Source organism: Mytilus trossulus, chromosome 10 (genome assembly GCF_036588685.1).
Source record: "Mytilus trossulus isolate FHL-02 chromosome 10, PNRI_Mtr1.1.1.hap1, whole genome shotgun sequence".
Classification (NCBI taxonomy): domain Eukaryota; kingdom Metazoa; phylum Mollusca; class Bivalvia; order Mytilida; family Mytilidae; genus Mytilus; species Mytilus trossulus.
In genome coordinates, this window is record NC_086382.1 from 7,026,139 (window position 1) to 7,994,322 (window position 968,184).

The following is a 968,184-nucleotide window of genomic DNA, read 5'->3' on the forward strand; positions in this document are numbered from 1 at the left end:
AAACTAAATAATTTCCGTCTATACACCTCAATCGACTCTGCATACTTCCCGGTTTTGTTGAACGTGAAACGTACTGCAGATTAAATTTGGTTGTTCTCCTTGGATTACCTTTATGATTAATTGGACACACTATTTGCACATATGTTTTGTTGATTTAAAATTGACGAATAGAGCACTGGACTATATAATTTTACTGCAATAATAACTTCAATAAACCATGACGACTATTTACTGCATAATACGGCACGGACTGCCTGATCCTATTGCATATGTTCTAACGAACTTTTTTTCTAACGGATAACATTACCGGCGTGTAATCTTTATCAGCAACCATCAAGTTGATACTTTATAACTAATGATACCGTATGTATCTCAATCATCATTTATTAACAGTCGACGGTATTTAAAACGTGCTATATGCATAACAAAATCGGGCCTAAAAAACCCTGAGTATTTCAATAACAGGCCTTGAGATATCCATGTTCTAAACTGACAATTCTACTATCCAACTCTAAACTCAGCACAAGTGTGTGCTTTACTCATTGGCCATATGTCGACTTATTTGAAACTCACCTGTGGAATTTCAACAGGTGGCTAATCACGTTGAACACATGGAAGGTCTGCTTGACTATATACATGTAGTTATATGTTAGCAAGCATACACCCTCACACAGAATAGTTCTATATACAATACATGTATATCAATAAATTAGGGACGAAAGATACCAGTGGGACAGTCTAACTCATAAACCGAAAATATACTGACAACGCCATGGCTAAAACTTAAAAAGACAAACAGACAAACAATATTACACATGACACAATATAGAAAACTAAAGAATAAGCAACACGAACCTCGGGTGCTCCGGAAGGGTAAGCAGATCCTTCTCCACATGTGGCAGTTGAAGTTTGACTGAAGTGTGTTACACCAACATTTCTAAAGATGCAAATTTTTTTACAGGGATGATTATTAATCTGTGATATTTTGTTATGAAAAATACAAACTTTTGTTTTCTTTTTACTTTTTGCAGTGGTATTTCTAACAGTAACATTAGGAATGGCCGCTCTTGTGGTTATCTTTACGATATTTATCATAAGACTTTTCCATCAACCAGAACACGAGAAGGCACCAAAATGGATGCATTCATTGGCGAGGAAATTCTTGCAGTTAAAGTGCAGATCCGGGAGAATAAATCAGCTTGATCATCTTTATCAAAGTCAGATTTCTGAAAATGATAAACCAAAAGATGGAAGAGTCTGTTTGGAGAGTAGTGAGCCATTTGCACCGTACAGCAACAAGGAGTTAGCAGAGTTTTTTGATTATTTCCTGTTTGGTGTTTTCACAGTTTTATATATTTTGGTTCTTTTGTGTTTTCCAATAGTTCTGAGTACCTCAACATAATGCAAACATGACATGAATATAAATTACATGTATGTTTACATTATGTTATTATATAAGGTTGCACTTTGTAAATAAAGCTGTTTCTCAAGCCACACCTCTTTTTGGGGAGATCTAGAATATTCATAGAAAATTAATTTTGTTTACATACTGGTTCCCAGTTATGCTCTTTATGAGACATAACTTGGAAATATTACCAATAAATATGCATGTGCATATTGTTAACATTTAAATCTTTGGTAACTCTTCATTCGAGGTAGGGGTAGTTAAGAAAAATTGTGTTAGTTTAAATCTGAAATGTGCACGGCATATAAACATTGATAATATGCTGCACAGCCCTATAGTTTGACCTTTGAAAAACATTGTAGTGCATATGAACTTTCAATTCTAGTATAAAAAAAAATTCAAAACTTCTTAGTAAAAGTGGTACAGTTTTAGCCGTAAAAGGAGTTCCTATGGGAAATTGCATTGTCAATATTTACAGAAATGCAATCTATAATTCGTATCGTAAAACAATTTCCTGTTTTTGACATGTATAATTCAAGATAATAATTATCAATTATTGCATTTCATACCATTGGACAAATCAATTTTACTCATGTTGTTTCCTTGACTGGAATCTGTTTCACTAACTGTCGTTTGTTGATGTAGTTCACAAGCGTTTTTCTTTTCTCCTTTTTTATATAGATTAGACCATTTGTTTTGCTATTTCAATTGTTTTACACTTCTAATTTTGGGACCCTTTAATAGCTTGCTGTTTGGTGTGAGACAAGGGTCCATATCCATAAGTCGAAATTTGACCTTTGATAATTACATTAATTTTACACATTGTTACTTGGATGGAGAGTTTTCTCTTTTGGCACTCATACCCCATTTAATTGATCTTATTCACAACAAAAAAATCATTTTCGTGGTAGTCTAAGGCATGAAGAGTCTTCGTTGCGCTTTTGTCTCTTTACTTTTGTCAGCTATCCTTTAGGATATTTGATGTTGGCAACAATTATCCAACATGTCGAATACTCATGTGTAGGTATTTATCGCTCCATTAGTTTTAACAGTATCATTAACGTATATCAAAATGATCCAAATTGTTTTGGTTTTTTACTTTTAAAAATTGCTGTTTGTATACTAGTAGATGTATTTGTTGTCAACAATGAGTTCAGCGCCGTTGCTATGATGTAGAAAAGCAATTTCTATAAAGTACATTGTACTTGATAATGTTTTGAAACATTTATATAATGAGCCTGTAACTTAATGGTTTGCGATGATTCGTGTTTGTGAAACTTAATATACTTGATATTGTTAATTATCTTACCTCTTGTAGATTTATAGAGAAATAATTGGTTAAAGGACTCAATGTGGTGACTATGCATATTTGATATAGAGTGTTCTAAAAAATATAGGGGTAGCAACCATACATGGGTAGTTACCATATCAAAGGATTCAACAGACGAAGTAATTAGTACATGTAATGAACGATTGAAATTAATTCATAAAAAAAATTTAAAGCTAAAAAGTTGCTATTATTGGCATTTGTTTTTCTGTATAGACAAATGGAAGTAGGACCCTAATACTAAATTTTGAAGACTTGACAGGCCGCTGGTAAAATATCACATGTGAAGACAGTCGGTAAGTGCTTCGCGCTCACCCCATATGAAGTTTACTGACCTTATATATCGTGTTTGGTCACTAACACACCATCTTACTAATAATATAAGGACATTTATTTTCTCATATTAGCTCATTTATATATATGTGATATTTGGTTTCGATCATTATTGATTACTGTAGGAAGACCTATAATAATGGCTTACATCCCAATCATTTAAATATCTCATTTGGAATCATCTCATCCCTGAAATTATATTACTTAAAAATTAAACATATTCATTAACGCCCAGCCCTTCTTATATAAGAATCTATATATTAGACGATATAAGGCATGTATACATTGTAAACATTTTGGAATTTTCTTGTGTAAACGTTTATTGTTCCAACAATTACCGCAGCCATCCATACTCACATTTGTTTGATGTCAGTACCTTTATGACAATGTGTTATTTATTGTGTTTTACGTACTTTTAACAAGATTGATATTAAACTCTTTTTAATTTGTTCTAAATTTCAGTGTAGATATTATGTTAAGATTTGCTACATGTAAATGCTTTTATTATTTGTTTTTATTTAATCCAGTACGTTTTTAATCTCCAATTCAAAACTGACGTATGATTTGAATGCTCTTAAATAAAATTCTTCCACATAGTTTTTTTTTTGTCGACACCATTCGCATTACAAATTAACTTTCTTTTCGAAATCATGGATTGGAATGGTTGAAATCCACTGGTTGATCCAATGTTAACGTATGATTTAGCTGTTCGTATTACACTATTTTCACATAAGGATTAATTCTCACTATGCTGATGTTTGATGAAACTAAACCTGTTCCACTATACTGACGTATGTTTTTGTAAAATACAGACGTATAGTTTAGCTTCATAGTTCTAGCTTTTCATTGATAATGAAACAGCCGGATTTATAACTTGGATCTATATTCAATTGTCAACTCAAAATTCCTCAATAGTAACATATACTCGAGCTCTATAGGTGTAATACCACCATTGATTTTTCCCTGTTAAATTTGCCCTTTTCAAAGAAATTGTGCAGAAATTTATCTAAGTTTCAAACAAAGAAATACTTGACATGAGTAAAGTGTTATCCTCTACAGTACTATAGAAAGAAATTCACATTGCATTCCATTGCATACAAGAAAATAATCATTACTGAAAGTTAATCAATCAAATGATCACCACTACTTTTTTTTATCTGTGTGCAAGCTTTAGTAACTTCAAGCTTCCAAAATATTCTATAGAACCCCCCCCCCCCCCCAAAAAAAAAAAACAACAAAAAAAAACAACAACATAGGGTGTCTTGAATTATCCACGATATGTGTTCATGACCCTGAAATGACCCTGAAATGTTTTACTGCAATAAAATGTAGGACGTCTTACCTACAATTGCCAAATTCAATTGAATATTTTCTGTAAAACTTGAACAACAATATTAAAGATATGAATACACGAGTATGTGGGGTATTCGTCAATGAGACAGCAACCAAATGACTTGAACTAAAATATTAAACATACGAATACAAGGTGATGTGAGGTATACTGTTTGCTCATTATTATTTGTTGGATATCAATTTTCTATGAACCACAAATTAAAATGTTCAACGAATTACAATTTTATTAAGGCTTCGTTCTTATGTTGTACTGTTATATCACTGTCCCACGTTAGGGGGGGGGGTTGGGATCCCGCTAACATGTTTAACCCTGCCACATTATTTATGTATGTGCCTGTCCCAAGTCAGGAGCCTGTAATTCAGTAGTTGTGTTACTTAATTGTTTGTCGTTCATTTTTTTTACATAAATGAGGCCGTTAGTTTTCTCGTTTGAATTGTTTTATATTGTCTTACAGGGGCCTTTTATAGCTGACAATGCGGAATGGGCTTTGCTCATAGTTGAAGGCCGTACGGTGACCTATAGTTGTTAACGTCTGTGTCATTTTTGGTCTTTTGTGGATAGTTGTCTCATTGGCAATCATACCACATCTTCTTTTTTAAGAAGAGATTGTTGAAACCACGAAAACAAATATCTACGAATTTATATCCTTAGTCTACAAAAAGTGATACCGACGAAAATAAACGACTTTAACAACAATATAATAAAGATATGAAATGAAGGGAATTTATGGAGTATACTGGTAAGGGGTTTTCTTCGTGAGTTGAAGACACATTAGTTACCTTAGCCGGTTTCCTGCTGTTTGATTTCTGTTTTCTATTCCTAACTCTACAGATTCGAATACAATAGGGCATTGAGCAATGAGGCAGCAATCTAAAGAATTTAACCCATATTTTTTTTAAAAAGAATTCAGATAGATTTCGGATATACGTTAATGAGCCAACCTCACATTGACACGAACAAAATATCTGAAAAACGATTACAAGGATATGTTAAGATATACGTCAAAGAGACAGCTACCTAATGAAATAATCAGAATAATATAGATCTGTATACAAGCGGATTTGGGGTATTTGTCAGTGAGACAGCAGTCTAAAAATTTGAACGAAATTTTAAATATGTGAATACAACGAAATAAAATTGAGAATGGAAATGGGGAATGTGTCAAAGAGACAACAACCCGACCAAATAAAAAACAACAGCAGAAGGTCACCAATTGGTCTTCAATGTAGCGAGAAATTCCCGCACCCGGAGGCGTCCTTCTGCTGGCCCCTAAACAAATATATACCAGTTCAGTGATAATGAACGCCATACTAATTTCCAAATTGTACACAAGAAGCTAAAATTAAAATAATACAAGACTAACAAAGGCCAGAGGCTCCTGACTTGTGACAGGCGCAAAAATGCGGCGGGGTTAAACATGTTTGTGAGATCTCAATCCTCCCCCTATACCGCTTACCAATGTAGAAAAGTAAACGCATAACAAACGAAATGTATGTATATTGCAATCAGACAACAACCGAACGACTTCACAAAATAACAATATGAATACAAGACGACGGGTGAAGTATATAAAGTAGACAGCATCTTAAGAATTTGATCAGCATATAAAAGATATAAATACAAAGAGACTTTAAGTATATATAATTATGACAGCGACCCATTGACTACATAAATATATATGCAGAAAGATGTGATATATACGTCAACAAGACAGTAACCCAACGACTTGACCACAAAGATATCATAAAGAAATTAACAGATTGAGGTGTTGGTATGTTTCAATTAGAGAGCAACCTTCAAATAAACCAAAAATATTCAAAATATGAATACTATCAGATGAAGGATATTAGGCCCATGAGACAGCAACCCAGCAAATTCTTGAACAAGAATATCGACCATCTAGAATATTTGATTAACATGTTTCAAATCAACTTTTCAAAAGTCAACATCCATTTCCTCAGCAGAAATATATCATCTGTACCATCATATGGTGCTTACATATTTCAGTTTATAATTTACGCCCGTGTAAGTCCACACTATACGGAATTAGATAGCAGTGTGCACTTCTTACTCAAAATATTTTTACACAGTGTTAATAGATATTACGACTGAAATCTACTTGATAAGAATAACGGTCGATATCACGACTTTGTTGACCGATACAATTCTCACTGGCGACCTGTTTTCTCGGTCTTGTATCTTTAAATACCAGTATAGTCTTCGGGTCTGTAGTTAAACCGCTTATTTGATATTCCTGATTGTTACATTTTGACTGAATATGTTTAAACATGGTGGATGATGCATGCATAACATGGACTCTGACTTGTCGGCGCATCCGCTCTTACTTTTCTTTGGAGATCATGCGCTTTCCTCGGTTTTGGTTAATAATTATTTCATTTTTATTGATTTACGAGATATGAACATTTGTGAACTACAGTTGTCTTCGTGCCAGTATAGAAGTACCGAATACCGACCTTTTGATACCCTCTGCGACTAACAGTCCACAATAGAGTTAAATATCCAGTGGTAGTAATAAATCCTCAAATGGTAACAAATGACTCAATAAGATACGCAGTTCAACAATCAATGTCACTTCATTAATACCCAAAATATTAGAAAATAGAATACCAAATACAAACGTTACACAGGTCAAAAGAAATGACAGAAACAACAGTAAAGCGAATCTATAACAAGGGGATGGCGCTATGCACGTGGGAGACACACTCCTAAATTTAAAACAATTTCTAAAATTTCATAACAATAAATTCTTGTTGTCTGCCAGTATAGTATTTTGTCTATCGTGCAGGTGGTGCCATTATAAACCATTAGTCTACCAGCAGAGGTATCATTCCAACTGCAATAATAAATTAACGGTATATTCACAAGGTCCACATGAACCTTAGTGTGCATGTTCCTCAGGTATGTCCCAAGTCAAAATCAAGTTATTCAGTGGTTTTCGTTTATTAGGTTGGCTCTTGACGTTACAACATAATATTTTACTATTTTGCAAATAATTAGCAGACGAAAAATAGGAAAAAAAAATATTGTTCACATGGAAAAAAAAACTAAATCCCTCCCTCTCGTGTGTACATAATATTATCAATAATAAATATAAATCATGCAAAGAATTATGTCCCTTGATTTAAACTATCTAAAATGATGTGACAATTTACCTTATTTTCCAAAGAAATGTCTTGTGTATAAGGTGAAATTAGTTTTTAATCTAGTTTAATTTGTTTATCTTTTGGGGATTGATTTTCAACTTTCATTTTGTTTATCTTCTGCATATGTTTGAACATTTTGAATATAATACTAGATCTTAAATGGTTTTTTTAACTGTTTTCCATTTTTTTTTGTCTTAAATTTTGTTCCTTTCAATTTTTAGATATTTTTCTATTTATTTTGGAAATTATAAGTTTCAGTTACTGGTAGGATTGTTAAAGGTGAACAGTTTGGGCGTTTTACGTCCTAAATGTATATAGCAAATAAATCACGGTAGGTATAATGTCCAGGTTAGAACGTATTTTTTCGAATCAATTTATATGAAGTTTTTTTTCGAGTGTGAACCCATTTTTGAGTGAAAATTATATAAAATGTACACAAACTGACTTCTTTTCTGGTAACACCCATTTCAGTTGCTTTAAAAAACTTTTAAGTTTAATGCTTTTACTCAAAATGAAACAATTGAAAGGGAATAAATCTAGGAGACGTTCAAAATTCAAAGATCGAGAAAACCTCGCCACAGCAGAACTGACTGATCGAAAGAACCTTGCCACGGCAAAAATGACAAAATGAAAAATGAAAAAATAACTTGACAATACCACGACAGAACTGATAGATCGAGAGAACCTGACAACGCCACGGCAAAACTGACAGATCGAGAGAACCTGACAACGCCACGGCAAAACAAACAGATCGAGAGAACCTGACAACGCCACGGCAAAACTAACAGATCGAGAGAACGTAACAACGCCACAGCAAAACTGCTTAAATGCTCTTTGTTCTCATACACTTCACTGTGACGTTTACCGTGTAAGGCAAAGGGGGGTATTGGCTGATTTAACAATCCGTTTTTTTTTTATTTCATGTGAAAAATTAAAAGAGGACATTTTTTTATAATGTTAAATTCACCAAAAAACTGATTTAGATATTAAAAAATTGAAAGATATTATTTTGAATTGAAATATTTTATAAAATTAAAACACATTCAAAACGGAGGCATGAAAAATATGGAGATGTATTTGAATATCAAAAATAAGACAACGCGTGACCGAACGATGCATGGATTAAACGAGTGCGAAGCACGAGTTTATTCAATAGCGGCGTTCGGTCACAAGTTGTCTTATTTCTTATATTCAAATACGGCGATAAGTTATACTTTTATTACATTGGCTAATGGCTTTTTTTTAATGAAATTAATGTATAAAATGTAAGGAACTATATGTTTTTCCTATGCATTCACAATTTGTTTTGATCCGACGTTATCGACGTCTTGACAACGCCTATTGTTGTATGACTTCTGAGTGAAATAACCACGTTTATTTCACATGTGAAATTATCGGTTTTTATCTAACTGGGAAATCAATGTAATTCATTGCTTTTTCCTGTAATGTCTCATTGCTTTGTTCACACATCGTAGTCAATAAAATGGAAATTCAAATTTCGATGCGACTGTCATACAAGTAAGAGGTTTAGATGTCTTTAAAACTCGGTTTGATCCATCATTGTCTACATAAAAAAGTGCATGTACCAAGTCAGGAAACTTATTAACATTTTAAATGTTCTAAATCAATAGAAATATGTACCCAACATATGAAACCAACACGGAAAAGTACATGCATGTTAAAAAGTACTGTCAATTATAAGAATTAAAACAAATTAACGTGTCGAGTAACATTTAACATTAATCAAAATTGTATAATAAGTAAGTTAAAATTTGTATTCGAGATTGTATGATGTATTGAAAGAAAATGTGTCAAACAAATATAACAAAACATTTATTCGCATTGCGACGTATGATTTACCAACTGGTTAAATCATAGGTCACTTTATGCCGTTAAAAAAGACAAGTAAACGTACTATGACATACAGTCTAGCGCCACTGATTAACTTTATGTAGACGAAACTTGCGTCTGTCACACAAAGTAATAAGTACACTGTTTTTATTTTTTCTTCGCTAACATGTAGACAGTTATCAGTGTTGTTAATCATCCGATATCTGTTTATGTTTTGTCATTTAGGGAAGTAATCTTGACCCATTAATGATGATTCTTCCTCCGAAATTCATCATTTAATCGTGCTTTAAACTTTTAACGCCTTGAACATTCGTTTACAAACATTTCTTTGGTGTCACTCGAATTAAATCAAATTATTATTCTCCAATAATGATATTAGTTTACTTATATTTATTTAATATGGATTGGGAAACAAGTTTTTGCAACTTATATAAATCCCTTTCAACTTTGCGGTGCGAATGCTGCCTTGTAGTGGCATTAATCTGTTTTTTTTCGAAATCTACAAGGGTATATTTAACGTGCAAGAGATATGGCTCTCTCTTAACACGAGTCAGCCATTTATCGTCCCCGTCTGACGGACTATCATCCTTTCCTTGAGACCATACTCGCAAATGATGTCAAGGGAGAGCCGAAAATTCAGTTCCTGAAATTTTCATCCCAGACGGGAATCGAACCAGGAACCTTTGTGTTAGTAGTCCGATGCACTAACCACTAAACCACGACTGATTTGAATGCTATGAAGTACAAAAAGGTGACTTTATGAATGTGAAATACAGAATTTGACACATTACCTGATTTTATTACATGAACTGCACGACGGGTGCCACATGTGGAGCAGGATCCGATAACCATTCCGGATCACCTTAGATGACCCTAAGTTTATGATGGGGTCCTGTTGCTAATTCTCTAGTTTTCTATGGTGTCTCTTGTGTACTATCATGTGTCTGCTTGTCCTTTTTTATTTTAACCATGATCGACGTTGTTAGTTTATTTTCGATCTATAAATTTGACTGTCACCTTGTTATCTTTTGCCCCTCTTTTGAGGCAGTCATGATATTTTTCATACATGCATGTATATATACAACTCCCAGGTAGAATAATATCAAAATGATTTGAAAATGAAAAAAACTACTTTTCGGGGTTCGCCTTGACAATAAAATTTCAAAGCTAAAAATTAAAAAAAAAAAAATCTGTATAACTAGTGAAACAAGAAAAGAGCTAAAATTAAACGTAAACATAACAAAATTTACCAAAGTCTAACTTTACCTGAGCTAACCGAAACCTTCATTTTACTTTATTTTTAAACTTAATCAATGCCAAATTTAAGAACTCTATTAATCCTGTCAATACGGAGGCCCTGACTACTGTGCCTATTATATCCTGATGGAGAAAACGTCCACCAAAAGCCGTATCAAACCAGTGGTGGAAAAAAGAAAACGCATTTACACTCGTGCACTACTGCGCCTTTTATATCCTGATGGGGATAAGGTCCACCAAAAGCCGAAATAAACCAGTGGTGAAAAAAATCGCATTTTCTTTAAAATAATTGTGTTCAAAGCTCGTATCATGATTAATCTTTTGGAGGAGGGACAATCAAAGTCAAAGATCTATTGGTGTGTGAATGAACAAATAAAACATAATTATGATACCCACATTTATTGTCAGATAAAAGCCAGATCAAACAGTTGAGGTCTGTTATTTCAAAATATATATTTTCAAGCAGCTTGTTAAAGGTGGTACCCAAAATTTTCACAAAAATTGATTTTTCTCGTTTAATTTTCACACAATTTTGACAAAGTATTTACTTTGACCCTTTTACAAAAATATAAACATTTCAAAATATTTGAACCAGCAAATTTATCAGACAAATTACACTGGTTATGTAGCAGTTTTACAAACACGAATTTTGATCATCGAGAAGCTTAATATTCCCTTAACAACACAGTAAAATTAAAACGTGTATCTCCCTGTTGTGTTAGGCACCACCTTAAAGTTTTAATTAAGGAAATTATAAATCAGAAGTATTTGGCATCCAAATTATCAATCCCTATGATGAAAATCTACCGAGTTACATTGTTAAAAAAAATTTGATAAAGAAAGAAAAGATATCTTTTAGCAAATAAATAGCCATGACAGACAAAACAAAGATTTGTTTTTATTAAATCCCTTTTAAATTATTTGAGAAATAATTCCATTGTTTTGCATTATCATGAGTTACAACATTAACATGATGTACATGTTAGATGTTGTTTTTGTATCTTCTAATATTCAGTCTTCTTCCATGATATATTTTGCTATTCAGCCTTATTCCATGATATATTCTGCTATTCAGTCTTATTCCATGATATATTCTGCTATTCAGTCTTATTCCATGATATATTCTGCTATTCAGTCTGCTTCCATGATATCTTCTGCTATTCAGTCTTCTTCCGTGATATCTTCTGCTATTTAGACTTCTTCCGTGATATCTTCTGCTATTTAGTCTTATTGCATGATATCTTTTCCATTTCCTTGATTCTACACGATAAAAAGAAAGAAGAAAAATATCATTCAAATATTTTCCTGTATCTTTTAATTTTAAAAAGTAGAACAAAACATGGGTGGGTATTAATCAGACATTTTATACCCATAGTTTCAATATACTAATAAAGAAATGAACTTTCAAAACCTTTCGTCTATCCTTCCTGTTTAGCAAGCGTGTTTATACAGTTGAAGTGATCAATCAATTACTAATATATTAATTACACGAGATTATATGATTCACCTTATAGATTAGAAAGTAAAATTATTAAACTACTGAACTGTGAGGAAACCTCAAAACGGAATGTCCTAATCGAATGGCAAAATTGAAAGGTAAAACGCATAAAGCATTTTACCATAACAACTAACTATATAAATCAAGCTGCCAAAGAGATTGAAGATTAAAAATATGGGTACAAGATTTACTTTAGGACAACAGAAGTAAATCAATTCTAAAATCTTATCAACCTTGATAAAAGAGGTACAAAAGACACCAGAGGGGCAGTCAAACTCACAAATTGAAAACAAACAGACAACACCAAGGCCAAAAACGTAAAAAACAAACAGAAAAACAATAGCACACACGACACGACATAGAAAACTAAAGAATAAGCAACACGGACCCCACAAAAAAAGGGGTGTTCTCAAGATAAGCGTTATTTGCTTCAATGTTTACTTACCTGGGCACACTTCTAATATGCATATCACAGAGACTGTACAAGAACCAATACAACCTTTTCCGTTGTTAGAAGCTGGTGGGCTGTCACAACTTCTCTTTCTATATCTTATACCATTACCACATGTAACAGAGCATGGTCCAGTCGACCAGGAACCCCACTGACCATCAACTTTAATATATGAATCTTTAGTTCAATTTGTTTTCAAATTGTATCTTCATATTTGATACTTGACAGCATTGTTGTTCAAAACTTTCATATGTTTAGTATTAAACAATGTCGATTAAAGAGAAAAAAGTTAAATACGATTTAACGTTGAACAAACTTTTATACACTGATATGAGTTTTATTTTGAATTCCGTACAAACATTTACATGGACAATCAATAAGGCTGCAATACGCTGTATCTACACTCGACACATGACATGTTTCGCCACCCTCAAAAGGAACTGGACTGTCGCATGATCGATTTCTAGAAAGAATGCCGTTTCCACATATAACCGAACATATTGGGTTTAACCAGGAGCCCCATCCGCCGTCAACTTTTAGAATATATAAAGATTATCAAAGTATCTCTTAATTTTATTATGAAAAACAAATGTTTGTTCATATACAATCTTTTAATTGATTTTGTTCACATTTTACAGGAAACTTATCTTACAAAAAAATGTCTTAAGTGTCTTAAATGGCATGTTTCTAATGTCTATGCTTGTAGTCAATAAATACTTTGTAACTCACATGAATCCACATTTTAATGTTTGGTATGGTATTACATAATGATATTACCTTTATAACAAATTTCAACATATATTATATGTTATAGAAGCATTAGAAATTTAGGTGATATACCACCTTTAAATTGTGATACAACCAATGAATTTGTTTCATGAGTTTTTAAAACAGACATGGATTTCGTTTTAAACCCGTACAAACAAATACCTGGACAATCTCTTGAGCTGCAATCCGATGTTTCTACACTCGATCCATTACATGTTTCGCCACCCGCAGAAGGAGCTGGACTGTCACAAGATCGGTTTCTGGATTGAATACCGTTTCCACATGTTGCGGAACATGTTGGGTTCGACCATGTACCCCATCCACCGTCAACTTTTAAAAATAAATAATAGTTATCAAAGGTACCAGGATTATAATTGAGTACGCCAGACGCGCGTTTCGTCTACATAAGACTCATCGATGACGCTCACATCAAAATATTTGTAAGGCCAAACGAGTAAAAGTTGAAGAGCATTGTGGATCCGAAATTCAAAAAAGTTGTGCTAAATACAGCTGAGGTAATCTATGTCAGGGATTAGAAAATAGTTTTTCGAAAAATTCAAAGTCATATCATGTCAAAAATAATTTCTATATGAATGATCTCTTAATTTTATAATGAATAACAAATAAATGTTACTTTACAATTTTTTAGTTGATTATTTCCACATTTTATTGGGAACTTATCTTACAAAGAAATGTCCCAAATGTCTTGAATGGTTTGTTTTTACTGTCTATGCTTGTTATCTATGAATACTTTCAAAATTGTAACTCATATAAATCAACAGTGTTATGTTTGGTATTGTTAAACAAACCGTAGGTTCATTTTGAACCCCGTACAAACAATTACCTGGACAATCTATTAAGCTGCAATCCGATGTATTTACACTCGACCCATTACAAGTTTGGCCACCCAAAGAAGGAACTGGACTGTCACAAGATCGATTTCTGGATCGAATACCGTTTCCACATGTAACAGAACATATTGGATTCGACCAGGAGCCCCATCCGCCGTCAACTTTAAAAAAAAGTTTCTTCTTGATCTCTTTATGTTATTATGAATATTAAGAATATAATGCCTTACAATTGATACGGTGAATATCTTCATGTTTCACACTGAACATTCTGTTAAAAAATTATATGATAAATATCATGTCTTTATTGACAGTGCTTGTATTTTATAAATTGTTTTTAACTCACGTGACGAATAAATTATATGATGGTATTCTATACCCGAAATATTATATAAAGTCAGAAAATGATAGTGCTACATGTGGAGGAGGATCTGCCTAACCTTTCGGAGCATCCTAGATCACCCCTAGTCGTTGGCGGGGTTCGTGTTTTTGATTCTTTAGTTTTCTATGTTGTGTCATGTGTACTATCGTCTGTTTTATTGTCCTTTTCATTTTTAACCATGGCGTTGTCAGTTTATTTTCGATTTATAAGTTTGACTGGTATCTTTTGTCCCTCTTTTTTTAAACCACTAAGCCTTCTTTTTAAAGTTATAGACACTTTTATCTAGAATAATTTAAAAAAGAATGTAACGAATGTTTCATTGTATGATACTGCATTCACGCACTAGACACTTCGCCGTTTCAAGTTCTAATGCATCCTGGGTAAAAAGATGTTTTCTTTTTAATTCATGCGAAATGAAAGCAAGTTGCCATCATATATTTATCATGAATGCGTTTACGTACAAGTTATAGTTATTTTAAGTCGATTATAAATTATAATGTATATTGAAATGACGACTTAGGCTCTTTTCTTCGGACACAACTATGGATTGGTTTATTCTTTCAATTAAGCTACTACATACGAACCAGTGCAATTTGATAAATCAAATTCATCTAAATCTGTTCTTGTTTTAAAATCAGTGCAATGACCACCAAGTTCCCTACGCTTGGGTTGATTGGACCACCAGTCAATCAAATCAGTCATCTTACAGCATACCAATGGGTTCCATTTAAGATCCCTTTAACGTGAACAAATACCATTTATTTGAATATTCGATAAGTATATTTTTGTTCTTCAACTTAACGTTTACTTCTTTTTGAATGTTTTTTTTTTGATGCAACGTGTTATTGCTAAAGAAATGAACACTTCATAATCGTTTGTTGTACCTGTAAATCTAAAAAAAAAAATAAGTTCAGTCGTTCTATTGAATAAATGTAATATTCTCTGTGTAGTTTATTCACTGGGACCTTTACCTTTCTCCTAGGAGAAACCCATCGATCATTGATTAATATATCCGAAGAGAGTAATTATTCCCAAAGTCAATGATAAAACATGTATCAACTCACAAAAATTGCATGTGATGTTGTACTTAGATTAATTAAGGCCTTCCTAAAATATTCAATGAGTAGACAAAAAAAACCGCAAATGAGTAGTTACTGTAAGACCCCTTTTTGGCCCCAAAATATAGAAGTTTTACAAAATTGTTCAAATGTTAACTTTAAGTTATTTATTGGATAGTACACAGCTACTTTTGCATAGGTACTATTTATGTACTAAAACATACAGTACTGGAAAATTACTTTTAATATTTACTTCTTTGCCTTAAAAATATTGTAATATTTAGGTACTTGTAGTTTACAGTAATTGATTTGTACTAAATATTTCGGTACAGAAATAATACAATATTCCATGTTTGAAAATCATAACTTTTAAAAAATTTGAAATACAAAAACTTTCAAAATGCTGAAAATGTAACGGTAGTAACAAAATATCTGTAGTACCTAGATTTCAAGTACAAATAAAGTACTGTAAAATACAGGTACCTAAATATTACAATAATTTTAGAGTAACAAAATAGTTCTGAATTTAAAAAAAGTAGATTTCCAGTACTACAAGTTTTTAGTACAGAAATAGTATCTATGAAAAAATAGCTGTGAAGAATGCTTCTGCTACATAAATATGGGCTGTTTGTTGTAAATACAATGCACATATATCGGGAACTAGCACCATTAAGTCATGGTAAATTACTGAAATCTTCACAATTCTAGAATTTTGGTTAAATTTTAGACTGTTTCTGTGTAAACCGAAAGTCACTGCATTCGTGTTCATCCACAATATTGAAATGTAAGTTGTATTTGATGATAATACATAACATATATAAAGGTCGAGGATGAACACGGATGCGGCCACTTTCAATTTTGACAAACAACATCTGAAAAGTGACATTGTTTGGCATATTTGGTAGATTTTTCATATTTAAGCTTGAATCGGAGCGTTTTTAGTGACTGAATTAGTTAAAATCATTCACATGAATTAATTGAATCAAATGAAATAGACACTTAAGTGTTTAAGGTAGCACAATACAAAGATTTTCTTACTTCCAGTCACTAACATTTGAAATGCTGTAACTTTCTTATGAAAGAATAGAAAATAATAAAATATATATATAGATTAAATGAATGCAGTATTTTTATTATGCAATCATTATGTAATCAATTATTATATAATCAGTGGCAAAATTTGGGTACGTTCACTTGAATGAATTTAGCTCTATCATCTCTTTAACAATACAGAACATTTTAACGAAATCTTAATCAACACATCATGGGCCTCAAAAGGGTGTTTCAGATTGTCGTTATGATATTCCATTCTCTCATAAATCTCTAATTAATGTAAACATCCTAACCTCATAAATGCAGATAATGTTTAATTAGGTGTAAAATTTGTTCTATACATTCTATCTGAAATCTGAGACATCATTTTGTAGATAATGGCCATAGGAACAACATATAATAAAATCAACCCTCTAGGGATACCTATGTAGAAGCTAATTTCATTTGAAAGTGAAAATTTTGTGAAAAATATTTTAGACACAGTTAACATTATAATTGGTTACATAATTGTTGCAAAATACTAATATTGCATTAATTTGAAAGATTAATATGTTAGCTATCCAAATACTACCACAATTTTCAAGCATTATTAAGAAATTCACAGCATTTTAAAACTTGGGAGTTGGAGTCATAAAATCTTTGTATTGTGCTACCCTAAAAAGTGGTCAAAATCTTCCGTTAGATGAAACTGAAATTTGAGGCAAAATCGGTTCTTTCCGGACCTACTCCTTGATTTATATTATAGATAATTCTTCTTTCTGGTAAATTTATCAATAAGTGATATAAAAACTTATCGCTCAGAACCATACCTATTGTATTTTTCAATGGAACAGTACATTGTTTAAAAATTTAAATTGACTCAGATAATGCTACTCAAAATGGGGTACGTGTTATCATTCCTTCGCACACCAAAAGAAAATAATTAAAAAACCTGCTTGATCAAATAAAGATAAAATAATTACCAATTAGGGTTGAATGAAAAGATACCAAAATCAATTTAAATACTAAAAGATCATTGTGATTCATTAAAATGATACATGACTGATATTTTGACTTCTAAAAGTAACATTCTCTTTCAACGAAGAATGATAGTTTCGTTCTCATACAATAATGCATAATGAGTTCTCAATACAAAAACTAGTGTTTTAAAATATGCCAACAGTACTCACAAATCTTGTATATCTGTGAAATCTGCAAATATACTAGCTGATACCGTTTTCAACTGGTTACCTTGTAAATTTCTGAAATACAAATATTGCTAACATTAAACAAAATAGGGAACACAACAAAGGACAATAATATGACATCCTATGCCACTTTAATCAGATGCCGTTTTCAGAAAGTCTTTGACATACACCAGCGCGAACAAGTCAATTAATATTTTATATCCTGTCACCATATGAATTTTTAGTTCCCTTTATTATCATATTCGTTGCTTTTATCTAAACACAAAATGGAAGTAATCAAATATAAATTAGAAGAAATACTGGAACATAATCTATTTTACTAGATGACTGATATGAACTTTCGCATGACATGGTACGATGAGTTCTGCTATTGGAACAGTGACACTCTCGTCCTTCAGCACCAGTTGCCCAATCTTACCTGCTTTCATTGTTGTTAGACCTTTAATGTAGAACTTTTTGTCTATCTAAGAATTGACAGTATCGATAATTGATATGTATCGTACCATTCCTGCCGACGCAACATGGTCTTAAAGTTTGCAAACAATCGTACAAATAGTTCGAATTTCTATACTCTGGGATTTCCTCTTGTCAACTGGACCATGAATGTATTGTAAAAAATTGTAAACAAAAAAACCGTACTTCAAAGTAAATTCCAAAAGAGGTCCATAAAAGTTGACAAAATCAAATGTTAGACTAAAGAAACTAACAGAACGAATTGATAACAGCTGTCAAGTTCATTAATAGCTACCCAAACCTCTCACTTGTATGGCATACTGTTTATAGTTACTTTAAAATGACAAACGCGGGCAACCCAAGCAGACATAATAAGTTTATGTGACAATAAGTTGGATTAAGCACTAAAATCTGTGTAAACATACATAACAGATATACAATACCCACACTAAACAATTTAAAAAAACATCCAAACATATTTACAAAGACGCCAACAAAAAAAGTTATTGTATTTGACAGTAAAGCTGACGATGACGAAAAAAACATTTTTGTATAGTTGATAGTTTATTACAAAGTAAAATAAAAAAAAAAAAAACTCCACTCCAAGTAAGATTCAAAACGGAAAAAAATCAAAAGCTGAAGCACAATAAACGAATAGAAAACAATTGTAATATTTCTGACTTGGTATGGACAGTTCCTTCTGCAGAAAATGGTGTATTAAACCTGTTTCATCATCAATGTACCTGTATATGAAATGAAATGACAGAATTTCTTTGATCTTTCTATTTTTATAATTGTCTTATGACAATCTGATTTTACTAGCTTTAAATATTTTTCACAGTCATCTGGTTATTTTTCCCTTGATGTATAAAAACTAATTCTTCTGAAACACTAATTAACTTTCTGACGCACTTATCTTTAATACCGACGCTTCTGGGTCAAAGATTGGTCTCTTGGGACTATTAAATTATCATTTTCATCTGAAATCTTGTAGGTAGACTGATATAAATAGATAGATACCTGTGAATTAGTTAAGACCGGAAGTTATTTATAATTTGTAACCCAAATCAAATACCCTATGTGCATTAGATAAGTGTAATTGCTATTTTTTTCAAAAATGTATAAAATAACTCATTCAAGTTATATTTGTGTCATTATTTTTAAAGTAACCCTTTATAAGGAATAACTTGTTTAAGTAACGCCCCTGACTGTGAAAAGGAAGTGAAATCGAAGGTTTTGATAGCCATATTTGTCTTCGAGTAGAAACACCCTACTTTTTTATCAGCCTAAAGTAATTTTTGAAAGCAATGCCAATAGGCGTACAAGGAAACGTTATTCTCGCCCCTTTCTTTGAATCGTTGACAAATTATGTCATGATGGTGTACTCGCCTATTGTAGATACTGGGATACTTCTATATTGTGTTGAACTCGCCTATTGTGGATACTTTGATATAACTTCTCCTATTGTGGATACTTTGATATAACTTCTCCTATTGTGGATACTTTGATATAACTTCTCCTATTGTGGATACTTTGATATAACTTCTATATGGTGGTGTACTCGCCTATTGTGGATACTTTGATATAACTTCTCCTATTGTGGATACTTTGATATAACTTCTATATGGTGGTGTACTCGCCTATTGTGGATACTTTGATATAACTTCTATATTGTGTTGAACTCGCCTATTGTGGATACTTTGATATAACTTCTCCTATTGTGGATACTTTGATATAACTTCTCCTATTGTGGATACTTTGATATAACTTCTATATGGTGGTGTACTCGCCTATTGTGGATACTTTGATATAACTTCTCCTATTGTGGATACTTTGATATAACTTCTATATGGTGGTGTACTCGCCTATTGTGGATACTTTGATATAACTTCTATATTGTGTTGAACTCGCCTATTGTGGATACTTTGATATAACTTCTCCTATTGTGGATACTTTGATATAACTTCTCCTATTGTGGATACTTTGATATAACTTCTATATGGTGGTGTACTCGCCTATTGTGGATACTTTGATATAACTTCTCCTATTGTGGATACTTTGATATAACTTCTATATGGTGGTGTACTCGCCTATTGTGGATACTTTGATATAACTTCTATATGGTGGTGTACTCGCTTATTGTGGATAATTTGATATAACTTCTATATGGTGGTGTACTCGCCTATTGTGGATACTTTAATATAACTTCTATATGGTGGTGTACTCGCCTATTGTGGATACTTTGATATAACTTCTATATGGTGGTGTACTCGCCTATTGTGGATACTTTGATATAACTTCTATATGGTGGTGTACTCGCTTATTGTGGATACTTTGATATAACTTCTATATGGTGGTGTACTCGCCTATTGTGGATACTTTAATATAACTTCTATATGGTGGTGTACTCGCCTATTGTGGATACTTTGACATGACTTCTATAGGGTGGTGTACTCGCCTATTGTGGATACTTTGATATAACTTCTATATGGTGGTGTACTCGCCTATTGTGGATACTTTGATATAACTTCTATATGGTGGTGTACTCGCCTATTGTGGATACTTTGATATAACTTCTATATGGTGGTGTACTCGCCTATTGTGGATACTTTGATATAACTTCTGTATGGTGGTGTACTCGCCTATTGTGGATACTTTGATATAACTTCTATATGGTGGTGTACTCGCCTTTTGTAGATACTTTGATATAACTTCTATATGGTGGTGTACTCGCCTATTGTGGATACTTTGATATAACTTCTATATGGTGGTGTACTCGCCTATTGTGGATACTTTGATATAACTTCTATATTGTGTTGAACTCGCCTATTGTGGATACTTTGCTATAACTTCTATATTGTGTTGAACTCGCCTATTGTGGATACTTTGATATAACTTCTATATGGTGGTGTACTCACCTATTGTGGATACTTTGATATAACTTCTATATGGTGGTGTACTCGCCTATTGTAGATACCGGGATATATAACTTTGATATGGTGGTGTACACGCCTATTGTAGATACTTTGATATATCTCCAATATAGAGTGTACTCGCCTATTGTAGATACCGGGATATATAACTTTTATATGGTGGTGTACTCGTCTATTGTAGATTTCTTTTATATAACTATATATCTACTTTTAAATGGTGGTGTACTCGTCTATTGTAGATTTCTTTTATATAACTATATATCTACTTTCATATAACTCCTATATGGTGGTAAACTCACCTTATATAGACACTGGGATATAACTCCAATATAGAGTGTAATCGCCTATTGTAGATACCGGGATATATAACTTTTATATAGTGGTGTACTCGTCTATTGTAGATACTTGGATATAACTTTCATATGGTGTTGTAATCGCCTTTTGTAGATACTGGGATATAACTTCTATATGGTGGTGTACTCACCTATTGTAGATACTGGGATATAACTTCTATATGGTGGTGTACTCACCTATCGTAGATTCTGGGATATAACTTCTATGAGGTGGTGTACTCACTTATTGTAGTTTCTTGGATTTAACTTCTATATGGTGGTGTACTCACCTTTTGTAGATACTGGGATATAACTTCTATATGGTGGTGTACTCACCTATCGTAGATTCTGGGATAAAACTTCTATGAGGTGGTGTACTCGCTAATTGTAGTAACTGGGATTTAACTTCTATATGGTGGTGTACTCACCTTTTGTAGATACTGGGGCATAACTTATATATGCTGGTGTACTCGCCTATTGTGAATACTGGGATATCACTTCTGTATGGTGGTGTACTCGCCTATTGTAGATACTGGGATAAAACTTCTATATGGTGGTGTACTCACCTATTGTAGACACTGGGATTTAACTTCTATATAGTGGTGTACTCACCTATTGTAAACACTGGGATAAAACTTCTATATGTTGGTGTACTCACCTATTGTTTACACTGGGATTTAACTTCTATATGGTGGTGTACTCACCTATTGTAAACACTGGGTTATAACTTCTATATGGTGGTGTACTCACCTATTGTAGATTCTGGGATATAACTTCTATGTGGTGGTGTACTCGCATATTGTAGATACTGGGATATAACTTCTATATGGTGGTGTACTCACCTATTGTAGACATTGGGATATTACTTCTATATGGTGGTGTACTCACCTATTGTATATATTGAATAGAACTTCTACATGGTGGTGTACTCCCCTATTGTAGATACAGGGATAGAACTTCTTTATGGTGGTATACTCCCCTATTATAGATACTGGGACATAACTTCTATATGGTGGTGTTCTCACCTATTGTAGATACTTGGATATAACTTCTATGTGGTGGTGTACTCGCCTATTGTAGATACTGGGATATAACTTCTATATGGTGGTTTACTCACCTATTGTAGACATTGGGATATTACTTCTATATTGAGGTGTACTCACCTATAGTAGATATTGGATAGAACTTCTATATGGTGGTGTACTCCCCAATTGTAGATACTGGGATAGAACTTTTATATGGTGGTGTACTCCCCTATTGTAGATACTGGGATATAACTTCGATATGGTGGTGTACTCATCTATTGTAGATACTTGGATATAACTTCTATGTGGTGGTGTACTCGCCTATTATAGATACTAGGATATAACTTTTATATGGTGGTGTTCTTGCATATTGTAGATATTGGATTATAACTTCTAAATGGTGGTATACTCACCTATTGTAGATACTGGGATATAACTTCTATATGGTGGTGTACTTGCCTATTGTAGATACTTAGATATATCTTCTATATGGTGGTGTACTCACCTATTGTAGATACTGGGATTTAACTTCTATATGGTGGTGTACTCGCCTATTGTAGATACTTAGATATATCTTCTATATGGTGGTGTACTCGCCTATTGTAGATTCTGGGATATAACTTCTATATTGTGGTGAACTCGCCTATTGTAGATACTGGCATATAACTTCTATATGGTGGTGTACTCGCCTATTGTAAATACTGGGATATAAGTTCTATATGGTGGTGTACTCGCCTATTGTAGATACTGGGATATAACTTCTATATGGTGGTGTACTCGCCTATTGTAGATACTGGGATATAACTTCTATATGGTGGTGTACTCGCCTATTGTAGGTACTGGGATAGAACTTCTATATGGTGGTATACTCCCCTATTATAGATACTAGGATATACCTTCTATATGGTGGTGTTCTCGCTTATTTTAGTTACTGGGATTTAACTTCTATATGGTTGTGTACTCACCTATTGTAGATACTGGGACATATCTTCTATATGGTGGTGTATTCGCCTATTGTAGCCACTGGGAGATAACTTCTACATGGTGGTGTACCCGCCTATTGTAGATACTGGGATATAACCTCTATATGGTGGTGTACTCGCCTATTGTAGATACTGGGTTATAACTTTTGTATGATGGTGTACTCGCCTATTGTAGATAGAGGGACATAAATTTCATATGGTGGTGTACTCGCCTATTGTAGATACTGGGATAAAACTTCTATATGGTGGTGTACTCACCTATTATAGACACTGGGATTTAATTTCTATATGGTGGTGTACTCACCTATTGTAAACACTGGGATAAAACTTATATATGGCGGTGTAATCACCTATTGTTTACATTGGGATTTAACTTCTATATGGTGGTGTACTCACCTATTGTAAACACTGGAATATAACTTTTATATGGTGATGTTTTTACCTATTGTAGATACTGGGATATAACTTCTATATGGTGGTGTACTCGCATATTGTAGATACTGGGATATAACTTCTATATGGTGGTGTACTCACCTATTGTAGACATTGGGATATTACTTCTATATGGTGGTGTACTCACCTATTGTAGATATTGGATAGAACTTCTACATGGTGGTGTACTCCCCTATTGTAGATACTGGGATATAACTTCTATATGGTGGTATACTCCCCTATTGTAGATACTGGGATATAACTTCTAAATGGTGGTGTACTCACCTATTGTAGATAATTGGTTATAACTTCTATATGGTGGTGTACTCACCTATTATAGATACTTGGATATAACTTTCATTTGGTGGTATACTCGCCTATTGTAGATTCTGGGATGTAACTTCTATGTGGTGGTGTACCTGCTTATTGTAGATACTGGGATATAACTTCTATATGGTGGTGTACTCACCTATTAAATATACTAGAATAAAACTTTTATATTGTGGTGTACTTGCCAATTGTAGACGCTGGGATTTAACTTCTATATGGTGGTGTACTCACGTACTGTTTACACTGGGATTTAAATTCTATATGGTGGTGTACTCGCCAATTGTAGATACTGGGATATAACTTCTAAATGGGGGTGTACTCGCCTATTGTAGATAATTGGTTATTACTTCTATATGGTGGTGTACTCACCTATTGTAGATTCTGGGATATAACTTCTATGTGGTGGTGTACTCGCATATCGTAGATACTGGGATATAACTTCTATATGGTGGTGTACTCACCTATTGTAGACACTGGGATATTACTTCTATATGGTGGTGTACTCACCTATTGTAGATATTGGATATAATTTCTACATGGTGGGGTATTCCCCTATTGTGGATACTGGGATATAACTTCTATATGTTGGTGTTATCACCTATTGTAGATACTTGGATATAACTTCTATGTGGTGGTATACTCGCCTATTGTAGATACTGGGATATAACTTCTATATGGTGGTGTACTCACCTATTGTAGATACTGGGATATAACTACTATGTGGTGGTGTACTCGCATATTGTAGATACTGGGATTTAACTTCTATATGGTGGTGTACTCACCTATTGTAGACATTGGGATATTTCTTCTATATGGTGGTGTACTCACCTATTGTCGATATTGGAAAGAACTTCTACATGGTGATGTAATCCCCTATTGTAGATACTGGGATAAAAGTTCTATATGGTGGTATACTCACCTATTGTAGACATTGGGATATTACTTCTATATGGTGGTGTACCTTTTGTAGATATTGGTATATTGTGGTGTACTCCCCTATTGTAGAAATTGGGATAGAACTTCTATGTGGTGGTGTACTCACCTATTGTAGATACTGGGATATAAGTTTTATATGGTGGTGTTCTCACCTATTGTAGATACTTGGATATAACTTCTATGTGGTGGTGTACTCGCCTATTGTAGATACTGGGATATAACTTCTATATGGGGGTGTACTCACCTATTGTAGATACTGGTATATAACTTCTATATTGTGGTGTACTCACCTATTGTAGATACTTGGATTTAACTTCTATGTGGTGGTGTACTCACCTATTGTAGATACTGGGATATAACTTTATATGGAGGTGTATTCATCTATTGTAGACACTGGGATATAACTTCTATATGGTGGTGTACTTACCTGTTATTGATACTGGGATATAACTTCTCTGTGGTGGTGTACTTACCTATTGTAAATACTGGGATATAACACCTATATGACGGTGTACTACCCTATTGTAGATACTGGGATATAACTTCTATATGGTAGTGAACTCGCCTTTTGTAGATACTGGGATATAACTTTTATATGGTGGTGTACTCGCCTATTGTAGATACTGGGATAGATCTTCTATATGGTGGTATACTCCCCTATTGTAGATACTGGGATATAACTTCTATATGGTGGTGTTTTCACCTATTGTAGATACTTGGATATACCTCTATGTGGTGGTGTACTCGCCTATTGTAGATACTGGGATATTACTTCTATATGGTGGTGTACCTTTTGTAGATATTGGTATATTGTGGTGTACTCCCCTATTGTAGAAACTGGGATAGAACTTCTATGTGGTGGTGTACTCACCTATTGTAGATACTGGGATATAACTTTTATATGTTGGTGTTCTCACCTATTGTAGATACTTGGATATAACTTCTATGTGGTGGTGTACTCGCCTATTGTAGATACTGGGATATAACTTCTATATGGGGGTGTACTCACCTATTGTAGATACTGGTATATAACTTCTATATTGTGGTGTACTCACCTATTGTAGATACTGGGATTTAACTTCTATGTGGTGGTGTACTCACCTATTGTAGATACTGGGATATAACTTTTATATGGAGGTGTACTCATCTATTGTAGACACTGGGATATAACTTCTATATGGTGGTGTACTTACCTGCTATTGATACTGGGATATAACTTCTCTGTGGTGGTGTACTTACCTATTGTAAATACTGGGATATAACACCTATATGACGGTGTACTACCCTATTGTACATACTGGGATATAACTTCTATATGGTAGTGAACTCGCCTTTTGTACATACTGGGATATAACTTTTATATGGTGGTGTACTCGCCTATTGTAGATACTGGGATAGATCTTCTATATGGTGGTATACTCCCCTATTGTAGATACTGGGATATAACTTCTATATGGTGGTGTTTTCACCTATTGTAGATACTTGGATATAACTTCTATGTGGTGGTGTTCTCGCGTATTGTAGATACTGGGATATAACTTCTATATGGGGGTGTACTCACCTATTGTAGATACTGGTATATAACTTCTATATTGTGTTGTACTAACCTATTGTAGATACTGGGATTTAACTTCTATATGGTGGTGTACTCACCTATTGTAGATACTGGGATATTACTTTTATATGGAGGTGTAATCATCTATTGTAGACACTGAGATATAACCTCTATTTGGTGGTGTACTCACCTATTATTGATACTGGGATATAACTTCTATATGGTGGTGTACTCACCTATTGAAAACACTTGGATATAACGTTATATGACGGTGAAACTCACCTATTGTAGATACTGGATATAACTTCTATATGGTGGTGTACTTACCCATTGTAGAGACTGGAATTTAACTTCTCTATGGTTGTGTAATCGCCTATTGTAGATACTGGGATATAACTTCTATATGTTGGTGTACTCACCTGTTGTAGATACAGGGATATCACTTCTAAATAGTGGTGTACTCACCTATTTTAGATACAAGGATATAACTTCTATATGGTGGTGTACTCGCCTATTGTAGATACTGGGATATAACTTCTTTATTGTGGTGTACTCACCTATTGTAGATACCGGATATAACTTCTATATTGTGGTGTACTCATCTATTGTAGATACAGGGATATAACTTATTTATGGTGGTGTACTCGCCTATTGTAGATACTTGAATATAACTTTTATATGGTGGTGTACTCACATATTGTATACACTGGGATTTAACTTCTATATGGTGGTGTACTCACCTATTGTAGATACTGGGATATAACTTCTATATGGTGGTGTACTCACCTATTGTAGATACTGGGATATAACCTCTATATGGTGGCGTACTCACCTATTGTAAATGCTGGGATATAACTTCTATATGGTGGTTTACTCACATATTGTAGACACTTGGATATAACTTCTATATGGTGTTAATCTCGCCTATTGTAGATACTGGGATATAACTTCTAAATGTCGTGTATTCACCTATTGTAGATACTGGGATATAACTTCTATATGGTGGTGTATTCACCTATTGTAGATACTGGGATATAACTTCTATATGGTGGTGTATTCGCCTATTGTAGACACTGTGATATAACTTCTATATGGCGGTGTACTCACCTATTGTAGATACTGAGATATAACTTTTTTATGGTGGTGTTATCTCCTACTGTAGACACTGGGATATAACTTTTATATGGTGGTGTACTCACCTATTGTAGACACTGGGATATAACTTCTATATGACGGTGTACTCACTTATTGTAGATACTGTATATAACTTATATATTGTGGTGTACTCACCTATTGTAGAGACAGGGATATAATTTCTCTATGGTGGTGTAATAACCTATTGTAGATACTGGGATATAACTTATATATGGTGGTGTACTCACCTATTGTAGATACTGGGATATAACTCATATATGGTGGTGTACTCACCTTTTGTAGATCCTGGGATAGAACTTCTTTGTGGTGGTGTACTACCCTATTGTAGATACTTGGATATAACTCCTATATGGTGGTGTACTCACCTATTGTAGAAGCAGAAGCGATTCTTTTTTCTGTTTATTAGACTCCAATGCTTAAAACGTTGTTAACGAAGAGTCTAATTTTCGAAACAAAAAGTAGGATATTCGTTGAAATATATCGCTACAGTAAAGAGACAATATGTGAGATTGTTTTCTATTGCAAAACTCTTTAAAACACTTTTAAAACAAGCCAAATATTGGCGCTCGAAATCTGATCACTATGACTTTCTGGTATCCGTTATCCGTGTTACATGTTCATTGTTCAACTTTCTTTGTGTCATATTTGATTGTTTTCCTCCTTCTATACATACCTTTTCTCTTACACTATCAAATTGCAAAATATTCACATTTCTTTATTTGAAAAGACACGTAATTAAATGGAGTGTTTGACGTCGGGCAATATCTTTCATGAAGAAAACAAACTGCATTTCATGCAACGAAAGAAATAAAATAAATCGCCTGTTATAAAGTTTATATGAGCTATACTTTAGCTATAGTAGACAAATCCGTACGGAAGTTTGGTTCATCAATACTCTTCGACTTCGTATTTCATTAAGCCTCTTTAAATACATTATTTGTAATTTTGGATTTGAAGAACTTGCACTAGGACAACCAATTGTGAAAAATCTGATTATAATCAAATTGTAATTTGTTTGAAACAATTAAAACAATAAAATCTGATAAAAATGTTAGGACTTGCACGAGGACAACCAATTGTGAAAGATCTGATTATAATCTAGTTGTAATTTGTTTGTAACAATTAAAACAATAAAACTTGTTCAAAGACGAAGACCCTTTCATGTACGTACAATCGTAACTATTTGGAATAATTAATTTCTCTCATTAATCTATGGTGTCAATCGAAAAGTTTCGCATTTTTATTTTCTTCAATTTTATGTGTGCATGTTGTGATAAAATACTCACAAAGATACCAAAGACCTAAGACTGGAGAACGCACCATCTTCTATACTCGAAATTTCGTTCTCGGCAAGACGTCTGCAAAAATATTTTACTATCAGTTCATACCGTTATGGAACATGCTTCAAACAAGAGAACAAGTAAACGTACATTCCAAGATAATGATGGAGAACAAGTAATAAACAATTTTAGATAATACATACTAAAGATATAATTTCTCTATGGTGGTGTAATAACCTATTGTAGATACTGGGATATAACTTATATATGGTGGTGTACTCACCTATTGTAGATACTGGGATATAACTTCAATATGGTTGTGTACTCGCCTATTGTAGATACTGGGATATAACTCCTATATGGTGGTGTACTCACCTTTTGTAGATCCTGGGATAGAACTTCTATGTTGTGGTGTACTACTCTATTGTAGATACTGGGATATATCTTCTATATGGTGGTGTACTAACCTATTGTAGATTCTGGGATATAACTTCTATGTGGTGGTGTACTTGCATATTGTAGATACTGGGATATAACTTCTATATGGTGGTTTACTCACCTATTGTAGACATTGGGATATTACTTCTATATGGTGATGTACTCACCTATTGTAGATATTGGATATAACTTCTATATGGTGGTGTACTCGCCTATTATAGATCCTGGGATATTACTTCAATATGGTGGTGTACTCACCTATTGTAGATACTTGGATATAACTTCTATGTGGTGGTGTACTCGCCTATTGTAGATAATGGGATATAACTTCTATATGGTGGTGTACTCGCCTATTGTAGATACTGGGATATAACTTCAATATGGTTGTGTACTCGCCTATTGTAGATACTGGGATATAACTCCTATATGGTGCTGTACTCACCTTTTGTAGATCCTGGGATAGAACTTCTATGTGGTGGTGTACTACCCTATTGTAGATATTGGATAGAAATTCTATATGGTGGTGTACTCCCCTATTACAGATACTGGGATATAACTTCAATATGGTGGTGTACTCACCTATTGTAGATACTTGGATATAACTTCTATGTGGTGGTGTACTCGTCTATTGTAGATACTGGGATATTACTTCTATATGGTGGTGTACTCACCTATTGTAGATATTGGATAGAAATTCTATATGGTGGTGTACTCCCCTATTGTAGATACTGGGATATAACTTCAATATGGTGGTGAACTCACCTATTGTAGATACTTGGATATAACTTCTATGTGGTGGTGTACTCGTCTATTGTAGATACTGGGATATAACTTTTATATGGTGATGTACTCACCTATTGTAGATATTTGGATATAACTTCTATGTGGTGGTGTACTCGCCTATTGTAGATAATGGGATATAACTTCTATATGGTGGTGTACTCGCCTATTGTAGACACTGAGATATAGCTTCTATATTGAAGTGTACTCGCCTATTGTAAATACTGGGATATAACTTCTATATGGTGGTGTACTCGCCTATTGTAGATACTGGGATATAACTTCTATATGGTGGTGTACTCGCCTATTGGAGATACTGGGATATAACTTCTATATGATGGTGTACTCGCCTATTGTAGATACTTAGATATATCTTCTATATGGTGGTGTACTCGCCTATTGTAGATACTGGGATATAACTTCTATTTGGTGGTGTACTCACATATTGTAGATACTTGGATATAACTTCTATATGGTGGTGTACTCACATATTGTAGAAACTGATATTTAACTTCTATATGGTGGTGTACTCACCTATTGTAGACACCGGGATATAACTTTTATATGGTGGTGTACTCGCCTATTGTAGATAGTAGGATATAACTTCTATATGATGGTGTACTCGCCTATTGTAGCTACTGGGATTTAACTTCTATATGGTGGTGTACTCATCTATTGTAGATACTGGGATATAACTTCTATATGGTGGTGTACTCATCTATTGTAGATACTGGGATTTAACTTCTATATGGCGGTGTACTGACCTATTGTAGATAATGGGATATATCTTCTATATGGCGGTATACTCACCTATTGTAGATACTGGGATATTACTTGTATATGGTGATGTACTCACCTTTTGGAGATACTGGGATATAACTTCTATATGATGGTGTACTCACCTGTTGTAGATACTGGGATATAACTTATACATGGTGGTTTACTCACCAATTGTAGATACTAGGATTTATTTTCTATATGGTGGTGTACTCACCTATGTTAGATAGTGGGATATAACTTTTATACCTTAAGATATAATAGCAACAACAATGGTAAAATACAGTGATTAAAAAATCATCTAATACAAACACATTAGCCACAACAAATTTCAAATTCTCGTTAAGTAATTGTGACCTTAAAGTAAATGGTTTACGTTAAAATGAAATACTTACAAAGTTTGCAATGCTCCAAGACTCTTGAAAAAATCGGGTTGAATGCTCTTTAATTTATTGACCGATAGGCTTCTGGAAAGTATTAGAATATCAATTCATCAATATAAAATAAAAATAAAACAGCATGCGAAACACTTGTTATGGGTTCTAGGTGTATGACTGAAGAGCGCTCGTTTTCATCATTTTTTTATTATGAACTTTTTATTTGTAAATTCTAGTTATATGACTTCTAGCGAATTCATTTATACATCTTTGGCTGTCGACTTGTATTTGTTTGAGCGTTCCTGATAAAGGTTGTACCAAAAATAGCTCTTATGCAAAACATTGTGAAGTGTTGTTTTCAATTGTGAGTTAAGTTGAATTTAGCTCTATTTGAAGCTGATTTTCTCGTACTTAAAAAAATATACTTAACTTATATACCTATAAGATTCATTTCCTTTTAGGAAGATCGGTCTGTTGTTTGACGTTACAACCCGGACGATACAAAGTTTCAATGAAATATGGATCAAAGCATCATATAATGGCCTTTGAAAGGTCATTATTTTCTCTGATTTTAAACATGCAAACTATAGTTTGTAATAGATTTTTAAATCATTGCATAGTAATCGTGTGTTATTGCCGATTGAGCTTTTACCGTACTATTTTCCTTTGTCATTAAAAGTTTCAAGCAGAAGCGATCCTTTCTTCTGTTTATTAGACTCCAATGCTTTAAACGTCGTTAACGAAGAGTTTAATTTTCGAAACAAATAGTAGGATATTCGTTTAAATTTATCGCTACAGTAAAGAGACAATATGTGAGATTGTTTTATAACGCAAAACTTTTTAAAACACTTTTAAAACAAGCCAAATATTGGCGCTCGAAATCTGATCACTATGACTTTCTGGTATCCGTTATCCGTGTTACATGTTCATTGTTCAACTTTTTTTGTGTCATTTTGGATTGTTTAACTCCTCCTATACATACCTTTTCTCTTACACTATCAAATTGCAAAATATTCACATTTCTTCTATTTGAAAAGACACGTAATTAAATGGGGTGTTTGACGTCGGGCAACGAAAGAAATAGAATAAATCGCCTGTTACAAAGTTAATATGAGCTATACTTTAGCTATAGTAGACAAATCCGTTCGGAAGTTTGGTTCATCAATACTCTTCGACTTCGTATTTCATTAAGCCTCTTTAAATACATTATTTGTAATTTTGGATTTGAAGAACTTGCACAACCAATTGTGAAAAATCTGATTATAATCAAATTGTAATTTGTTTGTAACAATTAAAACAATAAAATCTGATAAAATTGTTAGAACTTGCACGAGAACAACCAATTGTGAAAGATCTGATTATAATCTAGTTGTAATTTGTTTGGAACAATTAAAACAATAAAATTTGTTCAAAGACAAAGACCCTTTCATGTACGTACAATCGTAACTATTTGGAATAATTAATTTCTCTCATTAATCTATGGTGTCAATCGAAAAGTTTCGCATTTCTATTTTTTTCAATTTTATGTGTGCATGTTGTGATAAAATACTCACAAAGATACCAAAGACTTAAGACTAGAGAACGCACCATCTTCTATACTCGAAATTTCGTTGTGGGAAAGACGTCTACAAAAATATTTTAATATCAGTTCATACCGTTATGGAACATGCTTCAAACAAGAGAACTAGTAAACGTACATTCCAAGATAATGATGGCGAACAAGTAATAAACAATTTTAGATAATACATAATAAAAATAATACTACACTAGTTTGTATCAAATAATCTTTTAAAAACTAGACTATTTTGGGTATTATAATTTACTTATGGTTATACATAATGGGAGGCACCAATAGTTTATTGATTTTCAAATCTATGTTAAAGAGCACAACGTATTAATTGAGATATGTAAACGTCATACAAAATTACAGATGGTATATTGAAAGTGTAAAAAACAGCACCAATAATAAAACAGGAAACAAATTATCAGTATATCATAAATCCCGTGTATTATAAAATTCGTTTTCACATTCGAGAAGAAACAAAATGCGATTTCGAGTATTATTGTACTAACAACTGGCGAAGCGATGTTAAACCAGATAATGATGTGGCATCTATCGACTGAATTTTATTTGTATACAGCCATCTGAAAAAAAAAACGAAGTACAATTTTAAGAGTAACCATTTTAATCAATAAATAGCGTTTAATACAAAATTGCTAACTATAAAGTAACAAATTAATACTGTAAATTCAGAAATTATTGTGAGGCTTTTATTTATGCGAATAATTTGATTATTTGAGTATCGCAATAAAAAGAAATCGCATTCTGATATCAAAAACATATATCTGTATGCTTTTTCTTAAATCTCAATAAACTTTCATTTTTGTAATTTCTTACAAATTCTCAATAATAAAGGCACACAATAATTTCTAAATTTACAGTAGCATAACTAGTTCGTTGATCATTTATATTAAACATTATCTGCATATGATTAAATAGAGAAAGGAAATGGGGAATGTATCAAAGCGACAACAACCCGACCATAGAGCAGACAACAGCCGAAGGCCACCAATGAGTCTTCAATGTAGTGAGAAACTCCCGCACCCGGAGGCGTCCATCAGCTTGCTCTTTAAAAAAATGTGTATGGCAGTTAAGTGATAATGGACGTCAAACTAAACTTCGAATTATACACACGAAACTAAAATTGAAATCACAAATATAAGAAAGGCCAGATAATGCTGATATGGGACAGACGCAAAATTGCGGCGGGGTTGAACATGTTGAGGAAATCTCAACCCTCCCACTATACCTCAAGCCAGTGAAGAATAGTAAACGCATAACAATACGCACATTAAAAATTAGTTCAAGAGAAATCCGAGTCCGATGTCAGAAGATCTTACAAAAGAAAATAAACAATATGACAATAAAAAAATACATAACAACAGACTACTAGCAGTTAAATGACATGCCAGCTCCAGACCTCAATTAAATTGATTGAAAGATTATTTCTACATCATGTGAATATCAGGCACAATCTCTCCGATTAGGGGTTATTAACTGTTTTTTAAATAAATGTGTTAGTTCCGATGCAAAGATGTATGACATAAATAATTAACGGATACAGATAAACATACAAATATGAGATAAATAATGACTAATCGTTTATTAGACCATAGAAATATATCGATAATAATATCAAAGATAAGTAAGCAATCATTGGATACATGTAGAGAGCTCTATACTGTAGCATAGGATTTGTCCAATTATTGTCTCAGCGAAAAGATTCCTCTGAAGTATATAATTAAGTGATGATTACAATTGAAATATGTAATTAATCGTCAAATACTTACAAGACTGTTGTATCTGTAGAAATATTACTTGGAATTTGTCTTAAATTTCTCTGGGCACAGAAAACTTCAGTTCCTCTACATTTGCATATTGACAATGATGGTTCGGTACATCGCTGAGCAAAAGCTTCTTTTAGAAGGCTCAGGGTCAAAACTACTATTGATTCTAACAACATGGTTCCAATGTTCAAGTCGGTGCTCTCTTGAATGTTACTTTATGAGAAGAAAAAAACACTTTATAAGAAGAAAAAACTCTTTATGAGACATGTGGAAATAGAGTTTTTTCAAATTTTCTAGAGAAATGACAAAAATAACGAGACATAGCTGGATATAGTATGACTAAACATTGTGATGAATAAATCCTTAAATACTTGATAACCTATATAACAAAACGGGACCTTTAGAAATATCAAAATCGTCCTTACTTCAATTTTGCATGCAAAGATATGAACCATAGTTTCTTAATAATTTCTAAATTTATCAACATGTAAATTCAGAAACGTTAGTTATAAATCATGATGATGATGAAGCAATGGATGCTGTTCTGGTAAAAGAGAGACGAAAAATACCTAATGGACATTCAAACTCACAAGTCAAAAATAAACTATCAACACCATGTCCATAATAGAAAAAGACAAACAGACAAACAAAAGTATTTATGACTTAACATAGAAAACTAAAGACTGAATAACATGGACCCCATCAAAAACTTGGGGTGATATCAGGTACTCCGGAAGGGTAAGTAGATCCTGCCCAACTTGTGGCACCCGTCGTAATGCTCAGGTTAGTACAAACCCGGTAATAAATCTACTTCGGTATGTCACAATCGGGGAGAAGTGGACGAGATTGTAGTTACAAAATTTGAACATATCCGCTATGATCTATGAAACGGATATTCCATAACGGTCAACCAACTTGTGATGGCGTCCGTAAAATTTGCGAAGGGATGATTTCAACTTCACCACAAGGAACTCTTTGATTAATAGCTTTCTTGTGAGCAGCAACCCTTTATCGAGGAAATCATGGAAGTAAATACAAGCCCTACAATATCGTTGCAACGCTCTTGCACTAGCAGTTCACCAACAGCGGTATCTAACCAGTGATACACTATATGAATATACCACGTGAGTTCGAAGCATACCTTTTTGGATTAAAAATGAATTGAAATGCTCAAACCGAGAAAGTATACTATCTGCATTATATCACTGAACTATGAAAAAAGAAGATGTGGTATGATTGTCAATGAGACAACTGTTTAGCAGAGACCAAAATGACACGTGCACAGACATTAACAACTAAAGGTCGGTCTTTAACAATGAGCAAAGCCCATACCGCATAGTCAGCTATAAAAGGCCCCGAAATGACAATGTTAAACAATTCAAACGAGAAAATTAACGGCCTTAATTGTTTAAAAAAAAATAAAACAAAAACAAATATGTAACACATAAACAAACGACAACAACTGAATTACAGGCTCCTGATTTGGAAGTCACATACGTTCATAATGTGGCGGGGTTAAACATGCTAGCCTTTGTAATAACAAAGCATGACAGATATGAAAAAAATAGAAATGACTGATGAATTTGAACTTATCACATCAACAACCTTTGTTCGGACAAAGCACACATTAGTTATTCAAAAGACGGACAAAAGATACCAAAGGGAGAGTCAAACACATAGATAGAAAAAAAAACTGACAACGCCAAAGCTAAAAATAAAAAGACAAACCGACAAAAAATAGTACAGATGACACAACATCGAAAACTAAAGACTAAGCAACACGAACACCAACACAAACTTTGTGTGATCTCAGGTGCTCCAGAATGGTAAATAGTAATTTGGGCATAAGCTCGTTATCCTATTCCTGCAAAATAAGGTTTTTCCCTAAAGATACAAATGCAATGAAATAAACGAATATTAAAACATTTAAGAAAGTTTTGTATAGGAACTAAAATTGTAGACACATAGATGATTCTAACACAGGTATGAAGCATTGCAGAATGATTTGAAAATTAACATATTTAACTGAAACGTGTCCCTTGTTAATTATAGCCATTTCGTTGATTTGTTGCGTACATGACAGGGTCAATCCCATCGCATACCCTGTCGACGAACCCAATATCGGTTTCTTTTGAAGTTCATTATTTTACATTGATTTGCAGCTTGTATATGATTTTTTATATTATGAAAATTGGTTAACTACTTTATCCACAAATTTCAAATTAGACTTACGAAAGCAATCGGGACGGTCTATAACGACAGTTGGAACAAACTGTAAAGACAATACGTCTATTATGAAAAAGGACTTGTATTTGATAATGAATTCCAGAATAAAACCGCATTGTATTTACAAAGACATGTAACAGATATTTGAACCGTATGCCTTATAAATCAGTATTTTTTTAAATCTCATATCTATTTTGACAATTGTCAAATTTGAATTGTTTGAACTTTAAATGTTTGGAAAGAAAACTACCTGTAATAAAACGCTACAATGAGGCGGAACATGTGAAACGGATCTTCAACCTCATAAATTAAAAATCAAACTAACAACGCCAGTGCAGAAAAAAACGATATGAGTTATGAATTGGGGTAAACCTTAATAATAATAAATGACATAAAGTGGGAAATCAACAATATATACAATCGTTATAAACAAAAATAACAAAAAACAATGCAGAGAGAAGACATCAATATAATGTCTGGGAATGATGCGCAATGGGTTAAACTGAAATCAAACTATTCACAAAACCTATACAATGAGGAACATTGATTTAGAAAAGAAACAAAAAAGCAATATCAAACCTTAGAATGCTGACATTCGAAAGATCAATTGATAGTAATGGTATCTTTAAGAAGAGATTGTAACAGCAAAATATCCTACAGCTTAAAAAAAAAATTCGAAAAGCTATTATTTTAACAATTAAATTGCAACAACGACTGACGAAATACTAAACCAAACATGTAAAGTATTGCATTAAATTTTTCAAGAATATAGCATTTCTTGCGCCAATACATCTATACTTACAATTAAACTGTCCCAAAACGGTTGCGGAGACAAACCAAGGAAATGCTATCAATTTGCTTCTCTTTCGATTATATATACTTTTGACAAGAAGAACACGTAGGCCCATAATATATTAAAAACATGTTTGTTTTAAATCAATAGAAATATGTAAGCAACATATGCAAAAAACGCGGAAAAGAAAATATATGTTTGTAAAAAAAATACATTCAGTTACAATAAATTAAACAAATTAACATGTCGAGTTAACATTTAACATTGATCAAGATTGTATAATTAGTAAGTTAAAAATTGTATTCATGATTGTATTGTGTAATAAAAGATAAAAAGTATCAAACAAATATTACTATACAGTAAATGTAAACCAACTTATTTTCGCGAGCTATTTATTTTTCGCGACCTTCGCGAGTAGAAAAATAACGTGGATATAAATCGTCGCAAATATGTTAACCTTGGATCTTCATTTATTAAACTTCATTAAGTAAATCAGAAAATCTCTAAATCAAATATCCGCGAAGTGGTCAAGAAAGGGTAAAACGCGAAATAAAGTATCCGCGGAAATAAGTTGGTTTACAGTATCTAGAATGCACATTGCAACGTGCAATTTACCAACCAATAAAATTATAGGTTATTTTATGCCGTTATAAAAGATAAGTAAACATACTATGACATACAGCTACTGATTATTTTTATGTAGACGAAACGCGCGTCTGTCTTACCAAGTTATAAGTTTACTATCTTTATATTTTCTTCACAATCATGTAAACAGTTACCAAAGTAAAAAATGAAAAATGAAAAAGTTAAACTGACAAATTTTACTTTATTATTCAAAGATACAAAGATTTGAGTAGTAAAACTCATTAAAAACGGTATTTCACATTCCTTATTTCAGGGTAATACTGTATTAAAAGCGCGTAAGCCACTTTGTGATCCGTGTAATTTCACTCATCAAACCTTTGAACAAACTTTTCAATAAAGGTGATCCTGCCAATGTTTTAATTACATCTTTGACTGTAACTAATATTGGCAGTCTAACGATTAATTATCTTACCAATGTTGTAATTACATCTTTGACTATAACTAACATTAACATTCTAACGATTTGGTCATCAGCAAATTGAAACAAAACTAAGTTTTTATTCTTTTCAAAGGGGGTATGAATAGACATACCCGCATTTATTTTTATATATTAGAGGTTAACGATCCTACTGCCGGTCGATACACTTAATTTTGCCATAAGTCATATCTTTGTTGACTGTCCATGACGTTAAAATACTCAATCCCTGAGATGTGTTTTAGTCGATTTGGTCTCTGATGCATGATTTTTTATTTTTAATTGTTTTTGGCTTTTAACAATCTGTCATTAACTACAAGTACTCTTAAATCGTACTGTCTTGTTCATTTAACCTCTAGATACTATTTGTAATTGTTTGTTTTATTTAATGTTTACTTTTTCTGAAATTGTTTAACATTATATATATATATATATATATATATATATATTTCGTCTAAACATCAACCCAACAATGTTAGATCTGTTATATCGTGACACCAAATCGCCTGCACTGCAGCCGTCCTGCTAGACCACACGACCACCTGGCTGTACTCAGCCATGTATCACCATCATTCATGGCGATCCGATGGATACATCTGTTGTAGAGCTGTCACTGACTCAGACGTATTAATATATATAAGAGGAGAACGACAACACAACAGAAACAAACCACTAAAAGTAACAAACACAGAAACGAGCTATAATATAACAATGGTGATTTTCCCCACTTGGTACAGGACATTTGGCTGATTATTTTGAAAATTTTGCAAAATTTGGTATTTTTTTTCCTCCATAATATAGCATTTATTGCAACAAAAACGTCTATACTTACAATTGAACTGTCCCAAAACGGTGTCAAAACAAACCAAGGAAATTCTTTCAAATTCCTACTCTTTCCGGTATTATGTACTTTAGACAAGAAATACACGTAAGCGCAAAAATTATGAAAAACAATTCTTGTTAAATCAATAGAAATATGTAAGCAACATATGCAACCAACACGGAAAAGTATATGTTTATATGTAAAAAGGCACTTTTAGTTATTAAACAAATTAACATTTCGAGTGATATTTAACATTAATAAAAATTGTATAAGTTAGTTAAAAATTGTTTTGAAATTCTATTGTGTATCGATAGAAAAAAAGTAAAATCGCAAATATACTGAACTTAAAGGAAAATCAATTCGGAAAGTCAATAATCACATGTCAAAATCAAATAACAAAACACATAAAAAACGAATGAAAAACGAAACAAAAGTGTCATACAAATATAACAATGTACATTGCAACGTGCGATTTATCAACCGGTAAAAAAAACGATTGCTTGATATAAGGTGGTACCTAACACCTTTACAAAAATTAATTTGGATCGTTTAATTTTCATATAATTTTGACAAAATATTTACTTTCACCTTTCGAAAAAAATATACAAATTAAAAAAAAAATGAACCAATAACTTTCTTGGAAAAAAAAAATTGGTAGTATATATAGTACTTTAAAACACACTAGTTTTGATCACTGAGAAGCTTAATATACTGTATATTACCTTAACAATATAACGTGATTAAAACGTTAAGCTGATTTTACAGAGTTATCTCCCTGTAGTGTTAGATTCAACCTGAATATGTATATAAAAAGCTATGTGTTCTACTCATGAAGTATAATACATTCGTATAATCTAACAAATTCGAAATATTGGTCTAATATATTGTCATTCTGACATCTTGAGAGAGGACCTGAATGTATTTCAGTATATTTACATAGATGACACTATACGTGTGTGAAATGATTATAAATCTATTTTGAATATTATTTAGCGTCTTTTATTTTCAAATTCCAAAATGTTTTGAAACTTTAAATTTATTTCGATACTAGAAGTGAATTTAATACAAGGAAAAGCTGATACTACCAGATCTTTCTAAGTGTGTTTCCAAAACGAATGTCTCATTTACAACCCTTGATGTCTTTTTTCTTATTTTATTACGACCTAAAAATACATTTTCTCACATCGGAGTTTGTCTTCTTTTCAACTGAGTTCTTCTCACTCTTTTTCTGTCGGTTTGTTTTTCTTTGTTTGCTAGACGTATAAGGGAAAGGTTGGGATCTCAACTGAATAACAGCAGGTCAATATTCAAAATAGATTTATAATCATTTCACACACGTATAGTGTCATCTATGTAAATATACTGAAATACATTCAGGTCCTCTCTCAAGATGTCAGAATGACAATATATTAGACCAATATTTCGAATTTGTTAGATTATACGAATGTATTATACTTCATGAGTATAACACATAGCTTTTTATATACATATTCAGGTTGAACCTAACACTACAGGGAGATAACTCTGTAAAATCAGCTTAACGTTTTAATCACGTTATATTGTTAAGGTAATATACAGTATATTAAGCTTCTCAGTGATCAAAACTAGTGTGTTTTAAAGTACTATATATCCTACCAATTTTTTTTCCAAGAAAGTTATTGGTTCATTTTTTTTTTAATTTGTATATTTTTTTCGAAAGGTGAAAGTAAATATTTTGTCAAAATTATATGAAAATTAAACGATCCAAATTAATTTTTGTAAAGGTGTTAGGTACCACCTTATATCAAGCAATCGTTTTTTTACCGGTTGATAAATCGCACGTTGCAATGTACATTGTTATATTTGTATGACACTTTTGTTTCGTTTTTCATTCGTTTTTTATGTGTTTTGTTATTTGATTTTGACATGTGATTATGGACTTTCCGAATTGATTTTCCTTTAAGTTCAGTATATTTGCGATTTTAATTTTTTTCTATCAATACACAATAGAATTTCAAAACAATTTTTAACTAACTTATACAATTTTTATTAATGTTAAATATCACTCGAAATGTTAATTTGTTTAATAACTAAAAGTGCCTTTTTACATATATACATATACTTTTCCGTGTTGGTTGCATATGTTGCTTACATATTTCTATTGATTTAACAAGAATTGTTTTTCATAATTTTTGCGCTTACGTGTATTTCTTGTCTAAAGTACATAATACCGGAAAGAGTAGGAATTTGAAAGAATTTCCTTGGTTTGTTTTGACACCGTTTTGGGACAGTTCAATTGTAAGTATAGACGTTTTTGTTGCAATAAATGCTATATTATGGAGGAAAAAAAATACCAAATTTTGCAAAATTTTCAAAATAATCAGCCAAATGTCCTGTACCAAGTGGGGAAAATCACCATTGTTATATTATAGCTCGTTTCTGTGTTTGTTACTTTTAGTGGTTTGTTTCTGTTGTGTTGTCGTTCTCCTCTTATATATATTAATACGTCTGAGTCAGTGACAACTCTACAACAGATGTATCCATCGGATCGCCATCAATGATGGTGATACATGGCTGAGTACAGCCAGGTGGTCGTGTGGTCTAGCAGGACGGCTGCAGTGCAGGCGATTTGGTGTCACGATATAACAGATCTAACATTGTTGGGTTGATGTTAAGACGAAATATATATATATATATATATATATACAAGTTAACAATTTTTTTTTCTTTCTGTGACGTATTAAATTTATAATAAGATCCATTTTGTTACAACCTGTGATCAATTTTATTTGGCAATCGCCAATGGCAGTCAGCAGGGTTAAAGAACATCAGTTGTTCGACCTGTAAGTCAAATGCGTTTTGTTTAAATATACTTTTTTACTCTTTTGGTCTTTTGGAAAATGTTGTTTGTGCTGTTTTTAGACCCTTCTACAACGAAATTTGTTTGACATGCACACGTATAAAAATTGCGGTTTTTATCCAACGCAGTCATAGGTTTGAACGTAGTTTTCAATTTAGACTCGTTTATATATACATATATATATATAATGTTAAACAATTTCAGAAAAAGTAAACATTAAATAAAACAAACAATTACAAATAGTATCTAGAGGTTAAATGAACAAGACAGTACGATTTAAGAGTACTTGTAGTTAATGGCAGATTGTTAAAAGCCAAAAACAATTAAAAATAAAAAATAATGCATCAGAGACCAAATCGACTAAAACACATCTCAGGGATCGAGTATTTTAACGTCATGGACAGTCAAAAAAGATATGACTTATGGCAAAAATAAGTGTATCGACCGGCAGTAGGATCGTTAACCTCTAATATATAAAAATAAATGCGGGTATGTCTATTCAAACCCCCTTTGAAAAGAATTAAAAATTAGTTTTGTTTCAATTTGCTGATGACCAAATCCTGAGAATGCTAATGTTAGTTATAGTCAAAGATGTAATTACAACATTGGTAAGATAACCTTTAATCGTTAGACTGCCAATATTAGTTATAGTCAAAGATGTAATTAAAAAATTGGCAGGATCACTTTTATTGAAAAGTTTGTTCAAAGGTTTGATGAGTGAAATTACACGGATCACAAAGTGGCTTACGCGCTTTTAATACAGTATTACCCTGAAATAAGGAATGTGAAATACCGTTTTTAATGAGTTTTACTACTCAAATCTTTGTATCTTTGAATAATAAAGTAAAATTTGTCAGTTTAACTTTTTCATTTTTCATTTTTTACTTTGGTGAAGAAAATATAAAGATAGTAAACTTATAACTTGGTAAGACAGACGCGCGTTTCGTCTACATAAAAATAATCAGTAGCTGTATGTCATAGTATGTTTTCTTATCTTTTATAACGGCATAAAATAACCTATAATTTTATTGGTTGGTAAATTGCACGTTGAAAGGGGAAAGTAGTTCCTTGCGCGTTGCATTCATCCATGTCATTTGCGTACTAACCAAATAATTTTTATATCACCGCCAGTCCACTGATACTGACGTTGTCAGCGAGTACATATCAAAGGAAAAATGTACAAATTACCGATAGATATAGAATAATAGGAAGTTGAGCTTTTGATACTGACTTTATCATGTGGAATATCTAGACGAGCCCGATAGGGCGAGTTAAGATATTCAACATGATATAGTCAGTATCAAAAACTCAACTACCTATTATTCTGTTTATTGGTAATTATGACGTCACGCAATGTATTGCCTAATATTTTCAGTGATACAGCCAGTACGTTAATACTCGGAAAGATTAGGCAGTAAGATCAAAGGAAAAATATAAAATTACCGATAAAAAATGTATATGGAATGAACTTCAAAAAAAGGTAATGGGTTTTAGTAAAAGAATAAAGTGTTTTTATGTTTTAGTATATTTTTCTTCGTGCATTACCAATAGTAAAACGTTTCCGAGTGCGACAATACTATCAAATTACGGCTAAACATTCAAAATCAAGACAGATGCTTTTAACGAATCATCAAAATCTGACTTAATACATTGTACTGTTGCAAAACTATTCATGATTTTTAAGCTTGAGACTATTGGCTTTTGCTTAATATTATTTCAAAAGGGTTTGCGTAGAGTTGCATAGAAGTTTTTAGAAAATGATTTGCCAGGGTTGCTCTGAGGCAAACATTACATTGGTTACGTTAGAATCGCACAGAGTGCCTTTTGGATTGGGTATACAGAATAAATGATAATCAACAAGCAAGGGGACAGGAATGATATGATGCGAAGATATAGAAGATAAAAAAATACAAAAAAAAACACATGATAAATTTATGAACCTTTCTGTTAAGGATAAACAGATAGTATAACGACAAAAATGTACGATTTCATTTTTTCCTTACTTCACTGTTTCAGAAAAATTGTGTTATATCAGCCCTTTTGTAGTTTTTCTTCGAATAAAATATATACAATGGAGCTAAATGATAGTTATCATAGTTACCAGGATTATTACTTCGATGTTGACATGAATATCAATAATGTGGTCATTTCTATAAATTTCCTGTTTACAAAATCTCAGATTTTTCAAAAAACGAAGGATTTTTTTTATCCAAGGCATATATTACATTAGCCGTATTCAGAACAACTTTTTGGAATTTCGGATCCACAATGCTCTTCAACTTTGTATTTGTTTGGCTTTATAAATATTTTGATATGAGCGTCACTGATGAGTCTTATGTAGACGAAACGCGCGTCTGGTGTACTAAATTATAATTCAAGTACCTTTGATAACTATTTACACCCCTTAGTCGGTGCCAACGGTGGACGTTTTACCACCCCAGTAGTCAACACTTTGTTTATAAGTTCACAAACTTATAATCAGGAGGTACAAATTTGATCTGTACTTCAATTCTGTCCATCCAAATGAAGCCTTTTCTGTTCTTTATAGTCAAATCTGGGTAAACCAGACCCTGTATAAACCGGTTTCCTGTTCATTCCGGCAGGCATTTAAAGTACATTTTTTTTCATTTTGAAGTCATTTTAAAAGCCGGACCCTGTGTATTCCAAATTGTGGTATCATTATGACGTGCGATTGCTCTTAGCTACAATTACTAAAAAAAGTTTTACTGTGCAAAACAGTAATCAGTTGAATATGACTCGAAATAAAATATGTTTACATCCTTGGCGTTGTTCAACATTGTTTAAAGAGGAATTATCGCTTTTGGTGTAGACAACCCAACATAGACACTTTCGATGTATTGCAAATATAAAAACTGCAATGTGTCGATACAAGGACAAAGAGACAGCAACCAAACAACAAAATGTTCAAAGATACCTACATGTTTGAATGCCGACTTCAACGACAGACAATCATATATTGTATACATCTGTATGTATCATTGTCAATGTAAGAATTTTCTTTGATATATCTGTTACATTTCATTTTTTAACATGACATGAATTGGATGCCCTTGGTAGATACTAACTCCAGCGTATTTGTCATCTAGTGGACAGTTGTCTCATAGGCAAAAATACCATATCTTTCCACTTACTAGTGATGTAAAATTGAGTCGAGCTCACTGATGAATCTTTTGTAGACGAAATACGCTTCTGGCGTAAATATAACATGTTATCCTGGTTTCTATGATGGGTTTATTTAAAACTAAGGTCGATGCCAATGCTGGTGTAGTTTTCATCCCACCAGCTAAGTATAATGCACTTATGTGCTTAACATGAATTATCATTGATAGTGTTAATATAGAAATGATTGGAAAATTTAAAAGAACAATTATAAGTTCGCCTTGATTTGGAAATTTCAAAGCTAAAAAAGTTAATGCCAAGTCTGTATAAATACTGAAACAAGGAAAGAGCTTAAATGAACCGTTAACATAGAAAATTTATCCAAGATAAACATTACCTGAGTTAACTGAAACCTTCAGTTCACTTTATTTTCAAACTTAATCAATGTTAATTCAAGATCTCTATAAACCATTTCAATACGGAAGCACTGATTTACTGTGTATTCTATATCCCGATGGGGTAAACGTCCGACAAAAGCCATATCAAACCATTTGTGAGGAAACGAATCGCATTTGTTTTATAGTTGCATTCAAAGCTCGTATCTTGATTAATCTCCGGAAGGAACCATCAAAGTAAAAATCTCATGGCGTGTGAATGAAAAATGAAACATTTTTATGATACCCAGATTTATTGTCAGATAAAACAGTTGAAGTATGTTATTTTAAAATACATATATACATACAGATTGCTTAAAGTTTCAATTAGGGAAATTATAAATCATTAGTTTTTGGTATCCAAATGATCAATCCCGATGACGAAGATCTACCGAGATACATTGTCAAAAAAAGTGTTTGATAAAGAAAGAAAAGATAACTCATAGCAAATGATTGGCCATGACAGACAAAACAAAGTTTTTTTTTTATATTAAATCCCTCTTATACTATTCTAGAAATAATTCCATTGTCTTGCATCATCCTGATTTACAACACAAACATGTTGTACATGTTAGAAGTTGTTTTTGTATCTTCTAATCTTCTTTCATGATATCTTCTTCTATTAAGTCTTCTTCCATGATATCTTTTCCATGTAATTGCTGTCATTTTCCTTGATTCTACACGATAAAAAGAAAGAATAAAAATCTTTTAAATATTTTCATTTAACTATTACATGTATTAATTTTCAAGAAAAGAACAAAATATGATTTTGTTAATAACCGGACATTTTATATCTATGGTTTCAATATATACACATGGAAAAAAAGTATTGAAACATCAAATCAAAATTTATTGTTTTGTGATATATGTTGGTGAAATAGAAATAGTTAAATATTATTTAAGTATCACCTGCGTTTAAACAATAAATATCGACTCGATAAGTTCTTATCTGCACATGCAGCTACTGTACCCGTAGACAGCAAATCAGATGTTTATATAATCATTATTATCAACACTTTAAATAGCCAAGTTTTTAAAGTTATGTGATTGACACCTTGTGATGGGTCATCGATAACCCTTAACTCTAGCAAGATGGCAGATTATAAGCATGAGAGAAGCAGGATGTCTCTGTAACAACCGGACGTATTGTTGGTCATCACCAGTCCACTATAAGTCGTTTTTATAATTAAAATTAGGCAATGATTGATGTTAAAGACCTTCCGAGATAAAGAAGACCCCCTATACTATTTTCTAAAGAAAATCAAGCATAATGGAGGTTGGTTAGAAGGTAACCCATTGCATATAATACAATCCTAGAAACAGAGTAGTGGGCATACTGGAACTTTATAACAAGAACTGTACATGTTCGATTACGACTCATCGCTACTGGTTATCGTGCGATAAGACCATTTCTGAGACCTTTGCTTACGAACAGACATACACTTTTCCGTTTCCAATGTAGTGCAGAGCTCACCAAAGTTGAAAAGTAGCATCGGGGAGGAAGATCCATTGTTTCAATGGCATTCGGTTCATCTTCCATGGCTCGATCGTATCCCGGATTTGAACCATATCGAGCAATTATGGGATACTATTAAGCGGAAAATGCGCGAAAGGACACCCAAGTTTGAACACATCATGAAATAAACAATGCCCTTCATCAAAAATGGTTGCTGCTACCTTAGCAACAAATTAGTCGATTCATGGCAGAAATCAGAAGACGTTATGATGCGGTTATCCGTTTGAATGGAGGCTGTGCACAAAGTACTAATTCTTCTTGGCTTACAATGTATAACGATCAACAATGATGTGAACAGTCATCTGAAACTTAATTTTGAAATGTCTGACATTTTTGTAAAGTCAAACTACAGTAAAAGTTGTAAAATGCATTTTTTTTTGTACAAAAAACACTTCATTTTGTTATCAAAATTGTGGTTAGATATTTTATTTTATTTTTTTTTTAAATTGTTCTTTTAAATGCCAATGGTATCATAAACTAGGTTTAAATATTATTTTACAAATATTTTATCATATTCCATCTAAAATAAGCTGATTTTTCAAGTTTTAAAAAACCAAGGTGTGGCAATACTTTTTTCCATGTGTATATATAAAGGTCCCCCAAAACGATATCCATGTTACTACTAGTATATATACTACCAAGGAAATTGAGAAATTGAGGTTATACAGAAGAAAAAAGCGGTTCTCTCCATTCAAATTGCTACCCAGGCATCTTAACTATATTGAAATGAAAATTCAATAACTTTCTATCAATTTTTTTTTATCATATCCTGAGATTTTTGCTTCAAAATTAAAAAATGTTTCCTTGTTAATAAATCATTTTAAAGCAAAAATATCGTTTTGTCTATTTGACTATGAAGTTTCACAATTGCATGACATTATTCTTGATCTTTCCTATATACTATACTATATCTTTTTTCTTGTTAAATTATATACTTTTCTGATGCACAAATCAGTCTTAATTTATGTATAATTGTACTTCAAGTATTCAGTTATTCCTATGTTTATTTATTATAATGATTTGGCCTTGTATGTATCTTTTTTTTTGTCTACTAGTAAATTACAACCGAAATGAATTACAGACGGACATTTCAACAAATCTCAATAAATGATTGCAATCAAGATATTTGCGTTACAACGCAAAAGTTAGCGTTGTATTGTAAAGGTTTGCGTTATATCGCAAAGATCACTTTGTGTTAGAACGCACATTTTTGTGTCATTTCGCAAAGGTTTGTGTTATAAAAATAAGATAGGAAGAAAAACACGAAAACATAAAAATGTGTGGCGCTAATACGCTTATGTACGTATACTCTTCGAATTTAGAGTACTAGTATCAATTCTTAATTCCAAATATTTTTTATATCACCTAACTGCATTATTCAAGATAAAAGATTTTAATGCATAAAGTATTGATATAAATGGCATAAAATGAGGAGACTATATTTTGGAAATGCTGATTGTGTGTAATTTAATGCGCGTCAACACGCAGTAACCCAACAACTCAAATAAGATATACATATGGCCTAAAAAGATTGATAATCGCACAACTTAAAGCAAGTTTAGTCTTTCAATGTAAAAGGTCATATGGCAGTACATTGATGTTGTTTTTAATTGATTTGATACCCGGTGATTGGTGGCCTCATGTTAATTCAACGCATGTCAGCTATCTAGTTTTATCCCAAAAAAGAGGACCAGTTTTTATTCTTTAATATTAAGTCAATTCTCTCATGAAGAAAAGATAATTTTTTCTGTGTTTAGTAGCATTGTATTTTCTTCAAATATTTTCTCGCACAATATCTGGACATCGGTGGACATGCAGCATTGTCAAACCACACAACCGTTCACCCGTCATCGTAGCTCTCATTTCGATATTCTAATAATTTCATTTTAGATTTGCAAAAGAAAGTCAACACTTAGAATTTAGTCAAAAAGTAGGACAATAAATGAACAAAAACAAACCCGAGTACAGATAAGACACATAACTACAATAATAGACCTTTAACACTGATTATAAAGATGGATCACGAAAAACATACAGGGGCAACATCAAAAAGTGAAGAGAAATAAGCTGATTTTTGCAAGACACTCGCCGTGAAAACAATATGATCGGAAGAAAAGCTTTTGTTTCAACTTTTTAAAATTTATTTCCAACATCAGACCATGTAGTTACGGCCCTGGGGTCTGTTGTTCAACTTGTCGTTAGTGCTAACGCGTGGTTAAAATTTCTTAATCATTCGATTTAATTTAATCATATAATTAGTGTGTTGTTCAGCTTGTCGTTAATTTTAAAGCTGCGTTAAAAAGGCTAAAACTGTCGTTAAACTTAATCCACCTCTTTGAGGTGTATTAAATTTTAATCATATGATTAAATATTAAAGCATCCAAGATGGCTGCAGTATCAATGCAAAAATAAGCTTATCCTCTAAATTTGAGATGAACTTTGAAATTTGAACTGGAAACAAAACAAAAACATGAATATGATTCCATAAAAAATATAAACATGTTATAAGATATTTATTCAATAATTATTGGTACCCTAAAAACTGTTTAAAAGAAAAATGTTATGATTTAATGCAAACAGGGAAGTTATAGAGGCCCTGATTTACAATGCATTGTGGGAAACACTTGCTAACTACCCAAACTAATCATATGATTGAAAATTAATCGCATGATTAGTAAATACAATGATGAAAATAAGTTGAAAAAATTTATAAAATCCAAACTGACTTATTCAAAGTCGATGTTCAAACGGCCAATGCAATAAAATACATCTGTTGACTGAAACTCATTATAGATTACTTTTTGTTTGAATTTATTGGAACATATATATATTAAAAAATAAAAATAAAAAAACACAATAAATGTACTAGATACGATAATTGACGGCAGTCTTTTAACCTGAAATCTGTGGTATATTTTTATATGTTTGAAATTATGAATAAGATAGTTTCTGCTGAAAACGAAACGTCACGGAAAATAAGGGTGATGGATTTATAATATATAGTGGAGCAATAGATCAGCATCGTCTGGTCAAACTACTCATAGATGTTATTGTAACTAAAGGTTTAAGATTTACAACATATGCATGCATTCTTGACCTTGAAATACATTTAAAAGAAACAAATGTTTTCAATCTAAATCACAATAGCTGTCCATCACAGTATGTATTCCAAGGGTTTATAAAAGATAAAGCGACTGATACAGAAACAACAGGTGACCATTAAAATGAATACAAATCTAACAGATTTTAGATTAGTATTAGTGGTTATGTTAACGTCAAAAACGACGAAACTAGTTTAATTTCAAAACGTATAAATAAAAAAATAATGTATTATTATTATTTATTGATTCTACTGAAATATTGCAGCACAGAAACTTAAACAAGAAAGAATATATTCATTATTTTTTAATAGCAAAATATAAAGTATATCATGAAATATTCGCATAAATTTATTGCAGTCTGACGAGGACAAGAGTTAAATGTTGAACCATTAGTTATGTAGAGCAATCACACAAGTCCAGATTTATAACCGATTTAACATGTACTGGTAATTGAATATTGTTTTTTAATTTAATTGACAAACTGTCGACCTTGGCGTACGTAACAACATTCGGCGACAAACTGTCGACCTTGGCGTACGTAACAACATTCGGTGACAAACTGTCGACCTTGTCGTACGTAACAACATTCGGTGACAAACTGTCGACCTTGGCGTACGTAACAACATTCGGTGACAAACTGTCTACCTTGGCGTACGTAACAACATTAGGCGACAAACTTTTCTACACAAACTATACAGATGACAGTGTTACTTGTTGTAATTACCATGGTAACATACTGTGGACGTTCTGTGATACAAGTGTTCTGGAGTCACCACTCGGTATCTCTGTTAACGATGGTAACGTGTATGTAGTGCGACATCTTACTCACAATGTAGTCGTCATATCTCCGGATGGACAACACTACAGACAACTTTTGGTACGTCTAGATGAACTGAGCTTTCCTACGGTTTTACATTATGACACATCTTCTAATAAAGTGTTAGTCGCAAATAGAGCAATTGAAGCGTTCGTGTACGATGTTGAATAATAAACAAACAAATGCCGTTAACGATTTCATTATTCGAATAACCTTAATAAATGACAAATGATGAAACGTTCTGGTGATATATATTTCTGAATGGATTTCAGATGAATACTGTGATGTGTTCTTGTGTTCAATTTGGAGTTTAGTAAGGCGTTCATTATCACTGAACTAGTATATATTTGTTTAGAGGGCAGCTGAATGACGCCTCCGGGTGCGGGAATTTCTCGCTACATTGACGACCTGTTGGTGACCTTCTGCTGTTGTATTTGCTATGGTCGGGTTGTTGTCACTTTGACACATTCACCATTTCCATTCTCAACTCTATTTAGTCTGGTAATGTTGAAAGTAATTATATATTATCTCATGGGACGCCCTAATATGTACCGATTATCAGGTTATCTGCATGTTGATATCGTAAAATATCAGCTGCGAGGCATAATATAATGTCAAGCAGCTGATATTTTACAATATCAATATGCAGATAATCTGATAATCGATTTATCGAGCTATATTTGCGTGTTCTAGAAGTGTTTTCTTTGTTTCACCAGCACACAAAAGATGACTTGATAAGTTCGGGTCAAAGTTATTAACGTCGGTTCAAACATTATGACGTCGCTGATATGTCCGGGTTAAAGTTATTAAGGCCGGGTCAACGTATTTTACGTCACAAAGACATGATACGGAATAATATTAAGAGCTGAACAGAGTGATATAGACAGTGGGACGACCGATAAGACCTTATTAACGGGTCCACTAGAATTAGTGAATAAATGGTTATCTTTAACTAATTCTCTTTTTTATTTTAGATATTTATTCTGCATTCACTTTTTCGGATACCTAATTAACATAAGTTTCCTTACTGACGCCGCCATATTACTGAGTTATCCAAGTATTCAATAAAAACTCTTTCTAAATTATTCACAAAAGGTTGTCAGCAATGACCGCTTGAGTTCAGAGTTATTGTGAAAAAAAACGTAAAGATGTTGATACCAAACATATCCAAATCTCTTTTGGAGTATACACCAAATCTTCTTATATCAATATTTGCAGTTGTGTTTAAAGGTTTGCTTGATGTCAAAGAATATCGCATGTTCAAGATGAGAACGAAAGCAATTAAAAGTCCCCCTCTTCAAAGGCCATTATAGAAAACACTTATAATAGAGTTGTCGAGTTTGAATTACAGATACACTTGCCTATAATAATTATATGAGAAGTGATGGACAGACTTTAACCTGCAACTGACAGAATTATTCCCGATTTATAATATTTATTTGATCTAGTATTGTGAATATAATAATTGTATGACAATACCGCCGTTAATTTAATATGGTTGTTGTTATTCTATGACTGTGTCTGTTTTTTATGTAGTTATATCTTTGTCCACGTTTGATAGCTATAGGACCATGCATCAATCATTTTTTGCGCCTCTTGTTATGTGAAAATCAGTAATAATTCAGCGTCGACATATCATTTTAGTGTTCATATCAGTGTTATGTAATACGTTAGGTTAGTTAGCTTAACTATGGCCTTAAATCTTTTGAAGAATTATAGTTCATATTTCCTATCAAGCTTTTAACAATTTATCGTAATAAAGAGATAAAGCGACTACATGTATTATGGTTTGCGGTTAACTTTTTCAGACACCAATTGAGTTGGAATTGCTATATAATATTTTTATGACCAAAATCAGTGTCTAGAACAAACTTGTTGGTTGTTGTCTGATGTATTTAGTGCTTTTTTTTAATTTCCCAATCAATAAAATAACCCGAAATTTAAACCGTGTCTTTTTAATTCGATAACATTTAATTTGGTGGTGTTGCACAAGGTAAAATTTATCTTAGATTGTGATTTCGACTAATGTAGATGTACAATAATGGTAAATACAGAACACTCAAAGTTTTAGGTTCAATGGCCAATAACTTATGATATATTTAATTTGATAATCAGTTCAAAAATACATGATACAATAAAATATGTCTTTAGCAAGTACACAAATATAGAAAACATAGTATTTTATGTATCTTTAGGTAAAACTATTTAGTCGAGACCAGATAACATAACATTGGATATATATCGTAAAATTGAGTAAATATTTATTCAAAGGTGTATTCTCTCTTCAATCGTTCTAGTTTAAATTTTAACAAAAGGTAGATTGGGGGAGAAAACATAAACGAGTTCACATGTAGGTAGACACGTTTTATTTAAAACAAAACGTGTCCATATTTGATACACACGTACATATACAGGTGATAAATCTAGTAATTAATATTTCTAAATTTTATGAAAGTCATGTGTTGAAGACCGTACTTTAACCTATAATGGTTTACTTTTTAAATTGTTACTTGGATGGAGAGTTGTCTCATTGGCACTAACACCACATCTTACTATATCTATATATGATTATTCACACGACACGAAGCAACATCTTTTTGAGACCATGTCCTGTAAATTGTTTATTTGATAATTTTGATAGTTTGGAAAAATGTTTTACATTGTTATAAATAAAATATGAGAATTTGAGTCAAATCGATGAACATGAATTGGCAGCTAGTGGCCCTTTAAAAGTTATAAATAAAATAAAAAAATGATAAGATTCTCCCTTCACATGAAACAAATAAAGAAAACATTACGTACAGGTGGATCTTAACTGTTTATTTTACAATATGTAAAGAAAAAGAAAATTTTTACTGTGATGTTCTTTACAAAAACTTTTAAAGAGACAAAATATCAATCTAGCAATAAAGTATTGTGTTACTGAGCTTACTTTGTTATAGTTAATAGTACAATTTGAGTCAAGTGATTCAGAACATTCCAGGTTTTACCATCAATCTACAAGTTATTCTTATACGTAGATGAACTGGGGATAATATACAGTCCGCCAAAAGTTAAGCACCACCGATTTTTATTGCATCCAATTTTTTTCGAAATTGAAAAATCAACTATTCCTCGAAAAAAAGAAAACGTTCATGTAGCAATTTTACTAACATATACCATAAACAAACCACACATATAATTTTGGTCACTTATGAAGGTTCTATGCATTTAGGTTTCACGTTCATAGAAATAGTACAAATTACACAAATCAAAAACGGAATTAAAGTTTCACTGTGATTTTTTTTTACAACAATTAATGACCAAATATCATTAAAATTTTCTAGAAATAATCTTTAGTATGTTCGCCAAATTTAATGTCAATACTTGAGTCAAAAGCATGTGCAACAACTTCTTTTCCTGTATAGTTCCATAACACGACGCATGAGACTCGTTACAAGCATTTAAAACTTTAGTTGAGGAAATATAAGCCATTCATCAACAATTACCACTTTAAAATCGACACAATTTTGTGAATGTTTGTCTCTGCGATTGAGATTTCTGCCAATGTCATCCTAGACATGTTCTATAGGGTTTATGTATGAAAACATCGAAGACCAAAAGATAGTGTAAATGGCTGTTTGCTCGTTTGACTCGGTTACAATTCTTGCACTGTGTGGTCTAGCGTTGTCGTTCGTGTGAAAGGGTCATGACCATGTTGTCGCAACTTGGGGATTAACAAAATTTCCCTGCGAAATTCGTATTATGGCGTCTACTGGTCGAAACATAAACCGACTCCAATCTGACCAATGGGTGTTTTGTCAGCTTCTCATGTTCGAGCATAGATAGTCATTCTACTATTGAAACCTGCCTGTACAGTGCCTGCCCGTTAGGGCATGTCTTTTGACAATACGACGTGCTCTTAGGTTGCCTTTATGAAGTCGACGAACCAATGTTCGAACACAAACACGACCACCTGGTGTATTTGTAAACGCGAAGATGCCCTTTAATAAAAAGTCGCTTGACTGCTTTATAAGAGTTCAATCTTTTTGGTCGTAATGAATTTTCTTAGTGTATGTTAAAGGCTTTTCATAACACCAAACATAAATGTTTTTTTCGCAATAGTTAAAAAAAAATGCCTGTTATATATCGGTTGTGCTTTACTTTTGGCGGACTGTATGTATTCAAATTTAATATTTGGGGAAAAAAAAGTGGTGGCAATAAATTAGTTGAATCCTACACAAATTTAAGTAAGTACCGATATCTCTACTGTTGTCGTTATCTACACTGGTAATTAATAGCATAAAAATTCTCATATTATATGAGTAGGATAACAAAAATTCCAAAACATAATTAACAGTAAAACAAGACATTTACCTGAACTCGACTCATTTATCAACGGAGTCTATACTTTTGTTGAAGACATATGAAAGTTACGAATGAATATAATAAAAAAAAAATGTTTATTTTTTGTTATCTAAATGTGTTGCAATTAAAAATTTCCGCAACCAATGTATAAAACAAAATATTGTGTCGTTGTCGATGATCTCAGAAGATGGTTAAATGAGTTTAGGGTCATTACCTGTATCAACTCACAGAAGCAATCGAAATATTCTTACAGGTTTTAATGAAGTTGACATCTTTGTGGAATGTGGCTGGCAATCGAAAGGAATTTTCGTCACCATGAAATCATTCGAGATTCTTCTATAGTTACCCGTGATATATCCAATATCGGTAGTTAAATGATCAATATCTTAAGTCCTTGCCTATGTTCGGATTTTGAAATTTATTAATTAAAACTACCGAGAATGGATTAATCCGATGATCCACTGGAAACGATGAAAGAATTTATTCTAACATGCCTTCACCTTGTAACGAAAACATTATCGTTTATTTAAACGAAACGACCATTATAACTCACTATGTATTTTGAAATATAATTATTTCGTGTAATTAATTTGACGTTTGGTTGTGTGGTTATTTCGAATTAAGTAATTTCTTACTCCAAATCAAGCTTTTGTGATTTTCAATTGGGAGTTATAAAAAGGTAGTGATAACTGTAACCATTTGCAGACAAAACAAAAGTTTTTCGACAACCTGCTTTAGCCGACTTTGTTTTGGTCCTTCAGTGTGCCGGATTACACAGGTTACACTGTACTTGTATATACAGTGAAATATTGGAATTGTTAACAAATTACCTAAAAAAGTATTAATAAATGTCTTCTTTCAAATAAAACAAATAATGAAAACTTGTGCATTGATAGCTGGACTTTAAATATGCAAGTTTGATTATATCCTTCTAGATAGAACGATGTTTATTATATTAAAGATTATACATAGCAGATTAAAATATCATGTTTGTCTAGGTGTTTTGCTTTTCTTTACTGTATTAAATATAAAACTGTGTGCGTGATTTTGTTTTTAAACCTTTTAAGAGATAAACGAATCAATCTAATATTATGTAACCAAATTTATATTGACCTATTTAAAATGTTTGTTTTTTGTTATCTCGTACTTCTAGTGATTCAAATCATACCGGCTTTTTCCGTAAACTTAAATATACCTCCTCTATGTAGATGAACTGGAATTGATCAAATCAAATAAATTTTGAAATGAAAAGAAGAATCGTTGGCAATACATCAACACTAGTTTAAGGTAAGTGTATACCAGTAATGCTTTCAATTATTACTATAAAATTTCACAAAAAATATGATTTATGAAAAGGCATACAGTTTCCAATATGGAATATATAAATATGGCCAGTGTTGATATATGCGAGCATAATGTGTTGTCATTTTAAATCAACTAAGATACTAGTATTAGGACTATATTATGTATGTTTTCAATGGTTGTCGCTGGTTGATAACTTTAAGATTTGGTTTGGTTTATTGTATTGACATGAACCGAGACCATACTAAATATTTCCGACAGACAAACAAACAAATAATAGCATACGAAACCCAACATAGAAAACTATAGACGTAGCAACACGAACCACATCAAAAACTTGGGATGATCTCGTGTGCTCCGAAAAAAAAACCATGACGGGATGAATAAATACTGAGTCACGTCAGATGTCTAAAACAAACACAATTACACGACGACATCCAAAGTGAAAACTAAGATGAAATAATCTGTACAACTTACGTTCTTATCATTGAAAACTAAAAACTATTTTGTATAATTTTTAAAGTAGACACTGAATATTTATTTATTATGTCGCAGTACTTTCCAATATAATTTTACGAAAAGGGGAAAACGTTCCTTAACAATACCCTGGCTGATTAGTTATATGTTCAAACACTGATTACGTTTGAGAAGCAGCTCAAAACTATTTAAATTCGTTTGAAATTAGAAATGCATACCTTAAAGTATGTTAAGATGAGAGAGATTTACAATTTCTAAATTAAAATCGTCTCTTTTGTCATCGATTCTGATACTGAGATGACCGATGTTGTCAAATTCGATGTAAATGTCTAGAAATTATGCAGAGGAAGAAGGAAGCTGTATCGTGTATCATGTTTGTCCTTTTTCATTTTAAAATTTGTTCATGACAATAACCTGAGTAGCTTTGTGAGTTTCATTGCGAAAATCTAGGGAGTATCTATTCGACATGTCATCACTTGATTAATGTAATCTTTTAACTATGCATTTTGTTTATATAGACTAGACCGTTGGTTTTCCCGTTTAAATGGTTTTACACTAGCAGTTTTGTGGCCCTTTATAGCTTGTTGTTCGGTGTGAGCCAAGGCTCCGTGTTGAAGGCCGTACTTTAACCTATAATGGTTTACTTTTTAAATTGTTATTTGGATGGAGAGTTGTCTCATTGGCACTCACACCACATCTTCCTATATCTATTTTAAATTAATAATTTTGTCAATTATCCTTACAACCCTTATCCAGACCCTCTAATATGTGTTGGGGTGTTTTGACATTTATATACACTTTTAGAAACTTTAGATGAACTTCATTATGTAAAACAATAATAAATATAATCAAAAGAATGTACACCCTTTTAAAGAGGGGGAAGGAGGTGTCCTGATCTTAAAATCCCGGGTTTAAATACAAGAAATTCCCGAGGTCCCGAATTTAAATAAATTCAAATCCCGACATCCAGAAATTCGAAAAATAAATTCCCGGATCCCGAAAGATTCAATCCCAGAGTCTCGAGTTTAAAAACACCCGATCCCAAGTCCTGATAAAGGTCCTATCCCCCTCTTTTAAAACCCATAGCGGCATGTATAAATACCGATACATGCCAAGAGCATATAACCAACAATGGACTAAACAGTAAAGGTTTGCAATATACAACGACAAATAAAAAGGACACAATAAATAAAAGCAACAGCTGTTACCCGCCTAATACTCATAAATTGATTAATCGAAGACTAATCCGGGTCAGAAACGTAAACCAACGGAAAAACATCAACTATAAATGAACAAAAAGGAACAACAGAAACCCTGAACTGCAACAAAAACAAACGTCACCATGCAATATCGGTTGCCAGTGCGTATTTCCCGTAGTGGAGTAAGTATATGGGTAAGCTCATTAAGCTGTGGCGGTGTAGAAGAAAGGCAATCACTTAAGCTGGTTGATTCTGAATCTTGGTGGCAACTGCAATCATATACTATACGTATCGGTGTAGTCGATGATTTTTTTTTTCACTGTTTGGTGCAGAATATAATGCACTCGATTAGTAGTCTCATCCGAGGTCTCAATCTTCTCGATAAAACCTCTATTGTCATGGTCGTTGATAATGTTACCGTATATCTTAAGCATTTCTGGTTCTTTAGCCAGTCGGTTCATCACGATGTTCTCTTTCTGGCGATCATCTCGCTACTAGGCAGCTCCGGATGTTCCAGTTTCCATGGAAACTTAGCAATGTACATATTGTCTTTGAAATTAATGTTATTTTCTTGATAAGTGGTCATTTATTGTAAGTCAGTTTTCGCATTAACTTCGTTGTCTTTTTCTGTTCCTATGGATTCGATTTCCAAAAAAATTATTTATTCCACATTCTTCATATATGTGCGGGGTCATTATATTCATGATCGATGATTTTGATTGATTAGTACTGTTAGAATACATTTGTATAGGTCCTGATAGCAAGTATCAGACTTTGAACTGTATAGCGGTTGGTCCTGGTCCTCTAACAAGTCTGTCTCCAACTATATTCCAATAATAATGGGCGTCAACTAAGACTGATACTTGAAAATCATCGTCCTGTAAAACTGGGTGGGCTAACTTTAATCCATTCAAATGTGGAAAATTTTACTAGTTCCTTGCGTATGTATGTATTGGATGAGCAATCTGTGGTACTATTAGAACTTAAATAGGGATACACGTATTCGTCAGACCTTTTATATAGATAGAAGCAATTTGCAGATTTCTAATTTTCTTGTTGGATTCGCCGAAACCGGATATCGTAATATCTTCCTTCTTGTGTGGTCTCAAATTCAATAAATCGGCCATCTTTTGGGTAATAAAAATCATCTGGGCTCCTTTGTCGAATAGTATACTAGCGGTGTTAAAATGTGTCTTCATACGTGACTGGTGCTACTGCAGTTTTCAATAATACCTGCGATCTAACCGATGATGTCGATGAATGCATGCTTGTGACTGCTGCATCGGTATCTGGTTTAGATGTACTGGTATCTTTTATAAGTTTAGACTTGGTATACAGGTGTGTTTCATTCTTTGAACAGATACTAGTATGGTGTGGTTTATTACAATTTTTAAACGTTTTATCGCAATCCGCAACTCTATGATTACCTAAGCATTTGAAATAGCCTTTTATCCTGAACATTGTGTCTTCGATCTTCAATTCCATTAACATGTTTGCAAGCTAATGGGACGTGAACTCCTTGACAAAAGATACACGGTTTCTTTGTTATGTCTGTTTTTTCTTTCTTATTAGGGTAGTTGTGATTTGTACCCGTAATGAATGCAGACATGGGCGTTAAATTTGGCTCTATATCATCACCGTTTACCGCCTGACCCGCTTTCGTAATCGTAAACTCATGTGGAATAGCTTGCCGTAACGACTGCAAGTTCCAGTGTTCGCCTCCGTGGGCAAGTAACATGTTTTTTCTCTCGTATGTTCCCGGGTAGTTTATTCAATAGTATGGGCACTAAAAGGCTTCCGAAAGATTCGTGAGTCTCCCCTATACTTTCAAGGTTACGGATGTAGTTCTCCATATGCTGTCGTAGAATTTTTTCAAATGTGTAATATTTGACGTTTGACTAGGAAGGATGATTAAACTTTGCATGTATGTATGCAATATCTTGTATGATCGATCGAAAAATTTTGTTTTAATACATGTAGTGCTTGTCCGTAATTTGTGTTAGTTATTTGTAGACCTGCAATGCATTGGGTGGCTTCACCGAACAGTTTTAAGACAGGTTTTCGTGTACGGCAGCACAAAACGAATCCCAAAAGGGTTGCCATTCCAACATATTCCTACCGTACATTGGTAAATTTAATTTTGAAAGGTTATGATACATGCTTGAGTTTGAATAAAACGAACGCTGACGAACTGGACTGGGGCTGACTTTCTAGATAATTCGAATAAATATATCCGTGTGCATTTGGGTTGAACAATGGCTTCCGTGACTGTTTGGCTGTGATTTCCGATTCCTTAATGGTTTTCGTAAGTTTGCTTACTGCCATTTCTTTGTCATACGTGTATCTCTCGGCTTCCTCTAATTTGCTCACTTCCTCTTCTGATAATTCGTCAACAATCTACTTCTCGTTCAGTTGATCGATCGTTTCCTGCTTCTTAACATAAGTCCTCGAATGGTTGAAAGTTCGTTCACGTTATATCCTTGGAAAAGTTCTTCGGCAACCTTGTAAGTACTCCCCGATGTCCAGCTCGTCTGGTCTTCATCTTCGTTGTCGCGGTACTCATCTTCCGTACTCCGTACTGTCACGGCATCAATGTTTTGAACGTGTGGATAATATAAGCGAGTTATGGCTATAAACACAAAGCCGTCTTCAATGTTTTGAACGTGTGGATAATATAGGCGAGTAATGGCTATAAATACAAAGCCGTCTTCAATGTTTCGTATGCTTTTCTTGGAGTCAAACTCAATGATGTACATAGCGACGTCTGAACGTGACGACGTCGTTGCGGGACTATTGTTACGTAAAATGGCGGTAAAATGTTAAGCAAATAGTATAAAATAGATTAAACTGACACTTTAACTTATTCAGTAGCATGTTTAACCTTTTGTTCACAATTAACGAAATACGCCGTATCCCAAAGTAAGAAATGTACCGTGTGCAGAACCATCTTGATACTGAAAAAACCTTGTGGATTATATCTTTAAGACGATTTTTAAGTTTTAAATGAAAATTGTGGTATATAGTATTATATGTATAGAAAAAAAAGCTTTGATAGAGTTATTACTCAGAAATAGATCGAGATTTATATTATCCAGAAAATCTTCGGTGTTGACATGACTATCAATTATATACATTGTAGTCATTTTTATAAATTTCATGTTACAAAACTTTTATATTTTTGAAAAACTAAGCATTTTCTTATCCCAGGAATAGATTACCGTAGTCGTATTTGGCACAACAGTTTAGGAATTTTGGGTCCTCAATGTTCTTCAACTTTGTACTTGTCTGGCTTTATGACTATTTAGATCTGAGCGTCAATATAGTGTCTTACGTAGACGAAACGCGCGTCTGACGTATTAAATTATAATCCTGGTATCTTTGATAACTATTTTCACCACTGGTTCGACACCACTGCTGTTGGACGTTTCGTTCCCGAGGGTATAATCAGCCCAGTAGGCAACACTTCGGTGTTGACATGAATATCAATTATATGGTCATTTTTATAGATTTCTTGTTACAAAATATTTTTTATTATGCGTTTACTTTTATGTATTGGCTAGAGGTAAAGGGGGAGGGTTGAGATCTCACAAACATGTTTAACCCCGCCGCATTTTTGCGCCTGTCCCAAGTCAGGAGCCTCTGGCCTTTGTAAGTCTTGTATTATTTTAATTTTTAGTTTCTTGTGTACAATTTGGAGTTTAGTATGGCGTTGATTATCACTGAACTAGTATATATTTGTTTAGAGGCTAGTTAAAGGGCATCTCCAGGTGCGGGAATTTCTCGTTGCATTGAAGACCTGTTGGTGACCTTCTGCTGTTGTCTACTCTATGGTCGGGTTGTTGTCTCTTTTCCACATTCCACATTTCCATTCTCAATTTTATTTGAATTTTTCGAAAAACTAAGGATTTTCTTATCCCAGGAATAGATTACCTTAGCCATATTTGGCACAACATTTTCGGAATTTTGGATCTTAAATGCTCTTCAACTTTGTACTTGTTTGGATTTATAACTATTTAGATCTGAGCGTCACTGGTGAGTCTTATGTATACAAAACGCGCGTCTGTCGTATCAAATTATAATCCTGGTATCTTTGATAACTATTAATACCACTATGTGAGTATTTCTGAAGACCTTCTTTTACTGCGGACAGACTTTTTGTCAATCTAACGGATAATTACTTTGTAGTACATGCAGATTCTGTTTTGAACGTTATTGTGCGATGCTTAGATATCCAATACATACAAGATTTGCTGTTTAATTTAAGGTTCACTGAAGCCATGAAGGTATATACACCAAATATTGGTGAAGCAAATTCGTCAGCACGTACTCCGAAGAAAAATATCTCCTAAAACCACAAAATAAGATATTACAATTTCATGTTAACGGAGTATAGTCACGGAAATGGTCGACAATGACAGATGTCGTTTTTCGGGGAACCCAAATATGAAAAAAATAATAATAAAGGTTAAGGATTTATTAAACGATTTTTGTTAAATGGAAATTGACCAGGTATTTAACAATGAGGAAAAATCAAACCGTATAGTCAGCTTTAAATGCTGAGAAATCTTTAATTGCATGAAATTTACTCTTGTGTCAACGTTAACAATGAAAGAATTATTACACATACTAATTGTGATGTGATCCTTTTAGATAGTATGCCAAACAAACTTTTTGACCAAACTTTCATGGTACACTGAGAATTGAAATGTGGTAGTGCAAGTGGTACATGATGTATATTGAATATATATGTAGGACTCGGAATCGCGATGGTCACGCTGAAGTGCGATAGTCCACGCTGATGTACATGTGCGTTGGTTAACACGCTGTAGTGCGATGGTGACATTGTGACGTTAACTTGTTGACAAATACGCGTTGGGTATGCGATGGTATTTACGCTGAAATGCGATGGTGGTTACGCTGCAGTGCGATGGTCTGCCTGTGACAATGAGTAAAAACAAAATGTAAATGAGCTGTTTAAAAAATATAACATCATTAAGATTCTACCAAAGTAGCTTTTAAATTCTGTTTAGTTTAAACCCAAAAAAACATTGCTAAAACTAGTGAGTCATTTCATTATTAAATTGTCCATACAATATTGTGTGGAGCTTACTTGAAGAGAAGTCAAAATTAACATTTTATGACCGCCACGAAATAGCCCAAATGCGGCGCTTAAACGTGGCGTTGAAACACCAACAATCAATCAATCAATGCCTTCCTTTCCTTTTTTACCATTAAACATTCAAAACCCTATCCTCCTGGTTGCGAATGCCTGTTGTGTTTTAGTGACGTTATTTATGAAAACGTCACAATATTCAAACGTCATGCCAAACCATCGCACTTTAGCGAAAGGACCATCGTACTTCGGCGTGGACCATAGTAGTTCAGCGTGACCATCGCACTTCAGCGTCCCCATCGCACCTCTGAGTCCTACATATATACTCGACTTTATTTGTTCTAGTCCTGAATATGCAAAATATTTGCCACTGGACATTACGTACCTAACTTAATACCAATAAAATCATTACTGAAACAAAACGTTTCATGGTGGTTACCCGTTTAGATATATTGTATCAATAAAGGAACGAGAGATATCTATTAATATATATTTCAGGATCATGTCCAGTAATTGCAGTCTCTGTGGAGTTTGTGATAATCGTCAGATGGCCAAATTCGCAGTAGTATGGTGTTCTGAATGTGACGAAGGACTTTGCGAAGATTGTAAGGAACATCACAGTATTTCCAAGGATGGTAAAAACCACGGAACATATTCAATCACCAAGCAAAAGAAGTTACCGAGTTAAATTCTGCAAACTGCTCGAGTTTGTAAAATACATAATGAAGAATACAAGTTTTTTTGTACAAAACATGATTGTCCGTGCTGTAAAAAATGTAAGAAATCTCACAAGGACTGTAAAGCTTTAACCGACATCAATAAAATCATACAAGAGGTCAAAACTTCGAATGCCTTTCGTGAAATCGAACAAACCCTGCGCGAAGTCGTTAAGAATATAAAAAATCTCAGCACAGACAGAAAAGATAATTTAGAATCAATGGAAATCAAGAAAAGACAAATTGAAGAAGAAATAAATCAAGCCAAGACAAAGGTAAATCATTACCTTGATCAACTTCAGGATGGTTTGATAAAAGAATCAATGGCAGTTCAACATCGAGAAAGAAGTAAAATACAAAATATATTGACTTCTCTCGAAAGTAAAGAAAAAGAGATCACTGAGCTTCAGGTATTCTTTGATCATATAATACAGAAAGCCTCGGATCTTCAAGCATTTTTAACCATGAAAGAAATTGAAAAAGGTTTTGCAGATGAAGAAAAAAATATTCAATCGATTGCCAATAGTGGCATCTTCAATAAAGTCAATTACTTACTTACTTAGGCCCTTGGCTCCTCCGGGGAGCATAGGCCATTGACGAACTCCCTCCATGTAACTCGATTTTGGGCAAGCTTTTCTAGTGTGTTCCAGTTGTGTCCTTGCTGTTTTATTTCCGATTCTGAGTCCCTACGCCAGGTGTTTCTTGGTCGTCCTCGGTTTCTTTTTCCTTGAGGGTTCCACTTAAAAAAAGGTGGCTCACCCCAATTGTGACCCCCGGTAGATTTTTTTTTCACTTATTCTGTAGATTTTTTTATGCTGAATCCAAAAATGCAAAGAAATAAGGGGGTCACCAGGCTCATTTTCCCCTCAAATTGAAGCGAAATGTGCGATTTTGACCCTATTTCCAAACATGTCCACCCTTACAACAATAACGGTTACATCAAATTCAAAGACTTTTAAAACTAAGTCAGTATGATTTTTATGTGAATAAACATTAGAAGTTGAAATGTAAACCTTTCCCGTTGTTGTTTTTGACTTAAAAATCCTGTTATTTTCGGATTTATGTATAAATTTTGCATTTTCTAATTTCAGTTTAAGGCAAAAAATATTGATTGAATCAATTTTTCGTAAAATTTCCCCGGTAGATTTAAAAAAAAAACAGATATGTCAAAGCTATGAACTTTTCGAGCATTTTAAGGTAAAATAAAATGGGGGTCACCAGGCTTTTAAAAAAGTTACGAGCTTTTGTTTAACCCCTCTACCCCATAAGGTCTGATTTCAATGCACTCCATTAATTACTTAATTGTGAATTCTTTATTGATGGCTTTAATAAAATAATGTTTGTAATTATATCAATAAATGATGACTGAATATAAATGTGGTTATCGTATTACTGTTTGTTATGAAAAAGCGAAATTTTGATTATTTAGGTGAAATACGGTAATATTCTCTGGTGCGAGTTGCTTCCCTCTAATTTGGCGCCATTAACGGACCAGAGGAATTTCAAGGTCGCCATTGCCGAGCAGCATACTACATTGATAAATACGACCATGTACATGCATAACAGACATTGTGGCGAATATACAACGATGAAGGTAGAGTTATTACATAAGAAAACATAGATTTCCATACTTTAGGCAGCCAAATATAACCAGTATCACGAAAAATACAAACTTGGGGGCTGTCTCAAAATACTCGCTACTGTTGAAAATCACTGCGACTGAGACCTTGCATGGGCTCAATTTCTGTTCCATGTTTAATCGTTAGGCCTATAGCCGATATCTTATTTGTGTGTTTATCTTAGTATATTTACCCTTTACTGACAAGTTGTAAACATGTCTAGCCCGTTTTGAAAGATATCCGTGTGCTAACGGACGAAGAGGAAGCACCACAACTGTCATTTTTACGCTACTGTTAGCTATAGTGTCAATGAATTAGTCTTTTTTAATCATCATTTGTAAAATCTAATTTCGTAGCCAAGTTAGGGTCATATGTATGTGGGGTATCCCATAACTTCCCTCGGGCAGTGTCTACTCCCTTGCCCCAACTATATTTTCCTTCCTTTTTACTCTAAATTTTTCTCCTCTTACTTCAATACATGTACTTCCATCTCCTTGTTCCAAGACAAAATATAAATGACAAAATGTATTTCCAAGATAACCCTTTTCTCTGATCCCTCATTTCTCTGTTTCCTTACCCCTGTCCACCCCCTCAAATAATCAATTAAGGTCCTCAAGGGGTTTGAATGACTTGTTTTTTTGTTGGTTTTTTTTAGAATATGACATAATTGGCATAATTTGTAAATGATAACCCTTACAGTAGGAGGCAATACATCTTTTTGAAAAATTCGTCTTGATCAATCACAAATAAACAATTTGTTAACAATTACCCCCACCCCCACCCCACCCCCCCCCCCCACCCCCAAATTCTGTTTGGTATATATACAAAAATTTCACCAGGTCTAGTAATAGTAGTATCAGGGTTAAACATGTACAGAGTGTGGCCATACTTATTTGTCTTAAAACTACATTTATGATTTAAAAAAAATATTTTGGGGTCATTTTGGATTTATTTAGGCAACCTGGTACCAATAGAAGCAGTATTGTCACAGGTTTGTATATTATGGTTCTATTTTTTTTTAGTCTCATTTTCATTATTTTCTGTTCAAAAATTTGCTATATAATCAATCAAATTAAATTATTAAAAAATATTTTATGTGACAGTGTTCTCAAGGGAAAACAAAAACTCATAAAATGAACCTATTATCAAATAAACACATATTTATATAGACCATTCTACTTCTTTTAAGGCCTCGTAGATATAAATTAAATCCACCCATACATTTTTAAATGCCCTCAAAATATTTTTTTGAAGTAATGTGTTTTTATATGAAATATATACATGATATACATGTACATGTAGCAAAAAAAAATGCAGGTGACAAATTCTTTTGGCCAGGTACTGTATTTTGAGTTGAAAATAATTGTTGTTTGGGAATTGTAATTTTTAATAAATACAAAATTTGTGTATTCTATATTCCAAACAGGGTACAAAAAGCTTCAGCCTAATTTTTCATGAGGACTGAGCTGCATTTTCATAATTGAAGGCAGCCGAACAGCAAGAAGTCTTTATTCAACATATAGAAACAAAATCACTATTTACACTTGTTGTGCATGTAATTATACATTTGTATTTTGTTTGCTCATTACTGATCACAACAAATTCTTCATTATTTTTACAACATATATGCATTTGAATGTCAATAATTGTTGATTTTCTGACAGAATTACTCTGATATTTAATTTCAGGCTGCAAGTACATTTGTACATGTACATGCAAATGGAAGGAGTGATCAACTTTACTTGGAAACTATTGGCACAGTACTGACAGAATTTTATGAGAAGCCAGTATCATCTAGTCTTGCAACCGGAAACTATGTGTAAAGTGCTGAAACTTAAGAACAACATTCTACATGTATATATGCAATATGTGTTGGCACAATCCACTTGAGGAGCTAAGATCAACTATAAATTGGAACGACATGTATATGCTTTAGTGCTGTCAAAATCCTTTAAAAAAATGCAATCAAAAGGACCTACTTCACCTTCCTGTCTCAATGATGAATACAGATCATATATATATATATATATATACTGAGTCTTATAAAAAAACCAGTGAAGGAGATAAAAAATAATTAAATTATAGAGCTGATCAGCTAATGATTGTGCATGTACATGATGTATAAATGGCAACAATACTTACTTGTATACTAGAACATTGAAATTTAAAATACATGTACATGTATAATAAATGTTTTATAAATTTGATCTCCTAGACATTTGAGGAATAAAATCAATAATGTTTCAAAAATTTGATGTAGTTGCGCCTTTTTTTACACCCTTTTCAGGACGTAATATGATATACCATTGACTGTCAGTCGTCAACATGGTCGACATATACTCATGTAATAAATACTAAAAGGTACACGAAGTAGATAAACTATTTGTGTGCAATAGTTTACAATTCAAATTATCATTGACCACATAATCATTTGTATGGTTCATTGATAAACAGTAATTCCTCTTTTAATATGCTATATTGTGTAATCAATAGGTCATCTTCATGTATATTTGGTGGAGGTTAAGCAACCAACAATCAATCAATTATTTGGTGTATTAAATGTATTATAACAAATTAAAATAACAAATAAGAGGATGTGATATGATTGTAAATGAGACACAAGAGACCAAACAACACAGAATTAACTATACATGTAGGTAACCATACAGACTTCAACAATGAGTAAAACCTATAATTCTGCATAGTTTTTTTTTTTCTTGAAATGACAAATGAACAATTTAAAACAATTCAAATGAGAAAACTAATGGGTGATTTATGTACAAAATAATGAATGAAAAACAAAAATGTCTGTCTTGCAGGGTTTATCTGAACTTAACCTCATTTTTATGGATTTGTCTATTTCTTGAATTCTAAATGTGTTTCAAAATATTTGGTTGATGGGATGATTTTTAGAGAGTCTGACATAGGGTGTGGGCTCATTGGTTGATAATATTGCGAATAACTGAAACCGGCTCCTGCTTTGGCTGTCAGTCCCCACATTGTCACTAGTGAATTAAAATAAAAAAACAAATGGTATAAGGAAAAAAAATGAATCATAGTTTCCTGTCGATATGCACATCTATATAGTATGCCCTTATTATCTAAAAAGGTGTCAGAAATTCTGATTTGCGGTTTAAGAGGAGTTGCGATGATAAACTGTTACAATAATATATTACAGCAAATAAGTTCAAAGGGGCATTACTCATAGAAAAAATTAATGAATTGTAATTTCCTGTCGATTGCACATCTGCATAGTATGTCCTTATCATCTAAAACAGTTTCATGAAATTCTGTTGTGCGGTTTGAGAGGAGTTGTAATGAGAAACTGTTACAGTACCATATTGCAGCAACTAAGTTAAAGGAGCGTAACTCATAGAAAAAATAAATGAATCGTAATTTCCTGCACATCTACATAGTATGTCCTTATTATCTGAAAAGGTTTCACGAAATTCTGTTGGGCGGTTTGAGAGTTGTGATGACAAGAAACAGAACTGACTGACGGAAGGAAAGACGGGTCAAAAACATTATACCCTTTGCAACTTCGTTGCATTGTGTATAAAAATAGGAAGATGGGTATCATTGTTTATGAGGCAACTCTTAACCGGAGACCAATTTACTTAGAAGATAACAATTGTGTCCCCGTCAATTACCAATAAAACCATATACAACATAGTCAAACAACTGAAAATCACAGACATTAGGTTTTTTTTATTTATTGATCATAATAAATATTTAATTTGTTCATACTGAATGGTCACGGATATATGGACTGCCATAAGAAAATGAATGGACAATTATGCTTGGTGCATGTATAGGCAAAATTCCCCCTTTTGACCTTACAAGGCTTCGAATGTATACATCCAGCTGTTTGAGCACCCTGACAGTATAATCAAGGGATCATCTGTCAGATTAGTCACATTTCTATGTTAACCATACGATTTGAAAATAAGCAGATGTAGTATGATTGCCACTGAAACAACTATCCACCAAAGTTCAAATTTAAAATTCAATATTATAAATAAAAACATCATCTCCTCTTATCATCACGCATAGATTAGTTATACATTTCTTTGCCACAGTAAGATCAAAGACCATTAAATCCGTGCTCACAAACAAAATTGTCATACACATTTTTTTGCCGCAATGACATCACTCCACTATACTTATTTTCATCATCAAGAACTTTCCTTATTAGCTTACCTTTAAAAAAGCATGTCAAAAATTAAGATAGAAGTTAAAATTTGCCCGGCTAATATAGCGTTCCTGTGTACTGGGCGGAGTTTTAAAATACCATCCAAACTTTTCCTGAACCCAGTAGTAGTATAGATTTTTTTTTATATATAAAGTCTTCAGTAGTGTTTGTGACTGCCCGACCAGATGCGGGTGCTCCTAGGAAAATGCCGACATAGTAACCAAAAATTTTGCGGTCCTCCGCAAATCATGCAGTATTAAGGAATTATATCATAGGTCGGAATACTCAGCCAGTCCCGGTTACTTTTGACAGTGGTGGATCCAAGGGAGGGTTCCGGGGGTTGGAACCCCCTCTTTTGGACGATCAATGCTTTTGAATGGGAAAATATAACACACCCCTTTTTGTCCAGGATTGGGAACCCCCTTTTAGAATGGCTAGATCCGCCCCGATTGATCAATTTTCATCTTCATGAAAAGACGGAAAATAGCCAATTATTGAAGTGTCCTTTTATTTCTGCAGGGAAAAAAATAGTCATTTTTGTGAAATAAGTTGCTGAATCCATTAGTCTATTATAATAATAACACTTGCTCTGATTCACTTAATGATGTTTTTTTTTTTTTTTAAATTTGAACTCGATTGACATATTAACAGATACAACAGCAAATTGCAAATCAAGCAAAATAAGTAATAGAAAAAAATCATAAAATAGATAACATTGGTCTTAGATTATAGGACTTCAGGAAATCATGGAATTGTGATACGAGGAAGTTTATCAGATGATTTTCGTGCTCATTCATTGATAAGGTAAACAAATCTTTAAATGAAAATGTTAGGTGTGCCTTTCAAGTATTAAATCTGTTAGAAAATGTGCATGTTCAAATTTGTTTTGCGGAAAATAAAAAAATATTTAACTATAATTATCAACATTTTGCAGTGTAAAAATATTTCGCATAATCGGGAATAAACTCCTAAAAATAACTGGAAATAAAGATATTAATTAAGTGCCTGTCTTGTAATGCTGTTTGCTGGTTTTCGGAGTGTGTGGCCTATCCATATCCATTTTCTTTTCCTCATTTGGATGTCAAAGGGTTCTTGTCCAGCTCTTTTCCATAGGTCTTCATTTCTTACTTTATCGAACCATCTGATGTTCATGATTCTTCTTAGGCAGTAGTTGATGAACCTTTGGAGTCTAGACAACATTGTTTTGGTTGTTCTCCATGTCTCTGATCCATACAAGAGCACTGATTTAATGTTGGAATTGAAAATTTTTATTTTTGTACTTCTTGAGATGTTTTTGGCACTCCATACTTTCCCTAGAATGTTAAAGATGACTCTGGCTTTGTTGATTCTTGCTTTTACATCAGCGTATGTACCTCCTTCTATATTGACAATGCTTCCTAGATAAATAAACTCCTCTAGTTCTTCTATGTTGGTGTTGTTCATCTAGATCTTTATTGGTTGTTTACTTTTGGTGTTTATCTTCATAACTTTTGTTTTTTCTTCGTTTGGTTTGAGTCCGAGCTTTAAAGATGTTGAAGAGAGAAGGGTTGTTTTTTCTTGCATTTGTTGTTGTGTACTGGATATCAGGGCTATATCATCTGCAAAATCCAAGTCTTCTAGTTGTTGCCACATTGTCCATTGGATTCCATTTCTTTTCCCTTCAGTTGCTTCTTTCATGATGTAGTCTATTGCCAAGAGAAAAAGAAAAGGTGATAGCAGGCAGCCTTGATCAAAACTCTCACTGAGCTTGCCTTCATGTATAACTCTGTATTTCATGTTGTTATAGGAGTTTCTAATGATGTTTATGAAAGGTTGTGGTATTCCATAGTGTGCCATGATGTTCCAAAGGGTTTCTCTGTCTAAGCTGTCGAATGCCTATTCGAAGTCAACAAAGTTTATCAGTAACTAAGGACTGTTCAATTATTATGCGTAGTGTGGCTATCTGATCTATGCATGATCGGTCTTTCCTAAATCCGGCTTGCTGTTCACGGAGTTTTTCGTCTATAGCCTTTAGAAGTCGTATAAGGAGAATTTTATTCAGTACCTTTGCTGCCACTGATAATAATGCAATTCCTCTGTAATTTTTGCATTCTTTAAGGTTGCCTTTCTTTGGTAGTTTTATCAGGTGGCCCTCATTCCATTCCTGAGGCATTTCTTCTTGCTGCCATATATCACGGAAAAGTTTATGTAAGAGGTTAGCTGTTAGGTCTGGGTTGGCCTTTAGGGCTTCTGATGGAATGTTGTCCGGACCTGCTGCCTTTCCTGACTTCAACTTTTTTACAGCTTGTTTAATTTCTACTTTTGTAGGAAGGTTAAGATTTATGTGAAGCGCTTCATCTGCTTTGTTGATAACTGGTGTATTAGCTGGGGGTTGTCTATTCAGAAGTTCTTTAAAGTATTCGGCCCATCTAGCAATTGAATATTGAATAAAGTCAATATATCATGCCAAATTAGCCAGCTTTTGCAGCAAATCACCTCCAATGTTTTGAACTTTGGCGATATCAATGTCAGTTCTGATCCATGTCAGTTGTCTATTCACAATCGGAAAGACAGACAAGCCCAGATTATGTTAGCTGTTCCAACAAGAAATATCAGTAATTTGGTTTTGACGTTACAGAAACATATCGATACAAAGTTATCAGATGTCCAGGGTTGTTCTCTGCTACCTAAGGGTAGGATGGTATTCTCCTGTTATAAACAAGAGAAAATAAGAGTCCACAAATCTAACGGATCAAAAGATTACGAAATCAATGATATTGGTAAAGCGGTCGATGTGGTTTTTATTGGGGATGGTTGTATTGCTGTTACATCTGGTCATTCCAATACGATAAGTATAATCGATACAAAAAAATAAAAAACTAAAAAAAACAAATAACAGTTAATTCAGACAATTATGGAGCAGTATATAAAGGCGGACATTTGATTTATTGTGCCGTGGAGAAAGGGTTACAGATGATTCGTCTGAGTGATGAGTCCATTACGAATCTTACCAGAAACAAACTAAGGACCTGGTCGTACGTTTCATCATTCGGTAGTGATGAGTCCATTACCAATCTTACCAGAAACAAACTAACAACCTGGTCGTACGTTTCATCATTCGGTAGTGATGAGTCCATTACCAATCTTACCAGAAACAAACTAACGACCTGGTCGTACGTTACATCATTCGGTAGTGATGAGTCCATTACCAATCTTACCAGAAACAAACTAACGACCTGGTCGTACGTTTCATCATTCGGTAGTGATGAGTCCATTACCAATCTTACCAGAAACAAACTAACGACCGACCGTACGTTTCATCATTCGGTAGTGATGAGTCCATAACCAATCTTACCAGAAACAAACTAACGACCTGGTCGTACGTTACATCATTCGGTAGTGATGAGTCCATTACCAATCTTACCAGAAACAAACTAACGACCTGGTCGTACGTTTCAGCATTCGGTAGTGATGAGTCCATTGCCAATCTTACCAGAAACAAACTAACGACCTGGTCGTACGTTTCATCATTCGGTAGTGATGAGTTCATTACCAATCTTACCAGAAACAAACTAACGACCTGGTCGTACGTTTCATCATTCGGTAGTGATGAGTCCATTACCAATCTTACCAGAAACAAACTAACGACCTGGTCGTACGTTTCATCATTCGGTAGAATTTTGATCTATACAAATCCTGACAGTCATACCGTTTCCTGTTGTGATTATGATAGTAACATACTTTGGACGTTCTGTGGTCAAAGTGTTCTGTGCCTTCCACGCTGTATATCTGTAGACATAGATGGAAACATATATGCAGTGGGAAATCGTACTCACAATGTGGTCGTCATCTATCCCGGTGTACAACGCTACAGACAACTTTTGTCACGTGATGATGGTCTCATTTACTTAAATGTTCTGCACTATGACATATTTACCAATAAACTGTTAGTTGCAAATGAAGCCAATGACGCGTTTGTATATGATGTTAAATGATAAACACAAAACAAGGTTAAGATCGACAGTGATCGACCAATGCTTTCGTTCAATGTTTTTTCATATGTGCATTCGAACTATTCCATGTTAACATTTCCTTTCAATACAAATCTTATATTTAACGTTTCTTTGGTGGAAAGGGCATATGAGTTCTAAAAACAAAAACTGAGAATCCCAAGGTTTGTTTAAACATTAAAAAATTAATTGATTCAATTGATGATAAAATAGATTACAACTGATCAAAGGATCATAACAAATAGCATATAACAACTTTACTATTGTACCTTTATTTATTCTACATTGGCTAGAGGTAAAGGGGGAGGGTTGAGATCTCAAAAAATGTTTAACCCCGTCACATTGTTGCGCCTAGCCTCGATCTGGCCTTTGTTAGTCTTGTATGATTTTAAATTTAAGTTTCTTTTGTTTATGTTTAGTATGATATTCATTATCACTAGTATTCTTTTTTGTTTAGGGGCCAGCTGAAGTACGCCTCCGGGTATAGGAGTTCCTCGCTGTATTGAAGACCCATTGGTGGCCTTCGGCTTTTTTTTCTCTTTGGTCGGGTTGTTGTCTCTTTGACACATTCCCCATTTCCATTCTTAATTCTATGCTGTGAATGCAATGTTGTATTTACATATATTGTTGGATCATAATGTGTGCTACATTTTTTGAATAAACGGATATATAATAGTTATAAAAGGTACCAGGATTATAATTTAGTACGCAAGATGCGCGTTTCGTCTACACAAGACTCATGAGTGACAAAACTAGGCTTCACCAAGAGAAAAGCAAACAACAATATAAATCATAAGACAGTTCAACATAAACCAAAATAATAATATATTTTTTTTATATACGTCTACAAGACGGGATCTGATCGCAATGGATCTAACCAAAAATAGTTGATAAAGGATTGAAGGAATAACTAAAATGAGACAACAACCCACCAACGAAATTGAAGTTAAGACAGTATTATGAATAATATAAGGTGTCAGGTTTGTGTCAGCTTTACGTATATAAGACATAAAGCCCATTGACAAAAATAAATCAAGAGGCAGTTCAATAGGAATAAAAGAAGATGCCTGGTACACACATATAAGACCGTAGCCAATCGGCAAAGTTATTCTTTTAGCAATCTATGTAATTCAAAGAAGATGTGGTATATATGTATACGAGACAACAATCCCAGCGCTCTGGAACACAAATGACTGTTAAGTTACATGAAAGGAAGACAGCACCCAATTGATAAAAATTAATCTAAGGAAAGTTCCTTGTGAGTGAAAAACGATGAGGTATATACGTGTATGATACACCAAATAAACAACAACGAAAACAAAGAAGATTGCTTCGAACAAACATAGTTGTCTCGTATACGTTATTCAGACAGAAACCCATCGACTGTTCAATGTGGGTAAAAGAAAATGCCGAGGAGACTTAACCAAACAGCTATTGCCATTAATAACGTGTCGTCTGTAAAATCCATACTGAACTTAGAGGAAAATCAATTCGGAAAGTCCATAATCTCATGGAAAAATCAAATAACAAAACGCATCAAAAACGAATGGACAAGAACTGTCGTATTCCTGACTTGGTACAGGCATTTTCAAATGTAGAAAATGGTGGATTAAACCTGGTTTTATAGCGCTAACCCTCTCACTTTGAAGACAGTCTCATCAAATTCAGTTATATATACATTGCTGCGTTAACTAAACAGACACAATAGATAAAATAGTCAAAATATGGGTACATCAGTTAAAAAGACAGTTCAATATTAATAAAACAAATAAACGGGTTAACATGAGACAGCAACCCTTCGATTAAACTTACCAACCGATAGATCAATATGAATGAAAAAGGATGGTTGTTATAAAAATATGAGACAGCAACCAACAGACAGAATTAAAAAAAAATAATGTACAATACGAATATTCCAGGTAAATATTTTACATACATCAATCCATAGATAAAAAGCCTAAAAGACCAATATGAATAAAAAAAATGTCGGGTTTAAGCAAATTAGACAGCAACCTAAAGAAAATATCCAATCAAAAGACAGTTTAATCTAGATAACAGAAGATGTATGAATCAATCCGCACACTAAATCAAAAGACAATTCAATTTGAATAAAAGAAGATGTCGGGTTCACGTTGATGATGATTGCTGGTTGCTTAATTGTCCAGGGGAAAATATTACATGCAGGTTCCGGACAGAAATAAATCAGCAATAAATATAATTGGTTAGTCCTGTAATGAAAGCCTCGTGACTGCGTACTTGTACATCCCGCCTAAAGCGAATTGACGTCCCACTTCGACGAGTGTTTTGTTGTTGGTCGGTAGAAGAACCAAAAGTTACCATATTTCTATTCCACAGTCACCCTTGGGTATATGAGACAGAACTTTATTAAAAACAATAAATCAAAATACAGTAAAACAGAATATGAGAAGATTTCAGGAATACGTATATAAGACAGCAACCAATCGATAAAATAGCGGTTATTAATAAATACTTCAACCGGAATGAAAAATAAGAGCCAGAAATACGTCTTAGACGGAAACCCATTACCAAATAAAATAAATTAAAACAGTTGCCACATGCTGATCCCAAGTCATAAACATCATAAATAGTTACTTCTTAAGTATTGTAAGAAGTTGTCGCATGCTGGTTTAATGTAAGTAACAAAGTCAGAATTTGACGATTGCTTGTCCAAAGTCAGAAAGCTCATCAAAATTTACCGCATGTTATTCACATGTCAGAAAACTCGTTAGTAGTTATCGTAAGACGGCCATAAACCAGACGCCTTGTGAGTACATATGTTTCGTCAGAAGTTGCCGTATGCCGATTTAAGATCAGAAATATAGTCAGTAGTTGTCATTTTCAGGAAATCTGAATCCTTGTCAATAGTAACAGTTTGCCGGTCCAAAAGCAGACACCTCGTCAGTACTTGTTGTATGACTGTCCAAACTCAAAACTATGATCAGAAGTGACCGTATGCCGATTCTAGATCTGATATCCCGTCGGTAGTTGTCATATGTCGGTCCCAGATCAGGTTTGTCGTCAGTATTTGCCGTGTAAACGTATGTGTGTTTCGACTATTCAATGATAAACTGAAACTAAATAATATGCATAATTCTATACTATATATTGCATAATCTTTTCTTCGTCAGGAAAAAGTATTTTTATTCTACACAATATGTTCGTTTGGTTGTGCACTATTGATTTTCTGACTAAACAATTATCACTATGCAATTTATTTAAAGAAATGTGTCACCTGACTTTTATGTAAATATAAATAGAACCTTATACCTTCCGTTTTCCAAAGAAACGATCTATTGATGAGACCCATTTTGGTATGTAATTATGATCATTATGTGTCTGTATCAAACAGATATTTTATTTCAAAAGAATCCATATGCAAACCCAATACGCACACAAATAACTACATATTTTTAAGTAAGTTTCCCTTTTTTTGTATTATTTCTATCTACTTTTGATTCAATTCTTCAATGAGTTGTGCATGATATGTTCGAACACGTTGAATGTTTTACTATATTTACCAAATTGAATATTACCAATTTCACCTGTTTTTATTTTTTATAGATTAATTTGTCTTTATTTTGTTTGTTAAATAAACGCATTAATGACAACTTGAAAAATGCGACGTTCACTGAGTTAACAAAGATTAGCAATATATATTTTTATTAAATATTTTTGGAAGTAGTTTATTTTTTTTAAATTTTATATATGAAACTTTTAAGATTTATTCCCAAACTGTTTTTGCTCACTTTATATTCAAATGACGTGAAGTGTGAAATAGTTGTTCCTTCAAACATTAAACTTTACAGTCTGAAGTAAGTGACATTTTTGTACGATCACTAAAGACTTGAAATCTGGTACTTGCTGCTTATTATTGGTCACTGAGTATAATATGATAAGGACTGAACAATTATTGACTCGGAGTCAGGATAGCGTGTATGTAGTGTAAACTGATATGTTTTACTTTTGTACAATTACTCTTTTCGTTTGTCCATATCTGATATCTTTTATTTTGTTTTGTAATCAATTCAACTGTTAGTTAATTTTATTTAATTGTTTCATTTTTCATATGTCGGAACCTTATTAATTTATAGTTGGTGTTTCTAATAGTTAAAGGCCATACGGTTTTCTGTAATATTCTATATCTCCTTCATTTGAACTTTGGTGAAAAATTATCTCATCTTCAACACATGTCCTTATTCTAGATAGAATTAATGATGTGAAAAAAAAATTATGCATTTTCCCTCCTCCTCCTCCTCATCATCATCATCATCATCATTATCATCATCATCATCACGGTGACCTGAACCTGTTGATTTTTCTGTCATTTGGTTTCTTGTGGAGAGTTATCTCATTTGCAATCAAACTATGTCTCTTTTTTATATCCTGAAAAATTCAAAACAGAAAGTCCCTTAAGGTGGTACCTAACACTACAGGGAGATAACTCTGTAAAGTCATCTAAACGTTTTAACTACGTTGTGTTGTAAAAAGAATATTAAGCTCCTCAATGATCAAAATTGGTGTTTGTCAAATTGCTATATAACCAGTGTATTTTTTCTGACAAAACGGTTAGTTCAAACAAATTTTTATTTTTTTATTTTTATTAAAGTCTCAAAGTACAGACTTTGACAAAATTTTATGAAAATTAAACGAGCCAAATTAATTTTAGTGAAAGTGTTGGGTACCACCTTAACAAATGAAAAATAAAAAGCTCAAACACATCAAACGAATGGAAAAAAACTGTCAAATTCCTGACATGGTATAGGTATTTTCTTATATAGAAAATGGTTGATTAAACCTAGTTTATAGCTAGCAAAACCTCTGACTTGTATAACAGTTCCATTATATCGACAACAATGTGTGAACACAAAAAACTGACCTGATAGGTGAAAGTGTTAAAGATATGGGTACAGTATAACGTTGTGTTATAATCTTCACACCCACGGTTGTTCGTATTGATTTCTATATACTGCAAATTCAGAAAATATTGTGATGTTTTTATTATTGCGAAATTGCGACAGGGTTAAAATCGCAATAATTTAAACTCGCATGTTGAAATTTAGCATATAACTTTAATCGGATTTTTCTCAATATCACAAAAAATAAACATTCCAACTATAAATTCACGCAATATTTTTCGAATTTAGAGTAGTGTATGGTCGGGTTGTTGTCACTTGGACACATTCCCCGTTTCCTTTCTCAATTTTATTTTGAAGGCAGTGTGTTTATTTGTTTTTTGTTTCTTTCTAATGCGTTTGAAGTCCCTCTTTTAATGACACTTTGTTATTTTCCTTCTCTTTAATTTTCAATTTTGTATACATTGTTCTACTTTCCTAGACCACAAGGATATTATGATTATTCTCAAACAACAACATGATATGACTGAACTTAACGATTTATACTCTATGTGGATAATAAAGACGTCACATCGCATTCAAAAAGACAACCGTTCATAGTTCTTCAAGACTTCAAGTAGAAGTAAGGTCGAGAAAAATATAATCCATTGTAGATTCAATCATATCGGTGTTAGACTGGTGTTCCTGTAGAGTTAAAGTAGAAATAAGGTATAGAAAATATTCTTTTAAATTATAGTTTCAAGAATATCAATCCTAGGCTGTGTTCATTTTATGTTCAAGTTAAAGAAAGATCAAGTAAATGATCTGTCATTGTAGTTTCACTCATGAATGCTAGGCTGGTAATCTTTTTGTGTTAAAGTAGAAGTAAGGTCGGAAAATAATCTTCCATTCTAGTTTAAAGCATATCAATGCTAGGCTGGTGTTCTTTATGTGTCAAGTAAAAGTAAGGTCTAGAAAATTATCTTCAATTTTAGTTTCGAGCAGATTAGTGCAAAGCTGGTGTTTCTTTTGTGTTCAAGTAGAAGTAAGGTCGAGAAAATGATCTTCTATTATAGTTTCAAGCATTTCAGTTATAAACTGATTTTCCTTTTGTGTTGAAGTTAAAGTTAGAACAAGCAACCAAGCTTCTATTCTAGTTCCAAGCATATCAATGCTAGGCTGGTTTTCAACTAAAGGTAAGGTCGAGAAAATGATCTTCTATTTAAGTCTCAGGCGTATGAAACGTGGCTAGGCCTGTGTTCAACGGAAGATACGGCATGATTGCCAATAAATTGACTAACAACTAGATACCGCACATGATTTCTTTTATAGGTCACTCTATGACTGTCAACAATGATCAATAGTGAAAATGTATAGTCAGCTGTAGGCCCTGACATGGTAATGTACAGCTCAATGTTAGAACTGCTAGAACTGTACTTTAACACCAACCATTTATAAACTTAGCCTTCATGTTAATTATGAAGTGAGCTTTTGTAAATACGACATTATATTTTTGGTGCAATCTAATGGTTCACTGCACATGAAAAAGTGTAAATGCGTGTATGGTATGACGACAATTGGACACATATTCATTTGCTTTCGTCATGATTATGCATGAAATATTTGCAACTGGATATACAGTAAAGTAAGATTAAACCATCAATTAAACAAGCACGTTCCAAGATAGTTACCAGCTTGAATATAATGTATCGTTATACGTACATGAAATTATATGTTACTAAATGTTCAATTTATAATAATGTTGCAGGAACATGGCCAGTAATTGGAGTCTGTGTGGTGTTTGTGATAATCGTCAGGTAAACGAATCATCAGTTGTCTGGTGTTCCGAATGTGGCGAAGGACTATGCGAAGATTGCAAGGAACATCACAGTATTTCCGAAGGAACAACACACCATGAAACCGTTTCAATCGCCGAGTACAAGAGATTACCGACCGAATTTCTGCAAACCGCCGAAATCTGCAAATTACATAATGAAAAATACGAGCTTTTCTGTAGAAAACACGACTGTACGTGCTGTAAGAAATGTGTGAAATCTCACAACGATTGTAAGGATTTGACTGATATTAATGAATTCATAAAAAACGTGAAAACTTCAAACACTTTTTATGAAATTGAACAAACCGTGCTTGAAGTGGCCGAGAATGTTAGACGACTCAGTGCTAATCGGAAAGAAAATTTAAAATCACTAAAAGACAAGAAAAGAGAAATTGAAGTAGAAATAAAACAAACAAGGACCAAGATAAATCATCACCTTGATAAACTTCAGGAGGATTTGATTAAAGAACTAATGGCAGCGGAACAAAAAGAATGCAAGAAAATAGAAAAAGTATTGACTTCTCTACAAAAGAAGGGAAAAGAGATCAGTGAAATAAAACAAAACATTGCTAGTACTAAACAGCATGCGTCCCAACTTCAAACATTTTTAACCATGAAAAATATCGAAAAAGATATTGCGGTCGGAGAAAATTTTATTCAATCGAACACCACAAGTGGAAAAACAAATCAAGTCAATATTTCATGTCAAATTGACAAGCTGTTACGGCAAATCACCGACAGCGTGCAGAAATTTGGAGAAATTAGTGTCAGCTCTAATCTGTTTGATTTGTCCATTCAGAAACGGAAGGTCAGACAAGCACAGATTATGGTAGCTTTGCCGATCAGAAATATTGACAACATGGCTCTGACATTAAAAAAACGTCTCAATACAGATTTGTCAGATGTCCAAGGTTGTACCCTGCTTCCTGGTGGCAAGATGGCGTTCTCTTGTTATAGAAAAGATAAAATAAAAGTACTCAAATCAGACGAATCAAAAGATTTCAAAATCAGTGAGATTGGTTATACCTTTGATGTGGTATTCATTGGTGATGATTCTATTGCTGTAACATCAGGCCAATCACATAAGATTAACATAATTGACTTAAAGAAACACACACTGAAGAAGTCAATAAAAGTTCATTCATATAATAGAGGAGCAGTATACAGAGACGGGCATTTGATTTATTGTGCTAGGGAGAAAGGACTACGAATGATAAGTCTAAGTGACGAATCCATTACAAATGTTACCAATAACAAACTTTCGTCCTTAGCGTACGTTACAACGTTCGGTGACAAACTGTTCTACACAAACAGTGAAGATCACAATGTTACCTGTTGTGATAAACATGGTTATATTCTTTGGATGTTTAGTGATACACGCGTTCTGAGGGGTCCGCTCGGTATCTCTGTAGATAATAATGGTAACGTGTTTGTTGTGGGACTTCATACTAACAATGTGGTCGTCATCTCTCCTGATGGACAACGAAGTAGACAACTTGTATCCAGCAAAAATGGACTGAAAAGTCCACAAGTTCTGCATTATGACACATCTACAAATAAGTTGTTAGTGGCGAATGAAGCAAATGACGCGTTCTTGTACGAAGTTACATGAAAAGCGGGGATGAATCATTTTTACAGTATTCATTACAGACTAACAATGACTGAGATAACTTATTTACTTCATAAAGGTCAAGTGGTTTGATTTAAACTTGTTCATATTTTGAATTTTGTTGATTGAAACCAGCATATCATGCTTATAGCACCATCATTAACCCTATTTATATTGTATGTTATGACTCATTAATAGATGTTTGACATTTTTACCTATGTTTATTATGTCCGTTTGGTTTGATCACACATCGTTGTAAATATTATAAAATTTTGTGCGACTGTCATGCAAGTGAGAGGTTTAATCCACCATTGTATACACAATACCCGAACCAAAAGAGGGACGAAAGATACCAGAGGGACAGTCAAACTCAAAAATAAAAAATCAACAACGCCATGACTAAAGAAAATAGACAAGTATTAGTACAAAAGACACAACATCGAAAACTAAAGCCTTAGAAACACGAACCCCACAAAATAATAAGGGTTGGGTAAGCAGATCCTGACTCACACGAGGCACCCGTCGTGTTGCTCATGTTATCACAAACCCAGTAAAAAGTCTAATTCGGTAGATCACATTTGTGATAAGGAGAGGGATTGTAGTAACGACTTAAGGAACATTACCAATCTTAGCAGAAACAAACTTAATCCAGGTCGTACTTTACATCATTCGGTAGTGATGAGTGCATTACCAATCGTACCAGAAACAAACTAACGACCTGGTCGTACGTTGCATCATTCGGTAGAAATTTGATCTATTCAAATCCTGACAGTCATACCGTTTCTTGTTGTGATTATGATGGTAACATTCTGTGGACGTTCTGTGATAAAAGTGTTCTGTGCCTTCCACGCTGTATATCTGTAGACAAAGATGGAAACATATATGCAATGGGAAATCTTACTCACAATGTGGTCGTCATCTCTCCAGGTTGACAACGCTACAGACAACTTTAGTCACGTGATGATGGTCTCAATTACCCAAAATGTTCTACACTATGACATATCTACCAATAAACTGTTAGTTGCAAATGGAGCAAATGACGCGTTCGTATATGATGTTGAATGATTAACACAAAACAAGGTTAATATCGACAATATTCGACCAAACGTTTTCGTTGATCTTTGCTTTTGATTTGATTTCAAATAAATTATTTGCTGAGTTATGCTTTCGTTCAATGTTCTTTCATATGTTTCATATCTGAATTGGAACTATTCCATGTTAACATTTCATTTCAGTACAAATTTTCAATCTAACTTTCTTTTGAGGAGAGGGCATATGAGTTCTAAAAAAACCTAAGAATCACAAGGTTTGTTTAAATATAAAAAATAAATTGGTTCAATTGAAAATTAAATAGGTTAAAAGAGATAATGATATCGGTCAACCAGAGAAGAACCAGAATAAAAAAAATAGTTGTCGAATAAACGTCTATGAGACATGATCCCATACTAATGGAACTAACAAAAAAGTTGATAGAAGATTGAAGGTATAACTAAAAAGCGACACTAACCCACCAACAAAGTCAACGTCAAGATAGTTCACTCTGAATAATAGAATGTGTCAGGTTTACGTGTATGAGGCATGAAACATGTTGAAAAAAATAATCTAAGCGACAGTTCAATATGAACAAAAAGAGATACCTGGTATGCGTATATGATACAGTAACCGATCGATAAATTTATTCGAAAGACATTTCCATATAAATAATAGAATAATAGAAGAAGTGGGATTTACCTGTATAAGACAACAATTTCATATCAAGGTTTGTTTTTCGTTATAATTTTATATAAAAAAGGCAGTTAGTTTTCTAGTTTGAATTGTTTTACATTGGCATTTCAAAGCCTTTTATAGCGGACTATGCGTTATGGGCTTTGCTCATCGTTGCGGGTCGTACGGTGACCTATAGTTGTTAATTTCTGTGTCATTTTAGTCTCTTGTGGACGGTTGTCTTATTGGCAATCAAACAACATTTTTTTTTATATTATATGTAATTAACCATGATAACCTTTGTCAGAAGTTGTCGTTTGCCAAAACCGTTCAATAATAATACGAAATTTGGCAAGAATTCCTATGTAAGAGTCTCGACACTTACGGAACTCAATACTTCTAAGTCAAGACCACTCGACACTTACAGAACTCAATACTTCTAAGTAAAGACCACTCGACACTTACAGAACCCAATACTTCTAAGTCAAGCCACCCGACACTTACAGAACTCAATACTTCTAAGTCAACACCAAGACGTTTACAATGTGGTACAGCAGACTGTGATAGGATTGCGTCACTATAGTACGTGATCAACCCGAATATGCCGACAGTTTTCTTATGGATATCTTTTGTCAGCGTTGGGTCACAAGGTTGTTCTCTGCTACCTAAAGGTAGGATGGTATTCTCCTGTTATGAACAATTAGAAAATAAGAGTCCTCAAATCAAACGGATGAAAAGATTACGAAATCAATGATATTGGTAAAGTGGTCGTTGTGGTTTATATTGGAGATGGTTGTATTACTGTTACATCTGGTCATTCAAATTAGATAAGTATAATCGACATAAAGGTTTGTTTAAATATAAAAAATAAATTGGTTCAATTGAAAATAAAATAGGTTAAAAATGATGAATGAAATGCGTCAACAAGAGAAGAACCCGACAACAGTATAAACCAAAATAATAATAAATTACTTGTCGGATATACGTCTATGAGACAGGATCACATACAAACGGAACTACCAAAAATAGTTGATATAAGATTGAAGGTATAACTAAAAAGCGACACTAACCCACCAACAACATTAACGTCAAGATAGTTCATTATGAATAAAAGAAGGTGCCAGGTTTACATATAAATTATGAAACATAAAACACATTGACAAAGATAAACAAAGAGACAGTTCAATATGAACAAAAAGAGATACACGGTATCCGTACAGTTACCAATCGATAAATTTACTCGAAGGACATTTCCATAAAAATAATAGAATAATAGAAGAAGTGAGATTTACCTGTCGTGTACAAGACAACAATTTCATATCAAGGTTTGTTTTTCGTCATATTCTTATATAAAAAGGCAGTTAGTTTTCTCGTTTGAATTGTTTTACATTGGCATTTCGAGGCCTTGTATAGCTGACTATGCGTTATGGGCTTTGCTCATCGTTGCGGGTCGTACGGTGGCCTATAGTTGTTAATTTCTGTGTCAATTTAGTCTCTTGTGGACGGTTGTCTCATTGGCAATCATACCACATCTTCTTTTTTATATTATATGCAATTAACCATGATAACCTTGTTAGTAGTTGCCGTTTGCCGGAACCGTTCAATAACAATACGAAATATGGCAAGAATTCCTATGTAAGAGTCTCGACAGAAGTCGATACTTCTAAGTCATGACCAAGACGTGTGCAATACGGTACAGCAGACTGTGATAGGATTGCGTCACTTCTAAGTCAAGACCAAGATGTGTGCAATGTGTTACGGCAAACTGTGATCAGATTGCGTCACGATAACACGTGATCAACCCGAATATCCCGACAGTTTACTTATGGATACCTTTTGTCAGCGTTGGGTCACTGTCCGGTCGAACTCTGATCTCTGTCGTATCACGTTCGGTACTATCAGGACGTTGTCGGGAAATATTCGGTTATTATTTACCATTTGAGAGAAACAATTAATATTGGATAGTGAACGGTATACAAGCAGTTGGGAAATTTTTTTTGACTGGAAACGGCTGAATTTGGACGCTTACAGAACTTTACATATTTCTTGTCGTGATTAAATTAATGGTTTCGTTCTAATTTTGAATAAAGGTTAGATTTCCACACACGATTCATATGATATAGTTTATAGAAGATCCTTTGACACTAATTTGTATATGTACAATGCCATTATAAATGTTCCTATTTTGATAAACATGCTGTAATCTCTAGTTCGTCAGAATAAATATTTCATTCTACACAATATGTTTGGATGAGCATTGGTGATTTCCAGACGAAATTGATAATTATTGCTATTAAATTTATTTAAAGAAATATGTCATATGACTTACAAACACAAAATCATCATCATGTGACCATTTACCTTCCTTTTTCAAAAGAAACGATCTATTTATAACACCCATTAAGGTAGGTTATTTTTTATCAGTATTTGCCTGTATTATGCAGTCTAATTTGTCACAGACATCCACATACACACTCAAATAAGCACACATTCAACTATATAATGTTGAGTTTGTTTACTTTTTGATTTTATTTTTATCAACTTTCGTTTCATTTCGTCAATGAGAATTATTCATGATATGTTCGAACACGTTGAACATTTTACTATATGTACCAAATGAATATTGCCTATTCAATTAATCTGTTTTCATTGTTCTCTTTGATATTTTGTAGATTTATTTGTCTTTATTTTGTGTATTTGTTTGTTTTATTAAGAATAATATGTGTAACGCAGGTAATGTTATGTATACTGAGTTAATAAAGACAAGCTACATATATTTTTATTAAAAAACTTTCAACAATATATTTTTTTAAATGCAGAAAAAACTATATGTTAAAAAAATATATTGAACCTTTTGGTTTATTAATTTTGTTGCAATTATTTAATTATTGTTATTTGTCTTTTTTGAAGTAAAGTTATTTTTTTAAATATGAAACGTTTTTGTTTCTCAGTATTATTCAAAGTACGTGAAGAATAAAGTGATTTGTTCTTGCAAAAATTGAATTTTACGTGCTGAAATAAAACAGACTGAGCCCATCGTGCTAGACTTTTCTGTACCATCCATAGATACTTTTGGAATGTAAACTAGAAAGTAAAATTCTTCCTTAGCTTGTCGAGCTAATATAGAAAACAAAAACTACACATTATTGCGTCAAAAGCGCTTAACTGAATTTACCTTCATCAGGGACAATAAAAGCCGAATATTTGAAATCCAAAGATATATGAAACCGAAACAGTTTAAGCACTAACAAATAGAAAAAATATACTTAAAATACATGTAGTAGCCAAACCCTTAAAAATCATATGAAAATTTAGATAAAAAAAATAAGCATAAATTTTGATAATATAATGACTAGACTTATTTTTGCATTTTTGCGCCTGTCCCAAGTCAGGAGCCTCTGGCCTTTGTTAGTCTTGTATTATTTTAATTTGAGTTTCTTTTGCACAATTTGGAAATTAGTATGGCGTTCATCATCACTGAACTAGTATATATTTGTTTAGGGGCCAGCTGAAGGACGCCTCCGGGTGCGGGAATTTCTCGCTACATTGAAGACCTGTTGGTGACCTTCTGCTGTTGTTTTTTTATTTGGTCGGGTTGTCTCTTTTACACATTCCCCATTTCCATTCTCAATTTTATTATGTACGTTTACATTTTTCTCAAGAAAATTCTTTATTTGTCCAAATTTAGAATAAGTTTACTTTTTTTAATTGTTTGCTTCCAGTAAACAATTTGCCGATATGTTTTTGCGTAGACAGTGAACTCAGCATGACCTTTCTCGTAAAAATTCGGTAATCGTAATATGCATGGATCTACCATATAAAAAAATATTATCTTGTTGTAAATGTTATACACGTGCTCAATATCCATAAAATAAAGGCAACAGTAGTATACCGCTGTTCAAAACTCATAAATCCATGGACAAAATCGGGGTAACAAACTAAAACCGAGGGAAACGCATTAAATATAAGAGGAGAACAACGACACAACACTGAAATGTAACACGCACAGAAAAGGATCAAGCATCAGACAAAATCCCACGAGAATAACAAATATAACATCAAAACCAAATACATGAATTTTTGATAGACAAGTACCGAGACACGTCTTATGCTTTTTTGTTGATAAATTACTATAAAGATGACAATCGATAAACTACGGCATCAAAACACGACGATTAATGAGCTACCATATTTTTTACATAACAAACCGAGAGAAATATTTTTGACGATTACACGATATGGATACGTAAAAAATGATAAAATCGTGCACAGAAGGTTAAGTTTATGATATATACTGGCATTGGTTAAAGAATTGGATAAACATTATTTTCCCTAATCACCAGTCACTCGTTTCATATGACTTTAAAGTTTCAATCTTGTTTTTTAATGATTTGAAATTTATCAACTGGCATATTTAGAAAGGCTTGTTATAAATCATACCAGTACCGAAATATTGACTACTGAGCTGATGATAAATTAGGGGACTGATAGCTCACCAGCAGAGGAATTAACCTAGTGTTGTAAAAAAATAGAACACATTAGTTATATATTCAAAGCGTCCGACGCGCTTTTTTGGATTTACTTCTTCAGGAACACGCAAGGTTCATCCCGCATTTTTGCTCCTGTCACAAGTCAGGATCCTCCGACCTTTTTTTGTCTCGTATGTTGTTTTAATTTTAGTTCATTTATATGTTTTGGAGTTTGGTATTACATCCATTTTCACTGTCGAACAAGAACACATTTTTATATACGGACCAGCTGAGTCAAAATAATGTGTATGTGGGGTAAAACAACACGTTTTACTTTCAGACTGTTACATTTTGAACCAAGCCGTAAATATTTTCCACATCTTGTCGATCTAATTTAGGGCAAGGTTCATAATCAGATCATATTCAAATGTACTTGCATTGTAACCCCGCCACATTTGTTATGTGTCTACTTCAAGTCAAGAGCATGTAGTTTATCGCTGGTTCTTTTCTTCCCTATTAGTATTTCGAAAACTGTTTTGTTATTAAATTGGCCATGCATTTTCTCTATTGAATTGGTACCTATTATTTTGTTATGTAATCCTCTTTTTATTTCAAGAAGGAGTAAGGTCGAGAAAATGATATTCCTTTGCAGTTTCTAGCATATATAAAAAAAAACTTTCGAGCATAATTTTTTTTACTCAGACTCGAAAATCAACCAATCAAATTGCTGGATTTCATATTTCGAGCATGATTTTTGTGCTCCGAGCATTGAGCAAAGTTTTATGCTTTCAAGGCCAGACTGGTGCTCCTGTAGAGTTCAAGTGGAAGTAAGAGGGAACAAAATGATTGATTGATTGTTGGTTGCTTAACGTCCAGTGACAAATATTTCATGCATATTCAGGACGAAGGGGGAACAAAATTATCTTCCATTGTTGTTTCAATTATAAAGGTGCCAGACTGGTGCTCCTGTAAAGTTAAAGTGGATATAAGTTCTAGAAAATGATCTTCAATTGTAGTTTCAAAAATATCACACGGTGCTAGGGTGGTATTTTTTTAGTTCAAGTAGAACTAAGGTTGAGAAAGAAACAAAACATTTTAGTTTCAGGAATATCAGTGCTTAGCTCATGTCTCTTCGTAGTAGAATTACAAGAAAGATCAGAAAAAACATGCAAGGCTAGTGCTCCTTCGTGATTTCGATAACATGATCTCCCATTGTTGTTTTAACCATATCGGTGCTAGGTTGGTTTTCCTTCGGAGTTAATTAGAAGTAAGATCTGGAAAATGATCTTCTCTTTTAGTTTTAATCATGTCGTTAGACCCTATTCTGTTTGTTAATAAGCATTATGCACAACTGTACTCGTGACTTGTTTGTATATTCCACGTGGAACATTTAAGAGAGGCCATTTTTTTATAATCGTAAATTGACAATAATATGATATGGGTAATAGAAAAATTAAACAGATTCTTTTGAATTAAATACTTCATGGACATTGATCAATTTGCACGGACAAGATGAATCAATGTAAAACGTAGAATAGGAAGATGCAGCGCCATTTAATCCACTATCAAAGAGATATCGTTTGTATAGATGAATGCTTTTGTAGGTCACCATACAGCCTTAACCGATGATGCACATTATGAAGTGATTATTTTTAAAACTCTATGTCACATTATCGTTTTAAACCCATTTTACTGATTCACTGATTCACTGAACATGGTAAGGTAAAAGTGTAGGTGGGTATGGCGTCTCGCCTGAAATATGCATGAAATAATGGCAACTGAAAATTAAGAAAAGAACAATCGAACTATCAATGATAAACTAACACGTTTAAGGATAGTTACCGGTTTGAATATAAAATATCATTATATGACCATAGGGTCTCTTATTACATGTACTAAATGTTCAACTAATAATAATGTTGCAGGACCATGGCCAGTAATTGGAGTCTTTGCGGTATTTGTGATAATCGTCAGATGACAAAGCCATCAATAGTCTGGTGTTCCGAATGTGACGAAGGACTATGTGGCGATTGTGAGGTACATCATAGTATTTCCAGGAGAACAAAAAATCATGAAACCGTTTCCTTCGCTGAGTACGAAAAATTACCGACCGAAGTCTTGCAAACCGCCCAAGTCTGCAAACTCCATAATGAAAGGTACGAGCTTTTCTGTAGAAAACACGACTGTCCATGCTGTAAGAAATGTGTCAAATCTCACAACGATTGTAAGGGTTTATCCGATATCAATGAACTTATTAAAAACGTTAAAACTTCAAACGCCTTTTATGAAATCGAACAAACCCTGCTTGAAGTCGCTGAGAATTTGAAACGTCTCCGCGCTCACCAGAAAGACAATTTGAACTCGCTTAAAGACAAGAGAAAAGAAATTGAAGCAGAAATAACACAAGCTAGGGCCAAGATAAATCATCACCTTAATAAACTTCAGGATGATTTGATGAAAGAATTAATAGCAGTTGAAAAAAAAGAAAGCAACAATATAGACAAATTGTTGACTTCTCTGAAAAAGAAGGAAAAAGAGATCACTGAAATACAAGAAAATCTTGCAAATATCAAACAGCATGCGTCCGAGCTTCAAACATTTTTAATAATGAAAAATATCGAAAAGGATATCGCAGTCGGAGAAACTTTTATAGAATCAGTCAGCAAAAGCGAAACCACAAATCAAATAAATGTTTCATATCAAATTAACAAGTCTTTACAGGAAATCACAGTCAGCGTGCAGGAGTTTGGTGAAATCAATGTCAGATCTGATCCATGTGATTTTATCATTCAGAAACGGAAGGACAGACAAGCCCAAATTATGGTAGCTCTTCCAGCCAGAAATATTGATAACCTGACTATGACGTTACTGAAACGTATCAAAACAGAGTTGTCAGATGTCCGGGGGTGTTCACAGCTTCCTGGTGGTAGGATGGTATTTTCATAATAACTTTGACGTTAGTGTATTTTCTAATTCATATTAGATGGCATATAATAGAACAATTGACGGGATCTTTTAAAGTGCAAACTCATGATATTAGAACTAAAGATACACAAAAAGTCGCATTTACAAAACACACCACCAAAAAGTGAAAAATAATACAAACACATTGATGGGATGTTTAAGTACCGAGCCACGTTAAATGGATATCACAAAAAACAATCCAACAGTAAAAGTAAATCAATAAAAGAACAAAGACAAATGAAAGAACAATATAACATGTTGTTAAGATGATAAACAACATCAGTACGCATAATTTATACATCAAGACCATCATGTATTATTTGTGAAGTTGATACGGAATATATATCAACAATGTCTTGGTTCCTATCCCATATGCAGGTATATTGCTACTAAGGTGGGGGAAATTTATAATTTTAAAAGTAAAATCGTCTCGTTTGTTATAATTCTCTGAAACCGATATTATCAAGATGCTTGATTTCTTGATTGACAACATATTTGTAACGTTCGGAGGACGTGTTTTTCAACAGACTGTCGGCATCCAAATGGGAACAAACTGTGCCCCTCTACTTGCCGACTTGTTTCTTTATTATTATGAGGCTGGCTTCATGCAGGAAGAAAGATTAGAAGTTAACAATATCATTTAACTCTACTTTCCGCTATATAGATGACGTTCTTCAATAAACAATTCAAAATTTGGTGACTATGTGGAACAATCGAATTGGAGATAACGGATACTACAGATACAGTTATGTCGGCTTCATATGTTGACTTATATCTAGAAATTGACAATGAGGGTCGGTTGAAAACAAAACTTTACGACAAAAGAGATGATTTCAGCTTTCCAATTGTGAACTTTCCATTTCTAAGTAGCAACATTCCAGCAGCACCTGCATACGGGGTATATATCTCCCAATTGATACGATATTCCCGTGCTTGCATTTCCTATCATGATTTTCTTGATAGAGGGTTACTGCTCACAAGGAAGCTATTAAACCAAGAGTTCCAAATGGTGAAGTTGAAATCATCCCTTCGTAAATTTTACGGACGCCACCACGAGTTGGTTGACCGTTATGGAATAACCGTTTCACAAATGATATCGGATATGTTCCTTACGTCGTAACTACAATTCACTTCCCTTTCATGAATGTGACCTACCGAATTAGACTATTTACCGGATTTGTAATCACACAAGCAACACGACGGGTGCCACATGTGGAGCAGGATCTGCTTACCCTTCCGGAGCACCTGAGATCACCCCTAGTTTTTGGTTGGGTTCGTGTTGTTTATTCTTTAGTTTTCTATGTTGTGTCATGTTTACTATTGTTTTTCTGTTTGCCTTTTTTAATTTTTAGCTATGGCGTTGTCAGTTTGTTTTAGATTTATGAGTGTGACTGTCCCTTTGGTCTCTTTCGTCTCTTTTTTATAGATTCTGGTACTGAGATGACTGTTTAAGTCAAATTCGAAAAATGAGTCTAAAATTGAGGCTGAGGAAGCCGTTTCTGTTGTTTCTTTATTTTCTAGTTTTTCGGGATACATTAATGGCACCCAATCAGAAAAGCTCGGACTGTTTATAGAAAGAACATAATCTATACATCTGAAAGTGAAATTGAATAGTCTGGCTTCTTTGATCCTCTTGTTTTTGACAAGTGTCTGAAGGAACTCATATAAAAATAAGAAGAGGTCGACAAAAAGAGGCATAAAACATATTGACAAGAAACAGTTCAATATGAATAAAAAGAGATACCTGGTATGCGTATAAGATACAGACCTAACTAATCGAAACATTTATTTGAAGGACATTTCCATATAAATAAAAGAATAAGTGGTATTTACCTACATACTTAGATATAAAACAACAATTTCATATCCAGATCATGTGCAATTAACCATGATAGCCCTGTCAGAAGTTGCCGTTTGCCAAAACCGTTCCATAACAGTCTCGGTATGAATACGAAATTTGGCAAGAATTCCTATGTAACAGTCTCGACACATACAGAACTCAATACTTCTAAGTCAACACCACTCGACACTTACAGAACTCAATACTTCTAAGTCAAGACCACTCGACACTTACAGAACTCAATACTTCTAAGTCAAGACCACTCGACACTTACAGAACTCAATACTTCTAAGTCAAAACCACTTGACACTTACAGAACTCAATACTTCTAAGTCAACACCAAGACGTTTGGAATGTGGTACAGCAGACTGTGATAGGATTGCGTCACGATAGCACGTGATCAACCGAAATATGACGACAGTTTTCTAATGGATATCTTTTGTCAGCGTTGGTTCACTGTCCGGTCATACTATGATGTCTGTTGCATCACATTCGGAATAATCGGGACAGAAAATATATAAGCAACCGGGTAACAATTTGGTATGGAAAAGCTGAATTTGGACGCTTCCGGAACATTACATGATTGCTGTCGTGATTAGATTAATGTTTTTTTTTTCTAATTTTAAATACAGATTTAATTTCAATCCACGATTCATATGATTTTGATCAGACTTTCCATTTACAAAACTTTGAATTTTTTCGAAAAAAAAACTAATGATTTTCTTATCCGAGGAATGAATTACCTCAGCCGTATTTGGCACTACTTTTTGGAATTTCGGGTCCTCAATGCTCTTCAACTTTGTAATTGTTTGGCTTTATAACTATTTGATACGAGCGTGACTAGTAAATCTTATGAAGACGAAACGTGCGTTTGGCGTACTAAATTATAATCCTGGTACCTTTGATAACTATTTCGAATTATTTTAATCGGGGATGGTCATGTCAAGGACGGCAGTAAAAATTGTGAAGTGCGACCCTGGCTTTACAGAAGATCCCTTGAAATTAATATGTATATTATTATTCTTAATTTTTAAAGGTAGAATTCGCCAATTAAGGTTTAGATGCTGTAAATTTAAGCAATATTTTCCATAAAAAATTTGAACAAAAAACTTTACCTGATTACTTAAAATATAAAGCAACACCTGTCATTTCTTATTCTTACACCAAGTCTATTGCATCCAAGATTTTCAACCATAAGAGAGTTTCAGAGGCCTTTAACCTCAAAGATCTCAAATCCAAGCGTCCGGATTGCTCATGTGCATCGTCACAATACAATTATAGTCCAGCTAGTCATGTTATTACTGGTGACCTTGACATAGTTACCAATGAACACATAAGAGAGTTGTTAGTCAAGGGACCAAAATATAGAATCCCCCGGCCCATCAACTGGAAATAGATTTTCATGTTACTGACGAATGCAGTTGAGGACTGTCCAAGGAAATGGGTAAAGCGCGACCAAGACGAACCAGAACTGGACATTTTGTCTGAACGGATCAAAGCTATTCGATCGTGCATTTAGAGGCACATACAAAAACTACGATGTAATATGAGTAAAAGAGTTACTAACACTTTCAAGAATACGGATGTTGTGGATTCTTTATCTTCTTTGCATGACAAATATGTCGTTGTTCCAGCAGAGAAAGACTCCAATAATCTTGTCTGAATATGTAAAAATCATTATTTGTAATGTCTCACAACAGAGCTTGGAATAAATAAAACTACTGGTAACCCTACATATTCTTTAACATCATTTACCACGGACGAAATTTTACAAATTCATAATTATGTCCTTCTTTCTTTTGGTATCAACATAAAAAAACGAAGAAAATTTTCCTTCATTATACTGGATACCTAAACTACACAAAACTCCATATAAAGAACGATACGTAAATGGGTCTTCAAAATGTTCGACTAAACATCTTTCTAAAGAACTGACTTCTATTTTTTCTACAGTTAAAGATAGGCCTTAAAATTATTGTGATGAGATATACTCTACAAGTGGTGTTAACCAGATATGGATTCTCAAAAATTCGAAAGATCTACTGCTTAATCTTCGATCATAATCTTTGCAGTTTTGCAGCAACATAAAGACTTTTGATTTTTCTACGCTACATACTACTATACCCCATGATCAGTTAAAAGATCGACATCACCATCTCATAAAACAAAGTCCTTTCTATAAAAAATGGGAATCGTAAATACACATTTCTTGTTTTGGGTTACAATAATTCAGAAAATATACTGAAGTTGATATTATCAAAATGCTGGACTTTTTGATCGACAATATATTTGTTGAGTTTGGAGGATTAATATTTCAACAAACAGTCGGTATTCCAATGAGTACTAATTGTGCACCCCTGCTGGCCGAATTGTTTTTGTACTCGTATGAAGCAAAATTCATTCAGAACCTTTTAAAAGACAAAAAGAAAAAGCACCTTGCGAAATTCTTTGTTTTTACTTTCTGATATATTGATGATGTTCTATCATTGAATAACCCATATTTCAGCCAATACTTACATCTCATATATCCCAGTGAACTTTAAATTAAGGATACCACTGATACTAGAAGGACTGCTTCGTACCTTGATCTTTTCTTCAATATTGACGTAGATAGACGACTTCACACGAATATCTATGATAACCGGGACAATTTCAACTTCCCAATTAGCAATTTCCCATTTCTCAGCAGTAACATACCCTCTGCCCCTTCGTATGGTGTTTACATATCACAATTGATACGTTATTATCGTGCTTGTTCGCACTATACGGACTTCGTATACAGGAGGTGAACAGATTGAAATTGACACTCCGTAAATTTAAGGACACCATCACGAATTGGATGATCGATACGATGTGTCTTTGATCTAACTAGCTAAGGACATTTTTAACACATGGTAGATTGTGGTTTGTCATTACGTAGTCTAATCTTTTATTTACCGAACGTGACTTATTCACGATGGTGACTGATTTGCTGAGTGTGAATTCGCATTACTATAAGACGTGTTACGGTACTTTTCTATTCCAAATTGATGTATTTAGTTTGATGTTATATTTGTTATTCTCATCGGATTTTGTCAAATGTATTGACGTTTTTCTATTATATTGATGTGTTACGGTAAAGAAAATTAATCACCTTCATTTATTAGATTTGATTATGTTCAAAGTAATCTGTATGATGTTTAACGTTTGAAGTTAGATTAAAAAAAAAACGGACATAGCTTAATAATATAGTTAATTGCTTCCTCAGTTTGCTATAAATATGTATTGCAATGTGCATTGTTATTAAATGTAATATCAGTATTTAGTTCAAATATAATCTTAAATTAATCCTAATTCTATCTTTTTATTTTGAGAAATAATTTTAGTCATTCAACATGTTCAAATGTGACGTCATTGTGTGCTGTTTCAGAATTTCAAATGTGACGTATTTTTTGTGCCTTTTCACCACTCCGTATGTGACGTCAATTTTCATTTTTGCGTCGCGGCCTTGACCAAGTCGGGTGTGTCTTTTTTATTTGTGTTGGTTTATGTAATGTATCCGGTTTTTGTTTTCTGTAATTAGTCAATACTATCATGTACATCTTTAATATTCATTTGATAAAATTTACTGTCTGCAGTAGCATTAATTGTTCTAAATAATAAGGATGTTCTTATCTCAAGCAGAAAACCCTAGCCGTATTTGGCACAACCTTTTTGAACTTTTGGTACAACTTTTTACTTGTTTTGGCTTTCGAACTTTTATATCTGGGCGTCACTGGTAAGTCTTGTGTGGACGAGGCGCGCTTCTGGCGAACTGAATTTTAAACCTGATGCCTTTTGTTAGCTATTATCCATGAGTTTCTTTGTCCAATATTTTCTCCAATTTATTTGTATTGTAGTCCTGTAATTAATGATATGTTGTCATTTTAATGTTATGTTTAACATTGTCATTAAAGTGCGAGGTTTGGCATGCCACAAAACCAGGTGCAATCCACTTTTTTTCTTTAAAAATGTCTTGTACCAAGTCAGGAGTATGGCCAATGTTATATAATGGTACGTGTCTGTGTGTGTAACATTTTAACGTTGTGTTTCCGTTGTGTCGTTTGTTTTTCCTTATATTTGAGTGTGAATTCACATTATTATAAGACGTGTCACGGGACTTTTCTATCCCAAATTCATGTATTTGGTTTTAATGTGATGTTTGTTATTCTCATCAGATTTTGTCTATTGCTTAGTCCGTTCCTGTGTGTGATACATTTTAATGTTGTATCGTTGTTCTCTTCTAATATCTAATGTTTCCTTCAGTTTTAGTTTGTCCACCCGATTTTGGTTTTTTTCCATCAATTTTTCAAGTTTTGAAAGCGGTATACTACTGTTGCCTTTATTTACAGAAGATCCATTGATTTAAATTGTATATGTACAATGCCATTATATATGTTCCTGTTTTAAGGTTTATGTACCCTTCTGTAGCCATTTTTGTACGAATTTTTCAAACCTCAATTGTATCAAAACTACAGATATAATGAATAATAGAGATAGGTCATTTAGTACATATTCCAAGGGGAAACTTGATGCAAAGCATTATTTTTTACTGTTTCATTGCATTTGAAAGAAAAAGAGGACTTTGTGGCAAATAAATCAAGATTTTTATAGGGCTGAATATGTATGTAGACCACAATTTCGTTTGCGGTCTTAATTAAAGCCAGGATCATTCTAACTTGTTGACATATGCGATATCTGACTGGTTTTGTCATTAAGAATATTTGACGTGATATGTTTAAACGGTAATCTCATTTTATTTCACAGTCTAATATATTAATCTTTACACTTCCAATCTATTAAGTGTTTAAGTCTCCATATATATACACAGTATACCACAGTATCACCTTGTGTGTTGCCAAGGTAACGGTATCGACAGGAGAATCACCAAAGGGGTTAATTGACAATTTTGGTCATATTAACATTTTTGTAGAATTTTCATTGCTGTACATGTTTCCTTTTTGCAGTTTACATTATCTTCAAATCATTCAAGATGATAATCAAAACTAAAAAATGCTATTAATTAACAAATGTAGTGGCAGCAACCTTACAATGTTGTTTCAGTTCGTCTGAAAATTTCAGGGATGATATTTCTTGACTTATTCAACATGTTCACCCCTTGTCAGATTTGCGCTAAGTGCTTGAGTTTCTGAGATATTAGCCAAAACTGATTTGACCTTATGTTCTATATATGTTTTTTTTTTATCAAAACCTCGGAAACCACTTCTAAAATAGATATAAGGAACATTCAGTTAAAGTTTGAAGGTATTTTGACCTAGTAGTTTCAGAGGAGAAGATTGTTGAAATAGTTTACGACTATGATGGCAGACGACGACGACGAATGACGATGGACGACGACGAACGCCAAGTGTTGACATAAGCTTTCATAGGGCTCGTCGAACACAAATGAGCTAAAAGAGCCAGGAGATTGTAAGGCAACATTAAAAAATCAAAGGTCAGCTTAAAGAAAAACAACCCACACCAATACCAAAAGGAAAATAGTCATCACGAGAATTAAAAGACAACAGTAAACACGACGGCCAAATGAAAAACCGGAAATTTTCATTATTACGAATAACCCGATTGACTTCGTTTTTTTATATATCTTAAAAAAATGAGGCAAATGATACCAAAATAATAAGTAGAAAACTTACTTCCTATTTGCTTAACAGAGAAAACATTCTATTTGAATGATCATCTTATTGAATAATAGTTAAAAAAAAAATGTCGAAAAAGTGTGCAAAGTTATGTATGTACCGACAACTTTTACTGATAAGATATATTTAGATAACGAGGAAACATACGTGAATGTATGTTGGGTGTTGTGTATATTTAAAATTTAAATGCTAGACTGTACTTAATAGATAAACAGGTATGGGTATTTTTATTGTATTGCAATCGTCGTAATACAATCTGATTATCTAATTATTGACCCAGTCACATGCAAATAATGTGACAGAGTATTGCCAGTATCTTTTCTTTCATAGACGCATTATTGTCTACCGCCAATGTAATTTGTTGCTTTTTTACATAAGAATTTTAAAGCATAACAACCCAGCAAGGAATCTTCATTACCATATCCGCTCATATTAGTGTGAACGTCGAAGCAACAAGGTAAGAAACTGTTTGTTTTCTGAGTTTTACGACAAAAAAGTTGAAATTCGTATCCCAAGATAGATAATACAATGGAAAAAAGTTTATCAAAAATAGGTACTCCAACACAACTTTGTCATTTTTAATTATGGTATTCTTGGTCTTTATTGTCAGAAGCACCCATTTGTCAATGAAAAAATTATACCAAAACCAAAATCAATACCAATATACCTGATATATTTCTTGCATCAATTAACAAACTAGAAAGTAGTAAGATTGCCAATGAGACAATATAAACGGAGTCAAATTTGAAAAGAACGTTGATGTAAGCATTTACAGGTCATCGTATTGCATTCAACTTTGAGCAAAAATCTTACCGCATAGTCAGCTATAAAACTCTGTAATTGAGAATAATGCAAGTGGTAAAAAACTAACTGCAAAATCAATGATCAAACACTAGTGGACATTGTTTTTATGGGACATCAAACCAGGGATGCGGAAAGATTTCTTGTTTAACCACTCAATGTAAACGGTAGATTAAATCGACGTAATTAATGAAGATTCAAGCTATACTTCTTTGAACTTTCTGATTAATAATTTTTCAACGGAGTCTAGTATTTTTGTGATTTTACTTTTATGATCTATTCATTGGCTAAAATTCATTCTAATATTTGAGAAACTCAACACTTAAACAGACAGTGTTTTTTCATCATCTTTCGTTTTTGCCATGTCGAAGTCAGTTATATAAACTTTTGTATGTCCCCTTTTTAGCTCACCTGGCCTAAAAGGCCATGTGAGCTTTTCTCATCACTTGGCATCCGTCGTCGTCGTCGTCGTCGTCGTCGTCGTCGTCTGTCGTCGTTAACAATTTTTTTCAAACATCTTCTCCTCTGAAACTACTGAATGGATTTGAATGAAACTTAACATGATTGTTCCTTAGTATATCCTGCACAAAATGTGCGCTCGATTTTTGATCCGTCAAAAAACATGGCCGCCGTTACTTAAAATAGAACATAGGGGTCAAATGCAGTTTTTGGCTTATATCTCAAAAACGAAAGCATTTAGAGCAAATCTGACATGGGTTAAAAATGTTCATTAGGTCAAGATCTATCAGCCCTGAAATTTTCAGATGAATCAAACAAACCATTGTTGGGTTGCTGCCACTTAATTGGTAATTTTAAGGAAATTTTGCAGTTTTTGGTCATTATCTTGAATATTATTATAGATAAAGATAAACTGTAAACAGCAAAAAAGATCAGCAAAGTAAGATCTACAAATAAGTTAATATGACCAAAATTGTCAATTGACCCCTTAAGGGGTTATTGTCCTTTAATGGCAATTTTTCACAATTTGTTCATCATATTTGCTAATTTTAAAAAATCTTCTCCTCTGAAACTACTGAATGGATTTGGTTAAAACTTAGCATGATTGTTCCTTAGATTATCCTGCACAAAGTGTGTGCTTTGATTTTTGATCCGTCAAAAAACATGGCCGCCGTTACTTAAAATAGAACATAGGGGTCAAATGCAGTTTTTGGCTTATATCTCAAAAACGAAAGCATTAAGAGCAAATCTGACATGGAGTAAAAATGTTCATTAGGTCAAGATCTATCAGCCCTGAAATTTTCAGATGAATCAAACAAACCATTGTTGGGTTGCTGCCACTTAATTGGTAATTTTAAGGAAATTTTGCAGTTTTTGGTCATTATCTTGAATATTATTATAGATAAAGATAAACTGTAAACAGCAAAAATGATCAGCAAAGTAAGATCTACAAATAAGTCAATTTGACCAAAATTGTCAATTGACCTCTTTTTTTGTGTTATTAAAATTTGCTGTTACAAAATATTAAAAATTATTATAAATTAAGGAATGTATCTCCCTCACGCAAAGCTCTGATTCCTTTCACGAATATGGTAATACTTTTTGGACCTTTTGGATTATAGCTCTTCATCTTTTATATATGCTTTGGATTTCAAATATTTTGGCCACGAGCATCACTGAAGAGACATGTATTGTCGAAATGCGCATCTGGTGCAACAAAATTGGTACCGTTGATTTTATTACTACCACTGGGTCGATGCCTCTGCTGGTGGACTATTAGTCCCCGAGGGTATCACCAGCCCAGTAGCCAGTGACTTCGGTACTGGCATGAAAATACGGATTTTTTGTGTTATTAAAATTTGCTGTTACAAAATATTAAAAATTATTATAAATTAAGGAATGTATCTCCCTCACGCAAAGCTCTGATTCCTTTCACGAATTTGGTACTACTTTTTGGACCTTTTGGATTATAGCTCTTCATCTTTTATATATGCTTTGGATTTCAAATATTTTGGCCACGAGCATCACTGAAGAGACATGTATTGTCGAAATGCGCATCTGGTGCAACAAAATTGGTACCGTTGATTTTATTTCTACCACTGGGTCGATGCCTCTGCTGGTGGACTATTAGTCCCCGAGGGTATCACCAGCCCAGTAGCCAGTACTTCGGTACTGGCATGAAAATACGGATTTTTTGTGTTATTAAAATTTGCTGTTACAAAATATTAAAAATTATTATAAATTAAGGAATGTATCTCCCTCACGCAAAGCTCTGATTCCTTTCACGAATTTGGTACTACTTTTTGGACCTTTTGGATTATAGCTCTTCATCTTTTATATATGCTTTGGATTTCAAATATTTTGGCCACGAGCATCACTGAAGAGACATGTATTGTCGAAATGCGCATCTGGTGCAACAAAATTGGTACCGTTGATTTTATTACTACCACTGGGTCGATGCCTCTGCTGGTGGACTATTAGTCCCCGAGGGTATCACCAGCCCAGTAGCCAGTACTTCGGTACTGGCATGAAAATACGGATTTTTTGTGTTATTAAAATTTGCTGTTACAAAATATTAAAAATTATTATAAATTAAGGAATGTATCTCCCTCACGCAAAGCTCTGATTCCTTTCACGAATTTGGTACTACTTTTTGGACCTTTTGGATTATAGCTCTTCATCTTTTATATATGCTTTGGATTTCAAATATTTTGGCCACGAGCATCACTGAAGAGACATGTATTGTCGAAATGCGCATCTGGTGCAACAAAATTGGTACCGTTGATTTTATTACTACAAATAAGTCAATTTGACCAAAATTGTCAATTGACCTCTTTAGGAGTTATTGCCCTTTAAAGACTTTTTTCACAATTTGTTCATCATGTTGACTTACTTTAAAAAAATCTCCTCTTTTGAAACTGCTGTATCAATTTCAGCCAAACTTAGGCTAAATGAGTTTCAGAGTTTCAGAGTATCTAGTATAAATTTTATATTTCATTTCCTTGTATGTCAAGAAACATAGCTCCTTTGGCTAAAATAGAACATAGGAGAAAATGATTTTTTTTTGCTTTTGAAGAAAATAGGACGATTCAAAGAACATTTAAATAAATTGAAAAGCCAAAATAATCATTGATGAGAGATTAAACCAAAAAAATTCAGGTGAGCGATTCAGTCTCTTGAGAGCCTCTTGTTATTTCAACATTTTTATTAAGGTGCCTTCTGAGTCAGAATAACGTGTGTGGGGGTAAAACGACACGTTTTAATTTCAGACTGTAACATTTTGAACCAAGTCGTAACAATCTTTCACATCTTGTCGATCTTATATAGGAAAAGGTTCATGTAACCAATAAATTGTTATGTTATTAAAATGGCCGTGCGTTTAATTTCTTTTTTGTAATCCTTCTTTATTTCAAGTAGACGCAAGGTCGAGAAATGATATTCCATTGTAGTTTCAAGCATATCGGTGCCAGACTGGTGATCCTGTAAAGTTAAAAAGTGGAAATAAGGCCGAGAAAATAATCTTCCATTGTAGTTTCAAAATATCTTACGGTGCTAGGGTGTTGTTCCTTTGTACTTCAAGTAGAACTAAGGTTGAGAAAAAATCATTTTAGTTTCAGACATATCAGTACTCGTATCAGTAGTGTTTAGCTCATATCTTTTCGTAGTAGAATTACAACAAAGGTCAGAAAAAACATATTGATGCCAGGCTGGTGCCCCGTCGTGAGGTCGATAACATAATTCTGTCTCATTTTGTATCTTGTGAAGAGTTGTCTCATTGGTATTCGTACCACATGTGATTATTTATAAATATTATGCTCAACTCAACTCGTGACCTGTTTGTATATTCCACGTGGAACCTTTAAGAGAGGATATTGTTTTATAATCGTATATTAACAAGAATGTGATATTGGTAATAGAAAATTAAAACAGTTTCTTTCGAATTAAATACTTCATGGACATTGATAAATTGCACAGTCAAGACGAATCAATGTGAAATGTAAAATAGGAAGATGCGCCATAAATGCCAATGAGTCCACTATAAAAAAGATACGTACGGTATATATATAAATGAATCCTTTAATAGGTCACAATACAGCCTTCAATAATTATGCACATTATGAAGTGATTTTTAAACAAAATTTTTGCAACATTATCGTTTTAAACCCATATAACTGATTTATTGATTCACTGAATATGGTAAGGTGAAATTGTAGTCGGGTGTGGCCTTAACCAAGCATGAAATATTGGCCACTGGACATTAAGAAAAAAAACAACAATCGAACTATCAATGATAAACTAACACGTTTAAGGATAGTTGCCGGTTTGAATATAATATATCATTATATGACCATATGGTCTCTTATTACATGTAATAAATGTTCAACTAATAATAATATTGCAGGATCATGGCATGTAATTGGAGTCTTTGTGGTATATGTGAGAATCGTCAGATGACAAAATCATCAGTAGTCTGGTGCTCCGAATGTGACGAAGGACTTTGTGGAGATTGTAAGGAACATCACAGTATTTCAAAGGGAACAAAAAACCATGAAACCATTTCCATCGCTGAGTACGAGAAATTACCGACCGAAGTACTGCAAATCGCTCAAATCTGCAAACTACATAATGAAAAATACGAGCTTTTCTGTAGAAAACACGACTGTCCGTGCTGTAAGAAATGTGTGAAATCTCACAACGAATGTAAGGGTTTAACCGATATCAATGAACTCATAAAAAATGTAAAAACCTCAAACGCCTTTTATGAAATCGAACAATCCCTGCTTGAAGTCGCCGAGAATGTTAAACGGCTCAGCGACAACCGGACAGAAAATTCGAACTCGGTTCGAGACAAGAAAAGAGAAATTGAAGCCGAAATAAAACGAACCAGAACCAAAATTAACGACCACCTTGATAATCTTCAGGATGATTTTATGAAAGAATTAATGGTAGTTGAACAAAAAGAAATCAGCAAAATACAAAAATTGTTGACTACCCTGAAAAAGAAGGAAAAAGAAATCAGTGAAGTACAAGACAACATTGCTAGTATTAAACAGCATGCGTCCGAGCTTCAAACATTTTTAACCATGAAATATATCGAAAAAAATATTGCAGTAAATCAAAAATTCATTCAATCGATCACAACAAGTGACATTACAAACCAGGTCAATATTTCATGTCAAATTAACAAGTCTTTACAGCAAATCACAGCCAGCGTGCAGAGGTTCGGAGAAATAATTGTCAGTTCTGATCCATGTGATTATACTTTTCAGAGACGGAAGGACAGAGAAGCCCAGATTATGGTAATACCGTCAACCAGAAATATCGACAACCTTACTTTGACACTACAGAAACATTTCGATACATCGTTGTCAGATGTCCGGGGGTGTTCCCTGCTTCCTGGTGGTAGGATGGTATTCTCCAATTATGGACAAAATAAAATTAGAGTACTTAAATCAGACGGATCAAAAGATTTCGAAATCAGTAAGATTGGTGTTACTTTAGACGTGGTATTTATCGGTGATGATGATATTGCTGTTACATCTGGTGATTCAGAAACAATAAGTATAATCGACTTAAAGAAGCAAAAACTGAAGAAATCAATAAAAATCAATTCAACCAATAATGGAGCAGTATACAGAGACGGACATCTGATTTATTGTTCCAGGGAGAAAGGCCTACAGATAATAAGTCTTAGTGACGAGTCCATTAAAAATGTTACCAGAAACAAACTCTCCTACTTAGCGTATGTTACAACATTCGATGACAAACTGATCTACACAAACTATGACAAGCACAGTGTTGCTTGTTGTGATTACCATGGTAACATACTGTGGACGTTCTGTGATACAAATGTTCTGAATTATCCACTCGGTATCTCTGTAGACAATGATGGTCACGTGTTTGTAGCGGGATATATTACTCACAATGTGGTCGTTATCTCTCCTGATGGACAACGCTGCAGACAACTTTTATCAAGTAAAGATGGACTGATGAATCCCCAGGTTCTGCACTATGATCAATATACCAATAAATTGTTAGTGGCAAATGAATCCAAAGACGCGTTCTTGTATGAAGTTAAATGACATTTTAATGATTCAAGTATTCGTTATCCTAAAATGTATGTAATATAGTTTATTGAATTTCTTTTTTATACACCATTTTCTTCTTTCACATGACTTGTGAAACAACAAGTCAGACAGGAAAGCAAGCTAAGGCAATCCATGTATTTGAAGTAAAATAACAGTACTGAAGTCATTTAGATTAGATATATAAGGAGTAACTTTTAATTGAAAATTTAAAAGAATGACATTAAGGGGGTACAGAACACTTAGGAAAAGATAACTCTTACTTATAGTCTGATTCATTGCTGTGTTTTAAAATTATTTGCAATATACAAGCTTTTAAAAGATCATGATCAGAATGTTTACCGTTATTGCTCAAACTCCGAAACAGTGGTGACATCTGGCTACGCTTCTTTACACTTTTAAAGAGAAAGGGAAGTATGACCCGAACGATAACGCTGTATGGAGTTTGGTTATTGCTAAGACCAGCTGCACACCTTTTGTTATTCATTTAATCCTTAAAAATCATTTGAAGTTAATAATTTTCAAAAAATGAACCTTCAATGAGACATAATAGGGAAATTTCAAAGTGAAATAAATTTACCAAAAGGAAACAAGGACGTTTGAAAAGGAGGGAAACAGAAAGAGAAGGGACCATAAATGTTTTCGTTTTTTTACTTGGCAATGCCTACATGTAGGTCTTAAATAAAATGAAATAAAGTGCAAAAAAGTCTATGGATGCTATTATTGGATTTTAAGGGGGGAGGGCTAGGATTAATAAAACTTTGTCCTGCATTTTTTTTGTATAGTTGAACTCATCACTATATTGTCCTGCATTTTTTTTATTTTTCATTCTTAATGGACCTGTAATTTTCCTTAGTTTACTGAAATTGTTTTCATAAATTGTCATCCTGTTATGCTAAATTACTGATCTTGCCTTAGTTTGTTCCAAAGCCTGTCTTGCCTTTTTCAAATTTCATCCAAGACCCCCTCCTCAAATGAGGGTGGATAAGACCTTTATCGGAACTCCGGGATCAAGTATTTCTCATGTCAAGATTAAGGGATTGCCCCTTTCAAGATCAGAAATTCTATTTTCGAATATCGGGATTTAATTTATCTAAATTTGGGACCTCAGGATTTCGTGTTTTTAAGCCGGAATTTCGGGATCAGGACCCCCTTCCTAACCCTTCTCTCAAATGGTAGCTCCCTCCGACAATAGAATTTTAACCAAATAAATAAGAATCCCTGGACAATTACACATCGCTTATGTTCGTAGATCTTCTTATCAAATTGATTAAATCAGAACTGAATTGACTTCTCATACTTTTTTTTTGTTAAACGAAACTAGAAGTTTTAAATAAAATACACTGTGGCCTTAGTAATACATGTAGTAATGTAAAACAAAGATTACGAATAATTCATGATTTTATAATTGCTGTCATATTATTTAAAGTGCAATTGAATATTTTATTAAATGATTTATATTCATGTAAAAAGTCCGAAGATACCCAGAGGGATACTCAACCACCAGTCCATCATTAACATGTCACGGAACAAGGCAAAAAGAAGAAAAAAAACATCTCATTCAGTCCAAAAAACACTCCACATTTTTTTGTTTTCTTAATTCATCTGAATAAAAATAATAGATATGAAAAGAAGTAATAAACATATGTAGGACTCGGAGATGCGATGGGGTTGCTGAAGTGCGATAGTTTTGGATTACGTTTGAACAGTATTTTTACCTATTGTAATGGTTTACTTTTACAAATTGTGACGTTGATGGAGAGTTGTCTCAGTGGCACGCATACCACATCTTATATCTATATAGCAGGAGAATAAGATTTTGTAGACGAAGGTTCCATTTGTACAAGGTAAAGGAAACAGAATGAAACGAACGATTTAAATCCCAAACACTTTTGAGAATTAGAGATGGGGTTACAAAAATATGTCAAACTAAGTCAGACAACAAGCCATGGGCATTGGCACTCACACCACATCTTCCTTTATCTATATGGGAGAAAATGTGACTAAAAGAGGATCTTGGTCTGCATATTGGATAACCAATGTTTGCGGAAGCATGTATAATGCATGCCAAAAACGTTTTGTAAAACAAATAAAATGTACTGAATTTATTTTGAATTTACCCTTATATTCAAGTATACTAGAACATAACGTAATTTTGTGTGGACAACTGAAAAGTAAAATATTTTTTTGTTTTATTCTTTTAAACTGCTTTGTTAGAAAACACCCAACCTCAATATATCTACTTTTCGTATATACACTATTTATCTTCTGCAATTGGTTAAGCCAAAATAAACCTGAATGGTCCAAATTTGTTGTACACCTCAATATCTGATGCTCATCAGAGAAGCAGATAATTCTGAAGCTTTCTTAAATAAATTAAATTTATGACAAGCGGTGATTTTATTTTCCTATATTCAACTTTCCATTTCTGTGTAGCAAAATCCCAGCGGCACCAGCATATCGAGTATATGTGTCTCAGATGATACGTTACTCTAGAGCTAGCTCAAAGTACGTTGATTTTGTTGAACAAGGAAAACTGCTTCCTCAAAAGTTGCTAAGACAAGGCTATGAATCAATCAAATTAAGGTCATCACTCAAGAAATATTACGGTTGCCATCATGAGCTGATTTGTCATTATGACAAAGGTATGTCAGAAATCATATCTGATATTCCTCCTCAGTCATAAAAACCTTTCATCATTACCGAACTGAACAAATAAATACTAGTAACACGCCGGGTGCCATATACAGTGCAGGAAATGCTTACCATTCCGGAGCACCTGATTTCATTCCCGGTTTTTTGAACGGGTTCGTGTTGGTTCTTATTTATTTTTTATAACTGTTGATGTACATGTCCTTTGGTTTTGTGAGTCTTTGTTTACTCCTCGGTTTTGATTGTTATTGTGTTTCCTTTACAGAAAAAGTCTCCCGTATCACTATTCATATGAGTCAATCATAAATGTACTTAGTGGTTTTGAAAATCTGTTATGATAGCAGATAAATAGATAAATGAGTGTTGTGAGCAATTTCTTCGCTATGACGTGACAAGAACAAGTTACTAGTATATTATACAATAGTATATGTGTCCTAGTAAGTTAGTACAATAGACGTTACAGTTAGACCATCGCACTTCAGCGTACCCACCAACGCACTTCAGCGTATCTAACAAGTTAGCGTCACAATGTCACCAACGCGTGAACCATCGCACATCAGCGTGACTATCGCAGTTCCAAGTCCTACTTATATGTGAATATATGTCAGTTAGAAAGAACCCCACGTTTTTATTATTTTTAACCGGATTTTTGTGACAAAAATGGCGGTTATTGATTTGAGGATGCTCGGCGATCAGGCGGGCGGTCGGACGGGCGGCAATCAAATGTTGTCCGTGCATTAACTCATTAACCGTTCAACCAAAGCTTTTTAAAGTTTTAATATGTTGTTACTGACAACTAAATGAAGGTCAAGTTCAATAATGGCGTTTCCAGTCGTGTCCTTGCATTTACGCGTGAACTGTTCTACCAAAGCTTCCCAAAGATTGAAAAATGGTGTTTGCAGTCATGTCCGTGCATTTTCTCATGAACCGACAAAATAGAGATCAAGTTCAATAATGACGATTTTGACTTTTACCGTTCAGGAGTTATGGTTCTTGAAAGATCGTAAAATGGTGTTTCCATTCACTTTGTTGCATTTACTCACGAACCATTCAATCTAAGCTTTTCAAATTTTAATATGTTGATACTGATGACAAAATAAAGGTCAAATTTGATATTGACGATTTTCACTTTCACCAATCATCAGTAATGGTTCTTGTGATATTGGACACAAATAAATGCTAATAAATCCGGTTTGCTGTCGTTGTGACAGCCTCTTGGTTTTTTTTAATATACGTCAATAAGACAGGTTCCAAACGACTTAAACAAACATATAATATAAACAAATACAGAAATGTGTTGGGTAAAAGTCCAACGACTTGAACAATAGATTCGATTCCAAGGATATGTGGTCAATGAGACAGCAACTTCCCAACTTTAACAAAAATATTATAGCTACCATGACATACAGGTATTGGATATACAATGTACGTTAATTAGACAACGACTTACTGACTTGAACAAAAATATTATAGGTGTTAACACCTGAAATTTTAGGTACAGATCTATGAGACAGCAACCCAGTGACTTGAACAGAAATGGTCAAGAACAGAACGTTAAAGTATATAATTTGCTCTTGTTATTTACTGTTTGATTTGACGTTTTTTTTTAAATGAACAAAAACATTTGCTGATTTTACGTCATCTGAATACAATAAATTGGCATCTTTGTAATTGGAGACTTATTTTAAATTATTTTTGTACCCAGAAACCCCAACTTTACAATTAACTATGTATATAGTAGGATGCCCAATCAACAAATTTTATCGATTTGCCTTAACGGAATAACATACGGCTATATTTTATATCGTTGTAAAGAGGAGAACAAGCCTCGTCGAAATAGCGTTGTCGTCGTTGTCTGCCGTGGTCACGTTTTTTTTTTAATCAGGGTCAAAGGTCAAAGCAAAAAATCAAGAAAAATGCACAGTCACAGCTTGTTTCTCCTACATATATGCGTTTTGAGGAAAATAAAAACAACCATTTTAGAGAAAAATATCTACTTTAAGAACTTATTTAATATTTTTATCGCCAAAAATGACTTTAAATTGACTTTTTTGCATATAGGGTGCAAATTTGAAATTTTCGAATAGCTGTTCAATAACAGTGACCTTGACCTATTTCAATTTCTAAATTTGATTTTTTTGTATTAAATTCGCTACAAGTACGATCTAAAGATGTTTTTAAGATCTTAACTTTAATCATTTGTCGAAAAAAAATTGTGATTTTCACGTCTTTTGATAGTAAGGTGTTCGTCAATTTCTAGGTAAAAAGCAAACAGAGAAAAAGGGGGAGAGGTAACAAAACAAAACAGGTATTAGAAACAGGTAAAACAGCCTATCCTACATATACAGATGACTAAATGAGCAACAATTGGCTATAATGATCTATAATGTTTACAAGTATTCCAAAAATATAATAAGGGAGAGGGTTATGTACAGCACCAATGTATTTTACAGACAATTGCAAACAAAATAGGCGTGAGAAACCACAGGAACATTAAAAACTTATAAACTGAAGACAAGCAGACTTCAGCATGGCAAAAACACGAAAAAGAAAAACAAATGCAAATAGAAAATTATGATCGAGGCTAGTATTACCTACACTACATTCTATGGTCTCCTGTAGTTCCCCGACCGTCGTCAAAGAACATATAGCAGGTTTTTTTTAATTATTTTTTTTTACATATCTTTCCCCACTAGATAGATTATTACTATATTTCCCACGATTTCAAAATAAAGAAGATGTTTTATTTGTTGCTTAGAAAATATTATCGACTGCGTTATTTTCATTCGATTGCTAATAATGAATTATCAGACACAAACAGAAAAATGAAATCTTACACATCGTCATCTTCGTCGTCATCAATGTGTCTAACTACAATGTTAACCACACGAGTATTTGCATTTTGGCATATGTCATTTGCCTGACATGGGCATACATCTATACATGATAGGTTTTGATCAAAGCAAATGCAACCGTTTGAAAACACAGAATACCACTTACAAGTAGAAACTAAATCTTGCAGAAATTCCCATGACATATGACCTCCGAGATAGAAAGGAACAAGGCATTGCCCATTTTGAAGAGGAGAATACTGAGGTAGTTCTGCTACACGGGAAGACATCAAATTTACGTCTGGAGTAAAACTTTTGTTACATTTTGTTTAAAAGTAGATTCACATGGAGAAAGTTTGACAAGGGAGAAATTTCAAATTGTAGCCAATTTTACGCTCAAATAGTTTAGGTCGCAGTGATCAATTTTTAGTTTTGACTTGAGATCATTCAACCTGACAACAAGATCTCGATCTGCATCTATAGGTTCAGCGATGTCACAATTAGAAAGGTTTGACAAATCGGTAAAATCATATGGGCTGTCCTTCAAGACAAAAAAACAGTGCGCTTACTGATCCTAAACAGGGTCTAATACGTTGTATTGCATCATGTAACAGCATGGTAGAAAGTTACAGATGGCAAACCGAGACTAAAATTACATATTTCGTGGACAGGTATACAGTAGTTTTCAATTGTTTATGTAATTTATAAGTGTTTCTCGTTTCTCGTTTTTTATATCGATTAGACCGATGGTATTCTCGTTTGAATGGTTTTACACTAGTAATTCTGGGGCTCTTTATAGATTGTTGTTCGGTGTGAGCCAAGGTTCAGTGTTGAAGGCCGTACATTGACCTGTAATGGTTTACTTTTTTAAATTGTTATTTGCATGGAGAGTTGTCTCATTGGCACTCACACCACATCTTCCTATATTTATATAGATTCGAAAATCTTGTATTCAAGTAATTATAGTGTCTGTTTGAAACCATAGCTCATGTGTATGCTGCATGGAGTGGATGTAAGGAACGCATAAGATTAGAACATCTCTTGTGACTTTGTTATTATCCTGCCCTTGATTTCTTTCACACCTATATCTTTGTCTACATGAATAGCATGCACATGCAAAATCATGCGAGTATCTACTTCATCGGGCGTACAAAATAATTTCTAAATCCTAAATACTATTTCTGAGCTGATTTAGGGTCCTTTGAAGTGCTAGCTAGAATAATACATCCTCGTGTGTCATAGTAACTGATATACCATGATGCTGAACAATCAATTTCCCAAGAAATCTGATTAAGGCCTGCTGGATCTCACTGACTCAAAACAACTTTTTTCCAGTCAGGAATTTGACGACCTTCTATATGTTATGTCCTGAAACACTTTAACAGACGAATAAACACTTCACTCAGCTTTTAAAAAAAATCCAGTTGTGTCTGCTAGTGTAAGAAAGATGCTACAATATTTTGTAATCATCAATACGAAAATGGTCTAGGTCTGAAGCATCATGCAATAAACTCAAATATTTCCATGCTCCCATAGCCGCGATAAAGCTTTTGTTTGTGCTTATTACTCGCTTATTAAAAAGCAATTAGTAAAAGAACCTTGACATATAACACACTTATCCCATTGTATTTCATTCTTACTTCGCTTAGTTTAACAGAACTGTAAATGTGTGCCATATTCCGGGTCCGAAACGTGATCGAAGGATTTGATTTGTATATTACAATTATAACAAAACTATCAATAAAGAAAACTAAATTAAAGTTATGAAAACCAATAAAAAATATTTCCAATTACAAAACAACGATCTTCAAACTAACTGAACTATTCCAAATATACAATTTGACCATACAACAAGCAAAAAATAGAAATGAAGTTAGTGAAAATTGTCCTAGTTAATGACCTGGTAGTGTAAGCTACAAAACGATTAACGGCACGAGAAAAGGCGTGTTTGAAACAAGGCAGAATTATCACTAAATTTGTGTTTTAAATTGCTATTTTCTTCTCACCGATTAACATTACACAGAAGATATTTGGCAAACATATAAACCATGTGTTATTGATTTAATCAGAGTAAAAATTCCGTGAAAGAACCACGTAATAAATTTTCTTTTGTTCAAAATGTGGTAAATTTCAGCTAAAAAAATAGCCATACTAAAATCATGAAATACTTATTTCTAAATTATATAAATCTTTTCAGCTTTCATTATATTATAAATTTAATTTTTAAGCTAAATGATAAGTATCATTTGAACAAATAACATAGAAAGCAATAATTTTATTTTTCGTGTTGAAGATGGTCTATATGATGAGGTATCTGTGGGTACCCTAAGAAACCACAAAATTTTGAAAAACGTGACCACGAAAGCATATGACGACATTCATGATTAAATGATATAATGATTTTCCAATCGTTTGCTTATAAATATAGCCGCCCGTATGTTATCCGTTAACTTAAACTCGTTAACTAGACGTCTTTTTCGATACTGGGCACCCTACTAATAATTGAAGAATTAATTTTAAAAGTATTAAACCGGCTGTGTAATTCCGATAGTAATCGTTAATTTTCTCTTTGTATCTTGCAAAATGCTTCTATCCGGGTAAAACGATTGATAATAAACATGAAATGTTCAAATCTTACAACAAATCATTTAAAAACCAAAATCATTAGTAAATAAATTATAGCAATTTTAATAAATTTTAGGTAAAGATAATTGAAATACAAATTTAAAACATTTCTGGAAATTACCGGAATTGAGATCAAAATATGTGTTTCCTATAAAAATACTTAAGTTATTTGCGTTTTCTCTACAGCTAATTATGTGTAAAGCGTAACGTAACTAAAGAAGATATCGGGAAAACAATGCATAATTTGAGCTATAAAGGAAAATCTATTCAAGCATAAATTTGCATGAAATTACAGTACTGATTAATTATTGAACTAATTCATGCCAAGGTGTTGGTCAAGGTTAATTTAAGAAAAGTTAGTGCTACACCTAGTCTAGTTTTTCAGTGAGACAAATAGTACCATAGCAAAATCATTTAAATATTGAAATTAAAATCAACGATATTTTCAACAAATAAACTGAGTAAAAAAGTCTACTATTATAAATAAACTAAAAAGTCTACCAAAAATATACTAACTTACATTTTTTTAATTTTCTTTGTTACATGATTTATGTAATGCTATGTGTATTTATTTCGGGTCAGTATGAGTATACCCGATCGCAACATAGTGCACTTGCTCTATAAACAACAGCGTAACAACTAGAGGGGGTCGGATGGGTCCTGATCCCGAAATCCAGGGCTTAGAAACACGAAATCCCGAGGTTCCGAATTTAAAGAAATTTAAATCCCGACATCCCGAAATTCGAAAAAAGAATTCCCGGATCGATCCCGAAAGGATGAATTCCGAAATCCCGAGCTTAAAAACACCCGATCCCGACGTCCCGAAAAAGGCCCTGCTCCCTCCCCTTTCCAACTAGGATGGCGTTTGTAACTGATTCCTCCGTGGGAATCGGAGTCAGAATTTACAAATTTTTCACTAATTGCTCCTTAGGATTTCACTGTATTTCTATGTGATTTTGGCCTCTTGTGTGAAGAGTTGTCGCATTGCAATCACACCACATCTTCTTTTTTAATATTTTACCTTATCATAGCATTGGTATTATCATGATTATTTGGGTCTCAAATCAATGTAAAAGAAATCTAGAATCAGCTTAAATTTTGGTGAATGATCTTTTAAATGTTAAAAGAAAAATTGGTGTTAAGGGGGTAAACATTCTACCCTGTATCGAAGGTATAAAAAAAAACAAAAACCAAGGAGTCCGACAATCTAACAAAAATTCCTAAACCTCACCTAAGTTTTAGTTTTTATCCGAGCATTGTTAGTTCGTTTTATGGGCTTTAGTTAACTAACCAATATACATATTTATTGGCATCTTGAATGGTTTCGAAATTCACTGTCAGTATTTTACCAGTTCGGAATACAGTGGCTTATTTAAGGGGAAGAGAGTCCCCCCTTTTTTGTTTTGTGGTAAAAGTAAAAATTTGGTGACTTTATCGAAGAAATTACTGAAGCAGAACTTGCGCGGGTACAATCTTTGGCAATCAATGCCCCCCCCCCCCCCCCCCCTTTTATGAACATTTCAGTCTGTCACTAACTTGAATACGTGATCGTTCATTGAAAACAAAGATAACGATAAAGACAAGCTCGTATTTTTAGTATCCTGTTTTTGTAAAATATAAATATACCGTGTAATCATCTTAAAAGACTACAGCATTGAGGGGGGATAGGACCTTTATCGGGACTCCGGGATCGGGTGTTTTTAAGCTAGAGATTTCGGGATTGACCCTTTCGGGATCCGGGAATCCTTTTTTGTCGCATTTCGGGACGTCGGGATTTACTTTATTCAAATTCGGGACCTCGGGATTTCGTTTATTAAGTCCGGGATTTCGGGATCAGGACCCCTTCTTTCCCCCCTCAGCATTTATTTCATTTTTAGCTTTATCTACTATTGTGTTTTGCACGCTCAATTCAATCTAAACGTATTCGATATTCTCACTGAAAACATTCACCCTTCCATATCACGACGTTCAATGAATGAATATAAATGTTCATTTACGTATTCTTTATATGTAAGAATTTAAATAGACATTCAGTACATGTACCGACATGTGTATATTACACATTATAGATATATATTTTAAATACCACTGTATACATGTACTTGGGTTAACATGGGAGTTGTTTGTTTATACCGTGTATATTTAACTATTTGGATCACCATATCTTCACAATGTGTTGAATATGGAATGTAATATGTGATTCTTTAAATATCTACGTACATATTTATTGTTGTGTAAATAAAGTTTTAACTTAGTTAGTCAATAATGGCAATTTCTTAAAGAGAAATAATACCAAGGACGTTGTTATCAATGATTTTAAGTGGCATTATACCAAAATTGGTTAAATATATTGTGATTTATCAGAAGTCAGATTATATAAGCCACTTCAGTAGATATTCGTAGTTTTTTTTTCAACGGTGAAGGCTGTAAAATTGACACAATGTACTCAAAAACCTAGTTCTATCAGAAGAATGACGTTTAAATATTTAAGAACATAAGTAACTACAAAAGTAAACAATTCAATTTGGATCTTTAAAAATTCTGTTTGGATATTTTGAAAGACGACAATACGAAATATGTTGTGTGTAATTTGGATGTCAAAATAAAGTGACCATTTTAGTGCGCTTGTATTACAGCAGATTAATGAGAACTATAAGGGCAGATTCTATGTACACTTTTGGAGAGACAATATTTGTATGGATAGTATAACAGACAGCAAGACAAGAAATAAAAATTGTGTGTGGATGTTTGGAAAAACTATATATAAAAGGGTCAATTTACATGTAAAGATAGTTTAAGAGAAACACTAGAGAACTCAAATGGAAACGTTAAATGATTTGACAAAATTAATAAATGGATAAGGTACTTCTAGTGTATGAAGAGGATTTCATGAAAACCAAGCTTTTTCAAGGAATTCAGTCTAAAGATAACTTGGTGTGTTTGGCTAGTATAAAAGCAGGTGAAGACATTCATAGAAAATGCCAGAAAACAGGGCAATCCTATCTGCACGTTATTCTAACGTTTGCTTCTCTTGGGGTAGAACGAAAATTTGTCCCCATGATATACCAGTTATCAAATGCGGATATAAATTTAGATTCGGTCAATAATAATGGAGTATCGCCCTTGCATATGTCAATTCATAAAGCCTTGCTTGAACTTATGGTAGCTTTAGTAAAATGTGGTGCTTCATGTGACAAGGAACTTGAAATGGAGTTGTTAAGCGAAGTGCGCGGTCCGTCTAGTTTTGAGTTGACTAGCTGTTATCAAAAGTTTTCTCCTGGATATTGGGACGCAGTTGAAAACGACAAAGCTTTCAAAACAAATGTTTTAGTCAAATCATGGTGTAGGATTAATATATCCAAAAACAATAAATCCCTTATAGAATATGCTAAAGAAAAGAATGCATGTGAAAAAATAGTAAAGATGTTATTTCATAACGAGGCATCAATTGAGTTTGCACATGCCACAATAGCAGGGGATGAAGAACGAATGCGCTTCCTCTTATTGCATCATGATGTTGATTTATCTACCTCCGACCTTTCACACAGAGAGAGTTATTTCGATCCTTACGCACCCTTAACATTATATGGCGCAGCCATTAAATACGGTCACAAACATATACTGCTTATGTTAAAAAATCCCAAAGATGTCGTCGGTGACAGGCGTCAAACTGTAACAACGGGAGATAACACCAGCGACAAACATCAAAGTGATCAAATCGATATGGTTGACGGTTCACAAGTGTGTGTTGTTCTCTAAATTTTTCAATAGTGAAAACATTTAACATTTCAATTGTGCCAAATCAAACTGTAATTGTTTATAAATTGCGTTTTTTACTTTTATACATAAAATATATTTTTGAATCAAATTCTAATACATTTAATGAATGTTAATATTAGTTTTGCTCACGACTGTATAACTAACCAGTTGGAAGATTGCTGGTTAATGTCCAGTGGCAAATGTTACGAGCATATCAGGAAAAGAGCGTGTGTTACAGAATGGGATAGTATTCTAAGACGTATTGTGTTCGGTCTTTTAACGCTGATTAAGTGCACTGCGTCACATGCCCGAATCTCGGGGGGGCCACTTCCTATGTAATGACTGGTAGGGATGAGCCGCTGGAATAGGTCACTATTTCATGCTTCATAATATATGAAAAGGGTGAGAAATTCAGATTAAATATATCAATAGGTTGATATTATCACTTGCTGGATTATATCATAAGTATCTGAAACTAATCAAATGTTCGTATTTATTTTTGATGGGTTAAACCACAGTCGTAAATGCATTAACTATTTGTCAAACCAATTAAACTCTATTTATTCAATGTGGTATTTCCACTGAGGCTAGTTGTAGATGCAATAAATCCAATCATTTTGACATTTCCAACTAATTAACATTGAAAAGTTTGTATACATGAAACATTTAAAGAAATTCCATAGCATAGTGTCAGCGTCCTTCAAGAGGGAACAGCAAATGTAACTTTTCATCAGTTTTTAATTAATGTTAAACTAAGTAAAAGTGAAACTATTTGAAGTGTTAATTACTACATTTATCTGACAAAACATATTTCATTGTCTTTTGAAATTGAAATTTCTTCATAATTAAAGATATATAAAAGGGACAAATAGAGGAAAGTTTTTGAGATGTGACGGATTTATTGGAAATGCAAGGTGTGATTATTGCGACTGGCGTTGCTTCTAAACAAGAAGTGAAATGAGCGGGACCTCAAAATGTTTGTATATATGTACAAGAAGATGAAAATATTCAAATATATCTATAGGTCTGTTTTTGTTCATAAATATATGACAAGGTATATATTTTTGATAAACAAAATATATGAAAAGGGTGGGGTACTTGATGTCTCAGCTGCTCACCCCTACCAAAAAAAGTTTGAAGTGGCCCCCCCGGGGCCCGAATCTATAGGTGCCTGCCCAAGTCAGGAGCATGCACTTCAGTGGTTGTCGTGTGTTGCTGTATATCGTATTTCAATTTTGTTCATTCTTTTTTTTTAAAATCAGACCGTAAGATTTCTTGTTTGAATTGCTTTACAATTTTCTCTTAAATATAGCTGACTGTATGGTAATACGGGGCGCCGAATGGGACTCTTGTGGTTTTGTACAAAATTCAATTCTGTGCTACAGACTTGTTTTGTGAGAACTTCAATTTTGTCATCACAAAATTCATTTGTGTAGACAAAATTCATTTTTGTCATGACAAAATTCATTTTTGTAGACAAAATTCATATTTGTCATGACAAAAGTCAATTTTGTCTTAAAGGTATGCAAATATAAACATATTTGCATACAAAATTTACTTTTGTTACCTGATATGGAAATTAAATCACAAAAGTCAATTGTGTACGGTAAGATTCAATTTTGTGAGACAAAATTGACTTTTGTGAAACAAAATTAACTTTTGTGAGACAAAATTGACTTTTGTGAGACAAAATTGACTTTTGAGAGACAAAATTGACTTTGTGAGACAAAATTCAATTTTGTCATTTTTTTTGAGACAAAATTCAATTTTGTCATTTTTGTTGAGACAAAATTCAATTTTGTCATTTTTGTTGAGACAAAAGTCAATTTTGTTAATTTTATTGAGACAAAAGTCAATTTTGTAAATTTTGTTGAGACAAAAGTCAATTTTGTAAATTTTGTTGAGACAAAAGTCAATTTTGTCAATTTTGTTGAGACAAAAGTCAATTTTGTCAATTTTGTTGAGACAAAAGTCAATTTTGTGACGACAAAATTCATTTTTGTGATGACAAAATTCAATTTTGTAACAAAAAAATTGACTTTTATGAGACAAAATTGACTTTCGTGAGACAAAATTGACTTTCGTGAGACAAAAATCAATTTTGTTGAGACAAAATTCAATTTTGTTAATTTTGTTGAGACAAAATTCAATTTTGTCAATTTTGTTGAGACAAAATTCAATTTTGTTAATTTTGTTGAGACAAAATTCAATTTTGTCAATTTTGTTGAGACAAAATTCAATTTTGTCAATTTTGTTGAGACAAAAGTCAATTTTGTCAATTTTGTCTCACAAAAGTCAATTTTGTGTAACAAAAGTCAATTTTGTGTAACAAAAGTCAATTTTGTGTAACAAAAGTCAATTTTGTGTAACAAAAGTAATTTTTGTGTAACAAAAGTCAATTTTGTGTAACAAAAGTCGATTTTGTATGCAAATTAGTTCACAGAAACAAAACTAAACTAATTTAAATACAAAATTGACTTTTGTCGCTCAATTTTCAAATTAGGTAACAAAAGTCAAGTCTGTGTAACAAAAATGAATTTTGTCATGACAAAAGTGACTTTTGTCCGTTGATAGATAATTTTGTATGACAAAATTTCAAATTTGTAGTTTGATACAAATTTTGTTAAACTGAACTCATTTTTGTTGAACAAAAGTCACTTTTGTCGTACAAAATTGAATTTTGAGTACAAAACCACAAGAGTCCCATTTTGCGCCCCGTAGGTAAGGGTTTGGTAATTGTTGGTCGTACGGTGACCTATATTTGTTAACTTCTATGTCATTTGGGCTCTGGTTGATGGAGAGTTGTCTCATTTTCATGTTCCTAATTTTATATTAGTCACATGATAACTGCACTACAAGGAAATGATGTGTCACCCTACAAGGACACATTGTTAAGTCTCCCTGCCAACCAGTTTTTGCTCTTACTCTTTAATGTCACTTACATATAGCAAAGAAGCAGCAAATACCAATATTTTAAATTATTTGGTTGGGCCTGGAGGGGAATTTAACCAATGACTTCTTGCATGCAATGCTGACATGCTCCTTTACATATACAAGAGTGCACACGCTGAAATGTCTCGCCTTCTTTACTAATCATTGATATTATGTTGATAGTCCTAAGTATAAAGTTTTATTAAAAACTGTCACATAAACTTAACATTAACCAAGATAACTAAACAAAGACCAATGAACCATGAAAATGAGGTCAAGGTCAGATGAACCATGCCAGACAGACATGTACAGCTAACAATGTTTCCATACAACAAATATAGTTGACCTAGTACTTATAGTTTAAGAAAAATAGACCAAAACACAAAAACTTAACTCTGAGCAATGAACCGTGAAAATGAGGTCGAGGTCCAATAAAACCTGTGCGACTGACATATAGATCATAAAATATTTCCATACACCAAATATAGTTGACCTATGGCATACAGTATTAGATAAAAAGATCAAAACACAAAAACTTAACTTTGACCACTCAACCATGAAAATGAGGTCAAGGTCAGATGACATCTGCCCGCTAGACATGCACACCTTACAATAATGCCATACAACAAATATAGTAGATCTATTGCATAAAGTATGAGAAAAACAGACCAAACCACAAAAACTTAACTATAACCACTGAACCAAGAAAATGAGGTCAAGTTCAGATGACACCTGCCAGTTGGACATGTACACCTTACAGTCCTTCTATACACCGAATATACTATCCCTATTGCTTATAGTATCTGAGATATGGACTTGACAACCAAAACTTAACCTTGTTCACTGATCCATGGAATGAGGTCGAGGTCAAGTCAAAACTGTCTGACGGGCATGAGGACCTTGCACGGTACGCACATACCAAATATAATTATCCGATTACTTATAATAAGAGAGAATTTAACATTACAAAAAATCTGAACTCTTTTTTAAAGTGGTCACTGAACCATGAAAATGAGGTCAAGGATATTTGACAAGTTACTGACGGAAACTTCGTAAGACGAGGCATCTAAATACAAAGTATGAAGCATTCAGGTCTTCCACCTTCTAAAATATAAAGCTTTTAAAAAGTTAGCTAACGCCGCCGCCGCCGGAATACTATCCCTATGTCGAGCTTTCTGCTACAAAAGTTGCCGGCTCGACAATAAAACTGTATACATATATATTTGTATGTATGTATGTACTAGTAAATTCCTCCAATATCCGAAGATCCCCTCGAGAGCTACGAGGTATAGTGGAATCCATGGAATATGATGGTACCAAAAAGATACCGAGGCGGTGTTGGCCTTGTCATGTTGGTGTCTTATTAAAACATTTTTGGAACAGAGATTTTAATTTATGAAACGAAATATTCATTTTGAGCTTGTTCTACCGGCTTATTATTTTTTCAATTTTGAAATCGAAGTTTCAGTACATTCTGCATTTGGTGGCCTTTAAGACAACAATTAGTAAAATAATATAAATTAGACAAGAATGTGTCCATAGTAAGAGAATGCCCCACTCACACCATCATTTTTCTATGATCAGTGGACCGTGAAATTGGGTTCAAATTCTAATTTGGTATTTAAATTAGAAAGACCATCAAAGTAAAAATGTGTACTAAGTTTCAAGTTGATTGTACTTCCACTTCATCAAATTAAATGCTTCGATAAGCGCAGCCTGATACGACCATAGAGGTTGAAACCTGAATAATTGGGCCACAATTTGGACACAATATTCAAGCTTGATACTGTTTGACTTTGGATTGTTATCAAATTTTTGACATAATGTAGGTTTATGACATAAAACAAATGCCAAGATCTTACAAATCTATTGTGCAATACTGTACAATTAAAGATTTCTTCTTAAAACTTTCTAAAAATTTGAAATTTGAAAAATTTAAAAAAAGAAATTGAACCCCTGAAAAAGATGGGAACCCCCAAAACTTTTGAATCCCCTCTTACGGCTATTACCCCCACACTCGATCCATGTCTTTCCTTTGTAGTATGGAACCTTGTATAATTTTAGAGAGATCCATACACTCAAACACAAGCTATTTTCTGGAAACAAGATATATACCCGTTTTGGGTCCTTTTTTGGCCCCTAATTCCTGCATGAATGGGACAATAACCTCAAACTCAATCACAGCCTCCCTTTGTGATATGGAACCTTATGGTACAATGTCAGATAGATCCATACTTTTATATACAAGTTATTGTCCAGAAACTCTTCTTTTTTCTATTACTTAAGTTATTTTTCAGAAACCATCCATCTTCAAACGAAGCTGATGACAATGGGGACGACATGATACCAATATACGAATAAAAAAAACTTTCTTTTAATTAAAGATTAATTTTTTAAACTATTTGTATTATTGAGTCAATTGGTTGATTAGTGTTAAATGCCACTTTCAGCTCTTAAGTGCTATTTTGCGGCTGTCAGATTTTAAAGGGATGAGGAAGCCTGAGTGCTGGGAGAGGACAAAAACCTTCAGAAGGAAAATTGAAAATCCTAGTTGATAAATATTGGAAGTCGTGCGTTCCTACAATGTGCATGGTTCAAACTCACAACCTCAGTGTTGACAAGGAGTGATTCAGTAGTAAGACTACTTAGACCAATCCGTCAGCTTTTTTAGTACATTTTTTCCATTGCTGATCTTTTTTTGAAATTGTGTTAAGTTTATTTGTCTGTCAATTATAATTATCAAGATAATAAAAAAACAAGGATGTGTCCATAGTACACAAATGCTCCAATCGCACTAGTATCAATTTCTAAGTTCAGTGGACCGTGCAATTGTTTATTGGTAGACATGTTTCTCTTTTATCTTAAAGATGCCACGCTTGATGGCCAAACATGTCGACTAATAAAAATAATAATAACTTTGCAGCAATTTACGTGTATTGTCTTAATGTCTATTATTTATTTACAGTTTAGTGCCACACATTTCTAAATAATATCATACTTACAATGTATTGGTCTTTAAAGTCAACTTTAATATAAAGAATAAGACAATATACATGTAAATATAATAGATAATTTTAGTAACAAATAAATATTCAAAATCAATAAGTGTCACACAAATGACTGTAAAGCAAAACAATTAAAAATAAATATCTCTGTCCTATAAGTCTTTGTTATAGATTTTATAGAAAAAGGAAACAGTTTGTCACATAGAACATAAGATTATTTGATCAAAGAAGTATATATGGCCAATCTCCCCTTTATTTGTATTACTTGTGCGGTCAAATTCCAAAATAGTTTTTAACATCAGTATCACATAAATTCATGTAATATTGTGTATAAACAAATGTAAAAAAAAAATATATTTTACAAATTTCAATTTTTATCATTTTTATTTACTTATATATTTTTTTAGATTTAGATTTTTCTTTAGGCTGCCTTACATATAAATATACATACAATTAAAACTGAAGTACACAATTGCTCATATTGTGATTAAAATTGTTTAACAGAAAAATTCAAAAAGATGTGCTATGATCTGTTATGAGACCATCCTCCACCAAAAAAACAAAGGATGTAAATATTTATAGGGTGGCTAGTTGTCCTGTCTGTACAAATGTATTCACCACCAAAAATTGAGAAGGTCCACTATTTTGAGTGTAATAGTTGTCATGATGTGTAGCTCAAAAGTTGTGGTAACATTACATCTTTTAAGTACAGAACCTGATTACAATGTGTATAATTATTTTTTAAAAGGAACCATGTTGTTATTGTGCAAATTGGCATTTAATCTTTTTTATCCCTACATGTATGGAAATACAAAATCTAATAAATAGCACACATTTTCTTTCAAAACAGGACCACCAAATTTTCACTGAACCATCAGATTTTGTAGTCATCATTATCCTAATTCATGTTTGATCTCATCATAATTTAGTATTTTAAAGCACTTACTTTTCACATCTTTTTATCACAAATTTTCAATAGAAAAATACCCCATTTTTTTTTTTTTTTTTTAAATATCCTATATCGATCTTTTATACACATATAATCATGATATACTGTAGGTCAGAAGCCAAATCTGAAATCTGACAACCCTCATAATTAAAATAACATATCAGCATTGCAAATTATTTAGAATCTTGAGTACATGTAGAAGATATGGAGATGAATTTAAGTCTTCACATCAGCAGTTTTCATCTTTACACATAAAAATCAAATATCTGATTGATGTTTTCTGTAACCATGGTAACTTAAAACAATGACACAAATCACAACACACATATACATTTATATGCAAAAATCCTTTTCTTTTATTGCTGTTCTTCATCACAAAATCATTTTCAGGCCTTCAATAGGGGTAAAAATTCTAACCTCACTCTCAAGTTAAAAAGAAAACTAGAATTTTTAGATTCTTACTAATAAGTTTTTTTTGCAATGTGGATTTTTAAGTCTAAAAACAAAACGGTCATTTAGGCAAAAAGAAAATTAAGAGTCCATGCATGTCTATCCTATGTCTTATGCTCCCCAATAGTTAGGCATCACATTTAAATTTGGAATTTTGATAACTTTTGACCAAATTTAAATGGCATTACCTTTTTTAACTCAAGGCAGAAAAATTTAGGAAAATAACCAAAAAAAACCACCTAACATACATTTTTGTATAAACATGATATAAGAAAACTTATATAACACACATGCCTTCAGTTTGGCTGAAGAGCTAATAAAACAATGTAATATGTTAATATCCATAGCATTAAAACCTTTAAAATTCAATGTTATAATGAAATACAACTCAACATTTCACTTATATGAGGTATTATAGCTCAAGTTTGATATCCACTCTTTTAACATGAAATACTGGTATTTCTCCTTTTTTCTCTTCTTCATTCTTTGGAGATCTTATCCCATCTGCCACTAAATTAGAAAAAGAAAAATTTAGTCATGGCAAGATTATATCTCCATCTTACACCCTCCCCTGCTCACAATATCAAATTTACAATGTTTATTGTGTTTTTCAATAAAAGTTATAAAACATATTCTTGATTAAACAAATTAAGATTGCTACATTAACATGATTAAGGAAATTGTAACAATTAAAATCTGCTAGCTGAATATATATTCATATCTATCATTGTATATTTGCAAACATTTCCTTTTGTATTTCTAACTGAATTTGATAAAGAGTTCCAGAACACTACTAGGAACTGAGTAGGAAGAAAGAGATGTATTTGTGATTGGTGATTGGCTATCCCTTTTTATTGGTGCAGGAAGTCAGAGCACCTGGTTAGAACCACCAACCTGTGTCATATATATTTGGAATCATGTCAACCATATGGGGTTCGAAATCACCTCAGTTTTAACAAGCTAATGTTACAGTACCTAGTTGAAAACATTGTACATAGACATCTTGGCCACCTCAAAGGCCCTAAGAGTGAAATTAGTTTTGCTAGTTTGACCAGACCTTTTTGAAAGGAATCTTTAAGATACTGGTATATAGCTTTTGAAGAAATTTTCAGCTAAAAGATTACTATCTATATAGAGGAACATAGACTGACAGGTATTTTAATTTCAGCTAATACCTTTAATCCTCCTTCTCCTTGGGGCTGTGAATTAGCTTTCCTTTCAGCTTCTTCTCGCTTTTGTTGTTTTCTCTTCACATTTTCAGGATCTTTAAGTCCTCTTCCTTCAGTAGCTTTCTGTCTTTGCTCTGCTGCTGCTGCCTGTTGTCGTCTCTTTGTTTCCTAGAGGTAAATATCATCTACATATAGAATACTGTTAATTCAGACATATATATAGACATTCTTCGGCTAGAGGTATGGAGGGTTGAGATCTCATAAACATGTTTAACCCCGCCGCAATTTGCACCTGTCCCAAGTCAGGAGCCTCTGGCCTTTGTTAGTCTTGTATGATTTTTGATTTTAGTTTCTTGTGTATAATTTGGAGTTTAGTATGACCTCCATTTATGACTGTATCATCGTGTAATGTGTTTTCGTACTAATAACAATTTTCACTGCTTACGTTTTTTACTGTTGAGTTTTTATTTAGGTGTTTACTCAAATTTAAAAAGCATGTCCTGTAGATTGCTTTTAGGTATCTAGTTTTTTTTGTCAATGAGTTCTACAATTTTTTACTGTTTCTGATTACTTTGTGATTTTTGTATGTAAAAAAAAACGGCATCATATGTTTTTGTATGAAATAAAAATTGGATCAGTACACGGAGAGGAAATAACTACAAAATCGGGATATAATTTTTTTCTAAAGTCGTGGTTCTGGTGATCACTTGAATCATAGAAAAAGTTATGAAATACTTTTCAGTACTAAAAATTACTAGTAAATAGTGTAAGATTGGTGTTTGGTGTGATGAAATTTTTAGATTTTGATTAATTTAAGATTGGCACCTGGTTAGTACAAAATACATTATTTTTTCTAAAATAAAATGCAGTTTTCAAAATTTATGATTAAATATAAGTTAAGACTGATTACATCTTCCTGTATCAAGGATGTATTAAAAAAAATTGTCAATGAAATATTGAATAGTTAGATTTTGAACAACCATTTTATATAAGAATCCTGTTAATTTTAACTCGATGGTTTGTAATTAAAACGTCCAAAAAAACACATGACAGTCATATGTCTTGGAGATCCGGTGTCTGACTTGCAAAAAACATATCTGGACTTTATTTTAACCCTTCAGAATTTTTTCCACAACTATTCTAGTGATGAGTATTTTTGACATTAAATAAAAATGGCTAAATAGGTCAGTTTTATTTAATTTGTTCTAACGTCTTTAAAAAGCGACGTTGAATATGTTTTAAATATATCAAGTTGTAGTGGTGTTGTTGTTCTAAATATAGAAACAGAAAAACATGCCACAATGTACGTGTATGCAGTCGAAACCGACGAAATGTGGTTGATACGAAAACAAATGACATACGAAAACATATGACACGACGATACTAGTATACATATTTTTTAAGGGGCTAGCTGAAGGGCGCCTACGGGTGCGGGAGTTTCTCCCTACATTGAAAAATGGTTGGTAGCCTTTCGGCTGTTGTCTGCTTTATGGTCGATACCCGATTGCTTTAAGGTCGGGTTGTTGTCACTTAACTTTGACACATTCCCCATATTTCCTTTCTCAATTTTATAAAAAAATTATTAAGTTTACCGCTGCATGATAAAGCATTTAGAATTTTATGAGTTTTCAGAAAAGCAACTGAAATTTAGCTTTCTAGACCTATTAGTTTTAAATACAATTGTTTATAAAACAGGAAATAATAATACAACGAAACCATGAAAAGAAGATTCTTCAAGAACCTATAGCTGTTGAGCTAAACGTCCTTTTCAGCTCATATTAAAAGATGTGTGCCATTATTGAGAAACATATTTACTGGTGATGGCTGATCATAATCATCAGATTGTCCTCCGAGACAGGGCAAACAAAGTCCCATATTTAGGAAACCTTTACAAAAACTCCAATATCCTATCTGTTAGGCTGTCTGCATTTTCGACCCAGATAAAAGCTTACTTAGAATATTCCTTGCATGATAATTTTTAGGTACGACTAAAAACCAAACCCAAAATTTAAAAAAAAAGCAAAGCGTAACAACATTTCTAATAAAAAAATAATTTACTTCAAGCAGGGCTATGATAGTTAAATAATAACTAAAACATGCAACAGATGAAACAGTATAACTGTACTTGCATGAAAATTACATTTTTAGTACTGAAAAGTATTTCATAACTTTTTCTATGATTCAAGTGATCACCAGAACCACGACTTTAGAAAAAAATTATATCCCGATTTTGTAGTTATTTCCTCTCCGTGTACTGATCCAATTTTTATTTCATACAAAAACATATGATGCCGTTTTTTTTACATGCCAAAAAATGTTACGTGATGAGTGTCAACAACAAATCATCTCATTTTTATAAACTGGACAATCAGATACTGCAACAGGTACAACAAAATCCGTATCTCGGTGTAATTATCTCAGATGATCTGAGGTGGGGCGCCCACATCGCTAAAACCGTGAAGAAAGCCAACTCAACTCTAGGCTTCTTGCGACGAAACCTCCGCCACTGTCCAAAGGATTGCAGGAAACAGGCATATATAGGACTTATCCGTTCACTATTAGAATATGCGTCCATAGTCTGGGACCCTTACTTAATGAAGGATATTAATGCACTTGAAAAAGTACAGAGACAAGCAGTGCGTTTCATCAGTGGGGATTACACAAGCAGAGAGGAAGGTAGCATAAGGAGACTTATGATTGAACTAAAACTTCCAACACTGGAAAACAGACGTCGTCAAAGTAGACTTACTTTTCTCTACAAGGTGGCCGGGGAGTTGGTACCAGCTATACCGCAAGACTCAGTATTAGTCAAAGAGAGACCAAAACGACAAGTTAAACCAAAACAATTTAGTGACTATAAAACAACAAACATTGTAGGATCTCCTGTAGTTGGTGATCGCAATACTGGTATACCAGTATTGTCCACAATACTGGTATAAAATTTTTGTACCAGTATTGTATTCCAGTATTGTACCAGTATTGTGCTTTTTTTTAAATAAACAGTATAGGTAATTAATCATTTATTAAAAGTGTCACATATATGCATAATGAAATTAGCATATGACATGACAATTTTATTAGGAACGATTGTGTTTAACTGATAATGCCATTGATGGTACACTGTGATTGTCATCAAATAAAATTTCAAATCTTCTGATGTTTTTTTCTTAACCATTCTGACTCAGCATTTTAACAAACTCTTTACTTTCTTCTATGTTTTCTTCCATTTCTCTCTTTCCAAGACTCAATATTATATTTTAGTGAATTTTATATTGACACTAATTCTGTAATAGCTTCTGTATAAAAAAAAACTATTATCATCATTGGTATTGTCTATTTTTTCTTCTGATGTGATTTCTGCTATCCCTCCCCTTCCTATATTGGCATTTAGGTATTCAGTCTCTGTGGACTTTCTCTAAAAGTATGTGACTTGACTTTAAATCAACACAGAAACATTATAAATATATGATAACGGATTTGTAATATAACTGTGTGTGGGTAGGATCTCACTGTGTAAATAGTCTCAGCACTGCAACATATTTGGTGGAGGCATCACTATATAAGAAAGATAACAAGTTATACATACTAGCGTATGGTTCCTCTACAAAGGGGGTTAAATATACAGAGGTAAGGTAAGGTAAGGATTATAACCAGGTTCCCCTATACAGCAACTAATTTTATAATTGATATCTTTTGTTGTGAGAGATTAATAAGAAAATAAAGACAACTGAAAGAAATACACAATATGACCTTATTACACAAAAAAATGTATACATGTATTAAATATCTGTCAAAATATTTGATGGCCAGGCATACATGTAAATGCTGAATTTACAGTGTTTAATATAAGAGTGTAATAATTTGCTTGAATTTATTAAATATTTACTCAGATAATTAATAAGCGTTTCTTCTATTTTATCTATATTATGTATATTGAATTAAATAAAGTAAAAAAATATGATAAATTATTAGCAATTGTTTAAATAATAATGATGATATTAATTGAGTTTATTTCAATAATCCTTTGTTTATTTGTGCCAGTATATTAATGACTTTTAACAGGTTGTTAATTGATTTCACAATTATCCTCTATAATCTTTTTGAGTTTATTTAATCTCCCTTTGATCTTCAATATAGTCTAGTCAACAATACAACTACAATACTGGTATATCAGTAATGTACCAGTATTGCTGGTTTTTTAATAAAAAGTTACAATACTGGTACAAAATTTTTATACCAGTATTGTGGACAATACTGGTATACCAGTATTGCGATCACCAACTACAGGAGATCCACATTGTAGACAAATTTGCTCAAAACAACAGCCGTTGCTTTAAAATTCCACCTAGCAAATCAGAACAATACAAACAGTCATTCTTTGTAAGAACAATACCTGATTGGAATAGACTACCAGACAATCTCGTGCATGTGTGCTAAGACAATTGAGAGCTTTAAAACTTCGGTTGCTCTCACAACGTTGGACTAATTTTCCAGCGCCTCTCTCCCGTTGCCATTGATGCCATATCCTGGCCCTGCAACGTATTTATTCAGGTTCAGATTCAGATACTACGTTCAGAAAAAATCAGAAGGGTTACACGTACGAAGTACACGACTATGTCGTTTACCTGTCAGACACCGCTGGCAGTTTATTTGGTCATTTTATTAAAAACCAGCGAGTTAAAATTAGACAGTGGCTAATTGACCGGCACCGGCAAAAGAGAAAAATGCTATTTTGACGGCTCTGATAAAAATACATCTCACTGGAATTAAATTGTAAGAATAATAATTTTAAAATATCAAAATTAAAATTTATTTTTAAAAACTTATGTTACTGTTAGACTCATAAATATACTTTGAAAATTGAATATGTCACATGAGGAAAGCATTTGATAGTTAAACCCAAAGTTATACTGGTAGATGCTACTTATAAGACGAATAATCTGAGAATGCCACTCTACTTAATAATCAATGTTGATAGGAATGGACCTGCAAGAAATTGCCTCCGTTGAAATTCTGCAAATATCCCATAGAGCAAATTACATGGATGATTAATATTGACCATTTGGTATATGGTCGTGTTCTTAGCGAGACGTACATAAAGGTCATAAATTAATTTGTTGAATGAAATTAAATCTGTATCTACTAATGGGTGCCGTAGGAGGTCCACCGGAATTTTTAGCTATGATTTCTTGGCATGAAAATGAAATATTTGCTATGTTCTTGCTTACACAGGAGGAGGAATCTAAACTTCAACTAGTTATTTAACAATTCAAATTAAAGAATGAAAACTGAGAAAATATACGAGCGATATTAACTGACAAAGACATGACCGAAAGAAATGTTTTGGGGAAAGCTATACCTTAAGAATATCTGCAGTTGTGTTTGTTTCATGTTTTACGGAATTTTGGACGATAAGTTTCTATCGAAAAAATTTGGGTTAACAGCTGGTGAGAAAATTCAAGCTATTTGTCTTTCTATATTTCTCAAATGAATCAACTGAATATAAATATGAAAAGTTAGTGACACCATATTGCAAATGTTAAATCATGTCATTGTGTCCATTTGAAATTCGTAGCAAACAACTTTTAAAAGTGTCTGTTTAATGATGTTGGATAACAGGGTTGTTATATAAAACGGTTGTTCAAACTCCGTTCATTCAATATTCTCTATATGCATAAAGATGAAAACAGTCTTAACTTTCTACATTTAAAAAAATGAATGTCTTTTGTAAAAACCCGGTGCCAACTTCTGAAAATAAATCACAATGTTACAATTTTAGCACATGAAACATCAACCAAAAATTATTTACAAAAAAAAGTTCGTTTTGGTACTGAATAGAATAAAAAAAATTATTATGCAAAATTCAAGCAATTACCAGAACCACGACGGTAGAAAATACTCATTTCCGGATTTTTATAGTCATTTCCTGTAAATTTTAGTACACACATGAAAAAAAACCGCAACAGGGAAAATCGTAAGCAGTGAAAATTGTTGTTATTACGAAAACACATCACACGAGGATACAGGGGCGGATCCAGTCATTTTGTAAAAGGGGGGACCAGGCAACCCAGGATAAAAAGGGAGTGGTTACAACCACATGTCCACATTCATATGCATCATGATCGTTCAAAAAAGGGGTCCCCCGCCCCACCACTATATATATAAAGCGACAACTTAATTAAAAATGAAATGTATCTCCCTCATGTATAGATCCAATATTCCCTGTCAGTTTTGGTTTTAACTTTAAACGTATGTGGTTTTATAGTAGCCAGGACTTCGGTACTGACATGACAACGAATTTTGTTTTATTTTTGTTTTTATTGTATGTCCAATGTAGCACAACCACCTACAAGCAAAAAAAATAAAAATAAGAAGGTGTGGTACGCCGGATTGCCTATGAGACATGGGAATAGTATATCAATATATATGTTTCTGATGAGACAACATGGCGTAGAAATTTATATTGTACTAGGTCCTGTTTGGTCATATAGCTCTTCAACAGTTTAGGTTGTAATTAATTCATGGTTTTCAAATATTCAGCTTTGAGATTTACCGATTAAGGTAAATCCAGAAAAAAACGCTTCAGACGTATGAAATATTCAACGTATTGTTCTCATTTTCTCTCTCTCATTAAAATCAAATACGAATTTAGATCACAAGCAGGAAACAGTAGTTATGTAAGAATGAATGTTTTATGAGATAATATATAGACCTAGCTATGTGTTTTTTCAAGTCATCCAAATGATCCATCGCGCTGGCGTCCATGACCTTACCTCTGTATATATCTAAAAATAATAACCCTTTGTAGAGAAACAGTCATACTTTCGTATGTTGAACGATACTCTGTTTATATCATGATAGTGTTGGTACTCCCTCCGTCACTCAAAATCATATTGTTCCTATATTTACAGTATTCATACACAATTCGAATAGAAAACTTTTTAATACAGTTAAGAACCATAATTCTACTAAATTGCAGCTAATACTCATGTACAAAATTTTCAAAGCAATGTTATAAATCATAAACCAGTATCATGACAAGTAACCGAAGAACGCATTTATAATGACCGTTTGTCTACGATAGTAGAGGGGCATTATGTTTTCTAGTCTGCGGGTTCGTTCGTCCGTTCATTTGTCCGTCCGTTCGTCCCGCTTCATGTTAAAGTTTTTGGTCAAGGTAGTTTTTGATGAAGTTGAAGTCACATCAACTTGAAACTTAGTACACATGTTCCCTATGATATGATCTTTCTAATTTTAATTCCAAATTAAAGTTTTGATCCCAATTGCAGGGTCCACTGAACATGGAAAATGATAGTGCGAGTGGGGCATCCGTGTACTATGGATACATTTTTGTTTTTGATATGTTTATAAACTTCCGACCCGTTATTGAATTTCAATATATTCCTTGGAGTTCCATGTTTATATTAATACTTTTTGGCATATTATGTCTCTCACTTTGGGTGAACTTTTAATGAAATGTAGCAAAAACCTTGACAATAAAAAAAATCTAAATTCGTAAAGGAGAACCCCTTTTATAATAATAGTCAATATTATAGATTTCACGTGTTAGAAGATGCAGGTTTGGATTTGGATGCATTGAAGAGTTATTCCTTACCTAATGATGACACAGCATCAGCGTGATGATATTTTTCCGTTGCTGATTGACGAAAGAAGAGATAACTAAAACTGTAAGAGAGCAAATATCAAAATTGAAGCTTTGCTATTAACCCTCTTAGTGCGTAGCTAAATTTCAAAACATTGTCCAGAAACGGGTCAATTTCAGTAAATGATAACAAATCAGATATGAAGGACAACAGAAAACTCACTATCTATATAGATAGAAAGACAAAATAATACCAGAGACATACTGTATACACATCTAAATAAACATCTAATGTAACTGGTATTTGAATAAAAATAGCCTTGTGAAGGGTAGAATGTATAGGGTGGGAATGGGTTTTGGGAGCGAACGGACCCGATACGGTTCAAGATCCTGTAATTCTTTCAGAACAAAATAATAAGTAAGTAAGTAATTATTTACTATAGTGACATGTGTATCACAACATACATTTATACAATTATATACATGGCAATTTGATATACAATAACCCAGTTTTAATTCTTTTATAGTATTTACCCATGTTTCTATGAATTATGATATTTTAAATATGTGCACTTTTGTTCTTCACGATGCGTTGTTGTTTTAAAATATATATGGTGTATCTTGTCAGTCTTCATACGGTACTCTGAAGGGACAATCCGTTATTGTATCACATATCCAAACTTGTGGAAATATGTTTTATGATTGTAAGTTATGTCACACTCATGTTTCACATAATTTGAATGCATTTGGAAGAATTTTAAAACCACGTACCATGCAGAAAATGTAACATTTTAAGTATTTTTTTCATTTATAAACATTAAAAGTTAACGTAAACCATTTTACCTAAAATCTTCACTTTACCGTAATACCATTTGTTTATGTGGAAACCAGTGAAACGTGAAGAAAATCGGATCAAATTTTGTAAATTGTAGACATATTTTGGGGATTAATACACGAGGATGAGTGAGTATATTCTAATTTTTCAATTGAATTAGGACATATTTAAGAAATGTGCTCGTTGTTGCGTAAGAAATCGAGATTTCGGGTACAAAAAGTTTTCATTAGGAGGAAGCATAATTTTCTTCAAGAACGAGGAAACATTTGTATCATCTTACAAAAAATAAAGATTTTAATGCCATGTGTGCGTACAAGAAGAGTACTATATTAATTAAATTACCCTAAATGACATTTCTCTAAAATAGAGACTAAAGATACAAAGGGGGAGGGTTGAGATAAAAAAAAAACATGTTTAACCCTGCCGCCAAAATGCACCAGTCCCAAGTCAGGAGCCTCTCGCCTTTTTTAGTCTTGTACAAGGTTGGCAAAAAAGTGGTCAATACTAGTATTGACCATGCCAGTGGTAAATACCGGTATTTACCGGGAAATACTGGCAAATACTGGGAAATACCGGCAAATACTGGTCGATTGGAATTTTGAGTGGTCATTACTATAAAAAAACACTATTTACTTGGTCAATTAATTATAATTACAATTAATAATTAATTTATAAAGAAAGTGTTCAAATCATTTTTAATGCTTTCATTTCTAATTCTATAGTAAATTCAAAAAGGGATCTACATTGATAAATGTGTACATAATATACAAAAGATAAAAACTTTTTGTCCCTGCTTTAAATTTCCATTCCCATGCAGCATGAAGAAGGTTTTAATCTCACAGTTAAATAGCTATAGACAGGAAATAATTTATTGTTCAAGGGAGTCTTCATATATCAATTTTATTACTTTCAACCCATGTACTGTCAACTTTTATTGGAGGCTGTTGTTTTAGTATTTAAATTTTCACACTTAGCAATGCCAGTTGATAGGTAAAAAGACCCATGTAAATTCATTTACCTGTAGTTTTATTTACCTTTAATTTTAATTACCTGTAAAATCATACATTTTGAATAAAAATATATTGATTGAAACATGTTGAAATAAAATATAAAATTTGTAAATTCTTAAGTATGCAATATCATAATTCATAAAAACTAAATTTTAAATCAGTAAGAATAAGTGTTATAAATGAATAAAACATATCAAATTCATTAATTTTATAAGCTGACACAATATATTTGTCTTTTGATCAAGATTTTACTTCAATCAATAGTAGAAACAACCATGAAAATTTCAATTGACCAGTATTTGCCAGTATTGACCACTTGGGGAGTATTGTCCGGGGCGGTAAATACCGGTAAATACCACTGGTAAATACCGGGGGTGGTATTTACCGCCCAACCTTGGTCTTGTATGATTTTTAATTTTAGTTTCTTGTGTATATTTCAGAGTTTAGTACGAGATCCATTATCATTTAACTAGCATACATTTTGTTTAGGGGCCAGCTGAAGCATGCCTCTTGGCAAGGGAGTTTTAAGCTGCATTACCCATGATGGCCCTCGGCTGTTGTCTGCGCTTTGGTCGAGTTGCTGTCTCTCTGACGACGTATCCCCATTTCCATTTGCATTTTCGCAATATAATTATTCAAACACATACATGACATAAATCGAAAACTATAATTGAATATATATATGCCATGTATGCTGAAATGGCAAAAAACAAAAAAAATACAAATACATGGATGCTTCTACTATAAAGTATAGGGTGCTAACAGCCCTAAATCGGCCATTGGCCCAAACACATTATGTGAATATAAAAACCCAATTCAAGCAGATTAAAATAAAAATCATTATTTCACTCACCGATTTAGGCAACTATAATTTTTCAAAGTTTGTCTTCAAAGGGTTTTAAAATCCAGATGACAATTTAGACTGTCAATGATCATGTTTTATTAACAAAGATTTAATTACCTATGTCAACATGTTTTAAACAATTTAAGCAGCGGATTCAATTGATGAAAATTAAATAAAGTATATGATCCCTTAAAAGTAGATTGCCCAGCGAGTTGGTACACGATTTTTGTCAAAATGAGTCTCATTAAAGCAGACCTCGGCTGAGAGCAAAATTTCATTTTAAATATAACATTATGTATAAATTTTATCGGCTCTATTTCTTCAATCAATAGACAAACTTTTGAACATTTTTTTGAAAGTACATGTACATGTACATGTGGATGATAGATCATTCATGAACATATGGAACTGTCTAAAAGGTTGTACATGTTGAAAAGATGATCTAAAATGAAATAATATTAATTAGAATACAATGATTCAATTTTTAATTTCCTGTTTCTCAGGGTTACACCTAAAGTAAAACTATGGCAAACTTCTACATATTAAACAGCAAGCAAAAATCACAAAAATAGTACTTGAACTTTTGTAAGTGCTTTTCTGAATATGAAAATTCATGCAATTGGCCAGTTCAATTTGAAATCCATTTGAATCAAGGTAAATCTATAAAGATGACAGAAATGTCTCATTCTCCGTCTAGTGGATTTATATATACATGTATAATATTCTTTTAAAGAATCCAGTCCTTAGCCAGGAAGAAGAAGAAGAAGAATTAAAAACCATTTGTTCATGCAGAGAACAATTGAAGGTCTTTCATATGTCTTTCCACCAAAAACAATGTGTTTTAATATGAAAGTTGTAAAATTAAGTTTAAATTTGATTTCAATCGTTAAATGATACGCTGATTCCAAAAATATATGGTTTCTATACTTTTGTTTTAAATAAGGGAGATGATTTGTAACTTCCGGTTTGAAAAATGTTACTTTTGATTATATTTAAATATTTGCTTGAAACTAATTCCAAAAATATCTGGTTCTATATATACTTTTATTTTAATAAAGTACCAAAATTAGCTACTCCGGGTTTAAACAAGGTCACTTCCGGTTGTTTTTTTCAAGGTTGAATGGTTTAATACCTTTTGCCAAAAGTCTCATGGCTTTATCATGTATACATGTGAGGTAAAACCAAAGGTCCAAATCTAGAACATCAAATTAAGCTATGACCTTGAGATCAATTTCAAGGTCATAAACCAAGGACCTCAAATCAAAAGACCATAGGTCTTAATTCTATTTGGTAAATCAGTTATATCACCATACGCATATTTTTAAATACAAGAGGGGAGAAAACTCACATTTACGTTCAACGTACCATTGCAATCAATATGTTACGACATGTCGCAACTAACAATTTAGAAAAAATAATTTGTCGATATCTTATGTGGTTTCTGGAAATGAGTGGAAAAAGACAAATTCAAAAATTAGAATATGACTTTGACCTTGACCTAATTTTCATTCTTTTTGGACCAAGGACCTTAAATCAAAAGATCCTAGGTCTCTATCACTTATGGTTCACAAGAAAGAAATGCATATCACTTATATCAAATGCATAAGGGGAAATAACTCATATGGAGCATTCATATCGCTTCGGTCAAAATAGGACAAATCATGCGAGGGATATATATAACGAGCAATTTTGTAAAATAAATTTGTTGTAATCTTTTACGGTTGCGAAAGAGAAGTGGACACAAGGAAAACAGTGTTTAGGGAGATAACTCCTACAAAGAATAGTTTTCGGTTACGCAGGGTCAATTTCAAAAGTGCATAAACTGTTCGATATCGTATACCAAATATCTAAGCGACATATTGCAAAACAAATATTTATAGCAAGAACAAAATTAGGCAGAAGAAAAAAAAAAATAATTAAAAACCAATTGTTCAGAGAACAATTGAAGGTCTTTCCACCAAAAACAGTCAATGTATTTTAATATGAAAGTTGTAAAATTAAGTTTAAAATGTCATTTCAATTGTCAAATGATAGCTTATTGTAAGCTGATTCCAAAAATATATGGTTTCTATACAATATTTTTTAAATAAGGGAGATCATTTGTTCCTTCCAGTTTGAAAAATGTAACTTCCTATAATATTTGAATATTTATTTGACACTGATTCCAAAAATATCTGGTTCTATATACTTTTATATTAATAAAGTACAAAAATATGCTACTTCCGGTTTACTCTAGGTCACTTCTGGTTGTTATTTCAAGGTTAAATGGTTTGATACCTATTGCCAAAAGTCTCATGGCTTTATCATGTATACATATGAGGTAAAAGCAAAGGTCAAAATCTAGAACATCAAATTAAGCTATGACCTTGAGATCAATTTCAAGGTCACAAACCAAGGACCTCAAATCAAAAGACTATAGGTCTTAATTATATTTGGTTAATGAGTTATATCACCATACGCACATATTTAAATACAAAAGGGGAGAAAACTCCCTTTTACGTTCAACGTACCCTTGCGATAAAAATTAACGTGTTACGACATGTCGCAACTAACAATTTAGTAAAAATAATTTGTTGATATCTTAAACAGTTTTTGGAAATAAGTGAAAATAAGCCAAATTCATAAATTCGAATATGACCTTGAATTTTCATTTTTTTGGACCAAGGACCTCAAATCAAAAGATCTTAGGTCTCCATCACTTATGATTTGCAAGACAGAAATGCATATCACTTATATCAAATGCATAAGGGGAAATAACTCTCATATGGAGCATTCATATTGATTCGGTCAAAATAGGACAAATCATGCGAAGGATATAACGAGCAATTTTATAAAATAAATTTGTCGTAATCTTTTACGGTTGCGAAGGAGTAGTGGACACAAGGAAAAGTGGAAAGACCTAATTATCGGTCTTTCCACAAAAAAGTGGAAAGACCTAATTAAAAACACACTTGGATTAAGCTATGCATATACATGTATACATTGCATATATGATACTTTTCCCGTTTGCAGAACTTAGGAAAATAAACTAACACACAAATTTCATTTGATACAGTCAACTCAGTTATCAATGGTTTTACATTTGTACGTGTACAGTTTAAATCACATATTGTTTACAGGGGTCCATCTACATGTACATGTCTTGCACTTTTGTTTATTTAAATCAATTCAACTCGCAACATTAATAAAATGAGGGGATGTTCTTAAACTTCTCTTTAACTAGTTTGTTTTAGCACCTTCTGCAGAAATGTAAAAAATTAAAAGCAAAATCCTGGGAAGTTTTTTAATATTCTTAAACTCAAAATGCATTTTAATTTTAAATACATGTATCTAGGTCCAGACATTCTCCAAACATTTTCCTAGTGCACAGGTTTGTCTGTACTCAGAGTGAAATTTGGGTGTAAATACAGCCATATTTGCTAAAAGTTTATGATAAAATTAATACATATACATGTATGTAATATATATAGACTTTTTATTATAAATGCTTACCCTGTAAGCACAGATTTGGAGTCTTACTACACATGCTATACAAATCATTGGCTTAAAGCACCATAGAAATGTACATGTTCATCAATTCATCAAGCTTAGTAGAGCATCTTCTTAGGGGTATTCAAACTCATATATAATGTAGTGGTTAAACTTCTCTCCAGAGTCAATCTGGCTTCTTTCACCAATTTAAACTGACAGTCATGAAATAGTTGATAGTACTGAAAGAGGCATTAAACACCAATCAATTTATTTGGTTGAATTTTAACCATACTGAATTTACACAGAAGAATTCATTATAATTTAAACAATGCCCTTTATTAATCCTTTATAATATATGAAAAATACATGCACCCTGAAATGTCTTCAATGTCTTAATTATGTTAAATTTAAATGTTTCGTATATCTTTTTCAGTGACAACCATGACAACAAACTTTTAAAATGGTGTGAATAATGCTTCGACACAGCAAGTATAAACAGAGTAAAAGGTAAACATACATGTTCATGACATATATATTTTTATATACTGTCAGAATTTTATGGTACATGCATGACATATAATATGTAATTGAGATAGATATAGGAAGATGTGGTGTGAGTGCCAATGAGACAACTCTCCATCCAAATAACAATTTAAAAATTAAACCATTATAGGTTAAAGTACGGCCTTCAACACGGAGCCTTGGCTCACACCGAACAACAAGCTATAAAGGGCCCCAAAATTACTAGTGTAAAACCATTCAAACGGGAAAACCAACGGTCTAATCTATATAAAGAGATGACTGTTTTATGGAAAATTAAGTGTGAGGAGAATATGATGATATGAAAATGAAACCTACTTTGTACTAAACGGATACACAGAGCCAAATTTTAAACTTGTTATTTGAGAAGGTCACAGTTTGTAGGAAGACATGTCACTTTATACATTCTGACTCTGAGGCGACCAGAGGATTTGACCTTACTCCTTAAAAATGAGTGCCTTGCATGCCTAGTGGAGAATCAGCAAGTACTAATTTTGAAGTCTTTGGTTAACGTTTGACCTGGTTCAATAGGGCAGAACACAAGACCAACCACAGTGTGTTTAGAATGTACAATGTATTTTATATATTCCTAATCTGCCTTATAGTCAGATGTTGTCTGTGATGAAACTTGCAGAAGAGAGACACAGTGATCCATTAGCATGACAGTGGCGGATCCAGAGTGGAGGTTGGGGATTGGAATCCCTCTTTTTTGGGGGGAGCAATGCATTTGAATGGGGACATACAGTTGGACCCCCTTTATCCTGGATTCAGAAATCCACCTTTTATAAATGGCTGGATCTGCCTCTGCATGTATAATGTAAAGTGTTACCAAGGGCTTAACATGGTTCGGGTTGGATGGTATGGGGTTAAGTTTTTAGTCATCATTATTGTTCAAATGTTTTGGAATTTTGCATGATATATTTAACATGAAAACGTTAATTAAAATCTAAATGTTTACTTTATTCTAAAGTATTTACATTTCAGTCCAGCACCAAACACTATGAGACACTCTTTAATAATAGACCCTGTGGACCAATGGCTATTAGACATACAAGGGGCTGTAGAGATGGAGTGTATGTCAGTCTTACAGGGCAAATCTATACTCAAACATATGGATAAATATGCTATCAACTCAGCAGCTATAAGAAGTATGTTGTCATATAAAAGTATATTGTATTAAGAATAAATTTATTACCCTTTTTCAAATATCTTTGAATGTTTTCACACACTCTTATCAAGTTATCGGTATGTCGTTCAGCTTCCTGTTATTGGAAGTGTTTTCGATCCCATACTTATCAAGTCTAATTTTCTGGTGTCAAATTTGAAGAAAGAGAACAGGATTGAGGTTTTGATGATTTGAACATTTGATTTCCATAGTATCTGTGAAGAATGAAACAGATATATGTCAACATGTGATAGCTAGCATCTGTTAACATTTTAAAAAAATATGTTAAAAAAATACATGTATGATAAGTTAGATAGAGGCCACCAAAATTTTGCCATCTCCATCAGATTCCCCTTAGTTTATATTTAAGTGGATTATTGTTAAATTTGTGCACTGATCGATTCATTGTCAGTATAGTATGATAGAAAAAAACAAAGCTAGGATATATACATATAGGGTATCCTTCCATGACACAAAATCAGAAAATGGAACACAAAAAAACATACAAAAAGCAAATATATGGAAGTGTTTAACGACCTTGACTGGCTTTTCAGCCCTCGCACGGTCGGTAAAAAGCAAAGGAACAGCAATTTTCTTTATGTGATTGCTAATCTTCATCTCAAAGTCATAGTGAGACCTCAACACGGAGCAAAAAAAACCAACTCAATAAATGAAAATTGTTAATCGCATGAACATGATGAACAGTATTGATTGAAATAGATTATCATATTAATGATATAAACATTTTTTTTTGTATTTAATAATAGAAGCTTCTGATTCATATGTAATCTATGGGTTGGTTCATATATGGATTAGGATAAAGTGTTCATTTACACAATAGATTGTTGCAGAAGTATGTTTGTAAGAGGATAAGGATAAAGTGTTGATTTACATAATAACCATCACAAAATATACATGTACTGTGTGATTATACAACTCCTACATATTGTTGACCCTTGAGAATTTTTATATTGATTTTAAATTGTAGTAGTATTAATTATTAAGTCACAATTAATCCCAATATTCACTCCTTTGCCAATGATATTTATTTTGGTTATAAATCAAATTTCATTTAATAAATATAATTTTATTTCATTCAAGTAAACATGGTAAACTTAGTGAGAGAATAGTAAATAACATAAACGTTGGTAATTTTCTGCACCAGATGCGCATTTCTACATACAATGTCTCTTCAGTGATGCTCTAGTCCAAAATATTTGAAAATCCAAAGCTTATTAAAAATATGAAGAGCTATAAACTAAAAAGGACAAAAATGGGCAAGGAATCAGAGCTTTGATATATTCCTTAGTTTAAAATAATTTCCAAAATGTTTTAACAGCAAATTTTTAATAACAAAATCTGAGTTTCCCTGCGAGTATGAAAGTACTGGCTGCTTAACTGGTGATACCCTCTGGGACTATCAGTCCACCAGCAGAGGTGCCATCAACCCAGTGGTAGTAAAAATAAAATACATAGTAAAGAATTAAAATATAATTTTTTTCTGGTTAAGTAGTTTAACCTATATTCATGGTTAACATCTGCTTATTTTTGGTTAAATATTTTTTTTGTGTTGCTGTCTTAATGATTTTTAATAAACATATCTCTCCATCATTGTCCATATCCAAATATATTTTTATGATTTAAAATGCTTGATATTTTAAGGCGACAGTCTGACCGAAAAGAAATTTTTAAAATAGTTTGCTCACAACACAAATATTACATAAACTAAAGATGATTCAACAGGAATCCCATAGATTAAAATTGAGAAGATTAAACAAGAATTAGCCCAAAAAATAGACAGTACAAGAGACCAAACCAACACTGATTCCTTGAAATAGAAAAATACTTACTAACAAATATATTGTTCGGATAGTCCAAGATGGTACAGACACAAAATGTGGTTGGATAAAACTAGTTTTTATTAAATCTAACAGTATTTTTATGTGCAAAATTGTTGATTAAGGTAGTCATGTAATGGAAATTTTACCTTAAAAAAATTATAGAAAAAGAATGTTTATTATTTTTTATGACATGTATGATATTAGTTATATTTTTTTGTTTCAGGTGCAATTAATACAATACGTAATGAATCTCATTTAATCAGTGGTGAATTCTCTAAGTTATACAAGTAAGTTAATTTCTCATTTTAAGAATGTACTTGGATGAGGTTTTGGAATAAATGCCAAATTTTCGGACTCTTTGGTGATTTCCATACGATACAAGGTAAAATATTTTGCCCCATAACACCTATTCATCTTTTAAGACTTAATAGCTCTTAAAAGATCATTTGACAAAATTTCAGCAGATTCCTGATTTTCTTTCTTTTGATTTGAGACCCAAATAATACCAATGCAAATATAAGGTAAAATTTCTGAGTCAACGTTTTCCCACCATATTTTATAAATCAATATCTCAAAAGGAGCTCCATGACCTATCAATATGTTCAGCTTATTTTGATCCTTAACTAATACTTTCCAGCTTAAAGTATCAATTTTGAATTCTTAATTTATTTATTTTACCTTAGATCAAAATAAACGCAATAACTAAAATGTCTCTGTATTGATCATAACAACATGTTACAAACTATTTTTAAATTTTAATTATCTCCCCTTGACCATTAGATTACTCAAATAATTCTAAATCAAACCATTTTTCAATGTTACTGCATTAGTAGAAATAGGAATCATTGAACAAATTATTGGATATTCTTTGAATATGAAAACCAAATGTTATTTAATACTTACAGATCACAAATTGACTGTAAGGAATAGATTCCAACTTTTTTCTGTAAAAAAAATTTGATTATGTCGCAATTATGAAATGTGATTAAAGAGTGATGTTAGATATATTGATCCATTCTTTGGAAATATAAAATTTGAAGTTTATTTTTAAACTGTCTATAATACATTCAGATTGAATGATTCATTTATGTAGAAAGTGACCAGAAAAACACACATATAGTCTGACAAGTAAATATAATCATTTTTTCTTTGCACCTGTTTTTAACTTTTTATAAAGGAAACAAGAATATTCTTTAAGGAATGACTGTAATATTTTTTCTGTCTATGAAGAAATAACATAACAAATTTGGTGCACACTTAATAACGTGCGTAGCGGGTAATTTATCAGTACACCACTTTTTTTTTTTATGTCATTTCGAAAAGACAAAAAAAATATTACAGTCAATTCTTATAATTTAATTCTAAATTCCATTTTAAACTATAGAAAACCACGAAAATACGTTGATGACGTCACGGTCACATGACTAAATTATGTCTATGGGCTGATAACAAAATAACGTCAGCCAATCAGAAGACGTGTTACATCCAAAATTAAATTCTTATAGTATAACTGGTCAATATATCAATAGTTGTTTGTCTTTTCAGAAGTGTAAACAGTGAGAAGTGGAAAAATGTCTACCCTTACACGATACAAGTCACATGTCACATACGATCACTCATCCATGAATGTAATGAAACCATGCCAAATGCACCAACATATATTTTAGAGGTAATGAAAGCATTCTTAAATCAGCTAATTTAACCAAGAATATTATGTAAAATTCTTAAACAAACTATTACTGACGCTTTAATTGGCTCAAGTGGTCTTCCATACTTTTAGAAGTTAAATGTTTGATTGTGAATTTAAAATTCATGCATGTTCTGTTAACTTGTTACAGTTAGAAAAATATAACTTATTCACAGTTTAAAAGAGAGTCTTGGTAATTTAATTTTAACAAATTGTAAAAGACATCTTAATTATTTTTGTAAGTGATTTATTTCATGTATTTATTGCAACTTTCTTCAGATACATGTATAATCTTTTAAGATTAACCAACAAAATTACAAAAATTCCAAATGCATACCACATAAAAACCAGCTGAAGGACAAATGTGGATAAAACGTATCTGTAAAAATGAACTGTCGCCTACTTTGAAATAATTATTATTCCTTGGAACCAATTTTCATGTGTTTTATGGGTACAGATAAACCACAAATTAAAATGTTCCATGAATAAAATATTTTTGATGCCCCACCTACAATAGTAGAGGGGCATTATGTTTTCTGGTCTGTGCCTCCGTTCGTTCATTCCGTCTGTGCGTCCGTCAGGTTAAAGTTTTTAGTCAAGGTAGTTTTTGAAGAAGTTGAAGTCTAATCAACTTGAAACTTAGTACACATGTTTCCTATGATATGATCTTTCAAATTTTAATTCCAAATTAAATTTTTGACCCCAATTTCACATTCCACTGAACAAAGAAAATGATGGTGCGAGTGGGGCATCTGTGTACTTGGGACACATTCTTGTTTCAATAGGCTTTTTATTCAGAGATTGGCAAAATTATATATGAAATCAATTATCCACTCAAAATTCAGCAATTCATGAATATTGATACCCACGAAAATGAAATAAACGAATTGACAGTATCTATTCATATTTATGAAACCATTTCTTGCTCTTTTAGAAGTCTATTGGTGTTCTCGGTCAATCTACCATTGTCTCATTATAAAAAAGAAGATGCGGTATTATTGCCAATGAGACAACTATCCACAAATGACCAAAATGACACAGACATTCACAACTATAGGTTCCTGAACAATGAGCAAATCCCATACTGCATAGTCATCTATAAAAGGCCCTGATAAGACCATTCAAACGAGAAAACTTAATGACCTTATTTATGTAAAAAAAATCATTAACATATTACCCTCTTTTCTGTTTATTTATTAATTTTATTTGTCTTTATGGTTTTTTTAGCAACAAGAAGTTGTAATGGGAGAATGTGCCAAGCTTGCCCAGTTGGTTGAAAGGTAATTTTCTGTTACAGGTGGTTTACCAATGAGGTTGGGGAGGGAGAGGTGTCAATATGGGATTTATGGTACAAACATGCAGCAGAAATGTCAAAAATCTTCCCCATTCATATAGAAGTCTTTTGAAAAATATATAGTTCTCAGTTATCACATAATTTTAACCAAACCTGCATAAAAAGAATCTCAAAGTATCCATTTGTTGAAACAAAGCATAAAACACTAGAAAGAATCTTTTACTACCTATAAAAATTTGTACTGTTCATCAACAGCTGATTTGACTATGAAGCAATGTATTTTTTTCCTACAAATGAAAAAAAAAGAACTTTAATTATCAAAAAATATTCTTACAGTAGGTAAAATAATAATTGAAAATCTGTGCTCATGTTATAGAATATTCAATAAGTTTTTTTTATAAAACTGATGAAAGCTTTCTACAAAAACTTGTGTTTATTTCAGTACTGCAGCAAAATCAGATGAAAATCCATCTCGGATACCTGTTGTTAATCAGCTGACATTCCTTGGACAAGCTTTCAGTAGAATGGTTGATCTATCACTGGGACATCTTACGCAGGTAACAAGGAGTTTATATACCAGTACATATGAAATTCAAATACTGCAATTAAAAATTTAAGACATTGTTAAATAAACGAAAGTGTTTGTTTACTTAAATGTATATGATTATTTGTCTGTTTTATAAAATATAATTAGCAAAACAATTTAAACATTTTTATTTTAATGACTGTTGAAGTTGAAATAATCTTTTTAAAAATTTAGTCTTGCAACCTTTTTTCAAAATTTATCCGGTATATAACTTTATTTTGTAGAAAATAATTATCACATTGGACGAGGCTAATGAACCGCCAACCCTGGCCACAGCTATGAGAACAATCGTCACTTTGGGACTGGAAGGAGAACATATGTGTTATATTATTGCAAGGGTATGCCTCAGTAGTAAGAAAATTCAGAAAGATGTGGGAAAAAATCAATGAGACAGCAATCAAAAACAATACAAAAAAGCAAAAGAATATCGAGAGGTCACCATATACTCTTCAAAAATAGACAAAATGTCAAGATTATTAGTTAATTAAAACAAAAACTATTAATGACTTATTTTCTTGTAAAATAAAGTCTGTTCTAAGGTTATTTTATCAACTTTCACACAAAAGAAAAGAAAAAGTCTTGACAGAGAAATAACTCCTGTAAATCTAAGGTAAAGTCATCAAATGTATCATTAATAGGTAATACAGTGAAACCTGATTAAACCAAGCCCTGAATAAACCGGTAACCTGTCTAATCCCAACTTGTTTTGAAGACCAATGATATCACATTTTATGCATTGTGAACCTTATGAAACCGAATACCTGCCAAAACCGAATAAAATCTCAAGTTCCCAAAGGGTTCGGTTTAGTCAAGTTTTACTGTATTGAAATTGTAACAAACATAATGAGGTTCAGAATAGAACCATTCTTCTCAAAGATTTTAATACACACAAATTATATGTCAGTACAATTCATACGCTTGGAATTTGACTCTATATGGATCATGACATATTCAGACTCTGATTATCTCCCCTTGTCCAATAGATTACTCTTAAAAAAAAATGGTCAAGTCAATATGCAAGCCTTTTTTGCATAGGAAGAAAATTGTCAATAAACAAATTATCCGATATTCATTTTGGTGTAAAGAACAAAAGGTTTATTTAGTTTTCTATTTTTCTTTTTCTAAAAAGATATAAAAATAATAAAAGAAGAAGTGTGTTTATTAGTACAAGATGAAAAACTGACTTATTTCTCCTATATTGTATAATGATTTTTTCCCCCTTAACTTGTAGGAAGGTGGAGTACGAGCGCTATTGGAAATCTGTCGGACAGAGTCATTAGAGTTTGCTCATTGTCAAGCTTTGAGAGCATTAGCAACCATCTCATGTGTGGCTGAAAGTTTATTCGAAATTGAAAAGGTAAGATATTTGTCAATTTTTGTTCTATTTTTACATTTTTTTAGGGCTGTGAAAAAATATTTCTCCTCACTGATGAATTATCTGCTCTTGGCAAATTATTGATCGAAATTTGATTATGACATTAAATTTTCATGGTTTTCTTCTGAATTTCCTAATGAGAGGTCATAAAAATGGCAACATGCCTGATGAGATCAGCTATAAAAAACACAACATTCTGCAAATCAATGAAATTACGATATTTCTCCACTCTCAACTGTTAAAGTTTAATTATTTAAAAAGCTCTGAAAGCCTCTGTCTCAAGTGGAGAAATATCGCAACACACTTGTTGCAGTGGTGTATTATATATTTCTTCCAAGAATCTGAAGAATAAAGTAAGTAATCTGTGAGACAATTTGAACTGATGATAAAACACATTCCAAACAATTATAGACAGAAATTTTAGTTTTTGTGTAAATTCCACTAAAAACTAATTTGAAGGTAACCTTCAGTATTTTGCTACAGTTTACAATATCAAACCACTGAACCTATTAATATAATGATTAATCAGGCAATTTTTCAAAATGAAAAATATTGATTCCAAAAAATTAACATACTTATGGTATATCACTACTAGTTAGCTTTCCAAAATGTTTCAGGTAGATATATTTTTCTGAATTTGTTCTTGTTAGTGCAAAATTATACCTTAATATTTAAAAAAAGAACTTCTGACAAAATGATTTCTCACTTATTAATTTTTGTCTAAGAGTTTTAAGTTGAACATAAATGATTTCCAATTTAATTTCAGGAGGGAGGAGTAGAAACTTTAATTGAGATTTTATGTGATACAACGGTCGGAGAGAAAGTACGAGGTGAAGTGGCTGGGGTCATAGCACAGATTACCTCCCCTTGTTTGGAGAATTACCAACAGATGTCAGACCTAGTAGACAATATGGAAGATTTACTCAGGTCCTTATTAGGTAATGGTCATAAACAGTCTTTCTGGTTTTTTTCTGTTTTTATTTAAGCAAAATCCAACTTATGCAGCATTTAGTCTGAGCAATATAAGGTTTGAATTGAGAAATTTCTTGGTGAGAAGAAGTTATTTAAATTTATAAATCATTATTCATGATCTATCCTGTAGTTTTCTTGGAACAATTTTGTCTGCTTTATATAAAACTGATTTACTCAAATTCTAATATTTTTTTTAAAGTTAATCTTTTTGGCCTATATGTCCTATTTTGTCATGCAGCACATCTTGTATTCATGTTTTTACACACTCTTGGCTAAATTTAATGATTTGGATGGAGTGTAGGATGAAATTTAATCCAGAAAAGTGCTATGAATGCACTAAATTTATCACATATTATTTTCATTTACCTTCTTTTTTTAAATATTTGCTTATGATTGACTTGAATGGTTGATTTTGAGGCATATATTTTCAGAGTCTATTCTGATTGTAGGTTTAGCCAGTACAACAGAATCCTATGAAATATTCTTGTTGTCTTCTGCAGCCATTGCTAACATAACATTTATGGACAGTCTTGGTTGTGAGATTTTAGCACAGTATGAAGCCCCAAGAATACTAATCAAAGCATGCAGTACACCTATTGCCAATTCTGTCTTTGCCAAAGATCAGGTAAAGTGTTCATGTTAGGCTGTATTTAGCAACATAATTGATTGTCATATACATATTGAATCAGTACACAAGTAAATATTGGGATTTAAATGAATTGTTATGGTGGATTTTATTCTAGTTCAATTTTTGCAAATTATTTAGTCAGTCATTTGAAAATGTTAATTTTTTTTCATTGCATTGCATTGAAGGTTTTATGTTACTTTTTAAAATCATTTTTTAGCTCACCAGGCCCGAAGGGCCAAGTGAGCTTTTCCCATCACTTTGCGTCCGGCGTTGTTAACTTTTACAAAAATCTTCTCCTCTGAAACTACTGAACCAATTCAAACCAAACTTCATCTGATTGATTCCTAGGGTATCTAGAATAAAGTTTGTGTTTTATTTCCATTTCATCAAAAAACATGGCCGCCATGGCTAAAAATAGAACATAGGGGTAAAATGCAGTTTTTGGCTTATAACTCAAAAACCAAAGCATTTAGAGCAAATCTGACTAGGGTTTAATTGTTTATCAGGTCAAGATCTATCTGCCCTGAAATTTTCAGTTGAATCAGACAACCCATTGTTGGGTTGCTGCCCCTAAATTGGTAATTTTAAGGAAATTTTACTGTTTTTGGTTATTATCTTGAATATTATTATAGATGGAGATAAACTGTAAACAGCAATAATGTTCAGCAAAGTAAGATTTACAAATAAGTCAACATGACCAAAATGGTCAGTTGACCCCTTTAGGAGTTATTGCCCTTTATAGTCAATTTTTAACCATTTTTTCGTAAATCTTAGTTTACTTTTACAAAAATCTTCTCCTTTGAAACTACTGGGCCAAATTTTACCAAACATAGCCAGAATTATTATTAGACTATCTGGTTTAAAAATTGTGTTTTGTGACCTGATAAACCAACCAAGATGGCCGCAACGGCTAAAAATAGAACATTGGGGTAAAATGCAGTTTTTGGCTTATAACTCAAAAACCGAAGCATTTAGAGCAAATCTGACAATGGGTAAAATGGTTTATCTGGTCAAGATCTATCTGCCCTGAAATTTTCAGATGAATCGGACAACTTGTTGTTAGGTTGCTGCCCCTAAATTGGTAATTTTAAGGAAAGGAGGTATATTCGATAAGGTACTAAAATGGCCCCCTTTTTCTGCGTTAATTTCAAATTCAGATTTATCGACCAATTTCACGATAAATTATAGCTAATACATTGACTAGCTAGGATATAAACCATTTTGTTGAAAATTTTGCGTTTCTGTGTTTCATTATGACGTCACAAGTTGAACTCATATTGATTTTTCACGAAAAAAATCAATGAAAATGGGTAAATTCCCATAAATTATTGTACAAGAAACATAGAGCGCATACGTCGACAACAAAGATCTTTTAAAATAATGTTTGTGAAGACATTTCACATGTCTTATTTGAATCTTGAGCTTGTCGACGCCTGCGCTCTATGTTTCCTGGTCCTTTATTTGTTTGAAATCTAGCTGATTTTGTCAAATTTCATCAAAATCCCTTATCTTGACCATTTTTGGATGTAAAAATCAACGTGTTAGAATTAACCTTTGACAAAAACAGTTCTGTTTAACTTTCTAGCATGTCTTAAAGGCAACTTAAAACATTTATTGTCTTGTAACTTTGAACTTTAAAATTGGGGCCAAATATGGCCCTTACCGAACCGAACCTACTCCTTTGCTGTGTTGAGTTATTATCTTGAATATTATTATAGCTAGAGATAAACTGTAAACAGCAATAATGTACAGCAATTCAAGACTCAAAAATAAGTCAAAATGACCAAAATGGTCAATTGACCCCATAAGAAGTTATTGTCCTTTATAATCAATTTTTAACAATTTTCATTAAATTTGTAAATATTTACTAACATTTTCCACTGAAACTACACGGACAAGTTCATTATAGATAGAGATAAATGTAAGCAGCAAGAACGTTCAGTAAAGTAAGATGTACAAACACATCACAATCACCTAAACACAATTTTGTCATGAACTGTCTGCTTCCTTTGTTAAATTCACATATACCAAGGTGAGAGACACAGGCTCTTTAGAGCCTCTAGTTTTTAAATTCATTGGATTCATAATTATTCTGTAGGTACTTTTTTAGCTCACCTGGCCCGAAGGGCCAAGTGAGCTTTTCCCATCACTTTGCGTCCGGCGTCCGTCGTCGTTAACTTTTACAAAAATCTTCTCCTCTGAAACTACTGGGCCAAATTGAACCAAACTTGGCCACAATCATCATTGGGGTATCTAGTTTAAAAAATGTGTGGCGTGACCCGGTCAACCAACCAAGATGGCCGCCACGGCTAAAAATAGAACATAGGGGTAAAATGCAGTTTTTGGCTTATAACTCAAAAACCAAAGCATTTAGAGGAAATCTGACATGGGGTAAAAATGTTTATCAGGTCAAGATCTATCTGCCCTGAAATTTTCAGATGAATCGGTCAACCCGTTGTTGGGTTGCTGCCCCTGAATTGGTAATTTTGTGGAAATTTTGCAGTTTTTGGTTATTATCTTGAATATTATTATAGATAGAGATAAACTGTAGACAGCAATAATGTTTAGTAAAGTAGGATTTACAAATAAATCAACAGGACCAAAATGGTCAGTTGACCCGTTTAGGAGTAATTGCCCTTTATAGTCAATTTTTAACCATTTTTCGTAAATCTTAGTTATCTTTTACAAAAATCTTCTCCTCTGAAACTACTGGGCCAAATTGAACCAAACTTGGCCACAATCATCATTGGGGTATCTAGTTTAAAAAATGTGTGGCGTGACCCGGTCATCCAACCAAGATGGCCGCCACGGCAAAAAATAGAACATAGGGGTAAAATGCAGTTTTTGGCTTATAACTCAAAAACCAAAGCATTTAGAGGAAATCTGACATGGGGTAAAAATGTTTATCAGGTCAAGATCTATCTGCCCTGAAATTTTCAGATGAATCGGTCAACCTGTTGTTGGGTTGCTGCCCCTGAATTGGTAATTTTGTGGAAATTTTGCAGTTTTTGGTTATTATCTTGAATATTATTATAGATAGAGATAAACTGTAAACAGCAATAATGTTTAGTAAAGTAGGATTTACAAATAAGTCAACATGACCGAAATGGTCAGTTGACCCGTTTAGGAGTTATTGCCCTTTATAGTCAATTTTTAACCATTTTTCGTAAATCTTAGTTATCTTTTACAAAAATCTTCTCCTCTGAAACTACTGGGCCAAATTAATCCAGACTTGGCAATCATCATCTTTGGGGTATCTTGTTTTAAAAATGTGTCCGGTGACCCGACTATCAAATCAAGATGGCCGCCACAGCTAAAAATAGAACATAGGGGTAAAATGCAGTTTTTGGCTTATAACTCAAAAACCAAAGCATTTAGAGCAAATCCAACACGGGGTAAAATTATTAATCAGATCAAGATCTATCTGCCCTATAATTTTCAGATGAATCTGACAACCCATTGTTGGGTTGCTGCCCCTGAATTGGTAATTTTAAGGAAATTTTGCTGTTTTTGGTTATTATCTTAAATTTTATTATAGATAGAGATAAACTGTAAACAGCAATTATGTTCAGCAAAGTAAGATTTACAAATAAGTCAACATGACCGAAATTGTCAATTGACCCCCTAAGGAGTTATTGTCCTTTATAGTCAATTTTTAACAATTTTCATAAAATTTGTAAATTTTTATTAACATTTTCCACTGAAACTACTGGGCCAAGTTCATTATAGATAGAGATAAATGTAAGCAGCAAGACTAGTAAAGTAAGATTTACAAACACATCACCATCACCAAAACACAATTTTGTCATGAATCCATCTGCTTCCTTTGTTTAATATTCACATAGACCAAGGTGAGCGACACAGGCTCTTTGGAGCCTCTAGTTTTTTATTAATTTTATGGGTGAACCAGGATATGTAAGTACTGCCAAAAAATCTTCTAGGCTAGTATGCAAAATTCTTGTCAAAATTCTTGAACCAAGGATGCATGAAAATACACTATTTACTCAATCCACAAACGAATAAACTGATCAATTCAATTTTTGTATCACATTTTTCTTTTGCTCGGTTGGTTGATGTTGGTATGACTAGTAATTACAAAGATTTCAAAGATAATGGAAGATCTTCATCAATTTAAAATAGGTCCTATATATGGAAAAAATTAGAAGCTGTGATATGATTGCCAATTAGACAACTTTCCATCAGAAACCAAATGGTATAGAAGGTAGCAAGTGTAGGTCACATTATGACATTCAACACGGCACAAAATTAATACGACATAGCAAGCTGTAAAAGGCCACAACATGAAAAATGTCAAGCAAGAAACTTTTGGCTGAGTTTTTGTACAAAACAATACATGAAAAACAGGTATGAGCTTTAACATGTTTGCAGACACCAACACACCATCCCATTTATTCCCTTTTCTGTCCTATGCATATTAGATGCTCATGGAGAGTGCCATACCTGCCAGGTTTTCAAAATGCCCATGTGGGTTTTGCATGCAAGATGGCTGCCACACTCCTAAAAACCTTCAAGGGGGCCTTCAAATACTGTGTAATGTTGTTTTTTTGGCTTCTTCATACTTTAATAAGCCTCAATTCATTGTAAAATTAATTGTTTTGTTAAAATTGTGGACATAATTACTCTTTAAAATTTCAATTTGGAAGCCTCCATGGGGGAAATCCCCCACAAATAGAGACAGTTGGCAGGTATGGAGGGCTTACATAGGCTATGTCTGTTGCCCAATCCAATTCAAATACTGCTATACTAAAAATAGATGGTCCAGTTATAACATCACCTTATGTTTGCAGGTTGTAACAGTATTAGCTAACATGGTAGCAGTAGACATGTGTAGACCCTGTATAATAAACAATAATGGTATTAGTTTGTGTTTGTAGGTTGTAACAGTATTAGCTAACATGGTAGCAGTAGACATGTGTAGACCCTGTATAATAAACAATAATGGTATTAGTTTGTGTTTGTAGGTTGTAACAGTATTAGCTAACATGGTAGCAGTAGACATGTGTAGACCCTGTATAATAAACAATAATGGTATTAGTTTGTGTTTGTAGGTTGTAACAGTATTAGCTAACATGGTAGCAGTAGACATGTGTAGACCCTGTATAATAAACAATAATGGTATTAGTTTGTGTTTGTAGGTTGTAACAGTATTAGCTAACATGGTAGCAGTAGACATGTGTAGACCTTGTATAATAAACAATAATGGTATTAGTTTGTGTTTGTAGGTTGTAACAGTATTAGCTAACATGGTAGCAGTAGACATGTGTAGACCTTGTATAATAAACAATAATGGAATTAGTTTGTGTTTGTAGGTTGTAACAGTATTAGCTAATATGGTAGCAGTAGACCTGTGTAGACCTTGTATAATAAACAATAATGGAATTAGTTTGTGTTTAGAACTATTAAGTATTTGTCCTGCTGAATACAAATCAGCTTCAGAGATATCAGCTTGTGAACGGGTACAACAAAAAGCTGCTATTGCTCTGACAAGGATGTGTAGAGAAGAAGAAATTGGGAAAATTATTTGTACATCTGAAGGTTTGTAATTTAAGAGATATAAATATTAAATATGTTTGTTTTAAAATGGTGGAAAGATGTATATCTTTGACAAACATGAGAAAAAATCTGAATTTAAATTTCTTTAATTTTCTTTTGCAGGTTTTTGAATGAATTTGAATAGAATCACTTTGTGTGCATTTTCCATTCTCAATTTTATTTAGAAGTTGTGAATTAATTTTACAAAATTATTGAAATATTTGTTATAAAAAAGCAAAGTGTCCCAGATATGAAAAAAAAATCAAAAAGGGTCTTAGAAACCCAGTGTCTCATCTTCTTTTGCTGTTAGTTGCATGTGCAACAAAAATGGGGGACAAATTATTAAATTATTATCCTTTGATTGTAAGAAGCTTCTATCCAAGTTGGGTAAAAATCCAAGATGGTTTATGACTAATAAATATTTTTAAAAAATTAACTGAACACTGTATGTAAAGTTAACCAGATAAAAAACTTATTCCATTTATAATTAATATACACAAAAACAGGAGATACAATTTGACAAAATTTCCTTCTAGATACTAGCTTTTTATTATAAACAAGTTTTGGTCTGGTTTTCACATGTCACACCGTATCTCAAAAACGATTCTTGACTTTGGCTTAAAACTTTAAACACTTCTTAGTTATATTAATCTTAATATCTGTATACTTTTTGGTGATGATTCAAAATTTTATTTTTGAGTTATTGAGTATTTTGTTAAAAGGGGAGGGTTCTTTTTACATGTCGCACCATATCTCAAAAACGATTTATGATTATTGCTTAAAACTTAAGACATGTCTTTGTTATATTAATCTTAAGATCTGTATACTTTTTGGGGATGATTCAAAATTTCATTTTTGAGTTATTGAGTATTTTGTAAAAAAAGGGGGAGGTTTTTTTTACATGTTGTGCCGTATCTCCGTATCTCAAAAACAATTTATGATGATTGCTTAAAATTTTACACACTTCTTTGTTATATTAATCTAAAGATCTGTATACTTTTTGGTGATGATTCAAAACTTTATTTTGGAGTTATTGAGTATTTTGTTAAACAGGGGAGGTTTTTATACATGTCCCGCCGTGTCTCAAAAACAATATATGGTTATTGCTTAAAACTTTCTCAGAAACTATTTATGATTATTGCATAAAACTTCCACACAAGTCTTTGGGTGTATCATGCGCTCATGGCACAGCTGTTTATTCAACACTTGATTTCTTGCTATTCTATTATATATATTTAATGATGTACAGTACAAACAAAAGAAAAATTCCTTCAAAAATCTCTTCATCTGGTGACAATGAATGCCATTGATAGATGGTTACAGTAATCCTTAAATTTTTGAGGGGAACATAGAAATAATAGCTGTCCATCCATCCCTGCATTTGTGGGTCTGTCCTTTTGTCAAGAAAAATGCCTTGTAAGCGCTCTTACATGTAAAATTCAAGTCAGATTTTATAAAAGGTCCTCTCTGCATATTTAATAGAATGTTTATTGAAAGGTCAATATTCAGAGTGTAGTCATCTCAAATCAACTGCAATCCCGCTGATTCAAAATGATTTGCCCCTCATGGCAAATAAGATTTCCACACTGAGTTGTCTTTTATGTTCATGTACTGTATATCACAATTACTTGATTAAGTGTTTAATTATTTTGCAGGTATACCCAGACTTGTACAGCTGTGTAGATATGCTAAAGAGAGGAATAATAGTGAAGCTGTCCTGGTGGCTTGTCTAGTAAGTAATTTTTATGCCCCACTTACAATAGTAGAGGGCATTATGTTTTCTGGTCTGTACATCCGTTTGTTCATTCGTTCTTTTGTCCGTTTATCCGTCTGTTCGTCTGCTTCGGGTTAAAGTTTTTAGTCAAGGTAGTTTTTAATGAAGTTAAAGTCCAATCGACATGAAACTTAGTACACATGTTCCCTATGATATGATCTTTCTAATTTTAATGCCAAATTAGAGGTTTTACCCCAACTTTACAGTCTTCTGAACATAGAAAATGATAGTGCGAGTGGGGCATCGGTGTACTTGGGAATCCATGTACTTGGGACACATTCTTGTTTCACAACTACAAAAATCATTTAAAACCCAAAATTTAAATTTCTTGTTTGGAATTTATTTGGGTGAATCAATAGTTACAAATTTTAGTAAGTCCTGCCATTGATTTTATACAATTGTAAAGAACATCGTACATAGATCTCAAATATATAGATATCTACATACATAAAACTATAAGATTCACTCAACAATTTGTCACCAATTCTAAGATTTTGAATCCAGCCAACAAAATTTACCTTTTAACATTGGGGTAACCAAGTGTTGTGCCTTAAAGATCTTTAGGAGACAGATTTTACGAGACAGACAAAAGATACCAAATTATGTTATCATCATTCAAATCAATGTTTTGTGCTTATTATTTAATTAAACAATGAACTTGAATAGATTTTTATTTTAATGATCTTTATGAGACAACTTTTACGAGACAGACATTTTACCAAAGGGACATTCAAACTAATAAGTGGGAAAAAAAATAACAATGACATAGCAAAAAAACTGAAAATGATCAAAAGATAAACATTTGTATACTATACACAACATAGAAAATTAAAGACTGAGAAACATGAACTTCGCCAAAATGTATGTGTGCCACAAGTATATTATAAAGCCTATCCTGTTCCAATTAATAGTACAATGGCAGAACCACCTGACCTTTTAATTTTACCTGAGTGTATCATTTCTTGGCTAAATCTTGTCTGTTTCTTTTCCTACAGGCAGCATTAAGGAAGATAAATTCCCAGTATAAATCAACCAACATAAGCCCTGTCGACTATCATCAGCTGATTCAACCAAGACTAATGGACTCATTTCTTATTTGTACAAACACTGATGAAAATTTTGTATGATTAAACCTGAATATTAGGCTAAACCAAAAAATATTTGCTTCTCAGGCTAAGTATTGTTTTTATACAACAATCAAGTGTTATACTCAGATAATCAAAGGGAATCATAATAACCTCTGTAGAGCCATACCTATTAATGGTCCAAATTTATGGGAATATCCCCCATGATGGGTATGGATCTGAATTTTGAAATTCTTTATTTCATAAAGTAAACGCTCCTTGTTGAAGGCTGTACATTGACCTATAATGGTTTACTTTTTTAAAAATTGTTATTTGGATGGAGAGTTGTCTTATTGGCACCAACACAACATCTTCCTATATCTACTTCAAAAACAGGCATTCAAATGGGTTAAATGTGTATTTTAGCACATACAGACTCTTTGAACATTATTTAGTAGTAGATTAAAACACTTATCATAAAAGAGGAGCATCAGATCCTCTTGTGCTAATAATTCCTCATTGAGATTTTAAAAAAGTTGGCAGGAATATGTACAGCAGAGATTTGTAAAGTAGATATATTTGAAAAGAATATCAAGGTCGTTGGAATTAATAATTAAATTTCTGAAAAAAGAAAAATATATGTTTTTGACAATTTGTTTATAGAAAGTGTAAGGATTTGTTATAATTTGTTTAAACACCAGGTTGTGATTTTTTAGTTTTGATTTTACACTTATATTTGAGATGTTATGTCAATGAAGAAGTTTTTGTCTTCAAGTGAATTTGTATGTACACATTGAATTTTTGATTGAGGACACAGCTTATTTGTTCCTCATATTTTTTTTTATTGAAAATAAAAGTATGAGTTATCTCCCATTACATATCAAATACTGTTACTTGCTGTCTTTTTATTTTTATATAAGAAGTTGTAATTATTTTTTTTTTTTTTAAACAAATGGTATTATCAAAATATATTTAATTGCAACACTGGATATATAAAAGTATGATATATCTCCCATTACATATCAAATATTGTTATTTCCTGTCTTTTTATTTTTATATAAGAAGTTAAATTTTTTTTGTTTACATTTTTTTAAACAAATGCTATTATCAAAATCTATATATTGCAACATTGGATATAAAAAATGTTTTAACAAATGTTTAAAAGAAAGACTGAGCTGTTATATGAGGTTAAGTATTTATTTTGCATTGTCAAATACTTAATGGTTGGTTATAATGTTATATATATATATATATTTTATCTAAATACAGCATTAAATATTTTTGTTTTTGTCAGCGTTTTGTGATAATTGTAAGAATTTAAATGTGTAGTGTTCTGTATACAATAAAAAAAAAAACTGATTACAATATACACATTTTCCTGCAAGTTTTCATTTATTTTTTTTCAAAACCAGAAGTTGCCTCTGACAAATATGTCTTTCTGAAAATATAAATATTCAAAGGGTACATATTTTATGTGATTATAGAAATACCTTCAATATCAAAATCCAGTTTTCAGGTAAAAAAAGCAACATGTTATTGATTTGTAGTGTTATATAATGGGTCTATTAATGTACTAAATGTAATGAAAAGTGCTGAATATTTATTTTTGGATTGTTTCATACAATTGTAAGTTGAGTATTTATTGTTTTGGTATGAGTTTTGTATGTGTTTGGTTGCTGTTAGTTTTGTTTATTTTAGTTTTAAATGTTTTGTTGGTAGTGTATTTATCTTTTATAACTTACAAACAAGTTTGTGAACCTTTCATAAACATTCCAATATTATATTTTATAACTTTATAGTTGTAACAATGATGCACACCTTTCAGCAAATAGTTGTATCATTGTCCCCAATTTAGCTATAGAAATAACTAGCATCTCAGCGTATTTCTAGATGAAAGATTACTTGTCTTAAATACATTTTTTATCTCTATTTGTTAAATTTGAAAAAGCAGTTGGCAGGTATGTTACTTCTTTAGCTGTATGAATCAATCTGTTTTTGAAGACTAGACAGTGCTTGTTTTTTTCTAAATCAATTTGACTGTTGTTATTAATCTAATCATTAGGATGATCAGATTTGTTCTTTATATAACATGAGTATATATACTTTGTATGTTTTTTATAGACAATTTTATATTCTTTGTGCCTTGTTCAAATCAAAATGTATGCAAGTAATCTTCTCTGAATTTAGCATTTTTTTTATTATCAAATGGATAAAATTCTGTTTGTTAGAAGGATGTTCTTAAGTTGATATGCAAGAAAAAATTGGAACCCACAGACAATGTTTCTCTCACTTTGATTTGGAAGAGATGGCGTAAATTTTTCAATAAAATCCAACACATTTTTTAAATAATTTTTACAATTTTTTTTTATTTTTAAAAATGTTTTGTATTGTAGTTCTTTTCTGATTTTTTTTATTTATGAAAAACAGAATTTGATATTTTAATGAATTTTAACCTTCCCTGAAAAAAATGCTGAAGAATATTTTTAGTTCTTCAAAAATTTGTTTGATGTGGTTAACGAAAGATATGAAGGCATACTTATAAAAATCTTTAGCTTTTATAAGGCAACTAAAATATGTCAGACTGGCTGTTTCATTTTTGGACAGAAAGCATGAGTCATTTAAATATAGGTTCTACTACTGCATCGAGTGTGATCCCATATTTATCCTCTTAAGACGGTTAAATTTTCAAATTTAAAATGCAGCTCTTAAAATTTAACTGTTGAGGATGGATTATATAGATTCTACCACTGCAATGATTGTGATAGGATATTTATCCACTGGAGACAGTTAAATTTTCAAAGGAGTAGGTCCGGTAAGGACCGATTTTGGCCTCAAATTTCAGTTTCATCTGACGAAAGATTTTGACCACTTTTTAAACACTTAAGTGTCTATTTCATTTGATTCAAATGTTTTTTGTGAAAGATTTTAACTCATTTAGTCATAAAAAACGATCCGATTCCAGCTAAAATTTGAAAAATCTACCAAATATGCGAAAAAATGTCACTTTTCAGATGGTTTTTGTCAAAAATGAAAGTGGCCGCATCCGTGTTCATCCTCAATCTTTATATATGTTATGTATTATCATCAAATACAACTTCCATTTTAATATTTTGGATGAACACGAATGCGGCCACTTTCGTTTTACACGGAAACCGTCTAAAATTTAACTAAAATGCTTGAATTTTGATGATTTCAGTAATTTAGCATGACTTAATGGTGCTAGTACTCAATATATGTGCATTGTGTTGCCAAAAACAGCCAATATTTATGTAGCAGAACCATTCTACTATCCAATAAATAATTAAAAGTTTACATTTTAACAATTTTGTAAAACTGCTATATTTTGGGGCCAACAAGGGCTCTTATCAGACCTACTCCTTTGAAACATGTGGTTCACCCAGCGTTTTAAATATCGTATTACACTAGAATTGGTGATGGAATCTGTTTCTATATTGTTTTTCAAACAATACATAGGCAAACTTATTCCTTTCTATGTGACGTCATGAGGCATGTTGGCCTTTTTTCATGCTATCACAAAAAGAAATTCAGAGGAAACCAAGAAAATTCAACATCATAATTGGATTTTAACCAATGCAGAACTGTGATCAAACGAACAACACATTGATTAAATTTTGTTTATAAAATGGTTGCAGAAAAGGATAAAATGAAGAACTAAAGAAAAATTGATATATGGATAAAGACTGATTAGAATTCCTTTTCTTCAACCTATTGCATCTACATGTATTTGAATCAAAAGGTGTTTTTTTCTAAATTGCAAGAAGGAAAATATTTCATAAATAATTTGGCATACTAAATTATAATCCTGGTACCTTTGATAATATTCAATGCTATTCAACATTTTTTGGACAGAAGTCTTGAGTCTTTAAAATATAGGTTCTTCTACTGCATCGAGTGTGATTCAATATTCATCCACTTGAGAGAATTAAAGGAGTAGGTTCATTAAGACCCCTTTTGGGCCCAAAAATTTAGTAGTTTTACAAAATTGTTAAAATATAATCATTACGCTATTTTTTGGAAAGTAAAATGCTTTTAATAAATAAATATGGGTTGTTTTTGACAATTCAATGTACACATATCGCATACTAGCATCATTAAGTCATGCTAAATTACTGATATCTTCAAAATTTTAGCATTTAGGTTAATTTTTAGACGGTTTCTAAAATGAAATGGCCGCATTTGTGTTTATTCATAATATTGAAATGTAAGTTGTATTTGATGATTATACAAAACATATATAAAGTTTAAGGATGAACACGGATGTTGCCACTTTCATTTTTGACAAAAACCATATGAAAAGTGAAGTTTTTTGGCATATATGATAGATTTTTCATATCAAAGCTCGAATCAGAGCGTTTTTAATGACTTAATCAGTGAAAATCTTTCATGTAAACTAATCAAATCAATTGAAATAGACACTTGTAAGTGATTAAAAAGTCTCAAAAAACTTTCCTTAGATGAACCTGAAATTTGAGGTTAAAATTGGCCCCTACCAGACCTACTCCTTTTGATAAAATGTTGAGGATGGATACTATTAGTTACATAGTGTGTAAGTGACCTAATATGATATATACAGGGTCAGTAAATTCCATATGGAATTTACTTACCCTGTATATAACATATTAGGTCACTAGCACACTATGTAACGAATTTATCTTACTGACTATCTTAATTTGTTGAATTTAGACTAAAGTTGTCTCATTAGCTATCATAACACATCTCCTTATTTCTGTATTAAAGTGTTCAGGTGTTCAATTTTAAGAACCTTCTTCAATTGATCTGCACTAAAAAAATCTTATGTAAACGATAAATATCTATGATAAACAACCTTGATATAACAATATTTAACAGAACTTTCAATATTTTAAATAATCAAACAGTGCCTAAGTCGCAAATTCCTAAAAAAAACTAAAAAACTAACCGTGTATTGAAATAAGCCCGCCTCCCTACTAACGTAATATTGAATATACACAGTCTCTACGAGGTCGCTTTTAACCAATCATATTCCTAGAAATGTATATGAGGTAAGATAAATATTGATATGTATGGATAAAAAAGGATTAGAATTTCTTTTCTTCCATCTATGGCATCCATTTGATTTGAAAGGGTTTTAACTGAATTGCAAGGACAAAAAAATGTCATTTTTCATGCTATCCAACATTTTGATGTATATAAACATTATTTAACTTAAGAATGGTGTTTTTTGATGGATTGAGGATGTCCCTGCATATCTAAACACATTCATTCAACTTAAACAACTGTGAATTGGTTTTCAATTTTTAACTTTTTTCTAATGGTAACTTTCAGTAAAACAAGTTGACTTTGGTTGAATTTTAAAGGTATTTCTGTATGTTGCCCTTCAATCATGCAACTAAAGGGGTTACATACTCAAATTATATAAAACTATAAATTATAATCAAAATGAACTTTAAATTATTCTATTCAATAGAAGTTTTAACTAATATGTTATTTAACAAACATTTCGACCTTTTTAAGGTTAATACAGTGAAAAAGACTTACAAAAGTTAAAAGGTGCTAAATGTATATGAGACAATTTGACAAATGTTACAGATTATTTATCATTTTTCTTTCATTGTAATATTCAAAGAAAGCTAATTATTATTTTGGATAGTAGTGTGAATTATTTCCCTTGTCAATTATTGATGATTCATCCCTTATGAACAATTTCATTTGTACTTGCACAATACATATGGTGACAGAATTTGTTGTTTTTGTTAATTTTTACGAAGCTTTAGTATTAAGAATTTACTATCAGTATAACAATAAAGAGAGGCAGAAAATACCAAGATGAAATAAAATAAACAATCACTATTCCAACATCAGGACCAAAAAGAAAACAATGAAAAGACAACACTCTACAAAACAATACATAGTTAACCAAAAATTGAGCAAAAGGAACGCCACAAAAAAAAGGGTCATCTGAGGTGCTCCAGAAGGGTAAGCAGATCCTCATAATCTAGTTAAATCCGTTGTGTTGTTAGTACACATGTTATGATAAGTCCTATAATTCTGTTTGATTAACCGCTTGAATGATTGACATCCAGTGACAAAAAACTTCATACATATTCAGAACTAGACAATATTTACAATTAGCGGAATATATAGGTTCTGCAAAGTGGGTCATGAATGTTATGTATGTGCCTGTCCCAAGTTAGGAGCCTGTAATTCAGTGGTTGTCGTTTGTTTATGTTTTACATATGCGTTCGTTCTTTCTTTATATAAATAAGGCCGTTAGTTTTCTCGTTTGAACTGTTTTCCATTGTCATATTTGGGCCTCTTATAGCTGACTATGCGGTATGGGCTTTGGCCGTACGGTGACGTATAGTTGTTAATGTCTGTGCCATTTTGGTCTCTTGTTGACAGTTGTCTCATTTGCAATCATTCCAAATCTTCTTTTTTGTCGAGCCTTCGACTTTAGTCGAAAAATCGAGACTAAGCAATCCAACTTCCCGTCGTCGGCGGTGGTGGGTCCACAAATATTCACTCTGTGGTTAAAATTTTTGAAATTTTAATAACTTTCTTAAACTATACTGGATTTCTACCAAACTTGGACAGAAGCTTGTTTATGATCATAATATAGTATCCATAAGTAAATTTTGTAAAAATAAAATTCCATTTTTTCCGTATTTAACTTATAAATGGACTTATTTTTTTCTGCGGGGAAACATTACATTCACTCTGTGGTATGTTGGCCGGTTAAGGCCATTTCGCGTTTTCGCGTTTTTCGCGTTTTCGCCCATCATATTATATAGGGCGAAAACGCGAAAAAGCGAAAACGCGAAGTCGAAAACGCGAAAACGCGAAATATTTTTTCCTTCCGATTTCGCGTTTTCGACTTCGCGTTTTCGCGTTTTCGCGTTTTCGACTTCGCGATTTCGCGTTTTCGCCTTTTCGCCTTTTCGCGTTTTCGCGATTTCGCGTTTTCGCCTTTTCGCGATTTCGCCAATAACCAAATAACCAAAACCAGTTATCCATACGTTGATAAAACGAACAATAATAAATAAAAGGTACAATAATAAATAAAATGTACAAAATAATAAACAAACAAACATTTAAAAATAAAAATAAAAATAAAAATAAAAAATAAAAAATAAAAATAATAATAATAATAATAATAAAAATAAAAAATAAAAATAAAACGGACGACCTCTGAAGAGAGTTACCTGGAATATAATTCCGAAAGAACTCGAAACATTGTACACGTAGCACGTAATCAATGTAAGGTCGGAAATGTGATCCATACTATAAACGGGTGGATATTGGATCAATATACCTATAATTTAAGGCGAAAAGGCGAAAACGCGAAATCGCGAAAACGCTAAAAGGCGAAATCGCGAAATCGCGAAAACGCGAAAAGGCGAAATCGCGAAAAGGCGAAAACGCGAAATCGCGAAAACGCGAAAACGCGAAATCGCGAAAACGCGAAAAGGCGAAAACGCGAAATCGCGAAGTCGAAAACGCGAAAACGCGAAAACGCGAACGCGAAAACGCGAAGTCGAAAACGCGAAATCGGAAAGAAAAAATATTTCGCGTTTTCGCGTTTTCGACTTCGCGTTTTCGCGTTTTCGACTTCGCGTTTTCGCGTTTTCGACTTCGCGTTTTCGCGTTTTCGACTTCGCGTTTTCGCGTTTTCGACTTCGCGATTTCGCGTTTTCGCGTTTTCGCCCTATATAATATGATGGGCGAAAACGCGAAAACGCGAAATGGCCTTAACCGGCCACCATACTGTGGTTATAGTTTTTAGAATTTTAATAACTTTCTTAAACTATCCTTGGTTTGTACTAAACTTGGACAGAAGCTTGTTTATGATCATAAGATAGTATCCAGGAGTAAATTTGGTAAAAAATAAATCCATTTTTGTCGAGCCTTCGACTTTTGTCGAAAAAGCGAGACTAAGCAATCCTACATTCCGTCGTCGTCGTCGGCGGCGGCGTCCACAAATATTCACTCTTTTACAATGACTGAAGCGTTATTTTGATTGCTGAAATGATAAATGATAAATGTTGATAAGTTAGAAAGGGGTTCGTATTTTACTGACCAATCATTATAATGTTTGCAATGAGACCTATGTATACACATATGTGTGCCTTTTAGCACCACTGAAGAGGCATCGATTTTCGAAATGTATATCTGATACGATAAAATAAATAATAATGTTATAATGCAATTTTGGGATCTGGTACAGTGAAGGAAGAACCTTCTTTTTATGAATAATTGAGAGGCTATCTCATTTTCATGGATCATTGATTATGTTAAATTAAGTGGGGGCTGTGGCAAAACTGTTATCTGAAAAACCTTTACAACAAAAAATCATGTTCAGCAAATGCTTAAAAGCAGGCGATACATTTTAGCGTTTGTAGTCTATTTTCTTTGCATTGTTTTATCGATTTTAAAATAAAATAGAGGATTCTAAACAATCTGTCAAGCGTGTTAACATAGAACTAGAGAGGACAATATACACGTATATATTGTAATAATACATTTAAATACTCCACGGAAGTAAATGCACATAATCACAATGTCCTGTATTTCTATTGTACAGTGACTTATCACAGTTGGACTTTCAATTCTTAAACTCTAAAAATGATGACAGAATGAAATAGATGGTAAGTATATATAAAACATTAATATACAGTATATAGATATGATAACAAATAAAATATAAAGGCGTTTATTTGCTTTCGATTTGCTCCTTAGGGATTTCCTATGACATAAAAATGTTTAAAAAAGAGGCGAAAAAACCAAAGTGATTGTTTTTAGAAATATTGACTATAACGCTTTTTTAAATTGAAAAAAAAATCAACGTCAAAAACAAGCAATAGTCTAGAAACACAACATTAAAAACTAAAGAAGTAAAAATTCAAATATAAAAAAGAAGATATGGTGTGATTGCAAAACCGTCAACACGAGACCAAAATGACACAGACATGATGGTAAAAAAATAAAGAATCACAGATAACGTTTTCTTAACATTTGGATTTGAGGACAGCGATGTTACTTCTCTAATTTTGTTTTCTCTCATTTTATTAACATCGACTAGGGGATCGTCGTGAACATGCATTAAATATTTGCCCGTCCTATTTCAGGCTATCCTGTCTGGAGATTGCGGACTGGGAAAACATATTTTACAGACCGGTGTCTGTTTTTCTTTTGGCCTTCATTTTACTCCGACAACGTTGGTGTTGCTGGTACGGAGTATCAGTTCGTGGTATTTTTCTCTTTTAAACATGGCGCTGTCCGTTTATTTTCGAGTTACAAGTTTGATTGTCCCTTTAGTATCTTTCGCCTATCTTTTGCCACTGGACGTTAAGCAATCAACAAACAATCACTCGATCATGTGATATTAAGTTGCAACTTAACAATGTTAATGGATGCACTCTTTTGTAGAAGGTTATATTTGATCAAAATGGGATCTACATTAATGATCATTACCAGATGATTGTAATTCATAAGTTATTTAATTTATACTTAAAACAGATTATGAAATGTTATGCAGCTATTTAACTCAAAACAAATAGATGGAGAGCCATTTATTTATCAGACATTCACCTTGCGATCGCATATTTAATTACCTGACAGTATATTTTTTGAGATACAAATACTTTTGGTTATCGTTGAGATTTTTTGTTGTCTGTTTCACAATTCACTAAACATACTAGTAACACAAAATGATGAATATTAACAAAGCATCCGTCTGTCAGAGTTTATCTGACCCTGGCCTCATTTTCATTGATCATTGATAATGTTTGATTTAGTGGAAACTGCTGTCTTAAAACTTAGAAAAAAATAGAAATAACAATCATATTTAGCAAAGCCTGCTATAAATATTAGCGCTTGCATGCTTCCCTTTTTTGTAATATTTTGTGGACTGCTGTTCGTTTTTTCGTCTCCCCCGCACACACGTCTTTTGCAATACAAACGGTATTTAGCCAAACATATACTGAAAGTACGGTCAAGTTAAATAATGAATTTTATAAAAGCCATTTTGATAACAAATTGAATAGGTTCTCCAGTTAACACAAAATGCTACATCACGTCAATGCAGTAAAAATGAGATATTAGTTTTAATTTTATCTCAAAATAGCGAATAAATGTTCATCTAAAAATATAATACACGCGTTATCTTATTTTGTAATCTGTAACAATAAATCTATGCCGCTATTACATTTCTAAAGATATAGCAGGTATTTAAAATATAATAGAATATTTTAAGCAATCTGTCAAGTTTGTAACGTCGAACTAAAAAGAACAAAACACACTGATACACGGAAATATTCCAATTGTGGGTTTTTTTCAATTTACAAAGCATGTATACATATCTGATCAAAAGAAAAAAAAATCAATATTTAATATTGTTGTTAAATAAAAATAAAAATAGGTTGGAGCTGGATTGATAATGCATAAACATCCGTCTGGTAGGGATGATTTGACCCTGACCTCATTTTCATGGATCATTGATAATGTTAAATTTAGTGAAAACTGTAGTAAAAATGTTTTCTGAAAACTTTAAACAAAGATTAAATCATGTTCAGCAAAGCAGGCGATATATTTCAGCGTTTGCAGTCTATTTTTTTTTACATTGTGTTATTGACTAGTTTTCTTTGACTTTTCTACGGGGGGTTTGGGGGGGTAAATAGGGTTTATTTTGCAGTGTTTTGTAAGGCAATTCAATGCAGAAAAGTAAAATATTAGTTAATTTTAACTATTTTAATGACGAAATAATGGTCACATAAACATAAACTAGACGCAACAGTATAATTATAATGTATGTCAATAAATACATGTTGGAAACACAATACCCCCGATATAGAACTCTGGATATGGGAGGCATTTAAAATAAGATAGATTATTCTTAACCATCTTTCAAGCGTGTAAACATCAAACTAGAGAGGACAATACACACTGAGACATTGCAGTAATGCATATAAATACTTCACGGAAGTAAATGCGCATAATCACAATGTCCTGTATTTCTATTGTACAGTGACTAATCACAGTTGGACTTTCAATTCATAAACTCTAAAAATGATTGACAGAATGAAATAGATGGTAAGTATATATAGAACATTAATACATATAGATATAATAACAAATAAAAGTTTCCATATTTTTCATATAAATGCGTTTATTTGCTTCCGGTTTGCTCCTTAGGGATTTCCTATGACATAAAAATGTTAAAAACAGAGGCGAAAAAACCAAAGGGATTGTTCTCAGAAATATTGACTATAACGATTTTTTTTAATAAAAAAAAAACCAACGTCAAAAACAACCAATAGTCTAGAAACACAACATTAAAAACTGAAGTAGTAAAAATTCAAATATAAAAAAGAAGATATGGTCTGATTGTCAAACTGTCATCAAGAGACCAAAATGACACAGACATGATGGTAAAAAAAAATAAAGAATCACAGATTACGTTTTCTTAACATTTGGATTTGAGGACAGCGATATTACTTCTCTAATTTTGTTTTCTCTCATTTTATTAACATCGACTAGGGGATCGTCGTGAACATGCATTAAATATTTGCCCGTCCTATTTTCACCGAATACAATGTATGACATACTGATTAAGACTTATTACAGAATGGGTACTTACATAAACAACAGGATCTGCTTACCTTTCTGGATCACGCGAGAACACCCCCAGTTTTTGGTTAGGTTCGTGTTGCTAAGTCTTTAGCTTAATATGTTTTGTTTTGTGTATTATTGTTTGTCTGATGATATGTGGATGTTTCACGTCAGGCTATCCTGTCTGGAGATTGCACACTGGGAAAACCTATTTTACAGACCGGTGTCTGTTTTTCTTTTGGCCTTCATTTTACTTCGACAACGTTGGTGTTGCTGGTACGGAGTATCAGTTCGTGTTGCTAGCATGGCTGTTTGTATTGCCTCTTTGGAATCTGCGTTGATGACGGGCGATGTTGTTGTTTGTCTGGTGGTATTTTTCTCTTTTGAACATGGCGATGTCGGTTTATTTTCGACATATGAGTTTTATTGTCCCTTTAGTATCTTTCGCCTATTTTTTTGCCACTGGACGTTAATCAATCAACAAACAATCACTCGATCATGTGATATTAAGTTGCAACTTAACAATGTAAATGGATGCACTCTTTTGTAGAAAGTTATATTTGATCAAAATGGGATCTACATTAATTCTCATTACAAGATAATTGTAATTCAGAAGTAATTTAATTTATACTTATAACAGATTATAAATGTTATGCAGATTTTAAAATTAAAAAAATAGATGGAGAGCCATTTATTTTTCAAACATTCACCTTGGAAAGGACATATGTAATCACCTGACAATATTTTTTTTTAGATAGACATACTTTTGGTTATCGTTGAGATTTTTCTACTTCGGTCGGTTATGGATTCAATCGTATTTAACACAACTAGTCGTCAATATTTTGGTTTCAATGCTTAAACTATTTAGCCTTTGAAATGTTTTGTATTTAAGCACAAAGGAGTTTACATAAACGATCTATTAAAACGCACATCTAGGTATCTTTAATTAGTTTCTACTGATTTTTGTATCCCCTTTGAATATCTGCGAAATCCTAAAACAAATGACTAATGATTGTGGATCTTATACATACATTTGTTAAACTGTTGAAGACTTTTCAGATTTCAACGTGATATGATGTGTGCTGTTGAGATCTGTATGCTTTTCTTATGTCTTTAGATTATCTACCTCTTCTTTCATTAATCAGAAGGCCATTAAAAGAAAGTCCAAACTTAGAAAATTGCGAGAACAATTGCTTTTGTAGAATTGTATAACTTTTGCAAGAAATGTAGATTCCGATAATACTGCTTATTGATCTATACACATATCTTATCAAAACCACGAAAAGAGGTAGAAATATAGTTTTTTGATTGGCATAGTAAGCAACTCCAATTTTCTTTTAGAGATAAACACACTTATTGCGATTTGAAAGTATAAAAACATTGTGAATTCCAAAAGAAATTTATAAAATTTTAATTGAAGTTTAACTCTCATTTAAATTGTTGTTTGATTATTTCAACTACAGAGCAAGAAGGATCCAGACAGAAGGGAACACTTTGTCAAAGAAAGTAGATTTTAAAAGGATAGTTTTCCGGTTGCAAAATGACACCACTTTCATACAGTATTCAAAATTTGTCTCATTTCATTTTTTTTTTTAACTTTTGCCATGACATTGTCAGTTCTTTTTTCACTTTATGATAGATATGATAAAGATGTGGTATGTGGCCTATGAGACAACTCTCCCTACAAATAACAATGTATAAAATTAAACCATTATAGGTCAAGGTATGGCCTTGAACACGGAGCTTTAATTTCGCTTACACCGAATTGCAAGCTATAAAGGGCCTAAATGTAACTAGTGTAAAACCGTTCAAACCGTTCAAACGGGAAAACCAGCAGTCTAATCTATATAAAAATGAAAAACGAGAAACACTAATGAACCACATAAACAGACGACAAGCACTGAACATCAGATTACTGACTTGAGGTTTAATATTACTTTGTGCATCTCCCGCCATTTATTGATAATCTGATGAGTCAAGGATAGGAGATCATTATGCGCTCGCAAACATGGATAATCCATTCACCTTTTGTATTTGCTGTCCCAAGTCAGAAGCAGGTTATACCGGTACCTAAACTTCACAAAAGAACGACACATAACAGGATCATCAAAAGTGCGGTTAAAATATTTCTAAAAATAAAATAACAAAAATACCGAACTTTACGGAATAATTCAAAATGGAAACTCCAGTGTCAAATGACAAAAATCTAAAGCTCATTTCTGATTTGGTACAGGCATTTTGGTGTCACTTTCCGGAAAAGAGCACTTAATATTAATTCGAACACTGTGTGTAGTCTGTTTCACCAATCTTTCAACATACTAGTAACACGAAATAATAAACATTAACAACACATCCGTTTGTCAGATTTTATCTGACCTTGACTACATTTCCATGGATCATTAATAGATTTTAATCTAGCGAACAAAACTTAAAATATAAAAAAAATATCACGTTCAGCCAAGCCGGCTAGAATTATAAGCGCTTGTAGACACTCTTTTTGATTTTTTTTTGTGGACTATTGTGCGTTTTTTCGTCCTTCTCCCACTTGTTTTGCAAAAGGTATTAAGCCAATCATATACTACAAGTACGACCGGTTGATATTACGAAAATTGTAAAAAAAAAAAAGCCATTTCATAACAAATGAAATAGGTTTGTTGATAACAACACACCGCTATTATATTTATAAGGATAAAGCAGGTATTGAAAATAAAATACAGGATTCTAAACAATCTTTCAAGTGTGTAAAAGTCGAACTAGACAGAACAATACACAATGCAACACAGATATATTACATTTAAATACTTCAGAGAGGTAAACAAAAGAGATTAATTTTATTTTGTTCCACGTAATTTGAAAAATGTTTTACGCGTGCAGTTAGGTTCAAAACAAACTGGACATAGCTATATAACATAGTTAATTGCTACCTAAGTTTGCTATTAAAAAGCATTGTAATGAGCATTGTTATTAAATGTTATATCAGTATTTAGTTCAAATACAATCTTAAATCAATCCTTATTCTATCTTATTTTTTTGAAATGGTTTTAGTCATTCAAAAGTTACGTCATTTTTTGTGTGCTGTTTCAGTATTTCAAATGTGACGTCATTTCTGTGCCTTTTCGCCACCTTGTATGTGACGTCACTTTTTTAAAAACTTTTTGCGTTGAAGCCTTGACTAAGTCGGGCGTGGTGTTTTTTTTGTGTAGGTTTATGTAATATATCCGTGTTTTTTTCTGTAATTAGTTAATACTTCAGCTGTATCATGTTTATCTTTTATATTCATGTGATAAAATTTACTGTTTGCAATAGCATAAATTGTTCTAAATAATAAGGATGTTCTTATCCCAAGCAGAAAACCCAAGCCGTATTTGGCATAACCTTTTTGAACTTTTGATCCTCAGTGCTGTACAATTTTGTACTTGTTTTGACTTTCGAACTTTCATATCTAGGCGTCACTGGTAAGTCTTGTGTGGACGAGGGGCGCTTCTGGCGTATTGAATTTGAAACCTGGTGCCTTTTATTAGCTATTATTCATGTGTTTCTTTGTCTAATATGTTCTCCTATTTATTTGTATTGTAGTCCTGTAATGTTATGATGTCATTTTAGAATTATATATTTAACATTGCCATTAAAGCGGGAGGTTTGGCATGCCACAAAACCAGGTTCAACCCATCATTTTTTTCTTTTAAAAATGTCATGTACCAAGTTAGGAATATGGCTATTGTTATATTATAGTTCGTTACTGTGTGTATTACATTTTAACGTTGTGTTTCCGTTGTGTCGTTTGTTTTCTCTTATATTTGAGTGTGCATTTACATTCTATCAGACGTGTCACGGTACTCTTCTATCCGAAATTCATGAATTTGGTTTTGATGTTATATTTGTTATTCACATCGGATTTTGTCTAATGCTTAGTCCGTTTCTCTGTGTGTTACATTTTAATGTTATGTCGTTGTTCTCCTCTTATATTTAATGTGTTTCCCTCAGTTTTAGTGTATTACCCTGATTTTGTTTTTTGTCCATCGATTTACGAGTTTTGAACATCGATATACTACTGTTGCCTTTATTTAATCACAGTTGAACAAATAAGATTTTCCTATTTTCGCTTTGCATTTCTTATTCGAAATATCTGAAAATGAACGAATAGGTGGTAAGTATTTATTTATAACATGAAATAGATATAACCACAAATTAAAGTCCTCCTATATATTTATCATATAAAGGTATGTATATGCTTTCGATTGTGCTCCTTATGAATTTCCTATGACATAAAAAAAAGTAAGGGAGAGGTGGCCGTTGCCAAAGGGATATTCAACACTCCATGATATTTTAAAAACGAGTTGTTAAAACTAGAGGCTTCAAGTAGCCTGTGTCGCACACCTGATAGTATTATTTAATATTGATGCATGAGATAATGCAGTCGTTATACTTTAGCTTTAGATTCATAGATACAAGCCAAAAACTGCATTTTACCCCATGTTCTATTCTTAGCCATGTCGGCCATGTTGATTAGCAGACGAACACATTTTTAAACTAAATACCTTCATAATGATTGTGACCAAGTTTGGTTAAATTTGTCTGAGTAGTTTAAGAGGAGAAGATGTTTGTAAGATAACAAATTTTAACAAAAATTCGTTAAATATTTACTATAAAGACAGTAACTCCTTAAAGGGTCAATTGGCCATTTTTGTCATGATAATCTGTTTGTAGATCTTCCTTTGCTGAACACTATTTATCTTTAAAGTTTATATCTATCTATAATAATATTCAAGATAATTACCAATTCAGAAACTCAACAACAGGTTGTCCGAAATGCCGGACAATTTCAGGGCAGATAGATCTTGACCGAATTAATAGTTTAAACCCATTACAGATTTGCTCTAAATGCTTTGGTTTCAGAGATACTAGAACCCACCCGCGAAATCGCAGGCATTTAGAGCTTGGTTGAAAGTATGTAATCTGTTGTAGGTTGAATTTTTGTAAACAATTTTATTTTTGGATTAGAAAAGGTATTAAAAGTCATAGGTACTTGGAGAAAGGACAATGATTTTAAGCCTACTCCCTTTTTTCGAAAGTCCGTTATTTTCTTATTACTGTTAATATCCATGTTTTTTCGCGTTTCTGAACATTCTGAATATCAGGACGCCTTTTTTCCCGTTTTTCTCCCAAAATAAACCAAACTGAAAAATCATAAGAATGGATGACAAATGCGAATATGCATGGTACCTTTAGGACACAGAGACATGGTAAAACATTTACTGCGGAATGAAGAGAAGCGACACACAAAATGAGGTCGAATAGTTTTCTAGTATAGATAAGCCAAAATCTACAGTTTATCCCTATGTTCTATGTTTAGCCATGGCGGCCATCTTGGTTAGTTGGCGGAGTCGCCGGACACATTTTTAAACTAGATACCGTAATGAAGATTGTGGACAAGTTTGATTTAATTTTGCCCAGTTGTTTCGGAGGAGAAGATTTTTGTAAAAGTTGGAAGACCAAGAAGTTGAAGACGCAGGACGCCAAGTGATGTGCTGTGAAAGTAAATTATCAGTCTGTAATATCAAAGGAAGATTTCATGAAAAGCGACTATCAAGATAATTGTTGATCATCTCAACAAGATTTATTTTCTCACTTGAGATGGTTATTTGATGACGGCAATGTTACTTTTCGAATTTTGGTTTCAACCATTTTATTAACAAATGTCAAGTTGTAATTTAATAATGTAAATAAAAGTACTCTTTCGTAGAAGGTTCCATGTATCAAATTATACATTTAGAAAAAAATATATATTTCTATGGTCACTACAAGATTATTGAAATTCATCAGCATTTCAATTTATACTTGTCGCAAACATATTATAAAGTATTACCTTAACCTTTTTCCCTCTTGAATACATAGGATATAATAAAACAAAACAATTTACTCTTATTGCCGATAACCCAGACAGCTTGAAGGACACCGGATTTTAATTAGTTGAAAGTACAATTCATAAGCATAAATACATAAATAAATCAATGCAATTAAAGATGATTACTGAATGCTCATATATGCTGTATATTTAGTTAAATACCAAATGATAACAAAGGCCCTATCATGGACAAAAGTTAGAAAACTGCGTCAAAACCCTTTGCTCGGAAGGTATAGAGGTTTACTTGGACAGTATTAACAAAAAATGAATTATAATTATTCGGAACAAAACACAACTAATCATGAGCAGAAACAAATTAAAACTATAAATGTTACATATGTAAAAATAAACTTAACACTTCGACTGTTGGGTAGAAAGTGAAATATATTCCCGCACATGAAAGCCATGATTTGACGTGACTAAATTAGAAAATTCATACGCATCGTTAATACAAATGTTTCCTGCTATTCGTTGAAACGTTGGAAAATGTAAATATTATGAAGCTTTCAAATTGAAACAAATAGATGAGGAGCTATTTAGTTATCTGCCATCACTCTTTGAATCTTTAAACGAACATCTGTAGTTCATTAACAAAAGATTGTTTGCGGTAGAATAATTTTGGTTATCGTTGACTGATATTTATTCCAAGGATATTTATGACTTTAATTGTATTTGACACAATTATTTGGTTTTCAATGCTCTTCAACTTCTTGGTTTTCCAACTGTTTTAAATTCAGCAAACCCTGAAAATGTATTGTTTTTGCTTTGCATATTAAGTAAATTTCTTTAAGCGATTTATTAATTTTGCGATTTGACAAGACCAGAATTTTTAAAGTACTTAAAAAATAAGTTCAAAAATTGAAATTTAACTCTCATTAGAACTGTGTTATTCTTATTCTAGTCGTTGGGCATTAATGAGGAATACAGAAGAAACCTGACCTCTGTGAACATTGTGAAAGGAAGATTTTAATAAGAATTGAACATACTGAAGCATCTGAAATATCAATATGAGAGAGAGAGAGAGAGAGAGAGAGAGAGAGAGAGAGAGAGAGAGAGAGAGAGAGAGAGAGAATTTTAATGTCAGTGTAAAATTTCCATTATAGAAAATTCCGCAAAATGATGTTATTTTCAATAACTAACTAGGTGACATCATAGGTATACTTCAGACGTCAAACATAAAAAACCAGGCGTTTCACCGCTTGAATTGGCCTGAATTGAGGTCATCAGGCTATACCATTTGTTTTTGTTTGATTTAATAAGAATTCAAATCTACTAAACTACAGTTTCAAAAATTCGAAGTATAGTGCTATTACAGATTATAGTTACATCACCACCCTCCCTTTTTAACATGTTGATACATGCTCAGAAAAAATACAGATAAAATATTTCTATCTTATTTCACCTCTTCATTAATTTTCTATTAACCATGTTCACCTCTACTTATCAAACAATAATAAATACTATATTAAACAACATTCATTCTGTTTGTAAAACCTATGCTGTGTCAATAATTCAATCACAATTAAAGTTCAAAACTGTATCAATATAATTGAAAATGGAAATGGGGAATGTGTCAACGAGACAACAACCCAACCATAGCAAAAACAACAGCAGAAGCTTGAATGTTGTGTCCATACTTGCAAAAACTGTTCAGGGTTCGACTACTGTGGTCGTCAAGCTGCTCCATGCACTTGTTTTGTATATTCTGTCTAACTGGCCTATATTAATGGTTATATGCCATAACTCTTTTGGATCAGTATTTCTGTAAATAGCTCATCCCTGTAAATAAAGTCCGTATATATTACGTAACGTTAATTTAGAGATATGTGAACGCCAAATGATGAATCAGGGTGTGCTATTGCTGAGTTATAGGAAGTTGACAAGTTGAAAGTTGAAATCATAATGCTCTTCAACCTTGTACTTCTTTGGCTTTATAATATTTTTGATATGAGCGTCACTGATGAGTCTTACGTAGACGAAACGCGCGTCCGGCGTATTTTATTATAATCCTGGCATCTTTGATAACTTTGACACCACTGGGTCGATGTCACTGCTGGTGGACGTTTCGTCCCCGAGGGTATCACCAGCCCAGTAGTAAGCACATCGGTGTTGACATGAATATCAGTTATATGGTCATTTTTATAAATTTCTTGTTACAAAACTTATTTTGAAAAAAAATGGGATTTTCTGATCTAAGGAATAGATTACCTTAGCCCTATTTGGCAAAACTTTTTGAAATTTGGGTCCTCAGTGCTCTTCAACTTTCTACTTGTTTGGCTTTATAACTTATTTTTTTATCTTAGCGTCACTAATGAGTCTTGTGTTGACAAAACGCGCGTCTGACGTCCATCTGTGTCAATATCGAGGAAGTAATCAAGATATGAAGCAGACCTTGTACTTTCGGTAGTAACCTAAATAAACGATATATGAGATATATGAGATGTAAGCACTTATTGCACAAATCAAATGGTAATTTTAGATAGAAACATCAAAAACATTTAATAAAACCGATAGAACGGCTTCAGCTAATATGAATATTTCTTTCTGACTCTTCGTAATGTTGTACAGAAAATACTATGTTACTATATAATGTCTTTTGCACCATTTACAACTGATTTATGGACTCAAAATTAAGGATCATTTTCATCGGTTGGTAAATGTTTAATTTGTTCAGTTTTATATGTACTAGTATCATGAATACGATACTACTTAAAATAATTAACTCCAGTTTTTCTGAGTTTTCTCTCTCGGCTTAATTACTGCGAAAAAGATATATGAACAGTTGTGTTAATAAAAAGGGCATATTGATTTTATGAGGGATTTTTTATAAAGACAAACTTTAAGACAGACGGTAAAGATAATTGTCCAAAAAGGAAGGATGTCAAGTAAATACGATATCAGCAATATATCTATATGCATATTTGTTCAAATTGAAGATGTAAACGACCTTGTATTTTTTATAATTTCTTTCCGGACGTCTGATTTTTTTTTATCTTTATTTAATTCTTAAACATATTATATACAACAGATATATTACATATAACACACAATTATCACAAGGTAATGTTTTTTTAAAAGTATAATGACATACATAATCAGTACAATAATTAGAAATCAAACGTTTTGACACCTTCGGTTTTTTGTAACAGAGTATAATTTTTTTATAAAGTATGTCTCCCTAGACTTTTTTTTTTTATCTTGATTCAATATTCATTGACAAGGATTTTAGACCTCACGCGTACCGACTGAACAACGATTTGGTTTTATATTAGTTTTTTCATTTTTCTTTTGTTATTAAGGTCAATTTATTTTGTTCAAATTCATTTTATTTGATCATGTTTTCTAAAAACTTACCAAAATAAATACAAAACTTTAACATTTTACAATGATACATAAAGTTATTACAAACAAAATTTATAAAGTTTTAAATTTGTTTTGTTATTTAGCTTCTTTGTATCTATGTAGTTTCACGGGGAAATAACTCTTAACTATAAACCTTTCGTACCAACGGTTACTTGCAACGGTTGCTTGAAAGCATAATCGAGTGCACACACTATTGTTTCCTACGAATACAAGAGGAAATCACATGGAATTAGTCCCAAATTACAGCTAAAAATTCTCAAAACAGTTCTGCATATGATTCCTAAAACATGTGTTGATATAAAGTGTATGCATCAATAATTTTCAAAAGTTAAATGACGGATCCCACATCGTACTACGGTTGGTACGGTAGCAAATCTGGAAACCTCTACTAGAGGTTTCCACATTTGCTACGTATCAGGTACGGTTGGTACGTAACGCAACCGTTGGTGTTGTTTGGGAGATATCATTTACTGCGTGAAAGTATTGTTTTCGTCATGATGAAATAAGAGAAATCGAAATGCATTTCAACGATAAAAACCTTAATATTTTATTTATTCAGATTTGCACTAGTTATGAAACACTTTGTGTGTGCTTTTATACGGTAATATTTATTTTGTACACACGGGAATGAATCAAACAGTCCTCACAGGAACTGAGTTGCCTCGACCTTTATATTCTAAATATAGATTTGCGTTTCTGTTTGTTTGGTTTTGTTTTTGTTTTGAGTATATTTAGACAAAATTAAACAATATATTCTAATACTTTCAGTTAACAGAATTTGGAAAAGCTCGATTTTTTTTATTATAACTTTCGTAGTCATATCTTATCTTACTGATGTCGTTATAACTAGTGATGCAAATTGTGTTCAAAATTGTTTTGCCTTTTCATCAAAATAAATAGATATCAATTCGAGCATAGCAGCAACATTTTTATATTCAACACAACACACATGGTAAAAATATCGATCTAGATTTTTCCATATATTTTGTTGATTTTTATGAATGAATATGAATTTTATAACACTGATGAAAAACATTTCTTAGAGTCGAAATATTTATCAGCACGATATAATTTCATCTTGTTCGTTTATTATTATGTCATAACATACTATTATTACATTAATATTGATAAATATTGTCGCAAGGAAATTAATGTCAGGGCGGATCCAGTCATTCTAAAAGGGGGTTCCAAACACACGTTACCATTCAAATACATTGATCGTATAAAAAGGGGGTTCCAACCCCCGGACCCCCTCCATGAATCCGCCAACGAACGTACTTCACGAGCTTACAATAGTATGGTATATATAAACTACGAGGGATAATGTGAACCAAAATTCATCCATTAAACCTTTTGTCCTACAGCAATGGTTGAAAACTGGACTCAAAATTAAAGATCATTTTCTTCGGATGTTAATTGTTTTTAAGCAATTTCTTCAAATTTATATGTATCATGAATACGATCTTACCCAAGAAAGCTTAACTCTAGTTTTTCTTCATTTTCTCACTCGGCTTACTGTAAAACAGATATATAAACTGTTTTTTTTTTCTAAAATTGATATAACATGGTGATTTGGGGATTTTTTTTAAAAAAGAAAAACTTCGTCCGAAGGCATGAATAATTTTCCAAAAAGCAAGGATGCCAAGTGAAAACGATATCAGTTATAATTCTATGCATAGTTGTTCAGGCAAATTATTTCTTTGCTTTCATATATTGAAATAAAAAAAAACTATGTAAAGGCTCTAAAGCCAAGAACATAATTCATCATTAAAGCCTCTTTTTTGTTGGTCATTTTTCTTTTCAATTTTTCTCTATCATCTCTCTTTTTGGCGTTCTCTTAAACACAGAACATGTGTTACAATTGTAATTGAAGGGCAATAACTTTCATATTCAAACAACTTACAATGCCATCTATACCTGTTTTAGTAGATCCTGTAATAGTTATCACTTTGCCATTTATTGTTACTATCAATCTAGATCAATTACTACCATAACAAGTCGACTGACGAATGATTTAGGATTGCTGATAACTTTTTCCTTTGAAGTAATTCTCGGTCTCTGAACGGTTTCAAGATAACAACCAAATAAAGAAGAATTGTTAAAAATCGTCATTTATAAAGGGCAATAACTATAATAGAAGTCGTTTTATCGTTTTTTTTACACAAATAGACAGATGTAAGTCCTCAACCTTCTGGACAGCTCCGTCATTGTCAGATTGTCTCCATCTTTAGCAGTCTTCAAGATAAAACTTGTAGGTAGCTTAATATTTTCTATTTTCAGCCATGTTAGCCTGTCAGTTGGCAGGCGTAGTCATCGGACATAGTTTTTTTTTTTAGATTACACAATGGTGTGTATAGCTACCTTGGGGTTAATCAAAGAAGAATATTTTTGAAAACATTATAGGACGACGGGTACAAATATCAGCAAAAATATCACTTGGCTCGTCAGGCAAGATGAGCAGAAAAGATAAAACAGAGAAACTCAAAAACAAAATAAAACCAACATTTTAAACAGAAACAGAATTTACAAAATAAATGACAGAAACAGATCAAAGGAACAAAACTAAAACGATGTATAATCATTTAAATAACAAAGACAGTTCATTAGGTCAACAGTAAGACTCTGTTTAGATCAATATATTCCTTAATTTTTATCAATATGATCGGGTATAATGTATATAGACATCTCTATTTATTGGTCTCTGGTGGAAAGTTGTCTCTTTGGCGATCATACCGCATTGCCTTATTGTCATATGGTAACCAGTTAGATTTAGCCACTTAGAATAAGCTCTATGTAGTAATTATACATACAAGTATATACAGTTTTAAACAACTGTGTTACCACAAAAGTATTTGGAAGTGCTTTATTCCGTTTTTTCAACTGTTTTCTGTTACATTTTATCACTTAAAAAACGACGATTACCATGCAGAAAACATTTTTTTTAGTGAGAGTTAAACATTAATTTTGTTTTCTAGAAATAATGCTGATCGTTAAATATACAGGCGAAAAACTGTAAAAACACAACTTTATAGATATCTTCTATTTTATAAAAAAAAAACGTACATAAAAGTTATTACGTGTCAAATCTCACCAGAAATCTGATTATCATCGAAACAACTAAAATTCAAAACAAAAATTTACATAGACAGAAATTTGTCCATACATTTGTCCATTTTTCTCTCTAAATCTTTGCCGGACGATGCCCTTTCTAGGTACACTTCATACGTTTCACGTGCCAGCTCATTAGTGGTCTTCTTTTTTTTGGGTGGCAACGGTACCGGATCTTCTATGTCCTCAGGCCCATCGGGCTGTTCATCAATATCATCTATTGGTATAGCATTATATCTTCTATCCGGTTGCGCTTGGTTTGCTTCGGCGGCTGGATCTTCTGCAGTACGTTTCTTTGCCCGAACAGGAGGTGGAATAATTTGTTCATCTCGCTCCTTCATTGGTTTAGCTGGCTGAACAGGAGGTGGCATAATTTGTTCATCTGGCTCCTCCATTGGTTCAGCTGGCACTGCAACCTTTTCAAAATATAAACGTCACTTTAATTTCATTTTATCACAACAGTTTGACCTTTGCTACGAAATTATAAAAAAAGTCTGCCGTGTTTCATCACGGCTTTAAAATTAAAACTTGAGAATAATGTTTATAATTTTAATCACTAACATGCCCGATAAAAGAAAAACTAAGTGAAAATAATATTGCAGATAAGTTTTTTAATAAGCAATTCTCATTCAAAACATTACTTTTTATTCTTTTTTTTATTATAAACAATTACAATAAAAATATTTCATTATTCAAACACACCACAACTGTTGTCATGAATCAAACACACCGAAATTGTAATAATTAAAAGATGTTTACCTTTATCAATTTTCTAGAAATTACATATAAATCAGTCTAGATTCTTAATTAATAAAATTAATGAACCTAAACTAAATCTCTAGGTAACCTGCGTTTTAGGGCATAAAGACCCCCCCCTTTTTTCGTCTTAAATTATCCACGTTGTAAATATTTGAGAATCAAAACCTATCTACTGCAATTAATGCAAGATGGTTAAAGGATAAAAGCAAGAATGATTAACAAAATTCATGGCCCTAACATAAATGTGTATAAACATGCGCAAAAGGGCATGACGCCCCTTTTTTCTTTATTTTTCCACACGGTGAAAAAATAATAATTTACATCTACATACTTCTGTTATTTTGAGGTCGTAAGGATAAGATCTATAATACTTGTCATGAACGTAAATAAGTAAAATTAAGTCCCCCCCCCCCCCCCCGAAAAAAAATATGGATTTTATTTTTATAACACAAACCTGTTTGCTGATTGCTTTTCTTTCTAAAGGGTGTTTTTTCGTGCTAAACCTGCCCTCTGAGTCCTTTACTTGTGATATAAGTTGTTTAATTTCAATGCTTTGTATCAGCGCAGGGTCCTTTGTGAAAAGTTTAGATATTTGATCAGACATTCGCCTCCTTATTTTGTCAAATTTAGCTTCACTGTACAATGCTTTGGCTCTATCTGGCAGTTTTTGTAAATCCTTTAAGACGTCCGCATATACAGCTTGCCAGTTGCATTTATTTTTGGCATAGCTCTTAAGAATGAGCATTTGTTCCTCAATGCTGACTTCCACATGACCACGTTGTTTTTTCTCCATTTTTTTTTCAAGAACGAGGATATAAAAGAAATCAGTAGTGCGTTAAAAAAACAATTGAAAGACACGTGACACTCTGGATGGTTTAAATGACCAGTGTCGCAAGCGTGTGCCAACAAGGCCAATACAAAAAAAACCAATGTAATAAAATTATATTTTTACTAGTACAGCAAACTTTTCCATTATTCCATAAAAAAGGGAAAGTTGTTTGTATATCACATACGAAATTGTCATTGCACACGTCGCCTCTAAAACGTTCAATTTTTTTTTTTTATTTATACCGTTATCGCTCATTGCTTTAATTTTATTTGTATAGTTTTAAGTCTACATTTACTCAGTATTTTTTTTTCAATATTACCAAATTATTAGCTGTAATTTATACAACAATCTTTGTGAAGTTTTCTAGCGAAAGCAAAATTATTATAAGACTATACGGCATTTTTATTGTTACATTAGTTTTTACTTTGATTTTTACGTATTGAAACCACATTTCTAATTTGAATCAGGCTTTATTTTCAAGTAATATACACTGTCTTTAAAACACACACACACACATATATATATATATATATATATAAAATGACTGAATAAATAGTCAACGATCAATCTAACAGGGCGATGGATCATGTAATATGATTCTGTACACTACAAAATATAATATATAACAAGTCAAAAAGGGTACAACATCACCATAAAATAACTATAAAATATACAAATATTAGATATTTCGGATAACAGATATCCTTCTTCAATAATAGCACGATGTCAAATGAATCATGTCAATTCAAATCGAGACTCTATCAAAATCTTGATTTATACAATTTAAGCGAACGCTGGAACAATTTTAAAATTTCCAAACACACCGCAAAGACTACAGAAATATGCCAAAAATAAAAAGTTATTTACGATGTGAAATGGCACAACTTCAGATTTCCAAAGGATGTGACAGTTGAGATGTAATAATTGCATTGAGGGCAGTCCTCAAACAAAAAAATCAAAATAATCAAAAATGTCCTTACCGATCCAGGATGGTATAAATTAGACAACGGTAGGGCAATTACAACGGAAACTACATATTAAGGCCTTCCAAACGAATAGCAGTCTAATAGTGATTGAAAAAATAAGTTTTGTATATTGAGCTTAAATAATTGAACGTGGCAACGTACTTGTACATCATCCCGAATCAATGAAAACCTGTAATTTAAACGGTAATTTTAAAAATAATTTCGAACTGTAAAGCCAGTACTAAATCCGGCGTTGTTAGAAACAGGTGGTCACAGGAAAATGAGGGACTCGTTCTATGTTTTTTCATTTATGCCCTCTGGGGAGACTGTCCGTAACTTTCTTATCCAAAATCTTTCCCGAGCGACTCTGTCGACCTTCGACCAACACTCGTTGTGGTCTATGATCGTGATGGTTAGGTTTTTGAGATCAGCTTGTGTGTGTCCAGGTGATCTCAAATGACGACTTACGGGTAGGTCGGGCTTGCAAGTGTAGTCACTTCGATGACCATTCATGCGTTTGTTAAATGGCTGCTCTGTCTCGCCAACATACTGCATGCCACATCGACACTGAAGGAGGTATACAACATTCTGGGTTTTGCAAGTTACATTGCAATATATAGTGTACACAGATCCAGTCGAGTGGCAAGTGAATGTTTGAGTATTCAGTATTTGTTGACAAGTCAGGCAGCGTCTGTTACCACATGACTTGCACCATCCTGCAGTTGAACAGCTTTTATTTGAGGAAACGTCAGCTCTAACAAATAAGTCTTTCAGACTTGCTGGTCTCCGAAAAGCTAAGACAGGAGGATTGGGAAAGATCTTGGATAATTTAGGGTGTTTGGCAATAGTTTGCCAATTGGCACCATCCTATTTATCAATTTATACCATCCTGGATCGGTAAGGACATTTTTGATTATTTTGATTTTTTTGTTTGAGGACTGCCCTCAATGCAATTATTACATCTCAACTGTCACATCCTTTGGAAATCTGAAGTTGTGCCATTTCACATCGTAAATAACTTTTTATTTTTGGCATATTTCTGTAGTCTTTGCGGTGTGTTTGGAAATTTTAAAATTGTTCCAGCGTTCGCTTAAATTGTATAAATCAAGATTTTGATAGAGTCTCGATTTGAATTGACATGATTCATTTGACATCGTGCTATTATTGAAGAAGGATATCTGTTATCCGAAATATCTAATATTTGTATATTTTATAGTTATTTTATGGTGATGTTGTACCCTTTTTGACTTGTTATATATATATATATATATATGGTTTAAATGACCAGTGTCGCAAGCGTGTGCCAATAAGGCCAATACAAAAAAACCAATGTAATAAAATTATATTTTTACTAGTACAGCAAACTTTTCCATTATTCCATAAAAAAGGGAAAGTTGTTTGTATATCACACGCTTGCGACACTGGTCATTTAAACCATATATATATATAATATATATATAAAGTGGCCATGGACGAAAAAGAAAAAGCTTTTGCATTGATATTAATGCTGTACTGGGTTTACAAACAAACTATGGAACTTCCAGTACCATATGTTCAAAATGATTACAATTTTGCATTTTTGTTGCTCATACAAATGTACCAGAGATTTGAAAGACAAGCCATGCCGTTGCCCTATTTTGGATTTCGTATCCGTAGCAAGATTTTAGAAGATGAGATGCCAGGGCCGTGGGTTTCAAATGATGTGTACGGGAATTTAATCATAAGACCGTACGAATTCTGGATATTGTCGGGAGAGACAGTGGAATCTTTCCAAGAACTAGTAACATTAGTGTCACGGAGATTACAAAACTATAACTTTGGGGAGTCATGTATGACAATTGAAAATCGAATATTACTGACACTAATTTGGTTACGGCAATACCCAACTTATTCGCTCTTATCATTGACATTTGGGATCAGTGTGTCAGAGGTTGGGAGAATTGTTAACATTAAGTGGATACCGATGTGGGAAGTAGTCTCCCCTCTCATCCGTTGGCCAGCAGTACAAGATTGGAGAAACTGTAGAGGGAGGTGGCCCGAAATGAGCAATGTTGTTGGTTGTATAGATGGTACTTCCCATGAGATATTGACACCTATGACAGAGCCACAGGAGGAGTTTTACAGTGGACATAGAAAATATCACTGTATACATACACAGGTACAGCATTGTTTTGTTATTAATCAAACAAAAAAGCGTCATTTACATATATAAGGGAGTCTGGGTTTAAAATATATATGGTCGACACCCCCCTTTTTTTTTAAATAAATGTAACACCCAGAAACGTGTCCATCACTATATACGCTAAAACATATCTAGCTAGTTTTGGACGCCGAAACACGATTGGGCGATGCACACTATACATTAATTTACTGTTCCTTCTGTTGAAATAATTAAAACGCAACACATCTGTCAGCCTCTATGTCAGTGAAAAGTACAATTGCTTTTAGTATAATAGATCAACTAACAAGATTGTATAATTGAAATACTTGTATATTGTTAGCATACAACATTGCCAATGTTTTTTCATCGTATAACTATCATAGTATTCCATCAAATTTTATGGTAACAATGATAATCTAATATGTTTTTTCTAAACTTTTCATGCGATTGTTATAGAAGTCTCAATGATGTTTTTTTTTCAGGTTATCATCGACAACGATAAAAATATTGTTTACGTTCACTCTGGGTTCCTTGGCCATGAAAACGACGCCCACGCCTACCGACAGTTTGGTCCGATCGGTCCAGGGCAGTTAATGGACTTTCCGAACAACTGTTACATTTTAGTGGATAGTATATACCCTAATGAATATCCTTTAGTGACACCTTTCAAGTCAGTTGACATAGTTAGAGCCCCGCGTAGAGAACAAAGACGGAGAAGGAAGTTCAATGCATTGCACAGAAACAGGAGAGTATACGTAGAGCATTTAATGAAGGAGTTCAAAACATTCCGTGTTGTAGGTTCCTTATACAGACATCCTAGATGGCAGATGGCATCTATTGTCGAACTGTGTGTTGGACTTTCACAGAGAAGGAAAGATATGATAAGGGATCGTTTTTAATAAAGTATATAAACTGACTACTAATCTTTTTTGATATATAGATATGCAGATGTTAAATGATTGCCAATGAGACAACTTTCTTCCAGAGACCAAAATTGCATAAACTTGAACAACTATAGCCGGTCGCTGTTTGATGGATACATTCATATACATATACAAGAGAAAAAAAGTTAGAATATGAATACGAAACATAAGGTGGTCAACATTATGAAATTAAGGGCACTCGAGCATGTATGTGTAACTTTTGGTTTTCATACAATTACAAAACATAAAAAAAACATGAAATACCTATAAATAAAAACTAACTTCATTCACTAATTTTACAATATAAAGATTATAAAGCATGACAAATTTATCTTGGATTTTTAATCCAAATACCGATTACAAAATACTGATAGACAGATCCACGGAAAGATACCGTGTACTTTTTCAAGAAAAAAATTAGATGCAAATCAACCAGCAGCTAATGTGAATGAAAACATAAAATAGAAAGAACAACTGTCAAATAATTTATACCGACTTGAATTAATTAATTAGCGTATGTTATACAGTAAAACTGTGAAATTTAGCCCTAGATTGTTTGCTTTTGCTTTTGATGATTTGTCTCGCATAAATGTAGGTTTACTGTAAGTTATGGCTGGAAAAGAATTTAAAACTATTTTAAAAGGTTATCATATTACTTTTGATTCACACGTAAGAGAATGGTGGGCCATTTTATGGGAAGCTGTCTTACAACATGAGGTTTAGTTTTGTTTGTTCTTCAAACAATTAAATACTAATTTAACCGGATCAGGTAGCATACAAATGGAAATTTGGTAAATTTTTACTGGTTATACTTTTTAATTATCCAGTTTTTGCAAGGTCGGTGTATACATGCACTTTTGTGTAATTTTTAATTTATTTCATCAATACTCTTTTGTTTTCAAGGTCAAAATATTTTGTTAAAATATAGTTATTTTGTTCATATTTTCTAAAACCTACCAAAAAAAACCCCCAAAATACTTCATCATTTTATATTGTTAAAAGTTTATTATCAACAAAATGTACATACAATAATAATTTCATTTGTAATTTAGCTATTTTTTTGTCTATGCAATTTCAGGGGGAAATAACTCTAAAATATAAACCGTTCGTACCAACCGTTACTTGCAACGGTTGTTTGAGGGCATAATCGAGTGCACACAATATTGTTTACTACAAATACAAGAAGTAACCACATGAAATTAGTACCAAATTACAGCTAAAAATTCTCAAAATAGTTCTATATATGATTCATAAAACATACGTTGATATTAATTGTATACATCAATTATTTCCAAAAGTTAAATGACGGCTCCCAGTTCGTACTACGGTTGGCACGGTTGCAAATGTGGAAATCTCTATTAAAAAATACGCCCCGCCTTCTAACTTTATATGGAATATACAGGATTTTCTGGCGGTTACTTTTAACCAATCATTTTTCTAGAAATCTATAGGAGGTAAGATGATGTTATTAAGGAATCGCAGAATATCAATTTTTCTTAGCCTTAAACAATTACGTATTTATGGATTATAATTACATTGTGTCCTATTACAAGTCCGGACATAAAGGTTTGTAACGAAGTCGCAGTTTTTTTAATCACTTCTTATCCTCTTATTCAATATATCTCAGGACCGTTTCTATGCAACAACAAAATGAAGAATAGTATAGTTTTCCAATGTTTCAGTACAGTATTGCTTGATAAAGGATTGAAAATACATTTACGGCTAGATCATACCAAACAGAAATTAAGATAACTGCCTGATTTTCACATCATAAACTTATAATTTTAGATGAAATTTCATCAATGAAAAGTAATTCATTTCCACAGAATTTGAGAGGTATGTATAAAAGCACCATTATAAGCGTTCTTAATTTGTGGCATACTTTATTTCACTGAGGAGATCTGGAACTTAAAAGTTAATACTAGCTTCTTTCATTTTTCTTGTGAACTTTTAGTACCTATATGACAATTCTTTTAAAAAATTAAATAAATCAAAGAACACTAAATCTTTTTCCTCTGAAGCGATATTTTGGTATCATTTTCAACAATAACACGCAGGGGCTTTTTTATCGAAACTGTCCTAAGATCGGTCCTAAGAATTTCTTAGGACAGAAGTTAGGATAAAGTTAGGACCGACTTACGACACGTCTCAGCATGCACATCGAAGCTATCTTAGGATTATCTTAGCTAGGATGTCGTAGCGGGAGTCCTAAGTATTGGCGTAAAAGAAAGTAGCAAATGATAAATGAAAAAAAAAAGAAATATTGTATCAAGTTTAACCAATTACTATAACATAAAATAATTACTAGTTTCAGATTAAAGGTAGTATATGTTTTTCTATATTATACTTGTACATTTGAAATTTATGAAACAAACCATATAATTATGTTTTATATAAGAATTTCACAAACTCATTGTAAATAGTTAAAAATTAATATGTAATATCAATCGGTAAAATCATTATATGCACGGTTTTATACTTAAAAGTTTTGAGAACGTGTACTTCAATTATTTTAATTTGTTTACATGTGGATATGAGCAAGAAACGAAATTTACCGATGCAAAACTAGACTCCCCTGAACAACTCGGCAGCGATGGATCAATTATTTCAATCGGTCTTGAGGGTTAAAATACGAATTTTTAGTGAAAGTGATAGAAAGGTCAATTTATACTATTGCATAAGTATGAGGATTTATATTGTATCCATTCTAAAAGATAATTAGAATTTCATAAAACTAGTATTTACTGACTTACAAAGCCCGTTAAGTATGTATGTTCGTGAAATAAATATCAATAATGTGGTTAGATATTTCGTAGATCGTATGCAAACTCCAAATGATAGCGTTAATTGTATATTCTAATGTAATTTGGATTCCCCGGAAAGTGAGGGAGAACCATTTCTACATCGTAAGCTAAAATTCTAAAATGACCCTCTTCACGATAATCTCAAATGAATTGTTTTTGAAGTATATAACAGGTGATCAAATGAATTTTCAATACCAAGTTGCCGCATTAAGGATGTACTTAGGTGAAATTAAATAAATCAAGAATCTAAAATTGACACTATAACCTGTAAGAGCATTGCAAGGTTAACAATCAAAATAAGCTTAAAATATTGATAGGTCATGGAGCTCCTTTTCGAGATTTTTCATATTTAAAATATGGCGGGAAAATATGACTCAGACCTTTACCTTATATTTGCATTGGTATTCTTTCGGTCTAAAATCAAACGAAAAAAAAATCGACAATTTGCTAAAATTTTGGTAAATGACCTTCTATGAGCTATCAAATTTTGTATGAAAAATTAAATGGGTTTTATAAGGCAACATATTTTACCTGGTATTGTATGGAAAAACACCAAGGATTCCGAACATTTGGCACAAATGCAAACACTTCACCTAAGTACATCATTTAGCAGTAGGTTTTATATAATAGAGAATGGTAATGGGGACGTATCAAAGAGACAACAACCCGCCAAAGAGATGTACCGTTTAGAGCTTTGTCTGCTTGGCAAAATAAATCATTAAAGACGTATCTTACCAGACTACTTATGCTTCATCAGTAACACTCTGTTCAAATCTTTAATGTGAGCAAATTAAATACAACTAAACAACATAATTTCCATGTGATAGAAATATAGATTCCATCATGCATGGTCGCTTAAATTTATGACGTCACAATAGAAAAATTCAGAAGAAACCAAGAAAAGTTGACGTCATAATTAAAATTTCGACCAATCATTTGCCGAGAACAGATATTTCGCTAGTCAGTAGAAAATTCTTTTCGCAAACATATCGAGAAATGTGTAAACAGCACAAGAATTCGAGAAAACCCGTTTTCGTATAATTGAAGTGCTTACTAAGCTATAGAAAAGGCTGAGTCAAATAATATAGTACTACTTGATAAATGACGAAAAGCATTGCGAAAGAGATAATCAAATTATGGGTTCGTCATTTGTTCTAGTGTTATACGTTCACCAGGTATAAATCATGAATGAGATACGCTTTCTGAGGTTTATATAAAATAGAAATTATCTCAATTACAGATTAATTATATTTTTGGGATAACGCAGTGTCCACCAAAAAAATGCCTCAATAATTCAAATTTATTTCAAATTTTTCTTGAGAACATATGCATGATATGATCATAAATAAACGTTTTTAATATTTTGTTACCTCAACCTTCCTAGATCACACACGAAAGGAAATTGAGCAACATACAAAAGAAAATACTTTTGTGGAAGTTGAAGCAGTTCGAAAATTCATTGCAATTCATGCTGACAAAGATGTTTTTTTAATCACTGGCAGACCAGGAATAGGGAAGAGTAAAAATGGTTTAGACCTGCTACGACACCTTGGGAGAAAGCATCCTACATATGATGTGGTAAAGATTTCGGATCTACATTTAGTTACACAGATATTAAACAAAGATAGCAAAATGATACTTCTCTTAGAAGATGTGTTTGGTAAGACTAATTGCAAATATAGTGAAGATAATGATGAGTCTGTCTTAGACGTATTACAGGCTTATATTAATAGTGGTAATGTGAAGGTTACGAAGTGTAGTTAAAAGATCTTTACAGTATCTGTATTTGTTCTCATCCCATAGAATATTTAAAGGGTTTGAGGAAATAGACTTGGATTCAAGTCAATTCAAAATGAAAGCTTTTGAGAAAAACAGACTTCTTTCAAATTATTGTTCAGCAAATAACATTAGAATAGTGGAAGCATTGGAAAATGAAAATTACGCTAACGAAAATATTTTAGATAAACACGTCCCTGTCAGAATTCGCAAGTCCACACTAATAGATATTGTAAATATAGAAACCTATTTAGGATTTCCTGAATCGTGTTATATGTTTACTACAAATAGAGCTTTAACACGATTAGGAATTCAGTTTTTTAAACATCCAACTAGATTTTTAAATCAAGAAATTGATTGCTTAAGAACAAATGGTGAAAATAATAGAAAAGAAAGAATCAGCTACATTACTCTAGTTTACATTTTCCTTTCTAGTAATACACTTAAGATCAATGATTTTGACGTGAGAAAAGTAGCTAGTATTTTAAAGTCTTGTTACAATCGAGATGGATTTATTATAAAGAGTGAAATAGTAGATGCAGCAGAAGAAATGACAGGTAGTTACCTTACATACAATGCAGAAGTGTCGGTTTTCCAATTTCAACATCAAACTATATTTGAAAGTATTAGGTTGTCATACTATAAGGTTGATCCAAAGTTAGTATTGACAAGGATAGATTTTGAAATGATCAGAGAAATTGTCAAACTTAGCAATTATTCTGCGATAAATGAAGAAATAAGAATGATTGTACCAAAAGAATTGTATGGTGATTTAGCAAGACGTCTTAGTTTGATATTTCGAGATCAGTTTAGTCACATGCCTTCTAATTTCATGAAAGTATTGTGCAACAGTGATTTGATGACACAAATTGATGCTGATTTCATTAATCAACTAGGCGAACACTTTATGGAAGCTTCGAATTATAACATTTCTACAATCATAACATACGACGGCAAAAGTGAAGAGGTAGTCTTTTGTCTATTGGCAGCTTTATTGTGGTATAGTACCATTAAAGATTGGAAAACTCAAGATATTAAGGTCATACTTCATTTTTTGAAAACAAAGTTGTTGTCAGAAACACGATCAAATGTGAACCATGCGTGTAAAAGAACAATAGTTGCCGCGTTCTTGTACTCATGTGACAAAAATAATACAAATGACATCATCAAACTCTTTTTACAAACAATAGATGAACTTGAAATAAGTTTTGATATCAACAGATGTATCCAAGACGTAGTTGATAGGCAAAATCATCCCGTCGCATCATGTATTTTGCAACATTTTTCAAAAAAAATTAATATTGTAGAAGTCATTTTTGAAACTGAAAGAGAAACACTACAGGATTTAATTGACATATTTACTGCTTCTTTTTCCTGTTCATCCGTTGGAGGACCTATACACGATAGAGCAAGACTGATTAAATGGGTGTTTTCTTCTGTTAATCCGAAACATTTTAACATGACAGAAGCTGTGCGAACTGCTGGAGATAAAAGATTATTGGATATTGTTGATTGGTTTTTGGAAACATTCAATTATAAATTGTTCGACTGCAAAGTTCTACTGAAAGAAGCCTGTAGTAAAGGCTGGGAAATTGTTGTTAGACGCTTCTTGCAAGAGGAGGATTGGCAATCTTTTGATTTAAGGTCATTATTAAGTGCTGCATGTCAGCATAGTTGGCATCAAATTGTAAAACAATTACTGCAAAATTCCAACTTAGTAACATTTGACGCCAATGTATTATTGACCGATGCCTGCAAAAAAGATGATTTTGAAATTGTAAAGTCGTTGATTGTTTATATCAGTGATAAGAAAAGTAATTTCAACGATGATATACAGAATGTATTTGAGGCCCTCCAAAGTAATCAGTCCTGGAGTATGTCTGATTTCTGCGCAAATTTTGTTAAGGTTTTATTAAAACAAATAGATTCAGATAAAAAGTTAATTCAACATAAAGACTTAGAAAATCTAAATACAATAAACCTGCTTTTAGACAGTGTTTCAGAAACAACTTTTAACTTTCCTTCTGCTATTGCGGAAGCGATATCAAAATACGTTATTTACAAAGAGAACGTTTTACAGTTATTTATAGATAGTAATCATATCAATCAAATACGTGTGTCATTGCTATTGTTAGAGGCCTGTAGAAAGGTGAATTCCAAATTCGTTAAATGGTTGTTGAAAAACATTGACAATGAATCGCTGAAGGTTACGACCAGCTTTAATGAATCCTGTACATATGGAAGACTCCAAATCATAACAATAATGATGCAATATGCGGACCATAAGCTGTTGAATTTCACAAGTGCATTTCTTAATTGTGTCAAAGAAGAATGGAGACAACACAATGAGCAAAACGAGGAAGTTTTAAAGTTTTTACTTAATACTTTTGATCATTCATTGTTTGATCTCAATAAAATTGCCATAGAGACCATTATATTAGGTCAAGAGGACGTTATGAAAATTTTGTTAAACAATGTTGATATTCAATCCTTTGAAACTGAACAAGTTGTTGATTATGCCTGTGAACAAGGTCTTTTGGGAGTTATAGAGATATCTTGGAAAAGTGACAATAAAGAACAAATAAATTTGCTTAGCGCTGTAAATAGAGCTTTAAAAGGTAACAAACTAGATGTTGTGAACTGGTTCAGAAAACATATCAATGTTGGGATTATGAACGTATATGTTCCATTGGATTTACCAATAATTAATGGAAATTCCTCAGCAAGAAAACTAATTATATATCTATTTGAAAATGAGTTTACTTTTAAAATCTACATTGATAAAGTTATAGACCATAACAGAACGGACCTTTTAGAATGGTTGTATTCTAATACTAAAAATATAACAACCCACACTAATACTATTATTACTGACGCAATTGTCAAGGGAAGAAAAGATGTTATACTGTGGATAGTACAAAATGTTGATAAAGAGTTGATTGATATGAAATCAACAGCCAAACATCTATTGGAATTCGGCTTCCTGGAAATAGTTGCATGGATATTGCAAAACGTGGATCTTAAACAGATAGCAATGAATGAAGCTTGTTGCAACGGGTTTTTAGATTCTTTTCATTGGATGCAATGCAATGTTCATGATCTTAGTGATGCATTGCTAAATATAAAAACAGTGATTTCTGTCGCCATCAATCGGAATAATTTCGAAACTGTAAAGTGGATGATTCTAAATAATGACCATAAACATTTAAATATTCAGCAGATCATGAATGACTATGGTTTATTCTCGAAAAGTTTGAGCATAGCAAAATTCCTGATAGAGAATGTAAATTGCAATGTGTTGTACATAAAACAAATCATGAACAGAGCCTGTGGGTTAGGAAATCTATTCATTGTAAAGTCGATTCTAGAAATTATTGACCCAGTATTGTTAGATTTGAAGACAGCGTTCAGAGAAGCCATATACAATGATCGTCTAGATCTGGTAAATTATCTGTTAAACAATGTTGATCGAAAAGTGTCGGATATTACAAAAACTTTTAACGAAGCCTGGAGATGTAGTCACCTAGAAATTGTAAAGTATATGATAGAAAATTTAGATCACACATTGTTTGATATGAAGGAGAATGTAAATAGAGCTTTGAAGCTACGTCGAATTGACATACTAGAGAACATTTTACGCACCCCGAATAAAAAACTAGATAATACGAACACAGCAATCAACACATCGTGTGGTACTGATTATTATGACATGGTAAAATGGATATGTGATAGTATTGATCACAGTTTACCAGATATAAATACAGCCATATCTGCAGCTTGTCAACAAGGTAACCTTAATATGATAAAATTACTACATGTATTTGATATTCTTTCCCTTACAAATATAATAATGAAGACAGTGGTGTATAAAGTCTATGAAAATGGTCATTTCAAAATATTAAATTGGATACTTGATAATGTGGATTATGCAATCTTTCATATAAATATAGTATTGAAAGAAGCCGTATTGGAAGGAAACGTAGAGATAGTGAAGTATATTCTTGACAAAGTAGATCACACACTTTTAGATATGAAAAGAGTCATGTTTGAAGCTTATGAAACAAGGAACACAGATACAGTAAAATGTTTGCTTGAAAATGTAGATTTGAAACGGTTAGATATGAAGACAGCTATGAATATTGCCTGCAGATTTGGGATTTTAGATATAGTCAAGTTTTTGCTTGATAAAGTGGATCACACATGTTTAGATATGGACAGTGCCATAAGTAAAGCATGTGAAGCAGGAAACACACATATATTTATGTGTATGCTTGACGAAGTAGATCACATACTTTTAGATATGAACAGTGCCATCATTAAAGCCTGTGGTGCAGGGAAAACAGATACAGTAAAGTATTTACTTGACAAAGTGGATCATAACCTTATAGATTTCAAGGAAGTCATAAATGAAATATTTGATGAATACTGTGAAAACGAAGTTGAAGTTGAGGGTAACTTATGTGTTAAGGTTATAGTTGAAAATGTAGATTGGGGACGGTTAGATATGATGAAAGTTATGAATATTGCCTGTAAATGTGAGAGTTTGGAAACAGTAACGTGTATAGTTGACAAAGTAGATCACAATCTGTTAGATATGAACAGTGTCATGATTGGAGCATGTGAAGAAGGGAACGTAGATACATTGAAGTGTGTGCTTGATAAAGTGGATCATAACCTTATAGATTTCAAGGACGTCATAAGAAAGATGTATGAAAACTGTCACAGAATCTACAGAATTGAGCAAATAGTACATATATTTGAAATGATCGTTGAAAATGTAGATTGGAAACGGTTAGATATGATGACAGTTATGAATATTGCCTGTAAATATGAGAGTTCAGTAACAGTAACATTTATACTTGACAAAGTAGATCACAATCTGTTAGATATGAACAGTGCCATGATTGGAGCCTGTGAAGAAGGGAACGTAGATACATTGAAGTGTGTGCTTGATAAAGTGGATCATAACCTTATAGATTTCATAGACGTCATAAGACACATGTATGAAAACTGTCATTACTTCAGATATGAGCTTGAATTACGTGTTTTGAAAGTTAGTGTTGAAAATGTAGATTGGAAACGGTTAGATATGACGACAGTTATGAATATTGCCTCTAAATATGGGAGCTTAGATGCAGTAAAGCGTATACTTGACAAAGTAGATTGCAAACGTTTAGATATAAACTGTGCCATGACTAAAGCCTGTACAACAGGGAACACAGATATAGTCAAGTTTTTGCTTGATAGAGTAGACAATAAGCTTATAGATTTGAATCACGTCGTCAGTAAAATATATGAATACTGTCTCAACTACAGAAATTATCAAGGATTCCGTGTATTTAAAGTTATAGTTGAAAATGTAGATTGGAAACTGTTAGATATGAAGACAGTTATGAATATTGCCTGTAAATGTGGGAGTTTTGATACAGTAGAGCGTATACTTGACAAAGTAGATCACAAATGTTTAGATATGAACATTGCCATGACTGAAACCTGTAAAGCAGGGGACACAGATATAGTAAAAATTTTGCTTGATAGAGCAGATTATAAACTTATAAATTTCAAGGAAGTCATAAGTAAATTATATGAATACTGTCTCATCTACAGACCTGAGCAAATAGTACATGTATTTAAAGTGATATTCAACAAAGCAGACTGGAAACTGTTAGATATGAAAACAGTTATGAATGTAGCCCGTAAACTTAAGAGTGTAGGTATAGATAAATGTATAATTGACAAAGCAGATCACACACTTTTAAATCTAAACAGTGCCATAAGCGACGCATTAAAAGAAGGGAACATAGAAACAGTAAAGTATTTGATTGACAAAGTGGATCATAACCTTATTGATTTCAAGGACGTCCTAGATGAATTTTACATGTACTGTAACATGTGTAACAACTACGGAAATGAGCAAATATTAAGTGTATTTAAAGTTATAGTTGAAAATGTAGATTGGAAACGGTTAGATATGACGATAGTTATGAATGTTGCCAGTAAATTTGAAAGTTTAGATATTATTAAGTGGATAGTAGACGAAGTAGATCACAAAGCTTTTGATATGAACAGTGTCATAAATAACGCATTGAAAGCATGTAACATAGAAACAGTAAAGTATTTGCTTGATAAAATTGATCATAACCTTATAGATTTCAAGGACGTCCTAGATGAATTTTATATAAACTGGTACTACAGAAATGAGTATATAGTGTTAGTATTCAAAGTTATAGTTGAAAATGTAGATTGGAAACGGTTAGATATGAAGACAGTTATGAATATTGCCTGTAAATTTGCGAGTTTAGAGAGTTTAGATATAGTAAAGTGTATACTTGACAAAGCATGCAGATCAAAACCTTATAGACTTTGAAGACGTCATAAGAAAGATATATGAAAACTGTCACAGAATCTACAGAAGTGTGCAAAAAGTACGTATATTTAAAATGATAGTTGAAAATGTAGATTGGTAACGGTTAGATATGAAGATAGTTCTGAATGTAGCTTGTACATTGGATCGTTTAGATATAGTAAAGTGTATACTTGAAAAAGTGGATCACTCACGTTTAGATATGACAAATGTCATGAATGAAGCCTGTAGAGTAGGGAACATAGATATAGTCAAGTATATACTTGACAAAGTAGATCACACACTTTTAGATATGAAAAGTGCCATGAATGAAGAATATGAAGCAGGGAACACAGTTATAGTAAAGTGTATACTTGACAAAGTAGATCACACACTTTTAGATATGAAAAGTGCCATGAATGAAGCATGTGAAGCAGGGAACACATATATAGCTAAGTATATACTTGACAAAGTAGATCACAAACTTTTAGATATGAACATTGCCATGATTAGAGCCTGTGAAGCAAGGAACACATATATAGCTAAGTATATACTTGATCATGTAGATCATGAAATGCTTGATGTGAACTCAGCAATGACTGCAGCAATTAAATATCACAATCTGTGTATTGTTAAGTATCTTTGCAATAACGTACACAAAATATCATTGGATATGAAAGTAGCCTTCAATGAAGCTTGTAAAGTGGGAAACCTTAAAATAGTCATATCGATACTTGATAGTGTGGACCAGTCGCTGTTAGATATAAAAACTGCCATGTTAAAAGCATGCCGCGGGCCAAATGATGAGACGATTAAACTTTTAAATCAAAGATTTGGTGAAAATATGTTTGACATTGAAATTTTAATGAATAATGCGTGCAGATACGGAAATATTGCCGTAATTCGATGGTTGTGGGGTAATACTGATAAACGACATTTGTGTTTCATGAAGTTAGCATTGATTAACGCATGTATGAGTGGAATGAAAGAAAATGTGGAATGGATTTTAAAAAATGTTGACCAATCACAGTTCGATATTCAAACGTCAATAACAGAAACTTTTGTAAATAGAATCAATGTTACGGATGTAATAAAAACACTTCTGAATCATTCGGATCGCTCATTAGTGAATATGAATACCATTATTGTCGAAGCATGCGCAATCGGAAATATAACACTAGTTAAATGGTTACTTGAAACTAATGATAGGAACTTAGTAGATATTAATCAAGCTTTATATTCAGTGTTAAATGTCCATTCCAAAATATCCGAAAATGATAATGTCTATAAACAGTCGGTTACCAGAGAAAAAAAATCACTAGTTATGTGGGTATTAGAGAAATATTCACCATCACTATTTGATATGAAAAACACAGTAAAAGAAATATGCCGTAATGGTTGGACAGACATTTTACAGTGGATATGGGGAAATACACAGGATCATTCACTCGAGATAGGACCTGCAATAAATGTTGCATGCGTTAATGGTCATAAGGAACTTGTCGAGTGGGCCTTATCAAACATTGATGCCAAGTCATTAGATACCGAAACCTTAATGAATGAAAGCTGTGGGAATGGTTTGCTGACTCTCGCCAAGTGGATGTGGGAAAACATTGAGCATAATAAGGTCAACATGAGAACAGCAATGAATGATGCTTGTGCTTTTTGTCGAATCGAAACAGCACAATGGATCTTGGAAAATGTTGATGTCAACCTGCTAGATACAGGAAATGTGCTGAATGAGGCTTCAAAGCATGGATGGCTCTCTGTTGTTAAAGATTTGTTGAACGATCCGAATTTAAGTCAGTACGACGTTCGATCAACATTAGCAGAAGCGTGTATGAATGGACACTTGGATATTGTAGAATGCATGTTTACAAAATTTGGGAAAGATATCTTAGATATTAAAAGTATATTACCCGGGTTATGCTCCAACTCTGTAAATAAAGAAGTAGCTAAATTTCTGATTATCCAATTCAAATATCAACTTTGTTTGTTTACAAACGTCATGCCTCACGCGTGCGGATTTGGTTGGACTGAAGTTGTAGAAATGCTTTTACAAGACACTGACCATACAGGAATTGTTATGAGGGATTCTTTGCTAAACGCATGTAGACAAGGGGAGGTTGATGTTGTCAAAATTATTCTTAGTAAGGTCGATCATTCTAAACTCAACATAGCAGAAGCCTTTATCGTCGTATGTAATCATGGCTGGGAAGAAATAGCTGAATTCTTATTGAATGAAATAGACCATACATCATTTGATATGAAATCGGCTCTGACTGAGGCAAGCCGAAGCGGTGAGGAAGACATTGTGGAGTTACTATTTCAAAAAGTTAAACCTGAAAAGTTTGATATCCAGATGGCTATTGACGCAGCTAGTCAAAATCATATGCACGAGAATATAGTGTACCAGTTATTGCAAAGAAACTGCGATGCTAAATTTGAGCAAGACCGACTTAAGAAAAAAGCTAAAGAACATGATTGGCCAAAAGTTTTGTCAATTATTAGGAAAAATTCCGAACGAAAATGAAAGTCTATTTTACTAAACTAGTGTTCCGATAACTTACCAATAACCTTTAACTCATTTTTAAAATTAATTTTAATAGTATTTCATTTTAAACTTTTTTAAGACCAATCCAATTTCATTCATCTTAAAAGCACAGTATTAATGCATTGTGTAAATACATTAATTTCAAATATTTTTGACAAAACAAGATATACAGAAAATAATCAAAATGTTAAACTTTATCGTTGTATAGTGTTAGATTTTAAAAGAAGGATTGTTAGATTTAAAGTATTGTAATATAGTCCTACATACAGATAGATAGGCAGTGATATTGTTGGCTTTTTTCAAAACTACCTATACCCTTTTTTATTGGGAAAATATGCGTCATTTTCATCAAATTGGGAAATTTAAAATAAACCATGAATTTGACTGAAACTTCAATTTACAGGCCCATTTTCAAGAGTCAAACCCTGCTTTAAAATTAGACCCCATTTTGTCAGTGATGATACATAAATAGACCCTCAAATGTGCACATGTAGTCGTTTTAGGCAAGAAAATTGTTTAAATGAGTGTTTTTCAGTTTGTATTCATGCACAATTACTACTGAGACTGCACTGTTTGGGAAAGCAATCATCCTTTTGGGAATTATTTTAATCCATTTTTTTTTCAAATTGGGATTCTTCTTTTGGAAAAAGCCTATATTCTCCACTAATTTAAGTCAAACAATATCACTGATAGGTTATATGTCGGACTAGTCTGCTCTTAAAGGAGGGTAGTATTATACCTGACCTAATAATGATTTCACGGTTTAGTTTGCAAGCAAGCTAACAGAAGATATTATCTTTACTTTAATACACACGCAAGTCATTTTGCTTTAACATCGTGTGGAAAATATTGCTACATAGAAATAAAACAAAAAATATGCATTTGTATATTTCATCTCAGTGTAATTATTATGTAATTATTTGATCCATGTAGTTTATTTTATACTGTAAATACATAATATTGAGGACTGTAAATATGATGTATTCCCGATTGTCCCACTTTTTAAAATTTTTGAGTTCTGATTGTCCCACATGAAAAGTTCTGATTGTCCCACATTATTTTATGATGTAAAATGTTCTTAGATAAACAGGGTGATTGTTGTTTGTTTTTCTAAATAAACATGAATTGATTTTTGCACATTTGATAAAAGAAATTATAAAAGAATGAAAAAAGTTTTTTTAAATCATTAGATCTAATGCACCTGAATGAATAAAAAATACAATATTTCTGATACATATTCTATTTTGTGCAATGTTCTTTGTTATTGATTTGTGTTCTTTATTTTGTTAACTGGTTTTTTTTTATCATGTGTACGTGTTGGTTTATTTAAAGTAATGTGTTCTGTCATATTTAATATAAACAAATCAAGTTTAAACATTTGTGTCGCTTCCACGTCAAACTGCCATAAACGGAGTAAAAAAAGTTCAGCAACAAATATTTTGATTAAAAACTCTGAAATCTTAAATTTCCTAAGTTGCTGATGTAAAATTTAATCAAGTTTTATCGAGTAAAAATTAAAACATGCTTTTTTTTTATTGTAACAATAATTTATGGTTTCAAGATTTTTTTTCAATATAAAATAAGAAATGTGTTTTGCTGACATTTTTATAAACGTTATAGTTGGTAATTAAGGAAACAGTTATTGTGTGTGTTATTATTTATATAATAATAAGCTGTTGTGTTTTTAATTCATTTTTGTTATTAACTACATATGATCTAACTGCATTGTAAACTGGAATCATTCATCCACAAATTTGTATATATAAAGTAACTGGATTCCAAAAATCTTTAAAAATTAAAATGTGTGTTTTTCGTTATACTTTTTACCAAAAGTTTGTATGTTGGGACCACTATATAAAACATACAATTTATGACATATTCCCAGTTATCAGCAATAGACGATTTTGATTTCTAAAGTTAAAAAACAAATTGTTATTTGGAAGGAGAGTTGTCTCATTGGCTCTCACACCACATCCCCTTCAAATTAATGTTAACAATTTCCTGCCATGCAGAGCTTCCTTGAAAATTATTAAGATAAATTGTTTATTTGTTTTACTTCAAACCACGGACTTTCTGTACTTTATAGAAAACTTTATATACTTTATAAAAAGTCCCTGTTCAAACATATAAAAGTAATTCCATCTTTAAATTCTAGTAAGACCCTAAATTGTCAGAGGTAAAAAGGCCCTGTTCGAACAAGTATTAGTGGCCATATTTTAGTGTTCTCATATCATGTTGGATGCTTTGGGCTTGATATCCTGGACTGTTGTTTTTTTTTCAGTCAGATTACTGCGTCTATGTGTGGAGTTATATGTTCCTATTACCCATGTGAACCTCCACATTGTTCTAGTATAATGTAGGGTTAATTTTAGTTTTCAATAACATGTTAGTAACTAAATGCGCATTGTATAATGTACCTTGACCTGTAAGGGTTTACTTTTATGAATTGTGACTTGGAGGGAGAATTGTCTCACTGGCACTTATACCACATCTTCCTTTATCTATTCAACATTTGTCGCTGCTTGTGTAGCATGTACCAGTCATTCAAATCGTGTACTTCACAAGAAAAAATAAACTGTAAATGACTAACATCATGGTTCATTATCGCTACAAACCAGTACTATTCCCAATGTTTTCCGGATACAATAAATTAACTATCAGTATGGACTATTGTTTGTTACTTAGTATGTATGCTTAATTGTTGTTGTTTTTTTTGACATATTGAATATAATTTATGTTATTTATATCTGATATAAGTGACTGTATTCATTTTGTATATGTTTCATATCTTCATGCATCATTACACATTTGTTTTGTTTTTTAACATATGGAATATAAATGTATTTGTATTTATATCTGATATAAGTGACTGTGGGTTTTTTTTGTACATACATGTATTTCATATCTCCATACATGTTGACATGAATATCAATTATATGGTCACTGATGAGTCTTATGTAGACGAAACGCGCGTCTGGCGTATAAAATTATAATCCTGGTACTTTTGATAACTAATTATAAATTTCCTGTTTACAAAACTTTGAAATATTCGAAAAACTAAGGATTTTCTTACCCCAGGAGTAGATTACCTTAGCCGTATTTGGCACAACTTTTTGGAATTTTGGATCCTCAATGCTCTTCAACTTTGTATTTATTTGGCTTTTTAACTATTTTGATCTGAGCGTCACTGATGAGTCTTATGTAGACGAAACGCGCGTCTGGCGTATACAATTATAATCCTGGTACTTTTGATAACTATTCATACATTTGTAAAAACTATTAAAATCAATGAAATTGCATATATCAAACTTATGAAAGAATATCGAAATCATAACCAAGTGTCGTTTATAGTTTTGTTAAATTTATCCTAAGAGAAGAGCTACCCTTTTTACAGAAGATTAAAAGCAAACATTGCTGTTCAATATTTACATTAAATTACAAAAATATTTGTTTGAGACTTGAAAAAAAACTAAGATTTCTATTTTTTTCAAAGTCAATAGATATTTAAAATAAGATGTGGTATGTTTTTTTTTTTTTTTTTTGTAAAACCCTTAGATCTTTGAAATGTAAGTTATTGACAGGTAAAACAATTTTGATATGTGTGTTTATTTTGTATATTTCTAGCTTTTTTAAGACGAAAACACATATAGAATGAATGACTATTTTGAAGTAAACATTAGTTTTAAAGGATGTTTTTTTATGAATTATACAAGATGTTATTTTGAACGAGTTAGAACAAAATAAAATGTATTTTCCTTTGTACTTTATTTTTATTTGCCATTTTCAAATTATATATATATATAAGCTCACCTATGCCTTTAACAGCTTGAAATACGTATAAAAAATTACAAGTTATCTTGATGATTAATTAGCAATATTTACTTCATTTGGTTGCCTCGCTTGAAAAGACTTTTCCAAACCTCTCATTGAATTTCTAATTTAATTAATTGAATACACCAAATGTTCTGTAGAGTTCTGATTCGTCCTTTAGTTGTTTTTAGTTAATTGTTGTTGCTCAAATGAAACGGTTACATCGTTATTTATCCTTTTTTTTAATGGAAATAAGATTATGACAAGTCAGATTGCCAATTAGACTACTGTGGACCATTTACCAAATAAAGTAGATGAAAGCAAGAACAAAGTTGAAGAGCATTGAGGATCCAAATTTCCAAAAGAAAGGTGCCAAACACGGCTAAGGTAATCTTTGCTTGGAATAAGAAAATCCTTAGTTTTCCGAAAAATTCAACGTTTTGTAAACTTGAAATTTATAAAATTGACAACATTATTGATATCCATGTCAACACCGAAGTGTTGACTACGTGGCTGGTGATACCCTCGGGGACGAAACATCTACCAGCAGTGACATCGACCAAGTGGTGTAAGTACCGATTATCAGGTTATCTGCATGTTGATATCGTAAAATATCAGCTGCGATACATAATATGAAGCTTTTTGTCGAGTGAGCGTAGCGAACGAGATCAAAAAGCCTTCATATAATGCCAAGCAGCTGATATTTTACAATATAATTATGCAGATAATCTGATAATCGATTTATCGGGCTATATTTGCTTGTTTCAGAAGTGTTTTCTTTGCTTCACCAAAACACACAAGATGACTTGATAAGTTCGGGTCAAAGTTATTAACGTCGGCTCAAACATTATGACGTCGCTGATATGTCCGGGTCAAAATTATTAAGGCCGGGTCAACGTATTTGACGTCACAAAGACATGATATGGAATAATATTAAGAGCTGAACAGAGTGATATAGACCGTGGGACGACCGATAAATAGTTATCAAAGGTACAAGGATTATAATTTAGTACGCCAGACGCGCGTTTCGTCTAAATAAGACTCATCTCTAAATAAGACTCATCAGTGACGATCATATCAAAATATTTATAAAGCCAAACAAGTTCAAAGTTGAAGAGCATTGAGGATTCATATTTCCAAAAAATTGTGCTAAATACGGCTAAGGTAATCTATGCCTGGAATAAAAAAATCCTTAGTTTTTCGAAAAATTCAAAGTTTTGTAAACAGGAAATTTATAAAAATGACCACATTGTTGATATTCATGTCAACACCGAAGTGCTGACTACTGGGCTGGTGATACCATCGGGGACGAAACGTCCACCAGCAGTGACATCGACCAAGTGGTGTACATAGTTATCAAAGGTACAAGGATTATAATTTAGTACGCCAGACGCGCGTTTCGTCTAAATAAGACTCATCTCTAAATAAGACTCATCAGTGACGATCATATCAAAATATTTATCAAGCCAAACAAGTTCAAAGTTGAAGAGCATTGAGGATTCATATTTCCAAAAAATTGTGCTAAATACGGCTATGGTAATCTATGCCTGGAATAAGAAAATCCTTAGTTTTTCGAAAAATTCAAAGTTTTGTAAACAGGAAATTTATAAAAATGACCACATTGTTGATATTCATGTCAACACCTAAGTGCTGACTACTGGGCTGGTGATACCATCGGGGACGAAACGTCCACCAGCAGTGACATCGACCAAGTGGTGTAAATAGTTATCAAAAGTACCAGGATTATAATTTAGTACGCCAGACGCGTTTCGTCTACATAAGACTCATCAGTGACGCTCAAATCAAACCAGTTAAAAAGCCAAACAAGTACAAAGTTAGAGAGCATTAAGGATCGAAATTTCCAAATAATTGTGCCAAATACGGCTAAGGTAATCTATGCCTGGAACAAGAAAAACTTTAGTGGTGTAAATAGTTATCAAAGGTACCAGGATTATAATTTAGTACGCCAGACGTGCGTTTCGTCTACATAAGACTCGTCAGAGACCCAGATTACTCACAGCCGTTATCACCTCTAGATAATATATTCATCATATTAACCTGTTTCATGATATAAAAGGGCTTATTTGAGTAGCAGCAAATAAATGTGCGTCAATAAGATTTTTCAAACGACCATTTTTGTAAATACGAGAATTCGTTTGATACAATTGTGTGGAAGTGTAGTGTAGAGAGTCGAAAAGTCAATATTGGCAATCGAGTTGAAAGGAACATAAAATGCAAGTTATTAATCTAACAAAGAAGAAAAAAAAACCAATTAATTCTATCGTTTTCATAAACTGCATTTGATTGTCTAAATTTGTTGGAGGAATTCTTGTGTGGATGATTGTTGTGGTCAGTTGTACTGCTCAATTCATGTACATGTAAATTATGCTTTCAGTATTAATACATAATCATAACGAATCACTGAAACACATCATTGACTATAGGTGAAACAAATATTTATAAAAGAGTAATGGATGAAGTTATAATCGGGATCCTTTATTTCTGTTTTATTCTTTAACTGTTTATGTAATTTTTCCCCAAAATATATACATGAAGAGAAATAACATATTATTCATATGTTGAAAAAAAGAAAAGAGAGCACCAAAGCGGACACAATGCATGGATGAAAAACTGAATGATTATTAAAAAAAGTAAAAAAAACAAAAAAACAAAAATACTGAACTCCGAGGAAAATTCAATTGGAAAGTCCCTAATCACATGGCAAAATAAAATGGCAAAACACATCAAAAGAATGGTCAACAACTGTCATATTCCTGACTTGGTACAGACATTTTCAAATGTAAAAAATGGTGGATTGAACTGGTTTTTAACAACACTTAACATAGGTGAGGAAAATACTTAAATTGAGCAAAGGCGGATTTTATGTGAGGAATTTTTTGTCGATTATGTAGGAAATCACTGAAGCACGATTAAAGCGGTTCCCCTCTTGGTTCCCCTCTTTGAAATTCAGCGCCCCCCCCAAAAAAAAATCTGGATCTGTCTCTATTAAACACAGGTTCCTATAAGCTCGATCAATCCCTACTTTAGTTTTAGCTTTTAAGGAAAAGAATCAACCACGTGGTCACAAGAATCATTTTAATTCCAATGGTTTCAATTTTGAACGGTCCTCATTAATATTTGGCAAATCACGTGATATTGTTTTTCGATTTGTATGAGAACTTCTTTTTGATCTAGAACTTGAACGACTAAACGGATTCACAGCACTTTTAGTTAAATGACTAATTTGTGTTTCTTGTCGTCTTAGCGACGTCACCAATTCCTCGGGGTAATCGAGATCGCCCATTTTTTTCTTTCGAACTTGAAACATATGTCCATGTTTCATGACTCTAGCGAGCTTTGGCTTGACCAGTCTTACTCTGTTCATGTCTATTTTTGGAAACATAATTCTCTGAAGTTCGTCTGCGATATATCTATTAGTTGTCTCAATACAGGTTGAGCAGGATGCAGGTCCAAGAACTTCGCAAAAATCATTACCAATCTGGCACTTCTTTGGGTTTGAAAGGGAGGGGTACGAATTTACCTGTACAATACTCGGGTCTCTTTGAAGATCAGCCATCATCAATTTAAACGGATTTGCCTCCCTTGTTTCTGGGCGTGGCATGCCATATCCCGGATGTGCCTTTGGTGCCGGGGCCTTATAAAAGTGTCTCATGATGGCATTTTCAAACTTGGCATGGCTGTTGTCACGGAGATGTGCCTTGAGAATATATTCTCTTTCAACCTTTTGCTCAATGTTGTTGTTGGATGTAGCACTTTCACCAATTGCAGGCTTGTCCAAAAACTGCATATCTTTTCCAGCAATATTTTCTCCAGTAATTGAATACAGAGATCTGAAATGTCAAAAATTGGAATCATTAATGGTGAAATATATAATTGAATGCATTAGGACAATAAAATCACCTTCATACTGTATATCTTATTATAATATGACGCTCTTCTTTCACTTTGTTATAATTTCAGTTAAATATGATGTGCACTTGCGCAACGACACATACCAAAATTGAATTACGAAAACCATACTACTACATGCATATGAAAAACACAAAACAAAACGTGCAGAGCTTTAATTGTTGTTCTTCAGATCAAATTCAGAGTTATGGATTTCAACACGACTCCAACGCTTACGTATACATTTCAATGTAAGTTAAAATTAAAAGAAACTACGGTTTAAACTCCCTCAGGAAAAGTTGACTAAGGGACTATGCGGTATGGGCTAAGTTCATCTTTGCTTTAAATATTTGGCCTCGTTTGAGCTTTCCTGATAAAATTTGATCCAGAAAAGCATTTACAGAACGGGTTGTTTTCATTTTTTTTTCTTTCATTAAAATTCAATAGCTTTGCGTCAAGATAATGTCATTAAATTCGGTAGGACCAATTCGAAGTATGGCTTTTAGCTATATGTCAAGTTTTCGTTAAACCCCATACGTTATAGGCGAAGGATCTATCAGACATTATTCCATACAAATTTATTTTGAAATTATCGAAATACTTGTAGTGGAAAACATAGAAATTATCGGAATATTTTGAAATTTGAATATTTAATTTTTTATCAGTCTGGGTGTCGCATCTTTTTCGTCATGTACACTGTTGAATTTATCACAGAATGATGAAGTTAAGCAAGGATCAGCAAGATTTCTCAATGTTGTGTCATGTTAACTATTATTTGTCTGTTTGTCTTTTTTCATTTTTAACCATGGCCTTGTCAGTTTATTTTCGATCTATGAGTTTGTCTGTCCCTTTGGTATCTTTCGTCCTTCTTTCAGCATAAGCATAACTAAAAAGGACATTAGTTATACAAAGTTTAAGTAATTATGAAACAGTTTTCAAACACTAATAAAAACATTCTAAAATCATTATAACCAATTTTGACTACCATATGATAGTCGTAAAAGGATTACAGCAAATTATTTAACTGATACAAGCCGATGCATTGGACCGTCTTAAAAATGCAGGGTGGTGAAAGATTGTTTGCTTCGTGTTGAAGGCTTCATTGTGACTTTTAGATGAAGAACAGCAATTAAAGCGCTGTTCCGTTGCTTTTTTTTGTATGTGTTTGTACTGATTTTGTGTTTATTTCCCTTTTTTTCTACTAATAAAAATCTGCTTCGCAGGCCCTATTGCGTGTATGTTTTTTAGAAATTCAAAACAAGGAGAACAACTCTTTATGCCCGCGTCACACTGTCCCGATTTTTACGCCGATGGCAACACGATTACGAAAATTTTCAAAATCGGGACTGATCGTATGCAGATCGGACTATTCGTAGTGCCATCTTTAACCATCGTAGAACCGTCGCCCACTTTTTCTAGCCTTCGGGGACAACTTCGGGAAGGGTTCTAAATTTTTTAACATGTTAAAAAATCTCCGAAGGTGCGTCCGATGTTAAGGGTTCGTATTGAGTTCGTATCACCATCCTCAACATCGTAATGTCACTGGGAATGCATTTTTGAACATCGTATTGCATTCGTGTTTCCATCGTTTCCATCGGGTAGTTTTGACATTACGATGTCTAGGCGAATGAATCACGAAGATACCCGAAGGTCTTACGATGGCAACACGACTTCGTAAAGACCTCGTAATCCCGTTGCCATCGAATAAAAGTACGAAGGCGACAAGATGGATTACGACGGCAATAAATCCAGCTAAATATAAATAAATTTTCGCGCTAAAATACATTTAAATCGCATGCGCGATATGCATGCACTGGTCAGTCTAATACGACCGTTAAGAAAGACGTTCCCAAAACATGGAGCTCATATCATATGATTCTATGAGAACAAGAACGGCGACAGCGTTGTTTCTATTAATTCAAATGGAACAAGAAGAGCAGCTATTACAGGCTCAGGATTTACTTTTACAAGTAAAATATATTTTTTTGTCAATTTTTCATATCAAGTTACATAATGATAATCATAAACGCGCCTACGGTACATCAACACTGCAGGTACACGTATATAGGGAAACCAACCTTTTTTTCATTATTCTGATTTTTTATGTACCGTCTGAGTTGTTGTCACACGAATGTTTACTCCATAACCATACTGTTTTCTATATGTCATATTTTGCCGCATTTGTTGCTTTCCCCACATCCTTCCTTTTGTCTATATTATTATGATATTCTCCTGGAAAGAGCTCTTTTTGAATAAAAGGGGCATATAATTTAAATGCATTGTAAGCTGTACATACGGGGCGCCGAATGGGACTCTTGTGGTTTTGTACAAAATTCAATTCTGTCATAACAAAATCATTTTTGTCTTACAAAACTATGTGCTACAGACTTGTTTTGTGAGAACTTCAATTTTGTGATGACAAAATTCATTTGTGTAGACAAAATTCATTTTTGTCATGACAAAATTCATTTTTGTAGACAAAATTCATATTTGTCATGACAAAAGTCAATTTTGTCTTAAAGGTATGCAAATATAAACATATTTGCATACAAAATTGACTTTTGTTACCTGATATGGAAATTAAATCACAAAAGTCAATTGTGTACGGTAAGATTCAATTTTGTGAGACAAAATTGACTTTTGTGAGACAAAATTGACTTTTGTGAGACAAAATTGACTTTTGTGAGAAAAAATTGAATTTTGTCAATTTTGTTGAGACAAAAGTCAATTTTGTCAATTTTGTCTCACAAAAGACAATTTTGTGTAACAAAAGTCAATTTTGTGTAACAAAAGTCAATTTTGTGTAACAAAAGTCAATTTTGTGTAACAAAAGTCAATTTTGTGTAACAAAAGTCAATTTTGTGTAACAAAAGTCAATTTTGTGTAACAAAAGTCAATTTTGTGTAACAAAAGTCAATTTTGTGTAACAAAAGTCAATTTTGTGTAACAAAAGTAATTTTTGTGTAACAAAAGTCGATTTTGTATGCAAATTAGTTCACAGAAACCAAACTAAATTAATTTAAATACAAAATTGACTTTTGTCGCTCAATTTTCAAATTAGGTAACAAAAGTCAAGTCTGTGTAACAAAAATGAATTTTGTCATGACAAAAGTGACTTTTGTCCGCTGATAGATAATTTTGTATGACAAAATTTCAAATTTGTAGTATGATACAAATTTTGTTAAACTGAACTCATTTTTGTTGAACAAAAGTCACTTTTGTCCGTACAAAATTGAAATTTGAGTACAAAACCACAAGAGTCCCATTCGGCGCCCCGTAGTACACGACGTATTTTAGACATCGTATGGCCATCGCGCCATCATCGTAATCCATCGTGTAGTCTTCGTAATCTATTGTTTAGCCTTCGTGATCCAACGTGTAGGCTTCGGCTGAGATATGAAGTTTAATATCCGTCTTCTGTTAACCTTCGTATGTCCATCTTTTGCTATCGTATATAATTTCGGCACCATCGTATAGACTTCGTTATTCATCGTACATGTACTTGCTTCGGTCACTTTTTTGTATTTTAACGAGATGGGGACCACCTTCGTACGAACTTACAATTTTCGCATTCGGGTGTCCATCGTATATAAAAATCGGGACAGTGTGACGCGGGCATTAAGCAAAACAGGGATTTCAGAAATTATTTTCTCCAAGTAATTATAATAATTGAGACTTGTATTTATTATACTTACTTTTTGTCTTGAACATTGCTCTTTCGTCGCCTGGTCTTTTTGATAGTTGCTGCATCGTCTTCTTTCTGTCCGTGCGCAACTTCCTGTTCCCATAAGGGTCCAGTAGAAGAATACTGACGACGGCCCAAACTCAAACTTGAACTTTCGCGAAAAATATCCCCCTTTTCTGAAAGTTGAATAAGCCCAACAGATGCTCGACGTTTCTTGTTGACATATTGCTCGAGGTCATTGAGATCGCTAGGAGCAAATATCTGACTCGTAGAGCCTCGCCTTCGTCTCAGGTAAGCTTCAACGCCCGGAAGTGAATCTACTGAATTTCTTCTATTTATCACTTGAGTCCTTGTTGAGGACATGCTGGCAACGCTACCAACATCAGACATCTACAATAAAATTAAACTTTGAAAAAGTTATTGTTTTCCCAAACCAGATCATACTTTTCGCGGAACATAGGGAAGTCATGAAAGCCTATACCGAGTAATAACAGAGAGGCGGGGTGTAATACGGGCTGTAGTTTGTATGTAGATTAGAGGTGGTGTGAACATTTTGAAATTAAAAAAAAAGGTTACATCGAATTTGATTGTCAAATATTAGTTTTTAAATGATTGTTTTAATTATAACTATTTCTAAGGTCATAGCACAAAACAAATACCGATGCTCAATTAAGTAAATGATTTTATTTGTTGACAACAAAGAATATTTAAGTATGGTCCTATGCCTATTCCTTCACAGCTACTTTTGCATAGGTACTATTTCTGTACCAAAAATCTGTAGTACTGGAAATTTACTTTTAATATTCAGTACTATTTTGCTACTTAAGAATTATTTCGTGTAATATTTTATCAGTTATACAAATTAATGTCAATAATTAAACAACAACAATTAAAATTGAAAAAATACAAATGGAGAAATGAAATAAATTACCTCCGTGTTTTTCTTTCATATCCATTTGTACCACTTAAAACACGGGAGATTAAAAACTAACGATTTTAAACGAAACCTTTTCATGATTGCTAATATTCCTCTGTATATTACGGTTAATACAAGATTTAGATTATCCAGATTAAATATTTGTTTAATAACATAATCAGTACATTAATTTACTTGTTATGTTATAAATAAAAAAATCAGACGAAAATGAATCATTCAGTTTAAAGTGAACTAAAAACTTGTATATATGGTATCAGCTCGCCTAACAGTGAGCTATAATTCTATTTAATATTTGATTGTTGGTGTTTTAACGCCACTTTTATGAATTTCACGAGGCTGTCATCAAAGTGAGAGGTTTAGCGCTTTAGAACCAGGTTTAATCCACTATTTTCTACATTTGAAAATTTCTGTACCAAGTCAGGAATATGACAGCTCTTGTCCATTCGTTTTTTATGTGTTCTGTCATTTGATTTTGCCATGTGACTATGGACTTTCCAATTGGATTCTCCTCTGAGTTCAGTATTTATGTGATTTAACCTTTTAAGCACCGCATATAAACTATTTCGAGACGGTCATTATTTATTGGTGGATGAAGCCGGAGTGTTCTATGAAAGACAAATGAACAGTAGAGATCAACAGTTATGGTGTCTTCATAGGTCACATTTTCCCTTCATCATAGTTAACCTATAATGTGTCCATAGTACACCTACGGACGTCCCAATCGCACTATCTTTTTCTATGGTCAGTGGACCATGAAATTGGGATAAAAACTCTGGCATTAAATTAGAAAGATCATATCATAAGGAGCACGTGTACTTAATTTCAAGTTGATACGACTTCAACTTCATCAAAAACTACCATGACAAAAAAAAAAACCTGAAGCGGGATATACGGACGAACGAACGGCTGGACGGACAAACGAACGGATGCACAGACCAGAAAACATAATGCCCATAAATGAGGCATAAAAAATCACACAATAGCCAAAAGCATAGCACGAAATACATAAGTTGAACTTATTCTAACCATGGAATCAAATCAAAAATGGAAAGGAGAGACAACAAACAAACCAGAAATAAAAAAAACAATCCAAGCCCACCAATAGGTCTTCAACGCGGCAAGAATATTCCACACCCTGAAACAAAAACATGTACTAGTTCAGCGAACATGGACGTCATACTAAACTCCGAAACATATAAATGAACCAAAATTTAAAAAACAGACAAGACTAACAAAGCCCAGAGGATCCTGTTTTGTGATATATCTACCTCCCCTATATCTCTAGCCTTTGTAGAATAAAGAAACACAAAGCAATACGCACAGTAAAACTCAGTTTAAAAGAAGTCCGAGTCTCATGTCAGAATTGGTAACAAAAGATTCTATAAAGCAAAATGACAATGATACATAAATAAACAAAAGACTCAATACGCAGTTACTGACATGCCTGCTCCAGACCTCAATTTAACTGATTGAAAGATTATGTCTCCATCCTATGAAAATCAAACACAATCCATCCAGTTAGTTATCATACCTTCATAAAATATATGACAAGATCACAACTCGTATAGTTTTTGGTCTAATAGATATATAATAATGACAGGTAGTGGCTATTTTGCCGATACCGGCAAAAAAGTAAATACGCTATATGTAAATAAAAAAATGCGATTACTTGTCCCATCATCTTTAAACATCTGATTTTGATGTTTACAAGTAATTGTTTGTGCAGTCAGTACATTAAATTAGATTAAAACGATAAATTTATGCAAAGAAGCATACTATTTTTAGAGGGATTAATAAGATATTGGTTCCTGAATGGTTCAAAATAACAAAAATTGCATGACCCTAGATCTTCAATTCATGTATCATACTTTAAAATATTGTAAAAAAAAGGTAAATTTACCTAATATAAGTTCTATACATATTTTATTCAAAAGTGTGTTTAGAGCCAACATATTTTACTGATAAACATTTTTTGACAAAGAATTTTTAATTTTAGCAGGTGTGTCCGTGACAAAATGCATGTCCACTACGAAACGAAGTCATTAAATTTTGCAAATAAATAGTATTATATAATCAATGTTTGCAAGAAATGCACTGGATATAAATATTAGGGTCTAAAAAATAAATTTTGTTTTTATAACGGCAGGTAAATTGTTGGTAAAAAAAAATTGAGGATATCATATGGACCAGAGTGATACCGTATTTTTTTTATTTTCAGTAAGAAACGGGTCTCCTTCAGTATCTAACTTTAAAATTATGAGAAAAAAATCAGTGTACAGTTAAGAATGTGATTTGATGAAAAGAATCACTGATTTTTGCAATATCGGGATTACTGGGGGTGGGGATGAAACATGTGAATATGCCCACTACGTAACGGTCCGCTACGAAACAAGTTTGGGATAAAAACGTTTCATGCAGTCGTTTTTTACTCTATTTTCAATTATAATCGTGCAAAACAAATAACAAGAGTTAGTTTCATGTAATTTTCAATATATTTTTATCAACATAGAATAGGTTCTGTTTGTCCACTGTTTTTGTCAACCGTTACGAAAGTCATCAAAATGTCCACAACGTAACATGAGTTGTATCTTCATTTGTGAAGTACTGTCTGCAATCTTTATCGGTTCTCCGATTCAGAAAACAATGAGATCTTTCAATTATGTAAAACAAAACAAACTAGTACAGTAGTTGTCGTTTGTTTATGTAATATATACGTGTTTCTCGTTTCTCGTTTTGTTTATATAGATTAGACCGTTGGTTTTCCCGTTTGAATGGTTTTACACTAGTAATTTTGGGGCCCTTTATAGCTTGTTGTTCGGTGTGAGCCAAGGCTCCGTGTTGAAGGCCGTACTTTAACCTATAATGGTTTATTTTTAAAATTGTTATTTGGATGGAGAGTTGTCTCATTGGCACTCACACCACATCTTCCTATATCTATAGAGTGTCAATATAAGGAGACATTATATTGCTGTAAGAAGCAGTTTAGTAGTGGACATTAACGGGAAGCTTAATACAAAAATTTATGATAAAAGAGATAAATTTCATTTCCTATCGTTAATTATCCATTTTTAGATGGTGACGTTCCCTTGTCACCATCTTATGATGTTTATATATCTCAACTTGTACGATTCGCTCGTGTATGTAACAACGTATTAGATTTTAGCGAGAGCAATTTATGTATTACTGAAAAATTATTACACCAGGGTTTTCGATATCACAAACTAGTCAAAACATTTACTAAATTTTATCATCGGTATAAGAAAATAATTCGTAAATATAAATCAACATGCTGACATCTTATTCGTTCAGGTATTTCACATCCAATCTTTTATGGTAATATTCTTTACAAAGCACAAAAATGTCAGTATTCACCTCAAAGCTTACAAAACCTTTAAACAGACTTATTAAGAAGGGATATAGTTATGATACTGTTGTCAGGTCATTAAAGATTGCATATTTTGGCGTTAATTTTGATTCACTTATAAGGTCTTTGCCTCGGAACTAAACACATTAATTAAAAAAAAAACAGTTGTTGGCATGACACGGGTTATGTTCTTCTCATATATTTTATGATAGTATGATACCAAACCCCTAACGGGAGGGATTTTGCCTGATATTCATATGATGAAGACATAATCTTTCAATCAGTTTAATTGAGGTCTGGAGCTGGCATGTCAGTTAACTGCTATTAGTCTGTTGTTAATTATGTATTATTGTCATTTTATTTATTTTCTTTTGATATAATCTTTTTACATCGGACTCGGACTTCTCTTGAACTGAATTGTAATGTGTGTATTGTTATGCGTTTACTTTTCTACATTGGCTAGTGGTATAGGGGGAGGGTTGAGATATCATAAACATGTTTAACCCCGCCGCAATTTTGCGCCTGTCCCAAGTCGGGAGCCTCTGGCCTTTGTTAGTCTTGTGATCCTTAATTTTAGTTTCTTGTGTATAATTCGGAGTTTAGTATGACGTACATTATCACTTCAAACTAGAATACATATTTTTAAGGGACCAGCTGAAGGACGCCTACGGGTGCGGGAGTTTCTCTCTACATTGAAGACCTATTGGTGGCCTTAGGCTGTTGTCTTCTCTATGGTCGGGTTGTTGTGGCTTTGACACCTTCCTTATTTCCATTCACAATTGTATTTGTCCACTACGAAACCGTGATAAATTATGAGAAAAAAAATCCTTTTGAAGAGTATTTAAGAATGCACTTTTCATTCACAAACAGGTGTATAATAGAAGTATTCAAGAATAAGTCTTAAAATACAATTTTAGACAAGCTGATTTTTTTTCATTTTTTTTGGTCTGAAAATCGCACTTTTATTGAAAAAGACCTTTTTAAAGATAGTTGGTTTTCCTGTTTGAATTGTTTTACACTTGTCATTTTGGACTCTTTATATATTACTGGACTGTAAAATCCACGGCTCTGTGTTTAAGGCCTTTCTGTTATCTATAATTGACAATTAATTATTTTAATTACATTGGGGCTTGGCAAGTTGAGACTGACGGTTGTGTCATTAGCACGCATACCACATCTTCCTATCCATTCTAAGACTTATAACAAAAATGTGAAGTTTTTTCAAGAAATCAATGACACATGAATTCGGATTATTTAAATTAGTCTTAAAAATCATAGTTATATATTGCTTTGATATATTTGTATTTCGTTTCTTCAGTTTCTTCATTTGCACTCATATTCATTCTAAGACTTAAAACAAAAATGTGAACCTTTTTCAAGGAATAAATGACACATGATGAATTCGGATTCTTTAACAGTGCTATTGGACTTAAAGAATAATGAATCGCTTTGATTGAGTTGTGTTTCGTTTCTTCATTTTCCATTCCGTTTCGTTTCGATATAATTCGTTTCGTTTCGATTCGATTCCCGTTTCTCGATAGTCTATGTTGCCTAGATTGAACATTAAATCTTCATTTTAAAGAACAAAGAAGCGTTTCCGGATTTTGTTTACAGTTGTAAGATATTTGTTGATATAATTCATATATTTGATATGTAAGTTCTGGAAGGTACTCACTGTGTTATATATATATGTATCTTGTCATGCCTATTCAAAGACATTTTTTTCTTCTTGACTAATCTCAGGTGTTGAAAATCAGAGCCCTAACACAAAATTCTTCTTTTTTTAGTCCCTTTACGATTTTATCTTATTTAAAGTTCATCATAACATCATGGACTAAAATGGCTGTATAGTGTATTTTAACCTGAAAATACAGATTGTGCAAGCCACATCACCCAGACAAAAAAATCACAACATGTACAAGTGTTCGGGGACACAAAGGTACCCCAAATATCCAGCTGTCATTACTGACATAATTTAGTGACAAGACAACAAAAAAAAATAGGAAAAAGGAGCATAGGTACATCCTAAATAATTTTTTTACCTACAGTCTGACTCGCACTTCATTTTTATCATCATTTTGTTTAAAGGTTTACCATACCAAAAAAAAAATGCTGACGAGCAATGTCAATATTTCTGTGAGAACTCCATGTCTTTTTAAACAATAAAAACTGATTGTTGCCAATTAACACAATAGTACTAAAAGTGGTGTTTAATATCAATCAATCAATATCATCATGATCATGATAATGTACATTTTGATTCAACAAGTATTGAAGATGTCAGCAAAGACAAAGCCTAAATTACAGTGTATCTTTGCTGTTTCAGGAGTTTTATTAATAATATTGACTGGTACATGTACTTTCCCCTTTTGTAGGTGGTACTTGTTGATTTATTCCATGAATATTTTCTATAAAATTCCTATATTCAGGCTGAACTTGTCAAAAGCAAAGGCATGTAAAAATATCCAGTAAAGAATAGTCTGCTGCTAATTTCCAACTGTTCCTGAATATTAGTTCTTGCAGTTGTACAGTCAGGGATATAACTCTATACATGCTATAGGGTTATTACAGAAAACATCTTGCATGTGTTATTACAGATATTTCCATGAGTTGTCTTCTCTTTAATCTTTTAATTTTCTACATCTCAGATAAAATATGTTTGCATGAATTGTTATATTATTTATCATGTTTATAAAATAAATCATAAATATTTTAATTTCTAGCAGGCTCTACTGGGAACTCTTGAAACTTTGTGCAGAATCTAAATTTATATCCATGATTGCTAATTTTTGAAATAAATTAATATGCCTGGCACTTATGGTAGAAGCATTGTTTTCGAATAAAGAACTATAACTCTCTCTACACAACCCATCTGAAAACTTTTGTCACTCTGGTCAAATCTTTTTTTAAATGGCTGCCAAGATTATCTTTTTATCGCGATCTTGAAAAAAACGGAACAGAATGGAACAATTTCGATGAAAACAAGAATTTAGAAATTTTGGTAACTTGTGTAGTTTATCTAAATTTTATTGTACGACGGAAATGACCCAAGTTTGGACAACACATTCAACGCCATGTTTCATAGGCTGCATCATCTTTGTTTCCATAATCAATGACAAATTTCTAAAATAACCACAGATACATCATACATTTATCATTAACCATGGTAAGGGAGCTACCATTTGATTTTTATGGGGGTCTAGGATGAAATTTGAAAAAAAAAGGCAGGACAGGATTTTGAGTAAAAAAAAAAAGGCAGGATATGTAACTTGGCAAAAAAAAAGGCAGGATGACAATTGTTGTAAAAAAGTCAGGATAAGCTAAGAAAAAAAAGGCAGGACTGAATAGACTGAAAAATAAAAAGGCAGGACAGAGATTACAAAAAAAAAAAGGCAGGAGCTGCAGGACACAATTTTTCACCCTAGCCCCCCCATAAAAATTCAATGGTTGCTCCCTAAATCAATGAGATATTTGAAAATTATTTACCTTCTCATTATAATGTCTCTTACCCAAGAACAAAAAGTAAAAGAAATGCTTAACCTCTAAAACATGGATCATGTTTTAAATATCATATGACAATAAAAATATTATAAAATTTTGCTGTAATGATATATATTTCAAATACTTATCATGCTTATAGTTTATTCACTAGAGAAATATAGAATTGCCTAAATCTTAATCATATGTTATACAATGTCATGTGAATGTTGAATGCAGATCATTCTATCTACATGTACAATAATAAACCATTTTCATTTTAGAAAATTAATTTGAGGAACACCTTGTTAATAGAAAAAGGCAGGCATTGTAAATGTTTGCAGTATATATGAAAATGATATTCATTTATTTTTCACTTACCAAAAAAATAGACGTAATATAAAAAATAACTTAAATTGATTAAAAATTATTTAAATGGTATACATTGCATGGTATAATATCAAAACTATTAGACAATCATGACAATTATGTTTTTATTAAGGTGTTTGTTCAACTAGTTTTATCATTTCAATTTATTTTGAATTTCTTGTCATAATCACAGTTATTAAATTTGACAAACACATACATGTATATTTTACCTGAGACACATGACCTGTAAGTTATATAATTTTAACACTTTAATGCATTCAAGATTTCCCTTTATCCTTGACAAGTTTTTGATTAATACCTTACACTTGTATTAAAGAAGCAACAGGGTGTATGATGATGGACATGTACAAATGTAGGGCCACCATGGTGAACATATTTTTTATGGCCACCATTAATAAGATATAGTCACAGGTAGTACTGTATGTCTGAGCAAAAGCCTTGAAGTGATATGGATAAGCTGTTTACACCCTTTAGTTACATGTATTACAGACATACTTTTTGTGTAATAACATGGGTGTACTATACATGATTGGCAAACTATGAACTGTTATATTTTTCTATAGTTAACTTACATATACATATACTTATGATGAAAACAATCATGACAATAGTACATTGTAATATCAAAAGAACTTATATACATTTCAACCAAACTAATGATGTATAATGTCCCTTTGAAATATGTAACATACATGTACATAGAGTGGGGTGCTCATTTTCGCCGGGGACACAATTTCACCGTTTTAGGATTTTGAGGTGTAAAAACTTCAAAGGATGGCTGAAATGGAAGAAATGTACCGGTAATTTATATTTTTATAACAAATATGATATTTTTTTAAACTGAGACAAAATTGCAGCTCCTACCGAAAATGACCGAAAAACGGACAACGATTTTCGGACAATTTCCTGAATAAAAATATTTACCTTAAACTGTAGAAAACATGGAAAGATGTAGCGAATATGAGCACCCCACTCTATAGATGTTATCACTAGTCTTTGATTCTTTAATACACAATAACAAATGTATGCAATTTTTCTCTAATAATTTTATACAGTTATTTCCTTGACTGTTGTACATGTTGTAATACTAGTGCTATTCATCTCATCAGAATATATTTTGTTGTTGTGTGCTGCGTGGTATAAACATTACTTTATGACACAAAATGTCAAGGGAACAGAGGAGTGGGGCAATTGACACATGGTGTCCAGGGAACAGACAAGTAGAACAATTGATATAAAGTGGCCAGGGAACAGACAAGTAGAACAATTGATATAAAGTGTCCAGGGAACCGACAAGAAGAACAATTGATATAAAGTGTCCAGGGAACAAAGGAGTAGAACAATTGACCTAAAGTTTAAGTGTCCAGGGAACAGACAAGTAGAACAATTGACACATGGTGTCCAGGGAACAGACAAGTAGAACAATTGATATAAAGTGTCCAGGGAACAGAGGAGTTAAGGTAACAGACAAGTAGAACAATTGACACATGGTGTCCAGGGAACAGACAAGTAGAACAATTGATATAAAGTGTCCAGGGATCAGAGGAGTCAAGGGAACAGAAAAGTAGAACAATTTACACAAAGTGTCCAGGAAACAAAGGAGTGGAGTAATTGACAAAAAGTGTCCAGGGACTAGAGGTTTGAGCAATTGACAAAAAGTGTCCAGGGACTAGAAGTTTGAGCAATTGACACAAAGTGTCCAGGAAAAAGAGGTTTGAGCAATTGACAAAAATTGTCCAGGGTCTAGAGGTTTGAGCAATTGACAAAAAGTGTCCAGGCACTAGAGGTTTGAGCAATTGACACAAAGTGTCCAGGAAACAGAGGAGTGGAGCAATTGACACAAAGGGTCCAGGGAACAGAGGAGTAAAGTAATTGACACGGAAGTGTCCAGGCACTAGAGGTTTGAGCAATTGACACAAAGTGTCCAGGAAACAGAGGAGTGGAGCAATTGACACAAAGGGTCCAGGGAATAGAGGTTTGAGCAATAGACCACTTTCAAGTTCATCGGTCACCGTAAAAAACTCTTCAATTATACGTGCCTTTATGACGTCATTTACCAGATAGAGCCTGTATCCCTGCACTATAAATGTTCATCAAGCTTCTTAGTAATCATCATTGTGCAGGATAAATTAGAAATAATGGTTGTTCTGTAGGTACTTATTGACAATTCTCTAATGACAGCAGTGCTGATTGTCAATTTTGAGAATTCAATTTGCCGAATTATTCCTACACTATAGAATTATAGTTTTCCAACCACTCGCTCAACATTGGAATGGAAGTGAAGACACCCCTTAAAGCAAAAATGACATTCACCAAAACCAGACTTTTTGATTCGAAAGTTGTCTATTGACACAAAGTGTTAAGGAAACAGAGGTTTGAGCAATTGACACGAAAGTGTCCAGTGACCAGAGGTTTGTGCAATTGACAAAAAGTGTCCAGGGACCAGAGGTTTGAGCAATTTAAGAAACAGGTCCAAGCAATTGACACAAAGTGTCCAGGGACCAGAGTTGTCGGCAATTGACACAAAGTGTCTAGGAAACAGAGGTTTGAGCAATTGACAAAAAGTGTCCAGGGACTAGAGGTTTTAGCAATTGACACAAAGTGTCTAGGAAACAGAGGTTTGAGCAATTGACACAATGTGCCTAGGAAACAGAGGTTTGAGCAATTTACACATTGCATCTAGGAAAAAGAGGTTTGAGCAATTGACTGTGACATAATGTGTCTATGAAACAGAGGTTTGAGCTATTGACACACAGTGTCTATGAAACAGAGGTTTGAGCAATTGACACAAAGTGTCTATGAAACAGAGGTTTGAGCAATTGACACAAAGTGTCCAGAAACCAGAGGTTTGAGCAATTGACAAAAAGTGTTCAGGGACTAGAGGTTTGAACAATTGACACAAAGTGTTAAGGGAACAGAGGTTTGAGCAATTAACACAGAAGTATCAAGGAACCAGAGGTTTATGCAATTGACACAAAGTTTCCATGAACCAGAGATTTGAGCAATGACCCAAAGTGTCCACACCCAGGAACCAGAGGTTTGAGCAATCGACACAAAGTGTCCAGGGACTAGAGTTTTGAACAATTGACACAAAGTGTCCAGGAAACAGAGGAGTGGAGCAATTGACACAAAGGGTCCAGGGACTAGAGGTTTGAGCAATTGACACAAAGGGTCCAGGGACTAGAGGTTTGAGCAATTGACTCAAAGTGTCCAGGAAACAGAGGTTTGAGCAATTGACACATTGTGTCTAGGAAACAGAAGTTTGAGCAATGGACACAATGTGTCTAGGAAACAGAGGTCTGAGCTATTGACACAAAGTGTCTATGAGACAGAGGTTTGAGCAATTGACACATTGTGTCTAGGAAACAGAGCTTTGAGCAATTGACACAAAGAGTCTAGGAAACAGAGGTTTGAGCAATTGACACATTGTGTCTAGAATCCAGAGGTTTCAGCAATGGACACAAAGAATCTATTTATATATATAGCTAGGAAACAGAGGTTTTGAGCAATTGACACAATGTGTCCAGGAAACAGAGGAGGTAAGCAATTATCACAAAATGCCAGGGAACCGAGGAGTGGAGCAATTGGCTCAATGTGTTCAGGGTCAAGAGGAGTCAAGTACCTGACACAAGTGTCCAGGGACCAGAGGAGTGAAGTAATTATCACAAATTTTCTAGAATTCCACCTGTTTTTTTATAATTGCCCTTTTGTCCTTATAGCCCTGTCCATTGTATTTCTGTTGTATACAGGAAGATAGATACATGAACTTTATATTTAACAAAAAGCTTTGAAATGTTTGGAATGATACATGTAAAAAGTCCATGCATAAATATATATGATGATCCATAAGGTTCAGTGTCACCCTTCCTTCCCAGTAAATCTGGCACTGACCTACAGTGCCCTTAGTCATACAGTAATTGATATGTGTCCCTCAGCACTTCAATTCTTGGTAGAAAACTGATGTGTTTTGTGATTCTCAGTATTTACAGTAACAATGAAGTATTAATTAGTCTTAATTTCATCTATAGATATTAAATAGATACATAATGTCTTTTCTCTTATAAAAAAGATCCTTTTATAAGTGAAATAAATCCAGTCGTGAATAATTAATTAGATATTCCTGCGTTGTGAAATTGACATTTGATGATGACTCTTGATGTAATAGTATTGATTTCTCCTCATATGTTCTAATAATAACTTCTGTTTCTGAAACTAACAATAAGACATGGTGAGTTCATTTTATATTTAATTTGTCTGGTATAATTTTGTAAATTTTATATTTAATTTGTCTGGTATAATTTTGTAAATGAAGTAAAATTTGTAACAAGAAATGTTTAGATAACATATATAAATATGTATGTCAACTTTTGTCATTGTTTGTAATTAGTACTGTATTTAAGCTTAATAAATAGTTTATAGTTGAAATTCAGATTTATGTAAAGTATATTCTATATTCTGCTATTCTATAGCAACAATCTGTTCTCTGCTTGATGAATGCAAGAAAAACAAAATTTGTAGTAAAATTTATCTCCTCATTTGTAAATACTTATAAAGATAAGAAGTTAGCAATATCCTTTAACTCTACTTTCCGCTATATAGATGACGTTCTTTCACTAAACAATTCAAAATTTGGTGACTATGTGGATCGCATCTATCCCATCGAATTGGAGATAAAGGATACTACAGATACAATTAAGTCGGCTTCATATCTTGACTTACATCTAGAAATTGACAATGAGGGTCGGTTGAAGACAAAACTTTTCAACAAAAGAGATGATTTCAGCTTTCCAATTGTGAACTTTCCATTTCTAAGTAGCAACATTCCAGCAGCACCTGCATACGGGGTATATATCTCCCAATTGATACGATATTCCCGTGCTTGCATTTCCTATCATGATTTTCTTGATAGAGGGTTACTGCTCTCAAGGAAGCTATTAAACCAAGAGTTCCAAATGGTGAAGTTGAAATCATCCCTTCGTAAATTTTACGGGCGCCATCACGAGTTGGTTGACCGTTATGGAATAACCGTTTCACAAATGATATCGGATATGTTCCTTACGTCGTAACTACAATCCCCTTCCCTTTCATGAATTTGACCTACCGAATTAGACTATTTACCGGATTTGTAATCACATAAGCAACACGACGGGTGCCGCATGTGGAGCAGGATCTGCTTACCCTTCCGGAGCACCTGAGATCACCCCTAGTTTTTGGTGGGGTTCATGTTGTTTATTCTTTAGTTTTCTATGTTGTGTCATGTGTACTATTGTTTTTCTGTTTGTCTTTTTCATTTTTAGCCATGGCGTTGTCAGTTTGTTTTAGATTTACGAGTTTGACTGTCCCTTTGGTGTCTTTCGTCCCTCTTTTATATGTATGTTAATAAATGCTTTAGAAAAAATGGTAAAATGCTGAATAGCATGATCATGAATATAAGATACTGAAATTAACAATGGAAAAAAATGGTTAATTAGATGCCAAATAGCCTGATAAGATACTAAATTTAATATGAATACAAAAAAACTGAGCAGTGAAAAGAGATTAATAAAAATGCATCTTGTCCACTTTGTCATTTCAAATATTTGAATTTATATGATTACCGGTACAAACATCTATATTTAATATTTTTTTTAACGTATCAATGATATACACGATATATGATGATGTTAAGCAAATTAGAAGGAAAAAAAATTGGAAGTCTGTGACAAAACTATGCTACACTACCGTATCTAAATATTATAAAAATCCCCCTTTTATGCACAAAAGTATGGGTGTAGGCCTTAGGCTTATTTCATCAAATATTACTAACTAAGAATTATAGGTTCTATATTCATTGATATTCATTTTGTTTACAAATTGATTTATTATGCAGAACTTCAAAATCCCTTAGGCAAAGTTGACCTTAAATGGTGGATTACCTAATCCCTTAGGCAAAGTTGATCTTTGGTGGATTAACAAATCCCTTAGGCAAAGTTGATCTTTGGGGGATTAACAAATCCCTTAGGCAAAGTTGCCCCTATGGGGAATTAACAAATCCCTTATGCAAAGTTGATCTTTGGTGGATTAACAAATCCCTTATGCAAAGTTGATCTTTGGTGGATTAACAAATCCCTTATGCAAAGTTGATCTTTGGTGGATTAACAAATCACTTAGGCAAAGTTGATCTTTGGTGGATTAACAAATCCCTTAGGCAAAGTTGATCTTTGGTGGATTAACAAATCCCTTATGCAAAGTTGATCTTTGGTGGATTAACAAATCCCTTATGCAAAGTTGATCTTTGGTGGATTAACAAATCCCTTAGGCAAAGTTGATCTTTGGTGGATTAACAAATCCCTTATGCAAAGTTGATCTTTGGTGGATTAACAAATCCCTTATGCAAAGTTGATCTTTGGTGGATTAACAAATCCTTTAGGCAAAGTTGATCTTTGGTGGATTAACAAATCCCTTAGGCATATTTGACTGTTGGTAGATTACCAAATCCCTTAGACAAGATTGATTTTTGGGGGATTAACAAATCCCTCCGGCAAAGTTGACCCTTTGGGGGATTACCAAATCCCTTAAAGACAGAGCTGACCTTTGTTAGATTACCAAAAATTACCAATTACGGTCTTCAACAAGGAGCCTTGGCTCACACCAAACAACAAGCTAAAAAGGGCCCAAAAAATGGCTAGTGTAAAACTGTAAACCTATTGGTAATACAATGTATAGCTACTACTTATGTAAAATTAAGAATGGAAATGGGGAATGTGTCAAAGAGACAACAACCTGACCATAGAAAAAATAACAACAGAAGGTCACCAACAGGTCTTCAATGTAGCAAGAAATTCCCGCACCCAGAGGCATCCTTCAGCTGGCCCCTAAACAAATATATACTAGTTCAGTAATAATGAACGCCATACTAATTTCCAAATTGTACACAAGAAACTAAAATTAAAAGAATACAAGACTAACCATGCTAACAAAGGCCAGATGTTTAGGTTCTCTTACATCCTTGGCATTCTAATTTTTGGAGTTTGAGCATCTCTGATGAAGATTACATGAATACAGCTATGGACACAGACAATTTTTTAAGTGTTATTTCATAATTGATATTTTTACTTTTTTCAGAATCCTTCTATTGGACAAGAATATTTGAAGACTTGGTTCTCTGTTACTATGGATACAGATCCTGTTAATTACAGGAGGAAAGATGAGACGTTCCCTGCCCCTAAACCCATTCCAGAGAGGAAGGCATCAAAATCTGGTAAATTACAGGTTATAGTTTATATAAACACAAATGGAGATATTTGATAAATGATCAGGAATTGAGTACATAGGGGTAAAATGCAATTTTTAGCTGATATCTCTGAAACAGAACCTTAAGTATAACAGTTGCATTATTTCATGCATCAATTGTAAATAAAATTATCAGGTGAGCGCCACAGTCTTCTTGGAGCCTCTAGTTTGCTTGACAAATTTTATTTTGGAATCAAAGGGGGGAATACTATTTCTACACATCTGGATCTGCCAATATTAGTAAGGGAATTTTGTTATTTTGTCCTCCTCCAATTAAACCTCTGACTTTAAATGCCCCATTTATGGGTATTATGTTTTCTGGACTGTGTGTCCGTCCCTTTGTCCCACTTCAAGTTAAAGTTTTGGTCAAAGTTTTTGGTCAAGGTAGTTTTTGATGAAGTTGAGGTCCAATCAACTTGAAACTTGGTACACATGTTCCCTATGATATGATTTTTCTTATTTTAATGCCAAATTAGAGTTTTTCCCCCATTTTAACGGTCCACTGAACATAGAAAATGATAGTGTGGATGGGGCATCTGTGTACTGGCGACACATTCTTGTTATAAATATTAATTTAGCAGTTAATTTCCCAAGCTTAAGATATTAAAATTTTTCTGTTCATGGTTATATGTAATTAAAGTAGATTGTATTCACCATACAATGTACAATAAATAGACACTGATCTATGACCTTTATAAACTCCTATTGGCCATGGCAATTAATCATTACAAAACTACTTTGATAAATAAATGGCTCAGAAGTAGCAGTAGTAATTCATACATAAACAATCTCTGTAATTTGTTTTATCAGTTTTTCATGAATACCAAAGATTCTTACAATTAAGTAAGAATATAAAAATAATCCAGTTCTCTAGTAAAAAGGATTTATGTCCTTCCTTTCTTTACAGATCTATAAAAACAATAAATAATTGTTAAGAAACTAGGGTTTCAACTCCCTCGGGCAAAGTTTGCTTCAGAAGGATTTGGCTATTATTTTATAATTAGATCCTTTTGGTTATATAGCTCTCCAACTGTTTCAACTCTTATACATGTATTTTATACATCCTTAGTTTTCAAATATGCAGCTTTGATCATTCTTGATGAAGGTAAATCTTGAAAAGCACTTTGGAAGCATTAAATTTGTAAGATGTTATTTTCATATTTATACGACCGCAAAAATTGAAATTTTTTTCGTCATATATTGCTATCAAATTTGCGTCGTCGTCTGTGGCGTCCGAATACTTTTAGTTTTTGCACTCTAACTTTTGTAAAAGTGAATAGAAATCTATGAAATTTTAACACAAAGTTTATGACCACAAAAGGAAGTTTGGGATTGATTTGGGGAGTTTTGGTCCCAACAGTTTAGGAATAAGGGATCCAAAGTTAAACTTTGTTTGATTTCATCAAAAATTAAATAATTGGGGTTCATTGATATGCCGAATCTAACTGTGTATGTAGATTCTTAATTTTTGGTCCTGTTTTCAAATTGGTCTACATTAAGGTCCAAAGGGTCAAAAATTAAACTTAAGTTTGATTTTAACAAAAATTGAATCCTTGGGGTTCTTTGATATGCTGAATCTAAAAATGTACTTAGATTTTTTATTATTGGCCGATTTTTCAAGTTGGCCCAAATCAGGGTCCAAAATTTAACTTTGTTTGATTTCATCAAAAATTTAATAATTGGGGTTCTTTGATATGCCAAATCTAACTGAGTATGTGGATTCTTAATTTTTTTTCCCGTTTTCAAATTGGCCTACTTTAAAGTCCAAAGGGTCCAAAATTAAATGAAGTTTGATTTTTAACAAAAATTGAATTATTGGGCTTCTTTGCTATGCTGAATCTAACATGTACTTAGATTTTTGATTATTGGCCCAGTTTTCAAGTTGGTCCAAATCAGGATCCAAAATTATTATATTAAGTATTGTGCAATAGCAAGAAATTTTCAATTGCCTAGTACTCAGCAATAGCAAGAAATCTTCAATTGCACAGTATTGTGCAATAGCAAGAAATTTTCAATTGCACAGTATTGTGCAATAGCAAGAAATCTTCAATTGCACAGTATTGGGCAATGGCAAGTATTTCAATTGCACAGTATTGTGCAATGGCAAGAAATATCTAATTGCACAATATTGTGCAATAGCAAGAAATTTTCAATATTCTTTGAAAATTTGAGTTATCTTTCTTTGCCCAGAGCTAGAATAGGAGTTGAATCAACTTAAATAATTGTTTTATACAATGTACAATGTATATTCACTTTTACTACCAACTGATAAATTAAAACAATCTTTACCATTCAGTGATAACAAGCACTTTTTTACATTTAAATATTTTATGATGTATTTAAATGAGTAGTTATTGTTAGGGGCCATTAGAAATTTGAATTGAGATCAGTTTTGGAAAAATGGAAAGGGGGATGTGAATATTTTTTTTTATTAATATTCAACAGCATAGTGAATTGCTCAAAGACAAAACAAAAAAATTAAGCTCATTAGACCACATTCATTCTGTGTCAGAAACCTATGCTGTGTCAACTATTTAATCACAATCCAAATTTAGAGCTGAATCTAGCTTGAATGTTGTACATACTTGCCCCAAGCATTCAGGGTTCAACCTCTGCGGTTGTATAAAGCTGTGCCCTGCGTAGCCTCTGGTTTACTTATGTCGTATAAGAGGACGTTATTGAATGCAATATTGACAGTTTGTATTACTGTTTGAACAATGTTATCCTATTGTGAGAAATTCACTATAGCAATTAATTGGACTAGTATATGTTTGCGAATAATTCCCTGTATGTAATTAAAGACTAAACTAAAAATGTTCCTGTGCCAAACATTGTAGGAATGGAGATGGTAAATCCCTGTTTGGTTTTATAATAAAGTTCTCAAAGGAATTATCTATTTTAGAGATTATTTATTTGATAGAAACATTTACATTAAGGACAGAGATACTTTAGCCAAGCCTTATACACGTAATATCTGACATGTAAAGATTATTTATTTTTGACAAGAGAAATAACTCTATTAAAATGATTGCCGTATATATATACTGTAATAAAAAAACTATTTTACCAAGAATATGCCCGGGTATCCATCCGTGACACAAAATCAGTACTAACACAACAAACAAATGAGAAAAAAGCAAGAAACTGTTGGTATTACTATTCCTTGACATCTGAAAGTCACAGTGAGGCTTTCAACATGGAGCGAAAATCTCACCTCACTGTAAGCTTAAGACAACTCCAAGCAACGGATTGAGCGGAATTCCTTGCCAAATTTATACTGATAGACTTTGTAAGTTGTAACACCACTAAATCTGGCCTTGTAAAAAATAACATACTAGAAAGTAGTAAATATTTAAATATGTTTCTATGATTGAGTATTGCAATGGTTTAGTTTGAAATTCACCAAGCATAATGAAAGTAATATTTGTATGGCATTTTTGTTTCTTTTTGTGGCAGGTAAGAAGGAGAGAAGACAAGCCTGTAGTAGACCATGTAAAGAACATTCCTTTCTGACAGATGTGGCAGACGTCCGCGCCATGGAACAAGGACTCTTACAATTACTGGAGGATTTCCATTCAGGCAAATTACAAGCTTTTGGTAGGATTTTAACATCAATTCTCTGTATGCATTAACCAACAGCTGGCCACATAAAAAAAATAATGTTATAGAAAAACTACCTCTAACCTCAAAGTTAGTTGCATTATTCATAAAAATCAGTTTAAAATCTTAATCATCCCAGTCCTTCTTGTCGGTTGCTAAGGAACATAAATTTCCTTAGCAACTAAGGAAAAATTTACCTCAAAATGACCATATTTCAATTATGAACAGCTCATTTATTATGGCAGATAGCTTTACATAGTTTATCATTAAATGAACAACAGAATATGCTTTATAAAAATATATTTATCAATTGAAATCATATGCTGTGAAATACAGTATAGAATATCAGAGCTAATAGCTATTTTAGGTACTGTGGATTTTAAGCAAAAAGTGTAAAATTTGACCAAATTTGGTCCCTAAAACATTTTTTTGCAGAATTTTACCCAAAACATGACCCACTACACTTAAAGCTTAGGTATTTAGCTAATCATTAATGAAAAAATATCTCTGGGTAAACATATTTTAAATAAATGGTGGATAATTTAAATTGGGTCATATTTGGGGTGTAAACTGTTCATGTAGGCCAATTTTTGTCAAGCCTTCGACTTTAGTCGAAAAAGCGAGACTAAGCAATCCTACATTCCGTCGGCGGCGTCGTCGGCGGCGTCCACAAATATTCACTCTGTGGTTAAAGTTTTTGAAAATTTAATAACTTTCTTAAACTATACTGGATTTCTACCAAACTTGGACAGAAGCTTGTTTATGATCATAAGATAGTATCCAGAAGTAAATTTTTCAAAAATAAAATTCCATTTTTTCTGTTTTTATACGACCGCAAATTTTGAAAAATTTTTCGTCGTATATTGCTATCACGTTGGCGTCGTCGTCGTCGTCGTCGTCGTCGTCGTCCGAATACTTTTAGTTTTCGCACTCTAACTTTAGTAAAAGTGAATAGAAATCTATGAAATTTTAGCACAAGGTTTATGACCATAAAAGGAAGCTGGTATTGGTTTTGGGAGTTTTGGTCCCAACATTTTAGGAATTAGGGGCCAAAAAAAGCCTAAATAAGCATTTTCTTGGTTTTCGCACTATAACTTTAGTTTAAGTTAATAGAAATCTATGAAATTTTGACACAAGGTTTATGACCACAAAAGAAAGGTTGGGATTGATTTTGGGAGTTTTGGTTTCAACAGTTTAGGAATTAGGGGCAAAAAAAGGGCCCAAATAAGCCTTATTCTTGGTTTTCGCACAATAACTTTAGTTAAAGTAAATAGAAATCAATGAAATTTAAACACAATGTTTATGACCACAAAAGGAAGGTTTGTATTGATTTTGGGAGTTTCGGTCCCAACAGTTTAGGAATTAGGGGCCAAAAAGGGACCCAAATAAGCATTTTTCTTGGTTTTTGCACCATAGCGTTAGTATAAGTAAATAGAAATCTATGAAATTTAAACACAAGGTTTATGACTATAAAAGGAAGGTTTGTATTGATTTTGGGAGTTTTGGTCCCAACAGTTAAGGAAAAAGGGGCCCAAAGGGTCCAAAATTAAACTTTGTTTGATTTCATCAAAAATTAAATAATTGGGGTTCATTGATATGCCGAATCTAACTGTGTATGTAGATTCTTAATTTTTGGTCCCGTTTTCAAATTGGTCTACATTAAGGTCCAAAGGGTCCAAAATTAAACTTAGTTTGATTTTAACAAAAATTGAAACCTTGGGGTTCTTTGATATGCTGAATCTAAAAATGTACTTAGATTTTTTATTATTGGCCCAGTTTTATAAGTTGGCCCAATCGAGGTCCAAAATTAAACATTGTTTGATTTCATCAAAAATTGAATAATTGGGGTTCTTTGATATGCCAAATCTAACTGTGTATGTAGATTCTTAATTTTTGGTCCAGTTTTAAAATTGGTCTAAATTAAAGTGCAAAGGGTCCAAAATTAAACTAAAGTTGATTATAACAAAAAATAAATTCTTGGGCCTCTTTGATATGCTGAATCTAAACATGTACTTAGATTTTTGATTATGGGCCCAGTTTTCAAGTTGGTCCAAATCAGGATCTAAAATTATTATATTAAGTATTGTGCAATAGCAAGTCTTTTCAATTGCACAGTATTGTGCAATGGCAATAAATATCTAATTTCACAATATTGTGAAATAGCAAATTTTTTTTTAATTAAGAGTTATCTTTCTTTGTCCAGTATAGTAAGCAAGAAATATCTGCAAGATTTTTTTTTAATTGGAGTTATCTTTCTTTGTCCAGAATCAACTTAAATCTTTGTTATATACAATATACAATGTATATTCACTTTTTACTACCAACTGATAAATTTAAATAATCTTTACCATTCAGTGATAACAAGCAGTTTTTTTACATCTTAATATTTTATGATGTATTTAAATGAGTAGTAATTGTTGCAAACTCCATTAGAATATTTTAATTGAAATTAGTTTTGGAATAAGGGAAAGGGGGATGTGATTAAAAAATTGGGTTCAATTTTTCTCATTTGAAATTTCATAAATAAAAAGAAAATTTCTTCAAACATTTTTTTGAGAGGATTAATATTCAACAGCATAGTGAATTGCTCTAGGAGAAAACAAAAATTTTAAGTTCATTTGAATACATTCATTCTGTGTCAGAAACCTATGCTGTGTCAACTATTTAATCACAATCCAAATTTAGAGCGGAATCCAGCTTGAATGTTGTGTCCATACTTGCCCCAACCGTTCAGGGTTCAACCTCTGCGGTCGTATAAAGCTGTGCCCTGCGGAGCATCTGGTTTATTTTGTTTTCTAAGTAAGAGCTATATCTGCAAAAAAGGAAAACATTGGAAAGTTATCTATTTTTAGCTCTTATACTAATGCAGATTTATCATGTTAAAATGAGTGATGTTTACTTAACATAAAAATATTCAAGTCTTGCTTTATCTGTTAAATGGTTCTCATTTATATTGTCAACAAGTTAGAAAAATTGATTTCTTTTTTACATTATTGAAGGTTTTTAATTAAATCTAGGTTAGAATATCTAGGATGTAAGGTTAAAAATAGGGGGATCTAGGATTCCTTTTGTGGGAAAAATTTGGTTGATTACATAGGGAATCACTGAAGCATGACTGGAGCAAGTTGGTTGTAGTGATCATGAAAATAGTGTCAGCTTGTCATTTTATTATAATAAAAAAAAAATTGGGAAACCAAACCAGAAAGAGGACAATTCTAATGTTCTCATGGAGGAAAGGATAGTTATCTAAAACACCTTCAAGGTTATTTATTATTTTTTGAATGTTAAGGCACAAAGAAAATAAAAAAAAGAATTAGGGCATATGATGTTTTATTTCATGATGCAAAATCCAAACACACTTGACCAAATCCAATTCAAACAAAAGTTTGCTGTTACTTTTGCTATTCTCCAAAGTCACGATGAAAAACTAGCCACACTTCTCTTGACAATCTCAGTAATTTAAGTATTTAGTAAATATAAAAACTATCCATAGGTTATGTTAAGTATCTGCATCACTTGTTTAATATGATATCTCTGGTTAGATAAAAAAAAAATGATGCAGTTCGCAATGAACAAATCCCGATCACATATGTTTTACAGGGACAAAAATTGCATTGAAAATGAACAAAACGTGTTTAAGAAGTGTTAATCTGCATGAATGGAGATCGTATATTAGATTTCTCGTCTTAATGTTAAGTGTACATAAAAGAACTAAAATTAATAGTCCATTGTTTTTGTATTTTTTATTTTTATATAAACTAACCATTAAAAAATGAAAGCTTTAAAGCAAAAAGAAAGCATGTAAGAAATGAATTAGACCAAGTCAAGTTGATTCTAGTCATTAATAGACAGATGTTGCTTTGATATAACCAGATGTAAACGATAATCAGACGTGGATAAATAGACAGATTTGAAATGACAAATTTTTAACCAAAACTGGCTATGAGTTCGTATAATGTAACAGGTTAAAACTGCTAAAAATAAACAACCAGCTTTAAAATAAAAAGCTTACTTTAAAATATTAATGCTTAGTAAAAAAGTGGCTTGTATGGATTTACATAATTTTTAGGATTGTATCTAAATTTTTATTTGTTTTCTTTGTAAGTAGTTGTGTTACTGTTAATCAATAGAACCTAAAACAAAGTTGGCTGCATGTTTCTTGAGATATTAAAATAAGATGGATTTTAGTTTGTTGGTGTTCCCTTTGATTATATGATTGTTTGTTCTTAATGACAAAGTCAGATAATATATTATCTATGTTGTTTGTTAGAAGGAGATGTTGACTCAGACAAAAGTTGTTATTTCATTGAGGAAGTTATATTTAGAAACATGCACCCAATTTTATAAAGCATGAGTTTTTGTCGGTACTTATTTAACAATGCTCACCATTTTTTCCTTTCAATAAAGGAATATGACGGGGAGAAAAGAAGCAAATCAAGCTTCTGTTTTATTTATTTTCAATGGAGGGACAAGCTAAATCTTTTGTTTTATATAAAGTTATAAGGAATTATGACTGGACATTATTTCAATAGTTTAGTAGGACTGATTGCAAGTTGTATGAACTTTTTTTTTGGAAGGGGATGAAACTTGTTTTTATGGAATAGCATTGAATTTTGCCAACATAAAGTTACATTGATACAGGGATAATTTGTTTTATCTTTCATTGCTATTCTTTTTTGTGAAACTATATGATTAAATGTCTATGATATAAGCCTGTACAGAAATATATGTACATATTTACACTGAATGTTGGGTGTTTTGAACAGGTTATATCAAAGCAGATCATTCATGCTTTACGTTAGAAGAAGTCATGAATTTTGATTGTAAATCCATAATCTGAAAAGAAGAAAAAAATGGAAAAAAAAGAATCATTCATTTGTTTATTTTCATTAATTGATAGTTAAATTTCATCTAAAAATCATACAGCCATATAGTCCTATAAGTCCCAGTAGATTCCTTCATCTTTTATCCTCAATAATCATAAAGCATATTTACATTCTTCATACAGAAATAACTTGCATGATTGTTTTTATAACGCTGAAATGAATGACTATTTTTCTTTACCAAAAAAATAATGGAGAAAAAACAAAGTCTCTTCATATTCGTTTGGACAAGTTCAAAATTTCTTCTTGTTAAGTTATCCTTTTTCAAAGAATGTAAAACAGTGAAATGTAAACAAAATATTTAGAAAATGGGCCCATAGAAAATGATAGAAATGAAAAGTGCATTTTTTGTTACGAAATGTAAATATTTTCAGTGTGCAGTGTTCCTGAAAATGTCATAAATTGTTTTTAAAAAATATGTAAAAAGGAAAAATTTAGTGTTTGCCATTAATATGGTTTCTTTGTATGAATGAAGAAAACATCTGTTATAGTTTACACAGAACAATTTTTTGTGTTCATTGTTTAAGTTGATGTAAGAAAGTTTGGAGTATGTGTGTATGTACATTATTCATTTGTTTTTCATTGTAATGTTACACCCATAAAATCCATATTCCATTATTTTACATTAAAAAGTAAAATATTAATGTTTAACATGTAAAAAAAAATGTTATTTAATGTTGTTGATAGATATTGGTGCCGACATTTAGAAATCTATGCACATCTATATTGTTGATGTGTTATAAGAATTTTTTTCATTGATGCATACAGAGAAATTATCTTTCAATCTTCTTCGGTGTTAAAGCTATAGAGGATAAAGGTGCATTCACACGATACGATTTTCCATTCGATTTTCATTCGATTTTTACCTGTGCACCTGCTTTCGACTAAAATCGTATCGTGTGAACAGTGAAATCTGAAGTCGAATGTGAAGTCGAAACGTCGTTTTGAAATCGAAACGTACGCTATTTCCATTCGACGTTTCAACTGGAATCGGACCGTGTGAACGCCAAATCGACTAAATTTATCAGTCAATTGAAAAAATCAAGCTTATAAATTTTATCGACAATATTCCGATTTTCGCATCATTCTAACGTTTTTAATTCGTACAGGAAACATAGTCATCTTTTGTTCATAAACCTGGCTACCGTTTTACAAAGCCTTCGGAAGTCTACGTGTCATTAGATCCATAACGTTATATATATATAGTGACAACCATCGTTAATAAATCTTAGGTTTTACAGCCATTTCACAAAGCCTTCGTAAATAATGATCGTGAATAATAGGTAAATCCTGGCATAATACTTACTACAGTAACTGCTATATTATCGTGTACTTGACTGGGGAACTATGGTTAGACCAAGTTACGAAAAGGGGATGTGCATTGTTCTTATAAATGATAATAACTGGCGGACTTACATGGCGTTAATAGGGCAACAAGTGCTAGTAAATGCAATACATCCCAATTAGCACTTCCAAAGTCAGGAGGAGGGACATTGCATAAATTTGCCTGTTCAAGAGTTACAAAAAAATAAGGAAGATTAAGTAAGCGTTTCATATACACAGGGGCTTGCACGTTTCTATCCATGGGAAGACACACTATCAACATATCTCCAAAGAATGACGAAGGGCCAGCATTTGTTTGTCGAGAGCAGTACCGTGCATTGAATGATGCAAATCTTAAGTATTAGTTCACTTTTAACTCAACCTATTTTCTTCCCGGCTTTCTTCTAGACTAGACAATGTTCTAAATTAGGCTTTCTATCACGTCCGCGTTCTGATATCTATTTATAAATATGTCACTTCAGGCACAGTGGTAATCGACAAAGCGTTTAAAAGAGGATGTTTGATCCCCAAATTAAAGAGTTCATAATGAATTGATTAATGCAATGTATTTATATCATTTTTTTTTTTACACATAATTCACCAAAACAATATACATAGTTACAATAGTATAAATTGCACCTATTTTGAAAAAAAATTTCACTTACGTTTTTTTATTATTTAGACAAAAATTTCCTTTTAAGTGTTTATTTTGTAGAGGTATCATTGTTTACACCAATTCAATTTTAATTTTGAAAAAATGCCGATTTTAAAAGCTCGCTTGAACTTGTGTTACTTTGTTTAGTGTGTATCCATGGTATCGACCATGAATAAAACTTTGATTTTGAATCCATATTGAATTAAAGAAAAATTGGTCTAAACAGACCTCCAAATGATCCAGGATTCCGTAATGAGGAGTACCCAAATTGCAACGACCATACTTAAATCCAGTTATTGAAAAGTTGAATAACAGATGTTTTGTTCCATTTCTCCAAATATAAAGATTAAAGAATACATTGATAGAACGTCGCTAGCCTATGTATTTTCTTAGATATAAGCATACACTAGATGATGCCCCTGAAATTGTAGTACACCTTAGCAAATGTTGAAACAAAAAGTGGGGACACAGTAAGGATTTGGATACGGCTAATGCATTTAATTCTAACTTTAAAAAGAGATGAAAATTAGGAACATTATGCAAGTGAGGTCAAGTGTGATTTTCAGTAGTATTTTACCCTATAAACGCAACAACCGTATGCATTGACTTTACCGAAAGGGATCAAAATGAACACAATGGAAAATAATCTATCTTAATCGAATGAAAATGAAATCTATACCACTTCCAGTGGCGGATCCAGAAATTTTCATAAAAGGGGGTCCATTGACTGTCTAAGAGGGGCTCCAGTTATTCTTCAGTGATTCCATATTTAATCAACCATTTTGTTTCTATACAAAGGGGGGTGACCCCCTGCCTCTGGCTTCATCAGGAATCAATTCCTGTTGTATCTCAGAAACCATTGACAACAATCAAAATCATCAAAATAGGTCAAACTTTCTTAGCTCTTGAAATAGTCGTGCCATCTTAAAAAATATAAACTTCTGGATTTCGAGGTAACATTCAGTTAGATATGGGATTGTATGAACTGGGAGTATAGCTTATAGGATCATATTAATACTGAAAATTCGAAAGGACATTTTAAATTTAATCAAATCATGCTAGCTATTTCATGTCCGATAATGTTATGACGTGTAGCGACCTTGAATCTTGGCCAATTTTTTTTAAGGGATTGGAAAGTCCCTTCTTTTTATTTATTCTAAATTTTCCAATTTATAGTTTTGCACAAGCTGGACTATATCAAATTTGCAAAGTTTCGATGACCTTTAGCATTATATATAAAAAGGCATTATTTTCCCATATTCCCCTAAACCCAACTTTAGTTCGCACATGAATAAAGTTCTTTATTTTCCAATTAAAATATTTCGAAATAAGTTTGAAAAATAAACAACAAATAATTATAAATACTTGAGAACATTATAAATAAGAATATGTGGTATAAGTGCCATTGAGAGAACACCGCATCCAAGTCTCAGCGAATTTAAGCTAACAATTATAGGTCCAAGTACGTCGGACCTTCAACACGGAGCCTCCCTTTGGTTAGCTGATCCAAAACAGCAAAATATAAAGGATCCCAAAATGACCAGTGTACATATACATTTTCAAACAGTAAAACCAATGGTCTAATCTATTTACAAAACGGGAAACAAACCAGATGTTACGCAGGGTACAGTTTTATACGACCGCAGAGATCGAACCAGAACAGTTAGGCAAGTATGGACATAACATTCAAGCTTAGTACATCTCTGAATTTGGATTGTGATTAAATAGTTGACACAAAATAGATTTCTGACACAAAATGAATGAGGTCTAAAAACTTTAAAAAATAAATAAAATTGGACATTTTTTTATTATGGTCCAATATCTAAAATCTAAATACAATCATGATTAGATTCAGCATATCAAATAACCCCAAGAACTCGTTTATGATGAAATTAAATAAAGTTCAATTTTGAACCCTTTAGAACCAAATGTTGACCAATTTGACAAAGGTCTCAAACACCAAAAACATTTATACATGGTTAAATTCAGCATATCAAAGAACCCCATATATTCAATTACTTTTGTTGAAATTAAACAAAGTTTAATTTTGGACTCCGCTTTATACCAACTTGAAAACTGGGCCCGTACGTAAACGAAACTATAAGTACAGGTTTAGATTCAGGATATCAAAGAACCCCAAGAATTCATTTCTTGAAAACTAAGATTGATTTTGGACCCTTTGGACCTTAATGTAGACTTATTTGAAAACGGGACCAAAAATTTAGAATCTAAATACACGATTAGATTCAGCATATTAAATAACCCCATAATTCATTTTTTGATGAAATAAAACATAGTTTAATTTTGAACCCTTTGACCCCTAATTCCTAAACTGTTGGGACCAAAACTTCCAGAATCAATCCCAACCTTCCCTTTGTGGTCATAAAACTTGCGTTTAAATTTCATAGATTTCTATTTACTTATACTGAAGTTATTGTGCGAAAACAAAGAAAAATGCTTATTTGTGTCCCTTATTCACAAACCGTTGGGACCAAAACCCCCTTACTTTAAAATTTTATCTATTTCTATTAACTTTAAAAAAGTTATTATCCGGAAACCATCCATCTTCGGACGACGCCGACGACGACGCCGAAAACAACGATGTATGAAGTATGAATTTTTTAAAAGGCGCCAACCTTCTCCCTTATCTAAAAAGTAGTACGTATATGTATGACATTACAACACGGAAAGACGCACTATAGAATATTAGTTAAATATATGACTCAACTCTACCAAAAAAGACGTGAATTACACAAAAAACATGTGCCTATTAAACAAAGACGTACGTGTAGTATTAAATTAAGACACGAAGCAATTTTAACTCGGTTATCTGTTTTAAAGTTCCATTCTTTACTTGTATCGAGTTCTCTTTTTAATCTATATTTTAAATACAAGTTTCATATTTTGAATATTGAAATCGGGTTTAAATTTTCTACTAGCATTAATATTGAGGTTACTTTTTTTTCTTCTAGATCTCAGAAGAAAATAAACTCTGTTACACTAATATAATCGAAAAATTCGAGTGTCACATGATGTCTCTATATGTCGTCTGAATTACAATGTATGTTATTGTTCTGTAATTTAAATATTCACCATGATCCGCAATAAATTTTTAAATGTTATTTTGGCATGCCATACTTGATAGAAGTGCGGACGTGAAAGAAAGCACTCTTCACCAAAACTTCAAAGGATATTACATTCCACGGATATTACATTTCGAGTATTCCGTCTTTTATAAAACATTATACGTGTATCTGAAGAGAGAAGTTGTATTAGAATTACATTTTACACCGATATCAATATGTTGGGTGTAGAATCTATTTTCAAAACTGTGTTTATTTAGAAAACAGAGATAACATGCCGAACAAATTTCTGCATTTTTCACCATTGTTTCTAGTCCAAATAATTATGACGTCTTGAAAGGCTATTATATTTTTTTTCTTTGACGCCTTACTTCGACGTTGATGTAAGGCGTCAAAGAAAAAAAATATCATAGCCTTTCAAGACGTCATAATTATTTGGACTACATTGTTTCAAGACTGATAATCATATAATTTAGAGTATTTTAAAAAGACCATAATTGATATAAATAAAAATGATTCAAGGTAACCTTATAACTCATACTACACTCTTTATGTGCTAAATATTTCGCCAATCTTTTATCTCTTGTTAGTCTTAACGGAAATTACAGGTTTGCGAAGAAACATTTATTACGTTCAGTACGATCTCTATGGTATCCTCAATTAAGATGGTAGTGCAATACTAGTCCAAATAATGCAATACATGTATTAAAGATATTAATATTAAAGAAATATAAAATATCTGATAAAGTAGTAAAAGCTACAGGTATACATAAAAAAAATGGCTAGACGAAACAAATATTTTGGAGAATTTAGGAATAGTCCTTGGAAACTCATTATCAAATCACCATTCAGTAAATGACTCAATTATATTTGTTTTAATTTTAATAATACCTGCGTATTAAGATAATTTCGGAAGTGGCTTGTTAGAAATATAAAAAAAGCACTTGTTCAAATCTGATGAAAATCGAATGGAAAATCGTATCGTGTGAACAGAACGCTGTACGATTTACCTGTGCGAGGGTGTCAAGTCGAATGGAAAATCGAACGGAAAATCGTATCGTGTGAATGCACCTTAAGAAATGCCTCTCACTTCATTGATAAAGGCACAAAATTTGTTGTCATGTTTTATGTTTGAGAAGTTATTACAAGAATCAGTATTGTTCCGTCACAGAGTAGTCAGAATCAGTGTTGGTTTTCATTTGCTAAAATTTTCAGAAATAATTTTTTATGATCATATTTTTTGGTAAATTTTGAAAGATTGTCATGGACAATGAAATATTTGTTTTGGCAGATTGGAAATTTTTGGAAGTGTTTTTTTTAAAATTTGTCCAGAATGTCATACAAGCAATGTATTAAAAGATTGATCAAATTTTTGTGCAACAGAATTTATTATGGATTAATTTGAATTTCTAAATCAAAATTTTGTTTATAACTTTTTCAGTGTTACCTGATGACCTTAAGGTCAAGAGGTCACTTGCAACTGATAGATTCTTCTGTTACAGAAAAATACTGATTCTTGTTTTGTGTTTATGAATAGAGGAAAGTTTTATAAACACAAATATTATTTTTCGTTGGATGGTTTCGTACCATCTATTTCGCACATTGGGTACATATATGAAGTTATCTGAATGTATATTCATTGTAGTATAAACCTTAATTTTGTATGAATGGATCCACTATGTATAGTGGATTTTTCCGCATAGCATTCTTTTTTGGTAATTTTCTCATTTTGTGTTCAGTGAACACTCATGTATAAATGTGATGTTAAAATAGGCTTTGATAGCTTGGTGGATAGTCACTTGAAGAAATGAGATTTAACTGTGTTATATATTAAGGTCAACATATGGAACAGTCACTGATTTAAAAAACCTTGAATTTTTGGAAGAAATTCTGCTCAAGACATTTGACCATTAGATCTAGAATTATTATGTAGACTGTAAGAGGGAAAACATTTGAAATTAACACACATTAATGCAAGTCCATCATTTTGCTTTAATATGCATTTACATTTAATTATTATTTTTAGTATGCAGTCAATTCTAAATACTTGTTTAAAATTTGAGTGATTTTATTCAATATGCTCATTTCTCAAGAAAAATCTTTCCCACTTTTGCAAAAGAAATATTTTGCTGTGCAAGACCAAATAAGTATATTATAAATTTAGTACCAGTTACTGACCGACCGATTTAATGAAACTCCTCTAGTTTATAACAATGTTATGTTATGAATTTTTATACGACCGCAAATTTTGAAAAAATTTTCGTCGTATATTGCTATCACGTTGGCGTCGTCATCGTCTTCGTCGTCGTCGTCCGAATACTTTTAGTTTTCGCACTCTAACTTTAGTAAAAGTGAATATAAATCTATAAAATTTTATCACAAGGTTTATGACCACAAAAGGAAGGTTGGTATTGATTTTGGGAGTTTTGGTCCCAACATTTTAGGAATTAGGGGCCAAAAAGGGCCCAAATAAGCATTTTCTTGGTTTTCGCACTATAACTTTAGTTTAAGTTAATAGAAATCTATGAAATTTTGACACAAGGTTTATGACCACAAAAGAAAGGTTGGGATTGATTTTGGGAGTTTTGGTTTCAACAGTGTAGGAATTAGGGGCCAAAAAAGGGCCCAAATAAGCATTATTCTTGCTTTTCGCACAATAACTTTAGTTAAAGTAAATAGAAAATAATGAAATTTCAACACAATGTTTATGACCACAAAAGGAAGGTTGGTATTGATTTTGGGAGTTTAGGTCCCAACAGTTTAGGAATTAGGGGCCAAAAAGGGACCCAAATAAGCATTTTTCTTGGTTTTTCGCACCATAGCTTTAGTATTAGTAAATAGAAATGTATGAAATTTAAACACAAGGTTTATGACCATAAAAGGAAGGTTGGTAATGATTTTGGGAGTTTTGGTCCCAACAGTTTAGGAATAAGGGGCCCAAAGGGTCCAAAATTAAACTTTGTTTGATTTCATCAAAATTGAATAATTGGGGTTCTTTGATATGCCGAATCTAACAGTGTATGTAGATTTTTAACTTTTGGTCCCGTTTTCAAATTGGTCTACATTAAGGTCCAAAGGGTCCAAAATTAAACTTCGTTTGATTTTGACAAAAAATTAATCGGTTGGGTTCTTTGATATGCTGAATCTAAAAATGTACTTATATTCTTGATTATCGGCCCAGTTTTCAAGTTGGTCCAAATCGGGGTCCAAAATTAAACTTTGTTTGATTTCATCAAAAATTGAATAAATGGGCCAAATCTAACTGTGTATGTAGATTCCTCATTTTTGGTCTTGTTATCAAATTGGTCTACATTAAAGTCCAAAGGGTCCAAAATTAAACATAGTTTGATTTTAACAAAAATTGAAATCTTGGGGTTCTTTGATATGCTGGATCCAAACATGTACTTAGATTTTTGATTATGGGCCCAGTTTTCAAGTTGGTCCAAATCAGGATCTAAAATTATTATATTAAGTTTTGTGCAATAGCAAGTCTTTTCAATTGCACAGTATTGCGCAATGGCAAGAAATATCTTATTGCAAAATATTGTGAAATAGCAATTTTGTTTTTATTTGGAGTTATCTTTCTTTGTCCAGAATCAACTTAAATCTTTGTTATATATACAATATAAATGTATATTCACTTTTTACTACCAACTGATAAATTAAAATAATCTTTACCATACAGTGATAACAAGCAGTTTTTTTTACATCTTAATATTTTATGATGTATTTAAATGAGTAGTAATTGTTGCAAACTCCATTAGAAATTTTAATTGAGATTAGTTTTGGAATAAGGGAAAGGGGGATGTGATTAAAAAAATTGGGTTCAATTTTCTCATTTGAAATTTCATAAATAAAAAGAAAATTTCTTCAAACATTTTTTTGAGAGGAATAATATTCAACAGCATAGTGAATTGCTCTAAGAGAAAACAAAAATTTTAATTTCATTTGAACACATTCATTCTGTGTCAGAAACCTATGCTGTGTCAACTATTTAATCACAATCCAAATTTAGAGCTAAATCCAGCTTGAATGTTGTGTCCATACTTGCCCCAACCGTTCAGGGTTCAACCTCTGCGGTCGTATAAAGCTACGCCCTGCGGAGCATCTGGTTTCTTATAAATGGACTTAGTTTTTCTGCGGGGAAACATTACATTCACTCTGTGGTTAAAGTTTTTAAAATTTGAATATCTTTCTTAAACTATACTGGATTTTTACCAAACTTGGACAGAAGCTTGTTTATGATCATAAGATAGTATACAGAAGTAAATTTTGTAAAAAAATAAATCCAGTTAACATAATATACAGTCTAGATCTGCACTTTAAGTTTTTAAAACATTTATTCGAATCATAAACTATCCTGAAATGTATACCAAACTTGGACAGAAGCATCTTACAATCAAAAGATAATATCAGTAGGAATATTTTTATTGATTGTTTTCCTCATTTTTGTTGAGCCTGGGAGTTACAGCAAAAGTAGGCGAGACACTGGGTTCCGCGGAACCCTTATGAATTTTTTATATGTTTGCTATCATACCAGACAACTTTAACCATATAAACCAACTAACATGTTATTATTGAGGTTGGTGTTTGTTGAATATGTTTGTTCAAATGACTGACCTATGGTTGACAATAAAAAAAACCTTAATGCAAACCTTAAAAAAGAGGGGGAGGGGGGAATAGTGATTTTTTTTTTGGGGGGGGCACAAAAAAATAGATAGGCACTAAAATCAAAGAATTTTGGTAGGGATACTTCAAATGATTTTCTTCAAATACAAAGATAAACAAAATGGGTTCATTACTAGGTTCATTATATTTATGGAAAATTTTTGGTTTTATGTTAAAAATTGGGGAGTTTGAGAATCAATTTATTTTACAGAGTAATTTAATAAAAACTCTTTTGATTCAAGACTGCAGATAGAACTTGTTGATTTTTTTCTTTCTTCAATTCAATTTAAAGTAAAGGTTAGAGGACAAAATACTACACCTTTGTTGAAAAACCGTGATTTTGGGTTGAAGTATACTTTAGGCAGCTGCTAATTTTAATAAGTTTTCAGTGTCAGTGCTACTGGTGTTCTTTCGTGTTCATACTTCAATTATTTTTAAAAGAAAAAAGGTTTTCGTATTATTTTTAAGTTTTTTTATACTCCTTTCGTCTTTTAGACGGGACGTATTATGGTATACAGTTGTCCGTCCGTCTGTCTGTCCGTCCCTCGTCCACACTTTGAACAATAACTCAAAAACACTTTCACCAATTTCCATGAAACTTAAGTGAATTGTATATATCTATTGACGTAAGCTCCCTTTCGTTTATTTTTTTATTTCAGATTTTAAGTTTTGGATTTATGGGGCTTTATTCATAAAAAAGGGGGGATTTTCAACACTTCCGACAATAACTCAAAAAGGCTTTCACCAATGTCCATGAAACTTTGGTGAATTGTTTATATCTATTGATGTAAGCTCCCTTTCAATTTTTATAAATTTCAGATTTTAAGTTTTGGATTTATGGGGCTTTATTCATAAAAAAAGGGGGATTTTTAACACTTCAGACAATAACTCAAAAAGGCTTTCACCAATTTCCATGATACTTTGGTGAATTGTTTATATCTATTGATGTAAGCTCCCTTTTAATTTTTATAAATTTCAGATTTTACATTTCCGTGTTATGAATTTTTATGCTTAAAAAAGGGGGATTTTCTAATTTTGGGACAATAACATGTGTATCGTGTGCTAAAGCGCAGCCCTTTATTTGTTGTTGTTATAGATTTAGACAATTGCAAATTGCCTTTATAGATACTTATCGTCTTTGGCCCAACATGATAAGTTCTGCATGTATTCAAGTTATTTTTAGCTCATCTGGCCCAAAGGGCCAAATGAGCTTTTCTCATCACTTGGTGTCCGTCGTCCGTCCATTAAAAAATGTATTGCGTGTCATGGCCGCCATGGCTAAAAATAGAACATAGGGGTTAAATGCAGTTTTTGGCCTATAACTCAAAAACCAAAGCATTTAAAGCAAATCTGACATGGAGTAAACTTTTATTAAGGCCTTTTTTGTTGTTATTTTGAATATTATTATAGATAGCAAAGTAAGACCTTAACATAAGTCAACATGACCAAAATGGTCAACTGACCCCCTAAGGAGTTATTGTCCTTTATAGTCAATTTTAAACAATTTTCATAAAATTTGTAAATTTTTTCTAATATTTTCCACAGAAACTACTGGGCCAAGTTCATTATAGATAGAGTTAATTGTAATCAGCAAGAATGATCAGTAAAGTAAGATGTACAAACACATCACCATCACCAAAACACAATTTTTCATGAATCCATCTATGTCCTTTGTTTAATATTCACATAGACTAAGGTGAGCGACACAGGATCTTAAGAGCCTCTAGTTAATAAATGTGTTAACTTAAGATTGCTTGAACTATACATCATTTTGTATTGGAGGTTCAAGTCAATACCCATTTAGTTTCACAACAATATATATGTATCATACACATGATACAGTTGAAAAAATATTTTTAAACAATATATTTTATAAACAAGAATAAGAACTAGAGGCTTTAGAGCCTGTTTTGCTCACCTTGTGTATATATAAAACAAAAGACACAGATGGATTTATGACAAAATTGTGTTTTGGTGATGGTGATGTGTTTGTAGATCTGACTTTACTGAACATTCTTGCTACTTACAATGTTCTCTATCTTTAATAAACTTGACCCTTTAGTGACAAAGGAAAATTTTTTGTAAAAGTTTACAAAACTTTACCAAATTAATTAAAATTGTTAAAAATTGACTATAAAGGGCAATAACTTCTAAAGGGGTCAACTGACCATTTTGGTCATGTGACTTCTTTGTAGATCTTACTCTGCTGAACATTATTGCTTTTTACAGTTTCAGCTCTATCTATAATAGTATCCAATATAACCACATACGGCAAAATTTCTTAAAAAATTACAAATTGGAGGGGAGGGCTTCAACCCAACAACCAGTTAATCAATTCATCTGATAATTTCAGGGCAGAAAGAAGTTTACTTGATTAACAATTTAATTCTGTCAGATTTGCTCTCAATACTTTGGTTTCAGAGTTATAAGCCAAAATCTACATTTTACCTCTATGTTCTATTTTTAGCTGTGGCAGCCATCTTTGTTGATTTGCTGGGTCACCATAGACACGTTTAAACTAGATACCCTAATAATGATCGTGGCTAAGATTGGTTTAATTTAGCCCAGTAGTTTCAGAGGAGAAGATTTTTGTACAAGATTACAAAAATTTACGAAAAAATTGAAAAAAAATGACTATAAAGGGCAATAACTCCTTAAGGGGCCAACTGACCATTTTAGTTATCCTGACTTATTTATAGATCTTACTTTGCTGAACATTATTGCTGTTTACAGATTATCTCTATCTATAATAATATTCAAGATAATAACCAAAAAGGAAAAATTTCCTAAAAATTACCAATTCAGAGGCATCAACCCAACAACCGGTTATCCAATTCATCTGAAATTTTCAGGGCAAATAGCTCTTGATATTTCAGTGTAATAAATGTCACAAATTATGTCCAGTAATTGTTTTAAAAATGGACAGACAACATATATATTATTAGTATGTCACTATCTGTGGAATACAGTTTTTCTATCTCTTGAACAAAGATTTTCAAAAAGGGAAAATTACTAATTTTTCAAAATTACATCCAGATTAGTTTGAGCATGAAATTTTTAATTTCTGGAATATGTTATATGATATAATTACTCTCAATACATCTTAAATTAGTTGTTTTCATAAGAAAGGACTATTTTATCATGAAAATATTCATATGAAATATTTATTTACAAATAGAAACATTTACCCAAGATATTTTTTGCAGCATTTTGTTGACAAAACATCCATAATTTTATATTTTATAGTCTTTTATGTGAGGATTTCTGCATTTTCGGTGATATCAGATGTAAAAAATGATGAAAATCGGCAAAAATCATGCCGATTTTTGTGTTAAGTGGACCACCTTTTGTACCAAATAACTGTTTTTATTCGAAAAATTTATCAGTTAGCAGTTTAAATGATTGAAATCTTCTGTTATACCCATGACAATAACAAAAAATGTTATGCTTTATCCCATTTTCACCATAAAATACAATGTTAACCATTTCTCCTTGCTATACTAATATATACATATGATGTCACATGGTTTCCATGGCAACCAGACTATTCAGATGTTTTTTATTGATTTTATTTTAATTTGACTGTTAGTTTGGACCATTTCAACTTTAAAAAAAGTAATCGAAAAAAAAATAATCTAGCCAAATTTTTTCATATTTGGTCTATTATTACAGAGAATTGATGTTAATAACTTAAGACTTGAAATATATATTTATATTTATACAACTTGTCTAAACATCAACCCAACAATGTTAGATCTGTAAATTTGCTTTTGCAATTATATATATATTTATTGGTTTAAAAAAAATTGTGGTATACCAATTTTCGAGTTTCAGTTGAACAATAAATTCAAATGTAGAGAACACTTTAGGGACTGCTGCAGAAATTTATTGATCGACATGTTTCTGTGCCTAGGGCACCGTCACAGAAACATGTCGATCAATAAATTTCTGCAGCAGTCCCTAAAGTGTTGTTGTTAAAGACTCTCTACATTTTTATTTTTTTTATCATAACGACCCTGCATACCCTCGGGTATCCTCTTTATGGACTCTACCGTACTACAGACTCACCAGGCGTTGGTTCACTTTCGTTTGTAATTGAATAAATTCAAATGTTTAACAAATTACAAATTATCTATAAGCTTGAAGCCATGAAATTTTTTGTCCCAAAATTTGATTCAACAGTTCACAAAATTACTATTGCCATTTATATGTCTTTCATTATTACTTCACATACATGTAATACTTTTTTAATGTTAAAAAAAACATAAATGATTTGAACAACAGTTTTAACTTCCAGTATTTAAATTACTGACATTTTTAATTTAACTTTTTCAGGAGGTGGTTCAACATTTCAGCAGATGGATATGATACGAGAGCAACAAGAATGTTTGGCAAGACTCCATTTCGAATTAGACATTCATCAAGACTTACAGAGAGGAAATGATGAAAAGGCTAGAATTTCGGCCAATTCAAAACTATCCAGACTTATTGATCAGGTAAAAGGCCTAAATCTCAGCCAATTAAAAACTTCTAAACCTTATTGATCGGGTAAAAATAAAAAGCTATAATCTCAGTAAATCATAAACTGTCTTAACTTATTGATCAGGTAAAAATAATAGGCTTAAATCTCAGCAAATCAAAAACTTCTAAACTTATTGATCATATAAAAATAAAAAACCAGAATCTAAACCAATCAAAAACTGTCAAAAAAATTATCAAATCATAATCCAAAGTTATCTTATTTAATGTCCTGCCAAAACTTTAAAAGTCAATATGTTCCAAGACCTCTGACTTCAAGTCATTGGAGGCTGTGGTGGCTGAATGGTCTAAGTTAATCAATCATCTACTGTTACACTGGCCTGTAAACACTGAGGTTGTGATTTCTAACCTCATCATGACCGGTGCTTTTAACAATGAAACTAAATTGACTTATTGCCAGTTTTCCTACCACAACTAGGTGGTTCTCCTCGATTAATAATAACTTGCCGCTATGATGTAACAATAGTGCTGATAGTGGTTTTAAACACCAGTAATCAATCAACCAATCAAATCAAATCATTGTGGCTTGGATGGAGAGTTGTTTCGTTGGTTTTTATACCAGATCTTCTTATATCTATTTTTAGCTAGCTAAAAATCTGTCTTTTGTATAACAGTCACATATAAATTTGATAAAGATTATAGCATCTTTAAAGTAAAACATACAAGTATATTTTCTTGAGTAGTGATTCTGCAGATGTAATGTTTATATAGTTTTAAAATGTATATCTTTGATTTGGTTTTTTTCAGCTTCATTCCATTAGTTCTTCAATGTATCCTTTTGTATGGACACCATATGTTTGGAATTTGATTCGTTGAGAACATTCCCCTGGGAAGGTAACTTGATACAAGATGAAATATCTAACTTCAATCTATTAACATCTCAATTTTGCAAACAAATGTTTTTGACAAATTTTAGGAGAAATGAGCTGCGTTAGATATTAATCCACCTTACCTAGGCCTATATCAATGAATACATCTGTTTTCCATATCCAGGTGGAAAAAATCTCTATGAAAACCCTGTAACTAATTATTGAAAATTTAGTTGCTATAAGTACAATACTAATCAGTTCAAAATGCATCTTTAATTTCCGGTTTCGAATATTCCAAAATTAATCAAAGTCTTATACAGTGAAACCTGGGCATACCGAATCTGCATAAACTGAAAACCTGTATAAACCAAACATGTTTGTAAGCATTGTCATATCAAATTGTGTGCGTTGTAAACCTGATAAAACCGAACATCAGCAAAAACCGAACAAAATCCTAAGTCCTGAAGAGGTGCTGTTTAAACAGGTTTCACTGTACATGTGCATTTGTATGTAAACACATAAGGTTGATTTCTATCTAATGCAGTGGCAATGAAATGTTACATGTTTTTTTGTCTCAGCTAAATAATTGAATGAACTTGTGACTTTGTCCAAGACATCTGTCTCATTGTTGAAGACATTTATTGTGATTGTGGAACCAACTACCTCCTACTCCCCCTTTTTTTGTACAAGTTGTGTTTAGATGGTTAGACATGTTTTTTTGTTATTCTTGTCTCCCTTAACTCAAACACAGACAAAAATTACACAAGACAGACTACAGTCCACAGAAGAGATGATAAGAAGAAAGATTGACTTGTTTCCGTTGACAAGTTAGCCAGAAAGATGTCTCATTCCAGTGATTAGTTAAACAGAAAGTTGAAAGACTTCAGAAATCATGTGTGATATTTTAATTGTAATTTTGTGACCAATTGTTGACTGTTTTAAACTATTGTGTATTCATTATTTTTTTGTTGGATATCAATTTTCATGGATTTCATGACAAAAGGTGACCTACAAAAAACAAGGGTGATATTGGCTGTTTTTGGGCCAACCCCATAATTATTTAATTCGTAATGATTTTTCCTTAGTTTAAAATTTCTTTTGTATGTTTACATGAGCAAAACTGAAAAATAAAATATCTTTTCGAATAATTTTTTTTTCTCTCATTTTACAAATACAAAGAATCAATGTCTTTTTTTGTTTTAATATATATATATATTTTTTTTGGATTCTGATCTGTCAGACATACTCTGCAGGACTAGTGATTAATTTGTGTATTCCATACCAAAATTGTTTAAGGTGGCAGGTATGGAAATTTGTTAAAAAAAAGGTGATATTGGCTGTTTTTGGGCCAACCCCATAATTATTTAATTCGTAATGATTTTTCCTTAGTTTAAAATTTCTTTTGTATGTTTACATGAGCAAAACTGCAAAATAAAATATCTTTTCGAATAATTTTTTTTTCTCTCATTTTACAAATACAAAGAATCAATGTCTTTTTTTGTTTAAATATATATATATATTTTTTTTGGATTCTGATCTGTCAGACATACTCTGCAGGACTAGTGATTAATTTGTGTATTCCATACCAAAATTGTTTAAGGTGGCAGGTATGGAAATTTGTTAAAAAAAAAGGTGATATTGGCTGTTTTTGGGCCAACCCCATAATTATTTAATTCGTAATGATTTTTCCTTAGTTTAAAATTTCTTTTGTATGTTTACATGAGCAAAACTGCAAAATAAAATATCTTTTCGAATAATTTTTTTTTCTCTCATTTTACAAATACAAAGAATCAATGTCTTTTTTTGTTTAAATATATATATATATTTTTTTTGGATTCTGATCTGTCAGACATACTCTGCAGGACTAGTGATTAATTTGTGTATTCCATACCAAAATTGTTTAAGGTGGCAGGTATGGAAATTTGTTAAAAAAACCCCCAGTTTTAAAATGGATCAAATTAAATGTCAGAATGAATTAATCGAAAGTGTAATGAAATATTTTATTATGTAAACAGTTAAGCATTCATAATCAGAATTTATTAAAAAAAAAATCCATCTGCACAAAATGTTGAAATATTTTGTGTGTATATGCCTATTTAATAAACAATATTGATCTCAGAATTTGATATAACTTTCAATCACAGGTACTTTTTAGGGACCATCTCAAAATACAAGTTTTGTAACTAGTAATTTTCCTTCCTTAGCCTTCAATGTGAAGAAATTAACACATCAATGTTCTTGATTCATCAAAATAAAATTTATCCACAGTTATTTTATAACTATGGGGAATAGTCTGTTTCAGAATCTAAAGGAATATGGGTAATTTAATTGTCCATTTGTTAAAATAAAAATAATGTCGCATCATTGGTTGAATTTCAGGTGTTTATAAAAAATTTAACCAATTATAACACTTTTGTGTAAACTTCTTTAATATTACCCAGAACAGTGGCGGATCCAGGGGGTGGTCCCACGGCGCACCGGACCACCCCCATGACGAACCTCAATTTTTTTTTAAGTGTCTATTTTTCCAATAACTAGCTAATTAACAAATTAACACTTAAGATTAATCCTTTCATCGCACTAATTGGTGATGGATTACCTGGATACCAAGAGGTGTCACAATGAAAGAATACGGATCAATGCGTTTCACCTATATACATGTAATTAAATTGTCAAAACAGCTCGTCAATATGAAGAAGGTAAATACAAATTATTTTTGTATTTTTAAGTGAAATTTCCATATATAATTGCATTCTCCAACTAACGGAGTCTCGGTTTTAAATTTCATTTATGTACATTTTGAAAAAATTATGAATGAATTTAATTAAATTTGTTTATCTATCTCTTTGAGCCCCCCCCCCCTTTTACCCCCAACATCAACAGCAATTTGAAGCACTGAAGTTGGTACCGCCGGCATTTGTACAAAGCGCAACATTTGATGAAATTAAACATTTTGTAGTCTTTTACAATACTGATTTGCCGAGTCCATCTACAATGCCTTCCGTACTGCGTTTGTGGCAAAAGACTTGCGAGTCAATGCTTTCAAAACCAGCCGGTGCTCTGAAAGAATGTTGCAAAAACTTATCTTAAAAATCATAGCTACCATGGGGGTGAAGAGTTGCGAATGTGAGCGATCCAACAGTGAGTTATCACTTCTAAAAACCTACCTGAGAACAACTATGGGACAATCGCATTTAAACGGACTTGCGTTGATGCATGTGCACTACAGTTTGGAACTAAACATAAAACAAATTATAGATAAGTTTGCAAGCATGATGTTGAATGACCTGATAAACGACTCTTAAGTTTGTTAAATTAGTAAATTTTGAACAATTTTACGTAAAACTATTTTTATTGCCTTATTCAGATGAAAGTTGTATGTTGTGCTATTTTAGATTGCAAGATATTGTATAGAGTCTTAAATAAAAATCAGTTTTACATGTCTTTAAATTCCTTTACCTAGGAATATGTGCATCGCATGGTGTTGTCCAAATTCATGATCTTCCATAATGTCGAAGGTATTTTTTAACCTTGTTCATACCATTCAATATTCATTTGGGACCACCCCCCAATTTTTTTCTGGATCCGCCACTGCCAGAATGCATTAGATTCTAAAACATTGAATTAAAAGTTAACAAGTACCTACAGAAACTTGTATTTTGAAACTGTCACTTTCTTTACTTGTTTTTCTATAGACATAGTTTATATTTGTGTTGTATTTTTTTTATTTATTAGAAGTGAGTTTTATTTAATAAATGTATTTCATGTGAATCGACAATCATATCTTTTTATGTGAAAATAGTACATTTCATTTCAAAATTATCAGTATATTTTTCTGTTTATGTTTTCTACTTCACTTGACATTAATTAACATTTAACTTTTCACATAAATATGGCAGATTTACAGTAGAAATGTGCCCTAATAAAGACCAAGGAGGAAAATCATCTCAAAATTTTCAAATTGAAAAAATTTAAGAGTTCTGTGACTCAATTTAGGCAAAACGTTAGATCTGGGTCCTCATATGTGACATATTGTAACTTGTAGTTGTATTATAAAAAGTTAATTTTCTATTTGATTGTAATGCAATTGAGCTTAATACTTTTTGTACCATTGCTATAACATTTAATCAAACTGTCGATAGGTTGTTGATGTAAATTCTAATGAGATGTTAATAATATACTATTGACACTAACTTCACAATGTAATCATGACAGTTTAAATACATTGCTCAAATCAGAATAAACCTTTGCTTATTAGTTTGTGGAGGGCATTTTTTCTTTTTTGTTGCTTTATAGTTATATTGCTATGTTTTAGATCTGATTACTTGAAACATTTCATTTGTTTAGAAACACCCACCTGACTAAAAATCAAATATTCTTCTTCTTTTAATCATGAGTTATCCCCCATTTGTATCAATCAATCCCCACCACGAAAATGAATTTTATGTGTTCTTTTTTTAATCAGGTCAATGTTTTGTGAGCTTTTCTTGTATATCATTACATATATAATAGATTTCCCTTGATATGGTGTAATAGTTATATGATGCCTCATTCACACGGACATTTAATTTGAATTAAATTTGAATCGAATGCCAATCGAATTCACTAATTGCATTCACACATTCTTCTTTCTTAATTCGAATTGGCTAAATCAAATTTCCCAATTCGAATTAGAAATACATTTTTGTTAATACAAATTAAAAGTTAATGTTGTTTGGACAGTAAAGCGAATTTGACGCGCACTGTAATTCAAATTAGTTAATGCGAAACAAATCAAATTACATGTGAACTCAGCATAAATGTAATTTTGGCAATGTTCATATTGATCCCTCCTACATGTACTACTGCATTGTATTCTTGAAAGCTTTAGTCTGAAAGAGAGGCTACAGATGTTTTATTCAACGAATGTAACAAGAAACTATAATATAAAGGAAATCCAACAAATTTTTAGTTTGTTAAAATGAAAATCTCCTTCTTGTACTTTATTATAGTTATATTTTTTTTTCACACAAGTCTTTCATGTTTTAACTTTTTTTCAAATATTGAACCATCCTTTATTTCATATCATTCTATTTATACCTGGTTTCTCTTCTTTATTTTATTTGGTCCTGTCTTAAGAGGCAGTTACCATTCAATATTTTGATCAGTCTTTCAATATTTGTCTCATTAAGTTACTAGTCAAAAAGTTTTGACTAACATTTTACTAAAAAGAAGTAAGAAGGGAAATATAAACCAATGGATATTTTTTTTTACATATTTTTGTAACTTGATTTAAATAACAACTTTTTTTTAAAATTATAAGCAAGTTTTAACTAGAAATGTATATGGATAAAAATAGATAACTCCATCTGTTAAGTTGATTTAATTATCTCCCTTTAGCAAGTTGGACTAGGAATGTATTTCCTGATGCACATCTGCAGGTAATGTCTTTCAAACTGTTTAAAAATATCTATCTTATAGGAGTTGTACTTAGAATGCACATGGACAGAAAAACAGGTAGAGGGAATGAGGAGATGTCTCTTAACAACTTTCAACACAGGAATTATAAACACACAAGGTGTCTTTTTTTAGATCCATTTATTTAGAATAAGAATAAAGACACATGGTCTAGTTATGTGGCAAAAAGTACATAGTGTTGAGGTTGAACTGTACTTTTAATTTTAGTCTCATTATACAATTAAGACAATTAAAGTCAAAATGTATTCTAAATCAGATCTTTCAAAAATATGTTAAACAATTTTGACAAGTGCAATTCCATTATATGTAGCTTACTGAAACTAGATTTGTTGATATTGTTAAAAACAAAATGGTGGCTATTTAATTGATGTGTGGTAAATTTATATTTTGCCTATGTTTTTCTGCTCATCAAAAGTAATAACTTCACTTTAATCTTAATACCGTCTTGGAAATCTCATGCAGAGAATCATATCATGTGCCAATATCAACAGATTGAAGCTTTACACTGAAATATACATTTAAGCAGAGAATAATTTTATCAAACTTTTCTACGTGTACAATACACATGTATAGTGTCACAATATATTTTCTAATAAACATTCCATTAGGTTTATTTTGTTGTATTATCTTTTATTTCACTCTCACCTCACATGACTCAAAGGACCCACTACTCATAGTTGTTGCCATCACTTTGCATCCATCATCTTTGTCAGCCTGCTGTCGTAAAATTCAGGGATTTAGATTTGATCCATAAACAAACACAGATCTTATTAATACAGATTAATAAAGTGTAACACTCCAGATGCCAGAGACAATAGATTTGATCCCTATGTGTCTCTCCAGCTGGACTGTCAGGTTACATGACAGATGCCACATGTAGAGCAGGATCTGCTTACCCTTCCGGAGCACATGAGATCACCCCAAATTTTGGTAGGGTTCATGTTGCTTATTCTATAGTTTTTTATGTTGTGTCATGTGTACTATTGTTTGTCTGTTGGTTCTTTTTTTGTCCATGTAGTTGTCAGTTTATTTTCAATTTACGAGTTTGACTGGCCTCTGGTATCTTTCGCCCCTCTTTTATATAGTTAATGATTAACAGTCTAGGTTTTATAGGAATAGTACTACTAGTACTGAAGAATAGTACATATCAGTGTATTTATACATTAAACCAAAGATTCTAAAGGCATATGACTACAATAACACAATAACTACAAAATCATACAAGTTTATTTTGTAGCACTGTTTACTTGACAAATTCACATGGAAACAAACATATAAAAAACAATTTTTTTTTAACTCTAAATTTTTGAAGTTTCATAATTTCAAAAGAACCTCCTTCCATCTGATCTCTTGTTATTTTTTACATAAATATTACAACAATTTCTTCACTCAAGATAATTTTCATGTTATAAATACATTTAGTTGAAATTTAACAATTGAGATTGGAGAAATATTGTACTGCACCAGGTATGGTGGTGACATCTGTTTTTTTATTAATGATTTTATACGACACATAGGAAAACTTTCTGAATTTGATCCAGGTATTGCAACAGAAACATTTCCAGTATTTATTTATGAACACAGTATTTTTAATTTCAACTTTCTATCTTACAAAAGTGATCATTAGTTTTCTTTTCAATCTAACTATCAAACTTTTGTAAGATTTCTCTTACTGCTGGAAACACTAAACATTCTGGAGAATTCTGATACAGTTCACTAAAGCGTTTTAATAACTGAGATATGGCCATGTACTGTGCAGTATGAAGTTGACGTGCTGTGTTTGGTCCTTGCATCTGTTCGATGGCATTTTTGTTGATATCATATAACAACTGAGTATATATTGTCTGTGGTTCAATGCCACCTTGCTGTACATTCTTTGTGAACTGAAGCTAAAATAAAAACAAAAATATGATTATGTAAATTATTTTGTTTACATTAATTGGGAATTGATTAAATCAATATATGATGATAGTCCATTAGAAAGGGACAATAAATGCCTGAGAGAGAGCCAAATCTCTTACATATAACACCCTTGTAGATTTCGAAAAAGAGCAGACTAATGCCGCTACAAGCCATCTGTTGCACCCGCAATGTGGAAAGATATTAATATAAGTTGCAATAACTGGTTACCAATCCACTATAAATAAATAAACATGTTTAAACTTCTGTAAATTTAGAAATTATTGCATGCATTTGTTTTTTTTCGATTTTGACTAAAATGTGATTTAAATTTTTGCAAGAAAAATCCTGTGTGATTCATATAACAAATTGAAATGCAATAATAAAAACCTCGCAATAATTTCTGAATTTACAGTATAGATGCCCACCTTTGTAATTATGCATGAGTCTAAGTACTTTTTCAATTTTGTTGTTGCAAAGTAAAATCATATACAAAGTATGAAGCATCCAGGTCTTCCACCTTCTAAGATATAAAGCTTTTATGAAGTTAGCTAACGCCAGATCCCTATCCCTATGTCAAGCTTTCTGCGACAAAAGTCACATGCTCGACAACAATCATAAGAAAATATAAGTTCCTCATTTTGACAAATATCTGCAGTGAAGAAATGATAAAAAAAATTTATCACCCTGTCAAGTTAAGTATAAATCGTCTAGGAATTAGGGTGTTATATATACAAACCATAAATAACATCTTTCCTGTAGCTTTCTTGAAAACAACAGCTGGAGTTCCTGCAGGGGCTACAAATGCACAGGCAGGAGGCACGGTCAAACACCACTGAACTGACCATTTGTGTCTGTTGTCAGGGCACTAAGTAAAAAAAAATCACATTAGTTATGATTTATAATTGACGTATTATCATATTTTTTCTCAATTTTAAGGTGTGAATCTAAATTGCAATCAAAATGATTTGATGATAAAAAAAAACTAGAGGCTCTAAAGATCCTGTGTATCTCACCTTGGTCTATGTGAATATTAAACAAAGGAAGCAGATGGATTCATGACAAAATTGTGTTTTGGTGATGGTGATGTGTTTGTACATCTTACTTTACTTAACAGTCTTACTGCTTACAATTATCTCTATCTATAATGAACTTGGCCCAGTAGTTTGAGTGGAATATGTTAATAAAAATTTACAAATTTTATGAAAATTGTAAAAAATTGACTATAAAGGACAATAACTCCTTAGGGGGTCAATTGACCATTTTGGTCATGTTGACTTATTTGTAAATCTTACTTTGCTGAACATTATTGCTGTTTACAGTTTATCTTTATCTATAATAATATTCAAAATAACCAAAAACAGCAAAATTTCCTTAAAATTACAAATTCAGGGTCAGCAACCCAACAAAGGGTTGTTTGATTCGTCTGAAAATTTCAGGACGGATAGATCTTCACCTTATGAACAATTTAATCCCTTGTCAGATTTGCTCTAAATGCTTTGGTTTTTGAGTTATACGCCAAAAACTGCATTTTACCCCTATGTTCTATTTTTAGCCGTGGCGGCCATCTTGGTTGGTTGACCGGGTCATGCCACACATTTTTTAAACAAGATATCCCAATGATGATTGTGGCTAAGTTTGGTTTAATTTGTCCCAGTAGTTTCAGAGGAGAATATTTTTGTAACAGATAACTAAGATTTACGAAAAATAGATAAAAATTGACTATAAAGGGCAATAACTCCTGAAGGGGTCAACTGACCATTTTGGACATGTTGACTTATTTGTAAATTTTACTTTGCTGAACATTATTGCTGTTTACAGTTTATCTCTATCTATAATAATATTCAAGATAATAACCAAAAACAGCAAAATTTCCTTAAAATTACAAATTCAGGGGCAGCAACCCAACAACGGGTTGCTCGATTCGTCTGAAAATTTCAGGGCAGATAGATCTTGACGTTATAAACAATTTTACCCAATGTCAGATTTGCTCTAAATGCTTTAGTTTTTGAGTTATAAGCCAAAAACTGCATTTTACCCCTATGTTCTATTTTTAGCCGTGGCAGCCATCTTGGTTGGTTGACCAGGTCACGCCACACATTTTTTTAAACTAGATACCCCAATGATAATTGTGGCCAAGTTTGGTTAAATTTGGCCCAGTAGTATCAGAGGAGAAGATTTTTCTAAAAGCTAACGTTGCCGGACGACGACGCCGGACGCCAAGTGATGGGAAAGCTTACTTGGCCCTTTGGGCCAGGTGAGCTAAAAAAGTGATAATAGTAAAAAGTTTAACCTTTATATCCACACAATTTAGAAAATAATATATAAATTCTAGTTTTTATAACCTAAACAGTATGATATCATAGATTCACAGTCAGTCAAACATGAAAGGCTTCAACAAAATTTGACAAAGAGATTTTAAACGAGACATTAAATTTTTATGTTTTCTTGTTTGTTTTCTGTTGAAACATTTTTAGTAAAATACACTAATATAAATAGATAAACTTAGATTTTTACTTATTTCCGTACATTAAGTAAAATTGAAAATTGCAGAATTAGAAAGCAGCAAAATGGGCTAGAAATAGATAAACGCAAAATAACATATTAGTGAAAATAAATTAGTTTACACACTTTTCTTTATATATTTGATACTAACAAAATCTGTTTTGTGTAAATGAATCTTCATCGTGAGATACATAGTGAACCACAAAAGATGTCACTGGTTGTTTTGTGTTGTTGGGTTTCAGCTGTGTGCTCGACATTTATTAGATATATTGTTTATCACATAAAATGAACACTTTACTCACCAGTTCCATTCTCATAATTTCAATGCAATCTTTGAGAACTCTGATAGGTGTTCCAATCAATCTGCAGAAAGCCCTGACTGTGTTCAGTTTAAAAGGAGGGCAGGCAATCTAAAATGAAACAAAATAAAGCATGAAAGCAAATTATAACTTGGCTTTTCCTTCCGGTAAAATAAGAAACACCCAATGTACTTAACGATTCATGAGGGCAATCTAAAATAGCTTTTAATAAGAATCAGTTACTACAACTACACTTGTGCAATTCATAATTTCTCCTCTATCAACAACTTGTGGCACAAGAGGACATAACAGAATATCTTTGGTTTAGAATAAGTGTAAATGTGTTAAAATTTATTTTTTACTCCTCTTAATACCTTTTTTTTTTAAAATAATTTGGTCTCAATAATTGGGTATTGTAAGGGTCAGGTCAGCACCTCTCGTGAGGGATAGTTGTCAGGTCTGAAATACTCAACAACATAGGAGAAATACATGTTGTCATTATATATCTGCAAAATGTATAACTGTGATTTCATCACATAACTCGTGCAAAAAATTGTAAAAAAATTTAAAATGACTCTGGACACAGTATGGTCAACTTCACTTGATGACAAAACACTCATAACACATAAGAAAGCTTTATTGCAAACAGTATCATAGAAGTTGGGTTCACAAGGTGCACACATTGTTAAATCAAAATGATGGTTCAACCAATTTGGAAAGCTTCTTCAAGACATTCTCAACATACTCAAGGGAGTAACCTTTACAAGCTTTTATTTTTAATAGTTAAGAATAAAGAAGTCCCATAAATACTGCAAAATAGTTAGATTAAATGACAGTATAGTCTGATCAACTACATATGATAATAAATGATTCTACCGAGTATAAAAGCTAACTAAAAGTAATCTCAGGGATGTTTACAAGGTGTTTGTTACAATAGCAAATAAAATGTTAGAGACTCACAACTCCTGCAAAAATTGTCAAATCAGAATGACTGTATTGTCTAGAGGATGTGGTGACAAAAGATCAAAGGCCAATGTTCTCTTAAATCTAAAAACTACAGCTTACCTTTAGTTCAAATAATTGTTGTACAACCTCTAACACCTCAGCAGGCCAATGTTCTCTTAAATCGTAACTATAACTTACCTTTAGTTCAAAGAATTGTTGTACAACCTCTAGTACCTCAGCAGGCCAATGTTCTCTATAATCTAAAATATTAAATATGTCCAGTTTGACAAGAACTTTGAAAATATGTTAGAAAATTAATCATGTTCCAATTTTGTTTTATCATATTTCATTCAAAAATCGCTATTATTCCAGCTATAAAATGCATTTGTTAGTTCACTTATTTTTCTTAAAGGTCTTGTGTGATTTGTTATCATTAAAGAAGCCCCACACTTGTAGCATACATTTTTTTTCTTTCAGGATTATTTGCAATATTCATGTAAAACCTATAACATTTTTAAAATATTCAAAAGTATTTATAGCTATCATGGATATTTAATTACAATTCTTGACAATTTTATTTTCTGTCATGTCAATAAAAAAGTACAAATTATATATTAAGTTAACTTATGCCATGTTTGAAAGGCAAAAAATTTATGAAACAGTTTGAGTATCTAAAATAGAAGGTGTTTCTAATCAAAGGAAACTCACATGTACATCAAAATATTAAAAACTACTAGTAAATATTGTATCCCTTACAGGATTATCTAAGTGTGTAAGGGGTTTAACCCTAAACCTCCTACCATCGAGATGTGCACACTACCACAAGACCATGAAGTGGTTTTGTGCTCAGTAGGTAGAGAACACTGTGTCCTTCAAATAAATATCATACCATAAATTTGGTTATATTTTTAGTCAGGTTTTCTCCACTATGTTGGCATTCATGTAGATCTTCATTGTATTCAATATTTGCGTTTCTAGGTCTTGAAAAATGAATTTTATTTAACAGATAAATTTTGCAGAAAAATTACTACAGTGTATAAGGTATTATTTTATGAGAATATGTCCCATAATTTTACGTTTTCAAATTACCTGGAGTTGATTGAACATTTAAGTGTATACTCTGGAAGCTATTCATATTATAGCTAACTCTAAACTGTAGGATCTCTGTCTTAAACTGGATAACATGTGGCTGGGTACCTTGAACTGGAACTGTTACTAGCTAGAATATATAATAAACATGAACCAGTCTTAAAAATAAAAGTATTTGTGGATCTAGATCTGAAACCATATTACATGTGGCTGAGGCCTTGAACTAGTAGTGTGAGCAAACAAAGTATTGTGTATTGTGTATAATTTTTTAGTTGAGGCAAACTAAAGTTAGAGGTTTTAGTAGGTAACTTTATACAGACAGAGAAGAGTAAAACTTAATGCTCCCACTGCTATAGCAGTCTGTGCCAAACTGTTTAATAGTTTGTCTGACCGAAAAAGAAATTTGAACTCTTCTACTATATATTCAACTAAAAAATCTTAAAAGTTCTGGCTAACAGAATGTTTTTTTGATATACATTTTGTCAGTCAGACAGAGTTTGGGATACACTGCTACAGAGTGAGCATAAAAAAATACTACTAGAAATCTTAATTCTTATATAATTATGTAGGCAAAATTTATTCATACTCAAATTAAATTAGAAACAATTTGACTTCTAGATAATGAATACCTCTTCTTCAGCTTGTATGATCCTAGGTAAATGTTTCCTAAGGAAGGCACACCCTAGGAATCTCTCCAGTGGTGACACAGCACACACTGCTCCAGTCACCATGCATGGGGTGAGGAGGATATCAAAGGCTTCATTAGACAGGAGTGTTGGTATAGAGGCTGCCCATGCCTTCTGTGGTAACATTCTAGAGGAGTGACTCAGCTGTACTGTAATATTAAAGTAGAGTATCAACAAGAAGAATGACAGAAAAATAACATTTCTTTGTTTAGAAGACTGAAATCAGATGTCAGATCCATCAATGTGACAGCAACCCAAGATGAATAAAAGAACAGAGTTCCAATGTTCTCCATGTTGCACATGTTTTATCTGTCAAAATTTATAACTAAAAAATGTGTGTTTTGCTTTTCTAACTTTTAAAAATTATCTAAGAGTTGAAGACTTAATACATTTTAATACTTACAGCACATTTCAGTCAGTATGTAGCTAATGGTAATATCTTTGCTTAGCTTGCTTGTTAACTGAACCGTGAAGTCATTGTTGGGTTAGGTAAACTTCCCTCCTTTAATAGTAGACTAGCCCAACAGATAAAAAAATCTATCTCTCTGTAGGACTAAGCTACTATTAAAGGAGGGAAGTTTACCTTACCTAACAATGACTTCACGGTTCAGCTAACAAGCAAGCTAACCAAATATATTACCATTAGCTACATACTGACTGAAATGTGCTGTAATACATGTCTAAGAGTGAGAACGCTTACAAAGAAAATTTCCATATAAACTATTATTTCTATTTAAAAATTATTTATCAGCACTGATTTTCAAACGCAACCAAAACATTGCTGATATAAACCTACAATACAATTTTCATAAGAATATGGCAAGAATGCAATTTTCCATATAATTTATATTTCCAAGGGACAAAACTCTGTTAATAATTTTCAAACTTGTCAGAGATGATGTACGGTACACCTAAGATATAAGTTTCATAAAAGTCTAACAGGAATTGTATACATGAGAGCACTAATGAGGCAATTTTCAAAATAATCAATTGGTTCCAAAGGATTAACTCTTTCAAAAATAGTTCATTGGCACTGATTATCAAACTTATTTGAGACATTGATGATATAAACCTGATATAAATTTAATAAAAACCTGGCAAAAATTTTCGGTGCTTATCTGTACCACATAGGAAAAACATAACTATTTTCAATGACTAGCATCAATTTTATTTAACATATTGTACACACACCTGTTTGTTGTTCAGACTTATTGTTTACATCTAGATGTCTTTGTGTTTTATTGATTGGTTGCTGTCCCATTGATGTTTTAATACTTCTAATTTCATTTTATTATTAATCATATAATCTATATATATACCACCAACCTGAAGGTTTAGACAGATCTCCATCCTTTCCCATGGTTTGTGGTGAGTGTAAGGCAGGGTGACCTGGTGATGTTGCTGCTCCATGACGGGATGCTGGGGATGGACCTGTTGTAAAAACACAGACTCATCATCACTATTTGTAGTTCATAATTTTTATGTGATAATAGGTTAAAGTCTGGAGCTGGCATGTCAGTTAATTGCTAGTAATCTGATGTTATTTATGTATTATTGTCATTTTGTTTATTTTCCTTGGTTACATCTTCTGACATCAGACTCGGACTTCTCTTGAACTGAATTTTGATGTGCGTATTGTTATGCGTTTACTGTTTCTGCATTGGCTTGAGGTATAGGGGGAAGGTTGCATTGAAGACCTGTTGGTGACCTTCTGCTGTTTTCTTCTCTATGGTCGGGTTGTTGTCTCTATGACACATTCCCCATTTCCATTCTCAATTTTATTTGTTTTATTTCATTAAAGAAATTTCAAAATGAAATCATTGATGTAGAAAACCAATCTTACATTCTTTCTATCAAATCATTAATTAGAGCAATCTGCTACTCTCAGAAGTTAACATTATATGATTTGCAGTTTCTTTAGATTTACTATGTTCAAAGTCAGTCTAAATGGGAGGTAACTCTTAACACCTAGATATTGGAGATAACTCTTTAAGGGAGATAACACTACTCGCCTTGTGGTGTGACAAATGATGAGACAGGAGATGGCATAGGTACAAATGATCCAGGTGAGTTAATCTGTAACTGTTGAGGAGGGGCTGGAGATCCACCGGTTAGGAGCGTGGCAGGAGATGGTGTCCCTATCAAATTTGTTGATGGTGAAGGAGCAATCTGAAAAACAAACATACAAGACATTAATCTTATGCTACATAAAACTTTGAGGTATCGAATCTACCATAATAAACATTTGAGGAAGAAAATAAAGTTTCTGTTGCCATCAAGAATAAATTGATTTCATTATTTGAATAGCTCATAATACATACACTATAAGGCATCCAATTATATGAAATCCCATCCCAGAAATCATAGGGTTAAGAAACTTCACACCTCAGTCCTCTCCTGGCATCTTATCTGGACAATGTTTTTGTTATTTCACTAATACTTACCCCTGGCATCCTAGCTGGAGAAGCTGGTGTATGTGGATTAGAGGGTGGAGTCATTGGACTTGGGAACCTCAATCCACCATCTCTTCTTGAGGCTGGTGATCCGATGGATGGTTGCTGAGACATACTGAAGACATCCACAGCATCCATACCTATAGGTGATGGAGGATTGTCATCTTCTGCTGTAGATATCCGACGCATGTGTAATCCTGTGACGGAGTCATCTACATGCATGGTCAGAAAAGCCTGAAAATAATAAAATAAACTGAGATATGTCGCTCATATTGGCAGAAAATTTGCAAAACTACAATCTGATGGACATCAAATTTTGCTAATTGATTCAAAATTGCTGGATCAATACCTAGGGGTCATGGCCTCGGAATAGTTGTTAAACTGATATATACTGATGGTAATGCAACTTAATACAAAATATCATGGATCTATCACAAGTAGATCCTATCGAATTAACTAAAGCAGAAAACTTAACATTTCAAATTGCTAATTAGTTCAGTCACTTCCCCGTTGACTAGGGTGCAAGGCCACAAATTAGTTGTCAAACTGGTACTGATAGTAATTCAACTTCATATGAAATGAGAAAACTTATGAATTGTTGATGCATCCTCTGCATATCGCCTCCACAGCTATTGGAGGAACAACACCTATGTCTTGCTCTCCGCAACTTTCAAGCTAGACAAGAAAGCTGGCTATAAAAAAGAAGATGTGGTATGATTGCCAATGAGACAACTATCCACAAAAGACCAAAATGACACAGACATTAACAACTATAGGTCACCGTACGGCCTTCAACAATGAGCAAAGCCCATACGGCATAGTCAGCTATAAAAGGCCCCGATAAGACAATGTTAAACAATTCAAAAGAGAAATCTAACGGGCTGTCAACCAAAACACTGACAAAAATTAAATTCTTTAAAGTTTCTACTATTTCATTTATCTTCATAATACTGTAGTTGCCATCAAGACTTCTTGCTGCATGGTTGAACTTTGACTTATGTTTACTAGAATACCTTAAACCCTACTTTTTAATAAAGATATCAGTGATGACTAAAACACTTACCTTAAACATAGGAGCTGGATTGAAACCATCCACAACTTTACTATTATCAAATAAGCTGAAAGCACCATCTCTAAGGGCAACTATTCCGTTACTACGAAAATGTACATCTATACAAATACTGACTAGGTCAAGGATAAACAACAACACAATGCTTGTAATAAATTATTACCATGCTCACATGCTTTTTTCATGAAAAAGTATCTTTTCTTTATTGTTACTTTTAATCATAGTCAGTGCTAAATATTATTTACTACATACAGTTCAAAACATTTCAGGTTTTTATTTTGCTGATTTTTTTATCCAATGAATATTATATTTAATCATAGATATACAGTTACAACTGGCTTGTAGCCACATCAAGATTTGAGTACTGTAAATTCAGAAATTATTGCATGCATTTATTATTGAGATTTAAAAAAAAATGGACAAAAAAGAGAGATTAATTATTCAGGGAAATAAAGGAAAATATGCATACACCCGATTGCTTTTCAATGCATTAAACATTAATATTAAATAGAATAGTCTATCCAGGACATTGGTCATGATACATGAGGAAAGCAAGCTAGCTATCAGTCATTTAAATTTTACCTTTTAGAAATAGTGAAGATTTTTTACTGGTTAGTTAAACATGTTAAAGGACCACCTGTTGATGAGCTCTCACAATACCTATTGTACATTTAAATGGTCAAATTGTGTTGACAATTTTTTAAACTGGTAAGGCAATAGGTATTTAAATACCACAAAGGTGATTGGATAATGCCAGTAAAAAATAATTTGGAAAGGCTCATCAAAATTTTTGAAGTAATATTCTAACCACGATAGGTACTATGTTTGAAGACAATAAAAATCAAAGGGCAATAACTGTAGAAGTTAAGGACCAGTCGTTGGTACAAATTTAAAACAATAAACCACTTTAGACTTTAGAGCCATGTCCTTTAATGGAAAAGTTTGTCAGTTTATGACATCATTTACAGGATAAGGTGAACGCCTGTATCTATAGGACTATTAATGTTCATCAAGTGTCTTCGTGATCATCATAATGCAGGATAAACTAGAAATAATGTTTGTTCCTTATGTATTTAATCACAATTCCCTAATGACAGTAGTACAGATTATCATTTATAGGAATTTAATTTGATTTATAATTCATGCATTATATTTTTCAACCACTTGCTTAACGTGAAGGAAGTGACAATGCTCCTATACGCACAAATGATGTTCATTAAAACACACGTTTTTAATAGAAATATAACAAACTTGACAGTTGTCTATTGACTTCAAAATAAAGGATACACTTGTCTGAATGAGATTCTAACATGTGTTGTTGACTGTGGCATGATAGTGAAGTTCTGGAATAACTGCTTCAGATTCTGTAACATACAAGTATTACATGTAAAACTATAGAGACATTATATTCAATGTAGAAAGTTAACAAAAATTAGTTTAAAATACCGGTACTGTTGCGCATTGAAAACAATCCAACATTTAAATCATGATCATTAAATTAACATCTTTATTTTTATGACATTGAAAGTTTTGCCAAAAATGCAACCATTCACAATATTACTTTGAGTGCTTCTCATCCCCCCAACATGATCAATTTGGAAGAGCTTGAATCAGCATTGCCAATTTGTTCAGGAACAGTTTGATATTAAGCATAGTTAAATTAAAGGCAAATACTCACAGATGCACCTGCATGTACAATAGCTGTAGGGAGCTTGTTTATAGAGGCCATTGGACCACACGTCTCATGTAAAACCTAAAATTTTGAAAATAAGTTTACTACATGTTATCATTCAGGAGTTTGAAATAGGAAGTTGTCTATACTCAAGTAATAAAACAAACTATGAAAATATGAAGGGAAAATGAACAACATGAGGTAGTTCTAAAATAAAATGTATATCTGAAATCATATAATTCAATATTTTAATAGATAAAGGCCATAAAGCCAATAACATAGAATTCTGCAAATTCATTTTTCTTTTCTCAATAATGCATACACATTTTTGTGGTTTTGATGTGTAAAAGTGAATTACAAATTTAAGTATTCAACAAAATACATTAAGTATAGGCTAGCTTGTAAGTCAAGTTTTTCAATTCATCAAAAATTCATAACTGACCAACACTGTCTAGCAGTACTTTACCTGTGATAACTGAGCTAAAGATCTTGTACAGTTAAGTTCTTGGTGTATCTGAGTTAGCATGATAAAGTGAGGATTTATAGTTGGTGACTGACCAACACTGCCTAGCTATAAGTTACCTGTGATAACTGAGCTAAAGATCGTGTACAGTTAAGATCTTGCTGTATCTGAGTTAGCATGATAAAGTGAGGATTTATAGTCGGTGACTGACCAACACTGCCTAGCTATAAGTCACCTGTGACAACTGAGCTAAAGATCGTGTACAGTTAAGCTCTTGTTGTATCTGAGTTAGCATGATAAAGTGAGGATTTATAGTTGGTGACTGACCAACACTGCCTAGCTATAAGTTACCTGTGACAACTGAGCTAAAGATCTTGTACAGTTAAGTTCTTGCTGTATCTGAGTTAGCATGATAAAGTGAGGATTTATAGTTGGTGACTGACCAACACTGCCTAGCTATAAGTTACATGTGACAACTGAGCTAAAGATCTTGTACAGTTATGTTCTTGCTGTATCTGAGTTAGCATGATAAAGTGAGGATTTATAGTTGGTGACTGACCAACACTGCCTAGCTATAAGTTACCTGTGACAACTGAGCTAAAGATCGTGTACAGTTAAGCTCTTGTTGTATCTGAGTTAGCATGATAAAGTGAGGATTTATAGTTGGTGACTGACCAACACTGCCTAGCTATAAGTTACCTGTGACAACTGAGCTAAAGATCGTGTACAGTTAAGCTCTTGCTGTATCTGAGTTAGCATGATAAAGTGAGGATTTATAGTCGGTGACTGACCAACACTGCCCAGACTAAGCTGGAACTGCTTTGCATCACTTCTCCACTGTATGTTTACCTAAAAAACATTATATCATATAGAAATCTCCTGTAATTTTTTTGTATGTTTGTGACTTTCTTTATGAAGTCATTTATCAGGCATCATATAACAGAAAATATTGTCCAACTTCAGTTAAAATTACAATTTACTGATTGCTCTCCCATCCATAAAAACAGATAGAATGTAAGATAAATTCGTTACAGTGTGCCAATTATCTAATACTATATATGTGGAGTTATTAAATTCCATTTAGTAGCTAATAGGTAGTATTTGCAAATGTTAACAAAAGTTTGTAAATGATACTTAGCATTATGGGATAGCAAACATACCTAGAAAACAAGGGAGATAACCTAGAACTTAGGGGAGATAAGTTGACACTTCACTATCTACCTACCACATTTGTTTTATTTGGGCCATACAACATGGACAATCTTCTATAAGAATAGGACTCTATACTGACACACTGATGCAGCTTAGTTCTTGTGTCTGTAAAAAAAACAGATATATGCATGACGTTGACTATATTAAAATGTTCCCATATTTTTTGACAGCAGCAATTTAAAACATCTTAATTTTTTCAACTACTGAAGTATGGAAGAATGAAACAAAAGGCCTTCTGGTACAAATAAAATGTATATTTAAAGGTTGTAATTCATTCCAATGAAGAAGGCCATAACGGCTGAAACGTATAATTATAACTAACATACCATTATATACAAGAGAGAAATCCTTGACCAGACTATATAAATTAGCTATTGAAGTCCATTCCTCTAATATCATCATTACCACCTTCTTACTGCTATCCTCAGCTCTTATTTCATGCATGTAGATCACTCTTTGGATAGGACCTGTAAAATAACAAAATAATTAGAAATACCTGCAAACTTATAAGTCATTTAAAACTTCAATTTAAATAAAAAGTTGAATATGTTTTATATTCTTGAACGGACAAGTTTTACTATCAAATTAGTGTACATAAACTTTCTTGTAAAAGAACATCCTTCATATTATTAAAATCTTCATAAATGTACTGCTGTCGATTTATTAACTGCTAGTAGTCAGTACTTTATGTGCTGTCATGAATTATCATTGATATGGTTATATCTATAAATTAATTGCTTACAAAATTTTGAATTTTTTGAAATACTAAGGCTTTTCTACCTCAGGCATAGATTACCTTAGCTGTATTTGGCAAAACTTTAAGAATTTTTGTCCTCAATGTTCTTCAACTTCGTACTTTGTTTGGCCTTTTTTAACTTTTTTGGATTCGAGCGTCACTGATGAGTCTTTTGTAGACGAAACGCGCGCCTGGCGTATATATACAAAATTAAGTCCTGGTATCTGTGATGAGTTTATCTACTATACCAATTCAAAGATATTTTCCAATATACAGCGACCTTAACTACAAGACCTCTTGTTTAGCTTTGGCCACAAAGATTGCGATCAACAATCTCTGAATGAAATATTATTTGTAGTTAGCTCATTATATCTCCTTCTACAACAAACTCATATTTCCTTTTTGCTGCATAACTATGAAACGAAAAGTAATAGGTACATAACTGTATATAATTAAGACACCAAAATTAAATTTTGTACAACAGATAAAGATTCACCAGTGATACTCGAATAAAAATATAAATTTAAAATTCAGTTATCTTATAACTCCTTGGTTTACCATTATTTGATGTTGCACACTATAAAAATCTGTGTTATAAATACTGTAAACCAACTTATTTTCGCGGATACTTTATTTCGCGTTCTACCCTTTCTTGACCACTTCGCGGCTATTTTATTTTTTTTTAATTTTTATTTACTTGAAGGAGAGATCTAAGTTTTACATGTTCGCGACGATTTATATTCGCATTATTTTTCTACTCGCGAAAGTCACGAAAATAAATCGCTCGCGAAAATAAGTTGGTTTACAGTAGATTTATTTACCAGATTCCTTTCTGCTTAATGACTGAAGTGGTGATCTGGCAAACAAACACTGAAAAAAGATAAATATAAACATATCAGTATACATGTACTTCATGTTAACACGATATATTTTGATTGGTAAATATGAGGGAGATAATTTAGTTTGTTATGCTTCATGTTAAAATGCCAAATTACAATTGGTTATTAAGAGGGAGATACTTTACTCTATCACATTTTATCACACTTCATGTTAAATGCCAGATTTGGCTAATACAAGGGAGATAATTTAATCAATCCTATGGCTAATATTCTATTACCATTCAATTATTGCTTTGATAAATGCATGCACATCTTTTTTGACTTAGCCATATTGAGGTTCAAACTAAGAAAAGAAGGGAGACAACCAGATTTAGATGAAACAGAAATTTTATAAATGGAATGTGGGTCGATGGGATGCCATGCTTGAATAAAACATTATAAAGGGGCTTAAATTCAGAACAGGAGAAGTGGCAACACCAAAATTCAAACTTTATTTGAGTATTGGGGTTATTAGCATATTTTATAAGATTCATAACACTTGGTTTACAGCAATCTTAAGTAAGAGTATCGATACCAATTTATATACAGACTAACAGTGTAAATCTTAATGCCCACTCTGCTATGACAGGGGCATAATAATTCAATTCTTTGATTTTTATGCTTTTTTCACATTTCTTGACAGGTGTGAGAAAAAAATTCTCCTCAATAGTGAAATATCTGTTCACTGCAAATCATTAGTCAAAATTTAATTATGACATCAAAATTTCTGTTTTTTCTGAATTTTCCAATTGTGACGTCATAATGACGTAGCATATAAAGGACACAATTTTTTAAAATCTTTGAAAACAAGAAAAAAAGTTTTGAGAGCAACAGATTTTAACACTATAACTCGTATTTTACAATATTTCTCACCTCTTAACAGCTTAATTTTAATTATTTAAAAAGTTCGGCAAGCCTAATGCGCTTTAAATAATAAAATTTAACTGTCTTGAGGGCATAAATATTGTAACACACTTGTTGCAGTGTAGGAATCTATATGTAAATAACTAAAATATCAAAGGAGTATAACTATTTCACATTCAAATTTTAACCAACAAACCTCAACAATCCATGATCTTGTTGGTTTACATAAAATCCTAACTTTCAATGACAACAAAGCTTTCTTTAGACCTTCCATTGTCTCCTTCATTATACTAGGAACATCTGGCATGCTGTAAATAAAGGTTTTCAAATATGATTGGATAAAAAAGTCACATGTGGTTGTGCATATTTTCAAATTAATCATTTTTTGACAGCAACCATTTTTAACATCTGTTCCAAGTCAGGAAATTTGGCATTGGTTATCTTTCAAATTTTTTAGCTTATCTTTATGACATTTGTGTTACTGACTGATATTTTAAAGTTTATTCACAATATTTTCCCTTACAGGGATGTTGAAATACAATGGCAACTTGATTAGCTTAACCCTAAATCCTGTGGACAACTACCAGTAAATTTATTCCAACTACTAATCTTCGAAATAGTAATTTCTGTAAAAACACAAAAAAAAATATGAAAGGTAAAATAAATAAAATCAGTCAAGATTTTTATACAATACTTGTTTTAAGAGAAATCAGAAGCCTTCAAATGAGTTGTTGTTGTTGATTTGTGTCGGTCATATTTTTTTTTTGTAAATTGTTTTGTTAGTAATTTGGCCATTAGTTTTCTCAATGGATTCGTTTCATATTTTCATGTCGAGGTCTTTAAAGCCAGCGATACAGTTTCAGTTTTTCTCATTGTTGAAGGAAGCCAGGTTGACTGTAATTGCTTACATCATTTGAACTTTGGAAGATAGTTGTCTCATTGCCAATCATACCCCATCTCCTTATTTCAATAATTATCATAGGTTATTAATTATTTGTTTACTAACCTAGCTATTGATAAGCAAAAACATGTGCCTTCACAGTCCACTTGTACTCCTGAATGGACCACACCATTCTTCTGAAACTGTTAAAACATAAATATGTATCACTTTTACAAAGAATAAAATTATATACTCAATCAGTCTCAATAATTGCGATGGTTTCCTTAAATATTTATTTTCAAATATTGTCTTCTAATAAAATAGGCTGTAAGTGTTCTCATTTGAATTGTTTCTCATTTTGTCATGTTGAGGTCTTACATAACTGACTATGCTCTTTGTAGAAGCAACCTATACATGCATTCAACCCTACTATCTGAACTCTGCTAGATGGATTCTCTCATTGGCAATCATAACCATATAGGAGGATAGGAATGCCCTTTACCATAAAGTGTAAAATACTCATTTTTCAGCTACCAGTAGCGTCACGTTGGTTAAAATTCTTAAGTGATTTGTCAAAATATCCGTATTTTGATTGGTCAAAAGTCTCAAATAATTCGTTACAGTTATTGTCGGAAAAAAATTAAAGTGATTAATCAAAATCAGTGGATCTATTTATCGTCTTGACTGCTTAATTATGTATAATTGCATGAAACAGTTAAATTATTGTATAGGAATTGATAATTGTATGCATTTAAAATATGCATTTATAAAACCTTTTAGTGGTTTATAATGATTGATTGAATGTTTTTTTCTGAAGTCCAGTGTGGTGTTTAATATAATTTTCCTTAAAGTTAACAACATTATATGTTATTCAGGTCTCAGACAGGGTATATACTGTGACATTCCCGGCTTAGGGTTTATATCCCCTGAGCCGAATATACACTGACATCTCTGTGTTGTTATCCAATCACAAACCTCGACACATTTGTAATCCGTAATATAAGGTATTAGCTGACTTTTAGATATATTCATTAAGGAGAATAACAATTTTTCAAGTTATTTTCACAAAAAATTTGATGATTTAAATTCAAATTTCAAAATAAACATCATATGACACAATTGTTTTTCTTTCAACACAAAACTGATCAATAGAAAGTTACCTCTAAACCTAAATTGACAAAAGCCAATCTCTCCTCACAGCTAGATAGAATATATGTTAATTCAGGTATCATATACACAGATCCTTTCATCTTTTTATTCTTAGGTCCTTCATATTCACCCAATAACAGCTGAAACAGAAAATATTACATAGCAGGTGTTAAACCATGTGATATAGCGTTAAGTCACATAATATCTGATTAGGCAATTCTTAAAATAGTTATTGTTTGATACTGCCTACACATGAATCATAGGGTTGGGTATGAAAGACAGGATTTCTTGTTGTTGCTATAAACATATACATGTCAGTTACATGTTTTAGACAAGAAATGAAAGTTAGAGCAGGAAAAAAAATCTTAATTAGCAACAAATTATGTCTTAAAATTGTTTGGGTAGGCTGCTTTTAGGTAGGTAAGAAAGTATATTAAACAGTTTAAATTTTCTATTTGGCTTGTGTAGACATAATCTGTTTTTTTTTTATTTATTTCTCGTAAAATATTCTAATTTTTGCTGGTGGTGTATAAATTGAGCGCTTGATTATTTCTTTAAGAATTCTAGAGTAGTATGTACCAAAATAACTGAAATGAGTCAAAATTTGACAAAATTCTCCTCGTTTAATATATTTATAGATTATCGTTGGTCATCTTATCAAGATTGATTTTCTCACTTGAGCCGGTACGAGTTGAGATGACCAATGATAATTTGTTTATCATTATTTTACCTTTGTCGACAATGTCAGTTTCAATTTTCATATTATTTGAATCCACTGAGATAAAATTATCAGTCTGCAAGATCAAAGGAAATTTTGTAAAATAGCGATAAAAACATGTACCTTTCTTTTCTTTTGTTGCATTTCGTAATCACTCTCTTCAGATTCAGCTGGAATAAAAAAACAAAACCTAAATAACAGTTCAACTTAATAGAATAGAATGTCAACAGCTAACCTCTTTTCATAATCTTAATTAACTCAAAAAACAGAGCAAATAATTAACTCTCGTGAATAATGAAGTTAAGCACTTGCTTAAATATAACTCTGACATTTGAATGAAAATTGAACATGTTAGTAACAAAATACAGAGATTAAGAGACCTTTAATACAAAGAAAAAATTTGAAAGTATCAGAAGGTCATTATTGAAATCTTGAGGTCATTATTTAATATCAGAAGGTCATTATTGATATCAAAAGGTTATTATTAATATCAGAAGGTCATTATTGATATCTGAAGGTCAACATTGATATCTAAGGGTCATTATTGAAATCATAAGGTCAATAGTGATATTAGAAGGTTATTTTTGATATAAGTAAAACTAACCATAAATCTTTGTGTATGGTCCATGTGTAAATGAGAATTCGTCCAGAGGATAGAGTCTGCCAGCTCTAAGATATAATTTCGATCCTACGTCCTCTGCCAGTTCATCGTCAGTGCCGTCTGCTGTACAGGGCGTGGTCTCAATCATGTAATATTTGATGTCTACCTTCCTGTTCTTACTCTCCTCTAATCCTACTATCTGTTAAAAAAAAATTGTGTAAACATTTCTTATAAAGTGTATCAAACATAATATAATCTTTGAAAACTTTTGAATATTCAACAATCTCTCTATTTTTTTTGTATAAAAAACATAAAATATATCAAACAATCCACAAATAAGCTCTAAAATCTTTTGTGTGTCTCACAGAAATTTTCTGTACAATAATCAGGACGGAACTGTTAATCATTTTAATCATAATTTAACTTCTCTGAAACTATGAATATAAAAGTTAGGAGATAAAAGTCTTGTGATTAGGTCATAATGTCAACAATTGAAACATTTAAAATGGGAGATGACCCTCCTATTTAAAGCAAATTTATTGTATTAACATATTTCATGATTTTCCAGTGAGATGTTATCCCACATTATGTAAGTGAATTAAAAAAAATTATTAACACTAAATATGCCTAATCATTATTTAGTAATAAATGAATTGGTTAAAATGACATGTATAGTAGCTTGAGCACACACATTGTGATTTTTTCCCACGGTTAAATGAATTTCTTTTTGCAATGTTAAATACTAGACGGACTGTTTCAGTCTGGTACAAAAAAAGACAATTAAAAATAAAAGAGAGAAGGATTGCAAAACAAGATACTTATATGGTCATATAGTCATATTCTCTTTAAACTACATTGAAACTCACAAATATTGCATTTTAAGAATAAGTGTGATTAACCTTTTTTTTTAAACATTACAAAATATTGCAACTATATCTTTTTTTATGTGATAATTTTTTTCACCAACTTTTATTGCCTTTGACTAACCACATAGTGTGAAGACTGTTTGGGTACCCTGATGTAGAATCTACTCTTAGAAACTTCCTCCAGTGGGTGATTATGGGAGATAACTCTACATTAGACTTACCACATAATGTGATGACTGTTTGGGTACCCTGATGTAGAATCTACTCTTAGAAACTTCCTCCAGTGGGTGATTAGGGGAGATAACTCTACATTAGACTTACCACATAATGTGATGACTGTTTGGGTACCCTGATCTAGAATCTACTCTTAGAAACTTCCTCCAGTGGGTGATTAGGGGAGATAACTCTAAACTAGACTTACCACATAATGTGTGATGACTGTTTGGGTACCCTGATGTAGAATCTACTCTTAGAAACTTCCTCAAGAGGATGATTAGGGGAGATAACTCTACATTAGACTTACCACATAGTGAGATGACTGTTTGGGTACCCTGATGTAGAATCTACTCTTAGAAACTTCCTCCAGTGGGTGATTAGGGGAGGTAATCAAAGGTAAATGTTTCTGACAAGTTGTAGGTAAATACTGGACTGATTTCTCACATCGAATAAGGACCAGCTGTAATCTGAAATTAAAGATAAAAAACAATACTAAAACATTTGTCTTCATCACTCATAAAAAAAATCCTGTTATATGGCTCCTTGGTGTCAGACTTTGACAAAAATCAAATGTTCTGTGTTCATTTGATATACTTTGGATTCATTATTATTTGTTGGATACCAATTTTCATGAAATTTGTGGATACATGTTCAACAAATTACAAATGTTCTATAGCAATGTATGCAGACTTTAAAGAAAAACCTCAATATCAAATATCCAGGAAAATACAAGTTTCTTCAATCAACGAAAATTGGTACTCACAAAAATAAATGAATCCACAGTTACACAAATTTTTAAGCAACATCAAACAAGTGAATAATCTTTCAGAATGAATAAAAGAAAAGAGGAACGAGCAGAAATGCAGTTAAACAGACAAAATGATTTCAATACACAATTTCACTTTTTTATTGAAGAATTTGGGTTTCAAACCTAATAAATTTATAATAGTCCTTGATAAAATAACCAGATGCTCCGCAGGGCGTAGCTTTATACGACCGCAGAGGTTGAACCCTGAACGGTTGGGGCAAGTATGGACACAATATTCAAGCTGGATTCCGCTCTAAATTTGGATTGTGATTAAATAGTTGACACAGCATAGGTTTCTGACACAGAATGAATGTATTCAAATGAACTTAAAATTTTTGTTTTCTCTTAGAGCAATTCACTATGCTGTTGGATATTAATCCTCTCAAAATTATGTTTGAAGAAATTTTCTTTTTATTTATGAAATTTCAAATGAGAAAAATTGAACCCAATTTTTTAATCACATCCCCCTTTCCCTTATTCCAAAACTAATTTCAATTAAAATATTCTAATGGAGTTTGCAACAATTACTACTCATTTAAATACATCATAAAATATTAAGATGTAAAAAAACTGCTTGTTATCACTGAATGGTAAAGATTATTCAAATTTATCAGTTGGTAGTAAAAAGTGAATATACATTGTATATTGTATATAACAAAGATTTAAGTTGATTCTGGACAAAGAAAGATAACTCCAATTAAAAAAAATTATTGCAGATATTTCTTGCTTACTATACTGGACAAAGAAAGATAACTCTTAATTAAAAAAAAAATTGCTATTTCACAATATTGTGAAATTAGATATTTCTTGCCATTGCACAATACTGTGCAATTGAAAAGACTTGCTATTGCACAATACTTAATATAATAATTTTAGATCCTGATTTGGACCAACTTGAAAACTGGGCCCATAATCAAAAATCTAAGTACATGTTTAGATTCAGCATATCAAAGAGGCCCAAGAATTAAATTTTTGTTAAAATCAAACTTAGTTTAATTTTGGACCCTTTGCACTTTAATTTAGACCAATTTTAAAACTGGACCAAAAATTAAGAATCTACATACACAGTTAGATTTGGCATATCAAAGAACCCCAATTATTCAATTTTTGATGAAATCAAACAATGTTTAATTTTGGACCTCGATTTGGGCCAACTTGAAAACTGGGCCAATAATCAAAAATCTAAGTACATTTTTAGATTCAGCATATCAAAGAACCCAAAGGTTTCAATTTTTGTTAAAATCAAACTAAGTTTAATTTTGGACCCTTTGGACCTTAATGTAGACCAATTTGAAAACAGGACCAAAAATTAAGAATCTACATACACAGTTAGATTCGGCATATTAAAGAACCCCAATTATTCAATTTTGATGAAATCAAACAAAATTTAATTTTGGACCCTTTGGGCCCCTTTTTCCTTAACTGTTGGGACCAAAACTCCCAAAATCAATACCAACCTTCCTTTAATAGTCATAAACCTTGTGTTTAAATTTCCTAGATTTCTATTTACTTATACTAACGCTATGGTGCGAAAACCAAGAAAAAGGCTTATTTGGGTCCCTTTTTGGCCCCTTATTCCTAAACTGTTAGGACCGAAACCCCCAAAATCAATACCAACCTTCCTTTTGTGGTCATAAACATTGTGTTTAAATTTCAATGATTTCTATTTACTTTAACTAAAGTTATTGTGCGAAAACCAAGAATAATGCTTATTTGGGCCCTTTTTTGGCCCCTAATTCCTAAACTGTTGAAACCAAAACTCCCAAAATCAATCCCAACCTTTCTTTTGTGGTCATAAACCTTGTGTCAAAATTTCATAGATTTCTATTCACTTAAACTAAAGTTATAGTGCGAAAACCAAGAAAATGCTTATTTGGGCCCTTTTTGGCCCCTAATTCCTTAAATGTTGGGACCAAAACTCCCAAAATCAATACCAGCCTTCCTTTTATGGTCATAAACCTTGTGTTAAAATTTCATAGATTTTTATTCACTTTTACTAAAGTTAGAGTGCGAAACTAAAAGTATTCGGACGACGACGACGACGACGACGACGCCAACGTGATAGCAATATACGATGAAAATTTTTTCAAAATTTGCGGTCGTATAAAAATACAATTGACCTATTGACCGCTTACAATAAGAATCAATAATTTAATTTTGGATATAAGACGTCTTCTGATTGGCTGAAGCTGTTTTATTTATCAGATCATAGAAATAATTTAGTCATGTGACCGTGACGTCATCAACGTTTTTTCACGGTTTACTCCGGTTTAAAATGGAATTTAGAATTAAATTATAAGAAATAACTGTAATATTTTTTCTGTCTATTCAAAATAGCCTTAAAAAATCGTGCACACTTTAAAATAACCCACTACGAGGGTTATTCAGTGTGCACTACATTTTTTATGTTATTTATTCATAGACAGAAAAAATATTAGTCTTTCCTTAAGGTGGTACCTAACACTACAGGGAGATAACTCTGTAAAGTCAGCTAAACGTTTTAATTACATTGTGTTGTAAAAGGAATATTAAGCTTCTCAATGATAATCAAAGAGCTGAAAGCTCTGAAGAAAAATGACGCCACTGTCTCTAATATTGGGATAGTTTTTATGCAAGTCTTGATTTTCACATACCCTAATTAGTTTAACAATGCAACATGTATCGTAAGCATATAATTGATATTCGTATATGTGTGTGTGTGTGAAGTGAAGGTGACAACTGGCTGGTTTTTTAAGACAAATGAATAGGTCAAGACTAGCTGAATTGTACAAATAAATACCGTAGAAAGGCTTGTATATTTCTCACTAGTACATAGTCTGAATATGAGTCTGTTCGCTTCCATTCACGTTTGCGCCCACTCATTTTCACCCCTTTCACTTTCACACCCTACATGTTCGCACCCAATCTTAATTGGTTTTGTGTTTAATAACTATGTAAGCAAGTGTTTTCTTATAAGTATAATTGTTGTCATTGTCTCAAAATAAAGTGAGACAGCAATTTTTTTTTTGTGTTGAATAAATCTTAATTATGTTTTGGATAAGGTATTGCTAAAAATAATAATAATCCTTTCTAAATAAAATGGTATTTTGTGAATGTTTTATTTTGTGTTGAATAACTCTTAATCATGTTTTGGTTAGTGTATTGCTATAACTTGTTTCATTGACTTGTTTCAAAATGAAGTGAGATTCTGACTATGTTTGTTTCTGCGTGTTGAATAAATTTTATCATGTTTTGGTTATATTAGTGGATTGCTATATTTTGGTTTCTATGTTTTATTGTTTCGTTGTTTCAGATCAATGGGACCAAGCTGTTAAAAACAATTATCTTTTGTGTTTTTTCCTTTAAAATCTTCAATGTTTTACTCATACCAAGCTATAAATACATTCAGTATTTACACCAAAGCAATTTAAAACAACAACCATAATTTTCCAATTATTCAACTTGAATTTGAATTTAAATTGGGCGTGAATGAGTAGAGTGTGAATGTGCGAACGTGTAGGGTGCGAAAATGTATTGGGCACAAACAGACCTGATGCCACACAGTCTGAACCCCCTTCTCCCACAAAATATTAAGTAAATAATCTTTTTGTTTCTGCTATCAAAGGTCTAATGAAACTCAGATAGTTTCAAACATTTGTCAAAGAATTCTAGTCAAACTGGCACCTAGTTAAATTGGCACCTGAACGTCGTAGGAAGGCGTCCCAGAAAAATAATAAAATAGCCTTGCCAGACGTCATAATTATTTGGACTAATACATGAGATATTGTGTATTTTTCTGCATTATTTTAACCAGTTGAGCATTTTACAGGATTGTTGGTTTAATGCTGTTTAAACTTTACTGAAAAACAAACACCTTAAATTTGCTAATTATTTGGCATGAAAGTTTGATTTATTGAAAGGGACTCATAGTTTTCCATTTTATTTTAATAATTGACTTGTTTTTACAATTACACAAATTGTCTAATTGTTAAAACAACAGCTTTGGTAAGGGCTTCGTTGTTTACCTTTATACACTACATATTCACTTTCGTTTTGTGGTTTACCAAAATACACAACAACATATTCACTATGTACTTGGTAACAGTAATTAATTAATTGAATAGAAAATATTATATCAAATATTATTGGATGCCGAATTGACGTCGAATAGGTGCCGATTTGACTAGATGCCAATTTAACCAGGTGCCGACTTGACTTGTACGTTTCAATTCCTCTGCGATCGTTTGCGGTATTTTCTTGAGAAAACATATTTTCCATCATCAAAGAGAAGAAGAAACTGCTTTAAAATGATTCTGGAACGCTTCATGATTGTTAAAATAAGTTTAATTCACTCAAAAACAATTTTAAAACTTGCGATTAAACAGGAAGTTTCCAAAGCACGTGTAAAAGAAGAAATTAACCGGTGAGAGTGGAAATCCGTATATGACAGATATCCCTATAGTACGACTTTGAAAGTAAAACAGTTCAATCCTTTTGTAAAACAATCTTTAATATACCTATCACATTAATGTTTGAATGGTCTTAAGCTTATTCAAACCATATAAGTCGGTATGAAACACCAAAACGGAATGAACAATAACCGATTACGTTTTGTAGTTTACAAATTCTAAAACTGGTTCCCGTCAAACTACAACACTTTGTTCGAGTGTAGTGGAATACAAGCAAAAACCAGTGTAAACTGGGTCCTGGCTGGTTTAATACTACACAATGATGCATAATGATAACACAAGCAGATTCCAGTTTGTTTGGAAAATAGGAAATACGAAACCAAGCGCGGTAGGCAGAGCAATGTAATGAAGTTCAGGTCGGCAGTTATGGAACAATGACTGCGTCATTTTCCAACCAGATGCTCCGCAGGGCGTAGCTTTATACGACCGCAGAGGTTGAACCCTGAACAGTTGGGGCAAGTATGGACACAACATTCAAGCTGGATTCCGCTCTAAATTTGGATTGTGATTAAATAGTTGACACAGCATAGGTTTCTGACACAGAATGAATGTATTCAAATGAACTTAAAATTTTTGTTTTCTCTTAGAGCAATTCACTATGCTGTTGAATATTAATCCTCTCAAAAAAATGTTTAAAGACATTTTCTTTTTATTTATGAAATTTCAAATGAGAAAAATTGAACCGAATTTTTTAATCACATCCCCCTTTCCCTTATTCCAAAACTAATTTCAATTAAAATATTCTAATGGAGTTTGCAACAATTACTACTCATTTAAATACATCATAAAATATTAAGATGTAAAAAAACTGCTTGTTATCACTGAATGGTAAAGATTATTTAAATTTATCAGTTGGTAGTAAAAAGTGAATATTGTATATAACAAAGATTTAAGTTGATTCTGGACAAAGATTCTTGCAGATATTTCTTGCTTACTTTACTGGACAAACAAAGATAACTCTTAATTAAAAAAAATTTGCTATTTCACAATATTGTGAAATTAGATATTTCTTGCCATTGCACAATACTGTGCAATTGAAAAGACTTGCTATTGCACAATACTTAATATAATAATTTTAGATCCTGATTTGGACCAACTTGAAAACTGGGCCCATAATCAAAAATCTAAGTACATGTTTAGATTCAGCATATCAAAGAGGCCCAAGAATTTGATTTTTGTTAAAATCAAACTTAGTTTAATTTTGGACCCTTTGCACTTTAATTTAGACCAATTTTAAAACTGGACCAAAAATTAAGAATCTACATACACAGTTAGATTTGGCATATCAAAGAACCCCAATTATTCAATTTTTGATGAAATCAAACAATGTTTAATTTTGGACCCCGATTTGGGCCAACTTGAAAACTGGGCCAATAATCAAAAATCTTAGTACATTTTTAGATTCAGCATATCAAAGAACCCCAAGGTTTCAATTTTTGTTAAAATCAAACTAAGTTTAATTTTGGACCCTTTGGACCTTAAAGGGAAACTTCGCAAAAAAATCAAAAATTCATATTATGTCCATTCTGTATAAAAATGCTCAAATTTATAAATATTAAAGTTTTATTCCGCTAGATAAGAGATCACCATTGATTTTAAATTTTGAGTATCAGTTCTTTGCGTTCCGCCATTTTGTTATCTTGTCCAAATAAAAATCACGATATGTCTATAAACCATAAAGAAACAAAACTACAGTAACCGATGTTGTCGTAATTACGTGTCGATATCTTGTCAATCGTACGGTTGTTTTATCTGACTAACTAACTTGATTCGGAAAATGTTCTTATATTTTTAATAACCATATAGTCTGTTATTTTTAAACTGTTAATATTGGAATTAGTTAAAAAGTCAGATTTAAATCATAAATAAGAGTTCAGTGAAAATTGTTTTCGAAAATCTAATTCGTTCATAATTCTTTAAAGTAATATACTTTATTCAAATAAATTAGGATCTTCGCTCCACTGATCACCCGCATGGCTAAAGGTATTACTCCCAAAGGTATTGTGAGGGGTGTAAGGTGACACGACCAGGTATTCAAGCGATTTCCTGTCGGGCCTGCAAGTTCATGCATCGTTTCACTTCTGTAGGTATTGATCAGTGTACACGGCCGATAACTTATAACTTTCCATTTTGAACTATCAGGTGCATGTATAATATACATCTCTGTCTTGCGTGTCCGAAAGTGATATAATATACTAGTCATTACTTAACTCATACGCTTGTTTATAAATAAAATGTCTGGTGTAATAAATATTATTTATAAAAAAAAAAAATGATACCAAAAAAAAAAAAAAAAAAAAAATTGAAGATATACAAATATACGTATTTTTTCCAAGGGTTAATTTGGGGAAAATCAGAGACATATAATTGTATTATATGTCTCTGGGACAATGTAATATTTACTCGTTGTCAATAGTAAAGGACATAGTTGGATCATTCCAGAAATGTTGATTAAAAAAATGTGCGCACTTGTCGACGATTCGTTTATACGCCCGGATAGAAAGTTACGGAACTACAGAGCAATTTAAAATATAAACATGTATACATTGAACATAAGAAAGAAACATACATTTTGTGCAAATTGGGGTAAAAGTTTTGTAAATAGACTAGTCCACGTATACCAACAGTATGTAATCATCCAATTCGATAGACTATTGTATACCAAAAGAAGAAGAAGAAGAAGAGGACCAATTTGATTTAAATACAGGTCGATCTATAACTTGCTTTGGTTTATCGAAGTTATGAACATACGGTAAAATCACAGATTTATATATCAATTAGATTGTTCTCGAATAAAGAAAGAAATTCGTCATCACCACAACTGTTCCGACATATGCAACTGGACGTACACTAATAATCCCCGAGGGATGTGAATATTTTCTAGGAAAGCTATTGAGTATTAAAGTTTCAAATCATTTTCGGGATTTATTTTCTTTCTTGATATTCAATGACAGCAAATTTAAAGAATAAACTGCTTGTCAGATATTTGTCCGCTTTAGGGGTATTCTTCAGTTGAACAGACTTATAATTACATTCAAAAATAGGGAAAGATGACATTAAATTCGTTGTCTTTTGTTTTTAAACATCTTTGGTCAAATAGTTATTAAGTATTATACGTTGTGAGACGAAGACTACTTTAATAAGGACGTCCCCGATTATGATTAAATTTGGTTGACGTTTTTCACACTTGATAAAGAATATCAATTCGTAATTTTTCGATTCCATTCCAAGAAGACCTTAAATTTGCTGTCAATGTTTTAAGACTTCTCAAGTACAAAAGTATTTTTTCTTTATTCGTTCATATTATATTCCGCTTCGGTAGAGTTATCTTCAGTGAGTTCCACGTGGCTTTTAAAAAGTCTAAATCTAAGTGTTCTCATTCATTAATTTGCCTAATAAAGACAAATAAAAATACTTTGGTAAAGCTATTTATAATTTCTAAGTTCTCCTTTTTATTAGACATCAATCAAGAAGAAAAGGTGTAAATCATTTCAATCGGACATATGAATTAAGTTTCCCGTCTTTAACCAAAAATTGTGTATTTCTTAGTAAATTAACTTATTTGAATTCAAATAAATAATAGCACCAAACATAATTAAATAATTCCACGGCGATCAATTTTTATTTGTCACCAACTTGAATATATATTTTAAATATGTATATTGGATGCTCCCCTTGTCTTATAATTCACTGATCCCAATAGACAATCACACCTGGCAAGGTGTGCCCGAGAGGCGTGGTTAAATACCGAAGTGCAAATAACAATTTACCTTTCAACAAGCCATCTACGAGTATTGCTACAGAACCGTGAATACACACATCGTATCAACCAAGTCATAGCAGAGATAGTAAAAGGTCAATAAGAGTACACCAACATATTGTCTTTACAGATTATTGTACTTTACTTTGTTCACCTTATCAGTCCGAAAATACATTAATTAAAAATCAATTTATAACTTTTTGTGTTGTCTACAAAAATAATTCAAATATATACGTTTAACATAGAAAATTTATCTCATGAATATGTACAATTGAACGTATGTGCGTTTTATCTTCTTATTATCGGATGGTTATTAGATAAAGCATAAGTCATCGGCGCGCTTACGATTACGTTAAAATATGATTAAAAACCAAGACTTTTAATGATTGTTTTTTAAATCCCGGCATGCAAAAACCAGGAGAAAACGTCACGACCTACAGGAAGTAGTTAATATTTTTTCATTAAATATTGAATTTCTCCTTTATTACTGCACATATAGCGATAAAACTTTGTGAATATATATATTATGTCATAATGAACATATTTAAACCATAAGTAAAAAATCGTGAATTTTCCCTTTAATGTAGACCAATTTGAAAACGGGACCAAAAATTAAGAATCTACAAACACAGTTAGATTCGGCATTTTAAAGAACCCCAATTATTCAATTTTGATGAAATCAAACAAAGTTTAATTTTGGACCCTTTGGGCCCCTTTTTCCTTAACTGTTGGGACCAAAAACTCCCAAAATCAATACCAAACTTCCTTTTATAGTCATAAACCTTGTGTTTAAATTTCCTAGATTTCTATTTACTTATACTAACGCTATGGTGCAAAAACCAAGAAAAATGCTTATTTGGGTCCCTTTTTGGCCCCTAATTCCTTAACTGTTGGGACCGAAACTCCCAAAATCAATACCAACCTTCCTTTAGTGGTCATAAACATTGTGTTTAAATTTCATTGATTTCTATTTACTTTAACTAAAGTTATTGTGCGAAAACCAAGAATAATGCTTATTTGGGCCCTTTTTTGGCCCCTAATTCCTAAACTGTTGAAACCAAAACTCCCAAAATCAATCCCAACCTTTCTTTTGTGGTCATAAACCTTGTGTCAAAATTTCATAGATTTCTATTCACTTAAACTAAAGTTATAGTGCGAAAACCAAGAAAATGCTTATTTGGGCCCTTTTTGGCCCCTAATTCCTAAAATATTGGGACCAAAACTCCCAAAATCAATACCAGCCTTCCTTTTATGGTCATACACCTTGTGTTAAAATTTCATAGATTTCTATTCACTTTTACTTAAGTTAGAGTGCGAAAACTAAAAGTATTCGGACGACGACGACGACGACGACGACAACGTGATAGCATTATACGACGAAATTTTTTTCAAAATTTGCGGTCGTATAAAAACTGGTGTTTGTTAAACTGCTATATAACCAGTGTTTTTTTTCTGACAAAACAGTTGGTTAAAACTTTTCGAAATTATTATTTTTTTGTTAAAGGGTAAAAGTAAATACTTTGACAAAATTTTATGAAAAGTAAACGGGCCAAATTAATTTTAGTGAAAGTGTTGGGTAACACCTTAAATAAACATATGTATGGGTTCTGGTGTACTAATATTATGCTTTACCGTAAGTTAACGATGAATTTTCCTAAGTTCTTCCATTCTCCAGTGTTTAAAAATTCTTCTAGTTCCTGGACTTCTTGTACACCTAACAGAATAAGATAAGATAAAGGAAAACAATCCATTAGTCTTATTGACTTGTGTTTTCTCCATTTTGTGTTTATGGAAATAAAATAAATTTCAATAGAATTAATCAAATTAAAAAAAGATAAGGGAAATGAGAATGTCATTTATAAGTAGAATGTGGCAAAATAAAAAGTATCACAGCTTTGCATTTGATATTATCTCTTAATTATAATAAAATCTTATCCTAAGTTTTATAAAATTCTATGAAGAAAAAAGTAAAATCACAAAAATACTGAACTGAGAGGAAAATCTAATCGGAAAGTCCATTATCACATGGCAAAATCAAAGGAAAAAACACATCACAAACGAATGGACAAGAACTGTCATATTCTTGACTTGGTACAGGCATTTTCAAATGTAGAAAATAGTGGATTACACCTGGTTTTATAGCGCTAAACCTCTCACTTTGCTGACAGTCTCATCAAATTCTGTTATATTTACAATGATGCGTGAACTAAACAGACATAATAAATAAAATAGTAAAAATATGGGTACAGCAGTCATTATCGTGTTACAATTTTAAAAGGAACAATTTAATATAACACAAAAACATCTATCTACAAACACATTCATTGATTCGTGTGTCTGACGTCAGAAAATTTTATACGTCACATTTGTCGTTCAATGTATATTCAAACAATTTAAAAATTTCTCATGGGCAATGTTAGCATACAGGGATAAAAAAATCAAAAGTATGTAAGAATTGATATCAGAAATAGACAGATTTAAAATAGTCTAAAAGTTATATAGAATTTATAAGAATCCACAAATAGTTCATTGAAGTTGTGACATAAAATGTCAAAAAAAAACTTTAACCCAAGACTGTATCTAAATGTGAATTGCAAAAAAACTTTCATTTGTAAATTCAAAATGGACATTTTTAAGGATATCATCTTAATCATGAAGTAAGGGAAAAGAATCCCCTTACAAACAATTTTCTCTTAACAGTATACAAACATTTGTAGATGTTTTTCATCAAATAACTAACCTTCAATGCCACACAAGGAGGCTAATATAGATCCTCTCTGGGAGTCCATCATTATTCTGAGGTGTTCAAACTCTAATGTAGGACTAAGTACCGGTACATGTAAAGCTATTGGTAAGTCTTTCATCTCACCTGAAACAAAGAGGTTAATAAACAAGGTAAAAAGGTGAGAAGATCAAATTAAAGAATGTGTGTCTTATATTTGTTTTTCTTATAATGTTTGTTTTAAATTAGGACAATTGAATTGTTTCAATTATTTTTATTACAGGGCCTATTATAGCCAACTGTCATGGCTATATGATAATGGTATGGGTTTTTCTCATTGTTGAAGGGTGTATGGTTGTCTATAAACTAGTATATGTGTTTAGGGGCCAGCTGAAGGATGCCTATTGGTGCGGGAATTTCTCGCTACATTGAAGACCTGTTGGTGACCTTCTGCTGTTGTTTTTTCTATGGTCGGGTTGTTGTCTCTTTGACACATTCCCCATTTCCATTCTCAATTTTATAATTGCTGACATTCACTTCATTTTAACTTTGGTGGATAGTTGTCTCATTAGCAGTTATACCACATCTCCTTATCTTAATCATAGAACTAGACTCAGATTGATTGAAACAAGAATGAATGTGTATAAAACTAAACTGTACTTACATTGTCCAATGACGTATTTCTGAAATTCTTTCGACAGGTCCTGAAAATAGGATTCTTTCATTAAATATTAAGGTATATCACCATTTTTTGGTAAAGCAACGAAATAAACAGCTTTGCTTCAAGCATGATACGCTTAATATGGCATATTTTACAATTGTTTCTTAATTCAAATTAAAAATTTAGAAGGCATCTAATCAGTTGGTAGTACAATGGCTCCATAGAAAATCAATCATGAGGATATCATCAGAGGTATTTAGGTCAGACATAATATAATTTTTTTTATCTTGTTTGAAAATAGTGAGATATTAAGGCCAGACAAAATTTATATTTGAGGAAATAATCTTGCCCGAAAGTAAGTAATGAAAAATTTTCAAATGCAGTGATCAAATTAAAAGACCCAATATATAATTTTTGCTCTTGTTAATTAAAAGTGAGATGTTAAAATGCCAGACGAAATTTATGAAATTAGAAGAAATAATCTAGTTTTAAAGTAAATAATGAAATATTTTCATATATAGTAATCAAAATTAAAAGATGCAATATCATGTTATTCTCTTGTTTGTTAATAAATCAGAATTATGTGTTCTTGAGAAAAATGGGAAAATATTAAGAAATATCTATGTACCTTCAGTTTAGCATGTATCCTGACTTCAATGGTCTGCATTAGTAGCCTCTCTATGGATAAATGATTACTCTGTAAACAAAACAAAGATATGGTCAAATATATCTAAATATTTCTTAATGAAACATGTAAAAAAAAGTCCTTATAATAAATTATCTCCTACATTTTCATTACAAGTTAACCAGATTGCCCAAATTTGTTTTTAAAAAGAAGTTTTTTTGTTTTTAAATTTGACAGATTGATGGTTGGTTGCTTATCATTAATTGTATTAAATTTGTCAAATTGGACTCTAAACAACAGTAATCTAGTGGTAGTATAACCTCATGACTGTCTAAATGGGCCATGTGGGCTAAAATTGATGTAAGAGTGATGAAATTTTTTTCCCATAATAAAAATACTTTAAAGCTAATTTGCATACATCAAATATTTGTAAAAATGAACAAACAGCTAGAAATAACCAAATGTTAAAAAATAAAACTACCCTCCCACATTCATTTAAATGGCTTAAACATTATCATGTAAAACTCTAGTAATTGTCAAGATAAACAGCAATACAAGGACTGTTCTTTCAATTCATGATATTATTGATGTTATTTTTAAAATACCCCTGGATTGACAACAACGCTTTAGTGAACTGCAAGTTTATTATGCCGACTAGTTATACAGTTTTTCCTGAAGACGCCAATATAATCGGTGAAACTAGTCGGCATAATAAGCTTGCAGTTCACTAAAGCATTATTGTCAATCCAGCAGTATTTTATTTATTTTTTATTGACAACCCTGTTTACCATCGGGTATCCTCTTTAGTGACTCTACCCTCACTTCACCACTAAGGCGTTGGTTCAGCAGCTTTTTATTTTTTATTTTATGATATTATTTTTGTATAAAACATTCCCAATAACTTTTCTTTAACCTAACTTACTTTTATTGCCAGTCCAACTCTGTGGCTCTCCTCTACTGACATAACTGGGCTGTGACTTATCTGTAATGGCTTGCCTTCATCTTCTTCTGATACATGTACTTTCAGTTTATACACTAAAAAAACAAATCAACTTTCAGTAATATCTTGCCATACTGAGATAATTAATTTTCACACTAAATTGTACTGTAAATTTGTACATAAATGGGTTCACTCGTTTAAACTATCCATAAAAAGTTTAAGCAAGGATTTTTTTTACTGGGGTTCAGATAAATCTTTTAATGAAACATTTTTGCTTAATATCAAACAATCAGTTTTAAATAGCCCAGCAATATTTCATCATGATAAAATATTAAATTAGTTCCTAAATTTGCAGTTGTAACTTCCAATAATCTACAATAAATGCATGAACAAAAATATTAAAATTAAAGCACTTTCATCAATGGTTTGAATAAACAAACGTCCACAGTTCTTCGAATACCCCACTCACACTATCATTTTCTATGTTCAGTAGATCATAAATTTGGGGTAAAACTCTAATAATGTGTTAAAATAAAAAAAATCACACTAAAGAGAACATGTGTATTAAGTTTCAAATTGATTGGACTTCAATTTCTTCAAAAACTACTTTTGACCAAAAACTTTTACCTGAAGCTGGAAAAAACAGACCGACTAACAGACACAGACAGAAAAATATAATGCTCCTTGGTGGGACATAAAATGCACTTTTCATTTCTGTATATATCTTACCAACTGGATCCTGTTTGTCCTTCTTTGTCTGGTCCCTCCAGTATGAGACTACGAGACAACGGCCAACAGTGTACTCATCTATCCTGATGTTGTCCCCCATTCTCTCTCGTATCAGACGTAATGTCTGACTGTTTAATACCTCTAGCTGTAGTGACTGACAAAAGGAATCTGTTTGGGTTAAGGAAATTTATATTTTTATGTCAGCTACCTATGCTTTTGACTGTGTACGGAACTTTAGATTTATTTTTAAAACAAACTAAAAGCCCACTAGATTCAGCCCAGTAACAGGTCTCTAAAAGTAGAGTCTTTAAAGTGCTAACTGCCTCTTCAGAAACGGCAACTTTTATGGTGAAAACTGTCATGAAAGGGAAGTAACTCAAGAGTTAGTTGACAATTTCAGTCATATTTGTAGATCTTGTCCTATTGATAATTTTTTTTTAAGTTTTATAAAATTTGAAATATATTATGCCATGGAAAGCAAAAGGCAAAAAATAATTTTGTATTTCTCAAATTAGAGTCTATAAAAAAATAATCAGAAGTTTCAGGGCCTATATATTGACCTTTTGAAATATGTTTTTTTTTAATTCATTTTTGTTACAAATTGTACTTTTCATAAGTATTTTACTCATTTTCTCATGTGCATGATGATTATTTTTTCATCTTTAATTTTTCAAAAGAATCTATCTTCATCATCCTGAGCGTATTTCAAAGCAGATATAAGGATACGTAAAACTTTATACAGGTCATGCAAAGGTCTGTTGTTGTCCACCAATCGTGACTGAGCTAACTGATGTATATAGTTGACTTGTAAGGAATGTACCAGGGACTTTCCATCTGTAAATATACAAATAGTCAGTTCAAATACTGTTAAAACTTTTTGTCAAATCTGTACAACCACTATTTTTTTCTGTATAAATTGTATTGGATAATGTTAAGAAATAATATTGCATCATGGGGGATTCCTGAATGTAATTTTTTATACTTTGTTCATTTGCAAAGATGTCAAACATATGCATTTATTAATTGATTGACTGTTGATTGTGTTACACCGCATAAATATGCATTAAGGACAGTAGTCAAAGTTCTAAACTGTCATCTTAGGGTGTTTACAAAAAAATCTGAATTATTTCCCCTTACCTCCAGTGTCTGGGTCCTCCACCAAAATGTTTATGTCCAGTAGCCTCCAAGGAATTGTGGGACTGTCTCCCATCAATGTTAAGATCACCTGTAATAAAACAAATATTCTTCATTCATCAATGGTTTCTAGTGTAACAACTATTTCACACTTTTTGATGTTGAGATTTTCAAAGCTGACTAAATAAATGTTGGATTTTTTTTCATTGTGGAAGGCAGTATAATTGCTTATATCTTTGTCATTTGAACTCTGGTGTTTAGCTGTCATATTGGCAATCATTCACATTATTTTTATATTAACTTGTGACTGAAATAATAGGCTAAAGATTGAAACTATTGAACTGATAAAATTTACATAACTTTTGTGTTGGTAAAATTACAAATTATAACCCAACTTTCTTTTAAGATGTGGAAATCTTGTTTGGAATACTTTTTTTTAGTTTTGACAGAACCACCTGTTAATGTGTATAATCAACTTCATAGAGAACTGCCTTGTATGTTATGTTATGTAATGTAATGCAATTTCAATATCAGTCTTACCTCAAATTCATGTTCAACATGAAACTTTACTCTACCATTTTCTGAAATAAAATAATTATAAAACAATGATGATGAACGGTATAAGAAAGTAAGGCAGCAACCATTCGATTTTCTGGGGGGGGGGGCTATGAAAAAAAAATTTGTGCAAACTTTTTTTTTCGCCTTCGGCGAAGAACAATCTATTTTTTTAGCGACAAACCGTAAACAATTTTTTTCTTTCACTTTAAGCATTACATATAGTGGCAGCTGAGGGTGAAACAAACAAATTTTTTTTCTCAGGGTCCAAAACAAATTATTTTTTTCACCAAAAACTGGAAACAAACTTTTTTTTCCAAAAAAAAACCATAGCCCCCCCCCAGAAAATCAAATGGTTGCTGCCTAAGGTAAAGATCAATAATAGAAAATTTTCAAAAAAAAAATGAGATGTAAATTCTTCAATTTGAACTGTATATCTGTGTTAATATCTGGTACCCCTAAGTCTCTTGTCGTAAGAAAAAACTTCTGATAATACCAGTCTGTACTATATAACTTTGGACAGAGTCAACAGTAAACCTATATGATCCTGAGCAGTAACTGGTACCCTACATACCTATTCTAAGTTTCCTCATCTGAGGAGGAAGTTCTGATGATACCAGTCTGTACTGTATAACCTTGGTCAATGTCTGTAGTGTCTGTCTTTTCTCTGTTGGAGTAATGGCATCTGGAGGTACAATCTTTTCCTAAAAAGTTGAACAAGTTTTATTATACATGTATATGTACTCAATAGTCTTAATTCTTCTTAAACTTTGGGGCACTCAATTATTTAGCAGCTAAGAGTTTAAACTAAATAGTTCCTACATGTATGTCTGGACATTGGGGTTCGTCTACAAAACAATATGACAGTATTTAACTCCAGCACCTTGGAATCTTTAGCAATCCTCAGGTAGTGTTCTACATCCATATCTGTCCAGCTGTTTGGGAGGAATTGATCTTACAATGGACAGACGGACTATATATAACCCCCCTCCTCTTTGTAGAAATTACAACAAAAGATACATACCCTAATACAAGTAGGCAGTCTTGGATATGTACCCAACGTTAATACATCTATTGCACATGGTAAGGAGAAGTTTGGTAATCTGAAATTATAATCAATGATATTTGCCTGTATTATTTAAATGTACTAAAACATACCCATGATATCAAGGGTCGGTGACTGAATTAAAGTATCAAATTATGTATAATAGTTTACTTTTACAAATTGTGTCTTTTACCACATGTCAGCTAACAAATTGGACCTCATTAATTTAGTATTATAGTTGTTAAACTTGTGGAAATATCAGAACATTCAAACTACATGTATATATTGGTCAAATTTTATCATTTCTACTTTTTAGAAAATTCTTGGTTTATATTTAATAGATAATATTTTATGGATGTGACTAAGACTGCCGCTACAGGAAATCAAGGGAGAATGTATTTATACAAACCTAGCATTAACTAAAGTCTCCCTGGACATTTTGGCTAAGGTATCTGCTGTATCTATATACAACATGGACTGTTGTTCCAGGAAATTACAGATCTCCTGCAAAAAAAATTTTCACAATACAAAATGAAGTGATACATGTTAACCTCTTTTAAAAAAGTTTCATTAATTTCCGTTTTGATATGCTGTGTTGTTCAAGATTCAAACTAGTTTATACATATTTTATTTACTCAAAGTAAAATGGATTGAACACAAGACACCATACGTATGAAGTCCACTCTGAATAACAATATATCACACAATGATGACATGAATTTACAAATAAAATAAAGTTACAATTCCAATTGTAAAATCAATCACATGTAGCCCATGTTCTATTAGAATTAGAACAACTGCTTTGTCTCCATTGCGAAAAAAATTTCACATAAAAATCTTAGATATTACTTACTGTGCATTTATCTACTTTATTAGAAGTACTGGCCCATTTCACTAGTGCCAACAGTCTGATAAACAGCTGACGAGTTCGACTGGCAAACTGTACGATTTCTATTTTTCTGAAGAAAAAAAATCTTTTATTAAATTATTTATACTTTCAATAATTGGCTCACTCAATAAGTTTTCAAAACATTCACATGCTGTTTATGAGTCAATTACATTTTGGCATTTTCTAAGAACATAATGTGCCTAAATAGTATTAGTTCCTGAAACATGCAGTATTAACTAAAGATCACTTAAAAATCCTGTTTGAGGAAATATTTAAATATTGAAAAAAAAATCCTTGAAATTGATGTTAATACAAATGTATAAAGAAGGAAGCACTAATTTCTTTTACCTTGTTCTTTTTATGAGTATGGGAAAATCATTAAAATATAAGGACTATAATACATGTAATAGCCTTTTATTTTGTTTATATTGTAATTGTAAAATAAAGATGTATAATTATGTTAATATTAAATAAAACTTATGAAACATATTGTCTTATATAAACTTTGATTACACTGAAACTTTTCCATACATTATTGTTGAATATTCATGATTACTTGGATTTCAAGTAATCTGATTGGTTGATTTAAAGTTTTAGCGCTGAGTTTCGAGTTTCTTTGTTTAGAGTTTAAAGGAACTAATGAAGTCGAAATGGACAGATGTTTATGTCCAGTAGCTTTGAAGTTATTGAGAGTTTATATTGAATAGTGATGATTGTATTGTATCGACAGACTTGACATTTTGACAATTTGTAAGCTGTCATATAAATATCACTGTGTGATATACCATTATGTACATTTTATTTGGTTTGTGCCACAGCAGTAACAACCTTGCTCCACAAGTTTGGTGTTTTACATTACTGATTAATAAATATCCTGAACCCTAGCTATAGTAGCAAAGTGACTTTAGTTTTCCTTAAACCCTAAAAGTCATCTATTACGTACAGACGACAAAAGATCACATACTTACCTATCCATATCAGTTTTTCTAGGTAACCTACAATTATAAACAGTAAAATTATAGGTAGATGTAAACAAATAATTAAAACATCACTTAGGCCATGGAAAATTAATTGTTTGTTTCCCCTAACATGGGAAAATTTTATAGACCCAGGCAACATTCCAATACTGTTAGTTATCTTTATAAAAAATAAAAAAAATTTGAACAGAGTATATACCTATAGAGTCAATGTGGAATTTCACTTACATTTCCACTATGTTAAAACATAGATAACACACCCATACATTTGTAGTTAAGATATAGAAATGTAAGAGAAAAATAATAATAAAAAGAATTTATTTATACTACATCGTGCATGAACTATATATTTACAATAAACATGATTCAGAGATCACCTCACCTTAATCAAGTGTGTTGAGGAACATGCATGTGTTACACACAGTAAAACATGTTTTAAATAAACAAGTAAAATCATGATAATACAAATCTTGCATGTTTTCATTTTGTTCAGTGCACCTCTGATACATTTGATTTGATTTGGTTTTTTTTTTATGCTGGTAAGAATACCCAATTTCAAGCTCAAATGTTTTATTGATTATAAATACATGTATCAAAGGGAGTTGGAGAACTGGCGAAGCCTCTATATAATAAATACATGTATCAAAGGGAATTGGAGAACTGGTGACGTTTATTGATTATAAATACATGTTTCAAAGGGAGTTGAAGAACTGGTGAAGCCTCTATATAATAAATACATGTATCAAAGGGAATTGGAGAACTGGTGACGTTTATTGATTATAAATACATGTTTCAAAGGGAGTTGAAGAACTGGTGAAGCCTCTATATAATAAATACATGTATCAAAGGGAGTTGGAGAACTGGTGAAGCCTCTATACCGGTAAATCCAGTGTTCTAACCAGGGTCTTTTAGCATCATGTGATGCTTAACAGGGTTCTCAGTAAGGATTTTTAAAGGCGACTCCAGGGACTCGTCATTTTTAGCCATGATGAGTCCAACAGCAGGAAGAGAAAAAAATATGTTGCAATATAATGTAATATTTTAGTCTCCATTTCCTAATAGAGCAATGCAATGACATTAAATTCAGATCCCTTTTAAACTTTTGCTACAAAATTTTGATATTTGTGTTTAACTGTGTTCAGTTTATACCAAATATTTCAATCTTGATGCATCTGTGGACTCACCAGTGAGAAAAGTATTCGAGTTGATGAAAATGGTGAGTCCAGACAGATTTTGATGAGAGAACCCTGTGCTTTATTGCTAGAATGTGATGCTATATGAAATTATTTACTTATAGATAGTGTTATGGATGTGATGCTATTATTTTTAGAAACAAAATGGTATTTCAAAATTTCCTGTTTACATTGTACCTGAATGATATTAAATATTCTTAAGAACATTGTACATCCTCTCCGATAAGATACATGTAACATACAGATTTTTTGCTATAAATAGATTATTGCGAAAAATGGGTGAAAGTATAGCAAAAATTGCATTTAAAATTTTGATAGTATTATTAAGATGCAGCATTGTAAGAAGTTAAAGAAATCGATTTTTTTTTTTTTTTTGGTAAATCGCAATAATAAAAGGACACATAAATTTCTGAATTTACTTCAGTGTTCAGTATTAACATGATTAATATGATTATTATAGATTATGGATTTTCTAGCTTGAGCATTTGAGCTGGTACGGGGAAAATGTGAGAAAAGTATTCGAGTTGAGATGACCAATGATAATCTGTTTATCGCTATTATACCTACTAGAACACACCCGCGAAATCGCGGGCATTTAGAGCGTGGTTGAAAGAATGTAAAGTGTTGTAGGAAGATTTACTGACTTGTGAATTTCAAGAAAAGTATCAGTATGTAATAGGTACTTGGGGACAGGAAAATGTTTTTTTTTAACCCTCCTTCTTTATTTTCTAAATTCCTATTTTTTTGTTTTCTATTAATTTCATTATGAACATACATGTAATATATTATGAACATTCCAGTCAGGGGCCTGTAATTCAGTGGTTGTCGTTTGTTTATGTGTTTCATATTTGTTTTTCGTTCATTTTTTGTAAATAAATAAAGCTGTTAGTTTTCTCGTTTGAATTGTTTTACATTGTCATTTCAGGGCTTTTTATATCAGACTATGCAGTATCGGCTTTGCACATTGTTGAAGGCCGTAAGTTGACCTTTAAATGTTAATTTCGGTGTCATTTTGGTCTCTTGCGCAGTGCTTTCTCATTGGCATTCATACCTCATCTTCTTTTTTTGTAAAACACTTTATGACTGGAGAATTTCAGAAAAGGTATCAAAAGTCATATCTAGTTTGGGACAGGATAATTGTTTTTCTAGCCCGGCTCCTCCTTTTTCCACAAAAGAAATCCTTTTTTTCGTTTGTTAGTTCTCTATTAATTTTAATGATACATGGATAATTTTAGCGCTTATCTGTATATTATGAACATTCATAAAAGGGGGGATCGCACCGGGAGAGGTCCTGATCCCGATATCCCGGTCTTAAGAACATGAAATCCCGAGGTTCCGAATTTAATATAAATTAAAAATCTCGACAACCTGAAATTCGAAAAAAGAAATCCCGTATCCCGAAAAGGTTTGAATGTCACATGGATAATTTTAGCGCTTACACATCTGTATATTATGAACATTCATAAAGGGGGGGTCGCACCGGGAGGGGTCCTGATCCCGATATCCCGGTCTTAAGAACATGAAATCCAGAGGTTCCGAATTTATTATAAATTAAATATCTCGACAACCTGAAATTTGAAAAAAGAAATCCCGTATCCCGAAATGGTCAATCCTGAAATTTCGATCTTAAAAACACCCGTTCCGTCCCGAAAAGGTCCTACTTCATTTATTACTATAAATAAAGTATATTTTGTTTTAAATTCAATTCTCAGTTTAATAATCGATCCACGGCGGTCATTGATATATTATACAGACACTCTCTATTTAATAATCTCTGTGACCGCCGTGGATAGTAAACTTGAAAATGGTATCAAACAGAAAATACACTTTATTCTTAGTATATGTATTTGTTTCAAAGTATACAATAAACGCAAGCGAGAGGTCTCATCTGAATTAAAATTTGGTCCAATGATGGATATCAGACAGAAAATACACTTTATTCGTAGTATATGTATGATAAAAGTATACAGAAAACGCAAACAGGAAGTCTAATCTGACTTAAAATTTCGTCCAATGACGGGAACATATCCGGACGCCTTTTTTCTTGTTTTTCTCCCAAAATAACTCAATCTGGAAAATCTTATGAATGGATGACAAATGCGATTATGCACTGTACATATAGGACACAAAGGCATGAAGATTCGTTTATTGTGGAAAGAAGAGAAGCGACACCCAAAATGAGGTCTTCTCGTTTAATAGTATAGATGACAACATGTCAATTTCATTATATTTAGCAACACCACTTGTTTTCTATCAATAATTTTCATATCACTGGAATCTGGTGAGAAAGGTAATGATCACTCAACAAGATCAAAGGAAAATTTCATAAACTAGCGAAAAAGCAAAATAACAAAAAAGAAACAAACTCCAGGGAAAATTAAAGTCGCAAAGTTCCCTAACAAGGAGAACGGATAACAACTGTCCTATTCATGACTTGGTACAGGCAATTTCTTATGTATTATATTCTAAATTTTTAGTTTGTTATTGTTCAGTTGTGTATTATACAGTGTACAATATAACATGTATTTACATATAATCAATAAAAATCTATCTAACATATATACATATGTATTTATATATCTTCTAAATGATAACAAACTTACAATTCCGACAAAACAGTAAGTTCATGGTATGTCCTCTGTATGATATTTTCCATCAGATTGGCTAGCGGCATGGTCTCCCCTCCTCTTGGGCCTCCATGATGGACCATCATCTGACCACCATCTGCCGGTGGCATCTTCATTTTTCTTGTTAATTGATCCTTTCAAAAACAAAAATTATTAATAATAGGCTGTTAATCTTTTGGTCACGAATGTCTTATAAAGAAAAGGGGGGAGTAAATTAACAGTTTAGAACACACCTTTAACCCTGGACTCAACGGTCTCAACCACTTACTTTCCCATCAATTGTCTTATCTACACTAGACCACAGGATTTCTTAAGTCGGAAACGTAATAAAATTGAGAATGAAAACCGAAAATGCATGTGTCTAAGAGCGAAACAACCTGACCAAAGAGCAGAAACAGCCCAAGGCCTCTAATAGGTCTTCAGCACAGCAAGAAAATCCTGCCCTAATAGCCAACTTACACATTTGATTTCTGTAATTGTTCTTAAGGGTGTTTAAGTACATGTAGCAATATGACTGTATAACACTTTATTTTAATGAAGAAAAAAAATCTAAAGGATAATTCATACACTAGGTTGGTAAAGGGTAATTTTGGTGCAACGTTTTCAGCCTTTTTATTTCACACGTTTGGATGTTTTGACTTTTTAATTTTCCTATTCCCCTGTTAGGTTTGATGTGCTTGCTTTATGTTTCCCCTTATTTATTTTCTGTGTTTTGAGATGGCAAATATAATTTCTCATCTTGGTAATTTAGTCTTGCATCTAATTAAAAGTAAACAAGTACAAAAAATGTACTCTTGAACTGAATTTTAATGTGTGTATTGTTCATGTTGTTATGCGTTTACTTTTCTACAATGGCTAGAGGTATAGGGGGGGGGGGTTTGAGATCTCACAAACATGTTTAACCCTGACGCATTTTTGTGCCTGTCCCAAGTCAGGAGCCTCTGGCCTCTGTTAGTCTTGTTTAATTTTATTTTTAGTTTCTTGTGTACAATTTGGAAATTATTATGGCGTTCATTATCACTGAACTAGTATATGTTTGTTTATGGGCCAGCTGAAGGACGCCTCCTGCTGTGGGAATTTCTCGCTACATTGAAGACCTGTTGGTGACCTTCTGCTGTTGTTTTTTTCTTCGGTCGGGTTGTTGTCTCTTTGACACATTCCCCATTTCCATTCTCAATTTTACTAATTCAAATTCAGCATGGATATTGATTTAAATTACATTTGACATGTATATATATATATATATAAAAGTCTATAAAAAGGACCAACCAGCAAATTTACTATAATAGAATAGGCGATACTATGCAGATAAGGAAAAAATTATATCAGTCTAAAGATTTGCACAACGGTACTGATATAACGTGTTATTAAACGAAAATGTTGTTATAAAATCGTGTTGACAAATATTTCGGCTCAACAAATGGCCTTCTTCTTGTGTCACAAGTTTTAACAATACTGAGTTTTAACAATATCCTCAGTATTGTTAAAACTTGTGACACAAGAAGAAGGCCAATTGTTGAGCCGAAATATTTGTCAACACGATTTTATAACAACATTTTCGTTTAATAACACATTATATCAGTACCGTTGTGCAAATCTTTAGACTGATATATATATATATATTAATGAAGTGGTTTCAAGGATATTATTTGTTTCGATCCCTAAAACTTCATCAATTGCCTTTTACTACTTAACATGCTTAAATAAAATTGTATCAATAAGTTATGTAATAAGGTTCATCATATTACTACGAATATTTTTTTCAAAGCAGAAGCTAAGAGGTGACAGCATGGTTTTTGTGTCCATTAATATCATGATCTGCAAGAATGGACTAGTAACATGAGTAATACACTTCTAGTATTTTTTTCCTTAAAATGTACATGATGTACAACATTGTACAATTTTATTTCTTATTTTATAAGTTTTTCACAATATCTATTTTCCAAGCAAGATTTTCTTAATTTAATTCCACATGTTTCTGTGTTCAGATCGTCACCCTAATCATACACCTATTTAGAAATTTGCACTGGCTGAACTAAAAATTTGCCAAGCTTGAACATGTTGAACTACATGTATTGATGTCATACATTGTGGCGAAAGATTTTTTCTATTATGACATCAACATTCAACAGGAACCTTTGAGATGTCAATTTAATTATGGCAGACAAATAGCAATGAGGTGTATTTGTAACAACTAGGAGACAGTATTGTATGACAAATGAGATTCAATGCAGCGTTCCAACACCATCAATCATTTCAATTGGTGTTTTATAACTCTCCTGTCAAAATTGGTATCTTCAACTTTTATATACAGATACAAATATTAAACCATTAGGTGAAGGTGAAGTTAAATGATAATAATTACATTAAATGTATGATACTTTAATCTGATTGGTTAACTGCACATCACATGTTATTTCTTAAATTTATAAGCAATTGCATTACTCAATAAAACTTTTCATTCATGATTACAGGTGGTCCCACAATAAAGTGCACAGGTGAATTAAATCAAACAATTATAAACTTCAAGATCATAGCTAAAAATTGTAATTATAAGTGTTGAATGCTTCTTTTTGTAATTTCATAGGGTTGTAAAAGCGTTGACCATGCACATATTTTTAGAATGAAGCGCGGAATGAAGAGCTTTTGCGCTTCATACAAAATGTACTTCGGTCAACGCTTTTACACCCCATTGAAGTTAAAAAAAGAACATTCAATTCTTAATTGATATAAGGAGATTTTTCTAATTTGTGACAACTTAACTACTAATTACTAAATTAGTTATTAATACACATTACATTATCTTTTTTAAGCTAAATCGTAGAAATTTTTTCAATTCATGACAGTATTATTTCATACCAGCGAAATTTTCAAAATGCCCATGGGGGTTTTGCGTGCAAGATGGCTGTCCTAATCCCAAGAGACCTTCGAAGGGATCTGCATATACATTTTAATGTTGTTTTTTTGGCTTCTACATACATGACATACTTTTATATGGAAATTTTTATTTTAATAAAAATGATTAATTACTGAGAGAGAAATTTATATTTTTGCTAGAATTATTATTTTTCTGTTCCTAAGGAATTTATTTATTTAAATGCTATATTCTTTTCGTCATACTGAATTTGTCATTACTTTTTTATTGGTTTGTTAGTTGAATTCTACTCACTTTCGTTTACCTATTAAATAACATACCTTTTTACTTCACTCCAAGATTTGCTTTCACACGGTTAACACTTAAATGTAGTTCTTATTATATATTATTTTTTGAAATTTGAGTTGAAGCGTCGATCAACACATTTTGGTAGTTTGAGAACATTTTTTTTTTGGTCCTTTAGAAAGTGTGTAATCATGCTGGTGCACGACAATTTTCTAAAGATATTGATGAATATGTAAAGAATGAAGCTTTTTATGGTGCTATTCTTGGTCCTTTCAAAAGTAATCCCTTCAGAGATGGTCTTAGTTTATCTCCATTGAACTTGGTTCCAAAAGCTGATTTGGAGGAAAGAAGGGTTATAATGGATCTTAGTTTTCCCAAAGGTAACTCTGTTAATGATAGCATTGACAAAAATGAGTATTTGGGAAATAAGGTTGATTTACATTATCCAAATGTGGATAAACTTGTAGAGATTATCAAGAAGAAAGGTCCACAGTGTCATATTTTTAACGCGATTTGCGCCGGGCTTACAGACAGTTTCCGCTAGATCCCAAGGATTACAATTTAGTAGGTTTTTCTTGGCGCAATCATATTTTTGTGGACAGAGTATTGCCCATGGGTTTGAAATCGTCGGCTTATATTTGTCAAAGAATCACAAATGCAGTTTCTTATATTGTTAAAAAGTTTGGTGTCGAAGTCGTTAATTATTTGGACGATTTTGCTGGCGCTGACTCTCCAGACACAGCTGATAATTCATTTCAGATTTTAAAGCAGGTGCTAGACAATTGTGGTTTAGAGGAATCGCTAGAAAAAGCCTGCCCCCCCATGTTCCAGGATGTCTTTTTTAGGTGTCTGGTTTGATACAGAGAAAATGACGTTAGAAGTTGCTCCTGCTAGGCTTACTGAAATTTTGGCTTTGGTTAATGCTTGGTTGTTAAAAAGTTAGGTGTTCAGAAAAGAAGTACAATCGTTGATTGGAAAGTTAAATTTCATAGCCAGTTGTGTCAAACCTGGTAGAATATTCATTTCTAGAATTTAAAATTTTTTGAGAGAATTTGTTTTTGATGATCAGTGTTTAGAATTATCGGAGGAATTCAAAAAGGGCATTTTCTGCTGGTCAGAATTCTTACTGATTTTTAATGGTATTTCCATTTTAAGTCTGGGAGAATGGACAGAACCAGATCAGTTTTTCTCATGTGACGCATGTTTGTCTGGATGCGGTGGTATTTCATCTTCACAGTATTTCCACTGTGCTTTTCCAAGTTTTATTAAAGCGCAAAATTTGCATATTAATTCTTTGGAATTGTTGACTGTGATCGTTTGTTTAAAAGTGTGGGTTCGAAAGGGAAAGAAAATTTGCATTTATTGTGATAATGCCGTTTCTGTGCAAGTCATAAACCATGGTCGTTCGAGAAGAAGGTTTTTACAAGCTTGTTTAAGAGAAATTGCATTTATTTGTGCTATAAATTAAATGAGTGTGAAATTAAAGCGATTCACTTGAATGGAAAAGATAACAAGAGTTTCAGATTTGTTATCTACATGTAGGTGGGATTTGTCTCCCTTTTATCAGTCGGAATTTTTTTAATCTTGTCAACAAACAGTCTTTTCAGGAAATTGAAATAAACGATTTTCTTTTTAGGTTTCAACATGAGTGGTGATTTAGTCAGGTTGAAAGGAGAAGCAAGATGTTCAATAAATAGTGCTTATGCAGTTGGTACCAGAATTTTTTTTAAAACACAATGGAAAACATTTTTTCTGTTTTGTAGTTTTTATGAATTAGTGCCTTTACCTTGTTCAATAGAGAATATATGTTTATACTGTCAGTTTTTAAGTCGGTCATTTAATAGCACTGACTCGGTTAGAAATTTATGTTAATGGTGTAAAGTGTCTTCATTTGTATTTGGATTTAGATTTTCAGCATTTAAATTCTTTCTATTTTAAATTATTTTAAAGGTTTAAAAAGAGTAAATCCGCATGAAGTTAAATCAGCCTTTCCCATTTCTCCGAATATTTTATTGCAGTTTAAAAGTATTTAAAATTTTGAGGAGAGTAATCATCATACTTTTTGGTGTTTATTTTTGTTTGCGTTTTTTCTTGTGTGCCGAAAGTCTAATTTGGTAGGCACCGCAGATGACCTGTTGAAATGTCTAAAAAGGAAGGATATTTTTGTAAAACACAATATATTGCTCGTAAATTTTAATTGGTCCAAAACTATACAACTTGGTGAAAGGAATTTGCAAATTCCTCTTGTTAAATACTTTTTCTCCTCTTTGTCCTTTTACTGCCTATGTGTCCATGTGCGATAAATTTATTGTTCCAGACTCAGCTTCAGCTTTTGTTGTTAAAAAAATGGTGTTTTAAAACCAGTTACTTACAATATGTTCAATGCCTTTTTGAAAAAATGAATTACAAGTATTGGCTTGGATGCAGGTAAATTTTCAACTCATAGTTTTAGAAGGGGTGGTGCCACATGGGCTTTCAAATGTGGTGTACCATCTTATTTAATTCAACTTCAAGGTGACTGGAAAAGTTCTGCATGTAAACTTTATCTGCGTTATGGTTTGAATGAAAAGCTAATTGTAGCAAATAAAATGATGTCTCATTGTTAACTGTTTTCTAATACTTTATTCTCATTTATGAGGCAAAGTTTGGTGCAGAAGCACTTTGATTTTGAGTAATTTGTTTTTTAAATACTTTTCTGATTTAAAGAATACAGAGATACAAGCGTTTGGTGGCATAAATAGTGAACGTTTGCTATGGAAAATAAGACATGGCTATTTTAATAATATCGAATTTTGTAATGTTTTAATTCATGTTGGTACTAATGATATTTTTGCAATAACTAGTTATCAATATAGGGTTAATATTGATTTAATTATTCAGGAAATTAGGTGTGTAAACGCCTCCTGTAGAATTATTTTATCGTCAATTTTACCTAGACCAGTATATTTTAGGATGTCTGACCGCTTAGTTCAGGATTTTAATTCACAACTTTTTGATTTTTCTCAAACAGGATGTGCGAAGGTTAATTATATGCCAGTTTGTAAGTCTTTCTATGACAGACTTCATAGACCTATATTCCCTTTATTTCACAAAACTGACCTGTTGCATTTGAATCATGCTGGAATTCAAAAATTTTTTCATTTTATAGCCAATACTTTGGCTCATTTGAATTGAGGGAACACTCTCTTATGTATTAACAATTTTTGAATTTCTATATTGGTCATTCTTAAATTTGTTTATTGAATAGTATTGAACTATTGTGTTGTGTGAATTCATTTCATTAGCCTAATAAATGTTTTTATTGTATTGGTTGTTTCATGTTTTTGAAAGTAATTTGGAAATTTTTATTTTAATAAAAATGATTAATTACTGAGAGAGAAATTTATATTTTTGCTAGAATTATTATTTTTCTGTTCCTAAGGAATTTATTTATTTAAATGCTACATTTGTATATTCTTTTCTTCATACTGAATTTGTCATAACTTTTTTTTATTGGTTTTTTAGTTGAATTCTACTCACTTTCCTTTATCTGTTAAATTACATACCTTTTTACTTCACTCCAAGATTTGCTTTCACACAGTAAGCACTAAGTTCTGATTATATATTATTTTTTTAAATTTGAGTTGAAGCGTCGATCAACACATTTTGGTAGTTTGAGAACATTTTTTAACCCTCCCACCCGTGCCCATTTTTACTTTTGGGTATTTCAATATTTTCTCTACTGGTTTAGGGTTAATAGACCACTTTCGAGTTCATCAGTCACCGGCAAAAACTTGTCAATTATACACGCCTTTATGACGTCATTTACCAGATAGAGGGGCTCGCCTGTATCCCTGCACTATTTACGTTCATCAAGCGTCTTAGTGATCATCTTTGTGCAGAATAAACTAGAAATAATGGTTGCTCTGTAGGTAATTACTGACATTTCCCTAATGACAGCAGTGTTGATTGTCAATTTTGAAAATTCAATTTGCCGAATAATTCGTACAATATAGAATTATAGTTTTCCAACCACTCGCTCAACATTAGAAGGAAGAGACGACACCCCTTAATGCACAAATGACGATTTTAAAGTTGCGTATAATTGACGAGTTTTTTCCGGTGACGGATGAACACAAAAGTGGTCTATTCTTATATATTAACAATTTTTGAATTTCTATATTGGTCATTCTTAAATTTGTTTATTGAATAATATTGAACTATTGTGTTGTGTGAATTCATTTCATTAGCCTAATAAACGTCGTTTATTAGCCTAAAGTCATTGTAAAATTTAACTGTTTTATGGACAAAATTGCTATCTCAAAATTTCAATTTGGGAGCCTCCATGGGGGAAATCCCCCACAAATAGTGACAGTTGGCAGGTATGTAAAATATTTTCAAATAGCAGCGTCTTAAGAGGCTATTTTAAATTGTAAAATACTAAACAAATCATTGTCAAATGTGAAAATGAGTGGACATATGCATATAATTGTAAATAATCAAACAATGGTCTGTATTATCGATTGTATGAAATTAACGTTCTTAAAAATCACATATTACTATTTAAGAAGTGTAATGTGTAATAATGCTAACCTATTCACCCCTTCAATCATATGATATCATGTTGTAATTCACATTTCTAAAAAATATAACCAATTGCAAAAATCCCCGTTTTCCAAAATACATTCTGATGACTTCCGGAAGTTATTTTTCCCTTCATTAGATCGTCAAGTCGTAAGACATTCGAAATAAAAGTCAAGGGCAATAACTCAGTCTTTTCTTATGCAAGCACAGAACAACATTTCGTATTGAAATTTGAAGTATAAATAATGTGTGCTGTCATTTAAGATCAGATTAGAATGTATGTATATGAATCTTTCAGAGTAAATTATAGGTAAGATGTTTTCATTTCTAAGTAATGCTACCCTTTTAAATTTTCAAAAAGGATATCTATATATATAATATTGAAGATTTTAATAAATCATTTAATATTGGTGCTACTTTAAAATGTGTTACATTTATATATTGAAATGCATTACAAAGAAATGGCAAGTAATTTTTTTTCCAAAAAAAAAAAGAGAAACTATATATTAGTCAGAATAATTCTATTTATGTTGGTAAAAGTGCAAAAATTGTAATTAAAAATAATGTTTTATAAGGAACTATCATCATTATCATGCAGAATAATCTCTTTAGAAGAAAAAAATGTAAAACTCTTTTTATGTGTCTTGCAAAAATAAAAAAAAACTAAAGACTTCAGAATTTGTACTTAATATTAAGTAATAAGTTACCTCCCCTGGAAAGCTGAAATTGTTTTATCCATGTACAAATCTTAAGTTGTATTTCATTTTTTGACTTGATCAAAACATTACAGTATTTTTAGCATGTGCATTTCAAAAATAATTGACAATAAACATTTAGTAATGTCTAAATGTTTGCATTTCTTTAAACGATTTATATACATTGTATACCGACTTCCATACCAAAAAATAAAGTTTTCATACGGTAATTATTTCATTCAGACATTTTCAGATGAAACTTTATTTAAAAATTCTCACTGGTGGACTTTAAATATTAAAAAAAAGAGGAAAAAAGAACTGGTAGACTTATTGTACAATGTAGTATTCACTGAAAGAAATATGAAGAACTCATTTATGGTGATATCTTTTACCGTAAATTCAATAAAGTTTTGACAAGATTTCAATGATGTTCGGAGTACGAAATTTATGAATGACTTAAGTGAACCAGGCAATACTGATGATGACTGAATATGCTGTAAATAAAAAGATATAAATATATACAATATTGTACAAGTGTTAAAAAGTGTTATTATAAAAAAATAATGTACAAATGTTAGCAATTATAGAAATGGCTGAATTTCAACATTCTGTACAAATCTTACAAATTGAATGTATGTTCTATTTCCCCTTCAAGTTTTTCAACATGGTAGACAAAAAGTATTTACATGTATCTGGCATACTAAATTATTATATTTTATGTATGACTTCAGGGTTGGTTCATTTACTTTACTCATTACACATGTCACAACTTCTGTTTCAGTTTGTAAGTATTTATAAAGCATGGAAAAGATATGTACATATTGTGTTCAAAGATGTCTACAAAAGTTTCATCCAACGTCAAAAGTAAGACAGATCAGGCTTCATATAAAATCTTATTCCTCCAATAGTACAGATCTTAATAAAAAAGGATCAATGAGAGCTTGGCAGATCCACCAATATGGAGGAAATGAAGAATTGACACTATCAGATTCTGTGACAATTCCTAAAATAAAAGATCCAAAAGGAATTCTCATAAATGTTCATGCTGCTAGTATAAATCCAATTGATTGTCGCATGAGAGGTAAATTTACAAAATATATTAACCTTTCACAAACATCAACATGATCAAGCTTTATGAGAGTTTTGATTCTTTCATTTCTGTATTCTTTCATTTTTTTCTGTAAATTTCCTGTCTTCTTTCATTTTTTCTGTAAATTTCCTGTCTTCTTTCATTTTTTTTGTAAATTTCCTGTCTTCTTTCATTTTTTCTGTAAATTTCCTGTCTTCTTTCATTTTTTTTGTAAATTTCCTGTCTTCTTTCATTTTTTCTGTAAATTTCCTGTCTTCTTTCATTTTTTTTGTAAATTTCCTGTCTTCTTTCATTTTTTCTGAAAATTTTCTATATTCTTTAATCTACATTGCTATCACTTTGTGTCTGTCATTGTTTTAAACTTTTTAAAAGATCTTCTCTTAAACTACGAAACCAAGTTCCAACAAAATTGGGGTGAATGATCCTTATAGTATAAAGTTTGTGTTTTTTTTTATTACTTTTACTATTATTTTGTTATTTATTTGTAGATCTTATTTTACTGAATATTTTTACTGTTTGAAGTTTCTGTCTATATATTATAGTTTCTGAAAAAAAAACACTTTAAAATTTAATAAAAAATAGTCTTTCAAGGGCAAACATAAAAGCATTTTTTTTAGTAAAAAATGTTTGAAATATGTTTTTGACATGTTATGTTCTTTATGTTTTGCATGAAAATTAAAGAATTTCACAACATTAGATACAATATAAATAAGATGAAGCATTATTTAAGTTAGTTATAACATGTATAATAAGTTTTAAATCATTTGTGTGTTTTTAAGCTGGATATGGAAGCACAGCTATGAATGGAATAAGACAAAAGACAATATTCCCAAGAAACGGAGGAGAATTCCCACTGATTTTAGGGAGAGATTTTTCTGGGGAAGTTGTAGAAACAGGAAGAGATGTAAGGAAGTTTCAACGTGGAGATGAGGTTAGCACATGTATATTTATTCTAATCATTATCCTCACTTATAAACAAACAAACAAAAAACGAATTTGCACTCTTTCGTATTATTGAATTTGTACAAGAAAACAGACAGTAATCAAGTAACTTGCATGCAATTAGAGGAGGCTCATTTTAGTTCAGTGCTGCCATTTAATCGGTTGCCATCAGTGCATGTTATATGAAGAATAAATTATAAACTTGATATCTTCGATGAGTTTTTTTAATAAATTTTAAACATTTTAAACTTTAATCGTCATGACTCAATGCTAATTTAGCTTGTTTATTATTTTTTATAAGGTATGGGGTACAGTTTTTGCCTCCAAACAAGGATGTCTGGCAGATTATACGATAGCTCAGGAACATGAGGTTAGATAAAGTCTTATTGTTGAATTTTTGTAAACCATACCCCTTTGTTTTCATGTTGTATTATGTTGACAATATCATTATGATTTATTCATGCATTAATAAAAATGCACATAAAAAGAGCACAGTCATAAATATACCAGGGTCTGGATTAGGTTACAGAAAAGACAATAATGGGCAAGGCGGTACGTAACGGTGACCTATAGTTGTTAATGTTTGTGTCATTTTGGTCTTTTGTGGATAGTTGTCTCATTGGCAATCATACCACATCTTCTTTTTTATATAAAAAGTGTAGATAAAAAAAGATAGAATAATATGCCAAAAAATAAAAGAATAGAGAATAATGAGATGCTAATAAATAGACCTTTATCTTCTATATGCTTATATGCTTCATCCATTAAAACCAAGAACAATTAAGACTTACAGCAACCAACTAAAGGTATTATAGACTGTATACATTTTATTGTAGATATCATTGAAGCCCTCCATGATAACACACACATCAGCCAGTTCTATACCATATGTTGCCTGTACAGTTAATGCAGCTTTAAAAGAATTTGGAGGATTGAGTGAAAATAGTGTAAAAGATAAAAGGTACATTGACACATGTTTTATACTAATTTAAACAATCAATTTATGTATGCGACTTTTGCTGGTAGAAAATCAATGCTTATACAAAGAACATTGAAGTGCCTTAAAGCTTATATGTATCATCATTGTGTTCAAACAAATATTATAAATTGAACTACATGTTTAAATTCCAGATTTTGATTGTTTGATACAAGGGAGACAATTTACTCTATCTCATGACTCAGCAGAAGACTATTTTATAAATGGCACCCTCTAGTACAGACCAATTAAAAATTTGACTTCACCTTGGTTGACAATGTTTTCTTAGGGTAACAGCTTGCTCTATCACCCTTTCATCCATGTGTTATTTATATAACATTACATCTTATTCATTCCAGAGTTTTAATTTATGGTGGTTCTGGAGGAATAGGAACATTTGCTATACAGGTATAGTTAATTAGTTCTGTGGATTCATTATAATTCGTTAGATATCAACTTTCGTGGATTTTGTGGGTACAGAAAAACCAGGAAAAAATGTTCAACAAATAACAAATTTTCCATAAGCTTGTATGCAGGCTTGGTCAAAACCACGTAATTAAATATCAACAAACATATAAGTTTCCCTTAATCCACGACAACTGGTACCCACTAAAATTAATGAATCCACAGTATGGATATTTATCCAGGAATCAAATATATTGAGGGTGGAACCCAACAACAAACTTATTCACATATATGGGGATTATCAATAATTGTCACTTTTTTGTTTTGGACCAGAAATGATTTTGTTTTTATCAATTTTTGAATTCTCTGATTATATATTTAGTTTGGTATAACATTGGCTATAGAAATTATAATGGAAAAAATAGAAAATGCTAGAAGTCCTATGTTTTTTACTCATGCTCAATTTGTTTTGATGCAACTTCATTGAAAATATGCTCAAAACATCCATTGCACCTGAGAAAAAAATATTTCTTCACAATTAGATTTTTAGAGTGGAGAAATATTTAAAAAATTGGCAAACAGATCTCTTGTATAATTTTCTTTTTCTTAGGCCAGGATTTTTTAATTTGTTGGTTTACGGATCCGCCGACCCGATTTTGCCGATTTCAAGAATAAAAATAAAATCGACTTTTCAGGCTTTTTTATTCACGCCGACCCTAAAAAATGCATTATCACTGAAAAATAATTAAAATATCCTTTTTTTTATGAAATGAAATGCATTAATCGCTAACAGAAGTGATGACACTTTCTGTTGTGAAAAAATGAAACTTTCAGTTTATGTTTCTGAAAATAGACAAATCAATTATAAATGACCTTGAAATGTTGTTTGCGCAAATAATTTTGCAGAACGAAATCTGTGTTTAAAACCAATTACACAATAATTTTGTTTCCCTTATTTGTAACCAGTCCGTAAGATGCATGTTCTCATAGAAATAGACTTGTCCAAATGTGGACAGGTGGAAGCTCAAGACATCAAGTTAAAGTACTGAATTTTAACAAATATTTTTGTTGTTTCACAGATAATAAAAAAGTATTGTTTATTTGGATAAAAAACGGGAATGCATGACAATTGATTATTTAACCTGATATTCTCGTTTAATCCGTGGACTAGTCCATTACGTTTTTGACGCTTGTGTTGAAACTCATTTTCGTACAACGGTAAGGTTTTTACATTTTTTTTCTTTATCGATTTTCGTGCTTATTATTATTCACCAAGTTTTGATTAAGAGCTACTGACGTGAATCTGTTTTTCTTGATTGTGAAATGATGATTTAATTTCATCTTTGTCCGTGTAACCCCCTTTTTTTACGGGAAATAATTAGACAATGTCATGCGATGTTTACAGCTCAGCAATAATATTTCATCAAACTAAAATTTAAGAATGATGACAAAATAGTATGACAAACATATTATTAGAAAGGTGAAATATATTTTTATTTTGCATATCAGTTTTCTGTCTTGAAAGATCTTTTTTTTTTTTTCCCTACCGACCGACCCGACTTTTCATGGAGAAAATCCGTAAACCAACAAATTAAAAAACTGTGGCCTTATGTATAACATCATTTTTAGACAGGATAAATGCATAATAAAATAATAAATAATAAAAATTCTAAAAATGTGGAACGATTGCCAATTAGACAACTCTCCAAATGAGACCCAATGACAAAAAAATAAATGAAAAAATGGCCTTTAACAATGACCAAAACTCATATTACATATATTTAAAAGAATATTTTACCATTCGATCAAATAATTTATAATAACTAAATTATATTAAATTATAACAGTAGATAATTTATCTCTCAGTTTGAACAATCTGACTAAGGGGTGTATAAAGTAATGTGAATAAACCTTAAGTTAAACTACTTGTATTTTTTATAAACAGCTGATGAAGGCTTTTGGAGCCGAAGTAGCTACAATATGCAGTACAGATGCAATAGAGCTAGTAACCTCCCTTGGTGCTGATATTGTCATTGACTACACAAAACAAGATGTCAGACAAGAATTAGCCAATATAGAAAAGTATGTTATATATTTTGAGTTTTTATGTCCCATTACAAATGAAAAATTGCTGAATTTTTTGTTTACGTTCTCGAACTTTAGTTTGCCTAAACCATATGTTATGAAATTTTACACAATGCCTGTTACCACAAAACACAGATCAAGTTTGAATGTTGGTGGCGTCACTTTAACCGTTCTAAAATTATGATCCATCACAAATTTAAACAAGAATGTGCCCTCAGTACACGAATGCCCCACTCGCACTATCATTTTCTATGTTCATTGGACCGTGAAATTGGAGTTAAATCTCTAATTTGGCATTAAAATTAGAAAGATCATATCACAGGGAACATGTGTACCAAGTTTGAAGTTTGATTGGACTTCAACTTCATCAAAAACTACCTTGACCAAAAACTTTAACCTGAGGCGGGACAGATGGACGGACGGACAACGGACACACAGACCAGAAAACATAATGCCCCTCTACTATCAAAGGTGGGGCATAAAAATGAGGAATTTTTCGTTTCTGTTCTCTAACTTATTCGTTCAGTGTTTGTTCACTTGTTCTTGCTAAAATGTCTTATTGATCAAGTTAAGCAATTTCAATTGATATTTGATTTTTAAGGTGTTTATGTCTGACTGGCATGTATAATCTGACCCTGACCTCATTTTCATGGTTCATTGGTCAATGTTAAGTTTTTATGATTTAGTTTGTTTCTTAGAAACTATAAGCAATAGCTTCATTTCATGTATGGAATGGTTGTAAGGTGTACATATATTTTTGGTTTGTTTATCTGACTTTAACAGCATTTTCTTAGATCATGTTAAGTTTATGTGATAATTGTAGTATAGCTTTATATTTAGGACTTTATTCAGTGTGCACCACATTTTTTATGTTATTTCTTCATAGACAGAAAAAATATTACAGTAATTTCTTATAATTTAATTCTATATACCGTTTTAAACCGTAGAAAACCATGAAAAAACGTTGATGACGTCACAGTCACATGACTAAATTATGTCTATGGGCTCATAACAAAATATCGTCAGCCAATCAGAAGACGCGTTACATCCAAAATTAAATTAGTGATAAATAAGCAGGTGAGAAATGAAAGTGTGTGTACTCTAGTTGTTAATCATTTAATTATAATTTTTATAATATTATTTTATTTTAGATTTGACATAATATTGGATAGTTTTGGGAAAGAGAAAACAGGATATTCGATGGAATTCTTGAAATCATCCAAATGTAATGAATCCAAATATATAACATTGAAACATCCGTTTTTACAGAACATTGATGACTATGGTATACCTGTAGGACTATTGAGATCACTGTCAGACGCTGCTATTGACATTTCTTTGGTACAGAGATTCAGTAAAGATTACAACTAAAATCTAAACACAATATATATAGGAAGATGTGGTATAAGTGTCATTGAGAGAATTCTCCATCCAAGTCACAATTTATAAAAGTATTGTCTTCAAAACAGACCCTTGGCTCACAAGTAACAGCAAGCTATAAATTCCGTCATATTTCTTTTTTCGTTAAATGTTTTGTTTTAAGTTAAGCTGTTAGTTTTATCAATTGAATTGTTTCATATATTTCAATAAGAGGTCTTTTAATATGGTAAGATTGTCGGAACCCACATGACAGTAAAATATTTGTCAAAATAACATTAACAACAAATGTTTTACTCCATTTGAAACTAACAGTAGTTACAAAATTAGATATGACAATAAAAGGTTAAAGTCATTTGAGGCTATCGTAGCAAAAAACTGACTTTTGAGGCTTCACATTAAAAGGCATTCATACAACCTTTTAAAGCCATATATAACGTATAGATTTTTCTCATTGTTGAATGCCCTATATTATTGCTTACATACACTTCATTTGAACTTCTGAAGATATTTTTTTCATTGGCAATCATACCACATATCCTTATTTTTATAGTGTTTTTCATTGGCAATCATACCACATATCCTTATTTTTATAGTGTTTTTCATTGGCAATCATACCACATATCCTTATTTTTATAGTGTTTTTCATTGGCAATCATACCACATATCCTTATTTTTATAGTGTTTTTCATTGGCAATCATACCACATATCCTTATTTTTATAGTGTTTTTCATTGGCAATCATACCACATATCCTTATTTTTATAGTGTAAACCAATGTTCTTACTTTTATAAAGAGCTGTATAGAAAAAAAAATCAAAATTTTAAATATAAAGTCTCTTGACACAATTGTGAAGCTTTACCTGAGCAGTTGTATGAGTTTGGTTGTAACATAGATAACTGTGGCACTCTGAATTTATTTTGTTTGTCAGATACCAAATATTTGTGGATTTTATGCCTTCAACAATGAGAAAACCCATACTGTATTCTCTGTTATAAAAAGCCTCTCATTGAAAAGATATAAAACAATTCAATTAAGAAAACTAGTAAATCCATACATTTACATGTTTCTCAAAGTTCACATTTTCTACAGAATTGTATACAGACTTGAGCAAATTACAAACGAAAGTGAACCAACGCCTGGTGAGTCTGTAGTACGGTAGAGTCCATAAAGTGGATACCCGAGGGTATGCAAGGTCATTATGATAAAAAACATAAAATGTAGAGAGTCTTAAAACAACAGCACTTTAGGGACTGCTGCAGAAATTTATTTCCCTAGGCACCGAAACATGTCGATCAATAAATTTCTGCGGCAGTCCCTAAAGTGTTGTTGTTATATATCCACAAAAACTAATGAAATCACACATGACCTAGTAGACTGTTGATTTAGGTATAATATTGAATACCATATAATTTCTGTTTTATTTTGTGATATTGGGCTTACTCTGTTGACTTATTGCTATATTCACTAAATATTGTCTCTATGAAAAAAGAAGATGTGGTGTGATTGTCAATGAGACAACTCTTCACAAGAGACCAAATGACACAGAAATTATCAACTATAGGTCACCATACAGCCTTGAACAATGAGTAAAACCTATACCCGATAGTCAGCTATGTTTGTTTTGTTCATAACCAATTGTATAGAGCTGTATAATTATATTTCAGATCATGTTGACATGCTTTTAACATATTCTTTAATGTATTTGTAGGGTTTAAGAAAAGGAATTAGTCACAGATGGGCAGTCTATTTACCCACAGGGAAAGCTTTAGAAAGATTTGCTAAACTAGTAGACGATGACCAGGTAAATATTGTTGCACTCGTCCCCCCCCCCCCCCCCCCAGCAATCTTTAGAGCAGGAATTAGCCACAGATGGGCAATCTATTTACCCACGGGGAAAGCTTTAGAAAGATTTGCTAAACTAGTAGATGACGACCAGGTAAATATTGAAAAAAAACATCATTTATATGTCTCCTTTGTGGACTTGTTGTTTTTCCTTCCAATCTTTAGAACAGGAATTTGTTAGTTTGAGACAAAAATAAGGTGAATTGAATTTACCTGCAATCTGGTTAGGCATCTCAAGGAGTGAAAAGAAAATCCTGATGTAAAAGGAAATCAGAAAGGAAAACTGTAATGAAAAAGGAAAAGAAAAAGCTGTCAGATGAGAGAGGAAAGGAGAAAAAGAAAAAAGATAAACCCTGATAAAAAGGAATCTGAATAATGTGTTCTGTAGTTAAGTTGTCATTTCTCTTTGTGGATTGCTATCTTGCCTTGGTTTGAAAGAGAAAAAAAGAGGGAAAACCTGAAATAAATTGTAATTTTGTACTTCCCTTGTTGAAAGATATATTGGAGATAAATTTCCTGTTTAATTAGTTTCTTTTCTTCTTATTTGTTTAGTTAGGGTTCAGGCAGATCACTGCAACCCAGGCATCCCGCAAAGTAAGCGGGTCACCAGGGGGCGACCTGTACCCTTGCAGAAATTCTTCCTAGATAATGCTAGAGAGCCTGTAGCTACCCAGGCTCATTATTTTCCTTACTCATTAGTTTAAGGCATGAAGAAGGTATGGGAAGGCAACTTGACAGTATTTACCATGACTTGGCATTTGGAAAGGTCTAACAAAGAATTTAAGTTTACAAAATAAAATCTTTATTAATGAAAAGTTATCATTTTGATATTAGATTTTATTCAATTAGGTGCAAAACTCTTTTTTATATCAAGTATATATACTTATAGTCAAAAATTAGGAAGTTAATCTCTTTTTCAATTTTTGGCAAATTTTAATGGATATAGAATTATCTCCCCTTTCTTTACAGCCATTTTGCATGCTAATAAATAGGAAATTGTCAACAATATGAAGGAATTTAATCTACTTGAAATTTTGTTGTCAGAATTTGGCACTGAAAATAGTGAAAGAAAAGTAATTGGCATATTTATTTTGGATTTGTATGAACATCTTGAATTAAAAGGATGGCAGATTTAAGGGGGGTGCAAACAAACTGAGACAAAATCAAAGCTGTATTCAAGACAAATTGATGTGTCATATTTACAATGATTTAATCTTCATGGCATTTAATGCAGCTGTTATAATTCCATGTGCTTAATCTCTTGTTGTCAAATATACAATTGTTGTCTCATTTGCTTAAATTCAAGTAAGGGGGGGTTCTGATCCTGGATCCTGCTTACTGTTTTGTCAGATTCTTGTATCCCGCTTACACTATGTACGTAAGCCATTTTCATTTTTTGTAAATTCTCGTATCCTGCCAGATTTCCTTTCCAGTTTTCACGGCACAATAATTTGACTTTCAAGTGTCATGCTTGCAAAAAATCAGCAATCCCACGTCACCCTTAAGTAGACCCCAATGAGACCCACAGTAAGAAGAAGGATGAATAATAAGGACCAATTTTCACTGAAATTTGAATTATTTTAAATTGAATAAACCAATTCAAAGTTAAAATTTTAGTGAATCCCAGTCAATTTCAAACTTTACCTAATACCAAGTAAAAAGCTTGTATTTAAGGATCCATGATTTAAATAAAAATAGAGTGGGGTGCCCATATTCGCCGGGGACACAATTTCGCCGTTTTATGATTTTGAGGTGTAAAAACTTCAAAGGATGGCTGAAATGGAAGACATATACCGGTAAATGATATTATATAACAAATATGATTATTTCTTAAAATGAGGCAAAATTGCGGCACCTACGGAAAATGACCAAAAAATGGACAATGATTTTCTGCCAATTTCCTGAAGATTTCAAAGGAGTATTTCTAACTGTAATTCTTTGACAGAATGCCCTAAATTTCAGTTCTTTACACCTTTGAAATGTCTGCTATTCATCTGTAATGAAATTGATTTGATCAATATTGTTTAAAGCTGCCGTTATTTGGTTTTAAATAGATGTGTAAAAACGGCGAATATGTGTCCCCCATTGACAAAAAATCAGGAAATTTCAAACACCCTTTAATCTAACTTTTCAGATGATTATATTCAAACAAACACGTTTTCAAGCTTAAGAATATTTTGCATTTGAAGTTATCTTCATATAGAAATATCAGTATTCTTCAAAAACATTAAGACCTGAACATAAACTGTAGAAAACATTAAAAGATGTGGCGAAAATGAGCACCCCACTCTATAATTTTATAATCTTAGTGTTTTTGTGGGAAATTAAAAGCACACCTTGCATGTGTTTTTGTTGGTTTGTACTTTGTCCAAATTTCAAATTGAGAACAATGCTGATTATATGTACTGTGGATTCATTATAATAAGTGTGATATCAATTTTGTGGAGTTCATTGGTAAATGTTAACATTGAATATAAATGTTTAACGAAGTATTGGCTGGTATGTAGACTGTGGCAAAACCAAAATTAAAAAATATCCAGAAAAATACAAAATTTCTTCAATCCACAAATATTGGTTCCCACAGTATTTTATTAACCCTGTATAAATATTTTTTTATTTTCTTAATAGATAATTCCGGTGATAGACAAAGTTTTTCGGTTTGAAGATGTTCCAGCGGCATTTGAAAAAGTTGAACAAGGTCATGCTAGAGGTAAAACTGTGATACAAATGGTCAAAGAGAAGTGACAGGAAAAGCCATAAATCAGGATCAGCATCTTATCAAAAGAGGATAGTGAATTTCAGAACATTGATATGAATCACAATGGGACATTTTGTTTAAAGAACAAAATTAGAGAGAGAAGAGAACCATAAATCTAAAGTATATATTTATTGTGTCAAACACAAATTTAATGCAAATGCTTCTTTTAGTGAGACTCATCACTAATATTAAGTGCTAAAATTGATTAATATTTAAAATGAAAATTTGTTGAGAAAATCAAAAATGGGAGTTTTTACAAAATTTCATCCTGTTAATTTTTCAAAGGTCTCCATGATTTATGTTATGACGACTAAAGTCAGTTAGAGTTATCTCTCTTTATCTGTAATTGATATGCCTATACACATACACATGTAGTTTGAATGAACATACCTGCTAATTTTAAATTTCCCAATTTGATAAAAAATTACGCATATATTTCCCAATAAAAAAGGGTAGAGGTAGTTTTTAAAAATGCCAACAATATCACTACCTGCCAACTTTTCAAAATGCCTATGGGGGTTTTGCGTGCAAGATGGCTGTCATAATCATAAAGACATTCAAGGGGCCTTGAAATACATTGTAATGTTGTTTTTGTGGCTTCTTCATACTTGTACAAGCATACAGTAATTGTAAAACTAATTGTTTTGTTTAAAATTGTGGACAAATTTGCTCTTTCAAAATTTCAATTTGGGAGCCTCCATGGGGTAAATCCCCCTCAAATAGTGACAGTTGGCAGGTATGAATTATGAACTATATCACATAGGAGTAGTAATAAAATATGGCTTTTTAAAATATTTTAGGGTCATGTCTTTTGTAATTAACTTCTGTGTCATTTACTCTGGTGGTACTTAACTTTTAGTCCCGGTCTCCTATTAGGTCACATGACAGGAATGATACATAAGGTTGTTTGTTAAAACTTTTTTAGATATTGAAAATAAGCTTAAAGCTGAGGCCTCGAAAAAATTATTTGAGCCGGAAACTCAAAGATGAGGTCTCCAAAAAAATATTTGAGCCGGAAAGACATTTTTTAAGATCAAGTTTATATTTTTTTTTTTGCTCACATCTTATTAAGTCCTTTTAATCTGTGATGGATAATTGCCTCATTGGCATTGTTTATACAACATGCTTTGTATGTGCAAATTAAGTTGCTCATTGCAACTTCTGTGATGAAAGCTGACCAAATTATACTTTATGATTTCAGTGCTCCTAAAATAAGTTATTTAGTATCATAATTGTTTGTCACAGAAATGCCTGGTGTGGTGAAGAACTTATACAGTATACTTGATTTATGTAAAGATCTTTGAGAAAATATAAATTATGTCATACTACTTGGTGATAAGTATTTACAGAAGTTCGTTCATTGATTTTTTTTAGTATCATTGCTATAGCAGTATTCACTAGGGTCATTTGGTAAACCCGATTTTTTTTCTGAATATTTAAAAGAAGCCATTGATTTCTAACTTTTTACAAGAAGCCTTTTGATTAGCCAGATTTCTTACTTTTTACAAGAAGCCATTTGATTTGCCTGATTTCTAAGTATTTGCAAGAGGCCATTTGGTTACACATATTTGTTGTGCTATCACCTCAATATAAATGTGATTTAGTATTTATGTTTATATTATGAATGTTAATTATAAATACAATAAGTTTTGTATCTTTCGCTTTCTATGTTTTCTCTTTTCTCTGGTAGAAACCAACGAAGTTTTAAACTAGATATCTACAGGCCAACTATAGTAGACAGTACATTACACAGCTACTTTTGCATAGGAACTTTTTCTGTACTAAAAATCTGTAGTACTAGAAATCTACTTTTAATATTCAGTACTATTTTGTTACTTTAAAATTATTGTAATATTTAGGTAACTGTATTTTTCAGTACTTTATTTGTACATGAAATTTAGGTACTACAGAATTTTGGTTACTATTGTTACATTTTCAGCATTTTGAAAGTTTTTCTATTTCAAATCTCTTAAAGTTATGATTTTCAAACATGGAATATTGTATTATTTCTGTACCAAAATATTTAGTACAAATAAGTACTGTAAAATTCAAGTACCTAAATATTACAATAGTTTAAAAGTAAAGAAATACATGTAGTACTAAATATTAAAAGTAAATTTCCATGCTACATATTTTTAGTACATAAATAGTATCTATGCAAAAGTAGCTGTGTAGAATGTACACCAGTCAAAGAGCTACCCACTAAAAATAAGAGATCTTTTGGCCAATCCCACTAGACACTTCATTGGTATATACATCAATGAGAGAGACACATAAACAAAAAAACAAGATATCAGTTCATTGGCATGAACATAAATGAGAAAGACACCTAACAAAAACAAGATACCAGTTCATTGGCATGTACATCAATGAGAGAGACACATAACAAAAACAAGATACCAGTTCATTGGCATGAACATCAATGAGAGAGACACATAACAAAAACAAGATACCAGTTCATTGGCATGTACATCAATGAGAGAGACACATAACAAAAACAAGATACCAGTTCATTGGCATGAACATCAATGAGAAAGACACCTAACAAAAATAAGATACCAGTTCATTGGCATGTACATCAATGAGAGAGACACATAACAAAAACAAGATACCAGTTCATTGGCATGTACATCAATGAGAAAGACACCTAACAAAAATAAGATACCAGTTCATTGGCATGAACATCAATGAGAGAGACACATAACAAAAACAAGATACCAGTTCATTGGCATGTACATCAATGAGAAAGACACCTAACAAAAATAAGATACCAGTTCATTGGCATGAACATCAATGAGAGAGACACATAACAAAAACAAAATACCAGTTCATTGGCATGTACATCAATGAGAAAGACACCTAACAAAAATAAGATATCAGTTCATTGGTATGTACATCAATGAGAGAGACACCTAACAAAAACAAGATATCAGTTCATTGGCATGTTCATCAATGAGAGACACCTAACAAAAATAAGATACCAGTTCATTGGCATGTACATCAATGAGAGAGACACCTAACAAAAATAAGATATTAGTTCATTGGTATGTACATCAATGAGAGAGACACCTAACAAAAATAAGATATTAGTTCATTGGTATGTACATCAATGAGAGAGACATCTAACAAAAATAAGATATTAGTTCATTGGTATGTACATCAATGAGAGAGACACCTAACAAAAACAAGATATCAGTTCATTGGCATGTACATCAATGAGAGAGACACCTAACAAAAATAAGATATTAGTTCATTGGTATGTACATCAATGAATGAGACACCTAACAAAAACAAGATATCAGTTCATTGACATGTACATCAATGAGAAAGACACCTCACAAAAATAAGATACCAGTTCATTGGTATGTACATCAATGAGAAAGACACCTAACAAAACAAGATATTAGTTCATTGGCATGTACATCAATGAGAAAGACACCTCACAAAAATAAGATACCAGTTCATTGGTATGTACATCAATGAGAAAGACACCTAACAAAACAAGATATTAGTTCATTGGCATGTTCATCAATGAGAAAGACACCTAACAAAAATAAGATACCAGTTCATTGGCATGTACATCAATGAGAAAGACACCTAACAAAAATAAGATACCAGTTCAGTGGCATGTAGATCAATGACAAAGACACCTAACAAAAATAAGATACCAGTTCAGTGGCATGTAGATCAATGACAAAGACACCTAACAAAAATAAGATACCAGTTCAGTGGCATGTAGATCAACGACAAAGACACCTAACAAAAATAAGATACCAGTTCAGTGGCATGTAGATCAATGACAAAGACACCTAACAAAAATAAGATACCAGTTCACTGGCATGTAGATCAATGACAAAGACACCTAACAAAAATAAGATACCAGTTCAGTGACATGTAGATCAATGACAAAGACACCTAACAAAAATAAAATACCAGTTCAGTGGCATGTAGATCAATGACAAAGACACCTAACAAAAATAAGATACCAGTTCATTGGTATGTACATCAATGAGAAAGACACCTAACAAAAATAAGATACCAGTTCATTGGCATGTACATCAATGAGAAAGACACCTAACAAAAATAAGATACCAGTTCAGTGGCATGTAGATCAATGACAAAGACACCTAACAAAAATAAGATACCAGTTCAGTGGCATGTAGATCAATGACAAAGACACCTAACAAAAATAAGATACCAGTTCAGTGGCATGTAGATCAACGACAAAGACACCTAACAAAAATAAGATACCAGTTCAGTGGCATGTAGATCAATGACAAAGACACCTAACAAAAATAAGATACCAGTTCACTGGCATGTAGATCAATGACAAAGACACCTAACAAAAATAAGATACCAGTTCAGTGACATGTAGATCAATGACAAAGACACCTAACAAAAATAAAATACCAGTTCAGTGGCATGTAGATCAATGACAAAGACACCTAACAAAAATAAGATACCAGTTCAGTGGCATGAAGATCAATGACAAAGACACCTAACAAAAATAAGATACCAGTTCAGGGGCATGTAGATCAATGACAAAGACACCTAACAAAAATAAGATACCAGTTCAGTGGCATGTAGATCAATGACAAAGACACCTAACAAAACAAGATATTAGTTTGTTGGCAAGTTCAATAATTAGAGAGACGTCTAACAAAAACAAAATATTAGTTCGTTGGCATGTTCATCAATGAGAGAGACACCTTACAAACACAATATATTAGTTCGTTGGCATGTTCATCAATGAGAGAGACACCTTACAAACACAATATATTAGTTTGTTGGCACGTTCATCAATGAGAGAGACCTCTAACAAAACAAGATATTAGTTCGTTGGCATGTTCATCAATGAGAGAGACACCTTACAAACACAATATATTAGTTCGTTGACATGTTCATCAATGAGAGAGACACCTTACAAACACAATATATTATTTCGTTGACATGTTCTTCATTGAGAAAGACACCTTACAAACACAAGATATTAGTTCGTTGGCAAGTTTATCAATGAGAGAGACCTCTAACAAAAACAAGATATTAGTTCGTTGGCATGTTCATCAATGAGAGAGACACCTTACAAACACAATATATTAGTTCGTTGGCAAGTTCATCAATGAGAGAGACCTCTAACAAAAACAATATATTAGTTCGTTGGCATGTTCATCAACGAGAGTGACACCTTACAAAAACAATATATTAGTTCGTTGGCATGTACATCAATGAGAAAGACACCTAACAAAACAAGATATTAGTTCGTTGGCATGTACATCAATGAGAAAGACACCTAACAAAACAAGATATTAGTTCATTGGCATGTTCATCAATGAGAAAGACACCTAACAAAAATAAGATATTAGTTCGTTGACTAGTTTATTAATGAGAGAGACCTCTAACAAAAACAAGATATTAGTTCGTTGGCATGTTCATCAATGAGAGAGACACCTTACAAAACAATATATTAGTTCGTTGGCATGTACATCAATGACAGAGACACCTAACAAAAGAAAGATATCAGTTCTTTGGCATGTACATCAATGAGAAAGACACCTAACAAAAATAAGATATTAGTTCGTTGACTAGTTTATAAATGAGAGAGACCTCTAACAAAAACAAGATATTAGTTCGTTGGCATGTACATCAATGAGAGAGACACCAAATAAAAACAAGATATTAGTTCATTGGCATGTACATCAATGAGAGAGACACCAAATAAAAACAAGATATCAGCTCATTGGCATGTACATCAATGAGAGAGACACCAAATAAAAACAAGATATCAGCTCATTGGCATGTACATCAATGAGAGAGACACCTAACAAAACAAGATATCAGTTCATTGGCATGTACATCAATGAGAGAGACACCCAACAAAATAAGATATCAGTTTTTTGGCATGTACATCAATGAGAGAGACATCTAATAAACACAAGATATTAGTTCGTTAGCATGAACATCAATGAGAGAGACACCAACCAAACATAAAATATTAGTTGAATTGCATGTACATCAATGAATGAGACAAAAGAAATGTCAGTGTCACTGGCCATCAATAAAATGCCACATTATATCTATAGATCATCCCTAGAAGACAATTCCCATTCACAGGACTTTAATGAGAGAGCCATCCAACAACAACAAGATATCTATAGATCATCCCTAGTTTACATTATCCTTGTCTTAGTATTTCAATGAGTGCACCACCGAACAATTACAAGTTAAGGATTATGTACCCTTGTGTTGATTCAATGCTAAACATATGGAAAATCCAGTCTTTATCCCTGTACTTTCATATTTGGCAATTTGATGACTGATAGATATAGGATTATTGCATGCAGTGCTAGCATTGATTTCCTTAAAACAAGTTTATTAATGTAGTTTTGGTAAAACAAAATTAAAAAATTGACCAAATCAAGTACACCTATTAGGGTGCACTAGACTTTAGTGACTCAGCACAAGGTATTTTGGAATTAACAGGTTGTTAAGACATTTTTGTAAAAAATAAACACTAGCACATCATAGAAAAGCAAGTTAGTAGTCTATGTTTCAAATTTTATAACAAAAATCTCTGTATTAAAGGCTGTGGATTTTCTATAAAAATCTTGGTTTTTTTTGCCACAAAGTACTTTTTTTCTTTTTAAATGCAATGAAACAGTAAATAATAATGCTTTGCATCAAGTTCCAAATTTGTATATGTACAAAATGGCCTATCTCTATTATTTATTATATCTGTAGTTTTGATACAATTGAAAAGTTCGTACAATAATTGCTACAGAAGGAGTTATAAACCTTAAGGTTTAAGATCAACCCAAGATGACAAATTATTGTCACAAGATATGAGTGAGAGAGCCACCTAACAAAAACATGATATCTATAGATTGGAGAACTGTCATTGCAACAGGACATTAATGTAAGCACATCGAACAAATACAATATAACAATAGATCAATCCCAGGCCACAAGTCATTTTCACAGTTTATCAATGAGAGCGCCACCGAACAAATACAATATAACGATAGATCAATCCCAGACCACAAGTCATTGTCACAGTTTATCAATGAGAGCGCCACCGAACAAATACTATATAACAATAGATTAATCCCAGACCACAAGTTATTGTCACAGTTTATCAATGAGAGCGCCACCGAACAAATACTATATAACAATAGATTAATCCCAGACCACAAGTTATTGTCACAGTTTATCAATGAGAGCGCCACCGAACAAATACTATATAACAATAGATCAATCCCAGACCACAAGTCATTGTCACAGTTTATCAACGAGGGCGCCACCGAACAAATACTATATAACAATAGATCAATCCCAGACCACAAGTTATTGTCACAGTTTATCAATGAGAGCGCCACCGAACAAATACTATATAACAATAGATCAATCCCAGACCACAAGTCATTGTCACAGTTTATCAATGAGAGCGCCAGCGAACAAATACTATATAACAATAGATCAATCCCAGACCACAAGTCATTGTCACAGTTTATCAATGAGAGCGCCACCGAACAAATACTATATAACAATAGATTAATCCCAGACCACAAGTTATTGTCACAGTTTATCAATGAGAGCGCCACCGAACAAATACTATATAACAATAGATCAATCCCAGACCACAAGTCATTGTCACAGTTTATCAACGAGAGCGCCACCGAACAAATACTATATAACAACAGATCAATCCCAGACCACAAGTCATTGTCACAGTTTATCAATGAGAGCGCCACCGAACAAATACTATATAACAATAGATCAATCCCAGACCACAAGTCATTGTCACAGTTTATCAATGAGAGCGCCACCGAACAAATACAATATAACAATAGATCAATCCCAGACCACAAGTCATTGTCACAGTTTATCAATGAGAGCGCCACCGAACAAATACTATATAACAACAGATCAATCCCAGACCACAAGTCATTGTCACAGTTTATCAATGAGAGCGCCACCAAACAAATACTATATAACAATAGATCAATCCCAGACCACAAGTCATTGTCACAGTTTATCAATGAGAGCGCCACCGAACAAATACTATATAACGATAGATCAACCCTAGTAGACCAGTCATTGTCACAGTATATCATTGAGAGAAACACCTAACAATAACAAGATATCTACAAATAACTGACGCAGGAAATCAATAAGAGCATCACCCGACAAAAACAAAATATCTTTAGGTCAACCTTAGTTTATAAGTCATTGCCACAGAACATCAAATAGAGAGCTAAGATATCTATAGGTAAACTCCAGAAGACAGTTCATTTGCAAAACAACAACAAAAACAATATATGTATAGGTCTATCACAGTAGACATGTGAATGGTACATGACTTCAATTGGAGAGGTACCCAACAAACACAAGATATCTTAAATAGTTCCAAATGGAGAAGTTGAAATCATCCCTTCGTAAACTTTACGGACGCCACGGCGAGTTGGTTGACTGCTATGGAATAACCGTTTCACAGATGATATCGGATATGTTTCTTACGTCGTAACTACAATCCCCTTCATTTTTTATGAATATAACCTACCGAATTACAATATTTACCGGGTTTGTAATAAGTAAAAATGAAAAAAAAACGATGGGTGCCAAATGTGGAGCAGGATCTGCTTACCCTTCCGGAGCACTTGATATCATCCCTAGTTTTTGGAGGGGTTCGTGTTGCTAAATCTATAGTTTTCTATGTTGTTTCTTTTTTACTATCATTTGTCTGTTTGTCTTTTTCATTTTTAGCCATGGAGTTGTCAGTTTATTTTCGATTTATGAGTTTGGCTGTTCCTCTACTATCTTTCGCCGCTCTTTTTTTTGTATCATCAGCTCAGTAGCAAGTTCTTTGGTACTTTAAAGACATCTCGCTGTAAAAAGATCCCAACTCCCTTGAGAGGTAAAGAGATGACCTTGGCTTAATGTAACTATTTTATGTCCCTTCATTTCTGGTAAATAGCTCTCTAAAATTTCTACATATTTATTCATCCAAGAGTTAAGCTTAGGTTCAGGTTTTGTAATGAAGGATACGCTAAAATTAGATAAACTTAAACAACACTATTGATAACAGTGGCGGATCTAAAGCCGGGGGGGGGGGGGTGGTGCGTTACGGTGGTTAGACACTCCCTGTTAAAAAATTGCTGGATCCGCCCCAAGGTATAATTTAGTTCAAATAACGGGAAAAACGCTTATTAATTTTATATAATCTAAGGAGCAGATAGTGTTTTTTAATGGACGCATTAAGAACACACATTTTGGTCTTCAATGCTCTCCAACCTCGTAATCTTTTATGCTATAAAATTGTTTTTGATACGAGTGTCATTGATGAGAATGTATGGACAAAACGTTTCTGGCGCACACAATTTTTATCTTGATATCCATGATGAGTTTATTTAACATGACAACAATTATAAATTTTAAACATTAAATAAAGGCAACAGTAGTATACCGATGTTCAAAACTCGTAAATCTATGGAAAAAAAAAAATAATTGGGGTAACAAACTAAAACTGAGGGAAACACATTAAATATATATATATATATATTTAAATTAAACCGTGCCAAATGAAACTACTGAATAATAATACACTATCCAAATGTTGTGGATATTTGTTTCAATAATCATCAACATATATTGATAAAAATGTTTTACAGTAAGTAAGTATGTAAGTAAGTAAGTAAGTAATTTGTTTTTTAAAGTGTCACAATCTAACATTTTACATAATATATTATACATCAGATTAAAACAGCATAAACACATATTAGATTCCTGCCTTAAAAGACATATGAGACACGTTTACTTCATGCTCATTAAATGCATACACAATTTAAAACATTTTTCAAAATTAAAAGAATATTTAAAAAATACAAAACAATTACTTTGTAAATCAACAATTTTCCACTTAAAAGAATAAAAAGGTAGAATTGATTTAAAAATCTTTAATAATATACTACGTAATCAATAATAATTAAAAATTTAAGTTCTTTAAAAGTTATAAATTTATCTTTCTCCTCTTAAACATCAAATGCAATGTTTTAGCTAATAAAAATTGAATTTCATCACAGCTCATAATATAGTTAAATTTACAGTTCTGATCCGATATGCAGTAATTGGTCCACTACATTAGCCACATAATTGTAAGATTACATTGTCATTTCCCCCGAAATTTATTAGCAATAGCGATAATGCATTTGGCTAGTTATAGATTCGTCGGTAGCTTCATTTTAGTCTAGAGGTTTCTTTTTTCACCAACCTTTCAACTTCTCGATTCGACAGTTGAAAAATTGTCTCATGATGGTTTGACATGAGACAGAGCTCCAGAACGTCCTTTCTTTACATACTTATGTGACATATATCTTGGTCTTACAACATAAGACGATCTATGAAATTCGGGTTTTGGGCGACTTGATCTTAAATGTGCATACGACGAACCTCTCCTTCTATCACTAGATTAAACATATCTGGTTGTTTTATCCTCAAGTTTCATCGGAGGCCTGCCATAATGTACTCTTGTTGTTTTCAATCTTCTTCAGTGTCCTCTTCTTTTTGATTTGATGTCGTTTCCTAATTGTCCCCTTACATCAGCCATGGACGACAGTTCGGCCAACAATTTTGCTGTGACCGATGGTCCCTCTTACGCTTTGCTGTTCTCTGTAAGGTGCTTACTTTTTACACCTTGAGTATTCAGTCTCTGATAAATAGTTTGAGCAATTACCATTTCATCAACTTCCTCGCCACGATCAACATATTTTTCAACTTCATTTTTTACTTCCGATGTGAATTTATTTGGAGAAAGTTCTTCCCGAACGCCTCCACTAATGACATCTATTAGCTGATATGGGGGTTTCTCATGGGTATATATTGTCCACCTGTTAAGACAGCCAGAGCTTCAAAAAAGTCTTTATATCTATTGATAGATGGCTCAACACCAACAGTATATAATTTTATACCAAGTTTAGCTAATTCTCATACAGTTTTCATTGGGTCGTGTTCATTCGGACATCCGTTATGAAATGGACTATCCATAGCTGGATCTAAAGCATGAGACGGAGCATCAGAAACCATAATACTGATTTTAGTTGATTCCGTATTCCATGATCATTGTTGCTGAATTCAAAGCATCAGCCACAGCTTCCGGTGTGTCGCCACCTCCATGTGCTTTTGAATTGTCCAGCCATGTTTTCATTTCTTCGACGGATTCAGTAAAATCGTTGGATCTGGTCACGAACGAACGATCCTCTGGTTCATGATCTCAACCAATTCAACTAAGGCCAGCCGAACTCTACTTTGCGAACTTTTTACAATAGCGTTAACGATTTTTCGAATATTTGCCTTCGCACTCTGAATATATGACGACAAATTTCCAGTAGTATCCATGATAAAAGCTAGATCAAGAGGATGTTCGTGAGATAATGAGGGTTGTTGATTTATAGTGGACCAAGTTGTTGAAGGATCAGTTAGTGGTCTCCTAGGTCGATCGATTGGTGGCCATATCATGTCGGGTTCCTCGGGATCGCTAGTCTGACAAGCTCTTTACGTTCCATCGGTGGACGCCATACAAGTCGTGGATAATATATTGCTGGCATACGATGTTCTGGTGACATGCCAATATCTTCCTTAAAAGTTCTTGACTTAGGGAGCTACCATTTGATTATTATGGGGTGGGGGCTAGGATGAAAAATTTTGTCCTGCATTTTTTTTAGCTGTAATCTCTGTCCTGCCTTTTTATTTTTCACTCTGTCCGGTCCTGCCTTTTTTTTTTTAGTTTATCCTGACCTTTTTTTTACCTAAATTGTCGTCCTGACTTTTTTTTTACAAGTGTCTCATCCTGCCTTTTTTTTTACTCAAAACTCCTGTCCTGCCTATTTTTTTCAAAATTCATCCTAGCCTACTTTTTTTAAGTTATCAAATATTTGAAAATGGCGGGAAAAGGCTGACTCGGAATTCTACATGGATTTTATATTTAGCAATGGCATTATTTGGGATTAAATGGTAAGAAAAATAAATATATAATCTACTTATATTTTGATAATGACCTTATTATAAGCTCTTGAAGTCTTCTATCACAAGAAAACTGAGTGGTATTGAACAAAAGGTTTATTTCTAAATGCATGCGTCTGAAGCAGTTTATGGATTGATATTCGCTAGGAACGGGCAATGATCAAGACTCAGAAATCAAACTGGCTTAGTTTGGTCATGCAATCTGCTGTTTCGTCGCTTCCGAGGCAAAGATATATAAGGGTTAGTTATGCATGATCGAATTTTAGATAACACAGCAATTTTATTTATTTGGCTGTACTTTTGTTATGATATGATATCTGAGTCTTGATCTCTTGATGGTGTGTACTGTTGGTGTGTTGTCTGAATGATATATACTTTATCTCGGAGAACATGATGTATTTATAGATTATCGGTGATCATTGAGACTGATTTTCTCGCTTGAGCCGGGACGATGAAAGCGAGAAAGGCAATCGAGTTGAGATGAACAATGATAATCTTTTTATCGCTATTTTACTTATGACGACGTTGTCAATTTCATGTCAATGTCGTTAGCAATTAACGCCACGTGCATGCTTAGTTTTTAGCGATAATTTTTCATTGCAAGCGAGTAGCATGATATGAAAATTATCATAAAAAAAGATCAATGGAAAAATGCACAAAATAGCGATAATAGTTTTTTGAACTAGCTTTCAGTCACTGCAAGAAATCTTAGATAGGCATATGTACGTTATGTCTCTATTCGTTATGTTAGTCCAACTTATTGTACAGTGTGTTCTTGTATTGTGGTGTCCCAGGTCAGGGGGATTTCCATCAGAAAAATATTCAAACCCGTTTACACTACACGGACTTCATATACAGAACCTTGCTTCTTATGCCGAAACTGCTCCAGCAGAGTTATGAAGAGGAAAGATTACAAACGAAACTCCGTAAATGTTAAGGACACCACCACGCCTTGGTTGCAAACATGACCTATTGCTGAATATGACAGTTTTGTCGGGTGTCAGTTTGCATTGCTGCACGATGCGGCTTGATAATTATACATCCAACATTCATGTATTTATTCATGATGTTTTGTTGTGGTTTCGGTTGAAAATTTTGTTGTGTCTTATCGTTTGTGGTTTGTATTCTGTATTTGTAGTACATTTCACATATGTCTTATTTGTCAGTATACTCGAGTTAATCTCCATGTTCCATGCAGTATTAAGTCCAAATAGTTATGACGTCTTCTCTGCATTTATATAAAATAGACTTTCAATACCGTCATAATTATGAAAGTTCTAGTACATGTATTGTGAAATGAATAATTGAATTTAAAGATTATATATATTCGTTACAAAAATACGTCATGGTTTGTGATGTCCTGTGCTGTCATTAATGAAAATGTTCGTTGTAATTCTGCGGCTGACATTTTAGAACAACTATATATTATTTATCAATGCGTTTTTTTTTGTGATGAGTGTTCTTGCATTTGTTGGTGCTGTTTTTTAAAATTGCCATATACGCAGGAGGTTTGGCTAGCCATAAAACCAAGTTGAAGCCACCATTTTGTCCTGTAACAAGTCAGAAATACGGCAGTTGTTATTAAATAGTTAGTTTATGTGCATGTTAGCCTTTGTTTTTTAACACTTCAATGTTGTTCTGTTGTTTTCCCCTTATATTGTATGTGTTGCCCTCTTTTATAGTTCGTAACCCAGATTTATTTACTCTTAATCGATTTATGGCCTTTGAACAGCGGTATACTATTGTTACCTTTATCTATATGATTTATCTAGCGAGTCAGCTTATAATTTAGATACGCAAATAAAATGCGATGTGTACGGGAAAATATTAACCAAATCCTACCTTAATTTCAAAAAGGAAGAAGTCCATAAAACCTGACAAAATCAATTTTTAGTTCATATCAGGGGAGGGGTGGGTATCTCCCTTGTGAAATATTTTCAGACGTGTTGTATGGGTCAATGTTTTTATGGAATGTCAAATATATTAGTGTATTGCAATTTCTCGGAGGTTGTATTATAAGGTGTAAATCATGTATTTGTGAATGGGTCATAAGTATGCGTTGTTTCAACGATAGCAACAGATGGAAAACAACTTGCATTTTCCTACCTTGGTACAGTCATTTTTCGAAAGAAAAAAATATTGATTAAATAGGGCTTAATAGCTACCTATAAATTCAAATTGTATGATATAGTTGAGAACCCAAACAGACATAATTGGATACTGTGACAAGAATTGTGACATAGCAGGCACAGTGGTGGATCCAGGGCGTTCCGGGGGTTGGTTGAATGCATTTGAATTGGAACATATAATTGACTCCCCTCCCTTATCCTCGGTTGGGATCCCACCGCTTTCAAAATGTCTGGATCTGACCCTGCAGCAAAACTGTGTAAACATACACCACAAACAAATTCGACCACAACTCAACGACACAAAAGAAACCAAGAGGTCATGATATGGTCGTACACATGTCAAGATCTAGCTAGATCGACGTGGTCTAGAAAAACTTGTCATCATATCCATTATTTCAATATAAAGACAATACGATGTTATGCCAGACGAAAACTTACAACTTGAATATTACTTGCTGATTGACACACGGGTAACCTGGTATTTTATATTTCAATTCTTTACTTTAAGTATTGAAAATACCATAGATGAGATTGCTAAATGCACTGATATATCGCGTGTATTGGTAAAAAGGTTAACAAAGAAAAGGGTAAATAAAAACACGATTAACAATTCCCTAATTTTAAAAGAATAATAACAGTTATCAAGCGATTGATCAAATACTTATATTATATACAAATACCAATTTTAAATCATATGCTAATGAGGCCGTTAGTTTTCTCGTTTGAATTGTTTTACATTGTCTTATCGGGCCTTTTAAAGCTGACTATGCGGTATGGGCTTTGCTCATTGTTGAAGGCCGTACGGTGACCTATAGTTGTTAATGTTTGTGTCATTTTGATCTTTTGTGGATAGTTGTCTGATTGGCAATCATACCACATCTTCTTTTTTATATAGTATACTATAATTTGGTTAATTATTCCGGTTTTGTTTAAGGTTTCAGATTTTTCATTATCAGGTTAAAAAAAAGAAGGGGTGATGTAAATTTTTGATGTTCGGTAAACTGATTCATTTTTAAACAAACAACCAACATTGTCATTCGAATGTGCCTATACCAAATCAAGGCGTTGGTATTCAATGTGGAAATGTTTTGTCTGTTATATAGGAAACAGAAGTATACCACTGTTCGAAAGTCATAAATCGATTGAGAGAAAACAAATCCGGGATACAAACTAAACCGGAGGGGAATTCATCAAATATAAAAGGAAAAGAACGAAACAACACAAAAACTAAATTGCAACAAAAAACAAACGACAATGCAACACATACAGAAACGAACAAATTCCTGACTTGGTACGGGACATTTTAAGAAAAAAATGGTGAGTTGAACCTGGTTTAGTGGCTAGCCAAAACCCCTGCTTTTATGCAATGTAAAATATAACACTAAAATGACATTATTACATGAAATGACTACAATTCAAATAATGGAAAACCATTTAGGACAATACGATACTACATTACGACATGTTAATAGTTAATAACACACGAAATGATTCTGGGCCTGACCTTATGATCACGAAGTTACAATTTTTCCCCTTAAATTACATTTTTCCCATTAGCTTGCTTTTTATATTTTCACGTTTTGTGTATATTAAAGTCAAGAAAAATTTGACTGATATTACAAACCAACACATTCTTCATAATAACTTCATGATGATTCTTACAGCGTACACAGAACCGATATGAATTGATCTTAAGTATGGGAAAAGAACACTTAAAAACTGATTCACATTCTTTAATATGCCAATTATATCAATAAGTCTATTATTAAAGCATTTAGATAAAACATACGAAAGATAAATCAAAACTGAAGTTCCATTAACACAGATTTGGATATTGTAGTACACCATGTTTTGTTTTCCTTATATTAGCTCCAGTTATTATCCAGATTTTTGTTACGAAACATACACACGTTGATAGTTTTATTTTAGTCTCGCAGTTTCTTTTTTCACCAACCTTTCAATTTGATCTAGACTAATACCAGATTCTACTGTGGTGAATTTTTCCCTCGGAGATTTTGCATGAGACCGAGCACCAGAATATCCTTTACTAGTATGTGAAATATATCTTGGTTCTACACCATACTCGGCATCCAATTTAGGAGCTACTCTGCGGTCATAACTGCGTTCGAAATATATTGGGCTTATGTCAGATAAAAATCTGTGAAATTCTGGTTCTGTTGGGCGAGATCTTGAAATTGCAGAAGAAACTCTCATTCTATGCCTTTTTCTCGATCTTCCTCCATGCCTTCGTATCGGGACATTTGTAAATTTGTTTCCCATTTTCTTCCTAACATCAGCCATAGATGACAAATCGGCTAACAACTTTGCTGTTGAAGATGGTCCTTCTAACGCTTTGCTGTTTTTCGTAAGGTGCTTAGTTTGCACCCCTCTTGCATTTAGTCTCTGATAAACAGTTTGAGCAATTGCGCTTTCATCGACTTCTTGACCATCAGCAACATATTTTTCGACTTCATTCCTTACTTCCGATGTGAATTCATTCAATGACAGTTGTTCTTGAGCTCCTCCAATTATCACATTTATGAGTTGGTATGGGTTTCGCATAGGTACATATTGTCCACCTGTGTTGTAAGCTAGAGCTTCAAAGAAATCCTTGTATTTATTGATAGATGGCTCGACACCAACAGTATATAATGTTATACCCAATTTAGCTAATTCTCGTACAGTTTGCATTGGATCGTGTTCATTCGGACATCCGTTATGAAATGAACTATCCATAGAAGGATCCAAAGCATGAGGTGGAGCATCGGAAACCATAATACTGATTTTAGTTGATTCCGTATTCCATGATAACATTGCCGCTTCATGCAAAGCATCAGCAACCGCTTCCGGTGTGTCACCACCTCCTTGTGCCTTTGCATTGTCCAGCCATGTTTTCATTGTTTCCACGGATTCAGTAAAGTCATGGGTTCTTATCACGAACGAACGCTCCTGTGGTTTGTGATCTCTGTACTCCACTAGGGCCAACCGAACTCTACTTTGAGAACTTCTTACTATGGCGTTGACAATTTTTCGAATATTTTCCTTCGCACTCTGAATATATGAAGACATGCTTCCTGTAGTGTCCATAATAAAAGCTAAATCAAGAGGATTTTCGAGAGAAATTGGAGGTCTAGTTAATCTTGGTATTTGAGTGGATTCTGGGAGTCTAGTTGCTTGAGGATCAATTGGTGGCCTGGCAGTTCCTAGTGGATCGATTGGTGGCCATACAGGTTCTGCTGGCATGAAATCATCTTCCCGGAGAGTCGTTGACTGTGTTATGCAAATAAAAGTAGTACAAAGTAAAACTGCAATATAACAAGTTCGTTCCATGATTACAGTCTGAACGTTTACATGTGTTTCCAAACTATTCAATATATTTATAGTCTTTCGAGTGAATCATTGTGGTAAATACTTGATAAAACTCTTGAGAGTACTTAAAATATTCACCTACATTGTACCAGGCCCCGACAATACGTAACGTATTCCTCTAGTGACTGACCTACTATTACCACCAATTAATCACAAAATAACAAAGAGCGTCTCTCTCTATGTTTTGAGAGTGCTAGCTACTAGTGCATAATATCATATTTGTAACCACTTCGGGTTTTCCAAGTCTTCACACTTTTTTTTTGTATTCTTATCTTTAATTTTTTGCTTTGCTTGTATATAGAGTGTCTATATTATTATTTTTTATAATAAATATAAAAATATTTGTTTTTATATTGAGTACAATAAACACAATGATGACTGTCCCAAGTTTTGAAAATTTAACTTATTATGTCTGTTTGTTTTCATAATCGAATTCAATACGACTACCATACATGTGATACGTTTAGCTAACTATAAAACCAGGTTTAATCCACCATTTTCTACATAAGTAAATGTCTGTTCCAAATCAGGAATATGACAGTGGTTTCGTATTCGTTTGTTGTGTTTGAGCTTTTGATTTTGCAATTTGGTAAAAGACTTTCTGTCTTGAATTTTCCTATTAGTTCAGGGCTGTTGTTATTTTTACTTTTTCAAATTTTTGATCAAATTCATGATTCTATATATATATAGTCATCAGTGGTGTTTAAATTTGCATCTCATACGCCATTTCGGTATACCATTTTGTAAATCATAATGACATAATTGAAGAATAACGATTCTGTTTTTGAAGCGATACAACCGTCAATTCAGTAATTGACGATGGCAACTCTTCAAATATTTCAGGAAATCAATACAACAGTTTTTGCTTCTCAATCAGTGCTTTACACTCATGATTCAGAAGACGGTGATGGATTTGAATGATTTACATGGCATGCTTTGTCTGTATGCCATTTTTTGCTTCTTTGTTACATGTGTGTATGGGGTTTGTTTAATGATCAGGGTTATTGCACAATGTTGACAGCTGTATTATTGACATTTATACCTATTATGTCTATTTGTTTCGAATAAATAAAGGTAACAGTAGTAAACCGCTGTTCAAAATTCATAAATCGATAGAGAAAAAACAAATCCGAGTTACAAACTAAAACTGAGGGAAACGTATCAAATATAAGAGAACTACAAAACAACAGAGACACAACACCGAAATGTAACACACACAGAAACGAACTATAATGTAACAATGGCCATTTTCCTGACTTGGTACAGGGCATTTTATGAAAAAATGTTAGGTTGAACCTGGTTTTGTGGAATGCCGAACCTCCCGCTTTAATGGCAGTACGTGTTAATTATAACATTAAAATGACAACATTACACGACAGGGTTACAATAAATAAACAGATAACGCGCGTCTGGCGTATTAAATTATAAGCCTGGTAACTTTGATAACTATTATAGATGTGTAAACCGCTTGTAAGTTTCATTCGTATGACGTCGTATTTTGCAATGATGTAAATTCGCCAAATCATTAATGAAGTTTCCAGGAATTTAATACAAGTCTTAATTTCTTCAGATTAAAATAATGTTTTTCCGCTAAACTTTGACAAGGTTTCCTTTCATTACCATAAGGTTTCAGGTTCCCACTTTGTGTCCGTGCATAAATAACTAATTAGAACTCACCAAGTGAGTCGTTAAACTTCGTCGGTCGGAGTTATCTTCCCCAAAAAACTTGTTATTGGATGTAAACCGTAACCGTTATAACATTTAATCAGTCAGTTAAAGATATCATAAGAGTGGAATTGGTTTAGGTCTACATTCTGACTCTTCATTACATTTAGAACCAAAGAATCCAAAGAATCATTGGCAAGCAAATATGATCTATGTCAAACTATGAGGGTTGTCTTGCTTTGACCTTATATCTTGTTATTGAATAAACTCAGACAGAATAGTGGATTATTTTTTGAGTTATTATAATGCAACTTTGGTATATTTTTAAATCATGAGACAAAAAATGTTATACACGGGGTCGTTTGCAATGACATCGCAATCAATTAAGGTCAAAGGTCAATATCATGTGCCCCCGAAATGACACATGTAAAATAATTCAAGTGAGAAAACTATATTAAACGGCCTCATTTATCTACCATTATATGACCGAAAAACGAATATGTAGCACAGCAATAAAAGACAACCGCTGTATCGCAGGATCATGACTTGGATCAGTCACATCCATACATAATGTGGCGGGCTTAAACATGTTAGTGGGATTTCAACTCTTCACCTAACCTGGGACAGTGGTGTAACCGTACAACATAATAACGAACTATTGAAAATCAGTTGAAAAAGGATTAACTCATCAGATGGATACAAATAGAAATACATTTAAAAAAGAGTGGAGGTGATCGGGTACTCGTATTTACCAACATCAAAATGACACTGAGTATATATAGATCTCAGAGAAATTCATGAAGTAGTTTAAAGTCACTAACAACTAATAAAAATATCATGCATCTAAGGCTACATTTAAAAAATATATTCGTCTAAGACTAAATTATAAATCAGTACCCATCCAACATGCAATGGATTAATGTAAAGACATAATAGACAGTTTGAGAAAAAAAAACATGACCTTGTACAATGCCAAGATACATGTCTCGACAGATTGTAGACCCATGAATGTGCATATGTTTGTAACAATTATATTTAGTTTACTTTTGATTTACTGATAACAAAATCAATATCAATACCAATTAAACAATATTCAAAGATCTAATTGCAGTGTTGAATTTGTAGCCTTTTAGAATAAGTTTAGTTATTGCTTTTACCAATAGAAATATTTTTAGTGTTGACATGAATATCAATAATGTGGTCATTTTGATAAATTTCCTGTTACAAAATTTTGAATTTTTCGAAAAAAAATAAGGATTTTCTTATCCCAGGCATAGATTACCGTAGCCGTATTTGGCACATCTTTTGGAATTTTGGATCCTCAATGCTCATCAACTTTTTACGAAACGCGCGTCTGGCGTTATAAAATATAATCCTGGTACCTTTGATTACTACAATCAAATATATATATAATATATAAAGGTAAAGTGAGTCGTGTTGTAGACTAGTGCACCAGACTACTAACACAAAAATTCCTGGTACGATTCCCGTTCAGGGAGGAAAATTTCAGGGACTGAATTTTCGGCTCTCCTTTGACACCATTTTCGAGTATGGTCTTGAGAAATCGATGATAGTCCGTCGGAAGGGAACGATAAATGACTGACCCGAGAGAGCCAATTCTCTTGCACGTTAAAGACACCCTTGTATATTTCAAAAAAGAGCAGGCTAATGCCGCTACAAGGCAGCACTCGCATCCGCAAAGTGGAAAGGGATTAGTATAAGTTGCAAAACTTGTTTCCCAATCCACTATAAATAAATATGTTTAAACTTAAGTAAAGTTAAGGGGTTTTGTCACAGATTTTGATCTGTCTTGTGTGCGTGCGTATTTCATATACATTGAAGTTAAGTAAATTGTTCGTCAATATCAAACAATAATACAATTTTACATCAACATCATATACATTGTGACGTCGTACATATAAAACTTGTTAATTGGCCTCAAGTATGGGAAATAACACTCGAATTATGTTTTACGTACCATCCTTACAGATATAATCGGAACCATAAGCTACTTAATGTGTACCAGTCCCTGTCAATAGATGTGATTACTGACATGTTACAGAATTGACTTATAAGTGTCTTTAGATCCTACTATAGACTGGTCAAAGTTGTTTGTCTTTACATCAGTTCTACTCGATCCTTTTTGAGAATAACGTGTATATGAAAAAAGAAGATGTGGCATGATTGCCAATGAGACAACTTTCCACAAGAGACCAAAATAACAAAGAAATTCACAACTATAGGTCATCGTTCGACATTTAACAATGAACAAAGCCCATACTACATAGTCAGCTATAAAAGGCACCGAAATGACAGTATAAAACAATTCAAACGAGAAAACTAACAGCCTAATTTATGTAGTTAGGTTATACGTATTTGACAATTTTAAACGTGTAAAATGTTCTCAGAACAACAGATCTCCATAGTAATTTTCTTTTCTTATGTGTTGGAGAAATTAAAGTTACTGGAGTTTATGACAAGAAAGGATAAAAAAGGGTGGTCAAACATATTATTTATATAGTATAGCGCCTATTTTCGATCTAAAATTGTCAGATAAATTGTTATACAATCGCTAAATATATAGCTAGGTATAAAACCATGTTCAATCCATCTTTTTCTACATAGGAAAAATGCCTGTACCAAGTCAGGAATTTGACAGTTGTTATCAATTCGTTTGATGTGATTGAGCTTTTGATTTTGCCATTTGATTAGGGACTTCCCGTTTTGAATTTTCCTCTGTGGTCAGTATTTTGTGATTTTACTTTTTACCAATAGCACAGAACATGATGAAATCTAGATTTCTTGTGACGATTTTAATTGAGCTTAAAAAGTAGGAGGTTGTAATTTAAACAAGATTTAGTTCAAACATACTTTCAAGTGTAACTTAAAGTATAAACTCACTAATCTTGTTGTAGCGCAATTATATTCAAGATATTTAAGATAAATAAATATTTTAAATATTTTGAGCGTGCTTTCAAGTTGTAGTTTAAGTATAATAACAGTAGTTCAGAATTACTAGAAAGCTATATTTCACTAATACCAACATGTTGTACTTTTAATATAACAGCATACTACCAAGTTATCTAAGACTAATTGGAAACAAGTTGTAATTCAAATAATACAATTAGCTTATGATCAAACATACCAACTAGCTACTGTTCAAAAACACTAACAGATTGTAATACAAGCATACTAAAATGTATAAGTCAAAAGGAAACAGTATGTTGTATTTCATGCAATCTAACAATAGTTATCAAATGTACCAGGATTATAATTCAATACGCAAGACGCGCGTTTGGTCTACATAAGACTCATCAGCGACGCTTAGATCGAAATAGTTATAAAGACAAACAAATTAAAAGTTGAAGAGCATTGAGGACCCAAAATTTCAAAAAGTTGTGCCTAATACGGCTAAGGTAATCTATTCCTGGAATAAGAAAATCCTTAGTTTTTCGAATAATTCAAAGTTTTGTAACAGGAAATTTATAAAAATGACCATAAATGGATATTCAGGTCAAAATAAAAGTGCTGACTACTTTGCTGGTGATACCCTCGGGAAGAAACGTCCACCAGCAGTGGCGTCGACCCAGTGGTGTAAATAGTTATCAAATGTACCAGGATTATAATTCAATTTGTACTACTAGTAAACACATGTAAACTAGCTAAAGTTCAAGCAAACTAGCAAGTTGTGGTTCAAGCGTTCTATCAAGTTGTAGCGCTCACCTATAACAAGTTGTACTATACACACGTTAACCAGCTAAAGTTCAAGCAAACTATCAAGTTGTGGTTCAAGCGTTCTATCAAGTTGTAGCGCTCACCTATAACAAGTTGTACTATACACACGTAAACTAGCTAAAGTTCAAGCAAACTAGCAAGTTGTGGTTCAAGCGTTCTATCAAGTTGTAGCGCTCACCTATAACAAGTTGTACTATACACACGTAAACTAGCTAAAGTTCAAGCAAACTAGCAAGTTGTGGTTCAAGCGTTCTATCAAGTTGTAGCGCTCACCTATAACAAGTTGTACTATACACACGTTAACCAGCTAAAGTTCAAGCAAACTATCAAGTTGTGGTTCAAGCGTTCTATCAAGTTGTAGCGCTCACCTATAACAAGTTGTACTATACACACGTAAACTAGCTAAAGTTCAAGCAAACTATCAAGTTGTGGTTCAAGCGTTCTATCAAGTTGTAGCGCTCACCTATAACAAGTTGTACTATACACACGTAAACTAGCTAAAGTTCAAGCAAACTAGCAAGTTGTGGTTCAAGCGTTTTATCAAGTTGTAGCTCTCACCAATAACAAGGTGAAGTAAAAGCATACTAAAAAGTCGTACTTCAAGCAAAGTAAGAAATTGCATTCGAAAAATTAATTCACCTGCATATGGGATATGATTTCCTAACTCATTCGATATTCAAGAGTTTGTAGCGCCTACACAGACGGCACTTGTACATCCTGTCATTGTTATGTTGTGCTACGGTTAATTAGTGTATTCTTATCTCTTTCGTTTTGCTAATATGCTTTGTCTATATGCCTTTTGTTTGTCTTTGTTGACATATTTGCTTGGTTTTGTAGTGATTAAGATTATAACACAATGTTGACTGCTGTATCTCTATTTTTGACTCTTTTTTTTACCTTTTATGTCTATTGTTTTATTCAGACATCGTAGTCAATATAATACAAGTTTATTCAACTGTTTTATAAATGACAGGTTTGAGCTAGCTATAAAATCAGATTTAATCCACCATTTTCTAGAAAAGAAAATGGCTGTACAAAGTCAGGACTATGACAGTTGTTATCCATTCGTTTGATGTGTTTGAGCTTTGATTTTGCCATTTGTTTAGGGACTTTATGTTCAGAATTTTCCTTGGAGTTCGGTATTTCTGTTATTTCACTTTGTACTAACAGACTGTCATTCAAACATACTAACAATTTGTTCGTTCATACTTTTTCCAATATATACCAATTATGGCCTTACCAGCCTATTATATCCTTTGCATATTTTTATATGGCGGGAAGTATTGTGATAGTAAACACAGGTGACCTTACTGTACGAAGTAAGTATCCCGGTATTTTATTCTACAGCTCTCATAATAGGCAAGACTGTAGCGGATCTAGAAATTTTCATAAGAGAGGGCCCAATCCTGTCACGCTTCAGTGATTCCATATATAACCAAAAAAATATTTTCTCAAAAAGGGGGCCCTGACATTCAGGGCCCCTCTAAATCCGCCTCTGCAAGACAACCATTTACATTTATAGGCAATACATCTTATTGGTAAGTCCGATGGTTTCGATCATGTTGGAAGTTAAAACTGGAACATAAAGAAACTAAAAAATTTGGTAATCTTTCAATTTATAAAGGAGCATAACTCCAAAACAGTTCTAGTGCTCCTACCAAAATGCAAACTATATCTATAAGTTTCATAACATTTGGTTGAGGCAAACTCAAGTTAGAGAACGGAAACCAATTTGGGGATGTACAGACGTACAGACTGACAACGCTAAAACTTAAAGAAGAATACCACACACTTTTATCACATTTATTTACTTGTTCATTGATACAACTAAACTAGAAATACAAAGAATCTTATAATGAGACGTTAAAATGTCAAACATTTAAAACAAAATATGAACATGGTAAAAAAATAATTCAATAATACATTATCAACAATTGAAGGAACACTTAGATAAAATGTACTGGCATATGAACTAACATTATTTACATATTGTCAATATAGTGTCATCAACATTTTACTGTACCAGGCAGCTGGTACCAGATTAGTTTGCGTCAAACTTTGTTCATGGATTGGGCACTTCAATCTTACCAATGTTTTTTGTTTGGGTTTGTGGTCTTGTACAAGACATTCAAATCTACATTGAAATATTCACACCAGGTAAAATTTTTATTAAAACGGCTACAGCAAGTATAGTGAAAATACAACGCTTGCTTAAGTTTCCTACTATTAGGGTACAGAATTCATTTTAACTTGCACATTTGGGATTATGTCACCTTTTAATAATTCATACATGAATGATGTGATTGCACTTGACGTATGAAGCATTCATGAAAGAAAACGAGGAATCAAATTTTTCACAATTGATATTTATGACTTGGAAAGCTGAATTATTTAAACCACATATTATCTTGAAAATCAGATCTAAGGGGAAGCAACTGAAGAAAAAAATTTGATAAAAGTGACATTTGATGGAACATGAACAAAATCAATAATCAAACATGGGTAAACCATGAATGTAAAATCAGAAACTATTGCAAATTTAGAAAAATGGACACAAAATGCACAATTATTTTTTGTAATTTCAGGAAAATCTGCATACAGATAGAAGTATCAGACATCAGAATTTTATAGTTTCATCTATTTATTTATTATACTGTGTATACAAAATTTCTTCAGTGTATTTAATATGAAGACTGTTGCACAATGGACAAAAGTGCTAAGATTAAGTTATACAATTACAGAACATGATATCAAAATTGTAAATCTATTTTGTAGTTGAAAACTATTCAGTCATAATTTTTTCACAATGATAAAATCATAGCAAACAAATTATTACTTTAGCCATTACATTTAATCTGTATGAAGAAATAAATCAAATAGCTTGGAAATCTGTAAATAAGATTTAAAATGTTGCAACAAACAATCTAGCCTTAAATATTACATTAAATATTTTGCCACTTTTTAAAACATAAAATAGAGACTTTATTATAGCACTTTATTTTTTGTAACTTATTTAAAACCTAATATAACATTTACTATACAATTAAAATGAATAAATACCAATAATGTATTCTAAAATTATAATAAAACTTGAACTGGATTAAAATTTCTGTTACTTAGCAACAGAACATGATAAAGATATGTAAATATAGTAAAATAACTAAGTAGAACCTATTGCTAACCATCACTCTTGATACATTCATACAATATAATAGTGGTCCGTTTGATTAACATGGACCATAGGGATTAAGTTTTACAGAATTACATTCCCACACATAAGACTAATAAGATATATTTATCGTCCTTCCCTACGCCTATATCACCCTGCTCTGTCTCTCAGTAATTCTCGTATCAAGACTTCAAAATGAGAACAGGCATTATCAGCGACGTCACAATGTGAGAGGAGAAGTTATTAGCGACTTCACAATGCGAGAGGAGACGTTATCAAGCTTGCTTTTGTCAAGTGTAAAACTGTCCTCGGGAAATAGAAAAAGAGCAGTAATAGAACGATAAACAGATAATCAGGGTTTTCTTCGTATCAATATCAGTAATATCAGCCGCTGGACACAATAGAAACTTTTTAGCTCGTTTGCTACGCTGACTCGCCAAAACAGTTCACATTGTGGCTCACGCATGATATTTTACGATATCAATGTGTAGAAAACCCGATAATCTATACTTACTAGATCCTAGTGATGAATAAAGCAGTTTTAAAGAAATAAAAACACCAGACAACAAGGTTTTCAGAAGTCCAGCAATCAGTATAACAAGTTGAATTTTGTTAATTAACAAAGGCATTAGTCCACATAGATGGCTACCATGGCAACCAAAGAGAAATAATTCTATCTTAAATTGCATCAATCGAAGAAAAAAACCCAATCAATCTAATAATTCGTAATAAAGTTTATAGCTAGAAACAAACTAACAAAATTTATAAAAGAGATTCAAAGAAAATGTAACAACAGTTTTGTCTAAACAATTAACCTAGGGCTGACAATAAAGTTGATGATAAATACTGAGGTATATATAAATAAGGCTAAGCTCACAAATGGTCAAAATAAAACTTTCTCACAATAACTCACAAACACAGAATTAAAAATATTTTTGGAAAAATTGGTGGAACATGGAGATTTTTTACAATTTTTTTTAAAACATAGGATTGGGACACACCCATACTCATAATTTAAAAAAAAAAAAACAGACAACCTTCTTTCATCTACAATTTTAACTCTGAACACATTTTAATGAACACTAGAACACAAAGTAAAATACTGTAGATTCATTTATTTTTCAAAGATAAAAAAAAACAGTTTTTGTGGATATTTAGATTCATTGCTTTTCTAAAGTCAGCTAAACAGTCTATAGAAAACTTTTATTTTGTTAAAACATAAAATTTGTATTTAACCATATACAGAAATCCACAAAACAAGGGATGCAATGAAAATGCAAAAATAAAAAAATTGGGGTTTTTAATTCTCAAAAAACATTTTTTTCTATCCCCCATTGATAGTTATTTTATGAAAATTTGGCCAAACTGTTAGTTTCCTGTAGGTCTTGAAGGATCATGCTCTACATCCATAATTCGTTTCCTTATCTCTGTCCACTATGTTTGAATGTTCAGCTATTATTAGTTTTCATATGTTTGTGTTCTATCACTGATTATTATTTGCTATGTTCAAATTTTGTCTCGTTCAATACTGCTTACATTTGACTAAATATTATGCTTGATTTGTGTGCATGTATTGTATTGTCAATATTTTGTATTTTGGTAAAAAGCTCAACAGGCTAGTTTGGTGTACCTATGATGCACTTAATTCAAGAGTTTTATGAATTATGCTTTAAAATTTGTGCTTTAACTTTCTTTTTCTATATTTAGAAAATGACCAGATTAATTCCTTCTTTTGATTTATTATTGGAAATTATTTCAGCAGAAAAAAGAAGCTTGATTTCAACCAAGGATTAACATCAAATAATGGTGACTACATTAAGTTTCTCATAAATTAAATGATAATTCAATGCATGAGGAAAACATTTGTTTCTTGTGGTCCTGTTTATGTATATATATAGTAGACAGCCATTTTACAGAATATACACTTTTCTACTTTCAATTTTAACAGTTAAAATAAAAATTCCTTTGCATTTAAAATCACTTCTTACATACATTATAATAGATAAAATTCAGTATAAAATATAAATATTTAAAATTGTACATATAAATACATAAAATTCTACTTTACAAGGATAAAAACATTATATTTACACCAGAAATCATTCCAATGTTGACCAATCTTCTTACAACTGATCAATTCTATGCATATATTATCAAAACCCTTTCCTCCATTATGACGCCTTTTGACGCCTGTGTAGTACCTTAGTTGAAATGCTTTGACTACAAAATGTCTGCATCAGACTTAATCAAATTTGTATCCAATATGAAAAGGATATTCACAAGAATATCTGACTTGAATTTATTTGATGAAAAATTTATTTTTTGCAATGCCTTTTTATTATTTAAAGCATATTTTCTGCATTTTATTGAAAAATCCTATGCGAATCAAGTATGCAAAAAAAATATTTCCATGGAGGAAAGGGTTAATTAAACCATTGGGAAGTGTTGAAAATGATAGTACTGCCCAACTGAAACAGCTAGAATCAAGTAACTTAGACTTACTTTGAATAACAACAGTTCTGCATGAACGATTTTAACTTTTACACTTTTTCAATCACTTCTGATAAATGAATCAAGTAACTAAAACTTGAAATACAAGAGTTTTGCTTGAATAATTTTTACTTTAACACTTATTTTTTTTTTTAATCACTTTTGATAAAATACTGTGGATTCAATCAAGGGTACAAATTATTGTGGAATCAGGAAATATCGTATTCTAAAAATGGTACTCTGTTGTTCATTTGAATTGGTGGTTCATGATTACTTATTTGAATTTGTGGTTCATGATTACTTATTTGAATTGGTGGTTCATGATTACTTATTTGAATTGGTGGTTCATGATTACTTATTTGAATTGGTGGTTCATGATTACTTACAAGATCATGCAGGCAAAGTACCACAGATATAATGATGAACCCACAGTATCAACATAGAATTGATCTCTTGAAAGGTTAACATATGAATCATTTCTGATGTTACAAAGACATAAGCCTTTGTTGAGATTGCTGGGAAGTTCTAATAACATATATCAGTCCTATAAATCTAAGGGACCGGACTGTCTTATATCAGTCATATAATTCTTAGGGACCGTCTTATATCGGTCCTATAGTTCCAAATAGACTGTCTTTGACCAGTCCTGTAATTCTAGCGGACCACTTTTTATCAGTTCTAAAATGCTAAAGGACTTGGGACAGGACTGTCATATCCTTTTAGCTTCTTCCCCCCTTTAGATAATGTTGATATCTGTTTCATTAACTCCCGTACTTTGATCTGAAAAGAAAACAATAAAGAATAAGAATTGTGGAAGTTGGAATTAAAAATTTGCAAAAGCCTCACATATTGCTATATCAAGTCTTAAATGTGCAAAAGGATTCATATTTAGTTTTTCCTTATATCCATCAAGTGATAAAAAATGTTATAAAAATGTGAATGGAACTAAACTGATTTTCACCCCTAACATATTCTGCTTCTATATTACAGTCAAGTGTTCTCGCCCAAACATAGTTTGGTCCAATTTCTAAATCATTTTACTTTCCCAAAAATAGTCTGGTCCTTGAACTGAAGTCACTTTATCCCCCCCCCCAAAAAAAACCAAAAAAAATACAACAAACAAACCCCAAAACATTGTATTTTTCCTGCACTGCAGTCAGTGTTCTCAAACCATATTCTGCATTTGCATGAATTATTAAGGAGGCTCACGGGTACAAAAATTTCAGCAAAAATTTAAACCTTTATTTTTTCATTACAAATTTTATATATTACACTATTATTTATTACTTAATGATATGGTACAAATATCACCCAATTTTTATAATAAAGAGTACAAGACAATTTTTGATGACCTCATGAATTACAACCTGACCAAAGTGAGAGCCCTGTCCAGACTTTTGATGACATTTTAGCTGTTAAACTCTGTACGGAACCATAAATAAACTACCTGATTGTTCTCATTTGTCTCAGTAAGTTTTTTCTGTACATTTGTAAATTTTATTCTCCATTCTTTCTCAGATTCATAATTCTGAGCCTTCAGTTCTGTTAGCTACAAAATAAATCACAACAAATTCAAATATTGAAAGATAAATTTAATGAAATTTTATTCAGGTTTAATCGGCCCTTTTCTACATAGAAAAATGCCTGTACCAAATCTGGAATATGACAGTTGTTATCCTTTTGTTTGATGTGTTTTGAGCTTTTGATTTTGCCTATGCTTACAGACTTTCTGTTTAGAATTTTCCTCAGAGTTAATTTTTAGTTATTTTTTTTTTTAATTTATTTTACTTTTTATACAACTTCACAATAATACATAACAATTTACTCTTTCCCAAAGTTATCTTATTTTTTTCAAAACATTTTTTTTCAATGATATTCTTGATATTGAAGATGAAAAAAATGAAAATAAATTAAAGTGTGTGTGAAAATGTTCATAGACATTGAGTCAGGAGGCACATTTGCACAACTTAAGTTACCGGCAATACTTTGGATTCATTTATTTTCGTGGGTACCAATTTTCGTGGATAAGGGAAATCTTGCATGTTCGTGGATATTTAATTTCGTGGTTTTGATGCAGTTTACATACAAGCCTATAGAAAATTTGTCATTCGTGAACATTTATTTTCGTGGTTTACCTGTAACCACGAAACCCACGAAAATTGATATCCAACGAAAATTAATGAATCCACAGTATCATATTTCAGGAATAACAGTACTGTAAATAAAGAGTTGCCATTGTCAATTGGCGATGGTCGCAAATGCAGTTTTACCGGACATTAAAACAGAAATTTGTGACCTTCAAATCAAAATTGATCTTGGCAACTTTTTAACAACAGTAGTTATTTTGATTCTAAAGCATTACAAAAAGAAAGCTTGAAAAATGTATAAATTTGAAATAAAATAAAATTCTGTGAAACTTCATGAATGATTTTAGCGCAAGGACGTCATGGCTAAATGTGATGTCATACAAATAAAAAATTACAAACTGAAGGTGATACCCTTACCTCTACGATTCAAATTTGGATAAAATCATATCAAAACGGCAGTTTGTGGTCAGTGTTGTTTAATGTTTGAAAATTATTTCAATGTTCACATTCATTAACTGCCTCTGTTCTATACTGTCACAAAACAAATTATGTTTGTTGTCATTCTAAAGTGACGCCCTCAAAATACTTTTTTCAAGCAGCAGCTTATTTTTTTTTCTTCTTTCTTCCATCATTTACCTCAGCTAACAGCCTCAGTAAATATATTCTTTCTGTAGAAGAAAAGTATGCAGAATCCTACCTTTTTTTCTTTTTCCAGAAGCTGTTGTTCTTTTTGTTGTAGTGTTTTCTTCAATCCTTCCATCTGTTCTTGTAGAAGCTGTAAAGCTATCAGATGTTCTGAGCTGTGGGGGTCCTCAGTGGGGCGCTCTGTCAAACTACTCATATTCAACCCCGTTATTGAGGACAAACTACTTCCACTACAATTATAGAAAACAAAAATAATGAAACCATGCTATGAAATAAAATTCAAAAAAATCTTTTGATTAAGCTCGCATGTGAAGGTGTTTTTTTTAACCCTTGACAAAAGACCTTGCAAGAAATTTAGAGGCTCTAAAGAGCCTGTGTCGCTCACCTTGGTCTATGTGCATATTAAACAAAGGACACAAATGGATTCATGACAAAATTGTATTTTGGTGATGGTGATGTGTTTGAAGTTCTTACTTTACTGAACGTTCTTGCTTCTTACAATTATATCTATAATGAACCTTGCCCATTAGTAACAGAGAAAAATATTTGGTAAAAATTTACATAAATTTACTGAATTAATGAAAATTGTTAAAAATTGACTATAAAGGGCAATAACTCCTTAAGGGGTCAATTGACCATTTAGGTCATGTTGACTTATTTGTAGATCTAACTTTGCTGAACATTATTGATGTTTACAGTTTCTTTCTATCTATAATAATATTCAAGATAATAACCAAAAACAGCAAAATTTCCTCAAAATTACCAATTCAGGGGCAGCAACCCAACAACAGGTTGACCGATTCATCTGAAAATTTCAGGGCAGATAGATCTTGACCTGATAAACATTTTTATCCCATGTCAAATTTCCTCAAAATGCTTTGGTTTTTGAGTTATAAGCCAAAAACTGCATTTTACCTCTATGTTCTATTTTTAGCCGTGGCGGCCATCTTGGTTGGTTGACCGGGTCACGCCACACATTTTTTAAACTAGATACCCCAAAGATGATTGTGGCCAAGTTTGGATTAATTTGGCTCAGTAGTTTCAGAGGAGAAGATTTTTGTAAAAGATTACTTAGATTTATGAAAAATGGTTAAAAATTGACTATAAAGGGCAATAACTCCTAAAGGGGTCAACTGACCATTTCGGTCATGTTGACTTATTTGTAAATCTAACTTTGCTGAACATTATTGCTGTTTACAGTTTATCTCTATCTATAATAATATTCAAGATAATAACAAAAAACAGCAAAATTTCCTCAAAATTACCAATTCAGGGGCAGCAACCCAACAACAGGTTGACCGATTCATCTGAAAATTTCAGGGCAGATAGATCTTGACCTGATAAACATTTTTACCCCATGTCAGATTTCCTCTAAATGCTTTGGTTTTTGAGTTATAAGCCAAAAACTGCATTTTACCCCTATGTTCTATTTTTAGCCGTGGCGGCCATCTTGGTTGGATGACCAGGTCACGCCACACATTTTTTAAACTAGATACCCCAATGATGATTGTGGCCAAGTTTGGTTTGATTTGGCCCAGTAGTTTCAGAGGAGAAGATTTTTGTAAAAGCTAAAGCCGGACGACGCCGGACGCCAAGTGATGAGAAAAGCTCACTTGGCCCTTTGGGCCAGGTGAGCTAATAATATCAACTATGAGAAAGCAATAAGAAGTGCATCATAATAGAATTCAGATTTTTTTTACAAATTTTATATTGCATGAGCATGTGAGTGCAATATATGTTCTACGAGGGACAATATTCCCCAATATTCATGCAATAACCCTTTTATTGTATAGCAATATAATATTTGCAAGTAAAAATTGGTTTAAACTAAGATTCAAACGTTGATGACGTCATGAATTTTGAAGATTTATCGCACTAGTGCAATATTAGAATTTATTGCACGCTAACTTACAGTTACGTTCTGTGGGAAATATTATATTGCTATACAATAATATAATTTATTTTCACTAATTTCAGAATTATATTAAATGTTTTTAAAGCCACTATATTCAAATATGAATATCTATTTATAGTTCAAATAGAAGATGGTTTCTTCCTTTCACAATTTGAAGCTACATGTACATTGTTAAAATGTTTAATTTCACATTTATTTTTATAAAATGATCTGTTATTTTGTATAGGGTCACCTCCCATAAATGAGTTTAATTCAGGATTCATACCATGTTGTCTTCAAAAACAGTGCTATAGACATGATAAGTGTAAATTCACCATTGCACAATTACAAGGTACAAAGGAACAACCAAAGCATTTACACATAAAGGGATGAAAACATTTGTTCTGCTACTGCATTGAGTGTCATGTATAAACTCATCATATATATATATGTACCAGGATTCACATATTATATGCTAGAGAAGCAAGACACACATTTCTAATACATAGACAATAATAGTGCATTGACTTGACATATCAGTGATATAAGGATGAGGCTTAGAAACGGGGAAATGCGAGGCTGTGCCAAGCATTTTTCCCGTTTCGTGCTGAATCCTTATATCGCTTACAAGTATGTCAAATCAATGCACTATTATTGTCTTTATACTGCAATCTATAATAACATTTTCAATTGTTGTTTAGTGTATTAATGTTATTTATTTGATTTAAATATTGGGGAAAATCCCCCTTTAAAAAGGCCTCATATCACACAGACGGAGAAATATACAACACGATAAAATGTATATCATTACCTGTTGCAATCAATGGTGAACAAATTCGTTTGTTTACAGACCAAAATATCAACAATAAAAATAAAACATAATGATTTATAGGTTGCAAACAAAAAGTATTAGTATAAGTGAAACATATTTTCCCAAAAATTGTAAAAGAAACAAGTATGTGTCGTTAAACGCATTGTTGTTTACATTGGAAACAAGAACAGGTTGAAGAGGTCGTATGAATAATGAAATATTATTTCGACAATTTCTATTTAAATATTCATGAGGAAAAGTGATATCAGGTAAGTGACTGTATATGACATAGAAATTTACAGTCAACGCATTTTGACTGCTCAAATAGAACGAGTGCAGTATAAAAAAGACTTATTAGTGATGCTTGAATAAAAAAAACTGAAAAAAAGCCAAATAAAGTGCAGAGAGAACTCAAAATTCTGAAAGTTTTGCCAAATACAGCTGAGGTCACATATTCCTTGCGTAAAAAAATAATTAGCCTCTGGCCATTTTTAGTCTTGTAAGATTTTAAAATTTAGTTTCTTGAATATATCATGTATATTTCAAAGATTAATATGACGTCCATCACTGAACTTGTACATTTTTTTTGTATCAGGACCAGCTGCATGCATGCTTCTTGGTGTGGGATTTCTTGCTTTATTGAAGACCTATTGGAGGCCTTCGGCTGTTTCTGCACTTTTTGACACATTCCCAATTTCAATTCTCAAATTTATTTGTATTTCAAAAAAAAATTCTGAACTCCAGACAGTTTCTTTTATATTTTTAAGGGATAAGTAGGCAAATTTTATTCATTTTACATCTTTCTCATTAGATTTTGTGTCATATACCTAAAAAAAAAAAAAAGGAAAATTATAATATCAATAACAATAGCATAATATTTTACCAGCTGCATATTTGAGATGTAAATTAAACAAAAACATTGAGGAAAATAGGGTTTGATGACAAAGTTTATAAATGCATAACCTAGGTAAAGTACAAATGGGTTATATGATGTATAGAAAACATGAAAAGCACCGTAAATCCTTAAATCATTCTCAATACAAATATGTATTATTACAATAAAAAATAAGGAATTGCGCTACAATTTCCAATGAGACAACTATCCACCTGAGTCGGAATGTTATTGATTTAAGCACTAATAGGTTGCTGTATAGTCTCCGACAATGAACTCCACACTGTATGTTACCTTTTCATCAATATTATGTAAGGCAGAAAAATTCTGACAGGGTTTAAATTTTGGCTAATTTTGCACAATTGTATCCATACTACCATCACAAGGGTCTGAAAACGCTCTATTAAACTTTCTGTTTTAATTAAAAAAAAACATTGGGTTTGTCATTACAGTCCACACCTCAGAATTTTGAAGCCAGAAATTTCATTGGCTGATGTAATAAATACCAGATCAGAAAGTGTTGTCAGATCCTTAAAAGGGAGCGTTGCACATGATTTTTCATTTTAAGCAAAATAATTTAACAAAAAACAGAACAATAGAAAACTAGAGGCTCTAAAGAGCCTGTGTCGCTCACCTTGGTCTATGTGCATATTAAACAAAGGACACAAATGGATTCATGACAAAATTGTATTTTGGTGATGGTGATGTGTTTGAAGTTCTTACTTTACTGAACGTTCTTGCTTCTTACAATTATATCTATAATGAACCTTGCCCATTAGTAACAGAGAAAAATATTTGGTAAAAATTTACATAAATTTACCGAATTAATGAAAATTGTTAAAAATTGACTATAAAGGGCAATAACTCCTAAAGGGGTCAATTGACCATTTAGGTCATGTTGACTTATTTGTAGATCTTACTTTGCTGAACATTATTGCTGTTTACAGTTTATCTCTTTCTATAATAGTATTCAAGATAATAACCAAAAACGGCAACATTTCTTTAAAAATTACCAATTGGAGGGCAGCAAGCCAACAACCGATTGTCCAATTCATCTGAAAATTTCAGGGCAGATAGATATTGACCTGGTAAACATTTTTATCCCATGTCAAATTTTCTCAAAATGCTTTGGTTTTTGAGTTATAAGCCAAAAACTGCATTTTACCCCTATGTTCTATTTTTAGCCGTGGCGGCCATCTTGGTTGTTTGACCGGGTCACGCCACACATTTTTTAAACTAGATACCCCAAAGATGATTGTGGCCTAGTTTGGATTAATTTGGCTCAGTAGTTTCAGAGGAGAAGATTTTTGTAAAAGATTACTTAGATTTATGAAAAATGGTTAAAAATTGACTATAAAGGGCAATAACTCCTAAAGGGGTCAACTGACCATTTCGGTCATGTTGACTTATTTGTAAATCTAACTTTGCTGAACATTATTACTGTTTACAGTTTATCTCTATCTATAATAATATTCAAGATAATAACCAAAAACAGCAAAATTTCCTCAAAATTACCAATTCAGGGGCAGCAACCCAACAACAGGTTAACCGATTCATCTGAAAATTTCAGGGCAGATAGATCTTGACCTGATAAACATTTTTACCCCATGTCAGATTTTCTCTAAATGCTTTGGTTTTTGAGTTATAAGCCAAAAACTGCATTTTACCCCTATGTTCTATTTTTAGCCGTGGCGGCCATCTTGGTTGGATGACCGGGTCACGCCACACATTTTTTAAACTAGATACCCCAATGATGATTGTGGCCAAGTTTGGTTTGATTTGGCCCAGTAGTTTCAGAGGAGAAGATTTTTGTAAAAGCTAACGCCGGACGACGCCGGACGACGGACGACGGACGCCGGACGCCAAGTGATGAGAAAAGCTCACTTGGCCCTTTGGGCCAGGTGAGCTAAAAAAGAATGAAAATAAAACATCATGTACAGTTTGGCAATGCAAATTGTAAAATCAAAACTCTTTGAAAGTAGAACACTTTACAATAGGTTCGTTCATCTATTAACAACTTTTAAAGGTTACATAGCCATTACAGCCAAGCAAGGTCAAGTCACATTTAAGTTGAAGAAATATAATAACAATATCTATATGTACATGAATGCTTGCGTAATGAATATTTCAGTTCACCAAATAAAGCTATGAAGTCCTAACTCATCTATTTTTGGCTTTTATTCTACCCGACTACCATAGTAAAAATCTTAAGATGATATGATTTCCTCCATCAAAAGCAGATGAATACATAGACGTGAATTAAGCTCAGGGGCGATGATGAAGCTTACTTTTTTAAGAAAGAGAATCTGCTTTGATCTGCATTAGACTGAATATCTGGTCTGGAAGAAAAAACGTCTGCGTCCATTAATATTAAAAAAGTGTTTGTTTGGTAGTATGATTACAACCCATCACAACCCTGTAAACTTTACAAAGACAATCAAATCTACTGATTAGTTTACTGGTTAAGGGTACCATTGGGGTTTGAATAAAATTGTAATTCTATTTTAACACTTAATTTGGTGGTTTTTACAAAATCCGCTTACAAATCTATGGGAATAGGTATTTTGTTGAACACAGAAATTAGAGGTTCCCTAATACCCATGAATATCATCATTAAAAATCCAAAGTATAAAACTTGAGTCAAATTTTTTCTTAAATACTAATAGCTGACAGAAGTATTCTTGGTACTATTAACTGAAAAATTATTGCATTTATTTTATTTATGCTAACAGATTCTCTCATAGAAGTCCTGAGGCTTCTCATTTTCAGGCATGATGATTGCATATTGTAAAGAGAAACAAAATGGAATATTTTTTACATTAAAGATCTTATGAATAAAAGTATGCTTACAAAAATGAATATTTCACATTGATCTTTTATAGTAAGAATTTTAAGTGATCATTATCACAGTCATGAAAAGATGAAAAGAAAACTCTACATTTTTAACTGTCTTTACTTTTTATAATAAATTGGATAGAAAACAATGTTATTTCAATGAATTCTGGGCTTATCTTATATAGAACCATAATCTTAGATAAGCATTTCATTTACAAAAATCGTGAAATCATAGATTTAAAATAACTTTTAAACATTTTGCTTAAATCTAGGTTCCAATTTCTGACCACTAAAAACTGGTGTTGAAATAAGAACTAACTTAATACGTAGTTATAAACTTTTAAATGAAAAACATGCAGAAAATACTCTTAACTCAACTAAAGATAAAGACTAATGATACATTTTAGATAAATGGAGGTAGTATTTATAATTTATACTCAAACTAATTGTAACAAACTACTCAAATATATATATATTTATATATATGTGTGTGTTTACAAATATTTGTTGAATAAAACCTTTCTAGTTTACCTTTTTGTTGGTGTAACACCATTAGTTGATGAGTTTGTCTCTAACCGAGGTTTCTTAGAAGGTGGAGTTTGTGCTGCTGCTGCTGTTGTAGGAGTATTTGGTTCACTTGATCTATAAAACACAGGCACTAAATATAACACATGTAATGACGTATCTGTACTTGTCACTAAAACACAAAAACTAAATATAACACATGTAATGACGTATCTGTACTTGTCACTAAAACACAAAAACTAAATATAACACATGTAATGACGTATCTGTACTTGTCACTAAAACACAAAAACTAAATATAACACATGTAATGACGTATCTGTACTTGTCACTAAAACACAAAAACTAAATATAACACATGTAATGATGTATCTGTACTTGTCACTAAAACACAAAAACTAAATATAACACATGTAATGACGTATCTGTACTTGTCACTAAAACACAAAAACTAAATATAACACATGTAATGACGTATCTGTACTTGTCACTAAAACACAAAAACTAAATATAACACATGTAATGACGTATCTGTACTTGTCACTAAAACACAAAAACTAAATATAACACATGTAATGACGTATCTGTACTTGTCACTAAAACACAAAAACTAAATTTAACACATGTAATGACGTATCTGTACTTGTCACTAAAACACAGAAACTATGTATAATACATGTATCTTTACTTGTGATTAAATTTCAATACTTCTTAATTTTCTATTCTAAGCTACATGTATATACACTTTAAGGACCATATTAGAAATAAGCAGAAACGCTTTCATGGGATATCCTTGTTAGGATATCAACTTCAGAGTGTATGTTAGCATTATTGTATGTGTTTTATTTCATATTTTTAAACTGTACTTGTATAAAGTTGATATTGATTCTTACATGAATTTGACCTTTCACATTTTAATCTTTCATGAATGTATTTATGGGTTTTCATTATAAATTAGGATTAACAATAATTTGTGTCCATAAGACGCAACACCACAGCTGGCATTGTAACAGTTCTATGTTCAGTGAAGCATAATATATTGATAAAAACTCGTATTCCACTTATATATTAAACAGTTCATTTCATAATAAACGTCTGTACTACATTTCAAGTTGATGTAACCTTAAAGTACTTTTTACTTTTTTTTAGTGATCAATGTATTTCTCACCAACATTTACTTTTAACTGTGGTGATATGTTCCTCACCAAACTTACTTTTGACTGTGGTGATATGTTTCTCACCAACATTTACTTTTAACTGTGGTGATATGTTCCTCACCAAACTAACTTTTGACTGGTGATGTGTTCCTCACCAACATTTACTTTTAACTGTGGTGATATGTTCCTCACCAAACTAACTTTTGACTGGTGATATGTTCCTCATCAAACTAACTTTTGACTGGTGATGTGTTCCTCACCAAACTTACATTTGACTGTGGTGATATGTTCCTCACCAAACTAACTTTTGATTGGTGTGATGTGTTCCTCACCAATACTTAATTTTGACTGTGGTGATATGTTCCTCACCAATACTTAATTTTGACTGATGAAGTGTTCCTCACCAATACTTACTTTTGACTTATGATGTGTTTGTCACCAATACTTACTTTTGACTGGTGATCATGTGTTCATCACCAGTAATTACTTTTGACTGTGGTAATTTGTTTCTCACCAATACTTACTTTTGACTGTGGTGGTGTTTATGTTTGTGGTGGTGGTGATGGTGATGATGTTTGTGTTTATGATGTTTATGAGGCTTCCTTTCACTAGATTTTTCATCCTGACTTCCAGTACTCTCCTGATTCTCAGTAACAGAACTACTTGTATTTTCAGTTTTAGGCCCTGGCTTGTTTTCGTCTGTAGTTTTGTTCATTATACTATCAAATTTGTCAATTTGTTCTGATTTTTCCGATTTTTCTGATTTTTCTGATGACTTTTTTTGAGACCCAAAGTTCTTTCTTGATACTTCCTGTCGTATCTTAGCTTTAGCCAGCACTCTTTTATAGGCTACTGTACACAACCAACACATTAATTTTCCATCAACCTAGGAAAATAAACATGAGAATATGATACTATCTTTCTCTGGAATGAAAGCACTATAGTATAAAGCAACTTATCTTTGAAAATCGATAATTTATTTAAACACCTCAGTTAGTCCTGTCACCTGGTTCCTAATATGAAAACTTACACCAGTTCTTTGATTACATCGAGGAATCATCTTTTAAAATTTCAGAACTAAGGTGGTACCAAACACTACAGGGAGATAACTCTGTAAAATCAGCTAACCAATTTTATCATGTTGTATTTATCATGTTTATTGCAACGAAATAGTATCTTATACTGTTAAAAAAATATTATTTTTTCTTTTCTTTATGTCAAGTTGTATATGTACCAAGATTATATAAATAAGGCCGTTAGTTTTCTTGTTTGTTTTACATTGTCTTATCAGGGCCTTTTATAGCTGACTATGCGGTATGGGCTTTGCTCATTGTTGAAGGATAAACGGTGACCTGTAGTTGTTAATGTTTGTGTCATTTTGGTCTTTTGTGGATAGTTGTCTCATTGGCAATCATACCACATCTTCTTTTTTTATATTTTCCTTAAATGTGCATAATGCTTGCACTTTTATGTTTTAGTCAAGGTGTTGGATACCACTTTAAATATCCATATTTGAAATTTCAAGGTCATGAAATTCAGACATCTTTTTTATCAGTCATTTATTCACATGGAAATTCCTTGCACATGAGTTTCATGTGAATTTTTAAAATAAAACTATTAAAATAACATCCAGATTTTAAAATCATGAATACCAATTCATTGGGATCTAACATGAGCAAAATTTGCCCAATTAGAGAACTAGAAAATTTAAAGCATTGTGATATCCAAATGTTAGTTAAAGGGCAATCATCTCCTGAATTTAGTTTTTTGTGTACAATTTGGAGTTTAGTATGGTGTTCATTATCAGTGAACTAGTATATATATATTTGTTTAGGGGCCAGCTGAAGGACGTCTCCGGGTGCATGAATTTCTCACTACATTGAAAACCTGTTGATGACCTCCTGCTGTTGTTTTTCTATGGTCGGGTTGTTGTCTCTTTGACACATTCCCAATTTTCATTCTCAATTTTATCTGTTCTTCAATTGTCAAAATTTTCAAGAGCATCTCACTTACTCTAAAAGTTAGTACACTGCATTTGAGAAGAGGAACAGCAATTAAAAACTGTACCTTAGCTTTTTGTTTTAACAAATGTGTGTAAGACTAATTATAATCGAGACCTTATATATCCTTTCTTTTTCTTTCCCATTATCACTTTGTCAAGTTCACTTAACAATGCATAAGTATATTTTGATTTCTTTTCCTTTTTAGATTTTAAAAGCACCCTATTTCTTTCAAAGTTACATCATCAATTGCCAAGGTATCTGTTTTTCACATATATTTTTTTTCTTTTTTTTTCAAAAATCATTTATAATCTTGCACATTTCAAAGCATCCTATTCCCAAATTATAGAGCAAATACACACATTGATAGTGTTATCTGTTGTTTTAAATGCAGATTTTTGTTTTCATGTTTACAAGTTTAAGAAACACTTCATTAACCCTAAAATAAATACATAGTTCAGTTGAGATGTCTGTTTTTTTCAAATGCAAATTTCTGTTTACATTATTCTAACATGTTAGGAGCACCCCATTAATCCTACATGTTCACATAAATTTAGAGCTCAACATTAACCCTTCTTACTTTAGTTGAGTTGTCTGTTCTTTCAAATGCACATTTCTGTTTACATTGTTCACATGTTTTCGGAGCACCCCATTTCCTCTCCGAGTTAGTACATCTCTGACATTTGTTTCCAATAAATGCAGCAAGAATATTGCAATATTCACAGGCTGATGGCTGAAATAAAAAATTAACAGCAATGACAATCTATAAAAAAATCATAAGCTTGCTAGTACTGAAAGATAAGATAACAGTCATCTAGTAGTGGGAGCTAAAATAATATGTCCCGTAAACGGGCTTATAAAAATCAAACCTTGCCTAATTATGTAGAATCTGAATGTAGAACTATAGATAACAGATGTAGTTATTTCAACTTCATGGACAAAATTGATAACTAAAAATTTAAATATCAAATAAATATTGACATCATTGATCTTTTAGAACAGAAACTATGCATAATTTTTGTAATAATCTTGAAAATTATTGATTTTTTACATCATTTAGGAAGTTAATTGTCTGAGATCTATTTCTTTGATAAATTTCTAGATTTCTTCTTATTTTTTGTATTGTTTGGTTGAGATCTCATTGACATGTTCCTCAAACCATCTATTTTCTCTCTGACCACGTGCATGGATCTGTCGGGAAGCAACTGGGTAAAACGGGTCCTCCACCTGACCCGTCTTGAAACACAGACCAAGCAGTCTAACATGTGCACGAGTGTAATTTTATTTTTTGTTTGGTTGCAATGTTTCTCAAACCTTCTATATTTCATACCTTTCCATACAGTTTGACATTCTGAGCACACTTCTTGCAGATAGAATTTGTACTGGTTTTGCTGTGAAAAGAAAATAATTTGCTGTATGAATATACATTGTTAAAATCTTATTAGATTCCATATTATAGGTCCACGCTCTGTTTTACTTTCTGTTTTCAAGACCTATTCAGGATCATGATATATACTTTTGGTTTAGTTGATATTTATCTGGTATGTATGTTTAAACCATAGAGCCATTTTGAATATCAGCCAAAATATATTCTTGCTACCACTAAATATCTCATTAACAAACAGAAATTTCTGATTTAATATTCAGTTTAAAAATGAACATTACTTTATAATTCAAAACTGAGAATCAGTTGTAATAGTATCAAATGTGAGATGATTTTTATTAACATGATTAGCCAAAAAAAAATATATGTCCTTTTCCTGTTTCCTGACCGACCTTAACTCAAACCCACGACCCTAGATCTTTTTATTCATTCCATAAAAAATTGTTTCCAGTCCGTATCTTACTATGCCCAAACAATCAAAATGGCTGCACCCAGCACAAATGTGCTACAACTAAGGTTTAAAAAATGTCAGCACTGCGAGAATTATTCAATTAAAGCTTATTTAAAGAGATTAAATCATTTTGGGGTACTGGACTCTAACCAAACATGACATTTAACAGAATGCAAATCTGACAGGGAGTGCAAAAAAAAAATCCCGACCTACCGACTCTGATTTATTTGCGTTTGCAGCTGAGCAGGAAACAGACATATATTTTTTTTTTACCTTAGCACAATTAACATGATAACATGATAAATGTTTGGTTGGTGTACTTTTTGAATCCTTTGTTGACTGTTTCAATAGCGATTATATATAGATTTTACCACTGCATCGAGTGTGATGCTATATTTATCCACTCGCACAGTTAAAATTTTCAAATTTAAAACACGAGGCTCCCCGAGCCATTTTCTGATGTGATAACTTGTGCTTTTATGTCATGTTTACAGGTTATGTTTTTAGATTATGTTCATCTGTTATGTTTAGATATTATGTTTAGAGGTTAAGTTTAGAGATGATGTGTTATGTTTAGAGGTTATGTTTAGAGATTATGTTTAGAGATTATATTTAGAGGTTATGTTTAGAGGTTATGTTTAGGATATGTTTAGAGATTAAAGTTACATAAACAAACTCACTCTTCCTGTTGGAATTCAATTCTACAATAAGTACATTTTACTATGGGGTAGTAATTTCTGCATTCCTGAAAAATAAATAGCCAATATCACTTTTAATGATATAGATAATACACATGATACATTGAATTGAAGAGTTGTATTAATCAAACATTTTATTAAACATGTACAATATACTCATACATGTCATAAAAGATTGAAAAATAAAGATTTGTTGGTTCTGATTCCTAAAGTCTTTGAATAATTTCATTTATCTCATTTGTCTCATTTTCAATCATACCACATCTTTTTTATATTGAAAACATATATAATGTTCTTATCATTGAATAGGTACATTGTAAATTGAATTTAAAAATGATGTGAACAGACCAAGGCCTGTAAGGGTGTTAAAAGAATTCTAGTCAAATCGGCACCTGGTTAAATCCACATCTGGTCAAATTTGCACCCAGTTGTTATATCGGCACTAAGGCAAATTGACACCTGGTAAATTCAGCACCTGATGTAGTCAATTCAGCATCAATGTTATACATGTATATAATTTCATTGTCTTTTTTTCAAGTAAATTAGAAAAAAACTTGAAGATTACAATATTTAAATGAAGGGGTTGTCCAGCATAATTTTTTAGGGGTTTCTGTATGATGGTTTTCTTGTTCTACTTAATAATGTGTATTTGAGGTATTAAATATTTGTTATGCATGTTTTACATGTTTTAATTATAACCAGTTGAGCATTTTGCTAGATTGTCGGTTTAATGCTGTTTTAACTTTTCTCAATAGTGAAAGTTTTCTCTTTTTATTGCTTCAAATTTTCTCATGATAATACAACAGCTTTGAGTATTGCTTAAGGTCAAGGAACAGTAAATGGGCTATGTCACAGATTTTGCTAAAAATTTGCATACAACCTTGGTTCGTTGAAAGTTCTACAACTGAAAATCGAAAAAATAAAACATTTGTCTCTTTTATTATCTAAAAAATTGCAGATTGATTTCTTTTATTATGGGTAAATATATGTATAGAAAGCACATAAAATCGTCGAAAAACCTTCTAAAATTTGTCTTAAAATCGACAAATCTCTAATTCTACTCCATAGATTTTTCTTAAAAAACTATATATTGTTGACACATAAATTTCTGTTTTCATGATATAAAATAATCATGGGGTCACCGACTTTGTTTTTTGTCTAATAATCAATTTCTTTCCTTGTTGGAAGTGAAAAACGTCAAAAATCAACGTTTTACGGCCTGCAACGAGATAACGTTACGATTATTTCGACGTTTTGTTGGATTTTTTCATAAAGAACAACTTTAAATGATGAATACCGTAAAAACGAAGTCGGTGACCCTATCTTTATATTGCATCATTAAAACTGAAATTTATGTATCAACAACATATAGTTTTTTAAGAAAAATCTATGGACTAGAATTAGAGATTTGGCGATTTTAAGACAAATTTTAGAAGGATTTTCGACGATTTTATGTGCTTTCTATACAAATGTTCACCCATTTTGTAAGAATTCAATCAGCAATATTTCAAATGATAAATGAGATTTCTGCATTATTTTTTTGATTTTCAGTTGAAGTTCATCGAGCCAGAGTTGTATGCCAAATTTTACTGAAATCTGTGACATAGCCTATTTACTGTAACTTGACCTTAAATGTTTTTTATTTAGTTTTAGAAGGGAAAAAAGTGAACAACTGTAATCATGGTAATACAACAAATATCATGGTCAGTCAGAGCTCTGACATAAACAAGTCAGAATAAAATGACTTCCATAGGTCAGATATAATTTGATGTAAGTGTTGTCTCCCTTCTTGCACTCAACAGAATATGACTTGTACAGGTCAGTTTATGTCAGACTTTAATTTATCATAAAATGACTTCCACAGGTCAGCTTTTGCACAAAATATTGTGACTTAATATCGTCATATTCTAATTAGATTTATGTCCCTTTTTGATGCATTTTGACTAAGAGAGGTCATTTTTTGTTCTGACTTGAAGCAGTCATTACTACAACTTTGTTATCAATCTCCATAAAAATATAGTGATTACTTGTTTCCAATCAAAGAGTTTAAAAAGTGGGGCTCATCAAACCTTCTTCTTTCCAGAATCTTAGCATAAAATATTTATCTCATTAAATTTAATCATTTTAAAATACAAACAAAAACCAGGGGAACAAAAATGGATCATACAATTTTCTGTCAATATCAAAAGATTTACAAAATACAATATTGGATACATTTACTAGTACCATGACAATACCTTCAATCTTCCAAGGAAAAAATAAAGGATCTATTCTCATCCACCTTTAGCTAAATTTATCAAGAGCAAAACATTTATTATTTTAATATTTCATTGAGGTAAATACTGCTGTGCTAACTGACTCAAATAAGTCACACTATGTTCTGACTTAAAAAAGTCAGTCAAAACTAAACTTATTTCAACCAAGTCTAGTTCTGTCATATTGATTTAAAAATGTATTGGAAAGCCAGATATAGCACAGAGGAAATAAGGTCCCCTCAAGTCACAATGAGGACAATAAAAAAAATATTTGGTGTATTCAATATTTAAATGCATTTTCTTTTAAACAAGTCAAATCATGTTTTGACTTTTAACAGTCAGTCCAAAACTAATTGTATTGCAATTTTTAGAATGGGGCACTGACATATGATATTAAATGAAAGTATGGGAACGTCAGAATATAGGAAATGTATCTTAAGATCCCCTAAAATAAATAACCATTTGACTAAATTGTTTCTAAACATTTATCAAATAATAAATTCGCAGATTCAGAAGCAGGGCTTAAAGGAACACATTAATATTGTACACCTATCATTGATTTGAAAATTTGTTCTGCAATCTGACTTTAACAGGTCAAATCATGTTCAGGCAAATTGACTTTAACAGGTCAAATGGGCATGTTCAGACAAATTGACTTAAACAGGTCAAATCATGTTCTTACTTAAAAAAAATCAGTCAAAAGCTAAGTTTATGGAAATTTTGAAATTTTTAAGTCAGGCATTGCCATACATGTATGATATTAATGTTATGTATGGAAGAGTCAGATAAAAGACACGTAAACTACATGCAAGATCCTCTAAGATAAATGACCATTTGATTTAATTGTTTCTTAAAAAACTTATTAATAAATAAACTCAACAGTGGCAGATTCAGAAGGGGGCTAAGACTAAGAGGAAGATCACTTTAGCTTTGATTTGAAATTTTGTTCTTCAAACTGACTTGAACAGGTCAAATCATGTTCTGACTTAAAAGAGTCCGTCAAAAACTTATCATGATTGTGATGTAATAGTTAGAATGTATGGATACAAGTAGGAAAAAAAATCACAAATATTAAGTCACAATTGTAAGAACTATATAAAAGATAATTTGGTATATTTTTGATATCTTAATTTTTCATTGAGGTAAATCCTGTAAGTGCAAACTGACTTGAACAAGTCACATTATGTTCTGACTTCAAGGAGTCAGTAAAATACTATACTTTAATTAAGTATTGCAACTTTAAGTCTGGGATTGTCATATGCATTTAAGAATGTATAAGAAACTCAGATAAAAGACACCCAATAATAAAGTCACAAAAATGTGGACTATAAAAAAGTGTATGGTATACTAGTATTTAAAATTCAAATATATTTTGTTAACAAATTTCTTCAAATTATCTTAAAAAAATTATTATATTTCTGTATTTTCATGACTATTTTCTGTTAAATTAATATTTGGACTTTTGGTTTTAAAAAAAAACATTATTTTAAAAACCATTTGACTGAATTGTTTCTTAAAAAAAATTCAATCTTATTAAAATAAGTTTTCATCACTTGCTCCTCGATTTTTTATATGTCGCCGTGTGCGACATATGAAAAATCAAGGAGCAAGTAATGAGAACTTATTTTAATAAGATTGAAAAAAATAATGAATTAATTAACTCTACAGTAGCAGATTCAGATATGGAGGGGGCTTAAAGAAAGAAGACCTAGTTTTGATTTTGACATTTTTTCCCTGTCAACTGACTTTAACAGGTCAAATCGTGTTATGACTTCAAAGAGTCAGTCCCAACTAAACTTATTTCAACTTTATAGTCTAGTTTTTTCATATTGATTTAAAAATGTACGGAAAAGCCAGATAAAAGACAGAGGAAATAAGGTCCCCATACGGCTCAATAATGAGGACTATTAACAAGTTTATTTTGCATATTCAATATTTAAATGTATAATTTGCAAATTATGTTCTGACTTCAAAGAGTCAGTCAAAAACTTCACTTTAGCTAATTAGTACAACTTTTTAGTCTGGCATTGTCATATGCATTTAAGAATTATTGGAAAATCAGATAAAAGACACCCAATAATAAAGTCACAATAACAAGGACTATAAAAAAATGTCTTTGGTATATTTTATATTCAAATATATTTTGTTTACAAATATCATCAAATCATCTTGAAATTATTATTATATTTCTGTATTTTCATGACCTTTCTTTTCTGGTAAGTTAACACATGGAACTTTTGGTAGTAAAATAAATTATTTTTAACCATTTGACTGAATCGTTTCTAATAAACCTATCAATTAATTAACCCAACAGTAGCAGATTCAGATAAGGGGAAAAAGGGGGAGGGGGGCATAGTTTTCATTGGATTTAATTTATCTCTGTTAACTGACTTTTACAGGTCAAATTCATGTTCTGACTTCAAAGAGTCAGTCAAAACTAAACTTATTTCAACTTAATTAAGTCTAGGATTTTCATATTGATTTTAAAATGTATGGGAAACCAGATAAAAGACCGACGAAATAAGGTCCCCTAAAGTCACAATAACAAGGACTATAAAAAAATGTATTTGGTATATTTTATATTTAAATGTATTTTGTTAACAAATTATATCAAATTAATATCTTAAAAATTTATTCTATTTCTGCATTTTCATGAATTTTTTACATATATAGAACTTATAGTTGTAAAAAAAATATTCTAAAAACCATTTGACTGAATTGTTTCTTAAAAAAGTTTATCAATTAATTAAAATCAACAGTAGCAGATTCAGATAAAGAAAAAGGGGGATGCTAAGATGAAGAAACCTAGTTTAATTGGATTTTCCCCCCTGTAAACTGACTTTATCAGGTCAAATCATGTTCTGACTTCAAAGAGTCTGTCAAAACTAAACTAATTTCAACTTTTAAGGCCAGGATTTTCATATTGATTTAAAAATGATGGAACATTTTTATTTGATATATTCAATATTCAAATGCATTTTGATTTCTAAAGATTTTCATCAAATTATTTTAAAAAAAAATATTGTATTATTTCTGTATTTTCATGACTTTTTTCTGTTAAATTAAGATTTGGTACTTTTGGTTTTAAAAAAACATTATTTTAAAAAACATTTGACTGAATTGATTCTTAAAAAAAATATGAATTAATTAACTCAACAGTAGCAGATTCAGATATGGAGGGGGCTTAAAGGAAGAAGACCTAGTTTTGATTGGACATTTTTTTCCTTTCAACTGACTTTAACAGGTCAAATTATGTTCTGACTTCAAAGAGTCAGTCAAAAACTTCACTTTAGCTAATTAGTACGTTTTAGTCTGGCATTGTCATATGCATTTAAGAATGTATTGGAAAATCAGAATATATTAATTTTAAACGATTTGACTGAATTGTTTCTAATAAACCTATCAATTAATTAACCCAACAGTAGCAGATTCAGATAATGGGAAAGGGGGGGGGAGGGGGCTTAGAAGAAGAAGACATAGTTTTCATTGGATTTAATTTATCTCTGTAAACTGACTTTAACAGGTCAAATTCATGTTCTGACTTCAAAGAGTCAGTCAAAACTAAACTTATTTCAACTTAATCATGTTAATTAAGTCTAGGATTTTCATATTGATTTTAAAATGTATGGGAAACCAGATAAAAGACTGACGAAATAAGGTCCCCTTAAGTCACAATAACAAGGACTATAAAAAAATGTATTTGGTATATTTTATATTCAAATGTATTTTGTTAACAAATTTCATCAAATTAATATCTTAAAAATTTATTTTATTTTTGTATTTTCATGACTTTTTTTCTGTTATGTTAACATATAAATCTTTTGATTGTAAAAACATTATTCCAAAAACCATTTGACTGAATTGTTTCTTAAAAAAAAATATCAATTAATTAACTCAACAGTAGATGATTCAGATAAGGAGAAAAAAGGGGGGGCTAAGATGAAGAAACCTAGTTTGATCGGATTTTTTTCTTCTTCTGTAAACTGACTTAAATAGGTCAAATTATGTTCTGTTTTAAAAAAATGTTGAGGAGAAAATACTTAGAAAATCAGACTAAGTTTGGTGACTTTGTTGTCCTTCAAGAAGCGGTACATATAATACATAATATTTTCACTGTTTTTTAAATACATGTAAAAGTTGAAAGATAACTATCTATTGGGTGTTTTTAAATAGATTTTTTAGCAACATTTATAACTTTGTAATTATGTTCAATTGTACACTTGTTATTTTTAATATATATTTTTTGGAAACAAAATCTAGTCAGGATTTCTTATGGTACTAGCATGACAAGAGCATTCATATTCTAAAATACTCTTAACATTAAAAACAAGTCAGTATCTTCAGATCATTCTGAGTCTTATTGAATTAAAGTCAGAATAGTTATCAAAAGTACCAGGATTGTCATTTAGTATGCCAGACGCGCGTTTCATTCAGACTTTTATAAGTCAGAACATACTGACTTCCAATGTTCTTCTCACTTCTGTAGAAACAAAGACTATCTATATTTTAAATAAAAGGTTAATGCTTTATGTGGCTATGCATCTGGGGTAAGAATTATAGATGCGTACGGTAACTTCATAGGAAAACATATATGCCATGTAATTAATAAGAAGTGATTCATGTGAGAGGAAAATAATACTGAATAGACAATTCTGTTGTTTGCTGAAACACTGATCAATATAATATGTAAAGGTGGTCTCTCAGCAAATAAAAATAATTGTAACAGGATGCTGTTAGGAGGTCTCTCAAACAAAGCTCCAATAATTTGTCATTCCCATGGTCGCCTGACATTGAGCAAGTTCAAGTAAAAATTGGTTTGGTCTAGTAAAGTGATATGCATACATGTAGGTAACTTCTAGGGATTGACCCTGTATGTCATTCAAATCTTCTTGAAATGACGAACAGGAATATTATACGGTTAAGGAGTGGTGATCCAGACCATTTCAGAAAGGTGGATGGGGATGACCCCCATGGACTTTCCCTTTATTTTATTTGATTCGTTGTATTGTCCCATATAATAATATATAGGCTTAAGGGGTGGGGATCTCAACCGCTTAAAAATTTACAAACATAAGGGAGTGGGGTGACCCCAAGGGACTTTATCTTTATTTCATTTGATTTGTCTTGTTGTCACTTACACTTATATATATGGTACAGTTGTGGGGGTCTTGACCATTTACATGTTTTCACACAGGAGGGGTGGTGTGACCCCCCCCCCCCCCAAGGGACTTCCCCTATATTTCATTGGGTTTGTTTTATTTTCCCATACAAGAATATATATGGTTTATGGGTGGGGATCTCGACGGTTTACAAAATATGAGAACATTCACAAATGGCAAGGGGGGGTTAAACCCAGAGACTAGCCCAGTATATTTCATTCAAATCAATTTGACATTATAAAAAGGAATATATATGGTTTAAAGGGGACCTTATCATTTTCAAGATGTAAGATTTTTCTCAAATGACAAGGGGTGGGGCGACCCATAGAGACTTGCCTGGTATATTTCATGATACTTTACAGAGAGAACAAATTGAGTTTAGGGGGCAGGATTCTCGACTGTTCACAAGTTAAATGACAGGGGTAGGGGTTATCCCTTTGAGACTCACCCTACATTTCATTTGATTTATTTTTAATATCATATTCCATAATCATAACTGAAAACCCGTTTTGTGAATCTTTTAATGTTCTCAAGTTAAAATCATTTTTTTTTTAAAATAAAACTAAAAAAATATTTGGTTCTTTAGTTAAACCCTCCCTTCCTTTTTCCTTTATTTAAATTATTCCGATTTTCATTTCATTTTCATGAATATCAATATTCAAAAGATCGTTTTTCTCATTGGGAGAAACGAAAAAACAAATATATTTAATAAGCCACAAACTCGGAAAGGTTTAAAAGTCAATTCATGATTGAGTTTAAAAATAGAAAAATCACGTGACGATGTTCATCTTGAAGCAATAATTTCACTTTTAAAATTGCACTGACTGGTTAATAATGTTAATACTGTTTAAGACAACACGAGTTGTCTCCCGAAAATAACAGTTCATTATCATAACAACATTTTCTGACCTGAACAAGTCAGAATTGTCAGACACCAGGTCATCTCAAAGGCCACGCGTCCGTATTTACAGGTCACGCGCCTTCATGAAACAGCAACAAAATCACTTGCAAAGACCTTCTTTACACGTAAAAAATATTAAAATGGCCATGAAAATACGGAGGTAATATGAATTACCATCTGAAAATGACCACATTGACCTAGATTTTCACTAAAAAAACGTAAATAATCACTATATTTTCAATAACTTCTCGTTCGAGAAACTCCAAAAACAACGACTCTCAAACACGTGATCTCTCGCAAAAAACCACGTGATCGTATGTGTCTTAGATCGGCGGCAAATTCAAAATAACTTCTGGTTTGACGGACTCGATGGAAAACTACGCAAAACAAAAATTGACCCGTACAAGTCAGAATTTCAAAACATTTTCTGACTTGAAGAAGTCAGTTTATTCTGACTTGTTTATGTCCGAGCTCTGACTGATGGTTAATTGTTCAATTGATACAAGTTACAAATGTAATGATTGATTGAAAAAAAAACTTATTCATACATTCATCACAGAATGTTTATAAAACTTTAAACAATTAAATAATGTACATGTATTCTAACTGCTTGATGATTTGTAACAATATACATGATAAAATGAAAGATAAAAATCTGATCCCAAAATATTTTCAAATTATTAAAAAAAGAAAGATAATTTATACATTTTTAGAATAATTTATATATATGTATATTATTTATGTATAAGGGGATTAAGTTCCCCATTACGGAAGAAAAAAAAATCCAGCGAAAAAATCATTCTACTATTAATGAACTCAAAATTGTTAACTTTTTCTGATCACCCTTTTTTTAATTTTCCAGCATTACCGCAGAAATCTACTTCCTTATTGGGGTCTCACTAATTAGCGACAACAAGCGTCAAGAAGCGACAACAAGCGTCAAGAAGCGACAACAAGCGTCAACAAGCGACAAGAAGAATTATTTTAGCGACAACAAGCGACAAGAAGACTATTTAGCGACAAGAAAACATTTTTTTTTATTAGAATTTAAGAAATTTGTATGTAATATTTTTTTAAATATATACAAGCAGATATGTCTTATTAAAATGTTTTATTATATACTATTAAATAGACGAAGAAATGAAACATTTGTGACCGGGAAGAAAGAGATTCTTTCTTTAATAATCATGCTTTGTCATTTAATATTTGTCTAGAAACCCTGTCTTCAACCAAAATTTGTGTCAATATTTTCAGAACAATGATGCACAAATAATTCATTTTGGGAGCTTAATATATATTGCACGAAAAGAGTTTTGAAAAAAAAATTATAAGATTAATATTAATGTTCTAAAATACAAGGAAAAGTAATATTATAATACAATAATTAAACGTAATACTGGCTGTTATACATAATAGATGATAAAATATTATGTAAATAATGTTTCCTTTTTTTCTATCAATTTTAACTTTCTTGTCGCTAAAATTATTTTCTTTTGCATATTCTTTCAATATTTATTGCAATAATTAATTTTAATTTAAAAAAAAATGTTTTCTTGTCGCTAAATAGTTTCTTGTCGCTTGTTGACGCTAAAATTCTTGTTGTCGCTAATTAGTGAGACCGCCTTATTGCAATGAAAAAGAGATTGTTCTCTATGATGCCAATAGTTCAAGCGGTACAGATTTTCGGGTCAAGCGGGGAAATTATAGCGATAAGGTGTTTACAATAGCAATATTTTATCAAAACGATCTTTCAGCAGTGGAAAACAATTTAAGTTACTTGTTGCATGAAAAATAGAAGTAGAAAGATATAAGAGAAACATCTTGTCCTTGATCAAGCTGTAAAATCAGGCAAATAATTTACTAATGCCGTGATGGGTCAGTAAGATCGTGACTCGATGGGTTTCATACTTTGCACAATTGTTCAGCTGAAGATAATTCGTCAAAAGGGTGTCTCCTATGACACTTTGTACAAGCAAATAATGCAGCCATTTCAAATATATATCAATTTAAGGGTAAAATTTAGTCATCAGTGCTCCTTCAAGTTGGCGGAAGTGCAAATAAATACAGAAATGGCAGGATCGCAGTTTTATTTTTATTTCAAAAAACGAATAATTTGATTCAAAAACGACATCTTTATTTCAGTTCTAATTATTTAAGTTTATAATAGATGAATAATGATTACGATTAATTTTTGATATCCGTTTTGAATTAAAGCTTTTATTTTTGACCAATAAGAATACAGTAAACTTCAAATGTCCGGCGGGATGTCAAAGTTGCTGTCAAGTTTGTTTACAGTTGAAACGATGCACATGTCGAAGGATTACAGAATCAACACGTTCTGTTTTTACAATTAATCTGTAATTTTCATAATGGAAGACAATTACCGATCAGTAAGTTACAAGTATTCATCCGACATTCTCTAAATATTCTTGCATTCATTATTATCCGGAAAATATCAGGTCTGTTCTTGATTTCCATTCATGCCATTCCCATATTTTTTCTCATGCTTTTTGTCGAATTTCTTGTAATATTAATGATTTATGAATAATTTGCAATGTCAGAATATTAACGACCAAGCAAAGAGCCTAACACAGTACACCAGTGATGTTCTTTAAGGTTCATGTGGACCCTATGGCTAAAATGACCGTATTTTCACCTCCAAATTTTCTATGAGTACAGGCAAACCTGTGCATCTGGAAAAGTTTTAAGGCATAGCATGCCCTAGATAAATAGAATTCAAATGCATTGCATGATTTAGAAAATTCATAACTTAACTGGATTTTGCCGTACACTTTTTTTCGTCTCTGCAGAAGATGATAAAATTAACAAACAGTTGAGTTTACCTTGATATTGTCCACTCAGGTACACAGTTTAAATAACCAATTATTGTCAGGTATCTATTGTCCATCTAATGTCCATGTCAATTAAAAATGCTCACTTTAATTTTTACCTGTGGGGAAGTTCTCAAACCTGTTTCCCTACTTAGTTTATTTTGGCACCTTCTGGAGGAATGAAAAAAAGTGCACGGCAAAATCCTGGTAAGTTTTATTTTTCTAAAACATAATACATACTTAAAATTCATTTATCTAGGGCATGCTATGCCTGAATTTTTTTACAGATGCGCAGGTTTGTCTGTACTCAGAGTAAACTTTGAGGTGAAAATACGGCCATTTTAGCCATAGGGTCCACATGAACCTTAAAATAGAGAACAATATGGTAGCAATAGCAAAAGAAGGACGACTCAAATATTTACATTCTAAGGTAATACCAAGTACCGCACTCACATATTTTGTGCCAAGACGTCATACTTATCACAAACTATAAGGGACCATATAATAAGATATATGGTTTGTTACTGACCCCTAAGGATCCATAGAGGATTAATTTAATAAAATCCAGAGGGGGTGAGGCCAGAGGCGGAATCCCCTATGGATTTTTTTCACACCCTACGGATCCTTAGAGGGTCACCACACAGGGCTTAACCAATCGCAAAGTGCTACATGCAGTGCGATAAAAGCATACCTGCCAACTTTCACGATTTAGGCGTGTACTACACGATTTTGACCCTTTGTCACGATTGCATGATCGTGATCGTGAAAAACCCTCTAAGGCCTAAAAAAAATAATGTTGTGTTTCCGATCACCCCCTTGAAATTTTAAAGGGACGGTAGGTAGGGATTTTTTTTTTTTTTTTTTTTTAAAGTCATATGAAACTAGTGAGTGGGGAAAAATAATGTTTATTCAATTCTTGAACCAATGCATTTATATATCATAAACTAAGGCCTCTGTGCACGAATTTCTTATTTTTTACGCAAATATATCGTTTAATCGTCAATTTTTTTTCTCTCTGTCTGTTATGATTTAACAAATATGGCTGCTCATTAAATGCCGTGTTTTGAAGCCGAAGTTAACCGATTGTCACCTTATAGTAAACAAATAACAAAAATCATGGGTATTGAGCACGTGTTTAACATGCACAATCAGACAATTGTTTATTTTAATGACAGATCCATGCGTATTGCGACCACCGGATTTTTACGATGAGGGTACGCTCAGGTCACTATGCATACGGAAAACATGTCGGCAAATTACCCTCTGGAAGGAAGCAATTAAAAATAAGTAAACTTCTTCTAAATGTGATCAATTTAAAGAATTTTCCTCAGAAAAAAAAGTATATGTACATAAGTTGTATAATGGAAACTATCCATTTAGTTATAAAAAAACATATGCATAATTTTTTTTAATTTGAGGTTTCTTATGACTTTAATACACATGTATATATAAAACTCAATTTTCAGTTACCAGACAAAAGTTTGGGATTTAATAGAAAGAGATTGATTACCCACTTTAAAAATCTCCCTGAGATAACTTTTAGTTTACCCCTTTTAAAATCCCCCTGAACTTAACTTTTAGTTTTACCCCCTTTTAAAATACCCCTGATAAAAAATCTAAGTCCAAACCTAAAAAAAAATTTGGGTAGCACTTCCCCTAGGAAATTAGCTTTTTAAACCCAATTCCCCTATTTCAGGACCAAAAGTTTGGGATTGTCAGAGAAAGAAATTGAGAAGATGAAGGGCAGTTTCATTTATAGGAACATGAACCAAACATCATCCCAAACCTACAGATAGACAAATATATTATATACACTGTACCTGGCAGGACACTTTCTTTTGGCAAAGCATCTGTGGAGGTCTTAATTTGTAGATTTAATAGATTTGTCTCCCTTTAATTTAAGACAAATTATGACTTAATGATGTACATATGTACACCTCTGAGAAGCCAAAAATTTCTAGAATTAAACTTTTTTTCTAAACCTGATTTTTTGGGTTTATATGACTAAAAAATAAAAGGGTGAAGAAAAAAATCATATGGTGGTGCACTTCTTTTTTTGCTATATACAATGTATGACCCTTTGAAAGTACCCAATTTTGATGATTTTCCTATTTTTCATCAATTTTTACCTATTTTTGGGCTATTATCAAGAAAAAATCACAATTCCACAATTAAACTTTTTGTCATACTTTCAATAAACATGATAATGATGAAGGGAACCAATCTGAATAAATTTGAATTAAAAAAAACTATAGGTAAATGTAGCAAGGGTGTGGAAATATTTGTTGTGAGCACTTGTCCCTGGGCAAGTAATTAAACTATAAGTTTTACTTGTCCGGCAAAAAGTTACTTGCCAAGATGATCCCAATAAATATTGAAGTATTTCTTGTTAGCTAATATGTGATTCTTACTAAGCACTGTTGTTGAATTTCATTTGTCTATATGTGTAAAAAATTAGGAAAGTAAGAAATGGGTTAAAATCAATGGGACAGAAACCTAACAGCAAACCAACAAATGAAATGACATGTTAAGGACAATTTTGCCGCAGTTTTTGAATAAACATATACTCAATTTGAGGAGTGGACAGTAATTGAAGAAATGTAAACTAGTAAATAATAGATAAACTATTGATGTTGTGGTGTTTCTCTCAACTGACACTCTTGTTCTTGATTATTTATTATTGTCTTGATGAGCAATTAAAGCGTCCCTTTTAATTTTCCACTTCGACAGTAAATAATATTGACCTTTCATCAATAAATAAGACAAAAACTTAATTTATTTTGCTATTTTGCGAATTTCCATCCTAGATAGCCAGGGGCAATCTGATATCCACAATGTCTGAAATTCTCTGTTTTTTATTTTAAATACTCTGTGTCCTCCATTTGCGTTTGAGGTTTTCTACTCGACTCATTACTCTTTTTGTCTTGCTTCCCCGGCTTTTTATTAAGTATTTATCAATCTGAATAGTTCAATACAAAATTTAAAGAAATGACACTTCCGGTAAATGATGGATAAACCTAATCGATGATCCCTGGTCAATGGACAAATCCAATGCAATTTTAAGCAATTCAGTCAGGTTCGTATACTTATTTTAAATTATTTTGATAATCGATCTATTTCCAGTTTTATGTAATATTTATTGTATATGAACAAAATTTGATGTTTTTACTTGCTGACCATTGGTTTCTTTTACATAAATTAAACATTTTTATACGTTTTGAAATCAATTTTATATCTTTATTGGAATTGAACTTTGTTTTGTATATTTTGTTACCTGTGAACGGGCAACCAAGACAAAAATGATTACTTGGCCGGTTGTTCAAATGTACGAGTAGGGCGAGTCGGGCATAGCATTTCCACACCCCTGGGTAGGTGTTGATATAAGAAAGTTTGATCATATTTTGATGTTTTTTTGTGTCAAATTTACTAAATATTGGACAGTTCTTTCATCTAGCTTAATCATCTGGTGTTACAGAACAAGAGCTTTACATTTAAATAAACTGTTTAAAAGCAATAACTAACATTTTTTATTGTGACTTTTAAATTTGTATATTATCAATTTTGTAAATTTGTGATTTTTCACCGTTTTAATAACAGTACCAATTGCATATTTTTTCAACTTTTTTGTTATATATATGATTGAAAAAATACATATCTAAGAAATTTGAAAAGAAAAAAGGGATGTGGGATGTACATGTTTCTGGTCAAATCTTTTTTTGTATCCCTCACCCATTTTCTCATAATTTTGGCTAAAAAGACTTGACTTGATTGGTAACAAAATTTGAAAAATTGATTACTCAAAAACTACTCATTGGAAATGCCCAATTTTTTCACAGAGTTAAGTTTGATTATAACATTTTAAGCTCACCTGGCCCGAAGGGCCAAGTGAGCTTTTCTCATTACTTGGCGTCCGTCGTCTGTCGTCGTTAACTTTTACAAAAATCTTGTCCCCTGAAACTACTGGGCCAAATTTAACCAAACTTGGCCTTGGCCACAATCATCATTGGGGTATCTAGTTTAAAAAATGTGTCCGATGACCTGGCCAACCATCCAAAATGGCCGCCATGGCTAAAAATAGAACATAGGGGTAAAATGCAGTTTTGGCTTATAACTCAAAAACCAAAGCTTTTAAAGCAAATCTGACATGGGGTAAAATTGTTATTCAGGTCAAGATCTACATGATCTATCCAGTGTTTTCCCTAGAAGGTTTATGCATGGTGGTACCCCCATGCATTAATTTAGGCCCCCATACTTCAAATCTTAAAATTCTTTATTACTCTATACAAGTCCCCATCCTTCAAAATTCATGCCCACCATCCATTCAGCCAATCCCACCATCCTTCAAAACATATCTAGGGAAAACACTGCTATCTACCCTGAAATTTTTTAGTTGAATCAGACAACCTGTTGTTAGGTTGCTGCCCTTGAATTGGTAATTTTAAGGAAATTTTGCTGTTTTTGGTTAATATCTTGAATATTATTATAGATAGAGATAAACTGTAAACAGCAATATTGTTCAGCTGAGTAAGATTTACAATTAAGTCAACATGACCAAAATGGTCAATTGACCTCCTAAGGAGTTATATAGGAGTTTATAGTCAATTTTTAACAATTTTCTTAAAATTTGTAAATTTTCACTATAATTTTCCACTGAAACTAACTGGACGTAGTTCATTACAGATACAGATAATTGTAAGCAGCAAGAATGTTTAGTAAAGTAAGATCTACAAACACATCACTATCACCAAAACACAATTTTGTCATGAATCCATCTGTGTCCTTTGTTTAAATATTCACATAGACCAAGGTGAGCGACACAGGCTCTTTAGAGCCTCTAGTTTAAATTCATTTATATTTTCTACTTGTATTACATATTTTAGAAATAATTCCAGAACAAAATTTCAACGAGACTGAAACGTCAGAAGAATACATCCTTAATTCAATAAGTTATTCCGGGGCCTTTTATAGCTGACGATGCGGTATGGGCTTTGCTCATTGTTGAAGGCCGTAGGGTGATCTATAGTTGTTAATTTCTGTGTCATTTTGGTCTCTTGTGGAGAGTGGTTTCATTGGCATTCATACCACATCTTTTTTTTTATATTAAATAAGACTGTCATTTTCTGACCATAAGTCTGAAAATGAAAACACATTTTATGATTAATGCATTTTTTTACTTCTGTAAGTCGAAAATAAAAAAACGATTTGTTTATATGTCTGAGTTCTGACTGTTAACTTGCATGACTTCTGTTGTATGTAAGCATTGCAATTTCTATTTCACAAAACTGGCCATTTGTAAACTTTCACACACACAGAGGAAACATATTTAAACATGTTTTGTAAAGTGATGTTTATGATTATCCATAATTCTTTTAAAGTTTATTTAGATTTGCCTTACTTTTATTTATATTTGTTTACATTATATTGATGGCTTTATTGAGTTATCTGGTCTTTTTGTATAATGTTTTTATTAAATTTTGATTAAATTTATGCTTGACAAACACTTGACACTATCTCAACAGGGTATGTTAATAAAAGTTAGTTTAGGACAAAAGTAAATTTGGAAAAGAGATAAACAGTTTTTTTTTAAGTATATATAGTCAATAAGGCTTGGTTAGTTAAGACATGGTTGAATTTACCATAAAATTTTCAATTCAAGTTTGAAATTACGAATTACAAGTAACTTATTGTGACAGTCAGAGGTCATAGTGTTTCACAACTAAAAAAAAATCTGCTATATATATCTCCTATTCATATGAAAATAAATCTATTTTACTCCATTATAACTTGTCCAATTTGAATGATATTTATACATTATACAGTAATCATGGTTAGGTGTGCAGCTTCTTGTAATTACCTTAACTAAGTTTTGTACTGTCTAAGAAATCAATGTTTTATATAGTTGAATTGAAATTTCTTCACACTAAAAATATATGGATATAATCTATACTACTAATGGGAGAGACCTGAATTACATTGAGCCGCAACTCCTCTGAAACCATACAAAAGAGGGAAATTTCTGTGATTTCATGTCATATAAATGCAGTGTTTTCAACTTCCTAAATTTGTCTTTTAAACAATCTTTTTTCCGTAGAAAACACCAATTTTATAGAAATAACAAAATTTGGAAACCATGAGTACCAATCTGTGTCTTGTACGCTGGTGCGCATGCATGCTAAATCAAAGAACTTCCATCATAATTTAATAATTCTGTGTTTCAGCACAAATGGTACCATGATTTTGCTGGCATCTTCTAGTGTACTTATACATGTTAAATCCTAATCTAGTATCCATTACAATTTTGGAGTTGATGAAAAAAAAATTTCAATTCAAAATTGTTTTACAGAAAGTCTTAATTAGTTAAAGCATCTTTAAACATGTGAGTTTAATTTCTGTGAATTATTCATTAATGTACCTTCAGTTTGTTGTTAAAAATGTGTTAACATAAAACCTTAATTGTATATAGTATATGTGGCTATTCATATTTAATTCTAAATAACCTTTTTACATTGAGGTTCTAAATTAATGATTAAATCATTTAGTTAACAATTAGAAGGCTATCATATATCTTATTAAGTATTTATCCCATATTTAATCCAAGATGGCGTTCTGTAGTATAGGAGAGAATATTCAGGTCAGTTGATTTTTTTTCTTCTAAGGGATAATTATAATGAAACAAATTAAGCCAAATAAAAAACTATTCTCTTCAACAAACTCTGCTTGATTTTGAGTTTTCAAAGAACATTGAGTGAAGAAAAGTGGATTTGTGCTTCAACATGTTCAATGATTTCATTGTTCAAAAACATATATATACTTAGCATGCTTAAAATTTTATAATTTTTCATTTATTTAGGCTAAAATTTTAATAAAAACGTAATAGAAAATGTGTATTTTGTTTCAGAACTATAGCAAAAAGGTTCTAATTGAATAGAATTCCTTTGATAGCAGTTAACATGGTTAAGGGACTTTTCATATCTTAAAAAATGTATTTTAGAAACAATTAGTACATGGAATTTAGTTTTTTTTCAGTACTACATTTCAACATATATATAACACTGTGTAAGTCACTTAAGTAAACTGTTCTTAAAATGTGAAGTGAGATTTTGTTTTTAATAACCGTTAAAAAAATTAACGACAAGTTTTTATTACTTTATTATTGTTTGCCATCCTCATTCAAGATCTGCTGATTCATGTCTTTGCATTGTGTTTTCAACTTCTCATTGAGCTGGGACACTTGAAAAGATCTGAATATGTTTATTGTGTAAAAATATTGAGATGATATGAACATATACATTTGAAGAAAAGCTGATCTTTTTAAAAGTGTTTTTCAATTCAAAATAAGTTTTCAACTACTTTGTAATATATAGTTTTCAGATTATTAAAATTCACAAATTCATACATAATTTAAAAGTATATTACACTTGAGCCTTATTATTATAACTTGAAAGCTCGTCTTTCAGATTAAAGGCTCCTGTTAATTGCTTTTATCTGCAAATGAATTTGCCATTTCAGTTTCAATACGGTTTAATATGCTCAACAGTACTTTCTGTTATTCAATGATTTGCATAGAAGTGATTCAATACGAATTTGTATCGTAAGTTCATAACATAGCTATTGTTAGATAACTGTGCTGTTGTGTTGTCAATTGTACGATTTAAATAGAAATACGGTACATTGATCTCTTAGCTGTTTTGTTCCGTGTGTAGACATCTCAAACAATGGAGAATATTGTGAACAATACTCGGTGAGATGCTTCACAGTGATAAATGTTAACTATCTTTTACAGTTTATCAACCTTTTATCAGTTTCGGCTTCAAGTCAATTCCTGTTTTACTAAATTTACATTTTTATTAACATCTAATGGTATTTTTCCATATGCACTGAAATGGAAAAAAAAAGAAAACTCATTTACATTTTTTAAGTAGTTTTTCATTTCATTCAAATCAGTGGAAAGAATAAAATTGGATCCTCAAAGTATGACATGGTATTCATATTCTATAATAAAAGATATATCCTGATTTAGGTATGCACCTGGGTTGTTGTTACTTAATTTAGCATGTCCTGGTCAAAATTAGAAGGCAGATCTTTGAATGTTTCTTTGGGTAAATATGTTAAACAAGTAGAGGTATGATTTTCATTGAATAAAGATGGTAGGTTATTTTATTGTTTTTTTACAAATTTAAAACTAAAAAGCCTTGTAATTTCAATTTGTAATTTGGGAACATTTTGTTATTTGTTTCTTATTCACATTATATTTTCCAAAGGATTTCATGAAGCAGGGTGTAATTTGTACAACTGACTTGTCAGTTTTTTTTCAATCTCGGTCTCGTATTAATGTGCATGTTCATTTATTTGTTTTCTAAGTAAAATATTGTTTATAATAGCTTGAAGAAAAATTTTACTGAATGAAAATAAAAAAAGATATATATATATATTACATTGTAACTGCAAAATGTACTAATTACTGTCTTGATTATAGATAAAAAATCAATTATATCACAAAGATTTTTCAAACAATATTTGTAAATTTAATAATGTTACCTAAGCATTCCTCAGTTAATTACTTAGTACACAATCTATATTTGGTTACTAATTTACATGATTGATATTTAAAAGGAGAAAGTGATTTAAAACAGTAAGAGTATTGGATTGTACACCTGACAGGTAAAATCAACAAGTGTCAACATGTTTATATTATAATATAATATTTATGGTATACTACCCAGTACAATTGCATTTAATAGATTGGGAGGCACACATTGAATATATATACATGTTATTTTAGTGGATTTAATATAAAAATGATAAAGGTATAGGCATTTTATTTTATTATTGACAGTTATATTACATGTATTATTATTGTGTGTTCTGTGTTCTTGTTATGACATTAAATTGTTTATTTTTGACTTTAAATTTCTAATACTTATTAATGCATTTTACATGCTGAAATTATGAATATTTATTATTATTAATTAAAGATTCTTGGATGCATGCAAGTCAATTGAATTTAGAAGTATTTTTATATTTTAAATTTTGCACCAGGATTGTCAATGATTGTAGTGTATAACTTGATTTTATTTCATACATATCTATATATATTTTCAATTGTTTGAAAAGAAGATCTCGGCTTTCACCTTAATCATGTTAATGTAAGATAATATGTCAGTTTATATCCCTAAAAAAAGAAACACACTTTCTGGTGTCATCCTTGATATTTCATTTTGACTGGAATTTAATAAAATTTTAGTTTAGGATTTTTCTGCATAGTACAAATGTATAGCAGGTGCATATATTTATATATTGATATTAACAATTTGAATGCAAATGTCATGTGACATAATTCAAGCTCTTATAAATTTTGCAGAATATAAATTTACTTCTTTGAGTTAATAATTTGTTCAAGCAAATGTGAGGTGACACCAAGCCCTTGTGTTAGACTTTGCAGAATGATCACATTAATTTCAAGATATTTTAAGATAATATCTCTAAAAATCTGGACAAGTATTTATAATCATCTAAAATTTTTAAAAAGTGATAATTTTTCTGTCATGCATAACTATCAAACTGAATTGCATCCCTCTTACTTTTCAAAAATGGACTGTTGTTACACAGGCCCTATAACCATAATTATAACCATATCGCACATCCCTTTAAAAAGAATAATTCAACTCTAAACCTAAAGTCTTCAATTAAACATAACTTAAGTCAGAATGAGACTATAATAAATCCGCCTTATTGTCATATACCTATATCTCTCTTCTCCCTTTAGTCATATAAATTATAAATACTATGTCCCTAATCCTGAAATGCTGGGTTCCCCAAATAAAATAAAAAGTTTCCGTATTGGCATAGCATACAGAAAGTTAAACTTTGTGACCGAATATATGGGTTAAAGATCAGAATAGGCAATATAGGAAAGATCAGAATACATTTACATACTTAAACTACAAGTATGATATATGACTATTTGTCAGGTGATCATGGATAGCTACATTTTCCTCCATAGTTAATATAAATTTAATTTGTTCCTTTATATCTGCAGACATTTTCACCTCATATGGGATCACTGCGGAGTCCTTCTAAGCGACCTCTGTATAGGAACCAAGATGAGAGTTTTACCTTGAACCACGACAACACACAGTACCATGAATACCCAAACAAGCCATTTATCAACGATGATTACAGACAAACTAAACCAACAAAAGCATACCCTGAGAACAATAGGACAGGTAATTTAAATATTGTTTACTGTGTTTTGTATACTTAGTTTTGTGTATGGCTCTTTGTTCTTTAAATGACAACAAAGCACCTGCATGTTTTACAGGTTTGGGTTTAATTTTAGGCATGGAAATTTAGGATGATATGAAGGAGAGTCATCTGAGCCTCTGTTTATGCATGAATTATGAAATTGATTAAGAAAAATGTATTATTATTATCATTTTTCTGATTTTTTTGTGAAAATTTCCATATCACGGTACTCAAGTAATATTGGATGTTCTGTGTGATGTGACTTGAGTGATATAGGCTATTTTGAGTCGATTAGATTGGTTTGACGTGATAAGAAACTTGCCTTGTTGACGTCAATGTTGGCTAGGGAAAATTGCAATTAAAAGATATTGATGGTTTTTGAAAGCTCAACAAAATTTCTCTGCTACATGTCATCTTGGTCACTCAGAAACTCCCTTCTCATTTTAAGAACATTCAATTATCTATACATGTTTATATAAACATGATATAAAGCCTTACTAAGCATAAATGTTGGATTTGTTTTGAAGCCCGAAAGAAATACTACAATAGAACAGGTAAGTCATGAGTGAAATTTAGATCAAAATTTTTTAAGGAAATTCCTAGATATTTTCCCAATACCTGTATTTGATTTTTCCCTAAAAAAGTGAAGACAGTACCAGTATCCAACTTTCTGATAAAACCTAAATATTTTCCTTCTTTGTGCCCAGTTCTGTTTTCCATTGCCTTGCATGTCCGGAAGCCATTTTAACAGCAGATAGTTAGTAGAATTTGAATTGGTTTTTGGGTTTAATGTTTCATCTTCATGTTTGGAACACTAACACTGTATTGTGCATGCTATTAATTTTTCTTGTCATTGCTTTGTCCTTGGTGATACATTGGTTGATTTTAACACATTAATTCTTATAAATGTAGAAATGTAAAAAATGAGGGGGACATTCAAAATACATTAGTCAAAAGAGAATCTGATAACATCGTGGCAAAAAACAAAGAAATTGTCATTCGAGTTCATCTGAATGTTTAAAAAAGTCATAACACTTTAAAGCTTAAATAATGACATCTAACACATGTAACAATAAAGAAATCTTTTAGCTGACGTCCAGGCAAGGGTACTTGGATTTAGAAGCATGGCTACAACCTTCTTTCTTTTAAACAGATTTCCATATTAAACGTGTCAGACTTAAGGGGGGAGGGTGTTCATTACTAGAGCACCATAGTGGCTAAAATTAATAGTATTAAAGCTAAATTACAAACATTTTACATGTAGCTGTAAAAGTGCTTCTTTTATTGAAAAGTGTCCTTAAGACTTTCTTGATATTTGTCTGCAACATTTTGCTGTTATCAAGTATTTTAATTTAAAATAATTACAAATCATGCAGTTGAATAGATTACATAATGATTTAATAACCATTTTTCAAAAATATCTTTATTTTCACATGAATACAAATCACAGCTTAATCAAAAAGTTTAAATTTATGAATGCCTTTAATAAATGGCCATAAGAGGATTGTGTTAAGTGGGTATTATGTTATGTCACCGCCATTAAATACTGTGTTATTTATAGTCAAATAATTATATTGTTGGTACACTATAAAATTTTATGACCACACTGAAGATGTGGTATTCTGTCTGAGTCAGAGTGTCTTGTCATTTTCAGTTGGCATAGTTTTGTACTTACTTAAAAGTAATAAACATCAAAGATCACCATACACAAAACATTCAGATTTCTAGAGGTCAATGTATATGTCCTTCAACACCATGAACAATGAAAATACATTTGGCAATTTATTATGTTCTCTTAAATTTTTATTTTCACTGAATGACAGACTTATTTTTATTTTTATCTGTTCTGTGATTATTTTTAGCTCACCTGGCCCGAAGGGCCAAGTGAGCTTTTCTCATCACTTGGCGTCCGTCGTCCGTCGTCGTCGTCCGTCGTCCGTCGTCGTCCGTCGTCGTTAACTTTTACAAAAATCTTCTCCTCTGAAACTACTGGGCCAAATCAAACCAAACTTGGTCACAATCATCATTGGGGTATCTAGTTTAAAAAATGTGTGGCATGACCCGGTCATCCAACCAAGATGGCCGCCACGGCTAAAAATAGAACATAGGGGTAAAATGCAGTTTTTGGCTTATAACTCAAAAACCAAAGCATTTAGAGGAAATCTGACTGGGGTAAAAATGTTTATCAGGTCAAGATCTATCTGCCCTGAAATTTTCAGATGAATCGGTTAACCTGTTGTTGGGTTGCTGCCCCTGAATTGGTAATTTTGAGGAAATTTTGCTGTTTTTGGTTATTATCTTGAATATTATTATAGATAGAGATAAACTGTAAACAGTAATAATGTTCAGCAAAGTTAGATTTACAAATAAGTCAACATGACCGAAATGGTCAGTTGACCCCTTTAGGAGTTATTGCCCTTTATAGTCAATTTTTAACCATTTTTCATAAATCTAAGTAATCTTTTACAAAAATCTTCTCCTCTGAAACTACTGAGCCAAATTAATCCAAACTTGGCCACAATCATCTTTGGGGTATCTAGTTTAAAAAATGTGTGGCGTGACCCGGTCAACCAACCAAGATGGCCGCCACAGCTAAAAATAGAACATAGGGGTAAAATTGCAGTTTTTGGCTTATAACTCAAAAACCAAAGCATTTTGAGGAAATTTGACATGGGATAAAAATGTTTATCAGGTCAATATCTATCTGCCCTGAAATTTTCAGATGAATTGGACAACCGGTTGTTGGCTTGCTGCCCTCCAATTGGTAATTTTTAAAGAAATTTTGCCGTTTTTGGTTATTATCTTGAATACTATTATAGATAGAGATAAACTGTAAACAGCAATAATGTTCAGCAAAGTAAGATCTACAAATAAGTCAACATGACCTAAATGGTCAATTGACCCCTTAAGGAGTTATTGCCCTTTATAGTCAATTTTTAACAATTTTCATTAATTCGGTAAATTTATACCAAATATTTTTCTCTGTTACTAATGGGCAAGGTTCATTATAGATATAATTGTAAGAAGCAAGAACGTTCAGTAAAGTAAGAACTTCAAACACATCACCATCACCAAAATACAATTTTGTCATGAATCCATTTGTGTCCTTTGTTTAATATGCACATAGACCAAGGTGAGCGACACAGGCTCTTTAGAGCCTCTAGTTTATATTTTACCCCTGTTAGTTGATAGAGTAAACATGGTAAACAAGCATCTTGTTGAAGGCTGTACCTTGACCTACAATGGTTTACTTTAATAAATTGTTATTTGGATGGAAAGTTGTCTCATTGGCACTCATACCACATCTTCCTATATCTATATCATGTTTATAAGGTGTTGCCAGTTTTTATGTACATCCACCCCCTTTTGAATTAACCTCAAAGTTCACTATTGCATTAAATCATTATTATTTTCACTAATCAATTGTATTGTAAGCTAGTGGCAATCTGGTATGTTAACTTGTGTGTCCTTTGTATGGCATGTATTGGAAAGATCTTAAGCATGATAAGTGAAACCATTTCTATATCTTAACATTACTTGTTATGAAATTCATTATCATTATCATTTATTGACTACTTATTTAAGTTTATACAACTAACATCACTTTAAAGCTGTCTCAATTTTAATATTTTTGTAATTATTTGTCACTAATTGAATGTTGATCATATTTTTTCAGCGGTAATATCAGCCCTAAAGAATCTTCAAGATAAGATCAGAAAGTTGGAGCTAGAACGAGGAGCTGCCGAAGACAATCTGAAAAGTTTGGCAATAGAAACAAATAAATACAGAGACATTTTACAAAGAGACAGAGATATTGAAGAGCCTCGTCAGTCAGCTGTGTCTAAAAATACACAAGGTAGGGAGAGTGACCTCCCCTTCTCATCAAATCATGTTACACTAAATTTACATCAAGAAAATGGTGGGATTTCTCCAAAAAGTCAACCTTCTTTTTCACAGGACAGAGATGGAGAAGTGACCTCTCTCTCTACTCGCTATTCTCTAAATTCACACCCTGATGTGAAGGAAGATGCCAGGAAAATGTTGTCCCAGTCACGAGGTATTGGCCGTAGCTTTGTGTACACACATATATATAGTCTGCCAGCCATAACAGTCACACATTTAACCACTTTCTATTTATTTTTACCCACATTTATCTGCACTCTAACTTTTTTTTGCATTGTGGTCATTAATTATACACCATGCTATCAAAAGCTGGAGAAAGAAGTGTTCAGTATTTTTCTTTCTTAGATTTTCTAAGAAATCATGACCTTTTCATATTAGAATTGAACTTGTTGAAGTTGGAGATTTTTAATTTTTGTTTTTTTTATTTAAATGAGACAGTTACTTCAACTTGATTTTTGACTTTGAAAACTGAAATATATATTTTTTTAAACAGCTAACTACCCTTTATTTTTTTTTTGCAGTCAATTGTTCACCTTGCTTAGATTTTTGACCTTGTATTAACTGAAATACAATTAATTTAAAATGTCAAACGATGTATTTGTTCTTGCAGTCAATTGTCTACATAGCTTAGTTAATCCCTCTTCCCTATAGCTAGCTTTTACTGCCTCTAGTATATTTGCTACATCTGCTCAGTAGTATGTTCATTATACTCAAACTCAATACATATATATTTTTATTTAACAGTCATATACAGGAAAAGTATGTACTGGTTTTTGTGGCTACCAGATTTATCCAGTAGCAGCTTATTATAAAATAGCATGCAGAGCCCTTCGCCCACTTTGCATATTTTTTGATAGTTTTCAGCGTGAATACAATTTGTTTTTGTAAGAGTTTTGCTTTGGCTATACTTGTCCCAATGAATTTGTATGGAGTTGATTTTATGAAATGTTGGTACACAAAATCTGATTGGATATTTTGGTGGCATCAATTAATGGCTGATATATGAACTGAATTTGCTTGCATAAAATCCTCCATTGATATTATTTAATATTTAAAGTTCTGAATGTCAAGGACATGTATAGTTGGAGTTTGCTTTTAGCTATGTCTAGCATGAATTGGGAGGCTCAGGGGTTGGGTGGTATTTATGTGAAAAGGTGAGCCTTATATTTATGTGTTCACCTACATTTGATTGTAGGTTTGCATGCACAGTCATTTGCACTTCTTCAAAAATTAATGAATCAACAGTATACTGGCTTGACGGTTTAAATTTTCCCTCTCAAATTTTTTAATTCTGAAAATTATTAAAAAAATGAACACAAGAATTTTTTTATATTACATATTTTTTACTGGTTCATATAGGAAAATATTTTATGTTGCAAACATGCAGTTGTCAGCATCTGGTTTAAGTATCCAGGGATCATCTGTCTTAACCTAGTAACAAAGTCATATATATGCAAGTGTCACCATTATGTTTAACTTGGTAACAGCTTTTTAAGTCAGATTCATACAAGAGCTTTTACAATCGATGGTAAGTCTTTTGGAGTAGATTGTTACTGTCTCTTGGAAAATAGATAATGACCACTTGATAAAGTAATAGAGCAACAGACCTTTAAAACATTTGTGTAAATATTTCACTTCAACATGTCACTTAAATCATGTTCAAATATGCAATGTCATATATTATTGATGGCTGAAAGGCTTATTGTCTGATCTATCTTGATGTTAACAGCCTTTTTTGTAGATAGGTTGGGATTTTTAGGTCATTCTGAGTTTATTTTCTCGGCAAAACTTAAGGGCCAGTTATTTAGAGATACATTTTTGTGTGTGTAATTTAATACCTAATGAAACTTCACCTACAAATATGTCTAACATTTTCTTTTAAGACCATCCAAATTTATGAGTTTTGTCTGAGTGACATATGAACAGGCTTGATAGAATTCATTATCCAAAGAATATCAATACATCTATCATTCTATTAACATGTTTATGCTGAAAAACTAGCTACAGATAGGCAGTAACTGTTTAAAAATTGAACAAATTAAATCTAACAACTGCATGTTTGCAACATAAAATATTTTCCTATATAAACCAGTAAAAAAAATGAATTGTTATAAGAACCCTACTAAACAGACCAAAATTCATTGTTTATTTCGTATTTGAATATTCTAAAATCAATAGAAGTCATACATGAGAAGGGGTAGGAAGGGTCCTGATCCCGAAATCCCGGGCTAAAAAACACCTGATCCTGAAATCCTGGGCTTAAAAACATGAAATCCTGAGTTCGGTTCCCAAAATTCGATAAAAAGAATTCCCGGATCCCGAAAGGGTCAATCCCGAAAGGGTCAATCCCGAAATCCCAAGCTTAAACACACCCGATCCCGGAGTTCCGATAAAGGTCCTATCCCCCTTCATACATGCATGTATGAACATGTAGAGTTGTAGATGTGTACTTGCATTAAGTAGGATAAGATATAACTGATGCAGCTCATTTGCTTGTCTTAAGTGAAATTGTTTTCACAGGTGATCTTTCAAGAGGCTAACTGCTTCTATGCATCTTAAACTTAAGTTTTGTGTGTAGTGTGTTGTTGTCTTTTGTTTTTCTGTTCGTCTTTTTTCTTACTGTAATTTAAAATTTCAGTTTTTCTTTGCCATAGTTTTATTGATGCTTCATATCTCTTACTATTCTTCTATTACACTCTTTATAGGTTGATCTACATTTTGTTATAAGACCTACATTTTGTTATAACTTTCTTTTCTCTGCTTTCGAGGCCTCGGTTGTCAATTGGTCTAAGTAGTTCAACTACTCTAGTCTCTATCACTAGCAGTCAAAACTGAGGAAGTGAGTTCAGCTTAAATCCTGATAGTCAGTATTCCTGCCATAGGTAGTGGTTCTCTTCAGACTCACCAGCTTCCTCCACCAATTAAACTGAATGCTAAAAGTAGTCAACAGTGCTGAAAGAGGCATTACATACTAATCAAACAATCCGACTTCAGCTACCCATGCAGATTAATGAGCTGATTTAAACTTACACTGGTTGATAGCAGGTCAGCAGCTGAATTTTTTTAAAACCGCTTGTTTATTTCTTTAGACCATCAGAACCTACCAATATGTCATTAAAAATACTCATTTGTGGTTTTTATGTCTTTATCATATTTATATTGCAATCATTTCATAATGATCTAAATTTCATTGAAATTTTATTGCCTATGTTTTGTTAAATTACACTTTACAATCAAATAAATTCAGTATTCAACCTATTCCATGTATCCCATATAGTGTAGCTAGATTTGATTTGTATATAGGCTATTTGAGATGTTCACATATAGATAGTGAATTAACTTTTATAGAAACTTTTAATATATAATGTTTCAACAAAGGTGTTAAATTTTAATATTTTATGCATTCTCCATAGCAACTGTGAAGTTTCAAAGAAAGAATGATATTAGATTTTGTTATTTACTGAAGCTTTTCATTTGTGTTTTTCATTTTTAATAATGTTTTCCCAACCAAGCAATAATGAGTGAAATTGAACGTAATATATTTAATTTTGTTGGGTAAATTTGTCATTAATTGATTTTGTACTAAATTTAATGGATTTGATGAATAATTTAATGATTTTGAGTGTCTTCTTTTCATTTTGTCATTCAGTTTCTTTCCGGTAATATAATACTTAAAGCTAATAACAGAAAACATGTCCAGTTACCAATTGATATCCATTCATAAATGATTTATATTAATTTGCATATTTGAATATTCATTAGAGCTTGAATCACAACTGTCGTCTGCTGAGACTAGAAGTCAGCTGCTGGAAAAACAATTGGATTACATGAGAAAGATGGTACAGAATGCTGAGTCGGATCGTCAGGATGCCATGGTAACCAATGCCTTGATGAAAACAAAAGACAGATATGGTCTCTCTTCCACCGAATTAAAGGATCATGATCATAAGATTTCTGACTTAGAACGAGAACATTTAAAACTGACAGCAACTCAAACATTATCAGAGGTAAAGATACAAAAAATGTAGTACTATAGTCGCCGTCAGCTAAAATTCGTAGCGGTTATCGGTAAAAATAATCTAAACAATCAACCGCGTTCTCTCGAGATATAGTTTTTCTCATTCCATTCATAAATCGCAAAAAGAAAAACCACTACTGAACTACCTTTTAAGTGATCGCACTGTAATAATCCTGACCTTCACATTTTCCAGAATGTTTTCCATTGTAATTCCGCCATCTTCGTTTCTATGAGGATCATTTGTTTACATGTGAAATTCGTCATTTACGCAAATTCCTGAAATGTTCTTTTCATTGATGTGATACGGTTTCCCGCGCTTTATGCAAATGTTATGAAATTGAACTCCAGGGGAACACTTCCGGAAAAAACAATGGTGGATTCCACCATTGAAAATAGTCTTGGAAAATGTGAAGGTCAGGATTATCACAGTGCAATCACTTAAAAGGTATGTCAGTAGCGGTTTTTCTTTTTGCGATTTCTGAATGGAATGTGAAAAACTATATCTCGAGTGAATGTGGTTGATAGTTTAGATTATTTTAATTGATAACCGCTACGAATTTCAGCTGACGGCGACTATAAATGTTACTCAGTTTAATCTCATCTCAAGGCTGATGCTCTTTGATTAGACTGTAGCAGAGAAAACTCCTCTTGTTTGAAAAAAGTAAAATATCAAAAATACTAAATTCAGAAGAAAATTCAAAACAGAGAGTTCATATTAATCAAATGACAAAAAGTCAAAAACATCAAACGAATGGATAACCACTGTCATATTCCTGCCTTTAATAGTACAGGCATTTTCTTATGTAGAAAATGGTGGATTAAACTTGGTTTTAGAGCTAGCTAAACCTCACTCAATTTTATAGCTGAATAAATCTCTCACTCATTTATCTTTAAAATTCTACATAATTTTTGTCTCTATAGTTGATAGTTTTCTTACTGGCCAGTATTCATACCATTTATTACTTATTTTGTATAGGTTGAAGCACTGAACTAAAGTTGTGTTTTATATGAGTAGTATTTTGTCCTGGTATTCTTTCAAATCTAAGTTCAGTCATAAATCCATTATGTAATATTTTGACAGGTAGAAAATGTTTTTTGTCATCTTTTTGATTTATGTATAGTATTTATGATTTAATGATTGAAATACCTTTAAATTTCAATTTTGAAAAGTAAAAAAAAGCAACGAAAATCTATAATGAGTCTTGGTAAATGTTTGTCGTATTCAATATCATTGATGGTAATATCATCCAAGCACGTATAAATTTGATTTGTCAAACGATGTAATTTAAAAGATCTTATCAAGGGTAATAGGTCATTTAATATAAATAATTTTCCAAAAATTATGATGATATATGAATTAATTTACAGCCATCCACATATTTTTGCCAACTAGTCATCTGTATTAGATGCTCTCACAAGTTTAATCCAAAGAATTAAAACTTTAAGGCTTGCATCAAATATGTAAATAAGTACAACTTTATTGATCAATTTTCCCTCAATTTATTTAACATTGCAATAGCTCTTATTTAAAACTAAATAAGTCTAATTAATTGCTGGAAAAATGTGTACATGGTCAAAGCATTTCAGTTGTAAATTTTCCAAGACAATTGATATATATATACAGTTTTGATAGTAAAAGTAGTTTAAATGTTATCAGATCAGGTATAATTAAAGGTAGAATGGCTTTGTAACTTGAGAATCTGTAAACTGAGCTGGCAGGTTAAATATCCGTTTAATTCTAATTATGACAAGTTGAGTGAACCTATGTGGCGAGATAAATAACAGTATTTAACTGAACCTATGTGGCGAGACAAGTAATAGTATTTAATTAACAGGTTAGGGTGGAGACTGGTATTACAGGTTATAAAACTATAAATTATGAAACTGACAGTATTAACTTAAAATTTTTAGAGTGACCTTTTTGTTAAGAAAACAAGAACAAAAACCTCCTGTTTATCAGCAGATAAAACAAAATTGTTTTTAAGGATAGATAAAACTTAAATAGAAAATAAGAGAAAGTGGATATAAAGGTTGCAGTTCTAATCATGACTAATGGTTTATGTGTCTCCTCTAACTGTCAATTATTTTCATCCAGATACTGGCTCACAAAAACTCAAACATTTAAAACCTTCTAAAACTAGACTAAAAATTTAATATATATCCATGTTTATAATATATTAAAAATCACTGTAAATACCATTAAATCTTGATTTTTAAAAGTGAAAAAAATCTCGGTAAATATTTTTCTTTTTCTTAGACCAACAACTATAGGGGCACTTCATTGGCCATGATGATTATACAAATTCAGAATAAAGTAAACAATTTTAAACCACTCCAAATCAAAATGTTGACTATTCAGTTAAGTCAATATTTTATCTTATAGTTTAAATGAAGGTATTATTATAGCCCTAGTCAACAAATACTGAAATAATTTTTATAATAGTTGGTAGATAGGAGCATTTATTAAAAATTCAGGTGATTTATACGTTTATATTGCATGAATGATTGCTTTTAAATTTCAATTGAAAAATTTAATTAGCTATAATTTATGTTATATCTTTTATAAATAGGTTGTAAATCTGACATGAAAAAGTGATTTAAATATCATCCTCGCTAATAACTTTTCAATAAAAGTTCTTCTGTTCCGGTGTTTTTTTAACAGTATTTTCCTTTAAAAGGTACGGTATCAGTAATCTCACTTTGGCGGCAAGATAAAAGCAAATGTTAATTGAAGTACCGGTTCTTTCTTTTAAAATTACTAAAATTCCATTCTAAAGTCTTTCATAAATTTATAATGTTAGTGATGTTTACCTTAAATTCAATCTGTTAGGAGTCTGGTTTCTTGTTATTTAGTAGAAAATTTGAAATTTACATAAGATTTATGAAAAAATTAAACAAAACAAGTTATAACTAGTTATGGTATTATTAGTTTATGTGATTGATGAATCCTGGTACATTCAGTGTAAAGTTATTTTTTCTTTCTGTATTCAAATAAAAGATATTGGGAACTATTAGCTCCATGTACATTCATATTTAGTGGGGGAATGAATAGTACAATGTACTCAGCTATTTGAATATTGCTTTGATCTAAATTAAAAAAAAAAATCTTTGCCATTAAAAAACAAAGAAATTAAATTAAACATGTATAATTCAGAAATCAGCATAACACCCATATACATCTTCTAAAATGGAATTTGTACGTAATAGTATTACTGTCATGTCCTTTTATCGTTTAAATATGGCAGTCATCAAATTGGTCAGTGTTTTACACCTCTCTGATGCTCACTACACATGTATAAGAATTTCTGCATATCAAAATGTAACACAAATGTCATGAGAGTAATTTTCTGAAGGGCAGTTCTAGAATTAAATATTAAGGGGACAGGGACAGCATATTTTGCAACCCAATCATCAATTTAAAACAAAAATCTATTTCTTATAAAATTTTAAACAAAATTAAAACTACCAACAATTAATTAATTTGAGTTTTTTCCCATCCTCCACCATGATCAAATTTGGAAAAACCCTTAAAATGAGAAAATGTCCAGATCATGAGTAACATTCAAACTGCTTTTCCATACATGCTAGGCGTTTGAAGGTCTAAAGTGAATATTTTTAATTCAATACTTATTTGTTACATGCTAATGAACTGAAGAATTTTTTGATAGATTTTCAGTACTTTAATGATTTTCAAAATCGTGTGTCTACATAGTAGATATATCATACCTTTTTCTTTGTCATTTGAAAAGTCTTTATTAATCTAAGAGATATTTAAATAAACAATTTAAGAATAAAAGGCATGTTTACTAATCTTTGACGTTTACCCAACTACAGGTGTTCAAAAATTGCACCATTCTGCAAAATTGATAACATTTAAACACTTCAATCGTAAGAAATGTCAGTGTTGTGCATTTTAAAATTTAATAAATTTGAACAACATTATTACGTTGTTGCTGAGAAAGCTTTATATGGGTCTGTTTATAGAAATTCAAGAATTCTGTTTGTTAGTAAATTTTACCAAATGTTGACACAAGACTTAAGGTTTATTAGATAATAGGTGTTATAACATTGAGGGGGCTAATCCAAGGGGTTAGAAATCAATGGATGATTTACACTGTACAACTTATTAAATACCTCTGTGGACGTTAGGCCATAATAAATAATAGGTTTGTTTGCCCAAACGATACCTACCCAGAAAAAAACTGCCTACTCAAATTCTTTTATTGTCCTGATTTGAAGAAGTTTTTTTTTAATCAAATAGGCATGAAGACTAATAAACATCTGATACTACAATTTCTTTTTTAGAAAAAAGAAAAAGAAAATGCCTACCTACCTACCCACTGTCTCAACCTTGGATAGGGTTTGGGCAAATCAAAATATTTTTAAGTGTGGCCGTATGATAGGAAGGTGTCTGACGGCAGACGCCATGGAATCATGAAAATGATACCATTGAAATTATAATGGCTGTTATCTACAAGATAAGAATTGTGAACTGTGTTTTAACACGATGTGATCATATATGAGGAAAAAAGTACTTTTAATAAAATAGATGAAGACCTGTTGGTGACCTTCTGCTGTTGTTTTTTATTTGGTCGGGTTGTTGTCTCTTTGACACATTCCCCATTTCCATTCTCAATTTTATTTACCATACTTTCCCACCATATTCATGTGTTTAACACAACTAAGTAGTTTTATTTATTACTGGTAATTGAACTGTCATGTCTTTTTCAATGCAATCGTATCAGGATGTTGTTACCCCTCATATAGATAAAAGGCCTTAATTTAAATATGTGATAACAATATAAAATCTGGAGCTAAAATCTATAACAAATCAATCAATATATTCATTTATTTTCAAGTAGTCCAGTCAATCTAGCATAAATTTGACCCTAACCTGAAAGTAATTGCAACAGAAGATTTTTAAGTTTTAATCTTTAGTATTATACCCCAAATATACACAGAAAAAAGTCCCATAAAATCTAACTTGAGGAAAACTAAAAAAATCGCCATTTAAAATTCCTATGGAGATTTGCATTGAAAAGGGAAATAACTCTTGCAAAAAAGGCAGAAATATCAATAAAAATTGATACAAAATTATAACTTTACCGCTTCTATTTATCAGAATGTATTGATTCTTGATTTTTTAGCGGTCTCTAGAGTATAACAAACAACTCTGAAGGTGTTTTCTTATATTTTATCAAGCTATAATCTTGATTTCGTAATTTATTAGTTGACCATTTATTGAATTTTTCAACATGTCAAGGTAAAGAATCTCAAATTTAATAAAAATAATTAAGCATGTATTCTTCTTTTTGTGGTTTAAAGCTTCTTAAGATAAGTAAGTTGCTGAAAAAATGTAATATACAGATATAAACAATACCAAATTTTTACATTATTTTTTCAAAATGGTTATAAAGCTTCAAATTTGCAATTTCTTTAATGAAAAATGTACGAAAAAATTAAAACTACCAATAACACTTCGGTTTTCTACATTTCATGAGCAGAAGATTATATAATTTAGTCAAATACAAACTTATAACCCCATCAAAGTATCTTACTATGCATAACTTTCAAGAAAAACAACAAAAAACTGACAAAAAAAGACTAATTTTTGCAAGAGTTATCTCCCATCCCAATGTTAATTTCCATAGGAAATTTAAAATGCTGATTTTCAGTTTTCCTCAAGTTAGATTTTATGGGACTTTTTTCTGTGTATATAAAGGGCATAATACTATAGATTAGAACTAAAATATTTTCTGTTGCAATTAGTTTGAGGTTAAATCTTAGTTTGACTGGACTCATTGAAGTGGATAAAGGAAATGTTGTATTTTCATAGATACTTGATTTTGTAGTTTTAACAAGCTTAGCTGCTTATTAGATTCACATTTCATTATTTCCTATGAAATTCTTTAAAATAAGAGCACATCAAAAACAGTAGTGAATTCCCATATCGATATAAGGAAATGTAGTACGAATGCCAATGAGACAACTACATATATCCACAAAAATTCAAATAAAGTGAATGTAAGCAATTATAGGCAACTGAACAGCCTTTGATAATGAGATAAACCCATACCCAATAGTCTACTATAAATGGCCTGACATGAAAATCAAAACTATATGACAATTCAATTTAGAAAACGAAGGGCCTAATTTATAAGTTATAAATTAGGCCCTTCGTTTTCTAAATTGAATTGTCATATAGTTTTGATTTTCATGTCAGGCCATTTATAGTAGACTATTGGGTTATTAACTAAACAATTTGTGAAAAACAACTACGACAGACATAAACCAACAACAAACACTGAACGATAGTATAATAAAATTTACAATGGAAACAGGGAATGTGTCAAAGGAATAGCAACCCAACCAAAGAGTAGAAAACAACCCAAGGCCACCAATGGGTCTTCAACACGGTGAGAAAATATCACACTTGAAGAAAGGCTTCAGGTGGCCTCTTATCGAAAATGTGTACTAGTTCAGCGTAAAAGGACGTCACACTAACCTCCAAAAAACATATAAAATAAATTAATTAAAGTAAATAAAAAACAAGCAATAGCATACCTCCAATTTTTAGATGTCCAAAGTACAAGAAACACATCATAAATATGGAAATTGTTTTTTGCAGAACAAAATAAGAGAATTAGAAGAGAAATTACAAGAAGAAAAACATCACAGAAAATTATTAGAAGAAAAAGCTGTCGAGGTAAGTAGCATATGGAAAATACATCAAGAAATCACAATAATAAATAACATTTGGAAATACTAGTAAGATGATGTTGTGTTTTTGTGAAAATATGATTTGAAGATTTAACAAAGTCTGAACAAAAGTTAAAGGGAAATTTATATTTATATTCCATGGCACACTTACATTTGTGGTTCTGGTTAACAGAACCCAAGAAATGTAGTATCCCATGAAAATACTAAATCCAAATGCAGGATAAAAAATTTGTGAACATATTGATCATATCATATATGGTTCAGAAAAATGTATTGGGTGTACTAAATAATTGTGATTGACAATAAACATGATGATTTCAAATAATGCTATTGAAATGAAAAATTCTAAGTTTTTATTTATGCAACACCTATCATGGTATAATTTTCACATTAATAAAACAAAATTTCTGAATAAACTATTTTTTTGTCTTGTGTCAGACAAGTGGAATTTCTAGACTTAATCATGCTATTCTCAATGGTGGTGGCATCTACCATAGTATTTCATTTTCATGGAGGTTATTTTCATCAGTCATGGTCCATTGACTAAAACTTTTTTTTAGTTTACATTTACTAGTTTGTAATTAGAAATTTGATTTCGGTTATGGTTTACTTTTAGTGATATTTGGTATGCAGATGTATTAGCCTTTGCACATCTCATTTCCATGGATTATCATATTGTTTGGCTCCCCCTTTTTAAGTCATGGTGTATTGACTTTGAAAGTTTTACATAGTTGACATGTCTAAATATTGCCATTTCAATTTCATCTACATATCTCTGTATCAGCAGTTTATTTTCTCTTTTCAGTTAGAAACAATGGCCGCCACAAATAGAATTTTAATGGAAGCTGATTTAGATGAACCTTCAAGTAAATCAAAACCAAAGAGACCAGCTAAGAAGAAAAAGAAAGTAGTAGCTAAGTCAGGCAAAAGACATTGCTCAGATCCCACAAAACATTACAGACTTAACTTAGCAGAAATACCATTTGTAGCCGGCACTGTAAGTAAATCTGCTCAGATCCTACAAAACATTACAGACTTAACTTAGCAGAAATACCATTTGTAGCTGGCACTGTAAGTAAATCTGCTCAGATCCTACAAAACATTACAGACTTAACTTAGCAGAAATACCATTTGTAGCTGGCACTGTAAGTAAATCTGCTCAGATCCTACAAAACATTACAGACTTAACTTAGCAGAAATACCATTTGTAGCTGGCACTGTAAGTACATCAGCTCAGATCCCACAAAACATTACAGACTTAACTAAGCAGAAATACCATTTGTAGCTGGCACTGTAAGTAAATCCAGTCAATTCTTAACATGCTTAAATAACAAGTAGATATAAGAAGATGTGGTATGAATGCCAATGAGACAACTCTCCATCCAAGTCACAATTTATAAAAGTAAAATATTATAGGTCAAAGTACGGTCTCCAATATGGAACCTTTGCTCACACTGAACAGCAAGCTATAAAGGGCCCCAAAAATTGCAAGTGTAAAAGCATTTAAATGGGAAAACCAAGACATTTAGTGTGATATATATGTTTTAACCAAAAGTATCCAAATTTACTCAAATTTTAAACAAAAAATGGATATTTTAAACAGGGGGTGGAAATGCTATACCCGACTCGCCTAGTACATTTGAACCCCTGGACAAGTAACTTATTTTTGTCTTGGATGCCCATGGACAAGTAAAAAAGTGTACTTGACAAAGTTTAATTCCAACAATATAAAAATATAAATTAATTGTCAAAACTTATAAAGATTTTTAATTTCATGTAAAAGAAAACAATGATAAGCAAGTAAAAAAATATATTAATATATATATATAATTATTTTATAATGAAATATTTCTGATTTCAGTCTCTCACACCTAGTCATTCTGTTGGGGGTAATGTACAGCGAGTTCTAGCTTTAATGAAGTCCCACAATATGGCTTTATGTTCAGAACTTAGTGACAACAGATCTTCCAGTCCTTCCTCAGGCTCAAGTAATGGTAGTCTTAACAACGACCTTGCTGACCTACTGTTACAGTTACAGGATGAGTTTGGTCAGATGAGCTTGTAAGTCAATTGAGTAGAAGAATTGAATGAATAATTATTCAAATCCAAAAGATGTGGAGAACAAAAATTCCAAATCAAAAAAATTAAAAAAAAAGAAGAAAAAAAACAACAGAAAGAAAAAGAAACTCAGTCTTCAATACTTACCATGGATTTATTTATTTTCGCCAATTAATGATGAATTGATTTTCTAGTAACTTGATATGAATTCATTTAATTTCATACAGAAAATTAAATGTGGAAAAAAAATGAAAAATATTCATTGAAACTACCCTGACAAAGTTGCAGACATTTGAAATGCTCATTAACATTACCATGGATACCCATATATATGTGAACATAACATAATCTTTGCTATGTGAAACCATTTATGTGAACACAACATAAACTTTGAAATGTGAATCCATTTATGTGAACACAACATAAACTTTGAAACATGAAACCATTTATGTGAACACAACAATAATCTTTGCTATGTGAATCCATTTATGTGAACACAACATAAACTTTGAAATGTGAACCATTTATGTGAACACAACAATAATCTTTGCTATGTGAATCAGAATCCATTTATGTGAACACAATAATATTTGCTATGTGAAACCATTTATGTGAACCAGACATGGGGTCAATTACATTTGAAAGTAATTAATTACATTCAATTACAATTACAAAATCTTCAATTAAATTACACATTACATTTGACTTTTTTTACCAATGTAATTAATTACATTCCAATTACTTGGCAAATGTAATTAATTACTTCAATTACATTTGAAAGGAAAATTAAGATAAAACATTGAAAACATGCATTTATTCTATGATATGTACATAAGTCAGGGTTTCCGCTGGCGGTCGCCATTTTCGCAATTTGCGAAAAAATGATAATAATGGTGATTAAAATTCGTCATTGGCGAAAGAATTTGGCGAAAGAAATATATATAACGATTTATTTTCAGCCATCTTGTTTATTTACTTTTTTCGGGTTTCTCTGACTTCACCGATCAGACAATTCTCGGAATTCACCTTGAACTCGTTAAGATTTTGACAGAAAATCAATAATCAGCTGATTGCATTCATAGCTATCGACATCAAAGGACTAATTAATAAAGGTGTTGATTGTATGATATGACAAAATGATATGGTTAAATGGCTTCTATCACATGTCACAAAAGGGATTTATTCACAACTTTGCGACGCACGTGTTTGAGGCAAAATTTACGCTTCCTCTCCTTCTTTTAATGATAGTCCAGAAAAGAAAACTGTTGTTATGACGAAAAATGTTCAAAAGCAAGAAAGGTCTCTGATTTAAAACTTTATCATTTAACTTTCATATAGATCATTGATTTGAGTGGGTACTTCAAAGTCGTTTCATTGACCACGTGTTTCAAGCATATAGTGTTACTTATTTACGATGGTCTATAAAAAAAAACTGTCGTTATGAAGAAATCTATTCAAAAGGTTGGCAATGCCGCATGATAGTAACCCTTCAATGTAATTACAACACCTTACACGAGGATCAATTCCAAGTGATGGGGTGCTTCGTTTTGTTGTAAAAAACACTTCTTATTAAGGGGGGAAGGGGGGGGGGGATGGAAAAAAAGAAAAATTTTAAAAGAAAAATATATTTGTGTGTATACTTGGCGAAAAAAATAATAAAGTGGCGAAAAATATATTGTTTTGGCGAAAGAGGTGGCGAAAAAAATAACTGACCCAGGGGAAACCCTGCATAAGTATTATACATTGCTCTATAGTTATAACAATTAGACAGTGTTCAACTAGTATATACATTTTTGTATTGTGTCATATAACTTATTTAAGCATTTTCCCATTACATTTGACCATCATCAGCTTTTCAAATGTTCCATCAGCCAGTCTGCACCTTTCCGGCCTAAATGTTTTTCCAGCAGTGCTAAATAAGATCAATGGTTAAACACACACTTTCAGCTCTTTTAAGAGTATTTACAAGGTTATTTTTTATTTCAACCGATTTTTCATGTAGAAGTTTCGAAGATAAATGCTTTCTGCTAGGCACTTGATACTTAGTGTCAGCTTTTTCCATCAAGTTTTTAAATTCTTCACTTTCGACAATAGAGAGTGGTAAAAGATCCCCAGCTATGAACATTATAAGAGCATTTGTCATTTCTAACTGTTTTGGATCAGATGGTGAATATTTTACACTTTTTTTTATGCATTGTGTCAATGTTGGTTGAATTTCTTTATTCTCAGAATGCAGAATGTACAAATCTCTGTGTTTTCTCTGAAAATTACAAAAGGCCTTATTTAATATCTTGAAAATATTAAATTGTTTTAATTTACCTATTGAAATTTTACATTTATTTAAATTTATTTGATTGTAAATGATACAAAAAAAGAGCACTATTTTTTATTTTTTGAAATGATTTCATTTTTATCCCAGTTTATTCAAATTATTTATCTTAAATAAGTGATTTAGAAATCTGACTTCTTAAAACAAAAATAAACTTTAGTTTTAATCACAATCTTTTCTTTGTCAGCTTACAACATTTGTTAAGATTATTGCTTTTAATAATTTTTTGAGAAAACACAAGATTTAATCTTTTGATCCAAATGTAATTGACTTGTAATTGAAAAGTAATTGTCAATTACAGGCAATTTTGCCTATGTAATTAATTACATTCAATTACATGTAATTGAAAAAAATGCTCAATTACCCATTACATTCAATTACATGATAAATTGTAATTAATTACAGTCAATTACAATTACATATTTCAATTACCCCATGTCTGATGTGAACACAAAATAAACTTTAAAATATGAATCCATTTATTTAAACATAGTATTAATACCAACCAATGTGAAAAGTATAAATACATAAAAAATAAATCTGTAAAAGTTTTTATTCTCATTTCTGCATTCCTTCACAAGTAGTTTCAAACTTCAATTATTGTAGAAATACATTTGGTTTCAATAGTTCTGTTTAATTGATTACTTTTATGATAAAAGTTATAACTTAAAACCTTAATTTTTGCGTCTGACTCGGACAAAACATTTTAATTCCTAAATATTTCTAGTATACAAATTAAGTATTGTATTGTAATTTTTTAGTGAACATCAAGAAATTTCCAATGAAATCAATGAAGCCACAGACCATAAAGTGAGAGAAGATTTGGAGAGAGAACTTGAAGCTTTGGTCTCTAGGATGGAGGCTAAAAGTCAACAGATATCAAAAGTTAGGAAACATCAACAAAAGGTAGGGATGATGTCAAAAGTTAGAAAAACATAAAAAATGGTAGGGATGATATCAAAGGAGAGAAAAACATAAAAAATGGTAGGGATGATATCAAATTTAGAAAACATCGACAAAAGATAAGCGGTAATAATTTTCAAAAATTTTCCAGAAACTAGAATATAAGAATAATATTAAAAGTAAAGGTATGATTTTCATAGATTTAAAAAGTAAAATAACAAATATGGCCAACTTCATGGAAAATTCTTTATACTTGAAAGGCCATAATCAAATGGCAAAATCAAAAGCCCAAACACATCAAACAAAGGGATAAAAACTGTCATATTCCTGACTTGGTACAGTCATTTTTGTATATAAACAATCATAAAAGTGGAAAGTTAATATCAGAAGTATTGAAATTCCAGAGAGTTTTGTGGAAGCCAAAATATGAAATGAAGAAGGCAAGACATGAAAATTAATGTATCGGTTTTATTTGAGAATTTTCAAAATGTTAATTTTATTATTATTTATATTTTAGTTGGAAGAAAAAAAGAAGAAAATGAAGAAACGTCCAAACTCTGCGAAACAAATAGACTCAAAAGAGACAACACCTCGTACAAAATCATCCTGTTCTAATTATAGTTCTGGTGAAGTAGAAGTGACGACTACGATACGAACAAAAGGTTCTAATGTTGGAAAGGTGCAAGTTAGGCCACACAGTGGACATAAAGTGTCGTTAAACGTTCTAAAAGACATGAAAAAATTACAAACAACATTACGGAAAGATGATCTGAAATGGGAATAGTGAATGTGATATTAGTTATATACAATTGTGCATTTTAAAACAGGGCATATTTATACTCCAAACATATGATACCTTTACATCGTCTGGCAATGAATGAGTTTTTATAGGACGCCCTCAGTAGTTATTTATGTGTAAATTATTAAAATAGGCATATTTATATGTTCAGGACAATTTACAACAGTTACGTGTGAATATCTAAGAACTTTGGCCAAGTTTACTCTAGATTTGTTTTGCTTTACGATACTGTGGATCCTTAATTGATGGCTTTCAAATAACTTTGAAGAATGAAGAACAACAATAAGATGTTAATCCTTTGATATAAGTAAGTTAAGTCCCATTATATTACATGGGGGATTTTTTTTTTTTTCATTTATCCATTCCATATATACATTTTCCCAATTGAGGCATAGATGCCAACCATTACGATTTTTGCGTAGTTTTTCCGATTTTGCTATAAAAACTACGCTATTACGGTCAAAGTCGAATAGTTACGGATTACCAATCATCGCCGTTCAATTTTGTAAAACACGGAATTTTATCATTACTTTTCCGTCCTGGTCCGGTATTTAGAAAACGCCAATGTAATGCTTCCGGTTTCTCTGGAGTTATCAACCTATTGTTGAATAACTAACTGACTTCCGAATAGGCAAACTTGCATTTTATGAAGTAGCTTTCCCCCTTTCTCTACTTCTCCTTGACAAAATGAAAATGTTTGAGTCGAGAACATCTGAGCAATTAATTAATGGAATACATACTACAGACCAACATGTTAAACGACAAATTTTAGTGCACATCACCTTGCAACCACTCGTCAGTAATTTTTATTGGTAAGTGTACGTTTATGAATGATTACTGAAAACTTTTCAAAAATACGGAAAATTTCATAGTTTGTTACTGATTGTGTCAAAAGGGGGTTGGCATCTATGATTGAGGTTAAATTCACACAACACATTCAAAGTTAATCAATTTTGGATATTATCTTTGTCATATTGTTTCAGTTTTGCCGCTGGAGTATAAATATGCCCTCATTTCAACAAGAACTATAGCTACATGCCTCACTGATATTATTCATGTGTACCTCAGCAAATGCATCAATTACAGTATATAAAGGGACATAACTATACATATTTCAATGGCAAATCAAAATATTATCTCCCTTTATTCTTCATGGAATATTTCATTTTTTGGAAGAATTCAGTTACAGCTAGACTAGTCACTTCTTGTGTATGTACTCAGTCCACTGAAAAATAAAATATAAGTATAACCAAGAATTCACATTCAGCCGCTAATTGTAAGCAAACAAAATATCAATAAATCTTTAACTTTTGTTAGTATAAATCAAACTGGTCAAACACAATTTGATTGGCTAATGAGAATAATTTTCCTCAGTCAGTAGAAAGTAAACAATATTTATTGATTTTAATGGTCCATTGAGTAAACATATTTTTCTTTGTACACGCTCCAATAAATATGATGTAAATTTTTTTAACTTTTGTTTGCACTTATAAGTACATTTTGACCACTGAGGGAAAGAATGTATCTTAATTTTAGTTTTATTTATTTTCATAAAGTGCTCATAATGTTGTGCTAGTTTTTATCTTGAAATATTTTTTGTGTTTAAATTTGAAAGAGAGTCAATTTTTAAATGTGAAACAATTTTTATACGACCGCAAATTTTGAAAAAATTTTCGTCGTATATTGCTATCACGTTGTCGTCGTCGTCGTCGTCGTCGTCGTCGTCGTCGTCCGAATACTTTTAGTTTTCGCACTCTAACTTTAGTAAAAGTGAATAGAAATCTATGAAATTTTAACACAAGGTTTATGACCATAAAAGGAAGGCTGGTATTGATTTTGGGAGTTTTGGTCCCAACATTTTAGGAATTAGGGGCCAAAAAGGGCCCAAATAAGCATTTTCTTGGTTTTTGCACTATAACTTTAGTTTAAGTTAATAGAAATCTATGAAATTTTGACACAAGGTTTATAACCACAAAATAAAGGTTGGGATTGATTTTGGGAGTTTTATTTTCAACAGTTTAGGAATTAGGGGCCAAAAAAGGGCCCAAATAAGCATTATTCTTGGTTTTCGCACAATAACTTTAGTTAAAGTAAATAGAAATCAATGAAATTTAAACACAATGTTTATGACCACAAAAGGAAGGTTGGTATTGATTTTGGGAGTTTCGGTCCAAACAGTTTAGGAATTAGGGGCCAAAAAGGGACCCAAATAAGCATTTTTCTTGGTTTTCGCACCATAGCGTTAGTATAAGTGAATAGAAATCTATGAAATTTAAACACAAGGTTTATGACTATAAAAGGAAGGTTGGTATTGATTTTGGAAGTTTTGGTCCCAACAGTTAAGGAAAAAGGGGCCCAAAGGGTCCAAAATTAAACTTTGTTTGATTTCATCAAAATTGAATAATTGGGGTTCTTTAATATGCCGAATCTAACTGTGTATGTAGATTCTTAATTTTTGGTCCAGTTTTCAAATTGGTCTACATTAAGGTCCAAAGGGTCCAAAATTAAACAAAAATTGAATAATAAGGGTTCTTTGATATGCCAAATCTAACTGTGTATGTAGATTCTTAATTTTTGGTCCAGTTTTAAAATTGGTCTAAATTAAAGTGCAAAGGGTCCAAAATTAAACTAAGTTTGATTTTAACAAAAATTGAAACCTTGGGGTTCTTTGATATGCTGAATCTAAAAATGTACTTAGATTTTTTATTATTGGCCCAGTTTTCAAGTTGGCCCAAATCGGGGTCCAAAATTAAACATTGTTTGATTTCATCAAAAATTGAATAATTGGGGTTCTTTGATATGCCAAATCTAACTGTGTATGTGTATGTGTATGTGTATGTAGATTCTTAATTTTTGGTCCAGTTTTAAAATTGGTCCAAATCAGGATCTAAAATTATTATATTAAGTATTGTGCAATAGCAAGTCTTTTCAATTGCACAGTATTGTGCAATGGCAAGAAATATCAAATTTCACAATATTGTGAAATAGCAAATTTTTTTTAATTAAGAGTTATCTTTCTTTGTCCAGTATAGGAAGCAAGAAATATCTGCAAGAATTTTTTTTAATTGGAGTTATCTTTCTTTGTCCAGAATCAACTTAAATCTTTGTTATATACAATATACAATGTATATTAACTTTTTACTACCAACTGATAAATTTAAATAATCTTTACCATTCAGTGATAACAAGCAGTTTTTTTTACATCATGTATTTAAATGAGTAGTAATTGTTGCAAACTCCATTAGAATATTTTAATTGAAATTAGTTTTGGAATAAGGGAAAGGGGGATGTGAATAAAAAAATTGGGTTAAATTTTTCTCATTTGAAATTTCATAAATAAAAAGAAAATTTCTTCAAACATTTTTTTGAGAGGATTAATATTCAACAGCATAGTGAATTGCTCTAAGAGAAAACAAAAATTTTAAGTTCATTTGAATACATTCATTCTGTGTCAGAAACCTATGCTATTTAATCACAATCCAAATTTAGAGCGGAATCCAGTTTGAATGTTATGTCCATACTTGCCCCAACTGTTCAGGGTTCAACCTCTGCGGTCGTATAAAGCTACGCCCTGCGGAGCATCTGGTTATTTTTGTGAAGATGTTCTTGTTTTTTACTTGATTTTTACCTTGTGCTGGTTATGAAATCAAACACAAGTAAAGAAGGTCATTCAAATTTTTTTCCTAATATTGGTTTGAAAAAATGCAAATTGATAATGTTCTACAAAAATAGTTTTCAGTCTTGAATCACTAAGTAGCGTATTATCTCATGAATATTTATATTTGTTATCCAAGTAAACATTCCAAACATCATCTCTTCCCATTGTGTCTGATAGTGTGAATGTTTATAGGTTAAAGGTTACAAATAAGTATTTACTGTGCAGTTAGTATGTATGAGTGTAATTTAGGTGATTGTACAATTTTCCCACTTCTGGCTTTCATTTAAAACTGTTTCAGACTAAAAGTAAATGTTTCTAAAACAAATTCCAAATAAGTTTGAAAATATTCATTTATTTATTTGGTATTATAAGAATTAGTAGTACATGTAATAATTGAAGAGCAATCAATTACCTCTAAACTATGAAATATCTTGGTTTTTTTTGTGTAGCTGGGTTACTGTCTCATTTACGTATATACCCACCATCTCCTGTTTATATTTATATCTTTACTTTAAAAAACGTTTCATTTGTTTCTTACAGAAATTGCAAATGGAATTAAAGTACAAAAAAAATGTAGTAATATATTTAGGGCGGCACTACTTTCTAGTAGCTTCATAATTTTTCAGTTTGCTTTCAAATTTGATGAAAAATAATTTGTCGGACTTTAACCTAAGAAAAAAGTTTTTTTGCCCAGCCAATTGTATTTCTGTTCAATCCTGTACCCTAAATATTTCTGGTACCTAATAACCACTCAAGTTCAATAAAGGATATGTTGAACATTTGCCACATTTCTATGTAAGGGTAAACTGCATCCCTGATACATAACTATTCTAATCCATCAAGAGTAAACTGTATCCCTGTTACATTATTCTATTATAGAAGTGAATGCCAGGTAATAGTGGTATCCAGTAAGTGTGTATACATCATTCATAATTCATCATCTTGCCCATTAATATTACTATCTGTGATTATATGATTTGTCTTCTGTATGAATTACACCATAAACACTCATTAGCTCACTTATCATCTTTAAAAGTTTAAAAAAGCACACATATTTTGGATAAGAGTTGATAAAGTTAAATTTGGCAGCAATTATGATGCTTTATTGCTTCCATGGGAAACTGGACTTATTTTTCAAATTCAAAATTTTATTAAGCGAAATTTTAATGTTCTTATTGTATCCATAAAATCTGACCCATGGTTTCACAAGTCAATGTTTATTTTTTTTACTTTTGAACATTTTTAATTGCATATTATAGTAATAAAAAAATATAATTCCATTTAATAGCAAAACTCTGAACTTGAAAATAAGTGTTAAACAAAGTGACATATTTTTAAAAAGAAATAATACCCTACACTAATTAAGAGTATAAAACATAGAACACTGTTTATACAGAAGATGGATCATTGTTTTTATTGGTATTTTATATTTGTTATATGTATAGGTCATTTATTTTATATACAAATGTAAATATGAATAAATTATATACAAAAGTGTTTGAGACTTCTGTTTCTGTTGATTTGTTTTACTATTTATTCCAGTTCAAAAATGTTTGGCTGTGACATGGTGTGGCAATGTTGTTGTTTGAAGATATTTTTGTTGAACCTGCATTATTTATTTGGCAAAAAAGAGACACCGCAATCCTAGACTTTGTAATCAGCGGTGTCAACATTTAGGTTCAGTCTGGGGTTTAAACCTTTTATTGACCCTGTGACTTCTGTTTGCTTGACATAGGGATAGTAATCTGGCAGGTGTTAAACTAATTGAAAGCTTAATACCTTGATCCTTCATACTTTGTATAAAGATGCTATGATATTAAGTTTATTTCTGTCATGGTTCAGGGACTACTTGAAACAAATGTTAATATTTTCAGTATTCTTAATTTCTTTCTCATACACCTTATCGCTATTTGTTCCACTGGACATCACACAATTTCCTGTAATATTTTGACATCATAATAGAAAATGCCCGCCGCAACAATGGAAAAGTGATTTTTATATGACGTCAAAAGTTCAAGCGGGACAGATTTTCGGGTCTAGCGGGAATAACATTAAAGTGTATTATGAGTCCAAGGACAAACTATAATTGATATGTATGTACCTACATGTAGTATGGTACTCATGCCCATCAGACCGTCTTCACTTGACTTTGATCTCACTTCATGGATCAGTAAGCAGAAACTTTAAGCAAAGCTATATTTGGTGTATAGGGAAGGATTGTTAGATGCATATATCCAACTGGCAGCAGTCATCTGACCTTGACCTCATTTTGATGGTTCAATGGTTAAAGTTAAGTTTTTTGTGTTTTGTTCTTTTTCTATTAAATACTGTATGCTGTCAGCTATACTTACTGTATGAAAATATTTTACAATGTCAGTTTGGCATGTTATATTTGACCTTGACCTCATTTTTACATTCATTGCTCAATGTAAGGTTTTAGTTTTTATGGTCTGCTTTTACTAACACTATATGCAATAGGTCAACTATATTTGGTGTATGTCTGTCTGGCAATTATCCATCTGAAAATGACCTTATTTCCATTGGTCAATTTTAAGTTTTTCTGGTTTAGTTGGTTTCTAAGATACTATAAGCAATAGGACAACTTTATCTGAGCATGTAATCAATGTAAATATAAACAAAAAGATGTGGTATGATTGCGAATAAGACAACTCTCCACAAGAGACCAAATGCAGGGTTCATCTGACCTTGACTTCATTTTTTGTGTGTTGAATGATTGAAAGATGTACACATTCAATCTGTTGACAGGCTAGTGATCATTGTTGGCTAAACTTCTAGTCCACTCTGCAGTGGCGCCCTCTTGATAAGAATGCTATCCCCTGAGAGATTATAAAGCAAAAAATCCAACAACTATAATGGGTCACATATTTATTCTCGTTTCTTTGCAAATTAACAGTATTAAAATATTGCTTAAATGTACATGTGATAAAGATTTGAAGTATTGATTCTGTCATGGATTTTAAAAGAAGCAATTACAACTTGTATGAAGTCTGCATAAAAGATCCTATACAGAAAGACCAAAGCCACATCTTTTTATAAATCTTAACATTTATTGCATACATTGAGTAATTTAATATAACTAATAATTTCACATCTTTTATAAGTATTTTCATTCATACAATGACACACAAATATCATCACAAAAGTTTCGAACAAAATACAAACACTTTCAATTAGTTGGTAATTTCTAACATTTGATACTCAATTATAAAATTTAAAGTACGCTTTTTATTGATGGCATAAAAAAAAGCATCTCCATAAGTACATAATTTGAGGGTTTGACCAATAATTTCTAAAATTGTTCCGGAAGTTTGCATTTAGTTGGACACTTAAAGGACAAGGTATGATAAGAGGCATTTTTGGCCCCCTCTCCAAATGACTTCATATTTGATCCATCATTAGTCTATGCATAGTTACTTAAAAAAATATTGATATTTTTGTGTTTATGTGATTATTTGGTTGCCTAGCAACGGGTTTTATAAAACGAACTATAATATCCATCTTTATTGCAATTTCCCAAGGAAAAGACTTCTGAATCTATTTAAATGAATGGTAAAGTGTTAACAAACACTTAAATATTTATTATTGTTGGGTATATCATTTTAAAAGTTCTTAAAAGTAACTTAGCAACTTCAATGTTGCCTAGTAACCACATCAAAGTACTTATTTATCCAATGTTATCCATAAAAAAAAATGAAAAGTCAAATGTTTTCATACAACTCTTATTAAGTCGACTCCTATATTGATATATTTAGTAACAATGTTTGCTTGAAAAAACAACTTGATTTTGTATCTATATAATCTGTCTAATCAACCCGAGTTTTCCTTAGCAACCCAAAGTTAGTTTTAAGTTAACAGTTGAAGAACATTTAAAAAGATGTTTAGAATTACTGAGTGTAATTTTTCAGCTTGAAACGTGGAACTAAAGGTTATTTATGAGTACCTTTAGTGCAGATGTGCAATTCTAATATAATTCTAAATTCAGCGTTTCCATGGTTACACATGGATGTTTCCATGGTTACACATGGACGTTTCCATGATATAATATCTTGCTTAGCAACCATCTCAAATCAGAAAAAAATAATTTGTATGCATATCTACCTATGTATTTTCATATAAAACAGAGACAGCAGATGCATATGTTTTTAGTGTTGCATACTGTATAATAATCTAAGATTCCTTGCTGCTTACAACAGCCTTATGAGTTGTACCCCCCCTCTGTTTTCACAATTTTTATTTTTTTTCTCTATTGTTATTTTCAAAACAAAACCAATTGTGCATGATCTGATTAATAGACAATGTTATTAATGACTATAAGGTTTCAATTAATTTCTGTTATTTTTTACTTCGCCCAAAGATTAAATAATATAACTTAAATAAATGGAGAATGTGTCCATTGACATAGGGACTCAGTTGATTCCCTCGCTTACATATAAAGTTATACAGAGACATATCTCAAGAACTTTAAAAGTGACGCTACTAAAATTTGAACTTAAACTGAGTTTTGTGGCAATAATCATTATATATGCATTTTATAACATTGAATTGAGACAAACCCAAGTTAGAGATCGGAAACCAAAAAAATCAGCTTTTGTTTTTCATTTGTAAAGAGATTATTAAACCCTAGAACAGAAGAAAAAATCATCAAAATTTATACTGGGTCTCTGTTTTTGTGGTTATAACTTGTTTATAGAGAACGGAAACGAACAATTCAGCAAGTTTTCCTTTTATGAAGGAGCATAACTCTAGTATGAAATGGCGCCAGCAAAATCAAACTTGACCTGTGTTTTGTGGTGATAAGCATTGTGTATAAGTTTCTTAACATTTGGTTGAGGCAAACTTAAGTTAAGAAATCGAATCCAATTTTGGAACGTACAGACGGACGGACCTATGTATGTACGTATTTATAGACGGACAAGGGAACAATTTAATGCGCGCTCCGGTACAGAGAGGGCGTATGCATGCTTTTTACTACAAATGTGGAGCACAAAAAATAGTTGAACATTGTAAGAGTAGAAATTATTGATGTGTAAACTTGGCTGCTGACTTTCAAAATTTACATAAACGTCCATTGTTTTTTAACCCTTTAGTTGTAAAATAAATGTTATGCAGTAAAAAGTAGTACCATTCATATTATTATTTAACATTGAGTAAACTAGTGCATACTGTACACTGATTGTAAAATTGATCTACATGTTGATATTTTTCAACTGGGATCGTCAGGACAGGGGGCGATGACTTTGGGTTCTTTTATAGTTTTATTTTTAATCTAATACAGAAGATGAATATATAATGAAAAAATAGAATAATAGCATATCTATCTTTCGGCAATTCGAAAAACTGATAGGAGTCTAGTGGTTTTAGTCATTTTCTTCAATGCATGTATTATAAGTAAGAAGGTGTGGTATGGTTGACAATAGGACAACTCTCCACTCAAAAGACCAACATGACACAGAAATTTACAACCGTACAGCCTTCAACATGAGCAAAGCCCATTCCGCATTGTCAGTTATAAAAGGCTCCGAATTAACAATGTTGAACGATTCAAGCGAGATAACCAACGGCCTAGTATATGAAAAAAAAATAACCAAAAAACAAATATGTAACACATAAGCAAATAATAACCACTTGATAACAGTAGTCGATTTCACAAACAAAAAAAAACCGACTAAGAATGATCGTAAGGTATACTGAATTGTTCATGACTTACGATCAATCTCAGTCGTAAGTTTTATTTTGTGAAACTGACTCCATGCTCCTGACTTGGGACAGGCACATATATAGAGAATGTGGCAGGTTTAACATGTTAGCAGGATCTGAAACCTCACCCTTACTTTAACAGTAAAACATAAGGACAAACTATAAAAATCAGTTAAAAAAAGGCTAAGATCAATAAAAATACAAATTTTGCAAATAAGTGGACGTGGCTGGGTACTTGTACATTCCAAAAACAAATAATCACTGTATCGTTTTGTTCATCATTATCTTATGGGTACAAGATATGCTTCACTTGAGTAAGGAAATGTCTTATCTACATCCCTTGAGAAGATACACAAAATACAAGTTTAATATATATTGTCTAAAATTGGAATGGACTGGATAGGGAATGTGTCAAAAAGTCGTGAATTTATTTCTTTTACAAAAATTAGTTATGTTCTCCTCTTATCAATTAACACATAGCAGCTTTTCCTTTTATTTTATAAAAGAGAAAAGATTCTAAAAAAGAAAAAGTGAAAAGTAATAAAATAAAATGAAATAGTCACAGAAAAGAAAGTAATTATGATTTATTAACTGAAACTTTTATCATGTTATAATGTCAGGTTTTAGCAAGTTACAGCTGATCAGCTTATATACGAGAGAAGACGCATGGATTTTCGTTTTAAAAAAAATAAGCGTGCATCTGTAATGTATCTTCGGATTTTGAAAATCGAATTTTGTTGAGATTAATATATAGTGTCATATTTGACTTTGTATTTTTTCAAAGGTTTATAATATTTGCATACACTTAATTAAAGTTTCAAAAATTATATCTAATCCTTGCAGTATTTAATTTTAATACATTTATATATTTAAAATTCTTATAGTAAATTTAATGAATGAAGAGTTTTGTTTCTCTAAAAATTGTTTTAAAAAAATATTTCAAATAATTTTCTGTATAATCCATTGACAGGGGAGGTAATTTCGGTTCTAATGTTTTCACGTGAAATCGATTTAAATTTCCAGTTGCCATTTACGTACTATGTACACGGATAAAAAGGGTTATAGTTTGTTAGGGGCTTTATTCATTTAGTGTTGTTGAATGTACAGTTTGCTGGTTGTTCTTTGACAACACTGCCACTGTCACTTTAAAACAAATGATGCAAAATCACACGTTCCTTTACTTTGCCCGATTAAAAAAACCCGTTATTATGATTAAGAACGAAAAAGCATTTTACCTTCCCGGCATTAAAGTTTTGTAACCCAATCAAGATCACCTGAGCTAAAATAAGACGTACGAGCAGATTCGGAAATGCAAGTTCGTTCCGGTCGTTGGTTCGCATATTATTGACGTTTCCGTGAAAACAAGCCGAATTTTCAGTGTAGAATTATTGAATTTTGAACATGAGCGGACGCGAGTACCAAGAATATATTTAAAAGAGTGAATTATTTCCTTTCAACAAACAACACATTGAAATATCTTCGTGGTACTCGCGTCCGCTCATAGTTGAAAATTGCTTAAACGGACGGGAAAACTTCGAATTTTCATAAAATTTACGTTTTTCATGAGAAAGAGAGAGGTATTAATTATTTTTTTCACACGGAATAAGAAAAGTTATATTGATTTTTTGTTAGATGAGACACTATTCTCTTTAGAAATAGTCAAGTTTCTTGGATATTATGCATTCTAATTTCAACGAAAATAGGGGGCCAGTTGCAATAGCTTATCGTACCTTGTCCTTTGTGGTTACATAGAACACACACAAAGTCCTTAAATTTGGGAATACACAGGTGATAAATAATTTTTACAAAATCTGAAATTATTTTTTTCATTAGTGGAAAAGCCATAAAAAAAATTGCAGGATTATCGTACTCAGACAGTTGTTCTCTGAAAACGATAAAATTATTTCCTAGTCTGAAGCTGACTTTGATTTAAAGTTAACTTTAGATGGGCTCTGTGTAAACAGGCAACTGCCAGCCTTGGTAAGAAATCAGGTAATTAGACAAAATTCAGAACATGTCAGAAAGAAAACCCCAGCAACCTAACCACCCTATTTTGAAATACCCTCATTCTGAGTTAGAAATGGAAGGTTTTTCGTTTCTGTGTGTCTGGTAATTCGAGAAATATTTAGATACAGCTTGGTTAGAATGATAGCAAATTACAGAGTTATCTCCCCATATTTGTTATTTTCAAGCGCATTTTAACAAAATTGTATCTTGTATTACCAGAAATAAATTACCAGGGAAAGGAAACGATTATTATATTCCTGCACCATTATTCATTCTGAACTGGAATTGATTTAAAGCTGAGTTGGCTTTTGTTTGTCATGTTTTCACCACTTAAATTGAGCTGTCAAGGTAGGATACTGAGAATATATCAACATAGAACATATTTATACTAAAATTTGAATATTTAAGAAAATATAAATGAAAATAATGAACAATAAAGTTTTATTTTGTGACCGAGATGAATGAAACAAATGGATACCATAACCATTAGAAATATGACACAAGTCACATGTTCACAATACAAAACATTTAACTTTAGCCAGACAACAAAAATCTTATTCAATTAAAAACAAACAATTACAAAGTAGATAAGCTATCAAGAAAGATTATAGCAGATCATGATTTTTTAATCATCAATCTTATTCTTTAACATTTTCAAAATGTCTCAACCCATTTGATGAACATTTTTGCAAAATAATCTTTAGCATTTATAGATATGAAAAAAAAGAAGAAAACTGCAGGCAATATATGTATGTGTGGTAATAAATGTAGGAATGTTTCTCCTTTATGCCAAACTTAGAAGCACAGTGAATATACAAAGTAAGGCAACGTTATTCCATATTTAGCACGTGGATAATCTATAGTTGACATATCCCATAATATTTCAAATATTACATTAGACTTTGGTACAGTCATCACTTGAACATAATTTGCAACTCGAAAATCAGCAATTGACGATGGCAACTCTTTGAATAATAAAATAAAAATTCATTTCAGGTGGGATTTCCTTTCATGCATTCAATTTAAATTAAATTTGATTCTTAAAAAAAAAATTATGTTGATAACACTATCAGTGAATAGTAGTTTTAATATGTATAACATACAATTGTCCACAAAAAACATGTTGACAATGTTTTCAGTGAATAGTCTTTTATGTAACATATAATTGCTAAAATACTATCAACAAAAAATATGGCAGTCAACTAATAAATTAAAATTTCTACGGAACATTAAAATACAATGACAGGACAGTTTGTATCACAAATGAGTTCCTCGACAATGGTGTTCACAATAAATAAATACATCCTACATATGATCTTTATCATTTAATGGGTGACGATTTTAGTGATTTACACGTCACATTCCCTAACTTGGTCTTCATTATATTTCCTTGCCATTCAGCTATACACTCACTGTTTGTTCGTAAATCAGGCTGAAAATAAAAACATGAATATTAGCACTGATATTTAATTAAAAAACAAGAGGCTGTCAGAGCGACAGCAAACCAAATTTATTTACATTCATTTGTGTCAATATCAATATCACAAGGACCATAACTGATGAACAGTGAAAATGAAAACCTGAAAAATAAAGTATGTTTAAATGAACATATGTTTTCATAGTTTATGACTTTATTCATTATAGGTTGAAAAATACAGGCAAAGTTTAGATGTTTATGAAGTGTCCTATATTTTGACTTTAGTGGAACCTTAAGGAATCATTATCTTTAAAGTATAAAATTTGCTCTTGGCTGCAGGAATTTGGATTTAATGGAATAGAACAGACCAAAAGTTTTTGAGGTAAAAAAATCTCTTTACACACACCTGTAATTGTTCCCACACTTTTTTCTTTGGCTTCAATTCTTCATCAGGTTTGCCAGACTCATGTTCTTCAAAAAATACTCTCTCCCCTGGTGCACTGCCCTCTGGTGGGTTTAAAGGTTCTACTGCCCTTGGCTCAGCACTACAAAATAAAATTGTTGTTATTATAAGATTCAGTCTATCATAAATATAGATGATAGAAAACTTTGAATTTATAGCTCACCTGATCAAAAGTCAACATCAACAAACCAGATTTTTTAACATTTATTTGTGTCCTCGCATTTTTTTATTTCTCAAGGACCCTAACTCCTGCTCAAGCTTTGGTTGAACAGTATGAGCACTGTTTGGCAGCCTTCCCCTGTACATCCCCAAATCAATAACCAATTTTTCCTTCATGAGAAACCTGCATTTCATTGATCATAAATATTCATGGTTTGTCTTTATCATGCAAGGAAAGCAGGGCAAATTAGTACCAATTAAATAATAATAAATCTAAATTCATCTAATACCTTCATTAAAGCAATAAATCACTTAACAACAAGGCTGTTTTATCTATATAAGATAACCTACACTGAAGCACACATTAGCATGGCCTTTGATTCAATTCCTCTCATCTTTTGTGGTTTCAGATTACATAAAAACACTCCTAGTCTGTCTTGTAAATCCTCCATGGGTACCAGTCCTGCTAGCCCACTGACTACAGTTCTCTCGTCACCATTACCTAAATCTACTGTTTCTACATACAGTGAATCAGCATCTGGATGCTACAAATTAAAAACAAACTTGTTTAAAAAATGTTTGAGTCTTCTAAGGAAGAAATATAAATGCCTCAACTCTCCAAATTATATACTGTGGATTTGTTTATTTTTGTGGGTATCAATTTTAGTGGATATTTGATTTCTTGGTTTAGCCAATCTTTGCATACATAGCATATAGAAAATGTGTAATTCATTGAACATTTGAATTCGTGGCTCACCTGTACTCACAAAAATTGTTATCCAACACATAATAATGAATTCACAGTAAGCAAAAATGACAAAGTCCATGTTTTGATATAGGAAATCTCATCAGGGATTTTTCATTAAAATGAATGGGGGAGTGAACCTTGTCAGAACTATTGACAAAATGAAGAAGAAAGACAGGTTTTAGATCAATTACGGTTATATGTCAATTTAACATAAGAAATATTACACCAAGTAAATATATTTTGGGGATAATCTATTTCTCACCTCTCCAATTTGTTCAATGGGTCTCAGCATGTGTCTTTTGTGAACTCTCAATGTTGTTTTTTGTAATTAAGAGAAATTGGTGATGAATGAGGATCTTTGTTAGACTCTGTTAGATTTGTTCACTATTTCTATTGAACTCTATAAGTACTTTAGATCTTGACACATTGTATATACATTACATTTACTGTGAAATTTATGTAAGATTCGTAGATCATTTTTTTGAAATTATTTGTGCCTTTGCTGTATCGATGAAGCATGGCCCGCATCTCTTTTTTTCACACTGTTTATAATATTACATCCACTTCATCACATTTTGGTAGATTGTTGTCTTATGGCAATCATACCATGTCTCCTTATTTTAATTATATGTCTATATTTATTATGTATATCAGTTCAAAAGCTCTGTTAGTAACCTTCTTTTAACTTGCAGACTTAAAGTAAAACTTATTTGATTAAGCAAAACAAGATTCTATTTCTTTAGTGAACATTTGATTTCATGTTTTTTCAAAAGTCGGCATACAAGTATATTTAAATGTATCATATATAAACAAGAATGTGTCGATAGTACATGGATGCCCCAAACACATAATAATTTTCTATGTTCAGTGGACCGTAAATTTGGGGGTCAAAACACTAATTTGGCATTAAAATTAGAAAAAGATCATATCATATCATAAGAACATGTGTACAAAATGAACTAATTTTCAAGTTGATAGGACTTCAACTTCATCAAAAACTACCTCAACCATAATCTGAAGCAGGACAGACAGACGGATGGACAAACACAGGAACAGACAAAAAAAACATAAATGGGGCATAAAAATATACTTTGTTGAAAGAATTTGCAATTAACCTTTACTGACAAAAATTGGTAAGCCATGAATAATAATGAACCTACAGTATTCATAACGGTATTTGTGTAATCTTCTGACTCATTAGATATATTTACCTTTTCAACTTTAGTGATTTTACCAACTCTCAGATCTAATCTAGATGGAACGAGTGCTTCTTCTGTCTGTCCTCCTGCCTGACCAGGTTTCTCTGTAATATAATATATACTGATACAATTCAATTCAATTCAAAGTTTTATTTAGAGCCGATATTCAATAAACTGCATTAACACAAGCTCTAGTGAGCTTTTCAAATCGACTTAAAAACAAAATATAATACACACATACAAAAGTCATGAAAACAACACAATTTTAAACATATAGTGCATAGAATGATACCACAAATGACATATATAAGTTAAAAGCATAGTACACTTAAAGCATAGCACAAGTTAATAATAAGATTTCACAAATCAAAAAGTCACACAAAAATTAAAAAAAAAAAATAAACACAGGCACATACACTTTATGCATGCACTGCACTGGCATGAGCTGTTATTTGGATCCCATGTTCTGTACCACTTTGTTGCATTGGGGTCAAAGATGTTTCCATTCGACAATGGTTTAGCAGCCCATTCCAGATTTGTGCAGCATTATAGTGAAATGATCTTAAGCTAATCTTGATACAACAGACATGTATGAACATTCTGGTCTGTCATTTAATTCTTCTAGATTTTTTTTTATTTAAGTAAGCAGAGTGCATGGAACTACAATGTATTTGAGAAACTACAATGTATTTGAGAAATGAAGTTACAAGAACTAACTACAATTATTAGTAAATTTTAAACTTTCACACCAGTAATGGCCCATATTGGGAGATAGATGGATGTAAGATGGGACATATTTTACACTTTCACACCAGTAATGGCCCATATTGGGAGATAGATGGATGTAAGATGGGACATATTTTACACTTTCACACCAGTAATGGCCCATATTGGGAGATAGATGGATGTAAGATGGGACATATTTTACACTTTCACACCAGTAATGGCCCATATTGGGAGATAGATGGATGTAAGATGGGACATATTTTACACTTTCACACCAGTAATGGCCCATATTGGGAGATAGATGGATGTAAGATGGGACATATTTTACACTTTCACACCAGTAATGGCCCATATTGGGAGATAGATGGATGTAAGATGGGACATATTTTACACTTTCAGTTCTAATGTTGTATAACAATAGACATTATCTTACTTTTTTTCTCCACAGGATAGGCTTGACTAGTGAGTTTCTTCAGTTCAGGTGTTTCAAACTCCTTCCTGATAGGATCCAACAGCTGATTCAGGTAATTCTCTACAGATACCTTTAAATCACCAGGGTGCACCTCCTAAAGGAATAAAATAATTAGGTCAGTTGAACAGCTGATTCAGGTAACTCTCTACAGATACCATTGAATCACCAGGGTGCACCTCCTAAAGGAATAAAATAATTTGGTCAGTTCATGTGCAGGTCAAAATCACCATGGTGCACCTCCTAAAAGAATAAAATAATTTGGTCAGTTAATGAGCTGGTCAAATCTATTGTGATTGGATCCATAGCAGATCAAGGTATCATAAATTCAGAAATTGGTATTGTTCTGTTTAAAAATATTTGTTTAAAACACCTTGCAACTGTTTCGCTGGATACTGTAATAAAAATGCCATAGTTTCTGTTCTTGCTGGAACAAATATTCTGTAAGGAACCAGTACTGTCATATTTGTTCCATTTAATATAATATAAAAGAATGTATCTCCCATTTGAAACATTATCATGATTATATTATGAATAAACTTTTATTCATGACAATATTAGAGCTAATTTCCTAATGCTTGTAGACTAAAGCTTTGGTTGGCTTGCTAAATTTGTTTGTATAAATGTTTACTCAAGCTTTATAATTAAGATTGACATCTTTAAACAATATATATAGGCATAGTTAAACCTGTATATATTATTTTAAAATTTGATTGGAAGTTATCCCAATTACAATTGTACAATATACAAACAAAGCAAGCAAATTGTCCAAAGTCCTGCTCTACATGCATTAGGAAATTAGCAGTAAATGCTTCTTAAAAAGATGAGTCAGCTGATGCAGACAAATGTACATATCTTTCTTTGGAATTGTTACTTTTGTTTGTTTTCAGGATTGTTATGACCTTCCTCCCCCTTTTGCAGTAGGTGCACAGGGGGCATAAAGTGTACCCTTGACTGTCTGTCTCATTTTCGTTTGTTTGAAGCTTGAGCGTGGCCATTCATGTCCTCAGACATATATTTCTTCAATTTTTTTATTTCTGCTTTTCTTTTTAACAAAGATGCACCATACTTATAATATTTTGTTGCTATTCATTACCTCTTTAGCAAAAGCCTCTTCCAGTTCTTGGAACTTCTTGTATGTTATGTTTCCACCAAATTCTTCCTTCCTAACCACTGTGAATCCTAAAAATAGAAATGGTTACATATACATAACATGCAGCTAGCAATAAATATGTACAAATATTTGCAATTCAATAAGTCATTACAGAGGATTGCATTGAGTGTGTATGTAAAGGTAATATATTGGTTAGCTTGCTTGCTAGCTGAACAGTAATGACATTCTTAGGTAAGGAGAATCTATCTGTCGGACTTGTCTACTCTTAAAGGAGGGTAGATTACCTATCATAAGAATGACTTCATGGTTCAGCTAGCAAGCAAGCGAACTAAAGATATTACCTTTACATACACACTCAATGCAATCAGCTGTAAATCTTTTTCACTATTTACTGCCCGTTTAATACTTTTTGAGATTTATTTTTTAAATTTGAATTGTAGTTTTAAATGGTTAGGGTTCATGTGTTCAGTACAATATCGAAATAGGTTTTTTAATGTGAGGGCACCCAAGTTGAACCTATTTTGACCATTTTTTTCCATCTAAAATTATTTAAGAAACAGCCAAAATTTTCCTTTTTGTGTTTATTTGGAAAATGCATCCCATTTATGTCTAGAAAACAGAAAATGTTTCTGGCCAAAATTTCTGATAGGGTTATATATAGGACCATTTAATCATAAAATCAATCCAAACCTTCCTTTTGTGATATGGAACCTTGTGGTAGATTTCATAGAGATCCAAACACTTATACTCAAGTTATTGTCTTAGGACTATGATGACATCTCCATACCATCATTAGGCTGCATTTGAACGTGTAATCTGTTGCATAAATTAAATCCAGTAGGCTGTCTTATAAATATCACATGATATAATGAATATTCAGTTATAACTAAACTGACCTTCTTTACATGTGATTGGATATTAATATCACATGATGTAATGAATATTCATTAAAAAGTAAAAACACAAAAATACTGAACTCCGAGGAAAATTCAAAAAGGAAAATCAAAAATCAAAAGTCCAAACACATCAAACGAATGGATAACAACTGTCATATTCCTGACTTGGTACAGGCATTCTCTAATGTAGAAAATGGTGGACCAATCTTACCTTCTTTACATGTGATTGGATATAACTATCACATGATATTATGAATATTCATTATACAAACATACCTTCTTTACATGTGCTTGGATATAAATATCACATGATATTATGAATATTCATTATACAAACTTACCTTCTTTACATGTGATTGGATAGAGGACATGTTTACAGAAGGATAACAGGCCATTTTCTGTTATATTTCCAGGTTCACAGAAGGCCATCTTTAATTTCTTCTTCACCTGGGCTGCAGTGTCAAGTAAATCTATTTTAGAATCTTCCTCTGATGAACTCATTTTACTACCAGTCAAACCAGGAACTGTAAAAACAACACGTTTGTTAGTAATTTCTTTGATACATAAGATTCAGATGTATAATGTTGAAATTTCTTATGTTTAAAAAGCTTTACAATTATGAAGTTTTAAATTTGATCAAACTTAACTGTCTAGAATGGCAATGCATGGTGAATTATCATGTCAAATTTGATGCAATGGTAGAATCTATATCATACTGCAAATTCATCATTTTACTACTATTCATGGTTGAAAGAAGAGAACACAATTCTTCCCCCCTCCCCTCAGAATGAAAATCTGTTATCCCATGAATATAAATGAACCCAATGTACATCTGCTCAGAGTTCGCGAAAATGGTCGGTCCTGTCGGTCCTATCGGTCAAAATAAGGCTCGGACCAGTATTTTGAAAGCTAGTGCCGGTCCTGATGACCGATGTAAAAACGGCTGTTGCATTGCATTTTTTTCGGTAATTAGTTGTACCACAACTAATTCCAATATGTGTTTACAGGCGTCTGGCGTACTAAATTATAATCCTGATACCTTTGATAACTATTTACACCACTGGGTCTATGCCACTGCTGGTGGACGTTTCGTCCCCGAGGGTATCACCAGCCCAGTAGTCAACACTTCGGTGTTGACATGAGTATCAATAATGTGGTCCTTTATAAATTTCCTGTTAACAAAACTTTGAATTTTTCGAAAAACTAAGGAATTTCTTATCCCAGGCATAGATTACCTTAGCCGTATTTGGCACAACTTTTTGGAATTTTGGATCCTCAATGCTCTTCAACTTTGTACATGTTGCTTTATAAATATTTTGATATGAGCGTCACTGATGAGTTTGTGTAGACGAAACGCGCGTCTGGCGTACTAAATTATAATCCTGGTACCTTTGATTACTATTCAGATGTACCTGCTGCTAATTTCCGGTACTGGTTTCCTGTTATAAACAAACTGAAACCTATGAAAACCAAAGTGCCCATCTACACGTGGCTTGCTAAGTTTGTTCATGGCAAACAATCGGCGATTGAAATCTTAGATAAAGATAACAAGTACGGAGAAAATGATTCAGATGATGAAATAGATAGAGAAAATGACTTTAATTAAGAATAATCAGAAGTGGTCCTTCATTGTTAATTTGTCCGTGGCGGTGAAAAATAAAACTAATAATAATAAAGTTATTTTTGGATAAAATACGTTATTATTTTTATTTTAGGATCAAATTGACAGATTTTTTAGGACTGGCTAAAATTTTGTAGGACTGACAAATAATCTTGCTTTGTCGGTCCCATGACCGATGGGTCAAACGAAGTTTTCGCAAACTCTGATCTGCTGTATGGGTATATAAAAATTGTAAGAACAAATGTACACTTACCCATAGGGTTCATGAAATGTATTCTTTTGGTGTATCCTAAATGTGGCAGGTACTAAAAATAGAAATTAATTATGTAAGTTAGAGGTGTTTAATATTTATTGTGATTGGTCAGTTCTTTTAAAAGTCTTGAAGTAAATACCTCTCATGGTTCCATGTTCAAAATTTTTAGGTGACTTAATTACTCTCATATCTAACATGTCTAACTGATGGATGTTCCAAATTGAGCATGATGGGGTGTGGGAGGCATTCAAAATAATCATTGTGGGTGGTTGCTTTGTGCTCAGAGTTTTGTTAAAAAAAAATAATGTTACAGAAGGATAGGGGCTTAACAAAGGATCTCCCTTGCCCCTATGCATTTAGTTCTTGAACAGCCCTGCTTTTCACCTTTATAATAATTAGGTTAAATAACCAACATGACCAATATTTTCTTAAGATGAAATAAGTGATCAGAAGGTCTTTAAAAGTGCAAAACTTATTCTTTGCAAATTAAGCTTTACCATTTAATTTCTGCCTTCAAACTTTTTCTTTCCTGTCTTTTAAATGATATTAAAAGTCAATATCTTATGCTGTAACAATTTCTAATCATAGTGAAATTTTTATAATGTACCTGTAGCTATTTTGCCTACCTTTTCAGCATAGGTGAATATCTTTCTCTGATCAACACCACCAAACTGTGCATCAACTTTCAAATATTCTTCATCTAAAGCCTGTAAGATGATAAATGAATTCAAAAGATAGATTGATATTTGTATCTTCAAAATCACGTGGCAAATACCAAATGTATATTCTGGACAATAATAAGAAAGTAAAGCAATAAAACTCATAGATTGAAGACAAACTGGCAATATCATGGGTAAAATGGAAAATACTAACAAAAGTACATAAAACACAATACATAAGACTATAAAGACTGAGTAACAATTTAAGAACCTCACATACAACTGGGGTGGACTGAGGTGCTGCAGAAGGGTAAGCAGCTCCAGCTCCACAGATCTGGCAACCATAGGTACGCCTTAGACATTTGATATTCTGATTCCCACAGGTTTTTATTTTACACTCTAATATTTGCTATTGCCTAAGAAAGAACAAATACTTGCTAAAAAGACAGAAAGACCTACTATGGATTCATTTAATTTCCTTGGTACCAATTTTCGTGGATTGAGGAAAACTTGCATGTATGTGGATATTTGATTTCATGGTTTTGTTAAAGTCTGCATATATATATACATCCTATTGGAAAATTTGAAATTCAATGAACATCTAAAGTCTTGGTTCCACTGTATACACAAAAATTTGTTTCTACATATATTAATGAATCCACAGTTTTTGAACGCTTGAGCTGCACTCAAGTTTCCATGGAAACACAGACTTACCTGAAGTCCTGGATATAACAAACCACTTAACAATGGATGTTGGACCTGTTTGACAACTTCAGCGCCAGCCTTCCTTGCATCATGTTCTGTAACCAATGACGACAGTCTGTATACATCTAATGTATATTCCCTGTAGCAATAAATAAAGTAATGTTAAACAAGGAAAGGTGAATTTAGAATTTTATCACAGATGTCACTTCATACATGTAGCTTTTGTATCATGTAAAAGTCCTAGAAATACATCAATATACATAAGGATGAAGAAAAAAGTGTGGAAAACTGATTTACCGAACTGACTGATGGACAGACAGACAGACGGAGTGAAAACCTTATGTCCCCTAAACTTTCCCCAGTAATGAATAACCAGTATCGACCATATTTTACAGTGAATTATTTAAGAAAGATCCATTTTAACTGAATCACCATTTTTGTTTTGTTTGTGTTTCCTAAAATTTTGTAAAAGGTTCCACAGAACAGTGTCTTGCCATCTGTCAGAAAAATACTGAAATTAAAAATGTATTTCTAAGTTTTGCTTCAGACATCTCTTAATCATAAAAAAAGCTTCTGTTGTTGTATCAACTGTATCGTCAAACTTTTCAAATTTTTTTTTCTGTGTAATGTACTCCTCATATACATTACTCACTTGCTCAGCTGAAAATCTGTTCCCTTGACAAACTTCAGTTTTTCTAGAGGCACATTTATAGATTTTAACATTGCCTTGATAATGGCTTCATAATATTTTTCTCTCAACTGCAGCAATGACCAGGGTGCTTTCATGTTATCTAAGTAGGCATGGAGATCAGCAAACAAAATGGTTACCTAGGAAACAGAAAACAATCTAATATTTCTCACCTATGTATTGTAAATTCAGAAATAATTGTGAGGTTTTTATGAAGGTGAATATACAACTTGATGCATATGATAAAACATTCTGATATATCTGATACACATATTTGTATGCAGATTTCCTGAAATCGTAACAAATTAATCTTGCATTTTAAAAATTTGTCCATTATTACTGGTATTCGAAAAATCACAATAACAAACGCATGCAATTATTTATAAATTTACATGCAACAATGCATTTATTGGCATGACCATACAACTGTGGGTGTATGTTGTAATTGTTCTGCAGTAATGTAATTATACAACACTCATAGAATATCTGTGGAAAGAGGTATGGTACATTTTACTGTATATACAAAATTTAGTCCTGGTATCTACGATGAGTTTATTTACAACCACTGTGTTGATGCCACTGCTGGTGGAGATTTATTTCCCCGAGGGTATCACCAGCCCCGTAGTCAGAACTTTTTGTGCTGACATGAATTATCATTGATATCATGGATATGGTAATATCTATAAATTAACTGTTTACAAAATTTTAATTTTTTGAAAAACTAAGGCTTTTCTACCTCAGGCATAGATTACCTTAGCTTTATTTGGCATAACTTTTATGAATTTTAGTCCTTAATGCTCTTCAACTTCGTACTTTATTTGGCCTTTTTAACTGTTTTGGATTCGAGCGTCACTGATGAGTCTTTTGTAGACGAAGCCTGTGTCTGGCGTACTGTATATACAAAATTTAGTCCTGGTATCTATGATGAGTTTATTTACAAGCAATTTGCCTGTCTTAATGGTTTTGCAATATCATATCAAGAAAAAAACAATCTGCCTTTTTTCCATGTCAAAAATATGGGCAACACATGGATTGCCTGTTCAAGCTGTTTGTCTATACATATACATTGTATACAAACTGATTTTCCTATCAAATTTCTGTTATTTTTGTCAAAAAAATACAAATAGTATCATATGTCTCACATTTGCAAAGAAAAGATCTGGCAACAGAATAGGCTTACCTCACACCCAGCATGTAAGAAATCAGCAACTTTTGACAATGTTTGACATGGCAACAAAATAGGTTTACCTCACACCCAGCATGTAAGAAATCAGCAACTTTTGACATGATAACAAAATAGGCTTACCTCACACCCGGCATGTAAGAAATCAGCAACTTTTGACATGGCAACAAAATAGGCAACATGTGGTCTGCCGGTTGTAGCTGTTCCCCAATAGATTTTCAAGTCTCTTTCCTTTATAATTGGTGTGATCCTGTCCTCACCCAGAACTTCCTATTAAAAAAAACATTTTCAAAGGATATTTATATAAACAATATTAGATATCAACTTATCAGAAAAATTTACCCCAGTCAACTTTCATGACTTAAGACATTTCTATTGATTACAGTCAATTTGACTTCATAGGACTTCAATCTCATTAAGTGGCAGCTTAGTCATGGCAGTGTTTGAAAAAAATCTTTAGTGGGACAACTTGTTTTCCTTTCTTTCAGAAGGGTTCAAAATACATGAATTATGTGCGTTTAAGAAAGAAATGATCATCATCCTCTATTTTGTTTTTAAGTGTAAGCATATATCTGTTTCTACTACTTAATGCATATATGTCTTCATTTTAATAGTTTATAACAAGAAAGCTGCAGTTTCCATCTAAATATCTTATATCTATTATCCTGATTATCATCCAGAAATGTAATGATAATTTTAATGTTTCTTATGTTCTGTGGCTTCATATATTTTTGTGGGTAACAATTTTTTTATATGGTTTGCAGAAAACTAGCATATTCATGGACATTATTGATTATCTTTTTAAAACACATCTTTGTTACATGTACGAAAAATTTCTTTTCAAAGTAAAATATACCTGTAAATTTCTTTTAATCAGTTCAAGTTTCTCCTCAGGACTGTAGGCAGTTCCATTTTCAGCCATTTTGTTAAATAATTACTTATGTCTCAAGAAAGCACAGGTAAATAATTGTATCAAACTGAAAAATAAATTAATATCATAAATATATCAAGGATCAAAATAATCTTTTTTAATCTTTTTTAAAGAATTTAGAAGAATTGAAGTCCTATAATGTACATTTGTAGTATACTTTTTATTTTACATAAAATGCTGTTTTATGTACAACAATCATTCTGTGAGGATTGCATGGCAAAACATAGTCCCCTACAGGTTAAAAATTCATTGTAATGGATCTATAACTTGTCATGGTGTAAACTACATAAAATTATAAACATTAAACCGACCATTAAAATCTTCAAAAAATTTACTAAAGACAAGAGGCTGTCACAACGACAGCAAACCGGATTTATTAACATTTATTTGTGTCCTGGCAATATCACAAGAACCATTACTGATGAATGGTGAAAGTGAAAATTTTCAATATCAAATTTGACCTTCATTTTGTCATCAGTATCAACATATTAAAATTTGAAAAGCTTAGATTGAATGGTTCATGAGTAAATGCAATAACGTGAATGGAAACGCCATTTTACGATCTTTCAAGAACCATAACTCCTAAACCGTAAAAGGCAAAATCGTCATTATTGAACTTGACCTCTATTTTGTCATCAGTAACATCATATAAATATTTCAAAAGCTTTGGTTGAATGGTTCATGAGAAAATGCACGGACACGACTGGAAACACCATTTTTCAATCTTTCAAGAACCATAACTCCTGAACGGTAAAAGTCAAAATCGTCATTATTGAACTTGACCTCCATTTTGTCATCAGTAACAACATATTAAAATTTAGGAAGCTTTGGTAGAACAGTTCATGCGTAAATGCACGGACACGACTGGAAACTCCATTTTTCAATCTTTCAAGAACAATAACTCCTGAACGGTAAAAGTCATAATCGTCATTATTTAACTTGACCTCCATTTTGTTATCAGTAACAACATATTAAAATTTGGGAAGCTTTGGTAGAACAGTTCATGCATAAATGCAGGAACACGACTGGAAACTCCATTTTTCAATCTTTCAAGAACCATAACTCCTGAACGGTAAAAGTCAAAATCGCCATTATTGAACTTGACCCTCATTTAGTTGTCAGTAACAACATATTAAAATTGTTCTATTTTTAGCCATGACGGCCATGTTTTTTGACGAAATAGAAAATAAAACACAAACTTTATTTTATACACCCTACTGATCATCATTCAGTTGAAGTTTGGTTGAATTTGGAGGAGAAGATTTTTTAAAGTTAGCAAATATGATGAACAAATTGTGAAAAATTGTCATTAAAGGACAATAACTCCTTAAGGGGTCAATTGACAATTTTGGTCATAATAACTTATTTGTAGATCTTACTTTGCTGATCATTTTTGCTGTTTACAGTTTATCTTTATCTATAATAATATTCAAGATAATGACCAAAATCTGCAAAATTTCCTGAAAATTACCAATTAAGTGGCAGCAACCCAACAATGGGTTGTTTGATTCATCTGAAAATTTCAGGGCTGATAGATCTTGACCTAATGAACATTATTACCCCATGTCAGATTGCTCTAAATGCTTTCGTTTTTGAGATATAAGCAAAAAACTGCATTTTACCCCCATGTTCTATTTTTAGCCATGGCTGCCATGTTTTTTCACAAAATGGAAAAAAAAACACAACCTTTATTCTAGATACCCTAAGGATCATTCAGCTAAAGTTTGGTTGTAATTGGTTCAGTAGTTTCAGAGAAGAAGATCTTTGAAATAGTTTACGACAACGACGAACGGATGACGACGGACGCCAAGTGATGGCAAAAGCTCACCTTTCCTTTTAGGAAAGGTGAGCTAAAAAAAAGAGAAAAGCTGAAATTGTGAAAATCAAAATTTGACCTGTACCTTGTCATGATAAAATAATACATTAAATATCCAATAATATTTTCAAGCCTGAAAAAAAAATGTCAGGAAAACTGATTTGCTGTACTGACGAATGAACAGACAGACGAACAGAGTGGAAATCTAGAGTTCCCTTTGACTTCATCAGTATGGGACTAAAAACACTAGGAATGGGCAGTTAAAGAACTTATACAGCCTCACTAAATCTTTCAAAACTTTTGCTTTAATCAATAGTCAATTAACAGCCTTCACACTCAATTTTTGAGTCCACAAGCCAGTACTCTAGTAGATCATTTTTTTGAAAATTTAAGTTGGCTTTTGTTGGCTTGTAGAGAAGAATTGTACAAGACTGAAAGCAATTTTACAACTTAAAAGCCAATAGGCCAGTTCCGGGATACAGTTTTCTGACAAATCTGTCAGGTGACAAAAATTAATGCATCGTTTTTTTTCCCCAAATGTTGAGTAAACTGTCAAAAATTTGATTTTATATACTGCAAAAATATTTGGGAAATCAATATCTAATAAGGCAGCAACCATTTGATTTTCTGGGGGGGGGGGGGGGGGGGCTATGTTTTTTTTGGGAAAAAAAAGTTTGTTTCCAGTTTTTGGAGAAAAAAATTATTTGTTTTTGATTCTGAGAAAAAAAAAATGTTTGTTTCACCCTCAGCTGCCACTATATGTAATGCTAAAATTGAGAGAAAAAAATTGTTTTCGACTTGTCGTGAAAAAAATAGATTGTTTTTCGCCACAGGCGGAAAAAAAAAATTGTCCAGAAAAAAAACCCATAGCCCCCCTGAAAATCAAATGGTTGCTGCCTAAGATGGCCACCCTCCCTCAGTGGTACAGGAATCAAGATAACGTACTTACAGAACATTAATTATTTCTACACTTAGCATGCTTCTAAGTACAAAATGTATCCTACAGAATGACGATTATGAAAGTGCTGGAATTTTTTAATAGAGCAGGGATCCGGGCGCACCTTCTATCTGGTAAATGACATAAAGGTGTGCGAAATTGACGATTTTTTCCAGTGAAAGACACGATTCCAGAAGTGACGTACATGTATGCCAAAAGCCATAGGTTAAGCGTGAAGACCGAGTCAATATATGATTCCTTGTGCCAACCTCATGAAATGAACATGCAATATCTTTTTTCCATCATTATACAAAACCTTTAAAGTAAAAATAGTTTTTGTCTTCAGTATATTTACGAAAATTCAAGTGGACAGATGGAATTTTTCTCATTCATTTGTGATTTGCACAGCACTGTTAGTGATTTTTATAACCAACGAAATCTTGATGTCTTTACCTGACTAGACAAAATGTTCGTAAAACAAGCTAGAATAAATTATGGAAGTGTAAAAATGAAGCCCAGGAACATAGATTTAGGAACTAAATTATGACATATGATTTCATCATCAAAAAACGTGTTTACCGGAAGTGAGTCGTAAAGTTTGTAGATGTCGTAAATTACAAGAATTACGACATCCTAAAACGCAACTGTTTGTTTTGGTACAAATTTTAACCCATTGATCAAGTTTTCCAGTATCTATCTGGGTCACTGTGACAAATGAACTTTGTCCCCTACATTACATAACTTATTTCATATTTATTTTTCATCTCAAGCAAATCTTACACTGGTAAGGCTCTGTAACAAGACATAATTTAGCTACTTTGGGTTGGAATGAGGGAGAATACGGGTCAGTTCGACACACATCACGAATGCTTCCATAATGTTCTAGGTCGCCCCTTTCAAGTTCGAACACACACGTTTTCACCTTTTCAAAGGCATTGTGTTAAACGAGTTTCTAATGATGTTTAATTTGTGTATATGGACCATAATTTGGTATTCAGCCTTTGGTTTCTTTTTGTATCCTTTTTCATAAGTTCTAAAATTTTAACTTTTATTTTGTGGGTTGTGTTGCTGTTAAAATAGTATGAATGGAACAATTGAGTTTTTCGAGAAAAAATTAATACATTTTGATTCACCGTTTACGTGACATGAAACCAAACAGGAAACCAATCTTTATTTTCTTTATTTTGCACAATATAATTCAAAAGGCATAAATAAACACCATTACTAGTGTTACTTGCTTCATGTTAATATTTAAAATCTATTTTCAATGTTATATTAAAGTTTTTTTTAATCCTGACAGGAAACCATAAGAAACCGAAAGCATTTTTTTAGTTTTATTTCATTGCAAAATCTGCTTAAAATAATCTGAACAGTATACTTTTTCTTAAAATCCATCTTAAATGTAACAGGATTATAAAACTCCTAAATATGTGTTTGTTTTGAAAACAATTAGTACAATTTATTCAGAATTTTCCGTATTTTCTCCATTGATACAGGATACCATAATCATTGTATCTTGATGTTTAAGCAAAAAAAATGTATTTATATTTGGTTTTGATATTCCAGTTAATATATACAATTTATTCCAAATCATTGGCAATGTAACATTCTTTAAATCCAGTAAAGAAAAAAACTTTTAACTTAGAATTAAAATCTTTAAAATAGGCAAAATGTGATACTTATGACCTGTACACCATCTACATGGTTTCCACATTTTAACCTACTTTAGTGGGCTAAAATCAATAAAGTACTTCCTTTCAAGTCATGCATGGTAAAAGTTTACTTCTCTTTTGACAAGTTTATTGTGTTTCTGATAAGTGTTTGCAGAACATGAATAAAAAATATTAATTAAAAACTGTGACAGGATTCCAACTTTGTACATTTTTAGTGTAACGGTATATTAACATGTATTTGTTATTAAATTATATTTATTCACCTAAAATATCCAGTAATATTTACTGCTGAAGTTAAATCAATCCAACGAGCATTGGTACAATGATAAGAGACGTAATTTCGATTGATTTTTCCAAGGACTCTTCACGTCATTATCGGGAAACGAAGTGTGTTTTAACGTCTGTCAAATATGAAATCGATTTTTTCAAGTCATTGGGCATTTATTTTCACACAGGATCGTATGTAACATTATGCACATAGGAAAAATAACAGACCACCGGCGCAATCTCATTGACAATTGTATTTTCCTCTTTTAAACAAGAAGAAACAAGTCTACAGATTATGTTTGCTAACATCCCGTTGGAAACAAAAACAATGTTTAGACCTAGTATTTCGTACATCCGGCCGTAATGGTGTTATCACATGTTAGTCACGTGTTTCAAGTATGACCGGAAATGGTTAGAACTTAAGGACAAAAACAATTTTAATAAATAACTGGACTTCTGTTTCGTGTGAAATGTAACGCATAACGACAACGTAATTTTCTTACTTAATTATTACGAAGATCAAAACAAGAATGTAAATCATCTCGGATTTACCTGTTTGAACATCTCGCGAGAGTTCATATTTGCATATTGTTTTTAAGAATTCTATTACAACAAAGCAGATTACATCATCTAAAAATTGCGTTACGAAATCGGATTCAAAAATCACGCCACTGTTCTTACATCTGCTACATAAATACTTATAGTTCTCAGTATTTTCTTCTCACTATTCTTATGGGTCGATGTTCTTTGTTATTTGAAAGCAAAAGTTACGAATTTGCCGGTGACGATTATCTATAAATCAGTCAGCGTTATGCTCTTCGGAAGCAATAAGTAACGCGAGAAACGACACAAAAATACGGTTGTAGAATCTTTGAAATTCGTATATTTTAAAATTTTTTCTAGGGAAGAGTAGCATACACTTGTATGTTGATAAAAATAATGGCATCTTTAGATGTAGTTGCAACTTTTCTTACAGTAATTCACATTTTATCACTTTTCTATAGTTATAGGAAACGGAGCCCAATAGCAAATTATGGTCCATATATATTAGTTTGTAGTCAAGGATAGGCTTTTTTCTTTGGCGCAATCCTACAACGTTGCAAGGCTACTATGCGGTATGGGCTTTGCTCATTGTTGAAGGCCGTACAGTGACCTATAGTTGTTAATGTCTGTGTCTTTTTGGTCTTTTGTGGATAGTTGTCTCATTGGCAATCATACCACATCTTCTTTTTTATCTATTATAATATTTTTCTGTGTCGCCTTCCTACTTGTCCTACAAGGTCGCAAGCAATTTTATTTTTTTCTGTATCGCCTTCCTACATGTTCTACAAGGTTGCAAGCTAATTAATTTTTTTTCTGTGTCGCCTTCCTACAAGCTCGCAAGATATTTTATGTTTTTCTGTGTGGCCTTCCTACAAGGTCTCAAGCTATTTTTTTTTTTGTGTTGCCTTCCTACAATGTCGCAAGCTATTTTAATTTTTTCTGTGTGCGCCTTCCTACAAGGTTGCAAGCTATTTTATTTTTTTCTGTGTCGCCTTCCTACAAGGTTGCAAGCTATATTATTTTTTTCTGTGTCGCCTTCCTACAAGGTCGCAAGCTATTTTATTTTTTTTCTGTGTCGCCTTCTTACAACGTTGCAAGCTATTTTTTTTCTTTTTCTGTGTCGCCTTTCTACATGTCCTACAATGTTGCAAGGCTATATTTGTTTTTCTGTGACGCCTTCCTACAATCATGACAACATTGCAAGGCTATATTTTAATATTTTTCTGTGACGCCTTCCTACAACCATGACAACGTTGCAAGGCTATTTTGATATTTTTTCTGTGATGCCTTTTACAACCTTGCAAGGCTATTTTATTTTTTTTCTGTGATGCCTTTCTTCAACGTTGCCAGGCTTTTTTCTGTTTTTCTTTGACGCAATCCTACAAAGTTGTGTATTGTATGGTATCAGTGTGGCCATGAACAAGATGTCATACTGACCGAATTGATAATTTTCTATGTGAAAAATATTTCTCAATTTAAAAATGTTCCAGGTCTATATATATGTGATATTATTAGATTAAATTACCAAATCATTTAAAGTACAATGTACATGTACTATTCATTATTTTTCACAAGGATCAAATAAATGTCCTTCTTTGTGGGTAATTTTAATTTGGAAAAATTAACAATCATTTAATATTCTTACGCAAGAAAATAAATCCTGGTATTCTAGCTACAAACATTGTACATGTATTCATCTTTTCTTTTGATACAATAACGAGAATCTTGCAAATAAACAGAAAAAAAGGCTTGTAAGCACAGCATACAGATATGACACTTTTCTAGACCACAAAACAGCATGTGCAAAAAATTCTGCAAAGAATTGTAACCTTTGAAATTGTTGTCGAGTGCTAAACCCCCACAGTGATTTTGAAAAGTTGGCAGACCTGTATGATCTTTCAGTTTTTTATTTAAAATTTTCATCGTTTTTACTCCTATTAGGAACAATATATATTTGGGTGACTTGACACTACTTAATTATAGCTGATTTAATTTGAGGTCATAGTTAAGAAATATCACAAACCTGAAACTGAAAATGTGTAAAAAAAACTTCCTTGCCATTATCTTAATAAGTTCTGATAACATCGATAAAATGTCATTCAAACTAAGTAATAAGTGATGCCTGTATATCAAACTTGTAATCTGTCACTTCAAAGGAGTAGAGGTCAGGTTAGCACAGTAAGGACCGATTTTTGCCTCAAATTTTTCAGGTTCATCTGATGAAAAACTTTGGACACTTTTTAAACATTTAAGTGTCTATTTCACTCGATTCAATTAGTTTAAGTGAAAGATTTCAATTGATTTAGTCCTTTAAGACGCTCAAATTCAAACTTAAATATGATTAATCTGTCAAATATGCCATAATACATGTAATATGTCACTTTTCAGATGGTTTTTGTCAAAAATGAAAGTGGCGGCATCCATGTTCACTCTCAACCTTTACATATGTTATGTATTACATTTTATCTTAGCTCCTATACATTTCTCGGAATATGATTGGCTAAAAGCGACCTCGTGGAGACCGTGTATATTCAATATTAGGTTAGTAGGGAGGCGGGGCTTATTTTCATACATGGTTAGTTGTGGATTAACGACTTGGGCACTGTTTGATTATTTGAAACTATTAAAGTTCTGTTTAATATTGTTGATATCAAGGTTGTTGATAATAAGTATTTATCGTTTACATTAGTTGTTTAGTGCAGACCAATTGAAGAAGGTTCTTAAAATTGAACACTTCAACACTTTAATACAGAAATAATAAGAAGATGTGTTATGATAGCAAATAAGACAACTTTAGTCTAAATTCAACAAATAAAGATAGTCGGTAAGTTAAATTCGTTTCATAGTGTGCTAGTGACCTAATATGATATATACAGGGTAAGTAAATTCCATATGGGGTTAGAAGACTTCCATTCAAATATTAAGAATGAATACAAATACGGCCACTTCCATTTAAGATGAAAACCGTCTCAAAGGAGTAGGTCCGGTCCGGTAAGGATCGATTTTGTCCTCAATTTTCAAGTTCATCTAATGAAAGATTTTAGACACTTTTTAAACACTTAAGTGTCTATTTCAATTGATTCAATTAGTTTAAGGGATAGATTTTAACTGATTTAGTCATTTAAAGTGCTCCGATTCAAGCTAAGATATGAACAATCTATCAAATATGCAAAAAAATGTCACTTTCCACATGGTTTTTGTGAAAAATGAAAGTGGCTGCATCCGTGTTCATCCTCAATCTTTATATATATTATGTATTATCATACAATATAACTTACGTTTCAATATTATGAATAAACACGAATGCGGCCACTTTCATTTAAGAAGGAAACCGTCTAAAATTTAACTAAAATGCAAAAATTTTGAAGATTTCAGTAATTTTGCATGACTTAATGATGCTAGTACCCGATATATGTGCATTGTGTAGTCAAAAACAGCCCATATTTATGAAGCAGAAACATTCTACTAATTTCCAATAAATAGCTTAAAGATTACATTTTCACAATTTTGTAAAACTGCCATATTTTGGGGCCAAAAAGGGGTCTTACTAAACCTACTCCTTTAACTCAAATACTAAAATTGTGAAGATTTCAGTTACATGTATATAGCATGACTTAATGATGCTAGTACCTGATAAATGTCATTATATTGTAAAAATCAGCCCATATTTATGTCACAGAAGTATTCTTCTTCCAATGAATAGTTAAACATGTAAAACTTTATTCTAACAATTTTGTAAAACTGATTTATTTTGGGGCCAAAAAGTGGTCATACTGGACCTACACCTTTGTCATAATCGCATTCACTTTATCAAAGAATGCAAACAGCTTTTGAATAAACTACTTTTCATTTGAAAAATTCATGTATTTTTATTCATGTAAATACACCTTTATTGGGGTTGATCAGGCCGTAGTCGGATTAAATCTAGCTCTTACTATTTACTTACACTAAGTGGCTTGTAACATTCATGTTTTTTCATGGACTGAATATTCAGACCCAAATATGGCCTTTCCTTAAGTTAACGAACTCCATAACAATGTTTTTCAGAAAGAAGATGATTGAATCCATTTTTTACTTGCTATTTGTATACATCTACCTTGTCAGTGGACTTTTTGTCAACTTTCTACAACTATGTTCCATGGTTATATGGCCATTCAATAAAAGTCTTTACAGAAAAGTCAACTGGTGCTTAGTTAGATCTTATTGGAGCCGTAAGTATCTGTATAGATTTTGAGAGCAGATATTATATAATTGACGCATAGCTTAAACAGGTGATAGAGTACGTTGATTGTTACCCCGAGATATCATTGTCAACAATGGTAAGAATAACTATCAACCAATCAAAATATATGACATTTTATGGTGATGTCTTGAAAAATAATATAGGAAAAAATCGCATGTGACTCAAAAATAGAAATTTAAGCAAATGAGAACAGTTAGCAAGACAAAAAGTTGATTGTGAGCTTAGCGCCTGATGGTAATGTATCTATTGGCTAAAAATTTGTAAAGATTTGTAACTGGATACAGTTCAAATCTTAAGAGTTAATAATTCTTTGAAAAGCCTACCTTGATTATGTTGATAATATCTGGTAATGCACTATGCACACTTCAGATTGATTATTCCGTAAAAAAACAGAAACGTGAAACACTCATGAACCACATCAACAAACAACAACTACTGAACATCAGATTAAAGCATATTTAGCATTGGACTCAGGTTTTTCAGAATTGATGATAGATGTAATTAAATATTAAACAAACTTATAACCAAATTACCATTTTGAAATTGAGCGAAAAACTTTAAAAAATTCAGTGGATATTTGTATAAAATTTCACAACTTTTGGTGATTTTGGTTTGAAATGTTCAGACACTTTGTTTTTTTCACACATCATTGTCAATATAATGGAATTTGATGTGACTGTCATATAAGTGAGAGGTTTATCTAGCTGTAAAACCAGGTTTAATCCACCATTCTCTGCAGGTTGCATTACTGTAAATATTGACAATGCAATTTCCCATATGAACTCCTTATACAGCTAAAACTGTACCACTTTTACTATGAAGTTTGAAAATAATCTTATCCTTTAAAAATGGAAAGTATATATGCACCACATTTTTTTTCAAAATAGGTCAAAATATAGGGCTGTGCGGCATATTTTCAACATTTATATGCCCTGAACTTTTCAGAGTTAAAACTAACACTCATTTTCTTAACTACCCCTACCTCAAATGAAGGGTTACCACAGATTTTAATGTAAACAATATGCATGGTAACATTCCCAAGTTATGTCTCTATGAGATGGAACACAGAGAGCATAACTTGGAACCAGTATATATATGTAAACACAATTAATTTTCTATGAATATTCTAAATCTCCCCAAAAGAGGCGTGGTTTGAGAAACAGCTGTATTTACAAAATGCAACATGCAGAAGAAATTGCCTGTAGTCTTGTACCAACACAGAAATATCACAGATCTTCATTTGAGCTTGTATTTTTGCCATTTGATTATTAGGGACTTTCTGTTTTGACTTTTGCTCAGGGTTCAGTATTTTTGTGAATTTACTTTTTACCTATTCAAGTATTACATTTCTCTGTGTCCACATTTGCAAAAAGGTGTTTGATGTTAATTTGATATTTTTACAGAATTTACTTTTGTGGCAGAATGGTGGTCTGGCTGTGATTGCATACTGTATATGCATCCTGATGAGAGAGAACGCATAGCTACAGAACATATCGTTGTTACAATGAACCATACATATGAAATTGATTGGTTGATGGCATGGATTATAGCTGAAAGATACGATTTAATTGGTGTAGGTATCTAAGCGGTTTAATTGATGCAATGTTTGAAAAAACATAAATAGATAGGAATGTATTTTCATCATAACGATTTTATATTTTTTGCTTAAGTGTTTGACAGATTTGATGCATTTTCTCTTGACAACATGTGTGAAAAGATGCAATAATTTTTTTTTCCTCACATGAATTTTAGCATCCATACATTTCTTATTTCAACTACCTCCCCATTAGTATTAGAAATTTCATTTTATTAAAAGAGCCAGTTGGTTTATGCTATGAAACTGTATTTTGATTTGATTTAATTTTCTGTTTAAAAGGAAATTATCAATATCATTTTATGTTGCATGTATGGAAAGTCATTGTTATGTATATATTTAATTAATTTATAACTCAACAAATCAACTATACCTATTGTTGTATTCTGAATATACATTTAAATGTACAGTGCTACATGTATTTCAATTTGTGTACCATTGATATTCCACTGATAAAAATTGATGATGCTTCCCAAACAGCTACTTAAGATACCGTATAGCGTGTTATTTTCGCGGGTGTAAAATTTCGCGATTTTCATGGAATAAGGTATACGAAAAAATTTGGCGGTTATTTTTTTGGCGGATTCAACATTTTTAACATAACCTTTGCATGTACACTTTTAAATTGGCGGGATTTATTTAGGCGATTTTGTTCTATCCGCGAAAATAAGCGAAAATTTACACCCTGCGAAAATAACCCGCTATACGGTACTTTAAAGAGAGGGTTCAAAACCTCATATGTCACTTTTGAACAAAAGTCTTCAGAGGAAAACATATATATTTATTTATGTAACTATGAGAGAATAATTAAATTATATTCCATATTTTTACTACTGAAAAACTAAGAAAAATATTACAAAACACATATGAAAATTATTTTTTGGTTAATAGGCTGCTAAAAAGCAAGAAGAAGCCATGTCAATAAATGAAAATCATTAATCCAATTAAAATGTCCAACTTGAATTGTTAAACACGTACCATACCCAAAAATAAAAAAATTGTTGAAAAATACAAAAACCTTTGATAAAAAAGATTACAGAGAAAAGCAAAGATGCTATATATGACTATGGGAAGCACACTGATCTTTCAGTTGTATTTTTATGATGCTTGTACATTCTTGTGTGGTGTTTCCAAATATTAACTTTTTGCATTTTCTGCTCTTTCTTAAGTGTTTTTCTGCTGGTTTTCTGTCTGCAGTTGACAACTATTTCTCACTTTATTTTAGGGCAAACTTGATTCATATAATCTTACTTACTAGTCGTAGTATATTAATTTTTTAACTTAAGTATAATTTTGAAGTATGTAGGAAATTTAAATTATCTCCCTTTAAATATTCTTCAGGGAACAAAGATATATGGCAAGGAATCCCTACGATTCGTACCTACTATGGGTTGGTCCTGGATTTTTGTGGAGAGTATATTCTTAAAGAGAGACTGGAACAAAGATAAAAAACGTATCCATGATGGTGTCAAGGAACTGGTTGCCTTCCCTGATGGATACTGGTTTACGGTAAATACTGCTTAAGAAATATTTCATGGAAGCCACAGATTATTGGAAATTTACACATGGCCTAGGCCGTGATATTCGAATTTTATCCTGAGCGTTAGCAAGGGATAAAATTAATGAATATCACGGCCCAGGTAATGTGTAAATTTCCAACAATCTATGGCTTCCATGAATTATTTCGATTCTAATAGGACAAATACGGTCATTAGAAAACTGAAGCGAGGGTGGGTATGCTGTACGGTGGCTGTTCTTTTTTACTCCCTGTTAGATATAGCTCAAATATCTTTATAAATATGTAGCTTGCGTATGTTATTTTGTGAATAACTGCTAGAAAAAAACTTTTTAATTCATTAAATTCTCAAACCCAACATTTGCCATTTTTAATTTACATGTTTTTCTCGTAAGCTTCCGTCAAATCCAAAGTTGACATTTTGTTGACTTGCTGAAATGAGTAAACATGCGAATAATGCAATAGAATAGAAAATAAAACAAAACCTACCTCAAAAGTCTGTTTAAATACAATGTCATAAGAATTCTGATGGTTCACGTAACAGAAAACTTTCCACTTAAGCGGTTTCATTTGTATGACGTCATGTTTTGAAATGACTTAAATGCGCCAAAAAGATTAATAGACTTTCGCAAAATTTTATTTTATTTTTATTCTGTTGATTTTCCCGAGCTCTTGTGCATTACTTCTTTTAATTATGCATACGAATAAGAACAAAAGTTATTTGTCTTTTTTTTAAATGCACTTTTTAAAACAATTAAATCAGCAAAGGTTCTGCAAATAGGTTCCAATACATGTAGATTTACGCAGGAAGTATATTGTAACATCCATTATTATGTATATCTCTGAGTCTGCGCTTAGTATATTTTATAGAGAATTTTATCACATTGTTGTTTACACAGCTAAAGAAGCATGTCATATTAGAATTAAGCTTTACTCATAATTGAAATTTATGCATTATTATGCTATTTTATAGAAAAACAGAAATTTACAATGTCTATTAGCATGATTAGGTTAACAAATAGTGTCAACAGTGAACTGGAAAAAAAAAAGATTTTTCTTGTCCTTTCTCTAAAATGCAAATTACATTCACTGATCATTGCTGATCAAATTAATTATAAATAGAATATAGTAGAATGGGTATAAGATATGGAGTTGTCTGGGGGTCCTACAAAAATTATATGATTGGAAAACTAAAAAGATAGTAAAAATTCAATGGGAGCTTAAAGGATTAAGATATATATGTTTTATTTTGCATGTGAACTGTTATTTAATGAATATGTATTTTGTTAGTTGCTCCTTTTTCCTGAAGGAACCAGATACACACCTGAGAAACATGAAGCCAGTTGTGAAGTGGCCAGACAGAAAGGCTATCCTGAACTCAAACATCATCTCTTACCTAGAACTAAAGGCTTTGCCTATTCTATGCAAGAAATGAAAGGGAAAGGTAAGCAGTGCTATACATGCTATAGTCATTACTGCTGCAACTCTTGTTTCAAAAAATCTTAAGAGTGAAAATACTCATAAGTCATATACATTTCAGTATAACATAATTATGATCAATTTTAATTGCAAGAGTTTTTGTGAAAAAAGTCACTGGTTTATTATTATTTGTGGGAAACCAATTTTGATCAGTTATTGACTTTGAATTAGCTTTTAGTAACTAAGACATGGTACAGCATGAAGTCAGGCTATGGATAACGTCATTGAGTCAAAGGAATTTGTCTTTGGACAGCATGGTAACATAGGAGTCAGGCATTGGATACCATGTTGTAATATGATTCATGCATTGGACACCCTAATGAGGCTGGGGATAAAATATTGTATAATGGATTGTGCTTGTCTTTAAATAGACCACTTTCGAGTTTATCCGTCAACAGAAAAAAATCCTCAATTATACACGCCTTAATGACGTCATTTCCAGATAGAGGGGGTCGCCTGTATCCCTGCACTATTAATGTTCATCAAGCGTCATAGTGATCGTCATTGTGCAGGATAAACTAGAAAGAATGGTTGTTCTGTAGGTACTTAATGACAATTTCCTAATGACAGCAGTGCTGATTGTAAATTTTGAGAATTCAATTTGCGGAATAATTCGTACAATATTGAATTATAGTTTTCCAACCACTCGCTCAACATTGGAATGGAAGTGACGACGCCCCTAAACGCACAAATGGTGTTCACTAAAACCAGAGTTTTTGACAGAAATGCATCGAACTCAAAGTTGTCTATTGGCCCCAGATGTTTGGGTTGACTTTCAGTTTAATCAGCTCTATAACAATTGAATAAGGTTGTAGGTTTTCCAATATTTTGTCCTAAAGCATCACTGAAGTCAAATCCATGGTCAAAATCTGCTACAGTAAAATTGCACCAAATGTGTTGGGTCAATGTTTCTTTGGTGGACTGTTTTTCCCCAAGGCAATGATTAGCATAATAGCAGGTACTGGTAGGAAAATGCTGATTGTGTTTTATTCAAATAAACTTATGAAATTTCTTAATCATCGTAAAGGTTAGAAATGTATATGGCTCATGCATAACTCAGATTCCTTGTACAGGTTCAGCGTTAGGTTTGTCTTGTACAGGTTCAGCGTTAGGTCTGTCTTGTACAGGTTCAGCGTTAGGTCTGTCTTGTACAGGTTCAGCGTTAGGTCTGTCGTGTACAGGTTCAGCTTTAGGTCTGTCGTGTACAGGTTCAGCTGGAGGTCGGTCGTGTACAGGTTCAGCTGGAGGTCGGTCGTGTACAGGTTCAGCTGGAGGTCGGTCGTGTACAGGTTCAGCTGGAGGTCGGTCGTGTACAGGTTCAGCTGGAGGTCGGTCGTGTACAGGTTCAGCTGGAGGTCGGTCGTGTACAGGTTCAGCTGGAGGTCGGTCGTGTACAGGTTCAGCTGGAGGTCGGTCGTGTACAGGTTCAGCTGGAGGTCGGTCGTGTACAGGTTCAGCTGGAGGTCGGTCGTGTACAGGTTCAGCTGGAGGTCTGTCTTGTACAGGTTCAGCTTGAGGTTTGCCTTGTACAGGTTCAGCTTTATGTTTGCCCATTTTGGTTTTAGCATGTTTATTAGCTCTTCATCTTTTGTATTAGCTTTTTGTATTTTCTAATAGTTTGATCTGAAGAGGCATTGATTATTGAAATGCCCAATTGATGCAGTAAAATATGTACTACTAATAACTTAAAGTACATGATAATAAAAGTAGATCGGTGTGCTGAAATCTTCAAACAAGCTTACTGTGTCAAGATGTTTGTCCTGACCTTATGATGACATATAAGATAGAGTTATCACAACACCTTTATTATCAAGACACCCTGTTTGACCTATATATCAGAAGTTGTTCTGACCTTTCTTTAATTTATCTGACCTCAGATATCATAGATACTAAAAATAGTTTAAAAGTATAATGAAAATTTATAATGTTAAGGATAGAGTGACCTATTCAAGAATATGTAGGTTCACAATTTGTGACCTTGCAATTTTAATAGTACAAAATTCAAAATAAAACAATTGCCTTTATTTTAGCCCTTCAAACATTTTTTTGAATAATGCCATAATAATTTTATGCTTCATTTTAGAATATATATAAATATTTGTTCACCTCAACTATAGTTTTTTTATATTGTATGATTCTCTGTAAACTTGTATTTAGTTTTTTTTAGAGAATAAAGTATCTATCTATCTGTCTAATAAAGCATTATCAATATGATATACTAGCTACTGGGCGGCTGGTGACACAGTTGTTTTTCCTTTGTTCAAATGAAATAATAACATACACATGATAAGAATCAAGGTAGAATGAACAAAACTTTTGAAAGAATCAAATGAACTCCATAAGCAGAAATCAAGGATAAGGAGAGTCAATAGAGTAAGCCTCTTCTGATATTCTGCTTTGCATACATCACTGCCTTGAAAATCCACATGTAATTCGAATGTTCATAATAAGTAACCTACACAATCAACTCATTGATCAGACAGGTAATCTGCTTAAGGATGTCTGCTACTCTGCTTAACCCTTTCCTCAATGGAAATATTTTTTTTGCATACTTGATTCGCATAGAATTTTTAAACAAAATGCTGAAAATATGCTTTAAAGTATAAAAATGCATTGCGAAAAATTATTTTTTCATCAAATAAATTTAAGTCAGATATTCTTGTGACTATCCTTTTTTTATATTGGATATAAATTTGATAAAGTCTGATGCAGACATTTCGTAGTCATAGCGTTCAACTGAGGTACTACACAGGCGTTGAAAGGCGTCATAATGGAGAAAAGGGGGTGGGGCCAAAAGGCGTCTTAATGGAGGAAAGGGTTATATAAAAATAAGCTCTGTAACTGACTGCCATAAATTGAAATTTAACCAAAAATGGCTATTTTGAACTGCCGGTATGTGTTATATGATTCAATAATGATTGAATTGTGAAATGAAAAGTAGGGTTTTGCTGGCAAAATTTGTATTAACATGACACTGATAAAACTGTAAATATATATCGTCAATGCAATTTCCCATTGGAACTCCTTTTACAAATAAAACTGTACCACTTTTACTATGAAGTTTGGAAAATAATTATATCCTAGAATGGAAAGTTTATATGCACCATTACCGGTATGTTTTTTAAAGGTCTAAATATAGCACGTATAGGGCATATTTTCGATATTTATATGCCTGGAACTTTTAAGAGTTTAAACTTACACTAAAATTCTGTACTACCCCTACCTTGACTTAAAGTTTCCCACAGATTTCAATATGACTGATATGCATATGTATATTTACGGGTAACATTCCCAAGTTATGTATGTCTCTACAGGATGAAACATAGAGATCATAACTGGGAACCAGTACGTAAACAAATTTAATTATCTATGAATATTATATATATCCCCAAAAGAGGTGTGGTTTGAGAAACAGCTCTATTTACAAAAGGCAACCTGTAGTTCCATTAAAAATTCCTGCTAACCCATACTTTTCTTTTCATAATTTCATTTTCTTTTTTGAAAGTATATTTTTTCCTTAAATTTGAAAGAAAATTATGCAAATGTTTAATGAAGACAAATCTGGAGAATCCCCCTACCCCAAATTTGATTTTAAATGACTTAATTTCAAAAGTTCTGATGTACCCCTTTATTTTTTCTGTTTTTTTAGTCTCAGAACTCCTTTAAAGCAATGCCTCTATTCACAGCATACTTAGAAATGGTTTATATATAGATTTATGTAAATAGACCATTAGTTAACAACAATTCTTACCAAACAACTACATTCTGTACTAGACCTAGTACAAGATTAGGGATTTCTAATGAATATGATCACCCTCCCCTCTCAATGAATAATATTGTATTATGATTGTTCTTGAGAAACTGAAAGGGAGGCAACTGGTGTATAACTGTATATACACTAAAAACTCGATAAATGTACAGTGACGGATCCAGAAATTTTCATAAGTGGAGGCCCACTGACTACCTAAGAGGGGGCCGCTCTAGTCAGGCTTCAGTGATTCCCTTTAAAATCAACCAAATTTTACCTAGGAAAGGGGGGGACCTGGGATTTGTGAGCCCCTTTCCTCTTAAATCTGCCTCTGAAGAAGAGGGAGATTGCAATAGTTGAGGTAATAGTAAATATTTTATGAACAAGGATTTTACCCACGCAAATCCTAATCATCCATAACATTACATATTCCAACATTTTTTTATAAATACATATTTTTGTTTATTTACAGTAAATGCTGTGTATGACTGTACTATAGAATTTAAAGGTGATGTTGAGCCATCATTGATGAATGTATTAAGAGGGAAGAAAATTATTGGACATATGAGAATAAGGTAAGCTTGGTGAGAATAAGGTAAGCCTGACTGGAACAATGCATATGGGTACCATTAAAAAAGAAATTCAAATTAGGCTTATCTCTAAATTGATGTTTTGTCATTTGGATTTGTTCATACCAAGTTTTGGAAGATGAGATATTTTAAGTTTATCATTAAGAATGATTCCTCAACATCTTACAACCAAAAGACTTAGATTTTCTACATTTTTGAGAAGGGGTAAAAAATCTGAGAAATGTACAAAAAACAGATTTGTTGGTTATAAGGAATGGGGAGAGGGTCCTACTTTATAGCTCACCTGGCCCATAGGGCCTAGTGAGCTTTTCTCATCACTTGGCGTCCGTCGTCGTCTGTCGTTGTCCGTCGTCAATAACTTTTACAAAAATCTTCTCCTCTGAAACTACTGGGTCAAATTTAATCAAACTTGACCACTATCATCATTTGGGTATCTAGTTTATAAAATGTGTCCGTTGACCCTACCCACCCAACCAAGATGGCCACCATGGCTAAAAATAGAACTTAGGGGTAAAATGCAGTTCTAGAAGGGGTGGGGGCACTGCAATAAAAAATATGAGAAATGTACAAAAAACAGATTTGTTGGTTATAAGGAATGGGGAGAGGGTTCTACTTTATAGCTCACCTGGCCCATAGGGCCTAGTGAGCTTTTCTCATCACTTGGCGTCCGTCGTCGTCAATAACTTTTACAAAAATTTTCTCCTGAAACTACTGGGTCAAATTTAATCAAACTTGACCACTATCATCATTTGGGTATCTAGTTTATAAAATGTGTCCGTTGACCCTACCCACCCAACCAAGATGGCCACCATGGCTAAAAATAGAACTTAGGGGTAAAATGCAGTTTTTGGCTTATAACTCAGAAACCAAAGCATTTACAGCACATCTGACATGGGGTAAAATTGTCATCAGGTCAAGATCTATCTGCCCTGAAATTTTCAGATGAATCAGACAACCCGTTATTAGGTTGCTGCACTTGAACTGGTAATTTTAAGGAAATTTTGCCGTTTTTTGTTATTATCTTGAATATTATTATAGATAGAGATAAACTGTAAACAGCAATAATGTTCAGCAAAGTAAGATTTACAATTAAGTCAACATGACCAAAATGGATAGTTGACCCCTTTAGGAGTAATTGCCCTTTTTAGTCAATTTTTAACCATTTTTGGTAAATCTTAGTAATCTTTTAGAAAAATCTTCTCTTCTGAAACAACTGGGCCAAATTAAACCAAACTTAAACCTAAACCAAAAACTGTAAACAGCAATAATGTACAGCAAAGTAAGACCTAAAAATAACTCAACATGAACAAAATGGTCAATTGACCTCCTAAGGAGTTATTGCCCTTTATAGTCAATTTTTAACAATTTTCACTAACATTTTCCACTGAAACTACTGGGCCAAGTTCATTATAGATAGAGATAATTGTAAGCAGCAAGAATGTTTAGTAAAGTAAGATCTACAAACACATCACCATCACCAAAACACAATTTTGTCATGAATCCATCTGTGTCCTTTGTTTAATTTTCACATAGACCAAGGTGAGCGACACAGGCTCTTTAGAACCTCTAGTTTACATTTTTAATGACTTATAAGATATAATTACATATCAGTTGGTATTATTTACTGATATTATGCTTTGGATGCATTAAATTAATTACATGTTCTTTTTCATTTTTTACAGCACTTGGTCGATACCTCTGCTGGTGGACTTTTAGTCCCCAAGGGTATCATCAGTTCAGTAATCAGTACTTGGTTACTAACTTGATTTATAACAAATGTTTTTTTAAAATTGTCCATTTATAAATTATTCATTTTAAAGAAATTGAGGTTTCAACCCCCTCAGGTGAAGTTGACCTCAAATGAATTTGACTATTTTTATGAACTTTTTCGTTTCTTATACATCCTTGACATTCAAATATTTCTTGAGCCTATCAGAAGAGATACGCTAAATAAATAGCGTGTTGTTTTCATTTTTTACTGCAGAATAATATTACTTTGTCTTTCACAATTGTATTTTGCCATTAAGTTCTGTAACACCTATTTTCAGTAGAAAAAATACTAAGCTTTACGGCATCTAATTAATCTCACTAAACTAAAAAAATACAATGGCCCTTGTCTCAAATTTATCTGAACCTGGTAGTTAGTATTTCTTTGTTTTTTAAAATATGTTTTCTTTATTTTATTGCGTTTCAAATCTTTAAAAATCTGGAAGAAACAAGACATTTATTCCTGATTTCAAATTTACTTAGTTTTTCAAGATCAGTTTTTTAATCAGATAAATCAATCTACAAGTAATAGTACTTACATTTATGTAGTTTTATCCTTTAGACCAATATTGGTATATATTTTATTTGTACATACACCATTACATGTACATACTGTTATTGTACAAGATCTGTCATCATTAATTGATAATGATCAATAGATTAGAATACAATCTTGTATAATATTATTATGCAGCATGTTACATACACACAAAAATGAACACTATAATATCCCTTTAGGCAACTTGTCTTCCTTCTAATAATCCATTCAAAAGGTCTGTATGGATATAGTATGATTATTCTTGATTGCATACTTATAAATTATAATTATATTTAATGGCAAACATTGGTTTTAGGCTTTTGAAAATGTATATCTAAGTTTTAAGTCTTAAGTACAACACTCAAATATGTGTGAAATAAAATTAAGAACTAAGCCCATTGAACTCGTAGACTTAAGTAAGATATTTCAAAGGAAGAATGGTTAATGCCAAATACTTTATGACCCCACAGGACCCCACCGTATGATATTGGGGCATTAAGTTTTACACTTGACTTTCTGTCTCTCCGTCTTTCCATTCTCACATTTTTGTTTGTTTAAAGTTTTAGTAGGGTTATCTGCTCTTTGTCGGGTTGTTGTTGCTTTGACATATTCCCCATTTTCATTCTCAATTTTACACTAGTCATTTTGGGGCCCTATATACAAAGCTTGCTGTTTGTGTAAGCCAAGGGTCTTTTTTGAAACCACACTTTGACCTATAATGGTTTACTTTTACATATATATATATATATATGTTCCAGACCGTATGAGTATTTGGACCATATGTGTATTATCTGGACCGTATACATATACTCATACAGTCAGACTGTATGAGTATAGGCATACCACTGCTGACCATACATGTTTTGGGATCATATGGGTTAAATTTAAACTTAAACAAATATTTATCAAAATCCTTATTATTATTTATACAAATGGTTATTATTACAATAAGATGGATAAAGTGAATAAGTGAACAATTGAAATTGAATACTGTGGATTCATTTTTATTCGTGGTTTACCAATTTTCATTGGTTTCGTGGGTCACAGTGAACCAAGAATTTAAGAATTCAACGAAGAATAATCCCGAGAAATGTGTATGGAGTCGAATGTTTATTTCCGGTTATGTTATGCAGTTCTTGTATATAGTGTTGACTAGGGATAAACATTGTAACATAGCACATGTTTTTTATTGAAAGAAGATACAAGTATTTCGATTCAATCTATAATAAATATATCGAATATCAGTGATAATTTACTTTTTAAAATTGATTAAAACTGTTCATAGAAAATAACTGCAAGTTGTTAATTACCGTGTCATAGTTTGGTTTACCACTGATTAAAAATCAATAGGATTGAGTACGGGGATATTGCATATTATGACAGCAACATTTATTTTCACACCTTATACTTATACCACTGTTTATTATATTGTGATTAGGGAAATGAGCTTTCAATCATTAAGTTTTGAATGCCTTATAGAATTCAGACAGGAATTTATAAATTGTAAAACAAACAAATAATTAGTTGTCTCTGTCCATTATTGTAATCGAAGTTATCAATGAACACTTGAACCTAGAATGACCATGTGAGGATTTTGACAATTCAAAACTTGTTCAATTAATTCCTTCTTTCTTTGTTTTGTTTTATTATTGATCAAACCAAGGAGGTTATATAATCTGCTAAATCAAAAAGAAATCCACGAATGACGCATTTAATTTTTTGTTGTTGTAATCAGCGATCCATGATACGTATACCACCAAACGTCTTTTTTTCTCTATCCATGAAAATTGATGCCCACTAAAATAAATTAATCCACAGTATTTGTTTATCTGTGAATCCTTTTGTGTTACTCTGGCCCAAGGTGACACATGCTTCCACAAAGAACGTCATATTTTTATTACTTTTCATGCATGTGTTTTTATGCAAGTTTTTTCATGCATGTTCCTTTGCATGTGCATTTTTTTGTAAAGTTCCTAAATATTCTTCAACAATTGTCCTCCCACATTATATTTACTTCTGATAATTTCAATGAGCATACTTGTCTGAAATTGATGTATTACTGACATGCTTGATAGAGGAGATTAACATATTAAATAAGTGTGATTTGTTTAAAATTCAAAATATTAAGTTTTTATTTCAATTACTATAATTGAAATTTTTATATATTCATTTGAGATATAAGTTATTTTGATCTGTTATATACATTTGTATGTAATAAACTTGACCAACTTCTTAATATTAGTCAGATCGTACGTGTACGGTCCAAATACTCATACAGTCTGGAACATATATATTGTGACTAGGATGGAGAGTTGTCTCATTCACAATCATGCCACATGTTCTTATATTTATAAATGTAATCGATGATTACATCATAATTTATGATCAAATCAATTAAATCATGATTACAGATTTTTGTCTTGCTTGACAGAGTAAAAAAGCGAGACATAGGTATGCTGTTTCTGGTGTAGGCATTGACGGCTGCGTCAACAATGTATTATTTTGTGATTAGGTCAAGCTTATTTTGAACCATTGGAAGTAGGTCAATGATACTTGGTATTCAGTTGTATAAGCATTGGCACATCTCATTTCCATGGATTTATTTTACCCTCCTGCTCAGTTATGGCTAATTGACTTTGAAATTTTGCTTAGTTTACATGCATTAGTTAGTGTTTAGGTTTGTTTAAATGTTTAAATAGAACTACTTATGATAAGTCAATGGTATTTTGTATGGAGATTGTTTAGACATGTACCTTTAGTCATAATTCATTGACTTTGAATATTTGCTAAACTTACATGTTGCTATTTTTATGCCCCACCTACGATAGTAGAGGGGCATTATGTTTTCTGGTCTGTGCGTCCGTTCGTCTGTTCATCCATCCGTCGTCTGTCCGTCTGTTCATCCATCTGTTCGTCCGTCCGTCTGTTCATCCATCTGTTCGTCCGTCCGTCTGTTCATCCATCTGTTCGTCCGTCTGTCTGTCTGTTCGTCCGTCTGTCCCACTTCAGGTTAAAGTTTTTAGTTTTTGATGAAGTTGAAGTCCGATCAACTTGAAACTTAGTATACATATGCCCTATGATATGATCTTTCTAATTTAAATGCCAAATTAGAGAATTTATTCCAATTTTAAGGTTCACTGAACATAGAAAATGATAGTGCAAATTTCAGGTTAAAGTTTTTGGTCAAGGTAGTTTTTGATAAAGTAGAAGTCCAATCAACTTGAAACTTAGTATACATGTTCCCTTTGATAAGATCATTTTAATTTTGATGCCAAATTAGAGAATTTATTCCAATTTCACGGTCCACTAAACATAGAAAATGATAGTGCGAGTGGGGCATCCGTGTACTGTGGACACATTCTTGTTTATTTCAACATTTGCATTATAGAGATTACAAAAAAGAGAGACATATCTCTGTGATAACAGTTTAGTTTTGATTACTTGAAAAATTTAATCAGTTACAATCTATTACAGAATATGATTACCCCATCCTGCTTGCTAATTATGTTGAATTCTTTACTCCATATACTAAACTTGATTTTTTATTGTTTTATTTTAAGGCGACATGAGATAAATAACCTGCCAGATTCAGAAGAAGATTTAGGAGTATGGTTACGTGATTTATTTAAAGAAAAGGTCTGTATAATAAATGTACTGTTTCATTTATAGGGCTCTGTCAGATTTTGAGATAAGTTTTTGTATATTGATATATTCTTTATAGATTTTGTTTTGTTTGAATTACAATAATTTTTAATTTCAAACATTAATTTTTGTCGAGCTTGCAACTTTTGTTTCGGCGGCTACAGTGGCACGGGTAAGGTGGCACAGCGGCAGTGTTAGCTTACTTCTTAAAAGCTTTATATTTTAGAAGGTGGAATACCTGGATGCTTCATACTTTGTATATAGATGCCTCATGTTACCAAGTTTCCATCAGTCACATGTCCAATGTCCTTGACCTCAATTTTCATTGTTCAGTGACTACTTGAAAAAAAAGTTTTTTTGATGTGAAATTTTCTCTTATTGTTTGTGATATGATAACTATATTTGGTATGTGCATCCTTGCAAGGTCCTCATGTCCGTCATACAGTTTTCACTTAACCTTGACCTCATTTGATGGACCAGTGAACAAGGTTAAGTTTTGGTGGTCAAGTCCATATCTCAGATACTATAAGCAATAGGTCTAGTATATTCGATGTATGGAAGGACTGTAAGGTGTACATGTCCAACTGGCAGGTGTCATTTGACCTTGACCTCATTTTCATGGTTCAGTGGTTATAGTTAAGTTTTTGCATTTTTCTTTGTTTTTCATATACTGTATGCAATAGGTCTACTATATTTGGTGTATGGAATGATTGTAAGGTGTACATGTCTCACTGGTATGTGTCATCTTACGTTGACCTCATTTTCATGGTTCAGTGGTCAAATTTAAGTTTTTCAGTTTTGGTCCTTTTTATCTTATACTATATATGAAATAAGTCAACTATATTTGGTGTATGGAAATATTTTATGATCTATATGTCAGTCGCTCAAATTGAATTTGACCTTCACCTCATTTTTATGGTTCATTGCTCATTGTTAAGTTTTTGTGTTTTGGTCCGGGTTTTTTTAAAACTTTAAGCAATAGGTCAACTTTACACATGGAAAAAAGTATTGCAACACCTTGATTTTTCAAACTTGAAAAATCAACCTCTTTTTTTGGATGAAATATAATAAAATATGTGTATAATATTATTGAAACATAGTTTATGATAACATTGGCTTTGAAACAAACAAAAAATGTTTAAAAAAAAATTATTTATATAACCACAATTTTAATAACAAAATGACGTGTTTTTTTGTACAAAAAAATGCATTTTACAACTTTTACTGTAGTCGAACTTTACAATGTCAGACATTTTTAAATTAATCTTCAGTTGACTGTTCACATCATGGTTGATCGTTATATGCCAAAGAATTAGACCTTTGTGCGCAGCCTCCATTCAAACGGATAACCGCATCTTAACGTCTTCTGATTCCTGCCATAAATCGACTAATTTGTTGCTAAGGTAGCAGTAACGGTTTCTGATGAAGGGCATTGTTTATTTCATGATGATTTTGAACTGGGGTGTCCTTTAACAGACTTTCAGCCCAATAATGTCCCATATATGCTCAATATGGTTCAAAGTCTGGCTACGATCGGGCCAATGAAGATGAACCAAATTCAGTTTAAACATTGGATCTTCCTCCACAATGCTAATTTCCAACTTTGGAGAGCTCTGCACTACATTAGATACAGAAAAGTGTGTGTCTGTTCGTTGGCAAAGATCTCTGAAATGGTTTTATCCCACGATAACCAGAAGCGATGAGTTGATCTCCAACAGTTCTTGTTAATAGGCTCCTGTATGGCCACCACTCTCTTTTTAGGATTGTCTTGTATGTAATGGGTTTCCTTCTGACCAACCTTCATTATGCTTGATTTTCTCTAGCAAATGGTATAGGGGGTCTTCATAATCTCGGAAGGTCTTTAACAGCGTTTATTGCCTGATTTTTATTCTCAAAACGACTTATAGTGGAATGGTGATGACCAACAATACGTGCAGTTGTTACAGCGACATCCCTGCTTCTCTTATGCTGATAATCTGCCATCTTGCTGCAGTTAAGAGTTGTCAAGGACCCATTACAAGGTGTCAATCACATAACTTTAAAAACTTGGTTATTTAAAGTGTTGAAAACCATGAGGGTAAAAACATCTGTTTTGCTGTTTACGGGTACAGTAGCTGCATGTGCAGATAAAAACTTATCGAGTCTATATTTATTGATTAAACTCAGGTGATACTTAAATAATGTTTAACTAGTTCTATTTTACCAAATTATATCACAAAAAAATAAGGAGTGTTTTTTTAATTTCAATTTCAATTTGGTGTTGCAATACTTTTTTCCATGTGTATATATATTTGTTGTATGGAAGAATTGTTAGCTGTACGTGTGTCTGGCATGGTTCTTCTCACCTTGTCCTCATTTTCATGGTTCAGTTGTCAATTTTTAGTTTTCTGGGTTAATGTTAAGTTATGTTTAAATTGTAATAAAGCTTTATATAAAGGACTATCAACATAATATCAATGATAAGCAAAGAAGGCGAGACATTTCAGCGTGTGCTCTCTTGTTATTTGTTCATGTTTTCCCATAGACTAACATAAATTAAGTACAAATATTAGTGTAAATAGTTTTTAGAACACTATTCCTAAAAGTGTCAGTTGTGTAAAACAGAATTAAGTACTATAAGCCTATTGAATTTGTAGACTGGTCATATGATATTTCAAAGGAACAACTGTTTATGCCAAGTATTCTTTTTTTCGATTTTGGCACTCTGAACTGTAGTATCCAAAAAAAAAATGATTTCAACAAAATAAAACTTGATTTTAATAGCCTTTTAAAACCTATGTTGTGGAAAAATATAAATCACTAATATTTTATAACTGGTAAAATAGACTACAGGTAGAAACATTGTGTTATGCCTAAGCCAAGGACAATTGGGTCACAAAGAGTGACCCTTTACAATTTGTCCTTTCTGCACTTTTACTCAAGTTTTCCACATCCATATTTTATGAAACTCATACATATTGCTATTGAACCAAAATTCGTAGAAAGAGTTAGAATTTGGGAAGTGTGTCACTAAATGCTTTAGAGTTATGGCCCTCAATAAGTAACAAAGCTATGAATTGTTTGTTTCAACAATGTGACTTAAGTTTGTCTCAATCCAAATTTTAAGAACCTCATACACAATGCTGAAAACCACAATTCGCAGACAGAGTTTGGGCAGTGAGTCTTTTACAGCTCTAGAGTTATGTCCTATTTAACTAGGAAAAATTGCAAAGTCTTTTACATAAACTAATTGAATTGCAACACTCAAGAATACTTAAGCAATACTATCTTCTGTGGATTATTATAATCGTTAGATACCAAGTTCCGAGGATATCGTGAGTACAGATGAACCACCAAATTAAGTATTCAACATAAAAAAAAATCCTATAAGGTTCTATACAGATTTTGGTAAAACCATGAAATCAAATATCCATGAAAATGCAAGTTTTGTTCAATCAACGAAAATTGGTAACCAAGAAAATAAATGAATCCACAGTATAAGTTTTTACGCCCCAACCGTAGTGGAGGGAGTATTAAGTTTTACCCTTGTCAGTTGGGGTTTCACTGTATTATAAATATATATCATGAAAAAAGAGAATTTGCTTTGAAGTATACACATGTCAAAACAGGTAAAAGTAGTGAAATCATAGCGAATTGGGATCATTCAAATTACCACACCAATAAATAAAATTTAAGAAAGTGTGTGAAAAATTGTTATACAGGAACTTCTTGAGATTCTGTCCCAAGTTTCATCATATTTGATATACTAAAATATTACTAGAAACAGATGGTTTTGGTTTCAAATCCTCTGTTTGAATTAGAAAAACAATTCAATCAAGACTGGGAATTTTTTTTGACATTAATAAACAGCATCTTTATAACAATTAGATATTATATTAATCATCACGAACATGAGTGTTTAAGGAAACAAAAAGAAATAAAATTAAGGCAAAAATATTAAATCGCAGGAAATAGTAAGCAGGAAATTTTTTAATTGTGACTCAATTTGAAACAATACAAATATAAATTGTAAAAGGAAACTAACAATTTTCCAACCATTAATTATTAATCTTAGTTTTAAGTTTTAAAACCAAGATTTGTATCATGTAATCTCGGAAAACAGGAAACCGAAAATTTTGTTAATTTTTATGAAAAAGTGGATATAATTAAAATCACTTATGACAAGCTTAGACGTCTATAATATTTACTGAAAAAGTCAAATCACTCATTACAAAGAATCTCTATGATATATATGTAAGACTCAGATCGACGACCTCAGACCTGTCTCTAATCGACGTCCGTTCCTTAAATCGATGTCCAAATCTGACGTCACAATAAAATATTCTTCCAAATTGACGGCCAATATTATGCCTATCTAATCGACGTCTATTTTTTGGCTTCTCTAATCGATGGCCAATTTTTAGCTTTTCTAATGAATGTCTGTTTTGGACACAGAATACGAAATAGACCAGAACCAACAGAAGCTGAAACCTTTAGACCTTTAAACATATTATGTGTGACAAATATGATCTATTCCAAAAAATATATTTTTTAATTCATAACATACTAGAATAAATATGTAAACAGGTTGTGAGCACTTAACCTAAAACAGTTGGGAAATAGCACAACATAAACACATAATGCCAATTTCTTGTGGATATGTTTCAATCCAGGTTTTAAACTCAGAAATTTGTGGAAAAATATCTTACAGAGTCGGAATTATAATATGGAATTAAAAAAAACAAATTGGCTGTACTTCTTTATTTTGTCTATTGTTGAAGATTGAATAATGCCCTCTTTATGTCGTTTCACTTTCGGTTTCCATGTCCTTAGGTTGCTTTCTCCTTGACATACACTTACATGCATGTCATTTATTAACATGAATATGAATGACACACTTCTATGTAGATCTATTCGATAAACTTTTAATCAAGATAAATTTTAATATGCATGATACCTATTTCGAGTTGAAAAAAATCTATATGGAAAGTATGTATTAATGTTTGAACCTTACAAAACATGTAAATGTATAAGTGTAAACAACTTATTTAAAAAAGAAGATGTGGTTTGATTGCCTATGAGACAACTCTCTACAAGAGACCAACATGACAGAAAATAACAACTATATGTCACCATACAGCCTTCAACAATGAGCAAAGTTCATATTGCATAGTCAGCTATCTAATTCCCCGAAATGACATTGTAAAACAATTCAAACGACAAGAAAAGGCCTTATTTATGTCTATTAATTTATTATTTATTGATATTAAACATCGATTAACGACGACTACAATCAATCGGCATAGTTTTGGCAATACATCCCGTCAAATTGGACGTAGATTAGAGTATCAAAATATAAGACGTCAATTTGAGAATGTGACATCAGAATTGGATGTCGATTTGAGAATGTGACATCAGAATTGGACGTCGATTTGAGAAACGGACGTCGATTATAGGAACGGACATCGATTAGAGGACGGTCGTTGATCTGAGTCTAACATATATACTGAAAAAGTAGAAATATTTAAAATCACATATATACCTCAATTGAAAGATTCCTTTAAAAAAAACTGTCCCAAAATTGAGAAGAAAATAAATTGCATACATGTACATTTTTTATCATGATTTTGTTAAAACCTCTTATAAATTAAGATATGATTAAAACCCTTAATTTCTTAAAACTATGTCTACATTGTGGGTCTCATTTGGGTCTAAGCGTGATGCGGGATTGCTGATTTTTTGCAAGCGTGACACGTGAAAGTCAAACTATTGTGTCGTGAAAACGGGAAATGAGGTCTAATGGGAGCTGGGAAATGACAAAAAAAAATAGAATTTCTTACAAACATAGTGTAAGCGGGATACGGGAATCTGACAAAACAGTAAGCAGGATCAGGGATCCGAACCCCCCAATGAGACCCCCTACATTGTCCCAGAGCCTTAAATGAAATCTGGCATGGGATAATTTGAACTGTATTAGTTTTGCTATTTCACAGATTATAGCTGGTAAATTCAATAAAAAGGGGTGGTTAGATATCTTTGAGGTATAAAACCACTTATTTATAGCCCATTTCTTTCGATGCTAAATTCTAAAATTACAAGCACCAATGGCTTCTTTATCTTAAGTTCAAATAAAGTGGCAGTTATTTCATGTAAAACTGTACCTTATATATCCTAACTTGTGCTAAAAAAATCAACATACCTCTAATTGCATATTAGAGCATATTGGTTCCTTGAAGTTTGATAGTACAAAAACAGGATCTGAACAACAGGCCAAATAAGCCCACCTATTAAAATTTCATATACTCTATGTTATTCGCATAAAACTTTCAAAAAGGTTTTTACAGTGAACCCAAGTCCTCAAGCTTTCATTTGATACTAAAGCTACCTAAATATTCCCACTATTGACAAAGATACAGCTATGTTTACGAACTATTTGTATAAAATATGTACTACTTTCTTTATGAAACTCATACATATTGCTATTGAACCAAAATTCGTAGAAAGAGTTAGAATTTGGGAAGTGTGTCACTAAATGCTTTAGAGTTATGGCCCTCAATAAGTAACAAAGCTATGAATTGTTTGTTTCAACAATGTGACTTAAGTTTGTCTCAATCCAAATTTTAAGAACCTCATACACAATGCTGAAAACCACAATTCGCAGACAGAGTTTGGGCAGTGAGTCTTTTACAGCTCTAGAGTTATGTCCTATTTAACTAGGAAAAATTGCAAAGTCTTTTACATAAACTAATTGAATTGCAACACTCAAGAATACTTAAGCAATACTATCTTCTGTGGATTATTATAATCGTTAGATACCAAGTTCCGAGGATATCGTGAGTACAGATGAACCACCAAATTAAGTATTCAACATAAAAAAAAATCCTATAAGGTTCTATACAGATTTTGGTAAAACCATGAAATCAAATATCCATGAAAATGCAAGTTTTGTTCAATCAACGAAAATTGGTAACCAAGAAAATAAATGAATCCACAGTATAAGTTTTTACGCCCCAACCGTAGTGGAGGGAGTATTAAGTTTTACCCTTGTCAGTTGGGGTTTCACTGTATTATAAATATATATCATGAAAAAAGAGAATTTGCTTTGAAGTATACACATGTCAAAACAGGTAAAAGTAGTGAAATCATAGCGAATTGGGATCATTCAAATTACCACACCAATAAATAAAATTTAAGAAAGTGTGTGAAAAATTGTTATACAGGAACTTCTTGAGATTCTGTCCCAAGTTTCATCATATTTGATATACTAAAATATTACTAGAAACAGATGGTTTTGGTTTCAAATCCTCTGTTTGAATTAGAAAAACAATTCAATCAAGACTGGGAATTTTTTTTGACATTAATAAACAGCATCTTTATAACAATTAGATATTATATTAATCATCACGAACATGAGTGTTTAAGGAAACAAAAAGAAATAAAATTAAGGCAAAAATATTAAATCGCAGGAAATAGTAAGCAGGAAATTTTTTAATTGTGACTCAATTTGAAACAATACAAATATAAATTGTAAAAGGAAACTAACAATTTTCCAACCATTAATTATTAATCTTAGTTTTAAGTTTTAAAACCAAGATTTGTATCATGTAATCTCGGAAAACAGGAAACCGAAAATTTTGTTAATTTTTATGAAAAAGTGGATATAATTAAAATCACTTATGACAAGCTTAGACGTCTATAATATTTACTGAAAAAGTCAAATCACTCATTACAAAGAATCTCTATGATATATATGTAAGACTCAGATCGACGACCTCAGACCTGTCTCTAATCGACGTCCGTTCCTTAAATCGATGTCCAAATCTGACGTCACAATAAAATATTCTTCCAAATTGACGGCCAATATTATGCCTATCTAATCGACGTCTATTTTTTGGCTTCTCTAATCGATGGCCAATTTTTAGCTTTTCTAATGAATGTCTGTTTTGGACACAGAATACGAAATAGACCAGAACCAACAGAAGCTGAAACCTTTAGACCTTTAAACATATTATGTGTGACAAATATGATCTATTCCAAAAAATATATTTTTTAATTCATAACATACTAGAATAAATATGTAAACAGGTTGTGAGCACTTAACCTAAAACAGTTGGGAAATAGCACAACATAAACACATAATGCCAATTTCTTGTGGATATGTTTCAATCCAGGTTTTAAACTCAGAAATTTGTGGAAAAATATCTTACAGAGTCGGAATTATAATATGGAATTAAAAAAAACAAATTGGCTGTACTTCTTTATTTTGTCTATTGTTGAAGATTGAATAATGCCCTCTTTATGTCGTTTCACTTTCGGTTTCCATGTCCTTAGGTTGCTTTCTCCTTGACATACACTTACATGCATGTCATTTATTAACATGAATATGAATGACACACTTCTATGTAGATCTATTCGATAAACTTTTAATCAAGATAAATTTTAATATGCATGATACCTATTTCGAGTTGAAAAAAATCTATATGGAAAGTATGTATTAATGTTTGAACCTTACAAAACATGTAAATGTATAAGTGTAAACAACTTATTTAAAAAAGAAGATGTGGTTTGATTGCCTATGAGACAACTCTCTACAAGAGACCAACATGACAGAAAATAACAACTATATGTCACCATACAGCCTTCAACAATGAGCAAAGTTCATATTGCATAGTCAGCTATCTAATTCCCCGAAATGACATTGTAAAACAATTCAAACGACAAGAAAAGGCCTTATTTATGTCTATTAATTTATTATTTATTGATATTAAACATCGATTAACGACGACTACAATCAATCGGCATAGTTTTGGCAATACATCCCGTCAAATTGGACGTAGATTAGAGTATCAAAATATAAGACGTCAATTTGAGAATGTGACATCAGAATTGGATGTCGATTTGAGAATGTGACATCAGAATTGGACGTCGATTTGAGAAACGGACGTCGATTATAGGAACGGACATCGATTAGAGGACGGTCGTTGATCTGAGTCTAACATATATACTGAAAAAGTAGAAATATTTAAAATCACATATATACCTCAATTGAAAGATTCCTTTAAAAAAAACTGTCCCAAAATTGAGAAGAAAATAAATTGCATACATGTACATTTTTTATCATGATTTTGTTAAAACCTCTTATAAATTAAGATATGATTAAAACCCTTAATTTCTTAAAACTATGTCTACATTGTGGGTCTCATTTGGGTCTAAGCGTGATGCGGGATTGCTGATTTTTTGCAAGCGTGACACGTGAAAGTCAAACTATTGTGTCGTGAAAACGGGAAATGAGGTCTAATGGGAGCTGGGAAATGACAAAAAAAAATAGAATTTCTTACAAACATAGTGTAAGCGGGATACGGGAATCTGACAAAACAGTAAGCAGGATCAGGGATCCGAACCCCCCAATGAGACCCCCTACATTGTCCCAGAGCCTTAAATGAAATCTGGCATGGGATAATTTGAACTGTATTAGTTTTGCTATTTCACAGATTATAGCTGGTAAATTCAATAAAAAGGGGTGGTTAGATATCTTTGAGGTATAAAACCACTTATTTATAGCCCATTTCTTTCGATGCTAAATTCTAAAATTACAAGCACCAATGGCTTCTTTATCTTAAGTTCAAATAAAGTGGCAGTTATTTCATGTAAAACTGTACCTTATATATCCTAACTTGTGCTAAAAAAATCAACATACCTCTAATTGCATATTAGAGCATATTGGTTCCTTGAAGTTTGATAGTACAAAAACAGGATCTGAACAACAGGCCAAATAAGCCCACCTATTAAAATTTCATATACTCTATGTTATTCGCATAAAACTTTCAAAAAGGTTTTTACAGTGAACCCAAGTCCTCAAGCTTTCATTTGATACTAAAGCTACCTAAATATTCCCACTATTGACAAAGATACAGCTATGTTTACGAACTATTTGTATAAAATATGTACTACTTTCTTGCATGTTCTTACCGACTGGTCTGAATTAGTGGTTCTATACTTTAAGATAATCAGATTACTTATTTATAATAAGCATGTATATAAAAGTAAGATGATTTTTGTCTCGACTTGACAGAGTATGAAAGCGGGACATACATGTAGGTATTCTGTTTCCAGCGGTGTCAACAATGTTTTGGTTTGTGATTAAGTCTAGTTTATGGTGAACCACAAGTGGTAGGTCATTCATATTTGGTATGCAGTTGTATAAGCATCGGCATATCTCATTTCCATGAAGATTATTTTGCTCTGCCCCCTTAGTCATGGTCTATTGACTTTGAAACTTTTGCTTATTTTACATGTATTAGTTTGTAATGAGCTCAGTTTATGGGGAACCTTAAGTGGTAGGTCAATGATATTTGGTATGCAGTTGTGTAAGCATTGGCATATCTCATTTTCACGGGCATAATTTTGCTCTGCCCCCTTAGTCATGGTCTATTGACTTTGAAACTTTTACTTATTTTACATGTATTAGTTTGTGATTAGGTCAGTTTATGGGGAACAATTAGTGGTTCATTGACTTTGAATATTTTCATAACTTGTGTAAGATGTTAAAGTATATTTTCATAACTTGTGTAAGATGTTAAAGTATTACTATTTATTTCAACATTTGCATAATAAAAATTACAAAAAGGCTAGGCATGTCCCTGTGATAACAGTTTATTATTGACAACACTGTAAAACACAATCAAGTCACTATAACACAAACAGCCAAGTCACTGAAACAATATCAAGCAAGTCACTGTTACATATACAATCAACTCAATGTAACATAAACACATAGTTGATTAAGTTTCAAACTAAATTTTTATTCTTTTTCAGGATGAGTTAGTAGATGAATTTAAGAAGACAGGACAATTTGATCTTCCGGCTTATCATGTTCCTAGGAAATACAATAATTTATTGATATGGCTGGCATGGGCTATAGTAACATGTTTGCCATTGTTTTATTTCCTTGGACAAATATTTGTATCGGGAACTTTCCTACAACAAGTTTTCATAATTGGTTTCTTTTTGTTCAGTAAGTATTACTTTTCTATTCCTAACAATAGCTTATATGCTCACATCCTGTGTCAAGACAGCCACATGTATTAGTTATATCATTTTCTAAGATAAATAATTACTCCCAGAAACAGCTGACTTTATATACTAACTCTAATGAACAGCTGTTTAATTTACAAGATTTCAGTATTGTGTTCAGCTTTTTGTTTAATCTTAATTATCTCCATGTCCAATGTCCCATAAGGCCTCTACAGTTCAATGTTTCTGAAAGCTCATTTTAACTGAGTTATAAAAAAGAAGATGTGGCATGATTGCCAATGAGACAACTCTCCACAAGAGACAAAAATGACACAAGCATTAACAACTATAGGTCACCGAACAGCCTTTAACAATTAGCAAAGCCCATACCGCATAGTCAGCTATAAAAGTCCCTGATGAGACAATGTAAAACAAGAAAACTTATGGCCTTATTTATGTAAAAAAATGAACGAAAAACAAATAAGTAACACATAAACAAGCGACAACCACTGAATTACTGGCTTAGCCCAACGTCAAACATCCACTTCTCTAGGTTCACGTAGTTGGATGTAGTTGATTGTATTACCATGCTAACAGATGCATCTGTCAATATTTTCTTTCCTTAAATGTACATCACACAGTCATTTGATCAGCATTCCACTTTTCTAGCAAACATTAAATGTACATTCTTGAGCAGCTATTATTAAAGTAAAAAGATATCAAAGGTGAAATGAGAAAACTGCCATTGCAAAATAGTAAAAAGACAAATAGACCTCTGTGTTGAAGGCCGTACATTGACCTTTAATGGTTTACTTTTATAAATTTTTATTTGGATCGAGAGTTGTCTCATTGGCACTCACACCACATCTTCCTATATCTAAAAACAAATGTTCAAGACAAACTCCATGATACTAAAGATTGAGCAACACAAACTACACGAAAGGCATGAACAGATCTCTAGGTGTCTGGAGGTGTTGATAATTCCTACTCTATGAAAGACATACACAGATCTCTAGGTGTCTGGAGATATTGACAATTCCTACTCCACGAAAGGCATGAACAGATCTCTAGGTGTCTGGAGGTGTTGATAATTCCTACTCTATAAAAGGCATAAACAGATCTCTAGGTGCTTGGAGATGTTGACAATACCTACTCCACGATAGGCATAAACAGATCTCTAGGTGTCTGGAGATGTTGACAATACCTACTCCACGATAGGCATAAACAGATCTCTAGGTGTCTGGAGATGTTGACAATACCTACTCCACGGTAGGCATAAACAGATCCCTAAGTGTCTGGAGATGTTGACAATTCCTACTCCACGAAAGGCATAAACAGATCTCTAGGTGTCTGGAGATGTTGACAATACCTACTCCACGAAAGGCATAAACAGATCTCTAGGTGTCTGGAGATGTTGACAATACCTACTCCACGGTAGGCATAAACAGATCTCTAGTTGTCTGGAGATATTGACAATACCTACTCCACGATAGGCATACACAGATCTCTAGGTGTCTGGAGATGTTGACAATACCTACTCCACGGTAGGCATAAACAGATCTCTAAGTGTCTGGAGATGTTGACAATTCCTACTCCACGAAAGGCATAAACAGATCTCTAGGTGTCTGGAGATGTTGACAATACCTACTCCACGAAAGGCATAAACAGATCTCTAGGTGTCTGGAGGTGTTGACAATACCTACTCCACGGTAGGCATAAACAGATCTCTAAGTGTCTGGAGATGATGACAATTCCTACTCCACGAAAGGCATAAACAGATCTCTAGGTGTCTGGAGATGTTGACAATTCCTACTCCACGAAAGGCATAAACAGATCTCTAGGTGTCTGGAGATGTTGACAATACCTACTCCACGAAAGGCATAAACACATCTCTAGGTGTCTGGTGATGTTGACAATACCTACTCCACGAAAGATATAAACACATATCTAGGTGTCTGGTGATGTTGACAATTCCTACTCCACGAAAGGCATAAACATATCTCTAGGTGTCTAGAGATGTTGACAATTCCTACTCCACGAAAGGCATAAACAGATCTCTAGGTGTCTGGAGATGTTGACAATACCTACTCCACGAAAGGTATAAACACATCTCTAGGTGTCTGGTGATGTTGACAATACCTACTCCACGAAAGGCATAAACAGATCTCTAGGTGTCTGGAGATGTTGACAATTCCTACTCCACGAAAGGCATGAACAGATATCTAGGTGTCTGGAGATGTTGACAATACCCACTCCACGATAGGCATAAACAGATCTCTAGGTGTCTGGAGATGTTGATAATTCCTACTCCACAAAAGGCATACACAGATCTCTAGGTGTCTGGAGATGTTGATAATTCCTACTCCACAAAAGGCATGAACAGATCTCTAGGTGTCTGGAGATGTTGACAATTCCTTCTCCACGAAAGGTATAAACAGATCTCTAGGTGTCTGGAGATATTGACAATTCCTACTCCATGAAAGGCATAAACAGATCTCTAGGTGTATGGAGGTGTTGACAATACCTACTGTATGAATAGCATGAACAGATCTCTAGGTGTCTGGAGGTGTTGACAATACCCACTCTATGAAAGGCATAAACAGATCTCTAGGTGTCTGGAGATGTTGACAATTCTTACTCCACGAAAGGCATGAACAGATATTTAGGGGTCTGGAGGTGTTGATAATTCCTACTCTATGAAAGACATACACAGATCTCTAGGTGTCTTGAGATATTGACAATTCCTACTCGACGAAAGGCATGGACAGATCTCTAGGTGTCTGGAGGTGTTGATAATTCCTACTCTATGAAAGGCATAAACAGATCTCTAGGTGTCTGGAGATGTTGACAATACCTACTCCACGATAGGCATAAACAGATCTCTAGGTGTCTGGAGATGTTGACAATACCTACTCCACGGTAGGCATAAACAGATCTCTAGGGGTCTGGAGATATTGACAATTCCTACTCCACAATAGGCATAAACAGATCTCTAGGTGTCTGGATATGTTGACAATTCCTACTCCACGAAAGGTATAAACAGATCTCTAGGTGTCTGGAGATGTTGATAATTCCTACTCCACAAAAGGCATAAACAGATCTCTAGGTGTCTGGAGATGTTGACAATATCTACTCCACGAAAGGTATTGACAGATCTCTAGGTGTCTTGAGATGTTGATAATTCCTACTCCACAAAAGGCATAAACAGATCTCTAGGTGTCTGGAGATGTTGACAATTCCTACTCCACAATAGGCATGAACAGATCTCTAGGTGTCTGGAGATGTTGACAATACCTACTCCACGAAAGGTATAAACAGATCTCTAGGTGTCTGGAGATGTTGACAATATCTACTTTACGAAAGGCATAAACAGATCTCTAGGTGTCTGGAGATGTTGACAATTCCTACTCCACGAAAGGTATCAACAGATCTCTAGGTGTCTGGAGATGTTGACAATTCCTACTCCACAATAGGCATAAACAGATCTCTAGGTGTCTGGATATGTTGACAATTCCTACTCCACGAAAGGTATAAACAGATCTCTAGGTGTCTGGAGATGTTGATAATTCCTACTCCACAAAAGGCATAAACAGATCTCTAGGTGTCTGGAGATGTTGACAATATCTACTCCACGAAAGGTATCGACAGATCTCTAGGTGTCTTGAGATGTTGATAATTCCTACTCCACAAAAGGCATAAACAGATCTCTAGGTGTCTGGAGATGTTGACAATTCCTACTCCACAATAGGCATAAACAGATCTCTAGGTGTCTGGAGATGTTGACAATACCTACTCCACGAAAGGTATAAACAGATCTCTAGGTGTCTGGAGATGTTGACAATATCTACTTTACGAAAGGCATAAACAGATCTCTAGGTGTCTGGAGATGTTGACAATTCCTACTCCACGAAAGGTATCAACAGATCTCTAGGTGTCTGGAGATGTTGATAATTCCTACTCCACAAAAGGCATACACAGTCTCTAGGTGTCTGGAGATGTTGACAATTCCTACTTCACGAAAGGTATAAACAGATCTCTAGGTGTCTGGAGATATTGACAATTCCTACTCCACGAAAGGCATGAACAGATCTCTAGGTGTCTGGAGATATTGACAATTCTTACTCCACGAAAGGCATGAACAGATTTCTAGGTGTCTGGAGATGTTGACAATACCTACTCTATGAAAGGCATAAACAGATCTCTAGGTGTCTGGAGGTGTTGACAATACCTACTCCACGGTAGGCATAAACAGATCTCTAAGTGTCTGGAGATGTTGACAATACCCACTCTATGAAAGGCATAAACAGATCTCTAGGTATCTGGAGATGTTGACAATACCTACTCCACGATAGGCATGAACAGATCTCTAGGTGTCTGGAGGTGTTGATAATTCCTACTCTATGAAAGGCATAAACAGATCTCTAGGTGTCTGGAGATGTTGACAATACCTACTCCACTATAGGCATAAACAGATCTCTAGGTGTCTGGAGATGTTGACAATACCTACTCCACGGTAGGCATAAACAGATCTCTAGGTGTCTGGAGATATTGACAATACCCACTCCACGATAGGCATAAACAGATCTCTAGGTGTCTGGAGATGTTGACAATTCCTACTCCACAATAGGCATAAACAGATCTCTAGGTGTCTGGAGATGTTGACAATTCCTACTCCACGAAAGGCATAAACAGATCTCTAGGTGTCTGGAGATGTTGACAATATCTACTCCACGAAAGGTATAAACAGATCTCTAGGTGTCTGGAGATGTTGATAATTCCTACTCCACAAAAGGCATACACAGATCTCTAGGTGTCTGGAGATGTTGATAATTCCTACTCCACAAAAGGCATGAACAGATCTCTAGGTGTCTGGAGATGTTGACAATACCTACTCTATGAAAGGCATAAACAGATCTCTAGGTGTCTGGAGGTGTTGACAATACCTACTCTATGAAAGGCATGAACAGATCTCTAGGTGTCTGGAGGTGTTGACAATACCCACTATATGAAAGGCATAAACAGATCTCTAGGTGTCTGGAGATGTTGACAATACCTACTCCACGATAGGCATGAACAGATCTCTAGGTGTCTGGAGGTGTTGATAATTCCTTCTCTATGAAAGGCATAAACAGATCTCTAGGTGTCTGGAGATGTTGACAATACCTACTCCACGATAGGCATAAACAGATCTCTAGGTGTCTGGAGATGTTGACAATACCTACTCCACGGTAGGCATAAACAGATCTCTAGTTGTCTGGAGATGTTGACAATTCCCACTCCACGAAAGGCATAAACAGATCTCTAGGTGTGTGGAGATGTTGACAATACCTACTCTATGAAAGGCATAAACAGATCTCTAGGTGTCTGGAGATGTTGACAATACCTACTCCACTATAGGCATAAACAGATCTCTAGGTGTCTGGAGATGTTGACAATACCTACTCCACGAAAGGCATAAACAGATCTCTAGGTGTGTGGAGATGTTGACAATACCTACTCCACGAAAGGTATAAACAGACCTCTAGGTGTCTGGAGATGTTGACAATACCTACTCCACGAAAGGCATAAACAGATCTCTAGGTGTCTAGAGATGTTGACAATTCCTACTCCACGAAAGGCATGAACAGATATCTAGGTGTCTGGAGGTGTTGACAATACCCACTCCACGATAGGCATAAACAGATCTCTAGGTGCCTGGAGATGTTGATAATTCCTACTCTACGAAAGGCATAAACAGATCTCTAGGTGTCTGGAGATGTTGATAATTCCTACTCCACAAAAGGCATACACAGATCTCTAGGTGTCTGAAGATGTTGACAATTCCTACTCTACGAAAGGCATAAACAGATCTCTAGGTGTCTGGAGATGTTGACAATACCTACTCCACGAAAGGCATAAACAGATCTCTAGGTGTCTGGAGATGTTGACAATTCCTTCTCCACGAAAGGTATAAACAGATCTCTAGGTGTCTGGAGATATTGACAATACCTACTCCACGAAAGGCATAAACAGATCTCTAGGTGTCTGGAGATGTTGACAATTCCTACTCCACGAAAGGTATAAACAGATCTCTAGGTGTCTGGAGATATTGACAATACCTACTCCACGAAAGGCATAAACAGATCTCTAGGTGTCTGGAGATGTTGATAATTCCTATTCCACGAAAGGCATGAACAGATCTCTAGGTGTCTGGAGATGTTGACAATACCTACTCTATGAAAGGCATAAACAGATCTATAGGTGTCTGGAGGTGTTGACACTACCTACTCTATGAAAGGCATGAACAGATCTCTAGGTGTCTGGAGGTGTTGACAATACCCACTCTATGAAAGGCATAAACAGATCCCTAGGTGTCTGGAGATGTTGACAATTCCTACTCCACGAAAGGCATGAACAGATCTCTAGGTGTCTGGAGGTGTTGATAATTCCTACTCTATGAAAGACATACACAGATATCTAGGTGTCTGGAGATATTGACAATTCCTACTCCACGAAAGGCATGAACAGATCTCTAGGTGTCTGGAGGTGTTGATAATTCCTACTCTATGAAAGGCATAAACAGATCTCTAGGTGTCTGGAAATGTTGACAATACCTACTCCACGATAGGCATAAACAGATCTCTAGGTGTCTGGAGATGTTGACAATACCTACTCCACGGTAGGCATAAACAGATCTCTAGGTGTCTGGAGATATTGACAATTCCTACTCCACAATAGGCATAAACAGATCTCTAGGTGTCTGGAGATGTTGACAATTCTTACTCCACGAAAGGCATAAATAGATCTCTAGGTGTCTGGAGATGTTGACAATACCTACTCCACGAAAGGTATAAACAGATCTCTAGGTGTCTGGAGATGTTGACAATACCTACTCCACGAAAGGCATAAACAGATCTCTAGGTGTCTGGAGATGTTGACAATTCCTACTCAACGATAGGCATAAACAGATCTCTAGGTGTCTGGAGAAGTTGATAATTCCTACTCCACAAAAGGCATACACAGATCTCTAGGTGTCTGGAGATGTTGATAATTCCTACTCCACAAAAGGCATACACAGATCTCTAGGTGTCTGGAGATGTTGACAATTCCTACTCTACGAAAGGCATAAACAGATCTCTAGGTGTCTGGAGATGTTGACAATTCCTACTCCACGAAAGGTATAAACAGATCTCTAGGTGTCTGGAGATATTGACAATTCCTACTCCACGAAAGGCATGAACAGATCTCTAGGTGTCTGGAGATGTTGACAATACCTACTCTATGAAAGGCATAAACAGATCTCTAGGTGTCTGGAGGTGTTGACAATACCTACTCCACGAAAGGTATAAACAGATCTCTTGGTGTCTGGAGATATTGACAATTCCTACTCCACGAAAGGCATGAACAGATTTCTAGGTGTCTGGAGATGTTGACAATACCTACTCTATGAAAGGCATAAACAGATCTCTAGGTGTCTGGAGATGTTGACAATACCTACTCCACAAAAGGCATAAACAGATCTCTAGGTGTCTGGAGATGTTGACAATTCCTACTCCACGAAAGGTATAAAAAGACCTCTAGGTGTCTGGAGATATTGACAATTCCTACTCCACGAAAGGCATGAACAGATCTCTAGGTGTCTGGAGATGTTGACAATACCTACTCTATGAAAGGCATAAACAGATCTCTAGGTGTCTGGAGGTGTTGACAATACCTACTCCACGAAAGGTATAAACAGATCTCTTGGTGTCTGGAGATATTGACAATTCCTACTCCACGAAAGGCATGAACAGATTTCTAGGTGTCTGGAGATGTTGACAATACCTACTCTATGAAAGGCATAAACAGATCTCTAGGTTTCTGGAGATGTTGACAATTCCTACTCCACGAAAGGCATAAACAGATCTCTAGGTGTCTGGAGATGTTGACAATTCCTACTCCACGAAAGGTATAAACAGATCTCTAGGTGTCTGGAGATATTGACAATTCCTACTCCACGAAAGGCATGAACAGATTTCTAGGTGTCTGGAGATGTTGACAATACCTACTCTATGAAAGGCATAAACAGATCTCTAGGTGTCTGGAGGTGTTGACAATACCTACTCTATGAAAGGCATGAACAGATCTGTAGGTGTCTGGAGGTGTTGACAATACCCACTCTATGAAAGGCATAAACAGATCTCTAGGTGTCTGGAGATGTTGACAATACCTACTCCACGATAGGCATACATAGATCTCTAGGTGTCTGGAGATGTTGACAATTCCTACTCCACGATAGGCATAAACAGATATTTAGGTGTCTGGAGATGTTGACAATACCTACTCCACGATAGGTATAAACAGATCTCTAGGTGTCTGGAGATGTTGACAATACCTACTCCACAAAAGGCATACACAGATCTCTAGGTGTCTGAAGATGTTGACATTACCTGCTCCACGAAAGGCATCAACAGATCTCTAGGTGTCTAAAGGTGTTGACAATACCTACTCTATGAAAGGCATGAACAGATCTCTAGGTGTCTGGAGGTGTTGACAATACCCACTCTATGAAAGGCATAAACAGATCTCTAGGTGTCTGCAGATGTTGACAATACCTACTCCACGATAGGCATAAACAGATCTCTAGGTGTCTGGAGATGTTGACAATACCTACTCCACGATAGGCATAAATAGATCTCTAGGTGTCTGGAGATGTTGACAATTCCTACTCCACAAAAGGCAAAATCAGATCTCTAGGTGTCTGGAGGTGTTGACAATTCCTACACCACTATTCCTGTTACCCACATCCAGTAAAAACCTAAAAATAAAATATATTCAATGCCACCATGAAAAAGAAAAAAAGGACAAGGTTTCAGAAATCAGTCCCAAACAACACATTTGCTGAAACTGACATTATTAAGATGGTTGATTTCCTGAAAACATATTTGTTACCTGTGGAGGATGTGTTTTTCAACAAATAATGGGCATTGTCATGTGAACATACTGCGCCCCTCTTCTTGTCATCTCGTTCCATATTCACATGAGACTGTCTTCATTCAGGAACTTCTTAGAAAGTAGAAAGATATCATTATCCTTAAATTTCACTTTCCACTATATAAATGATCTTCTCTAAGTAATTAAGTGCCAGTCTTTGTAAGAACCAAGCAATTTTGAAAAAAAATCAAAACATGGCTGAAAAAAACCCACCTACCTAGCCATCCTATTTTGAAGTAACACCCATCCTGAGTTAGAAATGGTAGGTCTTTAGTGTCTGCGTGTCTGGTAACTTGAGAAATCTTTCGATAAACTTTGGTTATAATGATAGCAAATTACAGAGATAGCTTCAAATTGTTAATTTCTAGTGCATTGTTACCAAATTTTACCAGAACAGGACAAGAAAACGAGTGGTATATTTTAGCATCATTATACGTTTTGAACATAGATTAATGTCAACCTGAATGGGTTTTTTGTTTGTCATGTTTTCACCACTTCCTGGTTCTTAGGTAGACTAGCACTTTAAAATTCTAAATCTGATGATTATGTTTAATGCATCTATACAGTTAAAATTGAGAAAAAGGATACACCAGATACATATAGGTCTTTTCTCATCTGTTGACACACCTAGAAATTGACAAAAGAGATGATTCCAGCTTCCAAATAGTGAACTATTCATTTCCATGTAGCAACATTTCAGCAGTATGTCGCCCAATTGATACAATATTCCATGGCTTGTGTTTCCTATCATGATTTCCTTCATAAAGAGTTGCTCTTCACAATGAAACTAATTAAAACCAAGAATTCCAGGTGGTGGAGTTGAAATCATCCTTTTTAAATTTTAGGGATGTCAACATGAGTTGGTTGGCCATTATGGAATATCTGTTTCAGAGATGAAATGGATATGTTTAAATTGTTGTAACAACAATCTCGTCCCCTTTTCCAAAATGTGACCTTCTGAATTAGACATGTCAACAGGTTTCTACATAAGCAACACCACAAGTGCCACATTCAAGCAGTATCTTCCTTTCAGGATCACCTTCAGTTTTTGATTGAGTTTGTATTTCTTTTTGGCCATGGTTTTGTCAGTTTGTTTTCCACTTGGGAATTTGGATGTCCCTTTGGTATCCTTTGCCTCTCTTTTCCCATTTAACCCAAATTATAATCTGACCGTTTTATAACTCCTTTTTTTTAACCAGTGACTACCTGTGTATCTTGTGTACTTTCAGTGTCTGTAGCAGCCAAATGGTTAATAGGATGGACAGAAACAAAGAAAGGATCAAAATATGGAATGAAAGAAAAGAAAAAGAACAAATAACAAGCCTTTTACTGTGATATTTTTTAAGAGTGTTACCTCATATTGTGTCAAAGTTTTTTATGAGTCTTTCTGTTGATTCTTTGGATATTTTCATTTGATATGGAAGGATTTTCCCTGGATTTAGGGAAAAGTTTTTCTAAATGGTTGATTTTGATGAATTATACTTGTATACTCCTACTTAATCTGTATTAGGTTCAACGCTTGTCATGGCATACCCATTTAAATTCCATCAGGAATGGCAAGTCAGGGGCGGATCCTGCCATTTTAAAAAGGGGGGTTCCAATTATATGCTCCCATTCAAATGTATTGATCGTCCAAAAAATGGGGGTTCCAACACCCGGAACCCCCTACCTCCTGGATCTGCCAATGCAAGTCCATGAATGAAAGACAACTTTACATACATATAAAAGGGTTGATTATGAATGTGTAGAGATATTATTTGTATTCAGATGATATATTTTGATACATTTTTCTGAACTGACCTTCAACAGAAACGATGAACTTCAGTTATGGTTAGAGAAGGTTGGACATTCCAAAATTAAGAGAAACAAAAATGCATGTCATGACTTTTTGAAAACTAAATATTTCATTGAAACCCATGTCAGATACTAAACTGAAATTATACAATATTGACCTGAACACTCTGACCATTTTTAGTTCAAATATTTTGGAAAGGTTAACAATTCAAGTTGCATTTATACTTAATTTTAAATACAAGATCAATACATCTTTGTCTATTGTCATTTGTTAATGTTTATATTTTTTTATGCCATTTTGAGGACTTTTTATTTTCTAGTTAGATGAATTTTACTATCTTTTAGTAACCAAACATAATATCATTTCTGTTAGGATTTTGAATCAGTATCAAAAGCATAATTTGTTAAATTATTTGATGATTATTACTTGATTTATTGTTCTAGTTATAGCTTAAAACCAAAAAAAATAATACAAAGATGCTTCATTTTAAACAAAGAACTTCAGGATTTTTTTCTTTCAACATGTATTTGCAAGCTATAGGCTATTTTTGAATAATTTAATTTTGGATGTAACAAGTCTTCTGATTGGCTGACGTTATTTTGTTATGAGCCCATAGACATATAATTTAGTCATGTGACCGTGACGTCATCAACGTTTTTTTATGGTTTTCAACAGTTGAAAATGGAATTTAGAATTAAATTAGGAGAAATGACTAATATTTTTTCTGTCTATTCGAAATAACATAAAAAATGTGGTGTACACTGTTAAATAACACGCTATGCGCGTTATTCAGTGTGCACCAAATTTTTTTATGTTATTTCTTCATAGACAGAAAAAATATAACAGTCATTCCTTAATTATTAGAAAATTACTTTTTTTTATGGAGACCATTTGTTGACCAATAATTTTGTTGCTCTTTTAGTTATTGTTAGGTAGTGATAATCTTCTGTTCTTGTAATTAACTTATAGTGCTATAGATAGTAATAAAAAAAAATGCGCTAGAAGTATCTAACCTACTTAAGGTATAAACCATTATGTTATCACTTTCATATATTTGATTTTACATATTTGATAGCAAGTTGTGTATTTGCTAATGAATTGTGTGTTTTTCACATTGATGCCTTGAATGATTTTGTTGATTTATGAAGTTATAATTGATATGTGCTTTTTTTTTTATTGCAATGAATAAAAAACCGAAATGTTGTTTATAAAATGAGTGTTGTGGTAGCATGATTGTCTTGAGTGAGGAAGGTCATGGATTCACATTCGAACTGGGATATAATAAAGACTTTACGATTGGTATTTAACCCTTCTTCATTGCACACGCTGCATTAAGGAGAAAGAGTAAGAACATGTCAGCTCAGGGTAGGAAAAAATGTGTCCAGGCAGGTTGACATGTCTTCCAGCTATTACATACAGTGTTACCTACCCAATTAGCATGTTAAACAAATGATAATATTACATTTACACATTCTTGTCCCAAATCAATATGTTTGCCGCATGATATTTTGCAGCCATTCATCATCATTATCGCAGATATCAATTGCACATTTTATCCATTAAACATACTGAAACCTTTTTTCAGACCCCCTGCTGGTAGAGATTAGAAAGTTAGATGAATAGATATGGAACAGTGCCATACCGATGTTCAATAGTCTTTAATGAGTTAAGCGAAAACAAATCCAGGTCACAAACGGAGGGATACACAGCATCTATAAAAGGAAAACAATGGAACAACAGAAACACTGAAAGGTTACAAGAAAAAACACAAACATACACAAAAGGACTGTTTGATAACACCTGCAATATTCAAAACTTGATATGGGAAGTTTTGAGAAAAATAGTGACGATGATCTGATTATATGATTAGCCAAACCTCCCGCTTAAATGGCAATATATTAAAATACCTCTTAAATGACAACATTAAGTGACAGAAATACTGTACAAAAACACAAGTATATGAAACTTTTATCTGTGAAGAAGAATCACTATTTTATAGCACTTTATAGAGTGAAATATGTTCCAGGAATACAAACATCAACGTTTATAATATAAGGTATATATTTGAGTTCTTTTTTTTTAAATAATGGGTAACATAATTGAATTATTAAAAGTGACAGAACCATTTTTGTTTGAAAAAGGGTCACACAAAGTCAATGATAGGACTATTCACATCTGAATATGACCATGCTTAAGTTTTGAATTTAAATTATTGAGCTCATTAAAGATTTATATGACAAATAAAAGATTTTATTAAAATGATTCTAAAAACAAACAAAAAATTATATTTGTTTAAATATTTTGAATTATACGATAATTACCAAGTTTTCTTTATATTATGAAACAGTCTTACCTTTGAACTGCAAATCTGTCTCCAAATTTGCAGTTTTAGGCAAATAACTAGATGAAACAATTAAAACCTTTTCTAACGAAGCTATTTTTGCACATGGTGAATCTGCTTTTCATGTTCGTAAAAAAACATTAATTGATATATTGGAACTAAAGACGTAATCTTAAAATCTACTTCATTAATAACGTTTCTCAGTAAAGTAAGGAATATTTAGACAAATATGTAAATTTTACTCTTGATCTTGTTAAAGCTAATTATATCATTAAATGGTGTTTTTACAAAGTTATAAAAAAGGTGTCTAGAAAAAACTAAAGCCTCAGACTGATACTAGACATCAAATTTAAACACTCATCTACAAAAGACTCCTCAGTGACGAGCGAAAAAGTCCAAAACAAAGTACGACATTGTAGATAAAAGAGGACCCAAAATTCGAAAAGATTTAGCCAAATACAGCTATGAAATATATTCCTGAAAAGAAAAATCCTTAGTGATTAAAAATGTTCAAAGTTTTAAAAACAGTATATTTTTTATAACTCAGATTATTAGCAGTAAAATATTGATAAAAACCCAAATAATTCTGTAGATGCTGTCAATGCATAAAAGAAACCTCTGTCAGTTTTGTGAAGATAAAATAAGATGTTGACGTTATTAAAAAGAAAAAATAAACAAAATAATTGATCTAAAAGTTGACGACACGACTAAATTAAGGCTTAACATGTTTTCCCAGGAGTGCCAACATAATAATGATACAATAGACATGTACATACATGGATTCGGGAAGAAGAAGAACTTACATACATTCGTCTCCCAATACTCCCAAAAAAGTATTGTTATGTCTAGGTTTTGCAACTTTAGTTGCAGGCTAGACAAGCAATAAATTGTAAAATATAAGAAATGTTGATTTTTTTTCTTTCTTTGTGGAAGACATATTTTTATATGGTATTTTACACTTTTTTGTGAATGTTTTAAACTCCTTTTGGATTTTTGACAGTATCATTATCAAAATGTGCATGTGGTACAAGGATACTAAATTCGATAACTTCTCATGTTTCATTCTAGTAAACATGTTCTAGCAAACATTGAAAAAAAATCAGCCATGACAACGTCTTATTCAAATTTTTATCGCAGATTTAGACTTATGGTTTAACATAAAAACAAAATATTGAATTGTTTTTAAATGAAAAGGGGAAGTTTCTGGTGTATTTGAAATTCAAAAGTCAGAAAAGTTTGCCCTAACTGTTTCTTAAAACAATTTATTTCTGTGAAGCAGTGTTTTTACTATCCGTAAAACACAGGTGGTAATTTCTGGTCAGTCAGCTACAATATTGTAGTAATCAAACAATTGTCTGCTGTAAACACAAATACACAAGTGTTCAAATAAACGAATCGAATAATTCAATAATTCATCAATTAGCTAATAGTTGGATGGTGTTGTGGCTATTTTGCAGAAGAAACCATAAGTAAAGGCAACAGTAGGATACCGCTGTTCAAAATTCATAAATCGATAGAGAAAAAACAAATCCGGGTTACAAACTAAAACCGAGGGAAACGTATCAAATATAAGAGAACTACTACACAACAGAGACACAACACCAAAATGTAATACATACAGAAACGAACTATAATGTAACAAGGGCCATTTTCCTGACTTGTTACAGGTCATTTTATGAAAAAATGGTGGGCTGAACCTGTTTTTGTGGCATGTCAAACCTCCTACTTTAATGGCAGTGCTAATTATAACATTAAAATGACAACATTACACGACAGGGTTACAATAAATAAATAGATAAATAGGAGAAAAAATATATAGGACAGAGAAACAAACGAATAATAGCCATCAAAAGGTAACAGGTTAAACAATATTTTTATACGCCAGAAGCGCGATACGTCCACACAGAACTATGCTCAGATGTAAAATGTTTGAAAGCCATAACAACTACAAAGTTGAAGATCGCCGAGGACCAAAAGTTCGAAACAGTTGTGAGGCCAGGGTTATCCGCCTGGGACAAAAACATAATTATTATCAGGAATAATACATAGTTTTGCAAACAGTAAATTTCATAAAATGACTATGTAATAGATATACATGATTAAACTGAAGTGGTGACTAGCTAAAGTATAAAAAAGAATACATTACAAAACCACAGCCCTGTTAAACATATCCAATGCATCGCCCAAAGTGACGTCACTTTTAAATTTCTGAAACGTGTTCCGAAAATTAAGAAAGAATTTGGATGAAATTCAAAATTAGATTTGTATGACTTATCTAACATGTCTAACTTATATAAATAAACAGTGACAATTATAATGTTAACTAATATGTAATTGTAGTAGTAATTAGATAATTAATTGCATTGCAAACCAAATATATCGTGTAAATTTCGTTGATCCAAAATTAAATCTACCAAAGGACTGGATGAATAGTTATCCCCAACACAACACAAAAATACAACAGAAAAAATCTGGCGTGTGTCCTATAACTGTGTAGAAAATACTTGTACTTTAATACTTTGATACTTGTTAAATTCTTAATACCAAACAAACCACTAGATAAACAATCCATTGAAATCACAAGATGGTACTTGTAAACGGAAATGTTAGAAGTAGATTACTTGTGAACTCTTAAGACAGAATTCTTCAATGATACAAAAACGAAAGATGTTGAAAAAAATGTATATCTTATAGCTGACTATGCGGTATAGGCTTTTCTCATTGTTGAAGGCCGTACGGTGACCTATAGTTGTTAATTTCTGTGTCATTTTAGTCTCTTGTGGAGAGTTGCCTTATTGACAATCAACCACATCTTCTTCTTTTTAAATACCTTAATTTTTAACAAAGCAAAAACTGAAAACTTGTAACTGCTAGTTAAAATTACGAGGCGCTTGGAATCATTAAAACCAGTATTTGTATGTCTCACTACGGTCTTATGTATGGAAGACGTTCTATGTTAATTGTCTCCCTCTGGTATTCTTTTCCGTCTCAGGGTAATGTTTTAGTTAGAGGATTATTATACAATGTATAGCTTTGGTCAACAGGCATTGTAGTATTTTAAGATATTGTTGATAAATATTCAGTATCAACTTCGCAAATAATACACGATGGTCTAAATATAGTTTCTGCGTACTGACGTTGTTTATCATCTTAATAACGTGTTATAGTATTGTTTTATTTGTCTTTATAAATATTACTTTAACTGTTTAGTACTTTTACATGTTTACCAGTTATGTCTGTTATATCTGTTCACACATCGTTGTCAATTTAATGGAATTTGATGCGGCTGCCAAACAATTCAGAGGTTTAGCTAGCTATAAAACAGGGTTTAATCCACCATTTTCTACTGATGAAAATGGCTGTACCAAGTCAGGAATATGACCATTTTGTTGTCCATTCGTTTGATGTGCTTGAGCTTTTATTTTGCCATTTTATTAGGGCTTTCCGTTCTGAACTTTCTTCTGAGTTCAGTATTTCTTTGATTTTCCTTTTTATTTGAATCATGCAATAACAAATTATTTAAATTGAAAGAAGAAGGAGACATAAAATTTCCCAAGCAACCAAAATGATGCACATAGTTAAATAACACCTAGAGTGCAAAATATAATCGGCAATACTAGACAGTTGTCCATTCAATACGTGAATCTCTACATCGCACTTAGTGAAGCAAGTATAGTTAAACAAAATTTAACAAGCGCTAGAAAGATTGCGTCATCAACACCAACATTATATAATTTAATTTATCCAAAATACGTGTTCAAAGAAAACAATGTCTTCTAAAACAGTTAAAAGCATATTTTGATTGACAAAAATAGATTCAAGGGATACAGATTATGCGCCACAGGAATTGATGTCATGTTTGTAACAAGGTTTCAATTTATGCAGTCACACACAGCAAAAAAGATTATTTGAAATGTTTAACTAGTGCGGAAATACTACTGTTTATCCTCTATAAACTTTCTCAATGTCAATGTAATTGACCTTGTTTCATACAAATAACAATTAGCCCACTGTACAAACAATCGATGATGGTACTTATAAAATATAAACATATTTCTTGTGCATAACTTAAAGAGAAGTCAACAATGATACATACATATCCGTATTGAATACAAACGTATTAACGTAAACTTCTAATAAAGCAGAAAACACAAACTTTTGCTATCTGAAATATTTTATATGCCCGACTGCGATATTATGGATATATCACGTGTTCAGTAATGTCATTCATACCAGGCTACGGTGTAGGATTATTGTTTATCATAAAGTGAATGTTTATTATTGCATCACAATTATAGATTCCGACCCCGTAATTTGTCCGTTAATAAATTTTGAAACTGTTAGAATCAAGGTTTCAACTTCGATCCTCAGGCAAAAGTGACCTTGGATGGATTTGACTATTTCGAGTCCTTTTTTTTAATAATATATAGAGAATAATACATGGCAAAATCCGTATCATATGTCGTATCATCCCGAGACATCAATATCAGCCCGAGGGCCCTTAGGCCCGAGGGATGATATTGGTCGAGGGTGATACGGCATGTGATACGGATTTTGCCATGTATTATACACTTTATCATATATTTCAACAGAAGAGTTTTATATTATATGAACTGTTTTCTGATCCATAGCACTGGGTTACCTTCAGTTATGCTTTTCTCTTGTTTCAAAGCTTTAAAATAACTGCTCAATTATTTATATGAAGCACCTAGGTTACCTTACAATCTGTTGTTTTGAAAATATTTTGTTTATTATTGTATTATTGAGTGTTTTGTATTTTTTATAGTTGCATTCAGTGTGCCAAAAAAATTGTTGTAAAAACTTGATGTTCGTGACGTTACATACCAAACAATGACGTCATTAAAAAATTTACCTATTTTTTTTTTATTTTTTTGTTTTAATATTTAAAAAAAAAAAAAAAAATTTAATAGAAAAAAAATTCTTAAGCAAAAAAAAACACCAAAAAAATGACTTAAGTTTAAAAAAAAAAAAAAAAAAAAAAAGGTGCGATACGGGTTTTACCATGCGATACGGGGTATGCGATACGGGTTTAGCCATGCGATACGGGGTATGAGATACAGGGTAGGTGATACAGACTGGAAAAAAGAACCTTTATTAGATATACAAAATAGCAGTATTTTGTACTAAATATATGATAAAGGTCATAAACAGTTACTTTTTTAGTAAATATTTGACCTTCAAATATTCGTCTTTGATCGTTTGTGAGCAAATTCCAAATAACAGTACTGACGCATTACTTTTTTTAACAAGATATACTACTGACATTTTTCGCAGTATCTGTGATTTCCTGTTTTTTAAGACATCAGTTCAACATGTACATAGTAAGATAGCTTAAGTGTGAAAGTGTGCATCCAGAAAAAAAATAGATATTTTCATTTTGTCTTAACATTTAGTTTATAGATTTAATTATTCATTTTTGTATTTGCTTATTTTTTCTCGCTTCACTTATCTGTAATAAATAGAAAGAGTATGATAAAATTAAGAAGATTGTCAAATTTGAATTGAGCTTAGTAGTGTAAATTGTTTTTAAAAATACTTGTGAAATGTCATGGAATTCATTTTGCTATATCCGATAATTCATTAAAAAATAGAACATAATTTAAACAAATGTGGGGTGTTCACATTGTTTCGTACGAAAAAGTCACTTTCAACATATGTTGAGCGAAGGGGTGAAAAAGTTTGATCTGGTACTGCAAAGTTTTTTTTGGGAAATTGAGTTCTAATTAACTAACAACCCTCCCTTCAGACGTACTGGAATTACAATTACGTTCATACGGAATATAAATTATTTCTATATAACCCTGCATAATGACGATGCTGAAAGTGCTTAAAAATACTTTAATAGAGCAGGGATACAGGCGCGCCATCTATCTGGTAAATGATTGATGTCATAAAGGCGTGCGAAATTGACAATCTTTTCCGGTGAGAGACATGACCCAGCAATGACATATCATATTCGAGGGTGTCATCGGTTCTGCAGTCAGGAATTCGGTACTGACATGATTTTCTAAACCGCTCAGTTAGTCTTTGTCAATATCTCTTACAATAATTAAGAAACTTTGCCTCCGAATTCAATAAAACCAAGTTGACCTAAGATAAATAAAGGCAACAGTAGTCTACCGCTGTTCTAAAGTCATCCATCGATTGAGAGAAAAACAAATCTGGGTAACAAACTAAACCAAGGTAACATATCAGATATAAGAGGAAAACAAAGAAACAACAGAAATAATAAAGTGCTTAAATTTGCTTTTATTTAAGGTCCTTTTTGTCATATACCTCTTTTAAAATGTGTATCTGAGCCGATTCATCGTTAATCTATTTTTTGTGTGTGGCTTCGGCAGTTCCTGAACAAATGTTCTTAATAATAAAATTAATGACGTGTATTTTTTTTGTTGATTTATACATCCAACACTGCATTAGCCTATTTTTTTTTAGAAAAGTTTTAAAATGGCTCGATCATACTTAAACAATAGAGGTATACATAGAAGCAAAAGTACATAACGGAAATACAATTGAGAAGTGTTAAAAATATTTACACCATAGTAAGTCATTGTTGGCAAATATTCTGATCAACTATTCAAAAGTGTCAGGTTATATCTGTATAGATCAAATTGTAAGTAAATATCTTCTATTATTTGATTGTTAATATGTAATTATAATAAGCTTTGAATATTACAAATATATAAAGAAAATCAAAAATGATCTTCTTACATATTATTGAGACAGTGTTGTTTTCATGGTTCATTCGGATCAAGTCTATTTTGAAATTTGAAATCTTCATCACATAAATTTGAGTTTTCTTTTGAATTCCACCGTTGTTGCAAATGCGCAATGGAAAATGTGTCTTTAAAATACTCTACTTTACCGTGATTTGTTTTGATTTATAAGTGTAATAATCGACTAGAAACTGAAAGACCGTTATGTTTCTCACATATAATTGCGACTTTTTATCATGTAAATATACGCATTTATTTTGTGCCAGTTTCTTGAAATGTTGCTTTTTTACAATGAATACAAGTTTTAAAATATGCATGTTAAAATATCAAATAATTCATCATTATTCGTAGCAATAATGATAGTTATCAAAGTTACCAGGATTATAATTTAATACGCCAGACGGGCGTTTCGTCCACATAAGACTCATCAGTGCCGCTCAGATCAAAATAGTTATAAAGCCAAACAAGTACAAAAAAGTAAAATAACAAAAAAACTGCTCAGAGGAAAATTCAAAACGAAAAGTCCCTGATCAAATAGCAAAATCAAATGATAAAATACATCAAACGAATGAACAACAACTGTCATATTCCTGACTTGGTACAGGAATTTTCAAATGTAGAAAATTGTAGATTGAACCTGGTTTTATAGAGCTAAACCTCTCACTTGTATGACAGTCGCATCCAATTTCATAATATTTACAACGATGCGTGACCAAAAGAGACATAAAAGGTTAAATAGTCAAAATAGTGTTACAGCAGTCATCACTGTGTCACAATTTGAAAACAAACAAATATGAAGTTGAAGAGCATTGAGGAACCAAAATTCCAAAAAATTATGTCAAATACGACTAAGGTTATCTATTCCTGGGATAATAAAATCCTTTGTTTTTCGTAAAATTCAAAGTTTTGTAAACAGGAAATTTATAAAAATGACCATATAAATGATATTCATGTCAACACCGAAGTGCTGACTACTGGGCTGTTGACACCTTCAGTGACTTAACGTCCACCAGCAGTGGCATGAACCCACTGAGGTAAATAAGTCCAATGAAATTATGCATATATTTTGGTTACCCCGGATAAGTGAGTTCCTTACAGCCAAGCAAGGTCGTTTAGCACTTCAGTAGAAGTATTATCGAATGATTATTTGGCTGTAGGTGAATAATATGTATTATAAACGTTAGTTTCGACTTTTTTTTCAACTCCTGAAAACCGTTGTAGCATGATAAGTAAACTTTCTACAGTTAATGACATGATTATACATTTGTAAATGTAAATTGTTTCCTTGTTTTTTGTTGTAATACTGTTGAAATGCATTTTAGAACTTTCCAAAGTATCTAATATAAATTGTCAGAATTCAAAAATTCTAAGCATTGATACATTTATCTAACACGAATTCACTGATTTAAAAAAAATCTCATCACCAGTCTAAGAGCTAGAGTCAGACATAAACTAATTTACGTGAACATTTATCTACACTGGTAAAAATATCGTTATTCATTAAATAAAGAAACGCACAAATAAGTTTGTTTTAGTGGGAAGACAGGAACGTTTTTCCCAGTTCAACTTTTGATTTACAATGGTAATTGTGTAACAGCTCATTATGTTCTTCCCTGTATACTTGAACAGTATTTTTTTTATTTTCATCTATTGTTTTTCATTTATTATATTACAAAAATCTTATCGCATTTTGTTCAGCTTCACATATAAGTATTTGGGACTGTTGTTTCTATTTCCGCGTGCATCAAGTGAGTTGCACTTTGTTTTTGTTGCCTGTATAGTTATTTTTATCATTTTCTATGAGTGCAATATGCAGATTTGATGTACATGCTTGTGTTTATGAATTTTGTATGTCAATATCTTATTTCAGTTGGGTTTATTTATAAACTATTTGAATAGTTAAGAGGAACAATAGTAGATCTTCTCTAAAATATAAATGTCAAAATGACATGCAAAACTTTCTAATTTTTTGAGTTTAAAAGAATAATTTATGTTTTTTGTTTCCTCTTTAATGATATTCACCAAATATATAAATCAAGATTGAATTTCAAGAACACTCTATTTGTCACTTAATTGACAAACAGTTCTACAAATATTAGAAATTGGTTAATCATTAGTTTTGTTTAACAACTGGAACTGCATGATGAATATAACAGGTTACATATACAAAGTGCAACTCGACTGGTGCAGAAACAGAAAAAAAAGTCTCGAAATTTATATATGAAACTATAACATGCGATCAGATTTCTAAATATATAATAAATGAAAACCAAAAGATTAAAAAACGAATTAAACTATTGTTCAAGTACATACGAAATAAAATCTAGATTTTTTTTTACATCAAGTGTTACACTTCATTCTTTATCAAACGCGAACTTCTGGGAGCATATTCCTGTCTTCCCACTAATACACACTTTATTCGTGTGTTTTTTTTATTCAATTACTAACAGATACTTATACTAGTGTAGACAAATGTGCATTTAAATAAATTCATGTCTGACTCTTATACCAGTGTAGATAAAATTTTAGCTTAATAAATTCATGTCGGAGTCTTGTACTGGAGATGAGAATTTTTGTCATCAGTCAATTTATGTCATATACCTGTACCAATGATTAGATTGTTTTTATAAATTTCTTTTTGAAGTATTTAAATGCATTACAACAGTATTGAGACAAAGAAACAAGTTAACTTATCACATATAAAGGTGTATACATATGGCATTAACTGTAAAAGGATTGTACTTATCATGCTAAAACAGTTGTTAGGAGCTGAGATGACAATCATAACTAATGTTTTTGAAAGGATAAAATTGTTCTCTCACATCCAAAAATCATTAGATACTACTACTATTGAATTGTTTAACGACCTTGATTGGCTATAAGGACTCGCATAGTCGGGATAATCATTAGATACTACTACTATTGAATTGTTTAACGACCTTGATTGGCTATAAGGAACTCGCATGGTCGGGATAATCATAAGATATGTTCAATTCCATTGGCCTTATTATTGCTACGAAATATGGTGGATCGTTTGATACTACTACTACGGAAGTGCTAAACGCTGGTTAAACGACTTTAACACTTGTTTGACAATTTAAATGAAAAACAAATGTTTGAAATTTGTTCTACAATAGTTTTGTTAAACGCCTTGAATTGCATGATTAAAGAAATCATATATGTCTTTGTTATGGCCAATGTTGTCATTTGGTCGATGTTTCATGAACGTGAATCAAAAAACTCTAGTTGATTGTTACTTACTTGTAGATCAATATATTTGAGGTGTAAACATTCATTTGATTAGGAACTTTCCATTTTGAATTTTTCTCTGAGTTCCTATTTTTGTGATTTTACTTTTCACTTATTATACATTTGAAGGAAGTACTATTTTATTCTATTTAATAAAAGCAAAATACAGTGTTTGGACTCTGTAGCTAGGAAGAAATTTTTCTAAAGTATTGTGAGCTGAACGAAAGCATGTTTTGTCTTTTATTTGTACATTTACAAGGATCTCCTTCTTTTTCAAAATCAATTAGTTTATTCTGAGAATACAAATAAAAAGGTAGATCTCTTGTTTTAATAAATTAGAGGCAATTGACTAAAAATAAGATTGAATTACTTAAAAAAAGCATATACACATTAAATTGATGTCAAACATGTATTAGACAAATGAACAGCTTCGACCTTTAAACATCAATTCAAACATATTTCATATTTTTTCCTGTATCAAAATTCCTAAAAGAGTTATTTTTTTAAAGCAATATGTGTTTTACTTGATATTTTGTTATATATACGTCCTAATTAATATGACCGTATCGATGGTCTCGTGTAAGAGTTATAACAAGTGTATTATCCATTCAAACACGTTAGTTCTGGCTGTCATTAACGCGCGTCTGGCGTAAATTCAAAATTTGATTATGATATCTATGATGAGTTTATTTTCAGCTCCCGACAACCGTTTTAGCATGAGGAGTAAACTTGCATTCTGCCATACGTAAACATGTGTACACGTTATTTGTTTCTTTGTGTTAAGAATGGTGTGATGCATTTGAATTCTTCCATAATATATTAATTGACAGAACTGAAAAATACTGAGTTCAGTATTTTTGTAATTTTACTTTATTCTACTAATTACTGGTTTATGTATCTTGCATGAATTGACTGAAGTTAGAAATTCTCTTCACCAGTATATTAGAGTCAGACATGAATTCATTTAAATGTAAATTTATCTTAAATGGGGAAAATAGTTGATATTCTTTTTATAAAGAAACTAACAAATATAATATGTATAAGTGTAAAACAGTTGATGTAAAATTATCTTGAATATCTTCCCTGTGTTCTTGAACAATAGTTTTATCAGTTATTTTCATCTTTTGTTTTTCATTTCTTTTATTTTAGGCATCTGATCGCATTTTATTTTATACCTGCATGGATATTTTCATTATGCAATTCGAGTTGTTTAACAAAACTAATGTAGAACAAATTTCAAATAGTTGTTTCTCATTTAAAATTGATTGTCAATCAAGTAAGAACCAGGGTGCTCTTTAGATTAGATTTTAATTTATGAATTAGGTGAATGTCAGTAAAGGGGAAACCATAAAAAATAAATTATTCTCCTAAATTCAAAGAATGGGAAATTATTTCATGTCATTTCGAAATGTATATGTCAAAAGGAGATCTACTAATGTTTCTCTTTATTTTATTTACAACGTTTATATATAGACACACATACTACAGACTGTTACCTTGTGAACTTCATGTGACACGTTGAAAATCCGGCTGAGCATGTATATCTAGTAAACAGTAAGGGTATTATTCAAAGCTCATTTAAAACATCTTCTCGGCCTTAATATGCATTCAATTTTCCGCTGGACATTAAATGGCCATCCATCATCATCTTCTACATACTTGATAGAGTCAAACAAGTTTAATCTTCTCAAAGTATTACAAACACAGTGAAACCAAACATCCGTTGATTCCCTCATATTCAAATGAAACATTACAATGATTTGTTAACTGCTGTTGCGAAGTTTACATTTAGATTCAGAAAAAACCCTCCTATAGTTAAATCAAGGTAGTAAATAAATATACGTTAATAGCATCATACATGTAGCAATCAATTCCTAAACAAATTGAGGAAAAAGTAAAATAACAACAATACCGAAATCCAAGGAAAATTAAAAACGGAAAGTACCTTAACAATTGGCAAAATCAAAAGCTCAAACACATCAAATGAATGGGAAATGACTGTCATATTCCTGACTTGGTACACTACATCCACCAAATATCTCATCTTTAGAATGAAAATAACATTTTACGAATATTGTGCGACCGAAAAGGTTTCTGGACTGACCTTTTGCAAGATTGCTCACACTCAAAAATATGAAAGCCAAGGATGTATAACTACTCTGATACTTCATGACCTATCTGGCAAAACAGAAGTCTAAATAAAAAGCCAAAACTACTTTCATTTTAATCATAAAGTAATTGTTTTTTCTGGATCTTAATTTCAATTTTTCTGAAGTTTTTTTTAATAATTAAGTTGATCCTCATCTCCTGACCCAACGACGAACCAATGGTTTGATTAATGTGTCGTAGCTATAAATCTTCCACTCTGTTGTTAGATTATCAATTGAAATGGAAATGATTGTTGATGAATGTTGTATGAACAAATTTAAAAGGAAAAGTAAACTTTAGAAATTTTGTATAGGAACTCCCCCCCTTCCCCTCCCCCCCCCCCAAAAAAAAAAGTTTAACCCACCAATCTTTTTGAAAAATGCAAGTCAGGAATACGACCGTTGTTTTGTTCACTGTTCCCATGTTTGATAACGTTTGACTCTGTCAGTTTTTATAGACTTTTCCTTCTTTTAATTTACCTTAGAGTTCGGTTTTTTGTTATACTCTTTTGTTATGTAAATTATGCATTTTTCACGTCTTTGTCTGCATACTAATGATATAATAGAAGAAACTTAATGTGAAGTATACAAGTCATCATATTCTTAAGTCATTATGCCTGCATGTAAACAGGTTTATGCTGACCGCCAATTTTGCGCAATAATTCCAACTTGTGCAACAAACAAACTTATGTATAAACTTACTGCTTATCAAGTGAGTAACAATAAGCAACGACAAGCAAAATTTAAAGGTTTTCTTCAAGATGTAAACTATTTTCTTTTTGTTGATAAAAATTCGAAAATACGAATTAATTCGATGTTATTTAGAACGTTTTGTTTTATAAAGACAGAAAATATGATTTTGTGGACAACATAATAATGAAATGAATATATGATGGATATGATCAATGATGATTGAATTATTCTCTAAGAGACTGGTTTTTTTTTTATAATAAAGCAAAATAGTTTTTTTTTCAGTTTCCGTTGATTATTTAACAAATCCTGAATGCAAAGATCATATTTAGTATGTTTGACAATATTCACTAATTATATTTCATACATAAGAAGTACTATACACAGTTATGGATATTTTTCAGGCGTATCATGGAGAAAATCTACAGTTTACTTTTCATAATGGCATGCACTGTCACCGTCAATGGATGCCCTTCCGTATGTTTGTGCTCGGGCACGACTGTTAATTGCAACTCCAGCTCTCTTACGACAGTTCCATTTAATATACCGAGCTCAACAATTAGATTGTAAGTATTTATTTTTAAAAGTGTTTCTTTAACTAAAAACAATATACGATACGTATTTTAGTGCTGATGACCAATCTTTATTTTGATGCCCACAACAAACGTCAAAAAGTCTTTTCAATCAAATATTGTTGTGAGTCAAATCTGTTGCTACTATCTAGAATACCCCTTTCAATATAACTGAAGGATGTATTTTTCCTCACTTCGCAATTATTAGTAACATGTTGGACATTTTAATGTCAATATTTGAAGTATTAACGTTAACAAAAAAAGAAAGAAAAGGACGACTGTATTTTGACTCTTTGTACGTGGCAATCTTGTCGTGAAAATAACTGTTCACGTGCAAACAAAATTTCAGTAAAATAAAGTTTTAACGAAAAATAGAACCTTAAAAAATAAAGAAAACCAGTTTTTCAAAATTATAAGACTTTTTTTTAGTAGCGTCAAAACTAACCAAATGAGTGTGTATGCAGTTACTTCGATCTTGTTTGAAACAGCATTATACATATTATGATGTTAACGTATTTGTACTTGTTTATATGCATTTAATTGTTTTAAAAATAGTCTGTAGAATTTGAATACTTACACCACATCAAATAAAGAGTTGCTTTATTACTTAATGAATAAATTATCAATCAAAGACCAAAATACATTCAAAAATCACTCGACTCAAAAATGATCCTGAACGACACCTTCACGTAAGATTTAAAAGGCTTCTGACCCACTTAAAGTTCATTTATAGTCTGTTTGTTAGTCTTCTAGTCGAAATTAACAAAAGAAGTTATCATCTACATTTGTTATACCTGTGATACATTCATTATGCTTGTCAAAGTCGAGAACTCAATGGTCTTTCTTCCTATCGTTTTAAATTTTTTAAGAATTCAATGATATATCATTAATAGGTTGGTTCAAATATTCACTTTCTTTGACTAGATTCGATTTAGAGCCTAGAATATTGTTTTGTCATATTTTAAGCCTTCAAGCTGATACGTTTCCAATATATGCATGTCTTTTTGTTTTGTGTCTCATTGTCTCATTTTCAATGCATGTGTCTCATTATTAATCATTTAATCGCCAAACAGTCTAATCAATTGCATGCAAATCACAAAAATATTCAATAAATTATCGACCTTCCTAACCACAAAGAATGATTAATCATAATTGACACATACAGACAGTATTCGTGCAACACATTATTTATCAGTATTGTCCATTGGTCCCTTTTGAAATAATTATTCATGCTTTCAATCGGTTTTTTTTTTGTGTATACATTTCAAATGATATTGACATGATTGAAAAAGGGAATCAATTTTTGATGTCAGTAGATCAAACTTTAATTCTGCCAACAATGGTATCTACCTAGCTATCATAACATTAGATGAAAACAATTCCAAATCAATATCTAAAGAAGGATATATTTGTCAAGAAATTGGATTTTTCTAAGTTTAAGAGCAGTCCTTGATATTGTTCTCATTTTTCTTTAATCAATTACGCTACTAATGTATAATTACTATTTATCATTTAAATTAACCAGTGTTCAATCATCTCTGCCTCACTTCCAGTAGCCTCATTTCTATTCCATACTGTTTGTATTGCTAAATTACAATGCTTGACTCAAGATACTTGCAAGTAAATTGATTGGGCAAAAAAAAAAACAATATTTGCCATCATTTGCTGATGGTTTGCTGTTACATTGAATGTATATTGTGTTAAGGTAATTCTGTAATGATTTAACTTATCATTTTATAAACAGTTCACATTTAAAAAAAAGATTATTCTTATTAAGTTTTGTACATATAAAGTATGTTGATTTTTGTTTTAAAGAAATGAAAAATAAGGAATTCAAGTTTATATAATTGAAGTGATAATATAATGTGAGTTATTCGAATTTTGTGTATCGAGATGTTACTGACAAGGTATATAACGGGAGCAGGATTGACTATATTCCTATTGAAATTGAGACCAATATCCCTAAAGAGGAATAATACCCCTAACAGTCAGGTGATATATATATTCGGTTGGTAACTAACATTTTCAGAACAACCAAACCATTGTGCCTTAGACATGTGACTCTTTTTTTTATTTGTCTTGTTTTTTTTTTTAACGGGAATCGACTCGATTCCAAGTTGATATAAAACAGTAATCAATAAATATCGATTCATTACCAAAAGAAATGATAAACATGTTTTTATCAATTATAGCTGTAAATGTGAATGGATCAGATAACTAGTGATTCAAATTATGTCCATTTAGAGACCCTGCATTTGGTTATATAATAAACTCAGTTAACTGGAGCAGGACTGATTATATCTTTATTTATATTTAGGACAATATCCCTTAAGAGGAATATGTTTTATTGTCTTGCGCTAGACATTCTTGAATGATAATTATCATTTTCAGAAGAAGCAAACATTGTGCCGTTGTACTTTTCCCACGTCCCTTGCTTCAATTTTGCTGCATTTAAATATTCTTAACCTAAACTAAACAAAAAAAGGATCACTTTTTGCTAGTTGACACTTTGTTCGTTGTAAGTTTCCAATGGACGTCTTTTTGTTAAGTGTCTCATTGAGTTTGAGTCTCATTAATTATTTGATCCCCAAACAGTCTAATTAATTACATACACATCACTTAAATATTCAATTAATTATTGTCATTACTAACCACAAAGCATCATTAAACATAATTGACAAACACAGGCAGTATTCGTACAAAACAATATTTTATCAGTATTGGTCATTGGTCCCATTGGACATATGTTTTTCATGCTTTAAATCGTGTTTTGTGTGCTTGTATGCATTTCAAACGACAAAAATAGGTACTGTTATATTAAACACAGAACAATGCAGAATATGTCATGCATGTGTAATCCTTTCTGAATTATTTTATAGAATTTTTTTTTTTAATTGCTAAAATTATAATCTTATTTACTTTAATCATGGTATCTTTTGTTTAATAAATATGAAAATGCAACATAAATTGAGTTTATTTCCAACTGCGTTATTACACAACTTAGATACTTATTTTCGGCTTTAATTTTCGTGTTTCAGTTGAGAAAATTGCTCGAAATTTAGTCATAATTAATCGTGCTGTCAAATAAGGGAGGAAGGCAAAAGATACCAAACGGATATAACCGTCTGAAAGATACTTTTCAAGTGATAACAAAAGTTCTCAAATTTTGTTTTTTTGTCCTTAAACTGTATGGAATCAAATGTTGTTAAAGCTTCAATGTGTACTACAAAGTAACGAATGCTTTAAAATAAACAAATTGAGGCATACCTAAACAACGACTATTGTATTGAGTCATGAACATCTGTCAGCACTTTTGAAATGGATTTCTTTTACTGCAATTAATAGATATTGTTCTTTTAAGGTTCAGTGTTAGGTTAGTATTTGTTCGTGTAAAAGTTAGATTTTAATGCTAATGAAAGTGTAAGGGGTTGCTTATGGTTCGTTAAATGGCTAGGACTATTTTTGGTGTAGCTCAATGTGGGTTTAGTCCGCTTAGGTTAAAGCAGGACAGTGTAATGTTTAAGTTTTCCTTATCCTCAGTGCATTACTTTATTACGAATATTTAAAAAACCAAACTTTTAAGCGATATTATTACAAAACTAAAATAAAATTGTTCAAATATAACTATAACTACAGTACCAATTTGGTAAGGTTGTTTTTCTCTTTTGAATGAGGAACATGAGGAAGGAAACATATTTAAATAAATATTTCTATCCCACAAAATTGCATAAGAGACATGAGAGAAACCGACGTGCAAAGTATATGTGATAGGTATATAGCATTTCTATGAACAACTTAGACTTGATTTTTTTCATCAATATGTTTTGCGAAAAAAAAAATTCGTGACTTTATACTGGTTGTTACACATTTCTATCTGACGTTGCCCTGCTGCCACTCGTTATTGACATCATTGAATAAAGGGTATCAATCTTTGATGTCAGCAGATCACACTAACAGTCTGCCAACACTGCGACCTAGCTATTATGAAATATGGTAACTTAGATAAAACAAATCCAAATTCATTATAATAAAGACTGCTAAATTTGTCAAAGAAATAGATTTTGTTTTAAATTATAGAGCAGGCCTTGTAATTTTTTTCATTTTGCGTTAATCAATTATGTTATTAACAGTTTAATATATAATTACTATTTATCATATAAATTAACCAGTTTTCAATCATCTCTGCCTTTTCCAGTACCCTCCTGTATGTTTCATGCTATTTTTAAAGCAGTATATTGCGAATGTATTACAGATTTTAAAGCCTCTTCGGTAGTTGCTACTACATTGATTCCGCAAACAAATATTTGCTACCATGTGCTGATGGTTTGATGGTACATTAAATATCTTATCTTATTAAATTTTTCAGGTTTTATGTTTTTGTTAGGGTAAATAGTTATCTAAGGTACCAGGCTTATAATTTGATACGCCAGACGCGCGTGTCGTCTTCATAACACTCATCAGTGACGCTCAGATCAAAATAGTTAGAAGGCCACACAAGTATAAAGTTGAAGAGCATTGAGAACCCCAAATTCCAAAAAGTTGTGTCTAATACGGCTAAGGTAATCTATGCCTGGGATAAGAAAATCCTTAGTATTTCGAATATTTCATACTTTTTCAAACAGTTAATTTATAAAAATGACCATAAAATTGATATTCATGTCAACACCGAAGTGCTGACTACTGGGCTGGTGATACCTAGACGCGTATAAGACTCATCAGTGACGCTCAGATCAAAATAGTTAGAAAGCAAAACAAGTATAAAGTTGAAGAGCATTGAGAACCCAAAATTCCAAAAGTTGCGCCAAGTCTCTACCAGAACTGTACCGATGGTTTTGTATTTGGTTATGTCTTTAGGCTACAGTACAGCCTGTGACTTCCTCTTAGTTATGTCCACCCTCTTGCATGGTCAACATCCAATGGTGAACATTTATTGGGGTATTCAATCTTGAGATGTTGGCCATTTATTGGGGGTCATAAATCATAGGCAATTTTTTTATCTAATTATGTTACCTGTTAAAATCAATCAGGGTTGAAGTTTTCAGCTGGTATGTTTCATTAAAATTTACCTGTACAGGTAACTTGGGTTTCTTTTAAAATTGACATTTCACCTTTTTAGCTCACCTGGCCCGAAGGGCCAAGTGAGCTTTTCTCATCACTTGGCGTCCGTCGTCCGTCGTCCGTCGTCGTCCGTCGTCGTCTGTCGTCGTCCGTCGTCGTCCGTCGTCGTCGTCGTCCGTCGTCGTTAACTTTTACAAAAATCTTCTCCTCTGAAACTACTGGGCCAAATCAAACCAAACTTGGCCACAATCATCATTGGGGTATCTAGTTTAAAAAATGTGTGGCGTGACCCGGTCAACCAACCAAGATGGCCGCCACGGCTAAAAATAGAACATAGGGGTAAAATGCAGTTTTTGGCTTATAACTCAAAAACCAAAGCATTTAGAGCAAATCTGACATGGGGTAAAAATGTTTATCAGGTCAAGATCTATCTGCCCTGAAATTTTCAGATGAATCGGTCAATCCGTTGTTGGGTTGCTGCCCCTGAATTGGTAATTTTGAAGAAATTTTGCTGTTTTTGGTTATTATCTTGAATATTATTATAGTTAGAGATAAACTGTAAACAGCAATAATGTTCAGCAAAGTAAGATCTACAAATAAGTCAACATGACCAAAATGGTCAGTAGACCCGTTTAGGAGTTATTGCCCTTTATAGTCAATTTTTAACCATTTTTCGTTAATTAAAGTAATCTTTTACAAAAATCTTCTCCTCTGAAACTACTGGGCCAAATTAATCCAAACTTGGCCACAATCATCTTTGGGGTATCTAGTTTAAAAAATGTGTGGCGTGACCTGGTCAACCAACCAAGATGGCCGCCACGGCTAAAAATAGAACAAAGGGGTAAAATGCAGTTTTTGGCTTATAACTCAAAAACCAAAGCATTTTGAGGAAATCTGACATAGATAAAAATGTTTATCAGGTCAAGATCTATCTGCTCTGAAATTTTCAGATGAATCGGTCAATCCGTTGTTGGGTTGCTGCCCCTGAATTGGTAATTTTGAAGAAATTTTGCTGTTTTTGGTTATTATCTTGAATATTATTATAGTTAGAGATAAACTGTAAACAGCAATAATGTTCAGCAAAGTAAGATCTACAAATAAGTCAACATGACCAAAATGGTCAGTTGACCCGTTTAGGAGTTATTGCCCTTTATAGTCAATTTTTAACCATTTTTCGTTAATTAAAGTAATCTTTTACAAAAATCTTCTCCTCTGAAACTACTGGGCCAAATTAATCCAAACTTGGCCACAATCATCTTTGGGGTATCTAGTTTAAAAAATGTGTGGCGTGACCCGGTCAACCAACCAAGATGGCCGCCACGGCTAAAAATAGAACAAAGGGGTAAAATGCAGTTTTTGGCTTATAACTCAAAAACCAAAGCATTTTGAGGAAATCTGACATTGATAAAAATGTTTATCAGGTCAAGATCTATCTGCTCTAAAATTTTCAGATGAATCAGTCAATCGGTTGTTGGGTTGCTGCCCCTGAATTGGTAATTTTGAGGAAATTTTGCTGTTTTTGGTTATTATCTTGAATATTATTATAGATAGAGATAAACTGTAAACAGCAATAATGTTCAGCAAAGTAAGATCTACAAATAAGTCAACATGACCAAAATGGTCAGTTGACCCCTTTAGGAGTTATTGCCCTTTATAGTCAATCTTTAACCATTTTTTATAAATCTAAGTAATCTTTTACAAAATCTCCACTGAAACTACTAGTTCACAATCATCTTTGGGGTATCTAGTTTGAAAAATGTGTCCGATGACCTGGCCATTCAACCAAGATGGCCGCCACGGCTAAAAATAGAACATAGGGGTAAAATGCAGTTTTTTGCTTATAACTATGAAACCAAAGCATCTAGAGCAAATCTGACAAGAAGTTAAATTGTTAATCAAGTCAATATCTATCTGCCCTGAATTTTTCAGATGAATTGGACAACTGGTTGTTGGGTTGCTGCCCTCCAATTGGTAATTTTTAAAGAAATTTTGCCATTTTTGGTTATCTTGAATACTATTATAGATAGCAATAAACTGTAAACAGCAATAATGTTCAGCAAAGTAAGATCTACAAATAAGTCAACATGACCTAAATGGTCAATTGACCCCTTAAGGAGTTATTGCCCTTTATAGTCAATTTTTAACAATTTTCATTAATTTGGTAAATTTATGTAAATGTTTACCAAATATAGTTCTCTGTTACTAATGGGCAAAGTTCATGATAGATATAATTGTAAGAAGCAAAATCGTTCAGTAAAGTAAGAACTTCAAACACATCACCATCACCAAAATACAATTTTGTCATGAATCCATTTGTGTCCTTTGTTTAATATGCACATAGACCAAGGTGAGCGACACAGGCTCTTTAGAGCCTCTAGTTTTTAAATGTAGATTAAAATATTGTTTATGTCTGTTAATTTATAAAAAAAAATTGTCTGTAATTTTATTTAAATTTTTTTTTTTTTTTTTTTTTTTTTTCCATTTTTGTATGTTTTGTTTCTTATTCTTTTGTTTCTTATTCTTTTAATTTCTTCTTAGTAAGAATCTTGAGTAGAAATGGCAAAAAGTCAAAGCTAAAGTTATTGACTAGCATTTGAAATCAACAGACTTTTAATAATTGTTTTTTAAGTAAAAGGTTTATATAAATGTACATGATGTACATTGCATTCAATTGTTTGTTAACATTATTAAATGAGTTATTACTATTAATAATAACTAATAATCATGCAAGTGATATTTTAAATAAAAAAAAATGAAAGTTATTAAACAATTTGGTTTCTCAACAAAATAAGACGATCAATATCAATCCTTTTACAATAGATTTTGATAACATCTAATATTATTCAGGAAAACTACAAGTACCATTATATGGTTTAGGGAAAAACTAATTTTGTTTATCTAAATTTTCTTCAAATCTCAAAACAAGAGTTGTGCACAAACAATCGCCGAAAAGACTTATTTTCCAAATGTCCACCTAGTTATCATCATCAAATTTTGATAAATGTTCATTAAAATGCTAATCATAATGAAAAATGTTCTTATATATCTGAATCAAGTGAATCTTATGAAAAGAAATTATTTAAAGAAATTGTCTTGAAACTTATCAAATATGTTATCTTCAGTTTGGTTAATTTCTTTCAAAATTTTCAGTGTATTATATTGTCGATAGTGCTGGACTGGCATGATACATATTCTTAGTATACATTTCCAAAGAATATTTCAATCAACCTAGGCCTTTTAGATAAAGTTAATAATTGCAAGGACTTGAATGAATTAATACTTTTAAAGTCCTTAATAAAAAATGAATTTTAAGAAAAATCTAAAAATAATAACTTATGATAAAAACTGTAAACTTGATTGTGTCAATTAAGGTAGAGAATTTTTGGTCATAATTTAGAAATAGAAAATAGTGGACAATATAAAATTCATAGAAAGGATAGAATGTGTAAACTGTGCCTCTTGTAGGTCAATGAAGAACACCTATTCCTTGATTGTAAAATTAACAAAACAACTTTGAGATAATCCATTTGAAAATTATTTACCTTCTCATTATAATGTCTCTAACCCAAGAACAAAAAGTAAAAGAAATGCTTAACCTGTAAAACATGGATCATGTTTAAAATATCATATGACAATAAAAATATAATCAAATTTTGCTGTAATGAATATTTCTAATACTTATAAATATGTTATTTAATAAAGAAATAATGAATTGCCAAAATTTTATTTAGCGTAAGTCCTAAAGACAATCTTAATCATATATGTTAAGTTAAGATCAGTCTATCTACACAAATAAACCATTTTGATTTTAGAAAATTAATTTGAGAGACACCTTGTCAATAGAAAAAGGCAGGCATTGTAAATGTTTGCAGTATATATGAAAATTATATTCATTTATTCTTCACTACACCGAAAAATAGACTTAATATAAAAAATAACTTAAATTGATAAAAAATTATATAAAAGGTATAATATCAAAACTCACAGTCAGGAGACAATTATTTTTTTATTAAGCTATTTGTTCAACTAGTTTTATTATTTCATTTTATTTTTGAATTTCTTGTCATAATCACAGTTATTAAATTTGACAAACACATACATGCATATTTTACCTGAGACACCTGACCTGTAAGTTATATAATTTTAACACTTCAATGCATTCAAGATTTCCCTTTGTTCTTGACTAGTTTTTGAGTAATACTTTGTGTATTAAAAAAGCAACAAGGGGTATGATGATGGACATATAGGGCCACCATAGTGAACATATTTGTTATGGCCACCATTAATAAAAAGTCAAATCACAAAAAATACTGAACTCAGAGGAAAATCAATTTGGAAAGTCCATAATCACATGGCAAAATCAAAAAACAAAACGCATCAAAAACGAATGGACAAGAACTGTCATATTCCTGACTTGGTACAGGCTTTAAGATAAAGTCACAGGTAGTACTGTATACAATTAACATGTACCGATTGTTTTGTATTTGGTGATGTCTTTGGGTGATACAATTTACATGTATTGATGGTTTTGTATTTAGTGATGTCTTAGGGTTGATGAAGATAATAACAAGTTCCGATGGTTTTGTATTTGGTGATGTCTTAGGGTTGATAAAGATAATAATATGTATCGATGATTTTGTATCTGTTGATATCCTAAGGAGTGAACGTTTAACTTAAACCCATCGTTTTGTATCTGGCGATTAATTGATGAATTTGACTTATCCGTGATTTTGAAAAGTTACATGACGCGTGTCAGATGTTGGAAATGTTTTGTTAATAAATTCCCGTACAACATTGTTTTCTTTTCTCCTTCAGGGTTAGGGTGGTGGTTCGTATAGCTCAAGCGTTTATATATGTACATGTTTTGGTCAGTTTTTGATTGCATACAATTCACAGAAAGATCGTAAAACATAGTGTCCATACTGACCATTGAACCATGGTAAGCCACACAAGACAAATCCATTCAACGTCACATGTTAAACACACAGTACGGCTCTGACCTCGCAGAAAGAGGGCGTTTTTTAGAACCAGATCAAAACCAGTCGGGTTCGCAAGGGCCCGTCGGATTGGTGAGACTGGATAACTTTTGGTAGTTTTGTGTCTTTCAAATATTTTACATGTATGCACTTTAACTTAATGTGTTTTTGTAGACACACTATTAATGATCTGTTATAGAAAATCAACACAAGCATTCTTTATGAGCAATACTTTTCTAAATTATTTGATAAAAAATGTATAAGCTGGCCCGGTAAGATTTGAAAATAAATAACTTTGCGCAAGACAGGAAGTGTTTATGCCTCACTATCTTCTTTTTCAGTTTCGAGGTCAATTTGCAGATGTTGATCTTTTTTTTCATAATTTTTCTTTATGTTATATAACCATCTGACAGATTATTTTCAAATGAAAACAAAACAGGTTCGCAAATTTTTCGTTTTTTTCTTAAACGGTCTGAATAAAATGATGTTGACGTTTAAGGGATGACATTCAATTAAAGATACGACCATAAACCAGTTAAGCATACGGCATTCCTACACAGTGACTATGTAATTATATCATTAATATATTTCAGTACCATTAACACGGCCTGCTTTTACTTTATAAAACCCAGTTATTTTGAGTTGTTCAATTCAGGTCTAGTACATATATGATGGTAGGGTTGGTTTATTTATCTTTTTTTTAGTGATATCAAGAACGGTACTTTTAGGTAAACGAGGTTCTGACAGACGTTTATGATACAATAAATCCTTTAATTTGAATGGGGACAGTTTGTGTTGCTGGTTCATTGTTGCATTATATCTCACATTCTATAACATTCTTGATAATTTTTCAACAACTTTGAAATGGTAATTCAAAAAGTTAAATTTTGTAAAGTACTCCACAATTTTGCTTATAAATGTTTAAATTTTGTGTTTGTTTAAGTTTGTGAAACTTCTAAGGTGTAGAATTTGGAAAAAACATATATTATCAAGGAATATTGTAAGTGACCTAAACAGATAATTTAATTTACTCTTAATTTTCTCATCGAAGAGTTTTTTCTATATATTTATTTTTGACGAGGTAGTACACTGGAGTAGATAAGACACACGTTATTATCGAATTGCGACTAAAGAGGAATAACTTTATCAATATTTTACTATACATAATATAATTCACATTATGATAACAAAAACATTGGACGAAAACTTCTGAAAGAGGATTTACATTATAATGTAATGAATTTATTATTAAGCAACTAACAAATTGCATTTTTGAATTTTTCTACGTGAAAGTTTTGATTTGGTCACTATTTAAGTCAATAAATAGGTTACAAAGATAATGTTTAATATTAATTACCTAAAAACAAAACTACGCGATAACTCTCTTACGGCTATATAAATTTCAATAAAAACAAAATGTAATGTTGAACCTTTAAACAAATGGTTGTAGCTGTACATTACAAAAAAAAGATATTTTCAAAGTCTTTGTAGAAAATAAAATTACAAAGTTACATGCAAATTTATTTCAACACTTGACTGTTCCTCAAAAGAGAGGCAAAAGATACCAGAGTAACATTTAAACTCATAAGTCGAAAATAAACTGACAAAGCCATGGCTAAAAAGAAACAGACCAACAGACAAACAATAGTGCACAAGACACAACATAAAACATTAAAGACTGAGCAACACGAACCCAACCACAACCTGAGGTTGATCTCAGGTGTTCCGGAAGGGTAAGCAGATCCTGCTCCACATGTGCCATCCGTCATGCTTCTCATGTTAGTACAAACCCGGTATTTTGTCAAATTCGGTATGACACATTCGGGAAAAGGGGACGGGATTGCAGTTACGACATTAGGAACATTTCCGTTTTCATCTGTGAGATGAATATTCCATAACAGTCAACCAACTCGTGATGGCGTCTAATTTCAACTTCAGCACTTGGAACTTTTAGTTTAATTGCTTTCTTGTGTGCAGCAACCCTCTATCAATAATCATGATAGGAAATACAAGCCCTGGAATATCGTATAAACTGGGAGATATATACTCAAAACTTGTTATAAGCAAATTGTATATAATAATCTTGATGGAACAGAAGAGGTTATTTTAGAAATTGATAAATCCATCCTGCGATATAAAACCGTGCTATTTACACAACCACTGTTCAACCAGAGTTATAAAGAAGAACGACTGACAACGACATTCCATTCTGACTGTGACATAGTCTTGAAATGGATTTTTTTTCAGTTATAAATTTGATACGATACCAATTACGGAAAGTTGTGGTTATGTATTGCTTAAGGTAGATCATAAGTAAATGTTTTTTGAGACAAAATTTTCTTACAATTTGACAAAATGAAGATTTCCCTATGTTTTTTTCAAAAATATAATAAAAAAGTATGGGTCACCGTGCTATTTTTCAAGTTATGAGTCGTTGGAAATTGCCTAAATTTGGTAAGTTTGTTCATGAAAAAACACATAACAGTGCATAAAAAAAATTCTATTAGATAGAATTTTGAAATAAATTGTGAGAAGGTAGGTTTTATAATATGTTTTAAGGAAATAAAAAGAAACCATGGTGTCACCGAACTTGTTTTCTTGCCACAAGTAAAAATAAAAAAATTCCCTATTAGCCCAGTATAAATTTTGTGCTAAAAGAGTTATCTCCCCTTAAATGGCTCATTTGAAAATAAATATTTCAAACATCAAAAAGGTTGATATTTGTTAAAATATTTTGGATAATACAATAGATTAGCAAGTTTTCTTTATATAAATAAACAGTCTAATCATTAAATTGCAAATCTGTTTCCAAATTTGCTGATTTGGGCAAATAATTAGACCGATTTTGTACTGTGATTGTACAATCCAAGATGGCGGTATACCATGAATCTACCTTAACTAGTCCGGAAAATAAACTTTTTAATCCATTATTACTTTATAAAAAAATATTTTCTATAAATCATCATTCAAAATGCTATATAACGATCTAAGTTTTCAATTTTCAGAGCAGACCTTGAAATAATTATTAGCAAACTTACATCATTTAGCTTAACATTGGAAAATGTATGTATGCAATACTTAAACCAGTTTTCAAGCAGCTTTACACACCCCATTATTAGTTGTTCATGATTTTCATAAAATATATTTACTGATTAAATATTTCTTTTAATGTCATTTTCAGGCGAATGGGGCACAATCAGATTACCAGGCTATATGGAAAATCTTTTGAACAGTTGACTGCTCTTAAAGTCTTGTAAGTAATTTGAATCCTCCAAGACAAAAAATGCCGGCATTTGTTGCTGACTTGCTATTATTGCATGCTATCACACATTTTCTGTTATTGCTTTTTTCATGTTACTTATATTTTGTGAAGATATTGATTGAGTGCAGATTATTTGATTGTTTTGAAAAAGTTAATTGCAACTGTTCGACAAAGGTCATACATTGGTGTTACATTAATTTGGTGGGAAGTTCACAGTGGACCCTCTCGTACAACGTAAATTATTTTGTATTTTTAAATTTAAAAAATGTGCTGATGCAGTATATTTACTAAAAGTGTTTTAATTATGACACTGAACAGCTATTTATTAACCACACTATATGCATATCCATTCAAAGGCTTTACACAGCATCTGCTCGAATACAGTTAACAGTTAACAGCAATCAACACTCATAAGTTCTTTGTTCAACATCATGAATTGGATGACTGACACGACATATCTGTGTCTAAACTTCCATGCGACAAGTTTTTCGCAATCTTAGATCTTTATAAACTAGAATATACAATAGATTATTCGTCGTATCTGTTTTACTACCGATTTTTTTTACTTTTATCTATAGTGAGATATTTATTGATTCTGAATTAGCATGACTGGTGATAAATGGATAGCAGGATACGTTTGCCAGCTACTTTTTTGTGTCTTTGTCAGAGTTATATACTTATGATGTATGTGTACACAATTTTGACTGCTAGATCCCCATTTTCCGTTAGTTCTGTTGTCTAACATTTGATTCCTCTGTCTTTTTGTTACTTTGACTTGTCTGAAACGATTTATGATATTACAATATCCTTCTGCCTCTACTTATTTTATTTTTTAATAATTTTTTTTATCACTCAGATAAGATTTGTGATACACTTTGGTCTACTTTAATTAGGTATTAGGTTTAAGGTGTGCCATTTCTATATAAAAAAATAATGAAAAACTAGTATATTTTTAATTAAAAAGATAGCTTCACATCACCTGAATTTTGTTAATTGTGGTTGCCTGTATTGTTTGATGACAAGCTAGTTTGCTAGAGCGGAGATGACTAAAATAGTTACAAATTCAGACACTTCCATTCTTAAAAAGAATAACATTTTATCTATCGTTGGTTAGTAATTCATGATAAAATCCAAGGCTTTGGAATTTTCGTTTATTTTGTTCTATTTTTAGAATTATAAACTCGAATCACTGTTCATGTAAACACAACATAGACACCAGATCGAAATTTTCTACGCCTGACTCGCGTTTGTCTAAAAAAGATTAATTGTTTTTTATATAGATTAGACCGTTGGTTTTCCCGTTTGAATGGTTTTACACTTATAATGTTGGGGCCCTTTATAGCTTGTTGTTCGGTGTGAGCCAAGGCTCCGTGTTGAAGGCCGTACATTGACCTATAATGGTTTACCTTTATTAATTTATTATTTGGATGGAGAGTTGTCTCATAGGCACTCACACCACATCTTCCTATATCTAATCATCAGTGACACTCGAATAAAAAAAGTTTAAAAAATGCCAAGCAGAGCAGGAGGTAGAAGGGCATTGGGGACCTAACATTCCTAAATATAGCAAACTATCAACAAATGTCTGTGTATTGCAATACAATACTGATTGCTATCGACATCAGAAGTATTATAAACAAAAAAATGAAATTATAAAAAAGAAGATGTGGTATGATTGCCAATGAGACAAATATCCACAAAAAACCAAAATGACATAGACATTAACAAATATAGGTCACCGTACGGCCTTCAACAATGTGCAAAGCCCATACCGCATAGTCAGCTATAAAAGGCCCCGTTAAGACGATGTAAAACAATTCAAACGAGAAAACTAACGGCCTTATTTATGTAAAAAAATGAACGAAAAACAAATATGTAACACATAAACAAATGACAACCACTGAATATACAGGCTCCTGACTTGTGACAGGCACAAAAATAAATAATGTGGCGGGGCTAAACATGTTAGCGAGATCCCAACCCTCCCCCTAACCTGGGACAGTGGTATAACAGTACAACATAAGAACGAACTATACAAATCAGTTGAAAAAGGCTTAACTCATCAGATGGACAAAACTATAAGTGGACGTGGCCGGGTACTTATACATCCCGACACAAAAAGACACTTTGAACAGATCTGAGACTCCTCGTAGTTATCTGACAGCTAGTTCAAAGCCACTAACAACTAATAAAAAAATCATGCATCTAAGACTAAACAATGAATCCGTACACATCCAACATCCAATGGATTTAGTGTAAAGACATCATAAACAGCCAGAGAAAAACATGACCTTGTGCAATGCCAAATTACAGGTATCGACAGATTGTAGATCCATGAATATGTATATAATACGTTGTTCATTTGTAACCCTAAAAAGGTACCAATTTGGAAAAGTTGTACCTGGTCGCTTAACGAGAAGGAACAGTATTATTAGCTTACGAATTTGACACAAGATTACGAAAAACCGTTGTGCAACGTACACTGTATGCGTCAAAAAGTATTAGGTTCCTAAGGACAACTACGATAACTGAAAGGATTTTTTGGAATAAATATGCTTTGCCAGCATCCAGTGGTGACTTTATACTGCCATTTTATGTTAGGTTCATGTTGCTCAGTCTTAAGTTTGATATATTGTGTTTAATACACTGTTGTTTGTCTATGTATTGTGTATTGTATATGCCATGGCAGAGTTAGTTTGTTTGACTTTGAGTTTGATAAACCGTTGGTATCTTCAGCCTCTCCTTTACAATTTTCCTTCATATAAAAATAAGAAGATGTGGTATGATTTCCAATGAGACAACTTCCCACCAAAGTTCAAAATGAAGTGGATGTAGCAAATCATAGGCAATCATACGGCCTTTAACAGTGAGAAAAACCCATACCGCATGGTCGGCTATCAAAGGCCCAAACATAAAAAATATAAAACAATTCAATTTGGAAAATTAACGCCCTATTGTATATGTATATTTTAATTTATTTCATACATATGAAGTGCATAGTATAAGTTTTAGAATATATGAAAAGTAAGAACATTGAATTGATGAGATAGCTTAAGCTGTTTGAATTTTGATCTTTGAGAAGTAACCCTGCATCTGGGTATAGTAATTTTAGTAAACCTGAGCAGGGATGTTAAATTCTTGATTAATATTGAGGCCAATATTCTTAGAAAGGAATACCTTTAATAATCTGTCGTTATACATCTTTGATTAATAGTTATCTTTTTAAAAACAGATAACACATTGTGCTTTGTACGATTTCCGGGTACTTTGCTCCTATGTTCTATTTTAAGGGTAATCGACTAGATTCAAAACAGGAATCAACACATATGCATGTATTACGATTAAATTTAGATTGCGATTTAGTTTGGATCTTTCATAAAGCTAAGACCAAGCATTTTCAATATACATGTAGCTATAGGTATACGACCACTAATTCATAGCCCCATTGCTTTCTATGTTAAATTCTGCACTTTCTCAAGCATTAATGGCTACCCTGTCTTAAGTTCAAATAAAGTGGCAGCTATGGCATGTCAAAACTATACCTTATCCTGACTTGTGTTGAACAATTCAACATACCTTTAGTTGCATATTAGAGTGTACTGGTTCCCGGAAGTTTGATAGTACAAAATCAGGTCTGAACCACAGAGCAGATGTGACCTTCTATTAAAATTTCATACACTTCTTAAGAAACTTTCAACAAGGGTTCTACAGTGATCCCAGGTCCCCAAGATTTCAGTTGATACCAAAACTACCCTAATATTTCACCTATTGACTAAGATACGGCTATGCGTAGGAACTATTTTGTTTAAATTGTTTACTACTTTCTTATATATTCTTTCAGACAGGGCCTGAATTAGTGGTTGTATACCTATACTGTTTTCATTAGTAGCTACTGCATGAGAATAGAAAGCTATTTGAACCAATATTACTTCTAAAAAGTTCATTTAGTAAAATATCACAAAACATAATATTGCGAAAATTATTCTACACGTCAACTTGGCAAAGTTTTCGCTAGTAGCTTCTGCATAAGGAGAAGTTGGAGGTTTACCTATCTATAGCAACAGGTTAAAACATTTTGTTTTCTTCGGAAACTGACTGTTTACGATTAGGGATATGACAGTTGTATTCTATTCGTTCCGTTTGTTGATAACTTTTGGTTACATACCGGTAGAAGAAATGATAAATATGGACATCAGATTTATATAATTGATAAGATAAGATAACATAAATTGTTTTGAATTGTGTTTATTGAGAGGATACCCTGCATCTGGTTATAACAATTTCAGTCAGCCGAAAAACAACCCAATTGAGCGTGCATGCAGTTACTTCGAGCTTTCATCAAACCAGCAGGATATGTATTATGATGATATATTATGTTTACTTTTTCATATGCATGTAATGGATACAGTAATTTCGAAATGATTTATTTATTGAAATATTGTTATCAATCCACATCATAATAAAGAGATGTTGTATAATAATATAATGAATAAGTCATCAATCAAAAAGACAATTAACATATAAGAAATCGACTAAAAAATTATCAACACTGACACAGTTTAGTAAGATTTTAAAGCCTTCTGACCCACTTGAAGTTCTTCGAAAGTTCGAAATTTAAAGCAGAAGTTAAAGATATCATGCTGATTTGTTCTGTCTGCGAAAAATTCAGTTTTCTTGCGCAAGTCGAAACTGTTTTTGTCATATCGTGTTGAAAGTTGTTAGAATTCAATTTTAATGACAGATCATTGATAGGTTTGTTTAAAATATTCAATGTTTTTACAAGAATTCATTTAAAGCTAAAAATATTGTTTAGACATATCTTAATCCTTGAAGATTGTGCATTTTCCATAGACGTCTTTTTGTTTGATGTCTCCTTAATTATTTGATCGCCAAACAGTTAAATGTTCCGTATTCTCAGTGCATTATTTTATTACGCATATTCTGAATACGGAACTTTTAAGCAATCGTATTTTAAAACTAAAATGAAATTGTTAACACGTTTTCATATGTATATCACTTCTATACAAGATTATAAGAGACATATTCAGAGAAACTGATGTTCAAAGTACAGTACCTTCGATAAGAATATAATTTTTTTTAAACTTTTTTCCATCTGAAGGTACCCTTTGCCACTCGTTATTGACATGATTGAATAAGAGCATCAATATGTGATGTCAGTAGCTCACATTTAAAAGTCTGCCAACACTGGTATCGACCTACAAATGTAGCTATCAAGAAATATGGTCACTGGATAAAAAAAAAATCATTATTTAAAGAAGGCTAAATTTGTCAAACAAATTGAATTTTTCTATTTTTAGAGCAGGCCCTGGTGTGTTTTCATTTTGCGCTTATAAAATTACGCTATTAATGTATAATCACTAATTATAATATAAATTAACAAGTTTTAAATCATCTCTGCCTCACTTCCAGTAACCTTCAATCTATGTAATGCTGTTTGTATTGCTAGATGCGAATATATTACAAGGTTGACGCCTCGTAGATACTTGCAAGAAAATTGATTCCGCAATCAAATATTTGCCACCATGTGTTGATAATTTGCTGATACATTAAATAACTTGTTTTTTTCTTTTAAATTTTATGAGGTTTTATGTTTTTCTTAAGGTAAATCTGTAATGATTTAACTTATGGTTTTGATCAACCATTCGTTTGATGTGTTTGCGCTTTTGATTTTGCCATTTGATAAGGGACTTTCCGATTTTACTTTTCGCTAATTATTTTATACTCATAAAGGTTTTGATGGACTTCACAGAAACATCTTAAGTAACTGAATTGAAAATTGATGTCTGATATTCTTATTGTCTACCAAAACTTGTAATTGACCTATAGCTAGCTGTTGTTAAATATGGTCAAAAAGATAAATGTTGTGTATTGAATTTAAACAACGATAATGCGATACGTTTTTAGGTAGTTAACGTAAAAATTGAAGTCATAAAGAATAAATACTCGTTTTGTCATTATTATAAGACTTTTACACTTCGAAAAAAAAGAAAAAAAGCATTCGACTCAAACAATATCAACACCGACACCGATTAGTAAGGTTTAAAAGAATTATGACCCACTTCAAGTTCTTTTTAATACTTCCTGTTAATCTTACTATCGGAATTAAAAGAAGAAGTTTAAGAATATTTGATATACCTTAAACTCATTTGTTGTGCCTGTCCCAAGTCGAGAACTCATCATTAGATGTCTTTTGTCATATCGTATTATTTTTCGAAAATTAATGACAGATCATTGATAGTTTTTTTCTCACAAAAGTAGCATTAGAGCTTAATGCGTTTTTAGCACACATCTTAATCCGTTATGTTTCCCCCTCGATGTCATTCAGTTCAAATTTAGATTAATAAAGATACAAAAGGGTGCTTCAAAATTATGAAATGGTTGATTCTGCATATTCTATAAAATTATGTATTTTCAATATACTGTATCTTTTCGTTTTTTTATTTTTGTTACAAATATCGTCAGTCAGAATGAATACTACCACGTGTTGAATTACAATTATTTACTTGTAACTCTTGCGTATTTACTAAACGGATGATATGTGTTAACCGATGGTCTAACATATTCAAAGATTCAACAAAAATGTCCAGAGATCAGTTTCATTAAGATTATTGTCTTACTTGTGAGTGATGTGGTTATTTTTTTCAATGTTTGTATTGTTCCAACCGGTAAAAACCCATTTGTCATAATATCTTGATTTCATTTTAACTTGTACCATCGATTAAATCCTTAAGTAAGTGAATTAAATGACTGATGGTTTGGTATTTAGCGATGTCTTAGGGTTATACAATCAACATGTACCGATGGTTTTGTATTTGGTGATGTCTTAGGGTTATACAATCAACATGAACCGATGGTTTTGTATTTAGCGATTTCTTAGGGTTATACAATTAACATGTACCGATGGTTTTGTATTAGCGATGTCATAGGGTAAGAGAAGTATCATGTAGTGATGGTTTTGCATTTGACGATGTCTTAGGGTTATACAATTAACATGTACCGATGGTTTTGTTTTTGGTGATGTTTTAGGGTTATACAATTAACTTAAACCGATGGTTTTGTATTTAGCGATGTCTTTGGGTTATATAATTAACATATACCGATGGTTCTTATTTTTGTGATGTCTTTGGGTTATCCAATTAACATGTACCGATGGTTTTGTATTAGGTAATGTCTTTGGGTTTTACAATTACTATGTACCGATGGTTTTGAATTTGGTGATGTCTTTGGGTTATACAATCAACATGTATCGATGGTTGTATTTGGGGGCGTCTTTTGGTTATACAATTATAAAATGAAATTATTAAGATAGAATTAAAATTACAGCACCACTACGGTAAGGTTGTTATTGGTTTCTTTGAAATGAGGAAGAACAAATATTTAAATAAATATTTCTAACCCACAAACTGATGTGCAAAGTTCATGAAGTATAGTACATGCACTAAGAATATAGGGTTCCTATGAACAACTTAGAATTGTAATTTTTTTATCAAACCAGAGTACTTTGGTGACTTTATATTGCTTGCCCACATTTCCATTTGACATTATCCACTGATTATTGACAGGATTGAATAAGGGAATCAGTCTTTGATATCAGTAGATCACACTTTAAGTCTGTCAACACTAATCCTAGCTGTTATAAAAGATGGTCATTTAGATAAAAAAAAAAAAGGTCCGAATTCATTATTTAAAGATCGCTAAATCTGTCAAACAAATCGATTTTGTACGTTTTAGAGCAGGCTTTGGTATTGTTTTCATTTTGTTTTAATCAATACGATATTAATGTATAATTATTATTAATCATATAAATTAACCAGTTTTCAATCATCTCTGCCTCACTTCCAGTAGCCTCCTATCTATTTCATGCTGTTTGTATAGCTAGATACGAAAACATGACAAGGTTTGACGCCTCTTAATTATATATATAAGTGCTTGCAAGTGTATTGATTCCGCAAATAAAAATTTGTATTCAGGTGCTGATATTTTTGCTGGTACATTTATTAACTTGTCTTATTTCACTAATTTTGTTAGGTTTTATGTTTTTGTTACGGTAAATTTGTAATGATTCAACTATTTACCATCCGTATAATGTCCGTTGGTTTCTATCCGTATTACGTGCGTATTCAAAATATAAAATACACCTAGTATATGAATTCATGTAATTCTTTCTCCCTTTAGACAAAGAGAGAGAGACACACAAAATATGTTTCAGTTGTGTTGCTTATTCCTCCGGTTGTTCTCACACAACCTTGTCCGGGTGAATACTGTTTTATCTTTGACCATGGCTTGTAGTATATGATGTGAATGTATATTACTACACGACGGCGTTGTGCAAATCACCATGAGCCTAATCTGAGCTTGACATAGAATTTGAATTTATGTAATTCTTTCTCTTTTTAGACAGAGAGAGAGAGACACAAAATATGTTTCAGTTGTGGTGCTTATTCCTCTGGTTGTTCTCACACAACCTTGTCCGGTTGAATACTGTTTTATCTTTGACCATGGCTTTTAGTATATGATGTGAATGTATATTACTACTAGACGGCGTTTCGCATATCACCATGAGCTTCATCTGAGCTTGACATAGAATTTGAATTTATGTAATTCTTTCTCCCTTTAGACAGAGAGAGAGAGACACAAAATATGTTTCAGTTGTGGTGCTTATTCCTCTGGTTGTTCTCACACAACCTTGTCCGGGTGAATACTGTTTTATCTTTGACCATGGCTTTTAGTATATGATGTGAATGTATATTACTACTAGACGGCGTTTCGCATATCACCATGAGCTTCATCTGAGCTTGACATATAATGTAAATTTATGTAGCTCTCTACCTTTAGATAGAGAGAGAGGGGCATACAATATGTTTCGGTTGTGTTTCTTATTCATTCGGTTTGTTCTCATACAACCTTGTCCGGGTGAATACTGTTTTATCTTTGACCATGGTTTGTAGTATTTGATGTGAAAGTATATTACTACTAGACGGCGTTTCGCATATCACATGAGCTTCATCTGAGCTTAGCCTTTGACCTTAATGTAAACCATAATTGATTTTTCCACATTTTCTGTTCGTTACATAACTTTTCAATCCTTTGACATAGGCTCTTAATAATTGGCTAATGAGTGTAACACCTATGATGTGTCGCATACCATTGAAAATTTCCTCTGACTTTGTTCTCGGTTAATGTCAAATTATTGATTTGTGTATTTCCACTCCAAAAAATCATATATATTTTTTCTAGTCATAGTAAAGTTTTTCAGTGCACCTAAGGGTTTACCTTTTTCCGCAATTAATATATCGTTAAATATTTTTAAATTATTCACATACTGACCCCTAAACAGTATACATGTATATTCTTAATCGTCATGTCAAGACCTTTCAATACACCAAAGAAATTAAGATCCCCGTTGGCTATTTTTCGGATGCCCTATAGTGATCACAATGTTTATGTCCGTCAACACTTCTATGTCGTACGATACGTCAAGATTGTCTCAACAGATTTATAAATCTTTAAGCTCATTGTTAATTTCTATAAAAGGAAACATCTGATTTTGGTGTGAATTTAGACAATAACTGTGATAAAAAATTAGTTTTCGTTGAAAAAAATCTTTCAGAAGCATCTTCTTGTGCAAGAATTTCATTAAAAAAGATGTTATATAGGTTTCATATTCTACTCAAAATTGATTCCATAATGTCAAAAAAGTTTTTTTTTTTTAAAAGAAGGAGATTCAATTTTAATAAAATATAAAACATTTGTTACAATCTTTATTCGAAATTCACAACGACAGAATTATTTCTTTGTTAACTTGCAGGTAAAAGTACTGTCAAAACTTAATTTCTGTTACAAATCATAACTTTTTGGAAATATCTTTTTGTGTTTGATTTAAAAAAAATATGATATATTATATATGCTATTTAAGATTGTTTCCAGGTGTCAAAAATAATCTTGTTTTTGCTTTAATTTAAAGCAGGATGATATTTATCGTTGGCAAACGTTTTTTGATAAAAAATCACAAATTTTGTTATATGTCTTCTAATGCTAGGAAAAAGATGATATATAGGTGTTATAAATTATTTCAAAGCGACCGAAGGAACCAAATATCACAAAAGAGTGGTGTAAACTACCTTTTGTAAATATAATCTTAAATTTTGAGAATCGACTAAATTGTTGGATTTAAAATTGATATGTAGTTATAATATGCTGTTCCAATCTGTTACTCAATTTTTTTTTGTCATTGGATTGCTGTCTCAACGATATAGATATTCTATACGTAATGCATATATTGGCCATATACATACATTTTACATGTAGTATTTTATGTGTATGTGAACCATGCCTTTTAGTTTACTTATAAATGAGATGTTTATCTGGATTTAAGCACCCTTTACACGCATTCTTGATTGTTCAATATTTACAATATGAGATACGTATTGACTACAGGTATAAGGGATGGCACCCCGTTTTTGTATCCCCAATGTAAAAAAAACCCTTATAATTTTCCATATTTACAATTTTCTACAATGTGTAGACGTATACCACGCCCCTTACAATACCTTTTCTACTATCCGCACGAACCCCAAGTGTAAAAAGAGCTTGGGGTTCGTGTGGATAATAGAAAAGGTAAACAAACGTAAGTATGGAAAAATAAATAAAAGTGACTTAATTGAAAATTGATGATTGATAATCCGGATACAAAAATAAAAACACTGGTATTGACCTAGCTGTTGTAAAATATTTTCACAAATATAAATGTATAATAAATTCAACTCAATTGACTAAAATACTGTAAAACGGTCAGAGAACAAAGAGTGTTTATGTTTAAGAGCAGATCTAGATACTCTCCAACTTACTTTTTTTAATTGCACCTACTACTAAGTAAATGTCAGTATGCCTTGTATGTTTGCAATATTTAAACGGGTTTTTAAACAGCTTTACGTTCCCAACTGCCAGTTTTCTATGATTTCTACAACATGAATGCAATGCTAAATTTCATTTTTTAAATGTCATTATCATGAATTTGAGGAACAATACAATTTTCAGGATTGATATAGTTACTCATTTGACGGATTGTCGGCTCTTATAGGTTTGAAGGTATATGAATGAATAAAAAATGCCGCAATGAGCTGCTGTTTTTTTTAGACAAAAGTCTAAAGCAATTTCCATTCTCTTTTTAAAAAATAAATTGCAATTTTGTTATAAATGCAAGAAATCGTGTTCTATTAATTTACTGTTAAGTTCACGTTGGAACGTGAAGTAAAACGTAAATCATTTTGTACTGAAAGTAAAAATTAGGAAAAGCAAATATGTAAAAATGGGAGGTTTAACTATCTCTGCAACCAGGTTAATGCCACTTTTTCTTTTTTGTTCGGAAACTGACTGAAACTGATCAGGGATATGACAGTTGTTCTCTATTCGTTCCGTTGGTTGATATAATCGAGTATTTGATTTTGTCAGACTTTATGGACCGCCTTCTTTATGATTTTAACTTAGAGTAATGTTTATGTGTTAACAACTGTTTTATAGTGTATAGTTTACCTTAGAGTAATGTTTATTTGTTAATTTCTTTTTTATAGTGTATAGTTTACCTTAGAGTAATGTTTTTTTTGTTAATTACTGTTTTATAGTGTATAATTTACCTTAGAGTAATGTTTCTTTATTAATTACTGTTCTATAGTGTATAGTTTACCTTTTAGAAGAAACAATGAATAGGTCATTTAGATTTATATAATTGAATGGATCAGATAACTTCTTTAGTGATTCAAATTATGTCCATTTAGAGACCCTGCATTTGGTTATATAATAAACTCAGTTAACTGGAGCAGGACTGATTATATCTTTATTTATATTGAGGACAAGATCCCTTAAGAGGAATATGTTTTATTATCTTGCGCTAGACATCCTTGAATGATAATTATCATTTTCAGAAGAAGCAAACATTGTGCCGTTGTACTTTTCCCACGTCTCTTGCTTCAATTTTGCTGCATTTAAATATTCTTAACCTCAATACAAAACTAAACAAAAAAGGAACACTTTTTGCTACAGCGATCAAGCATTTTATTTTGTTCACATTTGGCAGTGAAAATGATGCAGGCAGATACGATCAAATTCAGCAAAATTGGACATGTTAGACACCACCAAGCATTAAATTAAGGAACAACATTTTTTAAGCTTTAATAAGCAAGAGCTGAATAGGTAGAACATTACCATTCATACATGAAATGCTTAAAAACACTAATGCACTGAGGAGTTCTCGAACGACTATATTGTTTAGTGACATCATTTATAGATAACATCTTAGAAGGTTTGGGAAAATTTAATTTGAAAAAAAATGGATTGAATGATGAAGTTATAAGGTTTTAATGCTTGGATATTGGTAAATAGGGTGTACTTTAATGTGTCTCTGGTTTTCAAATGTAAACGACACTATTCTAGAAGATGTGATCTGAACACCCATCATAGTACAAGCTAATGCTAACAGATAATCTACATTAGCACAAATATAGTACTTAGATAGTGACAGACTGTCAAAACATTGAATTTTAATAGAATCTGCTTATTGATGACAGGGGGATTTTGTAGTCTGTGGAGAGAAACCAATACATATATATATATGTTGATATGTCAATTTGTCCCAAGGGTATTCGTCCCATACTTAATATTACTGTTTTTCCTTTTAAACTTGATTACAATTATTATTGAGATAATATAGTTTTGAATTGTGCACATAAAAAGAACGCAAAAACAGTCTGTAGAAGGTTTTGTAAGGGGGAAATGAATTTTGTCCCAAAATTTTCCTCTTTGTCTTGTGCCTGTTAGCAAACTTGTTTAAAGGTTTTAAAAAATTCAAAAAGTCAAATTTAATAAAAGTTTGTAATTTTCAAGATGTATAACCAATAAATGTTGAAGCAATTTTTTGCAGGAATTAAACGCCTTATCAATAATCAAAAACAATTTATTAACATTCAGGCTACACATATTACACTGATACCTCAAATTTACTTTAAAATATGTTTCTTCTATGCATTTTAACAGTCATGGGTATTCCTAATGACAACATGAGCAAAAACTCGCAATCGTATATACCTACTAGTGTTTTCGACCGCTGTTTAGTGTACCTCAAAACTGGTGATATTCAGTATAACTTAACATAAAATGCAATGGTGAATTTCAACAAGACTTCGGCAGATGATTCATGGACCCCTACCCTTTCAATAGTGTAAATATAAAAACAATTAAACGAGAGGAAACATTTGGGTTTACCAATCCGTACCACCTTAAAAGACGATTTTAAAAGTAAAAATCGAAGTTTTACAAATTATTACACTTTTTTTGTCATAATTATAAGATTTTTCTAGTAATGTTAAAACAAGCTAAGTAAATGGCATGCAGTTACTTCGAGCTTTCATCAAAACAGCAAGATATTTATTACGAAAAAATTGTATTTGTATTTTTACATATGCATGTAATTTTACTGTTAACTTTTAAATATTTTAGTCATTGATATACTATTTTCAATCCAAATCACAATAAACAGATGTTGTATAACAGTATAATGAATAAATCATCAATCACAGTCCAGCAGACAATTAACAGATACACAATCGACTCAAAAATTATTTACATCGACACCGTAACGTAAGATGTAAAGCTTAAGGCTTCTTACCCACTTGCAGTTCTTTTATGACAGTTGTTTTCCTTTCGTGTAATGTGTTCGACCTTTCGATCTGCCATTTATTAAGGGATTTTCCGTTTTGATTTTTCCTTGGAGTTATTTCTGTATTTTACTGTTTTATATGTTTCTTGTGAGTTTTCTCATCGCCATTAACAGGAGAGGTTTTAACTATCGTGCACATCTGTTATACCTACGATTAGTCATATCGTTTTGAATTTTGTTAGAATTCAATGTAATGACAGATCATTGATAGGCTTGTCTAGAATATTCACTTTCTTTTACAACAGTCGATTAGCTTAAAATATTCTTTAGATATATCTTAATCCTTCGAGGTTGTACGTTTCCAATGGATGTCTTTTTGTTAAGTGTCTCATTGAGTTTGAGTCTCATTAATTATTTGATCCCCAAACAGTCTAATTAATTACCTACACATCACTGAAATATTCAATTAATTATTGTCATTACTAACCACAAAGCATCATTAAACATAATTGGCAAACACAGGCAGTATTCGTGCAAAACAATATTTTATCAATATTGGTCATTGGTCCCATTGGACATATGTTTTTCATGCTTTAAATCGTGTTTTGTGTGCTTGTATGCTTTTCAAACGACAAAAATAGGTACTGTTATATTAAACACAGAACAATGCAGAATATGTAATGCATGTGTAATCCTTTCTGAATTATTTTATAGAATTATTTTTTTTAATTGCTAAAATTATAATCTTATTTACTTTAATCATGGTATCTTTTGTTTAATAAATATGAAAATGCAACATAAATTGAGTTAATTTCCAACTGCGTTATTACACAACTTAGATACTTATTTTCGGCTTTAATTTTCGTGTTGCATTTGAGAAAATTGCTCGAAATTTAGTCATAATTAATCGTGCTGTCATATAAGGGAGGAAGGCAAAAGATACCAAACGGATATAACCGTCTGAAAGATACTTTTCAAGTGATAACAAAAGTTCTCAAATTTTGTTTTTTTGTCCTTAAACTGTATGGAATCAAATGTTGTTAAAGCTTCAATGTGTACTACAAAGTAACGAATGCTTTAAAATAAACAAATTGAGGCATACCTAAACAACGACTATTGTATTGAGTCATGAACATCTGTCAGCACTATTGAAATGGATTTCTTTTACTGCAATTAATAGATATTGTTCTTTTAAGGTTCAGTGTTAGGTTAGTATTTGTTCGTGTAAAAGCTAGATTTTAATGCTAATGAAAGTGTAAGGGGTTGCTTATGGTTCGTTAAATGGCTAGGACTATTTTTGGTGTAGCTCAATGTGGGTTTAGTCCGCTTAGGTTAAAGTAGGACAGTGTAATTTTTAAGTTTTCCTTATCCTCAGTTCATTTCTTTATTACGAATATTTTAAAAACGAAACTTTTAAGCGATATAATTATAAAACTAAAATGAAATTGTTCAAATATAACTATAACTTCAGTACCAATTTGGTAAGGTTGTCGGTTTTTTTTATCTTCTGAATGAGGAAGAAAAAATATTTAAATAAATATTTCTATCCCACAAAATTTCATAAGAGACATAAGAGAAACCGACGTGAGAAGTACATGTGATAGGCATATAGAGTTTCTATGAACAATTTAGACTAGTAATTTTTTTCATCAATATTTTTTGCGAATTATTTTTTTCGTGACTTTATACTGGTTGTTGCAAATTTCTATCTGACGTTACCCTGCTACCACTCGTTATTGACATCATTGAATAAGGGTATCAATCTTTGATGTCAGCAGATCACACTAACAGTCTGCCAACACTGGGATCGACCTAGCTATTATGAAATATGGTAACTTAGATAAAACAAATCCAAATTCATTAATATAAAGATTGCTAAATTTGTCAAAGAAATTGATTTTTTTAAATTATAGAGCAGGCCTTGGTATTCTGTTCATTTTGAGTTAATCAATTACGCTATCAACAGATTAATGTATTATTACTATTTATCATATAAATTAACCAGTTTTCAATAATCTCTGCCTTATTTCCAATAGACTCCTGTCTGTTTCATGCTGTCTGTATTGCTAGTATTTTTATAGTAGTATATTGCGAATGTATTTCAAGGTTTGACGCCACTAATGTACTTGCTAGTATATTGATTCCGCAAAAACATATATGCTATCATGTGCTGATGGTTTGCTGATACATTAAATAACTTACCTTATTAAATATTTCAGGTTTTATATTTTTGTTAGGGTAAATAGTTATCAAAGGTAACAGGCTTATAATTTGATTCGCCAGACGAGCGTTTCGTCTACATAAGACTCATCAGTGACGCTCAGATAAAAAAAGTTAGAAAGCCAAACAAGTATAATGTTGAAGAGCATTGAGAACCCAAAATTCGAAAACGTTATGCCAAATACGGCTAAGGTAATCTATGCCTGGAATAAGAAAGTCCTTAGTATTTCGAATAATCCATACTTTTTCAAACAGTTAATTTATAAAAAATGACCATATAATTGATATTCATGTCAACACCGAAGTGCTGACTACTGGGCTGGTGATACCCTCGGGGACGAAACGTCCACCAGCAGTGGCATCGACCCAGTGGTTTAAATAGTTATCAAAGGTACCAGGCTTATCATTTGATACGCCAGACGCGCGTTTCGTCTACACAAGACTCATCAGTGACGCTCAGATTAAAATAGTTAGAAAGCCAAACAAGTATAAAAGTTGAAGAGCATAAGTCCCATAATTACAAAAAGTTGTGCCAAATACGACTAAGGTAATCTACTCCTGGGATAAGAAAATCCTCAGTATTTCGAATAATTCATACTTTTTCAAACAGTTAATTTATAAAAATGACCATAAATCTGTAATGATTATAGCTTTTCTTTTATAAACATATCAAATATGTTGATTACTATCAAAACAGCAACGTTACACGTTTGTAAGATCATTTATATTTTTTATAACTAAACATTGATAACAATAGGTTAATGGAATAATTAGCTTACATCATTTCGAAGACAACAATAACAATTTTTCTCAATTTGAAACAATATTGCACATTTTCGGACAATTGTAACAGGACGAGTTCAAAATTCAAGTTGACATGTCAATATCGTGTATGACCACCTCCCGATTTATGACCGTCTGACACCTCCGTCGCATTGAATCAATTAGACGTCAAATAAAGTCTTGATGTTTCATTCCCTGAAAAGTGCTGTTCGGTGCTAGGCTAGCGTTTCCGGTTGATTTTGGCTATTTATGAAACGTCGGGCAAGTTCGTCCCAAAGATGTACGATTGGCGATAAATCTGGAGACATTTCCGGCCGTGGCAACACACGAACGTGATTATTCTCCAAAAAGTTCATCGAAATTTGTGCCACGTGACAACGGTCGGTGTCCTGTTGTACATCCCGACAAGTCCGAAATATCCGACAATATTTTACAAAGGGGTAACACTTGGTCGTTAATAGAGGAATTTTGTTTTATCTATCATAGCACCCTCCACGAAAAATCAAATGGTCGTTCCTTAAAGAAGAATGTGTTTAAAGAAGTGATACATCTGGGCAAAATTTCAAAGACATGATTTTTTTCATTTAACAATGGCTATTGCAAAATAACAGGAAAACATGGTATTGGAAACAACAGGAAAACCCTAACCCTATTATTACAATGAGTAGGACAAATGAGTCCGATAAATGCCATATCAGATCAAGAGAGTAAGGACATGTTATTGGCTCTAAAATGATTGTTTTCTTTGAAATCATAATTAATTAATTGATAATGCGAATTAAAGGTAAACTTAGTACGGATGGTTTTGTATTTGATGATGTCTTTGAGTTATACAATTAACATGTCCTGATGGTTTTGTAATTGATGATGTCTTTGGGCTATACAATTAACATGTACCGATGGCTTTGTATTTGGTGATGTCTTAGGGTAAGATAAGTAACATGTACCGATGGTTTTGTATATGATGATGTCTTTGGGTTATACAATTACCATGTATCGATGACTTTGTATTTGATGATGTCTTTGAGTTATACACTTAACATGTCTTGATGGTTTTGTATTTGGTGATATCTTTGAGTTATGCAATTAACATGTACCAATGGTTTTGTATTTGATGATGTCTTTGGGTTATACAATTAACATGTCCTGATGGTTTTGTATTTGATGATGTCTTTAAGTTATACACTTAACATGTCTGGATGGCTTTGTATTTGATGATGTCTTTGGGTTATACAATTAACATGTGCTGATGATTTTGTATTTGATGATGTCTTTGTGTTATACAATTAACATGTATCAATCGATTTGTATTTCATGATGTCTGTTGGTTATACAATTAACATGTATCAATGGCTTTGTATTTGACGATGTCTTTGGGTTATACAATTAATATGTCCTGATGGTTTTGAATTTGATGATGTCTTAGGGTTATACATTTAACATGTATCGATGACTTTGTATTTGATGATGTTTTTGGGTTATACAATTGTCATGTACCAATGGTTTTGTATTCGGTGAGGTCTTTGGTTTATACACTTAACATATATCGATGGCTTTGTATTTGATGATGTCTTTGGGTTACACAATTAACATGTATCGATGGCCTTGTATTTGATGATGTCTTTGGGCTATACGCTTAAAATGTCTTGATGGTTTTGTATTGATTATGTCTTTGGGTTATACAATTAACATGTATCGATGGCTTTGTATTTGATGATGTCTTTGGGTTATACGCTTAACATGTCTTGATGGTTTTGTATTTGATGATGTCTTTGGATTATACAATTAACATATACCGATGGTTTTGTATATGGTGATGTCTTTGGGTTATACAATTAACATGTACCGATGGCTTTGTATTTGTTGATGTCTGATGGTAAGAGAAGTAACATGTACCGATGGTTTTGTATTTGATGATGTCTTTGGGTTATACAATTACCATGTATCGATGACTTTGTATTTGATGATGTCTTTGGGTTATACACTTAACATGCCTTGATGGTTTTGTATTTGGTGATATCTTTGAGTTATGCAATGAACATGTACGGATGGTTTTGTATTTGATGATGTCTTTGGGTTATACAATTAACATGTACCGATGGTTTTGTATTTGATGATATTTTTAAGTTATACAACTAACATGTCCTGATGGTTTTGTATTTGATGATGTCTTTAAGTTATACACTTAACATGTCCGTGTGGTTTTGTATTTGATGATGTCTTTGGGTTATACAATTAACATGTATCAATCGATTTGTAATTGATGATGTCTTTGGGCTATACGCTTAAAATGTCTTGATGGTTTTGTATTTGATTATGTCTTTGGGTTATACAATTAACATGTATCGATGGCTTTGTATTTGATGATGTCTTTGGGTTATACGCTTAACATGTCTTGATGGTTTTGTATTTGATGATGTCTTTGGATTATACAATTAACATATACCGATGGTTTTGTATATGGTGATGTCTTTGGGTTATACAATTAACAAGTACCGATGGCTTTGTATTTGTTGATGTCTGATGGTAAGAGAAGTAACATGTACCGATGGTTTTGTATTTGATGATGTCTTTGGGTTATACAATTACCATGTATCGATGACTTTGTATTTGATGATGTCTTTGGGTTATACACTTTACATGCCTTGATGGTTTTGTATTTGGTGATATCTTTGAGTTATGCAATGAACATGTACGGATGGTTTTGTATTTGATGATGTCTTTGGGTTATACAATTAACATGTACCGATGGTTTTGTATTTGATGATATTTTTAAGTTATACAACTAACATGTCCTGATGGTTTTGTATTTGATGATGTCTTTAAGTTATACACTTAACATGTCCGTGTGGTTTTGTATTTGATGATGTCTTTGGGTTATACAATTAACATGTATCAATCGATTTGTAATTGATGATGTCTTTTGGTTATACAATTAACATGTATCAATGGCTTTGTATTTGACGATGTCTTTGGGTTATTCAATAAACATGTATCGATGACTTTGTATTTAATGATGTTTTTGGGTTATACAATTGATATGTCCTAATGGTTTTAAATTTGATGATGTCTTTGGGTTATACAATTAACATGTATCGATGACTTTGTATTTGATGATGTTTTTGGGTTATACAACTAACATGTCTTGATGGTTTTGTATTTGATGATGTCTTTGGGTTGTACAATTAACATGTACTGATGGTTTTGAATTTGATGATGTCTTAGGGTTATACAATTAACATGTATCGATGACTTTGTATTTGATGATGTTTTTGGGTTATACAATTAACATGTACCAATGGTTTTGTATTCGGTGAGGTCCTTGGTTTATACAATTAACATGTACCGATGGCTTTGTATTTGATGATGTCTTTGGGTTATACAATTAACATATATCGATGGTTTTGTATTTGATGATGCCTTTTGGTTATACAATTAACATGTATCAAAGGCTTTGTATTTGATGATGTCTTTGGGTTATACGCTTAACATGTCTTGATGGTTTTGTATTTGATGATGTCTTTGGATTATACAATTAACATGTACCGATGGTTTTGTATATGGTGATGTATTTGGGTTATACACTTAACATGTACCGAAGGCTTTGTATTTGGTGATGTCTTTGGGTTATACAATTAACATGTGCTGATGATTTTGTATTTGATGATGTCTTTGTGTTATAAAATTAACATGTATCAATCGATTTGTATTTGATGATGTCTTTTGGTTATACAATTAACATGTATCAATGGCTTTGTATTTGACGATGTCTTTGGGTTATACAATTATTATGTCCTGATGGTTTTGAATTTGATGATGTCTTTGGGTTATACAATTAACATGTATCGATGACTTTGTATTTGATGATGTTTTTGGGTTATACAATTGTCATGTACCAATGGTTTTGTATTCGGTGAGGTCTTTGGTTTATACACTTAACATATATCGATGGCTTTGTATTTGATGATGTCTTTGGGTTATACAATTAACATGTATCGATGGCCTTGTATTTGATGATGTCTTTGGGCTATACGCTTAAAATGTCTTGATGGTTTTGTATTTGATGATGTCTTTGGGTTATACAATTAACATGTACCGATGGTTTTGTATATGGTGATGTCTTTGGGTTATACAATTAACATGTACCGATGGCTTTGTATTTGTTGATGTCTTATGGTAAGAGAAGTAACATGTACCGATGGTTTTGTATTTGATGATGTCTTTGGATTATACAATTAACATATACCGATGGTTTTGTATATGGTGATGTCTTTGGGTTATACAATTAACATGTACCGATGGCTTTGTATTTGTTGATGTCTTATGGTAAGAGAAGTAACATGTACCGATGGTTTTGTATTTGATGATGTCTTTGGGTTATACAATTACCATGTATCGATGACTTTGTATTTGATGATGTCTTTGGGTTATACACTTAACATGCCTTGATGGTTTTGTATTTGGTGATATCTTTGAGTTATGCAATTAACATGTACGAATGGTTTTGTATTTGATGATGTCTTTGGGTTATACAATTAACATGTACCGATGGTTTTGTATTTGATGATGTTTTTAAGTTATACAACTAACATGTCCTGATGGTTTTGTATTTGATGATGTCTTTAAGTTATACACTTAACATGTCCGTGTGGTTTTGTATTTGATGATGTCTTTGGGTTATACAATTAACATGTATCAATCGATTTGTAATTGATGATGTCTTTTGGTTATACAATTAACATGTATCAATGGCTTTGTATTTGATAATGTCTTTGGGTTATACAATTAACATGTATCGAAGGCTTTGTATTTGATGATGTCTTTGGGTTATACGCTTAACATGTCTTGATGGTTTTGTATTTGATGATGTCTTTGGATTATACAATTAACATGTATCGAAGGCTTTGTATATGGTGATGTATTTGGGTTATACAATTAACATGTACCGAAGGCTTTGTATTTGGTGATGTCTTTGGGTAAGAGAAGTAACATGTACCGATGGTTTTGTATTTGATGATGTTTTTGGGTTATACAATTACCATGTATCGATGACTTTGTATTTGATGATGTCTTTGGGTCATACACTTAACATGTCTTGATGGTTTTGTATTTGGTGATATCTTTGAGTTATGCAATTAACATGTACGGATGGTTTTGTATTTGATGATGTCTTTGGGTTTAACAATTAACATGTACCGATGGTTTTGTATTTGATGATGTCTTTAAGTTTTACAATTAACATGTCCTGATGGTTTTGTATTTGATGATGTCTTAGGGTTATACAATTAACATGTATCGATGACTTTGTATTTGATGATGTTTTTGGGTTATACAATTAACATGTACCAATGGTTTTGTATTCGGTGAGGTCCTTGGTTTATACAATTAACATGTACCGATGGCTTTGTATTTGATGATGTCTTTGGGTTATACAATTAACATATATCGATGGTTTTGTATTTGATGATGCCTTTTGGTTATACAATTAACATGTATCAAAGGCTTTGTATTTGATGATGTCTTTGGGTTATACGCTTAACATGTCTTGATGGTTTTGTATTTGATGATGTCTTTGGATTATACAATTAACATGTACCGATGGTTTTGTATATGGTGATGTATTTGGGTTATACACTTAACATGTACCGAAGGCTTTGTATTTGGTGATGTCTTTGGGTTATACAATTAACATGTGCTGATGATTTTGTATTTGATGATGTCTTTGTGTTATAAAATTAACATGTATCAATCGATTTGTATTTGATGATGTCTTTTGGTTATACAATTAACATGTATCAATGGCTTTGTATTTGACGATGTCTTTGGGTTATACAATTATTATGTCCTGATGGTTTTGAATTTGATGATGTCTTTGGGTTATACAATTAACATGTATCGATGACTTTGTATTTGATGATGTTTTTGGGTTATACAATTGTCATGTACCAATGGTTTTGTATTCGGTGAGGTCTTTGGTTTATACACTTAACATATATCGATGGCTTTGTATTTGATGATGTCTTTGGGTTATACAATTAACATGTATCGATGGCCTTGTATTTGATGATGTCTTTGGGCTATACGCTTAAAATGTCTTGATGGTTTTGTATTTGATGATGTCTTTGGGTTATACAATTAACATGTACCGATGGTTTTGTATATGGTGATGTCTTTGGGTTATACAATTAACATGTACCGATGGCTTTGTATTTGTTGATGTCTTATGGTAAGAGAAGTAACATGTACCGATGGTTTTGTATTTGATGATGTCTTTGGATTATACAATTAACATATACCGATGGTTTTGTATATGGTGATGTCTTTGGGTTATACAATTAACATGTACCGATGGCTTTGTATTTGTTGATGTCTTATGGTAAGAGAAGTAACATGTACCGATGGTTTTGTATTTGATGATGTCTTTGGGTTATACAATTACCATGTATCGATGACTTTGTATTTGATGATGTCTTTGGGTTATACACTTAACATGCCTTGATGGTTTTGTATTTGGTGATATCTTTGAGTTATGCAATTAACATGTACGAATGGTTTTGTATTTGATGATGTCTTTGGGTTATACAATTAACATGTACCGATGGTTTTGTATTTGATGATGTTTTTAAGTTATACAACTAACATGTCCTGATGGTTTTGTATTTGATGATGTCTTTAAGTTATACACTTAACATGTCCGTGTGGTTTTGTATTTGATGATGTCTTTGGGTTATACAATTAACATGTATCAATCGATTTGTAATTGATGATGTCTTTTGGTTATACAATTAACATGTATCAATGGCTTTGTATTTGATAATGTCTTTGGGTTATACAATTAACATGTATCGAAGGCTTTGTATTTGATGATGTCTTTGGGTTATACGCTTAACATGTCTTGATGGTTTTGTATTTGATGATGTCTTTGGATTATACAATTAACATGTATCGAAGGCTTTGTATATGGTGATGTATTTGGGTTATACAATTAACATGTACCGAAGGCTTTGTATTTGGTGATGTCTTTGGGTAAGAGAAGTAACATGTACCGATGGTTTTGTATTTGATGATGTTTTTGGGTTATACAATTACCATGTATCGATGACTTTGTATTTGATGATGTCTTTGGGTCATACACTTAACATGTCTTGATGGTTTTGTATTTGGTGATATCTTTGAGTTATGCAATTAACATGTACGGATGGTTTTGTATTTGATGATGTCTTTGGGTTTAACAATTAACATGTACCGATGGTTTTGTATTTGATGATGTCTTTAAGTTTTACAATTAACATGTCCTGATGGTTTTGTATTTGATGATGTCTTTTAGTTATACACTAAATATGTCTTATTGGTTTTGAATTTGATGATGTCTTTGGGTTATACAATTAACATGTATCGATGACTTTGTGTTTGATGATGTTTTTGGGTTGTACAATTGACATGTACCAATGGTTTTGTATTCGGTGAGGTCTTTGGTTTATACACTTAACATGTATCAATGGCTTTGTATTTGATGATGTCTTTGAGTTATACAATTAACATGTACCGATGGTTTTGTATTTGATGATGTCTTTGGGTTATACAATAAACATGTACCGATGATTTTGTATTTGATGATGTCTTTGGGTTATACAATTAACATGTACAGGTGGTTTTCAATATGGTGATGTCTTTAGGTTATACAATTAAAATGTACCGATGGTTTTGTATTTGGTGATGTCTTAGTGTAAGATACGTAACATGTACCGATGGTTGTGTATTTGATGATGTCTTTGCGTTATACAATTAACATGTCCTGATGGTTTTGTATTCGATGATTTCTTTAAGTTATACACTTAACATGTTCGTGGGGTTTTGTATTTAATGATGTCTCTGGGTTATACACTTAACATGTCTTGATGGCTTTGTATTTGATGATGTCTTTGGGTTATACAATTAACATGTGCTGATGGTTTTGTATTCGATGATTTCTTTAAGTTATACACTTAACATGTTCGTGGGGTTTTGTATTTGATGATGTCTCTGGGTTATACACTTAACATGTCTTGATGGCTTTGAATTTGATGATGTCTTTGGGTTATATAATTAACATGTACCGATGGTTTTGTATTTGATGATGTCTATGGGTTGTACAATTATCATGTACCAATGGTTTTGTATTTGGTGAGGTTTTTGGGTTATACACTTTTTATAAACCGATGACTTTGTATTTGGTGATGTCGTTTGATTATACAATTAACATGTACCGATGGTTTTGTATTTGGTGATGTCTTAGGGTAAGAGAAGTAACATGTACCGATGATTTTATATTTGTTGAAGTCTTAGGGTTATACAATTAACATGTACCGATGGTTTTGTATTTGATGATATCTTTGGGTTATACAATTAACATGTATCGATGGCTTTGTATTTGATGAGGTCTCTGGTTTATACACTTAACATATATCGATTGTTTTGTATTTGATGATGTCTTTGGGTTGTACAATTAACATGTCTTGATGGTTTTGTATTTGACGATGTCTTAGGGTTATACAATTAACATGTACCGATGGTTTTGTATATGGTGATTTTTTTGGGTTATACAATTAACATGTTCCAATGGTTTTGTATTTGGTGAGGTTTTTGGGTTATACTCCTAACATATAATGATGGCTTTGTACTTGGTGATGTCGTTGGATTATACAATTAACATGTACCAATGGTTTTGTATTTGGTGATGTCTTAGGGTTATACAATTAACATGTACCGATGGTTTTGTATATGTAATGTATGTTGGCTATATACTCAACATGTACCGATGGTTTTGTATTTGGTGATGTCTTATGGTAAGAGAAGTAACATGTACCGATGATGTTGTATTTGTTGATGTCTTAGAGTTATAAAAGTATAATGAACCGATGGTTTTTATTTGGTTTTATGTCTTAGGGTAAGAGAAGTAACATGTACCGATGGTTTTTTATTTGGTTATGTCCTCTGGGCTATACAATTAACATGCACCGATGGTTTTGTATTTTGTGATGTTTTTTGGGTTATACAATTTACATGTACCGATGGTTTTGTATTTGGTGATGTCTTAGGGTTGATAAAGATAATAACAAGTTCCGATGGTTTTGTATTTGGTGATGTCTTAGGTGTTAGGGTTGATAAAGATAATAACAAGTTCCGATGGTTTTATATTTGGTGATGTCTTACGGTTGACACAGATAATAATATGTACCGATGATTTTGTATCTGTTGTTATCCTAAGGAGTGAAAGTTTTACTTATACCCATCGTTTTGTATCTGGCGATTTATTGATGGATGTGACTTATCCGTGATTTTGAAAAGTTACATGATGGGTGTCAGATGTTGGAAATGTTTTGTTGATGAATTCCCGTTCAACATTGTTTTCTTTACTCCTTCAGGGTTAAAGTGGAGGGTCATATAGCTCAAGCGTTTATATTTGTACATGTTTTGGTCAGTTTTGCTTCGACTTATGCGTTTTGAACTTCTATTTTGCAATTTTGTGAGGAATATTGTTATAATTACTTCATTCATAGTCGATCGCCATTGACAAAATTTCTAATTGATTGCATACAATTCACAGAAAGATCGTAAAACATAGTGTCCATACTGACCACTGAACCATGGTAAGCCACATAAAACAAATCCATTCAACTTCACATGTTAAAAACATATGTGGTCAATCAGCACGGTTCTGACCTCGCGGAAAGAGCGCGTTTATTAGATCAAAACCAGTCGCGTTAGCAAGGGCCCGTCGGATTGGGGAGACTGGATAACTTTTGGAGTTTTGTGTCTTTCAAATATTTTCCATGTATGCACTTTAACTTAATGTGTTTTTGTAAACACACCGGAATGCAACACACGCATTCTTTATGAGCAATTTTTTTAAAAATTATTTGATAGAACGAGATTTGATTAGATTTTGATAAGTAGGTAATTTATTCTAAGTCTGCAACAGGTTGAAAATGTCTTCACCTGCTTTTCTTAATGACTAAAAAGTAAAAAAACAAAAACAAAAATACCGAGCTCCAAAAAATTCAAATCGGAAAGTCCCTTATCAAATGGCAAAATCAAAAGCTGAAACACTTAAACCGAATGGAAAACATCTGTCATATTCCTGATTTGGCACGGTCATTTCCTTATGTAGAAAATGTAAACAAAACTATTCCCTTTCCTTTATCAGGGGGGAAGGGGGGGGGGGTTACAGGAGAATTTTGAAAATGTATAACCTGGCCCGGTAAGATTTGAAAATAAATAACTGTGCGCAAGACAGGAAGTGTTTATGCCTCACTATCTTCTTTTTTTCAGTTTCGAGGTCAATTTGGAGATGTTGATTGTTTCATTATTTTTTTCTTTATGTTATATAACCATCTGGCAGATGATTTTCAAATGAAAACAAAACCGGTTCGCAAATTTTCCGTTTTTTTTTCTTAAACGGTCTGAAAAAAGTGATGTTGACGTTTTAGAGCTGACATTCAATTAAAGATACGACCATAAACCAGTTCAGCATACGGCATACCTACACAGTGATTATGCAATTGTATCATAAATATATTTCAGTATCATTAACACGGCCTGCTTTTACTTTATAAAACCCAGTATTTTTGAGTTGTTCAATGTACGTCTAGTACATGTATGACGGTAGGGTTGGTTTATTTATTTTATTTTTAGTGATAATAAAGAACGGTACTTTAAGGTAAACAAAGAACATGTCAATTGTTCTGATAGACGTTTATGATACAATACAATATTTAAATGGGGACAGTTTGTGTTGCTGGTTCATTGTTGCATTATATCTCACATTCTATAAAATTCTTGATATTTGTTCAATAACTTTGAAAAGGTAATTTAAAAAGTTAAGTTTTGTAAAGTACGCTCCATAATTTTGCTTTTAAATGTTTAAGTTTTGTGTTTGTTTCAGTTTGTGAAACTTATAAGGTGTAGAATTTGTAAAAATATATTATCAAGGAATATTGTAAGTGACCTGAACAGATAATTTAATTTACTATTAATTTTCTCAACGAAGAGGTTTTTCTATATATTTATTTTTGACAAGGTAGTTTACTGGAGTAGATAAAACACACATTTTTATCGAATTACGACTGAAGAGGAATAACTTTATCAATATTTTACTATACATCATATAGTTCACATTATAATAACTAAAACATTGGACGAAAACTTCTAAAAGAGGATTTACATTATAATGTAATGAATTATTTTTAAGCAACTAACAAATTGCATTTTTAAATTTTTCTACGTGGACGTTTTGTTTTGGTCACATGTTCAATTCAATCAGAAGGTTACAAAGATAATGTTAAATATTTATTACCTAAAAACAAAACTACGCGATAACTCTCTTACGGCTATATAAATTTCAATAAAAACAAAATGTAATGTTGAACCTTTAAACAAATAGCTGTAGCTGTACATTAAAAAAAAAAAGATATTTTCAAAATCTTTGTAGCAAATAAAATTACAAAGCTATATGCAAATTTATCTCAAGACTTTGCTGTTCCTCAAAAGAGAGGCAAAAGATACCAGAGGAACATTTAAACTCATAAGTCGAAAATAAACTGACAACACCATGGCTCAAAAAGAAATACGAACAGATAAACAAAAGTGCACAAAACACAACATGAAAAACTCAAGATTGAGCAACACGAACCCAACCAAAAACTGGAGGTGATCTCAGGTGTTCCGGAAGGGTAAGCAGATCCTGCTCCACATGTGGCACCCGTCATGTTGCTCATGCTAGTACAAACCCGGCAATTTGTCTTATTCGGTATGACACATTCGGGAAAAGGGGACGGGATTGCAGTTACGACATTAGGAACATATCCGTTTTCATCTGTGAGATGAATATTCCATAACAGTCAACCAACTCGTGTTGGCGTCCGTAAAACTTACGAAGGGATAATTTCAACTTCAGCACTTGGAACTTTTAGTTTAATTGCTTTCTTGTGAGCAGAAACCCTCTATCAAAAATCATGATAGGAAATACAAGCCCTGGAATATCGTATAAATTGGGAGATATATACTCAAAACTTGTTATAAGCAAATTGTGTATAATAATCTTGATGGAACTGAAGAGGTTATTTTAGAAATTGATAAATCCATCCTGCGATATAAAACCGTGCTACTTACACAACCATTGTTCAACCAGAGTTATTAAGAAGAACGACTGACAACGACATTCCATTCTGACTGTGACAAAGTCTTGAAATGGATTTTTTTCAGTTATAAATTTAATACAAAACCAATTACGGAAAGTTGTGGTTATGTATTGCTTAACTAGTCCGGAAAATAAACTTTTTAATTCATTATTACTTTCTAAAAAAATATTTTCTATAAATCATCATTCAAAATGCTATAAAAAGTTTTCAATTTTTAGAGGGAAAATGTATGTATGCAATACTTAAACCAGTTTTCAAGCAGCTTTACACACCCCATTATTAGTTGTTCATGATTTTCATAAAATATATTTACTGATTAAATATTTCATTTAATGTCATTTTCAGGGAATTGCAGTACAATACGATTACCAGGCTATATGGAAAATCTTTTGAACAGTTGACTGTTCTTCAAGGCTTGTAAGTTATTTGAATCCTCCAAGACAAAAAAATGCCAGCATTTGTTGTTGACTTGCTATTATTGCATGCTACCACACATTTTCTGTTATTGCTTTTTTCATGTTACTTATATTTTGTGAAGATATTGATTGAGTGCAGATTATTTGATTGTTTTGAAAAGGGTAATTGCAACTGTTCGACAAAGGTCATAAATTAGTGTTACATTAATTTGGTGCGAAGTTCACAGTGGACCCTCTCGTACAACGTAAATTATTTTGTATTCTTAAATTTAAAAAATGTGCTGATGCAGTATATTTCCTAAAAGTGTTTTAATTATGACACTGAACAGCTATTTATATGCATATCCATTCAAAGGCTTTACACCGCATCTTCTCGAATATAGTTAACAGTTAACAGAAATCAACACTCATAAGTTCTTTGTTCAACATCATGAATTAGATGACTGCCACGACATATCTGTGTCTAAACTTCCATGCGACAAGTTTTTCGCAATCTTAGATCTTTATAAACTAGAATATACAATAGATTATTCGTCGTATATGTTTTTCTACCGATTTTTTTACTTTTATCTATAGTGAGATATGTATTGAATCTGAATTAGCATGACTGGTGATAAATGGATAGCAGGATACGTTTGCCAGCTACTTTTTTGTTTCTTTGTCAGAGTTATATACTTATGATGTATGTGTACACAATTTTGACGGCTAGATCCTCATTTTCCGTTAGTTCTGTTGGAATGAAAAGTCTAACGTTTGATTCCTCTGTCTTTTTGTTACTTTGACTTGTCTTCTGAAACGATTTATGCTATTACAATATCCTTCTGCCTCTACTTATTTTATTTTTTAATAACTTTTTTTATCACTCAGAAAGATTTGTGACACATTTTGGTCTACTTTAATTAGGTATTAGGCTTAAGGTGTGTCATTTCTATATAAAAAATAATGAAAATCTAGTATATTTTTAATTAAAAAGATAGCTTCACATCACCTGAATTTTGTTAATTGTGGTTGCCGGTATTGTTTGATGACAAGCTAGTTTGCTAGAGCGGAGATGACTAAAATAGTAACAAATTCAGACACTTCCATTCTTAAGAAGAATAACATTATCTATCGTTGGTTAGTAATTCATGATAAAATCCAAGGCTTTGGAATTTTCGTTTATTTTGTTCTATTTTTAGAATTATAAACTCGAATCACTGTTCATGTAAACACAACATAGACACCAGATCGAAATTTTCTACGCCTGACTCGCGTTTGTCTGAAAAAGATTATTTTTTTTATATAGATTAGACCGTTGGTTTTCCCGTTTGAATGGTTTTACACTAATAATGTTGGGCCCTTTATAGCTTGTTGTTCGGTGTGAGCCAAGGCTCCGTGTTGAAGGCCGTACATTGACCTATAATGGTTTACCTTTATTAATTGTTATTTGGATGGAGAGTTGTTTCATAGGCACTCACACCACATCTTCCTATATGTAATCATCAGTGACAATCGAATAAAAAAAGTTTAAAAAAGGCCAAGCAGAGTAGGAGGTAGAAGGGCATTGGGGACCAAAAATTCCTAAATATAACAAACTATCAACAAATGTCTGTGTATTGCAATACAATACTGATTGCTATCGACATCAGAAGTATTATAAACAAAAAATTAAATTATAAAAAAGAAGATGTGGTATGATTGTCAATGAGACAACTATCCACAAAAGACCAAAAACATTAACAAATATAGGTCACCGTACGGCCTTCAACAATGAGCAAAGCCCATACCGCATAGTCAGCTATAAAAGACCCCGATAAGACAATGTAAAACAATTCAAACGAGAAAACTAACGGCCTTACTTATGTTAAAAAAAATGAACGAAAAACAAATATGAACCACATAAACAAACGACAACCACTGAATATACAGGCTCCTGACTTGGGACAGTCACATACATAAATAATGTGGCGGGGTTAAACATGTTAGCGGGATCCCAACCCTCCCCCTAACCTCGGACAGTGGAATAACAGTACAACATAAGAACGAACTATAAAAATCAGTTGAAAAAGGCTTAACTCATCAGATGGACAAAAATATAACTAGACGTGACACAAAAAGACACAATGAACAGATCTGAGAGTACTCGTAGTTATCTGACAGCTAGTTCAAAGCCACTAACAACTAATAAAAAAAATAATGCATCTAAGACTAAACTATCAATCCGTACACATCCAACATCCAATGGATTTAGTGTAAAGACATCATAAACAGCTAGAGAAAAAACATGACCTTGTGCAATGCCAAGTTACAGGTATCGACAGATTGTAGATCCATGAATATGTATATAATACGTTGTTCATTTGTAACCCTAAAAAGGTACCAAATTGGAAAAGTTGTACCTTGTCGCTTAACGAGAAGGAACAATATTTTTCAACAGTATTACTAGCTTAAAAATTTGACACAAGACTACGGGAAATTGTTGTGCAACGTACACTGTATGTATGCGTCAAAAAGTATTAGGTTCCTAAGTACAACTACGATAACTGAAAGGATTTTTCGGAATAAATATGCTTTGCCAGCATCCAGTGGTGACTTTATACTGCCATTTTATGTTAGGTTCATGTTGCTCAGTCTTAAGTTTGATATATTGTGTTTAATACACTGTTGTTTGTCTATGTATTGTGTATTGTATATGCCATGGCAGAGTTAGTTTGTTTGACTTAGAGTTTGATAAACCTTTGGTATCTTCAGCCTCTCCTTTGCAATTTTCCTTCATATAAAAATTAGAAGATGTGGTATGATTGCCAATAAGACAACTTCCCACCAAAGTTCAAAATGAAGTGGATGTAGGCAATCATAGGCAATCGTACGGCCTATAACAGTGAGAAAAACCCATACCGCATGGTCGGCTATCAAAGGCCCAAACATAAAAAATATAAAACAATTCAATTTGGAAAATTAACGGTCTTTTGTATATGTATATTTTAATTTATTTCATACATATGAAGTGCATAGTAGAAATTTTAGAATATATGAAAAGTTAGAACATTTAATGTACATGGAATTGATGAAATAATTTAAGTGGTTTGAATTTTGATCTTTGAGAAGTTACCCTGCATCTGGGTATAGTAATTTTAGTTAACCTGAGCAGGGATGCCAAATTTTGAGGCCAATATTCTTAGAAAGGGATACTTTTAATAATATGTCGTTATACATCTTTGATTAAGTTTGATAGTACAAAATCAGGTACTTCTGATCTGAACCACAGGGCAGATGTGCCCTTCTATCAAAATTTCATATACTTCTTAAGAAACGTTCAACAAGGGTTCTACAGTGATCCCAGGTCCCCAAGATTTCATTTGATACCAAAACTACCCTAATATTTCACCTATTGACTAAGATACGGCTATGCGTAGGAACTAATTTTTTTAATTTTTTTTAATACTTTCTTATACATTCTTACAGATAGGGACTGTATTAGTGGTTGTATACCTATACTGTGGCCATTTTGGCAAAGTTTTCATTAGTAGCTACTGCATGAGATTAGAAAGCTATTTGAACCAATATGACTTCTAAAAAAATCATTTAGTAAAATATCACAAAACATAATATTGCGAAAATTATTCTACACGTCAACTTGACAAATTTTTCGCTAGTAGCTACTGCATAAGGAGAAGTTGGAGGTTTACCTATCTATAGCAACAGGTTAAAACATTTTGTTTTCTTCGGAAACTGACTGTTTAAGATTAGGGATATGACAGTTGTATTCTATTCGTTCCGTTTGTTGATAACTTTTGGTTACATACCAGTAGAACAAATGATAAATAGGGACATCAGATTTATATAATTGATAAGATAAGATAACATAAATTGTTTTGAATTGTGTTTATTGAGAGGATACCCTGCATCTGCTGAAAAACAACCCAATTGAGCGTGCATGCAGTTACTTCGAGCTTTCATCAAACAAGCAGGATATGTATTATGATGATATATTATGTTTACTTTTTCATATGCATGTAATGGATACAGTAATTTCGAAATGATTTATTTATTGAAATATTGTTATCAATCCACATCATAATAAAGAGATGTTGTATAATAATAATATGAGGAAGGCAGCTTTATAATGTCCTAGATATTGATTGGTTGTTGGTTGTTCGTTCAGTGGCAAATATTTCATGCATGTTCAGAACTAATGTCCAAGGCTACGGCTACAATAACGTTTTGTTTATGTCTAAAATAAAATTATAAGTTCAGATGGAAAATGCTATTTTTCTTGAAAAAAATATTCTGATTTCCAAATTGATGAATAAAAAAGCATAGGACAAAAAAATATTTTGAATCCAGATCTTTGCCAAAAATGATTTTATCTTTCAGATATGCAAATTAAATTTAACTTTTATATATCTAAAAACATAAAAACTTCCCAAACCGCACATGTCAGTCTGTACACAGTACTTTTTAGGTGATAATACGACTGAATTTGCCAATTTGTTATGATAAACCTTAATACTAGTGTTAAATTTTGACTAAATAATTTAAAATGATAGCGCTGACGGGCTTCGGTAAAAAAAAATCTGACTCGAATAAAAACATTTTGTATTTCTGATTATCTTCAGTTTGTGAGTTCTACATCAATATCTGACATATACTATTAAATTCAGAGTCAGTTTTATGTCATTTCTTCCATATATTTTTTTTGTTACATGTACATAATGTAGCTTACTTTTCAAGTTCTTATATGATAGCAAACAAAAATTGAGAATGGAAATGGGAAATACAAGCATGTTAAAAAAACACATTTGGTTTCAGACAATAACTTGAGTTAAGTAAATGGATTTCCATGAAATTTTACCAGGAGGTTCATACACAAAACTCAAAAGGAAGATAAGAATTGATTTAGGGGTTATAGTACATTATTGGGGGTACTTTTATTTTTTTATTTTGGGTTTTTCTTCCAAAAATTACCTTATTTACATCAATTATACTCATCTAGTACAGATTTGGCAGGAGATGCACTCAAAATATGGTGTTTTAAACATTTTATCTGTAGTCTGTGCATTTTTCCGATGATGTACATGTACTTCTTGATAATGTTGATGTGAGTATCATGATAAAGAAAATATATTTGGTAACCGTAAGTATATATTCACAATTGACATGCACCAGAGCGAGAAAAGGATCTTCTTTCCCTTTAATTCCAAAAATTGCACATGATTTTTTTTCTCTCACAGAAACACATGAGTTATTTGGTAAATAAAACATTTGTCAATGTTTGAAAGTTTCAGTAATAAAAATTCAGTTTAGCTTGTTTGAATGTTTCACTGATTGTGTGAAAATTTAAACAGCAATGTACAAAACACTTGAATAAATTGCATTATCTGCAGAATTATTGATAACTTTCCTAACAATAAATTCACAAGGACATAAAACTAACACATTGTCCATGCTATTCTGATCTGAGTTTTATACATACATATACTGGCATGGCTGTGCTGTTTCAAGTTGTCTTCTTTTTCTGTTTCCTAAGAAGTATTTGTTTAACCTGTTCAGTCACTATAAAGTGTTACAATATTTAGACGCAACACATAAATAGTGACCAAAAAGGTTCTGCTTTCACACGAGAGGAGCTAGAAAAAAAATAAATGTACACATTTTCAATAGTTAGTAGGACTTACTATCATATGGAATTAAGGAGATATGTACATGTAGTTCGAGACTTCTGCTGAATAGAAATATGTGGGTCTTCCTGTGCCTGTTTTCAAATTAGTCCATATTGAAGTTTAAATGATCCAAAATTAAAATATGTTTGATTTCAACTGACATAAAAAAAAATTGATGTTATTTATATGCTCAATATACATCTGCGGTCGTATCAGGCTGTGCATGGCAAAGCATTTTATTGCATTTAGGTTTGTACTTTTTTTTTTGGTCATGAAAATACCCTAATTTTACCTAAATTGTCAATTTTTTTTACCAATTTTTTTTTATGTACCAGACAAAAGTTTATTCTGTGCTTATTTCGTAGACTTCCCTTGTTTACAATAGAGTTATACCAATTTAATTTTGAGTCCATGTAGAGTCATTGAAAAATTAGTTTGAAATAACATCCAAACAATCCATGATCCTGTAATGAGACCAGTACCCAAATTCCATACATCTTTACATGTATGGTTAATTTCAAATCCTTTAAACTGGGATATAAAAAGAGATTTTGTTTTATTTCATGCTGTAACTATTATTTTTGGAAGAAAAGGATGTTCATGGTAACACATTTGATTTGCTCATTTTATTGGAACCCAATTGAACCTTTCCATAGATTCACCTGATAGTTACCTGTCCATTTAAACTTTTTGCAGTTCTATTGTCCCATTGAACAAATACAACAGGTATTGTTCTCTGTATAGTTTATAGTCACTCAGACCTTTAAATTTCTTCTAAGAGAAATCTATCACTTATTAATTAATGTACCAGAGTAGAGATGATAATAAGATAATTGCACATGGTGAAAAAAAACTTGTAAGTTTTTTGCAGGTATTTTTTGTTGAATAGGTGCAATTTGGTTACTGAGTACAATTTTTGTACTGTGATGTTATATCATAAGTGTGTATTGCTAAATAGGTTGAAATGTGAACCTGATAGTGATATACCGTAGTGATAAAGTACATGTACTTGGTAGAGTGAAAATGTTTTGATCAGGGATAAACTGATGCATAAAATATGCAGGCGACTGCTGCAGCTTGAATTTTAAAGGATGTAGCCCACATTCTTCCAAGTAACATGCCCTATATACACATTATGGTTTATTCTCATGGGTTATCATAGTAACTCCATATTCCCATAAAATCTTTGGACAATAGACGTATTTACACTTGTATGCAAATTTGTCCGCCATTACATAACATCACACAGGTTCCCGTAAACTTTGACTTCATAATTCAAAATATTTGACGTCATAACTAAAAAGTGATTGTTGCTTGACGTCAAAAGGTTATTTGGAGGTGATATAAGGTCATTCGGAGGCAAAATACAGCTAAATACCAAAAGTGTAAATACGTTTATATTGAAGCATACAATATATACAGTAGTCAGTTCTAAATGTACTACTCAGACTCAAGTCTCCTTTTATGATTAAACTTAGAGAGAGAAAACAAAACAGTTTCCATTTCCTGGGACTGTATAAGGTGTGACATAATCAATGAAAAGATGTCTTGAGAGTTTGCCATTTAGAAAGTACAGAATAAGAAGATTGTGAATTATTTGAATGTTTTAACTTTTGTTAAGTTTTGAATTAGTCTGTGGACTACCAAAGGATCCAGAGGGAGACCCTTTTCTTGGGGGAAAAAATGATGATTATATAGGAAATAACTGAAGCATGACTGGAGCGCCCCGTCAGCCCCCCCCCCTTTTATGAAAAATGCTGGATTCGCCATTGACTACATGAATAACCGCGATCACATTCAACGGTATAATTATCACTGTTCCTTGGTGTGGGGAATAATGGTATGTGGCAGATGAACATAAGGAGTAATGGTCAACCAGTGCACCGGAGTTTACCCCGGATGCCCGACATGGTCAATTTGTAAAAATATATTGCTTGCAGAGTTTTTTTTCTGTGTTCCCATGGCTGGACGGAACTTTTACGCTAAATATGTTATCGTTAACTATGATTTTGCGACTTTTGAATGAAGTACCTGTGATTATTTAGGACATTTGCTTTGACCTTACTGATAATGAAATGTTGAAGCAGACGAAACATGGCGTCGGATGTTGTTGTCATAACTTCGGTAATTTCCGTTATACAATAAAATTTAAATAAGCTACACAAGTAGCCAACATTACTGAATTCTTGTTTTTGCAAACAAATAAAAATTCATGTCGTATTTAAAATCGAATTTGTTCCGTTCTGCCTGTTTTTACAAGATCGCGATTGAACGAGAATTTTGGCAGCCATTAATAAAAAATAATCGTACGAGATTTAACGAGAGTGACGAAACTTTTCAGACGGGTCGTCTAGCAAGAGTTATCGTTCTTTGTCCCAAAACGATGCTTCTACCATAAGTGCCAGCATAGCTGGCATATAATGAATAAGTCATCAATCAAAAAGACAATTAACATATAAGAAATCGACTAAAAAATTATCAACACCGACACAGTTTAGTAAGATTTTAAAGCCTTCTGACCCACTTGAAGTTCCTCGAAAGTTCGAAATTTAAAGCAGAAGTTACAGATATCATGCTGATTTGTTCTGTCTGCGAAAAATTCAGTTTTCTTGCGCAAGTCGAAACTGTTTTTGTCATATCGTTTTGAAAGTTGTTAGAATTCAATTTTAATGACAGATCATTGATAGGTTTGTTTAAAATATTCAATGTTTTTACAAGAATTCATTTAAAGCTAAAAAATATTGTTTAGACATATCTTAATCCTTCAAGATTGTGCATTTTCCGTAGACGTCTTTTTGTTTGATGTCTCCTTAATTATTTGATCGCCAAACAGTTAAATGTTCCGTATTCTCAGTGCATTATTTTATTATGCATATTCTGAATACGGAACTTTTAAGCAATCGTATTTTAAAACTAAAATGAAATTGTTAACACGTTTTCATATGTATATCACTTCTATACAAGAATATAAGAGACATATTCAGAGAAACTGATGTTCAAAGTACAGTACCTGCGATAAGAATATAGGGTTCCTAATTTTTTTTTTTAACTTTTTTCCATCTGAAGGTACCCTTTTGCCACTCGTTATTTACATGATTGAATAAGAGCATCAATATTTGATGTCAGTAGCTCATACTTAAAAGTCTGCCAACACTGGTATCGACCTACAAATGTAGCTATCAAGAAATATGGTCACATTATTTAAAGAAGGCTAAATTTGTCAAACATATTGAATGTTTCTATTTTTAGAGCAGGCCCTAGTATGTTTTCATTTTGCGCTAATAAAATTACGCTATTAATGTATAATCACTAATTATAATATAAATTAACAAGTTATAAATCATCTCTGCCTCACTTCCAGTAACCTTCAATCTATGTAATGCTGTTTGTATTGCTAGATGCGAATATATTACAAGGTTGACACCTCGTAGATACTTGCAAGAAAATTGATTCCGCAATCAAATATTTGCCACCATGTGTTGATAATTTGCTGATAAATTAAATAACTTGTCTTTTTCTTTCAAATTTTAACAGGTTTTATGTTTTTCTTAAGGTAAATCTGTAATGATTTAACTTATCGTTTTGATCAACCATTCGTTTGATGTGTTTATGATTTTGATATTGCCATTTCATAAGGGACTTTCCGATTTGACTTTTCCTTTGAGTTCGGTATTTTTTGTTATTTCACTTTTTACAGTTCACAAAATTCATACAAATGGTTTTTCTAATTAAGTTTTGTACATATAAAATATATTGATTACTGTTTTAAAGACATGAAAAATAAGGACTTTAAGTTTATATAATTGAAGTGATAAGATAATCTGAGTGATTTGAATTTTGTCTATCGAGAGGTTCCTGACAAGGTATATAACGGGAGTAGTGACTATATTCCTATTGAAATTGAGACCATTCTAGAGAGAAATAATACCCCTAGAGACAGGCGATATACATATTCGGTTGTTAATTAACATTTTCAGAACAACCAAATCATTGTGCTAAGCCAATTTTCATGTCACTCTTTTCTAATTTGTTCTTTGTGAAGGGTAATCTACTCGATTTCAATTTGATATAAAAAAAAAAAAAAGAATGAATAGATATCGATACATTACGAAAACGTCAAGATATTTTTTTTTATTTTTTTATCAACTATAGCTGTTAATATGCGACCAATTTGGCAAAGTTGTTGGTTAGTAACTGCTGCATGAGGAGGGCAAACCATTTCAAACTTTTATTCATTTGGTAAACAAAACGAAAACTGTTTCGTTAATTATTTTATACTCATAAAGGTTTTGATGAACTTCACAGAAACAACTTAAGTAACTGAATTGAAAATTGATGTCTGATATTCTTATTGTCTACCAAAACTTGTAATTGACCTATAGCTAGCTGTTGTAAAATATGGTTAAAAAGATAAATGTTTGTGTATTGAATTTAATCAACGATAATGCGATACGTTTTAGGTAGTTAACGTAAAAATTGAAGTCATAAAGAATAAATACTCGTTTTGTCATTATTATAAGACTGTTATACTTCGAAAAAATAGAAAAAAGCATTCGACTCAAACAACATCAACACCTACACCGATTAGTAAGGTTTAAAAGGATTCTGACCCACTTCAAGTTCTTTTAAATACTTCCTGTTAATCTTACTATCGAAATTAAAAGAAGAAGTTTATGAATATTTGATATACCTTAAACTCATTTGTTGTGCTTGTCCCAAGTCGAGAACTCATCATGAGATGTCTTTTGTCATATCGTATTATTTTTCGAAAATTAATGACAGATCATTGATAGTTTTTTTCTCACAGAAGTAGCATTAGAGCTTAATACGTTTTTAGCACACATATTAATCCGTTATGTTTCCCCCTAGATGTCTTTTTTTTTTCTTTTTTTTTTTTATCTTATTGAGTTGTCTTTACCAACATCTAAACATATTCTGACTTAAAATAGAGGGATCGTATTTAAATGTCGAAATATTCTGATTTAATATTGATTTTATTTCGCTATTAACTTATACGAAAAACAACTCACAAACATTGTAAATGTACTTTGGTTCAAATTTAGATTAATAAAGATACAAAAGGGTGCTTTGAAATTATGAAATGGTTGATTCTGCATATTCAATAAAATTATGTATTTTCAATATACGGTATCTCTTCGTTTTTTAATCTTTGTTACAAGTATCGTCAGTCAGAATGAATACTACCACGTGTTGAATTACAATTATTTACTTGTAACTCTTGCGTATTTACTAAACGGATGATATGTGTTAACCGATGGTCTAACATATTCAATGATTCAACAAAAATGTCCAGAGATCAGTTTCATTAAGATGATTGTCTTACTTGTGAGTGATGCGGTTATTTTTTTCAATGTTTGTATTGTTCCAACCGGTAAAAACCCATTTGTCATAATATCTTGATTTCATTTTAACTTGTACCATCGATTAAATCCTAAAGTAAGTGAATTAAATGACTGATGGTTTGGTATTTAACGATGTCTTAGGGTAAGTGAAGTAACGTGTACTAATGGCTTTGTATTTGGAAATGTCTTATGGTTATACAATTATCATATACCGATGGTTTTGTATTTGATGATGTCTTAGGGTTATACAATTACCATGTACCGATGGTTTTGTACTTAGCGATGTCTAAGGGTTATACAATTAACATGTACCGATGGTTTTGTTTTTGGTGATGTTTAAGGGTTATATAATTAACATAAACCGATGGTTTTGTATTTAGCGATGTCTGAGTGTAAGAGTAGCAACACGATCAATTGGTTTTGTATTTGGTGATGTCTTTGAGTTATATAATAAACATATACCGATGGTTCTTATTTTTGTGATGTCTTTGGGTTATCCAATTAACATGTACCGATGGTTTTGTATTAGGTCATGTCTTTGGGTTATACAACTACTATGTACCGATGGTTTTGTATTTGGTAATGTCTTTGGGTTATGCAATCAACATGTACCGATGGTTGTATTTGGGGGCGTCTTTTGGGTATACAATTATAAAATTATTAAGATATAATTAAAATTACAGCACCAATACGGTAAGGTTGTTATTGGCTTCTTTTAAATGAGGAAGGAAAAATATTTAAATAAATATTTCTAACCCACAAACTGATGTGCAAAGTTCATGAAGTACAGTACATGCACTAAGAATATAGGGTTCCAATGAACAACTTAGAATTGTAATTTTTTATTAATATTTTTACCACAGTACTTTGGTGACTTTATATTGCTTGCCCACATTTCCATTTGACATTATCCACTCATTATTGACAGGATTGAATAAGGGAATCAGTCTTTGATATCAGTAGATCACACTTTAAGTTTGTCAACACTAATCCTAGCTGTTATAAAAGATGGTCATTTAGATAAAAAAAAGAGGTCCAAATTCATTATTTAAAGATCGCTAAATCTGTCAAACAAATCGATTTTTTTGTACGTTTTAGAGCAGACTTTGGTATAGTTTTCATTTTGTTTTAATCAATACGATATTAATGTATAATTATTATTAATCATATAAATTAACCAGTTTTCAATCATCTCTGCCTCACTTCCAGTAGCCTCCTGTCTATTTGATGCTGTTTGTATAGCTAGATACGAAACCATGACAAGGTTTGACGCCTCTTGATTATATATATATAAGTGCTTGCAAGTGTATTGATTCCGCAAATACAAATTTGTATTCATGTGCTGATAGTTTGCTGGTACATTTAATAACTTGTCTTCTTTCATTAATTTTGTTAGGTTTTATGTTTTTGTTACGGTAAATCTGTAATGATTCAACTAGTTACCATCCGTATAACGTCCGTTGGTTTCTATCCGTATTACGTGCGTATTTAAAATATAAAATATACATAGTATATGAATTCATGTAATTCTTTCTCCCTGTAGAGAGAGAGGTAGAGAGACATACAATCTGTTTCAGTTTTGTTGCTTATTCATCTGGTTGTTTTCATTAAACCTTGTCCGGGTGAATACTGTTTTATCTTTGACCATGGCTTGTAGTATATGATTTGAATGTATATTACTACACGACGGCGTTGTGCATATCACCATGAGCTTCATCTGAGCTTGACATAGTATTTGAATGTATGTAATTCTTTCTCCCTTTAGACAGAGAGAGAGGGGCATACAATATGTTTCGGTTGTGTTTCTTATTCATCTGGTTGTTCTCATACAACCTTGTCTGGGTGAGTACTGTTTTATCTTTGACCACGGTTTGTAGTATTTGATGTGAAAGTATATTACTACTAGACGGCGTTTCGCATATCACCATGAGCTTCATCTGAGCTTGGCCTTTGACCTTAATGTAAACCATAATTGATTTTTCCACATTTACACAAGTACTGTAAAAACTTAATTTCTGTTACAAATCATAACTTTGTTTTGGAAATATCTTGTTGTGGTTGGATTAAAAAAAAAATGTTATATTATGTATGCTATTCAAGATTGTTTCCAGGTGTAAGAAAATAATCTTTTATTTGTTTTAATTTTAAGAAAGATAATATTTAATGTTGGCAAACTTTTTTTTTGTAAAAAATCACAAATCTTGTTATATGTCTTCTAATGCTAGGAAAAGATGATATATAGGTGTTATAAAATTATTTCAAAGCGATCGAAGGTACCAAATATCACAAAAGAGTGGTGTAAACTACATTTTTGTAAAACTAATCTTAAATTTTGAGAATCGTCTTTATTGTTGGATTTAAAATTGATATGTAGTTATAATATGCTGTTCCAATCTGTTACTCAATGGGTTTTTTGTCAATGGATTGCTGTCTCAACGATATAGATCTTCTATACGTAATGCATAATTATATTGGCCATATACATAAATTTTACATGTAGTAATTTATGTGTATGTGAACCATGCCTTTTAGTTTACTTACACATGAGATATATATCTGGATTTAAGCACCCTTTACACGTATTCTTGATTGTTCAATATTTACAATATGATATACACATATTAAAAAAGTCTGAAAAGCACTTGTGAAGATCATGCGATTTACGCATATCGTTTGATATATATATATATATATATATATATATATATATATATATATATGACATTTACTTGTTTTGACTACAGGTATTAGGTACATGGACCCTTTTTGTATCCTCAATGTAAAACAAAAATCCTTATAATTTTCCATATTTACATGTTTAAACATATACCATGCCCCTTACAATACTTTTTCTACTATCCACACGAACCCCAAGTGAAGAAAAGAGCCTGGGGTTCATGTGGATAGTAGAAAAGATAAACAAATGTAAATATGGAAAAAAAAATAAAAGTTTTTTACACATTAGGGCCCCGTACCTTAAATACCTGTAGTATTGACCTTCATAGATACATCAGGCATGGCACCTTTACTATGAGACAGCAAACCAGTTACACAAAAACCTAAAAGACAAGTACGTGCTATATTTGCAGGGCAGTATACCCCTAATTTATGACTAGATGTCAAAAACTTTAACTTTATAATAAATAAAAGCACCATATTTTCTTTCAAACCATTTTGCACGTTGATGTATCAGCTTCTTAGTGTTACAATAAAAGAAATGTATAATACAAATATTATACAATGTTTTTTTCATGAAAATAAAACATGTTCTTTTACATCCGTAAAACGGATGTTTGAGAAACGCCCGGTAAATGGATATTTTAGGACGTATAATATGCGGAAGATCCGTTTTACTGATGTGGTACTATTTTCCCGTATAACGTCAATAATATGGATGTTTTACGGACGTCTTTTATAACGTCCGTGAAACGTTCGTAGCTATTTTACCTGTGTATGAATCGCACCAACAAACGACAACCACTGAACAACAGGCTACTGAATAGGACATGTGATTTAGTGTCTGCAAACTCTTATTTTTACCTCAATGTTGTGAAATATGTTCCAAAAGATATATTTTTTGGTATTTAAATTAATCGGCTATAATGCAGTTAAACGGTTTGAAAATAAAAGTTTTAAGGTTTAAGAGCAGATCTTCAAAATGTTATACTCCGACCTAGATTTTTTAAGTTTAACTTTAAAAATGGCTATTTTTTGTATTGCATCTATCCTCAAGTATGCATGTATGATGCAACATTTAAACCAGTTTTCAAACAGTTGTGCCAAACTCCCAGATGCAAATGATTTCTACAAAATCATTGTAATGTAAAACTCAATTTTTAAAATGGCATCATCTGGTATTTGTCTAGCAATTCAATTACCCAGATAGACGCAAACTCCTTTGACGGATTGTCTGCACTTACATTGTTGTAAGTATATAAAAATATTTACCAACAAAAATGTCGCCATGTGTTACTGGTTTGCTGTTGCATTATAGCATACACTCTTGTTATTAATGTATTCATGTCAATGTATATTTTGTGAAGGAAAAATCTATTGCCATTTCACCTATCCTTTGGTAAAGCTAATTTCAACTTTTCTACAAATTGCAATTGAATAAATTTATCAATTTGTTACTATACATCTTCTATTATTAGTTCACATTATAATAACCAAAACATTATACCTAAGACTCAAACTTCTGAAAAACGAATAACATTATAATCTCATGGGTTTATTTTGACGACAGCTAATACATTAAATGTTTTCCACGTAGATGTTTTATTTTGTTCCATGTTTAAGACTATTAAATGTTTACACAGATAATGTTTAGCGTGTAATAAATAACAGCAGAACAACGCGATAACTCTAATTCTTTTGTAGAAATTTCAATAAAAACAAAATGTAATGTTTTTCAATTCAACCTTTAAACAATGTGATACAACCGTACATTACAAAAATTACATTTTCAAGGTCTCTGTTGCGAATAAAATAACAAAGCTACATGTACATACAAATTTATTCCAAGACAATAATGTTCCTCAAAACATGTTATAACTTGAATTTCCCATTACAGACAGCTGTCGTTATTTATAGCCAAACCATTAAAAGAAAACACCATAATCGATTATTACTTTAAAAAAAAAAAACATAAGGAAAACCATTGTGCAAAGTACATTATATGCGTTAAAAAATTAAAGGGTTCCCACGGACAACTTAAATCACTTAATTGAAATGTGTGATTAGTATTCTTTGCTAGAATTCTTTGGTGATTTTTTACTGATGGTATATCATTCTATTTATAGTTTACATTAGTTATTAATGTTTCATTATTATCTACTACTATTATATGATTTTTCAAACTTTTCTATTTCACTGTTATTTTCATACAAACGTTTTTTGTATTTTGTACGTATAAAGTGTATGTTTTACCATTTGAAAGAAATGAAAAAAAAGAACCATGCTTATGTACCTGAATTGATAAGATAACTTTTGTGATTTGAATCTTGTCTATTGAGAGGTTACCCCGCATCTGGTTTGGACATGATAGGTAACTAGTGCAAGGATGACTATATTTGTATTTAGATTGTTGCCACTACCCATTGAGAGAAATACTATTAACTCTCTGGCGCTATCTATCTTAAATTGGTATTTCCTTTGGATTGGTCCCCCAAACTTTGCTTCTGGTTTGTCCTATGTTAAGGGTAATCAACTGTATTCCACGTTGATAAAACAGGTATTAACGAAGATCGCTATATAACGATAAATTGAGATATTGTTTCGTATCTAATGTTTAATATTACTTAAATGAACATTTTTCAATGTTAGCCTTTTTCGTAAATTATCATTCAGGTTTTACTGGCCTTTACAGTTACTAAAGTAACTTAATTGAAAATTGATGATTGATAATCCGGATACAAAATTAAAAACACTTGTATTGACCTAGCTGTTGTCAAATATTTCCACAAATATCAATGTATAATAAATTCAAATTAATTGACTATAATACAGTAAAACGGTCAGAGAACAAAGAGTGTTCATGTTTAGTAGCAGATCTAGAAAATGTTACTCTCCAACTTACTTTTTTTTTATTGCAACTACTTAGTAAATATCAGTATGCCTTGTATGTTTGCAATAGTAAAACGGGTTTTTAAACATCTTCACGTACCCAACTGCCGGTTTTCTATGATTTCAAAAAATGAATGCAATGCTAAATTTCATTTTTAAAATGTCATTATCCTGAATTTGAGGAACAATAAAACTTTTTAGGATTGATATAGTTACTCATTTGACGGATTGTCAGCTCTTATAGATTTGAAGGTATATGAATGAATAAAAAATGTCGCCATAAGCTGCTGTTTTTTTTTACATCGTACATCTCCTGTTAATATAATTGTTGATGGTAATGTTTATTTTGTGAAGACAATAGTCTAAAGCAAATTCCGTTCTCTTTTTGAAAATTTAATTGCAATTTTGTTATAAATGCTAAAAATTCGTGTTCCATTAATGTACTGTTAAGTTCACGATGGAACGTTTCGTTAAACGTAAATCATTTTGTATTCATAAAATTTGATAAAGCAGTCAATCATGTTCCTTGTGCATGAAAGTAAAGACCAATTATAATTATAAACCATTATGACTTCTACAAAATCATTTTGTAAAAAACATTAAACAAAATATTCAGAAAATTAATATAAAAGAGAGGCGAAAGACACCAAAGGGAAATCAAACCCATAGGTCACAAAATAAACTGACAACGCCATGACTAACAAAGAAAAAAAGATAAGACTGAGCTACAAGAATCCCAGTAAAATGGGAAGGTGATCTCAAGTCATCCGGAAGGGTATGCAGATCTTGCTCCACAGGTGACACCCATCATGTTGCGAATGTTAGTACAAACCATGAAATAAGTCTCATTCGGTAGGTCAAATTCGGGAAAGGGGGTGGGACGAGATTGTAGTTACGACTATTGGAACAGATCTGCTATAATCTGTGAAACTGATATTCCATAACGGTCACACAACTGGTAATGGCGTCCGAATAGTTTACGATGGAATAACTTCAACTTCACCACTTGGAACTTTTGGTTAAATAGATTTCTTGTGACGAGCAACCCTATATCAAGGAAATCATTAAAATCAGGAAAAGAAAATATGTAAAAATGGGAGGTTTACCTATCTCTACAACCAGGTTAAAGCCACTTTTTCTTTTTGTTCGCAAACTGACTGTATAATGTATCTGATCAGGGATATGACAGTTGTTCTCTATTCGTTCCGTTGGTTGATATAATCGAGTATTTGACTTTTGTCAGACTTAATTGACTTCCCTCTTTATGAATTAACCTTAAAGGAATGTTTATTTGTTAACAACTGTTTTATAGTGTATAAATTACCTTTGAGAAGAAGCAATTGATAGGGAAATTTGATTCATGTAATTAAATGGATAAGAGATAAGTGATTCGAATTATGTCCATTTCGAGACTCTGGGGTATCGGAGACAACTCTTACACATGGATTGGAAGTCATTTGTGCGTTTTAACATAGCAGTAATTGGAACAGTGATCAAGCATTTTATGTTGTTTACATTTGGCAGTGAGAATGATGCAGGCAGATACGATAAAATCCAGGAAAATTGGACATGTTAGTCACCATCAAGCATTAAATTAAGGAACAACATTTTTTAACCTTTAATAAATAATAGAGCTGAAAAGGTAGAACATTAAAAAATAATTCATGGAAGCCATAGATTATTGGAAATTTACACATGGCCTTGGCCGTGATATTCGAATTTTATCCTGAGCATTAGCGCAGGCCAGGCCATGTGTAACTTTCAAATAATCTATGGCTTCCATGAATTATTTCGATTCTTATAGGACAAATACAATCATTAAAAAAATTAAGCGAGGGTGGGTAAAGCTGTGTGTGTGGCTGTTCTTTTTTTACTCCCTGTTAGATAAAGCTCAAACATTCTAATAAATCTGTTGCTTGCATTGACTATTTCGTGAACAACCGCTAAAATAAAAATCTGTTTTATTCTCAAAACCAACTATTGTCATTTTGATTGTTTTTCTCGTAAGCTACCGTCAAATCCAAAGTTGACTTTTCGTAACCAAGGAGCCGCCATGTTGACTTGCTGAAATCACTAAATATGCGGATAATGCAAAAGAATAGAAAATCAAACAAAACCTACCTTGATAATCAATTTTAATACAAAAGTAAACAACATTTCAATGGTTCACGTAACAGAAAACTTTCAACTCTAGCGTTTTCATTTGTATGACGTCATGTTTTGAAATCATGAATTAAATGCGCCAAACACATTAATAGACTTTCGCGGAATTTTATTTTATTTTCATTTTGTTGGTTTTTCCGAGGTCTTGTGCATTACTTCTTTTTATTATGCATCCGAATAAGAATAAAAGTGATTTTGTCTTTTTTTAATTGCAATTTTTAAAACAATAAAATCGACAAAGGGTTTGCAAATAGGTTTCAATCATTGTGACGATTATCCATTTAAAGTCCTGTTCATACAGATGGGTGCACTCCTAACCTGTACAGCAAGTTAACTTGATAACCAGTCATTTGGACTGGTCAAAGTTAACCTGTGACCAAATATAGGACTGCTCTGACCAGTCCTAGGACCAAAATCTAGTTAACTTGAAAAGCGGACTTGGTCCTAGGACTGTTTTTATGTCTGCCAAAAAGTTAACTTGGAAACAGGTCCGCTATTGATATAAGTTAACTTCGAACCAGTCCTGTCATAAGTTAACATAAGTTAACTTCGGAACCAGTCCTGTCATAAAGTTAACATAAGTTAACTTGGAAACCGGTCCTGCCACAAAGTTAACTTCTGCTTGGACAAACCCGATCAAAACCAGACCTGTTCCCAAGTTAACTTTTGACTGGTCTGTTCTAAGTTAACTTGTAACCAGGACCGCTCATCGTTGATTTAAAAAAAAAATAGTTTTTTTCGTAGTATAAACATCGAAAATAAAGTAATTTGAAAATTAATACTTCCGTTTTATGAACAGGATTAAATACAAATATTTGAAAATAAGTACGCACAGAACGTAACACAAATTTATCTGTGATCTGACAATCTATCTATTATAAAAACGATATCGGTTACAATGATAACAGGCACTGAATATATATATATATATTCCGAGATCAAAATCAATCATATTATGTATATTTTTTAAAAGAAGTATATTTGATGTTAGGTGTATACGTCCTTGTTAGTTATACATCCTTGAACTATGCAGCCACATACCTGTCAACTGACCCGTTTTCTGCGGGTGTGACCCGAGATTTTGACAATTCTGAGAGATCGCCCGGACACCCGCCGGGTCATTGAAATAACCCGGGAATTCCGAAAATGACCCGATTTCACCCGTATTTCTTAGCCTTGAGATTGATTTCATAAGTAATATTCCTTTGAAATACCGGCAAATTCGTAATTCTTCCATGAACAGGAAGTTCATATAGCTATGTAAACTGTCAAATTAAGTGACCCATTAAGTTCATGGCTTCATTTGACAGCTTTGGTGTCAAACACACTGTTCATTAACACCAATTACCTAAGCTTTAGGTCGTAAATAAATTGCACTATAAACATAAACAAATATATTTCAACTAGTTACTTCCCCTTATTTGTCACCATTCAAAGTTATTCCTTATATTTACGTTTTATGGGTGAAAAAGATTAAATCATTAAAAATATAAAATTCAAATACATATTGAAAAATAACTTTTCAATATTTTTATACCTTTATACAATATTTAAAAACAAGTTGAAAATTATTTTTTACATTTATACTCCCTTTTACTGTATTACTATATTTTATCATATTCTAATTTCCCTGTGAATTAGGGATAGATTTGATTGAAAGGACCTTACACTTTCTAAAATTACATTAGATATTTTAAAAATGGTAGTGGATGATGATACCAAAAAGTAAAGGATACAAGACTGAGTTACACATATTTATAAAAATCTTTATGAGTGCAATGAAACAAAAATTAATAAGATTTAAAATGACTGAACCAAGTGAACATGCATTGATGTTTTGGTATCTTTGATATACATTGTAAGAAAATGTACCATAAATACTGAAATTCAGCTCGAAAAACTTCGTACGCGTTATGACCTGAGATTTGATTCTTCAATGCAGGTCATGACCTGCATTTTCATCGTCACAGGTTGACAGGTATGCAGCCACAATCAGCAATAGTTTAATTCATTTAAAAAATGACTACAAATTTTTGCTCGCCTAAATTAAGGGTGCCAGCATGTCCTCTTTTTTATTCAAAATACTGATACTAACAAAATTTCAGTAGTTTTGATGCCTCCAGTTGACCTGTACAACAAAATTATTTGACCGCATCCACCAAAACTGAGCATATATGCACTTTAATTTGTAAATCTATATACCTGCATAGTAAATCAGCCATATTTTTTATGTCAGGATTCAATGTATAATACAATCATGACAATGGACAGCAAAATTGCAATATAATAACAAAAAAGTTTTGTTCGCATAAATTTAGGATACCAGCATGTCCTCATTTTATTCAAAATATTGATATGTAACAAAATTTCAGTAGTTTTGATACCTCCAGCTGACGTGTACAACAAAATTATTTGACCGCATTACAAAAACTGACCATATGTGAACTTTAAATTGTAAATCTATATACCAGCATAGTAAATCAGCCTTATTTTTCATGTCAGGATTCAATGTATAATACAATCATGACAATGAACAGCAATATTGCAATAAAATAACAAAAAAGTTTTGTTCGCATAAATTTAGGATACCAGCATGTCCTCTTTTTACATAAAATACTGATACGTAACAAAATTTCAGTAGTTTTAATACCTCCAGCTGATGTGTACAACAAAATTATTTGACCACATTACCAAAACTGACCATATGTGAACTTTAAATTGTAAATCTATATACCAGCATAGTAAATCAGCCTTATTTTTCATGTCAGGATTCAATGTATAATACAATCATGACAATGGACAGCAATATTGCAATATAATAACAACAAATTTTTGTTCGCCTTAATTAAGGGTGCCAGCATGTCCTTTTTTTTACTTAAAATACTGATACGTTACAAAATTTCAGTAGTTTTGATGCCTCCAGTTGACTTGTACAACAAAATTATTTGACCGCATCCACCAAAACTGACCATATATGCACTTTAATTTGTAAATATATATACCCGCATAGTAAATCAGCAATATTTTTATGTCAGGATTCAATGTATAATACAATCATGACAATGGACAGCAATTTGCAATATAATAACAACAAATTTTTGTTCACATCAATTTAGGATACCAGCATGTCCTCATTTTATTCAAAATATTGATACGTAACAAAATTTCAGTAGTTTTGATACCTCCAGCTGACGTGTACAACAAAATTATTTGACCGCATTACAAAAACTGACCATATGTGAACTTTAATTTGAAAATCTATATACCCAGACAGTAAATCAGTCATTTTTTTATGTCAGGATTTAATGTATAATACAATCATGACAATGGACAGCAATATTGCAATATAATAACAACAAATTTTTTTTCGCATAAATTTAGGATACCAGCGTGTCCTCATTTTAATCAAAACATTGATATGTAACAAAATTTCAGTAGTTTTGATACCTCCAGTTGACTTGTACAATAAAATTATTTGACCGCATCCACTAAAACTGACCATATGCATGATATGTGCACTTTAATTTGCAAATCTATATACCCGCATAGTAAATCAGCCATATTTTTTATGTCAAGATTCAATGTATAATACAATCATGACAATGGACAGCAATATTGCAATTTGATAACAACAAAGTTTTGTTCGCATAAATTTAGGATACCAGCATGTCCTCATTTTATTCAAAATATTGATACGTAACACAATTTCAGTAGTTTTGATACCTCCAGTTGACTTGTACAACAAAATTATTTGACCGCATCCACCAAAACTGACCATATGTGCACTTTAATTTGTAAATCTATATACCCGCATAGTTAATCAGCCATATTTTTTTATGCCAGAATCAATGTATAATACAATCATGACAATGAACAGCAATATTGCAATATAATAACAACAAATTTTTGTTCACATCAATTTAGGATACCAGCATGTCCTCATTTTATTCAAAATATTGATACGTAACAAAATTTCAGTAGTTTTGATACCTCCAGTTGACTTGTACAACAACATTATTTGACCGCATTACCAAAACTGACCATATGTGCTCTTTAATTTGAAAATCTATATACCAAGACAGTAAATCAGTCATTTTTTTATGTCAGGATTTAATGTATAATACAATCATGACAATGGACAGCAATATTGCAATATAATAACAACAAATTTTTGTTCGCCTAAATTAAGGGTGCCAGCATGTCCTCTTTTTACTTAAAATACTGATACGTAACAAAATTTCAGTAGTTTTGATGCCTCCAGTTGACTTGTACAACAAAATTATTTGACTGCATCCACCAAAACTGACCATATATGCACTTTAATTTGTAAATCTATATACCCGCATAGTTAATCAGCCATATTTTTTTATGCCAGAATCAATGTATAATACAATCATGACAATGAACAGCAATATTGCAATATAATAACAACAAATTTTTGTTCACATCAATTTAGGATACCAGCATGTCCTCATTTTATTCAAAATATTGATAAGTAACAAAATTTCAGTAGTTTTGATACCTCCAGTTGACTTGTACAACAACATTATTTGACCGCATTACCAAAACTGACCATATGTGCCCTTTAATTTGAAAATCTATATACCAAGACAGTAAATCAGTCATTTTTTTATGTCAGGATTTAATGTATAATACAATCATGACAATGGACAGCAATATTGCAATATGATAACAACAAATTTTTGTTCACCTAAATTAAGGGTGCCAGCATGTCCTCTTTTTACTTAAAATACTGATACGTAACAAAATTTCAGTAGTTTTGATGCCTCCAGTTGACTTGTACAACAAAATTATTTGACCGCATCCACCAAAACTGACCATATATGCACTTTAATTTGTAAATCTATATACCAGCATAGTAAATCAGCCATATTTTTTATGTCAGGATTCAATGTATAATACAATCATGACAATGGACAGCAATATTGCAATATAATAACAACAAATTTTTGTTCGCATAAATTTAGGATACCAGCATGTCCTCATTTTATTCAAAATATTGATACATAACAAAATTTCAGTAGTTTTGATACCTCCAGTTGACTTTTACAACAAAATTATTTGACCGCATTACCAAAACTGACCATTTGTGCAATTAATTTGTAAATCTATATACACCATGATGTACCCGCATAGTATTAATCAGCCATATTTTTTATGTCAGGAATCAATGTATAATATAATCATGACAATGGACAGCAATATTGCAATTTGATAACAACAAATTTTTGTTCACATAAATTTAGGATACCAGCGTGTCCTCCTTTTATTCAAAATATTGATACGTTACAAAATTTCAGTAGTTTTAATACCTCATGCTGACTTGGAAAACAAAACTGTTTGACCAAAACTGATCATATGTGCACTTTTATTTGCAAATCTATATACCCGCATAGTATTGTACTGAGCGCCTTAATGTCTTCTCCTGGTGCTCCTGTTCACATTTTAGTAGGACCGTAAATGTACACGTAATCAATAATATTGGAAAACTATTATTAAATGCAAAAAATATTCTGAATAAATTGAGAATGTCAGAATTTCATCTCTTTATTCATAATAACAGTCACATCATATATAGGAGTTCATGATGGTGTACGTGTAAAACAAAACTATTATGCCACATCATCAAAGTACCAACGAATCCGTACCAACACTGACATGTCTGAATTCATTTGTACTATTTACGCTGAACGGGTCGTTGTCGACCTGGGTACTCCATCAACGTAGTAAAAAGTATACGAGGTTCTCTTCTTGGAATCTATTATGTCGGTTGATTGATTTTGTTTATAGTTAAACGACAAGTGGAAACTATTTCATTAAAATGCGCATTGAGTATAATTTTAGGACGTCCCATATAAATATCGGCAATGACAAATCTGACGAATTTGACGAGATTGTTGATAGTTTTACCACACCGTATGCTTACGGACACTGTACAATTTCTGTTAGAATATTCTGCGGGAAATAGAATAGTAAATCCAATGCAAACAAGTTGAATATCAATGAAATATCCATGCAAGTATAAATTTATGCATAAAGTAAAATTTAGGAAGGGACAGGTAAACAACGGGGAACGAAGTAACGTAGACAATGTTGCCGATATCCCGTGATATAAGAATATTGTTCCGATGCGTTGGATAACCTTTAGAACTATCCGCCTTCTAATAAAAAAAACTCTGTGTGATCGTATAGCCATTTTTTATTTATATAAGAATACATGTATATCAAATAAAAGAGAGCATTTGTATAATATCTAGTAGAGTCTAGCGAGTAAATAATAAATGATATCTGTGGATAAACCATGCGAATGTTGTTTACATATTTTAATGAAAGCTCAAGTCTGATAAGAAAATTCTTATAACGAGAATCTGCCATAAGCAGACCTGTCCTCAGGTCTGGTCAATAGCAGACTTGTCCACAGGTCTGGTCAAAAGCAGACCTGTCCTCAGGTCTGGTCAGGAGCAGACCTGTCCACAGGTCTGGTCTGAGGCAGACCTGTCCTCAGGACTGGTCAAAAGCAGACTTGTCCACAGGTCTGGTCTGGGGCAGACCTGTCCTCAGGACTGGTCAAAAGCAGACTTGTCCACAGGTCTGGTCTGGAGCAGACTTGCCGATAGGTCTGCAGCAGTCCTAAAAAAGCAGACCGTAGGTCTGGTCCACCGACGACGAAGTTAACTTGCTTGACTGCTTAAAAATTCTCAAGTTAACTTAGAAAGCAGTCAACAAGTTAACTCTAAGTTAACTTTTGTCAAGGTTAGGACCGCACCCATCTGTATTTATCCCCACCCCTCAAATGAGGGGTAATCTCTCAATGTAATGAATATCCCTTTAATGGGAGGTACGTACATTTTAAGAGAAACAGATGAGGGGTAACCTCTCCATGTAATGTCATTATGCCTATCCCTTTTATGTAGGGTATATTTAAAGAGAAACAAATGAGAACATATTTGTTTCTGGCCTTTTTATCATTATGGACACTCTTTTAGAAAAGCTGTACCAAATAAACGATTTCCCCCCCTTTTAAGCTATTAAATCTAAGTTTTTTTTGTTTTTTTTCAACAGTAATATGACACCTTGCTTGATGGACAGTCCCTTATTTAAGGGATATCCCTCATTTTGGGATTGTTCCCAACCTGTTTATCTTCGCGATCGCCTGTGGTCTTTTCTGTTGTTTTGATACTTTTTTCTCAATTTCAACAATTTCAAATCAACTATCCGTTTTATTTGACTTATATGGCTTAGAATTTTCCTTATCACCATCGTCATCTGCCTTTCCATTCCCCTGATTAATAAAAGAAAACATTGAAATTTGACGATCCGCCATTTTTGTCAATGAAAACAAACTGCGAGGCGCGACTAGTATTTAAATTTTTACGGTGCGGAACCGAAAAAAATCCGGAATTTGAAAAAAAAGCCGACCACCTCCTAAAATGGAATGGTGGTCGGCTTTGAAAAGAAGGTGGTCGGCACACCCGGCTTTAATGCCGAATGGAAAACACTGCAATGCATGTGGATTTACGTGGGAAGTATATTGTAACAGCCAGAATTATGTTCCCCCATTACTATAAGACGTGTCACGGTACTTATCTATCCCAAATTCATGTATTTGGTTTTGATGTTATATTTGTTATTCTCATAAGATTTTGTCTAATGCTTAGTCCGTTTCTGTGTGTGTTACATTTTAATGTTGTATCGTTGTTCTTCTCTTATATTTCATGCGTTTCCCTCAGTTTTAGTTTTTTTTATCCCGATTTTGTTTTTTGTCCGTGGATTTACGGGTTTTGAACAGCGGTATACTACTGTTGCCTTTATTTGATAAAAGTTTGTGATCTTCCAGATTTATCACCAATAAATGTTTAAGCAATTTTTTGCCGGAATTAAACAACATTTTTTTTTCTAACAAAGTTAGACAAATAAATGTGTTATATAAGCTGGTCAGAATTTCCGCCTTATCAATAATCAAAAACAATTTATTAACATTCAGGCTACACATGTTACACTGATTTCTCAGATTTACTTTAAAATATGTTTCTTCTATGCATTTTAACAGTCATGGGTATTTCTTATGACAACATGAGCAAAAACACACAATAATATATACTTACTATTGTTTTCGACCGCTTTTTAGTGTACCCCAAAACTGGTGATATTCAGTATACCCTAAACATAACATGCAATGGTGAATTTCAACAAAACTTCGGCAGATGATGCATGGACCACTACCTTTTTAATGGTGTAAATATAAGAACTCTTAAACGAGAGGAAAATTTGGGTTTACTAAGTCCTACCACCTTAAAAGTCGAGTTTAAACGTAAAAATCGAAGTTATACAAAATTATAACCATTTTTTTGTCATAATTGTAAGATTTTTGTAGTAATGTAAAAACAAGCTAAGTAAATGTGCATTCAGTTACTTCGAGCTTTCATCGAAACAGCACGATATTTATTATGATAAAATTATATTTGTATTTTTACATATTCATGTAATTATACTGTAACTTTAAAATATTTTGGTCATTGAAATACTATTTTCAATCCATATCACAATAAAAAGATGTTGTTTGACATCATAATGAATAAATCATCAATCAAAGATCATCAGACAATTAACAGATACACAATCGACTCAACAATTATTAACGACGACACCGTAACGTAAGATTTAAAACTTATGGCTTCTTACCCACTTGAGGTTCTTTTATGACAGTTGTTTTCCTTTCGTGTAATATATTATTTCGATCTGCCATTTATTAAGGAATTTTCCGTTTTGAATTTTCCTTGGAGTTATTTTTGTATTTTCCTTCTTTATATTTTTCTTGTAAGTTTTCTCATCTTATATTTTATAATTATGAAAATGCAACAGAAATTGAGATCATTTCCAACTGCTTTTTTACACAAATTAGATATTTATTTTCGGCTTTAATTTTGTGATTCAGTTGACAGAATTGCTCGGAATTTTGTCATATTTAATCTTGCTGTCATATAAGGGAGGGAGGAAAAAGATACCACAGGGATATAACCGCCTGAAAAATACTTTTCAAGTGATAACACAAGTTCTCAAATTTGTTCTTTTGTCCTTAAACTGTCTGGAATCAAATGGTGTTGAAGCTTCAATTTGTACTACAAAGTAACGAACGCTTTTAAATAAACAAATTGAGGCATACCTAAACAAAGACTATTGTATTTGGTCATGAACATCTGTCAGCACTATTGAAATGGAATTATTTTACTGCAATGAATAGATATTGTTCAAGGTTCAGTGTTAGGTTAGTATTTGTTCGTGTAAAAGCTAGGTTTTAATGCTAGTGAAAGTGTAAAGCTTAGGTGTTGCTTATGGTTCGTTTAATGGCTAGGACTATTTTTGGTGTAGCTCATATAAATAAACCAGTTTTCAATAATCTCTGCCTCTTTTCCAGTAGCCTCCTGTCTGTTTGATGCTGTCTGTATTGCTAGTATTTTTATAGTAGTATATTGCGAATGTATTTCAAGGTTTGACGCCTCTTAGGTACTTGCTAGTATATTGATTCCGCAAAAACATATGTGCTATCATGTGCTGATGGTTTGCTGATACATTAAATAACTTATCTTATTAAATATTTCAGGTTTTATGTTTTTAGGGTAAATAGTTATCAAAGGTACCAGGCTTATAATTTGATACGCCAAACGCGCGTTTCGTCTACATAAGACTGACCAGTGACGCTCAGATCAAAATAGTAAGAAAGCCAAACAAGTATAAATTTGAAGAGCATTGATACCCCACATTTCCAAAAAGTTATGCCAAATACGGCTAAGGTAATCTATGCCTGGGATAAGAAAATCCTTAGTATTTCGAATAATTTTATACTTTTTACAGTTAATTTATAAAAATGACCATTAATCTGTAATGATTAAAACTTTTCATTTCATAAACATATCAAATATGTTGATTACTATCAAAACAACAACGTTACATACTTGTAAAATCATTTATATTTTTTATAATTAAACATTGATAACAATAGGTTAATGGAATAGTTAGCTTACATCATTTTGAAGACAACAATAACATTTCTTCTCAATTTGAAACAATATTGCACATTTTCGGACAATTGTAACAAGACAAGTACAAAATTCAAGTTGACATGTCAATATCGTGTATGACTACTTCCCGATTTATGACCGTCTGACACCTCCGTCGCATCAATTAGACGACAAATAAAGTCTTAATGGATGTTGTTACACTCCCTGAAAAGGGCTGTTCGGTGCTGGGCTATCGTTTCCGGTAAATTTTGGCTATTTATGAAACGTCGTGCAAGTTCGTCCCAAAGATTTACGATTGGCGGTAAATCTGGAGACATTGCAGGCCATGGCAACACACAAATGTGATTATTCTCCAAAAAGTTCATCGACATTTGTGCCACGTGACAACGGTCGTTGTCCTGTTGAGAAACGTGGTTAAAGCGATGCCTTCGGAGAAATGGGAGAACAACTGGAGAATTCCGTCCCTATACCTTGTTGCATTTAGGTTACCATCGATGATTTTGAGCTCGGTGCGCTCCTGATAGGTTATTCCGCCCCATACCGTAATTCCTCCACCACCTAACCGATCTGTTTCCTGTACGCTAGCATCAGAAAATCGATCATTTGCCGTCGCTAAATTTTAAGTTGAATTTCGATTCATCGGTAAAAAGAACCTGTCTCCATGTAAGCCTAGTTTATCGAATCCGTACCCGGGTCCATTGAAGTTGCGTAAGGATAGGTCCCTTCAACGGACGACTTGCTCTTATATCAACTTGACCCAATCAGTTACGAACTGTTTGAGCAGATATTATGATGTTATTTCTTCCGTAGGTGTGGCGTGCTGTTTGTGACGCGTTTACAAACCGATTCCGGATATGAATAATGCGGATGTGCCTGTCTTGACGTAACGTCGTTCCACGTGGTCTGCCACTTCTCGGACGATCATTTGTCGTCCCAGTATCTGTAAATCGAGTCTTTAGTCTTGCAATAGTCATTCTAGAGACATTAAAATTATTTGCAACTTGCATTTGAGTCATTCCTGCTGCCAACATCCCAATACATCGTTCTCTCTCATTTTGGCGTAGACGTGGCATTGACTTATGTGTAACTTTTTTCAATTTTTTAATGTGAAATCGATTCCATCTCTATACAGGTAAATTTAAAAAAAAATGGTTATGCGTTTGAAATCAGAAAATGATGTTACGTCATTTCCGATTTTTTTTAAATGAGTAAATTTGATAGATGAATCAATCAGGTAAAAAGTTTTAATCTTGAAATATTTTAAATAAATATTTGTGATTTTTTTTTAATTGAAAACCAATGTAACGTTTCTTTTTTTTGCCTAGTATATTTAAGGAAATAAAAGATAAGGACTTTAAATTTATATCATTGAAGTGATAAGATGATTGAGACCAATATCCCTAGACATGAATAATACCCCTAACAACCAAACCATTGTGCTTCGACCATTTTTAAGTCACTCTTTTCTCATTTGTCCTATTTGAAGGGTAAAATCACTCGATTTCAAGTTGATATAAAACAAGAATCAATAAATATCGATACATTTCGAAAAAATCTCGATATTTTTCTTTTTTTTTTTATCAATTATAGCTATACATATGAGAGCAAATTAGAAAAAGTTGTTGGTTAGTACAGATGTAACTGTGCATGAGGAGGGCAAACCATTTTAAACCAATATTTATTTGCCAAAACACAAAGAAACCTGTTACGCAGATTATTTGATATTCATTAAGGTTGTGATAAATATCACAGGAACAACTTAAGTAACTGAATTGAAAATTGATGGCTGATATTCTTATTGGCTGCCTACACTTTTAAGTGACCTAAAGCTGGCTGTTGTCAAAAAGATAAATGTTTGTGTACTAAATTTCGTCAACTAAAATGCAATAAGTTTTTAAGTAGTTTTAAGTAAATATTGTTAATGCTTCGAAAAAGCAATATATGTAACTATAATGCCTCGTTCACACGTTCGAGTCGAATGCAAGTCCAATTCGAAAATCGCTTTCGAACAGTCTTCTTTTTTTTTAAATTTGAATCGATTGGAATTTGCTAATTTCATTATCAAATTCGCATTAAAAATGTGTTTTCGTTAATGCACATAATGTAATTCCCTTGAAGTCGAATTAAACTGTGATGTGAACACTTTCTAAATTGTATTTCGAACTACCCATACAAGTATTTGGACAGATAAGTTAAAAGAATAGTATCATTATTTCGTGTTTCTATAAAATTTAAAACGTAACACCAATAATTTGTGTCCGCGAAAATCCCATAGGCGAAAACCATAATGCCGTCATTGTGGTCATGACGTCATATTCATATGGACGTAATATGCGTATATCCCGACAAGTCCGAAATGTCTGACAATATTTTACAAGGGGGGAACATTTGGTGGTTAGTAGAGGAATGTTGTCTTATCTATCCTAGCACCCTCCATAAAAAATCAAATGATCGTTCCCTAAAGAAGAATGGTTTTAAAAAAGTGATAAATCTTTGCAAAATTTCAAACATATATTTTTTTCCGAATCGAGTTCGAATTACGAGTGACAATAGGATTGGAATGTTATTATCATTTTACTATTTCAATATGCATGTATTTGATACTGTAATATCAAAACGATTTGTTAATTCAAAGACTTTTTTTAATCCACATCAAAATAAAAAAATGTTGTATGACTACGCAATGATTACTTTATCAATCAAGGATCAAAAGACATTTAACAAAAAACATTTGTCTCAAATAATATCAACACCGACACCGTTTGAAGGATTTAAAAGGCTTCTGGCACACTTTAAGTTCTTTTTAATACTTTCTGTTAATCTAATCATCAAAATGAAAAGGAGAAGTTTAAGATATCGTGCTCATTTGTTATACCTGCGACACTTTCATTGTGCCTGTCCCAAGTCAAGAACTCACCATGAGATGTCTTTTGTCATATCGGAATATTTTTCAAGTTAATGACAGATCATTGATAGTTTTGTATAAATTATCAACGGTTTTTTTTGTAACAAAAGTTGTATTAGAGCTTACTATGTCTTTAGCACACATCTTAATCCGTTATGTTTCCCATCGATGACTTTTGTATTTTTATCTCATTGAGTTTTCTCATTCGTCATTTGCAGAAAATCGTCTTTACCGACACCTAAGCATATCCTAACTAAAAAAGAGGGATAGCATTTAAATGTCCAAATAATCTGATTCAAAATTGATTGTATTTCGCTATTAACTTGTACAAAAAACGGCTCCAAAACCCTGTAAATTTATTCGAGTTCAAATTTATATCGATTAAGATACAAAGGATGCTTTGAAATTATGAAATGGTTGATTCTTTATATTCTATAAAATTATGTATTTCCACATCACGGTATCTCTTCGTTTTCCAGTCTTTTACAAAAGTATCGTCTGTTCGAATGCATACTCCTACGTGTTGAATTAGAATTGTTTACGAGCAACTCTTGCGTATTTATCAAACGGATGAAATCAGTTAACCGATGCTTTAACGCATTCAAAGATTTAACACAAATTTCCAGAGATCAGTTTGATTAAGTTCCTTGTCTTACTTGTGAGTGATGTACATTGTGATTAATTTGGTTTTTTTAATGTTTGTGTTGTTCCAACCAGTAAAATTCACATTTGCCATAATATCTTGATGTCATCAACTTGTACCATCGGTTAAGTCCTATGATAAGTTAATTAAATGTACTGATGGTTTTGTTTCTGGCGACGTCTTTGGGATTTTGTAATTGGTGATGTCTTAGGGTTATTCAATCAACATGTACCGATGATTTTGTATTTGTTGATATCTTATACAATTTACATGTACCGATGGTTTGGTATTTGGTGATGTCTTTGGGTTATAAAATTAACATGTACCGATGGTTTGGTATTTGTTGATATCTTATGGTTATACAATTCACATGTACCGCTGATTTTGTATTTCTTGATATCTTATGGTTGTGCAATTAACATGTACCGATGGTTTGGTATTTGGTGATGTTTTGGGTTATACAATTAACATGTACCGATGATTTTTGTATTTGTTGATATCTTATGGTTATACAATTTACATGTACCGATGGTTTTGTATTTGGTGATGTCTTACGGCAAGAGTAGTAACATGTCCCGATGGTTTGTTTTGTATTTGGTGATGTCTTCGGATTATACAATCAACATGTACTGATGGTTTTGTAGTTGGTGATGTGTCAGGATTGATGAAGATAAAAACATGTAAGGTTGATTTTGTGTCTGTTGATTTCCTAAGGACTGAACGTTTTACTTCGTGTGTTGCTAGTTTTCTCTTGCAATGGTTTAGTTTTCTTCTTAAAAAAAATTGGAACTTTCCTACTTAGATCTAACAACATGATAAATGTTGTCAATTAAATTTTGTATTACAGGTAAAGTGTACAATTTTCAAGAAATAAAAAAAAATAAAACTGTTTAGATCGACGTATGATGTGTTTCAGCTTTCGATTTTTCCGTATGATAAGGGACTTTTCGTTTTGAATTTTCCTAGGAGTTCGGTCTTTTTGTTATTTCTACCATGTATATTTCTGCTAATAAATTGATGAGGCTACTTAATGTCATCTGAATTCGGACTTCTTGTATTTCGCCCTATCTTATGATAATCAACTGGACTTCTTGTTATAAAACATGTATTAACTAATATCCATATATTACGAAAAATTATGCCTAGGATACCTGCACAACAATCGAATTCTGGACATGAATCTCTTTAAAAAACATGCTGTTTTAACATCAATCATTTAAGTGAATATTATAGAGCAAACCTTGCAAAAAAGGGATAGCATTATCAATATGATGCTATAAATTAGAACATCTTTCATTAGAAGTCCACGTTACCGGAACTGAAAAATCTTTGGACTTTGGACTACTTCAATTTGACTTTCTTGTTTTTTTCCCAAAACTAACACATTGTTGAAGGCCGTACGGTTGCCAATAATTGATAACATTCATCTAATATGAACTTTTGTGAATAGTTGTCTCGTTGACAATTCTTCCACATCTCCTTACGTTTATAACATTATATGACTCTATCATTTGATAAAGCCATCTGAAATCTGACTTTCATCTATTATGTCCTATTTCATGGTCATTAACAAGATATATTTTAAGATAGAATAAGTGAAAGCATATATCGCTATAGCAGGATAACATTCTTATTCTGATAGATCGCAACAGTTATAATTGTTCCATCTTCTTTTTTATAGTAAGTAACTGCTAGGTACTCTCGTATATGTAAAGTGAGTCTTTTGAGTTATTTTGTTATACTTTTATGTGTGCTGTGTATCGATCATATGAGTAAACTGATTATTATAGTTTGCTTTTAAAATGTTTTGCTTCACAAGCAAACATGTTTTAAAATGTTTAATTATTCTATATTATGCCCGTGTCTGTCTCAAGTCAGGAGCCAGATTCAGTGGTTTTGTGTGTTGCTGTTTATCATATCTGTTTATCGTTTTTTGTTTTGTACACAAATCAAGTTGTTAGTTTCCTCGTTTGAATTGTTTTACATTCGTCATTTTGTGGCTTCTTATACCCCGTCTTCTTGTCTTTGTTATTTAAAAAAGGAGGCTGTTTATATTTTACTCCAAAAAAAAATAGAATAGAAATTGGATGAAGCTACTTAATGTCTAAAGGTATTTCTTTTTTGTCCATGTGTAGGGTTATTAACACGATATAAATATACGTTTTAGAGAAGTTTTAATTTGAGTTTGTACCATTTGTAAGAAGAAGTAAATAGTAAGAACATTTAGATGTATGTACTTGATTTGATAATATTACTAAGGTGAATAATTTGGTCGATCGAGAGATTTCCTTATTTCTTTTTATGATAAGATAGTTTACTGGAGCAAATATGACAAGAATCTCCTGATAAAATTGAAATTAATTTAAAAGTTGGAACGTTAAGATTACCATACGGCCTTTAACAATAATCCATGCGGCATAATACGCTATCAAAGATCCCGACATGACGAATGTAAAACATTTCAAATGAGATACAACGGCCTTAATTATGGAAAAAAACTGTAAACAAAAAAAGTATAATATATGTATATAGCAATAAATGAAAACCTTTGAATTTTGTGCTGACATTCGACTGAAGGATTAAATTCCTGTTTAAGTCGTTAACACCCTGAAGGTAAATAGGATAGAACATGACGGTAAACGAATCTATATTATGCAGGTCTTAAATAAATACATGGTGTGGTCCTTCACTTGATGATACAAACAAGAATGAATCAAGCCAGTTCATAAGGACACATATACATTCGTTCTACTCAATTTTGTTCCATGCAAAACCCGGAAAAAGATTATCTTTTCCTTTTTTACACTAGACATTTTAAATGAAGTCACAAAATTACCATTGACCATGTAATATATAATTTTAAGTGAAGTAGGAGCAACTTATGTGTCGTTACGTTTATAGCATGAATTAATTGAATATAACTCGACTTACAAGCGTAAATTTATTTAAACGCATGTAATCGTACTCGAAATAAACATTGTTTCACCTCGTAAACTGGATTAATGAATGCATAAAAAACAATTCAATCCAGTCAATTGATGAACTGTCTTATTGGAAATGGATACAGGGCAACAACCTGGTGGCTGTTGATTGGCAAATGATCGAGGAAATTACGTTATTTATTACCCTGTTCATTGTACATCTTTTAGTTTAACCATTTAAATTTGCTATTAACATCGGTTCAAGCGCGTTTGTATTTTAACAATGAGTGCATTTCAAAACATAATACATGTTAATACAGAACCAAATACGTATAACATTTTGTTTTTAGATTTTCATAGTTGGTTTAAATCACCATTTTCTACTTAAAAAATTCCTGTACAAAGTCAGGGCTATGACAGTTGTTATCTATTCGTTTGATATGTTTGAGCTTTTGATTTTGCCATTTGATAAGGGACATTCCGTTTGAATTTTTCTCGGAGTTCGGTATTTTTGTTATTTTACTTTTGATTAGTTTGATAGTTAACTGTTCTGTGATTCATGACTTCAAAATAGTGATATAACATTTTCTGATTGGTGCCATGATTTACATTTTCTCTCGTGGTTAACAGAGGACTTTTTTTTTATTAATTTCTGTATATTTTATATTTTATATTTTTAATCAGGATAGAGTTTTTAATTTGTTCAATACCATTTTAACATTGTGTGCACAACAAATAACCGAAACTATGCAAATGCGGGTCAAATGTTCACCCATTCACATCCACACCTCATAATTACATTCAAAATCTGTTTGATATTGTTGTTTTAGAAAGGTTATAAGACGTTCAGATACAAAAACAAGTTTATTAAGAAATATCTCATCTTGTGTATGGGTTCCGATCTGGATTGCTCTTAGTATTTTTGAGACTGACTTTTATAGTTTGTAATACCAAAAACAATTGCCTTTTTAGGAACCATTTAATTGAAAACTTTCCTTTTTGAATTTTCCCCGGAATTCAGTATTTTTGTGATTTTACTTTTTAAAGGAAAAAAACAAAAAAAAACATTAGCTATATTTACCAATATGAAACAGTGTTGAGTGACCATTATATTCATGTTAGTCGTTGTTGATCGATTAGATAGAATGGCCTCCCATGGTTTCCTGAAATCGGCTGATACTTTGAGTTTGCTTACCGCTATTGTGGCCATTCTTTGAAATAGCGTAGAATTGTCAAGATGTCTGAAATAACTCTGTTAAATTAAAAAAAAAAGACAAGGCGATGTGGCGCATGTATGATTACCAATGACACACCATCTATAGACCAAAAACGACAGATAAAAAGAAAGACTTCCATACTATTTCCACAATTTGCAAGCTTAACAAATTCCAATACAGCAACATGTTCAACATTAAGATATTGAAAACCAACTACCGGATCAGTATTACACACATAAACCAAACAATCCAATATAAAAAACAGCAACAAACGACAGACGTTGGGGAAACGTGACTAAGTTGAACACTTGTGTTTAATTCATTTGTTTTTATGAAAGGTAATGTTCTACCTTTTCAGCTTTTGACCTTTGAATCTTGTAAAAACAATGTATTATTTTGCATTCTTGATGTAGTCTAACATGTACGATTGTCTAAGATGGTCCTGCACCATTCTCATTACCAATTGTAGACAACATAAATGTTTAATCACTGTTGCAATTACTGCTCAGTTAAAACCCAAAAGTTTTTCCAATACATTTTTTCATAATTGTCTGGCATACCCGTGATCTACACCCTTACTACGGTACCATTTCTAAAAAAATAAGAAAATAATGATTTAGATTCATGTTACTGAAGTGATCAGACAACTAAAAGTCTTCTGAGTTCTGTCTTTCTTTTAGTTTGTCAGATTTTAGTATTATCGACAAGATATAAGTTAATATAGAAAAAATATCAACAATATTTGCTATTTATATTCCTGGAGATTTCATACCAATGGTATTTACCCAATGTTACAAGAAGTCTACGCATTTGATAAGTCCTTGTTCGTGTTGTTTAAGGACAACATTCATAGTTGGTATAGTTTTGCTCTAAATATATTACAAAAAGCAGGATTAGATGCTGCAGATTTTGAAGCTGATGATCAACCATATAGCAAAATTTGATATTCCATAAAGATGAAGGTTAACTAGACAACACATGAAGTTTACACAAATCACGTCTTCAGTAAACATTCTTTTATAAGACATGTAACAGACAGTTCAAAATTATTTCGTAATAGCCCAATAAAATACGAGGTAAAATTATAGGAAAACTTATGAGAATCACATTTTAAAACCAGACAATTAATCTCAAAATTTTGGTTGAGTGACGTTAGCCTAGAAGTAAAACAGAAAGATAAAGAAATATACCCAGAAACCAAAATTATGTAAATTTTGTATTCACCCTGATCATGAGTACCATTTTTTTTAGCTGGCAAACTTCAGTCAACTTTAAGAGATCTGTTGTTTCAAAAATGATAATATAAAACCTGATTATAAAATTCTCGACCACTTTTCAAGCTAAAATAGATTTCAAATCCTGCGTCTCAATCTTTGACAGCAGTTGATGACTTTGTATAGCATACTTGCAAAAATGAGATAAAAGTTTATCGAACGTAACACTATCATATTTATGGGTTTTCTTACCTTATACTTGTAATTATTGAGTTTTGTGGTGTTATTATGTGCTATATATTGTGTTTTTACTTGACCCATATAAGTGTAATTTTCAAATAAACGTATTTATGTATACCAATAAAATTATGATTCTGATCGAGTTAAAACAGACATTATAAAACTAATATCATATTGTTTTCATTCAAGCTCTAAAATAGTATCCACATTTGAAGAAGTTGTTAATTACTGACTGAGAAAGACAAACTATTTTTAAACCATTATTACTTTAAGTAGTTTAATCAAAACATTGCGCGATATGAAATAAGTGTTTCCTTATCGGGTTCAGAAGATCCGAAATAAAATATACAAACTCTGATATCGACGCAGCCGTTATTATCATATTTACAAATAAATTGACAATACAGTAAAACTCTTTGACCAGAATTTTGAAAATTTCATTGAAGACCTTGAATATGTACATTTTTACATAAACCATTGAATTTCTTTTTCAATTTGTTTGCATTAATGAAGTTATTTATCTTATGCACAACTGCATTTCAAGAAAATTATTTTGAAGGTACCTGTACAACGATCAAATTACAAAAGAAGATCTTTCGTACCCCTTGTTTCACGGTTCCATGATTTTATAAAACTAATGTTGCCTCATGTGTTGCTAGCTTGCTGTCGCAATGATTTAGTTTTTGTTCTACTGGATAACTTTTCTGTGAAAAGTTTTTACTAAGATTTATCAATTTGGGTGAATTTTGTTTGGTATTACATGTAAAGTGTGCAAATATCAAGAAATCAAAAAATCAAGACGTTGCAATCTATTTTATTGATTTCTTAAAATAACTTTAGGTAATACATGTATGTCAATGGTTAGGTTATCCTGTATCAGTTAATTAGGATAAGGATAAGATATTTAAGTTGTGCAGATCTTCTTAAAATATAGATCACATCTTGCTTTGATGAATAGCATTATCGATCTTAGGCTACATATTTGCACTTTTTTCTATTACTACTACATATTTCCTTTACATTAAAGGTTTGACGGCTCTAACAACATTGATAAAATTTGATTCTACAAAGGGATAATTGTCTTCCTATTGTTGCTAGTTAACTTTTGCAATGATCTTAATGTTCTTTTTGAATTACAGTTGCAATTTTCTTCAAAACATCTATTAATTTGTGTCAATTTAATTTGGTATTACATATATAGTGTACAGTTAAAAATTGCAAATATGGACATTCAATTTTTTTTTATTGGAGTGCTAATATAACTTAGGGGGTTTTGGATTTTGATAGTTGAGAGGTTGCTTCTTTTAGGACAAGCTAGTTTACATAATCAGGGATGAAGTTATTCTTTAGATATTGTTTCTTTAGGACAAGCTAGTTTACATAATCAGGGATGAAGAAATTCTTAACAAATACGGAATCTCATTATCGGTTTGGTGCTATTTATTTGTGTATTTTATTAGTATTACATATTTTCAGACAAAAAAACCTTTGGACTTTAGACTACTTTAAATTGAATTTCTTGTATGTTGTCCCAAAATAGAAAATGAAGATCAATGAAGGAATTGAATATCTATAGTTATTTATAATTTTCTTTTTGCACTATTTCTAAAAATATGTAAATTTTGTTTTGATTTAATTTGTTACTGTTTTCACGAAATAGTCATTAAGACCGTTTATAGTTATGTCATTCGATTGATAAGACAGTTTAAGGTCAGATGAATTCCTTCATTCTTGTAATATGACATATCGTAGTGTAATAGACTAGATTCTATGTAAACATATATGAACAAATCGATATATTACAATAAAGTTCTGATTGTGATCAAGTTCTGAAGTTGATATAAAACTAATATGAAAATTGTTCATTCAATCCTCCAAAACGGTATCTCATTTGGTAAAGTTGTCGTTACTTAGTCCTGAATAAGGAAGGCAGAAAATTATCAGAACAATATCACGATCACTAAATCCTTCTTTAAAAACCAATTTGAAGGAAATCTGTATACAAAATATATTATAAGCGTAAAGGAATGTAAAAGGTTTATGAGGACAATTTAGGAAACTGAACTGAAAATGTTGTGTCAGCATCCTATCGCGGTTCTGTCTACATGTAAACAACTACGACCTAGGTGATGCCATCGTTGATGTTTAGACACTGATTACGTGTTGTGCCAGGATCCTATACAGGCGGTTGTCTGCATGTACTACAACTACTACCTAGGTTATACCATCGTTGATGGCTACGACCATAATTAAAGTAGGGTATACATTTTACACGTCAAAAGTCCGTACTTTAACTCTGATCATTAAGACATTTTTTGTGTATTTAAATTTATCATATTAAAATTGTCGGAGAATAACCTTGAGTTTTTAAGATTTAAGACTAGACATTGAAAAAATGGTTACGTTTTGTGATAATAATGTTAGCCATATATGGATAAGATATTTTTGTTATATAATAAAAATCTGTCAGTATGTATGTACCAATCAACCTGATATACAACACTTCCGTTTGCCCATTATTAACAACATAGTCCGTTTGCATTGATGAATATGCAGAATGTAATGCAGAAATACGTTACATTATTTTGTATGTACCTACAGACTAAACAGATAACAAAAGTCCCCATATGTTCTTAGTTTACTGTACCTACAGACCAAACAGATAACAAAAGTCCCCATATGTTCCTAGTTTTCTGTACCTACAGACTATACAGATGACAAAAGTCCCCATATGTCCCTAGTTTACGGTACTTACAGACCAAACAGATAACAAAAGTCCCCATATGTTCCTAGTTTACTGTACCTACAGACCAAACAGATAACAAAAGTCCCAATATGTTCCTAGTTTACTGTACCTACAGACCAAACAGATAACAAAAGTCCCCATATGTTCCTAGTTTACTGTACCTACAGACCAAACAGATAACAAAAGTCCACATATGTTCCTAGTTCACTGTACCTACAGACCAAACAGATAACAAAAGTCCCCATATGTTCCTGGTTTTCTATACCTACAGACTATACAGATGACAAAAGTCCCCATATGTTCCTAGTTTACTGTACCTACAGACCAAACAGATAACAAAAGTCCCCATATGTTCCTAGTTTACTGTACCTACAGACCAAACAGATAACAAAAGTCCACATATGTTCCTAGTTCACTGTACCTACAGACCAAACAGATAACAAAAGTCCCCATATGTTCCTAGTTTGCTGTACTTACAGTGAACATTAGTGAGGGTATTGTTAATAAAGATACTTGTATAAAACTAGATATCATTAGAATCAGAATTTTCTCCAGTTTAAAGTGAAAGTGTTCTATATATTTTATTGGAAATGGGTAAAGATAACAACCTTATGGCTGCTGATTGGCAAATGTTCGAGGGAAGAAATCATGTCATTAATTATCCTGCGTATAACATTCCATTTTTCAATCATTTATTTTTTTAATAAAATAGGTTCAAGCGACCATATTCTTCAACAATTATTCCAAATAATGAGAAATTTTAATAGAATACCAAATAATTGTTAATTCTATATATATTATTATATTGTCATTAAAAGTCTGTTTAAGGTTATAAGTTTTATGCTCCAGCCCATCTATTGCGAATAATGCCTTTTTAAATATTGATCTTAAATGTTCCGATTGACACTACAGTTTACCTTTTCGTCTTTGCAAACAAGGGAGACCATTGAAAAATTCATTATTTTTTGTATATTCAAAAATGCATTGTTCTGTATTTCTACCTTAATATTATCTTCGGTCACAAATCATCGATTATACACTTTCTTTTAGAAATCGAGACTTTCAGACCTTTAAATAAAACAGGATAAAGTTTTCGCCAGCACACGAAATACCTCAATTTGTCAGAAACTATTTCGACAGATATCGATGCAGCGAAGGTTGCAGCCATAAAAGAAAAAGATAAAGAGACATTCAACTTTGAGAATTAAATTCTGATGTATGAGGTTAAATATCTGAATTATTATGTAATAAGGACTCCAAACCATTAAATTGATATGGGTTGGATTTAACCAATATTATTTTAACCTTACCTATTCACCTCCTCATCTCTTAATCTTTTCAATAAGAATTTGTTTATTACTTTTTATATGGGTTCCGATTAGAAAATAAATAGATTTCAATTAGTTAAGAAGGTTCAGATTAAAAACTTGCCTTCTCGCAATTATCAGAGAAATACTTCTTGATAAATGTTCGAAAAACAGAAACCACTCACTTGCATGTCAAAATATGTCATACGTGTTTGTTTTTTTGTTATACGTTATTTATTGTATCTGTTATATCTTAACGTTCATCTCAACTTAATTGATGTTAACAGGCAATCGGATTGCCATTAGTGTTTTAAGCTTTATCGTAGGTTTATTTAACAGCAGTTAATACGACAATGTATTTGTCATAAATCCATTTGTATCTATTGTTTTAAATGGTATACAGAGAAAACAGATACATATCAGATACATTTAGTTATATGAAATAGGATTGTCAGTATGCATAATTTTGAAATCCACGGCTTATCATACTAATAGTTTACCATCAACAAATGAGACCATTCTTTAAAATAGCTGAAAATTGACAAGTTGTCTAAAATAACACAGTTATGTTAACTATAAGAAAAAAGACATGTGGCATAATTACAAATAAGACAACCGTCCATAGACCTGTTATCTAAAAGGATCAAGAAAGAAATGATCGATTAGATCTTAATAGTGATAAACATTTTAGAACGAAATCGACTTTGTTTTAACTTTCTCGGACATATTTGTTGGTAAACGATCAACAATTTAAATATACTGATATGTGTACTTCTGGATATCTCGCAGTTTATTTTATCTAAAAAATGATGATATCGTTTCGGTTGTTGTGTTAACATCTATCTTACTTAAATGATGTTTCCAGAAAAGGGGAGTGCATTTATATTTACAGTGTGTAGTTCGTTTAAGGTTACAGGCAGGGTTTCCGCTGGTGGTCGCCATTTTTGCATTTTTCGAAAAAATAATAATAGTGGCGATATAAATTCATCATTGGCGAAAGAATTTGGCGAAAGAAATTTATATGGTCACATCATATTATTTCGTACGTCATATACATTCGTATTATGCATGCTTTTTCCATGGAAGTTATGACGTCACAATGCATTCTTAATAGCACGATAGACACGAGGATATATAACTATTTAATTTCATCCATCTTGTTTATTTATTATTTTTTTGGATTCTCGGACTTTACCTGATCAGACAATACTCGGAATCCACCTTGAACTCGTTACAATTTTGACAGAAAATCCTAAATCAGCTGATTGCTTTTTATAGGACTAATAAATAAAGGTGTTGATTGTTTGTCTGACCACATTGCGACGCACGTGTTTGAAGCAAACTGTTGAATTTTTATCCTTTATCTTTGATATAGATAATTGATTTGAGAGGGTACTTTAAAATTCATGTGTTTCAAGCATAGTTTTACGTCTCGCCTTTTTCATTTACGATGGTCCAAAAAAGAAAACTGTCGTTATGACGAAATATATTCAACAGGTTTGGAACAACCTCTCAAATAACTGGTAACCCTTCAATGTAATGACTTCTCCTTAAATGAGGGATCAATTGCAAGTGATAAAAAATGTTGTTTTGTTGTTTTGTTGTAAAAACCACTTTTAGTACAAAAGGGCACATATTTATATTATTTGAAGAAACTTTTCCCAAATAACTATTCATCTATCTGGTATTAATATATGGTCAAAACATGTCCAAGAATTTTGTAATATTCCTGGACTTTAATATTTCTTCTTTATTATTATAAGTTAGTGGACCCCTCCTTTCGAAAAGTTGTTCCAAATAAAATGAATTATTCCCCTTTTAAGATAAGTTTAAGATAATAATCATAGACAACAATGGGGCAAAACAGATTTTTTTTTTGGGGGGGAGGGGGGATAGAGAGAAGGAAAATTGTAAACGAAAAATGTATTAATGGTACTTGGCGAAAACACAATTATAGTTGCGAAAAATAGATGGTTTTGGCGAAAGAGGTGGCGAAAACAATAATTGACCCAGGGGATACCCTGGTTACAGGTTCTGAATACGACTGACTTTCAAAGCTTTATCGGAATAAATCTGCATGTAATTAGTTCGAAAAAAAAATAGAAAAGAAATCCGAAAAACAGCTGTTTTATTTAAACATATGGTACAATCATGAAAGTGCATATAAAGACTCATGTCGGTGATTGCAATCGATTGGAAAAGAGTGTATGACTTTTAAATCAGCTGTTGATAGTATTTTGACAGTTTACTTTTACTAATTACCATTCCAAGAAATAGCTTACAATAGTTTGAAATAACACCTTGAAGTTTAATATCAAAATAAGATGTGTTATGATCACCAATAACACAACTATTCACAGACCAAAACCGAGATATGTAAACATTTAAGCCTTTGAAAAACTGGAAAACCTAAAACTTCCTCCACACAACCCCTTTTCAACCCTAACATTTCCGAAAATGGACATTGCGTGATGATGATGATATGTTCAATGGTAACAACTAAATTGTTATTGTGTATGAAACACGACATTAAGTTTGCAGTTAAAGTAAAATCAAGATTGATTTTGATAATTTCCATTAAATTATAATTACGTAAACAAAACAAGAATAGCTAAACTGTTTTGTGTATTGATAATGCATATTTATTGTCAGCATTGATATAATTTCAACCCTTTTCAAGGTGCCTACTATTCTCAACGTTTATCTGTTTGAATTGATTAATATGAAAATTAAAATAAGTAAGATAATTGTACTGCATATATATATATATTAATTTAGAAAATGTTATTTGTGAGTGAGAATTAAATAACCAAACAGATCTACATATTGTATTAAGTTTGGCTTTTCTTAAAAAAATCTGATTTCAAAAAACAAATATGCCGTCAGGGGTGCTGATTTTCTGTCCCATTAAATCATTCGTCTCCTTTTATTTATTATTTCAAGTAAAATAAGTTTTGCCAACTCGTCCGTCTTTTCTGACCAAATGTGCCCTTCCGAATTAGACTCGTCGCAGGGTGTACTTACATGAGCAACACGACGGATGCCTTATGAAGAGGAGAACCTAAAGTCACCCTGTTTTTTTCCCTTTTCTTTTCTTTTTTCTTTTTTTTTAAAAGTGGGAATAGGGGTCGGGGGTCGGCGGCGGTGTTCCTGTTGCTCAGTCTTTATTTTTTTATGTTGTTGTTTGTGTTTTGGTCTATTTGAAAATGTGGCCTGACTTTGGAAATTTGATATTAGAGCAATGCAGAGGTTTTCTTTTATCTTAAAATGACAAGATTGTAATTTTGAGAAGAGATAGACAAATTATGCTCAAATTTAGACCAATATAAAAAGAAGATAATGACAATGAGACAACTATACACCAGAAACATAACAACGTAGAAGTTAGCATCGTTAGGTCAGCATATGACCCTTAACAATGACCAAAACCGACATCGAGTAACAAGACATAAAAGGCCATGAAATGAAAATGTCCAATAGTTGGTAAAAAAACAGTAATGCAAAATACCATCACTGCTTTAATGATTTTTAGGGTTCATTTGAAAAAAAAATCTTAACGGATTTGAAAACAAATTGACCGATTGTCTTTGCCAATATCCTTTTTGACATGTTTTTTTTTTCATTCAAACTAGCCTAAACATATTGCCATTTTATTTTGCCATGATTAAACATGGAAATCACTCTTTGTTGTCAGAAGATCCCACATAAAGTCTACCAACCCAAGTTTCGCGATAGCTGTTGTGAAATATGGCCAATAAGATAATTATTTAAGTTCATATATGCATAAGTACTATTTATTGTATCATAAACTTCTGTGAGTATGTATGCAATATATTTACAATGTTCTAGCATCTCTACATCTGTCCAGTTGACTTATACTTTTACTTCAAGATGTTTGTATTTCGGAATAAGGAAAACAATAGGAGAAATAAATTTCCAAAAATGTTATTTTTCAGGAGACTTGACAACAATCACATTTCCACATTGGCTGGCAATTCATTTCGGGGATTAACGGCTCTTCAATACTTGTAAGTAAACAGATATATCAAAACAGATTTGTCGCCATATGTTGTTGGTTTGCTGTTTTAGTATATCACAAATATCTTTTTATACATTTGTTCGGGTAAAATAAGATTTTATGATTGTAATTTGTAACGGCATTTGTTTTCTTCTTCTGAAACCATTTCACAGCAATCATATGATATCATTACGTTCGATATTACCTTAATGGTTTACCATGTTTAAGATATCAGAACGTTTAGATATTTGTAAATGAATTGATCAGGTAAATACACTATTTTCATATTACCGGCTTTTGACTCAGGAGTTTATATTTTTTCGACAGGTTACCTACTCTGTGGTAGGACATCCTGGTACCAGGTCAAGTAAGAGCAACATAAATAAGTAAAATCATGCTTTCAATCGCAACAATTTTTTGGTTGAAATTAACTGCTTCATATTTTCTTTACACGACAAAAACATCGAAAAACTGTAAATTTTCCCCTAAAATTACATCGATAATGTGTTTGATTTTACTTAATGTTGTTGCTCTTACTTGACAGAATACCAGGATGTCCTACAACAGATAAGGTAACCTGTCGAAAAATTATATAATCTGGATTTAAACGTCGGTAATATGAAAATAGTCTATTGAAGTAGTTTGAAATGTTTTACTTATTTTGTCCTGAATCTTTTAAGACGAGATTTTAACTGAAATAAGGAGGACCAAATTGTTATCAAATTGAGACTAGTCATACTAAAATAGACGCTCCTACGATTTAGAAATTAGCAATTTTAAAAAGGACCAAATATTTTACTTTGGACTTTCTTCTATTTTGTTCTTTTTTGGGTTATGAACTTGATTCGATGAAAATATATGTATCAACCAATATTGATACACTAGTATAACGATCAGTTATATTTCAAACGGTACCAATTTTGATAAATTGAAGATTGATACTTTAGAATGAGGAGAGCAAACCATTTTATACCAATATTACTTTCCCAAATGTAGGCCTGCCAAACTGGTATCAATCTTACTACTGAATAGTAACAATGTGAATACTAAGACTATAGCTTTTGTTTTCAAAATCATCATTAGAAAAATAAATGCAATTTCATATTTTGAGGTTTTAGAGCCGAGGTTAAAGTTTAAATATCCCTTTAATTTGGTCACTAAAATGTTAAACAGGTTAAAGCTATATCATAACTACATGTAGTTATTTTAATTAAAACATATATTAGTATATATGCAATATTTTACCTAGTTCACAAGCTGCACTCCTTCACTTCCAGTTGTCCTCTTTTTTTAGTACATGAAGAATGTAATAAAATTGAGGATGGAAATGGGGAATGTGTCAAAGAGACAACAACCCGACCAAATAAAAAACAACATGCATGAATACGTCTCAAAAATGTAATTTACAGGGACTTGTCATCTAATAAATGTACCACTCTATATGTAAATTTATAACGAGGTTTAACGGCTTACTAATAGTTGTAATAACTTAGATCCCCCTTGCTTTCTGTCCTATTATACCACACATCTCTCTTTATTGTTTTTGTCTTATACAATTATTTGTTTTTTAAGTTAACATCTGTACCGACTTAACATCTTTTTGAAATGTTTGTTACAAAGTAGTATATATGGTATCAATCTAATTTGATATTATAAGTTAAGTGTATCAATTTGAGAAAATACATTTCTAAAGAGAAATTTGGTAATTTACATTTTCTTATCTTTGATTGAAATAATACCTTTTCAGAACAATTAAATTTTTGTACTCTGGACTATTGCAATTTGACTTCTCCTGATTTGATCTATAACTAAAATAAAACTTACATGAAACTATTTAATATCAAAAGTCATTTTTTGTTTCGATTTTTTGGAAACGCCTTGCATTATTGCTAGAAATATACCCATTTCGTTATAATTTCATTTTGTGCCATGTTTTAGAAATGAAAGACAAGGACGTTTTACATTTCGGTTATCGAATTGATTAGGACACTTTCCGTCTGCCAAACTGGTATCGATCTTACTACTGAATAGTAACAATGTGAATACTAAGACTTTAGCTTTTTTTTTCAAAATCATTATTAGAAAAACAAATGTAATTCATATTTTGAGGTTTTAGAGCCGAGATTAAAGTTTAAATATCCCTTTGATTTGGTCATTAAAATGTTAAACAGGTTAAAGCTATATCATAACTACATGTAGTTATTTTAATTAAAACATATATTAGTATATATGCAATATTTTACCTAGTTTACAAGCATTACATTTCGGTTATCGAATTGATTAGGACACTTTCCGTCTCCTCTATTCTAACTTTTTTGTATTTTGTGCTATCATTTTGTAATTAACTGAATATCTTGTTAATATACAACATGAATCAACACATATCGATATATTGCGATACCATTACTGAAAGTGATCAAGTTGGCAAATTATTGTAAAACGGAAATTGAATTGTTCAAATATTGCTCTTAAACGGTACCCATTTAGGGATAGGTGTCCTTAGACAATCATGAATGAGGAAAAAACAAACATTTTAGACCGATATTCTTTAAAAAAAAAACTTATTTAAAAAAGCCACTGTGCAAAATATAATATATTTTTTATGGATTTGATGAAGTTACAACGGCAAAATTTGCTAACTAAATTAAAAAATGTGATTGTCATTTCTAACCAGCATCCTTTGCAAACTTGTGTCTGCTGAAATGTATCTCTATCTAATTTAACGGCATCACATAGACATGATGAAATGAGAATATTATCTTTGCCGATAGAAGTTCCCTAATGAAGGTGTTGACCGAGCTGTAGCAAACATATTGTAACTAAGGAAATAGTTTTTTGTATTCATATTAAACATTGATAAAGTGATACAGTTGTATGAGAACGAAATAGATTTGATAGGTTTAAGAACAGACCTTAAAGATTCCTTGCACATTAGTATATTTTGTACTTAAAACCTGCTAAATCTGTTGTAAAATATGGTCATAAAGATATTTATTTGTTTTGTATTCAAATTAATTATTATTGACATTGTCTGAGAACAACCTTGCTTTTTATAGATTTTAGTCTAGACATTGAAGATGTTGATGTCTTATGATAATAATGTTAGCCATAGATGAATAATATCTCTTCATTATATTATAAAAATCTGTCAGTAAGTATGTACTAATCAATGAGTTTTCAAACAGATATGGAACACTTCCGTTTGTCCATTATTGAAAACATCAACAGTTCTTGTCCATTCGTTTTTGATGCGTATTGTTATATGATTTTGCCATGTGATTATGGACTTTCCGAATTGATTTTCCTCTGGGTTCAGTATTTTTTGTGATTTTACTTTTTGCATTGATGAATATGTCAATGTAATATGTATACATACGTATCAAATATGATTATTAATTACAACAGTCCCCATATATTACCGGTTTCCTGTTGCATACTATTCATCTCTTCATTAATACATTTCATTTGTTTTCAAAGAAAAATAGGTGTTTGTGAAAACAATATTTATAGTTAGTGTTTTATCATTGTTTGCAATGATTAAATTTACGTGTTATAACGTTTACAATAGACCAATTGGAATTACCAATGGGGACTAACTGTGCACCACTTATTGCGGACCTGTTTTTGTATTGTTATGAGTTACAATTTATGACTAAAATCGGCAAAGACCCATCGAAACAATATTTGATACAACAATTTAACAATACTTGTAGATATTTGGATGATATATTGGCTCTTAATAATGACGACTTCAGTATGTATACTAAAGAAATTTATCCTGTTGAACTTACTTTAAATAAAGCTTATACTAACAATGACCACTGCCCTTTTCTCGATCTTGATATCTATATCATTAAAGGGAAGCTTAATAGAAATAAATTTATGATAAAAGAGATGATTTTTCATTTCCTATCGTAAATTATCCATTTTTAGATGGTGACGTTCCCTTGTCACCATCTTATGGTGTTTATATATCTCAAATTGTACGATTCGCTCGTGTATGTAACAATGTATTAGATTTTAGCGAGAGCAATGTATGTATTACTGAAAAATTATAACACCAGGGTTTTCGATATCACAAACTAGTCAAATCATTTACCTAATTTTATCATCTGTATAAGGAAGTAATTCGTAAATATACCTCAACATGCAGACATCTTATACGTTCAGGTATTTCACATTCAATATTTTATGGTAATATTCTTTACACAGCACAAAAATGTCAGTATTCACCTCAAAAGCTAAAAAAAAACCTTTAAACAGACGTATTAAGAAGGGATATAGTTACGATACTGTTGTCAGATCATTAAAGATTGCATATTTTGGCTTAAACATTTAACACTTATAGGGTCTTTGCATCGGAATTAAACACATTTATTCTAAAACCAGTTGTTGGCATGACTAGGGTTATGTTTTTCTCATATATTTCATGATGGTATTATACTTAACCCCTAATAGGAGGGATTGTGCCTGATATTCATATTATGAAGACATAATCTTTCAATCAGTTTAGGTCTGGAGCTGGCGTGTCAGTTACTACTAGTAATCTGTTGTTATTTATGTATTATTGTCATTTTGTTTATTTTCTTTTGTTTCATATTCTGACATCGGACTCGGACTTCTCTTAAACTGGGTTTTTCTGTGCGTATTAGTGCGTTTGTTTTTTCTACATTGGCTATAGGTATAGAGGGAGGGTTGAGATCTCAAAAACATATTTAACCCTCTGGCCTTTGTTAGTCTTGTATGATTTTTAATTTTAGTTTCTTGTGTATAATTCGGAGTTAAGTATGACGTCCATTATCACTGAACTAGTATACATATTTGTTTAGGGGCCAGCTGAAGGACGCCTCCGGGTGCGGGAGTTTCACGCTACATTAAAGACCCATTGGTGGCCTTTGGCTGTTGTCTGCTCTATAGTCGGGTTGTTGTCGCTTTCACACATAACCCATTTTCTTTCTCAATTTTATCAGTTTTATAAAATTGACCATGAAGAGGTTATCATTCATCTTTCAAAACATTGTATTTTACTTTAAGTTTTGTATTCAATTTCGACATTTGGTTATGCATTACATGTAAACTGAATATGGACTTCCGTGTATTTTGCGCTATCTTAAGGTAATCACCTGGATCTTATGTTTTAAACATGTATCAACTTATATTCATATATTACGATTAAATTCTACTTGTGGTACCTGCACAGCAATTGAATAACAACGCTTGCCATAAATATATTTAAAGGTTTGACGGCTCTTACAAAACTGTAGGTAACTTGCTTCATTTAAAAAAAAGTAAAACAAGTGTTTTTGAAAGCGATATCTATAGTAAGCGTTTTTATTATTTGTTTGCAATTTTTCTAAAGATGGTTAAATATCGTTTTAATTTATTTACTATAGCGTTTAGAATATACCAGGTTCAATTGCAAGAAATAAGAAAAGGTCATTTAAATTGATGTAATTGAATAGAAAAGAGAGCTTAAGGTCATATTATTATTGTCAATCAAAAGGTTACCCTGCATCTTTTAGAAAATACATACTATTGTATTGTGTGTTCAAATTCGTTATTTGGTTCATCAGTAAAAATGTCTAAAGACCAGATTTTTTAGATGTTATAGCAGACCTAGAACATACTATGTTAACATTAATCATTAAAGTCAGACGTAAGTTATGCTATTCATTGTAGTAAAAACATCTGTCAGTATGTATGTAATATGTTACCAAGTTTTCAAACAGATATATTACACTTCCATTGGTCTTTTTTTTGCAGAGTTAATATGTTTTCGTTGACGAATATGACATAATTCATACAGAAATACGTTTCAAAATATTATTTTGCAGGTACCTGCATAACAATCGAGTTACAACACTGGACATAAATCATAAAACATAATTTGACTTTCGTGTGTTGTTGATTTGCCTTTGGAAAAATCTAATTCATCTTTTTGAAAACATTCTTAAATTTCCTACAAAAGACTACAAATCTGTGACATGAATATGGTATTACATCAAACGTGTACTATTTTTAAGAAATAAAAGATAAGAAAGTTGAGATTGATGATACTGAATTTACAAGATAGCTTAAGATGATATGAAATGTTATCAATGGTGATATCACCCTGTATCTTGTTAGAACAAAAAACTTTAATTGAGAAGAGATGACATAATTTTTATTGAAATTGAGAGCAATCGTTTCAACAAGCAATCAGCATAATAAATCTGGTGCTATAAATAAGTACATCTTTGATTAGAAATCAACATTATCGGAACAGTAAAATCTTTGCCGTTTGGACTACTTCAATTTGATTTGTTTTTTTCTCCCAAAACTAACTAATTGTTGAAGGTCGTACGGTTGCCTATAATTGCTTACATCCACTTCATTTGAACTTTCGTGGATAGTTGTCTCATTGGCATACCACATCCCTTTTTTAAATAACATGCACATTATATGACCTTATCATTTGATACAGCATTCTGACTTCTGAGTTTCTTCTAGTATGTCCGATGTTAGGGTTATTAACAAGATATAATTCAAGACAGAATGTGTAAAAGGAAATATCACTATACAATTCTGATTCTGATAAAGCGCAACAGTTATATTTGTTCCCTTGTTGCTCTATTAAACATGGTACACACATTTGCTAAGTTGTGTTTATTTTATCCTGCATATGAAAGGCATACCATATTTATACGAATATTACTTTGTTAACAACAATGCTGAGGAAACCATTGAGCAAAATGTGACATAAGAGTCAAAGAAATTATAGGTTAATTTTACTCCATCGCTGCTAGCTATGGACCTGATTAAATGAGGTTATAAATCTAACACGTCACACGACCTTTCTTAAAATCTATCATCATCGGTATTGACCAACCTGTTGTAAAATATTTAATATTTGTTTTTACTAGCTCATCATTAATGACACGGTCAAACAGTGTGACAACAAAATTGATTTCTACAGACTTTACAGCTGACCTTAAAGATGTCTTCGTCTTTTGTTAACTATTTTAGCCATTGGTGAATAATTACTATTCATTATATTATGTAATCTTTCAGTACGAATACAATATACTAACCATAATTTAAACAGATATACTGCACTTCCGTTGACCTCATTTTTTTACATTGAGGAGGACATATGCAATGCAGAAATACGTTATGTTAATTTAAAGTAACCTACAGATCAATCATACTAAATTTTCCATATGTTGTTGATTTTCTATTCTATTGTATCACCCTCTCCCTTGTTTTATTTTATACCCTTTTTATTTTGTAAAAGCATAAAGTCTGTATTCATCATTTTGGTAAATTTTAGAAATTTTCCCAAGATGATTAAATATTGTTTTAAATTATTTGGCATAACTTCTAACGTGTATCATCGCAAGGTTTTATCTTACTGTTAACATCTTTACGTATATTCATAGGGTGGTGAATGTGTACTCATTGATTTTTAGTATTCGATTCATGATTTTTATTAGTAGCTATTGGCTTTGTACTAGCATTCCGTAACTGCGAGGTACTTTTATATCTGTACTGCGTGTCTTTTGTGTTTATTTGTAATACTTTTGTGTGTGCTTTGTATCGATCATATGAGTTAAGCCCTTATAAACTGAGTGTTCTGGTTTACTGTTATAGTCTGAGTGTTCTAGTTTACTGTTATAGTGTCCTACTACACCAGCTTTGTCGCAAGCAAACATGTATTAACATGTTTAACCACTCCATATTCTGTTTCTGTATGTTCCAAGTCAGGAGCCTATAATTCAGTGGTTGTTAATGTTTATCATATTTGTTTTTCGTTTATTGTTTTGTACACAAACGAGTTCGTTAGTTTTCTCTTTTGAATTGTTTTTCAGTCATCATATTGGGGCCTTTTATAACTTACTATGCAGTATGTTTTTTGCTCATTGTAGAAGGCTGTATTGTGAGCATAGTTATTATCTTCTACATCATTTGATATCGGAAGGAGAGTTGTATCATTGGCAAGCATACCATGTCTTCTTTGTTTTGTTTATCTAAAAAAAAGGGTCGTTTAAATTAATGCAATTGCATATATCAGACAACTTTAGCTCATCTAAATATTGTCTATGGGGTAGCTACCCTTTATCTGTATCATTTTTTATGAAACAATAGTTAAGTGGACCAGAAATGACAATTTTTTATTATAATTTAGACCAACTCTTCCTAAAAAGGAGTGCACTTATAAATCCGGTTAATTTCGTTTTAATTTGAGTTGGTACCATTTGTAAGAAGTAAATAGTAAGAACAATTTAATAGATGTAGTTAATTAATTTGATAATATAACTTAGGTGATATGAATTTGATCGATGTAGAGATTATCTCATTTTTTTAAAGACAAGATAGTTAACTGGAGCAAAGATGACAAAAATGTCCTGATAAAATTATGACTTATTCAAAAATTGGAACTTTAAAATCATCATACGGCCTTCGAAAATGAGCAAAACCCATATCACATAACAAGCTATGAAAGGTCCCGACATGACGAACGTAAAAAAATTCAAACGAAAGAACTAAGGCTTGAAGTATTTAAACAGAAAACGAAAAACAAGTATGATATATGTATATAGCAATACATGACAACGTTTAAATAATGTGCTAACATTGGACTAAAAGGATTAAATTCTTGTCTAAGTCGTTAACATCCTTTAGGTAGACACGGTCGATATGATAGAAAATGACGGTAAAAAATCCTATATTATGCAGGTCTTAAATGAAAACATGGTGCGGTCCTTCACTTAATAATGCAAAATAGAATAAATCAAGTCGGTTCATGAGGACACAGATACATTCTTCCTTCTCAATTTTGTTCAATACAAAGTTTGCCTACCGCTATTTTGAACATTATTTTGAACATTCTTTTAAATAGCTTAGAATTGTCAAGTTGCCTGAAATAACTTCGTTAAATTCAGCGATGTGCTGCATGATGACACATCAACTATAGAAAAAAACGAAAGATAAGAAGAAAGACTACCGTACTATTTTTTCACAATTTGCAAAACTTATTGTAAGCTTTAAAAAGCCCTATGCAGCAACATGTTTAACATTAACAGATTGAAAACAACCTACGGGATCAGTATAACTAACATTAACAAAAAAATCTAACATGCCAGACAGGAACAAACGACAGCCTTTAGGGAAATGTGACTAAGTTGAACACTTGTGTTTGATATATTTGTTCTTTTGAGCATTTAAATATGTTTCAACTAACTAACGACAACCACCAACTTACAATAATATAGATTTAAACGATACATGCATATAGGGGCGATATCTAATATTTGTAAAAGTTCAATTTTGTACTTACCTTGGCTAGTCAAGTTTGAATCCCATCATTCTAATAAACACACACTGTACATATATTTTTGAAAGGGATTACCCATACTCATTCTGGGGGTATCTACCTTCAATTGATATTAATATTTTCAGAACAACCAAAAACATTATACTTTGGACTTTTTCCACGAAACTTTCTTCTATTTTGTCTTTTAAGGCAATTAAAAAAAAAGAATTTAATATAAATTAGTATAAACGATTGTAGCTATATCAATGTATATAACGATTAAATTCTGATTTTTCATCCAGTGCGAAATTTTCGAGGTCAGACGATCCGAATTAAGATATGTCAACATTGGTTTCAACATAGCTGTTTTAAATTTAGTCACTAAGATAAATATATATAGGTGTTCAAATTTTATTTTGATTATGTAGTAAAACTGTTTGAAGACAAAGTTTTTATAGCAGACATTGAACATGTTATATTTTTGGATATTAAGATACATACTTTTCAAAAATGTTATTTTGCAGGTGGCTGTACAATAACCAAATTTCAACAATAGAGATAAATCTCTTTCGGGGTTTAACGGCTCTAACAGAATTGTAAGTAATTTGATTTTACTAAAACTAATTTGCCTTCGAGTGTTGCCTGTTTGCTCTCGCATTGATTTAATCTTTTTTTTTAATAATTTTAAAATGTCCAACAAAAGTTTTTCAATTTGTATCAATTAATTTGGTATTACATGTAACATGTAACGCTTTTAAGAAATCAAAAATACCGACGTTAAAGTTTATGCTATTCAATTGATCAATATCTTAGAATGACTGTGTCAGTGGTGATGTTACCATGCATCCGTTTAAGAAACGAAACTTCACTATAGCAGAAATGAAATAGTTCTCATCAACATTGAAACCAAACCTTACTAATGCGGAATACCATTATCGATTTAATGCTATACATTTGTACAATTTTGATTAGTAGGACATATTTTCAGAATAACAAAATCTTTGCACTTTGGACTACTTCAATTCGAATTTATTGTATTCTGTTCAAACTACTATGTCAATCACATTTAAGTATGATCAGCCTATAGCTAATCACTAAAATTATAACTTCATTATGCAATCCTTTTTTTTCAATTCAATTTTTCCTAAAAATTCCAAGATATTATTTAAATTTAGAACTCATCATAAATAGTTTTGTTTTAATAGTATTTCATGTATTAAAGTTAATGTTCTGCCATTTTAGCTTTTGATTTTTGAATCTTGTAAAAACAACGCATAAATTAATTAGCACCCTTGATGTAGTCTAACTTGTCCGATTTTTTTTTATTGTCTTGCATCATTCTCATAACAAATTCTATACAACATAAAAGTTTCCTCACTGTTTCAATTACTGCTAGGTAAGAACGCACTAACGACTTCCAATACATTTGTCAGAATTGTCCCCCATACCCCTGGTCTCCCCACTGACTTCATTTCTAAGAAATCAGAAAATAAGGATTTAGATTTGTGTTATTGAAGTGATCAGACAACTGAAAACCTTCTGAATTATATCGACAAGATATAAGTAAATATAGAGAACATATCAACAATTATTGCTTTTTATATGTCTTGAGATTTAACAAGATATAACTTTCACAGATGATATCGGATATGTTTCTTACGTCGTAACTACAATCCCTTTCCCTTTCTTGAATGCGACCTGCCGAATTAGACTATTTACCGGATTTGTTATCACATAAGCAACACGACGGGTGCCACATGTGGAGCAGGATCTGCTTACCCTTCCTGAGCACCTGAGATCACCACTAGTTTTTGGTGGGGTTCGTGTTGTTTATTCTTTAGTTTTCTATGTTGTGTCATGTGTACTATTGTTTGTCTGTTTGTCTTTTTTTATTTTTAGCCATGGCGTTGTCAGTTTATTTTAGATTAATGAGTTTGACTGTCCCTTAGGTATATATCGTCCCTCTTTTGATATATAGTATTTAAAAGGAAATATTGCTATATCACGATACTATTCTGATTCTGTAAAAGCGCAATATTATTCTTGTTTTTATTGCAGCTCTAGTATGGTACACACATTTGCGAAGTTGTTTTTAATTTATCCTGAATAAGAGGCAAAATCATAGTTACTAAGGAAACCATTGAGCAAAATATGACATAAAAGTCGAAGAACGCATTGGGGTTCCTTTACTCCAACTCCGCTAGCTATGGACCTGATTAAATGAAGTTATAAATTTAACACGTCATTAGACCTTTCTTAAATCTGGTATTGACCTACCTGCTTTAAAATATGATCTAATTTATATTTGTATTTGCTAATTCATCATTAATGACACGGTTAAACAGTATGATAATACAATTAATTTTTAAAGACTTTAGAGCAGACCTAAAAGATATTTTCGTCTTGTGCCATTGATGAAAAAAACCTATATTTTATATGATGAAATCTTTCAGTACGAATAGAAAAAAAAACCCAGTGTTTAAACAGATATACTGCACTTCCGTTGACCCATTATTGTCAAGGTTTTTTTAGGGTTTTTTTTACATTGAGAATTATGATAAATGCAATGTAGAAATACTTTATGTTATTTTGTAGGTACCTTCAGACCAATCAAATAAAAATTCCCCATATGTTGCTGATTTGCTTTTGCATCATATCAACCTCTCCTTTCATTTTTATTTTTTTAAGTAAAATAAAGTTTCTGTAAACAATATATATAGTGAGTTAGTGATAAAATAGCATTTTAAATTATTTATCATGACTTCTAAAGTGTACCAATGCACAATGTCATGGTTTGCTTGGAGTGTTAAAGACGTCTTTACATATATCCATTGGATGGTGGATGTGAACTGATTGATGTTTTAGTGTTAGAGTCATGATTTTTATTATAAACTGAGTTTGCTCTTGTAATGGTTTCCTCCACCAGCTTACGCGCAATCAAACATGTTTAATAGTTCAACTCTCCAAATTCTATGTGTGCCTTTCCCAGGTCAAGAGTCTGTAATGCAGTTGCTGTCGTTTGTTGTTGTTTATCATGATATTTGTTTTTTTTTTGGTTTATTGTTTGTACACCAATCAGGTCGTTAGTTTTCTCGTTTAAATTGTTTTAAATTCATTGTTTTTTTACCTTTAATAGTTTACTATGGGATATAGTTTTCGGTCATTGTTGAAGGCTGCATTGTGACCAATAGTTATTAACTTCTACATCATTTCACCTCTATTGGAGAGTTGTCTCTTTGGCAATCTTACAACGTTCTATATCCCTGCTATTAAAAAAAAAATTAAAAAGTGTCGTTTAAAATAATGCAATGTGAAAGTTCTTTTATTCGTGGTTATGAATTTTTGTGGTTTCAGCTAAAGTTACATCTTTGTGGGTTCTTAAATTCGTGGATTTTAGTTTTCTGGAAGGAAAAAAATCGAGTGACAAATTTGACGACTTCAGAAATAAATATTCGTGAAATTAATCATCAATGATCATATATCGATTTATAATGATTTGTGGGACATTGTAAAATAAGCTGTTCATTTTCACTCATTTGTTCGTCTTTTATTATTAAAAAAATCATTATATTTTTTAATAAAATAAATTGCTATTTAAGATAAGCTGGTTCAGATTATCTTGATTGAAGAAAAATGCATTTTAGTTGTTGCACACGTGTAATCAGAAGTTATGACACTTATTAACTCGAAATCGAATGATCAACAGATTAACGGTAATCAAAAATGTTAATTGAGCCATACACGTGTCACTTAACTAAAAAGTGTTTTTATATAGCAACATGCTACAGATACACTTTGAATTGTAGAATTAACAATTGTGAAAAGAAAAAGCAAGCCCAAAATGAAATCATTATTTTTTGTCAGATGAGAATTATGAGAAAAAAAATGAACACTTCATTATCGTATATCATCAATGGAAATCTGACTTTCATCGATCAAAACTTATTTCTCGTGATAATTAAAAGCTTAAAAGTCGTAAATTTTAGATTTGTATAAGATTGAATACTTAAAATCCAGTCTGAAATTGTACAAAAGAAGTGTATATTTATTTCATAGTTGGTTGGTTTATATGACAGTATCCATGTAGTCAAACCTACAAGGGGATCTTTCCATGTCTGGAATTGGACACCAGTTGTTATATTACGTTAGACACTTACATTCGTGGATAAAGCTATCCATAAAACCCCCAAACATTGGTACAAGAAAAAAAGTACTTTCACAGTACTAGTAATTAAAAAGATCAGATAACTTGAGCTCATATAAATGTTGTCCTGTATCATTTTATGCGACCAGAGTTACCTGTGCCGAGGATGACATTTTTTTTTTTTTATTATTATTGAGACAAAACCTTCCTAAAGTAGAGTACTCTTATCAATCCCTTGATAAAGGTGTCAGACCACCAATTCAAAATCCCTATCTATTCAACCAAATTTTGCAATTGTCACAGCCTTCTTAAAAATTTACCGTATGTTTAACTTAATAGAAACCAGGTATATCCTGAATTGTACATGTATCTCTTTTCTACATGCTAGTTTTCAACCCATATTTAAAATCGTATAAGAAAGAACTGCCTTTCGGAAGACAAGTACTACTAAAAATGACCCCTGGTTTTCTGGAAATCTTAAATTAATATACCAGGAGCGCATAAACCCTCAATTTCTGGTGCAAAATCATAGACAAGTAAATTTTGGCTAAAATTAGTCTAAATATATTTCTCTTTCACTAATAGTTTTTTGCAAATTTGTAGGTTAGTTTAAGTAAACAATGACATAAAAAGCACTATTTTGTGTCAGAGTAGGATGACTTTTGCATACGTTCTAAATTGGAGAGACTGAATTGTTGGTTTGACACCTAAACGTCTACGATTAGAAATTCACCTTTTTTTAGTAATATAAACGTTGCACTTTGTTACATTTTTCATTTGACTGTTTTGTAATATGCCCAAAAACTAAAATATAGAAAATACTAAATGTGTAAAAGTTATTACTTTTTTTTGTAGAGTTATTAACAAGATATATGCAAAAGTCTTATGTAGATGAGTCGCGCGTCTGGCGTATTTAAAAATCATAAGCCTGGTACCTTTTGATAGCTATTATTTGTGTGTGTCTCTGTCTTGTATGTTCTCCAATTTATTTGTATTGTAGTCCTGTCATGTAATGTTGTCATTTTTAATGTTTTATTTAACATTGCCATAAAAGCGGGCGGTTTGGCTAGCAACAAAACCAGGTTCAACCCACCATGTTTTCTTAAAATGTCCTGTACCAAGTCAGGAAAATGGCCATTGTTATATTATAGTTCGATTCTGTGTGTGTTGCATTTGAGTGTTGTGTTTCTGTTGTGTCGTTGTTTTCTTCTTATATGTTATGTGTTTCCCTCAGTTTTAGTTTGTAACACGGATTTGTTTTTATCTCAATCGATTTATGAATTTCGAATAGCGGTATACTACTGTTGCCTTTATTTAGATAAGCGCATACTTTTCGTTTTAATTTGAGTCTGTACTATTTCTTAGAAGTAAATAGTAAGAACATTTAGAAGTATGTAATTTATTTGATAATATTACTTAGGTGATATGAGTTTGGTCGATGGAATGGTTTCGTCATTTCTTTTTATGACATGATTGTTAACTAGAGCAAATATGACAAGAATATACTGATAAAATTGAGACTAATTTAGATATTGGAACTTTTTTATCACCATATGGCCTTCAACGATGAACAATTACTGTTTAATAAGCCATAAAGTACCCCGATCGAAAACAATTCAAACAAGAAAATTACCGCCTGAATTATGTAAAAAAAAACAGTAAGCGAAAACCAAAAACGATATATGTACATGTAACAATAAATGACAAACTTGGAATTATGTGCTAACATTCGACTTAAAGGATAACATACCTGAGGAAGTCTTTAAAACACTAAAGGTAGATAGGATAGAAAATGGCGGCAAACGAGCCTATATTATTTAGGTCTTTAATGAATACATGATGTGATCCCTCACTTAATGATACAAAATAGAATAAATCAAGTCAGTTTATTAGGAAACAGAGACATTCTGCATTCTCCATTTTGTTCAATATTTTCTTTTTCTTTTTTACAACAGACATTTTAACTGAAGTCATGAAATTACCCTGGACAATGTTTTATATAGTTTTAAGTGAAGAAGGACCAACTTGTGTGTCGTTGCGCTTATAACGTGAATTAATTTAAATAATTACAAGAGTAAATCTATTGAACCGAATGTAATTGTTCTCGAAATAAACATTTTCTCACCTCGTAAACTGGATAAATTTATGCAAAAAAAACAACCCAATAAAACAATTCAATCAGGGCAACAACCTTGTGGCTGATGCAGATGATTGCTTGTGCAATATACTTCTTTTAGTTTAACCATTTAAATTTGATATTAAAAAAGGTACAAGCGACTTTTTTTTCTAACAATGAATGCATTTTCAAAACATAACAAATGTTAATACAGAACCAAATACGTATCAATTTTTATTTGTTATCATATTTTCTTTCATAGGATCTGACAGTTCATAATTTTAATGCTTACCATGTTCGAATTAATGCCCTGATTTTCATTGTTTGTCGTTGATAACAGAGGACATTATTTGTTTCCATTAATTTCTGCATATTTAAAATGGATAGTTCTTTACTTCTTTCTATTCAATATCTTCCGTCATTAAATAAATACTTTCTCTAAAAATTGAGACTAAAATATTTTAATTATCGAGATAAAGTTTTTACTTTTTTCAATACCATTTTAAAATGTTGTGCACAACAAATAAGCGAAACTATGCAAATGCGGATCAATTGGTCTCCTTTTCACTTCCAAACCTCATAATTTAATTGAAAATCTTTTGGATAGTGTGGTGTTAAAAGATTTTGAGGAGTTTAGATACAGAAAAGGGTTTATTACGAAATATATTACCTTGTATAGTGGTTCCAAATGGGATTGCTCTTTGTATTTTAAGACTGTCTTTTATAGTTCGTAAGACAAAACAATTGCTTGTTTTATGAACAATATACAGGAAAACAGAAAAACGGCAGCTATATTTGACATTAAAAACAATGTCGAGTGTGCATGATCATCATGCTGGTCGTCATTATCGTTTAGACAGGATTGCATCCGGCGATTTCCTAAAATCAGCTGCTTTTATATACTTTGAGTTTGCTTACCGCTATTATGACAATTCTCTGAAATAGCTTAGAATTGTCAAGTTGCCTAAAATAACTACGTTAAATTCAAAATAAGGACAGGATGATGTGGTTCATGTATGATTACCAATGACATCTATAGACCAAAAACGAAGGATGACAATATATAGGCTACCGCTTTCAACCGTTTGATAACCTTATAGTAAGCTGAAAACAACCCGATACAACACTTGTTAAAAATTGAATAACCGAAAACTACTTCAAAGTCAATTACTAATATTAACATGAAGCATCAGTTGGGATTTAACAAATAAATCAAGAGGCACAAGTACACGGAGTACACAAATTACCGTTATTTAAAACAGTTATCGAACGCGAAGTCATCACCTAATTTCAATGAATAAGTAAACATATTCTCTCTGACTTGTACAAATAAAGTGTGAAGACACCATAAGCAGTTTCAGCATTTGGTTTAGCTTTTGGATGTGATCGCATGCCATTATACCCGACATAATTGTGCATCATGTATTAATTGTATAAGAGGATTGTAATTTGTGTTTTAAGAAACATAATCACATTAGTTATTCTTTGCACCACACATAATTAATTATATTTTCTATTTTGTTGTTTTTAAAAAACAGGACACTAGCCAATAATCCCTTTGACTGTTCAACTTGTGATGTGAAAGAATTGAAGGATTTTCTTCAAAAGAATAATAATTTGGGAAATTCCGGTGCGAAGTGTGAAGGTGAATTAACATGGTTAATTGATCATACCTTCAACAACTGTAAAGGTAATATAATATAATATATATATTGGAAGAAACAACAATAACAACGTGGGAAGAAAACAAAGGTATGCAGCATGCAGCTATTTTTTTGCATATGACCAAGGCAAATAATACAACATTTGTTTGTATCAATGAGTTTGCCTTCAACAATTTGGTAATCAAACAATCACAAACCAGTCACACAATATTATTTTTTTGTGTAAATAGAGGAGATGTGGGTTGATTGACAATGAAAAGCACATCAACCACAGATCAAAGGACACTGCTGCAAGTAGCTAAGGTGAACTTACGTATTAATCATGGCCATTAGACATAATAAGCTGTAAAAGGCCCAGCGATTTAAAAAAACGAAACCATTGAACCATCCCTTTAACATTTGACAGGAGTGTAACTGGTCAACATAGTAATAAACCGTTGAACCATCTCTTTAACACTTGACAGGAGTGTAACTGGTCAACATAGTGATAAACCGTTGAACCTTCCCTTTATCATTTGACAGGGGTGTAACTTGTCAACATAGTGATAAACCGTTGAACCTTCCCTTTAACATTTGACAGGGGTGTAACTGGTCAACATAGTGATAAACCGTTGCACCTTCCATTTAACATTTGACAGGGGTGTAACTGGTCAACATAATGATAACCCGTTGAACCTTCCCTTTAACATATGACAGGGTTGTGACTGGTCAACATAGTGATAAACCGTTGAACCATCCCTTTAACATTTGACAGGGGTGTAACTGGTCAACATAGTGATCAACCGTTGAACCATCCCTTTAACATTTGACAGGGGTGTAACTGGTCAACATTGTGATACAATGTAAACCGTTGAACCTTCCCTTTAACATTTGACAGGGGTGTAACTGGTCAACATAGTAATAAACAGCTGAACAACTTGGAAATTACTTTGCTTATTTGATCGATGCGATTCACAAACAAACAACTTAAAAAAAGACACACAGTAAAATCAGGTTTTCAACAGCCTAACATATCAATCAGAACAATAGCAAATAACGAAATGTGATATTCTCTCCACTTAGACAAATATAGACCCCTTTTGGTTATCTTTTCCCTATTTTCTGCTATAAAAGCCCCAACGTAAATGTAGACATACATAATGAAATTAAGATCAATAATCAAAATATCTTTTTTTATACACCATTTGAGGAAGTAACAACTGTTATTCGACTTTAAAGATAATAAATCCACGCATTTGATTTCCAAATTTGGCTGATGAAGTTTCAGTTTTAGTCCTCAGTTTTAATCTGTTTGCACATTTTATTTATATCTACATCAGTATTGTATATGCAATATAAACAATACTATGTGTTCCTATAAAATACACGCGTTTGGTGCAGTTATTTTTTTTATTTCAAATTGGAAAGCTTACAATGAATCATTCATTGCAACGAGTTGAAGGGGAACATTCATTGAGATTTAACCACCTTATCATTGATACGTATTTCTGCATGCCAACGGTAGCTACATACGAATAACACAACATACATGTAGGGACTAAATATTTTACATTGTTCTATTTAGGGCTATATATATATTGACAGACTCGCAATAATATTGACTGACTTTACCCAATTTGTGTTTGTTGTATGGATATTTTAATATTAACAAACAAGCGTTGCCTTAAATACCATACAAATGAATAAAATTACTGTTTAAATTTTCAATATATCGTTATATATTGATACATCTGAAGCATTGCTCAAAAAGTAAAATAACAAAAGTACCCTACTCAGAAGAAAACTTTAAACAGAAAATATTTAAGCAAATGACAAAATCAAAACCTCAAACACATCTGGTACAGGCATTTTTTTATGTAGAAAACGGTGGATTAAACCTGGTTTTATAGCTAGCTAAACCTCTCACTTGTATGACAGTCGCATAAAATTCCATTATATTGACAACTATGTGTGCACAAAACAAACAGACATTACAGGTACAAATCTCAAAAATAAGAGTACAACGGTCAACATTGTGTTATAATCTTAATCATTACAAAAACAAGCAAATATATCAACAAAGACAAAGAAAACGGAATATAGACAAAGCATATCATCAAAAACGAAAGATAAAAATATAAAAATTTACAAAAAGTAAATTCTAGTTGACCTAAATCAACTGTGCACTTAGTTTCAGACTGAACCCCCGAGTGGAAGTTAAAGGATCCATTTCAAAATACAATGTCTATATTCAGAAAAAAGTTGAACATACTATTTGTATTCAATGTAAAAGAATATGTGATCCTTGAAAACCTTTTATCCAACTTGGGCAAAAATGCCAAACATGTGTTACGCATGTACCTTGAAACGCATGAGTGACACGCACGCTTCCTGTCACGTATGAAAAACATGCGTCGCACACATGCGTTCACATGTGAATCGCACGTGTCTAAATGTACGCATTTACCACGCATATATTTGAAAACACATGTGACACATGCGATATACACATGTGAAACGCATCGTTATGAAAACACATGTTTTATATGCATTATTAGCATTTGTCATATATATATATAATTTTACATTATTGTAAGCGTGAAATTTGTCATATGAATATCTTGTTGAAAACTCACATGCATGTGAATCGCTAATGTATATAAATACGCATGTGTCACGCATGTGTTTGATAAGATGTAAATACAGAAAAAAACAGTTTTTTGAATTATACATTTTATTCCTGTTTAGATGATATACTGTGGTAGAGATGAGAAATTATATTTTTTTATAAAAACATTATATTACCTAGAACTTATTTTGGACAGCTTCATTGACTAATCAATAAGATATTTATTCTATTGCGTTTTGATATATTTTTTTCATACAAGCCTTTTCTTATTTGTAATATTTTTATGTGAAAAGTCAATCCGAATGATAAAAAGCTTGATCTATTGTCATAAAAAAATCCCTGGAGTTTCAATAACTGCAAAGAAAAATGAATATTACATACAAATGTCCTCTTAACATGAGTTATCTCCCTTGATTTGTGTTAAAAGAACTGTTCCCTTTTCAACAAACTAATAAGACAGGTAATATCATAAGCTTTGAAAACCACATATGTTAAAACAGTATGACATACAAATCATTCAACTCCAAGTCAGGACGCAAAATAGCTCCTTATGAGTATCCGCCGCCCCTTCCCCCAACCCCACCCCCCCCAAAAAAAAGGTAATAAAGAAAATATAGTGTCCAATGTGTCGACTTTTTAACAATATTTAATTTCCTACATATTTATCAGTGGCAGATTTAGATTTTGAAAAGGTTAATGTACAACTTTGATAAGTTTTGAATTTGTTAACAATTATTACAACTCAGAAATACAACTTCAGATGAGTGAGTAATACAAAATACTATTTTTCCCCTGTTACGGGTGCCTGATGAAAAACAAATCCCCTGCTCATATATGATGAAAATTTCATTAACATCAGTCAGGCATTTTCGTCATTTATGTTCTGTCCCTTAAGCTAGCCTAAAATTCAAATAAACTGATTTTCCTAGAATGATGCTTTGGTGACATGTTTGCTAATTTACCTTTGACGTGTAGCTTTCATCTCTAGTTTTTTTTAAACAGAATGAATCAACTTCCTAGCAATACCAATTCAAAATGTAAATGGCGGGATGTATAAATATTGTAAAAATGAATAAATTAAATACTTTAGGCAAAAAGTCTTCGTGCCGCTATCCAAGATTCTTCTGTCCGAAATCAATTTTTTTTAAAACGGGTGTTATACGCAGACAACAAGGAACGACAAACGAAGAACGCTAAACAGACTAACAGAATTATTTCATCTGTGGATTAACCGGAAAAAATGTGAATAAATCGAAAAGAAACAATCAAAGATCTTCAACCCTCCTTCTCTTTATATCTTAATCACTGGATCTTCAATCATTATATGTGCTTCATTGGAGTAGCTGTGGTTTTAGGTTTACAAGGAGGATTTCAAATAACAACTCACTTTGTTTAGAATCAAGAAATGTGATGATACGTAGCACTGAGTGTTGTATTTACTTAAATATTCTCATGAATCTCTCATATAAGCTTGATAAACAGTTTACATGACATCTTGTCACTTTAACAAAATTTGTCTGTAGATATAGCTGTTGCGTGCTGGATGATTGACCAACTAATATAAGTAATGCAGCATCCCCTTAATCACTGTGCTTATTTTTTTCGAAAATCTGTATTGTTTTTTTTAATGATCTTTGGGTATTTATAAATTGTTTCACATTTAATGAATGAATATGTAGAGTCCATTCTACTATACTCTTTAGCTGCACACCAGAACTACAGTTGATATCTTCCATCATTGTTATGTATGAGGTCATTTAAGCAAAGACATATCTGATCAAGGCACCATCAGTTTACATGAGTTTCTAACGCATGTATTACATGTGTAGTATGAAACGCAATGATAACATACGTGAATCATGAGTATCACATGCGTTTTTCACACATGTGTCACATGCATTGCAGGAAATGTTTCAAATACAAACGTGTGACACGCAAGTGAAATGCATATTTGCATGTGTATCGTTAATTAAAGAATAAGAAACATAGACAGTCGAAACTTGAATTCATCAAACAAATGGACCAGATTATTCATGAAATATATATTCATATATATATATATAATGAAAACTATAACACAAATTCCCATACGTTTCGGCCATTACAGCCTTCTTCATTGGAATAAATTACAACATTGAAACAACAATTACATCGCTTGGATACATTACGTTATAATAACTTCTATGACGTTCCTTTGCCGCGTTTTTCGCTTTTTTAATATAAATATATTTATTATCGTTCCTACATTGTGTTGAGTCCTTCAGGTTCTAAAGTTTTTATTTTTTTCATCCAAAAGGCTTCTTTAGTTTTTCTGTAAGTTTCTGTTCCAAATACTCTCTCTATTGCGGTACCTTTCAAATTTGTTATTGAATGATTGTTTTTAATGAAATGGTTGGCTACTGGATCTTCTGTTGTCTTTGTTCGTTTTTTTGAAAAGTTCAATAACATTCGTTGATATAGTTTGTCCTACATATATAACTTTTTCACATTTTGTACAACTAATAGCATATATCACGCCTACGGTTTTACAATTTATTTGTCCCTGAATGGTATATGCTTTGCCGGTGTTGTCACAAAATACCTTGGTTTCATTTATATGTGAGCGTAAGGCACAATTTTTACCACAAGGTCCACATCAATTAATTTGTTAATAAAATAGTAAATAATGCTTTTTGTGCACTTGTATGTCTTTTATGTTGTTATCACGTTTAAATGCCATGATAGGCGGATCGGGGAATATTTTTTTAGTCTTTCGGATTGATGGAAAATTTTAGGATGCTTTCTAAGAATTGAATGTACATTTAGAAAAAGTAATTTCTTTATAATTATATATATAATTCCGGGGAGGAAGTAACGAATCAAATCTACTCTAACATCGTTAGGTAAATTTTCTAGGCACTTTATATATATATATATATATATATATATTTATAAACGAGTCTAAATTGAAAACTACGTTCAAACATATGACTGCGTTGGATAAAAACCGCAATTGTTATACGTGTGCATGTAAAACAAATTTCGTTGTAAAAGGGTATACAAACAGCACAAAAAACATTTTCCAAAAGACCAAAAAAGTGAAAAAGTATATTTAAACAAAACGCATTAGCTTAACAGGTCGAACAACTGATGTTCTTTAACCCTGCTGACTGCCATTGGGGATTGCCAAATAAAATTGATCACAAGATGTAACAAAATAGATCTTAATATAAATTTAATACTAAACAGAACATTTGTTTTAACTTGTGGCCACGATGTTATGCCACAAACATACGGTGTGAATATTTTTTTAGTATACCAGATCCGGGTTTCGACAATAAATGTTTCTTCAGTGATGTTAAGGATCGAAACGGTATTTGGAAGGCCATATAACAAAAACCATCATTTTTAGATAAACTCTTTAATTTTAAGAGTCAATATAATATATAGGATGAACGGATCAAATAAACCGGAGGGAAAATATGATACAAGCCCAAACAAAAACATATAAACGAGTCTAAATTGAAAACTACGTTCAAACCTATGCATATTTTAGATATTACTCGTCTAAACATCAACCCAACAATGTTAGATGTCAAGCGCTTCTAGGCTGTCGAGAAAATGTTATCAATTGAATATCAAATGAAAACTACGTTCAAACCTATGATTGCGTTGGATAAAAACCGCAATTTTTATTCGTGTGCATGTAAAACAAATTTCGTTGTAGAAGGGTCTAAAAACAGCACAAAAACATTTTCCAAATTACCAAAAAAGTGAAAAAGTATATTTATATATATGACAAACAGGTCGAACAACTGATGTTCTTTAAACCTGCTGACTGCCATTGACGATTGAGAAATAAAATTGATGACAAGATGTAATAAAATGAATTTAATACGAAACAGAAAATTTTCTTAACTTGTGGCCACGATGTTATGCCACAAACATACGGTGTCAATATTTTTTAGTACACCAGATCAACAATAAATGTCTCTTCAGTGATGTTAGGGATCGAAACGGTTTGTGGATGGCCATATAACAAGTACCCTAATTTTCAGATAAACTCTTGAATTTTAAGAGTCAATATATGATGAACGGATCATATAAACCGGAGGGAAAATATGATACAAGCCAAAACAAAAGAATATAAACGAGTCTAAATTGAAAACTACGTTCAAACCTATGCATATTTTAGATATTACTCGTCTAAACATCAACCCAATAATGTTAGATGTCAAGCGCTTCTAGGCTGTCGAGAAAATGTCATCAATTGAATATCAAATGACTTGTTCATACGTAGTTCTCGTTTATACTGTTCAAATAAAGTTGTCATGCTTAATGAACATAAAAAAGATGAAATCAAATAAATGAAAAAGACAATATGGTCAGTCATGAAACTGTATTTGGAGGGCTTTAGTCTTTTGGGGAAAGTTGTCTTAATATATTTCAACTTATGCGGTTTGTTTTTATAATTTAAAAACCAGTAATTACTTAGCTGAAAATCGTCTGCTAATTCAACTGGATAGCCTTAAGGTATAAAATGTAAATACATTTGTAAGTGAGTGAAACCTGCTCACACTTTTATGTTATATCTTTATCATTTGATTTAGATTGTTCGAATTAGACGTAAAATTTTCATGTGCGTCAATCATGTCTATAGAGTACATTTCAGTGCAGGAAATTAAATCAAGATATCAAACTATTGACAAATACTGTTCTGGCATAAGATGGTATAGTCTATTTTCATATAACCGACTTCAGACTCAGGAAAATATTTTTTTTTAAACAGGATACCTGCAATTTGGTAGGAAATTCTTATACTCGGTCAAGTGAGAGATAGCTTACGGTCGGTGAATTTGGGGAAATAATTTACTGTATTATCTTTTCTTTAGAACATACTCACCCCTTCTCGTCCAATGAAAAGTCAGTTTTTTGCCCTCTACTTTTCATAGTACATGGTTTTCCATGCACTATGTAATGCTATCCATGAATGACCTTTCATTGTTAGTCAATTATGAAAGTGGACTATTAATAGTTGCACTAACGAAGTGTTCAATCCCCTAAGGCATTGTCCTTGGGAAAATAGCCTACTGATTAAAGATGAAAAAGATTAAAATAAAAACATTTTGAATTTTACAAAATTTCATGCATTTTCTAATGGTACACATATATAGAATAAACAACAAAAAAATAGTTAAGGATATAGGTAAAATAATACTTATTTAATTTGTATACCTGACATTTGAGGGATTTCTTTCTCAAGAAAACAATGCCAGACTGCTGATATATAAAGCAAAGATTTTGTTGTTGTAGAAACACAAATACATGTAAATTTATCAATAAAAAATAAGCATTTAATGTTGAAGGGTCTGAATTTAAATATTTATACAGAGAGTTTTATATTTATTAAAAAAAAGTCAAATTTCAAAAATGGGATTTATATAACATTGTGTTGCTTTTTAAATTAAAAATATCAAGATGTATAAGTTTTTAATTTTACCTTAAGCAGAAGAAAAACAATTTATCCATACGGTCCTCACAAATTATGTCCAAGCTTTTTCATTCCATCCATTGAAATGCTGATTACCTATGTTTTACATTTAGTTCATTATAAAAAGTGAACTCTTATTGAGGTTTGAATATTACAATGAAAGGATAAATTGTAAGGTCACTCGAAAGTGTGAATATGTTCTAAATTGGGCAGACAATATCTGGTCATGTTTTATGAAGATTTTAGCCCTCGGCTTCGCCTAGGGCTTAAATCTTCATAAAACATGACCAAGTATTGTCTAACCTATAAATACATACCAAATCATTGAAAAATAGTGGACTTTTTCCTACTGTTTTTTAAATTGCACTGATTGTACCTTGATTTGATTTTTTAAGTTGCTCTTAGTTGACCGAGTACCAGACTGTATTAACAAAGAGTAAGTAACTTGTCGAGAAATGTTAGACACCGGAGTCACAAGTCGGTCACATGCAAAATATCATATTAATTGAATAATTAAATAATTTAAAAAAAAGTATGCCTGTGCATATAAACATTTTCCTCCTGTATCTTGAATTGTTAAATAATAGAAATCAATATGTCTCAATCTGTAATGCTATATACAATTTGAGACCGGAATATGGCAGGCCGTTTTAATATTTATTCTATTTTCAAGATATCTTATATAGTTGATATGATATGTCAATCAGATATCTAATAAAGTTAATCAGATATCTTATACAGTTAATCAGATATCTTATAAAGTTAATCAGATATCTTATAAAAATAATAAGATATCTTATAAAAATAATAAGATATCTTATAAAGTTAATCATAGATCGTATTGAATAAATACGATAGCTGAATTAACTGAATAAGAAAAAAATAAATCAAATACAATATATATTTAAGCAATAAATACATATATCTAATTTAATCAATAAGATGTTATTTAATTGATATGATATCTAATTTTTTAAAAACAAAATTTTACAACTGCAATAAAGAATTATTTTTTCATTGTGACCGAATATATTACTAAAAACGATATCTTATAAACCAATGATTTTTCTAAAAGATAAAAGAGAGGCGAAGAATATTATAGAGTCATTTAAACTCATAAGTTGAAAATAAACTGACAACGTCATTGCTTAAAAAGAAAAATACAAACAGACAAATAACAGTACACAAAACACAAAATAGAAAACGTAAAACTGAGCAAGACGAACCTTACCTAATGGGGGTGATATCAGGTTCTCCGGAAGTGTTAGCAGAAGCTGCTTCGCATGTGACACCCGCCGTGTTGCTCATGTTAGTACAAATACGTGAATGATTAAAATTCATTAGGTCAAATTTCGGGAACAAGGAAACGGGATTGAAGTTACAACATTTGGAACATATCCGCTATCATCTGGTAAATGGAAATGGATATAACATAGGGGTCAACCAACTCGTGATAAAAAAACGATATCTTATAAACCAATGATATCTCTTATGGATATGATAAGATATCTTATAGATAAAATAGGATATCTTATAGATAAAATGGGATATCTTATAGATGAAAAAGGATATCTTATTGATAAAATAATATATTTTATAGATAGAATAACTTATCTTTATTTGGCTTTTTAACTATTTTGATCTGAGCGTCACTGATGAGTCTTATGTAGACGAAACGCGCGTCTGGCGTATAAAATTATAATCCTGGTACTTTTGATAACTATTATCGTATATATGAAACAAGATATCTTATTGACGAGTTAATATATCGTATAGATAAAATAAAATACTATTATTTATCAAATTATTATCTTGTAAAGTACAGTATATTTTGAAATATTTATTAGATATTTAATGTTGTTTGAAAAATAACAAGATATGTGATATGCGACTGTCATACAAGTGAGAGGTTATGCTAGCTTTAAAACCAGGTTGAATCCACCATTTTCCAGAAAAGGAAATTACTGTACCAAGTCAGTAATATGACAGTTGTTTTCCATTTGTTTAATGTGTTTGAGCTGCTTATTATGCCATTTGATAAAGGCCTTTCCGTTTTGAATTCTCCTTGAAGTTCTATATTTTTGTCATTTTACTTTTCATGAACGCTCGACAACTAGTACACGTAACAATGAAAATGTATCCTTACTTTATTGACTGTGCATTTGTGCGCATATTGTTAGATTTCTGAATAAACCAAGTTTTATTACAAGTATTTGTCTCGATCTAACATCATAAATTATATGGACTGTTCGCTTAATTTGTGATGTACTTCTGATTAAAATGCATTTATTGAATCAAATACGAAACTTCGTTGTAGACTTGAATGATTTTTTTTCTTTTTGAAATATTTCGTTATTTAGAGGTAACAACAGACCATAGAGAAGAAACGTCAACTGTTTCCCAGCAGCAAACAACACTTATAATCACTATTGCATGTACGACCAAATTTCGTTTAGATAATGAGGTTAACATTGCATGTTAAGGATGAAAAAAAAATAAAAAAAATACCAATACGTAATATACTAACATTAAAGGTCAATCATTTCAATTACCAGAAATGTCCATGCTTTGAACAACATTATAATATTCCTTTCTTAAGATATGCACAATTACACAACACTAATACCTGTGTTGAATTTGACAAGTTAAAATATCTTTCTCCTGATATGAATTATCCTGTTATTAGTTGTTATACTTTACAAAAGAGAGGTCAAACTAACAAACATATGTTCAATACAGTATCCTGTAGTTTGGGACCTTTTGACTGTGTCAGCGATTTGTCTACTTCTCTTTTACTTATGTACACGAAAATACGTCTTCAATTAGTTGTTTTATACTAAAATTTAATTTTATATCTTGATGAATTTACTTATATTCATAAGTAAATGTATTTCTAATTTTCTGTAACCAAATTCTGGTAAACTTCTTTTAAAATATATATTAGCTTGTCGTATCACAATTTTACCTTTTTATTCTCTATCATCTATTTTCACCAATAGCAATCATGTCAAGAGAAGCAATACTCATTTAATCATTGAAACATGATTTAGTACTGGTATAGTTTACACTTTGATTTCTAGTGAAAATAATTGTCGACAATTGCATTACTTCTTACTATATGCTGCTGTTGAATATTCATTTTCTTCAAAAGACATGTTCTTATTAATTTTATTTAATGAATGGTTAGTTCTTGCTTGTCACTGATGAGTCTTATCTAGACGAAACTCGCGTCTGGCGTATCAAATCATAAGCCTGGTACCTTTGATAACTATTCTCACATTTTTTTTTGTCAGAATCAGAAACAACAGAAGCATATCCGTCTTCTGCTGCATCAGATACTCCAGCAAGTACAACAGAACGTTCTCCAGGTAAGATTAGACCTCGTTTAATTAACGAAACAGAACATTAAATGTTTATTAAAAAAATGAAACAAAAACAAAAAATACTAAAACTTAACGTTTATCAAAAATATATTCAATATATACACACGTATTCGAGATAAAACAATGTAATTATGCTTATTGGGTGTGCATTTGCAAGTTATCAACTTTGAATCAGGGAGGATATCATAGGATAAAACACCTTTTTTAACGAAATGTATTCGTGTATAAACTGGATCAATTCACTCACAAATAAAGGTTGATGACATGTTTGTGAGTGACTTGGTCCAGTTTATACACCAATACATTCCTTAAAAAGGCATTTAATACTTATAATTCTGTAAATGAGAGATAGAAATTTAATTTCAACACTGTAACCTCTATCACACGGACATTGTATATGTGTGTCATTTAATTGGCCTGGTGCATGAATTCATATTTTGGTTAACGCAAAAAAATGCACTCCATGAAGTTTGCTATATGATAAAAAATAAACCAGAAAAATATCTTATAATCATTCAAATAGATTTTTGTGATTATTATTAAATTTTGACGATGAACGCAAAGATAAAATACAGATTTTTAACGTCACCGTCATCTTGTTTACATTGGTTACAAATAGTAGTTCGGTCAACGTCGTATATCGTTAAATTAATAACGTCAAGAGCCAAAAACGAAAGCCCTCTCGACCAATCATATAAACGTATTTCCTAATATACCAATCATATAAACGTATTCCCTAATTTACCAATCATATACGATTATTTCGATTTGGAATGTAAAATTTGTCAATATTCATTTCAAGTGACTTTTTGGACTTTTAATCAAAAAGTGCAATTTAGAACGAATATAACATTTGAACTTTAATGCTATGCCGTTTTGAGGAACGCTCACAGTAATGCAAGGCAATTGAATGGTAAGAACATAGACTTGCTGGACTATATTCATATAAAAATTTCATTAGATTGCGTATCTTTGTTTGCAATAGTCAATAATACGCATACTGACATTTTTAAGTTCAATATTTGATTGGATCCGGAACATGAACCTTCAAGGAATAATTAAAGACCGTTGACGACGTTAATTTTAATTCGAACGTAGCTAACTAAACCATTGATTTCAATCAGATTGTATAGCATCATATTATTGTTACTGTTTTGCAGGTATCATAAATACTGAAGTTATCATTTATTTATCGTGTGGAGTTGGTTTTTTTCTTATTCTCAGCTGCAGTATGGCTTGCTTTTACGTTGGCAAAAAATATCAAAACAACCAAAATCTAGGAATTAATCAAATTGTCGATATAAATAACCGCGGAACTGAGCTAGACAGTGACGCTCAAAGAAGCCCCACTGTTTCAACGGAAAGGGGAAGTGGTTACGGATATGCTGAAATAGACGAACTTGAGTTGTCTGAATTCATTTTGACACCACCTGAACAACTAAATATACAACAAGACGACAACTCAAGTGATTCGAATGATCGCATCAGTCCCCAGAGCAATGACTACTTAAACCCATATCAATCATTGTTGCCTTCCTTGCAGCAGTCAGGAAACGACCATGATTCGGATGAGTATAGCCATCCCGATGAAGAGAACAGCGCGTACACCAATCTTTACCAACCCATACGATTCAATCGACTCGACGAGTTCAGACAATATGCTAGTTGTTCAAGTGTACAATATTTCGAAGTCCTGGGCGATCCCATTGGAAACGAAAATGATGTCAATGTGCAGGAAGACAGCCAACGGCGTAGGAAAACTTGGTAGAAAACACATTGAAAAAGACAGTTCGACAGCTGTTTAATATATGCATTTATAAATATTGAATTTTAATAATTTAGTATTTTTTCTAATTTTTGTATTGTAAATTATTAATATAAATGTTCAATGCATGTGTGTGAAAAGTGTTAAGTTTAAAAGTAGACACAGCTGTCAGTGACAGTCTAATTGTAAATAGCCATATATTTTCCCAGCAGCTTAGAATAAAATAGGTTTTTGATGTAGTTTTTCATTGACAAACATTACAAAAGTTATATTGTGTAAATATATTTATGTTTGTCCATCTGATGAGTTAAGCCTTATTTAACTGATTTGTATAGTTCATTCTTATGTTGTACTGTTATAACACTGTCCCAGGTTAAGGGGAGGTTTGGGATCCCGCTATCATGTTTACTTCGCCACATTATGTATGTTTGTGTCTGTCCCAAGTCAGGACCCTGCAATTCAGTGGTTGTCGTTTGTTTATGTGTTTCATGATTGTTTTTCGTTCATTTTTTGTACATTAATAAAGCCGTTTGTTTTCTCTTATGAATTGTTTTACATTGTAATTTTTCTTTTATACCGGACTATGCGGTATGGGGTTTGTTCATTGTTGAATGCAGTACGGTGACTTATAGTTGTTAATTTATGTTTCATTTTGGTCTCCTGTAGAGAGTTGTCTTATTGGCAATCATGCAACATCTTCTATTTTTATCTTTAACCATTATATTTCGCATGTTTCCGTTAATCTGAAGATAGCAGAGGAGCAGAAAAAAGCCAATTCGCTAAATGACACACATCACGTGTGCAATATCATGACCAGTATTTTTATCAACCTAAAATGTCAACGCAATTTTTCAATACTCTTTGTTGTTTATAACTCATGATATCTTTACTGTTTTTGGTTTTGTATGTGGTCTCAAAGATACATGCAGTGAGTGTTACTGTCTGCATACATGTATATTACTTACATGTAAATATGTTTCTGTGCTATTTTAATTTGATACATTGTATTCTAACACAATTACTAGATGATGTGTTCAATATATATGTGAATAAAAAAGCAAATGTAGTCCATTTTCTTTATAAAGTAGTAGTATATGTCTACTTTGTACATTATTTGTGCTATATATAATGATAATGTTTATAAATTTGGATTATTAATAAATATAACTACTTGATATTGAATTTACGAATACTGCACTCTTACTACTGTTCTTTCATAGTGGGTTCATGCTGTATGTGTAGGATGAAATTATTTACTTTAAATGTACTATATATACTGTTTACGAATCAAAATGTTTTAGGTGATGTTACATTCAAAACAATATTTGTTTTCCATGGGAATAAAACTTTATGCTATTCGTGAGATGAGACCACTGACCCCATGCTACCCATTTGCAGTAAAAAGTATCGTCGGATAGAGATTGGAGAACTTTTGAAATATGAGCACATTCTTAATCTTTATTTGAAAGCGGCTTGTTCGTGAACGTCATTCACCTGGTTTTATATATTGATAATAAATTGTAGTTTGTATAAAAGTGAGAGGTGTCGATAGCTTTAACACAAGGACACCATTAAACAAAACTACACAACAGAAAATAGTTTAACAGCTACAAGTAAGCCTGGAAGAATTGACAAAATCTACACCGTCATCGACAGAAATTAGATCTAGCTTGCTATAAAAACAGGTTCAATCCACCATTTTCTTTAACAGAAAATGTCTGTACCAATTCAGGACTATGACAATTATTATCCATTCGTTTGCTTGTTTAAGCTTTTAATTTTGCTATTTGATTAGGGACTTTCCATTTTGAATCATCCTCGGTGTTCAGTATTTTGGTGATTTTACTTTATACAGGCTCATGAATTTTGAAAAAGGATGTCTGAGTATTGTATCATCCAGGATATTGTTCAACATTTGCTAAATCATATAAATAAGATATAAATTACGTCTAAAGCATGTGTATTGATTTCTGTTTTTATATATGTAATACTATAAAGTCCGGTGACCTGACTCAATATTTTCTTAATCTAATCGTCAAACATACTGTATGACTATATCATATATCAATGTATTCGTCGAAACAAGTACTTTTCGAAATATCGGTGTCGTCAAAAAGAAATGTGTTAAAAGTCTTGCACAGCATAATGTCAAAGATGTTTTTTTTTATTTCGTCTTTACTTTTTGTTCTTATTCAAAGATAGATGTAGCAATTTATTTGAGATTTCAAATACATACAGGTTTTGAAATCAATTACTAGTGAGTTTTTCGAAAACGTTAAAAGAAAATAATTTTATGAATATTGACATTTTAAAACACTTGTTCTAGTAATCAAGATCAACACATATAACTTTAATGATATTGTAGTCACCTTGCATGAGATTTTCCGTTACATGAGCACATACGATCTTGCAAGAATTCTGGTAGAATATGGCTTTCAAAATATGTTGAACAGTTGTTGAGCTGTCAGTTCATGAAAGGTGCTCATAATCACTACAAAGCACACTATATAGACATATTTATGAATATGGATCGTATTAATTTGAAGTTTAGTTACGTTTATCAGGTTATTATGTTATAAAACAGTGTTTGCAAGAGAAAGAACAAGTTTCTGCAAACGACCAAACCTATATTTGAGTCTTATTTTACGAAGGAATTAAGTGAGATCGAGGTTAGGCATAGACATTGTGGTATTTAGGTTTTAAGTTCGCCGCTCATAAATCACTTTCCATAACACTAGTATATATTGATTGAGGAATCAAAAAAGCAAAAAATATATAGGGGTCAATGTGCTTGTTTTTGAGATATAAGACTTTGGAATTTTGGTGGGAAAATGTTCTATCTTAATTTTTCATAGCTTTATCATAGACCAGGTAAAGTTCTCAAAAACTATTGAAAAAAAATAGTATATTATAAGATTTTTACAAATGGCTTATTATTGGACATGTAATGATTGATAAAAAGAAAAATGGGGGTCCAGGAGCAAATTTTTTAAGGCCTTTAAATGGATAAAACCTGAGGATTTCGAAAATCTGACAAAAACTCCAAAACATGACAAGCAAACAGCATTAATGGTTATAATCTCAGTTCGTTATTTCAGTTTTCGTTTCTGTTTTGTTAAAAAAAAGATTTATAGATTGGTATTCATTATTTTACTTTTATGTATCATTGTTTAATTTTCTCTTAATAGTGGAGCGGCGAATGTTGAAAAAGATTTTAAATTACCTAAATACCTCATGGAATTTTAAGGTCTTAAAATGTTTATCGATTATTCAGCTTTAGAAAAATATTTGTCGTCAATATAAAATGTGGTACAAATGACGTTAAAAATAGCCTTTACTGACGTTACCCAACTTACATCGAATACCCCACTGCCGTTTCGGAGGTCAAATTTCACAACAAACCCGTTCTAAAAAATAATTTTTGAATGAAATTGGTAAATATAGTTATTCGTGAACTTCATACAATGTAAGGGCATTTCCAAATAGTCCTAAACTTAATACTTAATGCATCTTAAAATGGTTGAAAATAACACTGTAAAAATCATCGTTTTTCATCTAGCATTATTTGCACGTGCAGTATATGTGTATTTTAAAGGAACAACAGTGAAGCCACCGTATAATACTTTAATCGACCCGATTTACCTTTTGAAGTAAATTCCTAATAATATAAATATTTGACTAAATATCTGCTTTTTATCCAGATTTCAAGTACGAATATTTGTCACAGATTTACCGACATTGTTGTGGTTTCTAGTTATAGTCACACATTCATCGATTTAGCGAAGGTCATTTGTAGTCATTTTTAAGCATATTTCTTGTTCATTTTATAATTTCCAAAGCCTTGTGATTAATTTATGTTATTTGGTATTGTTGTATACTCGTTTTTGTTGAATTGAACTGGGAAAGTGAATTTGATTTTAGGGTTCGTTTGGTTTTCAGGTGTGTTCGATTTGTTTTTTTATTCAATCACATGGACAATTTAACAATCTCGTTAAAACTGGTCCCGCTAGATGCCAAAAAAAAAAAAAGGAAAGTGGAAGTTTGTGTTGACAAATGCATTATCTGCAATTCTGTTGTTGATGAAATATTAAAAACATCAACAGAATCTGGAAGAAAAAGTCTGATTACTGCTACAGCAAAGAGACGTGATGATTTGTTCAGTTATTTGAACGAATTCTGCAATGAAACAGCAAGTGAATTACCCGTATTTAGGTATCATAGGTTATGTTATAAAAGCTACACAAGTAAGCAGAATTTAAAACCAGTATCAGCTGAAAAGGAATCACCAGATATAGGTTCCGATTTATTTATAATGAATTGTTTGGTGCCTGAAAAAATTTATCGCAATACATAAAAGTGTATTATTTGCAAAAAAAATCTCATAAAAGGGTGAAAACATTACATACAATTTCATCTGCTGAAAGGTTAGTCAATCTTATAGATGCTGCTTTTAGAGCATGCGACGATGAAATGATTAATCGAATATAGCAAGATAATTTGCTCAATAATGCAGTGTATCACGCAGCATGTTTGACCACAAACTTGGCATATAGACCAAAATCCACTGATCAATCTGCGTACGATTTGGCATTTAGCATAGTTTAAATTATAGACAGAGACCTTATTCTTGACAAAAAGTCTCTTGTTTTATCATCACTTTTGACAAGGTTTCAGTCATTTTTACCTGATAAAATAAGTAAGACATACTGTAATTCCTCTAAACATAAGGCTAAACTTGAGAGGTACTACAGGGATGTCATTGCCTTTTTTGCTCAACAAGGACAATATAAATCTAGCATTGTATTTGCTAGCGAAATTTCCATTGGAGAAGTTGTTAAGACAGGGAATAACATCAAAGCATAATTAAAAATGGTTGAGATAAAAGCCGACTTAAGTACATGTAGCTCCACCAAAACCAACGAACAAATCGGTATGCAAGTACTTTATGAAGCAGCCTCAATTTTATGACAAAAAATGGAAAATGTTTATATATCTAGAGATTATTATCGTGCAAATAACCAAGTACAAATGCATATCATTGGAAATATCAGAAGAAATGTTGTCAACCTGTTTGATAAGTTTTGTTACTTGTCTCTTGAAAAAGTCTTTTGAAACATTTTCTTCAGTATCAATGAATACTTCGCATGACATTCGGAGAAAATGTGCTACTCTCGCAGAGTGCCTGGTGTCAAGTTGTAATAACATAATTACTCCATTTAAAGTCTTATTATGCCGGTCGTTCATGCTCTGGGTGGGTGTGACTTCGCTTCAAGTTTTTTTTGGAATCGGTTAAAAGTCGGTATTTAAACTCTTTAGGACAAAACCAAACCGTTTCGGTAATCTTGTAGCATTAGGTCACCTTATGGCCTTCAACAATGAGCAAAGCCCAAATGACCATACCGCAGTCAGCTATAAAAGGCCCCGATAAGATAGTGTAAAACAATTCAAATGAAAAGCTTTCGGCATGTGAATTCGTATTTATGCATCACGTACTACGTACAATGTGGCAAAGCAAAGTTTGGTTGTCGGCAAATCTAGCCAACCGAAGTAATGGCTCCCCATGTGCCTTTGTTGGAAAACTGCTCAACATGACAAGTTTGAGCCAGTTTTCTTTGAGGGACAAATGACATCGGACTTTCTACAAGATATAATTAGTTCATGTAAGGGGGAAAACATACTAGGCAGCACGTGTTTGCAAGGAGCAGGGTCTTCCTTGCACTGATTTATGTTTTTGTCAAAATGTAGGTAGTTGTAATGAAATATCATGAAAATAGTTCTTGTAATATTTGGTAACTTTATTTTAATTTGCTCCAAGTTTTCGACGTTTCATTTGGTATGAAAATAAACTCATCATAGATACTATAACGGTCATGTCTCAATTTTAGGAATTTGTTCTACAACACGCTTGCACTAATTGAGTAACATACCAAACTCCAATGACTATATTATATAAAAAGGTATCTTGTATTGAGATAGTTTGAATTCATTTTCAGAAAAGTCAGTATCACGTCCTTGAAAACTGAAACGATTTTTTTCATGGCTGCATATTTGATTTGATTTATTAACTATGCATTTCAGATACTCTTTGAAAACTTTTTAACTATTAAAGTATTCAAGAAATGCTATTTGTCGATTTCAATTATCAATGTTTATATGTTCCTATTTTCCATTAGGCATTACGATTTGTATGTGCCATGGACTACCTTCAAAAAAGTTAAATAAAACGTTGTTCTGACCGTCATGTGCAAATATGAAACAGATTTTGTATGAACTAACGTTTTTCTACATAATACTACTCGTATAAGTTATTGAATAGATTATTAATTTTGAAAAATATCAATGGTATTGTGTCTCTAGATGAAAGTAGGATTTTTATAAGTGATGACCTTTGACCTTGATTTTCGATATTATTGTACCAGATTTGATATTGACGACACATATTTTCAAAAAGTACAGGATTTCAGCTTTCCAATGAGCTATTAAAATCCCATGAGGTATTTAGGTAATTTAAATTTCTAAAATTGTCCTCTCCGCCGCTCCACTATAATAATTGAGAAGTGATCTTCTTTAAAGATTTCCGTTTATAAGTACCATCCTGAGATTTCAATCGATTGTTTATTTAGTGGTTTATTTGTTATTAAGAATAAAACATATTTCTGTATTCCTGGAACATATTCCACTCTGTAAGGTTTTCTATAAAAACAGAATTCTTCTGCAAATTCTGAATTGCACAAGACTAATTGTTTCCGATCTACTATACAAATGAAGGTATTTTTCTCTATGGTCCGTAGTCTAATTACCAGATCACAGGTAAAGTTTCATGTGTGTTTCTGTGTTTATTTGTACCGTTCTCCTGTCGCGTATTCTGAATTTTGTAATATAAGCATGAGGTTTGACTTTTCATGAAAGCAGATCAAATCCACTATATTATCTTAAATATCAGGATATTGGTAGTTGTTATAAAATAGTCTGCGGTTAAGTATTTTGCCGTTTGTGTGTGTAGCAGTTCAGTTTTCTGCTGTTGTGTTCTGCATTCCTTTTATAGATATGATACAACATGCGATACTGATTTTGCCACGTATTGTTATTTTTATAGATATGCAGTGAACGTTAACTACATAGCACTCAAAACAACAACTGATAATACTTCTTCCAGATTTCTGTTAATATTCGATACCTTTGTAAATGATTACAACATTTTATTTGTGTCATTCTATTTATTTTGCATTTGTGGTAAGACAATATAATTTGTTTTTATCTACAAAAAGGCCTTACTATTAAGTTTTTAAATCTGCATGGCCCTCACCTCAGAATTGAATGATTTTCCCCTTACATATGATGATATTTTTTTATTTTGTTAAAATATAAGATAAACAGATCAAAATATGACAAAATCTGTATGGCATGCTGTATTACCACTCGACCAATATATTCAGCCATCAGAACTGATACTAGTTGTTCGAGTTTATACACCATGCGATATGATTTTTGCTATGAAGTTTTCTATATATATAGAAAGCAAATTTACAGATCTAACATTGTTGGGTTGATGTTTAGACTAGTTATATGTACATAATGTACACAGCCATGTATCACCATCATTGATGGCGATCCGATGGATAAATCTGTTGTAGGGTTGTCACTAACTCAGACGTACATAAATATGATTATTTTCTGTGACTGTATCTTACATTAATTTGTAGGATCCTTTACTATAGATAATTCAGCTGATCTGTAACAATAACATCTCCATGTATTGTACTGTAGTACGACGCTAGATTAAAACTGACGAGAAAAGGTAACACACGGCTTCCGATAGCTTTATTTTTGTAGAGCCCAGGTGGTCGTGTGGTCTAGCGGGACGGCTGCAGTGCAGGCGATTTGGTGTCACGATATCACAGTAGCATGGGTTCGAATCCCGGCGAGGGAAGAACAAAAAATTTGCGAAAGCAAATTTACAGATCTAACATTGTTGGGTTGATGTTTAGACGAGTTATATATACATAATGTACACAGCCATGTATCACCATCATTGATGGCGATCCGATGGATAAATCTGTTGTAGAGTAGTCACTGACTCAGACGTACTTATACAAGTCATATAATTATTTTCTGTGACTGTTTCCCAGTTATACAGACTTTTTTCAAGGCACCTTCAGATTTTCAGCTGATTTTTTATATGTTAGACTATCTTCATGTTTGTGTCCACATGTCTTGTTAAAATTGCATTTTTTGCATCTTTTTGAGACGGGTCCATTCGTGTCGCTCTAAATTTGTATCTTCAATTTTACGCAAACTTGTATATGGTTTATTATATATTTCCACATGCCAGTATCATTTAAGCGTTTAGTATCTTTATTTTTTCAATATAATTTTGTTATGTGAATTCTTTCTTAAAATAAAGTATGTCATTTCATAAAAAAACGTTAATATTATAATAACTTTACCAAGTCTAGAACACGACATTTGTTTGCTCGTTCCTTTTGTTATCATGTTTGACATGATCAGTTTATTAAGACTGTTTCCCTTTTGTAAGTTACCATAGTAATACCTGTTATCTTGGACATCTTAAACATGTGCTCATACCAACTTACATACAATGGACACGCAACTTGTTTTTTAATGATAATGATTTTAAAAATCATAGATATCAAATGTTTTTAATAATGTGCCTTTTACATTAAACTACTAAGCAATTGTCTGAAGCACTGTATGTGTGTACACTTAATACTTGGAGATAGATATAAAAAAAAATCGATTTGACTGTCAATGGAAGTTTGTTTCTATATGAATTTTTCCTAACAGAAATAATTACAAAAGTTTTGCACAGATCTATAAATTGATATAATTATTCAATATATTTTACAAATAAATATTTCTAAACTGAATTAAACTATTTTTTTGTGTTCATCTGAATTATTTGTTTTTGTGTTATTATTTAAATAAACTCTGTGAATTTATTATTATTCTAATTGAACTGTTTTGTGTATTGTTTTATTTTTGAACTGTTTTGTGTGTTTTAACTGTGTCATTACTTAAATTTAACTGGTTGGTACGTATTATTACTCTATCTGAACTGTTTTTGTATCAAATTTGTATTTGTAGGCGTATCAAATTATAATACTGGTAACTTTAATAACTATTTACACCATTGTGTCGATACCCTCGGGGACTTTTCGTGCTGCATTTGGCACAACTTTTTGGGAATTTTGGGTATTCAATGCTCTTCCACTGAGTATTTGTTTTGGCTTTTTAACTAAATTGACCTGAGAGTCACTGATGAGTCTTATGTAGACGAAACGCGCGTCTGGCGTATCAAATTATAAGTGTTCTACCTTTGATAACTATTTGTGTATATTAAAGAAGATGTGGTATGATTGCCAATGAGACCACTTTCCACCAGAGACCAACATGACACAGAAATTATCAACGATTGGTGATTGTACAATGTACGGCCTTCAAACATGAACAAAGCGCATAATCAGCTGTAAATAAAGGCAACAGTAGTAAATCGATGCCCCAAAACGAAAATGTAAAACAATTCAAACGAGAAAACTCGTGTGTATGTATTTTCTCCGGATTGATCCACATTATTTTAAAAACATATAATTTTGTATAGCATTTGTAAAAATGTCAGTACTAATATTCAATTAATACAACAAAAGACTTTATAATATCAATGTAAACTCCTGAGTGAATACAACCCTAGAGACAATGATATATAACTGTATGATCCAATTTGAAATATTCTACTCTATCTATAGCTAATTATGAAATACGGATGTTTTTTATACCGAAATATATGAAGCATTTGTCCTTACCACTGACGTATCCCTTTAACAGTTAAGAAAGCTTCATCTATATATGTATTCAATATTTTTTTCAAATTACTGTATTACAACGATAACTAGTTTATAACTATGTTAAACACATAAATCAATATTGTCACATGCTTTACCAAGTCAGGAAAATAGAAATATTACGTTTATGTGTGTGTCGCAATGTCGTTTGATTTTTGTAGCACTTAAGTATTTCTGTTATTCCGTTGTTATAGTTGATGTGTTTCCCTCAGTTTAAGTTCGTACCAAGAATTTGTTTTCTCTCAATCGATTTATGACTTTCGATCATCAATATACTACGGTTGCCTTTATTTGGAAAAAAATATATCTATCTAGTTGATCGAGCAAATGTAGAACACTACCCTTGATAAAACAATACTCAGGCATTTATTTTTTTTAAAAATGTCTTTAGTGTCATAACTCTGTTGTTGAGCGCATAAAATTAGGATTTTTCCTATGATAACCCGTTGATGACGTAATTACATTATTCTATGATTGACACCCTTAAAACATTCCACTCAAAGGTAAGTACATTTCCGGAACAACTACAAACAATACATCAATCTTCCGTCTGATTCCACAGATTGCGTTGCATAACGGAAAAGCTCACTGTAACGAATAATGGACATTTGGGGGCTACAGATGAAGATCAAACAGTAAAAGATATTCTAAATTTCAGCAGGTATTGCTTTTCCTTCTTAAAACATAAAACCTTTCAAACACGTACATTGAACATCTGAAATCATAATTTTGAAAATAGGAAAATAGAAAATACTAAATAGTATTATTTTAAACTCGACATTCATTTATGCATATATTTAACAGCTTTCGAACTGGCTTTTTGAATGTGTTTTCTACCAAGTTTTTCTGCGCTGTTTGCTGTCATTTTCTTTTCCGATGGGTTCGTCAAGGACTTCGAAATAGTGTACACTTGTACAGCTAGCATATTGTCTAAACTCGTCCTGTCGATTGAATCGTAAAGGTTGGTAAAGATTGGTAAAGATTGGTATACGCTCTATTCTCTTCATCAGGATGGCCATATTCATCCGAATCATCCTGGTCGTTCCCCGACTGCTGCAAAGAAGGCAAAAATGAATCGTAGGGGTTTAAATACTCATTGCTTGGTGGACTGATCCGATCATATGAATCACTTAAGATGTCATCTTGTGCTAGATGTATTTGTTCGGTTGGTGAAAAAATGAATTCAGACATCTCAAGTTCGTCAATTTCGGCATATCCGTAACCACTTCCCCTTCCTGATGAAATAGTGGGGGTTCTTTGAGCATCACTGTCCAACTCTGCTTCGCAGTTATTTATATCGACAATTTGATTAATTCCTAGATTTTGGTTATTTTGATATTTTTTGCCAACGTAAAAGCAACCCATAATAACACAAAAGCCAACTCCACATAATAAATAAAAGATTACCTCAGTCTTTTTTTATACCTGCAAAACAGTAACAAAATGATGCTATACAGTCTGACTAAAATCAACATTTAAAATAGCTACATTTGAACTAAAATATACGTCTCTAAAGGTCTGAAATTATCACTTGAAGGTTCCTGTTCCGGATCCAATCATTTTTTTTCACTTAATATGTCAGTATGCGTATTATTGACCATTTGATTGGTAATCTGTTGAATATTTATATTTATATGCATATACATGTACACCACAAAATGTATGTTCTCACCATTCCATTTTCTAGAATTACTGTAATCGATCCTCAAAATTTCGTAGCATTAACGTTCAAATGTCTTAATCTTTATAGATTTGCTAGTAAATCGCATCAATATAAATATAAAATGATGAATTTGTTCTGCAAATCTATGCTCACGATTAATATTTTGAATGTAAAGCCCAAACAATCAATTGAAAAATAAGCTCTGATTATTAGAATATTGATAACTTTAAAATGCGCATCCAATTAGCTTTATAACATATGTTGTTTTTTTATGATCCTGGTACCTTTGATAGCTATTTCTTCCAAATTAGATTGTATATATTGCATATATTTTTGTTAACGTTAAATTAAAGTTTTAAGGATTTCATTTTTTAATAAATATTTAATTTTCACTTTCGTTAATTAAACGAGATCTGATCTTACCGGAAGTACTTTCCGTTGTACTTGTGCTGGATTATTTGTTGCAGCAGAGGATGGAATTGCTTCTGTTGTTTCTGATTCTGAAAAAAAAGTATGAAAAATGAATAATGTAAACAAGCATTATCAATGAACTAGTATATATATTTGTTTAGGGGCCAGCTGAAGGACGCCTCCGTGTGCGGTAATTTCTCGCTGCACTGAAGACCTGTTGATGACCTTCTAATGTTGTCTTTTCTATGGTCGGATTGTTGTCTCTTTGACACATTCCCAATTTCCATTCTCAATTTTATAAGAATCAATCAATCAAAAAGGTGAGTAAGAACATGTCTTTTGGAGAAAACAACTATTTAACAAATATACAGCAGCATTATAAGAAGTAATGCAACTGTCGACAATTATTTTCACATGAAATCAAAGTGTTTACTTGTCCAGTACTAAATCATATTTCAATGATTGAATGGTTAATGCTTCTCTTGACATTTTTGATGTTGGCGAACAAAGATGATTGAGAAGAAAAATATATGTAATACTGATACAAGAATACATATTTACAAAGACGTTTACCAGAATTTGGTTACAGAAAGTTGTTAACACATTTAATTATGAATTTTAATATATTCCCAAAAAAATAAAATCAATTGTTAGTATTAACAACCAATTGAAGACGTTTGTTCGAATATACAAGTGAGAAGAAAAGTAGACAAATCGCAAACTCAGATAAAAGTCTCTCAAAGTACAACAGACTACATTGTACATATGTTTGTTAGTTTGAACTTTCTTTTTGTAAAGTATAACAGCTTTAAATACCATTAATATTCCTAGCCGGAGCCAGACATACATGTATTAACTTTCAAATTCAACACAGGTTTTAGTTTTGTCTGAATGTGCTCATCCTTAGTTATGAATATTACAATGTTGTTCAAAGCTAGAACAATGAGCTATGTTGCCCTCTATATTGAATCAATAGATAGTTGCAGTTCTGTTAATTGACTGCTTACTACAAAGTTATTGAAACACTACATATTCTAATGGTGGGGTAAATCAGATGTGGATGCTAACAAAGTCAACAGATATTTTAGAGTACATACAATCTAAGACGCTTTCAACTTGTAATAGAATTAAAACATTTGGATATTTTTCTACACTTTTCATAAGTATTTCTTATTCCAAACTAAAAGAGCAATTGAAAGAATGGGTATTGCTTTGTTTCATAGAAAAGAATGGCAAACGTAAATACAAGTGTCTTGTTTTATGGAGGATAAATCCTACTCTGTAATTTCCTATCATAACTCCAATGATAAAGGGTTGCTTCTCACAAGTTATTAAACAGAGAGTTAAAAATGGTGAAGTTGAAATCATTCCTTCGTAATATATGACAGACGGCATTACGAGTTGGTTGACTGTTAAGTGATATCCGTTTTACAGATAAATATCAAAAATGTCCATTGTGTCGTACAAGAATCTCTTTCCTTTTCCTAAAAAGTGACCTATCAAATAAGCCTTGTTACCGGGTTTCTAAGACCAAGAGCAACACGACAGGTGCCACATGTGAAGCAGGATCTGCCTAACTTCCCGGAGCACCAGATATCACGTCCAAAATTTGGTGGGTTTCGTGTTGCTTAGTCTTTAGTTTTCTCTGTTGTATCTTGGGTACTTTTGTTTGTTTGTTTGTCTTTTTCCTCTTCAGCCATGGCTTTGTCAATTTATTTTGGATATATGAATTTGAATGTCCCTGTGGTATATTTCTCTGTTAATGGTAGTATATTTCGTATTGTAAACTTTTATTTGTAATCCTTAACATGCAAGAACAAGAATAAGATATCTAAACTCAATATCAAACAGAAATTTAGTCTTACCTGTACTCGTTATAATAAAGCGTGTTTGCTGTTTGGTAACAGTTGATGTTTCTTCAGTATGTTCTGATGTTATCTCTAATACACACAATTTTTAAAAAAAAGAACAAAACGATTTATTTAGGTCCTCTCATAAGTTTTGTTTGGTGCAACACATACTTTTCATTCAGCAAGGCAATACACACATAAGGAGAACATTCAAATTGCTGTAAAAAGTAAAATCACAAAAAAAAAACTCCAAGGAAAAGATAAGTATCTAATCAGATGGTAAAATCAAAAGCTGAGACTTACGAAACGAATGTATAACAACTGTCATATTCCTGACTTGATACCGGCAATTTTTTCACAAGAGACCAAATGGCACAGAAATTAACAACTATAGGTCAACATATGGCATTCAACAATGAGAAAAGCTCAAACTCAATTGTTATTTTTAAAAGGTCCTGGAATGAAAAATGTAAAACAATTTAAACGAGAAATTTAATGGCCTACTTTTTGCATTATAACCTGGTTTTAAAGCTTTTTAAGCCTGTCAAATTACATTATATTGACAACAATGTGTAACCAAACAAACGGACACAATAGGTCAACATGTCAAAAATAGTGGTACAGCAGTAAGCATTGTCTTATAATCACTTTAAAAACAAACAAATATGTAACGAAGAAGCAACCCAAAAGGCATATTGTCTTTTATGATTTTTTTTATTTAGTTCGGTTATAAATTTTTATTAGTATGACGTCCAATTTCTAGTACTAGTACTCATTGTTGTTTATTGGCCAACTGAAGCACGCCTTTGATTGCTGAATATTCGCGCTGTATTGAAGACACCTGATGGCCTTAAGCTGTTTTCTGATCTTTGGTAGGGTTTTTGTCTTTTTAACACATTCCTCATTTCATTTATGAATTTTATAATTACAGTGCACCCGAACAAGAACGAAAAACAAGAATACTATTAAAATCTACGATAGCTTGATTACACAATGACGGGATTTATAGGTACAGAGCTACGTCATATGTACCAAAGAAACACAAAAAGTCATAAAGGCAATGTAAATTAGCAAAAAACAGAAAGAGCGAGACAAATACACATATAAGACTTCATATTTTAAACAATGTAACAGAATGGGTCAATATCCGGAATGCATTTATAGTGTGGAACTTAACTGTAAATAACAAAAAACACTGTATGAAATGATTTGGACAAGATTTGCAGGAATTTACTGAGTTTATCCATTTGTGGTTTATGAATAGGACGAAGACTCTACAAAAAGTTGTAAAAACTTTTGAGTTGTTAAATATCGGTACCGAATTGAATTTCTAGAGTATTTAACTGTGTTGAAAAGAGACTTTTCGCTCGCTGAAGTGGCATCACGTAGAGCCTTTCGGGGTGTTCCAATTTTTTTGTTTGAAAAAAAAGCTGCATGCTGCATATCTTTGTTTTTATCCTACAGGAAAACTATTTCTTCGTTTTTATTTCAAATATAAGCTACATTTCATGAAGATATACTACCTTTGCAGTTGGTGAAGATATGATCAATAAGCGATGTGTTGTCACACGAAGCAGTGGACTCATTTATATTTCGCAGAAATTCCTTTAACTTTTTTTAATTCACATTTTGAGCAGTTCAGTAGATTACCGCCTAAGTACCTATTGATAAGAATAAAAATGCAATGTTACTTGATTCTATTTGAAGCAAAACAAAACTTATTTCATCTTATACCATATTAACAAAATAAATAAATGTCGATTTCAATTATTGATTGACTGTTATATCGGTATTTTGTGTAGTTTTCCGTTCTGATTTTAATTGGTTCTAGTGGTAAATTCCTGTAAATGTGTTAAATTGCAGTAAATTGGTATGATCTTTAATAAGCCGTTGGTAACTGCAAGTACTTCAAGGTAAGAATTTTTGATTTTTTTTTGGCTTATTATAGTTGTTTTTTTCTGTTTGTCAATCTGATGAGTCAGTTTTAAAATGTTATTTTTTTTAAGTTGTTACACAATTGTTCAAGGTAGGGAGAGAATATAACACTGATTACGTTCTGCCACTGCATACATGTATTCTCGCTGTCTCCATTGTTACTTGGATGAAGAGTTGTTGTCTCATTGTCACTCACACCACATCTTCCTATATCTATTATTCAACAATATATACTTGAAATAAAGTGGTTGTTGAATTTTGCTTGTAATCTATATTCAAAGGAAACTGTAACAATTAATGATATGATGTGTTTTCCAAATGCATAAGGCGCAACTTCAACACATTTTAGTCGAAGTGTTTTGGTCAAACCTTATAGGAGTTTTCTCCCCTTTTGTATTTGTATTAGGTATTTTTCCACAACCATACTAGTGATTGACCTATCGTGATTTGAGATCAATGACATTGAAATTGAGGTCAAGGTCAAAGGCCAATTTGACGTTCTAGATTTTGACCGTTACTAAAAATTCTTTCTTGTTCATTATAAAACAATTAAGTCTTCTGCATCTTATTGTTATATAACTTATATAAGTTTGAGGTAACAAACTACATCAACAAGGAGTGACATTTTCTAACATCTTTTTTAAAGAAGTAGGTTCATTAAGGACCGATTTTAGCCTCAAATTTCAGGTTCATCTGACGAAATATTTTGACCACTTTTTAAACACTTAAGTGTCTTTTTCATTTGATTCAATTTGTATATATGAAGGATTTTAAGTGGTTTAGTCATTTAAAACGATCCGATTCAAGCTCAAATATGAAAAATCTACCAAATATGCCAAAAAATGTCACTTTTCATATGGTTTTTGTCAAAAATGAAAGTGGCCGCATCTGTGTTCATCCTCAACCTTTATATATGTATCTTTATATATGTATGTATTATCATCAAAAACAACTTAAATTTCAATATTAAGGATGAACACGAATGCGGCCACCGTCTAAGATTTAACTAAAATGCTAGAATTATGAAGATTTCATTAATTTAGCATGACTTCATGGTGCTACTACCCGATATTTATGTAGGAGAAGCATTCTTCTGTCCAATAAATGACTAAAAGTTTAAAATTTGACATTTTTGTAAAACTGCTATATTTTGGAGCAAAAAAAGCATTTTACTAGACCTACTCCTTTCATTCTTATTATCGAGGTGGAAAGACCTCAATTGTTCTCTGAAGAATTGGTTTTTAATTTTTGTGTTTTTGTTTGGCGAGATGTCGCTTAGATACTTGGAATATGATATTGAACAGTTTATACGCCTTTGAAACTGACCCTGCTTAACCGAATACTTTCCTATATAAGAGTTATCTTCCCGAACACTGTTTTTCTTGTTAGCTCTGGTGTTTCGTAACCGTATAAGAAACTAACAAATTTATTTTTCAAAATTGCTCGTTATATCCTCAGGGTGTTCTGTTTATTTTTGGCACAAGCCGTATAGAGATTCCATATGTAATTGATATTTGGAAATGATATTTTAACTAGAAAACCATAAGTGATAAAGGCCCAGGGTCGTTAGACTTGAGGTCCTTGGTCCAAAAAAATGAAAATGAAGTCAAGGTCATAGGTCAAGGTCATGTTCAAAATTTTGAATTTTGGTTGTTATCTCTTATTTTCAGGAATCGTATAAGATATCGAAAAGGTATTTTCACACAATTGTTAGTTGCGACATGTCGTAACACATAATTTTAGTCGTAAGGGTACGTAGACATTTGATGCAAGGTTTTCATCCTTTTATATCTAATATAAGTCGTATGGTAATATAACTCATTAACAATATAATGTAGAGGCCTAGAGTCTTTTGATTTTAGATCCTTGGTTAATGACCTTGAAATTGAGCTCAAGGTCAAATGTAAATTTAACGTTCTAGTAGATTTTGACCTTTGCGTTTATCTCAGAAATCCATATGGGACTTTTTGCATTAGGTTGCAAGCAATTTGAACTTTTGTTAACCGGAAGTAACTATTTTTTGAACGAAATTAATGTAAAAGTATAAAGAACCATGTATTTTTGTAAACTTTCAAACAATACCGGAAGTTCCATCTTTTGAACTGGAATTAAAAAAAATTCTCCTTTATTTATATTTTTTGTATAAAAACCATATATTTTGGGGATCAGCGTACTAAAAGCTGTCATTTGTTGCTGAAAATAACATTAAAAACAAGATTTTAATATTTTCATATTAAATTGACGCTCTTTTGCAATTTTTAACATTTTGTTGTTTTTGCTCTCTAAAGCTTTAAATAGGGTTCATGTTTTTCTTAATTGTTGAAATCGTGCTGTAGTCTTCATTTATTTTTCGTTTTCGGTCCATAGATAATTTTATCATACACCACATTATCATCATGTCCATGTCTTTATGTTGAATGTAACGGAGTTTATGACTAAACTCAGTAAAGATCCGTCGAAATTGCATTTAATTGATAAATTCAACAACACTTACCGTTATCTTGATGATATGTTTTCGTTAAATAATCAAGAATTTTCTCAATATACTGCTGGAATTTTCCCCAAAAAACTTACTTTAAATAAATCAAATGTATTCATTAATAATTGTCCTTTCTTGGATTTGGATATTTCGGGTTTAAACGGGAAACTACACACTAAAATTTACGACAAAAGACACGATTTTTCGTTCCCTATTGTTAATTTTCCATTTTAGATGGTGATGTTACTTTGGCATCATCTTACAGTGTTCGCTATGCCCGTGTCTGTTGTGACGTTTTTGAATTTAACAAACGCAACCTATGCATAACTGGTGAATTATTAAACCAGGGATATCGTTACCATAAATTACTTAAAACCTTTACTAAATTTTTCCATAGATATAAAGATTTGTTTTGAAGTTTGGTAGTACCTGTAGAAAACTTTTTTCAAAAGGGATAGCACATCCTCATTTTTACTGAAATGTTGTTAACCGTGCCCGGAAGTTTAGAAATGATCCATGTAATCTTGTCGCTCCTTTAAATTAACTTATTTCAAAAGGTTACCTATTCAACACTGTAATAAGATCATTGAATATTGTTTTTATTGGTATAAATATTGATTTTGTTATCAGTAGATTAACAGCTAACTAAATATTATTAGTATGTTATATACATATACATTTTCATGGATCTACAATCTGTCGATACCTGTAACTTGGTATTGCACAAGGTCATGTTTTTCTCTGGCTGTTTATGACGTCTTTGCACTAAATCCATTGTGTGTTGGATGTGTACAGATTGAGTGTTTAGTCTTAGATGCATGATTTTTATTAGTTGTTAGTGGCTTTGAACTAGCTGTCAGATAACTGCGAGTACTCGCAGATCTATTCATTGTGTCATTTTTGTCGAGATGTATACGTACCCGGACACGTCCACTTGTATTGTTTGTCTATCTAATGAGTTAAGCCTTTTTCAACTGATTTTTATAGTTTGTTCTTATGTTGTACTGTTATACCACTGTCCCAGGTTAGAGGGAGGGTTGGGATCCCGCTAACATGTTAAACCAAGCCACATTATTTATGTATGTGCCTGTCCCAAGTCTGGAGCCAGTAATTTAGTGGTTGTCGTTTGTTTATGTGTTACATATTTGTTTTTCGTTCATTTTTTTTTACACAAATAAGGCCGTTAGTTTTCTCGTTTGAATTGTTTCACATTGTCTTATCGGGGCCTTTAATAGCTGAGTATGCGGTATGGGCCTTGCTCATTGTTGAAGGCCGTACGGTGATCTATAGTTTTTAATGTTTGTGTCATTTTGGTCTTTTATGGATAGTTGTCTCATTGGTAATCATACCACATCTTCTTTTTTATATTATCTTCAAATGTTAATCCTAAACTTGTTACAAAATAATTGGTGAAGAAAAAATCATATGGTGGTGCACTACTTTTTTGGCTACGGCCCTTTGAAAATGCCAAATTTTGATGATTTTCCCATTTTTCATCGATTTTTACCTATTTTTGGGCTATTATCATGAACAAAATCACACTTCTACAATTAAACTTTTTTTCATACTTTCTATAAAGATGAAGTGGACCAATCTGAATAATTTTTACTTACAAAAACTATAGGTAGGTGTTAATATAAGAAAGTTTTATCATATTTTGACGCTTTTTTGTGTAAAATTTACCATGCTGCCAATTTTGTATTTTTGTGATTTTTCTCAGTTTTTAGAACAAAATGCATATTGTTTCAACTTTTTTGTCATAAATGATTGAAAATATACATATCTAAGAAATTTGAAAAGAACAGAATGATATGGGATGTACATGTTTCTTGTAAAATCATTTTTTGTATCCCTCACCAATTTTCTTAAAATGTTGGCTAAAAACACTGACTTGATTGGTCATAAAATTTGAAAACTGGATTACTCAAAAACTGTTCATTGTAAATACACAATTTTTTCACAGAATTATGTTTGATTATAATATTATTAAAATTCATTGATATTTTCCACTTGTATCACAGGTTTTTGGATATAATTCAAGAACGAGATTTCAACGAGACTGAATGAGACTGAAAAGTCAGAAGAATACATCCTTAACACCTTAAACGTACTACTTATAAAAATCTCATAACAAACAGAAAATGTATGATTGTTCGGAATTATACTTAAGTTTATCATGTTCTGAAATGCATTAATTGTTAAAGTAAGAGGTCACTAGTATCCATTCCATAAAGAAAGGCACCAGTAGTATACCGCTGTTCAAAATCCATGGACAAAAAACTAAATCGGGGTAACACACCAAAACCGAGGGAAACGCATTAAATATAAGAGGAGAACAACGACACAACACTGAAAAAACGGACCAAGCATCAGACAAAATCCCACGAGAATAACAAATATGACATCAAAACCAAATACATGAATTTGGGATAGACCGTGACACGTCTTATCGCAATGTGAATTTACACTAAAAAATTAGAGAAAACAAACGACGCAACGTTAAAATTAACACACACAGAAACGAACAATTATATAACAATGGCCATATTCCTCACTTGGTACAGGACATTTTTAAAGGACAACATGGTTGGTTGAACCTGGTTTTGTGGCATGTTAAACCTCGCACTTTAATGGCAATGTTAAATATAACATTGAAATGACAACATAATATTACAGGACTATAATACAAATAAATAGGAGATCGTATTAGACAAAGAAACACATGATTAATAGATAACAAAAAGCATCAGGTTTAAAATTCAATACGTAAAAAACGTAAAAAACGCGCCTCGTCCACACAAGACTCACCAGTGACGCCCAGATATAAAGATCGAAAGTGAAAAAAGTATCAAGTCTAAACGTTGTTCAGTCATTGATCTTATGTTCGAAATGATGAATGATCATTTTGTCGATCGTTTCACATCAAAAGCTATAAGTTTGTTGACTATTATTGATTTATAATGATACTTATATAATATTTTGTCAATAAACATGACGGAATAGGTTTTTTTTTTTTTTTTTTTTTTTTTTTGTTGCGTTAATCAGTCTTATTTTTGAAAAAGAAAGTATATTTGATTAAATGATTTACTGTTGTCAGTAGAACTTAATTTCACAACCACGCATATTTTCATCCTATTTCACGTAAAATTTTGCATTGTTTAGTTATTTTTCATGACTACAGTTAAAACATCTGGTTGGAAAAAAACATATAAACTGGTCCGGGTTTGTCATTGGAAACATGAAAAAGAAAGAGTGTATCTGTGCCCTGGAAACTTACTTGCTTCTTTTCTTGTTTGTATCACTAAGTGAGAGATCATACCATATTAACGTTAAAAACCTTAACAATATTTCAATAGGATAAATCTAGATCTTTATTTTCTTTTCTCTTACAAATGATACCGTCATAAAAAGCAAAATCACAAAACTACTGAACTCTGAGGAAACTTCAAAACGGAAAGTCCCTAATCAAATGAAAAAATCAAATGATCAAACAAATCAAACGAATGGATAACAACGGTCATACTCCTGACTTGGTACGAGCGTTTCTTATGTAGAAAATTGTGGATTGAACCTGGTTTTATAGCTGGACACCTCTCACTTGTATGACATTTCCATCAAAATCCATTATATTGACAACGATGCGTGAACAAAACAAACATACATAAGGTGTAAAAATATCAAATAAACAGCAATCAGTATTGTGTCATAATCCTAATCACTGAGCAAAACAACAAATATGTAACATAGACCAAGCATATTAGCAAAAATTAAAGACAAAAATGCACAAATTAAGGGTAGAGCATGGCCATTCTGACAAATGCATTGAAAGTCCTTTCAGCGTTTTAACCTAGCAGTAATTGTAATAGGTATCAAACATTTATTTTTACATTTGGTTATCAGAATGATACGGGACCAATGAAGAATATCTGATAAGTTAGACCACACATAGAATGCAAATTAAGTGATGCATTGGTTTTTCAAGATTCAGGAAATCTAAAAAAGTAGATCATAAACCAGTTTTTGGACAAATTGACTTGAAAAAGGATTCCATAATGAAGTTATAATTCTTTATCAATTAATCATAGGTTGAGATCTATTCTGTCATTGTCATATTAGATTTGGGTAATAATACTATAAAGTCGAATTAACGTAATTCAAGTGCCAAAATTATATAGTTTTGAAAAAAATATGTTTAGTTTATTTCATCTCTACTACAATAAAAAGTAAAATCACAAAAATACTTAACTCCGAGGAAAATTCAAAACGGAAAGTCCCGTATCAAATGGCAAAATCAAATGATAATACTCATCAAACGAGTAAAGTATCGTGTCTAACAATGAATCAGGGGAACAACACCACTGACACAATCATTCTTAGATATATGATCAATTAAATAATTCTTATTTTTTTTATTTTGGGTTTCTTAAAAGCTACGTGTAATACCAAATTGATTGACGCAAATAAAAAAACTTTGGATGGAAATTTAAAAACTGTTTGAAAACAGAAAGATTAAATCAACGCGAGAGGAAACAAGCAAAATCAAATTACTTACAATTTTTGTATAGCTGTCAAATCTCGAAAGTGATTGACCTCTACTGTTGTCATATTATTATAGTTTAACCACCTGCAAAATAACAATTGAAAAAGGATGCATCTTAAAATCTTAAGATATAACATGTTTATTGAACATCGTTGAAGAAAATATGGTCTTCAAACAGTTGTTATCCATAATAAAAATTAAATTCAATACATATACATTTTTTTTTATTTTGGGATGGAAAAGTACCATGACACGTCTTAAAGCAATGCGAATTAAAATTCATCAAAACAGTCACAATCGGAAATAAGTCACTTTCGGTCATAAAAAGTTCAGACGACGTAATTACAAACCACAATCTAACAAGTGGTAAAAATTTCCTTAGCTCATTAGGACAAAGACACATCGTATGGATCAACCAATTTGTGATGGTGTCCGTAAAATTTGCGCAGTGTCATTTTTAGTCTGTCATCCTCATATGTTAGTTGGAGCTGTTTCTGCGTTAGGAGCACACTCAAAGATATACAAAACAAATGATTTAAAACAAACATACACATTAGTCATGGCAAACACGGTGTTGATATATTTGTGTGTGTCTCTAAACGTTGTGCACGATGTTCTTACAACACGACGTTACACCACCACGACGTCAAACAGAGTTTTCTGAAACTTTTAACGTACATTTATTCAATTTGCAAATTTCATTTGACTTTTTTTTTTGTAGTTGGTTGATTCTAAGGAAGGAAAATGGGACAGAAGTATACGGGTTTGCAATAAATGAATTATAACAAAACTTTAAACGCAGGCTTCTAAAATTGCATGGTGCATATCATCTGTCATTGAAAGTTTTTCATATCTTGATCAACCCTTATACAAATATATCCGACACTCATTTATTGAAAACCGTATACTTCTGTCCCATTTTCCTTCCTTCAACTTCATTACTTTCGACAATAAAACATTCTAAGGTGAATTAAGGGTAAAGATTATTTAATCGATTTCCACAACTTAAGGTAAGTAAATTCATGGTAAATAGACATCATAAAATTAATAGAGACAGATTATAACAAAACTTTAATCGCAGGCTGCTAAAATTGCATGGTGCATATCATCTGTCATTGACAGTTTTTCATATCTTGATCAACCCTTATACAAATATATCCGACACTCTGCATGTAAATAAAAACATATTTACCCCTTGATTGATTTGAATTGAATTGTATTAAAAATTTACTTGACACATAATATTTTGTCGAAATACAACCATTAAATAAAATGATTATAACCCGATCTTGATTATTATTGTCCAGTCATTTGAAGTTGCTTGCTTTTAAAATGTACGAATCTTCTCCTGAATCGTCCGTATGTAAAACGGGGTTGCATTAATTCAATGAAACTGTTTTAGTCGCTGTTTGCGATAAGTCTTTCAGTTACCTCCGTTTCATGCACAACATGCACCGTGGTTGTTTTTTTTCGCCAACCAGCATTTTTTTTTAATTTCACCACGCGATTCGTTTTAAGTATCAGGAATATACAATAGAACAAATTCTGCTCATGTAACGTACAAAAAACCCGTTTGTTTGGATTTTTCGACGTTTTCGACGTTTGGACAAAATGGCTACCGTTTTTTAATGTTTCGTAGCATTTTATTCCTGTAAGACACAAACATGCAGTTAATAAAAAAGGATCAAGACTTTATGTTCTTTTCGTGTATCTAACTTTTGTTTTGGTAAATTATTAATTACTTATGAAAAATCAGGTCAAAAACCCGCATTAATTGCTTGGACAAATGAAATATCAACTTGGACAAAATGGCTACCGCTTGAAAAACGACTGTGTAGAGATGGTATTCTAGAATCTACAATTTTTGGACTCACGAACAATGAGGCAAATGTTTGTTCTTTCGGTAGATGTTATTATTATCTCACATTTTTAGACATTTTAAGCTTAATCCACTTATAAACTACCTTTCAGCCGTTAAGTCAAAGTAAAACGTCATTGGACATTTTTCTTATTCCAGCTTAATATGCAGCCACCGAGTCAAACGAAATTCGACAAAAGAACGGCTTTAATTTAAGCAAGAACTGGCAGACTTTGTTGCTTCTGCCAAGTTTCGGGAAGATCAGAGAATAAGAAATAGGATCAATATACATAAAAGATAAAACAGTTGTTCAGAAATGTAACGTTGGACATCCTTTTTTCACATAGCTTTGTTGTTTTAATCCTCAAATATATTAGATATTACTAAGCATATGACCATAAGCTATAAGAACATAAAGGAAAACATATACTTAATTCGTTTTTACAGTGGTTAGTGTTTGTTAACATTTTACTTTGTTTTGCGGAGGAAATTTCGAAGATTCTGTTTTAAATCATAGGGGTTGTAGGAGCATCGTGCGTGACGTTCTAGTGATATTCGGGATTAGAGCACACTCAGATAAATTAAAAAATAAGACGATCATTCTTTAGTTTTACGTAAGGTTCTAAGGTGAACTTAAAACCTAAATGAAATCAAAACGATTTTTTGCAATTTGTAGAAAAGTTTAATTTTTTTCTTCAAAATATAGGTTAAATGGCTGTATTTATAACCTTCACAAAATATACATATACTTTAACATGGGTAATATATAACAGGAGTGTATGATATAATGCATCAGCAGACCGGAAACACATTTGTGACATGGATATAATTACTTACAACAATTTAAGAGCCGATAATCCGTTGAAGGAGTCAACATGTATCCGGGTAATATTATTAAAACTCAAATCCCTGAAATTGACATTGTAACAAAATAGTTTGGGGTTATATTCATATTGGAAAAATCAAAGGCAGCATGCAGTTGTCTACATAAAACTGTATGAAACATATGTTAAAACAGACACACAGTTGAAATTAATTATGTTAAATGTTGAGCTGTATGGTCTTAATAATATAACACCTTCTCAAGTGTAGAGAACCATTAATGAAATATGATATAAAACACAATAATAATTTTTGAGCCAATTACATCTCCAAACTTGCTCTCTTGATCTGATATGTCATTTATCGAAAGCATTTGACATTTTCGTTTAACCGGAATATTGTTTTCTATTTTTCCAAGAACATTGTTTTCCTGTTATTTTACACAAAAAGTTATCAAAGGTTCCAGGATTTAACTTAATACGCCAGACGCGCGTTTCGTTTACAAAAGACTCATCAGTGACGCTCAGATCAAAAATTTATAAAACCAAACGAGTACAAAGTTAAAGAGCATTGAGGACCCAAAATTCCAAAAAGTTGTGCCAAACACAAACCATTGTTAACGAAAAATATGATTTGAAAATTATGAAAAAGTGTATCACTTCCTTGAAAATATCTTTTTTAGGGCACGAATATTTGATTTGTATGGAAAATGCTAGGACCGATAAGACATAATTTCTCATTTAATGACCAAGTGTTACCTTTAATAAAATATTGTCGGACATTTCGGACTTGTCAGCATATGCAAAAACCACATCAATATGAATATAATGTGATGACCACAACGTCTTCATTGTTGTGTTTTGCCAACTAGATACTGGATAAACATGGTTTGCCTTCCTCATGCAGCAGTAACTAAGCAAACAATTTGCAACAGTCCTGGCGTATTAACAGCTGTATTTGATAAAATAATTGTCTACATGTATCTTAATTTTTTGTTACGTTTCGATATGTAACAACTAACCCAAAAATGTGAAGAAATGGAACTTTTGGTGTAGGAGAAATATTACGACAATATTTTAGCCAAAATTTATTTGTTAATGAGTTTGCATTAACAGTTGAAGATTAATTTGCCACGTAATTTGAAAAAATCCTAACCTTACACTTATTTCTAAAGGAACAATATATATGTATTGAACAGTTGAACGGCAAACCCCTGAATCTGACAGATAAAGGTCAATTTGTCGACACAAAAAGTATCCGTATGTAAAACATCTTCTACATAATACATCTAAATTTCAATATGCTGAAGATTACAAGAAGGCACATACTATGGAAACAAATTTAAAAAAAACATATTTACAATGATTTCCAAAACATTTTTTGGATTTTTTTGTATATAGATAAAAAACAATTATTTGGTTTAGCAATACATATGTTTTTGATGTTTCTGCCAGGGGTCCCAGATGACACAGCAGTATTCTATTTTTGGTCTTTCATATGTTTTGTAAGCTTGTTTTTTTTCTTATGCTATTGGTTTTGACGTTTCTTTTAATGAATCTCAGTGATGCATTTGCTTTGTTTGTGATGTTATGTTATGAGAATTCCATGTCAGATGGTTAGTGATGGAAACGCAAAGATATTTTGCTTTGTCTGTTAATTTTAAAATATGATATAGTAGTGTGTATTTAAAGATGAATGGATTATGTTTTCTTGTTATGTGGATAATTTCACATTTGTCTGGGTTAAAGGACATAAGCCATTCTTGCTCCCATTGTTCCAGTTTATGTAGGTCTGATTGAAGGTCCACTCTATCAAACGCTTTTGCAAAGTCCATGACAGTCATCTAATGATGGAATTGTTAAATACACAATAGGTTCATCTGCAAAGAGGCGAACATTACTTTTGAGGTTGTCTGGTATGTCATTAATGTAAATTAGAAACAGACATGGGCCGAGAATAGAGCCTTGAGGAAAGCCTGGCAATACAGGACAACTATTCGATGAGTGACTGTCAACCACCACTTTCGGGAATCTATGTTGTAACCATGCCTCTATCCAATCTGTTATTTATTCCCCTGCGTTTCAGTTTTAGGATAAGTCTTTGATGGTCCACTCTATCAAACGCTTTTGCAAAGTCCATGACATCAACGTCACTGTGTTTATCACATAAACACGTATTTGCTGTGTAAATGTTAGAAGTTGTGTTTCACAGCTAACTTTTGATCTTAAACTATGCTGCAGTGATATATAGTAAATCGGGAATGTCTAGATGTTTCATTAGGTATAATACAAGTATGTGTTCTAGTGATTTACTAACAATACAGGTTACAGAGATGAACCTGTAGTTTTCGGGTTTAAATTTTGCTCTTTTTTTGAAAACTGGGACAATGTCCCAAATGCACCTTGAAATGAGGTCACGTGCAAACAAAACGTCTCTGTGTAGTTATATTTGACACATTTCTATGATAAACAAATGACTGGGCTGTTAATTTAGAAAGTACAGGAACACAGAATAAATGTGTAAAATTATGGAGCTATTAAATGTGTTCAAAGTACTTATTGTGTTAAAAATGTTTTTTTTACCCCAATGAGCCGCATCACAAAAGGATACTCAGGGTTTGCTTATTTACCGGAAAAGTAATCTCACTTCGTACCCCGAAAATATAACCACATATATGAAAATGTATCAGCTTCGAAACGAGCCATCATACATATGGCTTTTGTGTTACGATGGCTTGTAACGTTTAGTAGATATAGGAAGATGTGGTGTGAGTGCCAATGAGACAACTCTCCATCCAAATAACAATTTAAAAATTAAACCATTATAGGTTAAAGTACGGCCTTCAACACGGAGCCTTGGCTCACACCGAACAACAAGCTATAAAGGGCCTCAAAATTACTAGTGTAAAACCATTCAAACGGGAAAACAACGTTTAGCCACTTTATAACAGTAAATAAATCCCATTGGATAAGCTACCCTATACAATACATTATATGCAAATTAATGATTGGATCACAATTGTGTCAGCCCTCAAATTGATGGGAAAAATGTAAACATTAGAATCCGCCATTTTGACAGAAAGGAAACAAACTGAAATTCAATCTTGGAGTAAAGGACATTGCGCACATTGTAAGCATATCATGCATAACCAGTCATGTGCAAATATATCTTTTAGCTTTATACACTTACTTTTCTATTTTTAGGTTAATTTAATGTTTTAATTTACCACAAAACGGGAACGTTCTCAAAGAAGTTCATCGAGAGATCTGACCTATAATATCTGACTTGTTTAACTCATCAGTAAAAACAGTCACAGTTCCAAACGACTGGAGAAAGGCCCTGGTTACACCAGTTGGTTAAAGATGCGTATTAGTTTCTCTAAAGGCCGTTATGGTAACGTTTTCTTCTGTTGTTCAGTCCATATAGTTAACTTGGATAGGACAAATAAAGGCAACAGTAGTATACTGCTGTTAAAAACTCGTAAATCTATGGACAAAAAAAACAAAATTAGGGTAACCAGCTAAAACCGAAGGAAACGCATTAAATATAAGAGAACAACGACAAAACATTAAAATGTAACACACACAGAAACGGAATAAGCATTCGACAAAATCCGATGAGAATAACAAATATAATATCAAAACCAAATACATAAATTAGGGATAGACAAGTACCGTGACACTTCTTATAGTAATGTGAATTCACACGAAAACACAACGTTAAAATGTTACACACACAGAAACGAACTATAATATAACAATGGCGTTTTTCCTGACTTGGAACAGGACATTTTTAAGGATAAAAAATTGTGGGTTGAACCTGGTTTTGTGGCATGCAAAACCTCGCGCTTTAATGACAATGTTAAATATAACAACGAAATGACCACATAATATTACAGGACTATAGTTCAAATAAATAGGAGAACGTATAAGACAACGAAACACATTATCAATAGACAACAAAAGGCATCAGGTCATCAGGTTTAAAATTCAATACAAAAAGAGGTAATATCGAACTTAATAATTATTTATGTATTATTGTCATTTTGTTTATTTTCTTTGGTTACATCTTCTGACATCAGACTCGGACTTCTCTTGAACTGAATTTGAATGTGCGTATTGTTATGCTTTTACTTTTCTACACTGGTTAGAGGTATAGGGGGAGGGTTGAGATCTCACAAACATGTTTAACCCCGCCGCATTTTTGCGCCTGTCCCAAGTCAGGAGCCTCTGGCCTTTGTTAGTCTTGTATTATTTAAATTTTAGTTTCTTGTGTACAATTTGGAAATTAGTATGGCGTTCATTATCACTAAACTAGTATATATTTGTTTAGGGGCCAGCTGAAGGACGCCTCCGGGTGCGGGAATTTCTCGCTACATTGAAGACCTGTTGGTGACCTTCTGCTGTTGTGTTTTTTTATTTTGGTCGGGTTGTTGTCTCTTTGACACATTCCCCATTTCCATTCTCAATTTTATTGGTTTCAATTTTACAATTATTTAGTTAATGTATAAATTATTTGAAAACAATAATAAAATGTAAAAATAATTTTTTCAATTTTAATGACAAAAATAGCATTTTTGCCCCAGATCAGACTTTCAACTACATTGGAATGTAATTAATTAAATTACACATTACATTGCAAATATGATCAATTACCTCAATTACACATTACACCGTTTTTGAAATGTAATTAATTAAATTACAATTACTTTACTAAAGTAATTAATTTAAATTACACATTACATTTCGTCATGGTATTTTTTAACAATATTATACATATAGATAATGCATGTGTAAAATATTCATGTAAGCAAAGTTTAAGCGTTGCATTTGATAATCATTAGCTAATTTAATGTTTTGTCATTTAGTCTGAATCTCTCTGGTCTGAACACTTTGACCTCAATTCTAAATAGCTTTTCGACAGGAGGTAATGTGGCAGATTTTGTTTGATCAGAACATGGAAGTTCTATGATCAGAAGATCATCATATTGAAAGGAGGGGGAATTGGTTCCTATTAACTTGCCAATACATCAAGGGGTATTTTGACATCTTAGAAATGAAGTCATTTAAATTAAACATAATATAAATAAAGATATTATACATAAATCATAAATACTTTTTTTTACATTAAAAATATCAAAAAGTGTGCTTGTCACAATATTGAAAATATTTTTTAGTACAAATAATGTATGTATAATTTCTAAATATTAGCAATATTTTTCTAATTAGATAAAAATACATGTAACAGTGGCGTTGCCCCTGGACATTTTAATCTGATTAATTGCTGTTTGTTTTTACACCTGTTAATTTTTATTTCTATAATCCTTTTGTGTATACTAATTTGACAAAATGATTGTGTGCAGTGATTTTATATTCTAAATGAACTGTCTAGGAAAGATTATTCACAGTGACACTTTTTTTGTTTTTTTTTGTTTAACAAGGTGATTAATTACTTATCAATCTATTCAGTTAAAAGATCTTTCTTAAAAACTGAACACTAATATATGATTCTCACATTTTTTATTTTAAAATTAAATAATAATTATTAAAAAAAAAAAACATCTGTAGGTCAAATAAATATTAATATACATTGTGACTTCAGTATAAATTATAGACTTCATATATCATGTATATTAAAAAAGTATGTGCTATCAATATTTGAAAAAAACATTTTAACAGTCAACTGGGGCCAAACCGAATCTAATTTTTTGGTTAATATTTGCATCATATCATAAAGTAATAATTAATAGTGTAATAAATAGAATTTGTTATGAAAAAACAAATGATTTATTTTTTGCTAAAATTTTTGTACCCTCGAGCCTCCTTAAATTGCAATTTAAAAAAAAATAAAACTAGACCGGCCGATCGGTGAAAAATTTGTTCAAATAATGAGGAATGCACCAAATTTTGTATGATGGTACATTTTTGTGTACTGAGCATTATAAGTTATGGACCCACCCTCAACATGCAATATGGCGGCTTTTTCAAAATGGCCGCAATACATTCTAAAATATTTACCAGGATTGCACACACTGCAGTGGATTTGATGCTGGAAGCACAAAACTCAACATTATTGAATGATTTGGTGTACTTAGCAATATTTTAATTTGATCTATTTTTGAAATTCAAAATGACCGCCTTGAAAAAAACGCAAATATTAATTTTTGAGAATTGACCTGGATTTGATATTCAATTAAAGTATAGTGTCATTTAGTCTCTGTTCCAGTTCTGTCCATTTGAATTTGCCTGACTAGTCATTGCATATACAAATGAGTAGCTTTCATAAAAAGCTGCAGTAGTAGCTTTCATAAAAAGCTGCAATAGTAGCTTTCATAAAAAGCTGAAGTAGTAGCTTTCATAAAAAGCTGCACTATTTTTGTCTTAAATACACATAGAAGCTTTATCTGCCGTTAGATTTTATTCATCGTCTATCTTAATTCTTGATTTGCAATATTTTGCAATTTTAGATATTATACTGGGATTCGAGAATTGTATAATCAGTCAAATGACAGGAATTGATGACAACAAACACAAGCATATTGAAATCGCAGACTGAAATACTTATGGATATGGAGAAATCCATAGCTGAAGACAAACATCAGAGGACAACTCAGAAATGACTATCCGACAGTTGTACAAACAATTTTGAGCTGATAGGAAGTTTAATGCTCAAAGAACAGCTGAGATTGGCCGCAATATAAATAAAGGCAACAGTAGTATACCGCTGTTCAAAACTCATAAAACATAAAACAGAGTGAAGCGCGAATTGATAAAATATGTGTTGGTCTCATAACGATGCAAGCTGAACAGAAAGAGGTAATGCATTTTTAAAAAACTTTTAACGAAAATCTGACAAACAATCCAAAACATGATAAGCCAGCTTCCTTAATTGTGACTTAATACCGTAACATTTCAACAAAATTTAAATCGGAAAGTACCTTCTCATAAGTCAAAATCAATTTCTCAAACATATAAACGTGATAGATTCAGCTGGCCATAACTTGGATTCAATAGCCAATATATCAAAGACATAAAACACATATGACTTCTGAATAATATAATAACTTACAAATATTGAAGAGCCGACAAACCGTAGAAGGAGTCAACATCAATCCGTGTCATTTTATTAACACTCAAAAACCTGAAATTGACATTCTGGAAAATTAGTTTAGTGTTACAATAATATTGAAGATTTCAAAGGCAACTTGCAGCTGGCTACATAAACCTGTTTGAAACAAACATTTGATACAGATACAAAGTTGTAATACACAAAAAAAAAAAGTTATTTTTAATGATGAGATGTATGTACTAGTTCCAGAATAAAATCTTCAGGATTAAATACAAAATCGTTCTGTGAAAAAAAATAGTAAAGGATTGCACGTAACAAAATGCTTGTGTTGATAACAATCTAATCAAAAGACGATATGAAGTAATGAATGAACATTAAACATAACAACATGTGCAATTTTATATGTTAATGACCGATGGGCCGCGGTATCTCGTTTCAAAGAGATGTCTCTTTGATAAAATATTTTCCTGTTTTCAATTTTATATTTAAGTTGTTGAATTGTTTACCATATGTTTTCGTAAATTATAAAATTATACAAAACTTAATTTAGTATTCATATACTAAAAATTGCACTTTAATCAATGAATGGCAGTGACTTAAAGTTACACGTGCTATTACTAGTGATTTTCACTCTTTGAACATTCTAATTTAAAATCATTGGTAAAAAAATTGTTCTTCAATGAAATAAACATAATAGTTACTGAAGAACTGGTCATTATCGTGATACATGGCCTGTCCGTAGGACAGTGGTATTGACTGCGATAGCGATACTGACCTCGCCTACGACTCAGTCATTATCACTTTCTGAGTCAATACCACAGTCCATATATCGTGATATTGACCAGTTTTCAATAACTTTTATGAAAATATATTTATAAGAGAATAGTGATTGTCGTTTTTATTACGGTTACATATTTCAAACCCGAACAGTACTTAAACGGTGATTATCACGGTTATTTTTTTATTTTTTTTTTACTTTCCAAAAATGCTCTGGTAAATGCAATGAAATAAAAAAATAAATAGCTAATTCATGTGTATCATTTTCAATGTTTTTCAATATTTTTGTCCTGATTATCTTTATTCTGATAAAACAATAATTATCGTGTGAGCCTTAATATAAATCGTTATAGATAACATTACTTGATTATTTTGTATAAAAAGAGGAAAGATTGGTAGTTTGGTGTATCTTCCTGACATTCATTTACTTTTGTGAAAAATAAACCATTATGATGCAAAAGAGTAAAAAAAATCAATGTTGCTTAGCTATGAAAATAAAGAAATGATTGCATTCTTATTAAAAAAAAAGTGTATTCAGATTTATCCTTAGGTTTTCACACCTAATACAAAACAACTTTTTTAATGTCGTATTGCAACCAATTAACTTTGCATTATTACTGTTATAAAAGAGGAAATATTTGCTTTTTTAAACTAAAACGAACACAAATTTAGTCGTGAATTCGGCATTATTAATGAAATACTACAAATTCTAATGTACCAAGATCACTGCAATCAAATGGCTGTTCATCGTTTTCATCAAAATAAAAATTGTGTTCAATTATTCTTCAACAGAAACTAGCTTTTAAGTATTTTTTCCTTGTATTTCTAAATTGTCAAAAAATAATTCTAATCTTGAGGCCTTCGAAAAAAATTGATAACCAAAATGTTGCTTCATTTTTTATCTAAAGCAGTAAACTGGTAATTTCAAACAATGCGAAGAATATTTAAGTATATATACGACCAATCCTCAAAAATAAAAGTACAAAAATCCAATCCTAAAATACATAAGTGTCCTTAAAAACAACAGTACATTGCTGGGTCTTTCAAGTGCTCCACGGAACCTCTTTCTAAATCATTAACATCTTTTTTATCAGCAATCAAAGCCAGGTTTTAAAGTTGTTGTGAAACTGACTATTCTAGAGGTGGCGTGAATCAAATGTGGATATTAAGATAATTCCAAAGATCTTTTAGAGTACATATACTCTAAGTCTCTTTCATCTTGCAATAGTATCAGAACATTTGACTTTTCTACACTTTACACAAGTATTCCACATTCCAAACTAAAATACAATATGAAAGAGTTGGAATTGCAATGTTTTTTTAAAAAAGAAGTGCAAACGTAAATACAAGTATCTTGTCTTAGGGCGGAATAAATCCTCATTTATAAAGGATCACTCTGATTCAAACAAAATCTGAAACGGACATTATCAAGATACTTGATTGTGATTACCGACTTGTTTCTTTATTATTATGAGGCTGATTACATACAGGAAGTTCTTAGGATAAAAAATCAAAAAAGTAGCAATATCCTTTAAATTTGCTATCCGCTATATAATTGATGTTCTCTGCAAAATAATTCAAAATTTAGTGACTATGTTGACCTCCTCGAACTAAAGATAAAGGATACGATAGATACAGTAAAGTCTGCATCATATCTTGACTTACATCTAGAAATTGACAATAAGGGGCGGTTGAAAACTAAAATTTACGACAAACGCGATGATTTCAGTTCCCGATTGCGAACTTTCCATTTCTATGTAACAACATATACTCCGTATGCATACATAGTATATATCTCCCAGTTGATACGATATTCCCGCGCTTGTATTTCCTACCATGATTTCCTTGATAGAGGGTTGCTGCTGAAAAGCTATTTAACCAAAAGTTGCAAGTGGTGAAGTTGAAATCATCTTTGTAACTTTTGCAGATCCCATCACAGTTTGGTTGACCGTTATGGAATAGCCGTTTCACAGATAATATCGGATATGATTCAAATATCGTAACTACAATCCCTTTCCCTTTTCATGAATGTGAACTACCGGATTAGACTATTTACCGGACTTGTAATTAGATAAGCAACACGACGGGTGTCGAATGTGGAGTGTGACCTGCTTACCCTTCCGGAGCACCTGAGATGTTCCCAGCTTTTGGTGGAGTTCGTGTTGCTCAGTCTTTAGATTGCTGTGTTGTTTCTTGTGTACTAATATTTGTCTGTTTGTCTTTTAATTTGGAGCCATGACGTTGTCCGTTTGTCTTTTCATTTTAAGTCATGGCGTTGTCAGTTTATTTTCGATTTATGAGTTTGACTGTTCCTCTGGTATCCTTTGCCCCCCTTTTAGTATATTTTTCTTGAAATTCAGCATTTCAGTATTTTTTCCTTATCTTATTAATATTCTAATATATATATCTGATAATGAGGCCTTTGAAATAAAATAGTTACCAAAAAAAGAAAATGTTGCAATTTTTAAACAATGCAATCAACATTTAAATATAATTTCTCTGATTTTGTTTTAATTGTTTTTAAAAAATAATCTTAAACTAGAACAAATACATACATCCAATGACGAAACTGTTTTATCGAGATCTCAGATTATTATATCGCTATCACGATTTGCTATATCGAGATCTCGGATAATTATATCGTGAGCGCGATAAACCGAAACGGTTTTATTGATATTTCAGATTTTTATATCGTTATCTCGATCTATTGTATCGAGCTTTCGGATTATTATATCGTTATCTCGATAAAATGAAACTGTTTTATCGTGTGTCGGATTATCATATCGTTATCTCGATTGATTATATCGAGTGCCGGGGTTATTATATCGTTTTTCCCTATACATTATATCGTTATCTCGATTTATTTTCACGAGATCTCGGATTTTTAAATCGTTATCTCGGTTTAAGATATCGATATCTTGATAGAAATACATCGTAATCTCGATAAAACGAAAACTGTCTGAAAATTTCTGAATTCTTCATTTTGGTGTTATCTAACAAATATTCAATTTAATATCAGAAAAAAAGATTTTTAAATCGTTATCTCGGTTTAAGATATCGATATCTTGATAAAAATACATCGAAATCTCGATAAAACGAAAACTGTCTGAAAATTTCTGAATTCTTCATTTTGGTGTTATCTAACAAATATTCAATTTAATATAAAAAAAAAAGATTCAAAGCACTCTTTAGAAATTCAACTTAATTCATTATTTTATTTAGTTTCGGAGAATAAACTAGTGGATTTCCGTAACTATTTTAAACAGAAATTTCTTGGTTCAATATATGGACAACCTGAATACCAAAACATATATACGAATATCAAAATACTCAACGTTATGTTTTTTTTTACTTTCACGTAACCTTTGTTGTTCTTCATCCCATGTATTTTTTAAAATATAACGTAGTAATAGACAGTTATCAGTTTGGTTTGCATTTTGGCCCCGGTGAATATTTTATATATGAAAGTTATTGTGTAAAAAAATTTATTTTTAGACAGTTGAGAACTAAGTTAGCCTTCAAAGATGGTTTATATGAACATCAAGATTATTTTTTACATGTTTTATGGACTACTTTCTGTTTGATTCCGTATTTTCATAGCTTGATCAGACATCGGTCCAGAAATTAATGTAATGTTTACAAACATTTTTTTTCTACACAAAGTTTTTGACGCAATTTAACGAAAAAAGGGGACGAAAGACATATGATTTTCATTGGATTTATTGAACGATTTATGTAAACAGTTACAGAAAAGGTATAATTCGGAGTTAAGTATGACGTCCATTATCACTGAACTAATATACATAATTTTAAGGGGCCAGCTGAAGGGTGCCTTATGGTTGCGGGTGTTTCTCTTTACATTGAAGACCCATTGGTGGCCTTCGGCTATTGTCTGCTCTATGGTCGGTTCGTTTTCGCTTTGACACATTCCCCATTCATTTCTCAATTCTATAAAAAATAAAATTTTCATGCTTAAACATGTTAAAATTGATAAATTTGTACAATTTTGCATCATCAGAGATCTTATTAAGACTTTCAACATTAAAAAACTGACAAAAGAGGTACAGTTTGTACGATTTTGCCAAAAATTGAGGTAGAAACAAAATTTTACACTTTGACTTTAAATCAGTTTTTGTCGCGTTTCAGTGTCAACTGTTAACCTTCATAAAATATTCACTACTCAACCAATTTGCAAAAATAAAAGGTTAGTTTACTCGTTTTAGCAAGCAGAATACAGCAAATCAGTTAAAAGGGAGGGTTTGAAAAATACTATTTCGGTAGCAATACACAGTTACCAGTTTGGTTTCGCATTTTGGCCCCGGTGGATTTTTAAAATATGAAAGTTGTTGTGCAGTTAAATTCACTTTTTTCAACACGAAGTTTTTGACGCAAATTAACGAAAAAAAGAGAAGAAAGATAAAGGAATTTTATTAGATTTATTGGAAGATTTATGTAAACAGTTTCAGAAAAGTATATATACCCCTCCCCAACTGTTTTCCTCAACCCTTCAACCCCAAGGTTAAATTATATATTATATTTTTTTTTAACCTTCTGAAAAAAGAACAAAGTTTCTAAATATATAACCTTAAAATGTCCATAATGATATCAATAATTGCATAGTGTTGGAATATGCATTTTTCAGTAAAAGTGCAACAGATATTGTAAATAGTATCAACAGATTTCACTTACAAATAATTGATTGAAAGACTTGATAAAGTTTGTTGCAGACATCGTATATATAAAAAAAGAAGATGCGGTATGATTGTCAATGAGACAACTATCCACAAAAGACCAAAATGACACAGACATAAACAACTATAGGTCACCGTACGGCCTTCAACAATGAGCAAAGCCCATACCGCATAATCAACTATAAAAGGCCCGGATAAGACAATGTAAAACAATTCAAACGAGAAAACTAACGACCTTATTTATGAACAATAAATATGTAACACATAAACAAACGACAACCACTGAATTCAGAGCCTCCTGACTTAGGAGTTATACAGGTTAGCGGGATCCCAACCCTCCTCTAACCTGGGACAGTTGTATAACAGTACAACATTAGAACGAACTATAAAAATCAGTTGAAAAGGGCTTAACTCATTAGATGGACAAAAATACAAGTTGATATGTTGCTTTTAGTTAAAACAAAAACACACTTTTGAAAATAAATACTTACAATTTAATTGTTGATCTCGGTAAATTAGACGGGACTGTCGTAAGATTGTTATTATCGCAATAAACAGTCGTATTCGAGCATCTACATAGAGTAGGGCATCCATTGACGATACACGTACATGCCATTAAGAAAAGTACAGTGGACATAGTCTCCATAATACGCCTGAAAAACATTCATAATTGTTATATTATAGTTCATTTCTGTATGTGTTCCATTTTAATGTTGTGTTTCTGTTGTGCCGTTCTTCCCCTCTTATATTTGATACATTTCCCTCAGTTTAAGTTTGTAACCCGGATTTGTTTTTTTCTCTATCGATTGATGAATTTCAAACAGCGGTATGCTACTGTTACCTTTATTCATAACAGTGTAGATAGTTATCAAAGGTACCAGGATAAAAGTACTTCTGATGTATGAAATATGATGATTGCATTCATGATCTGTTTCAAATAGCCAAAGAAAATTGATAGAAAAAATATACATGTTTTTCAATGTTTTCAAAACCCGTCAATTAGATGATGACTAAATAATTTCCTTTACACGTTCATTTATTTTTCCTTCTAATCATGTATTATGTCTTTTTAAACAAACTGTTCTATATAACATCGTATTGATTCGTAATTTTCGAATTTTATCAACAATAGGAAAACAGTTTATATTTTGTAGAAAACCTTGAAACTTAATTGATGCTGCTATTTTTTGCTTACTTGATAAGTAAAAGGTTTGTACATAATTTTGTTTGTTGTACAAGTTGGAATAATGGCGCAAAATGGACAATCCTCATAAGCATCTTTATCTTACCTCAGCGCGTCTAGCGTTTTACATTATAATTCTGGTACCTTTGATAACAAATATGATACATATTTTTCACCCACAGCCAAACATCATTCGATAATACTTCTACTGAAGTGCTTAACGACCTTGCTTATCTATACAGAGATCGCATAGTCCTGGTAACCAAACAATATGCACAATTTCATTGGTCTTATTGACATCACTGGGTCGATGCCACTGCTGGTGGACGTGTCGCTTGATTACGGCCCCGAAGGAATCACCAGCCCAGAAGCCACCACTGAATATCAATAATATGGTATTTTTTATGAATTTCCTGTTGACAAAATTTTTTGGAGAACTAAGGATATTCTTATCCCAGGAATAGATTACCTTAGCCGTATTTGGCACAACTTTTTGAAATTTTGATCCTCAATGCTCTTCAACTTTGTACTCGTTTGGCTTTATATTTATTTTGATCTGAGCATCACTGATGAGTCTTATCACGGTAAAGTAAAGTATTTCAAAGACACACTTTCCATTGCGTAGTTGCAGCAACGGTGGAATTCACAAGAAAGTTCAAGTTTATGTGATGAAGATTTCAAATTTTCAAAATACACTTGATCCGAATCAAACATAAAAACAATACTGTCTCAATAATATTTAAAATGTCAGAAGATCATTTTTGATGTTCTTTACATATTTGTATAAATGAATATTCAAAGCTTATTATAATTATATATTATCAATCAAATAAAAGAAGATATTTACTTACAATTTCATCTATAAAGATATAACCTGACACTTTTAGTTAATTGATAAAACTATTTGCCAACAATGACTTTTTATGGTGTAAAAGTTTTTGTCATTTCTTAATTTTATTTCCGGAATGTACTTTTGCTTCTATGTATATCTATTGTTTTAATATGAGCCACTTAATTTTTTTTTTTAAATAAGACTATTTCAGTGTTGGATGTTTCAATCAACAAAATGAAAGAAAAAAAACGTCATAAGTTTTATGATTATTAAAATTTGTTCAGGATCTGCCGAAGCCACACAAACAAAAAAGCTGATCGATGAATGAATTTAGACCTGTTATGTCTTCAAATTGGTAATTCATATACCATGTTTATAAAATGTTATTAGTTAAGTTCATTTTCCCTTTCTAATTCCTTAAAATTTCAATGTTTTACCGCCTGGACGACGCTCATAGGGAAATACCCCAAAATGGTACACCAAGATGGAAATTCCAAACACTTTTTTTTAACAATATTTGTTACATATCTTTTTTTTTATTTTCTATTTTTTATTGATTTCAGAATAAGAACAATATACGTATAGTGTCTAAGTATATAACAAAAATGACCTAAAATAAAAGTAATTTTAGCACTTTAGTATTTCTGTTGTTTCTTTGTTTTCCTCTTATATCTGATATGTTACCTTGGTTTAGTTTGTTACCCAGATCTGTTTTTCACTCCATCGATTTATCAATTTCGAACAGCGGTAGACTATTGTTGCCTTTATCAATCTTTGGTCAACTTAGTTTGGTGGAATTTGGAGGCAAAGTTTCTTTACTATTGTAAGATATATTAAAAAAGACTAACTGAACGGTTTAGAAAATCATGTCAGTACCGAATTCCTGACTGCAGAGCCGATGACACCCTCGGAGATGATACGTCATTTCGTGATCATGTCTCTCACCGGAAAAGATTGTCAATTTCGCACGCCTTTATGACATCGATCATTTACCAGATAGATGACGCGCCTGTATCCCTGCTCTATTTAAGTATTTTTAAGCACTATCAGCATCATCATTCTGCAGGGTAATATAGAAATAATGTATATTCCGTAAGAACGTAATCCTAATTCCACTACGACTAACGGGAGTGTGGCCAACTTATTAGATCTCAATTTCACCAAAATACATTACATTACCAGGTAAAACTTTCTCACCCTTCGCTCAACATGTGTTGGAAATGACTTTTTCGTACGAAACAAAGTGAACACCCCACATTTGTTTAAATTATGTACTATTTTCAATGAATTAGGTTGGATATAGCAAGATGAATTCCATGACATTACACAAGTATTTTTAAAAACAAAAAATTTGACGTTCTTCTTAATTTTATCATACTCTTTTTATTTATTACAGATGAGTTAAGAGAGAAAAAATAACCAAATACAAAAATGAATAATTAAAGCTATAAACTAAATGTTAAGACAAAATGAATATTTTTATGATAACATATACTGCGAAAAATGTCAGTAGCACACCTTGTTGAAAAAATGTAACGCGTCCGTACTGCTATTTTAGATTTGCTCGCAAACGCTTAAGGCCGAATATTTGAAGGTCACTTATGTTTAAAAAGTAACTGTTTATTACCTATATAATAAAAAAGGACTCGAAAATAGTCGAATCCATACAAGGTCACTTTTGCCTGAGGAAGTTGAAACTTTAGTTTCTAACAGTTTCAAAATTTATTAACAGACAAATTACAGGGTCGGAATCTATAATTGTGATACAAAAATAAACATTCACTTTATGATGAACAATAATCCTACAATACAAGAAGTTGCAATCAAAGCTGTATAATAATCTTCCAACAAACACCTTAGCCTGATATGAAGAACGGATGGAGGCACATAACAGAACACGTGATCTATCCATAATATCGCAGTCGGGCATATAAAATATTTAAGATAGCAAACGTTTTTGTTTTCTGCTTTATTAGAAGTTTACGTTAATACGCTTATATTCAATACGGATATGTGTCATTGTTGGCTTCTCTTTAAGTCATGCACAAGAAATATGTTTATATTTTATAAGTACCATCATCGATTGTTTGTACAGTGGGCTAATTGTTATTTGTATGAAACAAGGTCAATTATGTTGACATTGAGAAAGTTTATAGAGGACAAACATAAGTATTTCCGCACTAGTTAAACATTTCAAATAATCTGTTTTGCTTTGTTTGACTGCATGAACTGAAACCTTGTTACAAACATGACATCAATTCCTGTGCCGCATAATCAGTATTCCCCTTGAATCTGTTTCTTTCTATCAAAATGTGCTCTTAACTGTTGTAGAAGACAATGTTTTCTTTTAAACACGTATATTGGTTAAATAAAATTATAAGTTGTTGGTGTTGATGACGAAATATTTCTAGCGCGTGTTAAATTTTGTTTAACTTTACTTGCTTCACTAAGTGCGATGTACAGGTTCACTTATTAAATGGACAACTGTCTAGTATTGCCGACTGTATTTTGCACGCTAGATGTTATTTAACTATGTGCATCATTTAGGTTGCTTGGGAAATTAAACTGAACTCAGAATGGAAAGTCACTAATCAAATGGCAAAATAAAAGCTAAAACACATCAAACGAATGGACTACAAAATGGTCATATTCCTAGTTACAGACATTTTCTTTAGTAGAAAATGGTGGATTAAACCTTGTTTCATAGCTAGCTAAACCTCTCAATTGTGTGGCAGCCGCATCGAATTCCATTAAATTGACAACGATGTGTGAACAGAACAAACAGACATAATATGTAAACATGTAAAAATGCGAGTACAGCAGTCAGCATTGTGTTGTTATCTTAATCACTATAAAAACAAACAAATATGTAAACAAACATTTTCCATCGAACAATAACACAAAGACGGGATGTATACAGTACAGAGTCACGTCATGTTAACAAAGAAACACAAAAAAGGCTATTGTAATATGACGTCCGTATTACGCTTTGTAAACAAAGCCGTGTTCTAATGAGCACAAAATATGTTTGACACATGCGCACGAACCTACTGTGTATATTAACGTTATTTCCATCGTTATCCTTTAGAATATATACATTTAAGCACAAAACATAACCTTTTATTATATATTTTTATAAGTCAAATATACATATTCTGATCGTAGCTTTTTAACTTATCAAATATGAAATGTAATGCACAGACTCCTCTGGAAGGAAACGGGAAAAGCCAAAAAATTTTACGGTATTTTCGTACGCTTTGACCTATACAAATACTGTATTTGTCCTATTACAATCGAAATAGTTCCTTCATGTCATGCTCTATGCTCATGTCAACATGGGTAGGCATTATATTTGACCACATTTTACACCTTGCTAACGCTCAGTGTAAAATATCGACAAATATAATGCCTCCCCATGTTAAAATGAGCACATTAGCAAGAATTTAAGACAAGAATAAACAAATTATCATAGAATAATAACACAATGACAGGATGTATAAGTATTTATCAAAGGTACCAGAATTATAATTTAGTACGCAAGACGCGCGTTTCGTCTACATAAGACTCATCAGTGACGCTCATATCAAAATAAGAACAGAGCCATGTCAAATGGAAACTTAAAAAAACTATAAACAGTAAAAGTAATATTCATAAGGACAAAGAAAACAATACTATAACACGTTATTAAGATGATAAACAACGCCAGTACCTAGAAACTATACTTCAAGACCATCGTGTATCATTTGCGAAATTGATACTGAATGTTTATCAACAACATTTTAAAATTCTACAATGCTGTTGTGACCAAAGCTATATATTGTATAATAATCCTCTAACTAAAACATTACCCTGAGTCGGAAAGGAATACCAGAGGGAGGCAGATAACAAAAAACGTCTTCCATGCCTAAGATCGTAGTCAGACATACAAATACTGGTTTTAATGATACCAAGCAGCTTGTAATAACACGACGAGTGATGTATACGGTGCAGGAAATGCCGGAGCACCTGATTTCACTCCCGGTTTTTAGTGGAGTTCGTGTTGTTTCTTAATTATTATTTATAACTGTTGATGTAAATGTTCTTTTGTTTTGTGAGTCTTTGTTTACTCCTTGGTTTTGATTGTTATTGTCTTTAGATAGCAGTTACAAGTTTTCGTTTCTGCTTTGTTAAAAATTTATGTATATATATTTGTATTCAATATCTTTCATTCGTATATCTTGGTAGAATTCTCCCTTAATAATTCATGAGTGATCTACTTATAACCTATATAGCCACTTCTAACATTTCCGTTAATAAGTACCATCTTGTGATTACAATGGATTGTTTATCTAGTGGTTTGTTTCTTTTAAGAAATTTAAAAAGTATCAAAGTATAAGTATTTTCTTCACAGTTATATTACACACGCCAGATGTATGTGTTTTTTTCTGCAAAATAGCCAGGACATCCACCAATTATCAGCTTATTGATAGATTATTTATAGGAACAATTGCTTATTTGTGTTTTACAGCAAGCAGTTGTTTGATTATCACAATTTTGTAGACAACTGACCAGAAATTTCCACCTGTGTATAATGGATTGTAAAAAATACTGCTACATATAAATAGATCATTATCAGTTACAGTTTTCTAACTTTTGAATTTTATATACACCAGATCCAATCCCCCTTTTCATTTTAATAACAGTTCAGTATTATAATTTTATGTTAAACCATTTATCTAAATATGCAGTATAAATTTGAATAAGAAATAATTGCTCTTTTTTAATTAAGTTATTTCTAAAAAATATGTTTGTGTTTCCTACGTCTAATGAAACATGAAAAGTTATCAAATTCAATATTCTCAGTTTTTTAAAAATAAAAAAATACAGTTTTTTTATTCACCTAACCAAAACTTTCAGCAAGCTTTTTTCCTGGGGTATTCTTATCCTTCCACTTCACCTGTTTAATTGTTACTGTTGTAGTATAACTGAGATATTTTTTTTTAAAACTTATAATTTTTATATATGGCATCAAGGCTTCAATTTTTATCTTTGTTGAATAACATAATATGCATTCAGTCTAAATTAATTGATATGGTTTGAATAATGCTAGAATATGATCCCCTATATTTGATAACTAGACACAAACTTATTTCATGTTCTTACATTAACTAAACACTGTGAATTTGATAAAAAAATCCTTTTCTCATGGTTTTTTATTGGAGAATCCTAAAACAGGTAAAGAAATTAACTGTTATTAGTCTTTTTGTTATGGAAATGGATGTTTTCCCTCAATTAATTAATCACTCAAATGCCAAAAAAACACAACATTTAGACGGAAAAAGAGATTTTTTTTTACTGTCATTTAAAATTTTAAAAGACGACAAGCCAGATCAAGACTATATGTTTTTATAAGCGAATTTAATTGCATGTCATATAATTCACTACATTTCCTCTTTAATGTTTTCATAGCCAAATATTATGAGTGCTTAGATTTCTTGTATATTGTTGAAAAAACCTTTTTAATATCTGTTTGGCTTTTTAATGGGAAATAACTCAAAATAATTTGTTTTTGACATGTTCCTTGTCCAAGTTGTTAATGTATATTCATATTGAAATATCAAAATCATATTTGAATGAACTATTGTTTTAACTCTGCATATTTTATATTTCATCCAGTATTCCATTTTCTTTATCTGAAATAATTTATAATTTTTTTCTAATTGAATAAACATGATGAAAGTTTTGGAATATTTGTTCATGTTTTTGACTATATATAACTACATCAATATTCTGTTAAATTTCCCATGATATATATATCCCTAAAAACAGGTACAGAATTTTGCAATATTTGATTATTTCCATTATCACATTTAAAATGAGTATCCTCTCTTTACAAATATTTTGGATAAGTTTATTCATACATTTTCACTATATCACTTGATTTTATTATATCCACAGTATTGAGTTTGTATTTCATTTACATGTATATATTCCAATTAAACAATATTAGATCAAGAACTTTATAATGATTATTTCTAATTTCACATTCATGTTATCCCAACATTAGGAATATTTTGGAATATTTTTACTTTTTAATTTCACTTTACCACTACACTAGACTATATTCACTTTATGAATTTAACATTTTGTTTCATTTCCATGATAATTCCCCATGATATATATTCCATTTAAACAGGTGAATCACTCTTATATTATATCCCAAAATTTATAATGAATGTGTTGCAATTATTTCTCCTTCTTGCATTCAAGTTTGATTTTCTATAACCTTTTAAATAACTTACTCCATATAATGCAAATTAAATTTCCTTCAGTAAACACAGTATTTTTTCCACAAAAATCCTCATATAATAAATTTCAAAGAAAAACACCACAAATGACATAATCCAAAATGAAAATCTGGAAGAGATAATATAAGAAATGCACAACATATATTCCATCTGAAAATTAAAACTGAAATCACCTGGATAGCCTTTTCATGTGTCACTAACAAATGGACAATACTATGTATGAGGGTTACAAATTTAAAGAATCATTTATTCTATAAAACCAGTTTAGATTTTCATATATAATATTAATATGCAGTTTACAAAATATTTTATTGATTAAGATTTCATTGTAAATTTTAGAAATATTACCAATACTGGTGATTTAAAACAATGAAAACCTAAAACAATTTCTACCCTTTCAATTATTTGATAGAATAATCCTAGGTCAAGAAAAATTTCAAGAAAAAAGCATGCTGAAATTTTTGGTTAGGTGAATACATTCTTTTTACAGATAGCATCAAGGTAGATTTAAATCTTACACAACCAATTAATTAATTCTTTTATTACTTTGAGCAAATGATGCTCATCAGTGCAAATATAATATATATGCAAATACAATATATCATAAATAAATACACAAAACATACATAACTGATAAATGAATACATCCGAGAAGAGTAATAATCTATATTAAGTATTGGTAACTTATAACATGTCTGTTCTACGTTTAAATGCATGGAAAAGATATTTACAAAGGTTACATATGTCTTTTACATTTTCTGTGCCCAACAACTGTATAAGTTTAAATGACGATGGACGCTTATAATAATATGGCTTAATATACTGCCTCCTAATTTCATTATAACAATCACACTGTAAAATAAAATGAAACTCGTCTTCTATCGAACCAACTGGTCAATTTAAATGTCCCTATTGTATTGTCAATGTTTAAATCTGGTTGAACAATAGCTACAGGTAAACGGTAACACCCATAGTCAACTCACTGTAATAGTCTTTCGAAAGTGACTAGTTTGATGGAATGACGTCAGCTCATGTTGGACGCTGAACACTCAGTTGTTATAGGCAAGTTCTTGCATCATGTCAATTGAATTTATTAAATGTAAATTAGTGTTGTAAAGATTGTGAGAAGGCAGCTTCATCGTACCTTCGTCATTCCCTATTATCACGATGATCGTCGCTGAAATAGAGAAGTAGTCAAACTTTAATTTTTACGTAAAGGCACACTAAGGGAACGCCCATTTAACTTCAAGGGGGTGTATGTTTTTTTCCTTAAAAAAAATATGCTGATCCCCAATTTGATAAAAAAAAAAAAAAAATCTTGTCAAGCAGATGACAAAAAAAATATTCTGAATCCAGCTTTTCCCCATACCATATAGTGTTAAATTTTGAAAAAAACAAAAAAATTGATTGATAGCGTCGAAAAACTAAAAAAAAAAATTCTGACTCAGAAAAAAAAACATACCCCCCCCTTTTTAAAGTTATATGGTTGCTCTCTAACAAAGATTGTTTTGGACAAAGCCTTTTTTTCAACTTCAGATATTGCTATTGTCTTGCACTAATAGTTGTTAACAATGCCCCTTAGTGCTACAACAATGACTCCAAGGTTCCTCCTTTTGTTGTTAATTACTTCCAAAATCTGGGGATTTCATTGGCAAACTTTTTATACATTTATATATTATGTGTTAACCAAGTCTTTAATTCAAATTAATATTAAGGTAATTATTTCACTCAAGTTTAATATTGTGTGGGCGTAAATGTAGAAATGTCAATCATCCACATCACAGGTTTAGTCCTATTTCAAACAAAGTACCAATGCAAAATATTTTAAAGCCACATTTGATGTATATTACTCGAACCTGCAGACATGAACATTCAAGAAAGATTTAGTAAAAAATGTCACGATCACCTCAATCCGTCTTGCATATAAACATGTATTCGTGAAGTACTACGTCCTGCAGACATTCTCTGTAAAATCATTGAAACTTCAATACCGGTTAATCCGAATAACCATTAAGTTAAAAATGTTCGATTCGACAACACTAGTACAATAACACCCCAGTGTCATTTAAGTAGAAAACAAAATCTAAATATTGTATCAGTATTCTGCAGTAAATGATCACTACAAATGTTGTTAAAATACTTTTACAAGATATCGTAGAGTCACGCGTGTATACTAAGTAGTGTTTCAAGTTGTCTTTTAGTTTGAAATGAGAAATTGTTTTGTAAAGGGTACTAAACTCGAATGTTGTAATACTTTTGCAAGGAGAAGATACTAAGATTGTATGTACTCTTACAGATCTTTGGAATCTTTTAGTATCCAAACCTAGAGAAGGTAGTTTCACAAAAATTATGAAGCCATATTTTGATTACTTATGCAATTGGTGTTAATGATTTAGATAGAGAGTTCGTGGAGCGCTTGGAAGACCGGATGATACAGCGTTGTCTGTGGGGACACTTATGTAACTTAGGTATCCAGTAAAGAAAGAAAATTGGTGGCGCTCATACACTAGTTTAACCCAGCCCGTTTCTGCATGTGCATGTCCAAGACAAGAGCATGTAATTCAGGGGTTGTCATTGGTTGTTAAATATGTTTATCAATTATTGTTTTTTTTCTAATAAATATGGCCGTTAGTTTTTTTGTTTAAATTGTTGACATGTTATTAATACTTATTATGCAGAGGCCTTTTATAGCCGATTATTCGGTATGGGTTTTGATTACCGTATGGTACCCTATAATTGCTTAAATCCATGTTATTTTGACTCTGTATTGAGTTTGTCATATTCAATTCTATACGACATTTCTTTAACTCATTATGGTCACAAAACACCAAATAGCTTGTAAGATACGATCGCGTTTTCTTTTTAAAATGCTTTGGATTTCAAATATTTTGACCTCGAGCATCATTGAAGAGACATTTTTTGTCCAAATGGGCATCTCACTCACTCATAGGTGCAACACAATTGGTACCGTTAATGTTGTACTAACCATATTGCGTCTAAACGAAAGAACACGCCATACTGTATGCTTTATGTTGTAAAGCTTTTAATGAACAGTGTCTTTGTATGCCTTAAAAACAATCGTTAGTGTAGCTTTTATGTCAAATGAAAGACAACTCCTACTCAAATCGGGAACAACATGTATTTATTATTTTTTATACGCTCTGCTTTTAAACAAAAGACATGCAATTCGTTTAGTAGACTAAACTATGAAAGTTAGAGTTCATCGTGAACGTCGCCATGATATATTATTTTTTCAATTACAAACCTCCAAGTCGTTTCATTATCTTTAACGAAACAGCCAAAAGGTCACGACCTCCGTTGGTATGGTTACCATGACTAGTACAAATTACGATGAAAAGTTTAACAGGTGGAATGCTATTTATGTCTTTCTGTGTTTCTATCATGAAGTACGGATGCGAAACAGCGGCGACTTTGACGTCATAGAACTGATTCAACATGGCCTCCACCACATTTGTGTAGACAGGGATGTTTTTGTACTTGAAGAGCACGATACAGACTTCGATCGTCAAAGATGCAAATGTAAAGGTTTTCCTTCAAAAACTGCTAAGAATTAAATTCATTAAAGTGTCAGAATTTAAAGCTTTCCTTGTAAGATTTCAAAAGAGTACCTCAAAATTGTATGTCCTTAACTACAGATATTTGATAATTGATAATCTCAGAGCGATTTTTTCATTTTGGTGTTTGAACAGTTTCAAAAAAGGGCGAATTAATCTAATCGTTAATACCTGAGGAAAAATGCTAACAGATGGATATGTAAAGTAAATCGTAAAACACGATAAAGAGAGGGAACGTATTTTTACTTTTATATATTTTAGTTCAACGATGCTTTTATTGGTTTTCAGTGGAGCAGACGGTGCTTTCGATGGCCGAAATGTGTTGTCAGCGGAGCAGACGGTGCTTTCATTGGTCGAAATGTATTGTCAATATAGGAGACTTCATAAGTTTGATTTACTTGTGTCTCATCATTTTGCTTAGATTTCGCAGATAAAATATGTTTACCATTATTTTGTCAAGTTGACTATTTATTTTCTATTCGTTATTCGTTACTTATTCCTCACTTAATCCTTATTACGTATTCGTTCCTTATTCCGTATTCCTTGCTTATGCCTTATTCATTACTTATTCGTTGTTTATACCTTCCCCCTTTTTGAGGATTTCTGGCTATACCAGAGACAAGAAAGTAAAAAAAAGGAATAAGGAATAAGTAAAATAAGGCATAAGTGACGAATTTTAAAGGAATATAGAATAAGTAACGAATAAGGAATAAGAAATAATGAACTCACTTGACCTATTGTCAGTGCGATTTCATATAAGTCCTCTATTTTGAAGGTTTGGTGATGTCCTGCTCTATTTGATAAACTAGTATTATATGTGTGAATATCACAGATTGTCACATATCTAGATAGATATAGGAAGATGTGGTGTGAGTGCCAATGAGACAACTCTCCATCCAAATAACAATTTAAAAACTAAACCATTATAGGTTAAAGTACGGCCTTCAACACGGAGCCTTGGCTCACACCGAACAACAAGCTATAAAGGGCCCCAAATTTACTAGTGTAAAACCATTCAAACGGGAAAACCAACGGTCTAATCTATAAAAACAAAACGAGAAACGAAAACACGTATATATTACATAAACAAACGACAACTACTGTACATCAGATTCCTGACTGAGGACAGGTACAAATATTTGCAGCGGGATTAAACGTTTTAATGGATCCAAACCTTCTCCCTTTTTCTGAAACAATAGCATAACATCACAACATAGAAAAACACACCATAAAATATCAATTGGCAGACTTAACTCAATCAAAAAACGTATGATTACACAATGAAAGAATAACTAGTCTGCATGTTCGCCATTGATTCTATCATATATTTTTTCTTTTCTCTGCTGTGACATAACGGTTGAAATTTCAATGTTAATACTGAACTTGTAAAAACTGTTTATTCATCCCACCGATAGAGCCATCCCCATGCCAGTTCCCCCACCTATATTTTGTTACAGGGGTGCCGTTAGCATTCTAATAAAACCTTTCATTTATTGACTGCATAAAAAATCGTTGTTCTTGAATGACTGACATGAGATCTGTACTTAGTGTGTTTTTGTAGTGGGGATGTACAAGTCCCAATCCACATCTGCTCTGTTTTTTTGTTAGATGTATTTCTATTTGTATTCATCTGATGAGTTAAGCCTTTATTAACTGATTTGAATAGTGTGTTCTAAAATTGAACTGCTAAAGCACTGACCCAGGTGAGGGGAGGGTTCGCATTCTCAAACAGGTTTAACCAAGTCACATTCTGTATATGCCTGTCCAAAGTCGCGGGAGCCTTTCGTTCAGTGGTTGTCGTTCATTGCTGTGTAACCTATTTGTTTTTCTTTCATTATTTTCTCGTTTGAATTGTTTTATATTTGTCATATTTTCGGGGCCTTTTATAAATGACTGTGCGGTATGGGATTTGCTCGTTGTTGTGGTGACCTATACAATGTAGTTGTTAATTTCTGTGTCATACCACATATTCTTTTGATATGACCATGTGTTCCAATGTTCCAATTTATATTTACTTGGATGATAAAGTTGTACTGAAGAAATTGAAAATTTAAACTTTCAAAGCAGGAATAATCTTGTCTAATATTCATAAGATATTCTGACCCATTGATATATTGTTTCATAAAAGTACCACTTACGACGTTCTACAAAGAGTTTTTACGTTTGCGACAGTATATATCCATTACAAGTATATATCGTTGAATAATACATGTATACAATGGCATAATTTAACATCCAGTCAATGTTACTTTTAAAATAACTCCGTTATATACAAAATAAAGACAGGGAGATGTAATGTATGATTAACAATGACAAAACTATCGATAGACCGAAAACGAAAGATAAATAAATACAGGCTACAGTACGACCGAAAAAACTGATCCATATTGTAAACTCTAAAAAGCCCAAAACAACAAAATGTTAGACATTGAAAAATTGGAAAACCAACGACCGATTAGTACTACAATCATGAACTAAAAAATCAAATATGACAGACAGGAACACACGACAGACTTTGGACAAAATTAATGTGACTTAGTTGAAGACTTTTCTCTGACTATTTGTTCTTTTGAACAATAAAAAATGTTTCAACCGACTTACGACAACCACGTTATTTCAAGTATATATCGTTGAATAATACATATATACAATGGCATAATTTAACATCCAGTCAGTGTTATATTCTCTCTTAACCTTGAACAATTGTGTAAAAACATAAAGATCAGAACATCATTTTAAAACTGACTCATCAAATTGACACGACGCACAGAAGAACTAACACAAGATAAAAGATTCAAAATACTGACCTAAGAGTACTCGCAGTTACCAACAGCTTATTCAAAGACCATTACAATTAATTACAAAATCAGAGGGGATTTAGCACAAGGACCAATAAAAATTAAAAGGACAAACTACACAAAATACCGATATAACAGTCAATCAATAATTGAAACCGACATTTGTTATTCTGTTTAATATGGTTTCAGATGATTTAAGTTTTGCATTTTGTTTTAAATCAATTAAAATTACATTTGTATAGTTGGTATCAACAGGCACTTAGACTATAATCCACTGGACTGTTCCAAATGTGAACTAAAAAAAGGTTCAGGAATTTCTGCGAAATAAAAGAAAATTTATTGTTTACGGTGCATCGTGTGACAACAAACCGTCAATTGATCATAACTTCTCCAACTGCAAAGGTAGTATATTTAATCCAGCTTATATTTGAATTAACAATACAACAAAACATTCGCTGGTAATGAAAACAAAGATATATAGCATGCAGCGATTTTTTTGCAAACGAAAAAAGGAATAAGCTGCCGTTATTGAACTTAATAATTAATCCTCCCACTGATTATCAACACATGTTTAATGAAAATTGATTTTAATTATTTGGATTTATTTTTTGGAACTTTGAAGTATACTTACATGAATACTTTGTATGCAATGCAAGAAAATGGTGTGTTATGAAAAAGAAAAACGTTTAATTGATTCTTAAAATTTGAATAATGAAAATAAACTTTTTTTTAAGTCATCTCAAAATGGAATGCCACCTTGGTATCCTATCTTTCCTGGCAACATTATACTATAACTATACGCCATTGTGTTTTCTATTTATCTTTTAGACGTGTTGTTTGATTGTCCCCTAGGTATCCTCTCTCTCCGATTTGGGGCAATATGGGAACAAAACGAAAAATTAAAAAAATAAAGACGATTTTGTATAATATAATGAGTGATTACTACAGTTGTAGCTGTGTCTTATAATATTTTCGTCTTAAAATTGAACACTAATTACTAGTTATATTAAGATACTTTTCAGCCAAGAAAACGTTTCGTAAGGTAAAAGAAGTTTACTAAATTTCAAAGATCTGAAAACTGTCACATTCATTATTTACATTTGTTATAACATTTCAGTATTATCTTTGAACAACTTGTACATGTTACATAAAATATGTATCTTAACCTTAATGAATAATGGCAACAGTAGCATAGCGCTGTTCAAAAGTCATTAATCGATAAAGAGAAAAGAAATCCGGCTTACAAGCTTAAACCGAGAGAAACACACCAACTATAGGAGGAAAACAACGAAACAACAGAAACACCGAACTGCAAAAAAAAAAAGAAACGCCAACATATAGAGAAACGGAATATTTATATAACAACTGTCATATTTCTGACTTAGTAATTGACAAGTTAAAATATCTTTCTCCTGATATGAATTATCCTGTTACTAGTTGTTATACTTTACAAAAAGATAGGTCAAACTAACAAACATATGTTCAATACTAACAGTATCCTGTAGTTTGAGACCTTTTGACTGTGTCAGCGCTTTGTTTACTTCTCTTTTACTTATGTATACGAAAATACGTCTTCAATTAGTTGTTTTATACTAAAATGTGATTGTATATCTTTATGAATTTACTTATATTCATAAGTAAATGTATTTCTAAGTTTCTGTAACCAAATTCTGGTAAACTTTTAAATATATATTAGCTTGTCGTATCACAATTTTACCTTTTTATTCTCTATCATCTATTTTCACAAATAGCAATCATGCCAAGAAAAGCATGAGTCATTCAATCATTGAAACATGATTTAGTACTGGTATAGTTTACTCTTAGATTTCTAGTGAAAATAATTGTCGACAATTGCATTACTTTTTACTATGCTGCTATCTGTTTGTTGAATAGTTATTTTCTTCAAAAGACATGTTCTTACTCATTTTATTGAATGAATGATTGATTCTTGCTTGTTAAAATAATTCTTTTTTTCACATTTTTGTTGTCAGAATCAGAAACAACCGAATCATTCCCATCTTCCGCTGCAACAGATAATCCAGCAAGTACAACAGAACGTTCTTCAGGTAAGATCAGACCTCGTTTAATTAACGAAAGAGAAAATAAAATGTTCATTAAAAAATGAAACACATAATAACAAATACTTAAACTTAACGTTTATAAAAAATGTATTCAATATACACACGTTTACTTTTCTACATTGGTTAGAGGTATAAGGGGAGGGTTGAGATCTCACAAACATGATTAACCCCGCCGCATGTTTGCGCCTGACCCAATTCAGGAGCCTCTAGCCTTTGTTAGTCTTGTATTTTTTTTTTTTTTTAGTTCAATTATATGTTTAGTAGTTTAGTATGACGTCAATTTTCACTGAAATAGTACACATGTTTGTCTAGGGGCCAGATGAAGTCCACATCCGGGTACGGGATTTTCTAGCTGTGTTGAAGACTCATTTTGGTGGCCTTCGACTGTCTTTTTACTCTTTGGTCGGGTTGTTGTTTCTTTGACATATTCCCCATTTTCATTCTCTATTTTAAGATAAACGGTATAACTAATATATTAAACTCCATGGTTACTTCAAAAAGGGAGAAAGTATATATAAACTGATCAAATCAAACTTGATTACCAATGGAGCGATTGAAAAAAAAATGTCATACTCCTGACTTGGTAAAATTGTTATAATATTTTAGTTTTTTTAGGAAATGGAATACTTTATTTTAGGAAATAAACAATCAAATATAAATAAATTAGCTATATAACCAGATGAAACCCATCGAAATATCTATCAGTCACATGGGGTAGATCAGTTCTAAATTACGTTATATAGAGCAGGTCTCCTATCGTGATTTATAACAGTGTCAGTGAGCTGGTTTTTTTTTTGTACTAGTATTCCATATTGAAATCAAAACAATTACTGAGTAAAATTGTTAATGTTTTACATGAATGTATGTAGATCTTTTATTAAATTTTGTATAATAAAATAAATCATTATTTATACGAAATAATGCTTCAGTAGTGTCGGAAAATGCATCTTATTTTTCCGTATTTATTAGCAAACATATTGGAGTTAAATACTTGGATTATACAATATATTTATTAAAGGTATTAAGTCACATGACGTTGTAACGGTCAAGTGATTGTTTACTATAAACACGTGTGTGTGTTTATATCAAGCACATGGTGTGTGTTTACGTTCTAATTGATTGGATGGCATATACCCGTACTGCCGGTTTTACGGGTATATGCCCTCATGATTTTCGTGAAAAGCATGAATAAGTATTACTTAAGGTGGTAGCTTGAGAAAATTAAGTTATTCGAAGTTTGTCTATAGTACGACGTAGCAGCATTCGTTATTATGTTTACCCCCCCCCCCCTTTTTTATGAGATGGTTATCGTTAATGGGAGTAAATGCATTAGTACATTATATTAATATGAATTTTTCCTTTTTTGTAGATAGTTTTTGATTGTGTTACTTTTACTGTATATAACTGTACTATTGTATGATTGGACTGGTGGTAGTGTGCCTGAATTTAAAGTGAAGGACTTTAGTTTGAGAATGAAATTGAATGTAAAGTTAATATTAAAGGCTGCTACAGCTGTAGGCACACTTATCCTATTTATGTGTTGTTTTATTTATTAAATAATTTATATTCGTTTGAGTTGGCGAATTAGAATATAAGTGGCTATATATTTTCCCATGATTTGTCATTATACGCGACTTTACCTGACATTGAACAATCTGTTATATCAATAACTATGTGGTAAGGTAACATCATTGATATGTTGGCACATTCTATCTTCAGGTAAAAACGATATTTATAGATAAATTGTTTGAGTTACTAGTATTATGGATAATTCTTAAGGAAAATATTTTATATAGTTAAAATAAGAAATTAATTAAGAAACTTAATAAAGATTAAGGAAATAAATACAATTAATTAAATAAATCCTCAAAAATTTAAAAAAACAATTTTAAAAATTCTAAGTTAACAATTGAATATATATTCGATAGCTATATAAAAAGATAGAGCTGTTCCAAACTGTTCATTAGATCTGTCACGAAATATTCTTACATGTACATAGACAAAGTTATAACATCTTTTACGTATTATAAGTAGATACACAATTACTGATAAAGGAAAGTAGTCATACTTAAAAGGAACAATTATTATAAAAAAATGCAAACTGATTTTGTTTATCCATAGTTAATATTATTTTAATATTTGATTTTTTTTTAATGTTCACGTCTTTATTCTTCAAATGTAAATTCATATAAAAACATGTTTAGATTTATTAGAAACTTTACTATGATACCAATGTATATTTCCTAACTGCAATATTACACGTAGAAATAAACATATAAGATTTAACATCATACAATTTTCTTTATAATACCTTGATTGTAATAACAATTTTGGAGATGTTTCCTCATGCTATATACAGGAATAAATGATATCTAGGAATAATCCATTAGACATAATATGGATCAAAGTAATATAAAACAGATTTATCGATATAAAACAAGAAACAAATATTAGAAATAATCAGTTGTATAAGCTAACCATATTGATCAAATTAACAGCTTTAAGAAAGATGAGAGAACAAAAGAATGAACATAAATAGACTAAAATAACTAACTGAAAATGTTGCAATTGTAATAGCAATTCTGTGAATATATAGAGCTGCCCATAGCGGTTCTATAGATGGGAAAAAAAGAGGGACGAAAGATACCAAAGGGACAGTCAAACTCGTAAATCTAAAACAAACTGACAACGCCATGGCTAAAAATGAAAAAGACAAACAGAAAAACAATAGTACACATGACACAACATATAAAACTAAAGAATAAACAACACGAACCCCACCAAAAACTAGGGGTGATCTCAGGTGCTCCGGAAGGGTAATCAGATCCTGCTCCACATGCGGCACCCGTCGTGTTGCTTATGTGATTACAAATCCGGTAAATAGTCTAATTCGGTAGGTCAAATTCATGAAAGGGAAGGGGATTGTAGTTACGACGTAAGGAACATATCCGATATCATTTGTGAAACGGTTATTCCATAACGGTCAACCAACTCGTGATCGCGTCCGTAAAATTTACGAAGGGATGATTTCAACTTCACCATTTGGAACTCTTGGTTTAATAGCTTCCTTGTGAGCAGTAACCCTCTATCAAGAAAATCATGATAGGAAATGCAAGCACGGGAATATCGGGAACTCTCGACATCTGTTCCATTGTAAAATTATCTAAATCTGTTCAAATTGTAGAACTAGCAGAGTGTGTACTATTTAAGAATTTCTTGAAACTGTTCTTGGTTTGAACTATCAAAAACAGTTCTATGGTAATACTGTTCTACTGACTGTTCTATAACAGTTCCTTTCAGATTCTAAAACTAATTAGAACTAATCACAAGTGTAGCTCTTTGTATATAAGTACGTGGACGGCCTTTGATTTCACGTTTTTTGTGTTGAGTAAGCGTTCCTGATGATGAAGGTTTATTTATATTTCTTGAACAAGCAAATCGGTATGTATGTCATTTAATCGACATGGCTCAAGTGACCATTATTAACTAGGACGACGTAGGATTTCAGGTAAAATGGCCATCCCGACCGTGCACAACTAAATGGCACATTCCGATTCGATAGGCCAATAACTGTCTGAACACACGACGCCATCAATATACATAAACGATTTGGATGTATGCGGACGATATGCAATCTACGGCTTCTGTCAAAAATATATTGCAGCGTAAAGAAAGGAGGAAATACGCCTTTAAGTTGTAAAAGTTTTTAACTTTCAAATGTTTTACTTTTTGTATAATTCGGCTTTCTCCTAAATTGTTTCATTAGTTATCTTTGATTATGTCTACTAAATTAATTCACATTCTTTGGACCTCGAGAATATGCTCAGAGAAAGATTAATCAAACAGGTATTCGGAAAGACAACAGAAAAGAAAAGTTTCGTTTTGTCATTTAACAACTATACCAACCCCCATCTAAGTTTTCAACTGTATTCGGCTGTTGTTTTTGAATTCATGTCGCAATTAAACATAGAGATTTTCCCTATGTCATGTGTTAATCCGTAATAATGCTTGTGATATAAATTAAGTGTTATCAGTTATTAATTAGAGTGTACTCAAATGTATTAAAATTTCAATAAAGTACTCAACTTTGATAAAGGTTATGTTAAGTGCTAAGACTTTGAATGCATCAGGTAATTGAATTGTTAACCTACTGTTAAAGCAAATTATTAAAGAACAACGCATTTTATGTATCCTGTAATTATGATTATTATATGAATGTTGTCATTAAGAAACTGATAAAAAAATATACAAGTAGTATACTGTTAAAATATGAATGTATATGAAAAAAATGATTAACCATGCAACAACTTATTAATAATGTTAACGGTTGCACTCGAATCGGATGAATTCATTTTAGGAAAGAATAAATTTCCGAAATCAATTATTTACATGCAAAAAAAAAGAAACAACAACAGATATTCAAAAATACAGAGATATTTCAAACTTTACCTGACAGCTTTGCAATAGTACCTAAGTGTTTAAGTATTATTATTAATATGTTGATACGTGATTTATAATCAATAATAGTTTACTAATTTGACGTAATGACTGTATAAGGATATGGATTAGAAACGGAGACAATTAGAGGATGAATCCTACATTGTAATATGGTCAGGAAGTCAATACACTTTTATCGTTTTATGTCATGCGACAACATTTCAATAATTATAGTAGTCGTTATACTTTAATTAATAATTCATCATGTTTTATCATTTTCCTTTTAAATAATATACCTAAAACAGTTGTTATAGGTTCACCTTAGAAAGGGTCTTGGACTTCGGCGGATTTTAATTGTTACTTTTAAAATATGATATTCGAAATCATGCAGTTGAACGGGTGCAGCAGGTTTTATAATATAATATCAACGTTAAGAACTGAATACCAGACAAGTACAAGATCATTAATATTGATACGATTTTGTGGTAAAATATGAAGTTTATGTCAGTGACTGTCTCGTCGAAGTGTGTACATTTTATTACAAAGTGGTACGCGTGACCTGATTCTGGGACTGAATATCACGTACAAATATACAATAAATGTATATTGAATACAGGATAGAAATCAGAGTCACCTGTCGTCTACAAAAGACTCATTAGTAATGCTCAAATCGGACAAGTTTAAAAACACAAACAATGTTTGAAGTTCAAGTCAATACATGTTTACGGCTCAAATAAAACGATTGATTACAGGTAACAACAATTTACATTGATATTGTGTTTGAAATAATATAGACCATTTTAAAAGAAAAAAGAAAGATGCATAGAATAAGAAATGGATAAATACAAGGAGAATACATCTAACAAATTTATTTTAATTATTACAAAATTAAATTCATTGCATAAAACTCTATTATTGACAACGATGTGTGGGGTTTATTATCATACTATCATTACATATATGAAAAGAACATAACCCGTGTCATGCCAACAACTGTTTTCTTTTAAATAAATGTGTTTAGTTCCGATGCAAGGACCATATAACATGTATAAGTGAATCAATATTAAAGCCAAAATATGCCATCTTTAATAATCTGACAACAGTATCGTAACTATATCTCTTCTTAATAAGTCTGTTTAAAGGTTTTGTAAGTTTTTTAGGTGAATACTAACATCTTTGTGCTTTGTAAAGAAGATTACAATAAAAGATTGGATGTGAAATACCTGAACGTATAAGATGTCTGCATGTAGAGTTATGCTTACGAATTTTGTTACTTATACCGATGATAAAATTTAGTAAATGATTTGACTAGTTTGTGATATCGAAAACCCTGGTGTAATCATTTTTCAGTAGAACATAAATTTCTCTCGTTAAAATCTAAAACGTTGTTACATACACGATCGAATCGTACAAGTTGAGATATATAAACACCATAAGATGGTGACAAGGGAACGTGCACTTCTAAAATGGATAATTAACGATAGGAAATGAAAAGTTATCTCTTTTATCATAAATATTTGTATTACGATTCCCGTTAATGATATAGATATCAAGATCGAGGAAAGGGCAGTGGTCATTGTTTGTATTAGCTTTATTTAAAGTAAGTTCACCAAGAGAAATCTTTAGTATACATACTGAAGTCGTCATTATTGAGAGCCAATATATCAACCAATTATCAAAAAGTATTGTTAAGTTTTTTGTATCAAATGTTGTTTGAATGGGTCTTTGCTAATTTTAGTCATAAATTGTAACTCATAACAATACAATTGGAATTCCTATAACTTGACGATATACGGAATTTCCGAAGCGAACAAAAATGTTATCAAGTAAAAATCCAAGCGCAGATATAGTATCAAAGCATGTCCAATTGACATAGTTCTTTTGTTTATCGCTACTAAAAAATGACCTAAAATAGCTTGAACATATGTTCTCGCATTCTGACATTTTAAATGACCAGTTAATTAGGAATGTGATTTGTTTCTTAATAAGAATATGAGGCAAAGTGGTATATGGGTAGAAAAATCAAAACTTTGAACAGATTCAAAATCACCAATATATGCAAGCAATTTATCAAGTACTTCATAATATCATTGAAAATCCCAAATCACTTATTTTATAGTAAATAGTTAAAATATTTTTTAATGAATTTTGTAACATTTTCGCGCATGCGCAAACCCGGTTTGTGTTAAATACTCATGTCTAGTGAATTATTCACATGTAAAGAAGGTAGCTACCAAACCTGACAGCTGTTTTTCAGGTTTTATATTGTACCAAGTGTACTAATAAGTAGAATAGACAATTAAGTAGTGGAACAATGGCTTGAAGATGAAATAAATCTATATTTGTAAGATTTTTTTGTGTAGCTCCAGTACATAGTTGGGACTTTCATTGTATTTGGTTCTGCTTGTAAAAAACTTGCTAAAAGTTTGTGTTTGTTACAGTTGTCGTTTTCTGCAAATGAAGTCAGTTGGAATGTTGGTGAATTCGTGGTTTCCTTGTGCAGAACCTCAATATAACATTTACGTCAAACAATAATGATATTACTTACAGCTTTATCAGCCGGGAGAAACACAAATTTAATGGCTAGTTCTTTTAGTTTATGTTTAATACGCGAAATAGGGTGTTTATGGTCGTTGTTAAGAGTAAAATGTCCTTTAAAATGTTGTATACGAATATCAACTATCTTCATTACTGAATTAAAAAAAGAGTCCAAAGATGTTTGTCAGCTTTTTCCCGTTTTACCCATTTCAAACAGTAAGAACGGAGTGAGTCGTGGATGATATTACAACACTCATTCCAATTAATAATTGACGGGGAACGATATATAGGTCCTTTACTGAGGAATGACTTTAACTCTCGTCGCAAACAATGTTAAGGTCTCCTGTTATGACATAAGAAATGGGGTCATAAGTGTATTCGGAATTACTGCAATTACATGACATAGATGTATTTTCACTGATATGTACATCTTTCCACAATTGACTATACTTAAAGTGTGTTGGGCAAAATATTAATCAATATCATATATAATAGATACATAATTAAAATAAAATAAATTTATAAATAGAATAATTAGCTTTATAAACTTAATTTAATTAATAGAATAAATTGCTTTATGAAAGCAAGAACATATATGTTCAAAATAAACTATTTGAAAATATTGCATTTGCATTAAATTACTATATAACTAGATAAGACTGTCAAGTACGGATTTAAGATAGATCTCTCAAGATCTGTTATCATATATAACTGTCTCAATCTGTCATATTTTAGAATTATCGTAATATGTTATCTTCTAGAACAGTTTCTGACTATTCACAATCCAAAACAATTCTAGAGTAAAACTGCTATAGTCAGAAACTGTTTAAAGGTGTTCTGTTCGACTTACAGTTCTATAGCAGTTATTTTGTTTTTACCGTTCCTGATACATTTTGAAATTGATTAAAACTAATCACAACTGTTTCTCTGTATTTAAAAGTACTTATACAACCTTTGATTTTATGTTTTAGTTTTTGGTATTAGCGTGTCTTATGAAAGCCAATCTAGAAGTGCTTCTGACGCATCAACAATAAAGGGATCAACTATTTTTTTCTATTCATTTGATGTGTTTGAGCTTTGACTTTGTCATTTGAGATGGGGCTTTCTGTTTTTAATTTTCCTTGGAGTTCGGTATGTTTGTATTATACTTTTTAGGTAAATTAACCGTATAGGATATCTGAAGTTTATAAGATTTGTTTTTTTAATTTAATAACGAAAAACGCGATTTTAAATAATGTATTCTGTTATGTTTGTTTGCAATCTAAATTTTATTAAATTTCATCTAAACCCATCTTTAATCAGATTTACTGTTTATGTTATACACATCAATATGTGTAGTTTAAAGCAAATTTATCCGGTTTTAACGTTTGAACAAAACCTTTTTTGAGAAAGTGCAATAGTTTTATCGCAAGTTAAAAAAAAATATATAGTATTAATTGTGTACTCCAGATATAAGGTTAATTTATTTCAATTATACAATTATGAGGAAATTCACTATGACATTCATAATTTTTAATAGAACGTTGATTAGTTTGATCTAAGACTACTGTGTAATTATAATCTCAGGTTTTGTATATCGGTTAATGAAGCATTTATCAAAGATAACGATGTTATGGTATAATTTCAAGAAGAAGATAATTATTGCTACACCCTTTTGCATCCTAATACACAAAGTATAATACCTTCCAACTCCTACTTTCCTCGTAGATAATCTAACACACTTAAAGATTATCAAGAACATATCAAATATGTTCTATTATGCTATTAAACTGTTCAATCAGGTATTTATCATTCGTACATTCGTTATCATGTGTATTTCTTTGATAGAGGTTATAATAAGTAGTTACACTTTGAGTGCTTCCGATACTTGAGTAGAGATAATACTGTTCAGGCAAATTATATTAGACATCTGCATATGGTCCAAGGACACAGTTATCGTCCTTTGGTTTTCGTTGTCTACGAATATAGTCCCTAGTGTAAACAGTGTATAACTTGCATGTTTTACTTGATACACTTTCCCAATTTATTTCTTGATATTAAATGCACTACGAAATAACTGTGTTCTCGGGCCATATTAGTTTACATCTAATTATTATTTATCTAATAGTTAAAATTAAAAAACTGAACAAAAGTCACAAGTAATATATTTATTGAATATGAATAAAATTGAGAATGGAAATGGGGAATGTGTCAACGAGACAACAACCCGACCATAGAGAAGACAACAGCAGAAGGTCACCAACAGGTCTTCAATGCATACCAGTACAAACAAATGCTTTAGATAAATTATCAAACTATTATTTACTATAAGATTAACGTTTGCATGCGAATTCGAATAATGCATTGTAGGAAACAATACATTTGCAAAACAAATTAAGTATAGGCAAATGGAGAAAAAAGCAACATATATTAAAAAATACAGTCTTTACTATTTTATGTTTTTTATGAAACCTAAAGTTATGTAGATCATTCTTTGCGTTTTGTGACGAATTCTTGTATCATCAATATGTCAAGTTAGTCCACCTTTAATTTCTATATATCATGTGTCAAAATGTAAATTATAATAGGAATCTTTATACTTCGATCTGAAACAATTTAATACCTATTTTGTGTTATCATTTTGCTTTTAATAAAAATTCTTAAAAAATTCACCCTAGAAAAGTATCTGATTTTGATGAATATGAAGTGCTACATTTAAACTGTGATAAAGAAAATCATAAAATTTATGCAGATGGGTGAACGAGTGTTGCAGATTTCATAATAAAATATCAAGAATAAGAAATGAATATAAGAAACTACCAACATTAATCAATTAACAATAGCAGGAACATAATTTTTTGTGCAATTTTTGTAGGATAAATATGGGATTTGTGTCGGTGACTACCTCGCTGAAGTGTGTACATTTCAATATGAATTTTAAAGTGGAAGGCGTGGCCTTACTCTATTTACGATCAGTGACTTTATATCACATAGAAATATAAAATAAACTTATCATAAATACTAGGATGAAAATATTCGTTCGCCAGAAGTGTATTTTGTCTATGAAATTAGAACAGTCTGTGATAGCTGGTGTTTCTTGTAAGTCATATGATAAATACAAAGTATCAATTTGAAAGTCATATTATTTGTATTGATTGTTCTGCTATTAATCTATATTTGAAATCATTGCAAGCCGAAAATATTTTATTTGTATGTGATAACGCTTTAGTAGAGAAAGGAAATGCTTCTAAGATTTCCACAATTAATAGCAAAAAGTACAAGTTCTATGTTTTCTTGAAAAACTTAGAAGAGATAATTTTTTAAAATTAGATTACACAGTAATCGTTACATTTTCATTGGGATTGTATCTTTATACCAGTTTACCACGCTTTATATAATATTTGTTATTATGATATTATAGTATGATAAGTAGATACACTTTAAATGCTTCCGGCACTTGCGTATCAATCAGACTTTTAAAGGCAAATTATTATAAAAAAACTACATTACAGTTTACAACTATCATGTCTATATCCATTAATCTTTATCTGTGATGCATATTATTAATATCGTTTTTACAAAAAAAGTTCATTAACAGCAACCAAGTTCTATAAAAAGACAGAAATACACCAGACTTCACCTGATATCGTTAAATCACAAGTAATAATACGTATATCTTTTGTTTAGTGATGGACATGTTTGAACATGCTATATACTAGTTACAAATATATCCATAAATATTTTTGCTTTAAATGATGTGGATCTTTTTGAAAGAATATAGATATATATTATCGTTGGCTATTATTCAGACATTTTATATATATAAAACAAAAAATAGATAAACAAAAATACTGAGTTTAATCAAATAATGTAATTCAGATAAATGTATAATGTTCAAAAAAGAAAGAAAGAAAACAAATAATTAACATGAACTAAATAAATGGATTAGATAACTACATAATTAGATAGAACTATCCAAAACGGTTGAAAATATAGAACCCTTTCGACTAGCTCTAAGGAAAAACTATCAGGATTCGTTCAAGAGAATATATATCAAGATAAGTTCTCGAGGGTAGACTTATTACAATCGGATCTAGGATAGATTAACAGTAGTCAACAGTTATCCAAATCTTAACTCGACAACTAAAGAAACACAATCATAGTTAGAAACAAAAACAAAATTATAAAATTGCATAAGCTTTAGAATAGAACTAGATCGGTGCGTCGAAATGGTAAGCATATCTATCCATGCTACGAATGCACCATCTGTATAAGATTTGAACAGTTAGTTCGGACTTCATGTAGAGCAGTTATGCTATCGTGATTTTGGACATTAGCGGTTATCTGCATTTTTCCAGTAAATCATATTCTGGATACACAGCATCAATTAATATATGGCAGTTGTCATCAAATTTTCCGTTTCTATGTATGTTGGCATTTGTTTTTGTTGCAGTTCATTGTTTCTGTTGTTCTGTTGTTTTCCTTTTATAGTTAATGTGTTCCCTTCTGTTTTAGTTTGTAACCCGAATTGGTTTTCGCTTAATCGATGTATGACTATTGAACAGCGGTATACTACCGTTGCCTTTATTTATACACATTTGGTATGTTTTATATGTACGTAGTTATGTTAATTCTCTATCTTTACAATTAATGTGCAATCAACAACATTGTATGTGTATGTAGTATTGCTTCAGTCGTGAGGAAATATGCTTCTAATATTTCCATTATCATTTGCAATAATACTAGTAATATACTTCGTTTAGAAAGAGTAAATTGTTTCAAATTTGAGTACACATTGATTTTATCGTTTAGGCGGAAATTGTCTTGAAATACGATTTTACAATCTTTTGTAATACTATCTTTATATTCAAGTATTATTATGAACATTTGTGAACATGCCATATAAATGTAACAGAGATATCTATAGGTAATTCATTAAAAATAAAATATCGATCAAATTAAAAAAAAGTGCATTGTAGATAAATAGATAAAATAAGAAATACATAAATAAAATTATGCTGTCAAAGTGAAATCCGACATAGAACATTCTGTTGTAATAATAACATTAACAATGGGGTTAAGTATTGTCATTGAATTTAGTTATACGATGTATAAAGGTAGTAACGGTATCACTTCGATACTCTGTTTGAAATAATATTGATACATTTAAAAAAAAGGTATGTATAAAATAGACAAAACATGAAGAAAAACACAGTAATTTAGATCGCTGAAATAACTTAAATTAACTAACATTAAAAAAGAAAAGGAAGAACGAAATTAAAAACGAATTAAAAAGAACATTAATTGAAATATATTATATTGATAGAACTGTCAGAAATTGTTCACGTGATTTATCAGGTAATACTAACATATAACAACTTCCACCTCTTCAAGTATTCTAAGTAGATACATTCTGAGTACTTCTGGAACTTGAGTAGGAATACAACGTTTAAAGACTAGTTAGTATCGATTTATGCTTATCTTTGATTTAACTTATTGTTTTTATTAAAACACGAATCACATTTACAAGCAGTATACCCATCTAATGTGAATATATATAAGGACATGTTTTAGACATGCGTGAACTTTACTAGTTACTTTAATATCAACGTGTGTTCAGGAATTGTAATATTTCAATGAATGAAAGAAAACCCACACAAAACAAACATATTGGCAAATAAAGTTAAATCATAGTATCTTCAAATATGCAGCGAAATACCACAGATAAAATCACTTCATAAAATATTCTCTACCAATACCTTTGTGTTTTAGTATGAACATGGAAACGGTGGAATATGCTAAAAAGTAAAATAAAAAAAAAATACCACACTCCAAGGAAAATTCAAATCGGAAAGTCCCTTATCAAATGGCAAAATCAAAAGCTCAAACATATCAAACGAATGGAAAACAAATGTCATATTCCGGACTTGGTACAGGCATTTTCTAAAGTAGAAAATGGTGGATTAAACCTGATTTTATAGCTAGTTAAATCTTTTAATTGTATGACAGTTGTATACAAAAATGTCATTATATTGACAACAACGTGTGAACAAAACAAACAGACATAATAGTTAAATTATAGTTACATAGGTTTCATAAACACAGGTAACCTAGATATTCGTGAATATTTTGTGTGAAAATATTTGAATGAATTTAAAACAAATTAGATAATAGAGAGAATAAGTAAAACATGAAAATAATTAACAAATGTAATCAAATAAATGAAAAGAAGTTAAAAGATAAATCTGAGAAAGAAAGAATAAATAAAATAAATTATATACTTTAATGTACATGTACTAGAAAACTAAATACAAATCATAAGTTTCTCAGAAAAGGATCTCGAGATAGATCTCCAGGATCTGTTATAAGATAGAACTGTTAAAAAATGTACTAGGTTAAAACTGCCCAATAACATTAACGGTACCAATTCTACTCCACCAGATGCTAATTTTGACAACCAATCAGAATCATTTTAGTCATGCTCGAGGCCAAAATATTTGAAAATCCAAAGCTTATTTGAACGATGAAGAACTACACACAATTATGACCAAATTATGACCAAAACCGGGCAAGGAAACAAAGCTTTACATGAGGGGGATACATTCCTTAATCTAAAATATTTTGATAAAATTTTGCAACACCAAATCTTAATAGCACACCATCAGTATTTTAATGCGTATGGCTACTGGGCTGCTAACTATCGACAGAGGCATCGACGCAGTGGTAGTAATAGCATTAACGGTCACAATTGTTCTGCACCAGATGCGCATTTCGACACTCAATGTCTCTTCAGTGGTGATCGAGGCCAACATATTTGAAAATCTAAAGCTGTATAGGGAACAGAAAATCTAAAGAGGTTAATGATCGAACTTCAGAATTTGTTAATAAAATGACAGGATAACTATTACTTCAACAGTTTTTGAACAACTTTCCTGGCAATTCCTGACAGATGTTAAGATTGCCTGAAAATAGTTCCAACTGAAACTCATTACATATACAATATTGATTCTAACAAAGTTTAGTTTGACCTTTTCTGAGACGGTCAATATATAGTGTTTGAAGCTTTTATAGAAAAAAGACTGCATTTAGTAGGGAAGTAGTAGAAATATTAGCAGAAGTAGAAGTAGGAATAAGTATGATAACTATAGTAGTATTTGTAGTAGTAGTAATAGTTGTAGTAGTTGTAGTAGTAGTAATAGTTGTAGTAGTTGTAGTAGTAGTAATAGTTGTAGTAGTTGTAGTAGAAGAGGAAGAAGTAGTAGTAGTAGTAGTAGTAGTAATAGTAGTAGAAGTAAAAGAAGTACAATTAGTAAGGGTGGTAGTAGTAGCAGAAGTTGTAGTAGTTGTAGCTGTAGTTGAAGTAGGATAAACAGTAGTATTAGTAGTAGTAGTAGTAGTAGTAGTAGTAGTAGAAGTAGTAGTAGTAGTAGTGATAGTAGTAGTAGTCGCAGTAATGAAAGTAGTAAAAGTATTAAAAGTAGTAGTATTAGTAGAACTAGTAGTGGTAGTAGTCGTAGTAGTAGTAGTAGTTGTAGTAGTAGTACTAGTAAGATCAGAAGTAGTAGTAGTAGAATTTTTAAATAACTTTCTATAACTACTTCAATACAGGTACTACTAATTATACTTCTTCTACTACTTGTACTTTTTTTACTTCTTCCACATCTATTCTACTGTTAAATCTGCTACATCTGCTCACACTTGATTTATTGTCCTACCTTGTCTACAACTGGTACTACTTTTTTACAACTGCTACCAATTTTTCTACTACAGCTACTACTTCTATTATTTCAAGTAACTACTACTTCTGCTACAATTCCTATTGTTCCTACTTCTTCTACTACTTCTTCTACTTCTGCTACTACTTCATATAATTCTGCTACTTCTTTTCCTACTACTGCTGTTTTTCTTCTGACAATGGGACTATGTCTACTACAAAAACTGCAAACAAAAAAATGTATGTCCCATTCCTGGTTTTTCTACTAGTTCTACTGATAATACTTCTGCTACAACTGTTGTTACTGTTCCTTGTAGAATTATTATTACTTATACAACTACTTCAACTTCTTATTATACTTCGTCTACTTACTGTTATTACTACATTTACTACTTCTACTACAGCTGCTTCCATATTTTCTTCTTCTATTACTACTGCTACTGCTTTTATTACTAGTACTTTAAATACTATTTCAGTTATTTGTTCTTAATACTGCAGCAACTTATTTAGGAGCTTTTACGACTACAACAACTACTATTACTTTTGCGATTCATATTACTTAAGGTTTAACAGTACTGTAGTTGAAGAGTTGCCACCGTCAATTGTAGATTTGACAGTCGCAAATGCAGTTTTACTGGCGACGTGTAGCGAAGACAGTACAACGGAGATTTGAAACCGTCAAATCGAAATTGAAGGTGGCAACTCTTCAACTACAGTACTGTTATTCCGATTCTAATGCATAACAAAAAGAAATAATACGATTAAACTTGATAAAATGTCTAAATTTGACAAATAAAAAATAACGCGACACATTATATATGATTTTGGCGCAAAGACGTCATGGGTACACGTGACGTCATACAAATGAAAACTTACAAACTGGAGGATATTACGTTACCTGTACGATTTAAATTCGGATAATATTACATTAAAACGGCGAATTCGAGGTAGGTGTTGTTTTATTTTCGATTATATAGCAGTATCGAACATTTGTTGATTCAATCAATTCAACGTGAATCTGTAGACCATCTCATGTATGATAAGACTGAACCTCACCAACGTGAATCTGTAGACCACCTCATCTATGATAAGATTGAACCTCACCACTGTGAATTTGTAGACCATCTAATGTATGATAAGACTGAACCTCACCAAAGTGAATATGTAGACCATCTCATGTATGATAAGACTAAACTTCTTCAAAGCGAATTTGTAGACCATCTCATGTACGATAAGACTGAACCTTACCAACGTGAATCTGTAGACAATCTCATGTATGATAGGACTGAACCTCACCAACGTGAATATTTAGACCATCTCATGTATGATAAGACTGAACCACAACAAAATGAATCTGTAAACCAGTGTATGTATGATAAGACTGATACTCACCAACGTGAGTCTGTAGACCATCTCACGTATGATAAGACTGAACCTCACTAACGTGAATATGTAGACCATCTCATGTACGATAAGACTAAAACTCACCAAAGTGAATCTGTAAATCATTTTATGTATGATAAGACTGAACCTCTCCAAAGCGAATTTGTAGACCATCTCATGTATGATAAGACTGAACCTCACCAACGTGAAACTGTAGACCATCTCATGTATGATAAGACTAAACCTCACCAACGTAAAGTTGTAGACCATTTCATGTATAATCAGACTGAACCTCGCCAACGTTAACCTGTAGACCATCTTCTGTATGATAAGACTAAACCTCACCAAAGTAAATCTGTAGACCATCTCATGTATGATAGGACTGAACCTCACCAACGTGAATCTGTAGACCATCTCATGTATGATAAGACTGAAACTCACCACTGTGAATCTGTAGACCATCTCATTTATGATAAGACTAAACCTCACCAACGTGAATCTGTAGACCATCTCATGTATGATAAGACTGAACCTCACCAAAGTGAATCTGTAGACCATCTCATGTATGATAAGATTGAACCTCACCAAAGTGAATATGTAGACCATTTCATGTATGATAAGACTGAACCTTACCAACGTGAATCTGTAGACAATCTCATGTATGATAGGACTAAACCTCACCAACGTGAATCTTTATACCATCTCATGTATGATAAGACTGAACCACAACAAAATGAATCTGTAAACAATTGTATGTATGATAAGACTGATACTCACCAACGTGAGTCTGTAGACCATCTCATGTATGATAAGACTAAAACTCACCAAAGTGAATCTGTAAACCATTTTATGTATGATAAGACTGAACCTCTCCAAAGCGAATTGTAGACCATCTCATGTATGATAAGACTGAACCTCACCAACGTGAAACTGTAGACCATCTCATGTAAGATAGGACTGAACCTCACCAACGTGAATCTTTAGACCATCTCATGTATGATAAGACTGAACCTCACCAACGTAAAGTTGTAGAACATTTCATGTATGATCAGACTGAACCTCGCCAACGTTAATCTGTAGACCATCTTATGTATGATCAGACTAAACCTCACCAAAGTAAATCTGTAGACCATATCATGTATGATAGGACTGAACATCACCATCGTGAATCTGTAGACCATCTCATGTATGATAAGACTGAACCTCAACACTGTGAATCTGTAGACCATCTAATGTATGATAAGACTAAACCTCACCAAAGTGAATATGTAGACCATCTCATGTATGATAAGACTGAACTTCTCCAAAGCGAATTTGTAGACCATCTCATGTATGATCAGTCTGAACCTCACCAACGTGAATCTGTAGACAAACTCATGTAAGATAGGATTGAACCTCACCAACGTGAATCTTTAGACCATCTCATGTATGATAAGACTGAACCACAACAAAATGAATCTGTAAACCAGTGTATGTATGATAAGACTGATACTCACCAACGTGTGTCTGTAGACCATCTCATGTATGATAATACTGAACCTCACTAACGTGAATCTGTAGACCATCTCATGTATGATAAGACTAAAACTCACCAAAGTTAATCTGTAAACCATTTTATGTATGATAAGACTGAACCTCTCCAAAGCGAATTTGTAGACCATCTCATGTATGATTAAACTGAACCTCACCAACGTGAAATTGTAGACCATCTCATGTATGATAGGACTGAACCTTACAAACGTGAATCTTAAAACTATCTCATGTATGATAAGACTGAACCTCACCAGCGTAAAGTTCTAGACCATTTCATGTATGATCAGACTGAACCTCGCCAACGTTAATCTGTAGACCATCTTATGTACGATAAGACTAAACGTCACCAAAGTAAATATGTAGACCATCTAATGTATGATAGGACTGAACTCACCAAAATGAATCTGAGGACCATCTCATGTATGATAAGGCTAAACCTCACCAATGTGAATCTGTAGACAATCTCATTTGTAATAAGACTGAACCTCACGAAAGTGAATCTGTAGATCATCTCATGTATGATAAGACTGAACCTCAACAAAGTGAATATGTAGACCATCTCATGTATGATAGTACTGAACCTCTCCAAAGCGAATTTGTAGACCATCTCATGTATGATAAGACTGTACCTCACCAACGTGAATCTGTAGACCATCTCATGTATGATAGGACTGAACCTCACCAACGTGAATCTTTAGACCATCTCATGTATGATTAGACTGAACCACAACAAAATGAATCTGTCAACCAGTGTAGGTATGAAAAGACTGATACTCACAAACGTAAGTCTGTAGACCATCTCATGTATTATAAGACTGAACCTCACTAACGTGAACCTGTAGACCATATCATGTATGATTAGACTAAACCTTACCAAAGTGAATCTGTAAACCATTTTCTGTATGATAAGCCTGAACCTCTCCAAAGCGAATTGTAGACCATCTCATGTATGATAAGACTGAACCTCACCAGCGTGAAACTGTAGACCATCTCATGTAAGATAGGACTGAACCTCACCAACGTGAATCTTTAGACCATCTCATGTATGATAAGACTGAGCCTCACCAACGTAAAGTTGTAGAACATTTCATGTATGATCAGACTGAACCTCGCCAACGTTAATCTGTAGACCATCTTATGTATGATCAGACTAAACCTCACCAAAGTAAATCTGTAGACCATCTCATGTATGATAGGACTGAACCTCACCATCGTGAATCTGTAGACCATCTCATGTATGATAAGACTGAACCTCACCACTGTGAATCTGTAGACCATCTAATGTATGATAAGACTAAACCTCACCAAAGTGAATATGTAGACCATCTCATGTATGATAAGACTGAACTTCTCCAAAGCGAATTTGTAGACCATCTCATGTATGATAAGTCTGAACCTCACCAACGTGAATCTGTAGACAAACTCATGTATGATAGGACTGAACCTCACCAACGTGAATCTTTAGACCATCTCATGTATGATAAGACTTAACCACAACAAAATGAATCTGTAAACCAGTGTATGTATGATAAGACTGATACTCACCAACGTGTGTCTGTAGACCATCTCATGTATGATAATACTGAACCTCACTAACGTGAATCTGTAGACCATCTCATGTATGATAAGACTAAAACTCACCAAAGTTAATCTGTAAACCATTTTATGTATGATAAAACTGAACCTCTCCAAAGCGAATTAGTAGACCATCTCATGTATGATTAAACTGAACCTCACCAACGTGAAATTGTAGACCATCTCATGTATGATAGGACTGAACCTTACAAACGTGAATCTTAAAACTATCTCATGTATGATAAGACTGAACCTCACCAGCGTAAAGTTCTAGACCATTTCATGTATGATCAGACTGAACCTCGCCAACGTTAATCTGTAGACCATCTTATGTACGATAAGACTAAACGTCACCAAAGTAAATATGTAGACCATCTAATGTATGATAGGACTGAACTCACCAAAATGAATCTGAGGACCATCTCATGTATGATAAGGCTAAACCTCACCAATGTGAATCTGTAGACAATCTCATTTGTAATAAGACTAAACCTCACGAAAGTGAATCTGTAGATCATCTCATGTATGATAAGACTGAACCTCAACAAAGTGAATATGTAGACCATCTCATGTATGATAGGACTGAACCTCTCCAAAGCGAATTTGTAGACCATCTCATGTATGATAAGACTGTACCTCACCAACGTGAATCTGTAGACCATCTCATGTATGATAGGACTGAACCTCACCAACGTGAATCTTTAGACCATCTCATGTATGATTAGACTGAACCACAACAAAATGAATCTGTCAACCAGTGTAGGTATGATAAGACTGATACTCACAAACGTAAGTCTGTAGACCATCTCATGTATTATAAGACTGAACCTCACTAACGTGAATCTGTAGACCATATCATGTATGATTAGACTAAACCTTACCAAAGTGAATCTGTAAACCATTTTCTGTATGATAAGACTGTACCTCTCCAAAGCGAATTGTAGACCATCTCATGTATGATAAGACTGAACCTCACCAACGTGAAACTGTAGACCATCTCATGTAAGATAGGACTGAACCTCACCAACGTGAATCTTTAGACCATCTCATGTATGATAAGACTGAGCCTCACCAACGTAAAGTTGTAGAACATTTCATGTATGATCAGACTGAACCTCGCCAACGTTAATCTGTAGACCATCTTATGTATGATCAGACTAAACCTCACCAAAGTAAATCTGTAGACCATATCATGTATGATAGGACTGAACCTCACCATCGTGAATCTGTAGACCATCTCATGTATGATAAGACTGAACCTCACCACTGTGAATCTGTAGACCATCTAATGTATGATAAGACTAAACCTCACCAAAGTGAATATGTAGACCATCTCATGTATGATAAGACTGAACTTCTCCAAAGCGAATTTGTAGACCATCTCATGTATGATAAGTCCGAACCTCACCAACGTGAATCTGTAGACAAACTCATGTATGATAGGACTGAACCTCACCAACGTGAATCTTAAGACCATCTCATGTATGATTAGACTGAACCACAACAAAATGAATCTGTCAACCAGTGTAGGTATGATAAGACTGATACTCACAAACGTAAGTCTGTAGACCATCTCATGTATTATAAGACTGAACCTCACTAACGTGAATCTGTAGACCATATCATGTATGATTAGACTAAACCTTACCAAAGTGAATCTGTAAACCATTTTATGTATGATAAGACTGAACCTCTCTAAAGCGAATTTGTAGACCATCTCATGTATGATAAGACTGAACCTCACCAACGTGAAACTCTAGACCATCTCATGTATGATAGGACTGAACCTCACCAACGTGAATCTTTAGACCATCTCATGTATGATAAGACTGAACTTCAACAAAATGAACTGACAACGCCGTGGCTAAAAAAAAGACCAACAGACAAAGAGACAAAAAGACAAAAAGACAAATGATAGTAATAGAAACACAAAATAAAAAAGTAAAAACTGAACCTCACCAAAGTGAATCTAGACCATCTCATGTATTATAAGACTGAACCTCACTACCGTGAATCTGTAGACCATCACATGTTTGATAAGACTGTACCTCACCAAAGTGAATCTGTAGACCATTTCATGTATGATAAGACTAAACCTCACCAAAGTAAATATGTAGACCATCTCATGTATGATAAGACTGAACCTCACCAACGTAAATTTGTAGACCATTATATGTATGATCAGACTGAACCTCACCAACGTTAATCTGTAGACCATCTTATGTATGATAAGACTAAACCTCACCAAAGTAAATATGAAGACCATCTCATGTATGATAGGACTGAACCTCACTACAATGAATATGAGGACCATCTCATGTATGATAAGGCTGAACCTCAACAATGTGAATCTGTAGACCATCTCATTTTTGATAAGACTAAACCTCACCAACGTGAATTTGTAGACCATCTCATGTATGATAAGACTGAACCTCACCAACGTGAATCTGTAGACCATCTCATGTATGATAAGACTTAACCTTACCACTGTGAATCTGTAGACCATCTCATGTATGATAAGACTGAACCTCATCAAAGTGAAGATGTAGACCATCTCATGTATGATCAGACTAAACTTCTTCAAAGCGAATTTGTAGACCATCTCATGTATGATAAGACTGAACCTTACCAACGTGAATCTGTAGACAATCTCATGTATGATAGGACTGAACCTCACCAACGTGAATATTTAGACCATCTCATGTATGATAAGACTGAACCACAACAAAATGAATCTGTAAACCAGTGTATGTATGATAAGACTGATACTCACCAATGTGAGTCTGTAGACCATCTCATGTATGATAAGACTGAACCTCACTAACGTGAATCTGTAGACCATCTCATGTATGATAAGACTAAAACTCACCAAAGTGAATATGTAAAACATCTCATGTATGATAAGACTGAACCTCACCACTGTGAATCTGTAGACCATCTCATGTATGATAAGACTAAATATCACCAAAGTGAATCTGTGTACAATCTCATGTACGATAAGACTGAATCTCACCAAATTGAATCTGTAGACCATCTCATGTATGATAAGACTGAACCTCACCAATGTAAATTTGTAGACCATTTCATGTATGATCAGACTGAACCTCACCAACGTTAATATGTAGACCATCTTATGTATGATAAGACAGAACCTCACCAAAGTAAATATGTGGACCATCTTATGTAAGATAGGACTGAACCTCACTACAATGAATATGAGGACCATCTTCTGTATGATAAGGCTGAACCTCAACAATGTGAATCTGTAGACCATCTCATTTATGATAAGACTAAACCTCACTAACGTGAATCTGTAGACCATCTCATGTATGATCAGACTGAACCTCACCAACGTGAATCTGTATACCATCTCATGTATGATAAGACTGAACCTCACCACTGTGAATCTGTAAACCATCTCATGTATGATAAGACTGAACCTCACCAAAGTGAATATGTAGACAATCTCATGTATGATCAGACTAAACTTCTTCAAAGCGAATTTGTAGACCATCTCATGTATGATAAGACTGAACCTTACCAACGGGAATCTGTAGACAATTGCATGTATGATAGGACTGAACCTCACCAACGTGAATCTTTAGACCATCTCATGTATGATAAGACTGAACCACAACAAAATGATTCTGTAAACCAGTGTATGTATGATAAGACTGATACTCACCAACGTGAGTCTGTAGACCATCTCATGTATGATAAGACTGAACCTCACTAATGTGAATCTGTAGACCATCTCATGTATGATAAGACTAAAACTCACCAAAGTGAATCTGTAAACCATCTCATGTATGATAAGACTGAACCTCACCACTATGAATCTGTAGACCATCTCATGTATGATAAGACTAAAACTCACCAAAGTGAATCTGTGTATAATCTCATGTACGATAAGAATGAACATCACCAAAATGAATCTGTAAACCATCTAATGTATGATAAGACTGAACCTCACCAACATAAATTTGTAGACCATTTCATGTATGATCAGACTGAACCTCACCAACGTTAATATGTAGACCATCTCATGTATGCTAGGACTTAACCTCTCCAAAGCGAATCTGTAGACCGTCTCATGTATGATAGGACTGAACCTCACCAACGGGAATCTTTAGACCATCTCATGTATGATAAGAATGAACCACAACAAAATGGATCTGTAAACCAGTGTATGTATGATCAGACTGAAACTCTCCAACGTGAGTCTGTAGACCATCTCATGTATGATAAGACTGCACCTCACTAACGTGAATCTGTAGACCATATCATGTATGATAAGACTAAACCTCACCAAAGTGAATCTGTAAACCATTTTATGTATGATAAGACTGAACATCTCTAAATCGAATTTGTAGACCATCTCATGTACGATAAGACTGAACCTCACCAACGTGAAACTGTAGACCATCTCATGTATGATAGGACTGAACCTCACCAACGTGAATCTTTAGACCATCTCATGTATGATAAGACTGAACTTCAACAAAATCAATCTGTAAACCAGTTTATGTATGATAAGACTGATACTCACAAACGTGAATCTGAAAACCATCTCATGTATGATAAGACTGAACCTCACTAATGTGAATCTGTATACCATATCATGTATGTCAAGACTGAACCTCACCAAAGTGAATCTGTAGACCATCTAATGTATGATAAGACTAAACCTCACCAAAGTGAATCTGTGTACAATCTCATGTACGATAAGACTGAACCTCACCAAAATGAATCTGTAAACCATCTAACGTATGATGAGACTAAACCTCACCAAAGTGAATCTGTAGACAATCTCATGTATGTCAAGACTAAACCTCACCAAAGTGAATCTGTAGACCATCTCATGTATGATAAGGCTGAACCTCACCAATGTGAATCTGTAGACCATCTAATGTATGATAAGACTGAACCGCACCAAAGAGAATATGTAGACCATATCATGTATGATACGACTAAACCTCTCCAAAACGAATTTGTAGACCATCTCATGTATGACAAAACTGAACTATACTAACGTGAATCTGTAGACTATCTCATGTATGATAAGACTAAACCTCACCAACGTGTATCTGTATACCATCTCATGTATGATAAGACTGAACCTCACCAACGTGAATCTTTAGACCATCTCATGTATGTCAAGACTGAACCTCAACAAAATGAATCTGTAAACCATTTTATGTATGATAAGACTAAACCTCACCAAAGTGAATCTGTAGACCATCTCATGTATGATAAGACTGAACCTCACCAATATGAATCTGTAGACCATCTAATGTATGATAAGACTGAACTGCAGCAAAGTGAATATGTAGACCATCTCATGTATGATAAGACTGAACCTCTCCAAATTAAATTTTGAGACCATCTCATGTATGATAAAACTGAACTATACTAACGTGAATCTTTAGAACAACTCATGTTTGATAGGACTGAACCTCACCAACGTGAATCTGTATACCATCTCATGTATGTCAAGACTGAACCTCACCACAGTGAATCTGTATACCATTTCATGTAATGCAAGACTGAACCTCACCAAAGTGAATATGTATACCATCTCATGTATGATAAGACTAAACCTCACCAAAGTGAATCTGTGTACAATCTCATATACGATAAGACTGAACCTCACCAAAATGAATCTGTAAACCATCTAATGTATGATAAGACTAAACCTCACTAAAGTGAATCTGTAGACCATCTCATGTATGTCAAGACTGAACCTCACCAAATGAATCTGTGGACCATCTCATGTATGATAAGATTAAACCTCACTAAAGTGAATCTGTATACAATCTCATGTATGATAAGACTGAACCTCACCAAAATGAATATGTAAACCATTTTATGTATGATAAGACTGAACCTCACCAAATTGAATCTGTAGACCATCTCATGTATGATAAGACTGAACCTCCCCAATGTGAATCTGTAGACCATCCAATGTATGATAAGACTGAACCGCACCAAAGAGAATATGTAGACCATATCATGTATGATAAGAATGAACCTCTCTAAAACTAATTTGTAGACCATCTCATGTATGATAAAACTAAACTATACTAAAGTGAATCTGTAGATCATCTCATGTATGATTAGACTAAACCTCACCAACGTCAATCTGTATACCATCTCATGTATGATAAGACTAAACCTTAACAAAATGAATCTGTAAACCATTGTATGTTTGATAAGACTGAACCTCTCTAAAGCAAATTTTTAGACCATCTCATGTATGATAAAACTGAACTATACTAACGTGAATCTGTAGACCATGTCATGTATGATAGGACTGAACCTCACCAACATGAATCTTTAGACCATCTCATGTATGATAAGACTGAACCTCAACAAAATGAATCTGTAAACCAGTTTATGTATGATCAGACTGATACTCACAAACGTGAATCTGTAAACCATTGTATGTATGATAAGACTAAACATCACTAACGTAAATACGTATACCATCTCATGTATGATAATACTTAAACTCACCAAAGTGAATCTGTAGATCATTGTATGTATGTCAATACTGAACCTCACCAAAGTGAATCTGTAGATCATCTCATGTATGATAAGACTGAACCTCACCAACGTGAATCTGTAGACCATCTCATGTATGATGAGACTGAACCTCACCAAAGTAAATCTGTAGACCATCTCATGTATTATAAGACTGAACCTCAACAAAAAAAATCTGTATACCATATTATGTTTGATAAGACTAAACCTCACCAACGTGAATCTGTAGACTATCTCATGTAAGATAAGACTGAACCTCACCAACGTGAATCTGTAGACCATCTCATGTATGATAAGACTGAACCTCATCAAAGTGAATATGTAGACCATCTCATGTATGATGAGACTGAACCTCACCAACATGAATATGTAGACCATCTCATGTATGATAAGACTGAACCTCACCAACGTGAATCTGTAGACCATCTCATGTATGATAAGACTGAACCACACCAAAATGAATCTGTAAACCAGTGTATGTATGATAAGACTGATACTCACCAACGTGAGTCTGTAGACCATCTCATGTATGATAAGACTGAACCTCACTAACGTGAATCTGTAGACCATCTCATGTATGATAAGACTAAACCTCACCAACGTGAATCTGTATACCATCTCATGTATGATAAGACTAAACCTTAACAAAATGAATCTGTAAACCATTGTATGTTTGATAAGACTGAACCTCTCTAAAGCAAATTTTTAGACCATCTCATGTATGATAAAACTGAACTATACTAACGTGAATCTGTAGACCATGTCATGTATGATAGGACTGAACCTCACCAACATGAATCTTTAGACCATCTCATGTATGATAAGACTGAACCTCAACAAAATGAATCTGTAAACCAGTTTATGTATGATCAGACTGATACTCACAAACGTGAATCTGTAAACCATTGTATGTATGATAAGACTAAACATCACTAACGTAAATACGTATACCATCTCATGTATGATAAGACTTAAACTCACCAAAGTGAATCTGTAGATCATTGTATGTATGTCAATACTGAACCTCACCAAAGTGAATCTGTAGATCATCTCATGTATGATAAGACTGAACCTCACCAACGTGAATCTGTAGACCATCTCATGTATGATGAGACTGAACCTCACCAAAGTAAATCTGTAGACCATCTCATGTATTATAAGACTGAACCTCAACAAAAAAAATCTGTATACCATATTATGTTTGATAAGACTAAACCTCACCAACGTGAATCTGTAGACTATCTCATGTAAGATAAGACTGAACCTCACCAACGTGAATCTGTAGACCATCTCATGTATGATAAGACTGAACCTCATCAAAGTGAATATGTAGACCATCTCATGTATGATGAGACTGAACCTCACCAACATGAATATGTAGACCATCTCATGTATGATAAGACTGAACCTCACCAACGTGAATCTGTAGACCATCTCATGTATGATAAGACTGAACCACACCATTATGAATCTGTAAACCAGTGTATGTATGATAAGACTGATACTCACCAACGTGAGTCTGTAGACCATCTCATGTATGATAAGACTGAACCTCACTAACGTGAATCTGTAGACCATCTCATGTATGATAAGACTAAACCTCACCAAAGTGAATCTGTGTACAATCTCATGTACGATAAGACTGAACATCACCAAAATGAATCTGTAAACCATCTAACGTATGATGAGACTAAACCTCACCAAAGTGAATCTGTAGACAATCTCATGTATGTCAAGACTAAACCTCACCAAAGTGAATCTGTAGACCATCTCATGTATGATCAGGCTGAACCTCACCAATGTGAATCTGTAGACCATCTAATGTATGATAAGACTGAACCGCACCAAAGAGAATATGTAGACCATATCATGTATGATAAGACTAAACCTCTCCAAAACGAATTTGTAGACCATCTCATGTATGATAAAACTGAACTATACTAACGTGAATCTGTAGACTATCTCATGTATGATAAGACTAAACCTCACCAACGTGTATCTGTATACCATCTCATGTATGATAAGACTGAACCTCACCAACGTGAATCTTTAGACCATCTCATGTATGTCAAGACTGAACCTCAACAAAATGAATCTGTAAACCATTTTATGTATGATAAGACTAAACCTCACCAAAGTGAATCTGTAGACCATCTCATGTATGATAAGACTGAACCTCACCAATATGAATCTGTAGACCATCTAATGTATGATAAGACTGAACTGCAGCAAAGTGAATATGTAGACCATCTCATGTATGATAAGACTGAACCTCTCCAAATTAAATTTTGAGACCATCTCATGTATGATAAAACTGAACTATACTAACGTGAATCTTTAGAACAACTCATGTTTGATAGGACTGAACCTCACCAACGTGAATCTGTATACCATCTCATGTATGTCAAGACTGAACCTCACCACAGTGAATCTGTATACCATTTCATGTAATGCAAGACTGAACCTCACCAAAGTGAATATGTATACCATCTCATGTATGATAAGACTAAACCTCACCAAAGTGAATCTGTGTACAATCCCATATACGATAAGACTGAACCCCACCAAAATGAATCTGTAAACCATCTAATGTATGATAAGACTAAACCTCACTAAAGTGAATCTGTAGACCATCTCATGTATGTCAAGACTGAACCTCACCAAATGAATCTGTGGACCATCTCATGTATGATAAGATTAAACCTCACTAAAGTGAATCTGTATACAATCTCATGTATGATAAGACTGAACCTCACCAAAATGAATATGTAAACCATTTTATGTATGATAAGACTGAACCTCACCAAATTGAATCTGTAGACCATCTCATGTATGATAAGACTGAACCTCCCCAATGTGAATCTGTAGACCATCCAATGTATGATAAGACTGAACCGCACCAAAGAGAATATGTAGACCATATCATGTATGATAAGAATGAACCTCTCTAAAACTAATTTGTAGACCATCTCATGTATGATAAAACTAAACTATACTAAAGTGAATCTGTAGATCATCTCATGTATGATAAGACTAAACCTCACCAACGTGAATCTGTATACCATCTCATGTATGATAAGACTAAACCTTAACAAAATGAATCTGTAAACCATTGTATGTTTGATAAGACTGAACCTCTCTAAAGCAAATTTTTAGACCATCTCATGTATGATAAAACTGAACTATACTATCGTGAATCTGTAGACCATGTCATGTATGATAGGACTGAACCTCACCAACATGAATCTTTAGACCATCTCATGTATGATAAGACTGAACCTCAACAAAATGAATCTGTAAACCAGTTTATGTATGATCAGACTGATACTCACAAACGTGAATCTGTAAACCATTGTATGTATGATAAGACTAAACATCACTAACGTAAATACGTATACCATCTCATGTATGATAAGACTTAAACTCACCAAAGTGAATCTGTAGATCATTGTATGTATGTCAATACTGAACCTCACCAAAGTGAATCTGTAGATCATCTCATGTATGATAAGACTGAACCTCACCAACGTGAATCTGTAGACCATCTCATGTATGATGAGACTGAACCTTACCAAAGTAAATCTGTAGACCATCTCATGTATTATAAGACTGAACCTCAACAAAAAAAATCTGTATACCATATTATGTTTGATAAGACTAAACCTCACCAACGTGAATCTGTAGACTATCTCATGTAAGATAAGACTGAACCTCACCAACGTGAATCTGTAGACCATCTCATGTATGATAAGACTGAACCTCATCAAAGTGAATATGTAGACCATCTCATGTATGATGAGACTGAACCTCACCAACATGAATATGTAGACCATCTCATGTATGATAAGACTGAACCTCACCAACGTGAATCTGTAGACCATCTCATGTATGATAAGACTGAACCACACCAAAATGAATCTGTAAACCAGTGTATGTATGATAAGACAGATACTCACCAACGTGAGTCTGTAGACCATCTCATGTATGATAAGACTGAACCTCACTAACGTGAATCTGTAGACCATCTCATGTATGATAAGTGGTAGGCGTGGACTAACTCTATTTATGATCAGTGACTTTATATTACATAGAAATATAAAATAAACTTATCATACATACTAGGATTAAATAACTTTTCGCCAGAAGCGTATTTTGTCTATGAAATTAGAACAGTCTGTGATAGCTGGATTTTCTTGTAAGTCATATGATAAATATCAAGTATCAATTTGAAAGTCATCTTTTTTTTATTTATAGTTCTGCTTTTAGTCTATATTTTAAATTATTGTTAGGCGAAACTATTTTATATGTATGTTATAAGGCTTTAGTAGAGAAAGGGAATGCTCTTAAGATTTGCACAATTAATAGCAAAAGTATAAGTTCTATGTTTTCTTTAAAAACCTTAGAAGAGATAAATATTTAAAAGTATATTACACAGTCATCGTTACATTTTCATTGGGATTGTCTCTTTATACCAGTTTACAAGGCTTTATAGACTATGATAAGTATATACACTAAAAATGCTTCCGGTACATGCGTATCAATCAGACTTTTAAAGGCAACTTATTATAAAAAAACTGCATTACAGATTACCTCTATATCCATTAATCTTTATCTGTGATGCATATTGTTGCTATCATTTAGACATTATATATATATTTAAAACAAGCAATAGATACACAAAAATACTGAGTTTAATCAAATAAGGTAATGCAGATAAATGTATAATGTTCAGAAAAGAAAGAAAGAAAACAAATAATTTATATGAACTAAATTAATGCATTAGATAACTACATAACTAGATAGAACTTTCCAAAACGATTGTATATATATAGAACCCTTTCGACTATCTCTAAGGAAGAACTATCAGGATTCGTTCAAGAGAAGATCTATCAAGATAAGTTCTCAAGGGTAGACTTATTACAATCGGATCTTAAAAAGATTAACAGTAGTCAACGTTATTCAAATTTTAACTCGACAACTAAAGAAACAAAATCATAGTTAATAACAAAACAAAAAACAATAGAATAGCATAACAATTTGTTTGATATTGTTGTGTTAAATAGGCTATTAGGAGCTCAGATACACAAAAGGTTTATTAGGAAATATATTTCAGTGGATATGGGTTCCGAACGGTATTATTCTTAGGATTTTTAAGACTGACTTTTATAGTTCGTAATACTAAAAAAAAATGCTTATTTTATGAACAATATAAAGGGAAAACAGAAAAACAGCAACTGCGTTTACCAACACGAAACAGTGTTGAGTTTGCATTATAATCATGTTGGTCAACACCATCGATTAAACAGGATGGCATCCCATGATGTCTTTTGTTTAATGATGGACAGATGTGGACATGCTATATACTAGTTACAAATATATCCATAAATATTTTGCTTTAAATGATGTGGATCAATTTGAAAGAATATAGATATATATATTATCGTTGGTTATTATTCAGACATTTTTTATATCTATATATCAAACAAGAAATAAGTAACAAAAATACTGAGTTTAATCAAATAAGGTAATTTTAATAAATGTATAATGTTTAGAAAAGAAAGAAGGAAACAAATGATTAACATGAACTAAATCACTGTATTAGATAACTACATAATTAGATAATTAGATAAAACTATCGGAAACAGTTAGAACCCTTTCGACTAGCTCTAAAGAAGAACTATCAGGATTCGTTCGCGAGGGTAGACCTATTACAATCGGATCTTAGAAAGATTAACAGTAGTCAACAGTTATTCAAATTTTAACTCGACAACTAAAGAAACAAAATAAAAGTAAGAAACAAAGAAACGACAGAATCGCATTAGCTCCAAAATAAACTAGATCGGTGCGTCGAAATGGTAAGCATATCTATTTTTGCTACAATTGCACCATCTGCATAAGATTAGAACAATTCGTTAGGACTTCATGAAGAGCAGTGATACTATCGTGATTTTGGACAATGGCGGTTATCTGCATTTTTCCAGCAAAAAATATTTTGGGTACAAAGCATCAATTAATATATGGCAGTTGTCATCAAATAGTCCATTTCTATGTATAATGGCGGGTTTTTTTTGTTGCAATTCATTGTTTCTGTTGTTCTGTTGTTTTCTTTTTATAGTTACATTGTCCCTTATGAAACTGAATTGTTTGCCGCAAACTTGCAGCAGACTTGCTGCAAGCTTGCGGCAAACACAAAGTTTGCAGGAACACAGACAACAGTGTTTGCAGATGTTTGCCGCTAGCTGCAAACTTCCGGCAAACATTGCTGCAAGTTTGCAGAAACATCAATGTTTGCCGTATGATTGCCAGAAAATTTAAAATTATAAAGAATGTTTGCCGCAAGATTGCAGAAACTTTAACAAATCAATATGTTTGCCGCTAGATTTTGACCATTCTATATGTTTGCCAGAACATTGCAGGAATTACACAATATTGACTGGGCATCCCTAGTTGGCACTTCCTGGATGCTAACAATTTGAAATTGTGGCAAGGTCATGTTGGTTGTGTTTGAAAATGCATTTCACATATAAGAGATCAAGGAGGCATTTTGGTTCAATAATATGGGATAATCAGTATAATTGTGTAAGTACAAATGATTCATAGAACTGCATGTTTTAATAAAATAATTAATGTTACCATCATACATAATTAGGTAAGCAACTATATTTTCATGTATGTGTGATTGAAAACCTTAAGCTATTATAAGTTTGAATTTGTTACTGATGTACTGCACCATCATGATCATGTTTATTAAGATTAAGTTAAATTCTGTAATGCAATAATACCTAGCTTTATACTCAATACATCTGAGATTTTACCTTTTTCAGTTTTTAATACAGGTATATATTATGTCATTTGAGAATGACTCCTGGCATTTTTTTTAAAACTCAAATGCATGTTTGTATTTCCTCACATCTCATGAGTTTGCAAAAATTCTTTCAATGATTGTTTGTATAAAGACAGGAATTGACTTTTTAAAAATGTTGCTGTGTAATTTGAAAGGAAAAAAAGAATGTGTCTACACACATGACATTGGTATATGTGTAGTTCCTGTAAGTTTGCCGCAAGTTTGCAACAAACAGTTGCCGCAAGCTTGCAGCAAACAATTGCCGCAAGCTTGCGGCAAATCTAATTTGCATAATAATGTTTGCCGCAAGCTTGCAGCAAACTTCATTTGTATGGTAAAATGTTTGCTGCAAACATGCGGCAAATGTTTGCCGCAGGGCTTATTTTTCGGTAAGGGGTAAAGTGTTCCCTTCGGTTTTAGTTTGGAACCCGAACTGGTTTTCGCTAAATCGATGTATGACTATTGAACAGCGGTATACTACTGTTGCCTTTATTTATACACATCTACTATGTTTTATATGTACGTAGTTATGATAATTCTTTATCTTTACAATTAATGTGCAATCAACAAAATTGTAATTGTATGTAGTATTGCTTCATTTGTGAGGAAATATGCTTTTAATATTTCCATAATTATTTGCAATAATCATGATAATACTAGTAATATATTTCGATTAGAAAGAGTAAATTGTTTCAATTTTTAGTACACATTGACTTTATCGTTAAGGTGGAAATTTTCTTCAAATACAATGTATTTTGGTTCTCAATGCACTTCAACTTCGTACTTTATTTGGCCTTTTTAACTTTTTTGGATTCGAGCGTCACTGACTAGTCTTTTGTAGATGAAACGCGCGTCTGGCGTAAATAAAAAAAGTAATCCAGGTATCTATGAAGGTTTATTTATAATCTCTTTATGTTCAAGTATTATTATGAACATTTGTGAACATGCCATATAAATGTATCAACGATATCTATAGGTAATTCATTTGAAAAAAACAATATCGATCAACTTAAAAAAAGTATACTGTAGATAAATAAATAAAACAAGAAATACATAAATAAAATTATGCTGTCAAAGTGTAATCCGATATTGAACATTCTGTTGTAATAATAACATTAACGATGGAGTGAAGTATTATCATTGAAATTTAGTTACACGATGTATAAAGGTAGCAACAGTATCATTTCGATACTCTGTTTGATATAATATTGATACATTTAAAAAAAGATATGTACAGTATAGAAAAATCAAAAAAATAAATAAAAACACAATAATTTAGATTACTGAAATAACTTAAATAAAGAAATTAACTCAAATTAAAATAAAAAGGAAGAACGAAATCAAAAACGAATTAAAAAGTACATTAATTAAAATATATTATATTGATCGAACTGTCAGAAATTGTTCAAGTGATTTGTCAGGAAATACCAACATAGAACAAACCACCTCTTCAAGTGTTTTAAGTAGATATATTCTGAGTGCTTCTGGCACTTGAGTAGTAATACAACTTTTAAAAACAAATTAGTATCGATTGATGCTTATCTTCGATTTAACTTATTGTTTTCATTTAAACACTGAATCACATTTACAAGCTGTATTCCCATCTAATGTGAATGCATATTAGGACATGTTTTAGTCATGCTTGAACTCTACTAGTTACTTTAATATCAACGTGTGTTCAGGAATTGTAATATTTTAATGAATGAAAGAAAACCCACAAAACAAATATATTGGCAAATAACGTTAAATCATAGTATCTTCAAATATGCATCGAAATACCAAAGATAACATCACTTCATAAAATATTATGTAACAATACCTGCGTGTTTTAGTATAAACATGAAAACGGCGGAATATGTGAAAAAGCCAAATGAAAAAAAAATACTCAAAATATTCAAATCAGAAAGTCGCTTATCAAATGACAAAATTAAAAGCTCAAACATATCAAACGAATGGAACTTTCTATAACTACTTGAATACTGGTACTACTTATTATACTTCTTCTACTACTTGTACTTTTTTTACTTTTACCACATCTACTGTTAAATCTACTACATCTGCTCACACTTGATTTATTGTCCTACTTTTTTTACAACTGCTACCAATTTTTCTACTACAGCTACTACTTCTATTATTTCAAGTAACTACTACTTCTGTTACAACTCCTACTGTTCCTACATATCCTACTTCTTCTTCTACTTCTACTTCTTATTATACTTCGTCTACTTACTGTTATAACTACATTTACTACTTCTACTTCTACTTACTGTTATAACTACATTTACTACTTCTACTACAGCTGCTTCCGTATTTTCTTCTTCTATTACTACTGCTACTGCTTTTATTACTAGTACTTTACATACTATTTCAATTATTTGTTATTAATACTGCAGCAACTTATTTAGGAGCTTTTACGACTACAACAACTACTACTACTTTTACGATTCATATTACATAAGGAAAAACAGTACTGTAGTTGAAGAGTTGCCACCGTCAATTGAAGATTTGACAGTCGCGAATGAAGTTTTACTGGCGACGTGTAGCGGAGACATTAAAACGGACATTTGCAACCGTCAAATCAAAATTGACGGTGGCAACTTTTCAACTACAGTACTGTTATTCCGATTCTAATGTATTACAAAAAGAAATAATACGATTCAACTTGATAAAATGTCTAAATTTGACAAATAAAAAAAAACCGCGAAACATTGTATATAATTTTGTTACATAAAAATTGCATTAGAATACTACTTCTTATAATACTACTTCTTCTATTTCTGTTACTTCTTTTAATATTGCTACTAATTTTTAGATATGGAAATAGTAGAAACAGAAGTAAAAGTAAAAGTAGCAGTAATATAATTCGTAGCAGTGGTTATTCAATAAGTTATAGCAGTAGTAATACACATAATAGAAATAGTATTAGAAGTACTAGTGATAGTAATAAGAGTAGAAGTAGTTGTAATATGTGCAACCGTCCTGAGACGGTCAATATATGTACCTTCATAAAAAACACTCATCATTTGCTCATAGCCAATTATTTGAAACCCAAGGATGTATCAGAAAAAAAACAGTTGAAGAGCGGTAAAAAAAAAATGAATAACAAAGATCATGAATATATATTGCTCCATTTATATGATAATATTTACGATTACATAAAAAAAAAAAAAAAACTTTTCAAGTTTAAAAAATGGCCCTCTCATAACAGACGAACAAGTTAAGAGGAATTGCAAAAAAAATTTGATCAAATTTCATTTATAATTTGTTTTAAGACTATTTGTTTCCACTGTATATAGTCTTGGGGAATATGCTATGTAAGTTTTATATTTTTTTTCTGTGCTAAAGTTTTAAATCTGGTTCAAGACTTTCAAAAATGGTGCGTATGACTATTAAACTCGTGCACAGGACCTTCAAAATGTTTCACACAACTTTACACCCGTATAGAGTAATTTATAAGTCAAAATTTCTTTGAAAGTTATGCTCAATGAAGGCAACAGTAGTATACCGCTGTCCGAGAGTTAAATAGTCGTGCGCACCTATTTTAAAATGTCGTGTGCACGAATTCATAAATCATACTCACGAGTTTCATAGACGTGCACATTAGTTTTAAATTATTGCGCATAAGTTTCAAAGTCGTGCGCACGATATTTCAAACTGGTGCGCACAAGATAAGATCTCCATCAAACGAAAATATTTATGTACATGGCGCATAAAGGTCTCGCTCTGTAATAATGCATTATCATGTTTGCATTGATTTTGATAAGAATAAAAAAAGAAGAAAGTTATTATGTCCCCTACAATTATCATATTTTATCTGTCGAAGGGCAATACGAAATTTCATATATGCCTGGCAAGAATTGTACACGTGCGATCACTAACAATGCAATTTTCTATATCATTTGTATCTCCAGCAGACACATCTCTTATAAAAATAGTTGATTAACATTGACACTTTTGATATACACCTTTAATATACATTTTTTTTTAAATCTTGCATGTGTACATACAGGCAAAGAAAAATGACATGAAGTTTCCTAAATGATTGTTTTATGGGTGCAAGAAATATCTAAATCACCTTCTTGGCTTCAAACAATAACAATTTTAAAATCTGTTTTGTAATAAATGTTTCATATCTTTTTTGGTCACTGCGAACCAATTGAATCTAACAGTCTTTGCTTGTTTGTTTGTTAGGTTTTTTTTCTTTCTTTTTTTTTTGGAAAAAGGAGGGGTGTCATTGTAGCTTCGCTTCAAGATTTACAGGATCATCATATATAGTATCTGCAGTTCAGGCTGTAGCATTATTTGTAGCAATTTCTTTCGTAGTAGTATCGCCTGCTCTTAAATTTCCATTGTCAGGCAACAAAGCACTATAACTAACTATCAAATAAATTGAATGTTTAAGTTAACTATATATTTTGAATTAAAAATTTGTCAGGCAAATACGCACTATAACTATCAGATGAATTGAATGTTTAAGTAAACTATATATTGCATTTTAATCAGGAAAATATGATGACCTTACACAGGTCATTATAGTATGCCTTGAAGCAAATTTCAGTGAAAATCGATATCATCCAGGTTGATTCTTCAAAAGAAAGAGCTATCGTTCTGATAGAAAATAAAGCGTACTGTCATTAACGAAGAACTGCACAGTGAACTGTGAATGAAGGACAGACGAACTCATTCACAAATGAGAGATAACTTCTATACTATGGAAATTTAAGAAAAAAAATGATTGTGGAGTTATTTACGAGAGGTTATTGAAGTGTAAACTGTGCCGATGCACTCACAACATGCAGTTTCTTTGATTTTCATAATCATCATTTTACTTAAGATATCATCATCTGTGAACCCAGGAATTTTATTCATGTCTGTTTGTCATTAATATATTACAGTGAAATTGACTGACTGCTTACATTGACGGGAAATTCCATGGTTGGGGAGAACCCTTAAAAAACCTGTGGTGAACCCCGATTAAATTTTGGATTAATCCTGAAACATACATGTATTTTTTTCTGAAAGAACATTACTGAATCCAATTGTTATTTGCTGTTTTATAATAGCTACCTTGTCAGTTCTATGTTTATAAAAAAATTACAACAATGCACAGTGGTCATATTGCAATAAGATAAAAGTCGTTAACGAGAAGTCAACTGGTGGCTACTTAGATTTTATTGGAGGGGAAAATAAATTCATATAAATTATGAACTTTTCTGAGTGTAAATATTTGAAAATATTACATATGACTCAAAAAAAGAATTTAAGCAAATGAGTACTATAAACAAGAAATAAGATTGATGTTGAGCTAATACCCGAATCTTTATATTAAACTTGATTTTTATTGACTAAAAAACATGTATAGATATATCAATGTTTTCAAAATCAAAACTTTGTTTTTATTTTTATGTTTTTGTTTTCAAAGCCTACCTTGTTCATGTTGATCACTGTTGATAATAACTGGTAATACACAATGACACACTTCAGATTAGATATTTTGGCATACTTGATAAACGTTGGACCATTTAAAAGTGAAACGGAAGACACTAGACGGACACCCAAACACATAAGTCGAAAATAAACTGACAACGCCGTGGCTAAAAAAAAAACCAACAGACAAAGAGACAAAAAGACAAAAAGACAAACAATAGTACACAAAACACAACATAAAAAGTAAAGACTGAACCTTTCCAAAGTGAATCCATAGATCATTTCATGTATGATAAGACTGAACCTCACCAAAGTGAATCTGTAGACTATTTCATGTATAATAAGACTAAACCTCACCAACGTGAATATGTATACCATCTCATGTATGATAAGACTTAACCTCACCAACGTGAATCTGTATACCATCTCATGTATGATAAGACTGAACCTCACCAACGTGAATCTGTCGGCCATCTCATGTATGATAAGATTGTACCTCACAAACGTGAATCTGAAGACCATTTAATGTATGACAAGACTAAACCACACCAACGTGAATCTGTACACCATCGTATGTATGGTAAGACTGAACCTCACCAACGTGAATCTGTACACCATCTCATGAATGTTAAGACTGAACCTCACCAAAGATAATCTGTAGACAATCTCATATATGCTACGACTGTCCTAACATCCTACTCCAATGACTTCATGCTATCTCATGCCTGACTTTAATGATATCATGTTGTCCAAAACCTGATTCAATTGATTTCAGACTTCAATAAAAGCAATAGTGTCAAATTTCACCATGCTGTTCCATTTCTGACTACAATGACACCATGCTGTTCCATGTTTGACTCCAATTACCCAAGTATATTACATGCCTTACTCCAATGATTCCATACTACCCATAGATATTTCCTCTGACTTCAATGACTCAATAGTGTCCCATTGCTGACTCCAATGACACCACTATGTCAATGTCTTACTCCAATTACTTCATACTATTTCATGCCTGACTACGTATATAATGCTGTCTAAAACCTGATTCCAAAGATTGTATACTGTCTCATGCCTGATTTCAATTTAAACCATGGAGTTCCATGTCTGATTCAATGTCACCATGTTATTTCATACCTGATTTTCTTACCACCATGCTTTTCCAGGCCTGACTTCAATGACTCCAAACTGTCCAGTGTCTGACTCCAATGACACTATGTTGTCCCATATCTGACTCCATGCTATATCATGTTTGACTCCAATGACACTGTGTTGTGCCATATCTGACTACATGCTATCTCAGGTTTAACTCCAATGACAACTTGATATCCCATGTCTGATTTTCGATAACACTGTAATGTTTAATGGTTGATTCCAATGATATCATGCTGTCCCATGTCTGACTCTGAGGACACCTTGCTGTCATATGTCTGTCTGCCTGCAATGACATCATGCTCTCGCATTTCTGAATTCAATGACACAATGCTATCCTAATAAAATTGAGTATCGAAATGGGGAATGTGTCAAAGAGACAACACTCCGACCAAAAAACAACAGTAGAAGGTCACCAACAGGTCTTCAATGTAGCGAGAAATTCCCGCACCCGATCCGTCCTTCAGCTGGCCCCTAAACAAATATATACTAGTTCAGTGATAATGAACGCTATCATAATTTCCAAATTGTACACAAGAAACTAAAATTAGAATAATACAAGACGTACTAAGGTCAGAGGCTCCTGACTTGGGACAGGCGCAAAAATGCGGCGGGGTTAAACATGTTTATGAGATCTCAACCCTCCTCCTATACCTCTAGCCAATGTAGAAAAGTAAACGCATAACTATACGCACATTTAAAATTCAGTTCAAGAGAAGTCTGAGTCTGATGTCAGAAGATGCAGTCTGATAATAATCGCTACATCCTGTTTCATCTCTGATTCGATGCTGCCATATGTCCAGTGATGTATGATTCCAATTCCACAATGCTGTCAAATGCCTGACTCTTATGACACAATGCTGTTCCAAACCTGACTCCAGTGACTCCAAGCTTTTCTATATCTGACTTCATGTTGCTATCATTTTTGACTCAAATAACACAATGTTGTCCAATGTATGACTCTAACGACACAGTGCTGTCCCATATATGACTTCAACGACTCCTTCTTGTCCCATGTCTGACTTCGATGGTACTCTGCTGTCCCAAGTCTGACTCTAATGACTCCCTGTTGTATCATATGTAAATCATAGACAGTATTTGCATTTTGCTAACAAATGTTGTATAATAAATAGTATACTAGATCAAGAAACTAATTTCTTAATTTCATTTGTAGGTATAATCAACCAAGCATTGTTTATCCTATATTTATTCATTTCCTACTCAGAACACATGTTAGCAACATTAAGACAAGTCAGACAATGCACAGTTTATTATCCTTTAATAAGTGAATGTACCAAGTCAGGAATATGGTCATTGTTATATTATAGTTTGTGTCCGTGTTTGTCACATTTTAACGTTGTGTTTCTTTTGTGTGTTTTGTTTCCTTTGTGTGTTTTGTTTCCTCTTATATTTGAGTGGGAATTCACATTATTATAAGACGTGTCACGGTATTTTTCTATCCCAAATTCATGTATTTAGTTTTGATGTGATATTTTTTATTCTCATCGGATTTGTCTAATGCTTAGTTCTTTTCTGTGTGTGTGTTACATTTTAATGTTGTGTCGTCATTCTCTTGTATTTAATGCGTTTTCCTCGGTTTTGGTTTGTGACCCAGATTTGTTTTTTTTTATCGATTTATCAGTTTTGCACATCGGTATACTACTGCTGCCTTTATTTTAAATTAAATGATCTGTGTGGTAGAAATCACTGAGACAGAAACTAAGGCCGTGTTCACATTGACCTAAACTCGGTGTTGTGTTAGTGTAACTCACACATAAACTAAACATTATTACGTTCTCATTGATACAACTCAATGTTTACATGAAGTGTAAATCATGTTTTGTCTACATGACGTCGATAGTCGATGTAGGCCTTGTGTAGGTTAAGTGTAAACAAAAATAGGCATTCAGAACTTTAAATTCCACATGCATAATTAAAAAAAAAGATTTTTATATAAAATTTATACTTATAACACTTATTAATAAAGTTCTTTGCAGAAATATTGATATATTTATTTGTTATGAAAACACTTTACGTAGCCTATTAAACCCCTTATCAAGACAGACAAGACTCTTCCATCATCATTGCCGAATACATAATGCATTTGCAAAGGTCTTCCCGATTCGACTGGACAGAAATATTTGCCACTGGTCTTTACTCAAACAACGATTCACTCATAAATGCATTACTGAAAAAAGGTGGGGCTAATTGTTTGTTTGTGCAGTATCTCAGGTCCGTTAAAATACAGTTAGAAAAAAAAGAAAAAACCATAACCCCCTCCTATCGCTAAATACTCCTTGGAGAAAAAAATACCATTTGAAACAAATAGAAAAATAGAAATGTAGCAGTGGCGGATTCCAGAACTTTTCCTAAAGGGGGGGGGGACGCTGACTGACCTAAAAATAGGGGGGGGGGTTTCCGCTCCAGTCATGCTTCAATGATTCCCTATATAATCAACCAAATTTTTCCCACATAAGAGGGGGGGCGGGGCCCCAGCCCCCCCCCCCGGACCCGCCTATGTGTAGTGATCCTTAACATCGCAATTCTATTTCTCTGTCTGGTCTGTAAGCAAGCTGATGCAGCCTACATTTTAATGCGTAGTCTGAGTCAGAATTTTTTCTCGCGCGAAAGTTTATAGTTATGTATTTTTACTTTGGTACCAATTCAATATTTGACACTACAATGTATGGGCAAACTTTGGATTCAGAATATTTGTTCATTCTTATCATCTGTATGACCCGATTTTTTTTTTAATCAAATTGTGGTAAAATCACTCCCTTTTTTAAAGTCAAATGGTCGTTCCCTAACTGCTAGAAAAGTTGTTCGAAAATTTGAATTCTGTTCTACGTAATGAACATTTAAATGACATATAGTTTACAAGTGTGAACAAAACTTATGTACAGGTAGCTAAACAAGGTGTATAGATGTGAACACAGTTAATGTGAAACTGGTGTGCATTACATTAAACCAAATGTAAACATGTTTACTGTACACAGCGTTTGGTGTGAACACGGCCTCAGATCACTTAACCACCACTAAATGAAGACACACACATAAAGGTATAAACAATAGACATGTGTCTATACAATTATGATATCAAAGTAGTGAAATAATGAAATAGGTACTATTTATAGATATAACACAATAAAATCAACTAATATTTGAGCTTTCTTTTGTAAGTCGAATTATACATTTTACAGCTTACTTTAAGGTATCGGGTTTGGTCGTTATTTAAGGCAAAACTCTTACTAACGTTTGTGAACATCGTTCTCCGTTGTGTTTTCATTCTGAATTCTCATTTTGAATGCTACAACTTCTTATTTATTTAAAAGAAGCTGCTGACTAGACACAAAAACCCGATTAGTTATTTTAACATGTACTGTTAAAAACTGTTATGTTTGCATTGATGTTGCCATACGAAGACATCATGTTTGTAATGTGTAAATCATCGAAAGTCTTTTTTAGGAAAAAAACATTTATTTTCATATATGTTTTGGAACATTTGTTTTGCCTTTTTCCAATTTAAGTAAAGATATAGAATTTGATTCATCAATTCTCTCATAAGATGGCTAAAGAAGTATGCTCTACAAAAGACTTTTTTCCTTAAACATATCTTATATATAAAAAAATATATTTGACATCTAAAACCCTAATCTTTACCAGTGAATAAATAAATGTACACAGAAGAAAGTTCTTAAAGATTATCATTTCAGAGTACAACATGGGGCATGGTTGATTTGTTGTATTAATAATTTTGTTTATTCAATATACACTCCTCATTGTGAAAACAAGGTGTTTCGTAACAAAGTGTTTCATATACAGTATACAATCACAGCCGGACCATCATTCAGCAACAAAAGTAAAATTTGTAATAATGTAGTATAAACAAGTTTGTAATCAAATATATACTTCTCAGTAACAATGACATAACACATAAACTGTCATTTATAATTTACTTTACAATACATTTCTAATCAAATACATAGAGAAACTGGCTCTCTGTTGAAATGAAATTCAAATACTGAACATGCTTAAGGGGAGGCAAATTAAATAAAAAAAATATTGATAGATGGAAACATTTCAGATGAAAACAATATCAATTACATCATCTTTTAACACATGTTGTTAATTGATAATATGCATCAAGTCTGTCTTACATTTAACATGTTTAAATACAAAGTAATTAAAAATCCACAGCTACATTATGAAATAATTTATGTTTATTACTGTAATTTTTTAACTTCACGTCACTGTCAATCCCTTAATACTTACTACCTCAAATCAAGTCTTTCAGCTTAAATCCATGCAATTAACCAATCATTTGTTTATGTATGGTGCATTGTGACAACAAAGTGCTCTGTATATGGTATCTTGCATTTGTGTGATGGTACAGTATAGAATCACAACAAGCCCATCGTTCAGCGACAAAAGTAAATTCTATAGAAATGCAGTATAAACCAAGTGCAGACATACATAACATAAATCATACATGAGATGATATTCACTTTGGTGAAGTTCAGTCTTATCATACATGAGATTATCTACAGATTCACTTTGGTGAGGTTCAGTCTTGACATACATGGGATGGTTGACAGATTCACTTTGTTGAGGTTCAGTCTTGAAATACATGAGATGGTATACAGATTCACTTTGGTGAAGTTCAGTCTTATCATACATGAGATGATCTACAGATTCACTTTGTTGAGGTTCAGTCTTGACATACATGAGATGGTATACAGATTCACTTTGGTGAAGTTCAGTCTTATCATACATGAGATGGTCTACAGATTCACCTTTGTGAATTTCAGTCTTAACATACATGAAATGGTCTACATATTCACTTTGGTGAGGTTCAGTCTTATTATACATGAGATGATCTACAGATTCACTTTGGTGAGGTTCAGTCTTGACATACATGGGATGGTCTCAAATTCACTTTGGTGAGTTCAGTCTTGACATACATGATATGGTATACAGATTCACTTTGGTGAAGTTCAGTCTTATCATACATGAGATGGTCTACAGATTCACTTTGATGAGGTTCAGTCTTATCATACATGAGATGGTCTACATATTCACCTTTGTGAATTTCAGTCTTGACTATACATGAAATGGTCTACAGATTGACTTTGGTGAGGTTCAGTCTTATTATACATGAGATGGTCTACAGATTCACTTTTGTGAATTTCAGTCTTGACATACATGAAATGGTCTACAGATTCACTTTGGTGAGGTTCAGTCTTATCATACATGGGATGGTTGACAGATTCACTTTGGTGAGGTTCAGTCTTGACATACATGAGATGGTATACAGATTCACTTTGGTGAGGTTCTGTCTTGACATACATGAGATGGTCTACATATTCACTTTGGTGAAGTTCAGTCTTATCATACATGAGATGGTCTACAGATTCATTTTGATGAGGTTCAGTCTTATCATACATGAGATGGTCTACAGATTCACCTTTGTGAATTTCAGTCTTGACATACATGAAATGGTCTACATATTCACTTTGGTGAGGTTCAGTCTTATTATACATGAGATGGTCTACAGATTCACTTTTGTGAATTTCAGTTTTGACATACATGAAATGGTCTACAGATTCACTTTGGTGAGGTTCAGTCTTATCATACATGGGATGGTTAACAGATTCACTTTGGTGAGGTTCAGTCTTGACATACATGAGATGGTCTACAGATTCACTTTGGTGAGGTTCTATCTTGACATACATGAGATGGTCTACAGATTCTCTTTGGTGAGGTTCAGTCTTGTCATACATGAGATGATCTACAGATTCACTTTTGTGAATTTCAGTCTTGGCATACATGATTTGGTCTACAGATTCACTTTGGTGAGGTTCAGTCTTATCATACATGAGATGGTCTACAGATTCTCTTTGGTGAGGTTCAGTCTTATCATACATGCGAGGGTCGAAAGATTCACTTTGGTGAGGTTCAGTCATTATACATCAGATGGTCTACATATTTACTTTTGTGATGTTCAGTCTTATCATACATGAGAGGGTCGAAAGATTCACTTTGTTGAGGTTCAGTCATTATACATCAGATGGTTTACAGATTCACTTTGGTGATGTTAGTCTTAACGACTTTTATCGAATTGCAATTTGACAACTGTGCATAGTTGTAATTGTTTTACAGGGGACTGACAAGGTAGGTATTATTAAACAGTAAATAAAAAATGGATTCAGTCATATTCTTTCTGAAAATAAAATACATTTATGTATCACCTTTATTCAAATATTTAATCGGGGTTCACCACAAGTTATTTAAGGGGTTCTCCTCAACCATGGAATTTCCCGCATCAGATTTAATGTTCGAGTCACAAAATACTTTAAATTAAGAACATAATTTTGAAGCAGTAATATTTGGGAAGAGAATACTTAAGTTTCAATGTTTTGTCATAAAATTAAGATGCATGCAGTCGTTATACACGTGTACATGTATAATCTTTTAGTGATATTCAACCTGTAGATTGTTTATAAATTCTATCCAGGGGTTAAAACTAATATTTTATAAGCTTTTCCATGGAACAATTATATATAATGATCACTGACAGTTATTCTATGTGATATTTGTGCAAAAAATATATTAAACAAAACAAAAGATTATTTCCAATTACAAGAAATCGCAGTGTCTCTTTCGTGAAAGACATGTACATTGATCAGAATAAATATGATTTCTATATCTATAGATACTTGTTTGTGATGGTGTATACGCAATTCATTCTTTGTGTTAAATTACACTTTTATAGACAATATTGCCGGAAATAATGTGTCAGTGTAAGCACTCAGTCAATTTCACTATAATGTAGTAATGGCCAACAGACATGAATACAATTACTGGGTTCACAGATGATGATATCTTAAGTAAAATAATGATTACGAAAATAAAAAAAAATGCAAATTGTGAGTGCATCGGCGCAGTTTACACTTCAATAATCTCTCGACAAAAATGTACTTTAACTCTACAATCATTTTTTTTCTTAAATTTCCATAGCATATAAGTTATCTCCCATTTGTGAAAAAGTTCTTTTGTCACTCATTGAAAGTTTACTGTGCAGTTCTTCGTAAATGACAGTGAGTTTTATTTATATACATATATGGAGTTATTTTCTTTCAGAACGCTCTTTGTTTTGCAGAATCAACCTGGATGATATCAAGTTTCCATGAAATTTGCTTCAAGGCATACTATAATGACCTGTGTAAGGTCATAATTTTTTTTCTGATTAAACTGCAATATATAGTTAACTTAAACCTTCAATTCATTTAATAGTTATAGTGTGTTGGTGTCTGACATTGGAAAATAAAGTTTACTAAAACATTCAATTTATTTGTTAGTTATAGTGCGTTGTTGTCTGACAATGGAAATATAGTTTACTTAAACTTCCAATTCATTTGACAGTTATTGTGCTTTGTCCCCTCACAATGGAAATATAAGAGCAGGTGATTCTGCTACGAAAGAAATTGCTATAAATAATGATACAGACTGAACTGAAGATACTATATATGATGATCCTGTAAATCTTTCAGCGAAGCTACAATAACACCCCCCCCCCCCTCTCCAAGAAAAAAGAAAGATAAAAACTAACTAACAAACAAACAAACAATCAAAGACTCTTAAATGAAATTGGTTCGCAGTGACCATAAAAGATATGAAACATTTATTACAGAACAGATTCTTAAATGTGTTATTGTTTGAAGCCACGGAGGTGATTAAGATACTTCTTGCACCCATTTAACAATCATTCAAAAAACTTTATGTCATTTTTCTTTGCCTGTATGAACAAATGTCAGATTTTTATAAAAATGTATATCAATGGTGTATATTAAAAGTGTCAATGTTTATCAACTATTTTCATAAGAGATCTGTCTGCTGGAGATACAAATTAGATAGAAAATTGTAATGTTAGTGCTCGCATGTGTACAATTCTTGCCATGCATTGATAAAAAAATCGTATTGCCTTTGGACAGATAGAATATGATAATTGTAGGGGACATTCGAACTTTCATTTTTTTATTCTTAACCAAATCAATGCGAACAGGAGAATGCATGTATGTGCCATTTACATATAAATATTTTCATTTGACGGATATCTAACCTCGTGCGCACCAGTTTGCAATATCGTGCGCACGACTTTGAAACTCATGCGCAATAATTTAAAACTGGTGTGCACGACTTTAACACTAATGTGCATGACTATACAACTCGTGCGCACGACGATAAAACTCGTGAGTATGATATATGAATTCGTGCACACGATATTTGTAAATTGGTACACACGACTACAATACAATACAATACAAATATGTTTATTATAGTGACATTGTGCATAACAAATTATGTACAATATTGAAATATTTCAATTAAATTACACCCGGCCCAATGAACCTATAAGTCACTTCAAATAGATAATAATATAGTTATAATACAGATTGTCATCAGGAATTTTATATACATGTTACTTTTTTAAATATAAGTGTTGTCTGCGTTTTGTAAATGAACTATTTAACTCTTTCAAAGAAAGTTTGACTTACTCTATACGCGTGTGAAAGTTGTGTGCTACATTTTGAAGGTCCTGCGCACGATTTTAATAGGCGTGCGCACCATTTTTGAAAGTCGTGAACCAGATTAAAACTTAAGCACATACAAAATTATCCTTAAGTGCTATGTACTATTCTCGAAGACTATATACAGTGGAAACAAATAGTCTCAAAACAAAAACATAAATGAAAAATCTGATCAAAAGTTTTATGCAATTCTACTTAAATTATTCGACTGTTATTAGAGGGCTTTTTTTAAAACTTGAAAAGGGGCGTTTTTTTCATTTAATCGTAAATATTATCATATAACTGGAGCAAGATATATTCATGATATTTGTTGTATAATATTTTGACAGCTCTTTAACTGTTTTGGTTCTTATACATCCTTGGGTTTTAAATAATGTTGGCTCTGAGCGTTCCTAATGAAGGTAAATATAATGACCGTTTCAGAAAAGGTCGCAAAAAATACAACTACTTCTACTCTTATTACTATTACTAGTACTTCTAATTCCATTTCTATCATTTGTATTGCTACTGTTATGACTTATTGGATAACTACTGCCACGAATTATGTTACTGCTACTAATACTTTTACTTCATACCACAAAAGTCAGTATAACACAAACAATCAAGTCACTGTGACACAAACCATCAAGTTACTGTAACACAAACAATCAATTCATTGTAACACAAACAATCAATTTATTGTAACACAAACAATCAATTCATTGTAACACAAACGATAGAGTCACTGTTAAAAATCCCAATTAGGTCACTTTAACGGTAACCCAAACAATATAAGCAATCAAATCACTGTTACACAAGCGATTAAGTGACAGCAACACTTACAACCACATCACTATAACATAAAAAAATCTTGTCACTGTTACACTCACAATCAAGTCACTGTTACACACACACTCAAGTCACTGTACCACTAACAATCAAGTCACCATTACACAAACAATCAAGTAATGCAAACACAAACAGCCAAGTCAATAATCAAGTCATTGTAACACAAACAATCAAGTCACTGTAACACAAACAATCAAGTCACTGTAACACAAACAAGCAAGTAACTGTAACACAAACAATCAAGTCATTGTAACACAAACAATCAAGTCACTGTAACACAAACAATCAAGGCAGTGTAACACAAACAATCAAGTTACTGTAACACAAACAATCAAATTACTATAACACAAACAATCAAGTTACTGTAACACAAACAATCAAATTACTAAAACACAAACAATCAAGTTACTGTAACACAAACAATAAAGTAACTGTAACACAAACAAGCAAGGCAGTGTAACACAAACAATCAAGTTACTGTAACACAAACAATCAAGTCACTGTAACACAAATAATCAAGTTACTATAACACATATAATCAAGTAACTGTAACACAAACAATCAAGTTACTATAACACAAAAAATCAAGTTACTGTATCACAAACAATCAAGGCAGTGTAACACAAACAATCAAGTAACTGTAACACAAACAAACAAGTTACTATAACACAAAAAAGCAAGTTACTATAACACAAGCAATCAAGGCAGTGTTACACAAACAATCAAATTACTGTAACACAAACAATCAAGTCATTGTAACACAAACATTCAAGTAACTGTAACACAAACAATCAAGTTACTGTAACACAAACAATCAAGGCAGTGTAACACAAACAATCAAGTTACTGTAACACAAACAATCAAGGCAGTGTAACACAAACAATCAAGTTACTGTAACACAAACAATCAAATTACTATAACACAAACAATCAAGTTACTGTAACACAAACAATCAAATCACTAAAACACAAACAATCAAGTTACTGTAACACAAACAATAAAGTAACTGTAACACAAACAAGCAAGGCAGTGTAACACAAACAATCAAGTTACTGTAACACAAACAATCAAGTCACTGTAACACAAATAATCAAGTTACTATAACACATATAATCAAGTAACTGTAACACAAACAATCAAGTTACTATAACACAAAAAATCAAGTTACTGTATCACAAACAATCAAAGCAGTGTAACACAAACAATCAAGTAACTGTAACACAAACAAACAAGTTACTATAACACAAACAAGCAAGTTACTATAACACAAGCAATCAAGGCAGTGTTACACAAACAATCAAATTACTGTAACACAAACAATCAAGTCATTGTAACACAAACATTCAAGTAACTGTAACACAAACAATCAAGTTACTGTAACACAAACAATCAAGGCAGTGTAACACAAACAATCAAGTTACTGTAACACAAACAATCAAATTACTATAACACAAACAATCAAGTTACTGTAACACAAACAATCAAATTACTAAAACACAAACAATCAAGTTACTGTAACACAAACAATAAAGTAACTGTAACACAAACAAGCAAGACAGTGTAACACAAACAATCAAGTTACTGTAACACAAACAATCAAGTCACTGTAACACAAATAATCAAGTTACTATAACACATATAATCAAGTAACTGTAACACAAACAATCAAGTTACTATAACACAAAAAATCAAGTTACTGTATCACAAACAATCAAGGCAGTGTAACACAAACAATCAAGTAACTGTAACACAAACAAACAAGTTACTATAACACAAACAAGCAAGTTACTATAACACAAGCAATCAAGGCAGTGTTACACAAACAATCAAATTACTGTAACACAAACAATCAAGTCATTGTAACACAAACATTCAAGTAACTGTAACACAAACAATCAAGTTACTGTAACACAAACAATCAAGGCAGTGTAACACAAACAATCAAGTTACTGTAACACAAACAATCAAATTACTATAACACAAACAATCAAGTTACTGTAACACAAACAATCAAATTACTAAAACACAAACAATCAAGTTACTGTAACACAAACAATAAAGTAACTGTAACACAAACAAGCAAGACAGTGTAACACAAACAATCAAGTTACTGTAACACAAACAATCAAGTCACTGTAACACAAATAATCAAGTTACTATAACACATATAATCAAGTAACTGTAACACAAACAATCAAGTTACTATAACACAAAAAATCAAGTTACTGTATCACAAACAATCAAGGCAGTGTAACACAAACAATCAAGTAACTGTAACACAAACAAACAAGTTACTATAACACAAACAAGCAAGTCACTATAACACAAGCAATCAAGGCAGTGTTACACAAACAATCAAATTACTGTAACACAAACAATCAAGTCATTGTAACACAAACATTCAAGTAACTGTAACACAAACAATCAAGTTACTGTAACACAAACAATCAAGGCAGTGTAACACAAACAATCAAGTAACTGTAACACAAACAAACAAGTTACTATAACACAAACAAGCAAGTCACTATAACACAAGCAATCAAGGCAGTGTTACACAAACAATCAAGTTACTGTAACACAAACAATTAAGTTATTATATCACAAACAATCAAGTTATTATATCACACACAATCAAGTTACTGTAACACAAACAATCAAGTTACTGTAACACAAACAATCAAGTTTCTCAACACAAACAATCAAGTTACTATAACACAAACAATCAAGTCACTGTAACACAAGCAATTAAGGCAGTGTAACACAAACAATCAAGTAACAGATTGTAACAGAAGAACTTACAATCAAATATATAACATTAAACAAACAAGTCACTGTAACACAAACAATTAAGTTACTATAACCAAACAATCAAGTCACTGTAACACAAACAATCAAGTTACTGTAACACAAACAATCAAGTCACTGTAACACAAACAATCAAGTCACTGTAACACAAACAATCAAGTCATTGTAACACAAACAATCAAGTCACTGTAACACAAACAATCAAGTCACTGTAACACAAACAAGCAAGTAACTGTAACACAAACAATCAAGTCATTGTAACACAAACAATCAAGTCACTGTAACACAAACAATCAAGGCAGTGTAACACAAACAATCAAGTTACTGTAACACAAACAATCAAATTACTATAACACAAACAATCAAGTTACTGTAACACAAACAATCAAATTACTAAAACACAAACAATCAAGTTACTGTAACACAAACAATAAAGTAACTGTAACACAAACAAGCAAGGCAGTGTAACACAAACAATCAAGTTACTGTAACACAAACAATCAAGTCACTGTAACACAAATAATCAAGTTACTATAACACATATAATCAAGTAACTGTAACACAAACAATCAAGTTACTATAACACAAAAAATCAAGTTACTGTATCACAAACAATCAAGGCAGTGTAACACAAACAATCAAGTAACTGTAACACAAACAAACAAGTTACTATAACACAAAAAAGCAAGTTACTATAACACAAGCAATCAAGGCAGTGTTACACAAACAATCAAATTACTGTAACACAAACAATCAAGTCATTGTAACACAAACATTCAAGTAACTGTAACACAAACAATCAAGTTACTGTAACACAAACAATCAAGGCAGTGTAACACAAACAATCAAGTTACTGTAACACAAACAATCAAGGCAGTGTAACACAAACAATCAAGTTACTGTAACACAAACAATCAAATTACTATAACACAAACAATCAAGTTACTGTAACACAAACAATCAAATCACTAAAACACAAACAATCAAGTTACTGTAACACAAACAATAAAGTAACTGTAACACAAACAAGCAAGGCAGTGTAACACAAACAATCAAGTTACTGTAACACAAACAATCAAGTCACTGTAACACAAATAATCAAGTTACTATAACACATATAATCAAGTAACTGTAACACAAACAATCAAGTTACTATAACACAAAAAATCAAGTTACTGTATCACAAACAATCAAAGCAGTGTAACACAAACAATCAAGTAACTGTAACACAAACAAACAAGTTACTATAACACAAACAAGCAAGTTACTATAACACAAGCAATCAAGGCAGTGTTACACAAACAATCAAATTACTGTAACACAAACAATCAAGTCATTGTAACACAAACATTCAAGTAACTGTAACACAAACAATCAAGTTACTGTAACACAAACAATCAAGGCAGTGTAACACAAACAAGCAAGACAGTGTAACACAAACAATCAAGTTACTGTAACACAAACAATCAAGTCACTGTAACACAAATAATCAAGTTACTATAACACATATAATCAAGTAACTGTAACACAAACAATCAAGTTACTATAACACAAAAAATCAAGTTACTGTATCACAAACAATCAAGGCAGTGTAACACAAACAATCAAGTAACTGTAACACAAACAAACAAGTTACTATAACACAAACAAGCAAGTTACTATAACACAAGCAATCAAGGCAGTGTTACACAAACAATCAAATTACTGTAACACAAACAATCAAGTCATTGTAACACAAACATTCAAGTAACTGTAACACAAACAATCAAGTTACTGTAACACAAACAATCAAGGCAGTGTAACACAAACAATCAAGTTACTGTAACACAAACAATCAAATTACTATAACACAAACAATCAAGTTACTGTAACACAAACAATCAAATTACTAAAACACAAACAATCAAGTTACTGTAACACAAACAATAAAGTAACTGTAACACAAACAAGCAAGACAGTGTAACACAAACAATCAAGTTACTGTAACACAAACAATCAAGTCACTGTAACACAAATAATCAAGTTACTATAACACATATAATCAAGTAACTGTAACACAAACAATCAAGTTACTATAACACAAAAAATCAAGTTACTGTATCACAAACAATCAAGGCAGTGTAACACAAACAATCAAGTAACTGTAACACAAACAAACAAGTTACTATAACACAAACAAGCAAGTCACTATAACACAAGCAATCAAGGCAGTGTTACACAAACAATCAAATTACTGTAACACAAACAATCAAGTCATTGTAACACAAACATTCAAGTAACTGTAACACAAACAATCAAGTTACTGTAACACAAACAATCAAGGCAGTGTAACACAAACAATCAAGTAACTGTAACACAAACAAACAAGTTACTATAACACAAACAAGCAAGTCACTATAACACAAGCAATCAAGGCAGTGTTACACAAACAATCAAGTTACTGTAACACAAACAATTAAGTTATTATATCACAAACAATCAAGTTATTATATCACACACAATCAAGTTACTGTAACACAAACAATCAAGTTACTGTAACACAAACAATCAAGTTTCTCAACACAAACAATCAAGTTACTATAACACAAACAATCAAGTCACTGTAACACAAGCAATTAAGGCAGTGTAACACAAACAATCAAGTAACAGATTGTAACAGAAGAACTTACAATCAAATATATAACATTAAACAAACAAGTCACTGTAACACAAACAATTAAGTTACTATAACCAAACAATCAAGTCACTGTAACACAAACAATCAAGTTACTGTAACACAAACAATCAAGTCACTGTAACACAAACAATCAAGTCACTGTAACACAAACAATCAAGTCACTGTAACACAAACAATCAAGTCACTGTAACACAAACAATCAAGTTACTGTAACACAAACAATCAAGTCACTGTAACAGAAACAATCAAGTTACTATAACACAAACAATCAAGTCACTGTAACAAAAGCAATTAAGGCAGTGTAACACAAACAATCAAGTTACTGTAACACAAACAATCAAGTCACTGTAACACAAAAAATCAAGTTACTATAACACAAACAATCAAGTTACTGTAACACAACTATAAAGTAACAGAAGAACTTACAATCAAATATAAAACATTAAACAAACAAGTCACTGTAACACAAACAATTAAGTTACTTTAACCAAACAATCAAGTCACTGTAACACAAACAATCAAGTTACTGTAACACAAACAATCAAGTCACTGTAACACAAACAATCAAGTCACTGTAACACAAGCAATCAAGTCAATGTAACACAAACAATCAAGGCAGTGTAACACAAACAATCAAGTGACTGTAACACAAACAATCAAGTCACTTTAACACAAAGCATCATGCACATTACATTTACACACACCATCAATGCACTGTAAAACTTACAATAAAGTCACTGTAACTGTTACAATCAAGTATCTACAATACTGTAAAACAAAGCATCTACATCTGATACACATATTTAATAACACTTTTAGATTTGTGGATTTATATATTAGCTTTCAATAATGACGACTACAGTATGTACATTAAAGATGTTTATCCTGCTGAACTGAATTAAGCTAATATTAACAATGAACATTGCTCTTTCCCAAGTCTTGATATCTATCTTTAACGGGAAGCTTAATACCAAAATTTACGATACAAGAGATGATTTCCTATTGTTAATTATCCATTTTTTAGATAATGACGTTCCCTTGTCGCCATCTTATGCTGTTTATATATCTCAACTTGTTCAATTCGTTTTTTATGTAACAACGTATTTGATTTTAACGAAAGAAATCTTTGTATTATTGAAAAATTACAAAGACATCATTCTTAAATATAAATCAACATACAGGCATGTTATACATTCAGATATTTCACATTCAATCTTTTTTGGTAATATTCTATACAAAGCAGAAAATGATGGCATTCACCCCAAAAGCTAACCAAACCTTTAAACCGAGTTCTTCAAAAGTAATATAATAACAATACTGTTGTCAGTCATTAAATATGGCATATTTTGCTATTAATATTGATTCAATCATATGGGCTTTGCATCGGAAATAAACACAATTATCTTAAAACCAGTTGTTGGCATGATACAGGTTATGTTCGTCTCAAACATTTTATGATGGTATGATAACGGGAGGGATTGTGCTTGATTTTCATATGATGAAGATCTGTCCATCAGTTTAACTGAGGTCTGGAGCTGGCATGCCAGTAACTGCTAGTAGTTCTTTGTAAATTAATGTATCATTGTTATTTTGCTTAATTTCTTTTGTGACCTATTCTGACTTCAGACTTTTTCAAACTGAGTTTTTCTGTCAATACGATGTGATTTTGTTTGTTCTAAATTGGCCAGAGGTAAAGGCAGACCATGAGATCTCTCAAAACATGGTTAATCCCGTCGCATTTTTGCGCCTGTCCCAAGTCATGAGCCCCTGGCCTTTGTTAGTCTGTTTTTTTTTAAATTTTAGTTCATTTTATTGTTTTGGAGTTTAATGTGACGTCCATTTTCACTGAACTACAATGTGTAGTACACATTTGTTATGTAGGCCCGCTGAGGCCCGTCTCCGGGTGCGGAATTTTTTACTGTGCTTGTGCTTCTGCTCTTTGGTCCGGTTGTTGTTTTCTTGACACAATCCCTGTTTTCATTCTCAATTTTACTTGATCACAAACAATCAAGTCATGGTAACATAAACAAGCCAGTCACTGTCACACAAACAATCAAATCACTGTAAAAACAAGTAAGCAAAGCACTGTAACATAAACAATCAAGTCACTTTAACACACACACAATCAAGTCACAGTTACAAATCATCAAGTCACTGTTTTAGAAACCACCAATTCACTGTAACACAAACCATTAAGTCACTATTACACAAACAATCAAGTTACTGTACACAAACCATCTAGTCACTGTAAGCCACAATACAGTCACTGTTACACAAACCATCAAGTCGATGTTTTACAAACAATCGAGTGACTGTTACACAAACAATCAAGTTATTGTACAAAAACAATCAAGTCCCTGTTACACAAACGAAGACTTGATCAAGTTTAACAGTGCATTTTTTGTTTGTTCAGTAAGTATTACTTCTCTATGCCTAACAAAAGCTTAAATGCTCACATCCTGTGTCAGGACAACCACATCTATATCTTTAAATCATTTCCTAAGATAAATATTTACTTCCGGAAACAGCTGACTATATATTTTAACTCTAATGAACAGCTTTTCAATATACAAGAGTTCGGTATTGTATTACACATTTCCTTTACCTTAATTATATCCATGCCAGAAGTTGCCTAAGGCCTCCATGGTTCAGCGTTTCGGGTTTCTGTAACACACTCATTGTTACTGAGTTTTAAGCCCAATGTCAAACATCTACTTTGGTTGTTGGGTTTTATCTCTATGTAGTTTTTATCGTAGATGATTGCACTACCATGCTAACAGATTGGATCGGTTCATATTTTTCTGGGTTGTCTCCCATAACATTTGACTTTCCAGAGTCACACACAAGACAGTCGGGATATTTACCCATAGCTTAGGGGTTGGTTTGCTTACACCGGAGCATATCCACTAACCGGTAGGCCTACCATGACTTGCATCTAATAGCTTAACCTTCTCCGAAACCTTGTGTATCTGACTGAGGCTGTAACGTGCCCAATTTCCATCCGTCACCTTGGAAAGGATCCCATATCTGGGCCACATAGGTTTTATTGTATGAGAGGCTATAATTTGCAAGAATGACTTGCACACTCAGCTTTCCTTTTCTCAAAAAGCTGCTAGCCAGTTATGAATGATGAATGCTGAAAGCTAGAGTGACTGACACAGACACCACAACACACACACTCACACAGGTGCTTTTCACACAGTCAATTGTCAAACGTTCAACATTTCTAGTAAATATTATTTTTTTCATATTGCGCAGCTAAAATGAAAGTAAGATACTAATGGTTAAATGAGAAAACTGTCATTGCAAAAACGAAAAAAAGACAGATAGACAAAAACATTGTTCAAGATATATTTGAGATACAACACATAATACTAAAGATTGAGCAACACAAACTACACAAAAGGCATGAACAGATCTCTAGGCGTCTGGAGGTGTTGATAATTCCTACTCCACAAAAGGCATGAACAGGTATCTAGTAGTCTGGAGATGTTGACAATACCTACTCCACAAAAGGCATGAACCGGTTTCTATTAGTCTGGAGATGTTGACAATACCTACTCCACAAAAGGCATAAACAGGTTTCTATTAGTCTAGAGATGTTGACAATACCAACTCCACAAAAGGCATGAATAGGTCTCTAGTAGTCTGAAGATGTTGACAATACCAACTCCACAAAAGGCATGAACAGGTTTCTATTAGTCTGGAGATGTTGACAATACCAACTCCACAAAAGGCATGAACAGGTCTCCAGTAGACTGGAGATGTTGACAATACCTACTCCACAAAAGGCATGAACAGGTTTCTATTAGTCTAGAGATGTTGACAATACCTACTCAACAAAATGCATGAACAGGTTTCTTTTAGTCTGGAGATGTTGCCAATACCTACACCACAAAATGCATGAACAGGTTTCTAGGTGTCTGGAAATGTTGACAATACCTACTCCACTATTCATGTTATCCACATCCAGTTCTTGTCCATCTGTTTTTTATGTGTTTTGTCATTTGATTTTGCCATGTGATTATGGACTTTTCGATTAGAAATTTTCCTTGAGTTCAGTTTTTTTTGTGATTTTACTGTTTTCAACAAACAATCAGTATTGTCATGGGAACCAGGTCCGTGTATTTCTGCGTCCATTCGATTTTCGTTTTGAAATATCAAAAACAAAAAAACAAAAACGAAAGTGTTTTCATCTTTCGTTTATGATTTCTAATAAAAAACAAAATGAAAAACGAAAGTGTTTTCATTTTTCGTTTTTGATTTCTTAAAAACCAAAACGGAAAACGAAAGTGTTTTCATTTTTCGTTTTTGATTTCTTAAAAACCAAAATGAAAAACAAAAGTGTTTTGTTTTTCATTTTTGATTTCACAAAAACAAAAAACAAAAAACGGAAGTGTAATAAATTTATCAATCCCGCACTGTTTAATTGTCAGCTTCAGAAAAGAGAATAAAATTATAAAAATGTTGTCGATTTTGTTACATACTTAAACAAAAAGGGTTAACTTTAGAGTTTTGTATATAATTTTAATTATTTCTCGGATAATAATGTAAAATGTTTCCCAAATTGTTGTACAGTCATTGATAGTAAATACAGCCAAATTGTAAACATCCCGGTGTTCTTTCAACATAATGTAGACAAAATAGACGCATGACTTCTGAAGTGAACTACGTCAAAACATCAACCGTAAAAAGCGTTGTCTTATATGCGCCAATCGTTCATCATTACTATGTATTCTATGTTAGTTGTTCGGTGTGAGCCAAGGCTCCGTGTTGAAGGCCGTACAATGACCTTTAATGGTTTACTTTTTTTAATTTTTATTTGAATGGAGAGTTGTCTCATTGGCACTCACACCACATCTTCCTATATCTATGTTTATACGTACTATTGAATTGTTTTACATACCAATATCAATTTAGCTTCAGCTCTTTAAAATAAAGCATGCAATGGTCAATAAATTTAAATAATCATAACAAACTTTTAAACGGATGAGTACATCCGATGAACTAGTATATATCATACGGTAATTCGAGAAAGGTTCCAATTTAAGTATGAAGACTTAAGTAAGTTTATGCATACCGCTTAAGAATTTTACTTAATAGTAACTAAGGAATTATTCTTAGTGAAATCTAAGTTTATTGAATACTTAAGTTAAGATGTTTTATGCATACGGCCCCTGCAGGTACCACTCTACCCCATCACTACATAAAAGTAAAAAAAAAAATCTGCGGCAATACTTTTGTCGAAAAATGTGTAAAGGGGAGCTGGGTAGCTGATGTCCGAACCGTGAAGTCATTACTAGGTAAGGTATAGAAGGAGCCTAGTCCTACGCACAGATTGATTGTTTGACTGTCAAACTAGTCTTCTCTTAAAGGAAGGTAGTTTACCTAACATAATGAAACAAACAAGATAATCAAGGAAGCTACCTTTGCCTACACACTCAATGCAATCGGCTGTAACTTCTTTACATTATAGGTTGCAACCCCTTGACAAATTAGTGCGTTCCAATAACGTTTGGAAAATTAAGTCAATGTGCTTTCCCATAGGGTTTTATGCAGAACAATTACCGGAAATCTATTATGAAAGCTTGCAAATCAATATCAAAATCGAAATATAACTGAACAATGATGTTACTCACATTAAAAAAGGTTGAGACATTGAAGGCCAAATAAGTTTTCATATTTCATATTCCTGAGTGTCTTGTTATAATCAGACGGCCGTTACAAAGAAATTTAATATGAAGACAACAATTAATGTCGAGTTTCATTGGTGAAATTAACACTACAATACAAATAAAGGATTTTCAAATAATCATGACTTTTGCTTGAAGTAAAATGATCAATCAATCAATCAATCAATCAATCATTCAATAAATAAATCAATTAATCAATCAATTGGTCAATCAATAAAATTGAGAATGGAAATTAAAAACGTGTAAAAGAGACAACAGCCTAACGAAAGTGCACAGCCGAAGGCCACCAACGGGTCTTTAACACAACGAGAAAAATCCCTCAACCAGAGGCTGGTCTCTAAAATAGTATATACCAGTTATGTGAAAATGGACGTCACACTTAACTAAGATAAAAAAAAAAACCCACAAAAAACCAACAAGGAGCGGAGTCTCTTGACTTGGGACAGGCGCAAAAATGCGGCGGGGTTAAACGGGCTTTGTGATATCTGACCCCTCCCACTATACAACTATAGCTAGATAATGTAGAATAAACAAGCACACACCAATATGCAAAAACAAACTTAGTTTAAAATAAATCCGAATCCGATGTCAGTATCACGTTTCACAAAAAATCTTAAGTGTAAAATTTATCGTATGTCTCAAATATTTCTTAACAATTCAACTAAATATGTTTATCGATAGATTGCTTTTACACTTAATATAAACAAGAAGATATGGTATTATTACCAATAAGACAACTATCCACAAAAGACCAAAAAGACACAGACATTAACAACTATAGGTCACCGTATGGCCTTCAACAATGAATAAGCCTATAGTCAGCTATAAAAGGCCCCGATTATACAATGTAAAACAATTCAAAGGAGAAAACTAATGCCTTATTTAAGTAAAAAAAATGAATAAGATTAGTTGTGAAAAGGGCTACAGGGGAGGATTGAGCGCTCACAAACATGTTTAACCCCGCCATATATTGCATGTGCCTGATCCAATCCAGGAGCATGTAGTTCAGTTGTTGACGTTTGTTGATGTCTTTCATATTTGTTTTTCGTAATTTATCTTGTTCTAAAATAGGGCGTGAATTTTCTGTTTCATATTTTGCATTTCATGGACTATTTTTCAGCCGACAATACCGTATTTTTTTTTCTTCTCATTGTTGAAGGTTATATGGTTGCCCATACATAATTGCTTACATCCACAACATTTCAACTTTGTTGGATAGTTAACTCATTTGCAATAATACCATATCTCCTTATTACAAAATTGAGGTAGGGGGAGGGGGGATGGTATTTCTTTGGAAAGTGTCAATGTTTTTCTCCCAAGTCACCCAGTTTGAATAGAATATTTTGACATTTTGCTGTGCTCTTGTATTTGTGTGAAAAGCAAACCAGAGCTCACGGCATGATGGTGGGTAGTTGATGACTAATGTCTTTTTTAGTATGACATACGGTGATTTGGTGATGTCTTCATACCATACATTGTCCCATTACTTTATATAGACAGCCTATCAGACAGCATGGTCTATCAACGCAGTTCTCCTAGCCTTTTGTATAGTAAGACGAGGAATAAGATATAAACTGACTTAGCTTGGTATATACATGTATATTAAATATACTCATATAGATATAAAAAAAGAAGATGTGGTATGATTGTTAATGAAAACACAGAAATTAACAACTATAAGTCACCGTACGGCCTTGCAAATGCAAAACAATTCAAACAAAAAAAAACTAACGGCCTAATTTATGTAAAAAGAAATAAATAAAAACAAGAATGTGACACATAAACAAACGACAACCACTGAATTACAATTTACAGGCTCTTGGCTTCGGACAGGCACATACATTTAGAATGTGGCGGGATTAAATATGTAAGCGGGCTCCAAAATTCAAGTCAAATGGATATTTTAAAACAACATAAAAAAAAAGTAAAAACAAATTATTTCAATAAATCTTGAATATATATATTATTGTGTTTCTGAGTGGAAAACGGCTTGAAATTGTAGAAATATTCGAAAGTAGCTCTAGCGTCTTTGTTCTGTAGCTACGTTAACGGAACACCAATCAAGTAAACGATCTTGATGACTATGGATTCAGTATTCCATGGTATAAAATATCATGTTCTGCTTGTCGTACACTCAATAATACTTAAGTTTGAATAGATCTACGAAGACTTAAGAACGGGCATGTGTTGTTTGGCAATTGTACATGCCCACGGCACAGATGTCCAGATGTTGTTCGGAAGATGTTTTGAGAAGTTACGATTCTACCGGACATGAAAAAATAAACTGTTACAATATATTTCAGAACACAAAACTGGCAGTTAAAAAGCAGACATGGTTTACATTAAAGCTAAAAATCTCAATCCTGCGTCATCAATTATTTTTTAATAAACATATGGCCTTTAAAATTGGAGGGCTTAACTAGCATTGAGCCGTATCGAGGTCCTAAATAGAAAACAAAGAGATGTGGAGTAAGTGTACACGTGACAAAATCGCACAAAATATACAGACAAAATACAATTAAATAATGAACAGGGCTTTTATTCCTGTTCTTCATCTTGAATGCAGCTGGAGGGTCTTCAACGAGGAACCGGACCATTGATACTAATTATACAAATTAGCATAGGTTAGTGCATCGGACTACATAAACACAAGTTCCTGGTTCGATCCCTGCTCCGGGGAGAACATTTCCTTTCCACTATTAATAAATATGTTTAAACTAGCAATAGCCACCCACTTGACTATGCGGATTACATTGTCTTTTCATCATCCTACATATGTCTTTAGATATTTTTCCTAAATGTAAAAATTAAAAGTCTCACACTGTATCTATATATTTTGCTACGAGACCAGAACATAATAAAATAAGTAAGACAAAACTTGCGCTTTATATTAGGAAAGGTCCGAAAGATTTTGTAACATTTTTTCTCCAGTTCTTCCGGGGTCCTTGAGCCCTTCCCTTGACAACAATATAGTTTGCTTTTTTTGTAATAGAGGCTAGTTACGCTTCTGTATTTTCATCTTCGATCAACCTTTTCAAACTGAAAAGTAAAGATCACGCACCCTTATTATCTATATTGATAAAGACTTTACATCCGTCGAAATTTTCTTCGATTAAAATAATATTGATCTGACAACCCCTGTTCATGTATACTTTAAGGTCGACCGAGCTAGCTTTCGTGTAACTTTTAAAAGTAAACTCCCTTGTTAGTATGATGTTGTCGTCAATCTTTTTATTCGTACCACTTTTATATAATATTAAATTGTACAATTTAAATTTGTGATTCGTTTAATATTTTAATATAATAATCTATTCTTTATCAAAGATATAAACAAGAAGGGAGGATTTTATATTTTGAGACTGTCTCATTTTCTCAAGAGTAGATTGTTTAAAGAATATTGCAAAAAACTAAAATGTTACCTCAAAATTTTATAACTTTATCAATATTCAAAAACTTACCAATTTTTTCTTTATTCTTCTGTATTTCATTGATGAAAAAGAACAAAAGCTCAGGCAAACATATCTCTGCACTTGTTTAACTATATATCAAGGACAAGAGATAATCCCAAATGAGCAATCATTTTTATTCTGCTGTACAATCTTCATCAGTCCTGAAGCAAAAAAGTATCAAAAGATAACATTTTAGCTAAAATCAGTAAGTAATGTAAAGGAGAGCTAAAAATTTAGCTGGTTCTTTTTCAGACCAAAAGCTAAAATTTTAGCATCCACAACTTAGATAAAATTTTAGCTTTGCAGAAAATTGATAAAATTTTAGCAAACATGTATACAAAGATAAAATTTTAGCATTTGAAAAAACATTATATTGCAAAGAAAAATAGACTTTAGCGTAGAGTTACAGGTATTTTAACACCGCAGATGGCATAACCCCTGTTAACCTTAAGTTTAATTGATTGTTGGTTGTTTAATGTTCAGTGGCAACTAATTCATGCACTTTCAAGACAAAAACAAATAAATAGACAACAGGTAGGTCCTGTAATAGGACTTGATGAGGAGGAAATTTGGACTATCACCATGATCACTGGCTGGTAAATTGGATAGCCCATATGATCAGAAATTTGACCTTTCAAAAATCCACCTATGGACTGATCAGACATAAACAGTAATAAATGCTGAACAATTTCTCATGGTTATCATAGTTGGTAAAATACAAACAAGTGGCTATATGGGACTCTGGGCATATGATCAAATACTGACTCAGAGAAATTAACAGAAATAAATGCTGAACAATTCCTCATGTCATGTCATGATTATTGGTATGAACAATTAAGTGCCTTAGTATATGAGAAACTGGAAATAGCATTATATACTGATCCAGAGACAGTAATCATGGTAAAAATGCTGAACAATTACTCATGGTTGTTGGTATGAACAAACAAGAGCTTATATATGGTCCAAGGACACAGTTATCGTCCTTTGGTTTTCGTCCTTTGGTTTTCGTTGTCTACGAATACAGTCCCTAGTGTAAACAGTGTATAACTTGCATGTTTTATTTAATACACTTTCCCAATTTATTTCTTTATATTAAATGCATGAAATATTAAGTAGGAGGATGTAATTACATGTCAAACAAATTTGGGTGCTGAAACTTTATGTTAAGTAGTGAATTGGTCCAGTTCTAAAAGGTCAAATTTTATCACGTCTGAAGCTGTCAAACTGAATTTTACACCCCATTAACACAGTATTGTCAATATTTTGAGTTAGAGCTGGTAGAAGTTTCTATAATTTTGATATTATTTGTCTCATTGGTGGTACACTACACTGTAAAAATATTTTTGAGAAAGAGCAGGTGCGATTTTTTTAATTTGAATTTATTGTCTAAAAGAAATGCACTACGAAATAACTGTGTTCTCGGGCCATATGAGAAACTGGACTAAATGCTGAACAATTCCTCATGATTATTGGTATGAACAAACAAGTGGCCATATGAGTAATTGGAAATCAGGTCATATACCTACTCACTGACATAAACAGTAACAAATAAAAAAGGGGGGTCCACTCCACAAGCGTCTGTGAGTTCACAGACATATAATGTGAATTGAATGCGCATTCAAATGTGAATTGACGACTTCAAACGCTTTCACACAGACATCAAAGCGAATTCGATTCACATTGAAAATATTGAAATGTTAATCCTTTTCTAATGCGCATTCGATAATGAGAATTAATTTGCATTACATGTGAACAAGGCATAAGTTCCAAGTGTACAATAAACTCCATTTGAACAGGTGAATTATGGCGTTCATAACTCAGACACAAGGAGGTTATGAACAAATGTAATAAACATTTTACATGTATAAACTACGTATTTATTCCATAGATTACAAATGCACATATTACATGTAAATGATGTATAAAGTTTTTATTTTATCATGTCACACATAAATTACTTTTGGCATTTAGGGTAAATTTTCAATGTTTGTATCATCAGTGTCCCGATATTTCTGTGTCTGTTGTTATGAACAATGAACAATATAGTTTCTCATTTGTAATTCTTAGCAATTAATAAATTCATCAATTAGTTAATGAAATTCAGGAAAGTTTCAATTGTATCATTTATACATCAAAAGTTGTTTAAATTGCCTGAAATCTTTTAAAACAAGAGTGGACAGACATAATATAATTTATGTTGAAAGTATAAAAAAGAAGTTTATACCACAAGCATTACATTAAATAAACTGTACATGAGATGAAGGTGAACTAAACCCTTTCAGACAGAAATGTTGTTTATAGACTCATTCCATACAACAAAAGTTTTCCTATTGTTAAAAGTATCTCGAATTAACCTCATCAAAAAATAACCTTGATCAACTAACACCTACTTAACAGACATACACACCTTACAATTATTGCCTTTACCAAATATAGTTCTACTATCCCTATAGTATCTGAAAAAAGACCAAATCATTGATGATTTAACATTGACCAATGAACCATGAAAATGAGGTCAAGGTCAGATGATTATTGTCAGACAGACTTGTCCCCTTACAAACATTCCACAAACCAAATATAATAGACTTGATGTTTATAGTATCTGAGAAATAGACCAAATCACAAACTTTAACTTTGACCCATGAACCCTGAAAATGAGGTCAAGGTCAGGTGATTATTGCCAGATAGACATGTACACCTTACAAACATTCCATTTACCAAATATAATTAGACTGGATGCTAATAGTATCTGAGAAATTGACCAAAACAAAAAAAAAATAACTAAGACCACTGAACCATGAAAATGAGGTCGTCACAATGGATACCAAATTTAGATATATTTTTATGAACGTTTATTTTTTAGTTGCATGTATTCATGACTTTCAGATTTTATCCACATAATGATAGCTGTCATGTCTTAAACCTGTTGTATGGTATTGTTTGATGCAACTACTTCAACAAGGAAGTGATTGATATATTTGATCTTTCACACAGGGAACATAATGATAAGTTTTATGAACAAAAAATTGTTCATAACCGTGTCCAAAAATTGTGTGTTTTTCTTATTAGTCATGTTAGTCATCCCTTGCAAATACCTGGCATGACAAAATGGATGAGTGTGTTCAGGTTGTTGTTTTGAATATTTTAAAAGCCATTTCTTATAAAAAAAACTTAACATGGTACTCGTTTAAATAAGCAAAAAAGGACATGTACACTGGTAAGAAAATATTATGACATTGATTAAAAGTTAAGTAGACAAAACTGGATTATCCACAGCTCTATTATTTTGGAAACCAAAACTTTTAACATTGAGCTAAATAAACAGCCCATAACATTTCCGGTTGAAAGACTTTTATTTTCCAGTTAATCTGCAGTACCTTCATGTAGATAACCCGAAAACAACCAAGGTCTAGAGTGATAAAAAAGGGATTGAAAAAAAAATGTCCGGCTGGCTCAAATATTTTTTGGAAGTCCTGTAAATTTAAAGTGACATTAAAACTCCATGAACAATGTACAACAAACATTAAAAAGAAGCCAACATAACTGGCTAAATATATGTGCTAATAACACAAAATGTGTTAACAGTTCTGTACAGTAATGTTTGATAAAAATGGTTAATTTTGAAGAATTTTAAAAGTACATTCTATGAATATTAAGGGCAAATATTCGAGAATTTTTGGCATTTATTTTGATTTTGAATGGTTCCCTGAAAATGGATTATTGCATCCTTCTGCCCTGAGATATTCAGGCTGCAGCACTGCCACTGGTTCACAAAATAGCGCTCGCCCGTCATGTAAAATAAAGTATATATGAGACAATATCTGAAAAAAGTATAATTTCCATGTCCTGCACTTCACCAGCAATTATTTTTTTATTCAACCATCTTTTTTGAAAATTTTAAGTTTCAGTATAAACTAAATTGTATAATGCACCAACTCTTGCCAATTAAACACTTATTCTTATATATTTCTTCCAATAAAATATTTTATTACATTGGTTGCAAAAAATTACATTGATCATGTTGATTTCCCAGTTAAATAAAAACCGAAAATTTCACATGTGAAATAAACGTGGTTATTTCACTCTCTGACGTCATACAGCCATAGGTGTTGTCAAGACGTCGATAACGTCGGATCAAAACAAATTGTGAATGCGTAGGAAAAACATATAGTTCCTTACATTTTTTACACTAATTTCATAAACAAAAAAGCCATTAGCCAATGTAATAAATAGTATAACTAATCGCCGTATTTGAATATCAAAAATAAAACAACTTGTGACCGAACGCCGCTATGGATTAAACTGGTGATGCGCACTCGTTTAATCAATGCGGCGTCGTTTGGTCACGCGTTGTCTTATTTTTGATATTCAAATACGGCGATTAGTTATACTATAAGTAATTTAAATATTTAAATGTTCAACCCCCCCCCCCCCCTAAAATCATGTTGTCCCCTGTGTTTTTTTGAAAACTAAATCATTTAAATAATATCCAAATTAATTAAATATATCTTTATTGCAAAATTACACCCATGAGGGTCAAGCAATACAATGAAACAATAATTTTATACTATACAATGCAATACAATGAAATACAATGTAATACAATGAAATACAATGTAATACAATGAAATACAAAATAATACAATACAATATATGGAAAAATAGAACATTAGAGTTCAATTATAAATGTATGTCAAAAACACCATCATAACCTTGCCTGACATGGGTCTGACTCCCTCAGTTCTAAAGACTGTTTAATGAAGACTCCAATATGACAAACAAGTTCAGGGATAGGGTTTAGAATGTGTTTAAGTTTATTGAATGCATCAAGATGCTGAAATAATGGAACATAGTCTTTTAGATAAACAAAAAGATTAGAACGCAAAGATGTGTTAATGTCACAATACAAAAAGAAATGATATTCGTCATCTAAGACTTCACATTTTTTACATAATCTTTGTGCTTTCGGAATGTTTCTGTACCTTCCTAATTCAATGCCTAGGGAATGATCACTTAGTCTAAATTTTGAGAGTAACTGCCTATGTATAAAATTATTGCAATTTAAATATTCCTCAGACTGACAATTATTTTTTAATTTCCCATAAAGACAAAGTTTGGATGAGGAATCCATTTTTGAAAGTTTAATTAAAGTATTTTTTCATATTCCTCTGAAACACACTTTTTTATATTACATTTTAACATGTTTTTGATTGTTTAAAAGGTACATTATTATTAGAGTAATTTTCTGGGTTTATTTTCATTTCTTTAAAAATTTTATCTGCAAATGAGTACCAAGAATAAATTCCTTCTGAATGTAAATTTATGTTTGTTTGTAGAGATTCTTTAACCAGGGGATTAATATCATTACAATTTATTCTATAAAAAAACATGAGTGTTTGAGTTTTTATATAGGAGTCCAAAGTAAATCTACCTAATTCTGATCTAGCACCTATGTTAGTGGCTGTCTTTTTCAGTCCTAATACTGCTTTACAAAATTTAGAATGAACCTTCTCAAAGGGATATTTTTCTGCTAATGCAAGAGTATCACAAAATGTATTATTTACTGCAGCTCTATTAGATGCTCTATAAGCTGACTGAAAATTATCCATAAACCAAATCTCAGAGTTGTATGTCAAAATAGGTCTTATAAGAGTATCAATAATTTACATGACAAATTAGTGGGAACAAAATTAAAATTTGACATATATTTTCTCAATAAAAATAAAACTTTAAAGGAGCACTAGCTACGATATATATACAAAAATAAAGTATGATTTTTTTTAGATTAATCATTAATTGAATTGGAATAATGAAATAATAATTTGCTTTTAGCAATCAATTTGCTTTAATTTTGTTGAAATAAGCGATTATACATAATTTTTGACGGATTCACTTGCAAGTGAATACGTCATCATCATTCTAACCGATATTCATGTGAACTCAATTTAACCCCCTAGCTAGAGACTGACAACGCATGCATTGTACGTGAACTGGTTATTTAAAGAAACAAAATGTCAACAATGAAGGTGAAACTACGGTAAATCATATGATTACTAATTCGATCCACATTAATCATTCTTATACGGTTAAAAACAATAAGAAACTTATATTTTTAATCTATAAATTCAAATCAAACAGACCTATAAAAATCCAATTGCACGTGCTGGTTTAACCTATTCATATCTTTATTTGTGTTTACATCGCTTATATGGTCATCTGAGGTCAAATCGATAGTTAATTAGATGGCATCTGGATTTTAATACACATATCATCTACCCCATGCTCCGTAAACTGTTTATTTTAAACGTTTGATAGATTGGATAAATGTTTTACATTGTTATTAATCAAATGTGAGAATTTGAGTCAAATTGGTGACCATGAATTTGACAGCTAGTGCCCCTTTAATGCCTTTTTTAGACAGCTCTTGAGTAGTTTTTGTAAAATTTCCCCTATAGTTAATAATATTCCCTAGAAATTTGAAGTCCTTAACTTCAGTCAAAAATTTATTATTAAACAAGAGGGGTGGGGATTGTTTATAAATATTCTGAAAAACTAGAATTTTAGTCTTGTTTGTATTAACACTCAATTGCCATTTAGTGCAATATTTATTTAGTTTATCTAATGCGTTTTGAAGCCCCTGGTGTGTCTCGGACAGTAACACTAAATCATCTGCATAGCTGAGAGTTTGGATACTTGAAGTATCAAGAACTGGAGGGTTACAATTTACATCAAAAATTGAATGTAAATCATTTATATAACAATTAAACAAAGTAGGACTTAAACTGTCCCCTTGTCTTACACCTCTAATTATTGGAAAAAACAAAGAGTGTTCATTGCCAATCTTCAGTGCAGACTGGGATAAACTATACATGTTTTTCAAAGTAGTATAAAATTTCACACCAACACCATCATTTATCAATTTATACAACAGGCCATTATGCCAAACAGAGTCAAAAGCACCACGCAAATCTACAAAACAAGCAAACAGCTTTTTCTTATTTTTTTTCAAATATTTAGTGACAAGAGTTTTTAAAATAAATATGCTATCAGATGTTCTGTGATTTGAACGAAATCCAAATTGATGACTGGAGAACTTATTTTCGTAATGCTTTACTAGTCTTTTATTCAAAATAGAGCTATATAATTTTGCTAGACAGTTTAAAATAGAAATGCCTCTATAGTTACATATGTCTTCTTTATCTCCAGACTTATGGATTAAAACAATAAATGCTTTTCTCCAGCTGGTGGGGTAAATACCAGATGATAAAATAAGATTAAAAAGTTTAACTATGGCTGTAACTGTAACAATGCTACTATATTTTATAATTTCATTAGATATTAAGTCAGGTCCAGCGCTTTTCCCTGATTTTAATTCTTTTATACAGTTCTTTACTTCTGATATTGAAAATGGACTATCAGTATAAATATTATGTTCTAAAGTACTCTCAAGCATATTTAAATCTTTTTTAACTTTTTCTTTAAAAGAGTTATCATATTTTTCAGCCTTACCAAGATTTTGAAAATGTTCTTCATAGTATTTGAACAATCATCCTGTTTAGTGTCTTCATTTTTTTAATTTTTTAAGGAGTTCCCAATATTTTTTGGGGTCATTTTCTTGCAAATTTGTTAATGTTTCATATAAGTTCTTTTAAAATACAATTTTCTTTCTCTTTACTAATTTTTTAAGTTTCTTAGCATGTGTAAAAAAGTTACATTTTAGCTCTAAACTAAATGGTTCTCGTCTCAGTTTAGCTCCTATTGCTTTAATAGTTTTTTTAAGATCACGTACTTCATGGTCAACCCATGGTTTCCTGTTTAGTATTTTTTGTTTAACTTTTTTATATCTTACAATTTTACATGATTTATTTGCTAGGCCCTCAAAAATATTTTTTATATCAGAAGTTGCCTTGTCAATTCCTGAAAAAGTTTGTTCAAACTGTGAGTCTTCAAAATCTCTAATTTGTTGTTTAATAAAATTTCCCCCTAGTACTTCAATCATTTTGTCTCTTGATGTATTCTCCCATCTATATTTCACTCCTATCTGAGTAAAGTTTTTATGACTTTTATGTTCTGTGTGACATATATTACATTTCAGTATAACAGATATAGGGACATGATCTGACAAATATGTTGGTTCGCCAATATAAAAATATTCTATAGAGGACATCAAATCCATGTCAGACAAGGCATAGTCAACAGTGCTTGAACCATTATGCTTGTAACAAGTTACATTACCAAAAAGATCACCTACAAATCTACCATTCAGTATTCTGAGCCTGGAGGCAATACATAGATCAATTAGTTGTTTTCCATGAGGATTTAATACTTTGTCTAGAGAATTTCTATAAATATGTGAATCACCCAGATAGCCATCATCTGGCAATAAATTTAAAAGATCATCATGAATATTATTTTCATCAGAAATAAAATCTAAATGATTACTGACTCTAGCGTTAAGATCTCCAATAATAAGAATATTACCTTTGGATGACAGCTTTGAGATTTCATTTTCAAGTAATATAAAGTCATCATTAAAGTATGTAGATGACAATGGTGGAATATAACATGCACACACATATATATCTTTTTTAAAACCAAAGAAAAATTTATCAAGCTTTAACCATAGCCTGTTGTCAGATTTTGTTACATTTAAAACTTCAGATATACCTTTATGTAAGGTAGATTTATAATATACAATTATACCTCCACTGTATCTTTTGGATCTTAATTTCTTTTTTCTAGATTTCTGTACATAATTAACATTTACAATGTTTGTACTAGAATCGGCACCCTTCCAAGTTTCCATTAAAATATTTATGTCATATTTAAGACTAGATAAAAAATAGTCATCTTCTAATTTACCTCCCAGGCCCTGAATATTCCAACTACCAATCGACACATTTGTTTTCATTTCAAAATCAATTTCTGGTGTAAAGCAGGATATCTATAAAATTTATTGGGCAAAGGGAAGTAACTCAAATTTTTCCCAGATATAGAATTTTCACATTTAATATTTACTCTTTTTTCCTTTTTTGTTTGTTTTTTCCTTTGATGCTGCATTTAGGCAAATTTAAACTATGAAATGATATGTAGAACAAACAAAATTAACTAGACACAGGGATATTTTCTCTTTAACCCCTCATTAACATTCAATAAAAATTTAAGAAAACATAATTTATTTATTTTTTCCCCTTTCAGTAAATATATACCAATCAATGCAATCATACTTGTACTTGTATATACTTGAAAAGAATAACATGGTATATATACATGGTACATAAAACACTTTCATGTTTCAATTATTTTAATGGATTATGAGAACAAATTTCAAAATAAGAAACAAAACAAAAACAGTTTCACAGAACTTTCTACTCTTATTTAGAATTAAAAGATTTTCATTGTTTTCTATATATCCAATCATAACCATGAAATGCTATTTATAAGAATAATAATGAAAACATTTTAATGATACCAATTAACAGTACACCATGGTACACATGGTCAGTAACCAAAACATTATTAATAGTGCAAGCCTTCAAGAGCCAAACGTAGTAACTTGAGATTCATGTCTGAATTACGACGACTTGTTTGTTGGTATTCATTGAAGTTGTTGTTTGTGAATTTGTCTTGCCACTGAGAGGAATGGTCATGGAGGTTGTCCCACGGATTTCTATTAAACGTGTAATGACGCTCATGTTGCTGATTTCTCCAATTACTCGGTCTACTTTCGGTGTATTGTGGATTTACGACTCCCAAAAGAGGGCTTACAATGCTTTTCAAATTTCTTACATAAATTCCGATTCCTGCATATACATCTAAATGAATGCCATCACTGAAGTTAATTTGTGTTAGGTTTCTATGATGTACACATTTCAAGTTAAATTCTGAGCATAGCTTTTCCAATAATGCATTGCAATCTAACCTTTTAACTTCATAGTCTTCAGTGTGCTTGTAATACTTGTAGTATCTAGGTAAGAGTTCATTAATTATAATATTTGAGCCCGTCACTAATCTTTGTGTGGCCAATACCAAATTTTTCATATCATTTACAACTTCTTCTGTAGACTTCTCGTCTAAGTCATTTGATCCGACTTGATATGCGATATTATCAGCTTTCAACTTTCCAGTTTCAAGGAATTCAATTGCTCCTTTAATAGTCTTGTCTCTAAGTGTAGTAATCTTTGCAGACTGATATCTAAAGATTTTTTTCGCATTCATGTCTTTAACAATAGAAGATCCTACCAGCCAAAACTTTACTTCATTGTTGTTTTCTTTAGAATTTAACCTCTTTTCGTCCCGTTTTGACTCATTCTTGGATTTAACACGGCTTGTATCTTGCTTAAGATGATTTTCACTAGTATGTGCATTATGATTTCTCTTATTGTGATCATTCTTATCTACATGTACATGTATCTGATTTTGTTGTATTTCTTCATCATGTGTGTTGTTTTCTTTGACTATACAATGTATTTCTTTACACATTCCCTCCAATGAGTCTAATTTGAGAGTTACAAAATCTTCTTTTTCATAAACATTGGTTTTTATTTTGTTAAAATTTTCATTAACAGCTGACGTTATGTTTTCAGTGATCTGTATATTGTTTTTTTGAGTAAGTTGAATTTGTTTCACTTCAGACATAATTGTGTCAAGTTTTCTATCAATTTTCATCATTTCTTGTTTACCCGACATTGCTTTCTCAAGCAATTCCTTACTAATAATAGGGTTTAAGTCAGTTGTCACTTGTGGAATTCTACCTTCTAATATTTCTACTCTTTCTCCCATTTACTGTACCACATTCACCAAGTTATCAATGATTTTATTGTTGTTCATTTGATTTTCAACATACTTTGACTCAAAAGAATGTATAACACTAATAAGAGTTGTTATTTGTTTATTTTCTGTATTTTGATCCTCCTTTACGTTACCATCCGTATCACACTTGTTTTTCTTAGATTGTGATGTATCTTTTTTAGGAGATTCACTAAGAGTTGATTTATCTTGACTATCAGAACATGTTAATGAAGTATTTAAAAGTTTTTTTGGATCTGTATTATCCTCATCATTTGATTTATTCAAGGTTTCATCTAATGTATCATTCGACTGATCATTATCATCGACACTGCTGTCAAGATTTTCTTGCATGGTAAAATTTGGGGGTCTCATGTTTCTAATTCTGAGATCAAAAGCTTTAGGATTATCTCCCTTGAGAGCCATGTTTACTTGTTTCTTTATGTAGTCAAATTCTCTTGTAACCCAACGTTGGCACACATTACCTTGTACAAGGCATTTGAATGTTGTGTAATATATGTTTATTGTGAGTAATTTAACACTACTGCGGGATATTTGGACCACTGACTTAAACAAATTTATATCTGGAGAATTCTCCGAGAACGTGTAATATATGTTTATTGTGAGTAATTTAACACTACTGCGGGATATTTGGACCACTGACTTAAACAAATTTATATCTGGAGATTTCTCCGAGAACGATTTCGTCTCGTCATTTAAAGCTAGTAATCTTGTTTTCTTGTCATGAACGTGTAATATATGTTTATTGTGAGTAATTTAACGCTACTGCGGGATATTTGGACCACTGACTTAAACAAATTTATATCTGGAGATTTCTCCGAGAACGATTTCGTCTCGTCATTTAAAGCTAGTAATCTTGTTTTCTTGTCATAATCAGCCCACACAACATTCATTTCATTCTTTTTCCCAGTTTCAACGTAATATCTTAGTAATAAAATTCTTCGCCAAAACAATAAAGACCTTTTCGTCAAGTCAAATGTGACCTGCTTGCTGTCGTTTGTTTGTTGAACATCAGCCATTTTATAGTTACAATATTCACACGTGTGACAGGCGTCGGATCCTCACATATATGATATATTATATAATTAACTTGCCCCTCATTTGTCTTTTTATATTATAACTATAGCATGTAATAAAATTTTGCAAATTTTAAGAGAAAAAAAAATTGTCCCCAGGGGTGATTTCCCTCCTGTTACCACTGAGTTTTTTTTACTTATTATAAAACTCCTAAATATGTGCTTGTTTTGAAAACGATTAGTACAATTTATTCAGAATTTTCCATATTTTCTTCATTGATACAGGATACCATAATCGTTGTATCTTGATGTTTTGGCCAAAAAAATATATTTATATTTGGTTTTGAAATTCCAGTTATATAAAATTTATTCCAAATCATTGGCAATGTATAATTCTTTAAATCCAGTAAAGAAAAAAACTTTTAACTTTGAATTAAAATCTTTAAAATAGGCACCATGTGATATTTGTGACCTGTACAAAATATACATGGTTTCCACATTTTAACCTACTTTAGTGGGCTAAAATCAATAAAGTACTTCCTTTCAAGTCATGCCTGGTAAAAGTTTACTTTTCCTTTGACAAGTTTATTGCGTTTCTGAAAAGTGTTTGCAGAACATGAATAGAAAAAAATAATTATAAATTGTGACAAAGTTACCAACTTTGTACATTCAAAGTGAAACGGTATATTAACATGCATTTTTCATTTGATTATCTTTATTCACCTAAAATATCCAGTAATATTTACTGCTGAAGCAAAATCAATCCAACGAACATCGGCACCATGATAAGAGACGTAATTTCGATTGAATTTTCCAAGGACCCTTTAAATCGTTATTGGGAAACGTAGTGTGTTTAAACGTCGGTCAAATCTGAAATCGATTTTGTCAAGTCATTGGGCATTTATTTTCACACAAGATCATATGTAACATTATGCACATAGGAAAAATAATAGACCCCCGGCGCAATCTCTTTGAAAATTGTATTTTCCTCTTTTAAACAAGACGAAACATGTCTACAGATTATGTTTGCTAACATACCGTTGGAAACAAAAACAATGTTTAGACCTAGTATTTCGTACATCCGGCCGTAAAGGCGTGATCACATGTTAGTCACATGTTTCACGTATGACCGGAAATGATTAGAACTTAAGGACAAAAACAATTTTAATAAATAACTGGACTTCTGTTTCGTGTGAAATGTAAGGCATAACGATAACGTCATTTTCTTACTTAATTATTACGAAGATCAAAACAAGAATGTAAATCATCTCTGATTTACCTGTTTGAACATCTCGCGAGAGTTCATATTTGCATATTGTTTTTAAGAATTCTATTACAACAAAGCAGATTACATCATCTAAAATTTGCGTTACGAAATCGGACACAAAAGTCACGCCACTGTTCTTACATCTGCTACATAAATACTTATAGTTCTCGGCATTTTCTTCTCACTATTCTTATTGGTCGATGTTCTTTGTTATTTGAAAGCAAAAGTTACGAATTTGCCGGTGACGATTATCTATAAATCAGTCAGCGTTATGCTCTTCGGAAGCAAAACGTAATGCGAGAAACGGCACAAAAATACGGTTGTAGAATCTTTGAAATCCGTATATTTCAATTTGTTTTCTAGGGAAGAGTAGCATACACTTGTATGTTGATAAAAATAATGGCATATTTAGATGTAGTTACAACTTTTCTTACAGTAATTCACATTTTATCACGTTACTATAGTTATAGGAAACGGAGCCCGATAGCAAATAATGGTCCATATACTGTATATCATAATCGAAATAGAGCATTGCCACGAACAAATGCCGCGACAAATTACATTGAAAAAAAACAACATTTTTTTACGCCAAATGTGATGCTCTCCAAAATTTCTGGAGAAAACACTGTCATCTGAGGCCATAATAAATAATAGATTTGTTTTCCCAAACGCTACCTTCCCAGAAAAAAGCTGCCTACTCAAATTCTTTTATTGTCCTGATTTGAATAAGGTTTTTTTTAATCAAAAAGGCATGAAGACTAATACACATCTGATACTTCAATTTCTTTTTTTGAAAAAAAAAGAAAATGCCTACCTACCTTCCCACTGTCTCAACTTTTGTGTAGGGTTTTGGCAAACCAAAATATTTTAAGTGTGGCCTGATGAAAAACTTTGGACACTTTTTAAACATTTAATTGTCTATTTCACTCGATTCAATTAGTTTAAGTGAAAGATTTCAATAGATTTAGTCCTTAAACACCCTCAAATTAAAACTTAGATATGATTAATCTGTCAAATATGCCATAATACATGTAATATGTCACTTTTCAGATGGTTTTTGTCAAAAATTAAAGTGGCGGCATCCATGTTCACTCTCAACCTTTACAGATGTTATGTATTACATTGTATCATGAAAAAAGACTTCCATTTAAATATTAAGAATGAATACAAATACGACCACTTCCATTTAAGATGAAAACTGTCTCAAAGGAGTAGGTCCGGTACGGTAAGGATCAATTTTGGCCTCAATTTTCAAGTTCATCAAATGAAAGATTTTATACACTTAAGTGTCTATTTCAATTGATTCGATTAGCTTAAGGGATAGATTTTAACTGATTTAGTCATTTAAAGTGCTCCGATTCAAGCTAAGATATGAAAAATCTATCAAATATGCAAAAAAATGTCACTTTCCACATGGTTTTTGCAAAAAATGAAAGTGGACGCATCCGTTTTCATCCTGACAACCTTTATATATATTATGTATAATCATAAAATACAACTTACGTTTCAATATTATGAATGAACACAAATGCAGCCACTTTAATTTAAGACGGAAACCGTCTAAAATTTAACTAAAATGCTAAAATTTTGTAAATTTCAGTTATTTTGCATGACTTAATGATGCTAGTACACGATATATTTATGTGCATTGTGTAGTCAAAAACAGCCAATATTTATGTAGCAGAAACATTCTACTTTCCAATAAATAACTTAAAGATTACATTTTCATAATTTTGTAAAACTGCCATATTTTGGGGCCAACAAGGGTCTCACTAAACCTACTCCTCTAACTCAAATACTAAAATTGTGAAGATTTCAGTTACATGTATATTCATGTAGCATGACTGAAAGATGCTAGTACCTGATAAATGTCATTATATTGTCAAAATCAGCCCATATTTATGTCACAGAAGTATTCTTCTTCCAATGAATAGTTAAACATGTAAAACTTTATTCTAACAATTTTGTAAAACTGATTTATTTTGGGACCAAAAGGTGGTCTTACTGGACCTACACCTTTGTCATAATCGCATTCACTTTATCAAAGAATGCAAACAGCTTTTGAATAAACTACTTTTCATTTGAAAAATTCATGTATTTTTATTCATGTAAATACATCTTTATTGGAGTTGATCAGGCCGTAGTCGGATTAAATCTAGCTCTTACTATTCACTTACACTAAGTCGCTTGTAACATTCATGTTTTTTCATGGACTTTATATTCAGACCCAAATATGGCCTTTCCTTAAGTTAACTAACTCCATAACAATGTTTTTCAGAAAGAAGATGATTGAATCCATTTTTTACTTGCTATTTGTATACATCTACCTTGTCAGTGGACTTTTTGTCAACTTTCTACAACTATGTTCCATGGTTATATGGCCATTCAATAAAAGTCTTTACAGAAAAGTCAACTGGTGCTTAGTTAGATCTTATTGGAGCCGTAAGTATCTGTATAGATTTTGAGAGCAGATATTATATAATTGACGCATAGCTTAAACATGTGATAGAGTACGTTGATTGTTACCCCGAGATATCATTGTCAACAATGGTAAGAATAACTATCAACTAATCAAAATATATGACATTTTATGGTGATGTCTTGAAAAATAACATAGGAAAAAATCGCATGTGACTCAAGAATAGAAATTTAAGCAAATGAGAACAGTTAGCAAGACAAAAAGTTGATTGTGAGCTTAGCGCCTGATGGTAATGTATCTATTGGCTAAAAATTTGTAAAGATTTGTTACTGGATACAGTTCAAATCTTAAGAGTTAATAATTCTTTGAAAAGCCTCCCTTGATTATGTTGATAATATCTGGTAATGCACTATGCACACTTCAGATTGATTATTCCGTAAAAAAACAGAAACGTGAAACACTCATGAACCACATCAACAAACAACAACTACTGAACATCAGGCATATTTAGCATTGGACTCAGGTTTTTCAGAATTTATGATAGATGTAATTAAATATTAAACAATCTGATAACCAAATTACCATTTTGAAATTGAGCGAAAAACTTTAAAAAAATCAGTGGATATTTGTATAAAATTTCACAACTTTTGGTGATTTTGTTTTGAAATGTTCAGACACTTTGTTTTTTTCACACATCGTTGTCAATATAATGGAATTTGATGTGACTGTCATATAAGTGAGAGGTTTATCTAGCTGTAAAACCAGGTTTAATCCACCATTCTTTGCAGGTTGCATTTCTGTAAATATTGACAATGCAATTTCCCATATGAACTCCTTTTACAGCTAAAACTGTACCACTTTTACTATGCAGTTTGAAAATAATCTTATCCTTTAAAAATGGAAAGTATGTATGCACTACATTTTTTAGCTCACCTGGCCCGAAGGTCCAAGTGAGCTTTTCTCATCACTTGGCGTCCGGCGTCCGTCGTCGTCCGTCGTCCTGCGTCCGTCGTCGTTAACTTTTACAAAAATCTTCTCCTCTGAAACTGCTGGGCCAAATTAATCCAAACTTGGCCATAATCATCATTGGGGTATCTAGTTTAAAAATTGTGTGGTGTGACCCCGCCAACCAACCAAGATGGCCGCCAAGGCTAAAAATAGAACATAGGGGTAAAATGCAGTTTTTGGCTTATAACTCAAAAACCAAAGCATTTAGAGCAAATCTGATTGATGTAAAATGTTCATCAGGTCAAAATCTATCTGCCCTGAAATTTTCAGATGAATCAGACTACCTGTTGTTGGGTTGCTGCCCCTGAATTGGTAATTTTAGGGAAATTTGGCTGTTTTTGGTTATTATCTTGAATATTATTATAGATAGAGATAAACTGTTAAAAACAATAATGTTCAGCAAAGTAAGATCTACAAATAAGTCAACATAATCAAAGTGGTCAGTTGACCTTTTTAGGAGTTATTGCCCTTTATAGTCAATTTTTAACCATTTTTCGTAAATCTTAGTAATCTTTTACAAAAATCTTCTTCTCTGAAACTACCAGGCCAAACTTAAACAAACTTGGCCGCAATCATTATTGGGGTATATAGTTTAAAAAATGTGTGGCGTGACCCGGCCAACCAACCAAGATGGCCGCCACGGCTAAAAATAGAACATAGGGGTAAAATGCAGTTTTTGGCTTATAACTCAAAAACCAAAGCATTTAGAGCAAATCTAACAGGGAGTAAAATTGTTTATCAGGTCAAGATCTATCTGCCATGAAATTTTCAGATGGATCGGACAAACCGCTGTTTGTTTGATGCCCCTGAATTAGTCATTTTTAGGAAATTTCGCCGTTTTTAGTTATTATCTTGAATATTATTATAGATAGAGATAAACTATAAAGAGCAACAATGTACAGCAAAGTAAGACTTAAAAAATAAGTCAACATGACCTAAATGGTCAATTGACCCCATAAGGAGTTATTGCCCTTTAAAGTCAATTTTTAACAATTTTCATAAAATTAGTAAATTTTAATTAACATTTTCGACTGAAACTCTTAGGCCAAGTTCAATATAGATAGAATGTTTGTAAGCAGCAAGAATGTTCAGTAAAGTAAGATGTACAAACACATCACCATCACCAAAACACAATTTTGTCATGAATTCAAATGCGTCCTTTGTTTAATATTCACATAGACCAAGGTGAGCGACACAGGCTCTTTTGAGCCTCTAGTTTTCAAAATAGGTCAAAATATAGGGCTGTGCGGCATATTTTCAACATTTATATGCCCTGAACTTTTCAGAGTTAAAACTAACACTCATTTGTCGAGCCTTCGGCGGCGTCCACAAATATTCACTCTGTGGTTAAATTTTTTGAAATTTTAATAACTTTCTTAAACTATACTGGATTTCTACCAAACTTGGTCAGAAGCTTGTTTATGATCATAAGATAGTATCCAGAAGTAAATTTTGTAAAAATAAAATTCTATTTTTTCTGTATTTTACTTATAAATGGACTTAGTTTTTTTCTGCGGGGAAACATGACATTCACTCTGAGGTTAAAGTTTTTAGAATTTTAATAACTTTCTTAAACTATCCTTGGTTTGTTCCAAACTTGGACAGAAACTTGTTTATGATCATAAGATAGTATCCAGAAGTAAATTTTGTAAACAAATAAATCCATTTTTTCTGTATTTTACTTTTAAATGGACTTAGTTTTTCTGCGGGAAACATAACATTCACTCTGTGTAAAATTTTAATAACTTTCTTAAACTATCCTGGGTTTGTACTAAACTTGGACAAAAGCTTATTTATGATCATTAGATAGTATCCAGAAGTAAATTTTGTAAAAAGACAACTCCATTTTTTCTGTATTGTACTTTTAAATGGACTTAGATTTTCTTCCAGTGAACATAACATACATAACATACAGTCAAGTTTTCAAAACATTTATTAGATTCATTAATTATTCTAGATTTTTAACAAACTTGGACAGAAGCTTTTTACAATCATAAGATTTTTTTCCTCATTTTTGTTTAGCCTGTGATTTACAGCAAAAGTAGGCGAGACACTGGGTTCCGCGGAACCCTTACAAATTTTTTTCTTAACTACCCCTACCTCGAATGAAGGGTTACCACAGATTTTAATGTAAACAATATGCATGGTAACATTCCCAAGTTATGTCTCTATGAGATGGAACACAGAGAGCATAACTTGGAACCAAAATATATATGTAAACACAATTAATTTTCTATGAATATTCTAAATCTCCCCAAAAGAGGCGTGGTTTGAGAAACAGCTGTATTTACAAAATGCAACGTGCAGAAGAAATTGCCTGTAGTCCTGTACCAACACAGAAATATCACAGATCTTCATTTGAGCTTGTGATTTTGCCATTTGATTATTAGGGACTTTCTGTTTTGACTTTTGCTCAGGGTTCAGTATTTTTGTGAATTTACTTTTTACCTATTCAAGTATTACATTTCTCTGTGTCCACATTTGCAAAAAGGTGTTTGATGTTAATTTGATATTTTTACAGAATTTACTTTTGTGGCAGAATGGTGGTCTGGCTGTGATTGCATACTGTATATGCATCCTGATGAGAGAGAACGCATAGCTACAGAACATATTGTTGTAACAATGAACCATACATATGAAATTGATTGGTTGATGGCATGGATTATAGCTGAAAGATACGATTTAATTGGTGTAGGTATCTAAGCGGTTTAATTGATGCAATGTTTGAAAAAACATAAATAGATAGGAATGTATTTTCATCATAACGATTTTATATTTTTTGCTTAAGTGTTTGACAGATTTGATGCATTTTCTCTTGACAACATGTGTGAAAAGATGCAATAATTTTTTTTTCCTCATATGAATTTTAGCATCCATACATTTCTTATTTCAACTACCTCCCCATTAGTATTAGAAATTTCATTTTATTAAAAGAGCCAGTTGGTTTATGCTATGAAACTGTATTTTGATTTGATTTAATTTTCTGTTTAAAAGGAAATTATCAATATCATTTATGTTGCATGTATGGAAAGTCATTGTTATGTATATATTTAATTAATTTATAACTCAACAAATCAACTATACCTATTGTTGTATTCTGAATATACATTTAAATGTACAGTGCTACATGTATTTCAATTTGTGTACCATTGATATTCCACTGATAAAAATTGATGATGCTTCCCAAACAGCTACTTTAGATACCGTATAGGGTGTTATTTTCGCGGGTGTAAAATTTCACGATTTTCATTGAATAAGGTATACGAAAAAATTTGGCGGTTATTTTTTTGGCGGATTCAACATTTTTAACATAACCTTTGCATGTACACTTTTAAATTGGTGGGATTTATTTTGGCGATTTTGTTCTATCCGCGAAAATAAGCGAAAATTTACACCCTGCGAAAATAACCAGCTATACGGTACTTTAAAGAGAGGGTTCAAAACCTCATATGTCACTTTTGAACAAAAGTCTTCAGAGGAAAACATATATATTTATTTATGTAACTATGAGAGAATAATTAAATCATATTCCATATCTTTACTACTGAAAAACTCAGAAAAATATTACAAAACACATATGAAAATTATTTTTTTGGTTAATAGGCTGCTAAAAAGCAAGAAGAAGCCATGTCAATAAATGAAAATCATTAATCCAATTAAAATGTCCAACTTGAATTGTTAAACACGTACCATACCCAAAAATTAAAAATTGTTGCAAAATACAAAAACCTTTGTTAAAAAAGATTACAGAGAAACCAAAGATGCTATATATGACTATGGGAAGCACACTGATCTTTCAGTTGTATTTTTATGATGCTTGTACATTCTTTCCAAATATTAACTTTTTGCATTTTCTGCTCTTTCTTAAGTGTTTTTCTGCTGGTTTTCTGTCTGCAGTTGACAACTATTTCTCACTTTATTTTAGGGCAAACTTGATTCATATAATCTTACTTACTAGTTGTAGTATATTAATTTTTTAACTTAGTATAAATTTGAAGTATGTAGGAAATTTAAATTATCTCCCTTTAAATATTCTTCAGGGAACAAAGATATATGGCAAGGAATCCCTACGATTCGTACCTACTATGGGTTGGTCCTGGATTTTTGTGGAGAGTATATTCTTAAAGAGAGACTGGAACAAAGATAAAAAACGTATCCATGATGGTGTCAAGGAACTGGTTGCCTTCCCTGATGGATACTGGTTTACGGTAAATACTGCTTAAGAAATAATTCATGGAAGCCATAGATTATTGGAAATTTACACATGGCCTGGGCCGTGATATTCGAATTTTATCCTGAGCGTTAGCAATAATCTATGGCTTCCATGAATTATTTCGATTCTAATAGGACAAATACGGTCATTAAAAAACTGAAGCGAGGGTGGGTATGCTGTACGGTGGCTGTTCTTTTTTACTCCCTGTTAGATATAGCTCAAATATCTATAAATATGTAGCTTACGTATGTTATTTTGTGAATAACTGCTAGAAAAAATCTTTTTAATTCATTAAATTCTCAAACCCAACATTTGCCATTAACACGTTTTTCTCGTAAGCTTCCGTCAAATCCAAAGTTGACATTTTTTAACTAAGGAGCCGCCATGTTGACTTGCTGAAATGAGTAAACATGCGAATAATGCAATAGAATAGAAAATAAAACAAAACCTACCTCAAAAGTCCGTTTAAATACAATATCTTAAGAATTCTGATGGTTCACGTAACAGAAAACTTTCCACTTAAGCGGTTTCATTTGTATGACGTCATGTTTTGAAATGACTTAAATGCGCCAAAAAGATTAATAGACTTTCGCAAAATTTTATTTTATTTTTATTCTGTTGATTTTCCCGAGCTCTTGTGCATTACTTCTTTTTATTATGCATAGGAATAAGAATAAAAGTTATTTGTCTTTTTTTTAAATGCACTTTTTAAAACAATTAAATCAGCAAAGGGTCTGCAAATAGGTTCCAATACATGTAGATTTACGCGGGAAGTATATTGTAACATCCATTATTATGTATATCTCTGAGTCTGCGCTTAGTATATTTTATAGAGAATTTTATCACATTGTTGTTTACAAAGCTAAAGAAGCATGTCATATTAGAATTAAGCTTTACTCATAATTGAAATTTATGCATTATTATGCTATTTTATAGAAAAACAGAAATTTACAATGTCTATTAGCATGATTAGGTTAACAAATAGTGTCAACAGTGAACTGGAAAAAAAAAGATTTTTTTCTGGTCCTTTCACTAAAATGCAAATTACATTCACTGATCATTGCTGATCAAATTAATTATAAACAGGATATAGTAGATTGGGTATAAGATATGGAGTTGTCTGGAGGTCCTACAAAAATTATATGATTGGAAAACTAAAAAGATAGTAAAAATTCAATGGGAGCTTAAAGGATTAAGATATATGTTTTATTTTGTATGTGAACTGTTATTTAATGAATATGTATTTTGTTAGTTGCTCCTTTTTCCTGAAGGAACCAGATACACACCTGAGAAACACGAAGCCAGTTGTGAAGTGGCCAGACAGAAAGGCTATCCTGAACTCAAACATCATCTCTTACCTATAACTAAAGGCTTTGCTTATTCTATGCAAGAAATGAAAGGGAAAGGTAAGCAGTGCTATACATGCTATAGTCATTACTGCTGCAACTCTTGTTTCAAAAAATCTTAAGAGTGAAAATACTCATAAGTCATATACATTTCAGTATAACATAATAATGATCAATTTTAATTGCAAGAGTTTTTGTGAAAAAAGTCACTGGTTTATTATTATTTGTGGGAAACCAATTTTGATTAGTTATTGACTTTGAATTAGCATTTAGTAACTCAGACATGGTACAGCATGAAGTCAGGCTATGGATAACATCATTGAGTCAAAGGAATTTGTCTTTGGACAGCATGGTAACATAGGAGTCAGGCATTGGATAACATGTTGTAATAGGATTCATGCATTGGACACCCTAATGAGGCTGGGGATAAAATATTGTATAATGGATTGTGCTTGTCTTTAAATAGACCACTTTTGAGTTCATCCGTCACCGGAAAATAATCCTCAATTATACGCGCCTTTATGACGTCATTTACCAGATAGAGGGGGTCGTCTGTATCCCTACACTATTAATGTTCATCAAGCATCTTAGTGATCGTCATTGTGCAGTATAAACTAGAAAGAATGGTTGTTCTGTAGGTACTTAATGACAATTTCCTAATGACAGCAGTGCTGATTGTAATTTTGAGAATTCAATTTGCAGAATAATTCGTACAATATTGAATTATAGTTTTCCAACCACTCGCTCAACATTGGAATGGAAGTGACGACGCCCCTAAACGCACAAATGGCGTTCACTAAAATCAGAGTTTTTGACGGAAATGCATCGAACTCAAAGTTGTCTATTGGCCCCAGATGTTTGGGTTGACTTTCAGTTTAATCGGCTCTTTAACAATTGAATAAGGTTGTAGGTTTTCCAATATTTTGTACTAAAGCATCACTGAAGTCAAATCCATGGTCAAAATCTGCTACAGTAAAATTGCACCAAATGTGTTGGGTCAATGTTTCTTTGGTGGACTGTTTTTCCCCAGGGCAATGATTAGCCTAATAGCAGGTACTGGTAGGAAAATGTTGATTGTGTTTTATTAAAATAAACTTATGAAATTTCTTAATCATCGTAAGGTTAGAAATGTATATGGCTCATGCATAACTCAGATTCCTTGTACAGGTTCAGCTTTATGTTTGCCTTGTACAGGTTCAGCTGTAGGTTTGTCTTGTACAGGTTCAGCTGTAGGTTTGTCTTGTACAGGTTCAGCTGTAGGTTTGTCTTGTAAAGGTTCAGCTGTAGGTTTGTCTTGTAAAGGTTCAGCTGTAGGTTTGTCTTGTACAGGTTCAGCTTTATCTTTGCCTTGTACAGGTTCAGCTTTATCTTTGCCTTGTACAGGTTCAGCTTTATCTTTGTCTTGTACAGGTTCAGCTGTAGGTTTGTCTTGTACAGGTTCAGCTGTAGGTTTGTCTTGTACAGGTTCAGCTGTAGGTTTGTCTTGTACAGGTTCAGCTGTAGGTTTGTCTTGTACAGGTTCAGCTGTAGGTTTGTCTTGTACAGGTTCAGCTGTAGGTTTGTCTTGTACAGGTTCAGCTGTAGGTTTGTCTTGTACAGGTTCAGCTGTAGGTTTGTCTTGTACAGGTTCAGCTGTAGGTTTGTCTTTGTACAGGTTCAGCTGTAGGTTTGTCTTTGTACAGGTTCAGCTGTAGGTTTGTCTTTGTACAGGTTCAGCTGTAGGTTTGTCTTGTACAGGTTCAGCTGTAGGTTTGTCTTGTACAGGTTCAGCTGTAGGTTTGTCTTGTACAGGTTCAGCTGTAGGTTTGTCTTGTACAGGTTCAGCTGTAGGTTTGTCTTGTACAGGTTCAGCTGTAGGTTTGTCTTGTACAGGTTCAGCTGTAGGTTTGCCTTGTACAGGTTCAGCTGTAGGTTTGCCTTGTACAGGTTCAGCTGTAGGTTTGCCTTGTACAGGTTCAGCTGTAGGTTTGCCTTGTACATGTTCAGCTGTAGGTTTGCCTTGTACAGGTTCAGCTTTAGGTTTGCCTTGTACAGGTTCAGCTTTAGGTTTGTCTTGTACAGGTTCAGCTTTAGGTTTGTCTTGTACAGGTTCAGCTTTAGGTTTGTCTTGTACAGGTTCAGCTTTATGTTTGCCTTGTACAGGTTTCCTTGTACAGGTTCAGCTTTATGTTTGCCTTGTACAGGTTCAGCTTTATCTTTGCCTTGTACAGGTTCAGCTTTATCTTTGCCTTGTACAGGTTCAGCTTTATGTTTGTCTTGTACAGGTTCAGCTTTATGTTTGTCTTGTACAGGTTCAGCTTTATGTTTGTCTTGTACAGGTTCAGCTGTATGTTTGTCTTGTACAGGTTCAGCTTTATTTGTCTTGTACAGGTTCAGCTGTATGTTTGTCTTGTACAGGTTCAGCTGTATGTTTGCCTTGTACAGGTTCAGCTGTATGTTTGTCTTGTACAGGTTCAGCTGTATGTTTGTCTTGTACAGGTTCAGCTGTATGTTTGTCTTGTACAGGTTCAGCTGTATGTTTGCCTTGTACAGGTTCAGCTGTATGTTTGCCTTGTACAGGTTCAGCTGTATGTTTGCCTTGTACAGGTTCAGCTGTATGTTTGCCTTGTACAGGTTCAGCTGTATGTTTGCCTTGTACAGGTTCAGCTTTATGTTTGTCTTGTACAGGTTCAGCTTTATGTTTGTCTTGTACAGGTTCAGCTGTATGTTTGTCTTGTACAGGTTCAGCTGTATGTTTGTCTTGTACAGGTTCAGCTGTATGTTTGTCTTGTACAGGTTCAGCTGTATGTTTGTCTTGTACAGGTTCAGCTGTATGTTTGCCTTGTACAGGTTCAGCTTTATGTTTGCCCATTTTGGTTTTAGCATGTTTATTAGCTCTTCATCTTTTGTATTAGCTTTTTGTATTTTCTAATAGTTTGATCTGAAGAGGCATTAATTATTGAAATGCCCAATTGATGCAGTAAAGTATGTACTACTAATAACTTAAAGTACATGATAATAAAAGTAGATCAGTGTGCTGAAATCTTCAAACAAGCTTACTGTGTCAAGATGTTTGTCCTGACCTTATGATGACATATAAGATAGAGTTGTCACAACACCTTTATTATCAAGACACCCTGTTTGACCTATATATCAGAAGTTGTCCTGACCTTATGATGACATATAAGATAGAGTTGTCACAACACCTTTATTATCACGACACCCTGTTTGACCTATATATCAGAAGTTGTTCTGACCTTTCTTTAATTTATCTGACCTCAGATATCATAGATACTAAAAATAGATTTAAAGTAAAATGAAAAACTATGACTTTAAGTAAAGAGCGCCCTATTCAAGAATATGTAGGTTCACAATTTGTGACCTTGCTTTTTTAATAGTACAAAATTCAAAATAAAACAATTGATTTTATTTCAGCCCTTTAAACATTTCTTTTAATAACACCTTGTCCATATGTTGTTGCCAGTACTGATGTATTGGCTACTGGGCTGGTGACACAGTTGTTTTCTTATGTTCAAATAAAATAAAAAGATACACATGATATACTGTAAACCAACTTATTTTTCCGGTACTTTATTTTGCGAGTAGCCGTTTCGTTTGAAATTTGCAGCTATTTATATTTGTTAATGACTATTATATCAAGATACATGTATATCTCTTCAAAAAAGGTTTGAGAAACAGCTCTATTTACAAAGTGCAACCTGTAGTTCCATTTAAAAATTCCAGCTAACCAATAATTTTCTTTTCATAATTTCCTTTTCCTTTTAGAAAATCATTTTTTTTTAATTTTCGAAAGAAAATTATGAAAGTTATGGAAATTAAGGAAATTTTGAAAGAAAATTTTGGAAATTATGGAAATTTTGAAAGAAAATTATGGAAATTATGGAAGTTTTGAAAGAAATTGTTAAATGAAGGATTTTTTTTAACCCCCCCCCCCCCCCCTTTTTTTTAGAAATGGTTTATATTTCGAAAGTTAGGACATACATGTAAACCTTTAATCCGCCTCTGAGGTAGAGGAAAATTGCAATAGTTGAGGAGTCAGGTGGAGTAAATTTTTCATAAAGGAATATTTTACCTGCGCAAATCCTAATCATCCATAACCATGATAACATTACATACTCCAACATGTTTTTTGTAGATACATATTTTTATTTATTTACAGTAAATGCTGTGTATGACTGTACTTTAGAGTTTAAAGGTGATGTTGAGCCATCATTGATGAATGTATTAAGAGGGAAGAAAATTATTGGACATATGAGAATAAGGTAAGTTTTGGGAGAATAATTAGGTAAGCTTGACTGGAACAATGCATACCTGAAGAGTTGTCTCATTGGCCCTTATACCACAACTTCCTATATCCATTTAAAAGAAATTCAAATAAGCCTACTCCAAAATGATGTTTTGTCAATTGAACCAAGTTTTAGAAGATGAGATATTTTAGGTATATCATTGAGAATGATTCATGATAATCTTGCAACCAAAATATTATATTTTCTACATTTGTGATACTATGATTTTTAAAAGAGGGGGAAGGGGTGATGGGGGAGGGGGGCACTGCAGTAAAAAATCTAAGAAATTTACCAAAAAACAGATTTGTTGGTTATAAGGAAGAGGGGTGAGTGCTCCTAACGTTTTTAATGACTTCAACTTATAAGATATCATTACATATCAGTTGGTATTATTTACTGCCATTATGCTTTGGATGCATTAGATTAACTACATGTTGCTTTTCATTTTTTACAGCATAGAATTGATTGCTGGTAGACTATTAGTCTCAAGGGTATCATAAGTTCAGTACTTCGGTACTAACATGATTTATAACAAATATTTTTTTAAATTGTCTGTTTTTAAATTTAAAAATTTTAAAGAAACTAAGGTTTCAACTCTTTAAGGCAAAGTCGACTTTAAATAAATTTGTTTAGGTACTTTTAGTCATTAAACTCTTCAACTATATCTATTCTTAAACATCCTTGTGTTGTTTTCATTTTCTATTGCAGGATAGTAGAATTTTGTCTTTAGCTATTTTAAGTGCCATTGATTTAATATGAAAAAAGAAGATGTGGTATGATTGCCAATGAGAAAACTCTCCACAGGAGACCAACATGACACAGAAATTGATTACTATAGGTCACAGTATAGTGTCAAAAATGAGCAAAGCCCATACCGCATAGTCAGCTATAAAAGGACCCAAAATTACAATGTAAAAAAATTAAAACAAGATAAACTAATGTCCTAATTTATGTACAGTAAAGAACGAAAAAAGAAATATGTAACAATTTCAAATAAATTATAAACAGACGAGAAGCACTGAATTACAGACTCCTGACTTGGGACAGGCATATACATAGAGAAAGTTCATTAACACTAATTTTCAGTAAAGGCATCTAATTTATCTCACTATTCTTTTTTGCATACTTATAAATTTACATGTAATCTACATATTAGTACTTACATTAATGAAGTTTTCTCCTGTATACCACTATTTGTATATATTTTATTTGTACATACACCATTACATGTACATACTGTTATTGTACAAGATCTGTCATAATTAATGGATTATGATCAATGGATTAGAATGCAATCTTGTATAATATTATTATGCAGCATGTTACATACACAAAATATAAATGCTATAATATCCCTTTAGGCAACTTGTCTTCCTAATCTAACCATACATTCAAAAGGTCTGTATGGATAAAGTATGATTATTCTTGATTGCATACTTATAAATTATAATTATATTTTATAATTGCAAACATTGATGGTTTTAGGCTTTTTGAAATGTATATCTAAGTTTTAAAGCAATTGTTTTTATGCTATGGCGTATCAGTCATTTTTGTGTGTTAGATATATATAATGTGTGGTGACAAACAAATTAGATTGCTCTTCTGATAAATTTCTTAATGCTCTTATGTACAATTTCAGTTAAAGACAAAGGTGGATTGAGAAATTTTCTAAACACAAATTTGCATTTCTTCCATGTTTTTTGATTGATTAAGATGAATTAAGTAGAAATATGAGTGTAAAAGTGTGTTTTCTTTCTTAAGTACAACACTCAAATATGTGTAAAAAATAAAATTAAGAACTAAGCCCATTGAACTCGTAGACTTTAGTAAGATATTTCAAGGAAGAATGGTGAATGCCAAATACTTTATGACCCCACCGTATGATATTGGAGCATTAAGTTTTACACTTGACTTTCTGTCTCTCCGTCTTTCCATTCTCACATTTTTGTTTGTTTAAAGTTTTAGTAGGGTTATCTGCTCTTTGGTCGGGTTTTTGTTGCTTTGACATATTCCCCATTTTCATTCTCAATTTTACACTAGTCATTTTGGGGCCCTATATACAAAGCTTGCTGTTCTGTGTGAGCCAAGGGTCTTTTTTGAAAACCACACTTTGACCTATAATGGTTTACTTTTACATATATATATATATATGTTCCAGACTGTATAAGTATTTGGACCATACGTGTATGGTCTGGACCGTATACATATACTCATTAAGTCAGACTGTATGAGTATAGGCGTACGGTCCACTGCTGACCATACATGTTTTGGGATCATATGGGATAAATTTAAACTTAAACAAATATTAAACAAATATTTTCAAAATCCTTATTATTAGGGAGCTACCATTTTTATGGGGGGGGGGGGGGCTAGGATGAAAATTAGGCAGGACAGGAGTTTTGAGAAGAAAAAAAAAGGCAGGATGAGACACTTGCAAAAAAAAAAATGCAGGACAAAATTTTTCATCCTAGCCCCCCCAAAAAAATCAAATGGTAGCTCCCTTATTTATACAAATGGTTATTATTACAATAAGATGGATAAAGTGAATAAGCGAACAATTGAAATTAAATACTGTGGATTCATTTTTATTCGTGGTAAACCAATTTTTGTTAGTTTCGCGGGTCACAGCGAACCACGAATTTAAGAATTCAACGAAGAATAATCACGAGAAATGTGTATGGAGTCGGATGTTTATTTCTGGTTATGTTATGCAGTTCTAGTATATAGTGTTGACTAGGGATAAACATTGTAACATAACACGTGTTTTTTATTGAAAGAAGATACAAGTATTTTGATTCAATCTATAATAAATATATCGAATATCAGTGATAATTTACTTTTTAAAATTGATTGAAACTGTTCATAGAAAATAACTGCAAGTTGTTAATTACCGTGTCATAGTTTGGTTTACCACTGATTAAAAATCAATAGGATTATCAAGTACGGCGATATTGCCCGTAGGTAATATTGTTTATGACAGCAACATTTATTTTCACACCTTATCACTGTTTATTATATTGTGATAAGGGAAATGAGCTTTCAATCATAAATTTTTTGATGCCTTATAGAATTCAATTATTTGTAAAACAAACAAATAATTAGTTGTCTCTGTCCATTATTGTAATCGAAGTTATCAATGAACACTTTGTTTTGTTTTATTATTGATCAAACCAAGGAGGTTATATGATCTGCTAAATCAAAAAGAAATCCACGAATGACGCATTTAATTTTTTGTTGTTGTAATCAGCGATCCACGAATTTACGTATACCACGAAACGTCTTTTTTTCTCTATCCACGAAAATTGATACCCAAGAAAATAAATTAATCCACAGTATTTGTTTATCCGTGAATCCTTTTGTGTTACTCTGGCCCAAGGTGACACATGCTTCCACAAGGAACGTCATATTTTTATTACATTTTCATGCATGTGTTTTTATGCAAGTTTTTTCATGCATGTTCCTTTGCATGTGCATTTTTTGGTAAAGTTCCTAAATATTCTTCAACAATTGTCCTCCCACATTATATTTACTTCCGATAGTTTCAATGAGCATACTTGGCTGAAATTGATGAATTACTGACATGCTTGATAGAGGAGATTAACAGATTTAATAAGTATGATTTGTTTAAAATTCAAAATATTAAGTTTTTATTTCAATTACTATAATTGAAATTTTTATATATTCATTTGAGATATAAGTTATTTTGATCTGTTATATACATTTGTATGTAATAAACTTGACCAACTTCTTAATATTAGTCAGATCGTACGCGTACGGTCCAAATACTCATACAGTCTGGAACATATATATTGTGACTAGGATGGAGAGGTGTCTCATTCACAATCATACCACATGTTCTTATATTTATAAATGTAATTGATGATTACATCATAATTTATGATCAAATCAATTAAATCATGATTACAGATTTTTGTCTTGCTTGACAGAGTAAAAAAGCGAGACATAGGTATGCTGTTTCTGGTGTACGTATCGACGGCTGCGTCAACAATGTATTATTTTGTGATTAGGTCAAGCTTATTTTGAACCATTGGTGGTAGGTCAATGATACTTGGTATTCAGTTGTATAAGCATTGGCACATCTCATTTCCATGGATTTTTTTTACCCTCCTGCTCAGTTATGGCTAATTGACTTTGAAATTTTGCTTAGTTTACATGTATTAGTTAGTGTTTAGGTTTGTTTAAATGTTTAAATAGAACTACTTATGATAAGTCAATGGTATTTTGTATGGAGATTGTTTAGCCATGTACCTTTAGTCATAATTCATTGACTTTGAATATTTGCTACACTTACATGTTGCTATTTTTATGCCCCACCTACGATAGTAGAGGGGCATTATGTTTTCTGGTCTGTGCGTTTCGTCTGTTCGTCTGTCTGTTCGTCCATCCGTCCGTCTGTTCGTCCGTCCGTCCGTCTGTTCATCCATCTGTTCGTCCGTCCGTCTGTCTGTTTGTCCGTCTGTCTGTTCGTCCGTCTGTCCCGCTTCAGGTTAAAGTTTGTGGTCAAGGTAGTTTTTGATGAAGTTGAAGTCCGATCAACTTGAAACTTAGTATACATATGCCCTATGATATGATCTTTCTAATTTAAATGCCAAATTAGAGAATTTATTCCAATTTTACGGTTCACTGAACATAGAAAATGATAGTGCAAATTTCAGGTTTAATTTGGTCAAGGTAGTTTTTGATAAAGTAGAAGTCCAATCAACTTGAAACTTAGTATACATGTTCCCTTTGATAAGATCATTTTAATTTTGATGCCAAATTAAAGAATTTATTCCAATTTCACGGTCCACTAAACATAGAAAACGATAGTGCGAGTGGGGCATCCGTGTACTGTGGACACATTCTTGTTTATTTCAACATTTGCATTATAGAGATTACAAAAAAGAGAGACATATCTCTGTGATAACAGTTTAGTTTTGATTACTTGAAAAATTTAATCAGTTACAATCTATTACAGATAATGATAACCCTATCCTGCTTGCTAATTATGTTGAATTCTATACTCCATATACTAAACTTGTTTTTTTATTGTTTTATTTTAAGGCGACATGAGATAAATAACCTGCCAGATTCAGAAGAAGATTTAGGAGTATGGTTACGTGATTTATTTAAAGAAAAGGTCTGTATAATAAATGTACTGTTTCATTTATAGGTCTCTGTCAGATTTTGAGATAAGTTTTTGTATATTGATATATTCTTTATAGATTTTGTTTTGTTTGAATTACAATAATTTTTTATTTTAAACATTAATTTTTGTCGAGCTTGCAACTTTTGTTTCGTCGGCTATGGTGGCACGGCTAAGGTGGCTCGGCGGCAGTGTTAGCTTACTTCTTAAAAGCTTTATATTTTAGAAGGTGGAATACCTGGATGCTTCATACTTTGTATATAGATGCCTCATGTTACCAAGTTTCCATCAGTCACATGTCCAATGTCCTTGACCTCAATTTTCATGGTTCAGTTACTACTTGAAAAAAAAGTTAAGATTTTTTTTAATGTGAAATTCTCTCTTATTATTAGTAATATGATAACTATATTTGGTATGTGCATACCTTGCAAGGTCCTCATGTCCGTCATACAGTTTTCACTTAACCTTGACCTCATTTGATTGACCAGTGAACAAGGTTAAGTTTTGGTGGTCAAGTACATATCTCAGATACTATAAGCAATAGGTCTAGTATATTCGATGTATGGAAGGACTGTAAGGTGTACATGTCCAACTGGCAGGTGTCATATGACCTTGACCTCATTTTCATGGTTCAGTGGTTATAGTTAAGTTTTTGCATTTTTCTTTGTTTTTCATATACTGTATGCAATAGGTCTACTATATTTGGTGTATGGAATGATTGTAAGGTGTACATGTCTCACTGGTATGTGTCATCTTACCTTGACCTCATTTTCATGGTTCAGTGGTCAAATTTAAGTTTTTGAGTTTTGGTCCTTTTTATCTTATACTATATATGCCAATAAGTCAACTATATTTGGTGTATGGAATTATTTTATGATCTATATGTCAGTCGCTCAAATTGAATTTGACCTTCACCTCATTTTTATGGTTCATTGCTCAGTGTTAAGTTTTTATACGACCGCAAATTTTGAAAAAATTTTCATCGTATATTGCTATCACGTTGTCGTCGTCGTCGTCGTCCGAATACTTTTAGTTTTCGCACTCTAACTTTAGTAAAAGTGAATAGAAATCTATGAAATTTTAACACAAGGTTTATGACCATAAAAGGAAGGCTGGTATTGATTTTGGGAGTTTTGGTCCCAACATTTTAGGAATTAGGGGCCAAAAAGGGCCCAAATAAGCATTTTCTTGGTTTTCGCACTATAACTTTAGTTTAAGTTAATAGAAATCTATGAAATTTTGACACAAGGTTTATGACCACAAAAGAAAGGTTGGGATTGATTTTGGGAGTTTTGGTTTCAACAGTTTAGGAATTAGGGGCCAAAAAAGGGCCCAAATAAGCATTATTCTTGGTTTTCGCACAATAACTTTAGTTAAAGTGAATAGAAATCAATGAAATTTAAACACAATGTTTATGACCACAAAAGGAAGGTTGGTATTGATTTTTGGAGTTTCGGTACCAACAGTTTAGGAATTAGGGGCCAAAAAGGGACCCAAATAAGCATTTTTCTTGGTTTTCGCACCATAGCGTTAGTATAAGTAAATAGAAATCTATGAAATTTAAACATAAGGTTTATGACTATAAAAGGAAGGTTGGTATTGATTTTGGGAGTTTTGGTCCCAACAGTTAAGGAAAAAGGGGCCCAAAGGGTCCAAAATTAAACTTTGTTTGATTTCATCAAAATTGAATAATTGGGGTTCTTTAATATGCCGAATCTAACTGTGTATGTAGATTCTTAATTTTTGGTCCCGTTTTCAAATTGGTCTACATTAAGGTCCAAAGGGTCCAAAATTAAACTTAGTTTGATTTTAACAAAAATTGAAACCTTGGGGTTCTTTGATATGCTGAATCTAAAAATGTACTTAGATTTTTGATTATTGGCCCAGTTTTCAAGTTGGCCCAAATCGAGGTCCAAAATTAAACATTGTTTGATTTCATCAAAAATTGAATAATTGGGGTTCTTTGATATGCCAAATCTAACTGTGTATGTAGATTCTTAATTTTTGGCCCAGTTTTAAAATTGGTCTAAATTAAAGTGCAAAGGGTCCAAAATTAAACTAAGTTTGATTTTAACAAAAATTAAATTCTTGGGCCTCTTTGATATGCTGAATCTAAACATGTACTTAGATTTTTGATTATGGGCCCAGTTTTCAAGTTGGTCCAAATCAGGATCTAAAATTATTATATTAAGTATTGTGCAATAGCAAGTCTTTTCAATTGCACAGTATTGTGCAATGGCAAGAAATATCTAATTTCACAATATTGTGAAATAGCAAATTTTTTTTTAATTAAGAGTTATCTTTCTTTGTCCAGTATAGTAAGCAAGAAATATCTGCAAGAATTTTTTTTAATTGGAGTTATCTTTCTTTGTCCAGAATCAACTTAAATCTTTGTTATATACAATATACAATGTAAATTCACTTTTTACTACCAACTGGTAAATTTAAATAATCTTTACCATTCAGTGATAACAAGCAGTTTTTTTACATCTTAATATTTTATGATGTATTTAAATGAGTAGTAATTGTTGCAAACTCCATTAGAATATTTTAATTGAAATTAGTTTTGGAATAAGGGAAAGGGGGATGTGAATAAAAAATTGGGTTCAATTTTTATACGACCGCAAATTTTGAAAAAATTTTCGTCGTATATTGCTATCATTCTCATTTGAAATTTCATAAATAAAAAGAAAATTTCTTCAAACATTTTTTTGAGAGGATTAATATTCAACAGCATAGTGAATTGCTCTAAGAGAAAACAAAAATTTTAAGTTCATTTGAATACATTCATTCTGTGTCAGAAACCTATGCTGTGTCAACTATTTATTTTTATCTACATCCATTGTAAAATTCATATTTTATTCATGATAATTAGAAGACATCTTTGCTTGCCATGTGCATGCTCAAGCCCAGTTCGAATTTAAATGTTTGAAGTTGTTTCGGGTATTGTGACAGTGTGATCCCATTGAGATTTGCCCCTAATAATAACTGTTAATTACATGTACCTAAATCTTGAATATTTGATATACCTATAATAAAAGAAATACTGTTTTCTTAATAGAAATCTATGAAATTTAATCAATGTTAATGACCATATAAAGAATGTTGGAATTGATTTTTGGAGTTTTGGTCCTAACAGTTTAGGAATTAGGGGCCAAAAGGGCCAAAATAAGCATTTTTCTTGGTTTTCCCACAATAACTTTAGTATAAGTAAACAGAGATCTATGAACTTTAAAATAAGGTTTATGACCACAAAAGGAAGGTTGGGATTGATTTTTGGGAGTTTTGGTCCCAATAGTTTATGAATTAGGGGCTAAAAAAGGTCCCAAATAAGCATTTTTCATGGTTTTTGCACAATAACTTTAGTATAAGTAAATAGGAATCTATGAAATTTTGTGAAATGAAAATAAATGGGAGTTTTGTTCCCAACAGTTTAGGAATAAGGGGCCAAAAGGGGCCAAAATTTAACGTTGTTTGATTTCATCAAAAAGTGAATAATTGGGGTTCTTTGATATGCCAAATCTAACCGTGTATTTAGATTCTTAATTTTTGGTCATGTTTCAAATTGGTCTACATTAAGATCCAAAGGGTCCAAAATTAAACTTAGTTTGATTTTTAAAAAAATGAATGGTTCTTTGATATGCTGAATCTTAACCTTTACTTAGATTTTTTATTATTGCCCCAATTTTAAAGTTGGTCCAAATCGGGGTCAAAATTCAACTATGTTTGATTTCAACAAAAATTGAACATATGGGGTTCTTCAATATACTGAATCTAACCATATGCATGTATTTAAATTTTTATACGACCGCAAAATTTGAAAAAAATTTCGTCGTATATTGCTATCACGTTGGCGTCGTCGTCGTCGTCGTCGTCGTCCGAATACTTTTAGTTTTCGCACTCTAACTTTAGTTAAAGTGAATAGAAATCTATGAAATTTTAACACAAGGTTTATGACCACAAAAGGAAGGCTGGGAATGATTTTGGAAGTTTTGGTCCCAACATTTAGGAATTAGGGACCAAAAAGGGCCCAAAATAAGCATTTTCTTGGTTTTTGCACTATAACTTTAGTTTAAGTTAATAGAATTCTATGAAATTTTGACACAAGGTTTATGACCACAAATGAAAGGTTGGGATTGATTTTGGGAGTGTTGGTTTTAACAGTTTAGGAATTGGGGGCCAAAAAGGGGACCAAATAAGCATTATTCTTGGTTTTCGCACAATAACTTAAGTTTAAGTAAATAGAAATCAATGAAATTTGAACACACCATCAAAGATGTGGTGCACACTGAATAACCAGGGTTATTATTAAGTACACACTATATGTTTCTGGCCCATTTAAATGCGCCATTTAAATTATGGGCATTATGTTTTATATGGGGTTATTTGATATGCCGAATCTAACTGTGTATGTAAATTCTTAATTTTTGGTCCCGTTTTTAAATTGGTCTACATTATGGTCCAAAAGGTCCAAAATTAATCTTAGTTTGATTTTAACAAAAATTGAATCCTTGGGGTTCTTTGATATGCTGAATCCAAAAATGTACTTTGATTTTTTATTATTGGCCCAGTTTTCAAGTTGGTCCAAATCGGGGTCCAAAATTAAACTTTGTTTGATTTCATCAAAAATTGAATAATTGGGGTTCATTGATATGCCAAATCTAACTGTGTATGTAGATTCTTAATTTTTGGTCCCGTTTTAAAATTGGTCTACATTAAAGTCCAAAGGGTCCAAAATTAAACTAAGTTTGATTTTAACAAAAATTGAATTCTTGGGCTTCTCTGATATGCTGAATCTAAATATGTACTTAGATTTTTGATTATGGGCCCAGTTTTCAAGTTGGTCCAAATCAGGATTCAAAATTATTATATTAAGTATTTTGCAATAGCAAGAAATTTTCAATTGCAAAGTATTCAGCAATAGCAAGAAATCTTCAATTGCACAGTATTGTGCAATAGCAAGAAATATTCAATTGCACAGTATTGTGCAATAGCAAATATTTTCAATTGCACAGTATTGCACAATAGCAAGAAATATCTAATTGCACACTATTGTGCAATAGCAAGAAATTCCAATTGGATTTCAATTGGAGTTATCTTTCTTTGTCCAGAATAGTAGTTTAATTAACTTAAATCATTGTTTTATACAATATACAATGTATATTCACTTTTACTACCAACTGATAGATTAAAACAATCTTTACCATTCATTGATAACAAGCACTTTTTTTACATTTTAATATTCTATGATGTATTTAAATGAGTAGTTATTGTTCATTAGAAATTTGAATTGAGATCAGTTTTGAAATAAGGGAAAGGGGGATATAGTGAATAGCTCAAAGGCAAAAAAAAATTTTAAGTTCATTAGACCACATTCATTCTGTGTCAGAAACCTATGCTGTGTCAAGTATTTAATCACAATCCAAATTTAGAGCTGAATCCAGCTCGAATGTTGTGTCCATACTTGCCCCAACCGTTCAGGGTTCAACCTCTGCGGTCGTATAAAGCTGCGCCCTGCGGAGCATCTGGTTGTGTTTTGGTCCGTTTTTTTTTTAAACTTTAAGCCATATGTCAACTTTACACATGGAAAAAAGTATTGCAAAACCTTGATTTTTCAAAACTTGAAAAATCAACCTCTTTTTTTGGATGAAATATAATAAAATATGTGTATAATATTATTGAAACATAGTTTATGATAGCATTGGCATTGAAACGAACAAAAAATGTTTGAAAAAAAATTTATTTATAAAACCACAAAATGACATTTTAATAACAAAATGACGTGTTTTTTGTACAAAAAAATGCATTTTACAACTTTTACTGTAGTCGAACTTTACAATGTCAGACATTTTAAAATTAATCTTCAGTTGACTGTTCACATCATGGTTGATATATGCCAAAGAATTAGACCTTTGTGCGCAGCCTCTATTCAAACGGATAACCGCAGCTTAACGTCTTCTGATTCCTGCCATAAATTACTTATTTGTTGCTAAGGTAGCAGCAACCATTTCTGATGAAGGGGATTGTTTATTTCATGATGATTTTGAACTGGGGTGTCCTTTAACGGACTTTACGCCCAATAATGTCCCATATATGCTTAATATGGTTCAAAGTCTGGCTACGATCGGGCCATTGAAGATGAACCAAATTCCATTTTAAACATTGGATCTTCCTCCACAATGCTAATTTCCAACTTTGGAGAGCTTTGCACTACATTAGATACGGAAAACTGTGTGGCTGTTCGTTGGCAAAGGTCTCCAAAATGGTCTTATCGCATGATAACCAGTAGCGATGAGTTGATCTCAAACAGTTCTTGTTAAAAGGCTCCTGTATGGTCACCACTCTCTTTTTAGGATTGTCTTGTATGCAATGGGTTTCCTTCTGACCAACCTTCATTATGCTTGATTTTCTCTAGCAAATGGTATAGGGGGTCTTCATTATCTCGAAGGTCTTTAACAGCGTTTATTGCCTGATTTTTATTCCCAAACGACTTATAGTGGAATGGTGATGACCAACAATACGTGCAGTTGTTACAGCGACATCCCTGCTTCTCTTATGCTGATAATCTGCCATCTTGCTGCAGTTGTCAAGGACCCATTACAAGGTGTCAATCACATAACTTTAAAAACTTGGTTATTTAAAGTGTTGTAAACCATGAGGGTAAAAATATCTGTTTTGCTGTTTACGGGTACAGTAGCTGCATGTGCAGATAAAAACTTATCGAGTCGACATTTATTGATTAAACTCAGGTGATACTTAGATAATGTTTAACTAGTTTTATTTTACCAAATTATATCACAAAAAAATAAGGAGTGTTTTTTTAATTTTAATTTCAATTTGGTGTTGCAATACTTTTTTCCATGTGTACATATTTGTTGTATGGAAGAATTGTTAGCCGTACATGTGTGTCTGGCATGGTTCTTCCCACCTTGTCCTCATTTTCATGGTTCAGTTGTCAATTTTTAGTTTTTGGGTTAATGTTAAGTTATGTTTAAATTGTAATAAAGCTTTATATTAAGGACTATCAACATAATATCCATGATAAGAAAAGAAGGCGAGACATTTCAGTGTGTGCTCTCTTGTTATTTGTTCCATGTTTTCCCATAGGCTAACATAAATTTAGTACAAATATTAGTGTAAATAGTTTTTAGAACACTATTCCTAAAAGTGCCAGTTGTGTAAAACAGAATTAAGTACTAAGCCTATTGAATTTGTAGACTGGTCATATGATATTTCAAAGGAACAACTGTTTATGCCAAGTATTCTTTTTTTTCGATTCTGGCACTCTGAACTGTAGTATCCCAAAAAAATATCTGATTTTCAACAAAATAAAACTTGATTTTAATAGCCTTTTAAAACCTTTCTTGTGGAAAAATATAAATTACTTATATTTTATAACTGGTAAAATAGGCTACAGGTAGAAACATTGTGTTATGCCTAAGCCAAAGACAATTGGGTCACAAAGAGTGACCCTTTACCATTTGTCCTTTCTGCACTTTTACTCAAGTTTTCCGCATCCATATTTTATGAAACTCATACATATTTCTATTGAACCAAAATTCGTAGAAAGAGTTAGAATTTGGGAAGTGTGTCACTAAATGCTTTAGAGTTATGGCCCTCAATAAGTAGCAAAGCCATGAATTGTTTGTTTCAACAATGTGACTTATGTTTGTCTCAATCCAAATTTTAAGAACCTCATACACAATGCTGAAAACCACAATTCGCAGACAGAGTTTGGGCAGTGGGTCTTTTACAGCTCTAGAGTTATGTCCTATTTAACTAGGAAAAATTACAAAGTCTTTTACATAAACTAATTTAATTGCAACACTCAAGAATACTTAAGCAATACTATCTACTGTTGATTATTATAATCGTTAGATACCAAGTTCTGAGGATATCGTGAGTACAGATGAACCACGAAATTAAGTGTTCAATGTAAAAAAAAATCCTATAAGGTTCTATGCAGATTTTGGTTAAACCATGAAATCAAATATCCATGAAAATGCAAGTTTTGTTCAATCAACAAAAATTGGTAACCAAGAAAATAAATGAATCCACAGTATAAGTTTTTATGCCCCAATCGTAGTGGAGGGAGCATTAAGTTTTACCCTTGTCAGTTGGGGTTTCACTGTATTATAAATATATATCAAGAAAAAAGAGAAATTGCTTTGAAGTATACACATGTCAAAACAGGTAAAAGTAGTGAAATCATAGCGAATTGGGATCATTCAAATTACCACACCAATAAATAAAATTAAAGCAAATGTGTGAAAAATTGTTTTACAGGAACTTCTTGAGATTCTGTCCCGAGTTTCATCATATTTGATATACTAAAATATTACTAGAAACAGATGGTTTTGGGTTCAAATCCTCTGTTTGAATTAGAAAAACAATTCAATCAAGACTGGGAATATTTTTTGACATTAATAAACAGCATCTTTATAACAATTAGATATTATATTAATCATCACGAACATGAGTGCTTAAGGAAACAAAAAGAAATAAAATTAAGGCAAAAATATTAAATCGCAGGAAATAGTAAGCAGGAAATTTTTTAATTGTGACTCAATTTGAAACAATACAAATATAAATTGTAAAACGAAACTACCAATTTTCCAACCATTAATTATTAATCTTAGATTAAAGTTTTAAAACTAAGATTTGTATCATGTAATCTCTGAAAACAGGAAACATGAAATTTTGCTAATTTTTATGAAAAAGTGGATATAATTAAAATCACTTATGACAAGCTTAGACGTCTATAATATTTTCTGAAAAGTCAAATCACTCATTACAAAGAATCTCTATGATATATATGTAAGACTCAGATCGACGACCTCGGACCTGTCTCTAATCGACGTCCGTTCCTCAAATCGATGTCCAAATCTGACGTCACAATAAAATATCCTTCCAAATTGACGGCCAATATTATGCCTATCTAATCGACGTCTATTTTTCGGCTTCTCTAATCGATGGCCAATTTTTAGCTTTTCTAATGAATGTCTGTTTTGGACACAGAATACGAAATAGACCAGAACCAACAGAAGCTGAAACCTTTAGACCTTTAAACATATTATGTGTGACAAATATGATCTATTCCAAAAAATATATTTTTTAATTCATAACATACTAGACTAAATATGTAAACAGGTTGTGAGCACTTAACCTAGAACAGTTGTGTAATAGCACAACATAAACAGTGACACATAATGCCAATTTCTTGTGGATATGTTTCACTCCAGGTTTAAAACTCAGAAATTTGTGGAAAAATATCTTACAGAGTCCGCATTATAATATGGAATTAAAAAAAAAACAATTGGCTGTACTTCTTTATTTTGTCTATTGTTGAAGATTGATTAATACCCTCTTTATGTCGTTTCACTTTGGGTTTCCATGTCCTTATGTTGCTTTCTCCTTGACATACACTTACATGCATGTCATTTATTAACATGAATAGGAATGACACACTTCTATGTAGATCTATTCGATAAACTTTTAATCAAGATAAATTTTAATATGCATGATACCTATTTCGAGTTGAAAAAAATCTATATGGAAAGTATGTATTAATGTTTGAACCTTATAAAACATGTAAATGTATAAGTGTAAACAACTAATTTAAAAAAGATGTGGTATGATTGCCTATGAGACAACTCTCTACAAGAGACCAAAATGACAGAAATTAACAACTATATGTCACCTTACGGCCTTCAACAATGAGCAAAGTTCATATTGCACAGTCAGCTAACAAATTCCCCGAAATGACATTGTAAAACAATTCAAACGACAAGAAAAGGCCTTATTTATGTCTATTAATTTATTATTTATTGATATTGGACATCGATTAACGACGACTACAATCAATCTGCATAGTTTTGGCAATACATCCCGTGAAATTGGACGTAGATTAGAGTATCAAAATATTAGACGTCGATTTGAGAATGTGACATCAGAATTGGACGTCGATTTGAGAAAAGAACGTAGATTTGAGGAACGGACATCGATTAGAGGCCGGACGTCGATCTGAGTCTAACATATATACTGAAAAGTAGAAATATTTAAAATCACATATATACCTCAATTGAAAGATTCCTTTAAAAAACACTGTCCCAAAATTGAGAAGAAAATAAATTGCATACATGTACATTTTGTATCATGATTTTGTTAAAACCTCTTATAAAGATATGATTAGAACCCTTAATTTCTTAAAACTATGTTTACATTGTTCCAGAGCCTTAAATGAAATCTGGCATGGGATAATTTGAACTGTATTAGTTTTGCTATTTCACAGATTCAAGGGTTCTACAGTGATCCTAAGTCCTCAAGCTTTTATTTGATACTAAAACTACCCAAATATTCCCACTATTGACAAAGATACAACTATGTGTACAACTATTTTGTATAAAATATGTACTACTTTCTTGCATGTTCTTACCAACTAGACCTGAATTAGTGTTTCTATACCTTAAGATAAACATATTACTTATTAATAATGAGCATGTATATAAAAGTAAGGTGATTTTTAATGATAACACTGTAACACACACAATCAAGTCACTATAACACTTACAATCAAGTCACTGAAACAAAATCAATCAAGTCACAATAACAAACACAATCAAGTCACTGAAACACAAGCAAGCAAGTCACTGTTACATATACAATCAACTCAATGTAACACAAACACATAGTTGATTTTAAAAGTTTCAAACTAAATTTTTATTCATTTTCAGGATGAGTTAGTAGATGAATTTAAGAAGACAGGAAAATTTGATCTTCCAGCTTATCATGTTCCTAGGAAATACAATAATGTATTGATATGGCTGGCATGGGCTATAGTAACATGTTTGCCATTGTTTTATTTCCTTGGACAAATATTTGTATCGGGAACATTCCTACAACAAGTGTTCATAATTGGTTTATTTTTATTCAGTAAGTATTACTTTTCTATTCCTAACAATAGCTTATAATTTAATTTTGGATGTAACACGACTTTTGATTGGCTGACATTATTTTGTGATGAGCCGATAGACATAATTTAGTCATGTAATCATGACGTTATTCAGTGTTCACCACATTTTTTATGTTATTTCTTCACCGACAGAAAAAATATTACAGTCATTCCTTAAATATGCTCACATCCTACATGTATTTGTTATCATTTTCTAAGATAAATAATTACTCCCAGAAACAGCTGACTTTATTTACGAACTTTTAAGAACAGCTGTTCAATTTATACGATTTCAGTATTGTGTTCAGCTTTTTCTTAAACTTAATTATCTCTGTGTCCGATGACCCATAAGGCCTCTACAGTTCAATGTTTCTGAAAGCTCAATTTACATTCTTGAGCAACTATTATTAAAGTAAAAAGATACCAAAGGTGAAATGAGAAAACTGCCATTGCAAAATAGTAAAAAGACAAATAGACCTCCGTGTTGAAGGCCGTACATTGACCTTTAATGGTTTACTTTTATAATTTTTTATTTGGATGGAGAGTTGTCTCATTGGCACTCACACCCCATCTTCCTATATCTAAAAACAAATGTTCAAGACCAACACATAATACTAAAGATTGAGCAACACAAACTACACGAAAGGCATGAACAGGTTTCTAGGTGTCTGGAGGTGTTGACAATTCCTACACCTCTATTCCTGTTACCCACATCCAGTTAAAACCTAAAAATAAAATATATTCAATGCCATCATGAAAAAGAAAAAAAGGACAAGGTTTCAGAAATCAGTCCCAAACAAAACATTTGCTGAAACTGACATTATTCAAATGGTTGATTTCTTGAAAACATATTTGTTACCTGTGGAGGATGTGTTTTTCAACAAATAATCGGCATTGTCATGTGAACATACTGCTCCCCTCTTCTTGTCATCTCGTTCCTTATTCACATGAGACTGTCTTCATTCAGGAACTTCTTAGAAAGTAGAAAGTTATCATTATCCTTAAATTTCACTTTCCACTATATAAATGATCTTCTCTAAGTAATTAAGTGCCAGTCTTTGTAAGAATCAAGCAATTTTGAAAAAAAATCAAAACATGGCTGAAAAAAACCCCACCTACCTAGCCATTCTATTTTGAAGTAACACTCATCCTGAGTTAGAAATGGTAGGTCTTTAGTGTCTGCGTGTCTGGTAACTTGAGAAATCTTTTGATAAACTTTGGTTACTGTGTATTCATTATTATTCGTTGGATACCAATTTTCGTGGACTTAATTGGAACAGTTGAACCACAAAATTAAATACTCAACGAATTACAAATTTTCTCATGGCTTGTATGCAGACTTCGGCAAGACCACGAAATCAAATATCCACGAACATGTAAGTTTTCATCAATCCACGAAAATTGGTACCCACGAAAATAAATGAATCCACAGTATAATGATAGCAAATTACAGAGTTAGCTCCCCTTAATTGTTAATTTCTAGTGCATTGTTACCAAATTTTATCTCCAATTACCAGAACAGGACAAGAAAACGAGTGGTATATTTTAGCATCATTATACGTTTTGAACATAGATTAATGTCAACCTGAGTGGGTTTTTTGTTTGTCATGTTTTCACCACTGCCTGGTTCTTAGGTAGACTAGCACTTTAAAATTCTAAATCTGATGATTATGTTTAATGCATCTATACAGTTAAAATTGAGATAAAGGATACAACAGATACATATAGGTCTTTTCTCATCTGTTGACTTACACCTAGAAATTGACAAAAGAGATGATTCCAGCTTCCAAATAGTGAACTATTCATTTCCATGTAGCAACATTCCAGCAGCACCTGCATATAGAGTATATATATCGCCCAATTGATACAATATTCCATGGCTTGTGTTTCCTATCAAGATATCCTCCATAAAGAGTTGCTCTTCACAATGATACTAATTAAAACCAAGAGTTCCAGGTGGTGAAGTTGAAATCATCCATTTTTTAAATTTTAGGGATGTCAACATGAGATTGTTGGCCATTATGGAATATCTGTTTCAGAGATGAAATGAATATGTTAAAATTGTTGTAACAACAATCTCGTCCCCTTCCCAAAATGTGACCTTCTGAATTAGACATATCAACAGGTTTCTACATAAGCAACACCACAAGTGCCACATTTGAGCAGCATCTTCCTTTTGGGATCACCTTAAGTTTTTGATTGAGTTTGTGTTTCTTTTTGGCCATGGTTTTGTCAGTTTGTTTTCCACTTGGGAATTTGGATGTCCCTTTGATATCCTTTGCCTCTCTTTTCCCATTTAACCCAAATTATAATCTGACCGTTTTATAACTCATTTTTTTAACCAATGACTACCTGTGTATCTTGTGTACTTTCAGTGTCTGTAGCAGCCAAATGGTTAATAGGATGGACAGAAACAAAGAAAGGATCAAAATATGGAATGAAAGAAAAGAAAAAGAACAAATAACAAGCCTTTTACTGTGATATTTTTTAAGAGTGTTACCTCATATTGTGTCAAAGTTTGTTATGAGTCTTTCTGTTGATTCTTTGGATATTTTCATTTGATATGGAAGGATTTTCCCTGGATTTAGGGAAAAGTTTTTCTAAATGGTTGATTTTGATGAATTATACTTGTATACTCCTACTTAATCTGTATTAGGTTCAACGCTTGTCATGGCATACCCATTTAAATTCCATCAGGAATGGCAAGTCAGGGGCGGATCCTGCCATTTTAAAAAGGGGGGTTCCAATTATATGCTCCCATTCTAATGTATTGATAGTCCAAAAAAGGGGGGTTCCAACACCCGGAACCCCCTACCTCCTGGATAGCTAATGCAAGTCCATGAATGAAAGACAACTTTACATACATATAAAAGGGTTGATTATGAATGTGTAGAGATATTATTTGTATTCAGATGATATATTTTGATACATTTTTCTGAACTGACCTTCAACAGAAACGATGAACTTCAGTTATGGTTAGAGAAGGTTGAACATTCCAAAATTAAGAGAAACAAAAATGCATGTTATGACTTTTTGAAAACTAAATATTTCATTGAAACCCATGTCAGATACTAAACTGAAATTATTCAATATTGACCTGAACACTCTGACCATTTTTAGTTCAAATATTTTGGAAAGGTTAACAATTCAAGTTGCATTTATACTTAATTTTAAATACTAGATCAATACATCTTTGTCTATTGTCATTTGTTAATGTTTATATTTTTTTTATGCCATTTTGAGGACTTTTTTTATTTTCTAGTTAGATGAATTTTACTATCTTTTAGTAACCAAACATAATATCATTTCTGTTAGTATTTTGAATCAGTATCAAAAGCATAATTTGTTAAATTATTTGATGATTATTACTTGATTTATTGTACTTGTCTAGTTATAGCTTAAAACCAAAAAAAATAATACAAAGATGCTTCATTTTAAACAAAGAACTTTAGGATTTTTTTCTTTCAACATGTATTTGCAAGCTATAGGCTATTTTTGAATAATTTAATTTTGGATGTTACAAGTCTTCTGATTGGCTGACGTTATTTTGTTATGAGCCCATAGACATATAATTTAGTCATGTGACCGTGACGTCATCAACGGTTTTTTATGGTTTCCAACAGTTGAAAATGGAATTTAGAATTAAATTAGGAGAAATGACTAATATTTTTTCTGTCTATTCGAAATAACATAAAAAATGTGGCGTACACTGTTAAATAACACGCTATGCGCGTTATTCAGTGTGCACCACATTTTTTATGTTATTTCTTCATAGACAGAAAAAATATAACAGTCATTCCTTAATTATTAGAAAATTACTTTGTTTTATGGAGACCATTTGTTGACCAATAACTTTGTTGCTCTTTTAGTTATTGTTAGGTAGTGATAATCTTCTGTTCTTGTGATTAAATTATAGTGCTATCGATATTAATAAAAAAATGCGCTAGAAGTATCTAACCTACTTAAGGTATAAACCATTATGTTATCACTTTCATATATTTGATTTTACATATTTGATAGCAAGTTGTGTATTTGCTAATGAATTGTGTGTTTTTCACATTGTTGCCTTGAATGATTTTGTTGATTTATGAAGTAATAATTGATATGTGCTTTTTTTTTATTGCAATGAATAAAAAACCAATATGTTGTTTATAAAATGAGTGTTGTGGTAGCATGATTGTCTTGAGTGAGGAAGGTCATGGATTCACATTCGAACTGGGATATAATAAAGACTTTACGATTGGTATTTAACCCTTCTTCATTGCACACGCTGCATTAAGGAGAAAGAGTAAGAACATGTCAGCTCAGGGTAGGAAAAAATGTGTCCAGGCAGGTTGACATGTCTTCCAGCTATTACATACAGTGTTACCTTCCCAATAAGCATGTTAAACAAATGACAATATTACATTTACACATTCTTGTCCCAAATCAATATGTTTTCCGCATGATATTTTGCAGCCATTCATCATCATTATCGCAGATATCAATTGCACATTTTATCCATTAAACATACTGAAACCTTTTTTCTGACCCCCTGCTGGTAGAGATTAGAAAGTTAGATGAATAGATATGGAACAGTACCATACCGATGTTCAATAGTCTTTAATGAGTTAAGCGAAAACAAATCCAGGTCACAAACGGAGGGATACACAGCATCTATAAAAGGAAAACAATGGAACAACAGAAACACTGAAAGGTTACAAGAAAAAACACAAAAATACACAAAAGGACTGTTTGATAACACCTGCAATATTCAAAACTTGATATGGGAAGTTTTGAGAAAAAATAGTGACGTTGATCTGATTATATGATTAGCCAAACCTCCCGCTTAAAACAAGTATATGAAACTTTTATCTGTGAAGAAGAATCACTATTTTATAGCACTTTATAGAGTGAAATATGTTCCAGGAATACAAACATCAACGTTTATAATATAAGGTATATATTTGAGTTCTTTTTTTTAAATAATGGGTAACATAATTGAACTATTAAAAGTGACAGAACCATTTTAGTTTGAAATCTGAATATGACCATGCTTAAGTTTTGAATTTAAATTATTGAGCTCATTAAAGATTTATATGACAAATAAAAGATTTTATTAAATGATTCTAAAAACAAACAAAAAATTATATTTGTTTAAATATTTTGAATTATACGATACCAAGTTTTCTTTATATTATGAAACAGTCTAACCTTTGAACTGCAAATCTGTCTCCAAATTTGCAGTTTTAGGCAAATAACTAGATGAAACAATTAAAACCTTTTCTAACGAAGCTATTTTTGCACATGATGAATCTGCTTTTCATGTTCGTAAAAAAACATTAATTGATATATTGGAACTAAAGACGTAATCTTAAAATCTACTTCATTAATAACGTTTCTCAGTAAAGTAAGGAATATTTAGACAAATATGTAAATTTTACTTTTGATCTTGTTAAAGCTAATTAAGTACGACATTGTAGATAAAAGAGGACCCAAAATTCGAAAAGATTTAGCCAAATACAGCTATGAAATATATTCCTGAAAAGAAAAATCCTTAGTGATTAAAAATTTTCAAAGTTTTAAAAACAGTATATTTTTTATAACTCAGATTATTAGCAGTAAAATATTGATAAAAACCCAAATAATTCTGTAGATGCTGTCAATGCATAAAAGAAACCTCTGTCAGTTTTGTGAAGATAAAATAAGATGTTGACGTTATTAAAAAGAAAAAATAAACAAAATAATTGATCTAAAAGTTGACGACACGACTAAATTAAGGCTTAACATGTTTTTCCCAGGAGTGCTAACATAACAATGATACAATAGACATGTACAGTTGGGTGCAGACCAAGCATTACATAAAGTAAACGCAAGTTAACGCCGCGTGCACATATTTCGTTAGTTAACTTCAAATTTCCCGTTTACAAGTAAACGCCCGTTTACTATAATTACGTTAACGCGGTCGAAATAGAAATTTCTAATGTCTACTCGAGTAAACGGGCGTTTACTCTGTGTCCGTTTAGTCAGTAGTAAACGGGCGTTTACTTCAGAATTCGTTAAATTTATTTTTACGTGCACTTCAAATAAACGTGCGTTTACTACAAATTTTAAAAGTGTATTTTTATGTGCACTTGAAAGTAAACGCGCGTTTACTTTTCGCGTTAACTGATTGGCTAAATTTAGAAATAAACTTCAAGTTCATTTGTACATTTATTTCATAAATTTAAAACGAACTTTTATTCTTTATATTTTACGTATATGTGTTTTAAACCAGAACAATTAAAAAACTCTTTTAATTCGAATATTTATTTTATCAAATAACACACAATCAGCATGATCAGTTACATTAAGTCCATTATTTCTACTGATTAGCAGATTTTCTATATTTTCTTTTCAAAAGTTACATGTACAAATATTGATACGGAAAGAAAGGTTATCCGATACATCGCAGAAATATTTGTATATGATGGGATATAAACATAATGGTTTACGTTGTTTCTTTCCCTATTTTTAATTTCTCTTCGAATTCCTAACAATAGATCGGTGCATTTAATACAAGATTTTTAATCGAAATTCACCTCGTTTGTCTTGGATTAACATGGGAAGTAAGTCATGAACACAACCGATACTGACAGAACTTTCGGAGGGGGTTTTATGGATATAAATACGGATTTTGACAATAATTCTTATTTTTTTCGAATAAAACAAATAAGAAGTTAATATCTAATAAATAAAAACAAAAAATAAAAATCGTTTCCTGTGATCTTTAAGATTCTGTGTTGACAAATGATCAAACGTAAATTGTACAGGGATATAATTTATAAAGTGAAACATAAGTGTGTACATTTGTACCATCCCGTCAATTTAAATGTTCAAATATTGCTAGCCTTTACATGGATATATAACTCATTTACTGTTCAGCTATATAGAGTGCTATTATGTTCTGTATTAAATTGTATTGTACAAATAATTTTATAATACGAGTCATTCGTATAAAAACTACTGAAATTTGTTTACCATTCAATATATTGAATAAAAAAAGACATGCTAACATTCTAAATGGATGCGAGTAAAAAAATTTATTCATACTGTTCCAATATTGCTACCTTTTTATTGATACAATCAATCCTTAAATGAAAATATAACTCATTTATAATGCAACTATATAGATTTACATAATTAAATGGTTATATAGTCAGTTTTGGTTGTTGCGAACAAATAATTTTATTATATGAGTCAGTCTGAGATATGAAAACTATTGAAATTTGTCTACGATTCAATATTTTGAATAAAAAAAGTACATGCTGGCACTCTGAATTGATGCAAGTAAAATTTTTTAGTCATAATATTCAAATATTGCTACCTTTTTCATCATACAATCTATATGCAGCTATATAGATTTACATAATAGAATGCTTATATGGTCAGTTTGGTTGTTGCAAACGAATAATTTTATTATATGAGTCAGTCTGAGGTATGAAAACTACTGAATTTGTCTACGATTCAATATTTTGAATAAAAAAAGTACATGCTGGCACTCTGAATTGATGCAAGTAAAATTTTTTAGTCATAATATTCAAATATTGCTACCTTTTTCATCATACAATCTATATGCAGCTATATAGATTTACATAATAGAATGCTTATATGGTCAGTTTGGTTGTTGCAAACGAATAATTTTATTATATGAGTCAGTCTGAGGTATGAAAACTACTGAATTTGGTTTACGATTCAATATTTTGAATAAAAAAGGGACATGCTGGCACCATAAATTGATGCGAACAAAATTGTTAGTCATAATATTCAAAAATTGCTGATTATTTTATTATACAATCATTCCTTACATGAAACTATAACTCATTTACTATGAGGTTATATAGATTTACATATTAAAATGCTTATATGGTCAGTTTTGGTTGTTGCGGACAAATAATTTTATTATATGAGTCAGTCTGAGGTATGAAAACTACTGAATTTTGTTTACGATTCAATATTTTGAATAAAAAAAGGAAATGCTGGCCCTCTCAATTGATGGGAACAAAATTTTTTATTCATAATATTCAAATATTGCTACCTTTTTCATTGTACAATCAATCATTACATGAAAATATAACTCATTTACTATGCTGCTATATAGATTTAAATACTAGAATGCTTATATGGTCAGTTTGCTTGTTGCGAACAAATAATTTTATTATATGAGTCAGTCTAAGGTATGAAAACTACTGAATTTGGTTTACGATTCAATATTTTGAATAAAAAAGGGACATGCTGGCAACCTAAATTGATGCGAACAAAATTTTTTAGTCATAATATTCAAATATTACTACCTTTTTCATTATACAATCAATGCTGACATGAAAATATAACTCATTTACTATGCAGCTATATAGATTTACATAATAAAATGCTTATGTGGTCAGTTTTGGTTGTTGCGGATAAATATTTTATTATATGAGTCAGTCTGAGGTATTAAAAATACTGAAATTTGTTTACGATTCAATATATTGAATAAAAAAAAGACATGCTAACATTCTAAATGGATGCGAGTAAAAAATTTTTGTCCTAATATTCAAATATTGCTACCTTTTTCATTATAATCAATCCTTACCTGAAAATATAACTCATTTATTATGGGGCTATATAGATTTACATAATTAAATGCTTATATAGTCAGTTTTGGTTGTTGCGGACAAATAATTTTATTATATGAGTCAGTCTGAGGTATAAAAAATACTGAAATTTGTTTACCTTTCAATATATTGAATAAAAAAAAGACATGCTAACATTCTAAATGGATGCAAGTAAAAAAATTTAGTCATAATATTCAAATATTGCTACCTTTTTCATTATACAATCAATCCTTACCTGAAAATATAACTCATTTATTATGCAGCTATATAGATTTACATAATTAAATGCTTATATTGTCAGTTTTGGTTGTTGCGGACAAATAATTTTATTATATGAGTCAGTCTGAGATATGAAAATTATTGAAATTTGTTTACGATTCAATATTTTGAATAAAAAAAGGACATGCTGGCACTCTAAATTGATGCGAGTAAAACTTTTTAGTCATAATATTCAAATATTACTACCTTTTTCATTGTACAATCAATCCTAACATGAAAATATAACTCATTTACTATGCAGCTATATAGATTTACATAATAGAATGCTTATATGGTCAGTTTGGTTGTTGCGAACAAATAATTTTATTGTATGAGTCAGTCTGAGGTATGAAAACTACTGAATTTTGTTTACAATTCAATATTTTGAAAAAAAGGGACATGCTGGCACCATAAATTGATGCGAACAAAATTGTTAGTCATAATATTCAAAAATTGCTAATTATTTTATTATACAATCAATCCTTACATGAAAATATAACTCATTTACTATGAGGCTATATAGATTTACATATTAAAATGCTTATATGGTCAGTTTTGGTTGTTGGGGACAAATAATTTTATTATATGAGTCAGTCTGAGGTATGAAAACTACTGAATTTTGTTTATGATTCAATATTTTGAATAAAAAAAGGACATGCTGGACCTCTCAATTGATGCGAACAAAATTATTTATTCATAATATTCAAAAATTGCTAATTATTTTATTATACAATCAATCCTTACATGAAAATATAACTCATTTACTATGCTGGCTCTATAGATTTACATAAGAAATTGCTTATATGGTCAGTTTTGGTTGTTGCGGACAAATAATTTTATTATATGAGCCAGTCTGAGGTATGAAAACTACTCAATTTGGTTTACGATTCAATATTTTGAATAAAAAAGGGACATGCTGTCAACCTAAATTGATGCGAACAAAGTTTTTTAATCATAATATTCAAATATTGCTACCTTTTTCATTATACAATCAATCCTTACATGAAAATATAACTCATTTACTATGCAGCTATATAGATTTACATAATAGAATGCTTATATGGTAAGTTTGCTTGTTCCGAACAAATAATTTTATTTATATGAGTCAGTCTGAGGTATGAAAACTACTGAATTTTGTTTACGATTCAATATTTTGAATAAAAAAGGGACATGCTGGCACCATAAATTGATGCGAACAAAATTTTTTATTCACAATATTCAAATATTGCTACCTTTTTTTATTATACTATTAATCATTACATGAAAATATAACTCATTTGTACTATGCAGCTATATAGATTTACATAATTAAATGCTTATATGGTCAGTTTTGGTTGTTGCGGACAAATAATTTTATTATATGAGTCAGTCTGAGGTATGAAAACTACTGAATTTTGTTTATGATTCAATATTTTGAATAAAAAAAGGACATGCTGGACCTCTCAATTGATGCGAACAAAATTATTTATTCATAATATTCAAAAATTGCTAATTATTTTATTATACAATCAATCCTTACATGAAAATATAACTCATTTACTATGCTGGCTCTATAGATTTACATAAGAAATTGCTTATATGGTCAGTTTTGGTTGTTGCGAACAAATAATTATATATTACGAATAAGTATGATGTATTAAAACTACTGAATTTTGTTTACTTTTCAATATTTGGGTCCTACTAAAATGCGCCCGGGAGCGCCCGGGTGAAGAAAAAGCGCCCGGGGAAAATAAAAAGCGCCCGGAGAAGAAAATATAACGCCCGGGGAACAGAAAAAACGCCCGGGGAAAATATTTAGATATTTTATTGGCATGAGACAACTTTGTTAAGTTATGGACATTGATTTTTTTTTTTAAATTTTAGACAAGTAATTTGCAAATTCAGATAATAGACATTTGTAATAAAGCACAAAAACAAGTATGAATATTTCAATTTTAACAATATTATATGAATACTATTTCGAAAGACTGATAATGATATTAATGGATCACAGTTTATGCGGCAGATTTATAACATGTAAGACATCAAAAGACATGTTTCAACATGCAGTTTCGAATATAATAGACCTCAAGCACCGATTATTTTTGATAACCGGCAATCATGATTCTTCTTTATACTCTTATTTATATTTATTTACTTACTTATATACAATTTTGAAATGTAAAATGTAAAAGTACAACAACACTTTAGATGTAGCATCGTACATATCCCCATTTGTATCACTTAGGACAAAACAAGCAATGATTAGTTATTTTTTAAGGAAAAAAAATATTGTTATGAAATATTATAGTCAGTCTGTCTAAGATGAGAAAACTATTATTTGCGAAGAACAAGAAATTTACTATAATTATTGTTCAATTAAATACAAATGTGTAACATTTTAAAATAACTTTAATCGTCAATATGTCGAGCAGAAATGACCGGTTGGTCAATTAATTTTGATGTTCCTTATCATTTCATATTTTAGGTCAGTGTATCCAGGTTACGATGACAATCTGCGTTAACGGGCGTTTACTACAAACAGTAAACGCGCGTTTACTTATTAGGAAAATAGAAGACGCGCATTTTCCCACGTTAACGCGGAGGTAAACGGGAAAGTAAACGCCCGTTTACTCTTTACAAAATTAGAAGACGCGCCGTTTTTGCGTTAACGCGGAGGTAAACGCGAAAGTAAACGCCCGTTTACTTTTAATGTCTACTGCAATTTCGGAGTTAACGCACAGTTAACGCGGCGTTTACATGAAGTGCACGCGAGTAAACGCCGCGTTAACTTTTTCGGCCCGTCTACATGTAATGCTTGGTCTGCACCCAACTGTACATACATGGATTCGGGAAGAAGAAGAACTTACATAAATTCGTCTCCCAATACTCCCAAAAAAGTATTGTTATGTCTAGGTTTTGCAACTTTAGTTGCAGGCTAGACAAGCAATAAATTGTAAAATATAAGAAATGTTGATTTTTTTTCTTTCTTTGTGGAAGACATATTTTTATATGGTATTTTACACTTTTTTGTGAATGTTTTAAACTCCTTTTGGATTTTTGACAGTATCATTATCAAAATGTGCATGTGGTACAAGGATACTAAATTCGATAACTTCTCATGTTTCATTCTAGTAAACATGTTCTAGCAAACATATTTTAAAAAAAAATATGATAATTGAAAAAAAATCTGCCATGACAACGTCTTATTCAAATTTTTATCGCAGATTTAGACTTGTGGTTAACCTAAAAACAAAATATTGAATTGTTTTTAAATGAAAAGGGAGAGTTTCTGGTGTATTCTGGTGTATTTGAAATTCAAAAGTCAGAAAAGTTTGCCCTAACTGTTTCTTAAAACAATCTATATCTGTGAAGCAGTGTTTTTACTATCCGTAAAACACAGGTGGTCATTTCTGGTCAGTCAGCTACAATATTGTAGTAATCAAACAATTGTCTGCTGTAAACACAAATACACAAGTGTTCTAATAAACGAATTGAATAATTCCATAATTCATCAATTAGCAAATAGTTGGATGGTGTTGTGGCTATTTTGCAGAAGAAACCATAAGTTAAGGCAACAGTAGGATACCGCTGTTCAAAATTCATAAATCGATAGAGTAAAAACAAATCCGGGTTACAAACTAAAACCGAGGAAAACGTATCAAATATAAGAGAACTACTACACAACAGAGACACAACACCAAAATGTAATACATACAGAAACGAACTATAATGTAACAAGGGCCATTTTCCTGACTTGTTACAGGTCATTTTATGAAAAAATGGTGGGCTGAACCTGTTTTTGTGGCATGTCAAACCTCCCGCTTAAATGGCAGTGCTAATTATAACATTAAAATGACAACATTACACGACAGGGTTACAATAAATAAATAGATAAATAGGAGAAAAAATATAAAGGACAGAGAAACAAACGAATAATAGCCATTAAAAGGTAACAGGTTAAACAATATTTGTATACGCCAGAAGCGCGATACGTCCACACAGAACTATGCTCAGATGTAAAATGTTTGAAAGCCATAACAACTACAAAGTTGAAGATTGCCGAGGACCAAAAGTTCGAAACAGTTGTGAGGCCAGGGTTATCCGCCTGGGACAAAAACATAATTATTATCAGGAATAATACATAGTTTTGCAAACAGTAAATTTCATAAAATGACTATGTAATAGATATACATGATTAAACTGAAGTGGTGACTAGCTAAAGTATAAAAACGAATACATTACAAAACCACAGCCCTGTTAAACATATTTAATGCATCGCCCAAAGTGACGTCACTTTTAAATTTCTGAAACGTGTTCCGAAAATTAAGAAAGAATTTGGATGAAATTCAAAATTAGATTTGTATGACTTATCTAACATGTCTAACTTATATAAATAAACAGTGACAATTATAATGTTAACTAATATGTAATTGTAGTAGTAATTAGATAATTAATTGCATTGCAAACCAAATATATCGTGTAAATTTCGTTGATCCAAAATTAAATCTACCAAATGACTGGATGAGTAGTTATCCCCAACACAACACAAAAATACAACAGAAAAAATCTGGCGTGTGTCCTATAACTGTGTAGAAAATACTTGTACTTTAATACTTTGATACTTGTTAAATTCTTAATACCAAACAAAGCACTAGATAAACAATCCATTGAAATCACAAGATGGTACTTGTAAACGGAAATGTTAGAAGTAGATTACTTGTGAACTCTTAAGACAGAATTCTTCAATGATACAAAAACGAAAGATGTTGAAAAAAACGTATATCTTATAGCTGACTATGCGGTATAGGCTTTTCTCATTGTTGAAGGCCGTACGGTGACCTATAGTTGTTAATGTCTGTGTCATTTTAGTCTCTTGTGGAGAGTTGCCTTATTGACAATCATACCACATCTTCTTTTTTTTAAATACCTTAATTTTTAACAAGGCAAAAACTGAAAACTTGTAACTGCTAGTTTAAATTACGAGGCGCTTGGAATCATTAAAACCAGTATTTGTATGTCTGACTACGGTCTTATGTATGGAAGACGTTCTATGTTATTTGTCTCCCTCTGGTATTCTTTTCCGTCTCAGGGTAATGTTTTAGTTAGAGGATTATTATACAATGTATAGCTTTGGTCAACAGGCATTGTAGTATTTTAAGATATTGTTGATAAATATTCAGTATCAACTTCGCAAATAATACACGACGGTCTAAGTATAGTTTCTGCGTACTGACGTTGTTTATCATCTTAATAACGTGTTATAGTATTGTTTTATTTGTCTTTATAAATATGACTTTAACTGTTTAGTACTTTTACATGTTTACCAGTTATGTCTGTTATATCTGTTCACACATCGTTGTCAATTTAATGGAATTTGATGCGGCTGCCAAACAATTCAGAGGTTTAGCTAGCTATAAAACAGGGTTTAATCCACCATTTTCTACTGATGAAAATGGCTGTACCAAGTCAGGAATATGACCATTTTGTTGTTCATTCGTTTGATGTGTTTGAGCTTTTATTTTGCCATTTTATTAGGGCTTTCCGTTCTGAACTTTCTTCTGAGTTCAGTATTTCTTTGATTTTCCTTTTTATTTGAATCATGCAATAACAAATTATTTAAATTGAAAGAAGAAGGAGACATAAAATTTCCCAAGCAACCAAAATGATGCACATAGTTAAATAACATCTAGAGTGCAAAATATAATCGGCAATACTAGACAGTTGTCCATTCAATACGTGAAACTCTACATCGCACATAGTGAAGCAAGTATAGTTAAACAAAATTTAACAAGCGCTAGAAAGATTGCGTCATCAACACCAACATTATATAATTTAATTTATCCAAAATACGTGTTCAAAGAAAACAATGTCTTCTAAAACAGTTAAAAGCATATTTTGATAGACAAAAATAGATTCAAGGGATACAGATTATGCGCCACAGGAATTGATGTAATGTTTGTAACAAGGTTTCAATTTATGCAGTCACACAAAGCAAAACAGATTATTTGAAATGTTTAACTAGTGCGGAAATACTACTGTTTATCCTCTATAAAATTTCTCAATGTCAACATAATTGACCTTGTTTCATACAAATAACAATTAGCCCACTGTACAAACAATCGATGATGGTACTTATAAAATATAAACATATTTCTTGTGCATGACTTAAAGAGAAGTCAACAATGATACATATATATCCGTATTGAATACAAATGTATTAACGTAAACTTCTTATAAAGCAGAAAACAAAAACTTTTGCTATCTAAAATATTTTATATGCCCGACTGCGATATCATGGATAGATCACGTGTTCAGTAATGTCATTCATATCAGGCTAAGGTGTTGGTTGGAAGATTATTAAACAGCTTTAATCGCAACTTCTTGCATTGTAGGATTATTGTACATCATATAGTGAATGTTTGTTATTGCATCACAATTATAGATTCAGACCCCGTAATTTGTCCGCTATTAAATTTTGAAACTGTTAGAAAATAAGGTTTCAACTTCCTGAGGCAAAAGTGACCTTGGATGGATTTGACTATTTTCGAGTCCTTTTTTTTTATTACATAGATCATGAACAGTTACTTCTTTAATACATATTTAACCTTCAAATATTCGTCTTTGATCGTTTGTGAGCAAATTCCAAATAACAGTACCGACGCATTACTTTTTTTAACAAGATATACTACTGACATTTTTCGCAGTATCTGTTATTTCCTGTTTTTTCAGACCTCAGTTCAACATGTACATAGTAAGAAAGCTTAAGTGTGGAAGTGTGCATCCAGAAATTTGATTTAGATATTTTCATTTTGTCTTAACATTTAGTTTATAGCTTTAATTATTGATTTTTGTATTTGCTTTTTTTTCTCGCTTCACTTATCTGTAATAAATAGAAAGAGTATGATAAAATTAAGAAGATTGTCAAATTTGAATTGAGCTTAGAAGTATAAATTGTTTTTAAAAATACTTGTGAAATGTCATGGAATTCATTTTGCTATATCCGACATAATTCATTAAAAAAGAGAACATAATTTATACCAATGTGCGGTGTTCACATTGTTTCGTACGAAAAAGTCCCTTCCAACACATGTTGAGCGAAGGGGTGAAAAAGTTTGATCTGGTACTGCAAATTTGTTTTGGGAAATTGAGTTCTAATTAACTAACAACCCTCCCTTCAGACGTACTGGAATTACAATTACGTTCATACGGAATATCAATTATTTCTATATTACCCTGCAGAATGATGATGCTGAAAGTGCTTGACAATACTTTAATAGAGCAGGGATACAGGCGCGTCATCTATCTGGTAAATGATCGATGTCATAAAGGCGTGTGAAATTGACAATCTTTTCCGGTGAGAGACATGATCCAGAAATGACGTATCACATCCGAGGGTGTTATCGGCTCTGCAGTCATGAATTCGGAACTGACATGATTTTCTAAATCGCTCATTACAATAATTTGTTAATCTCTCTTACAATAATTTAGAAACTTTGCCTCCGAATTCCATCAAACCAAGTTGACCAAAGATAAAAAAAGGCAACAGTAGTCTACCGCTGTTCTAAAGTCATCCATCGATGGAGAGAAAAACAAATCCGGGTAACAAACTAAAACCAAGGGAACATATCAAATATGAACAACGAAACAACAGAAATACTAAAGTGCTAAAATTTGCTTTTATTTAGGTCATTTTTGTAATATACCTCTTTTAAAATGTGTATCTGAGCCGATTCACAGTTCATCTATTATTTTTTTTTGGCTTCGGCAGTTCCTGAACAAATGTTAATAATCATAAAATGTATGACGTGTATTTTTGTTTGTTGATTTATACATCCAACACTGCATTACTCTATTTTTTTTTTTAAAGTTTTAAAGTCGCTGGATCATAATTAAACAATAGAGATATACATAGAAGCAAAAGTACATAACGGAAATACAATTGAGAAGTGTTAAAAATATTTACACCATAGTAAGTCATTGTTGGCAAATAGTCTGATCAACTATTTAAAAGTGTCAGGTTATATCTTTATAGATCAAATTGTAAGTAAATATCTTCTTTTATTTGATTGTTAATACATAATTATAATAAGCTTTGAATATGACAAATATATTATTGTCATTTTGTTTATTTTCTTTGGTTACATCTTCTGACATCAGACTCGGACTTCTCCTGAACTGAATTTTAATGTGCGTATTGTTATGCGTTTACTTTTCTACATTGGTTAGAGGTATAGGGAGGGGTTGAGATCTCACAAACATGTATAACCCCGCCACATTTTTGCGCCGGTCCCAAGTCAGGAGCCTCTGGCCTTTGTTAGTCTTGTATTATTATAATTTTAGTTTCTTGTGTACAATTTGAAAATTAGTATGGCATTCATTATCACTGGACTAGTATATATTTGTTTAGGGGCCAGCTGAAGGACGCCTCCGGGTGCGGGAATTTCTCGCTACATTGAAGACCTGTTGGTGACCTTCTGCTGTTGTTTTTTATTTGGTCGGGTTGTTGTCTCTTTGACACATTCCCAATTTCCATTCTCAATTTTATATAACGAAAATCAAAAATGATCTTGTTACATATTATTGAGGCAGTATTGTGTTCCTGGTTCATTCGGATCAAGTCTATTTTGAAATTTGAAATCTCCATCACATAAATTTGAATTTTCTTTTGAATTCCACCGTTGTTGCAAATACGCAATGGAAAATGTGTCTTTAAAATACTTTACTTTACCGTGATTTGTTTTGATTTATAAATGTAATAATCGACTAGAAACTGAAAGACAGTTATGTCTCTCACATATAATTGCGACTTTTGATCATGTAAATATACGCATTTATTTTGTGCCAGGTTCTTGAACTCTTGCTTTTTTTACAATGAATGAAAGTTTTTAAATATGCATGTTAAAATATCAAATAATTCATCATTATTCGTAGCAATAATAATAGTTATCAAAGTTACCAGGATTATAATTTAATACGCCAGACGGGCGTTTCGTCCACATAAGACTCATCAGTGACGCTCAGATCAAAATAGTTATAAAGCCAAACAAGTACAAAAAAGTAAAATAACAAAAAAACTGCTCAGTGGAAAATTCAAAACGAAAAGTCCCTGATCAAATAGCAAAATCAAATGATAAAATACATCAAACGCATGGACAACAGCTGTCATATTCCTGACTTGGTACATGAATTTTCAAATGTAGAAAATTGAAGATTGAATATTTGTTTAAATATTTTGAAGTATTCGATAAATTACCAGGTTTTCTTTACATTATGAAACAGTCTAAATTGCAAATCTGTCTCTAAATTTGCAGTTTGGGGGCATATAACTAGATGAAACAATTAAACCCTTTTCTAAAGAAGCTATTTTTGCACATGATGAATCTGCTGTTCATGTTCGTAAAAAAACATTAATTGATGTATTGGAACTAAAGACGTTATCTTAAAATCTACTTCATTAATAACGTTTCTCAAGTAAGGAATATTTAGACAAATATATAAATTTTACTCTTGATCTTGTTAAATCTAGTTATATCATTTAATGGTGTTTTTACAAAGTTATTAAAATGTGTCTAGAAAAAACTTAAGCCTCAGGCTGATACTAGACATCAGATTTAAAAATTCATCTACAAAAGACTCCTCAGTTACGAACGAAAAAGTCCAAAACAAAGTCCGACATTGTAGATAAAAGAGGACTCAAAATTCGAAAAGATTTAGCCAAATACAGCTATGAAATATATTCCTGGAAAGAAAAATCCTTAGTGATTAAAAATGTTTTAAGAAGAGTGTATTTTTGATAACACAGATTATTAGCAGTCAAATATTGATAAAAACCCAAATAAGTCTGTAGATGTTGTCAATGCATAAAAGAAACCCCTGTCAGTTTTGTGAAAATAAAATAAGACATTGACGTTATTAAAAATAAAAAAAAACAAAATAAATGATATAAAAGTTGACGACACGACTAAATTAAGGCTAAACATGTTTTTCCCAGGAGTGCTAACATAACAATGATACAATAGACATGTACAAACATGGATTCGGAAAGAAAAAAAACTTACATAAAATCTCCCAATATTCCCAAAAAGTATTGTTATTTCTAGCTTTTGCAACTTTAGTTGCAGGCTAGACAAGCAATAAATTGTAAAATATAAGAAATGTTGATTTTTTTTCTTTCTTTGTGGAAGACATATTTTATATGATATTTTACATTTGTTTTTGTTAATGTTTTAAACTCCTTTTGGATTTTCGTCAGTATCATTATCAATTGGCATGTGGTACAAGGATATTAAATTCGATAACTTCTTATGTTTCATTCTATTAAACATGTTCTAGCAAACATATTTAAAAAACAATGATAATTATACAAAAAATCAGCAATGACGACGTCTTATTTAAATTTTTATCGCAGATTTAGACTTATGGTTTAACATAAAAACATAATACTGAATTGTTTTTTAAATGAAAAGGGGGAGTTTCTGGTGTGTTTAAAAATCAAAAGTCAGAAATGTTTGCCCTAGCTGTTTCTTAAAACAATCTATTTCTGTGAAGCAGTATTTTTACAATCCGTAAAACACAGGTGGTCATTTCTGATCAGTCAGCTACAATATTGTGGTAATCAAACAATTGTCTGCTGTAAACACAAATACACAATTGTTCGAATAAACGAATTCAATGATTCAATAATTCATCGATTAGCTAATAGTTGGTTGATGTTGTGGCTATATTGCAGAAGAAACCATAAGTAAAGGCAACAGTAGGATACCGCTGTTCAAAATTCATAAATCGATAGAGAAAAAACAAATCCGGGTTACAAACTAAAATCGAGGGAAACGTATCAAATATAAGAGAGCTACTACACAACACCAAAATGTAATACAAAGAGAAACGAACTATAATGTAACAATGACCATTTTCCTGACTTGGTACAGGTTATTTTATGAAAAAATGATGGGCTGAACCTGGTTTTTGTGGCATGCCAAACCTCCCGCTTTAATGGCAATGATAATTATAACATTAAAATGATAACATTACACGACTGGGTTACAATAAATAAACAGATAAATGGGAAAAATATATAGGACAGAGAAACAAACGAATAATAGCCATCAAAGGTAACAGGTTAAAAAATATTTTTATACGCCAGACGCGCGCTACGTCCACACAAAACTATGCTCAGATGTAAAAAGTTTGAAAGCCTTAACAACTACAAAGTTGAAGATCGCCGAGGACCAAAAGTTCCAAACAGTTGTGAGGCCAGTGTTATCCGCCTGGGACAAACACATCAATCTTCCTGGGACAAAAACATCATTATTATCAAGAATAATACATAGTTTTGCAAACAGTAAATTTCATAAAATTACTATGTAATAGATATACATGATTAAACTGAGGTGGTGACTAGCTATCAGATAAAAACGAATACATTACAAAAACACAGCCCTGTTAGCTATAGTCAATGCAACGCCCAAAGTGACGTCACATTTAAATTTCTGAAACGTGTTCCGAAAATTAAAAAAGAATTTGGATGACATTCAAGATTAGATTTGTATGACTTATCTAACTTATATAAATAACAGTGACAATTATAATGCTAACTAATATGTAATGGTAGTAGTAATTAGATAATTAATTGCATTGCTAACCGAATATATCGTGTACATTTCGTTGATCAAAAATTAAATCTATCAAATGAACTGGATGAGTAGTTTACCCCAACACAACACACGAATACAATAGAAAAAAATCTGGCGTGTGTCCTATAACTGTGTAGAAAATACTTGTACTTTGATACTTGTTAAATTCTTAATAACAAACAAAACACTAGATAAACAATCCATTGAAATCACAAGATGGTACTTGTAAACGGAAATGTTAGAAGTAGATTACTTGTGAAGACAGAATTCTTCAATGATACAAAAACGAAAGATGTTGAAAAAAATGTATATCTTATAGCTGACTATGCGGTATAGGCTTTTCTCATTGTTGAAGGCCGTACGGTGACCTATAGTTGTTAATTTCTGTGTCATTTTAGTCTCTTGCGGAGAGTTGCCTTATTGACAATCATACCACACCTTCTTCTTTTTAAATACCTTAATTTTTAACAATCAAAAATAACTAGTTAAAATTACGAGGCGCTTGGAATCATTAAAACCAGTATTTGTATGTCTGACTACGGTCTTATGTATGGAAGACGTTTTATGTTATTTGTCTCCCTCTGGTATTCCTTTCCGTCTCAGGGTAATGTTTTAGTCAGAGGATTATTATACAATGTATAGCTTTGGTCACAACAACAGGCATTGAAGTATTTTAAGATAGTGTTGATAAATATTCAGTATCAACTTCGCAAATAAAACTTGATGGTCTTATTATAGTTTCTGCGTACTGCCGTTGTTTATTATTTTAAGAACGTGTTATAGTATTGTTTTATTTGTCTTTATAAATATTACTTTTACTGTTTAGTACTTTTACATGTTTACCAGTTATGTCTGTTATATCTGTCCACACATCGTTGTCAATTTAATGGAATTTGATGCGGCTGCCAAACAATTCAGAGGTTTAGCTAGCTATAAAACAAGGTTTTATCCACCATTTTCTACTGATGAAAATGGCTGTACCTAGTCAGGAATATGACCATTTTGTTGTCCATTCGTTTGATGTGTTTGAGCTTTTATTTTGCCATTTTATTAGGGCTTTCCGTTCTGACCTTTCTTCTGAGTTCAGTATTTCTTTGATTTTCCTTTTTATTTGAATCATGCAATAACAAATTATTTAAATTGAAAGAAGAAGGAGACATAAAATTTCCCAAGCAACCAAAATGATGCACATAGTTAAATAACATCTAGAGTGCAAAATATAATCGGTAATACTAGACAGTTGTCCATTCAATACGTTAATCTCTACATCGCATTTAGTGAAGCAAGTATAGTTAAACAAAATTTAACAAGCGTTAGAAAGATTGCGTCATCAACACCAACATTATATAATTTAATTTAACCGAAATACGTGTTTAAAGAAAACAATGTCTTCTAAAACAGTTAAAAGCATATTTTGATAGACACAAATAGATTCAAAGGATACAGATTATGCGCCACAGGAATTTATGTCATGTTTGTAACAAGGTTTCAATCTATGCAGTCACACAAAGCAAAACAGATTATTTGAAATGTTTAACTAGTGCGGAAATACTACTGTTTATCCTCTATAAACTTTCTCAATGTCAATGTTATTGACCTTGTTTCATACAAATAACAATTAGCCCACTGTACAAACAATCGATGATGGTACTTATAAAATATAAACATATTTCTTGTGCATGACGTAAAGAGAAGCCAACAATGATACATATCCGTATTGAATATAAGCGTATTAACGTAAACTTCTAATAAAGCAGAAAACAAAAACTTTTGCTATCTGAAATATTTTATATGCCCGACTGCGATATTATGGATAGATCACGTGTTCAGTAATGTCATTCATACCAGGCTACGGTGTTGGTTGGAAGATTATTAAACAACTTTGATTGCATTGTAGGATTATTGTTCATCATAAAGTGAATGTTTATAATTGCATCACAATTATAGATTCCGACCCCGTAATTTGTCCGTTAATAAATTTTGAAACTGTTAGAATCAAGGTTTCAACTTCGATCCTCAGGAAAAAGTGACCTTAGATGGATTTGACTATTTTCGAGTCCTTTTTTTAATAATATAGGTCATAAACAGTTACTTTTTAAGTAAATATTTGACCTTCAAATATTCGTCTTTGATCGTTTGTGAGCAAATTCCAATTAACAGTACCGACGCATTACTTTTTTTAACAAGATATACTACTGACATTTTTCGCAGTATCTGTTATTTCCTGTTTTTTAAGACCTCATTTCAACATGTACATAGTAAGATAGCTTAAGTGTGAAAGTGTGCATCCAGAAAAAAAAAAGATATTTTCATTTTGTCTTAACATTTAGGTTATAGATTTAATTATTCATTTTTGTATGTGCTTATTTTTTCTCGCTTCACTTATCTGTAATAAATAGAAAGAGTATGATAAAATTAAGAAGATTGTCAAATTTGAATTGAGCTTAGTAGTGTAAATTGTTTTTTAAAAATACTTGTGAAATGTCATGGAATTCATTTTGCTATATCCGTAAATTCATTAAAAAATAGAACATAATTTAAACAAATGTGGGGTGTTCACATTGTTTCGTACGAAAAAGTCACTTTCAACATATGTTGAGCGAAGGGGTGAAAAAGTTTGATCTGGTACTGCAAAGTTTTTTGGGGAAATTGAGTTCTAATTAACTAACAACCCTCCCTTCAGACGTACTGGAATTACAATTACGTTCATACGGAATATAAATTATTTCTATATAACCCTGCATAATGACGATGCTGAATGTGCTTAAAATACTTTAATAGAGCAGGGATACAGGCGCGCCATCTATCTGGTAAATGATTGATGTCATAAAGGCGTGCGAAATTGACAATCTTTTCCGGTGTGAGACATGATCCAGAAATGACGTATCATATTCGAGGGTGTCATCGGTTCTGCAGTCAGGAATTCGGTACTGACATGATTTTCTAAACCGCTCAGTTAGTCTTTGTTAATCTGTCTTACAATAATTAAAAAACTTTGCCTCTAAATTCCATCAAACTAAGTTGACCAAAGATAAATAAAGGCAACAGTAGTCTACCGCTGTTCTAAAGTCATAAATCGATGGAGAGAAAAACAAATCCGGGTAACAAACTAAACCAAGGTAACATATCAAATATGAACAACGAAACAACAGAAATACTAAAGTGCTAAAATTTGCTTTTATTTAGGTCATTTTTGTAATATACCTCTTTTAAAATGTGTATCTGAGCCGATTCACCGTTCATCTATTATTTTTTTTTGGCTTCGGCAGTTCCTGAACAAATGTTTATAATCATAAAATTGATGACGTGTATTTTTATGTTGTTGATTTATCCATCCTACACTGCATTTTAGAAAAGTTTTAAAGTGGCTCATACTAAAACAATAGAGATATACATAGAAGCAAAAGTACATAACGGAAATACAATTGAGAAGTGTTAAAACATTTACACCATAGAAAGTCATTGTTGGCAAATAGTCTTAACTATTAACTAAAAGTTTCAGGTTATATCTTTATAGATCAAAATGTAAGTAAAGATCTTCTTTTATTTGATTGTTAATATGTAATTATAATAAGCTTTGAATATTACAAATATATAAAAAAAAATAAAAAAAATGATCTTCTGTCATATTATTGAGACAGTATTGTGTTCATGGTTCATTCGGATCAAGTCTGTATTGAAATTTGAAATCTTCATCACATAAATTTGAATTTTCTTTTGAATTCCACCGTTGTTGCAAATACGCAATGGAAAATGTGTCTTTAAAATACTTGACTTTACCGTGATTTGTTTTGATTTATAAATGTAATAATTGATTAGAAACTGAAAGACAGTTATGGCTCTCACATATAATTGCAACTTTTGATCATGTAAATATACTCATTTATTTTGTGCCAGGTTCTTGAAATGTTGCTTTTTTACAATGAATACAAGTTTTTAAATATGCATGTTAAAATATCAAATAATTCATCATTATTCGTAGCAATAATAATTATCAAAGTTATCAGGATTATAATTTAATACGCTAGACGGGCGTTTCGTCCGCATAAGACTCGTCAGTGACGCTCAGATCAAAATAGTTATAAAGCCGAACAAGTACAAAAAAGTAAAATAAATAAAAAAACTGCTCAGAGGAAAATGAAAAACGAAAAGTCCCTGATCAAATAGCAAAATCAAATGATAAAATACATCAAACAAATGGACAACAACAGTCATATTCCTGACTTGGTACAGGAATTTTCAAATGTGGAAAATTGTAGATTGAACTTGTAATTTATAGAGCTTAACCTTTAACTTGTATGACAGTCGCATCAAATTTCATAATAGTTACAACGACGTGTGAACAAAACAGACATAAAATATTAAATAGTTAAAATAGTGGTACAGCAGTCATCACTGTGTCACAATTTCAAAACAAACAAATATGAAATTGTAGAGCATTGAGGAACCAAAATTCCAAAAAAGTAATGTCAAATACGACTAAGGTAATCTATTCCTGGGATAATAAAATCCTTAGTTTTTCGTAAAATTCAAAGTTTTGTTAACAGGAAATTTATAAAAATGACCATATAAATGATATTCATGTCAACACCGAAGTGCTGACTACTGGGTGTTGAAACCTTCGGGGACTTAACGTACACCAGCAGTGGCATGGAAACACTGATGTAAATAAGTCCAATGAAATTATGCATATCTTTTGGTTACCCCGGGTATGTGAGTTCCTTACAGCCAAGCAAGGTCGTTTAGCACTTCAGTAGAAGTATTATCGAATGAATTTTTGGCTGTGGGTGAATAATATGTATCATAAACGTTTGTTTCGACTTTTATTTCAACTCCTGACAACCGTTGTAGCATGATAAGTAAACTTTCTACAGCTAATGACATGATTATACATTTGTAAATGTAAATTGTTTCCTTGTTTTTTGTTGTAACACTGTTGAAATGCATTTTAGAACTTTCCAAAGTATCTAATATAAATTGTCAGAATTCAAAAATTCTAAGCATTGATACATTTATCTAAGACGAATTCACTGATTTAAAATTTCTCATCACCAGTCTAAGAGCTAGAGTCAGACATAAACTAATTTACGTGAACATTTATCTACACTGGTAAAAATATCGTTATTCATTAAATAAAGAAACGCACAAATAAGTTTGTTTTAGTGGGAAGACAGGAACGTTTGTCCCAGTTCAACTTTTGATTTACAATGGTAATTGTGTCACAGCTCATTATGTTCTTCCCTGTATACTTGAACAGTATTTTTTTTTATTTTCATCTATTGTTTTTCATTTATTATATTACAGAAATCTTATCGCATTTTGTTCAGCTTCACATATAAGTATTTGGGACTGTTGTTTCTATTTCCGCGTGCATCAAGTGAGTTGCACTTTGTTTTTGTTGCCTGCATAGTTATTTTTATCATTTTCTATGAGTGCAACATGCAGATTTGATGTACATGCTTGTGTTTATGAATTTTGTATGTCAATATCTTATTTCAGTTGGGTTTATTTATAAACGATTTGAATAGTTAAGAGGAACAAAAGTAGATCTTCTCTAAAATATAAATGTCAAAATGACATGCAAAACTTTCTAATTTTTTGAGTTTAGAAGAATAATTAAGGTTTATTTTTTCCTCTTTAATGATATTCACCAAATATATAAATCAAGATTGAATTTCAAGAACACTCTATTTGTCACTTAATTGACAAACAGTTCTACAAATATTAGAAATTGGTTAATCATTAGTTTTGTTTAACAACTGGAACTGCATGATGAATATAACAGGTTACATATACAAAGTGCAACTCGACTGGTGCACACAGAAATAGAAAAAAAGTCTCGAAATTTGTATATGAAACTATAAAATGCGATCAGATTTCTTAATATATAATAAATGAAAACCAAAAGATTAAAAAACGAATTAAACTATTGTTCAAGTACATACGAAATAAAATCTAGATTTTTTTTTATATCAAGTGTTACACTTCATTCTTTTTCAAACGCGAACTTCTGGGAGCATATTCCTGTCTTCCCACTTATACACACTTTATTCGTGTTTTTTTTTATTCAATTACTAACAGATACTTATACTAGTGTAGACAAATTTGCATTTAAATAAATTCATGTCTGACTCTTATACCAGTGTAGATAAAATTTTAGCTTAATAAATTCATGTCGGAGTCTTGTACTGGTGATGAGATTTTTTGTCATCAGTCAATTTATGTCATATACCTGTTCCAATGATTAGATTGTTTTTATAAATTTCTTTTTGAAGCATTTAAATGCATTACAACAGTATTGAGACAAAGAAACAAGTTAACTTATCACATATAAAGGTGTATACATATGGCATTAACTGTAAAAGGATTGTACTTATCATGCTAAAACGGTTGTTAGGAGCTGAGATGACAATCATAACTAATGTTTTTGAAAGGATAAAATTGTTCTCTCACATCCAAAAATCATTAGATACTACTACTATTGAATTGTTTAACGACCTTGATTGGCTATAAGGAACTCGCATGGTCGGGATAATCATTAGATATGTTCAATTCCATTGGCCTTATTATTGCTACGAAATATGGTGGATCGTTTGATACTACTACTACGGAAGTGCTAAACGCTAGTTAAACGACTTTAACACTTGTTTGACAATTTAAATGAAAAACAAATGTTTGAAATTTGTTCTACAATAGTTTTGTTAAACGCCTTGAATTGCATGATTAAAGAAATCATATATGTCTTTGTTATGGCCAATGTTGTCATTTGGTCGATGTTTCATGAACGTGAAACAAAAAACTCTATTTGATTGTTACTTACTTGTAGATCAATATATTTGAGGTGTAAACATTCATTTGATTCGGAACTTTCCATTTTGAATTTTTCTCTGAGTTCCTATTTTTGTGATTTTACTTTTCACTTATTATACATTTGAAGGAAGTACTATTTTATTCTATTTAATAAAAGCAAAATACAGTGTTTGGACTCTGTAGCTAGGAAGAAATTTTTCTAAAGTATTGTGAGCTGAACGAAAGCATGTTTTGTCTTTTATTTGTACATTTACAAGGATCTCCTTCTTTTTTAAAATCAATTAGTTTATTCTGAGAAGACAAATAAAAAGGTAGATCTCTTGTTTTAATAAATTAGAGGCAATTGACTAAACATAAGATTGAATTACTTAAAAAAAGCATATACACATTAAATTGATGTCAAACATGTATTAGACAAATGAACAGCTTCGACCTTTAAACATCAATTCAAACATATTTCATATTTTTTCCTGTATCAAAATTCCTAAAAGAGTTATTTTTTGAAAGCAATATGTGTTTTACTTGATATTTTGTTATATATACGTCCTAATTAATATGACCGTATCGATGGTCTCGTGTAAGAGTTATAACAAGTGTGTTATCAATTCAAACACGTTAGTTCTGACTGTCATTAATGCGCGTCTGGCGTAAATTTGATCCTGATATCTATGATGAGTTTATTTTCAGCTCCTGACAGCCGGTTGAGCATGAGTAGTAAACTTGCATTCTGTCATACTCAAACATGTGTACACGTTATTTGTTTCTTTGTGTTAAGACTGGTGTGATGCATTTGAATTCTTCCATCATATATTTATTGACAGAACTGAAAAATTCTACTAATTACTGGTTTATGTATCTTGCATGAATTGACTGAAGTTAGAAATTCTCTTCACCAGTATATTAGAGTCAGACATGAATTCATTTAAATGTAAATTTATCTAAAATGGGGAAAATATTTGATATTCTGTTTTTAAAGAAACTAACAAATATAATATGTATAAGTGTAAGACAGGAAAATTTCCCCCATAAGATCGACATTTGATTAACAATGAAGATAGCGACCAGTTGATGTAAAATTATCTTGAATTTCTTCCCTGTGTACTTGAACAATAGTTTTATCAGTTATTTTTATCTATTGTTTTTCATTTGTTTTATTATAGGCTTCTGATCGCATATTTTTCAGCTTGATATATAAGTTCGAAACTTTGTTTTTCTATTTCTGTAATTTGCACTTTGTATCTGATACCTGCATGGATATTCTCATCATGCAATTCGAGTTGTTTAACAAAACTAATGTAGAACAAGTTTTGAATAGTTGTTTCTCATTTAAAATTGATTGTCAATCAAGTAAGAACCAGGTTGCTCTTTACATTAGATTTAAATTTATGAATTAGGTGAATGTCAGTAAAGGGGAAACCATACAAAATAAATTATTCTGCTAAAATCAAAGAACGGGAAATTATTACATGTCATTTTGAAATTTATATGTTAAAAGGAGATTTACTAATGTTTCTCTTTATTTTATTCACAACGTTTATAAATCGACACACATACTGAATTAACAGAGCATATCAATAAAATCTGCCTGTTGAACTCTAAATAATTCATAAAAAAGGTTACAAGGAATCACACATGTCTTTGTTATGGCCAATATTGTCATTGAGTCTCTGTTTCATTGACGTGTGCCCAGAAACTCCTTTAAGTCACATACTTATAGAAAAGGTTACAAGGAATCACACATGTCTTTGTTATGACCAATATTGTCATTGGGTCTCTGTTTCATTGACGTGTGCACATAAACTCATTTAAGTCACATACTAATAGAAAAGGTTACAAGGAATCACACATGTCTTTGTTATGACCAATATTGTCATTGGGTCGCTGTTTCATTGACGTGTGCCCAGAAACTCCTTTAAGTCACATACTAATAGAAAAGATTACAAGGAATCACACATGTCATTGTTATGGCCAATATTGTCATTGGGTCGCTGTTTCATTGACGTGTGCTCAGAAACTCCATTAAGTCACATACTAATAGAAAAGATTACAAGGAATCACACATGTCTTTGTTATGGCCAATATTGTCATTGGGTCGCTGTTTCATTGACGTGTGCCCAGAAACTCATTTAAGTCACATGCTAATAGAAAAGGTTACAAGGAATCACACATGTCTTTGTTATGGCCAATATTGTCATTGGGTCTCTGTTTCATTGACGTGTGCACAGAAACTCCGTTAAGTCACATACTAATAGAAAAGGTTACAAGGAATCACACATGTCTTTGTTATGGCCAATATTGTCATTGGGTCTCTGTTTCATTGACGTGTGCACAGAAACTCCGTTAAGTCACATACTTATAGAAAAGGTTACAAGGAATCACACATGTCTTTGTTATGGCCAATATTGTCATTGGATCTCTGTTTCATTGACGTGTGCACATAAACTCCTTTAAGTCACATACTAATAGAAAAGGTTACAAGGAATCACACATGTCTTTGTTATGACCAATATTGTCATTGGATCTCTGTTTCATTGACGTGTGCTCAGAAACTCCTTTAAGTCACATACTAATAGAAAAGGTTACAAGGAATCACACATGTCTTTGTTATGACCAATATTGTCATTGGATCTCTGTTTCATTGACGTGTGCTCAGAAACTCCGTTAAGTCACATACTAATAGAAAAGGTTACATGGAATCACACATGTCTTTGTTATGGCCAATATTGTCATTGGGTCTCTGTTTCATTGACATGTGCACAGAAACTCCTTTAAGTCACATACTAATAGAAAAGGTTACAAGGAATCACACATGTCTTTGTTATGACCAATATTGTCATTGGGTCGCTGTTTCATTGACGTATGCACATAAACTCCTTTAAGTCACATACTAATAGAAAAGGTTACAAGGAATCACACATGTCTTTGTTATGGCCAATATTGTCATTGGGTCGCTGTCATTGACGTGTGCCCAGAAACTCATTTAAGTCACATACTAATAGAAAAGGTTACAAGGAATCACACATGTCTTTGTTATGGCCAATATTGTCATTGGGTCTCTGTTTCATTGACATGTGCACAGAAACTCCTTTAAGTCACATACTAATAGAAAAGGTTACAAGGAATCACACATGTCTTTGTTATGGCCAATATTGTCATTGGGTCGCTGTTTCATTGACGTGTGCACATAAACTCATTTAAGTCACATACTAATAGAAAAGGTTACAAGGAATCACACATGTCTTTGTTATGGACAGTATTGTCATTGGGTCGCTGTTTCATTGACGTGTGCCCAGAAACTCCTTTAAGTCACATACTATACTTGGTTGTTACTTACTGGTCGATTCAATATCGTTGGGGTGTATTAACTCACTTGCAATACATTTGAAGGACGTTTTATTTTATTTTATTTAAAAAAAAAAGCAAAATATAGTGTTCGTATTTAGTAGGTTGGAAGAAATGTTTCTATAGTATTGTGAGCTGAACGTAAGCACGTTTTTGTCTTTTTATTTGTACATACATGACAAGGAATTTCCTTCTGAATTATCCATTAATAAATTATAAGAAGACAAATAAAAAGTTAGATCTCTGGTTTTAATAAACTAGAGGCAAATTGACTAGGGGGCGTTACTTTATAAAACATATAAACATTATATTGATGACATACGACAAACGAAAGCGTCGACCTATAAACATCTATTCATTGATATTTCATTTTTTTTACTGTATCAAAATTCCTAATAGAGGGACATTTTTAAGCGATATTTATTTCACTTCAAATTTTGTTTAATATAGTTCATAATTTATATGACCGTATCGATGGTCTCGTGGTAGCGTGTGTGCCTCGAGTGCAGGAGTCATGGGTTGGAACTCCGGATTCTTCACACCACAAAATCTTGAAAATTAGTTATCCGCTTAGCACGCAGTATTTAGAAGGAGACCAAAAACTGGTCGTCGGCTCGGAGTCAGAATAATATGAGCGGGTAAGGTGACACGTCTTTCTGCAGTTACCTTGTAAACTTCATGTGACACGTTGAAACTCCAGCTCAGCATGTCTATCTAGTAAACAGTAAGGGTATTATTCATAGCTCATTAGCATGTTCTCGGCCTTAATATGCATTCAATTTTCCGCTGGACATTAAATGGTCATCCATCATCATCTTCTACATACTTGATAAAGTCAAACAAGTTTAATCTTCTCAAAGTATTACAAATACAGTGAAACCAAACATCCATAGATTTCCTCATATTCAAATGAAACATTACAATGATTTGTTAGCTGCTTTTGCGAAGTTTACATTTATATTCAGAAAAAAACCTCCTATAGTTAACTCAAGGTAGTAAATAAATATACGTCAATAGCATCATACATGTTTCAATCAATGCCTAAACAAATTGAAAAAAAAGTAAAAAAACAAAAATACCGAAATCCAAGGAAAATTAAAAACGGAAAGTTCCTGGCAAAATCAAAAGCTCAAACACATCAAATGAATGGGAAACAACTGTCATATTCCTGACTTGGTACACTACACTCACAAAATAACTCATCTTTAGAATGAAAATAACATTTTATGAATATTGTGCGACCGAAACGGTTTCTGGACTGACCTTTTCCAAGATTGCTCACACCAAAACATATGAAAGCCAAGGATGTATAACTACTCTGATACTTCATGACCTATCTGGCAAAACAGAAGTCTAAATAAATAGCCAAAACCACCTTCAAATGAATCATTTTAATCATAAAGTAATTGTTTTTTCTGGATCTTAATTTTAATTTTCTTAAGTTTTTTTTACTAATTAACTTGATCATCATCTCCTGACCCAACGACGAACCATGGTTTGATTAATGTGTCGTAGCTATAAATATTCCACTCTGTTGTTAGATTATCAATTGAAATGGAAATGATTGTTGATGTATGTTATATGAACAAATTTGAAAGGATAAGAAAACTTTAGAAATCTTGTATAGGAACTTCACCCCCTCCCTCCCCCCCCCAAAAAAAAAAAAGTTTAACCCACCACTCTCTTTGAAAAATGCAAGTCAGGAATACGACCGTTGTTTTGTTCACTGTTCCCATGTTTGATAACGTTTGACTCTGTCAGTTTTTATAGACTTTTCCTTCTTTTAATTTACCTTAGAGTTCGTTTTTTTGTTATACTCTTTTGTTATGTAAATATGCATTTTTCACGTCCTTATGTCTGCATACTAATGATATAATAGAAGAAACTTAATGTGAAGTATACAAGTCATCATATTCTTAAGTCATTATGCCTGCATGTAAACAGGTTTATGCTGACCGCCAATTTTGCGCAATAATTCCAACTTGTGCAACAAACAAACTTATGTATAAACTTACTGCTTATCAAGTGAGTAACAATAAGCAACGACAAGCAACATTTAAAGGTTTTCTTCAAGATGTAAACTATTTTCTTTTTGTTGATAAAAATTCGAAAATACGAATTAATTCGATGTTATTTAGAACGTTTTGTTTTATAAAGACGGAAAATATGATTTTGAGGACAACATAATAATGAAATGAATATATGATGGATATGATTGAATTATTCTCTAAGAGACTGGTTTTTTTTATAATAAAGCAAAATAGTTTTTTTTTCAGTTTCCGTTGATTATTTAACAAATCTTGAATGCAAAGATCATATTTTAAAAGTATGTTTGACAATATTCACTAATTATATTTCATACGTAAGAAGTACGTAACACAGTTATGGATATTTTTCAGGCGTATCATGGAGAAAATCTACAGTATACTTTTCATAATGGCATGCACTGTCACCGTCAATGGATGCCCTACCTTATGTAGATGTTTGTACATGATTGTTGATTGCCACGGCAGATCTCTCACGACAGTTCCATCTAGTATACCGAGCTCAACAACTTTATTGTAAGTATCTATTTTTAAAAGTGTGTCTTTAACTAAAAACAACATACGATACGTATTTTAGTGCTGATGACCAATCTTTATTTTGATGTCCACAACAAACGTCAAAAAGTCTTTTCAATCAAATATTGTTGTGAGTCAAATCTGTTGCGACTTTCTAGAATACCCGTTTTAGTATAACTGAAGGATGTATTTTTCCTCACTTCGCAATTATTAGTAACATTTTGGACATTTTAATGTCAATATTTGAAGTATTAACGTTAACAAAAAAAGAAAGAAAAGGACGACTGTATTTTGACGCTTTGTACGTGTCAATCTTGTCGTGAAAATAACTGTTCACGTGCAAACAAAATTTCAGTAAAATAAAGTTTTAACGAAAAATAGAAGCTTAAAAAAAATAAAGAAAATCCGTTTTTCAAAATTATAAGACTTTTTTTTTCGAAACAACATTATACATATTATGATGTTATCGTATTTGTACTTGTTCATATGCATTTAATTGTTTTAAAAATAGTCTGTAAAATTTGAATACTTACACCAAATCAAATAAAGAGTTGCTTTATTACTTAATGAATAAATCAGTCAAAGACCAAAAGACATTCAAAAATCACTCGACTCAAAAATGATCCTGAACGACACCTTCACGTAAGATTTAAAAGGCTTCTGACCCACTTAAAGTTCATTTATAGTCTGTGTGTTAGTCTTCTAGTCGAAATTAACAAAAGAAGTTATCATCTACATTTGTAATACCTGTGATACATTCAGTATGCTTGTCAAAGTCGAGAACTCAATGGTTTTTTTTCCTATCGTTTTAAATTTTGTCAGAATTCAATGATATATCATTAATAGGTTGGTTCAAATATTTACTTTCATTGCCTAGATTCGATTTAGAGCCTAGAATATTGTTTTGTCATATTTTAAGCCTTCAAGCTTATACGTTTCCAATATATGTCTTTTTGTTTTGTGTCTCATTGTCTCATTTTCAATGCATGTGTCTCATTATTAATTATTTAATCACCAAACAGTCTAATCAATTACATGCAAATCACAAAAATATTCAATAAATTATCGACCTTCCTAACCACAAAGAATATTTAATCATAATTGACACATACAGACAGTATTCGTTTAACACATTATTTATCAGTATTGTCCATTGGTCCCTTTTGAAATAATTATTCATGCTTTCAATCGGTTTATTATTTTTGTGTATACTTTCCAAATGATATTGACATGATTGAAAAAGGCAATCAATTTTTGATGTCAGTAGATCAAACTTTAATTCTGCCAACAATCGTATCTACCTAGCTATCATAACATTAGATGAAAACAATTCCAAATCAATATCTAAAGAAGGATATATTTGTCAAGAAATTGGATTTTTCTAAGTTTAAGAGCAGTCCTTGATATTGTTCTCATTTTTCTTTAATCAATTACGCTACTAATGTATAATTACTATTTATCATTTAAATTAACCAGTGTTCAATCATCTCTGCCTCACTTCCAGTAGCCTCATTTCTATTCCATACTGTTTGTATTGCTAAATTACAATGCTTGACTCAAGATACTTGCAAGTAAATTGATTGGGGAAAAAAAAACGATATTTGCCATCATTTGCTGATGGTTTGCTGTTACATTTAATGTATATAGTGTTAAGGTAATTCTGTAATGATTTAACTTATCATTTTATAAACAGTTCACATTTAAAAAAAAGATTATTCTTATTAAGTTTTGTACATATAAAGTATGTTGATTTTTGTTTTAAAGAAATGAAAAATAAGGAACTCAAGTTTATATAATTGAAGTGATAATATAATGTGAGTTATTCGAATTTTGTGTATCGAGATGTTACTGACAAGGTATATAACGGGAGCAGGATTGACTATATTCCTATTGAAATTCAGACCAATATCCCTAAAGAGGAATAATACCCCTAACAGTCAGGTGATATATATATTCGGTTGGTAACTAACATTTTCAGAACAACCAAACCATTGTGCCTTGGACATGTGACTCTTTTTTTATTTGTCTTGGGTTTTTTTTAACGGGAATCGACTCGATTCCAAGTTGATATAAAACAGTAATCAATAAATATCGATTCATTACCAAAAGAAATGATAAACATGTTTTTATCAATTATAGCTGTAAATGTGCGAGCAATTTGGCAAAGTTTTTGGTTAGTAACTGCTGCATGAAGAAGGCAAACCAATGTAAACTTATATTCTTTTGCCAAAACACAACGAAACTGTTACTCAATCTATTTTATATTCATAAATGTTTTGAAGGACTCCACAGGAACAACCGAGGTAACTGAATTGAAAATTGATGACTGATATTCTTATTGTATGCCAACACTTGTGATTGACATATAGTTAGCTGTTGTAAAATATGTTAAAAAAAATAAATGTGTGTGTATTAAATTTCATCAACTATAATGCGATAAGTGTTTTTAAATATTACGTTTTTAAAGAATAAATACTCGTTTTGTCATACTTATAAGACTCTTTTTATACTTCGAAAAAGCAATATATGTAACTATAATGCCTTGTTCACACGTACATTTAATTCGAATTAAATACGAATCGAATGCGAATCCAATTCACTAATCGCGTTCACACAGTCTTTTTTTTTAATATAAATCGCATTCGAATTGGCTAATCGGCATTATCTTTTATATTATAAATGCGTTTCTGTTAATGGGAATTAGTTAATTCGCTACAATTCGAATTAAACTGTGGTGTGGACACTTTCTGAATTGTAATTCGAATTACCCGTACAAATGCTTGGACGGACAAGTTTCTTTAAAATTAAAAACGTAACACAAATAATTTGTGTCCGCGACAATACCATAGGCAAAAACCATAATGACGTCATTGTGGTCATGACGTCATATTCATATTAACGTCATATGTGTGTATCCCGACCAGTCCAAAATTTCCAACAATAACTTACAAAGGGGTAACACTTGGTCGTTAATGGAGACGTTCTATCTTATCGATCATAGCACCATCCATAAAAATCAAATGGTTGGTCCTTTACGAAGAAGTTTTAAAAAAAATTGTGACAAGTGATAAATTCGTAGTATTAAAATTTAGTTAATGCAAATCAAATTTGAATTATGTGTGAACGCAGCATTAGAATGTTATTATCAGTTTACTTGTTTCATATGCATGTAAATGATACTGTTATTTTCAAACGATTTGCTGATTGAAATACTTTTTTTAATCAACATTCCGTATAGTAACCGATATAAAGCAGTATATTCAAGGGTATGCTACTTACATAAACACTGTTCCACCAGAGTTATAAAAAAAATAAGAAGATGTGGTATGATTGCCAATGAGACAACTTCCCACCAAAGTTCAAAATGAAGTGGATGTAGGCAATCATAGGCAATCCTACGGCATTTAACAGTGAGAAAAACCCATACCGCATGGTCGGCTATCAAAGGCCCAAACATAAAAAATATGAAACAATTCAATTTGGAAAATTAACGGCCTATTGTATATGTATATTTTAATCTATTTCATACATATGAAGTGCATAGTATAAATTTTAGAATATATGAAAAGTAAGAACATTTAATGTACGTTAAATTGATGAGATAGCTTAAGTGGTTTGAATTTTGATCTTTGAGAAGTTACCTTGCATCTGGGTATAGTAGTTTTAGTTAACCTGAGCAGGGATGCCAAATTCTTGATTAATATTGAGGCAATTATTCTTAGAAAGGAATACCTTTAATAATCTGTCGTTATACATCTTTGATTAATAGTAATCTTTTTAAAAACAGATAAAACATTGTGCTTTGTACAATTTCCGGGTACTTTGCTCCTATGTTCTTTTTTAAGGGTAATCGACTAGATTCAAAACAGGAATCAACAAATATGCATATATTACGATTAAATTTAGATTGCGATTTAGTTTGGATCTTTCATAAAGCTAAGACCAAGCATTGTCAATATACATGTAGCTATAGGTATACGACCACTAACTCATAGCCCCATTGCTTTCTATGTTAAATTCTGCACTTTCTGAAGCATTAATTGCTACGTTGTCTTAAGTTCAAATAAAGTGGCAGCTATGTCATGTCAAAACTATACCTTATCCTGACTTGTGTTGAACAATTCAACATACCTTCAATTGCATATTAGAGTGTACTGGTTCCCGGAAGTTTGATAGTACAAAATCAGATACTTATGATCTGACCCACAGGGCAGATATGACCTTCTATTAAAATTTCATATACTTCTTAAGAAACTTTCAACAAGGGTTCTACAGTGATCCAAGATTTCCTTTGATACCAAAACTACCCTCATATTTCACCTATTGACTAAGATACGGCTATGCGTAGGAACTATTTCGTTTCAATTGTTTACTACTTTCTTATATATTCTTTAAGACAGGGCCTGAATTAGTGGTTGTATACCTATACTGTGGCCATTTTGGCAAAGCTTTCATTAGTAGCTACTGCATGAGGTTAGAAAGCTATTTGAACCAATATTACTTCTAAAAAAAGTAAAATATCACGAAACAGAATATTGCGAGAATTATTCTACACGTCAACTTGGCAAAGTTTTCGCTAGTAGCTACTGCATAAGGAGAAGTTGGAGGTTTACCTATCTATAGCAACAGGTTAAAACATTTTGTTTTCTTCGGTAACTGACTGTTTAAAATTAGGGAAATGACAGTTGTATTCTATTCGTTCCGTTTGTTGATAACTTTTGGTTACATACCAGTAGAAGAAATGATAAATAGGGACATCAGATGTATATAATTGATAAGATAAGATAACATAAATTGTTTTGAATTGTGTTTATTTAGAGGATACCCTGCATCTGGTTATAACAATTTCAGTCAGCTGAAAAACAACCCAATTGAGCGTGCATGCAGTTCATTCGAGCTTTCATCAAACCAGCAGGATATGTATTATGATGATATATTATGTTTGCTTTTCTTATGCATATAATGGATACAGTTATTTCGAAATGATTTGTTTATTGAAATATTGTTATCAATCCACATCATAATAAAGATATGTTGTATAATAGTATAATGAATAAGTCATCAATCAAAAAGACAATTAACATATAAGAAATCGACTAAAAAATTATCAACACTGACACAGTTTAGTAAGATTTTAAAGCCTTCTGACCCACTTGAAGTTCTTCGAAAGTTCGAAATTTAAAGCAGAAGTTAAAGATATCATGCTGATTTGTTCTGTCTGCGAAAAATTCAGTTTTCTTGTGCAAGTCGAGAACTGTTTTCGTCATATCGTTTTGAAAGTTGTTAGAATTCAATTTTAATGACAGATCATTGATAGGTTTGTTTAAAATATTCAATGTTTTTACAAGAATTCATTTAAAGCTTAAAATATTGTTTAGACATATCTTAATCCTTCAAGATTGTGTATTTTCCATAGACGTCTTTTTGTTTGATGTCTCCTTAATTATTTGATCGCCAAACAGTTAAATGTTCCGTATTCTCAGTGCATTATTTTATAACGCATATTCTGAATACGGAACTTTTAAGCAATCGTATTTTAAAACTAAAATGAAATTGTTAACACGTTTTCATATGTATATCACTTCTATACAAGAATATAAGAGACATATTCAGAGAAACTGATGTTCAAAGTACAGTACCTGCGATAAGAATATAGGGTTCCTAATTTTTTTTTAAACTTTTTTCCATCTGAAGGTACCCTTTTGCCACTCGTTATTGACATAATTGAATAAGAGCATCAATATTTGATGTCAATACTTAAAAGTCTGCCAACACTGCTATCGACATTCAAATGTAGCTATCAAGAAATATGGTCACTGGATAAAAAAAAATCATTATTTAAAGAAGGCTAAATTTGTCAAACAAATTGAATGTTTCTATTTTTAGAGCAGGCCCTGATATGTTTTCATTTTGCGCTAATAAAATTACGATATTAATGTATAATCACTAATTATAATATAAATTAACAAGTTTTAAATCATCTCTGCCTCACTTCCAGTAACCTTCAATCTATGTAATGCTGTTTGTATTGCTAGATGCGAATATATTACAAGGTTGACATCTCGTAGATACTTGCAAGAAAATTGATTCCGCAATCAAATATTTGCCACCATGTGTTGATAATTTGCTGATACATTAAATAACTTGTCTTTTTCTTTCAAATTTTATCAGGTTTTATGTTTTTCTTAAGGTAAATCTGTAATGATTTAACTTATCGTTTTAATCAACCATTCGTTTGATGTGTTTATGATTTTGATATTGCCATTTCATAAGGGACTTTCCGATTTGACTTTTCCTTGGAGTTCGGTATTTTTTGTTATTTCACTTTTTACAGTTCACAAAATTCATACAAATGGTTTTTCTAATTAAGTTTTGTACATATAAAATATATTGATTACTGTTTTAAAGACATGAAAAATAAGGACTTTAAGTTTATATAATTGAAGTGATAAGATAATCTTAGTGATTTGAATTTTGTCTATCGAGAGGTTCCTGACAAGGTATATAACGGGAGTAGTGATGACTATATTCCTATTGAAATTGAGACCATTCTAGAGAGAAATAATACCCCTAGAGACAGGCGATATACATATTCGGTTGTTAATTAACTTTTTCAGAACAACCAAATCATTGTGCTAAGCCAATTTTCATGTCACTCTTTTCTAATTTGTTCTTTGTAAAGGGTAATCTACTCGATTTCAATTTGATATAAAAAAAAGAATGAATAGATATCGATACATTACGAAAAAATCTAGATAAACCTTTTTTTCTATTTTTTTTTATCAACTATAGCTGTTAATATGCGACCAATTTGGCAAAGTTGTTGGTTAGTAACTGCTGCATGAGGAGGGCAAACCATTTCAAACTTTTATTCATTTGGTAAACAAAACGAAAACTGTTTCGCTAATTATTTTATACTCATAAAGGTTTTGATGAACTTCACAGAAACAACTTAAGTAACTGAATTGAAAATTGATGTCTGATATTCTTATTGTCTACCAAAACTTGTAATTGACCTATAGCTATAGCTGTTGTAAAATATGGTCAAAAAGATAAATGTTTGTGTATTGAATTTAATCAACGATAATGCGATACGTTTTAGGTAGTTAACGTAAAAATTGAAGTCATAAAGAATAAATACTCGTTTTGTCATTATTATAAGACTGTTATACTTCGAAAAAATAAAAAAAAAGCATTCGACTCAAACACTATCAACACCTACACCGATTAGTAATGTTTAAAAGGATTCTGACCCACTTCAAGTTCTTTTAAATACTTCCTGTTAATCTTACTATCGGAATTAAAAGAAGAAGTTTAAGAATATTTGATATACCTTAAATTCATTTGTTGTGCTTGTCCCAAGTCGAGAACTCATCATGAGATGTCTTTTGTCATATCGTATTATTTTTCGAAAATTAATGACAGATTATTGATATTTTTTTCTCACAAAAGTAGCATTAGAGCTTAATACGTTTTAGCACACATCTTAATCCGTTATGTTTCCCCCTAGATGTCTTTTTTTTTTTTTTTTTTTTTTATCTTATTGAGTTGTCTTTACCAACATCTAAGCATATTCTGACTTAAAATAGAGGGATCGTATTTAAATGTCGAAATATTCTGATTTAATATTGATTTTATTTCGCTATTAACTTATACGAAAAACAACTCACAAACATTGTAAATGTACTTCGGTTCAAATTTAGAATAATAAAGATACAAAAGGGTGCTTTGAAATAATGAAGTGGTTGATTCTGCATATTCTATAAAATTATGTATTTTCAATATACGGTATCTCTTCGTTTTTTAATCTTTGTTACAAGTATCGTCAGTCAGAATGAATACTACCACGTGTTGAATTACAATTATTTACTTGTAACTCTTGCGTATTTACTAAACGGATGATATGTGTTAACCGATGGTCTAACATATTCAATGATTTAACAAAAATGTCCAGAGATCAGTTTCATTAAGTTTATTGTCTTACTTGTGAGTGATGTGGTTATTTTTTTCAATGTTTGTATTGTTCCAACCGGTAAAAACCCATTTGTCATAATATCTTGATTTCATTTTAACTTGTACCATCGATTAAATCCTTAAGTAAGTGAATTAAATGACTGATGGTTTTGTAATTAACGATGTCTTAGGGTAAGAGAAGTAACATGTACTAATGGCTTTGTATTTATAAATGTCTTATGGTTATATAATTATCATATACAGATGGTTTTGTATTAGGTAATGTCTTTGGGTTATACAATTACCATGTACCGATGGTTTTGTATTTGGTGATGTCTTAGGGTTATACAATCATCATGTACCGATGGTTTTGTACTTAGCGATGTCTTAGGGTTATACAATTAACATGTACCGATGGTTTTGTTTTTTGTGATGTTTTAGGGTTATACAATTAACTTAAACCGATGGTTTTGTATTTGGTGATGTCTTAGGGTTATACAATCAACATGAACCGATGGTTTTGTATTTGGTGATGTCTTAGGGTTATACAATCAACATGAACCGATGGTTTTGTATTTAGCGATTTCTTAGGGTTATACAATTAACATGTACCGATGGTTTTGTATTAGCGATGTCATAGGGTAAGAGAAGTATCATGTAGTGATGGTTTTGCATTTGGCGATGTCTTAGGGTTATACAATTAACATGTACCGATGGTTTTGTTTTTGGTGATGTTTTTAGGGTTATACAATTAACTTAAACCGATGGTTTTGTATTTAGCGATGTCTTAGTGTAAGAGTAGCAACATGATCAATTGGTTTTGTATTTGGTGATGTCTTTGGGTTATATAATTAACATATACCGATGGTTCTTATTTTTGTGATGTCTTTGGGTTATCCAATTAACATGTACCGATGGTTTTGTATTAGGTAATGTCTTTGGGTTATGCAATTACTATGTACCGATGGTTTTGTATTTGGTGATGTCTTTGGGTTATGCAATTACTATGTACCGATGGTTTTGTATTAGGTAATGTCTTTGGGTTATGCAATTACTATGTACCGATGGTTTTGAATTTGGTGATGTCTTTGGGTTATAAAATCAACATGTACCGATGGTTGTAATTGGGGGCGTCTTTTGGTTATACAATTATAAAATGAAATTATTAAGATATAATTAAAATTACAGCACCAATACGGTAAGGTTGTTATTGGTTTCTTTGAAATGAGGAAGGAAAAATATTTAAATAAATATTTCTAACCCACAAACTGATGTGCAAAGTTCATGAAGTACAGTACATGCACTAAGAATATAGGGTTCCTATGAACAACTTAGAATTGTAATTTGTTTATCAATATTTTTGCCAGAGTACTTTGGTGACTTAATATTGCTTGTCCACATTTCCATTTGACATTATCCACTCATTATTTACAGGATTGAATAAGGGAATCAGTCTTTGATATCAGTAGATCACACTTTAAGTCTGTCAACACTAATCCTAGCTGTTATAAAAGATGGTCATTTTGATAAAAAAAAAAGAAGGTCCGAATTCATTATTTAAAGATCGTTAAATCTGTCAAACAAATCGATTATTTTGTACGTTTTAGAGCAGGCTTTGGTATTGTTTTCATTTTGTTTTAATCAATACGATATTAATGTATAATTATTATTAATCATATAAATTAACCAGTTTTCAATCATCTCTGCCTCACTTCCAGTAGCCTCCTATCTATTTCATGCTGTTTGCATAGCTAGATACGAAAACATGACAAGGTTTGACGCCTCTTAATTATATATATATAAGTGCTTGCAAGTGTATTGATTCCGCAAATAAAAATTTGTATTCATGTGCTGATAGTTTACTGGTACATTTAATAACTTGTCTTAGTTCATTAATTTTGTTAGGTTTTATGTTTTTGTTACGGTAAATCTGTAATGATTTAACTATTTACCATCCGTATAACGTCCGTTGGTTTCTATCCGTATTACGTGCGTATTCAAAATATAAAATACACATAGTCTATGAATTCATGTAATTCTTTCTCCCTTTAGACAAAGAGAGAGAGAGAGAGAGAGAGACACAAAATATGTTTCAGTTGTATTGCTAATTCCTCTGGTTGTTCTCACACAACCTTGTCCGGGTGAATACTGTTTTATCTTTGACCATGGCTTGTAGTATATGATGTGAATGTATATTACTACACGACGGCGTTGTGCATATCACCATGAGCATCATCTGAGCTTGACATAGAATTTGAATTTATGTAATTCTTTCTCCCTTTAGACAAAGAGAGAGAGACACAAACTATGTTTCAGTTGTGGTGCTTATTCCTCTGGTTGTTCTCACACAACCTTGTCCGGGTGAATACTGTTTTATCTTTGACCATGGCTTGTAGTATATGATGTGAATGTATATTACTACTAGACGGCGTTTCGCATATCACCATGAGCTTCATCTGAGCTTGACATAGAATTTGAATTTATGTAGTTCTTTCTCCTTTTAGACAGAGAGAGAGGGGCATACAATATGTTTCGGTTGTGTTTCTTATTCATTCGGTTTGTTCTCATACAACCTTGTCCGGGTGAATACTGTTTTATCTTTGACCATGGTTTGTAGTATTTGATGTGAAAGTATATTACTACTAGACGGCGTTTCGCATATCACATGAGCTTCTTCTGAGCTTGGACTTTGACCTTAATGTAAACCATAATTGATTTTTCCACATTTTCTGTTCGTTACATAACTTTTCAATCCTTTGACATAGGCTCTTAATAATTGGCTAATGAGTGTAACACCTATGATGTGTCGCATACCATTGAAAATTTCCTCTGACTTTGTTCTCGGTTAATGTCAAATTATTGATTTGTGTATTTCCACTCCAAAAATCATATATATTTTTTCTAGTCATAGTAAAAAAAATTCAGTGCACCTAAGGGTTTACCTTTTTCCGCAATTAATATATCGTTAAATATTTTTAAATTATTCACATACCGACCCCTAAACAGTATACATGTATATTCTTAATCGTCATGTCAAGACCTTTCAATACACCAAAGAAATTAAGATCCCCGTTGGCTACTTTTCGGATGCCCTATAGTGATCACGATGTTTATGTCCGTCAACACTTCTATGTCGTACGATACGTCAAGATTGTCTCAACAGATTTATAAATCTTTAAGCTCAGTGCTAATTTCTATAAAAGGAAACATCTGATTTTGGTGTAAAATGAAGACAATAACTGTGATAAAAACCTAGTTTTCGTTGAAAAAAATCTTTCAGAAGCATCTTCTTGTGCTAAAATTTCATTAAAAAAAGTTGATATATAGGTTTCATATTCTACTCAAAATTGATTTCATAATTTCAAAAAAGTTGGTTTTTTTTTAAAAGATGGAGATTCAATTTTAATAATATATAAAATATTTGTTACAATCTTTATCCAAAATTCACAATGACAGAATTATGTCTTTGTTAATTTGCAGGTAAAAGTACTGTCAAACTTAATTTCTGTTACAAATCATAACTTTGTTTTGGAAATATCTTGTTGTGGATCGTCTTTATTGTTGGATTTAAAATTGATATGAAGTTATAATTTGCTGTTCCAATCTGTTACTCAATGGTTTTTTTTTGTCAATGGATTGCTGTCTCAACGATATAGATCTTCTATACGTTATGCATAATTGTATTGGCCATATACATAAATTTTACGTAAAATGGATATTTTAGGACGTATAATATGCGGAAGATCCGTTTTACGGATGTGGTACTATTTTCCCGTATAACGTCAATAATATGGATGTTTTACGGACGTCTTTTATAACGTCCGTGAAACGTTCGTAGCTTTTTTTACCTGTGTATGAATCACACCAACAAACGACAACCACTGAACAACAGGCTCCTGAATAGGACATGTGATTTAGTGTCTGCAAACACTTATTTTTACCTAAATGTTGTGAAATATGTTCAAAAAGATATATTTTTTGGTATTTGAATTAATCGACTATAATGCAGTTAAACGGTTTGAAAATAAAAGTTTTAAGGTTTAAGAGCAGATCTTCAAAATGTTATACTCCGACCTAGATTTTTTAAGTTTAACTTTAAAAATGGCTATTTTTTGTATTGCATCTATCCTCAAGTATGCATGTATGATGCAACATTTAAACCAGTTTTCAAACAGTTGTGCCAAACTCCCAGATGCAAATGATTTCTACAAAATCAATGTAATGTAAAACTCAATTTTTAAAATGGCATCATCTGGTATTTGTATAGCAATTCAATTACCCAGATAGACGCAAACTCCTTTGACGGATTGTCTGCACTTACATTGTTGTAAGTATATAAAAATATTTACCAACAAAAATGTCGCCATGTGTTACTGGTTTGCTGTTGCATTATAGCATACACTCCTGTTATTAATTTATTCATATCAATGTATATTTTGTGAAGGAAAAATCTATAGCCATTTCACCTATCCTTTAGAAAAGTTAATTTCAACTTTTTTACAAATTGTAATTGAATAAATTTATCAATTTGTTACTGTACATCTTCTATTATTAGTTCACATTATAATAACCAAAACATTATACCTTAGACTAAAACTTCTGAAAAAGGACTAACATTATAATCTAATGGGTTTATTTTGACAGCTAATACATTAAATGTTTTTCACGTAGATGTTTTATTTTGTTCCATGTTTAAGACAATAAAATGTTTACACAGATAATGTTTAGCGTGTAATAAATAACAGCAGAACAACGCGATAACTCTAATCTTTTTGTAGAAATTTCAATAAAAACGAAATGTAATGTTTTTCAATTCAACCTTTAAACAATGTGATGAAACCGTACATTACAAAAATTACATTTTCAAGGTCTCTGTTGCGAATAAAATAACAAAGCTACATACAAATTTATTCCACGACATTAATGTTCCTCAAAACATGTTATAACTTGAATTTCTCATTACAGACAGCTGTCGTTATTTATAGCCAAACGATTAAAAGAAAACACCATAATCGATTATTACTTTTTAAAAATTATTTGCAAAAAAACCATAAGGAAAACAATTGTGCAAAGTACATTATATGCGTTAAAAAATAAAAGGGTTCCCACGGACAACTTATATCACTTAATTGAAATGTGTGATTAGTATTCTTTGCTAGAATTCTTTGGTGATTTTTTACTGATGGCATAGCATTCTATTTATAGTTAACATTTATTTAGTTATTAATGTTTCATTATTATCTAGTACTATTATATGATTTTTCAAACTTTTCTATCTCACTGTTATTTTCATACAAACGTTTTATGTATTTTGTACGTATAAAGTGTATATTTTACCATTTGAAAGAAATGAAAAAAAGAACCATGCTTATGTACCTGAATTGATAAGATAACTTATGTGATTTGAATCTTGTCTATTGAGAGGTTACCCCGCATCTGGTTTGGACATGATAGGTAACTAGGGCACGGATGACTATATTTGTATTTAGATTGTTGCCACTACCCATTGAGGGAAATACTCTTAACTCTCTGGCGCTATCTATCTTAGATTGATATTTCCTTTGGATTGTTCCCCCAAACCTTGCTTCTGGTTTGTTCTATGTTAAGGGTATCAACTGTATTCCACGTTGATAAAACAGGTATTAAGTAAGATCGATATATAACGATAAAATTGAGATATTGTTTCGTATCGAATGTTTAATATTACTTAAATGAACATTTTTCAATGTTAGCCTTTTGTGTAAAAAGTAAAATCACAAAAATACTGAACTCACAGGAAAATCAATTTGGAAAGTACATAATCACATGGCAAAATCAAAAAACAAAACGCATCAAAAACGAATGGACAAGAACTGTCATATTCCTGACTTGGTACAGGCATTTTCAAAAGTAGAAAATGGTGGATTAAACCTGGTTATATAGCGCTAACCCTCTCACTTTAATAACAGTCTCATCAAATTCCGTTACATTTACATGATGCGTTAAATAAACTATCAGTAAATTATCATTCAGGTTTTACTGGCCTTTACAGTTACTAAGGTAACTTAATTGAAAATTGATGATTGATAATCCGGATACAAAATTAAAAACACTTGTATTGACATAGCTGTTGTCAAATATTTCCACAAATATCAATGTATAATAAATTCAAATTATTTGACTATAATACAGTAAAACGGTCAGAGAACAAAGAGTGTTCATGTTTAGTAGCAGATCTAAATTTTACTCTCCAACTTCCTTTTTTGTTATTGCAACTACTTAGTAAATATCAGTATGCCTTGTATGTTTGCAATAGTAAAACGGGTTTTTAAACAGCTTTACGTACCCAACTGCCGGTTTTCTATGATTTCAAAAAATGAATGCAATGCTAAATTTCATTTTTAAAATGTCATTATCATGAATTTGAGGAACAATAAAACTTTTAGGATTGATATAGTTACTCATTTGACGGATTGTCGGCTCTTATAGATTTGAAGGTATATGAATGAATAACAAATGTCGCCATAAGCTGCTGTTTTTTTTTACATCGTACATCTCCCGTTAATATAATTGTTGATGGTAATGTTTTTTTTGTGAAGACAAAAGTCTAAAGCAAATTCCATTCTCTATTTGAAAATTTAACTGCAATTTTGTTATAAATGCTAAAAACTCGTGTTCAATTAATGTACTGTGAAGTTCACGTTTGAAAGTTCCGTTAAACGTAAATCATTTTGTATTCATAAAATTTGATAAAGCAGTCAATCATGTTCCTTGTGCATGAAAGTAAAGACCAATTATAAACCATCATGACTTCTACAAAATCATTTTGTAAAAAACATTAAACAAACTATTCAGAAAATTAATATAAAAGAGAGGCGAAAGACACCAAAGGGAAATCAAACCAATAGGTCAAAAATAAACTGACAACGCCATGGCTAACAAAGAAAAAAGAAAAGACTGAGCTACAAGAATCCCAGTAAAATGGGGAGGTGATCTCAAGTCATCCAGAAGGGTAGGCAGATCCTGCTCCAAATGTGACACCCGTCATCTTGCGTATGTTAGTACAAACCATTTAATAAGTAGGTCAAATTAGGGAAAAGGGGGCGGGATTGGAGTTACGACTATTGGAACAGATCCGCTATAATCTGTGAAACTGATAATCCATAACGGTCACACAACTGGTAACGGCGTCCGGAAAGTTTTCGATGGAATGACTTCAACTTCACCTTTTGGAACTCTTGGTTTAATAGATTTCTTGTGATCAACCCTCATCATAGAATCATTAAAATTAGGAAAAGCAAATATGTAAAAATGGGAGGTTTACCTATCTATAAAACCAGGTTAAAGCCACTATTTCTTTTTCTTCGGAAACTGACTGTATCTGATCAGGGATATGACAGTTGCTCTCTATTCGTTCCGTTGGTTAATATAATCGAGTATTTGAGTTTTGTCAGACTGTATGGACTTCCCCCTCTACCTTAGAGTAATGTTTATTTGTTAACAACTGTGTTATAGTGTATAGTTGACCTTTTAGAAGAAACGATGAATAGGGACATTAGATTTATGTATCGAGGAAAATATCCCTTAAGAGGAATATGTTTTATTATCTTGCGCTATACATCCATGAACGATAATTATCAAGAAGCAAACATTGTGCCGTTGTACTTTTCCTACGCCCCTTGCTTCAATTTTGCTGCATTTAAATATTCTTAACCTCAATACAAAAACTAAACAAAACAGTAAATACTTTTTGCTATTTGACACTGTGTACGTGACACTTTCGTCGCGAAAATAACTGATCACTCGCAAATAAGAGAACGTTTCTTAAGGGGATAGACCTGGGGTATGGGAGACATATCTTACAAATGTATTGAAAGTAATTTGTGCGTTTTAACATAGCAGTAATTGAGATAGTGATCAAGCTTTTATGTTGTTTACATTTGGCAGTGAGAATGATGCAGGCAGATACGATTAAATCCTGGAAAATTGGACATGTTAGACACCACCAAGCATTTAATTAAGGAACAACATTTTTAAGCTTTAATAAGCAAGAGATGAAAAGGTAGAAAATTGCCATTCATACATGAAATGCTTAAAAAACACTCATGTACTGAGGAGTTCTGGAACGACTATATTGTTTTGTCACATCATTTATAGATAACATCTTGGAAGGTTTGGGAAAATTTTATTTGAAAAATGGATTGAATGATGAAGTTATATGGTTTTAATTCTAGGCTATTGGTAAATAGGGTGTACTTAAATATGTCTTTGGTTTTCAAATATAAACGGCACTATTCTAGAAGATATGATCTGAACATCCATCGTAGTGCAAGCTAATGCTAACAGATCATCTACATTAGCACAAAGATAGTACTTAGATAGTAACAGACTGTCAAAACATTGAATTTTAATAGCGTCTGCTTATTGATGACAGGGACATTTTGTAGTCTGGGGAGAGAAACCAATACATAATGGTGATATGTCAATTTGTCCCTGGGGTATTCGTCCCATACTTAATATTACTGTTTTTCCTTATAAACTTGATTACAATTATCATTGAGATAATATAATTTTGAATTGTGCACATAAAAAGAATGCAAAGACAGTCAACTTGTTTAAGGATTTTGAAAATTTCAAACAGTCAAATTCAAAAAAAGTTTGTGATTTTCAAGATTTATAACCAATAAATGTTTAAGGGGGCTCGCGGGTCTAAATGATTTTTTTTATTTAATATAGGATTTCGCTATATTTTTCTATAAATGAACTTTATCTTATACTAAATGGAAAAATGAAATAAAAAAAATGGGGTCACCGTTCATTTACGCTCACAAAAGAAGTATACATTTTTTTTAATGTCCTCTTTTTCCGTTGATCTAATAGGAGAAATAGCGGTAATATTGAAATAAAAAAAGAACTAAATTACAGAAATCGCTTAAATTTTACAATTATTTAGTTTATGTACAGCTTATTTGAAAACAACAATAAAAAATATAGGTCACCGATGATAAAAAAAAAAATATTTCAATTTTAATGCCAAAATATGGCATTTTTGCACCAAAGGGAGATACTTTGGAGCTTTTTCAATGATATCTACATTTTAAAAGTCACCAGGGGTCAACACAAATTGTTTTTTTGGAATGATTTTTGTATCATATGATAAAGTAACAACTACTAAAGGTAATTAATAAGATTTGTAATGAAAAATAAATGTTTATTTTTTTACTAAAAATCTTATACCTGCGAGCCTCCTTAAGCAATTTTTTGCAGGAATTAAACGACATTTTTTTTTCTGAGAAAGTTAAAAAATAAATGTGTTATCTGAGTTGGCCGAAATTTCCGCCTTATTAATAATCAAAAAACATTTATTTACATTCAGGCTACACATATTACACTGATATCTCAGATTTACTTTAAACTATGTTTCTTCTATGCATTGTAACAGTCATGGGTATTCCTAATGACAACATGAGCAAAAACTCACCATAATATATACCTACTAGTGTTTTCGGTCGCTTTTTGGTGTACCCCAATACTGGTGATATTCAGTATACCCTAAACATAAAATGCAATGGTGAATTTTAACAAGACTTCAGCAGATGATGCATGGACCCCTACCCTTTCAATGCTGTAAATATAAGAACAATTAAACGAGAGGAAAAATTTGGGTTTACTAAGCCGTACCACCTTAAAAGACACTTTTTTGTCATAATTATACGATTTTTCTAGTAACGTTAAAACAAGCTAAGTAAATTGCATGCAGTTACTTCGAGCTTTCAACGAAACAGCAAGATATTTATTACGAAAAACATGTATTTGTATTTTTACATATGCATGTAATTATACTGTAACTTTTAAATATTTTAGTCATTGATATACTATTTTCAATCCAAATCACAATAAAGAGATGTTGTATAACAGTATAATGAATAAATCAATCACAGTCCAGCAGACAATTAACAGATACACAATCGACTCAAAAATTATTTACACCGACACCGTAACGTAAGATGTAAAGCTTAAGGCTTCTTACCCACTTGAACACTTGAAGTTCTTTTATGACAGTTGTTTTCCTTTCGTGTAATGTGTTCGACCTTTCGATTTGCCATTTATTAAGGGATCTTCCGTTTAGAATTTTCCTTGCAGTTATTTTGTATTTTACTTTTTTATATGTTTCTTGTGAGTTTTCTCAACGCCATTAACAGGAGAGGTTTTAGATATTGTGCACATCTGTTATACCTACGATTAGTCATATCGTTTTGAATTTTGTTAGAATTCAATGTGATGACAGATTATTGATAGGCTTGTCTAAAATATTCACTTTCTTTTAGAACAGTCGATTTAGAGCCTAAAATATTCTTTAGATATATCTTAATCCTTCGAGGTTGTACGTTTCCAATGAATGTCTTTTTGTTAAGTGTCTCATTAATTATTTGATCCCCAAACAGTCTAATTAATTACCTACACATCACTGAAATATTCAATTAATTATTGTCCTTACTAACCACAAAGCATCTTTAAAAATAATTGACAAACACAGGCAGTATTCGTGCAAAACAATATTTTATCAGTATTGGTCATTGGTCCCATTGGACATATGTTTTTCATGCTTTAAATCGTGTTTTGTGTGCTTGTATGCTTTTCAAACGACAAAAATAGGAACTGTTATATTAAACACAGAACAATGCAGAATATGTAATGCATGTGTTATGTGTAATCCTTTCTGAATTATTTTATAGAATTTTTGTTTTTTAAATTGCTAAAATTATAATCTTATTTACTTTAATTATGGTATCTTATGTTTAAAAATATGAAAATGCAACATAAATTGAGTTCATTTCCAACTGCGTTATTACACAACTTAGATACTTATTTTCGGCTTTAATTTTCGTTTTTCAGTTGAGAAAATTGCTCGAAATTTAGTCATAATTAATCGTGCTGTCATTTAAGGGAGGAAGGCAAAATATACCAAAGGGATATAACCGTCTGAAAGATACTTTTCAAGTGATAACAAAAGTTCTCAAATTTGTTCTTTTGTCCTTAAACTGTCTGGAATCAAATGTTGTTAACACTTCAATTTGTACTACAAAGCAACGAACGCTTGAAAATAAACAAGCTGAGGCATACCTAAACAACGACTATTGTATTGGTTCATGAATATCTGTAAGCACTATTGAAATGGAATTCTTTTACTGCGATTAATAGATATTGTTCTTTTAAGGTTCAGTGTTAGGTTGGTATTTGTTCGTGTAAAAGCTAGGTTTTAATGCTAGTGAAAGTGTAAGGCGTTGCTTATGGTTCGTTTAATGGCTAGGACTATTTTTGGTGTAGCTCAATGTGGGTTTAGTCCGCTGAAGGACAGTGTAATTTTTAAGTTTTCCTTATCCTCAGTGCATTTCTTTATTACGAATATTTTAAAAACGAAACTTTTAAGCGATATTATTATAAAACTAAAATGAAATTGTTCTAATATAACTATAACTACAGTACCAATTTGGTAAGGTTGTCGTTTTTTTCTTTTGAGTGAGGAAGGAAACATATTTAAATAGATATTTCTATCCCACAAAATTCATAAGAGGCATAAGAGAAACCGACATGAGAAGTACATGTGATAGGCATATAGAGTTTCTATGAACAACTTATACTTGTAATTTTTTTTCATCAATATTTTTGGCGAATAATTTTTTCGTGACTTTATACTGGTTGTTGCACATTTCTATCTGACGTTACCCTGCTACCACTCGCTATTGACATCATTGAATAAAGGGTATCAATCTTTGATGTCAGCAGATCACACTAACAGTCTGCCAACACTGGGATCGACCTAGCTATTATGAAATATGGTAACTTAGATAAAACAAATCCAAATTCATTAATATAAAGATTGCTAAATTTGTCAAAGAAATTGATTTTTTTAATTTATAGAGCAGGCCTTGGTATTCTGTTCGTTCTAAGTTAATCAATTGCGCTATCAACAGATTAACTGTTTTATTTCTATTTATCATATAAATTAACCAGTTTTCAATAATATCTGCCTCTTTTCCAGTAGCCTCCTGTCTGTTTCGTGCTGTCTGTATTGCTAGTATTTTTATAGTAGTATATTGCGAATGTATTTCAAGGTTTGACGCCTCTAAGGTACTTGCTAGTATATTGATTCCGCAAAAACATATGTGCTATCATGTGCTGATGGTTTGTTGATACATCAAATAACTTATCTTATTAAATATTTCAGGTTTTATGTTTTTGTTAGGGTAAATAGTTATCAAAGGTAACAGGCTTATAATTTGATACGCCAGACGCGCGTTTCGTCTACATAAGACTCATCAGTGATGCTCAGATCAAAAAAGTTAGAAAGCCAAACAATTATAAAGTTGAAGAGCATTGAGAACCCAAAATTCCAAAAAGTTATGCCAAAAACGGCTAAGGTAATCTATGCCTAGGATAAGAAAATCCTTAGTTTTTCGAATAATTCATACTTTTTCAAACAGTTAATTTATAAAAAATGACCATATAATTGATATTCATGTCAACCCCGAAGTGCTGACTACTGGGCTGCTGATACCTTTGGGGACGAAACGTCCACCAGCAGTGACATCGACCCATTGGTTTAAATAGTTATCAAAGGTACCAGGCTTATCATTTGATACGCCAGACGCGCGTTTCGTCTACATAAGACTCATCAGTGACGCTCAGATTAAAATAGTTAGAAAGCCAAACAAGTATAAACGTTGAAGAGCATTGAGAACCCAAAATTCCAAAAAGTTGTGCCAAATACGGCTAAGGTAATGATTATCTGATTATTACTTTTCTTTTATGAACATATCAAATATGTTGATTACTATCAAAACAGCAACGTTACATGTTTGTAAGATCATTTATATTTTTTATAACTAAACATTGATAACAATAGGTTGATGGCATAGTTAGCTTACATCATTTCGAAGACAACAATAACAATTTTCTCAATTTGAAACAATATTGCACATTTTCGGAAAATTGTAACAGGACGAGTTCAAAATTCAAGTTGACATGTCAATATCGTGTATGACCACTTCCCGATTTATGACCGTCTGACACCTCCGTCGCATTGAATCAATTAGACGTCAAATAAAGTCTTGATGGATGTTGTTTCATTCCCTGAAAAATGCTGTTCGGTGCTGGGCTAGCGTTTCCGGTTGATTTTAGCTATTTATGAAACGTCGTGCAAGTTCGTCCCAAAGATGTACGATTGGCGATAAATCTGGAGACATTGCCGGCCGTGGCAACACACGAATGTGATTATTCTCCAAAAAGTTCATCGAAATTTGTGCCACGTGACAACGGTCGTTATCCGGTTGAAAAACGTGGTTAAAGAGATGCCTTCTGAAAAACGGGAGAACATCTGGAGAATTCGTCCCTATACCTTGTTTAATTAGGTTACCATCGATGATTTTGATCTCGGTGCGTCTCCTGGTAGGTTATTCCGCCCCATACCTTAATTACTCTACCACCAAACCGATCTGTTTCCTGTATGCACGCATCATAAAATCGATCTTTTGCCGTCGATAAATTTAAAGTTGAATTTCGATTCATTGGTAAAATGAACCTGTCTCCATGTAAGCCTATTTTATCGAATCCGTACCCGAGTCCATTGAAGTTGCATAAGGATAGGTCCCTTCAACGGTCGACGTGCTCTTAGATCAACTTGCCCATAACTGATTCCGCAGATATTCTGTTGTTATTTCTTCCGTGTGTTTGTCGTACTGTTTGTGACGCTTTTACAAACCGATTCCGTATATGAATAATGCGGATGTGCTTGTCTAGACATAACGTCGTTCCACATGGTCTGCCACTTCGGGGACGATCATGTGTCGTGCCAGTATCTGTAAGACGAGTCTTAAGTCTTGCAATAGCCATTCTAGAGACATTAAAATTATTTGCAACTTGCATTTGAGTCATTCCTGCTGCCAACATCCCAGCACCTCGTTCTCGCTCATTTTGGCGTAGACGTGGCATTGACTTATATGTAACTAATTTCAATTTTTTAATACGACCTTTTGTTCAGAATAGTGTTCGACACAATTTATGACCAAAAGGACAACTCGATTCCATCTCTATACAGGTAAATTTTAGAAAAAAATGCTTATTTGTTTGAAATCAGAAAATGATGTAACGTCATTTCCGATTTTTTTTTACAAATGAGTAAATGTGAAAGATAAATCATTCAGGTTACTAGTTTTAATCTTAAATTTTTTTTAAATTAATATGTTTGATTTTTTTTTAATTACAAACCAATGTAACGTTTGTTTGGTTTGCCTAGTATATTTTTAAGAAATAAAAAATAAGGACTTTAAGTTTATATCACTGAAGTGATAAGATAATTGACACCATATCCCTAGACATGAATAATACCCCTAACAACCAAACCATTGTGCTTCGACCATTTTAATGTCACTCTTTTCTCATTTGTCATATTCGAAGGGTTCTCCATGCGATTTCAAGTTGATATAAAACAAGAATCAATAAATATCGATACATTTCGAAAAATTCTCGATATATTTTTTTTTTTTTTTTTTTTATCAATTATAGCTGTAAATATGAGAGCAAATTGGAAAAAGTTGTTGGTTAGTAACTGCTGCATGAGGAGGGCAAACCATTTTAAACCGATATTTATTTGGCAAAAAATTTAAGTTATGAAGAATAAACACTCGATTTGTCATAATTTTAAGCCTTTTTTATGCTTCGAAAAAGCAATATATGTAGCTATAATGCCTCGTTCACACGTTCGAATCGAATGCGAATCAAATTCGCAAATCGCGTTCACACAGTCTTCTTTTTTTTTTAATTTGAATCGATTCGAATGGCTAATTCACGTTATCAATTTTTCATTAGAAATGCGTTTTCTTTAATGCAAATTTGTTCATTCCCTTCGAGTCGAATTAAATTGTGGTGTGAACACTTTCTAAATTGTGATTCGAGCTATTCATACAAGTGTTTTGACAGGCAAGTTAAAAGAATAGTATCATTATTTTTGTATTCTTTAAAATTAAAACGTACCACCAATACTTTGTGTCCGCGAAAATCCTAGAGGCGAAAACCATAATGACGTCATTGTGGTCATGACGTCATATTCATATGGACGTAATGTGCGTATATCCCGACAAGTCCGAAATATCCGACAATATTTTACAAAGGGGTAACACTTGGTCGTTAATAGAGGAATTTGAGTTTATCTATCATAGCACCCTCCACAAAAAATCAAATGGTCGTTTCCTAAAGAAGAATGTTTTTAAAGAAGTGATAAATCTGGGCAAAATTTCAAACACATGCTTTTTTTCATTTAACTATGGTTGTTGCAAAATAACAGGAAAAAATGGTCTTGGAAACAACAGGAAAACCCTAACCCTGTTATATATATATAACAATGAGTCGGACAAATGAGTCCGATATATGCCATATCAGATCAAGACAGCAAGGAGATGTTATTGGCTCTAAAATGATTGTTTTCTTTGAAATCATAATTAATTAATTGATAATGCGAATTAAAGGTAAACTTCGTACGGATGGTTTTGTATTTGATGATGTCTTTGGGTTATACAATTAACATGTACCGATGGTTTTGTATTTGGTGATGTCTTAGGGTAAGAGAAGTAACATGTACCGATGGTTTTGTATTTGATGATGTCTTTAAGTTATACAATTAACATGTACCGATGGTTTTGTATTTGATGATGTCTTTGGGTTATACACTTAACATGTCTTGATAGTTTTGTATTTGGTGATATCTTTGAGTTATGCAATTAACATGTACTGATGGTTTTGTATTTGATGATGTCTTTGGGTAATACACTTAACATGTCTTGATGGTTTTGTATTTGATAATGTCTTAGGGTTATACAATTAACATGTATCAATGGCTTTGTATTTGACGATGTTTTTGGGTTATACAATTAATATTTCCTGATGGTTTTGAATTTGATGATGTCTTTGGGTTATACACTTAACATGTATCGATGACTTTGTATTTGGTGATGTTTTTGGGTTATACAATTGACATGTACCAATGGTTTGGTTTCGGTGAGCTCTTTGGTTTATACACTTAACACATATCGATGGTTTTGTATTTGATGATGTACTTGGGTTATACAATTAACATGTATCGATGGCTTTGTATTTGATGATGTCTTTGGGTTATACAATTAACATGTACCGAAGGTTTTGTATATGGTGATGTTTTCGGGTTATACAATTAACATGTACCGATGGTTTTGTATTTGATGATGTCTTTGGATTATCAGTAACCATGTATCGATGACTTTGTATTTGATGATGTCTTTGGGTTATACACTTAACATGTCTTGCTGGTGTTGTATTTGGTGATATCTTTGAGTTATGCAATTAACATGTACCGATGGTTTTGTATTTGACGATGTCTTTGGGTTATACAATTAATATGTCCTGATGGTTTTGAATTTGATGATATCTTTGGGTTATACAGTTAACATGTATCGATGACTTTGTATTTGATGATGTCGTAGGGTTATACAATTGACATGTACCAATGGTTTTGTATTCGGTGAGGTCTTTGGTTTATACACTTAACATGTCCTGATGGCTTTGTATATGGTGATGTTTTTGGGTTATACAATTAACATGTACCAATGGTTTTTTATTTGGTGAGGTTTTTGGGTTATACACTTTTAATATACCGATGGCTTTGTATTTGGTGATGTCGTTGGATTATACAATTAACATGTACCGATGGTTTTGTATTTGGTGATGCCTTAGGGTAAGAGAAGTAACATGTACCGATGATTTTGTATTTGTCGATGTCTTAGGGTTATACAATTAACATGTCCCGATGGTTTTGTATTTGATGATGTCTTTGGGTTATATAATTAACATGTATCGATGGCTTTGTATTTGTTGATGTCTTAGGGTTATACAATTAACATTATCAATGGCTTTGTATTTGACGATGTCTTTGGGTTATACAATTAATATGTATCGATGACTTTGTATTTGATGATGTTTTTGGGTGATACAATTGACATGTACCAATGGTTTTGTATTTGGTGAGGTTTTTGGGTTATACACTTAACATATATCGATGGCTTTGTATTTGATGATCTCTTTGGGTTATAAAATTAACATATACGATTGGTTTTGTATTTGATGATGTCTTTGGGTTATACACTTAACATGTCTTGATGGTTTTGTATTTGATTATGTCTTTGGGTTATACAATTGATGTACCGATGGTTTTGTACATGGTGATGTTTTTGGGTTAAACAATTAACATGTACCAATGGTTTTGTATTTGGTGAGGTTTTTGGGTTATACACTTTACATATACCGATGGCTTTGTATTTGGGGATGTCGTTTGATTATACAATGAACATGTACCGATGGTTTTGTATTTGGTGATGTCTTAGGGTAAGAGAAGTATCATGTACCGATGGTTTTGTATTTGTTGATGTCTTAGGGTTATACAAGTAACATGTACCGATGGTTTTTTATTTGGTGATTTCTTTGGGTTATACAATTAACATGTATCGATGGCTTTGTATTTGATGATGTCTTTGGGTTATACGCTTTACATGTACCGATGGTTTTGTATTTGGTGAGATTTTTGGGTTATACACTTAACATATACCGATGGCTTTGTACTTGGTGATGTTGGATTATACAATTAACATGTACCAATGGTTTTGTATTTGGTGATGTGTTAGGGTAAGAGAAGTAACATGTACCGATGATTTTATATTTGTTGTTGTCTTAGGGTTATACAATTAACATGTACCGATTGTTTTGTATATATAATGTATTTGGGCTATACAATCAACATGTACTGATGGTTTTGTAATTGGTGATGTCTTATGGTAAGATAAGTAACATGTACCGATGATGTTATATTTGTTGATGTCTTAGAGTTATTAAATTAACATGAACCGATGATTTTGTATTTGCGGTGTCTTTGGGTTATACAATTATAATGTACCGGCGGTTTTTATTTGGTGATGTCTTAGGATAAGAGAAGTAACATGTACCGATGGTTTTGTATTTGGTTATGTCCTTTGGGCTATACAATTAACATGTACCGATGGTTTTGTATTTGTTGATGTCTTTTGTTTATACAATTTACATGTACCGATGGTTTTGTATTTGGTGATGTCTTAGGGTTGATAAAGATAATAACAAGATCCGATGGTTTTGTATTTGGTGATGTCTTACGGTTGATAAAGATAATAATATGTACCGATGATTTTGTATCTGTTGATGTCCTAAAAGTGAACGTTTAACTTATACCCATCGTTTTGTATCTCGTGATTTATTGATGGATTTGACCTATCCGTGATTTTGAAAAGTTACATAATGGGTGTCAGATGTTGGAAATGTTTTGTTGATGAATTTCCGTACAACTTTGTTTTCTTTACTCCTTCAGGGTTAAGGTGGAGAGTCGTAGAGCTCAAGCGTTTATATTTGTACATGTTTTGGTCAGTTCTGCTTAGACTTATGCGTTTTGAACTTCTATTTTGCAACTTTGTGAGGAATATTGTTATAATTACTTCATTCATAGTCGATCGCCATAGACAAACTTTCTAATTGATTGCATACAATTCACAGAAAAATCGTAAAACATAGTGTCCATACTGATCACTGAACCATGGTAAGCCACATAAGACAAATCCATTGAACGTCACATGTTAAACACACATGTGGTCAATCAGCACGGCTCTGACCTCGCGGAAAGAGCGCGTTTATTAGATCAAAACCAGTCGGGTTAGCAAGGGCCTGTCGGATTGGGGAGACTGGATAACTTTTGGTAGTTTTGTGTCTTTCAAATATTTTCCATGTATGCACTTTAACTTAATGTGTTTTTGTAAACACACCGGAATGATCTGTTATAGAAATTCAGCACAAGCATTCTTTATGATCAATATTTTTTTTTAATTATTTGATAGAACGAGATTTGATTAGATTTTGACAAGTAGGTAATTTATTCTAAGTCTGTAACAGGTTGAAAATGTCTTCACCTGCTTTTCTTAATAACTAAAAAGTTAAAAAAACAAAAGCAAAAATACCGAGCTCCAAAAAATTCAATTCGGAAAGTCCCTTATCAAATAGCAAAATCAAAAGCTCAAACACTTAAACCGAATGGAAAACATCTGTCATATTCATGATTTGGCACGGTCATTTCCTTATGTAGAATTTGTAAACAAAACTATTCCCTTTCCTTTATCAGAGGGGAAAGGGGGGGGGGGGGGTTGCAGGAGAATTTTGAAAATGTATAATTTGTCCCGGTAAGATTTGAAAATAAAAAACTGTGCGCAAGACAGGAAGTGTTTATTCCTCACTATCTTCTTTTTTTCAGTTTCGAGGTCAATTTGCAGATGTTGTTCTGATTTTTTTCATTATTTTTCTTTATGTTATATAACCATCTGGCAGATTATTTTCAAATGAAAACAAAACCGGTTCGGAAATTTTCTGGTTTTTTTCTTAAACGGTCTGAAAAAAGTGATGTTGACGTTTTAGAGCTGACATTCAATTAAAGATACGACCATAAACGAGTTAAGCATACGGCATACCTACACAGTGATTATGTAATTGTATCATTAATATATTTCAGTACCATTAACACGGCCTGCTTTTACTTTATAAAACCGAGTATTTTTTAGTTGTTCAATGTCGGTCTAGTACATGTATGACGATAGGGTTGGTTTATTTATTTTATTTTAGTGACAATAAAGAACGGTACTTTAAGGTAAACGAAGAACATGTCAATTGTTCTGATAGACGTTTATGATACAATACTATATTTGAATGGGGACAGTTTGAGTTGCTGGTTCATTGTTGCATTATATCTCACATTCTATCAAATTCTTGATATTTGTTCAATAACTTTGAAAAGGTAATTTAAAAAGTTAAATTTTGTAAAGTACGCTCCATAATTTTGCTTTTAAATGTTTAAATTCTGTGTTTGTTTAAGTTTGTGAAACTTATAAGGTGTAGAATTTGTAAAAATATATAATCAAGGAATATTGTAAGTGACCTGAACAGATAATTTAATTTACTCTTGATTTTCTCAACGAAGAGTTTTTTCTATATATTTATTTTTGACGAGGTAGTGCACTGGAGTAGATAAGACACAGATTATTATCGAATTGCGACTGAAGAGGAATAACTTTATCAATATGTTACTATACATCATATAATTCACATTATAATAACAAAAAATTTGGACGAAAACTTTTGAAAGAGGATTTACATTATAATGTAATGAATTTATTTTGAAGCAACTAAAACATTGCATTTTTAAATATTTCTACGTGAAAGTTTTTGATTTGGTCACTATTTAAGTCAATCAATAGGTTACAAAGATAATGTTTAATATTTATTACCTAAAAACAAAACTACGCAATAACTCTATTACGGCTATATAAATGTCAATAAAAACGAAATGTAATATTGAACCTTTAAACAAATAGATGTAGTTGTACATTACAAAAATATATATTTTCAAAGTCTTTGAAGCAAATAAAATTACAAAGCTATATGCAAATTCATCTCAAAACTTGACTGTTCCTCAAATGAGAGGCAAACTATACCAGCGGAACATTCAAACTCATAAGTCGAAAATAGACTGACAAAGCCATGGCTAAAAAGAAAAAGACCAAGAGACAAACAATAGTGCACAAAACACAACAAAAAACACTAAATACTGAGCAACACGAACCCAACCATAACCTGGGGTTGATCTCAGGTGTTCCGGAAGGGTAAGCAGATCCTGTTCCACATGTGGCATCCGTCATGTTGCTCATGTTAGTACAAACCCGGTAATTTGTCTAATTCGGTATGACACATTCGGGAAAAGGGGACGGTATTGCAGTTACGACATTAGGAACATATCCGTTTTCATCTGTGAAATGAATATTCCATAACAGTCAACCAACTCGTGATGGCGTCCGTAAAACTTACGAAGGGATAATTTCAATTTCAACACTTGGAACTTTTAGTTTAATTGCTTTCTTGAGCAGCAACCCTCTATCAAGAATCATGATAGGAAATACAAGCCCTGGAATATCGTATAAACGTGGAGATATATACTCAAAATTTTTTTTAAGCAAATTGTATATAATAATCTTGATGGAACAGCAGAGGTTATTTTAGAAATTGATAAATCCATCCTGCGATATAAAACCGTGCTACTTACACAACCACTGTTCAACCAGATTTATTAAGAAGAACGACTGACAACGACATTCCATTCTGACTGTGACATAGTCTTGAAATGGATTTTTTTTTCAGTTATAAATTTAATACAAAACCAATTACGGAAAGTTGAGGTTATGTATTGCTTAACTAGTCCGGAAAATAAACTTTTTAATCCATTATTACTTTCTAAAAAAATATTTTCTATAATTCATCATTCAAAATGCTATAAAACGATCTAAGTTTTCAATTTTTAGAGCAGACCTTGAAATAATTATTCTCAAACTTACATCATTTAGCTTAACATTGGAAAATGTATGTATGCAATACTTAAACCAGTTTTCAAGCAGCTTTACACACCCCATTATTAGTTGTTCATGATTTTCATAAAATATATTTACTGATTAAATAATTCTTTTAATGTCATTTTCAGACACTTGCAGGACAATCAGATTACCAGGCTATATGGAAAATCTTTTGAACAGTTGACTGCTCTTCAAGAGTTGTAAGTTATTTGAATCCTCCAAGACAAAAAAATGCCGGCATTTGTTGTTGACTTGCTATTATTGCATGCTACCACACATTTTCTGTTATTGCTTTTTTCATGTTACGTATATTTTGTGAAGATATTGATTGAGTGCAGATTATTTGATTGTTTTGAAAAAGTTAATTGCAACTGTTCGACAAAGGTCATACATTAGTGTTACATTAATTTGGTGCGAAGTTCACAGTGGACCCTCTCGGACAACGTAAATTATTTTGTATTTTTAAATTTAGAAAATGTGCTGATGCAGTATATTTACTAAAAGTGTTTTAATTATGACACTGAACAGCTATTTATTAACCACACTATATGCATATCCATTCAAAGGCTTTACACAGCATCTGCTCGAATACAGTTAACAGTTAACAGCAATCAACACTCATAAGTTCTTTGTTCAACATCATGAATTGGATGACTGTCACGACATATCTGTGTCTAAACTTCCATGCGACAAGTTTTTCGCAATCTTAGATCTTTATAAACTAGAATATATAATAGATTATTCGTCGTATCTGTTTTACTACCGATTTGTTTTACTTTTATCTATAGTGAGATATTTATTGAATCTGAATTAGCATGACTGGTGATAAATGGATAGCAGGATACGTTTGCCAGCTACTTTTTTGTGTCTTTGTCAGAGTTATATACTTATGATGTATGTGTACACAATTCTGACTGCTAGATCCCCATTTTCCGTTAGTTCTGTTGGAATGAAAAGTCTAACGTTTGATTCCTCTGTCTTTTTGTTACTTTGACTTGTCTTCTGAAACGATTTATGATATTACAATATCCTTCTGCCTCTACTTATTTTATTTTTAATATTTTTTTTTTATCACTCAGATAAGATTTGTGATACATTTTGGTCTACTTTAATTAGGTATAAGGTTTAAGGTGTGCCATTTCTATATAAAAAAATAATGAAAAACTAGTATATTTTTGATTAAAAAGATAGCTTCACATCACCTGAATTTTGTTAATTGTGGTTGCCTGTATTATTTGATGACACGCTAGTTTGCTAGAGCGGAGATGACTAAAATAGTAACAAACGCAGACACTTCCATTCTTAAAAAGAATAACATTATCTATCGTTGGTTAGTAATTCATGATAAAATCCAAGGCTTTGGAATTTTCGTTTATTTTGTTCTATTTTTAGAATTATAAACTCGAATCACTGTTCATGTAAACACAACATAGACACCGGATCGAAATTTTCTACGCCTGACTCGCGTTTGTCTAAAAAAGATTTTTTTTTTTTATATAGATTAGACCGTTGGTTTTCCCGTTTGAATGGTTTTACACTAATAATGTTGGGTCCCTTTATAGCTTGTTGTTCGGTGTGAGCCAAGGCTCCGTGTTGAAGGCTGTACATTGACCTATAATGGTTTACCTTTATTAATTGTTATTTGGATGGAGAGTGGTCTCATAGGCACTCACACCACATCTTCCTATATCTAATCATCAGTGACACTCGAATAAAAAAAGTTTAAAAAATGCCAAGCAGAGTAGGAGGTAGAAGGGCATTCGGGACCAAAAATTCCTAAATATAGCAAACTATCAACAAATGTCTGTGTATTGCAATACAATACTGATTGCTATCGATATCAGAAGTATTATAAACAAAAAAATGAAATTATAAAAAAGAAGATGTGGTATGATTGCCAATGAGACAACTATCCACAAAAAACCAAAAAGACATAGACATTAACAAATGTAGGTCACCGTACGGCCTTCAACAATGTGCAAAGCCCATACCGCATAGTCAGCTATAAAAGGCCCCGATAAGACAATGTAAAACAATTCAAACGAGAAAACTAACGGCCTTATTTATGTAAAAAAATGAACGAAAAACAAATATGTAACACATAAACAAATGACAACGACTGAATATACAGGCTCCTGACTTGTGACAGGCACATACATAAATAATGTGGCGGGGCTAAACATGTTAGCGGGATCCCAACCCTCCCCCTAACCTGGGACAGTGGTATAACAGTACAACATAAGAACGAACTATACAAATCAGTTGAAAAAGGCTTAACTCATCAGATGGACAAAACTATAAGTGGACGTGGCCGGGTACTTATACATCCCGACACAAAAAGACACTTTGAACAGATCTGAGAGTCCTCGTAGTTATCTGACAGCTAGTTCAAAGCCACTAACAACTAATAAAAAAATCATGCATCTAAGACTAAACAATGAATCCGTACACATCCAACATCCAATGGATTTAGTGTAAAGACATCATAAACAGCCAGAGAAAAACATGACCTTGTGCAATGCCAAATTACAGGTATCGACAGATTGTAGATCCATGAATATGTATATAATACGTTGTTCATTTGTAACCCTAAAAAGGTACCAATTTGGAAAAGTTGTACCTGGTCGCTTAACGAGAAGGAACAATATTTTTCAACAGAATTATTAGCTTAACAATTTGACACAAGATTACGAGAAACCGTTGTGCAACGTACACTGTATGCGTCAAAAAGTATTAGGTTCCTAAGGACAACTACGATAACTGAAAGGATTTTTTGGAATAAATATGCTTTGCCAGCATCCAGTGGTGACTTTATACTGCCATTTTATGTTGGGTTCATGTTGCTCAGTCTTAAGTTTTATATATTGTGTTTAATACACTGTTATTTGTCTATGTATTGTGTATTGTATATGCCATGGCAGAGTTAGTTTGTTTGACTTTGAGTTTGATAAACCTTTGGTATCTTCAGCCTCTCCTTTGCAATTTTCCTTCATATAAAAATAAGAAGACGTGGTATGATTTCCAATGAGACAACTTCCCACCAAAGTTCAAAATGAAGTGGATGTAGGCAATCATAGGCAATCCTACGGCCTTTAACAGTGAGAAAAACCCATACCGCATGGTCGGCTATCAAAGGCCCAAACATAAAAAATATAAAACAATTCAATTTGGAAAATTAACGGCCTATTGTATATGTATATTTTAATTTATTTCATACATATGAAGTGCATAGTATAAGTTTTAGAATATATGAAAAGTAAGAACATTGAATTGATGAGATAGCTTAAGTGGTTTGAATTTTGATCTTTGAGAAGTAACCCTGCATCTGGGTATAGTAATTTTAGTTAACCTGAGCAGGGATGTTAAATTCCTGATTAATATTGAGGCCAATATTCTTAAAAAGGAATACCTTTAATAATCTGTCGTTATACATCTTTGATTAATAGTTATCTTTTTATAAACAGATAAAACATTGTGCTTTGTACGATTTCCGGGTACTTTGCTCCTATGTTCTATTTTAAGGGTAATCGACTAGATTCAAAACAGGAATCAACACATATGCATATATTACGATTAAATTTAGATTGCGATTTAGTTTGGATCTTTCATAAAGCTAAGACCAAGCATTTTCAATATACATGTAGCTATAGGTATACGACCACTAATTCATAGCCCCATTGCTTTCTATGTTAAATTCTGCACTTTCTCAAGCATTAATGGCTACCCTGTCTTAAGTTCAAATAAAGTGGCAGCTATGGCATGTCAAAACTATACCTTATCCTGACTTGTGTTGAACAATTCAACATACCTTTAATTGCATATTAGAGTGTACTGGTTCCCGGAAGTTTGATAGTACAAAATCAGGTACTTCTGATCTGAACCACAGGGCAGATGTGACCTTCTATTAAAATTTCATATACTTCTTAAGAAACTTTCAACAAGGGTTCTACAGGGATCCCAGGTCCCCAAGATTTCATTTGATACCAAAACTACCCTAATATTTCACCTATTGACTAAGATACGGCTATGCGTAGGAACTATTTTGTTTAAATTTTTTACTACTTTCTTATATATTCTTTCAGACAGGGCCTGAATTAGTGGTTGTATACCTATACTGTTTTCATTAGTAGCTACTGCATGAGAATAGAAAGCTATTTGAACCAATATTACTTCTAAAAAGTTCATTTAGTAAAATATCACAAAACATAATATTGCGAAAATTATTCTACACGTCAACTTGGCAAAGTTTTCGCTAGTAGCTTCTGCATAAGGAGAAGTTGGAGGTTTACCTATCTATAGCAACAGGTTAAAACATTTTGTTTTCTTCGGAAACTGACTGTTTAAGATTAGGGATATGACAGTTGTATTCTATTCGTTCCGTTTGTTGATAACTTTAGAAGATATGAAAAATAGGGACATCAGATTTATATAATTGGTAAGATAAGATAACATAAATTGTTTTGAATTGTGTTTATTGAGAGGATACCCTGCATCTGGTGAAAAACAACCCAATTGAGCGTGCATGCAGTTACTTCGAGCTTTCATCAAACCAGCAGGATATGTATTATGATGATATATTATGTTTCCTTTTTCATATATAGATATAGGAAGATGTGGTGTGAGTGCGCATGTAATGGATACAGTAATTTCGAAATGATTTATTTATTGAAATATTGTTATCAATCCACATCATAATAAAGAGATGTGGCATAATAATATAATGAATAAGTCATCAATCAAAAAGACAATTAACATATAAGGAATCGACTAAAAAATTATCAACACTGACACAGTTTAGTAAGATTTTAAAGCCTTCCGACCCACTTGAAGTTCTTCGAAAGTTCGAGATTTAAAGCAGAAGTTAAATATATCATGCTGATTTGTTCTGTCTGCGAAAAATTCAGTTTTCTTGTGCAAGTCGAAACTGTTTTTGTCATATCGTTTTGAAAGTTGTTAGAATTCAATTTTAATGACAGATCATTGATAGGTTTGTTTAAAATATTCAATGTTTTTACAAGAATTCATTTAAATCTTAAAATATTGTTTAGACATATCTTAATCCTTCAAGATTGTGCGTTTTCCATAGACGTCTTTTTGTTTGATGTCTCCTTAATTATTTGATCGCCAAACAGTTAAATGTTCCGTATTCACAGTGCATTATTTTATAACGCATATTCTGAATACGGAACTTTTAAGCAATCGTATTTTAAAACTAAAATGAAATTGTTAACACGTTTTCATATGTATATCACTTCTATACAAGAATATAAGGGACATATTCAGAGAAACTGATGTTCAAAGTACAGTACCTGCGATAAGAATATAGGGTTCCTAATTTTTTTTTTTACTTTTTTCCATCTGAAGGTACCCTTTTGCCACTCGTTATTGACATAATTGAATAAGAGCATCAATATTTGATGTCAATAGCTCATACTTAAAAGTCTGCCAACACTGTTATCGACATTCAAATGTAGCTATCAAGAAATATGGTCACTGGATAAAAAAAAAATCATTATTTAAAGAAGGCTAAATTTGTCAAACAAATTGAATGTTTCTATTTTTAGAGCAGGCCCTGGTGTGTTTTCATTTTGGGCTTATAAAATTACGCTATTAATGTATAATCACTAATTATAATATAAATTAACAAGTTTTAAATCATCTCTGCCTCACTTCCAGTAACCTTCAATCTATGTAATGCTGTTTGTATTGCTAGATGCGAATATATTACAAGGTTGACACCTCGTAGATACTTGCAAGAAAATTGATTCCACAATCAAATGTTTGCCACCATGTGTTGATAATTTGCTGATACATTAAATAACTTGTCTTTTTCTTTCAAATTTTATCAGGTTTTATGTTTTTCTTAAGGTAAATCTGTAATGATTTAACTTATCGTTTTAATCAACCATTCGTTTGATGTGTTTATGATTTTGATATTGCCATTTCATAAGGGACTTTCCGATTTGACTTTTCCTTGGAGTTCGGTATTTTTTGTTATTTCACTTTTTACAGTTCACAAAATTCATACAAATGGTTTTTCTAATTAAGTTTTGTACATATAAAATATATTGATTACTGTTTTAAAGACATGAAAAATAAGGACTTTAAGTTTATATAATTGAAGTGATAATATAATCTTAGTGATTTGAATTTTATCGAGAGGTTCCTGACAAGGTAAATAACGGGAGTAGTGATGACTATATTCCTATTGAAATTGAGACCATTCTAGAGAGAAATAATACCCCTAGAGACAGGCGATATATATATTCGGTTGTAAATTAACATTTTCAGAACAACCAAATCATTGTGCTAAGCCAATTTTCATGTCACTCTTTTCTAATTTGTTCTTTGTAAAGGGTAATCTACTCGATTTCAATTTGATATAAAAAAAAGAATGGAAAGATATCGATACATTACGAAAAAATCTAGATAATTTTTTTCTATTTATTTTTATCAACTATTAATATGCGACCAATTTGGCAAAGTTTTTGTTTAGTAACTGCTGCATGAGGAGGGCAAACCAATTCAAACTTTTAGTCATTTGGTAAACAAAACGAAAACTGTTTCGTTAATTATTTTATACTCATAAAGGTTTTGATGAACTTCACAGAAACAACTTAAGTAACTGAATTGAAAATTGATGTTTGATATTCTTATTGTCTACCAAAACTTGTAATTGACCTATAGCTAGCTGTTGTAAAATATGGTCAAAAAGATAAATTTTTGTGTATTGAATTTAATCAACGATAATGCGATACGTTTTAGGTAGTTAACGTAAAAATTGAAGTCATAAAGAATAAATATTCGTTTTGTCATTATTATAAGACTGTTATACTTCGAAAAAATAGAAAAAAAGCATTCGACTCAAACACTATCAACACCTACACCGATTAGTAAGGTTTAAAGGGATTTTGACCCACTTCAAGTTCTTTTAAATACTTCCTGTCAATCTTACTATCGGAATTAAAAGAAGAGGTTTAAGAATATTTGATATACCTTAAATTCATTTGTTGTGCTTGTCCCAAGTCGAGAACTCATCATGAGATGTCTTTTGTCATATCGTATTATTTTTCGAAAACTAATGACAGATCATTGATATTTTTTTCTCACAAAAGTAGCATTAGAGCTTAATACGTTTTTAGCACACATCTTAATCCGTTATGTTTCCCCCTAGATGTCTTTTTTTTTTTTTTTTTTTTTTTTTTTTATCTAATTGAGTTGTCTTTACCAACATCTAAGCATATTCTGACTTAAAATAGAGGGATCGTATTTAAATGTCGAAATATTCTGATTTAATATTGATTTTATTTCGCTATTAACTTATACGAAAAACAACTCACAAACATTGTAAATGTACTTCGGTTCAAATTTAGATTAATAAAGATACAAAGGGGTGCTTTGAAATTAGGAAATGATTGATTCTGCATATTCTATAAAATTATGTATTTTCAATATACGGTATCTCTTCTTTTTTTAGTCTTTGTTACAAGTATCGTCAGTCAGAATGAATACTACCACGTGTTGAATTACAATTATTTACTTGTAACTCTTGCGTATTTACTAAACGGATGATATGTGTTAACCGATGGTCTAACATATTCAATGATTCAACAAAAATGTCCAGAGATCAGTTTCATTAAGATTATTGTCTTACTTGTGAGTGATGCGGTTATTTTTTTCAATGTTTGTATTGTTCCAACCGGTAAAAACCCATTTGTCATAATATCTTGATTTCATTTTAACTTGTACCATCGATTAAATCCTAAAGTAAGTGAATAAAATGACTGATGGTTTTGTATTTAACGATGTCTTAGGGTATGTGAAGTAGCATATACTAATGGCTTTGTATTTGGAAATGTCTTATGGTTATACAATTATCATGTACAGATGGTTTTGTGTTTAGCGATGTCTTAGGGTTATACAATCAACATGTACCGATGGTTTTGTTTTTTGTGATGTTTTAGGGTCATACAATTAACATGTACCGATGGTTTTGTATTTAGCGATGTCTTAGTGTAAGAGTAGCACCATGATCAATTGGTTTTGTATTTGGTGATGTCTTTGGGTTATGCAATTAACATGTACCGATGGTTCTTATTTTTGTGATGTCTTTGGGTTATCCAATTAACATGTACCGATGGTTTTGTATTAGGTAATGTCTTTGGGTTATACAACTACTATGTACCGATGGTTTTGTATTTGGTAATGTCTTTGGGTTATGCAATCAACATATACCGATGGTTGTATTTGGGGGCGTCTTTTGGGTATACAATTATAAAATGAAATTATTAAGATATAATTAAAATTACAGCACTAATACGGTAAGGCTGTTATTGGCTTCTTTTAAATGAGGAAGGAAAACTATTTAAATAAATATTTCTAACCCACAAACTGATGTGCAAAGTTCATGAAGTACAGTACATGCACTAAGAATATAGGGTTCCAATGAACAACTTAGAATTGTAATTTTTTTATCAATATTTTTGCCAGAGTACTTTGGTGACTTTATATTGCTTGCACACATTTTTATTTGACATTATCCACTCATTATTGACAGGATTGAATAAGGTTATCAGTCTTTGATATCAGTAGATCACACTTTAAGTTTGTCAACACTTATCCTAGCTGTTATAAAAGATGGTCATTTAGATAAAAAAAAAAGAAGGTCCAAATTCATTATTTAAAGATCTCTAAATCTGTCAAACAAATCGATTTTTTTGTACGTTTTAGAGCAGACTTTGGTATAGTTTTCATTTTGTTTTAATCAATACGATATTAATGTATAATTATTATTAATCATATAAATTAACCAGTTTTCAATCATCTCTGCCTCACTTCCAGTAGCCTCCTATCTATTTCATGCTGATTGTATAGCTAGATACGAAAACATGACAAGGTTTGACGCCTCTGAATTATATATATAAGTGCTTGCAAGTGTATTGATTCCGCAAATACAAATTTGTATTCATGTGCTGATAGTTTGCTGGTACATTTGATAACTTGTCTTATTTCATTAATTTTGTTAGGTTTTATGTTTTTGTTACGGTAAATCTGTAATGATTCAACTAGTTACCATCCGTATAACGTCCGTTGGTTTCTATCCGTATTACGTGCGTATTCAAAATATAAAATATACATAGTATATGAATTCATGTATTTCTTTCTCCTTTTACAGAGAGAAGTAGAGAGACATAAAATATGTTTCAGTTTTGTTGCTTATTCATCTGGTTGTTTTCATACAACCTTGTCCGGGTGAATACTGTTTTATCTTTGACCATGGCTTGTAGTATATGATGTGAATGTATATTACTACACGACGGCGTTGTGCATATCACCATGAGCTTCATCTGAGCTTGACATAGTATTTGAATTTATGTAATTCTTTCTCCCTTTAGACAGAGAGAGAGGGGCATACAATATGTTTCGGTTGTGTTTCTTATTCATCTGGTTGTTCTCATACAACCTTGTCCGGGTGAATACTGTTTTATCTTTGACCACGGTTTGTAGTATTTGATGTTAAAGTATATTACTACTAGACGGCGTTTCGCATATCACCATGAGCTTCATCTGAGCTTGGCCTTTGACCTTGATGTAAACCATAATTGATTTTTCCACATTTTCTGTTCGTTACATAACTTTTCAATCCTTTGACATAGGCTCTTAATAATTGGCGAATGAGTGTAACACCTATGATGTGTCGCATGCCATTGAAGATAACCTCTGACTTTGATCTCGGTTAATGACAAATTATTGATTTGTATATTTCCACTCCAAAAATCATATATATTTTTTCTAGTCATAGTAAAACTTTTTCAGTGCACCTAAGGGTTTACCCTTTTCCGCAATTAATATATCGTGAAATATTTTTAAATTATTCACATACCGACCCCTAAACAGTATAAATGTATATTCTTAATCGTCAAGTCAAGACCTTTCAATACACCAAAGAAATTAAGATCCCCGTAGGCTACTTATCGGATGCCCTATAGTGATCACAATGTTTATGTCCGTCAACACTTCTATGTCGTACGATACGTCAAGATTGTCTCAACAGATTTATAAATCTTTAAGCTCAGTGTTAATTTCTATAAACGGAAACATCTGATTTTGGTGTAAAATGAAGACAATAACTGTGATAAAAACCTAGTTTTCGTTGAAAAATTTTTTTCAGAAGCATCTTCTTGTGCTAGAATTTCATTAAAAAAAAGTTGATATATAGGTTTCATATTCTACTCAAAATTGATTTCATAATTTCAAAAAAGTTGGGTTTTTTTTAAAAGAAGGAGATTCAATTTTAATAAAATATAAAATATTTGTTACAATCTTTATCCAAAATTCACAATGACAGAATTATTTCTTTGACAAATCATAACTTTGTTTTGGAAATATCTTGTTGTGGTTTGATTAACAAAAAACGATATATTATGTATGCTATTCAAGATTGATTCCAGGTGTCAAAAAATAATCTTTTATTTGTTTTAATTTTAAGAAAGATAATATTTAATGTTGGCAAACTTTTTTTTTGTGAAAAATTACAAATCTTGTTATATGTCTTCTAATGCTAGGGAAAAGATGATATATAGGTGTTATAAAATTATTTCAAAGCGATCGAAGGTACCAAATATCACAAAAGAGTGGTGTAAACTACATTTTTGTAAAACTAATCTTAAATTTTGAGAATCGTCTTTATTGTTGGATTTAAAATTGATATGTAGTTATAATATGCTGTTCCAATCTGTTACTCAATGGGTTTTTGTCAATGGATTGCTGTCTCAACGATATAGATCTTCTATACGTAATGCATATATTGGCCATATACATACATTTGACATGCAGTATTTTATGTGTATGTGAACCATGACTTTAGTTTACTTATAAATAAGATAGATATCTGGATTTAGACACAATGTACACGTATTCTTGATTGTTCAATATTTACAATATGAGATACACATATCAAAATGCTCTGATAAGCACTTGTGAAGATCATGCGATTTACGCATATCGTTTGATATATATATTTATATATATATATATGACATTTACTTGTATTGACTACAGGTATTAGGGACATGCACCCCGTTTTTGTATCTCCAATGTAAACAAAATCCTTATAATTTTCCATATTTACAATTTTCTACAATGTGTATACATATACTACGCCCCTTACAATACCTGTTCTCCTATCCTCACGAACCCAAAGTGAAAAAAAAAGAGCTTGGGGTTCGTGTGGATAGTTGAAAAGGTAAACAAATGTAAATATGGAAAATAAATAAAAGTTTTTTTTTCACATTAGTGCCCTATACCGTAAATACCTGAAGTATTGGCCTTCAGAGATACATCAGGCATGGCACCTTTACTATGAGACAACAAACCAGTTACACAAAAAACTAAAAGACAAGTACGTGCTATATTTGCAGGGCAGTATACCCTTTATTTATGACAAGATGTAAAAAAACTTTAACTTTATAATAAATAAATGCATCATATTTTCTTTTAAACCATTTTGCACATTGCTGTATCAGTTTCTTAATGTTACAATAAAAGAAATGTATAAGACAAATATTATACAATGTTGTTTTTTTCAATAAAAATAAAACATGTTCTTTTACATCCGTAATACGGATGTTTGCGAAACGTCCGGAAAACGGATGTTTTAGGACGTCTGTTTTACGGAAGATCCCTTTTACGGATGTGGTACTATTTTCCCGTAAAACGTCAGTAATACTGATGTTTTACGGACGTATTTTATAACGTCCGTGAAACGTTCGTAGCTATTTTACCTGTGTATGAATCACACAAACAAACGGCAACCACAAAACAACAGGCTCCTGAATAGGACAGGTGAATTAGTGTCTGCAAACACTTGTATTAACCTACCTGTTGTGAAATATGGTCAAAAAGATATATTTTTTGGTATTTGAACATGTTGAATTAATCACTATAATACAGTTAAACGGTTTGAGAATTCAAGTTTTAAGGATTAAGTGCAGATCTTCAAAATGTTATACTCCGACCTAGATTTTTAAGCTTAACTTTAAAAATGGCTATTTTTTGTATTGCATCTATACTCAAGTATGGCATGTATGATGCTACTTTTAAACCAATTTTCAATCAGTTTTAAGCGCCAAATTGTCAGATGCAAATGATTTCTACAAAATCAATGTAATGTAAAATTCAATTTTTAAAATGTCATCATCTGGTATTTGTATAGCAATTCAATTACCCAGATAGACGCAAACTCCTTTGACGGATTATCTGCACTTACATTGTTGTAAGTACATACAAATATTTATCAACAAAAATGTCGCTATGTGATACTGGTTTGCTATTGCATTATATCATACACTCCTGTTTATTCATGTCAATATATATTTTGTGAAGGAAAAATCTATAGTCATTTCACCTATCCTTTGGAAAAGTTAATTTCAACTTTTCTACAAATTGCAATTGAATAAATTTATCAATTTGTTACTATACATCTTCTATTATTAGTTCACATTATAATAACCAAAACATTATACCTTAGTCTAAAACTTCTGAAAAAGGACTAACATTATTATCTAATGGGTTTATTTTGACAGCTAATACATTAAATGTTTTCCACCTAGATGTTTTATTTTGTTCCATGTTTAAGCCAATTAAATGTTTACACAGATAATGTTTAGCGTGTAATAAATAATAGCAAAACAACGCGATAACTCTAATTCTTTTGTAGAAATTAAAAAAAAACCAAAATGTAATGTTCTTCAATTCAACCTTTAAACAATGTGATGAAACCGTGTATTACAAAAATTACATTTTCAAGGTCTCTGTTGCGAATAAAATAACAAAGCTACATACAAATTTATTCCAAGACATTAATGTTCCTCAAAACATGTTATAACTTGAATTTCCCATTACAGACAGCTGTCGTTATTTATAGCCAAACTATTAAAAGAAAACACCATAATCGATTATTACTTTTTAAAAATTATTTGCAAAAAAAACATAAGGAAAACCATCGTGCAAAGTACATTATATGCGTTAAAAAATTAAAGGGTTCCAACGGACAACTTATATCACTTAATTGAAATGTGTGATTAGTATTCTTTGGTGATTTTTTACTGATGGCATATCATTCTATTTATAGTTTACATTAGTTATTAATGTTTCATTATTATCAAGTACTAGTATATGATTTTTCAAACTTTTCTATTTCACTGTTATTTTCATACAAACGTTTTTTGTATTTTGTACGTAAAAAGAGTATGTTTTACCATTTGAAAGAAATGAAAAAAAAGAAACCATGCTTATGTACCTGAATTGATAAGATAACTTATGTGATTTGAATCTTGTCTATTGAGAGGTTACCCCGCATCTGGTTTGGACATGATAGGTAACTAGAGCAAGGATGACTATATTTGTATTTAGATTGTTGCCACTACCCATTGAGAAAAATACTATTAACTCTCTGGCGCTATCTATCTTAAATTGGTATTTCCTTTGGATTGGTCCCCCAAACTTTGCTTCTGGTTTGTCCTATGTTAAGGGTTATCAACTGTATTCCACGTTGATAAAACAGGCATTAACGAAGATCGCTTTATAACGATAAAATTGAGATATTGTTTCGTATCGAATGTTTAATATTACTTAAATGAACATTTTTCAATGTTAGCCTTTTTCGTAAATTATCATTCAGGTTTTACTGGCCTTTACAGTTACTAAAGTAACTTAATTGAAAGTTGATGATTGATAATCCGGATACAAAATTAAAAACACTTGTATTGACCTAGCTGTTGTCAAATATTTCCACAAATATCAATGTATAATAAATTTAAATTAATTGACTATAATACAGTAAAACGGTCAGAGAACAAAGAGTGTTCATGTTTAGTAGAAGATCTAGAAAATGTTACTCTCCAACTTACTTTTTTTTTTATTGCAACTACTTAGTAAATATCAGTATGCCTTGTATGTTTGCAATAGTAAAACGGGTTTTTAAACAGCTTTACGTACCCAACTGCCGGTTTTCTATGATTTCAAAAAATGAATGCAATGCTAAATTTCATTTTTAAAATGTCATTATCATGAATTTGAGGAACAATAAAACTTTTAGGATTGATATAGTTACTCATTTGACGGATTGTCGGCTCTTATAGATTTGAAGGTATATGAATGAATAAAAAATGTCGTCATAAGCTGCTGGTTTTTTTTACATCGTACATCTCCTGTTAATATAATTGTTGATGGTAATGTTTTTTTTGTGAAGACAAAAGTCTAAAGCAAATTCCATTCTCCTTTTGAAAATTTAATTGCAATTTTGTTATAAATGCTAAAAACTCGTGTTCAATTAATGTACTGTTAAGTTCACGTTTGAAAGTTCCGTTAAACGTAAATCATTTTGTATTCATAAAATTTGATAAAGCAGTCAATCATGTTCCTTGTGCATGAAAGTAAAGACCAATTATAAACCATCATGACTTCTACAAAATCATTTTGTAAAAAACATTAAACAAAATATTCAGAAAATTAATATAAAAGAGAGGCGAGAGACACCAAAGGGAAATCAAACCCATAGGTCAAAAATAAACTGACAACGCCATGCTAAAAAAGAAAAAAAGAAAAGACTGAGCTACACGAATCCCAGTAAAATGGGGAGGTGATCTCAAGTGATCCCGAAGGGTATGCAGATCTTGCTCCACAGGTGACACCCATCATGTTGCGAATGTTAGTACAAACCATGAAATAAGTCTCATTCGGTAGGTCAAATTCGGGAAAAGGGGGGGGGACGAGATTGTAGTTACGACTATTGGAACAGATCTGCTATAATATGTGAAACTGATATTCCATAACGGTCACACAACTGGTAATGGCGTCCGAATAGTTTACGATGGAATAACTTCAACTTCACCACTTGGAACTTTTGGTTAAATAGATTTCTTGTGACGAGCAACCCTATATCAAGGAAATCATTAAAATCAGGAAAAGAAAATATGTAAAAATGGGAGGTTTACCTATCTCTACAACCCGGTTAAAGCCACTTTTTCTTTTTGTTCGCAAACTGACTGTACAATGTATCTGATCAGGGATATGACAGTTGTTCTCTATTCGTTCCGTTGGTTGATATAATCGAGTATTTGACTTTTGTCAGACTTAATTGACTTCCCTCTTTATGAATTAACCTTAAAGGAATGTTTATTTGTTAACAACTGTTTTATAGCGTATAATTTACCTTTGAGAAGAAGCGATGAATAGGGAAATTTGATTTATGTAATTGAATGGATAAGAGATTAGTGATTCGAATTATGTCCATTTCGAGACTCTGGGGTATCGGAGACAACTCTTACACATGGATTGGAAGTCATTTGTGCGTTTTAGCATAGCAGTAATTGGAACACTGATCAAGCATTTTATGTTGTTTACATTTGGCAGTGAGAATGATGCAGGCAGATACGATAAAATCCAGGAAAATTGGACATGTTAGTCACCATCAAGCATTAAATTAAGGAACAACATTTTTTAAGCTTTAATAAGCAAGAGCTGAAAAGGTAGAACATTAAGAAATAATTCATGGAAGCCATACATTATTGGAAATTTACACATGGCCTTGGCCGTGATATTCGAATTTTATCCTGAGCATTAGCGCAGGCCAGGCCATGTGTAATTTTCAAATAATCTATGGCTTCCATGAATTATTTCGATTCTTATAGGACAAATACAATCATTAAAAAAAATTAAGCGAGGGTGGGTAAAGCTGTGTGTGTGGCTGTTCCTTTTTTACTCACTGTTAGATAAAGCTCAAACATTCTAATAAATCCGTTGCTTGCATTGACTATTTCGTGAACAACCGCTAAAATAAAAATTTGTTTTATTCTCAAAACCAACTATTGTCATTTTGATTGTTTTTCTCGTAAGCTACCGTCAAATCCAAAGTTGACATTTCGTAACCAAGGAGCCGCCATGTTGACTTGCTGAAATCACTAAATATGCGGATAATGCAAAAGAATAGAAAATCAAACAAAACCTACCTTGATAATCAATTTTAATACAATAGTAAACAACATTTCAATGGTTCACGTAACAGAAAACTTTCAACTCTAGCGTTTTCATTTGTATGACGTCATGTTTTGAAATCATGACTTAAATGCGCCAAACACATTAATAGACTTTCGCGGAATTTTATTTTATTTTTATTTTGTTGGTTTTTCCGAGGTCTTGTGCATTACTTCTATTTATTATGCATCCGAATAAGAATAAAAGTGATTTTGTCTTTTTTTAATTGCAATTTTTAAAACAATAAAATCGACAAAGGGTTTGCAAATAGGTTTCAATGCATGTGGATTTACGTGGGAAGTATATTGTAACAGCCAGAATTATGTACCCCCATTACTATAAGACGTGTCACGGTACTTATCCATCCCAAATTCATGTATTTGGTTTTGATGTTATATTTGTTATTCTCATAAGATTTTGTCTAATGCTTAGTCCGTTTCTGTGTGTGTTACATTTTAATGTTGTGTCGTTGTTCTCCTCTTATATTTCATGCGTTTGCCTCAGTTTTAGTTTTTTTATCCCGATTTTGTTTTTTGTCCGTGGATTTACGGGTTTTGAACAGCGGTATACTACTGTTGCCTTTATTTGATAAAAGTTTGTGATCTTCAAGATTTATCACCAATAAATGTTTAAGCATTTTTTGCAGGAATTAAACTACATTTTTTTTTCTAACAAAGTTAGACAAATAAATGTGTTATATAAGCTGGTCAGAATTTCCGCCTTATCAATAATCAAAAACAATTTATTAACATTCAGGCTACACATGTTACACTGATTTCTCAGATTTACTTTAAAATATGTTTCTTCTATGCATTTTAACAGTCATGGGTATTTCTTATGACAACATGAGCAAAAACACACAATAATATATACCTACTATTGTTTTCGACCGCTTTTTAGTGTACCCCAAAACTGGTGATATTCAGTATACCCTAAACATAACATGCAATGGTGAATTTCAACAAAACTTCGGCAGATGATGCATGGACCACTACCTTTTTAATGGTGTAAATATAAGAACTCTTAAGCGAGAGGAAAATTTGGGTTTACTAAGTCCTACCACCTTAAAAGTCGAGTTTAAACGTAAAAATCGAAGTTATACAAAATTATAACCATTTTTTTGTCATAATTGTAAGATTTTTGTAGTAATGTAAAAACAAGCTAAGTAAATGTGTATTCAGTTACTTCGAGCTTTCATCGAAACAGCACGATATTTATTTTGATAAAATTATATTTGTATTTTTACATCTTCATGTAATTATACTGTAACTTTAAAATATTTTGGTCATTGAAATACTATTTTCAATCCATATCACAATAAAAAGATGTTGTTTGACATCATAATGAATAAATCATCAATCAAAGACCATCAGACAATTAACAGATACACCATCGACTCAACAATTATTAACGACGACACCGTAACGTAAGATTTAAAACTTATGGCTTCTTACCCACTTGAGGTTCTTTTATGACAGTTGTTTTCCTTTCGTGTAATATATTATTTCGATCTGCCATTTATTAAGGAATTTTCCTTGGAGTTATTTTTGTATTTTCCTTCTTTATATTTTTCTTGTAAGTTTTCTCATCTTATATTTTATAATTATGAAAATGCAACAGAAATTGAGTTCATTTCCAACTGCTTTTTTACAAAAATTAGATATTTATTTTCGGCTTTAATTTTGTGATTCAGTTGACACAATTGCTCGGAATTTTGTCATATTTAATCTTGCTGTCATATAAGGGAGGGGGGAAAAGATACCACAGGGATATCACCACCTGAAAAATACTTTTCAAGTGATAACACAAGTTCTCAAATTTGTTCTTTTGTCCTTAAACTGTCTGGAATCAAATGGTGTTGAAGCTTCAATTTGTACTACAAAGTAACGAACGCTTTTAAATAAACAAATTGAGGCATACCTAAACAAAGACTATTGTATTTGGTCATGAACATCTGTCAGCACTATTGAAATGGAATATTTTACTGCAATAAATAGATATCGTTCAATGTTCAGTGTTAGGTTAGTATTTGTTCGTGTAAAAGCTAGGTTTTAATGCTAATGAAAGTGTAAAGCTTAGGTGTTGCTTATGGTTCGTTTAATGGCTAGGACTATTTTTGGTGTAGCTCATATAAATAAACCAGTTTTCAATAATCTCTGCCTCTTTTCCAGTAGCCTCCTGTCTGTTTGATGCTGTCTGTATTGCTAGTATTTTTATAGTAGTATATTGCGAATGTATTTCAAGGTTTGACGCCTCTAAGGTACTTGCTAGTATATTGATTCCGCAAAAACATATGTGCTATCATGTGCTGATGGTTTGCTGATACATTAAATAACTTATCTTATTAAATATTTCAGGTTTTATGTTTTTTTTAGGGTAAATAGTTATCAAAGGTACCAGGCTTATAATTTGATACGCCAAACGCGCGTTTCGTCTTCATAAGACTGACCAGTGACGCTCAGATCAAAATAGTAAGAAAGCCAAACAAGTATAAATTTGAAGAGCATTGATAACCCCAATTTCCAAAAAGTTATGCCAAATACGGCTAAGGTAATCTATGCCTGGGATAAGAAAATCCATAGTTCTGTATTTCGAATAATTTTATACTTTTTACAGTTAATTTATAAAAATGACCATTAATCTGTAATGATTAAAACTTTTCATTTCATAAACATATCAAATATGTTGATTACTATCAAAACAACAACGTTACATATTTGTAAAATCATTTATATTTTTTATAATTAAACATTGATAACAATAGGTTAATGGAATAGTTAGCTTACATCATTTTGAAGACAACAATAACATTTCTTCTCAATTTGAAACAATATTGCACATTTTCGGACAATTGTAACAAGACAAGTACAAAATTCAAGTTGACATGTCAATATCGTGTATGACCACCTCCCGATTTATGACCGTCTGACACCTCCGTCGCATCAATTAGACGACAAATAAAGTCTTAATGGATGTTGTTACACTCCCTGATGCTGTTCGGTGCTGGCCTAGCGTTTCCGGTAAATTTTGGCTATTTATGAAACGTCGTGCAAGTTCGTCCCAAAGATGTACGATTGGCGGTAAATCTGGAGACATTGCAGGCCATGGCAACACACAAATGTGATTATTCTCCAAAAAGTTCATCGAAATTTGTGCCACGTGACAACGGTCGTTGTTCTGTTGAGAAACGTGGTTAAAGCGATGCCTTCGGAGAAATGGGAGAACAACTGGAGAATTCCGTCCCTATACCTTGTTGCATTTAGGTTACCATCGATGATTTTGAGCTCGGTGCGCTCCTGATAGGTTATTCCGCCCCATACCGTAATTCCTCCACCACCAAACCGATCTGTTTCCTGTACGCACGCATCAGAAAATCGATCATTTGCCGTCGCTAAATTTTAAGTTGAATTTCGATTCATCGGTAAAAAGAACCTGTCTCCATGTAAGCCTAGTTTATTGAATCCGTACCCGGGTCCATTGAAGTTGCGTAAGGAAAGGTCCCTTCAACGGACGACTTGCTCTTTTATCAACTTGACCCATTCAGTTACGAACTGTTTGCGCAGATATTATGATGTTATTTCTTCCGTATGTGTGGCGTGCTGTTTGTGACGCGTTTACAAACCGATTCCGGATATGAATAATGCGGATGTGCCTGTCTTGACGTAACATCGTTCCACGTGGTCTGCCACTTCGCGGACGATCATTTGTCGTCCCAGTATCTGTACATCGAGTCTTTAGTCTTGCAATAGTCATTCTAGAGACATTAAAATTATTTGCAACTTGCATTTGAGTCATTCCTGCTGCCAACATCCCAATACATCGTTCTCTCTCATTTTGGCGTAGACGTGGCATTGACTTATGTGTAACTTTTTTCAATTTTTTAATGTGAAATCGATTCCATCTCTATACAGGTAACTTTTTAAAAAATGGTTATGCGTTTGAAATCAGAAAATGATGTTACGCCATTTCCGATTTTTTTTAAATGAGTAAATTTGATAGATGAATCATTCAGGTAAAAAGTTTTAATCTTGAAATATTTTAAATAAATATTTGTGATTTTTTTTTAATTGAAAACCAATGTAATGTTTCTTTTTTTTTGCCTAGTATATTTAAAGAAATAAAAGATAAGGACTTTAAATTTATATCATTGAAGTGATAAGATGATTGAGACCAATATCCCTAGACATGAATAATACCCCTAACAACCAAACCATTTTGCTTCGACCATTTTTAAGTCACTCTTTTCTCATTTGTCCTATTTGAAGGGTAAAATCACTCGATTTCAAGTTGATATAAAACAAGAATCAATAAATATCGATACATTTCGAAAAAATCTCGATATTTTTCTTTTTTTTTATCAATTATAGCTATAAATATGAGAGCAAATTAGAAAAAAGTTGTTGGTTAGTACAGATGTAACTGTGCATGAGGAGGGCAAACCATTTTAAACCAATATTTATTTGCCAAAGCACAAAGAAACCTGTTACGCAGATTATTTGATATTCATTAAGGTTGTGATAAATATCACAGGAACAACTTAAGTAACTGAATTGAAAATTGATGGCTGATATTCTTATTGGCTGCCTACACTTGTAAGTGACCTAAAGCTGGCTGTTGTCAAAAAGATAAATGTTGTGTACTAAATTTCATCAACTATAATGCAATAAGTTTTTAAGTAGTTTTAAGTAAATATTGTTAATGCTTCGAAAAAGCAATATATGTAACTATAATGCCTCGTTCACACGTTCGAGTCGAATGCAAGTCCAATTCGAAAATCGCGTTCACACAGTCTTCTTTTTTTTAATTTGAATCGATTCGAATTTGCTAATTTCATTATCAAATTCGCATTAGAAATGTGTTTTCGTTAATGCACATAATGTAATTCCCTTCAAGTCGAATTAAACTGTGATGTGAACAATTTCTAAATTGTATTTCGAACTACCCATACAAGTATTTGGACAGATAAGTTAAAAGAATAGTATCATTATTTCGTGTTTCTATAAAATTTAAAACGTAACACCAATAATTTGTGTCCGCGAAAATCCCAAAGGAGAAAACCATAATGCCGTCATTGTGGTCATGACGTCATATTCATATGGACGTAATATGCGTATATCCCGACAAGTCCGAAATGTCTGACAATATTTTACAAGGGGGGAACATTTGGTGGTTAGTAGAGGAATGTTGTCTTATCTATCCTAGCACCCTCCATAAAAAATCAAATGATCGTTCCCTAAAGAAGAATGGTTTTAAAAAAGTGATAAATCTTTGCAAAATTTCAAACATATATTTTTTTCCGAATCGAGTTCGAATTACGAGTGACAATAGGATTGGAATGTTATTATCATTTTACTATTTCAATATGCATGTATTTGATACTGTAATATCAAAACGATTTATTTATTGAAATACTTTTTTTAATCCAGATCAAAATGATAAAATGTTGTATGACTACGCAATGAATACTTAATCAATCAAGGATCAAAAGACAATTAACAAAAAACATTTGACTCAAATAATATCAACACCGACACCGCTTGAAGGATTAAAAAGGCTTCTTGCACACCTTAAGTTCTTTTTTATACTTTCTGTTAATCTAATCATCGAAATGAAAAGGAGAAGTTTAAGATATCGTGCTCATTTGTTATACCTGCGACACTTTCATTGTGCCTGTCCAAAGTCAAGAACTCACCATGAGATGTCTTTTGTCATATCGGATTATTTTTCAAATTAATGACAGATCCTTGATAGTTTTGTATAAATTATCAACTTTTTTTTGTAACAAAAGTCGTATTAGAGCTTACTATGTTTTTAGCACACATCTTAATCCGTTATGTTTCCCATCGATGACTTTTGTATTTTTATCGAGTTGAGTTTTCTCATTCTTCATTTGCAGAAAGTCGTCTTTACCGACACCTAAGCATATCCTAACTAAAAAAGAGGGATAGCATTTAAATGTCCAAATAATCTGATTCAAAATTGATTGTATTTCGATATTTACTTGTACGAAAAACAACTCCAAAACCCTGTAAATTTATTCAAGTTCAAATTTATATTAATTAAGATACAAAGGATGCTTTGAAATTATGAAATGGTTGATTCTGTATATTCTATAAAATTATGTATTTCCACATCACGGTATCTCTTCGTTTTCCAGTCTTTTATAAAAGTAGTGTCTGTTCGAATGCAGACTCCCACGTGTTAAATTAAAATTGTTTACGAGCAACTCTTGCGTATTTATCAAACGGATGAAATCAGTTAAACGATGCTTTTACGCATTCAATGATTCAACACAAATTTCCAGAGATCAGTTTGATTAAGATCCTTGTCTTACTTGTGAGTGATGTACATTGTGGTTAATTTGTTTTTTTTTAATGTTTGTGTTTTCCAACCGGTAACATTTCCATGTGCCATAATATCTTGATGTCATCAACTTGTACCATCGGTTAAGTCCTATGATAAGTTAATTAAATTTCCTGATGGTTTTGTATCTGGCGACGTCTTTGAGATTTTGTAGTTGGTGATGTCTTAGGGTTATACAATTAACATGTAACGATGATTTTGTATTTGTTGATACCTTATGGTTATACAATTTACATGTACCGATGGTTTTATATTTGGTGATGTCTTGGGGTTATACAATTAACATGTACCGATGGTTTGGTATTTGGTGATGTCTTTTGGTTATACAATTAACGAGTACCGATGTTTGTGTACATGGTGATGTCTTACGGCAAGAGAAGTAACATGTTTCGATGGTTTGTTTTGTATTTGGTGATGTCTTTGGATTATACAATCAACATGTACTGATGGTTTTGTAGTTAGTGATGTGTCAGAATTGATTAAGATAAAAACATGTAACGATGATGTTGTGTCTGTTGATTTCCTAAGGAGTGAACGTTTAACTTCGTGTGTTGCTAGTTTTCTCTTGCAATGGTTTAGTTTTCTTCTTAAAACATTTGGAACTTTCCTACTTAGATCTAACAATATGATAAATGTTTGTCAATTTAATTTTGTATTACAGGTAAAGTGTACAATTTTTAAGAAATAAAAAAAAAAAAAACTGTTTAGATCGACGTTTGATGTGTTTGAGCTTTCGACTTTTCCGTATGCTAAGGGACTTTTCGTTTTGAATTTTCCTAGGAGTTCGGTCTTTTTGTTATTTCTACCATTTATATTTCTGCTAATAAATTGATAAGGCTACTAAATGTCATCTGAATTCGGACTTCTTGTATTTCGCCCTATCTTATGATAATCAACTGGACTTCTTGTTATAAAACATGTATTCTAACATGACGTCCTTCAAACGCTTTGAGTACACACCCGTGGTAAAATATGAATATATTGTTAGGGCTGTTCCTATTGTACTCCCATGTCATATGTATTTTAATGAATGAGCTACCCGACGTCATAGAACAGCGACGTCAGAATATAAGCATTTTACGGGAAAATACACGCTTGTGAAACCGAAAATCATCACAACAAAAAAACGTAAACAAACGAGGCTAAAATGTGATATAAGCCATTTTTTAAAAACATATAAGACATTTATAAGTAAATTATCATTAAATTCTTCCAAAACTATCTAAATACATTATTGTAAATAATTTAAGCATGTCACTAATTCAGTTTGTTCCATTCTTTTACGCCAATTGAATAGTGCGTTTATTTATGGGAACGGCAAATACCAGCCTCAACCTAGAGCGCTTCGATCAAAAGAATTGCCGTATTTGTCGTGTTAGAATCGAAATAATTCATGGGGGCTTGACTATATCTACATTTTACCACGGTTTGTCCCTTAATGCCGATATTTTACCCCTCGCTATCGCTCAGGGTAAAATATTTGCCATAAAGGGCCAACCCGTGGTAAAATCACGATATATTCAAGCTCCCATGAATTATTTCTTAATTAACTTATATCCATATATTACGAAAAATTATGCCTAGGATACCTGCACAACAATCGAATTCTGGACATGAATCTCTTTAAAAAAACATGCTGTTTTAACATCAATCATTTAAGTGAATATTATAGAGCAAACCTTGCAAAAAGGGGGTAGCATTATCAATATGGTTCTATAGATTAGAATATCTTTCATTCCACGTTACCGGAACTCAAAAATCTTTGCACTTTGGACTACTTCAATTTGACTTTCTTGTTTTTGTCCCAAAACTAACACATTGTTGAAGGCCGTACGGTTGCCAGTAATTGATAACATTCATTTAATATGAACTTTTGTGAATACTTGTCTCGTTGACAATCCTACCACATCTCCTTACGTATATAACATTATATGACTCTATCATTTGATAAAGCCATCTGAAATCTGACTTTCTTCTATTATGTCCTATTTCATGGTCATTAACAAGATACTATTTAAGATAGAATAAGTGAAAGCATATATCGCTATAGCAGGATAAAATTCTTATTCTGATAGATCGCAACAGTTACAATTGTTCCATCTTCTTTTTTATATAAAGTAACTGCTAGGTAACCTCGTATATGTAAAGTGAGTCTTTTGAGTTATTTTGTTATACTTTTATGTGTGCTGTGTATCGATCATATGAGTAAACTGATTGTTATAGTTTGCTTTTAAAATGTTTTGCTTCACAAGCAAACATGTTTTAAAATGTTTAATTATTCTATATTATGCCCGTGTCTGTCTCAAGTCAGGAGCCAGATTCGGTGGTTTTGATTGTTGCTGTTTATCATATATGTTTTTCGTTTATTGTTTTGTACACAAATCAGATTGTCAGTTTCCTCGTTTGAATTGTTTTACATTTGTCATTGTGTGGCTTCTTATCACTTACTAAGTGGTATGGTTTATGCTTTTAGTTGACGATTTTATTGTGACCAATAGTAATAAACTTCTACATCACTCGATCTCTGGTGGAACGTTGTCTCATTAGCAATCATACCCCGTCTTCTTGTCTTTGTTATTTAAAAAAGGAGGCTGTTTAAAATAATGCATATGCATAGATCAGATACTAAAGCTCGTCTCAATGTTGTCAATGGAGCGGTTACCCTATATCATTTTATAATACAATGGTTAACTGGGCCAGGGATGACAATTTTTTTTTTTTAAATTCAGACCAAATCTTTCTAAAGAGGAGTGCCCTTATCTATCCAGTGATAAAGTCTACGATTAGTACTACACATTTTCAGAACAACATAAACACTGTTTACTTTGCTACATTTTACAATTGACTGTTTTATATTTTACCCCCCAAAAAACTAGAATAGAAATTGGATGAAGCTACTTAATGTCTAAAGGTATTTCTTTTTTGTCCATGTGTAGGGTTAGTAACACGATATAAATATACGTTTTAGAGAAGTGTATACATTTTGTTTTAATTTGAGTTTGTACCATTTGTAAGAAGTAAATAGTAAGAACATTTAGATGTATGTAATTGATTTGATAATATTACTTAGGTGAATAATTTGGTCGATCGAGAGATTTCCTTATTTCTTTTCATGATAAGATAGTTTACTGGAGCAAATATGACAAGAATATCCTGATAAAATTGAAACTAATTTAAAGGTTGGAACGTTAAGATTACCATACGGCCTTTAACAATAATCCATGCGGCATAATAAGCTATAAAAGACCCCGACATGACGAATGTAAAACATTTCAAATGAGAAACAACGGCCTTAATTATGTAAAAAAAACTGTAAACAAAAAAAAGTATAATATATGTATATAGCAATAAATGAAAACCTTTGAATTATGTGCTGATATTCGACTGAAGAATTAAATTCCTGTTTAAGTTTTTAACACCCTAAAGGTAAATAGGATAGAAAATGACGGTAAACGAACCTATTTTATGCAGGTCTTAAATGAATACATGGTGTGGTCCTTCACTTGATGATACAAACAAGAATGAATCAAGCCAGTTCATAAGGACACATATACATTCGTTCTACTCAATTTTGTTCCATGCAAAACCCGGAAAAAGATTATCTTTTCCTTTTTTACACTAGACATTTTAAATGAAGTCACAAAATTACCCTTGACAATGTAATATATAATTTTAAGTGAAGTAGGAGCAACTTATGTGTCGTTGCGTTTATATCATGAATTAATTGAATATAACCTCGACTTACAAGCGTAAATTTATTTAAACGCATGTAATCGTACTCGAAATAAACATTGTTTCACCTCGTAAACTGGATTAATAAAAAACAATTCAATCCAGTCAATTGATGAACTGTCTTATTGGAAATAGATACAGGGCAACAACCTTGTGGCTGTTGATTGGCAAATGATCGAGGAAATTACGTTATTCATTACCCTGTTTATTGTACATCTTATAGTTTAACCATTTAAATTTGCTATTAACATAGGTTCAAGCACGTTTATATTTTAACAATGAGTGCATTTCAAAACATAACACATGTTAATACAGAACCAAATACGTATAAAATTTTGTTTTAAGATTTTCATAGTTGGTTTTATCCACCATTTTCTACTTAAAAAATTTCTGTACAAAGTCAGGGCTATGACAGTTGTTATCTATTCGTTTGATATGTTTGAGCTTTTGATTTTTGCCATTTAAAAAGGGACATTCCGTTTTGAATTTTTCTCGGAGTTCGGTATTTTTGCTATTTAACTTTTGATTAGTTTGATAGTTAACTGTTCTGTGATTCATGACTTCAAAATAGTGGTATAACATTTTCTGATTGGTGCCATGATTTACATTTTCTCTCGTGGTTAACAGAGGATTTTTTTTTTTTTTTTCTGTATATTTTATATATTTAATCAGGATAGAGTTTTTAATTTGTTCAATACCATTTTAACATTGTGTGCACAACAAATAACCGAAACTATGCAAATGCGGGTCAAATATTCACCCATTCACAATCACACCTCATAATTTCATTCAAAATCTGTTTGATATTGTTGTTTTAGAAAGGTTATAAGACGTTCAGATACAAAAACAAGTTTATTCAGAAATATCTCATCTTGGGTATGGGTTCCGATCTGGATTGCTCTTAGTATTTTTGAGACTGACTTTTATAGTTTGTAATACCAAAAATAATTGCCTTTTTAGAAACAATTTCATTGGAAACTTTCCTTTTTATATTTTCCCCGGAGTTCAGTATTTTTGTGCTTTTACTTTTTAAAGGGAAAACAGAAAAAAATACATTAGCTATATTTACCAATATGAAACAGTGTTGAGTGAGCATTATATTCATGTTAGTCGTTGTTGATCGATTAGATAGAATGGCATCCCATGGTTTCCTGAAATCGGCTGATACTTTGAGTTTGCTTACCGCTATTGTGGCCATTCTTTGAAATAGCGTAGAATTGTCAAGATGTCTGAAATGACTCTGTTAAATTAAAAAAAAAAGACAGGGCGATGTGGCGCATGTATGATTACCAATGACACACCATCTATAGACCAAAAACAAAAGATAAAAAGAAAGACTACACTTCCGTTTGCCAATGATTGACAACATTAAGCTGGTAGCATTGATGAATATGCCGATTGTAATGCAGAAATAAGTCATATTATTTTGTATAGACCTTCAGATCTACCAAGTCCCCATATGTTCCGGGTTTACTGTTTCATACTATCCCTGTCTCATTTTATTCATTTTTTATTCATTTTTCTAAAAAAAAAAAAAAAAAGGTTTTTGTGGGAGCAAAACTTAAAGTCATTGTTTTCTCATAATTGTTTGCAATTTTCTCACAGAAGTTCAAATATAGTTTAAATTGATGAGATATCACGTTTAAAGAAGACTAGTTTTCTGATATTGTCAATGAATAGGTTACCTTGCATATTTCAGAACATGCACAACATTGTACTTTACTAAGTGTTGTTCTTATCAAATTCAATAGCATATGGTTATGCAGCAAAACTGTCTAAAGACCAGATGTTTTAGATTGTATACCACAGCTGGTACATTCAATATTTAATACAGATCATTTGATACGGACGCCATCACGAGTTTATTGACCGATATGCCATATTCGTTTTACAGATGACAACGAATGTGTTCCAATTGTCGTAACTACACTCCTGTCCCCTTTCCACCGAATATGACCTACCGATTTAGACCTATCACTGTTTGTACTAACATTAACAACACGAAGGATGTGCCACATGTGAATCAGGATCTGCTTACTCTTCCATTGCACCTGAGATCACCACCAGTTTTTGATGCAGTTCGTGTTGTTCAGTCTTTAGTTTTCTATGTTGTGTCTATGTACTGTTGTTTGTCTGTAAGTTAATTCTTGTTTTTGCCATGGCGTTGTCAGTTTATTTTAGACCTATGAGTTTAAATGTACCTTCGGTATCTTTCGTCTCTCTTCAGGCAAACATGAATCATGCTATTTACTGAATTATAAACATCTGTCAGTATATGTGCATTATTACACTCAGTTATCAAACAGACATACTACAATTCCATTTGTCTTCCTAAGTAAATATTTTGCATTGATGAATATGACATATTTATTCAGAAATTCGTTTCAAAATTGTTTTTTGTCGGCACCTTGACTACAATCGAATTAAATCACTAAAAGTAAATCTCTGCCGTAGTTTGACAGCTGTGCCAACATAACAAATAATTGGTTATAGAAAAAAATAGTTTCCTTTCCTGTGTTGATAGTTTGCTCTCACATTGATTAAATATACCTTTTCGAATACATTTTCCAATTGTCCTATCCAGATTTATAAATGTCTGTTAATTGCATTTTTTATAACATTAATATGCATTATATTCTAACAATCTATTACAAGGACGTTACGCTTATGATATTGAATTAATAAAATAACTTAATATGACATGCAATGTTCTAAGTGGTGATGCTATCCTATATCTGCTCAGAACAAGATACTTAACTGGAGAAGATATGAAAACAATCGAATCACATCACTAGTAGTAAATCTCTTTCGAGGTTTGACGGCTCTCACAACATTATAAGTAACTTGATTCTTAAAAACCATCTTGTTTTCCTGTGTTGCTGGTTTGCTCTCGCAAGGATTACATTTATTTCTACAACAATTAAATTACACGATTCTGTAAAAATAAGTTTTCGTAATGTGTTGCTGGTTTGCTTTCGCAATGATTTATGCTTTCTTCTTCAAAACATTTTGAAATTTTCCAACTTAGATTTATAAATGTGTGTCAATTTATTTTGGTATTTCATGTAAAGTGTACATTTTCTAGAAATCAAATATAAGACGGTTATATCGACATTTGATGTGTTTGCGCTTTTGATTTTGCCGTTTGATAAGGGACTTTCCGTTTTGAACTTTTCATAATTTCAGTATTTTTTGTTATTTTACTATTTATATTGATGTTAATGAATTGAGAACACTGCTTAAGGTCGTCTGAATTCGGCCACTCTTGTATTTTGCCCTATTTAAAGGTAAGCAAGCGGATTTAATTTTATTAAACATGTATAAACTTATGTGCATACAATACAATTCTGCTTGTGGTACCTGCATACCAATCGAATTACAACGCTGGACATATATCTCTTTAAAGCTTTGACGGCTCTTACAAAACTGAAAGTAACTTATTTCCACTAAACATAATTTGCATAAGTTACTTGCTGGTTTGCTCTTGCAATGATTTAATGTATCGTTTTTAAAACATTTTATTTGCAAAATGTAATGAATCATGACGATTTATTATTTTGTAAGTACCAAGAGACCAATCAATTCACAATGGTCCCTATGTGTTTCTGGTTTACAGTCGTATTATATCATTCCTATCCTTTTTGTTTCTTCTTTTTTTTCAAAGTAAAATAGGTTTTTGTGAAAGCTATATTAATAGTCAGCGTTTTATCATGTGTTTGCCGTTTCCCTGAAGATGTTTAAATATCGTTTATAATTTATTTGCTATAACGTTTGAAATATACCAGTTTCAAGAAATAAAAATGTCATTTAAATTGATGTAATTGAATAGATAAGATAGCTAACTTGTTTATTTAAATTCGTCATTTTGGTAAGAAGTAAAGCTGTCAAAAGACATGAATTCTGTCTGTACAAAACATCTGTCAGTATGTATGCAATATTTTATCAAGTTTTTAAACAGATGTATTACACTTCCATTGCTCTTCTTTTTCCAAGGTAAATATGTTTCCATTTATGAATATGACATAATTTATGTACAAATTCGTTTCAAAAATATTATTTTGTAGGTTCCTCCATAACAACAAAATAACATCGCTGGACATCAATCTCTTTAAAGATTTAACAGCTCTGAAAACACTGTAAGTAACCTGATTCTACAAAGTATAATTTGACAGCTCTGACAACAATGTAAGTAACCTGATTCTACAAAGTATAATTTGACACCTCTGACAACACTGTGAGTAACCTGATTCTACAAAGTATAATTTGACACCTCTGACAACACTGTGAGTAACCTGATTCTTCAAAGTATATTTTGACAGCTCTGACAACACTGTAAGTAACCTGATTCCACAAAGTATAATTTGATAACTCTGACAAAACTGTAAGTAACCTGATTCCACAAAGTATAATTTGACTCTAACAACACTGTAAATAACCTGATCCACAAAGTATGGTTTGACAGCTCTAACAACACTGTAAGTAAATTGATCCACGAAGTATAATTTGCCAGCTCTAACAACACTGTAAGTAACCTGATCCACAAAGTATAATTTGACTCTAACAACACTGTAAGTAACCTGATTCCACAAAGTATAATCTGGCAGCTCTGACAACACTGTAAGTAACCTGATTCTACAAAGTATAATCTGACAGCTCTGACAACACTGTGAGTAACCTGATTCCACAAAGTATAATTTGACAGCTCTGACAACACTGTAAATAACCTGATCCACAAAGTATAACTTGACAGCTCTAACAACACTGTAAGTAAATTGATCCACGAAGTATAATTTGACAGCTCTAACAACACTGTAAGTAACCTGATCCACAAAGTATAATTTGACTCTAACAACACTGTAAGTAACCTGATTCCACAAAGTATAATCTGGCAGCTCTGACAACACTGTAAGTAACCTGATTCTAAAAAGTATAATCTGACAGCTCTGACAACACTGTGAGTAACCTGATTCCACAAAGTATAATTTGACAGCTCTGACAACCATGTAAGTAACCTGATCCACAAAGTATAATTTGACACCTCTGACAACACTGTAAGTAACCTGATTCCACAAAGTATATTTGACAGCTCTGACAACACTGTGAGTAACCTTATTCCTCAAAGTATAATTTGACAGCTCTGACAACAATGTAAGTAGCCTGATTCCACAAAGTATAATTTGACAGCTCTGACAACACTGTAAGTAACCTGATCCACAAAGTATAATTTGACACCTCTGACAACACTGTGAGTAACCTGATTCCACAAAGTATAATTTGACAGCTCTGACAAAAACGTAAGTAACCTGATTCCACAAAGTATAATTTGACAGCTCTGACAACACTGTAAGTAACCTGATACCACAAAGTATAATTTGACAGCTTTGACAACAATGAAAGTAACCTGATCTACAAAGTATAATTTGACATCTCTGACAACACTGTAAGTAACCTGATTCAACAAAGTATAATTTGATAACTCTGACAATACTGTAAGTAACCTGATTCCACAAAGTATAATTTGACAGCTCTGACAACACTGTATGTAACCTGAATCAACAAAGTATAATTTGACAGCTCTGACAACACTGTGAGTAACCTGATTCCACAAAGTATAATTTGACAGCTCTGACAACACTGTAAGTAACCTGATTCCACAAAGTATGGTTTGACAGCTCTTGCAACACTGTAAGTAACCTGATTCCACAAAGTATAATTGGACAGCTCTGACAACACTGTGAGTAACATGATTCCACAAAGTATAATTTGACAGCTCTGACAACACTGTAAGTAACCTGATTCCACAAAGTATGGTTTGACAGCTCTTGCAACACTGTAAGTAACCTGATTCCACAAAGTATAATTTGACAGCTCTGACAACACTGTGAGTAACCTGATTTCACAAAGTATAATTTGACAGCTTTGACAACACTGTAAGTAACCTGATTCCCCAAAGTATGGTTTGACAGCTCTTGCAACACTGTAAGTAACCTGATTCCACAAAGTATGGTTTGACAGCTCTGACAACAATGTAAGTAATCTGATTCCACAAAGTATAATTTGACACCTCTGACAACACTGTAAGTGACCTGATGCTGCAAAGTATGATTTGCCATCATGTGTTGCTAGTTTGCTTTTGGAAAAAATCTTATTCATGTTTTTGAAAACATTTGCAAATTTCCTACAAATATTTTAAAATTTGTGACAATGAATAAGGTATTATATCTAAAGTGTAACATTTTCAAGAAATATAAGATAAGGAAGTTGAGATTAAAGATATTGAATTAACATGATAGACTAAGATGATATGAAACGTTCTAAATGTAGATATTACCCTGTATCATTTTAGAATAAAAGGTTTAATTTAGAAGAGATGACAGATTTTTTATTGATATTGAAAGTAAACCTTGCACAAAAGTGATAGGATTATCAATCCTGTGCTATAAATACGTACATCTTTGATCAGAAATTAACATTACAGGAACAGTATCATTTTTGCAATTTGGCCTACTTTAATTTGACTTTCTTGGTTTTTCGTCCAAAAATTTACTCATTGTCGATAGCCGTACGGTTGTCTATAATTACTTACAGTCACTCCATTTGAAGTTTGATGGATATTTCTTTCATTGGCAATGATACCACATCTCCATATTTTCAAAATATGACATAAAAGTCGAAGAATTTATAGGGGTTCTTTTACTTCAACTCCGCTAGTTATGGACCTAATTAAATTATGTTATACATCTAACACGTCATTAGACCTTTCTTGAAATCTGTCATCACTAGTATTGACCTACCTGATGTAAAATATGATCCATTTTATATTTGGTTTTGCTAATTCATCATTAATGACACGGTCAAACAGTATAAGAGCACAATTAATTTTTAAAGACTTTAGAGAAGACCTAAAAGATGTTTTCGTCGTATTACCTATTTTAGCCATTGATGAACAAAATCTATATGTTTTATGATGACATCTTTCAGTACGAATAGAAAAAATAACCAGTGTTTAAACAGTTATACTACACTTGAGTTGTCCCATTATTGTCAAGGTTTTTGTGTTTTGTTTTTTTTTACATTGAGGATTATGATAAATGCAATGCAGAAATACGCTATGTTATGTTGTAGGTACATACAGACCAATCAAATAAAAATTCCCCATATGTTGCTGATTTGCTATTGCATCATATCAACCTCTCCTTTCATTTTTTTTTAAGTGAAATAAAGTTTCTGTAAACAATATATATATAGTTAGCATGGTTAGTATTTAATTATTTTGAAACCTCTTTGCAATTTTAACAAAGCTGATCAAATATAATCTAAAATTATTTGGCATCACTTTTAAAGTGTACCATTGCACAATGTCATGGTTTTCTTGAACTGTTCATGACGTCTTTACATATATCCATTGGATGGTGGAAGTGTACTGATTGATGTTTTGATGTTAGATTTATGATTCATTTTTCTATTAACTGATTTTGCTCTTGTAATGGTTTCCTCCACCAGCTCACGCGCAATTAAACACGTTTAAAAATTCAACACTCCATATTCTGTTTGTGCCTGTCCCAGGTCATTATCAGGAGCCTGTAATTCATTTGCTGTCGTTATTTTTCTATATATTTTTTTGTTCGTTGATTGTTTTGTACACCAATCAGGTCGTTAGTTTTCTCGTTTGAATTGTTTTACGTTCATTATTTTGGGCCTTTAATAGTTTACTATGGGGTATGGTTTTCGGTCATTGTTGAAGGCTGCATGGTGGCCAATAGTTATTAACTTCTACATCAGTTGACCTCTATTGTAGAGTTGTTTCTTTGGCAATCATAGAACTTTTTCTTTTGTTATTTAAAAAAAATAAAAAAATGTGTCGATTAAAGAGCCCCCATTAAATTAATACACTGTAAAAGTTCTTTTATTCGTGGATATCAATTTTCGTGGTTTCAGAAAAAGTTACATCTTTGTGGGTTCTTTAAATCGTTTATTTTAGATTTGTGACACAAAAAAAAATGAGTGACGAATTTGAAGATCTAAGAAACGAATATTTGTGATATGAATCGTATGTTGATTAAGAATGATTTGTGGGACATTCGTGCAAGTTCGTCCCAAAGATGTTCGATTGGCGATAAATGTCGAGACATTGCTAGCCGTGGCATCACACGAATGTGATTATTCTCCAAAAAGTTCATCGAATTTATGCCACGTGACAACGGTCGTTGTCGTTTTGAAAAACGTGGTTATAGCGATGCCTTTGGAGAAAACGGGAGAACAACTGGAGGATTTCGTCCCTATACTTTGTTGCATTTAGGTAACCATCGATGATTTTGAGCTCGGTGCGCTCCTGGTAGTTTATTACGCCCCATACCATAATTTCTCCACTACCAAACCGTTATGTTTCCTGTACGCACGCATCAGAAAATCGATCATTTGCCGTCGCTAAATTTTAAGTTGAATTTCGATTCATCGGTAAAAAGAACCTGTCTCCATGTAAGCATATTTTATCGAATCCGTACCCGAGTCCATTGAAGTATCGTAAGGATAGGTACCTTCCATAGACGACGTGCTCTTAGATCAGCTTGACGTAATCAGTTAATAACTGTTTGCACAGATATTCTGTTGTTATTTCTTCCGTGGGTTTGTGAATATGATATGAATAATGCGGAGGTATCTGTCTTGACGTAACGTCGTTTCACGTGGTCTGCCACTTCAAGGACGATCATTTGTCGTGCCACTGTCTGTTAGTCTTGCAATAGTCATTCTAGAGACATTTAATTTATTTTCTACCTGCATTTGAGTCATTCCTGCTGCCAATACCTCGTTCTCATTCATTTTAGCGTAGACATGGCATTGATTTATGTGTAATTTTTTTTTTAACTCTATACAGGTAATTTAAAAAAATATCTTCTTATTTGTTTGATATCATAAAATGATGTTACGTCATTTCCGATTTTTTTTACAAATGACTAAATTTGATAGATATACCATTCAGGTTAATAGTTTTAATCTTGAAAATATCTAAAATAAAGATATGTGATTTTTTTTAATTAAAAAACCAATGTAACATTCCTTTTTTAGCTCACCTGGCCCGAAGGGCAAAGTGAGCTTTTCTCATCACTTGGCGTCCGGCGTCCGGCGTCGTCCGTCGTCGTACGTCGTCGTCCTGCGTTAACTTTTACAAAAATATACTCCTCTGAAACTACTGGGCCAAATTTAACCAAACATGGCCACAATCATCATTGGGGTATCTAGTTTAAAAAATGTGTCCGGTGACCCGGCCAACCAACCAAGATGGCCGCCATGGCTAAAAATAGAACATACGGGAAAAATGCCGTTTTTGGCTTATAACTCGAAAAAAAAAGCATTTAGAGCAAATCTGACGGGATAAAATTGTTTATCAGGTCACGATCTATCAGCCCTGAAATTTTCAGATGAATCTGACAACCTGTTGTTGGGTTGCTGCCTCTGAGTTGGTAATTTTAAGGAAATTTTGCTGTTTTTGGTTATTATCTTGAATATTATTATAGATAGAGATAAACTGTAAACATCAATAATGTTCAGCAAAGTAAGATTTACAAATAAGTCAACAAAACGGAAATGGTCAATTGACCCTTATGCAAGGAGTAATTGTCCTTTATAGTAAATTTTTAACAATTTTCATAAAATTTGTAAATTTTAACTAACATTTTCCACTGAAACTACTGGGCCAAGTTCATTATAGATAAGGATAATTGTAAGCAGCAAGAATGTTCAGTAAAGTAAGATGTACAAACACATCACCATCACCAAAACACAATTTTGTCATGAATCCATCTGCTTCCTTTGTTTAATATTCACATAGACCAAGATGAGCGACACAGGCTCTTTAGAGCCTCTAGTTTTTTGCCTAGTATATTTTAAATAAATACAAAATAAGGACTTTAAGTTAAATCATTGAAGTGATAAGATAATTGAGACCAAAATCCTTAGAAATGAATAAAACCCCTAACATTCAGAAGATATACATATTCGGTTGATAATTAACATTTTCCGAACAACCAAACCATTGTGCTTCCACCATTTGTATGTCACTCTTTTCTCATTTGTCCTATTTCAAGTGTAATCCACTCGATTTCAAGTTGATATGAAACAAGAATCAATAAATATCGATACATTTCGAGAAAATTCGAGATTTTTCTATGTTTACCAATTATAGCTGTTAATATGCTAGCAGTTTGGCAAAAGTTGTTGGGTAGTAACTGCTGCATGAGGATGGAAAACCATTTTAAACTAATATGTATTAGGCAAAACACAAAGAAAACTGTAACGCAAATTATTTTATACTCATTACGGATTTGATGGTAATCACAGAAACAACTTAAGTAACTAAAATGAAAATGGATGGCCGATATTATTATTGGCTGTCTAGAATTGTAATTGACATATAGCTAGCTGTTTTAAAATGTGGTAAAAAAGATAAATGTTTGCATACTAAATTTCATCAACTATAATGCAGTTTTTAAGTAGTTAACATAAAAATGAAGTTATGAAAAATAAATACTCGTTTTGTCATAATTTTAAAACTTTATTTATGCTTCGAAAAGCAATATATGTAACTATATTGCCTCGTTCACATGTTCGAATCGCGTTCATATAGTCTTCATTTTTTAAAAGTTGAATAGATTCGAATTCGTTAATTCGCATTATCAAATTTGCTTTAGAAATGCGTTTTCGTTAATGCACATTAGTTAATTGCCTTCAAGTCGAATTAAACTGTGGTGTGAACACTTTCCATATCCATATATTACGAAAAATTATGCCTAGGGTACCTGCACAACCATCGAATTCTGGAAATGAATCTCTTTAAACAACATGCTGTTTTAACATCAATCATTTAAGTGAATCATGCTATTTATTGTATTATAGAGCAAACCTTGCAAAAAAGGGATAGCATTATCAATATGGTGCTATAAATTAGAACATCTTTCATTAGAAGTCCACGTTACCGGAACTGTAAAAACTTTGGACTTTGGACTACTTCAATTTGACCTTCTTGTTTTTGTCCCAAAACTAACACATTGTTGAAGGCCGTACGGTTGCCAATAATTGATAATATTCATTTAATATGAACTTTTATGAATAGTTGTCTCGTTGGCAATCCTACAACATCTCCTTACGTTAATAACATTATATGACTCTATCATTTGATAAAGCCATCTGAAATCTGACTTTCTTCTATTATGTCCTATTTCATGGTCATTAACAAGATATAATTTAAGATAGAAGAAGTGAAAGCATATATTTCTATAGCAGGATTAAATTCTTATTCTGATAGATCGAAACAGTTATAATTGTTCCATCTTCTTCTTTTATATTAAGTAACTGCTAGTTACTCTCGTATGTGTAAAGTGAGTCTTTTGAGTTATTTTGTTATACTTTTATGTGTGCTGTGTATCGATCATATGAGTAAACTGGTTGTTATAGTTTGCTTTTAAAATGTTCGGCTTCACAAGCTTTGGCACAAGCAAACATGTTTTAAAATGTTTAATTATTCCATATTATGCCCGTGTCTGTCTCAAGTCAGGAGCCTGTAATTCAGTGGTTTTGTTTGTTGCTGTATATCATATATGTTTTTCGTTTATTGTTTTGTACACAAATCAGGTTGTTAGTTTCCTCGTTTGAATTGTTTTACATTCGTCGTTTTGTGGCTTCTTATCACTTACTATGTGGTATGGTTTATGCTTTTAGTTGACGATTTTATTGTGACCAATAGTTATTAACTTCTACATCACTCGATCTCTGGTGGAACGTTGTCTCATTAGCAATCATACCCCGTCTTCTTGTCTTTGTTATTTAAAAAAGGAGGCTGTTTAAAATAATGCAATTGCAGAGATCAGATACGAAAGCTCGTCTTAATATTGTCAATGGAGAGGTTGCCCTATATCATTTTATAATAAAATGGTTAACTGGACCAGGGATGACAAACTTTTTGAAAAAAATTCAAACCAAATCTTTCTAAAGAGGAGTGCCCTTATCTATCCAGTGATAAAGTCTACTGAGTTAAGTCTGCTAATTGATATTTTATCTTATGTTTTTATATGTTGTGATGTTATGCTATTGTTTCAGAAAAAGGGAGAAGGTTTGGGCCCATTAAAACGTTTAATCCCGCTGCAAATGTTTGCATCTGTCCTAAGTCAGGAATCTGATGTACAGTAGTTGTCGTTTGTTTATGTAATATATACGTGTTTCTCGTTTCTCGTTTTGTTTATATAGATTAGACCGTTGGTTTTCCCGTTTGAATGGTTTTACACTAGTAATTTTGGGGCCCTTTATAGCTTGTTGTTCGGTGTGAGCCAAGGCTCCTTGTTGAAGGCCGTACTTTAACCTATAATGGTTTAATTTTTAAATTGTTATTTGGATGGAGAGTTGTCTCATTGGCACTCACACCACATCTTCCTATATCTATCTACGATTAGTACTACACATTTCCAGAACAACATAAACACTGTTTACTTTGCTACATTTTACAATTAAAATTGAGAATGGAAATGGGGAATGTGTCAAAGAGACAACAACCCGACCAAATAAAAAACAACAGCAGAAGGTCACCAACAGGTCTTCAATGTAGCGAGAAATTCCCGCAACCGGAGTCGTCCTTCAGCTGGCCCCTAAACAAATATATACTAGTTCAGTGATAATGAACGCCATACTAATTTCCAAATTGTACACAAGAAACTAATACAAAAATAATACAAAGGCCAGAGGCTCCTGACTTGGGACAGGCGCAAAAATGCGGCGGGGTTAAACATGTTTGTGAGATCTCAACCCTCCCCCTATACCTCTAACCAATGTAGAAAAATAAACGCATAACAATACGCACATTAAAATTCAGTTCAAATTGACTGTTTTATATTTTACCCAAAAAAAAACTAGAATAGAAATTGTATGAAGCTACTTAATGTCTAAAGGTATTTCTTTTTTGTCCATGTGTAGGGTTATTAACACTTTATAAATATACGTTTTAGAGAAGTGTATACATTTTGTTTTAATTTGAGTTTGCACCATTTGTAAGAAGTAAATAGTAAGATCATTTAGATGTATGCAATTGATTTGATAATATTACTTAGGTGAATAATTTGGTCTATCGAGAGATTCCCTTATTTCTTTTTATGACAAGATAGTTTACTGGAGCAAATTTGACAAGAATATCCTGATAAAATTGAAACTAATTTAAAAGTTGGAACGTTAAGATTACCATACGGCCTTTAACAATAATCGATGCGGCATAATAAGCTATAAAAGACCCCGACATGACGAATGTAAAACATTTCAAATGAGAAACAACGGCCTTAATTATGTAAAAAAAAACTGTAAACAAAAAAGAGTATAATATATGTATATAGCAATAAATGAAAACCTTTGAATTATGTGCTGATATTCGACTGAAGGATTAAATTCCTGTTTAAGTCGTTAACACCCTAAAGGTAAATAGGATAGAAAATGACGGTAAACGAACCTATATTATGCAGGTCTTAAATGAATACATGGTGTGGTCCTTCACTTGATGATACAAACAAGAATTAATCAAGCCAGTTCATAAGGACACATATACATTCGTTCTACTCAATTTTGTTCCATGCAAAACACGGAAAAAGATTATCTTTTCCTTTTTTACACTAGACATTTTAAATGAAGTCACAAAATTACCCTTGACAATGTAATATATAATTTTAAGTGAAGTAGGAGCAACTTATGTGTCGTTGCGTTTATATCATGAATGAATTGAATATAACTCGACTTACAAGCGTAAATTTATTTAAACGCATGTAATCGTACTCGAAATAAACATTGTTTCACCTCGTTAACTGGATTAATTAATGCATAAAAAAACAATTCAATCCAGTCAATTGATGAACTGTCTTATTGGAAATGGATACAGAGCAACAACCTTGTGGCTGTTGATTGGCAAATGATCGAGAAAAGTACGTCATTCATTACCCTGTTCATTGTACATCTTATAGTTTAACCATTTAAATTTGCTATTAACATAGGTTCAAGCGCGTTTGTATTTTAACAATGAGTGCATTTCAAAACATAACACATGTTAATACAGAACCAAATACGTAAAAAAATTAGATTTTCATAGTTGGTTTAATCCACCATTTTCTACTTAAAACAATCCTGTACAAAGTCAGGGCTATGACAGTTGTTATCTATTCGTTTGATATGTTTGAGCTTTTGATTTTGCCATTTGATTAGGGACATTCCGTTTCGTTTCGTTCAAAATAGTGATATAACATTTTCTGATTGGTGCCATGATTTACATTTTCTCTCGTGGTTAACAGAGGACTTTTTTTTTTTATTTCTGTATATTTAATATATTTAATCAGGATAGAGTTTTTAATTTGTTCAATACCATTTTAACATTGTGTGCACAACAAATTACCGAAACTACGCAAATGCGGGTCAAATGTTCACCCATTCACATCCACACCTCATAATTTCATTTAAAATCTGTTTGATATTGTTGTTTTAGAAAGGTTATAAGACGTTCAAATACAAAAACAAGTTTATTAAGAATCTTGGGTATGGGTTCCGATCTGGATTGCTCTTAGTATTTTTGAGACTGACTTTTATAGTTAGTTTTTAATACCAAAAACGATTGCCTTTTTAGGAACAATTTAATTGGAGACTTTCCTTTTTGAATTTTCCCCGGAGTTCAGTATTTTTGTGCTTTTACTTTTTAAAGGGAAAACAGAAAAAAATACATTAGCTATATTTACCAATATGAAATAGTGTTGAGTGAGCATTATATTCATGTTAGTCGTTGTTGGTCGATTAGATATAATGGCATCCCATGGTTTCCTGAAATCGGCTGATACTTTGAGTTTGCTTACCGCTATTGTGGCCATTCTTTGAAATAGCGTAGAATTGTCAAGATGTCTGAAATGACTCTGTTAAATTAAAAAAAAAGGCAAGGCGATGTGGCGCATGTATGATTACCAATGACACACCATCTATAGACCAAAAACGAAAGATAAAAAGAAAGACTTCCATACTATTTCCACAATTTGCAAGCTTAACAAATTCCAAAACAGCATCATGTTCAACATTAAGATATTGAAAACCAACTACCGGATCAGTATTACACACATAAACCAAACAATCCAATATAAAAAACAGCAACAAACGACAGACGTTGGGGAAACGTGACTAAGTTTAACACTTGTGTTTAATTCATTTGTTTTTATGAAAGGTAATGTCATGTTCCTTTGAATCTTTTAAAAACATTGTATTATTTTGCATTCTTGATGTAGTCTTACTTGTACGATTGTCTTAGATGGTCCTGCACCATTCTCATTAACAAATGAAAACAACATAAATGTTTGATCACTGTTGCAATTACTGCTCAGTTAAAACCCAAAAGTTTTTCCAATACATTTTTCATTATTGTCTCGCATACCCGTGATCTACACTATTACTACGGTACCATTTCTAAAAGAAAAGAAAATATGGATTTAGATTCATGTTACTGAAGTAATCAGACAACTAAAAGTCTTCTGAGTTCTGTTTTTCTTTTAGTTTGTCAGATTTTAGTATAATCGACAAGATATAAGTTAATATAGAAAAAATATCAACAATAATTGCTATTTATATTCCTGGAGATTTAATACCAATGGTATTTACTCAATGTTACAAGAAGTCTACGAATTTGATAAGTCCTTGTTCATGTTGTTTAAGGACACAATTCATAGTTGGTATAGTTTTGCTCTAGATATATTACAAAAAGCAGGATTAGATGCTGCAGATTTTGAAACTGATGATCAACCATATAGCAAAATTCGATATTCCATAAAGATGAAGGTTAACTAGACAACACGTGAAGTTTACACAAATCACGTCTTCAGTAAACATTCTTTTATAAGACATGTAACAGACAGTTCAAAATTATTTCGTAATAGCCCAATAAAATACGAGGTAAAATTATGGGAAAACTTACGAGAGTCACATTTTAAAACCAGACAATTAATCTCAAAATTTCGGTTGAGTGACGTTAGCCTAGAAGTAAAACTGAAAGATAAAAAAATATACCCAGAAACCAAAATTATGTAAATTTTGTATTCACCCTGATCATGAGTACTATTTTTTTAGCTGGCAAACTTAAGTCAACTTTAAGAGATCTGTTGTTTCAAAAATGATAATATAAAACCTGATTATACAATTCTCGACCACTTTTCAAGCTAAAATAGATTTCAAATCCTGAGTCTGAATCTTTGACAGCAGTTGATGACTTTGTAAAGCATACTTGCAAAAATGAGATAAAAGTTTATCGAACGTAACACTATCATATCTATGGGTTTTCTTTCCTTATACTTGTAATTATTGACTTTTGTGGTGTTATTATGTGCTATATATTGTGTTTTTACTTGACCCATATAGATGTAATTTTCAAATAAACGTATTTATGTATACCGATAAAATTATGATTCTGATCGAGTTAAAACAGACATTATAAAACTAATATCATATTGTTTTCATTCAAGCTCTAAAATAGTATCCACATTTGAAGAAGTTGTTAATTACTGAATGAGAAAGACAAACTATTTTTAAACCATTATTACTTTAAGTAGTTTAATCAAAACATTGCGCGATATGAACTAAGTGTTTCCTTATCGGGTTCAGAAGATCCGAAATAAAATATACAAACACTGATATCGACGCAGCCGTTATTATCATATCTACAAATAAATTGACAATACAGTAAAACTCTTTGAATACCAGAATTTTGAAAATTTCATTGAAGACCTTGAATATGTACATTTTTACATAAACCATTGAATTTCTTTTGTTAAGTCAATTTGTTTGCATTAATGAAGTTGTTTATCTTATGCACAACTGCATTTCAAGAAAATTATTTTGAAGGTACCTGTACAACGATCAAATTACAAAAGAAGATCTTTCGTTGTTTCACGGTTCCATGATTTTATAAAACTAATGTTGCCTCATGTGTTGCTAGTTTGCTGTCGCAATGATTTAGTTTTTGTTCTACTGGATAACTTTTCTTTGAAAAGTTTTTACTAAGATTTATCAATTTGGGTGAATTTTGTTTGGTATTAAATGTAAAGTGTGCAATTATCAAGAAATCAAAAAATCAAGACGTTGCAATCTATTTTATTGATTTCTTAAAATAACTTTAGGTAATACATGTATGTCAATGGTTAGGTTATCCTGTATCAGCTATCTAGGATAAGGATAATATATTTAAGTAGTGCAGATCTTCTTAAAATATAGATCACATCTTGCTTTGATGAATAGCATTATCGATCTCAGGCTACATATTTGCACTTTTTTCTATTACTACTTCATATTTTCTTTACAGTAAAGGTTTGACGGCTCTACCAACATTGATAAAATTTGATTCTACAAAGTGATAATTGTCTTCCTGTGTTGCTAGTTTACTTTTGCAATGATCTTAATGTTCTTTTTGAATTACAGTTGCAATTTTCTTCAAAACATCTATTAATTTGTGTCAATTTAATTTGATATTACATATATAGTGTACAGTTAAAAATTGCAAATATGGACATTCAATTTTTTTTTATTGGAGTGCTAATATAACTTCGGGGGTTTGGATTTTGATAGTTGAGAGGTTGCTTCTTTTAGGACAAGCTAGTTTACATAATCAGGGATGAAGTTATTCTTTAGAGGTTGTTTCTTTTAGGACAAGCTAGTTTACATAATCAGGGATGAAGAAATTCTTAACAAATACGGAATCTCATTATCGGTTTGGTGCTATTCATTTGTGTATTTTATTAGTATTACATATTTTCAGACAAAAAAACCTTTGGACTTTAGACTACTTTAAATTGAATTTCTTGTATGTTGTCCCAAAATAGAAAATGAAGATCAATGAAGGAATTGAATATCTATAGTTATTTATAATTTTCTTTTTGCACTATTTCTAAAAATATGTAAATTTTGTTTTGATTTAATTTGTTACTGTTTTCACGAAATAATTATTAATACCGTTTATAGTTATGTCATTCGATTGATAAGACAGTTTAAAGTCAGCTGAATTCCTTCATTCTTGTAATATGACATATCGTAGTGTAATGGACTAGATTCTATGTAAACATATATGAACAAATCGATATATTACAATACAGTTCTGATTGTATTCAAGTTCTGAAGTTGATATAAAACTAATATGAAAATTGTTCATTCAATCCTCCAAAACGGTATCCCATTTGGTAAAGTTGTCGTTACTTAGTCCTGAATAAGGAAGGCAGAAAATTATCAGAACAATATCACGATCACTAAATCCTTCTTTAAAAACCAATTTGAAGGAAATCTGTATACAAAATATATTATAAGCGTAAAGGAATTTAAAAGGTTTATGAGGACAATTTAGGAAACTGAACTGAAAATGTTGTGTCAGCATCCTATCGCGGTTCTGTCTACATGTAAACAACTACGACCTAGGTGATTCCATCGTTGATGTTTAGACCCTAATTACATGTTGTGCCAGGATCCTATACAGACGGTTGTCTGCATGTACTACAACTACGAGCTAGGTTATGCCATCGCTGATGGCTACGACCCTTTTTAAAGTAGGGTATACATTTTACACGTCAAAAGTCCGTCGTTAAACTCTGATCATTAAGACATTTTTTTGTGTATTCAAATTTATCATATTAAAATTGTCGGAGAATAACCTTGATTTTTTAAGATTTAAGACTAGACATTGAAAATATGGTTACGTTTCATGATAATAATGTTAGCCATATATGGATAAGATATCTTTGTTATATTATAAAAGTCTGTCAGTATGTATGTACCAATCAAAATGTTATACAACACTTACGTTTGCCCATTATTAACAACATAATCGGTTTGCATTGATGAATATGCAGAATGTAATGCAGAAATACGTTACATTATTTTGTATGTACCTACAGACCAAACAGATAACAAAAGTCCCCATATGTTCCTGGTTTACTGTACCTACAGACCAAACAGATAACAAAAGTCCCCATATGTTCCTAATTTACTGTACTTACAGACCAAAAAGAAAGGGTGCAATCAACAGTTTTTTTTTCTATGACGTAATATTTTGAGGGACCTTGCATAAGTGACCATTAGTGGTGGTATTGTTAATAAAGATACTTGTATAAAACTAAATATCACTGGCATCAAAATTTTCTCCAGTTTACAGTGACATAAAAATAAAGTGTTCTATATTGGAAATGGGTAAAAGCTAACAATCTTATGGCTGCTGATTGGCAAATGTTCGAGGGAAGGAATCATGTCATTAATTATCCTGTCCATAACATTCCATTTCTCAATCATTTTTTTTGTTTGGATAAAATAGGTTCAAGCGACCATAATCTTCAACAATTATTCCAAATTATGAGAAATTTTAATAGAATACCAAATAATTGTTAATTCTATGTATATTATTATATTGTCATTAAAAGTCTGTTTAATGTGATAAGTTTAAAGCTCATGCCCGTCTATTGCGAATAATGCCTTTTAAAATATTGATCTTAAATGTTCCGATTGACACAATAGTTTACCTTTTCGTCTTTGCAAACAAGTAGGATCATTGAAAAATTCATTATTTTTTGTATATTCAAAAATGCATTTTTCTGTATTTCTACCTTCATATAATCTTCAGTCACAAATCATCGATTATATACTTTCTTTTAGAATTCGAGACTTTAAGACATTTTTAATAAAACGGGATAAAGTTTTCGCCAGCACACAAAATACCTCAATTTGTCAAAAACTATTTCGACAGATATAACTAATGAAGCGAAGGTTGCAGCCATAAAAGTAAAGATAAAGAGACATTCAACTTTGAGAATTAAATACTGATGTATGAGGTTCAATATCTGTATAATTATGTAATAAGGACTATAAATCATTAAATTGATATGGGTTGGATTTAACCAATATTAAACACCAACATTATTGTAACCTTACTTATTAACCTCCTCATCTCTTAATCTTTTCAAATTTGTTTATTACTTTTTATATGGGTTCCGATTAGAAAATAAATAGATTTCAATTTGTTAAGAAGGTTCAGAATAAAAACTTGCCTTCTCGCAATTATCAGAGAAATGCTTCTTGATAAATGTTCGAAAAAACCGAAACCACTCACTTGCATGTCAAAATATGTCATACTTGTTTGTTTTGTTCTTATACGTTATTTATTGTATCTGTTACATCTTAACGTTCATCTCAACTTAACTGATATTAACAGGCAATGGGATTATAGTCCGGCGGCTACAAGCATATTTCAGACGAATTGTGCACATCCTGTTACAAGCATGAAATTTGGCATAGACCTTCCTCAACTATTACTCTTTTATTTCAGATAGGGAGGCATTTGAAAAAAATATCTCACTTCCGGTAAAATCCGAAATGGCGGACGTCATACTTAAATCAGCCAAATATCGAAGGCTAGCGTGTAAAAATGTGTTATTATCATGCTACTATCATAATATTTAGTACAGACCTTTGTTTTTTACTGCTGTTGGATAAATTAAATAGATAAGATGTCTTCAGAAACCCCACTTCCGGTTAAAATCCAACATGGCGGACATTGTACTTAAATAAGCTTAATTTTTAGGGAGGGTAATTGAAATGTGTTTTAACGTATTGCTACTATCATTGCATTGTGAAGGATTCTTTCTTTGGTGCTTCTGATGAATACAATGTATAAGACATATGTCTTAAAAACCCTTACTTCTTTAAATATCCAAAATGGCGGACATAGAAATATAATTTTTTTATTCAAATTTTCAACTTTTTTCAAAATGTAAAGAAAATGATTTTATTTTGTGCTGGTCATTAAACTTTTGGCTTAAAGTTATCCCCAAAACCACTTATTCTAGCATGTTGTATATGTTTAGATATAAAGTTGACACTCCCGATAAAAATATGACGTAAATTTCAAAGATGAGTCCTCAATCTATTTCTTCGGTGTAGAGTTTTGGATAGATTGATTAAAACAAAACAAAATCACCATAATACCAAAAAATATTTAAAATTACTACTATTTGGCCAAGAATACATTTTTATTTCACAGTCACCATGACATGCACACATCGCATTGCACGGGATACCCGATTTTCAAAATAACCGCGGTATCCTTTCTTACATCCACAATGTACAAGATTCTGACAAAATGATGAGGTCTCAAAAAGAGTTTTTGAAAAGCTATCCTCTTTGTCCTTGCCTTGAGTGGGTATCATAAGAGCCAATCACAAGCTCGTCTCCCTAAACACATACCTAAGTATATTGCATGATTAACATGCTGGAAAAGACATGACCAAGTTGAGGGATAGCATCAAAAAGCCTTCCCTTTTGCAGAAATAGTTCTTTTCTTGCTTCGTTAACAATGTTATACCCATCTGTTAAGTTTGTGCGATCTAACAGTTAAACCCCGGTGATTAATCATCATTCTTTTTGTTAAAGTCACATCTTCAAATGCAATCAATGTTTCCACATAGTCTTTTTTTCCCTTTCAAGCAAAGAGAGGACCATATCACAACAGGTAAAGGCATGGATAACAATAAGTGGGTCAGATCACTCAGATCACTCATTGCCTAGTGCATTTGAAAGGCCATTGATAGATATTAATCCAAAGTCTTTTGCCCTCCAAAACACAATCCATAGTTCGTCTACCCCTATGTGACAGAATGGCGAAACAGTAGTGACAGCATCATCATTAACGCCTGTTCGAATCATGACTCGTTTAAGTTCGTGTTTGACTGCATCAGACACATGCACCATGATTTTAGTGTCTGCCTCTAAATGTGAACTTGGTGCTGAACATGAAATACATCACGTGGTGGACAAGATAGAATATCCTGACCATTTGTTGCTATAACTACCATACCAGTTTCAAGGTATTTTATTAAGGCAAAGACTGTGGCATTGTTTCTCACATCGTTAAATTCCAAAAACACATATGTTCTTGCCTTGTTAACCATCGATCTTACAACAAAACCAAGTATCGTTTTCAATGACATTAAACTTATCAAATCCATATTGTGATTTTGGCTGGTCAATCATCATTCTAAATGCTATAGTCACATCTTCAAACTCCATTAATGTCCCCAACGCAGTTCCTTTTCCAGCAAACGTGTTATCGTTTAATGCTTAGTGCATTTGAAAGGTCATTGATTGATATATATCTTATACTTTTTCCCTTCCAAATGCAAACCAAAGTTTGTCTGCCCCTATGTCACGGAATAGCGAAACAGCAATGACATCAGTATCAGTATCTGTTGAGTCATGACTCATTTAAGTCTGTGTTTCACCGCATCAGACTCATCGATCTTGATTCTAGTGTCATCCTCTTCGTGTAAACATAGGGCTAAACTTGCAACATCATCAAGTGTTGATTATCCTGATCATGTGTTGCTTCAACTACTTGAACTCAAAATTGTATTAAGCAAGCTGCTGTGAATGAAAACTTAAAAAGTCTATCTTACTGTCGTCATCTCTCAGAAAACTTTGCCAATTTTGAGGATGTTTTTAATCCTGGATTCGTCTGTGTATTCCCTTTCCCCTAAATGTTGCTCTTGATTCTTTTAGCAGCTTTCAAAGTACCAGTATTGTCTATGTTCACATCCGACACTACATCCACTGTTGTTACAGTTTAAAAGTGTTTCCGAACTAGTATGATGATTGGGTATTATGTCCTTACCTTGATAAAATACCTTGAAACTGTAACAAGAGTGGATGAAGTCTTTGATGAGTATGGTAGTTGTTGCAATTGTAGTTATTTTAAGTGTAGCACCATGTTCACATAGGGGACTGACACTTAAATAATGGTGCATGTGATTGATGCAGTGAAACACGAACTTAAACTAGTCATGATTAACAGTCACTGATGATGCTGTCAATACTATTTCGCTATTCCGTGACATAGGGGCAGACAAACTATGGAATGTGTTTGGGGAGGCAACAATCTTTGGAATAATATTTATCAATGGCCTTTCAAATGCACTAGGCAATGAGTGATCACACACACTTATTTCTAACCCATACCTTTACCGGTTGTGATACGGTTCTCTCTTTACTTTAAAAGGAAAAAAAGAATGTGTGGGAGACATTGATGGTATTTGAAGATGTGACTTTAACATAAAGAATGATGATTGATCAGCCTTTATCACCGGGGTTTTACTGTAAGACCGCACAAACTTATCAGATGGAGCTAACATGATTAACGAAGCAAGAAAATCTAATTTTGCACAAAATGGAAAGCTCATTATAAGTGAGGCTATTCCCACGACTTGGCCTAGTATTTTCAAGCATGTAAAACGTGCAATATACTAATGCAGGTGTTTAGTGAGACGAGCTTGGGATTGACTCTTATGTTACCTAGTCTAGTCATTAATGGATTGGGAAGGGACAAAGAGGGTCCCTTTAAAAAAAACTCTTTCTGAGACCTCATAATTTTTCAGAAGCTTGTACATTGTTGATGTAAGAAAGGATGCCGCGGTCATTTTTAATGTGGAAAACCGGGTATTCCGTGCACTGCGATGTGTGGATGTGGTGGTGACTGTGAATAAACATGTATTCTTGGCCAAATAGTAGTAATTTTAAATATTTTTTAATACTATGCTAGAATAAGTGGTTTTGGGGATAACTTAAAGCCAAAAGTTAAATGACCAACACAAAATAAAATCATTTTCTTTACATTTTGAAAAAAGTTGAAATTTGAATAAAAAGTTGATATTTCTATGTCCGCAATTTTGGATATTACCGGAAGTAAGGGTTTTTAAGAAATATGTCTTTTCCATTGTATTCATCAGAAGCACCAAAGAAAGGTTTCTACACAATGTAATGATAGTAGAAATACGTTAAAACACATTTCAATTACCCTCCCTAAAAAATAAGCTTATTTAAGTACAATGTCCGCCATGTTGGATTTTAACCGGAAGTGGGGTTTCTAAAGACATCTTATCTATTTAATTTATCCAAAAATAGTAAAAAAACAAAGGTCTGTACCAAATATTATGATAGTAGCATGATAATAACACATTTTTACACGCTAGCCTTCGATTTTTGCCTGATTTAAGTATGACGTCCGCCATTTTGGATTTTACCGGAAGTGAGACATTTTTTTCAAATGCCTCCCTATCTGAAATAAAAGAGTAATAGTTGAGGAAGGTCTTTGCCAAATTTCATGCTTGTAACAGGATGTGCACAATTTTTCACAAAGCCGCCGGACTAGTGGTGGATCGAATTAATATATATTTATTGACGTGAGCTCCCTTTCGATTTTTATAAATTTTAGATTATAGGTTTCCAAGTTATGGGGTTTTATTCATAAATAATTGTGATTTTCCAGTTTTCGTACAATAATTCAAAAATGCCGTGAGCTGTTTTCATGCAACTTTGTAGAATTGTTTATATTTATTAACTTACGCTCCCTTTCTATTTTTATTATTTTTTGATTTTACGTTTCTGAGTTATGAGATTTTATTCATAAAAAGGGGGGATTTTCCAGTTTTCAGACAAGTCACAATAACTGAAAAGTGCTGACTGAAGGATACATATCCAAACTTATCCATTGTACTAAAGTCTGTTGCTGTTACTCAAGAAATAAACTTGTCACAGAAGATTATCATTTTTTCCATTTCGAAACTTACTAATCAATATGGATCTTAACTTAAGTCCCCCTTTTTGATTTTGTTGAAGAAGTGATAAAGAATGTTCGAAATTCATCTACTAATTGTATTAGAAACTGGATAAGTGCACTGTAAAACCTGGAATTACCCACAAATTGCATTACACAATCTGGAGTAAGATGGTTTTCTTCGGTTTTGACAATGCGTCCACTTTTCCCCGTAAAAGGACAATTACCAAAAAATGATTTTATAAATATACTATACAAGTTCTAGCTTCACATGTACAAAATATCAATTATTTACCTTGGGTTCAGAGGTCAAGTCACACTGCAGTCCTTATAGCACATGACCTACCCTCCTTTGATTTTACACGTACTTAACAAACTTCATATAAATCTGTATAATAATGAACAGAAAATGTTTAACATCCAATCAATCATGCATACTTGAAATGTCAATTATTTAACATTGAAGCCAAAGGTCGAGGCTAAATTGCTAGCTTTCCTGATGATATACAACAAGCTGTTCCATGGTTTTACAAAAACATACAATACATCATTGATTTATCTCAAAAGACAAAAATATTACGGCTCGGACAATTAACTACAAGTTCATAATATAATTTGACCTTAAGGTCAAAGGTCAAGTAAAAAATGCGGGCTTGGTGGTACACAACTCACCCTCTTAATATTAAATACTTACATACCAAATACCATTGATGTATCTAAAGAAACAAATCAAATTCTGAATAAGAAAAAAATAAAATTTTCAAATTTATTCAATTCATGAATTTAAACTCCCTTTTTTATCTATTTTCTTGTCAAAATTAACTTGTATCTTTCTTATATGGACGGTGATCTACCATTTTTTTTTTATCTTAAGTAAATATAGAAAACATATCAACAATTATTGCTTTTTATATTTCTGGAGATTTCATACCTATGATATTAACCCAATGGTACAAGAAGTCTATGAATTTGAATAATGACAAGATTCATAGTTGGTTTAGTTTTGCTGTAAATATATAACAAAAATCAGGATAAGATGCTGCAGATTTTGAAACTTATGATCAACCATATAGCAAAGTTGAATATTCCATAAAGATGAAGTTTGAAAAGATAATACATGTAGTTTACACAAAGCAGGTCTTCTGTAAAATGTCTTTTATTACTGACAGTTCAAAATTGTTTCGTAATATCCCAATAAAATACGACATAAAACAATATAACTTATGAAAGGGTCACACAATAAATCTCTTAATTTCGGTTGAGTGACGTTAGCCTAGAAGTAAGACAGAAAGATATAAAAATATACCTAGAAACCAAAGCTAATGTAAATTTTGTATTAACCTTGATCATGAGCACCATTTTTTTCTAGCTGGTAAAATTAAGACAACATTAAGAGATCTGTTGTTTTAAATATGATAATATAAAATCTGCTAAAACAAATTCTCGACCACTTTTCAAGCTAATATATTTTGTGTCTGTTGATTTCCTAAGGAGTGAACGTTTAACTTCGTGTGTTGCTAGTTTTCTCTTGCAATGGTTTAGTTTTCTTCTTTAAAACATATGGAATTTTCCTCCTTAGATTTAAAAACATGATAAATGTTTGTCTATTTAATTTGGTATTACAGGTAAAGTGTACAATTTTCAAGAAATAAAAAAAAAAACTGTTTAGATCGACGTTTGATGTGTTTGATCTTTTGATTTTTTCGTTTGATAAGGGACTTTCCGTTTTGAATTTTCCTAGGAGTTCGGTCTTTTTGTTATTTCTACAATTTATATTTCTGCTAATAAATTGATAAGGCTGCTTAATGTCATCTGAATTCGGACTTTTTGTATTTCGCTCTATCTTATGATAATCAACTGGACTTCTTGTTATAAAACATGTATTAACTAATATCCATATATTACGAAAAATTATGCCTAGGGTACCTGCACAACAATCGAATTCTGGACATGAATCTCTTTAAACAACATGCTGTTTTAACATCAATCATTTAAGTGAATCATGCTATGTATTGTGTTATAGAGCAAACCTTGCAAAAAAGGGATTGCATTATCAATATAGTGCTATAAATTAGAACATCTTTCATTAGAAGTTCACGTTACCGGAACTGTAAAATCTTTGTACTTTGGACTACTTCAATTTGACCTTCTTGTTTTTGTCCCAAAACTAACACATTGTTGGAGGCCAATAATTGATAATATTCATTTAATACATTAAGAACTTTTGTGAATAGTTGTCTCGTTGGCAATCCTACCACATCTCCTTACGTTAATAACATTATATGACTCTATCATTTGATAAAGCCATCTGAAATCTGACTTTCTTCTATTATGTCCTATTTTATGGTCATTAACAAGATATAATTTAAGATAGAATAAGTGAAAGCATATATCGCTATAACAGGATAAAATTCTAATTCTGATAGATCGCAACAGTTATAATTGTTCCATCTTCTTTTTATATTAAGTGCTGTGTATCTGATTGTTATCGTTTGCTTTTAAAATGTTCGGCTTCACAATCTTTGGCACAAGCAAACATGTTTTAAAATGTTTAATTATTCCATTTTATGCCCGTGTCTGTCTCAAATCAGGAGCCTGTAATTCAGGTGTTTTGTTGCTGTTTATCATATGTTTTTCGTTTAGTGTTTTGTACACATATCACGTTGTTAGATTCCTCGATTGAATTGTTTTACATTCGTCGTTTTGTGGCGCCTTATCACTTACTATGTGGTATGGTTTATGCTTGTAGTTGACGATTTTATTGTGACCAATAGTTATTAACTTCTACATCACTCGATCTCTGGTGGAACGTTGTCTCATTAGCAATCATACCCCGTCTTCTTGTCTTTGTTATTCAAAAAAGGAGGCTGTTTAAAATAATGCAATTGCAGAGATCAGATACGAAAGCTCGTCTTAATGTTGTCAACGGAGCGGTTGCCCTTTATCATTTAATAATACAATTGTTAACTGGGCCAGGGATGACAAACTTTTTTTTTTAATTCAGACCAAATCTTTTTAAAGAGGAGTGCCTTCATAAATCTGGTGATACAGTCTACGATTAGTACTACACATTTTCAGAACAGCATAAACACTGTTTACTTTGCTACATTTTACAATTGACTGTTTTATATTTTACCCGAAAAAGAAACTAGAATAAAAATTGTATGAAGCTACTTCATGTCTAAAGGTATTTCTTTGTTGTCCATGTGTAGGGTTATTAACACGACATAAATATACGTTTTAGAGAAGTGTATACATTTTGTTTTAATTTGAGTTTGTACCATTTGTAAGAAGTAAATAGTAAGAACATTTAGAGGTATGTAATTGATTTGATAATATTACTTAGGTGAATAATTTGGTCGATGGAGAGATTTCCTTATTTCTTTTTATGACAAGATAATTTACTGGAGCAAATATGACAAGAATATCCTGATAAAATTGAAACTAATTTGAAAGTTGGAACGTTAATATTACCATACGGCCTTTAGCAATAATCCATGCGGCATAATAAGCTATAAAAGACCCCGACATGACGAATGTAAAACATTTCAAATGAGAAACAACGGCCTTAATTATGTAAACAAAAAAACTGTAAACAAAAAAAAGTATAATATATGTATAAAGCAATAAATGAAAACCTTTGAATTATGTGCTGACATTCGACTGAAGGATTAAATTTCTGTTTAAGTCGTTAACACCCTAAAGGTAAATAGGATAGAAAATGACGGTAAACGAACCTATATCATGCAGATCTTAAATGAATACATGGTGTGGTCCTTCACTTGATGATACAAACAAGAATGAATCAAGCCAGTTCATAAGGACCCCGATTTTGTTTTTTTGTCCATGGATTTATGAACTTTGAACAGCGGTATACTACTGTTGCCTTCATACATTGTTTCTACTCAATTCTGTTCCATGCAAAAACAGGAAAAAGATTAACTTTTCCTTTTTTACACTAGACATTTTAAATGAAGTCATAAAATTACCCTTGACAATGTAATATATAATTTTAAGTGAAGTAGGAGCAATTTACTTGTCGTTGCGTTTATAGCATGAATTAATTGAATATAACTCGACTTACAAGCGTAAATTTATCAAAACGCATGAAATCGTACTCGAAATAAACATTCTTTCACCTCGTAAACTGGATTAATTAATGCAAAAAAAACAATGCAATCCAGTCAATTGATGAACTGTCTTATTAGAAATGGATACAGAGCAACAACCTTGTGGCTGTTGATTGGCAAATGATCGAGGAAATTACGTCATTTATTACCCTGTTCATTGTACATCTTATAGTTTAACCATTTAAATTTGCTATTAACATAGGTTCAAGCGCGTTTGTATTTTAACAATGAGTGCATTTCAAAACATAATACATGTTAATACAGAACCAAATACGTATAACATTTTGTTTTTAGATTTTTATAGTTGGTTTAATTCACCATTTTCTACTTCAAAAAATCCTGTACAAAATCAAGGCTATGACAGTTGTTATATATTCGTTTGATATGTTTTAGGTTTTGATTTTGCCATTTTATAAGGGACATTCCGTTTTGAATTTTTATCGGAGTTCGGTATTTTTGTTTTTTTACTTTTGATTAGTTTGATAGTTAACTGTTCTGTGATTCATGACTTCAAAATAGTGATATAACATTTTCTGATTGGTGCCATGATTTACATTTTCTCTCGTGGTAAACAGAGGAATTTTTGTTTTTATTAATTTCTGTATATTTTATATTTTATATTTTTAATCAGGATAGAGTTTTTAATTTGTTCAATACCATTTTAACATTGTGTGCACAACAAATTACCGAAACTACGCAAATGCGGGTCAAATGTTCACCCATTTACATCCACACCTCATAATTTCATTTAAAATCTGTTTGATATTGTTGTTTTAGAAAGGTTATAAGACGTTCAAATACAAAAACAAGTTTATTAAGAAATATCTCATCTTGGGTATGGGTTCGGATCTGGATTGCTCTTAGTATTTTTGAGACTGACTTTTATAGTTAGTTTTTAATACCAAAAACGATTGCCCTTTTAGGAACAATTTAATTGGAGACTTTCCTTTTTGAATTTTCCCCGGAGTTCAGTATTTTTGTGATTTTACTTTTTAAAGGGAAAACAAACAAAAAACCATTAGCTATATTTACCAATATGAAACAATGTTGAGTGAGCATTATATTCATGTTAGTCGTTGTTGATCGATTAGAATGGCATCCCATGGTTTCCTGAAATCGGCTGATACTTTGAGTTTGCTTACCGCTATTGTGACCATTTTTTGAAATAGCATAGAATTGTCAAGATGTCTGAAATAACTCTGTTTAATAAAAAAAAAGACAAGGCGATGTGGCGCATGTATGTTACCAATAACACACCATCTATAGACCAAAAACGAAAGATAAAAAGAAAGACTTCCATACTATTTCCACAATTTGCAAGCTTAAACATTCCCCACACAACAACATTTTCAACATTAAAATATTGAAAACCAACTACCGGATCAGTATTACACACATAAACCAAACAATCCAATATAAAACACAGCAAAAAACGACAGACGTTGGGGAAACGTGACTAAGTTGAACACTTGTGTTTAATACATTTGTTGTTATGCAAAGTAATGTTCAATCTTTTCAGCTTTTGACCTTTAAATCTTGTAAAAACAATGTATTATTTTGCATTCTTGATGTAGTCTAACTTTTACGATTGTCTTAGATGGTCCTGCACCATTCTAATAACCAATTGTAAACAACATAAATGTTTGATCACTGTTGCAATTACTGCTCAGTTAAAACCCAAAAGTTTTTTCAATACTTTTTTCATAATTGTCTCCATACCCGTGATCTACACCCATACTACGGTACCATTTCTAAAAAATAAGAAAATATGGATTAGATTCATGTTACTAAAGTTATCAGACAACTAAAAGTCTTCTGAGTTCTGTCTTTCTTTTAGTTTGTCAGATTTTAGTATTATCGACAAGATATAAGTTAATATAGAAAAAATATCAACAATAATTGCTATTTATATTCCTGGAGATTTCATACCAATGGAATTTACCCACTGTTACAAGAAGTCTACAAATTTGATAAGTCCTTGTTCATGTTGTTTAAGGACAAAATTCATAGTTGGTATAGTTTTGCTCTAAATATATTACAAAAAGCAGGATTAGATGCTGCAGATTTTGAAACTGATTATCAACCATATAGCAAAATTCGATATTCCATAAAGATGAAGGTTAACTAGACAACACGTGAAGTTTACACAAATCACGTCTTCAGTAAACATTCTTTTATAAGACATGTAACAGACAGTTCAAAATTATTTCGTAATAGCCCAATAAAATACGAGGTAAAATTATAGGAACACTTATGAGAGTCACATTTTAAGACCAGACAATTAATCTCAAATTTTCGGTTGAGTGACGTCAGCCTAAAAAGAAAAATCAAAAGATAAAGAAATTTACCCAGAAACCAAAATTATGTAAATTTTGTATTCACCCTGATCACGAGTACTATTTTTTTTAGCTGGCAAACTTAAGTCAACTTTAAGAGATTTGTTGTTTCAAAAATGATAATATAAAACCTGATTATACAATTCTCGACCACTTTTCAAGTTAAATAGATTTCAAATCCTGAGTCTGAATCTTTGACAGCAGTTGATGACTTTGTAAAGCATACTTGCAAAAATGAAATAAAAGTTTATCGAACGTTACACTATCATATCTATGTTTGTTTTTTTGGTTTTTGTTGTATGCTTATACCTTATTTTTGTACTTGTAATTATTGACTTTTGAGGTGTTATTAAGTGCTATATATTTTGTTTTTACTTGACCCATATAGGTGTAATTTTCAAATAAACGTATTTATGTATACCGATAAAATCATGATTCTGTTCGAGTTAAAACAGACATTATAAAACTAAAATCATATTGTTTTCATTCAAGCTCTTAAATTGTATCCACATTTGAAGAAGTTGTTGATTACTGAATGAGAAAGACAAACTATTTTTAAACCATTATTACTTTAAGTAGTTTACTCAAAACATTGCGCGATATGAAATAAGTGTTCCTTATTGTGTTCAGAAGATCCGAAATGAAATATACGAACACTGATATCGACGCAGCTGTTATCATCATATTTACAAATAATGTGTAATCATTGACAATACAGTAAAACTCTTTGAATACCAGAATTTTGAAAATTTCATTGTAGTCCTTCAATATGTAAATCTTTACATAAACCATTGAATTTCTTTTTTTAAGTCAATTTGTTTGCATTAATGAAATTATTTATCTTATGCACAACTGCATTTCAAGAAATTTATTTTGAAGGTACCTGTACAACGATCCAATCACAAAAGAAAATCTTTCGTTGTTTCACGGTTCCATGATTTTATAAAACTAATGTTGCCTCATGTGTTGCTAGTTTTTGTTCTACAGAATAACTTTTCTTTGATTTATCAATTTGGGTGAATTTAGTTTGGTATTACAAGTAAAGTGTGCAATTATCAAGAAATCAAAAAACCAAGACGTTGCAATCTATTTTATTGATTTCATAAAAAAAACTTTAGGTATTAATACATGTATGTCAATGGTTAGGTTATCCTGTATCAGCTATCTAATAAAAGGATAAGATATTTAAGTAGTGTAGATCTTCTTAAAATATAGATCACATCTTGCTTTGAGGAATAGCATTATCGATCTCAGGCTACATAATTGCACTTTTTTTTCTATTACTACTACATATTTCCTTTACAATAAAGGTTTGACGGCTATAATAACATTGATAACATCTGGATTCTACAAAGGGATAATTGTCTTCCTGTGTTGTTGGTTTGCTTTTGCAATGATCTTAATGTTCTTTTTGAATAACAGTTCAAAAGATCTATTAATTTGTGTCAATTGAATTTGGTATTACATATAAAGTGTACAGTTAAAAATTGCAAATATGGAAATTCAATTTTTTGTTATTGGAGTGCTGATATAACTTAGGGGGCTTTGGATTTTGACAGTTGAGAGGTTGCTTCTTTTAGGACAAGCTAGTTTACATAATCAGGGATGAAGTTATTCTTTAGAGGTTGTTTCTTTTAGGACAAGCTAGTTTACATAATCAGGGATGAATAAATGTTTAACAAATACGGAATATCATTATCGGTTTGGTGCTATTCATGTGTGTATTTTATTAGTATTACATATTTTCAGACAAAAAAACCTTTGTACTTTTGACTACTTTAAATTGAATTTCTTGTATGTTGTCCCAAAATAGAAAATAAAGATCAATGAAGGAATTGAATATCTATAGGTATGTATAATTTTCTTTTTGCACTATTTCGAAAAACATATGTAAATTTTGTTTTGATTTAATTTGTTACTGTTTTCACGAAATAATCATTAAGACCATTTATAGTTATGTTATTCGATTGATAAGACAGTTTAAGGTCAGCTGAATTCCTTCATTCTTGTAATATGACATATCGTAGTGTAATGGACTAGATTCTATGTAAACATATATGAACAAATCGATATATTACAATAAAGTTCTGATTGTGATCAAGATCTAAAGTTGATATAAAACTAATATGAAAATTGTTCATTCAATCCTCCAAAACGGTATCCCATTTGGTAAAGTTGTCGTTATTTAGTCCTGAATAAGGAAGGCAGAAAATTATCAGAACAATATCATGATCACCAAATCCTTCTTTAAAAACCAATATGAAGGAAATCTGTATACAAAATATATTATAAGCATAAAGGAATTTAAAAGGTTTATAAGGACAATTTAGAAAACTGAACTGAAAATGTTGTGTCAGCATCCTATCGCTGTTCTGTCTATATGTAAACAACTACGACCTAGGTGATGCCATCAATGATGTTTAGACTCTAATTACATGTTGTGCAAGGATCCTATACAGGCTGTTGTCTGCATGAACTACAACTACTACCTAGGTTATGTCATCGCTGATGGCTACAACCATAATTAAAGTAGGGTATACATTTTACACGTCAAAAGTCCGTACTTTAACTCTGATCATTAAGACATTTTTTTGTGTATTTAAATTTATCATATCAAAATTTTCGGAGAATAACCTTGAGTTTTTAAGATTTAAGACTAGACATTGAAAATATGGTTACGTTATTTTGTATGTACCTACAGACCAAACAGATAACAAAAGTCCCCATATGTTCCTAGTTTACTGTACCTACAGACCAAACAGATAACAAAATTCCAATATGTTCCTGGTATACTGAACCTACAGACCAAACAGATAACAAAAGTCCTCATATGTTCCTAGTTTACTGTACCTACAGACCAAACAGATAACAAAAGTCCCCATATGTTCCTAGTTTACTGTACCAACAGACTAAACAGATAACAAAAGTCCCCATATGTTCCTAGTTTACTCTACCTACAGACCAAATAGATAACAAAAGTCCCATATGTTCCTAGTTTACTGTACTAACAGACCAAACAGATAACAAACGTCCCCATATGTTCCTAGTTTACTGTACCAACAGACCAAACAGATAACAAAAGTCCCCATACGTTCCTAGTTTACTGTACTTACAGACCAATCAGAAAGGGTGCTAACAACAGTTTTTTTTCTATGACGTCATATTTGTAGGGACCTTGCATAAGTGACCATTAGTGGTGGTATTGTTAATAAAACTAGATATCACTATAATCAGAATTTTCTCCAGTTTACAGTGAAAGTGTTCTATATATTTTATTGGAAATGGGTAAAAGATAACAACCTTATGGCTGCTGATTGGCAAATTTTCGAGGGAAGGAATCATGTCATTAATTATCCTGCGCATAACATTCTATTTCTCAATCATTTATTTTTTAATAAAATAGGTTCAAGCGACCACATTCTTCAACAATTATTCCAAATAATAAGTTAAATGATCCAGCCCGTCTATTGCGAATAATGCCTTTTTAAATATTCATCATAACTGTTCCGATTGACACTATAGTTTTCCTTTTCGTCTTTGCAAACAAGGGAGACCATTTAAAAATTCATTATTTTTTGTATATTCAAAAATGCATTGTTCTGTATTTCTACCATCATATTATCTTCGGTCACAAATCATCGATTATATACTTTCTTTTAGAAATCGAGACTTTCAGACCTTTTAATAAAACGGGATAAAGTTTTCGCCAGCACACGAAATACCTCAATTTGTCAGAAACTATTTCGACAGATATCGATGCAGCTAAGGTTGCAGCAATAAAAGAAAAAGATAAAGAGACATTCAACTTTGAGAATTAAATTCTGATGTATGAGGTTAAATATCTGTTTAATTATGTAATAAGGACTCAAAATCATTAAATTGATATGGGTTGGATTTAACCAATATTATTTTAACCTTACCTATTCACCTCCTCTTCTCTTAATCTTTTCAATAAGAATTTGTTTATTACTTTTTATATAGGTTCCGATTAGAAAAGAAACAGATTTCAATTAGTTAAGTAGGTTCAGATTAAAAACTTGCCTTCTCGCAATTATCAGAGAAATACTTCTTGATAAATGTTCGATGAAACAGAAACCACTCACTTGCATGTCAAAATATGTCATACTTGGTTGTTTTTTTTCTTATACGTTATTTATATTATCTGTTGTATCTTAACGGTCATCTCAACTTTACTGATATTAACAGGCAATCGGATTGCCATTAATTGTTTAAGCTTAATCGTAGGTTTATTTAACAGCAGTTAATACGACAATGTATATGTCATAAATCCATTTGTATCTATTGTTTTAAATGGTATACAGAGAAAACAGATACTTATATTCTCCCTCACTACGTTCATCCGAATATAAAGTAATTAATATTCTATGGCCTTAACAAAGAACAAACGACATAAAGTAGGTGTGCTACTCGCTATAACCTGTAATTCTATATAATACAACGATGTATGTATCACATACAAACATAATAACAATAATATCATAAATCCAATTACAAATTCACATTATTCAAACGTGAATACACGTGTCTACTTTAGGCTATAGCGAGAACCGATGGTCAGAAAGGTGACCACACGGGTTCTAAGTGCGGACAAATGGTCACATGTTATGAATATTCACGAACTACTTACGTACGGACGAACTAAATTTTATATATCAGATACATTTAGTTATATGAAATAGAATTGTTAGTATGAATAATTTTGAAATCCACGGCTTATCATACTTATGGTTTACCATCACAAAATGAGACCATTCTTTAAAATAGCTGAAAATTGACAAGTTGTCTAAAATAACACAGTTATGTTTACTATAAGAAAAAGGACATGTGGCATAATTACAAATAAGACAACCGTCCATAGACCTGTTATCTAAAAGTATCAAGAAAGAAATGATCGATTAGATCTTAATAGTGATAAACCTTTTAGAACGAAATCAACTTTTTTTTTTAACTTTCTCGGACATATTTGTTGGTAAACGATCAACAATTAAACTATACTGATATTTGTACTTCTGGATATCTCGCAGTTTATTTTATCTAATAAATGATGATATCGTTTCGGTTGTTGTGTTAACATCTATCTTATTTAAATGTTTTTTCAAGACAAGGGGAGTACATTTATATTTACAGTGTGTAGTTCGTCTAAGGTTACAGGCAGGGTTTCCGCTGGTGGTCGCCATTTTTGCATTTTGCGAAAAATAATAAATGAGGCGATATAAATTCATCATTTGCGAAAGAATTTGGCGAAAGAAATTTATATGGTCACATCATATTATTTCGTACGTCATATACATTCGTATTATGCATTCTTTTTCCATGGAAGTTATGACGACACAATGCATTCTTAATAGCACGAAACCCCATGACACGAGGATATATAACTATTTAATTTCATCCAAGTTATTTATTTATTATTTTTTGGGTTTCTCGGACTTTACCTGATCAGACAATACTCGGAATCCACCTTGAACTCGTTACAATTTTGACAGAAAATCCATAATCAGCTGATTGCTTTTTATAGGACTAATAAATAAAGGTGTTGATTGTTTGTCTGACAAAATTATATGGTTAAAGACAAATCCCTCTATTGTTTATGCGCATATACAAGCGCAACAGTACTATGCCGTCAGCGTTTTATGGCGTCGTATTTTCCGCGAACTCAAAACGTTAATGAGAGTTATTCCTCTTTAAGCCGATGGAGAGAGTGACAAACGTTCGTGTTGATAAGTAGATTTTCCGAGAAGGAAATGAAAATTGTTTTATATAATAGACATGTTCCAGAATTGGAGATAAAAATTAATTATGTGAATTAAGTGTATCTGAAACATTTAACCAATAAAACAGCAAATGATAAAATATATGAATAAAAAGAGAGTCAACTAAACAGCAAACTAACAACTGTCAAGAAACAAAACAAAAATCTGGATACTCGACAACAAGATGGAGGGAGATAGATAGGACTTTTATCGGGACTCCAGGATCGGGTGTTTTTAAGCTCGGGATTTCGGGATCCGAAAATCTTTTTTAACTTTACTTTTTTTAAATTTGGGACCTCCGGGATTTCGAAATGGGTCAATCATATTATAATATAAAACTAAAATCCATTATTTGCTTCGTGTATGGACTTATCTGTTCTATAGAGACAATCTCTTTGGTAGCCTAGGTTGTAAATTGTATTTATATTTCCACAACTCATAAAGAAAGTACGAAAATCATCAATCAAAATTCAATGTATCTTTAGAATTAGAACCTTACGTACCTACAGTGACGGATCCAGAAATTTTCATAAGTGGGGGCCCACTGACTGACCTAAGAGGGGGCCCGCTCCAGTCACGCATCAGTGATTCCCTATATGAGCAACCAAATTTTTTCCCAAAAAAGGGGTGGGCGGGATCCCTGCCCCCCCCCCTAAATAATAAATGAAAAATTCTGAACTTATGTCATTTCATTCACTTTTCAATTCTTTTACAAACGCTAAGCTGGTCATGAAAAGAATGGAATGCTTGTCTCGGAACGTTAAACATCAAACAATCAATTAAATCAAATGCAAACCAGACACGCCGATTGTTGTCAGCAACATTATAAACTGATAATATTCTTTTTGAATGGCTAAGGGAGATAAATCGAACGCATATATTCGACATATATGCAAACGAAACTCAACGTAAGAATACGTATCATTCAACAACCGAAAATAAATTGGAACACCGATGTTTTACCACAAAAATCAAATGCAACATTCTAAAAAGACTATGTAATTGTTAACTGTTGCCTTTCAACACACTGCAATATCGGTGGACATGTGTCATGGATTTTATTATACAAAATTAATGCTCCTTAATGATACGTTCGTCCAGTTTCGTCCGTTCGTTAGATGTTGAGAAATCTCTAATATTAAGCGAATACGGAATGAATGAGAACGGTATCCGTCTAGCATTGAAACAGGTAAGGAGCTTGTGAATAAGTAGTTGTCGTTAAAGTGTTACATATTTGTCTTTTATTTATTTATTTTTTGTTCATAAATTAAGCCGTTATTTTCTCGTTTGAATTGTTTTTCATTTGTCATTTCTGGACCTTTTATAGCTTTATATGCATTATGAGATTTGCTCTTTGTTGAAGGCCGTACAATGACCTATTATAAATAGTTCCTGTGTCAATTGGTCTCTTGTGGAAATATGTATTATTTGCTATCATAAATTTATCTTTCAGAAAAATGATGCAAATAAACGTCGTATACATTTTTTTTTATCTTCATGTTCTGTCAAATCATTTGAGTATACGGATGAAACTCTGAAATCAGTTACTTATAAGAATACATTAAACTGACCATGCGCAGATTTATTTTCATATCTACATAAAACATTTTGAATTGTAGATCGATTTATCTAAGCGTTTAAACTTAAACAAAGATCAGGGTTGCGTTCAATATCGTAGTGGCTACATAGGGCTTCGTAGATTTATGACTATTGAACATGTAGCTAGCCTAGTTACTCGTTCATAAGATCAAAATCTATGTAGCATTACGTAACCCGGTTCATAAAACTACATTTGGAAGTGGTATTTTTAAGTCCGATCTTTCTCATATTTGCAATATCGGCTCGTCGATCTTTATTGTTAGGAGTCTATTGATTTTAAGTTATTATCATCAAAATAAAAAGGAACACCATTCTTAACCGCGAAATTAGAATTCATGATATTGAAAGCAAAGGTCTGTCTTGTCTTTCAGATATACTTTGACTGAACTATGAAATGACATATCAAATGTATTCACTATCCTAAGAAGAATTTCTGTTCAACACATAAGCACTATAAATAACCTGAATAGAAATGTTGTTCATAGAAGCATAATCAATTCGCGTGTACATTTGTTCAACGCATTGTTTTCCAACCACCCACCACATTTATATTACGTGTAGACCTGTGAAACTGACTGAAAACTAAGTACGTCTATCACGTGTAAATTAATATGCATTAATAGTAGTTGAAAACAAACAAACAGCATAACAGCAAATAACGAGAACTGTGTTGTCCGGAATTGGTATAGGAAAAGTATAACGCCCAAAACTGGCGGAACGGCTTTCGACGTTATTTAAGAATTGGCGCAATGTATTCCCGCCATTTCAAATTGTTAACCCTTTTGTAGAAATATCTCTTTTTCCATGCCGGTGACCCCATCTTTTTATTTCATGATTTTATCTAGAAATAAACAACGCATATTCTGTTGAATACTCATCGAGAAATTATTGGTCAATTTTTTTTAAACATCATTCTTTCATAGTTATTTCACAATAAATAAAGGCGGGAAAATTATTATAGCAACTTATCGCTATTATTTTGCCCTCAGAAATTGGTAATTTTATTAAAATAGTTTGTATTAACAACTTGGTTAACAGAACAAAAAAGTTTTTTGGGAAACCAACTTAAAAAAAAAATATTACACTGCTATTGACTAGAGGTCCCAATTTCCAAATTCCATGAAAAAGACGGCGTTCTAAATCGAAAACGAGGTCGGTGACCCCATTATTTTATTTGCTTATTTTGAAGCTTTTACCTAACCTAAAGTAAATATAAAATATAAAGAAGATATTATTGGTAGATCTGAATAGAAGGATTCGTCTTTAAATGGCGTCCATCAAATGTCACATCAAGGATTTATTAACCACATTGCGACGCACGTGTTTAAAACAAGCTGTTGAATTTTTTATCCTTTATCTTTGATATAGATAATTGTTTTGAAAGGGTACTTTAAAAGTCACGTGTTTCAAGCATAGTTTTACGTCTCGCCTTTTTCATTTACGATGGTCCAAAAAAGAAAACTGTCGTTATGAAGAAATATATTCAACAGGTTTGGAAAAACCTCTCAAATAACGGGTAACCCTTCAATGTAATGACTTCTCCTTAAATGAGGGATCAATTGCAAGTGATAAAAAATGTTGTTTTGTTGTAAAAACCACTTTTAGTACAAAAGGGCACATATTAATATTATTTGAAGAAACTTTTCCAAAAGAACTATTCATCTTTCTGGAAATAATATATGGTCAAAACATGTCCAAGAATTTTGTAATTTTCCTGGACTTCAATATTTCTTCTTTATTATTATAAGTTAGTGGACCCCTCCTTTAGAAAAGTTGTTCCAAATAAAATGAATTATTCCCCTTTTAAGATAAGTTGAATATAATAATCATAGACAACAATGGGGCAAAACAGATTTTTTTTTTGGGGGGGGGGTAGAAAGAAGGAAAATTGTAAACGAAAAATATATTAATGGTACTTGGCGAAAACACAATTATAGTGGCGAAAAATAGATGGTTTTGGCAAAAGAGGTGGCGAAAACAATATCTGCATATAATTAGTGCGAAAAAAAAATAGAAAAGAAATCCGAAAAACAGCTGTTTTATTTAACCATATGATACAATCATGAAAGTGCATATAAAGACTCATGTCGGTGATTGCAATCAATTGAAAAAAGGTTGTATGACTTCTAAATCCGCTGCTGATAGTATTTTGACAGTTTACTTTTACTTGTTACCATTCCAAGAAATAGCTTACAATAGTTTGAAATAACACTTTGAAGTTTAATATCAAAATAAGATGTGATATGATCACCAATAACACAACTATCCACAGACCAAAACCGAGATATGTAAACATTTACGCCTTTGAAAAACTGGAAAACCTAAAATTACCTCCACACAACCCCCTTTCACCCCTAACATTTCCAAAAATGGACATTGCGTGATGATGATGATATGTTCAATGGTAACAACTAAATTTTTATTGTGTATGAAACACGACATTAAGTTTGCATTTAAAGTAAAATCAAGATTGATTTTGATAATTTCCATTAAATTATAATTACATAAACAAAACATGAATAGCTAAACTGTTTTGTGTATTGATAATGCATAGTTATTGTCAACATTGATGTAATTTCAACCCTTTTCACGTTGCCTACTATTCTCAACGTTTATCTGTTTGAATTGATTAATATGAAAATTAAAATAGTTAAGATAATTGTACTGCATATATATATATATACTAATTTAGAAAATGTTATTTGTGAGTGAGAATTAAATAACCAAACAGATCTACTTATTCTATTAAGTTTGGCGGTTCTTTAAAACATGATTTTAAAAAACAAATCTGCCGTCAGGTGTTACTGATTTTCTGTCCCATTAAATCATTCGTCTCCTTGTATTTATTATTTCAAGTAAAATAAGTTTTTCCAACTCGTCCGCCTTTTCACCAAATGTGCCCTTCCGAATAAGACTCGTTGCAGGATGTACTTACATGAGCAACACGACGGATGCCTTATGAAGAGGAGGACCTGAAGTCACCCTGTTTTTTTCCTTTTCGTTTCTTTTTTCGTTTTTTTAGAAGTGGTATCAGGGGTCGGGGGTCGGCGGCGATGTTCATGTTGCTCAGTCTTTTTTTTTATGTTGTTTTGTGTTTTGGTCTATTTGAAAATGTGCCCTGGCTTTGTAAATTTGATTTTAGAGCAATGCAGAGGGTTTCTTTTATCTTAAAATGACAAGATTGTAATCTTGAGAAGAGATAGACAAATTATGCTCAAATTGAGACCAATATAAAAAGAAGATGATGACAATGAGACAACTGTCCACCAGAAACACCAGTTTAGGTCAGCATATGACCCTTAACAATGACCAAAACCGACATCGAGTAGCAAGACATAAAAGGACACGAAATGAAAATGTACAATAATTGGTAAATAAAAACAGTAATGCAAAATACCATCACTTCTTTAATGATTTTTTGGGGTTCATTTCAAAAAAAAAATCTTAACGGATTTGAAAAAAATTGACCGATTGTCTTTGCCAATATCCTTTTTGGCATGTTTTTTTTGCATTCAAACTAGCCTAAACATATTGCCATTTTATTTTGACATGATTAAATATGGGATAACTCTTTGTTGTCAGAAGATCCCACATAAAGTCTACCAACCCAAGTTTCGCGATAGCTGTTGTGAAATATGGCCAATAAGATAATTATTTAAGTTCATTTATGCATAAGTACTATTTATTGTATCATAAACTTCTGTGAGTATGTATGTAATGTATTAACAATTTTCTAGCATCTCTACATCTGTCCAGTTGACTTATACTTTGACTTCAAGATGTTTGTATTTCTGAATAAGAAAAACAATAGGAGAAATAAATTTCTATAAATGTTATTTTTTAGGAGCCTTGGCAACAATCAAATTTCCACATTGGCTGGCAATCTATTTCGGGGATTAACGTCTCTTCAATACTTGTAAGTAAACAGATATATCAAATAAAAAAATGTCGCTATATGTTGTTGGTTTCCTGTTTTAGTATATCACAAATATCGTTTTATACATTTGTTCGGGTAAAATAAGATCTTATAATTGTAATTTGTAACGGCATTTGTTTTCTTCTTCTGAAACCTTTTCACAGCAATCATATAATATCATTACATTCGATATTTCCTTAATGTTTTACCATTTTTAAGATATCAGAACTTTTAGATATTTTTACTTATTTTGCCTGAATCTTTTAAGACGAGATTTTAACTGAAATAAGGAGGACAAAATTGTTATCAAATTGAGACTAGTCATACTAAAATAGACGCTCCTACGATTTAGAAATTAGCAATTTTAAAAAGGACCAAATATTTTACTTTGGACTTTCTTCTATTTTGTTCTTTTTTGGGTTATGAACTTGATTCGATGATAATATATGTATCAACCAATATTGATACACTAGTATAACGATCAATTATATTTCAAACGGTACCAATTTTGATAAATTGAAGATTGATACTCTAGAATGAGGAGAGCAAACAATTTTATAACAATATTACTTCCCCAAAATGTAGGTCTGCCAAACTGGTATCGATCTTACTACTGAATAGTAACAATGTGAATACTAAGACTATAGCTTTTGTTTTCAAAATCATCATTAGAAAAATAAATGTAATTTCATATTTTGAGGTTTAAGAGCCGAGGTTAAAGTTTAAATATCCCTTTAATTTGGTCATTAAAATGTTAAACAGGTTAAATAAAGGCAACAGTAGTGTACCGCTGTTCAAAACTCATAAATCCATGGACAAAAAACAAAATCGGGGTAACAAACTAAAACCGAGGGAAACGCATTAAATATAAGAGGAGAACAACGACATAACACCGAAACGTAACACACACACAGAAACGGACCAAGCATCAGACAAAACACCACGAGAATAACAAATATAACATGAAAACCAAATACATGAATTTGGGATAGACAAGTACCGTGCCACGTCATATCTCAATATCTCAAAAATAAGGGAAAACACAAACGACTCAACGTTAAAATGCAACACACATAGAAACGAACAATAATATAGCAATGGTCATCTTCCTGACTTGGTACAGGACACTTTTAAAGGGGAATAAAAGTGGTGGGTTGAACCTGGTTTTGTGGCATGCCAAACCTCGCACTTTAATGGCAAAGTTAAATATAACATTGAAATGACAACATAATATTACAGGACTACAATACAAATAAATAGGAGAACATATTAGACAAAGAAAAACATGATTAATAGATAACAAAAAGCATCTGGTTTAAAATTCAATACGCCAAAAACGCGCATCATAACTACATGTAGTTATTTTAATTAAAACATATATTAGTATATATGCAATATTTTACCTAGTTTACAAGCAGCACTCCTTCACTTCCAGTTGTCTTCTTTGTTTAGTACATGAAGAATGTAATAAAATTGAGGATGGAAATTGGGAATGTGTCAAAGAGACAACAACCCGACCAAATAAAAAACAACATGCATGAATACGTCTCAAAAGTGTAATTTACAGGGACTTGTCTTCTAATAAATATACCACTCTATATGTAAATTTATAACGAGGTTTAACGGCTTACTAATAGTTGTAATAACTTAGATCCCCTTGCTTTCTGTCCTATTATACCACACATCTCTCTTTATTGTTTTTGTCTTATACAATTATTTGTTTTTTTAAGTTAACATCTGTACCGACTTAACATCTTTTTGAAATGTTTGTTACAAAGTAGTATATATGGTATCAATCTAATTTGATATAATAAGTTAAGTGTATCAATTTGAGAAAATACATTTCTAAAGAGAAATCTGGTAATTTACATTTTCTTATCTTTGGTTAAAATAATACCTTTTCAGAACAATTAAATGTTTGTACTCTGGACTATTGCAATTTGACTTCTCCTGATTTGATCTATAACTAAAATAAAACTTAAATGAAGCTATTAAATATCCAAAGTCATTTTTTGTTTCGATTTTTTGGAAACGCCTTGCAATATTGCTAGAAATATACCCATTTCGTTATAATTTCATTTTGTGCCATGTTTTAGAAATAAAAGACAATAACGTTTTACATTTCGGTTATCGAATTGATTAGGACACTTTCCGTCTCCTCTATTCTGACTTTTTTGTATTTTGTGCTATCATTTTGTAATTAACTGAATATCGTGTTAATATACAACATGTATCAACACATATCGATATATTGCGATACCATTACTGATAGTGATCAAGTTGACAAATTATTGTAAAACGGAAATTGAATTGTTCAAATTTTGCTCCTAAACGGTACCCATTTAGTGATAGGTGTCCTTAGACAATCATGAATGAGGAAGAAACAAACATTTTAAGACCGATATTCTTTAAAAAAAAAAACTTATTTAAAAAAGCCATTGTGCAAAATATAATATATGCTTTATGGATTTGATGAAGTTACAACGGCAAAATTTGTTACCTAAATTTAAAAATGTGAATGTCATTTCTAACCAGCATCCTTTGCAAACTTGTGTCTGCTGAAATGTATCTCTATCTAATTTAACGGCATCACATAGACATGATGAAATGAGAATATTTATCTTTGCCGATAGAAGTTCCCTAATCAAGGTGTTGACCGAGCTGTAGCAAACATATTGTAACTAAGAAAATAGTTTTTTGTATTCATATTAAACATTGATAAAGTGATACAGTTGTATGAGAACGAAATAGATTTGATAGGTTTAAGAACAGACCTTAAAGATTCCTTGCACATTAGTATATTTTGTACTTAAAACCTGCTAAATCTGTTGTAAAATATGGTCATAAAGATATTTATTTGTTTTGTATTCAAATTAATTATTATTGACATTGTCTGAGAACAACCTTGCTTTTTATAGATTTTAGTCTAGACATTGAAGATGTTTATGTCTTATGATAATAATGTTAGCCATAGATAAATAATATCTCTTTATTATATTATAAAAATCTGTCAGTAAGTATGTACTTATCAACCAGTTTTCAAACAGATATGGAACACTTGTGTTTGCCAATTATTGAAAACATCAATAGTTCTTGTCCATTCGTTTTTGATACGTATTGTTATATGATTTTGCCATGTGATTATGGACTTTCCGAATTGATTTTCCTCTAGGTTCAGTATTTTTGTGTTTTTACTTTTTGCATTGATGAGTATGCCAATGTAATATGCATACATACGTATCAAATATGATTATTAATTACAACAGTCCCCATATATTACCGATTTCCTGTTGCATACTATTCCTCTCTTCATTAATACATTTCATTTGTTTTCAAAGAAAATAGGTGTTTGTGAAAACAATATTTATAGTTAGTGTTTTATCATTGTTTGCAATGATTAGATTGACGTGATATAACGTTTAAAATAGACCAATTGGAATTCCAATGGGGACTAACTGTGCATCACTTATTGCGGACCTGTTTTTGTATTGTTATGAGTTACAATTTATGACTAAAATCCGACCCATCGAAATAATATTTGATATAACAATTTAACAATACTTGTAGATATTTGGATGATATATTGGCTCTTAATAATGACGACTTCAGTATGTATTCTAAAGAAATTTATCCTGTTGAACTTACTTTGAATAAAGCTTATACTTACAATGACCACTGCCCTTTCCTCGATCTTGATATCTATATCATTAAAGGGAAGCTTAATAGAAATAAATTTATGATAAAAGAGATGATTTTTCTATCGTTAATTATCCATTTTTAGATGGTGACGTTCCCTTGTCACCATCTTATGGTGTTTATATATCTCAAAGTGTACGATTCAATGGTGTATGTAACAATGTATTAGTTTTTAACGAGAGAAATGTATGTATTACTGAAAAATTATTACACCAGGGTTTTCGATATCACAAACTAGTCAAAACATTTACTAAATTTTATCATCTGTATAAGGAAGTAATTCGTAAATATACCTCAACATGCAGACATCTTATACGTTCAGGTATTTCACATTCAATATTTTATGGTAATATTCTTTACACAGCACAAAAATGTCAGTATTCACCTCAAAAGCTAAAAAAAAAAAACCTTTAAACAGACGTATTAAGAAGGGATATAGTTACGATACTGTTGTCCGATCATTAAAAATTGCATATTTTGGATTTAACATTTAACACTTATAGGGTCTTTGCATCGGAATCAAACACATTTATTCTAAAACCAGTTGTTGGCATGACTAGGGTTATGTTCTTCTCATATATTTCATGGTGGTATAATACTTAACCCCTAATAGGAGGGATTGTGCCTGATATTCATATTATGAAGACATAATCTTTCAATCAGGTTAGGTCTGGAGCTGGCATGTAAGTTACTACTAGTAGTCTGTTGTTATTTATGTATTATTGTCATTTTGTTTATTTTCTTTTGTTTCATATTCTGACATCGGACTCGGACTTCTCTTAAACTGGGTTTTACTTTGCTTACTAGTGCGTTTGTTTTTTCTACATTGGCTAGAGGTATAGAGGGAGGGTTGAGATCTCAAAAACATATTTAACCCTCTGGCCTTTGTTAGTATTGTATGATTTTCAATTTTAGTTTCTTGTGTATAATTTGGAGTTAAGTATGACGTCCATTATCACTGAACTAGTATACATATTTGTTTATGGGCCAGCTGAAGGACGCCTCCGGGTGCGGGAGTTTCTCGCTACATTTAAGACCCGTTGGTGGCCTTTGGCTGTTGTCTGCTCTATAGTCGGGTTGTTGTCGCTTTGACACATTCCCCATTTTCTTTCTCAATTTTATCAGTTTTATAAAATTGACCATGAAGAGGTTATCATTCATCTTTCAAAACATTGTACTTTACTATAAGTTTTGTATTCAATTTCGACATTTGGTTATGTTGTAAAACTCTCCGAAGACCAGATTTTTTTCAGATTTGATAGCAGACCTTGACCATGCTATTTTTTAGAATATCTAACTTAAGTCCGACAGGAATATTGCTACAATGTATCTATTGTATTATAGACATCTCTCTGTATGTGTACAATATTACAACCAGTTTGCAAACAGATATACTACTCTTCCTTTGGTCTTCTTTTCCCAAGGTAAATATGTTTGCATTGATGAATATGACCAAGTTTATGCAGAAATCCGTTTCAAAAATGTTATTTACCGGTACCATGACAATAATCGAATGCCATCACTTGTAAATCTCTTTCAAGGTTTGATAGTTCTTATCAAATTACAAATAATTTGTAATTGTCCTATCCAGATTTATAAATTTAAATGTCTGTCAACTGAATTTGTATTACATAAATATGTACTATTTTCAAGATTTCAAAGATAAGGAAATTAAGTATATGATATTGGATTGATAAGATGGCTAAACTTGAAATGAAATATTTTTAGTGATGATGTTACCCTATATCTGCTAAAGACAAGATATTTCACGGAAGAAGATATGAAAACAATCGAATCACAACACTAGAAGTAAATCTCTTTCGAGGTTTGACGGCTCTCCCAACATTATAAGAAACTTGATTCTGAAAATAAATGCCTTTCTAAGTTGCTGGTTTCCTCCTTCAATGATTACATTTATTTGTACAATAATAAAATTACAAAACGATTCTTTCGGGATTTGACGGATACATGATTCTGCAAAAATAAATTTCCTTGATGTGTTGCTAGTTTGCTATCGCAATGATTTATTATTTCTTCTTAAAAACTCTGAGATTTTCCTAATTATATTTATAAATGTACGTCATTTTCATCTGGCATTACATGTAAACTGAATTCGGACTTCCGTGTATTTTGCGCTATCTTAAGGTAATCACCTGGATCTTATGTTTTAAACATGTATCAACTTATATTCATATATTACGATTAAATTCTGCTTGTGATACATGCACAGCAATTGAATAACAACGCTGGACATAAATATACTTAAAGGTTTGACGGTTCTTACAAAACTGTTGGTAACTTGCTTCATTTTAAAAAAAAGTAAAACAAGTTTTTTTGAAAGCAATATTTATAGTTAGCGTTTTTATTATTTGTTTGCAATTTTCCTAAAGATGGTTAAATATCGTTTTAATTTATTTACTATAGCGTTTAGAATATACCAGGTTCAATTGCAAGAAATAAGAAAAAAAGTCATTTAAATTGAATTGATAAGAAAGCTTAAGGTCATATTATTATTGTCAATGAAGACAATTTTAGAAAATACATACTATTGTATTGTGTGTTCAAATTCGTTATTTGGTTCATTAGTAAAAATGTCTAAAGACCAGATTTTTTAGATGTTATAGCAGATCTAGAACATACTATGTTTAACATAAATCATTAAAGTCAGACCTAAGTCATGCTATTCATTGTAGTAAAAACATCTGTCAGTATGTACGCCATATGTTACCAAGTTTTCAAACAGATATATTACACTTCCAGAGTAAATATGTTTTTGTTGATGAATATGACATAATTTATTCAGAAACACGTTTCAAACATATTATTTTACAGGTACCTTCATAACAATCGAGTAGCAACACTGGACATAAATCATAAAACCTGTGGTTTGTTAGATCAAAACACTGTAATTGAGAAGAGATGACATAATTTCTATTGAAATTGAAGGCAATTCTTGCAAAAAGCAGCCAGCATAATCAATCTGGTGCTATAAATAAGTACATCTTTTATTCTCTAATTCTATGGAAATTTATCCCTTTCCGAACACATTGTATAAAAAAAATCATCAACGTGTGGTTGCTGGTGATCTCAAAAGATGAATGCATGATTTAAAGGGTGCTGACCTTTTGAGCTAACTGGAAGCATCAAAATATGCTAACAGGTGTTAATGAAATTGACAACTTCGTGCAATATGAAAGGCACACATAGTAGATGTTTTTGTGTCCTGTTAAATTGTTTCTTTTAAAATTGTTATACGATGATGACTGATGTACCCTATTTTGACTATTTTATTAATTGTGACTGTTTATTTAACGCATCATGTAAATGTAGCGGAATTTGATGAGACTGTTATTCGAGTAAGAGGGTTAGCGCTATAGAAACAGGTTTAATCTACCATTTTCTACATTTGAAAATGCCTGTACCAAGTCAGGAATATGACAGTTCTTGTCCATTCGTTTTTTATGCGTTTTGTTTTTTGATTTTGACATGTGATTATGGACTTTCCAAATTGATTTTCCTCTGAGTTCAGTATTTTTGTGATTTTACTTTTTACACAAAGGGGATTTTCGATAAACAGAAAAAGAACATGTATTTTTTAATCATTAGAGAAACAGATTCTTACATAGTTACTCGTTGATTTTCGGATTTATCCAATATCGATAGCCGAGGCGCTTGGACTTTTGAATTGATAATTTAACTATCTCGATTGGATAAATCTGATAATCCACTGGTATTAATGTAAGAATTTATATACATCTTTGATTAGAAATCCACATTATCTGAACAGAAAAAGCTTTGCAATTTGGACTACTTAAATTTGACTTTCTTGTTTTTTGTCCCAAAACTAACTAATTGTTGAAGGCCGTACGGTTGCCTCTAAAGGCAAGAATAGTATTGTCCATTTTCCTGACTTGGTACAGGACATTTTAAGAAAAAAATGGTGGGTTGAACCTGATTGTGTGGCTAGCCAACCCTTCCTCTTTTACGGCAATGTTCAATATAACATTAAAATGACAACACCAAATGACAGGAATACAATACAATTACATGGGAGAACATACAGGACAGAGAAACACACAAACAATAGCTATCAGGCTTATAATTTAATACGCCAGACGGGCGTTTCGTATGCATAAGACTCATCAGTGATGCTCAGATAAAAAAGTTCAAAAGCCAAAACTAGAAAAAAAAACGAAGAGCACAGAGGACCAAAAGTCCCAAAAATATGTGCCAAATACGGCTAAGGTTATCTGCCTGGGATAAGAAAATCCTTAGTATTTAGAATAATTCATACTTTTGCAAACAGTAAATTTATAAAAAAAAAAAAGACTATATAACAGATATACATGTTATCACCGAAGTGGTGACTAACTCCAGAATAAAAACGAATACGTAAAACAATCAGCACATAAAAAGGCACAGCAGAACAATGTATTATATGTTAGCCGAAGAGATCAACGCCCAAAAGTGACATCACATTTAAATTTCTATTTTTTTCCAAAAAATAGGATAGTGTTCAAGATTAGGTTTGTAATACCGATATAACATGAATTAATAACAATGAAAATTACAATACTTATTAATATAAAATAGTGGTAGTACTTATATAATTAATTGTATTATCTAGCCGTGTCGGTATTTCTTCTAAATCAAACTGTAAACCAAATACATCTTATAAATTTAGTTGACTCAAACTAAAATGTAATAAATGAACTGGGTTATTAATAGAACAACAAACAAAAAAAAGATTAACAACTACAAAAGAGAAGACATTCGACAAAATTCGATGAGAATAACAAGTCTAACATCAAAACTAAATACATGAATTTTGGATAAAAAAAATACCGTGACACGTTTTATAGCAATAATTGCTTACAGCCACTTCATTTACACTTTCGTGGATAGTTGTCTCGTTGGCATACCACACCTCTTTTTTTGATAACATGCACAGTATATGACCTTATCATTTGATACAGCCATCTGAATTATGAGTTTCTTCTAGTATGTCCTATGTTAGGGTCAGTAACAAGATATAATTCAAGACAGAATGTGTAAAAGGAAATATCACTATACAATTCTGATTCTGATCAAGCGAAACAGTTATATTTGTTCCATTGTAGCTCTAACATAGTACACACATTTTCTAAGTTGTGTTTATTTTATCCTGCATATGAAAGGCATACCATATTTATACCAATATTACTTTGTTAACAACAATACTAAGGAAACCATTGTGCAAAATGTGACAAAAGAGTCAAAGAAATTATAGGTTATTTTTTTCTTCATTGCTGCTAGCTATGGACCTGATTAAATGAGGTTATAAATCGAACACGTCATACGACCTTTCTGAAAGTCTGTCATCACCCTTGTATTGACCTACCTATTTTAAAATATGGTCCATTTACTATTTGTTTTTGCTAGCTTATCATAAATGACACGGTCAAACAGTATGAATACAAAATAGATTTTCACAGACTTTACAGCAAGCCTTAAAGATGTTTTCGTCTTTTGTTAATTATTTGAGCCATTGATGAATAATAACTATGTATTTTATTATGTAATCTTTCAGTACGAATACAATATACTAACCAGTGTTGAAACAGATATACTGCACTTCCGTTGACCTATTAATGTATTTTTGTTTACATTGAGGATGATGCTAATTGCAATGCAGAAATACGTCATGTTATTTTGAAGTTACCTACAGATCAATCAAATTAAATTCCCCATATGTTGCTGATTTTATATCACCCCCTCCTTATGTTTTTTTTAAAATGTAAAACACCCTTTTTTTTTTAAAAGCATAATGTCAGTATTTCATCATTTTGAGAACTATTAGCAATGTTCCCAAAGATGATTAAATATTGTTTTAAATTATTTGGCATAACTTCTAACGTGTATCATTGCATGGTTTTGTCTTACTGTTAATGACGTTTTTACGTATATCCATAGGATGGTGAATGTGTACTGATTGATTTTAAGTATTCGATTCATGACTTTTATTAGTAGCTATTGGCTTTGTACTAGCATTCAGTAATTGTAGGCACCTAGAGACCAATCAATTTACAATGGTCCCTATATGTTGCCGGTTTACAGTCGTATTTTATCATCCCTATCCTTTTTTTTTTTTGTGAAAGCAATATTTATAGTCAGAGTTTTTTTTCATTTGTTTGTAGTTTCCCTATATATGTTTAAATATCGTTTATAAATTATTTTTGCTATAACGTTTAAAATATATCAGTTTCAAGAAATAAAAAGATCATTTACATTGATGTGTTGAATAGATAAGATAGCTTAAGATCATACAACTATGGTCAACGAAAAGTTTACCCTGCATCATTCAGTACATGCACAATATTGCACTTTCAGAATTTTTTGTGTATTTAAATTCGTCATTTCGGAAAGGAGTAAAGCTGCCAAAAGACCAGATTTTTTAAAGATTTTATAGGAGACCTAAAACATCCTATATTAAACATAAATAATCAAAATCAGAAGTGAAACATGCTATTTCCTGTACAGTAGGTATGCAATATTTTATCAAGTTTTAAAACAGATGTACTACACTTCCATTGGTCTTCTTTTCCCAAGGTAAATATGTTTCCATTTATGAATATGACAGAATTTATGCAGAAAAACGTTTCAAAAATATTATTTTGCAGGGACCTGGAATCCAATCGAATAACAATGCTGGACATCAATCTCTTTACAAATCTGACAGCTCTGGAAACACTGTAAGTAACCTGATTCCACAAGGTATAATTTGACAGCTCTGACAACACTGTATATAACCTGATTCCACAAAGTATAATTTGATAGCTCTGACAACACTGTAAGTAATCTGATTCCACAAAGTATAATTTGACAGCTCTGACAACACTGAAAGTAACCTGATTCCACAAAGTATAATTTGACACCTCTGACAACACTGTAAGTAACCTGATGCCGCAAAGTATAATTTGCCTTCATGTGTTGCTAGTTTGCTTTTGGAAAAAATCTTATTCATCTTTTTGAAAACATTTTTAAATTTCCTACAAATGTTTTAAAATTTGTGACAATGAATTAGGTAATATATCTGAAGTGTAACAATTTAAAGAAATATAAGATAAGGAAGTTGAGATTAAATATATTGAATTAACACTAGTATCTCAATTGTTTGTAAAACAATTGAAAGGTCTTTCCTGTAAAAGTGATGTTTTCGTAATGTTCTTTGTACGACCTTTCGTTCGATATACGACAAGCATACCTTCTGTAACTTTTCGCTTTTTACACTTAATGACCTCATCCGCCTACATTTTTTAGATCGGAAGTATGATATATGTAACACAGGGTAGATGAGCTTTCATTTGATATGCGACAACGCCATGTTTTAAAAAGTTTGATTGTTGCACTTAATAACCTCATCCAACCAATTTTTAGAGGTTGGGAATTTGATATTTCAAATGTATACATCATGACCTTTCATTTGATATACAACAACCCTATCGTAAAAGAAAATTTATTTTTTGCACTCAATGACCCCATCCAACCAATTTTTGGGGGACGTCAATTTGAAATTTGAAATGTACGCTTTATGTTCTTTCATTTGATATGCGACAACCTTACCATTTGAGAAATTTGAATGTTTGCACTAAATGACCCCACCCTTCCCCCTGGGATGAAAAGGGGGGTTAAAATTTTCATTTTTTAAGTAGAGTTTATTAAGACCTTCAATTTGATATATCAGATGACCCCATTTGACAAAGTGCAAATAATGATGCAATATCAACTATATAAATAGAAGTTATGAAACTTACAAAGTCAATGCAAAACATGAAAATTTCAAATTGATTTTTTGGTGTTTTTTTCCATGGAATGTTTTTGGTATTTGGTCAAACACATAACTATGTCCACCTCTTCAATTTCTAAAACATTTTTCGTGGTAAGCTCTTGATGATTCAGAAATACATGCCTCCGCTCGCAAAACTTCAAACTGCATTATCTCTAAAACGACAATAGATATCTCAAATCTGTTAAATGATAAATGATCTACAGTTGAAGGACAACATTATAGAAAAAGAATGTGGACAATTTCAAAGTTCACCAAGGTCACAATTAATCATCAAATATATAATGCAATACAAAACTTGAGAACCGGAAGTCGTAGAGACATGGGACTATCACCATTCAACTCAAGACCACTTGACCTTTCAAATGTCACAAGGTCAAGGTCATAGTATAATGTGAAGGTCAAGGTGAAATTTCATCATGACCTGACATTGACCTCAAATTGAAGGTCTTGAACTACTGATCATCTTTGCTGTTTATAGTAGGTTGATATCTGTTACCTTTAAAAAGATATACACACAATACTATACTTTTAAGAATCATCCCGTCGTAACTTTTGAACAGACAGTCGGAATCTTTTGAGCTCAGTGTATAAAATGTAGAGCTCGTCGAGAGGAACATTTTATACACTGTAAGTATGCAGCAAACTCTTATCGTTTTCTTAATATGCAAGCTTGAAATTGCAGCGTAATTTTTTTTGGCACTTGGTGACCTTTGACCTTGGGTGCAAATTAAAGGTCACATGAACTTAAGATTATTGGTGTAGGTCCCAAGTCTTTACGACTTCCGGTTCTCGAGATACAATTTTTCAAAAATTGTGTATATTTTTTCAAGGGAAATATCTCCTTATAAGGGTTAACAACTAAATGATTGTATATGTTTATTATCATTGCCATTTGGTCTTGTACATGTTGCCGTTTTCAAATCGAATCTATCTTGAATACTTTTTGATAAAAATGTAAAAGAAAGAAATTGCTTCAAGGGGACGTAACTCTCATAGGGAATGATGAAATCCTTAGCAGCCTCATATGGTAACACATCATGATGAGATCTAACTTTTGTCCAAATAAGGTCATGATATCTTTTAAAACATTTAAGTAGGGCCATGTTGAAAAAAATCAATAAAAGGGAGATAACTTCTAAAGGGGATGATGAAATCCTACAAAAGTTCATCTGGTAAAAGTTCATGATGAGGTCTATCAATGATCCATATTTGGTATTGATAACTTCAACAGAAAGGGGATGAGGCCTTGTCAAACAAATGTTGGAAGAAAAAAAAGAAAAAAAAGAAAAAAAAAAAACATTAGAAAAACAATAAGGTCTTTCCTCGCGGAGAGGAAAGACCTTAATGATAGACTCAGATGATATGAAACATATGGTTATGCATCAAAACTGTCTAAAGACAAGATGTTTTATATTGTATACCACAGCTGGTGCATTCAATATTTAATACAGATTATTTGATACGGACGCCATCACGAGTTTGTTGACCGATATAACATATTCGTCTTACAGATGACAAGGAATGTGTTCCAATTGTGGTAACTTCAATCCTGTCCCCTTTCCACCGAATCAGACCTCCCGATTTAGACCTATCACTGTTTGTTCTCACATTAGCAACACGAAGGATGTGCCACATGTGAATCAGGATCTGCTTACTCTTCCATTACACCTGCGATCACCACAAGTTTTTGGTGCAGTTCGTGTTGTTCAGTCTTTAGTTTTCTATGTTGTGTCTATGTACTGTTGTTAGTCTGTTAGTTAATTCTTGTTTTTGCCATGGCGCTGTCAGTTTATTTTAGACCTATGAGTTTGAATGTACCTTCGATATCTTTCGCCTCTCTTCAGTCAAACATGAATCATGCTATTTACTGAATGATAAACATCTGTCAGTATATGTGCATTATTACAATCAGCTATCAAACAGATATATTACACTTCCATTGGTCTTCCTAAGTAAATATTTTGCATTGATGAATATGACATATTTATTCAGAAATTCGTTTCAAAATTGTGTTTTTGCCGGCACCTGGACTACAATCGAATTAAATCACCAAAAGTAAATCTCTGTCGGAGTTTGACAGCTCTGACAACATAACAAATAATTCAAATTCCTGTGTTAATAGTTTGCTCTGACATTGATTAAATATACCTTTTCGAATAATTTTTCCAATTGTCCTTTCCATATTTATAAATGTCTGTTAATTGCATTTTGTATAACATTAATATGTATTATATTCTAGAAATCTATGACAAGGACGTTATGCTTATGACATTGAATTAATAAAATAACTTAATATGATATGCAATGTTCTCAGTGGTGATGCTATCCTGTATCTGCTCAGAACAAGACACTTCACTGGAGAAGATATGAAAACAATCGAATCACATCGCTAGTAGTAAATCTCTTTCGAGGTTTGACGACTCTCATAACATTATAAGTAACTTGATTCTGAAAAACAATATTGTCTTCCTGTTTTGCTGGTTTGCTCTCGCAAGGATTACATTTATTTCTACAACACTCAAATTACATGATTCTGTAGAAATAAGTTTCCTTAATGTGTTGCTGGTGTGCTTTCGCAATGATTTAGTTCTTCTTCTTAAAAACATTTTGAAATTGTCCAACTTAGATTTATAAAGGTGTGTCAATTTATTTTGGTATTACATGTAAAGTGTACAATTTTCTAGAAATTAAATATAAGGACGTTTATATCGACATTTGATGTGTTTGCGCTTTTGATTTTGCCGTTTGATAAGGGACTTTCCGTTTTGAACTTTCCTTAATTTCAGTATCTTTTTGTTATTTAACTATTTATATTGATGTTAACGATTTGAAAAGACTCGTCTGAATTCGGCCACATTTGTATTTTGACCTATTTTAAGGTAATCAAGTGGATTTAATTTTATAAAACATATATAAACTAATAAGTATACAATAAAATTCTGCTTGTGGTACCTGCATAACAATCGAATTACAAGACTGGACACAAATATCTTTAAAGGTTTGACAGCTCTTACAAAACTGTAAGTTAGGTATTTCCATTAAGAATAATTTGCATTCGTCAGTTACTGGTTTGTTCTTGCAATGATTTAATAAATCGTTTAGAAAACATTTTATTTTCAAAATGTACTGCAATTATATCGATTTATTATTTTGTAGATACCTAGAGACCAATCAATTTACAATGGTCCCTATATGTTGCCGGTTTACAGTCATATTTTATCATCCCTATCCTTTTTTTTCATTTATTTTCAATGTATAAAGCAATATTTATAGTCAGCGGGTTTTTTTTCATTTGTTTGCAGGTTTCCTATATATGTTTAGATATCGTTTATAATTTATTTGCTATAACGTTTAAAATATATCAGTTTCAAGAAAAAAAAGATCATTTACCTTGATGTGATCTTAAGCTATAAGATAGCTTAAGATGATAGCTTAAGATCATACAACTATGGTCAACGAAAAGTTTACCCTGCATCATTTAGTACATGCACAATATTGCACTTTCAGATTTTTTGGTGTATTTAAATTCGTCATTTCGGAAAGGAGTAAAGCTGCCAAAAGACCAGATTTTTCAAAGATTTTATAGGAGACCTACAACATCCTATATTAAACATAAATAATCAAAATCAGAAGTGAAACATGCTATTTCCTGTACAGTAGGTATGCAATATTTTATCAAGTTTTAAAACAGATGTACTACACTTCCATTGGTCTTCTTTTCCCAAGGTAAATATGTTTCCATTTATGAATATGACAGAGTTTATGCAGAAATTCGTTTCAATAATATTATTTTTCAGGGACCTCGAAAACAATAGAATAACAATGCTGAACATCAATCTCTTTACAGATCTGACAGCTCTGACAACACTGTAAGTAACCTGATTCCATATAGTATAATTTATAGCTCTGACAACACTGTAAGTAACCTGATTCCATAAAGTATAATTTGATAGCTCTGACAATACTGAAAGTAATCTGATTCCACAAAGTATAATTTGATAGCTCTGACAATACTGGAAGTAATCTGATTCCACAAAGTATAATTTGATAGCTCTGACAACACTGAAAGTAATTTGATTCCACAATGTATAATTTGATAGCTCTGACAATACTGAAAGTAATCTGATTCCACAAAGTATAATTTGATAGCTCTGACAACACTGAAAGTAATTTGATTCCACAAAGTATAATTTGATAGCTCTGACAACACTGAAAGTAACCTGATTCCACGAAGTTTAAGTTGACACCTCTGACAACACTGAAAGTAACCTGATTCCACGAAGTTTAAGTTGACACCTCTGACAACACTGAAAGTAACCTGATTCCACAAAGTATAATTTGACAGCTCTGACAACACTGAAAGTAATCTGATTCCACAAAGTATAATTTGACATATCTGACATCACTGTAAGTAACCTAATTCCACAAGGTATAATTTGACAGCTTTGACAACACTGTAAGTAATCTGATTCTACAAAGTATAATTTGACCCCTCTGACAACACTGAAAGTAACCTGATTCCACGAAGTATAAGTTGACACCTCTGACAACACTAAAAGTAACCTGATTCCACAAAGTATAATTTGATAGCTCTGACAACACTGTAAGTAATTTGATTCCACAAAATTAATTTGACAGCTCTGACAACACTGAAAGTAACCTGAATCCACAAAGTATAATTTGACACCTCTGACAACACTGAAAGTAACCTGATTCCACTAAGTATAATTTGACAACTCTGACAACACTGTAAGTAACCTGATGCCGCAAAGTATAATTTGCCTTCATGTGTTGCTAGTTTGCTTTTGGAAAAAATCTTATTCATCTTTTTGAAAGCTTGTTAAAATTTCCTACAAATGTTTTAAAATTTGTGACAATAAATTAGGTATTATATCTAAAGTGTAACATTTTCAAGAAATATAAGATAAGGAAGTTGAGATTAAAGATATTGAATTAACATGATAGACTAGGATTATATGAAACGTTCAAAATGTAGATATTACCCTGTATCATTTTAGAATAAAACGTTTAATTTAGAAGAGATGACAGATTTTTTATTGATATTTAAAGTAAACCTTGCACAAACGTGATAGCATTATCAATCCTGTGTTATAAATAAGTACATCTTTGATCAGAAATCATCATTACAGGAACAGTATCACTTTTGGACTACTTTAATTTGACTTTCTTGGTTTTTTGTCCAAAAATTTACTCATTGTCAAAGGCCGTACGGTTGTCTATAATTGCTTACAGTCACTCCATTTGAAGTTTGATGGATATTTGTTTCATTGGCAATGATACCACATCTCCATATTTTCAAAATATGACATAAAATTCGAAGAATTTATAGGGGTCCTTTTACTTCAACTCCGCTAGTTATGGACCTAATTAAATTATGTTATACATCTAACACGTCATTAGACCTTTCTTGAAATCTGTCATCACTAGTATTGACCTACCTGATGTAAAATATGATCCATTTTATATTTGGTTTTGCTAATTCATCATTAATGACACGGTCAAACAGTATAAGAGCACAATTAATTTTTAAAGACTTAAGAGAAGACCTAAAAGATGTTTTCGTCGTATTACCTATTTTAGCCATTGATGAAAAAAACACTATATGTTTTATGATGACATCTTTAAGTACGAATAGAAAAAATAACCAGTGTTTAAACAGTTATACTGCACTTGCATTGTCCCATTATTGTCAAGGTTTTTGTGTTTTTGTTTTTTTTTACATTGAGGATTATGGTAAATGCAATGCAGAAATGCGTTATGTTATGTTGTAGGTATTTACAGACAAATCAAATAAAAATTCCCCATATGTTGCTGATTTGCTAGTGCATCATATCAACCTCTCCTTTCATTTTATTTTTTTTAAGTGAAATAAAGTTTCTGTAAACAATATCTATAGTTAGCACTCCATATTCTGTTTGTGCCTGTCCCAGGTCATTATCAGGAGCCTGTAATTCATTGGCTGTCGTTATTTTTTTATATATTTTTTTGATCGTTGATTGTTTTGTACACCAATCAGGTAGTTTGTTTTCTCGTTTGAATTGCTTTACGTTCATTATTTTGGGCCTTTAATAGTTTACTATGGGGTATGGTTTTCGGTAATTTTTGAAGACTGCATGGTGGCCAATAGTTATTAACTTCTACATCAGTTGACCTCTATTGTAGAGTTGTTTCTTTGGCAATCATAGAACTTTTTTTTTGTTATTAAAACAAAAATAAAAAAAATGTGTCGATTAAAGAGCCCCCATTAAATTAATACACTGTAAAAGTTCTTTTATTCGTGGATATCAATTTTCGTGGTTTTAGAAAAAGTTAAATCTTTGTGGGTTCTTTAAATAGTTTATTTTAGATTTGTGACACAACAAAATGAGTGACGAATTTGAAGATCTAAGAAACGAATATTTGTGATATGAATCGTATGTTGATTAAGAATGATTTGTGGGACATTGTAAAATAGGGTGTTCATTTTCACTCAATTGTTCGTCTTTTATTACTTACAAAATTCATTATGTTTTTAATAAAATATTTGCTTTTTGAAATAAGCTAGTTTAATTTGTTATCAGATTTTCTTTCATAGCATCTGATATTTCATTAGTTTAATAATAAACCGTTCTACAATTAATGACATCAATATAGTGATATACCATGTTCTAATTAGTGCCCTGATTTTCATTTTTTGTCGTTGATAAAAGAGGATCTTATTTGTTTTCTCATTAATTTCTGCATATTTGAAATGGATAGTTCTTTACTTCTTCCTATAATAAGACACACTGAATTTGACTTCCATTATTCCAGTGCATTGATTGAAATTTCTTCACATGGATCAGACAAGTATGTGTCATCATGTACTGCACCATACCTGTGTCTACACTCTTTGATGGAGTTGTAGGAGCATTAAACTGAGAAAGTAACTTTCAAGTTTCTTAGGTGATGGTAAAAAAATGAATAAATTATCATATAATTTTGTTTCTAAGATTGATCACTTAATCATTAAGACATCATTAAGGGATTTCAAAGGGATATAATTAATGTGTCATTAAAGGATTATCTTGTGAAATACCTATGGGCTCTGTGAGGACAAACATAAGTTGAGAAAATTTAATTGCAATAAAAACATTTTGATATTAATTAGGTGAAATACTTTTTTTAACAACACAGACAGGACCTAAACCACAGTTTGGTTTAAAATCTTGTTTGACATTTTCAATCTTTCACTGAAATACATGTAAGGTGTATATAGAATTAAGACAATTTCATCTTAATATTTTTTCCCATTCATCTATATAGTTTTGTTTGATAATTTTTTTATAAGATTTTTCATTGAACATCAAACCACCAAACACCAAAATATTACTTATATTATTTAAAACAAATATCAGAAATTTTACCCATTTTATATTTATAACCCTAATGTGTGTTTTAAAGATTGATGTAATTTATTTAATACACTTATTAACTGTGACAAAAATTTTATTCCATACTTTCTTTTGTTTTTGCTAATATTTTAGGCAATATTTTATTTTTATTTTACAATATTCTCCAATTTTATGTATTTTTTCCGATTTGTAATGAAAAGTAATGTACTCTAATGGAGTCATTACATCAATTTTTAACTAAAGTAATCATTACATTACATGTAATTGTAATGCAGAAAATGTACATTACAAATTACTTTGCATTACATCCATAAAATGTAATATTACAATGCATTACAATTACAAATTACCATTACCCCAGGCCTGTTCCTGTTCAATATCTTCCGTCATTAATTTAATACTTTCTCTAAAAATTGAGACTTTAACATATTTCAATTTATCGAAATGAAGTTTTTACTTTTTTCAATACCATTTTAACATTTTGTGCACAACAAATAACAATAAGATACATATTTATAATAATGATTTACCAAGCCTATAGATATAAAAAGATGTGATATGAGTGCCAATGAGACAACTCTTCATCCAAGTCACAATTTGTAAAAATAACGAAACTATGCAAATACGGATCAAATGGTCTCCTTTTCACTTCCAAATCTTATAATTTAATTGAAAATCTTTTGGATAGTGTTGTGTTAAAAGGTTTTGAGGGGTTTAGATACAGGGTTTATAATGAAAAATATTACCTTGTATAGGGGTTCCAAATGGAATTGCTCTTAGTATTCTAAGACTACGTTCAATGCTTAACCGTTCTGCGATTAAATACATCAAAATATCGATATACCATGTCCTGACTAGTGCCCTAATTTTCATTTTTTGTCATTGATAACAGAGAACCTTATATTGTTCCATTAATTTCTGCATATTTAAACGGTTTTGAGGAGTTCTAATACAGAAAATGGTTCATTACAAAATATATTACATGTGGGATTGCTCTTAGCATTTTAAGACTGACTTTTATAGTTCGTAAGACAAAACAATTGCTTGTTCTATGAACAGTATAAAGGAAAAACTGATAAACAGCAGCTATATTTGCTATTATAAAACAATGCCGAGTGTGCATTATAATCATGCTGGGCGTCACCATCGTTTAGACAGGATGGCATCCCAGGATTTCCTAAAATAAGCTGCTTTTATAACTTTGAGTTTGCTTACCGCTATTATGATTATTCTATGAAATAGCTTAGTAATTTCAAGTTGCCTGTAATAACTCCATAAAATTCAAAATAAAGACAGGGTGATGTGGTGCATGTGCATTTTTAACCCCGCCTCATTATTTGTGTATGTGCCTGTCCCAAGTCAGGAGCCTGTAATTCAGTGGTTGTCGTTTGTTTATGTGTTACATATTTGTTTTTCGTTCATGTTTTTACATAAATAAGGCCGTTAGTTTTTCTCGTTTGAATTGTTTTACATTGTCTTATCGGGGCCTTTTATAGCTGACTATGCGGTATGGGCTTTACTCATTGTTGAAGGCCATACGGTGACCTTTAGTTGTTAATGTCTGTGTCATTTTGGTCTTTTGTGGATAGTTGCCTCATTAGCAATCATACCACATCTTCTTTTTTATATGATTACAAATGGCATCTATTGACAAAAAAAAACGAAAAATGACAATAAAAAGGCTACTGTACGACTTTCAACCGTTTGATAATCTTATAGTAAGATGAAAACAGCCCGATACAACACTTGTTAAAAATTGAATAACCGAAAACTACTTCAAAAGTCAATTACTATAATTAACATGAGGCATCAGTTGGGATTTAACACACAAATCAAGAGGAAAAACTAAACATAGTACACTTTACCGTTATTTAAAACAGTTATCGAACGCCAAGTTATCACCTAATTTCAATGAATAAGTTAAAAAAATATTCTCTCTGACTTGTACAAATAAAGTGTGAAGACACCATAAGCAGTTTCAGCATTTGGTGTAGCTTTTAGATGTGATCGCATGCCATTATACCCGACATAATTGTGCATCATGTATTCATTGTATAAGAGGATTGTTTTTTGTGTTTTTTGATAAGAAACATAATCACATTAGTTATTCTTTGCACCACACACAGTTAATTATATTTTATATTTTGTTGTTTTTAAAAAACAGGAGACTAGCCAATAATCCCTTTGACTGTTCAACTTGTGATGTGAAAGAATTGAAGGATTTTCTTCAAAAGAATAATAAAAAAATCGGAAATTCCCGTGCGAAGTGTCACGGTGAATTGACATGGTTAATCGATCATAACTTCAACAACTGCAAAGGTAATATGATATAATATATATATTGGAAGAAATAACAATAACAACGTGGGAAGAACAACAAAGAAATGCAGCATGCAACTTTTTTTTCTCATATACAGCCGTTGGATGGTGTATTATCCAAAAAAAAAACGTGTATGGTGTAACGGTGTATGGCATATGGTGCAATAGTGTAAGGTGCTATTGTGTATGGTGTAAGGGGAATGGTGTAAAAATATAAATTAAATACTTTAGGCAAAAAGTCTTCGTGCCGCTATCCATGATTCTTCTGTCCGAAATCATTTTTTTTATTTTAAAACGGGTGTTATACGCAGACAACAAGGAACGACAAACGAAGAACGCTAATTATTTCATCTGTGGATTAACCGGAAAAATGTGAATAAATCGAAAAGAAACAATCAAAGATCTTCAACCATCCCTTTCTTTATATCTTGATCAGTGGATCTTCAATCATTATATGTGCTTCCTTGGAGTAGCTGTGGTTTTATGTTTATAAGGAGGATTTAAAATAACAATTCATTTTGTTCAGAATCAAGAAATGTGATGATACGTAGCGCTGAGTGTTGTATTGACTTAAATTTTCTCATGAATCTCTCATATAAGCTTGAAAACAATTTACCTGACATCTTGTCACTTAAACAAAATTTGTCTGTAGATATAGCTGTTGCGTGCTGGATGATTGACCAACTAATATAAGTAATGCAGCATCCCCTAATCACTGTGCTTAATATTTTTCGAATATCTGTATTATTTTTGTTAATGATCCTTGGGTATTTATAAATTGTTTCACATTTAATGAATGAATATGTAAAGTCTATTCTTCTATACGCTTTCGCTGCACACCAGAACTACAGTTGATATCTTCCATCATGGTTATGTATGAGGTCATTTCAGCAAAGAAATATTTGATCAAGGCACCTTTGGTTACATCTTCTGACATCAGACTCCGACTTCTCTTGAACTGAATTTTAATGTGCGTATTGTTATGCGTTTACTTTTCGACATTGGTTAGGGGTATAGAGGGAGGGTTGAGATCTCACAAAACATGTTTAACCCCGCCGCATGTTTGCGCCTGTCCCAAGTCAGGAGCCTCTGGCCTTTGTTAGTCTTGTATTATTTTAATTTTAGTTTCTTGTGTACAATTTGGAAATTACAGCCCTTGGATGGTGTAAACTTCCCCAAAAAACGTGTATGGTGTAATGGTGTATGGTGTATGGTGCAATGATGTAAGGTGTATGGTGCTATGGTGTATGGTGTAAGGGGAATGGTGTAATGGTGTATGGGGAATGGTGTGATTGTGGAACGTGTGATCGGGAATGGTGTGAATGATGGTGTACGACATTTCATTAGTTGAAAACAAAGTTTTTTTTATTTTGTTTTTTCAAATTGTAAACATAAACAATAATAATAATCTTAATATTGGAAATTTAATTGCAATATGGGTAATTTCGGATCGTGTAGATAGAATGGGTAATGGTGTATGGTGTAATGTGTAAGGTGTATGGTGCAAAGGTGTAACGTGTATGGTGTATGGTGTTATGGTGTATGGTGTTAGTGGGAAGTTTACACCATCCAAGGACTGTAGTATGGCGTTCATTGTCACTGAACTTGTATATATTTGTTTAGGGGCCAGCTGAATGACGCCTCCGGTCGCGGGAGTTTCTCGCTGAATTGAAGACCTGTTGGTGACCTTCTACTGTTGTTTTTTATTTGGTCGGATTGTTGTCTCTTTGACACATTCCCCATTTCCATTCTCAATTTTACCATCAGTTTACATGAGTTTTTCACGCATGTTTCACATGTGTAGTATGAAACGCAATGATAACATACGTGAATCATGAGTATCACATGCGTTTTTCACACATGTGTCACATGCATTGCAGGAAATGTTTCAAATACAAGCGTGTGACACGCAAGTGAAACGCATATTTACATGTGTATCGTTAATTAAAGATAAAGAAACATAGACAGTAGAAACTTGAAGTCATCAAACAAATGGACCAGATTATTCATGAAATATATATATATATATAAGCGAGTCTAAATTAAAAACTACGTTCAAACCTATGATTGCGTTGGATAAAAACTGCATTTTTTATACATGTGCATGTAAAACAAATTTCGTTGTAGAAGGGTCTAAAAACAGCACAAAAAACATTTTCCAAAAGACCAAAAAAGTGAAAAAGTATATTTAAACAAAACGCATTTGACTTACAGGTCGAACAGCTGATGTTCTTTAACCCTGCTGACTGCCATTGGTGATTGCCAAATGAAATTGATCACAAGATGTAATAAAATAGATCTTAATATAAATTTAACACTTAACAGAACATTTTTTTAACTTGTGGCCACGATGTTATGCCACAAACATACGGTGTCAATATTTTTTTAGTACACCAGATCCGGATTCCGACAATAATTGTCTCTTCGGAAATGCTAGGGATCGAAAAGATATTTGGAAGGCCATATAACAAGTACCCTCATTTTTAGAAAAAAGCATCCTCATTTTTAGATAAACTCTTGAATTTTAGGTGTCAATATAGGATGAACGGATCAAATAAACCGGAGGGAAAATATGAAACAAACCCAAACAAAAACATATAAACGAGTCTAAATTGAAAACTACGTTCAAACCTATGATTGCGTTGGATAAAAACCGCAATTGTTATACGTGTGCATGTAAAACAAATTTCGTTGTAGAAGGGTTGAAAAACAGCACAAACAACATTTTCCAAAAGACCAAAAGGATATTTTTTTACTTAACTAAACAATTTTACCTAACAGGTTAGACAAAAGACACCAGTCTGAACTACTATATATCAAATCAATAAATTTGATTGGAAGTGGATTGTTGCTTGTTTAAGTTCCTTCTTTTTCATATTTTCTGTCAGAATCAGAAACGATAGAAGCATTTTCATCTTCTTAGTCAATATATACAGACTATTTCTGGAGAGAGAAAAAAACAACATATGTAATTGTGTTTTTGGAACAACTGGGAAAAGTATCATACTTCTGTCTGATGTCAAGCGCTTCTAGGCTGTCGAGAACATTTCATCAATTGAATAGCAAATGACTTGTTCACACATAGTTCTCGTTTATACTGTTCAAATATAGTTGTCATGCTTAATGAACATAAACAAGATAAGAACAAATAAATAAAAAAGACAATATGGTCAGTCATGAAACGGTATTGGAGGGCTTTAGTCTTTTGGGGAAAGTTGTCTTAATATGTTTCTACTTATGCGGTTTGTTTTTATAATTTAAAAACCAGTAATTACTTAGCTGAAATTCGTCTGCTAATTTAACTGGATAGTCTTACGGTATAAAATGTAAATAAATTTGTAAGTGAGTGAAACCTGCTCACACTGTTATGTTATATCTTTATCATTTGATTTAGATTGTTCGAATTAGACGTAAAATTTGCATGTGCGTCAATCATGTCTATAGAGTACATTTCAGTGCAGGAAATTAAATCAAGATATCAAACTATTGATAAATACTGTTCTGGCATGAGATAGTATAGTCTATTTTCATATAACCGACTTCAGACTCAGGAAATTTTTTTTTTTAACAGGATACCTGCAATTTGGTAGGAAATTCTTATACTCGGTTACGTGAGAGAAAGCTTACGGTCGGTAAATTTGGGGAAATAATTTACTGTATTATCTTTTCTATACATACCAAATCATTGAAAAATAGTGGACTTTTTCTTACTTTTTTTTAAATTGCACTGATTGTTACCTTGATTTGATTTTTTAAGTTGCTCTTAGTTGACCGAGTACCAGACTGTATTAACAAAGAGTAAATAACTTGTCGAAAAATGTTAGACACCGGAGTCAAAAGTCGGTCACATGCAAAATATCATATTAATTGAATAATTAAATAATTTCAAAAAAAGTATGCCTGTGCATATAAACATTTTCCTCCTGTATCTTGAATTGTTAAATAATAGAAATCGATATGTCTCAATCTGTAATGCTATATACAATTTGAGACCGGAATATGGCAGGCTGTTTTAATATTTATTCTATTTTCAAGATATCTTATATAGTTGATATGATATGTCAATCAGATATCTAATTAAGTTAATCAGATATCTTATACAGTTAATCATATATCTTATAAAGTTATTCATATATCTTATAAAGTTAATCAGATATCTTATGAAAATGATAAGATATCTTATAAAGTTAATCATAGATCGTATTAAATAAATACGATAGCTGAATTAACTGAATAAGAAAATAATAAATCAAATACAATATCTATTTAAGCAATAAATACATATATCTAATTTAATCAATAAGATGTTATTTAATTAATATGATATCTATTTTTTTTAAATCAAAATTTAACAACTGCAATAAAGAATTATTTTTTCATTGTGACCGAATATATTACTAAAAACGATATCTTATAAACCAATGATTTGTCTAAAAGATAAAAGAGAGGCGAAAGATACTGAAGAGTCATTCAAACTCATAAGTTGAAAATAAACTGATAACGTCATTGCTTAAAAAGAAAAATATAAACAGACAAATAACAGTACACAAAACACAACATAACTTAAGACTGAGCAACACGAACCTTACCTAATAGGGGTGATATCAGGTTATCCGGAAGTGTAAGCAGAAGCTGCTCCACATGTGACACCCGTCGTGTTGCTCATGTTAGTACAAATACGTGAATAATTAAAATTCGGTAGGTCAGATTCGGGAAAAAGGAAACGGAATTGAAGTTACAACATTTAGAACATATCCGCTATCATCTGGTAAACGGATATAACATAGGGGTCAACCAACTCGTGATAAAAAACGATATCTTATAAACCAATCATATCTCTTATGGATATGATAAGATATCTTATAGATAAAATAGGATATCTTATAGATAGAATAGGATATCTTATTGATATCTTATTGATAAAATAACATATATTATAGATAAAATAACTTATCGTATATATAAAACAAGATACAAAATGTATCTTATTGACGAGTTAAAATATCGCATAAATAAAATAAGATAATAGTATATATCAAATTCTATATATTTTAAAGTACAGTATATTTTTAAATATTTCTTAGATATTTTATGTTGTTTGAAATTTACAAGATATGTTTTATAATCCATGAGACTTTTATACGACTGTCATACAAGTGAGAGGTTAGGCTAACTATAATATTAGGTTGAATCCACTATTTTCCAAAAAAGAAAATGACTGTACCAAGTCAGTTATATGACACTTGTTTTCCATTCGTTTGATGTGTTTGAGCTATTGACTTTTTTCATTTGATAAAGGACTTACCGTTTTGAAGTTTCCATGAAGTTTGGTATTTTTGTTATTTTACTTTTTATGAACACTCGATTACAAGTACATGTAACAATACAAATGTATCTGAAATTTACTGACTGTACATTTGTGCGCATATTGTTAGATTTTTGAATAAACTGAGTCTTATTACAAATATTTGACTCGTTCTAACATCATATTTGGACTGTTCTCTTAATTTGTGAATTGTGATTCTGATAAAAGTGCATTCATTGAATCAAATACGAAACTTCATTGTAGACTTAATTAATTTATTTTTTTCTTTTTGAAACATTTTGTTAATCAGAGATAACAACAGAACATATAGAAGAAACTTCAACTGTTTCCCGGCAGCAAACAACACTTATAATAACTATTGCAGGTACGACCAAATTTCGATTAGATAATGAGGTTAACATTGCATGTTTAGGATTAAAAAAAAATAGCAATACGCAATATACTAACATTAAAAGTCAATCATTTCAATTACCAGAAATGTCCATATTTATTGATTTTATTTCAGGGGGCAACATAGTACGGTGTTCTTGCTTTGAACAACATTGTAATATTCCTTTCTTAGGATACGAACAATCACACATCACTAATACCTGTGTTGAATTTGACAAGTTAAAATATCTTTCTCCTGATATGAATTATCCTGTTATTAGTTGTTATACTTTACAAAAGAGAGGTCAAACTAACAAACATATGTTCAATACAGTATCCTGTAGTTTGGGACCTTTTGACTGTGTCAGCGATTTGTCTACTTCTCTTTTACTTATGTACACGAAAATACGTCTTCAATTAGTTGTTTTATACTAAAATTTAATTTTATATCTTGATGAATTTACTTATATTCATAAGTAAATATATTTCTAATTTTCTGTAACCAAATTCTGGTAAACTTCTTTTAAAATATATATTAGCTTGTCGTATCACAATTTTACCTTTTTATTCTCTATCATCTATTTTCACCAATAGCAATCATGTCAAGAGAAGCAATACTCATTTAATCATTGAAACATGATTTAGTACTGGTATAGTTTACACTTTGATTTCTAGTGAAAATAATTGTCGACAATTGCATTACTTCTTACTATATGCTGCTGTTGAATATTCATTTTCTTCAAAAGACATGTTCTTATTCATTTTATTTAATGAGTGGTTGGTTCTTGCTTGTCACTGATGAGTCTTATCTAGACGAAACTCGCGTCTGGCGTATCAAATCATAAGCCTGGTACCTTTGATAACTATTCTCACATTTTTTTTTGTCAGAATCAGAAACAACAGAAGCATATCCGTCTTCTGCTGCATCAGATACTCCAGCAAGTACAACAGAACGTTCTCCAGGTAAGATTAGACCTCGTTTAATTAACGAAACAGAACATTAAATGTTTATTAAAAAAATGAAACAAAAACAAAAAATACTAAAACTTAACGTTTATCAAAAATATATTCAATATATACACACGTATTCGAGATAAAACAATGTAATTATGCTTATTGGGTGTGCATTTGCAAGTTATCAACTTTGAATCAGGGAGGATATCATAGGATAAAACACCTTTTTTAACGAAATGTATTCGTGTATAAACTGGACCAATTCACTCACAAATAAAGGTTGATGACATGTTTGTGAGTGACTTGGTCCAGTTTATACACCAATACATTCCTTAAAAAGGCATTTAATACTTATAATTCTGTAAATGAGAGATAGAAATTTAATTTCAACACTGTAACCTCTATCACACGGACATTGTATATGTGTGTCATTTAATTGGCCTGGTGCATGAATTCATATTTTGGTTAACGCAAAAAAAATGCACTCCATGAAGTTTTCTATATGATAAAAAATAAACCAGAAAAATATCTTATAATCATTCAAATAGATTTTTGTGATTATTATTAAATTTTGACGATGAACGCAAAGATAAAATACAGATTTTTAACGTCACCGTCATCTTGTTTACATTGGTTACAAATAGTAGTTCGGTCAACGTCGTATATCGTTAAATTAATAACGTCAAGAGCCAAAAACGAAAGCCCTCTCGACCAATCATATAAACGTATTTCCTAATATACCAATCATATAAACGTATTCCCTAATTTACCAATCATATACGATTATTTAGATTTGGAATGTAAAATTTGTCAATATTCATTTCAAGTGACTTTTTGGACTTTTAATCAAAAAGTGCAATTTAGAACGAATATAACATTTGAACTTTAATGCTATGCCGTTTTGAGGAACGCTCACAGTAATGCAAGGCAATTGAATGGTAAGAACATAGACTTGCTGGACTATATTCATATAAAAATTTCATTAGATTGCGTATCTTTGTTTGCAATAGTCAATAATACGCATACTGACATTTTTAAGTACAATATTTGATTGGATCCGGAACATGAACCTTCAAGGAATAATTAAAGACCGTTGACGACGTTAATTTTAATTCGAACGTAGCTAACTAAACCATTGATTTCAATCAGATTGTATAGCATCATATTATTGTTACTGTTTTGCAGGTATCATAAATACTGAAGTTATCATTTATTTATCGTGTGGAGTTGGTTTTTTTCTTATTCTCAGCTGCAGTATGGCTTGCTTCTACGTTGGCAAAAAATATCAAAACAACCAAAATCTAGGAATTAATCAAATTGTCGATATAAATAACCGCGGAACTGAGCTAGACAGTGACGCTCAAAGAAGCCCCACTGTTTCAACGGAAAGGGGAAGTGGTTACGGATATGCTGAAATAGACGAACTTGAGTTGTCTGAATTCATTTTGACACCACCTGAACAACTAAATATACAACAAGACGACAACTCAAGTGATTCGTATGATCGCATCAGTCCCCAGAGCAATGACTACTTAAACCCATATCAATCATTGTTGCCTTCCTTGCAGCAGTCAGGAAACGACCATGATTCGGATGAGTATAGCCATCCCGATGAAGAGAACAGCGCGTACACCAATCTTTACCAACCCATACGATTCAATCGACTCGACGAGTTCAGACAATATGCTAGTTGTTCAAGTGTACAATATTTCGAAGTCCTGGGCGATCCCATTGGAAACGAAAATGATGTCAATATGCAGGAAGACAGCCAACGGCGTAGGAAAACTTGGTAGAAAACACATTGAAAAAGACAGTTCGACAGCTGTTTAATATATGCATTTATAAATATTGAATTTTAATAATTTAGTATTTTTTCTAATTTTTGTATTGTAAATTATTAATATAAATGTTCAATGCATGTGTGTGAAAAGTGTTAAGTTTAAAAGTAGACACAGCTGTCAGTGACAGTCTAATTGTAAATAGCCATATATTTTCCCAGCAGCTTAGAATAAAATAGGTTTTTGATGTAGTTTTTCATTGTTGTGAAATCATAAGACAAACATTACAAAAGTTATATTGTGTAAATATATTTATGTTTGTCCATCTGATGAGTTAAGCCTTATTTAACTGATTTGTATAGTTCATTCTTATGTTGTACTGTTATAACACTGTCCCAGGTTAAGGGGAGGTTTGGGATCCCGCTATCATGTTTACTTCGCCACATTATGTATGTTTGTGTCTGTCCCAAGTCAGGACCCTGCAATTCAGTGGTTGTCGTTTGTTTATGTGTTTCATGATTGTTTTTCGTTCATTTTTTGTACATTAATAAAGCCGTTAGTTTTCTCTTATGAATTGTTTTACATTGTAATTTTTCTTTTATACCGGACTATGCGGTATGGGGTTTGTTCATTGTTGAATGCAGTACGGTGACTTATAGTTGTTAATTTATGTTTCATTTTGGTCTCCTGTAGAGAGTTGTCTTATTGGCAATCATGCAACATCTTCTATTTTTATCTTTAACCATTATATTTCGCATGTTTCCGTTAATCTGAAGATAGCAGAGGAGCAGAAAAAAGCCAATTCGCTAAATGACACACATCACGTGTGCAATATCATGACCAGTATTTTTATCAACCTAAAATGTCAACGCAATTTTTCAATACTCTTTGTTGTTTATAACTCATGATATCTTTACTGTTTTTGGTTTTGTATGTGGTCTCAAAGATACATGCAGTGAGTGTTACTGTCTGCATACATGTATATTACTTACATGTAAATATGTTTCTGTGCTATTTTAATTTGATACATTGTATTCTAACACAATTACTAGATGATGTGTTCAATATATATGTGAATAAAAAAGCAAATGTAGTCCATTTTCTTTATAAAGTAGTAGTATATGTCTACTTTGTACATTATTTGTGCTATATATAATGATAATGTTTATAAATTTGGATTATTAATAAATATTACTACTTGATATTGAATTTACGAATACTGCACTTTTACTACTGTTCTTTCATAGTGGGTTCATGCTGTATGTGTAGGATGAAATTATTTACTTTAAATGTACTATATATACTGTTTACGAATCAAAATGTTTTAGGTGATGTTACATTCAAAACAATATTTGTTTTCCATGGGAATAAAACGTTATGCTATTCGTGAGATGAGACCACTGACCCCATGCTACCCATTTGCAGTAAAAAGTATCGTCGGATAGAGATTGGAGAACTTTTGAAATATGAGCACATTCTCAATCTTTATTTGAAAGCGGCTTGTTCGTGAACGTCATTCACCTGGTTTTATATATTGATAATAAATTGTAGTTTGTATACAAGTGATAGGTGTCGATAGCTATAACACGAGGACACCATTAAACAAAACTACACAACAGAAAATAGTTTAACAGCTACAAGTAAGCCTGGAAGAATTGACAAAATCAACACCGTCATCGACAGAAATTAGGTTTAGCTTGCTATAAAAACAGGTTCAATCCACCATTTTCTATAACAGAAATATCTGTACCAATTCAGGACTATGACAATTATTATTCATTCGTTTGCTTGTTTAAGCTTTTGATTTTGCTATTTGATTAGGGACTTTCCATTTTGAATCATCCTCGGTGTTCAGTATTTTAGTGATTTTACTTTATACAGGCTCATGAATTTTGAAAAAGGATGTCTGAGTATTGTATTATCCAGGATATTGTTCAACATTTGCTAAATCATATAAACAAGATATAAATTACGTCTAAAGCATGTGTATTGATTTCTGTTTTTATATATGTAATACTATAAAGTCCGGTGACCTGACTCAATATTTTCTTAATCTAATCGTCAAACATACTGTATGGCTATATCATATATCAATGTATTCGTCGAAACAAGTACTTTTCGAAATATCGGTGTCGTCAAAAAGAAATGTGTTAACAGTCTTGCACAGCATAATATCAAAGATTTTTTTTATTTCGTCTTTACTTTTTGTTCTTATTCAAAGATAGATGTAGCAATTTATTTGAGATTTCAAATACATACAGGTTTTGAAATCAATTACTAGCGAGTTTTTCGAAAACGTTTAAAGAAAATAATTTTATGAATATTGACATTTTAAAACACTTTTTCTAGTAATCAAGATCAACACATATAACTTTAATGATATTGTAGTCACCTTGCATGTTGACATTCAAACTCTTGAAAAATTGACAAATATTGCTTTCAATTCAACGCACATTTGGCAAACGCTCATGCATGTAATTCATAAAACCCCAATTACAGTTTAACCAATGCCATCGAAGAGATTCAAGCAATAATTCACCAAGGTGTTAATTCTGTTTAATCTGTCAAGGATATGATTGGGAATTCTGACCTGACAAGTGTACAGCTTTGTGAATGTAAGGTTATGTTGTTAACAAACAGATGTCTTGTAACATTGAAATTTTCCGTTACATGAGCACATTCTTGTAAGAATTCTGGTAGAATATGACTTTCACAATACTCCGCATAAGATGAATTGTTATCCTTCGAAAACCGTACCCTTATCGTGATGGAATAAAGGGTTTAAAAATGTGTAATGTTGTCCAAAAATATTTAAAAAAAACACTTAACACATGCTGTGTCAGTGAAGTTTAATTTCCTCATACATTAATCGACCGAGTGTAGTTTCAAATTATTATATTAAATGAGAACTTGATACGAGATACGAAAAAAATAGAATTTGATTTAGTTTTGTTCAATGGTCAATTAAAGTGACAGATGAAATAAAAAGATCGCTTTAAGCAGCCAATTTGGTTCAATTTTGTCAAAATGAGCGAGGAAACATTTCTGATAAAGTAATGATTTGACGTCATTGAATCCGTATTAATGTGATATTCAATCTTATCAATTAACTAGAGATTTGTTACGCATGTATAAATCATGTTAAGTAATTAAACAGAAAATAGCAAAAGGAAACAAAAGTGGACCATTTCGTTGTCAGATTCGACAACACTATCGAATCACTAAAAGTAAACCATAGTTCAATTTTTTTTCCCAATAATATGATATCAACAAGATCGGGGACAATCCAAATTGCACGAGGTCGCTACCCATTTATATTGATTTTTATATTTATATCGGCAGTCTTTGGAGGTCATCTTGATAGTTAATTAGATGTCATTTTGTTTAAAATACACATAAAATCCATTATTGAGTACATGCATTGTTCACTGCTAACATATAACTTATTGTAATTTTGAAATTTATTTTAGCATTCTATGAATCAAATACGAGAATTTGAGTCAAATCGGGGACCACGATTTTGACAGGTAATGTACCTTCAAGAGCAGGTATCCTATTAATTTCGTAGGTGATAGTAAGCCAAGGTTTTCCTGTATGTCATATTTGTATAACAAATACGAGTGATTTCAATCAACTTGGTTTATATGCTTTACATGTATATCGAAAAAAAGTAAAATCACAAAAATACTGAACTCAGAGAAAAAACTAATCGGAAAGTCCATAATCACATGGTAAAATCAAATGACAAAACACGTCAAAAACGAATGGATAAGAACTATCTTTAACCTGACTTGGTACAGTCATTTCCCAGTTTGGAAAATGGTGGATTATACCTGGTTTTAAAGCGCTTCAGTTACATTTCAGAAACGCTTCAAATGCATTTGTTGGTTTCATTCGAATATTTAATAAATAAAACATATAAAATAACTGTATTATTGGATTGAACTCTCCTGACCTGTTCAAGCAATTTGTCATGAAATATTAATACAAAACAATGTTCACATCTTTAAGTAGTTGGAGTAGTTACATTTTGATTGCTTCCTGAGTAGAAATACTATATTTCAATATCTTTCTTTTCATTTGACTTTATGGATTTTCTAGAGGTTAATATAGTTTTATATATATTCAAACTGGGAAGGGATGTTGTCAAACGGGTAAATGCTACTTTGGATTTAGATATATCGGTTATATATGCACATGAAATCCTTCAGTGGTTAAAAGGGTGTGGTTCCGTTATATTATACAAAAAAAATGTTGAGCTGTCAGTTCATGAAAGGTGCTCATAATCACTACAAAGCACATTTTGTAGACATATTTATGAATATGGATCGTTTAATTTTAAGTTTAGTTACGTTTATCAGATTATTATGTTATAAAACAGTGTTTACAATAGAAAAAAACAAGTTTCTGCAAACGACCAAACCTATATTTGAGTCTTATTTTTACGAAGGAATTAAGTAAGATCGAGGTTAAGCATACACATTGTGGTTTTTAGGAAGTTCGCCGCTCTTAAATATCTTTCCATAACACCAGTATATATTGATTGGGGATTGATTGAGGAATCAAAAAAGCAAAAAATATATAGTGCTTGTTTACGAGATAAAAGCCATTGGAATTTTGGTGGGGAAATGTTCTCTCTTGATTTTTCATAGCTTTATCATTGACCAGGTAAAGTTCTCAAAAACTATTGAAAAAATATAGTATATGATAAGATTTTTACAAATGGCTTATAATTGGACATGTAATGATTTATAAAAAGAAAAATAGGGGTCCATGAGCAAACTTTTTAAGGCCTTTAAATGGATAAAACCAGAGGATTTCGAAAGTCTGACAAAAATTCCAAAACATGACACGCAAACATCCTTATTTGTAATAATCTCAGTTCGTTATTTCAATTATCTGTTTTCGTTTCTGTTATGTTAAAAAAAAATAGATTTATAGATTTGTATTCATTATTTTACTTTTATGTATCATTGTATAATTTTCTCTAATAATTTAGAAGTGATCTACTTTAAAAAAAAAAATCCGTTTATAAGTACCATCCTGAGATTTCAATCGATTGTTTATTAAGTGATTTATTTGTTATTAAGAAAAAAAAAGTACCATTTTTTACATATATAGATGAAATAAACGCGAGATTAATGGTTTCTTCTGCAAATTAGCCAAAAACTTCACCAATTACCAACTGTTTAATACATTATTTATTAAAACAATTATGTATTTGCATATCTCTTTAGCAGTCAGTTGTTTGAATACCAAAATATTGTAGATGACTGACCAGAAATTACCACCTGTGTTTTACGGATTGTAAAAATACTGCTACATAAAAAAAAGATTGCTATCAAATACATCAAATGAATTTCTGACTTTTGATTTTTATATGCATTTCCATCCCCCATCCCCAAATCCTTTTTTCATTTGAAAACTGTTCAGTATTTTATTTTTATGTTAATAAATAAATATGAATAAGAAATTACAGATATTTAAACTATGTTAACTTTGTGTTTACTAAAATAAAACATGAGAAGCTATAGAATTTACTATTCTCGTACCAGATGCACATTTTAAAAACAGCAGTGTCAAATTTTCAATAGGAGTTGAACAAAATAAATTTGCAAAATCCTTTTATGTGAAACAAATTCATATGTTTTTTTTTTCTTTTTCGAATCACTGTATGTCTATTGTATAATTGCTGTGTAAGCTCTTTTAAAATTAAAAGGTTGTATAAATATGTTGGTTTAAATTTAACTAATCCTTTCCTAGTTGTGTCGTTATCTTTTAAATCAATTCGTTTGCTCTTTTTTTCTTTTTTTAAAACGTTAACATTTTGTTTAATCTTCACAAAACTGACAGAGGCTTCTTCTATGCATTGACAGCATCTATAGATTTTTTTGTGTTTTTTTCTTCAATTTTTACTGCTATAATACACTGTTTGCATTTATGTTAATAAATAAGCAAGTACCTTTTCATGAATAAGACAGCTGCTGTTCATTCGTTTGATGTGTTTGAGCTTTTGATTTTGCCATTTGATTATAGACTCCCCGTTATGAATTTTCTCAAAGTTCACTTTTTTTTTCTTTTTTTTTTAACTGTTAACATGGTTAACACAATTTATATACTTTCTAATTAATAAGGATACAGATTACATGGCTAATTCTTTCAAAATGCATGTCTTGCACTTCATACTTTATTTTGGACATGCTTGTTTTGATCGTCACTGAGGAGTCTTTTGTAGATGAAACATGCATCTGACGTCAAAAGTGCAAGGTAGTAGTCTGAGGTTTAAGCTGTTTCTAGACATCAATAACTTTTTCAACGCACCATTGAATGATATAATTAGCTTCTTATTTTTGTAATATAAGCATATAATCATACGTTTTTTGATTGAGATAAGTCTGCCAATTGATATTTTATCGTGTGTTTTTCTATGTTGTGATGTTATGCTATTGTTTCAGAAAAAGGGAGAAGGTTTGGATCCATTAAAACGTTTAATCCCGCTGCAAATGTTTGCACCTGTCCTAAGTCAGGAATCTGATGTACAGTAGTTGTCGTTAGTTTATGTAATATATACGTGTTTCTCGTTTCTCGTTTTGTTTATATAGATTAGACCGTTGGTTTTCCCGTTTGAATGGTTTTACACTAGTAATTTTGGGGCCCTTTATAGCTTGTTGTTCGGTGTGAGCCAAGGCTCCGTGTTGAAGGCCGTACTTTAACCTATAATGGTTTACTTTTTAAATTGTTATTTGGATGGAGAGTTGTCTCATTGGCACTCACACCACATCTACACCACAAAGGGCCCCAAAATTACTAGTGTAAAACCATCCAAACGAGAAAACCAACGGTCTTATCTATTTTTAAAAAACGAGAAACGAGAAACACGTATAAATTACATAAACTAACGACAACAACTGTACATCAGGTTAATGAATGGATTACAAGATACGCTTACTTTATTACGAACCCGGTGGCGCCCTTTTAAGACAGGTGATTTCCTGAGATTTTGTTTATTATCTTGGTTTGATTTTTTAATCAATTCCTAAGATTATATATTGGTAAACAACATAAGCCTTATTCAATGTAGTTCAGATTCTGGCAGTTCTACCCTAAATATAGTCCTGATTTTGTTTTACCATAGAACTCATCATAAAGTTTATATCCTCAAATTAATTCTCATAGTATTCTCGAATAAGTCCATTTTGTCGTAAGGGTTTTATTCTACGCCTGATCCTGCTAGTTTAAACCTAGAACTAATCCTTACAGTTTTACACTAGAACTAATCGTTAAAATTCTTCCTTAGAACTGATCGTGAAAGTTCTAGCCTAGAATGGTCGTGAAAGTTTTACTCTAGATCTGATCGTAAAAGTTCTACTCTAGAACTGATCGTAACAGTTCTACCCTAGAACTGATCCTGACAGTTTTACCTTAGAATGATCATGAAAGTTTTACCTAAGAACTGATCGTGAAAGTCTACCCTAGAACTGATCATGAAAGTTCTCTTCTAGAAAAGATAAGGATAGTTTTATCTTAGAACCAATCGTAAAAATTCTACCCTAGAATGATCCTGAAAGTTCTACCGAAGAACTGCATGAACTGATCCTAACGAACTGATCATGAAAAATATGCCCGGAACTGATTCTGACAGTTCTACCCTAAACTGATCCTGAAAGAATTACCCAAGAACTGATTGTGAAAAATTCTACATTATAACTGATCGCGTTAATTGTACCCTATAAATGACCCTTACAGTTTTACCCTAGAACTGATAATGAAAGTTTGTTATTTTAAATATTATTGTTTTCTGTTGTATTTATATAATTATGTGTTGCGGTAACAATAATTAATCCTCAGTTCATTTATAAGTTATTAGCTTGGATCAACTAAATTAATACGATACATTTTTTACAGTTTGATTACGACAAAACACCTACAAAGATAGATAATACAATTAATTATCTAATTACTACATTGTTCTACCACAATTTGATATTAATTAGTATTGACATTTTCATTGTAATAGACAAATGTTAAATCAGTATTGCAAATCTAATCATGAATTCTATCCTAATTGTATCCTATTTTGTGGAATATTTTAGAAATTCAAATGTGACGTCACTTTGAAATAAACAATACACTGACATTTATTTCTACTTTAAAACTTGAAATCTTTCACACACATGCTTTTAACATCTGAAATCATAATTTTGAAAATAAGAAAGTAGAAAATACTAAATAGCATTATTCAAACTCGACATTCATTTATGCATATATTTAAAAGTTTTAGAACTGGCTTTTTCATTGTGTTTTCTACCTAGTTTTTCTACGCGGTTTGCTTTCATTTTCGTTTCCTATGGGTTCGTCCAGGACTTCGAAATAGTGTACACTTGAACAACTAGCATATTGTCTGAACTCATCCAGTCGATTAAATCGTAAAGGTTGGTAAAGATTGGTGTACGCTCTGATCTCTTCATCAGGATAGCTATATTCATCCGAATCATCATGGTCGTTCCCCGACTGCTGCAAGGAAGGCAACAATGAATTGTAGGGGTTTAAATAGTCATTGCTTGGTTGACTGATCCGATTATATGAATCACTTAAGATGTCGTCTTGTGCTAGATGTATTTCTTCGGTTGGTGAAAAAATGAATTCAGACATCTCAAGTTCGTCAATTTCGGCATATTCGTAACCACTTCCCCTTCCTGATGAAATAGTGAGGGTTCTTTGAGAGTCACTGTCCAACTCTGCTTCGCGGTTATTTATACCGCATCGAATTCCATTAAATTGACAACGATGTGTGAACAGAACAAACAGACATAATATGTAAACATGTAAAAATGCGAGTACAGCAGTCAGCATTGTGTTGTTATTTTAATCACTATAAAAACAAACAAATATGTAAACAAACATTTTCCATCGAACAATAACACAAAGACGGGATGTATACAGTACAGAGTCACGTCATGTTAACAAAGAAACACAAAAAAGGCTATTCTAATATGACGTCCGTATTACGCTTTGTAAACAAAGCCGTGTTCTAATGAGCACAAAATATGTTTGACACATGCGCACGAACCTACTGTGTATATTAACGTTATTTCCATCGTTATCCTTTAGAATATATACATTTAAGCACATAACATAACCTTTTATTATATATTTTTATAAAACAAATATATATATTCTGCTCGTAGCTTTTTAACTTATCAAATATGAAATGTTTCTGGAAGGAAACGGGAAAAGCCAAACATTTTTACGGTATTTTCGTACGCTTCGACCTATAAAAATACTGTATTTGTCCTATTACAATCGAAATAGTTCCTTCATGTCATGCTCTATGCTCATGTCAACATGGGTAGGCATTATATTTGACCACATTTTACACCTCGCTAACGCTCAGTGTAAAATATCGACAAATATAATGCCTCCCCATGTTAAAATGAGCACATTAGCAAAAATTTAAGACAAGAATAAACAAATTATCATAGAATAATAACACAATGACAGGATGTATAAGTATTTATCAAACGTACCAGAATTATAATTTAGTACACAAGACGCGCGTTTCGTCTACATAAGACTCATCAGTGACGCTCATATCAAAATAAGAACAGAGCCATGTCAAATGGAAACTTAAAAAAACTATAAACAGTAAAAGTAATATTCATAAGGACAAAGAAAACAATACTATAACACGTTATTAAGATGATAAACAACGCCAGTACCTAGAAACTATACTTCAAGACCATCGTGTATCATTTGCGAAATTGATACTGAATGTTTATCAACAACATTTTAAAATACTACAATGCTGTTGTGACCAAAGCTATATATTGTATAATAATCCTCTAATTAAAACATTACCCTGAGTCGGAAAGGAATATCAGAGGGAGGCAGATAACAAAAAACGTCTTCCATGCATAAGATCGTAGTCAGACATACAAATACTGGTTTTAATGATACCAAGCAGCTTGTAATAACACGACGGGTGATGTATACGGTGCAGGAAATGCCGGAGCACCTGATTTCACTCCCGGTTTTTAGTGGAGTTCGTGTTGTTTCTTAATTATTATTTATAACTGTTGATGTAAATGTTCTTTTGTTTTGTGAGTCTTTGTTTACTCCTTGGTTTTGATTGTTCTTGTCTTTTAAATAGACTGTTAGATAGCAGTTACAAGTTTTCGTTTCTGCTTTGTTAAACATTTACGTATATATATTTGTATTCAACATCTTTCATTCGTATATCATGGTAGAATTCTCCCTTAATAATTCATGAGTGATCTACTTATAACCTATATAGCCACTTCTAACATTTCCGTTTATAAGTACCATCTTGTTATTACAATGGATTGTTTATCTAGTGGTTTGTTTGTTATTACGAATTTAAAAAGTATCAAAGTATAAGTATTTTCTTCACAGTTATATTACACACGCAAGATGTATGTTTTTTTTCTGCAAAATAGCCAGGACATCCACCAATTATCAGCTTATTGATAGATAATTTATAGGAACAATTGCTTATTTGTGTTTTACAGCAAGCAGTTGTTTGATTATCACAATAATGTAGATAACTAACCAGAAATTTCCACCTGTGTATAACGGATTCTAAAAATACTGCTACATATAAATAGATCATTATCAGTTACAGTTTTCTAACTTTTGAATTTTATATACACCAGATCCAATGCCCCTTTTCATTTTAATAACAGTTCAGTATTATAATTTTATGTTAAACTATTTATCTAAATCTGCAGTATAAATTTGAATAAGAAATAATTGCTTTTTTTTAATCAAGTTATTTCAAAAAATATGTTTGTGTTTCCAACGTCTAATGAAACATGAAAAGTTATCAAATTCAATATTCTCGTACCACATGCAAATTTAGGAAAACGATAGTGTCAAAAATCAAATAGGAGTTTAAAGCATTCTTTAAAAAAAAGTGAAGCCTCTATTATACGTATGTCTTCAACAGAAAAAAAAAAAAAATCAACATTTCTAATATTTTACCATTTATTACTTGTACGTACGTTAGAGAAGATGCACAAAAACAATGGAGGGGTTGTATTTTCAATCAGACTTCTACATTGGCTAGAGGTATAGGGGGGTTGAGATCTCAAACATGTTTAACCCCGCCATGTTTTTGCGCCTGTCCCAAGTCAGGATCCTCTGGCCTTTGTTAGTTTTGTATGATTTTAGTTTTAAGTTTCTTGTGTCCAATTTGCAGTGTAGTATGGCGTTCATTGTCACTGAACTAGTATATATTTGTTTAGAATTAAAACCCCCCGTTCTCTAAGGAATTTAAACTAAAGCTCTTAACCACAGGGCTTGCATTGCTATTATTTACTCAACAGTCCAGAAGAAGCCATCCAAGCTGTTTGTCATTTCAAATCTGAATTGAAACTGTCCGAATTTGAAACAGAAGTTAAAACAACAACTATAAATGTAGATCATACATTGCCCGCACCCGCTTCAATACTCTGTTATCATATGCAGTGCTTGAAAATGTAAATTGAAACTTTTCCAACACATCTGACATATCTTTTTCATATTCAACACAACACATCCTTTGCTTACTAATGTTGTGGCTAAAAAATGATGAATAAATAAAGGCAATAGTAGTATACCGATGTTCAAAACTCATAAATCGATAGAAAAAGAAAAAAAAATCCGGATCACAAACAAAAACCGAGGGAAACGCATCAAATATAAGAGAATGACGACAAAACACACACATAATCTTACAATGGTGATGGTAATGCTTCTGAACTCTCTGTCGACAAACTGGGAAATGTCCTGGCTATAGCAGAATGCATATTTAATATAAACAAAAATCTATTAAACCCATTTCATCTTGGTTTGACATTACAATAACAGTTTGGCTATAAAATAAAATTGAGAATGGAAATGGGGAATGTGTCAAAGAGACAACAACCCGACCATAGAAAAAACAACAGCAGAAGGTCACCAACAGGTCTTCAATGTAGCGAAAAATCCCCGCACTCGGAGGCGTCCTTCAGTTGGCCCCTAAACAAATATATATAGTCATTTTGATTCTGCTTACAGCAAATTAAATATAATTACATATGCATATAAATGGCTCAACAATTTTTCGATACCTGTATTTTGGTATTGCACAAGATAATGTTTCAGATCTGTACTTAGTGTCTTTCTTGTTGTTGGGATGTGCCCGGTCATTTCAACTCTGTGTTTTGTTAAAGTTATTTCTAGTTTGTATCCGTCTGATGTTTTCAAGTGATTTTTCATATTTTGTACTTTTGTTGTACTGTAACGCCACTGTCCAAGGTTATCGAGAGGTTTGGATCCCAATAACATGTTTAACCCCGCTACATTCTGTGGGTATGTGTCTGTCCCTAGTCGGGAGCATGTAATTCAGTGGTTCTCGTATGTAGCCGTGTTACATATTTGATTTTCGTTCATTATTTTGTACATAGATAAGGACGTTATTTGTTCTCGTTTAATTGTTTTACCTTTGTTATTTCGATGCCTTTTAAAGCTGACTATGCGGTATGAGCTTTGCTCATTGTTGAAGGCTGTATGGTGATCTATAGTTGTTTATTTCTGTGTCATTTTGGTCTTTTAAGCCCCGGTGACAACAAATCGTACGATTTTTTGCCGAGGAAGATCTATATAATAGTTGTCGTGGCGCTGTCGTGCAAAATGTAAAAAAAACATTTCGAGTGGTCACATCAGCTACGACATGTCCGATGGTTCCACAATGGGTACAAGACAGAAAACGAGAATTGTAATTGTAATGTCGTGGGTTTGTCGCAAGTCGATCGTGTGACAGTCGTGCGATAATCGTACGACAATCGTGAGTTGTTTGAGGTATTTTCAGGTTTTTATGTCAATGGATGCGCGTTTTACTGTCGTTTCACTGTCGTACGACTGTCGTACCACTGTGATGCAACTCTCAACAAAAGCTCTTGAAACATGCCAGGCTCTATCCGCATGAGTCCAAGGAAATCACCAAAAGATTCCTGCTCCAACTCTTACATCAGTGTACTATACTGCCCACACATCGGGCGCCGTTCGATCCATGGCCTAACCCACCAACGTCGGGTGTTTCTCTGGTTACTAAACTGTTCACGGGCTCGGATCAACGCTAACAGGACTATATTTTGCTCTTGATATAGTCTCCCAAGGCGCCTATTCAGCAGGACCAAGCACAATCGTTCTGATGAAATAGCCATCCTGTTTAAACGGTAGACGGAATGTTTTTTTCAAACATTCATTCCCGTCTAATTATATTCTTCTTAATACAACGAAAATATGTTGCACGACGAATGTACCACTGTCGTACGCCAGACAATCAATGTTGTGCGATCATCGTACGGATATTCGAGAGACAATGTTGCGACTGTATCACGAGTGTCTTGCGACAGTCGTGAAATTGCCGTACGACAGCCGTGCGACAATTGTTTGATTAAAATGCATTATATTGATACACACTACAATGTGTTTATCGCACGACAGTCGCACGAAGATTGTAAGACACTTTCACGACAGCCATAAGACAGCGACACGATAAAAAATCGTAGAGCAAAAATTGTGCATGTTCAATTTTCGTCCCACGACACACGACATCGCCACGATGCTCAAAATATCGTGACCACAGATGACCCGCGATTTGACCAAATTTCTTGATCTTTCATGTCGTGGCGCTGTATAGATGTGTCGTAGGTTCGTTGTGACCAGGGTTTTATGAAAAGATGTCTCATTGGCAATCATATTACATTTTCTTTTTTATACATATACCAGATAGCTCAAGCCGTCAAAAATGTGAATTGAACTTTAAAGATGGAGAACATTAGAAACTATACAGAAGTAGGGGGCATACACTGCATATCGAAAAATGATCAATATGTTCGCTGCTAAAATTTAACCGCAAAATGTACACAACTCAGACAGTACATTGTTTATTTCAAACACGAATGACGAACTTTCAAAAGATTTTAACTGTCGCATATAAGACCCAAACGGCAAAACAAAAATAAACATAATAGTATAACTCGACATACGTCATCGTAATCTGTATATAGTCATCTGGTTAAAATCACTAAAAAGAATTATTAAAAAATATTTATTTCTTTGGCAAAGTAATCAACAATATATAATAATTTGCATCCATTTGAAAAACAATCACTACATTCACACGAATGGTAATAAAGATATATTGACTACAGTGTGTTAAACTTGAGCGGGATTTTAATATTATTGGAAAATTTTATAGTTAACATCTCGCCAATTCTCGTTACCATGTCATATATTTTTATTATACTTATACAGGATATTCACAATACAATGTTCATACAAACAAACACACATTTACTTTTAAAACCAAGCTTCCCCAGTAAAAATAAGCATGATATATATATATATATATTATGAATGCATGGTGATTTTAAGTTTCAATGGTAGACGATTCAGAAATAGGCAAAATGATGAGGAAGAAAAAAATGATTATTTGTTGTATAAATACTGGTAAAAAACACTAATTACACTTAAAAAACCTAAAAGACGGAACTGTTTGCTCTTAGTGTTAGAGAACAACCATTTAACTTCAAAGAAAAACATATTCTGATCCCCAATTTGATTACAAAAAAGATAATCTGGCCAAGCAGATGACAAAAACATTATTCTGAATCCAGATTTTCCCCGTTCCTTATAGTGTAAAATATTGAGAGAAAAAAATATTTGATTGATAGCATTGGAAAACATTTTTTTTTGACACAGACAAAATTATAACACCCTTGAAGTTAAATGGTTGTTCCCTTAATGAAATTGAACAGGGCGAATTTTGACATATATCAGACAGTTTTCGTCTCTTTTGTTGAATAAAAAATGAGGTTCCTCATAGGGCTGGCTACCGGGTAATCAAATAAACTAAACAATCAATCTTTGAAAATTAAGGGATGAACTTGGATACATTTATAACAAAAGAATAGACAATTCCTTATCCAATCCCCATGAAGAGCCTCATTTATAAATAGATAAATACAAATAAATGAATTAATAATACTAATAAAGGAGTCAAAGTTATCCCACTTAAATCTTTTTGAATATTGTTATTTTTTACTTGGCACAATCTTGCCGTGCATTTTCGCCCCGTTTTCCAAACTAGTCATTAGAATCATCTTGCGCCTTGTTATAATACATGTTGACGTTGATATGCATAGGGATGGATCCTTTTCTAATCTAGATTTCCCCCCTATTCTTCTGTGGTCCATTATTTCCAAAAGGATTTCACACCTCTATGCATCGTCATACAAACGTTTTCGTTTAGAAGTACACAGAAGCAAGATCTTATCATAATCACTTTATTTTTACGAAAATGTCTCTAAAATTGCGGCGCTGTTTTTCAATATGAAACAGCTTTATTACGAAAGGACTTGTTTGGAATGAGGGAGGGGTCAGAATGCGGAGAGATTGTGTCTTCTAAACAAGAACTTCCAAATCTTCAGCAAGATGCAAGCTCACGATTTTAAATGCGAATTGTTATAATTTTCTCAGTCAGCTTTAAGCAAATGTCTACACTGAGCATTTAGCCTTGCATTCAAAACTGTTTTAATAGTCTTTCGAAAGTGACTAGTTTGATGGAATGACGTCATCTCATGTTGGACGCTGAACACTAAGTTGTTATAGGCAAGTTCTTGCATCATATCTATAGAATTTATTAGATGTAAATTGGTATTGTAGAGATTGTGAGATGGTAGCTTCACGGAACCTTCATCATTCCCTATTATCACGATGATCGTCGCTGAAACAAAAAGAATTATTGAAATTTTAATTTTAATACATCTTTATTGCAAAATTACATCCATAAGGGTCTAGCAATACAAACAAACAATAATACAATTAAATACAATACAATACAATACAATAGAACATATTTTAAAACAAGTTCAATTAACAAATTTACGTAAAAAACACAATTATAAACTTGTCTGACATGGGTCTGACCTCCCCAGTTTTAAAGATTGTTTTATAATGAATACTCCAATATGACAAACAAATTCAGGGGTGGGGTTTAGAATGTGTTATTTTTTATTAAAAACGAGATGTTGAAATAATAGTATATACTGATAGTCGTTAAGAACAGAACAAAGTTGGAACGTATTGCTCTGTTAATGTCACAATAAGTAAAAGAACCCTAACGAAGATTGTTTTGAACAAAGCCTTTTTTTCAACTCCTGATCTTTTCTAGCACTACCGGGTAATAGTGGTTGGCAATGCCATGCCCCTAAATGCTATAACAATGACACCAAGGTTCCTCGTTTTGTTGTTATTTACTAATAAAATCAGGTTTTTTTTATTATTGGCAAACATTTGATACATTTATATATACTATAGGAACCGGATGTTCATTGGTTGCCGCGTTTGTTGATGTGGTTCGTAACTGTTTCTGTTTTTATATACTAGTAGATTATACCGTTGGTTTTCCTGTATGAAAGGACTCTAGTCATTTTGGGGCCCTTTATAGCTTTCTGTTCGGTGTGAGCCAAGGCTCTGTGTTGAAGGCCGTACTTTGACCTTAATGGTTTACTTCTACAAATTGTGACTTGGATGAAGGGTTGTCTCATTGGCACTATAAAGTACTGCGCTTCGTCCTGTAGACATTGTCTGTAAAGAATATCTGCGAAATCATTTAAACTTTTATACCGGTTAATCCGAATAACCAGTTAGTTACAAGTGTTCGATTTGACAAAACTAGTATAATAATCATTTCAGTAGAAAACAAAATCTAAATATTGTATCAGTATTCTACAGTAAAGGATCCCTACAAATGTTGTTGAAATGCTTATACAAGATATATTGTCAGTAGATTCGGTGTGAATACTAAATAGTGCTTCAAGATGTCTTTATTCTGGAATGAGAAATTGTTGTGCAAAGGCTGTAAAGGGTAGAAAACTCGAGTGTTGTAATACTATTACAAGGGGAAGAGACAAAGACTGAATGTACTCTAACAGATCTTTGGAATTTTTTAATGGAACATTTTTAGTATCAAAATCTAGAGAATGTAGTCACAATATTCTGTAACCATACTTTGATTGCGAATACAATTGGTTTCAATGATTTAGATAGAGAGTTCGATGGGCAATTTAGAAGACCGAATAATATAGAGTATTCAGTAAGGACACTTATGTAACTTCGGTACCCTATACAGTAAGGAAAGATTCAGTCCTTCATCTTTGGTTGCGCTCATTCACATGTGTAACCAGTGCCTTTTTGCATGTGCTTGTTCCATGTGCTTGTTCCAAGACAGGAGCATGTATTCAGTGGTTGACTTGGATGCTTTCTGTTAGATATGTTTCTTGTGTATACTAGTAATTCGGAGTTTAGTATGACGTCCATTATCACTGTACTAGTATACATTTTTAGGGGCCAGCTGAAGGACGACTCCGGGTGCGGAAGTTTCTCGCTACATTGATGACCCATTGGTGTCCTTCGGCTGTTGTCTGCTCTATGGTCGGATTGTTGTCGCTTTGACACATTCCTTATTTCCTTTCTCAATCTTATTATCAATTATTGAGTTTTTTCCTCATAATTATGGCCGTTATTTGTTTTTCATTTGAATTGTTAACATGCATGCATATGTTCTGTCGAGGCCTTTTGTAGCCGATTATTCGGTATGAGTTTTGATCGCCGTATGGTGACATATCATTACTCAATGTCTCAACGAAAATCATATATCATATCTCCTAACGTTAACATCAAAATTAATCAGTTTCTGTTGTTTTAAGGTTTTCCATTTCCTTTCATAGCAATCCTGTACGACATTTCTTTAACTCATTATGGTAACAAAACACAAAATAGCTTGTAAGATACGATCACAGGCACTTGTCTCAGAATTTTTTTTTTCCTATATACCTTATTATGTGTTATAATAAGGTATATAGGGGAAAAAAATCTGAGACAAGTGCCTGTGGATACGACATAGTTTACCATACTGTGTCCAAACTAAAGAATACGACCTACATATAAACCGTGTATTTGTATGCCTTAAAACAATCATTGTTGTGGCTTTTTGTCAAATGAAAGACAACTCCTCCTCAATAGAAATCTTCGTGAACGTCGCCATGATAAATTTTTATTTTTATTTTTTCAATTACATACCTCCAAGTCGTTTCATTATCTTTAACGAAACAGCCAAAAGGTCACGACCTCCGTTGGTATGGTTACCATGACTATTACAAATAACGATGAAAAGTTTAACATGTGGAATGCTGTTTATGTCTTTCTGTGATTCTATCATGAAGTACGGATGCGAAACAGCGGCGACTTTGACGTCGTAGAACTGGTTCAACATGGCCTCCACCACGTTTGTGTAGACAGGGATGTTTTCGTACTTGAAGAGCACGATACAGACTTCGTTCTTCAAAATTCCTAATTTTGGTATCATTGATATGTTAGGAGAGTTAGTCTGCTGTAAAAGATATAAGATACAGCTTTAAAAAATGTTTTTACTTAAAAATTGTTGAGAATAGAATTTATTAAAGTGTCAGAATTTAAAGCTTAACTTGTAAGATTTTTAAAGAGTACTTCAAAACTTTATGACCTTAACTACAGATATTTGACCTAACTTCATAAGTTTGATTTATGAGATTTCGCAAATAAAATATGCTTATCATTATTTCGTCAAGTTTGTTATTTCTTTTCTATTATTCGTTACGTATTCCTTACTCCTTATCCCTTACTTATTCCTTATCACGTGTTCGTTCCTTATTCCGTATATCTTCCTTATGCTTTATCCATTACTCATTCCTTATATTCCTTACTCGTTACTTATCGCTTAAAATATGTTGATCTTTTTTTATGCTTTCTTTTCATTTCTTGACCCTGTTGTAAGTCATGGGTTCATAGAGGTTAAATGATCCTCAAAACGCGGTGAATTCATGTCGTTTGTCGCTGTGTTATACATTTGGTTTTCATTCATAATTTTGTATATAAATTAGGCCGTTAGTTTTTCGTTTGAATTGTTTTACATTTGTCACTTCGGGGCTTTTCATAGCAGACTATGCGGTATTACTTTGCTCATTTTGAAGACCGTACGGTGACCTTTAGTTGATAATGTCTGTGTCATTTGATATCTCAGTGTGAATAGTTGTCTCATTGGTAATTCTACCACACCATATTTTCTTTTTAGCTTGCTATTCCGTGTTGAAGGCCGTATTGTAAACTTAATTTTCAACTTCTTATACATTGTGACTTATACATCGTAAAAGTAAATCCTTATTGAAAAAATATGTCAAAGTAAGGCCTTTAACACGGAGCCTTGGCCTACATGTTAAGGGATCGCTGTTTAACTGCAGGCTAAAAACAAAATACTTTCATTGTGAACTTTATTTGTACACCATACGAAACAGAAGAAGAAATCGGTGGACCTCGCTTGTTTTTCCTGTCTCTTTCGCTCGTACACTTTAATTATCGTCTTTTAAGAAAAAGTCACACCTTAAGAAAAAGATAATTTTAATTTCGCAGGACAAATACTAGAAAATCAGCGTCTGTCTGCATAGTGAGATCTTTTTGTTTTTTTGTTTTTTTTTTCGCTGTACAGTGTTAGCAATATAAAATACCTGAAACATAACCTTTTTCTCCTCTTTTCTTATCATGGTATCTGTTTCATCCTTCAGTCTGTCTATTTCATTCTCTGTCATACCATTCATGACTGCACCATTCATGTGAGCCTTCTTTGCTCTCATGGTGGCTATCTTACTCTTTATCAGATCAATCAACGGTCTCACGTGAGGTCTAATTTGTCGTACAACCTCAACCATCACAATGACGAATAATATGAAACCGATTATTTCTGAAATAGCAAATATTGGACAATTATATAACTTTCGCCATTTTATTTCCTAGCACGGCTTGATTTCTAACGGTTGGACAATTTATAAACTTTTGGCAATACATTTGCTAACATGGCTTTATTTATGACAAGAGAAATATTGAACAATTTATTTAACTTGTTATTTGGGTTATGTCAACATACGCCGGGTTTACTTATTTAGGGTTTATATGAGATACAATAATAAAATGTGGACACATGCAAATGTCTCGATTGTTTTGTGGCATCCTTTGAATAACAACAATGTTGACTCTAGGCTCCGTGTTGAAGGCCGTACTTTAACCTATAATGGTTTAATTTTTAAATTGTTATTTGGATGGAGAGTTGTCTCATTGGCACTCACACCACATCTTCCTATATCTATCTAAGATCAAGAAAATGCAGTGTGTTTAAAAAAGGATCAATTAAAAGATTCGTAAATTTTATTTAAATTTTTCCAAATTATAATATGTACAAAGATGATCTAAAAAATGAAAGATTCAACTTCATAACCGCAACACATTCTTTTTCAAATACTACAGTAACCCCATTTCACAAAGACAAATTACATCTTGTACTAAACAGTAACAAACGACCAAGAAGGGCAGAAGTTTAAAACAAATATCTTTTAATGAACTATAAGATCAGAACTTGGTATATTCGTGGCATTATTCATGAACAAAAGTAACTTTCACAGTCTCTTGCGCTCAAGTCAAGCTCGATATCGGAATACATCTGACAGTCGGATATAGGGGGTGTAAAGTATGAACGCATTCCTCCTGTTGGATTAAAAACATGTTTGCCGTTAGATGGAATTACGCCAAAAAAAATCATGGAACCGCCCCTGTCTGAGTTACTGTCAAACTATTAAAATAATTAATCTGTTCGAAGGAGAATTGGCTTATAGGAACACTCGATAAGTTTGAAGTAGAACTGGCTTACATGGAGATTTCATATCATCTTGGAAGTTCAAAGCATTAAGGCATTGTGTAAAAGTATTAGGTCTAGTTATTTATTACTTATGGCAACATGGAATTTCTATTAAAGCAATTTCTGCAAACGACTGTTAAAAAGAATACTGAATAATGATATGAAGCATTTACTCCAACAAAAATACATTATTGCACTAGTATCGCAGTACTGCACTCTACAAATATTTTGAATTCGCAGCATAGGCGGATCCAGGGGGGGGGGCCTGGGGGGGGGGGGGGCCCTGGCTCCCCTTTCGTAGGAAAAATTTGGTTGATTATATAGGGAATCACTGAAGCATGACTAGAGAGGGCCCCCCCCCCCTTTATGAAAAGTTCTGGATCCGCCACTGCGCAGTGTGTTTGAAGTGGATTCGCAAAAAAAGTCTGATTGAATTGAAAAAAAATATTGATACTATAACCATGCATTATATCTTATTCATTTTCATTAGTTAAGAAAATATCATTGAAAGAATGAGTATAGTTTTTTCTTTGAATTAAAATCCGTTGCCGTCCAAAATCGATCAAATATTATACACATGAATATTTGTAATATCCCGTACATACTGCATGTTCAATGTAAATATATTGAAAGGCTGTAACAGGTTGTACGTATGACTAATGCTCTAAGTATATGGTTTATATTTATACAATTTACTTATAAAGTAACTGAAGGACCCAAGTAATGTATTATATAGGTCTTTAAATTGGAATCGTTAGAGCTCTCAACTTGCATTTAATGCAGAATAGGTTAACATGTCACCAAGTTCCTTCTTTAGGTTACACTAACATTTGATAAATTTCACTAATGTGTCGATTCAAAGAAACATTGTTTAAATAGAACTCGCCAAAACAATATTTTTTTCTTTACATTTTTTCATGATTACCAATCTTAATATAAAGTTTGAAAATTATGCATTTTGCGGTAGAATAAAAATCAGATTTGAAAACCTACAGATTCCAAGTATGTAGGATAGTCGAAAAAAAATCTATATATATCCAATTAAATAAACTTGCATAAACATAGTATATATGTTCGCCTTTATTTTTTCAACGAAATGCATCCGCGTTATAAAGTTGGATTTATTCCAGAACAGAGCGCACGTTCTTTTAAGATTTGATTTGAAGTCCCTGAATTTGTAGAACTTGACAGTGTGTATGATATATGTTCACCTACGCTTATTGCTTACGAATGTTGAGATCTTACAAAATATAAGTAACCCCGCTGCATTTTTTTCCCTTGTCCTAGTCAGGATTCTCGAGACTTTGTTAGTCATGTGTGTTTTTCATTTTGGTTCCTTTGTATTTTTTAGTGGTGCGTCCATTTCGCTGAACTAGTATATATTATTGGTATGGGGCCATGTTAAGCCATCCCCTTGTAGTACGGGATTTTCGCTGCTTTGAAGACCCATTGGTGGCCGTAGGCTACTTTCTGTTGTTTTGACCGTAGTATTATTTAAACAAACCACAAATTCTAAAATGACGACTTTATATAAATAGTATAATTCCTCTTAAAAATCCCGAAAGCAAACATTTGTATAATTTTCCAGATCGAAATATTTTTTCTATATAGGCGGATCCAGGGGGTGGCCTAGGGGGCACGGCGCCACCTTTCGAGGGAAAAAATGGTGGATTATATAGGTAATCACTGAAGCATGACTGGAGCGGGCCCCCTTAGGTCAGTCCGCGCCCCCTCCACCCTCCACATTTTTATGAAAAGTTCTGGATCCGCCACTGTTCTATCATGATGTTGTAAATACATGTAATTTAACAGTTTATACTCATATCATGAATACCGGTATATTTACATATACAGTCTATTCATTTGCAATACAATTTTACAATAGATGGCTGAATATATTTTGGAGTTTAAATATGGGTTGGGCTGATTTCTAATCGATGAAAATTAAACATATATTTTTTCGTATACAGAAAAGTTTGATATTTACGAATCAATATGACTACAGTTACATACCATCTGAAAACAATCTTCTTGACAAAGATGACACTCTTTTGTCCATTTGTTCGTAATTTACTGTCAAGTTCTCAATTCTGGATATGAGTTCAGACAAACGACCTGTTGTGAACATATGTGTTGTCGTGTGATTGTTCACGGCGTTCTCGATTCCTTCTCGTGCGGAAGCTTGCTCTTTGAATGCCATTTCTAATAATAACAGTTTATCACCGAGTTCTGAAAACACAAGATTCCAAGGACAGTCTTCGTTATCAAGGCACTCTTTTGTTGTCTTGTCAAAATGGGCGTGGTTTACCAATGAAGACGTCCGATACCCTGATGCGTTGATGAGAAGCGTCACAATTAAATGAACAGTTGCTATAAGGCCAATAGTTGCGAACAAGAACCTGCAAAAGACATGTTTGTTAGAAGTGAAAAACTTTAAAGATTATAGAAAATGTATCATGGACGCGTGATTCATAAAGGGCGCAGTCTTTATAGACATGTATGCAGCATCAATTAATGAATCATACAGAAAAAAGGCAAGAAATAAAACCAAAACAATTTGTCTGTATTCCTAAAACTCAAAAATACTCTGGCTTTATCCTTTACTTAAAAGACTAATTTAAAAGAAAATATTTCCCAAAAAAAGTTTGACACAAGAATACGCGCTTTTTATACGACAAACTATCTTACCCAACACCAAGACCTATCTTAGTGATTATCGCTTTTGACATTCTTCTAGATTTAACCGAATAGTTAATCCAAGTTTTGCAGAAATCCACAGCAACATAGCCGATGATGTTTTCCAGCAAAAATGTCGTTTTCCAGCAAAATCGATGAACAGCGGTGTGACATATGGTCGTTTTCTAGACTTGATGTATAGATCCAGTTTAAAGAAATAGTCGTTGACAGCTGCACATACCTGGTTAATCTAATGTATATAAATTCACAACAACGATATAAACTGCATTATTCTTTTATATTCGAATATCTGTGAAGTTCTCTTGTTAATTTTTTTTACCAGCTATGTGATGGGTGTGAACATTGTGCAATTTGAAATTAATATTTAAAAACAGTTTTAAAACGGTTTGAAAAAAGGGGGAAGCAGCAAATTCTTCTTCCGTGTTTCGAATGAAAATATTTAACTGCAGGGGTTTATCATAAATTGATTTTATAATTTAGTTTTCTACACTGCCGTTGTAGCATTTATATTAAGTCGTTCGATGGACTGATAATCATGGCGGCCATTTTGGATATCAAATGATTGGTATAAATTCAAACTTTAATTAGCAAACTTTAATAAAGATTATAAAATAATTGCCTGAATTTTCATTTATGAGAAAAAAAAATGTATCGGCCTATGGTCACATTATAAAGGATGTCCGAATTTTATTTAAAAAAGTGGATATGTAAGGGGAGGTACTATCATAGTTACTAATGACAGCAGAAATGAGAGGGAAAATTATTGTAGGGGGACTCGAAACTAGACAACCCGGTAGTCGAACCGGTAAAAAGTCTAAACAATATGTTGATGATATTTTTTCGTTAAATAATCAAGAATTTTCTCAATATACTGCTGAAATTTACCCCAAGGAACTTACTTTAAATAAATCAAATTTATTCGGTAATAGCTGTCCTTTCCTGGATTTAGATATTTCGGTTTTAAACGGGAAACTTTCCATTTTTAGATGGTGATGTTCCTTTGGCACCATCTTACGGTGTTTATATTTCACAGCTCGTTCGCTATGCCCGTGTCTGTTGTGACGGTTTTTTTTTATTTTAACGAACGCAATCTATGTATTACTTGTAAATTATTAAACCAGGGATATCGTTACTGTAAATTACTTAAAACTTTTACTAAATTTTTCCATAGATATAAAGATTTGGTTTTGAAGTTTGGTTGTACCTGTAGAAAACTTATTTCAAACGGGTTAGCACATCCTCATTTTAACGGAAATGTTGTTAACCGTGCCCGGAAATTATTTGTATAAATATTGATTTTGTTAACAGTAAATTGAAAGCTAACTAATATACATATTCATGGATCTACAATCTGTCGATACCTGTAACTTGGCATTGCACAAGGTCATGTTTTTCTCTGGCTGTTTATGACGTCTTTACACTAAATCCATTGGATGTTGGATGTGTACGGATTGGTAGTTAAGTCTTAGATGTTTTTATAGTTCGTTCTTATGTTGTACTGTTATACCACTGTCCATGGTTAGGGGCGGGTTGGGATCCCGCTAACATGTTTAACCCCGCCACATTATTTATGTATGTGCCTGTCCCAAGTCAGGAGCCTGTAATTCAGTGGTTGTCGTTTGTTTATGTGTTACATATTTGTTTTTCGATCTTTCATTTTTTTTATATAAATAAGGCCGTTAGTTTTCTCGTTTGAATTGTTTTACATTGTCTTATCGTGGCCTTTTATAGCTGACTATGCAGTATGGGCTGTGCTCATTGTTGAAGGCCGTACAGTGACCTAGAGTTGTTAATGTCTGTGTCATTTTGGTCTCTTGTGGACAGTTGTCTCATTGGCAATCATACCACATCTTCTTTTTATATTGATTAGCCATAAATGAAACTCTAAATGGGTCTCGAGCACCACGCCTCCCTAAATCCGCCATTGGATCCGAAATTATAAAAAGAAACACAAAATAAATGAATCAAAATAACTAGTGTGAAACAATTCCAGTGAACAATATTCCAATAGGTCTTCGATGCCACCAGTCTTCTCATTGTCACTAGAACTCTCAACGTAAATATATTATCTGTATATGAAAATGGCGATTTAAAGTATATGTCTCTTTAAGCAATCAGATCGACTTCAAAAATTAAAGGAAAATATAAGTTGAGCTTGATTTCAGTGCTTTTCCCTAAAGCTTTGCCACATCATCGATAAGCGTGAAACTGTGGTGTCATCCGTGCAAATAACGGAGATGTTCTGTACCAAATACACTGTATCTGGTAGTGTAAAGCTAAAATAACTTTATCCATGTAGTTTAGTACCGTTTAATTCTGTACCAAATACACAGTAGCGGCAATTGTAAAGCTAAAAGAACTAAAGCCGTGTAGTTTACCGTTAAATTATGTACCAAATACACAGTATCTGTAAGTGTATAAAAGCTACAGTACTGTAGCTTTAGTGTGCAGTTTACGGGGGTATTCTGTACCAAATACAGAGTAACTAATAGTGTGAAAGCTACAGAATCTTAATAGGTGTAGTGTACGGATGTTTTCTTAACCAAATACATGGTATCAATGAGTGTGAAAGCTATAGTATCTTTACAGCGGAGGATTCTGTACCAAATAAACAGTATATGTGAGTGTGATAGGTACAGTATCTTTATGGTGGATGTATTCTGTACCAAATAAACAGTATATGTGAGTGTGATAGGTACAGTATCTTTATGGTGGATGTATTCTGTACCAAATAAACAGTATATGTGAGTGTGATAGGTACAGTATCTTTATGGTGGAGGTATTCTGTACCAAATACACAGTATATGTGAGTGTGATAGCTTCAGTATCTTTATGGTGGATGTATTCTGTACCAAATACACAGTATATGTGAGTGTGATAGGTACAGTATCTTTATGGTGGATGTATTCTGTACCAAATACACAGTATATGTGAGTGTGATAGGTACAGTATCTTTATGGTGGAGGTATTCTGTACCAAAAACTGGTATATGTGAGTGTGATAGGTACAGTATCTTTATGGCGGATGTATTCTGTACCAAATACACAGTATATGTGAGTGTGATAGGTACAGTATCTTTATGGTGGATGTATTCTGTACCAAATACACAGTATATGTGAGTGTGATAGGTACAGTATCTTTATGGCGGAGGTATTCTGTACCAAATACACAGTATATGTGAGTGTGATAGGTACAGTATCTTTATGGTGGATGTATTCTGTACCAAATACACAGTATATGTGAGTGTGATAGGTACAGTATCTTTATGGTGGATGTATTCTGTACCAAATACACAGTATATGTGAGTGTGATAGGTACAGTATCTTTATGGTGGAGGTATTCTGTACCAAAAACTGGTATATGTGAGTGTGATAGGTACAGTATCTTTATGGCGGAGGTATTCTGTACCAAATACACAGAATATGTGAGTGTGATAGCTTCAGTATCTTTATGGCGGATGTATTCTGTACCAAATACACAGTATATGTGAGTGTGATAGGTACAGTATCTTTATGGCGGAGGTATTCTGTACCAAATACACAGTATATGTGAGTGTGATAGCTTCAGTATCTTTATGGCGGAGGTATTCTGTACCAAATACACAGTATATGTGAGTGTGATAGGTACAGTATCTTTATGGTGGATGTATTCTGTACCAAATACACAGTATATGTGAGTGTGATAGGTACAGTATCTTTATGGTGGATGTATTCTGTACCAAATAAACAGTATATGTGAGTGTGATAGGTACAGTATCTTTATGGCGGATGTATTCTGTACCAAATACACAGTATATGTGAGTGTGATAGGTACAGTATCTTTATGGCGGAGGTATTCTGTACCAAATACACAGTATATGTGAGTGTGATAGGTACAGTATCTTTATGGCGGAGGTATTCTGTACCAAAAACTGGTATATGTGAGTGTGATAGGTACAGTATCTTTATGGCGGAGGTATTCTGTACCAAATACACAGAATATGTGAGTGTGATAGCTTCAGTATCTTTATGGCGGATGTATTCTGTACCAAATACACAGTATATGTGAGTGTGATAGGTACAGTATCTTTATGGCGGAGGTATTCTGTACCAAATACACAGAATATGTGAGTGTGATAGCTTCAGTATCTTTATGGCGGAGGTATTCTGTACCAAATACACAGTATATGTGAGTGTGATAGCTTCAGTATCTTTATGGCGGAGGTATTCTGTACCAAATACACAGTATATGTGAGTGTGATAGCTTCAGTATCTTTATGGCGGAGGTATTCTGTACCAAATACACAGAATATGTGAGTGTGATAGGTACCCTATCTTTATGGCGGAGGTATTCTGTACCAAATACACAGAATATGTGAGTGTGATAGCTTCAGTATCTTTATGGCGGATGTATTCTGTACCAAATACACAGTATATGTGAGTGTGATAGGTACAGTATCTTTATGGCGGAGGTATTCTGTACCAAATACACAGTATATGTGAGTGTGATAGCTTCAGTATCTTTATGGCGGAGGTATTCTGTACCAAATACACAGTATATGTGAGTGTGATAGCTTCAGTATCTTTATGGCGGAGGTATTCTGTACCAAATACACAGTATATGTGAGTGTGATAGCTTCAGTATCTTTATGGCGGAGGTATTCTGTACCAAATACACAGTATATGTGAGTGTGATAGCTTCAGTATCTTTATGGCGGAGGTATTCTGTACCAAATACACAGAATATGTGAGTGTGATAGCTTCAGTATCTTTATGGCGGATGTATTCTGTACCAAATACACAGTATATGTGAGTGTGATAGCTTCAGTATCTTTATGGCGGAGGTATTCTGTACCAAATACACAGTATATGTGAGTGTGATAGCTTCAGTATCTTTATGGCGGAGGTATTCTGTACCAAATACACAGAATATGTGAGTGTGATAGGTACCCTATCTTTATGGCGGAGGTATTCTGTACCAAATACACAGAATATGTGAGTGTGATAGCTTCAGTATCTTTATGGCGGATGTATTCTGTACCAAATACACAGTATATGTGAGTGTGATAGCTTCAGTATCTTTATGGCGGAGGTATTCTGTACCAAATACACAGTATATGTGAGTGTGATAGCTTCAGTATCTTTATGGCGGAGGTATTCTGTACCAAATACACAGAATATGTGAGTGTGATAGGTACCCTATCTTTATGGCGGAGGTATTCTGTACCAAATACACAGAATATGTGAGTGTGATAGCTTCAGTATCTTTATGGCGGATGTATTCTGTACCAAATACACAGTATATGTGAGTGTGATAGGTACAGTATCTTTATGGCGGAGGTATTCTGTACCAAATACACAGTATATGTGAGTGTGATAGCTTCAGTATCTTTATGGCGGAGGTATTCTGTACCAAATACACAGTATATGTGAGTGTGATAGCTTCAGTATCTTTATGGCGGAGGTATTCTGTACCAAATACACAGTATATGTGAGTGTGATAGCTTCAGTATCTTTATGGCGGAGGTATTCTGTACCAAATACACAGTATATGTGAGTGTGAAAGCTACAGTAGCTTTATCCGTGTAATTGACGGGTGTATTCTGTACCATATACTATAACATAGTATCTGAGAGTGTAAAAGTTATAGTTTCTTTATCCATGTAGTTTACATTATGTGGCGAAAATTTGATAGATAATATAGGGAATCACTGAAGCATGCCTGAAGCGGGATCCCCCTCAGGTCAGTCAGTGGACCTCCCTTACAAAACTTTCTCTGGATCTGCCACTGGTATTAACAAACGGTCAGTTCTTGTGAGTGAAATAACAGTATTAAAGCCAGTGTGAAATATATATATATATATGCAGTGTAAAAGTTTTGTGGCTATTCAGTAAAGAATGAAATTGGTAAATAGTAAGGGTCTACGATTAAAATTCGAACTATACAGTAGTAATAACAGTACCAAAAGTGTACCCGTTTGTTCTTTTTTCAGGAATCCGGATTTTAAACAGGACCAACTGAGTAGTTATACGAATAATTGAATTAGTTTCTTTGTTGAAAAAAATTAAGTCCCCATTTGTCTTATTTTTTGCTCAGTGCGTGAGACAGCTCGCTGAAACATTCTCCTTTAGATGTAATTATTAAAATGAGAGCCGTGGTGTAGTGGTTAGCGCATCGGACTACTATCACAAAGGTTTCTGGTTCGCGCTCAAGGGAGAAAATTTTAGGGACTGAACTTTCGGCTCTACCTTGACACCATTTGCGAGTATGGTCTTGAGAAACGATGATAGCCCGTCGGAAGGGGACGACGAATGGCTGACCCGTGTTACTTGAAGAGAGAGCCATATCTTTTACACGTAAAAGACACCCTTGTAGATTTTCGAAAATGAGCAGGTTAATGCAGCTACAAGACAGCACTCGCACCAGCAAAGTGGAAAGGGAATAATTTAAGTTGCAATAACTTGTTTCCCAATCCACTATAAATAAATAAATTTAAACTAAAATGAACTTTACGGAGATATCAGTATAGATATTAAATCTCGACTGTTACTCAATCTCGACTGGTCCCCCACAGTGCTGTTTATACTTACAGTGATCTCTTGTGCTTATTAATATCTTCATTGAGAATTTCCATGCTTTTCACACTTGTAACAATTTCTTTCCACTTTTCTCTGATTTTCTTTCGAATGCCTGTGCAACCAAGTTCCGGAAGTTTAATTTCCTCGTCCGGACACTTCGGCAGGTTGTCTTCGGTCTCCAAATTCATCTTGTTGATTTGTTTACCATTTGACGACACATATAGGAATACATTTATGGTGATGCTATGAGATACACGTTATGGCGGAATATCGATCCCAGAATACTCAATTACTGGAAAAAATACTATATTGGCTTCACATGCATATCGATCGGAGATCAATGAATTAGATCACTGCTTACAATAAAAGACCGGAATTTCAAAGAATTATTCCATTGTTAAACTGAATGTCTTTAAAATTGAAATGCAAATGTTATCATGTAAAAGGTTTGAAATTGTGTATTTATTGCTCATGTTGATCAAGTAATTGGTTCAAATGCGCACAGAAAGAATGTTAGAATGCTACTTAAGCAGAAACTATGTTTTTATTTTTATTGAATTACCAATAAAAACTCTAAATTTCGGGACTTTCTAATTAAAAACAACATTTAAAATTGAGAATGCATGGAAATGAAGAATGTGTCAAAAAGACAACAACCCGACCAAAGAGCAGATAACAGCCGAATGTATAAGCTGTATCCCTAAAAAAAGGTGGTGAATTCATCGAAAAAAAACCAATCGGACATTATATTAAAAAGAAAAATATGAAACAATTCAAATAAGAAACCCAAACGGCCTGATTTATAACGAAACAATCTACGAAAAATAGCTGAGCAGCTCTTACAGTATAATTTCAAAATAAATTTTAGCTATTTCTCTTCTTTTTTGATGACATTTTTAATTACAAACGGCTTGTCTTGATAATAATGAAAAAAAGTAGACCATACTACTCTAGTGTAAAGATGAAATTAAATCCACATGCTGATACTTACCATTTTTGGAACGTCAAGTAGAGTAACTCAATTTTGGTTTCAGAAATGAAAGTTGAAGTAAAAGCTAATAAGTGTCCAGTTTTCGTTTTGGCACGATTGTAAACTTGCAATTTCTTTACGAGTTTTCAAAAGGGAATATGTTTCATGTCATTTTTGGAGCCCTTTTTATCTTGCTGTTCGGTGCAAGTCTGTAATCCTCCGTAATGAAGACCCTACTTTTGGCCTATAATGGTTTACTTTTATAAATTGTGACATGGATGGAGAGTGGTCTCATTGGCGCTCATCATGGTAATGGGGATGTGTCAAAGCGACAAAAACCCGACCAATGTGAAAATAACAGTCGAAGGCCACCAATGGGTTATAAACACAGCGAGAACTTGAATACTGCTGGTGTATTATGTCTCTTAAAACAATAATAAGTCAACTTGTCAAATCCGATGCTATCTTTTGGTTGTCACTTGGAGGTGATTTCTACTGTTGTCAATCAAATAACGCATTCAAAGTAAATTGCAAGCAGTATGACGCTCAATGATGCAAGAATCAGTCTTTTTCTGAAGTAACTTTTGATAAATCGCGTCAAAACGCCTGCGTTTAAACAGGGTTTATGTGGGCTGACGGCCGTACCGTTGCCTATAATTGCTTACATCCACTTTATTTGAACTTTGGTGGATGGTTGTCGAATTAGCACCCATAACTCATTTCCTTATTTTTACCTTTATAACTGACGTCTTTTCATTAAAACCTATCCAACATGGTTTATTTTTTAGTCGAGCCGTCGACTTTAATAGTCGAAAAAGCGAGGCATAGCGATCCTACATTCCGTCGTCGGCGTCGTCGTTGTCGTCCACCTTACGAATGTTTAGTATAATTGGCGTTGGTCTTGCTGTCAGGGACTGTTTATATTTACTTTTATATCGGTACCATGTGTTTTTTCTGTACTTCATGTCAATCTGATGAGTCATCAACTGATTTTTACATTTTATTCTAATCTTGTTGTGAAACACCACTGTCCCAAGTTAGAAGCAAATTAAACGCTCTCAACACTCTTAATGTGCCTGTCCCGGGTCCAGATCCTCTAATTATTTACTTTTTTGTTTGTTGTTTTTAGCATGTCCTTTGAATTGTTTGAAATTGTTCATGCAGGCATCGTTTATGCATAATGATGTATAGCTATAAACTCTATGGTATGGCATTTTGTTTTATTGTTGAATGTCGTAAGGTGACTAAGGTTGAGCTAGCTTTAAAACCAGGTTTAATCCACACAAGGAACTATACAAATCCTTGATCCACACAAGAAAATGCCTGTACCAAGTCAGGAAGATGACAGTTGTTATCAATTCTTTTGATGTGTTTGAGCTTTTGATAAGGGACTTTCCATATTGAATTTTCCTCGGAGTTCAGTATTTTTGTGATTTTACATTTTATAGTACATTATCGTCCTTTGGTCTCTAGTAAATACAGTTGATCACAATTACGTATCACAATTGTGTCATTGGCAGTGCTGTTGTTAAGAATAGAGAATGTTTAAGTACGCAGTAATTGTTAATATATTACATGTGTAATTCAGTGGTAGTCTAAATTCATCATGATATATTTTCTTTTTAAATGGTTTGAACTTCTTTAGACTTTTTCGAATTTATCTTTTTAATAACTATATATTCTTTAAAAAATATGAGATTAAAAAAAACCGACTGACTTAGTTCATTTTTGTTTGTTTGTTATTTTTCACAATTTTATTTGTTAACATTTAGATTTAAATTTCTTCATTATCTCAATATAACTACATAGCGGAAATATTTAATACGTTTGTAAGAATTAACTTGAAGCCGATTGAAAGATTACAAATATTTGTAATCTTTTCAGATTATCTGTATCTCGAGTGAAACACTATAAAACCTGTAAAAATTGTAATCTGTTCAATTAGTATTTCCCGCCAAATAAGCTTGCAACAGACTAAGATAAAGCACCTGGCAATAAAAGTTATTTATCGAATCTATTCGTAAATCCCCTGCGGATCTTTGACCATTGTCAATTTTTAAACAATATTTGATATAATTACAACAAAGACGTGTAAATGGTCATCATTGTTACATAAGTGCCGCTTGACAGATTATAGACATCAGACGAGAGATTTATTCTTATCCGTTTTGTCAATATAAAGGCGCGAAAATGTAAATCAAGAGACCGGCAAAACATACC

General features: G+C 32.0%; 21 protein-coding genes, 1 long non-coding RNA gene and 1 other non-coding gene across 40 annotated transcripts in view; 14 read left to right on the top strand and 9 right to left on the bottom strand.

Moving 5' to 3' along the window:
• LOC134686791 (acetylcholine receptor subunit alpha-type unc-38-like) overlaps positions 1-3,555 on the top strand; it is a 12,790-nt gene extending 9,235 nt beyond the window's left edge. For both annotated transcript variants that reach the window (XM_063546561.1, XM_063546562.1), the window contains exon 6: positions 1,032-3,555. In XM_063546561.1, the coding sequence (XP_063402631.1) occupies positions 1,032-1,402 (371 nt within the window). In that variant the 3' untranslated portion in view covers positions 1,403-3,555. The remainder of the gene's footprint in view (positions 1-1,031) is intronic.
• Positions 3,556-72,207: 68,652 nt separating this feature from the next.
• On the bottom strand, positions 72,208-72,600 carry LOC134687653 (uncharacterized). Its single transcript, XM_063548112.1, has one exon. The coding sequence runs from the start codon at positions 72,598-72,600 to the stop codon at positions 72,208-72,210; it is 393 nt and encodes a 130-aa protein (XP_063404182.1).
• Positions 72,601-78,026: 5,426 nt separating this feature from the next.
• Positions 78,027-83,187, top strand: LOC134686011 (uncharacterized). Its single transcript, XM_063545717.1, has 2 exons — positions 78,027-78,085; positions 81,375-83,187. The coding sequence occupies exon 2, from the start codon at positions 81,379-81,381 to the stop codon at positions 83,053-83,055; it is 1,677 nt and encodes a 558-aa protein (XP_063401787.1). The 5' UTR covers positions 78,027-78,085; positions 81,375-81,378; the 3' UTR covers positions 83,056-83,187.
• A 3,930-nt stretch (positions 83,188-87,117) lies between these two features.
• On the top strand, positions 87,118-92,522 carry LOC134686012 (uncharacterized). Its single transcript, XM_063545718.1, has 2 exons — positions 87,118-87,161; positions 91,151-92,522. Exon 2 carries the CDS (start codon positions 91,155-91,157, stop codon positions 92,169-92,171), a length of 1,017 nt encoding a protein of 338 aa, XP_063401788.1. The 5' UTR covers positions 87,118-87,161; positions 91,151-91,154; the 3' UTR covers positions 92,172-92,522.
• Positions 92,523-104,869: 12,347 nt separating this feature from the next.
• Positions 104,870-106,546, top strand: LOC134687654 (uncharacterized). Its single transcript, XM_063548113.1, has one exon. It carries the CDS (start codon positions 104,870-104,872, stop codon positions 106,544-106,546), a length of 1,677 nt encoding a protein of 558 aa, XP_063404183.1.
• A 17,809-nt stretch (positions 106,547-124,355) lies between these two features.
• LOC134686793 (small VCP/p97-interacting protein-like) lies at positions 124,356-128,871 on the bottom strand. Its single transcript, XM_063546565.1, has 3 exons — positions 128,736-128,871; positions 126,927-127,088; positions 124,356-126,261 (listed from the first exon to the last, which is right to left on the bottom strand). The coding sequence occupies exons 1-3, from the start codon at positions 128,793-128,795 to the stop codon at positions 126,247-126,249; spliced, it is 237 nt and encodes a 78-aa protein (XP_063402635.1). The 5' UTR covers positions 128,796-128,871; the 3' UTR covers positions 124,356-126,246.
• A 6,431-nt stretch (positions 128,872-135,302) lies between these two features.
• Positions 135,303-160,046, top strand: LOC134686792 (protein inscuteable homolog). The gene is made up of 14 exons (XM_063546564.1): positions 135,303-135,486; positions 141,117-141,190; positions 142,208-142,371; positions 144,453-144,516; positions 145,775-145,898; positions 147,144-147,196; positions 147,653-147,767; positions 148,021-148,134; positions 149,028-149,153; positions 149,938-150,109; positions 150,593-150,768; positions 156,102-156,327; positions 157,980-158,056; positions 159,094-160,046. The coding sequence occupies exons 2-14, from the start codon at positions 141,156-141,158 to the stop codon at positions 159,223-159,225; spliced, it is 1,578 nt and encodes a 525-aa protein (XP_063402634.1). The 5' UTR covers positions 135,303-135,486; positions 141,117-141,155; the 3' UTR covers positions 159,226-160,046.
• Positions 160,047-199,838: 39,792 nt separating this feature from the next.
• LOC134687655 (uncharacterized) lies at positions 199,839-202,238 on the top strand. Its single transcript, XM_063548114.1, has one exon. It carries the CDS (start codon positions 199,839-199,841, stop codon positions 202,236-202,238), a length of 2,400 nt encoding a protein of 799 aa, XP_063404184.1.
• A 6,912-nt stretch (positions 202,239-209,150) lies between these two features.
• On the bottom strand, positions 209,151-214,695 carry LOC134686013 (uncharacterized). Its single transcript, XM_063545720.1, has 3 exons — positions 214,595-214,695; positions 213,674-214,053; positions 209,151-209,920 (listed from the first exon to the last, which is right to left on the bottom strand). The coding sequence occupies exons 2-3, from the start codon at positions 214,051-214,053 to the stop codon at positions 209,161-209,163; spliced, it is 1,140 nt and encodes a 379-aa protein (XP_063401790.1). The 5' UTR covers positions 214,595-214,695; the 3' UTR covers positions 209,151-209,160.
• A 4,801-nt stretch (positions 214,696-219,496) lies between these two features.
• On the top strand, positions 219,497-258,733 carry LOC134686795 (coiled-coil domain-containing protein 28A-like). Of its 3 annotated transcripts, none has more exons than XM_063546568.1 (6): positions 219,497-219,580; positions 228,936-229,071; positions 232,560-232,700; positions 251,651-251,811; positions 252,602-252,624; positions 253,415-258,733. In XM_063546568.1, exons 2-6 carry the CDS (start codon positions 228,984-228,986, stop codon positions 253,455-253,457), a joined length of 456 nt encoding a protein of 151 aa, XP_063402638.1. In that variant the 5' UTR covers positions 219,497-219,580; positions 228,936-228,983; the 3' UTR covers positions 253,458-258,733. The 3 variants fall into 3 exon arrangements, with proteins under 3 accessions (XP_063402638.1, XP_063402637.1, XP_063402639.1); XM_063546567.1 differs by having other exon boundaries at positions 219,510-219,617; XM_063546569.1 differs by having other exon boundaries at positions 219,558-219,631.
• A 596-nt stretch (positions 258,734-259,329) lies between these two features.
• On the bottom strand, positions 259,330-310,306 carry LOC134686794 (mediator of RNA polymerase II transcription subunit 14-like). Its single transcript, XM_063546566.1, has 38 exons — positions 310,166-310,306; positions 302,410-302,567; positions 298,605-298,631; positions 297,601-297,706; positions 297,157-297,251; positions 296,727-296,805; positions 296,277-296,406; positions 295,688-295,728; positions 295,151-295,238; positions 294,740-294,847; positions 294,014-294,181; positions 293,267-293,379; positions 292,348-292,416; positions 291,723-291,762; positions 291,077-291,205; positions 289,969-290,050; positions 279,628-279,787; positions 278,242-278,437; positions 277,761-277,807; positions 276,931-277,059; positions 275,897-275,973; positions 275,087-275,198; positions 273,970-274,018; positions 272,739-272,879; positions 272,426-272,517; positions 271,900-272,049; positions 270,744-270,818; positions 270,353-270,429; positions 269,060-269,177; positions 267,988-268,230; positions 267,556-267,712; positions 266,870-266,974; positions 265,487-265,692; positions 264,858-264,987; positions 263,967-264,028; positions 262,827-262,934; positions 260,759-260,887; positions 259,330-260,009 (listed from the first exon to the last, which is right to left on the bottom strand). The coding sequence occupies exons 2-38, from the start codon at positions 302,547-302,549 to the stop codon at positions 259,761-259,763; spliced, it is 4,227 nt and encodes a 1,408-aa protein (XP_063402636.1). The 5' UTR covers positions 302,550-302,567; positions 310,166-310,306; the 3' UTR covers positions 259,330-259,760.
• A 9-nt stretch (positions 310,307-310,315) lies between these two features.
• On the top strand, positions 310,316-323,991 carry LOC134686796 (reticulon-4-interacting protein 1 homolog, mitochondrial-like). Its single transcript, XM_063546570.1, has 10 exons — positions 310,316-310,466; positions 311,633-311,932; positions 312,721-312,872; positions 313,185-313,253; positions 313,720-313,844; positions 314,219-314,267; positions 316,210-316,346; positions 317,501-317,690; positions 319,439-319,531; positions 322,201-323,991. The coding sequence occupies exons 2-10, from the start codon at positions 311,653-311,655 to the stop codon at positions 322,315-322,317; spliced, it is 1,212 nt and encodes a 403-aa protein (XP_063402640.1). The 5' UTR covers positions 310,316-310,466; positions 311,633-311,652; the 3' UTR covers positions 322,318-323,991.
• LOC134688612 (U12 minor spliceosomal RNA) lies at positions 320,133-320,281 on the bottom strand. Its single transcript, XR_010101832.1, has one exon. It is a non-coding gene; the product is annotated as a U12 minor spliceosomal RNA (small nuclear RNA).
• Positions 323,992-332,975: 8,984 nt separating the features above from the next.
• Positions 332,976-339,801, bottom strand: LOC134687656 (uncharacterized). The gene is made up of 2 exons (XM_063548115.1): positions 338,426-339,801; positions 332,976-333,210 (listed from the first exon to the last, which is right to left on the bottom strand). The coding sequence occupies exons 1-2, from the start codon at positions 339,799-339,801 to the stop codon at positions 332,976-332,978; spliced, it is 1,611 nt and encodes a 536-aa protein (XP_063404185.1).
• Positions 339,802-347,029: 7,228 nt separating this feature from the next.
• LOC134686799 (protein FAM76B-like) lies at positions 347,030-376,654 on the bottom strand. Its single transcript, XM_063546580.1, has 9 exons — positions 376,502-376,654; positions 366,261-366,325; positions 365,076-365,136; positions 364,326-364,478; positions 362,270-362,631; positions 360,595-360,705; positions 353,684-353,861; positions 352,347-352,448; positions 347,030-351,679 (listed from the first exon to the last, which is right to left on the bottom strand). Exons 1-9 carry the CDS (start codon positions 376,580-376,582, stop codon positions 351,578-351,580), a joined length of 1,215 nt encoding a protein of 404 aa, XP_063402650.1. The 5' UTR covers positions 376,583-376,654; the 3' UTR covers positions 347,030-351,577.
• Positions 376,655-376,755: 101 nt separating this feature from the next.
• LOC134686797 (centrosomal protein of 57 kDa-like) lies at positions 376,756-413,554 on the top strand. Of its 8 annotated transcripts, none has more exons than XM_063546572.1 (10): positions 376,756-376,983; positions 387,464-387,650; positions 388,197-388,223; positions 391,346-391,726; positions 395,335-395,579; positions 402,219-402,296; positions 403,116-403,307; positions 404,172-404,371; positions 407,459-407,603; positions 408,118-413,554. In XM_063546572.1, the coding sequence occupies exons 1-10, from the start codon at positions 376,963-376,965 to the stop codon at positions 408,382-408,384; spliced, it is 1,743 nt and encodes a 580-aa protein (XP_063402642.1). In that variant the 5' UTR covers positions 376,756-376,962; the 3' UTR covers positions 408,385-413,554. The 8 variants fall into 8 exon arrangements, with proteins under 8 accessions (XP_063402642.1, XP_063402645.1, XP_063402641.1 ...); XM_063546571.1 differs by lacking the exon at positions 376,756-376,983 and adding an exon at positions 383,983-384,055; XM_063546578.1 differs by lacking the exon at positions 376,756-376,983 and adding an exon at positions 383,983-384,055 and having other exon boundaries at positions 391,346-391,525.
• A 7,295-nt stretch (positions 413,555-420,849) lies between these two features.
• LOC134686800 (tyrosine--tRNA ligase, cytoplasmic-like) lies at positions 420,850-759,287 on the bottom strand. Of its 4 annotated transcripts, none has more exons than XM_063546584.1 (14): positions 759,236-759,287; positions 432,939-433,059; positions 432,206-432,352; positions 430,864-431,039; positions 430,221-430,350; positions 429,474-429,554; positions 428,848-428,899; positions 427,315-427,497; positions 426,060-426,145; positions 424,928-425,060; positions 423,781-423,872; positions 422,173-422,366; positions 421,606-421,744; positions 420,850-421,214 (listed from the first exon to the last, which is right to left on the bottom strand). In XM_063546584.1, exons 2-14 carry the CDS (start codon positions 433,002-433,004, stop codon positions 421,104-421,106), a joined length of 1,590 nt encoding a protein of 529 aa, XP_063402654.1. In that variant the 5' UTR covers positions 433,005-433,059; positions 759,236-759,287; the 3' UTR covers positions 420,850-421,103. The 4 variants fall into 4 exon arrangements, with proteins under 4 accessions (XP_063402654.1, XP_063402653.1, XP_063402651.1 ...); XM_063546583.1 differs by lacking the exon at positions 759,236-759,287 and adding an exon at positions 453,726-453,830; XM_063546581.1 differs by lacking the exon at positions 759,236-759,287 and adding an exon at positions 436,346-436,430.
• Positions 436,378-480,370, top strand: LOC134686802 (1-acyl-sn-glycerol-3-phosphate acyltransferase delta-like). Of its 2 annotated transcripts, none has more exons than XM_063546587.1 (9): positions 436,378-436,422; positions 442,297-442,460; positions 443,896-444,065; positions 445,428-445,595; positions 446,893-447,046; positions 451,302-451,404; positions 457,285-457,360; positions 468,161-468,359; positions 478,540-480,370. In XM_063546587.1, the coding sequence occupies exons 2-9, from the start codon at positions 442,304-442,306 to the stop codon at positions 478,626-478,628; spliced, it is 1,116 nt and encodes a 371-aa protein (XP_063402657.1). In that variant the 5' UTR covers positions 436,378-436,422; positions 442,297-442,303; the 3' UTR covers positions 478,629-480,370. The 2 variants fall into 2 exon arrangements, with proteins under 2 accessions (XP_063402657.1, XP_063402655.1); XM_063546585.1 differs by having other exon boundaries at positions 436,393-436,550; positions 478,540-480,368.
• LOC134686680 (uncharacterized) lies at positions 487,969-537,410 on the top strand. Its single transcript, XR_010101634.1, has 4 exons — positions 487,969-488,080; positions 494,674-494,835; positions 508,057-508,128; positions 537,337-537,410. It is a non-coding gene; the product is annotated as an uncharacterized LOC134686680 (long non-coding RNA).
• On the top strand, positions 609,920-614,590 carry LOC134685978 (uncharacterized). Its single transcript, XM_063545692.1, has 3 exons — positions 609,920-610,007; positions 611,979-612,053; positions 613,229-614,590. The coding sequence occupies exons 1-3, from the start codon at positions 609,920-609,922 to the stop codon at positions 613,834-613,836; spliced, it is 771 nt and encodes a 256-aa protein (XP_063401762.1). The 3' UTR covers positions 613,837-614,590.
• Positions 747,073-778,302, top strand: LOC134686803 (1-acyl-sn-glycerol-3-phosphate acyltransferase delta-like). Its single transcript, XM_063546588.1, has 8 exons — positions 747,073-747,242; positions 750,749-750,918; positions 752,268-752,435; positions 753,693-753,846; positions 757,946-758,048; positions 763,137-763,212; positions 773,952-774,150; positions 776,545-778,302. The coding sequence occupies exons 1-8, from the start codon at positions 747,086-747,088 to the stop codon at positions 776,631-776,633; spliced, it is 1,116 nt and encodes a 371-aa protein (XP_063402658.1). The 5' UTR covers positions 747,073-747,085; the 3' UTR covers positions 776,634-778,302.
• A 154,827-nt stretch (positions 778,303-933,129) lies between these two features.
• LOC134686014 (uncharacterized) lies at positions 933,130-935,754 on the top strand. The gene is made up of 2 exons (XM_063545721.1): positions 933,130-933,201; positions 934,378-935,754. The coding sequence occupies exon 2, from the start codon at positions 934,449-934,451 to the stop codon at positions 934,983-934,985; it is 537 nt and encodes a 178-aa protein (XP_063401791.1). The 5' UTR covers positions 933,130-933,201; positions 934,378-934,448; the 3' UTR covers positions 934,986-935,754.
• A 13,296-nt stretch (positions 935,755-949,050) lies between these two features.
• LOC134686804 (uncharacterized) lies at positions 949,051-965,269 on the bottom strand. 4 transcript variants are annotated; one of them, XM_063546591.1, is made up of 5 exons: positions 965,007-965,269; positions 957,754-958,139; positions 954,572-954,792; positions 953,100-953,406; positions 949,051-950,742 (listed from the first exon to the last, which is right to left on the bottom strand). In XM_063546591.1, exons 1-5 carry the CDS (start codon positions 965,180-965,182, stop codon positions 950,492-950,494), a joined length of 1,341 nt encoding a protein of 446 aa, XP_063402661.1. In that variant the 5' UTR covers positions 965,183-965,269; the 3' UTR covers positions 949,051-950,491. The 4 variants fall into 4 exon arrangements, with proteins under 4 accessions (XP_063402661.1, XP_063402660.1, XP_063402659.1 ...); XM_063546590.1 differs by having other exon boundaries at positions 953,100-953,409; XM_063546589.1 differs by having other exon boundaries at positions 953,100-953,409; positions 954,560-954,792.
• Between the last annotated feature and the right edge of the window lie 2,915 nt (positions 965,270-968,184).

Coding starts and splice junctions, on each gene's coding strand:
- LOC134687653 (XM_063548112.1), bottom strand. CDS start 72,600: ATGGCACACTATGGAATACCACAACCTTTCATAAACATCATTAGAAAC.
- LOC134686011 (XM_063545717.1), top strand. CDS start 81,379: ATGGCCAGTAATTGGAGTCTGTGTGGTGTTTGTGATAATCGTCAGGTA.
- LOC134686012 (XM_063545718.1), top strand. CDS start 91,155: ATGGCCAGTAATTGGAGTCTTTGCGGTATTTGTGATAATCGTCAGATG.
- LOC134687654 (XM_063548113.1), top strand. CDS start 104,870: ATGGCATGTAATTGGAGTCTTTGTGGTATATGTGAGAATCGTCAGATG.
- LOC134686793 (XM_063546565.1), bottom strand. CDS start 128,795: ATGGGACTTTGTTTGCCCTGTCTCGGAGGACAATCTGATGATTATGAT. Junction 127,089..128,735: donor ATTATGATCAGCCATCACCA/GTAAATATGTTT, acceptor ATTTACCTCTAG/GAAACAAAGAGACGACAACA.
- LOC134686792 (XM_063546564.1), top strand. CDS start 141,156: ATGCTTCGACACAGCAAGTATAAACAGAGTAAAAG. Junction 145,899..147,143: donor CACCAACATATATTTTAGAG/GTAATGAAAGCA, acceptor TGGTTTTTTTAG/CAACAAGAAGTTGTAATGGG. Junction 150,769..156,101: donor CTGTCTTTGCCAAAGATCAG/GTAAAGTGTTCA, acceptor TTGTGTTTGTAG/GTTGTAACAGTATTAGCTAA.
- LOC134687655 (XM_063548114.1), top strand. CDS start 199,839: ATGAAGATAGTTCTGAATGTAGCTTGTACATTGGATCGTTTAGATATA.
- LOC134686013 (XM_063545720.1), bottom strand. CDS start 214,053: ATGTCTGATGTTGGTAGCGTTGCCAGCATGTCCTCAACAAGGACTCAA. Junction 209,921..213,673: donor AGCAATGTTCAAGACAAAAA/GTAAGTATAATA, acceptor TTGACATTTCAG/ATCTCTGTATTCAATTACTG.
- LOC134686795 (XM_063546568.1), top strand. CDS start 228,984: ATGGATACAGATCCTGTTAATTACAGGAGGAAAGATGAGACGTTCCCT. Junction 229,072..232,559: donor GAGGAAGGCATCAAAATCTG/GTAAATTACAGG, acceptor TTTTTGTGGCAG/GTAAGAAGGAGAGAAGACAA. Junction 251,812..252,601: donor TATCCAGACTTATTGATCAG/GTAAAAGGCCTA, acceptor GGTTTTTTTCAG/CTTCATTCCATTAGTTCTTC.
- LOC134686794 (XM_063546566.1), bottom strand. CDS start 302,549: ATGAAGATGCCACCGGCAGATGGTGGTCAGATGATGGTCCATCATGGA. Junction 272,880..273,969: donor ATTAAGCAGAAAGGAATCTG/GTAAATAAATCT, acceptor GTTATTTTACAG/GTCCTATCCAAAGAGTGATC. Junction 264,029..264,857: donor AAATGTTCAATCAACTCCAG/GTAATTTGAAAA, acceptor TTAATATTTTAG/ATTATAGAGAACATTGGCCT.
- LOC134686796 (XM_063546570.1), top strand. CDS start 311,653: ATGGAAAAGATATGTACATATTGTGTTCAAAGATGTCTACAAAAGTTT. Junction 313,254..313,719: donor CGATAGCTCAGGAACATGAG/GTTAGATAAAGT, acceptor ATTTTATTGTAG/ATATCATTGAAGCCCTCCAT. Junction 314,268..316,209: donor TAGGAACATTTGCTATACAG/GTATAGTTAATT, acceptor TTTTATAAACAG/CTGATGAAGGCTTTTGGAGC.
- LOC134687656 (XM_063548115.1), bottom strand. CDS start 339,801: ATGGAACGAACTTGTTATATTGCAGTTTTACTTTGTACTACTTTTATT. Junction 333,211..338,425: donor AGTCTAGATCAAATTGAAAG/GTTGGTGAAAAA, acceptor CTGTCTTAACAG/GTGGACAATATATACCCATG.
- LOC134686799 (XM_063546580.1), bottom strand. CDS start 376,582: ATGGCTGCATTATTTGCTTGTACAAAGTGTCATAGGAGACACCCTTTT. Junction 364,479..365,075: donor ATGTCAAACTGTATGGAAAG/GTATGAAATATA, acceptor TTTTTATTTCAG/CCATCAGCCTGTGAATATTG. Junction 362,632..364,325: donor GAACAGACAACTCAACTAAA/GTAAGAAGGGTT, acceptor TTATTTTCCTAG/GTTGATGGAAAATTAATGTG.
- LOC134686797 (XM_063546571.1), top strand. CDS start 384,023: ATGGCGTTCTGTAGTATAGGAGAGAATATTCAG. Junction 388,224..391,345: donor GAAATACTACAATAGAACAG/GTAAGTCATGAG, acceptor ATATTTTTTCAG/CGGTAATATCAGCCCTAAAG. Junction 395,580..402,218: donor CAACTCAAACATTATCAGAG/GTAAAGATACAA, acceptor TGTTTTTTGCAG/AACAAAATAAGAGAATTAGA.
- LOC134686800 (XM_063546584.1), bottom strand. CDS start 433,004: ATGGCTGAAAATGGAACTGCCTACAGTCCTGAGGAGAAACTTGAACTG. Junction 427,498..428,847: donor ACATTTCATGAACCCTATGG/GTAAGTGTACAT, acceptor TTGTTTTTACAG/TTCCTGGTTTGACTGGTAGT. Junction 421,215..421,605: donor AAGTGTGGGAACAATTACAG/GTGTGTGTAAAG, acceptor TTTTATTTTCAG/CCTGATTTACGAACAAACAG.
- LOC134686802 (XM_063546587.1), top strand. CDS start 442,304: ATGATTGAATCCATTTTTTACTTGCTATTTGTATACATCTACCTTGTC. Junction 442,461..443,895: donor AGTTAGATCTTATTGGAGCC/GTAAGTATCTGT, acceptor ATATTTTTACAG/AATTTACTTTTGTGGCAGAA. Junction 468,360..478,539: donor AATTGGTTTCTTTTTGTTCA/GTAAGTATTACT, acceptor GTGTACTTTCAG/TGTCTGTAGCAGCCAAATGG.
- LOC134685978 (XM_063545692.1), top strand. CDS start 609,920: ATGGGGGTGATATCAGGTTCTCCGGAAGTGTTAGCAGAAGCTGCTTCG. Junction 610,008..611,978: donor GCTCATGTTAGTACAAATAC/GTGAATGATTAA, acceptor TTTTTTTGTCAG/AATCAGAAACAACAGAAGCA. Junction 612,054..613,228: donor TACAACAGAACGTTCTCCAG/GTAAGATTAGAC, acceptor ACTGTTTTGCAG/GTATCATAAATACTGAAGTT.
- LOC134686803 (XM_063546588.1), top strand. CDS start 747,086: ATGATTGAATCCATTTTTTACTTGCTATTTGTATACATCTACCTTGTC. Junction 747,243..750,748: donor AGTTAGATCTTATTGGAGCC/GTAAGTATCTGT, acceptor ATATTTTTACAG/AATTTACTTTTGTGGCAGAA. Junction 763,213..773,951: donor GTGATTTATTTAAAGAAAAG/GTCTGTATAATA, acceptor ATTCATTTTCAG/GATGAGTTAGTAGATGAATT.
- LOC134686014 (XM_063545721.1), top strand. CDS start 934,449: ATGGCTTGCTTCTACGTTGGCAAAAAATATCAAAACAACCAAAATCTA.
- LOC134686804 (XM_063546589.1), bottom strand. CDS start 965,182: ATGAATTTGGAGACCGAAGACAACCTGCCGAAGTGTCCGGACGAGGAA. Junction 958,140..965,006: donor AATAAGCACAAGAGATCACT/GTAAGTATAAAC, acceptor TGTCTTTTGCAG/GTTCTTGTTCGCAACTATTG. Junction 954,793..957,753: donor AAGAAGATTGTTTTCAGATG/GTATGTAACTGT, acceptor TTGCTATTTCAG/AAATAATCGGTTTCATATTA.